Source organism: Macaca nemestrina, chromosome 1 (assembly GCF_043159975.1).
Source record: "Macaca nemestrina isolate mMacNem1 chromosome 1, mMacNem.hap1, whole genome shotgun sequence".
NCBI lineage: Eukaryota > Metazoa > Chordata > Mammalia > Primates > Cercopithecidae > Macaca > Macaca nemestrina.
The window spans coordinates 38,626,987-39,780,419 of record NC_092125.1 but is presented as its reverse complement, the minus strand read 5'-3'; the positions used below and the strand labels follow the sequence as shown (position 1 = coordinate 39,780,419).

The window sequence follows — 1,153,433 nt, the reverse complement described above, 5'->3', positions numbered from 1 at the left end:
AAACTACTGGAAATAGATTTACATGCAACGTATGTAAGAGCAGTAAAATGTGTTTTTAATAAAAGATTATAAGAAGATGTGGAAATGTAAATTCTTGCTTAGGGTTAAAGGATTGTTTTGAATTAGATAAGATAAAGCTCAAAGTTCAAACAAGCTGTGGAAGGACTGTAAAAATTCATCTTGCAAAAGAAATTCTGCATGTGAACATGTAACTAAATTTAAAGGTTATTATATGTTTTTTCTGTAAATTGAGCATTGAAATAAAAGCACAAGGTACTGTTAAGGCACTAACCTGCTCTGTAGCAAAATTTGTAAATGGTTGTAAAAGGTTTTTGCTTTTTTAAATTTTTGAGTCATTTGGCAAATTAAATAAATTATGGTAATCTGGAATTCTGTTTCATAACATCAAGTGTTTTAAACCTCTCACATATTTAATCAGCTTCCCCAAATCAAACTTCAGTTTCAAAATTGTCTTTCCTGATGCCTGGCTTTTGGATGCTACAGAGGGTCCCTGGAATACTCAAAATGGAGGTTAATGGGATTAGTTAACATGTTTAGGTACATGGGATTGCCAAAATGATGTTCAATCTTCTTTAGGTTATATTTTAGTGAATAATATTAACATATATTCCAACATTGTATGGGATTTCTAAAATTCTAATGTCTAAAGTATATATTCTTAATCCTCATTAAGGTTGTTAATATATTAAGTTATTGTAAACCCCAGAGATAACCAACCTTCTTTGTCAACTGTGTTTCTGACTGTAACTACCCTGGACATTTTGTTATTCAGAAAAGTGTTGTCTTGCTTTGAGCCTTTTCAAAAGATGGTTTATAATAAGCTACAGGACTCTGCCAGGTACACTCAAATACAGGTTTCTGAGAACTTTGGAGATTATAACATTGAAATAAAGGAAAAACTATTTATGGCCTTTAATAATTGAGAAAGGCATTAACACAATTTGGAGCATGTTTGTTTCTTTCTGCCTGGTTCCTCTAGAATTTGGAAACTGTGAGTATTCTTAACTTATGACAATATAGTTATTTCCATCAGGACTCATGAAGAGCTGAAATGCTCATGAATCTAAAGCAAAAGAAGACTAACTGAGGGGACTGAACTAATAGAAAACTTCAGTAATCTTTCTGACTTTTGCTTGGAGCATTGTTAATCCTTGTTTTGTTTTTCAGAGTTATGGAAACTTATTTTGAACTATTTATGGCCTTTAATAATTGAGAAAAGTATGAATAAAATTTGGAGCATGTTTGTTTCTCTCTGCTTGGTTCCTCTGGAATTTGGAAACTATCTGTGAGTATTCTTAACTTATGGCAATATAGTTGTTTGCATCTAGTGCAATAAGAATCCATTTTCTTTTGCAACAGGACACAATTAGAGAAACTGGTTGTTTTTATCAAAGCTTTGACTAGAAGGGAATGTTTCCCTTTAAAGAGTCAAGCTTACTTGTTGAGCTGATAAAACTAGGTCTTATACCCTTGTCTACACAGTCTCCATACAGGGTTCCTGACCTGCAGTGAGTAAAGAATGTCACTTTCCAACAAGCCCAGGAACCACATGCTCTTGGAACCTCAGAAGGAGTGGAGTTTACCCCCTCACAGGTATTTGAGGATACAAAATCATGGCTGGGCTCAGCTTTAAAAGGTCTTACCAGAGATTCCTTGTGGAATAGTTCCACCAAAGCCAACCTAAAAGGTCTATGTAGAAATAATTATTCTTGTTGCACTTTATGCAAATAATCAGGTCAAGTATAAGACTAACATCTATTTCGTAAATAATGCAGTCCTATCATGATTTGTTTTTAAAATAAATGAGGACTAAAGAAAGATAAATTATATTTCAAAACTTATACATTTATCATTATATTCTAGACTCATTAGTTGTTTTTAAATTTTTGCCTAGATTTTAAACTAACTCTGCTTATTCCTATAAACCAACCAGTGATCTCTGGCTGCAGCTCAGAAGGAATAAGAGGGATGGGTGATATAAAAATCTGGATCAATATTCTAGTTCTGAGCAATTATCCTGCAATTCCTGCCAGGTGATGGGAATAAATAGGGTGCCCATAACCCAGAGGTTTCATTTTTGGGAAAATAAGACCAAGGGAGCTAACCAAAGCCAACACCCATGCATTCCAAACCTTAGCAAGCATATCTTTAGCCACCAATTATCTGGATGTCCTTTTCTCTCCCTTGTTGGAGGAGGACTCAATCCCACAGCTTCACTGTAGCATTTGGCTTATGATAAGGAATCCATGCAATACCCCAGAGACCCACTCAATTCCAAGCTCAGGTAAAAGCCCTAGGAAAGAAAACTGGATCTGAGGGATACAGAGGCAGACAATAGCAGAAATTAAAAGGCACAGCACAGGTGAACATGACTAATTCCTGCTGATTAAGCCAAGCTTCTGGTTTCATGGATAAAAGTCATGCTAGTATCCATGACATAAGTGAGGTCTAAGGAATTCAAAGGCTACTGACAGTAGGGTAGATAGGGCATATGTAGGTAAGAGCAGATACTTCCACAACCTCCAGGTCCCCCTGATAACATGGGTGAAAGCCGCTTTGACACTCATGGGTGGTACCCTGTCATGGTCACTGGGACTTGGGGATACAAGGACGGAAGAGACAAAGAGCAATGCCCCACTTTCTTTCCCTCATGTACCCTGAATATTTTCCAGGGAAATAAAGGAAGCAGGGACACCTGCTCCCCTCTTTCCAGATGAGTAGTCATTTATCTTCAGTCTGTATCCCTTTCAAATGCATCCAGAACCCCTGGGACTCCTCTGAAAAAAATGCCTTGTTTTTTCCTTTTTCCTCCTCTGTCCTCTCTTCACTGATAGGTAATTGTGTCTTCGTACTACAGGAAACTCCCCTTGGATGCATCCTCCAAACTGGAAAAAGTTAATTTCCCAAATCTTAAACTTGTTGGCATAGGATTGGGCTCAGGGGAAGGGAACCCAGAAGCCTGACATGCTGACACAAGGGTAAAAGTTTTTTTCCAGTTGGGCTTTTGGCCTCCTTCTCCCAGTGCAAACTGGTAAAACGCCTTAGAATTTTTGAGCTGTCCTTACTTCACCTTGTTTCGTTTTAATACCTATTTTCTAACAACCCAATTTGTTTCTTCTCGCCTCAGGCCATCAAACTCTAAAAGGTTATGCGTCCAGAGCTTCCGATGATGGCCTCTTTTGCCAGAAACTGTTAGATAGGCCTCTGAGGGAGATCTGACTGCCGTTTTCCCAAAACAGCACCCCCTGTCAGCAGGAGGCAGTTAAGATAGTCTTAACCGTCCTTGTCCTTATCCTTATCCTTATCCTTATCCTTATCCTTATCCTTATCCTTATCCTTATCCTTATCCTTATCCTAACAGCAGACAGATGTACTGCTTTAGGAGGGGGAATGATAGAGACAGGATACAGCCAAGGGTCCCTGGTGAAAGCCCACCTTCAAGCCTGCAACAGCCTGAAGGCTGAAAAACTGGACTGTTAGTCCCAGAAAAAGCCTGCCCTTTCCTGACTGATTCTCTGAATGATGGCCACCTGTGCTCTGGGGGAAGGGCATGGAGCCAGGGGAAATCCCTGCATGGGGAGGAGCCTGGTCTCTTCATTTCCTGTGTGGTGGCCTGGGATTCAATCTGTAAGGTAGGGGGCCTGCTAGCAGGACTCTCTCTCACTTTGCTGAGAGTTCCTCTTGCCTTTTTTCCTTTTCACCCAATAAACCCTGCCCTATTTACCCTACAATGTGTCTGCATGCTTAAATTTTCCTGGTTGTGTGACAGGAGCCTGACATTTTCTACAGCCGAGGGAAGGGAGGAAAGAAGAGAGGGAGATAGACAAACAGAAAAAAAGCAAGTGCAGCGAACTGTTATTAATTGGTGAATCTAGGTGGAGGTTATACAAGATGTCATTGTATTATTCTAACACCTTTTCTGCTAGTATGAAATTTTTTTCAGAATAAAATGTTAAAAGTACATATTTATATCAAGTGTTGGTAAGGATGTGGAGAAATGGAAATTTTCATACTCTGATAAAAGGAATGCAAATTATTGGTACAGTTCTTGGAGAGTAATGATGTTTAATATTATATTGATATACTATTAATATAATATGATGATGACATGATAGTAATACCAATAATGATCAATATATCTATACCTTATACCTTAGCAATTCAAATGGGATATGGGAAGAAAATAGTAGAACTTTGTATTTGTCTTTTAAGAAAAAATTTACATTTTATAATGGATATTACATGTTAATACAATAGGACATTTATATAATTTATAAATAGAGACATATTGAGGATAAGCAGTTAAGCTTTTTCATTGGTGAGGCAACACAATCAGCAAAGCAGGAGACCACTCCCCTTAAGAAATTTAAGTGTACATGAGGAGATTATAAATATATGTAAGAATATTAATTGCAGCATAATTTGTAATGGCAAAACTTTGGAAACATTTTAAATATTCATCAGTAAAAGAATACGTAAATCAATTGTGTTTTATTAATATAATGGGATGTTAAATAGCAGTTAAGATGAATGAAGCAAAGCTGTAAGTACAGGTTTAGAAAATGTTGAGTGAAGAAACCAAGTCACAGAACCATAAGTCTATTCATGTAAATTGTCTTATTCAGTTGGCTGTTCCAACAAAGTACCATAAACTGGGTGCCTTATAAACAACAGAAATTTATTTCTCACAATTCTGAAGGCTTGGAAGTCTAAGATTAGGGCACCAGCAGAGTCAGGGTCTGGTGAAGGTCCTCTTCCAGGTTGCAGACTACTGCTGACTTCTAACTGGATCATGACATGGCAGAAGGAGAGCTAGCAGTTCTTGGAACTCTTCTTATAAAAGGCACGAATTTCAATCACCTCCCACACGCCCCACCTTCAAGTATTATCCAACTAGGATTAGGATTTCAACATATGCATTTTAGGGTGGACACATTCAGTCCATTGCATAAATTTGGGCACAGAGAAAGACATGAATAGAAGGACTACAAAGTGGAGAGACATAGGGAGAAGATGGCCATTAACAAAGCCAAGGGGAGAGGGCTGGAACAGACTCCCCCTCACAGTCCTTAAAAGGAACCAACTTTTAAGACACCTTGATCTCAGACTTCTAGCCTCCAGAACTGAGAGGTGAAATTTTTATTAAGTCATCCAGCTTATAGCACTTTCTTATTATAGCCCTAGCAAACTAATACAGCATTTATAACTTGGCAATTTTATTATTTTTTTTAAAGTATGTTTTCAACAAGAGGAAAAAACCCTTCTTCCCTCAAAAATGTAAAATGAGGAACTAAAAGGGGTGAAGCTGATCTGCTATTTAATAGAATATCCTTATATATTTTAATAGTAAAGTTAAAATTTTTATCTGTTATCAAAGAGGTTTTTGTTTAATAAACCTGGTGGGTCAGTCTCATGGAGCAAGAGAAAACAATTCCCATGTGCTTAGAAGAGCGTTTTGTAATTTCCTAATTAGGGATAAGAAAGACAATTCCCAAGTTTCCTTCAGAGAAGACTGGGGCAATAAACATAATTAACAATAAGAGGTTTAATAATAAATCACCAAATCTCATGAGTATAATAAATACAACTAGGGAATTATTTTAATATAGTCTCAATGTAATAATCACAAATTCAACTTCAGAACAGTGTGAATTACAAATATAATGTGGATATTTTCTTGGCATAGATCTCAGGCCATGCTATTTTTAAGGTCATTTGTTATTGGAAGGAGAAGCGGCATGATAATATATAACCTTTGTTCTGCTGACAGAATTTCAGCAAGAGTAGCAATGTCCTCCTGCAAACTCTTGATGATACCTTGCTAGAGAAAAAATATGAAGCTGAATAAATAACAGAATATGAATATGGCCCATGAGAAAACTCATTTAAGACCACCTGTAGAATTCTGCAATCACATACACAGGTTTTCTTGTTAGCAACGTGCTGGTCTCTCTAATTCCCAATAGCATCTTGCTCTGATATTGTGAGCCTTTAGCATTTTGAAGCTCTTGTCCTCACATGTTCAGAACAGTGCCCGGGATATGCCTTTGACAAGTGTCAACTGATGAATAAGGTGAGACAAACAGTTTGATATGAATCCATATTTATTGGATCTCATAAACCCAAAGCAAGCTTATTGACAGTAAGTACAGCAGATGGGGTCAGGGTGGGGGCAGCAGGGTTGCTTTGTTGCCCAGGCTGGAGTGCAGTGGTGTGATCATAGCTCACTGCAGCCTCAAACTCCTGGGCTCAAGCAATCCTCCCTAGTAACTCTATCGAGTTGCTGGGATTATAGGCATCAGCCCCCATGCCCAACCAATCAGGTGATTCCTCTCCTCTGCTTCTGTGTTGGGCCTGTAAAAGTCCATTGCTCACACTGTGCAGCACTCTGAACTTTTGGTTCTCAGTGATGCATGATTCCTGAGTCATTCTTTGCTCAAATAAACTGGTAAATTTAATTCGTCTAAAGTTTTTCTTTTAACACATGTAAAGTATTATTATAGAAAAAAGTGTAACTATTAAAATAGTGTTTCAAAGGACCAAAAGCACAGAAGTCAATTAGTTTAGGCAACAACAATAAAATACTATAGACAACTTTTTTTTTTTTTTGAGACGGAGTCTTGCTCTGTCGCCCAGACTGGAGTACAGTGGTGCGATCTTGGCTCACTGCAACCTCCGCCTCCCAGGTTCAAGCAATTCTCCTGCCTCAGCTTCTTGAGTAGCTGGGACTACAGGTGCACACCACCACACCCGGCTAATTTTTGTATTTTTAGTAGAGACGGGGTTTCACCATGTTGGCCAGGATGGTCTCGATCCCCTGACCTCGTGATCCACCTGCCTCGGCCTCCCAAAGTGCCGGGATTACAAGCGTGAGCCATCGCACCCCACCGACAACTTTTAACAATAATCACACTGACGAGAATATCCAGATGTTTCCTATAATAATTAACTTTTAAATAATATTTACACTAGAGATTAAGAAAGAAATGGAGACTAAATAGGAGAGGGAAATGTTAGTATTTTACACTTTAAATACTAAGAATATCAAACTAATATATTTTCCTCACAAAGTAGCATTTATTAACTTTAGTACATGTTTTCTCAATATTTTTCCAAAAGAAATAATTTCAATGACCCATCCTTAACTATCCCCCACCCCTTTCCATCAACCTCCTTGAGCTCATCATATCAAGATCTTCTTGTTTCTCAACAAGTCTTCATCAAGATTTACTCTCCAAGCTTTAGTTCCATCCACTCACCTACCCAACCTTAAAACATCTATCTATACATTTGTCAATCCCTTTTCTCCCACATATATATCCATCCTTGTAGTGATTCCCTCGCCCACCTGTCTGTCCATCATCAATCCATCCATGCTACATTTACAGAATATTGAGATAAAGGCATTACCCTAACAACTTGATACAGGAAGAAGTAAACAGAGAATTACATCACAGTATTAAACGTGCCACCAAGGAGAAGCATCCCAGAACTTGATGGCAGTATAGTGGAAAGACCTGTACTTCGAGGAAAGATACTGGAACTTTCTAGGAGAGTTGATACATTGACTGAATTTCGAAGGTAAAATAAGCATTAGGAAGGTAAAGGGGTATTATGTACAAAGACAAAGAGAAATAAGAAAGCAATACGAGTCTGGAGAAACTGTTATTTGACCTGACTAGAAGGTAAGTTGAATAATGAGAGATGACTGAAGAGGCGGACAAAGTGGAGATGGCAGATAGCCTTTCCTTCAGTTATGGTTTCAAACCCTATGAAGAAAGCTGTTGGGTTTCTATCCTCCTGCATATTTTTTATTATTATTTTAGTTAGGTGTGCTTTTTTCAAAGAGAAACTATTCCTTTTGCTTCTTCCAGTTTTCGACTGAAGATGTGGAGACCTCTCCTCACAGATGTGTTTTGAAAATTGAAAAGCATTTTAAACAGCAACCTAAGTAAATTAATTATTCACGACAAGACACAGACCTATTTAATTGCTTCAAAGAAAGTAAAATACTGGGTAACTTGTCAGGTATGTATCCAAATCTTTTCCCACAACTTCTGCTCCAAAGACTATGCATTTAGTAATAATAGAAAAATCTATTAACAATATTTAGATTAATACTAAAATTTAGTAATAATTTAGAAATCTCTAGTTTGAAGTATTCATGAGGAAATTACAAACTACTACACATCGCTAACTGGTAGCATTCACATGCCAGCTGTGGTCTATTATTTGGTGACATGCGGGGACTACTTCTAAGTTGTTTGAGGGGCTTCTATTATCTGAATATATCAAGGACAAGATGATGTGACCTGCAGCCCAGTTGGGGGTCAAGGGGAAAGGTGGTAGAGGTGAGGAATAAGAGAAGTAAAATGTAAGTGCAAAGGCTTTATTCTCTCTGCTTATGGATCTTTCCTCATGTCCCCGCACTGACTCCACCAATTCTGCTTCCCAGTGAACGAACAGCCTATGGGGTACCTGCCAGTAACTACCTGGAGCGTCACCAGGTTGGGGGGCGGGGAATTAACAAACACCCTAAAGATTTTGAGGTAGAAGCAGCGCAGGCCTCCTTATAACGTGGGCCAACTGCCCGGTCCCAGACTCCGCGGATCTCCCACGGAGTGGTCTCCTGGATCCTCCCTCCTCGGGCAGGCATCCAGTTCCCGCGTGCTCCAAAGGGCTGCCCGCCGGCGGAGACCACAAGGGGGCGGTGCCTGACCCACCCAGCGGGCAGAGGGCGCTGCCTGCTCCGCTCTCCAGGGGCCGCCCCGGCTCTCGGGGGTGGGGTGCCCTCCGTCCACCCCGCCCCGCCTCGCCTCCCCCGCAGACCACCGGACTTCCCACCGGCTGCGCCAGCCGGGTCCTGGAGGCCCGCAAGGCGGGCCCTGCTCAGCGCTCTTCACTGACCGGCTGCGGCGGTAAATCTTGCCCCGCCCATTTGCGGTAATCAAAGGTACGGCCCCACAGGCACCGCCCCGTGCCCTGACAGATAAGCCTCCTGGCCAACCAGGCTTCGTATCTCCTCTAAGTTTTGCTCCATATCCCCGCGCCAGCTTTGAGCCCAATCCCCAGCGGACAAGCTCCCCCTCCAGTCCTCCCCAGAGGAAAGTGAGCTCCAGAAGAGGAACCTGCGGGCCTGCGCAGCCTGAATGCACGTAGTATCTGTAGTTCCTGTGGTGCTGGGCGGGAGGGTCTGGCCCAGGAGAAGGCAGACTAGCCCCTGCCCTGCCCAACTTCAGTCCAGCCAAAGAGAAGTAAACCAGGGAGTGGGTGTTAGGTAAGGAAAGTACCCTGACCTGACGGGTTAGGTGAGGTTTCTTGGAGGAACTGAGACAGGAAGAAGGAGGGAATTCGCTAGACCAGAGGCGGGAGGGTACCCAGGGGAGGGGACAGAGTTCCAGTAAGAGAAAATAACAGGCCTCGGTGAGAGGATCACCATAGGTTCCGGAAACTAAAACAATTTTTGACCAGTATGGCTGGAGCATAAAGTAGTCTAGCAAGAAATAAAGCTGGACAGAGAATGGAAGTCAGATTCTAGAAGACTCCAGAGGTTCACACTTTAGGCTTTTAAAGCGGGACCGTGGCATGATCAGGTCTACATTTCATAAAGGTCACTCTGCAGAGTGCACTGGGAAAAGATCAGAGTAGAGACAGGAAAATCAGAAGACTGGCATTGATGTGGACTAGGATGGGGGCAGTGAGGATGAAGAGGAGTGGATTTGAAAGATGTTTTGCACATAGAAGTAACAACTCTTGATGAGGTGGCAGGGTAGGTGAGAATTAAAGAGAATGAAGAGTAAAGATGACTTATTTCTGTATCAGCAAGGTCAATGGTGACCATAAAAATTATCGCTCTCTTTCCTCCATATTTTTACCGCTTTCAGAGCTGTTACTGCCTTGAGTGATTCTCTTTTGTGTAGAGAATTTATTGCTGTTCCAGATTAGAGATTCCTTGAAGAAATGGACATCTTTAGGTTTTCTTTTGCTTAGATTGTACGGCAAATTACCTATTTGATTATTTGCTGAATGATCCAAGGAATGAATGGCCCTAAGGATTTGATCCTCAAAACTAAAAAAAGCTGTCAGAAAGGCCAGTGCTCAAGATGTAGATTTACAGTCATGTGTCCCATAATGACATTTTGATCACCGATGGACTACACATATGACATTGGCCCCATAAGATTATAATGGAGCTGAAAAATTCTCATCACCTAGTATCAAAGCCACTGTAACATTGTAGCGCAATGTATTACTCACATGTTTGTTGTGATGCTGGTGTAAACAAACCTACCATGCTGCCAGTCATATAAAAAGATAGCACACATAATTATGTGCAATACATAATACTTTATAATAATAAACGATTTTAAAATAATAAACGATAATAAACGACTGTTACTGGTTCATGTATTTACTGTATTATACTTTTTATCATTATTTTAGAGTGCATTCCTTCTACTTATTAAAAAAAGCTAACTGTCAGCCTCAGGCAGGCCTTTCAGGAGGTATTCCAGAAGATAGCATTGTCATCATAGGAGATGACAGCTCCGGGTGTGTTATTGCCCCTGAAGACCTTCCAATGGGGCCAGATGTGGAGGTGGAAGACAGTGACGTTGATGATCCCGACTCTGTGTAAACTTAGGCTAATGTGTGTGCTTGTGTCTGTTTTTAACAAAATAGTTTAAAAATTAAAAAGTTAAGATATAAAAAGCTTATAGAATAAAGATGAGAAAGAAAAGAGTTTTGTATATCTGTACAATGTATTTACCTTTTAAAGTTATTACAAAAGAGTCAATTTTTTCAAGTTTATAACGTAAAAACATTATGGTAAGCTAAGGTTATTGAAGAAAGAAAAATATTTTTTCATAAATTTAGTGAAACCTAAGTGTACAGTGTTTATGAAGTCTATAGTAGTGTACAGTAATTTTTCCAACAAAAGAAATATATACTGTTCACAGAATATTAAAAAGACTAGAAGAGAAGGAATCACTTTTCTGATATGAGTCAGTATTTGATCTTACATCATGTTATCACAGTAAAATAGAATCAAAGATTGACTCACCCCAGCATTATCAAAAGACTATGGAGGCCAGGCGCGGTGGCTCACGCCTGTAATCCCAGCACTTTGGGAGGCCAAGTCGGGTGGATCAGGTCAGGAGTTTGAGACCAGTCTGGCCAACATTGTGAAACCCCATCTCTACTAAAAATACAAAAAATTAGCCGGATGTGTTGGTGTGTGCCTGTAATCCCAGCTACTCAGGAGACTGAGGCAGGAGAATCACTTGAACCTGGGAGGCGGAGGTTGCAGTGAGCCGAGATCGCGCTATTTCACTCCAGCCGGGAAGACAGTCTGAGACTCTGTCTCAAACAGACAAACAAACAAACAAAAACCATGGATTTGGGGACCAAGCAGCCCTGGGTTTGAATATTGGCTCTATCCCAAACTAGCTGGGCAATTCTGGACAAGTGAGAAATTCCTTAAGACTCGGTGTTAGTTTCCTAGGGCTGATGCGACAAAGCACCAAAAACTGGGTGGCTTAAAACAACAGAAATGTATTGCCTTACAGTTCTGGAGGCCGGAAGTCCAAAATTGGTGTCAGTAGGGTCGTGCTCTCTTGAAGCCTCTATAGGAGGATCTGTTCCATCTCCTAACTTCTAGAGGCCCAGGTGTTCCTTGGCTTGCTGAAACATCACTCCAATGCTCTGTCTTCACAGGGTGTTCTGGGTCTCACTGTCTTCTTATGAGGGCACCAGTCACATTGCATTTGGAACCTACCCTATTCTAGTATGAACTCAAATTACTGTACCTACAATGTCCCTATTTCCAAATAAGGCCACATTCTCAGGTACTGAGGGTTAGGACTTTCACATATCACTTTTCGGGGGACAAAATTCAATCCATAACTCTCAGTATCTTCATCACATAGGTGAGAATAAAGGTACCTTCCTTGCAGAGCCATTATGAGAACCATGTATGAACTTATTTTTAAAAATTCCTAGCACAATATCTGACACATAATAAATAAGAAAAGTGAAATGTAATAAAAACTAGTCCATTGGAATGATACATTCCTTTTTTTTTTTTTTTTTTTTTTTTTTTTTTGAGATGGAATCTCACTCTGTCGCCCAGGCTGGAGTGCAGTGGCACGATCTCGGCTCATTACAAGCTCCACCTCCCAAGTTCACGCCATTCTCCTGCCTCAGCATCCCGAGTAGCTGAGACTACAGGTGCCTGCCACCACGCCCGGCTAATTTTTTGTATTTTTATTAGAGACGGTTTCACTGTGTTAGCCAAGACAGTCTCGATCGCCTGACCTCGTGATCCGCCCACCTCGGCCTCCCAAAGTGCTGGATACATTACTTTTAGTGGTGAAAAGCACAATTACTTTTGCATCAGTCTTATAGTTATCAATACTATTCTTTAAACAGTGTTTCTAATATTTTCTGCTATTATCCTTTACAGTCACAAGCAATGAGTTCTGCTTTTCATCCTCTTCTTGCCTCACCCTATTTGTGTTTCTATTTTCACTTTTTTAAAGTAAACTATCTTTATCTATATGTGGGATATACCTTTTAAAAACTCCAGCACACACCTTAATGAAGAGCTCCCAAATATAATCAACAAATGTCTCGGGTGATATGTCCTGGAAGTGAGGGAAGGAAAGATGAGAAAAAGTAGTGTTTTGCACTGTTTATATTATCTCTAATTGTCATTCCAACCCCATGAGACAAGCATTATTAACCTTGCTTTTGGAAGAAGAAACTCAGGCTGAGAGAAGGTTAAGTAACTTGCTTAAGGTCAGAGCTAGCATGTGGTAGGCACAACATTCCCCCCAGGTTTGTCTGGCTCCAAAGAGCACGTGTATTATTCTCCCCTCCTTCCAGCACCTTGTGGTATTATTGCGAAACTCACATTATCTTTTCCTATTTCCTTTCCAAGTAGTCACTTGGAGCTGTCATTTTCCATATTCATATATTTCACTAAATCCTTGCTTCTCTTTCCCAAAATTGGCTAGAAGTAAAATTGTGAAGTATATAGAAATCTTTTTGATCATTTGATAAACTTTAATAAGGCCTTGTGGAATACTTTGGAGATTGACAATCATACCCAGCCTTTTCTCTTTTTCTGCGTTCTAAGAGTGACAATCATACCCAGCCTTTTCTCTTTTTCTGTGTTCTAAGAGACCAAGATGTTCTTCCTTCTGTGTAAGGCCTACCCCTCCTTTGTGCTCTTAATCTCATCCCTTTTAGCCTCTTTCGGGATCTTTATCTCAGAACTGTATCTTTCATCATTCCCACGTCCTCTGCGCTTACTAATATTCCCTATTTTTTTTTAAATCCCTTTATAGCATCCACCCCCCAAGTCACCACCCAATGGCTTATTTTCTATCTTTTTCTTTCGAGCTCTGGAGAGAAAAGTATAGTCTACAGTTGTCAACTCCATTTCTTCTTCAGCTAATCCACTTTAGTCAGATTTTGATCCCACCTTCCACTGAAACTGCTCTAAGATTACGTGAAAGTCTTTTAAATACCAAAGCTAATGAATGCTTTGAAATCATCATCTTACTCCATTTCTCTGCTGTAGAGGACAGTTTTTGTTACCTCATTCTGTTTAAAACTCTACTTTTTCTTGGCTTCTGGAAGATTGCATCTGTCTGTGCTCCTCTTAGTTTTCTTGGTTTTTTTCTTCCTCTGCATTCTAATGTGGCCCACTGCCTGTCTCTCATTGCATGCCATCCCGGAAATTATTCCACTCTGATAGCTTCAACCAGTGCCTTTATACATAGGTATGCAACAGAGACGTATAGCTGATTCTGTCCTCACCTGACCTCCTCTTTAATATTTCCAAAGGACTTTCTCTTAAGATGAATATTGAAGAAAAAGTGAAAATTCACTGTCAGCCTCTCAAAGTAGAGAGAGAGGGCATTCTAAGCAGGCAGTTTTGATATCATGTACAGAGGTACAGAAGTATGAAAGACCAGTAGAAATTGAGAGGGCTGTGGTAAGTTCAGTATTGCTGCAGGCTGAAGTGGAATAGGTGTGGTCAGGATGTGTGGAGAGATGAGAAGTGAGGCTAAGCAGATAGGCAGCGGTCAAGTGATATGAAGGGTCTTACTAGCCATGCTAGATGGTTTCAAATTTTGCCCTGTGTATGGTGAGCCATTGGGGGATTCTGAGAAGAGTAGGGTAATTGGCTCTTAAGTTTTAGAAAGCTTACTGTTAGGAAAGTAAAAGAAGTCTGAGACTAGAAGCAGGAGGCCAAGGAAGAAGCTGTGGTAATAATCCAAGTGAGAGACGGTGATGAGGTGAACTAGGACAATGGACATGGTTTGGAGAGTAGGGACTATGGTGTTTCTAAAGTGGAATCAGGAGAATTTGTTGACAAATCAAATAAAAGGGAGGATAAAAAGGTGGATTCTAGGATGATGAGGTTTCTGGTTTGTGTAACAGGGTAGATGAAAAACAGTTCAGCACAATGGATTATAGGAAGTGAAGTGTATTTATTGGAAAAAATTCATGTATTGATTCATTCATCAGACAGGCATTTAAGCATTTTCTACATGCTAGACACTATGCTAAGCCCCAGAATAATTTCTAATTTGGATATAACTTTGAGAATGCCTTCAAACATCAAGATGGAGATGTTTAGCAAACAAGTAGAGATAGGCATCTAAAGATCAGCAGATCTAAAGATCAACAAAATGTCTCCATTTTGTTGTTATTATTAACAACATTGTCACATATGTTCTTGTGGCTAAATTTTTGCCCAGATGCTTAATTATCTACACTGTGCAGAAGATATTAGAGAAATGAGAATGGCTGAAATTTATAATCCCATGCCTTGTCATTGATAGTACTTTGTTTAATAATGTCCTTGTCAACTTTTGTTCTTCTGTGATTGACGTAACTTTCCAAAAGGAACAAATGTGCAACTAATGACTGAGTGGTGTGATATAACTGATTTCTGAAAAATTTGATATAGAATCAAAGGGTTAAATATCCTCTTCATATGCATTTTTATTACTCTCAGAGATATTTACTACCTTCTTCAGTTTAACATTTCAGTGTTCTTGGACTTAACGTTTTAGATATGATTACTACTTATATATTGTGATAGCATTATGAATAAGCATTATCCTTTTTGGAAAAGGGGAAACATTTGGAAAGTCATAAATATATGTACCTTTTAACTCAGTAATTCAACCTTTTGAAAATTCAACTACTCTAAGATCATCTAAGCAATAGAAAAAGCTGTATGCATGATGATGTTTATCACAGCTTTATTTATAGCTTTTAAAGGAAAGGAAGCTGCCTTGATGTCCATGGGAGTAAATTACAGTTATTTTATGTGTAACCATTAAAATTATGGTTGGAAAATTATAGAGAAACATGAAAAGTGTATATGATAGAATGTTAGACAATTCAGGAGAAAATTTTAAGTAGACTATAATTATAATCATGTAAAACATACATATGAAAAATAATGTAAGTATATTGCCAAAATGTTAACAATAGTTATATTTGGATGGGGAAATTATAGTTTGTTTGTTTGTTCCCAAATTATCTGAGTATCAGAGATTGATCCTAGGGATCCTAGGAATCACTTGCCCTTTCTCTAGTAATAGCACCCTGACTCAACAGAGGGAATTGCAGGTTCCTTCTCTGAGTTCATGTGATTTCAGTGGGGTTGACTCCACGCCTGCCAGAGACATAGCCCAAGCCAAGATCATCAAAAGCAATTAGACCCAATTCTAGGACTTTTATTGGAACTTTAGGAAAAGATGCAAGTTATTTCCACTGTGGATCGGTAAGAGGATAGAGTGGAAGCCTGGAGCTGTAGGCAGCCATATAGTCAGAATGGGGGTACAATCTATCTGTGAAAGGAGCCAAGACAGAGGCAAAGACAAGAGACGGCAACAAGGAGACTGGATTCTGAGAACACTGAGCCCCAGCACCTAACTGTGTCTGTGGTGAAATTATCCCTGGAATTTTCAGTTATGTGAGCCCATAGCTTTATTTTGGCTTCAGCAAGTCTGCATTTTTTCTCTTTTAATTGACAACAAAAAGAGTCCTAATTAATTTGATAATCAGATTTTGTCACCTTTTTGTTATTTTTTTTTTAAAGCATATGCATCATAAGCATTCCAAATCATCCTACACATTCTAAAGTTTATACTCATTCCTTGACCTGCACTAGAAGCACAGGTGAAATATTGATTTTAACTTCAGGATTCCAGAAATTCCAGAAATCTTGACTCAGCCCGGTCACATTGCCTTCATAAAGTTACTGAAGGTTTTAAGCAGAGGGAACAAAGTAATACAGAAGGACTTTGTTGTTAGTTGGGCTAGTATGTGACAATTACAGTAATGTATACTTTTTGTTTTGTCTCTCTAGAACCCCTCCCTTCTCCTGCTGACAGCATTCCCTACTTCTTTTTGGGAACTATTGCCTTACCCAGCTCTTCCAGGGATGGGCAGATTATGTAAATGTGGTCATTCAGGATCCTTTTGGGATTTTCCAAATAGAAATTAAGGAAAAAGACTGTTTTTCCTGAAGTTGAAGCAGAAAGATGCTAGTGCCCTTGACTCCAGTCTTCTAGAGGATGCTGGTCTGAGAGAAGGAGGAAAGCAGAGGCAAGATATAAAGTCCAAATGGTAAATAATTCGGTTCTAGTAAGTCTCCAAGAATAGCTACATTCCCGTCCTTTGCATTATTTGATTATATGAGCCAATAAAATTTCCCACACCCCCTAAGGTACTTCCTATTAGATTTGTTCACTTGCATCTGACAGTCCTAGCTAAATGTATGTCTAGTGCCCCGGTAAACCTAGGTAGGGACATGTAGCCTAACCTAAAGGTCATGTCAGATCTATCTGTTCTTCCCTAAACCTGCAGATCTTGGGACCTTGCCACTTTCTAATCAGTGGCATGTTGGAGATCAAGCCAAGGATTTTTACTTTGTATATGAATGAGGAAGATAGAAGATAGTGCAAGATGGCAAGGCATGTTTTGAAGCAGGAAGTTATTATTTTATTTTATTTTTTGAAGTGGAGTTTCGCTCTTGTCACCCATGCTGGAGTACAGTGGCATGGCTCACTGCAACCTCCGCCTCCTGGGTTCAAGCAATTCTCCTGCCTCAGCCTCCCGAGTAGCTGGTATTACAGGCACCCGCCACCATGCCTGGCCAATTTTTTTGTATTTTTAGTAGAGACAGGGTTTCGCCATGTTGGGCAGGCTGGTTTCAAATCCCTGACCTCATGATCTGCCTACCTCGGCCTCCGTGCAGGATTACGGGCGTGAGCCACCATGCCTGGCCTGCAGCAGGAAGTTCTAAATCAGCTTACCCACTTAAGTGAAAAGGAGTAACAGAGAGAGAACAGGATGGCTAGTCACCTGTGAGGAGGCAGTTCATTAGCTGTAAAGAAAAAGGAAATGGAAGAGAGAGTATCTACATGGCACTGAAAAATGAAGGAAGCACCCACTAAGAAATGTGATCCAATCAGTGACTTGAAACCCAACTGGATTAGCAATTCCCTTGGGAAGGGGAGAAGAGCAAAAACGTGGTGGAAGGAAAAACAAGAGAGTTGAGAATGGGACAGAAGTTGCATGTTGGTTTAGTACTAGGAGAGTTTTACAGAGATATACTATACTATTCCAGTTTTTTTTCAAACAGAAGGAATGCTTGCTAGATATTCAATCATCAAAGACAAAACATGGCAGTATATTATTTGTGATTTCTCATTGATATGATACTTCTTATATGAACAGCTAAGTTTGAAGCTCTAAGGAAAAGAAAAGCTCACATAAGACCTGGCTAGACAGGTATGTATATTGAAATTCAATCTTTTCATAATAAAAATCAATCATAAAGATTCTCACATTCTCTTTAATATGAATCGAAATGCACATGATTTTAGTTGTCATCAGCAGTGTTATATAAATTAGCAAACACAAAAAAATATGAAAAAGTTGTTAATATTTATAAATTTAGAGATGTTATTTATATCCTATCCCTTTATATTTGATGCTAATATATAGAGTTAGTGAGTTAACTTGGAAAAACAGCTTTGAACATGAAATACATTTACTTCAAAGTCAAAGCAATTTTTCTAAAAGGATGAACTAGTTTTGCAAATGTACATGCAAATTTTAAAGGGAGCTGATGTCTTGGTACATGATTCAGTTATTGGAAAACTTCTAAGTATGTTTGAAACAACTTGGGTATATAAATCTATTTTTTCAACTGTAAATTTTATGAAATCTGACTACAAGTATTTCTGATGAAAATTTAGCATCTGCACTGAGATGTGCTGTAAGTGTAAAATATACACCAGATTTCAAAGACTTAGTATGACAAAAAGAATAGAAAATATTGCAATAATTTCTTATATTGATTACATGATGATATTTGGAATATGCTGGAATATACTCTTCTATCTCAGCGTGAAATTTAAGAAGGACGGTGTGGAGGAGGTCAGAGTAACCTTTCTGAGCTTAAATTTCAGTTTATTCCCTTTTAGCCCTCCACTGCATTTCTCAAGGGTTCCTTTGGAAATTATTTAGCCAATGAGCCTCCACTGGAAAACAAATGACAAACATGGAGGAAATGTTTATGTAGTAACATATAGAAAAACCTTCTCACTAATAATCAAAAGGATGCACAGTGAAACAGTGATGAATACTCTTTCTTGGATCTTCAGCTCAGCTGTGTACATACCCTAAATATGTGTGTTCCAATTTATAAGGGTGAGCCACTGATTCCAGCTTGAGTTCAAGGGAATTGCCTGGGAGTTCACAGCTCTTGTTTTTCCTGTCTGGAAGTCTTTACCAGAGCAATTGGGCAAAAGAAAGAAACAAGACATTCAGATAGAAAAGGAAAAGGTGAAATTGTCACTGTTTGTTGATGACATGGTCTTATATATAGAAAAATCTAAAAACTCAAAAAAACTATTGAAACTAATAAATTCATTAAAGTTGCAGGATGCAAAATCAACACACAAAAATCAGCATTTCTACACACTAACAACATTCTATTTGGAAAAGAAATCAAGAACAATCCCATTTACAGTAGCCACCAAAAAAAAACAAACAAACAAACAAAACAAAACAAAAAGCTTAGGAATAAATTTAACCCAGGAGAAGGGCCTATACACGGAAAACTACAAAATGTTAATGAAAAAAATCGAAGACAGAAATGGAAAGATACCCCTTCCAATCAATTCATCAATTGGAAGAATTAATATTGTTAAAATGTCCATACTACCCAAAGCAATCTACAGATTTGAAGCAATCCCTATCAAAATTACAATGTCTTTTTTTTTAATAGAATAGAAAAGATAGTCTAAAACTGATATGGAACCAGAAAAATTTTGAATAGTAAAGGCAATCACTAACAAAAAGAGCAAAGCTGGAGGCAACACAATACCTGATTTTAAACTACACTACAAAGCTATGGTAATTTAAACAACTTGGTACTGCCAAAAAAATACATACATTGACCAATAGAACAGAATAGAGACCCAAGAAATGGTGCATGTATGTAAGGTCAATTGATTTGCAGAAAAAAAAGTCAAGAATACACAATGGGAAAAGGATAGTCTGTTCAATAAAAGTCTTATAAAAACTGGGCATCCATATATAGAAGAATTAAATTGGACCCTTACATCATATGCAAAAATCAACTCAAAATGGATTAAAGCCTTAAACGTAAGACTCAAAATTGTAAAAGTGCTACAGGTTGAGTATCTGTCACTCAAAATACTTGGGACTGGAAGTGTTTTGGATTTCGTTTTTTTATTCTGGAATGTTTGCATTACACTTAATGGTTGAGCATCCCTAACCCAAGCATCCAAAATACAAAATACTCCAATGAGAATTTCCTTTGAGTGTCACACCAAAACTAAGAACGTTTCAGATTTTGGAGCATTTCAAATTTCAGATTTTCAGATCAGGGACACTAATTTTTTTTTTTTTTTTTTTTTTTTTTTTTTTTGAGATGGAGGCTTTGTTCTGTCACCGGGCTGGAGTGCCGTGGCATGATCTCAGCTCACTGCAACCTCTGCCTCCTGAGTTCAAGTGATTCTCCTGGCTCAGCTTCCCAAGTAGCTGGGACTGCACACCACCATGCCCAGCTAATCTTTTGTATTTTAGTAGAGATGGGGTTTCACCATGTTAGCCAGGATGGTCTTGATCTCCTGACCTCGTGATCTGCCCACCTTGGCCTCCAAAAGTGCTGGGATTACAGGCATGAGCGACTGCACCAGGCCTAGGGATACTAAATTTATAGAATAAAATATAAGGAAAAACTATATTACATTGATCTGGGCAATAATTTTTGGACTTTTTTTAACCCCCAATGCTCAGGCAACAAAAGTAAAAATAGACAAATGGGACTGTATCAAACTAAAAAGCTTCTTCACAGCAAAGAAAACATTTAGCAGTATAAAGAGACAACCTATGGATTGGGAGAAAACATTTGCAAGCCATACATCCAATAAGGAGTTAATATCCAAAATATATAAGGAACTCAACTCAATAGCAAGAAAACAAAGAAATCCAACTAAAATTGGGCAAGGGACCTGGGAATAAACATTTTCTCAAAAGAAGATATATAAATGGTCAACAGATATATTTAAAAAATGCTCAACATTGCTCATCATTAGGAAAATTCAAGTTAAAATGTCCATATCATCTCACACCTGTCAGAATGGCTATTATCAAAAAGCTGAAAGAGGACAAGTATTAGGAAGATTTGTGGAAAAAAGGGTCCCTCTTGTATACAGTTGGTAGAAATGTAAATGAGTACCGTCTTTATGGAAAACTGTATGAAGTTCCCTCAAAAATCTAAAAATATAATTACCATATGACTTAGCAATTCCACCTCTGTGTATTGACTCAAAATATTTGAAATCAGTTTGTCAGATGTCTGCACTCCCATGTTCCTTGCACTACTATTCAAAATAGCCAAGTTATAGAATTAATCTAGATGTACATCAACAGATGAATGGATTAACGAAAAAGTGGTGTGCATATATACAAAATGGAATACTTTTCAGCCTTAAAGATTCTGTCATTTGTGACAATATAGATGGAATAGGGAAACATTATGCTAAGTGAAATAAGCAGGCACAGAAAGACAAATACTGCATGTCCCCACTTACATGTAGAAACCAAAACAATTGAACTCAGAGGCAGAGAATAGAATGGTGGTTACAGAGGCTGGAGGGTGAGGAGAATGTGGAGATTGATGGTCAAAGGGTACAAAATCTCAGGAGAAAAAAGCATTATTTTTTCTTGAGAGCTATTGTACAGTATGATCAATATAATTAATAATAGTGTATTCTACATTTCAAAATTGAAAAGAGTAAATTTCAAATGTTCTCATCACAAAAAAAAATTTTAGGTGATATGTTAAATAGCTTGATTTAGTTATTACACATTATATTCATAAATCATAATATCACTGTGTACTCCATAAATATATACATTTATAAATTGTCAATTTACAAAAAAAAAAAGGAAAGATACATTTGGTTTGAGATGAACCTATAGTGGGCTCCCCTCCCCACTCCCACAGACGGAAACTAGATATTTGTCTACTAATCAGTGAGGAAAACTGCATGTTTATAGGGAAGTGAGGTTGGCATGTTATGTTATGAAATCTGCTGAGTGGCTTGGATAGTATCTTGTTGGAGAAAGGACTCCTAGTCAAGTTTTAGACCTAATTCTGCTCCTAAGATACTTGCCCTGGAAAACTCACTGATGTCCCTCAGTCTCTTTTCTTTAATTTGAAAATTGGGCATTAAAACAGCTGAGCTTCAGATTCCCTTTGAGGTCTATCATCCTAAAATTATGTAATTTGTGAATCACAATAATTTCAGAAAACATAAGTACATTTTTCCTCCATATAGGGCCAACATCCATAATTCTCAAACTCTATTATTAGAGAAGATAAAATAGAAAAAAAAAAAAAACAGGTTCCATGACTATTTTAAGGGTCTATTAGCATAACTCCATGAAGCATTTTGGTAAGTGACCTTGTTGTAATTCTGCAGCTTTAAACTTCAAGAAAGTTTTCAGACCAAGCTGTATCAGCCTTGGAGAGTGGGTGGCTGAAGGAGAAAAATGGGTAGTATGTCTACGCCTCTGTACACTGCGATGAACTCAGAAGTGACACTGTACATTGTCTGGGCCAGAGATTGATGAGATGCACCTGACTCAGATGAAGACCTATCCTGATTAGTCTATAGACAGAACTACTGGAGGGGATTAATCAAGCTTCACATGACCCTCACTTACTTGGACTTAGCAACATCTGTGCTTCCTTCCCTTCCCCTCCATCAGAATCAGGGAGGGGGTTCTAGAAGCTTGCCCCTGCATGTTTGCTCTAAAAAATAATGCTGAGTTTTGTATCCTTCCTTTTGTACCCTTTAGAGAATTAAACTTTGTTTGAAAAACCCAAGAAAGATTATATCAGATATTTCCTGTAGTCTGAAACTGTAATTAAACTTAACAGTACAGTGGTTGTTTATGTAAAAATGAAGGAATCCAGCCAGGCATGGTGGCTCACACCTGTAATTTCAGCACTTTGGAAGTCTGAGGTGGGTGGATCACGAGGTCAGGAGTTTGAGACCAGCCTGGCCAATATGGTGAAACAGCATCTTTACTAAAAGCAGAAATTAGCAGGGCGTGGTGGCATGCACCTGTAGTCCCAGCTACTCGGGAGGCTGAGGCAGAAGAATCACTTGAACCAGGGAGGTGGAGGTTGCAGTGAGCCGAGATCGCACCACTGCATTCCAGCCTGGGCAACAGAGTGAGATTCTGTCTCAAATAAATAAAAAGAATCCAATAATTTATTCTTGGTCTAGTATAGACACAAAGCATATGTTGAGGCAACCAAGAATTGAGTAGCAAATGAAACATTAGAATTTCCTGTGAGAACAAATACTACATGAAATGAAACTGGACCTCCAAATCTTTATCTTAAGGATAGCAAGAAATAACCAACAGTAAATCCCATACATTCAGAAGAGCCAGCAGAAGGCAGCAGATCTCATTGACTAGGGGAAGCACTTGCCCTACAGTAGATCTAAGGTCATATTTCTTTAATAAGTCATATTTTTTTCGTTTCAATTATATGAATTGAATCAATCTACTTCATGGGTTTCTTTACTTTGCATTCACTTTTGAAGGATATTCTCCCTGCATGTGAAATTTTAGGAAGAAAGTTTAGTGGGAGTTTTTTCAGCACTTTACACATGTTGTTCCTTTGTCTTGGGTTCTCCGTAGATTTTTGTTTGCGTTGTGTTTTTGTTTTTGTTTTTGACACGGGGTCTCACTCTTGCCTAGGCTGGAGTGCAGAGGCACGATCTTCATTCACTACAACCTTGGCCTCCTGGACTCAAGCAATTCTCCCATCCGAGCCTCCCAAGTAGCTGGGACTACAGGTATGTACCACCATGTCTAGCTAATTTTTGTATTTTTTGTAGACGAGGTTTCACCATGTTGCCCAGGCTGATTTTGAACTCCTGGACTCAAGCAATCCACGTGCCTCGGCCTCTCAAAGTGCTGGAATTACAGGTGTGAGCCACCATGCCTGGTCAGGTCCTCCAGTGTTTCTGATGTAAAGCCAACTGCCATTCTTCTCATTGTTCCTTTTTATGTATTGTGACTATATTTTTCAGGTTATTTTAAAGACTTTTGTTTGTTTTAAAAAAAAGGCTTTGGTCTTCAGTAGTCTGATTATAATGTGCCTATGTATGGTTTTCCTTGTGTTTTTCTTGCTCTGAATTGTTGAAATTTTTGGATTGTAGATTGATTTGTTTTTTAACAATTTAGAAAAATATTCGCTATTATTTTTTCAAATATGCTTTTTGCTCCAGTCTATCTCTTCTCTCTCTCTTTTCTCTTCAATTATATGTATATATTGCTTTATGTTGTTCCATATGTCTCTGGGATTCTTTTTATTTTATTGATTTTTTTTCTCTTTGTAATTCAGTTTGAATAGTTTCTATTTACTTGTTTCAGTAAATAATCTTTACTTTTACAGTATCCAATCTGTTATTAATCCCTTCAAGTACATATTTCCTTTCAGCTGTTGTACTCTCAATTATATAATTTCCATTTGATTTTGTTATAGTTTCCACTTTTTTTCTGCTGAGATTTCCGTATCTGCTCACTTATGATGTGTATAGTTTTCTTGAAACCCTTGAGTGTATTTATAATAGTTGTTTAAAAATATTTTTCTGCTAATTTAAACGTCTATGTCATCTTGAATCTATTTTTGTTTAGGTGTGTGTATGTGTAATTAACACTATTTTTGCTATCCTTGTATCTAGTGTTTTTTTTTAACCATACATTAGATGTATCAATTGCAGTATTAAAGAAAGTCTGGATTATGCCATCTCCTTCAAAAGGTACTGAGTTTTGTTCTAGCAAGTAGTTAATTTACTAGTGAGTCATTTTGATCCTGGGGTAACTTGGCTTTAGGCTTTGTTAGAGCAAGTCTAGAGTAGCCCTCACTCTGTGCTATGGTGGTCTTCAGTCCTAAAGAGTAGCCTTTCTAGCGTTGAATTGTCTACATTGAGTGTTCAGCAAAGCCTTTCCACTTTGGCTGGTAGGAATCCCCACATCTCCCGGTTTTGTGCAAGCTCTTGCATTTTCATCCAGCTAGCAGCACCACCCCGCCACCAACCCCAGTAGCAATTCCATGCCGTGTCCTTGTAGAGTCTTGCTACATGTTTTCACCCAAAAAATCAAGAAGACTTCTACACATATTTCTGGGGCTGCTTGTCTACAGATCTCCTGCCTCATTAGTACTACAAATTTGAGCTGCCCCAGCATTACCAACCTCTAGTCTGTGTTTTCTCCATCCAGCATGACCACTGCCTTTTGTGTTGCCCTCAAGCAGAACCTAGGGTGAATATTGAGCTCACCTCCTGTGTTTTCCTCTTCTCAAGGATCACTGCCTTGTGCTACCTCTTATCCAACACCTAAAAATTGTTGCTTTATGTATTTATATATTTTTAGAGTTATTCATTTGGAAAGTAAATCCAAAACTCATTATTCATCATATCCAGAGCCATAATATTATGTGTCTCTCTAGATATCTCTCATTTATGCCTTATGTCTTCTATCAAAAGCATTTGGCTTTGATACTAGACCTTGTCCTGATCCAAGACTGTGCTCATCAGGTAGAAACCTGGAAAATAAATAACTTTTTTCCTTTCAGCTCTGATTCTTTTAATTTTTTATTTACATATAGATATTCAAAGTGATCATATTTTTTGGCCCTTACATACTTGAGTGGGATTGGTATTTAATTGTAGAGTTTATTATAATGATTCTCAATGACTTCAGCAGAGGTTTTTGTTTTGTTTTGATTTATTTTGTTTGTCCTACAATATTACGTAGGCACTTACTAGAAATAAGTAAACCATGGCCCAGGCCTTGAAAAACGTTTTGCTAGTGTTTGATGAAATAAAAATTAACCTGGTGTATCTTTTTATTTTTTATCTTTTTTTTATTTCAATAGGTTTTTGGGGAACAGGTGGTATTTGATGAAATGGACAAGTTCTTTAGCGGTGATCTCTGAGATTTTTGTGTACCCATCACCTGAGCAGTGCACACTGTACCCAGTGTGTAGTCTTTTATCTCTCACCCCACTCTCACCTTTCCCCTCGAGTCCCCAAGTCCATTGTGTCATTCTTATGTCTTTGCATCCTCATAGCTTAGCTCCCCCTTATAAGTGAAAACATATGATGTTTGTGAGTTACTTCACTTAGAATAATGACCTCTACTTCCATCCAGGTTGCTGCAAATGCTGTTATTTCATTCCTTTTTATAGCTCAGTAGTATTCCATGGTGTGTGTGTGTGTGTGTATATATCACATTTTATTTATCCACTTGTTGATTGATGTGCATTTGGGCTGGTTCCATATTTTTGCAATTGCAAATTGTGCTGCTATAAACATGCTTGTGTAAGTGTCTTTTTCTTTTCCTCTGGGTAGATATCTAGTAGTGGGATTGCTGGATTAAATGGCAGATGAACTTTCAGTTCTTTAAGGAATCTCCACACTGTTTTTCATAGTGGTTGTACTAGTTTACATTCCCACAAGCAGCGTAAAAGTGTTCCATTTTCGCCACATCCATGCCAACATCTATTATTATTATTTTTTAAATTATGGCCATTCTTTTGGGAGTAAGCTTGTATCATATTGCGGTTTTGATTTGTATTTCCCTAATAATTAGAGATGTTGAGCATTTTTTCATATGGCCACTTGTGTAACTTTTTTTGAGAATTGTGTAGTCATCTTTTTAGGCCACTTTTTGATGAGATTGTTTTTTTCTTGCTGATTTGTTTGAATTCCTTGTAGATTCTGGATATTAGTCCTTTGTTGGATGCACGGTTTGTGAAGATTTTCTCCACTCTGTGAGTTGTCTGTTTACTCTGCTGATTATTTCTTTTGCTCTTCAGAAGTCTTTTAGTTTAATTAAGTCCCTTCTATTTATCTTTGTTTTAGTTACATTTTCTTTTGGGTTCTTAATCATGAAGTCTTTGCCTAAGTCAATGTCTAGAAGAGTTTTTCTGATGTTATATCCTAGAATTTTTATGGATTCAGGTCTTAAGATTTAAGGTCTGTATTGAGTTGATTTTTGTTTAACGTGAGAGATGAGGATCCAGTTTCATTCTTCTATATGTGGCTTGCCAGTTATCCCAGCACCATCTGTTGAATAGGGTGTCCTTTCCCCACTTAATGTTTTTGTTTAGTTTGTCAAAGATCAGTTGGTTGTAAGTATTTGGCTTCATTTCTGGGCTCCCTATTCTGCTTCATTGGTCTGTGTGTCTATTTTTATGTCAGTACCATGTTGTTTTGGTGACTATTGTCTTGTAGTGTAGTTTGAAGTGAGGTAATGTGAAGCCTCCAGATTTGTTCTTTTTACTTAGTCTTCCTTTGGCTATGCAGGTTCTCTTTTGGTTCCATATAATTTTTAGGATTGTTTTTTTAATTCTGTGAAGAATGATGATGGTGTTTTGATAGGAATTATTTTAAATTTGTATATTCCTTTTGGTAGTATGGTCATTTTCATAATATTGATTCTGTCCATCCATGAGCATGGGATGTTTTTCCATTTGTGTCATCTGTGATTTCTTTCAGCAGTGTTTTATAGTTTTCCTTGTAGAGGTCTTTCACCTCCTTGGTTAGGTATATTACTAGTTTGTTTTGTTTTGTTTTTTTTGTTTGGGGTCTTTTTGGCAGCTATTATAAAAAGTGTTGACTTTTGGATTTAATTCTCAGCTTGGTTACTGTGGTGTTTAGCAGAATTACTGATTTGTGTACATTAATTTTTTATCCTGAAATTTTGCTAAATTTATTTATCAGTTCTAAGAGCCTTTTGGAGGAGTCTTTATGGTTTTCTAGGTATATGAGCATATCATCCACAGACAGCAACAGTTTGACTTCCTCTTTACCAATTTGGATCCCCTTTATTTTTTTCTCTCATCTGACTGCTCTCACTAGGACTTCTAATACTATGTTGATTAGAAGTGGTGAGAGTGGGCGTTCTTGTACCAGTTCTCAGGGGGAATGCTTTCAACTTTTCTCTATTCAGTATTATGTCAGTTGTGGGTTTGTCATAAATGGCTTTTATTACATTAAGATATGTCCCTTCTATGCCAATTTTGCTGAGGGTTTTAATCATAAAGGGATGCTGGGTTTTGTCAAATGCTTTTTTTTTTTTTTTTTTTTTTTTTTTTGCATCTATTGAGATGAGAATGTGATTTTTGTTCTTGATTCTTTTTTTTTTTTTTTTTTGTGAGATGGAGTCTCGCTCTGTCACCCAGGCTGGAGTGCAGTGGCACGATCTCAGGTCACTGCAAGTTCCACCTCCTGGGTTCACGCCATTCTCCTGCCTCAGCCTCCGGAGTTTTAACTCTGTTTATGTGGTGTATCACATTTATTGACTGACATGTTAAACCATCCCTGCATCCCTGGTATGAAACCCACTTGATCATGTTGGATTATCTTTTAGCTATGCTGTTGAATTCAGTTCACTAGTATTTTGTTAAGGTTTTTTGCATCTATATTCATTAGGGATAGTGGCCTGTAGTTCTTTTTTTCTGTTATGTCCTTTCCTGGTTTTGGTATCAGGGTGAAACTGACTTCACTGAATAATTTAGGGAATATTCCCTCTTTCTCTATCTTGCGGAATAGTGTCAATAGGATTGGTACCAACTATTCTTTGAACATCTGACAGAATTCGGCACCAGCTGTGAATCCATCTGGTCCTGGACTTTTTTATTTTTGGCAATTTAAAAATTACCATTTCAATCTTGCTCCTTGTTATTGGTCTGCTCAGAGTTTCTATTTCTTGCTGGCTTAATCTAGGAGGGTTGTGTATTTCCAGGAATTTATCCATCTCCTCTAGGTTTTCTAGTTTATGCACGAAAAGGTGTTCATGGTAACCTTGAATGATCTATTTCTGTGGTATCGGTTGTGATATCTCCTGTTTTGTATCTAATTGAGCTTATTTGGATTTTCGCTCTTCTTTTCTTGGTTAATCTCATTAATGGTCTATCAATTTTATTTATCTTTCCAAAGAACAAGATTTTTGTTTCATTTGTTTTTTGTATTTTTTGTTTGTTTCAATTTCATTTAGTTCTGCTCTGATCTTTGTTATTTCTTTTCTTCTGCTGTGTTTTGGTTTGGTTTGTTCTTGTTTCTCCAGTTCCTTGAGGTGTGACCTTAGCTTGTCTATTTGTGCTCTTTTTGATGTAGGCATTTAAAAATATAAACTTTCCTCTTAGCACTGCCTTTGCCATTTCCCAGAGGTTTTGATAGGATGTGTCACTATTATCTTTCAGTTCAAAGAATTTTTAAATTTCCATCTTAATTTCATTTTTGATCCAATGATCATTTAGGAGCAGGTTATTTAATTTCCATATATTTGCATGGTTTTTAGGGTTCCTTTTAGAGATAATTTCCATTTTTAGTCCACTGTGGTCTGAAAGAGTACTTGATATAATTAGAATTTTCTTATATTTATTGAGACTTGTTTTGTGGCCTATCATATGGTCTATTTTGGAGAACGTTTCATGTGCTAATGAATAGAATGTATATTCTGTAGTTGTTCGGCAGAATGTTCTGTAACTATCTATTAAGTGCATTTGTTCTAGGGTACAGTTTATTTTTTATTTAATTTTAATTAATTAATTAATTTTTGAGTTGGAGTCTCACTCTATCGCCCAGGCTGGAGTACAGTGGTGCCATCTTGGCAAACTGCAACCTCTGCCTCCCAGGTTCAAGCGATTCTCCTGTCTCAGCCTCCTGAATAGCTGGGATTACAGGCGTGTACCACCATGCCCAGCAGATTTTAGTATCTTTTTTTTAATTATTATTATACTTTAAATTCTAGGGTACATGTGCACAACGTGCAGGTTTGTTACATATGTATACTTGTGCCATGTTGGTGTGCTGCACCCATCAACTCGTCAGCACCCATCAACTTGTCATTTACATCAGGTATAACTCCCAATGGCATCCCTCCCCCCTCCCCATAAGAGGCCCTGGTGTGCGATGTTCTCCTTCCAGAGTCCAAGTGATCTCATTGCTCAATTCCCACCTATGAGTGAGAATATGCGGTATTTGGTTTTCTGTTCTTGCGATAGTTTGCTGAGAATGATGGTTCCCAGCTGCATCCATGTCCCTACAAAGGACACGAACTCATCCTTTTTTATGGCTGCATAGTATTCCATGGTGTATATGTGCCACATTTTCTTAATCCAGTCTGTCACTGATGGACATTTGGGTTGATTCCAAGTCTTTGTTATTGTGAATAGTGCCACAAAAACATACGTGTGCATGTGTCTTTATAGCAGCATGATTTATAATCCTTTGGGTATATACCCAGTAATGGGATGGCTGGGTCATATGGTACATCTAGTTCTAGATCCTTGAGGAATCGCCATACTGTTTTCCAAATGGTTGAACCAGTTTACAATCCCACCAACAGTGTAAAAGTGTTCCTATTTCACCACATCCTCTCCAGCACCTGTTGTTTCTTGACTTTTTAATGATTGCCATTCTAACTGGTGTGAGATGGTATCTCATTGTGGTTTTGATTTGCATTTCTCTGATGACCAGTGATGACGAGCATTTTTTCATGTATCTGTTGGCTGTATGCATGTCTTCTTTTGAGAAATGTCTGTTCATATCCTTTGCCCACTTTTTGATGGGGTTGTTTGTTTTTTTCCTTGTAAATTTGTTTGAGTTTTTTGTAGGTTCTGGATATTAGCTCTTTGTCAGATGAGTAGATTGCAAAAATTTTCTCCCATTCTGTAGGTTGCCTGTTCACTCTGATGGTAGTTTCTTTTGCTGTGCAGAAGCTCTTTAGTTTAATTAGATCCCATTTGTCAATTTTGGCTTTTGTTGCCGTTGCTTTTGGTGTTTTAGACATGAAGTACTTGCCCATGCCTATGTCCTGAATGGTATTACCTAGGTTTTCTTCTAGGGTTTTTATGGTTTTAGGTCTAACATTTTAGTCTCTAATCCATCTTGAATTAATTTTTGTAAAAGGAGTAAGGAAAGGATCCAGTTTCAGCTTTCTAGTTGTGGCTAGCCAATTTTCCCAGCACCATTTATTAAATAGGATATCCTTTCCCCATTTCTTGTTTTTGTCAGATTTGTCAAAGATCAGATGGTTGTAGATGTGTGGTATTATTTCTGAGGGCTCTATTCTGTTCCATTGGTCTATATCTCTGTTTTGGTACCAGTACCATGCTGTTTTGGTTACTGTAGCCTTGTAGTATAGTTTGAAGTCAGGTAGCGTGATGCCTCCAGCTTTGTTCTTTTGGCTTAGGATTGTCTTGGCAATGTGGGCTCTTTTTTGGTACCATATGAACTTTAAAGCAGTTTTTTCCAATTCTGTGAAGAAAATCATTGGTAGCTTGATGGGAATGGCATTGAATCTATAAATTACCTTGGGCAGTATGGCCATTTTCACGATATTGATTCTTCCTATCGATGAGCATGGAATGTTCTTCCATTTGTTTGTGTCCTCTTTTATTTCACTGAGCAGTGGTTTGTAGTTCTCCTTGAAGAGGTCCTTTACATCCCTTGTAAGTTGGATTCCTAGGTATTTTATTCTCTTTGAAGCAATTGTGAATGGAAGTTCATTCATGATTTGGCTCTCTGTTTGTCTGTTACTGCTGTGTAAGAATGCTTGTGATTTTTGCACATTAATTTTCTATCCTGAGACTTTGCTGAAGTAGCTTATCAGCTTATGGAGATTTTGGGGTGAGATGATGGGGTTTTCTAAATATACAATCATGTCATCTGCAAACAGGGACAATTTGACTTCTTCGTTTCCTAACTGAATGCCCTTGATTTCTTTCTCTTGCCTGATTGCCCTGGCCAGAACTTCCAACACTATGTTGAATAGGAGTGGTGAGAGAGGGCATCCCTGTCTTGTGGCAGTTTTCAAAGGGAATGCTTCCAGGTCTTGCCCATTCAGTATGATATTGGCTGTGGGTTTGTCATAAACAGCTCTTATTATTTTGAGATATGTTCCATCAATACCAAATTTATTGAGAGTTTTTAGCATGAAGGGCTGTTGAATTTTGTTAAAGGCCTTTTCTGCATCTATTGAGATAATCATGTGGTTTTTGTCTTTGGTTCTGTTTATATGCTGGATTATGTTTATTGATTTGTGAATGTTGAACCAGCCTTGCATCCCAGGGATGAAGCCCACTTGATCATGGTGGATAAGCTTTTTGATGTGCTGCTGGATTCGGTTTGCCAGTATTTTATTGAGGATTTTTGTATCGATGTTCATCAGGGATATTGGTCTAAAATTCTCTTTTTTTGTTGTGTCTCTGCCAGGCTTTGGTATCAGGATGATGTTGGCCTTGTAAAATGAGTTAGGGAGGATTCCCTCTTTTTCTATTGATTGGAATAGTTTCAGGAGGAATGGTACCAGCTCCTCCTTGTACCTCAGGTATAATTAGGCTGTGAATCTGTCTGGTCCTGGACTTTTTTTGGTGGGTAGGCTATTAATTATTGCCTCAATTTCAGAGCCTGCTATTGGTCTATTCAGGGATTCAACTTCTTCCTGGTTTAGTCTTGGAATAGTGTAAGTGTCCAGGAAACTATCCATTTATTCTAGGTTTTCTAATTTATTTGCGTAGATGTGTTTATAGTATCCTCTGATGGTAGTTTGTATTTCTGTGGGGTCAGTGGTGATATCCCCTTTATCATTTTTTATTGCATCTATTTGATTCTTCTCTCTTTTCTTCTTTATTAGTCTTGCTAGTGGTCTATCAGTTTTGTTGATCTTTTCAAAAAACAAGCTCCTGGATTCATTGATTTTTTGGAGGGTTTTTTGTGTCTCTATCTCCTTCAGTTCTGCTCTGATCTTAGTTATTTCTTGCCTTCTGCTAGCTTTTGCATGTGTTTGCTCTTGCTTCTCTAGTTCTTTTAATTGTGATGTTAGGGTGTCAGTTTTAGATCTTTTCTGCTTTTCTTGTGGGCATTTAGTACTATAAATTTCCCTCTACACACTGCTTTAAATGTGTCCCAGAGATTCTGGTATGTTGTATCTTTATTCTCTTTGGTTTCACAGTACATCTTTGTTTCTGCCTTCATTTCATTATGTACCCAGTAGTCATTCAGGAGCAGGTTGTTCAGTTTCCATGTAGTTGAGCTGTTTCGATTGAATTTCTTAGTCCTGAGTTCTAGTTTGATTGCACTGTGGTCTGAGAGACAGTTTGTTATAATTTCTGTTCTTTTACATTTGCTGAGGAGTGCTTTACTTCCAACTATGTGGTCAATTTTGGAATGAGTGTGATGTGGTGCTGAGAAGAATGTATATTCTGTTGATTTGGGGTGGAGAGTTCTGTAGATGTCTATTAGGTCCGCTTGGTGCAGAGTTGAGTTCAATTCTTGGATATCCTTGTTAACTTTCTGTCTCGTTGATCTGTCTAATGTTGACAGTGGGGTGTTGAAGTCTCCCATTATTATTGTATTGGAGTCTAAGTCTCTTTGTAAGTCTCTAAGGTCTTGCTTTGTGAATCTGGGTGCTCCTGTATTGGGCACATATATATTTAGGATAGTTAGCTCTTCCTGTTGAATTGATCCCTTTACCTTTATGTAATGGCCTTCTTTGTCTCTTTTGATCTTTGATGGTTTAAAGTCTGTTTTATCAGAGACTAGGATTGCAACCCCTGCTTTTTTTTTGTTCTCCATGTGCTTGGTAGATCTTTCTCCATCCCTTTATTTTGAGCCTATGTGTGTCTCTGCATGTGAGATGGGTCTCCTGAATACAGCAAACTGATGGGTCTTGACTCTTTATCCAATTTGCCAGTCTGTGTCTTCTAATTGGACCATTTAGTCCATTTACATTTAAGGTTAATATTGTTATGTGTGAACTTGATCCTGTCATTGTGATATTAGCTGGTTATTTTGCTCGTTAGTTGATGCAGTTTCTTCCTAGCATCGATGGTCTTTACACTTTGGCGTGTTTTTGCAATGGCTGGTACTGGTTGTTCCTTTCCATGTTTAGTGCTTCCTTCAGGAGCTCTTGTAGGGCAGGCCTGGTGGTGACAAAATCTCTAAGCATTTGCTTGTCTGTAAAGGATTTTATTTCTCCTTCACTTATGAAATTTAGTTTGGCTGGATATGAAATTTTGGGTTGAAAATTCTTTTCTTTAAGAATGTTGAATATTGGCCCCCACTCTCTTCTGGCTTGGAGAGTTTCTGCCGAGAGATCTGCTGTTAGTCTGATGGGCTTCCCTTTGTGGGTAACCCGACTTTTCTCTCTGGCTGCCCTTAACATTTTTTCCTTCATTTCAGCTTTGGTGAATCTGACAATTATGTGTCTTGGAGTTGCTCTTTTCAAGGAGTATCTTTGTGGCATTCTCTGTATTTCCTGAATTTGAATGTTGGCCTGCCTTACTAGGTTGGGGAAGTTCTCCTGGATGATATCCTGATGAGTGTTTTCCAACTTGGTTCCATTTTCCCCCTCACTTTCAGGCACACCAATCAGATGTAGATTTGGTCTTTTCACACAATCCCATATTTCTTGGAGGCTTTGTTGATTTCTTTTTCCTTTTTTTTCCCTCTAGACTTCTCTTCTTGCTTCATTTCATTCATTTGATCTTCAATCGCTGATACTCTTTCTTCCAGTTGATCGAGTCAGTTATTGAAGCTTGTGCATTTGTCACGTATTTCTCGTGTCATGGTTTTCATCTCTGTCAGTTCATTTATGGCCTTCTCTGCATGGATTATTCTAGTTATCCATTCTTCCATTCTTTTTTCAAGATTTTTAGTGTCTTTGTGCTGGGTACGTAGTTCCTCCTTTAGCTCTGAGAAGTTTGATTGACTGAAGCCTTCTCTCAACTCGTCAAAGTCATTCTCTGTCCAGCTTTGATCCGTTGCTGGCGTAGAGCTGCGTTCCTTTGCAGGGGGAGATGCGCTCTGAATTTTTGAATTTCCAGCTTTTCTGCCCTGCTTTTTCCCCATCTTTGTGGTTTTATCTGTCTTTGATGCTGGTGATGTACTGATGGGGTTTTGGTGTGGGTGTCCTTTCTGTTTGTTGTTTTCCTTCTAACAGTCAGGACCCTCAGCTGTAGGTCTGTTGGAGATTGCTTGAGGTCCACTCCAGACCCTGTTTGCCTGGGTATGCTGCAGAAGATAGAATATTGCTGAACAGTGAGTGTTTCTGTCTGATTCTTGTTCTGGAAGCTTCGTCTCAGGGGTGTACCCCGCCGTGTGAGGTGTGAGGTGTCGGTCTGCACCTACTGGGGGATGTCTCCCAGTTAGGCTACTCAGGGGTCAGGGACCCACTTGAGCAGGCAGTCTGTCTGTTCTCAGATCTCAACCTCCATGCTGGGAGATCCACTGCTCTCTTCGAAGCTGTCAGACTGCTGTCAGACTCCACCCAGAGGTAGAGTCTACAGAGATAGGCAGGCCTCCTTGAGCTGCGGTGGGTTCCACCCAGTTGGAGCTTCCCAGAGGCTTTGTTTACCTACTTAAGCCTCAGCAATGGTGGGCGCCCCTCCTCCAGCCTCCCTGCCGCCTTGCAGTTGGATCTCAGACTGCTGTGCTAGCAATGAGGGAGGCTCCATGGGAGTGGGACCCTCAGGGCCAGGTGTGGGATATAATCACCTGGTGTGTCGTTTGCTAAGACCCTTGGTAAAGCGCAGTATTAGGGTGGGAGTTACCCGATTTTCCAGGTGTTGTGTGTCTCAGTTTCCCTTGGCTAGGAAAAGGGATTCCCTTCCCCCTTGTGCTTCCCAGGTGAGGCAATGCCTCGCCCTGCTTCAGCTCTCACTAGTTGGGCTGCACCAGCTGACCAGTACCGATTGTCCGGCACTCCCCAGTGAGAAGAACCCGGTACCTCAGTTGAAAACGCAGAAATCACCCGTCTTCTGCGTCGCTCGTGCTGGGAGCTGGAGGCTGGAGCTGTTCCTATTCAGCCATCTTGCTCCCGACCGATTTTAGTATCTTTAATAGAGACAGGATTTCACCATGTTGACCAGGTTGGTCTCGAATTCCTGACCTCAAGTGATCCACCCTCCTCAGCCTCCCAAAGTGCTGGGATTGCAGGTGTGAGCCACTGTGCCCGGCCTGTTCTAGTGTATAGTTTAAGTCCATTGTTTCTTTGTTGACTTTCTGTCTTGATTACCTGTTTAGGGATATCAGTGGAGTATTGAAATCCCCACTATTATTGTATTGCCATCTATTTCATTTCTTAGGTCTAGCAGTAATTGTTTTATAAATTTGGGAGCACCAGTATTAGGTGCATATAAATTTAGGATTGTGATATTTTCCTGTTGAACTAGAAATTTTATCATTATATAGTGTCCCTCTTTGTCTTTTTAAACTGTTGTTGCCATAATGTTCGTTTTGTCTGATATAAGAACAGCTACTTCTGCTTGCTTTTGGTGTCCATTTTCATGGAATTTTTTTTTTTTCCCTCCTTTAAGTTTTTGTAGGTCTTTATTTGTTAAGTGAGTCTCTTGAAGATAGCACATACATGGTTAGGGAATTCTTATCCATTCTGCCATTCTGTGTCTTTTAAGTGGAGCATTTAGGCCATTTACTTTCAGTGTTAGTATTGAGATGTGAGGTACTTTTCTTTTTATCATGCTAGTTGTTGCCTGAATACCTTGTTTTGTTTTGTTTTCATTTTGTTATTGTTTTATAGGCCCTGTGAGATTTATGCTTTAAGGAGGTTCTATTTTGGTATATTTCAAGGATTTGTTTCAAGACTTAGAGCTCCTTTTAGCAGTTCTTGTAGTATGGGCTTGGTAATGGTGAATTCTCTCAGCATTTGTTTTTCTGAAAAAGACTGTATCTTTCCTTCATTTATGAAGCTTAGTTTCACTGTATACAAAATTCTTGGCTGATAATTGTTTTGTTTAAGGAGGCCAAAGATAGAACCCCAGTCACTTCTAGCTTGTAGGGTTTCTGCTGGGAAATCTCCTGTTAATCTGATAGGTTTTCCTTTATAGGTTACCTGATGCTTTTGCCTCAGAGCTCTTAAGATTCTTTCCTTCATCTTGACTTTAGATAACCTGATGACTGTGTGCCTACGTGATGATCTTTTTGCAATGAATTTCCCAGGAGTCCTTTGAGCTTCTTGTATTTGAATGTCTAGATCTCTAGCAAGGTCAGGGAATTTCCTTCAATTATTCCCTCAAATATGTTTTCCAAACTTTTAGATTTATCTTCTTCCTTGGGAACACCAATTATTATTAGATTTGGTGGTTTAACATAATCCCAAACTTCTTGGAGGCTTTGTTCATTTTTTAAATTCCTTTTTCTTTGTCCTTGTTGTATTGAGTTAATTCAAAAGCCTTGTCTTTGAGCTCTGAAGTTCTTTCTTCTGCTTGTTTGATTCTATTGTTGACTTTTCAGTGTATTTTGCATTTCTGTGTGTCCTTCATTTCTAGAAGTTGTGATTGTTTTTTATTTATGCTATCTATTTCTCTGGAGATTTTTATGTCTATATTCTGCAACATTTTAAAAATTTCTTTAACTTGGTATTCACCTTTCTCTGATGCTTCCTTGAGTAACTTAATAATTGGCCTTCTGAATTCTTTTTCTGGAAATTCAGAGATTTCTTCTTGGTTTGCATCCATTGCTGGTGAGCTAGTGTGATATTTTGGAGGTGTTACAGAACTTTGTTTTGTCATATTACCAGAATTGTTTATCTGTTTTTTTCTCATTTGGGCAGACTATGTCAGAGGGAAGATCTGGGACTCAAGGGCTGCACTTCAAGTTCTTTTGTCCCATGGGGTGCTTCCTTGATGTGGTGCCCTCCCCCTTCCCCTAGAAGTGGGGCTTCCTGAAAGCCAAGCTGCAGTGATTGTTATTTCTCTTCTGGGTCTAGCCACCCAGCAAGTCTACTGGGCTCTGAGCTCATACTGCGGAGGGTCTGCAAAGAGTCCTGTTGATCCATCTTCAGGTCTCTCAGCCATGGACACCAGCACCTGCTCTGGTGGTCATAGCAGGGGAGTGAGGTGGACTCTGTGTGGGAACTTAGTTGTAGTTTTGTTTAGTGCTCTGGTTTTCTTGAATGCTGGTTGTGCTGGCAGTAAAGTTGTCACATGGACAGACTCAGGACCTCTAGTTAGCCAGGATGTCACAGGCAATGGAGTTAGCTATTGTTTTCTCCTTTCTTGGGACAGGGTTGTTCTTTCATGAGTTGCTGTAGTGGTTTGTGTTGGTTGGCCTCCAGCCAGGAGGTGGTGCTTTCAAGAGAGCATCCGCTGCGGTAGTGTAGGAAGGATACAAGCTTGCCCTAGGGTCACCTAGATAAATACTGGGGTTTCTCAGGTGGTGGGTGGTGCCATAGAACTCCCAAGAGATTATGACTTCAGGTAGAGAAAGACCATCAGGTGGGGGAAGGGTTAGGTGTGTCTGAGCTCAGACTCTCCTTGGGCAGGACTTGCTGTGGCCACTGTGGAGATTGGGCTGTGTTTCCCAGACTGATGGAGTTATATTCCCAGGGGGATTATGGCTACCTCTGCTGAGTCATACAGGTCACCAGGGAAGTGGGAGGATGCTGGCAGTGACAGGCCTCACCCAGCTCCCACACAACCAGTAAGGCCAGTCTCACTCCTACCATGCTTTCCCGACAGCACGGAGTTTATATCCAGGCAGCTGGTAAGCAGGGTTGGGAACTTGCCCCAGGCTACACGCCTCCTCACTAAGAAAGCAAGCAGGGTTTTCAGATTTTGCCCCTCCTTGCCATGGCTTTTGTGTTTGCACTTCCCATTTACCCCCAGATTCTGCCCTGGAAGATTCATGCTTGGTTAAAATTATTACAAAGAAGCTGGAAGTTTCCTTCTCCCTGTGGTCCTTCCCCAATTCCACTGGCAACCCTCCCCAAGGACTTCTGTGAGATAAAGTCAGAAATGGGTTCCCTGGGCTTTCTTGGGGTCTGGGAGTGCCTACAGGGCTCTTCATGCTGCTGCTTCTACTTTTGTATTTCTCCCAGCTTTCTAAATTCATTTCAGCTCTAGGTAAGTTTAAATTCTTCTCCTATGATCTGGATTTTCAGGCTCTCCAGTGAGGATGTGTGTTCAGAGGTAGAATTCCCCACCTCGCACTTTGGGCACTCGCAGTTTTTCAGCTGTCTCCCAGAGTTGACAGCAGCAAGCTGCTTCTTTCAAAGCGTCTGTGAATTCTTTTGGTTTTCCTGGTATGTTTTTCCAGTAGTTCTTGGAGCAAAAGTTCATAAGGTGAGTCTCCACATGCTATTCTGTCCATCTAAGTGGGAGATGCAAGTTAGTCCTGCCTCCTATTTGCCATTATCACCTGCCTAGAGATCAATTATCATATTGATCCAGAATGGCTGGGATCCTGGCTAAACTCCACCCTTCAGCCTGGAACCATCTCCCTAAATGAAAACAGCTGACCCCGTTTTTCCCACCCAAATGTTGCTTTTTTTTGGTCTGCCACGCCCCTTTCCTGTATTCACAAAAATATTTCAGCTAGCAGAGTGATACAATCTGCTGAGCGTCAGGAACACAAGCTGCTGAGCATCGGGGATACAAGTGGCTGAGCGTCTAGCAGAGAAGCAGCAACTGAACATCGGAGACTAAGGATAGATATGGCTAACTTCAGATGGTGTGGCTTCAGGGAAAGAGCACCTTCTTCCTGCGCCACCTCCTTTCCAATTCACCATCCCTCTGAGAGCCACGCTTATTGCCCAATAAAATCCTCCGTGTATACTAGCCTTCAAACCGTTTGTGTGACCTGATTCTTCCTGGACTCCAGACAAGAACTCGGGTGCCAAGAGAGCAGGGGCTTGGATGCTGCTGCGGGCCCTGCACAGAGCCTGCTCCTGCCAGACAGGAGTGACCAGCGGGTTCCAGCATTTGTTCCCTCTGTTTCCTGCGCTTACTTGCTCACACACTCCCTCTTGTGAGGAGTGGCCAGTGGCAGGCTGAGTGAAATGAGCCACCCTAGTTCCCGCCCATGAAGGGAATCAAGGTCAAGGGAACAATCCCATCTCAATATTTTTGATGTATCTTTTTAAAAAGGTAAGTCTGTGAAATAAACTTTTTATCTACTGCTATCTGGATTCATTCATTTGATTTATTTTAATTTTCAATACTCACTATACATAATTTAAAACAAACAAAAAAACAAACTTTCTTTACTGGAGTCAGATAAAATGTCAGAGGAACTCTTATAGGTTCAAAATTCAGAGATCCTGCTGCTCAAGTCACAACTCTAGGCTGCCCTGAGGAACTCTAAAACAATTACTGATGAAATTCTACACCTGCTTTATATAAAAGGGTCTATAAGACAGGTAAGATTTTATCACTGAGAGACAATACAGGAATAGTGGGTTGAAACCATAAAAGCTATATAGTCTTAACCCAATAGCGAAAGGGGCAAAGAACTTGAATAGGCAGTTCACAGAAGAGAATACTAAATATCCAGTAAACATGAAAAGGAGCTCAAAATCATTAGTCATCCAGAAAATGAAAATTAAAACCATAATGAAGCACCACTATACATCTGCTAAAATGACTATAATGAAAAAGACATACATAGTATTCCATGGTGTATATGTACCACATTTTCTTAATCCAGTCTGTCATTGACGGACATTTGGGTTAGTTCCAAGTCTTTGCTATTGTGAATAGTGCCACAATAAACACATGTGTGCATGTGTCTTTAGAACAGCATGATTTATAATCCTTTGGGTATATACCCAGTAATGGGATGGCTGGGTCAAATGGTATTTCTAGTTCTAGATCCTTGAGGGATCGCCACACTGTCTTCCACAATGGTTGAACTAGTTTACAATCCCACCAACAGTGTAAAAGTGTTGCTATTTCTCCACATCTTCTCCATCTTCTGTTGTTTCCTGACTTTTTAATGATCGCCATTCTAACTGGTGTGAGATGGTATCTCATTGTGGTTTTGATTTGCATTTCTCTGATGGCCAGTAATGATGAGCATTTTTTCATGTGTCTGTTGGCTGCATAAATGTCTTCTTTTGAGAAGTGTCTGTTCATATCCTTTGCCCACTTTTTGATGGGGTTGTTTGCTTTTTCTTGTAAATTTGTTTGAATTCTTTGTAGGTTCTGGATATTAGCCCTTTGCCAGATGAGTAGACTGCAAAAATTTTCTCCCATTCTGTAGGTTGCCTGTTCACTCTGATGGTAGTTTCTTTTGCTGTGCAGAGCTCTTTAGTTTAATTAGATCCCATTTATCAATTTTGGCTTTTGTTGCCATTGCTTTTGGTATTTTAGACATGAAGTCCTTGCCCATGCCTATGTCCTGAATGGTATTGCCTAGGTTTTCTTCTAAGGTTTTTATGGTTTTAGGTCTAACATTTCAGTCTCTAATCCATCTTGAATTAATTTTTGTATAAGGTGTAAGGACGGGATCCAGTTTCAGCTTTCTACATATGGCTAGCCAGTTTTCCCAGCACCATTTATTAAATGGGGAATCCTTTCCCCATTTCTTGTTTTTGTCAGGTTTGTCAAAGGTCAGATGGTTGTAGATGTGTAGTATTATTTCAATGGTAAAAAAGGATGAGTTCATGCCGTTCGCAGGGACTTGGATGCTGCTGGAAACCATCATTCTCAGCAAACTACTGCAAGAACAGAAAACCAAACACCACATGTTCTCACTTATAGGTGGGAACTGAACAATGAGAACACTTGGACACAGGAAGGGGACCATCACACACTGGGGCCTGTCGTGGGGTGGGGGGAGGGGGGAAGAGATAGCATTAGGAGATATACCTAATGTAAATGATGAGTTAATGGGTGCAGCACACCAACATGGCACATGTATACATATGTAACAAACCTGCACATTGTGCACATGTACCCTAGAACTTAAAGTATAATAAAAAATAAAAAAAAAGAAAAAGACATACAATAATGAGTGTTGGTGAAGACAGAAAACACTTGAAATTCTATATTCTGTGGGGGTGTAAACAGGTACAACCACTTTGGAAAACTAACAGTATTCACTAAATCTGAACTAGGCATACACTATGGCTAGCAATTTCACTCCTATATATAGCTCACAAAAACATGTACACATGTAGACAAAAGTATTAATATAAAAATGTTCATATTGCATTGTTCATTATGACCCCAAATTGGAAACAACCAAAATGCCCATTAACAGTAAAATGGATAGTAGTATTTTTATGTGACTGAATGCTATGAAGCCACGATAAACAATGAACTGCTATATGTAACAATATGAATATATATCATAAACATGATATTAGTCAAAATCCATACACAAAAGAACATATGCTATATGATTCCATTTATATAAACATTTTAAAAATACAAAAGCTCATCTATGATGTATCACTATAGTAGCTACCTTTGAAGAAGAGGGTACAGATTAGAAAGGGGCATGAGGGAGGCTTCTTGGGTATTTATAAAACTCTATTTCTTGATCTGGGAAGTAGTTATGTGAACATGTGTACCTTTTAGAAATCCATCAAGTTATACACATACGGTTTGATAACATTAAGAAACATTCTTAAACTGGAGTTTACCCACAGCAAATGATAAGTTACACTGACGGAATGAAATACTATTACCCATAACTATTCCTGAAATTTGATTTGTATAGAATTTTCACATTCTGAGACTAAACTAGTAGACAAGATTTGGGCAAAATTTAGAGAGACTGGTGCAAGTAGAGAGACAGGTATGAGAAAAGCATAAAGGTCAGCAAGGGCAGATCATGTTCAGTGACTCGTGAGAAATGCAGCATCATGGGAAAGGTAGCTGAGAAGTGAATCCGGGACCGGACCCAGGAAGGTCTTGAATATTGGACAGGGTTTGTTCTTAATCTCGTAGGCTGTGGAGAATGAATATGAGTTTTTGAACGGGATAATAATATTCCCTTCAGTTCTTCTACTTTTAATAAAGTGAGGCATGGGGAGAGTATCTGAACTTATTCAGAAATGTTTTTGTCCTAGACACGCATGTATGTGCGTGTGCACACACACAAAATTGTGTGTATGTGTATAAAATAATTTCATCCCCACAACAATCAAAAGGAGTGCACTATTCCTACTTCACAGATGAGGAAATTGATGTCTAGAAAGGCAACAGGAGTAGGCTTCTGCCAACAGAGGGACAGCTTTGCTTCCTTTTTCAGAGTAACCTCAGGAAACAGAGCGCAGAGGGATTCAGCACTTGTCTTCTCCATTGGTGGTAGGAGTGGTGAGCAGACAAAGAAAGCAAAGAAAATCTCAGTAGCATTCTGGGGAAGCCACCATTGAGGGCAGGTAGCTGGCATGGTTCCTATAGTAATAGATACGATCCCCTGCACAAAACCTCATCCTCCTCTATGCCAGCGGACCCAATTTGATGATTTCACCCAAGCTATGGAGTCAGAGTCACTCAATTCTGTGTCAGCTCAGGGCACTGCCTCTAGAAAAATACTTTTTATTTTAGCAAGTCATTATTAATGATTCTTCCTTCTTGTTTCAGAAATGTTCTCCTGCTCAGTGATGTGCTGGGTGAATGAGTATTTTTTGAAATTTTCCATCTCCTTCATAGCCTTCAGATTTGGCTCATGTGAAAGAAAGCTGAGAAGGTGGAAAATTTCCTTTACCCACACTGATCTCTCTATCACCACTTGTGTCTATATATGTGAATCTAAGATAAGCCATTTTCTCATTAAATGTCCAATATTAGTTTTGGTGTCAGATAGTGGTTTTAGTTTAATTCTCAGACCCATCCCTTCCTAGTTCTGTGATTTGAAACTAGTTAACAAACCCCCTAGAGTCTCAGTTTTCTTATCTGCTTTGGGATGTGATGCTAGTACTTACTTCATAATGAGAAAATGGATGTAAAGTGCTTAACACACAGCCCAAAGCCAAATAAATTATTAATCCCATATGGAGACTTGTTTTCTGGCCTTTCTATTACTTAATGGAGAATTTCTTAGTAATTTTTAACAATGACTATCCAAAGTAATTGGTAAATGTAGTGTTTCAATTAATTGAATATTACCAGTAACTGAATTGATACGCACACACATAAAACCAATACATAAGATCAATAATACTTAGGGAATAAGATTCACAATCGAATTCTAAGGGCACTATTATTGTAAAGCACTTAAAACCCAGGATATGAATCCAGTTGGCTTTTACAGTCCCTACAATAATATATAAACAGAGATAGCTTCTGCATGTACCCATTTAAATCATGCAGAAACTGAAGTATGCCTTTTTATCTATATTATTACACCTGAAAACATGCCCCTTCATTGTATAACCATGAGAAAGTCACTTGAATTCTCAAGATTCATTTTCCTTGTCTATAAAATGGAGATAATCATAATACCTCCTTCATGGTATTGTTGTGAAGTTTAAATGACACAGTCAATTTTAAAAAGCTTAGCATTAGAGTGCCTGTAATCCCAGTGCTTTTGGAGCTCAAGGAAGGTGGATCACTTGAAGTCAGGAGTTCCAGACCAGCCTGGTCAACATGGTGAAACCTCGTCTCTACTAAAAATACAAAAATTAGCCGGGTGTGGCGGCACACACCTGTACTCCCAGCTACTCAGGAGGGCTGAGGCAGGGGAATTGCTTGAACCCAGGAGGCAGAAGTTGCAATGAACCAAAATCACGCCATTGCACTCCAGCCTGGGTGAGAGTGAGACTCCATCTGAAGAAAAAAAAAAAAGGAAAGAAAGCTTATCATATAGTACATACTCATTATTGTAAAGGATTAGCTTTGTACTTCAGCTGCATCCTCTTTACAGGCCTCTTTATATCTCCTGGTTGCTGTTGTTTGTGTTGGCTGCTGATAATTCTCAGCTGCCCCTCCACTAGGAACTAGCCTTCAGCTAAACAGAAGCCTCCTTTCCTGGGAAGAAACGCCCCCACCTCCCAGGACAGCCAATTGTAACAAACACAGTAGTACAAAAGGCTGCCCACGGAGCTCTTTACCCACTACCTCAAAGTGGGTTAAGATGTGTTGCAACTTGAGCTTCCCTGTAGAATCAAACCAAAACTAGTCTTCAGCAGTGACCACACTCTTGTTTAAGTTTCCTACTGCTGTCCTATCCTGCTTCCTTCACTCTTCTTATCTTGGGAGAACTTCCCCAATGAAGTATAAGAATCTCAGTCCTCACTGCTTAGGAACCCAATTTAAGGCAACTGGCATTGGAGATGGATTCTAGGGTTAATTCACTTGCTGGCTGGATGGCAATGAGGACCCCACTGGTGGAGGTAGGTGGAGAATTAATCCTTGGTATACTATACAGTGTGATTGCTAAGATTTCCATTGTAATGAGCTGGTGTGGGTTTGGGTGGAATGTCTGGTGCAGTGTCTCAGGCATTTGAGAAATGAGGGAAAATTGTTATAAGTTATTTGGAGTTGAATGAGTAGTTGAGAGAAAATTACAGACTCAGATAAATTAGACAAAATTTTAAGGCAAAGCATAAGAGTAGAAGGCTTCAACTCCTGCAGCTGGGATGGGGTGGGGGGCACAGGACTTGATTGCAATAGTGCAAAACTCTGAGAAGGCAGAGCTGTCAGGCTAGGCAAGTCTCTTAAGCCAAAGTCATGATCTTAATAGGGAAAGCATGTGATTTTGACTCTTGGAATAGATCTTTGCATATATGCGCTTCGAACTTCAATTTCCCCTGAACCCTCTGTTCCTGAAGAAATGGCCTATTCTCCATTGTCAAAGATTATCCCCCATTCCCCAGCTTACTTGAAGACTATAAAGAGACTTCAAATAAGGCTTTATAAGACAATGAAGGGTCCTCTTCAGCATATGCCCCCACTTCCTCTCTTAGCCACCTGATGCATAACTAGCATCAAATCTCAGCTCAATCAGGAAAGTGCTGGGCCTTCTGAAAGGAAGATGAAATTATATGTTCAAGGAACCTCAGGACCTAGAGAAAACTTACTAAGCAGAAGCTTGGAGAGAGTGTCTAAGAGAGGACCCTAGGAGTGCCTAACCAAAGAGAACAGAATATAAGTTTGTTAAGGGAAAGCTTGGGGATTTGGGGCACTCCACCACTGCGGTAAGCTAATTCCCTAGCAAGGACTTAGGAGGTGACTCATACTGATACTAGGAAAGATTTTGGAAGATTGAAAAAGGCAATGAGGCAAAGTGAAGTAAAAATGCAGGAACTTTTGTGACAAATAATGGAGAAGGTATTAGAAATTTCAGAGAAGTGGGTATGCTGGATTACATCTGCTAAATAAGACAAGAAAACCACTAGATGACCAAATTCTCAAGAGGACCCACAGGGCAATCCATTTAGAAAGAAATGCACTGGTGAGGGGGCTTCAGCATCATTGAAAACCTCAGCAGCAGCTGTCTTTTGTAAGCCAGTTCTGGTGGTAGGGCATGCAGTTAAAGAATTGGGTTCCTACTAACAACCAGGATGATAGGAGTCTGGAAAAACAAGTCACGTGGCAGCACTTAACTGTCAGAAGCAAGGTGGGTGTAATAACCATAATGGGCAGCAGGCTCAGAATGGCAGCCAGAGAGGCCTAACCTATAGATATCAAAGGAGATGGCTAGAACATGGTGTTCCTAGGGACAAAATAAATGGACAGTCAAAAAGGGTACTGTTTATTATATATAATCAAAATAGATCAAGAATGGTTTGGTAGAAGGCTGAAGTCAGCCACTTCTGTAGAAAGTCATAATCTCCTAATCAGTTTTTGGCTCTCTGGTTAGAACCCATTGACTGAAGGACAGACCAGGTCCCTATGAGGAAGAATGCTGCAAGACCATGGCAAGTGTATACAGTTATTTCTCCAATCTTCCCCCCCAAAATCTTTCACCATTTACCCAGATCTTTCTAGAGTTATTAGATACACATTTTGGATTGATGCTGAAACCCAGGGGGCTCAGAGCACCAATGTGGCACCCCTGTTAGAGTAGGGGCACATTTGTGGCTGAGACAGCAAATGGAATCTTGGCCCAGATCCACCTCACAGTGGATCCAATGGGTCACAGTCCCACACTGTGCTCATTTTCCTGCTTCCAAGCTTGGTAATTGGAAGAGACATATTTAGCATTTGGTGGAAACCTCGCATTCATTTCTTGATGTATACAGTAAGAAGTCCTGTAGTGGAGAAGATTAAGTTGAAACCCCTGAAACTTCACCCCTTTCTTCTTACACCAAGATTTAAAAAAAAATTTTATCCCAAAGGAATGGCAGAGATTAGCACTACCCTGAGATCCAAAGGATGCAGGTATGATTGTCTTCGTTGCATTCCCCTTTAATTCACCAGTTTGGCCCCTGCAAAGCAGATGAATTATGAACGATATTAGACTGTTAAATATGAAACCAAAAAGTATTCCTAATTGCAACTGCTGTGCTGGATGTGGTATCATTACTTATCATAAACTTAGGACAAAATTATCTTCCCTAAGAGTACCTATGTCTTTCATGAAAGACATTCATGAGTTCATGAACTTGGAAATTTTTAAATAGACCAATTAGACATAGAGTTAATTTCTTAAAATGAGTTGGGTGTCTACGTTTTGGGTTGTAGAGTAGAGTGAGAATATAAGTAGCTAGTAAATTACTTTAAATTTCTACTATTAAGCAGGGCTTTCAAATAATTATGCCAATTAAAAAATTTATACATTTTGGTAAGAGCTTATATCAAATCTTGTTTTTAAATGGTTTAAAATAGATACCTTACAAACAACAAGTATGACTCACAGTTGGGGATAAAAACAGATATAAGCTTTGTGGAGAAATATGGGGAACCAGAAACTTCCCCCTATTCTGACTGGAAAGTATAATCTCTCTTCCCTCTAAGAGCTTGTTTCCCCACTGGCCCCTCCTGAGTCCAGCTTTAGGAGAAGACTGAGAGGGAGCAAAATCTCTGCACAGAGAGAGGGAAAATCGAATCTGAATTATACCAAGGCTTTGAGAATCTACTCCTCTCCCTCATGTTCACATAGATCCTTAACCTTCTCCAAAAGATTCCAGGGATATATCACCAGGAGGAAAAGAAATGGAGCAGGGGAGAGCTCCACTGCTGCATAGGATTTTTACCCTTCCCAGATGGCCAGCTAAGACCAGCAGCCTAGAACAGAAGCAATCTGAAAAGAGGTTAATCTCAACCAGTCTCCAATTTAATTGTGTAAAGTCCTTCTTTCCTGTGACTGAATGCAGAGTGAATCTCATTCTCACAGCTGCCTTCTTGCAGGTCCCAAGAACAAACACATAGCCTTTTGTTTAAAAGGTTGTAGTGCTCTTTACTACAGACTTGGAAGAAGCTAGGAATTGATGAAGTTCTTGTTATCACTCCTTTTCCATGTCCTGGACCCCTTGCCTAGATGATAGCAGAAACCCCACTGACCTCCTGTAGGCTTAACTATTTATAGAGTGCTTGTCTTACTTCTCTGATTCCTCATATCCCAATCTTCCCTTGGTCTTATGGATCCTTCCTCACCAGTTCCTTCTTTCCTACATGAGTTCATGGTATTATTGGTCCCAATTCTTTGCCCCATCCTCTGCATTCACATCCTTGTCATGGCCTCAATGTAAGTGGGGCTTGACTTTGAGCTTAGTCCTGTTGCTTGCTTTGCATTTCCATTTGCTCTCTTGCACTTCCACCATTTATCATGAGAAGGACATGCCCAGGGTAGGGAGGATGAGACTCATGTGGTCAAATCTGCTCACACCACTGGCAGCTTAAAGTAGACCTCCCCTCCTCTTACCCTGCCAGCTGATCTGTAGAGCTGTAGTGAGAAGCAGAGTCCAGTCCAGATCTGCTGAACCCCAGTTGACAAACTGAATGTGAGCAAGAGTAAATTGTTGTCTTAGGCCACTGAGTTATGAAATGCTTTGTTACTCAGCAATAGGTGGACAGGTCTCAGGATTCCACCAGAATCAACAAGTATAAACTATAGCCCTTCTTCTCAGTTGGTTAATATTATCTCTGAATCTCAAGATATCACTGGCAGACATTGCCACCGCTGCATGTCATAAAACACACACACACCTCTATGAATACTAAATAAACCAACAACAAAACAAAATCCAATAACTTTGCAAGAGTCTAAAACTATTAAAAAGGTATAAAAGTTTAGGATATTCAACTGGTTTATTAAAAGTTACAAAGATAAATGTACTCACACCTACCTTTATTTTCCTTTGTTCATAAGTTGGCCTTTTATTCTCTCATCATTGAACTTGGATGCAATACCAAAAAGACAATATTAAGCACTATTAAACAACAGGCAACACTTTGCCAGATACTCAACAAGTATTAAACTATAAACTTAAAGGCCAGGTGCAGTGGCTCAAATCTATAATCCCAGAACTTTGGGAGGCCAAGGCAGGCGGATTACCTGAGATCAGGAGTTCAGGACTAGCCTAACCAACATGGTTAAACCCAAACTACCAAAACTACAAAAATTAGCCAGGCATGGTGGTGGGCACCTGTAATCCCACCTACTCAGGAGGCTGAGGCAGGAGAATTGCTTGAACCCGGGAGGCAGAGGTTGCAGTGAGCCGAGATCACGTCACTGCACTCCAGCCTGGGCAACATGAGTGAAACTCTGTCTCAAAAAAAGCAAACAAACAAACAAAAACTATAAACTTTATAAATAGAGAATCCTACCATACTGTGAATTGAAACATCCAAAAAATGTAAGGACTTCAACTATTTTCTACCTACTTGACATTAATATACATCCCATAAAAATTCCAGTATTTAGGGACTTGAAAAAATGATTTTTAATGTTTGTTTAAATAAATGAACATCTGACCAGCACAGTGGCTCATGCCTGGGATACCAGCACTCTGGGAGGCCAAGATGTGTGGATTGCTTGAGGCCAGGAGTTCACGACCAGACTGGGCAACATGGTGAAGCCCTGTCTCTACAAAAAAAAAAAAAGAAAAGAAAAAGAAAAATAATGAAAAACAGGAAAAACTTAAATTCACAGATGTCAGAACAAATTACAATAATTAAAACTATAGTTCTGACACAAGAGAAAACAGCTAAAAATAGAATGTATTTACATATAAGAATTTTTTACATGAGACAGCAGTGCGAAAAGAAAGCATTCTGCTCAGTGATGGAGCTGGGATTAATTAACAATGTGTAGGAAGCATCAGTTCTGTAAACTGCTGGAGGCAGGACCATTTCTGCTCATCTTGCACCTCCAATGCCCGATATGTCGGAGGGAGGCATTCATCAAATAATACTGAGCATATTTTACTGAGGACCTGCATTTACAAAATTTAATCTCAGTGAAACAAGTAATTGATTGTGAAATTTCTAGAAAAATATGTGATTAATCATTAAAAGAGGATCAACTGATTTAAAGATTTTAAGGGCAGATATATTAAAAGGCAAATAAGTAACTGATGGATCAATATAGAGTATTTCTACAAAGCAATAAAAGCAGTAAGCACTGAATGGATAAGTGATGTCTACAGACAGATAATTCATTACAATGAAATCATATACAAATATACAGAAATGTACACAAATCCATTTCCTCTTAAGTTAGCAAAATACTTTTCAATAAAAACATACAATACCAATGACTATGTGAGTATGTGCATTTATGCTTGCATGCATTAGGAGTTGGGATAATAATTGTAGAAGTTGATTTCTGTAAAATCCACCAAGAATCATGGAAATATAATAAGGTTTGCTCCCTTTATTTACAGCTTTAGGGTGTCCCTCCTAAGGAAATAATTTAAAACTTAAAATTTATTCAGTAAGATAGTCACAATGATCTTATTTAGAACAATAAAAGATTGGAAGCAACATTAAAGTCTAACTAGTGGGGTTAAGTAAAATATGGTGTGTCTGTCGTATAGGATATTTGTAACCATTAAATGTTATAGCTGTGAAGGTCATCAAGTTCCATAGAAATACGATTATTATACAATGTTAAGTGATAAAAGGCATGACACCCTACACTGAACTGAACAGGCTCTGCAACGTACTTGCCAGTCATCCCGCTCCCTTCCATTAAACCGAGTGCAGGCCGTACTTCTGAGGGTTTGTTGTTTCAACCACAGGCTGTTGGGTGTTGTGTCACATGACTCCTCCTCATAGCTTTTGCACAAAGGGTGAGTGTCTGTGTTAGTGGGTCTTTTTAGTTTGGAGACTTGCATATTTTAGTTTGTGGATGATTTTTTGGTATTTATAGAAAATTTCTTCCCATTCTTCTGTCTGCAATCTTCATAATTCCTAATAATTGGATGGATTATAAATCTCTTTGTTTCTCTGTGATTTAAAAATGTACAGTCATCCCTCAGGATGCACAGGGGATTGTTTTCAGGACCCCCTTGTATGCCAAAATTCACATATATGCAAGTTCCACAGCTGGCCTTGTGAAATCTACATATAGAAAAAGTATAAGCAGCTTTTGTATTCCTCAAATACTATATTTTCCACCTGCTTGTAAGTGGATCTGCCCAGTTCAAACCTGTGTTGTTCAAGGGTCAACTGTATCTCCTGATAGGTTTTCTCAAGTTTATCTTCTAAATTTTCTACTGAATCTTTAATTTCAGCTATCATTATTCATTTTCATGACTTTTTCTTGTTCTCTGATAGTTCCTGTTGCAGACATGTGAAGCTCAACAAATATTCCATGTGCTTCTCTACATTTCCTGGCTTTAGTTAGATTGGAGCCATGTGACTAGTTCTGGTGAGTGGTCTGTGAGAAGAAGTGACATACATCACTTTCAGGCTGAGGCAGCTAAAAAGTACTGTGCCTAGGTCCATCCCTCTTGCCTCCTGTTCTGGTGTCCTTATAAGCCACATGTAAAAACGGTGGTGTCCTAAAATCAAGCGAACTTGCATCTCTGAGTCCCAGATAAAGGAGAACAACTTATAATTGCTTTGGACTTGCTATAAATGAGAAATAAACTTCAGTTGTCCTCAATCATTGAAAATTGAGTGTTGCTACAGCATAGCCTATTATATTTTAACTAATACAATGCTTTTTCTTTTTTTCATGGCATTCTGCCTTCATGAATGCAGTATTTTTTCTCCTCTCAGTATTATAATAATTCCTTGCTGGTATAATCTGTTTTTCTTCTAATTCCCTTTTCCCATTTGTTGTTTTTCTTTTGCATATTAGAGGCTCTCCTTAAATATCCTATGCTTTTTGACCATTCAATCTAAAAATAAGGTATTAAAAATTTGATACAAAGTTTTGTAAGCATGGATGGGTCTTGTAGACCATTAAGCAGAGGTTAGCTCTTCATTGAGAGACCCACATGTGTCAATATATGAAAATCCTTTAGGGCTATTCAATATCCAAATAGAATAGTCCTCCAATATTTTGGGAGGTGGGATGGCACATATATCTGTCTGTGTTGTGAGAGCAAGGTGTGGGAAGGGTCTCGTTATTTAAAGTGCAAACTTTCACTAAATTCTGCATTTTCAATGCCTGGTGTCCCCAGATTTGGAAGCCTTATTCGATTTCGCTAGAGAATCAACTTCTGATCTTTTGCGGGGTTAGTCATCTGGTTGTGCAGTGTTTTTTGTTTGTTTGTTTGTTTGTTTGTTGTTTGTTTTGTTTTTGTGGTGGTGGTTGTTTTGAAACGAAGTCTTGCTCTGTCACCCAGGCTGGAGTGCAGTGGTTCAATCTTGGCTCACTGTGACCTCTGTCTCCCAGGTTCAAGCAATTCTTCTGCCTCAGCCTCCCAAGTAGCTGGGACTACAGGTGCGCACCATCACACCCAGGTAATTTTTGTATTTTTAGTAGAGACAAGGTTTCACCAAATTGGCCAGGTTGGTCTTGAATTCCTGACCTTGTGATCTGCCCGCTGTGGCCTCCTAAAGTGCTGGGGATTACAGGTGTGAGCCACCATGCCTGGCCTGTATAGTTTTGAGAAGGGGATTTGGGAGGATCCGACTACATACAGGTTTCAACCAAGCCCTTTATTTTTAGTCTTATGCCTCATCTTCATCTTTGGCAGTGCCTGGGTCTTCCAAATGCTAAGTCCTCCCAGGAACCCACTGGGCAAGTTACCTTTCTGCTGTAGGCATGTGGGCTGGGCTTACTCCACTCTGCAGTCAGTCACTACTCCTCCATCTGGTATTTGGACTTGACATAAATGAGATCTTTCAAACTTGCCAAATTTTCTTCTTATCTATGGTTTTCTTCTGTGTTCTCTTGTTTCTTGTGGGATTTATGTATTTTTATTCCTTCACTGAGACTTGACGGCATGTAGGAACAGAGAAGAAATTTCTTTTAGAAAATAAATGGTAAATTACCTCTTTTATCTGGAAATATATTGCTTTTGTAATGGAAAAAATCTGAATAAAATAATTACAAGGAAGTACCAACACTGCTCACTATGAATAACTAAAATCTACACAAGTACAGCAAGAAAGTGGCCAACAGACGTGATTTGATTTTCTTCCCACTCACCTCCCTCCAGTATCAGCAAAGGTTTCATGGAATTCTGTAGGTGCTTATGCAATTCTTGAAATATTAAGAAGGTTTAGTAATTCAACTTCAGGAGTACTTATTGAGAAAAATCACATCACTGAAACTCCTTTCCAGAATTGTTTTCTGTGAATTGGCACCAATAGTACAAGCAAAAATTAATATTTTAGTTTTTGTTGCTTTATTATTTGGTTTCTGAACAAAATTGTAAACATGAAAAATTGACTGTTTTGGAGAAAGGAATAGATGTAAAAGTTATCATTTGGATTAACTGCATTGTAACATATAAACTCAGAAATATTTCCTAAGTGTTATTCATGTTTTCATTGTAGCTTAGCTCTATTTTAAGTTTTTCTTTCATAAGGTTAATTTTTCCCTCTCATATGCAACAGTGAGCCAGAGATAGCTTATTCCCCTGATTCCCACTCCCCTCAGCACATACTATATTACCATGAAAATAGAAATATGGTTTGCCCTCATCCTTGTATCTTTTTGGGAATCCATTCTAAGGAAATGATCCAAAATTCAGCATATTTGGCATTACGTTACTCGTAACAGTCTTGTTTATAACAGGAAGAAATTAAAACCACACACACTTTCAACACATATACATGCAACTTACCCCAGTCAGGTGTTCTTAATTACGTGAGGGAAAGATTGGCTTGAAAGAGGAGCATAGGTTCATCTTTAGTAACAGCAGGAAGGCAGAATATATGGGTGCAGATGGTGGAAGGTGGGTAGATTGAGGGAGTAGGAGTTTGTGGAAGTTCTCTTCTGATTGCTCCAGTTTTGCCAGGAAAGTAAGAAGCAAGGTTGTCTGCTGCGAGTGGGGGCAGAGGTGTTGGATGTGTGAGGAGAAAGAAGAAGGTGCGAAATAATCATCTAGTAGAGTGGGAGGGTGAATGTACTAGAGAAATACAGTATGGTTGTCAGGCAGCTTTATGGACCTCCTTGAGGTCAAGAGTTGAATTTAAAGAAAGACATGCCAGCATGGCTTTTTATGTTTCCAGCCACTTCTAGCTGGACTGACTTCATAGGCCAAAGCAGCAAAAATGAGAAATAATCAAATTTGGAATTTAGCCAAGCAAATATAATGAAGAGAGACATGGAAAGTGAGGATATATACACAGAAGTGACTAATGACTGACTATGGATCTAAGCTGGTTTAGGAGGGAAGAGAAGAGGAAATAAAGTGGGTGGGGACAATAAAATGGTGGCAGGATCAATGGATTATAGGTCCTGTGTGTGGGGGTGGTGGTGTGCAGAGGATTTTTTGTATCTAGGGCTCTAGAAAGAGCTAAAAACATAACAGTGATCAGGGAGGGAGTATCATGGAATAGTCACGGTAATTTGTTATGATAAGGCCCAGTGTGTCACTATGAGAGTTATGAGGGAGAGTGGAGGACAAGACCACCAATGCAGGGACATTGAGTGAAGTGAGTGGCCATGACACATGAAGTTTCTTCAGGTGGTATATTAAAACCACCAAAACTCAAGATAGAAGTAATGTTGGAGAAAATGACAGTGAGACAAATGTCAGTAAGTTATAGTTGCAATGAAGGGTAGTGGGTGATATAGTCTGATGACATATGATTCAAAGCAGGGGTATTTTGGGAGGAGAGAGGGAGAATGGTCTGGAAGTTGTGATGAGCAGCAAGGAGGACCTCATCCTGCCTTCAAGCCCAGAAGTCTGAGGGCCGTGGGAGGAAAAGCAGCCTTTGCGCTACTGGAGGCAGTGTCCTCTGGGGAGAGCCAAGTTTTGGTTAGAGCAAGAAAGTGAATGTTCAGAGAAGAGGCTGGAGACGGGGGGATTTTTGCTAATGATGGATCATGAATTCAAGAGGGCACAGTGGAAGGTTTGGGGAGCTCAGGAGGGGTGGGATGTGGGGATAGAATTGGGTTGTACAGAGTCATCTAGGGATAAAAAGATGGGAAGTAAGTGTGTCCTGGGAACCAGCAACTTCTTGGGGCAGGTAACACAAACAGGGACAAACGCCATAATGAGATTGGTTCCAGCGGACTCAAGGCAGATGTTGATGAGAAACTTTGAGTGTTGAGCTGTGAGCATTTGGGGGTATGGAGGCATGAGTGTCTGGGGCTTCCTGCTGGGCCCTGTCCTTAGCAGGTAGAAGAACTGGGATCTTAGAGTTGGGGTAGAGCTTATGCTTGACCTCTCTTAGGGAGGGACTGTGGAGTTGCTATCATACATTGTCATTTAAACCTAACAACTCTAAAAGGGTTTTATTCCTCATTTTATAGATGTGAAAGTTGACCTTAGCTCAGAGAGGTTAAGCAACTTGCCCAAAGCCACACAGCTAGTCAGGTTTGAGTTAAGATTCAAAAGCCAAATCCGTTTTTTCCTTTTGTTTAGTTTTGTCCAGGTCTGTTTGTTCACGTTCTTTTTCTCTCAAATCACACTGCCTCTACCTCTTCTTTGAGATGAATGAAACTGAGGTAAGATAGGTATAGCTGAAGATATGATTGTGGAATGGGAGCAGAGTTGAAGAAATTTACTCTTGAAGGCATGTTTTTTGTTTTTGTTTTCCTGTTTAATCCAGATATCCATTTGCGGGGGTCCTCTCTTCCCCTTTAAACTGAGACAAGAGTGCTTCAGTATTTCAAACAAGTGAAAGTTATTAAGGCCTCCCCAAAATTTGTACAGAGTCCCGGGCTCGCATTTTCATAGATTCCTCTGGGTCTCAATAATAGCGCTCTGATGTCTATGCTTCATTGCCCCAGATAGAAAAGTGTTCCTTCCTTAAATTCTACAAAACCACATTCTCACAAAGCACTTATATTTGTGATAGACTTTACAGAGGCCTTTGATGGGAGGCAAAGAAGGCGTATTTATCCACTCTTGTTCTTAAAAGCCTTTGTTTTCCATACTGGGATTTTGCACTTGCGGTTTCTCTTGAGTGTCAGTTTGGCCAACTTGCCGACTCCTCCCTATTCCTCTCCTTGTCCTTCAGAATGCTAATTTTTTCTACTCTATTATGTTAGGCAACTGTTCCTATCCCTTACTCTCCTTTCTGGTCTAAGCCTTCCTTTGTAAATCCAAGTTCATTAAGGCTTTCCACTGATGAAAAGATCTTCCATGAAACCAGATCCAGCTGCCTGGTTTCCCTTTCTATTGCCCTGTATGCAGATAGAAGCAAGGCCATCTGCTAAGACGGGGAGCTAAGGTGGGGAGGGCAATGCCAAGTGGCCTCTACAAGGAAAAGGGAGACAGGAGTATCGACGGAAAGGAATGCCAGGGATGCTGGGGGACTCAGCTGAAACAGATTCTTTAGCAATCAGCCATGCAAGCAGAAAAAAACATTTGCTGGGTTTTCTTGGGGTTAAAGTCTGCAGAGTGAGCACAGGATAAAGACAAAGACACAAAGTTATGTAACGTGCTGACAAGACAGTTGCTGGCGAGATTGGCTGTGGGTCTGAGCAGGACAGTGAGAAAATGGGCCAAGAAGAGAAGAAAAACAAAAAAGGAAAGAAAAATCCAACATCTCAACAAGATTGGAAAATGGGTTGTGAAAGGAGGGGCAAGAGAGGAAGGAGGTAACGTCAGAAAGGGGATTCATAGAGGAGTTAAGATACACCAGCTGCTTGGCTCTCCTGGCACCCTAGGACCTGAGTGCCAACTGGGCCTCAACGCCATGCTGGCACTGCCTCCTGGCCGTACTCCCATTTTCTCCCTGAAAGACATCAGCCTGCCAAAGCTGCAGCAGCATAAACAGCCCACCTCTCCAGCCTCACAGAAGCCTGATGAGAAGGCTCATCAGGAAATCGAGTGCCCCTCCCCAGGCAGGCTTAGCATAGCTCCCTGCAGCACCTGTGGTCATCCAGTTTAGGAAACACACAGTCGCAGAATAGCTCCTATTTCTCTCTCTCCCACTTCTCTAACATCCCACTCTCCTTTTAGGGAACAATGTTCTCTCTTGCCTGCTGCCACACATATGGGGGGTAGCAAGAGTGGGCATTTGATTTCCCTGGACTTGAAATTGAATCCATCTCTACTGAAATTCTCTCTAATTTACATGTGCTCAGTGTTATCACCTTGTGGTCCAATTGCTCATCAGTTGCCTTCCTCCCATCCCACAGTCTCCCCACATTTTTGTTTCATTTTTATTTACTCCTCTTCCAAATCAAATGTCATCTCTGTTAACACTGTATTGGAAGAAGGGCAGAGAGAGCCCTTCTTTCTGCGTTCTTGTTAGAGGCGAGCTGTGGTTTAGGAAATGTTCCACATGCCATAGGTGATCCATCTGTCATCAGTGTAGCACAGAGCAGCATTTCTGCCTGCTTTTTCTTTCTCTGTCTTTCCCCCACCCCCCACCCCAAGCCATATCTCTAGTAGCTTGATATCATGTACTACTGTGCCTATGGCACAGTTAGGGACCACTTTAAAGTTAAAACAAATGTCCTTAGTCACGGGGCCATATGGAGACTTGGTGGGTGGTACCATTAGTGGTAAAGCTTGAGGCAGATTTGCATTTGCTTTGTCCAGAAGAGAGAATTCCAAATCAGAGAAATGTTTTCATAAAATATTCTGGAACAAATTTAAAGCTGCTCTACCACCAAACAAGAATCTTCCTGTTCTCTGTGCAGTTTTTCCCCTCAAATGATTTCAGACATGCCCATTCTGGGCAGAAGCTCCCGACACTTACCTGCATGATCCTTGGCAACTGTCATTTTATCCCAATGGGCAAATTTGATCATGGTCTTCTCCAATACCAGCACAGAGCTCTCTCAGGGGATTTCTTGGGGGAAACAATGACACAGTTTCTCTTTAATATTTCATCATACATTCACATATTTCTGGTGAACTCATAAGTAAACATCTAAAGCACAGAGCAAGCTATTTATCAGCCAATGAACTATAAGCAATCTTCAGCTTCTGGGCATTCTGCTCACCCTTCAAAGTGATGTCCTCGGCTAATTAGACAACTTGCTCTTCTATCACAGGGACCAGAATAGACCATGACTGTGAGCAACTTGGAGGCAGGGGACATGTCCCTTCTCATTGCACCAACACATGTTTGGCAAGAAGTAGGGCCTTAAGGCAGAACCAAACTGAATCTGGAGCTGAAAGGAGCCCACAAAATCATCTAATTAATAGGTTCCTTAGAACACTAGGGCCCAATGAGATAGAGGTTAAAGGGTGTCAGGGAAGAGGAAAGAGAGGTTCAGAGGCTGTTTCATGGGCAAGTTAGTTTGGAAAATAATGTAATCAACAAAGTTTTATTACTATTATAGGACATACTGAGTCTTTAAAGTGCTAATGAGCCTTATGAATGACCAAAAGAAGGGACATACGTGTATATTGTGTATTCTCACTAGAGTTCTGTGGGTCAGTGTGGGAAGGGCTGATACCGTTCAATTCTCTCATTTTACACATGAGGAAAATGAGGCTATAAGAGGAAATAGCAAGGCCAGGCGTGGTGGCGCATGCCTGTAACCCCAGCTACTTGGGAGGCTGAGGCACGAGATTCACTTGAACCCGTGAGGTGGAGGTTACAGTAAGCCAAGATCGCGCCACTGCCCTTTAGCCTGGGCAACAGAAAGAGACTGTTTAAAAAACAAAAAACAAAAAAACAAAAAAAAAACCACACTCAGAGACATTTACCTTATTAGCAGTGCCTCTGGGATTAGAACCTAGACCTCTCCTTGCTGTGCTTTTTTCCACAGAAAATCACCACAGCCTCTGCATCCCAGGCAATGGGGAGAGAACCTGCTGAATGAGCCAATAGCACTAATATGATGTCAAGAGCTTGTTTTTAGCTTGACATTTCAAAGATTGATGTCCTGTGACAAGAAGAATTACTCCAAACCTTCCCAGGCCTTTAGAGAACACATTTTCCCTCATGAACCATGCAGTTCCCAAACTTTGGATCCATGTGAGGAGATGTCATACGGTGCTTTATATTTTATTCATGATAGCCCAAGCCAGCACATCACCTTTTTAAAAAGGGCAAAAATGATTGCTACAGAAAGAACCTTTATGGACAGATGCAAAACCCTATACTGAAATTAGAAAAAACATAAAATGCCAAGAAAAACAGTCAAACGTGCATGGAACACTAGACAGAGAGGTGTGCATGTGATGGAGTGGGGGTGTCTTCTGAATCATTTCCCTAAATATAGCAATGCAGTTTTAAAAAAATAAGCCTTTAAGTGCTGCTTCCCAGAAATCCTGTTATTTCTCTGCATATGCCTTATGTAAGTCTGTGCCACAGGCCTGCAAAATAGTCAAACGGGAAGGGACAGCCCTATCCCAAAAGAACCATCAAGAGAGATTCAACAGAAAATTTGAGAGACTATGAAACTCGGGAACCTTTGGCTTTTCCATCCATGCAGCTGTGAGTGGTGCATTTAGAGCTGATGTCTGTCAAGTGCTTCCCACCTAGATGTTGTGGGGTAGCTCTAATATTTATTCATTTCACTTCTGAATAGAGCTGTCACTGTTGTTAATCATTTCCAAAAGCCTTAACATTATTCTTATTGAACTCCTGAAGGAACGTCTCTTTCTACCTCCCACTCTCATTCCTTTGGCATCTCTCTCTCCGTTTTCCTTTTTCTATCTTTACCTTCTGAGTGGTTTTAGAAAGAGGCCTCCAGAGGTTTTAGAAATCCATTTCTTTAGATTCTTCTTCCAGCTTACATTAACTGCTTACAACAGTTCTCTGAATTTCCTCCTAGTAAGTGGTACAGGGTGGCAGGAATCCCGATGGCCAATGGCAGGCATTTGGATACTACACAGGTGAGTTGTTGAAAGAGAGCCACATTTACGTTGGAACAACTGTCCTGATGTTTCTGGCTCCACTCTGCCTCCATAAATGCCCATGTTTGGGGTCAGCTTTGAGCACACCAGCGAACAGAGTGACTTGTCATGATAGCAATCTCCTCTCCTTTCTAGAAGCCCCTTCTAATGTCATTGACCTGTGTGCACCCTCATCCTGGCAGTTTCTCCCAACTGGGCCTCTGTTTTTCCTACTTACCCATAACAAAACCTCTTTACCAATCTGCAGTCCTATTTAATCCTCTTTAGTTTCTCCCCTGAGCTGCTAGAGATAATCATGAATCCCTGCTAGCTGGAGCCCTGGAAATAAGCTGATAAACAATTTCCTAATAATCTATTAATAACTGATAATGACTATATGTTATTTGCCTAGGATACTTCACATTTTCTATTAAAATTTCTATTAAAATACTAAGTATTAAAATATGAAGTATCCTAGGCAAATAATATAGGCAATAATATAAGCAAATAATATAGGAAATGTGAAGTATCCTAGGCAAATAATATATTACTCATTAATTCACAGAAGTACTGAAATGCCTACCATGTGCTAAGCCTTATTCTAGGGATCAATTTAGACAAGGTCCCTGCTTACCTTCTAGGGGGAGAGACAGTCAATAAGTACATAAACAAGACCATTTGTGATAGTAGGTTCTATGAAGAAAATAAAGAAGGTAATGTAATAGAATCATTAGTTAAGCTGGGCTAAGTAGGGAGGGCTTCATTGAGGAGGCAACATTTGAATCTTCCCCTGAATGAAGCAGAGCAAAATCTGGGAAAAGAGTGTTCCAGGCAGAAGGAAGACCAAGTGTAGAGTTTCTGAGGTGGAACTTGGATAGGAAAGGAAAGGAAGTGAGGATGGCTGTGGTGTGATGAGTAAGGAGAGTGGAGGGGATAAGCCCGGAGAGGTGGGCTACAGTAAAGTCATGCAGTGCTTTGTAGCCCCTGATGAGAAGTTTAAATTTTATAAGTGCAATGGGAAGTCTTTGGAGGGTTTTGGAAGGGCACTGACTTTACATTTAATTATTAAAAGGCTAGGCTCTAACTTAACAGAATGTTCCTCTACTGTGGAGGAACTTTCAAGTCAGCAGAGGAAGAGCTAAGACAGTGTATTCAGAAGCAGATTCAGGACATCTGGATCACAGTTCTAATTACCCAAAACAACTTGCCAAGCTCTTTCACCTCATTTCTTTCAGATTTTTCACATGGACTGTGATGAGGTTGCACCACTTAGTACCCACAAGCCTTTTCCCATCATAACACACATAGAAAGTAATTTTTGTACTGCACCCCTGGAAATGAGGCTTCTAGAGTCTTCCCTAAAGGCTGAGGCACACCCATAGCACACAGGGAGAGAACTTCTAGACTAGGTGACTTCTAAGGTCTCTTTTGGTTCTAGTAGTGTAAGATTTCATGATATTTCCTTGTGATGTCCCTCAATTCACACCACATAGGCAATTGTCTATTCTGAAGTAAGAGCGATGTCAGCCTAGGTGATAATGATTCATGTGGCCTATTATTTCACATTTCCCAAGCATCAAACCTCAAATTCTAAATAAGCATTGTCATCTGGTACTTTCTGCTGCTGACCATACACATTTCCCTGACGATTCCTTTTCTACCACTTGAGTGATCAAACCCTTGCAGAAGTGACCTGCCCAGCTCACAGCTGTTGATGCTTCAGCATGTTTTGCCTTTCTGATTTGCAAACTTAGATTTCAAACCAAGTGGCAAGATAATCCATCACAATGACTTAAGTCCAAAGTGTTTATTATGCCCTTTCCCCTTTTCCATAGTTTGAAAAAATTTCTTATTACCTAAAAAGCTACAGTCATAGTCTGATGTAATAGGTAAAACATGGAGACAGGAGGTATCTGCATCAGAGGATCAAAAATCACTCTAAAACAATAAAAAGTAAATGTGTAAAGATAGCAAGTTATCCTCTACCCATAGAACATGTCCTTTGATTTACACATTCAGTCACACAGATGCCTTTGAATATGTCCCTCCCCATTTTTCTATCCTAGTATATACAAACTAATTGAACTCTACATTACTCACATTTATTGTACCTCCAGACTTTAAACATCCTTTCTTTTTTATGATTTATACCACCCATACTCACCTTTGCTCTGCACTCCATCATGAGCTCAGTTTTTTAAATTTTATTTTACTTTAAGTTCTGGGATACATGTGCAAAATGTGCAGGTTTATTACATAGGTATACATGTGCTATTGTGGTTTGCTGCACCTATTGATCCATCCTCTAAGTTCCCTCCCCTATCCTCCCACCCACCAACAGGCCCTGGAGTGTGTTGTTCCTCTCTCCATGTTCATATGTTGTCATGGTGCAACTCCCACTTATGAGTAAGAACATGAAGTGTTTGGTTTTCTGTTTGTGTGCTAGTTTGCTGAGAATGATGGCTTGCAGCTTCATCTATGTCCCTGCAAAGAAAATGATCTCATTCTTTTCTATGGCTGCATAGTATTCCATGGTGTATATATACCACATTTTATTTATTTTTCTTTATCTAGTCTACCACTGATGGACATTTGGGTTGGTTCCATGAATTTGCTTTTGTAAACAGTGCTTCAAAAAGCATATGTGTGCTTTATAGTAGAATGTTTCTATAAATAGAATATTTATAAATATTTTTAATATTTTAAAAAGATATATATATAAAGAATATTTACAAAATAAAGAGTAGAATAGTCTACTCTTTATAGTAGAATGATTTATATTCCTTTGGGTATATACCCAGTAATGGGATTGCCGGGTCAAATGGTATATCTGGTTCTAGATCCTTGAGGAATCGCCACACAGTCTTCTACAATGGTTGAACTAATGTACATTCCCACCAATAGTATAAAAGTGTTCCTATTTCTCCACAGCCTTGCCAGCATCTATTGTTTCTTGACTTTTTAATAATTGCCATTCTGACTGGTGTGAGATGGTATCTCATTGTGGTTTTGATTTGCATTTCTCTAATGATCAGTAATGTTGAACTTTTTTTTAATATGTTTTTTGACTGTGTAAATGTCTTATTTTGAGAAGTGTCTGTTCATATCTTTTGTCTACTTTTTGATGAAGTTGTTTTTTTCTTGTAACTTTGCTTAAGTTTCTTGTAAATTCTGAATATTAGACCTCTGTCAGATGGATAGATTGCAAAAATTTTCTCCCATTCTTTAGGCTGCCTGTTCACTCAGATGATAGTTTCTATTGCTGTGCAGAAGATCTTTAGTTTAATTAGATCCCATTTGTCAATTTTGGCTTTTGTTGCAATTGCTTTTGATGTTTTAGTCAAGAAGTCTTTGCCTATGCCTATTCCCTGAATGGTATTGCCTAGATTTTCTTCTAGGGTTTTTATCATTTTGGGTTTTACACATAAGTCTATAATCCACCTTGAGTTAATTTTTGTATAAGGTGTAAGGAAGTGGTCCAGTTTCAGTTTTCTGCATATGGTTAGCCAGTTTTCCCAGCACTATTTGTTGAATATGAGATCCTTTCCCCATTGCTTGTTTTTGTCAGGTTTGTCAAAGATCAGATGGTTGTAGATGTGTGGTGTTATTTCTGAAGTCTTTGTTCTGTTGCATTTGTCTATGTGTCTGTTTTGGTACCAGTACCATGCTGTTTTAGTTACTGTAGTCTTACAGTACAGTTTGAAGTCAGAACAGCCTCCAGCTTTGTTCCTTTTGCTTAGGATTGTCTTGGCTATACAGGATCTTTTTTGATTTCATATGAAATTTAAAATAGTTTATTTCTAATTCTGTGAAGAAAGTCAATGGTAGTTTGACGGGAATAGCATTGAATCTAGAAATTAATTTGGAGAATATGGCCATTTTCATGATATTGATTCTTTTTATCAATGAAGATGGAATGTTTTTCCTTTTGTTTGTGTCCTCTCTTACTTCTTTGAGCAGTGGTTCATAGTTCTCCTTGAAGAGGTCCTTCACATCTCTTGTTAGCTGTATTACTAGATATTATTTTTGTAGCAATTATGAATGGGAGTTCATTCATGATTTGGCTCTCTGCTTGTCTATTGTTGGTGTAAAGGAATGATTGTGATTTTTGCAAATTGATTTGGTATCCTGAGACTTTGCTGAAGTTGCTTATTAGCTTAAGGAGTTTGGGGCTGAGATGATGGGGTTTTATAAATGTAGAATCATGTCATCCACAAACAGACAATTTGACTTTCTCTCTTCCTATTTGAATACCCTTTATTTCTTTCTCTTGCCTGATTGCCCTGGACAGAACTTCCAATACTATGTTGAATAGGAGTGGTGAGAGAGGGCATCCTTGTCCTGTGCCAGCTTTCAAAGGGAATGCTTCCAGCTTTTCCCCATTATGATATTGGCTGTGGGTTTGTCATAAATAGCTGTTATTATTTTGAGATGTGTTCCATCAATATCTAGTTTATTGAGAGTTTTTAGCATGAAAATATGTTCAATTTTATCAAAGGCCTTTTCTGCATCTATTGAGATAATCGTGTGGTTTTGTCTTTTGTTCTGTTTATGTGATGGATTACATTTATTGATTTGTGTTTGTTGAACCAGCCTTGCATTCCAGGGATGAAACCGATTTGATTGTGGTGGATAAGTTTTTTCATGTGCTGCTGGATTCAGTTTGCCAGTATTTTATTGAGGCTTTTCACATTGATGTTCATCAGGAATATTAGCCTGAAGCTTTCTTTTTTTGTTATGTCTCTGCCAGGTTTTGGGATCAGGATGATGCTGGTTTCATAAAATGAGCTAGGGAGGAGTCCTGCCTCTTCAATTGTTTGGAATAGTTTCAGAAGGGATGGTACCAGTACCAGCTCTGCTTTGTATCTCTCGTAGAACTTGGCTGTGAATCTGTCTGGTCTTGGGCTTTCTTTGGTTGGTAGGCTATTAATTAATTACTGCCTCAATTTCATAACTTGTTTTTGGTCTATTCAGGGATTTGACTTATTCCTGGTTTAGTCTTTGGAGGGTGTATGTGTCCAGGAATTTATCAATTTCTTCTAGATTTTCTAGTTTATTTGCATAGAGGTGTTTATAGCATTCTCTGATGGTAGTTTGTATTTCTATGAGGTCGGTGGTGATATCCCCTATATCATTTTTTATTGTGTCTATTTGATTATTCTCTCTTTTCATCTTTATTAGTCTGGTTAGCAGTCTATTTTGTTAATCTTTTCAAAAAACAGTTCCTGAATTCATTGATTTTTTTTGTTTTTTGTTTTTTGGAGGGTGTTTTTGTGTTTATCACCTCCAATTCTGCTCTGATCTTAGTTATTTCTTGTCTTCTGCTAGCTTTTGGATTTGTTTGTTCTTGCTTCTCTAGCTCTTTTAAGTGTTTTTGTTGTTGTTTTTCTAAATTTTAGTTCTGGGATACATGTAGAGAACACACAGGTTTGTTACATAGGTATACATGTGCCATGGCAGCTTGCCGCACCTATCAACCCACCATCTACATTAGGTATTTCTCCTAAGGCTCTCCCTACCTTTGTCCCCAACCCCACTGACAGGCCCCAGTGTGTGATGTTCCCTTCCCTGTGTCCATGTATTCTCACTGTTCAACTCCCACTTACGAGTGAGAACATGTAGTGTTTGGTTTTCTGTTCCTGTGTTAGTCTGCTGAGAATGATGGCTTCCAGCTTCATCCATGTGCCTACAAAGACATGAACTCATTTTTTTTTATAGCTTTTCAAATTGTGATGTCAAGGTGTCAATATGAGATCTTTCTAGCTTTCTAATGTGGGCATTTTATGCTATAAATTCCCCTCTTAACACTGCTTAACTCTGTCCCAGAGATTCTGGTGTGTTGTCTCTATTTTCTCATTAGGTTCAGAGAACTTCTTGATTTCTGCCTTAATTTCATTATTTACTCAGGAGTCATTCAGGAGCAGGTTGTTCAATTTCCATGTAATTGTATGGTTTTGAGTGGGTTTCTTAATCCTGAGTTCTAATTTTATGGCACTGTGGTCTGAGACTGTTATGATTTTAGTTCTTTTGCATTTGCTGAGAAATGTTTTACTTCTAATTATGTGGTGGATTTTAGAATAAGTGCCATGTGATGCTGAGAAGAATGTATATTCTGTTTGCTTGGTCTAGAGCTGAGTTCAAGTCCTGAATATCCTTGTTAATTTTCTGTCATGTTGATCTAATATTGACAGTGGGGTGTTTAAGTCTCCCACTATTATTGTGTGGGAATCTAAGTCTTTTTGTGGGTCTCTAAGAACTTGTTTTATGAATCTGGGTGCTCCTGTATTGGGTGCATACATATTTAGAATAATTAGCTCTTCTTGTTGAATTGATCCCTTTACTGTTATGTAATGCCCTTCTTCGTAACCCCTGCTTTTCTTTTTTTTTTTTTTTCTTTCCATTTGCTTGGTTAATTTTTCTCCATCCCTTTATTTTGAGCCTATGTGTGTCTTTGCTTGTGAGATGGGTCTCCTGAATACAGCACACTGATGGGTCTTGACTCTTTATCCAATTTGCCAGTCTGTATCTTTTAATTGGGACATTTAATCCATTTACATTTAAGGTTAATATTGTTATGTGTGAATTTGATCCTGTTGTCATGCTATCTGGTTATTTTGCACACTGGTTGATGCAGTTTCTTTATCATATCATTGATCTTTATATTTTGACGTGTTTTTGTAGGGGCTGGTACCAGTTTTTCTTTTCCATATTTAGTGCTTCCTTCAGGAACTCTCTTGCGAGGCAGGCCTAGTGGTGATGAAATCCCCATCATTTTTTTTTATCAGGACAGGATTCTATTTCTCCTTTGCTTATGAAGCTTAGTTTTGCTGGATATGAAATTCTGGGTTGAAAATTCTTTTCTTTAAGAATGTTGAATATTGGCCCCCAATGTCTTTTGGCTTGTAAGGTTTCTGCTGAGAGGTCCACTATTAGTCTGATGGGCTTCCCTTTGTAGGTGACTTGGCCTTTCTCTCTGGCTGCCCTTAACATTTTTTTTTTCTTCATTTTGACTTTGGAGAATCTGATGATTATGTGTCTCATGGAATATCTTAGTGATGTTCTCTGTATTTCCTAAATTTGCATGTTGGCCTGTCTTTCCAGGTTGGGGACGTTCTCCCGGATAATATCCTGAAGTGTGTTTTCCAGCTTGTTTCCATTCTGCCCCTTTCCTTCAGGTACTCCAATCAGTCATAGGTTTGGTCCTTTTATGTAGTCCCATATTTCTTGGAGGATTTCTTCATTCCTTTTTATTCTTTTTTCTCTATTCTTGTCTGCATCCCTTATTTCAACAAGATGGTCTTCAAACTCTGATATCTTTTCTTCCACTCAGTCAATTCAGCTATTGATACTTGTGTATGCTTCATTTAAGTTTTTGTGCTGTGTTTTTCAGCTCCATCAGGTCATATATGTTTCTGTCTAAACATGTTATTCTAGTTAGCAGTTCTGCTAACCTTTATCAAGGTTTTTAGCTTCTTTGCATTGGATTACAACATACTCCTTTAGCTCAGTGTAGTTTTTCATTACCTGTCTTCTGAAGCCTCCTTCTGTCAATTTATCCATCTCATCCTCCGTCCAGTTCTGTGCCCTTGCTGGAGAGGCACTGTGATCATTTGGAGGAGAAGAGGCACTCTGGCCTTTTGGGTTTTCAGCATTTTTTCATTGTTTCTTCATGAGTTTGTCTAATTTCGATCTTTGAGGCTGCTGACCCTTGGATGGGGTTTTTGTAGGGACTTTTATTGTTGTTGATGGTGGTGTTCTTGCTTTCTGTTTGTTTTTTTTTCAATGGTCAGGTCCCTCTTCTGTAGGGCTGCTGCAATTTGCTGGGGGTTCACTTCAGGCCCTATTCATCTGGTTACCTCCTGCACCTGGAGATGCCACTCAAGAAGGCTGGAGAACAGCAAAGATGGGTGCCTGTTTCTTCTTTTGGGATCTCTGACCTCAAGAGGCACCAGCCTGATGCCAGTAGGATCACTCCTGTGTAGGGTGTTTGGCAACCCCTGTTGGAGGGTCTCACCCAGGTGGGTGGCATGGGAAACAGGACCCATTTAACAAAGCTCTTTGTCCCTTGGTGGAGGGAGTGTGCTTCACTAGAGGGAAATCCACTTGTTTGTGCTGCCTGGATTCCTCAGACATACCAGGAAGAAAGGCTAAGTCTGCTAGTCTGCAGAGACTGCAGCCACCACTCCCCCTAGGGGCTCAGGCCCAGGGAGATCAGGGTTCTGTCCCTGAGCCTCTGGCTGGAGTTGTTAGAGTTCCTGCAGGGAGGGCCCAGGGCCCACCCAGTGAGGAAAGATGGGTCAGGGTCAGGCCTGAAGAGACACTCTAACTGCAGTTTGCCATATCTGGTGTGTTGGTCTGTGGAGGACACCTTTTGGGATCAAGCCGTCCGGCCTCCCTGGCTCCAGCAGGGGAGAAGCGTGGCCTGGAGCTACAGAGATGGAGCCCAGGGAGCTTAGCATAGTAGGCAGCTATGAGTTCCAGTGCTGGTTGCTGTCCCTCCCCTAAGGAGCTCAAATGGCTTAGATAAGCAGTAGCAGCTTTGGTGCTGGTTGCCCCTTTCCCCGGGAACTCACCAGGCTTAAGCAGATTCTAGCTGAGAGGCTGTTGAGAATCTGTGCAGGTCCGGGATTGGGACCCTAGGTCATGGTAGAGGGTGGGTTTGCAAGTGGGATCTTCTGATCCGTGGATTGCACAGTTCCGTGGAAAAAGCATGGTTTCCCCAGCTGGGTAGCACGCTCACTTACCACGTCCCTTGACTGGGGGATGGGGACTCACCTGCCTCGTGTGGCTCTCGGGTGGGCCACTGCACCACATTGCCCTTCCTTCCTCTCTGTGGATCACACCAGCCGTCTAGTCAGTTCTGATGACAGAAGCTGGATACCTTGATTGCCAGTGCAGGATTCACACGGTATAACGGTTCTTTTCTTTTCTTCTCTTTTTTGAGATGGAGTTTTGCTCTTGTCACCTAGGCTGGAATGCAATGGTGTGATCTTGGCTCACTGCAACCTCTGACTCCCGGGCTCAAGCGATTCTCCTGCCTCAGCTTCCCGAATAGCTGGGATTACAGGCAGCTGCCACCACGCCTGGTTGGTTTTTCGTATTTTTAGCGGAGACTGGGTTTCACCATGTTGGCCAGGCTGGTCTCGAACTCCTGACCTCAAGTGATCTGCCTGCCTCAGCCTCCCAAAGTGATGGGATTACAGGCACGAGCCACCCTGCCCGGCCTAATCATTCTTTTCAGTGGGAGACTCTGATCACTGCTGTTTCTAGTTGGCCATCTTGTGAACTCAGTTCTTTGACCTCTCTAATTCCACCATCCCATCCTGCCTACTCCCAATCTCACTTATTTCCCTTCTCACTGTCTATGATGTGTTCATCATAATTTCTTGTGACCTTGACCTGCTTTACCAGTTCTCAACCATAATAGCCCCCTGAAATTCCCAGCATTACCTGTTGGATAACCCAAACAACTGTGAGTTGATTTTGAAAGAGTCAACTCTGTGGCCACCTCTGGTTAACACTGGGTTCTACCTAGCTGGTCTCAGGCTTCCCCATAAGTGTGTGTGCTTTTGCTTTCTTTTATATTGGGGAAAATGCATTTTTTTTATGTTGGGCGCTTTTTTTTATGTTTTAAGTTGGGGCAGGGTTTCCTCAATCTTCATCCCAAGAATCTGGTGAAATTCCTGAAGGTAAAATTCATGAAAGTGTAGAGATCCACCCTAAAGTGAGGCACCCGAAGTTTTATCTCTCAAGCTGGTTTACATTAAGTCTCCAGCAATTAGTCGATTTCCCTTAAATGCTCCTACCTGTCTCTGGCAGCAGCTTCTGCTCCAGGTAAGCCGCAGTTCTCTATATTCATCTGTCTCTCCAATTTTAAGGATGTATTTAATAGTTGGCTTTGTGACTTTAATTCTCTGATGGATCTAAGAAGAATTACTGGTTTTCAGTTTATTTCTTGTTGTGAGGACAGGAGTTACAATTGCCAAGCTCCTTGCATATCAGCCTGGCAACTGTGGGCTTCTTAGTGATATTCAAAGGCCTTTATGATGACATAATGCCTAGAAGATAGCAAATATTTAATAGATGTTTGCAGTGTCAAAGTCTAAAAAGAAGGACACACTAATTTAGGGGTGATTTCTCTAAAGATATAGGACTTATTTTCAACTGTCATGTGAGAAACGGAGCTTTACTCCTTGGTGTTGTGCTAAGATTGTGGCCTTACTTGTTTATGTACTTTTTAGAATAATTGTTTTCCCAAAACTTCTGATGCAGAATCAGATTCTAGTTTCCCAACTAGGTACCATCTGTTGTATTATTACTATTATTATTTTATTTATTTATTTATTTTGAGATGAAGTCTCGCTCTTGTCCCCTGGGCTGGAGTGCAATGGCGCGATCTCAGCTCACTGCAACCTCCTCCTCCCAGGTTCAAGCGATTCTCCTGCCTCGCCCCCGAGTAACTGGGATTACAGGCGTCTGCCACCATGCCTGGCTAAGTTTTGTATTTTCAGTTGAGACTGGGTTTCACCATGTTGGCCAGGCTGGTCTAGAACTCCTGACCTCAGGTGATCCACCTGCCTTGGCTTCCCAAAGTGCTGGGATTACAGGCGTGAGCCACCATGCCTGGCACCATCTGCTGTATTCTTACTGACTCTTCTATATAATTCCGTCAGATTTTCTAAGTTTCAACTTGAATACATACCTCATTTCCTACATTGTCATCTACCATGAGCCCCCTGAATTTCTGTTCTCTCCATCTTTAACATTTATCCCTAACCTCCTTTAACTAGGTCACAGTTATTAGGCAAGCTAAAAACACCAGGCATTGTGCTGTGTGCTTTATGGAGATGATTTTTTTGGCTTCTCATAACAAAAAAATATGAGATGGGTACGAGTTCTGCATTTGGAAGATATAGAATTATGGCTTAAAGAGGTTAAGTAAATTACCTAATTTACATAGCTAGTAGGGGGCAGAGCTGGGAGATACTCAACCTCTCCTCTTGCTTTTCTCATCTCAGTGCATCCATCTATCCTACAAGCCAATGCAGAACACCTCCATGTGACAGGCACAGAACTAGGTGCCTTGGTGGTTACAAAGATCAATTGCATGTTCTTGTGCTCAAGAGTTACAATGCTCTCCTTTGGAAAAGAGTTGCCAACCTATTAATAACTCTGACAAAGTAGCCCCTGAAGCTGCCATTTTTGCTTCATGCTTGGACTTCTTGCAAACTTGGAATGGGGCAAACTGATAAGAGTTAAAACTTGTTGGCTGAGTGTGGTGGTTCACACCTATAATCCCAGCACTTTGGGAGGCTGAGGTGGGTGGATCACTTGAGATCAGGAGTTCGAGACCAGCTTGACCAACGTGGTGAAACCCCGTCTCTACTGAAAATACAAAAGTTAGCTGGGCCTGGTGGTGCACACTTGTAATTCCAGCTTCTCAGGAGGCCGAGATACGAGAATCACTTGAACCCAGGAGGTAGAGGTTGCAGTCAGCCAAGATTGTGCCACTGTACTCCAGCCTGGGCAACAGAGTAAAATTCTGTCTAAAAAATCATACACACATACACACAAAAGACACACACACAAACAACAACAACAGAACTGTTTGTTTCAGGAGATTAGTTTTATTATACTGTATTAGCATTATATACATTAAACATTAGAGTATTACATATTTTAGTTTTTTTTTTAACCTGATTCTAGTTTTCAGAGCTTCACAAATGTGCAGTTCTGAGTTGCAATTCGATTTGGGAGCCATTTACGGAGATGAAGATAAGTGATAGAATAGGTAGGTAGATGAGATAGTGTGACCTGACCAAAGTGAGGAAATTATAACACCTTAGGGTTGTGAGGGAACCTTAAAAGTCATTTAGAGTCACCACTCCAGGAACTGAGTGGGCCTACCAAGCTCTCATGAGCTGTCAGGCCATCAGAACCTCGCTCTGTTCTGAAAGTGTGATAACAACTAGCACCTGGCTTTCAGAGTCATTAATCTCTACCACCAGATCAGTAGCTGACACCCCAGGATAATTTACCTTTTATCATCTTATAACTCATCTTTCTAATGTTTCAAAAGACTATGGACAAATATAACACCTGCCAACCAGTTAAGAAAGAACATTTCTTCTTCTAAAAACATAACTTTATGGAAGTTCTTGATACAACATTTGTTTTACAAGCCCAAATATTTTTATCTTTCTTTTACCATCCAAACAGAACTTGTTTCTTGTATTCTTACCTGTAAGTTTCTCTCTGCTTCGCCCAATGTCCTTCCCGTTTCTTTACCCTCTGTTTTTCTTTTCTTCAAAAACTTGGAGCAGACAGACCTTTTCTGACACAATCAAGCTGTTTGGAATTGGACTTGTTACCTCTCTAAAATTCCTTTTTTTTTTTTTTTTTTTTTTTTTTCTGAAAAGTGGGGATAATAGCAGCCTCATAGAGGTTTTTCAAGGTTAAATGAGTAATAAAGATAGGACCTATAGCTCAGTATCCAGCACATAATAAAGTATGTAATTGCTAGCTATGTAGCCATTGCTGCCAGTGTTACTGTTTTTATTTTTATTTATTCATGGGTCCTTTTCTGTTTCCTTTCTTTTTTCCTATGTCAGAAAGTCATTTCTAGATTTTCCTGGGGTTTCTATTAATTTAAAACCGTCTTCTATGTAAATCCAGAGGTTTGCTCATGTGTCAAAATCTTTTCAACCCATAATTGGAAGTATCTATGATGAAGATGTAGGTACCATGTTTACTCTGGCTGGCGGGACCTGGGACTTCCTTTTCAACTTCTAGTGATGATGTACACACAGCAGTTTCCAGTAAAAATTGTTACCGAGGACTGAATAGAGAGGCATTTTATTGCCCTGTTTGGTCAGTCTCCATGGAAATTTGACCCCTACTGTAACAAAGTTGTTAGTTGACAAAGACAACCTTGTGGGGGGACTGGGAGGGCAGAGTTCATTTTACCCCCACCTCCTCATGTTTGCATCCTGCATCCTCGTATTGTCCTGGGGCCCAGTGACCACCTGAGGCTGCACCCAGAAAGGGAACAAGGAGGACTTGGAAACATTCCTGCCAGGCGAGGCTCTCAGATGGCCCCTGAGGGTGCCTTTTGAAATATGTATAACCCTAATCACTTAGAAATACAGCTCATTAAATGAGATATTTTTTAAAATGGGAAATAATTTATAAAGATAAAAATAACTCAGCCTTGCCACAAAAGTACAAAAATAAATTCTGTACGTTGTCTGCCTGATTCTGGGAGTGAAGTAAGGAAGGGTGAGAGTCAGAATGTATTCTGACTGAAGCTAAGTAAGAACAGAAATTTGACCAACTTGCACTGGTCCCCGGAGATACAGGGATGGTAGGATGGTGGAGGGGAATTGGATTCTTTAAAAAGGTATATATATAATTCCTTAGTCCTGAGCTCCAGTCATTCCCAGCATGGGGTGCTTTGTTCCTAGACAATGGCACACCAAGGGGTGCAAAATGCATCCAGCCACCTGCCCTGGTTCCTCTTCCTCCCAAACACCTTTTAATCACAGGGCTCAGAGCAGAAAATAATAGAGAACTCTCAGAAGGCCCCTTCCTTGAGCATTTAAAAAATACTTTCTCATGACCTCAGCTTCTAGTGAGCTCCTCTTCACTCACCTGCCCCAGCCTTGCTGCTGCTTAAGAAAAGCAGCCATATTCCTGCTTCAGGGCCTTTGCACTAGCTGTTCTTTTTTCCCTCCAGAGGCCTCTTCCCGGAGAAAAGCTCATTCCCTCACCTCCTTCAAGCCTCTGCCAAAACATCACCCTCTCAGAGGGCTCATTCACCAATGTCCTTTCCCCAACCAGCACATTTCACCCTCCATACCCTGCTCTACTTCTCCTGTGACACATGCCACCTTTAAACCTGTCATATCAGTTATTTATTTCTTTTATGCTTCATCTTCTCCAATGAGGGCAACAATTTTCGTCTTTTTTGTTTATGGATACATCCCCAGATCCCAGAACAGTATCCATCACATGGTCTGATGAAAAAACAGACGATCAAATTTCTTTTTTTTTTTCGAGACAGAGTCTCACTCACTCTGTTGTCCAGGCTGGAGTACAGTGGCGTGATCTTCATTCACTGCAACCTCCGCCTCCCGAGTTCAAGCAATTCTCCTGCCTCAACCTCCTGAGTAGCTGGGATTACAGGTGTGCACCACCATGCCCAGCTAATTTTTGTATTTTTAGTAGAAACGAAGTTTCACCGTGTTGGCCAGTCTGGTCTCGAACTCCGACCTCTAGTGATCTGGCTGCCTCAGGCTTCCAGAGTGCTGGGATTACAGGTGTGAGCCACCACACCCAGCCAAAATTTTCAATCACATCTGATAGCAGCATAGGACAGACTTCCCCCAAAAAGGATTTGATGATGACAGATTCTCCCTTCCAGCCGTGACTTAGGTGGTCATGACTTAGTTATGATGAGGATGAGAGCAGGGTGGCCTCGTGTATGTACGATTGCTGAGAGGTAATCAGGCAAACTGTAGCACCTATGACTACCCAGAAGATTTGCTTTACTCAGATTGTACCTAATACGGCAGCCACATTTGTACTTCAAGAAATTGGAAATGGAATCATAGTAAAAGAACAATGAAGAGGTCTTACTGTGGAGCAAACTTTTCCCCTTTGCTTTTTTCTGTCTTCTGCCTGGAACACAGCCAGGTGCAGGGCTCAGAACACGGGAAGTAGAGGCATTTTTTTACATTGACTGTGTAAAAACCCCATTATTTCTCAATCCCTGTGTTCTGGGCTTATAATATACCAGGTGAGTAATTGTGAGTAATTAGAATAATGCATGGTTCTAAGCACTTGGTACATATCTGTAAATACATCTTTAGTGAGGCATCCTGTGTATGTTCTGACTGCCTGCCTGCTTCCCCTAATCAGCCAAAGACCTGAGAAGCCTCCCAACACCATGCGGGAAAGTAGAAAGCACGCCCTGATAGCTGAGGAGTAGGCACGGGAAACCGAAGTCACCCTTGAAAGAGCACCAACAGGGATAAGGAGCTAATATCCAAAATATACAAGGAGCTCAAGCTACTCAAAACAAAAACTATTAAAATGGGCAAAGAAATGTCAAATAGACATTTCTCAAAAGAATACATAAATGACCAAGAGATATAAGAAGAAAATGTTCAACATTTCTGATCACCAGAGAAATCCAAATTCAAACCACAATGAGATATCACCTCACCATTTAGATTGGCTATTATCGAAAAGATGAAAAATAAATGTTGGTGAGGATGTAGAGAAAGGGGACTCCTTATGTACTGTTGGTGGTATTGTCAATTAGTCCAGCTATTTTGGAAAACAGTATAGCAACTCCTCAAAAAATGAATAATAAACATAACTGAGCAATCCTACTACTGGATATATACCCAAAGGAATTGAAATCAGTATGTCAAAGAGATGTCTGTACTCCAATGTCATTGCAGCATTGTTTATGACAGCCAAGATACGGAATCAACCTAAGTGCCCATTAATGGATAAATTGATTAACAAAATATGGTATATGTGCACAATGGAATATTGTTCAGTCTTAAACAGAAAATTCTGTTGTTTGCAACAACATGCATGAACTTAGGATATAGTATGTTAAGTAAAATAAGCCAGGCACAGAGAGACAAATATTGTATGACCTCACTTATATGTGGAATTTTAAAAAGTCAAACTCACAGAAGTAAAGAGTGGATGGTGGTTATCAGAGGCTGGGAGAAGGGGGAATAGGTAGGGAAACAGGATGTTGGTCAATGGGTACAAATTTTCAGTTAGAAGTAATAAGTTCAGGTGTTCTATTGTACAGCGTAGTGATCAAAGTTAATGTATATTTCAAAATAGGTGAAAAATAGAATTTTAAATGATCTCACCAGAAAGAGATGATAAATATTTGATGTGATGGATATGCTAATTAGTCTGATTTGATCATTCCACAATGTATACCGATGTATACATGTATCAAGACATCACATTGTACCTCAGTAAATATAAACAATTCTTTGTCAATTAAAAGTAACAAAACTTAAAATATACACATATATATGTGTGTGTGTATATATATAATATGTGTATATATAAAATATAATATATATATATTATATATATATATATATAGAGAGAGAGAGAGAACGCACACATGCAAGCACACACCAAGACAAGGTGGGTAGCACTGCCTATCTTAGACCTAGTGTCAGAGTCAAAGTTCAAACCCCAGCTCCTCCACTTGTCAGTTCTATGAGCTTAGATGAGGACTTGAATGTAGTCAAGCTTCATTTCCATCTGTGAAATAAGACAACATTACTTGTTCTATTTCCTCTGTGGGGTTTTAATAATAAAAATGGTTAACACCTATTGAGTGCTCACTATGTACCAGATAATGTTAAAAGTGTGTGTCTATATATTTATACACACATTTATATATATATGTGTGTGTGTGTGTGTGTATTTGCAATAAAGTGCACAAATCTCATGGCTAAAGCTCAGTGAGTTTTTATATAATTATATACTTGTAAAACCACTACCCAGATAAAAATATAGATGACAAGCATTCCAGAAGAGACCTTCATGCCTTCTCGCAATTCAAAGCCTCCAAAGGTAATTGATATTTGGCCTCCATCACAGTAGATTAGTGATAGAGTTTGGCTGTGTCCCCACTCAAATCTCATCTTGAATTGTTCTCATAATCCTCACATGTTGTGGGAGTGACCAGGTGGAGATAATTGAATCATGGGGGGCAGTTTCCCCTATCCTGTTCTTGTCATAGTGAGTTAGTTCTCATGAGATCTGATGGTTTTATAAGGGACTTCCCCCTTCGCTAGGCACTCATTCAGTCTCCTGCCACCCCGTGAGGAGGTGCCTTTTGCCATGATCGTAAGTTTCCTGAGGCCTCTCCAGACATGTAGAACTGTGAATCAATTTAACCCCTTTATAAATTACCAAGTCTTGGTTATGTCTTTATTAGCAGCATGAGAACAGACTAATACAGGAAATTGGTACTGGGTAGTGGGGTGCTGCTGTAAAGATACCCAAAAATGTGAAAGTGACTTTGGAACTGGGTAAAAGGTAGAGGTTGGAATAATTTGGAGAGTTCAGAAGAAGACAGGAAAATGTGGGACAGTTTGGAACTTCCTAGAGACATGTTGAATGGCTTTGACCAAAATGCTTATAGTGATATGGACAATGAAGTCAAGGCTGAGATGGTTTCAGATGGAGATGAGGAACTTGTTGGCAACTGGAGCAAAGTGACTCTTGTTATACTTTAGCAAAGAGATGTGGCAGCATTTTGCCTCTGCCCTAGAGATCTATGGAACTGTGAAGTTGAGAGAGATGATTTAGGGTATCTGGTGAAATTTGTAAGTGGCAAAGCATTCAAAAGGAAGCAGAGCATAAAAGTTTGGAAACTTTTGCAGCCTGATGATGCAGTAAAAAAGAGAAACCCATTTTCTGGGGAGAAATTCAAGCCTGCTGCAGAAATTTGCATAAGTAACAAGGAGCCGAATGTGAATCACCAAGATGGTGGGGAAAATGTCTCCAGGGCACATCACAGACCTTCATGGCAGCCACTCCCATCATAGACCCAGAAGCCTAGGAGGGAAAAAAAAATGATTTCCTGGGCTGGGCTAAATGGTTTCCCTCCTGCTCTATGCAGTTTAGGAACATGGTGCCCTGCATGCAAGTGGTTTCAGCTCCAGCTGTGGCTAAAAAGGAGCCAAGGTTCAGCTTGAGTCATTGCTTCAGAGGATGCAAGGCCCAAGCCTTGGCAGCCTCCACGTGGTGGTGGTCCTGCAGGTGCACAGACGATGAGAAATGAGGTTTGAGAACCTCCACCTAAATTTCAGAGGATGTATGGAAATGCCTGGATGTCCGGCAGAGGTGTGCCGCAGGGATGGAGCCCTCATGGAGAACCTCTGCTAGGGCAGTGCAGAAGGGAATGTGGAGTTGGAGCTCCCCCACAGAGTCCTCACTGGGGCACTGCCTAGTACAGCTGTGAGAAGAGGGCTTTGCCCTCTAGATCCCAAAATGGTAGATTCACCAACAGCTTACACAGTGTGCCTAGAAAAGCTTCAGACACTCAACACCAGCCCATGAAAGCAGCCAGGAGGGGAACTAGGCCCTGCAAAAGCCACAGGGGCAGAGCTGCCCAAGGCTATGGGAGCCCAACTCTTGTATCAGTGTGACCTGGATGTGAGACATGAAGTCAAAGGAGATAATTTTGGAACTAAAGTTACAAAGGTTTAGTAACTGACCTATTGGATTTTGGACTTGCATGGAGCCTGTAGCCCTTTTGTTGTGGCCAATTTCTCCCATTTGAAATGGGTGTATTTACTCAATGCCTGTACCCCTATTGTATCTAGGAAATAACTAGTTTACTTTTGATTTTACAGGCTCATAGGCAGAAGAGACAGGCTCGAGACTTGCCTTGTCTCAGATTAGACTTTGGAATTGGACTTTTGAATTAATGCTGTAATGAGTTAAGACTTTGGGGGACTGTTGGAAGAGCATGATTATGTTTTGAATTGGGAAGACATGAGATTTTGGAAGGGCCAAGGGCAGAATGATATGGTTTGGCTGTGTCCCCATGCAAATCTCATCTTGAATTGTAGTTCCTATAATCCCCATGTGTCATGGGAGGGAGGGGTGAGATAATTGAATCATGAGGGTGGTTTCCACAATCCTGTTCTCATGATAGTGAGTTCTCATGAAATCTGATGGTTTTATAAAGGGTTTCTCTCTTGGCTGGGCACTCGTTTCCTCTCCTGCCATCCTGTGAAGAGGTGCCTTTTGCCATGATTGTAAGTTTCCTGAAGCCTCTCCAGCCATATGGAACTGAGTCAATTAAACCTTTCTTTTATAAATTACTCAGTCTCGGGTATGTCTTTATTAGCGGTATAAGAATGGACTAATACAATTAGTTATGCATATTCTTGACTTTTATATAAATGGAATTCATACAAGATGCATTCATTTTTTTCCTGGCTCTTTTCATACATGTTTGTGAGATTCACTCATGTTGCATGTAACAGTAACTAGTTTTCTTTACTCTTGTGTACTGTTTTATTATATGACTATACTATATCAAATCTGTTATTGATGAACATTTGGATCATTTCCAGGTTTTGCTATTATGCATAAAGCCACTTTGAAAATTCTTGTAGAAGTATTTTGGTGGAAATGCTTTTATTTCTTTTGAGTATATAACCAGGATGGTTGGAAGGTGCTAGATCTAGGATTTATGTATGTTTACCAACATACATATCAACTGCCAAGTGGTTTTCCAACCAGACTATACCAATTTTTACTCCTACCAGCAACAACAATTTGAGTTCCAGTTGTTTTGTATTTTCATGAACACTTAGTATTGCTAGTCTTTAATTTTAGTCATTAAAAATATTTTGTCATGGCTTTAATATGAATTTTTCTGACTAATAATGATAAGCAACTGTTTATATGGGTATTAGCCAGTTGGATAGCCTCTATTTGAAGTTCAGGTCTTTTGCCTTTTGAATTTTGTTGTTTGTATTACTTACTGGTTTATAGGAGTTTTTATACATTATAGGTGATAGTCCATTGTGAAGTATATGTTTTGCCCATATCTTTTCCCTCTCTGTCTTGACTTTTCACTCTGTTGATAGGTCTTAATATTTATTTGGTTAACAGTGTCTCACTGTATTGCACAGGATGGAGTGCAGTGGCACAATCATAACTCACTGTAACCTCAAACTTCTGCCTCAGACTCCTGAGTGGCTGGAACTACAGACATGGACCACCATGCCTGGCAAGTTTTTTTTTTTTTTTTTTAATTGTAGAGACAAGGTCTCACTATGTTGTCCAGGTTGGTCTAAAATTCCTCTCCTAAAATGATCCTCCCAACTTAGGCTCCCAAAGTGCTGGTATTACAGGTGTGAGCCACCATACCTGGCCCATAGTTCTTAATTTTAAAGAAGCCAAAATTAATATATCCTTCCTTTTATAATTACTGATCTTCATGTCCTGTCTAAAAATATTTCCTATGGCAAGGCTTCTGAAAATGTTCTCCTATTCTTCTAGAAATTTTATTGTTTTATGTTTTATATTTGGTCTATAGTCTATCTTAATTTTTATGGTACAAGATGGGAGGTCAGTTTCATTTTTCCTATATCAACATCCAATAAACCCAATTACATTTATTAAGAAGGACATCCTTCCCCAGTGACTTGTAATGGCATCTTTGTAATAAATTGCATGATGGTATTTATGTAGCCATATTCCTATGTTTCATTGTTCTATTTCTTTCACTGATACCACATAATATTTATAGTACTGTGCCTTTAAACTTTATTCTTGAACTTTGCTCTTCAACATTTTTTTCCTCAATTCTAGGTCTTTTCTATTTCCATGTAAATAATAAAATCAACTTACCAATTTTTATAAATACCTTCTGATAATTTGATTGGATTGATAACCTGGGAGCAAATTTAACATCTTAACAATTTTAACTATTCCAGTCCACGAATATGGTATTTTCCTCTATGTATTTGGTATTCTTTACTTTAATCTCAGCAATGGCTTGTAGTTTTCAGTGAAATTATTTTAAATGCTATGCTTATTTAACCTCCTGAACAACCTTGATAGGTACAATTATCCCTGTTTCGAAAAGGAAATAAGACTCACAGAAGGTAAATGATTTGCTCAGGGTCATGTAGCAAAAAAGTGAATGAGTTACTATGTGAATGAAATATAATCATACTGGGACATGAGCTTTTATAGATTAAAAATGCTGTTAAGCAAAAGAAACAATCAACAGAGTGAAAAGATAACCTATAGAATGAGAGAAAATACGTGAAAACTATTCATCCAACAGGATTAATATCCAGAACATACACAAAACTGAGGCATTGCAAAAGAAAACAAACAAAATCCAACTAAAATAACAGGAAAGGAGGTGGCTGGCAAGATGGCTGAATAGGAACAGCTCCATTCTGCAGCTCCTACTGAGATCAGTGCAGAAGGCAGGTGATTTCTGCATTTCCAACTACTGTACCTGGTTCATCTCATTGGGACTGATTAAACAGTACGTGCAGCCCACAGAGGGCGGGCCGAAGCAGGGTGAGGCATTGCCTCACCCAGGAACTGCAATGGGTCAGGGAACTCCCTCCCTTAGCCAAGGGAAGCTGTGAGGGACTGTGCCACGAGGAATGGTGCATTCTGACCCAGATACTATGCTTTTCCCATGGTCTTCGCAACCCACAGACCAGGAGATTCCCTTAGGTGCCTACACCACCAGGGCCCTGGGTTTCAAGCACAAAACTGGGCAGCCATTTAGGCAGACACGGAGCCAGCTGCAGGAGTTTTTTTTTCATACCCCAGTGGTGCCTGGAATTCCAGTGAGACAAAACCTTTCACTCCCCTGGAAAAGGGGGCTGAAGCCAGGGAGCCAAGTAGATCAGCAGATCCTACTCCCTCAGAGTCCAGCAAGCTAAGATCCACTGGCTTGAAATTCTCACTGGCAGTATAGCAGTCTGAAGTCGACATGGGATACTGAGCTTGATGGAGGGAGGGGCGTTCAACGTTGCTGAGGCTTTAAGTAGGTGGTTTTCCCCTCACAGTGTAAATAAAGCCGCTTGGAAGTTCCAACTGGGTGGAGCCCACTGAAGCTCGGCAAAGCCACTGTAACCAGACTGCCTCTCTAGATTTCTCCTCTCTGGGCAGGGAATCTCTGAAAGAAATGCAGCAGCCCCAGTCAGGGGCTTATAGATAGAACTCCCATCTCCTTGGGACAAAGCACCTGGGGGAAGGGGTGGCTGTGGGTTCAGCTTCAGTAGACTTAAGTGTTCCTGCCTGCCAGCTCTGAAGAGAGCAGAAGATCTCCCAGCACAGTTCTCGAGCTCTGCTAAGGGACAGACTGCCTCCTCAGCTGGGTCCCTGACCCCTGTGCCTCCTGACTGGGAGACACCTCCTAGCAGGTGTTGACAGACACCTCATAGAGGAGAGTTCCGGCTGGCAGGTGCCCCTCTGGGATGAAGCTTCCAGAGGAAGGAACAGGCAGCAATCTTTGGTGTTCTGCAGTCTCTGCTGGTGATACCCAGACAAACACGGTCTGGAGTGAACCTCCAGCAAATTCCAGCAGACCTGCAGCAAAGGGACCTGTTAGAAGGAAAACTAACAAACAAAAAGTAATACCATCACATCAAAAAAAAAAAAAAAAAAAAAAGGTTGTCCACACACAGACCCCATCCAAAGATCACCAATGTCAAAGACCAAATGTAGATAAATCCACAAAGATGAGGAAAAAACAGCACAAAAAGGCTGAAAATTCCAAAAACCAGAACACCTCTTCTCCTCCAAAGGATTGCAACTCCTCGCTATCTAGGGAACAAAACTGGACAGAGAGTGTTTGATGAATTGGCAGAAGTAGGCTTCAGGAGGTGGGTGGTAAAAAACTCCAAGCTAAAGGGCATGTTCTAACCCAATGCAAGGAAGCTAAGAACTTTGAAAAAAGGTTAGAGGAATTGCTAACTAGAATAAGCAGTTTAGAGAACATAAATGAACTGATGGAACTGAAAAACACGGCACAAGAACTACACAAAGCATACACAACTATCAATAGCCAAATCGATCAAGTGGAAGAAAGGATATGAGAGATTTAGAGATCAACTTAATGAAATAAAGCATTAAGACAAGGTTAGAGAAAAAAGAATGAAAAGGAACACTGCAAAGATACTCATTGAGAAGAGCAACTGCAAGACACATAATAATCAGATTCACCAAGGTTGAAATGAAAGAAAAAATGTCAAGGGCAGCCAGAGAGAAAGGTCAGGTTACCCACAAAGGGAAGCCCCTCAGACTAACAGCAGATCTCTCTGCAGAAACCCTACAAACCAGAAGAGAATGGGGTCCAATATTCAATATTCTTAAAAGAATTTTCAACCCAGAATTTCATATCCAGCAAAACCAAGCTTTATAAGTGAAGGAGAAGTAAAACACTTTACAGACAAGCAAATGCTGAGAGATTTTCTCACCACTAGACCTGCCTTACAAGAGTTCCTGAAGGAAGCACTAAATATGGAAAGGAAAAACCGGTACCAGCCACTGCAAAAACAAACCAAATTGCAAATACCATCAACACTATGAAGAAACTGCATCAAATAATTGGTAAAATAACCAGCTAACATCATAAGGACAGGATGAAATTCACATATAACAATATTAACGTTAAATGTAAATGGGCTAAATACCCCAATTAAAAGACACAGACAGGCAAATTGGATAAAGAGTCAAGACCCATTGGTGTGCTGTATTTAGGAGACCCATCTCACACGTGCAAAGACACATATAGGCTCAAAATAAAGGGAGGGAGAAATAGTCACCAAGCAAATGGAAAGCAAAAAAAAAAAAAAAAAAAAAGGAAAAGAGCAGGGGTTTCAATCTTAGTCTCTGATAAAACAGACTTTAAACCAACAAACAAAAAAAGGCAAAGAAGGGCATTACATAATGGTAAAGGGATCAATGCAACAAGAAAAGCTAACTATCCTGAGTATATATGCACCCAATACAGGAGCATTCAGATTCATAAAGCAAGTTCTTAAAGACATACAAAGAAACTTAGACTCCCACACAATAATAGTGAAAGACTTTAGCCACCCCACTGTCAATATTAGATCAATGAGACAAAATTAACAAGGATATTCAGGACTTGAACTCAGCTCTAGACCAAGCAGACCTAATAGACACTTAGAGAACTCTCCACTCCAAATCAACAGAATATACATTCTTCTCAGCACCACATTGCACTTACTCTAAAAGTGACCACATAATTGGAAGTAAAACACTCTTCAGCAAATGCAAAAGAATGGAAATCATAACAGTCTCTCAACGACAGTGCAATCAAATTAGAACCCAAGATTAAGAAACTCACTCAAAACTGCACAACTACGTGGAAACTGAACAACCTGCTCTTGAGTGCCTACTGGGTAAATAACGAAATGAAGGCAGAAATAAATAAGTTCTTTGAAACCAATGAGATAAAAGAGACAACGAACCAGAATCTCTGGGACACAGCTAACCAGTGTTTAGAGAGAAATTAATAGCACTAAGTGCCCAAAGGAAAAAGTGGGAAAGATCTAAAATTGATACCCTAACATCACGATTAAAAGAACTAGAGAAGCAACAGCAAAAAAAGTCAAAAGCTAACAGAAGACCAGACATAACTAAGAGCAGAACTGAAGGAGACAGAGACATGAAAAACCCTTAAAAAAATAAATGAATATACAGGAGCTGGTTTTTTTGAAAAGATTAACAAACTAGATACACCACTAGCCAAACTAAAAAGAGAAGAATCAAATAGACACAATAAAAAATGATAAAGGGTAATCACCACTGACCCCATAGAAATACAAACTACTATCAGAATACTATAAACACCTCTACAAAAATAAACTAGAAAATCTAGAAGAAATTGATAAATTCCTGGACACATATACTCTCCCAAGACTAAATCAGGAAGAAGTCAAATCCCTGAATAGACCAATAACAAGTTCTGAAATTGGGGCAGTAATTGATAGCCTACCGACCAAAAAAAAAAAAAAAAAAAAAAAAAAAAAAAAAACCCAGGACCAGATTCATCGCTGAATTCTACCAGAGGTATCAAGAGGAACTGGTACCATTCCTCCTGAAACTATTCCAAACATATAAAGAAGGACTCTTCCCTAACTCATTTTATGAGGCCAGCATCATTCTGGTACCAAAAACTGGCAGAGACACAACAAAAAAGAGAAAATTTCAGGCCAATATTCCTGATGAACGTTGATGTGAAAGCGCTCAGATAATGGCAAATTGAATCCAGCAGCACATCAAAAAGCTTATCCACCATGATCAAGTCAGCTGCATCCCTGTGATGCAAGGCTGGTTCAACATACACAAATCAATAAATGTAATCCATCACATACACAGAACCAATGACAAAAACCACATGATTACTTTAATAGATGCAAAAAGACCTTCGATAAAATTCAACACCCTTTCATGCTAAAAACTCTCAATAAACTTGGTATTGATGGAACATATCTCAAAATAATAAGTTGTTTATGACAAATCCACAGCTGATATCATTTTGATTGGACAAAAGCTGGAAGTATTCCCTTTGAAAACAGGCACAAGACAAGAATGCCCTCTCTCACCACCCCTAGTCAATATAGTGTTGAAAGTTCCGTTCAGGGCAAACAGGAAAGAGAAAGAAATAAAGGGTATTCACATAGGAAGAGAGAAAGCCATATTGTCTCTGTTTGCAGATGACATGATTGTATATTTAGAAAACCCCATCATCACAGCCCAAAATCTCATTAAGCTGATAAGCAGCTTTCAGCAAAGTCTCAGGATACAAAATCAATGTGCAAAAATCACAGGCATTCCTATAATAGCACACCAATAATAGACAAACAGCCAAATCATGAGTGAACTCCCATTCACAATTGCTATGAAGAGAATAAAATATCTAGGAATACAACTTGGAGGGGATGTGAAAGATCTCCTTACGGAGAACTATAAACCACTGCTCAAGGAAATAAGAGAGGACACAAACAAATGGAAAAACATTCCATGTTCATGGATAGGAAGAATCAATGTCATGAAAATGGCCATACTTCCCAAATTAATTTATAGATTCAATACCATCAAGGTACCAAGGTATAGATTCAATACTATCAGAGTACCTGATGGTACTATCAATACCATCAAGGTGCGATTGACTTTCTTCACAGAATTAGGAAAAACTACTTTAAATTACATAAGGAACCAACAAAAAGCCCAAATAGACAAGACAATCCTAAGCAAAAAGAACAAAGCTGGAGGCATCACACTACCTGACTTCAAACTATACTACAAGGCTACAGTAACCAAAACAGCATGGCACTGGTACCAAAACAGATATATACACCAATGGAAGAGAACAGAGGCCCCAGAAATAACACCACACATTTACAACCATCTGATCCTTGACAAACCTGACAAAAACAAGCAATGGGGAAATGATTCCCTATTTCACATGGTGTTGGGAAAAGTGGCTAGCCATATGCAGAAAACTAAAACTGGACCCCTTCCTTACACCTTATACAAAAATTAACTCAAGATGGATTAAAGACTGAAATGCAAAACTTAAAACCATAAAAACCCTAGAATAAAACCCAGCCAATACCATTCAGGACATAGGCATGGGCAAAGACTTCATGACTAAAACACCAAAGGTAATGGCAACAAAAGCCAAAGTTGACAAATGGGATCTAATTAAACTAATGAGCTCTGCGCAGCAAAATAAACTATCACCAGAGTGAACAAGCAACCTACGGAATGGGTGAAAATTTTTGCAATCTATCCATCTGACAAAGGGCTGATATCCAGAATCTACAAGGAACTTCAACAAATTTACAAAAAAAAAAGAAAGTGGGCACATGATATGAACAGACACTTCTCCAAAGAAGATATTTATGCAGCCAACAAACACATGAAAGAAAGCTCATCATCATTGGTCATTAGAGAAATGCAAATCAAAACCAGAATGAGATACGATCTCACCCCAGTTAGAATGGCCATCACTAAAATGTTAGGAAACAACAGACGCTACAGAGAAGGCGAAGAAATAAGAGTGTTTTTACACTGTTGGTGGAAGTGTAGATTAGTACAACCATTGTGGAAGACAGTGTTGCAATTCCTCAAGAAACTAAAGCCAAAAATACCATTTGACCCAGTAATCCCAATACTGGGTATACACTGAAAGGATGATAAATCATTCTGCTATAAAGACACATGCACACGTATGTTTATTGCAGCACTCTTCACAATAGCAAAGACTTGGAACTAACCCAAATGCCTATCAATGACAGACTGGATAAAGAAAATGTGGCACATATACACCGTGGAATACTATGCAGCCATAAAAAAGGATGAGTTCATATCTTTTACAGGGACATGGATGAAGCCAGAAGCCATCGTTCTCAGCAAGCTAACACAGGAACAGAAAACCAAACACTGCATGTCCTCACTCATAAGTGTCAGTTGAACAATGAGAACACATGGACACAGGGAGGGAATATCACACACTGGGGCCTGTTGGTGGGGTGAGGGGCTAGGGGAGGGATAGCATTAGGAGAAATACCTAATGTAGATGATGGGTCGATGGGTGCAGCAAACCATCATGGCACGTGTATACCTGTGTACCAAACCTGCGTGTTCTGCACGTGTATCTCATAACTTAAATTATATTTTTTAAAAACTAGGAAAATGATCTTAACAGACATTTCTCTTTTTAAAAAAAGATGTATGAATGGTCAAGAACATATGAAAAAACACTCAAATCAGTAATCATCAGGGGAATGCAAATCTGAACCATGATAAGGTATCATTTTAGGATAGCTATTATCAACAATACAGACAATAACATATGCTGGAGAGAGGATATGGAGAAAGGGGGACCCTTCTACACTGTTGGTGGGAATGTAAACTAGTACAGCTACTATGGAGAACAGTGTTGAGGTTTCTCATAGAACTACAAATAGAGCTACCATATGATTCAGCAATCCCATTACTGGGCATTTATCCAAAGGAAAGGAAATAATTATATTGAAGAGACCCTACGTTTATTCCAGAACTGTTCACAATAACCAAGATAAGGAATCAACCTAGATGTCCGACAACAGATGAATGGATTAAGAAAATATGACATGTATACACTGTGAAATACTGTTCAGCCATAAAAAATAATGAAATCCTGTAGTATATGTCAAAATGGATGGAATTAGTGGACCCTACAATAAATGAAATAAGCCAGGAATAGAAAGTCAAACACCATATGCTCTCACTCGTGTGGAAGTTTTAAAAAGTTTCTCTTAGAAGGAAATAGTAGAGTACGGGATACTAGAGACCGGAAAGGCAGGATACAAAATTACAAGCAGATAGGAATATACTCAATTGTTCTATATCACTGTAGGGTGACTATAGTTAACAATAATATAGAGTTTCAAATAGCTCAGAGGCAGGTACTGAATGTTCCCAACACAAAGAAAGGATAAATGTTTGATGTGATGGATATTATTAATTACTCTGATCTGATCACTATACATTGTGTACCAAAACACCAGTATGTGCCCCATGAATATGTACAATTCCTATTTGTAAATTAAATTTTTTTTAAAATATGCTGCTCAAATGTCAGCTATGATTATGGCTACATTTTGCTGGGCAGATGGATCCCAATGCTGCTATGTAAATATTCAGAGTCTGGGACCTCTTGTGAATTTTAACATCCTTAGCTTGGCTCATTAGTCTTCTAGATTTTATTTTGAATTCTCCCTTCTGAGTGAAATTTGGTATGCTGAGAAAAACTTTTTGGTCCCCTCTGAAAAACTCCACTGATGCAAGGACCATGTCTTTCTCGTTTCTTTAGTGCCCCACTGCCTGGCATGATGTCTGATACACAGTATGTGCGCTGAGCGTTTGCTGACATGATGGTCCAGTCATAATGGTGAATTTTGTTAGCAGTCATCATGCCTTCTCAAAATAATTTCTTTGTAAGTATGACTCAGTAGAAATTTAGTGACAAGTAGCTTAAATGGACAAACTATATTGTCTACTCCAAATATTAGAGGGGAATAACAGCAGAAGATGAAGCCAGATGAATAAGACTTCTCTCCTTAAAGATGATTCCTCTCTAACATATTTTTGAGTTAACACACTATGCTGTTTCTGTTTTTCAGTACTATTTAATGAGCAATCTAGTGCATACTAGTTTATAGATCAGTAGAGAAATTATTTCAGATATTTGAATTAAAGACTGTTTTCTATGTTAAAATGTTCAAAGCACTCAATTATGGAAGACAATTTGCTTCAGAAAATGAAGTATAAACTCAGTGCTAGTGGCTTGTGAGGCAGGTTATTTGTGTATCTTTTTCAGAGATAAGTGAAGTTGGGACTTGAAATTAAAAATAAAAGTATCCACCTAATCTCCATTACTACAAAACTGAACGTGCAAAGTGTAAGATATGAGAACTTTTACTATCATATCAGATATATATATAACATATATATTTATATAATGATACATGTGTAAAATATATAACAGTTGTCATAGTGATTTTTCACTGCCTCTTGCCTACAGGTTGACATTATAAAAGCTAAGAAAGAAAACCTTTAAAATTAAAGAACCAAGTCATCTACAAAGCTGTGGTGCTGTGTATGTTGGGGGTGTGTGTGTGTGTGTCTGACCCTTTATATTACTAGTAAATACCCCAACATGAGCTGTAATTACCTTGTAATTCTCACTGGAAATCTTGAGCATTGATGTTTGCTAAAATAGACCAAATAGTATCTAATGATGGGGATATCAGAGAATCAAGCAAAGGTAGCAAAACCTTCGTATAATTAAGACAGCAACCTATGTAAGGAAAAATACGTAAACATATAAAAGTTTCTCTAATTTAGTAACTTCATGAAAGAGTTCTAAGTATTACTTATCAGCTTTTAATGTATCTATTTGTTATATAAGCTATGTTTTTGAAGATGCATCAATCCCATTGGATTCTCCTCTGTGGATTTAATAGAAGATCGACCTAAAGAAGCACAGAGAATAATAATTACAGTAAAAAATAATAGCATTAATAATCCACCTTGAACTTATACAGGGACTTCCTTATATCAAATGCAGAGCATTCCTCATATTTTCCCATTAATGCTCACAGGAAATTTAGGCAACAGGAGCTAAAACAGTGTTTTCACAGATGGAATTAAGTTTAAATAAATCAACTGACAACATTGCACATAGTGCCTATGGATGAAATAAGACAAATAATTCCCAAGTTTTTCATCAAGCATCTTTCAAATAGGTAATACTTTTCTCTACTAGTATATTCCTATACTTTTCTTCACTAACACATTTCTCTTTTTTTTTACCCCATTCCCTGTAAGAAACTAGGTATACATATCCTTTCATTATATTTGTTGAACAAGCAATGTAAACTAAAGTATGCTGCTGGCATTAAGGTAGTTTCAAATATTACATATGTTTAAACAAATAAAAATGCAAACTTGGGATCCATTTTATTACTGAAATTTCAAGAATGTAATATAAACACTCAATTTTACTTGCTCCAAATATTCTGATAGTGACCCTAAGTTATTTATAAATTCTGAGACTATAAACACGTTCTCTTCCTGTCTATATTTTTAAATGACTGCCCCAAGTGCAAGTTAGCAGTAGACAAATTATGAATCAATATAAAGAAAATGTCTAACAGTACGTGAGAGACTCAAATGATGAGCATACACCTGTTGCAGTGCAGGATTTAGAGGACTTCAGGAACCCATTCAACACCCTTAAAAGTTAACATGAAGTCTATGAATTAATGGCAAAAAGTCAAAAAGGGAGACTAAGGTGAAATGAAAATCATAAAATGAGATTAAAAAAGAGTAAGAAATTTGTAAGAAAATTATAATACAAATATTATACATTAAAACTTACTGTCAGATACGAAGAACACAATTGAAATTGTAAAGAATTGAATCAGATGAAACAGGGAAAATTTTTGGAATTCAGATTAAAAGGACAAAGAGAAAAATGCTGACCAAGAATTTTTTCAATATAGATGGTGGAAAATAGCACAGTATGTGGATAATAGGTTTTTTTGGATGAAAGATCAGAGTAAGTGGAACTGATGTAATTGTTCAAGAAATAGAGAAAAGTATTTCCATTATCTGGTTGGGGGGTAGGAGAGCACATGTTTGCATGCAAGCTTTAGACAAATGAATCACTTTAAGAGATCATATCTAGATATAACCTGATCAATTTCTTTTAAGAAAATCTTACATATATCCAAAGATAGACTAAGAATAAAGAGAAAAAATCAGGCTGAGGTTTTATTTTTAAAAATCTAGAAAACTCAATTGTGAAAGCATTGTAGAGCTTCCAAGTCAACCAGAATTTGTGAGGCTACAATCTGGGAAGAAAAGCTTAAGGGGATAAGCCCAACATTTTGTATCATTTTACCTCTCAAGACATCTGTCAATTTCAGAAGTAGCTGAGGTAAGATTTACACCCTGTGGGTAATCATGAATCAGGAATGACTCCCAGAGAGACATAAAAATATCTTTGAATCATCTAAATATCTGATGGTAGTAAGTGATCTGGGATTGTTAGTACTCCTAGAGTAGTGGCCCATGGGAAGAAAATATAAGCTGTTTTTGAAGGAAGATAAAAATATCATCCAAAGCCTCAACTATTCATAAAATTTTTCATTAATGATTTTCAGCACTTAGTCAAATATATCCAGGCATATGAAAACAGAACACTTAAGTGAAAACCAAGAGAAAATAAAAGCAGACAATAAAAACAGATCCATGAAAAATACATATAAGGAAGTTATAAGGGAAGTTATCATAGACTTTAAAATAGCTTTGATTACTGTGTTGAGGGAGTTGAAAAGGGGAATTTCTGAGAGAACGAGAAATTATTTTTTTAAGTACATGGAAATTCTAGAATTGAAGACAGCTGTAATTAAAACTCTGAATGGGTTTAGATAATTGAAAAAACAGATAAGACAGGTAAGAAAAACAAGAGTCAAGGAAAAGTAATGAAACCATGGAAAACAAGAGTTACACAGGTTATGATAAGTTTTAACATATAATTTTAATCTCAGAGGAAAATGAGGATGAGGATAGAGGTGGCGTTTGAAGCAATTATGGCTGATAATTTTATGAAACTGAATACCTCAACCTACATATTGAGGAAGTACTATGAACTTCAAACAAGATAAATATGGAAATACACAAGGAACTTCAAAATATGCCAAAAGTTGATGATAAAGAAAAATGCTTAAAAGGAACTTGTGTGGGGGAAAATCAGGCTGAATCATAGCAAAGGAAATGAATAAAGGGGAGGACTGATAGACTTAATTATATTAAGATTGAAAACTTGCATGTGATGAAAGCATCATGAACAATATCAGAATACAAACAGGACATTGGGAATATATATTTTATAACATATGACAGATAAGCTATTAGTATTTTCTTATAAAGAAATATTTCAAATCAGTAGAAAGGCAGAGAACTTATAAAAAATATTCAAACTTACTAGACATCGAGAAGTGCAAACTAAAGCGTTTCATTTTTATCTGTATTAGTCTGTTCTCATGCTGCTACTTGATACTGGGTAATTTATAAATTAAAGATGTTTAAGTGACTCAGTTCCACATAGCTTGATGGGCGTGGGGGGCCTCAGGAAACCTACAATCATGGTGGAAGGGGAAGCAAACACATTCTTTTTCACATGATGTCAGGAAGGAGAAGTGCCATGTAAAGCGGGGGAAAGTCTCTTATAAAACCATCAGATCTTGTGAGAACTCACTAACACGAGAATAGCAGCATGCAGATAACTGCCCCTATGATTCAGTTACCTCCCACGGGATCCCTTCCATGAAAACATGGTGATTATGGGAACTACAAGATGAGATTTAGGTAGGGACACAGCCAAACCATATCATTTGCCCTGGCCCCTCCCAAATCTCATGTTCTCACAATTCAAAACACAATTATGCCTTTCTAACAGTCCCCCAAAACCGTAATTCCAGCATTAACCCAAAGTCCAAGTCCAAAGTCTCATTTGAGACAAGGCAAGTCCCTTTTGCCTATAAGCCTGTAAAATCAAAAGCAAGTCAGTTACTTCCTAGACAAAATGGAGGTATGGGCACTGGATAAATATACCTGTTCCAAATGGGAGAAATTGGCCAAAACAAAGGGGTATAGGCCCTATGCAAGTCCAAAATCCAATAGTGCAGTCATTAAACCTTAAAGTTCCAAAATGATCTCCTTTGACTCCATGTCTTAGATCCAGGTCATGCTGATGCAATAGGTGGACTCCCACAGCCTGGGGAAGCTCTGCCTCTGTGGCTTTGCAGGGTATGGCCCTGCTCATGGCCGCTTTCATGGGCTGGTGTTGAGCATCTGTAGCTTTTCTAGGCACATGGTACCAGTTGCTGGTGGATCTACCATTCTGGGGTCTGGAGGATGGTGGTGTTCTTCTCACAGCTCCACTAGGCAGTGCCCCTGTTAGAACTGTGGGAACTCCAGCCCCACATTTTCCTTCCACACTGCACCAGCAGAGGTTCTCTATGAGGGTTCTGCCCCTACAGCAAACTTCTGCCTGGACATCCAGGCATTTCCATACATCCTCTGAAATCTAGGCTGAGGTCCCCAAACTCCAATTATTGACTTCTGTGCACCTGGAGGCCCAACACCACGTGTAAGCCACCAAAACTTGGGGCTTGTACCCTCTGAAGCAATGGCATGAACTGTATATTGGCACCTTTTAGCCATGGCTGGAGCTGAAGCAGCTAAGACTCAGGGCACCACATCCAAAGGCTGCATAGAGCAGGGGGAAACTATTTGGCCCAGCCCAGGAAACCATTTTTCCCCCCTAGACCTCTAGCACTGTGATGGAAGTGTCTGCTATGAAGGTCTCTGGCATGTTCTGGAGATATTTTCCCCATTGTCTTGGTGATTAACATTTGGCTCTTCATTACTTATGAAAATTTCTGTAGCAGGCTTGAATTTCTCCCCAGAAATTTTTTTTTTCCTACTGCATCATCAGGCTGCAGATTTTCTAAACTTTTATGCTCTGCTTCCGTTTTAAACATAAGTTCCGATTCCAAACCATAACTTTGTGAATGCATAAAACTGAATGCTTTTACGTGGACCCAAGCCACTTGTTGAATGCTTTGCCACTTAGACATTTCTTCCACCAGATACCCTAAATCATCTCTCTCAAGTTCGAAGTTCTACAGATCTCTAGGGTAGGGGCAATATGCCACCAGTCTCTTTGCTAAAGCATACGAAGAATCACCTTTATTCCAGTTTCCAACAAGTTTCTCATCTCTGAGACCACCTCAGCGTGGATTTCATTGTTCATATCATTATTAGCATTTTGATCAAAGCCATTCAACAAGTCTCTAGGAATTTCCAAACTTTCCCATACCTTCCCGTCTTCTGAGCCCTCCAAGACTCTAGGAAGTTCCCAACTGTCCCATCTTTTCCTGTATTCTTCTGAGCCCTCTAAACTGTTTCAACCTCTGCGCATTACCCAGTTCCAAAGCTGCTTCCATATTTTTAGGTATCCTTATAGCAGCATCCCACTACCTCATGGTACCAATTTACTGTATTAGTCTGTTCTCATGCAGCTGTAAAGAACTGCTACGACTGGGTAATTTATAAAGAAAAGAGATTTAATTCACTCACAGTTACACATGTCTAGGAAGCCTCAGGAAACTTACAACCATGGCAGAAGGGGAAGCAAACACATCCCTCTTCACATGATGGCAGGAAGGAGAACTGCCAAGCAAAAGGGGAAAAAGTCCCTTATAAAACTGTCAGATCTTGTGATCTATTTCGTAGACCTCAAGACATTCTTTTTTGCTTTTTTAAGTTCAGGGGTACAAGTGCAGGTTTGTTACACAGGTAACAAAGGGTTTTGTGGTACAGCTTATTTCATCACCCAGATATTAAGAGTGGTGGCTTAATACCTAAAGGAAGGGGCTATACCTTAAAGATAACCTAGTACTCATTAGTTATTTGCCTGATCCTCTGAGAGACCTCAGTCTGTGTTGTTCCACTCTGTGTCCATGTGTTCTCATCATTTAGCTCCCACTTTTAAGTGAGAACATGCAGTATTTGGTTTTCTGTTCCTGTGTTAGTTTGCTAAGCATAATGGCCTCCAGCTTCATCCATGTCCCTGAAAAAGACATGATCTCATTCCTTTTTAATAGTAGCCATTCTGACTGGTGTGAGATGATATCTCGTTGTGCTTTTGATTTTCATTTCTCTAATGATCGGTTATGTTAAGCTTTTTTTTTTCGTAGGATTGTTGGCTTCATGTATGCTGTCTTTTGAAAAGTGTTCACGTCCTTTGCCCACTTTTTAATGGGGATGTTAAACTTTTTTTCATAAGATTGTTGGCTTCATGTACGCTGTCTTTTGAAAAGTGTTCATGTCCTTTGCCCACTTTTTAATGGGGATGTTTGTTTTCTTCTTGTAAATTTAAGTTCCTTGTAGACTCTGGTTATTAGACCTTTGTCAGATGCATAGTTTGCAAAAATTTTCTCCCATTCTATAGGTTGTCTGTTTACTATGTTGATAGTTTCTTTTGCTGTGCAGAAACTATTTAGTTTAATTAGATCCTGTTTGCCAGTTTTTGCTTTTGTTACAATTGCTTTTGGTGTCTTCATAAAATCTTTGTCCATGCTTATGTCCTGAATGGTATTGCCTAGGTTGTCTTCCAGAATTTTTATGGTTTTGGGTTTTACATTTAAGTCTTTAATTCACCTTGAGTTAATTTTTGTATATGGCATAAGGAACAGGTCCAGTTTCAATCTTCTGCATATGGCTAGCAAGTTATCCCAGCACCATTTATTGAATGAGCAATTCTTTCCTCATTGCTTGTTTTTGTCAGATTCGTCAACAATCAGATAGTTGTAGGTGTTCTGTCTTATTTCTGGGTTCTCCATTCTGTTTCATTGGTCTATGTCTATTTTTATACCAGTACCATGCTGTTTCGGTTACTGTATCCCTGTAGTATAGTTTGAAATCAGGTAGTGTGATGCCTTCAGCTTCCTTCTTTATTCTTAGGATTGCCTTGGCTACTCAGACTCTGTTTTGGTTCTATATGAATTTTAAAATAGTTTTATCTAGTTCTGTGAAGAATGTCAATGATAGTTTATTAGGAATATTATTGAATCTATAAATTGCTTTGGGCAGTATGACCATTTTAACAATGTTGGTGCTTTTGATCCATGAGCATGGAATGTTTTTCCATTTGTTATCTCTGATTATTTTGAGCAATGGTTTGTAGTTCTACTTGTAGAAATATTTCACCTCCCTAGTTAGCTGTATTCCTAGGTATTTTATTCTTTTTGTGGCAATTGTAAATGAGAATTTATTCCTGTTTTGGCTCTTGGCTTGACTCTTGGTGATGTTAGAAATGCTAGGATTTTTGTACATTTATTTTGTATCCTGAGACTGCTAAAGTTGCTTATAACTTAAGAAGCTTTTGGGCTGAGATAATGGGGGTTTTCTAGATAAAGAATCATGTCATCTGCAAACAGGGATGGTTTGTTCAGATGCCCTTTGTTTGTTTCTCTTGCCTGATTGCCCTAGCCAGAACTTTCAATACTATGTTGAATAGGAGTGGTAAGAGACAGCATATGTGTCTTGTGCCAGTTTTCAAGGGGAAAGGGTTCAGCTTTTGCTCATTCAGTATGATGTTGGTTGTGGGTTTGTCATATATGGCTTTTATTATTTTGATGTATGTTCTTTCAATATCTAGTTCATTGAGAGTTTTTAACATGAGGGGATGTTGAACTTTATCAAAAGCTTTTGTAACTATTGAGGTAATTGTGGGTTTTTGTCATTAGTTCTGTTTATGTGATGAATCCCATTTATTGATTATGTATGTTGAACCAACCTCGTATCCTGGGGATGAAGCCTACTTGAGCATGGTGGATGAGCTTTTTGATATGTTGCTGGATTTAATTTGGCAGTATTTTGTTGAGGATTTTTGCATCAATGTTCAACAAGAATGTTGGCCTGAAGTTTTCTTTTTTTATTGTATTTCTGCCTGGTTTTGGTATGAGGATGGTGCCAGCCATCTAGAATGAGTTAGGGAGGAGTTCCCTCCTCCTCAATTTTTGGAATAGTTTCAGTAGGAATGGTATCAGCTCTTATTTGTATGTCTGGTAGAATTCAGCTGTGAATCCGTCTGGTCCTGGGCTTTTTTTCATTGGTAGGCTATTTATTACTGCCTCAATTTCAGAGTTTATTATTGGTTTGTTCAGGAATTCAATTTCTTCCTGGTTCAGCCTTGGGAGGATGTATGTTTTCAGGCATTTATTCATTTCTTCTAGATTTTCTAGTTTATGTCCATAGAGATGTTCCTAATATTCCCTGATGGTTGTTTGTGTATCTGTGGGGTCAGTGGTAATATCCCCCTTATTGTTTCTGATTGTGTTTATTTGTCTCTTCTCTCTTTTCTTCTTTATTACTCTAGCTAGTGGTCTACTTATTTTATTAATTTTTTTCAAAATAAAGCTCTGGGATTTCTTGATCTTTTGAACAGTTTTTTGTATCTCTATCTCCTTCAGTTTAGCTCTGGCTTTGGTTATTTCTTGCCTTTTGCTAGCTTTGAGATTTGTTTGCTCTTGGTTCTCTAGTTCTTTTAGTTGTGATGTTAGGTTGTTAACTTGATTTTTCTAACTTTTTGATATGTGCATCTAGTGCTATAAATTTCCCTCTTAAGACTACCTTAGCTGTGTCCCAGAGATTCTGATACATTGTATCTTTGTTCTCATTAGTTTCAAAGAACTTCTTGATTTCTACCTTAATTTTATTATTTACTCCAAAGTCATACAGGATTGGGTTATTCAATTTCCATGTAATTGTACAGTTTTGAGTGAGTTTCTTAGTTTTTATTTCAAATTTGATCATACTGTGGTCTGAGAGGCTGTTAGAGTGGTAAGCTGGATGAGAAACCCCAAGACCCATTGGTATGCTGTCTTCAAGAGACCCATGTCACATGCAGTGACACACATAGGCTCAAAATAAAAGGATGGAAAAAAATCTAGAAAGCAAATGGAAAACAGAAATAAGCAGAGCTTGCAACCCTAATTTCTAACAAAACAGACTTTAAACCAACAAAGATTAAAAAAGACAAAGAAGGGCATTACATAATGGTAAAGGGTTCAATTCAATAAGATCTAACTATCATAAATATGCATGCAGCCAACACAGGAGCACCCAGATTCATAAAGCAAGTTCTTAGAGACCTTCAAAGAGACTTATATGCCCACACAATACTACTGGGAGACATTAACACCCCGTTGACAATATTAGACAGATCATCAAAACTGAAAATTAACAAATGTTTAGGACCTGAACTTAACACTGGATCAAATGGACCTCACAGATATCTACAGAGCTCTCCATCCCCCAAAAAACAACAATATACGTTTATTTCATTACCACATGGCACTTACTCTAAAATCAATTATATAATCAGAAGTAAAACACTCCCAGCAAATGCAAAAGAATTGAAATTGTAACACAGTCTTACATTTCCAAATTAAATGCATGCTACTTCCTGTGTCCAAGTGTTCTCATTGTTCAGTTCCTACCTATGAGTGAGAATATGCAGTGTTTGGTTTTTTGTTCTTGCGATAGTTTGCTGAGAATGATGGTTTCCAGCTGCATCCATGTCCCTACAAAGCACATGAACTCTTCCTTTTTAATGGCTACATAGTATTCCATGGTGTATATGTGCCACATTTTCTTAATCCAGTGTGTCATTGATGGACATTTGGGTTGGTTCCAAGTCTCTGCTATTGTGAATAGTGCTGCAATAAACATACATGTGCTTGTGTCTTTATAGCAGCATGATTTATAATCCTTTGGGTATATCCCCAGTAATGGGATGGCTGGATCAAATGGTATTTCTAGTTCTAGATCCTTGAGGAATTGCCACACTGTCTTCCACAATGGTTGAACTAGTTTGCAGTCCCACCAACAGTGTAAAAGTGTTCCCATTTCTCCAGATCCTCTCCAGCACCTCTTGTTTCCTGACTTTTTAATGATTGCCATTCTAACTGGTGTGAGATGGTGGGGCCTGTTGTGGGGTGGGGGTAGGGGGAAGGGATAGCATTAGGAAATATACCTAATGTAAATGACGAGTTAATGGGTGCAGTACACCAACATGGCACATGTATACATATGTACCAAACTTGCACGTTGTGCTCGTGTACCCTAGAACATAAAGTATAATAAAAAATAAATTTAAAAAATAAATAATGCTTTATGCTGCTTAAATTGCTCTCCAAAAATATTTTTAAGGTGTTATGTTTCCTTAGGGAACAATATTTCTAAAGTAAATTTGTTGAGCCTCAAGCTTGTCAGGGCTAGGCAATCTCATTAATAAAACAAAGGTGCAAAACGAGCAAAATTTTAGCAAAGGAAATGTAATAGATTAAAAAATTGTCCAATGTGGAAAAAGCAGGATTTACTCCAATAATGTATCATTAGTATATTAGAGTAAAATATTTAATAAAATTTATTCACAAAAACTAAATGCAGCAAAATAAATAAGGATTACTGCCTTAGTAGAGCATAAATGCATTAACAGTAAAAGCCAAATATAAATACTAGCATAATGTACTTAAAAAGGAAACAATGATATGTAAATACAATTAATAAAATTTTGTTATAAAAAAATAAAATAAATGCATGCTACAATTGATATTAAAGGCCACCTACATTTGTCTGATAGAATAGCAAATTATGATGTGATTGTCATTACTTTTACATGTGTGAATCTCACTGAAGACTATAGTTTTACACTGAATTGTCATTTTAGTTAAGTTACTTGTCTTGGTATAACACTAACCATTGAATTCTAACTTATTTTGAAATGCCTCTTCATTGCATAAAATGCCCCAAAAAGGTGTCTGTATGATGACAGCATTCAAATAAAAAGGTTTCCTGCAAATAGAAGATTGCATATTATATGCTAAGCAATGTGATAAAAGATGGTAGGTACCATCAGATTTCTTGTACCAGATAGAATTTTCTAAACTAGAAAAGCTCTGACCAATTTATGTATCTGGAAGAAGTGCTGTCACTCAGGCTCTGTCCAATAATATGATTAAGGAAACAATAAAAATTTCCAAATAGAAAATGTAGACAAAATCCTGGCATTCCATGATCTACTTTGAAATTATACTATTCCAATGTTGCCAAAAAGATCAATGTTATAAACATAGGTTATAAAAGTATATTATTCTTATGTATGACTGCTAATGGCTAAAATGTTTCATTTTTTTAAGCTTCAGATGAAAAGACAACTTAATTTTTATTTTAATATAAGAATATACTTATACAGACAAATGTGTTTTATTGTCTACTAGTAAAAACAAACAAAACAACTTTTATGTCCTTTAGTGTGTTGTCCCTTTTTTCCCAATAAGCTGTTAATAAATTAATGGTAATGTCACAATCTCAACATCATCTTATAAATGGAAAACTATATCCTAGGAATAAAAACCTGTAATTATTAATATCAAAGTATTGTGTTCATTGCTGGTAGTATTTATATATTATTTTTCTTTGCCTGATAAAACAGGTTGACTTTAGATTCTAGAAACAGGAAATTCTAGAAAACAATGGAATACACCCTTGAAAATTTTGTAACCTAAGAATTTTGTACAAAGCTAAGATTTCTTTCCTTATATGTCAGCAATTTGAAGATATTCTAAGATGTTTAGGTACTCAGAAAATGTCCTACTCATGTATATTACTTTTTATCAGCTACATGAATATTTGTTCCAAATGAATAATGGAGCAAAACTAAAAGCTCGAGGTTAGGGAGATCAGGATATAAAAAGAAAAGCAGCAATGATTACTTAAACAAGTTAAAATAGAGATGTCTAAATATTTGCTCTTTACATGAACATAAAATTTAAGAAAATTTCAGGCTGGGCACAGTGGCCTGTAATCTGAGCACTTTAGGAGGCCAAGTGGGTGGATCATTTGAGGTCAGGAGTTTGAGGCCAGCCTGGCCAACATGGTGAAACCCTGTCTCCACTGCAAATACAAAAATTAGCCAGGTGTGGTGGTGCATGCCTATAATCCCAGCCACTTGGGAGGCTTGAGGCAGGAGAACTGCTTGAGCCTAAGAGGCTGAGTAGCAGTGAGCTGAGATCATGCCACTGCACTCCAGCCTGGGCAACAGAGCAAGACTGTCTCATAGAAAAAAAATTAGTGAAAACTTCAAATAATGGTTATCAAAAGACAATATAAAGCATATACAATAATTGCATAATAAAAACATGGATAGAAAAACTTGAAATGTTGTAACAAAAAAATGTAGAAGTTGGTATCGAGGGGTAGGAAGTTTTAAGAACATTGTTGAACTTTTTAATCTAATTTTAAATAAATATAGGTTAACACAATGCTTTTGAAAAGCTTATGGGAAGCCAATGGCATAATTAGGAACTGCTTATACCCTTTGAAAACTATGAATTATAAATGCAGAGAAAATACAATTTATCAAAGAACAGAAAACAAAATTTTTTTAAAGTATGGAGTGCTACAAAAGAACTAAAACCAAATATGAAATTTATCAAAATAAATGCAAAGTATTAATAGATGAATTTTTTCATTAAAATATATAGACATTCAGAATGAGTTTTTGAAAAACCCACAACCTATATCCTTTATTCCTAGGATATAGTTTTTCATTTATAAGATGACATTGATGGCCGGGCGCGGTGGCTCAAGCCTGTAATCCCAGCACTTTGGGAGGCCGAGACGGGCGGATCACAAGGTCAGGAGATCGAGACCATCCTGGCTGACACGGTGAAACCCCGTCTCTACTAAAAATACAAAAAACTAGCCGGGCGAGGTGGCGGGCGCTTGCAGTCCCAGCTACTCGGGAGGCTGAGGCAGGAGAATGGCGTGAACCCGGGAGGCGGAGCTTGCAGTGAGCTGAGATCCGGCCACTGCACTCCAGCCTGGGCGACAGAGCGAGACTCCATCTCAAAAAAAAAAAAAAAAAAAAAAAAGATGACATTGAGATTGTGATATTACTATTAATTTATTAACAGTTTATTGGAAAAAAGGGACATCACACTAAAGGACAGAAAAGTTGTTTTCATTTATTTGTTTTTACTAGTAGACAATAAAACACATTTGTATAAGTATATTCTAATATTAATATAAAAACTTCAAATTGTCTATCTTGTTTATCAGATACTTATTTAAAGCAAAGTGGAAATAAAATTATGAACATACCAAAAGCATTTTATGCAAATGCAATTAACAAGGAAACAGTGAACAATATCAGATAAAAATTTTTTATACATTTTTACACAGAGAACCATTATATTAACAAGGATATAGTTCTCAATGAAGCTGAAACTGTCATAAACCTATATGTGCCAAATAACATTGCCTCAATTTGTTTAAGGGTAAAATGATAGAAATACAAGAAGAAGCAGAAATAGTAATAAAATATTTCAACACTTTGCATTTTTAACAGGCAAATAATAAGAATGTAATTGAATAATATGTATATTGCAATGTACACCCTACATATCAATCAGAGGTCTTTATAGAAAGCCATCACATTTTACTAAAGAACAAAGATTTTGTCTTCTGTAATTAAGAGAACATTTAATTGATCACATATTAAGCTACAAAGAAAAAATCACAATAAATCTTGATTTGGCCACAATCTCTGACCAAAATGCAGTGGACTCAGCACCATAAGTCATTAAGAAAATGCTACTCACACCCACAATGAGCTACTCCTTCACACCTACTAGGATGACTAAAATTTTAAAGATAAAAAAAAAAATCAATTATTGGGCAGAATGTGGAGAAATTGTTGGTTGGACTACAGAATGATACAGCCGCTTTGGAACACAGTTTGACAGTTCCTCAAAATGTTAAACATAGAATTACTATGTAACACAGCAATTCTACTGGTAAAGGTATATAGCAAAGAGGAATAGTTTTTGAGTGTTTTTATTCATGCAAAAATTTGTGCACCATGGTTAATAGTAGCATTATTTGTAATAACCAAAAGAGGAAACAACCCAAATCAAAAGCCCATCAGCTAATGAACAGAGATAAATGCAGTAAATTCACACAATGCAGTACTATTCCAGCCATAAAAAAGAATGAAGTATTCTTTCATGTTACAACACAGAAAAGCCTTGAGAACATTTTGCTAAGTAAAAGAAGCCAGACAGTAAAGGCAACATATTATATAATTCCATATATATGGAATGTCCCTAACAGGAAAATCTATAGAGATAGAAAATAGATGAGAAGTTTCTAAGACGGGAGTGGGGTGGGGATCTAAGGACATTAGGGAGTGATGGCTAATAGATATAGGTTTTCTTTTTGGAGTGATAAAAATGTTCTAAAGTTAGATGGTAGTGATTATTACATAACTAACATACAAAAAACAAACACTTTTAAAGGGTAAATTTTAGGGTGTGTGAATTATATCAATACAGCAGTTATAAAAATGTAATGGAAATAGAAATTAATAAGTATTTTTTAAAAGAATCATAAGAAACTTCTAAAAGCTTTTAATTTTTGGACAACAGAAAAAACTGAAACTTCAATAATCAGAATGTTTAAAAACTAGAACATTACATATAAAAACAAAGAATATAGCTAAATCTGTACCTTAAAGGGAAAATTCATGATGTTAAGTAATTATAAAACAGGAAGTAATGAAATAAATTTATCCAAGGAAAACAAAAACCAAGAGACTATAAAACAGAAAAATGAAAGGCAGTAGGCCTGATAAGTCCAACAACATGATCTTTGAAAGATCACTAAAATAGACAAACATTTGGAAAAGCAATGAGTCTTAATTTCAATTTACTCTCCTTTGGTTACCCCAGGCTGTAGATCACATTTTTCACATTAGCTAGTGAAGAATCAAACTACTTTCAGTTCTTTAACAGACAAGGCATCATATAAATCACACCTTAAAAGACTGTTCCTTTAAATGGACATTTATCTGATTTCTCTATATTCTGACCAGAGAGTTCCTCTATCCCTTTCCTCTCATAAAGCACAGATTAGGTGACTCGTATCTGTCATAGAGTAGTCGGTGTCAGAGACGGGATGAGTGTCAAGCCTTCTAGCCCCTTGGCTGTCATGCTCACTTTTAAGTGGCTCCTAACCTTTATGGGGTTGGACAGTGTCACATAGAGCTTTGAAAACTAGAGGAAAGCTAAGCCTTCTCCCCAGAAAAAATATACCCACATCCCCTCCCTTGTTTACTATGTCAGTGAGGTTCTGGGCCACCTATGTGTCCCATTTGATACAGAAATGATGAGAGTACATAGTTGGACAGTCCAACTAAGCTTCTAAAACTTAAGTTTTTAAGTTTTTGGTTATTAAGTTTTTTAGTCTCAATACCATTTTACACTCTTAAAGTGAATATCCAGCACTCCAAAGAGCTTTAGTCTATGTGGGTGGGTAACATCTCAAAATACTTACCGTATTTAAAATTAGAAATTTTTAAAATGTTCATTAAAAATAACAATTATTACATACATATAATGTATTTCAATAAAATAGCTGTATTTTCCAAAAAGGAATAAATGACATTTTAAAAATTTTGCAAATCTTGATAATATCTTGCTTAATAGAAGACAGCTCCATTCTCATATCTGCCTCTGTTTGAGTCTGATGGCAATAGAGGTCACATAGCCCTGGGAAGACTCCAGTGTACCCTCATAAGGGACTAAGAAGCCAAAGGCAAAATATGTCTTAGTATTACTATAAAAATAATTTTGACTTTGTAAAATCCCTAAAAGATTCTTGGGATCTCCTGGACCACACTTTGCGAACTGCTGCTCAAACTATAAAGCACTAAGCCTTCAAAAGGTTAATAGACATGAAACAAAAAGAAAGAAAAAGGCTGCATACCCAAATGACATTGAGAAAACAGACTTCCTTTTTTTAACTTTTAAGTTCAGAGGTACGTGTGAAGGTTTGCTATATGGGCAAATTGCATATCATGGCGGCGAGGGGTGCTGGTTTACAGATTATTTTGTTACCCAGGTAATAAGCATAGTACCCGACAGTTTTTTGATCCTCTGCCTCCTCCCACCTTCCACCCTCAAGGACACAAGATCATGTCCTTTGTAGCAACACAGTAGGAGCTGGAGGCCATTATTCTAAGCAAACCAACACAGGAACAGAAAACAGGTTTCTATACCACAGGACTTGTGAGGTTTCCTGTTCAGGAGCACTAGGAAAACTACAGGTGCAGAAAGATGGAGGAGCTGCTGCATTACACAAGATTGCCATTGGATGGCACTGCGGTTCCAGTCACAGGCAATCGGAGCCTCTGCAGCAGGAAATGGCCCCTAGCTTGCGGAGGTCCACATGCCCCAGAGAGCTGAACTTACGCAGGACACAGTTTTTGCTTTTTTTTTTTTTTTTTTTTTAAATAGTGATTAAAGGTTTTCAGAGAGGGTAACATAAGCGCGTTCCTTCTCAGTCGAGTGTTTCCCCTTCACCCCCAACTGTGGGCTTTCAGGTTGTCAAAATCAGCAGTGAGGTTTTGAAAGTATCTTCCAAGTTCATGACTCAAATTAGGAAGCTGAGAAGTTCAAATGTGGAGATGACAGAGGCCCTGACCGCAAAACATTAGTTAGAATATATGTAAAAGTCATGAAGAAACCAAGATGTTCTCAGCTAATATTCCCAGATCTGGCTAATACTGAGTTAATTTTATAAGAGTACAAAATTAACTGGATTCCTTGAGAATATCTGTATTGAAGAGGGCAGGACACATGAGGAAAAAGCTGTCCTGAGAGACCACGGACTCAGAGAGACAAGGGCTCCCTTCAGGTGCTGATAAGCTCTGCAAGAAGCCACTCAAATGATGGGAGAGCCTGATGGTGGTGGAGGAGTGAAACGCATCCTGGTCCATGGTGAGGCACTCAGCCTGATGGCAGTGTGGGGGTGACATATCCTGGTTCATGGTAAGACACTCGCAGAACCTGATGGTGGTGTGGGGGTGACACAAACCCTGGTCCATGTTGAGGCACTCACACTGAGAGCCTGTTGGCAGTATGTGTGTGACACGTGTTCTGGTCCATGCTGAGATGCTCACACAGCAGTCTGAGGGAGATGTGGAGATGATACACGTTCTGGTCCACGGTGACATCCTCACAAAGAGTGAGCCACTGGTGAACTGTGAGCCGCCACTGTTTTTCTGGGTTCTGGTCCCTCTGCCAAGCTGTCTAGCCATGAAAGTGGCTCTGGCCAGAACATCAACATTCAGAGGGAGGAGAATGCCTCAGAACAAAGGTCTGGAGAAGGTTAGTGGCTGGGATATTTTTCAGGGCTTCAGTGTGGCAACTGAAGAGTGTTGAGGGAGAGTGTAGGCTTGAGAGGCCGGCTCCCACCAGGTCTCAAGGAAATCTAGGCAGGCTGTGGAAGTTGGTCTTTGTTTTAGGGGTGGTAGAGAGCTGCTGAGGGGTCGTAAGTCAGTGCTCTTGGATTTGCTATGTTCCAAAATGTTAAGTGCTGTGATACAGAGACAGTTGATAAGGTGGTCAGTGACTATTAAGAGACACAGATACATACATATAACTGCTTATACTTTCCTTGTGCTAGTTACTAACATCAACTTATTTAATCTCCTTTTCCTCCCAGTGAGGTAGGAAGTATTATCACCTCTTCTGTCTAGATGGGGAGACTGAGGCCCAGAGCATTTAAGGGACTTTCCCACCATCACACAGTCAATAAATGGTAGAGCCAGGATTTGAACCCAGTGAGTCTGGTTCCAGCAGCTATTTAACTACCCCATTATACTTCCTCACTAATTAAAGGGGGAAATGGCCTTGAAATGCTGTAGCTACTCTGGAGACATCACTTGGGTACAGTGGGAACCCAAAGGAAAAACATGTCAAATCCTACTGGTATTGGGGTGGAGAAAGAGAGGGTGCAGTAAGACAAAAATTCATAGCTTGTGCTGAATCTGCCAGTGGAGTTTGCGTTGATTAAGTATATTGTGGGGTGGGGGACAAAAGTGGGAGGACACTTAAAACAGAAGAAGCAAGGCTTATCTCAGTACTGCAGGTAGTTTCCTTTGTCCAGAGTCTAAGGCACTTGTAGTCACAGCTAAAGCTGGCTTGGTGATGACAGGGCCACATACTCCATGCAAAGGAATTCATATTTGTTACTAGTAAGCTTAGGTTGTTGGATTCAATCCATTATTTCACACATGTCAAGATCATTTAGGAGGCTGGCTTTTCCAAATATTAGCCTTTTTGGGGTTCTGACATGGAAACTTGAAAAATAAAGTCATCTAATTCATGGTTTAAAATACTGACTTGGGGCAGAAATCAGTTAGGGCTAAACCCCTGAGCAAAGGACATAAACCACAGCTTATGGCTAATCAGTCAGTTATATAGTCACCCCACCATATTGTCACCTGGTCCACGTCTTCGTCTTATTCATAGGAGCAGCAAGAAGACAAATATTTAACTGAAAGAGATCCTGAATGTGCAGCTTTCTTGGATCTTTCAATCTCATAACCACACTGGATAAGAAAGAGGGATTCTGGTGTCACTTCTTCATGAACCCATGTTGATTTTTTGTGATTATTCCTTTTGTCACTAAAACTGTTAATTTTAAAGTCCATTCTAGAATTTAACCTGAACAAGGAGCCATTGCTCTTTCTTCCTTCCAGAAACCAGACCAACATTTTTCCATGTTAATAGCCCAGTCGATCTTCCATTTTCCATGGTTCAGTTTGAGTTTTCTCACAGTGCCCTAGGCAGTGATCCATCTGAGTTGAAGGCATGCAAAGCCCTTCATGATCTGGATTCTGCTGGCCTCTCCCAGGTCTCCTAACTCTTCCACACTCCAATGGCCTAGGGCAACTCTGAGTGTATTCCTTACTGTGTCACATGTTGAGTATTTGTAAGTACTTGAAGATGATTTCTTCCTTCTCTCCACCCAGGGAAATCTTTTTAAATTTAAATGTTATATGGGTTCTAAGAAGTCAAGTAGTTATAAGACTTATTATGAAAAATAGCAGATTCCTGGCCTTTCCCTTCTCCGTCCTTCTTTCCCACTTCCTAGAGGCAACCACTTTTGATTGCTCTTTGGGCATTTACCTCCAAATTGTTAAATAACATGTTTCTACTACCAACCTCTTGATTTTTCAGTTTTAGGAATTATCTATTAAATTCTCACTATGAAAGATGAAGAATTAGCTCTCTTTAACACCTCCCTCACCCACCTCCACAATTTTTTTTTCCAAACCTCCCAGTAGGCTTATATCATCATTTTAGTTAGATCTGTATTCAGTGTTTACATAATTATGACTGTATTCACAGCATGTCCATGTAGTAAAAGATGATTACATTTTCTTTCTTGTACAACTTTTAATATTACCTGGAGTTAATTGCTTTATTTCTTCATTTGTGCAGTTTTCTGTACCACTAATTCCTACCTAGACATTCTTCCATATATGTACATTTCTTCTCAATATATCTAAATACGTCAGATATTCCATCAAGTTCATCTTCTTGGGAGCTTTCTAGATACTCTCTCTGCTTCCTCTCCAGTCTGTGCTACCTGCACTGCCTGCCTGCTGAGCAGCTATCTTCCTGAGGTCCCTTCTTCATCATCCTAGAATTCTCTTTTCCCCCTTCCCCTCTTCTATGTTAGATTCTCTGTTTCCTGGATCCCATGTTGTCTTGTCTTTATTTACTTCCTGTCTTTGCCAAACCATATCCTGAAGTAGCCTCCTGAGAAAGATGTATGGGTGATAAATGTTTTTGAAAACTTGTAAGCTGAAAGTATGTTTATTCTGCACTGATTTTTGATTGACAGTTTGCCTATGTATAGAATCCTAGATTGGAAATGATTTTCTTTCAGAGCTTTAAAGGCATTGCCCCATTTTCTTTACTTACTATGAATCCACTGACAGCAGCTCCCAGTGCTTTTCTCTTGGATCAGGCAGTTTTCTCAGGAAAAATAAATGTGGATTAGTAGTAAGTGAAGAAATGAAAACTAAGCAAGTCTGATGCCTTTTTGGTTCTTGATCCTTTGTATCTGACTTCCCTGAACACATTTAGGGGGCTTCTCTCTGTCCTTCATGGTATGAAATTTTACAATGATGTGCTTTGATGTGAGTCTGTGTTCTGTCATTATGCTGGTTGCTTGGTGCACCTTATAATCCAGAAGTTAAAGTCCTTCAGTTCCCAGAAATTTTCTTGTAATATTTAATAATTTTTATTTTGCCATTGTTTCTTTAAGAAATTCTTTAGTATTCCTGGGCTGATTCCCTAATTTCATAATTTCCTGTTTGCTATCTCTTTGTTTTTTAAATTCTATTCTCTGGTTTCTTCAAATTATCTTCCAAATATTTGTCAAGTTTTTATGCATTTCTAAGAAATCGTTAATGTTTGGTCCTCTGAATGCCCCACTTCTTTCTAAATCATCCTGCTTTTGTTTCATCAATGAAGCTTTCTCTTCTCTTTAAGGATATTGAAAAAATATAGATAACATAATCTATATATCATTATACATATAACATATTATATATTGCTATATATAATATATACTATAGATATGTTATATAGCTTATATATAGTAATAGATATAATGTTATTATATAGCTTATATATAGTAATAGATGTAATGTTATATAGCTTATGGTAATCTATATGTTATATATAATATATAACTATATATTGTAAAATATAAAATATATATCTTTTATATAATTACATCTTATTTCTTTTATATATGATACGTATCTTTTATATATATGAGGCCTATACAATTTTATATATATGTAAATTATATATACACATATAAATGTATATATATAAAATTATATGGGCCTCTTTTCCCTGACTTGGTTTTCTTCTAAATTCTTTGTTTCCTGTTTTTGGAGGGAGAGGGAGCTTTGCTTTCAGAGGCTTTTCTCCAACACCTGGAAATTCTGGGCTGTCCACTCTAAGAGCCAAGTCCTAAAGAGCTCTATGCTTGTGAATGGGGCCTGTTGACTAGAAACAGCTTCATCGGCTGGGTGACGTGACCACGCTGTTATATGGTGGCACCCTTTATGTCTTTTCCTCTTGGACTAGGCAGTTTTCTCTTTTTCTAGAGAGAATGAGCCTGGTGCTGATGTTCTGATTGCAGAGTATGGAAGGCTCTGACAGTTCTATGTGCAGACTTTCCCTGAATCCCTGCTTTCAGGACAGCACTTCAGCCCTCACTGTACCTGATGGCCCCAACCTGGAGCCCCACTAGTTCATCCTCTCCCAACATGGTTGAGGAGGGAGAGCTATCTGCATGTGTTGTGGGGAGGATGGTTGTGGGAAGGAAGGCAGCAGGGGTCAACTTTCAGATGCTTGAGTTTTTAGTTTCACTTTCACCTTCATGATTAGAGACATCTTGTACCTTTCTGGGGTTCTGCGGTGCGGTCACTTCCACTGCCAGCTAAGATTTCAGTCTTCTCAGCTCTGTAGAGTCGTTATCAAATGCCCATCTGCTTTTCTTCTTCAAAATAAGGTGTTTGGTATTGTTTTGTTTCCTGATCTTTTTGTCTTTAAATATTTATTCTTTAAAGAAAAAATCCCTGTGTTGTTTTTTGGTAAGGTTTCAGGAGATAGTGGGGATAACGTGCATTCATTCCACTAATTCGAATAGGAAGTACACAGTTATTTTTCAAATTTTTGTGTGGCATGATCTCCTGTTAGGACCCTTAACTGCCCCTACACCTGTAGGATCAATGGCTTCCTTCTTTATAGCACTTCTTATCTGAACCTTGTACATACTTATTTAGTTGCATATGTAACATGATGACATAAGAAGTTTGGGTCTTCTTACTGGACCATAAACTGCTTGAATGAAGTAGTCCTATTACCTATTCTTACATCTTCAGGATCTAGCACAGAACCAGGTACTTAAATGTTCAACATATGCATGTTGAATTGAGCAGAAATTGAAAGGTATTTTCTATAAGCAGACTCAACTGCAAAGGAATGAGTGGCTCAGTTGTCCTGCCAGCAGGAAGCCCCTAAATGTAAGGGTATTTTCCTAGATCCTATTTCATCATCCTTAGGAATGGTGAGGAGGGGAATTACAGACCAAACCTTTCCTAAGCAATGTCCTTCAAACCTGGCACATGCATTGGGCTTAGTCACTTCCCTCAGGAACAGGGCATTAAAACTAAGGGCATTGGAACTAAGGGTGTCCTTGGAACAGGGATAAATTGAATAGTTTTTATCAGTAAGTTAGGATAACCATGGTGTCCTGGCCCTGGAGGGATGGTGCTTATGATCATCATCTTTCATGTATGGGAAGTGGAGTGTGAAAGAGTGGGTGTTACATCTTCTCAAGCCTCCTTGAATGTTCCTTGTCCCTAAAATACACCTAGTTCATTCTAATAAAGGCCATATTTCTAAAGGCAAGACCATTCAAAGCTGGGCTGGGTTGAAGAGCCTTGGCAGTTTGTAAGGTCTGGTCTGTAGTGACATAGACAGGGGTCTTAGCTTCAGATCTCCCTGCTAAGAATCTAGCTAACAATAATATAGTAGGACACCCTCCTTGCTCTGAGTTAGTCAATAATTCTGCCTCTTTCCCAACAGGCAGGTTCAAGAAATACAACTCAGGTCAGTGACCAAGAAGCCATCCAGCAACTCTGTTAATAAGTTGGACCCTGTTCTTTTAGTTGGAGGCTCTAGGTTGTGGAAAGGTGGCCTGGGATAGTAGCCTGAACCTCTGGAGGGCACATTAAGTTAGTAAGGTCTTCAGAGGGAAAGAAAGCTGGGAGGGGCATAATTCCAGGCAGCATTAACAGGCAGTGGCAGGCTACAGGGCAGAATCAGAGACAAGAGAAAGCAAAAACACACCTGGAGACCAATTGTGTACATCCAATCTGATGGATGAGAGGAGAATGGAATGACATTGAGCTAAAAGGAGCATGTCTGAACCAAACACCCAAGTCTTAGCAGTACTTCTCTCTTCTTAGCTATTCTGGCTTCAGAAGTGTTGTCTTAAGATCTCATGCTCCTATTTGCAGCTAATGCCCCCTGAATTATGGCACTTTTCTCTGCATGATAGCTTAACATTCATCGTGGTGATAATGTTTAGTCAGGACCTGTTCAGGTACGAGAAAGAATCTAAGAGTGAATAAGTAAAGGAAAAAAAAAGATACCATATTCTTAGGAATGGGTAGGTTTAGGCCTCTGTCTGGGGGAAATAAGCCTGTCAGGAATCTGTTGGCCTATTTGGGTCATTGACATGACGTTGAATGCTGACATATAATCCAGGCAGCCTTGTAGGCCTGGATGATTGACCATTTTGACATCATACAGATATGCACCTGCTGGAAGAAACTTGACTTTCATAGCCAGAACGGCAACATATAGGGCAGTGGGGAATGGCAGTTCTAAAATGGACAGGCACAAATCCTTCCTCATCTCCTCTTCTTTTGTTTATTTTCCTTCTTTCTTTACAATAAATTTAAACAATAAATGGAATTTGGACATGGATCTGGACATCACTGAATTGCAAATATGTGATTACCCTTAGAAAACCCAGAGAGTCTTGGAGAAAAGGTCAGGCAAGGCCAAGAATTTTTCAAGTGGCCTATGAGACAATCTGGGCTTTGGTACTCCTTCGGGTGATTCTTCCCCCTCACCTGTCATGGATGAGAGTGGGGCACAGAAGTTAATAAGGCCCAACTCTGCCTCTTATTAACCATGATCCTGGGCAGGTGAACTCACCTGTCAAGGTGTTAGTTTCCACACTTGGAAAATAGGAACACCTGGAACACCTGCCTCATAGTCTGATTATGAAAGTGATCAAGAACATGTAAATAGCAAGCTTCACACAGAGTTTGGCATCTCAGTGCCCAACACAGGCTATGAAATAATGTTGATTTTATTACCGCTCTCATGGCTAGAGGGCAGCAATGGTTTGCCTGTTGGCATTCTACCTTGTGGTCAGGCAGCGTGGGCTATTCCTTGGCCACTCTGTGGAGATTACCTTGGCCAAAGGAGTAAGTTTTTTAAAAAGAGGGAGTAGGAACTCCCTCATAACATTGTAAGTGTTCTATAAAGAAGTCACTATGAAAGCACTTCATGAATGCTAACCTTAGCTATTGGTAATGTTTTCTGGGAAGCAGTGTAATGGTGCACATAAAGTGTACACTCAGATAAACATGAGATCTGATTCCAGCTCCAGCTTACAAACAGCTTCGTTCCAATCAAGGATACTTTCAGTCTGTGTGGCACTGGGGAGTTTTAATCTGTTTAAATGTTACTATCAATGCTTTCCTTGTAGGTTGTCACTAGAATTAAAGGAGGTAAAATATATGGAAATATTTTCAGTCTGGGCAACATGATGAAACCCATCTCTACCAAAAATACACACACACACACACACACACACACACACAAATTAGCTGGGTGTGGTGGCACACACCTGTGGTCCCAGCTATTCAGAAGGCTAAGGTGGAGGATTGCTTGAGCCTGGGAGGCAGAAGTTGCAATGAGCTGAGATCGTGCCACTGCACTCCAATCTGGGTGACAGAGTGAGACCCTGTATTGAAAAATAATGATAATAAATATCTTGCCTAATACCTTGCATAAGGAAGGCATTCCTTGATCAGTGTTAGCTTCCTTCCTTCCCATGGTTCCTCCTCTATTACCTACTCAAGAATCTCTGGTGCATAATTTGAAATTCAGACGTGAGGGCAGACAAAACCACTGAGAGATGATAGAATCAAGATTAAATAGCATCTTAATAGGTTAAGAGATTGAAGCTGAAAAAATATGAAACAACATTTAACAAGGCTATCTGTGAAAATGACATTTTGTATCAATATCCACTTAGTGCATAAGAGTATGATGGATTTGTGTGAGTTTAGGTGTGTGTAAACACAGCTCATACCCAAAGCTTTAGTGATAGAAGCACCAAACACTAGTTACTGGAATTCCATGGGTCTGTTGTAGTCAGCACTGGTCAGGCCATCCTAGAAAATGTGTCACATCTGGGAGCCACAGTTTTTAAAAAGGAACCCTGATATGTCAGAGCCTTTCCAGAGACATGGCCAGAGTGAAGAATATCCTTAGGAATGGCTGAAGGAACTGAGGAACTCTAGTATGAGAAATAGAAGATTAAGGGGAAACATGACAGCTATCTCTTTCTTCAATTGAAGGATTTTATAAAAGAGGGAATTAATGGGCAATGTGTTATAAAGGAAAAAACATGAAATTGCAAGTCTCAAAAAGACAATTGTGACTCCCAAAAGCTTTTATTTGCTCATATGTTCATTCATGTATCCAGCGAACATTGATTGAATTGAGTGCATGTTTGGCATTAGACATGGTGCTCTGTAGGCAGGGATATGCTGGTGAATATTTAACAACCACCTCTCCAGGAAAGGAAAAAAATTCCTGATTTATATAATTTGCCAATCACTTTGGTGTAAATACTCCCTCCATGGCTGATTATAAGCTACTAATGTAAAGTGTGGAAACTGGGGAGAGCTGCTCAACTGGCTTTTCCAAGCTGGGGAAAGCTGGCTTCAGCACGACGCTGCCTATGTAGGCTCCGGGGATGCAGAGCTCAAAGGCACAGACTTTGCATTTAAGAGACCTACAAGCTAGTGACAGAAATGACTTCATCTAGCTGTGACCTAGGAGTGCATTTGGTCCTAAGAGAAGACTCATACCTGAGTAGGAGGATGTGACTTATTGGGGTTGGCAATGGAGAAAAGCAGAGGGAAGGGAATTCCAAACAGACTAGCTACAAACCTGTGCAACTAGGAGAGATGACAAACACAGCCATGAAGTTGTCCAGTTTGACTGGAGCAGAGAGGACAAGGCTGATTCAGGAAGACTGACGTGAGAGATATGTGGTAGCCGAACACAATCATGAATTTGGGCCTAATTTCAAAGGCGGTAGGAAATGGTTAAAAGATTTTTAACAGGGAAGTGATATTGTGATATTTAATCTGAGGGAAGCGTAGAAAACTGGATTATATCAGGTCAAGGATGGGGATAATGATTAGAAACATGCCCAGATAGCTGACAAAAAATAGTAATGGTATGAAGTATTGACTTAAAAGCATGAGATCTAAAATTTGGAAAAGAGAACTTTATTTCCTCCAAGGGGTTGCAACCTGCAGCCTGGGAAGTGAAGCCTCCTGCTGAGACCAAAAGCAGGCACTTAGAAGGGAGGAAAGGTGGAACAGGAATTTTATGCCAAACAGGAAATATACATATTCAACAGGTTTTAGGAGGAGCTATGAATATTCATAAAGGGAGGTCATGCAGTCATGGCAAGGAAACATACATGTTACATACATCCTATGTTCACTTTGGGGTGGAGACGTAGCATTAAAATGCAGTAAAATTAGTCTCTTCATCAAAATGTGAAATTTAGGACACAGATGCTGTGTGGGCACAGGCTTCATAAACCAGCCAGACCTAATTTGTGGTTGGTGGTCATTTATCAGGAAAGAATGCTTTGTGAAACTGCAAAAAGGGAGCGGAATTGGCCATAATATTAAGTGGTTGGCTGAAGTCAGCAGAGGAGTGAGTTTTCTACTCTTTGTTTTCCAAGGCTGGTTTCTATTTATCTCTTAGGAAAAAAAATCTGGCAAAAGATAGCAAGGAAGGAGGGTGTACTGAGAGGCATGACCAACCTCCTGTTCTGTGATGGCCCAGAAATTTAGTTTTTAAAGTTTTTCTGGAGTCTTCTTGGTCAAGAGGGGAGTTCAGTCAGTCAGGGAATTTAGGGTTTTATTTTTGTTTCACAGAAGGTAGTGACATTGGAAAATAGGGAGGGTACATATCTAAGTAATGTCAGAAACATTAGAATAGATGGCACAAGGAGAGTAAGAGGGAATGATGAGTTAGGATGTGCAGATTGGTGACAGTGACATTCATCTTGTTAGGAAAGAGTCCCTACAATAACTAACTTGGAGAGCCTTTTAAAAATGTTAATTCCTGGACTTCACCCTAGAGGCTGATTTTAGTAAGTGGAGTGGGGCCTCTGAATCTGTATTTTAAAATCACCCCAGTGGGGTCCACTGCAGTCCATACTTTCATTCCTTATGTTTCAGGCATCATTCTAGATGCAGGAGATGCTGTGGTGAAGGAAAGTCCCTGCCTTTTAGAGCCTTTAAGTAGGAGAGACAGAAAATAAAACAAATATAGACAATAATGTTTAGGCTCCAATACGTTCTGTGAAGAAAACACAAGGGGATGGAGATTGTTGGAAGGTGAGGATAGGGTTGCTAGTTTAGATAAGGTAGTTAGAGAACCCTCTCTGAAAAGGTGACAAGCTGAGACATAACAATACGTGAAATAGCTTAAGAAACACTGAGTTACAAAATATAGAAATAGTAACAATGCAATTTATCAATGGCAGGGATAAAGGAGTGGTAAGTTCTGTTTTGGGCATGAGTTAAAGCTCTCTGTTAGAGATCTGAGTAGAGATAGCCAATAAATCATAGGATATAACTGTTCAAGGCTCATGGAACAAATCTGGGCGTGGGATCTAGATTGGGAGATATCAGGCTATGGATGGTGGTTGAAGCCGTGAGAGTGTATGGAGGAAGAATAGGGGCTAAGAAAGAAACCCAGGGAGGGAACGCTCTTCTGAGGCAGGTAAAGGAAAGGACCCTGGGAAGGAAAGTGACAGGCAACAGAGAGGTAGGAAGAAAACCAGTAGGCAGTGCTGCCAGTGAAAAAGACAGGTTTGAGGAGGGAGATGGAAACAGGTTCAAGGGCTGCTCAGAAGTCAAATGAGATAGTGTTTGGCAAGTGAAGGTAATTTTCCAACTTGATGAGCGGCCTCAGAGTGGGAGGGGTAGTGGGGTGGGACTTGGTATATAACAGAGGATTCAATGGGAAGTGAAAAGTGGAGAAAGTTGTGGTAAAACTGCCCATTGAAAAAGCAGAAGAGAAGTCACGGAGTGGTGAAAGAAGGGCATAGGAATGAGGGAGAATTTTTTAAGGTAGACTTGGACATGTATAGTTGTCAAGGGAAAAAAAAACAGGGCCAGGCCCAGTGGCTCATACCTGTAATCCCAGCACTTTAGGAGGTCGAGGTGGGTGGATTACCAGACTCCAGGAGTTCAAGACCAGCCTGGACAATATGGCAAAACCCCATCTCCTCAAAAAACACAAAAAATAGCCAGGTGTGGTGGCATGCACTTGTAGTCCCAGCTACTCAGGAAGCTTAGATGAGAGGATCACTTGAGCCCAGGAGGTAGAGGATATAGTGAGCTGAGATCATGCCCACTGTACTCTAGCCTGGGTGACAGAATGAGAATGTGTCACACACACAAAAAATAGCCAATGAAGGAAGGGTGATGGAGAGAGAGAAGGGGAGATAATTAAGACACTGACAAAGGACAGGGACTGTGATCTCTTCCGTGAGACCAGAAGACAGGGTAGATATTCATGCAGATACAGTGCTAGGTAAGTTTGGGAGGAAGTGGATTTCCAACCCAAGAACCTTTATTTTACTTGATATGGAGGTTAAAGTTATTTGCAAAGAATGAAGCAGGTAGGTGGTCTAGGAAGAGCTGGTAGAGTGGCAAAACTATGAAGAATGTGGACTTAAAAATAGGTTAGTGAGGTGGCAGGACCACAGTGTGATGGTTGGGTCGTGGTTGAGCCAAGTTGAAGGCCCTCACTTTGAGGGCCACCAGTTTGCCCAAGAATTCGTGTTTCTCTAACAAAACTCAGTATCTCAAGAAGTTTAAAAAGGTGGAGAATTAGACAGATCTGGTGTTGGGGTTTTGCTATATGCATTTGGAGAAGAAAGGAGAGATAATTGATACTTTCTTTTTTATATACTTTAAGTTCTGGGAAACATATGCAGAACGTGCAGGTTTGTTACATAGGTATACATGTGCCATGGTGGTTTGCTGCACCCATCAACCTGTCATCTACCTTAGATATTTCTCCTAATACTATCCTTTTCGTTTCCTCAACCCCCGCCTCAGCAGGCCCCGGTACATGATGTTCCCCTCCCTGTACCAATATGTTCTCATTGTTCAAATGTCACTTATGAGTGAGAACATATGGTGTTTGGTTTTCTGTTCCTATGTTTGCTGAGACTGATGGTTTCCAGCTTCATCCATGTCCCTACAAAGGACATGAACTCATCCTTTTTTATGGCTGCTTAGTATTCCATGGTGTATATGTGCCACATTTTCTTTATCCAGTCTAACATTGATGGGCATTTGGGTTGGTTCCAAGTCATTACCATTGTGAATAGTGCTGCAGAAAATGTAAGTGTGCATGTGCCTTTATAGTAGAATGGTTTATAATCCTTTGGGTATATACCCAGTAATGGGATTTCTGGGTCAAATGGTATTTCTGGTTCTAGATCCTTGAGGAATCACCACACTGTCTTCCACAATGGTCGAACTAATTTACATGCCCACCAACAGTGTAAAAGTGTTCCTATTTCTCCACATGCTCTCCAGCATCTGTTGTTTCCTGACTTTTAAATGATCCCCATTCTAACTGGTGTGAGATGATATCTCATTGTGGTTTTGATTTGTATTTCTCTAATGACCAGTGATGATCTTTGTTTCATATGTTTGTTGGCTGTATAAATGTCTTCTATTGAAAAGTGTCTGTTCATATCCTTCACCCACTTTTTGATGGGGTTATTTGTTTTTGTCTCGTAAATTTGTTTAAGTTCCTTGTAGATTCTGGATATTAGCACTTTGTCAGATTGATAGATTGCAAAAATTTTCTCCCATTCTGTGGGTTTCCTGTTTACTCTGATGATAGTTTCTTTTGCTTGCAGAAGCTCTTAATTTAATTAGACCCTATTTGTCAATTTTGGCTTTGTTGCCATTGCTGTTGGTGTTTTAGTCATGAAGTCTTTGCCCATGCCTATGTCCTGAATGATATTGCCTATGTTTTCTTCTAGGGTTTTTATGGTTTTAGGTCTTACATTGAAGTCTTTAATCCATCTTGAATTAATTTTTGTATAAGGTGTATGGAAGGGATACAGTTTCAGCTTTCTACATATGGCTAGCCAGTTTTCCAAACACCAACTATTAAATAAGGAATTGTTTCTCTATTTCTTGTTTTTGTCAGATTTGTCAAAGATCAGATGGTTGTAGATGTGTGGTGTCATTTCTGAGGTCTCTGTTCTGTTCCATTGGTCTATGTATCTGTTTTAGTACCAGTACCAGGCTGTTTTGGTCACCGTAGCCTTGTAGTATAGTTTGAAGTCCAGTAGTGTGATGCCTCCAGCTGTGTTCTTTTGGCTTAGGATTATCTTGGCTATACAGGCTCTTTATTGGTTCCATAGGAAATATAAAGTGCTTTTTCTCTAATTCTGTGAAGAAAGTCATTGGTAGCTTGATGGTGGATAGCATTGAATCTATAAATTACTTTGGGCAGTATGGCCGTTTTCATGATATTGATTCTTTCTATCCATAAGCATGGAATGTTTTTCCATTTGTGTCCTCTCTTATTTCCTTGAGCAGTGGTTTGTAGTTCTCCTTGAAGAGATCCTTCACATCCCTTGTAAGTTGTATTCCTGGGTATTTGATTTTCTTTGTAGCAATTGTGAATGGGAGTTCACTCATAATTTGACTCTGTTTGTCTACTCTTGGTGCATTGGAATGCTTGTGATTTTTGCACTTTGATTTTGTGTCCAGAAACTTTGCTGAAGTTGCTTATCAGCTTAAGGAGCTTTTGTGCTGAGGCGATGGGGTTTTCTAAATATGTAATCATGTCATCTGCAAACAGAGATAATTTGACTTCCTCTCTTCCCATTTGAATATGCTTTATTTCTTTCTCTTGCCTGATTGCCCTGGCCAGAACTTCTAATACTATGTTGAATAAGAGTGGTGAGAGAGGGCATCCTTGTCTTGTACCGGTTTTCAAAGGGAATGCTTCCTTCCAGCTTTTGCCCATTCAGTATGATATTGGCTGTGGGTTTGTCATAAATAGCTCTTATTATTTTGAGATATGTTTCTTCAATACCTAGTTTATTGAGTGTTTTTAGCATGAAGGGCTGTTGAATTTTATCAAAGGTCTTTTCTGCATCTATTGAGATAATCATGTGGTTTTTGTCGTTGGTTCTATTTACATGATGGATTACATTTACTGATTTGCATATGTTGAACCAGCCTTGCATCCCAGGTATGAAGCCAACTTGATCATGGTGGATAAACCTTTTAGTGTGCTACTGGGTTTGGTTTGCCGATATTTTATTGAGGATTTTTGCATTGACGTTCATCAGGGATATTGGCCTAAAATTTTCTTTTTTTGTTGTGTCTTTGCCAGATTTTGGTATCAGGATGATGTTGGCCTCATAAAATGAGTTAGGGAGGAGTCTTTCTTTTGTATTTTTTTGGAATAGTTTCAGAAGGAATAGTACCAGCTCCTCTTTGTACCTCTGGTAGAATTTGGCAGTTAATCTCTCTGGTTCTAGGCTTTTTTTGGTTGGTAGGCTATTAATTACTACCTCCATTTCAGAACTTGTTATTGGCCTATTCAGGGATTCGACTGCTTCCTGATTTAGTCTTGGGAGGGTGTACGTGTCCAGGAATTCATCAATTTCTTCTAGATTTTCTAGTTTATTTACATAGAGGTGTTTATAGTATTCTCTGATGGTAGTTTGTATTTCTGTGGGATCAGTGGTGATGTCCGCTTTATCATTTTTTATTGTGTCTGTTTGATTCTTCTCTCTTTTCTCCTTTATTAGTCTGGCTAGCAGTCTATCTATTTTCTTAATCTTTGCAAAAAACCAGCCCCTGGATTCACTGATTTTTTGAAGGGTTTTTCGTGTGTCTATCTGCTTCAATTCTTCTCTGATCTTAGTTATTTTTTGTCTTTTGCTAAATTTTGAATTTGTTTGCTCTTGCTTCTCTAGTTCTTTTAATTGTGATGTTAAGGTGTCGATTTTAGATCTTTCCAGCTTTCTCCTGTGAGCATTTAGTGCTATAAATTTCCCTCTACACACTGCTTTTGCTGTGTCCCACAAATTCTGGTACGTTGTGTCTTTGTTCTCACTGGTTTCAAATAACTTATTTATTTCTGCCTTCATTGCATTATTTACCCAGCAGTCATTCAGGAGCAGGTTGTGCAGTTTCCATGTAGTTGTACAGTTGTATGTGTTGTAGTTGTGCAGAGCCAGCAGGCAGGATTATTTAAGTCTGCTAAAGCTGCACCCATAGCGGCCCCTTCCCCCATGTACTCTGTCCCAGGAGATAGGAGTTTTATCTATAAGCCCCTGACTGGGTCTGCTGCCTTTTTTTCAGGGATGCCCTGCTCAGAGAGGAGGAATTTATAGAGGCAGTCTGGCTACCATGGTTTTGAGGCACTGCGGTGGGCTCTGCTCAGTCCGAACTTCTAGAGGCTTTGTTTACACTGTGAGAGGAAAATCACGTACTCAAGCCTCAGTAATGGTGGACATCCCTCCTCCCATCAAGCTTGAGTGTTCCAGGTCAACTTCAGACTGCTGTGCTGGCAGTGATAATTTCAAGCCAGTGGATCTTAGCTTTTTGGGCTCCATGGTCTTGCTCCTGCTGAGCAAGACCACTTGGCACCCTGGTTTCAGCCCCCTTTCCAGGGGAGTGAATGGTTCTGTCTCATTGGCATTCCAGATGCCACTTCGGTATGGAAAAAAACTCCTGCAGCTAGCTCGGTGTCCACCCAAAGGGTGCCCAGTTTTGTGCTTGAAACCCAGGACCCTGGTGGTGTAGGCATCCAACGGAATCTCCTGATCTGTGGGTTGCGAAGACCATGGGAATGCATAGAATCTGGGCCAGATAGCACCATCTTTCATGGCAGGGTCCTAACAGCTTCCCTTGGTTAGGGGAGGGAGTTCCCCAACCCCTTGCACTTCCTAGATGAGGCAACATCCCACCCTGCTTCTGCTCACCCTCCATGGGCTACACCCACTGTCTAATCAGTCCCAATGAGATGAGCCAGGTACTTCAGTTGGAAATGCAGAAATCACCTGCCTTCTGCGTTGGTGTCACTGGGAGCTGCAGATCAGAGATGTTCCTATTTGGCCATCTTGCCTGAGAATTCCCAATTGACACTTTGTTTTATTTTTTATTTATTTTTATTTATTTTTATTTTTATTTTTTTGAGACAGAGTCTCACTCTTTCACCTAGGCTGGAGTCCAGTGGCATGATCTCGGCTCACTGCAAGCTTCACTTCCTGGGTTCAAGCGGTTCTCCTGCCTCAGCCTCCCAAGTAGCTGCGACTACAGGCAGCCGCCACCATGCCTGGCTAATTTTTTATATTTTTAGTAGAGGTGGGGTTTCACCGTGTTAGCCAGGATGCAGGATGATCTCGATCTCCTGACCTGTTGATCAGCCCACCTCAGCCTCCCAAAGTGCTGGGATTACAGACGTGAGCCACTGCACCCAGCCCCCAATTGACACTTTTAAAGTAAGTTTCCTGTGCTTCTGGAAGGGCAGCCTCTTGTCATGGGATGATCATTTGGTCCAACCCACCCTCTAGGAGTGTCTGGCCTGATCTGAGGACTGTTGGCATCAGAATCATCCTGGAGTTTGTAACATGAGCAGTGAATCTCTGAGGGACAGAGCCTAGGAGTTTGCATTTTACAAGCTTCCTATGCCATTCTAGTGTATATAACAATTTAAATATTGCTGCTTTCTGAGTCCTAAAATCCCTCCCCAGCATCCTGATACATCAGTACCCCTTTTGCAACACCCGCCAATGAACAGCAGCTGGCAGTAGATGATGCTTCTGGCCAGTAGCTCCAGAGGAAAGCCTCCTCTCCTCTCTGTCCCTGCAGTGTGGTTATGTCAGTCCCTAAGCTTGACCGAATGCCCCAGCAACACCACCGCTATCTGCCAGGAGTGCTGTGCGTCAATATCTGATCAATACCAAGAGGGGATTCCCCCTTTCCCCTCCCCCTGGCATCCTGCCCATGGGCCCCTCTGGTCCTTTGCCTTGTCTAGGCCTTCCCAGCATGGCTGCAGGAATGTAAGATGGCCCCACACGTTCCCTGAATAGCCGAGGGGGTCCAGCCACTCGCCTTGCTCCCGGAAAGTCCCTTCCCTGGCTGTGCTCTTTTCCATTTTCCCACTGGCTCTGCCCCTGCAGCTTCAGCAAATCCCACTCCCCCGCGGCTCCCAGCCACCCCTTCACGGACCAGAGAGCTGGGAATTTAAGAGGCAGAATTAATTAGGTAAATGTCAGGCGGGCATGAGTCACCAAGGCCCTGAGTATTTTAGTGGATTACAAATGGGAGACCTCACAGCAAGAAGGAGCCTGAGACAGTGTCAGCCACCCCCCATAGGTGCTGATCCCTGCTCCTGGATCAGTGCTGCATGCAGCTTTCCAGAGACCCAGCAGATTTGCAGCCAGGACTGGGTGTGGGCAGGGGATGTGACCCCAGCAATTGAGGGAATCCTTATCAGTCTTTTGGATCATTGGGTGCTGAAATATGCAACCAAGCGAAACCAGAAGTTTGTGTAGGCTATAAAACCGGGAGGATTCTCAGAGCTGAAGAGAAACTTCCCCCAGGCTGTAAGGAAACCAGCAACCTGCCCATCCTGAATTCTTTTTTGATATTTTTCTAGACTCAATGAGCCTTATTCTTATCCAGTTATTCTCTAAGATGGGGAGCAGGGGGCATCAGGTAAATGACTGCAATTTTCTCATGGGATCCCCAGGCTTATAAGAAGAGCTGAGTCCTTTCTCCCCACAAATCTGCCCTCCCACATCCCATCCAGTCCTCCTGCCAAGCTCACCCTGCAGATCAGGCAATAATTGTCAAAGTAACATAAAAACCAGGAGGAATCTTCCAGATGGATTTTTCCTGATGGATTTTTCCCATCTTTCAATTAGTTTTATTCATTTACTCATCTAGCCAAATTATTGAATATGTAGCCGTATGCTACATACTGTCATCAAATGACTCTGTCATGAATCCTGCTCCTGGTAGTTTTAATCTATGAAGGAAGTCAGAATGTGCTAACCCTAAACTATAATACATGGTAGAGTGATGCAGATATCATAAGAGATACAGGGGTTGTGTGTGGGAGGGGGTGTAGTTATGATTGATCAGAAAGAGGAGAGATTATATCAGATTAGGCTGCACAAAGAATACAGACCTTCAGTTAAAGGATGAATGAGAACTGGAGACCAATAATATACAACACAGTGACTATAGTTATTAACGCATATACCTGAAGTTTGCTAAGAAAGTAGATCTCAAGTATTCTCATCACAAAAAACATGGTAACTGCTTGAGGCAATGGATATGTTAACTTGCTTGGTTGTATTAATTATTTCATAGTATATACACATATCAAAACATTACATTGTATACCCTAAATGTTTACAATTTTTATCAATCATACCTCAGTAAAGCTGGAAAAAATTACTGGGAGGTCCCAAGGGAAAGCTTGTAGTGGGAGGTAGTGTTTGAAGCAGTTGGGCTTGCAAGCATGACTCTCCAGTCAGAGAGGCTGGACCTCATGTCCGAGAGCAAAGAGTTTGTGGTGGCAGAGCAGGACTAGTGGTAGAACTCTATTCTCCTGAATCCCACTCCAGGGATATTTAGCCATTAGATGGTGAGTTTTGCTCCAGCAGGCAATTCAACCTAACACAATTGATGAAGTATTTACAACACTCAGTACCAAGCTGGGTCTGATGAGGTATCTTTCCTCAAAGAACTCCAAGCCCAGAGAAGTCAAAAACTTCTTGGTAATAGGCTAATAATAGTAATAGGCACCACCTTCTCCCTGGCCACACAAGTGAGGCCTTAGGAGTCTCCTTTTCCTCTTTCAATACCCTCTCTTTCCTTCTTACTTCCTACATTGAATTGATCACCAATTGTTGTTGGTTCTGCCTCATTAAAAACTCTGTCAAGATGTACTTATTGGACATCTCTGTTAGGTTCTGGGAAACAAAGATGAATAAGGCACAATCTCAAGGAGTCCATGATTAATGGTGGAGGCAGATTTGTAAACCAAAAACATGGTGTGATGTGATAGGTGAACAATGCATCACAGCAGGAATGCTGTGGGAACACAAAGGGAGTCATGAACTCAGCCTGGCAGGGATTCAGGATGGGTGCCAACAAATGGTTTTCTAGTTCATCCCACCCCTCCATCTACAATGCCATGTGTGCCATCACTCTAAGCTTTTGACAATTGGACTATTGCAAATGCCTCTTAATGGTTTTCTTGTCTCCACACTGGCCCTCTGCCTATATATTCTCCACACTGCTGCTGGGTCTTTTAAAAGTGCAGACTCACCTGTGACATTCCTCACCCTACTTAAAGTTCATCAGTGGCTTAGGATAAAACCTAAATGCCTGTTCTAGCACACAAGGCTGGTAACAATATGGTCTCTGCTTACTTTCTCAAACTTTTAATAGATATTAACCCTTACCCCAGCACACAAAACATCCCCACTTATTTGTAAATACCTTTGCACATGCTGTTCTCGTGATCTATAATGCTGTCCCTACTTATCCCCCTGAGGAATCACCACTTTTCTTTCAAGACTTCATTAAAGCTCACTTCCTGAACCGTGCCCTCTGGTCTTTAGGCATAATTCCTGGCTCCATCTTCGGTCTTTTCTTGGTACTGCAAACATTCTCTATTACCCTCATCTGTCTGTTCTGGACAGCAATGGTCCGTTAGACACAAGTTTATTCCCAGATAGTGAGCATTCTGTGGACAGAGGCTATGTCTTATACATCTTTATACCTGTGCTGCCCAGAACAGTGTCTGACACATAATAGACACTTGATAAAAGACTGTCACATAAATGTAATTAAATAATTGGAAAAGGAGTGTGTTACCAGATACTTTAGCTTTAAAGAAAATCCTCTACAAATTACATGGAAATTCTGTGGAAAGCAACTGGGCAACTAAAAGTATATTGAGATGACTTGGTCTTGGCATTACCCCTTAGTTTTTATTTTAAGATTTTTCCTTCATCTATGATTAACAGCACATAACTTGAGACACCCATTTATTGCTAGAACAAGGCATTGGGTATTCCATTGCTTCAGAACATCCCCAGAGGTATGATATGCCATGTCCTCTCTGTTCCAAATCTGGCACTTTCATTAATAGCTTTGTGATTTGGGTGATTTAACCTCTCACAGTCTTGATTTCCCTTATGTAATAAAATTGTCAACCTGTGGTAAGTTCAATAATGTCCCCTGTATTTGTCCGTTTTCACACTGCTAATAAAGACATACTCAAGACTGAGTAATTTATAAAGAAAAAGAGGTTTAATGAACTCACAGTGACATGTGGCTGGGGAGGCCTCACAATCATGGCAGAAGGTGAAAGACATTGTCACGTGCCTCCGTGTAAAGAGACCACTAAACAGGCTTTGTGTGAGCAACAAGGGGTGGGGCTGTTTTATAGGATTTGGGTGGGTAGTGGAAAATTACAGTCAAAGGGTTTTTTTCTCTTGCAGGCTGGGGTGGGGGTCACAAGGTGCTCAGTGGGGGAGTTTCTGAGCCAGGAGAAGTAATTTCACAAGGTTAAGCGCTCAGTTAAGTGGGGCAGGAACAAATCACAAGGGTGGAATGTCACCAGTTAAGGCAGGAACTGGCCATTTTCACTTCTTTTGTGATTCTTCACTTGCTTCAGGACATCTGGATGTATACATGCAGGCTTGGGCTTAGAGGCCTGACAGACATGTCTTACATGGTGGCAAGCAAGAGAGAACTTGTGCAGGGGAAACTCCTTTATAAAACCAACAGATCTCGTGAGACTTATTCACTATCATGAGAATAGCACAGGAAAGACCTGCCCCCACTATTCAGTTACCTCCCACTGGGTCCCTCCCATGACACATAGGAATTGTGGGAGCTACAATTCAAGATGAGATTTGGGTAGGGACACAGCCAAACCATATCACCCCTTAAAATATATGTCTACCTAAGACCTCAGAATGTGACCTTATTTGGTAAGGGCCTTTCTAGATGTCATTAAGATAAGGATCTCAAGATCATGATGGATTAGGATGGCCGCTAAATCCAATGATAGGTTTCCTATAAAAGATAAAAATAAGAGACACAGGTACAGAGGAGAAACAGAGAGAAAGACCTTATGAAGAAAGGATAAGTAGCAGTGATGTACATAGAGGTCAAAAAATGCTGGGATTCCCAGCAGCCACCAGAAGCTAGGAAAAAGGGATGGAAGAAATGCTCCCTCATAGTCTCCGGAAGGAGGGTACCCTGCTGGCAGCTTTCTTTCAGATTTCTGGCCTCCGGAACTATGAGAGAATGAATTTCTGTGTTAAGCCACCTGGTCTGTGGTGACTTATGGAAGTCACAGGAAATAAATACACAGCCTTACCGGGCCCACAGAGTCTTGAGAAGATCAAAGGAGGTGGCGTACATGGAGGTGCTGGACCACAGAGCTGGGGGTGGAGGAGCTGAGCTCTGAGCCCAGCCCCATCTAGCAGAGCAGGTCTTTCTTCTCTGGATCTGAAGGGAGTCTGTTCTAGGTCCCAGGTGACCTTTCCTCTGCAGAATACACTGGACTCACAGGAGAAACATGCTCAGCTAGGCCTTTAGTGCTTCCTTGAGAAATAACTCCCTCTCTTCAAAGTGTTTTGAGAGCTCAAGCCACAGGTACCCTGATGACAAAGGTCTCAGGCTCTGATCCTTTTGGTTACTTCTGGAGGGTGCTTCTTTCATTGTCAATTTCTGACTCTTGGGCCTAGGTTAAATTTATTTAGTCTATAACTTTGTTCTCCTGGCTGCTCAGCTGGGCCCCTCTGAGCACTTTGGCCTGGGATGGTCAGGGACCTGGTTACCTCCATCCCCCAGGATGACTGAGTTTTAATTATTATATACAGCATCCCAGACTCAGCAGACAGGCCCTCTATAAATGGGCACAGTTATTGTGTTGCTACCAAGAAGAAGCCTGCCTCAGCACCAGCTTGGGCTTGGCCTTGAGGGTCAGGCTTGAGAGTGCCATTTGCAAAGCAACCACTGTCAGCATAGTGCTGGTGTTGATGCAGGTCTTGAATCCCAAGGAGGGGCTTGCGAGGGCAAGACAGGGCCTGATGCTCATAGGAGGGTCGGGGAGAGACAGCTTGCTGGAACAGGAAGGTTGGGGTCAGGGCTGAAGCATAAACTCAGTCATCCAAGCTAAGCATACAGCATACAGACAAGGACAGAGATGGAGTAGACCTCAAGAACCCCATTATTAGAAGGGGGAATGTTGGGGAAATGGTACAGAGGAATAACCAAGCAGCCCTGTGGTGAGCATTGATTCTAGGTCATGGTTGTCAGATGAGTGATTTGGAACCCAATGCAAAAGCCCAGTGGCTGTGGTCATTGTGGGAGCAACGTCATGAGGTAAGTGGGTTTGTGCAGTTTCTAAGCTGTACCAGATGGCGGCTAGGGAGACCTTACAATACTTAAGTTGTCAGTCCTTCCACATACTGATAGTTTCTTTTTTACCCAGCCGATGTTTGTCCTCATCATTAATTGTTATGGGGACAAAGGAGAGACTACAGGCAAGGAGACATGGAGAACCATTAAAAGGCAAGGGCCAGGTCAGAGAAATGGTGGCTTAAATTATAACAGTGAAGGCAGGATAGAGAGAGAGAATAGTTGGGATATTCTTTGTGGGTAAAATGAATGAATAAAATGAAAAGAGGATTAGTTATGAGGTGTAAGAATAAGGGGCAACAAGGATGACTCGAGTGTTGGCATAAGCACATCTGTGAATCACAGGGCTATTTCTTGAGCCAGGAAACATTGAGGTGGAGAAGGTTGGTCTCCAGGGATATAACTGGAGTTTGGTTTCACACGTGTTAGCTTTGAGATGTCTATTAGACATTCAAGTGTGAAAGTAACCATAAGCATTGGATATATGGGTCTGGATGTGTGGAAGAGGCTGGGTTCTGAGGTGAAAATTTGGGAGTCCTTGATAGTGGATGATGTCATTCAGGGAGTAAAGGTGGGTAGAGAAGAGACCCAAGGACCAGAAGCTCTCTTCTACATTTAGAGATCTGGAAGAACAGGAAAATTCAGCAAAAGAGTGTTATTTTAAACCTGGCCTCCCCGTTTTTCTTACCTGCCTAGCCCCTGTAGGCATTTGGGTGGTTAACCACACCAGCCCTGGAGTCAGACACACTCAACTTAGAGATCCAGCTCCATCTTTTAACAATGTGAAAATGTTGGCCAGTTAACCTCTCTTCAATTTTTCTCCTTCTTTTTTTTCTTTCCTTCCTTCCTTCCTTCCTTTTTTATTTCTTTCAAATTTGGATAATAGCCCCTACTTCCACAGGAATTTGTGAAAATTAAAGGTGAAAATACATCCAAATCACTCAAAATCTGGCACATGAGAAGTGCTCATTAAATTTTAGCTATTGTTAACAATGCTGTGAAAAATGCTTTATAAATTATAATGTGCTGAGGGATTCTACTGCTACTACCATCATTATTTTACAGATTCTCAGAACCTGTGTATTTTTGGGGTACATGATCATTAAGATGACTTACTGTTACATATGACATCTTAAATAAGAGCATCTGAAGATGTCCTCTCAGTGATCTTGACAAAGCTCATTCAATTTGTTCCTGGATACTTCTGTTCCCCCAATAATATGATCATTTCACATGCTTAATAAAGGCAGAAGAAGGCTGAGGTAGATAGGAGAGATTTTCCATAATCAGCCTCCAAAAGTACAGCCAAAATAGAGTTTCAAACTCTTTAATGAGATTTCTGAAATGGAAGATTCTGGAAGAAGGTATACCAAGGCACCTCTGTAGTTGGGTGCCGCATCCTCTGGGGACTATTCTCTCCTCCCCAGGACTTTATGGAAAACGAGGATTCTTTAGGAACATCAGCTTCTCTTCCTGGTGTCTATGAAAATAGGAACAGCAACAGGTCTCGGCTGATTTGAGTGAATAGTCAGTCTGCCGCTGCTTATCTCAATAATTAGAGTTCAAGAAGCTTGACTAGGGATCCGGAAGACTTTCAGAGAACAGGCATCCTGGTCCAAAGTCAGATACCTCAATTTCCTCCTGGCATTCCACTAAATTCTGTCAGAAGCTGAGCCATATCTCATGGCTGAAGAATATCCAATTTGTCACCAGAATGGCAACTGGAAGTGAAAACATGCCCCTTGGAATCTATCATAGCCTCCGACGATCTTTTATTTTCACAGAGTAAGGGGAATAGAGGATATTCTAAGTCCAGTGGAGTTACCCATATAGGCAGTGTAAGGGGGAAGGCAGGTAATTTTGAAGTCTGAAGCAGGAAGCAACAGACACTGAGTACCTCAGACCCAGCTCTTCTATGGCAAGAACTCTCTGTTCTAAAAATCAAGATGGTTCCAAAATAACCCAAAGTTTTAATTTTACATTATCTATTGGCTATTAACCAGCTATTCTAATGACCCATTGTGAAATTGTTTAATTATTCAGTTAGTATGGAACAGTAGTTCTTATCCCTGGCTGAACTTTAGAATTTAATGGAGAACTTCTGAAAAATATTGTTACCCAGATCACACCTCCAAAGATTCTGCTTTAATTGGTCTGCTGCCAGCCCCAGTAACTGATATGTTTTTAAAGCTCCCCTGGTGATTCTGTTTTGCAGCTGGGGCTGAGAGGTACTAGTATAGAGAATACCTAATCCCAGCCTAATTGTCATAACTGTTAAGATAACTGGCTTGATCTGGCTGCTGTTGGTTGATTAATTTCTCAGCAGTTGACCCACAAGAAACAATTGGCTATTCACACATGACCTAGGGATCCATAACCTCACCTTCAGCAGAGACTTAAAGAGACTTCTTCGAAAGAGGAAGTCATGTTCAATCCAGGGAAACTAGCCTCATATAAAAGATGTGTGAATTCCAGATCCACTGCTGAATTTGGATATTTTAATTTTTAGATGCAAATCAGAGAAAATGGAGCATTCCCAGGATGAGTCAGAGCACCTCACTCTGAAAAAAAAAAAATGCTTAAGGCAGGACCTTGGAGAAAGACATACCTCCTCAGCAGAGAGGAATCTAGCAGCTCTCTTCTATAATAATTACAAATAATTACATTTTCTAGTTCTTGATCTGATGCTTTGAAATCTAAGGCTTTCCTCATCCTGTAGGGACTGCCTCTCTCAGAGTTAGCCAATTCCTAAAGATGGTAAAGGACTGGCCTGCAAACATGTGTTTTACATGCAAACCATCCAATCCAGAGCCCACATCCCCAACTATCTCCTCTGTGCAGTTCTCACATGCAGGGCCACCATTCCCCTGCCCTACTCACCCCAGGACCAGAAACCAGAAAACTAGGAACATCCCTAGAAACCACTAAAATTATTCAAACTAGCCCATTCTAAGCGTGCTTACCCTACCTTGCCCATTTCTTCCCAGAGGAATTACAATAAAAGCTTTTCCCATGTTTTCCTCCCATTCGCTCTACCTCTCTACTGACTCTGGTACTTTCTTGTGTGGCCCCTCCTTTGCAGTATGTTAGTATAACAAGTTCTCTTTTCAGTGGTGGTTGTCTCCCAATCTACTGGCCTTGCAATACCAGAATAATAATTATAATTATAATTATAATAACTTCTTTCTTAAAACACTTTCCCAAGTCTGAAGAAAGAAAAAAACCAGGAGTCAAGCCAAAAGCAACTAGGAAGGAAATGACACTCTTGCTCTATGGGTGGGGGGTTTGGGGTGGAGGGGTTGTGTTGAGAATTGCCATGGAGATCCATGAGTTTTAAACCCTAAAAAGGATCCCAACAGTGAGAACTTGGTCTATGGATGTTTATCTAGCAGAAAACTGCCCTCTCTGGCAGAAACCTTTGTTGCTTCTTTCCAGGTGGAAGTCAGTAAGTCAGTGGTACAACCGCATGTGTCAAGGAACCATTGATAAATGTGCCTGAATTATACTGTATTCATCCGTTCTCACACTGCTATAAAGAACTACCTAAGACTGGGTAATTTATAAAGAAAATGGGTTTAATTGACTCACAGTTCCACAGGCTGTACAGGAGGCATGGCTGGGGAGGTCTCGGGAAACATACAGTCAAGGTGGACAGGTGAAGGGGAAGCAAGTATGTCTTCACATGGTGGCAGGAAAGAGAGGAGGAGGAAGTTCTACACACTTTTGAACAACCAGGTCTCATGAGAACTCATTCATTATGAGAAGGGCAAGGGGAAAATCTGTCCCCATGATTCAGTTACTTCCCACCAGGCCCCTCCTTCAACATGTGGGGATTACAGTTTGACTTGAGACTTGGGTAGGGACACAGAGCCAAACCATACCATACGCTAAAGGAAGTGTGCCAAGGATAGGTCATCCAATTAGTACAAAACAACCTCCATAGCAAAGCCCTCCTTGGGGCAATTTTGGAACCTGGAGCAAATTGCTCTTTGTGAAATCTGAGTTCAATGACTATCAAGGGGAACTTTGGAGGTACGAAAAAGGGGGAAACTCTCCCAAAGGACTAACATGCAGCTGGCAAGGTACATGTGGAAAGACAGTGAGATTAGACTACTAGGGGTCTTCTCAGTTTCTCTTGAGGGCCAAGAGCAGGTAAGAGCGTAGTAAGTGCTATTAATAACAAGACATAATACATTAGCATCTGAGTCATGTGGAAATGAAATGCTACCCTCTTCTTTGCCCAGTGTCTCTCTGTGTTGCTGTTTCTAGCTACTGAGCACTTGGGATTGTAGGAGTCCCACACACACAAAAATTTGAAAAATGTGAGTCTTTGTCCCAGCTTGGTACATAGCTCTGATTCAAATGATGTACTAATAGGTTCTCTCCCCCTCCTCCCCCCTGCTGAGAGTTGGTTTCTAGAGCTTCTCGTAACTTAATAAATCTGGTGCTGAGTCTGAAAATGTGGGCTGCCATTCCTCAGGTTCTGATTCACACAGATCAATCTGGCTTCTCAGTTCCTCATTTTCCTCATCTATTAAATGGAAAATATATTTAATTATCTACTTATTATATTGAATATCAAATGCATTTATATATGCAAATATTAAGAACAATGCTTAGTTCTTAGTACTTAGTAAGCATTCAATAAATATTAGCTCTCATTAACCACTAAGAAAACTAGAAGGTGCTAAGATGTTAAGAAGTCACTCACTTGATTTTGTGAAGGGTAAACTGTTCTTGGACCTCACATGAAAGGTAGAAGTATTCAGTTATTTGTCTCAATTTCAGGGATGCTTAGGGTATGCCCCACAGGTCTCAGAAGTTACAGGTTAAATAAAGGTCTGCTACTTTAGGAGTATTGTCAAAGTAAGATTGTTGAAGATCATCTCACCCTCTGGGACCTGACTAGGTCCACTCCACTTCCCTCAGGGTTAGCCAGGTTCTGGGAGCTCAGAAATCTTCAAGGCTGAGTCCATTTTGAAAATGGGCAAGAGCCAGGCTCGAAATCCGTTCTGAGATATGGTAGCTCAGGACTCTGGAAAGCCCATTTCCTACCCTCTTTGTCCAGCTAATTCCTTTGCCCTTGAGAACGTGATTCAGGTCAGCTCCTAAGCGAAGCATTCCATAACTGGCTCAGACCAAATTTGCTGTCCTTCTAGTCTTACTTCTGCTCTAATATTGCCCTGCCTCTCACAGTTGAAATAAGACAACATATTACCGAGCACTGTACAGTCATTTTTCTGTTGACATATCTGTCCCATGAATTAGGCTGATTTGATCATGAGCTCCTCAAAGTCAGGGGCTTTGTCTCATTCATCTTTGTAGCCCCAGTGACTGTCAGAGTGCTGACACACTGTACAGTGAAAGCCGTATAGTAAATGCTAGGCTAAGTGAGGGAATTAGAGAAGCCACTCTGAGCATCAATCTAAAAGTGAGAGAAATAATACTTCACAGTATTATTGTCTAGATGCAGTGAAATACTGTCTAATTGTGTACAAGATAATTATAGCTTAGGTGTATCCTGGTGCTCATTGTCTGACACAGGTATCCCTTCAATCAGTGGTTATTTCCTTCCTTTCCCCCAGGGTTCTTTTTTGAAGGTGACTTTGCCATCAGGGTCTCTAAGTCTGTCTTCTAGAGTACCTGGGAGGTCTGTATCCCCAAGACTGGAAACCTGGCCGGGCACCTCGCCCATAGTCCTCCAAGTGTGTGAAGACTTGCCTTCCTCCACCTCAGGGCAACTTTCTTAGACCCCTTAGCCACACATTCCCTAAATTAGTATCTGAGACTTCATGTCTTATCATGGATTCTTGTCAAAGATTATTTCAGAGCCTATATTATTTCTTCTAAAAAATTGATGCTCCTCCTCCTCAAATTTGGTTAAATATTTTGGTGGAAACCTCAGCAATTAGGAAGATGTCCACCAGATACAACATGGCCTTGCCAGCACTTTTTTGGACTCCAAGACTATTTCTGGACAGAAAAAGAATTATTTACTTGCACTAAAGAGCATCCTGTTTCACTGTAGCTATTTTAAACTGTCAGAAATTTTTCTCTTCCTATCCCCTTTTTCTCAAATAATTTCCATCACATATTTGACATGGCCACTTGTAATGGAGGCAGACGTGACTGTGGGCAATGTTGCTTAGTCAGACATCAGCTCTCTTCCAGGAAGGATAATGCGCCTATGTGATGGATGGCGGTCTGGGGAAAAATCAACCTAACCACGACCCTGGGTATTTCCAGACAATCAAGTATATTGTAGATGGCTCTGGAATGGGATCCATATTCCCTTTATGGACTATCATACAATACTACTCCTGCCACATTAAGACCTTTGGAGGAATCTCAAGACTTAGCAGTCCTGCAGGAAGAACACAGCTGGAGAGCATTTTCTTCCGTGCATTCTACTTGCCGTTTGATGCAGGCTTGTTGGCATGCTGAAGATGATGATGCTGATTTGCAACTGTACACCACATAGGAATCTGCAATGAACTGCAAGGTGCTGCAGATGCTGAATGTGCACCTAGCTTTCAAGTTTGCCTCAGGGCTCCAGAGGACGCTGGGAGTGATTGATTGTAACACAGAGGCAGTCACTGTACCTGCCAGCCTGCCAAGCATCTGGGTGCACACTAAAGGGGGGCCTGCTGCCTAGTGGTGGTGTCAGGAGTTAGATGAAAATGCTACCTAACGATCCTGTGACGTGGCACAGAACATAACTCCCATGTCCTACATGGTAAGTGTGGTAACATGTGTTAATACCACCTAACTTCCTGGATTATACAAGGGCACCAGTAACAGCTCTTGTTCTACCCCTCCTAGAAACTACTATCACATATCCCAGCATATTGAGATGGGCTTCTCAGTGATTACTTGCAGCAGAATTCTGCTCTTTGAAAGACACTTTGAAAGGTAATAAAAAGCCACACATTGGGAAAATACATTTGCAAAGCATGTATCTCATAAATAACTTACATTTAGAATATATAAATCTCAAAACTCAAGAAGTAACCAAGTTTTTAAATGTGCAAAATATTTGCACAGACACTTCAAAAAAGATATACAAATGGCTCTTAAGCACATGAACAGATGTTCAGTATCATTAGTCATGAGGGAAATGCAAATTAAAACCACAATAAAATATTACTACACAATTTTTAGAATGGCTAAACTTCAAAAGAATACCAAGTGTTGGCAAAAATATGAAGGAACTGAAACTCTAATGCATTGCTGGTAGGCATGTAAAATAATATAATGACTATGGAAAACCTAGTTTCTTAAAAAGTTGAACACATGCCTACCATGTGATCCAGCTATTCCACTCCTAGGTATTACCCCAGACAAAAGCACATGTCCATACAACTTGCTCACTATTCGTATCAGCTGAATTTGCACTAGCTCTAAACTGGAAACAACCCAAATGTCTACCAACAGGTGAATAAATGAACAAATTGTGACATATCCATACAATGGAACACTACCCTAACAAGCAGTAAAAAGGAAGAAGTCATTAATACACACAACCACAGGGATGGACCTCAAAATAACTATATTGAGTGATAGTAGCCAGGCAAAAAAGAGTACGTACTGTACAATTTCATTTGTATAAAATTCTAGAAAATGCAAACTAATGCATAGTGACAGAAGCAGATCTGCACATGCTTGGAGATAAAGATGGGGAGAAAGGCACAAGGGAGGGGATTGCAAAGAGGGATGAGGAAACTTTAGGTGACACATATGTTCATTATCTTGATAGGAGTGATGGCTTCACAAGTATTTAAAATGGCAAAATTTATAAAATTGTACATTCTACATATACACAGTTTTCAGTATGTTAATTATACCTTAATAAAACTGGAAATGGCATCCCATGGGATACTTTTCCTGTGCATAGTTAGCAACAGTGATAGCATAATATTCCTGCCATGGGAGCTCCTGGGGGTTCTGGATTAATAGGACATCACATGGTGAATCTCCAGAGCATTCTGAGCCTGCAGATTGTTTTTGAAGTAAAGAAAATATCCATGGAATTATCTGTTGACAATCTCGGTCACTCTGCCACACATGCAACCTAGTTCTGTGCCCAGTTCTCATGGGAACATGGTTTAGAGCCAAGGAGCTTCTAGTCTTTAAAGGGATGAAAGGGATCAGGATATGCCACCCCCACATATGCTACTTTGGAAAAGGGATAGTTTTGAGATGAAGGCAACTGAGAAGCTACAAATGCAGAAAGAGATTTCTGCCCTTATCTGTTTAAAAGCAAGGCATAAATTTTATTCTGTGAAGGTTCTCCCCTGTACCAGGAAAAGAAGAGGGGGACCCTTATCACCAGAGACAGAGAGTTGACACCAAGACGAGTTTGCATAAATGGCTTTACTAAAATAAGCCTTACATTTATTCCCTAATTTATTTGCAAAGTCACTTTCCTATGATTTATTGTCCCTCAAAGTCCAAACTCGCTTTCCTTTGTTAAATGTCTTTAAATCCCTGATTCTAACCACTTCTTTGGTTCTCACTTTTTTCTATGAACTCCTGTGCATGTAAACATTAATGAAAAGTATGTACTTTTTCTCCTGTTAATCTGTCTTTTGTTAGTCTAATTTGAAAGTCCCTAGTCACTAGTCATTGAATCTAACAGGGTAGAGGAGAAGTTTTTCCTCCCCAACAGGAGTTATGAATCAAGTGGAAAAAGCAAATCAGCCTCAGCATATAATGATTCAACCTAAAAATATATTACTTGGTAGACTTGGCTCTTGGTTCAATTCCATATGCTGATTGAAATTATTTTATGATGTATAAAAAGGGATGGAAATACTTATCCTGCCCCTTGTGAAGGTGCTATAAGCATAAAATAATTAGATAGTTGTGGGAATGTGTTTGATAATTACTCTCAGATGTTTTAGATGCATACAAAGAGAAGCAGGAGGGTGAAGACTGTGTGGTTAAAGTCTATTGCGTCTGTCCAACAGCCTTCCCTTCTCATAGTACCAGCCTACCTTCTCCTTGAAACTTTCTTCTCCAGGCACTCATGTGGTTATAGGGAATTTTAAATTTTCATATGTTCCCATAACCTACCTTCATGGTCCCTAGTGATTTCTTCTAGAAGTGAGTGCTGGCCCAAGCCAACCCTATCAGGGTCCTTCCCTGTCACTCTTCAAACTGGCACTAAAATAATAGTGGTGGTTATTTTCTGGAGGTAAAGCTATGAAGTGTGAGGACTGGGCACTGTCCATGGCATCTGCACTGCTATGTGGAGAAAGCTAAACTGCAATAAAAGAGAATACAGAGAGGAAACAGAGAGAGAGATGCTGACGGCAATCCAGGTTCTGTTTCCCACCTGAGGCATCCCTGCCCCTCCTGTCTTTTGATTATTCAACTCTTCTTTTGCTTACATAGATTATTTTTGTGTTCTTCCAAAAAAACTCACCTCTTTGCCTAACCAGTTTGAATTGGATTTATGTCACTTGCATCAAAAAGTTTTAATAAAAACAATGGGAAAAATTTTTGCAAAGATTCAATTCAGTTAACTATTGAGCACTTACTATTTGCCTAGTGCTTTCATGTATATCTAACAAAATCTTAGAATAGTGATGTTATTTCTCACATTTTCCAGATAAGGAAACTAAAATTAAGAAATATACAGCAAGTAATAGAAAATAGAACTAATCACAATCAGAGGCCAGGTGTGGTGGCTCACGCCTGTAATCCCAGCACTTTGGGAGCCAAGGCAGGCAGATCACTTGAGCTCAGGAGTTCAAGACCAGCCTGGGCAACATGATGAAATCTCATCTCTATAGACAACACAAAAATTAGCTGAGTGTGGTAGTGTGCACCTGCAGTCCCAGCTACTTAGGGGGCTGAGGCAGAAGGTAGGATCGCTTGAGCCCAGGAGGTTGCAGCTGCAGTGAGTGTTTATACCCCTGCACTGCAGCCTGGGCAACAAAGCAAGACCCTGTCTCAAAGAATAACAAGAAAAAATCAGATTCAGGACTCAGTCTGTCAGTTCCAAAGTCACTCACATTCTTCCCACTATATATACTATGCTGCTGTGAAAAGAACTCTTCCAGACCAAGTCTTACCTACCTTGGTATTTTCTACACCTTGCAGATTTCTTAGGTGGTGGTTACTTTATACATTGAATGAGCGAAGTGTTAAGTTTAATTAGAATTGTTCTGAATTCAAAGAGCTAAGATAGGACCAAGCAAGATTAGGTAGTCTCTGCAAATAAGGCATTCTACATAATTGATGTATTACTCAAAATGAGTCTAAAATTAAGTTTCCCTGAACCTAGTGATATTTTAAACACGGAAAAGAACTTGCTTCCTAAAGAAACCTATGATAAATCTTTTTAAACAATAATTACGTCCTATTTTAACTTGTGAATAAATCTAGATTTTCCCATAATAGGTCTATTTAAATCAGAAAGTGCAGACCAGTAGCCTGTAGGCTAAATTTGGATTTCAGATATGTTTTGTTTATTCAGTACAGTGTTTAAATACTGAAATAATTGTCAACATTCAAAAGCAGGAGTTTTTACATAAAACTCTGAGTTTGTGGGGCTTTTTATTTTTTGTAAGTGGGATGATGTCACACTAAGCCTGTCAGCACGGAGCATGTGACAGCAATCAGCTGAGTGAAGGAATGACCACCACCTTTGGTCAGAGCGAGGCCACAGTCCTCCCCTGATCCTCACACTGTACTTACCTCCCTGTGTGCATTTACATTAGAACTCTAGGTCATATTGAGCATGGGAAGAGCACATGTAGGTGGGAAGGGTTCTGTCCCACAGGTTTCCCAAGGAACACCCAAATGAGGGACCTATCAGAAGTGCTAACAAAAGGCATATGTTTTCCTGACTACCTGGAAATCTGTATTTGGTAAGTGCCATAAGTTACTTCTCATCCTGTTTCACTTGGTAAATAGTAAACTTGGCTTTCCCTCTGGCATATGCACCAGCACTAGACTCATCCCCTAAATTTCTTTCCAGAAATCTTCCCTAATGGCATTGAAATGCAAATTAGAATAAATGCAAAACCAAGAGTTTGGAACCCTGGCAATTAGAAAATTCATTTGTTGACTCAGCCAAAAAAAAAAAAAAAAAAAGCTGGTGTAGGAAATTACTCTGCAACTTTTTTAGGTTTCTGGACTGTTCTTTTGTTTTGTTTTCTTAATTTGGCTTTGGTTTCTTGTGATGTATCCCTAATGAAGTCAGCAAAATGGATAAGAATTAAGATTTTTAAAAATTCCCTTCCCCTCTTCCATGAATTACTTCCCTAGACTGTGTGCAATGCCTGCATGTCATATACAGCAAAACATAGACATTAAGCCTGTGGGATCAGAGTCAGAATAACAAAGCTCTCACACCTACTAGAATGCAGTCTTATTGGTAAGGTTGGTTAACTCTTTGTTTCAGCCTTCTTAGAAGGCAACTCAATTTAAACATGTAAGATTTGATATCAAAGAGCCTGGCTCTGCATTCTGACTCTATTACTTACCGTTTGTATGTTCTTGTGCAAGTAAGGAACTCCTCTGTGTCTGTTTCCTCAACTTTCGTACAGGAATGATGACTATAACAACTGTCTCAGAGGATCATTGCAAGTATTATAATATCTAACTATATAATTTTCAATAAGTGAAATACATAATTATGCAACGATAAGGTACAAAATGTATCAAGGATTAATTTGACTCATTAACGATGGAATCAGGAGGATGACAAAACTGGTGTAAAGGAAGGTACAAGAAACTTGGAAAATAGAAAGAAGCACCAGAATGAGATTGGAACATTTTGACAGAAAACTGATTAATGTCCTCTAAGTAAAAGCACTATGATCGTTAGGATTATCTTTCCTATCAGACAAAAATAATTTGCAAAAGTCATTTGTAACTTTTGATTTTCCAAAAGTTAGAAAATAACTTTACGGAGCTTGGGATCTGAATAGTATTAAGTGGGAAGTCAAAGTTACCTCCTCTAGAGAATCATGTAACCCTTATGCAAGTTTGTTGGACATTGGTCTGTAAGTCTTCAAAAGGTCATGATGTAGTCTTTTTACCTTATTTCCAAGTTATTGGTAATTTTGCTTAAAGGATTTAATGCAATAATGCTCATAAAGCCATTGAAATAGTGCCTATGTTCAGTAAATATTAGATATTTTCATTACTTGCAAAATGAGGACAATTTTTATGCCCCACATGGTGGTACTGTAGAAAAAACTGGGTTCTTGTCACACGACCAGGAATGATTAGGCACACAGACAGTTTAAAGGGTGAGGGGTTGCAGAATTTATTGGGCAAAAAGGAAAAAGACTCTCAGCAAAGCCAGAGAGGTTCCTGTTAACAGGCCCACATCTCACAGATTGAATTCCAGGTTACCATCCAGGAACAGGAGAGGCCAGGCTCCTCCCCACTGCAAATGGCACAAACTTCCCAAGGCCTCACCCCATCCTCCCAGTGTGCCAGCTGGCCAGAGGTTCTCCAGGGGCCCCTTTTAATTACTTGGCTATCTTGGTGGTGGTGGTGGTGCTGGTGCTGGTGGTTTTCTGTTTTATTGTCATTGATTTTTAAGAAACAGGGTCTCACTCTGTCACCTAGACTGGAGTGCAGTGGTGCCGTCTCAGCTCACTGTAGCCTCAACCTCCTCGCTGGGCTCAAGAGATCTTCCCACCTCAGCCTACCCCACCCCGCCAACCCCATATGGTTGTTAAATTAATCTATATAAGGTCTTAGCATCCTGTCATCCACATAGTAAGTATTCAATAAATGTGAACTGTTATGGTTGCTGGAATGTCAGAAACATATAATCATGCTACAGTACAACTGTATTGGGAAACTATGATATGAACTTTGCACATGATTACAAATTTTGGAAATTTTCCCACTATTAACATTTAAAAAATGTGCCACATTCTAGTAGTTTCAATGCCAATGCTTTGTATTCAAGTGTCCTTAATTTTATTCTATTATAAGAGGAACACCTTAAACTCTATAAGAAAGGCTCTTTTCAGATTAATCGGTCTGTCAATCAACCAGAGGTCCACTGAGTCATACTCTCCAATTTGGCTTCTGTGTTCTTATTTCATGAATAAATTTTCACAGGGAGAAAATGTATTATCCACTTTTTTGTAAATAATGTTGAGTCAGTGCATCTATCTCTAAGTTTTCACAGAAGACTTTTGCGTTAGACATGACAGATTTCTTGTCTCAAAATGTCTCATTAATGAGATCCATGATCTTTACTACCACTGTCACTACACCCACTCCTTATTTCCAGAGAATACCCAAGATCTGAAAAGTATCTGGTGAGAGATGAAATAGCCAGATTAAATAATAAGAACACTTTTTTCACTGTATTGGTTTCATTAGCAATGTCTATACTTATCGAAAACTGGCCAATATTTAGAGCCATTTCCCAGTAATGAATTAGTGTAGAGGCAAGATAGTTCTTTTGCATTCACATCCAACTATTATCAAGCACCTACTCAATGCAGTATTCTACCACATCTGGTATCTCATTTAATTTACCCTGAGGGCAGAGACCATTCTGTGGGTGGACTGTTTCACACTCAGCACAGTAATAGGATTGAATATACCCATTGGGCATGCAAATGTTGCATCTTAGAGGTATTTGGGAAAGTCCAGGAAGAAAAGAAAAAATAAATAGGCCATAGGAGCTACTTTGAGCATCTTTACATAAGCCGGTTACAGCTATCAAGGATCATAAAGCTTGGAATCTCATACCTATTTAGAGAGCCTGGAAGGTAATTAAACACCTTTGCACCTAATCTACTTTCCAAAAAAAGTGGAGAAGCCAAATTGCTCAGCTTGGAGAATCTGGATTGCTCCACCCTAAGATTCCAAGGAATTGAGAAAATCTGTAAAATAAATATTATATCCAAATTATATGCAATTTATAGGACTAAAAGCCATTCAGCCTTTTAAGAAAGCAGACTAAGTCAATTGTTAAAGTCCTGGATCAATCAGCAAATATATTTGAGACCTGTTGCTTTCCATCACTCTCTTAGGCACCCTGTATCTTAGATTAAAAGACAAAAGTAGCACAACTGTAGAGATACAGCATTTATGTCTATACTGAGTCTTTAATAGCTCCTCACTTCACATGTGTAGGGAAAGAAAGACTTTTCCTCTACCCTCTTGGTGTAAACCAAGAATATATGAGACAGGTCTCAATCAACTTAGAAAGTTTATTTTGCCAAGGTTAAGGACACACCCATGACACAGCCTCGGGAGGTCCTGACAACATGTGCCCAAGGTAGTTGGGCACAGCTTGGATTTATCCATTTTAGGGAGACATGAGACATCAATCAATATATGTAAGATATACATTGGTTTGGTCCAGAAAAGCAGGACAACTCAAAGCGGGGGGTTCCAGGTCTTAGGCAGATAAAAGACAAACAGTTGCATTCTTTTTAGTTTCTGATTAGCGTTTTTCTGAATACATGATTTATAGGAATAGTCACCTATGCTTTAGTCTGGCTTAGTGATACAATAGAGCAAAGGTACAATCAGATATGCATTTGTCTCACATGAGCAGAGGGATGACTGAGTTCTGTCTGTCCTTTATCCACAAGGAATTTCTCTGTGGGCAAATTGTGAGGGAGGTATGTAGCTTCTTATCTTTGTAGTTATTTAGGAATAAAATGGGAGGCAGGTTTGCCTGACATAGTTCCCAGCTTGACTTTTCCCTTGGCTTAGTGATTTGGGGGTGCCAAGATTTATTTTCCTTTCACATTAGTTTCTGTCCCTGGGCCTTTGAATTGAACAGACATAAGACACATTAGGAGAAAAAGCATACAAATTTTATTTGATGTTAATATTTTTATGTGGCATTGGAGATCCATAGAAATACTTTTTAAAACCCAAAGAAGAAGTTAGACCTGTGGGCCTATATATCATTTTAACAAAGAGTAATAAATTTGGGAGCCATGACAAGAAAAAGGAAAAAGGATTTGGGCTGGAGGCAGTAAGTTGTAGGAAAGCAACTAGGAAAACATGTAGGGAAACTAATGGAAGATAAGTGTTATTTTAGTGAGGTTTATTTGTACAGACTCATCTCTGTGTCAACTCCCTGTTTCTAGTGACAGGAATGTTTTCTTCCTGGCACATGAAGGGCACCTTTCCCAAAGGAAATTTATGCCCTACCTTTTAGGTAGAAATGGGGAGAGCTGAGAGCCCTTTGTCCATTGTTTCTCATTGTCTTCAGCTCAAAGTAATCAATATGGCAAAGTGGCATATTTTGGGGTAGTGTATTCTGATTCTCTTCTAATGGTTTTAAGTTGTAGCATCTTTCTAGTCAGTTTCTTCTACCACAATATTCCAGGTGGGTTATAACCAATATGGAGTATAGAAAAGCCACCACTTTCTTTATTCAAGTACCATAGTTCATGTCAATGCTATCAAAGTTGAATCAGTTCTTTGGCTGCACAGCTCAAAGTACTGACTCATCCTCAGCCTCTTGTCATATAATTCCCAAAGTCTCTGTCACATGTGCTGTTGCTAAGCTCCTTCTCCTCCACCCTTGATGATACAGATGCTTTTTTTGGAACAAAGAGCTAACTCTGGGACTTAAATGGGTATTCTTAGGTGTAGCCTCTGTATTGTTCATTCAGGTAAACAATTTTTATGAGTACATTTGCTGAAAGAGAAAACATAGGAAGAAAAGCAGGTGTTTTCTCAGTTTCTTGGGTGAGTTATAAGTTCTATTTTGCATATGATAAGCTTGGATTGGCAACAATGGAAATGTCAAATATAGAGTTGAATATGTTAATGCTAATTTGAAGGGCAGACCCGAGCTAGGATTAGAGATTTGGAAATTATCATTAGACTGATGGGAAGTGAATAAAAGGGACAGGATGAGAGGTCTGGGGTAAGAAGAGAAAAGGGTGTAAGAAACTCCACCACATAGGTCTTGGAAGAAAAAGAGGATTCCACAAAGGAAGAAGAAAGGGAGTATCCCGACTTATAGATAGAAAACCAGAAAGGAGTCCTCAAGGATGGAATTGTCAATTGTTTCAAATGCTGCTTAGAGGTCCAGTGTATTTCTTTCTTTACAATTCTATTATGCAAACTTTAGCTAGTATGTCACAATATTCATTCAAACAAATTTATATCCACATGCTAGGCATTCTTCTAGGTCCTGGAGCTAAAGCAAGTAATAAAGCAGACTTGTTCTGTGTAAGGCAGATTAAAATATTTCAACAAGACTGAGATAAGGCAGAGTACTGTCTTCCTGTAGTTGGGAAATCCAGCATCCTTCTGTTTCAGCTAATTTTGACCATCTTAATAAATCATATCAAGTTTGCATTTTGTTTTCTTCCCCAAAAGGGTAACATGAGAGACCTTGTCAAATGCTATATTGCAATCTGTGATGGTAATATTGTCACCTTGACTGGATTGAAGGATGCAAAGTGTTGTTTCTGGGTGTGTCTGTGAGGGTGTTGCCAGAGGAGATTAACATTTGAGTCAATGGACTGGGAGAGACAGACCCACCCTCAATCTGAGTGGTACCATCCAATTGGTTGCCAGGATGGCTAGAAAAAGCAAGCAGAAGGTGGAATGAGCTGACTTGCTGAGTCTTCCAGCCTTCATCTTTCTCCCCTACTGGATGCTTCCTGTCCCTGAACATCAGACTCCACGTTCTTCAGATTTTGGACTCTTAGACTTACACCAGTAGTTTGCCAGGGGCTCTGGGGTCTTCAGCCACAGACTGAAGGCTACACTGTTGGCTTTCCTACTTTTGAGGTCTTGGGACTCAGACTAAGCCACTACTGGCTTCCTTGCTCCTCAACTTGCAGACAGCCTATGGTAGGACTACACCTTGTGATTGTGTGAGTCAATTCTCCGTAATAAACTCCCTTTCATATATATGTATATTCTATTAGTTTCATACCTCCGGAGAATCCTGACTAATACAAAATCTAAATGTAATAACTCTTGTGTATTTTCCTGATCTCCTGGGGTAGCACTATCTGTGGTTGATTTTTCTACTTTGTGGGGGATGGAATTGTCAGAAAATCAGTTTGAAATTTGTCAGATACTTGAATTGTAGTCAACTAATTCAGCCCACAAGTTATTAAATATTTACTGAATATCCACCTTGTGCCAGACACTGTTCTAGGTACTGGGATACTGTGGTGGACAAAACCAACAGGGACCCCAACTTTTCACAGAAGGTAGGGTAGTACTTAAGAGTATGGACTGGGTTTAAAGCTCTTCTCTGTCACTTACTAGTAAATTATTTCCTCTTTCTCTGACCCAATTCTATTATCAATTAGGGCTCAGTTTCATCAAATGTAAAATGGGGATAATGATAATAAATCTATTACATGGTTATTAAAAGATACATTTTTAAAAGGGTAAAATCATGATTCTCATACAAATGTAAAATGTAAAGTGAACATGTATTAAATATTTATATCATAAATGAGGAAACTAGTAAGATGTTACACATAAGTCAAAGAATATATATGCTATGCTATATATATATATATGTAATCAGAAATGCTAATGTTAATGCTAATTTGAAGGATGAACCCAAGCTAGGATTAGAGATTTGGAAATTATCAGTACATTGACGGGAAGTGAATAAAAGGGACAGGATAAGAGGTCCAGGGGTAAGAAGAGAAAAGGGTGTAATTGTCACACACCACAGAGGTTGAGAAGGTAGGACATGAGAAGCGTTCATTATATTTAGCAAGAGAGTTCATTTCACCTTTGGTAATAGGAACTTTAATGGCATGATGTGGAAGGACGTATTTGAGTAGAAGAGTGAGTTGGAGATAGTTGTGTTATGTGTGTGTTTTAAGAAGTTTAATTGTAAAAGAAAGGTGAGAGGGCAATATCTGGATGGGAAGAAGGAAAAAAGGGAGAAGGTGTTATGGCTTTATATGTTGTTTCTATGTTATGATGGAAGAAAATTAACATCATTTAAAAATAAATGGCAAGAAACAAGTAGGGAAGAGGTTTAAGATACAGGGGGAGAAAAGGGTAACCTATGGGTGAAAACTTCTGAGAAACATGTGGCATAGAATCCAGAGACCTTTCCCTCTCTAGAAGGAGAAAAGTAGAAAAGAATGACTAAGGATGCAGGTTCACTTATGGATCTAGGGGCCAGAATTTGAGTGAGGTTCCATCTGATGAAAGAGAGAAGTGCAGATATTTTGAAGGACCAGAAATTGAAAAGAGGTGGAGAAGGTTTGAAACAGCCTTGTGAAGATGGGGAAGTATAGAAGGAACCTACAGAAGAACAACTGGGAGGTGCTGAGAGTCCACTCGCAGCTGGAGACTCAGATCAGAAAGTCCAGATTGCAATCATTACAACAAGAGCTAGTCAGCAGCTTCTCAGACCTTACCTTATCCAAAGCCCTAACCACAGTTTCCTCAAGCCTTCAGCTTTTTGCCCAAGGCCACCAAAAACCCTGAATATGTATCCCTAGGTTTTTTCTGGTGAAATCATCCCTGCAGTTATGAATCACAGGAACAGGAGGCTTTTAGAGTTTGGTAGGTTTCTACAGGATCCTTATCACACCCGAACACACTTCTGGAAGACAGCACATTTCCTCCTACAATATTGTTCATGGAGAACTTTTTGGAGGGCAAATATTTGTCTTAGTATTTTCAGAGAAAAGAAAGACTAAATATCTACCTTGAGCTGGAAAACTTTGTCTTTTTCTGGTTTCCACTGAAGGAATAAATCATTTTCCATCCCTGAAAATTGTAAATGAAGTTTAAAGGGAGATAACGTATGTATGCCTGTCTTATGGTTTTATAAAATATTTCCCACAAAAAAACAAACATTTTGCAGTTTCACAATTCTAAATGTATTCTAGTCTGTTGCAGTAGGTATGTTTAGAGGATAGATGATAGCCAGATTTGTATCTAAGCAACTCTTCTGTGACTGACTTAAATTGGGGGGCTGCAAGTGGGATTATAAAGAACACAGAAACATGCTAAAAAATTATCACAAGGTCAAGCAGCATTGCCAGTGGCTCCTGGCAAGGGACTGCAATTGAGCACCAGAACTGCACTGGAGATAAGACACCTCAAGGCCTCCTCCATGTGATGTTGTCAAAGTGATCTCAGTTAAACTCTTTAGAGGAGTCATTCTTTCCTCTCCTAACCCATCCCCACTTTAAATAAGTGGTATTTCATTGTATGGATGTATCACTTTAACCACTCATCTGTTGATGGAGATTTGGGTTGCTCCAAGTTTAAGACTATTCCAAATTAAGTTTATATGAAAATTCATGTATAAGTTATATGGGCATATGCTTTAATTTATCTTGGATAAATATGTAGGAGTGGAATAGACAAATCACAGTAGGTGTATTTTTTTTTTAAACTTTTTAAGAAACTGTGAAACTGTTTTCCAAAGTGGTTGTACCATTTTACATTCCCAGCAGCAATGTATAAGAATCACAGTTCCTCCCCATCTATCCCAGTACTTAATATGGTCAGTCTTTTAAATTTGAGCTATTCATATATATATGTACATACATACATGTACATATATATGTATATATACACGTATATATATATATACCTATGTAACAAACCTGCAGGTTCTGTACTTGTCTCCCAGAACTTAAAGTGTGTGTGTGTGTGTGTGTGTGTGTGTATATATATATATGTGTATATATTAAGTTCTGGGAGACAAGTACAGAACCTGCAGGTTTGTTACATAGGTATGCACGTGCCATGGTGGTTTGCTGCACCCATCAACCCATCATCTACATTAGGTATTTCTCCTAATGCTATCCCTACCCTAGCCCCTAACCCCCTCGACAGGCCCCAGTGTGTGATGTTCCCCTCCATGTGTCCATGTGTTCTCATCGTTCAACTCCCACTTATGAATGAGAACATGTGGTGTTTGGTTTTCTCTTCCTGTGTTAGTTTGCTGAGAATGATGGTTTATAGCTTCATCCATGTCCCTGCAGAGGACATAAACTCATCCTTTTTTATGACTGCATACTATTCCATGGTGTATATATATTACATTTTCTTTATCCAGTCTATCATTGATGGGCATTTGGGTTGGTTCCAAGTTTTTGCTTTTGCAAATAGTGCTGTTATGTGTCTTTGCATGTGAGATGGGTCTCCTGAATACAGCACACCAATGGGTCTTTACTCTTTATCCAGTTTGCCAGTCTGTGTCTTTTAATTGGGGTATTTAGCCAATTTACATTTAAGGTTTATATTGTTATGTGTAAATTTGATCCTATCATCATGCTAGATGATTATTTTGCACATTAGTTGATGCAGTTTCTTCATAGGTCTGTGGTCTTTATATTTTGGTGTGTTTTTGCCATGACTGGTACTGGTTTTCTCTTTCCATATTTAGTGCTTCCTTCAGGAGCTCTTGTAAGGCAGGCCTGGTGGTGACAAAATCTCTCAGCATTTGCTTGTCCATAAAGGATTTTATTTCTCCTTCACTGATGAAACTCAGTTTGGCTAGATATGAAATTCTGTGTTGAAAATTCTTTTCTGTAAGAATGTTGAATATTGGCTCCCACTCTCTTCTGACTTCTAGGGTTTCTGCAGAGAGATCTGCTGTTAGTCTCATGGGCTTCCCCTTGTAGTTAACCTGACCTTTCTCTCTGGCTGCCCTTAACATTTTTTTCTTCGTTTCAACCTTGGAGAATTTGACAAGTATGTGTCTTGGGGTTGTTCTTCTTGAGGGGTATCTTAGTGGTGTTCTCTGTATTTTCTGAATTTGAATGTTGGCCTGTCTTGCTTGGTTGGGGAAATTTTCCTGCATAATATGCTGAAGTATGTTTTCCAACTTGGTTCCATTCTCCCCATCACTTTCAGGTACACCAATCAAACGTAGGTCTGGTCTTTTCACATAATCCCATATTTCTTGGAGGCTTTATGTGTTCCTTTTCATTCTTTTTTCTCTAATCTTGTCTTCATGCCTTATTTCAGTGAACTGATTTTCAATCTCTGATATTCTTTCTTCTGCTTGATAGATTCAGCTATTGATATTTGTTTATGCTTCATGAAGTTCTCATGCTGTGTTTTTCAGCTCCATCAGGTCATTTATGTTCCTCTATAAACTGGTTATTCTAGTTAGCAGTTCCTGTAACCTTATATCAGGGTCCTTAGCTTCCTTCCATTGAGTTAGAACATGCTTCTTTAGCTCAGAGGAGTTTGTTATTACCCACCTCCTGAAGCCTACTTCTGTGAATTCATCAGTCTCACTCTCTGTCCAGTTTTGTGCCCTTGCTGGAGAGTAGTTGTGATCATTTGGAGGAAAAGAGGCATTCTGGTTTTTGGAATTTTCAGCATTTTTGCGTTTTTTTGTTTTGTTTTGTTTTTTGTTTTTTGTGTTTTTTTTGTTGTTGTTGTTGTTGTTGTTGTTTTAAATCTTCATGGATTCATCTACCTTTGGTCTTTGAATCTGATGACCTTTGGATGGGGTTTCTTTGTTGGGGTCCCTTTTTTTGATTTTGATGTTGTTGCATTCTGTTTTTTAGTTTTTCTTCTATCAGGCCCCTCTTCTGTAGGTCTGCTGCAGTTTGCTGGAGGTCCACTCCAGATGCTGTTCACTTGGGTATCACCAGTGGAGGCTGCAAAACAGCAAAGATTACTGCTTGCTCCTTCCTCTGGAGCACTGGCCTGATTCCAGCCAGAGCTCTCCTGTGTGAGGTGTCTGTCAACCCCTATTTGGAGATCTCTCACAGTCTGGAGGCATGGGGTAAGGGACCCACTTGAGGAAGCATCTGTCCCTTAGCAGAGCTGGTGTGCTGTGCTGGGAGAATCCCTCTTGTCAGGATCAGCTGTTCTCTTCAGAACAGGCAGGCAGGAGAGATTATTTCTGCTGATGATGTGCCCACAGTCACCCCTTCCCCAACGTGCTCCATCCCAGGGAGATGGAAGTTATCTGTTAAGCCCTTGACTGGGGCTGTTACCTTTCCTTCAGAGATGCTCTGCCCAGGGAGGAGGAATCTAGAGAAGCAGTCTGGCCACAACTGCTTTGCCACACTATGGTGAATTCTGCCCAGTCCACACCTCCCAGCCTCCTTAGCACTGTCAGGGGAAAACTGCCTACTAAAGTTTCAGTAATGGTGGATGCCCCTCCCGCCTCCAAGTTGGTTTGTCCCAGGTCAACTTCAGACTGCTGTGCTGGCAGTGAGAATTTCAAGCCAGTGGTTCCTAGCTTGCTGAGCTCCATGGGAGGGGGACTCACTGAGCACCACTTGGCTCCCTGGCTTCAGCCCCCTTTTCATGGGAGTGAACGTTTCTGTTGCTGGAGTTCCAGGCACCACTGGGGTATGGAAAAAAAACAAAAACAAAAACAACAAACCTCCTGCAGCTAGCTCAGTGTCTGCCCAAACAGTCACCCAGTTTTGGGCTTGAAACTTGGGGCCCTAATGGTGTATGCACACGAGGAAATCTCCTGATCTACAGATTACAAAAACCGTGGGAAAAGTATAGTATCCAGGCAGGGTAGCACAGTCACTCATGACTTCTCTTGGTTGGGGGAGGGAGGTCCCCCTGGCTCCTTGCACTTCTTAGGTTAGGTGACGCCCCACTCTGCTGCTCCTTGCCCTCCATGGGTTACATCAACTGCCTAACCATTCCCAACGAGATGAACTGGGTCCCTCATTGGAAATGCAGAAATCTCCTGCCTTCAGTGTTGGTCTCACTAGGACCTGCAGACTGGAGCTGTTTCTATTTGCCCATCTTGGCCTCAGTCTTTTTTTTTCCTCAGAGCCTCACTCTGTCTCCCACATTGGAGTGTAGTGGTGCAATCTTGACTCACTGCAGACTCAGCCTCCTGGGTTCAAACGATTCTCCTCCTGAGTGAGTTTTTGCTAGTTTGTGTATTTCAAGGAGCTTGTCTATTTCATCTAAGTTATGGAATTTATTGACATAAAGTTGCTCATAATATCTTTTGATTATCCTTTTAATGTCTGTAGGATCTGTGGTGCTGTATTTTCTCTCATTTTTAATATTGGTGATTTGAGTGTTTTCTCTTTCTTTTTTCCTCATCAGTCTTGCTGAAAACTTATCAATTTTATTAATATCCTCAAAGAACCAGCTTTTGATTTTGATTTTTCCTTTTTTTCGTTTTTGATTTTATTTATTTATTTTTATTATACTTTAAGTTCTAGGGTACATGTGCACAATGTGCAGGTTTGTTACATAGGTGTACGTGTGCCATGTTGGTTTGCCACACCCATTATGTGTCCAGGAATTTGTCCATTTCTTCTAGATTTTCTAGTTTATTTGTGTAGAGTTGTTTATAGTATTCTGTGATAGTAGTTTGTATTTCTCTGGGATCGGTGGTGATATCCCCTCTATCATTTTTTATTGCATCTATTTGATTCTTCTCTCTTTCTTCTTTATTAGTCTTGCTAGCACTCCATCAGTTTTGTTGATCTTTTCAAAAAACCAGCTACTGATTCATTGATTTTTTTGAACGGTTTTTTTGTATCTCTGTATCCTTTAGTCTTGCACTGATCTTAGTTACTTCTTGCCTTCTGCTAGCTTTTGAATGTGTTTGCTCTTGCTTCTCTAGTTCTTTTAATTGTGATGTTAGAGTGTTGATTTTAGATCTTTCCTGCTTTTCTTGTGGGCATTTAGTACTATAAATTTCCCTCTACACACTGCTTTAAATGTGTCCCAGAGATTCTGGTACATTGTATCTTTGTCATCCTTGGTTTCAAAGAACATCTTTATTTCTGCCTTCATTTTGTTATTTACCCAGCAGTTATTCAGGAGCAGGTTGTTCAGTTTCCATGTAGTTGCATGGTTTTGAATAAGTTTCTTAATCCTGAGTTCTAATTTGATTGCACTGCGGTCTGAGAGACAGTTTGTTGTGATTTCTGTTCTTTTACATTTGCTGAGGAGTGCTTTACTTCCAACTATGTGGTCAATTTTGGAATAAGTGCGATGTGGTGCTGAGAAGAATGTATATTCTGTTGATTTGGCGTGGAGAGTTCTGTAGATGTCTATTATGTCTGCTTGTTGCAAGAGCTGAGTTCAAGTCCTGAATATCCTTGTTAACCTTCTGTCTCATTGATCTGTGTAATGTTGACAGTGGGGTGTTAAAACCTCCCATTATTACTGCGTGGGAGTCTAAGTCTCTTTGTATGTCTCTAAGGACTTGCTTTATGAATCTGGGTGCTCCTGTTTTGGGTGCATATATATTTAGGATAGTTAGCCCTTCTTGTTGAATTGATCCCTGTACCATTATATGATGGCCTTCTTTGTCTCTTTTGATCTTTGTTGGTTTAAAGTCTGTTTTATCAGAGACTAGGATTGCAACCCCTGCTTTTTTTTTGCTTTCCATATGCTTGGTAGATCTTCTTCCATCCTTTATTTTGAGCCTATGTGCATCTTTGCACGTGAGATGGGTCCCCTGAATACAGCATATTGACGGGTCTTGACTCTTGATCCAATTTGCCAGTCTGTGTCCTTTAATTGGGGCATTTAGTCCATTTACATTTAAAGTTAATATTGTTACGTGTGAATTTGATCCTGTCATTATGATGTTAGCTGGTTATTTTGCCCATTAGTTGATGCAGTTTCTTCCTAGCATCAATGGTCTTTACAATTTGGCATGTTTTTGCAGTGGCTGGTACTGGTTGATTCTTTCCATGTTTAGTGCTTCCTTCAGGAGCTCTTGTAAGGCAGGCCTAGTGGTGACAAAATCTCTAAGCATTTGCTTGTCTGTAAAGTATTTTATTTCTCCTTCACTTATGAAGCTTACTTTGGCTGGATATGAAATTCAAGGTTGAAAATTCTTTTCTTTAAGAATGTTGAATATTGGCCCCCACTCTCTTCTGGCTTGGGGAGTTTCTGCCGAGAGATCTGCTGTTATTCCAATGGGCTTCCCTTTGTGGGTAACCTGACCTTTCTCTCTGTCTGCCCTTAACATTTTTTCCTTCATTTCAACTTTGGTGAATGTGACAATTACGTGTCTTGGGGTCGCTGTTCTTCAGGAGTATCTTTGTGGTGTTCTCTGTATTTCCTGAATTTGAATGCTGGCCTGCTTTGCTAGGTTGGGGAAGTTCTCCTGGATAATATCCTGAAGAGTATTTTCCAACTTCGTTCCATTCTCCCTGTCACTTCCAGGTACACCAATCAAACATAGATTTGGTGTTTTCACATAGTCCCATACTTCTTGGAGGCTTCATTCTTTTTACTCTTTTTTTCTCTAAATTTCTCTTCTCATTTTATTTCATTAATTTGATCTTCAATCACTGATACCCTTTCTTCTACTTGATCGAATCGGCTATTGAAGCTTGTGCATGCATCACGTAGTTCTTGTGCCATGGTTTTCAGCTCCATCAGGTCATTTAAGGTCTTCTCTACACTGTTTATTCTGGTTAGCCATTCATCTAATCTTTTTTCAAGGCTTTTAGCTTCCTTGCAATGGGTTTGAACATCCTCCAGTTTGTTATTACTGACCTTCTGAAGCCTACTTCTGTCAGCTTATCAAAGTCTTTCTCCATCCAGCTTTGTTCCACTGCTGGAAAGGAGCTGTGATCCTTTGGAGGAGAAGAGGCACTCTGGATTTGGAATTTTGAGCTTTTCTGCTCTGGTTTCTCCCCATCTTTGTGTTTTTATCTACCTTTGGTCTGTGATGTTGGTGACCTACAAATGGGGTTTTGGTGTGGATGTCCTCTTTTTTTATGTTGATGCTATTCCTTTCTGTTTGTTAGTTCTCCTTCTAACATTCAGGACCCTCAGCTGCAGGTCTGTTGGATTTTGCTGGAGGTCCACTCCAGACCCTGTTTGCCTGGGTATCACCAGCATATGCTGTGGAACAGCAAATATTGCAGAACAACGAATATTGCTGCCTGATCCTTCCTCTGGAAGCTTCGTCCCAGAGGGGCACCCATGTGTATAAGGTGTCATCTGGTCCCTAATGTGAGGTATCTCCCAGTTAGTCTACGTGGGGATCAGGGACCCACTTGAGGAGGCAGTCTGTCTGTTCTCTGAGCTCAAACACCATGCTGAGAAAATCATTGCTGTCTTCAGAGCTGTCAGACAGGGATGTTTAAGTCTGCCGAAGTTTCTGCTGCCTTTTGTTCAGCTATGCCCTGCCCCCAGAGGTGGAGTCTGCAGAGGCAGCAGGCCTCACTGAGCTGTGGTGGGCTCCACCCAGTTCAAGCTTCCCCAGCTGCTTTGTTTACCTACTCAAGCCTCAGCAATGGTGGACGCCCCTCCCCCTTCCAGGCTGCTGCCTCGCAGGTCGATCTCAGACTGCTGCTCTAGAAGTGAACAAGGCTTCATGGGGGTGGGACCCACTGAGCCGGGCATGGGATATAGTTTCCTGGTGTGCCATTTGCTAAGACTGTTGGAAAAATGGAAAAGCGTGGTGTTTGGGTGGGAGTGTCCTGTTTTTCCAGGTACCATCTGTCACAGCTTCCCTTGGCTAGGAAAGGGAAATCCCCTGACCCCTTACGCTTCCCAGATGAGGTGATGACCCACCCTGCTTTGACTCGCCTTCTGAGGGCTGTACCCACTGTCCAACCAGTCCCAGTGAGATGAACCAGGTACCTCAGTTGGAAATGCAGAAATCAACCATCTTGTGTGTCAGTCACACTGGGAGCTGTAGACTGGAGCTGTTACTATTCAGCCATCTTGGAACGGAATCGTGCTTTTTATTTTATTAATAGCCACTCTAATATTTATTTATTTTTATCTTATGCTTACTTAGGATTTAGTTTTTTTTCTAGCTTCTTAAGATAGAATCTCAGGTCATTGATGCAAGATAGATCTCAGGTCATTGATGTGAGATCAGGTCATTGACATGAGACTTTTCTAAGATATGCATTTAATTTCCCCTATTTACTTCTTTAGTGGGATCTTAAATATTTTGATCTGTTACGTTATTTTCATTCAGTTCAAAATAATTTCTAATTTTCCTTTAGATTTATTCTTTGTCCTATGGGTTATTTAGAAACTCATTTTTGTTTCCAAATATTTGGGCATTTTCCAGGTATCTTTCTGTTCTTGATTTTGTATTTAATTGCAATGTGGTCAGAGAACATGGTTTGTATGAATTGTTTCATTTCAAGTGTACTGAGACTTGCTCTGTGAGCCAAGGTGCAGTCTATCTTGGTAAATATTCCTCATGTACTTGAAGAGAATGTTTACTCTGATATTGTCAGTGGGAGTATTCTATACATACAAATTTGTTCAAGTTGGTTGATAGTCAAGTCTTCTATATTCTTACTGATTTTTATGTTTTTGTTGTTGTTGTTATTTTGTGTTTTTTTTTTTTTTTGAGACAGAATCTCACTCTGTCACTCAGGCTGGAGTGCAGTGGTGGAATCTTGGGTCACTGCAACCTCTGTCTCCTGGGTTCAGGTGATTCTCCTGCCTCAGCCTCCCAGGTAGCTGGGACTATAAGTGCACACCACCACGCCTGGCTAATTTGTTTGTATTTTTAGTAGAGACGGGATTTCACCATGTTGGCCAGGCTGTTCTTGAGTTCCTGACCTCAAGTGATCCACCTGCCGTGGCTTCCCAAAGTGCTGGGATTAGAGGCATGAGCCACCACGCCTGGCCTATGTATTCATATTATATCAATTTTTGAGAGAAAATATTAGAAGCTATTGCTACAATTATGGACTTGTCTTTCTCCTTGAAGTTTGGTTAATTTTTGTTTTATGTATTTGAATTTGTTATAAGATTCATAAACATTTAAAATTGTTATGTTGAACTGACCCTTTTGTTGTGTTTAAATGATCTTTTTATTGTTGACTGCATGTATGTCTTCCTTTTAAAAGTGTCTCTTCATGTTGTTTTCTCACGTTTTAAAAATTTCAATAGGTTTCTGGGGAAGAGGTGTTTGTTTATATGAAGAAGTTCTTTAGTGGTGATTTCTGAGATTTGGGTGCACCCATCACCTGAGCAGTGTACACTGTACCCAATTTGTAGTCTTTTATCCCTCACCCCCATCCCACCCTTTCCCAAGTCCCCAAAGTCCATTGTATCATTCTTATGCCTTTGCGTCCTCATAGCTTAGCTCCCACTTACGAACAAGAAACATGTTACTTCACTTAGAATAATGGTCTCCAATTCCACCCAGGTTGCTGCATATGCCATTGTTTTGTTTCTTTTTATGCCTGACTAGTATTCCATGATGTGTGTGTATATATGTAAATATATGTGTGTGTGTGTGTAAATATGTGTGTATGTATAGGTATATATACACACACATATATATACACACACATACACACAGATATATATGTGTATATATATATACACACCACATTTACTTTATCTACTCATTGCTTGATGGTCATTAGGACTGGTTGCATATTTTTGCAATTGTGAATTGTGCTGCTATAAACATGCATGTGCAGGTATCTTTTTTGTATAATGACTGAGCTCAGACTCTCCTTGGGCAGGGCTTGCTGCAGCTGCTATGGCGAATGGGGGTGTGGTACCCAGACCAGTGGAGTTATGTTATGGGGAATTATGGTTGTGTCTTCTGTGTCACACAGGTCACCAGGGAAGTGGGGAAAAGCCAGCAGCCACAGGCTTCACCTAGCTCCCATGCAGCCTGCCGTGTGAAAGGCCCATCTCACTCCCACTGTGTACCCGTAACAGTACCAAGTTTATTTCCAGGCAGCCAATAAGCAGGGCTGAGAACTTGCCCCAGGCTACAAGCCTCCCAGCTGAGAAACCAAGCAGACTCACAGTTTCTTGACTATCCTATGGAGCCTGCCGCAGCAGTTTACCTCCTTCAAAGGGTCTGTGGATTTCCTCGGTTTTCCTAGTATGTTCCTGTGGTAGTTTTTGGAGTAAAAATTCACAATGTGAGTCTTTCCATGCTGCTCTGTCCATCTGAGTGGGAGCTGCAAGTTAGTCCTGTCTCCTATCTGCCATTACCCGCTCCCCCCCCCCCCCCCCGCCCACCAAACCAACCTTTTCCCACTTTTGAATGTTTTTTTTCTTGTAAATTTAAGTTCCTTATAGGTGGTGGGTATTCGACCTTTGTCAGATGCATAGTTTACAACATTTTTTCTCCCTTTTTGTAGGTTGTTTGTTCACTGTGTTGCTAGTTTCCTATGCTGTGCAGAAACTCTTTAGTTTAATTAGATCCCATATGTCCATTTTTCCTTCTGTTGCAATTGCTTTGGTATCTTTGTCATGAAATCTTTGTCCATTGTTATGTCTAAGTATTGCCTAGATTGTCTTTGAGGGCATTTATAGTTGTAGGTTTTACTTTTAAGTCTTAATGCATCTTGAATTAATTTTTGTATATGGTGTAGGGAAGGGGTTCAGTTTCGGTCTTCTACATAAGGCTAGCCAGTTATCCCAGCACCATTTATTTAATAGGGAATTTTTTTCCCATTGCTTGTTTTTGTCAGGTTTGTTGAAGATCAGATAGTTGTAGGTGTGCAGCCTTATTTCTGGGTTCTCTATTCTATTTCACTGGTCTATGGGTCTGTTTTTGTACCAGTACCATGCTGTTTTGGTTACTGTAGCACTAGTATGGTTTGAAGTTAGATAACATGATGCCTCTAGCTTTTTCTTTTTTTTTTTTTTTTTGAGGCGGAGTCTTCACTCTGTCGCCCAGGCTGGAGTGCAGTGGTACCATCTCGGCTCACTGCAAGCTCCGCCTCCCGGGTTCGCGCCATTCTCCTGCCTCAGCCTCCGGAGTAGCTGGGACTACAGGCGCCCGCCACTGCGCCCGGCTAATTTTTTGTATTTTAGTAGAGACGGGGTTTCACCGTGTTAGCCAGGATGGTCTCTATCTCCTGACCTCGTGATCCGCCCGCCTCGGCCTCCCAAAGTGCAGGGATTATAGGCGTGAGCCACCGCGCCCGGCCTAGCTTTTTCTTTTTGCTTAGGATTTCCTTGGCTATTTGGGCTCTTTTGTGGTTCCACATACATTTTTAAGTAGTTTTTTTTTTTTTTTTTAGTTCTGTGAAGAATGTCAATGGTAGTTTAATAGGAATAGCTAACAATCATATTAAGAAAAACTTCATATGATTGTAAGAATGGCTATTACTAAAAAGTCAAAAAATAACAGATGCCAGTGAGGTTGCAGAGAAAAAGGAATGGTGTACCCTGTTGGTGGGAGTGTAAATTCATTCAACCATTGCTGAAGACAGTGTGGTGATTCCTGAAATATTTAAAAACAAATTCCATTCTACCCAGTAATCCCATTACTGGTTATATATCCAAAGGAATACAAATTATTCTGTTATAAAGACACATGCACGTGTATGTTCATTACAGCACTATTGACAATGGCAAAGACATGGAACCAACCTAAATACCCATCAATGGTAGACGGATAAAGAAAATATGGTACATATACACCATGGAATACTAGGCTGCCAGAAAGAACAAGATCATGTCCTTTTTAGCAACATGGATGGAGCTGAAGGCCATTATTCTAAGCATACTAATGCAGGAACAGAAAACCAAATACCACATGTTTTCACTTTAAGTGGAAGCTAAATGATGAGAACACATAGACACATAGAATGGAACAATAAACACATGGGCACAGAGTGGAACAACAGACACTGGGCCTGAGGGTGGAATATGGAAGGAGGGAGAGGATCAGAAAACATACGTAATGGGTGTTGGGCTTAATACCTGGGTGATGAAATAATATGTACAACAAACCCCCATGACACAGGTTTACCTATATAAGAAACTTGCACATGTACCCCTGAACTTAAAATTTAAATTTAAAAAGTGATCTTCTTTATCTCTGTTAATATTCTTGTTATGATACTAAAACAATCCCTCCAAACTTCTTGTATTTGTTTGTTTCTTTTCCATAGATTACTGGGGTACAGGCGGTGTTCGATTACATGAATAAGTTATTTAGTGGTGGTTTGTGAGATTTTGGTGCATCCATCATCCAAGCAGTATACACTGAACACTATTTGTAGTCTTTCATCCCTCACCCCCCTCCTACCATTTCCCCCAAGTCTCCAAAGTCCATTGTATCATTCTTCTGCCTTTGAGTGCCCATAACTTAGCTCCCACATATCAGTAAGAAGATACGATGTTTGGTTTTCCATTCCTGAGGTACTTCACTTAGAATAATAATCTCCAATCTCATTCAAGTCACTGTGAATGCTGTTAATTCATTTCTTTTTATGGCAGATTTTAGTATACCATCATAAATATTATATACTACAGTTTCTTTATCCACTCATTGATTGCTTGGGCATTTGGGTTGGTTCCACAATTTTGCAGTTGTGAATTGTGCTGCTATAAACATGCATGTGCAAGTATCTTTTTTGTATAATGACTTCTTTTCCTCTGAACAGATACCCAGTAGTGGGATTCTTGGATCAAATGGTAGTTCTACTTTTAACTCTTTAAGGAATCTCCACGCTGCTTTCCATAGCAGTTGTACTAGATTACATTCACACCAGCAGTGTAGAAGTGTTCCTTGATCACCACATTCATGCCAACATCTACCGTTTTTTGATTTTTTTGATTTTGGCCATTCTTGCAGGAGTAAGGTGGTATTGCATTGTGGTTTTGATTTGCATTTCCCTGATTATTAGTGATGTTGAGTATTTTTTCATATGTTTGTTGACCATTTGTATGTCTTCTTTTGAGACTTGTCTATTCATGTCCTTAGTCCACTTTTTAGTGGGATTGTTCGTTTTTTGTTACTAATTTGAGTTTGTTATAGATTCTGGATATTAGTCCTTTGTCAGATGTATAGATTGTAAAGATTTTCTCCCACTCTGTGGGTTGTCTGTTTACTCTGCTGGCTGTTCCTTTTGCCATGCAAAAGCTCTTTAGTTTAATTAAGTCCCAGCTATTTATCTTTGTTTGTATTGCATTTGCTTTTGGGTTCTTAGTCATGAAATCCTTGCCTAAGCCAAAGCCTAGAAGCGTTTTTCCAATGTTAAGTTCTAGAATTTTTATAGTTTCAGGTCTTAGATTTAAGTCCTTGATCCATCTTGAGTTGATTTTTGTATAAGGTAAGAGATGAGGATTCAGTTTCATTCTTCTACATGTGGCTTGCCAATTATCCCAGCACCATTTGTTAAAAAGGGTGTCCTTTCCCCACCTTATGTTTTTGTTTGCTTTGTTGAAAATCAGTTGGCTGTAAGTATTTGCCTTTATTTCTGGGTTCTCTATTCTGTTCCATTGGTCTATATGCCTATTTTTATACCAGGGCCATGCTGTTTTGGTGACTATGGCCTTATAGTATAGTTTGAAATCAGGTGGTGTGATGCCTTCAGATTTGTTCTTTTTGCTTAGTCTTGCTTTGGCAATGTGGGCTCTTTTTTGGTTCCATATGAATTTTAGAATTGTTTTTTCCAGTTCTGTAAAGAATGATAGTGGTATTTTGATGGGGATTGGGGTGAATTTGTAGATTGCTTTTGGCAGTATGGTCATTTTCGCAATATTGATTCTACCCGTCCATGAGCATGGGATGTATTTCCATTTGTTTCTGTCATCTATGATTTCCTTCAACAGTGTTTTGTAGTTTTCCTTGTAGAGGTCTTTCACCTCTTTGGTTAGGTATATTCCTAGGTATTTCATTATTTTTGAAACTATTGTGAAAGGGGTTGAGTTCTTGATTTGATTCTCTGCTTGGCCACTGATGGCAGACAGAAGTGCTACTGATTTGTGTACATTAATCTTGTATCCAGAAACTTTGCTGAATTCGTGTATCAGTTCTAGGAGCTTTCTTGAGGAGTCTTTAGGGTTTTCAAGGTAAATGATATCATCAGCAAACACGGATGGTTTGACTTCCTCTTTACCAACTTGGATGCCCTTTATTTCTTTCTCTTGTCTGATTGCTCTGGCTAAGACTTCTAGTACTATGTTGAAGAGGAGTGGTGAGAGTGGGTATCCTTTTCTCGTTCCAGTTCTCAGAGGGAATGCTTTCAACTTTTCCCCATTCAGTATTATGTTGGCTGTTGGCTTGTCATAGATGGCTTTTATTTCACTGAGGTATGTCCCTTGTATGCTGATTTTGCCAAGAGTTTTAATCGTAAAAGGATGCTGGATTTTGTGGAATGCTTTTTTCTGCATCTATTGATATATTCATGCATTTTTTTGTTTTTAATTCTGTTTATGTGGTATATCACATTGATTGATTCGCATATGTTAAACCCTTCCTGCATCTCTGGTATGAAACCCACTTGATCATGGTGGATTATCTTTTTGATATGCTGTTGGATTCAGTTAGCTAGTATTTTGTTAAGGATTTCAGTATCTATGTTCATCAGAGATATAGGTCTGCAGTTTTCTTCTTTGGTTATGTTCTTTCCTGTTTTGGGTATTAGGGTGATGCTGGCTTCATAGAATGGATTAGGAAGAGTTCCCTCTTTCTCTACCTTGTGGAATAGTGTCAAAAGATTGGAACCAATTATTCTTTGAATGTCTGGTAGAATTCTGCTGTGAATCTATCTGGACCTGGACTTTTATTTGTTGGTAATTTTGAAATGACCATTTCAATCTCACTGCTTGTTATTGGTCTGCTCAGAGTATCTATTTCTTCCTGATTTAAGCCAGGAGGGTTGTATATTTTCAGGAATTTATTCATCTCCTCTAGGTTTTCTAGTTTACACATGTAAAGGTGTTCATAGTAGCCTTGAATGATCTTTTGTAAATTCTGTGGTATCAGTTGTGATATCTCCCATTTTGTTTCTAATTGAGCTTATTTGGATCTTCTCTCTTCTTTTCTTGGCTAATCTCACTAATGGTCTTTTTTTTTTTTTTTTTAATCTTTTCAAATAACAAGCTTTTTGTTTCATTTATATTTTGTATTTTTTCTTTCAATTTTAGTTCTGCTCTGATCTTTGTTATTTCCTTTCTTCTGCTGGGTTTTGGTTTGGTTTATTCTTGTTTCTCTAGTTCCTTGAGCTGTGACCTTAGAACGTTAGTTTGTGCTTTTTCAGCCTTTTTGATGTAGGTGTTTATGGCTATGAACTTTCCTCTTAGCACCATCTTTGCTGTATCCCAGAGGTTTTGAAACGTTGTCTCATTATTGTCATTCAGTTTGAGGAATTTTTAAATTTCCACCTTGATTTTGTTTTTGGCCCAATGATCATTCAGGAGCAGATTATTTAATTTCCATGTATTTGCATGGTATTGAGGGTTCCTTTTGGAGTTGATTTCCAGTTTTATTCCACTGTCATCTAAGCGTGCTTGATATAATTTCAGTTTTCTTAAATTTATTGAGACTTGTTTTGTGGCCTATCCTATGGTCTGTCTTGGAGAAAGTTCCATGTGCTGTTGATTAGAATGTGCATTCTGTGGTTTCTGGATGAAATGTTCTGTAGAAATCTGTTAAGTTCATTTGTTCCAAGGGTAGTTTAAGTCCATTGTTTCTTTGTTGACTTTCTGTCTTGATGACCTATCTACTGCTATCAGTGGAGTATTGAAATCCCCTACTCGTTTTACTGTCTGTCTCATTTCTTAGGTCTGTTAGTAATTATTTTATAAATTTGAGAGCTCCAGTGTTATGTGTATATATGTTTAAGATTGTGATATTTTCCTGTTGAACAAGGCCTTTTATCATTAATGTCCCTCTTTGTCTTTTTTAATTGCTGTTGCATTAAAGTTTGTTTGTCTGATATAAGAATAGCTACCCCTACTTGCTTTTGGTGTCCATTTGCATGAAATGCCTTTTTCCACCCCATTAAGTTTATGTGAGTCCTTATGTGTCAGGTAAGTCTCCTGAAGACAGCAGATAGTTGGTTGTTGAGTTCTTATCCATCCTGCCATTCTGTATCTTTTAAGTGGAGCATTTAGGCCATTTACATTCAATGTTAGTATTGAGATCTGAGGTTCCATTCCAATCATCATGCTATTTGTTGCCGTCTACCTTGATATTTTTGTTTTTTGTTTTTACTTTTTAAATTGTATTTTTGTTTAATAGGTCCTGTGTGCTTTATGCTTTAAAGATATTCTGTTTTGATGTCTTTCCAGGATTTGTTTCATGATTTAGAGCTCCTTTTAGCAGTTTTTGTAGTGGTGGCTACAAGAATTCTCTCAGCATTTGTTTGTCTGGAAAAGACTGTATCTTTCCTTCATGTATGATGCTTAGTTTTGCTGGATACAAAATTCTTGACTGATAATTCTTTTGTTTGAGTAGGCTGAAGATAGGGCCCCAATCCCTTCTAGCTTGTAGGGTTTCTGCTGAGAAATCTTCTGTTAATCTGATAGGTTTTCCTTTATGGGTTACCTGGTGCTTTTGTCTCACAGCTCTTAAGATTCTTTTCTTCCTCTTAACTTTAGATAACCTGATGGCAATGTGCTTAGGTGATGATCTTTTGTGATGAATTTCCCAGGTGATCTTTGTGTTTCTCGTATTTGGGTGTCTTAGATCTCTAGCAAGGCTGGTGAAGTTTTCCTCAATTATTCCCCCAAATACATTTTCCAAGCTTTTAGATATCACTTCTTCCTCAGGAACGCTGATTATTCTTAGGTTTGGTGGTTTAACATAATCCCAGACTTGGAGGCTTTGTTCACATTTTCCTATTCTTTTTTCATTGTCTTCATTGGATTGGGTCAATTTGAAGACCTTGTCTTCGAACTCTGAATTTCTTTCTTCTACTTGTTCAATTCTATTGCTGAGACTTTTGAGGGCATTTTTGCATTTCTATAAGTGTGTCCAGTGTTTCCTGAAGTTTTGATTGTTTTTTCTTTATGCTGTCTATTTCCTTGACTATTTCTCCCTTCACTTCTTGTATCGTTTTTTGGATTTCCTTGCATTGGGTTTTGCTTTTCTCTGGTATCTCCCCGATTAGCTTAATAACCTCCTCAATTCTTTTTCAGATAAATCAGGGATTTCTTTTGATTTGGATCCATTGCTGGTGAGCTAGTGTGATTGGGGTTGGGGGGGATGTTAAAAAGCCTTGTTTTGTCACATTACCGGAGTTTGTTTTCTAGTTTCTTCTCATTTGGATAGTCTCTGTCCGAGGGAAGGTCTATGGCTGAAGTCTGTTCAGATTCTTTTGTCCTATGGGTGTTCCCTTCATGCAGTACTCTCCCCCTGTTCCTATGGATGTGGCTTCTTGAGAGTCAAGCTGCAGTGATTGTTATCTCTCTTCTGTTATCTCTCTAGCCAACCACCAAGTCTACCAGGCTCTGAGCTTGTACTGGGGGTTATCTGCACAAAATCCTGTGATGTGAACCATCTATGGGTCTCTCAGCCATAGATATCAGCACCTGTTCCAGTGGAGGTGGCAGGGAGGTGAAATGGACTTCGTGAGCGTTCTTAGCTTTGGTGGTTTAATGTTCTATTTTTGTGCTGGTTGGCCTCCTACCAAAACGTGACACTTTCCAGAGAGCATCAGCTGTACTAGTATGGAGAGGAGCTGGTGGTGGGTGGGGCCCTAGAACTCCCAAGAGTATTGCCTTTTGTCTTTAGCTACCAGGTGAGTAGGGAAGGACTATCAGGTGAGGGCAGGGATAGGTGTGTCTGAGCTCAGACTCTCCTTGGGTGGTGCTTGCTGTGGCTGCTGTGGGGGGTGGGGGTGAGGTTCCCAGGCCAATAGAGTTGTGTACCTAGGAGGACTGTGACTGCCTCTGCTGAGTCATGCAGGTTGTCAGAGAAGTGGGGGAAAGCCAGCAATCACAGCCATCACCTAGCTCCCACGCAATCCAAAGGTCTGGTCCCACTCCTACTGGGTGCCCCCCAACAGCATCAAGTCTGTTTCTAGGCAGTGGGCAAGTAGGCCTTGAGAACTTGCCCCAGGCTGCCTACCTGTCAGCTGCAAAAGAAAAGGGCTTTGATTCTTCCCCCACTGATGGAGTCTGCATGTTGGATTCATGCCCTCCCTGGAGTTCTGGCCAGGAAGTTTCTTGCCTGGTTCAAATTGTTACAAAGTTCAGCTGGAGACTTCCTCCTCCCTGTGGCATTTTCCCCATGCCTCTGGCCCCCTCCCAGAGGATTCCTGTGGTGCCAGGAAGGAATGGCCTGCTTGGGGACCCTACGAGAGTTCCCAGGGCCTTTCCCACTGCTTTCTCTGCCACTGTATTTTGCTCGGCTGTCTAAGTTGACTCAGTGCTCCAGGTAAGATCAGAAACTTCTCCCACAGACTAGATCTTTGGTTTCCCTAGTGGGGTTGTGTGCTCGAGAGTGGAGGATCTCCCTTGCCCACTTTTGCAGTTTGGGCACTCACAGTATTTGGGGTGTCTCTCAGGTCATTCAGGAGCAGTCTACTTCCTTCAGAGGGTCTGTGGGTCCTCTTAGGAGTCCTGGTTTGTTCCTGCAGTTGTTCAGGAGCTAAAATTCACAGTGTGAACCTCCACATGCTGCTCTGTCTGAGTCAGAGCTGCAATCTCGTCCTACCTCCCGTCTGCCATGATGATAGGCCAAATCCCTCTGACCTTCTTTTGATTAGTGTGAGTGTGGTACATTTTTTTCCATCATTTTACTCTCAAGCTATTTGTGTCCTCTTATTTGAAGTATATTCCTTGTAGTCAGCATACAGTTGGGTCTTACTTTTTATCCAGTGTCATAATCTCTGCCTTCTAGTTAGGGCACTTTGACTACTTATATTTAATGTGGTTATTAAGATGGTTAGGTTAGGTCTATTATATTATTTGTTTTCTATTTGTTCCCTATGCATCCCCCTTCCCCCAACTTTTCCCCCTATATTTGCCACCTTTTGGAATATTTGAATAGATTTTATGATTTCATTTTATCTAAGTTTTTGGATTATTAGCTATACCTCTTTGTTATTTTTGTATTTGTTTTAGGGTAAATAGTATACTTCTTTAACTTATTTGAGTCTACCTTCACTTCATATATAATAGAAGAAATTTGCAATAGTATATTACTTCCCTCCTGTACTTTATGCTATTTTAGTCATCTATTTTACTTTTACAGATGTTTAAAACTGTAATAAACTAAATACCACAATGTATCATTTATGTCTAAGCAGTTAATTACTGTTAAAAGTGACTTAAATAATAAGAATATATATATATTTACCCATGTAGTTACAATTTCCATTGTTCTTAATTCTTTTTGACAGATCTATATTTCCATCTGGTATTACTTTCCTTCTGCCTGAAGGACATCTTTTAACATTTATTATAGTGCAAATCTGCTGTAAAAAAAAAGTCTTAACATTCTTTTAGTGTGAAAAAGTATTTAGCCTTAATTTTTGAAAGATATTTTCACTGATTATAAAATTCTAGTTTGACAGTTGTTTTCTTTTAGTATTTTGAAGTGTGACACCACCATCTTCTCAACTTGCATTGTTTCCAATGGGATGTCTGTTTTCTTTTTTATCTTTGTTCCTCAGCCATTAATATCTTTTATTCCTCTGGTTGCCTTTAGAACTCTGTATCATTGGTTTTGAGCAGGTTTATTATTTAATGTGGTATAATTTTCTTTACTTTTTTGTGCTTGGGTTTTTTGAGTTCCTTCGATCTGTGTCTTATTGTATTCATCAAATTTGGGAGCATTGCAGTCATTTTGTTCTGTAAGTATTTATTATAACTTTTTTTCTCACCATTCATTCTCATTATCTCTCTCTCTCTCTGTCTCTCTCTCTGTCTGTCTCTGTCTCTGTCTCTCTCTCTGGGTGTTCTAGTTTTAAGAATATTAAGCTGCTTGAAGATATCCCATAGCACACTGCTGCATTATTTTTAATTCTTTTTTTTTTCTGTATGTTTCATTTTGAATAGTTTTTGTTGCTCTGTCTTTATAGTTTACTAATCTTTTCTATTGCCATCTCTAATCTGCTATTTCCAACCAGTGTGTTTTTATGTCAATCATTGTCATTTTCTTCTCTAGAAGTTTTCTTTCAGCCTTTTTCATATCAATATCTCTAGTTACTTTTTGACTTATATAGAATACAGCCATAATAACTGGTTGTTCCATGTCCTTGTCTGCTAACTCTAGCATCTGTGTCAATTCTGAGTCGTTTTCAATTTTTCGACTTATCTCCTCATTTTGTGTTATATTTTCTTGCTTCCTTTTATGGCCAGTAATTTATTTTTATTGTTGAAAGGCAAACACTGTGAATTTTACCTTGTTGAGTGCTGGGTATTTTTGTATTTCTATAAATATTCTTGGGCTTAGTTCTGGAATATAGTTAAGTTACTTGGAAACAGTTTAATTTTTTTTCTGTCGGATTTTAAGGTTTGTTAGGCAGGATTGGAGCAGTTATCAGTATAGGGCTAATTATTCCATACCACTGGAGCAACAACCTGTTTGACCTAGCCATTGACCTTTGAATCTTGAGGTCTTCCATTCTGGGTATTATTAATAGGCACTATTTTTGGCCCTATGTGGATGCTGGATGCTGTCACCTCTAGTTCTTTTAGACAGTTTTAGGTAGTTTTCTTATACGTATACATTTTCAATGTTCAGTTGAATACTCAAGGGGTACATTTGCAGATATCCAAAGACTCACACTTTCATTGTCTCTCTTTGTAACTCTTTCTCTCTGGTATTCTGTCCTTAGAATTCTGCCAGCTTAGTCTCACCAGACTCTGCTTTCTCCTTCCAGCTCAAGCAGTCTGCTAGGCTCCACTCTGCACCAGAGCCTAGAAGCTTTCTCAGGTTTCTCAGGTAGTAAGCTTGGGATAATCAATGCTTGCCTAATGCTTTTACCATGTCTCAAAGATTATTATCCTTCCTTTTTTTTTCTATGTCAAGTGCTTTGTAGAACATTGTTTTATATACTTTGTCCGTTTTTGGCTATTTTAAATGGGAGAGTAACACGATCTGTTATTCTATCTTAGCCAGAAGCGGAGGTCCCAGATATTCTCAGTAAGTGTGGGATCAAGCTCAATGAAATGAGCAACCAAACTTGAGAGCCACTGCTTCAGGTAAAAATGATATTTTCACTTTCCATAATCAAACAAGCAACACAATATAGGCAAGTTTTATTTTCCTTCCTCAATTATCCAATATTAGAAGCTATTTCCTTTCTGCTGCTATGGCCCTTTGTCTAGTCTACATGATAATCAGTCTTATATTCTTTCCCTTCAATGCTAAGATCCCAGGAAGTGCTTCTTGTCATGGCCCACTTTGTTCTCTAAGTTACTCCTTCTCTCCCTCACATATAGTTAGAGGTAAAGCTCACCATAACTCTTTGAGGAAGACAGGTGTCAGTTATATGTTGCTGTATTTTGCAGACTGAACAACTGATGCCACAGGATTAACAAATAGCACAGGTCCTGCTATAGTTTTGATATTTGACCCTCCAAACCTCATGTTGAAATTCAATACTCAATATTAGAAGTGAGCCTAATGGGAAGTGTTTGGATAAAAGGGGCAGATTCCTCATGAATGTCTTGGTGCCACCCTCACAATAATGAGTGAGTTACTGCTCTATTAGTTTTCATGACAGAAAGTTGTTATAAAGAGCCTGACACCCCCCTCCCATCTCTCTTGCCTCGTCTCTCACCATGTGCTCTCTGCACAAGCCAGCTCCCCTTTTCCTTCCACCATGAGTGGAAGCAGCCTGAGGCCCACACCAGAAGCAGATACTGACACTATGCTCCTTGTACAGCCTGCAGAACCATGATCCAAATAAAACTCTCTTCTTTATAAATCACCCAGCCTCCGATATTCCTTCTTGGCAGCAAATGGACTCAGACAGAGGCTGACTCAGACAGAGGCAGATATAGCAAGGAAATCTCTGGCTTCCCTGGGGAGTTCATAGATTTTATCAGAGGAAGGTATGCAGCCCTTGAGGGAGGACTCACTACAGCCAACTGCAGCTTGAGACCTGGAAACTAACGTCCTTTGTAATTTTGCCCAGGTGAGTGTTGTTGCAAAAGTTATTCTTATGTTCAGGCTCTAATTTGAGATGAAAGCCCAGTGGTTTTTCTGTCTAGTTCACCACTTTAGCTGTCACTTCCCCATCTGAAATTCCAGTTAGAGATTTTTTTCACCTTGACTGAATTTGTGGGCAAAAAGCATACCCCAAAAGAGCTTCATAATCTCCTCATTGTCCACATTCCAGATTCAGGGGATTCCACTGGAGAAGGTGTGACTCATTCAGGCTAATATTTAAAATGAATATACCACGTTTATGTAATATATATTAAATGTATATTAGACCTCTTTTTATAAATGAGGACACTGAGACCCTGATGATTTCTATGGCTATGTCTGTTCAGAGAAAGCTCTATGTTATGCAGAATTAAGTGCTTGCTTAAGACCTTGAAGTTGCAAAACATTAATCTCTGGCTTCACATTAGACTGCAATACAAGGTAAAATAAAAAATACCCGTAAGTGGGTGTTTCAGACACTATTATATAAAACTGCTAGAGGGGTTACCAAAGTCCACCCCCTTATGAAAAGAACTCCTTAACTGCCTGGTCAGATCAACTGGAGCATAGTCAAGTTAAGCTATACTGAACTCAGCAATGTATGGAATAATTTCTAATTCTACTAGTCAGAGTGGTTGGTTTGTTGTTTTCAAGCTATCAGATCTTTGATAACTAAAATGAATCTAGTTATTTTATACCTATTAAGCACCATATATAATTTTTAAAAAATGAAGTATCTATAAGGTGAAGCTTAATTAAGAAACAAGCCTATGTTCATCGTAAGTATGTCTATAAGTAGAAATTTGCAAAGGGCAGAAAACTTGAATCAAGTTATGCAAAAACACAAAGAAGGAGGCTGTCTTTAGAGGAATGTTTTGCCTCCTGTGTGAGTTTTGCCTGGGACTTTACTACTTCAAGTTACCTCTAATATGTGACTAGAAAGTTTAGAGCTAGAGTTAGCAGAGTTCTTGGTACTTAGTTGGGTGGCTGCCAAGTATACAATGAATGAATGAAAGAAGAAAGGAATGAGACTCTTCTATCTGGCTTCTACCTGAATCCCTGGACTCCTCACCTGTCTCCTCCACTGTTCACCATCCTTTAGATTCCCTGTTACTCTTGTTTTGTCTGAGTCATGACCTACTCATTCTTGCTTTCAGTTCTTTACACAAGCTGTTACCTTTGGTTAAGCAGTTCTTCCCCAGATCTCAGATCAGCTGGAACACAGTCAGGTTTAGCTATACTGAACTCAGCAATGTACAGAATAACTTCTAGTTATTCTTTCTTATTGACCTTTCCTGGCTTCCCAATCTAAAATGGTTCATTAGTCACCATATCACATAACTTTCCTGATTTTCACCTTAGTATTTTCACCACCTAGTATTTTATATATATTTTTCTATCTCCTTTACTAAAACACAAGCTCTATAATAAGTGATGTTTATATAGACCTTGTAACTTTGCACCATTGTAAGTACTTTACATAGTATTTTTTCCTCAACTTTTATTTTAGGTTTGGGGGATACATGTGCAGGTTTGTTACATGGGTAAATTGCATGTTGCTGGAGTTTGGTGTACAAATGATTTCATCACCCAGGTAGTGAGCATAGTACCCAATAGGTAGGGCTTTTTTAATCTTTACCCTCCCCTCACTCAAAGCAGGCCTCAGGGTCTGTTGTTCCCATTTTTGTGTCCATATGCACTCAAGGTTTAGCTCCCACTTATAAGTGAGAACATGTGGTATTTGGTTTTTGTTCCTGTGTTAGTTTGCTTAAGATAATGGCCTTCAGCTGCATACATGTTGCTGCAAATAACAAGATTTATTTTTTGTGACTGTGTAGTATTCCTTGGTATATACATACCACATTCTCTTTATCTGGTCCATTGTTGGTGGGCATCTAGGTTGATTCCACGTCTTTGCTATTGTGGATAGTGTTATGATGAACATATATGTGCATATGTCTTTTTGGTAGAATGGTTTGTATTCCTTTGGGTATATACCAAGTAATGGGATTGCTGGGTCAAATGAGAGTTATTTTTTAAATTCTTTGAGAAATCTCCAAACTGCTTTCCATAGTGGCTGAACTAATTTACATTTCCAATAGCAGTATATAAACATTCCCTTTTCTCTGAAGCCTTATCAACATCTATTATTTTTTGAAATTTTAATATAGCCATTCTGACTGGTGCGAGATGGTATCCCATTGTGGTTTTGATTTGAATTTATCTAGTGATTTGTGACGTTGAGCACTTTTTCACATGCTCATTAACCATGTGTATATCTTCTTTTGAGAAGGTTTTGTTCATATCCCTTGTCTTTTTTTTTTTATGGGGTTGTGTTTTGCTTGTTGGTTTGAGTTATTTATAGATTCTAGATATTAGACCTTTGTTGGATGCATAGTTTGTGAATATTTCCTCCCATTCTATAGTTTCTCTTTATTCTGTTGATAGTTTCTTTTGCTATGCAGCTCTTTCATTTAATTATGACTCACTTGTCTATTTTTTGTTATTGCCATTGCTTTTGGAGACTTCATGAAATCCTTGCCAAGGCCTATGTCCAGAATGGTATTTCCTAAGTTTTCCTCTAGTATTTTATAGTTTTAGGTCTTACATTTAAGTCTTTAATCTATTGTGGGTTGATTTTTTATATGGTGAAAGGAAGGAATCCAGTTTCAATCTTCTGCATATTGCTAGACAGTTATCTCAGCACCATTTATTGAATAGGGAATCTTTTCCCTATTGCTTGTTATTGTTGAGTTTGTTGATCAGATGGTTGGTTTTAGGTGTGTGGCTTTGTTTCTGGGTTTGCTGACCTATTCCATTGTTCTACATACCTGTTTTTGTACCAGAACCATGCTGTTTTGGTTACTGTAGACTTTTAGTATAGTTTGAAGTCAGGTAGTGTGATGCCTCCAGCTTTGTTCTTTTTGCTTAGGATTGCTTTGGCTATTCGGGCTCTTTTTTTGTTCCATATGAATGTTAGAGTAGTGTTTTTAAATTCTGTGAAAAATGACATTGTTATGTTTAATAGGAATAGCATTGAATCTGTAAATTGCTTTGGGCAGTATGACCATCTTAACAATATTGATTCTTCTCGTCTACAAGCATGGAATGTTTTTCCATTTGTTTGTGTTGTCTCTGATTTCTTTCAGTAGTGTTTTGTAAATCTCATGGTATTTAAATATAACATATTTAATCCTAACTACAATGCTATGAGATTAATATACTGTTATTATCCTCATTTACAGATGATGAAACTGAGGCAAAGTTGCTGATGAAATAGAGGCAGGGAGACATTAGAGAACTTGTTAGTAAATGGCAGGACAGGGCTTCAAATCCAGGCAGTCTGACTCCAGAGCCTGTGCTGTTAACCACTCCCTATGCCACCTCCCACACAGAGTTGGGGACTGCTAGTCAGGGCCCTCTAAGAAGCAGACATCAAGATGGGGTTAGAGATGTGATATAGTTTAGATGTTTGTCACCTCCAAATCTCATGTTGAAATGTAATCCCCAATGTTGGAGGTAGGGCCCTGTGGGAGATGTTTGGGTGTGGCTGTGGATCCCTCATGAATGTCTTGGTGCTGTCCTCATGATAGTGAGTGAGTTCTCATGAGATCTGGTTGTTTAAAAGTGTGTGGCACCTCCCCACTTCTCTCTCTTGCTCCTGCTCTCACCATGTGAGATGCCTGCTCCCTTTTTACCTTCTCCCATGATGGTAAGTTTCTTGAGGCCCTCACTGAAGAAAAAATGCTAGAGCCATGCCTATAAAGCCTACAAAACCTTGGGCCAATTAAAACTCTTTTCTTTATAAATTACCCAGCCTCAGATATTTCTTTATATCAACACAAAAATGGTCTAATACAGGACACAAGAGATTTACTGGGGGAAACACTAGCAAGGGAATATGGGGAAGAAACCAGAGAGAGCTGGAAAACAGGTTAGACCATAATGGAGTTCTGACTCTCGTGAATGAGGGAGAGTAAGAAAGACAGACCATGGATTGCCATCTAATTTTAAGAAAGTTTCTGGAAGGCCAAGGAGTCCCTAAACCAAAGTCATTCATTATAGGAAGCCTACATCTTTCAGGATCTGGCCTATCTTAGTATCTCTGCCATGTTCAGTTAATAGCTAGAAGCAGATTATGGGAAGTGTGGCCTTGACAGGAATATTGTGGCCGATTTCAGAACACAATAGCTGGGGGTGTCACTTACATTCCCTGAAATAGGAGATCTGAAAGGTGCATTTTCATGGTAACCACAGGGGCATTGTCTTGTTCACTACCATATCTCCAGTGCATATACCAGCATCTTACACATGGCAAGCACTCAAATATTTGTCAACTAAACACATTTACATATTCCTTGGATCATGCAAAAAGTACTCAATAATTGTCTGTCAACTATGAACAAATAAATGAATAAATAAACACGAAAAGTAAAAACAAGTCTCTTAACTCCTTCACAATTTTCCCACCACCATTGCTGCTCTGGTGGAAAGTGAGAGTGGGCAAACTGGACTTAGGATCACAGGAGATAAAGTTTATCTGCTTCACCCTTTCCTCCTGGTGATGCCCCACTCAGGCAGTGATTTACAAAGACAAGTACCTTCCCCCAAGGCAAAGAATGAGACTTGGCTGTTGTTTGGGCAGGTGCATTTACAGACACTTCAGACCTGCACATTTCAAGCACTTAATCCACATGAAATAATGATACTTCACCCTCCTGAATCCATTCCAACCTGGCCAGATATATGACTTTGTATAATGTTTCACAGAAGCTTCAGGTTGGGGCTCTAAGGCTCATGAGTTCCTTTTTTCTTCTTCTTTTCTTGGCTTAAAACAACAAAGATTTATTCTCACACTTCTGGAGGCTAGATGTCTGAAATCAAGCTGTCAGCGGGGCTGTGTTCCCATAGGGCTGTAAAGGAGAATCCCTCCTTGCCTCTCCCCAGCTGCTGGTGGCTGTTCACAGTCCTTGCTTGGCATTCCTGGACTGCATCATTCCAGTCTCTGCATCTGTTGTCACGTGGTGTCTTCTCTGTGTCTTTCATCTCTGTATCCAAATTTCCTCCTTGTTTTTTCTTAAATTTTAAATTGTGGACAAAATACTTAATAAAAAATTTACCATTTTAACTATCTTTTAGTGCACAGTTCAGTGGCATTAAGTATATTTACACTGTTGTACAACCACCACCATCTATCTCCAGAACATTTTTTCATCTTCTCAAACCGAGACTCTATACCCATTAAGCGGTAACTCCTCATTCTCTCCTCTCAGCCCCTAGAAACCACCATTCTACTCTCTGGCTCTATGAGTTTAACTACTTTAAGTATCTCATGTAAGTGGAGTCATTTGCTGGTCATAAGTGGTTTATTTTACTTAATGTAATGCCCTGAAAGTTTATATTTTGGCATGTTGTCAGAATTTCCTTCATTTTTAAGACTAAACAATATTCTGCTGTATGTTGTATTAGTCTGCTAGGGCTGCCATAACAAAATGCCACAGACAGGGTGGCTTAAAAAAACAGAAATTTATTTTCTTAAAGTTTTGGAGGCTGGAAGAAGTCCTGGATCAAGGTGTTGGCAGGTTTGGTTTCATTTGAGGCCTGTTTCCTTGGCTTGAAAATGGCTACTTTCTCACTGTGTCCTCACATGGTCACCCCTCAGTCTGTGTTGTCTGTGCCCTAATCACTTCCTATAAACATACCAATAATATGGCATTAGGGCCCACCCGTATAATCTCACTTTACCTTAATTACCTCTTTAAAGGCTCTATCTCCAAATAGTCACATTCCGCAGTACTGGGGGACTTTAACATATGAATTTTAGGAAGAAGCAAATTCAGCCTATTCTATATGGTACAGTTATAATCATCAGGAAATTAACATTGATACAATTTTATTATGTATTTACCAGACCTTATTCAAATGTTGCCAATTGTCCCATCTCATTTTCCTGATCCAGTATCCAATCTGAGATCACACATTGCATTTAGTGGTTGTCTTGTCTCTTTAGTCTTCTTTAATCTGAAACAGTTCCTTGATCTTTCTCTTTTTACTTTAACATTTTTGAAGAATATTGTTCAAAATATTATACAACATTCCTCAATTTATATGTTTCCTCTTGATTGGATTCAGGATATGCATTTTTTTTCAAGAATTCAACAGAAGTGATATTATGTCCTCCTCATTGTATCATATCAGGAGGCACATAATGTTGACTTGTCTCATTGCTGGTGACATTATCCTTGACAGTTGGTCAACATGGTGTCTGCCAAGCTCTTCCACTGTATTTTCCACTTTTAAATGAGTGTCTTATGGGAAGATACTTTGAGACTATGTAAATACCTTTTTTTCTCATCATATTTTGTTTAGTAATTATAGCTTCTATTGATAAATCTTGCCTAAATAGCTGTTACTGAAGTATTTGCTGAATGGTGAACTTCTCTTTTCAGCATTCCATCTACATTTATTAATTGGAGCCTCATAAAACAAGTTTTTTTCTTTCTTTACCATTTAGCTATTCAATTATTTATTTATATAAGCATGGACTCACAAATTCTTTTTATACTGTGAGTGATAATTCAGCACCATTATTCATTTTGTTGCTCCAATTTTTCTGATCACCAGGAGCTCATTAAATTAGCTCCAGTGTCCTTTTGATATGGTCCTATCATTCTTTGAGCACTTTTAGATCTCTGGCACCACAAGATGCTGGAGGCTCATCTTATACTTTCCTTGCCCTAGCCCTGGAGTGTGCCTTTTCTTCAAGGAGTCCTGGCTTCTTTTATTGACAAATAATATTTTATTGAAAGCATTCCTTTTTTCTAGAGAATAAGTGTCGGGTTCATTCATTGATATGTAGGTATAATTGCTCCTAGTCCTCAGAAGACAGGGCTATGAAATACATGTATGAATACACACACACACACACACACACACACACACACATTCCTATAACTATTTCTCTATCTAGATGCATTTTCAAACCTTGAGCTTGTACTGATATCTCCAGACAAGGTTTTTTCTAACCTTCCCCCTTTCCTTATTCACAATGCCCTTCCCTAACAAAAACCAACCTATTATTATTATTAATATCATAGGCTGAATCATAGAATACATGCAAAGTAGTTTCAGGATACATAAGCCTGTGGAAAACAAACCTAATTAAAGCACAATATTTGTGCACAGTTTTTCTTTCGTCTTTGACCTTAAAAATTTCGAGCCAAACTGATGTTTTTTAAAGTTAGTTGGTTAGTTAGCTACAGGTGTCACTCCTTCAGTGTGGTTATATTACAGTCACACACCACAATATGATGTTTCAGTCAACAATAAACCACATACACATCAGTGATCCCATAAGGTTATACTACCATATTCTTACTGTGTATTTCCTGTGTTTATATATGTGCAGTAGGCTATACCATCTGGGTGTGTGTAAGTACACTCTATGATGTTCATGCAAAGACAACATTACCATTTCTCAGAACATATCCCCATTGTTAAGTGACATATGACTGTATTTGTAATGGAGTGTGGCTCATTCTTTTCTGTTATATCCTATTTGAGGTCTCCTTCCCCACCTTGTTAATTATTATATTTACTCCAAGTGTGTGAGAAATTACCATAGTTCTAAAAGTCACAACTATATATATAAGTGTGTGTGTGTGTATATATATATATATATATAATTTTTTTAACTAGAGAAGTGTCACTCCCCCATTCCCTTATACTCCATTCCCCTTCTTTTTCACTTGGTTTCTACCCACAGTCTGTAGGTAAACACACTTATTAGTTTCTGGTTTGCCTTTTCTGTTTCATTTTTTCACAGTGAACAAATTCATGTGTATTTTCTTATTCCTCCTTTCTTATACTCGAAGTAGCTTACTACTGGCACTTTTGTGTAGGTTGCTTCTATTCACCTAACATTCCATGCTAACAATTACTCTTTATCAGTTCATAGATAACTCCTTCATTCTTTTTACAGCTGTTTAGTATTGCACTGTGTAGATGTACCATAGTTTATTCTTCACTTTGCTATATTTTATTCTTTAAGTCATTTCAAATACTGAGCAATACAAACAATGCTGCCATGAGTAATCTTGTACATGTGTATTTTCATATTGCTGAGGTTATATTTTTAGGGTAAATTCTTAAAACTACTCGCAGTTGCTTCGACTATTTTGCTGGGCCAATGGGTAACTGCATATATATTTTTTAAATTACGTATTGCCAAATTCTCTTCCAAAAGAATTGTACTAATTTATATTCCCACCACCAATGTAAGAGAGAGTCATTTCCACATGGCATCACCAACAAAATGCCTTCAGTTGTAGTTTTTACCTTTCTGATAAATGAGAAGTAGTATGTCAGTATAATTTAATTAGTATTAAATTAATTTGCATAAAATCTAATGAGTGAACATTTTTTCATATGTTTGTCAGATTTTGTATGTTTCTGTGAGTTGACTATTCATGCCTTGCCTATCTTTATATCAAGATTTTAGTCCCTCCTCTTAATTTTTATGAGACATTTACTTACTAGGGATATTAGTTTTTATCTCTGATATATATTGCAAATATTTTCTCTTGGTTTTTCACTTCTCTTTTGACTTCAGTTATGGTGTTTTTGTCATGTCATTTTTGGTTTATATGCTAAATTTATCAGGAAGGTAGATTATTTCAAAACTGTACCCTACATAGTAGTTGAAAGAATTTCTAGGAAAGAGCTTGAGGTAGAAAGTAATCCCTAATCTTCACTATTTAAATGACTGTCATGTTAAAGGAACAGACTAATTCTGTGTTTTTCCAAGGGAAAACACTAGGTTAAGTGACTTGAAGTTAAAGGAAACATCTTCTGCCATTATGCAAAAAAGGGCTTTCTAGTGACATGTGACCCTTGTATTCACAAATGGCTTGTTCTGTATCACTAGGAGAATCAAAGGTTTCTGTCATGATGTCTGTTATTTAAATAATTAAATATTAGCATTTACTGGTACAAAGTGAGATGCCAGTTGGTTGGAATAGTGCGCCTAAAATAAACTATCAAAAGCTGGGAGCGGGTGTTATAGGAAATGTGACATTCAATAACAAAGTCAAACTAAGGTAGAAAAACCAAGGAAGTCCAGAGTTACACAAAACAAGTCAGAATGCATAAATAGAAAGGAGTCTGGACCAGTCCTGGAAATGTGTGTTCATATCCTTTATGTTTTATATGGGTTCCTGCTGCATGTCTATCTAGGTGGGTTGAGTCAACATAAACCATACCAATAGACACTTTGATTCATTTTCATATTCTATCAATATTTCTTGAGCATCTTTATGGCCCCAACACTGTCAGGGTGTTTGAAACATAGCAGAACAAGAAAGACATTTTCTGTTTCACAAGGCATGCAGTCTTAGCAACAGTTGCTTACCAGCTGTGAATCTGCCTACCAGAACTTTGTCGTTGGCCAAATTTTTGCACCTAGCACGTAACAATATCAGGAAATGTCATTCCACTGAAATTCAGGTGACTTTCCTGGCTGGGCTGACTGGAACTAATTACCATACCTTTCATTCCAAATACTAAGAACATTTTGTATGATGTAATCATCATGACTATCCTAGGAAAAGTGTTTTCATATGTCCATGAGAGTTTTGAAAGGAGGTGATAGGTTAGACAGTAATAAACATCCCAGGTTTGGTGTGAGCCAGCAGAGGACCCAAAGCAGGACCAAAGACCTCGTACTTAGAATCTCCACTCAATGGCCATATCACACAGCATGACAATTTGGAATCCTCGTGCTTTGTTTCCATGACAAAATACAGAGACATCCCTAAAATTCATGAAATAGGGAAAAATTGCTTGAGACATCACGCTATACTTTACCTTAAACTCTACCCTATAGTGTATCCCTAGATACATTTCTTTTCTTTTCTTTTCTTTTTTATTATACTTTAAGTTCTAGGGTACATACGCACAATGTGCAGGTTTGTTACATATGTATACATGTGCCATGTTGGTGTGCTGCCCCCATTAGCTCGTCATTTACATTAGGTATATCTCCTAATACTATCCCTCCCCCCTCCCCCCTCCACACAATAGGCCCCAGTGTGTGATGTTCCCCTTCCTGTGACCAAGTGATCTCATTGTTCAATTCCCACCTATGAGTGACAACATGCCGTGTTTGGTTTTCTGTTTTTACAATAGTTTGCTGAGAATGATGGTTTCCAGCTGCATCCATGTCCCTACAAAGGACATGAACTCATCCTTTTTTATGGCTGCATAGTATTCCACGGTGTATATGTGCCACATTCCCTAGCTACATTTCAACCCTCAAATTTAAATTGTGGACTTCTGGAACACGGAATAATTGAATGTCATACACTCTTTCAATGTCAGAGCTGGAAGTGTTCTTACAGTTCATCCACTCCGATATCCTGTACTATAGTGGCCCAAGAAGGTCTTCCCAAGATCATAGCTATTTGATGTTATCTCAGGGTCTTCCATATTCTGCTCATGTGTACCTCCTCTTCTTTGTCTCAGGATATTTCCCTCCTGTTCTCTATGCTCTAGCTCATCTGAACTTCCTTTAATTCCTCATATGTGATGCTCTTTTTTGCCTCTAAGCCTTCGCCACATGCGTTTCCTACTCTTTGGATTACTTTTCCTTTACCTTTCCCTGGATAACTGTCACTTAATTTTCTCATCTCCACTTAACTCTCAGACTAAGTAAAAGTCCCTTCATCTGTGCCCCCATAGTATCTTTCATATTCCTCTTGGAAATGCTTATCATATCTGCAATGACATGTTTAGTGCTTATATTCGCCAATGAATTAGTAAGCTATTTTTGTCTTATTTGCCATTGTATCTCCAGAATCCAACCCAACATTTTTGCACATAGTGGTGACTCAATAAATGTTTGTTAGATTGAATGGAAACCAGGGCTCAAATTTAGTTTTTCTGTTCCTAGTATGACTTTATTTCCCCACTACAGCCCTGCCTCCTAACTGAACATTCTTTTATTATGGATATGTTAAGGGACAATTGACAAGGACTAAGTATTTGCTCTGAGGATCATATGGTTACTTATGGTACTTACTTGACTAAAGAAAGATAATTTGAAAGATTAAGATGACTCAAAGTTAGATGGATGTGGCCTCAGTTAGATTACAGTGTAGACAGCCATTTTCCAATTTATAGTGCAAAGATACACATTTAGTTTGGTCAAATCCTGGATTACAGCAAATGTCATCCTGGATTGTCTAGCTAGCAAGATCATTCAATCAGCCCTGTCATTCAATGGTGTAATAGTTTGTCCTTATATCCAAGGGTTCTTGTGAATTCATGAATACTTGTAGCAATTCAAGAGTACTTGGGGGAAATTTGAACAACGTTTCATATGTTTATGGGCACTAATAAGTCAAATATGCTTGTTTAAAACTAAATAAATGTTTAAATGGGACAATAAAATCTTAAGTAGAATATTAATATATTTTCCTATTTGTTTTTTCTTTATATAGAAGTTAAAAATAATGTAAGTTAATGAGATTGAATTGTAGATGTTTAGTTCACTCATGCATTTTAGAGTACAGTTAAATGGTGTTCTGAAAAATTAAGTGACTTGCCTATGTCCACAGGAGTAGTAGTAAAACTATGCTGTTTTTCTCCTCTATGTGATACAGTATGATCATGTTTTTGTGTATAGGAACATGTGTAGATTTAGATATGCAAAAAAATCTTAAGGAAGTTGATATCACACTTAGATTTAGGCACACATTAATACATGAAAAATAAACGAATAGACAATACCTATGGCTCCAGACTAACATAGGACATTTGACCTCATCATAATCATCAGAGAGGAAGCTAATGTCACAAATGATGCTCGTTACCTGTGGGATTCTTCTGGAGAAATGTTTAAGAAACCAAATTCTGTTGGATTGGGGGTGTGGAAATATTTTGTGAGTCCTATATGGAAACTTTTAGCCACACAGGCAGCCATTGGCCCTGATCATGATTAGATAATATTCAATATTTCCGAAAGCACTTTTGCAGGCATCCCAGGACTTTTCATTGATTAGAAACTTGTTTCAACAGGCCCTGAGGTTTACTTTTGGTTTACAAACTCTTCCTTCATAGAGAGCATAACTCAAATGTGTTAATATGATTTTTGAGGGATTATCAGTTCAGAAGTCAGGATAGCCCATTGCCTTATTTTCATAGCACTTTGTACCTAGATGAGCTAAATAAATGACAAACATTTTTTTCACTGTAAAAGAAGATAACATTGTTATTAAAGTAGCAACTGTTAGTCCCCTTGTCTCCAACTGTCTGCTACAGGCATAAATATGCTTGTTTCATCCACCAGTCACATATTTAATTAGAGGCATTTGTTATTTCTAATTGACACTTGAATATGTCTTAAATTTTTCCTAATTAATAGTCACCAGTCTCCCCACTATTTGGGCCTTCCGAGGCTTCATCTCATTTAAGGAGATGCCAAGTTCACTCCTGCAGGGCTAGACCAGCACTGTTGAATAAAACCTTCTGTGATGAAGGAAATGCTTTATTATCTACACCATCCAGTATGAAAGTCACTAGATATGTGGCTGCTGAACACTCAGAATGTAGCTAGTGTGACTAAGAACAAAGTTTCATTTGCTTATGGGCACAAATCTGTGAGTCAGCAGAGGACCCAAAGCCGGACCAAAGACCTCATACTCAGGATCTCCACACAGTCTGCTTACCAGAACTTTGTCCTTGGCCAAATTTTTGCACCTAGCACATGACAATATCAGGAAATGTCATTCCACTGAAATCTTTTCTGACTGGGTTGACCAGAACTAATTACCATACCTTTCATTCCAAATACTAAGAACAATTTTATATGATGTAATCATCATGACTATCCTAGGAAAAGTATCTTTTAAATTTTTAGTATTTTTTATTTTTTATAGAATTGGGGGTACAAGTGCAATTTGGTTACATAGATATATTGCATAGTGGTGAAGTCTGGACTTTTAGTGTAGCCATCAACGAAATGCTGTACATTGTACCCAAGAGGTGATTTTTCTTTCTTTCCTTCTTTTTCTTTATTCTAAGAAAATGTAACGTATGTGCAGAACATGCAGATTTGTTCCATAGATATACGCATGCCATGGTGGTTTGCTTCACCTATTGACCCATCCTCTAAGTTCCCTCCCCTCACCCCCTAGCCCCCAAAAGGCCCTGGTATGTGTTATTCCCCTCTCTGTATCCATGTGTTCTCAATGTTGAAATCCCACTTATGAGTGAGAACATGCGGTGTTTGATTTTCTGTTCCTGTGTTAGTTTGCTGAGGATGATGGCTTCCAGCTTCATCCATGCCCCTGCAAAGGATATGATCTCATTCATTTTTATGGCTGTATAGTATTTCATGCTGTATATGGACCACATTTTCTTTATCCAATCTATCATTGATGGGCATTTGGGTTTGTTCCATGTCTTTGCTATTGTAAATAGTGCTGCAATAAACATACATGTGCATGTGTCTTTATAGAAGAATGATTTATATTCCTTTGGATATATACCCAGTAATGGGATTGCTAGGTCAAATGGTATTTCTAGTTCCAGATCCTTGAGGAATCCCCATACTATCTTCTACAATGGTTGAATGAATTTACATTCCTACCAACAGTGTAAAAGCGTTCCTATTTCTCCACAGCCTTGCCAGCATCTATTGTTTCCTGAGTTTTCAATAATCATCATTCCGGCTGGCATAAGATGGTTTGGTTTTGATTTGCATTTCTCTAATGATCAGTGATGTTAAGCTTTTTTTTTTTCATGTTTTTTGGCCATGTAAATACCTTCTTTTGAGAGTTGTCTGTTCATATCTTTTGCCCATTTTTGATGGGGTTGCTTTTTTCTTGTAAATATGTTTAAGTTCCTTGTAAATTCTGGATATTAGACCTTTGTCAGATGGGTAGATTGCAAAAATTTTCTCCCATTCTTTAGATTGCCTGTTCACTCTGATGATAGTTTCCTTTGCTGTGCAGAAGCTCTTTAGTTTAATTAGATCCCATTTGTTAATTTTGGCTTTTGTTGCAATTGCTTTTGGTGTTTTAGTCATGAAGTCTTTGCCTATGCCTATTCCCTGAATGGTATTGCCTAGGTTTTCTTCTAGGGTTTTTATCGTTTTGGTGTTTTCACTGAAGTATTTAATCCATCTTCAGTTAATTTTTGTATAAGGTGTAAAGAAGGGGTCCAGTTCAGTAGTCTGCATACAGTCAGCCAGTTTTCCCAGCACTATTTATTGAATGGGAGATCCTTTCCCCATTGCTTGTTTTTGTCAGGTTTGTCAAAGATCAGATGGTTGTAGATGTGTAGTGTTATTTCTGAAGTCTCTGTTCTGCTGCATTTGTCTATGTGTCTGCTTTGGTACCAGTACCATGGTGTTTTGGTTACTGTAGCCTTGTAGTATAGTTTGAAGTCAGGTAGCATGATGCCTCCAGCTTTGTTCTTTTTGCTTAGACTTCTCTTGGCTATACAGGGTCTTTTTTTGATTCCATATGAAATGTAAAATAGTATTTTCTAATTCCATGAAGAATGTCAATGGTAGTTTTATTGGAATAGCAATGAACCTATATTACTTCGAGCAGTATGGCCATTTTCACGATATTGATTCTTCTTATCTGTGATGATGGGATGTTTTTCCATTCATTTGTGTCCTCTCTTATTTCCTTGAGCAGTGTTTTGTAGTTCTCCTTGAAGAGGTCCTTCACATCCCTTGTTACCTGTATTTCTAGGTATTTTATTTTCTGTAGTGATTCTGAATAGGAGTTCATTCATGATTTGGCTCTCTGCTTGCCTATTGTTGGTGTAAAGGAATGCTTTTGATTTTTGCACATTCATTTTGTATCCTGAGACTTTGCTGAAGTTGCTTATCAGCTTAAGGAGTGTTGGGGCTGAGATGGTGGGGATTTCTAAATAAAGAATCATGTGATCTGCAAACAGAGACAATTTGACTTCCCCTCTTCCTATTCAAATACACTTTATTTCTTTCTCTTGCCTGATTGCCCTGGCCAGAACTTCAAATACTATGTTGAATAGGGGTGGTGAGAGAGGGCATCCTTGTCTTGCACAGGTTTTCAAAGGGAATGCCTACAGATCTTGCCCTTTCAATTTTATTGGCTGTGGGTTTGTTACAAATAGCTGTTATTATTTTGAGATATGTTCCATCATTACCTAGTTTATTGACAGTTTTTAACATGAAGGGGTGTTGAATTTTATCAAAGGCCTTTTCTGCATCTATTGAGATAATATTGTGGTTTTTGTCATTGGTTCTGTTTATGTGATGGATTACATTTATTGATTTTCATATTTTGAACCAGTCTTGCATCCCAGGGATGAAGCCAACTTGATCGTGGTGGATAAGTTTTTTTGTGAGCTGCTGGGTTCGGTTTGCCAGTATTTTATTGAGGATTTTCGCATCAATGTTCATCAAGGATATTTGCCTGAAGTTTTCCTTTTCTGTTGTGTCTCTGCCAGGTTTTGGTATCAGGATAATGCTGGCTTCATGAAATGTGGTAGGGAGGAGTCCCTCCTTTTTAGTTGTTTGGAATAGTTTCAGAAGGAATGGTACCAGCTCCTCTTTGGTAGAAGTCAGCTGTGAATCTCTCTGGTCCTGGGCTCTTTTTGATTGGTAAGCTATTAATTACTGCCTCAATTTCAGAGCTTGTTATTGGTCTATTCAGGGATTCAACTTCTTCCTAGTTTAGTCTTAGTAGGGTATGTGCATCCAGGAATTTATCCATTTCCTCTAGATTTTCCAGTTTATTTGCATAGAGATGTTTATATTATTCTCTGATGGTAGTTCTTACTTCTCTGGGGTCAGTGGTGATATCCCTTGTATCATTTTTTATTGTGTCTATTTGATTCTTCTCTCTCCTCTTCTTTATTAGTCTAGCTAGTGGTCTTTTTTGTTAATTTTTTGAAAAAACCACCTCCTGAATTCGTTGATTTTTTTGGAGGGTTTTTCGTGTCTTTATCTCCTTCAATTCTTCTCTGATCTTAGTTATTACTTCTCTTCTAGCTTTTGGATTAGTTTTCTCTTGCCTCTCTAGCTCTTTTAATTATGATATTAGGGTGTGAATTTGAGATCTTTCTAGCTTTCTGATGTGGGCCTTTAGTGCTATAAATTTCCCTCTAAACACTGCTTTAGCCGTGTCCCAGAGATTCTGATATGTTGTCTCCTTGTTCTCATTGGTTTCAAAGAACTTCTTCATTTCTGCCTTAATTTTATTATTTACCCAGGAGTTATTTGGGAATAGGTTGTTCAATTTCCATGAAATTGTGTGGTTTTGAGTGAATTTCTTAATCTTGAGTTTTAATTTGATTGTTCTGTGGTCAGAGAGACTGTTTGTTATGATTTCAGTTCTTTCCCATTTGCTGAGAAGTGTTTTACTTCCAATTATGTGGTCAATTTTAGAATAAGTGCCATTTGGCACTGAGAATAATGTATATTCTGTTGATTTGGGGTAGAGAGTTCTGTAGACATCTACTAGGACCACTTGATCCAGAGCTGAGTTCAAGTCCTAATATTCTTATTAATTTTCTATCTTGTTGATACAGTGGGGGTTTAAAGTCTCCCCCTATTTTTGTGTGAGAATCTAAGTCTCTTTGTCAATCTCTAAGAACTCATTTTATGAATCTGGGTGCTCCTGTATTGGGTGTATATATATTCAAAATAATTAACTCTTTTGGTTGAATTGTTTCCTTTACCATTTTGTAATGTGCTTTTTTGTCTTTTTGATCTTTGTTGGTTTAAAGTCTGTTTTGTCAGAGACCAGGACTGCAACCCTTGATTTTTTTTTTTTTTTTTTTTTTTTTTGGTTTCCATCTTCTTGGTAAATTTTCCTCCATCTCTTATTTTGAGCCTATGTGTGTTTTTGCACATAAGATGGATCTCCTGAATACAGCACACCAATGGGTCTTGACTCTTTATCCAATTTGCCAGTCTGAGTCTTTTAATTGGGGCATTTAGCCCATTTATGTTTAAAATTAGTATGGTTATGTGTGAATTTGATCCTGTCATTATGAGGCTATTTGGGTACTTTACACAATAGTTGATGCAGTTTCTTTGTAGTGTCATTGGTCTTTATATTTTGGTGTGTTTCTGCAGTGGCTGGTACTGGCTTTGCCTTTCCACAGTTAGTGCTTCTTTCAGGAGTTCTTGTAGGACTGGCCTGGTGGTAACAAAATCCCTTAGCATTTGCTTGTCTGGAAAGGATTTTATTTCTCCTTCACTTATGAAGCTTAGTTTGGCTTGATGTGAAATTCTGGGTTGAAAACTCTTTCCTTTAAGAATGTTCAATATTGGCCTCCAATCTCTTCTGGCTTGTAGAGTTTCTGCTGTGAGGTTTGCTCTTAGTCTGATGGGCTTTCCTTTGTAGGTGACCTGGACTTTCTTTCTGGCTGCCCTTAACAGTTTTTCCTTCATTTAGACCTTGGAGAATCTGATAATCATGTGTCTTGGGATTGATCTTCTTGTGGAGTACCTTAGTGGTGTTCTCCATATTTCCTTAATTTGTATGTTGGTCTGTCTTGCTAGGTTGGGGAAGTTCCCCTGGATAATATCCTGAAGTGTGTTTTCCAGCTTGTTTCCATCCTCCCTGTCTCCTTCTGGTACTCCAATCAATTGTAGGTTTGGTCTTTTATGAAGTTCCATATTTCTTGGAGGCTTTGTTCATTCATTTTCATTCTTTTTTTTTCCTATTCTTGTCTGCATGTCTTATTTCAGTAATGTAGTCTTCAAACTCTGATATTCTTTCTTCTGTTTGGTGGATTTAGCTGTTGATACTTGTGTATGCTTCATGAAGTTCACATGCTGTGTTTTTCAGCTCCATTAGGTCATTTATATTCCTCTCTAAACTGGTTATTCTAGTTAGCAATTCTCTAATCTTTATCAATGATCTTAACTTCTTTACGTTGGGTTAGAACATGTTCCTTTAGCTCATCATAGGTTTATATTACCCATCTTCTGAAACCTACTTCTGTCAATTCATCCATCTCATCCCCCATCCAGTTCTGCACCCTTGATATAGAGATGTTGTGATCATTTGGAGGAGAAGAGGCACTCTGGCATTTTGGGTTTTCTGCATTTTTTCATTCATTCTTTCTCATCTTCATGAATTTGTCTAGTTTTGATCTTTGAGGCTGCTGACTCTTGGATGGGGTTTTTATGGGGGCCTGTTTTGTTATTTTTGTTGATGGTGTCATTGTCACTTTGTGTCTTTTTCTGTCAATGGTCAGGTCCCTCTTCTGTAGGGCTGCTGCAATTTGCTGGGGATTCACTTCCAGCCCTATTCTTCTGATTTGCTCCTGTGCCTGGAGATGTCACTCAGGGAGGCTGGAGAGCAGCAAAGATGGGTGCCTTCTCCTTCTTCTGGGACCTCTGACCTCAAGGAGCATCAACCTGTGTCAGTAGGATTGCTTCTATGTAGGGTGTCTGACAAACCCTGTTGGAGGGTCTCACCCAGTTTGGTGGCACCGGGAGCAGAACCCATTTAACAAAGCACTTTGTGCCTTGGTGGAGGAGGTGTGTTTCACTAGAGGGAAACCCACTCATCTGGGCTTCCCAGATTCCTCGGAACTACCAGGAGGAGAGGCTAAGACTACTGGTTCACAGAGACTGTGGCCACCCCTCCCCTAGGGGCTCAGGCCTAGGGAGATCGTAATTCTGTCCCCGAGACTCTGGCTGGCGTTACTGGAGATCCTGCAGGGAAGCCCCACTCACTGAGGAAGGATGGGTCAGGGTTAGACCTAAAGAGGCACTCTGGCCACAGACTGTCACAGCCGGTGTGTTAGTTTATGGAGACAAGTCTTGGGACCAAGCCATCCAGCCTCCCTGGTTCCAGCAGGGGAAAAACACAGCTATAGAAATGGGTGCCACCCTTCACCTACCCAGGGATCTTAGCATGTTAAGCAGTTGTGAGTCCCAGTACTGGCTGCTGCCCCTCCCTCAAGGAGCTCAAAGACTTACAGAGCTGGCAGCCACAACCAGTGCTAGTTGCCCCTACACCTGGGAGTTCAGTAGGCTTAAGCAGATTCCAGCTGAGAGACTGTAAGAATCTGTGCATTCCGGGGTTGGTACGCTAGGCTCCAGTGATGTGGGTTCATGAGTGGGGTCTTCCAATCCATGGGTTGCACAGTAAAGCACAGTTTCCCTGGCTGAGTAGCACTCTCACTCACTGCCTCCCTTGGCTGGGAGGAGAGGGTTCTCATTCCCCATGTGGCTCTGACATGGGCCGCTGCACCACACTGCTCTTCCTTCTCTCTGTGAGTCATCCCAGCCCTCTAGTCAATTTTGATGACAGAACCTGGATACCTTGGTTGCTGGTGAAGGATTCACATGCTTATTATGGTTTTCTTTGATGGGAGCCTCAGAACACCACTGCTTCTAGTCGGCCATCTTGGCCCCGCTCGCCAGTAGGTAATTTTTCATCCACCACCACCCTCCCACCTTTTGGGGTCTCCAATGTCTGTTATCCCACTCTGTATATTCATGTATACCCATTCTTTAGCTCCCACATGTGGTATTTGATTTTTTGAGTTCTTGCACTTAGGGTAATGGCCTCCAGTTTCATCCGTGTTACTGCAAAAGACACAATTTCATTGTTTTTTATGGCTGAGTAGTATTCCATGGTGTATATGTACCACATTTTCTTTTTTTTTTTTTTTTTTCTTTTTTTTTTTTTTTGAGACGGAGTCTCCCTCTGTAGCCCAGGCTGGAGTACAGTGGCCGGATCTCAGCTCACTGCAAGCTACGCCTCCCGGGTTTACTCCATTCTCCTGCCTCAGCCTCCCGAGTAGCTGGGACTACAGGCGCCCGCCACCTCGCCCGGCTAGTTTTTTATGTATTTTTAGTAGAGACGGGGTTTCACCGTGTTCGCCAGGATGGTCTCGATCTCCTGACCTTGTGATCTGCCTGTCTCGGCCTCCCAAAGTGCTGGGATTACAGGCTTGAGCCACCGCGTCCGGCCACCACATTTTCTTTAATCATCTATTGATGGACACTTAGGTTGATTTCATAACTTTGCTGTTGTGAATAGTGTTGCGATAAACATACAAGTGCAGGTGTCTTATATATGTGTGTGTGTGTATATATATATATACAGTGATTTTATACATATATAAAATGTGTGTATATATAGACATGCACACACACACATGCATATATATATGTGTGTATATATATATGCACACACACACACACAAAATGATTTATTTTCCTTGAGGTAGATATTCAGCAGGGGGATTGCTGGATCAAATCATAGTTCTATTTTTAGTTCTTTGAGAAATCTCCATCCTGTTTTCCATAGAGGTTGCATTAATTTACATTCCCACCAACAGTGTATAAGTGTTCCCTTTTCTCTGAATCCTTACCAACGTCTGTTGTTTTTTGACTTTTTAATAATAGCTATTCTGACTGGTGTAATATGGTATCTCATTGTGGTTTTAGGTTGTATTTTTCTGATGGTTAGTGATGTTGAACATTTTTTCATGTTTTTTGGCCACATGTATATCTTCTTTTGAAAAAGTGTTGGCGTCCTTTGCCCACTTATTAATGGTTTTCTTTTTTCTCATTTAGTTGTTTGAGTTCTTCATAGATTCTAGATATTTTTCCTTGATCAGATGCATGGTTTGCAAATATTTTCTCTCATTCTCTAAGTTGTCTGTTTACCCTGGTTATTTCTTTTGCTGTGAAGAAGCATTTTAGTTTCAGTCCCATTTGTCTATTTTTGCTTTTTGTTAATTTGCTTTTAAATAGTTACCTGTGGCTAGTGGCCACTTTATTATTTACTGGTAAGAGTGAGTATGGATGATCACTTTTATCCACATCCCACTTGCCAGAACCCATTTGTATTGTTCCAACGTAACTGAAGTATACTGGAAAATGCAGGCTTCTGTGTGCTTGAGAAAAACGGGTTTGGTAGTGGACAGCTAGTAAAGCCTCTTCGTGCACTGCCCATCTGATCAGAGAAGTCTCTTTCATTCTTACTTTTATACATAGGACATGCTCACCAAGGGCATCACCCAAACTCCCTCCCTCAAGTCCCTGCATCTAGCTTAAAGTTCAAGAATTCTGATAGTTGTACAGCCATCCTTTCCATCACATCTAAATGTCGCTTTTTTAAGCCTGGCAACTTATGAAATAAAACAGTTATATTCCCTTCCCCCCAGTATACAATGATGGAACAGAGGTAGGATAGCCACAATAAGCACCCTTCAGAAAGAGAAAAAGTAGAGACACTGTACAGTTACTTGTTTGTAACAATTCTGGAATCCTGTTAGGCAGATGTCATAGGGGTTCCTTAGCTATGCCCTGACTATGGAAATAACTCTCTTTTTCATTACTCTCAGTGCCTCCTGTTTTCTCTCAGAGGCCTCCTATTATATGTAATTTTTCTTAACCACATATGAAAGTACAGGGAGTTTTGTGACCAAGCCTGGAAGTGATGTGTGTCACTTCCAGATACATCCCATTGGCCAGAATCTGATGGCCTCAATGTAATTCCAGAGGAGGCTGGGAAATGTAGCATTTATTTGTGCACAAAACGAAGTTGGATAGATGAGCATCTAGCCTGTCTCTGACCACTGAAGATGTTCCAGGAACTTTATCATTGTTATTCTCACAACAATTCTGTGCAGAAGGTGTTAGCCTCATTTTGCGGGTAGGAACTAGAAAGGGTTAACACTGTTAGTCATGCCATCTTTTGCTGCCCAAAATTAAGAGTCTCCATCACAAGGCAAGGTAGCTATCAGGGAAGGTTAGCTGATTGCCAGTTAACCAGCTGACTTCACCTAAGTCCAGGTTTTAGCCATCAGTTTTGAACACCTGAAACCTGTTTTGCTTTTCTGAGCATGAGTTACTCTTTCAGGGGTAGCATTACGTTAATCTCACAGGAGTTGGTGTACGTATTACTTAAATTATTTATGAACTTATGAAAAGAAATATAATTGTCACATGGGCTTTAATTTCATGTAGGTGTGATGTACTCTTTTTCTGAAGGCTGGTGATATTCAGAAATGGGTGATGGCATGAATGCCAGGGTCACTGGAGAGGATTTTAGCAAACACATGGCCACTTGCCTTCATCATGACACACCTGCACCTTCCGGAAAGTTTCCTGGGTGATTCTCAGACAACCTCTCTTATCTTTGTCGTTCTCCAGTTGACCACATTCATTATAAATAGGCATGTTTTTCTGGACAGCTAAGAGTTCCAGGATTAGGCAAATAGAACAGTGTATTTCTTTAGATGGGTTCCCATTCTTTAGCTAAGGTGACTTGAAACCCTTCAGTGCATTATAAAGTGTCCTTTACCAGTGGGAACATACTCTCCAGTTTGCAGTCAGACTTCCTTCTGCCCTGGACACTGCTTAAAGACTCTGGCAACATCGGCAAGTTTCTCTTGCTGGTCATCCCTATCCTGATTGCCATATGCTTTCTTGGACATCCAAGAAGGACTATATATAACCTGAATGGACATCCATTCAGGTTATAGTCAAACCTTGCTGTCTTTTAAGATGACTTTACATATGTCTGCTGTAACTTATTATGTCCTGTAGGCTGGGCATGGTGGCTCACGCCTGTGATCCAAGCACTTTGGGAGGCTAAGGTGGGCAACATAGTAAAACCCTGTCTCTACTGAAAATACAAAAATTAGCTGGGTATGGGCCGGGCGCGGTGGCTCAAGCCTGTAATCCCAGCACTTTGGGAGGCCGAGGCGGGTGGATCACGAGGTCAGGAGATCGAGACCATCCTGGCTAACATGGTGAAACCCTGTCTCTACTAAAAATACAAAAAACTAGCCGGGCGTGGTGGCGGGCGCCTGTAGTCCCAGCTACTCGGAGGCTGAGGCAGGAGAATGGCGTGAACCTGGGAGGCGGAGCTTGCAGTGAGCCGAGATCGCGCCACTGCACTCCAGCCTAGGTGACACAGCGCGAGACTCCGTCTCAAAAAAAAAAAAAAAAAAAAAAAAAATTAGCTGGGTATGGTGGCACCTGCCTGTAGTCCCAGCTACTCAGGAGGCTGAGGCAGGAGAATTGCTTGAGCCCAGGAGGCAGAGGTGATGGTGAGCCAAGATAGCGCTACTGCACTCCAGCCTGGGCAACAGAGCGAAACTCCATCTCAGTAATAATAATAATAATAATAATAATAATAATAATAATAATTTTGCAAGGCAGCTTTACCTCCTTTCCAAATTCTGGATGGTGTCGTATTTTGTCTTCATGACCCCTGTGAATTATAAAAGAGAAAGCATGGCATGAAAGAAGTAAACAACTTCCCTCTGCTTTGAGGTTTCTTCTCATTTTCTCTAATGCTGTGATGATCAATTTTCATATGTGGGGAGACCTGAGAGGAACAGATTCTTTTAAGTCAAAGATGACGGATTTGTGGTGTTAGCACAGTCACTTGCTTCTCCTGTGTCCATGGCAGGTGGCACTGATGGATCATGGCTGAAGTCATCTGTAGTTTGCAGTCAATATCAAACATCCCTCTTTAAGTTTTGCTCATATTTGGTAAAGACATAGATTCTCAGTATATTTTAGGATGATCTGAGTCATAATTTTCTTAAGACATTGGTTCATTAAAGGATAGAGAAACTGAGTTGAAGAGAAAGAAATCACTGCACTCCAGGGGACATTCAGATTCCTCTCTGGGGGAGAACATGGTCCTGGGTGGGAGGTAAGTCCAGATAAATCCCAGGAGCTCTTCTAACCCTGAGATTCTGGCAGTTTTATGGTTCTCCTTAGGCCTCTCAGCCACTCTTCCTGAAGGTAAATCTATGTCCAGCAGCAACTCCAGGTTTGTGATTTATTTTTCCCTCCACTGGGCTCCCTGCCCTCTGCTGAGATTCCATTTCCTCTGAGAGCTGACTCTCACTTGAAGCCTGCATACACCATCTTAATAAATGTCCCAGATGGACAGCACCCCTGGATTTTAGAAACCTTTTTTCATTTTACTGTTATTATTATCTTAGTGTTTCAGTAGAAGATGCTGTTTGTGAGTTGCCTGTGTAAAATGAATAATGGCTCATGGAATAAAGAGATAATCACTTAAGGCAGCCTATTGTGCGCTCTGACCACACCAGCATAGGCAGTTGTAAAGCATCAAGTAAGCCAGAATAGACTTGTTAAAGAACTCCTCACTATGCTCAACTCAGTCATTCCTAGGACTCAGTGGCACGCTGGAGCTTGTTGGCATTCGCTTATGCAAGCCAGTTGTTCATATCTCTTCCCAAACCCCACATTAAGTAATCATGCTGGTTGCTTGAAATTGAACATAGTGGGAGAATTTATACCATGAGTAACGGGTAATGCTGTAAGTCCATGTGTGTTTGTTTCTTCCTTGAAGAGCCTTTTGTTAGATATTTAGCAACACACCATTGTCCAAGGTTATGGTCACGACATTGTTTCAGTTCAATGATTTCAGAAGAGACTAAGGATAGAGATCTAGTCACCTATATCTCACAGGGAACCAAAAAAAAGCTGCTTAATGAAGTCTTGTTGCATTATAAATGTATAATAACTATACTGTGAATATAAACAATGTATAAATACAGCATTGATGTCTCATTTTTCTCTCTATATTCCTATGACATATTTTGAAGAATCTTTTTAAAAAATGTTTGAGATTTTATAAACTGATTAGTTTATAAAACTCCTCCTTTATTTTTCACAGACTGTCAAATAAAATTTCATTAGAATTAGTGGATGTTCAGGCTTCCCAATTTCCTAAAATGATGCTGTTATTTTATTTAAATAAAAAGTAATATAAGGGTACGTAGCAGTTATTAATATGCTGACACCCAGTTTTCATTAGAAAATTGGAAACCATATCTGCAGCAACTAAAATATAATTTTCAAAGTTGCAAAAATTAGTTTGGGAATGTTTTTGTTTTTTGTTTTGACACACTCACACTGTGTCACCCAGGCTGGTGTGAAGTGATGCGATCTTGACCCCCTGCAACCTCTGCCTCCTGGATTCAAGTAATTCTACCTCAGCCTCCCCAGTAATTGGGATTACAGGCACTTGCCACCACACCCAGCTAATTTTTTGTATTTTTACTAGAGACGGGATTTCGCCACGTTGCCTAGGCTGGTCTTGAACTCATGAGATCAGGCAATCTGCCCGCCTCTGCCTCCCAAAGTGCTAGGATTACAGACATGAGCCATTGTGCCCAGCTAGTTTGGCAATTTCTCGAAGAATTTAGAACTACCATTCAACCCAGCAATCCCATTATTGGGTGTATACCAAAAGAAATATAAATTGTTTTACTATAATGACATATGTATGTATATTCATTACAGCACTATTCACAATAGCAAAGACACAGAATCAACCTAAATGCCCACCAATGGTAGATTGAATAAAATGTGGTATATATATATCATGGGATACTACACAGCCATAAAAAGGAACAATATCATGTTCTTTGCAGCAACATGGACAGAGCTGGAGGTCATTATTCTAAGTGAACTAATACAGGAACAGAAAACCAAACACTGCAGGACTTAAGAGACAAATTCCTTCTAGAGAAAAGGGGGCTACCACAAACAGACTGTCCTTTCCTGTGCCAGATTTTGAAGTGGGATAAGGCAGAGACTAAAAAGATAAGCTTAAAACCTCTGGAAGGAATAATAGAAGCACATACCATCTTTCAGGTGGGAGAAAGATGCTCACTAGACTACAAAAAGCCCTGGAGGGCTAATCCTGGGACATAGGGACACACCAGAGGTAAACTGAGTCACACTAAATCTTCAAACCGGACACCATTCAGTAGAAAGCCTGACCAGATTGAGATTATTAACCCTATAATCGATAAACCTAACAGACAAAAAGGGAGAACAATTGCTATAGAACTTATCATCTGTTGTCTTTATGGTTTATTTATAAAACAATAGGTATCTTAAAAGTTACTAAAAATGCAAATAGGTCAGAAAATAGCCTAAAACAAGGAAAGAAGAAGAACAAGAAGAGGGAAAGAGGAAGAGAAGGAAGAATAAGGAAAGAAGATCCACAAATGATCCAGATATTGGTGTTAACAGACAAAGACTTTAAAATAACAATGATTTATGCTAAACAACATAAGGAGGACCAAATGGATAAAACACGAAACATTTCATCAGAGAACTGAAAACCATTGAAAGTGTCAGGTGGATGCTCTAGAACTAACAAGAACAGATTAAAAATTCATTGATGTTAAAATGTCATTAGTTTCAACAGTAGTCTTAGACACAGAATACAGAATTAGTAAACTGAAGATCAAGAGATAATACTCAAATCGAAATTGAAGCACAACAAATTAAAAATTTTTTTAAATTAGAGAGTAACAGATATGTGGAACTCAGTTTAAAAAAATATTGTGGTAGGCCAGGAATGGTGGCTCATGCCTGTAATCCCAGGACCTTGAAAGGTCAAGGCAGGTGGAGGGCTTGAGCCCAGGAGTTCAAGATCAGCCTGGGCAACCTGGTGTAATTTCACCTCTACAAAAAATACCAAAAAATAGACTATGGTGACATGCACTTATAGTCTCAGGTACTTGGGAGACTGAGGTAGGAGGATCACCTGACCCTAGGGAGGTAGAGGCTGCAGTGAGCCATGATCACACCACTACACTCCAGCCTGAGTGACAGAATGAGACCCTGTCGAAAAAAAAAAAAGAAAAAGAAAAATTATAGGATTACATATAGGTCCCAGAAGAAGAAGAAAGACAGGTTGGGGCTAAAGTAATAACTCAAGAGGTGATAGATGAGAATTTTTCATTCATCTGTGAATGAAAGTCTTCAATTCTAAGATCAAAGTGTTTAGCACATCCCAAAAAAGCAAAGTACAAAGAAAACCAACTACAGTACATATATTCAACCTGCTGAAAACCAAAGAGAGAGATAACCTTAAACATAGCTGGGGGCAGAGCAAAGTGGGAGCTGCAGACATCACTTCCAATATAACAACAAGATTAATGGCTGACTTTTCAACTAAAACTGTTTAAGCCAGAGGCAATGAAATGACATCTTTAAAAAAGCTGCATCCAGAGGGACTATCCTTCAAAAAATAAAGGTGAAATAAAAAAACCCATAAATTCATATTGATACCAATCAACAAATTACTAAGAAGGAAAAGCTGTTTCTGATGCTAGATAGCCAATGAATTTAGAAAGAATAACGTAATTAAGAAATTATTGCTGGTTATGGTGGTTCATGCCTGTAATCCCAGCGCTTTGGGAGGCTGAGGTGGGTGGATCATGTGGGGTAAGGAGTTCGAGACCAGCCTGACCAACTTGGTGAAACCCCATCTCTATTAAACACACACAAAAAATTTGCCAGGCTTGGTGGCTCATGCCTGTAATCCCAGCTACTTGGGTGGCTGAGGCAGGAGAATTGCTTGAACCTGGGAAGTTGCAGTAAGCTGAGATTGTGCCATTGCACTCCAGCCTGGGCAACAAGAATGAAACTCCATCTCGAAAAATTGTCATTTGGCAACCATCACAATGATTCACTTAGACAAGAATCATCAATGGATAGTAAAAGTGGATGAAAGTTTAAAAAGTAATGTGATATCCACACACTTTAAAAATATTGGCTCATAGATATTTCTTACTTATGAAGGCAAACATAGTAATGTTAGAGTAAAGAAACTTGGCAGATACTACCTAAACAAAGGGATCAATGTTAGCATCACTAATAATAATGTGACAAATTTATATAATATATAATCTGAATTTAACCATGAGAAAACATTGCACAAATCCAAATTGAGGGATATTCTATAATATAACTGTTTTGTACACTTCAAAACCATCAATGTCATGAAACACAAAGACTGATAACTATATTAAAGTAAGTTAAAAATATGTGACTGCTGAATGCAATGCATGATCCAATAAATCTAAACTAAAAGTTGATTTTTTTTTTTTTTTTTTTGAGATGGAATCTCACTCTGTCATCCAGGCTAGAGTGCAGTGGCGTGATCTCTGCTAACTGCAAGCTCCACCTCCCGGGTTCACGCCATTCTCCTGCCTCAGCCTCCTGAGTAGCTGGGACTACAGGCACCCACCACTGCGCCCGGCTAATTTTTTGTATTTTGAGTAGAGATGGGGTTTCATTGTGTTAGCCAGGATGGTCTCGATCTCCTGACCTCATGATCTGCCCGCCTCGGCCTCCCAAAGTGCTGGGATTACAGGCGTGAGCCACCGCACCCGGCCAAAAGTTGAAATTATTTAAAAAGATTTTTCTCTGCTACAAAACATGCATTTTCAGTGTGGAAGATACCCTCACACACACCCTGCCAAGGGGCCAAAAAATTGGTTCTTAGGGGAAGAGCTAAAATGTCTTAGAAATTACAATGGCCCTTCAAAGTTTCACAGTAAATAAACACCACCAACCACATACGCAAAGTATATTTGTAGAATTAATTTAATGGAGAGTGGTTAGGAAAAAATGTCTTAAAAGGCTTTTTGTGGGAAGATACAATAGACATAAAAAGTTTAAGAAATACTGCCAGAAGTAATATTAGGACAATTGCCAAAAGTGAATTGGATATGTAGATCAGACAATACTGTTACATCACTGTTAATTTTCCGATTTTGATTATGTACAGTGGCCATGTGAGAATGTGACTGTGTTTCTCAGAAAATACACATTATTGAGGTACTGAAGGTTAAAGGATTATCATATCTGCAGCTGACTCTCAAGGGTTCAGAAGAAATACATAGAAGTGGGGTTGGAGTCCGGGCACGGTGGCTCATGACTGTAATCCCAGCACTTTTGGGAGGCTGAGGCGGGCAGATTATGAGATCAGGAGATTGAGACCATCCTGGCCAACATGGTGAAACCCCATCTCTACTAAAAAAAAAAAAAAAAAAAAAAAAAAAAAAAAAAAAAAAAATTAGCTGGGTGTGGCGGCACGTTCCTGTAATCCCAGCTACTTGGGAGGCTGAGGCAGGAGAATGGCTTGAACCAGGCAGTCGGAGGTTGCAGTGAGCTGAGATGGCACCACTGCACTCCAACCTGGTGACAGAGCGAGACTCTGTCTCAAAAAAAAGACAAAAAAACAAAAACCAAAAAAAAGACAAGAAGTGGGGTTGGGGGAGAAGAGAGAGAGGGAATAGTACAATAAATGCAAAAAAGTAATCATCTGAGGAATCTAGGTGAATATAGAAATTCTTTGTGTTATTTCAACTTGTATTACTGCTTTGACTTTTTGAACTCTGAAATTCTGTCAAAATAAACAGTTAAAAGAAAATTATGGTAAACAAAGATTTTTAGACAACTAAAAACAGCATTCACTGCAAGCAAATAAGCACTAAAAAAACACTAGAGGAGGTTCTTAAGACCGTATGAAAATAATCCTATTGGAATCATGGAATTATTTGAAAGAATGAAAACAACAGGAGATGGTAACTAAAATAATGCTTTTTAAAATGATGATGATATAAAGTCCTATGAATTTTATTACATATGTAGCTAAACTATATATCACAATAGTACAAATGGCAAGAGATTGAAGTTAAATACAGTTAAGCTTTTGTTTGGAAGATTGCAAAAGTACTAATTTAAGATAGATGCTGAATATGTAAAATATGAACGTTGAAATTTGTAAGGTAACCACTACAAGATGTTAGCTATAGGTTTTTCATACATGCCATTTATAAGATTAAGAAAGTGTCCGTATATTCTTGCTAACAGATTTTGTCAGGAAGGGGTGTCAGATTTTATCATGTGATTTTTCTGCATCAACTGAGCTGATCACATGGTTTCTCTTTGATAGATTATTAATATTATTAATTACATTGCAGTATTCCAACTTTTTATTTTGGTAAAATACATGTAACATAAATTTACCATCTTAACCATTTTTAAGTGTACAGTTCAATGGTATTGACCATATTGATATTGTGTGACCATCACAACCATCCATTTCCAGTACTCTTCTTATCTTGTAAAATGGAAACTCTATAACCATTAAACAATAACTCCTCATTCCCTCTTATCCCTAGCCCCTGGAAACCACCATTCTCTTATCTGCTTTTATAAGTTTGACTACTCTACCTCATATAAGTGGAATTATGAAATATTTATGTTTTTTGACTAGCTTATTTCACTCAGAATAATGTCCCCAAGATTCATCCGTGTTGTAGTAGTTGTCAGGATTTTCTTCCTTTTTAAGGTTGAATAATATTCCATTGTATGTATATACCACATTTTGATTATTCATCTATTGATAGACATTTGGGGTTGGTTCCACATTTTAACTATTGTGAATAATGCTGCTATGAGTATAAAAATAACTCTTCTAGACCCTGCTTTTAATTTTTTTGGGCATATGCCCAGAAGTGAAATTGATGGTTCATGTAGTGATTCTATTTTTAATATTTTCAGGAACACCATTTGTTTTCCGCAGAGGCTCTCCTATTCTACATTCTCACCAACAGTGCACAAGGATTCTAATTCTTCCACATCCTCATCGACACTTGTATTTCCCTGGCTTGCTTTGTTTGTTTGTTTGTTTTTTTGACTGTAGATATCCTAATGGGTAAGAGGTGAGATATAATTTTTATTTGCATTTCTCTGATTATTAGTGAATTTGATCATCTTTTTATGTGCTTGGATATGAGGGTGATCTGGCTGCAACATCTGTCTCCCCTTTGATTGCCAGGGTTGATTTGGCTGATCTCGCTGGCTAGGCAGGTATGCCCTTCCTCTTTTACTGCTCCATGTACATCCCTCCTGAAGCTGCATTCTCAATCATAGAGGATGACCATCCCCGATAGAGAAAGACAGGTCAAGGGTATACGAGTAGGTGTAACTGCGCTCCCCTGCTAGAAACTCCAAACAAGCTCTCATGTGCTTATTGGCCATTTGCATATCTTCTTTGGAGGAATGTCTGTTCAAGAATTTGACCATTTTTTATTCAGGTTGTTTGATTTTTGAGTTGTAGGAATTCTCTATATATTCTGCATATCAATTCCCTATCAGATATATTATTTGCAAATATTTTCTTCCATTCTGTGGGTTTCCTTTTTACTCCAATAGTGTTTTTTTTTTGATGCACATTAAAATTTTTTTATGAAGTCCAATGTGTTTTTCTTTTATTGCTGGTTTTCATGATGTCATATATAAGAAATAATTGCCAAATCCAGTAGTATTAATATTTTGTCCTACATTTTCTTCCAAGAGTTTTATAGTTTAGCTCTTATGTTTAGGTCTTCAATTCATTTCACATTAATTTTTGTGTTTGGTGTTAGGTAAGAGTTTACCTTCACTCTTTTGCATATGGATATCCAGCACCTTTGTTGGAAAGACTTCCTTTTTCCATTGAATGGTCTTGGCAGTATTCAATGTTTATTTCTGGACTCTCTATTCTACTCCATTGGTCTATATGTCTGTATGCTAGTACCACACTTTTGATTACTGTAGGTTTGTGGTAAGACTTGACATCAGGAAATGTGAGTCCTCCAGCTTTGTTTAAAATTCTCTCTTCTTGCTATTTTGAAATACACAATACATTATTGTTCACTGCATACTCCTTACTGTACAATAGAACACCAGAACTTATTCTTCTTCTCTAACTGTAACTTAGCTATTGACCAATCTCTCCCCATTCCCACCTTCTCCCTATATTCTCCCATCCTCTGGTAACCACTGTTCCAATCTCTACTCTTAAGAGGTCAAATATTTTAGATTCAGTGTATGAATGAGATCATGTGGTATGTGTCTTTTGTGCCTGGCTTATTCCCTTTAACATAATGTCTTTCAGGTTTATTCATGTTTTTGCAAATGACAGGATTTCATTCTTTTTTATGGCTGAATGGTATTATGTTGTTTACATATGTCACATTTTAAAAATCTATTCATCTGTTGATAGACACTTGATTTCATATCTTAGATGTTGTGAATTTTTGCTGCAATAAACATGGGAGTAGAGATATCTTTTTAACATATTGATTTTATTTCCTGTAGATGTATACCTAGCAGTGGGATTTCTGAATTACGTGGTAGTTCGATACTTAATTTTTTGAGGAACTTCCATACTGTTGAATATAGTGGCTATACTGACTTATGTTCCCACCAACAGTGTATAAAAGTTCCCCTTTCTCCACATCCATGCTGGCATTTATTTTTTGACTGTTTGATAATGGCTCATCTCTTTAACCAGAGTGAGATGATATCTCACTATGTTTTGATTTGTGTTTCTCTGATGATTAGTGATGTTGAGCATTTTTTCATGTACCTGTTGGCCATTTATATCATTTATGTATCTTTTTTTTTTTTTTAATTGAGGCAAAGTATCACTCTGTTGCCCAGGCTTGAGTGCAGTGGCACGATCTCGGCTTGCTGCAGCCTCTGTCTCCTGGGTTCAAGTGGTTTTCATGTCTCAACCTCCCAACTAGCTGGGATTACAGGCGCACATCACCACGCCTGGCTAATTGTTTGTATTTTTAGTAGAGACAGGGTTTTACAACGTTGGCCAGGCTGATCTCAAACTCCTGACCTCAGGTGATCCAACCACCTTGGCCTCCCATATTTCTGGGATTATAGGTGTGAACCACCATACTTGACCATGTCTTCTTTTCAAAAATGTCTGTTCAGGTCTTTTACCCATTTTAAAATCAGATTTTTAAAATTAATTTATTTATTTTTGCTGCTGAGTTGCTTGAGTTCCTTATATATTCTAGATATTAACCCCTTGTCAGATGTATAGTTTGCAAATATATTCTCCCCTTCTATAAGTTGGCTCTTCACTGTGTTGATTACTTTGCTGTGTAGAAACTTCAGTTTGATATAATTCAATTTGTTTATTTTTGCTGTTTTCTGTGCTTTTAAAAGGTCTTATCCAAAAAATCCTTGCCTAGACCAATGTTATAAAGTGTTTCCCCTAGGTTTTCTTCAGTAGTTTCATAATTTTGGGTCTCACTTTTAAATCTTTAATCAATTTGGAGTTGATTTTGTATATGGTGAGAGATAGGAATCTAGTTTTATTCTTCTGCATATCCAGTTTTCCCAGCACCATTTATTGAAAAGACCATTCTTTCCCCAATGTGTGCCTTTGGTACCATTGTCAAGAATCAGTTCACTGATTATTGCATGGATTTATTTCTACATTCTCTATTATGTTTTATTGGTCTATGAGTCTGTTTTATGCCTATACCATGCTATTTTAGTTACTATGGCTTTGTAGTATATTTTGAAGTCAGAAAGTCTGATGCCTCCAGCTTTGTTCTCTTTGCTCAGAATTTCTTCTTTGGCTATATGGGGTCTTTTGTGTTTCTATACAAATTTTAGAATTTTTTATTATTTCTGTGTCATTGATATTTTGATAGGGATTGCATTCATCAGTATTTTGATATAGAGAGCTTTGAGCAGTATGGATGTTTTAACAATATTTATTCTTCCAATCTAAAAACACAGGATATTTTTCCATTTATTTGTGCCATCTTCAATTTCTTTCACCAATGTTTGCTAGTTTTCATTGTAGAGATTTTTCACTTCTTTGTTAAGTTTATTTCCAGGTATTTTTTGTTGTTGCTATTGTGAATGGGATTAAATTCTTGATTGCTTTTTCAGATAGTTCACTTTAGTGTATAGAAATGTCACTGCTTTTTGCATGTTGATTTTGTATCCTGCAACTTTACTAAATTTATTATCTCTAATTTTTGGTAGAGTCTTTATGGTTTTCTATATGTAAGATCATGTCATCTGCAAACAGAATAATTTGACCTTCTTTCTAATTTGCTCTTTATTTCTTTTTAAAATAGAATTTTAATTTTTAATTTTGTGGATACATAGTAGGTATATATATGTATGAGGTACAAGAGATATTTTGATACAGGATACAATGCATAATAATCACATCAGGGTATATGGGGTATCCATCACCTCAAGCACTTATTCTTTTTTTCTGTTACAAACAATCCAATTATACTCTATTAGTAGTTTTAAAATGTACAATAAGTTATTGTTGATTATATTCACCCTATTGTGTTATGAAATACTAGATCTTATTCATTCTATTGTTTGTTTCCATCAACCATCACTGTTCCCCTCCCTCCACATTACCCTTTCCAGCCTCTAGTAAGCATCATTCTATTCTCTATCTTCATAAGTTCAATTGCTTTAATTTTTAGCTACCAGAATAAGTGGGAACATGTGAAGTTTGACCTTCTGTGCCTGGCTTATTTCACTTCACATAATGACCTCCAGTTCCATCCATGTTGTTGCAAATGACAGGATGTTATTCTTTTTATGACTGAGTAATACTCCATTGTGTATATATGCCACATTTTCCTTCCAGTTCCATCCATGTTGTTGCAGGTGACAGGATGTTATTCTTTTTATGGCTGAGTAGTACTCCATTGTGTATATATATTCCACATTTTCTTTATCCATTTATCTGTTGATGGACACTTAAGTTTGCTTCCAAATCTTGGCTACTGCCAATATTATTGCAATAAACACGGGAGTGTAGATATCTCTTTGATGTACTAATTTCCTTTCTTTTGGGTATATAGCTAGCAGTGGGATTGCTGGATCATATGGAAGCTCTATTTTTAGTTTTTTGAGGAACCTCCAAATTGTTCTCCATAGTGGTTGCACTAATTTACATTCGACACTTTGTACAGCAGTGTACAAGTTCCCTTTTCTCCACATGCTCGCCAGCGTTTGTCATTGCCTGTCTTTTGAATGAAATCCATTCTAACTGGGGTTAGATAATATGGCATGGTAGTTTTGATTTGCATTTCTCTGATGATCAGTGATATTGAACACCTTTTCATATGCTTGTTTGCCATTTGTATGTCTTATTTTAAAAATTTCAATAGGTTTTGGGGGGGAACAGGTAGGGTTTGTTATATGGATAAATTCTTTAGTGGTGATTCCTGAAGTTTTGGTACAGACATCATCTAAGCAGTGTACACTGTACCCAATGTGTAGTCTTTTATCCCTCACCCCTCTACCACTCTTTCCCGTGAGTCCCCAAAGTTCATTGTATCACTCTTATGCCTTTGCATCCTCATAACTTAGCTTCCACTTATGAGTGAGAACATACAATATTTGGTTTCCCATTTCTGAGTTACTTCTCTTAGAATAATGGTCTCCAATTCCACCCACGTTGCTGCAAATGCCATTATTTTATTCCTTTTTATGGCTGAGTAGTAGTCCATGGCATAGGTATACCACAGTTTCTTTGTCCTCTCATTGATTGATGAGGATTTGGACTGCTTTCATATTTTTGCAATTGCAAATTATGCTGTATAAACATGAGCGCACAAGAATCTTTTTTGTGTAATGACTTCTTTCCCTCTGGGTCGATGCCCAGTAGTGGGATTGCTGGATCAAATGATATTTCTACTTTTAGTTATTTAAGAAATCTCCACACTGTTTTCCACAGTGGCTGTCCCACTTTACATTCCCACTAGCAGTATAAAAGTGTTCCCCTTTCACCACATCAATGCCAACATCTTTTATTTTCTGATTTTTAAATTATGGCCATTCTTGCAGGAGTAAAGTGGTATTGCATTATGTTTTTAATTTGCATTTCCCTGATCAGTAGTGATGTTGAGCATTTTTTTCATATGTTTGTTGGCCATTTGCATGTCTTCTTTTGAGAATTGTCTATTCATGTTTTTAGCCCACTTTTTGATAGGATTGTCTGGATTTTCCTTGCTGATTTGAGATCCTTGTAGACTCTAGATATTAGTCATTTGTCGGATGTATAGATTGTGAAGATTTTTTTCCAACTCTGTGGGTTGTCTGTTAACTCAGCTGGTTATTCCTTTTGCTCTGCAGAAGCCTCTTAGTTTAATTAAGTCCCATCTATTTATCTTTGTTTTTGTTGCATTTGATTTTGGGTCCATGGTCATGAATTCTATGCCTAAGCCAAAGTCTAGAAGGATTTTTTTATGTTATCTTCCAGAATTTTTATAGTTTCAGGTCTTAGATTTCAGTCCTTGATCCATATTGTGTTGATTTTTGTATAATGTGAGAGATGAGGATCCAGTTTTATTCTTCTACATGTGGCTTGACAATTATGCCAGCACCATCTGTTGAATAGGGTGTCCTTTCTCCATTTTATGTTTTTGTTTGCTTTGTTGAAGATCAGTTGACTGTAAGTATTTAGGTTTATTTCTGGGTTTTCTATTCGCTTTCATTGGTCTATGCACCCATTTTTATATCAGTATTGTGCTGTTTTTGTGACTATGGCCTTATAGTATAGTTTGAAGTCAGGTAATGTGATGCCTCCAGATTTATTCTTTTTGGCTATGTGGGCTTTTTTGGTTCCATATGAGTTTTGGGATTTTGTTTTTCTGGTTCTGTGAAGAATAATGGTGGTATTTTGATGGGAATTGCATTGGATTTGCGGATTGCTTTTGGCAGTATGGTCATTTTCACAATGTTGATTCTACCCATCCATGAGCATGGGATGTATTTCCATTTGTTTGTGTCATCTATGATTTTGTTCAGCAGTGTTTTGTGGTTTTTCTTGTAGAGGTCTTTTACCTCCTTTATTAGGTGTATACCCAAGTATTTTATTTTATTTTATTTGCAGCTATTGTAAAGGGGGTTGAGTTCTTGATTTGATTCTCAGCTTGGTCACTGTTGGTGTGTAGCAGTGCTACTGATTTGTGTACATTAATTTTGTATCCTGAAACTTTGCTGAATTCACTTATCAGTTCTAGGAACTTTTTGGAGGAGTCTTTAGGGTTTCCTAAGTATATGATCATATAATTGGCAAACAATGACAGTTTGACTTCCTCTTTACTGATTTTTACATTATTTATTTCTCTTGTCTGATTGCTCTGGCTAGGGCTTCCAGGACTATGTTGAATAGAAGTGGTGAGAGTGGACATCCTTGTCTTGTTCCAGTTCTCAGAGGGAGTGCTTTCAACTTATCCCCATTCAATAAAATGTTGGCTGTGGGTTTGTCATAGATGGCTTTAATTACATTAAGGTCTTTCCCTTCTATGCCGATTTTGCTGAAGGTTTTAATCATAAAGGGATACTGGATTTTGTCAAATGCTTTTTCTGCATCTATTGAGATTATCGTGGTGTATCACGTTTATTGACTTGTGAATGTTAAACCATCCCTGCATCCCTGGTATGAAATCCACTTGATCATGGTGGATTATCTTTTTGATATGCTGTTGGATTTTGTTCATCAGTATTAAAGATTTTTGCATTTACATTCATCAGGGATAGTGGTCTGTAGTTTTGTTTGTTATGTCCTTTCCTGTTTGGTATTGAGGTGATACTGCCTTCATGGAATGATTTACAAGGATTCCCTCTTTCTCTATCTTGTGGAATATTGTCAATAGGATTGGTACCAGTTTTTCTTTGAATGTCTGATAGAATTCAGCTGTGAATCCAACTGGTCCTGGACTTTTTTTGTTGGCAATTTTTAAAACTACCATTTCAATCTCATTGTTTGTTATTGGTCTGTGAAGAGTTTCTATTTTTTACTGTTTTAATCTAGGAGGATTGTATATTTCCAGGAACTTATCCATCTCCTCTAGGTTTTCCACTATATGCATGTAAAGATATTCATAGTAGCATTGAATGATCTGTTGTATTTCTGTGGTATCGGTTGTGATATCTCCCATTTTGTTTCTAATTGAGGTTATTTGGATCTTTGCTCTTCTTTTCTTGGTTAATCTCACTAATGGTCTATCAATTTTATTTATCTTTTCAAAGAACCAGCTTTTTGTTTCATTTATGTTTTGTATTTTTTTATTTCAATTCATTTAGTTCTGCTCTGACATTTGTTATTTCTTTTCTTCTGCTGGTTTTGGTTTGGTTTGTTCTTGTTTCTCCAGTTCCTTGAGGTGTTATCTTAGATTATTTACTTGTGCTCTTTCAGACTTTTCGATGTAGGCATTTAAGGCTATAAACTTTTCTCTTAGCACCACCTTTGCCATGTCCCAGAGGTTTTGGTAGGTTGTGTCACTATTATCCCTCAGTTCAAAGAATTTTTAAATTTCCATCTTGATTTCATTTTTGACCCAGTCATCATTCAGGGGCCGGTTATTTAATTTCCATGTATTTGCATGGTTTTTAGGGTTCCTTTTGGAGATGATTTCCAATTTTATTCCACTGTGGTCTGAGAGAATACTTAATATAATTTGAATTGTCTTAAATTTATTGAGATGTGTTTATTGGCATATCATGTGGTCTATCTTGGAGAATGTTCCATGTGCTGATAAATAGAATGCATATTCTGTAATTGTTGGATAGAATGTTCTGTAAATATCTGTTAATTCTATTTGTTCTAGGTATAGTTTAAATTCATTGTTTCATTGTTGACTCTCTGTCTTGATAACTGTCTAGTGCCATCAGTGGAGTATTGAAGTCCCCACTATTATTGTGTTGCCATCTATCTCATTTCTTAGGTCTCATAGATATTGTTTTATAAATTTGGCATCTCCAGTTTAAGCACATATATATTTAGGATTGTGATTTTTTCCTGTCAGACTAGACCATTTATCATTATATAATGTCCCTCTTTGTCTCTTTTAACTGCTGTTGGTTTAAAGTTTGTTTTGTCTTATAACAGAATAACAACTCCTGCTTGCTTTTGGTGTCTATTTGCATGGAATATCTTTTTCTACCCCTTTACCTTAAGTGTATGTGACTCCTTATCTGTGTCTTGAGGACAGCAGATACCTGGTTGGTGAATTCTTATCCATTCTGCCATTCTGTATCTTTTAAAGGGAGCATTTAGGACATTTACATTCAATGTTAGTATTGAGATGTCATTCTAGTCATCATGCTAGGTGTTTCCTGAACACCTTATTTTTTTTGTTGTTGTTTTTCTTGTGTTTTTGTTTTATAGGTCTCATGAGATTTATACTTCAAAGAGGTTCTATTTTGGTGTATTTCAAAGATTTGTTTCAAGATTCAGAACTCCTTTTAGCAGTTCCTGTAGTACCTCCTGGCTTGGTGGTGGTGAATTCTCTCAGCATTTGTCTGGAAAAGACTGTACTTTTCCTTCATTTATGAAGCTTAGTTTTGCTGGATATAAAATTCTTGGCTGATAATTGTTTTGTTTAAGGAGGCTAAAGATTGGGCCTCAATCCCTTCTAACTTGCAGGGTTTCTGCTGATAAATCTGCTGTTAATCTGATAGGTTTTCTTTTATAGGTTACCTGGTGCTTTTTGCCTCACAGCTCTTAAGGTTCTTTCCTTCATCTCTACTTTAGATAACCTGATGAGTATGTGCCTAGGCAATTATCTTTTTGCAATAAATTTCCCAGTGTTCTTTGATTTTCTTGTATTTGAATGTGTAGATATCTAGCAAGGCCAGGAAAGTTCTCCTCAATTATTCCATCAAATATGTTTTCCAAACTCTTACATTTCTTTTCTTCCTCAGGAACACCAATTATTCTTAGGTTTGATCATTCAATGTAATCCCAAACTTCTTGGAGGCTTTGTTCATTTTTTAAAATTCTTTTTTCTTCATCTTTGCTGGACTGGGTTAATTTAAAAATCTTTTCTTCAAGCTTTGAACTTCTTTCTTCTGTTGTTCAATTCTATTGTTGAGAGTTACCAATGCATTTTGCATTTCTCTAAGTGTGTCCTTCATTCGCAGAAGTTGTGATTTTTTAAATTTACACAATCTATTTCACGGAAGATTTTCCCCTTCATATCTTGTATCATTTTTTGATTTCAGTAAGTTGGACTTCATCTTTCTCTGGTGCCTCCATAATCAGCTTAATAATCAACCTTCTGAATTCTTTTTCTGGCAATTCGGGGATTTCTTCTTGGTTTGTATCCATTGATCATGAGCTAGTGTGATCTTTTGGGGGAGCTAAAAAACCTTGTTTTGTCATATTACCATAACTTTTTCTGGTTCCTTCTAATTTGTTGTACTATGTCAGAGGGAAGATCTGGGGCTTAGGGGCTGCTGTTGAGATGCTTTTGTCCCAACGGGTGCTCCATTGATGTAGTGCTCTTCCCCTTTCCTTAGGGATGTGTCTTTCTGAGAGTTAACTGCAGTGATTGTTATTTCTCTTTTGGATCTAGCCACCCAGCAGAGCTACCAGGCCTCGGGCTAGTACTGGGGGGTGTCTGCACAGTGTCCTGTGGTGTGAACTATTTTCAGGTCTCTTAGCTATGCATACCAGCACCTGCTCTGGTAGAGGTGGCAGGGGAGTGAAATAGATTCTGTGAGAGTCTTTAGTTGTAATTTTGTTGATTGCACTAGTTTTGTGTTGGATGGCCTCCTGCCAGGAGGTGAAGCTTTCAAAAGAGCATCCACTGCTGTAGTATAGGGAAGATTAGGCAGTGGGCGGGGCCCTAGAGTTCTCAAGAGATTATATTCTTTGTCTTCAGCTACCAGGGCAGGTAGAGAAAGACCATCAGGTTGTGGCAGGGTTAGGTGTGTCTGAGCTTAGATTCTCCTTGGGTGGGGCTTGCTGCAGCTACTAGTGGGGATAGGGGTATGGTTCTCAGGCCAATGGAGTTATGTTCTGCCTCTGCTGTCTCATGCAGATTACCAGAGAAGTGAGGGAAAGCCGGCAGTTACAGGCCTTATCCAGCTCCCACACAGCCCAAAAGGCCAGTCTCACTCCCACCCACCCCCCACCCCCCAACAGCACTAAGTTTATTTCCAGACAGTGGGTGAACAGGGCTGAGAACTTGCCCCAGGCAACCAGCCTCCTAGCTGAGAAAATAAGCAGGGCTTTCAGGTTTCACACCTCCCAGCTTACAGTGGCTTCTGTGCTGTGTCTGCATTCCCAGTGCAGCCCCTCCCCCGAGTTCTGTTCAGGAAACTTTGTGTTTGGGTGAACTTGTTACAAAGTTTAGCTGGAAGTTTTCTTCTTCCTGTGGTCTTTTCACTTTTCACAGATCTTTTGACAGCCCTCCTCAAGGACCTCTGTGAGACAAAATCAGAAATGGCTTCCCTGGGGACCAAAGGCTCTTCCTGTTGCTTCTTCTACCCCTGTATTTTGCTTGGCTCTCTAAATTTGTCTCAGCTCCAGGTAAGGTCAAATCCTTCTCCAGTGACCTGGACCTTCGGGTTCCCCAGTGAGGGTATGTGTTCGGGGGTGAATGATTCCCCTGTCACATTTTTATGCTGTGTGCACTCACAGTTTTTTGGCTGTCTCTCATGGCCTGCAGGAGCAATCCACTTCCTTTAAAGGGTCTGTGGATTCTGTCAGCTTTTTTGTTATGTTCCTGCAGTAGTTCTTGGAACAAAATTCATGATGTGAGTTTTCACACACTGCTCTGTCCATCCAAGTGGGAGTTGCAATTTAGTCCTGCCTCCTATCTGCCATTTTTCTTCCCTGCCTTTTTGTATGTCTTCTTCTGATAAATGTCTATTGAGATCTTGTGCCCATTTTAAAATCAGATTATTAATTTTTTTCATAGTTGTTTGATCTCTTGATATATTCTGGTTATTAATCTCTTTATTTCTTTCTGTTGCCTAATTGCTCTGGCTAGGACTTCCAATGCTATATTGAACAAAACTGGTGAAAGTGAACATCCTTATCTTTTTCTGAATCATAGAAGAAAAGCTTTCAACTTTTCTTAGTATGATGTTAACTGCGGGCATATCATATTTGGCCTTTATTATGTTGAGATATATTTCTTCTATACCTAATTTGTTGAAAGTTGTTTTTTTTTTTTTTATCATAAAAGGATGTTAAATTCTACCAAAGCTTTTCTTCCTTTATTGAGATTATTATATTATTTTATCCTTCATTCTGTTAATGTGATGTATCACATTTATTTGTGTATATTGAACCACCTTTGCATTCCTGGAATGAATCCCACTTGTTTATGGTGAATGAATTTTTTAATGTGCTGTTGAATTTGAATTGCTAGTATCTCGTGGAAGATTTCTGCATCTACGTTCCTCAGGCATATTGTCCTATAATTTTGTTGTTGCTGAGGTGTCTTTGTCTGTTTTTTGTATCAGGGTAATGCTGGCCTCAAATAATAAATTGGAAGAATTTCCTCCTCTTAATTTTTTTGTAATAGTTTTGGAAAATTTGGTATTAATTCTTCTTTAAATGTGAGGTAGAATTCAGCAGGGAAGACATCAGGTCCTGGGCTATTCTTTGAGAAAAGGGTTTTCATTACTGCTTTAACTATTGGTCTGATTATGTTTCTATTTCTTTCTGATTCAATGTTGGTAGGTTTTATGTGTTAAGAAATGTATTCATTTCTTCTAGGTTTTCCAATTTGTTGGCATATTTGTTCATAATAGTCTGTTATGATCCTGTTTATGTGGTATTTGTTGTGGTGTTTCCTTTTTCATCTCTGATTTTCTTTGAGTCCTGTCCCCCCTTTTTTAGTCTAGCTAAAGGTTTATCAATTTTGTTTATCTTTCAAAAAGCCAACTCATCATTTCATTAATCTTTTGTATTTTAAAAAATATCTTCTGCTCTGATTTTTATTTCTTTTTTTTCCATTAATCTTCGGTTTAGTTTTTACTTTTCTAGTTCCTCTACCTGCAACATTAGACATTTACTTATGATCTTTGTGCTTTTTTGATCTAGGTTTTTTTTGCTATAAAAATGTTTATTGCTGTGCTATTAATATTGCTGTTCCTATATTCCATGGGTTTTGATATGTGGTGTTTTCATTTTCATTTTTCTAAAGAAAATTTTAAATTTCCTTTTTTGATTCCTTAATTGACCCATTGGTTGTTCAGAAACATGCTGTTTAATTTTCATGCATCTGTAGTTTACAAAGTTCCTCCTGTTACTGAATTCTAGTTTTATTCCGTTTTGGTTTAAAAAGATACTTAATATAATTTTAAATTTTTTAAAGATTTAAGACTTGTTTTGTGGCCTAACATATAATTTATATTGGAAAATGTTCCTTGTGCTGTTGAGAAGAATGTAACTTTTATTGTATAAGTCTTTGGCCTCCAAGATTATGTTAATTCCTAGGTATTTTATTCATTTTGATGCTGTTGTAAATGTAATTCTTTTCTTAACTTTCTTTTTAAATTGCCCATTTTTAATGTATAACAATACAACTGATTTTTGTGTGTTGACTTTATTTCCTGGTATTTTGCTAAATTTGTTCATAGTTCTAATAGTTTTTTGTAGAAGCTTTAGGTTTTTTACCTAAAAGATTGTATCATCTCTGAATAGAGATAATTTTTCTCCTTCCTTTCTGATTTTGAGTGCCTTTTATTTCTTTTCTTGCCTAAATGCTTTGGTTAACATGTTTAGTACTATGTTGAATAGATGTGGTAAAAGTGGTCGTCTTTGCATTGTTCTTGATGTCAGAGGCAAATATTCCAATTTTTCACCATTGAATATGATGTTCACTGTGGGTTTTCATATATGACTTTTATAATGATGAGTTCGTTTCCTTCTGTTCCTATTTTTACGAGTTTTTCAGCATGAAAGTGTTAAATTTTGTGAAATACTTTTTCTACATCAACTGAGATGATCATGTGGTTTTCTTTATTCTGTTAATGTGGTATAAAGTTGATCAATTTTTATATGTTCAACCATCTTTGCAGTTAAAACGATCTTAGTCATGGTGTATAAGTCTTTTAATTTGATGTTGAACTTGGTTAACTAGTATTTTGTTAGGGATTTTTGCACCAATATTCATAATAGTTGGCCAAGCATGGTGGCTTACACCTGTAATCCCAGCACTTTGGAAAGCCAAGGAGGGAGGATCACTTGAGCCCAGGAGTTCAAGACCAGCCTGGGCAACATGTTGAGATCCTGTCTCTACCAAATTAAAAAAAAAATGGTTGGTGGTGTATGCCTGTAGTTCCAGCTACTTGGGAGGCTGAGGTAAGAGGATTACTTGAGCCCAGAAGGCTGAGGCTGCAGTGAGCCGTGTTCATAGCACTGCACTCCAGCCTGGGCAACAGAGCAAGACTCTCTCTTAAAAATAAAAATTCATAAAAGATGTTGGTCTGTTATCTTCCTTTAGTATCTTTGTCTAGCTTTTGTTTCAGAGTTATGCTGACCTCATCAGATGATTTAGAAAGTGTTCCCTCCACCTCAATTTTTTGAAAGTTGAGAAGGATTGATATTAGCTCTTTAAATATTTGGTAGAATTTACTGGTAAAGCCATCAGGACCAGTGCTATCTTTGTTGGGAGATTTCTTAGTTACTTATTTAACTCCTTACTAGTTATAGGTCTATCCAGATTTTCTATTTCTTTGAAGTTTCATCTTGGTAGGTTTTATGTTTCCTCAAATTTGTCTATTTTATGTAAGTTTTCCAACTTTGTGGCATCCAGTTGCTCATAGTACTACTTGTGATTATTTTTGTTTGTGTAGAATTAACAATAATGTCATCACTTTCATTTCCAATTTTACTAATTTGAATCTTCTCTCTCTTTGTTCTTAGTTCATCTAGTTAAAGGATCGTCAATTTTGCTGATCATTTTGAAGAACTCACTTTTGGTTTTGTTGATAGTTTTTCTCTTTTTTTCTGTTCTCTCTCTCTTTTTTGTTTTCCACTCTATCTCTGCTCTAATCTTAATTATTTACTTTCTTCTGCTAGCTTTGGGTTTAGTTTGTTGTCCTTTCCCTAGGTGCTTACATTGTAAAGATAGATTATTGATTTGAGATATTCCTGGCTTTATATGTAAGCATCTATAGCTATAAATTTTTCTCTTAGCACTGCTTTTGCTGCCTCCCATAAGTTTTGGAATGTTGTGGTCTTATTTGCATTCATCACTAAGTATTTTCTAATTTCCCTCATGATTTCTTCTTTGATTTATTGGTTTTGGTTTCCTAAGTGTGTGTTGTTTAATCTCCATAATGTCAATTTTTGCTTCACATATTTGATGGTCAGTTATTAGGTACATAAATGTTTATAATAGATATAATGTTATATCTATTATGAAATATATGTTATATTTTCTTGCTGGATTAAATACTATATATAATATCTTTCCTTATCCCTTGTGTCCTTTTTTAATTTAAAGTTTATTTTGCCTGATATTAGTATAGCCATCCTTGCTTTCTTTTGGTTCCTGTTTGCGTGCAATATTCTTTTCTATGTTATCACTTTCAGCGATATGGATATTCATATGTGGATAGCATATGGTTGGATCATTTTTTTATTCTGACATTCTCTGTTTGATTGTAGAGTTTATTTACATTTAAAGTAATTACTGATATGAGGAACTTCTGTCATTTTGCTACTTTTTCTTTATGGCTTATAGCATTTTTGTCCCTAGTTTCCTGCATTACTGTCTTCTTTTGTGTTCAGTTGAATTTTTATAGTGAAACATTTAAATTATTTCTTATTTTCTTTTTTGTATGTTGTTTAACCATTTTCTTTGTGATTGCCATGAGGATTACACTTAAAATCCTAAGGTTGTAATACTTTAATTTTAATTTATACCAGTTTAACTTTAATAGCATATGAAAACTTTTCTTCTTTAACAACTCTGTTCTCACCCCCTCAGTTGTTGATGTTATACAATTATATCTTTATACACTGTGTGTTCAGAAACATAAATTAGTTGAATTTTAAATGCATTAGTTTCATAAGTTAGATAATAAAATATAAAGTTATAAACCGAAGTAATAATGTTAGCTTTTAGATTATTTAAAAATATATATTAGTCTTTTAAATCATGTAGAAAACAAAGAGTAGAGTTACAACCATTGCTTCAATAATGCTAGCTTTTATAATTGCCCATGATTTACCTTTGCTGTGATAGTTATTTCTTTTCATCACTTCAAGTTATTGTGTTGTGTTCTTTCATTTCAGCCTGCAGGATTCCCTTAGGCATTTATCCCAAGGCAAGTCTTGTGATAATGAACTCTCTCAGCTTTTGTTCATCTGGGAATGTTTTAATTTCGACTTCACTTTTGAAGTACAGTTCTGCTGGATATAGAATTCTTGGTTGACAGTTTTTTTTTCCTTTTAGCACTCTGAATATATCAGTCCACTGCCTTCTATCCTCCAAAATTTCTGATGAGAAGTCTAATAGTATATTGAAGATCTGTTGTATGCCATGAGTCACTTCTGTCTTGCTGCTTTCATGGTTGTCTTTCAACAGTTTGATTATTATGTGTCTCAACGTAGGGCTTTTTATGTTCGTTGTACTTAGAGTTGGTTGAGTTTCTTGGGTGTTTATATCTTTCATCAAGCTTGAAGTTTCACCTACTACTTCAACTATTCTGTATGCCCCTTTGGCTCTTTCTGTCTCCTCTTCCTGGAACTTATTAGTAGTAAATTAGTCTGCTTGATGGTGTCCTACAGGTCCCTTACCCTCTGTTTACTTTCCTTTGGTCTTTTTTGCTTTCCTGTTGCTCAGACGAAGTAATTTCTATTGTTCCATCTTTAGGTTTGCTTATCCTTTTCTCTGCCTGTTCAAATCTGCCTCTGGACTTCTTCTAGTAAAGTTTTCATTTCAGTTATTGTACTTTTTAGATCCAGAATTTCCTTTTGGTTTCTTATTACGTTTTCTATCTCTAATATTTCCATTTTGTTCTTAAATAATTTTATTGACTTTCTCCACTTTCTCACATCTTCCTTTGGTTCTTTGAGCATCTTTAAGCTAGCTGTTATGCCTACAGAATCCATCATCAGGTCTTTTTTCAGGGACAGTTTCTGTTGATATTCTTTTCCTTTGAAAAGGCTATACTTTCCTGTTTCTTTGTATGTCTTGTGATTTTCTGCGGTTGAACACTGAACATTTGAATCTAACAATGTTTTGCTAGTGTTTGCTGTTTTTGTTTTTAGTTGTTGTAGGCAGTCTCTGGCCATAGTTCGGCCTCAGGTATAAACTTAAGTTTTTTTGCTAATCCTTTGAGGTATCTGTCTTTGGGATGCATGGTGACTTTCTACCTATGCCTCATATGTATGGTTGCTTTTGAATGATCTGGTTTTCAATATCTGGGTCCCTATCAGGGAAAATAAAACGTAGAGAAGGGGGCACTGCAAATAAAGGAGGTGGCAATGCAAAGCACTAGATCATTAAATACTATGAAAGTCATTTCAGCCAGAGGAGGAGGGTCTTGAAACAATGTAGCGGGGAGGTGTAACAACATTGGCTGTCATCTCTTTGTCTATATCTCTAAGATGAGAACACAGATCTTCACTGTTGGAAGGACATGGTACTTTTGCCCACCTTGGCTGCTACAAACTTTGTGCAAGCTACTCCAGGAATACATGCACAGCTGTCTCCTACAGGAATGAGGAGTGGAGAATTAGGAGGAGCTACTACTTTGCTAAGAGCTGAAACTAACTGAAATTAATTGTAATTTATTGTCTAAATCTTCCTTTGGAAGTCACATGCCTTCAATAGACTTCAGAGTTTCAAAATTGTTACCTTAGGCAGATTCTACCAGTGCAATTGTTGTCTAGGTGGGGAGACAGATTTCTGGTGATTCTGACTCTGCATCTTCCCATAATTCTACATTAATTGATTTTTGCATGATAAACTAATCTCACATTCCTGAAAAAGTTTCACTTGGTCATGATATATTATTATTTTTACATACTGATGGATTTGATTTGCTAAAATTTTATTTATAACTTTTGCATTAATATTTATGAGGATAGTAATTGGTAGTTCACTTTTTGTAATGTTTTTACCTGGTTTTAGCATCAATTTAGTAATAACCTAATAACCTCATAGAATGACTTGGGAAGTAGTCCATCCTTTTCAATTTTCTGGAACAGTTTTTATAGAACTGGTATTACTTAACCAGTGAAGCCATGTGAGCTTGGGGTTTTCTTTATGGGAAAGTTTTTAACTACAAATTTAATCTAAGTTGTCAAATGTATTGAGATAAATTTATTCATAATATTCCATTATTAAGTTTTTAATATTACTAGACTATGTAGTAATGTCTTCTATCTAATTATTGATACTTTTGTATCAATAATTAATCAATAATTTGTAATCAATAATTTGTATCAATTATTGATATTTTGTATTGATGTTTGTATCTTTTCTCTTTCTTTTCCTAATGAATCAAGCTTGAGATTTATCACTTGATCTCAAGGAACCAGCTTTTCATTTTATTGATTTTTTTCCTATTTTCTATTTCATTTGTTTCTTATCTGAAATTTATTTTCTTTCTTCTACTTCCTTCAGATTTAATTTGCTCTTCTTTCTCTAGTGACCTAAGATGGAAGATGAAGTCGTTGATTTGAAGCTTTTCCCCTCTTCTAATGTTGGCATTAATGGTATAAAATTACGGCATCTCACATATTATATGTAGTCTTTTCATTTTCATTAAGCTCAAAATACATTTTAATTTCCCTTTTGATTTCTTCTTTGACTTGTGTTTTTTAGAAGCATATTATTTAGTTTCCAATTATTTGAGTGATTTTCCATAAATCGTTTTGTTACTGGCTTTTAGTTCCATCTCATTGTAATGAAAGAACATACTTTGTGTTAGCTGAATACTTTTTAATTTCTTGAGGCTTTTTAATGGCCCACAGTATGGTTTATTTTGATAAATATTGCTTGTTCACCTGAAAATATGTTTTCTATTTATTGTTTAATCTTCTGTCTTCTTCAACTAGGTCAAATAATGGGGGAGGTATTCAAGTCTGCAATATCCTTACTGATTTCCTGTTTGTTTTATCAACAAATGTGAGAGGAGTATAGAAATATCCAACAATAATTGTGAATGTGCTTATTTATTCTTGCAGTTCTATCCATTTTTGTTTTATGTGTTTTGAAATTCTGTCACATGGTGCATAAACCTCTATGATTATTTCTACTGAATGAAATGACCCTTTAGCATTATAAATTAACTTTTTTCATTCCTAGTGATCTTTACTTTGCAATCTATATTCTTTAATATTATTATTACCACTTCAGCTTTTTAAAAACTATTGTCAGCATTGTGTATTTTTCCTCCTTTTATTTTAAATCTACTTCTGTCTTTATATTTGAAATGTGTTTCTTATAAGCAGCATAAAGTTGAGCCTTAAATTTTATTTCAATCTGATAGTCTCTCCTTTTAATTGGTGTATTTAGACCATTTACTTTAATATAATTCTTGAGATGTCTAGTCTTAATGTATCATGTTGCTAGTGTTTTCTGTTTGTCCATCTGTTTTTCATTTTCTTCTTTTTTCTGCCTTCCTTTAGATTAATTTAGTATTTTTACAATTCCATTTAGTTTTTTATTGGTTTATTCACTATAACTCTTTGCTTTGTCATTGTAGTGGTTGCCTTAGGGTTTGTCATGTATGTCTTTAACTTACTATTTGTCTATTTTCAAGTGATAAACCACTTCTAACAGGATATGAGACACTTATAACACTACACTTTCATTTCTCCCCTCATTTCAGGAGGGGAGAAATGAAAAGTATAGTACTGTAAGTCTCTTGTTGTCATAAATTTTACTTTTACAGATGTTGTAAACCACAAAATACATTATATCTTTGATTTAAAACTCTAACAAATATTTAAATAATAAAAATACTTTATATTTACACATGTAGTTATTTCCAGTGCTTTTCATTTTTTTGTGTGTAAATTCATGTTTCTATCTGGGGTCATTTTCCTTTTGCCTGAAGGACCTCCTTAAACATTTATCTGCTGTGTCTTTCAGCTTTCGTACATCTGAAAGAAACTTAACTTTCATTTAAAAGAAAATTCACATTTTAAAACATTTAGTACTTTAAAGATGTTAAGCCGTGTTCTCTCTTTCAGTGCTTCCAATAAGAAATCATCTGTCATTTTTTTATTCCTTACTTTGTCTGTTGACTTTTTATTTGCTGCAGTAACAAATTACAAGAAACCTAGTAGCTTAAACAGTACAAATTTACTTCCTTTCAGTTCTGGAGGTCAGAAATCTGAAATGGACTCATGAGCTACATTCTTTTCTGGAAGCCCTAAAGGAAAATATTATTTATTTATTTATTTATTTATTTATTTATTTATTCATTCATTCATTCATTCATTCATTCATTCATTCATTCATTTTGCCTTTCCCAGATTGTAGAAATCTTTCACATTTTTGGCTCCTGTTTCCCTCTTCTGCTTTCAAAATCAGCAACATTGGGCCATGTCCTTCTCACACTGCCATCTCTGGTCCTCTTTTGCCTCCCTCTTCCACTTCTAAGAACTCTTATGATTACATTGGGCCCACTCAAATCAACCCAAATAACCTCTCTATCTTCCAGTTAGTTGATTAGTAAACTTAACTCTCTCTTCTCCCTTGATTCTTTTTTGCCATGAAACCTAAACCTAACATTTATAGGTTTCAAGGGTTAGGACATAGATATCTTTAGGAAGAAATTGTTCTTCACACCACACTCTGTGTGTATTATGTCTTTTTTTCTCTAGATGCTTTTGAGATTTTCTTATATCACTGACTTTGAGCAATTATATGCTATGCCTTGGTGTATATTTACTTCCGTTTCTTGTGTTTGTGTGGTTCATTTTCTTGTGTTTGTGGTTCATTTAGCTTCCTGGATGAGTTTATAGTTTTTATCAACTTTGGAAATTTTTCAGCCATTATTTTAAAAATATTTTTTCTGTCCCCCAACCTTAAAAAATTCAAGCCGCACTTTAGTTGGGCTGCATAAAGTTGGCCCATAGATCACTGATGCTCTATTCATATTTTTCAATTTTGTTTTTTGCATGTTTTCTATTTACTGTGTATATTTAAAAATCACGAATCTTTTCTTCTGCAAAATCTAATCTGCTATTAACCTTACCCAGTTTATTTTTCATCTCACACTTTGTAATTTTCATCTCCAGTAGCTCAATTTGGGTAATTTTAATGTCTTCTGTGTCTCTTCTTAATGTTTTGAACATACATAACACAGCCATAATAGTTGTTTCAGTGTCCTTGTCTGCCAATTCTAACATCTGTGTCAGTTCCAAGTCAGCTTCAATTTACTAATTTATCTCATGAATTGTATTTCTGTGCTTCTTTACCTCGTGAAAATTTTTAATTTACATTTTACTTTACACACTAAACACACTTTACATTTTACTTTGTGGGGCACTGTATATTTTTGTATTTCAGTTAATATTCTTGAACTCTGTTCTGGTTTGTTTTTATGTTACCTGGAAATAATTTAATCCTTTAAAGTTTTGCTGTTAAGATTTGTAAGGCAGAATTAGAAATGTTTTCCTAGGGCTAATTATTCCCCATTATGAGTTAAATACCTTTTGGAAAGTATACCCAATACCCCATTTATCTGGTTTTTCATTCCAGTTTCTTGCATTGTCTTATCACCAGACATTGTTACCTGTAATCATTTGAAATGGGTTTCTTCTCAGCTATGGTTAGTTTTTTCATATGAATGGACTGATCAGTATTCAGTTCAAAACTCAAGGGGAAATCTCTACAGATCTCCAGAGTTCTCTTTGAAGCTGTTTCCTTTCTGGTACTCTATTCTGCCAGTGTGAACATTCATGGTCTCCCACAACCTCTCCTCTCCTCAGCTCAAGGAGTTCACTGGGCTCCATGTGGGTCCCCTTCTCCCAGCCCTTAAACCATGGCCTGCAAACTTTCTTAAGAAACTATTCTGGGGCAATCATAATACTCACTTTATTTGTTTCCTGTGTCTCAAGGATCACTCTTCTTCATTGCCAGATATGCAGTGTCTTACAAACCAGTTTCCTATAGATGGTCCTTTTTATTTTGATTGGTTGAAGTTAAACATAGACCCTATTGTTCCATCTTGGATGGAAGCACATTTAGGGGTAAGGGAGAGGAATGAAATTCTAGAAGTCATATGGCCTGCCCTAGAGGAAAATACTGTTCTCTAGCATTTCTCAGCAGCAGACATCATTTGGCTTCTCTTTTACTAGCACACACTTTAGTATCCAGATTTGATCCTCCATCTGCTTTTGTGTAATGCTGCAGCTTTCTGGGAATCATGCTTCCTAGTTGTGTATTGTGGGTAAAGAGCCAGAGTGAGCCTAATATTGATAACTAATGACATAGCAACACAGCATTTCATTATAAAATAATCTCCAGGAAGAATATTAGAAAAATCATTCAGAAACATCTCTTTCTGATATATCTGGATTACACAGGCCTGTAAGCATAGATGAAGGGCAAAATTATTCTAATAGTATTCTTATAGTCCCCAGTCTTTTCCCCCTGCTCAACAATAGTTTATTCAGTAACTGTATTTAAGGGATATGACCAGAGATATTTATTCATCATCCATGTATTCACTAAATAAATATTTATTGAGAACTTACAATGTGGCAGGCACTAGTTGGCACTTTTACCCTCTCAGGTTGTATATATGTGCCTCTTTCTAGCATTTTAAACCTTATTACTCTTTCTTATGTCCTAGAATTATGTATATGAATGTTAATGTTGTCATCTGATGTGTAAGCTTATTTCATTCACAGTCCCTTCCTCATTTGACATCTATGAATCCCTCATAGCACTTAGCACAGTTCCTGGAATCTAGAAAGGTCTCAATAAATTATTGCCATTTGGAAGGATCTTTTTAAAAAAAATTTATTTCCATAGGTTTTTGGGGAACAGGTGGTATTTGGTTACATGAGTCTTCAGTGGTGATTTGTGAGATTTTGGTGCACTCATCACCTGAGCAGTACACACTGAACCTAATTTGTTGTCCTTTATCCCTCACCCCCTTCCCACCCTTTCTCCCTGAGTCCCCAAAGTCCATTTTATCATTCCTATGCCTTTGCATCCTCATAGCTTAGCTCCCACTTATGAGTGAGAACATATGATGTTTGGTTTTCCATTCCTGAGTTACTTCACTTAGAATTATGGTCTCTAATCCCATTCAGGTTGCTGTGAATGCTATTGATTCATTCCATTTTATGGCTGAGTAGTAATGAACTTTTCAATACACATGTGCATTTGTGGTTTTAATGTGTAGATGTATACCCTGCTTGTATGTGCATTCCCTACTTACAGCCTTGTAGCTTTCACACAGGAAACAATTTTAAGGAGACAGTATGGTTATTTCTAAGTCATACCTTCCAAACAGTAACAGTTGCTGCTCTGCTAGTTTGATCAAAACAAGGCAAGAGTGCCCTAAGAGGCCCTAGTTGGCGACTTTAAAAGGAAGAGGGTTTTATTTCTCATAAGTAATATTTAATACTTGTGCTTGGAAATTATGATGCTAATCATTTACAGTGATGGACATAGCCATTCCTATGGATGCACTACAGCTTTAGGCTGAAAGGTAGCAAGGGGAGTGCAGACATATACAAATATTACCCATCTCCCCCAATACATTTCAGCTCAGACTAAATGATAACAAATGAGAAAATTTTTCAGCAGAGGTTACTTTTAGCTTCATTTAGGCCCTATTGACTTCTCCATTTAGTTATTTTATAAATTTTACCAGGGCTGGGAATCAGCTTTTGGTCTCTACCTATATTTTCTGTGTAATACTCCTCTCTGCACACATTCAGGTCTATATCAATGAATCTTTGTAATACTCCTCTGCACACATTCAGGTCTATATCAATGAATCTCAGGTTCACAGGGCAGGCTGATCATTGTCCGGGATAAAAGGACTTTGAGGAACAGCAGGCTGGGTTTATTGCTTGAAACTAATTCTAAATCTATGGAGTTAGAGGTACACATCAAAACCTCTCTCAAGATGTGAGGCTATCATTATTCTTATCCCCAAAATATTACAAGAAAAAAAACTATAGACCAATATTTCTCATAAACATAAATGTAAAAATCCTTGATAAAATATTAACAGATTTGAACTAAGCAATTTATAAAATTAACCCAGAAATATTTGAAAGGATTTAATACAATCCAAATTTAATCATAACAGGCTATTGTTGAGGAAATTGACAAGTTGATGCTACAATTTATGTAAAAATACAAAGCGCTAAGAATAGTCAGAACAATTCTGAAAAAGAAAATGTTGGGCTAACATTTGACTTCAAGATTTATTAGAAAACTATCAAGATAGTATGGTTGGTATAAATATAAATATATTTGGTATATTCATATAAACTTGGTATAAATATAAACTTATAGAACAATAGAGCACTATAAATATTCCAAAAATAGACCCACATGTATATGGTCAGTTGATTTTTGTTTTAACAATTCAATATAATTGAATGGAATAAGTTTAGTCTTTTGCTTTTTTTCTGTTTTAAGGGTGCTAGAACAACTTGATATGCATATGGGGGTAAAAAGGAGCTGCAATTCTTCATACAATAAACAAAAAATACAAAATGTTTGTCCTATGAGAAAATATAGGAGAAAGTTATCACGGGAGGCTAGCAAACTTTCATCTGTAGTCTCCTTGTGGTAGGTAGAATAATGGCCCTCTGAAGATGTTCACATCTAATCCCTCCAACCTGCATGTTACATTATTACATGGAAAAAAAGGAATTAAGGGAGAAGGTGGAATTAAGTTTGCTAGTTGGCTTACCTCAAAATAGGGAGATTATCCTGGATTGTTTGAGTGGGCCAAATGTAAAATCAAGGGTCTTTAAAAGCAGAAAAGGGAGGCAAAAGAGAACCAGACAGATAGCAGTATGAGAAGGACATAGCCTGATGTTGCAGACTTGGAAGACAGAAGAGCAGGCCATGAGCAAAAGAATGTGGGAGGTCTCTAGAAGCTAAAAAAGGAAAGGAAATGCATTCTCCCCTAGAGTTTCCAGAAGGGAATACACCCTGCTTACTTGTTGACCTTTGCCCAGTAAGATCCATGTTGGCTTTCTGCTCTATAGAAGTGTAAGATAACGAAATTTGTGTTGCTTTAAGCCACTAAATTTTTTAGCAATTTTGTTATAACAGCAATAGTATACTCCTGCTGAAGAGAAACTATCAAGCAGATTCTAATACAGATATGGCCATGTTCTGTGCCATATGACTCCTAATCCCAATTTAGCTGCCGCTAATTTATGCATGAAAGACATCTCAAATAAAAGCTGCCCATCTATAGTTTGGCCTATTAGATGTTGATTAAATTGGGTTAATCAGGGTTTTTTTTTTCCCTTGAGATTTTGAACTCTGAGACATGAGAGAATCAGAATTACATAAAAATGGCCGGGCGCGGTGGCTCAAGCCTGTAATCCCAGCACTTTGGGAGGCCGAGATGGGCGGATCACGAGGTCAGGAGATCGAGACCATCCTGGCTAACATGGTGAAACCCCGTCTCTACTAAAAATACAAAAAACTAGCCGGGCGAGGTGGCGGGCGCCTGTAGTCCCAGCTACTCAGGAGGCTGAGGCAGGAGAATGGCGTAAACCTGGGAGGTGGAGCTTGCAGTGAGCTGAGATCCGGCCACTGCACTCCAACCTGGGCGACAGAGCGAGACTCCGTCTCAAAAAAAAAAAAAAAAAGAGAGAAGGAAGTGGAAAGACCAGGGGGAATCAGCCATGGGGAAAGTAGCTGAGTCATGCTGATGGCTGGGGGATACAGGGTTGCCTTGAATGGATGCCTGCTTCTACGGGGTCAGTTGTTAGCCTATCTGCCGGGTCACCAGATTTCTGCAGACTACAAACTTTTTCCAGTCCCAGTGGCATCTGGTCATATGGTCAAGATTACTGCTATTCTTATGTCCAGAGATAGCCTTATTAAATTTCCTCCAGTACTAGTGCTAACCTGAGTGGATATAGCTATTCTTTGCAAGCAATAGAGCTTAAGTAATTCTAGTATTTAGAATTTCAAAGGCTCTGAATGGTCGGTGATTGTTTGGAATACTTATGCTTTGTTTTTATTTTAGTTAAGGAATGGCCTAAGAGACTGTAACGAAGACCTCAAAGCATAGGAGTTGGAAGAAGTTATAAGTTTATATATTTCTCATTTAACAATCCAAAGTTAGGCAGCCAGTCATAGTAGGTTGGGCAGTACTACCCTACCCTACACGATCATCCAAGAACTTTGTTTCCTTCTACCTGGCTGCTTCACCATCCCTTGGGGATATTTTCTGCCCTCACCTGCTCCCATTTGGCTTGCCAGCACCACAACTGCCTTCTAGCCCAAAGAAAGAAGGGAAGACGAGAAAGTCGATTGTAAGCATTTCTTTTTAAGAAAGTTGTACGTATCACTTGCGCTTTTGTTCCTGGACCAAAATGAGGGTTGGGCTGCTTATTCTTGTGACCCAATAATGAGATGCAGATGAACTAGGAAAGAAGAGAGTTTATTTCTGTAACTGGGTACAGGGAGAAGGCCTGGAAAACATCGCCAGAACAACTCAAAGAACTACACAAAGTAAATGTCCTGCAAATGGGTGAAATTAGTAAATAAATTGATTAGGATAATGCCTAAAATTTGATTATGTTTTTGAGGTGATAAAAACATTCTAAGGTTGTCAGTGGTGATAGTTTCACAATTCTATATAATAAAAACCATTAAACTATAATTATACATGGATGCACTGTGAGATGTGAATTGTATCTCACTAAAGTTGTTAAAGGACAAAAATGTTAAGACAAAACCCTGCAATTCATGAATAAAGAATGTTTTATTGAAAAAAATGCTTTTCTTTGAAACATATGCAACCCAGTCTGTAGGAACTGTGGCTCAAGAAGCTGGTTATCGTAGTCAGCTCCAGTTGTTATAACACATTACCAGAGACTGGGTGGCTTAAACAACATTTATTTCTCACTGTTCTGGAAGCTGGGAAGTCCAAGATCAAGGTGCAGTAGATAAGGTGTATGGTGAGGGCCTGCTTCCTGGTTTGTAGGTGGCTGTCTTCTTGCTGTGTTGCTTCTGTGGTGGAAAGAGTACTAGCTACCTTTCTGGCCTCTCCTTGTAGGGGTGTTACAATGGTTTGAATGATGGTGCCACTCCAAAATTCATGTTAAAGCTTAACCTCCAATACAAAAGTATTAGGAGGTGTGGCCTTTGGTAGGTCATACCTGCCGTGAAGTCATGAGGGTGGAGCACCCCTATAAAAGGACTGGAGGTTGAAGGGAGCACTCTCTTGCTCTCCTGTCTTCTGCTATGTGAAGACACAGCTATTAGATGCCATCCTGTAAGAGAGAGCAGCCCTTACCAGGCACCAGTGCTGGTTCCTTGATCTTGGACTTCACAGCCTCCATAACTCCAAGAAATAAATCTCTGTTCTTTATAAATCACTCAGTCTACAGTATGTTGTTATAGCAGCACTAGTTAACTAAGACTGATACCCATCCCACTTACGAGGGCTCTACCCTCCAGATCTAATTAGCTCCCATTGGCCTCACCTCTAAATAGCATCACACTGGGGTTAGAGTTTTAACATATGAATTTTGGGGAGACACAACATTCAGTCCATTGCATCGATCATACCAATGCTTTGAATAGATTGTCTCCACATCTCCACTTGGCTTCAATTTGTTGTCACCATTGCTAAAGCAATTCCCAGTCCACACCTGGAAGGTGAGAGGAATGGATGCTTTCTCCCTGCGTTTTCTGGATGGGGCCCTTTTCACAGACTGCTAGTTGTGGAAATATTTGTGCTTTTCTGTGGGTCTGTGGGTCTCCTCCCTTCACCTCACCCAGTTCTAATGATGGATGCTGCATGTGAGGAGATCGGTGGGGATGAGGATCTGGGTTCAGTCCTGGATGATGTACTTTAAGAAGACAGTAATGTTGTAAATCACACCTGGAGGAGAACTAGGAGTTTGGAAAGGGGACTTGACACCTGAATAAATTAGGCACATATAGCATAGGTAGGTCTTGATAACTTTTTTCAAATATTTGAAGAATTGTCTTCTGGAATAGGAATTAGACTTAGGTAGCTCCAGAGGACAAGCCTATGAGCATTATTAGACAAAAGTCACATGGAGGAAGATTTCTGAAGACTAGCAGTATGCGTTCAGATATAAAAACAAAAAATAAAATGGGAGAAGACAGACACAGAATAAAACATGAAATGGGGCCCATCCCAAATTGCCAGCTTTTTAGTCAAAGCCAGCTTAAAATACTACATTAGAAAGCTTACCCTTTGCCCTGAAATTTAAGGACTGATTCTATATGCTATGGAAAAACCAGAGATGAGGCATACTGACATGAAATGCCTTGGGTCCATTTGGGAGACTGAATTGTTTTATTATGTCTAATCTCAGGTACCTTTTTTTTTTTTTTTTTTTTTGAGGCAGAGCCTCACTCTGTCACCCAGGCTTGAGTGCAGTGGCGCGATCTTGGCTTCACGCCATTCTCCTGCCTCAGCCTCCCGAGTAGCTAGGACTACAGGTGCCTGCCACCACGCCCAGCCAATTTTTTGTATTTTTAGTAGAGACGGCGTTTCACCATGTTAGCCAGGATGGTCTCGATCTCCTGACCTTGTGATCCACCTGCCTTGGCCTCCCAAAGTGCTGGGATTACAGGCGTGAGTCACCATGCCCAGCCTCAGGTACCTTTAAAATTAACATCCCCTGTCTTGGCTGAATCAGTGTGAGGTCTCAGAACCTTGTATACAAAAGCAAACTGGCTCAAAGCAGCTGATGCTTCTAAGAAACTTCTCAAGAAGGAAAACAAGACATTACAGCTTCTGTTCCTTGGAAGCTGACATCAGCTACTCACAGAAAAGAAATGCCAAACCCTATAAATATGGCTACATCTAGTGAGTCTCTATTTTCTGTTTGTCAAATACTTTTTGAAATGATGATTTTTCGAGAAGGATAACATGATCAGACAGTTGCAAGAAAAAGGGACCATGTAACCCCCAAATGCTATAAATGAAAATAAATTTGGACCAAGAGTGGAGTGCAGATTTGAAGTTTTATTTTAGACCATGTTGCAGTTGCGTATTGTGTGGCTTCAGGCAACATAGACTTCTTATCCATAAAATGAGCTGTAATTAAATCTCTGCTTTTCAAACATAGGTCCTTGGACCATATATAATCAGAGTCATCCAGGGTGCTTATAAAATTTGGGACCCTACCTAAGATATACAGAATCAGATTTTTGGAATTAGAACCCAGACATTTACATTTTCAATAAGCAGCTCAGGGAGTTCTGATATACACTGAAGTTTGAGAACTACTGGATCAGGTAGTTACTAATACATCCTGCACATTTTCTCATTCAATGATTTTTCACCAACTGTGGAGAACCTGGAGCATCTTTCAAGCCAAAATTTGGTCTTGCATCTTACTCTTTGTGAGGAGAGCAAAGATGACCAATTGTTGGTTTGCAGTGAACTAAGGGGATTCCCAGGCTGCAGGATTTTCAGTTTTAAAACCAGGACAGTCTGGGTAGACTGAAAACGAATCAGTCACACTGCAAGGACCCAGTTACAGTGGCTTCTTATTCCAGTGCAGAGACCTACCAGTTCACAAAAGTGCCAGCAATTCTCTGTGCAGTGTGCATTCACAACAAGCCGAGGATTATTTTCCCTGACACTCTGTTTAGCAAAAGGTCAGGCTGCCTTTGTGCACCCCCTGACATGAGGATCAGGTCAGAAACCCTGTTGCTCACTCTACAGTCCATTTGCTCCCAGTGAAGATGGAGGCGGGTGGTCTTCAGTCTCCGAGGAGTTGTCAAGGAGGTTTTAATCAGCTGCTCCCAGCCATCTGTACAGCTTTTAAGATCAGCAAATGTGAGTCATCTCTGCTGCATCCATGCAAGCCACCCATGGAGAGTTCGACCTCCGCCTATTTCTAGAGAGGCATTTAACGAAGACTGACCTAATTCAAGCAAAAATAGGTCTTGATTAGTGTGTGACTAACCTGCTTATTTCTCTAATTAAAAAATAGTCTTTCTTCTATGCTTAGTGACTAGATTGTGATGCTTGATAATGGTAAAGTTGCCAGTTACCATTTTTCTTCTTTTTCTTTTCCTCCTTCTTCCGCTTTTTTCCATACCTATTTTTTCTCTCTCCCTCTCTTAAAAAGATAAAACAACAACTTATGCTGGCATGCAATTATGCTGCCTGAGAACCTCTGTTATTTCCTCAATCTTGCAGAGCAGCTGCCGTTCAGAACTCTAGTTATTGCCCAAGGTTAAAGTCATCTCCTCCCAGTTCAGATGTGACTGGCAGCTGCTTCTCCCCACAGACACGAATTCATTGTGCAAAGACCCACCTGGCACCAGGAACTCCTTGTTAGCTCACCTACTCCACTGTTAGCCGAGGGGGCATCACCAATCTCCCCAAGCAGCACTCACGCCCATACAACATGGCTTGTTTTAAATTGATTCGAAGAATCGGAGTTATTTAAAACAGTTGCAGTCTATCTATGGAGACCCTCTCCTTTATTTTTAATGACACGCAAAAGAAAAGTGATTGAAAAAGATAGTTTCCAAATGCCTGGAAAATAAGAAAGATGATCTGATAGGTCTGGGGCAGAAATGTAACAGGGAAATAGAATCCCAGGCAAAGGGAATTAATATGACAAGAGAGGACTTTCGGTAGAATTGGTTAACCAATTGTACCACGGCAACTAGTTTGTTTCTCCTTAGACAAATATTTGAGGTGAGTTTCACTTTAAGATATGCTCCTGGAAATTGTTCATCAATCAGTTTATTATTAACACAATCCTATTTTTAAGGGACAATTATTGTGTTTTAATGAAGCAAAGACTGCTTTGATGAGATACATTAAGCTTCTATAATTTATCTCCACCACTGGCTATGATTCTATCAGAGGATTTTCTTATTAGAAAATGGGACTGTGGTCTGATTTCCTTTGGTCCTTGGCTCATCCTGTGAGAAATGTTCTGAAAAAGCTGAACATGTTCGTGACAGAGCTGTATATGCCCTTAAGGGAAACTTGAAAGGTATCCTACAGAGGGTCCCTTGGGTCTCTTAGGGCAGTGGAGAATCAGCAGGGAATGTCTGAAGGCTTCACTAGTACTGCCTTCAGCTCACTGCCTTCCACTGGTGGGTATAGACATGTGGAGCTTGTGTTGCTGAAAGAATTAAATGAGACCCTCTGAAGGTAGGCTAAAAATGGGGGAGATAATCAGGTCTCCAGAGGGTCTGGTATGACCCTTACTCATTCATGTTTTCACTGTTAGCTGTGTGCACTCTCATGCAAAATTCAGTGGCCAGAAGCTTGTATCTTGGTCTTGGAGAATACAGTTATTTCTCTATTTTGAGTTTCTTCCTTATTCAGGTAAGTAAACCTGGTTTGGTTTATCAGTACGATGTCTGTGCCTAGTCTCCCCATGATTTTAATACTTGCCATTGCTGTTTGCCAATACAGGGATGGTGTGAAGGCTAAACTCTGAGAAATGGCTTGTAAGCTCTCCCTTCACTCTCCAGCCTGTCCTTTAACAAGCTCTCTCAAAGATCTGCCCTTGAACTAGAGCAAGATACCTCCTCCTGCCCCTCTTCTTGACATCTTCGCCCCCATCCTTATGGCCCAGCCAACTCTTGTTATTCTTTAGGCTTTGTCTCAAATAGCAGTTCTCCCTGGAAGCCATTTCTGACTCCCCAAGTTGTTTTTAGGGGCTTCCATAGTACCCTGAAAATTCCTCACCCTCAGAAAGATTACACCATGGTGCAGTGGTTTGTTTCCTTATCTGTAGCTTCCATTAGTCTGTGAACAACTTAAGGACACTGCTTCATCTGGCTTGCTTATTAAGACCCTAGTGCTTGGCACCATAGTAAATGGTTAATAAATACATTCAATGAATGAGTGGACTAATAATAGCAGTCATGTTTCACTGAATTCCAGCTATGTGATAGACACCATGCTGGGTTCTCATTCTCTCTCTCTCTCTCTCTCTCTCTCTCTCTCTCTCACACAGAGTGTGTGTGTGTGTGTGTGTGTGTGTGTGTGTGTGTGTGTGTGTTTAATCCTAAAAACAACTATGCAAGGTTAGTCTTGTTATCCTAATTATACAGTTAAGGAAATCAGGGGTTACAAGCTAAGTAACCTGGCTGGGGTCACTGTTAAATGCATAGCTAGAATTTCTACCCAGGTCTACCTAATGCCTTATGCCAGTGTATTTACTGAGCTATATTTATGTAAGTTGCCCTTTTCTCTTCCACCCCACCTCCCAGATAGCCACATTGTATTCCCATCAATGTCGAGCCATCTGATCTGGTCACAGGGGCAAGCAGTATTTCCAATATGCCAGGAAATCAGCCTGGATTCTGTCCTCTATTTCTAGGCCTGAATAGTTTGGTCCAACTGTCATAGCTCTTTCTTTGAATTACTTTGATGAAAATAGCTCATTTATGCCTGGTCTTTCCATGATACCTCCTGCTACTGTTGCAGGGGTTATAAACAGGCTCGGGGTGGGACTGGAGGATGTAAACACTCAGATATTTTGGTACCCTTTTCAAGGGAGAGGATACGTAGCTTCCATTAGGTTCCTAAAGGAGTCTTCTGGACACATTAGCAAAAGAAGCCTCCTGGGGTGTGTTTCAGTTATTCTTTCCTTCTTTTTCGGACAGTTGTGCTAGGGTTGCTGAGGCTACCCTCGGGAGTCTAATATGGCAGTCCAGGTTCGCAGGAGACTTTCTTGGCCTTTGGAAAACCCATTTTAGAGTGTTTCCAAATGTCAAATCCCTCACGTATGAAATAGACTAGGGCAGAATCAATACCTAGGCTCTCCCTTAAGCCAACATTCTGGGCTCTGTGATTCCTATGTGTTGTAGAATCATTTAGATCAGCACATGAAGGCTATAGTTGATTTTAAACACACACATGATTTTGCATGCAGAAGCAGCGAATGGGAATCTGGAAGCAGTGCCCTGAGGCATGGGAGCGAGCCCTCTTTCTGGATGGATTTATAGTGCTTGACTTCAGTCTCGCATTGTTTCGCCTTCTAGTATCCTGAATATTCCCCTGGTGATCTCCTGGAAAGGGTTTCTCAATTTACTTATGTCCAGAGTTGATGCTTTACGAACTAATCATTCTTTATTGACCACTTAGGAATGGTCTTCAAAAAGTATAATTATTATTTTTTCCTTTTTTCTAATGGACTAATCATTAGGCCACTAACCCTAAATTTATGGTTCACTTACATGTGCCGTCAATTTGTGAGTTACTTGATATTTCAAATTGCCTTGAATATTGCTGTGTTTATAGGTGTACAGTGTTTTTAATGTTGCCATTAACTTTATTGGCTACTTTTACAATTACCATCTCCCACTAATGTTTTTCCCATTTTGTTATTAAATGAATATGGAAATTAGAAATGAAGAATAAACAAAATTATGACTTGTTTCTGAGACAAGAGTGGCGGCATTATTTTAAAATAGCTACACAGTAATGATTTGCTTTTTAAATGTATCCCCTTTCCTTAGAAACTTGCCTAAGGATCAACTTGTCCTCTGTGTTTCATTAACAGAAGGGGAGCACCCACCAGCGTATTCTCAGCATGTGGCCCTGAAAGGTTCAGTTTCTCAGATGTGGTGGGTTTGGGGAATGCACTTGTATATGGTAATAATGATGACAACAATGGTGAGACCTGACATTTATCAGATGCCAGATGTGGACAGACACGGGCTATTCTCTTCATATACTCTGTGTTCACTCTGCCCAACCACGCTATGGGGTAGTTGCTATTATTGTTCTCATTTTAAAGGTGAAGAAAGTGAGTCTTAGGTTGAGTGGCCAACTCGGGGCCACACAGCATGTAACTGGTGGTGCACAGGTTTGACCTCAGTTGGTTCTATTCCAGCACTTGCATTTGTAGCCTCTATTCTTTTCTTTCTTTTTGTTGCAGGTGTTTAAGGAGTTCCCGGGCTATGTGCGCCTGTGACAGTCCCAATATTTTGTGATTAAATATTTAAAAAACTGAAATCTGGGTCTTTAGTTTGGGAATTTTCCCAGCTCATTAGCAAAGTAATGTGATACAAAAGTAAAGACAAGTTTCTAATATCCCAGAGGCAGAATAGAAGCTTTAGGAACATAATGTGTAAAGGTAACCAACAGATGATCAGATCATAGCACAAAAACACTCAAGAGAAACTCAGAACAGTGTCTGTTTTTCTTTATATCTGTTTCCTAGTGCCATTAGCCTGTGGAAAACTGTGGACCTAAGTTCCAGGTTAGAAGAAAACAAGAACAGAAATAATCAATCCATGTAAATTGCTTACAAACCAACTTTTGCCCAAGAAACCAACTTATTCTCTCATAAAAGTATGAAGTTAAAGGTTGTCAAATTCTAACTCCAATGGTGATAGAAGCCACAGGAAACAAATTATGATTGAAAAATAACATAAAATTTAAGAGTTGTAGAGAATCTTAGAAATTTCTAAAATCCAGCCTCCAAGGACCTAGACCTCCCTGAGAGATGACCACATATCACATTTTTGGATGTTTTTAATCATAAGAAAAATCCTAGCTAATAAAGTCATATATCTTAGGACTCAAGAAAATATCTTGGCTCAAACTTAGGGGACTTATTTTGGAATGCTGGTTTCTATCTAATTGATAAAAGCGTTGCTCAGAGTAAAATAATTAACACTAGGATTAGATGATGATATTTCCCCAAGCAGAATGAAGCAGACAGTTCTCGGAGTGGCAAATCAAATGGATGCCTGGGCCTGGGGCTTGCTGCTTTCCCTGTGGCAAGGGAGCAATTGCAGTGAAATGGGGAGTGATGTAGACAGGAGGAAGAATGGACAGTATCTCCTAAGAGTCTTGGGAATCAGCTACTTCCTGAACTTGGTGGCTGAGCTGGTGTCCTATAATCCCACCTTTTTTCAGAGAGGAGACTGGTCATAGTTTTTCCGGTCACAGAGCTCTGTTGTTCCATAAGGAAGTTCTTTGCCTACCTTGTTAAATTCCTCACTTGGAGATCAGGACAATGTCCTGATTAGAAAATCTGTTTATCTCTTTCAGGGAACGAGTTAGTATGGAATCTTTTTAAAAAAATATTATCCAAGGCAGAGAGTATTTTTTTCCTATTTTTTCTTTTTAAGAGGTGAGGGTCTCACTCTGTCATCCAGGCCAGTCTCGAACTCCTAGCCTCAAGTAATCCTTCTGCCCTAGCTTCCTGAATAGCTGGGGTAACAGGTACGAGCTACCACACACAGCACAAAGTGCATTTTTAGTAAAAGAAAACCTTTCAGGGCCAGGATGTCCTTGGGACTTTGAAAGCCTCCTGAATTCCTCCTGAGTGGTATGAGCAGACCCCAACTAAGTGCAGCTGCAGAGCCTGCTGCCAGCTTACCCTGAGGGTCCTGGCAGGCTTCACTCCCATGATCTCCCTTTTTGGTAGCAGCAAAGAAACACATCAAGTGAGGGAAATCAGGCCGATACATTCTTTACAACAAGGTTTTATTTATTCTTTTCTTTTATCCCCCCCAAAACATTAAAGTTTTTCATCTTTCTTTTATTTTTAATGGTTTTCCTTTTGGATCCAAACGAGCATCTATATTACAGGATATCCGCCTGGTCAACATGCAGTGCTGAACTGTGGCTTTAGGAGAGATGCACCGATACTCTGGGTGGGCCAGCATCAGCTGCCATTCAAACACCGTGACTGCAGGGGTGTCAGGCTGGCACACCACAGTGGATGCTGCCCTAAGGAGGTGTCTTGTGGGGCATGACTTGCACGTTTTAGAATGCAGGTAGCAGCATTTTAACAGCCTGAGGCAGAGCACCCAATTTCCCTCCTGATCTCATATTACATGCTCATCCTCTAGGAGCAAAACAAAGAGGGAATGGCCTGACCATGGGCCCCAAAGGACAGAGGGTGTGGACCCTGTAGTCCACCTCCTTGCAATGTTGTTATTTGAGGCTAGAACCGGTGCACCCTGCAGAGTCTGAAATCTGTTCCTGATGAAGCTCATCCCCGTCCCACTCACTGGCCCTTCTCCCATCCCATGGTATTCTCACCACTAGGAAGTTAATATAATCTCTCCATTATTGGTGCTACTATGTTGAAGAGTTGCTAAAGTCATAAAGATTGTCTTCGAGCCGCTTTAAAGCAAGAATCTCTTTCCCTCCATCTCTCAGGTCTGGAAGAGAATTTCGGGAATCTATTAATCCTCTGAGGCCTTCAAATCCACTACCCTAGGTGAGTTTAACAGAAAGAACTTCTCTGAATCCAGTCTTGTGCTAAGAAGTTTACCCATAATCTAAGTGAAAAAGAGGATTCAAGATTACACATCTCTTAAGTCTGTCCCCTTCTGGGACCTGTTATTTTCTACCTCACTTTGCTTTTGTTCTACAGCTTGTCTTCCTACCCTCTACTCCATTGTCCCAGCCATGAAATGCCAAACACATCTAGTGAATTAGGCTTTTCTCCTCCATTTGTTTTTCTGGGTGAATTCAAATCTTGGACTCAGTTTGAGTGGAGTTGGACTGCCCTCTAATATCACCAAGAGGCAAGTTCCTCTGCAATTGCAGCAGTTAGGGTGGCTTTGTATAACTTTTGACTGGTTCACAAAACACCAGGATAGAAAAACACTGACTAAAGTTCAGCCTGCAGGCTAAGTATATATCCCAATTGGTAGCCATTAAAACTTAATACCTATGTTTTTACTAACTCCACTGGGATCTGCCTAATATTATACAACTCCATATCAAATGTAACTAAGACCACAACTACTGTCTACCTTAACTGGCAATTATATTACATTGTTTAGCCCTCATTTCATAGTACCTTTATTTTTAAAAATTGATTAATGGCACTTTAAAATTTTGGAGTATGCTTTTCCTGCTCATCCCTTATAAAAATATTTAACAGATTTGCTTTAAGTGGTGGGTTCTTGTGCCATATAGGCCATTGCCATAAAAAAAAATCAGAGTACTGGAAGGAAAACTGAGTCATCAAATCAAGTCAAATTCAGACTTGGTATATTTGAATGGTTTCATTTCCTTTTCAGTTTTGGGGCCATCCTCTGAGTGAAGTGAAGAGGAAGTGGCACAGCCTGGTGTAAAGTCTAGGGTCTGGTTGTAGAATGTAGACAGCAATCCATTCTTATCTCTGACAAACTCGTAGGACAAAAAGAGAAAAGATTCGTTCAGATTTGCAGTGTTGGGAGAATATGTCTGGGTGACGATCTATGACTGGCTTAAGTTTGCACAAAGAGAAGGTGACACAAGGAAGCTCAGATCATGAAAACCCAACTTTCTGGATTGAAAAAGAAAAAAAAAGTCTAGGTTTTTTTCAAAATTAGATAACAAGAAGAATAAGGGAAAATGGGAAGAACAGAGTGAAATTAAAGCAAATCCTGGATTCATATTCCATTAAACAGAAAGTTTCCTTTAAAAAAAAATCAAATGCTTATAGCAATGCTGAGAATTTCATAGGTACTTCATGGGATCTAACAAGTGAAGGTTTTTAAAAATTGCTTTGTGGAGACTAAGTACTTTAAATTATGTATTATTAACTTAACAGACACTTTACATCATGAGTTAGCCAAACATTCATATTTCAGTTGACAAGGGAAAGAAAGTGAAGAGATGCTTGCTGAAGGCACAAGTTTGAATACAGAAAGCTGGAGCATAAAAAACTATTGACTTCCAATAGTTTTCATTTATCAGATTACTACACTATTGTAAAAATTACCTTCTTATTAAGACATAAATTTTGTATTGGTTAAAGATGTCCTGAAAAAAATTCTGTATCTCTTTGGCTTTCACTGAAGTTTTAGGGCAGTTTTTCATTAATTTGGGTTATATGTTATGTCCTTAGAAAAAGACAGAGGCCAATTTAGACAGAAGGAGAAAGACGACAAAAAGGAGACCAGAGAGAAAAGACAGAGATGGTACTATAACCTCAGATTTTTGACTCAAATATCATATCACTAAATTTGATGGCAATCACTTCCTAAAGAGAAACAGATTCAGAAACATTGCAGATCACAAAGGTATCCTTCTTTACTATTCCATAATAGGTCTGTTACAAGAAACCCAGCCACCAACCAAACAACCCCAAACAAATAAAAATAAACATAAATCCCCACACCTCTTTTGACTTGCTCAACTCTTTCATACCTCCAAAAATAAAAATACAAACCTCAATAATGTATTTATAGGTAGCATGGCTTATTATAAAATCTCCTTTTGCATTTAGAAGGTCAAGATTCTAACTCCTCTACTTATAGCATGCGGAGAGAGGGTGGGTAAAAGAAAGCAAAACTACAAAAATAGAAGGGCAGTTTGGGGATGCCCCAGCCTCAAAAGCCATCAATTGGACTTTGCTATGAGCCCGATTCATACTTCTCAACTGTCTTGAGTTTTGTTCAGAGAGGATTTTCAGGCCCTTTGGGTAGGTTGGGACAATCTATGAACTTGTTCTCTTTGGCTTGGTGTGACCTCTCTGGGATGCATAAACCTCGGAAGGTTAAAGCACAAGGGATTCAAGGAAAGAAAAAGATGGCCTCCGGAAAGCAAAGATAGTTCTGTTCTTTTTCCTTTGTCCCTTAAAGCGCTATGTACTCTATGTACTCTGACTGGGTGGGCTGTAGCACCTAACAGCTGACAAAACACCATAGCTCTGCAGCCAAGCCCTCCCTCCTCAGACAGCAGAGAAGCCATCAGCTGCTGCTCTATTTGGGGTAGACCTGGCTATGATGTACAGGGTGGTTCAGAAAAGAAACAGCAAAAGACAAAAAGGCAAAGCTGCTGCTGTAGGCAGTGCTTATTAATGTGGGATCTCTTTGATCACCTTCTTACAAAGGTTAGGTCATAAGCCCTGAGTTAATTTTGTTTGGATTTTGTTAAAATAAGAGTCTCAGTGTGGAGATATTTTAAAGAGAAGTTATCCAAACCCGAACCTGATTCCATAGAGACTCTTTCTGGAGTCAAACCATCATTTTCTGGCCACTTGCAAGGGACCAACTTCTTCCTTCTTTCCTGCATCATAACGTCCTCTCCTGTACCCCCCTGGACGGTGCCCATTGCTCTGGGATCTATGAGGGAAGAACTTGCAGGCTGGGTGAGAGAGCTAGTGGGGAAGAATTCACCCCAAGGCATGGCAACGCCTCTCACCAGGATTCTTGGCATATACGAGCCCTAGGCTTCTGAGGATCTCAAACCATAACAGACGTGAAACTGATGAACAAAAATAGCAGTAAAAATTCCTTAACTTTCAAGTCTCAAAATCCCTGAAAGGTAACTATCTAGCTGCTCCCCTTCTGCTATACATTTGCTTTTTCTTTACATACAACCTCATAATATTTATATCATCTTATAAATGAGCTGAGAAATATCCCTCAACCTGTCCCTGGCCCCACCCACTAAAGAAACACTCTGTCCAAAAAAAATGAAACATCCAGAGGGCTGAGAAGTAGGATGTAATGAAAAATGGAGAACTTTTTAAAAATCAAGATTATCTGAGATTTTTGTTCCATCATGCCAGGAGAGACCTCATTTTCCTGCCATGAGCTTTAATCCAGTGGGTGGGCATTATGTCCACCCCCACACCCTACACCGCGTGTCAGTCGTCTTGCGAGGAGCACCAGGTGAGTTCCAAACCCTATTTCATTAGAATGCAGCATTCCCCAATAGCTGAGAGAGTGCTGGAGTCAGTCAGGCAAGCAAATAAGCTTGGATTGGGTGGAATTAACCATCTCCGGAGTTGGATCAGTGCTAACATGCAGCAAAACGGAGGCTGAGATGGGAGAACAGAGGGAAGACGACCCTCATGCTCACCACATAGGCTCTATGGGGTCGGGGGGAATCTGTGCAGGGAAGGGAGATACTGGCTGAGAGGTGGATTATGGGGTCTTCTCTTTGTGGCCCGAGTCAAGGGAGGTCAAAATCTAGAATATCTGGAGTTTAGCTTCTGGGCAGTGTTCTTGGTGATCTCAGTGCCCTATGGAGACATTGAGTGGGGACTACAAGTGAAGCCCAGAAGAAAAACAGATTCTTCAGCTAGAAGAGCAGCACAGACCCCCACTGACAATTGTGTTCATGACTCATGTGGAGCCAAGGGGATGCTAGCCAGCGCCAGCCCTTCACGGGGCAGGAAATTCTATGCTGACCCTGGCTCAGGGGCACCTTGGCTGGAGTCCTGCCCCTGTCCAAAGGTCGCTGGCACTTCGTCCTCTAGGAGATGGGGAGACAGACACAGAGAAAGATACAGAGAAAGAGACAGACATGCATTCCCTACCTGGAGTCTGTCTGGAGCCTTAAGTGAAATGAGGGATATCTAAACGCCAATCTACTTAGAACATCATCTCCCTGCCTTGGTTTTCTTTCCTCCTTTTACCTTCCTCTATCTTGGCTTCACTCTGTTTTGAGGAGATGGTGAAGACAAGTCATATATTAGCAAGATAAACTGAATATATGACTCAAGAGTCTTCTGAGGGGACCGCCAGTGCCCAAATTTGATCTTGTGGTATATCTCAAACACTGGTTGTAGTCTTCTTTTGCATGGAATTTCTCAAGACGCTGCTGTAATTAACCAGAGAAAAGAACAGGTGTTGGGGTCTACATGGGCCTCTTTTCAAGGGAGGCAGGCTCTGACACCTAGCAAGGGAAGGCTGGCATTCACTTTTGTTCAGAGGCAGCAGAAAACCAAACATGATGATGAGTTTGTGACTCAACAGAAAATTATTTTATTTTCTGGTCTTAATAGAAGAGTAAGTGCAGGCTGAGGGAAAAGAAACCCAATTTCTTGGTCAAGGGAAGGTGAATAAAATAAATTCACTGGTAATAGAAAAACCAGGTGGTCAGTCAGGTGACTGCATCTGCAGTGCTTCCAACACTTTATTCAGGACTCAGATACTTGTGTGTATGAGTTCAAGGAGTTCAGGAAGGTTTCCTGGCACAGTAAATTTAGTGTTTATACTACTTGCAGGCAAATTCCATTTCTGGTAATTGCTCTGCCAGCCTGCATTTCTCCTGTTGAAATGGCATAAGGTATCACTACAATTCCCTTTCTCAAAACACCATGCAATAGACTCGCTGACTCAGAATAGTCGTCCTGTTGTAGGCCTTCCCCTAGGGAAAGCTGCATTTCCGAAGTGGAAAAAGCAATTTCATACACACAAAGCAGCCCATAGCAGCACTTTGGCATGAAATGACACTGAGCAGAGGAAACTTTAAAAACAAAACAAGGCCCAGCATCAGCGTCTTATGTAATGATCACACCTGTTAGGATCAGGGTATATCACATTCCCAGCCACCCTCAAGCACACACGTGCTAATTGGGAGAGGAAAATGAAGACGAAAGAGGGTCTGAGAGTGGGAGAGCTCTGTCTCTGCCTCACTGGCCTCCTCTGTTGGGACAGCTTTGGTTTGGGGGCTGACCATGGGTCATGAAGCTCCATCAGTATCAGAAGAGAAGGCAGGGCCATGACAAATGATTCTCCAGCCATGTGGTTGAATTTGGCTTTTCAGGGCTGATGCAGCTATTATATATTTCAATTTAAAAAATAGGGGAAAAAGAGGCTCCTTCTAAGAAAAATAACAGCTCTGGATTTCTCCTGCCCAAGAGGAGAAGAGTGTTTATCCACTGAGTGCTCAGTGCAGGGCAGATCAGGATCCTGGGTGGCAGGCTCCATCTGTTCCTGTGGGGGTTGGGGGGGAAGGAGGGCCCCGTCCTTTCCCCTGCTGTGATGGCACTAAAGAAGAACTTAAGGGAAAGGTACATTTCCACCAGATAAAGCCAGTGATGTGTGCCCTCCAATGGAGCTGTATGCCATGTACCAAAAGAGCACTGGCTTGGCAAGAAAGGGCTCTCTTGCTCAGTGCTTCTGCATTTGGGCAGTTAGGAATGACAGGGTGGCACTGTCAGCCCCAGCTCTTACTCTGGGGAGGGGTGAAGCCCCATCTTGGCCCAGGGGAATATTCAAGGTGACCAGGGCCCCAGTCTTATCATCCCGTATGATGAGGCCCCACTGGAGCCCACTTTACTAGAAGGAGCAGCCCAGGTCTAAGCTGAGGTATATTTACTAATCACCTTAAAGCATCCTGACAAACTGACCTGAACCCCACACCAGCTGCAGACGCTGCGGTCCCAATGGTCCTGCCTCATGGGAGGTCCTCAGTAAATCCAGACTTTCCTAGAAGCTTATTTCAATCTATCCGCCTTTCCCATCTTTACAGAAGTCCCTACCCAGTGGTGGGTAGCCTACTTGGATATGTGTGTTCTGCCCTCTCAGAGGAGTGGCAGGGAAGGCTGGGCCTCTGGCACTTGGCCTTACTGGGCTTGGCACAGCACTGGCCTTGCTGCCTCACGGACCAGAGTGTGGGCTGACGTTCAGCCAGGAGGTGCTGGTGTGGCCGTAGCACTGTTGCGCATATTTAATTGTTCCCACACTGGTTGGAAAACAGACTCTGTTTTGAGTCCATTAGGTGGCCCCTGTTACTCTACCCACATTCCCCATGACTGGCATCTAAAGAGCCAATGCCTGGAACAGCGTGGGCTCCAGCACTACGACCAAACTCCACTTACATTGATGCCACAGCAGTTGTTAAATACTTTTACCTTCACCCTTACCAGAGCCTTAGGCACCGTTGTGGACCCTGGGGAACTTCCTGACCTGTCCTAACTAACTCTCAGCACCTACTGTGAGTGACAGGCCTCAAGGATGGGGGGCTATACCCCCCAGCACCACCAGTTTCTCTGACCGTCTCCCTCATGGTAGGGGCTGCCGGGCTATGGCTTTTCTCATCCAGACCAGCCCTTGCTGCTGTTGCCTCAGCACACTGACCCCTTTCGCTTCGGCTTTCTCCTCCCTCCCTGGCATCCGATGTTCCTGACTTAGCCTGTGCTGCCCTGGGGGAAGAAAGCCACAGGGTTATGCGTGAGATGCTGCTGCGTTGCCCTGGTGGCAGTGGTGCTGGCTGAGGCGTAAGAGCTGGTGAGGGAGGAGAGTCCTTTCCTATGGTCTCCACTGCTCCCCAGTTAAGAGCCAGAAAGTCTTCCAGGCTTCTCAGGGCACTGAGTGTAGACATAGGCCAGCTAGATCCCTCCACAGCTTTTAGAAAAGTGGGAAGGGGCAAGGGGAAGCAAAGCCATCCTCATGTCCCTTCTCCTGCAGGAATAACCCTCCACGTTCCTGTTTTCTTTCCCCAGCAAAGAGGAAGAACTATGGCAGTGCCCATCTTGCAAAGGGGAATAAAGCAATTTGGTGGGTTTGGTGTTCCGATTGTCCTTTACTTCCTCTTCTCTGATAATTCATGGTGTCTTTCCATCTTCCTTTTCCCTCTTCCGCCCCCCCGGGCCGCACTGGCTTCCCAATTCTGTCTTGGTTTTCTCCATGTGGGAGAAGAGCATGCATCGGAGGGGGGAGCAGCCTCTAGCATTTGTCGTCTTCTTCCGTGTCACTTAGCAGGTTGTTGACAGCCCCACACATCATGCCTGGCCCAGGCCCCCCGCGCCTCCGTCGCCGATAGTGCCCATTGGGCATCTGCCAGCTGTGCCGCAGGGGTGGGGCTGAGCCGATGGTGTTGGAACGGCCCAGGCTAGTAGCCACAGCTGCTTCAAAAGTGAGCGTCTCCTCCTCGCCACAGTCTGAGGCGTGGGAGTCTTCGTGCAGGGCCAAGTAGGGCTCGGAGATGTAGCGCTGTGGGGAGGCATGTTGGCCCTGCCGGGGGTGCGGGGAGTTGGAAGACTCGGTCAGGCAAGTGTTGTTGTTCTCCAGCGCTTGGGAGGTCAGTGGGGAGCCCTCCTCGCTTCCGTCAGCAGGTGGAGAGATGCTGCCCACGTGTCGAATCAGGGAGCTGTAGGAAAGGAGGGGCCGGGGCTTTGGTGGGACGGGCGGGAGCTGCCGACGACTTCTTCTTGGGGTGCTGGTGTCAGAGACAGAGGGGATGGAGCTCTCACTTAGGGAACCTGTGCCCTGGATAGCAGGAGAGACATGGCGTGTTAGATTGGGCTTGGCATGATCCCTACTTGCAACTCTTTTAAGAGAGTCCTTGGAGTCTGAATTCTGTGGGGGAGAGGCTGCGCTGGAGCTCCCTGTAGTATTCACATCCACTCAGGGACACAAGGATTGAAGAGATTAAGGAGTCAAGAACATTTAGACCAGGGCATCTCAGACTTTTAATGAGCATACAGACCTCTGGGGATTTGGTTAAACTGCAGATGCAGGCTCAGAAGATCTGGGGTGAGGCCTGAGAGTCTGCGTTTCTAACAAGCTTCCAGGTGATGCCGGGGTGGCAGGTCCGTGGAACAAGCACTTGGACTACTAAGGAAGCTCTACATAGGTAACAAGGGGCACACTAAAAGAGAGACTTCAAACTTGAGAAAGACAACTCTGTGGAAAGTGAACAAACGCTGGAGTTGCTCTGTCTGGGAAACCCTTATTCCCACCCGTGTCTTCAGTGGTTTGCTGAACTCAACTTCTGGACCTGATACATGCAGTTGTTGGCTCAGGCCATACTTGCCCTCACCTATTCCCAAGGGAAACTGAGCCCAGGTTTTGGGAAGTAAACCTCCAAGAGAGCATTTCTTAAGGTATGTGTGACCTACAAACCTCCCGCTTAGAATCCTATGTAGGGGTCTTTTCAAAGGCAGATTTCTGGGTCTCACTAGAATCCTTCGGGCCCCAGGAATGTGCAGTGCTAGTAAACTTCATGGGTTAATGCTGTTCTGTGCTAAAATTTGAAAACTGTTGTTCTAGAAGGGAAACCTCTCAGCTGCTGTGTCTCCAAAGGTCTGCATTAGCAGCCCTGCCTTTTCTCCACTGATCATTTCTGTTGAGGGGGTCTCCTATTATGGGTCAAAGTGCCATGACTAGAGATAGGGCTACGGTGAGGAGGAGTAACACAGAGTTGATGAATGTTCTCATACAGCTCTGATAGTTATTCCTTATGCACCAGGCTGGTGGTTCAGCAAAAGGCATGGTCTTGTTGGGACAGCTGGAAGCTAGGTAAATGAGGGTGAACTGCTCTGACTTGTGAATCCTGGGCTGAGAGATGAATCACCATACTCACAAATACTGAGGATCACAAGATGGTCAAAGGAACCTTTCTGGCTAAAGGACCATCCTGTCCTCCAAAATCTGGCTGAGACATCTGTCAACCTATTTATATCTCTGGATTCCGAAGGCTGGAATGGAATGACCTCTAGACACCATCTTCCTTGGGGGAAATCTGGTTTTCTGTGAATTCAGATAATCTCTGAGTACACAAGCATTGAGCAGCTAACCTCTACGCACTATAGGTAAAGCTTCCTGTGAAATTCCAGTCTTTGTGGGTACTTGAATGTGTTTGCTAAATGCCCACGACTTGCATGTAATTATACAGCCCACCCTCCCCTGTCCTTCTGCTGTAGACTGGCTTCCTCTCTGTGCTCACCTGTCTGTTGGGCGTCTGTGACCTGCCCTCACTGGGTGACCTGGATTGACGGCGCTCTGGGGACTCCCAGTCAGCCTGGGTCCCTCGCTCTTCTGAATTGCAGCGGGAGACATCAGGAGAGAGAAGATGCTTTCGCTCTTTTGATCGTCCTCGCTCCCTGCCCCCTGAGCGGTGAGTGTCAGACTTGTGGCCTGTGAGAGGTGACAAAAGCACTTGGTTATAACTCTGCCTACTCTGACCACTGATGATGAAGGGACTTCTCTCCAAGTATCCCATCACAGCCTGGGGTTGGGCCCTCAGATGGACCACATGTTTCTGTCCCCACCCAAATTCAAAGGTTGAGGCCTAACTTGTTCCTGATGGTATGGTGTTAGGAGGCAGGGCATGAGGGTGGGGCCTCCATTATGAGATTAGTGCTCTGATAAGAAGAGACCTGAGAGTGCTTGCTTCCACTCTCTCTTCTCTCCATCATGTGAGAACAGAAAGCAGACAGAGATCTGCTGGCATATTGGTCTTGGATTTACCAGCCTCCAGAACCGTGACAAATACATATTGTTTAATCCACCCAGTCTGTGGGAATTTCTTGTAGCAGCCTGAACAAAGATAGGCCCCTAAAAGAATCCTGGCTTCTCCAGGTATGTCAAAAGATGATCTGAAAGGGAAGCAGGGGAGAAAGGCAGGCTAACAAATTACCTATTTTGTAAGCAGCTAAGTTTGCAAGGTGCCAGTAGAGATACATGTGTCAAACAATGCAGTCTATTCTGTTTCTATTTATGCTACACACAATATAGGATATTGCTTAACAATATGGCTCAGGAACTCTCTGTATCATAAATATGGCTGTGTAACTTTTTGAGAGAAAGGTGGCACCAGCAGAAGGGAATTAAGAAATTTCTGTGAACTAAATAATAACACACCTAACATAATGCCATGGTGAGAAGTCCAGGATTGAAATGAAAGGATCCCAGTGCTAGTCCCAGTTCTGCCACTTAATGGCCCTATGACATGGGACAAGTCACTGCTTTTTCAACTTTCATTTCTTTATCCAATAAAACAAAATGGTTGAGCCAGACTAAATTTTCTTTTTCTGCGAAAAGCTCAAAAGAAATTCAGGCTGGGCGTGGTGGCTCACGCCTGTAATCCCAGCACTTTGGGAGGCCGAGGCGGGTGGATCACGAGGTCAGGAGATTGAGACCATCCTGGCTAACACAGTGAAACCCTGTCTCTACTCAAAATACAAAAAATTCACCGGGTGTGGTGGCGGGTGCCTGTAGTCCCAGCTACTTGGGAGGCTGAGGCAGGAGAATGGTGTGAACCTGGGAGGCGAGCTTGCAGTGAGCCAAGATTGTACCACTGTACTCCACCCTGAGCGACAGAGCGAGACTCTGTCTCAAAAAAAAAAAAAAAGAAAGAAAGAAAGAAAAATTAAAACACAGGAAATAATTCCAGGTAGCACTGTTTGGGTTGAAGTGTTGAAGTGGAATTGGTGGTTAAAGGTCAGTCCTCACAGTGAGTCTCTAATACATTCCTAAAAAGCCCCAGTGGTTTTGCAGAAGGCTATTTGAAAAGCTCCCTCAATTCTAATGATTTGTATAGCCCTGCTCCAGAAGGAAGGGATTGCAACAGCCTCTCTGGTGAACACAGAGGAGGGCTTTGGCCTGTTTCAGGATGTTAAGTCACATACAGGAATTCCCTTTGGTAAGGAGCATCCTTCACTTTCTTCAACCCTTGTCTCTAAATTCTTTTCTGGTTATCTACAGTGCTTGGAGAGTAAGTCCATCAGGGCAGAAGCCCACTGCCTGATGCAAGAGCTGGACACTGAAGACCTCACCTGAATCAGAGTTCAGGCGGTGGGCTGACAGCCGCAAGGAGGAGTGGTAACTCCGGCGACGGGACTTGTAGGTATTTTCACTGCTTCGCTCCATGGAGAATTCCTCCAACCATGAGGAATTTGAACGCTTATCCCGAATAGTGGAAAATGAACGTCTCATGGAGCTAGGGTCTGTCACCACCTGGAAATACAAGCCCCCAGAGAAACACAAGGTATGGATTAATGATTGAAAAGATCTAAAAGGACAGAAGCGGCAAGACTGAGACGCTGAGGAAGGCAAACTGTAACCCCTGCAAATGGTAACTTCTTTTGAATCTCTCTTGCTCAAACCTTAGCTGGTGGAAACTGTTCAAGAAAGTATCCTTACGTTATGTTAACATAGTCACTGGAAATGGTCCAGGATCTTCTCTTCCTGTAGCTGAGTGTACAAAGCCAAGCAGAATGCAGGCAGGCACTGTGCAAGCTCCCACAGAGCCCTCTACCATGGGCACAGCCGGGCTGCAGCAAATACCGTGCTGCTTTGAAACATGTGACGGCAATTGTCTAAGAGGCTACCCCATGAAAGAAACATAGCTTTGTTTTTTTTTTTAAATGCCCTTGCCAGAGAAGTACCTGCCCTTCTGCCCTCCAGCCTAGGAGAGCTTGCAATTTAACAAGTGCTAAGCATGTATCACTCTCGCTCTGCTGCCATCAATCCCACCTAGCCCCATTTTAAATTCCGGCATTTTGATTTGCCACACATATTAAAACAAATCCACAAAAACTTCTTGTCTCTGTCAAAACCTGATGTAAGACAGACAGACAGGAGAAAGCAGCCAGGAAAACAGACAAAGAAATGAGGCGTGGCCTGCACTGGTTAGGACAGACAGTCCTGACACAGACCTGTGTGTAAGTAACTGCATATGTGCTGGAGGAGTCAGGAAACGAAAAAAGGATGGAAAAGTACACAGAGAAAATCCTGGAAAATATTTCTTGCATGGCTGGTTGAATCTTGAGGATGTATAGCCCGTCCAGAGTGAGGTATACAATTTTGTTGGCTGGGCTGTTGTGGTTAGGGGGTCACTGAAAACACTGGAGGAGCAGGCTCTATTAGAGAAGGCCCATGAGCCAGGTTTTATTTATAGGGAAGGGGTGCGGGCAAGTCAAGGGCTCACCTGCAAATATCAGATATTATTCCATAACCCAGCTAATACAGCCCGGATGCCACTGCATTAAGGTAGGTGGTTGCTTTTTACCTGGGGATCCACAGTCAGACGTGGCATAGAGGATGCCCTCCCAGATCCCGCATGCTCCTGGGTGTCCGAAGGAAGGTAGATGCCATGGTTAGAGGGCTGCACGCTTTTTAATTCACTAACCTCTGGCTCCTGGAAATAAACACACAGCCAAGCTTGTGGGACTTGGTTTCATCTCATTGCTTCTCACGTCCAGTGGACAATTCAGCCTCCTCAAGAATGACTTTCAAAAGAGAGACTTGCAGCTTTAAGGTCTCAGTTGTATGTGTATGTGTGTTTTTGTGTGCACCTATGCGCTATATGTTCCAGACAGGAAGCTCTAGCTGGGATTGAGTGCTGAAGGTCACCTATTTTTCATCACTAAGCAATGATTCAGATTTTATTTTTTTCTGCAACAAATACTGTTGGGTACAATACTTTTCAGATATGTGAAGTTCGCTTTCAAGAAGTGGTAGCATTGGATTTTTCTTTTAATCTGAAGAAGACTTTTATCAATTAAATGGAAACCAGTATTCTAAGGGAAGTCAACAATTTCTGATGTCAACTATGTCTTCTCAAGCCTTAAGACACAGGACTTTCAGAGTTTTCTTCTGATTGAAACCATCCAAAGATGTGGTGGGTGGCTGTCAGGGATGCCCTGAGTAACACAGTCCCATGGAAGGATGATGCAAGCCACTTGCAGAATTTTAAATGTCCAAGTAACCATGTTGTAAAAGGTGAAAAGAAATTTAATAACATTGAAGATATCCAAATATTAGCATGTCAACATGTAATCAATATAAAAATCAGATAGTTTATATTTTATTTGCACTAGCCACACGTGGCTCAGAGCTATTGTTTTGGGCTGTGCCAGCCTAGAATGTTATTAGGTTGGACTGCAAATCTCTAAGGTTCTGTCATTTTTGTTAGTTTCCTGGTTAAAGAATGTTAGCTTGGCAGTCGTGCATGCTCTATACAGATAGCTAGTATCATTGCATAAAGAGCCGTATGGGAGATGTTTACGTGGGCTACCCAACTAAAAGATCTAAGAACATCTTGGGCAGATGGAGATAGTACCAGAAAAAGCTATTTTATATTTAGGAAATGACATCCTAAAAACATGTAGGGCATTGCCCAAAAGAAAATGTCTGGGACCCCCACCTTAGCGTCTGTGACCATTTGGCTGAGTGGTTTCCGGTGTGTATGGGAGGGGTACTTTCCCAAGATATGTGCTATGGTGCTCTTGAGGGAGTTACAGTGTTTGTAGTACATGCTTTATACAGCACACAGTTCTGACTCCAAACAGACGTGGTAACAACACTGCAGTCTACAGGTATCAGAGGTGGTGTGAGACGCACACTCCATATGCACACACACAATCACGGCCACGCCTCGGGACATGGAGCAGCGGCCCCGAGGGATGGGCAGAAGTACACAGTGGTGAGTGTGTAGCACAGGCTGACACCTGAATTGAATTACAGACACCAGTACTGACAATGAGATGAACACATATCCAAAAAGTCCTGGCACTATGGCTCAGCCCTGGGGAACCCGCAGAAATGATGTCATAAAGTCTCCCTGTGAAAAAAAGGACACATTATTGCAATTTTTTTCCCACTAGACACATCCCCAGGCAGGCAAAATGCTGTGAGGCCTTTTTAAGAATCAAACGATCTGTACCAATTATTCCACAGGTCTTGGTGCTAAGTTCCTCAGAGGGGAGGGCAGAGAATGACTCCACGAGTTCCTACCCACCTCATCAAGAACACCCTCAGGCAGTCACTCACTCAGCCCTGGGGGCGTCTGGACAAACTGTCTTCCCCCACACAACCATGCACGATTCTCTGTCTCAGCACTCGCAGGAGATAGATAGAATAATACATTTGTTTGAGCCACTGAGTGTTTTTCGCCCTCTGAGGGGGTGCCCATTCCATCACACGTCATTCATTCAGGGTGGCTCTGAGGCACACAGTAGCAGCAGGGAGGGATCAGGAGAGAAATGAAGGGGAGAGAAGAGCCACAGCTGAATCAGAATTTAAATGATATGGAACTCACTTAGTACAAGCTGTCTGTACAGACTTTTGCAATGGTTGGGTTTTGTCTTTTTTTCTTTTCAGTCCAATGACTGCTTGGGCTTCAATTCTAAGCTGAGGTTGGGGTGGGGGACCTTGAGCTCATGGCTCCTGAACCAGGAATAATGGTAAAGTCAATGTTTAGGAACCATATTTTAGCTTTGTATTAGCTAAGCCAAAACTTCAATCTCTCCTCTCTTCTTCAAGCTTTCACTTGACTCGATAGGTCTCTCAGGAATTTTTGGTTTTTTTTTTTTTTGAGACGGAGTCTCGCTCTGTCGTCTAGGCTAGAGTGCAGTGGCACGATCTCGGCTCCCTGCAACCTCCACCTCCCAGGTTCACGCCATTCTCCTGCCTCGGCCTTCCGAGTAGCTGGGACTACAGGCGCCCGCCACCACGCCCGGCTAATTTTTTTGTATTTTTAGTAGAGATGGGGTTTCACTGTGTTAGCCAGGATGGTCTCAATCTCCTGACCTCGTCATCCACCAGCCTCAGCCTCCCAAAGTGCTGGGATTATAGGTGTGAGCCATTGCGCCCGGCCAGGAATTTTACCATTTATGCTAATAAACTCATTTTGGGGTCAGGGAAGTGACTTTAGTGGCCTGTTACAATGTCTTTGAATTGTGACAAAAGGGACAATGTGACTGAACCCACACAGAGCAGAGGTAGGACAGTCTTCTGTGCCTCCTGGCAGGGAGCTCGTCACTGTGGCACATGCTGCTGCTAGGTTCTAGAGGAGGTGGGCATCACTAAGGAATGGTATGGGGCATTCGTGTGTCCCACAAGCTGTACCTAGGTACACTAAGAGGCAGGGTTGGTGTCACTCATTCTCTGGTGATGCAGCTTCAAGCTCCCCATCAAAGGCAAGATTTTGTATGTGACTTCTGGTCTTACACTTGATACTCAGGGCCATAAACAAAGAGGGCTTGGCCTAAAGCAATTTAAGTTCCTGCTGCAGGGAAGGGACCTCTGGGACTATAAAACCTAAAGAGGGAACATTGTCAGAGCACATGAGAAACTGGGCTAGAAAAGGGCTAAGGCAGGACACCTCCAGGGCAATTGGCTAAACTACCAGAATGGATATTCCTGACGGACCATGACTATGTATTAAAATTAGCAAGAGGGATTAGGAAACCACGGAAGTATTTTTGAGGTCATATAACTCATGCATTCACCAGAGACTGCTGTTCCTGGAACTGTCCATCATCGGCGGGGTCCATACAAGCCAACTGGAATATCTCCTGGGGAGAGAGTGGACTCATCGAAGGGTATCCACTCCGGCCACTCCTGAAAAGCAATGTCAAATCCAGAAGTAATGAGGGACAGTCATGTCACGGCTGCCACTAGCAGTTCCCACTCCAGTAGGGCAATACCCTTTAGCCTTGACTGGCTTTTGTAAACCTAGTAACTTACACGTGGCTAGTCCTGAAATTTAAAAAAAAAAAAAAAAAAAAAAAAAAAAAAAGCACTGGAAAAGACAGAGACTGGTGTTTTCAACCTGCATCCTGCCTTTGGAACCATTCATTATTCTGAGGACTAGCATATCTGTGACAAATGATATCATTTGTCACACTCAGCCATATGGAAAACCAATGCTAGATTGTAAACCTGTTTCTGCTCAGTTTCCCCATTTGGCGGAGAAACACCCTAGTTTACGCAGCGAACAGTTTGTTTCAGTATTAAGCAGCCATGGTCTTTTTAAAAATTTTCCCTACTCACAGTAAGAATGTGGTCTTGTTTTGCCAACATCCCTGGCCAAACAAAACAATTCAGTCCAATTCCATTGCCATTTATTGAAGGACTACTGTGTACCATACATTAAGTCTGTTGGTTCGTGAACTGAGAAGGAGTTCTGATGTGGTGATGAGATGAAAACCTCTTGGTTGATGGCAATGTAGGAAGAGGTTTAAATGGTGGAGAGAAAAGAGGACAGAGACAAAGTCTGCCCAGTTGTTTAGAGGCCTCCAAGGGAAAAGAATGGAGAACTGGCACAGTAGGCTTGTTGTTAAACCACTGTCTAGTACTTCCAGACACTCTTAACCTGATGGGGGATCCACTGGGCTGGTTAGGAGAGAAAGCAGCAGCCAAGCTTTCTGGAGAATGTGGTGCCTGTTGCCAAATTATTGGCTGACTGCCACCAGTATGGTAATAGCTACCATCTCACCTGCTCAAGAATGCAGAGTGAGCTTCCAGAGTATGGCAGGAAGGACGGGGTAAGTGGCTGGGTAGCAGCTCTCTTGGTGGCGGAGCTAGGAGGGAGAGATGGGATACCATTTCTTTTAAGTCTACTGCTAATGACTGCATCCAGTGGAAAACTCAAGGCATGAGCAAGGATTGCCAGTTACTTAAAAACAATCCATAGGTATGAATTTTAGATTACAGAGGAAGATCAGAGTCTTCCTCTGTAGAAGAAGGTGAAGAGCAGAGTCACCTAATCTGTCCGCTTGCTTCCAGTGACAGCTTTTGCTGAGTTTTCACGATATTTAAATGACCTGCCTAATGTCAGTCATCTTCCTCACGGTGGCATCTCCTGAGAACCACTGGGAATAAGATTGAGCACAGCCAGTAAAAGAATGAGTTCTCGGCTTTGCACTGTGGCTCACACCTGTACTCTCAGCACTCTGGAAGGCCAAACCAGGACGATAGCTTCAGCTCAGGAGTCCGAGACCAACCTGGGCAACAAAGCGAGACCTGTCTCTACAAAAAAAATTAGCCAGCAGTGATAACACATGCCTGGGGTGGTCTCAGCTGCACAGGAGGCAAAGGCAGGAGATTCACTTGAGCCCAGGAAGTCGAGGCTGCAGTGAGCCGATTGTGCCACTGTAGTCCAGCCTGGGCAACAGAGTGAGATCATGTCTCAGAAAGAAAGAAATGGGTTCCTTTTTGTCCTACAGAGAGTAAATAATTATAGAATCCTCAAGAGAGGGAAAGGACCCTTGGAATCACTTAACAGAGTTGAATAACCAGAAGCCAGAGTGATCTCCTACTTTGAAAACCTTGCCAAGCTGGGGCACAGAATCCAGAATTCTGAACACAGCCTCCCTCGCGATCTGGTCCCTACCTCACTAACCTCCTCTCGTACCACTTTCCCCTTTGCTCCCTGAATTCGAGAAATGCCAGCCTCTTTTAGTTCATTGGATAGGCTAGGCTTGTTTCTGCCTCGAGATTTTAATAGAGGCAACTCCAAGGGTACAGAACCCTTCACTCCAACTCCCTACCGCCCTGTAAACTCTTTCTGTAATTAAATCACTGAAAATGCAACTTTTCTTCTTTCCAATGTCTCTCTGTTTAATGTCTGGTTTTCCATCATATTTGAGGGAGTGACCCTATCTGTTATGTCTACCACTGTACTCCTAGATCAACCTCGACTGAACAATGATGCATTGCTCTAGAAACACAGTTCTGAGGAACCAGCCTGCTGGTCCACCAGTGTCCCCATGTCAGGAAATACACCAACATGCACCTACCAAAGGCTTCACCCCAAATCCTCTGCTTCCTCCTTCCCCTTTAGTCCAAGTAGCAAATCAATCACCAAATCCTATCCAGTCTATCTACCAAATATCTCACATCTGACCATCTGTCTCCATCTTGCTAGTCCAAGCTACTCTCACTGATAATTTACACAACTGTAATAACCTACGAAATGGTGTTCCTGCCTCTAGAATTGCTTCCCTCCAATCCCTTTAGTCTATACTGAATTTTAAAAAGCACACATCTGATCACATCATTGTGATGCACAAAACCCCATTATCCTAAGACAAAATCCAACTTCTTTGTCCTGCTTATAATGCCCCCAAAATACTAGCCCCTGTGTATCTCTCCAAATCCGTAACTTAACACATCCTCTGAGCTCTCCATGCTCCAACCATCATGACAGATTTTAGGTTCCTTAAACTTACCATACTTTTTCTTACTACTCTTGAAGAGCTTGTCTTCAAGTCTCACTCAAATGTTACTTCCTCAGGAAGTCCTCTCTAAACCCTCAAACTGGGTGAGCTGTTTCCATGACATCACAACAGCCCACCCTTCAGCACTGTTTGCCTGTATTGTTCTTGTAATTTCTTCTTCCAGATTTGTCTCCTTGGGGACCTGTTCTCTGCCGTAGCCCCAGTGTCTAAGCCAGCTCTGGGGCCATATTGGCTCTTAAAAAATATTGGTAAAAATCAATGAGTAAATGGATCAATAAATATATGGGAGAAAAGCCAGAGTGATCCTATGGTGGGGGGTTAATTTGTATAGCAAAATGTAGATAAAACAGAGATTGCAATTTAGGGGGTGTGTCCCCCATTTCTAAGCCAAGGACTGGCAAAACAAAAAACAAACAAAAAACAGCATAAACCCTTCCAGTGGAGAGGTCCCACTGTTCCGATCGTACTTCCTTCCTCCCTCCCTCCCTCCTGCACAAGCAGAAGATAAACACTGACTTGTTTTCTGTGGACAGGAGAATTCACACCCTGCACTTCATCACATCAAATTTTATATATATATATATACACACACACACACATATATACACATATATAGTATATATATCAAATTATATATATATAAACCAATGGCCTTGGTCATGACTCTTCGTCTTGTCTTCTCTTCCAAAGGTGTTGGACTTTGATATCTGAAAGCAGTGCTTTTCAAAAACAGATCTCCAGCACCACAGGCAGAAAGAAAGAAATGATCTGAGCAATTCCAAATGACTCCGATAGAGGTCTCATTCCCAAGTCCTGGGTATCACTCTCTTAGTAATTAAGATATGCGATTTGGGCCCGGCGCGGTGGCTCATGCCTGTAGTCCCAGCACTCTGGGAGGCCGAGGCGGGCGGATCATGAGGTCAGGAGATCGAGACCATCCTGGCGAACACTGTGAAACCCCGTCTCTACTAAAAATACAAAAAATTAGCCGGGCGTGGTGGTGGGCGCCTGTAGTCCCAGCTACTCGGGAGGCTGAGGCAGGAGAATGGCGTGAACCCAGGAGGCAGAGCTTGCAGTGAGCCGAGATGGTGCCACTGTACTCTGGCCTGGGCAACAGAGCAAGACTCTGTCTCAAAAAAAAAAAAAAAAAAATATATATATATACACATATATATGCAATTTGGTGATTCCTGGTTTTGTAAGAACTGGGACTTTGTTAAATCCAATCACAAAAGCTCATTTACATTGAGTAGAAAGACTTGTGTTCTTTGGGTGCACACTAAATGCTGATGACAGAAATACAATGTTATGAGATACATATGCTATAGTAGATTAATTGGGGCTAAGGCTTATCACTCAGAAGGATGGGAAAATTCCTTCATTTGTGTTTTATTTTCACTCCTATTATAGAAAAAGTAAGGTCCCTTTCTGAATAAGGTCCCTTTTGTTTATTAAAGAAAACATGGTGTAGGGAAAACACTCTGGGGTCAGAAATAAGGAACTTAAATTCCAGGTCCATATTCTACTAGCCATGACTTTAGGCAACGTAGTTAACCTCAGTTAGTCTCCAGTTTCTTCATGTGTAAAGTGGTAATATTAATATATACCTCCAGGGTATAGTAGGCTGCTAGAGTGGGAATCAAGTGAGATCCTGCAAATAGTGTCTCTAGAAGTGTCAACCTCAGGGAAAGCAGTTACTACTGGTTCTCTCAGCCAGCATGGCACCCGTGAGGGAGGCTCTATCTTCCAGCAGCACACTAGATCCACAGGGAAGCGATAGCCAAGAATTAGAGAGGAGATTAGTCTTCTTCGCAATAGAACTACAACTAAGACCCAAGTATATTAAAAGACAAGTGAAACTCCCTTCTTCTATTGTTCATTCACAGTGATCGCCGTCTCTGACGCTGACCACAGTGCTAAGTATGCTTAGTCTGCTTTTCTCTTACTCCTGCTGAAAATCATTTTAAGATATTCAACCTCAGAAAAACGATCACTCAAGCTCAGAGTATTCGTTCTTGGGCCCTTCTGAGCAGTGAGTTTTGGGGTCTGCACAATAGCATGGGTGACAGATTGCAAGCAGCCATGCCAGGGATGTTTTGGTGCTACTCACAGGCCTGAAACGGGGTCCTGCTGGAGGTAAGGCAGGGCTTTGGCATTAGCGATGATCTCCTGAGGCAGAGATGAGGGCTCCATGCGTTGGAACATGGGGGCATTTTTCTGGGTAAAAAGAGGGAAGGAGAAGAAAAGAATTCCAATGACTACGGAGTTTGCTATGGGGAACATACAATTTACATGGATAATACAGGCACATAATTTATCCCTTGTTTGACCATTTTAACCTTTGATCCACTGGGTTTCTAATTCCACGTCACTACAAAGTTCTTGGGCCCTGCACCCATTACTGCTGCTTCTAAGTCCTTGCAGGGCACTATGCCCCAGGGATGCACAGGCCTATCCCCTCCTGCAACTCCTCGTGGCCCACCCACTTAGCATGCTGGCATTGACCTTCACCTGTTCCTCCAGCTGCTGCCTCTGCTTCTTCACCTTACTCTGCTTATAGTAGTCCATGATCATCATTGCTGCATAGATTTTGCCCACAGTCAGGTCAGAGGCTAAAAACACAAATGTGGCACAATGGTGAAGAGGGAGAAGATGATGGGATAGAGTGAGGAGCCTCTAAGCTTTGTTACCCACTCTCTGGAACAGGTCTGCGCTGTCAGTCACCCATTCATCCAGCATATATTGAGGGTCCCCATGGTCCCAGGATCTGAGGATGCAGAGTGCATAGGTCCCCTGATCTGTCCTCAGGGGGCTTGCATGCCCACCTAGTGATGGTGATGATACTGAGGATAAGCAGTACATGAGTAAGCATCACGCCTACCATTCTAAATCTCTATAGCTAAGTGACAACATCCTTTCTCCCATGAGGGTTTGCTGAGGAGTATTATGTGGAAGGAAGGAGCTATACACCCAGGAAGTCTCATCCATAACCACAGTGACCTATCTTAAAGAACATGTTTTCAATTAATAAGCACAAAAGGGACTTAAGGATAAAAGGGCAAACTTCCCTTATCTCTTTGATCACTCTGGGGTTCCCCCAAAAGACGTAGCCTTCATTTGCTGGGCCCACAGTGACAAGGATACCCAGGAGAAGACCCAAACCTTTGGGCATGGGCACAAGCAGATCCAGCATCTTCTGGGATAGGTGAGGCCAGATGGCTAGGGTCTCCTTTTGTAGCTCTGAGTCTAGCTGCTGCCTGTCTGCACCACCTAGAATAAGATAAATTACTAATAAATAGAATAGACCTGGAAATAACCAGGACTGAGGGAGAAGGTGGAGGTAGGAGCTGAATCAGCAGGGCACCTCATATTTTAAGAAGAAATCTTGGCACTTAGTGACAGTGGATCTTGCAATACCAGGTCTTTCTGCTGAAGAAGCAGAACACATTTTGGCTCCCGTTTTCAGTGACTCAAGGATATCCTGCCAAGAGATCCGAGACCCTCAGACTAAGAGCAACTTCCTCATTCATTCTAAAAGCCTCCCGGGTGCTCAGTGTATCAGAGGAGAAAATAAAAATAGCCGCAAATACGTTCCTCTGCCTTCTTATCCATACAGGAATCCTTCCAGCAACCCTAACTCCATAGTCAGAGTGATCTGATTTTAAAAAGGATTTAGATTGCACAAGAGCAGAAAGGCTAAAGGTCCACCTGGAGGTAGTAGTAAACCTGTTCTCTCCTAAACCAATGATTAGAAATCAAGAGGAATAAAACACTACCGTGGCCTCTATGACAGTACCTTCTGCCACAGAAGCCTCTCAAGACTTCAGAAAAATAAACCATATATGGAAAAAAAGGACAAAATTAACCTTTGGTCAATAAATATTTCTAGAATACCTATTGTGAGCCAGACACTGAAGATCATTACTTTTAAAGCTGAAAGAAGCCCTGGAGATGATCAAACCATTCATTGTACCAGAAGATGACAGTTCAAATATCTCCATCCTGTGCCACCTGCATGAGTTGTTCCATAATTCCTCCTTCCCACCTCCCTTCCTAAGCTTACCTTTGGCAATTTTAATGTCCAGAGCTGTCCGGATCAAAGCCATAAGTGTGGAGGTGAAGTGGACCGTCATGTCCTCAGCTACTGGCATGTTCATCAGGACCAACCTCTGTGTGAAAGAGAAAAAAGAAACAGCAGACAAAAAAAAAAAAAAAAAAAAAAAAAAAAAAAAAAAAAAATTGAAAGACACCTTAGTGAGAAAGGAAGAAAAGGGCAGAAGTCAAATGCACAGACAAAAAAGAAGGGCAAGGATCCCCATCCCCTGCCCCAGTCCTTCTCTCCCTGCTTCTCATTGAAGGCTTATTTGCTTTCTTTTTTTTTTTTTTTTTTTTTTTTTTGAGTTTGTTTTTTCTCCACTGAGGGAATGACGCCAAATTCCAAAGGGAAGGAGCTTCCCTAATCATTCTGTTGGGCTCCCCCGATGGAGTCCTAAGAATGTCTTTGATAGGGATGGGAAGTGATTTCTAAAAGAAGTGTCTCAAGGAAAGGAGTCAGCTCTGGGAGGTGGCTCCATTCCCTGTTCAGGGCTGCTCCATATTTCCACTTGTCCCATGAATAAAACTCACATGGAAATACAGTGAGAAATGAGATTTTGCTTTGCTTATCTAACTTGAAAGATGCATCCTGGTGCCCCCTTTTTGAGTCTTTAATAGATGAAATTTGCCAGCACATGATTGAACATGCATAAGTCCAACTTGTCTAAAGGATGAGGTGGAGCAGGGTGAACGAGGGGGAGAGTGCAAACAGGCTCTGGGGTAGGCGGATGGGGAGAGCGGAGAAGACAGAATGAGAGAAGGGTGGCCCAGGCAGGAGCAGAGTGGGCAGGCCTTGTTCCCCTCACCCAAAGAAAGGGATCACACTGAAATGGCCAAATCCACTTTCCAGAGAGTATCTTGCTTTTGGAGTTCTTTTACTTTTCCTCCAATCCCCGCTCCCCTTCTCCCACCAAGCTTCATCCCAGAAGTACAAATTCAAGGCCACATTCTACCACCTGGTACTTTTGGATGTGGCCATCGTGAGCAAAAAGGATGCCAGCCCCTAAGCTGTGCACGAGGAGCCATGTACTGGGGGGAATGAGGGTCCCTAATGGCCATGTTCCAGTGAGATGCTCTCTGGGGCCATACAACTTGAGGTAGCAGCAGGAGAATGTCCTCTGGCAGAACCACCAGCCTGGCAGAGAGGGAAGTACCTCTTCCCAAAGAAGGGTCTCTAACGTTCCATTGCAGCATCCTGCCTAAAGCTGATGCCACATGGTGTCTTAGAGTGGAAAGCCAGTTTCTTGTTTGGATTTGAGTTCCATCTCTCTCCCACTTCTTTAAACATCTAGAGGAGTGGAAACATTACTATGATGTGTTCCTAGGTAAATGAAAGAGCTCCAGAGTTCTGGGTCAGTCTAAATAGCAAAGGGGAACCGACAGTAACTATTACTAATGGGTGGCAAAACAACTCATGTCCGAAAGCTATGAGCACCCCAAGGGCAAATGACTCCCAGTGTGTAATAATCTCTAAGCAGCAAGCCATGGGGGAATCCACCCACAACTCCGGGGCCAGGCCCCATAACTATGTTATGCCAGTAAGTCAGATTTAATGCTGAATACAACTTGTGCCCATGATTTCCCTTCATTTTGAGTATTTCCAAGAGAATTGGGTAGCTGGGTTAGTGGGATAGAGCTGCATTCCTCAGTCTATCACAGGATGGAAGACAGGTTCCTCTTTTCTTCTTAGACCTAGAAGGAACCTATGCCATTCTTCCTATGTCATGGGTGAAAACATTTGTTATGAGTTTTCCTCTCTCCTAAAAATTTCTTGTTTAAAGTAATTTTCTCCTAACAATTCCATGTATAAGGGAATTTCTGCGTGATTTCCTTAATTTATCTGATTGAAGATATTTCTTTGCATATGAGCACTGATAGCTGTTTTGCTGTAGGCTTCCTTCTTGCCCATATATGCCATCCCATAGGCCACCACTCTGCCTCCTCTAAAAGGAAACACATCACTTAACACTGCTTGTCAGGTAACTCACTCACAAGAAGCCACACAGTTGTAGAAACACAAAATACCACATTAAAAAACATGTTGAACAGTATTAAAAACCATTCCTTGTATTATCTCATGACTTCGTCCTGGGAACCTTCCTGACTCTTCAGTCTCATCGTGCCTTTCCTCCTTAGTTCCCTCCTCCGCCTCCCCAGCCTGGCTTCCTCCCCATGTTCTGGCCTCCCCACAGCTAGATCCCATTTCCTGTTGGTCTCTAGCCCAGAACAAAGAAGGGGTGGTCTACCTTATATGCCACTTTGGAGGGACATCTCTTGCCGAGGCCTAGCGGAGGTGACATGAGAGTCAGCATTTCATACATCTCAGTGTAATGGATGCGGCCACTGCTCATGGAGGGTGGTGAGTTGGGATGGGGAGGGTTAGCGGGGCGGGGAGGGTTAGCGGGGCAGGGAGGTGGCAGGGAAAGGAGAAGGAAGTGGGGCGAAGGATGCAGACAGGTAGGAGAACAGGCATTCCCAGAGAGCAAAAACGAACAAAATACAGAAAACAGGAGAAGAAAAACAAAACAAAATGGACAAACGGGAAAAGAATAGGAAACCTGTTAATCAAGGCAAATCGTAGACATGACTCCATCCTGGTGCGGTTTATATCATGCCCCACACAGACCCAGGAACACTGGTGGCAACCTTCGGTCCCTATGACTCTCCACGGGAACAGTCACGGGGACTCATTTTCTCCTCGATTAGCATTCCCCTGACTTCCCTGTTCACTTCATCCCTCCTCAATACAGCACAGCTTATTTTCAATTCCCAGGGCTGTGTGTGAGCGGTATAAACCGGATAGACGGTGCTCCAGCCATGGGTTGGAGTTTCTGACCCCGGCTGGGGCGCTGGCCTGAAAGTCAGGCTATTCTCCACTGAACCCACAGGCAGAACGTCGTGTATCCCCCCTCTGTGGTGTGTGTGCAGCAGGAGGCGGCGTCTTGCACTGAAGGTGGTGGGCTGTGCTTGCTGCTCAAAGAGTTGGCCCCGTTGCTTCCACCTGGCTCTGTGGACAAGACTGCTCTTTATTCCCCAGCATGTGCCAGGTCGATGGCATGCTGGGGACAGAAGAAACAAAAACAGGAGGAGAAAGAGCATCTTGCATGCCATGCTACCCTCCCCAGCTCTCCCACATGCGGCTGCAGGTTTCACCAGGGTGGAGTTTAAAGAGTCTCAGCAGAGGCAGCTGTCCAGCCTCCTGAGTACGGAATCACTGTGTCACCATCCCAGGCCAGCTGTATCCCATTGTCCAGGCTGGCATCCTTCCTGAGCCTAGGTCATCTTCCAGCTGCCTGGGCAGTGCTATGCCCCAGGGAGCCCATGCTTCTCTCCACTTGCACCAGGAGAGGGTTCCTTACCTAGCAGGCTTGGCCTTACATAGGGGCTTAGTAGAGCCATTGGGATATAGAGAGTTCTCCGGGTATGGCAGAGTTGAGCAGGGAGGTTCTACTCACCCCTGAACAATATCCTTGGTCTGACAAAGAAGTGACTTGGAAATTATGACAGCCCCTTCAGATCCCTCACAGCAACCCATGGCAGGAACCTAAGGCATGGACTCTGCTCAGGAGTGCTTCATTCACTGTGATCTTCCCAGACTCTCTGAGCTATTACTACCTTCTTCCACACAGCACCAAATCCATGCCTCTTTTACCTACTCTCACCTCTTGCCCTAATTCTTTGTTTCTCACCCCTTCTGTCCTATAGCTTTCATAGTCATTCTGACCAGACCATCCAGGAGCTGGGAGGGGGGATCACTGGGATCATACTCCATACGTTACGTATGGGATGATGACGCTATTTTGCTAAAACAAGGCTTCTCTGTCTCCAGTGAAAATAAGCCAGAATTTTTGCTGGGTTAAAAACATTTCTGCATTCTATAGAGAAAGGAGAGGTCCCTCTGATTATACAGACTAAGGTGGACCTCTGTGTGTGTGTGTGTGTGGGGTGTGTATACATGTACATACACATACATGAATGTGTGCATGTGAAGAAGAGAGTGATCACATTGGTCTTCATATGAAGTTCTTAACTCTTCTGCCTTTTCCCCAAAGTATGCCCTTCTGCTTATATAACAGCTGCTGGTTCTGGAAGGGTTTGGACCTCTTTAAACTCAAAGGAAAGCAACATGAAGGTTCCCTCATGTGGCACAGTGGTGGTGGAGCAGAGGACAGAGAGGAGGGGTTAGATGTTGCATCCCACGGCAGGTCATGGCTGGGGACTGGGAGGCAAACCTTGCAAGCCACCCTGTAGGGGCAGTTCTCTCCCAGGCCCAGAGGAGGCGAGATCACCCGCACTAATTTGTACATATCCTTATACGGGATCCTGCCGCTGTAAAGGAAGCACAGGTGGGTTAATAGGACACTCAGAGAAGGGTGGGAAATAAATGACAGCTTAGCCATGAAGAGGATGGCTGAAAGAGGTCAGAGCAGCTTCTTTCCTTGGGCCTGGCAAAGCCAGACCAGGAGAGACTGAAAACAGTAAGCACCGGAGAACCATTACCTTGCCAAACTGTACTGCTGCAATTTTCTAAGGAAATCAGTGCCCATTCAATGCCAAAGGGAACTGCCTAATGACCAAGAGCACCCCATGATACCTATCTGGCCCACACCTGGCCAGATGCAGACACAGCCCTGGCTCTAGCTAGGCTTCTAGGAACAAAGCCTGCCAATTCACAAATGACTCAGACTGCTGTCCAGAGCAGATGCCAGGCTGCCTTGAAGTGGACTGCGAACTGTTTGCTTTTCACAGACACTGATTACAGTCAGTTACTCAGACCCGCTTGTCAGGGGCAGTGGAAAGTCAGCGGCTTTCTGCAGTCTGGAAGAGACAAATTTCCCATTAGGCTAATTAGCAAGGAGCACAGCTGGCATGAGGGAAATCACAAAGGGCTTTGCTTCTCTTTGTGACAGATTTTTCTGCGTTCAGCTTGGGCAAGTCTTCTCTACTCGGTAGGAGCCTGCTGAGGTCTGTGTTCAGAGAGCAGCCAGGGAGGAAGCCATGAACACTCTCCCCCGCAGCCCTCTTCCTGCCACTCAGCCAACAGCAGCTTGGCTGGAGTCAGCCAGAATTCTAGCTATCTTACCAACCTTTTCCCCAGGAGCCCACTAGAGAGTACTAGCTTCCTATGGAAGGGATAGAATTAATGATTGATTAATTTTCAGTGGCTACAGCATCTTCTCTGTCAGGGTCCAGAAAAAGCAGCAACACCCAGGAATTTGCAGGTCTGTATACACCCTGGTACAGACCAGGGTTTCCGCTGGAAATTATCAACACAGCCATCTCCACCTCTGTGCATTCAGTCCTTGCTGGCAGCCATATGGACTACTGCTTCAGCCCAGCTTTACTCTTTCTAGGCTTTTTGAAATTTGAGGGTTGATTCCTCCTCTTCTTCCGGATAGCAGCTCATCAGTACCTCCAAGTCTCCCAACTCTTGAGGTAATTCAGCCAGTTGTCCTTTCATTTTGCCTTAGTGAGATTGGGAAGTAGGTGGGTTGGAAGTGGCTACAGACTGACATTTTTTTGCAACTGGTATCAGTCCTCCTTTTGAAGACATTGGCTCATGTTACTTTTGTTAGTCTTCCTCACCCATCTTATAAAGAAAGCCAACCAAACTCTAACTAGAATGGGTTACACTGTGAATTTCAAAGCACACAGAAGAAATTCTTTGTCTTTCTGCTCTTCCCCAGTCCACATGTCTGAGTCTCATGTTTCATCCTCATGGAATCATTTCTTCCCAGCAACTGGAATGAGTAGGGAGAAGCATGCTTTATACACGTGGCATTTGGATCCCAAGATAAGTGAAACCACAAGAAGCTGGGGTTTCTGGAAGCCAAGGATACCTGAGTGAGCCCAGATGAACAATGGACTTTTTTGCTCACAGTTGGTTTCTCCTCTTGGGTGAGTGAAGAGGTCCCTTCTTAGGCTCCCAATCCCATAGATATTCATGCTTACAGAGGCCGATTTTCTAGACATTCCAAGTAGCATTCCCGTGTGGTTATTGTTGATTATAATAACAGTTACACACATGATTTAATATCATCCTCATAACCACTTTGCAAGTTATGTAGGTATCACAATCGCCATTTTACAGATAAAGAAGCCCAGAGTGGTTATGTGACTTGTCCAAGGCCATGGAGCTGAAGACACGCAGGCCTGGCTGCCTTCTCCTCTAACACACTGCCCATCGCTTTCTAAGATCTATTTACTAGAAAGTAAGACCAGAAAGAAAAAGCTGTTGCTCAGCCATTGTAATAGGAATGGATTTAGATAACTCTGTACCCTAAGTCATTAATAATTAATGAAGGAAAGAATTCTGATTCACCCTTCCAGTCGCTAAAACAGTGACCCAAGTTCAACAGCCTCACCAGAGGATAGATTTTTGGGAAAAGTCTCTGATCATGAAGGGGGTTCCAGGTGGAAGCAACTTGGTCCATGCCTGTGAAGGATAACATTTCTTGTAGTATTTTTCAGAGGGGGACCAGAATGGATAGAAGATTGGTGAGTTAAGACCCAAAAGCTAAAATGACCTGGAACAGGACAGTTCCTTTGGAGTGAGCATTCACAGAACTCTCACCTTGTCCTCAGCCATGAGGGCCAAAAAAAAGGCAGTATTTTCTGCCTTTATATTCTAAAGCAGGGATTAGCAAACCTTTTTGGCAATAAATTTTTTGACAGTAAACTATAGGTTGATGCAAAAATGGCTTGCAATTACTTTTGTTCCAACCTAATATTTCTATAGTAAATACTTTCAAATTTGAGGACCATACCATCTCTGTCACAATCACTCATCTCTTCCTTGTAGTATGTAAGCAGCCAGAGACAATACATAAAACGAATGGTTGAGCTGTCTTCCAATAAAACTTTATTTGCAAAAACAGACAATGGGCTGAATTTTGCCCATGGGATGTAGTTTGCCAATCCCTGCTCTAGAGCCTAGAAGGCATGCTATCACTTCAGAACTACTCAACAGCAAGAGAGACAGTAAAGAGGTTATCTTCACCAATTTCTACCATTTAATTTAGTTCCATGTGATAAAAATCCACAAATGTTTAAGGGAACAGTTGGAAGAACAACTTGTTTGGTTTTTTAAAAAGAATAATTTCAGAGTTATATCCAACTGTATCTGCTGAGAGGAGTGAGAAAGAGAAAATGCTCATAGGCACTGATCATGGTGGCCAGATGTCCAGCTGGCCAAAAACCCTTGTCAAACCCCCTGGTAACTCAAAGGAGTCCACTAAACCATTGGCAGAAAAAGATTATGGGAAACTTCTCTTGGGATTGAACCCAAATAATCTGAGGTGATGGGTGATAAGACCAGCCCAGAAAAGGAAAACCCTGTCACAGAAGGAAAGAGAGGGGAAAGGAGGATTCAGAAGTCTTTGGTGACTGGCTTGATACCAGAGCCTCTTCCATGGGCCACAATCAAGAGGAATCTCCTTTCCTTCTGCAACAGGCAGGCATTTGGGTGGCTCCAATTCCGACCACTTCCCTGGGAACTCCAGAGACCTTTGCTCTGGGCCCTGCTGGGACGGCTGAGGGGCCTACGCACCATGCTGCTCGGTCATATTCTGCCCAGACGCGGACAAACTCGTCCAAGTGGTGAGGCCCCAGGATGGAGGAGTCCCGAGTCAGGTACTCAAAGTTGTCCATGATGACGGCCACGAACAGGTTGAGCATCTGAAGGGCAAGGGGAAGAACAGGGGTTAGGGGAAACGTAAAGCAGAGCTCAGGAAGCAGGAAAACAGGCTTCAGGGCAAAGAAAAGAATTCAAAAGTTTGTAGGGCTGAAGTTCCTAGCTCAAGCACCACTGATCTTGCTGAATGCAACACGTTTTCATTATTTGTACCACACTTTCATTGTGTGAGCATTCTTACTTTACATTTCTATGCCACTTCATATTTGTAGAGTACCCCACAGTCACTTTTATTATCTGTTCCATTTATTTGTTACTGTGGCAGCAGAGGGAACACCAGCAGCCATCACATTCTTGAGGGCTAGAGGAAGTCAAGGCCAGATGCCAACCTTTCCTCCCTAGCCTCCCCCTTCATTCTTGCTCCATAAAAGCAGCCCAAAGAACAACTGGTAGGATGTTTTAGAGCTGACGGCATGGTCTACTGTTGTGATGACTTTAAGCTGTTCTTGGCTCTTAAGCAGTTTGTATGTCCCTACTCTTCCACGTATTTGTTTAGCCAGCCTTTACTGTGCACCTACTATGTTCCAAACAGAGATTCAGGTGCCAGAGATATGAGATAACAAAGTTCTTGTCCAGAGGTATATTCCCATGCCTAGCACAGGGCTTACAGCACAGCAGGGCTTCACTAGATGTGGTTACTTGAATGCTCTTCAAGACTTATTTGGTACTGAGTAGAGACTGTGATGTAATGGAAACATACAAATGTGACAAATTTTAAGAGCCATGAAAGAAGCATATGCAGGTTCCGGTGGGGACAAAAAGGAGTGTGAAGGCAACTTCTCCTGGCTGAAGAAAAAATGTATAAAAGAGTTGATGCTTGAGTACCGTTCACCAGATAGACATGGGCATGGAGGAGGGTGTTTTAGCAAAGGAGCCAGCACAGAGGTATGCAGGGACAGGGAATAGCCAGGGATCTTCAAGGAGGGCAGAGCAGCTGGATCCAAGTGCCGGATCACAGAAGTATCTCATACACTGAGCTAAAGAGTGTAGACCAGGATCAGTGAACTGGTCAGACAGCAAATATTTTAGGCTCTGCAGGCTGTGCGGTCTCTGCTGTAACTATTCAGTTTTTCTGTTGTAGCACCAGATAGATCATCTGTATACAAATGAACATGGCTGTGTTCTGGTAAAGCTTTGTTTATGGACACTGAAATTTGAATTCCATGTAATTCTATGCCATGAAACATCATTCATCTTTTGTTTTCTTTCCTCAACCATTTAAGAATGTAGAAGCCATTATTTCACTGGCCACACAAAAACAGGTGGTAAACCTGATTTGTCCCAAGGGCTGTAGTTTTCCAACCACTGATCTAGACTGTTCTGTAAGCAACAGGATCTACTAAAGGGGTTTAGAGAGGAGAGAGATAAAGGGACATTTGCATTCAGAAAGAACTGTTGGTAGCAGCATGTAGGGTGGGTGGGAAACCAAGGGAGGATGTTGCAGTACTCCTGAATCTACCAGGGGCAGGACGACAGCAAGGACCAGAGCAGAGAGTTAACAAAGGTGGAATCCACAGGACTTGATGGTCAACAGCAGTTTCCTTATTTCCTGGCTGCCCTGATCACCCACTCACTGTATTTCTGGCCCAGGTTCTTGGCTGTTCCCAGTTAGTGAGATTCAATGGGACACCCTCCGGTGACCCAGGCCTCAACTAGTCATTAAATCCCATTTCCCTGGGCACTGTGGTTGGTGATCTCATCAAAACCAATAAAATGGTATTGAACCTTCAGGGCAAAATAGTTCTTCCTGTTGCTCTTAAATGTGTGAAACTGTGAGGTCTAGAGCTGCCGCTACAGCCATCTTGGGATGTTGATATTTGTACTCACAAGGATGGAGCAAGGTGGAGGCAAGATCTGTAAATAGAAAGAAACTGGACCTGGTGATATCATCTGAGCCCCATATCAAGCCTGCTCTGCCCCAGGACTCCTCATTTACAGGAGCCTGTAAAATCCCACTTTACTGAAGCTGGATTTAGCTGGGCTTCTGTCTCTTGTAAGTGAAAGGGTCCTGCCTGATAGATAACACCTGGTAGGAGAACTGGAGTCTCTGTTGTGGACCCCCAGGTCAAGGTGGCCAGGTGCACAGAGGTGCCAGATATGCACACAGGGTGTACAGGAAAAGGAGACAGTGTGGAGGAAGGACATGGTTGGAGTCTCTCTACAATACACAGACTGCTGGTCACACCTAACAGCCAGACTCGACTCTTCTCTTCCTTTCTCCTGCTGCCTAGAGTAGAGTAGAGATGGATGGCTGGAGGTCTAGATGTCTCCTCTTCCTTGAGGATGAGGGACACACCACAGAGGTGATGGAGCAGAAAGCAGGAGTAGGTCTGGGGCCCCAACACCCCTGTGGAGCCACCATAACCAGACTGCCTGCCTTCCTCCAGACTTCACTGATATGGAAGGGAAATCAGCATCCCTCCTGGTTAAGCTGCTGTTATCTGGAGATTTCCGTCTCATGCAGGTGAACCTAATCCCAACACAGGCCTGTCTTTCTGCTTCTAAGGTTGGAGCCACAGTGAATTTGTTCAACCACTGCCTGGGTTATAAAGGGTTTTCCATGTATCCAGACATTTCTTTTGTACTCTTTTCAGGGTACCTAGTATTAATGTCAACAAAAACTATTAGCATTGTTACTGCTTTTCATTTGTACAGTCATTAAGAGTGTAACGTGTGCAGTCACACCTATTACTTGTTTTTACGCTTGCTCCAACTCTTTTAGAGGCAGGTTTAATTACCATCACCCCTCAAGGACAGAATTGCTTTGGATTCACATTTGAATTCTTAGTTTCCAGTATAAGGCCTGGGGCACATCATGGGGGCATCAGTAAATCTCTGTAGAGTGGCTGGTTTGAGTTGAGAAGCTGTGTGACTTGTCCAAGGTCACAAAGGCAGTCTCATATAGATCTGAAAGCAGATCATCTCATACCGAATATAGCCTCATTAAAAATAACAGTAATGTAAATTATGCAGCACCCTCTGTCTCAAAATTCCAAAAGTACCTTTATGGTCTCTAATTAATTTCCAGTTTTATCTTTGGTTTCTTTCAAATATTTATTATGAAACACTTAAACCACGTGAGATAAAAGTAAGAAGTCCACATGTGCTTCTATCTGCTCCATTTCACCCTAGCAGTGAGCACCGATTCCTGGAAGCTGAGAGCCAGTTTGACCCCTTGACTACTGGTGACTGAGGGATGGGCCTTGCTGAGAGTGAACCTCACAATGGCCACTCAATAAAAATGTACTGAAGATGTGAATAAATGGAAAACTCCCATCAATAGCATTCTTCTAAATTTCAGAGTTTTTTTTTTCTTTATACATTATACTTCTCTATTTGTAAATAAGATACTGTTGTGTATTCTTTTATTTTTATTGAAAAACCTTTCACATACATAAGAAGGAAGTATATTAAAACACATGGATCAGTTCATTGTGTATAAAACGCTATTATTAAGTCATTTTTTTCTCCCATTTTATAGATGCTATAAAAGGGCTATTAAAGGGCCAAGGCTAGCAGAGGAACAAAGCCAAGACTACTGCGTGGGCTGCCCACATCTCCCGTTAGCTCACTCCCTGCCACACTGACCTACAGGCAACACTTAATGGTCTTTCTGTAGCCCACCCCCTCACTGGAGACCTGGACATGTGGGAAGTTTCAGTCCCCTTGGGATCACTTGCAAGGTAGCAATCCCTGGACATAAGACAATTAATTCACTTTTTGATGCATGGTCGTGAAATTGACCACTTTTCAGTGGTGTCACTGTTTTAGTTTTAGGTTTTTGTATAGCCAGTGGCATTAGCAGTGAAGTTGAGCTGAGGAATTTCAGAGTGACCAGAAACACTAAACTGACCCTTTTATTATTCTATTTATCACTGCTTGTCTGATACGCAGGGTAGAAGTTTCTGGAAGTGGGTGTGCTGAGTCATGCTTTCTCCAAAAGAGACTTAAGAGGCACCTAGGGTTTCTCACCACTTTATAGGTAGGTGTGCTCCACATATACTACTCAATATTTACTAACACCCAAAGCAATCAAGCAATCATATTCTTTATCATCTATCAGCTGGTCAACTACCAAATGGAATAACATTACAAGTCAAGAGAGAACCACATTTATTCCATTATCATCATTCTACCCTTATCAATGCTATAGCCTTGCATTTTCAGGTACCTTTTCTCAAGCAGTTCAAACATCTCCCAAAGAGAAGATATCCATAGACCTACTTATAAGATAAAATACCTGAGATATGACAAAGGATTTACTCTGAGTGTTCATAGATTTGATATGAAGCTCAGTGCACTGAAATATGCTCACCTTCCCTTTTCACAAAAATATTTCCCTAGAAGCAACAAAGACTTTTCTTAATCATTGAAAATCACCCATCCAGGAGTCTGACAGGCACGCTAATCTCCAAGAGTTCTCCAGAGGACGATCTAGTTCTTAACCTGGGCCTGGGTGTGAGTGTGTGCATGGTGGGGGTGTGGAGAGAGGGAGATAGGAGGGGAGGGAAGTACAAACATACACTGAAGTAAACATCTCCTGTCTGTGTATCAGAGGGTTGGGGGTAGGATGGGATGGGCCATATCGCAAGGCAAGAGCACAATGTTGCTCACCAAGAAGGAGCAGAAGAAGATGAAGGAGACAAAGTACACGTAGGCCAGATCGGTGCCGCAGCGCTCGTTCTCGTTCTGCCCTGACGGTGCGGTGGTGTCAGGCTCACAGCCCTTCTCCCCGAGGCATGACAGCATAATCTCCTGCCAGGCCTCACCTGTGGCACTCCTGAGCCCAAGAGACATTTTGGTTAGCAGGAACAGGTCTGCAGATCCTATTACATCCTTGTTCCTCTTTCCCAATTCCCCCATCCTTGCTCTTGCCTGGGCCCAACAGGCTCCCTTTTTACCCAGTTCTCCCCTTCTAGTGGTTTCCATGCAGAGATAAAGAGTCCCATTGAGGTCTGTTTTGGGTTCTGCTACCACATCCACTGCCTTTCCATCTTTTGTGGGGTCTCTGCTACTAGTTGTGGGATTCTCTAAGACCCCACATACACCTGGCTATCCAAGGTTTTGGCCCTTAAGTGGAATTTGGTCTGCAAACACTGTCCTGATATTCCCCCCTCCCAAACCCTTGCAGGCCATGTTGAAGTTAAAATTTGCAAATTAACTGCTGAGCCAAAGACATTGATGAAATTTTCTCCCACCCAAGTATTTAGCAGACCCAACTCTGCTTAGCTTCCAAGATCAGACAAGATCAGGCACATTCATGGTGGTATGGCTGTAGACAAGACGAAACTTTCTAATGTTATGGGGCAGTTTGGCAAAGACATTGCCCATTCCCCCTTCTACTGACAGGAGCAAAGGAAGTGGAATAAAGATACAATGGGAAATGGGACGAAGAGGTAGACTGATTCTCTCTCCCCCCATCAGGAGAACTCCAGCTACGACAGTTATGCATCCAGGTACCTGAAGAGTAGCATTAGGGACCCAAAGAAACTCCGGAAGTTGTTGTGCCGGTTGATGTGACTCTCCTCATCTAATTTTATGTTTCCAAATACCTTGAGGAGAGAAACAACAGGAAAACAATGAGCATTACCAAGCTGTGTGATGTGTCCAGCACATGGGGATTGGCAAAGCCACGTACATGGCTCTTCCTGATGACCTGCCCCTGAAGCAGACAACTCAGACCCAGAGAGCTGCTGGACACTGTGCTCTTGGGCTGATATGCAAGAATAATTATCCTCCACTGCTCTAGTGCAGCAAGGGGACCCGTGCAGCAAGGTCCCAGTGTAACGTAGAATGCAGGCTCTTTCGAAGTCCTTCTGCCTGTACATAGTTCCTCCCACACTTAATCTGGTCTTTTATTTCCATGGTACCTGTCACCATGGTACTCAAGCAGTCTGTCAAAGACATTATCTCACAGCAGGAGTGCATGGAAGGAGTTACCCCTCTCTTCCTGTCTCAGGTAGTCATGATGGGAGCATTTGGATTTGCAAGAAGACATCATTTATGGCTTGGGGAGATGCTACCCTGGAATTTACAAGCAGATCAGATAAGAGAGTGGCATCTCTCTCTTCCTTAGATATGTTTCTATCCATTGAGTCACATCTTAGAAGGTCTGTCATTAATGTAGAATCCATGAGAATGAACACGCATATATCCATGTGCATATAACTACGTATGTCCACATGTATCATCCAACAGACCCAAATCCCATCCAAAAGGAAACATTTATGCAGGATCTAAAATGAAGTCCAGGCCAATAGGATGGGGAAAGTCAGGCCACCTGGACACTTTGAAAATGAAAACAAAAAATGGCTTTGGGCAGATTCTGAGTGACAGAGTGAGATTTGCTGATCTGCTGCTGGCTACTGAGCTTAGAATGTGATCACTGTGAACACTCAGAGATCTTTATCCACAGAGACTGAGTAGTGATGAACTCCCAGACACAGGGCTGCCTGGAGCCAAGGTCAACCCCTCCACTCTTCAGATGAAAAGGAGGCTTTCACACATGTACTCTTCTTCCCCAATCACATTTCGGGTATCAGAATCTATTCTCACAAGTCAATGTTGGGACAATCGAGGACTTACTGGGTTACTTTTCCAGTCATCTGAGACAATTTTCAGCCCGCATTGAACATGCTTCAGTTTATCCAATGTGTACTAAATGGAACACATTTTCCCCCTCACAGTTTTTAGAATGTGCAATTGAGGAACAATCTCTGCCCCCAGCTATTTTGCTCAAGTAACTCCCACTGACACCTGCTCTGGGAATTTGTTCTCAATGCTGTTTTTCAAAACCCAAATACTACTTATCTCTCAGGGAGAATGGAGGTGGCAAGTGAGGCAGCAGCAGAGAAGAATGGAAAGAGGAGAAGCTAGAGGGCCCCAAAGAGACAAATAGTAGCATGTAAAAAATCCCACCCAAGCAATCAAATCTAATTAACTCTGGATACCCCCAGGAGGGCACTGACATTTATCCTTGCCCTGTTCACATTTCCTGCCCTCTTCTTTCTTTTCACCCTCTTGGTTCAGAATTCACGATTTATCCTTGATTCATCAGACATACAACTTACAGTGTCTTTTTTTCCCTATGACACTCCTGGAAGTATCATGAGTTGAATTCATTATTATTTTCTCAAACACCTCTATCCAATCACAAACTAACTGGAGGGCACACTGTGATTTTGCACAAAGTATGTGTGTAATAGTCCAGTAAACCAAAGCTATTTTGAATCTAAGATAATTTAAGTCAAGCTGGGCATGGTGGCTCACACCTGTAATCCCAGCAATTTGAGGGGCTGAGGTGAGAGGACTGCTTGAGCCCAGGAGTTCAAGACAAGCCTGGGCAACACAGTGAGACCTCGTCTTTAAAAAAACACACACACAAAAACAAAACAAAACAAAACAAAATTTAAGTCAAAAACATGTATTTATTGTGAAGGTGGTCTTAAATTTTTTTGTACTTTTTTTTCTCACTTTTCACTTAGTCCTTGTTACTAACTTAAACCTCCATCAATAGGGTATGGAAAAGAAAGAAGGGATGCTGAGGCCCCATAGAAAAATCTCACGAGAGTATAGATTTAAATTAATTTCACTTGGGATTACAGAACTTTAGAACTAGAAGATACTTGCGAAGGTCTTTAACCAACGCCTCCACTGTACTGGTGAGGGAGTTAAGGTGAAGAGAGATACTATGACTTTAATAAGTTCACACAGTTGGTCGGTGAAGAAGCTAAGGCTGACAATCCCACTTCCTAATACCATGTAGCCACAGGGCTCTTTCTCATTCCCAGCCAGTTACTCCTCCTTTCTAACTTCTGATTCTTCTGCAAAGGTCCCTTTTTCCAAGGTGCTTTTGAAAGTTTGGAATAATAATGGTTTTTCTCAGATATACCTTGTTTCTATTAATATTTTTACAAAAGCTTGTCTCTGCCCTTGTGTTTATTTGTATAGATCCCTCAGTTTTTTTGTGACTATATTAGAAACAGTCTCTCTAGCAACAAGCTCAGGTATCTGCTTTGTGCTTGGTGCTGTATTTCTGTCACAGACCAGGATGGGGATGGCCAGCTCAAAGCAAGTCATAGCAGAAATGTCATTCATGTCTCTGTGGAATGGACATAGTGCTCTTATCTTTTGGAAAGAAATCTGAGGGGAATAAGATGTTAGACTGCACAGTTATTGTGAAGACTACCGTTTCATAACTGAACAACTTCTACCTCCAACTAGAGGGTAAAAATAAATACTTGTGATCTTACAACTCACCTCTTTCACTTACTGTCTGAGAACTTAAGCGTGTTATAAGTTACTTAACTACACTAAACATTAGTGGAGACAATGAAACCTACCTATAAACGTTTTCATGTTACTCAAAAACATTAGTCATATGTCTTGCCTGGGGATGCTCGCTCTGTCTTCCTTTCACTCTCTCCCTTTCTCCCCCTTCACTCTCTTTCTCTCTATGCATACATTTAGTACAGTGTCTTGTACACCAAGGAATTTAAATAATGGTAAATAGCATTATCGCCATTATCAGAATCAACAGTATTCATACCAGATCAGTACTGGAGATGGTATTATTCTAGTTTATTTTGTTTGAAGATGAAAAGGGGTAAGAACTATTTTGAGCATAGGCAAAAAGAACTTAATGATAACCAGACAAGAAGAATTATAAATGTTTGAGGTGATGGATAACGCAATTACCCTGATTTGATCATTACACATTATATACAAGCATCAAAATATCACATGTACCCCAAAAATATCTACAATTATATATCAAAAAAATAAATTTTGAAAAAATAATTTAAATCAAGCTTTCATTTGGCTCTTCAAGAATATTTTAATTCCAGAGTGAAATATACTGGAGTTAGACAGGACTTCATGGGCGTTACCAAGCCAATCTGAAACTTCAGCAGGAATTCTATTTCCAACACTGCCAACATGATCATTAAATTCCTACTGAAATATCCTCAGTGAAGGAGAACTCACGACTTCTCAACCAAGTCTCACACATTTTGACACTTGACATTCTATTGTATTTTTAGAGAACAAATTTCTCCAGTAATAGAGTTAAAGAATGAAACCAAGAAGTACAGGCAAGAGAGAAGAGCGAAAGGAAGAGACATTTCAGAAAGGCTCTGGAAAAGGCTGCAGACGCAGCAAGGCTGGGACACTCCAGCAGCAGCTCCAGGTGGCAACACAGTTGGGAAGGCAGCCGGCAGGCCCAAGGCAGCCAGACTGCCTGACTGCAGGAGGCTGTCACATAGCTGAAGTTCTTTGCTGGGATCTAGTCACAATATCTCCAGTTAGTCTTCTGGAGACAAGCAGAAAGCCTGTGTCTCCAACCAGATAGGTTCATGGATGTGCTGCTGGTTATTTACAGTAGGAGTTCACCCACCATGAACAACCATCATCTTTGAAAGGTCCTTTGGCTTCTTCTGCTTAGCAGGCCTCTGGCTACCTGCATAAACACCTGGGGTGGGAAAACAAGGGAACTGTCCAGCAAGTTGCATGGCCTTATTAGCTGGAATGTGGCCCTTGAGTCTCCCTAGGAATGAGCGGGCTGCCAGGAACTCCATGAGTTGTTCACAGTGATGTGTCTTAGGGAGCCAGTCAAGACTGTGTAAGTATAAGACTCTACAAGACAGCCATGACTATATGTGGTGATTTGGTGTCACCATATACAGGAAGAACTAACATCTGACCTTTTAGGCCAAGTCAAAATACCAGATATCCTGAGAAATAGATTGACATGAGCTCCCACTTCTTAGTCTCCTGGGGGATCTTTCTGGCTAAGAACAAAAGTGTCATCTTCGCTTTAGTTCCATTGCTGTCACCACAGAAGCCTAGCTGCTTATGAATTAGCACCATGATCTGACAACCTGAGATGAAGCCCTTGTACCAGACTACCCTGAATACTTAGGCAAGCTAAATGGGGAGCCGCTGCACATGTGAAATTCCCAAGGTCACATTGTGACAAGACCTCACGGGAGCACCCTTAGGCAAGAAGGGGTTCAAAGCATCTTCAGGTCTTGCATGCTTAGGTTGCTAAGCCAGAGATTATCTGGGTAACAGCTGTCCCCCACCGGGCCCTTGTTTTACCAGCTCACCTGCATCCCAATGATGGCATAAATGAAGAAAAGCATGGCAATTAAAAGGCAGACGTAAGGGAGGGCCTGGAAGGAAAGCAGAGATAAGACATTAATCAAAGAAAGGCAGCACCCAGGCTTAACAACCTGCAGTCACTGGCAGTACAGGATCTTGCCTGGAGGCTAATGCAAACAGAGACTGGGACTCTCTATTCCCTGAGGTTGTTCTGTTTTGAGGTGCAATACTTTCTCAGGCATCCTTGTCCTCTGACAGATAGGTAAACAGTTGGCCAAAGGGAGGCTTAAAATTTACTTCTATCAGGAAGATTTACTCACCCATAAGTATAGCCCATATCTAGAAGGAAAGCTGGGAAAACTTCTTGGACTTGGGGTTCATCCCACTTGCTATGCAGAAAATTAATAACCTAGCAATTGTGATGTGAATTAAATACGAAGCACCTAGCTTTGGCTTCCAAATCCCTGTATTACCCCCTCCCACTCCCATACCCAAAGTGGCACCCATAGTGAAGACTCTGGAATCAAAGTGAAATGACTGGGGACTCACTTGTTTTTAAGTTCCCAGAAGGCTCTTTCATTTTCTGATGAAATGTCATTTCCCAGTGTTTAAGCCTCCTGACGTTTTATTATGTTTCATGCAAAAGCCTGGTAAGTTAGCCACCAAAAAACTCTGCCATGAAGCCATGTAGCACAAAATTCCATACTGTGCATGCTTACTGCCACTTTGGGATAACATTCCAGGTTTAGACGTGAGGGTCAAGGCAAGGAGATGTGAGGCAGGGAACTGGCCTTGGTGCTGGAGGAGGATGCAGACATAGGACAGTTTGGATTTGGGGCCAGAGTGGGACGCTGTAATTTTGTGTTGATCTCAGTGCTGCCAGAGAAGTCCCTCTTCTTTACCACCCACTAAGCTCCCTGGCAGACAGTGCTATGAGGAGTCTCCACCCTGTCTTGATTGTGCACACCATGAATCCCAGGAGATCAATTGAGGCTTTCAGACTACATGAACAGGGCAGAGCTTTTCAACAGCACTAACAAAATGAAGAGCCCTATGAGACTATTTACAACTTGAATAGAGGCTAAAATTAAAATGCGACTGAAAGCGGGTGGGAGAATTCCCTCTCCGAGGAAGTGTTGATTCCTAGGCTCTGTGATGGGGGTTGGCTGCACTTTGACGGGCAATGTGGACCTCCTCTACAGAAAGCCAGGAGGAAGGAGACAGGGTTTCTTGTGCCTGCAGTGCTGCTGCCTTTCATCTTCACCTTCTACCCTTATTCTACTGTCTCCACTCTAGTCCCTAGTTTATCTCTCCCTACTCCCAACTTAGGGAGAAAAGCAAAGATTCATTCCGTTTTCCTTTCTTGTCATGTTTATACATTCTAACACAAAATAAGGAAAAAGAGGTAAGAACTGTAGAATAGGGGTCAGATGTAGAAAACTAGATGCTGTTTAGGGGAGGGTGGGGGAGGTATAGGCAATGTCGATGCTGTTTATATCGTGTGGCTCTCTGCTTTCTATTTGCAGAGGCAGCCTTTGCTAATCTGACTTTTAAAAATCAAACTTCTATACTGTGTCCCAGAACTGTTCTGAAAAGGAAACATCTATCTATAACACAGTGTCACCTGGAGGCAAACTCACCTGTCTTCTCTGTTCTCTGTAGTATTTGCTGGAATAAGCCAACCATTTGGCCATCAAGAAAATTTTGACAATATTATCTTTGCTCTCAATAGTATATGGTTTCTCAGAGACTTGGTAATTGTGAAAATATGACAGGATGACACATATTTCTTAAGAGACTAACAACTGAAGTTTGTTGGGCAATACTCTAAAAAAAAAGTTTTTAAAAGCATCTTGTGTTTCCAATTCTAAATCCAAAATCACCTGAGACTCAGAAAATTCTTGCTAAGGTTTTAGATTTCTCTCCATATCTAGTTTTAGAAAAATAGTTTTCATTGAGGTGAGGCCTCCGTGGGGTCATTATGCCAAACAATTGTTCTGGATATGATAAAAATGTCAAGGTCGCTCCTAGGAGCCAGAGCATCCTTCAAATTGATCTCATATCTCAAAATCCCAGGTCCTCGGTGAGGAAGTAAATCAGTAATGATGGATGTGGGGAGAAATCCTTTTCCAAGTGATGAGAAACCACGAGTTCACTGGCTTGCCTTCTTTGGCTTAATTTTTTTTTTTTTTTTTTTTTTTTTTTTTTTTTTTTTTTTGAGACGGAGTCTCGCTCTGTCGCCCAGGCTGGAGTGCAGTGGCCGGATCTCAGCTCACTGCAAGCTCCGCCTCCTGGATTTACGCCATTCTCCTGCCTCAGCCTCCCAAGTAGCTGGGACTACAGGCACCTGCCACCTCACCTGGCTAGTTTTTTGTATTTTTTTTTTTTAGTAGAGACGGGGTTTCACCGTGTTAGCCAGGATGGTCTCGATCTCCTGACCTCATGATCTGCCCGTCTCGGCCTCCCAATCTTTAGCTTAATTTTTAATTAAACTGTATAAATAATTAAAATAAAGTCAATTTGGTGAATTCATAATTTCTCATCTTTGAATCACTTGATTCCATCTAGTTTATTTTTAAACACATTCACTGGAAAACTCATTTTAGTAAGAACAGGCATTTGAACAACATTTAGGCCCCCACCCCCCAAAGCTTAACAACAACTAATTTATAGTACTTGCTAGAGCCCAAAGATATTTAAGTATGTTTAGGAAACTTTTACTGAAAGTTTGGGTCTCAGCTGTCAATTTTTTACTTTTATTTATTATATATACACCACTGTACAGCTCCACTAGACTGTTCAAAGGAAACACAGCGTATTAACCTGCCCAGATGTCCCTATTTATTTGTAGGACACAGAGGTGACCATTAGTATACCCTGTGTTCAGTGCCTCAGGAAATAAATGCTGATGAAGACAAAGGTGGGGCTAAATATGAATCATCTCTCTATGAAACACAACTCAGTGAGTCCTTTGAAAAACTTTCATGTGAAATAAAAACACCCCAAGTCCCTGAAAATGCAGAGGACATCTGACTACAGACAATTGGCTCTTTACATGGATGGGGTTACTCAGGACTGTCTGGAATCTCTAGGGACAAAGCACATCTTATAAAACGTGTCTCCTGCCTCAGCAGACAGAGAGGATGCCTGAGTCACAAAGTCAAGGTGTTTTTCTAAAATGAGATTCTATCCAGTAGACATAAGCTGATTCCAGTCAAGCCAAGCTGTGCTGTAACTAAGAATTGCAGTATTTACTGACTGCTTCTAACAAACACCCGTTCTACTAGCTTCAGCTTCCCAGAGGTGAAGGGACTCGGGTAATGACGCCAGTGTTGCCTGGCTGTGCTGTCTGATATGACAACCCTCAGAGAGGATTTGCTGGTACCTCTTACCTTAAAGGACTGCACAAAGGTCCACAGCAAAATGCGTATGGTATAGCCCTGACGCAGAAGCTTTATGAGGCGGGCAGCTCGGAAGAGCTTCAGAAAGCTCATATTGAAGCCACTGGTGTTCACCAGCTGGTGGACCAAAAGGAAACATATAATTAGGAACATTATGGTCATTTAGAAAAATCTAAGCACTAGTATTTGTGTATTTATCCCTCATTCCAATAAATGGGACACAGTCTCTGTCTTTGTTAACCCCAATTCCAGCTGATGGGCTGGCCAGTGAGGCCTATCTCCTAAGCCTTCCCATGCCTGCTCTCTATCCCCAGGTAGAAGGGTAAAGGATGTACCTGAGAAGGGTACCCTGCTCACAAAACCAGCCTCCCTAATCTTCTACTGAGTGGTCTGAAGTCTGCACTTAGATGCCAAAAAGAGCAGATCTGGGAACCCCTCTAGCACACGTTGGCCCTCTGATATTCAAAGACAGTTACCATGAGCTCTCCAAGTCGTCTTTAGAAATAACAAGTTTATGGAAAAAATACAGGTCTATGAACTTTGAGGGCAAAGATACTGTGCCTCCTTTGAGAATCTACGCATACTAGCTGGAATGCTACGCATACTAGCTCTCTTCTGACACCGTCTATTCCACCTACCCCATTAGAGGTCTGCTGCCTGAGTCATGCAGATCAACAAAGCCTTCCCGGAGATCCAGTGCCACTACCAAGTTTGCATTCCCTGGCTAATGCCGAGCAGTGAGGGAGTAAATTCCCAACACTTAGAGGGGTACACATTTGCTCTGGTGGGTTAAAAATGGACTCAATGTACAGAGGAGTCTTAAAAATGCTACTCCAGGACCAAGCTTACAGACGTGGATCTTATAGGCGATTCACCTTGCTGTCTGTCAGGATAATTTCTGTTATACTGCCAATCACAGTGATGAAGTCAAAGATATTCCAGGTGTCTCGGAAATAGTTCTGCCAAATGAATTCAGTCATAGGAACATCAGAAAAAGGAAAGAAAAAAAGAGGAGAAAAGACATCTTTCATTATATAACTTTGTTTGTCACTTGGAAATAAAACTTGTCAATTCATGCATAAGTTCACTCTTACTTTGGCTTCGGTTTCCCATTTCTAACCAGAGATGCCATTTCTCCTTTACTAATCTGGGAATTTCTCATTTGGAAAGCAGTTCCATCACTATTTGAAGACTTTATTTTTGAAACTGTCACCAAAAGCTCATATGTAAAAAAAAGGTTTTTTCAATTTTCATTTTTAACAAATATTTATGTATTTTGAAACCTCTATGGAGGCATGATTGACAAATAAAAAGCTATCCACATTTAAGGCATATATCTTGATTGGTTTGGGGAAACGTCTATACCTGTGAAACCATCGCCATGGTCATACAGCTATAGCTTTTAAATTATCTCTATTGCATCAAGTGCCCTAGAAAATACAGTCTGACTTTCAACTATCAACAAAAGTCACACAAGTGGTAAGTGATTAAAGGTTACAGATGTGCCAAAAATCTCCTTCTAACTCCATTGAGCCTTTTCAAACCAACTACTGATTGGTAATAGGATGAATAGACTTCATGTTTCCCCTTTTTCTCTGCTGTTATACCTTTTGAGGAGATGTAACTAAGTACAAGGAAGCAGTAATAAAATGAGTGAGCTGAAGGAGATATAAAAGGCCTGGAAAATCCACCAATCAGATAACACTCCATTTAACAGGAGAGGGTGGACTATGCATCCATCTCCTAGGCTCAGATGAACACAGACCTTAGACTGTGTTCCTTTAAAAACAAACAAACAAAAAGGATACTTGAATCTCAAAAACAATTCACTTGCTTGCCCCTGGGACATATAAGGGCAGTCTGTAACACAGAAAACAGAGATTAAAATCAACAGAATGCAGAAATTCAGAGGAGACAGAGAAAGTACAAGGAGAAGAAAATTTCAAACACCTGTAATTGATATCCTCAGCAAGATCACAGGACAATGGATTATTTTATCCTATCATTGGCATAAAAAACAAGAGACTGTCAGAGCACTGCAGAAGTATACTCCATCCCAGCCTCACAACTAGCATCATCGAATTCCTACGACATGAGCCAGACACTAGGCCAGGCCTTTGGCATTCTTTCAACTCATTTATTCCTCTCATGGATCCTAGAGGCAGGGAGTGACAAATACCCCATGTTCATAGAATCCTGAATGGAAAAGTTGGCAAGAGGGGGGAAAAATACCCAATAAAGAGAGAAAAGGAGTGTGGAGAGAGAGAGAAGTTATATTTAATGAACATCCACTCAGAAGGCTATGAATATCACTTAATTGGATACATACAACAAAGTAGCTAAGGCCATAAGGTAGCTACTGTTATCCTCATTTTATGTACGAGAAAATGAGGCTGAGAGAGGCCTTATTCCAAAACCACATGTACTTATGGGGCATGTGGAGAGACTGAAGCACAGAGTTTCATAAATTCACTTTCCATTAGAATATTTAGTCTATCAGTGGTGGAGCTAAATTAAGTAGCTGAATTCCTCAATTCTCAGGGCTCTCCTATTGTCCCACCTGGGGTGAACTTCCTAATTCTTGGTTTTAATTCTTTCTAAATATTGGTGCATGGATCTAAGTCTCAGAGGACCAGAAGCTCTGGATTCCAGTTAACAACGCTTTACAATACAGAATAGCATGCTGTGGTATAGACTAGCACACTGTGGTGTATGGTATAGAATAGTACAGTGTAGTGTAGACTAGTAGATTATTGTGAGCTTTGAAGTTAGAAAGAACAGGGTCTGAATCCTAGCCCTACCTCTTACTAATCTTGCCAAAGTATTCAACCTTTCTGAGCTCCAGCTGATCCATAAAGAGGCAAAAATAAGAATGCTTATCTAATATATTGTTATGGAGAGAAAAACAATATGTAAAGCATTTGGTACTTGATAACCAAACAATTTTTGTTACATCTTACCCTCTTTTTCTTTTTCCTTTCCTTTTTTTTTTTTTCCCATTTTGCCTTGCAATTCTATTGCCTGTCATTATGTAATCTTTAGGAAGCTATACAATTTTTCTGAACTTCAATTTCCTCATTTAAAACAACAACAATAATGGCAATTATGATAGTGACATCTGCCATGCCTATTTCAGAGTCACTAAGAAGATCTAATGAAATAGTATATATTACGATATTCTGAAGGATTAGAGTGCTTTAACAATGTAAGGACTTATCAGAATTAGTGGTACCTTTTTTTTTTTTTTTTTTTTTTTTTGAGACGGAGTCTCGCTCTGTAGCCCAGGCTGGAGTGCAGTGGCCGGATCTCAGCTCACTGCAAGCTCCGCCTCCCGGGTTCACGCCATTCTCCGGCCTCAGCCTCCCGAGTAGCTGGGACTACAGGCGCCTGCCACCTCGCCCGGCTAGTTTTTTGTATTTCTTAGTAGAGACGGGGTTTCACCGTGTTAGCCAGGATGGTCTCGATCTCCTGACCTCGTGATCCGCCCGTCTCGGCCTCCCAAAGTGCTGGGATTACAGGCTTGAGCCACCGCGCCCGGCCAGTGGTACCTTTTATAGAGTGAAAATCCCTCTAGACCTTGAACGAAAACATAGGGGTAGGGTGGGAAGGATGCAGGCTTCAAGGGCCGAATCTAGTTAAGGCTGTGAGTATATATTCAGCATTCGCCATAATTAGACACATAATGGGTCTGAAGTCACAGACAATGTCAATACCACATACAAGTAATCAATATGCACAGAAAAACTTTCCCTGTTGTGGTGCTTGTGTCTCCCTCTCGGTCAACTCCCCCTGCTCAGGGCTAGACTGTATTATAAAGGCATCTTTGTTGGTAGTAGTTTCTTTTACTTTTTTATTTCCCCAAGTCTCAAAACACTCACAAGGGAGCCAGGCAAACACAATGCAGCCAACTGCAATTGGTTCCCTTAAACTCTCCACCCAAAATGATCAAATTAATGGTTTTTCAAAGAACCCGCTGGGAGACCAAAAGCAGCCCCCGTAATCAACTCTCACAATTATTGAACCCAGCCCAGAGCCTCTGTTAAAGCTGCTACCAGACAAACACTTATTCAGATAATGAGCAAAGTTCTCCTTTTGCAGGGAAAGCCACATACCCATGTAATTTGAAATGGTAGCTCACACCCTAAGTAAGTGTGAAACAGCTGTCACGTGGGCTTGCATCCCACTGAACTCACTGTACACACTGAAGCAAGGTGGGGGGAGGGTGGCCAACGGGATTATCTTGTTTATAGGACACTGAAGCAAAGGGCTAGGTTTTCTTAACACTCTTGAGAACAGATGCAAGAATTTGCCAAACATTATAATTATTAATAGTAGTTGAGGAGAAGAAAAAAGAGGGCTCCTAGCAGAAAAATTCATCATCCCCAAACCTCCTCAGACTTAATTCCAGAATCCTTCCCGTTGCACTACACACACACACACACACACACACACACACACACACCTCTTAAAGGCCATTAACCTTTATAGGCATAAGTAATAAACACCTATTTTCTTTGGCAGAAACTATTCTTCATGTTACTAATGGCAGAAGGACTAATAGGTAAAATCTATTATTTGCTATGTTTGAGGCTAACAGCGATAGGTATTTTCCCATTTGTGTTATAAAGCTCTTATACCTTTTACCAGTAAATAAGCACTCGAAGTTTATTAGTCCAATCTTTGGCTTGCTCCTTCATCTACACATAAATTGTAGTTCTAGTAAAACCCAATGGTGGCCGCCTCTGGACTGCTGACAGAATTTCACAGGACCAGGGCTGATAGCTCCATAAGCATGAACCTGGGATGTGGCTTCCTTTGCCCTTTCTCCCAACTTCCTCACACATCTTGTCTCTATGGCAGTTTACTGAGCAGTCAAAACGAGCCCACATCTAGGTGGGTGATTTCTGAAATAGCAGTAACCACCTCCCTTTCAACAAAGGCTGGGAAAGCACCCAACAGAAAGAGACACGCCCAGTGCTGGGAAGGATTCAGCGACATACCAAAAAGCCAAAAGCGATGACCTTCAGGACGCATTCCAGGGAAAACACCATGGTGAAGGCGATATTCAGATACTTCAGGGCCAGCTCATAGGTACAGGGAGCAGAGTAATACTGCCAGGAAGAGAAAAGAAGAGAGAAAGAATCACAGCCTTAAGGTAAGAGGGGGAATACATGTCACCGAGGTTGGCCATCTCTCATTCCTGCCCTGTAGGAGACTCTGGTACGCAGTACAGGAGGAGAGATGGACTTCGAGTGCTGGAGGGGAGAACCACATATTCTACCCAACAAAACAAAGGAAAACACAGACCCACACTCCACCAGACTTAACAGCAAAATGGCCAGTCTTCCTAGAGATGAGGGTGGACAGAGAAGAAACATTTTCTAGAGTTAGTTACTGGAGTTAGTCATTTAGTATTAAACAGGATGAGCCTCTCTGAGTACTCCAAGGCTTCTTCAGACCCCATGATGATGGATCTCTGTCTCCTGATTTTCCCACCCTTGTCTGAAGCTGCTTCCCATTGCCATCTCAGGTCTTGGGAGCCCCTGGGTGGCTACTATAGGCTGCACTGCGTTTTGCTCAGTGGACCCCCAAAGCCCCAGAGGTTGGGTTGTTGAACAAAATACAGATCACAAAAGGATTCCATGATGGAAAAGTAGGTAAAGCAGTGACGGGCTGGGATGTTGGGGTGTCTTCCCACTTGCCGTGGGAGGGAACCATCGCTGGGGCTCAGCTGGCTCTTGTGCCTCTCTCCTCTCACCTTCATCATCAGCACGACGGTATTCAAGGCGATCATGGCCATAATGGTGTATTCGAAGGACGGAGACACCACAAAGTGCCACACGCGGTACTGGAAGGTGTGCCTGTTCTGCGGCATGTAGCGGGTGAGAGGTTTGGCGCTGATGGCGAAGTCGATGCACGCCCTCTGCAAGAAAGTCATGGTTATTCGCACAAGCTCAGATCCCATAGATCTAGCATGGCAGGCTCTGTTCCATGCTCAGAAGAGGAGGGCAGTGAATGGGAAAAAGGGCAGGGCTGGGCAAGTAAAGATGGCAACTGGGGTCACCTAGACAAAACTACAGACAAGGCATCACCTTGAAGGAGGTGTTGTCACGTGGAGTAGAGACTTCATGATTATTTAAAAAGTCCTTTACACAGCATGTGGCTGAGCTATTTAGGCAGGAAGCCTTCCTTGGTGCCCTTAGTCAGAAGTAAAGATCTACCTACCTATGTATTTCTACAGCACTTTCTGTCACATTTCTTACAGTCCCTAACGTTTCTAGTTCAGTTCCATTGTTAAAAAAAAAAAAAAAAAGGAAAGAAATTTCAAAAAAAGTTTTTGAAACCTTACAATGTGCCAGAACTATGCTTGTTGCTGGAAAAGCTGTGATAAGACACATTCCCTGCCCTTACAGCAAATACATGGCATGGAAGGTCACAGCAGCCAGATAAGCAGATATCTGATATTATCATTGTGCCACACATCTTTGTTTTCTAGACTATGCATACACAAAGGTAATGACTGCATCATAAACATCTTACACATCTTCCAGATCTCTGTGCCTCATACACAGGCCTTAAACAGTGCTTGGAAAATGTTTATTTAATGTCTGAATAATTACTTTTCTCATCTTCTCTCTATAATTCTTAATCAAGTTAAGAAAATGCAGTCCTCCTTTCTTACACTGCTGGCCCAAGAATCCTTTCTGGAGCCCCTGCTGCCTCCCACTTTAGACCAATTGTTGTTACCTCATTCTTCTCCAGGCTGCACTCCTCCATCATCTTATCCCCTTGCTCCTGGAAGGTGATGATGATGAGAGCCACAAAGATATTGACAAAGAAGAAAGGGAAGACCACAAAGTAGACCACATAAAAGATAGACATCTCCATGCGGTTGCTGCGGCTTGGGCCTCGGTCTTCCTCTGTCACATCTACAGAGTGCTGCAGAACTCTGTGGGGACAGAACGAGAGGGCACAGATGGTGGATGACAGTCTTGGCTTCATTAGGAGATATGCCACCTATTATAATATTTTATCTGACTTCTTTGACTTTGCAGATCCTCCATTAAGTTTTTTGAGTCCAAACCCAAGTGTCATATCCTGCTATCAACAATCCGCTTCTCTTTCTAGCCCCCGTTCCATCATGCACTCGACTCCTAAGCAACAGAGGGACATAATTTCATAGTTTAGGTTGTCATGTTCAATACAAAGAGACTCCCAGATTTCCATTTAACAGTTTGCTGCCAACAAGAACATGCTGCCACCAGAAAGTGGTGTCTTAGTCATTGCTAAGTCTCTGAAAAATTAGCTTTCAGCTATGGGCAGCATAAGACCTGTATTCTGTGGTCTTCTTCATGATCACAGGAAGTGCCTTTGGGTTTTGCCAACTCATTCTTAACCCTCAATCCTCAGGCTCTCAGGTACTGGGCCCCCCTGGAGGATAAATCTGTCTATAACAGCTCTCAGGAGCTCTCCTTACGGGTACAGGGCTGTTCAAAACTCATTTGTTCCACAGAAGTCAGATGGTTCCACTCAACTCCTCAATAATTGGCTAAAACATTAAGAGTTTCAAATATTTCCCTGATTTGCTCACCCGATTCTCCATTTTTGCCTGAAGAATTTTCATTCTTCCTCTTTTCTGCCTGTGTCACCTTCTGAAAACCCCTTACTTTCCCTGATACAATAACAAAGGGTAAGCCTTGTTCATCTTGAGTCAGCTTCTCAAGGCAACCGGGGGGCCTATCACAGCCACATACAAGCATGCCAACTCAGTCACTCACTGAGGCCATCCTTCCCCCGTGGAGACGGTGAAGAGGGTCAGCAGGGCCCAGATAATGTTGTCGTAGTGGAATTCATGGCGCTTCCATTCCCGGCCCTTCACCTCCATCTTGTTTTTCTCATGATCTACATAGTTGCCTCTAAAACCAGAGCAGAAATGAAAGAGGGACCCCTCACTATAGCTCATGGAAGAGTCAGCACATTCTACAGGCCACAATAATTTGGGAGTAATAATGATCACCATATATGTGTAAGGAAAAGAAATTTTATTAAAGGAACGTATTTTTACCATGGAGCAAAAATGGGATTTGGTGCCCAATGGATATGGCAGTAAATCCCAACCCTTTCACTAGTGGCTGTGTAACCTTGAGCAACTTGCTTAAGGTTAACTTTCTGAGTCTTAGCTTCCACTTGTATAATAAGCAAATAAAACTCATTTCAATAGCTCATTATAGGGGTTTAAAATGAAAACTCAAGTATAAAATGTCATGGTACAAGACAGTTTACACTGAAGTTTTCATGTCTGACACAAAAGAGGCACTCAATAAAAAGTTTATTGATTCCCTGTTTTGTCTTTTTGCTGAAAGAAGCGTGGAGATGGGTAAGATAGAAAGGAGGGAAGGTGGACCTGTGGGGGTGGAGTGGGCTCATCAGGACATGCTTCAGCAAAATCAAGTGGGATGTGCTGGCGGCACTTACATGCACTCCTTCTCTGTGTCCTTGGAACTGTCCGTGCAATAAAAGAACTTTCCCTTGAAGAGCTGAACTGCGATGACAGCAAAGATGAACATGAAGAGCTTGTAGACAATAAGTATGTTGAAGACATTCTTCAAGGAGGTCACCACGCAGTCGAAGACAGCCTGTGGATAGAGCAAAGAGCCCTGCTGTGTGAACCCTGTGATGGTCTGCACACTTGCCTAGAGCTGAGCTGGGCCACACCACCACCACCAAGCCCCACTAAGAAGTTGTCCCAGGATAGAATTTCCTGCTAAGAGGTGAGGCGTCGCTCATGAGATTAAGGGCTGGCTTCTAAGCTGGTTATGACTGCAAAGACCTACCACCTAAAATGGGAACACATGTTCTGAAACCGAATGTAGACCCAACGCAGTAGAAATCCGATGATATCAAGCAAGGAATGTGGTCCTCTGTGGGTTCCTGGTACGGGTACTCCACTTAGTGTGAAGCATAGAAGTGTATTGCTGGAAGGGATCTTTGAGATCATTTAGCCCATTTTAGTCTTTAAATAGCTTGTGCTTTATTTGGTGACATTCTTAGATTCGAATTATATACTGATTATGTATTATTTTCTCCTTACCTTTCTAAAAGGATCAGGTAATAATACACTATCATCTTTGTTCATTTCACTAATATTTCATAGCAAGTTCATACATTTGTGATTATATTCAGTACTTCATGTAAATGTTCTCTAGTGAAGGTGGCTGCATTGGGGATGAAGACCAATAGAAGTAAAGTGGGAAAGACCAATACACACCTTCTGTTAGAGATGGCGAGACTGGGTAGATAGAACCAGGGACTTACACTTCAGTTAAAAGGCGACAGACCTCCAGTGACCTCCACTCTATGCCCTAAGCTGTGAGGAGTTACATGGGAATTCAACACATTTCAGGCCATTTTTAGGTTATTTTCTAGGTTTTAGGTTTAGCTCACAGGATAATCTAGCCCCACAGTGGTGCTGCATTTGTGCAGTTGCTTCTCTGCAGCACTGGGTGAAGCACTGCTGGTTTAATTAGTTCAACACTGCGGGGAATGTGAGTGACAGGCAGCCTTGTGGAATCGTCAGAGCCACCTACGTCTCCCTCAGGTTATGGAGCTGCAGAGCGAGGAACTAGCCCTTTCTAATTTAACAGAATTAAGCAAGGTTGCAGGGTGCTTTCTCTGGCCTATTAACTAATCTCATCAAGCTTGTCTGCACTCTCCTTGAGGCCCACTGAATCCTGCCCTGCAGGATCACTGACAACACTGATAAGGGTCAGGGCCCCAGGCAGCACACTGTGGGGTGTGAGGCACAACCCAATGAGTATTTATGGGCAGGTGCTGAACTGGGCCATTATTGGGCAGGAAGGTAGTAATAAACAGCTGACATTGTGCAAGTGCCTCCTCCAGGGGCAAAGCGGGGTAGCCAGGGAGGACAGCAGTCGGCCAGGCCACTTCCTTGGGAGCATGGGTGTCTCTCTCTGGGAACCCATGCGGTGGGCCAGGGCCCCTGGGCTCTGAAACGTAGCCAGGTTTCAGTCACATCAGGGCCTCTCAGAAGTGACTTTTCTTCTGTTTCATGAACCTAGTTAGTTTTGCCACCTCTCTGCAGAGCCAAATGGCTGAAAGGGAAGCAGTGCTATGAGGCCTGAAGGAGGTTTGGGGTCGGGGTGGGCAAAGAGTATCAGAGGTGATGAGAATCCAGTAGGAAGTGGGAATTGAGAAGCAAGGGAGAGTCAAATGCACAAGAGCCCTCCCCAAGCTCTGTCCCCTGTGGCAGGCTTGGGAGAGCAGGCCCAGGCATTCCAGAGGAACTGTTGAGTTTTCTAACAGGGACCACTCACATCAGTTCATTTTCTCCACACCACAGATGTATGAGTTACAAGGTGTCCTCATTTCCCATGTGAAAGAAAGTCAAAGAATAAGTAATTTGCCCTAGGTCATATAGCTCCTAAGTCCTAGAGCTGAGCCTGGCACTCACGTGGGATCTTTTTAATGTTGACAGGGGTTCTCAAACTACACTATATTCTAAGAGTCACCTGGGAAGCCGGTTTAACAGGCGCACTCCAAGCCCCTCCCACAGGGATTCTGGCTCTGTTGTGTTGTGGCCAGCAATCTGGATTTTAAGGAGTACCCAGGTGATCCTGATGCAGGTGGCCTATGACCCACACCTTGAGAAGCACTGCATGATTCCATGCGATGCAGAAGTTAGGGAATTGAGTCTGCTTGCTGGAAAGTATTCTGGTGTAGCCCCTGAAGATGGGGCTTGGCTGGCTGTGTGGACTGAGCAGCAGAAAGACTTTGGGGCTGGAAACCAGGAGCTCTGTTCCTCTCCCTGGCAGTGACTTGCTGACATTCATAGGAATTCAGGGAGAAAGAACTTTCCTCCCATGGAGACTCAGCTTCTATTAACAGCAAAGTATGTGGGGTGGGGCAGGTGGGTTCAACAGGCTAGCAGACTTGTGTAATAGAGCGCATGATGCTTTCCTGAGAGGCAGGAAGGCTCATGGAAAGTGGAGCCCCAGGCGAGTTGAGCAGGTGGAGTATTAGACAAGGAGAAATCTGGGTAAGATACCTAGTAAAAATCCTGGCAATAGGAAGAACTTAATTCATGTCAGCTCACTTCCCCATTTCTTCTCTGCCTCTGCCAAAAATGGACTGCATGTCCTTGGACAAGTTACTGACCTATCTGTGCCTCAAAATTATAAAGGGTGGGGCCAGAAGAGCCTCTTCTCCTCTAGAGCTGTAAGAAAAAGAAAATGTCCCAGGATACTCGGCCTTAAAAACTACGCAGACCACAACACACAGAGGGGTCCCGTTGCGTCCATTCTGGTGTTCTGGGTCTGCACTGGGGACATAGGAGGCCCCAGGACAAAGCCACACAGGATTCCCTCTTGGATGACATATCACACTGGAGAGAAGATACCACCTGGGTCTGAACTAAAAGGAAAAGCTTTCTTACAGATTTCTTGGGATGTTGGCTATTTTCCTTTGAAACTAAGACCTTTAGCTCAGACAGATGAAAAGAACTTCAATATCCGTGTGAGAAAAAGGAATATTCCCAGAACAAATTCTCCAAAGGCAGGCCAGCCATGGCTAAAGAGAGAAGACGGGAGAAGGGGATTTGATGGGAACAAACTCTGTAAACACTACCTTGAGCTTGGGCAAGCGCTTGATGGTTTTCAGTGGCCTTAGAACTCGGAGCACCCGCAGAGACTTGATGGTCTTGATGTCCCGTCCTTTGTTGGTTCTGCAGGGGAGAGGCCCCCAGGGAATCATATGGAATGAGGGAGAAATAAAAATGACATTCAAACTGTGGCATTAGCAACAACAGGCTAAAAGGGGAGAGATGTATGGGAGAGATGGAGGCAAGAAGCCAGAAACTTGAGTCAGATTTGACTCCAGGGACATCCTACGAAAAACGCTTCAGGAATATTCTCAAATCACTTCCCAGTGTGCACACATGAACACACATCCACATGCATAAACACCCACACATGCACATACACACTCATATATACACACACAGAGGAACACATAGGCACACAGAGGCATCCACGCACATACGTTAATAAACACTTCCTTCCCTACCTACCAGTCTAATGCTGCTGATTACCACCCTGGCACAATGAAAACAGAAGACACATCAACTAGGGAATGTGAGCAGTAGCCCACTTCAGATCCCCACTGTGCCAAATCCAGTGCTTGTTAAATGATAGGTTCTCAAATGATATTCGCTGAATTGATGAACCCACAGTTGAGAGCAAGCCTCATCAGGGCACTTGACTTAATCTAGGTTTGTCACCACTGCACAGTTCATTAGTGCAGGAGAGAGCAAGGTGAGGCAGGGTGGTGGCAGACATGACACTCTCGCTGGGCCACGTGTTCCAGAGAAAGCATGTCATGCAGGCTTCTAGCCAGGACCTTGGCTCACACTGCAGTACCTCTGTGTGGCTGGTTTTTCCCGCAGTACCTTCCATTGCAGACGGTGTGCACCTAGCACAGGCTGCAGAGAGTCACTGGGCTGGGGGAGGCCCAAACTGCAGGCCCGGCCTACCTTTATCCTGGCCCTACAGCTAATGACCCTCCCTATTCAGCCTCTTGGAAATGTTTACTCCTAATAGTGACAGTATGTTTCTCTTTTTATTTTTAGGAATAAAATGAACAATAAACTTGCATTTCTCTTTCTTCCCTGTTCTTCCCCTGAGACCTTTGCATTGAATTCAAATAATTATCGTTTATAAAACACACAAATGGTGGAAAACAAGACTCCAAATAGTGGAGTAAGGCTCTGTCTCTTTCTTCATGTTGACCCAGATTACTCTTACACCAACAGTCTGAGGAAATGGGGTGCAGAACATCAGGTGGGAACTGCAAGGGCTTTCTTTCACAGAAGCGAGGCCAAAAGATATTTAATTGAGTTCAAGGAATGCTGACTTTGCCCAGAATGTTTATTTTAAGACTCTCTTAATGATTACAGGCCATGACCTACAAGTCACTTTTATTCAATCCTAGATCTGAATAAAAATAATCCAAAAGCATTGCATTCATATGGTCTTTAACATCCAGAGGCTTTGGTATATTTTACAAACTATTTCACCGCATTAGGCTCATCTGTCTACATACCTAAAAGAGGCGACATATGAGCCTAATACATATCCACACCAACAAGAATGATCATTTCCCAAGAAGGCGTGGTGACTCCTGATTTTGGTCTCTGGGATATAAATAAAAGCTGATCACTCTTTTCTCAATGCATGAGCCCCTCTCCTCCCAACCATACTTTCTTGCTCCTCCAACTCATTCCTTGTATCTTTTACTTCAAAGATAATTGAACATATTTACCCCAAAGCGTTCCTATGGAGGATCCAATCAGAGAGCAGTAGAAAATCAAAATAAAACAAAAGTGGGGTTGGGGTAGAGAGAAGAAAGACAGTCAGAACACTTCAGGGAGAAAAGAGAACCTTACAATGATAGGGAATCAGAGCAGCACAGGCCCAAGGGACCCCACCCACAGCCTTGGCACTTAGAGTGTCCACACCTTTGTGAAAGGAAGGGCCAGCACACCATTTGCTCCCTGGCCACTGTCCCAGCCTGCAGGGGCGAAGGCCCTCTGCCAGCACAAGTGACAATTCTACATAGGCTTCTGGGTATTGTGCATTATTTCCATGGAGTCTGGTTTAACTGCAGTTTTCTAAGTGCAGGCGTTTACTTTCATTTCTTGTGTAGTCTTCAGACAAACTCTGTTTCCAGTGAATTTATAAGAAACCAGGCTGGAGGAACTATGCCCACTCCGGGCCAGAAATTCTCTCACACACTGGCATGGTTATGCTTATAAAGGGTTTCATCTAAAGAGGGACACGCAACCACTCAGAGAGAGACACACTGATGTCTCTTAGAAGCTCAGAGGAGCATCACTGTTAAACTAACCTGAAATAAGGGAGGGAGGCATTTGTCTGTCAAGATCATGATGTCACACCAAAGTTTGCCTTTTGATAAATTAAATGACCACCTGTCCATTGTGAGCATACTGTGCAGTTTGAAGATGAAAAATCATCCCAGTTCTATTGGTGAGGCATTTAAAATAAGTAAGGGCATAAATATCTTCAAGATAGAAGTAATGACAACTTCTAAATTTTTTGAATATTTATTGATTCTGGGCCAGACTCTGTGCTAAGCAATTTTAGTGCAAATCTTTATTTAAACCTCCTAACTTTAGCACATAGGAATCACTATCCCCATTTCACAGAAGAGATTCAGAGAGGTAGAGTGCCCGGCATCAGTTGGCAGAGCTGGGACATGAACCCAAGCACGTATGATGATCAAAGCTCTTGCTCCTAACCACTAAGGCTCTGCACCAGCAGGTTTTAGTTCAAAGTTCTGTCAAACAGCACAGTGTATTTCTGAACTGGAAGAGATCCCTGAAATCTACCCAACTGCAAAGGAAACTGAGGCCCCAGGAGGAAGTGCCTTGCCTAAGATCATTCACTGAGTGAGTTCACCATAGGTGAACCTGCATCTCATGATTCCCTGTCCTGGCCTACTGCTAAGAAGAAGTGTTCATAATTCAGGTTTTGGTTCTTAGTTGCAGATTTTGATAAAGGTTACTTTTTTTCTTTCCTATTTTTTGCCAGTGTATGGCAAACCTATGTTCCACTACTGTATGTCACAAGGAAAGACTTCTAATGGTCATTTTACTCAACAAATGATCCCATATTCAAAATTAAATTAATTTTCACTATAAATGCCAAATGAATGATGACTTGGGAATTAGACCCAAGGCCTTATAAACCTTAAATCCTTAATGTGATAACCTCCAAATATTCAGAGGACAGAAATATCTCCCCCAGCATCTTCTCACATATAAGACAGGGCATATGGTAGGTCAGCCAAACACACCTTTGTTCATTCATATAGCAAGCATCTGTGCAGTCCTTAATATATATCAGGCACTGTTCTGCATACTGGATATACAGTTGTGACCAAATGAGGTTGCCAATCTTTTGAAACTTACCTAGTCTAGTAGGGCAGACCTCAAGTAAACAAGCACATAAATAAAAGTATAACTGCAAGCTGCCATAGGAAAAATGAAATCAATTAAAAAGTTTACCAAAATAACTACATAGGTTTCCCTTTCCCCAGGCTACATTTGTCTTAAGGAAGAACTACGGGATAATCTTTCATATCTCTAAGATGTAGGAATAGGGTGGGAGATCAATATATAGGCAGGTGGTCTAGGATCACACACCCCAAGCTTCTGCCTTCTGCTTAACTCAAGTCCTCATCTCGGAGACCTTTCTATCCTGCAGCATCTGAAAAGGTTCTCAGAGGTCATGCTCATAGACACGCATCTTTTGCGGGAGGCCCCAATATTTTCTGCTCTTCCCACATACCTGGATAAAGGATGTAATTTGCTCTCTTGAATTAATTTCCCCCCAGAATCCTAGTAAAACGTCATGGTATAATTCATTATCTTACCACATAGATCATATAATGCATGGCATAATGCAAACTCACCACTGTCCCTTGTTTTGGAAAACAGGGTTCCTTAATGGTACACTCTCATCTTAACAGCTGAGTGTGGCTGCCAAACCACTGGGTGGAGCTATTTGTCCCATCCTAACTCCCACAGGTCTGAGCCAGGGACAGCAATCACACACAGGCCAAAAGTAAAATAAAAAAAAAATCAGTCATTGCTCTACACATCTTTCATCAGGTCTCTTACTGCAGAGGAGCCATTGAAAAGCTATAAATTGGAATAGCTGCAGAAAACTATGCTTTCATCCTCAGTTTTGTTACCAGGGGCAAGATTTAACTGATTTAAAAATTGCCATTTGAAATGAAAAGAGTACTGAATAACAAAGGCCCTGGAGTCAAGAAAAGCCTCAACAATTTAGTCCCCATTAGTTAAAATATAATTTACACAGGGACTAGGCCAAAGTACTGCTCCCAAATCCACATATACAAGAGTGATTTAAGCCATTATCAAAGCCAACAAGATCGCAAGGAAGACATTTCACTAAACTAAAAGGATGAGCTCTTCAAGTACCTTAATTGAGGCACATTGTTTTGGAAATAATTCACGTGCATTTTACAAATCATTTAAATGTAATTGTTCGGTAATACTTTGCTAGTCTCTGCTACTAAATTATCATCAGATGTTTTTACACTGCCTAATTAATTAAATTTCTATCAGGTTCAAAAATTGACTCTAATGTTAAAATCTAAGGACAATTCCACACACTAGGATGCACTGATCTCACTTTAATTGGGGCTCAGTTGGGCCACCCATTTTACCATTTATTTTCTATTTATTTGGTAGGTTCCTGGCTGCTTTCTAGGAGAAAAAAATGACACATTTTTTTCTTGTTTCATCAGTAAAAGATGAGAATTTTCCAGCTCAATTGTCAAGTTGCCTTCCAGATCTTTCATGTGTAATCACTCAGCATTCAATGTAATCTTGCTCTTCACCTCCCAGGTCCCCTCTTCTCAAAGGACATGCTCTCAAGTTGATTTCTGCCAGGAACTGACTCTCCTCCCATGAGCGCAGAGCAGGGACATCAGGTTCTAAAGAACCCTTCTGTCCTTTAAGTGCCATGGCCTTCTGCCCACCCCCATGAGCTCAGCAGAGAATAGCTCAGGGATCTGAAGGAATCTCTTGCCTCAGGCAATGGCCAGGCTTGCAGGAGTGAAAGGTAGATGGAGGGGTCATGCTGTGAGGAGCCTTGAGTGTCTCACTAATGTGTCTGGACTATTATTTGGTAGGAAATAATAACTATCATTATACAATTACTAAGTGCTTGGCACTATAGCAGACATTAAATACATTTTACCTTGTTTAATGCTCATAGGACCAAAATATTATTTTTGAATCCCCATTTACAGATGAAGAAGCAGAGGTTCAAAGTTAAGGCAGTTAATGTGCTGGGATTCAGACCTAAATGTACCTGACTCTGAAACCTATGCTCTTATTTGTGATGTTACAGTGCCTTTCAAATGGGAACCATTGGAGGGTTTTAACCAAAGAAGGAAACAGTAAAAGGACCAGTACTTCCTGATCTCAAATACTGAGCTATCATACTCCCTGTAATCAGTTTAGGGTCTATGAGGGTTCGTAGGAAAAAAAAGTTGCAGATGAAACATCAAGATGGACAAGTTCAGGGATGCCCTTCTCCACCTACCCATAGGTCTTGTCTGTCACCAGGTAGAGACAGAAGGATCTGTAGGTTGAGGAGAGATCTATATCAAGCCACTGCTCTTAGCTTACAGGGGTTAATTGCTTGGAGCTAACTAGAACATGATGTGTAGAAGGGCGCTTAACATAATGGAGACAACACTGAACTTCAAATCAGAACACCAAGGTTGTTCAAGAACTGGCTTTGCTACTTACTAGTCAAATGAGTTCGACTAGTCAAACCTCAGGCAATCCACTTCTCAACTGTAAAACAGGACTGCTTGGTGATAAATAAAATAAACAGTGTGAAAGCACTTTAAAAATTCTAAAGACCTGTGGGGAACTTTCCCCTTTTGTGCTGGCAGTGCCTGTCTCTCTAGGACCTGCAGATAAGGATATGTTCATCTGCTTCTGTGAAAATTTTAAATTTACCACTTTGACCTTGTCACTGCTTAGCGGCTGCCATTTGGGGTTTATTTTTCCTCGTGGTCCGTGCCTCAGCATCTCTTGGGGTCACCCTCGAACCCTCAATCCATTGTTACTCTGCCATGTTTCTTTGTCATGTGACCAGAGCACTAGCTCTGTGCTAAGTGTTTGGTGCATAATCCTTTCCCTCTTGCACACGGACCTCAACAAGCTCATACACACTCCTGAGAGCCTTTTGTAAGCTTCCTCCTTTGCCATACACAGCACCATACTCCAACTGGTGGTGTTTCTGTCCAAACACTGAGAAGCAGCAGGAGACAGCAGAGCATCTAACTGTCTCCTAGCAGTTTTATTATTCAATCTGGTGAACAGTGGACTTAGTTGTCTCTTTTCTTTGTCTTTTTATTCTAGACATACCCAAAGACTCATCTGCTGATCTTTCTAAGAAGGCCTTGGAGCTGGTGGAAGTCCACCCAACACACTTCTCCCACTGAAGACTAACTTGAAATGCTAGGCTGTGCCCCTGTGCATATGGATTAGGCAGGTGGCTGGCATGATCTGTGTTGATGGTCCCCAAGTCCATTATGAAGTCTTCTGACTCAAGTAACTCTAAAATCTACCTTTTTTTTTTTTGAGACAGAGTCTCGCTCTGTCGCCCAGGTTGGAGTGCAGTGGCACGATCTCGGCTCACTGCGAGCTCTGCCTCCCTGGTTCACGGCATTCTCCTGTCTCAGCCTCCCGAGTAGGTGGGACTACAGGCGCCCGCCACCACCACGCCTGACTAATTTTTTGTATTTTTAGTAGAGACGGGGTTTCACCATGTTAGCCAGGATGGTCTCGATCTCCTGACCTCGTGATCCGCCCGCCTCGGCCTTTCAAAGTGCTGGGATTACAGGTGTGAGCCACCGCGCCCAGCCTAAAATCTACTTTTAAATCTGGAGGGCACTATGAGGAGTTTCCACTAATCCAGCAATACTGGGCTCTTCCCATGGTTGTGAAGGCTCACAGGGTGCTTTTTGTATCTGGGTCTGGTTGGTTGTTGGTTACCATGTGGATGGGGCAGTGTTCCCTGATTGGATCATTTCATTTTGCTTGGGTCTGTGGCCACAGGCTGAGATCCCATTTACAACCAACCGTCTCCCAATTTCGTGCTGTTGATTAAAATAATAATAATACTGTGGTGTTCACAGCCGTTGCCTCCATAAGATAAAGGTCTCAAAGCGAACATTCTACAGGCGGTTCCTCGGCAGCACCAATGTCACACGCAACAGACAACACTTTTTCCAGCGTTCACTAAAAACTATGCATGCTGAGACTTAATGCCAAGAGTAGGTAGACTGAGGACTTATCTCCTTTCAGACACTCCCTTCCTCCACGTGGCTGCCACTCTGTCCCTCCTTCCTCCCTCCCAAACTCCATTTTCAGTGCAGCTATGATATAGCAGTAGGCACTTCAAAAGTCCATGGGCATTGATCATCTTTAGTGTCCTTGACTGGGCACAAAAATCAGATGTAGTCATTCTTGAGGTGACTTTTAAACTGGAGTCTCAGGGAACAACATCCTCCCATCTGCTTACAGTTGGAAATTTCCAATTCTTTTTCAGCTGGCCTCCTAAATCCACAGTTAACGGGCTACTTGACGGCTAAATTTAATTTTAATCCTTCGTTCTCTTCCACAGAACAGGGGAACTGGATGGCCTGTCTGGCTCAGTGGTAAATGGGTCTTCTCTGCATGAAGCAGGACTTCGTCCACTTTTTTTGCCTCCAAGATTAATGTGCAGTCACTGCTCCCTTTGGCAGACTCCCCTTTCAGTTTAAAAAGAGGGAAGTTCTGTCAAGAAAGAAGTCCCGGCCGGGCGCGGTGGCTCAAGCCTGTAATCCCAGCACTTTGGGAGGCCGAGACGGGTGGATCACGAGGTCAGGAGATCGAGACCATCCTGGCTAACACGGTGAAACCCCGTCTCTACTAAAAAATACAAAAAACTAGCCGGGCGCGGTGGCGGGCGCCTGTAGTCCCAACTACTCGGGAGGCTGAGGCAGGAGAATGGTGTGAACCCGGGAGGCAGAGCTTGCAGTGAGCTGAGATCCGGCCACTGCACTCCAGCCTGGGCGGCAGAGCGAGACTCCGTCTCAAAAAAAAAAAAAAAAAAAAAGAAAGAAAGAAGTCCCATAGGCAACGCTGGAGGTTTGAGGGGACTGCCTCAGACACAGGCAGAGAGTGAAGAATAGGAGAAACAACCAACCAGGTTTAGGGTGAAATGTTTGTCTGTTGTTTCCATGCAGTGCTGAGCATGAGTGTGTATGAGCATTTTGGTGCTGAATAGCCACCTCTTCCTTACATGTGCACATTCTCACCTTCTAACCCACAAAATCCCACAAGCAAATCCAGAACCAGAGGACCATATTGTCGAACTCCCAGCCTTAAACAATCCTCGCATCTCAGCCTCCCGACTTGCTGGGGTTACAGGCGTGAGCCACCACTCCCAGCTCGCAGAGGAACATATTCTCTGGCTCCTTAGGGTCCTTCCAAATCTAAAATTGTCCATGCCTGTGTATATAACTCTGCTGCCACAGCTAGTGCTGAATGCATTCAATGGACCTTATCCATCTCAGCGACTAGGGCAGAGTGTCAAGTGTCAGGAAAGTGACATACTTTAATGAAAAGAATGTAATAAAAGCTAATGTGGGAACTCCAGTTCCTTCTGGCATCAAGAAGGCAGATTGACTCATGTTTTTCATTTCTGGCTAAGGACTGAATAATGAAAGGCCAAGTGCGTCTGTGAGCCAAATCTCCTGAGTGCCAGGGAGTCCTGACCTCATCCCATGCCCTGCTACAACGGCAAATAGCAACAGGAAGTTTTGGCGTCAGCCGCCGGAGAGCCTGTATAACTGACTGATGCACAGGCCATCGTGAATTCTGAGGTGGAGGAGGAGATGGGAGCAAAATTGCTAGTTATTTTTCTATTAAACCATCTGTGCTGCTGCTGAGCAATTATAAGCCATGAGTTGACTGCTTAGAATCCAATCCAGGAGAGCTCACCTGCTCATGTGAATCGAGCTAGTCAAGTAACATGTTGTAGAGCAGTGGAAATGGAGAGGGTGAGGGTCCTGGGTTGGAGTGCAGGTGTCACACACAGAAAGACACACACGCACAGGTGTTCTGGTCCTCTCCTGCATTTCTCCAGAGATTCTGTCCCTGTCCACCTGTTTGCCCAAGTCACTTCACTAAACATGAAAGACATGAAACATGAGGGTTCTGTGAGGTTCAGGAATGTAATCTATGTAGTGGTTGCGTGACCTCCCTACAAGGCAGCTGACTTTGGTTGGGGAGCAGGGCCCCCCAAAGCAGGGGAATGTGCCTCATGTGCAGATCCCCAGAAATGCCAAGGCTGTAACCATCTTTGCCTTCCCTCCAGGAGGCCGGGAAGCAGCAGAGATGGCAACAGGGTGTGTGGAAACTGGGCAAAGCGGTTTCTGGTCCTTTCACATAAAATCACACAAAAGAATCCCTCTTCTTTGGAAAGAAAAAGATAAAAGAGGAAGGTTTCATAGATCCAGCCACTCACCAGACTTTTCTTGAAACCTCAAAGTACAGAAGGCACAGCTGCGGACATTTATAGTCAGCAAACACTCTGTCTCCATGTGGCCCAGAAAGCAGGCGTTGTGAGGACAGTGGAATAATGAAGCCCTGAACCCAACCTTTGCCAAAACTCTGCCCACCTCCCTGCAGGGACGCTGAGCTTAAGGAATGAGACCTGAGTGTTCTTATAAATGCCTTATAATGTAAAAGTGAATTGGAAAGAACAGAAAAGTTGCAATGTGGGTATCTTTCCATTTATTTTTTTATCCACTGCTCTGCCCACACTTAAAATAAATCCAAGAAGAAAAATAAATAAATGAAAAAATCCCCTTCCCTTCCTCCTCAAAAGTCAATAAAGTTCCCCAACGGAATTTTCCAGGTTTACATTATAAACATTCCCTTAACTTGATGTATGCAGCTGTGGAGAACAGTCTTCTCTTCAGCCACTGCATAAACAACATATATGCTTGTAGAAAACATACATGGTGGCAGGCACACGCCTCGGCAGGAGGGCTCAGGGGACACCGCAGCTTTCTTTGAGAATTCAGCTAGAGGTCATTCCCCCCACTTGGTGAGGGGCTTTGCTCCTGGGGGTTGGACCAGGGTCTGAGAAGGCTCTGGCTGGGTGGTGGAAGGAATGCCATGTCAGCCCTGGTTTCTGAGGAGCCACAGAAAGATGCTACCATGGCAACCACCATCAGTAGCTCAAGTCGATTAAGCAATAGGCTTCACAGAGGCCTCCTCAGTAAGTCATGGTTCAATTTTAAGAAAGAGAGAAAGAGACTGGGACAGGAATAAGGTTATTTGAATGGTGGACATTATGGGGCAAATATATGGGATATGATAACGAAAGTTGTAAACACAAGGAGAGAGATACTTGACAAGCCTGCAGACAACCCCACATTTGGCTTTCTGCTGGCCTGAGCCCCTGATCATGAGGGACATAGGCTCAGTGACTTGTTTCACTCTCTGTCCCAGGCCAGGTCCTCTCTCTGCTGGCAGGCAGGACTCTGGCTAACTCCACCAAAGTGATGGGAGAGCTGAATTCTCTGGTGCCATTAATGAGGAAAGGAACAGGACAGAGTTTGAAAGCATGGGTGCATGAGCAAAAGAAAGCATTACCTGGACCTCGCTCAGCAAATGTGACGAAGGCCAGAGGAGGGGGAGTGGGAGCCTGCTCCATGAGCAGAGAAAGGGGAGAGGGAATGGGCATGGCAAGCTTGGAAAGTTGAAGGCAAAAGAGAAAATGGATGGAGAAGGGTGAGCAAGTACCATCTATGTTTCGGAGAAAACGAAGGGAGAGTTCAAGAAGGGACATGACTAAAAGCAAGTGATGGATCATAACTCTCAATCCATCACACAAGTATGGACCCCAGAACCAGGGGGTTCCTGGGGGCCCCTGCACTGTACCTGGTCTGAGGAACAACAGAGAGGCTTCGGCTCCGGGGCTGTTAAGGCTTCCCCTGCCACCAGCACCAAAGCCACCACTGCCACGTTTCAAAGGGCACAAAGAAAGAACAAGACAGATGACAGCTCTACTGAACATCATCACTGCTCTGGGTCTGAGGAGAGATGTCTGGACTGTGGACAATGGGCAGGCATGCAGGAGCTTCCTCTAAAACACACCTCCTCCCACACTGGCACCAAAACGCCAGCCTGGTTACCAGGCACACAGGCATAGGCGAGGGGGGTGTATATGTATAAAACAACTAGGTCTTGGGCCAGCCTGCACACATCTATCTGTATACATTGCACATCAATACATATTTGCTCCTATATTTGGATTTCATGATGTGATAAGAGAATGGAAGGATGAGGAGGGGAATTAACAAGTATTGATTGTTCACACTACATCAGGTCCTGTCCTAAGCACTTTACACACATTATTTTATCTGCATTTCAGAGATGAGAACTGAGGTTAGGAGGGTTAATATTTTGCTGTGTGGCTCAAGGACACAAAGCTGGAAAGTAGAGGGGCTGGGATTCAAACAAGGGCCCATCTGGTTCCACAGCCCAACCTTTCCTGCCACTCTGTCCTGTTACGCCAGTGGGTTCTGTTCTTCCTAAAGATGGGGTGGGTTCTTTCCTATATGCTTCTATCTCCTTGTTCTTTATACTTCAAAGAGAGACACATGATTTTTAGAGATCAAAATAAGAACGATACAGTGGATAATCTATGCAAATGAATTAGTAAAATGAAAAGGGAACTTGACCTTTTAAAAACCTAAGGATAATATTTATTTCTAACAAAAAATGTGGGTCTCCTTAGGGCAAAAGCAGACTTTAATCCATCTTTCCAAGAAGATGGAAGAGGAGCTGGAAGTCCCTCTGATGGAGCCAGAGCTGCCTTTCCTTTCATTGTACCATGAGAATCCAGACAGGGCCCAGATGCTTGAGAAAATACCCCATGTTTCTGTAAAATTTCCTCAAGAACAGTCCAGTCACACGTGACAGAAAGCTTTCTTTTTGTGGGGGGCAAAAGTGACTGCACAATGGAATTAACATGTGCACAAGGGGACAAGGGACACTGGAGTTACTTTGATCACCAGCCCATTTCAGGGTCACAAACTATGCCCAACATGGTTTTCTTTTGTAGGGTCTCTCATGACTGACGGAGCACAGTCCACTCATGTCACAGTCTTGTGGCTGAGGGAGCACAGTCCACTTGCAGGTTCTGGGAGATCCTACACTTCTAGCACAGCTGGGCGTGTACCTTGTACCTCTCCTTAAGACATAACCCTCCACTATCCCCACCCCACCAGGCCACTTGAGAAACATCTTGTAATTCTCATCCCACCTATTTTTCTGCCGGAAAGGATAAGAGACGGAAGCTGACAGTGCTTGAGGAGAAGCTTGAGGAGAAGCACTGTCAGCTTCCCTTTCTTTTTTTTTTTTTGAGACAGAGTCTCGCTGTGTCGCCCAGGCTGGAGTGCAGTGGCGCAATCTCAGCTCACTGCAAGCTCCACCTCCCTGGTTCACACCATTCTCCTGCCTCAGTCTCCCAAGTAACTGGGACCACAGGTGCCCACCACCATGCCTGGCTATTTTTTTGTATTTTTAGTAGAGATGGGGTTTCACCGTGTTAGCCAGGATGGTCTCGATCTCCTGACCTTGTGATCCGCCTGCCTCGGCCTCCCAAAGTGCTGGGATTACAGGCGTGAGCCATCGCGCCCGGCCCAGCTTCCCCGTCTTTCTAAACATTTAGAAGGGCAAACCCTTCCAATGGTGATCTCTTTCTAAACACTTGGAAGGGCAAACCCTTGGAGGGAAAACCACTCAGAAGGGTAAATGTATGAAGACATTGTGTTCCTTTCGCAGCTGCCATCAATGACTCAATGACAGCAGCTCCTGAAAGCTCTCCTGCCTCGCCACACGGTGTAGCTAGCCTTGCTGAGGCTAAAGATGAGGCTTCCACTTGTACTCAGAGAGACTTGAGGGATGGCTCTGAGAATTCTGTTGTGCATCCTGGAAGAGGCTGAAGCTGCTCAGGGTGAACAAGGTACAGACAGAACCCCGAGGCTGTCATTCATCCTTCTGGGGCACTCTATACACCAGGTTAGGAAAAAGACCCTGAAAGCATCCCATTTCCTAGTTACACCCAGGAGGGCTAGAAGAGCCCTTTCCTTGGCTAGATTCCACAGGAAATGTCAGAATGTGATTGAAAACTGTCTAGAGTTGGATCCATGTGTGGGGGAAAAAAAATCCCACAAATATAATGAACATGATTTAGTTGCCTGAATGGTTTAAGGCTGTTTTCCTAAGGACATTATCAAGGAAAATTTGGAAAGCCTTTCCTTTTGGAGATTAAACATATTATTAAGTGTGTGCGAAAGCATGGTTCTTGCATCCCCGGAAGAGCTCTCATTTACACCTGCTATGAACAGAAAACCTCACCATGCCTAGGATTCCGTGATCCTCAACTTTGCACTACCCTCTGCATCTTTCTTTCAAGCTGCTTCCTTGATTGACACACTCAAGAAAGAAAGGGCCCATAAGCTGTTCCTGGGTCTATTGCTAAATGCATGGAAGCACTGTCCACACTGTGAGTGCCTGCCCATGCTTACTCATTTCCAGGAAAGGAATTCCCAGGGCCTCTGACTTCTCCCTCCTGACGCTCCCTACTCCTGCTTCCCCCATTCTGCCAGTCAGGTCACATGAGCTGGAGCTGCAAGGTGCTCAGGAGCTCTGCTGAGGGTGACTGGGGAGCAGATTTCCCGGAGGGGCATTCTTTGGCATCACCCTGAATGTTGCATTTCTGAAAAGGGCTTCAAATCAACTGGAGTCTCCAGGAAGAGGGGAAGGAAGGGAATCAAATAAGAAAAGAGTCACTTACGCCAGAGCAAAGGCCACCAATGCGCCAACGACCACCACAAAGTCCAGGATGTTCCACAGGTCTCGGAAGTAGGACCCATCCTGCAGGATCAAGCCTTGGTCTATCATCTGCAGAAGGAGGATATGAACAGCCACAATGAGCCCAGAAGGTGTGGGCAACACTTGACCTGAGCTCTGTTCATCGTGGCAATGCCTCCACTGCCACCATCTCCACAACCAACCCTACGCTAGGACCTGGAGAATGACAGCGTAGGTCCAGCAGGCTTTCTCCACATGACTGAGTCCTGAGGCCCCCATCTCATAGTCACCCAGGGTTCACTAGACTCCTTGGTTTTCACAGAACCCTGCCACATTCCTCCTTTCATTTATGGCTCAGAGCACTGGGCATTGCCACATATGCACAGATGGGTAAAATCCTGGATGGATGAGGCTGGGAACAAGACAGACTATGGGGTGTTATGATGGCTGGGACTAGATGAAGCCCAGGAAGACTCATCTCTACCTAGCCCTTTGCCTTGGCATACACCCAGGCTCAGCCAGGACAAGCACTGGGGAGGAGAGTGCTGGCCCCAAGCCTGCCTGCACACCTGTTGCCTGCCTCCTACTTGGGCCATGTCCACAGGCCTGCACCAGTACAAACATAACCATGCAGCCGTGTCTTGCTGAGACAGATTTTTTCAGGATTCTGAGGCCAGAGAAGGGGCGGCAGAAGCTCTACTGAGGGCTGCCATTGGCTGGTAGGTGGTAACTCTGAGGAAAGGCTCTAGCCTAAGGAGCAGACAGGTGACCTATCTAAACCCAAGAGCCCAGGTTTTCTCTAGAAGTTTTTACCTTTATAACCATCTCAAAGGTGAACACGCCCGTGAACACATAGTCAAAATACCTCAGGACCTGAAAGACATATATGGCAGAAGGAAATGACCATGTGTGGTCAACAGGCTACTACACGCACTCCCACCTGCCAGGACACATGCACTCGTGCCTGCCCACCCCGGCCTTCACCCACTGCACCCTCAGAACAAAGGCTTGGAATTAGAGCCACTAGCTAGACTGAGAGAAATGCCAGAAGGAGGGGCATGGGCCCTGCTGGAGCCATGTGACCCAGTGGCCACTCCTTGGCTGTTCCCTCTCGTTGGCCAGAACTTAACTTTTTGGGTCTGAATTGTCCATATACCTGTCCCTCAGTTCTGGCTCGGGACCTGAAATCCTTGTCAGCTCCTGTCCTCCTCGTGTCCCTCATGTCTCCTGACATATACCCGTGGGACCCCCAGGAGAGGCCTTGGCCCCCTGTGGTGGAGCTGCAGCTGCCAGCTTCACAGACACCATCCATGACCCTACATTAGACCCACATCCAAGCCCATGGGTGGCTGCAGAGCCTCGCAGAGCCCTGGCCGGTTTGAGGCAGAGCCTTGCAGTGTGTTGGGCTTGGAAGGGGCTTGTCTGGGAATGGTTCATACTTAGCCCTGAGGAACAGGAGTGGGCAATTTCTAATCCTTGCTCATTCCCCAGAAACCTTGCTACCATCTCGGTTCACCTCCAGAGCTGGGATGGGGTGAGCACCAGAGTACTACGGAGGCTGACACATGGTCCCTGTGCACCCACTTTGTTGCGCTCTGAGTTGGTCAGGACGGGGTCCTCTGCCGCCAGGGCGATGCTGCTGGCTGCAATCACCAGGAGGATGCACATCTCAAAGTAGCGCAGGTTCACGATGTAGTGGCAGGCCCTCCGGATCCTGCGGGCAGTGGAGCACGGCTGAGCTGGCCCACTCCCCACTACACCCATGCCCTTACTCCTCACTCCCACATACACATATCGGCCCCTTCCAGACAGCCAGGCCCTTGCCAAAGGAAGCCGCCAGGGAGAGCAATTTAATTTCTCAGCCACCACCCTTGATTTAAAGCCCCAGTGGAAGAAGGTAATCAGATTGGTTAGAGGCTGCAGCACGCAAGCCAAGATACATTATCTGCAGGCACGTCTGAGCCATGGGGAGCAGCCAGCATCAGCCTACCAACTCAGGGCGGCTGCACAGCACCCTCTGCTGTATCTTGATGTCTACTCTCCCACTCTAAGGAAACTGGGACATCCCAAGGAAATTACAAAGAACCAAGAAACATAAAAATAGATCTTGATTCTAAGATCCTGACGAAAGCAGTAATGAGTTTTCATGAGCCCCAGGTTATTCTGGTTAAAGTAACTGTATTCTATATTCTGCATTCTAGTCATGGATGGCTCACATGCCTTAACCCAGGTTGCCCTCTTCCCGGAGCCCTGCTGGAACGCTCTTCCCAAATTCCATCTTTCCTGAATCTAACCTTCCAGACTCCGCTCTGTCACGCCCACTTCATGTCCCTGCCTCTGCTCTGAGTAGCATGCTCAGAGCAGACCATTTCAAAACTCCACATGGAGAGCAGTGTGACCAAAACTCTCAACTCAAACAGGTGATCTGGTCATTCTAGGCTCCACATTCTTGGCTCTATCCACTTCTGGAATATTCGGTGACACAATCTCATGTAGATTTCCTTCCTTTCTCCATGCTACCTACTGACCAAAGACTGGTAAAGAGTTCCTTTCTGATGACATGTCTCATGCTCTCCTGTCTGACGTTACTCTTTCGGCTACGGGCAGAGTTCAGAGGCTGTGTAACTTACCAACCCACCTCACTTAGTGGGCACCCCAGATGCTCAATGTCTGACCATGCCCCACCAGGAAGGCTTAAGAAGATGGCTGGGCCCCCATCCTTCCTCTCCCCTTCACCCTGCCCTGCCTCACACCTGGCCGTTTACCCTAGCACCAAAGAGGGAGCAACGCGAGGGTGGCTTACGGGTTGGTGGTGCTGAAGATGAACATTGAGCTGTGAGGCACCATGGCTTTGCCTGTCTCACGCTTCTCCTTCTTCTGCTTTTTATTCTCCACCTCCTCATCATCCTCTCTGATCTCTGCCTCCTTCAAGGGACTGGCTTCCCCATCCGTCTTGTTGCTAACTACAAGAGGAACACATTGAAATCTTCAGAAACCATGCAGCATGTGAAACTGGCACCATTTGTGTTTAGTTGGGGATGAAAGGAGAGGAGGAGAAAGGGCTCCAGGGACATCCCTAACAAATGTGCCCTGCAGGCATTGGGGGTATTTACTACCTGACATTGAGTTAAACTCTTCTCTTCTTATTTCACCCTCCCCAGATGTTATGAGAAATAACCTTTTATGTCATATAAATGACTATGATCATGTTTCCCCTTTTAAGGTTGAACTTTTAGAGTCTGATAAACAACGTAGTATTTCTGTTATAAAATTTACAAGGTTTAGATTTTACATCTAAACTCTGGATTCTTTGTACATATTCACTTACTGAATTTTCCCATGGTATACCCCGAGTAGCATGTATTATTACTCCCATGATACAGATGGGAAAACTAAAGTTCTGGCAATTTAAGTACCTTTCCTAAGGTCATAAAGCTAGTATGGGTTCCTGATTTAAAATCCTATTGCCTTTCAGTGAATCACCCTGCAATGGAAGATTTCAATAAATCATGACTCTGTTTGCAGCAGCCTTTCTGGCTGTGCTTTTTTTTGGCCATGATTAATGTAGAAATGTGAATGTAATAATCATGTGAGTATAGGTTCATGACTGCATCCCAGGATTGGGAGGACGAAGGAGCCAGAGGTCGAGGGGAGCTCTCAGCTGCTGCTGCTGTTTCCATACTCAAGACATGGTATAGGTTAAACTGGCAGGAGGCTGAAGCTGTCACAGCGGGGAAAGGGCCCCACTGCTCCCTGCTCATTGAATGACTCCACCCTGGAACCCTGTGTCAGCAGTGGATCCTGGTGGTCCTGGCCCACGCCAGGGCTTCCTCCTAAAGAGTCAGTCATAAGAAGTATCCAAAAGCCTTCCTATCACATGCTTTTACCTATGACCAAGACCAAAGAGTAGCTCTGGAATTAGAACAGAGGGAGAGTAAAGCTTTATGTTCTTTCTCATAAAAGAAGGCCCAAAACACTTCTTACATATTAAAGCAAACAAACACCAAAAGAGCTGTGGGTCTGGGATCTTGAGACATGCCCAAGTCAACTGAAGCATGCCACTGGACATGGGAGACTGCACTTTCTGAAGCAGTAGTGGCATGTTGACTGTAGAGAACATGCAGAAATGGGAAGGGAGCATGGAAGAAAAACAGGGAGGGGGAAGACTGTCATGTGAAAGAGTAAATACAGAAAAAGTAAGAGGAAAACATCAAAGCTGGAACCCTGTGGTCACAATTCAGTGATCTTGGGACGGCAGGTGGGATTAATGCGGGGACAGCATGAGGCCAGAGCAGCCATGGGGTATGGGGTCAGGGCAAGGATAGGGTGTGGAATTAATAACGCAGGGATGGGGTATGGGGTCAGGGCAAGGATAGGGTGTGGAATTAATAACGCAGGGATGAGGTGTGGGGTCAGGGCAGGGATGGGGTATGGGGTCAGGGCAAGGATAAGGGGTGGGATGAATACAGGGATGGGATGTAGGGTCAGGGCAGGGGTGGAGAAGTGTTTTTTGGTTTGTTCGTTTTGCTGTGTTTCCCTTTAGGACATCAATAATTAACATTTGTTGCCTAAGGGAACTGTGATGGGGAGAACTTGTGACTAACAGCTCCTAGGAGAAAAAGAGTTGGTAAGAGCAATAGAATCATATAAAATATTAGTACAGGGAACGGCCTCAGAGATCATCTAGTACAACGCTCTCACTTTACAGACGACAAACTGAGGCCTCAAGAGACACAGAGGTTTTTCGAAGGTCACTCAGTGAGCAGAGCCATGGTCCACTCCATCAGAGGCTCCCTAACTTGCTGGGGCAGCAGAGCACCTGGGAGACCCCAGAGAACACCATCAAATATTCATACACCAAAGCAAATAGCTGAATATCTCACTGGGCACAAAGTCACATGTGATCACTCTGAAGACTTGAGTGTGGTCACAGGAACCAAAAGCTTGGGGAAATTTTATGGGAAAAATTTAAGATGAAGAGAATGCTGGCTTATTTTTGTTCTGCACACGGGGAGAAAACTGCCACTCATTTTTACTTCTTGAAGGATGATTTACTCCTCCTGGTGGTGCTTTCCATGTGGCTTTATTGGAAGGGCCCCAGCCCCAGACAGGATAGGAGGTGGGGTTGGAGGGGAAACGGGACTGCGCTCTCACTGTGCACCACAGTTGAGTCCACCAAGGGGCCCACGTCGGGGATGGCGACGGTGACGCTGGTGCTCTCGGTGGTGGCCTTGTCCGTGTTGGCCGTGATGCAGGAGAGGTCGGGCTCACTCTGGCTGATGACCCGGCCCATGTCTAGCTGCACATCCCCCAGCAGGGCCTGCTCACTGCTACCTTCCGGCTCCTGCTCCGTCGGCACCATGTCCTTCCCCACTTCCAGCTCAGGATGGGGCAGGACTAAGGGGGCATTAGCCTCATCAAGGCCTCCTGCCAGCCCGGAGCCTCTGGACACCATCAGACTGTTGGTCCTGTGGAGAGAGGAGGAGAGAGCTGGTGCTCAGATGCTGTCCCCAAATGGTGGGTGTGCCCGGCACGAGGGGAAGGTGGGGAAGCTCAGGCAGCCTGGAAGGCACAAAGCCACCACCGCCTTCCACCCCACCCAGCCAGGCAGAGAGGTGCTAAGACCCACACGCCATGGTCACTGCCTTACTCCTGTCCTTCTATCCACGACCCACTTCCAACAGGCCCTCGTTTTCAGGGGGACAGAGCCCACTGCCTGTTATATTTATTCATACCTCACAAAGTGTGTGTCAGCATAATTTCCATTTTATAAAAGGGGAAACTGGAGCTCAGAAAGGCTTATATTGAGGAATGCCTAACAGCAGCCTGTGCGCTGTCCATCTGGGACCCCGTGACTCACTCACCTCCTTAAATCCTGGGCTCTCTCTTCTTGGATGGTTGGCTCCTTGGCACCATGGTTGCCCCTGAGCTCAGGGTCCTTCTCCCCTTCAGTGGGCATGGCTTCATCCAGACTGCGTTCCTGGCTAGCAGACCTGCTCCGAGAGGCTGAGGAGGACTCCTTGCCTTCCGTCCTGACGCGGCGATGCCGGCTGCGCCGCTGGCTCTGCCTGTGCCTGGCCCGGTCCTCAAAGGTCACCACAGCCTCTCCTCCCCCCGCCTCCTGCTGAGTCGGGTCACAGTTCCCATGACAGGGCCTGGCCAGCCACGGCGGCTCCCGCTGGCCCAGGGACAAGGGGGTCCTCTGGTTGTCCAGGGCACTGGATCGGTCACCTCCATCCCCCTTGAGGGACCCCCCACGGCTGATGCGCTCCTCCTCGAACTTCTCCAGGGCCAGGCCCAGGGCCAGGCCCTCGATGGCCCTGGGTCTCCGATAAAGGCTGGAGTGGGTGTTGAGTGGGTTGAGGGAGCTGAGTGGGTTGAGCGGGTTCATGGACGGCGCCTCCTCCCTGTTGAGGGCCTCCTGGCTGGACATCTGCATGTGCTTCCTCAGCTGGCTGGTGCGCTGCTCCCACACAGACATGTGGTGCCGGCGCCTCCGCTCCCTCCTGCCAAGGGGAAAGGGCAGGGCTGTGGTCAGAGCCTGAAAGCTGCAGGCAGGGAGGGTGACCGCAGGGGCCATGTGAGAGGGCGGGACACATGGTGGGGGCAAATGGGAGCGCCCAGGACCTGCAGACAGGAAGCACAGAAAGATGCAAGGAGCAGGCGGGCCACACGTGAGGAGCTCATCGGGCAGGTGCCTCCCAGCCTGGGCACTTTCCACTCCAATCCCTGCTTTGCAGTAACTGAGGGGTGGGTAGGCATCAGCCCTGGGAGGGGTTCCAAGTCCCCAGGGCCTGCTGGGGCAGCAGTCCACAGGCTTACCACGTCTTCACTCCCCTGCTCTCCTTGCTTTCAGGGCGTCTGCTTGTACACACTCAATGGCCCTTGATTCAAGGTCAAAGGTCTTTCCTCCTCCTCTCCCACTCAATCTCCCTTCCCTCTCAGGTTACAGCCTGGGACAATGAGGGCTGAAATGGTCAGATACCACTGAAGGGTGAGAAGAGTGCCAGGCAGACTTATTACAAAAAGTCTTGATACCACCCTCAAAAGTGAGAGTGCTACGAGTCTCTTTCACAATAGCTAATAAAAGCCACAGAAGGCTAAGTGCAGAGACCACCAGCAGCTCATACTCAAAACTGCGATTGAGCATTTCAGCCCAGGGGCCTAGAGGAGCAATGACGGGGCAGCAGAAACACATGAACACAAATGCAGGAGAGCACACGGGAGAGGGCTTGCTGGGCGGACGGGGAGTCACCTCCTCCCCACGCCTGTGCCTGTGGGCGCACACCTACAAACCGTGAAGGGGACACGCAGATGTACCCACACGCACCCTCACTGAGGCCCACACATAGCTGTACACAACTGCCTACGTGAGAGGTACACCCACCAACACTAACACAACATATACTCATTCACAGGCCAGACTGAAGAGTGAAAAACACACAGGTCACATACGTAGACACACACTGATATAAGCACATGTTGAGAGGTGCAGAGGGCATATCCACAGATCATGTGAACAGAACACACACACACACACCAAGCCTCACACTGACATGCACACCCAGTGCCACTTTGTCTATGGCAAGGACAACGACACATTGTCCCACACCCACACGTAACCACTCACAAACACGCAAACTGGTACACACATACAGGTGGCTGCTGCGTGGCTCCCACATCGACATGTGGTGTCTTCTCCTTCTGTCTCTTCTGGGGAAGAAAAACGAACAGGTTCAGTTCACCCCAACCTCTAGGAACCTCAAGCCCCAGAGCCACCAGCAGATTTCTGGAGGGGGACACAGAGTCCTCTGCGTGGCCAACGGGTCTCCATGTGCCTGCTTGCCTTCTGTAGACTCCCCATGTTCGACTCTCCAATGCAGTGACTTTCAATTCCTTGCTATGTGCAAATACATGGATCTAGGTTTTGAAGCACACATGCAGAGCCACACAGGCTATGCCATTTCACACGATCCACAGCTCCAGATGCTCAAACACCATGCCCCACAGGCACGCAAACTTCCACCTACACATCCTTCAGATTCCTATTTTGGAAATCCAGTAGATGTTGCTGAGTAGTTTTCTTCCCCTCCCCCGAGTCATTTCTAGGGCTAGCATAGCACATTCATTGGGTGTGGCTCCCCAGCTCATGAGTCCTGTAGCAGACCCTGACCCAGCTTCACAAAACATGCAGGGGAGCAAGTGCTCTGCCATGCATGATGTCAAGGCTACAAAGTGGTCCATGGTCAGAGGCAGCACCATCTTTCCATAGGCCACCATCCATGTACTCCAGGATATGAGCAGTGACCTCTGCCTATGAGCAATGCAGAGGCCCTGGCCATAGGCCCTGTTCTATGTTCGGCAGGGCAGAGCACAATATTGACCTTCTAAGCCTTGTAGAGAGAAAACTCTCTTTCATATGCATATTGTGTTCTTACAAACACAAGGTTAGAATGGCGACGTATTAACTGTGCCCACAGAAAGAGACGGGACGCCTGGTAAATAAGCTGTCAGCACAGGGTCAATGCTCAGCTAGAGGATGATACATCTGGGCTATCCTTGCAGTAAGCCTGCCCCAGTTACTGGCCTGATGAACTCAGTCCAGCCTGATGGGCCCTGCTTGGACCTGGGATGTTGGCAAATGCTGTTCCTCTCCTGATAAAGCTGATGCCCACCCATGGAGAACATGCTAGGCAAATTAATCCCCATCAACTACCATCTTTCACATGTCTGCAGAAGAGCCCCCACCCTCTGAGGGAGCAGAGGCAGTTGGTCTGAGGCCCACTCTGGGTGTATGGAAGATGCACAGTGCACATGTGTGTGGCTGCCCAGGAGCACCCACTGATGCAGACATCGTTGTGGAGAAGCCTGTGAGCTCCTCAACTGAATACATCCCTCAGCATCAGTGGTCTGCAATGCAACAAGGCACAGGTGGGGGTAGGAGAGCCAAGAAGCATGGGTAGATACAAAAGTAGAAGCATACGCTCTAGACAGGCAGCATGCACACCTGCTAGGAAAAGCACATCACACCATCTATTTGCAAATTCTCAAATATTCAAATACCCGCTATCCAGAAGCATGTGTGTAAGAGTGTATGTACGTGGAAGGATTCTCTCTCTCACACACACAAGCATGGGCATTCTCTCTACTCACATATGCACAGATTCAAACTTACATTCATACCTAAAATCATACAGAGAAGCATCCACATGTCTCCAACTCATATGAATGAGACCTTGTGTACACCCCACAATAGCCTTGTGGGATAGGAAGGGCAGGTGGCATTCTTCTCATTTCAAAGATGAGGCAACAGAGGTTCTGAGATCGGAGTGGTTGTCTCTCTGAGATCACAGAGTATATTAGTGAGAGAAATATAACTAGCACTCAGGCACTTTGGTTTTTAACAGTGCTTCTTCTGTGTTTCCCCATGGACAGCCATGTTTGCACTTAAAGTGTAGTCCGAAATCAGCAGTTTCGCCTTAACACCCAAGCAGGGCATGAACACCTGAGCAAGGCATACACGACTGAGCAGAGCACACACACCTGAGCAGTGTATGCACACTGGTGCAGGGCACACACACCTGTGCAGGGCACATACACCTGAGCAGTGTACACACATCTGTGCAGGGCACACACACCTGTGCAGAGCGCACACACACCTGAGCAGGGCACATACACCTGAGCAGTGTACACACATCTGTGCAGGGCACACACAGCTGAGCAGGGCACACACACCCGAGCAAAATGCACACACACCTGAGCAGGGCACACACACCCGAGTAGGGCACATACATCTGAGCAATGTACACACATCTGTGCAGGGCACACACAGCTGAGCAGGGCACACACGCCCGAGCAAAATGCACACACACCTGAGCAGGGCACACACACCTGAGCAGTGTACACACATCTGTGCAGGGCACACACACCTGTGCAGGGCACACACACCCAAGCAAAATGCACACACACCTGAGCAGTGCACACACACCTGAGAAAAATGCACACACACCTGAGCAGTGCACACACACCTGAGCAGGGCACACACACCCGAGTAGGGCACATACATGTGAGCAATGTACACACATCTGTGCAGGGCACACGCAGCTGAGCAGGGCACACACACCCAAGCAAAATGCAGACACACCTGAGCATTGTACACACACCTGTGCAGAGCACACACACCTGTGCAGGGCACACACACCTGGGCAGAGGACACACACCTATGTAGGACACACACACCTGAGCAATGTAGACACACTTGTGCAGGGCACATACACCTAAGCAGAGTACTCACACGAGCAGGGTGCACACATCTTTGCAGGGCACACACATCTGTGCAGGGTACACATACCTGAGCAGAGTGCACACAGCTAAGCAGGGCACACACACCTGGAGGTGGCTCACACCAGCAACACCAACCTCACAGCACATGTACAGCACCAAAGCCCGGGTGTCTGCTGGTCTTGGATGTTTGCAGCACCTCCTTCTACCTCGCTGTGCCCTGATGCACACTCTGCTCAATTCCCACGGCCCTGCCGGTGCCTACCCACATTTCATTCATTCTTTCATTCCAGAAATAGTGAGTTTCTACTCTGGGCCAAGCATCGTCCCAACTCACATCTCTCTAAACCCACTTCTCCCCCAGGCTTCCTCATCTCAGTAAATAGAACCACCCACTCCTAAGTGGCAGCCAGGCCCACCCATCCACATTTTTGGATACCTGTGTGTATGTGTTTTTAACCCAAACTCATGAGTTCAGGGAAGGTGGAGCAGAAATTACTCAAGGCCCAGAGAATATTCCAGAGAGGAATATTCCCTATCAATCTTTGGCATTTCCCTATCAACTTTTAACAATTTGGAAGGGAATTTTTTTCTCTCACTCACAGAAGAGGGATCCAAGGGCCAGGCCTTTAGTTTTAAAAGGCAAAGGCAAGATGATGGCCGTGCATGGAGGGAGGTCCCCCCCCCCACACGCACACAACCCTGGCACACCCCACAAGGCAAGAAGAGGCTGCTGGGAGCCATTTACCGGAGCTCTAGCCAACCAAAGGCTCCTCCCTTACTAGCTTCAAGTAACAATGACAGGGTCATTGCCAGGATAGACTTCCACCCCCTTGGGGGTCTCAGACCATCCCACAGATGCCCCAGCACCACTCACCACTCACACAGTCCTCATGCAGGCCTGGACGCAAACAACAGGAGTTATGTGGTTCTACAGTCACTTCCCAGCCTCTCCTCCCACACCCCCCCGTCTCACCATGCAGAGACCAGGCCACGCAGGGCCCAGGCCAACTGCCTGTAGCTCTACCACAGGTCCAGGCTGGCCCCCTGAAGCAGTAGACTCACCACTCTCCTTTATCACCTCCTGTTCTCTCCCTAGTCCACTTCAACTGGGTTCTGTTCCAACCTGGCCATGGAAATGGCTCTTGTAAGGTCACTAACAGCTTTCATTTTGCCATATGCAATGGTCCCTTTTCTGTTCCTTGTTGTATGTGATTTTTCTACAGTATGCAGCACCGGCACCCACTCTTCCTTCCTGCAGAGTCTTCCCTCACAGGTTTCCAGCATACCATGCCTCCTGTTCTTTCTCTTGCCTCCTAGCTGTACTCCCTTGGTCTCCGTGGCTGGTTTCTCCTCGTAGCAGGATCACCGTCAGCCTCTGTCCTCAGCAGCTAGGTCTCTGGGATACCTGACCCATACCGATGACTTAAATACCATCTAAACGCGAATAACCTCCGCCAATCATTGTTTTAATTCTGACTTTTCTGAGCTCCTGCTGCAGGTAACCAAGAGCCTATTCAACACTTGGATGCCTTAGAAGAATCTCAAAATGAACTTTAGATTTCCACCGGTTTCCAAGGATCCAGTAAGTACCACCACCCCCCAACCCGCTGCTTAGTCTGCAAAACCTTAAAACCTGGGATCAATTTTTGTTTCTTCCCTTTTATTCATCCTCACCCCTGCCACATTGAATCCATGAGCTCATCCTATTGGCTCTCTCTCCAAACTACAGACTGAATGGGATTACTCATGTCCTCCATTTCCCCCACCCTAGTCTAAACCCCCATCACCTCTCCCCTACTTTACTCTGAGAGCTGACTCTTTCCCTGCCTCCACTCTGGCCCCTACAGTCCGTTATGCTCCATAGAACAGAGTGACCTTTTTAAAAGTGTAAATCATATCCTATTCATCCTTCCACTTGAGGTCCTCCTGTGATTTCAGCCAGAATAAAAGCTAAATTCTTCCACCTGGACTTTAAGGACCTCAGAGTCGGCCCCGTCCCCTCCCCGGCCCTGTCTCTATCTCCCCTCATTAATTACACATCAGCCACACTGGACCTTGCTGGGAACACTCTTCCTTCAAAATGTCACAGGACTGTCATCTACACATTTAGGTCTCTGCTTAAACAGCTCCCCCTCAGAGAATCCCTTCTGCTTGACATAAGCTGCTCCCACCCAGCTCCTGTACTTCTCCACTATAGGACCCTGTTTCATTTACTTATAGCACTTGTCACTATCTGAAATGATATGCGTGTTTATTATCTATCTCGCTCACTGTGTATTCTCAGGAACAGTTCCAGTATGGAGTAGGTGCACTCCTGCAACCAATAGTTTTGTGAGTTGATGAACTGGCTGTTAGCACAGGAGCTCAGTGATCAGTGAAGGGGGCAGCTGACTCACTCGATCGAAGGCATGTTGGGTGCAGACATCGGGCTGACCTCCTTGGCCTTCTGCAGTGCATGTTTCTGGTTGAAGGCCTCTTCTTCCTCCTGTTCATCCTAGACACAAAGCAGAGATAGCTTTGCTTGGGATCCCCAGGAAGGAGAGTAGCTTCCCTTGGCTCTCCTAAAGAAGAGTTCTGAATACCAAGTGAAGTCAGGAAGACACAGGAAGAGGATAAACAAGGTAGCGAGATGTTAGGTTGGCTCGGAGACTTCTGATGGCCAGAGGCCAGGTCCCTTGGGAGTCAGGAGCCTCACTGCTCCGGCATGGCCAGCAATCCTTGTCTCCATCCTGGAGCCATCCACGGGCTGCTCATGAGAACCAGGAGAAGTCTACCCCAACCCGTAGTCCTCAGTGGAGCTGGCTATGGCTGTGGAGGTCAGTGGCAGGAGCTGACACTTCTCAGATGTCCTACAGTGTCTAGAAGTGATGGAGCAGGGGCCTTCCAGGCAAGGACCCCGCTGAGTAAAGTGCCGAGGCTGAGCACCCCATTGCAGTATCTTCCCTGCACAGCTAAGTGGGTGCTCAGGCAGAGCTCTCATCCCTTCAAGCAGCATTCCTGCAAGCATCCCCTCTGTGATGAACCCAAGGAAAACCAGCTCAGATAAAAGGATTAGAGCTGATAAGAGCACATACATCTTCAGAGCATGCTATGGTTTTCACAGACATTATTTTACTTGATCCTCACAGTAATCACGTGAGGTACACAATGCAGATATGGCATTCCTGCCTCACGCATGAAGAAACCGATGCTAATGGAGATCAGGAGTCCAAGCCAAGCCAGCATAGCCAGTGGCAGGTGTGGGACTCAGACCCAGTTTCTCAGCTACTTAAAGCTGGTATTTTTCCTACCATATATGCGGATAATAAGACCCTCAAGGATGTAGAAAGAACATCAGAGAACGCATGGAAGAAGCTCAGAAACGTCAGCAGGATGCTATGCACTTCTGTTCAAAACCAAATTGACACTCTCTGTGGAGAAAAGGGTATTTACTCATCTCTGTAGACCATCCCACTGCTGTTAATATTGCCTCCCCATACTGGGGAAATTAATCAGAGAAAAGAAGGGAACAGTTCTGTGAAAATTTCCCAGAACTGTATCTGGGAAATTTAGTATCTGGCTTCATTGAAATTTCCCCAAAATGACCTTGGCCACTGGAATATCCCAATAGCCATAGCCCAGGAACTGTGATGGCCCTGATCTCTCTCCTACCAAAACCCAGAAGGGTTAAGTCATGTGATTCAGGTCACACAGCCATAGGCTGCAGTAGCAGAGGTGGAACTTAAAACCAGGGCTCTAGAATTTTCCTGACTCTCCATGATAATCCTGGAAAGGACTCCTTTGAGGGCTCATAGAAATTAAGATGTTATTTTTTGTGTTCCTTGAGGCCCCCTAGGTGAGGCTGAGGCTCACCAAACTCAATAAAAGTGAACCAGGCTTCCATCATCGGTGTGTGGCTATCCAACTGTCCAGAAGTTTCCAGAAAGGGCCTTCTTGGCAGGCCTGAGTCAGACAATGTAGACTTTTGGAGAGAGTTCCAAAACCCAGAGGGCACCCAGTGGCACTAGAGAAACATCAGATCCCCAGAGAACAATGCTTACCTTGGTCAGCTCCTGGGCGTTGGCTAGATTATCTACAGCAATAGCCAAGAACACATTCAGTAGCGTGTCTGGGGTGATGAATTAAGGATGGGCAAATAAGAAAAGCGAAAGTCTTCAGCAAGGCTGAGAGGCCACCTAATGATCTTTCCTGCCTGGGACACTAACAGGAACAGAAGCTACCCTGAAGAGTCACTTAAGCAGGGGCTGTGGGAACAGACAGGGAGATGCTGTACAACTCTGTTGAAAGGAGAAAGAGGGTATGTCTTCCTTCCTTCCACATATCATCTCTTTACCCAGGATAAAGAAATACCTGAATCAAACCATCTGGGGGCCAGATGGGGTGAGGAGAATTACGATACTGTGAAAAGTTATTATTTGGTCTTTAACTATGTATCCCAGCATACAACTCTTAAAATCCTTAGAAACTCCAAAGTGATATCTGGTAGCCCCTAGGTAGCTTCTGGACGGGGGCTGGTCACCAAACCAAGGCATGATTAGAGGGTTGGAACTTTCAGCCCTATCCCCCGAACCTCCAGGGAGGGGGGAGGGACTGAAGGTTAAGTTGATCATGAATGGCCAATGGCTTAATCAATCATGCCTATGTAATGAAGACTCCATAAAAATCCAAAAGGACAGTGTTCAGAGAGCTTCTGGATAGCTGAGCATGTGGAGGTTCCTGGAGACTGGCACTCCCGGAGAGGGCATGAAAGTTCTGTGCCCATCCCCAATGTCTTTCCCTCTGCCTCTCTTCAACTGTATCCTCTGTAATATCCTTTATAATAAACTGGTAAATGTGTTTTCCTGAGTTCCGTGAGCCACTCTAGCAAATTAACTGAACCCAGGAAGGGGTTGTGGGAACCCCAAATTATAGCCTTCAAAACACAGGTAAAGTAACCTGAGGCATGCAATTGTCATTGTAAGGCAGTGGCAGTCTTGGGGATTCAGCCCTCAACCTGTGGGATCTAATGCTATCTCCAGGTAGATAGCATCAGAATTGAATTAGAGGACACCAACTAGTATCCGCTGCAGGATTGTTTGCTTGGTGAGTAAAAAACCCCACACATTTGGTTACAGAAGTCTTCTGCATTGATTGTTGATGAATAAGGGAACAGAAAAAGCACTTTGAATTTGTTCAGCCACATTCAAAAGGTCTTTAGACAGCTGTGGCCTCTACCCATAGCAATTACAACTAAGAGAATCACTGAACAAGATGTGTAGGGAGCTCAGTGTGGGAGCTCATCTGCCCATTCTGGGAGGCTGAAATTGAATCCTACCTAGGCCAATGGGCGTCACACCATTCTGTCCTTAAAGACAAAAAGAATGAGATTCCACAGCCCCTGTTACTGAGCATCTCCCAATAATAACATGCTAACTTCTCCCGTTCTTCTTGTGAGGGTCCTGAAGGGTTCCACATTTCATTTAACAAAATGTCACACAGCAGACATGATTCACTATGAAATATATTCCTATGCCATACTCTAGGGCCTGAAGTCTCAATTTCCAACTGTCTTCAAAGCCTATGTGTTATGGAACATAGAACTGTTGTAGCATCAAAGTCCAGCTCTGACTACCCCCAGAATATCAGGACAATTATTATGCCATTGGGACACATGGGGCTTCCATGACTGTGACTCACTACCTGGTGTTCTTTTCATGAGTTTCTTATGTTGAGCTTCTAGTCAGCTCCAACCTCTAGACATTTTCAGGGCAGAAAACTTAAAAGAGCACGTCTAGTCTATGAAGCTATGGAAAATGCAAAAATACACCTGCATCCCATGGTTCTCCCTTTTTATTCTACTAATCCCAATTCATGGCCAACCCCACTCCCCAAAAGCATCTAACAGTTGTATAGAAGTTTGTAATTATAAATCACATGCAAATAAATTGTCTCATTTAGTATTCACCACTAACAAAGGAGATAAATATTATTATCCTCCTTTCAGTTGTAAAACATAGAAGCTCGGAGTGATTAAGTAACTTTCCCAAGGCCACACAGCTGATACACAGAGTTGCTGGGATTAAAACCTAAATCTCCTGGTCTAGATCTTGTGATTGGATAGGGCACTGGAGTTAGATGGAACTGGACTTTAGTCTCCCTTTACAATTTAATAGTTATTTTACTCGAGATTTTTTTTCTCCTATAAGGATTAAATAGTGCCTATGAAGCACTTAGTTTAAGGTCTCACGTATAGCCCAAATACAGTACATATTTGCTAGAATTAGCAGTAATGGCATTAATCCTAATGCTAATGTTTTGAGATCTTACTATGTGGCAGGCTTTGTTCTACATTAGCATGTAATTAATTCATTAGTGGTATAATGTGCCTATTTCAGCCTACAGTGATCTCTGCTTTGTCTAATGTTGTCCAGCTCATAGTACCACCAACCATTCAATGTAACAGTCTCCTATGTTATTCTTTGCATACATGACAGATTTGGATAATACTCTATCTTGTTTATGTTTGTATTCTTTACCCAACTAGTACATGAAGTCCTTCAGATCAGGATCCTTATTTACTTTAGTACACCAAACAATGTCCACGCCCCTGTTCCACCAACCCAAGCTCTAGCACCACCACCACCAATACCTCCTCAAATGCTGGTCCAGGAAGGCGGGCAGCTTGAGGAGGTACATCTTAAAAAGGATACAGTTGCCAAACAAGGTAAGCACAATGAAGTAGATGGCAGACCACATGCCTGAGCTGACACCGCCCTGGGAGCGGATCCCATTGTACATCACCTCATTCCAGTCCTCACCCGTCAGGATCTACACAAAGCAAATGACAGACACATCAGAAACCTGGGCTGGTGGAGAAAATGGGGTCAATACCAAGGGCAAATTCTGGGCCTGGGTCTTTTGCATCTACCCCTTTGCTTGACCATCCTGCCAGGGAGTTAAAAAAAAGTCCCATAAATAATCCTGAACTTTCTTTTGATATGGAAGAGAATTTTAGACACTGAAAATGGAAGGAGAGCATCAAAGGGAAAGGTTCTGTTCCTCCAACTACAGAGTGTCTCCCACCTTCAGTTTTGCAAGGTCCTTGTGGAAATCACACAGATCAGGTGGTCTGGTCATTACCTAACTGTCCTCAGAGCTGCCCAGATACAGGGTCTGGAACAGCAGCAGGATTGGAAAGAGCCTTGTGAGCTGCAGTTCAGGAAACTTGGGTTCTGGTCCAACCTCAGATTCTGGCCAAATAGTATTTTTCTTTAGGTCTAAGATACTATCAATTTTGAATTTTCCCCATGATTTAAACAGTTGAGTTTTGGGGGGAGCAGGGGTGGAAAAGAGACCTTGTTAAATAAACACCATTTAATGGATACCTTGTTAAATGGGTTAGAAGATGTCCCTAGATTTCAGAAAACCATAGATGTGATTCTTGGCTGAATGCCTCAGACTCAATATCTCCTGCAAACTCACAGGTGTGGGAGAAGGACAGTGAGATGGTCCCAACAGAGCTCTCTTATTATTGGTAAGAACAAAGCCACAGAAGTTCTAGGGATTATTGTAGTAATGACCGCTCAACTAGAAAGAGTGTCTCACTCCCCTGGGAGGAGCCTGGAAAGGAAAAGCAGAATTGTCCTGAAACTCATCCTTGTCTTGCAGTGTGCAGTCCAAGGGACCTCACGCAGCACTTGTGAACCGTCAGCTGGCCTCATACCTGGAACACGGTCATGATGGCTGCAGGGAAGGTGTCAAAATTTGCCGAAGGAGTCCCATCATTAAAGTTAAACCTGAAAAAAAAAGTAGAGAAAAGAATGGAATGAAAATCTCACATACCAAGTTTTTCATTCCCCAAGATCACAGTTTTCATCACTTCTTTTCCCCTTTCTTCTACAACCCCCTTCTTCCCTACTTTTTCCCCCATTCCACATAACTTATAAAGACTGTAACAATGACTACTACTGATGAACTATGCACTTTGAAGGATGTTCCCATGCTGCACATTTCAGGGACAGCACCAAAGAAATGGGTCCCCGGAACGAGAACCCTGTACAGCCTGAAAGTAATAAAAGCAGAGATGTTTACTCCACATATGCACGCACTCGGTGGTCAATTCAGGCCATGGGCAAAGGCAGACAGGATAGTAACATGGTGATTGAGTTAATATTAGACCCTGGCCCAACACAGGCTAGGACTAGGTTTTGAGCCTCCTTTGGATGGAAAGCTTCTGAGCACTTACCTGCCACCAAATAACTGCATTCCTAGGAGAGCAAAGACAACAATGAAGAGGAAGAGGAGGAAAAGTAAACTGATGATAGACTTCATTGAGCTCATCAAGGAGACCACCAAATTCCGCAGGGAAGCCCAATACCTACAAAACCCAGACAATGTGACAGCTGTGAACACTGCATACCAAGTTAGCCCCCAAGCCCAGCTCAGCATCTACCTGGTAGTCTATGAAATAACCTGCATTTGTATATTTGTAGGAAGTAAAGAGGGCAGCAACCTATTGCTCCCCTTGGGAATGTGGCACCATAGATATTTTTGGTTTAATCTTTGGAGAAGAAGGAAGAGCTAAAGAATAGAGAAGGGGTGGGGCAGGGAAGGGATACTTTCCCCCTAAGGGGGAAAGAGAAGATGGAAGAAAATATAAGGCAGAGAAAAGGTTCTACTCTCAAAGTCATTGGGAAAAGTCCAAATTCTGCTCACTTACTTGGTTATTTTAAATATTCTTAGAAGCCGGAGGGCTCGCAAGACACTGATTCCAAAAGACGTACCAGGTCTGAAGATTGCCCAGACCACTTCAAAGATACTGCCCACTGTGACCTACAGAAGCAATGCCAGTCACAGTGAGAGGAGGAGGAGGAGAAGAAGAGGGGGCATTCTAACGCCCAGCACACAATCAACAGCTCTCAGTGGGGGATGGGGGAATAAAAACTCTCCTCTCCCACCAGCCCTACCTTCAGTAAAACTACCTATGTGGGAAGCTGCCACCTCTCTCCCATTGCTCTTCAATCCCCTTCCTAACTTTAATCCTTCATATTGTAGATTGGCTTACTGACTCCTGTCCTTGGTGAAAACTACAACAGCCAGTTGCTGCTTCTGCTGCTCTGACAAAGGAGTGGTACTCAAAACAAAGAAACTGATTTGGATTAGTACAAGTTTCATCTCAATACAGAAATCTCAGAGAAGGTCTACATTCTCTCATAATCCTAAAATTCAGTGCTAACAAGAACGTTTCGGTCCTTGATATAATAAATATCTCTCAGTCACAGAGGTCTTGCATCCCGCAATGTGACAGTTCATGGTGATGTAGGATCTGATTGCTACAAGATGCAGCAATTGCAGATGAACATTTCAATTTCCTTTTATTTTAATTATGTATTTATTGAATGTCCACTATGTTCTAGATATTGTGCTAGGAGAAACAACAACTATTAATCCCGAGAGTAATGCCGAAAGGTACGGACACAAAGAAACTAAGGTTAAAGTGATCTCTCACTAGCTGCTATGCCTGAAAATTGCCCATACTCAGAACCATATGCTCCAAGTTAAAATGTAGATTAGCAAGTGCTCGAAATCTTTAGCACCTAACTGAAGCTTTGGCAGAAAAAGTAGTGGGATTGGCACAAAGAGAAGTGGTTCAGGAGCCCAAAGTTCTGCGACCCAATTCTGCTGCTAACTGGGTATATGAACTTGGGCACGGGAGCTTCTATTTATTCTTGTGTAAGTGGGAAGGCTAACTCCTGAAATGTAATATAGTTCATAGGACTCCTGTAAGCGGCAGGGGACAAAAATAAAAGATATGTGAAAGCACCCTGAAGTGTTAGCACAATGTATACATTTAGATATCCATACTATGTAGAAAGTAAACAGCTGACTGAGAGATTCTCTGTGGGGACTTGCTAATATAAGAGTGTGTGTGTATGTGTTTGCGTGAGGGTCTATCTAGATAATTATCCCAATTTTAAACTGAAGTAGAAAAACAAATACATAAGCTTCTCTTTCCTATGGAACCACCTCTAGAATCAAGTCCTTTGTCCTTCTCAGGCTTCCCCCAAGATAATAAGTGGTTCAAAAGTCTGGCTATGGGTAGCTTTGTAAACTCTCACGGAGCTATACACTTAAGTGTACCCTTTATAATGTATGTGTTACATTTTAATAAAAATATTGAAAATTAAAGAGCTTAGAAAAACAAATAAACCTTGCATGGGAAGGATTCATTCACTTCTGAATTCCCTTTAGCTAATCTTATCGATTCTCTTTTTATATATTCTGATTTCAGTATCTCATGCTGAGTAAGGAGCAAGCTGCTTATCTAAAACCAGGGCCTATCAACACAAAGCAGGAGCACAGGCAGGCTTCTGATGACTTACCCCAAAATCAAAGCAGTTGAATGAAGAGTGAAAATAAAGGCGAGGCCCCATGCCATACATCTTCAGGGACATCTCCAAGAGGAAGAGTCCCAGAAACAGAAATTCTGCATAGTCTGGAAGTATTAAAAGTAGAGCATTGGTTCCACATGTGGGGTGGGCTCAGGCACTTCTCAGCTAACACACCCACTTACAGAGCAGCTCACAAAAACACATGTCGGGACATTCGGTAGCCATATCAGGCCAGGGCTGGGCAGAGCCTAATGATGTCTGAGTACCCTCTGACCCAGGCTGAGTCCCAGGCGCACTCAACAGATCAGCATTGCTCTCTTTCAGTAGGCAGGCCTGTCACTGGCCTTTATATGGTAGAGGGCCCTTAGAGGGCAAAGAGAGGACTTACTATGGCTTTGATCAAAGGGCTGGATTCCTCCCCACACACCCAGCAGGGACAGGCCCCTGACCCTCACTCATGCCCAGTGGCAGTCTAATCTGGAGCTGACCTATCAGCTCTTCTTCCGGTCTATTTGAGATCTCCATTGCCCTGAGAACTTCCTGCCCAGGATTTCAGTGATCAAAACTCCCGATCATTGAGCCTCCTTAAGAAAGGAAGTGAAGGCTTTGTGGTACCCAAAAGTATAACGCTATGCTATCTTGTTGATTCATCAGCAATGATCTGTTTACCTAAAGAATGAAAGCTGGAAACAGTCATGAGATACTCCAGCCCCCTTGAGGATGATGTGGCCTCCCTCAGTGTGAAGAGGTAGAACTCCTCCTAGCAGGGTGCTTTGCTCTCTTGCGTTCACACACACACCAAGCTGCCCCACATGGGGACCAGCAGAGGAGGCTTTAGAATAAGGCTTTACTTACAGAGGAGGTGGGTGAGCCACTGGGGCTGGTTGTGATGGACAATGGCCACACAGGCAGTGTTGAGTGCTACAAGGCTCAGCACAATCCAGTAAAACACCTGGGATTTAACCATGTGGCGAATGGAGATGCGCAGAAGCCTTTCCTTGTGCCGGAAATAAGAGACCCCATCTACCTTTGCACTTTTGATACTGGCTCGGGCCAGAGGTGTGCCTAAGGGGAGAAGTAAGGAAGAAGAATGAGGCTGCAAAATATCCTGTGGTCATCCTCCACGGCCAGGGAGCATTCGAAGGACAAGATGGGCTGCTCTAGTCCAAGGGCAAGGTGACTGCCACATTGCAGGTCTGGAGAATCCCCATCTTATGGGCTCAGTAGTTTCTACAGGCAGTGAACCTGTTTTTCCTCTCTGGGCACTCTCAGTCCTAAGAAATGGAAAGATTCCCCAGGCAGGACACCAGCGTCTTGAATCTTAATAGGATCGTGTTTATGTTTGCAACAGATTGGGCTTCTCTCTGCCCTTTCCTTTTAAATAGCTTCAAGCACTACAATCCTTTTGCTGCATTGGTAGTATTTCTACTACTGGTGGCACAAAACAGCAAGGAGCTTTGTAAATCTCTTCTGCTTTTGAGGATGGAACAAGATTTTTCCCTTTTTCTGGGGAGGAAAATCCTGCCATCAGCCAGAATCTCTAGGAGCACCTGAGATGCAACCCATAATATTAAAGAATTGCCAATCAGAATTAGTTTTAAGTTAAGCAAATGGCTTCAAGATCTCACATCCATGTCCCTGGAAGCAACAGGTCCTCAGGATCCTTTGAACAATGTCCCAAAGTGGGTTCTCATCATCACTCCCAGGAGAGGGAGGATACCTCTGCAAATGGAATACATCTGCCACACCTGAAAAACTTGGGTTGGATTCTTAGCTCTAAATCCCATGTTTCATGTGAACAGTATCCCCAGGTCTTTTTTTTTTTTTTTTTTAACAAATCATTGTAATCTAGATTCCATTTCCACCCTTTTCCTTAATTACATTCATAAATTCTGGACTGTTTGGATTCTTTCCCTCCTTGTGGTGCTTCTCAAAAGATAGGATCTTCCTTTTCATGGGCGATCAGAGAAGTAAAAGATCGAACTGGATCCACTCACCCACAGAGGAGATATCAACACAGTGCTCATCGCTGGAGTCTCGGGTCATGGCCTCTGTCCGGCTCCTCTTGATGGTTGCCCTTCGAAGCACTGCACCAGGGAAAGGGAAGGCCAGTGAGAGGCCACAAGTACACCCAGACCATTCTGGACAAAACTTTGAGGAATGCAGGCAAGAGGCCTTGTTTGAGGTCCCTGTAACATTGGCATCTATCTGCCTTTAATACCTGAGCCAGGGTAAGAGAAATCAAGGACGTCTACTAGACCACAAATGCTGTGCTCACCAGCACCTCCTGCAACACAAGGGCTCTGGAAGCCATGCTAGAGCCTATCTAAACGCAGAAGGTAAACAGGCACTCCGTATCCATCTGAACTGGCTCTTCACCTACAATGCCACTTCCTGGTAATGAAAGTGGTCTCAAGGTGACCCCCACACATTTTAAGAGAAGGTCCCTTTAGATAGCATTGGTTGTAGGACGGCCTTTTCCTCGCTCAGTATCAATCACATGCCCTGGAACAAAGCAACCCTTGGGTTTCATTTTCATCACTTTAAAAGGCATTTAAATCTGTGACTCAATTCCCTTCATTTTAAAGCATGAGGGATTTTATGACTGAAAGACTCTCATTTCAAATCCCAGAGCACCGTCTTTTATTTCTTTCTCCCCTTTTGATCAAGAGAGATTGCCATCGCCGAAGAGGGAGCAAATGCAACTGGAATAAGGCGTCAGAACATTTCCTTACCTTCTAAGGCAGATGTTCCAGCATTTTTATTTTCTTCAGCGAGCATGACTTCCTCTATATGGAAACAAATGGTTTGGTAAATTATCTGTAAATGCCAAATTACTCTGCAAGATGAAAATCCCTCAGGGACAGCTCCAGCTTAGGGCAACAGAGAGAGAGAGCAGAGTTCAGAGCCTGTCACAGGCACCAGCATCAGAAAGAAAGCAAGTGTCACAGAGGGTGCACAGAGAGCTCCTGAGAACAGAAAGGAAGCCTCGGGGAGGGGGTGCTTGGGGTAACAGTCCACTCTGTGTCTGATACCCCTGTTCAGGAGGATACCTGTGAGAGGAGAAGAAGAGGCTAAAATCCTTGATAGGAATGAAAAATTTCTATTTCTGTTTTTAATTCCACCCAGCTTCCTGTCTTTCCTAACTCCTTGAACTTCTAGCAGCAAGAGCTTCCTTAGCTTCTCTTGCCAGTGGCCACTGGTCATAACATCTACACCCTCATTCAGGAGCTGAGCCCACGTTTTGGGCTTTAGTCTATGTCTCTGAGGAGGGGTCAGAGGAAGATGCCCAAAGGTCCTCGGAGACAGGACGGGGGCTTGTGGGCTTCCTCCTGTCCCCATTGCTTCCATCCTTTCTTGGTTTACCACAGCCTGAGCCAAAGAGGCTTGGGCCAATCATGAATTTGTCCCTAAGATAAAATAAAAAGTAAGTATTTGGTTTTTGTCTCTGGTTCCTGGCAGTCTTCCGTATGCTAATGAAATGACTCATGGAGGAGAAAGGGGCCCCATAGGTTAGAGGAGGTAGCTTGTAGCCAGAACAAACAGCCACAGGACTGGAGGCTAGAACTTTCAGCCTCTCCCTACTCCCACTTCTAGGGAGGAGGGGGCACTAGAGATGAGTGTAACTGCCAATGGCTGATGGTGTAATCGAGCATGCCTATGTAATGAAATATCCATGAACCCCCCTAAATGTTGGGGTTCAGGAGGCATCTGAGTTGGTAAACACATCAATGAGCTGGGACGGTGGCATTCCCAGAGAGGACACGAAACTCTGTGCCCCCCACCCCCATCCCCTGCCCTATACACCTCTTCCATTGGGCTATTCCTGAGTTGTATCCTTTATAATACAGTATGGTTTTTCCAAAGTTCTGTGAGTCATTCTAGCAAATTACTGAACCAGTGGGGAGTGGGGGGGGGGGGGGGTTGTGGGAACCCCAGATTTGTAGTCAGCCAGGCAGATATGCTGGTTGCCTGGAGACCCCACTTTTGGCTGCCATCTAAAGTGGGGGCAGTCTTATGAACGGAGCCTTTAACCTGTGGGGTCTGTGCTAATTTGAGGTAGTATTTAGTGTAGAATTTAACTGATTGTTGAACACCTAGTTGGTGTTAGAGAACTGAAGGACTGGTTGATGATGAAATAATATATTTGCTTATTGGAGTTCTAAAACAACACCACACAGTCCCCTGTATTCTTCCCTCTTGGTGCCCCCAGGAGCAGTCCCATACTCTACTGAGGTGTCATCATCTGAAGGGGAATATTTTCTACTAAGACTTGTTGGACCAAACCTCACTAGCATCCCTCCAAGTGCACCAACAAAATAGCCTTTCTCTCCCAAGTCTGGTGGGATCCTGCATGCCCTATGAGGAGGAGTGATGGGATGAGTTTTGAGCCCAACCCACAGGTCAGGGAGCTGGAGGCCTCAGTAAACATTCCCTAAGATCCCAGCTGCTGGGGGAAAGCTAGCCTCAGACCCTACTAAACAATGGTTTAATTTAAACATAAACACTTTTAACAAGTAAAAGGACAGTAGGAGAGGTTAAAGTCATTACCATAATTCCAGCTGCAGATAAAACTGAGAGTACATAATGTATTTCCTAGGGAGGCGAACATGTTAAGGCTGGGATAGTACTCATAGGACGGCCATTATTACCAAGTCATAAATGTTTGCTTTCTTTTTTAAGTATAGCCTCTGGCTAAGTTAATAGGTCAAGTGCTATTGGTGAGGCACTCCTGCCTGCAGACATAAAGGGGTTTTAAGTCATTTTATAGCACATGTTTGGAGGGCATCATTTTAAAATTAGGAACGTGTTAAAATCCCTCATAGCAACTTTAATCACCTTAGCCAGACAGTTACTTTTGCTATACACAATGTCTGGGCTTTGAGGTGGGCAGATCTGGGGACCCCCCAGGATAGATGGAAGGTGTGTGGTGCTGCTGAGATCTCTGGGAAGCACTCAAGGGCTCTGGATGTGCTGAAGCCACCCCCCTTCCTCCCCACCTCATCCCTTTTGCCAAGTTCGCTTTAGAACTTGAGTGTCTTTCCAGGGAAATGTAACCCATATGTCTCTGATTCACTCGCGCTCCATTTGTAAAGGGAAGGGCCAGGAAGCACATTTTGACGTCGCAGTGCGTCTTTTTTCTTAGAAGGAGAGAGCTGGCTTTGCCAACTGGAAGAAAGGGAAGCCTTGGAATTCTGCAAGTATTTGAAAAGCAGAGCCCCAGCGAGCAGCATACCCTGCCACCTGACCTGTGTGGGGTGGCCAGGGCTGGGAGGGCTCCTTCCTGGGTCTGCTGCCAGCTCTCTTAGTGGTCTGTCAGATGGCTCCTCCACCAAGAAAGCCAAGGACAGCTGGGACCATCGAGCTGCCTGCCCGGCCTGGAGGCAAATCTGCTTGCCCTCCCATGGCAAGCCTGAGTTACCATTCTGGGAAGCGGTAGGGGACATTCATGTCTGCTTCATCCCTACACAACAGCCTTGGAGGAGAAAGGGCGAAACCCAAGTATAGTCAATACACATTGCTTATGTTTCCAGAGGCTACAAGGGAGTGCAGATAGCAATCATACATGTACTCTCTCAACCCTTGGAGGCCACCAAAAGTTGACTGCAGAGCTTAGAGAGGGTTTTTGTGTGTTGGCAGCCACAGTGTCATAGTGTCCTTCCAAAGTTCCTACAGAAGAATAAGGCTCAAGCAACTAAGCACTAAATCATACTCCAAATTTTTCCTCTGTGACCTCACTTTTGTGCTATGTTTTCTATTAGGAATAGAGAAAAGATACTGACTGTCATATGTGTAGTTTTTTTTAAAAAATCACTTGTTCCTCTGGAAGAAAATGAAGATATATAATACTAATGAAAACCAACCTTTAAAATAATAAAGAAAGCAAACCCGCCCCTTTTCTTGACAAGTATGGGGGTGATTGACACCCCTCATAAGCATCTAAGCCACAGCCAAACTTGAATCTAGTGGTTCTGTGGGTTAATGAAATCACGACAGGTTTGGACCTATTCTCACAGGCGGCTGAGAACTATTCCTAATGCTGAGCCACAGAGTGAGAACTGATGACAGCTCAAGGCTTAGGAAAACACCCGTTCTCACCATTATCTCCTCCCTGGGTGATGGCAATAGCCTCACTACTAGTCCCTCTGCTTCCAACCTTGTCATTCTATGGTCTATTCTCAATGCGGCCAGCACATGCTCCTTTATGGTCTAAAGTCAGAGCACATCAGTGCTCTGCTCAAAACCCTCCCGTGGTTCTTGTGTTACTCAGAGTGAAGCTCGTAGCCCTTACAGTGCCCCATAAGGTCAAACACAATTGCTGCCCACTTCCCCGGTGACAGCCATCACTCTGTCTCGTGTTCCTTCTCCCAGTTCCTTCCCCCTTCTGCTCCTCAGGCACCCCTGGCTCACTCCCATGTTAAGTACTTGGTGCTGAAATACTCCTCTCCCAGATCTTCCTCTGGCTCACTCCTTCATCTCTTCAAGTCTACACACCAGTGGGGCCACCCTGACCTCCTATTTAAAACATTCTATACTCCATAACCCTACCTTGATCAGTTTTCCCATAGTACTTACTACCTTATCATTGTCTTACGAGTTACTCATTTATTATTTTGTATATTGTTGCCTTCCCCAACTAGAGAGCTTTACAAGAGGAGAGCTTTGGTGAGTTGTTTGACCATTTGGCTCACTGCTGTATCCCAAGTGCTTAGAACAGGGTCTGGCACAAAGTAGGTACTCAATAAATATTTGCTGAACAAATGGATGGCTGTGAGCACCAGGAACAGTATTATAACACACCATCAGCCCAGTCTCAGCTCCAGGATTGGGTTATGTTACTTTTACTCAGTTCACCTTGCTAAGATGCCTGCCTTAAGGTGTTGGGTAGATGGGACAGTTTGGTAGACGGGACAGTTAGAGCCCAGAGGAAGAAAGTGGGATGAGCAGGGAACCTTAAGCACCAACCAGGCATCCAAAGTGTCTCTCTTCTCTTGTCTAGGCTGCCCCTTGAATGGGAGAATTGGGAGTGAGGGGCCGGCCCTGATGTCTCTGCAGCCCACTCACCAGCCTCCTGCAGCCCCCCAGGCCTACCTGCTTTGTCTATCCAGGCACGGTAGCCATTCAGCTCACGCTCAATCTGCTGCTGGCGCCGCAGTTTCATGAAAGCCCTTCGGTTCTCCACTCTCTCTCTCTCTTTGGCAAATTCCCTGTGGAAAAGAAGGATAAGATTCACTGGGTTTGGATAGGGCCATGACTAAGGGAAAGGGTGAATCAAGCAACAGAGACAGAGCATCTGAGCAAGTACCTCTATTAAGCTCATGTACCCTTTCCTCTGATCCAGGCTGCAAATATGACCTCCTTACAATGTTACAAAGAAACACACCTCATTCAGCCTCACACAGGAAGCCTTCCCAGACTAGCTGTATTCCAATCAGGACCAAATGATTGCTTGCTCTATTTTGAAAGGTATGTTCTTAGCCATGTGAGAAACTAGGTTTCAAAATGCCATGTTCCACCTCTTCAGCTACAACGAAAACCCTTAACCCTCTGAAGGGCACAGCTACTCTTTCTCCTTTTGATAACAATAGCGATTAATGTATATTGACCAATTATGATCAATATATGACCAAGGCTTAGGAAAACACTTGTTCTCACCACTATCTCCTCCCTGGATGGTGGCAATGGTTTTCACACCTGTTAACTCATTTCATCCTCACAACCATCCTACGAAGTATTAATAATATTAAAATTCCTATTTAACAGATGGGGAAGCCAAGGTTTAGTGAGGTGAAATACCTTGCTGAGATTTGAACTCTAACAACAATGCCGTGTTGCCTCTGCTGTCCTGTACTCTGGTGCTTAATAAAAGCTGCCCACTGAAGATCAATGAGGCTGATGACTTCAAAGGCTAAAATGCTATTCAAAGGTGGCTGATGTCAGTTAAATAAGAAAGGAAGGGACGTGGGAAGGACACCTGACTCCCATAAAGCCAGTGGGAAGGTGGGTGGGGCGGGGGTGGAGGGGAGATGATGAGGCAGAGGGAACACCCAGGTGAGGGTCAGGAAGAAGAGGGTCAGGCCCATGACAGGCTCAGGGGACTAATGCCACTTGGTGTGACAACAGGAATGAGAAGGCTACAGTTCCATGGGAGAAAGAGGAGAGAAGAGGACTAAGGGTTCCCTGGTAGACAAAAGGAGGATCAAATTTAATGAGTGAAAGAATGGGGATAAATAAATCAGTTTCCTAACAGGTTCCTCCAGAAGCCACCTCTAGCAATGCCTTTCTCATCACCAAACACCCTTCCAGGCTAAGATACTCCTTACCAGTGCAGTGCCTCCCAGCCGTGGCTCAGGTGTTCTCCTACTACCTGGGAAGCTGTTCTACTTATTAAATGTGATCTCCATAAAGAACTGCAGGCCAGGCACAGTGGCTCATGCCTGTAACCCCAGCACTTTGGGAAGCTGAGGTGGAAGGACTGCTTGAGCCCAGGAGTTCGAGGTTACAGTGAGCTGTGATTGTGCCACTGCACTCCAGCCTGGGCGACAGAGCAAGACATTGTTTCAAAAAAAAAAAAATAGAGAGAGAGGTGCAGTCTGAATCTGAGGGAGTTCAGCACCCACTGTGAGTCCTACCAGTTTCTCTCTCATGTCTAGGGAAGAAGAAATGAACGAGGGGCTGGGGAATGGGCCCCAGCCACAGTGCGGGGAAAGGGGAGATGCCAGTCTACCATAATGCCAAGAGACACCTGCTCGTGCCTCACCTGGCCCTCCTGCCGAAATAGAGCTGGTGTCCTTGGGTATAGCCACCTGCTTACAATCAGGCAGAGGGTTTAGGGAAAGGCACATTGGAAGGAGAATTTCTCCTGTGCTTGGCTTCAGGTTCCCTGGGTTCTACTAAAGGTGCTATGGGGGAAGGAAAGGAGAGAGTCAAAATGAAGAGCCACCAGGGCCAGTGAGGACCAGGGTAATTGAATTCAAGCCCTGGGATGCCTCCTTTCTGCTTTCTGAATTTCAGCAATTTGAAAGTAAAAAGGGGCTGGCTTGGTTCATGGAATCGCCATCCACCAAAATTCTTACCTTTGGATCTTTGCTTCTTTCTGTCCCTCCTGTCCAATTAGTACCATTGTCCTGTTGGTTCTACCTTCATAAAAGCACCTGAATTCATCCTTCCTCTCCATCCTCACTATCTTGGTCCATGATCTCATCCTTCCTCGCCTGGACCACTGCAATAGCACCCAGCTGGTCTCTCAACCTCCTGTCTCTTTCTCCTCCTTTCACCCATCTCACACTATCAATGTTATCTTTTTAAAAGGCCATTCATTGGATCTTACCATTTCCAAACCTCCAGTAATAACCATAGCAAGTAACATGTGTAGAGCATCTCTTAATTTACCAAGCATCTTCATATATTTTGCTCATTTAATCTTTACAACCATTCTGAGAAGAAGGTAGAATAGGTATTTTTATCCTTAACTTAAAAGTTATGCAACTTGATGGAGTTTAAGAAACAGAGCCAAGACCAGAACCCAGGCCTTTCTCTTGTAAGAGCCCAAGTCCTTCAGGCCCCACATATTTGCCTAGTCCCATGGCATTTTTATATGCTACTTTATCTTTTCATAGGTCTGTGTCTTGATTTTTCAACTAAGCTCTGGGGGAATCCAGGGAAGTTTAACAAGGTGATATTTTGAGCAAGACCTTGAAAGACGAGAATTGAAGCAGGCTATGACCAGAGGAACATAATCATCCTTGAGCATCTAGGGTAAGCATTATGACCAACAGATCCATTTTCCAGCTCAGAAAACTGAATCTGAAGGGACTTAAGTGGTCCTTTGAGAGGGCAAGTGTCCAAGGACACACAGTCCCTCAGAGGAACCACAACTCTCAGATCTTCTAAATTCCATCTCTTTCTACTCTATCAGCCCCTCCTTTACGGCTTCCATCGTCCTCTGCTGAATGAAGAGGATGAAGCCTTCAAGCATGACTTTCAAAGTCTTACACAGTTGGAGCCAAGCCTTTCTCTTCAAGCCTCATCTCCTCCTGCCATCCCTATCCACCCCCTGCCATCCCTATCCACCCCCTGCCTGCCTACAGCCCACCACAGCCATGCTTCAACTATAGCACATTTCCCACCCTTCCTGAAAAGGCAAGGTGAGCGTTCGAGGCTAGCGCACAATGCTTATCCGCCTGGAATTCCCTCTTATCTGCCTGAGTCGAAATCCTTCTTCAAGGCCAGGCTGAAATGTTGCCTCTTCTGTTTGGGTCCCACCATCCCTGCCCCTCAACCTTCTGGCCTCTAGTCTACCTCTTCTACAACTCTTTAGAGCTCATCTTGCAGTCAGACCTTTACTATGGTCAGCTGTCTTTCTTTCTGAGTTTTCTGCAAAAACATTCTGTGCCTTACTCAACTTTCTATCTTCCCAGACTAGAATAGGCCTACCACATAGTATATGTTCAGTAGATTTTTTTTTTTTTATGAAAAATATCCAGGCTTACTAGGAGAAGTCATAGCTCTTCCCTGACTCCCAGAGGCTTCAAAGAAGGTGTACTCCATCTCTGCACTGACTCAAAGGGAGCAGGTAAACAAGCGGCAACTCCTGCACACTGCCACCAGTTTCTCTTGGTTTCACTTCACTATAATCACTGTAAATTAGACTATAAAGAATGGGCTTTGTCATCTCTATATGGCCCCCAGAATGACAATGTAGCTTGATTTCTGGCAGGATAGGCCAACAAACCCCAGTCCAACCTCCCTTTGTCTAACCTCTTCTGATTCCAGGTTAAGTGGTGTTTCCACATGCCTCCTTGTGTTTGGAAGTTTCTTGGATCCAGGTCTCACTTGCTGGGTTCCCTGCTCTTTTTTGCCATTATAGGCTCCCTTTCCTCCCACCGTCCCACTTGGCATCCTAGCTGGAACTCACAGGCCCAGAGTCTGACAAATTTGGCCAAGTCTCTTGGCTAAAAGAATTAAAGCAACGAATGTGCACCACTGGGGGTACTCCCAAGCAGTTTCAGCACCTTCATGGAGGATGTGGGGGACCTTCTTTATGATGCTTTATCAGCTGGCCTTTTCTGTTTCTGTTTTGTTCTTTCATTGGGAACCTGGGTAGCAAGTCCAGCATCTGTGTCTTTCCTAACTCTTATCGCCCCTCCACTCTCACTGCTGTAATTGTTAGTACCCATGGCCTGTCTCCCTGATTAGTCTGTAGGCTTCATGAGGTCAAGTAAAGCCTGTATCATATCACATTCCAACAAGGGTCAGTGAAGCTTAACCCAGTGTCTGGTATGATAGATTCTATAGGTTATAGATATAAAATATCAAGAACAGCTAATGTTCATATAACACACTTAAACTTGTTAAATTTACAAATCATTTTCATGTAAATTATTACATTTAAAGTTTCAAAAGCCCTGCGAGATTCAAAAAGATTACTTGCCCAAGATAATCCAGTTAGCAAGAGGCAGAGACAAAATTCAAACTAATGTCTTCTTCCAGGTTATGTGCTGTTTTCACAACGCCTTAGCTGTCTACCCTGCTACCTAGAAGTCAACATTTAAAATCTACAAGAGGGATTTCATTTCAGCCCAAGGTTGAGGAAAATAAGCATATAAAAAGATAGCTTTTGTTTTTCTTTAAGGGATTATCCTTTTCATTGAAACAGTTGCATAAAAATCCATTGCTCTGTGTTGGGTTATTAAAGACCTAGAATAAAATTCATAGCATTAGTCAAGCTAGTGATATACTGTTTGATTTTTGTGTCCATTTATTCATACATATATTGCATTCTGGAGAGAACAGGAGCAAATAAGATTCAGCTTCATAAACCTTAGATTTAACATGCCCATCAGGCTCATGAGTATATATGTGACCAGACCTGGGAAACAAAGCATACTCCTTTAACTGGTCCCTCTCTCCTCTGACAATCTAAGTACCCTGTCCTCTTCACAGAGGATCCTGGGGTTATTCAGATGATGACGCTTTTGTAAAGATAAAGCATTATTACCATTATTTAGTTTACCAGATGACTGCTGAATTCCCCCATTGAAAGGCAGCTCAAAGCAGGGCACTACGAATATCTTAATTTATCCAGTTCCCTTGGAGCAAGGCATAGAAAATGTAAAAGGGGGAATCTGGCCTATAGTAGAAGAGTGTTCATATTCTCTAAGGCCCCTTGGCATCAGCCTGTGGCCTAAGGTAAGAGGACAGGTAATTGGCTCCTTTTCATTTGTTCTATCCAGGCTTTCTACACCCAGAGATGCAACAGAACTCAAGATAGGATGCGTCCAGATTTCAGAATTCCAAACAAGGGGAACAAAAATAAATCCCCATGTGATGCAGCAGAAACACCACCAGTCTATTTTCAGAGCCGGGGATCTAGGTATCCTCTGCTGCTTACAAACTGGGCAGTCACCTTCCTGTCTGAATTTCCTCATCAGTCAGAGTTGATATTAGGACCCATATAAACCCTAGGCTCATAACTAGAGGCAGGGATAGATTTGGTTGACTCTGAGAGTCCTGACTAGATTCCCATAAGAGATTGTAGAGTGACACAAATCCAAGTGGTGTTTCATTCCAGACGCTTCTCCTTACCCAATTCTGTTATCCTTAACTTTAGGTTGCTCCTCCAGCCCCAAACCTGGCTCCTCTGAGGGAGGATAACCTGTAGCTCCCCTCACATATGGCTGTTGCATACAGGGAAGTAAGGTGAATTGGAGTTAAGCATGGAGGAGCCTCTATTCTGGATGCTACATATGTATGCAAGGTTTGGGTTTCTAAATTTCAGTCATGGAAACTAAGAACAAGGTGGATCTCTTTGCACTGCATGGTTGAGCACAGTTTTCTTTTATCCTGGTTACTACATTTGTATTTGTGACTGCTTTTTATCTGCAGCAGTTTACATGATAAACATAAATTGTAAACATCAACTATTCATACACAGCTAATTCTATATTATTCATCAATAAGATGAAGTGGAAGAATTACATAATCTCAGACAAGGTAGAATGCCCAAAACATTTATCATGTGTGTGTGGAGGGAGGAGGGGAGAGAAAACAGAGACTTCTTTGAAATCATTTTCAGGTTATTATTAAAATTAGTATTTTATGACTGTCTGAACCCATAAGGAGCCATTGCTACAGACAAATCACAAAGTGGTTAATCTCTGCCCTAATGAAGTAACTGGTTTTAGCCCATAGGCTGATACTAGGAAGGTCTTCGGTTATTCACATTTCTAGACTTGATTATGCTGTTGCTAATTCTTGGGGATTAGAAGTGAGGTTGATGAAAGCCTAGCTCCAGCCTGAAATGTCTGCCCATGTTATGTGACCCATAACAGAGTCAGTCACAGGGCACCTGGACAAGTATCTCGATGCTTGTCTAGTGATGAAGATGTTCTGGTAGGTCGGCTGGGGTAAGAAAGCCTCTGTTGGAGGACTGCTTGGCTCGTGTTTTAGCCTCTCTCGCTCCAGACCTCTCCTCCCACCTCCATGCAGGGAGCTTTGTTTACTGATGCACAGCCCCTCGCTGCTGTCATGACAACCAAAAGGAAGACAAAGTGCCAGGATGGGCCAGCCTGTGTGACTCAAAGATCTGTTTATCCACACTCCTGTACACACTTGCATGCTTCATCACACACATTGGCATGGATACACACACTCATCCTGGCACAAGCAGCATATGTACACACACTCTGCCAAGCACACAAATGGCCACATGGTCATATTCCTATTCATCTTCAGAGTCCGTGTTTCAGATAGCTTTGCTACCCATAGGGAAACCTTGCCAAGGTTCCTGTAAAGTCTTTGCTTTAGGAAGGAGGAATTTGGGTTAGACATCAAGAAAAACCTCTTCAACCCTAAATGTTCTGAAACTAACAGAGAAATTGGAAGCAAGATTGGCAATTCTGTGTTGGCAGTGGTTTCATTTCAGTGCCATTGGAAAATGGGCTGGGGTCGGGGTGAGCCTCTTCAGTGTTCCTATATTTTCAGTGTTCTTACAAGCCTGGGGAACCGTTTCTCCCATTTTTCAGAGAAGCAAACACAGCCCCAGAGAAGGTAAACACCTTACTGAAGGTCACAGAGTTCAGCAGTATTAAAGTTATTTAGGCTTTATCCCTTGACTTGTTCTAGAAAGGATTTAAGGAGACTTAGGTTGTCAATAAAGGCCAAAACAGAAGCTAGCCCTCTAAATCCTATCCATTATTGACTCTAATAAGCAGGATGGGTGATGCAAATGCTCAACGACATCATATGGGGTCATTCTTCCTTCGAATCTGAAGTTTTCGGAAGGCTCCTCCTATAAGCAGAAATCCTTCCCTAAAGTAGGTAAGGCAAATAAATGGCATTACATGGAGTGCTATATCCCATTCCTACCCCACCACCTTATGTCCACAGCAATGGAAGACAGACCAGGAGTCTTACAGACCAGGATATCGGGCGAGGGGAACCCGACAGATCACCTGTCCAAGACCGGCTTTCCACAAGCAGGGAAACTAAGGCATAGAGACAGGTCAGATGATTTGCCACTTCCAAGGATTAGGGTGGTGGCGGCAGACCTGGAGCATCACGTTCCAAAGCCAGTGCTGTGCCACAGCTTCATGACATTTCAGTTATGAGAACTCAAAGAAGATTATTCTTTTAGGAGCTCGGGGAATGACTGGTCTTTTTTCTTTCTCTTCTCAACATTGAGATTTCATTTATTTGTTTGAGTAGACGCAGGGGAAAAAAAGCATGACAATTAATGTAAGGGAGATAATGAAGGAACTGGAATATGTTTCCTGTTTTGGTTTTTAACCTTGAAGTTGGTGGAATCCAGAATGTTAAAGTATACTGATTAAAAGCTCTGAAGTTGTACAGACCTGGGTTTGAATCGTAGCTCCATCATGATGTGATCTGGGGCAAGTTCTTAAACTAAATCTCAGTTTCCTCATTCATAAAATTAGGAATAATTATCATACCTATCTCAAAATTTGGTTGTTGTGAGGATTAAATCATAGAAAGTGCAAAGTATAGTAGCTACTCCAAGTAGCTGTTATATTACTAACATTTCTGAGAATGTATCATAATACAGACAACCTATTATCAAGGCCTTTATTTTATATATTCATTCCACCTCCAAAATACAATTTATTGAGTGCCAATTTAAGGAGGATGGCTTGAGGCCAAGAGTTCAAGACCAGCCTGGGCCAGAGAATGAGACCCCCTTCTCAAAAAAGCAGCAAATCTCTGTCTTCAACAGAGCTTACATTATACTGCAGGAGAAAAACAATAAACAAGATAAATAAGTACAATAGATAGAATGTTATAATCTGATAATTCCTCAGGGAAAAATAAAGCAGGGAAGTATAGTAAGTATTGGGGGTCAGGGAGCTGGAATGTTGAGTGGCCAAGGAGGGCCTCACTGAGGAGACTTGAGGAATGATATGAGAGATGTGAGGAAGTGAGCCATGCAGACATCCGGGCAGGAAGATTCCAGGGAGAGGTGATGACCGAGCAAAGCTGTGGGGCAGAAGCATCTTGCAGGAACTTTTGAAGAACAGAAAAGGGCCAATGTGACTAGAGTGGACTGAATACATGGAAACAAGGTCAAAGTGGGCAGCAGGCAGTGGGGAAGTGGAGGACCATCATGTAGGGCCATAGAGACCCTATAAAGATTTGAGTTTTACTTGGTGTGACTGGGAAACCACTGGTGGGTTGCAGCAGAGTCCCACAACTTGTTTGCAAAGAATGTCACTGGTTGTCCTGTTAAGAAGAGACTGAAGGGGATTAAGCGTGGAAGCAGGGAGATCTTCCAGGTTGTATCCAGATGATGGTGGCCTTGGCCAGAGTGGTAGAGTATAGCTCATGAGAAACAGCAGGGCTCTGGATAGACTATGAAGACATAGCTATGAGGACTTGCTGGCCACTGGATGAGGAGTGTAAGAGAGACATGCATCCAAGATGACCCCAAAGTTTTCAGCTATAGCAACCAGAAGAATGGAGTTAAATGAACTGGGATGGAAAAGATAATGGAGCAGGTTTGGGAAGAGGGAAGATCAGGAATTCAGCTCCATATATAAGTCAGCTGGATATCCTGACACGTTTATATTAAAGATCATTAAGTTCAACAGCACCAAATTCTCTGTCATCCACACAATATGTGCCAGCTGCTTCAAGGATTATCTGCTGTGAATGAAATAGAACCATCCTAGATGTTCCTTCCCTGCTGCTGGCACATGCTAGAAAGATATTAACTGATTATTCAGTAAATCACCATCAATAAACTGTTGTTGCTTTGCTGCAAATAAAATTTAAAACAAAACCAAAAAACCCACAAATATTCTTGGATACTACACTATTTCATTCTAACTGCTTCACAAATCCCTCCATGAGTGGATGATCACGGAATAGCATGTACTATGAACATTGAAAAGTTATGAGTTCTCACATGGTGGTCCCTAAAACCTTTTAAGAAAAGGACTAGGGGACCACACTTTCATCTCTGTTTTGCAGATCGGAAAAAGTAAAGGCTTTCAGGAGTGTTGAAAGACAAAGAGTTACACAGCAGAATTCAGATCTACTCTGTTTAATTCTCCACCACCCTGCGTCACCTCACTGTGGCACACAGATACTATCAAGGCATGAACTCAGAGGTGCACGTGCTGCTTTCTCTCTGTCTCTGCATATAATAGTGTATGTTTCAGTCACAATATTTCAGTGGGTTCAAAGCCCCGTGGTGCAGGAAGAATGAGACACAGGGAAGTAAGAGCATTTCATATTCTTCTTTCTCCCTCATCTACACCCCCCACAGCACTCTAATTACAGTATGAAAGAGGCATCCTGACAGAGCACAAATGGCTGTGTTCTTTTCAGAGACACATTTCACACTCCTCTGAGAAGGCACTGCAACCAGCTCCCTCCCCAAAAGCTTTAGACGTGTCTGAGGAGAGGTGTGGCTGTGTTCAAGGAAGTAACTGAGAGTTTATTACCAGGTTGAAGCTTTGTACACTTCGCCCTGTGTGGGCGTTTTTTTTTCCCCTTGTAAAAAGCTTTGAATTTCCCACATTCCTTTGTTCAATATCTCCAGATAATTTAAACATCAAAGATTCCCCTCAGGAAGGCAAAATGTCATGGTTCATCACCAAAAGGTTCCTCCTTGTGAAAACAAGTCCTTTGATATGCTTTGGGATGGTCAGTGGAACCAAAGAGAAGGCCCAAAGCTGACAGAAATGGGATGGTGGAGATGGGAAAGAAGAACCAAAATATGAGGGAAAATGGACCGGGGGGAGTTCCTGAGGAGAGACTCGAAGTGAGTGGAAGGAAGTTTAGAGGCTTGGTGTGGGCTAACACACAGAATGTGACTCAATACACAGAAGGACTAGCCTGGCCTTTACACTCGCTGTCCTTTCCAGGGATGTAATTAAAATGGGATGGGATGTATAGGAGTTTTGATTCACACAGTCATTAATTCACATCTTCAGGGTATCTTAGAAAGTCTCTCGGACTTAGTTCTATTTTTCAGGCAGGAAAATCCAGGCTTAGAACAGCAACTTGGCTTGCCCAAATCACACAGTCTGTACTAGAAGCAGCTGTACGTCAACTATTTCCATTTCTTGCAATTGTCTCATTTCTTGTTGGTGACCCTATGATGCTGTAAGCTCTGCGAGGGCAGAAACTGTGTAGATTGCTCTTGTTCATGGTTACGCCTGAAGTCCCAGCACAGACAGGCTGTCTGGCAACTGTTTACAGTGTGAATAAGTGCATCACATACTACAGGCAGCCACCAGACAAGAAGCAGTTCAGATTTGCGGACAACAGGAGAGAATGGAGTGGAGGGGGGCACACACCCTGTGCCTTGACCTAAAACAACTGAGGTTAGCTCAATTCCAGGTCAGTTCTGAAGCTATGTGGGTTCAGGGTCTGTGGACTCAACAGGGGTTGGGGGCACAGTGGATCTTTAGACTTCAACTTATCCTTCCAGAAAAGGCCTCTTCTCTTGGGCTTCCATGACACCTACTCTTTGGTTTGATTCTTCTCAATCTCCTTCACTCCTCCTCTAGACATTGGAGTGCTCCAGGGCCCAGGCATAGGTCCTCTCCTCTAAAACATTCTCCCTCCAGGTGATGCTGCACAGGCCCAGGGAGACTTCCAACATCATCTCTATGCTGAAAGCTACTGAATTTTTAACTCCAGCCCAAATTCACTACTGAGCTGGAAACCCAGTTATATAACTGTCAACTTGACATTAGCTACTTGGATGTCAAATAGGCATCTCGGATGTAACATGGCCAAGTGATTTCTCCCCAAGCTGCTCCTCCTCTAGTCTCTCCCACCTCAGTAAATAATATCACCCAAGTTAGGGGTCATTTTCCATTCTTTCTTTCTATCCCAACCTCAGCCCAATCCATAAGAAATTCCTGGCAGTCTTACCCCTTTTCTCCAAACCCACTGCTGTCATCCTAGTCCAGGCTACTGCCATCTCCTGCCTGAATGCTTCCTGCCTTCAGTTGGCTGCAATAGTGCAGTAGCCTCCCTGACTGACTTCATGTTTCCGTCTTTGTCCCAATCTCCCTATTTCCTTCATAGTAGGAAAATGGGGTGACTTATAAATTCAAAATACATCATGCTATCCTTCTGTTTAAGACTTTCTTCTGGCCGGGCGCGGTGGCTCAAGCCTGTAATCCCAGCACTTTGGGAGGCCGAGACGGGCGGATCACGAGGTCAGGAGATCGAGACCATCCTGGCTAACACAGTGAAACCCCGTCTCTACTAAAAATACAAAAACTTAGCCGGGCGAGGTGGCAGGCGCCTGTAGTCGCAGCTACTCGGGAGGCTGAGGCAGGAGAATGGCGTGAACCCGGGAGGCGGAGCTTGCAGTGAGCTGAGATCCGGCCACTGCACTCCAGCCTGGGTAACAGAGCGAGACTCCGTCTCAAAAAAAAAAAAAAAGACTTTCTTCTGGCTTCTCATTGTTAAAATACAAACTCTGTATTGTGGCCTATGAGATCCTCCACAGATCTGCTCTGTCTCTCTTCCTGACTACAGGCGTGGGATGGGGGAACTTTCCTGATCACAAAATTAAAATTAATGGCCCCACTACCTGCTGCACTCTGCCACATTAACCTGTTTATTTCATTAATAACATCTGTCCCTAAAAGCTACCTTGTTCAGCTATTTGGTTTTTTGTCTTTTCTCAAGAATATAAGCTATACAAGAAAAGGATCTCTTCTGCCATGTTCACCATAACATCCTCAGAACAATGCCTGGTGCTTAAAAGGAACTCAAGCAATATTTGTTGCATGAATGAAAAAAGGCATCAGAACATTCAGAAGTACATATTCTTTCCTCTGGAGATTACCTCTATGGGTCACAACCACTGCAGATCATATCTACTGGTAATGTAGTCAATCCAAGAATTCTCAGCCAGGACTTTCTGAAAACAAGCTGTACACCTAATTCTTTGACACTCTATACGAACTTTCAAGACCATTCCAAAGCTGTAAAGCAACATCATGGCAGGAAATTCTTCACCATATTCAGCTTAAATATTTTCTGCTGCAATTGAGACTTTATCTTTCTGTAGTCTCAGTATCATTTAAGTTGACTGTTGTCATCCATTACTTAGAAGTCCTTCTTAAATTGAGGATATTTAATAAATCACCAATTATTTAGTCTGTCTTACAGTTAACCTAAGTTCTTCATTAAAAGGCAATTAATTATTACCTTATTGAAAATACCCTTTTCTATCAGAGAGAAATGATACAAAAGCTGGTGACATACAAGCAAAGACATTTTCCTACTAGATGGCTGGCCTGTCACAGACACCAGTGCCTAGGGCTGTGGTAGGCTATGCACTTTTCTATGAGGATTCGTAACAATACATATACAATGACAGTGACAGAATGTCATGAAAGATGATTAAACCTCTGTTATTGTAAAAATAAAAACTGTATTTGGACTTATTACACCTATCTTTGAATCAGACCACAGGCAAGTTATTGAAGCTTTCTGAAGTTCAATTTCCTAATAAATGGCATTGATAAAAACTGCAACCTCACTGAGCTGCTGTATCAGCAAGCCCATGTGAACCAAGGCACCAGTCATGGCACCTAGTATGGTAGATCTTCAGTAGATAAGAGTGGAATGTGAATGTGAAGTTCCCAAGGAGCTGCTCTCTTAAAGTACAAAGCACTGTCAGCTGACAACTCTTATTACTTTGTCACCTTGAAATATTAACTCGAATCAGACATTTGCATTAGGATAATACAAATCAACACTGGAAAGGAAGGAATACTGGTGAGGTTTAGAGAGGAGAAGAGTGCATCTTTGATAAAGTCTATGTTACAGAACATTCGTAGACTGTTAGACAACTTCTCAACTCTAACTGTTCACCATGTCATAGATCCTAAATAACTCTACCACCTTCAGGCGAAGACATTTTTACATAGGACCTTTTATGTGAATATTTCCTTCAAAGCAGACTCTCCAGAGTTTGGAGCCATCAGAGACATTCATGAGGGTGGAAGCTTCCAGCTTGGACCATAACCCCCACCCCAGCATAGACTTCTAAACACTTCTAAGTCCCTTGCCTTAGCAAAGTCCACCCTTATATATGTATTTATAGGCAACAGTGTATCTGCTCCTCACAGAGCAGTATATGAAGTATCGGTCAAAGTGTGAACCATGGACCAATGCCTATCTGCAAACTATTTCCAGTCCATAAGATAAATTCAGAAATTAAAAGCACTAGTAACTTCTATAATAATTTTACAGATATTTGATGTCTACCAAATATAAGAATAAAAATTGATGGCTGTATTTTATATCTGTTTATATTTTTCATTTCAGTTTTCTGGTAATCCATTTTATAAACAAACACATTTTACAAAAGTGTAAAGACACAGTAGACAGTAGACGGATAATTTTTAGAAGCGATTCTTCAACGCGGATAGTTTGAAAAGCACTGTCTGGAGTAAAACCATTTCTTTGCAGCTGGAAGATGTGGTATTGAGATCATCATACTAATGACCACTTATTTTGTGTTTATGATGTACCAGACACTCTGCTGTTCTGCTGGTTTGTAAGCACAATCTGCTTTAATTTTCACAAAACCACAAAACACATGATGCTAGCTCACTTTTTAAATGAAGCCAAACGATGTTTAAGAACCTGTTCAAGGTCATACATCTAAGTATTGACAGAACAAGGTTCTTCTGACCACAAATAGGTCTAGAGAGGTAAATAAAAGCCAGGGGACCTGTGCCACCTGAGGCCCTTAGGATTACATTGGCAACATTTCACCACAGCTTTTCAGTGTATTTTCCTCTTCTTTCTTCCTGTGTGTTTCCTCCCCTGCTTTTGTTATTCTTTTTCATCCTATTTTTCCCCTTCTGTATTCTCTTTTGCCTCTTGTCTCTGAGGATATACTCAGATGAAAGGATAGGACCCGAGGTCAGAAAAGCCCCTGAACTCCACTACAGAGTACCTCTTCCTTATCCTGCTCTATGGAGTTGAGAAACGAGGCTATAAAGAAGGCATTAAATTCCCATTCTTATTATGTACAGGAAGCAGGAAATTCAAATTACCCTTATATTATCAAACAGTAATTACTAGAAATGGATTCCTATGAAAAACACTAGTTGTCACTAGCATAAATAAAACAGTCAAATTCTTTTGCAAGTAATCATGCTCTACCAATAAACACTGATCTTTTATTAGATATCTTATATCCAAACATTACAATGAGCCCAAGTTAAAATATTACTCCATTCTTATCTGAAAATAGATCTTATCTGCAAACATTATCTGTGCATACACGTGTCTACATCTGCAGTCATGAAAATGCACATGCACACACATGTGTATACACATACCTGGCCACAGCTCCATTTACAGGAAGGCTGATGCCTAGAAAGATACACCAGGTCAACATTTCTTCCCCACAGGTTTATCTACTCCTTTGCAATAATGACTTTTCCCTGGGAAACTAGTTAAGTATAGGCTTTACTTCTGAAGGGGTAACTATAGAGAATTTGGTTATATAATTCTGTTGGTGTGAAATAAGGTAATCACTATGATACTATAATATATTTCCATCTAATGCTGCTCAGAAAAAAAAGTTATATTTTGCAGAGAATCTGAAAAGTCAAAGAACTGACTTCTACTCTGGCAGAATAAAACACCAGTGCTCTGAAATACCTTTTACACAAAAGACCCAGGTGCTAGATTGACAAGTATGATAATTAATACATTCCTAAGCTTACAAAAAAGTGATGAAAATCTCCAAGGTAAAAAAAAAAAAAAGATGTATGTTATGTAAATATTGTCTCCTAGTCTGTGTCTTCTTTATATTCATTTTCTTAATGGGATTTTTTGATAAAGAGAAATTATTTTGACAAAGCCCAACTTATCAATTGTTTTGATTTTGTTTGTGCTTTTTATGTTGTATTCTGTCCAAGAAACATCTGTCTAGCCTGAATTCGCAAAGATATTCTCAAATTAATTTTAATCTACACAGAGAGATAAAGGTCTAGATTCTTATTTATTTATTAATTTATTTATTAGAGACAGGGTCTTGCTCTGATGCCCAAGCTGGAGTGCAGTGGTGCAATCTCAACTCACTGCAACCTCTGCCTGGATTCAAGCAATTCTCATGTCTCAGCCTCCCAAGTAGCTGAGACTACAGGCACACACCACTACACCCAGATTATTTTTGTACTTTTTGTAGAGATGGGGTTTCGCCATGTTGGCTGGTCTCGAACTCCTGACCTCAAGTGATGCCTCCACCTCAGCCTCCCAAAGTGCTGGGATTATAGGTGTGAGCCACCACGCCCAGCTGTAGGTTCACTTTTTAATATGAATACACAGTGGATATAGCAAAATTTATTAAAAGACTTTCCTTTCCCCCTCTGAACTGATCTTTCATCTTTGTCACAAATCAACCACCAATATACATGAGGGGCTCTCTGATCTGTTCCAGTGGTCTATTTCTCTGTTGACAGCAATACTATATTGTCTTGATTACAGTAGCTTTACAGTGGATCTTAAAATCAAGTAGTGTAAGTCCTACAACTTTGTTCTCTTTTTCAGAATTGTTCTGGGCTCTCTAAAACCTTTGCCTTTCCATATCGAGTTTTGAATCATCTGTCTAGTTCTTCAAATTAACCTGCTAGAATTTTGATAGGGATTTTACTGAATCTCCATATCGATTTAAAGATAATGGATATCTTAATAATATTAAGTTTTTCAATTCATAAAGATATCACGTCTCTCCATTTTTCAAAAGACTAATTCACTTCAGCAATGTTCTGTAGTTTTCAGTAGAAAGGTCTTGACACCTTTTGTCAGATTTATTTCTAGATATTTGGTTTTTTTTGTTATTCCTTAAATCTTTAACTTCCATTTTTAGTTAATTTAAATTTAAATTTAACTTGGTCACTGCAAGCATATATAACCCAATTAATTTCTTGTATGTTGACCTTGTATCCTGTGACCTGGCTGAATTCACTTAATTAGCTCTTGTAGTTCAGAGTCCACTGTTAGATTTTCAAAATATATAATCATGTTATCTGTGAAAAAATTGGTTTTTATTTTTTCCTTTCCAATTGATGTACCTTTTATTTTCTTTCCTTTCCTTATTAATACAGCTCAGATTTACATAACAACGTTAAAGACAAGTAGTGAAAGTGAAAGTCCTTGCCCATTTCCAGATGATAGGGAAGAGGGATGAATATATCATTAAGTATGATGCTGGCTGTAGGTTTTTTATAGATACCTGTCCTAAGCCATTTTGTGCCACTATAACAGAATACTTGAGACTGGGTAATTTATAATAAACCAAAATTTACATGGCTTATGGTTCTGGTGGCTGAGAAGTCCAAGATCAATGGGTTGTACCTTGCAAGGGCCTTCTTGCTGCATCATCTCATGGCAGAAGGATGCAATGGCAAAGCCTGTGCAACAGAGCATGGGAAAGTGGGATGAATTCATCCTTTTTTCAGGTACCCACTCCCATAATAATGGCATTAATTCATTCACGAGGGCAGAGCTGTCATGACCTAATCACCTCTTAAGAGTCCCACCTCTCAACTCTGTTGCACTGGGGATTATAACACATAAACTTTGGAAAACACATTCACACAATAGCAATGCCATTTTATCAGACTGAGAAAGTTCTTTTCTATTATTAATTTACTGTAAGCGTTTATTATAAAGGACTAGTAAGTTTTAAGTTATTTTTGCACATGTGTTAAGGTGCTGTATGCTTTCTCCCTCTTTCGCTGCTAATGTAGCATATTACCTTGACTAGTTTTCAAATGCTAAACCAACCTTGCATTCATGAATTAAACATCACATGGTAATGACATATTATCCTTTATATTTTGCCAGATTTAATATTTTCAAGGAAATTTACATTTACATGCATAAAGGACATTGTTCTTTTCTCATTATATATTTGTCAGGTTTAAGTACTGGGGTTATGCTGATCACATCAAATGAGTTGGGAAGTGTTTCTCCCCCTGCCTCATACCCTAAAGGGGTTTGTGAAGGATCAGTATTATTTCTTCCTTAATGTTTGGTAGAATTGACTGGTAAAACAATGTGGCCTAGAGTTTTCTTTGTGGGAAGCTTCTGGAATATAAATAAATTTAACAGATCTGTGTTTATTTAGATTTTAAATTTCTTCTGTTAGTTTTGGTATTCTTTTATTTCAACTTTTATTTTACCTTCAGAGGGTACATGTGCAGGTTTGTTACATGAGTATATTGTGTGATGCTGAAGTGTGGATATGAACGATCCTGTTGCCCAGGTAGTGATTTTAGTACCCAACAGTTCTTCAACCCTCTCCCACCTCCAATACTACCCAGTGTCTATTGTTGCCATATTTATGTCCATCAGTGCCCAATTATTTAGCTCCCACTTATAAGTGAGAACATTTGGTATTTGGTTTTCTGTTCCTGCATTAATTCACTTAAGATAATGGCCTCCAGCTGCATTCATGTTGCTCCAAAGGAGATGATGTCACTCCTTTTTATGGCTACATAGTATTCCATGGTGTATTTGTACCACATTTTCTTTGTCCAATCCACCATTGATGGGCATCTAGGCTGATTTCATGTCTTTGCTGTTGTGAATAGTGCTGTGATGAACATATAAGTGCACATGTCTTTTGGGTAGAACAATTTATTTTCTTTGGAATTATATACCCAGTAATGAGACTGCTGGGTCAAATGCTAGTTTTGTTTTAAATTATTTGAGAAATCTCCAAACCACTTTCCACAGGGCCCAAACTAATTTACATTCCCACCAACAGAGTATAAGCATTCCCTTCTCTCTGCAGGCTTGCTAGCATCTGTTTTTTTTGTTTTGTTTTGTTTTGTTTTTTTACTTTAGTAATAGCCATTCTGACTGGTGTGAGATGGTATCTCATTGTGGTTTTGATTTGTATTTCTCCAATAATTAGCGATGTTGAACATTTTTTTCACATTTGTTGGTTGCTTGTGTATCTTTTGAAAAGTGCTTGTTCATGTCCTTTGCCCATTTTTTAATGGGGTTGTTTGTTTTTTGCTTGAATTGTTTATGTTCCTAGAGATTCTGGATATTGGACCTTTGTTGGATGCATAGTTTGCAAAATATTTTGCATTATCATTCTGTAGGTAGTCTGTTTACTCTGTTGATAGCTTATTTTGCCATACAGAGCTCTTTTGTTTAATTAGGTCCCATTTGTCAATTTTTTTTTCATTGCAATTGCTTTTGAGGATTAAGTCATAAATCTTTCTCAAGGCTGATGTCCAAAATGGTGTTTCCTAGGTGTACTTCTTGGATTCTCATAGTTTGTGGTCTTATATTCAAATTTTTAATCCATCTTAATCTTTGTATATATTGAGAGGTAAAGGTCCAGTTTCATTTTTCTGCATCTAGTTAACCAGCTATCCCAGCATTATTTATTGAACAGGGATTCCTTTCCCCATTGCTTAATTCTGTCAACTTTGTTGAAGATCAGATGGCTGTAGGTTTGCAACCTTATGCCTAGGTTCCCTATTCTGTTTCATTGGTCTATGTTTCTGTTTCTGTACCAATACCATGCTGTTTTGGTTACTGTAGTCTTATAGTATAATTTGAAGTCAGGTAGTGTGATGCTGCTGGCTTTGTTCATGTTGCTTAGGATTGCTTTGGCTATTTGGGTCCTTTTTTGGTTCCATATAAATTTTAGAATAGTTTTATCTAATTCTGTGAAAAGTGACATCTGTAGTTTGATTGAAATAGTGTTGCTTTGGGCAGTATGGCCATTTTAACAATATTGACTCTTCCAATTCATGAGCATAAAATATTTTTCCAGTTTTTTGTGTCATCTATGATTTCTTTCAGCAGTGTTTTGTGGTTTTTCTTGTTGGTAGAGATCTTTCATCTCCTTGGCAGATGTATTCCTAGGTATTCATTTTTTTGTGGCCATTGTAAATGGGACTGTGTTCTTGATTTGGCTATCAGTTTGAACACTACTGATGTATAGAAATGCTACTGAATTTTATATTGATTTGACATCCTGAAACTTCACTGAAGTTGTTTATCAGTTCCAGGAAAGTTTTCGTGAAGTCTTTAGGGTTTTCTAGATGTAGAACTGTTACTGTTAGCAAAGAGAGATAGTTTTACCTCTTTTCCTATTTGAATACCTTTCATTTATTTCTCTTACTTGATTACTCCAACTAGGACTTCCAGTAGTATGCTGAATAGAGGTGGTGAGAATGGGCATCCTTGTCTTGTTCCAGTTCTCAAGAGGAATACTTCTAGCTTTTGCCCATTCAGTATGATGTTGGCTGTGAGTCTGTCACAGCTGCCTCTTATTATTTTGAGGTATGTTCCTTTGAGGCCTAGTTTGTTTAGGGGTTTATCATAAAGCAATGTTGGATTTTATCAAAGGCTTTTTCTGCATCTATTAAGGTGATCATATGGTTTTTTGGCAATGTTTTGGTATTTTGGTTTTCAAGGAACTTGCCATTTTATCTAAGTTATTGAATTTACTGGCACAACATTATTCATAATAATAACCTTAATTATCTGATTTCTGTAGGGTCTATAATGATGCCCCCATTTTCATTCCAGATTTTGGTCATTTGTGTAGTTTTTTCTTTAAGATTTAAATTTCAAAGATAGGTTACAGGACAGAGCAGATAGCAGAACAGAAAATGTATGTAAAATGTATTACCTAAAAAAATTAAATAAGTAAAAGTCTGACCAAATATGTACAAGATCTACATAAGGAAAACTAAAAAACTCTGATAAATGAAATAAAATATATACATGTGTACATATACACACACATACACACACATATTTTTTAATGCAGTGCATAGAAATAAATAGATGAGAAAATTGAAAGTGAGGCTAATAGAAATGTTAGGTTGAAGATCTTAAATAAGTGAAGTCAGAGTTTCATAAAACAAGAAGAGACAAATGATGAGAGGAAATATTTGAAAAGATAATCTTGATTTTTCAAGAATGAAATATTCAGATACGTAGATGCAGTGAGCACAATGCATACAAAAGCAGGATAGCTAAAAGGAAACCCATAACTAGCACCATTAGAGTAAACTCCATAACACCAAGATAAAGTCTTTAAAGAAGCCTAAGAAATTTAAAGAAGTCATCTATGTAGAAAATCCAAAATAACTGATTAAAAAAAAAAACTGAAACTAATAACTGATTATAAAAAGGTTGCAGGGTACAAGGTTAGTATACAAAAGTCAATCACTTTCCTATATATCAGCAATGAACAACGGAATTTGAAATTAAAAACACAGCTAATATCATACTGAATGGGCAAAAACTGGCAACATTCCCTTTCAAAACTGGCACAAGACAAGGATGCCCTCTCTCACTACTCCTATTCAACATACTATTAGAAGTTCTGGCCGGGGCAATTAGACAACAGAAAGAAATAAAGCATATTCAAATAGGAAGAGAGGAAGTTAAATTATCTCTGCTTGCAGATGACGTGATTGTATATTTAGAAAACCCCATCATCTCAGCCCAAAATCTCTTTAAGCTGATAAGCAACTTCAGCAAAGTCTCAGGATACAAAATCAATGTGCAAAAATCACAAGCATCCCTATACACCAATAATGGACAGAGAGCCAAATCATGAGTGAACTCCCATTCACAATTACTACAAAAATAACAAAATACCTAGGAATACAACTTACAAGGGATGTGAAGGACCTCTTCAAGGAGAACTACAATCCACTGCTCTAGGAAATAAGAGATGAAACAAACAAATGGAAAAACATTCCATGCTCATGGATAGGAAGAATCAATATTGTGAAAATGACCATAATGCCCAAAGTAATTTACAGATTCAATGCTATCCCCATCAAGCTAACTTGACTTTCTTCACAGAATTAGAAAAAACTACTTTAAGTTTCATATGGAACTTAAAAAGAGACCTTATAGCCAAGACAATTTAAGCAAAAAGAACAAAGCTAGAGGCATCACGCTACCTGACTTCAAACTATACTATAAGGCTACAGTAACCAAAACAGCATGGTACTGTTACCAAAACAGATACATAGACCAATGAAACAGAACAGAGGCCTCAGAAATAATACCACACATCTACAACTATCTGATCTTTGCCAAATCTGACAAAAACAAGCAATAGGGAAAGGATTCCTTATTTAATAAATGGTGTTGGGAAAACTGGCTAGCCATATGCAGAAAACTGAAACTGGACCCCTTCCTTACACCTGATACAAAAATTAATTCAAGATGAATGAAAGACTTAAACCTAAGACCCCGAACCATAAAAACCCTATAAGAAAACCTAGGCAATACCATTCAGGACACAGGCATGAGCAAAGACTTCATGACTAAAACACCAAAAGCAATGGCAACAAAAGTCAAAATTGACAAATGCGATCTAATTAAATGAAAGAGCTCCTGTACAACAAAAGAAACTATCATAAGAGTGAACAGGCAACTTACAGAATGGGAGAAACTTTGGCAATCTATCCATCTGACAAAGGGCTAATATCCAGAATCTACAAAGAACTTAAACAAATTTACAAGAAAAATACAAACAACCCCATCAAAAAATGATCAAAGGATATAAACAGACACTTCTCAAAAGAAGACATTTATGCAGCCAACAAACGTATGAAAAAAAGCTCATCACTGGTCTTTAGAGAGATGCAAATCAAAACCACAGTTAGATACCATCGCATGCCAGTTAGAATGGCGATCATTAAAACGTCAGGAAACAACAGATGCTGGAGAGGATGTGGAGAAATAGGAACACTTTTACACTGTTGATGGAACTGTCAACTAGTTCAACTCTTGTGGAAGACAGTGTGGCAATTCCTCAAGGATTTAGAACCAGAAATACCATTTGACCCAGCAATCCCATTACTGGGTATATACCCAAAGGATTATAAATCATTCTACCATAAAGACACATGCACATATATGTTTATTGTGGCACTGTTCACAATAGCAAAGACTTGGAACCAACCCAAATGCCCATCAACGATAGACTGAATAAAGAAAATGTGGCACATACACACCATGGAATACTATGTGGCCATAAAAAGGATGAGTTCATGTCCTTTGCAGGGACATGGATGAAGCTGGAAACCATCATTCTCAGCAAGCTAACACAAGAACAGAAAACTAAACACCACATGTTCTCACTCATAAGTGGGAGTTGAACCATGAGAACATATGGACACAGGGAAGGGAACATCACACACTGGGGCCTGTCAGGGGGTGGGGAGGCTAGGGGAGGGATAGCATTAGGAGAAATACCTAATGTAGATGATGGGTGTAATAAACCACCATGTCAGGTGTATACCTATGTAACAAACCTGCATGTTCTGCACATGTACTCCAGAACTTAAAGTATAATAAAAAATTATTATTTGCAAAAAAGAAATTAAAAACACAGTATCATTTTCATTTGTACCTAAACAATTAAATAAGTAAAAATCTAACCAAATATGTAGAAGATCTACATAAAGGAAACTATAAAACTCTGTTAATAAAATCAAGAATTAAATACATGGTGAGACATTTCATGTTCATGATAGGAAGACTTAATATGGTCAAGATGTCAGTTCTTCCCAATTTGATCTATAGATTCAATGCAATTCCAACCCAAATTCCAGCAAGTAATCTTATAGATACTGACAAACTGATTCTAAAGTTTATAAGGAGAGACAAAAGACTCAGAATAGTTAACACAACATTAAAGAAGAACACAGCTGAAGAACTGACACAACCTGACTTCAAGGCTTATTATAAATCTACAGCAGTCAAGATGATGTGGTATTGATGAAATAGACTAATGGAACAAATAGACCAATGGAAGAGAATAAAGATCCCAGAAAAAGATCCACATAAATATAGGCAGCTGCCTTGCCTTCACTTAGTTAGAAACTTAGGCATGCCTTCTTCCTGAGCTGTGCGTGTAACACCTTCTCAGACGGCCACACTTAGCCAGCTGAGGGGTGAACTGGACAAGACAGAAGAACTGTGGTGAAAGCCCCCCACGCTGTCTAAATCAGTAAATAATAATCCCAACTCCAAGTGGGGGTATGAATCTTGTCCTGAGTGACTCCCCAAAGCATAAAGAGTCATAGATCCTATTGTTCATTAAAAAACATTAAAAGGCAGGACAGAAAACATGAAAATCCCAACAGAAGACTTTTGGTGGGAAACTGCTGTTATTCCCCTTGTTCAGGCACCTGCTGCCCCAATGACTCCAGGGTCTCGGCTCCCATCTGCCACTGGAGGTTAGATGGTTCACTCCTCCCTTCAGAGGAAATCCTTCTGTGCTCCTTTCTTGAAATCTGTGAATTATGGGGAGCTTGAGAACCACCCCCACCACGCCAGTCTCATGTTCCCAATCACATCAATCACATTTCTCTTGCCAAGAACATAACAAAGACAATATCTACAGTGCCAGTAGGAATACAATAAAAATTAGCACCACATGTCACCCAGGATCTCTGCCTGTCTTTGAGGTGAGCTACAGAAAAATCCAAAAGGTCAATGTAGTCTTTTTAGAACTCTCTTTGCCCCTCACCCACAAGTCTGTTTTCCAAACACTTCCATGCAGGGAAACTCTTCACATGAAGGTGTTGCAAGCATCCCCACCTTGTCTTGGCCTCTGAACACCATGTCCTCACTGGATTAGGAGGGCCTTGTAATTCCTACTATCAGTGATCCAAGCTGCATTATCTGAATATCCATGAAGATTAAAAGAGCCTCTTCATCTTGCTACCAGCCATAGCAAGTCAGTCTGAAAGGCCAAAACTCACAGACGTGAAGCTATCCCTTAGAAAACTTAGTTCCGGCTGGGCGCAGTGGCTCACGACTGTAATCCCAGCACTTTGGGAGGCTGCAGCAGGCAGATGACTTGAGGTTGGGAGTTCGAGACCAGCCTGACCAACATGGAGAAACCCCATCTCTATTAAAAACACAAAATTAGACGGGCGTGGTGGTGCATGCCTGTAATCCCAGCTACTTGGGAGGCTGAGGCAGGAGAATCGCTTGAACCAGGAGGCAGAGGTTGCGGTGAGCCAAGATCATGCCATTGCACTCCAGTCTGGACCACAGGAGGGAAACTCCATCTCAAAAACAAACAAACAAACAAACAAACTTGGTTCTTACTGGCCTCCAAGTCTCTGTAATTGGATCTAATGAGGAATGAAGACAATAGCTTAGCACCAAATAAAGAGAAAGGCATAACAAGGATGGAAATCAAATATTAAAAGGTTCACTGGACAAGGATAGGTAGACAAAGGGTACTGACTAGGAGTCAGGGACCTGGATTCTGGCCCTAATCTTTACCCCTCATTGTTTCTAGGTCTTGGTCAAGACTACCTTGGGGAGGCAGGGAGTGGGGGTTAGGGAATAGCTTCATTTTAACTGCAAAGTGCTCCCTGACAGCCTTTCTAGCCTAAGCACTCTACAGTCTAACTCAAATGAAACCCAATGTTAGTTACATTTGATTGCTTTCAGGAAGTAAAACTTAGAGAACTAGGATGTAGGAGATAAAAAGTATAAAGGACAGGGTCATTTTATATACAACGCAGGAAACAAGTGGGGTACAAATGAGTAAGTATTGAGAAACCAGAAATAATAAAACTATGAGATACAGGTGAAGTATTCCAAAAGGTCTTCCAAAGTTTGAGAGTGTCCCTTAACAATAGGTCTGTTTGTGCTTTCCCCACCAAAATTAACAGAGCATTTAACTCACAGTAGAAACTTTATATTTATTGAATAGGTGAGACCAGGACTGAGAACATCTTCTAGAAATGGATTTGCTTAAGATTTGCACAACTGAAAACACCTAAGCAAACCATGGCAATCTGAAATATTATTGAGAAAGTTCTGAGACCCTTCCAAAAGTAAAAATCATACTCCAAGAGGGGCCAAGTCAGTGGGGTAAGGTGACTGACCTCCAGTAAGAATGATGGTGCAATGAACCTGTTACTGGCAGAAGATAGACCACACTGGATTATTCACATTCCAGCTCAGTTCCCTCAACACTTGCACAGGGCATTCATAACCTAATACTTCACTTGAGAGGTATAATATATGGTTGCACAACAGCTTGTTGTGAGGACGTAAATAACACATATAAAAATCATTTAAAAAGTTAAAGGTAGGCTATGTGCTACCTAGGCCAGGCAAAAAAAAAAGTTTCCTTTGTAAGCATGCTCCTGGGAGGAAAAATTCTCCATTTATTCATCAAATTCTCCTAATTAGCATATACTATGCAGCAGACATGATGCTGAATGTTAAACAACATATAATACTTTCAAATGTCTGGCACTTTACAGTTTGAAAAACTTGCAGAGAATCTCAAGAGTAACTCAGTCTTTATAATACATTAAGCCTCCTAAAGCCATATGTACTCCTTTACTTCAAAGGCTGTCAAATCACAAATCAGAATTACCCTGTTTATTTTCTGTAGCATGACACTAACAAGGCAAAAAAAAAAAAAAAAAAAAAGACACTGATTTTAAAAATCCTTTATTTAGGAAGAACATCCATCTTGAATGAGAATATGGCATTATCACCAAACATGAAACAAAGTAAATCAGCAAACCAAATGAAGACAAGAGAGAAAGTTGACAATAAAAAGCAATAGGGAAAGACTCCCTATTCAATAAACGGTGCTGGGATAGCTGGCTAGCCATATGCAAAAGATTGAAACTGGACCCCTTCCTTTCACCATACATAGAAAAAAAACTCAAAATGGATTAAAGACTTAAATGAAAAAACTTAAAACTATGAAAACCCTAGGAGAAAACCTAGGAAATACCATTCTGGACATCGGCCTTGGCAAAGATTTCATGATGAAGACCCCAAAAGCAATTGCAACAAAAACAAAAATTGACAAGTAGGACCTAATTAAAATAAAGAGATTCTGCACAGAAAAAGAAACTAACAAAAGAATAAACAGACAAACTACAGAGTGGGAGAAAATATTTGCAATCTATGCATCCAACAAAGATCTAATATCCAGAATCTATAAGAAACTTAAATCAACAGCAAAAACCAAACAACCCCTTTAAAAATGGGCAAAAGACATGAACAAGCACTCCTCAAAAGAAGACACACATGGCCAACAAAGCATATGAAAAATTGTTCAACATCACTAATCATTAGAGAAATGCAAATCAAAACCACAATGAGATACCCACAATGAGATACCATCTCACACCAGTCATAACGGCCATTATTAAAAGTCAAAAAATAAAAGATTTGACAAAGTTGCAGAGAAAAGGGAATGCTTATACACTGTTGATGAGAATGTAAATCAGTTCAGCCACTGTGGAAAGCAGTTTGGAGATTTCTCAAAGAATTTAAAACAGAACTACCATTTGACCTAGCAAACCTGGGCAAGTCATTGTCATACTTCCTCTAGAACCTGGCCTGAAGGAGCAATCTCGGTATATACCCAAAGGAATATAAATTGTTCTATGATAAAAACACATGCATGCATATGTTCACTGCAGCACTATTTACAACAGTAAAGACATGAAATCAACCTAGATGCCCATCAACAGTGGACTGCATAAAGAAATTGTGGTGCGTATACATGATGGAATAGTATGCAGACAAAAAAGAATGAAATCACATCCTTTGCAGCAACATGTTGCAGTTGGGGACATTATCCTAAGCGACTTCATGCAGAAACAGAAAACCAAATACTGCGTGTTCTCACTTATAAGCAGGAGCTCAACTGAGTACACATGGACAGAAAAAGGGTAGCAATAGATACCAGGGCAAATTTGAGGATGAAGGATCAGAGGAGAGTGAGGAATGATAAACTGCCTGTTGGGTACTATGCTCACTATCTGGGTGATGAAATAATGTGTACACCAAACCTCAGTGACATGCAATTTACCTACGTAACAAACTTGCACACATACCTCCTTGAACCTAAAATAAAAGTTGGAAGAAAGAAATAAAATCTGATTTAAAAAAAAGTCTCTTAAACCCAAGCATAAGAGCATGGAACACAATGCTGCAGGAGACTGAAAAACTGCAAGCTAAATACGATTCAGTAGTAAGTGACTGAGAACAAAAATCAGAAATTCCAGGTTTTGGTACCAACTCTTTCACTGCCTGTTTGTGTAGCTGTGGGAACTGGTTTTTTTTTCCCCCCCCAATAATTCAGACACAGAATTCTATCCAGTGCTATTGCATAAAGTGCCACTTGCTAGATTGGAAAATGCAAAGATGCATAAGATGCCCTTGCTGTGCTCAAGTCAATCTTATCTACCAAGGAGCCAGATAAGTAAACCAATATAAAATGGCATATGCCATAAATGGGACATGGATGACATAGGGAGGGGAGTAGCATATGCCATAAATGGGACATGGATGACATAAGGAACTGGGGAAGGTACTCAGGGAAGAGGACACTGCATGTTAAAGGATAAGTAGAGATCAAAGGCAACACCAGTGATACGGTTTGGATCTGTGTTCCTGCCCAAATCTCATGTCAAGTTGTAATCCCCAACACCGGAGGTGGGGCCTGGTGGAAGGTGACTGGATCATGGAGGTGTTTCTCATGAATGATTTAGCAGCATCCCCTTGCTGCTGCTCTTGTGATAGTAAGTTCTCATGAGATCTGGTTGTTTAAAAGTGTGTAGCACCTCCTGCCTCGCTCACTCTCTTGCTCGTGCTCCTGCCATGTCAGACGTGCCAGTTCCTGCTTTACCTTCTGCCATAATTGTAGGTTTCATGAGGCCTCCCCAGAAGTTCAGCAGATACCAGAATCATGCTTACTGCACAGTCTGCAGAACTATATGCGAATTAAACCTCTTTTCTGCATAAATTACCCAGTCTCAGGTATTCTTTATAGCAATGTGAGAACGGACTAATACAACCAGCCATTGAGGAAATATAGGCTGGAGGGTGGGATTTGCTGGGAGGGACAATGAGAGTTCAGAGGTGACCATACTGAGTCTGAGATGCCAGTAACCAGCTGGGTGGGAATGTATCACCCTTCTTGGTCTTCTAGTTTCTTCACCTGTGATAAGCAAAACTGACAAGAAGATAGCATTCCTTCTAGTTAGAGCATCTTGGAGGGTCAGTTTTTGTCTTCAAGTCCTAGATGTACTTAAAAGTATTGTGTATCCCATCCTCTTTGGAAGGAATCTAAGAAAAACCTGACAAGGTCAACTGAACTATGGTCACATGGGGTCCCAGTGTCAGACCTTGACCAGGCAAGAGGCGCTCCAAAGGGCAAGGGTCTATTACCCACTATGGGGTCATCATTAATGGGATAGTCATTAATGCTGCTCACATAATACTTTTGGCTCCCTGCCTTCTTGGCCTCCAACATTGGATGTGGCCACATGACCAGTTTTGGCAAATATGTTTAAGGGCAAATATTTCATTGCCAGGGTAAGGACCTCCAGAGCTCTCTTTCCCCTTCCACAGTTATAGAAAGTGTGGCCGAAGAGAAGTAGGCAAGAGAGTAGGAAGTGATGAAGTCAGAGAGAAGCTGCTTCCCCATCCCTGGTTCTAGAGGAAGAAAATGACTTGCCCAAATCCCCCAGCCAACAAGATGATAGGCACGGAACACAGCAAAAAATAAAGCAACCCTGTGAGGTAGGTATCATTATCTTCCTTTTATAGATTGAAAAACAGAGTCAATGAAGTTAAATAACTTACTCACAGCTGGTAGGTGGTAGACCAGCACTCAGATCCTTGTCTGGTTCTATTCAAATACAACCCCATTCCCCCAATGACTTGATGTGATTTACTTCATTCTGTGGGTTGTAGGAAATTGTCTAAGGTTTTTACATAAGGGAGTAACATGATTAGGTCTATTTTTAGAAAAATAGCTATGTTTTTGCCAAAAACTAAAGAGGAGGAAGGGACACCATTTGGTAGGCTATGGCAGAAACCTGGGTGTGACAGGATCAAGGATACTGGAAATAAACAGGAGGATGGGGAGAGCAACAGACATTTCACAGAATAAAAGGGAATCTGCAGACCAGATAAGGATGTTCCAGAAATTCCAAAGACCCCCCAACATGGCTAAGTGAGTTTTTGGTAGGGGAAATTAATTTGGTTTGTGGGATGCTAAGCTTGAAGTACTTCATTTGAATCTGCCACACAGTTGAAAATATGGCTTTGCAGCACAGGAGAGGCAGAAGTTGGGGACATGGATCTGAGGGTCACAAGGACACAGAAGGCTTAGAGCTGTGGTTGGCAATCACGCTCGGAACAGCTCCCTGTGGAGAACCACCCAGAACCCAGAGAAAAAGAACACATCCAGTTCTCCTCAACTGTTCTTCTTCCCCCTTGAGGGGAGGCATGGCCACGTGACTCATTCCCTAATAAAATGTGAGTAGAACTGTCTGTCACGTGGCACTTCCGCCCTAAAGCATTTAACTGACACTGCTCCCTCTACAGCCTTTCCCTTCTACCAGGGCGACTGTACTGGTGCTTGTTGAAAAGGTGGCATCAGAAGACGGTAGAGTGTCCCTCAGCCTGAGTCCCCATGTGACACTCGGGAAGCAACTCTGACCTAGCACCTATGGCAACAGAGCTAAAGATTTCTCCTACTGGTGCTGGGAGGGAGTGGTCAGACACACAGGAAGTGAGAAATGAGAAATCTAGGGGAGAAGGAAGGTCTCAAGGAGCTGGCCAACATTTTCAAGCACCCCAAGGAGGTGAAAGAGCTTCAAGGGCTGAGAGACCACTGGCTGGGAACACGGAGGATAACTGAGGACAGGGATGGGGTGTGGTGAAGTGTGCTGCCGCGTGGACTGATGTCTGGCAAGATGTAAAAAGCACTCTCGGGAAGTTTTCCCTTTTTGGCTCTTTGTTTCCGGAGGCAGGGCGTGTGAGAAGCAGGGTGGGCTGGGCTGGTCGGCATGTGCATGAGAGAACATGTGCGGGCGGAACACACAGTTCTTGACTTTCCCGGCCCTGTGGGCTGGCAGCCTACACGCTGCTCACTGTGGCAGTTTTCACTCACTCAGGCCCATGTGGTTGTCACATCATTGGCTTGTATTCTCATCCCAGATCACATCCTTCACCCTGATGGTTGGAGGCTCATGCATCATAGCATGTCAGACCTGGCTCCTTGAAAGTGCCTAGCCACTGTCACAAGAAGGACATAGGAACCACACTAACAGCCCATTCTCTGCCCAGGGAATACCTCTAGGGACATCTCCCAAATGCCCATTTTGAATCCCCTCATTCACTGCTTCCCTTCCACCCACTGGTTTCTCCTGGGTCTTGACTCTTGCTCTCTGTCTAGCTGCTGAGATTGGGGACTCTTTTTTTTTTTTTTTTGAGACAAGGTCTCACTCTGTCATGCAGGCTGAAGTTCAGTGATGCAACCACTGCAGCCTTGAACTCCTGGGCTCAAGCAACCTGCCTGTCTCAGCCTCCCGAGTAGCTAGGACTATAGGTACACACCACCATGCTCTGCTAATAGTTTTTATTTTTAAAGTTTCTTGTCAAAATGAGGTTCCACAATGTTGCCCAGGCTGCTCAAGTAATTCTCCGACCTCAGCCTCCCAAAGCACTGGAATTACAGGTGGACCCAACTTTAGAAGATCAGCCTCACCCAGACTTTGATGCCCTTCTGAACATGGATTTGCCAGTTCTGCATACTTCTATGGCAAGTAACAGTATGTTACCTGCCTGCCCTATGTTCCCAGGCCACTGTCCAGCCTGGCCTGCTCTTAGCCCAGCCACTGATAGGAGGAGCACAAAGATCTCAGAATCCCATCCCTGCAGTGCCATCCTGATGGATAATGTGCCTTGTGAGCGTGGCCTCTCTGTCCTCCTGAGACCAAGCCAGCTCTAAGGACACTGGAAGTAATCATTTGTGAAAGGGTACCTTGTCACCCATTTCCCTCTTTCACGTGTTTACATGGAGCTCCCTGGCATTATGTCCTTATCTGCCCCCTGGCTGCCCAGGAACCCTGGCCCAAGTTTGCCTTCTTCTAATAGGCACCGTTGCTCTGTGCATTTTCCAAGGGGCAGCAGAGTGTAGGACAAAGCACATGAGCTTTGGATTAAGAGAGACTCAAGTGAAAAATCCTAGTTCTCAACTTACTAACTGGGGATCCTTGGGCAAGCATGCAAGGCTCCTGCAGTCCACAATCCACCACGGGTAATATGGAGAAACACAGCTTGTCTTACTGAATTGTTGTAAGGAAGAGATAATACACAAACATTTTCCTAGCACATTGTAGTTATCCAATACATTTTGTTAACTTTCTGGCTATTCTTTTCCAGATTTCTTCATCGTTTACAACTCTACTCCCTATCTATTAAAATGACTCTATCCTGCCTGATTACCTCTCTCCTGTGACTCTGTCATCCTTAGGTGCCAATAAGTGAGTCATGCAAAGGTATGAAAGAGCACGAGGGAGAAAATGTGGAACTTTTCACCAGATATCATATTTGCAGTTATCCAGAGGCTCTTAAAAAGCCTTAACTCAAAGATAAAAATGAGTAATAGAAAATTCATGTTTCACAGGAGGCTAGTTTAAGAGGTTCTTAATAATAATAGTTATGTGTTATTCGACATCTCTTATGTGCCAGGCACTGTGCTAAGTTCTTTGTATTCATTACATCATTTAATCAACAAAAACTCCATGAAATATGATCCTCACTTTCCAGATGGAGAAACTAAGGCTGAGAAAGGTTAGAACATGTGCCCAAGGTGACACAGCTAGTTAAATGAAGAATTAGGATTTGAGCCCTGTAATCCAAAACAATGCTAAATTGCCTCCCTCTTTTCCTAAGAGGTCCTTCCAAAACCTTCAAATCAGGGTTGTTTTTGTATGTCTGTATTTACCTCAGCCTTTTAAAATCCTAATACCAGTATTCAGTGTGTCCTTGTTAGTTCAGTATGTCCTTGTTAGATACATACATGTTAGATAGTTAGATACGCAGCGATGCAATAAGAAAAGTCCTAACAGGCAGTTAACACTTTATAAACAGTACCTGTTTTTATTACCATTATTGTTATTATATATAGCCCATTGCTACTGCTCCCAGACAGTGGTGCCTTTTCAGGAGAATGATGACTTTGCTTCTGATTTCTCATTTGTCTAGAAGATAACAACAAAAAAGCTCTTTTAAAAAAATAACATGCATCCTGATATCCAATCTAAAGCCATGGTCTGGGTAGAACAAATACTCTCTCAGTCCTCTTTTAGAGACAGCCTATCCTAACTTCTGTGCTGGGCAAGACTGCCACAGTTCAGAGTGGTTGGCAGAGGGGCACCACTATAGTTCTCATGCTGGTACCACTCAGAGTTCCTAGAAGATTCAAGTTGAAGAGGCAGCAGAGAACCCAGACAAGCAAGTGTCCTCACCCACAGAACAGGCCTGCGAACTAATCTTCCCCAAATACCATGTCCCGCATGGTCATCCTGCCCCCTCCATCCAGCACCCACAGCAACTCTCCTATCTGCAGGATAAAGCTTCATTCCCTGTGCTGTGAGGTGCTCCATGATCTAACCAGACCTAACTAAACCAATGATGCTCTCGCCACTCTCATATGCAATATCCTTTTTATCCCACAAATAAATTAGGGCCTGTCTCAAAGCTGGGGATCCTCCTAAGGATTTAGGAAGTTCTTCCTAAAACTTCTTCCCCAAAATCCCCTCCATGACACCCCTGGGCTTATATAAGTTCCACCTACCTTTCAAAGCCCTGTTCAAATCTCACCTCTTCTACAAAACTGCTCTTACATGATGGAAGTCACAGTGGTATCTCCAGTCCAGAATGTCTATTTCAGGGATCATCCATATGAAAAGATGTGGCAGGTTTTAGCTTTCTGTGGGAGGAGATAAGCCCCCAAGAGAAAGGACCAGGTTTCATACTACTTTTGAATTCTCCTGTGTTTGGTGATCAGAAGATTGCACACTAGCTGAGTGTGCTATGAACACAATTTGTGTTTTGTGACTACTCTTTTCCAACTGACCTGTGATATAAATAAGGTGCTAGAATTTCTGGATGCCTTGAAGGTGACAAAAATCACATCTGAGATTGTATTGCATCATTTAAAATTACATGTTTAAAGGGGGAAAAGACTTGCTAATCAAGTATAGCAGTGCTGTGGGCATCAGTATACAATTGTCATTTTATTCCCCTCCTGATTATGGAACCAGCTGAGACACAGGATATACTGGAGTTAGATACATGAAGACAAAAAATAATCAGTTTCATTTCTGATAAAGTAAGCTAGAGAACATGACTTTAGATCTATCATCTACCTTCTAGATCTATCCTTGGTGTATACCCCAGAATTTTGAACCATCCAGTCATAGAAACAACCACAGAAGCCCAGGCCTACCCTATCACAGGGCACTGTCCCAGAAGCTACAAGCAAAAGGGAGTAGAGGAGACATGTTCCTGGAGGGCAGGCCAGTTCTCAAGAGGAGGAAGAGGCTGAGAGGAGCACAGCCAGTTCTTCTAAAGTCATCAATTACAATTTAGGAGGAATGAGCAAAGGATGAAGACAAAGGCCTAAAAAGTGTTTTCTGGAGGAAGTTCTTCCACCAGGAAACATAACGCCAGAGAAAAGGAGGTTCCCCTCTCTCACTAATGGTTCTAAACTATAGGAAGCATTATGCAAATATTAACTACTTAAGTGGTTAATATCTGAAAGAAGCTAGAAACTTAATGGATTTAATCTTTGCTGATACACAGAACTCACTCAATGATTTGCTTATTTCACTGAGAATTGCTGTAGTCCACAGGGGATATTAGTTCACTCATACATCATCCATTCGACTTGACGTGGATTATTGCCAAACAGCTATTCGTTGGAGCTAGCCGGAGCACATATATACTAAGGAGAGCTTCATGCTTCAGCTGGAACTAAGCACTCATTCATTCAACATATATTAATTACTGTGAGCCAGACACAGAGCTTGGTGGTACAGACATCATAACGTACACCCTAGATAGTCTCATGGGCAACAATATCAAACAAGCACAAGGGGGCAGCAGGATCCCCACATTCAGCTAGTTCTCAGAAAAAGCGCCTTAACTGATGGACTGGCTCAGATGCTGTTAAACACTGATTATATTATGGAAACATATGTAGTGCAATGTCCCAGCCATTCTAATGAGGAAAACACGAACATGACTTGAACCAGGACAAGGGGTACCAAGGGATATCTTCATTAAAATACATTTTTAATAATAAATAATTCTAAGATGCTCTGGGTGCATTTCCAATTTGAGTATGGTGGGCAAAAACATTACCTACAAATCCTTCTCGGTTTTCACATTTTGCACTTCTCAATGCTTCCTTCTTTTGTATAAGCCTCGTACAGCTCTGGGACACTTTGCTGGGGAGAAGAGCCTTATAGTTCTAATGAGTGCCCAATAATGGGGATTTTACATTCTATACCATGGTGGTAAGAGTGATACAGCACACACTGTCACTTGGGTTACAGTGAAATTCACTGAAAAGAGTAAAGCTGAGCTATAAGAAAGGGCGGGTAGGAGGGAGGAGAAACAGAGCCGGAAGACAGCCTGGCTTGCAATGGGTTCTCAAGCACAATGCACTTCACACACAATGCATGAGGTCTCTTTTGTCAGAATCCCTTAGCTGCACATTGTCCAGAGCCCGGGAGGCTGCAAAGGCATTCCAACCCGACAGCAATCCCACAGGCTCTGCCAAGGTCAGCCAGGAGCAAGCGGCTTTGACACTCCCAACACCCAGAGGGTGACAAGAAGGGCTCACAGCCTCTTCAGATGTATCATTTGCTTCATGATCACTGTTTTATTATTTTTATTATTTTAATTCTTTCCCTTTTGAGCTTCTCTGCCTTCCCATGCAAAACTGGTTCAGAGATGCCACTTTTGGAGCTCATTATGTTGTCATGGCAACTAGAATTTTCAAAGTTTATTTCTCCTCCTCTTCTCTCCTCCATGAACTCTCCTTCCCCATCCCCTTCTCTTACCACATACATGTTTTGCATAAGAAACAAAACATGGAAGAAAATAAGACCTAGAGCACCATCAGGTAAATTTTTCTCACACGCTATTTTCTCACATGCTCTTAGCACAGCATGTCCCTACGGGGTACGTGAAATTACCCCTGTTCCCAGTGTCTCCAATTAATATTCTTAGACTCCCAATCACCCGTGATGTTTCGGAGCAAGGCCTTGGGTAGCAGCCATCAGCTGTGCCTCCTCCTCTTTTCCTCCTCCTCTCTTCCTGCAGAGAGAAGCAGATATATTTCTTCCTGCTTATATAAACCACGAACATGCTGTGTCTTATTTGTCATTTGTTAGTCTCTGAAAACAACAACAACTGTGGATGAGGGAAAGTGAAAACACCTCAGATACACTTCACAGGGGATCTCTCTGGAGACCGGAGGAATTACAGTTGGCAAAACAAAAGGAAAGGAAATCCCCAAAGAAAATTTGCTAAATTGATTGTTTAATTATAACACTAACCTTTGCTATCGAAGACCAGGTGAGACAGAGAGGGAAAAGGAATTGAAACAGGAATGAGAGAGCCTGAACTTCCACACTGAACACAAGGCACCTAAGAAAGGCAGTCACCCCACCACCTGGGGGACACTCATGCCCTGGCACTCCGAGCTGGCACCTGCAGGTGAAATGCTTGTTTGGTCCACACAGCTGCTAGAGGGGTGGCACTCTGCGGACCTCCGCTCTGGCTGTGTTGGGGTGCAGAGAAAGACTTGAGAGAGATGGTCAGGACAAGTCTGTGGCAGAGTCCATCCTTCCCCCTGGCAGCCCATGCCCCTGCTGCACTGCCCTTGCAGGAAGAGGTCAGATAACTGGCCCAGAAAATATGGGAATTCGCAGCTGAGGGGGCATGGAACATTCAGATGGGGCCTGGTCCGTATTAGGGGGACAGTGTACAGAGGCTCTAAGATAGAATGACCCTCTGGCTACTGAGATCCAGTATTTTTAATTTATGGGTCTACTGAATTTAAGACTAAACTCTGTGACATCAGACATGATCAATGAGTATTTTAGTTGAGACTCTGCTTATTCTTTTTTTTTTTTTTTTTTTTTTTTTGAGACGGAGTCTTGCTCTGTCACCCAGGCTGGAATGCAGTGGCACGATCTTGGCTCACTGCAAGCTCCGCTTCCCAGGTTCACGCCATTCTGCTGCCTCAGCCTCCCCAGCAGCTGGGACTACAGGTGCCTGCCACCACGGCCGGCTAATTTTTTTTTTTTTTGTATTTTTAGTAGAGACGGGGTTTCACCATGTTAGCCAGGATGGTCTCGATCTCCTGACCTCGTGATCCACCCACCCTGGCCTCCCAAACTGCTGGAATTACAGGCGTGAGTCACAGCGCCTGGCCCTCTGCTTACTTATTCTATCATTCATCATTGGTAGCATAAGGAGAGCCCCAACTGCTTAGGTCATAAAAGCTCCAGGCTCTTATATTGCCTAAATTGGCCCTCACAGGATTAGCTGTGTGGCTGGGGAACTGAACAATGATAACGGGAACACAGTACTCTACACTGAGGAGCAGGGTGAAGGGCAGCAAGGCTGTGCAGGATAAATGCACACTGGGAGCTGGGATAAAATAAAATGGTGGGTATATTGAGAAACAGGCAACGAACGAGAGCTGGCAGAGCAGGTATTGGGGTGTGCACTGCTGGGTGGGGTTGGGAGGATGAAACTATGTCTCAGGAGAGGGGTGGGGTCATGTCGACTGAAACTTCCAGGACTCTAGCTGCCATGTGGGATGGGATGGGAGTGTCCTGCCCAGCCCATGGCTTCCATCCCCTGGCCCTATAAGGGATGTCTTCTTTCTGGGCAGCGGACCATCCGCTCTCTGGCTCACTCTAGTCCTGAATTCTGTTGTCACTCTGCTTCTTCTAACTCACTAACCTTGGAAAAACTGCTCCTGGCACATAGTAGGTGCTCCACAAATGTTGAATGAATGATCTACTCCTTGAATAGGCAGCAAGAGCATATGCTCTGGATGCCACCCCATATCCCCTCGGGCAACCTCTGGGTTCTGCAGCTGCAATGGACAGGCCTTAAACACTCACACAGGTGTGTGACAGCGCCCACTTTGAGTGCCTACATCTTCCTGCTTCTCCACCTATGGAATTTCTCCAGGCACTGTTCAGTCCACAAACAGGGTAGCCCCAAAGTGTCATCACCCAAGGATGGACAGGGATTGATGGATGGGGGAAAAATATATACACACACACACACACACACACACGTACTCATATAGATGCACACATAAACATACAGATACATGTATCTATGTCCCAGTTTCCCAGCTGCTTGGTGGAACAGGGCTGAGGTACATTCTACATGGTTCTTCCAAGGGTTCCCAGTGGATGAAGCCTCAGCAGTTCATACTGACAGCCCTCTTGATTAACATATAACTCTTTGGCTTTTTCCCCTTCTCTGCCTCAATTTTCTCACTTGCTCCCTTTTGCGGCCAATTCTTTTCTTGGGGTCGTCTTTCAGGGAACCCAGGCCAAAACCCCTTATGCGAGCTAGTTAAGTTCATCAAATAACTCCTCCTTGACAGAAGGACAGGGAGGAGAAAAGGGGAACATTAAACTAAGGGACAGCAAAGGTGCATGATCTTAAATACAAATGCCACCAACTTCTCAAATTTTGCCAGGAGAAAACCTTGACCAGGGTTGAAAGACTATATGGATAAGAAATGCCTAGAAAGGCGCGAAAATGTTTGGCTTGTCTGCGAACATGACCAGCACAGTGCAACCTTGCAATAGGTATCTGCTACTATTTCTAAGGGTAGTGCAGAGGAAAGGGGGCCAGAAATGAATGACTGAAGGAAGACCTTCCTCCCTGGAGCCAGACAGTCTGGGATACAACTTGGCCTTGGCCTTGAGGTTCCCTCTGACCATTTTAGGCCCTTTCTTCCCTCCTATTCATAGGTGTTTACAGAGGGAATTTAGAAGCTGAAGATGTCAATAAAAGCACAGTCTTGGTTTCCAGATCATTATCTTTGGAAGAAATATTAAGTTACTTAATTCACTAGGGCAACGTTCCCCACTAGTTAACGCAAAGACATACTTTTTTTCAAAAGTTACTTTTATTTTAGGTTTGGGGTACATGTACAGGTTTGTTAACTCATGTCATGGGGGTTTGTTATACAGATTATTTCATCACACAGGTATTAAACTTAGTACCCAATAGTTATCTTTTCTGCTCCTCTCCCTCCTCCCACCCTCCACACTCAAGTAGACCCCAGTGTCTGTTGTTCTCCTCTTTGTGCTCATGAATTCTCATCATTTAGCTCCCACTTATAAGTGAGAACATGAGGTATTTGGTTTTCTGTTCCTGCGTTAGTTTGCTAATGATAACGACCTTCAGCTTCACGCATGTTATTGCAAAGGACATAATCTTGTTCTTTTTTATGGCTGCATAGTATTCCATGATGTATATATGCCACATTTTCTTTATCCAATCTGTCACTGATAAGCATTTAAATTGATTCCATGTCTTTGCTATTGTAAATAGTGCTGCAGTGAACATTCATATGCATGTGTCTTTACGGTAGAATGATTTATATTCCTCTAGGTATATACCCAGTAATGAGAATGCTGGATCAAATGGTAGTTCTGCTTTTAGCTCACAAGGGCATCCTTTTTAACACCTTTGAGTGAAGAACAAAGTCTTCCACACAAGTTAATTATGCATTCAAGGTCCTATTGCTCCATTTTTTGTTCGTTTGTTTGTTTAGCCCAGTTGGTTGGTAAATCACATCTTCAGAGTAACTGACACTGTCCACTAGAGAAACACAAGCATCGGAAATAGTGTGGAAGCCATTATGTCAGATGAGGGAAGTATATCCATAGAATCACACAGGGTCAGATCAATGCAGACTGTAGAAGTCTGGCAGCAGTTCTCTCAACTGATTGTTTTTTCTTTCTAAGACAGGAATCAAAGTTGCTATCCAAAGTCTGCTCATTTTCTTCATAACATTTCCCATTATTTGTGTTATTTACTTGCTTGTTTTCTGTCTCAGCCATGAGAAAAATAAAGTTCATAAGAGCAAGGGACTGCATCTTCTTGTTCACTATCAAACTCAGAATGCCTGACATATTTGTGCTTAACAAATGTTTGCTGGAGGGACGCAGCAGCTCACGCCTGTAATCCCAGCACTTTGGGAGGCCAACGCAGGAAGATTGCTTGAGCTGAGGAGTCTGAGGCCAGCCTGGGCAACAAAGTGAAATCCCATTTCTACAAAAAATTAGCCAGGTGTGGTGATATGCACCTGTAGTACCAGCTCCTGGGGAGGTTGAGGTGGGAGGATCACTTAAGCCTGGGAGATTGAGGCTACAGTGAGCTATGACTGCACCACTGCACTCCAGCATGGGTGACAGAACAAGACCCTGTCTCAATAATAATAATAATAATAAATGAATGTTTGTGATTAGATATTTTAGTAAGTGATCAAAGAAGTATTTCCCTCCCTTACCACCTTTTACTTTAAAAAATTAGTCTGTACCTTCCTCCTTCAACTCTTGCTAAGGTATTAATTGCTCTTAATTAGATCATCCCTTTCTCATATTACATTTTGTCACTGGGTACCTTGATCTAAATAGAACATACAATGTGAAAACACAGTGGCAAGAGGATGGAGGAGAAACTTCTCTGTGAACAGCACAAAAGGTAGTGGGGTGGGGCATGGGGAAGGAAAGTCATGTCCTACTTTAATGCCATCTCAGTCAACTCTGCCGAGGGTGGGGAGGCCTCTTCTGGTCTGGTCAGCTTCAGCCTGAGGACTTGTCAGCTGCTAAAAAGATTAGCTATCAAGTTGAGTCTAATACAGGTAAGAGTATGTGGCCCCTTTAACAGGTTTTAGGGCTCCTCCAGTTGCCCCAAATGCCCTCAAATGCCATTCATTTCCTGGGTTCTCTGTGGAACACGGCATCTCAGCACTCTCTTGCATAGCAGAGTTAGCTTCTTCAACAGGAACAGTAATTTCAATATTTTGCTAAATGAAGAATATTTTGGGACACAATGATAATTAAGTGTTGAGAATGTAGTGATACACTTGACACCAAGGGGAAAATAAAGAACTTCTAATTCAACTACAACTGTAACAGCTTCTCAACTTAACAGCTAGAAATGCCAAGCACCCAGTATATAACCAAATTGTAAAGACTGTGATTATCAGCCGGGGAAATTGGGAGGTATTATTTCAGCCACCTCAGTGTGTACGTGTCTGCAAGTGCACAGAAAACGTGTCTAATTATAGGGGCTCGACTATGGCCTATAACCCCAGAATGACGTGGGGCTCTAATGTTATTACAAATTTCCATGTAGTGAAGCCAATTATTATGAGGTTCTATAGACCAGAAAAAGAGACAAGTTTAAACAAAAACATATTTTTTTCTAACCTGGAAAAGCCTAAGATTCTGGTATCAAAGCTACAGAGAAGTGAAGTGAACATACCAGATAAATTATCATAGGGAGGGGAAAAACCATTCAAAAGACCTTCACAACAGCAACAATTACACTGGGATCATGTCCATCATGCTGATAACAAATACTCCCTCTTTCTCGATGTAATGGAGACGTTCTTAGAGCAGCACACTTCTTGGAGTCCTACTACTAAAAGTGCCCTGTGCTCTGCTCTTCAGCTGATATTAAACTGGGTTTCAGGGGAATTATACACACTGAAAACAATGCTCAAAATCTCAGGAAAATTTCTGATGAATACAGACATCACAAACAGGAAGTTGGCCTTTGATTTGTTCACTTGAGGGCATTTACTGGGAGCTTACCATGTGCTTGTTAATTATGCTTGCTAAATGCTGGGGAAAAGAAAGTGAACTCACCATGATGCCAGCCTTCATAATCCTGTGAAAGGGACAAAGACCTCCACAAATAACTATAAAATAACATAATAAGTGCTCTAATAGAGGAGTATATATAGTGCAATGGGAACCCAGATGAAGAAACTTGACCTTGAAGGATGAGTCAGAGTTCCCCAGTCAAATACAGCAGTGGGTGGAAGTGGCTGTGGGGGTTGGTTATTTCTAGCCAAAGAAGTGATTACCTGGGAAATCCGGGAACAGTGAGCCATGTGGCCAGGCTAAGGCAGAGGAATCTTTGAATTGAGGCTAGAAAAGTAGGTTGCAGAAAAGCTTTGAGAGGTCTTGCAAAACAAAGAACATTAATTTGGACTTTTTCTTTAATGAACTGATGGTGAGTGAAGCTAGCAGTTGAGTTTCTGTGATTAATCTATTTGTTTTAAAGTCTTTAACTGCTAAAATTAAAAGTTATTAACTCTGTATTCATCTTTTCTACCCAACCAATGTTGGTTTTGTTGTTTATTATTTTCCTAAGAATTTACTGGACCATAATTTTAAAAACATGATTTAATAATCATTGGTCTATCTTACTACAATTTTTTTTGAGACAGGGTCTCACTTTGTTGCCCAGACTGGAATGCAGTGGCACAAACACAGCTCACTGCAGCCTTGACCTCCTGGGTTCAAGTGATCCTCCTGCTTCAGCCTCCTGAATAGCTGGGACTACAGGCACATGCCACCACACCCAGCTAATTTTCTTTTTTCTTTTTTTTATTTTTATTTATTTATTTTTTTTGAGACAGAGTCTCGCTCTGTCGCCCAGGCTGGAGTGCAGTGGCCGGATCTCAGCTTACTGCAAGCTCCGCCTCCCGGGTTCACGCCATTCTCCTGCCTCAGCCTCCCGCGTAGCTGGGACTACAGGCGCCCGCCACCTCGCCCGGCTAATTTTTTGTATTTTTTAGTACAGACGGGGTTTCACTGGGTTAGCCAGGATGGTCTCGATCTCGTGACCTCATGATCCGCCCGTCTCGGCCGCCCAAAGTGCTGGGATTACAGGCTTGAGCCACCGCGCCCGGCTCTTTTTTCTTTTTTATTCCTAAGAGACTGAGTCTTGTCTTGTTGCCCAGGCTAGTCTCGAACTCCTGGGCTCAAGCAATCCTCCTGCCTCGACCTCTCAAAGTGCTGGGATTACGGGCATGAGCCACCATGCCCAGCCTGGGTCTACATTATTGTCTTATAACTTCAAGATAAATTTGTTAATTAATAAGATACTTATTAATGTTCACCGTATATAATTTTTTTAAGCCCACAGGTAAGAATATGGAAAAAACCCAGAAGTCTCATGCATTGCTAGCAAGAATGTAAAATGGAACAGCCACTCTGGAAGACAGGTAGGCAGTTTCTTATAAAACTAAACATGCACTTACCATATGGCCCAGTGACTGCACTCTTGAGCATTTTTTTCCCAGAGAAAGGAAACTATGTTCACACAAAAACCTGTACACAAATGTTCTTCATAGCAACCTTATTTGTAATAGCCCAAACTGAAAAAAATTCACATGTCCTCCAAGGAGTGCATGGAAACAAACCATGGTATATCCATACCATGGAATACTATTCAGAAATAAAAAGGAATGAACAAGTGATATATGCAACAACCTGGATAGACTTCCAGGCAATTATGCTAAGCGAAAAAAGGTCAATTTCAAAAAGTTTTGTATCCCATGATTCCACTTACTTAACATTCTTGAAATGACAAAATTAGAAGAATGCATTGGCGAGGGTAGAGGATAGTAGGTGTGGCTATAAAGGGTAGCACAAGGGGTCTTATGGTGATAGGACAGTTCTGTATCTTGATTGTGGTGGTGGTTACACAAATGTACACGTGATAAAATTACATGCAACTATACTCACAAGCGAGTGTATGTAAAACTGGTGAAATCTGAAGCTCTATAGATTGCACCAATGTCAATTTTCTGGTTTTGGTATCGTGCTACAGTTATGCAAGATGTTACCATTGGGGGAAACTGGAAGAAGAACACATAAGACCTCCCTGTAATTTTTTCTACAACTTCCTGTGATTCTATAATTATTTCAAATAAAAAGTAAAAAAAAAAAAAAAAAAAAAAAAAAAAAAAAAGCCAGACACGTCCTCCACATTGCCAGCTTCAACAGCTATTTTTTAGTCAACTGTGTATTGGATCTCTATGACTCATTCAGCACTTGGGGTCTTCTCATTCCTTTTTGAAACGCTGTACTTCTTCATCCTCTATGATGTGATGTTTCTGTTATGTCCTTTTGAAAATCTTAATATTCTCTTAAATGGTGTTTCTAGAAACCTCTATCTGTGGCTGTTTTTTCTTCTCTACCTTCCCTCCATGGATAACCTTAAGTATTTGTACCATTTTCTCTATTGTGTTCTGATAGTGCATCATATCTTTCCTCCCTCTTTTCTTAAGACACAGATATTGGATGATCCTATCTACTTGTTCAGGCCTCTTGAACTTCAAACTTTCTATGTCTAAAATTAAACAAACCTTCCTCTCAGTAAGAGCTTTTTTTCTTCTTCTATTATTCATATCATATCAGTAAATGGAACGAAAGTTCTCCAAAACATTTGCAACTGAATCTTGGGATCATATACTAGGTGATTTTCCCTACTCCTTACAAGCCAGTCATTCATCATGTCCTGACTATTTTACCACTTAAAATCTTCACCTGTTTCTCACTTTACATTTCAGCCATCAGTGCTTGAAATCCTCATTTTATGTCTGGAACTAGAGCTTTATTACAATCTTATTACTTATCAATCATCTTTTTATCACCTTCCTGAATCCTCTATATAATCAATCTAAAATTCAAAACTAACTCATTTGTTTTTGGAAGTTATTAATAAATTATAGTAGTCAGTGTATTTTTATTTTTACAAATTCAAATGTATCAATTATTTCCTTTATGGTTTATTGATTTGCATAATGCTTAGAAACGTCTTCTCCCTTGAAGATTTTTTTCAATTGTCCGTGTTTTCTTTGAATCCTTGTATGATTTAATTTTTAAAATGCATGTACTAGCTCCACCTGCAATTTATTTTGATATAAGATATGAGATGGGGCTCCAATTCAAATTTTGTCCTTCCAGGTAACTAACCAGTCACACAATTCACTGAATGATTCATCTTCAATGATTTGAAATGACACTTTACACTTATATATACTGTAAATTAATATATACACACACACAATATATGTCGTGTGTGTGTGTGTATATATATTTGGTTCCTGTATTCCTATATCACATTTCAATTATTGTAGCTTTAGAATATATGTTACTCCCTATACAAAAAGTTCCTGTTCCTCATTGTTCTTTAAGGAAATGTCTTGGCTACTCTTACACATTTATATTTCCAGATAAATTTTAATATAATTTACTAAAACCACTGTTTACGTTTATCAATATCACATTAAAGTGGAGAAAGCAGACATCTTTGTAATTTGAAGTATTCCTTTTCATGAGCAGGGTTTGTCTTTTCATTTACCTAAATTGGAATATATGTTCTTAGAATCTCCCCATATGGGAAACCAAGTTTTATGAGGGCAGGGATTTTTGTTTTGTTCCCTGCTGTATTCCCAATATCTAGAATACTGCCTGCCACACAGAAGCTCAACATCTATTGAAAACTGGTTTAGTGAATACATAAGTGATTCTATCATTTAGGCAATAGGATCCCATTATAAATAACTAAGGTGTACAAATTCTATAATTAAATGTCTAGTTTATAAAGACTGTTTTCTCATGAATAGCAGGCTGCATTAGAGCAGACAGAACATTTAAAGAGACAATTGCTATAGTCCAGGCCATAGTTTATGAAACTTAATCAGTAGGTCTTGATGAGCAATTAGGCCCAGAGAATAAGTGAGGAGAAGATACCAGGATTAACTCAGGTTTCTATCTTGGATAAAAAATGTGATAAAAGAATCACAGAAAGAGTAAAAGAAAACCAGAGAATATAGAAAGAATAGAGACTGTGTTTAGTGATGAGGAAAGGGAGTTAAACAGTGAATTCTGTTTGGGGCATCCTAAGCTTAAGACACCTCAGGGATATCTAAGTGAATATGTACACTTCGGAGCTTAGTAGCAGATCAGAACGTTAAATCCAGGTCTGTCTCTTAGCAGAGCCATCTTTTTCATTTTTTTTCATTCATTTTTTAATTGGCACATTGTAATTGTACATATTTATGGGGTACAATCTGATGTTTCTATACATATATATGTTGTATGATGATTAACAGAGTATTTAGCATATCTATCACTTCATGTATGTATCATTTTTCTTTGTGGTGAGGACATTTAAAAGCCTCTCTTCAAGCTACTTTGTAATATACAATGCCTTACTGTTAACCTACTGTGCAATAGAACACCAGAACTTATTTCATCTATCTAAAAAGCCATCTTTTTAAAAGTTACTTCATGTTATATTTTACTAAGTAAAAATTATCTCCTCCTCGGAAAAACAAATAAAACTAGATTTTAAAAATGGAACATTCTTGAAATGAGTTTAAAAGTAGTCACTGTGCAAGACAAACTCAGAGAATGGTACAATTATCTACTGGGTCCCTTCAGTACTAAATGAAGGGACAAATCCTGGAGTATATGCATTGGAGTTTGCACATGAATAGAAAACATCATACACATGTGTGAAAATGAGTGTGTATGTATGCATATATGGGTGTATATATACACAGATATGTATGTATGTGTACATGTATATATGTGTGTGTGTATATATATATAGGTATATATGTATCAGAGTGTTAGAAGATTTACCTATACTAAGTTAGAGCATGGATGAGGAGCTACAAGGATGTTTCAGTTACCTAAGAACTTGGTCAACCAGAAATTTCATGTGTGAAAAATTCAACAGAGAATGGAGGCATTTTTATATGTGGTTATTGTCTTTATATCCGAAAAGGCACCTAATGAAGTCCCAATCTAATTGTCAACAGTTTGCTTTAAAAAGGATAAATGCTTGTAAAATAGTATCTTGTTTTGATTATTTATGTTGATAGTTCTACTTACTGATTTCTCTATTCCTTTTCCCTCAACACCTTCACCCTGCCTCTCAGATGCAATCTTTCTGGATAGGATTCTTGGCTTCTCCCAGCTATGACTTCACCTCTCCACCCCCGCCATACCTCTGCAGCCAAGGATGCTCTCACCTTGGCTGAGCCCCCAGAACCACCTATCCTGACACTGCCTCTGCTTCTCAAGGTAGATAACAGCAAGAGACACTAGAAATTAATTTTTGAAAGGAGACAGAACTTTAATTAATACAAGAAAACCAGAGCCTTTTCCCCCCGCAAAAGCAGCTGCATTGTATTTCACATTCACATTTCACAGCCCATAGCATTATCAACACAGGGCAGTTTCAGGGTGTTGGTGCTGATTGTACTTCTTCCTAATACTAGAGTCCTAAAATGGGGGTAATATTACATAAAATATAGATTACATGTGCAACAGAAAAATATAAGCTCCATGGAGGCAGGGAGTTTTCCAATCCCCCGCATCTGGAGAACAGTGTTTGGCACTAAATATCTGTTGAATTAATCAACTCAAAAGAGCACTTTGTTGTTGTGCTGGGGCATGTGTGTAAATCATAGCTCTGTTGTGAGTAGAAACCAAGCAGCAAAGATCCCATTGCAAATGCCCACTCCATAAGGGGAAGCACTGCTTTGTGTAACAAGAGCACTGGACTGAGAGTCATAAAATCGCACTTACATTTGTAATTTAGGGCATGTCACTTTGCTCACTTCAAGCTGCAATCTCCTTATTTGTAAAATACTACTATACTTCTTAGGACTACCGTGAGAATCAAACACATGAAATGCTTTATAAACCAAATGCGCTAAAGTAAAAAAGAATAACTGTTTTGTCTTTTTCGGCTTCCAATAGCCTTATTTGCCCAAAATTGCCTATAGGATAACAGCTTTAGCAATCCTTTAGAAGTGATTATTCTGAAAACATGCGCCACATACGATATAAAAAGTTAATATCCTTATGATGCAAATAATTTAAATTCATATGAAAAAGATAAATATGCCAATTTATGGGAAAATGGGCAAAGGGTATGAGGAATTAACTCGAAGAAAAAAAACTAGCAATGGCCAAGAGTAAAAGTGTCCAACCTGTCACAATTACTTGTCTGTAATGCTTGTAAGCTGGGATCACCATTCCAGAAAGCAAACAGCTTCTCCAGAGGTTTTTTGAGGATCTCCAATACCAGTGACTATGCTCCTGACTTTTAAGATGCCAGCCTCTTCCTCTTCTCTGCAATACTATCCCCCAGGAGGTCATGGGGGCTATGGCATGCCCTAAGAGGGTCTTGATGTTATTCGGTTTCCCTTCAATTCATCAATTATTTCTTGAACACAAAAACAAGGCACTAAGATATCAGGAGCAATCCAACTACATGAAAAGACCTCCTCAGCAGAAGAAACAAAACTTAATGGGTGACAGCGACATCTGTGACTCCAAAGCACAGGAAGACAGTGCATCCAGGAGAAGGCAGGAGAGCTCTGCCTCTCATTAGACTGTGCACCCTTAGGCAAGACTCTTAGCCACTCTCAGTCTCCATTTCCTCAATTATAAAATGGGGTTAACAACAGTACCTGACTCATGAGGCTGTTACAAAAATTAATTGAAATAATGTACACAAAGCATTTAGCATGGTATCGGGCAGATGGCAAGGTTTCAATAAATATTAGATCTTATCTTTAGTAGTATTAAATTATATAACAATTCTGTGATGTTACTATGAGTGACAGATTCTATAACAAACAGGCACATAGTGCTATGGGAACATGTGGGAGAAAGATTTTAATACTAATTGTAAAATGATAGTGGGGGGTATAGACCTGGAAAGATCTCGTGAAAGAAGTCAAAGTTAAAACAAGCTGAGAGGGATAAGCAGGAATTTAACAAAGAAAATTAGAGGCTTACTCCAGACCACATGAGCAGAGAATAGAAAGGCCCAGGTACTCCAAGGAACTTCAAATGGGGGAGTGTCCAACTTGACGGCCTCATGTGGGGCCCAAGGGCACAGTCTGTCTTTGCTGTTCCCTGTAGGGTGCCATAGATGGTCAGCTCTACCAGTGGTATCTGAAAACATCTGAGCTCACGCTAATTGACTCAATGGCAGTACTTGGTAGGTAAGAATGGCTCTTTCCCAGCCCCACCTACTGAGTGTAAACCAGGCTCTCAAGAGAAGAAATCTGCTACTAACAGCTAACGTTTATTAAGTATTTACTATCTCCCAGGTATTAAACACTTAACATGTATTATCTGATTTCATTTCCCCAGTAATCTTATATGACAAACACCAACATCCTTATTCACATTTGGGTAATTGAAGGTATAGAAAAGTGAAATAATTTACCTAACATCATTGTCATAGCTGGCAAGTGACAGGAACAGAACTCAAACCCAGCTAGACTATCTAGAGAGTCTGTATTTTACTACTGGGCAATACGTAGGGCGCGGAGGAAAAAGCACCCCAGACAGGGAGCCAGGGCAGCTAGCTTCTACCCAAGTTCTAACACTAAATAGCTGTCTGCAAACTGAGCAAGTCATTTCACTCTCCAGCCGAGTTTCCTCCATTGTAACAAGGAGGCAGGCGCAAATGACACTTAAGAGTTTTGTCTTCCTCAAATAATTTTTATCTCACCCTAAGATACAATTTTCACAACTACTAATACACTAAGCAGTGTCTTGGGGAAATGCAAATTCTCTCAGCAAGCTCCCATAAGCTTTTTATGTGACCCCCATGGTCACACAACTCAGCCAGGAAAAGTCCTTCTCATCAGTGTAGGAATTATCAACACCCCACTCTGGTCATCAAAACGGGGTCTCACACAGGAAATTTCTGTCCACAGGACTGGGAAGTTCCATGTGCCATGGCCGTCATGGAGGACCCGTTCATTTTCATCAAGTTCTGCTGTACTAGATGACAGATAATTGCCTTCCATAAAGGACATTTAAACTATCTGGAGGATCTGCTTAAAAGCATAGGTGCAGCCGGGCGTGGTGGCTCAAGCCTGTAATCCCAGCACTTTGGGAGGCCGAGACGGGCGGATCACAAGGTCAGGAGATCGAGACCATCCTGGCGAACACGGTGAAACCCCGTCTCTACTAAAAAATACAAAAAACTAGCCAGGCGCAGTGGCGGGCGCTTGTAGTCCCAGCTACTCGGGAAGGCTGAGGCAGGAGAATGGGGTAAACCCGGGAGGTGGAGCTTGCAGTGAGCTGAGATCTGGCCACTGCACTCCAGCCTGGGCGACAGAGTGAGACTCCGTCTCAAAAAAAAAAAAAAAAAAAGCATAGGTGCTTGTGCCTACCAGACCTCGGTCCAAATTCTGAATCTACTGCTCATGAGCTTTGTTTGCTTTGGCAAATTACCAAGCATCCCTATTTATGACCAAGTATCTCTATTTATAAAAGGAAGTTAGTACTTCCTCATACGGTCACTGTGAGGATTAAATGAGACAATATGTGTCATGTGATTGGCACAATGCTTGATGGGTAGCACAGTCTCAAAAAATCACAGCTTACAAGAAAAACGACTTAAAACAAACCCTGCTCTACTCCTGTGAACTAGCCAAAGGCCATGAAGTGTGTTATGCTTTCCCATACTCAGCAGGGCCAAAACCTGACCTCTTTCCCTTAAGACCTACCTTTTGGCCTGTGTTCTCCCCGAGCCACCTACAGTCTCAATTCAGAAACCTAAAAGCAGTTCAGGAGACTTCCCTGTGATTTCCACACCAAACTCACTCAGACATACTCACACAGTCCCGAGTCCTGCAGATCCGACACCTGGCCCCCAACACCTCCTGGAGCTGTCCTGTCCTTTCCGTCTCCACTGCTGTACTTCAGTCCCGCTGCTTCTCTGCTTCTCGCCTGAACTACTGTTCCTCTCTGCTTCCAGTCTTGCTTCTGTATGTACCTTCTCCAGGGCGATCATCTTCAAATGCAAATCTAGCCATCTTCTTATCTAACAATCTAAAACCTCCCCCAAGCTTCTGGGATCAAGCTTAAACTTACCGGTGTAACCCAAGAAGCCCTTCTCGATGAGCCTCTGCCTGTGCCTCCGTGCTAGAATGTGCTTCTCCCTTGTGCCCGTAAACTATCACTGGCTCTTCAGAGGCACACACCACTGTCACCTGCTTCAGTTGGCCTTACCTGATCCTTGCCCCTTCTAATTTAAATGCCCCCCTGTTGCTATCTCTTCCTAGACTCAAACTGCTTGAGGGGTAGCAACTCTCTGTCCTTGTTTGACCTGGTATCCCTAGCCCTTAGCAGTGAGTCACATACAACAAGTACTTAGTAACTATTGTGTGAGTCAGTCATTGACTTTCTACTGGTTGATTCCAGTGTTAGAATCCCAGCAGAATTACTCTCCTTTATCTTAGCCAGTCACCTTCAATGTCAGCCAGCCTTGGGAGGAGCAGGTATACATCAAACTAATACCCACCAACTCCCCTCAGAGATCTCATCTGGAGCACTGAGCTGGGCATGAATAATTTCCTTCTTAAGACCAGCAGCCATTCCTGTCTCAGGTCAGGCCTGGGAAACACTCAGGTACCACCTCCTAATACGCAATGGCACGTCCAACAGGAGATGCAAGGTTTAACACTGAAGTTATAGTTGTTAATATACCCATTGTGGCCAAGACCTAGGTCTTATTCACCTTTTTATCCTCAACAATGCCTTGCAAGATAGTAGGAACTCAAAATTAGTGACCTCCGTATATGAATCTGAAAAAAAAAATTAGCTCTAGGGAGGGACTAGCATTCTGGACTATTTGAACTTAGAGTCCCATTACATGTATTTTTGAAATATTTCCATAATGAGTCTATAATCTCCTTATTTTACCCATCTTTGTATTCTAAATGTCTAACCAGGTATCTTTTGCATAGCAGACACTCAATAAACACTTGCTGAATCGCACAGAATCAGCTTGCACATGAGTTGCTAGCAAGGCAGACAGCTGTAGTTTTGCTTGTCGTGGGAGCCACTCTATGCATTCATGAGATGCAACCAGAAGAATTCCTCTTCTACAATGGGCAACTCACCACTTCCCATTAGTCTTAGGGCAACAGGACCTTGACAATGGGTCTTGGCATCTTCTGCCCTGTACACATACCGGGTCACATTGTATACGTGAACATCAGTGTGCGTGAATAAGTGTGTACATCAATGCACATACACATTAAAACTTGCACCAAATCTATATGGTCAAGATGATATTCCAGGCTTACCACTGGCAGCATTTCTCTGCGTGTGCCACCTTAGGTGTCAGTATTCCTGAATGGAGGCCATGTAGTATACACTAAAATAAGCACCTAACCAAAAGTTGAGAAATTGTAACCTCTCGCCCCACCTCTGCCAGTAACTAGTTGGAGATCAACATCTCTAAACCTCCCTCTTCTCATTTCCAAATAAAGATACTGTCCACCTACTGCATGGAGTCGTTGCAAAGAACAAATACGAACACAGAAGCAAAGGCACTTTGAAAACTACGGCATGCTTTACACAAGAGAGCTCACACTGCTCCCCACACATATATGGAAGCAGTCTCTGGCCTGACTGTCCCTGCTCTGGTTTTGAGACAGCTCAACTGCTTCCCCATATTTACCTTCCCCTGTTCAGAAGCCCAGGGAACAATGGATGGTGACAGGGGGATGGCTCAGGGTCATTTCTGTTTGTGTGAGCCTCTGCCCTGTAGCCCCTGACGGCCATTTCAGGATGTGCTTATGCAGCCCTGCTTTGTTTCCATGGAGACAGGAAGCTCTGCTTTTCTTCATGCCTAAGCTAATGATTTTCATCAAATCCCATTTCCTTTGAGACAAGTAAAAATGCTACAATGTTTCCATCCATACTTCCTCTTTAAATATGAGCAACAAACATACCTCACAGCCTTCCTCCCACCATCGTCTGTGCCTCAGAGGCAGGTGCCTCAGTCATTTCCACGCTTGGCATCCAGGGGTCCCTGAGCACCAGTGGACGCGGCCTGCCCCCTCTCACGTGGACTCTCTCCCTCACCTGCCCAACCTATGAGCCATGTGTGTTTCCCCCTTTAATTTCTCTCTCTCTGCTTTGGGAACAGCCTTGGTACATAACATTCAGCTGCCTGCAGGTCACAAGAAACCTGCTCCCTAGGTTTCCGACCTATTTCCCAGGCTGCTTCTGAATTAAATCCTCACTAAATCCCCACTCTAAGGAGAAAGCTTACAATCTTTCCAAAGGCATGTGAGAGCCAACCAAGCAGAAGAGAGAACCCATGGCCCCTCCTGTACACAGGACTGGCTGCTGCTGAACCCCCTGCAGACACCAATAAAGCCCACCCCCAAATGTGTTGAGCTTCAGAACGAGAAAAAGAAACCAGGTCAGAATGATTTCAGTCCCAGTCTATAAGGCCCCTATTGTGCACACTCCTTTAAATGTCAAAATTTATTCATACCAGCTGTTCCCAGCTGTCACTGTCACTTCCTAGGCTTCTCCAGAAGTACTAAGGAGGCATCTGCCATCCCAGTTCCATGACATCGAACCTGTGCAGGCCATCTCCCAGAGGAGCCCATGGCCCCACAGCTGGCTCAACCGAACATCCACAGGCCGTTAAGCAGGTGATGGCCACCTGGACCTAACAGGCTGAGAAAATGTATGTTAATATTATCAAAGGACATAGGCAGCTAATAAGAGCTAAGGGCTACTCCATGCCAGACCCTGGGCTAGGGTTTTGTATATGAGAGAGCTTTTGCTATCCCATTTTACAGACGAGGAAGCAGGCTCAGAGTAACTTATCCAAATTAGCAATGCTAATAAGTGGTTTCTTACAGGGTTAGGCTTCTCACCCATGAATGTCAGATGCTAAAACCCATGCCTCTTCCAATGTACAACTCTATCTCATGCAGAGAAAGATGTAAGAGAATGAAAAGATGTGATTCCAAACCAGAGAGAGTCCATGTGGTCAGACACAAGGCACTGTCCAGTAGGATAGTGTTCTGTTCCATTTCCAGCTCTGTTGAGACACAACTTGAACCTATACTGGAGCCTCATCCAGAACACCAGTGGCTTTCGTTAGCACAGCATCTACTTTTCTCCCCAAATACATAGTAAGAATCTGTCTTAAGTTTTCCAAACTAAAATATATACACACTTAGGACAAAGAATATCAGATAAGATTACACAAACATGACATTATCTTCTCAGTAGAAGTACAAGAGGAGGTCCTGTGGTCAGGCTTCTCTGGGGGCCAGAGTTATGGAGGGTGCACACTGGAGTCATAGGTACTAGCTGGCTGGAGACAGTAACTTCTAGCAGTGCTTAGGCACAAAGAATGCCAACAAACACTCATTGAATGAGTAAATATAGAAGAAATCTCTTACGTCTTAAGACTCTCCACTCAAAATAAACATTATTAAAGTTCTTACTTCTTTACGATGTCTTCAGTTTTTCCCTCATATCCATCTCACAAATTACCACCACAGGCTCTTAGTAGCACGTAGTTGGATTACTATGGTTGTTTCCTGCTTAATCCTACTGAATCTGGTCTCTCTCCATGCCAATCCTTCCCCCACGGATGTTAGATGAATATTCTTATATATGCCTTTCATCCTACACTTTTGTGTGTGTGCAATATTTTTACTTTAAAATTTAATTTCTATTTTTTCAAAGTAACACATGTAGAACTTAAAAAGTCAAATAATTTTGAAAGACTTCTAATGCAAAACTGGCAGCCCTCTGCTTTACCTCTCCTAACCCCTGAATCTCACTCCCCAAAGGCAACTACTTTCAACTCTTTTACCTGTTTCTTCTGGTATTCATTTCCAAATTTCTAAATATTATACTTAAACACTGAAATGTCTTTATCTTTCCATTTTAGATATTCCCTAAATACTTCCTTACTGTGGAACCTAAGATTTCAGTCTTTGACATCTCCTTTCCCTCCCCATATTCAGCCTCCTCCATCCACTTAAGGCAATCACAGCACCATAAGGGGCTATCTCAAAATTCGGCATCAGCAACATAAATTTGGTTGACAATTGAGCTGAATAGAGGACCTACCTACTATGCTTACATTTCTTACTGGTAACAATTTCATATTTCATGGAATTAAATGCTGTTTTTTTGTGTATGTGTGTGTACACAAATACATAACATACATATTCACACAGTCATGTATCACTTAACAAAAGGCATACATTCTGAGAAATGCATTGCTAGGCAATTTTGTTGTTGTGCCAACACCAGAATGTGTACTTACACAGACCTAGATGGTATAGCCTACTGCACATCTAGTCTATATGCTGTAACCTATTGCTCCTAGGCTGTAAACCTAGAGAGCATATTACTACGCTAAATACTGTGGGCAATTATAACACAACATGAAGTATTTGTACATCTAAATACATCTAAACACAGAAAAGGGATAGTAAAAATATGGTATAAAAGATTTAAAAAAAAAAAAAGGTACACCATATAGGGCACTTACCATGAATGGAGCTTACAGGAAGTTGCTCTGGGTGAGTCAGAAAGTGAGTGGTGAGTGAATGTGAAGGCCTAGGACATTACTGTACAGCACTGTAGACTTTATCAACACTGGACACTTAAGCTACACTAAATTTATTAAAAACATTTTTCTTTCAATCAATCAATCTTCACAGACTCTAACTTTACCTTATGAACTTAAAAAAATTTAACTTAGACTCTTTGGCAATAATGCTTAGCTTAAAACAGACATTGCACAGCTGTACAAATATATTTTCTATCCTTACATCCTTATTCTATAAGCTTTTTTTCGATTTTTTCTTTTTTACTTTTTAAAATCTTTTGTTAAAAGCTAAGACACACACACACACACATTAGCCTAGGCCTGCAGAGAGTCAGGATCATCAATATCACTGTCTTCCACCTCCATATCTTGTCCCACTGGAAGGTCTTCAGGAGCAATAACACACAGGGAGCGTCATCGCCTATGATGACAATGCCTTCCTCTGGAATACCTCCTGAAGGACCTGCCTGATACTGTTTTACAGATAACTTTTTTTTAAGTAAGTAGGAATCAATTGTAAAATAACAATTAAACGTAAATACACAAATCAGTAACATAGTCATTTACTGTCGAGTACTATATACTGTACATAATTGTATGTGTTCTACTATTATATGATTGACAATTCAGGTTTTATTTACACCAGCATCACCACAACCATGTGAATAATGCATTGCACTATGATGTTAAGATGACTATGATGTCACTAAGCCACAGGAATTTTTCAGCTCCACTAAATCTTATGGGACCACTGTTGCATATACACCAGCCATTGACTGAAATGTCATTATGTGGCACATGACTGTATATAGATTCAGCAAAACCATAAGCTCTTTTGAATATAATAACACACATTGGGGAATACATTAGTTTTATTTTTTTCTTACAGATAGCATTTTTAGAGGCCTCTGTCACCCTACTCAAATCTGTGCTTGATAATCTCTAGGCTTCTGTCATCCTAGACTTCCCTTCATCACCCTGGGAATCAATCTCCTCCTTCTCTCCTCCATTGAAACCCTTGTTTCCATGAGTATCACGTTCTTCTCTTTCTTCAATTATTTCCTTATTTTTAGTGACTCACATTCACCAGTAACTTTTTCAAAATGGATATCTAAAAATATTGTGATTCCATCCTAAAAAACCATTTTTATTTGAGCTAGGTATAGAATTCTATCTTGGAAATTATTTTCCTTATGAAAGTTTCAGGAACTTCTCTATTTGTTACTAACTTTCAGTGTTGCCATTGAGAAGCCCAAAGCTATCCTGATTCCTGTTTCTTTGTAGATAAATTCCACCTCCTTCCTAATTACCAGGCACTTTCAGAATATTTTTTAATCTGATGTTCTGAAATTTCATGACGATTCACCTTGGTGTGCTTGCTTTCCATTAGTCATGCTGAGTTTTCAGTGTGCACTTCATTATTAATTAAACTCATTTGTTCCCTTTTACCTCCATACCCACCTTCTATCTCCCTGCTATAAAAATTATCATTAAAGTAAAATAAAAATTTTAAAAATTACGATATATTCAAAATGTGCCTTTGATTTGAATGTATTTTCACAAACTGTATGTTTTGTGTGCATGTAGTTTTATGTAAATGGTATCATATCACAGTGATTCTTTCTTGTTTTCACTAAAATCTATGTTCTTAAGATATCTTATGTTTCATGTGTACACAGTATTTGTTGCTCTGTGCTACACAGGATGCCACAGTACACACTGCTACATACTACGCCATGGTATACACCAAATGTTTTACCTATATAATCTCCCAGTTATAGACATCCAAGTTGCCTCCAACTCCCCACAACCATGAAATATGCTGGAAAGAACATCCTTGCATCTGTCTCAACACATCTTTTAAACTGGCAATGTGAGTCTTTTGGTTCTGGGAACATTTCTTGTATTTTTGTTAATTTTTTCCTTTCCATTTCTCTGTTCTTGTTATAGAACTCCTATTATAGTTAAAAATTGGATCAATCCTGTTTTGTTGTTCTATTTTCTAGGTAATTTCACCAATTTTATATTCCAAACATTTATTATCTTTATAGTTTTATTACATTCTTATATTTTTACATTATTTCATTTTTATATTTAATGTAAATTTACTTCGTAAAATGAATGTACACTTTACATTAATTTCCAAGAGCCCTTAACCTCTAAATGTCTTTTTTTAATTTATTGGTCTGTTATTCCATAAATGAAATGGTTTCTCTTCTATCTCTAATCGTAAATACAGCTTTTAAAATTGTCTTCTACTCTGCATTGTTCATATTCCCTCAATTTCCTTTTTTTATTCATGATTTTGTTTTTTATTCTTTCATGTTGGGCATTTTCCTCAAATGCTGATGATCTCTAGATGTGTGTTCATATTTAAGAGCATGGCACAAAAGCTCATTGGCAACTCTGTATGTAAGCTTGCAGCTTGTGGAATGGTGAGTGTAATGGGATGACTGGAAGCCCCCCAAAAGATCTGTTCACATCCTAAGTCTTGGAACATGTGAATGTTACTTTATTTGGAAAAATAATGTTTGTAGATTATTAAATTAAGGATGTTCAGATAAGAGATCATCCTGGCTTATCAAAATGACCCTAAATCCAATGACAAGTGGCCTTAGAAGAGCAAAGTGGAGGGAAACTGCACAGACATTGAACAAGAGGCAATATGATCACAGAGGCAGAGACTACAGTGATGTGGCTATAAGCCAAGGAATGCCTGGGGCTGCCAGAAGCTAGAAGAGGAAGAAAATCAATTCTCCTTTAGAGCCCTTGGAGGGAGCACAGCTGTATTCATCCATTTTCATGCTGCTAATAAAGACATACGGAAGCCTGAGAAATTTACAAAAGAAAGATGTTTCATGGACTCACAGTTCCACATGGTTGGGGACACCTCACAATCATGGCAGAAGGTGAAAGGCACATCTCACTTGGCAGCAGACAAGAGAAGAGAGCTTGTGCAGGGAAACTCCCTTTTATAAAATCATCAGGTCTTGTGACACTTAATCACGAGAACAGCACGGGAAAGACCCACCCGCATGATTCAATTACCTCCCACCGGGTCCCTCACAACACCTGGGAATTGTGGGAGCTACAATTCAAGGTGAGATTTGGGTGGGGACACAGCCAAACTATATCAATGGCCCTGCCCGATTTTGGACCTCTACCCTTCAGAACTATAAGAGAATAAAGTTTCTCTCACAGTTTTAAGCTGCAGAGCTACAGTAATTAGTTGAAAGCAGCCACAGGTAATTAATATAACGAGTCTCACCAAAGATGATGAGATGGGAACCTGTTTCTCTGGTCTCCCCCAAATATCAGTATAAATTTGTCCCTTCTCTTCAGACAGACAGTTTCCCAAGAGAGGAATCCTCTCAACTCCTACCAGATTGCTATGTTTTTAAGAGTCAAGCAGGAGAAGTGGGCTGGACTATGCCCATTCAGTTTGTAGACTTTCATTTAGCCCTTCTGTTTTCAGTACAACATATCAACACTACCCTCAGGTGTACCTGATGGTACAATTCCAGGCTTCTCTGATTCCACATCTACAGAGATTAAGTCTCCTAACTTTTGCTAGGGTGGGGGTTGGGTGAAGCAGATATCTGTCAGCATTGCCTGGAGGTTATAGTGGGGTAGGGCAAGGAGTCTAATGTTCCTTACAAGGACTTTGCATCAATCCTCTTGTTTTTAGCACCATGCCTACCCCAGCTCTCAGACCTACCTGGTGTCTCCAATTCCTGAGCGTTTCTAGGGCTCTGAAGGCTAATCAGTTTGCTTTTATACTGGTATTCCCTAAACAATTAAACTTCAGCTTTCCTACCACTGTCAGTTGCCAATTTTTTCCTATGTTCAAAAATGTTGTTGACATCTCTCATCTCTTGTCATTCCTCTTGTTCCCTTTGTCCTAGTGCCCTTCTTAAAATTTATTTTCTGTATTAGTGGAGTTTCAAGAAATGACCAACTTAGTTCAATCTGCCATGTTTAAACACAAGTACCACCTTATAAATTTTCATTTGAAGAACATATGCCACTCTGACAAAAAATTAAGTTCAGTTTTGCTCAGAAAAATAAAAGAATCTCTAAAATATATCTCCATCTTGGCTATCCTAAGATGTTACATTATAATTTCTTCACACTCCATGACAAGTCCCATTTTTTCATCTTTGCTTACGGTGTAATGTTCCCCTTCCTGAAATGTTCACTCCCATATAGTCTGTGTAATCCTACTACATATTTCATAACCCAAGCAAAATCCCAATCCTTCATGAAACTATCCCTGATGACTTCAGACTACATAGATTTGTTCTTTCCTCAAAACAAATGATTATATCTTGTATAAGTCAGTAAAAGAACTCCTATTCTCCATTTCATGTGTTTGTATCATCTTCTTAGCAAAACATGTTTCTTGAGAGGAACCACACCTTATACTTTGTGTGCTCCTGGCAATGCTTACCATGGTATTGGACACCAAACAGTTGCAGATTTGTACAAAATTCAAGCCACAAATATGAGAGTTGATGCCCAATACACTACAGAGTAAGAAACTTTTGAGGGAAAGCCTGTGTCTAATTCAACTTTATTTCCCTAACAACCAGCACAATGTTTGACATAGGTCTCTGACTGCTGAGTTACTGAATGAAAGCGTGGATGAATAAATGAACTCTCACTAGATATTGTGTTCAGTGTTGTGCCTGAGGTCAAGACTTTTTAATTCCTGAAAATAATCAAGATTATTAGAACGACAGTTCACTACTGTATTCCCAGCATCTAGAAAGCATTTGGCACAGAAGAACTGCTCGGTAAGTGTCTTCTAAATGAAGGTTAAATGAATGAATCTGCCATGAGTCAGGAGGTATTAGTTTACAGTTAGCAGTCAGCAAATGAGTTAAGAAGAGAGAAACATCTGGCTCACCCGGAAAGCACTCCCAGGACTAGGTTGAGAACAAAGAAGGATCCAATGATGATGAGGGGGATGAAGTACAGCCAATTCCAGGTGGCTCCTAAGGCATCATTGGTCTGAAAGAAAGAAAAATGGTTCCTTAAATACTTAAAGCCATCTTCCATAAGTAAAGCTAACATTCCTGCAGCTTCACAGAGAGTGATGTAACAAGCGCAATGCAATACAGTTAAATATTGCCTTACTCCATTCCCAATTTGGCATTACTATGAGTTAGCTCACAATCTCCCATGTACATAATGAAGAACATAGCATCAGCCTCACCATAATATACTGAGTTGGAATATTCTCACACCCTTGCTTAGCACATGGGAAGACAATACAGAAAGGTCAGATACTTTCCCAAGGTCATGCAAACAACCACTGGTTTTATAGCATTTGGTAATGTGGGTTCTAAGCCTCTGCACACAAAATTGGGCAAATTCTCAAAAAGACAAAGGCAGGTTGTGTCCAATCTATTCCACGGATGCTAGCAAAGGCCTTGACAGGATTATTTGGAAGAAATGTTAGGGTCCTCTGCGTCTTGCTCAGCCCTTGACCTGGACCCAGCTTGCTTTCTTCCATCACAGTACAATAGTACAGAGCTGGCCCAGGCCTGGCCCCAGCAAGGCTCTGGCCAAAACAAGGAATAAATCTAGATTTGAAGAGTGATCACTTGCACTCTAATGTTCACACTCAGTGAATTAAAAAATGCCTGCAAATCCATATTCTGGATTCTCATATCACGAACGAGCTGCAAGACCCTTCAATGGTCAGGGATTGAGGAAGAATTATATCTTATGACTTAAACAAAAGAAAGAAGCAATTCTTAGCAGGATGTCTTATTAGAACCTTGAAATAGAGCTTGGGACCCTCTCTAAAAGCTGTACCACTGAACTAAGGGTTCTCAGTCTTCCCTTTGACTCTTCCTCCCCTGACAGCACCTCCAAGTCTTTCCAAATAGTCTTCCTGAATCGCATTTCACATATGCAGGGCTTTGAAATCCCTTCAACCCCCCACCCACTCTCTCACACACAAACTCTAAGACCCATTTGAAACTTACAACAGATATTTTATCTTTACTTCACTGGAAAAACAAGGCCAAAGTCAAATGCCATGCCTAAAACTCACAAGCTAAATTAGTAAAATTAAGACCAGAACTCAGAATTTCTATGGCAAAGTATTTCTTGTCCCTCCAATTTACCTTTTCCCCCTCTCACTACTAAATTTTGAAAACATATTTTGATTCATTGTCCTCATGTTTCCTGTGGACTTCTGTGACATTCTCTTGTTTTCTCCCAAATTATCTCCCATTCAAATATTCCAGTCTGCAGAATATAGCCTCTTACCAATCATGGCAGCTATCACTGTATAGTCGATTCATCCATTAAAAACAGTTTGACTTTTATTTTAAGTTCAGGGGTACATGTGCAGGTTTGTTATATGTGACTCATGTCACAGCGGTTTGTTGTACAGATTATTTCATCACCCAGGTATTAAGCCTAGTACCCAATAGCTGCTTTTTCTTGATCCTCTTCCTTCCCCCACCCTTCACCCTCCAAAAGGCTCCAGTGTGTTGATCCCCTCCCTGTGTCCATGTGTTCTCATCATTTAGCCCCCTCTTATAAGGGAGAACATGTAGTATTTGGTCGTCTGTTCCTGTGTTGGTTTGCTAAGGATAATGGCCACCAGCTCCATCCATGTTCCTGTAAAGAACATGTTCTCATTCTTTTTAAGGCTGCATAGTATTCCATGGTGTATATGTACTGCATTTTCTTTAACCATTCTGTCACTGGTGGGCATTTAGGTTGATTCCATGTCTTTGCTATCATAAATAGTGCTGCAATGAGCATATGCATGCATGTGTTTTTATAAGAGAATGATTTATATTCCTTTGGGTTATAAGCAAATCCAGTAATGGGATTGCTGGGTTGAATGCTAGTTCTGTTTTTAAGTATTTGAAGAATCACACCACTAAAACAGCTTCTAAGGCAATCTCCTTTCACCAAACTTGTGTGTTTTGTTTTGCCCCTACACTATTCAGAGAGAGATAATTGCAATTGAAGCAGGATAAAAGTTAAAAGTAAACAAGAAAACACTTTCTGAATGGGAAGGGACAGATGCAGACACCTGCCAATTTCAGTGTGTAAGATGGAGCTCTTTGGTTCAATCAGGTCTGGTCAATTAAATACAATCAGGGAAGATGTGGGCCAGAACTCAGAGAAAACTGTTCCTGAATATTAGCAGAAAGATGCAGAGGAACTAGATGCCAAGAGTTGTGGAGGGTTTTAACGGAGGTAGGAAGCCATTTTCTCTGAGTTTGTTAAGACATGGACCTTCCCTATGAGCTGAAAAATTAATTGCAATGATATTTGTATAGCTAGCTCTGTGTTTATTATTGATCACAAATCAGTCCTTCTGTAAGGCTGGCTAGCTCTGATGGTTCACCAGTAGAGTTCCAGATTAACAGGGTTTATTTACTCTATGGCTTAGCCAGCGGCCAAACCCCCCAGCACCGCAACATTCCTTGGCAAGAAAAACTGAGTCTATATCCAGCACCCAGATAGGACTTTGTTGCCAATAAACATTAGCAGGTATCAGCAATAGCAATGATGAAATTGTGACTTTTAAGATATTTTTGTTCTTAAATAATTGAGCTACAGTTTGAGGGTGGCTCAGAGCAATTTCACATGGGTGACTACTTGCAAGGGATGCTGTAAAGAGGATGTCCAAAATTACATTGTTCTCATTGCTAGAGATCTGTAAGAAGTTAATGTATTTTGTGGAAAAAGGGCTTCTGTAACCAAAGACATTTGGGAAACACAGCAGATTATACTTTCTTCTGAGCCTCTGACGAGATCCACAAAAAAAGAACATTATTTACCTTGTTTACCCCATCATTTCATAGACACTTTTGATCATGGAACCCTCATTTTCAGAGAAAATCTAGTAACACATCAAGGAATATAGTCTATGAAATATAGGAACTACAATGGGTCAGAATCTGGAATGTGTTTCTCAATTCTATAAAAAACCATTGATGAGCGGTGTCTTTTGATTCAGCATTTTGTGAGTATGTTTTGGTGCTGCTTCAACCTATATTCAGGCAGAAACCTTAACTGTCGGCTCATTTCTGTATCTGGCACCTAACTAAGGGTTTGGCACACATAGATGGTCAACTAATCAAAAAATGTCCACGATTCTAATAAGAAGATTCTCCTGTTAAAAATACACTGATACAGTTCATTCTGATAGCCCCCCTCAATCTGTGGAGATTTCTCTGAATTGCCGCAAACATTATCCACTACAGTGTTGGGGCCTGCTGGATGAAAAAGGAGGAGGATGGGAACTAGAAGGAGAAAAAGAATAGCTGGGACGACACCAGCACCAGCAAGGCCCTAGGGGTTCTTGAAGATGACTGACAGCTTAAAAGATTCTTTTGGAGAAAGTAGCTTGACAGCTCCTGTAGGTTATCACATGCCTTTTAATAGGCTTGCCCCACCCTCTCCACACCTTGCTCCTCTCCCTCCTGTTTCATTCTTCCTGGCCAGGTGGCTTCCACTCCCCTTGCATGCTTGTCCATGGGTCAGTGACACATCCGGTAGGACAAAGGGACACACCTCGGCAGGACGCAGGCTAGCAAAGGAATGCGTGCTTCCCTTTTTCAAAATGGCACGGCTCTTTCTGAGGCCAGTTGGGGCTTCAATCTCCTTCTGATTCATCATTATTAAAACAAAATTGTCCAGTGTAGGAGAAACAACGACTCAAGTGTCCTTTGAGATTAAAAAAAAGCAGCAGCAACTGACAACTCGAGGCAGCAAGTACCCAGAAAGCACGTGAAGTGGGAGTCGGGGTGAAGTTGCCAGTTCAACAGTGGAGTTGTGACTGTTTTCTTTCTCGTGGTGTGCACGTTTCTGTCTCAGCAGGAGGTGCAAGAGAGGAAGGTTGCCGTGAGTGAGAGGGAGAATCACTCATTCTCTCTCTACAGCATTCCCCCAGCTTCTGTGACAGAGTGGCAGTTCTCACAAGCTCCTTTCATGTAAGACTTGCACTCTATTTTCCCCAGCAACTCTTCCTTCAGGAACACGGGACAGCCATGCTAAGTACTCCAATCAAGATCCTGGCCCCACGAGAACCTTCACAACCCAGGCCTCTACTGTGGAGCAGCTAAGGGAAACCAGGGCCCTCCCTACAAAGAATGCTGCCCAGAAAATGCTAGCCCCTCCATCCCACACCACTCATGCAACACCTACTATGAGTCAGGCATCACAGAAGAGCGCTTCTGTTTGGTCAGTGTCCTCTTACATGGGGCACTGATGCTCCTCCCATCTCCCAACACCCTCCCCACCCAGCTCTTCCCTAGACTGGCATGCTGGCTGCTTTCCATCTTCCTCACCTGCCGATCCCCTGAGTGACACACACATGCACACGTGCGCACGACGAGGGTGATGACAGACAGAAAGCAGTTCGGGGGCGGCAGCCCACCTGCACAGGAGTGTTCAGCGGGTACCAGTCCTGACATTGTGGGAATGTGTTCCTTTGGGAACCTGACTGATGGGGGTGGCGAGCTCACCCACTCCCTGTGTAAACAGGCACACATGGCAATTATCACATTAATCTCCAGGGGATTGGGGGAGATGCTACAAGGTAGGGTGGGAGGAGGATTGGAGAGAAGGATGGAGATACAGCAAGCAGGAGGAAAGGGGCCCCACGGGTCCCCTGAGCTGAGGCTATGTGAGCAGGGCCCAGCCCCCAGCCCCAGAGACAGGTCTCTAACGGGGTTCCCCAGGGCTCCATGGAAAACATTCTCCCTGTCTGTGCACCCTCTTCACAGAGCAGCTCTAACCTGGGAGGCTGAATTGCCTATGATTGAGTGGGAAGGCTGAGTGTGTTGGGGCTGGGAGTAAGGCAGATGCTGATTCCATGGTCCTTTCAGAAGCAAAGGGTCTCTGGAAGACACCTGCTCCAAAGGCTGGCAGCAGCACCTGCTGGTTAGAGCAGGGCTGGCCTAGGGAGGGTTTCCTCCACTGCGCACTGCCAGCACCTGTGGACAGACAGTTCTGTGTGATGGGGGCTGTCCTTTGTGTGCCTTAGCAACATTCCTGACCTCTACCCATTAGAGGCCACTAGTACTTCTCCAGATGCAACAATCAAAAATTGCCAGATATCCTGGGGGGCAAGGTGACTTTTGATTAAGAACTGCTATACTCAAGGCTCCATCTCAAGGAGAGATCTTCGGCTTCCTTAATTATTAACCGAGCTCGGGTCAGGAGATGGTTGGAGCAGCCAACATAGGCTAGCAAAAAAGCCAGGGCATTCATCCCTCAGAAGCATCTGTCCAAAGCCTCTGCTGACCACTCCCAGGGAAAGGAAAATTCACAGAGCAGCGAGTGGGGAAGGAAAGAGGTCAAGGACTGATTCAATTGCTTCACACCTTCCCTCATAGCCACACATCCGGTCTCCTGCACCTCACAGGCCAACACACCCTCCCTTAGGCTCCCATTTCCTCCAGCACCAAGTGTGACAGCTCCTATCCCACCCCGAGGGACTTGGATTCCATGTCTTAGAGTTGAAATGCCATATTTTTTATTCAACACACTCATGGGCCACCTACTATGTGACAAATACTTTTCTATGATTTCAGGATGATGAGTAAGACAGTCTCAGTCCCAGTCCTTTGAAACTTGTGATCTAATGGGGGAGACACCCATGAAGCAAGTGCGCACACAAATGTAACTTTAACTCTGGAGTGCAGTCAGTGCTATGAAGGGAGCACAGGGCACTGGGGCAGGTGGGCCTGCATGGTCCAGGAGGTTCAGAAAAGGATGTGCTGAAGCTTCCAGGGAAAACAATCACATGGGCGTCTAAGAAACTACCTTGGCTGAGACAGCAGAAGCCAGAAAGGCAGTGAAAAGGTTAACTATGAAAAGGTTAAATATCACTGGACAACCAGCCTCCAGATAACCCTAAGGCTTTCCTCATGTCCCTTCCTAGGCACTCTATCTCCCACCCCAAATGTAACATCACCCCAACTTTTAGAACAATCACTTAGATTGGCCTAATTGGAAATCCCATCTGAACACTTCCCTGCATGTGCTAAGCCATCCACAGGAATCAGCCACCCAGGACAGCCCTCTCCCACCCTGCTCCTGCCTTCCTCCCTGTCCGGCTCTCACCAGTAAGGACGTGGCAGGTTCTGTGGCACTCTCGCCCATGTCTCATCCCCCAGCTGCTACATAACTGTTGGCTGCTAATAACTCACACCAGCCTCACCCCTGTACGCTTTTCAGATGCCTTGCCCTTGCCTGACAGACCAGCTTCACCTAGAATGTTATTCCTGCCCCTGCTGGTGATGATGGGGGGCTATAACAGATAACGACCTAATGTAGAAGTTATCAACGGCCCAGCCCTTTTGCCACTGGGTAAGACAACTGCTGTGGTGGAATTCACACTTTGGGCTGCCCATGGAACCAGGCTGAGGCTTTGCCTAGTTTTTCCCTTGACCTAATTCTGCTTCCCTCACATATCTACGGGTAACTCCTAAGAACAGTCCTTCATTAAAACACTGCCACAAGAAGCTCAATTTCACAATCAGTTTCCAGGGAATTTGATTTAAGGCATCCTATCAGGGTTTTGATCACCATACAAAGCTGGCAACACCCCTCCCCTGAGTCACACCAGTTGGACGGTGTTTCTACCTCAAAGCCACTGTATGAGTCCTCTGACCACACCACATTTTAGGAAAAGGATACAATGTACAGCATACCCCACATGTCACTGGGCAATTAAATGCCTATAATGGGTTTCCTGCAGACTAGGAAATCCAGTCATACTCTTGGAAGAGGATGATGAGAACAAGTCATCCAACTCATCATTCCATAGAAGAAACTGAGCCCCAAGGAAGCCCCAAGTTGCTTGGATCCCTGAGGATCCAAGCAACTTATCAGCAGATCTGGGGCCACAATCTAGAACCAAAATGGGTCAACTTCTTGCAAACCCTTGACTCTTCATGCCTGCTTTAGTTCCAGAACTCTTAAAAGCAATCCTACCCATACCATTACCACCTTCTAGGGAAGAACAAAAGACAGATAGGACAGACACCACTAGGATCTTGCGCCAGAAAAATGAAAGCTGTCTTCTCAGCCCCCAGGCAAGAGGCAAAGGTTGGGGAGCAGAGGAAAGAATGAGGACCTATAGCTCCTAGTGAAACATAAGCACCTGCTGCCACCCAGCCAGGAGGCTGAGCCTGCCAGGCCCAGGAGCAGGGTGTTTCACTGGAACTTGGAGCCCTGAGTATATTTAATAAACACACTAAGTCTCCCCACACAAACAATCTCTGGAGGCAGCATCTGACTTAGCCGGGGCCGTTATGAGTAAGCAAGGCTTCCCACACATTCTGGTCATTCCGAATCCTCTGGTCTTGATGCAGCCACCATCTCCCCGCTGCCCAGAGTGTCAGTGATTGTCACTGAGGATGCAGCAGTGCCGTAATCCAGAACCACATTTCACGACCTATTCTTCCCCTTCTTTTGCCAGCAGGAAAATGCAGCAGAGTGTTTGGCAAAGAGGAGTATCACAGAAAGAAACACTCCTCCTCCCAACCTACAAGCAGCCACCCGATGCTACCCAGACCAGGGTCAGGAGCTCTGGCCAGGCAGCTGCAAGGGCAGGCACGGCCCACCCCAGATGTGGGCAGCCCTCACCACTGGCACTGGGCAGGCAGGTACCCGTGTGTCAGTGAACACCCATCCACGCTCCTGGGAGGGCAATTCAAGAGCAAACAGCGGTGCCACATAGGACTATGAAAGCTGCTGTGGCAGAGTTTGCAAAAGTGGGCACCTCCAATATGGGCAGGGCTCAGGGTCCTATTGTGCTTAAAATCCCTCTGGTTAAATCCTAGTAATTCCAACATGGATGTCATGTGATGTTTATCCCAACCCTACCCTCTCCTTTCCTGAACCCTGATGCAGAAGCCCAACTGGGAGATGCTGGATCCTCTTAAGAAGGTCTTCTTGTAACTGCTGGGGCTGATCTGGGTTACACAGGGTTTCAATATTCTGTTCTCTCTACTTTTCTGCATGACTGAAAATTTCTATAATAAAAGTTTTAGGGTTTTTTTCCAAAATAAAATTAGTTTATTTAAATAGTTCTGGGTCATGGGTGAATTTTAAAAGAAATCCTTTTTTAGTCAAAACAGGGAAAAATGTTAATAGTGATAACCTGTGGGGGGAGTGAGGGGGTAGAAATGAGTTATTCCTAAAATTATTTTTATACTTTGCAACTTTCATGCAATAACAAAGTGTTGTTTCGGGGTTTGAAAAAACAATGATTATTAGAAAAAATTAAAAAGAAGGCCCTCTGCAACCACAGCCCAGGGTGCTGGAGAGGCAGACGATCTGGGGGGGCCAGGACAGAGGCAGTTGACCCTGTGCTGGGCCATCCAGGCTGGGATCCTGCTTTGCTTTGGGAAAAGGCCAGTGTGTTGCTCTGACACCACCCCCACCATATGCAGATTAGCCAAAGCAGGTGAATTTGAGAGAGTTTTAAAGAGAACGTGTCCAGTGGTGATGAGCTAAAGCGCATCACCCCTTTGCCCCTTCTACAGTGCTTGCTGATAAGAGATTTGTATTCTTTAAAGAGGGGCAAGCACCAGAAAGGGCTCTGAGAACAAGAGAGGAGGTGAGTATCAGAAAAGCAAAAGAGTATAGGAGGCTTCATATATCCTCTATTGTGAATGTTTTGTGCAATGCCCATCCTATTCCAGAAAAAGCATGCTGGATAATACCAAGGTAACCTCTCTTCAACCAGTCCTTCTCTGATTCTCCACTTTGTCCTATGGTTGTCAGGGATCAATCCTTCTGGTCGCCATCATTTATTGCTTTTCCTGATGTTCCCTTCTCCCTCTCACTAACAAATCACTATTTTCCACTCAGTCTAATATAAGTACTCTAACCTACATCGTCTTACAGATTTTAGAGCTGGAAGGAACCACAGAATCTTGCACAAACCCCTCATTTTACAGAAGAACCAAGGTTCAAAAGCCAAGTGACTGCCAAAAGATACTCCACTCATTGGTTATGGAAGTAGAACCAGAATGCAGGACTTCTGACCTCCAATCCACTCTGCACAGCTCTTCTGTTCTGTCCACTCTGTTTAGCACCTAATTATACACAGCCCTGTACCCTCTCATTATTTTGTATATAAGTAGTGTTGCCTTAGGCCAGGCACAGTGGCTCACACCTGTAATCCCAGCACTTTGGGAGGCCGAAGCAGGCAGTTCACGAGGTCAGGAGTTCAAGACCAGCATGGCCAACATGGTGAAACCCCGTCTCTACTAAAAATACAAAAATTAAGCCGGGTGGGCGTGCCTGCAGTCCCAGCTACTCAGGAGGCTGAGGCAGAAGAATCACTTGAACCCAGGAGATGGAGGTTGCAGTGAGCTGAGATTGCGCCACTACACTCCAGCCTGGGTGACAGAGCGAGACTCAGTCTCAAAAAAAAAAAAAAATTGTGTTGCCTCATTATCTCATTTGAAAGCTACCTGAGATTGAAGACCACAATTGTCTCTCATGTCCTCTGAAGGTTAAGACCACTGATATCAGACCTGCAAACACTGGCATTTAATGAAGATAGGAGCAAGGATAGATATGTCATGTAAGGCTTCCTGAGACTGTACTTTCACCCAGACATGAAGTGGAAGGTGGATTCAGTTTGGCCAATCAACAGAGGAAGATATTCCAAGGAGAGAGAAAGAGGTGGGAATGCTAAGACCACAGAGGGCTGCCTTTGGTGGTAGCAAGCAAGGCAAGGTAAGGCCTGAAGGATCAGATCATGGAGGACCCTGAATGGTGGCATAAATTGTTTGGTTTTGCTCAGTCCCTGTGAACTCTTCCTTCTGTCTTCTCTCTCCTGTCCCCTTACTCCACCATTACAAGTCCTCTCATACTTGAAAACACTGTTAAGCCACCGTAAGGTTTCCCCTAAACATGTCATTCTACTTCACTCCAGAATTCCCCCAGCAATCAGGCACACCTCACAGTAGCATACATATTCATTCAACACTTTTGAGTGTGTACTCTGCACAAGATGAATGAGAAAGGAAAAACAGTTCTCAAGGGCTTTAGTATCCATAAGAAGGCTAAGTCATGAGTACAAATACCTATAATAGAAAACAGAACATTAAGTGCTGCACTCAGGCATTTATTTCCACTTATTTATAGACCTTCTTTATATGTGTTCTGTCTCTTTTACATATTGGTCCTCCATTCCCATTAGGGCTGAATGTTTCTTAAAGACAGAACTGCATCTTTATTTCTGTGTTCACTCTACCAATGCCTAGAATATTACTCCGCAAACAGGAGATTCTCGATAATGTTGTTTACTAACAGGAGATTAGAAACCTGCTGGCATTCTTCTGCTTCACAAGCCTATATAAGTTTCCTTCTCTGGAAATAAATATATCACCTGTAAAATGTCATCTCTGTTGACATACAGCAAGTACACTTAGCTAACTCAAATGTTCAGCACAGCCTATAAGAGCAGACGCTCAAGAAAAAAGCTTCAGATAATCATTTTTCATGGCTTTCCTTCTTCCCTCCCCAATGAATTCTGAGTAGAAGGTGAATTAATTTATCACTGAACATCTCTGTTTTAATTAATGATTGTGTATCAAACACTACGTAAGTCTGGTTAGCCCCACTGGTTTCCTGAAGAAGCCCCAGGACAGTTAGTTTCGCTTATTCTGTGGCCACAGGAAACACTCCTATTCCTTAATAAAAACAGGTTGAAAGCAAGGAACCATGGCTTGTAAGTCTTTGTATCTCTGGAACCCAAGATAGCGTCAATGAAAGACATGCTCAATAAGTCTACATCAGCGTTGATGGAGTGATAATGAAATGTCAGTCCTACATGCCTATCCATGACCTGAAGGCCTGAGGGTACATGGGTGAGTCGCTCCAAGATGGCCCTACGAGGTCAGTTTCTCATAGCACACTGAGCTACAGATGTGCACAAAATATCCTCCCCTCATCTCTTTGACAGACCTTGGGGACAGTCAGTCCCCAGGCTGGTCACTTCCACTTGTAAGTAGCCTCATCCACTTCCCTTAGTGCCATATAATTGTTATTTATAGGAATCACTGTGTCAGGCGACCATCTGTGAGTAACACTGATGCCAAATTCCTCCCTTCAATAGGTGCCTGTATCAGACAACAGATGTGGGGTTCCTTCCCACTCAGACTCCATATTTCTCATTCTGCTTCTCCTCTCTCTCATGGACTCTAACTCTCAGGTTTCAATTCTGCCACTCCCAACCCCCTTCTCTTTTCTCATCTCTTGATTTGTACTCTCTTATTCACTCTCCTGCTGGCCCCCTAGAAATTCATCTTGGCTCTCCTCTTTCCCCAAAGATACACAAAACTCATTCCAAATGAGAATTCCTATTAGTTTGGGGCACACAAGGTTAAAACAAAATAGAGACGATAAAGTAATCATGTTCATTGTTTCTCCAATCTGGGAAACATCGGAAAGAATCCCTTTTTACTTTGACCACTTTGCATAGCTCTCTCTGCCGTTCATTAGGGTGGAATGTAGGAAGAGCGGTGAAGATGGGAGAGCAACACAAGAATGCACATAAGCTGTCAGAGGGTAGAGCCGACCTAAACCCATTCAGACCTCTTTCTGGAAGTACTAAGAAGACATAATTAAAACATCTTTATCTGAACATTTTCCTGTCACTTAGACCCTAAGGCTCCATGTAACAAAGGGGAGAAAAATAATAATGGTTTCCACTTGTTAAGCATCTACTCGGCTGGGTGCAGTGGTTCACGCCTGTAATCCCAGCAGTTTGGTAGGCCAAGGCAGGCAGATCACGAGGTCAGGAGATCAAGACCATCCTGGCTAACATGGTGAAACCTTGTCTCTACTAAAAATACAAAAAAATTAGCCAGGCGTGGTGGCAGGCACCTGGAGTCCCAGCTACTCGGGAGGCTGAGGCAGGAGAATGGCACAAGCCTGGGACGCGGAGCTTGCAGTGAGCCGAGATCACGCCACTGCACTCCAGCCTGGGCGACAGAGCAAGACTTCGTCTCAAAAAATAATAATAATAAATAAATAATAAAAAAAAAGCATCTACTCTACTCTAAGCTGGACATTGGACCAGGTGAATAGCATACATTAATCTTCACAACCACATGCAAGAGAAGCGCTATTGCAATTGCACATGTAACAAACTATTAGTTTGTTTTCACACTGCTATAAAGAACTGCCCAAGACTGGGCAATTTATAAGGAAAGAGGTTTAATTGACTCACAGTTCAGCACGGCTGGGGAAGCCTCAGGAAACTTACAATCATGGTGGAAGGGGAAGTAAGGCACCTTCTTCACAAGGAGGCAGGAAGGAGAATGCATGTAGGAGAAACTACCAAACACTTATAAAACCACCAGATCTTGTGAGAACTCACTCACTATCATGAGAACAGCATGGGGGATACCGCCCCCATGATTCAATCACCTCCACCTGGTCTCTCCTTTGACATGTGGCGATTGTGAGGATTATAGGGATTACAATTCAAGATGAGAGTTTGGGTGGGGACACAGTCAAACCATATCACAAACCAACAGGCAACAAGAACAACATAACCCAGGCTCAGAAGGCACAGGGGATGTGCCCAAGCTCCCACAGTAAGCATACTGAAGATTCAGAATCCACACCCAGCCTGGGCCTCTCCTCAAGAAGCTATATTGTATTGCCTGGGTTAGAGGGCAAGGGGGTTAGAGACAAAAATAGCAATGTTTTAACTCAGAATGTATTTGAGAATGGAGCTATGGATGCTGGTATTTACAACAATACCAGCGGAGAAAATAGTTTCTAATTTCATATTGTAATCCTATTCCAATGTTGTGTTGTTTCAATTCCTTTGATATCTACACCCTAACTTGGCAATTCCTCCTCTGCTCTGGATGTCAGATAAGGTTGGAAGACTGTCACAGCAAATTCCCTGGCTAGTTGTACAACAGCCATTTTGTTGCCAGGGAGATCTTGTAAAGTGGGGCAAGTGATTCCCAGGCACAGCTGGTTTCATTCTTCAGAGCAGGGGAGAGTTGTCATTTCTAACCAACACATCTTGCCCTGTCTCTCCCCTGCTTAATACCTTGCAATGGGGATTTGCCCATGACAAATGACTGACCCAACCTAGCCTCTCTAGCTCATCTGTCTCTCACAGCATCTGCCTACCTGTATACCAAGTCACACAGTCACACCCAGCTTCTTGCAATCTATGCCATATTCTTTCCTATGTCTAGTACCTAACTATTGCTCATGTTGTCCCCACTGCCTATAATGTCTTTCCTACCTTTTCCAGCTGAAAAGCCTCTGCTCAAACCCTGATTGAATGTTACCTTCGCTAAAACACCTTCCCAGAGTCAGTCACTCCCTTATGTCCTGCACTGAATTCCACCATACCACTTAACTGCAACATAATCATTGTGGGCTGGTATGTTGTTCACTTCTACAAGGCTTGACACTCTCAAGAACAAGAAGCAGGTTTGGTTTATCTGTTTCTGGCCCAGAACCCAACTCAGCTCTCAGTAGGTGCTCAGCAAGTGTTTATTGAATGAATAAACAAATAAGCGAATAAGCTGAATGTATGGCTCCAATTAAATCTGAGACAAGCAGAAAGGATGAAAGACAGAAAGACACACAGAAAGAAAGACATACAAAAAGACAGAAAGACAGACAGAAAGAAAGAGGTGATTAGAAAGATTTCCCCAAGAGTTAATTAAGTGCCTAGGGTTTTGTTTTTTTTTCCCCACCACTAAAATGGCAAAACTAATAGATGATTAGAGGGGCTTTATCAGGGATTATCACTTAATAAGCCCTTCCCAGGTATATCTTGCCACAAAGAACTTCTAATCCTCTCTGAAGAAGAAAGTCTCTATCACTCTTATCTCAGATGAGCTCAGAAAAGATTAAAACAAAACTGGTAGACTCTGCTTTCTCATATAGTTACAGTCTCAACTGTGAAGCTGGGTCTAAGCGACAGGAGAGACTTGACTCATCATGAATGTGGACTGTGGTCCCTGTGGAGCCCCAGACAAAGATTGGGAAACTCTCCCTGATTTCCAAGTAACAAGAGGAAACCACTTCTCTCAGGGATGGGGTGGGGGGTGGTCATATCAAAGAGGGGAGAGGGCAGCCTCCTTGGAGAAGGTTCCAAAAACAGAGGCCCTTTGCTAATGGGCATTGCTACGGAACGGTCCGTTAATGCTGACAGCACCAGCCCCACGGCATTTGGGCCTGAAATTGACCCTGGTTCTCTAGATGGCAAGACTGGGCAAGGCTAAACTTGAAACTCTCACACCCCAATCTGAGGGTTCTGCCTTCTTCAGCTGTGTCAACCAGAGATTGTAAAGCCTCAGTCCTGACAATCCCCCTCCCTCCTCCAAAACAAGTTTCATGGTCCAAATCCTGGCCATCCATCAGGGCCTTTCTTATATTCCACTGGGGTGCACTGATTCTCCAACATCCAAGTAGGGCTGCTTCCTCTGACGGGTGCTCCAAGGGTTTTTCAGGTCTGCTTTGGAATTCTCTGATCCCCATATTAAGGTTCAGCCCCCATCGATTCTCTTGACAAAATCCTAGAGATTTATTTAGTCTGGAAGATATCAATTTCTCTAGGTCAATTCTGTGATATTCAGCATCAGGTCAAAATATATTGGTAATAAGAGTCAACATGTTTTGGAGCAATTACTATATATGTTTTGACTACATGATCACATTTCATCTTCTCAGTAATCTGCTGAAGCAGAAACTAGTACTATAACCTTTTCCTTTGATGACAAAACTGAGGCACAGAATGGTTAAGTAACTTGCCTGAGGTTGCACAGACAATGACAGGTCAGGACTATATCCCTAGCAGTCTGACCCCAGCACTCTTAACCAATATGCCCTGTATGTGGTACAGTATCTGAAACCTAGTAAATGCTCCACAGACATTAGATATTAATATTATTATTTAAATAGGTTAAGCTCAGTTCCCCTTAGGCAATTCTTGGCAAAGAAAGAAAAAGAAATGCATAGGTCATTACTATTTATATTCCTGTCATCTAAATATTTTACTTGCCATGAACAAGGAGTTGGTTGTATACCTTGAAATCTCTTATTATTTGTAGGTTATTACAATACTTATCACCCCATATAATAATTACTTATTTACTGTATCTTTTGTACAGATCTGTGAACTCTTAGAGGGCAAGGTTTTATATTTCTCTAAGTAGTACCTAGCACAGTGTTTCACACTGAATAGGTGCTCAATAAACATCTGTTCTATAAATGGATGAATGAGCTAATCAAATAATTTAGAATCAAAATGCGGAGGAATATTCCAGCCACAGCCAAATCAAACTGGGTAAACATAGTCTAGAGCAGTGGTTCTCAGAGTGTGGCCCCTGGACCTGCAGTGTCAGCATCATTTGGGACCTTGTCAGAAACGTACTTTCTTGGGTCCCAGTGCAGAGTCCAGATCAGAACTCTAGGGCAAGCTCAGCCATCTATGTTTTAACAAGCCCTTTAGGTGATGCTTGCTAAAGTTTGGAAACTACCGTTCTAGGAAAAAATAAGAAGTCTACCATGAGTAGCTTTAGCTGCTACATTGATGTATTATATCTAGGAGTAAAAAAAAAGAGAGAGAAATATGAGGAAGGAGAAAGCTTGAGGTTGAGTGGGGAGGAGGAAAGATGACAGAAGGCTGTGGGGAGAGATGGAGAGGGAGGAGTAGAGGAGTGGGTGAGAAGGAGATTGATTCACCTTGCAATTGACTCTGAATGAAATGGGTTCATGATATCAACTGGGTGCTGCCATAGCAACAGGTACAGCCCCTCCCACAATCCCTTCTCTAGGATGACCAGGCATCAGACACACCTACGCTGAGTCCTGAACCCTGCAGAAGGATGTGAGTTTCAGGAGTTGGAAAAACAGGGGGAAAGCTTAAGGGAGGATCTTCCCACATGGGCTCTGGCCCCAGTGGGGCTCCTGGAAAGGCGGCTTCATAGCATAAAGGTAGAAGAAAGCGGTTCTGTCTCAACAAGCAGTGAAGACATATCTGGCTGAAAGTCAGTGTAGAGGTGCTGGGGTGTGTCCTCTGAATGCCAGGTCATACCGTAACCAAGTCTGGCTAGGATGGCATGGCTGCCCTGTGGGACTTCTTACAGGAAAGAATGATTGGCTTATGAGGAAAGGGAGAGAGCCCATCGTAGAGGCAGGATTAGAAGCAGAGGAAGGCACAGCGAAGTGGGGTTCAGAGAGCAGGGATGGGTTACTCAGAAGCCAGGTGAAGGGATGTACCTGGAGAAGGAGAACAGAAGCAGAACTCACACAAAAATTCAAGGTTGGAGGCTCTGATAGGCTCCTGTCTCTGTGGATAATGAGGAGCAGGAGACTCACAACATCGTCACTGGCCTTTGCTGGAGCTTCCAGGGCACCCACAAGGCAAGCACACACGTAACTGGCCTCCCGAATAAAGCCAAGATGGGGACTGCAAGAGGAGGACGTTGAGATAAGCCAACTGCACAATGCTCTATACGCTCGATGGAAATAACTTAGTAAAAGCGAGTTTACAGCCAATTAGACATTAAAAGTAAGATATAATTGCTGTTGCTATGTTTGTTTCTAAGAAGAAATGTGTTATGATTAGACTAACAGGCTAGTGTTAGAATTCTGAGCAAACTGCGTGGAAGACAGTCTCGCTTTCTCTCTCGCCTCTTGAGCGAAGCAAGCAAATGAGAAAATGCTGAATCAATAAACTATGGCTATGTTCACAGTATCTGCCCTTAGATAATCTTTGTGTAGCCTTGAACCCTTTTGCAGAGGAGAGGAGAACGTGCTGAGAGATTTCTCATACCTGATTTCTTCTAATCCTCATAATGACCCAATGAAGTCATCATTATCACCCCCATTTTACCGAACAGCAAACTGAGCTCAGAGGTGTGAAGTGACACGTAAGTCATAAAATGAGAGCTAGGATTCAAAGCCACATCTGCCTGACTTCAAAGACCATGCTCATTGACCCACAACCAACGGCATGATCTGTCCACATTCATGGAAAGGGGTGCAAACAGGTGGGCCATGAATTACCCAAGGTCTGTGTTGCCTTCTCCAGCCAAAACTGGGTAGCTAACTAAACAGGTTATCTCTGTGAGACATCATACGCTAATGGGAAAACCCTGGCCTCACCTCTTTCTTCTTTGTTCTGTGACATTGGGTAAATCCCTTAACCTCTCCATGCTTTAGTTTCTTAATTTGTATAATGGGAACGATAATCCCTATCATGGGATAGCACTTTGAAAATTACATGTGAAGTACAGTTTGAGGCCAGGCACGATGACTCATGCCTGTAATCCCAACACTTTGGGAGGCCAAGGCAGGCAGATTACTTGAGGTCAGGATTTTGAAACCAGTATGGCCAACTTGGTGAAATCCTGTCTCTACAAAAATACAAAAATGAGCTGGGCATGGTGGCAGGCGCCTATATTCCCAGCTATTCAGGAGGCTAAAGCATGAGAATCACTTGAACCTGAGAGGTAGAGGTTGCAGTGAGCCAAGATGGTGGCATGGCACTCCAGCCTGGGTGACAGAGCAAGACTCCATCTCAAAAAAAAAAAAGGTATAGTCTGATAGTTATTAGTAATTCCCCTCTCCACCTCTCTGCCTACCATGGTATTCACTGTGCAGTTCACTTCTCTGCCCCTTAACTGCCTCATCTCTACATTGCATGAATTAGAAACAGTGCAGCTAAAACACTCCGCTCAAGCTATGGAAAGCAAAAAGCATTTGATAAATATTAACTATGGTGATAAGATGAATTTGAATGCCTGGAGTGGATACCATAATATTACACTCAGGTTCTGCTTTCAGGGCAGACACTCTTATTCCCCAGCTGCTGCAAACATACGCCACACACAGCTGCACCCTTCCTTGGAAACCGTCCCTTGCCTCGATGAAAGACACCTCTGAAGGGACATCCAGTTCTGGTGGTTTGAATCAGCCTTTCCTCTGTTCAACTTTGGCTGTTTTGCATCCTCAGGTGTATCTTCCCAAGGCACACTTCGATAGACGTTCTGCATGCAATTCTCTTTTGCACAGTTGACTCCCAGGGAAATCAACCTAAGATAGTACCTATATCTTACAGGGTGCTAATAAAAAGTAATTGACAACAGTAATGATATTCTCCAAACTCGAAAGACTGTGGTATTGTTTAGGAAACTTCTGGAGGCTTTAAAAAAATTGTCGACTGGACTGTGCATTCTTTGAAGAAATGGATTGTGTCTTGAACGTCTTTATGTTTCCTCCAAATGCCCTGTAGATGGCAGATGCTCCAGAAACATTGGACTTGTACAGGTTTTATTTCCATTTTGCCCAGAATCAAATCAATCTGCACGGATCCAGGGGGTACAAATTTCATTTCCACGGTGTTGACACATGTGGCTCATAACTGGAATACACAGGGGCTCAGCAATAAGGAACTTTATAAATGAAATCCCTCTGACAGGATAACGTTGTAAAATGGGGCCAGACAAATCACATCAGGAAGTGGGTTACAGATGGGCTATGACTATTATTAATTCTTTTAAAATTAAACATTAAATATGCAACAAAGCCCACAACTGTAAAGACAGGTGTTACTGACCTGATCCCTAGCATCCTAGCAAGGGAGTCATAAGCTCCTTGGGGGCCAGCCAATCCCCGGCAGCAGGCTCCTTTCAACACCTGCTTCCACCGCATGCCTTGACCAGGGTGACATGGAGAGCCAGTGGCAGCACTTGGAATAAAAGCCAGCTCCCTTACTCCCAGACCTGTATTCTTGGGTTACTCTATACCCTCTATAACTGGCTCCTCTGGAAACACGGATAGAAGGAAAGAGGAAAGGCACAAGCTTACTCATTCATTGCAAAGAAACAGGTTAGCTCCCCACTCTTGCTATCCCTCAGGGATATCTCTGTGGAGGATATAGGGTGAAGAGAAGTTGAGAAAAGAGGTGTCATATGAAGAATGTGTAGTTGCCAATATTGCATCAGCTTATTCAATTCAAGGGGAATCTGGTTCAGCCTGAAGTCCTTGGGGCTACACTGGGATGAACTCTTTGAGAATCTCAGATTTGTTGCTGTTGATACTGTCTCCTGTACTTCATGCCCTACCTCTGAAATTCCCTGAAAATGTGAGTTCCAGTGGGATCTTGAGATCTACCTGAGGTAAATCTGATCTCCCTGGGCTTGTGGAGCCTTCAAAGGGATCTGGGAACGCCCATGTGGATCAGGTGTCTCCCACGAAGGATCTGTCAATGCAAAAAAGTGGTCAAGCCTGGGGGTTCCTCAGCTCTCTACTTTCAGCTTGCAATGAGGGAATAAAATGGGCATTTTGCCAGGTGAGCTTTTAGTCTAGTCCCTGGAAGCTGAAGACCTATCGCCTTCTCCTCTTCCTCCCTCAGGTGCTCCAGGGTTTACTTCACACTGACAAGCACCATCCCACTGAGGGGGCAGGCAGGAGGCCTATCTCACCACCCAGCTGTACCGCAACAATGCCCTCTCCATTTGGGAATATGGCCCAGGCACTCCCTTGGAATCTTGAACACACTCCAGGCACCTTTCTTCTTAATGAACGCCACCTATGCTCAGAGCACGATGCAGGGGAGCCCACTGTGAGAGGACACCTCTGGTATCAGGCAGCTTAAGATGTATTCAGAGAGACTGAAAACTGCAAGGATTCAAGGCACAGCAAATGATACACAGACAAGAAAAAAAGACTTTGAGAGAGGGGGATAGGGCCTGAAGACTTGAATGGTCCCACAAGACTTTCTCAAAAGTCATCACCCTGGACCTGAAACATTAGAGCTCTTTCCAGAGTAAGTCTATTCTCAGTCAGAGGTCTCCAACATCAGCCCAGACGAATCAGCACACAGCCTGGGCTGCAGGACTACCTATAATCACCTAATTAACTGAGGATCACGCACCTGGCTGGCCGCTCTGCCACCCTGGGCACCAGGCCGAGAAAGCTCCCCTATTATGCAGCTATGCAGCGTCAGGCCAGGTTTGTTTGTTCTTGGAGAGTAGGCCTTCAAAGAGCCCTGGGGCTGAGGGTGAAAAACCCAAGGCTCCTGCCAGCCAGGCCTTCCAGCTGCCTGAGAGCAATTTCAGAAGGTGCCGGCCAGCCTGGCCTGGGAGGAATTAGGTCAGGGTCAGAAAAAATGACACTTGGGAGGTAAGCAGAACTTGAAACCAGTACACATGGACAGCCTCTGTTGCCTCTGGCTGAGAACAGACTTACTCTGGAAAGAGTTCTAATGTTTCAGGTCCAGGGTGATGACTTTTGAGAAAGTCTTGTGGGACCATTCAAGCCTTCAGGCCCTATCCCCCTCTCTAACCGTCTTTTTTTCTTGTCTGTGTATCATTTGCTGTGCCTTGAATCCTTGCAGTTTTCAATCTCTCTGAATACGTCTTAAGCCGCCTGATACCAGAGGTGTCCTCTCACAGTGGGCTCCCCGGCATCGTGCTCTGAGCATAGGTGGCGTTCATTAAGAAGAAAGGTGCCTGGAGTGTGTTCAGGATTCCAGGGGAGTGCCTGGGCTGTATTACCAGATGGAGAGGGTGTTGTGGCAGTATGGCTGGGTGGTGAGATGGACCTCCCGCCTGCCCCCTCAGTGGGATGGTGCTTGTCAGTGGGAAGTAATTGACAAATGTTTTCTTTTTAAATACTAGCCAAAGTAAAAGATGAATGAATATCAGGTTTTAAGGTGGCGGGGAGGGGGCGTGGGGAGCATGTTAATTACACTGTTTTGTCCCATGCATGAAGGCAAAGCCCTCAGGAAGAGGTGGAGAGTTCATCTCACCTGGCATCACAAAACTGTTTTCTAGCTGGTTTGAACAACATTATGGCAGAAAAAGTATACTAATCTGTTCGTAATTTCTAGGTACTTATTTTAGTTGTCTTTGTACATTAAATTACAAAGCCAATATGTATACAACTGAAATACAAAGATGTATATAGAAAAAATTACTTGCCCCCACCCTCCCTCCATTCCCATCCTGCTGTGATAAGTGCTTATGGCTCGATGTGTGTTCTTCCCACCTATCTTCCTGCACATTCAAACTTACACATAGCATTTTGCTAATTTTTTTTATGAGATCATACTATACACATTACTCTGTAACTTGCTTTTCTTATTTAAAAAACACATTGCGAATGTGCCTCCAGGACAAGCATCTAGATCTAAACTCATTAAAGTAGACCCACACAGACACACAGAACCACAGATAGGCAACATTCCACTAATCTTCCTACTAATGTTAGCCAACCTGACGGATAAAGAATGGGTCCAATTTATTGTTTTAATTTGCATGTTTCTGAGTTTTAGCATCATTTCTGGTGTTGATTGGCCATATGGATTGCCTTTCCTTGGAATCGCTTACTCACTTTCTTTGTCCATATTTCTATGTTGTCTTTTTCTTATAAATTTATAAAGGCTCTTTATATATCACTTATATTAGAATTTTGTTTTACGTGTAATTTTTCTCAGTGTATTAATCATTTGTTGACATTACTTGTGGTGTCCTTTACCATAAAAATTTGTAATTTCTATATAATCATTTTTAATGTTGCTAAGTCAAATATGAGAGTTCCCACTAAAACTGAAAATATTCATGTTTTTTCCCTCTCAATGTTATTTAGGGGTGCCCTCCTACTTCATGAATATAGATTGAACTTACAGATTGAAGTAAGATAATTCACACTACAGAAACTCCACAAGTGTATTTGATAGAAAAGTTGAGAGAAAAATAATAGTGAAATAACCCCTCCCTGGCCATGAGGGAAACAAATGTTGCAAACAACTTTCCCCCACTACTCACTCCACGTAGAAGGCTAAGCAAGAGATCATCAGCTGCTTCACTGCTTGTCCTCAGACTGAAACTCCTCAACACCAAAGTCCTTCCAGTTAGTCAGTCCCAAACCTGCCTCTGATCCTGGTCTTCCTTGGATGAGCATCACCCAAGCTAGCTCCTCCTCACATCTTCAAATCCTTCAGTAACCCTGCCCTGGGAAGCCTTCCCCAGACAGAGGGACTCTGCACTACCAAAGCTTCTCTGCACTCCTAGGATTTGCATTTACCATTTCCTACGGTAATTGTTTACCTGTCATTCTTACCTACATTCCCAGTCCCTATCACTGGGCCTGAGGCATAGTATTTACTCCTTAAGTAGTTGCTGAAAGAAACCGAGCAAAAAAAAAAAAAAAAAAAAAAAAAAGGGCAAGAAAATCAAGAAAGAAGCACTAAAATCGAAACCTGAATGTTAGCAGTTAACTGCCAACTCAAGATCAATCAGTAATGAATGTTAAACACTGCTGAAATTATAGGGAAAGTTAATGAAGGGAAAAAAAGGATTCCATTTACAAAAAGCTGATTGACACACAAGATTTCAAGAACATGCCTGGTTCCTAAAGAAAGGCCCGCCTACACTTCAGGATTGCAGGGCTGTCTTTCTCTCGCTACCATATTTCACTCTAGGACAAATGGGTTTTGGTCAAAGTCTAAATATTAACTTTTTAGACTCCTAATGAGCTTTGGAGTGATCACTATCATTCAGCCCTAACTGCAGCCACTTTTCTCTGAGTTAATCTTGACATCAACACCCCACCTAAAAGCCTTTTCTATGATAAAAAGAAGATTCATGTGATAGCATTCACACTTCAAGCTCACATCTTCCAGAAGTGATATATTTTTGAATTGACTATAAGACTACAGAGAAGGCACTGGCAATGAGCTCCTGGGAGAAAGAATTTCAATTTTTTAATAGAAGAATGATAATCTAATTATACAGAGTCCTTCTCGAGAAACAGAGCCACTGTATCCACTCTGTAAACCCTGGACATTTACTCTGACTTGGTCTCATAAGGTCCCTGAGAGTGAGTTTTTCCATTCCTCAGTGGGGGGTTTGCTGAAGAATCTAAGAAAATGGAAAGTTCTGAGGCACCCTCAGTGATCAGTCTTGAATCAGCAGCTCAACACGTGCATTTGCAGTAGGGCATTCAAGGTTCTCACTTAGGACAGATTCCAAAAGTTATTGACATTGACTTGAGAGACACACAGTCCATCTCAACATCTCATCATCTTCAATAGCTTCTGGGTGATTTCTTTTTAAAAATATGACTTAACTAACCCTATTTTTTAAAACTCTAGCTTACAGCATTAAGGAATATTTCCAATGATCTCAAATGCCAATTTCACAATACAGAAATAATTACTTCACTTTAATACTAAAATGAATATGAACTAAATGCCAATAACATGGAGTGGGAGAATGTTAGAAAGAGAAAGCAGAGGTGGGTGGAAAAGACATGACACTAAAACAATGAGATTATTGTATCACAATTCCAAAAAGTTTAGCAATCTGTAGCCTCATCCACTGAATACGCAAGTTAGTGACACAATTTAAACCTTAATCTTCCTAATTGTAGTAATTAAGAACACTTGGGAAGAAGCCTGGTGCTTAGACAGCATTCCCTTACCCTGAACCACTGTGCTGGCCAATGAATTCCCTCTGACCCTCCTGAAGCCAACATCAGCGTTCCCAACACACTGTTCTCATGGTGACCTTCCTCTGCTCAGAACCCTGCAGTGGCTCCACTTTGCCCACTAGACACCATGACACAACAGTCTGGGCCTCATCTATTTACTGAGCCTTATCTCCCCCCATTCCTCAGGAGGATTCCTCTCACAAACATTAACTGACCTTTCACAGTCCTTTGATAATGCATTACATTTTCCAGATACAGGTGCCATTTCCTCTTCCCAAGATGCCCCATTTTCATATTCTGTCAATTGATAAGTCTTCCTACAAGACCTAGTTCAATAGCTTTCCCTCGTGTGAAACATCTTGCTCTGTGAACAGCTCCCCTTTAATCAGTTACTGGTAACCCCCGCAGTACCTGTAACATTGTAAGTGGTAAATAAATACTTATTGAATGAAATGGATAAATGTTTGCTGAAATGAACGAATTTTGAAATTCTTCCTTGTTCTTTAATCTTGCTAGAGTATCTATCATTCATTTTTATAGGATTTGTTTCTTCTAGTTATAAAACACATGAACATTTAGAAGTACAGAAAAGCATAAACAGGAAAATAAAAATTACCCGCAATCATTACCTAGAGAAAACCACTCATTACCCTTTTAATTGCACATTTCACATCAATGCAATTAAGAAAATTTGTGTATGGAGGTCCTACGCCCTGGGCATGTTTTCCTGAATTTAGATCAAGTAGCATACTATACACTAACCCAGCATTTGGTTGACCAGAATCTCTGCTAATGAGTACTCCTACTTATCAACAGTACAATGAAAGCAAATGTTCTTGGTGATGACTACAGAGCCCCACAAGTTTCTGAAGTGCTTTCTCGTCATGAAAGAGAAAGTGAATAATAAATTCATAGAGCTTTACTGCTCAGAGTGACCTCAGAGAACATCTACACTTACACTACCTATACTTCCACCTCTGCATTTGTTGACATGACTAACAATTCCAGGTACTTTTCATAGATGGGTTTGGACATGGTCTCAGGATCTTTCTGCAGGAAACCATATCCATACACTGAAAACTGCATGCAAGGTAAATCTAGTTGTCATCTGAGAGTCCATGGCCTCACGTTGCAAATGGTGAAAGGTCCTGAGAGAGGTTGAGTAACTTCCAAAGGTCCAAAAGTCCATGAAAGGAAGAGCAGAAAGCAGAACTCTCTAACCTTGCTCTAGTGTTTTCTTTTTGTCACACATCTAAGACACGAGATTAGTTCTACAGGCATACCTCATTTTATTGTACTTTACTGCACTTCAAAAATGTTGTGTTTTTTACAACCCTGAGTCCAATGAGACTATGGATGCTATTTTTCCAACAGCACATGCTCGCTTCATGTCTCTGTGTCACATTTTGATAATTCTTGCAATATTTCAAAATTTTTCATTATTGTTATATCTGTCATGGTGATTTGTGATCAGCAATCTTTGATGTTACTGTAATTGTTTTGGGGTGCCATAAATCATGTTTATGTAAGTTGGTGTGCTTAATTGATAATTGTTGTATATTATGACTGCATCATTGACCTGCCATTCATTCCCCCATTTCTCTCCCTCTTTTTTGGCCTCCCTATCCCAAGACACAACAATATTGAAATTGGGCCAGTTAATAACCCTAAAATGGCCTCTAAGTGTTCAAGTGAAAGGAAGAGTCACACTTCTCTAACTTTAAATCAAAAGCTAGAAATGATTAAGCTTAGTGAGGAAGGCATGGTGAAGGCTGAAATAGACTAAAAGCTAGGCCTCTTGCACCAAATAGTCAACTTGTGAGTGCAAGAAAAGGTTGTTGAAGGAAATTAAAAGTGCATCTCCAGTGAACACATGAATAAGAAAGCTAAATAACCTTTTGCTGATACAGAGAACGTATGAGTGGTCTGGTTGGAAGATCAAACCAGTCACAACGTTCCCTTAAGCCAAAGTCTAATCCAGAGCAAGAACCTAAGTCTCTTCAATTCTGTGAAGGCTAATAGAGGTGAGAAAGTTGCAGAAGTTGGAAACTAGCAGAGATTGATCCATGAGGTTGAAGGAAAGAAGCTGTCTCCATACATGAAAGCGCAAGGTGAAGTAGCAAGTGCAGATATAGAAGCTGCAGCAAGGGTTTCAGAAGACTAAGATAATTGGTAAAGATGGCTACACTAAACAACAGATTTTCAATGTAGATGAAACAGTTTCACATTATAAGAAGCTGCCATCTAGGACTTTCATAACTAGGGAGGAGAAAATCATAAGAAGAGAGGACGACATCTGGCTTCAAAGACTCAAAGAACAGGTTAACTCTCTTATTAGGGGGTTAATGCAACTGGTGACTTTAAGTTGAAGCCAATGTTCGTTGACCATTCCAAAAATTCTAGGGCCCTTAGGAGTTATGCTAAATCTACTCTGCTTGTGCTCTATAAATGAAATAACAAAGCCTGGATGACAGAACATCTGTTTACAGCATGGTTTACTTAATATTTTAAGCCCACTGTTGAGATCTGCTTCTCAAAAAAAAAAAAAAAAAAAAAAAAAAGTTTCCTTTAAAAATACTGATACTGCACCTGGTCATCCAAGAGCTCTCATGAACATGTACAAGGAAAGCAATGTTGTTTTCATGTCTGATAACACAACATCCATTCTGTAGCCCATGAATTAAGGAGTAATTTCAACTTTCAAGTCTTATTACTTAAGAAATGTATTTCATAAGGGTATAGCTGCCATAGTGATTCCTCTAATGGATCTAGGCAAAGTAAACAGAAAACTTTCTGAATAGGATTCACCAGTCTAGATGCCATTAAGAACATGCATGATTCATGGGAGGTGGTAAAAATATCAACATTAACAGGCATTTGAACAAAGTTGACTCCAACCCTCATGAATGACTTTGAGGGGGTTCAAGACGTCAGTGGAGGAAGTAACTGCAGATGGGGTGAAAACAGCAAGAGAACTAAAAATAGAAATGGAGCCTGAAGATGTGACTGAATTGCTGCAATCTCATAAAATTTTCATCGACGAGGAGTTGCTTTTTACTTTTTGAGATGAAATCTACTCCTGCAAAGATGCTGTGAACATTGTTGAAATGACAACAAAAAATTTAGAAAATTACATAAACTTAGTTGATAGAACAGCAGCAGAGTTTGAGAGGACTGACTTCAGTTTCAAAAAAAGTTCTACTGTTGGTAAAATGCTACCAAACAGCATTACATGCTATAGAGAAATCTTTCACAAAAGAGTCAATGGCTGCAGCAAGCATCATTCTTCTCTTATTGCTATAGTTTGGAAATTTGACCCTCCAAATCTCATGTTGAAATTGGATCTCTAGTGTTGAAGGTGGGGCCTAACAGGAGGTGTCTGGGTCATGGGAGTGGATCTCCCATGAATAGCTTGACGACTGGTGCCATCCTCATCATGATGATGAGTTCTCCATTCTTGCTCTATTAGTTCTCTCTAGAATTTTTAAGAGTCTGGTACGTCCCTCCCCACTCTCTTGCTTCCTGCTCTCACCATGTGGCAGGCTCCCCTTCGCCTTCCACCATGAGTGGGAGCAGCTTGACGCCCTCACCAGATGCAGATGCCAATGCCATCTTCTTGTATAGATTGCAGAACCGTAAGGCAAATAAACCGCTTTTCTTTATAAAATATCCAGCCTCAGGTATTCTTTTATAGCAATGAAAACAGACTAAGACATTTTAAGACATTGCCACAGCCATCCCAACCTTCAGCAACCACTACTTGGATCAGTCAACAGCCACCAACATTGAGGCAAGACCCTCCACTAGCAAAAGATTAAGATTTTCTGAAGGCTCAGATGATTGTTAGCAATATATTTTTCATTTAAGGTATGTTGATTTGTTTTTTCGACACAATGTTATTGCACACTTAATAGACTACAATATAGTGTAAACATAACTTTTATATGCACTGGGAAACAAAAATTTGTGTGATTTACTTTATTGTGATTTACTATATTCACTTTATTGCAGTGGTCTGAAGTCAAACCTGCAGTATCTCCAAGGTATGCCTATATATTGTTTGAATTTAAAATTATTTTATTGCTGTTCAATTTTTTCAAAATTTGTAATCCACAAAATCTATAATAATGTTATTTTATTTGATTAAACAGTAACTTCTAAATTTATGGACCCAAAAAATACCCATCCTCAAATTATTTAATCATTTAATCATTCAGCAAACATTTGAGAACTTATTCCGTGCCTACTCTCTGTTAAATTCTAGCAAACAAAAATTACATAAAGTGTGGTCCTTTGTCCTTAAGGAATTTATTTTGTTAGGTATATGTGTACAGAAAAGATTTTAAGGTACACTATAATACATACCAAATAAGTAATACAGATGTCAAATGTTACATAAATTTTGAAAAGGGGTTTATCATTGTGGGCCAGTCAGGGAGAGTCTCCTGGAGATGGCGATTTTAACTGAGGGGTTGCATAATTGGAAAGGTGGGAATGGGGTTGGGGAATGTTTGTTGAATGACCAAATGGACTTCAATTGCAGCTGATGATGATTAATAATCATTGTGTCCCAGTTACAGTATCTGATTTGAGAAAAAATGATTGTTTTTCTTTTCCTAATTAGCTTAATAAAAGAAATTAGAAAATTTCCTTCACCACAGGAAGTCCAACTGTGAGGGTGTGTTGCTGCTGAAAGGTGTCCAGAAAAAGCTCCTAAGCATAAGTGGGCTGTCGCGGTTTTTTTAAGCAACACTTCAGATCTCTCCCTTGCATCTTCTGGATCCAGGCTCAAATCGACTTCCAGAAAAGGTGAGGGAAGGGAAGTGGAATTAGGAGAGCAAGGACAACAGGACAATGAAATGTGGAGTGGGAAGAACTTCCCCAGGATTATGAGCAGAATTGTGTCTCCCACCAAAATTCACCCCACGGCCGTAACCCCCACTATATTTGGAGACAGGGCCTTTTAAAGAGGTGATCTGGTTAAAAATCAGGTCACTGGGGTGGGTCCTAATACAACCTTACTGGTATTATTACAAGATAAGTAAACTTGTACGCAAAAGATGCATGCACACAGAAAAAGAACATGTGAGGACACAACAAGAAGGGGGCCATCTGCAAGCCAAGGAGAGAGGCTCGGGATAAAACAAACCTGCCAACACCTTGCTCTAGGACTCCCAACCTCCGGAACTATGAGAAAGTAAATTTCTGTTTAAGACAGTACTCTGTGGTGTTTTGTTACAGCAGCCCTAGCAAATATACCCAACCAACTACTCCAACATTACCTTCATAATCAAAAGAGGTTCCAGCATGAAAGCGCCCTGACTCAGTGAAAGAACAGCCCTCTACTAAGCCAAAAGCTGGACTTCCCAGAGTTCCAAGCAATTACAGAAGACTTGCAGGGGAAGGAAATGGAAGATCTAGCCTTGGATATGCCAATGCTTCCTACAGCATAACCTAGGCATGGAAATAGGCATGAGGCAGCTCTGATGGACCAGTGCCAAGGAGAGTCAGCAGAGTCCCTGTTGACCTAATTCATTCAGGAGCAGGGAGTAGGGACTCTGCTATTCTTGCTACTCAAGGACGGTTATCACGGCCAGGGGCATTCTTGGCAGTGACAAGACCCCATACTGGATGTCTTAGCTCAGCAGGGTCTTGTACGTCCCTTGAGGAGGGGATGCACTCATGGCTGCATCAGGTGTGACCCTCACCACAGCTGACAAAGCTGGCTCAGTAACTAGAGGCTCCCCTACCTACGCATTGTAGAGATACTGAGCTTGGCACAGTGCAAGGCTAGGTCACTCAGTCTCTCAGCATCTTGGTTTCCTCACTGAAATTGAAAGATGGGGTGGTAACACTAATTTCATAGGGTTGTAGTAAAAAAATCTCAAGCGTGATAAAGTCATGCTTTAAGACGTTAAGGAGCTCCATAAATGCTAACTGACTTGGCAGTTATTAAATTTATTCACCATATCTCATTCTGCTTATCTAAGTTCTGTCCTCCCTTATTGACAGGCTGACTTGCAATGTGGATATGTGTTTTATATTCACAGATATACCTGGGATTATTACTGTTGAATTTTTTTCTGTCTCCCCTTTACATGTATTAGAGAACCATGGACATGGTAAGCATTTACCAAGCGACTAATTGGTAAATGTACAGTTGACTCTGTATGTTTGAAAATGGCTCCATGTCTTTCTGTTAACCCATACTGAATTACCTTTAACACTCTCTACTCTTTTCCTGGTTTATGGTCTTCCTTCACTTCCCCACCACAAGTCACCCTATAACCCAAGCCATCCGGCGCACTGTTGCCAAGATATCCTTCTAGAACACTACTTTTAAAACATCAACCTCTCATCCAAAAACTTCTATACATCCTGATTGGCCATAGGGCAAAGTCCTAAGTCCTTGGTTTGACATTCAAGGCCTCACATTGTGTAGCAACAGCCCACACAGTTTTGTCACTGCTTTCCTAAATGAATCTTCCACTCTGTTCAGTGTGAATTCAATGATGCCAGACAATAAATATTTGCTAAATAAGTAGATGGATATTTGACTAGCATCAGACAAATAAACTTTCCATGTATTATGTAACTCTATCTCCTTGTTTTTTTCCATCCTGGAGTGTCTTTCCATCTTGGGGCTATACACATGGATTGTGATATTTATGGTGCTGTTTAGAGTTGTTTATGTACAACCTGCTCTAGGAAGCCCTCTTCCTCTTTACTTATTTAAGTCTTCCCACTTCTCAAAGATCAGCTCAAGCCCCATCTCCTATGTGAATGAGCCTTTCCTGACTTTATGGCACCTAGGATTTCGCTCAGAATTTCTCATGACTCATATGAACCATTTCATGCCTCTGTTGTCTAGCACCTCCCATCTTGCCTTACTATTTGAATTTTCATGTAAGTCTACCAGGTAAGTTCCTTAAAGGATCTCTCCAAGTCTACTTTTTTGCGACTCCAGTACCAACCATAATTCTATGAGTGTAGCACAATCCATTTGGGGCTCCTTGGAAAGAAACACCTTACGACAAGTTGAGAGCAGCTGTGTTCTTGGGGTTTCCTAAGCACATGATCTCCAGCCCATTGGTCAACTCTATCTAAGTCTCACCCTGAGATGAATGTATCACAAGAAAAACAAGAAATGAATTCAACTGCACGTGTATGTCCATGTCTTAACATGTGGATGAGGGGTGCCTGCATGGTGAAATGACATTATCCAGGTGAGTTTATCTTCATATCTATAATAGCAATCAGGATATCTTCCCCTTCACAGAAAGGATGATAGCAGAGCTGACCCAACACCTGAGGCTGCTTTCCTGGCAGTGAGGCTGGCTTAAGCTGATCCACCTGCTTCCCTTACCAGCTCACCTGTAGAGTTAACACATACTTGCCCTACATGGTTAGCTTGGATTAGTAGCCCTGAAGCTAATCAATGGCCCCCAGAATATAACAGAAAACCCTACCTGGACCATATACTAATAAAACTCATGACATCAGTTTTGTTCACATCTAATTCTCATGGTCTTAAAAACTATATACTACAACATGTGTATTTTTTCACCACAAACTTCTCTGATTTCAAGTCATGTTTCTACCTGCCTACAAAAGATCCTTTGTGGATGTCCAGTAGCCACCTCCAACTTCACATTTAAATCTGAGTTCCTGATCCTTACCCCTTCCCCGGCAAAACACAAACCTGCTCTTCTCACCATTCTCCCCAGCTTAGTTAATTACAATGCCATCCTACCAGCCGCTCAGGCCAAAAGCCTTCAAATAATCATGACCCTCCCCCTTTGTCTCTCATATCCCACGTCAGGTTCATCAATAAATCCATCAGCCTTTCCTTCCTTCAAAACCTATCCAGAATTTCACTCCTCCTCACCCTTCATACAGCTACCCCCTGGTCTAAGCCACCATCATCTCTCACTCATATTATTGCAATTGCCTCCTAACTGGTCTCCTTGCTTCCTATTTGCTCCTTTTCAGTCCATTCCCAACAAAGCAGCCAGTGTGACTCTACTCAAATGTAAGCTGAATCACATCACTGCCCTCTTCAAAGCTCTCCAAGGCTTCCTATCTCACCCTAAGTTAAAGTCAAAGTCTCATCATGACCTACAGGAGTCTACCTGACCCGGCTCCCCTAGTTGATAAGCTCCATCCATATGGTTCTCCTAGCTCCTCCCTAGCTTCTCTCTAGACACCCTCCTTCCTCAGGGTCTTCATACTTGCTGTTCCTTCTCAAAATGCTTGTTCCCCAGATGTCCATACGGCTTAATCCTTAGCTTTCTTCAGGTCTTTATTCAAAAGTCAACTTCTCTGTGAAGTCTTTCCTAACTACCCGATATAAAAGTACACCATCAGGCCCTCCTATCAAAACTGACCCCATCCCCTGGTACTGTATCACCATCTAACGCACTATGTATATAACTTTTTTTTTTTTTTTTTTTTTTTTTTTACGTTGTAAACATGTAAGTTCCATGAGGGCAGGGATTTGGATTGTTTTGTTCCCTGATGTATTCCCAGTATTTAGACCAGTACTTTGTATATAATATTAACAGATACTCAACAAAAAATTGTTATATTAATGAACCCTCATCTAATGAACTGAAATCCATTTATTTTACTTGTTATCATGTATCTATGAATTTAAAAACTGATAATTTTTATAGCACATTAGGGCCAGATTAACCAGATGCTCTGGAGAACAACTTAAAGTGTAACGTAAAGGAATTTTCAGCAGCTGTAGGTACATATTTGGTGTTTACTCAGCAAATATTTATTGAGCACCTACCCTCTACTACTCACTGAATTAGGTTCTGGGAATACAACAATGATCAAGGTGAACATAGTCTTTGACCTTTGAAATTCACAGGCTAGCAGAATCAGATTCCAACTTCTTCAAATAATGAAACACTTCTGGATTTCAATTGTATTGTCTGTAAAATATGGATGAGGACACTTCATCTACCGAAGGACAAAGGATTCAACCAGATGGTTTCTTTTTTTATTTTTTAGAGACGGAGTCTCACTCTGTCGCCCAGGCTGGAGTGCAGTGGCATGATCTTGGCTCACTGCAAGCTTGGCCTCCCGGGTTCACGCCATTCTCCTGCCTCAGCCTCCTGAGTAGCTGGGACTACAGGTGTACACCACCGTGCTGGGGTAATTTTTTGTATTTTTAGTAGAGACAGGGTTTCACCGTGGTCTCAATCTCCTGACCTCGTGATTTGCCTGCTTCAGCCTCCCAAAGTGCTGAGATTACAGGCGTGAACCACCGCGACCAGTCTTTTTTTTTTTTTTTTTTTTTTTTTGAGACAGAGTCTCACTTTGTCACCAAGGCTGGAGTGCCGTGGCGCAATCTTGGCTCACTGCAACCTCCACCTCCCAGGTTCAAGCAATTCTCCTGCCTCAGCCTCCTGAGTAACCAGGATTAGAGGCGCCCGCCACCACGCCTGGCTAATTTTGTATTTTTTAGTAGAGACAAGGTTTCACCATGTTGGTCAGGCTGGTCTCGAACTCCTGACCTCAAGTGATCCACCTGCCTTGACCTCCCAAAGTGCTGGGATTATAGGCGTGAGTCACCACGCCCAGCCCCGATGATCTCGTGAAGTCCCTTCTACCACTGTGATTCTCATCTGCCACGTGCACCACCATCCCTTCTCTGGTGTCTTCTTATTCTTCCCAAGAATGCCTCTCTCTGGTTCATCCAGTTCTCTTGTCTCACATATTCATACAAATACAGACATACAGCCAATTCATAGTTGGTTCATCTGTAACATTCAAAACAGCACCGTAGGCGAATTAAATGTCATGCAGAGACTCATTGTCTACATCTTTGGGCCTCTGAAGCAAGGCAGGGGGGAAAAGCCATATCAACTTTGGAGTCTTTGGGGTAAAAAAAAAAAAAAAAAAAAAAAAAAAAAGGAACTGACAGGCAAATCCAAAAAGCTTTTCTTCCTACACTGAAAATAAACTCCTTCAGCTCTGGGGCTCACCCAGCTAAATGTGGACAAAGCAGCAGTCACCCAGATGACATGCAAAGCCCTAATGGCACATCCAACGGAGTCATTGTGCTAATACCACATCGCTCTGTCACTGTCACAACGTTGTGCCCCTTAAAATACCCGGAGTCATTTGGGCTCTTTTGTAATGAAGAGAGGTGTGGGAGGCAATCTTTCTGTGAGAGAACATTGAAAAGGAGGGGTTGTCGGGAATGTTGGCAAAGAACATGCTATATACTTAAGCTTGTGGCACCTCTCACTGCTATAATTGTGAGTGATGGAGGTGGGAAGAAGGAAAGCAGACGTCCTTGATAGGGGGATTGGCATGAAACAGATAAGCATGAAGACTGGCTAAATCATCGTCAGACAGGGAATACACAGAGAACAAAAGTCCCCAAGGGAGTTGCACCAATCCACTTGTTGCAGGACAAACTCAGATCCCTGATGATCTCTGTCCCATCTTCTGCCCTTGACAAAGACCTCAGTGCTCATTCTCTCATTCATTCAGTATTTTCTGGTGGAACACTTCGGATGTTCCAGGTACTATTCCAGGTACAACCATGATGAGCAAAACAAACACTAAAAACTCCCACTAGGAAAAAAAAAAAAAAAACTGCTCATAAGAAATACACCTTAAATATAAAGATGCATGGAAAAATTTGAAACAGAATAGCATATTAAACCCCTCGAATTTAGAAGGAAATAAAGAACAGAAATAAAAACAAAAACAAATTTACAATCCAGAAAAATCAACAAAACCAAAAATTGTTCTTTGAGAAGACTAATGAATTTGATAAACTTCTAGCAAGACTAATAGATACAAATAAATAAGAGGGAGAAAGCAGAGATTATCACTATCAGGAATGAAAAAAGGACATCACTACAGATCCTATGAATGTTTTAAATGATAATAAGGAGATATTAGGAGTTTTATGCAACTAAATTTGAAAATAAGAATCCAATGGATAAATTACTTCAAAAAGTAACTTATAGTAATTGATACAAGAAGTAGAAAAGCTTAATGGTTCTCTTTCAAAGAAATTAAATCTGTAACTTATAAGAGACATAAAAAAGACAAAACAAAAGGAAGTTTGAACCTTATTAAATTTTTTTTTGCATTGACTCCATGATTCCCCCCACCTCCTTTTTTGTCTGTTTGTTTGTTTTTGTTTTGTTTTTTTGAGATGGAGTCTTGCTCTGTCGCCAGGCTGGAGTGCAGTGCCACGATCTCAGCTCACTGCAACCTCTTCCTCCCCGGTTCAGGCAATTCTCCTTCCTTAGCCTCCCGAGTAGCTGGGACTACAGGGGTGCACCATCATACCCACCTAATTTTTGTATTTTTTTTTAGTAGAGACGGTGTTTCACCATGTTGGCCAGGATGGTCTCCATCTCTTGACCTCATGATCCGCCCACCTTGGGCTCCCAAAGTGCTGGGATTACAGGAGTGAGCCACTGCACCCGGCCTATTCTTTCAATATGGTAAATAACAGATTGATTCTTCACTGTGTTAAATTACAACTTGGTAGAAACCACAAAAAAACAAAAACAACTTAAAAAAAAATACCTCCAAGCCCAGATATCTCCATGGGTGAATTCTAAGGAAGAAAATACTTCAATCTTACAAAATCTTCCAAACAGTAGAAAAAGAGAGCATATCTAACCTGTTTCATTAAAGAAACCTAACCTTAATAACAAAACTTCACAAGAGAATTGCAAGAAAAATTATAGGCCAGTTTCTATTGTGAAAACAGATAATGGAATCTTAAAAAATCAAACCCAATGATATAGAAAAAACATATCACAACAAAGGTGATGTCGCTCCAAGGTTGCAACAAAAAATCAATGTGATTCACCATATTAAAAGAATATAGGAGGAAAATCATGATCAATGCAATAGTTGCAGGAGAAAAATTTAGTAAAGTTCAACTTGTATTTTATTAAAAACACCTAACAAATTAGGAATAGAAGGAAACTTTCTTAGTCCTAAAAAGGGTGTCTATAAAAAACCTACAGCAAAGATTATGTTTAATGAGAAAACAGTGAAACTTTTCCATTGAGACTGTGAATGAGATAAGAATTCCATTATTGCCACTACTATTTAATTTATAACTTAAGGTCCTAGCCAGAATAATAAGATAAGAGAAATAAAAAGGGCATAAGAATTGGAAATGAAAAATTAAACTACCATTACTCACAGATGACAGGATTACATATATAGAAAATCCAAAAGACTCTTCAGATACACTACTAAAATTGATAAGTGGATTTATCAAGATAGCTGAGTACGGCTAAATTAATGTGTATATTTATACACTAGCAACAAAAACTAGAAAACAGAACTTTAAAAATAATGCCAATTACAATAGCATCAAAATGAGTTTAATAAAAGATATATCAGCTGGGCATGGTGGCTCATGTCTATAATCCCAGCACTTTGGGAGGCTGAGGTAGGCGGATCACAAGGTCAGGAGTTCAAAACCAGCCTGACCAAGATGGTGAAACCACATCTTGACTAAAAATACAAAAATTAGCCAGGTGTGGTGGGCAGGTGCCTGTAATCCCAGCTACTTCAGAGGCTGAGGCAGAGAATTGCTTGAACCCAGGAGGCAGAGATTGCAGTGAGCCAAGATCGTGCTACTATATTCCAGCCTGGGTGACAGAGTGAGATTCCATCTCAAAAAAATAAAATAAAATAAAAGATATATCAGATCTCTACACGTAATAGTATAAAACATTAATGAGAAAAAGTATATAATGAATGGATGATTATATTACTTTCATGAATGAGAAAACTCAATATTATTATAAAGATGTCAGTTCTCCCCAGTATTCTATAGATTCAATGCAGTCTCAATCAAAACCCTAGCAAGAGATTTTTAGTAAAAATTGACAAGATAATTCTAAAGTATATACAACTGATCCTTGAACAACACATGTTTGAACTGTTTGGGTCCGCTTATATGCAGATTATTTTCAATAAATATATTGGAAAAAAATTTTGGACCTTTGCAACAATTTGAAAAAAATCACAGAACTGTGTAACCTAGAAATATCAAAAAAGTTAGGTATGTCATGAATGCACAAAATATATGTAGATATTAATCTATATCATTTACTAACATAATATACACAGATTATAAAAAGTTAAAATATATCAAAACTTATCCACACACAGACTGTCCGTGGTACCATTTAGTTAAGAGAAATGTAAACAAACGTAAAGATGCAGTATTAAATCAAAACTGCATAAAATTAACTGCATGTGTAACTGTACTACTGCTATATTTTTGTAGCCACCGCCTGTTGCTATTGCAATGAGCTCAAGTGTTGCAAATATCTGCTTCAAATGCCATGTGACAATAATCATCTCTGAGTGAGCAATTGTCTCCAGTAAATTGCATGCTGTAATAAAAAGTGATCTCTCATGGTTCTTGCCTAGTTTTCATTGTGTTTAGAGCAATACTGTAAACCTTGAATAACATCATGGGACCCATAAGAAGTGTCACTACTAGTGATGCTGGAGTGTTCCCAAGAAGTAGAGAAAAGTCATGACAGTATAAGAAAAAGTTAAATTGCTTGATATTTGCCATAAATTGAGGCCTAGAGCTGTGGCTACCTGCTATTTCAAGATAAATGAATCCAGCATACAGATCATTGTAAAAAAGAAAAAAAGAAAAGAAAATTTTGAAGTATTGTAGCAGCTATGTCAGCAGGTACAAAAACCTTATACTTTTTGTGAAATATCTTTTTACCTCATATTAAAAATGCAGCTTTTACATGGGTGCAGGATTGCTATAAGCGAGGCATACCTATAGACTAATTTGATTTGAGAAAAATTGAAGTCATTGTATGACAAAGGAAAAGGAATGTGAATTATCTAAAGCTGGAGAATTTAATTGTCAGCAAAGGATGGTTTGATAATTTTAGAAAGAGATTTGACTTAAAAAATGTCAAGCTAACAGGAGAAGCAGCTGCCACCAACCAAGAGGCAGCAGAGGATTTCCCAGGCACCACTGAAAAACATCATGGAGGAGGAAAGATGTCTACCTTAAGTGGTTTTAATGGAGACAAAAGTGCCCTATTTTGAGGAAAAAACATACCACAAAGGACATTTATTAGTAAGGGAGAGAAGTGAGCACTAGGAGTTAAGGCAGGAAGGAATAGGCTAACTCTACGGCTTTGTGAAAATGCAGTTAGGTTTATGATCAGGACCTTCCCTACCCATAAAGTTGCTAACCCCCAAGCCTTGAAGGGAAAAGATAAACACCAGCTGCCAGTCTTTTGGTTGTACAATAAGAAGGCCTGGACAACAAGAACCACTTTTCTGGATTGGTTCCATCGATGCTTTGTCGCGGAAGTCAGGAAGTATCTTGCCAATAAAGGACTACCTTTTAAAGTTCTTTTGACATCACATAAAGCCCCTGGCTGAGCGGAAACTCTCAAATTCAACACTGAAGGCATTGAAGTGGTCTACTTGCCTTCAAACACAGTCTCTAATTCAGCCTCTAGATCAGGGGGTCACAAGGACCTTTAAGGCTCATTACACACAGTACCCTATAGAAAGGATTTTCAATGCTATGGAAGATAACTCCAATAGATAAAATATAAAAGTCTGAAAGGCTATACCATTGAAGATGCCATCATTGTTACAGTAAAAGCTGTGAAAATCATCATGCCCCAAATAATAAATATCCACTAGAGAAAACTGTGTCCATATGTTTTACATGACTTCATAGAATTTATGACGGAGCAAATCAAGGAAATCATGAAAGAGATTGTGGATATGCCATAAAAGATTGGGGGTGAAGGGTTTCGAGATATGAATCTTGGAGAAAATCAAAAGCTAACAGACACCACATCAGAGGAACTAACAGAAGATGACTTGGTAAAGATGAGTGCTTCTGAACCAGTGCCAGATGATGAGGAAGAAGATATAGAAGCAGCAGTCCCAGAAAACAAGTTGACATTAGACAATCTGGCAGAAGGGTTCTTATTATTCAAGACTGATTTTTTCTTTTATGACATGTGCCCTTCTATTATACAGGCACTGAAACTAAAGCAAATGGTGGAAGGAGGATTGGTACCATACAGAAACATTTTTGAAGAAATGAAAAAACAAAAAAAAGAAATTATGTTTTTCCATAAAGTTACAACATGTGTGCTTACCATCCCTTCCACCTCCTCCACCTCTTTGACCCCTGAGACAGTAAGACCAACCCTTCCTTTTCTTCCTCCTCCTCAGCCAACTCAATATGAAAATGAAGAGAACGAAGACTTTTATGATGATCCACTTAGCCTTAATCATAGTAAATATGTTCTCTTCCTTATGATTTTCTCAAGATTTTCTTTTCTCTAAGAATATAGTATATAACACATATGTCATATAAAATATGTATTAATGGACTGCTTATGTTATCAGTAATGCTTCCAGCCCACAGCAGACTATTAGTTAAGTTTTGGGGGTCTCAAAAGTTATATGTGGATTTTTGATCGAGAGGTGGTCAGCATTCCTAGCCCTCATGTTTTTTAAAGGCTAAATGTACACATAAATGCTGAGAGAAAAAAAAAATAACCAAGACAAATCTGAAAATAGAGAACAAATTTAGAAGAATTATATCACCACATGACTTTTATTATAAAGTTACATTTATTAAGAAACTGTATGGTATTTGGTACAAAGAGATACAATGGAACAGAATAGAGTCGGGAAGCAAACTCACACACGTGGTCAGGATATGTTATGATAAAGGTGACATATGGTAACACAGAAAAGAAAGACTTGTCAATAAATAGTGCTAGGTCAATTGGATGTCCACATAAAAAAAAAAGGAATCTTAACTCCTGCTCACAACACACATAAAAATCAATTCCAGGTGGATTGGAAACTAAATGTGAAAAATAAACCCATAAAAGTTCTAGAAAACAAAACAGGAGACTGTCTTGATGACCTTAGGACAGGCAAACTTATTTGGTCAACCTGACAGTTATATGTATACTCAAAAATTGAAGGAGGGGGTCTCTTGTGTGGGACTGTAGATTGCAGTAGCTGTATAGCAAAGAGCAGTTATGAATGTGATATCTCTGTGTATGAGTCTACCCTCCACGGAACCATCCCAGCTGTCTTAAAGAAAACTCAGAGTCAAGTAGCACCAAACTGGAAAAGGAATGGTGTCAAGGACTATTGCCTACAGACCAGACAGCATTCTCCCAGGAAGCCTCTAGTGAGAGGCTTCCCTGAGTAAACTCTATCTACTCCAGAGTCTGGCCCTCAATGTCAGTTACTCACAAACCTGATGCATCAGCCCTTACAGTTGATTTGTTTCTCAGGTCAAACTCACCACGCCTGAGCATTCCAATGAAAAATAAAACCTTGCAAAGACCAGGGCCCACATGTGCTCAGGTGAACCCATCACCTTCTCACAGGCAAGCCACATGGGAAGTCGATTTGTGATTGCAAGATGGATCAGAGCAAGGAGAGTGCATCACACGACTGAGATAGTCAGTGGCATTAGGCTGCAGTAGCATGGTTCAGCCGGCTCCCCTCCAGAAAGACCTGAAAGTCCAGCCCTTGGACAGAGTTCCCTCTTCCCTACAGATGTTGGGATGGGTCCTACCTATTCTTTCCTCCAGTACTCTTTCCCTTGCTTCCATAGGTGACCAGGCCATGAGAGGGTCATGCTTTGTTTGGGTATGGTAATCTCCTCAAGTGTCATGGTTTCTCCTGGGAGAGGAAGGATCTGTAGGGTGACTTGACAGTCTCTGCTGTTAGGTTCATTGGCCTTCAGATGGAAATCTTCTTTCTCTCATGTGCTTTTATAGAAGATATCTGATTCTGCCTTCGGTATGCATCAAGAGAAAAGTTTATCCTCAACTAGAATTTCATCAGAGATGATCACAGAGAGTTGGTTGCATACTAGAATGACCATACACAAGTGGTCTTCATCTAAGAACTGTAACATAAGCCAGTTGCCCAGGAAGAAATCGGCCAACCATAGGGTCTTTCAATACTGTGGCTTTAAACACACTATAGTGACTATGGCAGTAAACATAACTCAGCCACAGTGCAAGGATAGGGTCACAGGCTGAGATCTGATTTCTAAGTCTGGAAGCACTCTTCCTCTATTGAATCTACAAATCATCTATTGGGATAGAGCCTCTGGAGGTAGATCCACATCATGCATGAATTCACCTCTGTGTACCTCAGGTCTATCTTATCCCTGAGGAAGAATGGCAACTGTTTTGCTTGACAGTAGAGGTGCACCTGCCAAAAACACAACATCTGCCTGCTGATGTCTCACATTCTTTTGCTAATTGACAAGGTTTTCCATTCTCTGATTAGAAGTAAGCACTCAGAATGAATTGCTTCTGAGAAAAAAAAAACCACTGACTTAAGAATCAAGCAAAACTGGAAGTAATTGAAATTAGAATCTTTCCTTACAGCAGTGCCCACAATGGTACCTAGCACATAGTCAGCATGCAATAAAGATCAGTTGATGAAATGAATGAATGAATCGATAGGGAAAAGAATTTGCTAGGGGAGACAGTGAGAGGTAGAAGTGTGTTGATGGTGGTGATGGGGGTGGAGAATTTTACAAAAGGTTCTAAGGGAAAGGACAAAAGGGCTGGCGGCTAGAAGGCACGCCTTACTATCTCACAATTTTTCCAAGGCCTTGCTCTGAGACTCATAATCATGGAAATGGATTAGCATCAGAACCATGCCCTGTGGGAACTACTACAAAGCAGGAGGCACGTCTTTCAGAACTGGTAGAGGATAAGATCATGGATTGAGGTGTGATCTTCGTGAGTTATTAACTTCTCTAAGTCTGTTTCCCCATCTTAAGAAAAAAAATTGTAGTAATGTTAGATTGCAAAGTTGTAAGAGTAGGAAACAAATAATGAACCTAAGCCCTCTATATAGTGCCTAGCACACATTAGAACAGTAAAAGTCCAATAAAAATAACTACTTCCATTGTTTTTATTTATATTGGAGCAAAGCTGCATGCTGTTGTGCATGGGGCTGAGCTGGTCCTCAAAAGGCCTCATTGGAATCAGCCAAGATGCTCCAATGTGGCTGAGGAGCTCACCACAATGCAAACAGGGATCTCTTGAGCCTCAGGACATCACTGTTGACATTGCTACCTGAGTAAGCATATGTCTGCAAATAAGACCTTAGATGATCAAATTCACAAGGCCCGATTTCAAATTTTTCAAAGAACTTAAGCATAAGAAACAATGTTTTGATCAGAACTTTTTGCTGTATTGCGAGGAATAATTAAGAATATTTAGCATGTCCAACTTCAAAGCCAAAGACAGACCACATTGTACTCTGTGGTTAGCTGTCTTTTATAGACCATGCAAAGTAGAAAGTGCTGCAGACAAAGACATAGCACTTGGGCATCACCCAACAAGTCCTTGTATACATTCTGTAGATCATCCAATTACCCAAAGATATCTGGGAGGAGTGTTCTCAACCTTAGTATGTTTAGGTTATTCGATTATTGGGATGGGAATGAGAGGAAATGGCTGGAAAAATTATCTAATTGGTACTTATGTGCAGGGACTGTGAAAAGACTTGCCTTCCAGAAGTATGCCCAGTCTACAGACTCTCTCTGTAATACTGGAGGCAAAAGGCTTCATCCTTTCTCTTGTACAACATAGGGAGCAAACTGTCATGGCTTTTACAGTAAGAGGTCAGGAAGATGCTTTGTGAACACCAAACGGACCAGGCTTTTCCCACCATTCTTCACCATCCAGTAAACATTCTGTTGGTGTCCAGGGGCCACAGAACTGGATAACAAGACATGGGATGGGGAGACAGAGGAAGGTGGAGATGTGCTCTGTCCTGGCAATACTTCTCCAACTCTAGCCAATATTCTGGGAGTTCATGCCTAGGAGCTATGTCCAGAAGGAGGAACACTCCCTTGATGATCCTAGCTTTGCACACTTGAGTTTTAGATCCAGCGTGCTGCTTATCAGCTGTATGGGCAAGTTACTCATGTTCAGCCTTAGTTTAGTCATCTGCAAATCTAGGCAAATCACAGAAAATAGAGTTCCAGCTCACACAACTGCTGGGAGAATAAGATAATGCATGAAGGAGCTAAACACAGTGCTTAATGACATGAATAAATGATTATTTGCATGGGTTTATTAGCAATTTTCTCGCAACTTGCACACAAATAGCCAAGCAAAGCCCTCATCAACTCCCCACCCTGTGTTTGAGCTCCTTCTGCCACTCTGAAACCGGTGTGCCTTTCACTCTGTTCTTTTCCTTCTCTTTCTACTCTGCCACATTTAGGGCCATTATTCCCAATCCTTTCCCATACTTGGCTGTTCTTCTGTTTAACATCCTCCCTCAAAATTCACCCTTCCCAAACATCTTGACTTCCTTCTCATACTACCATCCCATACAAAACACACACAAGCCTCTCCCTCTCAAAGCAAGAGGCTTGAAAGGAAGGGAGCAAGGAGGAGGAGCAAGCAAGCTCACTGCCATTCTTTGTCTAGGGCCCGCCTCCCTGGGGTTATGCTTTATTTCAGGCCTATGCCCAGGGGGCACCGCCAGCATTTCACTTTCTTTCCACGTGACCCTGATGAACCTTTTGTGTTTGGCAGACATTAAATAAGAATTGGCATTACAACAAAGGTAGAGATAGGCAGGAGGTAGCCCTGCTGGGCAAAGCATTCATTCAGGTGATAAGGAAGAAAAATGTTCTCTCCCCATTTCTTCTTCCTAAGCTGAACTTTCCTTTGTGGATACTGAGGGCCCAGCTCTGGGTGTGGCCATCTCTTCTGATGCTAAAGCTGTCTGTGTGGTCCAGGCTGTGGCAGAAGATTGAAATGATCAGGAGACACCCTGCCCCAGCCCTGGAGGCTCAGAAACCTCCGTCCATCATTCATGAGTTGCAGTAATAATATACAATCAGTAATGAGAAATGTGTAAGAAATCTTCAGAAATAAGAAAGGAGGCAGCTGTAACAGTAGCAGAGATGTCCCAAGGAAAAGAACAGAAAAGCACTGGTCACAAAGCCCTGGCACGTGACTAGAATAGAGGAGAGGGAGAAGGTGGCATCGAGCAAAGCAATCCTGCTCAGAAATGCCAGGCTTGGGGCTTCTCTGTGCCCTGGGGTCTCCTGTAGACATGCCTCTGCATTCAGTCTCATCCATTCCCAATGGTTCTCATGTTCACCCAGCGCTCTCCATTCTCACTGGTGGTCACAACAGTGTTCCGGTCATTCCTTGCCTCCCTCTACTCACATACCTCTGCCCAAACTATTTCTCCAGACAGTTTTCATAATGGGTCTCCTCTGTGGAAACATCTGCTGTAGTCCCCCTTGTCTGCAGGATAGAGCCCAGTCTTCCAAGCCTGACAATCATGGTTTGGTCATCACTGCCTACTTCTTAAATCCTATTTCCCACTAATTTCTTCAGCTGCTCCATAGGTATTCTCCAGTCTTTCTGCTTTTTCTCCCACCATTATCCTCACCTGGATATCCTCACTGTTCCTTGCTCCTCCCTGTCTTCCCACATCACACCCATCCACACTGGTTATTCTCCACTTACGTGCCCCTCCCTCACCTACTCTCCGCTCTTCTCTGTGCCCTGAGATGTGAGGCCCTACAAATCGCATCACCTGGCTCCCTAGCCCTCTAGTTTCTAAGAGGTGGCACCAGAAGCGTCAGTGTGGCAATTCGGGCAGGTTGAGGTCCCTCTGTGGTCACAGTCAGGCAGCCCCTCTTCCTTCCTCACCAGGCTCTAACAACCCCATTTCCTCACCTTGCTCCTTCAGGCCCAGGAGTAGAAATGACATCCCACAGTAGCTAATCCCTAGGGTCTAAGTATGGCTTCTCAATCCCATATTCCTGTCCACATCCCTGAAATGGTGCCATCACTAATCCTCTTCAAAACCCAGCTGAAGTTGCCTTCCGTTTCCTGCCAGGATCCTGCCTGAAACGCCATCTTTCCAGCCTCATTCCGAATCTCCACCTCCTGCAGCAAACTTTCTTCGCCTCTGTAGTTAAAAACGATTGCTCATGTCTCATCACTCCCCAGCATCCTTACTTAATTCCAACACTCTCATGGAGCTTTGTAGTTTTCAAAGTATTTGACATAAATGAACTCATCTTTTCCTCACAACAACCCTGAAAGATAGACAAGGTATTATTACCATTAATAATCTCATTCGCATTTTGCAGAGAGCTGAAGCTTCTAGAGAATAAGAGCCATGGCCAGGAACGCCCAGCTTTTAGGCTGTCATAACTCAAGCAGTTCAGGCCACCACATGGGATGCTGGGATCGCAAGAATATAGACCAGTGGGGAAGGGGAGGAAGGTGTGTCCACCTAGACAGGGCTGAAAGGTATGTGCATGTCTATAAAGCATCCAAGGAAATGAGACACAGCGGGTGTGACAACAAAATTTAAGAACCTATCCTCAAAAAGTAACAACCTTTATTTGGTGAAAGTGCATATACACACAGCTGATAATCATAACACAAAACAGAACAGGACTAGGTAGGAGGGGCCTTAAGGACAAGAATTCTTTATTCTGTCTTTTAGAACATCCCACCCTGTTCCACTCTCACCTTGTGCTTAAATCAAAGCCCTAGGCACAAAAGTGTTCGAGATAGATTCATTCAGCCTCTACAATGGACCATCCAGGGTGCCATATCCTGGAAACACCACAGTGAACAGGACAGACATAGCCCAGCTCTCATAGAGCTTATGTTTAGTAGGTAGAATGGCATTAAACATTCCAAAAACAACTGGAATGTTATAATGGTGGTAAGTATTCCAAAGAAAAATTGAAAGGGTCATGAGTGTGATTTCTGAGAGGGACTGACTTTGTTTAGGGTCAATGATCAGGGTGGATTTTTCCGGAGGATATGTCCTTTAGGACATATCCTCAGGTGTAAACACTGAGATGGAAACAATAAGTAGGAATTAACCCAAATGGGAGGGGCCACTGAAGGAAGAAACCCTCAGGCATGCAGAACAGCATGTCCAAAGGTCCTGAGGTTGATGGAGTTGGTGGGAGTGAGGGTTGGGAGGTGATTCTCACAAGCCAGCATGGGTAAAATAAGGGCTAGCAAGGCTGGAAAGGCTGGCAGAGGCCATTCGCCTTATGTATCATGTTAGCTTTGGGTCTGTATTTCAAATGAATCCAGTAAAGGTTTTATAAAAAGGGAAGTGACATAGGACATTTGCATTGTTTAAAAATCCTTCTGGCCACAGAGTAGAGAACTGATTGAGGAGAAATAAGGAAGAAAGCTGGAAGGACAGTCAAGAGGGTGCTGTAGCCATCGGGGCAAAGAAGATGGTGGCCATGTCAGGGTAGATGTAATGGGGAGGACTGGGGGCAGCCAGGGATATATTTTGGGGGTAGCATCCATACGACCTGCTGTTGGATGGGAGACAGACAAGAGGGTGAAGGAGTGGGGGAAAAAGAAGGACAATGTGAGGCTTTTGGCTTGGGCAACTCCATAGGTGGTAGAGCTGTTTTACTAGGACAGGCAGGTGGGAAAGAGAACAACAGAGGGATCAAGCCTTCAGTTGAAGGCTTGGTAGCCTCAGGTATTTAGAACAGTGCTAACAGTAGGTGATTAGATATGAGTCTGGAGCTCAGAAGAGAGTTTTGGGCTGGAAATAGAAATTCGACTCATTGGTGTATAGTCAAGAGACTTCAACAAGATCTCCTGGAAGGAGAGGGAGTGATAATAAATGAGAGCCCCAAAGGAGACGAAGCAACCAGAAAGATGGACGGAAACAGGACGGTGCGATGACACTGAAGTCATGAGCTTTAAAGAGAGAGAAAGCAACTGTGTTGAATGCCACTGAGAGATAAAGCAGAAGAGATTGATCTGTATACTATACTGAAGGTAACATGGCTGAGTTTCAAATTCCCAAATTACCCCCAAGTTTATATCCAGCACATTAGGATAAATGTCTATGCCAAAATCTCCATCTGGACAAATACCTACCATGTGAAGCCTGAAATCTCAATATGCTGAGAAGCTCAAGAAGATGACACACCCTGTACCCCATTCCCTTGACTGGCTCAGCAATTCTTCCCACCCAAGATAGCCCAGGACACTGCAACCCAGGAACGGCCTCCCGGACTCCCAGACTCTGACAGTGGCAGGGGTTGCTCTGAGGGCCACTGGGAGGTGTCAGAAATAGCTGCATAGATAATACAATTTGTGCTTGCTCCCGACCTGCTAAGAACACTTGGTGTTGATTAAATCTTCATACCTCCTTGAATAGATTTTTTTTCTCTTTCTGTTTTTTTTCCCCTGTGTTTCTCTTTTGGTAGTATTTATTCCTGTTTCAAAAACATAAAGAAAATAAAACAATACAATACTCTTCTTTGCTTGCATGTGTTTGGCTTGAGCTTGAGCTGCCAGTGCTGCCCTGGGCATGGCTTTGGCTTACAGAAGCACCTGGAAGACGATGCACTAGGCAGGGCTTCCCAGCCCCCACCTGTTTTCTCCCCCACTCCGCCCTCCCCTGCTTTTTCTTCTGCTTCTGTCTCCCCACTTGCATGTGGTCCATTCACCGCTTCTTTAGGCAGGTTTTTGTCCATTTATGCCCCTTTCTCCCGCATCTTGGAACTCTTCCTGCTTGTTCTAATTTCTTTGTTTCCTCCGAAAATTGCCTCTTAAGTTAAACACATGAATGTATAAGCATGCATGCACATACTCAAAAGCACTTTCTTTTCTCTCCCTCTCCTTCACTCAATCTCTGGACAGCTCTCCTTATTTCCATTCTCAGAGAAGAGTTATCAACTAGACAGCATAGCTTTCCGAGAGAAGACAAATAACTGCCCATTCCTCCTCCTGACTCAGAATGACAAATGAGGCCTCTCTCATGCCTCCGACACTGGGAGTTTGGGGTCACTGTCCTCCCCATGTCCTACAAATTGGACTTAGAAAGGGAGAAAAGATTCACTCTGACCTCTGTTAAGAAACTCCCTGCTAGATTAAGCAAGGCATCCCTGGGCCAAGTTCCCACCCTATGAGGATCAGAGTGGCTCTGAGAGGCCCCCGCTCCTCCCTCATCTCCTCCTCCAGCTAAGATATGGGATCAGATCCAGTCAGAGGTTAAAATAGGGCAAGGTGTGTAGTAAGCACAGTTCCACTTCAGTCCCACAGGAATTGTGACAGGCGACCCAATTTCATCTCAAGTGACTTGGCAACAGCTCACCTTTGTCAATAGAAAGTGGCATTAGAAGCCTAATTACATGCAGTGTGAGGCCTGGCACTGTGCAGAGAACCTCCTAGTCCAGATGTAAATACTGCCTGCAGGGGCCAAACCCAACTGCTCCTTCTCCTCCCACTTTCCACGTCCCAGTCTCATCCTAAGGAAAGTGTAGCCAACCTGGGCTTCTCCTCTGAAACGATCCCTCAGCTACCGCTTTTCATGAAAAATACCATCTCAAGCTTGCCTGGAAGAAGAGGGGAAAGTTCTATGTGTTATATTGAACCCAGATATCTAAAAGTGGGGTTCGGGGTCCTGGTTACTCCCCCAAAAGGAGGGCTGACAGGGAGGGTTCCCCAAAAGCTCACACCCTAGTGGTGAGTGGGACCCCAGTCTGAGATAAGGTTGGGATGGAATTAGTCATGAGCCACAAGCCTCAGAAAGCAATGAAACTTGAAGACTGGACCTCTGGGCGCCATTCATGGAGTCAACAAAGACCTTCCTTCCAAGTCAGGATGAGTGCAGCAAACACCAGAAGCCTGGCCTCTCCCTTAAAACCAGCGCTTCCAGGATGTGAATGGCTGTCTGGCTCTGCAACCCACAGGGTAGGGCAAGGCACAGAGGGCAGTGGGTCACAGGGCAGTCGCCAAGCCTCATTTTCACTTAATGGCACACATCTCCTACCAAGTGAGCAGCTCGGCGGCGGCTGCACACCTACCTCCCCGTCCCCCGACACCTGACAGTCAGCCAGCACATATCACCAGAGACTCAGAGCCAGGGAGACAGGCAGGCAGAGGCAAGAACAGGAGGCAACAAGACATTGGCCTCTCTGAGAGCTATAGATTAGTCCTAGGCTATTAAGAATTCCTCAGAACAGAGGATCAAAGGTGAGAAATGCTCAATAGCATCTGACCAGTCTTCATACATCCCAAAGCCTCTAGGACTTTCATCAAAAAGACAGCCCTACTTTAACATTCTCTCTTATGGGGGGGGAAAAAAAGTGTCCTGAGCAAAGTCTCCGGCTAGGTGCAGTATTGGGGCATTGGTGGGGGTTGCTTTTCTCTCTTGGAAATACTACTTACAGTGTTCACACATGCATGCCTCATGAAAAGTGCATTTCCACACACAGATAGCTACTCTCCACAACAACATTACACATCAAAATGTAACACATAAGTGTATTAAACATCAGTCTATCATCCTAAATGGCCCTTGAACAGCACTTCTTTTGAAATGGCTGTAGCATAATCAACAAGAGCACAGACCCTGCCGACAAGCAGCCTTGGTTTTCTCAACTGTAAAATGGGAATACAATCTTTCTACCTCAAAGGGCTATTGGGAAAATTAAGTGGGTTTATATCCACAGAGTGCTCTTAGAACAGCACCTGGCATATAATACGTGCTCTGTGAATGTTTGGTGTCATTCCTTACCCTCATCCTTTCACCACAGTAAACATCCCCAAGGATATAAGCAAGGGGCCTTCCAATTCTTAAGGCTAGTAGGTTTTAAGATTCATTCACCTCTGATTCATTCACAGATTCAAACCCTACCCAGAGGTGTTTAAGGCTTGCTATGGCACCTGAATGAGGTATTTAAGGCTTGTTGAGCCTGGATGGAGGCCTCCTCATTAGGAGGCCCTTGGCAATTCCGATCCCCCTCCCATCCCCCAGCAAGAGAGCCTAGAGTAATTTTTGTGCATAAATATGGATCTTGTGGACTCAATGAATGGTTGTTTTTATTAATACAACCTCAATGAGCTCTTTTGTGGATTCATCTAACCCTAAACCTGGGATGTTCAGTTTGCCTAATAATACTAAGGACATCCTAGCAAATAGTTCAACCCTGCTAAGGCCAACTGGCTTCTAGTGTGGCAATGCTATTCTGAGAGCACAGCTTAGGTCCCTAATGGCAGCCAACCATCTCAGAAACGCAGCCCACTGATCACCAAAGGGCCTGGTGCAAAGACTATGGGAGTAACAGTAACTAGAACAAATACAGTGCATTGACTACCCTCGCATCCCATGAACTCATGTTCTATCATTTATCCATTCAGCGAATATTTGTTAAATATAGGTTGAGCATCCCAAATCCAAAAATCTGAAATCTGAAATGTTTCAAAATCCAAAACTTTTTGAGAACCAACATGATGCTCCAAGGAATCCTCATTGGAGCATTTCAGATTTCACATTTTCGGATCTGGGATGCTCAACCAATATAATACAAATATTCCAAAATCTGAAAAAATCCACATCTGAAACGCTTCTGGTCCCAAGCATTTCTGACGAGAAGTAACTCAATCTGTACTTATCTTCTGCCAGGTATTAACCTGAGCACCAACTGTTTGCAGCAGTGTGTGAGACAAAAGTCCTGCCCTCGTGAAGCTTGTACTCTGGTGGGCTGACTTAGCCAACAAACAAAATAAACAGGCAAAGTATATACTGTGGTCGCTACTGATAAGCTCTCTGGAGAGAAATACATCTGAAAGGGAGTTAAGAGAGTACTGGGAAGGAGGAAGTTCAATTTTAAATAGGGTGGTCAGGAAAGGACTCAACAAGTAAAGACCAGAGGATGGGAAAGAGTGACCCCACCCTGATAACGGGGAAGAATGTTCCACCAAGACCCATGGTAGCAAGGTTCCATCCAAGGCAGAAGCATGCCTGACATGTCATCTGCAGCAAGAGGGCTACTGTGCTGGAGCAGATCAAGGGAAGAAGCAGAAGGCAGTGGAAGAGCAGATCACGGAGGTTCCTATAGACCCTTGCAAGGGCTCTGGCTTTTACTCAGCAAGGGAGGAGGAGCTACTTGAGGGTTCTGTGCAGAGTGGGAACATGCTCTGATTTACATTGCCAGGATCATAAGGACAGTCTGAAGTGGGGCAATGATGCAGTCAGGGAGAGACTGCACTAACTCAGGCAAGAGATGGTGGTGGCTTAGACCAGGGTGAAGTGCTGGAGGTCAGGATTGGTGGGCAGATTCTGGATAAATATTGAATATAGAGCCAAAGGAGCTGCTTTGCTAAATGTGAGGTATAAGACAAAATGGAAAGAGTGGTTCCAAGACTTTGTAGCTAGAACATCTAATAATGATATAAGAGGTAGGAAAAATGATGGACAGGTGGATGATGTAATAGCCATCAATAAAATGAGGACCAGGTGGGAGAGAGCAGATGGCTTTGAGCAGGAAAAGAATCACGGGGAGGAGCCGTGTGTTTGGAAAGGGAGCATCCCAGCACTTAGCAGTTCTGAGCAGTGTCTAGCACATGGCAGGCCCTCAATAAAGGTTTGTAGAATGAAAAGGAGTACAGTTACAGAAATAAAAATCAAGCTTTAAAAACATCAGCTTGAGGGAAAATATAATTTTCACAGGAGAAGAACAGCAGACAAAAGCAAAATGAACCAAAACAGAACAGACTCAGACTGAAGAGCTCCCTCCACACCTGAATCTCTACCTGTCCTGCACTTGCAGCTAGCCCATGGGGTGGTAGTGGGAATTCCTATTTTCATCCCCTATGGCAAAGCAGCCCCTGTCATAATAACTTCCTAAAAGGAGCAACAACACTAAATTTGGGTCAATTCCAGAAGAAATAGCCCCAAGAGAAGATGACCAAGTTCTCAGGGCCTTAGTAATAGACCTACTGCAGTGCTAATACACATTAAGCTGTAGTTTCTCAGAGTTAAGTCTTTGGTCCTCTTCTCTGTCTATGCCTTCTTCAAGACTAAGGGACATCAGTCAATCTCATGACTCAAAACACCATTAATAAATTAATGTTTCTCAAGTGTATATCTCTTGCCCTGACCCAGCTCCAGACTCAGACGTCCAGCTACTTACTTCTCATGACATCTCTAGCCAGGCTATCTCATAGACATCAATTAGGCCACTCCAATTTAACATGCCTCCAGCTCAACTCTTGACCTTGCCCAACCATCCTGCCCCTTCTCTCAGCTCCCCTATCTCGGTAGATGGCACCACTATTAACAGATTAATGTAGCTGAAGAGCCAGCCTTGATCTCTCCCATCTCTCCTACCCCACATTCAACCCATTAGCAAGTCCCGCCAGCTCCACCTTCAAAACATATCCCAATCTAACCACTGCCCAGCCCCACCAGCCAGCCATACCAGGCTGCACCACCACTGCCAGCTGCCTGAATCCACTCTTACCCTGCCATGGCCAGTTCTCCACACAGTAGGTAGAATGATTTTTCAGCATATATCAGATCTTCTACCTCATTTGTTCAAAGCACCTCAAAGACTTCCTATCACACTCGAAGTAAAATCCAAACTCCTAATCATGATCAATGAGGCCCAACCTGATTTGGCCCTGACCCTCTCTCTGACCTCTTGCCCCTCGGAGTGCTCAAGCCTCCGTGGCCTGTTGAACACTCCCTGAACCTGCCAAGCAACCACTTTGGGTCACTGCACTTGCTGGCTCTCCATCCAGAATGCTCTTCCACAGATATCCCAGGTCCTTCCCTCCCACTTCTGCAGATTTCTGCTCAGATACCACCTCCTTCCCAGACCACCTCATCTGAAGCATACCGCCTCCCCCCAACACTCTCTGCCCCTTCCTTTGCTTTGTCTTCATATGACTCATCACTACCTGACAGTATACACTTATTTTTTAAATTGTTTAATAGACATCATCACACTAGAATATGAATTCCAGGAAGACGGATTTTGCTTGTTCTTCACTGTATCCCTAACTCCTAGCACAACACCTAGCTATAATCAGTGCTCAACAAATATTTGTTGAATTTAAAAAATGCAACTGGAAATACCAGCAAATGTGCCTCATTTAACATAGGCTTTGTGTTTTCACCTAGCATAAGAATATTCCCTGCTGATAGCTTGATCCTGTATCATTCATTAATTTATTATTCCATCCATCCAGTAATTCACCAGATTTTTACTAAGCATCTACTGCATGCCACACAATATGCAAGTGTCTGGCAATAGTCATGAAATAATAGACATCCCTGCACCTACAGAGTTTACAGTGTAGTTAACAGAGCAGAAACTTGATAAATGGTCACACAAATACACAAGAGGTGATAAGTGCTATGAAGGAAATAAGATTGTGATTTAAAAAATTATACCAAAAGCACTCAATTTAGATTGGGATTAGGATAGTGCTCTCTAAGGAAGTAACAATTAAGATGAAGCTTGAAGGATCAGTAGGCGTTGGCCAGATGAAGAATACAAAGACATGGAATCAACCTAAATGCCCATCACTGATAGACTGGATAAAGCAAATGTGGTACATATACACCATGGAATACTCTGCAGCCATAAAAAGGAATGAGATCATGTCCTTTGCAGAAACATGGATGGAGCTGGAGGTTGTTATCCTTAGCAAACTAACACAAGAACGGAAAACCAAATACCCCATGCTCTCACTTATAACTGGGAGCCAAATGATGAGAACACATGGACACATGGGAGGGGGGAACAACACACACTGGGGCCTGTTGGAGGGCAGGATGGGGGAGAGGGGAGAGGCTCAGAAAGAATAGCCAGTGGATGGTGAGCTTGGTATCTGGATGATGGGATGATCTATGTAGAAAATCACCATGGCATACGTTTACCTATGCAACAAACCTGCATGCACATCCTGCACATATACCCCTGAACTTAAAACAAAAGTTAGAAATTTTTTTTAAAAAAATGGTGGAAACAGCGTGGCCACAGGCAGGAAGCAGGAAAGAGCCTAGACAGCTAGCAGTCATGATAGAGGGAGCACAGTCAATGGAGGAAGCAAGGGCATGAAGTAAGACACAAGAGCATTCCGGGGACAGATTATCAGGGCTATGTGGGACACGGTAAAAGACCAAAGGAGGCACGAAATGGATGAACTAAGGTTCATCAGACTAATTCCCACATTTGAGCCCTGGGGGCACTGAACAAGGACAGTGTCAGACAAAAAGATGTACAGATAAGTCATTGATAATTTCAATAATGAGACAATTGCCCTGATAGAAGGAACACTCTGTAGTCATTAGTGGACACTCAGTCCTTTATCACTCACTCCCAATCTCTTCCCCAGTCTCATCTCCAGGCCTTTTCCACCCCAACCCCTTTGTTGTGGCCACTTCCTCAACAGGGCACACAAATGTCATACCTCCACCATGCTTCTGCCCAGGTCCTGACCTCCTTCTCCCCCTGGTGAAATTCTGTCTCTACAAGGTTTCTCTATGAAGCCTTTCTTGACTACCTCAGACAGAACACCGCCACTGCCTTTATGGTCCACAGCAGTGGGTCCACAATGCTCAAAGGGACCATAACACTTCCTCAAGGCATCCACTGAACACAAGTATGTCTTGTCTCCCTGAGGGCAGAAGCAAAAGCTCTTCCACCATCCAATGCCTAACAAAAGCCCTGGTAATCGGTCGGCACTCCAACATTTGGTATGTCCATTAAGTTGAAGTGAATTGCCGTAATCATTCATCCATCTCCTCTCACATCCTGCTCTAACAGGGAGTACTGGGGAGAGCACGGGCTTTTCTAGCTCACAAGACAAGGTTCCAGTTGGGCTTTCTACCTTAACAGCCACATGACCTTGGGAGGATCCTTTAACCTCTGTGAGCCTTGAGCACCTGATATGGTTTGGCTGTGTCCCCACCCAAATCTCATCTTGAATTGTAACTCACACAGTTCCCACGTGTCGTGGGAGGTGATTGAATTATGGGGGCGGGTCTTTCCTGGGCTGTTCTGGTGATAGTGAGAGTCTCACAAGATCTGATGATTTAAAAAATGGGAGTTTTCTGTACAAGCTCTTATGTTGCCTGCTGCCATCCGCATAAAATGTGACTTGCTCCTCCATGCCTTCGGCCATGATTGTAAGGCCTCCCCAGCCACGTGGAACTGTAAGTTCAATTAAATCTCTTTCATTTGTAAATTGCCCAGTCTCAGGTATGCCTTTACAGCAGCTTGAAAGCGGACTAATATAGTGCCTCATTTATCAAAGGGGGATAAAGCAAATGTGGTACATATACACCATGGAATACTCTGCAGCCATAAAAAGGAATGAGGTCATGTCCTTTGCAGAAACATGGATGGAGCTGGAGGTTGTTATCCTTAGCAAACTAACACAAGAACGGAAAACCAAATACCCCATGCTCTCACTTATAACTGGGAGCCAAATGATGAGAACACATGGACACATGGGAGGGGGGAACAACACACACTGGGGCCTGTTGGAGGGCAGGATGAGGGAGAGGGGAGAGGCTCAGGAAGAATAGCCAGAGGATCCATCACCTTCAAGGCAGTCACACGTGTAGAGTGCCCAGCACTGTGCCGAGCACACAGTAGGTGTAAGAGGAATGCTGATGGTACATTTATCCACATTTCCTGTCTTTCATCTCTCTTTTCGGTATTATTTAACATTCAAAGAGATTCCAACGAAGTGTATTTTGTCCTGGGAGAGGAGAGGTAACACAATGCAAAAGACAAAAAATATACATGGATAGGAGAAGAAGCTTCACTTCCTGGTGGAAGGCGGCGAAGTAAGAGAGCCCCCTTCTCCTCTCAAATCCACCTCTGCTCACTACAGAACCGACCATGATGATAAAAGCTACAGAGGGTCCAAGTCCCATGGAGGTGATAAACTCCTCTGAGTGCCAGGGTGGGTCTCACAAAAGAGACTGGTTGCCACAGCAGTCGAGAACATGCAAGCTCTTCCAAATTATAACAGAAATTTAATTAAACCAGGAAAGGAATGAGAGATAAGGAGATGATTAAGGCCCCAGGATATCTCTTTCCTTCAAAGGGAGGGGAGGAGGCAGGGCAGAGCTAGAATTCACCCCCACTTGCAATCTGCACCCATGCTCCCTGCCCTCAGTCCCTTTTCCTCCACACCCCTACTTCTGACTCCTCCTGAGCATCCCCTTCCTCCTTTTTTGGATACCTAGGCCCCTACCCCAAAACCAACCCTGTGCAAAGCTCTCCCTAAGGACATATGTACTGCTGACTCACTCTCCCAGCTTGTAACAAAGTTGGAAACTTTTAATTCCCCAGTTATTATCTTTTCTTGTTCTTTCTACTTTATCTTGCTTCATGTTATGAATTATGTACAGTACTTCTGGTACTCAAGAAACACCCTTTATCAAGTCTGTACAAAAGAGAATTCATGAGTGATCTGGATGGACCAAGAGTCTCTTGACAAAGAGCTCCCTGGGCCTGCAGGGCATCTGAGCTTAAATATGTGTGTGTGTACATACACACACACACACACACACAAAAAAAAAAAAAAAAAAAATACATGGTGGGTAGAAGACTACTCTCTGGAGATGAGACTCCCTGAAACCTCATTTGGATAGGGTGACGATAAAATGCCCCAATGGCATTCTTCCTTATACCTCTGCCCTCTGTTAGGCTGCACAAGACCAAGGCAGGTGGAGGGGGCATGTGACCATGACAAGCAGACAAAGAAGTGGGGAGCTACCCTTTCAGGCGGGGTAGGTAAGTGTAGGCTTTGTGCAATCTGCACTCCTAGGTCATGCCTTAGTTTTTTATTTATAAATTGTAAAAACAAGATATGTCCACAGGAGGCTGACTCCCAAAAGCCTGAGACAGAAAGCTCTTTAAGATCCCCCAGCAAAGGGGATCTCTGTCTGTGAGCCACAGTATACCATGCCTTCCACTGCCAACGGGAGGAAAATAAGCCATGTTGTGTTTCTTTTGGCCCCTTTCTCTCAATCTCCCCGGCCCAATCTCCCATCTTTCTCCATCCTCACCGCCCACCTCTCCACTTGCTAAAGGCACCCAAGATCCAGTTTAAATAACCTACTTTGCAGTTTATTTAGCTCTAAATGGAAGTCGTAAGACAAATGCAATAAATAACCTGGGCATAAAAAAGGTCTGTACCTTCCTTCTCGCTCTGTCACCCACATGCACACACAGACTAAACACTGGCAATTACTCTCTGCGGTCACCTTCCGAGACATGGTATGCTGATAGGTACAGTTGCTTATAGTAGCGCCAAGTGGCAGGCAGGCAAGTTTAGTGTTCCTGAGCGGAATGAGGTCCTACACGGTAGACCAAGGCTCCTGGCTCAATGAGGCAATGGAATCTGCAGTCCCGGGAGCCCTGGATACCCTCGTCCATGGGGAGCGTTATCTTGGTGACCTGGTCAGCCATGGATGCCTCTCTGCTATTCCTCCCCAGTTTGGGCGGGTGGCATGATCCCTGAGGGACTGTCACACCATTCCAGTGCAATCTGCCAAGGAAAAAGAACCTGTCACAGAGAGAGGAGAGTGGGAGACCCGGGAAGGGGAGGATGGTGGAGAGATACAGGCCTGCTGAAAACACTAGGAGAAAGGGAAGCTTGTGACAGAGATGTGGCAGCCTTGCTGACTACGCCAGCCCCGCCTGTGCCTGGGGAACATGTGCTGCCAAGAGTTTAAATGTGTGCAGGGGACGAGGGAGGTGTGATCACCTGGGTGTGCATGTGCCTGCTGCCCTTTGGGCCTGCCTTTCCTTCCAAATTGTTAAGGCAGCTGGCTGCAGCCAGAAGTACCTTCAGAGGCAGTGGGGGACACGCCTTGATCATTCATTCAAGGATGGCGTCATAGAGACCCCTGGGGAAGGAATCAAGCTCCCACACTCCCTTTCTTTTCTGCTTCACCTAGAAATCTGATGTTTTTATACAAACTACTCAGGCAGTGGCGGCTTTGTTTCATATCAAGAAAACATTTGAAAAGGTCATGATATTAGGATGCTTTGAGCACAAAGGAAAGAGAAATATCCTAACAATATTTTGAATATACATTCTACCTTTCTTCCAAGGGATGCCATTGACCATATCTGTCAAAACATGTTTAAAAATGATACATGAAAAACCTGCATTGTACATCTCAGTAATAGAAATCTTCCTAACATGAATGTTCATAACTTTAAAGGATTTTTATAATACCTTAAATTCATAAGGCACATCTTGATGCACAAAGCACTCTCACACATACATTTTTCTTTAATTCTTATAACCATTGTATAAACTAAGTACCGAATTGGTGTTTCTAATAGAAGAGGAAAATGAGGTCATGTGACTTGCCTAATATCATGGCAGAGTCAGGAAGAATGGGTAAGAAATAAAACTTGCAGCCAGAATTTGGTGGCTCACACCTGTAATCCCAGCACTTTGGGAGGCCATAGTGGGGGGATCACTTGCAGTCAGGAGTTCAAGACCAGCTCAGCCAACATGGTGAAATCCCGTCTCTATTAAAACACAAAAATCAGTCTGGCATGGTAGCAGACGCCTGTGATCCCAGCTACTCAGGAGGCTAAGGCACAAGAATCACCTGAACCTGGGAGGTGGAGGTTGCAGTGAGCCAAGATCATGCCACTGCACTCCAGCCTAGGTGAAACACTTGGCTCAAACACAGGTCTTCTGAATATAACCCAATGCCTGACACTACTTTATTCTTAGAAATGGCATTCACTATACCAGCCTATGTGGTTTTCTAAAATACTCATTCTTCAATGACAGATTATATAAATGACTACCAGTTTCTCTTAAAATTAATGTAAAAATCTCAGTATTACTAGAATGGAAAAGAAAACTCAAGCTGCTAATAGCAATATTATGCATTTGCAAGGAAATTATATAATTATATTAATATATTTACCTATTATATCTATTACATAGATAAAATATATATCAGCATAGATTTTTAGCCTTCACAGATCACAAAACTTTCACAAAACAAAAACAAAAATACCTGTGTTTGCAATGATGTTCTTAACTTTTCATTTTGCCAGGAAAGGACACTAACATTTTGAATGTTTAAATCCAGTTTCAAGTTGAGCAAATTTAGTTTCATGAAAAACTACATTGCCATTATTTTCCCTTTATGCTATTCTGGTATAGACTCTCTCATTGGCTCAGCCCCAGCTCATTCAGGAACATTGCCGCAGATAAATGTCAGGTCTACCCTAACACTTGCAAAGGTTAAGACATCCTTGGCCAACCACAGTAGCTCACGCCTGTAATCCCAGCACTTCGGGAGGCCGAGGTGGGGGAATCACAAGGTCAGGAGTTCGAGACCAGCCTGGCCAATATGGTAAAACCCCATCTCTACTGAAAATATAAAAATTAGCCGAGAGTAGTGGTGGGTGCCTGTAGTCCCAACTACTCAGAAGGCTGAGGCAGGAGAATCGCTTGAACCCGGCAGCAGGAGGTTGCAGTGAGCCAAGATCATGCCACTGCACTCCAGCCTGGGCAACAGAGTGAGACTCCATCTCAAAAAGAAAAAAAAAAGTTCTGAAACATGTTTGAATTTGGAAGCAACTGCAACGTAGTTTTCACCAGTTATTCACAGGTTATGCAAGTTAGCAAGAACTGTTATTAAATTCAAAGTGCCACTTTTGCACCAAATATGTTTTTCAGTATGTACAAAATATAAACACTGTATTTCTAACCAAGATCACAGGACCTGAGCACACTCACAATACAGAACAAACACAGCTAACTGATGGTAAGAGACAGAAAATATGTTAGGAGAATTTGTCTTACATGCCCCCGAAGCAACCAGACACCCCCTCTGAATAAGCACAAAAAAATTGCTCACTTAGCAAAATTGAGTTTATAAGTCCACAGTTCATAGAAGCAAAAAGTCATTAAAATAGCACACTCACATAGTGAGGGCTGAATGTCTTTTTCAAAGCACTTTCGTATACTTTTTCCCATGTACTTGCTATAAAACTTTTAAGGTTGAAATAAGGTGGTATTACCCCCATATTACTGATGAAAAGACTGATGCACATTTATTTCTTCATCTATTCAATACTTACAAGGAGGAGTACAGTGTTTTGCCTGCAATCATGGGGCTCATGGCAGGAGGGGATCCAGTGACTGTTCCCCTATCCCCAGTGAAGATATCAAAGCCCAAGCTTTGATGTGAACAAAAGGTTAAAAAAAATGTACCCTGTAAAAAGTCTAAGTCGAAGGTGGATTCGCCAACGGAATATGACTCAAGAAACATAAGTATGTGTGTGTGAGTGTGTGCGTGTGTATATGCACGCGTGCGCGTACGCATGGGAGGGTTGGGGAAAGAAGGAACAAGGGAGTCTTCACTTTAGGGGCTGTCCTTGGTCAAGCATCGTCACCAAAGACAGGGAATGGCATTTTTCTTTATTCTCTTCCCAAGTCCCCAGCACCCCTCAGATTGCCTAGGTATGGGTCTCTTTAAGAGCATTTCAAAGCCAGGTTCCAAGCTGAGGAGGCCAGCTGTGTCACAGAAATAAACTGTTAATTACATGCAAACCCTCTGTAAACACTGAAATAAATTAAACCTTTCCCCTAGTTTTATTTTTCCCCCCTCTCTACCTGTCACAGGAGGATGAAGCTGAGCTGGAGTGAGGCAGAACGAGCAGAGGCTGCAGCAGCCATAGTCCCTGTGGACAGCAGCTCACTCTGAGAGCAGAACCTGTGCTGCGTCTCCTGACAGCCTGGCAGTCTGGAAGCCATGGCATCTTTGGTGGGTTCTGACAGCCACTCTGTGAAATCAATCCACCAATGGATATTTACCGAACACTTAGCCATGTCTAGGGGACTGTGGTTGATGCCAGGAGACAGAACATTTAATAAGGAAAAGGGACATAAACACCAAGACGACGATGAATGACACAGGAGAATCTGGGAAGGAATGCTAATAACATTTAGGTCTGGGGGAGAAGGCTCAGGGGAAACATCTCCCCTCTTTTGAATTTCTCAGGGATAGTCAGAGAAGGCTCTGTGGAGAAGGTGACATTAGAGTTTTGGAGGCAATTCCAAGAATGTGCACTCAAGGTTGGCAATGATGCAAATGGAAAGTGCAAAGTGGCTAGACTGAGAGACAGGAAGGACCAGTCTGAGAGGAACAGGTTTATACAGTGGGCCAATGGAAGAAGATTCTTTGCTTGTCTATCCTAGACGGTTTTCAAAACTTTTTAACTAACAATTTCTCACATGAGTGCTATGTGCCAGACATTTATCCATGTTAACTTACTTCTTACTACAACTCAGAGAGGTGGGTACCACAATTATCCTCACATTACTAATAGGAAAATAAAGGCACAGAGATTAAATAAATTGCCAAAGTCCCATAGATAGTAAAGACCAGGATTCCTAACCACTATGTTATAGCACCTTTGGCATCAGAAATCACTTTTTTCAAATAAAACTTACATCAGAACATCCATGCATAACACTTATAAAAATGGGGCATCTTCTGGCATAAATCTATTTTACATATTTAATACAAATATATTCATAATACAGAACACTTATTCAATATCATTCAAAACATGAGGTTGTTTTCCAGAAGATAAAAATTTGAAACCAGGGTTATAGATGACTATCGCAGTCTTGAATCAGCTTTGGCATCCAGCTTATTTTTATATTTTATTTTAGTTTCACAGTATTGAGAAAATCTTGAATCATACAGAAAGGTAATAGTGTGATCACTTAAATCATTTTATGAAAGCAAACAAGCTGGGGCCTGATTCTTTTAAAAAGACTAACACAGAACTAGAAGCTTTCTAATACCACATTTACACAAAGCTCAAATAAATGCAGAGACAGCAAAGGGAGCTTGACTCCAAGGTCTCCACAAAGAAAAGAATTACGCCAGTGTGACCGTGGGAGGTCTCCAAGTGTGAAAATTTGGTCTATAACATATGGATTACTTGTGGCTTTTTAAAATTAGTTTTATTCCTTCATTTTCTGTTTCCTCAATTCTACAATATACCTTTCTTTACAGAGGAAGGTTTTGTAACTCAGAATATATGAATACATCATACATAGAATGCAGTGGCTTTTCCCCTGACAACATTGAATAATGCTTAAATTTAATAACAGAATTATTCAATTTTTGATATAGTATATAATCGGTGGCATCTTGGATTCAAGAAAATGTGGTAGTTAAAAGACATATTTTAAAAACAAAACTTGCAACAAATTTTATAGATGCCATCAAAGCCCATCCGCAGATACCCGCTGACAAGTCCCAGGTTTGGAGTGAAGGCCATGGCCTGGGGATGGTGAGTGGGGAGAGTGGGAGGGAGGGGCGGGAGCACCTGGCAAGGCACCCTCAGGAGGACAGAAATTCAAGTGGTCCTCTCTGACCATCACAGGTGCTGCGACCCACCCGCCAGTTCCTGGGGTGGGGAAGACTGCACACTGGAAGGAAGGGCCCCGCCTTGGGTCACTGCTTCTCAAGAAAAGGGGCACTAGGAGAAGCTGAGGGGACAAAAGTCAGAAGATATCCCAGGTCCTGTCACTGTGGCTTCTTTATCTGATTTGAGTGTTGTGATTTTCCAGAACATCAGAAACATTCCAGTGCAAATGATAAACCAAAGATGTATTCGCCAGTCAAATACAATACCTTTTTTTTTTGTAATTAACTCCACTACTCTGCTGCCCCATGAGTGCACAAAATCCTGTTTCCTCTTGTGGACAGACAATGGGGTTCAAGGTGGAAGGCAGTGGAGAGTGGAGGCTCTCAGGAGTCACTTTTAAAAGAGCTCTCCAAAAGTGTAAATGGAGCCCCTAGTACCTGGCACCTTAAAGGAGAAGGGATCCTGTTCAATCCTTCCCTCCCTTTGGCAGGGAGCTGAGGTGTAATTGAGGGCACACGTGTCCATCAACAGGGAAAGCTGTAGCTGAAGCTTCGCCGTGGAGAAGCAGCTGACATCTAACTGCAACACAGGGAACTGGAGGCAGGCAAAGGTCTGTAAATCTACACATATTATTTCAACAGGCCTGGAATGAGGACCAGCTAAGTAGTGGATCGTTAAGGGAAACTTAGTACATCCAACCCTTCCCTCCCACCAAAAGGGTTGGGTATACTAACTTTCAAGTCAGTTTCTAAGCCTTGTCCCTAAAGGAAGGTAAAAATATAAAGTAACATCTAAGCGCCCAGTGGGTAAATGATGCCTTTAATGTGTTGCCAAGAGCTCTGACATCTTTGTCCAACAGGCTGCAATCCAGTATCATGGGCTCCCCTTGAGTTCACCAGCTTTCACATTTCTACATGGGCTGTCCAGAAGCTCACTTTATTTTATTTTCTTTTTAGAGATGGGGTCTCACTATGTTGCCCAGGCTGACCTATGATTCATAGGTCAATCATAGCACATTGCAGCCTTGAACTCCTGGACTCAAGAGATCCTCCTGCCTCAGCCTTCCAGGTAGCTGGGACTACGGGTGTGAGCCACCAAGCCAGGTTCAGCAGCTCACTTTAAATTATCCACTCTCTCCTCAATCCTCCCAGAGATCTCTACTTGTATATCTTCCAATTATTCGCTATATTTAGTTTGCCCTATTGTTACAAGTATATGTATGTACCCATGCGCCTGACTTATTGCCCCTTCTAGACCTAAGTCCATAAATTAACTACTTCCTGAGAGCCCACTGTGTGTCAATCACTATGTTAGGCAAACACTGAATAAAGCATGACCTCATGGAAATCCACATAGTGGGCATGCAGGCTGAAGGCAGAAGTGTGCCTTTTTCTTCAGTACTCTCCCATTTATGTGCCATGTCACTCTCTTACCATCTGGCAATTACATTGATGCAGAACAGTGGTTCTCAAACTTCAGTGTAGCCTCAGAATCACATGGGAGCTTGCTGAAAATACAGATTCCTTCCTCCCACCTCTAGAGATGCTGGCCCGCCAGATTTAGGGCAGAGCCCGGGAATCTGCAATTACACTAATTGCCCCTGGATGATTCCAAGACAGACCACACTCTGAGGGGCATGAAAAAAAATTGCTCATAAGTCTTTGAGTGAATAATGAATTGAGGAACAGTGAATAGAGACCTCTTGGCTTTCCTAGTGTGCCATATACTGGCACTGTGCCATCCCCACCTGGCTGAGATTCTGTCCGCATTTGGATTCCAGAGTGAAAAGTACCTGAAACAGCCATTGAGTCACCAACACACCACCTCCAGCTAATTTCTGCCTCCGAGTCCTAAGGCCTGGAGTTGCCTGAGAACAAAAAGATCATAGCCCAAAGCTGCATGACACATCAGGCACCTGAGGCCTTTGGCCACGGATTAGAAATTAAACCGCATATTAGAGTAAATGAAACAAAAAGGAAAGGAACCCTGAGCCAACCTAACGGCTCTGCACAGACAAAAGACCAGGAGACTGGCCTGGTTCGTGGTGTGAAATTCAGGCATCAGATCAGGAGGCACACTTAGCACATTTGGAATAAATCCCAAACATGATGGCATCCTGGTTTGACAAATCAAGACAGAAATGCAATGAGTAGGAATAACTTCAGGGTGGAGACAGCTAAGGATGGGAAAATAGTAAGTGTGAGAAAGAAAGAAAACGCCGGTTTCTTCCCAGGGAGGCAGCGGTGTGGAGAAGGCTGTGGACCACAGGCTCCCAGCCCAGCAGACAGAGGCCAAGAAGGCGGCACTGTAGGGTTTGGAGAGGACAAGTATTAACAGGAGAACAGGCTGCCAAAGTCAGCATCAGAAGCTGCAACGTAAGTGTGTTTAAAAAAGAGACAGACACTCTGAGAAGGAAAACAAGATGACAGAGTACAATGCTAGTAAGGTAGGTGGGCGGGCCTGGTGGGTTTCAATCCCCAAATGTTCCCCAAGTTCATATTCTGAATTGAGCTGAAACAGGACCAGACACCCTGGGAGTGGCCTTAGAGAAGGCCCAGCGGTGTGCCGGCGCGCAGTCACAGCTTACTCTGCACATGTGCGGCACATGCACACACTCTCTCTCCTTCCACTGGGGGCAATGCGAGCACCAAATTAGAAATCAGAACATTTGGTTTCAAAACCCACTCCCTACTTCCATGCAGCAAGATAGGTTTCTCAACTTACTCCACAGACTGAATTTGTCCATCAGATTCAAGAGTCACATTTAAAAAAGGGTCCATAATCCACTTACTCTCCTCCCTTTTCACGGTTTCTCCCCCACCTCTCTTTGCTCCTTATCCAGCTCAAATTCCACAGCTATGTTACAGTCAATCTCTTGATCTTCTCTCATTTTATCGTGCTCACCTGACAAAACTATTCTCGGAAAAGCCAACTCTCCACCTACTTCCTACCTGAGACTCAGCGGCTGAATGTGACCAGAGGAAAACACACCAGGCTCACTGGTCTCACTTGAACTTCATCACAGCTAACTCCAAGTGAGTCCGTAAAGCTGCCCAGCAACCCAATGCATTTACCTATTCCACTTACTCCCTCAGTCTTCTGGGAAACTATGTTATACCTTCTCCTCAAACTTTCAGTATTTTCCTCCTCCCACCCAGTAAGCTGATGACCTTACTTCCTCTTTCATTGAGAAAATAGAAGCAATAGGAAGAGAATTTCTACAAGATTCCAACACCACATCTACCCACGTACCAGCCTCTGCAGCCACTTGTTCTTCCTCTGCTCCTAGTACTATGAATGGATGATTAGAGCTCCTATCTAAGCCAAGCCCTACACCTGTGGTCTAGACCTTCCCACACCACACGCACACCTATTCAAGGAAATCCCTCCCCCAATTATCCTCCCTCTCCTTCATCAACAATAATTTTTATCTCAAATGGATCATTCCCATCAGCATGTAAGTGGTATTTCTTCCATGCTGTTTCCATTGCTCTCTGAAATCCTTTCCACTCCACTCAAACTGCTCCTGGCATTCAGTGGTTCTTAGCCTTCCACTTCCCTGACCCATCTGAAGCATTTGATTCAAATGAGCAAAGCATATAGGTAAGAGTTTTTGAAAGAGTAAATATGAATGTGAATTCAAGAGAATCTGTGGATGTGATTTATACAAATCACCAAGAAATTATTAGCAAGATACTGAACAATCATATGATAGGAAAAAACGCTTCTTCAGAGAACTGACTTGATCATCCTGTACTTTCTCCCTCTGCAGTGCGCCCTTCACTTGGCCCCAGGACACCAAGTTTCTGATTTTCCTCTCACCTCCCTACTGCTCCTTCTCAGTCTTTCTTTGCTGATAATCATTTTTCTCTTCACCTTAACATCAGAACTCAGTCCTGGAATCTCCTCTCTTCCCTGTCTATATTCACTTCCTTGATGGTTTCGGCCAGTCTCAATACTTTACCATCTATACAGTGAAAACTCCCAAATTTGTATCTCCTGCCAAGCCTTCTACCCTGAACTCATTTATTCACCTCCTTCCCTATACTACCATATCAAATGAGCATGGCAAATTTAGCACATCCAAACTCAATTCTCCTCTTCCTCCCAACATACTTTACCTGTGTTCTTCCCCAGCTTAGTTAACGGCCACTCCACTCTTCTTGCTGCTTTCTCCCAAACTCATATTCAATCTATCGAAGAATCCCATGAGCTCAACTTAAAAATATATGCAGAAGCCAACCATTTTTCACATCCTCCACTGCTACCTCCCTGGCCCAAGCCTCTATCATTTTTTTTAGATCCTTGCAATAACCTTGATTTGACTCCCTGTTTCTACTTTTGCTCTATCAAAGCAGGTGGAGTGATCCTTTTTCAAACACAAGTCAGGTCACACCACTCCTTTCCTCAAAACCCTCCACTGCTTTCCCATCTCACTCAGAGTAAAAACCAGAGTCTGTATAATGGCTTTCAGGGCTCCACATGATCTGACTGACTGTTCCATCTCCTACTTTCTGCCTTACTCACTGCAATCCAACCCACTGTGCTCTTTGCTGTTCTTCAAATACACCCAGCCTGTCCCCATCTCAGGATCTCTGCACTTGCTGGCCCAGCTATCTGGGACTCAGGACACTCTTCCCCCAGATAACCACATGGCCCACTCTCTCACCCACTTCGAGTCTTTGTTCAAATGCCACCTTCTCAACGTGGCCCTCCTGACATCTCCATTTAAAATTGCAACCAACTTCTCCCTTTCCCCACATTTTTTTTCTCCACAGCACCTATGACTATCTGATATACCATATGTTTTCCTTATGTTCTATATGCATTTTCCCACTAGAATATAAATTCCATGAGGGCAGGGACTTTCCTATGTTTTACTCTCTACTGTATCACCAGCATCCAGAACAGTATCTGGCACGTTATCGCCACTTAACAAATGTTTGCTGAATGAATAATGAGTTAGTGAACGAATCTACACTTAGGTATTAATGTAAACAGAGGGGAAAAGCCTTTACTATGAGTTCAGGAAATAGTTTCCCTCTCCCTCTACTCTCTCCTCTCCATGAAAAGCCTGACAAGCAAAGTGTTCTGCCAGTTAAGAGGAAGTTATCATAGCTCCTCACTAAGCACACACACCTTACCTCCCAGCCGTCATGGGAAAAAGAACAGTAACTTCCAAGATCCACTTACCAATCCCTCTATGGATAAGTAACAGATGAACAGATACTAGTATCCGATTCCAAGTATCACCTGTATTACAGGATCCCAGACTCATGTAAGGACATAGGAACAGGGCAGTCCAGATGGGATTGTGGGAAAAAAAGAAAAAAAGAAACCAGTCTATTCCAGAGCATGACTGATCCTGGATACCGATTACAATTACAATAACACTTACAGTGTCTACAATACCAGTCACAATTACAGTGTCTACAAATTTTATGAACTATACACCTGATCCTAGGTCAGCTGGTTCATCTTATCACCCTAGCACCATAAGATAATCATAGACTCCTGCCACCCATTGTCAAATTAGTTTTGAGTAGTTCTACTACAATGTGGAGGAGGTGGTAGGAAAAGACTGAAGCAAAGATGGAAGCCACGTTCCCTAGTCTCATGGATCTCAGAACCCAAAGCATTCTCTGCAGATACCACAAAATCAGAGGAACTCCATAAAGAGAATGGTAGTTTTTCATCAACTGCGAGATGGATGTTATGCCTCACCATGCTGATAGATGACACATACAGCAAAATCTCAATGAGACAGAAGGTGAATAGCTGTTAACCATTTAATAAATCCTGACTATATGCAGCTGTGAAAAGGCAACTTAAAGGAGAGCCACAGTCATTGTTGATAGACCAAAAGATTTCTAAGGCGTTGGGAAGACTCTCAGAAAGCACCCAGACTTTAAGTTGCCTCTTCTGACCAAAAGCCAATGAAGTCCATAAAAACCCCTTCCATCATAGCAGCTTGGAGCATCTTAAGTAGTCACAACAGATGTGGCAAGCATACCTGCAAAGCTGCAGAAACAGTACACCTCCAAGAAATTTCTGCCTCTACATGAGTTTATCAACAGTAAGAAGAGAAATAAATCGAACTACAGAAATACAAATGAAACATACTAAACTTTAAGAGCAAAGATGTGAGTAACTGCAGACAGGGACTGGGAACCTCTGCAATCTGGGAATTAGTCCTGATACAATAAAAGAGCTAACGGAATCAGCAGATACCATAAAACTAGAATGACAAAGAGAAATAAGACGCAGATCAGAATCAGAAGAAAGTCACTTCTCTCAGCCACTTCCAGCACAGGTGAAGAGGGTTAGCGAGCCACAGTAACATTTGTTGAATGAAGAGCATTGATCAGAAGGAGAACACATTGTACTGTGGAAGACATACTTATCAGGTTAGGAGAAATAAGTAAAGAAGAGAGTTTGCAAGTCTCGAGGAGACCTTTGGGAGAGACAGTGCAAACAGGTAGCAACAGCCAGAACTGTAGACAGTTTTGCATTCCTTCCGCCAGAGGAGGGAGGGAAGCCAAGAATATAGTTGGAGTTTGACCAAGCAGTTGACATTTGGATAGAGACTAAATGAAGCACAGGTGACTCCAGGTTGCCCTGACAATGGGAACCCTCCCCCTTACAATTCATTATAATGAGAAAAGCCACATGCAAATGAAGTTCATAGTAATCAATGGCAGAGCAACACAAGGTCATAGGGAGGCATCTAGGAAGAGTCTGTGGTACAGAAAAGGGATGCAAACATGAGGGAAGCATTTACATTGGTTAACAAGGTTAAACTGAGCCCACATGCCTGAGAGCTTCTTCCTACTGGGTAAACCTGAAGATTCTCCTACTGGTTTGGATGTTAACTAACAAGAATAAATCTTACATGTTTGTTGCACCACTAAATAGAAGGTGCATCGGGCTGGGAAACAGGGGATCCCCCTCTCTTAGTGCTCTGCATGAACAAATCCAGCAGCTGGGTGAACTGGGCCTTCCCAGAATGAGGAGTGGTAGAAAGGAAAATCAATAGTTATATTTATATTTGCATCTTATTGGTGGTGGTTGTGGTAATGCTTAGTGAGTCATTTTTCTATATGCAGAAACACACACACATATATGTATACATGTGTTTATAATACTAAGTTGACTAGTCATTCATAGTTAACTTCATGGTATGCAACCAGTGTATATAAGAGAGAGTGTGTGTGTGTGTGTGTGTGTGTGTGTGAAGGAACAGTCCAAACAGGTAGCAGACAGTCCAAACAGGTAGACAGTCTTTGGGTGACAGTACCCCTAGCCCTAAATCCAGCCATCAGAATATCAGGAGGCCTTCAGTAAACTCAAGTTCAATGAATCACAGGCTGGAAGTCAGAGTATGTGAGTCTGTGGGCCCTGGACACCCATGCAATACAAGGTTTCAGAGCATCTGCAACTTGATCTCCTCTCCTCCCTCCTTCACTCCTTAGTGAGCAAAACTAGAGAGAGGAGCAAGATCTCTGCCTGTGTTTAACTTCTAAACCTATAGTTGACAGGTAACTGGAGAGACATAGAGATTTGAAGAGAGCACTATGATAGCAGGAATCATGGCACTTTTTCCTCCCCATTTCCCTAGTGCCTAGAACAGTGCTTGGCATGTAATAGATGCTCAGTTAATAAACAGTGAAAGAATGAAGGAATGAATAAAGAAACTAATGAAGAAAAAATAATGAGTGGTTCTTCAGCTGAGATCCTGCTCCTCTCAGTACCATCTGAATCTTGGCTAAAGTGGACCAACAATCACGCCTGTATCCTCAAATGCAACACTTCTCCTTTCAGGCTTTCAATGCATTTATCACATCACTTAGGTGAGTCTACACATATAATTGAAATGCATCACTCTCAAAGCCCTACAAGTGACACCAGCCACTACAGGGCCAGTGCTGCAATTCCTACAGGCGCCTGGCTAATTGGAATGGCACGGCCTCAAGACAACCTTTACATCTCAAATGAGGAGTGACTGCACTCATCAACCTTGCCTCCCTCCGCTCCTTCCTGCTGCCTCCCACAGCTGGTGAGAACTGCAGAGTGTCGTCCGGGGTTTTCTGGGTCACACTTCATCCCTGGGCTTGCTGGGTGTAAGTTGGTCCTTGGGACTTCTTCACTGCCCTTAAGAGCTTTAGCATAATAGCCTGTGACTCTTTTCTGCAAAGCTTCAGTCCTGCCTTGCTCATCCTATATGGGAATGGATCCAGGTTAGCAATGGACCTCTACTAAGTACTTTCTTGTACAGGCCTTACACAATCCTTGCTCTTTGGTCATTATAGTCTAGTCGAGTTTCTTCTGAGACAGCATTTCCTTTCCCTCCACTGTAAATTATATCCAAAGCTCTTTCTAAAGGGTGCTTTGTATATGCCACCTTATTTTCCCCCTAATAAGTTTTATAGAGAGAGAATCAGGCTAAAAAGATCTAGAGAAGAACTGAAGGAAACAGAGGGCACCTTAAGGTAAAGGCAGGTTGTGGGAGCGTACATAAGAGGCGTGATCATTCCAAAGTTACTGTCTTGGAATGGGCTGGTTAAATGCAGGTAAGGGTACAGTCCTTCAAAAGCACCTGCCCACATGGCTTTACCCACCTAGGATCCATGTACATCAAACCACATACCTCAACTCACTCTCATTTTTGAGCATAGAGTCTGCACCAAGCCTTTGATAAGTCGTTAAAATTAGATTCTGGAAGATGGAAGAGACTTCATGATCACCCTATCTACCTTCTGTCCCCATGCAGGAATCCCCAACATCCCTGACAGGCAGTTAGATCAACTCAGAACCTTCCAAATATGTCTGATCACATGAATCCCCAGGGCACTTGAAAAATGCACAGCTCACTAGCTTACAAAGTTATACAAAATCAGAATCTCCAGAGAAGGGGCCTGTGAATCTGAATTTTCAACAAGCATCCCTGGTGAATCTCACAATTAAGCATGCTTTTTATGTGCATGTAATGCAGCAGTTCTTGACAGTGGCTACATACGAGAGTCAGATAGGAAGCTTTTTAGAAAAGCCAATGACTTTTCTAAAATCACCTTCACCCCTAAATATTCCCACTTAATTGGTTTGGGATGGAGCCCAGTTGGTATAAGTTTTTTTCTTTTCTTTTTGTTCTTTTCCAGTACATTCTCCCAGATCCTGAGGGGGGTGATAAAATTTTTTAAGCTTCCAGCTAATTCTACTGGGCAGCCAGTATTATACATTATTAGTACCCTTCACTATAGCCCACCATCATGTCCAACCAACATATTCTATAACTATTAAGTTGATCTGACTTAACTAATTTGTTCACCTATCCAACCTAGGATGTAATTTCCTAATCATATTAAGAAGCTGTGTACTTGTACTTAGCAAGAGGCCAGACAAGAGAGAATTATGAACTGCTAAGGCTTGTCCCAGTTGAGTCTTCACCTCCCGCTCCAATACACCTATATCCACAGCCCTCCCTGTCCCTGGACTAGCCAGGCCAAACAACCCCAGAAACCTCCATCCAGGGTTCTTCCCTCCTCCTTCCCGGTCCCCACCAGCTCTACTCACATTGTACAGCACGGTGGTCCACCCTTCCATGGTGATGCACTGGAAGACAGTCAGCACAGCAAAAAGGATGTTATCAAACTGGGTGATCCCATCATTGGGGCCGATCCAGTCCTTGCATTCATAACCAGCTGGGCAGCCCTGCACGCCACACGGGTGAGGGGGGTCAAATCCTTCTAGAATACCTGCAGATATGTTTGGAGGGTGGGGGATAAATCACATGGTGTTTCACATGAACTGGAAATGACCTCAGGAGGCCACAGGTAAGCAATTCCATTCCCCATGGAAAGAGGTCTGCCCTTTTTTGTCTCAGGCTCCCTCTCCTCCCTGGCCTCTCTGCACCTCCCAGCTCACATACCATGTGTTCAACCCAATGTTTCCCATTCTCTTGAAAATGGAGCCTCTCCTCCGCATGGTCCCCTACTCTGCAAGCTTCATCGTCTACCCTCACCTGCAGTACCACAGGAATTAGAAGGACTGAATCACATGGCACACTTTGAGGAAAAGGCAAAGTCAAGTATTTTAGCTTCAGACTCCAGGATGAGCCCTGAGTTCTTCCTGGGTTTCTTGGGGACAGTTATAAACTACGGTCATTTTAGGGGGTTTTAGCTCTTTGTCCAGCATGGATTCCTGGCTTTGAATAAAAGATTAAAACAAAAAATAGAAATCCAAGGTGGAAGGTGTTCTTTGAAGGTTCTTTTCATAAAAAGCATGGTACTTATTTGGGATTCTTCAGCCTGCCTCCCATCTCCTTTCCTCCTAGGATACTCAACTCAACTTGAAAAGAACAAATGAAATACAAAGATATGAGAATTAGGGGTTGTGTACCCTAACAATCTCCCAAGCACACTTGCAAACCAAGCTCAGAGCACTCTCAGTTCATCCACACCATGTGTGGGTCAAAACAGAGAGCGAGAAGATGGTGAGAAGGATCATGAAGGGAAAATGTCTCCACAGATCCGGAGGGACCCAACTCTGATTCTGGACTCCTAGATCTCACCAGCCTGTGGGCCAGAGAGGCCACTATAGAAAAAGTACTTATTTATGTGGTCAGAGGCTGCTGTATAAAGAATCAAGGGGTATTGATTCAGATATTCAGAGAGGTGGTACTTTATTTTTTTGTAGAGAGACAGAGAGATGGGGACAGAGAGACACTAGTTTTCCAGGCTGGCCTCAAACTCCTGGGCTTCAACAATCCTCTTGCCTAAGCCTCCAGGGAGTAGTTGGAACTACAGGTGTGTGCTACTATGCCTGGCTCAGACAGATGGCTTTTGAAGTTCATTCTCATGGCCCCTGACTACGGGATAGGGGAGCCGAGACCATCTATTTGAAATCTTCCAACTATGTATTTGCCTTGCAATATTAATGTCAAGTCAGGATCTCTAGTCTCAGTTGGCTGTGCCTCAAAAGGCTGCTGACTAGAAACTTCCGATTCTAATTCCAGGGTCAGAATAGGACACACTTTTCCAATGAGCCTCCAAGTGCCCTGAAATTACCCCAGTTAACAGAGGGGAGAAGGGAAAAGGAGAAGACAGAGAAGAATGACCCTACCTGAATTGTTCATGAAGCATGCTCGATGTAACTTCCCACTGTAGAACTCCAAGCCAATAATAGCAAACATCAGGATGGCAAAGAAGAGCAGAAGGCCAATCTGCAGAAGAGGTACCATGGCCTTCATGATGGACTTCAACACAATCTGCAGGCCTAGAAGGAAGGACAGAGAATGACCAATGCAGCCGTCCCTCAGCACCATCTGATAGGGCAGAATTAGTTTCATTCCCTCATTGGTTTCATCCATGCTGCCTTCTGTCTCTGATAGATTAAATTTATTAGAATGTGAACCTTTCCTAAAGGAAATTAGACCCAGCTCTGCTAGGCTGTAAATCCTTCAAGAGCTGGGACAAAGTTAATCTTCCCATTCACTGTATCTCAGACCCAATTCTCTCAGTCCTTATTGGGGAAGCACAATTAGTACAAGTACTATTCAGAAAATGACATATCCTTTGACCCACACATTGTACTTCTAGGATTCTAGCCAAGAAAACACTCAGAGATTTGAATAAAGATTTAAGTAAAAAGGTGTTTGTTGCAGCACATTTATAGTTGGAGAAAAACTGGAAATTGCCTATTTTTATTTTTTATGTCATCCAGCAACATAAAACATTAAAACGGCTAAATAAATCACAACACATATAAGAATTTTTTTGCTTTGAGACAGAGTGTTGGTCTGTCACCAAGGCTGGAGCGCAGTGGCATGATCTTGGCTCACTGCAGCCTCGGCCTCCCAGGCCCAAGTGATCCTACCACCTCAGTTTCCTGAGTAGCTGAGACTATAGGAGTGAGCCGCCATGCTCCGCTAATTTTTATTACTTTTTTGTATTTTTTGTGGAGATGGGGTTTCACCATGTTCCCCAGGCTGGTCTTGAACTCCTCCTGAACTCAAGCTATCCGCCCACCTCAGCCTCCCAAAGTGTTGGGGATACAGGCATGAGCCGCCATGCTGAGCTAATTTTTTATCTATTTATTTTATTTTATTTTTTGTGGAGATGGGGTTTCACCATGTTGCCCAGGCTGGTCTCGAACTCCTCCTGAACTCAAGCAATCCACCCACCTCAGCCTCCCAAGAGCTGGGATTACAGGTGTGAGCCACTGCACCCAGCCAAGAATTTTTAAGGTTAGGAAAATAAAATACTTATTTCAGGATATAAAACTACAATATACATAATGATTTCAATTACATTAAAATGCACAGGGGAAAATGAAAAATATTGAAATTTTAACAGAAGTGATTTTTGAGTGACAGGATAAAGAGCACTTTTCTCTTTTGTTGTTTTCTTTACTTTCCACATTTTTCTGTAAAGATTTTCTATTATCTTTTATATTTGCGAAAAGTTAAATTTAAAGTAAAATGTTATGCCAGATTGCTCCATCTCCACTATTTATTGTCACTGAGGCTTCCTCCCAGGAGGAATATTGTTTGTTTATCCCAAATTCCCGTAGACCTGGATCCAGCTGAGGACACATCAAGAAAGTTCTTAGCAGAGCAGAAAGAATGGCAGATGCTCACTAGGTATCCCTGACACGAGCTTCAAGGGCCGCAGGACACGCACAGCCCGGAGGGTCCTCAGGTCCACATGAGTGTTGAAGTGGGTTCCCGCAGTGGCCAGGATGCTGCAGACAGAGACACAGAAGGGTCAAGGTTACCAGTCTGGCTTTCCCCTCTTGTTCCATGCAGGAAGCGGGGCTGAGGCAAGCTCAGCCTGGAAAGCACACAGCGCTGACGCCAGCTGTATGTGGGTGCACCTGAGCTTGGGTGAATCACCAGTGGCTCCAAGTGGAATTAAATTTAGCCATCTGGGTTTCACTTTGCAAAGAAGGAAAACTTATCATACCAGAACCCTAGTTCCAAATCCCAAGCAAAACACAAGGTCCACAACATCTGTCCCATTCCTGTCCCCAAACCTTGTCCCCTTTCTCCACTCTGCCCTGCTTCAACTTCTTCCCCTCTTTCCAACCCAACAGGTCCTTGTATTTTTTTATTTCAAAATTGTCTTAGGTTCCCCTGCCTATCTCCTTCAGGAATTTTTTCTGGATTAACTCCAGTAAAAGAGTAACTCACTCATCTCTACTTTGACACTTAGAATTTTTTTTTTAATGGAGTCTTGCTCTGTTGCCCAGGCTGGAGTGCACTGGCGCGATCTCGGCTTGCTGCAAGCTCCACCTCCCAGGTTTGTGCCATTCTCCTGCCTCAGCCTCCCGAGTAGCTGGGACACTTAGAATTTTTACCAAACAAATAAATTACACTGGAGAAGAATTTCAATGGTCTTCACATAGTATCAAGTATTTTTATAATTGCACAAAACCACTCTTTGACCCTAATCGGATTTCACCATCTCTATTTTTCCACGTTCCACAGCCATATCCAGAAACACACACACACACAAATCCATAATTCTATTAGACTGTGTGCACCAAGGAGACAACTTATTTCCTATAATCTCATGGCATTGCAGGGACTTTGGAGAGACAAAGACATATATGTATTTATGAAAGACACAGCAGAAGAATAAGAGCAGAAGAACTGAGTTTAAGTCTGACTCAATCTGTTGAGAATGGGGTGACTCAACACAAGTCTATCAGCCTCGATGAACCCCACTTCTATCATCTCTAAAATGAGGGTGTATTGTGGTCTACTTATAAAAATAAAATGACATGGTATTTAATATTAAGAGTGTTCTATAAACTGTAATGTACACACAGACATGTGGCTAATGCAAAGTTTACTAATATTAATAAAATCTTAATTTAAAACTTGCTCATTTTATTCTTCTTTCTGTGAAGAATGAAAGGGAGCTTCTCCCTCATAATCCCTCCAGAACAATCTCAGCTACCCAGAACCATCAGGAAATGAGGCATTCAGAAAACTGGGTTCCTCTACAGTCAAAGGGTGGCAAGAATGGCTTGCTTTGTTTATTTCTGATGGAACCTCTCTGAAATAGTTCAAGTATTAAATAAGGTACCCGAAGTGCCTTCAATATTTGACATGTCTTCAATCTCAGAAAAAGAACTGTATGGAAAGTGCATGCCCTATGGCCCTCGGAAGCAGACGTACCATCATAAGGTACAAATCATACAGACCAGGACAACAGAATCGCAAGCAGTAACCAACACAATTAGTGCTGCCAACAGCCAAGCGGACAGCTTCATGTGCTGGCACGCTTCCCCAGACTCCAAGTATCCGGGAGCTGCCTGTAGAGCATCATTAGGAAGTAAAGAGGGATCCTACATGGGGTGAAGGTTAAACAACCAGTAGAGATTCCGGTCAGCTTTAAGATTCTCTGAGTCTACGTTCATACTACCTAAAAATAAGAAGCAGAAAGAAATCCTACTCATAAAGAATCTCAAGAGCTAGACAAGGTTTCTGAATCTTCCCCATCTCTCCTGAGTCACACTTCCATGCCATCATCAGAAACGGGGGTACTTGGGGGAGTGGAGTCTTCCACACTCCTTTTGACTATCTTCCAAGGCCAAGGAAAGACATTAAGGAGCGGGTCATATAATCTCTAATAAGTAGGGAAGGACTAAAGACAAAAAAGAACAAGGAGAAACATGGAAAATAGAAGTGAAAACTATGACAGAAATAGAAAAAGAGAAAGAGGAGAGAGATAAAGAGAAAGGATAGGTGGGGAGATAGAGAACCACAAAAAAAAAAAAAAAAAAAAAAAAAAGAGAGATCATTGTTTGCCTGGTTCTTGTAATAAAGGTAAGGTGCACAGCACAGTCTCCTGTGCTGCCCAGGTGGGAGACTCTCCTTTCACGATGATGTCTTTCAAACACAGTATGCAGAATATGAGTTAGAAATTAGACTTGTTTCCTAGGATACTCAGATACACATGAGACACTCTTTTCATATCATAAACAGCCCTGTTGGAAATGAAAATTTCCTCTCCAATCCTGAGTTTAACAGTTATGTTTCAGAACATGGTGATAGAGGCAGAAAGATAAAATTAAAAAGCAAAGAAGGCTCAAATGTAGAGGGGGAAAATGGTAGAGGGAAAGACTGAGATGACAGAAGAGTGAGTAGTAAAAGAAAATGTAGGGATATAAACAAGAAAGGAAATAAATAAGAACTGGGGGAAGACGCAAATGTCAGAGAAATGGGAAAGAGAACAAAAGCAAAGAGAGAAGGAAAAAGATGGCATTTGTTGCAGGGGTCTCACACAGCCAGCCATGAGGTATGCACATGTCACCAAGTTGGTCCCTGGCTGAAACTACCTGCTCCCCAAACTGTCCAAACCATACTGTAGCCAGGGCCATGCAGCCTGTGGTCTCGTGCTGTCTTGGCCCTCAAAATTTTCTTTTCTCTCCTCCAGTGCAGGAGGGCTACCAACTAGGTCTTTAATTGATGCACATTGGCCACTGGCTGCTTCCTAACTCCCACTGTTCCAGTACTCCTTGAGGCAGAACTGACAGCTGGCTCCCCTGTTCACCTGTTAGAAAGTAGGGACAATGGGATTCTTTTTTTTTTTTTTTTTTTTTTGAGACAGAGTCTTGCTCTGTCATCCAGGCTGGAGTGCAATGGCTCAATCTTGGCTCACTGCAACCTCCGTTTCCCGAGTTCAAGCGATTCTCTTGCCTCAGCCTCCTAAGTAGCTGGGATTACAGGCACCTGCCACCACACCTGGCTGATTTTTGTATTTTTAGTACAGACAGAGTTTCACCATGCTGTCCAGGCTGGTCTCGAACTCCTGATCTCTTGATCTGCCCGCCTTGGCCTCCCAAAGTGCTGGAATTACAGGTATGAGCCACCATGCCCGGCCAACAATGGGATTCTCAGAGCAAAAAGACAATTAAGGAAAAGAGCCCTATTCTGTGCTCCCATAACGCGTCCACCTCCATCACTGCCCTAATCACATCCTAGATAAATTCTGTTTTCTAATCTGTCTCTCCCACTAAATCTGAAACACCTCTAATGGAGGCACCATTTTAGTCATCTCTACCCCCAAAACCTAGCCCAGTGACTGGCAAGTAAGAGGCACTCAGTAAAGGCTTGATGAATTGAATTTGAATTGCACTGATGAAATTAATAAATTTGTTGAGACAGAGGTCAAAAGGAGAGAACATCAAGGAAATCCTAAAACTTACTGTGAGAAGAATAGGGTAGCAAGCTGGGATAGTATTCAAACATACATGTGTTTGAGTACATAGGAGAATACTGGGAATCCATCCTCAAGCATTTAAGAGTCAAATGAGGATCTTCTAATATTCTTTTTTTAAAATTTTAAGTTCCAAGGTACATGTGCAGCGTGTGCAGTTTTGTTACATAGGTAAATGTGTGCCATGGTGGTTTGCTGCACCTATCAACCCATGACCTAGATATTAAGCCCAGCATGCATTAGTTATTTCTCCTGATGTTCTCCCTCCCCCTCTCCCCACCCCATACCCCTGAGAAGCCACAGTGTGTGTTTTCCCCTCCCTGTGTCCACGTGTTCTCATCATTCAGCTCCCACTTATGAGTGAGAAAGTGCAGTGTTTGGATTTCTGTTCTTGTGTTAGTTTGCTGAGGATAATGGCTTCCAGTTCCATCCATGTCCCTGCAAAGGACATGATCTCATTCCTTTTTTTGGTTGCATGGTATTCCATGGTGTATATGTACCACATCTTCTTTATCCAGTCTATCATTGATGGGCATTTGGGTTGATTCCACATCTTTGCTTTTGCGAATAGTGCTGCAATGAACATACGTGTGCATGTATCTTGATAATAGAATGATATATATTCCTTTGGGTATATACCCAATAATGGGATTGCTGGGTCAAATAGTATTTCTGGTTCTAGATCTTTGAGGAATCACCACATTGTCTTCCACAATGGTTGAACTAATTTACATTCCCACCAACAGTGTAAAAGCGTTCCTATTTCTCTGCATCTGTTGTTTCCTGACTTTTTAATAATCACCATTCTGACTGGTGTTGAGATGGCAATATTCTTGAAAGACTTACTGAGGACTGGACAGATCCTGTTCTGTGGGATCTTCCCAGTTCTCAGTAAGAGAGCTAGAGAGACAGAGGAAAGAATGGAAACTCAGAAGTTAAAGACTTGCCTCCCAGCAAAGCTTAAGTTTTGAGGTACATACAGCTAAGCAAAACTATGGGCCTTGTAAGTACCAGGGCTTAATCAGGAGTCTACTGGAAAAGTAAAGAGTAGAAAACAGCCTTTGACTCTCAGTCTAGTGGAAGTAGACAGACACATAAAAGAAATAATTATAACACACCATGAAGCATTATAACAGAGTTGTTTACAAAGTGCTATGAGAATGGGAAACACCACAGTGACAAATGCAGGGTGCTTGCTGTCTGTCAGCATTTTCAAATGGTATGTCATTAAATCTTCAAAATTTTCCTCATATTGCTATTGTCTCCATCTCATAAAAGAGCAAGCCAAAGCTTAGAAAAAATTAAATTGCTAATAAATGGCAAGACCAGGAATTAAAGTCAGTTCTCTTCTGATGTCAAAACCAGTCCTTTCCCCACTCTGCCATTACGCTGTGCAATGTTTGCCTGGCGCTGGGCAGATTCACTGTTCCTTAGTCCAGTGTGTTGCTAAAAATACCAAGGTCACAGTTTTGGTCCCCAAACGGGCAAGTAAGCATTCTTCCCTTCATTCTAAGGCCACAAATCACCAAGTGCCACAGATCACTTGCCATGTCTCTCTCTCAGGACCAGGCTCCATGCACCTCTCCTAATTACTACGTACAAAAGCAGCTTAATGGCAGGTGATGATTGCTGCAATATTTCTGTACACACACATGCACACACACACACACACACATACCACAAAATCAGAGTGGGGCCACTGAGAACAACTCCAATTTTGAGTTAATAAAAGCCTAAGCTCTCCGCTGTCCCAAGAGGCATATGTCTGTGCTCCTCAAGGGCAGAAGTGTATTTTCCATTTCTTTTGTCACTACAGGCACACAGCCTGATGGAAAGCTTTGTACACAGAGGGTTGCTTAATGCCCACTTTGCTCCCACAACAGAGGACAGTTGGAGAGTGCACTCAGCCCTCTGACCACCACCAGCACAGGTATCATGTTCGGCACACAGTCAAGTTCAGTAACTATTTCCTGTTAGAGATCATGGCTCAGCCCTACCTTGAATGTTTTTACTTTTAGGTGTCAGCAAGTAGGAAGAGAATGGAGATTGATACAATCCTGATGACGCAGCACAAGTCTTTCCCGTTGTGGCCATACTGCAGTGGCACAGCAGAATACAAGACAGAGGTAATGCTCTGGGCAATAAGAACCAAATCATCTCTCCCCAAATTAGTCACCCAAAGAATTCTCCAACCTTGCATTCCCTTTGACCTTGGGGTTCTTTCCTAGCCTCCTTGTCAATCCAGGTCTATAATCTCTTTTCACAGGCATATTCCACTGTGCAAATCCATGCCCGAAAATACCCTGAAACAGTGGTCATAGGTTCAGGGTTGCCAGCTAAAATGCAGGACACCCAGTTAAGTTCAAATTTCAGATTAGTGCAATATTTGTATAATGCATGGAATATTCATTGTTTATCTGAAATCTAAAATTCAAATTTAACTGGATGTCTTATATTTTTATTTGCTAAATCTGACAGTTACACTTAAGTAGTGATCAGCAAAGACCAGATAAAGAGCTCCCTTCTTAGTCATTGCCCCAGCCCTAGACAAAATTTCCAAGTTCTCTTCTGAAAGGAGACACAAGCCAGAGGTCTTTCACCATTAGGTCCAGGATGTCTCCCAAGCTCCAGAAATTACCCACATCAGTATCAATGGAGAACCTTAAGTTTTTGAAAGACAGGCTCTTCATCAGCACCTGTGAGAAAAGGCTAACAGTAGGCAAAGGATGTGAGATGTTTAACCAGCCCATGTGATGAGGAGGCCATGAGGAGGCAGCAAGGGACCTAATACAAGCTGAATTCCCAACACAAAGTTGAGTCAGAATATCATTCCCATGGGTAGTTGACATAAATGAGTTGCTGTGTCTATTCAAAAACATTCCATAAGTGGTTGATTCCTTTATCTGTCATTCCACTTTACCTGTCATGTCCCTTCCTTTAAATCTCCTGGATTCACTTCTCACTCTCCAGCCTCCCTCCTACCTGGAATGCTTCTCCTTTGCCTTCTCTCCCTTGCCTAAACAATTTGATTCAGACCTCACGGCCCAGATGATATTCTACTTCCTCCTTGGAAAAGGTCTACAACCAAAAGCTAGTTGAACTAGGATTCTGAGAAAGGGGTAATGCACACGCTTTCCGGTCCCACTGGCTGGTTTCAAATCCCAGTTCCATCACCTATACTAGCTGTCAGGCCTTTTGCAATTGCCACACTGAGCTACAGTTTTCTTACCTGGAAAAAAGGGATAGTGCCTTCCTAAGAAAGTTAAAACAAGGATTAAAAAAAAATAATGCTTGTAAAGTTCTGCACGTAGCGCTGATTTACCATGGAGTTTCCTGGTCATAAACAACAGAAACAGATTTTAACTGTCTTAAACTGCAGACCCATCAGCTCCATCCCTCCAAAAATGTATACTGAGAAGATACCAAGAATTCACAGAATTGAGGGGATATTGGAAGACCAGGCTGGGAAAAAAGGAAAGCAGAAACCTTGTTGGGGCAGGGATATCCAGGTCCTAACTGAGAAATCTGTGATTGTTACCTGTTATGGAATAAGGGACTTTGCAGATGGGATTAAGGATCTGGTGGTGGAAAGAATAGCCTGGATTATCCAGGTGGACCCGAGGCACAATCACAGGTGCCCTTACAAGAAAAAGGCAAAAGATTGACTACAGAGAGAGAAGGCAATGTAAGGACAGAAGCGAGTTATTCTCCATCTGTCTCTGAAGATGGAGGAAGGGCCAAAGAACACAAGAATGAAGCTCTAGAAGCTGTGAGAGGCAAAGAAATGAACTCTCTCTCCTAAAGCCTCTGGGGAGGAGAGATGGGAAGCATGACCCTGGATTTTAGCCTAGCGAAAGTGATTTTAGACTTCTGTCTTCCAGAACTGTAAGAAAATACACATGTGTTGCTTTAAGCCACCAAATTTGTGGTCATTTGTTACAGCAGCTATAGGAAACTAATACACTTGGCAAAGGTCAGAGATTCTGGGAAATCTGATTCTTAGGCCACTGTGGCTATTGGTATGAATATAAACATCAACTGTCTTGGTGTTGCAGCATCATCAGCTTAAGAGTAAAGTCAGAAGAAGCACATGGTCAAGCTTAAGTCCCCCTGCACCCAAATCCCCTACCACTTCCAAGGTGAGCAAGACTCCCCCCAGGAACACACAAAATAAGATTTTCCCAAAAGGGAAAGCAGGGGCCACTGAGGAAGCTGAATGAAGAAAAACTTTAAAAAAAAAATGTCTACTACAGTTTGGCCCACAGAAAATAATCAGGTGTTGCAGAGGAAAAAGAGAAATAATATATCAGTTTTCTTATCTATAAAATGAAATTATCAGATAAAGGGACCTCTCAGACCCTTCCTGGCTCTAACTCTGTGAGCCAACACCTACCCCGATGGTGTTATGCTTCTGTAGCTCACACCAATCTCCCTCTCAACATCCGGAGAGCTGCTCTATGTTTAACTCCCAATTACATACAGTTCTTATATCTTAGAACATGGGTCTGACCGTTAATGAGTCAGATCCTCGCAACTCAGTTCAAAACCTGCTCCTTGATGGCAGAAACCATCTTTCACATTTCCACACACTATGGCTCCTTCTGGAACAATATGCAACAGTAATGCTCTAGAAATGCCCTTCACTCAAGGAGAAGTGGGTGTTGATACATTTCCAATTGCAGCAGATTAGTTGGACTCATCCACAGATGCATCCACGGAGCTGTGACTGGGCCCATGACACCTAATAATTGGATATCCAAATTGAAGTGGGTGTAGCCACATGTGTAAGTAATTATGATCTATCAAAAATCTACTGAATTACACATGATGTTTTGCTCTCCATTTCTTTTAAATAAATTGCTAGAAGTGTGATTTCATTTGGGAATCAATTTCTGGAGACTTTACTTCATTTTATTTTTTAAAAAGTCCCTGTGTATTAAACTATTCACATAGAGATAAGCCAAAGAAAATCAACTTGACCAAAATATATCTGAGGGAAGAGGACGAGGGTGGGAAAGGTGTAAAAGATGTCAAGCCCAGCCCGGATGTCTGTAAGCTGCCTCTTCCTCCCCACCTACTCTGCTGGGACCCCTTGATGGCATCAGGCTTAGCTCCATCCCACAGCCCAGGACTCACTCTACAATCGAGATACTTACTGACCTTGTGCCACCAACAGGCCCTGGCATTACAGTAGAGAACAAGATGGTGATCATGGCTGTCCTCACAATACTTAATGAAAGAGACATACACTAAATAGGTCTCAATTATGGTAAGTGGAAGGTCAGGGAAGGAAACTTCACTGTGGAAGTAGCAGGTGAGCTCAAAGGTGAAGCTGGAGTAGGTCGGAGGAAACAATGTGGGAAGGGCACCCCAGATGCAGAAAAAGGCCTGCACAGAAGGTCTTGAGGCACAAAGGAAACAAGCATATCTGAAAAACTGAAACAAGGTCGGTGTGACTGAAACCTAATGAATCAGGGGAGAGTAGACAGTAAGGAGTCCAAAGAGGGCCAGGCACAGTGGCTCACGCCTGTAATCCCAGCACTTATGGAGGCCAAGTTGGAGGAATTGCTTGGGCCCAGGAGTTCAAGGCCAGCCTGGACAACATGACGAGAACCTATCTCTACAACTCTCTATACAAAAATAAATAAAAATAAGCTGGACATGGTGGCATGTGTCTGTAGTCCCTGCTACTTGGGAGGCTGAGGTGGGAGAATCACTCAACCGCAGGAGAAAGAGGCTGCAGTGAATCGCAATCATGCCACTGCACTCCAGCCTGGGCAGCCGAGTGAGACTGTCTCAAAAATGAATGAATGAATGAATCAATCAATCAATCAATCAATGAAAAACAGTCTGGAGAGACTGGGAAATGTCACAGAAGGAAAACTTTCTAGGCTGTGTTAAGGTTTTGGACCAAGCCCGGCAGTGTTCAAAGAACTCCAGGCTTAAATTTGCCGATGGAACACCAGGTTAACCACACTGTTACTCTGAGCTCAAAATAATTTTCCTGATTAACCATTGGTCTTTTACCTTCTCTCCAAGCCCCAGCCCCAGTTGCTATAACTGGGTGTTTCCCTTGGTTTTTGCACCTGAACTAATGCCACTTTCTCTAGCCCCATAGGCCATTCCTGGGGCGGCTGCTGTTGGCTGCCTTCTCTGCAGCAGCCTTCCCCAACAACATGCATGCTGGGGAGGCCAGGCAGCTCTCCAGACTCCCCTGCGGGTGAATCTAGATTCGTGTAAGCAAATCATCCACCGTCCTGGGTAGTGACTGGTTTAGGAATGAGCAGGTAAACAGGTAATGAAACTCAGGCCCCTGAGTTAGAACAGAAAATACGCTTTGGGCTTCAATTGACCTATGTTCTAGAACAAAGGTAAAAGCATATAAAGTGGTGATTTTCAAGCTTTTTTGATCATAGCCAACATTAAGCAATATATTTTACATCATAAGCCAGGATGTATATATATATATACATACATAAAATTACAATGTTTCATAAAGCAATACTCTATTTGTGTGATGTACTCATATTTTCTCTTCAATTCTTCCTTAGTTAAGGTTAATGCTGGTTTTAATCAACTAAATTTCATGACCCTCCAATGGAGCTGATCCACAGTTTGAAAAACCGACCTCTGTAGAACACAAGGCAGACCAATATGAATGGCTGCTTTAATAGCACCATGCAGCTTCTTGATGTTATCCTAGAATGATGAAACAGTTTGCCTTGAAAGGTTTTGCTGTGCTTTTCCAAGAACCACAAACACAGCATTCTAGAAGAGAATCTGTTCCTTCTTATGCTACCTGAAGCAACAACATCTTGCTGCCCTCCAGAATGGACAGTCTTAAAGCTTTCTCTCTCTCTCTCCCCTTCCCCCACCGGCCCTTTCACACACGCTTCAAAACTGGCATGGGGCAGTGACCTGTTTCTGATTTGTTTTTGACTGGTTGGTTGGAGTTTCTTTTGTAGTTGTCCATTTGTTTGTTTGTTTTATGGCTTGGTGGTGTATATTGCTCAGTACATACGGCTCTGAGTTAATTTATGGCCAAACTGGAGCACGGACTTTCTTCTAAGACCACAGACAATATATAACAGCTAAGAAGCCCTGATATTTCTTAAGAGGATGAGAAGGGGAGTAGAGTCACCTTGCCCTCTCCAAGAGAGATCTGGGCCATTTCTAGGAGGGAATAAAGAGTATTGTGTTTAACAAAAGTAAGGCAACCCCTTCTGGAATTTAAAATGGCATTCCTAATTAAATTTCAGAAAAATCCTAGTAGGTATGGTTTCAATATATGCCTTTTGATGAGAATAAAAATCATGGCCTAAAATTCCTCTCTTTCCTTCCCCACCAAAAGAAAGCTCAACAATCAAAACCACCACACTAAGAAGAGGTTGTACTGATGTTTGGGGACAGACAATTGGTGGTGAGGAGCTGCCTTATGCACGGTAGTAGTATATTTAGCAGCATCCCTGGCCTTTAACCACTAGATACCAGTGGCAACCCCTCCTGCCAACCCCCTCCCACCTCACCCAGCAATGACAACCAACAATGTCTCCAGATATTGTCAAAAGTCCTCTGGGAAGCAAAAATCACCCCTAGTTGAGAACCACTGCTATAGGGGAACCTCTCAGATAGAGGTTCCTTCAAACTGATAAATGCTTAATAGCCTCATCAAAGGCAACAGCATATGTTTCACATTAGTCCCTATTCACACTGGGAGAAAACACACATAGCTCCTTTTTCTGCTTTCTTCTTGAAACACCTCCTCAGAGCATGAAGCTTGGCCCCAACATGTCTCCAAAGGGAGCCTTCATCTCACCTTAACCTCAAGAAGAGGTTCCCCAAAGGATGCCAGATGAAGAATACAGAAATAAAGAGTTTTGTTTGCTTAACCTCAGTATAATAGAAACAAAGGTCAAGTTCCTACCAATGGTCCTGGGTTTCCTTCTCTTTTCTGAGAAAGTCCCTGATTATGCACTCAGACACAGCTAGGAGAAACGCCAAGAGATGGAGAAAAACTCTGTCATTCAGACCCAGGTGATGATGACAGAAAGAAAAAGAAAAATTCCTTATTGTTGTTTCACAGTTTACATAGTCCTATTCCATACAGGTACCACTATCCCAATTTTATAAGTTTGAGAATTAAGGTTCAGAGAGAGAAACTAGCTAGCCCCAGGTCACTGAGATAATACATAATCAAGCTGAGACTCAAACCCAGAAATTTAGATTCCAAATTTGGAATGCTTTCAAAAGCTACGAAAGATAATGGCTAACAGCAAGTAATATATCCCAAAGGCACGTATATTTGACAAATACATTCTCTAGGACAACCAGAGTTGCCTCTCTGCAGAGCTTTATGGTGTCCTATGATTGCAGCATCATATGAATGTTACCAAAACTGTGCTTCAGAGAGTTGGCAAAGGAAAATTGCTGAAGAGGGAAATCCCACATTATAAGAAATCATCTACATAAATACATGTTCTTTGAGTTGTTTTTCTAGTTGTGGTGAGGGATTTCTGTTGATCTACCACCCACACACTTTCTCTCCGCAGGTACCCCCTAGGACCAGGAACAAGCAGTTGTGAGATGGCTAGTCAGGGATAGAGCAGGACACAGCTGAAGACCAGGATCCAGCTAATTATCCATGTGGGAGCCACACCCCCAAAAGTGGCCTTGTTACAAGATGCACTAATGAACTCCAGTATCCAAGTTCCATGATTAGCTATGTAATCCAACACTGCCCACAAAGAATGTACACCTATTGTTTTTACTACCAGTCCCTCCTCTTCCTCTGACAACAATACTTCATCCCTAAGGTCTTTCCAAAAATTACAATGCTCTTACATGACACTGATGGCCACAGTTAACAGGATCAGGGGCAGGAAGTTCCTTCCCTGGATGTTTGAAGTTAGGACCAACAGAGTTTGGTTGATCTCTTCTGAAGCAGCTGAAGCCATAAGCAAAAAGGCTCAAGAGCTGTTGCTATCCATGTTTTCTCTTCCAGAAGAAAACTGGCTACAGTGAGACAGAAGAATAAAGCCAATCTTACAGGGCCAAGAGGGAATGAAAAGAGGAAGGAATTCTGGTGGACCTGGAGCCCTATTCCTGCGGTTCCCAAGGCCTATTTTCTAATTCTGCCTGCAGTGTGGCAGTTCTGTGAAACGTCATTTCCCTGAAAAGCCCCTCCTTGCTCAAACTAGTCCAAGTTAGGTTTCTGTCACTCACAATAACCCACTTGCCTATTCTATTTAGCTAATACCATCTAGATAAGAAACCAAAGTGAAAGATGGTATAACTGGCATGGCCAGACTTATAAGAGCCTCAAAGGACAGGCTGACTCTCTTCTTATGGGTAAATGCACCCAGTAACTTAAGGTGATGCCAGTGCTCACTGCCCATTCCAAAAATCCTAGGGCCCTTAAAAATTATGCTAAATCTACTCTGCCTGTGCTCTATAAATGGAACAGCAAAGCCTAGGTGACAGCACATCTCTTTACAGCATGGTTTCCCGAATATTTTAAGCCCACTGTTGAGACCTGCTCAGGGAAAAAAAATATATATATATTCCTTTCAAAATATTACAGCTCATTGACAGTGTACCAAGAGCGCTGATGGAAACAAAGATTAATGTGGTTTTCATACCTGCTAACACAATATCCACTCTGCAGTCCATGGATCAAGAAGTAATTTCGACTTTCAAGTCATACTATTTAAGAAATAACATCTCAGAGGACTACAGCTGCCATAGATCGTGATTCCTCTGATGAATCTGGTCACAGTCAATTGGAAACCTTCTGGAAAGGACTCACCATTCTGCACGCCATTAAGAACATTCATGATTCATAGGAAGAGGTGAAAAGACCAACATAAACAAGAATTTGGAAGAAGTTGATTCCAACTCTTATGTATGACTTTGGAGAGTTGAAGACTTCAGTGGAGGAAGTAACTGAAGATGTGGTAGGAATAGCAAGAGAACTAGAATCAGAAGTGGAGCCTGAAGATGTGACTGAATTGCTGCAATCTCATAAAACTTTCACAGTAGGAATTGCTTCTTATTGAATAAGCAAAGAAAGTAGTTTCTTGAGACAAAATCTACTCCTGCTGAAAATGCTGTGAACATTGTTAAAATGACAACAAAGGATTTATAATATTACATGAAATTAGTTGATAAAGCAGCAGCAGAGTTTGAGAGGACTGACTCCAATTTTGAAAGAAATTCTACTGTGAGACAAATGCTATAAACCAGTATCACAAGCAACAGAAAAATATTTCATGACAGGAAGAGTCAACGGATACAGCAAAGTTTGTTCTTGTCTTATTTTAAGAAATTTCCACAGCCACTCCATCCTTTAGCAACCAGCACCCTGATCTGTCAGCAGCTATTAACATCCAGGTAAGATCTACCAGGAACAAAAAGATTACAATTCGCTGAAGGCTTAGATGATCATGAGCATTTCTTAGCAATAAAGTATTTTTAAGATATGTACATTGTTTTTCACATGCTACTGCACACTTAACAGACTACACTGTATGTATAAGTTACACTATAGTGTAAACATAAATCTTATATGCACTGGAAAACCAAAGAATTCATGTGACTTTCTAGAGATACTTGTTTCATTGCAGTGGTCTGGAGTCAAACAACCATTCTCTGAGGTATCCTTGTACATGAAAAACAAGGAAAAACCCAAAACTATGTACCTGGCATGGAGCCAGTATACCAATTAGAGAGTGTGTAAGCTTTTTTCTTGATGTCATCTTAGCAAGTGTCTTAATCCCTAAGATATTGAAATGATGCTTTCTTTTCCCCTTCTGGAAGACTGAAAAATTTACTCATTCATGATCCTTGAGCAAGCCAGAGTCCTCTTCTCATGACATCAAACACTGACAAGTGTGGGTTAACACTGAGTGGAAAGCTGGCCAAAGAAATCTTTCAAAGTATGAGGAAAAGAGAAACCCAGGCAATAAAACTCTACTTTCTCATAGTGTTGTGTGGTATTGGGGTACAGAGGCCCTTTTTGGGGCAGTCTGGGAAATATCTGGTTTAAGGAATCTGTTTGAATTTATAAAAACCTCAAATAACTCTTTCAGACAAATCACAGATCTGTAAATTTTAGACAAAAATATATATTTTTCCATTGTTCTACTTTCCTAGTTCTGCCTATGATGCCTGAAAAATTGATTTGCATGACAGGCATATGCCACCCGCCTCCTAGGATGACAAGTATTTAAAAGAAAATACCCAGACAATTCCCCATACTTGCATAGAAGACAAACCTACAATTACAGTGCTTGATGAAGAGGCAACCATAAAGTTTTATAAAATATCAACTGTCTGTCAAGCCTCAAAATGAATGAGAGCTATTTGTCAGGGAAAACAAAATGCTTTTTATTTTAGAGTTATTAAGTCAAAATTCATTCTAGTACTTCTGAGTCATATCACATCCCATACCATCTATTTGGAGTACAATAAAATATAAGCAATTTTAATAATTAAAAAGAATTGTGCCTATATACAGGAACTGTTTGTTGCCCAAATATATTTGATAGAGATGTTCAAGCACGAAGTAAGTGCTCTTAATTGTACTTTCATTGTGAACACATAAAATGCTGAGTTGTTAGAGGAATCAAGAGGTTACTCTCACAACAGGGAAACTAAGTGGCATGGCCATTTTCTCAGAGAGGAATTTAAAAGAACACCTTTTGCTAGTTATTAGGAACAACAGAGAGATGTCTGCCTCTCACAGAAGTGCTGACACCCAGTGTCCAAGTTTAACTTGAGGGCAAAAATCTTTCTCTTCAACTCTGAAGTTATTTTTACCTTGCCAGCTATGCAAATTAACTCATGACCTCTGAAAATGAAAGAAACGAGGCTAAGACCAAGTTAAGATGTTATGAAAATACTGTAAATTGCTGATCCTGGCATGGAGCACCACATACTCTAGAACTAACCCTGTAGAGATACAGCCATGGCAAATTTCTATGTCAATCCAGCTTCAAAAGAGGCAAGGGAGAGATGACTCACAAAAGAAGAAACACAGACTGTTTAACAATTGTATGAAAAAAAAGTTCCATTGCATTATAATCAAACAAATTCCAATTAAGACAACACAATGGCCTGTCATACCTATTAAACTACCACCACTAGGACAGTGAATTGGTGCAATGCTTTTGAAGAGCTGTTGAACTATGGGCATATAAGGATGGTGAAGATGTTCACTCTCTTTGACCTTGTAGCTTTAGGAAATTATTGTAAGTACACACCCAAAGTGAGGGCAATATTTTCACATACAATGTTGTTCATTGAAGCATTAGCTATAATAGTAAAAAAGTTTAAAATCATCTACAACTAAATAATAAAACAAACAACCTAACTAAAAAATGGCCAAAAGAACTGAACAGTCCCTTCACCAATGAGAGATGAGGAGGGTAAATAAGCACATGAAAAGGTGGGACATTATTAATCATTAGAGAAATGCAAATTAAAACCACAATAGTTATTACTACACACTTATTAGAAGGCTAAAAACAAAACAAACCAAAACAATAAAAAGCCTGATAATATTAAATGCTGCTTAGAACGTGGAGCAACTGTAACTCTCATATACCGCTGACAGGAATGCAAAATAATACACCCATTTTGGACAACAGTTTGGCAGCTCCTTATAGAGTTATACATATACTTACCATTTGATCCAGCAATGAATAGTTATTTATCACAGCTACATTCATAATTGTCCCAAACTGAAAACAATTAAAATGTCCCTTGATTGTTAAATAAACAAATTGTGATCATCCATACAACTGAATACTAGGCAGAAATAAAGAGAAATGAACTATGGATATACACAGCAACATGGATGAATCTCAAAAGCATTATGCAAAGTGCAAGAAGTCAAAAAGGCTGTAGACTCCTCATCCCATTTATGACATTCTAGAAAAGGCAAAATTACAAGAACAAAAAAAATCAGCAGTTACTAGAGGCTGGGGATGAAGAGAAAAGATTAACTAGAAAGAGGCTGGAAGGAATTTGGGGGGTGATAGAAATATTCTATATCTACGGTAGTAGTTAGCCAACTATATACATTTGTCAAAACACAGAGTTGTATATCTAAAAAGAATGGATTTTGCTAAATGCAAATTATACCCCAATAAACCCAACTTCAAAAAAAGTCAGTATTAAGATTTTTAATTGTGGTAAACTATACATAACATGAAATTTGCCATTTTAAACCATTTTTAGTGTAGAGTTCTGTGGCATTAAGAACATTCATATTGTTGTACAACCATCACTACCACCCATCTCCAGAGCTTTTTCATCTGCCCCAACTGAAATTCTATACCATTAAACAATAAGTCTCCCCTCCTGCCAGCCCCTGGCAACCATCTTCTGCTTTCTGCCTATGAATCTGACCACTCCGAGTACCTGTTATGAGTGGAATCACATAATATTTGTCCTTTTGTGCCTGGCTTATTTCACTTGGCATCATGTTTCCAAGGTTCATCCATGCTGTAGCATGTGTCAGGCCTACCTTCGTCTTTAAGGCTGAATACTGTTCCATTGTATGTACAGATCACATTTTGTTTATCCATTCCTCCATCAGTGAACACTTGGATTGCTTCCACCTTCTGGTTATTGTGAATAATGCTGCTATGAACATGGGTGTACAAATCTGTTCAAGTCCCCGCTTTCAATTCATTTGGGAACATACCCTGAAGTGGAACTGCTGAATCATATGGTTTAATTTTTATGGTTTAATTTGGTTTATATGGTTAATCATATTATGTTTAATTTTTTGAGGAACTGCCATACTGGTTTTCCACAGAAAGTCCTTAGCGTTTTAACAATAGGGGAATGGTTGAGTAAAGTATGGCGCACTCAATGGAATATTACACAGCCTTTCAAATGCTATTAAATGTTATTTCTACAGAACTTTTAATACAATGGAAAAGGCATCATATAGTCTTAAGAGGAAAAGCGGTATAACTTTAAAGGAAAAATATTTTATCTAAAATATTAATTCAACAGTGTAAAATACATTCAAAATGAAAAAAGACTAGAAGGAAATATACCAAAATGGTAACAGGGATTGTCTTTAGTTAGTGGCATTACAAGTTATCTGTATTTTCTTTATGCTTATCTGTATTTTCTTGATTTTTTTTTCCAATGGAAATATCTTCTTTATAATCAGAAAAAAAAAAAAGCAAGGTTGTTTGCAGTATCTCCCTAACCTTCTAAAGTTGGCAAAAATATTGGGAGCTCTTCACAAAAGTGACTCTTAGTGACCCTGTCTAGGTGGGCCTGGATGGTGAGTTTACATTCATATTAAGAGCTGTAGTACATGTTCTGATTGCTAAATTTCAGATATGACTAAAGGTCAACAAATAAAGGAAAAAAATAGCTCTTCCATAATCATTGGAGATCCTTATTTTAAACAATCAAAACTTTCTAATACCAATGTGGACTGAAGTCTCCTAAAAGAAGTGGTGATCTTTTTTCTCACATTGCAGAAGAACCTCGATGCTCTGCATCCCATTCCTTCAGCAGCTCTGTGAGGACCCCCTCTCCTGTTCTCTCAACTTTTTGTGTGTTCTCTGCTGACACAGCTCTTCCCTGTATCTCTGTGGTCCCTCCCCAGCCTCCTCACTTCCCTATCCAGCTTCTGAAACTGGTGCCCATTTGTACCCTTTACCTACCCAGCCTGCTGCACCTGGCTGCTGCCCTCCTTACTATGTGAAAATGACTCATTACAGGGCATCAGCGGCCTGTAGGTCTCCAAATTCAAGATGTACTTGGCAGTATTGTATTGCAGCACTTCATAATTCTGTAGTATTTAGTACCCTCTCCTTGAAAGTCCTCCCTTTCCTTCTGAGTTATCCTTTTCTCCTTTGGCTACTCCTCTTCCTCCACTTCTCTTTAAAAGCCACAATTCCTACCGTTTCATACTTGCCTTTCCCCACTTTTATTTTCAATCCACACTCACTCCCTAAAAGCCCTCACTGAAACCAAGTGTCCAACTATCACTTGGATGCAAATGACTTCCAGTCTATCTCCAGGACAGACGTCTCTCCTTGCATACCTGGTACCCTGCTGGGCATTTCCACTCTCCAATAGCTCCCTACAAGGAGCCTGCACATATTCTGTGCAATCCATTCTTTACACAGTAGAGTGAAATTTCTAGGGTGTAAGTCAGACCAACTTGCTTAAAGCTCCCTAGCTTCTCACTACACTTGCAGTAACAGCCCAAACCTTTCCCAGGAATTCCCAAGTCTTGCAAGATTCAGGCTGTCTCCACTGATCTCTGCGATCTGGGCTCAGTAGCCTTCTGTGTTTCTTAAATGTTCCAGGCTTAATTGTTTCAAGGGCTTCGCTAGTCCTCCTGTTTGGAGCTCTCTTGGTCTCACATCTTCACATGGCTGTTTTCTTCTCATCCTCCAGGTCTCAACTTAAATGTCACCTCTTCTGTCTTTCCCAAAAGACCATCTGGTATGAACTCTATAGCTTCTTCTCTGTTAATAGCTTCATTTCTCTATCCCTACTCCAACGTCCTCATAATTTTTCACAATACCTACTGGTTTCTCTCTGCCTCCCTGCCCCTTCCTCCCACATTCTTCTCTCCAGACCATTACTAGAGTGATCTTTCTAAAATCCAAGTCTGGCTTGTAGCTTCCCATTTAAAATCCTCCAATCCCTCCATGCTGACTTTAGAATAATGTCATGATCTGGCTTCCATCTTGTCTTCCAGCCTCTTGCCACGCCTCCACATGCCACCCCCCAGTCACCTGAACTAATTTTGGTTTCCTGCAGGTGCCCAGCTTTCACATTGCAGGGCTTTCGCACACACCTCGCCTTGGCTAGGTTTAAACTGCTCCTCCTCAACACTGTTCAGCATGCACTTGCTTCAGGAAGGGTTCCCAAACCACCCTTTCCCTCAATCTTCTATCTTACAATTCAATTTTCTTATCTGTTTTTCCCTACTAGACTGAGTTCTCTCAGGACAAAGCCTGTTACCTTTCCAGTATAATACAAACTAAGGTGCTTGGCATGTAGTAGGTACTCAATAAATGTATGTGGAAGGAAAGGGTGAACTGATAAACTTCAAGTTGGATATGACCTTAGAAAACATCAAGCCGAAACTCCAGGAACACAGTGTTCCTGGGCGAAGCTCATCCCAGTATCTACATGTACTCTTGCAGTGAGGGCAGCACAGCCCATCCCTGAACTTGGAGCTACACAGAGTAACCTTCTCTTAGTGTAGCTTCAAGATTGTCCTTCAAGTATTTCAAGACAAATGTCATTTGCTCCTGGAATTATTCTCTTCTCCAGGTCTACGTCCTCACTCCTTCTCTCATCTCCCTGTAACTCACTCTTTAGATCAAACCCTAGTTATTCTGGACAATTGCAAGGTAGTACCCATTTCAAAAACACTGCAGAGGCAGTCTGGCCAGAGCTGAACTTAAAAGTGGGACGGTCTGAATCTTACTCAAGGCCTGGAACCCTGGTCACAGCAGGCCCAGAGGCCTTTTGGCAGCAATCTCACTTTCTTAACATAACCAGAGTCCTTTCCCCACAGAGTGCCACTAAGCCAGCTCTGTCCCCTCCTCTCATGAGCACTGAGACCCGTGGATGGTTTTTGCCCAGGGGATAACGTGAGCAAAGCTATGCTTTAGGAAGGTCTCCCAGCAGTGGTTGGGAAAGTAGACAGGAAGGGGAGAGATGCTGGGCCAAGGGAGCAAAGCAAGTTGGAGGCTCAGCCACAGCCTGATGCAAGGGCACAGGGTTCTGAACTCAGAGGCAATCACTGGGGTGAAAAGGAAGTTCACTATCTGTATCTTCGCGTCTGAGTACTTGGCATGCCAACAGGACACGCCTGCTCCACACAGCTGTCAGCAAGAGGACTGTTCAAACAGCTAAAGCTGTCAGAAGGAATGGAGGCAGGCACTGAACGGCAAAGGGTGATCACAGTAACGTTAGAGCTCCTGGTGGCATTTTCCAGAGGGCAAAACAAAGGCTGTACAGAAAACTGAGTAGGTGCTCCTGAGTAACACGCAGAGGCTCCACAGCAGCCCTTTCTATGGATCCCACCACATCTGTCACTGGCTCCTCTCCATGCCCTTCCAAGCGATCTCATAATCAGGTACTTTGTACAGCACAGCCAGAAAAGTCCTACTAGGGATCTGCAGGGCTGAGCCTTCCAGAAGCCAGCACCCAGGTGACAGGGAGGAAGGTGGTGGGAATGTTGATCCCACACACTCCCCAACATGCTCCCCAAGATGACACCCAAACACTCCCCCAGCTCCCAGCAAAATCCCTTCTCCCAGGGCCAAGGAGACAGAGACCCACGCCTCAGTTCCCCATTCCCACACTGCAGGATGTTCACAGCCTGCTGATCTCACCTTTTCTGACACAGTTACAAAAAGGGGAGGGAGAGAAAGTACTAAAAATTCTGTGTGAACTCTAGGAAAGGCTATAAACTAGCAAATTATCCTCGGTTCTCTTTCCAAACCCACGTTTCACACTTCTCTGTAGCAGCAGCAGCCACGCTGAACACACTTTGCTCTTCGCTCTGTTAATGAGAAACCTGAGCCCCTCAGAACTGGAAGCTTCAGCATTCCATGACCTCAATATGACCACAGTGCCCTCCTGCCCCAGCTTCTTCCCATCAGCCCCAAAATGTGGTCTGAGGCCGTGCACCCTCTAAGCAAATGCAATATGAGAAGGAGATCCTCAATACAAAGTGATCTTTCTTTGGGGGAGAAGGTCCTGCTGGGTATCACGGAAGGAGCACAATCAAAGATCAATGCTCAGGAGATTCTTCCGCGATGTGCTACCCAGGGAGATAGGCCGGCCTGCTCCACCCTCTGCCTCCCCCTCCCACAGGGGCCCCTCTCTGAGTCCCTTTCAGCAGTTAACAGCCACTATGATTGTAAAGGGAGCCTGAAATTTTGCTTTCTTATTTATGTCCTTGCTCTAGAGGGGGTTGTTGTGGAAACCTGAGGAAGCAAAAGTACCCTTCAGGAAGACTTTGGAATAAAAATGTATGAGAAATTGCTGTCCCGGGGTCAGTAGTATTTAGCGTAAACCCCTCGCCAAGGTGTGCCTGCACCCCATCCACCCCAGAGGGACCAGGGGTGTCGCCGCCATGCTGCAAGACATCTAGTAAGAAGATGCCCTGGGCTACTCTAGTCTATAACGAATTTGAAGCCAGAAAACCCATCCTGCATCCTTACACTGCAGCATCCTTCACTTTGGCTGTATCCTCCAGTGAAGGAGGACACACGGTAACCATCACTGGCACAACAAAGGAGGTGACAATAGCTAGAGAACTAGCACATCTTTGTTATCCCAAAATCATTTGCTGGTCTAAGACCATGTTTTCATCAGTTTCAGAACATTTCATGCCTTTATATAGAGTTTAAAGAATAAAGATGGGAGAAGTTTTCCTGAACTTCTTTCTAGCCCTTCCTCTTCATAAAGCTTAAGAAAGGCTGCATGACTCTCAGACTGGCAGGAGCCACAGTTCAACTGGAAAAGAATTCTCCCTTCACTTATCCAGTCATTCATTCCTGCATACACATATGATTACAACATATTACATTATATTTACATAAACACATCATCTTGTATTTCCTGCCCCTTAGAGTTTACAATGTAGTGGATTACATCTTCCAAATGCCAAGACCAGGGATGGACAAATGACTGCTGGCTCTACTGAGTTTATGCACCATTCAGTTCTGACCTATTCCTTCGTGCCTCAGTTTTCCCAGTGAGAAAATGGGGCGGCAGGTGCCACAGGGGGAAAGCTGGTTGTTCTCTGTATGTAGCCCTCCCTTCCACAGTAACATCAGAAGAAATCACAGGTGGCACCGGATTAGCCTGCTGAGGCTGGGGGGAGGGTGGAAGGAAAAAGAAGAAAATAGAACTCTATGTATATTGTGCCCTCTGACCAGGATCGGTATGTCTTGTTCCTGTAATGATTTCTACTGATCAGAAGGTGGGAAAGATTCACTCTGGATGAGAGACCTCTAGAAGCATACCTTTTCCTCCTAGAGTCTGAAATTCCGTTTCTTCCACCTCAAGCACAACTCAGGGGGCAAGAGCTGATAGGTATACCCCTTTCTGGGTCTAGTGACCAACATTCAGTCATATCTCTGAGTGTCTTATAAATATTTTTTAAAAATCTAAAAGGGGGAGGACAAATTCTTTTAAAAGTGAAACTTGGATAGGAGATATTACTAGTAGGAACACTTAACCATTTTAAATAACAATGGCTCAAATATGTCCACAACTTTGAAATCTAAGAAGCACTTTTACATGAACATTCTCCTATATGAGCATCTCAGCATCTGTGGAAATATTCTGCATAGGGATTATTATCCCCATTTGGAAGAGGAGAAGACCAAAGCTCAAGGTTGAGTGATTTGCTGTTGGTTTCACTGATAAAAAGCTGCCATAGAGCCAGACTTGAACCCAGTCTGTAGCTCCCAAATTAAATGCTCACTTAGATCCAGCACTGATAAGACATCCAAACCAGCAGCTTGTGAGAAACTGGGGATAAAAACAGAGGCCTTAGAAACCTGAGCAAATGTCTTGAATCCAAACAGAAGACTCTACAATGATAACCAGTAAGCTCATTGTCAATCCCAGGAGAATTCAGCAGTACATCAGTACACAGTGTGTGAGCAATGAGAAAGCAGGATGATCAAACAGTGCACTGGACAAGCTTAGCTCAGTGCCTGGCACAGGCCGGGGCTCAGCAAATGTGAGGACCATTAGTATCACTATTGGCATTGTTTCTTATTATTAGGAATTAGCATGAGATTTATTGGAATAAACTGATCCAAGCTAACCTTGTTTCTTTTTTTAAACGGGTTATTGGACAAACAGACTAGGAAAATGCTAAAGATATGGTACCCTGGATTTCAGCAAGCTGCTTGACAAAAATCTCATATGCTACACCGACACAATGGTAGACAAGGGTGAGTTTGTCCCATTTGAACAATCATTCCAAAACTACATGGATTACTCAATAAAAACTAAGTTCAGGCTGGGTGCAGTGGCTCACATCTTTAATCCCAAGCACTTTGGGAGGCGGAGGTGAGAGGATCACTTGAACTCGGGAGTTCAAGACCAGCCTGGGCAACATGGCAAAACCTCATCTATACAAAAAAATTAAACTAAAAAAATTAGCTGGGCATGGTGGAGTGTGCCTGTAGTCCCAGCTACCAGGGAGGCTGGGGTGGATCCCTGAAGCCCAGGAGGTCAAGGCTACAGTGGGCTGTGATCTCGCCACTGCACTCCAGCCTGCACGACAGAGTGAAACCCTATCTCAACAAAAGCACTAAATTCAAATACTGACTTTGCTATTTAGAGCCTGTGTGACCTTGAGCAACTTATTTTCCTCTCTGTGTCTCTGCTTTCTCGTCAGTAAGATCATGATAATGATACTAATCATCTCAAAAGACCAGTGACTACATCAAAAAACTTACCCACCATGATCAAGTCGGCTTCATCCCTGGGATGCAAGGTTCGTTCAACATACACAAATGAATAAACATAATCCATCACATAAACAGAACCAATGACAAAAACCACATGATTATCTCAACAGATGCAGAAAAGGCCTTTGATAAATTCAACATCTTTTCATGCTAAAAACTCCCAATAAACTAGGTATTGATGGAACCTATCTCAAAATAATAAGAACTATTTATGTCAAACCTATAGCCAATATCACACTGAATGGGCAAAAATTGGAAGCATTCCCTTTGAAAACCAGTACAAGACAGGGATGCCCTCTCTCACTACTCCTATTCAACATAGTATTGGAAGTTCTGGCCAGGGCAATCAGGCAAGAGAAAGAAATAAAGCGTATTCACATAGGAAGAGAGGAAGCCAAATTGTCTCTGTTTGCAGATGACATGTTTGTATATTTAGAAAACCCCATCATCTCAGCCCAAAAACTCCTTAAACTGATAAGCAACTTAAGCAGTCTCAGGATACAAAATCAATGTGCAAAAATCACAAGCATTCCTATACACCAATAATAGACAAGCAGAGAGCCAAATCATGAATGAACTCCCATTCATAATCACTACAAAAAGAATAAAACACCTAGGAACGCAGCTAATAAGGGATATGAAGGACCTCTTCAAAGAGAACTACAAACCACTGCTCAAGGAAATAAGAAAGGATACAAACAAATGGAAAAACATTCCATCTTCATGGATAGGAAGAATCAATATTGTGAAAAATGGCCATACTGCCCAAAGTAATTTCTAGATTCAATGGCATTCCCAATGCTATACCATTGACATTCTTCACAGAATTAGAAAAAAACTACTTTAAATTTCACATGGAATTAAAGAAGACCCTGTATAGCCAAGACAATCCTAAGCAAAAAGAACAAAGCTGGAGGCATCACACTACCTGACTTCAAACTATACTACAATGCTACAGTAACCAAAACACCGTGGTACTGGGTATCAAAACAGATATATAGGCCAATGGAACAGAACAGAGACCTCAGAAATAACACCACACTTCTACAACCAACTGATCTTTGACAAACCTGACAAAAACAAGCAATGGAGAAAGGAGCTCCTATTCAATAAATGGTGCTGGGAAAACTAGCCAACTGTATGAAGAAAACTGAAACTGGACCCCTTCTTTACACTCTATACAAAAATTAACTCAAGATGGATTAAATACTTAAATGTAAACCTATAACCATAAAAACCCTAGAAGAAAATCTAGGCAATACCATTCAGGACATAGGCATGGGCAAAGACTTCATGATGAAAATGCCAAAAGCAATGGTAACAAAAGCCAAAATTGACAAATGGGATCTAGTGAAACTAAAAATCTTTGCACAGCGAAAGAAACTCTCATCAGAGTAAACAGGCAACCTACAGAATGGGAGAAAATTTTTGCAATCTACCATCTGACAAAGTCTAATATCCAGAATTTACAAGAACTTAAATTTACAAGAAAAAAAAAATCCCATCAAAAAGTGGGCAAAGGATATGAACAGACACAACTCCAAAGAAGACATTTACGCAGCCAACAAACATATGGGAAAAAAAAATAAAATAAAATAAAAAATAAAAAGCTCAACATCACTGATCATTAGAGAAATGCAAATCAAAACCACAATGAGATACCATCTCACGCCAGTCAGAGTGGAGATTATTAAAAAGTCAAGAAACAAAAGATGCTGGCAAGGCTGTGGGGAAATAGGAATGCTTTTACACTGTTAGTGGGAATGTAAATTAGTTCAACCATTGTGGAAGACAGTATGGTGATTCCTCAAAGATCTGGAACTGGAAATACCATTTGACCCAGCTATCCCATTACTGGTTATATACCCAAATGAATATAACTCATTCTACTATAAAGACACATATACACATATGTTTACTGCAGCACTATTTACAATGGCAAAGTCATGGAACCAACCCAAATGCCCATCAATGATAGACCAGACAAAGAAAATGAGGTACATATATACCATGGAATACTATGCAGTCATAAAAAGGAATGAGATCATGTCCTTTGCAGGACATGGATAAAGCTGGAAGCCATCATCCTCAGCAAACTAACACAGGAACAGAAAACCAAATACCGCATGTTCTCACTCATAAGTGGGAGTGGAACAATGAGAACACATGGACACAGGGAGGGGAACAACACACACAGGGGCCTGTTGGGGGGTGGGGGCGAGGGGACAGAATTTAGAGGATGGGTCAACAGGTGCAGCAAACCACCATGGCACATGTATACCTATGTAACAAACCTGCACATTCTGCACATGTATCCCAGAACTTAAAGTAAAATTATAAATATGTAAAGATTTTTTAAAAATGTTTAGAGCAGCTCTATTCATAATTGCCCCAAACGGGAAAACAAAAGAATGCCCTTCCATTGCTGAATAAATAAACAAACTGTAGCACATCCATACAATGGAATGGAATACTCTAAGGAAAAAAAAAAAAAAAGACCAGTGATTAATTGGTTACATAGACAAGTCGATAGTTGGATATAAAAAACAGGAAAAAAAAAAAAAAAGCTATGACTACTACTATAATTTCCACCTGCAAGGAGGCCTCTAGAGTTTTGCCACGGTGTTCCATCATCATTTCTGTCCATTTCAACATGTTTATCAACAGCTTAGATGACAAAATCAAAAAAGTACAAATGCAGAGCCCAGCATCAGCTGCTCATATGGAAAAGATCTGGGAACAACAGAGAATCACAGCCTTCGTATCAGCCAATGGTGTGAGGAGGGGGCTACAAAATCATCTCAGACTGTTCACAAACATGTGTGTCACCCTAAAGTCCTCTGCATTGGTCAGACCAGTCGAGTACTGTGGTCCATTCTGGGTGTCATATTTTAAGAGCAATATGGAGAAATTTGGGGGATGGGGAAATAAGGGGTCTTGAAATAATGTCAGAAGTAGCTGAGAAAAGTATGAATGTTTTGTTGGGTGGCAAGTGGTTGTCACTTGGATGAAAGCTTACACTGCTTTCCTTCTTGGCATAACTTGAGTCAGTGAATCAAATTAGAAGGGGCCAGAATTTTGCCAAAAAAATGAAAGGATGCAAGGAAAGGAGGGGGGAAGGAAGAATGGAGAGAATTAGGGAGGAACAAAAGAAGTGAGGGAGAGAAGGGAAAAAAATAAAACCTATTCAACAATGGAGTTGTGTGCCTTGCCCGGTAGTGAGCTCCCCATCACAAGGAGAGTCCAAGCAGAAGCTTGGTGACCAGCTGTCAGGGATGTTGTTGAAGGTGTTGATGAACTGGACTATCTTAAGGGCCTCTGGCCTTTTGTTGTCCTCAGAGTCTGTGATCCCAGGCCCTCTCCCCGGCACAGAACTTTTTTGCATACCCCTTCCCCCATCAAGGTTGCTGTGGAGCTCCTAAATCCATGAGCGCCTGCCAAAATTCGGCGTGTGAGATGCATATTCAACAATGAAGGATTCAGCTGGCTGAGCTGGCGGGTCTGTCTGAAGATTTCAACACTGCAGCAAGTGACCCTCTGGAATCCTAAACAAACTGTCAAAAGCTTCAGAAGCCTGGGCTCCAAGCAGCCTGCATTGGGGACCTCAGCTGCACAGGCCAAATGCTGCATCACCACCCCACCAACCACCCACCATCACCATGGCAACCACTGAGGCTGACTGCCTAGGCGAGGCTCTTCAATCCAAACAGGGGGGAGGCCCAGTTTTTCCTGCAATTTCCCAAAGTAGTGGGCCCTACGGGGATGCAGGTGGGAGGACCAGAGAGGGAGAGTTTACCCTGTCCTTCTGCAACAGGATGCCCTGAGGCCACCTGGAGACACAGCCTGTCATCTATAACTTGACCTTGGCATCCTCTAACTCTAAGCAAAACACAGAAGAAGGAGCCACTGGGGAATCTCATTATTTTTAGAAGCAAGCACAATCACTTAGCAACCTAAATGTCCCGTTTCTTCCCCACCCCTCCAAAAGCCCAGAGAAATAAATACAGTATTGAGGACTCCAGTGTTTGGCGCTGATACAGCGTGAGGATGTAATAATAATAATACTTTCTATTTATGTAGAAATAAAGCTTGCCTTCCAAGGAGCTCAGAGCCTTGCTAAAATTAAGGCGCCGATCCTTCACACCCGGCCTCCTCTCCCTCTCAGTACAAACTGCCCAGAGATGACTGTTTGCCTGCTATCTGACAAGGGACTTAACATACGGATTCTGAGACATGGAACAATCATGATTCCATTCCAGTATGTTATTGTCTGCTACCAAAAAAAAAAAAAAAAAAAAGCATTTCTTTCTAACAAGGGAATAGAAAAAAGTCAGGGCTTCTCAAACAAATGCCAGCAGTGAATTCCTCCCTCACATTTGAACCTGGTAACCATTCCCTTCTGGAAACTTTCTCCCTCATTTTCCTGCTAATGGTATCCACCAATCTGCCACCACCCCTCCTGCCAGGTCCCTCTCAGCCTCCATCCCAGGCCCTCCATATTTTCCATACCCATTTGATTCAGGGCCTCTGGAGCCTGTCCTTGCCCTCTTCTCTCTCTGCCATTTCACTGGGACAATCTGACCCATGTCTATGGTTTCAACTACCAATCATGCAGTGATGAATCGAGGTGTCCACGAAGACCTGTCCCGAGCTCCAGCCTTTCTATAGGGCACCACACCCAGTCCAAAAGACACACCCAAACCCCAAAGACAGGGCCACCCTCATCCCCTCTCCATACCAGACTGCTCCTCATCCAGGGTGAAAAACGCCACCCTCCCCTATACTTGGGATTCATCTTGGATTCTTCCCTCTAATCCCCCAAGTTTAAAGACCCTAAGTATTTCTTGTATCTGTCCCCGCCTCTGGTCCCACTGACACAGCCCAGGTCATAGCCCTCAGTATATTCTAGACAGTAAAGATGGTGTCCTAACTGGTGGTCCTAGCTCAGCCTCACCACTTCCTCCCTAATTACCCCCGACACACACACATACATACCACCATGGCAAGATTCCAAGGCTCTGAGTGCTGGGAGGTCTGTGTAGCCAAGGATTCTACCACCCCCTCACTTTAAGCCTTTTAATGGCCTTCTATTGTCTCCTCAGTAGAATCCAGATGTGTCACTGCAGTACACAGACCTAGAGCTCCTGCCTGCCTGTTCACCTCCACTCTCCCCCATGCTCCACTCCATGCTCACTCCAGCGGTTGCCGTGACATGCATGCCATTCTCCACGGACACTGCTTGCTCTGGTCTCCATGCCTGCACCTGTTGCCTCACTGTGGCTTTCTTCCCAGCCCCACTCCACTGCTGACAAACTCCTTCTGAAGAAATCTGCCAACACCCATTGCTCTAGCAAGCACGATGGGAACCCATGGGCAACTCCCCCTCTCCCATCATCCCCCTTTAGACAGTTACTTCTCAGAAGTTTCCAGAAAGTTCTAAAAGCGGGAGGCAGCATCATCATTATAAGGGAAAGAGATGAATGAATGTGAAAGCAGCTTGAAGGTGAGCTGTTGTGTCTACACCCAACCACCCCTGCCAATCTGTAGCATGATTTTAGCCTTCTCCTATTCTCTCACTTGATTCTCTTTCCAGAAAGGGAAAGTATTCGGAAACAGAAGCAAATACGACCGATCCCTCTCTCTTCAGCCCTTCTTCTTCGTTCTCACTCTGGCCCCTTGATACCCTACATGCCCATTCTAATCCATCCACTTCTGTTCCTTTCTTAATGCCCTCAAAGCCCTTTTGACAGCCCGGTTGTGTGACATTTTTCCTAGGAACCTGATGGAGCTGTGGTGTTAAGAAAACCCACACCAGGTGGTTGCAGCAGCGGTTCAAGAGTCCAGAGCTCTTTCTGCTCATCCTGACCCCACTCCTTCACCATCCCTGTGGCTTTAGGCTACTTTCCTTTATGGGGCTTTGACTTTTTTATTTGTAAAATGAAGTAAGGCCTTCCAGCTCTCAGAGGCTTGGGATCGATGAAGAATGATTCCGCTTTCCGGCTGGTTTTTCCTTTCTGTTTCTCCTAGACGTGCCTGTCCTTCCCAGACCATCTCAGTTTCGGGACTTGAAAAATGCTGCTGTGCCTTGTTACCTGGGAACTTGTTTCATTCTCTGTGCCATAGAGAAAACAATAAAAATGCCATCTCTTCGTTATCTGGGCTGATAGAGGAAGAGGCTTAGCCAACTAAACATGATGGGTAAGACGAAAGTAATTTATTGTATTTGGTTTTGAGATGCGGTTAGAGACACATTCTGAGACACAAAACTATCTTTGCCCATCTGGAAATCATCCCAAACCCTCCTAGCCTGGCCTTAGTCCCAGTCTGGGGTTTGGCCACACTGTGGAAGAAAGCCCTGGGTTGTGCAGATAAACCACATGAGGGTAAGCTACTGTTAACTCTGTCATTATTCATAACATTCAGTTCAACAACCATGTATGAGCACAACCACGTGCAAGACATTGTGTGGACAAAGCAGCCTACGGGCCATACAAGGAAAGACTTCTTAATGTCCCCAGAAACACAGGAGGAGGCAGGGGTCTGTTTGTAATTATCCACAGGATATGAGCAACAATAAAGATACTAATAAAGTGTTATGGAGGCTGCACACGGTGGCTCACACCTGTAATCCCAGTACTTTGGGAGGCCAAGGCAGGTGGATCATTTGAGGTCAGGAGTTCAAGACCAGCCTAGCCAATATGGTGAAACCCCCATATCTACTAAAAATACAAAAATTAGCTGGGCGGTAGTGGCACACGCCTGTAATCCCAGCTACTCAGGAGGCTGAGGCAGGAGAATCACTTGAACCCAGGAGGCGGAGGCTGTTGTGAGCTGAGATTGCACCCCTGCACTCCAGCCTGGGTGACAGAGTGAGACCCTGACTAGGAAAAAAAAAAGGTGGGGGGGTTATGGGAACAGAGGGGAAAGTATACCTGCCTCTAACCAGGAGGCTCTAGGAAGCCTCAGATGGAAAATTAAGGCAAAGCCGATAATGCTGTGAGTGGACAGGTCTTCATCACAACTAATGGCTCAAACGTGAGACTTGCCTAAAATTGTCTTTGAAACCCAGTGAATAAGCAAGCAGATAGTAAGTTCTCCTCTATGCCTAGAACGTCAGGAGATGCTGTGGGCTATAAAAGATATTTAAGACAGTTTTGACTTCTATGCATGAGGTAATTAGCAAACAAGGCAGTGTTATATTCTGATAAAATAAAGGGCTCAATGTGTGGAACTGACAATAAGAATGAGAACAAGCTATAATAAAGTGCTAATTGCATCGCAAATGCAATGAATAAGAAGGCCTCCACAAACATTGTTATTTACTCCCCCTGCATCTCTGCGGCTGTTGATGACAACATCCCAGTCAGCTGTGGGCGAGAATGCTTCCTCTACATCTTTGGGCAGCATGGTGTGGTGGAAGGAGCGCTGGACTAGGAGTGAGAGGTCTGGTCCTGGAATAACCTGGTGTGTAGTCAGCGGCAGGTGACTGCCCCTCGCTGGGGCTCTGGAGAGAAGCTGGACTCAAGGACCTCCAAGGCCCCTTCCAGTTCTAGTGAACGGAGGATCTGAATGCAAATGCACCAGCCCGTGTCGTCGTGAAAGACTCTGAAAGAAGCACGGGAAAGAGGGGAGGATAGAGGATTCCAGAGGAGGGCAGATTATGAACAGGGGTGAGAAATCCAAAGCAACAGGCATGAGCACCGCTGGAGTTCAGGTGGCATCAGTGCTGAGGAAGGCTTCAAAGGCCACAGAGAACAGGGCAGAGGGGGCAACAGGAAAGAGGGAGATGTTTGGGGTTCCCATGTAGGGATGCGCCTTGCTGTAGAAGGGCTTTAGCGAGATTCTCGTGGCTGTCAACAGACTGAAGCTGGGGAGAAAATGACACCCAGAAGCCAACCAGTGAGGCTTTAAATCATCTAAGTTACCAGGCGATGAGGATGTAGGCTGATGGCTGGGAGGATGACATCAAAGGGAAGAAGAGATTGCTTGATTTGAAAGGACAGGCAGGACTTGAGAAACTGCCAGGCATAAAGAATGCAGGAAAGGGGTGAGCCCAGTGCCTGGGTCACTACTTCCTATCCCAGGCTAACACCAGACACCAAATCCCCGGAGTCTGAAATGGCCCGACCCTGATATCCAGAGCACCTCATGTCCTGAGAGGTGGACAGTTGTCACAAAGAGGCAGAACAGGAGCTGATGAATGTGCACTGTCTGCGTGGCTCTTTTGTGTAGAGAAGAGGGTGTGTTTATCACTGCAGCAGCTGGCCCCATGTTTGGCACAGAACGGGTGGGTGGTGGTGTCTACTAGGAGCCCCCTTCCACTCTAGCCCCAAACAGTCCCTCACATAACTTTAGAAACTTTCAACACAGAGGACAGCAGGTCTAGGAAGGGAAAGGGGACAATTTGAGACAGAAAACAGAAGGCAGGGCCCCAGCAGGGACTTATCTGAAGAGCTCAAGGGCAGCAGGAAAATTGAGAGGGTGAGGGAGGGGGCTGAGGCCTGGTGGCAACTACAGGATTAGAAATCAGCATCTTCCAAGCGCCCTAATTCCTTCTCAACACTCCATAAGGCAGAGGAGGGGCACTACCTGCTCTCACAGCAGGGCAGAGGTTCCAGGAAGGAAGAAGCTAGCAAGAGCCCAGGGCTCCTAACTTTCAGGCCACAGCCCTCTCTGCCAGCCTACCTCTTGCTCAGGGATGGCACATACTGCCAGGCTTCCCAACTGGCCTGAGACTGCTGTGAAACTGGACGACCAGGCACACATCCCCTTCCAAACCATGCCTAACGTCTGCTAGAGGTGAACTCTCCATTTACAAGACTGTTGGGGCAGCTGCTGCTTCCCCACGGCGTCCCTCTCAACACAGGCCAGTCATCCGCTCTCCTGCAGCACCCCAATCCTCTCCCCACATCTCAGGATGGCTCTCTAGGTTCCTTAGGCTCCTCCCCCAATCCCCTAGAGGCACATGTGATGCTCTCATCTGCATTTCAGTGTAAGGGGATCACACAAAGAACATTCCTGAAGGAACAGCAAAGAAAGTAATTGGACTGAGGGCCCCTGGGGGAGCCTTGGGCCAAGAAAAAAAAAAAAAAATTGTCTCTCCCGGAGACAGGGGGAAATGAAAGGGATCTTGAAAGCTATGAGGGAAAAGAAAAGGCAGGCGACAACTATTGTGATCCAAATATGGAATTCACCCAAACTCCCTCAACAGAAGTCCGACCGGGTAAAGCGGGCAGGCTGTGGTTTCCTCGTGCCTCCTCTCTTTCCCGTTCTCTCAGGAGAAATTCTATCCTCCAGCTTCTTGAGCTCCTGACCCCTGCCCTGAGGGACAGCTTGTGTGGAGCCAGGAGTAGGCGACACCACACTGTCACGTGGGAGGAGGAAATCTCCCACCTCAGTGTGGGGGGCTTCCAAGCTGGGAGCACTGCCATCCCCCCACGGCCCTGCAGGACACAGGGAGCCCACCAACCGGACTGCTGTCCTTCCTGCCTCAGTGCGCTGAGTCCCTGGAACGGACAAACATCTAAAATGCCAAATATGACAAAATACTTTTACATACTCTATTTCAAATAGTCAAAAAGTAAGGCAAAAGACACAACAAACATGGTCTTATATGTAACAGGGGTTAATATTTTCTGTTATTTCTTTCAAATCACGTTTTTAAAAACCTAGACATTTCAGACACAGGTAAGGCTCCACCGGACCTGTTTTCATCCCCTCCTTCTGGGAGTAACTACTATCCTGGGGTTGGTTAAATCAGCCGCATGCATATTTATGTACACCCCCAACATAGCAAGACGTTTTTTTGAGCTGAAATGTTTTCACCGTGGTCCACGAGCCACCTGCATCAGAATTATCTGAGTGCTTGCTAAACAGGCAGATTCCTTACCCTCTGGGGGTAGGGCCAAATTTTTCATTTTAAACAAGAACCTCAGAAGATTTTGATGCATGCTAAAGCTTGGAGAGCCACTGTGCTAGCTTAAGGCTCCAAACATTCTTAAAATGCAAAACGACCAACCACAATGACCAAAACAAACAGCCATACCCTGGGAACGGTGACCCTTTAAATTGCTCTGTCATTTGCTGCCCCATGTGAATGACAGATTCTGAAGCAGGTTTTGTACTCTCTCTAATTAGCAAACTGTCCGGGGTCAGCCTGCTGCTTCCACACCACTCCACAGCTCACTCAGGGCCACAATAAAACAACAATAAACATTTATTATCTTCACAGGAATGAAGGAGGGAGAGAAGGGTGCTAAAACGCCAGCTACACCTAAATTTTCAGTTTGCACCAACCCACCACTGCCACCATCGGTAGTATGCCTGTGGCACCTTATAGGTTACAATAAAATTACAATGTATACTGTAATTGGATATTTGTACTTTTGTTGCCGTGCTAATTTAGAAGCTATGTGCATTTTTATAGCAGCTTTATTGAGTTATAATTTACTACCACAAAATTTACCCTTCTAAAGCGTATAATTCAGTGGGGGTTTTTTTAGTATATTCAGGATTGTGCAACCATCACCACTATCTAATTTTAGGACATTTTCAACACTCCAAAAAAAACCTCCAAACCCATTACCAGTCAACTCCCCACTTCACTTCTACCAGCCTTTTGTAACCACTATTGTACGTCCTTTCTCTATGGATTTGCTTATTCTGAACTTTTTAATATAAATGGAGTCATAGAATATGTAGCCTGTTGTGAGGAATTTCTTTATGTTTTCCAGGTTCACCCACATTATAGCAAGTATCAGTACTTTATTGCTTTTCATCGTCGAGTAGTATTCCATTGTCTGACATGCCACATTTTGTTTACCCATTCATCAGCTGATAGACACTTGGGATACTTTTTGTCTATTGCGAATGATGCTGCTATGGACATTAATACACAACTTTTTGTATGGGTATATGTTATGTCTCTTAAAATTTCTAGGAGTGAAATAGCTGGGTCATATGGTCTATGTTTAACATTTTAAGGAGCTTAAAAGAGGCTGTGCCATTTCACATTCTCAACAGCAATGTGTGAGGGTCCAAATTTCTCCATATTCCTGCTCAATATTTGTTACTGTCTGTCTTTTTTATAACTATCCTAATGGGTGTGAGGTGGTATCTTATCGTGGTTTTTATTTGCATTTTCCTAATGGCTAATGATGTTGTCTTGCTCAGTTCTGGCTGCTTTAAAAAATACCATATGCTGGGTGGCCTCAACAACAGAAATTTATTTCTCAAAGTTTTGGAGGTTGGGATGTCCAAGATCAAGGTGCTAGCCAGTTAGGTTCCTGGCGAGGACTCTCTTCTCAGTCTTCAGAGAACCATCTTCTTACTGTGTTTTCACATGACAGAGATGAAGCAAGCTCTCTTATGGCTCTTCTGAGAGCACTATTCCCATCATAAGGGCTTCACCCTCATGAACTAATTAGCTCCCCAAAACCCTACCTCCAAATATCATCACATTGGGGACTGGGGTTTCAACATATGAATTTGTGGACAGGAACATTCAGTCCATAGCAGATGCTGAACATCATTTCATATGCTTATTGGTCATTTGCATGCTCATTCTTTAAGCTCTTACTAAAGAACCTGAAACCCTAGTGAACAATGGTTCCCAAAGTGTGGTCCCCTCCCGACGTACACATCCATCAGCAACATCGGCATCCACAGGGATCTTATTAGAAATGCAAATTTTCAAGCCCTACCCCAGGTTATCTGAATTAGAAACACGGGGAGTGGGGCCCAGCAATCTTGTGTTTGAGTCTGAGAATCAGTGCTATAGGACAACATTTCTTAGAGTATTCTCTAATATTTTACTATGTGACATTTGACTTTAAAAATTCCTTGGCAATATGAGTTTAGGAAACAATGGACTATCCAAACAAACAAAAAATCCTTCACTTAAGACTTGTTTAGATTCTTTAATACACTTATGAGCAATGTGTATTTCCAAGAAGGAGATCTAGTATGCAGCATTTCCCAAACTAATAAACGCATCAAACCCCTTATATATGGAGCATCTTGCAGGACTAGTGTTCCACAAAAGTTACTTTAGGGAACATCACTTTAAAGGTATTCCATAAATCAAGAAATTAAAAGGTATGCCACTGTATTAGTCTGTTTTCATTCTGCTATAAAGAACTGCTTGGGACTGGGTAATTTATAAGGGAAAGAGTTTTAACGGACTCACAGTTCAGCATGGCTGTGGAGGCCTCAGGAAACTTAGAATCACAGCAAACGGGAAGTAAGACACTTTCTTCACAAGGCAGCAGGAAGGAGATGTGCTGAGGCAATAGGGAAGAGTCCCTTATAAAACCATCAGATCTCGTGAGAACTCACTCACTATCATGAGAACAGCGTGGGGGAAACCGCCCCCATGATTCAATTACCTTCACCTGATCTCCCCCTTAACACGTGGGGATTGTGGGGATTACAATTCAAGACAAGATTTGGGTGGAGACACAAAGCCAAACCAGCTGCTATTTCTTCATCAAGTCAAGTCTGTTGTTAACAACATCCTTTAAACTAGTTCTTTACAAAGTCTTTTGCTTTAATTATCTATTAACATTTCTGAAAAGCAAACCTGGTGGCTTAAAACAACGATTAGCATGTCAGGAACCTGAGAGTGTTTTTGTGGGGGGCTTTTGCTCAAGATCTCTCATGAGGTTGCAGTCAAGAAGCCAACCACAGTTGCAGTCAAGCTGTCAGCTGGGGTTTGCAGTTATCTGAACACTCGACTATTCTGGGTTTCCAGGACAGCTTACTCATGGCTTTGGCAGGAGTCTCCAGTTCCTGATCATGTGACCTTCCATAGGGCTCCTTGAGTTCCTCATGATGTGGTAACCTGCTTCCCCACCAAGCAAGTGATCCAAGAGAGCAAGGAAGATGTGGCAATGTCTGCTAGGACCTAGCCTCAGAAGCCACACCCTCACTTCTGCCGTGTTCTCTTGGTCACTCAGACCAAACCTGATAGAATGGTGGGGAACAAGCGCCTACATGAGGATGCAGAGACCAAGAGGCAATGATCACTGTGTTAGTAAGTGACAAAGCTGAGATTTGAACCCAGGCAGTCTGACTCCAGAGTTCATGCCACTGTGACTGCTACTTCTCTGTTATATGAAGAACAAGATTTCTAATACTCCTTGAAGAATGTGTGACTCAAAAAGACGAGCCTTTGCAGGTCAAAACATAACATGTGCTCCTCTGCTTGGTGTTAGCATGTCCACATGCTTTAGCAGCTGCTGCTAAGCACTGCGGCTTGCCCAGAAACAGAGCCTTTCAGAACATAGGACTGGAACTGTTCATTAGCTAATTAGGCTGTTCTCAACTAATCTGGGAGATGAGCATCAATTTACTTCTGTTGGTGCTGCTCTCAACGATCCTGTTACCATCAAATTGCAAATCATCCCCTTCCCCCCTTTTTTCTCCATTATCTACCTATCTAACTGACTCATAGCTCCTAGTACCTCTAGCTCCTAAAACCCTATTCCTTAGAAATTCTCTCCATCTTTTTTTAAGTGTATCTTTAACTGTTATTATGTTACACATATATAATGTTGGATATAAAGCTTCAACTTCTTTCAAAATGGAAAGTACATTTCTGCCTAAAAACCTGTTAAATCTTAAGGTTTTTTAGGACCGTAAGAACATCCTTGTAATATTTTGCCCATGTAGTGGAGGAAAAAACCTTTTCCTTTTACCCTTCCAGGTTCTCAGCTGGGGTTCTATAACAAAAGACAAATTAACAAAAGAAAAACATATAGATTTGTTTAATTCAGGTTAAATATCCTTTATCCAAAATGCTTGGAAGCAGAGGTGTTTTGGATTTTGGGTCTTTTTTTTTTTGATTTGGGAATATTCATGTGATACTCACCACTTGAGCATCTCAAATCCAAAACTCCAAAATCTGAAATACTCCAATGAGCATTTCCTTTGAATACCACGTTACAAAAAGTTACAGATTTTGGAGCATTTCCTGATTCTGGATTTTTGGATTAGGGATGTTTAACCTGTATAACTTTTATATGACACAGGAGCCTTCATAAGGAAATGAAGACCCCAAGAAATGGTTATACGCGACTGTTTTAATACCAGGTTTGATGAAGAGTGGAAAATTATGGAAAAATACAATAGGACAAAATGGTGTGGGCTAAGTACAGTAAACTAGGGGAGACTTTGTGAGGTCTGTTTGTTCATATCCCTGTCAGTGTCCCTCTGTCTTCAGGGATCAGGATGCTCCTTTCCTCCAGGGATGGGAGGGCACCTCTCACATGAGCGTTCTATGAGCTGTTTCAGGGGAAGGCCAGAGAGTCTTCCCTGCACATGTTGTTTTTCAAATTCCTTTAGCTTAAAACATTGAGTATGCCAGGGTGACATATTTTGGGGAGCATATTCTGAGCCCCATCACCTGCCTTCCTAATTCTCTCCCTTTCATATGTGCCATTTGTTAATCTGTTCAATATTCATCAAATATTGCTGAATAACTACTAAGTGTCAGGCATACAAGGAATACAAGCTACCACATAAAAGCCATATATAACACCATGTTGCCATACAGCACAGAGATTAGGGTAGTAAGCACAGGGGAATCAGCCCCGCGCCACGGTTTGGGAGATGAGGATACAGGGCATTCCTGATGATGAGGCACCTACTCAAAGTCCTCTGATGTTTATTGTGTGCATGTATAGAATTACAATAAACTCCACAAGGGATCTAGGAAATGTGTTTACATCAGGGGCATTTTGTAAAGGTTCTCCATCTCCCTTATTATAAACAACCTGAAGGCTCTAACTGTGCATCACCAGCACACAACAGGATGTCACACCCAAATAGGAGGTGTTCATTGAGCACCTACTGATGGTGATGATAAGGAGGATAGAGACCAAACAGGAACCAAATAGGAAACATGTTTATTTGTTGTAAGACTGGGGACCTGAAATCAGGCATTCTGGGTTCTAATTTTACCTTTGTCCTATTTTAACACAAGACCTATAATAAGTAATACAGCTCCACTGCACACCACTTTCACATGTGGCCACTAAAAGCAAAGACTAAACTCTGGGTCTATCTTCTGTGGAGAAAAGGTGAATTTTAACGTGAGTCTTATCCATTAAGTAATGTAATGGTTTTATACACAATATTCAGAGGTTACCACTCAGAGGAAGGATTTCTACTAAGAAAAATGCTCATCAGTTTTTTCAGGTTACTTTTACTCAACTTAAGAAAAACTTCAGTGGGACTCAGATCTTGTGGGACACCTGGATTGAGAGGCTGCTACAGAGCATGAGAAATGGACCATTACAGAAGCATTAGCAAAAGGACCATTACAGAAGGGGGAAGCAGACTGGGCATAATATATTCTTCCTCCCATGAAGGTGATCATGTGACAAGGATTGGATGGATCAACCTGCCATTTCTTCATTTGGCCTTAAAGGCATCCTTGAAATATTTTGCCTGTCTCCCTAAATGCTTCCTCTTTTCATATCTGCCATTCATTCATTAATTCATTAATTAGCTTGTCCAATCATTATCTGTTCCTTTGGTAATATCTGCTGAATGACTACTAAGTGCTAGGCACACAAGGAGTTCAAACAGAATATGATACAACCCCTGCCTTCAAGCCCTCAGTGAGCAGCTATGTAGTGGAGGAGATACTAATGTCAACTGTGTGAGTGAAGTTCAGGGCCAGCCTGGTCAATGAGTAAAGGAAGGTAGAGGGAAATGGGGAGGAAGCACAGTCAGGGAATAGTCACTTAGCTGAATAGATACCAGCCAGAGGGATGGCAGGGTTGGTGTTACAGCATGCAAAAGAGCACATTCAAAAGGAAGGAGGCATGAAATAGCACACAATTCGAGGAACCAGAAGTAGTCCAGTATAGCTGGAGGGCAGGCTGCATGTGGTCAGGTCAGGAGGGATCTTGTATTCTGCTGCAGAAAACAGCAAACCACTGAAAGCCTTTAAGCAAAGAATTGCCGAATCATATTACATTTTGTGAAACCATGCTTATCATCTTCTGCATGATCTTTTTCAAAATTCAACAGAAGCCTTTTCAGATTAACAGTATATCACTGAACAGATTTTCACTTTGTAGATTCTCAGGACTTTGCTAGTCAGTTTGTTTTATATAGGGTGATATCCTCAACTTTCCCTGATTGAAAGCCCTTTCCCATGTTCTCCTTGGCAATCCCCTACCCACCTTCAACATTCAGCTTAAATAAATACCACCGCTCTGTGATTTTTTTCTCCCAACCACAGTCACCTTCTCCTTCTTCCTTACTCCCAGAATACATTCAATAGAGCATTACTGCAGTGATGTATTGCAATTGCTTCTTAACAGTTACTCTCTTCCACTAGACTATGGGTCCCAGGAAGGCATAGATTTGCATTCCAATTTACATATACATGCACATTTACATATAACACATGAAAAAGATTCCAATGAATCAGCAGTACTTTATTGAACACCTGCTCTGTGCCAGACAATGTATTGGATGCTGGTATTCAATACAGAACGAGCAAATGACATCTTTCCTATGCAGCATATATAAAAATGCATGTAATGTATATGTGTATGGAAATTAGAATGTAAGTTTGCTTAAAGCAGAAGTCAATATATTTTTCAGTTCTCTGAACCTGAAAGATTAACCACAACTGAGTTTTTAAAACTCATTACCTAATTTATTTGCAATCATATTATATGACAAAGCAGAAAGATTTAAAATGGTTTCAAGCACCAAGAACTCAATATGTAAACATTTAAAATATTGAGCTGGTAGGGTAAGAATCAAAAGGCCAGAAACACACAGCTTTTACATTACATAAAAACACTACGACAGAAAACACTAGAACAGGTCACCCTGTCCAACTAAATTCTACAATATCTGCTGCAAACTGCATGGAATAGAAATGTTTGGTGAATTTTCATTCACTCAATATATATTTATTAGCGCCTATTACAAGCCAGCTCTTTTGTTGGCTCTGAGAAAAATAATAGCTGCCATTTTTATTGTTCCAATATATTTCAGGTACTATGTTAAGTGCTTTACATGTGTTAGCTTAATAATTCTCAAACTAATTCTATACAGTAGGTAGCCCCTTATCTGGCTAAATTATTTAATCTCACTGTACCTCTGTTTCTTCATCTATAATATGGCAATAGTAATAGAATAGACATCAAAGGATTGTTGAGGCATTAGATTTGTTTGCATATGTAAAGTACTTAGAACAGTGCCTGACATACACTCCAATTTCAAATATTAACTGAGGATCACCACCACCACCCTCATGCTTCATCATCATCACCACTTCATTTTGGATGTGAAGTAACTGAGACTCAGAGAAGTTAGAAGAAAATATTGCCCCAACTTCTCTGACAGGTAGACTGAACACACACTCTGACCTTTCCCTCCGTCCACCAAATTCCTAGAAATCATTTTCTATATACATACAGTAACCACACTGGACAGCAAAAGGAGAAACAAACCCTCACTGGGCTAGATGTTGTGATGAATCCCCTCTGGACAGAAAGTAGATGCAATCTGATTTTTAAAAAGAAACCACAGGCCAGATGTGGTGGCTCACACCTGTAATCCCAGCACTTTGGGAGGCCAAGGCAGATGGATCACCTGAGGTTAGGAGTCCAAGACCAGCCTGGCCAACATGGTGGTCTTGGACTCCAAAAAAAAACTGTCTCTATTTAAAACACAAAATTAGCCAGGCGTGGTGGCGCATGCCTGTAATCCCAGCTACTCAGGAAGCTGTGGCAGGAGAATCACTTGAACCTGGGAAGTGGAGGTTGCAGTGAGCCGAGATCGTGCCACTGCACTCCAGCCTGGGCAACAACAGCAAAACTCCATCTCAAAAAAAAAAAAGAAAAAGAAAAAGAAACCACAGCTCCCAGCCCTCAGAAGAGAATATGACCTCTCTAAATGTGAGCATGTCACCACAAGTGCTCCCATCCACAGAGGGTAGACACTGGGATCTGATGGGATCCAGGTGACCAACAGGGTGACTGTTTGAATACAGTAGCAGAAAGATTAAGCACTCACTTTAACCCTCCTCCTTAACCCGCCTTATCTCTCAGACCTGGCAGCAATAAAGGAAAATCTGCCCACAAGCAGGGGCAATGGGCAGGAAAGGTGGGTGAGAAAGATGGGGAAGTGCTCTCGTGCCTTTTTATGCCTGAGAGGAACAGGGAATGCCTACTCCTAGGGGACTGGTCACCAAAGTGACCCATCCAGCAGCAGGTCTCACCACTTCCATACCCTTGCCAGACTATTAGCTTCATAGGCTTTCTCCTTCCAAGAAGTTTGCACAAACAGGCATGGTAGAAAGAAGATAATATTACAATCAAGAATCACCAAAAACTTGGGGAATTTCAGTACCACAGAGAGAGAGAGAACAAACTCAACAATCAAAGAACTTGTACTCAATGAGAATGAAGATATATAATTACCAGCTTAGAGAAAAGTGTGAGAATATTGCAAGCATTTTACAAAATTACCCCAGAGATGGTGCAGTTGAACATTTTGATAACTGAAAACTTTTTTAAAAAGTGGCAAAATAGGTGAATTTGAGACGTGAAAAATGAAACTGAGCAATGTTCCCAGAAATCAACACAAGAGTAAGAAAAATACGAAAAATATTAAGAAAAGATTAAAAATAGAGGGAAGAAGTTCCAACATCATTTAAAAATGAGTGCTAGAAATAAAGAATAGATAAAATGGAGGGCCGGGCGCGGTGGCTCACGCCTGTAATCCCAGCACTTTGGGAGGCCGAGGCGGGCGGATCACAAGGTCAGGAGATCGAGACCACGGTGAAACCCCGTCTCTACTAAAAATACAAAAAATTAGCCGGGCGCGGTTGTGGGCGCCTGTAGTCCCAGCTACTCAGGAGGCTGAGGCAGGAGAATAGCGTGAAGCCGGGAGGCGGAGCTTGCAGTGAGCCGAGATCGCGCCACTGCACTCCAGCCTGGGCGACGGAGCGAGACTCCGTCTCAAAAAAAAAAAAAAAAAAAGAAACAAAATAAGACAGCCTTCTATTACTGCCATTACACAATATTTTCCTAGAAGTTCTGTTTAGGGCAATAAGAAAAAGAAGCATACAGTAGGTGAATTAGAAAGAAACAAATACAATAACACTTGTTTGTAGTTAACATAATTTTCTACCTATATAATCTAAAAAATATATACGAACATGATTTTAACTAATAAACTTTTACATGATTGCTAGATATAACATCAACAAATAAAAACTAACATCCCTATACATTAGCAACATTCTATTAGAAATGAAAAAAAATCATTCACAAGAGTAATAAAATTACAAGACACAGAAGAAAAACCATAACAAAGATGTACAAGTCATAAGTGGAAAAAAATCTACAAAACTATAATAGGGTCTAGAATATATTCCAAATAAATGGAGAAATATTGGTAAGATTCAACATTGTGAAAATGTTAATTTTCCCCAAATTAGTCAATAAATCCACTGCATTTCCAAAAAAAAAACCTGAAGATTTTGACAAGTTAGTTCTAATTCATATGAAACTATAATGCCTAAGATTAGCCAGTTTTAAAGACAAATAGGGGAGGGGAAGATTGGCACTACCAGTTATCAAAAAGCTTTATAAAAATATAGTCATTAATGATTGCCAATGGGATAGAAAAGACAGCCTAAAAACAGACCACATATATATGGGAATTTGGTATACAAACAGAAGTGACATTATAAATCAGCGGGCAAAGTTGTACTATTCGTATTCACTCAATGAAGTTGGGAAGTGACGGAAAAACATATAGGTATAGTCATATCTCACACAGTACATGCAAAGAAACGCCGTATGGATTAAGGACCTAAATACGATAATCGTAACTTACGCTAGAAAATACATTTTTATGTACTATTTTTATGATCTTACTTAAAAAAAACCCAAATGATCAATCACCAAACTGCCACATCTTTACCAGAATCTTGGATTTTATTCATACCCTGTCTCTGTCTCGATTCCCTATAATAAAATGTGGAATCTGACTGCCTAACAGACAAAAAACTTAGTTCAGGACTTAATGTAACTAACTTATTTTTCCTAAGCCAGCTTCTAAAGACCAGGACACATTCAGGAGTCTCAAATACTGAGAGGTTTTTTGGATATGGAATGCCATTCTTCCACAGGCCAGGCAACAGTCCCACGGCCTCAACCAAGCAAGTACGTAATAATAGCCTTCAAAGCCAAGGGAGACCTATAAAGCGAAAGGTAACCAGGTGTTCTCTATCTCCAGTGAAGGAGATACACAAAGAAATAAAATGAGTGCAGTAGCAGGGAAGGCAGGCAAGGTATCTTCTTTCCTCAAATGCTTTGAAAATCAAATCAGCTATTCAGCTTGGGGAGAGTGAAGTGTTGGCTTAAAGGAGAAAACTCCAGTTTGACAAATCTGACCCAAACCAGAATCACTGGTCTGGAAGGTATACACTCATAGAGAACCTTGCTTTTCTGGAAGAAGCTCCAACACTCTCCCTTAGAGAGAATCTGAGAGGAAGACCACGTGCAACCTGCTCTGCCCCTGGAGGTGGCCTGCACAGCCCCTGCTCCAAGCTAGGGAGAAGCTTGACCTTTGTAATGAGGTGCTGCCACACACCCATACACCACATCCTGCTGCCCCAGCATATGGGCCATGAATCATTCACAAAGCTTCTGAATCAATTATTCATCCAAACCAAAGACCAAACACTTTGCTAATTGTCCAGGAAGAGGGGGGAGAGGGGAAAAGAGCCTGATTGAAAAGAAAAAGAAATCTGTGACATGCAAACAATTGGCCATATTAACACATCATTTATTTTAAACAAAAAAACAACAAACATGCAAACAGAAAATAGACTCCTCTAAGTTAACTGGCTAAGTGATGTGGGCTACCTCTGCAACAGGAAGGGAGAAACACACCAGCCTCCTCAGAGTCCTGATCAAAGGACCCCACTCCATGTCATCCAGTTTTCTTTTCTTTTTTTTTTCTTTTTTTTTTTTTTATTTTTGTTTTGTTTTGTTTTGAGATGAAGTTCTGCTCTGTTGCCCAGGCTGGAGTGCAATGGAGCAATGTCGGCTCACTGTAACCTCTGCCTCACAGGTTCAAGTGATTCTACTGCCTCAGCCTCCTGAGTAGCTGGGATCACAGGTACGCGCCATCACGCCAGGGTAATTTTTTGTATTTTTAGTAGAGATGGGGTTTCACCGTGTTGGCCAGGCTGGTCTCAAACTCCTGACCTCAGGTGATGGACCCGCCTTGGCCTCCCAAAGTGCTGGGATTACAGGCATGAGCCACCATGCCCTGCTATTTTTCTACCTTCAGCCTCAGTCCCACAGCTGGACTAAGAGCTTAGAACCCATACTCTCACTGCTCCTGGGCCTAAGGTTTGGTTATAACCTAGATTCTTATGCCTGCCACCTGGGCTCAAGAGCAGTAAACACACCCTGGGCAAAGTATAAGTGAACATGCAGGATAAGGCGTAAACTGGGCTCATGGTTCCCATACCTCCCGCCCTGCCCAGCTCCATGGACAGATTTGCATAGAACCCTGCTTTTCACCTCTCACTCATCTCGCATTTGCTGGGCATCTGTTATGGGTCTAAGAACATATACACAAGTCACCCTAGAGAACAGGGAAAGGAGAACACGACCCCTGCCCTCAATCTCAGTGAAGAAACAAGAGGGCCACAAGAATAACACAGAGGGGACACAAATGCCTGCTGATAGAGGGAAAATGCAGATAAGTGCTAAGTGGGTACAGATGAAGGGAGCTAGCACCCTAGGAAGCCAAGTCTTAGACTGGTTCCCACACAACAGAACATCATGGCATGGATTGGTAAAAGGCAGAAAGGATACGAACGGAAAAGACAGGGAAATCCCATTCTGGAGCAGTTTATCCAAATAAGTTATGGTTTCTCTGAAGGAAGGAAAAGTCTTTTAAATTCTTTCAGCAAAATCATTGATAAAGCAAGCATGCTGCAAAGGAAACACCATTGCCACACAGTTCACATTCAAGAGTTCTCCTTAGGAGAATATATGGTATGGAAAATGAGTATGAAATATAGATGCAGATGTACTTTGATGTAACCTCAGGCAGGAATAAATACAACACATACGCAGGCACGCATACAAACAGATCATAAACCATAAGCCTGTGCCTTCCTTCTTCAAAAGCTGCAAAATTTCTGATTATTCTTATTTCTTATTCTTTCTCTTCTCTTCCATTTTACCTCTCCAGCCCAGCAGCTCCTGGAAACACCATCAAATTTTAATGGGCTCTCTTCTCTGCAGCACCCACAGCCTGAATATAGACAACTGCATATGGTGCCCCTCATGACTCCTGCCACTGGCCAGCAGAAGGGATGGGAGGAAGATAGACAGGTAAAGGTACCAGCTACAATAAAGTTACCAGACATTTTCACATGTGCCATTCCATTTAGTCTCTTCAATGGTTCTGTAAGCTAGTATTGCTATCTAATTTTAAATTAAGACTCAAGAATATTAAACAACTAGTGCTGCAGTCACACCACCAATAAGGACCACTACCAGGATTCGACCAATTTGGGTCTAGGTGGGCTTTCCACCACAACACACCATTTTTCACTGGAATCAACTGAGTTTCACAGTCAAACTATCAGCTACACATAAGTATTAAAAATCTACTATATACTCAGCATCAAATTTAGTGCTGTATGTATATGGATGTTTACAAGCCTGCAAAAAAGTTATGTTAGTTCATTTTCACACTGCTGATAAAGACATACCTGAAACTGGGAACAAAAAGACGTTTAATTAGACTTATAGTTCCACATGGCTGGGGAGGCCTCAGAATCATGACGGGAGGTGAAAGGCACTTCTTACATGGCGGCAGCAAGAGAAAAATGAGGAAGAAGCAAAAGTGGAAACCCCTGAAAAACCCATCAGATCTTGTGAGATGTATTCACTATAACGAGAATAGCACAGCAAAGCCTAGCCCTCATGATTCAATTACCTCCCCCTGGGTCTATCCCACAACATGTGGGAATTGTGGGAGATACAATTCAAGCTGAGATTTGGGTGGGGACACAGCCAAACCATATCATTCCACCCTGCTCCCTCCAAATCTCATATCCTCACATTTCAAAACTAACGATGCCTTCCCAACAGTCCCTCAAAGTCTAGTTCATTTCAGCATTAACCCAAAAGTCCACAGTCCAAAGTCTTATCTGAGGCAAGGCAAGTCCCTTCCACCTATGAGCCTGTAAAATCAAAAGCAAGCTAGTTACTTCCCAGATACAATGGAGGTACAGGGTATTGGGGGAATACAGCCATTTCACATGGGAAAAATTGGCCAAAACAAAAGGGTTGCAGGGCCCATGCAAATTCGATATCCAGTGGGGCAGTCAAATTTTAAAGCTGCAAATGATCTCCTTTGACTCCGGGTCTCACATCCAGGTCACACCAATGCAAAAGGTAGGTTCCCATGGTCTTGGGCAGCTCCACCCATGTGGCTTTGTGAGGAACAGTCTCCCTCCTGGCTGCTTTCATACGCTGGCATTGAGTGTCTGTGGCTTTTCCAGGTGCACAGTGCAAGCTGCCAGTGGATCTACCATTCTGGGGTCTGGAGGACGGTGGCCCTCTTCTCACAGTTCCACTAGGCAGTGCCCCAGTAGGAACTCCATGTGAGCACTCCAACCCCACATTTCCCTTCCACACTGCCCTAGCAGAGGTTCTCCATGAGGGCCCTGCCCCTGCAGCAAACTTCTGCCTGGGCATCCAGGCATTTCTATACATCTTCTGAAATCTAGGTGGAGGTTCCCAAACCTCAGTTCTTGACTTCTGTGTACCCTCAGACTCAATACCATGTGGAAGCTGCCAAGGCTTGGGGCTTCCACCCTCTGAAGACACAGCCTAAGCTGTATATTGGCCCCTTTCAGCCATGGCTGGAGCAGCTGGGACACAGGGCATCAAGTCCCTAGACTGCACACAGCACAGGGACCCTAGGCCCAGCCCACAACACCACTTTTTCCTCCTGGGCCTCCGGGCCTGTGATGGGAGGGGCTGCCCTGAAGGTCTCTGACATGGCCTGGAGACATTTTCCCCATGGTCTTGGGCATTAACATTAGGCTCCTTGCTACTTATGCAAATTTCTGCAGCCAGCATGAATTTCTCCTCAAAAATGGGTTTTTCTTCTCTACTGCATTGTCAGGCTGCAAATTTTCTGAACTTTTATGCTCTGTTTACCTTTTAAAATAGAATGCTTTTAACAGCACCAAAGTCACCTTTTGAATGCTTTGCTGCTAAGAAATTTCTTCCACCAGATACCCTAAATCTTCTCTCTCAAGTTCAAAGTTCCACGAATCTCTAGGGCAGGGGCAATATGCCACCAGTCTGTTTGCGAAAACATAACAAGAGCCACCTTGCTCCAGTTCCCAACAAGTTCCTCATCTCCACCTGAGACCACCTCATCCTGGACCTTATTGTCCATATCACTATCAGCATTTTTGTCAAAGCCATTCAACAAGTCTCTAGGAGATTCCAAACTTTCTCACATTTTTCTGTCTTCTTCTGAGCCCTCCAAACTGTTCCAACCTCTGCCTGTTATCCAATTCCAAAGTCACTTCCACATTTTCAGGTATCTTTTCAGCAACACCCCTTTCCTGGTACCAATTTACTGCATTAGTTCGTTTTCATGCTGCTGATAAAAACATACCTGAAACTGGAAACAACAAGAGGTTTAATTAGACTTACAATTCCACTTGGCTAGGGAGGCCTCAGAATCATGGCAGGAGGCAAAAGTCACTTCTTACATGGCAGCAGGAAGAGAAAAATGAGGAAGAAGCAAAAGTGGAAGCCCCTGATAAACCCATCAGATCTCATAAGACTTATTCACTATCACGAGAACAGCATGAGAAAGACCAGCCCCCATGATTCAATTACCTCCCCCGGGTCCCTCCCACAACACGTGGGAATTGTGGGAGATAAAATTCAAGGTGAGATTTGGGTAGGAACACAACCAAACCATATCAGAAGTGGAAAGATGGGGAGTAAAATGAAACAGATAAAAAATAGTCTCCACCACAAGAGTTTGATAATCCAGTAGATAATTATTAAAAAACTGATTTATAAGATATACTGATCAATACAGAAAGAAATACAGAAGAAAAATGAAGAAACAGTAATAAAGTCTAATAAATAGCAAATAAAAGAATGGAATAAAAACAAAAACAAACCATTTATTACAACAAGTATTAATGTGTTATATTCTCTCAAAAGAGGAAGACTCAGATAAGTAATTGGAAAGCAACACAAACAACATAGAACTATCATGAGATTTTGATTATATAAGTAGGAAGGCATGGGAAGGAAGTAAGGAACTAGAAAGGAAATAAAGTGGATCTATTTACTGAAGCCACATTTAGAACCAGAACTGGAATGAGAATTCAAAAAAGAATAGAGAGAGAAAAAGAAGACCATATATATCAGCCAAGCATTTTGTTCACAGCCAGTTGATACTGTGCCTTAAAGATATAGCCCTACTTTAATATTATCAAGTGAGTGTAGCTATTCAATTATACTTTAAAACCTGTTATCAAGATAAATTAAGCTATAAATACAGATCAAAGATGAAGTGATTCCAGGACTCTAAAGCTCACTGTAATAGACTGAATGTTTGTATATCCCCAAAATCCATATGTTGAAACCTAATCCCCAATGTGATATTTGGAGATTCCGCCTTTAGAAGGTATTAGGTCATGAGGACTCTGCTCTTATATGGGATTAGTGTCCTTGTAAAAGAGACACCAGAGAGCTCCCTCACCCCTTCGACCATGTGCGAACACAGACAGCTGTTCAGGAGCCAGGAAAGGGGCCTTTGCCAGGCACTGAATCTGCTTTGATCATAGACTTCTCAGTCTCCAGACTGTTGAGAAATAAATGTCTGTTGTTTATAAGCCACCTGGTCTATGATACTTTTGATACAGCTGCCCAAATGGACTGAGAAATTAACTCAAGATTTAGTATGTTCTAGAAGCTAGCACAATCCAGTACAAGTAGCAACAGATTGAAAATACAAGGACAACAACTTCATCCCAGCTAGAGTAAGTTTTTTGTGGGAGATAGAGTAACCCAGAGAATGTATTTGTTCATTATATGCTTCCCCTTCCTCATCAATAAACTAGAAAATAGTAACAGATACCACTGTTGAAAATCTACTATGTACAGAGCACTGTTTCAAATGCTCAACATATATCATACCCCCCAGTTTAGCCTCATAAAATACTCAGAAATACCCTGAATCCTTCATTTCCCAATAAGGAAATTGAGGCTGAGAGGTTAAATAACTTGCTCATTGTCACAAAGCCAGAAGCAGACTTCAAATACAGAACTATGTCATGCCAGAGTCTTTGTTCCTTGCATCTTGCCAGGCTGTCCTGTGTTGTAACTCTAGCCTATTGTTAATAGGCTAAATGGACAATATTTCTAAAATGATTTCAAGATCAGAATGATATAGAAAAACCAATATCTATTGTTCTCTTAATCCCCTTCAATAGAAGCCATTTTTCCAGTAACTAAAACCAAGTAGTAAATTTTATATTCCCCTGGATGGATTTTGACATCCAGACCAGCAGATACATCCTTTCACTTTTGTTAATTAAGATGCATCGGGGGTAAAAAACAAAAAATTCAGACCATGCAGCCACTAGATACTCAAATTAGGAAGGCAGTGTAGCATCATGGTCAGAAACCTAAGCTCTGGACACAGCTTCCTCACTGGAATCCTGACCCCACCAACTATTAGCAGCATGATATGGGGAAATTACTGAACCACCGAAGCCCTGGTTTCCTCATCTAGCAGTGATTATAATAGTGCCCACCTCACACGGATGTTGCCAAGAATTTTTTTAAATGCTTTGAAATGTTTAATGCAGTGATTAGCACTGAACACCAGCTATTAATTAGGTCCACAGTCCTGAATAACTAGGTAATCTCAGCTCTTTTTTCCATTCTTACCCTCCCTGCCTCCTGACCTAGCATCCCTGCAACAAAGGTCAATTTCTGAATTAAGGAGCCCTTTTCCAGAATTGTACATTGGAAATATCAAGGAGGCTGAAAAATTTGGACAACTGCTTTCTGAAACTCCTTTCCTTAGGGCTATGAACCTAAGACCAAACTGGCCTTTTTCCATGGAAAAGGATAGCTCCCCTAGATCCAATCATGCCACATAGAAGGCATGTCATAAACTGCAACAAGGGGCAACATAATTAGCATCCTCAAGGACCACTCCAATCTATGGCCACAATAATAAATCCTTCTCCAAAGACTCATGACAACCATTTATTTACTACTGACTCTATTTGTTGTAGCAGTACCCAGTTCATAACTAAACTTCTGACTTCTCAACCTTCTTTGTGCAGGCTGAAGATAGAAAAGAAATTAGTAAATGAAAGGCTGGTTTTCCCTCTGAAACTGGCTCCTGATCCTCTGTTTTACTAGACTATAGAGTTTAGAATTTGACAAATGTTAACCAGTAGTGATATCCAGGTCAACACGGACATTTTATAAATAGCCTCAGCTGGCTGACTACCTCTAGGTTTTGCTATCTTGAAGAGGACAAAAATAAGCATCACAAAAAAAAATGAAATACACTAATTGTTTCTCATTCTTATCTTCAAAGCTTGATCAAGAGAGGTGGCAAAATCAGTTCAATGGCTACTTACACCAGCATCTAGTGTGTCAACAGCTGCTGCATTAGGGCAAAGTGAAACCACATTCCCATTGATCTTCCATCTCTTCCCTATTCTCTACTGCTGTCCCTCCTACTGCTCACCGCTAGGCCTTATACATGGGAACCATTCAATGAAAGGAGGATAGATGGACAGATAGAAAGCTGATTGTACAGAGTAGAGCACATTTATTTCCAGTTTTTTCTTCTGATCAAATGATGTCAAGCTCAAATGAAAATCATCTACCCATATATACTATCTACACATCAGACTTAAAGTTCCTTGGGGCCAGGTATCTTATTATTTATCTTCATAGCCTCAATACTTAGCAAAATGTTTTGTACACACATAGCAAATATTTCTTGACTCAGTGGATGTTAATAATAATTACAAGAAAACATTTATTATATATCTCCTATGCATCTGACAATTTATATTCACATAGACAATTAAGAGATAATTACTGTCCTCCAAAATTGATGCTGTCCTTTCCACAGAGTAAGGCTGTTGCTAGAAGGCAGCTGCCCAATTAGGGATTAGGTCTCCCAGTCTCACCTGCAACTATGCTGAGCCACATGGCAGCTCCTTGTCAATGGGATGTGACTAGACATAATGTGTATCAGTTCTATACCAATACATTTAAGGAGTATGCCTTATTCTTACTCTCTCTTTCTACTTCTCTTGAAGGGTCATAAACCATGAGATCATAGAGGACAGCAGAGCTACCAGATAGAAGGAGCCTGGGTCTCTACATCACCAAGTGGAGGGAAGCCAGGAGCACTGTTCAGAACAGCCTGTTCAAAGAGCAAGAGAGAAACCTACTATGTTAACCCATTGAAATTTGGGGGGTTATTTATTAGAGCATCCAGCCCTGCTCAATCTAATACATACATCTTGCAAGAGAGGTATTTTAGATTTTAAAAATGAGACTCCTAGAGCCTGGACCAGCCAACCCGGAACAAGGTCTATACTGGTCATATTGTTCCCAGCTGCCTTAGGACCACACATACACATACATTCTACTCCAATTAGATTGCACTTTTTTAAAAAAGGAAAGATACCATTTATTTACAATTATTTCACTTTATCCACAATTTCCCACACAAACATTAAATATAAAAAAATAAAACCACCACTTGGGAACGCAAGTGTCTTCTTTCATAGCCTGGTTGAGGGAGAAGCATAAGCCCTCTCACTTTATGAAAAGGAAAATAGTTAGGAATAATGCCTGAGAAACAGCTCTGCATGAGCAGCCTAACTCATACCAGTGCGGGGTGGTGGGGCCTCAATGGCAAAGAGACTTAGGGTGTCACCTACTGGGGACAGCATGGCTTCCCAAAAGGATGACAGCTGCTTGCTCCCAACTCCCCAACCTCCACTACCAAATACCAAAAATCAAATATGGGCCACATATCTCATGAGCTCCAATTAGACTGTTCTGTTCACAAGCGAAGCATTGTATCTAACTTCTACTTCTCCTTTCCCCGTCACCTCTACACAAAACTGAAGACCAGCTTGACTAAAATCAGGCGTTAGCAACAGCCAAAACCCTGATTCCACATTCCAACTAGAGACAAGAGTATGGGGCATACATTGCAGTTCTGAGCCTCATCTCCTTTTTTCATATCAATGGGTTAGTTACACTGAACTAGCAATTCTCATTCTTTCAAGTGTGAGGCTCTCTTTTTAATGTCAAAAATTCAAGACCAACCCCATCCCTTGGAGGAGTTATTTCAATTACTATAGCCCCTTAACAACATGGTTAAATAATTGTTATTACCCAGAGTCATTCCTTTCTCTATGTAGATGGAGACATTGAGACTTAACAGAACCTGGGTCACTTGCCTACAGCTACAGAACTAGTAAACAGCAGAGCAAAGATATGAATTCAGGTTTGCTTGTCTATGAAGCCCAAATTGTTAACCACTATGCTATATTTCATAAATTTAAAAAGAAAACAATACTATTTATTCAACAATACTTTTAGATGTATTTGTATTTTATAAATCACAACAGCATCCACACACTACAAAATATACTATATTACATATTTGTGGGAAACTTTATTCAGGAAGCAGCCAGTGCTTGTAGGTGATTTCTTGTTGCTTAGAGTTCAGACCAGTCACAGCTGGGGGGAGTGGAAATCATTGGAAGTTCCTCCTCCTTTATTTGCAGTACAAACTTTGACCTGATCAGATTCCCAGTAGGGAGATCCCACCCTAAACTTGAATTTGTTTATTGGAGAAGAAGGACTGGAGGTCAGAGTCTCATAGACAAAGTTCTAACAAGGTCTTGGTCAGAATGAGTCTCTCACAACACCACAACCACAACACCACGGACCTACCACCCTCTGTGGCATCTACCCCAAACTCCCCAAGTCTTGTATTTCAGAACAGAATGTAAAACGAAAACAGGGAAGGATTAGGGAGACTAAGAAAAGGGTAACAGAAGAGCCGGGAGGAAGAAGCTACAACGTTAAAGAGCTGGCTGCACTCATCTGAAGAAGGGATGTGGGATGGAAGCGGGCAGGGGAAAAGACCGGGGTAAGCATTTACTCCCTTCCCATCTCTATCACCAGAGTCCATATGTGAAGAATCCATCTCGGTGACCTGTCTCCAGAACAGAGAATACAACACTTACTTGGAAAGAGAACTGGGATTCTCTATTTCCCTTTTCCAAATGAGTGGGTAGAACGTAACTCACAGAACACTTTGAGCTCCCCACTGGAAGAATGTAAGGGCTTCTAAATCACAAAATGTTATATTTACAGTGGTTATTAACCAGAGTTCAGTTAGGATCCAGATTCAGCATCATGATGTGTCATGGGCTTTGGGAAGGGAAAAGAGAAACATCCCATAAACAAGCATGTGGGTTGGCTTGATCCTTTTGACTATTGTTCTATCAGAAAAATTAAAATCATAATAATCATACAGCAATGTTCTCAGCAAAGCATTTTTAAAATAATTTCTCTGCTGAATATAAAAAATAAAAGCCCACACACTCATCAATTCTTACCCATTATTTGAATCAGTAGGAGATGCTCAGAGTATAATCTCAGAGGGCCAGGGACTATGTCTCTACTCTGGGCAGGTTAACAAATCTTTAACATGTGCTAGGCTAGATTGTAAGGTCTATAGACTGGGTTTTGGTACAGCTCCAATAGGTTAAACAAAATTATAGTTGAGGGCTGATGTTGGAAGGAGGAGGCAAGAGGGAAGAAAGGGACTCTGAGGACTTTAATCCTATGTCCCTAATTCTGAGGAGACATGAAGTCATTTGGGCAACTTGTTCTATCTTTTTCTCTGCAAACATCATGCCTCTGCTACAAATCTGTTCACTTTCCTGTTTCAAACCATTCAATGGCCTCCCACTGAACATGCCTGGACATGCCAATGAGGCCCTGAAAGATGTGGTCCCTGCCTGCTTTCCAACCCCTCTTAGATTACAATCACTGTGGGCCCCTCCAGCCTACTTTTTTGTTTCTCAGACCTGCAATGGCCTCCCCCATCTCTAGCCCTGCACAGCTGCCCTACCCTCTGCCTGGAACCCTCCTCCTCCTGTCCCCTTCCCTCTTCTCATCTCATCTTAGCTAAATGCGACTCAGCCTTCAGGTCTCAAATTAGGTTAGGGTCCCAGTGAAAAGTTCTCCTAGCACCCTAACTCTTCTTCTATGCAGCACATTATACACTATTAAATTAAAGTAAATATCTGTCTTCTCTGCTGGACAGCAAGCTGTGAGTAAAGGCTGTATCTCCATCCAGTGCAGCGTCCCTAGCAGTCAGCACAATGTTTGAACACAGGATGTGCTCAACTAATACTGGCTGCCTCTATACTTCCTTCCCTCCTGTCTTCTCCTGACTCTGTCCATTTTCCCCCACACCATAGTTCAGAGCTTCATATATGGGTATTAGGGATGCTTAGCCCTGAGTGGGCTTCTTTCTGGTTGTCTCTCCCTCACCCAGAGTTTTGACTAAGATTCAACAGCAAAGATAACCCAAACCAGGTCAGTTTCAGTTCTATTTCAGATTGAACTCTCCATGGCTAGTCATGCCGACCTGGACTATGTAAGGACTCTCCAAGGCCAGCTGGGCCCCAGAGGGCTGGTGGGGAGGTGGTGAGATGCAGGGACCCCCATCTGTAAATTGTACATTGTAAACGATTTACAGTGATATAAATTGGTTCTGATGCATCTGACATGTGAAGCCGCCACACTTATCACTCTGCCTCCTAGTTACTGTCCCGGTGTTGGAGGCCAGGGAGAAAAACCATGGCCCTGAGCCCTCTTCCTAAATGTTCTGTCACCAAGGCCCAGGCAACTGACAGAAGAGTGGCAGCCAAGAAGGAAGGAAATGAAAGACAAGAGGGAAGAAGTCAGACCTCAGGCTTCTTTTCAGCCCCTCCTCTATGCAAGGGCTCTGCCTAGACATTCCTCCTGGAGGAGAGAGGGCATTGTCAGCCTTCCTGGGTCACATCCAGATGTGGGCGGACAGGGGCTGACCCTTCTGGCCTGTGTATGTGTTGTGAGAAGTGGAGAGGATAGAAGACAAAGAAAGAGAAGACCAAAAAAATGGAATTCTAGAAAATGTAACATTTTCCTTGTTAGTAAAGTTTAAAATAAATGCCTTTGTTTCAACTTTTTCTCTTGGAACTTCTTTGTTGTTCTTATGGGTAATGACTGTAGCAGGATTTGACTAATTTTGATAAAATTAGATATACTGCTGAAAGGAAATAAGATATATCCTATGTGCAATATGTAGTAAACTTCTCTCCTGAGGCAAAATTATAACTAATGGAAAATTTTAAATTTGCCATAGTTTTAAAATTTGCAATAGGTTTCAGTGAAATTTGTTTCTGTGGTTGCAAGTTTTATAGAGATAAATGACCATTCTTAATGAGGTCTACAGAACCACAGTATTTTGAGTACTTTCAATTTTTATATGCTGGTTTTTTTCAAGGCATTCAGGGTGCTTTATATGTATTTTAACATTTATCTTTATAATATCACTGTCCTGGAGGGAAGGTATTATTGTTCACTGATTTGGTATTTTGCTTTATTGTTTTGCAAAACACTTTGGCGGTGGAGGCTGTGCTGTACACTAGATATAGCAAGGGCTTTAGAATTGTTGATAATAGAATTAAAGTGCCAATCTCTCCCCTTAGGAACTGTTTGACCTTGGGCAAGTGACTTCGCCTCTTTGAGTTCTGGTTTCCTCATCTGTAAAATGGAGATAATATCAGTATTGCCTTATGTCTCTATATTTAAAATAATATGTCCAAGTGCCAATATAGTATACAAAGCCTTCTGCATTTAAAATAAGACATGAGCTTCTGGTTAAATGGGAGCTGTCATTACCAACATCATCACTATCCTATTTGCTTGTCATGAAACCTGGTGGAGGTAGCCCCAGCAGGTTTTACCTTCACTTCATAAACGAAGTTTCATAAAGGAAAGCCAAGCTGAGATGGGTTACATTATCACCAGTATGACAGAAAGAATGTACGTCAGGATCAGGACCAGAAGCCAGAGCCCCCAAGTCATTCGGTCCATGAGATTAAACTCTGTTTCCATGTGAGTTGCACATATATATTCCAGCCAAATAATAGAAACTCTTATTTTTTAATACCTCCAGGTTCATGTCCTAAATACAACCAAAAAGCAGCAGATTCTCATCGCCAGGGGTAGTAAGGCATAGCTGCAACAGAGTGCTAGATTTGGAATTACAAAGGATCCAAGCCCCAGCTCACCACACACCATCTAAAAGACCCTGGACAAGTTACTTAGCAACATGCACCTTAGTCTTCTCTTCTGTGAAAAAAACAATAAGGAAGGGAAAGTTAGGCAAATTTATTATTCTCCTAGATCTAAAATTCAGTGATTGAGCTTTAGTAACCTTAGCCTTACCTTGTCTTCATATGTTTCTCTTTCAAACCAGCGCACCCTCATTTTCCTCTCAACATTGGCGCTGCCCCCCTTGCCCCTTCCCTTTGGTAACCACTCTGCACTCACTATATCTGCTATTTCCTGACTTCAATGACACATACATTAAATAGTGCTGTTGCATTTTCACATTTCACACCAACACAGTTATACTTAACTGTGGACTATATTTACAACACAGACACAAGTGCACAAATTTCTACCCAAAGGAGGAGACATATTTCAACCACAGAACAGAAATGTAAACAGTTCCTTTAATTCTCAATTCTTGTAAATCTATGGAATTCCCATTTATGCCATATCCACCTCTGCTTTGAAGACATACCTGGGAATTTTCACCCCACCTCCCTCTTTCACATACACTCACGCAAAGCACAAGAATGCACGCGTTTAACTGCCTTCAAATAAGAGCTCCAGGTCCAGGAGAGTGGTCTGACTTAGAAAGCACCTTGCCATTTCTTTCCCTGTATCACCCTGAATGAATGCAAATCCAGGAGACAAAAAAAGTCCCAAACCAAATCACTCAGGGATTTTGAAGCTTTCTTCACTCCCTCTGGCTTTTCCTCCTCTTTGGTGATATCAAAGCCAATTCAGGCCCCACTCAGTTCTGTCCGTACGGAGCTTCTGTCAATGGGTGAGAGTGGCAAGAAGAAGCCTTTCAGGAAAGAGAAACCATCCCAACACCAGTGTCTTACATCTGGAACACAGTGGATATTCAATATGTATCTGTTGAGTGAACCAATGGTGTATCTCAATCTAGAAAAAAAGACGGGAGTGCATACATGAGAAAAAATTCCCTCCCACCCAAGGCACAATCCCATCTCAGCTGCCCATCAACTACTAACTGGCACTCTCACTCAGAGTCTCCCTGAAGGAACTGGGTTTATCAGCAGCACAGAGCTAAGAAGAGATCTTTGAGCTTCACATTTTGCCTTTTGCCCACCTCTCCCCAGAATCAAAATCCTATACTCCAACCTTATATTTTCCATCATTCGCCCATCTGGGGGGAAATGCAATTGGAACAGAAATAATTTTCTGATAAAAGGAGATACTGCAAGTGGCAGTTGTACTCCCCAATGTGGAACGAGAAATACACAAAAAGTCAGAGGAGGAGGTGGAGGTCTGTCAGAGGAGCAGCCAGCAACGATGCTGAGAGGAAGAACTGAAAAGCGGTAAGGCTTCCAGGCTTGCAGACCTCCCCAACATCAGCATTAATAAAGCTGATGCCAGCTTTAGTGCCTAGCATTAAGGCACTAAGTAAATATCTGGTCATCTACCAGCTCAGCTGAGAATCTCTGAGTCCCTTGCCTCATTCCACTCAGCCTCTGTTTCCCCATCTCCTAAATAACAAGTTCTCACGTCTCCTCCCTCTACCCATTCTGCCCTTGCTCCCCATCTGCCTCCTTCACTTGCCCAGAACGGTAAGGACAAGTAAAAGACAGGTCTGTGAGATCCCGCCAGGCTCACTGGCCTGACGATGCTATATAAATACCCAGTGATATCATACTATTACCACAGGGATTTAAATTGGGCTGGGGGCCCGAGGACTGCTTTCACAACTCTTCCCCCACATTCTCAGCCCCAGAGAGACAGTGCTCCCAGAGGAAAACTCTGCTTTCCTCGATCTTTAGCTGCTCAGGAAACTCTTGTATTAGGGCAGCCTCCTTACAGAAAACCCTCTAAAAATACCTATCAATATATATTTAGCTCGAGATAGCGTCTTCCTACCAACAGGCTTCAGGCTAAATCATCCTGCATGTGCCACTGGTGAGAAGCTGGATGAGGACGGCAGCTCCCAGCTTTCCTGCGGCACTCCCTGGCTCTCCTCTCTCCTGCTCCCTTTTCCTCTGCCTCCCCTCGTTCTGCTTGGCTCTGCACATCCTCCCAAACTGCAGCTAAGGAGGTAGAGATGGCTCCAGACTCTTCTCCATGGCTTTCCTCAGAGTTGATTCCAGGGTAACAAAGAAAAACGAGTTGAGCCACATCCAGAGCAGACTCAGAGCAAAACAGTGCACCCCCTGCTCAAAGCCTTCGGTGGCTCCCCACTGCCCTCTGGTTAAAGTACAGACTCCTCAGAATGGCCTAGACTGGCCCCTGCTGACCTCTGCAGGTCTCTCCCCATGCCACCCGTCAGGCTTCCAGAAGTGTCCTGTGGTCTGTCTGTGTGCCTCTCTCCATGCGACACCCGCACAGGGCATTTGTGCATAGCATTCTTTCTACCAGAAAGGCTCTTCTCCTTCCCCGCCCAGCTGAGTCCCATATGTCCATCCTTTACACTTGTTTAAATGTGACTTCTTTCAAGAAACTTTCCCCAGTGCCCCAGGGCTAGGCTGGACACCCTTACAGGTTCTCATGTTGCGTGGCCCCAGCCCCCACCACCGTGGAAGACACTAGGCCCCATTCCACCCACACCAAACACAGTACCCAGCACACGGTGAGTATTCAGCAATAGCTCTTGAGGGGCCTCCTGGGGCCCGGGGTGATGATCTTGGCAGAGGAAGGAGGAAGAGCCAGGCACAGACACACCTGCCCCTCCCCAGAGTCTACACCATGTCCTCCACAGTAAAGGGAAGAGCCAACGCAGGTCACCTCCCACACAAGGCTGGCAAAACTCAGGAAAGAGCATATTTTGAGCTGATTTGGGGGGTTTTGTACGAAAATAGACATTATTACCAACACTCAAGACTAGCTCTGTAATGTCACCAATACTTAAACATACAATGGAAAATAAAGACTTCCTAGATGGAAAGGGATAACACGCTTTTCTCTATTTGGCCCGAACCCTAAGAGGAACAAAGGAAATAGGGAAAGGAGACTAAATTGTTCCAGTAGCACAGAACAGCTGGTGCCATCGCTGAGCCTAAGACAGTGACATCACTTGGCCTAGGGAAGGTGCCCAGGTGCTAAAGGCAAACAGGTCTAGGTTCAAATTCTGACTTTACCTTATACCAACCATTTGGATTTGGACAAGTTACTTAAATTGTCTGTGCCTTGGCTTCTTCATCTGTAAAATGGGACTGGGTAATAGTCAAGCCTAATGATTCTCATCTCCTGGTACCATTTTTAGGATTAGAAATCGTGTGTGTGTGTGTGTGTGTGTGTGTGTGTGTGTGTGTCTAGTCTTTGGCATATGGTTCAATAAATGGCCATTTTTATTATATGGTAAATGCCAGGTGATGTGATACCCCTGCTTTCTCCTTATCCACCCTTCCAACCCCCATCCCATCCACAGCCACTTCAATGAGGTTACGTCTTCAATATGCAGCTCTGACTCTGCCCTCATCACCCAGGAAGCAATTCTCAGGAGGTAACACTGACAACCTGGTAAATAATCACAAATGACTGGAATCCCAATATTGCTTAATGGCCTAGAAATTGAGCTCCCAGCTTTCATTTTCCTAATAGAGTGACCAGAATATGAGCAGCCTGGAAGAGGTAGAGATGAGAGAGACATAGACACTGCCTGGCTCAGCCAGGCCAAGGGGGAAGGCTGGGAACAGACAACCCCTCTCTACCCGAGCCCCAGCCTTCCCCCAGCACTCATTTTTGTATCCTATAGACAAGAGAATCTGGGGACAGGCCAATAATTCAATTCAATCAGCATTTACTGAGTACCAACTATATGCCAGGCACTGGGCATATGGAGATGAGTGGGCATCTAAGGCACAGTCCTCGCCTTCATTTCTCTGTTGTTACCCATGGTTTAGGAGTGCCCTTGACTCTCATCCTCCCTTCTCATCTGCCCATCTATATTTTTATAACTTACTCAAGACAAATGTGTAGTAGTGACTTCAACTAATTTGGCATTCTCCAGGTGGCCTGACAAGTGTTTAGAAATTGCCTGAGTTGTTCGCAATGCAAGAGAGATCCCAAGTTCTGTAAGATAAGAATGTATTAAAAGAATGGCAAATTCCACTGTCTTTTAGCAGGTGGGAAAATACAATAATGTCTATGTCTCTCGGTCCCAGCATTTCCTTCTGCCTTCAACAACCCTCTACTAGTTTCACTGAATTAATGAATAGGTGAGTGAATGAGTGAACAAACAAGCCAATTAATGAAGAAATCAGCTGAAACTCTGATCCACTCTCTACACATCAAACCATGCTATGCTGACAGTTAAAGTGGCATGCCTTCTTTACCACAGAGAGAAGTATCAGGATGGACACATGGGGCCCCTGTCCCCTTCAACTCACATGTGAAGCCCCACTTTTGAGAGTGAACATTTGCCTGATTATGCCCCTCTCTGAGCTCACCCCACACTGTCTCACAGGGACTAAAGGAACCTGCAACCACAGAGCCTTAGAAACATGGGGCCCTTGGGGTTTGTGAAGTAACTGACAGAATGGGGAAAAGTGAGTCAAAGAAGGAACCTGGAGCCAGGAGATGTGGGCTCAAGTACTGAATCTAATGCCTACTAGCAATTCATGTGCCCTTTCTGATTCTCAGTTTCTTCATCTGTAAAATGAGGCTAACAAGGTCTTTACTATGGCATTATGAGGACAAGATGAAGCAATGAACATAAATGCACTTTCTGAACCATGCACACCCTCAACTTATAGGCCAAAGAATATGAAAGTTTAGGAGGTCACAGGTCACAGGCAGAATGTGGTTGCCCAGGCCCCCCAACTAGTCATCTCTTAGCAAAGGTCAGTAAGAGTAGGTCTTACACCGAGCCAGCTGACTGACACCTCAGCACCCACTTCCCTCCTGTCAGCACTGAGAGCTGAGAAGTTGTGCAGCCTCAGCCCCGAGGCACTGTGTCATGCTCCAGCACCTGTCATTCCTCCTGTGCACAGGGGAAAATAGGAGGTGACACCTGGAGATGAGGTGGGAAGGAAGAGCTGTCAGCAGGGACTGCTGTGGGTGCAGGTGTCAGGAAGACAAACGAGGATACCGGGTGGCCTGGAAAGGAGGCTGCACAGGGCAGGGGTCAAAACACCAGCCCCGGATCAAAGGGCACCATTCTGACTCCTGCATCTGCCATTAACAGGCAGGAGAGATCTTAGACGAATAACTTACCCTCTTCGAGTACCAGATGACTCATCTCTAAAGTCCGCTTGCCTGCCTCCCTGGTTGGTATCACATGTCATTGAATCTACAACCCCAACAATTGTATGATGACCCATAATTTTATGTAGCACTAAGAAAGGAAAACATGCTGTCAATTAAACTATATCATGCCATTATTGTAAGACACAGGCTGATTTCAGCAGTGTCCCAGCATGAAAAACGTGCATCTTAGAGCCACACAGTGTGGTAGATGAGAGCACCATGTGACTGTAAGACTAAATATGATCATCCATTCCTGTGGGATAGAACCGCAACCCTCAGCCCCTCAGCGGGGATCTCAAGAGGACCAAGCTCTTTGCCTGGAGCACATTCACCCGTGAATTGAGGAGAGAGCAAGGGAATGGTCCCTGCTGGGAAGAGGGCTAAGCAGCGGGTCTGGAGGAGGAACAGGAGCAAAGTCCTGTGAGTTCAGGTGGAAATCAGGGGCCTGCAAAGGCAATCCACAAAGCCAGGGACACCTGAAGATCCACTAAGAAGGGAAGATGTGAGGGATGGGAAAAAGAGCACAGAGAGGACAACTGACTCAGCCAAGCTCAGCACCTGCACCGACTCTTGAACACCCTCTGGACACGCATGCAAGGACCCAGGGGCCCTTCTTGGTTGTGCTGACAAAAGAACCCTACGGGTCCCTATGAATCTGCTGCTTCAACAACCATGTAGCAACCGTTATTTGCAGAGAGATTAACATCTACTGTAAGTCTCCTCTCATGCAGTCAAACAGTCCAGTTTCTCCACCTCCTCTCAGCCATCATAGTTCCCAGACCCCACACCAGAACAGCTGTATTCTCCTCCAGAAGTACTTCTTCAACCTTGTAAAATGCCTCGTAAAATGCAACATCCAAAAGACGTACATTGGAGCACCTTTAATAATTATTTATCACAGCAAAAAACAGAATCCAAGTGTCAAGTAATTGCAAAAATGAGAAGCAAGATGTGTACATCTCCTTAACAAACTGCTGATCAATCATTATAGATTTTTACCAAAATATGCAATAACATGTAATGTGCTCATACTATATTAGGAAAAAGCAGCAAAATTACAAGCCCTTAAAAGACAGCTTGCTTAGCATTGAAGGCCTGGAAAGAAATACCCCAAAATAATCCGGAATTTTTCTGAATCAGTGAATTATTTTTTTTCTTCTTTTGATTTTTCTGTATTTTCCATATTTCTTTAATGAACATATAATCATTTAAATAAAAATAAATGGACTAGACAAGAAATTTCAAATGGATTCTGCCACATATAGAGCTGAGCAGGACCAAGAATTTACATAAACTTATTATATATACATTACAATACTTTTCTTCTTTTTGTTTTTTATTCTTCTGTAGTGACTTGTACACTTTTCTTCTAGATAGAATCATAACATTTCTAAATGATTCAGATTCTCATACAGGCCTCTTCTAACACAGCACATATTATTTATTTTAGGGACATTTAAAACATTACCCAATATACTTCTGTAATACTATGTAGAAACTATATCTTCATATACTAACTCATATTTAAAATGTAGTAGAATTTTCTTTTAGAAAAAATAACCTCCAGAAAATTCTTTTGTAAGGCAACAGATATTTTTAAACATGAATAGTCATCCCTGTCTATTTATCCATTTCCCATATTGAGGGGCTGGCTGCTTACATGCTTACGTGCTTCCATTTACATATTCCAGTCCATTACATCTTCAGTGTTTTCTCTTTCATGTAATCCCAATGGTGTAAAGGTTAAAAAATAAGAATATTTTGTCTATTCCACAAGACAAAAAACAGATGCAATCATTCCCAAGCCCTTACCCTTCCTTCTAAGAGACTTTACCTACCTTCGTCATTCCTCTGACTCCTCCCTGGAAAACAATTCCTCTTTTCTCCTCTCTCCTTTTGGTCAATCACGTAGTAGCTAATTTTTCCCCTTCCCTGTCATTCTAAGTCACTCTCTTCTTCATGGGTTTGAACTCTGTCTGCCAAGCAGTTGGGTAAGGGAATTTCCAGACCACATCACTCGCTGCCACATCTACACAGGACCACTCCCCAGTGCCCAACCCTGCAGGCACCGAGAGCCACCTGACACAAAGACCAACAGGAAGCCACAAAAGTCCAGGAAGGCCTGCCCATCACACCATTCCCAAGGCCAACACATTTGCTGCCAACGGCACTCGGTCAACCCAGCGTCCTCATACTATATTCATTTCCAAAAGAATGATTTATCAAATATTTAACTAAATGTACTGCCATCATATATGCTGCAGTGACACTGGGTCAATCCCAATGTGCTATGGCCATATTAATTTCCACAAATGATTTATCCAACATTTTAATATGATTCGATTTTATACTATTAATAAACCTGCAAATCATAAAAAATTCTGTTATCAGAACACAAGTCTCAATCATCAGTTCAGAAAATATGGCTGGGGTCTTCTCCAGCACCCCAAAGAAGCTGCATTTGACTGCATCTTTTGGCCCATCTAGGCGGTGCCTCCCCGGCTGGGGTAAACTGCTTGCTTTGGTGAAAAGGCTTATTGGGAAAAGTCACCCTCCCCAGAGAAGTGGGTGTTTAGCCACTGAGCCAAGCACAGAATGGAAAACCAGAAGTGGCAGCTTTCAGACCTGGCTGAGAGTCCCACGGCCTCTGCTTAACACCACAAGCATCTCCACACAGTACTCATCCTGCTCTTGAGGTGGCTGACCTATGGTCCAGCACCCTGGGGAATCTTAGCCCCGAACTTTTTCTTCTGCCCCTACTCTACAGATTGCTGTCTTTCCACACCAGGTTCCCTGCCCCCAGCCACTTCATGACACCAACCCCCTTCACACACACACATACACACACACACACACACACACACACACACACAAAGTGGACTTACCCACTGAGGACCACGATGAAGTCCATGACATTCCAGCCATTGCGGAGGTATGAACCCTTATGGAAGATGAACCCCAGGGCCACAATTTTGATCCCAGCTTCAAAGCAAAAGATTCCAATGAAATAAGGTTCTGTCTTTTCCTGTGGGGATGAGGAGCAGAAACACCAGTGAGAAGAGGACTGTGCTTTATGAGACACAGGTAAAGGCACAGCCTGGCCCTTCCTGGATGTCTGTGCTGGGTCTACCCATGTGTAGGTGGGAAGCAAGGGTGCTAAGGGACCCTTGCAGGCTGTCTGTGACTCAGGAGTGCACGGGGCAAGGGGGAACCAGCTGTAGAAATGGACGATGTAAGGGTCACACCTAGGGGATAGACTTTCTTCCCAGGAAGGTCCCTGATGGCCCTGGCTTTGCCCTGAAGGAGTTTGCTGTTCTTCACATAAGGTAGAAGCTTGAAGGTCGTCATCTCATGTACACACGTGGATTTTAGGCAATTTGTCTGTTCTTTTTAGGGGGAATACATTAGATGTGTGACTCATTTCTTTAAGGAGAATAAGGACGTAAGCATTGGGAAGTTCATAACCACAAATACACACAAGCACTGAGCATCCTTCATCGTCTCCCCTCTACTCCCCACCTCTTCCTCTCGTGTCAGAAGCCCCTTAGGAAAGAGGAGGGAAGAAAATGGGCCTGTGCCTGCCCTTTCTTCTTCCCTGGCTGCCACGCAGCACAGACACGGTGTCTGTAATCTCTTATTTTCTGTGTGAATCCCCATGGGGTCTGTCATTAACTTGTCCCCCAGCAAAGAGCAAACCCCTCCCAGAACTCACAGGCAGGAAGGGAATGGGAGAGTGATAAAGCAGAGAAGAAGAAACCAAGAAAGACAAAAGGGGGCAAGGTGAGAAGGAGGGGAAGCACATACCAGTCTTCGGGACATGGGGGTCTTGTCATCCTCAGGAAGATGCTGCTCCAGGGCCAGGACGATGCAGTTGGCAATGATGGTGGCCAGGATCATGTACTCAAATGGCGTGGGAAAGCGGAGTTAAGGAACAAATTCACCAGAGAGGGGCACAGCCTCCAAGATGGCCATGCCCATAAACACACAAGCTCTATCAATCCGCATTTTGTCTGTGCAGTTTGCATGATTTTTATTTGTAAATAGGCAGGCAGGACAGAGGATGGTCCTTAGCATGTGAAACCAAAAACATTTTTGCCTGGTCTCTGAACACAAAGCATCTTCTCCATAAAAACAATGTATGTAGCCAATACATAATATAGTTGGGCATATGACAGACACTCCAGCTACTGAGTGAATTCAATAACAAATCCAGTAACCAAGGCTGAAAATGGAAGGGGGAAGAAAGAAGGAAGTCACATAATTAATGCCATAGCAGACCCCCTGTTCTCCCCAGTCTTCAAACCACTGGACTGGGTAACAACGCTTGTGCACAGATCCAGATGCTGCAATCTGTTGCTCTCCTGGGCTCACAACTGGAGTCCCCTCTTCCAGAATCTCTGCACCACTGAGTAACAGAAGATCCCCTGGAAAAGAAACAATTCTCTCCATGTGAGCTTCCTTCTATTTTAAAATTCCTCTCAGCAATGTACTTCTGGGGGAAAGAGAGGCTTGCTTTGTTCCACCTTATTTTCTCCTAAGCGTCTGCATCTATACGAAACAGATACTGATGACAAATCTGAATCCTGGACAGCAAAGTCCAGTCCTGTAAGAACCACACTACAATGAATGAATGCAGGCTTTTTTCTGTTAGATGTTTTTGAAAACAGGTGAGGTGCTCCCTGTGCCTTTTTAAAAACAGGACTATGACTCAGGTGCCAACATCCTGACCCCTGCAGGAAGGTTTTGCCACACGCTCCAAGGGATGTGGGAAGGACTGCCAGAAGAGAAAGAGGGAATCACCAGCTCCCAGCACTGTCATTCTGCATGTTGGGATTTCATTCTGTGATTACTGTTAGGACAAACACAAGTTAGCTACTGCAACTGCTCTTGCTGAGCAACCTGTGCTCTAGAAGATTCTGGAATCCAGGCAGAAGAGAGGAGCAATAGATCTGGCAAAGTGGACGGAAGGAAAGGGGCTGTTCTTCTCTCCACACATACCCAGACAGGCTGTGTAGGGTGCAGGGCCTGGAACCCTCTTGTGGAGTTCAGGAGGGCAAATCACAGCTATCCCTGCAATGGCCCCCATCCTGCCAGGCTATCTGTGGCAATAACACAATGTTAAGTTGGCACCCAGGGTATCTCTGGGGAGGGCAGGGCAGAGGGCTTGGGGCAGTGTGTGCAATGAGATGTGAGCTGCTCACCAGTTGCTCTGCTCTGGGTGCTGGCATGCAGGGCTGCAGGGCTGAGATGCTGGCTGTGTGTGAGCCCCGAGTCCTTCTCTTAATCCTCATTTGGCAGTGCCTTCTCCTCCCCCACCACCATGCATCCCTGAGTCACACTGGAGAGTCACACTCACTCGCCAGCAGCTGACCGCCATCCTTCCTTCCCACGCACTTTCAACACTCACACAGCATACAGACACCAGAGACCACTCCACGGGCCTCTGCTGCCCTGAGGCTCAGCCACTGGAACTAAAAACAGACCCGGCCTCAGGAGACCTCAGAGCCTGTCCACTGCCTCCACGCCCCACTGCGCCTGCTTAAACCCTCCCACTCAGACAGGAGCCTCCCCACATGGAAAGTCCCTCAGCACCCATGGGCATTCCTCCTCCTTCAAACACTCTGGGCGCTAAGCCCCTGAGAGCCAAACATGCCAGCAGACACACACCACAGACGCCCACCCAGCTAGCATGCCCACCTTCTAAGGACTGGCCCTCCAACACACAGCCTGCCCTGGGCCACCCATGCCCACTGATTGAAGGGGGAGTGCTCCTCCCCTCCCATCATGGCTGTAACCCAGACCTCTGAACAAACAAACATGGAGCAATCAGGGACCACACCAGGACCGAGTGTCCCATAAGCCTTCTGAACAGCCTAGGTTGCCCTGGGCCTGGCACAGGCACCCAGAATCCCAGACTCATCCTGCAAATTAAAGATGGGAACCCAGGAGCAATGGTGGCCAAGGAATTCATACCCTTTCCTGAAAACATGCTTGGGTGAAGGGGCCAGATAGGGAACTGACAACACGCATGCAAGTCACTGATGAAAGACAACAGAAGTTGAGAGTGTTGAGAGTGGTGTTCCTAAAATGCAGGCCATGAAATACTGGTGCTATAGGAACTTGCAATCAAACCAATGAGAGAAAGCCTGGGTTGGGTAAAGTTAAGGTTTCTCCCCAGCAGGACTTTTTGGGGCCTTTAATACTTTTGCACACAGTGGGCACACACTCCATCCCACACACAAACACACACACACGGGGGGTTTGGGACAGCACACAACATTTCCCAAACTTGCTTCACCTTGTAAATCTTTTTTTCAGAGCATCTCTCTTGAACGGTGTTCCCAGGAACACAAAGTGGGGGTTTCTCTGCCAGTCCCCAAGAGCTGGGGGAGGAGGCTGATGGCTCTGACTGGAGTGAAACCAGGGCCTCTTCCATGTCATTCCCTGTCCTTGTTCCTAACAGAAGTGTTCACAATAGCGTGGGGCTCACCTGGTCACTCCCCACAGCTGGAAATGTCTCATGCAATTTCAGACACCTGCTCAGCAGATCCAAGAAGCCCAGTGCCTGCCCTGAGAGGTAGGACTGGGCACGAGTACTTTCTCATTCAAGCTGCAGACCTCTCGCATTCTCATGGGTCTATGTGGCATCTATGATTGTTTGGGGGGGTTGAATCTTCTTCCCCTGAAAGCCTGAAAGTGATAAGCACAGGCTTAAAAGCAGATGGGTTCTCAGTGCTGAACTTGCAGGCAAGACAGGTCCTGGCAGCCATGTGCCTCCAAGGCCTTCCCACTCACAATATCCATTTGGACCATGGCAGCTCCTCCACTGCCCATGACTCCCCACTCACAATATCCACTTGGACCATGGCAGCTCCTCCACTGCCCCTGGCTCCCTGCTTCCACGTTCATACCTGCATTTTCCTAGCCAATTAACCCAAGTATATTGCTCCCTGTAAGCACCTTTAAGCTTAACTAGCCCAGAATGTCCAAGTGCAGATATGTGAGGTTTGTGGGGACACAGGTTAGCTCAGGAAGGTGTAGCCATCACCACTGCAAGATGCTCCAGGCAGGGGAATGGCTCTTGGCCCAGGTGCTGATTAGTAAAACTCCCAGTGACTGGCCAAGTATCTGGGTGGCTGAGAATTCATGAGGTATTGATGGCTGGTGCTACCCAAGGCCCTAAAGTCTAGAATCTAAAGGTGGGAGTTTGGTAATTCACAGGTTCTGAGAAGACCCTATTCCCACTTCCTCTCTAGCCAAATCCTCTGCCCACTAACTGATGTGAGGCCCATTCAGAGCAGCAACCTTCTGTCTTAAAAATTTTTTTTTTTGCTTTACATTTTAAAAACTGTTCAGATATATATGCCATTGAGAGGGATGTCCCTTTCGGCCTTATAGGGCATCTAGACCTCAGAATGAATTCATGGCTGCAGTAACGAAGAACCTGTGGTGAGAATGTGGAGATTCTGTGTAACTGTGGGCTAAGTGAAAGAATGGATAGCGGCAGGGAAATCTCAGGGGAGGTGAGCAGAAGAGACCATCCAATTCTGCCTAGGCCCCAGCCACTCTCTCTTATAGCCCTGTTCTTCAACCTCTTTTCCACTTCCCTTTCTGAAGAAAGCACAAAGAAAAGGCATTTACATCTAGGTGATTCTGCCACCACCTGCAATGGCCTTTCTTCTCCTTTCTGGTCATACATCAAGACCAAGCTGAACTGCCACCTTGTCAGTGAAAGTTTCTCCCCCTGCCCCACAGGTGTTTGAATTGTGTGACTGTATTATTTCTTCTCCTATTTAAATCAGGAAACTGTATCTTGAAAGCAGGAGTTTTGCTCATCTCTCTACTGGCAGTGCTTAGCAGAGCCCATGGTACACAGTAGGAGCTTAGTCAATGTTCAATGCAGGTAGGAATGAACAAGAGGCATTCACTGAGGAGCCACTGTAAAGACAGGGCTTTGCTCACCCACTCTGGCCCAGGCCAGGGCTCCTGCTCACTCCCACTGTTGCAGGCTGCCTCTGAGGCGCCACTCCCATTTCTTCACGACAGCAAAACTTCACACCCCAAAGCAATGGCTCTGCTACATCCCCAAAGGGAAGAGCCAAAACAGCAAGTAACACCCACCCACCAGTCAAGCTAGTGCACCTCAACCTGGCAGACTGGACAAAGACATGACTTGGAAAGGTCAAAGGGAGCTCCGAGTCACCACGGCCTCAAAGACCAACACCCTTCACGGCAACCACAATCAGGGAAAAGATGGAAGTCTGTCCAGGTCTCCGACTCTTTCTGTTCTGGAATTCAGTGACACTCATTACAGTCTGTGACTGATACCGAGGATATTTTAGGGAAGACTATCTATCCCTGGTGTCCAGATTGCTTTTGTTTTGAAATCTTGAACAAATGGAGCTGATGGGGCAGTGAGGACTGGGAGTCCCAGGGCAGGATCTTGCCTGTCTCACTTACCACTGTGCTTGGCCCACAGTGGGGCCCTGGTAACTGTTATTTTTTTAATAAATTAATACTCAAGTGATAAATGAATCGTATAGGGAAACTAGAGCCAGAGGTATCCTTACGAAAGGTACCCACACTCTCCGCACTGCATACCCATTTGAACTTTTTATACTGTCCACTGTAGACACACATGATCTATTTTAAAAAGAAAATAAACCAGCATACATGAAAGATCCCTTTCATGTTTAAAAAAAAAAAGAGAGAGAGAGAAGGCTGGGTGCGGTGGCTCACGCCTGTAATCCCAGCACTTTGGGAAGCCAAGGCGGGCAGATCATGAGGTCAGGAGATCGAGACCATCCTGGTTAACACGGTGAAACCCCATCTCTACTAAAAAAAATACAAAAAATTAGCCAGGCATGGTGGCGGGCGCCTGTAGTCCCAGCTACTCAGGAGGCTGAGGCAGGACAATGGCATGAACCCGGGAGGTGGAGCTGGCAGTGAGGGGAGATTGCGCCACTGCACTCCAGGCTGGGTGACAGAGCAAGACTCCGTCTAAGAAAAAAAAAAGAGAGAGAGAAGGGAGAGAAGGAGAAAAAATTCTGTCTTGCTGGAAGGGTGATGAGTCTTGTCTCAGTAGTAGGGTTATTTTCACTTTCTTCTTTACTCCTCTAACCATTTTCTGAGTGTTCAAATGAGCATGTGTTCATTTATAACTATAAAATCAATTAAAGCTACATGTATCCTGAAAAAAACAAATCAACACAAAAACCCATCCCAACCCGAGAGTGAGGAGGAATGCGACGGCCAGAGAAATCAGAGAAAGACTTCGGAGAGGATTAAATGCAAGAGAATAAAGAGACCTGGCCAAAATGAGGAAATGACCATGAAAGCGCTTTGAAACCTGCAAAAGACACCTCCTCTCCTACATTCCCTCCTGTACCGGCTCACTGCTCGCTAGGGGCCTCATTTCATAAAGTTTACTGGCAATCTCCTCAAACACCCCTTCACTCCTCGCTCCCTCTGAGCCCATTAATGAGGACCTGTGTCGCTCCAACTCTCTTTCTAGTCTAGCAGTTTCAAGACAATCATTAGGGAAATGATAAAAATAGGTTCGCTTATTGATTTATCTCCTTTACCCAATGCTCCTTCCTTCAAACGGTTGACTTGTTTCCTTAGCAACATGGCTAATTTGAGCAGCACAACGCAGCCTGCACACCTGCCATTTGTTCATTTCCTTCTTGAAGCACAGAAAGCTGGGGCAAGGGTGGTGATGCCAGTTCTGCTGTTACCAGAGCCCTGGGGGCCTGGCCTGGAGCTGAGCTCTTCCTCTTGAAGAGCCTCCCCATCACCACCTCTCAGGTACAGATCTTCAGGTACACACCTTGAAAGGACTTAGGCCTCAGGCAGTAAATATTGGGTGTCCCCAGGCAAACATGCATCTCTATCACCACCAGGGGGCTCATCCTGAAGACCTCTGTACTCAGCTGTCTCCTCCCAGAGCCTATGACATCCGAACACCAAGAAGGCCATGCTCTGAGGAGTAAGAGACCACCAGGGACAGGCAGGCAGATAGAATGCTGTGTGCTCTCCCAACTCCAGCCTAATGCGGAATATGCTTTTGTGGGGAGCAGTCATTGGGCACTCAGGCACTTCCTGGAAACTCCTGGGGGGTATAGAAGAGTCCACAGTCTGAGGGGAGGCATCCCTCAGCCTCCTTTACCCATTTCCACCCCTCGCCCCAGGCCCACAATAATCTCCCTACAGGAAGACCTGTTTCCTTTTCTCCCTCCAGTCTCATGTTTTTGGATGTCTAAATCCAAGAGATGTAACAGCCTCAGAGGATGGCATGGACACCTTTGTGTATGTCTTTCCACCTCTTCCTCATGTGTACATAAATTTCATCCTAATAAGTGGACTTTGACTCAAAGACAGTAACTGAGAAAGAGCCTTGACTAGTCTGTGATTCCCTAAAAGCATCACACCAAATAGACATTTTACATATGAACAGGAATGAAATACAGCTATCCAAGGCTTCTGTGTAACTTCAGAATCTTCTTCAAGACCTGGAATGCAATGGAGAAAATGTAGCTTTGTAATGGGAACCAGAGCCAGGCCTCCAACTATAAAAGCTGCCCCAACACAGTACTCAAGAGTCAATGGAGGGTTATGACCATCCATTCCCACAGAACCAAACAAGAAATACAAAAGGACTGAAGCCTAAAATGATACTGGAATCTGAACTCCCTCTGAAAACTGTAAAGTGTTGCACAAATACAGTTACTTTCAGTATCCTACTAACTCAATCTTTCAGCATCTACTGTGGCTCGATACTTTGGGGAAAGCATCTGTTGGTGGTCACAGCCTCCAGCCCTCAGGAGTGGGCTGGCTGGCTGTAGCCATGGGCTAACACGGAGAAGACCAACCCCAATAAAGGATTTAAAAGAAAATTATGGTAATGGGCCTCCGGGAAAAGAGCAAAGACACTTGGCCCAGAACCTCCTGAGAATATGGAAAGTGCATCCAAACACCATTCCCCAGAGGAGGATTTATGAAGCTGATGACTCTGATGCAATCTCTCCCAGTGATTAGAAGGATATTAATCACACCCAAGGCCAGGGCTAAGAACAGGAGGGGTTGAACCATCACAGAAGTCTGGCTCCAGTTCCCATAGACCCTGATGGAAATGCAGTGAGATCATGCTGGTGAGATCATATGACCCTCGTCTGAGCCGACTGAGAAAGATACATCTGTCCTGGAGGGACGAGTAATGCCGAAGACACAAGACCTTGTGCCTAAAACCCAGACATAGCAATAGTTATGACCATCACTTCAACAGTATGTCTGCATCCCTCATGGTCTTCCTCACCTTCCTAGAAGCAGACATTCTTACAGAAATCTCTGCTTCCTAACCTGTCTACACAAAAAGAAAAGTCAAACCAGCCCTGTTCAAACAGGCCTGGTCTGGCCAGGTGCAGTGGCTCACGTCTGCAATCCCAGCACTTTGGGAGGCCAAGGCGAGTGAATCACTTGAGGTTAAGAGTTCAAGACCAGCCTGGCCAACATGGTGAAACCCTGTCTCTACAATTAATACAAAAATTATCCGGGCATGATGGTGTGCACCTGTAATCCCGGCTACTTGGGAAGCTGAGGCAGGATAATGGCTTGAACCCAGGAGATGGAGGTTGTGGTAAGCTGGCATCATACCACTGCACTCCAGCCTGGGGGACGAAGCAAGACTCTGTCTCAAAAAACAAACAAAAACAAACAAACAAAAACAGCCCTGGCCAGGCCAGCTCCCTTCCTGGAGGGATGTTTCACATTTTCTCCAGATAATGGCATAAAGTAGAAGTGAGTATGAGGTAAAGAGATGGAGAGCGATTAAGAAAATGTGGCACATATACACCATGGAATACTATGCAGCCATCAAAAAGGATGAGTTTGTGTCCTTTGTAGGGACATGGATGCAGCTGGAAACCATCATTCTCAGCAAACTATCGCAAGAACAGAAAACCAAACACCGCATGTTCTCACTCATAGGTGGGAACTGAACAATGAGATCACTTGGACTCGGGAAGGGGAACATCACACACCGGGGCCTATGATGGGGAGGGGGGAGGGGGGAAGGATTGCATTGGGAGTTGTACCTGATGTAAACGACGAGTTGATGGGTGCTGATGAGTTGATGGGTGCAGCACACCCACATGGCACAAGTATACATATGTAACAAACCTGCACGTTATGCACATGTACCCTAGAACTTAAAGTATAATTAAAAAAAAAAAAAAGATGGAGAGCCAAGAGGGCTTTCTAATGCCTCTCAGCAAGCTGCCCCACCCTGCTCAGGTGAGAGGGCCCAGGTTAAGAGATAAGCTATGGTGCAAGGAGTCTTAGCCCAGGGCTCCTTCTGGACTTCTTTGCACTCACTCTTATGGCTGCCCTGGCAGGACATGGCAGCCCAAAAGAGACCAGCCCAGAAAAGGCAATAAACAGACAGAACTATTCCTGGAGATTCTGAGGAACTATAGATGAACTTTTCAATTCTCTGAAAATAAATGTTAACCTTCCACATTTATCAATATATGGACCACCTTCCTATTTGGGTAGTCCATACTTTTAAGTTTCCTGTGTCTGTTCTGGGCTGATCAACAGAAGGTGAACCACACTTCACCTCCAAAGGGCAAGAGGGCTAAACCCCTGTGTTTCTCCATGTGATAGTTAGCAGTACACAACTCTGGCTGCAAACCTGGAAGTCCACCCTGCATATCCCTCCCCTCCCCTCTCTAACCATGGCAGGAGACATGCACTGTCAACAAGCAGAAAAACATGGAAGAAGGCTCTGCCTACTCCATACTGTCCCATGTCATCATCTCATTGCTTTCCTTAGTGTAATTTTTCTCACCACCCAACCTCATCTTAAAAAAAAAAAAAAAAAGACTAAAAAACCAAACCCCTTTTCTTTTTTTAAAACAAAACAAAACAAAACTGCATCATGTGACTTCCAGCCTTAACATCAGTTTTTTAACTTTGGTTTCCATGGTGGTGGGATGCAACCTGCCATCGCCATGACAACAGCTGCCTCTGTTCAAATTCACCATCTGACAGGCAGTCCTGAACAGACACACACCTCTCTCCTTCTTAATCCCTCTCTCTCTCTCTTCCCCCTTCCTGCTGTCAAGAAGATGGAAATGCCATCACACCTACTCCTAAAGACTTAAAACCTAATGAATGAAAGACAAATAAAGCAATATTGAGAACATAACAAAGAGGCAGAGAACTCCCCAAAAGGCCTTTTGTTTGCCAATACAATCCTGCTGCTCTCTCATGGAGGTCAATGGACTCAGTTACTCAAAACAAAAGATCCTAAGCATTACCCATGTAATGCTGGCTGTGAAGCCAAGTCCAAATTCTCATTACTTTAGACCAAATAGCTCCCATCTGACTCCCAGGACCCTGCCCTCTGGATAAAATGACTGAAAGGAAGCGCACATGATTGCTACTTTGGTGAACCAACATTCAGGTCAGTTCCAGACTCATCTGGGCCCTGATTCCCAAAGGATGGGGAGTGCTGGTTCTGAGAAAATAAAACAGTACTGGCTCCCTCCCTCCTCCCACTGCCATGCCCCTTGCAGTTACAGACAGCTGGATAAGTCTTAACAAATTCATTTGTTTTGTGTGTGACTGGATCCTGGACTCAAAATGCTGTCATTCAACACACAGTTTTGGTGAACAGCAGACAAATGATTGAATGCTACAGAAAAGGGAAAAAAGAAAAGGGGAGCATTAAAAGCCTCTGGAAGAAAACAAAACAGCAGTGGGAAAATTACCTGTTTCAGAAATGAGAATTTGTGTTTTGATGACACTCTGATGAATTGGAGCCCATCAAGAGTTCTGGCAGCAACGTGCATTTCAGGGAAGATGACTATGAGGTGCAATCAGTAACCCCACCCAAGACTACACCCCACTTCATATCAACACCAGCATCATGGAACTGAGACAGCATAAGAAAAATGAAAAGCCTTTTGTGAAAGAGTCCATAGATCACCTGTAGGAGAATGTTTGTTTTCCTCTGAAAACTCTGCAACTGAGCCCTGGCATTCAAAGACACCTACCGAGCCTGCAAACCACGTGAGATAATGTTGAAGGAACTAGGGATACTCAGCTTGGAAAGGGAAGACTTGAGAAATACATCACAGCTGCTTTCAAATATCTGAAGGGCTAGCTTGAAGGGGCTCAGATGTTTTTTAAGTTATTCTGGAGGCAAAGACTAAGATCCAACATGCAGAGTACCCATCCGAAGACAGATCTGGAGCAATGAAGAGAAGAACTTCCACTGTTCCACAAGTGAATGGACTACTTCTTAAGTAGAAAACTAAGTATTGTGCTAATAGATGTTTAACACTGGGGGGAAAGCCCCCATGTGTAACATCTGCAAATTTCTGGAGTATAAATACTCTCTCCATGGCCAATTTCAAGCTACCATCTTGACATCACTGAACACGGAGTCTGGAAGAGACACGCAGAGAGGACACTCAAGAGCTGGGACAAGCCAGTTTCAGCACAGCACTTGTTGTGAGTTCCACATCCCCAGGGGACTGTCAAGGACGTTATGGAGGTGACTCCTGTATTTGATGGTAGTCATGCTGGATCAACCCTCATATGCATAAGGGTGAATCAATCAGGTAGGAAGCAAGGTCAACAACTTTTAGTCACTTGCTCAAGTGCCTCGTTGGTGAGCCTTACTCCGTCCTTCAGCCTCAAATGGCCTCCTCAACTAGATCTCCGTTCACGATGTCTGGTCCATCCCCCTCGTTACAGAAGGCTGTTACCTGTGCAGCTGGAGGTATGTAGGAAGCAGCCACAGGTGAATGGCTTTGTCAATGCAGTGAAACATAAGAATTAATCACCCCACTCTCTCAGGCTAAATTTCAAGATACCCAGGGGGCTCCTGCTATTTCACCATAGCCTGCAAGAAAACTGAGAGGGAGCAGCCAAGACATGATCAAAGTACACTCAAAAGAAACAGAAGGAAGTCAGGTAATTGGCTCCTCTCAGTCTAGAAGATCAGTGGATCTCAGCCATGGCTGGACAGTAGAATCACCTGGAAAGCTTTTCAAAATTAAGAATACAGGTATCCTATCTCCAGAAATTTGGATTTAATTTGTCTTGGTTGCAGTCCAGGTATCAGCATTTCTAGAAGTTCCCAGGCTGATTCTAATGTGCAGCCAGGCTTTGAATGCTGGAGACCAAGAAAGTTAATGGTGTCCTCCAATCAGCTGAGAGAACAATGATGGAAACTAGAATCCCAGAGGCACTATAGTGGGAACTGAAAGGCACCTTAGAGTCTTAGTAACTATTCCAACACGCTCATTTTACAGATGTAGATACTGAGACCAGGAAAGGAGTGAGATTTTTCTAGAACCAGGACTAGAAACCTCTCTGGACTCTCAGCCTTATGCCCTGAAAAGCTTGGAAAACTATTATACACAGAATAATCAGAATAATCAAACAAAATTCCCTGGTCTCTTAGCTCCAACTGAGAATTCTAAAAGAAAGGGATCTAAGGATCTTTTTATTTGAGCTGCTTCCTCCTTCCCAGGAGTACTCAATTGTTCTCAAAGAGCTACCTCTTAAGGCAGAGACTGGATAGCCTGCCTTTTTTAGGGCTACTGAAGAGCCCAGCAACCATTCTGAGATGAGTGCTTACCTAAGCATCCATCTATTCTCCCATCCGCTGAGGTCTGCTCTTGGTTTTACACTAGGTAGAAGTCCACTGCCTACTGAGTTTTATATTATCATTTCACAAAGTTCTCCAGCAACATATTTGGGAAAGAAGAACATTAACCATTTTTCTGAGTCGCTGTATCTGATTCTCACTGGATCTCTGCTGGTTGGCTTCACCTCTATGAATATCTTTCTCTTGTCCATTCCTATTTTTTCTTACGTAAGTCCTTTCTTATTAGTCATGATCCTTATATCCAGCCTCCTATGCCCCAAACACCAAAAACATATACTTGCTAAGGATGAGGAAGCCCCAGAAGAGAAAGAAGGGGCTAGAGGGAAGATTATCGAGCACAGAAAGGGTACAGAGGAAAGAAGAGAAAATGTGACAAAAGCATGCTGGCACTTGGTCAGGGGCCCTGGGTTCTAGTCTCTGCTCTGCCACTTATTGAGAGACTTGTGGCAAGTCATTTAACCTCTGTGGCCTTCAGTTTTCTTACAGATAAGTGTGAGTTTGATTCAAGTTTCACTTTATTCTCTATAAATCTAATATTCTAGTATTCTGTGATGCTAATGAGGAACATGATGGGAAGGGAAATGGAGGAGAAAGAGCGAGCATACATGATTACAACTGACAGAAGCCATTTTTGGTGAAATTACTAATGAGGAGATCCCACAATAACATTCAAAATGGAAATCCTGGCACAGCCAGGGACATCTTGAAAGGGTCTAGAATCCATGGAAATACTTCTAAATTGTCAAGCATAGGAACTCCATGACCAGTTGGATTGGCTAGCAGCTTCTCCAATAGAGTTAATGAAAAGCTAGAATCCTCACAATGGTGGCCTGGGGGTGAACCACTGTGGAAAAGGGCAGCTTTTCCACAAACCTACTATGAGCCTTTTCTATATTCTGTATCAGGATATAAGAGTCTTTCTGCAGTTTCTCTATACCCCAACCCTCATTTCCTTAAAAAGCTGCATTCAGTATGTAAAATTGCAAGAGAAGGTCATGAAAGCTGCCACCTCCACACTATGACTCATACTGTGGGTACCCCAGAACAGAAAGGACTGAGGGTAGACTTCTTTGAGAACTGGAAAAAAGAAAATGGACTTACCATGCTAATATTGAAAGGGGAACTGGCATTTCCAAACCAAACGCGCTCTGCAGAGTGATAAAGGAACTGTGGCAGTGGAGTTTTGTGGGGGAAAAGACAAAATAGCAAAGATCTTAGGTTCTGACTCAAGTTCGCATTCCAGTGACTCAGGGCAGGTTGTCTCAGGTCCATTTCATGATGACCACAATGATGGGAAAGAGATCGTTGCTCTTCTCCCATCTACTGATCCTTCACTCCTTCATGAGTTAGCCTCATATCCAATGATGCTGCAGATACATGCAAGTAGTTCACAGTGTCATCCTAAAAAGATACTCTGTTAGGGAAGAGCAGCTGCTGGTCTTCTGGTCTAACCCAAGGCAGAATGAAACAATTGAAAGAGAGCAGCCAGTGGCACCAGTCAGACCACATCTATGTGTGACCTTAGGCTAATCATCTATAAAATGAGAACAATATCCATTTCACACGGGGTTGGATGAAATGATATACTCCTCTAGAGCACACTGTAGAGTGCCTGTCATACAATAGGCATTCATTAAAGGTTAGTTTCCTCCATCCATTCTCAGGGATGCATATAGAGGAACAGAAAGCTCTCCAGGCCTGGAGGGGGGGGTCCCTATAGAATGGTGGCAAAATTATATGACTAAAAAGACACGAAGGTAAGAGAAAAAGAGAAATAGTAAGGCATATGATTATGCAGGGTGTTCTGCACCCAGCCTTTTTCACAGTGGAAGTATAGAAAGCTATTAGAAGTTCTAATTTCCTAGAATCTATTCCTTTGCTTTGCTCTCCTGAGCCTGTCTACTGATGTTTGTGACAGAAATGAGCTCAGTCTTTCTGAGCCTGTACAGTCTTTCTGAGTGGGCATTTGTTACTCTTTAATCATCGCCAGGGAAAGAGGTTACCCAGAGATGTAACATCCTTATCCAAAGAACTTCAGGTGGGGGGAGGTGGTGGGGCAGATGGTGATCTCAAAAATAAATAAATACCTCTCTATGAGAAGGGAGGGTGCTCTTGCCAAAATGCCCAGATCCTCGGATTGACATAGGCCCATATTCCCCAGACCTGCTCCCTCCTCATGTTACCACATCCACCTACTCACCCCACCTCCAGACAAGCCCACACCCTTCAACTGCTCCTCATATCAACAGACTAGAAGAACACATGCATCCTTGTGCATCCATATGGCTCAGTTATTTCACAAATACAAATTTCCATGCAAAAACAATCCAAAGTTAGCAGAAAGGAGAGGCAGTTCCTTTAACTTTTTAGGCCCACTCCTTAATTTCTTTTGAGTGTTCTGTCTGGTTTCCAGAAGCCAAGTGGTGCATCCTAATTCTCCATTCGTGTCCATACCAGTAAACATTTCCCACAGGTAAAATGCCCCTAATAACCATAGCAGAGGACCTTCACCAAGCTCATTAGGCAAATTTCCAAGAGTCCCAAGCAATGGAGGTTTCCCCTTCCCCCCACAGCACCCTAACCCTTTCAGAAGCTTCCTCCACAGTTCACGAATTCCAATCTTTTCTCTCTTATCCGATAGAACAAACATAGAGGCCCTAAATACCCAAGAAACCTAAGCAGACAGGAAGTATTTAGCCAGGAAGCTGGCAACCGCCAGGAGGAAAATCTGCCCAGATACCAAGGATCTAAAGGGGATCCTTCTACATACCATCCATCAAGCCATCTGAAATTTTTTGCTATCATTTTTGTTCAAACAAAGACAAAACCAAGTGAGTTTGTTTAAGGTTATAGATCATTTTAAATATCCTATCTGTTTTTATCAAAAGCTTGCTGGGAAAATTCTGCATCACTATTGCTCCTGAAGATATTTTTTCTGGTTGTAAATCCAAATGTGTCCTTAGGTACAATATTGGTATAAAATCAGCATTAGAAACATATAAAGGAAACAGGTTTTGATGTAGATATTTTACATTTTATTTTTAAAAATGTAAACCCAATAACTTTGATAAGGAAGAAAAAAAGGCTTGTGGAAAGACTATTTAGCTTCAGTGATTAAGAGCACCAGCTCTGATCCAGGCCTCCAGCTCTTACTGGGCGATCCCAGGGAAATGAATTAACCTCTCCACATCTTAATCCTTCTAACTATGAAAGACAGAAAACAATAATGCCTATCTCTGTAGGATCGTCGTGAAGAATCAATGCAATAATTCATGGGCAGCACTTAGCACAGTAATCTGGCACATAGTAAATGTTCAATAAGTGTTATATATTTATAAACTCTATCAACATTAACACTAGTACTAATACCTAATATGTTTGCAAAGGGTTAACATTAGCCAATGCTAACCTCGCAACAGTCTTATAAGGTAGGCAAAGCAGGGAAAGTGACCTCCACCTCACATCTGAAGACACTGAGGCTCAGGGAGGTAATGAGACCAATGCAAGGTCACGTAAACATTATCTGGCAGCACTCAGGTTAGAAACTTGTAAGAGCCAGGAGGAAGTAGGACAGCATTGTTGGAAAGAGAAAACAGAGCTGCAGAAGTTTAATGTTTATGTATCTGAAATTAACCATATACTAATAACCAAGATTTATTCACAGCTTACTATTTGCCAAACATGGTTCTAAGCACTTTGCATGTATTATCTCATCTGACCTTCACAAAAATCCTATGATACACCCCAGAAGCAAATTACTATCTCTGTTTTACATTTGAAAAGTCCAAGGCACCGCAAGGGTAAGCAGGTTGCCTGAGGCACACAGCTATGAAGTGGCAGAGGTGATACTGAGATTTGAATCCAGAGGTCATGTTTTTAATAACGACACCCTAATACCCTAATGTTTCCATGCAGAGACTGGTAAATCCTGAACTCTAAAGTGAAGCTTTCATCAACTGGCATTGGACTAGATGACATCTAATATCCTTTCAACTCCTGAGATCTAGGACACAACACTTTTATTGTCTAAGAAAGAAATAAAATATTGTCTGAGTCTCTGAAAATGATACCTAAGGTGGACTTTGGAGAAACCAAGATGCTACATCCTGTTTAAAATAGACATGAAGCAGTCATGAAAGTGTGTACTCATTTCAGTAAAGCATGTGACAAGAATATCACACACAATATTTTTACAGACAAAATACAGAAATGTCAGTAGGCTAAAGCACAGTTCAGAATACTTGAGAAAAGCTGAACAGTCAGCGCACACTGACTGATACACTGATGATAAGCAGAAAGGGGGTCCCTGATTCTAAATATATTTTTATCAATTACTCGAATGAAAACATTAAGTATTTGCTTATAAATCTGCAGATGACGTAGCACTCAGGGTGGGGAGCTCACCCATGAAACACCAGAGTCCATAGACAGTGCGGTGTAGAAATCACTTCAACTTTGGATTCGGACCACTTGGTTCAAGCTCACTGTTGGTGACCTTGGGCAAGCGATTTAATCTTCTTTAGCCTCAGCTTCCCCATATTTAAAATGTGGATAATACACTTGTTTGAAGTAGAGCCTGAAATTTGGTAGATGCTCAATGAATCTTAGTTCCTTGTTCTCAGTTGAAAAGGATCTCTACAGGATAAACCGTTGGAGCAAAAGCAAGGAGATAAAATGTACTTGATATAAACACAGAGTTCTGAATCTAGATTCAAAAATTAAACTGAATGAGAACAGAGTAAGATAAATCTAACTCCGTCATCAATTCATATTAAAACGTCCAGAGATTTTAGCTGACTACCTCAAGTCAGAAACAGAATGCCACTTCTTTAAAAAAAAAAAAAAAAAAATTTAAAAAGTATTTTAATTCAAACTAATGTGTTAAATGCTGATGTTAATAAGCACTGCCTTATTATATGGTAATTAGATAATGTCCCCCACCCTTGCAGAGATTTTAAACAAATACTAAAATTATGTGGTATATGTTACAACAAAGTAATAAGTAAGGCGCCCTATGAGAGCCCAAAGGAGGAAGCTGGTCTTATTCGGCCAAGAGAAATCAAGGAAAGCTTCACACAGGAAGTGACCTCTGAGTATAATCTTAAAGCCAGACTCATTCCAGGTGGAAGAGCAGCAAGTGCAAAGGCATGGAGGCCTGGAAGAGCCACTGAAGCAGCTGGAGAGACAGTGATTACGGTGGTCAAGGAAAGCTGGGGCAATGTGCAGGGTGGCTCCTGAGAAGCACTGCACACCAAGCCAAGGAGACCCTGCCCAGTTACAAAGCTAACGAATGACAGAACCAAAGGGAAGCTTAAGCTTTCTGACTCATCATGCATCCCCTCTGCCTGTGCCATCCTGTACAGTAGCCACTAGCCATATGTGGCTATTTAAATTTAACTTAACTAAAATTAAGTCAGTAAAATTTAAAATTTAGTTCTCAGTCACGTTAGCCACATATCAAGCCCTTAAGGGCCACATGTGCCAAGAGCCATGTCTATCATCACCAAAAGTCCACCAACAGTGCTGTTCAATGTCACAGGATCATCAAGTGAAAGGAAGTAGATTGAGTCTATACTCCTTTACAAAACAAAAAACAGGAGGGGAAAGAACAGATGGAAGCTATAAGGAGGAATATTTCCACTTCCTATATCTTAAGTTTTTTAATAACAGAAGAGCACCCTGACACTGGAAGTATTCCAGCTTGACAGTCATCTTTCACAGTGATGTAGAAAGAGTTTCTGTATTGAATTCATGCCCTTTGGTTAGAATGTTTGTGTTCTTTCACAGTAGCCTGGCTGACAGCCCAGTGCAACCATATCTTTCTAGCTCCTTTATATAAAGTTCCTGTCATACTTGCTTATAAAACCTTTGATATTTGGTTGAGAATCACTACTCCTGATAGCCCAGCATCCTAACATCCCAAATTGTGGGAATTTTTTAATAGGATAGATGTTTTTAAATTGTGATTCATAGACCTCTAAAATTGAATGCAAAATTGTATGTGTATTTTTCAGGAGAGACAGGTCAACCAGATGTCAGTAGGATTTGTGATCCCAATATAGAAAGCAAATGAATAAACACCATACTAGAGACGATGGGACTTAATGGTCCCAACACTCCAAAAAGAGTCATCTAGATGCCATCTAGACACTTAACTCGGGTCACTACTCAGATACTTATTCAGGTCATACTCTAAAGTTCCACAGAGTTTCACACTGACCCTTAAGAACCTAAAGACCATCACCCTACAACTGAATCATTTTAGAGCTCAACATCTCCTGACCTTCAAGGATGAGAGAAGTGGGAGTAAAAAAGAGCAGGAAAATAAGCCCAAGGCACAAAAGTTGGATAACTCAGAGTCAAGTTGGGGAAGGTATCATCTGACAACCTCTTGCTGACATGCTTATGAAAGGTCTCTTGGAAATCTTGGTGGTTTATTTTCAATGTTAGCCTACAGAAACAAACAAACCCAGTTAGATGCAATACCAGCTTACCAGCTGGGGAACTTCCCCAGTAAATCTAAGGCCTGCTGAGCTATTAGTCCATTTTTGAAATAATGACTTTGTTCTTACTATCACCTGATACATGACAATTGCACCATGATTCACCTCCAGGTCCTATAATATTTCTAGAACTAAAAGGGCTGATTTCTAGAACAACATACTAATTCCTCTGTCATCTGGTATAGCTGGAGAAGAACACTTTGGTTAATTTAACAAAAAAAAAAAGTGATAATGAGCTACTTATATAATCAATATGAATTATAAATCACACAAGGCTCAAAATACAATGAAGTACACATACCATTGGAACTGTGTTGGATATAATGCAATGAATGCTTCATTGGCAATATTCAGAAAGCACTCCAACATTCTGTGATACCTAGGGGGTCACCATTACAATCTCAATTGTCACTATACTATACACCAATTAATAAAGGGTTCCATGTAACAAATGCCATATAACAAATACCCTAGTTTTTTGTTTGCTTGTTTGTTTTTACAGTGAGAAAGCCCGCATTAAGCAATACAGAAACTGAAAGAATCCTGAGGAAAATTATGAAGTAGCTAAATCTTGTATTTTACAGCCTCCCAATTCCCATGTGATGACCCTTCACTCCCCTCCCAGCCATCCACTGCCCTCACACCACCTTCTGGCAACCTCCTGTCCTCTCGCTAGGGCCACACCTGGTCTTACAGGTCCTGATCAGGGCAACCCAAGGCACTTTGTTGATGCTTGTTAACTCAATAGTAGCCAATCTGGGTATAAATCATCCAACAAAAGTTTACAGAATGCTCACCATGTGCCAGCATGTGCTAGGTGCTGGAATTAAATGGGGGCATGTCCCTTCTCAGAAGAGCCTGCTCTCAGTGATAAGTCCTGAAAGAACAAGATAAACTAACTCAAAGATGATAATGGCATATATTTTGCCTAATATGTCCCTGTTCTCAAGGTCATCAGCATTTTGTTAGAGAAATCTTAAAGCCTCCTCACTACCCAAACCCAAAGCATAAGCTTTTGTTAGCAGCAGGGCTTTAGCTGGTAAATGAGAGAAATTTGGGATGAGGAAATGCATCAGCAATTTGTAATACTGCTAGAAAGGCATTGCCAGGCAGATAACAAAATCACGTATAGCAATGGTTCTCAAAGCATGATGTCCAAGACCAGCAGCCTCAATATCACCTGGGAACTTGCAACAAACAAAAATTCTCCAGCCCTATTTCAGACCTACTGAACCAGAAACTCTGGAAGTAGGGGGTAGTAATCTGTATTTTAACAAGTCCTTCAGGTGATTCTGAGACACAGGTTGACAGCCAGCAGTATAGATGAAACAGGCAGACTGCCTATGTCTGACTTCAACACAAAGGAACTAAATTAGGAATTAGCCTTGATGTTGATGGAAATCACCTGCTGAAAGGAATGGTCACTGACAGAAAAGCAGCAAAACAGTTCCCAGGAGAACACAGCTGGAGATTGCCAAGACGTTAGTGAGTGACTGTTGAAAATCCATTTCATGCTTTTTGGCTCTGACCAGTCCCATGAGACAATGGTGTGGAAATTGAGAAAGAGGCACAGAAAGTTTGAAAAACTTCCAACCTACAGCTAAGCTGAAGGCCGAGAAAGACTTGAGAGAATTAGTTTTCCTCCTACTGCTGGTTTCCAGAGCCTCTGCTCTGGATCCAGAAGGCCATGCACAATGTCCTGCATCTCAGCAATGATGCCACAGACTGAGCATCATCAAGGCTCCATCCATGATCTACACCAGAGCATTTCTTCCTTTCCCTTCTAGCCTGCTACTCACCGTCCAGCTACATCCTTTTTATCCCTCCCCCAAAGGGAAGAAAGATGACACCCCCCTTTAATGACACAAGTCTTTGGAAAGCTCAGGCATATATCTGAAAGAAGTTTTCTAAATTCTCCCGAGATGAAGAGAATCGATGCAGCCCAAATGCAGCAAAAATGCAGAAAAAGACCTAATGCAGCACACACAAAAAAATATAGCCTCAAGATTATGCAGAGTTGCAACAGTGATTCGAATCAACCACCCACAGGCAAAAAAACCACACTTGGCACAGGTGCCAGGCAGGGCCTCTCTCTGAAGCCTCACGTGGCTGGAGCGTGGCTGGAGCCTGGCTGGGCATATCATTCCCAAGCCCCACCCACCTGCTTCTGGGATTAACTACTGCTTTACAAATGGGTCTATTTGAGGCTCCTTTTTTTTTTTTTTTTTTTTTTAATAAGTAAGAGGATTAAGGGTGGAACTATTTAGTCCTACAAATTGGGAGCTCAAAATACAATAAAGGAAGCTCCTAAGAAGTACCCACTGCTCTGGGAGGCGGCAGGGAGGATGTCTTGGATAACTGACACATTTTAAAGTCATTCACTGCTGTTCCCCTTAATCTAGCCCATCTTCACCTTATAAAAACACATCTTCGAGCTGCTCCCTGCTTTCCAGAGATGAGGACACTGGGGCTCATCAAGGTTTATAAGGAAACATATTTGGGGTACTCAGTGAGCAAAGATACAGCATAAACATCTCCCTGCAATAAGCTTAACACTAAGAAACCACGAGGTTGGGGGAGTCTAAAAACTTTGTGCTGTACCTTCTGTCCTTAATTAAGATTGATGCTGGAAACATGACTGATGGGTGAACCCACACATGCGTCCTCTCTGTGCATGTTTAGAAGGCTTGGGAAAACTAACATGTTTCTATCCCTCTTTGGAAGGGACTGCTTTAGAAGCCACGTCGTGGTGGTGGTAGTGGTGGCGGAATATTAGACACTAATTTCCATGTCTGGTCCCCATAACTACCCCTGCTCCCTGTAATTCCTACAAAAATTCACACTGGAATTTGAAAAGAAATGGTTACAGAGGACTGTTCCTTGGCTGAGTCGTTCAGCATTTATCAGCGTGAAAACCCAAGATGATGAGAGGATTCAGAGTGACACGTACCTTCCACTTACCCATGGCCTCTGAGTAGAAAAGGCTAGTAGTTGCATATTTTGGGGGCACTCATATGTAACAGGGCTGGATAGGAGGCAGTCATCATACAAATGACAAGAAAAAGCAGGTTACAAGATCTCTCCCCAGCTTCGTTTTTGTTGTGTGACAGTCCCACTGCAAAAAACAAAGGTCTTAGAGAAAAAGTAGATTTCTGAAGTTGGCCCTCTGTGAGAGACCTTAATAATCCTATCCAAGAGGAAGACAAATAACCTTCCTTTTCTGAAAATCCTAGGAAAAACCCACACATATAATGAATTATTCACAAAGGCTGAACCTAAAAATGAGAGAGGCAGAAATATAGAAAGATGAAAAGATGGGCAGAAAGAGAAAGTAAAGACCTGGTCTCTCTCTCTCTCTTTCCTTGAATAAAAGGATATTAATTAGAGTTGCATTCAGGTTTCCTCTTTTATGTCTTTGTGGTCGGTGATAAGCAAAATAAGATCAGCAGAGTCACCACTGATGGACTGGATCGCACATCTGGGCTTTGGTGTCTGGTGAGCTGTAGCTTTCCAGGCAGCCCTGTGTATGACGTAAGGGAGGCGGTTGACCTGCTCATCAAACATATGGAGTCAAAGGTTTGCAAGAGTTCTGAGAGCTCAGCAAAGCTTCACTCAGTTTTATTTTCACTAAGAATATGAAGATTGAAAGAAACCAGATGTTCCTGTAAAGAAGGGGGAAAGCAGCAGAGTTTGAGGGGGAAAAACACCTACATTTTGTACAGCAATGCTATAAAGAGATAAGTAATTTTGGATGGAGCTAATAATTTCAGAGTCTCGATGTTTCAGAAGAAGAAAAAGCAGGCCTGTTCTCGTTACTGTCCTCTTCCTTCTTTAATTCATAGCATGCGTTGCGCCTATTGCAGAAACAGCAAGTGGAGGGAAGTGGAGAAATAATGACATGCAAACCAACAGACAAAACTATCACATTGAGGATATTTTTGTCCCTATCCTAAGTCATTTCATTTCTGTCAAACTCCTTCACTCCAACTCATTTTCCAGGCTGCATCCCAATTACAAATGGTCCCCACAACAAGTCATGGCCTGGTTTCCAGATGAAACATTACCCACACTTCATATCAAAAGCAAAGCCAACAGGCAATTCAGAGATTGTCCTGGGATGCTCAGAAAATGAAGACCTTTCTCCTACAGCTCCAGTAGCAGCTGCAGTCACTATCTGTTTCAACATCTGCATCTGTGCACAGGTACACAGAAGATATGAAGTCTTTCTGCATTATCTGATCATAGGATATAATTACAGATTTCATCCTTGTTAGCTGCCATCGTCTTCCCTAATCAAGGCATCTTGCCTCATGATTCACTAGAATTACATCAAACCTGAAATTCTTACCAGGACCTCAGTCTACTATCCTGCAATGTGCTGTATATTTATAGACAACAAAAGCAGAAGAAAAGAAGATACCAAAATGGGAAATTTAAGAACTAAAACTCAAGACCATCCTGGTCAACACAGTGAAACCCCGTCTCTACTAAAAATACAAAAAAAATAGCTGGGCGTGGTGGTGGGCGCCTGTAGTCCCAGCTACTCAGGAGGCTGAGGCAGGAGAATGTCGAAAGTAAACCCAGGAGGCGGAGCTTGCAGTGAGCCGAGACGGCACCACTGCACTCCAGCCTGGGCAACAGTGAGAAACGCCGTCTCAAAAAAAAAAAAAAAAAGAACTAAAACTTTTGGTAATCCTCACCAAAATCCTCCAAAATAAATGGACATTTTATAATGGGAGACTCATAAAAATAAAGCATACAACCTCTGATCTATAGCCAGAGTGCTTTGGGGATACAATGAAATTCTCTACAATAAGAAATCATGGATGAATGTCCACAGGTTCATTGTGATGAGCTTCAATATCTCAGGGCTGCAAACATATTTGACCTTCCCACTGTAAGCCATATTCATTTCCACACAAAACATGTGCTCCCCTGCTGAGACAACCAAGGTGATGGAGGTGTGGGGGGCATATCCTATTGCCCAACTCTGGCATAGAGTCTCCAAGCCAGACACATTACGTCTTCCCTTCATACCCGTGACCTGGAAAAGTTCAAACAAGTGAGGGTCATCCTGCAAACCACATGAGAGGCGCTGTATGCCCACAGGGTAACTGGCCCTGGGCATGACAGAGTGAGAGCTGGTAAGCGTGAAGCACAGTGAACATGGAAGGGCACCCAGAACAGCCCACTGCCAGAGAAGATCTATTAGATGAGCAAAAAAGAAAAGGAGGAATCATATAGAATGTAACATCACATTTTAAACCACATTAGCATTTTTAAAAAGAGTATGGTATCCACTGCAGAGGAAAGTGCCATAAGAAAATAAAATTATCTCCCTATGCAGATGTAGCTTCCAAGAAAAATGAAACACATTCAGAGTAGGCTGTTGACTTGCCACCATCTTTCATGCCAAATCTGGGTTATCTTGAGCATTTCTTCCCATAAGAACTAGACCTCCCCTATTAATAACTGGATAAGGTTACCCTCCCCCTCCAAGTCAGGGTGATCCTAGAAGCATAAATTAAACCACTCCTTTTATTTAACCAATCTCTTCAGACAAACATGATTAAAGACCAGTAACGCACAGCACGATGAGACCACTAATGTGGCACATAGAAGTGTACATTATACCCCTTGTCCTACAGCGACTTTCTGCAGGCAATGAAAATGTAAATCCCAAAAGGTGTTGTAATACAAACAAAATCCTCAAGCATGCTAAATGTGCATATGTCAATATGAAAGCAGGTCTTGACATGCTTTCTGAACAACTGAACAACCTTCCCTTCTTAAAAAAATTTTTAAAAACTCTGGCACTTACAAAGAGCAAAGAAGTACTTCCTAAACTTTAATGAGCATATTAATCACACAGGGATCTTATTACAATGCAGATTCTGATTCAGCAGGATTGAAGTGGAGGATTCTGAATTTTTAGCAAGTTCCCAGGTGATGTGGATGCAGTTCCGCGCTCTGAGAGGCAAGAATCTAGAAGACTTCACCTGAACTAAGACCTCTCCCCACTTCAAGCATGCTGAAATTTCTGAAAGACATCATTAATAATAACAACTAGTGTTTACTGGGTAAATAGATAATGCTTTAGGCACGTGATATATATTAACTCATTTAATTCTCCCAGTATTATTATCTTCATTTAACAGATAAGAAGACTGAGTCACAGAGTAATGAAATAACTTTTCAAGGTCACAGAGCTGGTGAAGGAAATAGGATTTGAACCCAGGCAGCCTAGCTCCAAAACTTTATGGGCAACCACTACCCAGACTGACTCCCAGTAAGACAAAGCAAGATTATTTGGGAAGTTGGATGTTTAGAAAGGAAAGGAAGGTGAGACTAGGAATTTAGGTGCGTTTCCCACGGAAGCCCAATGTTTCCACGTGGTCACCACCAGAAGGAATATATTAGTCAACTACATTGTACATGGTATATTTTACATTTTCCAACAGGGCTCCACTAAACACCTTAGCAGATGTTCTCTGAACACTGTTACCACAGCCTACATGCTGTAGAACCACTGTGAAATTGCCAACTATGCAGACAGAAGAGACCATTGGGACAGGGCTTGGGGCCAAGGCACTGAGCATGATGCTGAAATCAACTCCCTCGAGAGTCTGAGAGTCTCCCGTTTGACTCTCTTTGGTCCATTTTGGCCAAAGACAAGGAAAGGGAGGAGTAAAACTCACAGCCGCACCTTGCGCGCTCGCAACGCCTGGTGGAAAGGCGGTGTCTTTGCAGCGGAAGAGAAAACGTGAAAAAAGATGACCGCGTGGTGTAGGAAACGTGCCTGGTTTCTCAGCCCCAAGCCTGGGCCCGTCCGGAAGTACCTCGAGGTGCTGAACCCGGATAACTGGGGAGCCCCGGGCCACCGGGAGTTTCAGCGGCGCTGTCCGAGGTGCCAACGATGGCTGCTGGCACACTTTGCCACCCGCGAGGCGGTTGGGCGGCTTTGTCTACCGCAAAGAAACGGGAGGGCGCCTGAGTAAACACGTCCCTAAGAGAGGGGCACAGCAAAGCAGCACCTGGTGGATAGGAAGATTTAGAGAACTGTAGAAGCCAAGTGAGAAAGCAGGGCCCAGCTGGGAAATCCGTAGACTGCCTAGAGGAATATTTGCAGCCGCAGCACACAACACAATGAGATCTGTCCGCTTTGTGCAGCGCACCGGCAGGCGTGACTGCAGGGACCCGACCCCTCCCCCGCCAGAAACCTTCTCCCTAGCTAGATACATTTAACTCAGGCAATAGATGGCCCAGGATCACTCTGTGGGAGTGGAACAGGGGAGAGGGGTGCAGAGAGGAGTCTCGAGAGAGGGAGAAGCCCAGCCAGGGGTGGCTGTGGGAGGATGCGAACAGCAGCAGGAAGAATATCTGCTTAGAGATGCTCCTTCGTTTCTAATGAGGGATGCTGCCTAGAAGCACCACGCGCCAGCCAATCATGGAGCTGCTGAGGCAGGGAACTAGAGAAGGAGGGGAAGGCCAGAGGCTGGGGTTGGGGGAGTAGGGAGATGCCCAGGCCCTGTGGGAAGTGAGCCGCGTGTCTGGCTAATACTAGAGACCCAAGTCAGCTCCAGCTGCCTCACTGCTGCACACCTGGATGGTGGGGGTGGGAAAGAGGGAGAATAGGGGAGAAAAAAAGGGGGCCTTCTTTGCAGGTGCAGCCCTCCCAAATCTCCCTCCCAAAGTCCCATGTGTCCAACCCCATCCCCATATTTAACACCAGACCACTAGCTTGCCTCCCACTAATCCCCTTCACTACCTCATCACCCCCAATTCCTAATGGCCTTGCCAGGCGTCCAATCCTTAGTGAAGAACAAGGCAGCCAGCTGCCTAATCAGCAGCCTGCATTTGGTGCACTTGATTAAACCTGCAAAGAAGCTCCTTCCATGTCTGTTCACTCTGACACCACCACCATCACAGATGGCCCCCACCAGAGCTTTGGGGAGAGCAGTTCCTTTGGAGCTACGGAGAGAGAGGCTGCATGCGCACCTCTGGCCTCAGCGGATGAATTCAGGCCCAGGAGATCCACCTGGATCCTGGACACTGGGAGAGCAACCAGCTGGGTCAAGCACTAAGAAGCAAGAGTACCCAACCAAGGACCAAGGAAAGGACGGGCCTGATGAGCTGCTCCTCCTTGGCTGAGAGGAGAACTCCAAGTTTGAGCTGTTTGAGCTGTGGCAACAGAGATCACCTCCCCTGACAGACACTCATTCATGCCACTTTCAGTGGAACTTAAGTCCCCAGAGTTAGCTGAGTCCCCAGCCAAAAGCCTGTTTTATTTATTCATCTGTCTATCTGTATACAAGGTTTTGGCCCTGGGAGGTTCTGAACTGATAAATCTCCTCATGGAGCCTTGACTTCCATACAGGAAGACAGTGCAGTGTCTCCTGGCTGGTGGGGATATGGACAGAGTGGCTGGCTTAAAGAAAGGAAAATGAGAATTGATTATGAAAGGAAGCATTGGGGCAACCCAATCTATGTAGAGGGCGGCATGTGAAGGAGTAGGGGTGGGGAGAAGGCTGGGAATCAGACAAAGCCCAGCCCAGAAGGGACGCACCCAGGGACACTAGAGATTTCCACATAGGAAAAATAAAAAACCAAAAGTCTTACCTTGAAAAACACTAGTGCCCAAACCGGTCTCCACAGCACCAAGCTTGCCCCTTAGATGCACTGAAGAGTGCGCTTCAGCAAAGGGGCAAATTGGCACCAGGAAGGGGGTGGGGGGATACATTCCATGCTAGGTACCCCCCTTCACCCAAAGAAATGCAAAGAGAGAGAGGGAGTTATGGTGGGCAAGAAAGGATATGGCCAATCGATGAGCTTCTTGGCATATTTCCTGACAATGTTATCTTCTCCGAAGATGAACAGGGATCTGTTGACGGTGAAACAGTTCTGCCGGACGGGAATGGGGTTGTACAAAGCCATAGTCCGCGCCCTCTGCGCTTTCGTCTGCTTGTAGGCGGCCGCCTGCCCCGAGGCCGGCACGGGGGTTCCTTGCCGGTTCCTGCTCTGGTCCGAGTCTCCATCGCCGGACCCCGGCCTGGCGACCACCGCCTCCCCGAAGCGAGCCATCCTGAAGTTTAAACAGACAGAAGACACACAAAGGTGATCGCGGCCGAACACCCGCACACAGCAACAAGCAGAAAGACACACGGAGACTCAGAGCCGCATCCAGACAGGCACCGGGACCACCACCTCTGGGGAGCTCCGCGAGCTCTTCGGAGAGGCGGCAGCAGCAGCCCGCCGCTGTGAACTGTTGAATCTAAACGCAACCTCTGCGAAGCTCCATTCCTCAAGAAGGAAAAAAAAAAAAAAAAAAAAAAAAAAAAAACGGGGGGTAGGGCTTGGGGGTGCTCAGTTCCTGGAGGAAAATATTTTTTTCAAAATGCCAGTGTGTGGTGGTGTTCAGGGACCAGAGAGGAGAGGGGTGGAGTAGGCTGCTCTTCAAACATAGCTCCTCTTCTGGCAGACGCACCACCTAGTTCAGGGAGAGAGGCAGGCACCGGCCCGCTAGGTAACAGTTTGGTGATTTATTGGTTGGGGGAAGGGGTGGGAAGGAGGGGAAATTGAAAACAAAAGAACTTTTTTGAAAAAAATAAAGACGAGGACGGGGTTACGGTGACATGCTTTATAACGCCAGTCCCCACGAGTCCATCTAAGAAATTCCACCGCGAAGACTTGGGTCTTTATATCTGCCAGCAGAGACGCATCCAAAGGTTGGAGAAAGAGGGAGGGAGGTGGGGAGAGCGATACTGAGGTTCCTGCGTAAACCGCAATGCCCAAAATCTCAAAATAAGAAGTCGATCCAAGCGAAGAGGGACAAATGACTTCAAAGCTCCTGCGCTTGGGCTAGAAGTTGAGCAGCATCCAGAGAGCAGCGAAGCCTGAGTGCCAGCATCCGCCTGGAGCGCTCGCCACCGCCGCCTCCCCGGATCAGCATGCAACAGCGATCCGCGGCTGCGCCGCCGAGAGGGCGGGAGCGCGAGCGGGCGGGCGGCGAGCACCGGCGGGCGAGGAACAGGTTGCAGCCGAGCCTCGCGGCGGCCTGGCACCACACTTGTCCACAGACCGAACTTCCTCACTAACGGCTGGGTCTTCCTCTTCCACCCAGGCAGCGCCCTCGGCGGAGCACTAGAGAAGATGCGGAAGGAGAGGGGGGAGGCGAGGCAGGGGAGAGCGAGCGGAGCGCAGAGGCGCAGCGAGGCGCGCGCGAGCGCCGGGAGAAGCGGGGGAGGAGCTGGTGAGGCGGGAGGGGCGGGGACGCAGCCGGAAGGCTGGAGGTTCCTGGGAGGTGAGGCTGGCTTGCCTTCTTGATTTATGTGGCCAAAAGGTAGCAGCCACCTCTGCAAAGGTCCAGTGAAGAGTCCCCTTTCCCCCAAGTAATGCCGAGAAGAGAGAGGCAGGCGCAGCAGGCGACGCGGCGGAGTCTCCGCAAGAGAGCCAGGGCCTGGCGTGAGGCGCACACGCACGCGCGCCTTGGGTCCCTGCAGAGAGGTGTCCCCAGTGCTGTGCCCTGTTCGGTGCTTGGCGCGTTGCCACAGGCCCGCCGCCGCCCTAGTGAGGAGTCGGGGCCTTTGCGCGCCTAGCGCCATGGCAGCGTCGCCGCTCCTCCGCACCTCCCATGCTCCACGAACACTGCCAAGGATTTCCAAGGATTGGGCAACACCCTCTCCCCATCTCCCCACTTAGCATCTGGGAGGCCCCGTGGGGAAGGCTAGGACCTCTGGGGGTTCCACACTCTGCTGTTGGTGCTGGCTCCTAGCGGGAGCTTCTGCCCTCACGGGGCGGCCTCCTGGTTCCGCTGTAGGAGAGCCCTGCCCCACCTCTCCTGGAAGGGCCCTCCAGGGTGAGTTATGGGCTAAAACTACCCTTCTCGAAATGCGAATAATCAAAAGGATCCTCCAGCCCCCTATCCTTTACTCCCAAATAAGCTCCACGGCCTTTCTCAAACCCACCCCATTAATGTAGGGAAAAAAAATAGAATTGGTATCTGAGCTGCAGAGGTGGGAAAGGTGGACTCCAAGCCCTAGGGAAAGAGCTCCTGTTTAGCCGCCAAGCCCTTCCCCACAGGTGACTGGCGGTTTGAACTGAGGACAGGGACCAGCCGTCCCCTCCCATGTCCACACTAGCTGGGGCACACCGTCCTCTGCGTTTTCCTGCCTTGGCTCAACACATAGTCCTCTCCACATACTCCCAACCTGAACAATGGAAGGAAAGAAGGAAAGGAGGGGCTGAGGAAGGAAACAAAGACACTAACCAAAGCCCAGAGGTTGGAAACCATGGGTGAGTATGGCTTCACCCCTATGAAGTGAGATTAACTGTTGAGAGGTGATGTCTGAGTGCATGGCACGTGTGTTCCTACGAGTATGTGTGTGTGTGGGCAAGGCCATGTGAGCACTGACATGTGTCTATTGTGTGAGAATGTATGTGAGTGTCTGCGCCTGTGTGTGTGTGTGAAGGAAAATTCTGAGTACTGGAAATCCAAAGGAATTGTCTCAACATGTCCAGCCTGCTGCCCTTGGGGAAGGCGTTTGACCTTTTGATTCAGGGGAGTCCATTTCAGGTGAAATTACTATTCAAAATGAGTCAGCTCTAATTGTTATTTTGATTTCACATTACTGCCTTACTCTGTCCTTCCTCCTGCTTTAATCAGAGGGTCCTCTTCTGTCTGAATACCTAGTCAGATGTGAAACGGAGGGAGGGTGGTGCTGTGAACCATGAAGTCGCATCAGCCAGTCACTTAGAACTAGTTCCAAGTGGCTATCTTGGTATCCCTGTAAACTACATAGGGTTAGAAAAACGACTTTCAAAAATTATTAAATGCATGTCGCTGCTTTCAGACAGTACCATAATCCATAGCACAAAATTCATTCAAATCATTAGAGAAGTATTTTTGAGTACCTTCCACGTGCCAGGTACTGTTTTAGGCACTGAGGATACAATAATGAACAAGATGGGTGATGACATAAATCATGTACACTAGATTATACTAAATTGTATAGCCTCACAGGCCAGAAAGCTTCACAAACTTCACTCTCATGCTGTCACCTCACCCCTTTCCTTTGTGGTTGTGCCTCAGCAGGCTGGCGGGTGGCATACCTTTTTGTTAATGCCCAGAGTAAGCAGGGCTCACTAGCCTTTTACCTCCCAGACGTAGTTCTTGGAACATCAGAGATCCCTGACTTGTGTCTTCAATGTTATCAGATGTCAGCAGAGATCCAGTATTCCATGTCCTGTGTTCTCTGTGGCTGCTGCAATTCTTTAGAGGCCTAGAATACTCAAGATGGGATATTACATGTGCAAATGCGACAACACACTGGAGTTGATACCTGCCTTCCAAGGAGACAGGAATCGTAAATGCATAGGTAGGAATAATGTAGAATACCTTAGGGAGTTTCAGCACCTATGTAAGTGAGTTAAAAGGGATAATTCTTGGAGTCAAATTCATGGATAATTCATGCAGTCAAAACGAAAGGGGCAAACATAATGGCATAAATGGCTTTGGGAAGAGACTTGGCCTAAGGGCAGCAGTGCTAGCAGGAAGACGGACTCTCATCTTCCACCCCCACCTGGCTGTCATAGCTTTTGAGAGCTTTGAGATCTATGAAGTTCTATACTGGTTTCATACTCTCTAATCCCCCATTCTACCAGCCCCCAAGGCAGCTACAGTTGTTGGTTTTATTTTTTTATAGAGACGATGGTCTCACTATGTTGCCCCAGCTGGTATGGAACTCTTAGGCTCAAGCAGTTCACCTGCCTCAGCCTCCCAAAGTGATAGCATGAGCCATCATGCCCCGCCAGTGGCTACAATTTTAATGACTGAATAATATATGCGTTTAATAGTTTTCAGTTTACATAAGCCCCACAGCTGACCCTTACTCCAAACTCCTGAGGTGAGCCTGGCAACACATGCATCATGACCCTTGACAGACAAAGCAGCAGAGTTTCAGCAATGTTAAACCGTTTGCCCACATCTGATAAGAGGCAGCATGTGGACTTCTAACACATCTGATTTCCAATTTGTGGCTCTTTCTAAAACCCGTGCTGTCCTTCAGGGCAGCAATAGTGTAATTCTAAATTGTTCATCAAGAAAAAGGAACTATGCAATGACACTAAGCCTATGGAAATGCTATGCTTACCATCCTCAAATTGAATTTGATCAAAGGCCAAGTGTTCCTGGCACCATGCCCTCAAGATCCAGGAGGATCCTCAGAAAAAGTTCATGACCAGAATATTGCAGTCATGCTCTTCATATGGGAATGTGGTGGGCATTCTTCTTCCAGTGCCCCCAGTTCCACTATCCTATTAAGGATCCACAAATGGAAATGTGGAAAAATCAGCAATTAGTCATAACTCTGATTGGAAACCAGTTTGAAGACCATCTAAAAATCCCTTTCCAGCCTCAGAGGGACAGTAACTGTATTTTCCTGTTGTCAGAGCACCATCTACTGGTCTCTGTGAGATGTCACTGTGAGCACAAGTGCTTGACAGCCCAGCACCCCATGCACCATGCCTCAGAGCCTAGACATTCCTAGGCTCTGACCTCTTGTCAACAGCCCTCTACTCCCCTATGGGACTTTGTTGAGGTCCTAAATTTCACCACAATGCAGCCAGCCCATCTCACAGTACTTGGAAAGTACAGTCCCACACACACCCTCCCAAGTTAAGATGGGGTTACCAAATGCTCCATGTTTTTCTGAAAGCAGTGACCTGCAAAGTGGAAACCCGACAGGAGCTAAGGAAGCAAGTGGAAAACTTTCCTAGTTTATAAAGCCTATGAAGACTCTTTCATTTCAAAGCATTTAACCTGGAGCCCCTCTACTGCAGTGTATGATCGAGCTGCAATCAAGAGTGCAGGGGACTGATCGGTAGTCCCTCCAGCCTCTTCTGGAAAAGGCAGAAAACAAGGTGTCCACACTGCCCCAGACCATACAGCCTGTGGGAGTTTGTACTAAGACAGATGGACATGAGTGGCAAAGTTGGAGAAGCAGTTGGCCTATTACCCTCATTCTTAAGCTCTTCCCAGATCTGTCAGGCCTTAGGCCATCTTCATAAGAGATTTTTCAGCCATCACTGAGAAGTCTGTGAATGTGGGCTTCATCCAAAAGGCCTGTGCCCCTCCCACCAGGCCTGCTCCTTCATCTTCCCCCACCCTGCCAGTTACACTCAGATAGCTTATGCTTAAGTTATCAGAGCCCCTTTTGTTCTATTTTTCCTCCGTTGAGCTTTTCCAAGAAATAGACTCTTATGCAAAGCAGTGCTCTAAGGAACATAATGCAGAGAGGATTTGGGAGTGGGTTCTTAAGAAAAAAGTTGGCAGGAGACCATGTGCAAATGCATAGTGGAGCAGAGGAGCATTATGGCAATGCAGACATCTTGGGAGTCTGGTGGCTTTCACAATACCTCACAGCCCTTTCTTGGGTGAAAACATAACTTCACATCCTTATGTAATGTCCATCCCTAGAATCAGCATCTCTCAAACCTAAGCCCTACACTCCAACATGCGATCAGCTAACCACAGGTCAGCAAAGTAGGCTTTAAAATGTTTTAAAAACCATTCATTTATGACAACCCATCACTTCCTGGGTGCCAACTGTAATGTTTTCTCATTGCATCTTTGTGGAAGGACTGTGAAGCACATCCTGTTATCTGACACCCAGAGGGTCAGGGACTTGTCCCAGTGCACAGAGCTAGGAAATAGCAGATCTGGATCTCCTAATAATAAGGACAGGATTCTTTGCAATATGTGACCATTATTAACATACTGCATGTCAAAATAATATTTTCCTTGCTCGAGAGTCAAGTTATAAGCAGGATCTTGAGCTTTAGAGAGGTAAGGCATGACCTTGAACCAGAGAGTCTCCTAGAGGGTTTAACTGCTAAGAATACATACCATTCTGCTCCACTGGGCTGTTATGAAAATTAAGTTAGTTAATATGCATAAAGCTTTTAGATCAGTACCTGGCACACAATAAGTAAATGCTACGTAAGTACTTGTTATGTATATTTCACCTTTAGTAGCTGTGACCACGGTAACACACTGGAAACACTGCATGTCTACAGACTCTGTTTCTGAAAGCCAACTTCAGAAGTGCAGCCAGGGATGAACACACTCTGTTGTGCGGGGGATGGACAGAGGAGCACAGACATGTAAGTGCCTGAGATCAGGTCAGAAAGAGGAATGGAGGACAAAAGGAAAAAAAAATGGTAGAGACCAGTGTCTGGAGACCCAAAGGCCATGATACCTGAGAGAGCTGTGTGTTTGTTTACTTATTCATGAATTTATAAACCCATTTAACAAATACTCATTAATCCCCTTCAATGTGCCACACATTGTTCTCAGGGATTCTGGAGCTCAGAGATAAATTAGACACAGTCATAGCCTCTAAAAACTTACAGTTCAAAAGAGGAGAAGGGAAAACATACCCACGAAGGGCTCAAATACAAGGCAGGATGTGGAGTGCACCACAGGAGAGCACTGGGAGCGAACAGAGCGGGGAGCCATCCCCTCCCACTGGAGGCAGCCAGAAAGGGGAAGAATCCAAAAGAGATCTCTTTGAAAGAGCTAGTATTGGAGGCATGAAGCAGCAGCCTGGAGCATGAGTGTTTAGGATGTTGGGGGAGGGGGATACACAAGATACATGGGGTTGATTAGCCAATCAGCATTTTTATTTTCTTTCAGTGTATCTAGGATCATGAAGATTATAGCATTACCACTTCAAGCCTTTCTTTTCCATAAGATGAGGTCACTTTTCAGCCCAGAGAAAAGCCAAAAATATGCTTACCCTAATAGATATGAAGCTTTATTGGGAAAGTTGATTTGAAGGTTCAGCGTGTAGCCCCAGACAGCAAAGGATCCCATGCCCATCACTGTCTACTTCCCTTCCCACCCTCAGGACCCAACCTTGCTGCTCAGCCAAGGCAAAGTACAGCAGGAGGACTCAGCAGCGCTCCAGCTCCCACTGATGGGGATGAGCAGAGGGTGAAAACAACCAGCAGGAGCACATCCATCCATCCACCCCCACGGCCTCTTGACTCAGAAAACACAACACAGCCCACACCTTGCAAAGCTCATTCAGCCCGGGTGGGCTCAGGCAGATTCATTCATTTAGCAGACATGCAATGAGCACCTTCCACGTGTCAGGTATCATGTCAGGGGCTAACCCAAAGGAGGCAGTGCCTAGGAGAAGGTGCCCAGGTTGGATTCATGTCTTGCCTGGTCTTGATCCACTCCCTACATTTCACTCTTGAAGATAATGCCACAGTAACAGAAAATGCAGCTCACAGCTGCAGTCAAGCCTAGAGGGTCCCTGAAGGCCCAGAGAAGAGAATAAGATTCCACTGCACCCACCAGTCTTGCCTCTCCAAGAACCCTTTGTGTTGGAATCATCAGCAGATTAAGCCACCACCTGTCCATCACCACACCCTCTCTCTCCCACTCTTTCCTACACTGAGCAGCTGGTTACACCCACCTGGTATAAAATAATCAAAGTGAAGAAGGCATTCCCATATGATATGGACTTAAGGCCAGTTTTGAAATGTACACCTGGGTAGGCCATTTACTAGCTCTGCCCCTTCTACTCCATAGAAATTGCTCTAAGACTCCCACTGAACCGCTGATGGTCCTTTTTTTACCCTCCTATTCCTTGACCACTCTGCAGCATTTGACACCACTGACCTCCCCCTCTCCTCAGAGGTCGTCCTTCTTGGCATCCCAGTTACCACATCTCCCAGTTTCTCATCGTTTCCTTCTCCTTCTCTTACTGCTCTCACCTGTGGGGCACCCGTGGGTCTGTCCCAAACCCCTTTCTCTCCTCTGTCTAATTTCTCTCTCTTCAAGGTTATATCCTTACCTGCCATTTCAACTACCCCCTCCACACCACATCTAGCTCCTAGACCTCACCTTTTGACTCATTTCCAGACCCAGGTGTCCAATCAAGTTAGGGGTAGCTGTATATGGATTATCCCTCATCCCCAGACTCAATATGTGTAAAAGTGACATCACTGTAAATCCTTCAAAGCAAGCTCCCCCTCCTAAAATGCTAGTTGCTATGCATGTTACGTTTTCATCACTTCAGTGGCTCCCCCACTGCCTATAAAATGGCCAAACAGCTTAGCCTGACAATTCAAGGCAATCAGAATTCAACCTATCTTTCCAACACCATCTCCTCATGTATCATAGTATGAAGTACATAAATAAACGTGTCATGCCCACTCCTGCCTCAAAGCCCTGCTCACAGCACCTGCTTCACACTGCCCCAAAAACATTCTTCCTCTTTTCTGCTTCTCCCATTCCTAGGCATCCTTCTATGCATGGTTCAGTTCAAATCTGCTCTCCCACAAAGCCTTTCATAATCGCTCCAACTCTATGACGTGTACCTCCTATAAATTCACAGAACTTCTGTATCATTCATAGTACCGTGTATTCTCACTGATATCATCATGACTGTAACTTCACCATTACATTTATATTAATTTTTCAATTATGTATGCCTTGTCTCCTCAACTATGGTGTAAGCTTCTCAAGAGTAAAGGACATATCTTTCTCTTCGTTTTATTACCTAGAGTGCCTGCATTATGTTATCCTCATAGCAAGCCTTTGCAAAATAAATTGTCAATGAATGCATGGATCTCCTGCAACTGTTATTGGTGGAAAAGAGCTTCGGCATCAATCAGGTATCTGGGCCCTGTCTGAGGAGCTACCCTTCCCCTAACACATTCTAGCTCTGACTAGGAGCCTCTCTCTCTGCTGCCAGGTGTTCCCAGCTGTTTCTAGTGAGTTGAGTGGCCATAAATCCAGATGATATAAACAGGAAGAAATATATATCAAAAAGGGGTACTTAATTCCCTTGTAGGAAATTAAGTGCCTGTAACTCAGGGGTAACTTCCCCAGCACACTAACTGCCCAAGCCCTGTCTTACCAATCATTAAACAATAGGGTTCATTGTCTTATGAGGAATATCTCTTGCTCTTAGAAACGGAGTTGAAATAAGATCTGGGGAATCAGTTATTAAAAGGAAACAGCTCCCCACCTAAAGAATATTTTCAGATCCCTTTCCACAGAAAATTAAACATCATAAAGTCCTGCTTCAAAAAAACCCATATCAACTACAGTATTAATTGGTTCTCTCTCTTTACAAAAAGGCAAATGTCATCATGCCTATTTCCCTTATGAAGAATTACATATGAAAATGACACACACATGTTTGCAAAGACATGCACCAGATTCTGGTGTGATCTCAAGTTCTGTCAGCCGAGTGTACAAACATGCAGGTTATCTTCCCATGCTACAGGGAGCTTTCAGACAGGCTTAATAGAGTACATTCAAATGTGAAGAATTACAGGCTTTTTTGCAGGTTTCTGAATATTCCCAATGTGCCATTTACAAATTGGAAAGGTGGAAATGTAATTCTCAATCAAGAGAGAATTTCTGAAATACTCCTAACACCACTGACAAGCCATCTCCTTGGACACACACATATACATGCACTCACGATTTAGCTTTTCCCTTTAAAGACTTGTATTTTTTCACAAAACCACCCCATCACTGAACCACATTTTTCAATAATATTCCTCCATATGTAGTCAAGTATTAATAGAATAATTCAAAGTTTCCAGTTATGCTACTTTCGTTTTGTTTAAATAATCTCTATTTTCATATTGCAAATTCTGGAACTATAAAAAAAAAAAAAAAACAAAGCAAAAAAAAAACAAAGAAAAATGGGCATGGATCAAACAAGTAAAGAATAATTACAAAGAAAAGTATAGGTGATGCTGTTTATAATATTATTTGTCCTACGTATTAAATACTTGCTATGTGCAAGGCTCCATGCTAACTAGATTCACTTTCCTTATTTCTCAGAATAAGCCCATGTAGTAAGTGCTATTATAAACCCCATTTTACAATAAGAGAAGCAAGACTGAAAGGGACTAAATAACTTCCCTGATGGTCACATAGGTGGTGGGTGACATAGCAAAAGATCAATCCTAGGTCACCCTGACTTCAAAACCCATTATCTTAGCCACTTTAATTTGTGTCGCTGATATCATTAATAGAGATTTGAGCTAGAGAATAGAGATTTCATGATGATTCTGCAGTTCCAAGAGGCAAGAATATATCCAGACTCTACAGATGGTGCTGAAGGGCCTCAGAATAAATGAGTTATCAGGGTGCAAACACCAGGAGGCTTGCACCTCAGTCCTGGTTGGGTTTATATCCCTATGTGCAAAAATGGCAAAAGTAGTACCTGCCCTCTGAATTACATGGGGCTACAAATAAACCAAATATGATGATACATTCTTAGCCCAACCTGCTGCACTGCTCCTACTGCTGCCATCATTTTGCATTGCAACATCCCACAGCAACAGGAGTCAGACCAAGAACTGAGTGCTAATTCAAAAATTATTTCAACCCTTCAAAACTTCTCAAAATTCAAAGGGTGTGCTATTGCCCACAATTTATGTGTGATGAGCCCGGTTTTACACCATTTACTTGTTTTTCAATGAATGGCTAAGTCTATCCAAAATGTCCCAACCCTGAGCTCCCTGGTAGGTCAGCCTCAGGTAGCTATCTGCAAAAGGTATCCACCAAACTCTGGAGAGGTCAGTAAGGGAGGGAAGGGAGCAAGGGGGAAAGGATAGTTGTTCAGTCATAGAAAATAAGGGTCCGCTACATCGTTGATACAAATATGCAGTGCTGTGTTCAGCAAATCAAAGGGTAGCACTGTTCCTACCATTCAGGAACATTGATCCTGATCATTAGTTCTGGCTTTTTTTTTCACGAATACTTCTGCTGCCAGCCCATGCCACTAAAGGACTCAGCAAATTTAAATCCTCCTGCATCTCAACTTGTTTTCCTGCCTGCACTCCAGCAGGTAAAACACCCACGGACTTACAGTGCTCTGGGCTGTAGAATTCACAGGAGTCTATAATGTTCAGGTTATTTTTAAACTTTCAGGCCACTCTCCCTCCCCACGAACAGCAGGCCTGCCATTTAGAACGGTGTTTAACCCACACCCCACCTGCTTTGAAACTTCAGCTTTTTGTGTTAAAAGAAAAGCAGCAATACCTCAAGCACACACACACGTGTGTGTGTGCGTCTAAAACCTGAAGACAGTCACCACAGCTCACTGGAGCAGAAAGACCCAGCTCACAGAATGATGTTGAGATTGTAGAGATGATGTGTATTAAAATGCTTTGTAAACTCAGTGTCATGCCACTGTAGGTGGTATTACCATTATATTTACAGGTACAGATACCAGGCATTATAGGTGATGTCAAAAGACAACTTCCTTTTTTAAAAAATAAATTTTATTGTGTACATTTGAGATTTATAACAGGATGTTATCGGATACATGTAGATAGTAAAATGGTTACTACAGTGAAGAAGATTAACATCCATTATCTCACAGTTACTTTTATTGTAACAAGAGCAGCTGATATCTACTTATTTAACACGAGTCTCTAATACAATACAATTTTATTAATTTTATTCCACATGCCCCACATTAGATCTCTAGTCTCATTCATCCTACATACCTACTTTGTATCCTTTGATCTACATCTCCCTACTTCCTCCTCCAGTCCCGCCCCCCGACCTTTCCACTGGTGCTAACCACTGTTTCATTTCCTTTTTCATTCTACATATGTGAGGTCATGCTGTGTCTATTTCACTTAGCATAATGTCCTCCAGGTTGGGGCAAATGACGGGATGTTGGGGCAAATGACGGGATCTTCTTTTTTACGGCAGAATAACAATCCATTGTGTGTGTGTGTGTGTGTGTGTGTGTGTGTGTGTGTGTGTATGTCTACATACACCACATTTTCTTTATCCATTCATCCATCGATGAACACTTTGTTTTTTCCACATCCTAGTTATTGTAAATAATGCTGCAATAAACATGAGAGTGCAGATACCTTTATGAGGTGGTGATATCAGAAAAGGGATTACTTTCACCAAGGGTGAAAGACCCAGTTTACAGAATGATGCTGAGACTGTTGAGATGATATGTATGAAAATGCTTTGTAAACATAGTGTCACACCACTGTGGGTGGTATTATTATTATATTTGCAGGGACAGACACCAGGCATTACAGGTGATGAATAAAAAACAAACTGTTATTTTCAAAAGGGAATTATATCACTATAATCAAAGCATTCAAGGCCCTTTATTTGCCCAAAGAGCCACACAGAAGTTGGCTAAGAGGTGTTAGGTTATTATTTTCTTCAAATTAGTTACATTTTTTTCTTAATTGAAAAACATTGGAAGAAAAGGGAAAGAAATTCTGAAAACAACTCAACCAAAAGAGTATTAAGTTAAAAAAATCAAAGAAACTCTTCAAAGCAGCAACAGTAACCAACATCTGTGGAGGGCTGAAGCACTGCATATGTGTTGCCTCGTTGATCTGTACAAGAATCCTATAATGTAGGTATGGTTAGCTTCAACTATTTCTCAAATAAGGCAAATAAAGATCAGAGAAACTAAGTTCCTACACTTAGATCACACAGAGCTACACTTGGAGTCTGAGCCTGCCAAATGCCAAAGACTACATCTTACTACTGCCTTTTGCTATGGTTTGAATGTTTGCATCACCTTCAAATTTCATGTTAAAACTTAATCCCCAATGCAGACATATTAAGAGGTAAGGTCTTTAGGACATGATTAAGCCATCAGGGGTAATCTTATGGATGGGATAAGTGTTTTATAAAAGGGCTGGAGAGAAGTAGCTAGGGCCCTTTTGTCTGGCAGCTTTCTGCCATGTGAGGATACTGCCATCAGCTACTCTGGAGGAAGCAGCATTCAAGGAAGCAGAGACCATGTTCTCGACAGACATTGAACCTGCCAGCACTTTGATCTTTCACTTCCCAGCCTCCGTAACTGTGAGAAATAAGTTTATACTGTTTATAAACTACCCGGTCTAGAGTATTTTGTTATAGGAGCAAAAACAGACTAAGACAACCTTATTGCAAGAGACAAGCTGAAGGAGAAATTGTAGCCTAGAACTTAAGACTAGATGAGGAGAGTTTCAAGGGCCTAACGTGGAAGAGCAGGGGGTCACTCAGGACTTGATAAGAGCCAAGCAATATGCACAAAGCCTCCTCCAAGCCATGGCCAAAGGTGAAAGGATAAAAAGTCCCTTTACCTGGGAACTGTAGGCTTTGCGTGCACTACGGATCCCCACATAGCCACTTGGCCATCAAGGCTATGGGGAACAGGATGGCACAGATGAAAATCAATCATAGAAGGTCCCCAAATGTCCTCTCCTTGGTTGTATACCTCTCAGGGGAAAAGTCATTGTTGCCACAGTGCCCTAGGAACCTATTAGAAAATAAATCAAGGCCAGATGTGGCAGCTCACGCCTGTAATCCCAGCACTTTGGGAAGCCAGGATGGGAGGATCACTCAAAGCCAAGAGTTTGAGATCAGCCTGGGCAACATAGTGAGAATCTGTCCCTACAAAAACATAAAAATAAAAATAAATTAGCCAAGTGTTTTGGCACATGCCTATAATCCTAGCTACTCAGGAGGCTGAGATGGGAGGAATGCTTGAAACCAGGAGTTCAAGGCTGCAGTAAGCTGTGATCACAGCACTGCACTCCAACCTGGGTGACAGAGATCCCATCTATTAAAAAAAAAATTTAGAGACTCTATCTCTAAAAATAATTAAAATAAATCGAGCAGCTCGCTCACACTCACTTGTGCGCTCTTATGCTCTCTCTCTTGCTCTCTTTCTCTCTCTCTCTCACTGTCTCTCTGCAAATCTTTTAACCAAAACTCCTAACATGCAGGAGGGATGACTCACTGAAAAGCCTCCTCCACTCCCCCTCCCTCCTCACCCTCTGGCTGAAGCACTAAGAAGTGATAACATGATAAGGTGGCTCAACACTTTTACAGCTAAATATGTTCCAGGGAATTTTTTCACCCCAGAGTCTGTTTCCCTGGAGGCTATTAGGGTATGCACACATTCTTATGTATTGGGACTCAGCATGAACTGGCTTTCCTCTTTCTTCCTGCCTCCCTCAGGAGCATTTCCAAACTTCTCCTTCTACCTCCCTAACTGCCCCTTCATCTTCTTCACCTTTCCTTCTCCTGCCTCCTAAATGTGAACATTCCTCAGATCTTGGTTTCTGCCCTCTTCACTATGTACACACTCTCTCGGTGATCTCATCCATATGGATGGCTTAAACTAAGACTAATATCCGGAAGACTTCCAAACCTTTATCTTTGGCTCTGTGTTTTGTTTTTTGTTTGTTTTTGTTTTTGTCAGGTACTATATTCACCATGGCTCAAATGGGCACCTCACCTAGATGGCCTGACAGCACCATGTATCTGCTGGTTTAAAAGCAAACTCATCCTCTTTTTCTATGAACCAGCTCCCTCCTAGGTCTCTAATGCTCTTTGCAGCATTGTAGTCTTCCCCTAACTCAAGCACAAAACTTTGGCTGCATCCTTGACTCCAACTCCCACAACAAGCATTCTCCAAGCCCTGTAATTTTTCTCTCTGTGCCACTGCCACAGTCTTCTTGTCCTTTCCATTTGCACCACCACCCCTCAAGTCAGTACTACCTTCTATTCAGGAGGTGGGCAGAGTCTCCTCATCCATCTTTCTCTTCCAGGTTCTACCACAAAAATTCATTGCACAGCTCAACTCTGACCCTATCTCACCTTTCAGTGCAATAAAATTGAAGAGCTTGTACAATATTGTATCCTCAGTGCCTAGAACGGTGTCTGGTAAAAAAAAAAAAAAAAAAAAAAAAGTCAGTAAGTAATTTTTTGTTGTTGTTGAACGAATGAATGAGTTTTCTAGTGCCTATCAAATATAACTATCCAATCATAAGATCTTACCATCTTAGGGTTGAAAGAAAACTTAAATGTCATCCAGTCCAAGTCCTTGTTACCTGCTATTATGCTCCTAGCAATATCTCCTACTACTGCTCCAATGAAGCAGGACTGTTCACCCTGCCCTGAGAATACCTTGGAATTGTCCTCCTCCATATCATTTCTCATTTTCTTTCTCCCTTCCTTACCCCTTCTTCCATAACCACCTGCCAAAAAATTATTTAGACTTAAAAGCCCAGCCCATATGCTACCTCCCTTATGAAGCAATTTGTGGTCATATGACAAAAGTAATCTCTCTCTCCTCTGAGTACTGCTGGCACTTTCTGTCACCCTGCCTCAGATACTGTGTTGTACACATCTTGGCTCCCCACTATACTGCAAGGGGCTTGGCTTATTCATCTTTGCATTCTCCATAGTAACTAATGCAATGCCTTATGTCTAGTGAACTCTGAATACCTGTTTATTAAATGAATGAATAAATGCATAAATAAATGAATGGTAACTATAAACAAAGCCAAGTGGACACTAGCAGGATATGGACTCCTTAGGATCTGTACCATGTTGGGAAGGTGCTGTGGGAGAAGCTGCAAGTGATAAAACTGTTCTGGAGATATCAGTTCAGCTCAAGGAAGCCCATGCTCAAACCTCCCCTCACAGGTACAAGTGCAACTCGCAAACCTAACATGACAATACGAATGACCCAGTGCGTAAAGGCAGACACAGTGGTCACCGTGAACCTGCAAAGCTCACAACAACTTGAGCACAATATTTTGTTCTTTGGTAGAAAATTGGGGAATGTTTTTAACTAATTTCATTTCCTTCGTGTATCTAGAGATGTGATGTGGGTTGAAGTGGTCTCTGTTAGACAGATGAGTGATAATCTAATCTAGCCACACACATCAACCTCTTCTTCTAACCCTTCCATGTTACAGATAAGAAAAGACATGTAGAGAAGCATGTCTTAAGCTCAGCATTATTGGCATTTCTGAGTCAGATACGTCTTTGTCATAGGGGATGCCCTTGCATTATATGATACTCAGCGGCATCCCTGGCCTGTAACCACTAGATACCAGATACACGTCCGCCACTCAGTTGTGACAATCAAAAATGTTTCCAAACATTGCTAAATGACCCTTGGGGCCCAAATCACTTCCCAGTTGAGACTCCTGGTGTAGAATAATTAAATGGATTGATCTAGCTTATAGGACTCATCAACATCATGACCAGGAATGCAGGAACCCCAGTGGAATGCATTTGCCTCACTATGTACACTTTCGTTTTCTCCCTCATATCTAGTAAGTCACAGCTTTTGAGAGTTGGAATGAACTCAGAGCTGCACCTCTGGTTTTCTGATGGTCTCATAGGCCTGCACAGGGCTCCATGCCTTAAGATAAAAGAAACTGAAGGGACAGCAGAGTCTGAAGGGACAACCCAAGCTGAAAAGAAAAAGTGGCCTCAACCCGACATAATCAGCTTAAGGTTTATCAACTAGATTTCAAATAAATAGGATTTTTTCCGTCACTTTGGATACTACGAAATGTGGTCGCAAGCCCTGCAAAACAATGTTTCCCCCTCAAATCAGCTATGTCTGCAGTGAAAACTCCTACACTCATGCTTTCAACTCAACCCTGTATACCATCATCCCCTGCTTTTCCTTCTGTTTTCTTTCCCTTCTTATTTATAAAGCTACAGGAAAGCTTGAATCCTTCAGCTTCTCTGGTCAACAACACCCTTTGAAAGCTTTTCTTCTAGAATTTATCTTCACTAGAATCTGAGAACCATCTCCTTGCTTTCTGAATCTGATCTTTCGTTTCCTAAAAAGGCTCGATCACTTCAGGCAAGATATTTTTGGGAGCTGCTGGTAAGGACTTACCAATGATCACTTTTCTAAGTGAACTGCCATTAGCTAAGCACTCACGTACCATCTGAGGGGGCAGAAAGTAATTGCCCATTAATGCACTGCTGTTTCTCACCCACTTCCTTCCTCAAATCTTTCCCTACGCTCTGTCCGGCACTCTTACTAACCTCTCCGTTAGGAACATCTAGTTATAAGTCTTAGAGGACTGTGTGTATTTCCCAGGGACTATTTTATGCTTTCCTATTTTATTCTCTTTGTAAAAGTCATTCAAGGATTCAGTACTAGAAAGATGGCAGAATAAGAAAATCTCTTGCTACACATTTCTAGAAAAACTGATAAAGTACAGAAATATATTTTCAAATATATTTGAAAAGATATATTGCTGAACTTGAAAGATATAAAAGGAAACCCCTAGGAGGAACTGAAATACAAAGAGGAAGCGTGTGAATTGAAACTGCAGCTGTCCCATAGGCAGTAACTAGTCCTGGTAACAAAGAAGATTTAATGGGTGGGGTTTTTCATGTGTTTTGTTTTGTTTTGCTTTGTTTTGTTTTGTTTTATTTTAAAACAGGGTCTCGTTCTTTCACCCAAGCTGGAGTACAGTGGCCACATCTCAGCTCACTGCAACCTCCAACTCCCAAGCTCAAGCGATTCTCATGTCTCAGCCTCCCGCATAGCTGAGACTACAGGCACACGCCACCCACACAAGGCTTAATTTGTGTGTGTGTGTGTGTGTATTTTTAGTAGAAATATGGTTTTGCCATGTTGGCCAGGCTGGTCTCAAACTCCTGGCTTCAAGTGATCCACCAGCCTTGGCCTCCCAAAGTGCTGGGATTACAGGCATGAGCCACCATGCCCAGCCTAATGGGTAAGCTTAATGTCCACTCGAGAGAAGTGATAAGGTCTTTAGACCTTATGTGGACAGAAGTTGGAACTAAGATTCTGAGCTAAACTATAACCCTTTAAAGAACTGTACCTTCAGTTAAATAAACTGCATGAAAATCAACTCTACAGCAAAAACAGATAACAAGTAAGCTTCTGTCTCTGAGTGAATGAGAAAAAGCAAAACCCTGAGAAATCAAAACTCAAGACTGTATGTGACATGGATTTATGGGCTGAATTTACACTACATGTTCAGTGGGGTTCGGGAACCCTTAGGCCAAGAACATAATACCCCTGGGTCAAGTAAGAAAACCAAACAAAACTACTTTACAAGGCTACTCTTACAATCCCGAATACACTGCATTTCCATGGGGAAAACAAGCACTACTAAAACATGACTTGCAATCAAAATTTTTGAAGCACACAAGGAAATAATCCAGCATAAGGAAAAGTTAGCTGATACAAAGAACAAGAAGATTAAAGCCCTAGTACTTGAAATAATAGAAAAGATATATAAAGAAATAAAATAATAGAATGCAATGCAATGAAAAAAAGATAATTTGAAAAAATGGCAGATACAAAATTTCTTGTAATAAAATATATAATCATTGAAATTAAAGGCAATAGATAGGTTAACTATTAGATTATATATAACTAAGGAGAGTGTCAGTAAACAGGAAAACACATATGAGGAAACTCCCCAGTATACAGCCCAGGGAGATAAAAATAGAGAAAATATGATTAAAGTTAACAGACATGGAAGACAGAATGAAGAGACCCAAAATATATCTAATGGGACTTCTATAAAGAGATCATAGAGACTGCAGAAAGACAATATTTGAAGATCTGTAGGATACATTTTTCAATTGATGAAAGATATAAATCCTCCAAGTCAAGAATTTCAATGAATTCTAAGGAGGATAAATAAAAATAAATTCAACCTATACACAGTCTAGTGAAATATCAAAAGATCCAAAAATATGAAGGAAAAAAAATTTTAAAAGCATCCTGAGAGAAAAGACAGATTACCTACAAGAAGCAGCAATTAGATTATTGGTCATAATAATAGAGGCCAGAAAGTGATAGAATAATATCATCAAGTGTTGAAAATAGCTAAATTATGACTCGAAATAAAGACTTTTCCAGGAAAATAGAGAGTTTACTATACAAGTTCAGGTGAAATAAGTACTGTAAGACATTTCTTAGGGAGGAAATTTAAATAGAAAAGAAGAATGGCCTGCAAGAAAATGGCATGAGGAGCAAAGATATTAGATAAAGGATATAATGACAATTATATTTTTATATATAATGTCTAATTTATGAGTAAATACACAAAAAAAGAACTAAATTTCTAACCAAAAATGCCATGTAAAGTGGGCAGGATGGTCAAAGGTAAGGTGGTGTTTACAGGGAACATGGACTAAGTCAAGACATAGCTGTAAAGTGAGGTATCAGTCTAGGACACCCCCTAAAACTCTTTCTATTCAGTCTTGGACTTGAAGTACTGGTCAACATAATAAGTAAAGAAAAAGAAAGAAAAGGCATATGGATTATAAAGGAAAAAACAAAGCTATCATTATTCACAGGTGATGCTGCCTGCATCCAAAATATAAGAGTTGCCTACCAAAAAAAAAAAAAAAAAAAGCCACTCACAGTAGTAAGAGAATTCTACAAGGGTGGTGGACATGAAATCAGTGTACAAAAGTACAAGTTCTGGTACACCTAAAACAAAGAATCAGAAAACATAATGATAAGAAGACACCATGTAAAACCAACAAAACTATAAGGTACCTAAAAACAAACCCAATCAAAGATGTAAAGAAAAATTTTCAACTCTCTTGAGGGACTTTAAGAAAGATCTAAACATAAGAAGAAATATGTCATGCCCAGGGACTGAAAAAAAAAAATCAGAAATCAAAGTAGCTTAAATATGGCAAGCCTCCCCTAGGTTAATCTATCCATTTATTCAATTTCAATTAACATCTTATCTTCTTAGTGAAATGTGACAAGGTGATCCTAAAAATCATACGATGAATAAAGAGCCAATAGCCAAGACAATTTGGCAAGAATATGGGGAGAATTAATATACCAAAACTACAAAGTAATAAAAACTAAATTAGTGAGACATGGGTGAGAAGGATATACAAATAGACCAGTGGAATACAATGAAGTGCCCAGAAACAGCAGCTAAGAATTGCCTACTCACTAAATGGTGTTGAGTCAAAGGACTAATCATAGCAGAGAAAAACTAGATAAAATTAGAGCCCACCTCACACTATACACAAAAATTAATTCCAGATAGATTAAAAGAGCCAAATGTGATATGCAAAACTGTAAAAAATGTTAGTTAAAAAATATGAATGACTTCTTTTTTATCTCAGTATGTGGAAGGAATTTTTAAATGAGACAAGATGAACAAAAATCATCAAAAAAAAAGGCAGATACATTTTACCAAACCAAAATTAATAACTCTATATGACAAAAAGCACCATAAACAAAGTGGAAAAGACAAGTCATGTGGGGGAGAAGATACTGACAACTCACAAATTGTATCTAGAACATATACAAGGATTTTCAGAAATCATAAGAAAATCACATACTACCTGATAGAAATATGGGCAGAGGATAGGAATCTACAGTTCATATAAGAGGAAATCCAAATGGCCAACAAAAATATGTTCAGTGCTCATTTTCATTAGTAATCAGGGAAAGAGCAATTAATGCAATAATTGGATTCCATTTCACACCCATTAGATTGGCACACTTTAATAATTCTGAATATCTCAAATGACGTTGAAGATACATAGAAATGGGAGTTCTGCATATGATATGCAGAGTGGAAATGACACATTCACTCTGGAAAGCAATGTGTTGGTTAACACAGTAGTCCCCACCTTATCCACAATTTCACTTTCCTTAGTTTCAGTTACCCTCGGTCAACCAGGGTCCAAAAATACTAAGATAATTTTAGAGAGGGAGAGAGAGCCTGTATAAGTTACGTGAATAGCTTTCATTACAGTATATCACATAATTGTTCTATTTTATTAATAGTTATTCATCTCTTCCTGTGTCTAATTTGTAAATTAAACTTTATCATAGGTATGTATGTATAGGAAAAATATAGTATTTATAAGATTTGGTACTATCAACAGTTTGAGGCATCCACTGGGAGTCTTATCTCCTGCAGATAAGGGGGAACTGCTGTACCAATAAAAGTTGGAAATGCGCATTCCTAAACTCAGCAATTCCACTTTTAGGTATCTTTCCCAGAGAAAATCTCACACATGCACCTAAGAGACATGGACAAGGATGATCATTTTAATATTATCTGTAATGATAAAAAATTATAGCAACCTAGCCTCCCCTCAGAAGAATTAAGAACCTGTGATTTATTTATACAATGGAATTCCACGCCGAAAGTGAAATAATGAACTCAGTATGCATGTAATAATACTGGTAAATCTTTTTTTTTTTTTTTTTTTTCAGAGGGAGTCTCGCCCTGTCGCCCAGGCTGGAGTGCAGTGGCGCGATCTCGGCTCACTGCAAGCTCCACCTCCTGGGTTCGCGCCATTCTCCTGCCTCAGCCTCCTGAGTAGCTGGGACTACAGGTGCCCACCACCACACCCAGCTAAGTTTTTGTAGTTTTAGTAGAGACGGGGTTTCACCATGTTAGCCAGGATGGCCTCCATCTCCTGACCTTGTGATCCACCCGCCTTGGCCTCCCAAAGTGCTGGGATTACAGGCATGAGCCACCGCACCCAGCCAATACTGGTAAATCTTAAAAACAAAAATGTTCATTTTGCTGCAAAAGGACACATTCTATGTATCACACAAATAAAACTTTAAAACTCAAAAAATTGATATACATACTTTTCCATAAATGCATATGTAGTAAAATTACAAAAATGCACATGGTAATGAAATACCAATTTCAGAGGAGTGACGACTTCTGGAGCAAGGAACAAAGAATGAGCATACAAAATGCATCTGTAATGTATTTGAAAATGGGAGAGGGATGAAGCAAATATGGCAAATATTATTATGTATTTAATCTTGGTAGTGGGTACATGAGTGTCTCTTGTTTTCTATACAAGTGTTTGAAATATATCATAATTAAACTAAGTGTTTAGGAGAAGTTCAAGACATTTCTTACTAATTGAAATACCCAGAGTTGGCAAAGATGAGCGCAATCTCATTCACTATGGGTGAGGTTGGAATTAGCACAACCTTTCCTCAGGGAGATAGGGCAGTACTTCTCAAGAGTCATAAATATGTGCACAGCCTATGCCCCCATAATTCTAACCCTAGAAATTTCTCATGAGATCATTAGACTTGCACACAAAGATGCATTTATAAAACTGGTCATTGGATTGTTCATTTGAATATTAAAAACTACAATCTTTTTGTATTGTACTACATGAACAACAATAAGGAACTTGTTAGCAAATCATAAGAATCACATAAGAGAATTCTTGCAATTATTCAAAATCACATGGTAAAATTATATTTAATGACACAGGACACTGTTCATATTATATTATTAATCAGTAAAGCTGGTTACAAAAGCAAGATGTGCACACTATAATCCTCATTAGTATAATAAGCTGTATGTGGGTATATGTATGTATGTGAATGTACATACAGGTATGTGTATAGGGGAAAAAAGCCTAGAAGGATATTTATCCATTATTAATGATCAGTTGTACATGATGGCATTATGGATAATTTTCATTTTCTTCCTTATGCTTTTCCATATTTTCTATAACAAATGTAAAATACTTTTGTAATTTCCCAAAAAAAAAATAAATCTAAGATGGGCCTGAGATTCATATGAGTTGTTCACATCAGCCACCCTCAGAGACTGATGATTTATTCTGCAAGAGCTGGTATTATTTTTAGTTGAGCAAGTGAAGAAGACAGCTTTAAGGGGAAAAACGCCCCAGAATTTGATTGCAGAGGGAAGGCACAACTGCCTGAAGTATTAGAACCTTTCATCTATAAAATTGATTGAACAACACTTTTTTTTTTTTTTTTTTTTTTTTGAGATGAGTCTTGCTCTGTTGCCCAGGCTGGAGTGCAATGGCGCAATCTCGGCTCACTGCAAGCTCCGCCTCCCAGGTTCATGCCATTCTCCTGCCTCAGCCTCCTGAGTAGCTGGGACTATAGGTGCTCACCACCACACCTGGCTAATTTTTTGTATTTTTAGTAGAGATGGGGTTTCATCGTGTTAGCCAGGATGGTCTTGATCTCCTGACCTCATGATCCACCCACCTCAGCCTCCCAACGTGCTGGGATTACAGGCATGAGCCACCGTGCCTGGCCCAACACTTCTTTTAATCCATCTCACGGGGGTACTATCATAGTCATTCATAAATGGATACTGTTTTGACCCTCTCAAAAGAGAGGGCTCGGTTGTAGTCTCCTGAATAACTCCAAAGGAATGTTTTGTAATGATCTGTTACCTCCCTTAATGGCACAAACTCCAGTATCTCCAGGTTAAACCCTGGAAAGAAGTCTACCAGGTGAGGGCTAAGGTTGAACCCACCTCAATTCAATCCCCACCATACTTCAACTTCCTACAGGATGTATTTATTATGAGTGAAGTGAAGAGGGTATAAAGAGCATGTATCAGGTATTTTATACACCCAAATCATTTAACTCTCACAACTCCAGGAAGTTAGTGTTATTGATTCCCATATTGCAGATGAGAGACTTAGACTGAGGCCACATACCTAGAAATGGGTCAAACTAGAATTCAAACTCAGGGCTGGCAGAATCCAAGATTCAGACTCATTAAGCTAAATTAATTTTCATTAATGGAAGCAGTACTACATTTTTAGCCATGCATCCCTTTCTGCAAAAGAAATACTACTCTAAGGGTAAATGAATTAAACAGATGAAGGCAGAGAGTTACTCTGATTCAACTAGGAGCTGAACCCAATATCCTTCCTCCTGAAGGAACTCCATGGATCGGTTTGAATAACAATGTCCTGAGGTCTCTGTAAAGGTCTTCAGTTCTCCCCAACTGAAGTCTCTCTATGTTCAATAGGTGATGAAGGTCCTTGGTAGGTTGTAATTTGTTGTCTTGCTGAACCACATATTTGAATTTGCATTTCAACCATAACAGCTGCTGTGCAAAATGACCACCACTCCTCCCTCTCTGGTTCATGCCATCATCCATCTCTCCCCTGAACTGTGATAGTAGCCTGTGCACTGCTCATCCTACCTTCCTTCAATCTGTTCTCCAAACTGCAACCGGAGTCAGCTTTTTAAAAAGTCTATCAGACCATATCATTCCCCAGTTCAGTATTCTCTAATGACCTCCCCTAATTCTCAAAATGAAATGTAAATTCCTTATCATGTCCTACCAGGCCCTATATCAGCTGGTGCCTGCCTCTCCGTCTAAGTCTGGGTTCCCCCAGAAAGCAGAGCCTGAGGCAAGGGTTCAGATGCCTTTATTAAGGTATGCAAATGCAAGGAAGCAGGAGTGAGGGGAAAGGGAAGTAAGGCAGGCAAGGAGGAAGAGCTAATATGATGGTGCATGACCTAGCTGGCCATTGGTAAAAGACAGCTGTGCCTCAGGACAGTCCATCAGAAGACAGAGAAGAATTCATCTGCTCAATCTCACTGATAAAATGTTCATCACTCAGGGAGTTAACTTCCTCTCTACCTTCCAGTTGCCCAGGAGAGTCCTGTGCATCTCATGAGTGGGTGTCAATAGGGAAGCTCCAGGGTAAGAGGTGGGAGGTACACCTTCATGAGGTGAAGTGCTGTTGGGTTTTACATGCATGGAGTTGGTCAGTTACTGCAGTGACAACTGGAGCCTGAACAAGCAGCCAAAAGTTTCAGAAACAGGTGAGGCCACAAGGCTGTGACATGGTTCAGGTGAGGTGTCTGGCACACTAACCCCCTGACTGTATCTTCCACCTCCTTCCCCATCACTCCAGTCACAGGTGGAGTAGCTCCAGTGTTGGGGACAAGAGGGCATGAATGATGGCGTCTGAGGCATTACTATGACTGGTTTATTTGGTACTGGCCAGCATGGGCAACTTCTACAGAGGAAGCCTCACAGAGTTCATGTGCTGGACACAACAACGAGCAAGGCTGGGAGCCATAGCTTCTCCCTACCTGAATGTGTGTAAAGGGCAAGTTCCCTCAGAGCCTGCTGCCTGGTACTGACTCAGCCCAAGTGCTCACCTGCTCACCTATCTCAACTGGCCTCCTTGAGGTTTCTCAAACACACCAATCTTGCTTCTGCCTTAGGGCATTAAGCTAGTTGTTCTCTGTACTGGGAATGTTCTTCCCCATCCTCCCATAGCAGTTGCTTCCTGGCTCTCAGATCTCAGCTCACATGCTACCTTTGCAGAGCCTTCCTGGACCATCCACCCAGTCACACTCTGTGACATCACCCCAGGTTAATCTTCCACTCTTCACTATCCTGTATTTTCTTTATTTGTTATTGATCTATCTCAGATGAATGTAAGCTCCTTGAGAGCAGAGACTGTCAATATAGTTCACTGCTATCTCCCCGTAGTTGGAACAGTACATAATATATAGTAGGTAATCAATGGTTATTTCTTGAATATTTGTTGAATAAATGGATGGATGGATGGATGGATAAATAAATGATTTAAAATGTATCATGTGAAAAGTAGTCATCAAATGTGATACAAACCAAAGTGAAAGATAGAAAGGGAAACAATAATGCAGTGTGCCCAAAACACAGGAAACTTCACAAAAGTGAAGGGCCCATACAAAAGTTTCTATATTCATAGGCATGGAGAGTCCCAGCTGCCAGATGCTTAGCTCATAGGTGTCAAGGGCCTTCAGTATATCTTCGTGTTTCTTAAAAGTGACTTTTCACAACTAAATCCTGGCTCACTGTCTGCTGCCTTCTTTTCTCTTCCTAAGTGTTGATGGGACAAGTGTTCCCTTGCGGTTCTTCCCCAGACAAGGGTCCCATCTTAGTTCTGCCATAGCTCAATCTTGAAAGAGGCAGTCTATGCCTTGCCAGGTTGTTTCTGAAATGGCCGTAACAAAGGCAAATGTTACACTTGTTTCCTCCTCTGTTTTTGCCTTTTGGTGAGCATAGGAAATTGTGGGAAATGCAGAGGGGTGGGAATGGGGGGCCAGGAGGTGGTCTGTAATGCCAGGAGTCCCCGAAGCACAAGCCTGAAGTCACCCATGTCTTCTGCCTCCGTAGCCTGCCAGCAAGACATCCCCAGCCAACTGGAGACGACCCCTAGCCAGCTACTATGGCAACAAGAGGACAAACTGGGGCATGAGAAATCATGACACACAGCGTAAAAGAGCAGTTTGAAGAACAAGAACAGACTTTCTGGAAAACTGCTAGAAAGGCAGGAAAAGGCACTAGAGAAGTGGAGGAGCCTCTAGCCGCTATGGGAGCTGGCTCACACACAGATGGACTTAGACCTCGTGCGGAATCCATGCGGGCCGACATCCTCACCCACTCCCAGCCTCGAGGTTCTCCTTTCCGTCCCTGCCCCATCTCCCACCTGTCCCTTCCCCCAACATCCTGGGGAGCAAGGATCCTGTCCCATAGTGGGAACGTACCAAGGTCTTAGAAAATCACCAGTTATTCTTTTTGTCATGCGCAAACCACATTGAGCTGAGACATTTCTCCTATTCCTGGCCTCAGACATTTGTTCAACTTCATCTATATGTTCAACTCCTGACTGTGAGCAGGTAAGCACTTGGGCTGAGTCAGCACCAGGCAGTGGGCTCAGAGGGAACTTGCCCCTATGCACATTCCCTGCAGGTAGGGAAAAGCTATGGCTGCCAGCCCTGCTTATTGTGCCTAGCACATGAAATCTGCTCAGCTCCCCCTGCAGAAGTTGTCCAAGCTGACCGGCACCAAGTAAGACCAGTCACAGTAATGCCTCAGACTCTGTCATCCATGCCCTCTTGTCTCCAACGCTGGAGTCACTCCATTTGTAAGGAACAGTATGACAGTATTCCTTGGCTGACATTTTCTCCCTTCTCTACAGCATGTCCTAAAAGCCCACCAATCTCATCTTCCTCCTTGTTTTGATGGACTGAATGTTTATTTTTCCCCCAAATTCATACGTTGAATCCTAACCCGCTATGGGGATGGTATTAGGAGGTGGGACATTTGGGAAGTGATTAGGTCATAAGGGTGGAGCCCCCATGAATGAGACTAGTGCCCTTTTAAAAGAGGCCCCAAAGAGATCCTTTGCCCCTTACACCATGTAAGGTTACAGTGGAAAGAAAGGTATCCATCAGGCAGGGGGCGCTTGCCAGACACCGAATCTACCAGTACCTTGATCTTGGACTTCCCAGCCTCCAGAACTATAAAAAAATAAATAAATTTCTGTCGTTACAAGTCACCTGCTTTGTGGTACTTTATTATAGAGGCCCACAGACTAAGACACCTATCTTTCAGTAGAAAAGTGAGCACAAGACCCCTTGACTTTTCTCAGCAACATCTGAAATCTCAAACAGGCAGTCTTAAAGATTAAAATTACAATTTTTCCCTTTTAAAATCTCTAGGGAAAGACAGGTGGAGGAGGAAGGGAGAAAAAAAGTCTTCTCCACCTCCAGCTGCCACATCCCACAGCCCCACAGCTAACACTGCAGGTAAATATTAGCTCCCGTTGGAGTTGAAGAATACCAAAGAGAGAGTGAGAGAGAGAGGGAGACAGAAGAGAGGGTGAACATGAATTTCTGCTGCTTAGTGCCTTCCTGGCAGCGTGGGAAGCTGGTTGAATAAGCAAAATATGAGCTCTCAACTCCAGGCACATAAATAAGCTCAAATAGATCTACTGCTCTTAGCAGCCCCAGAGGGAGGCATAAAGAAAGATGGCTCCCTTGGCCCCAACCCTCTCCATGCTTGTAACCAGTCAGTTACTGGAAGCAAGGACTTCTTCCCCCTGAGGAGGAGGAGGAGGAGGAGGTATGGAAAGATCTGAAGACACCAAGCAAAGGAGGTGGGTGTCTGAGTATGTGCCAAGGGAATACCTCAAATCACATGGAGGCTCGCAGAACAGGCACAGCCTCTCCTCACCCTCAGGCTCTTCACCCATAGTGAAACACAACTCCTCCTAGTCCAGAATGCATGAGCACCCCCTACAGACACAAACTTATGCTCTCTAGGTTAATGGATTCTCTCATCTTGTCCTCTGTGACCTCCCCAGCCTCCTGCTCACCTGCTCATCCCTCCTGCACTAATTTCCAGCCTTCCTGTGAGGCTGAACTCTTTTTAGTTTCCTCCTCACTCACTGGTACCTGCAGCAATGATGCAGTCTCTCTCCAGAAATCCTTGACCATGACTCCAAATGGACCTGGTCCTTCTCCTCCATCCTCCCTTCACCTCCCTCCAATTTCTTATCAGTTCTCCCTTCCCATTCCTGGGCTCGACTTCCCTGGAACCAAATTCTTCTCCTCCAAACAGGCTCTCTTCCCATTTTAGTCAATGGTAACCATCCGAACCTCAGTCCCACAGGCTTAGGCCACCAGTTCCTCCCTCTCCACCCAGTAAATGCATCCTGTTGAGCCTTCCTCCATTCCCTAAGTACCCTATGTGATGCATCTGTCACAGCGCTACTCATGGGTCCTCCTCACAGAGCTGGGGCCACATTCAAGGGCATGGTCTCGGGCATACAGCCCAGAAACAAGGCTTGAATGAGTTAAGACCTGAGTCTAAGTTATGGTCAAGGATGAAAAAAAAGAAGTCAGAACTGGAGCTGAGTTACTGAGCACTGGATGCTCTTGCATGCCTATTTTTGACCTTGCCTTGAGCAGATGGAAGACAAGTTCTGGAATACAAGGTGAACTGTGTCATTGATTCAGTGACTGGGGCAAGTAGTTCAGGACAGTGACCTGGTTAATTGAAAGGAGGCAGAGGTCAGCTTTTATTGTGGTAACAACTGCGTGAATTTTTTATGAGCACAGCAGGTAAAAAGACTTTTTTTTTTCTCACATCCAAACTTTTCTCATTACTTCCCTAAATAGACCCTCCATGCTTGCTCCCAAGGCTTTTCTCACATTATCCCCTCAAGAGGAAGCCTCCCCAAACCTCTCCACATTATTGAATCCTCTCATCCTTCAATTCCTTATCAATGTTTGTCCTTGTTCTTGGAGCTCTCCCTGAGCACTCCACTCCTCAAAAATTGCTCCTCCCCTTCACTCTGGACTTTTGTGCCCACCAGTGGTTGTCTTAGCTGTAGATTTCAAGGATGAGCAAAATTTCAAAAGAAACCAATATAATGTGGTCAACTTTCTATTTTTTTAAGTATAGGCTTTCAACCACCACTATTTATGCTCCAACATTTCATAAAAGAAAGGGCATTTTAGCACTAAAATGTTGGAAGGATATAATCTCAGGAAATCCTATTAAATAAATTTAGCCTTATGAAATAATCATACCTTGCCCTATTTTTCTCATTTCACAGAAAACTGATGAAAATGTTATTATCAACAGGTATAGATCCGTCAGTTAGCATTTGGGAACCACAGGCATAGATTTCTCATTTGACATTTAGTTATACAGTGCTTTGCATTTTTGTTCACTTTTGTTTTTTCTTGTATTGTTTATCCAACTTTTCAACTTTGCGTGTCTTGTCTATGAAGTCCCCGTAGTACACAAAGCCTAGTACATGTGGAATAAATACCAAGTGAATGAATATCAGGTCAGGGCAGGAAAATACTTAAAGGAACCAAGGGGCAGGAGGGAGTTAAGAAATTAAAACTGGCTTAGCAGGAAGACAGCACATTTCCACTACCATTTCTTGCTGCCTTTATGCTATGAACCCTTGAATGATGCTAATAAAAATGGATTTGTCTATTATATAGGTGGTGCAGCCAAAAGTACCTCAGATGTAATAGTTCATGAATGCTCCCAAACTCTCAAGCCACCAGGTAGCAACTATGTGAAGGGGAGCATTACATTGGGAGTCAAGACAGGGCCACCCCTCATTTGTCTTTGGAGCTTCATTTCACCTTGTCTAAGCCTCAACTGTCTCTCCTACTAAATATGCCCTATTGTAGATTGTATGGGAAGGTCCCTTTCAATTCAGAAGGTTGTGATTTTTTACTCCCATTTTATCAGTGTTTGAACAGGAATAATGTACAGAGAAGGTTAAGAGTCTTGTCCAAGGTCCCCTGGAGGCTGTGGGGAGGGGCCTGATCTCTGGACCCTCACTCCACCATACAGCATGGCTTTCCTGACCACTCACAAGAGTAAAATGTAATATCTGTGCTAGGCCACCACAGCTGTGGTCACAGCCGTGGTCCTTCCCACCATGAAGCCCTTGGATTCATAACAAAAGTAATGAGGTACTATCTAATGAGTGTCTACTGTATGCCAAGCTCTTTCCTTGCACTCTCTCCCACCCTCTCAACCACCCATCAAGGTGTGAGAACCCTGAGGCAAGAGAAGTTAAGCAACCAACACAGTAAAGTGAGAAAGAGAGCATTAACCTATACCCAGTCTCTGGCTGCAGAGCCTGTGTTCTCCCTGCTGTGGATCTGGTGAGTGACCAGCCTATCAGGGGCTAAGGGCTCAAGAGCTACTGGCAATCAAACAGATTTTACAAAGCACACAACTGAAATATCTGAGTTTGTCTCAGCACCAGAATTCCTCTAGAGCCCACAGCTCTCTATCATCAACCACACCAGCAGCTGGAACTAGATTTACCAGGGTCAGCTCTCCTTGCTAGACCTTCTGTCCAGTTGGCTTCTGGCCCTCTATCCACAGTGGGATTCTGCCATCAACCCCCACACTTCTGGAGCAGGATATAAAAGAGAAATTACTTAGCAAAATACAAATGTTCTCATTTGAAACCCTGAAGTAAACTGATTACTTCCATTTTCAGGCCACCCTCAGCACTTGCCTCCTCCTTGTATTACTTAGGCACATGCTGGGACCATTAACTCGCTTGAAGGCAGAAACTGTTTCTTAAAATCTTTGTATCTTTTATAGAGCCTAGAGCTAAGCTTTGCACCTATACTGTAGGTGCTCAATAAATATTTAAGAAAAGGAGGAGGGCTTAGGCCTAGGTTTCACAATTTGTGAGTCAGGAAGTTATCTAAATTCTAGGCAGTTCTCAGCAAGGGAAACTACAGAAATATTAACTTCTAATGTCACTGTATAATTAGGAAATAAAATTATTTCCTTTGCCCCTGGGCCCTTTGTCTTTAATCTCTAACTCATGCCTACTGGATACATCCAGGCAAACTGTACCCTTTAAAAAAAATAACTTAATGGACAAAGGAGTGTTTTAATGAAAGTACAATTTCTGAGAACAAAGGAATTATTAGATCCAAATGCTTGAGATGCACTGGTTTCAGAAAAACACTGCCACAAAGTGTCCAAATACAAGTCCATCAAGATTTGAAGACACTAAAACCGTCCAGCTGATGGTCACAGGGTCAGCAACAATGCATTCCTGGGAAAGGATCCAAGCTGGTAAATTTTTATACTGCTTCTTCCAGTGTCTGGAGTGCCAGGCATCCAGAAAAAGGTGGTAGGGTTTTGGGGCAGAAATGAAACAGACATTGTACTGAGAAGAACCACCAGCACAACCTAGAACAAGATCCAGAGGGAAGAGGCTGGGGCTGGAGCTGAAGAGTTAGGGTTAGAAAAGAGGAAGTGTTTTGCTAGATCTTGTATGTGGTTAAGCACAGGAATTCACACTGACTTTGGAGGAGGGTTTAGGGACAGGCCTACCTAGAGATAGCCTTGAAGACAGGATAGAGTAGGTTTTCCACATTGGGAAATTCTTCCTTGGGGGAAACCTTCCAAAAAAGGCTGACATAGAAAACTGAAAATTCCTGAAAGTCCTGGCTGAGGTAGGACTCTGGGAGCAGAAACCCTGCTCCCTGAATGTTTCCCATCCCCTCCCGTTCACCTGCAAGTCCAAGGCATCCCTGAAGGGCTCCAAGAAATACAGTTTGCAAACCACTGGAGAAGTATGAAAGAATCAAATTTTGCATCTAAAGACTCAGACATGAAGACTGGCTCCATAACTTGTTAATTAACTTCTAACGTCTCTGGGCCTCAGTTCCTTATCTCTGTAATGTCCTCTAACTTACTTGCTAAAAGAATGAAATGAGGTAGCAGACATCAAAGGGCTTTGTAAACTGCAAAGTCCCATAAAAGGCATTCACTTTTATTAAGAACCCTTTCTACTTATCCACGTGTCTAGCCTTTAAAGGGAACTCAGAAGTCTATTTGTCTTCTCACCCAAGGAGCAGTCTCTTCTATTGAGGATTACCACAAAAGCAAATTGATTGACTAAGCCCTCATCTGGCCCTAACCACAGGGACTCCAAGTTACTGTGTGGGAAACAATTAGCCCCCTTACTGTCTGTGCTACACACCTGCTACTTAATCATCACACCTGGCATGACCATTACTTTCCAAGAGACATTTATCTCACCTACCCCAATTAGTTCCTTGAGGGCAGCAACCTTGTCAGACATCTCTGGCACTCCCTTTAGTCCTGCAGGCTTCACCAGTTCCCTCATGCCCCTGCTTAAAATACATTATTGGTTCCCCACTTCTCATAGGGTAAAGTCCAAATTCCTTAGCCCTGGGTCCTTTCTTTCTTCTCCCTACATTCTTCCTGAAGACTTTCATCCACTCAAAGGCTTCACCCTCTAGGTGGTGACTCTCAAACAGAACATTGCTAGCTATGACTTTTTTTATTTTATTTTATTTTATTTTTGAGACTGAGTTTCGCTCTTGTTGCCCAGACTGGAGTGCAGTGGCATGATCTCAGTTCACTGTAACCTCCGCCTCCCAGATTCAAGCAAATTCTCTGCCTCAGCCTCCCAAGTAGCTGGGATTACAGGCATGCACCACCATGCCTGGCTAATTTTGTATTTTTAGTAGAGATGGAGTTTCACCATGTTGGCCAGACTAGTTTCGAACTCCTGACCTCAGGTGATCCACCCATCTCGGCCTCCCAAATGCCATGATTACAGGTGTGAGCCACCATGCCTGGCTGGCTATAACCTCTCTTTCTCCTCAGCTATTGTCTTTTTACAACCAACTGCCACAGGAATCCTACCACAGGAACTGTCTCCACAGGAGGGATGTTAAAAATATTGATCTGGTATGGCAAGGGCACTAACCAGTCAGAATAGGAGACCTCCTGCTATGTCACACAGTAACTGTTCCATTTCTAGATCTTGGGAATGCCCTAGAGACTGGGTTAATTAGGGTGAGCAAGGCAGTGGAAGAAAATATATAAGTGCCTGCTCAGGGCCAACTATTCGTCAATAGCACAAAGGTATTTCTGTACCTCCACATGCCCATACTGCTCTCATCTTTCCATCCCATACCTCCACACTTGTGCTGCCTTATCTGTCTCTGTAGCCATCAATGGCTCCACTGTCACTATCCAGTTGCCTAAGCCAGAAATAGGGGTATTCTTATTGCCACCTCCTCTCCCTCAACCCTATTCATCAATCACGAAGTCCTACTCTTTGCAATTCCTAAATATCTTTCAGATTCACCTGCTTTCTCCATTCTAGTCCTTAGGTCAGACTACTGCTCTTATCACCTAAGACCACTGCAGTGGGTCTCCCTGATGCTGGTCCTGCCTCCTCTAAGCCATTCTCTGTATCACAGCTAAAATCATCTCCTTTAAAGCCAAATTTGATCATGAAACTATTCTTCTACAATTGTTCAGTAGCTCTGCATTTCCCTAAGGTTAAAGCACAAATTTCTGCACCTGGCCTATATATCATTATCTCATTTTTCAGTTCCTGCTAACCTAATCTCTCCCCATACCTCCATCCATGATATTACTGCACTCTAAAAACCACCCATAATCTCGGTTTCTAATTCTCTCAATTGCCAAATTATCTTTGGCCTCTGGGTGTTTTCCCATGCCATCTATTCTGCCTAGAACTTGTCTTTCCTTCTTCTTGAACCCCCTCTACACACACATGCCATCTATTCTGCCTAGAACTTGTCTTTCCTTCTTCTTGAACCCCCTCTACACACACATGCCATCTATTCTGCCTAGAACTTGTCTTTCCTTCTTCTTGAACCCCCTCTACACACACAACACACACACACACACACACACACACACACACACACACAATCCCTCTTCACCTGAAAATCTCCACTTTGTTTTTAGGTTTAGCTTGTATGTCAGTTCTTAAAGGAAGCTTTTCCTGACCATCCACTACCAAGATGGGGTTGGGCACTGATATGGTTTGGCTCTGTGTCCCCACCCAAATCTCATATTCAATTGAAATCCCCAGTGTTGGGGGAGGGGACCTAGTGGGAGGAAGTTGGATCATGGGGGCAGATTTCCCCCTTGCTATTCTTGTGATAGTGAATTCTCACGAAATCTAGTTCTCCGAAAGTGTGTAGCACTTCCCCCTTTGCTCTCTCTCTTCCTCCTGTTCCAGCCATGTAAGACATGCTGGCTTCTCCTTCGCCTTCCGCCATGATTGTAAGTTTCCTGAGACCTCCCCAGTCATGCTTCCTGTACAGCCTGCAGAATTGTGAGTCAATTAAAACCTATTTTCTTCATAAATTACCCAGTCTCAGGTATGTCTTTATAGCAGTGTGAAAACAGACTAATACAGGCACCCTCCTATGTGCCCCTGTGCCCCTATAATACCTTGTATTTCCCACCCACCACCCATAGCAATGATAATACTATATTGTATTTGCCATTTTAATTGAGAAATAAGTTGGTCATTTTTTGTTTTTGAATATTCAAAATAGATGTTTAATCAATGTTTCCTGAAATAAAACAAAGGAACTCACAGCCTAGCACCTTCACATAAGGTGGTCTGTGGGTAGGCATTGGCTGTGCAACAGAAAGAAGCCCCAGATGTCTGCTCTCCTGGGGCCTCCCACCCTCCTGGATACAAACAGAAAGAAGCCAACACAACTTCATGCACACTTCTGACTCTCAATGCAGAAGCTAAGGGGGAGAAGAGATCCCGATAGACATTATAAATTCCTCAGGAGCCAGGGCCTAAAAGCAAGTTAGCAACTTGCAATCCTGATATGTCAGAGTCGGGTCAATCAATGTGCAAAGACAGAATAGTGTTGTGCTGCCAGCCTGTCAGAGCAGCACCCATATTGGAAGAAAAGAGCAAGAATACTGAAGCAGGACATAAACTGATCACATTATTTTAAAGTGTGTACATGAGCACACATATATGTGCATATGAGACTGAAGTAACTGCAGCCTCCATGAGTTGGTACTGTGGCAGGCATCTCAGGGATGGAGCTGCATGTATCTTGAGATTTTTCTCATTCAGACACAAACTAAGTATCTCTGGCTTGGAAATGTGAGCTTCCAAAGTGCCACAGCATCAATAGTCTACCTGCATCCAAACAAACTGCACTCAAAAGAAATCAATTAACACAGTCCTGGGGTGTTTCACAGAATGGGAGGCCTCCAGATGTGGCCCTGCCAATGGCCCCACCAAACCTGCCACTCATATCTGCCCCATCCTATCTCCTTGCACCCTCAATTCCTGGAAGGTCTTTCTCTGCACAGCTCCTCCCGTTATGACTGAGCTGGCACAGCCACTCCAGGCCGTTCTGTGCCAGTCAACCGTGCTGGCCAGGGGTGCTTGAACTGACCAAAGGCAGCCTCTCTGCAGAGTCCCAGGCAACTGAGATGAGCAGGACAGAAGAGGCTTGGACCAGCTTTCCGACTGGTATGCCCTCCACCTGTCACACGCAGGGCAGACCCTGCAGGGATAAGATGCCTGGTTCCACTTTAAGCCACTTAGTTGATTTAGAGCTCAGCCCCACCAAAGGCCTTGAAACAAAGTCTCGTTATCAGTTGTCTCTCTTTTCCCAGGTTGTGGTAATATACAATTGGTCTGCTGCTTGTCAGAGGCTGGACTAGGGGAAATGAGTAATCTATCTACGTCAAACTCAGACCTCAAAGAGACTATAGTGAACCTGGAGGAAACACGTACATTTAAACAAGTGATTAATTCTGAGGCTTTTAGTTGAGATCCCAGGAGAAACAATATGATGTGGTGGAAAGAGCAACATTCAGATTTGGAATCTTAGCCACCTGAGCTTGAATCCTGACTCCTACGTTTACTAGCTTTTGGACTTCAGGAAAGTTAGTTAATTTCTCCAAACCTCAGTTAACTCATCATCAAACAAGGATAGTATTTATCTCATCCGGTTGTTGAGATGTTAGAATGAGGGGATGCATGTGCAGGTCTAGCATGAGGTTTGGCATACAGTAGGTGCTCAAAAAAAGCTAATTTACCTCCTCTCCATTGTAACCTCTAGAATTTAAATTACATGTATTGTGTTTAATGAATAAATTACATATGGTACACAGAATAATGTCCTCCTCAAAGATGTCTACATCATAATCCCCAGAACCTGTAAATTATGGGAATTAAGATTGCAGATAGCATTGAGGTTGCTAATCAGCTGACCTTAAAATGAAGAGATTTATCATGGATTATCATGGTCTAATTACATAATCTCTTATCTAATCACACCAGCTCTTAAAAGCAGAGATGAAGAGAAAAAAGCGAGTTTAAAAGATAGAGCATGAGAAAGACCCTACCCACTATTACTGGCTTTGAAGATGGAGAGAAGAGGCCACAAGCCAAGGAATGCAGCAGCTTCCAGAAGCACGAAAGAGTCCTTACGTTATAGCCAGCAAGGAAAGGAGACTGTGATCCTGCAGCCACAAGATGACTTCTGCCAACAGCCAGAAGGAACAGGAAACACATTCTCCCTGAGAGCCTCCAGAAAGGAACACAGTCTGCCCACACCTCAATTTTAGTCTGGAGAGGCCCATACCGAGTTTCTGCTTTACAGAATTGTAAAATAATAAATTTAACTTTTAAATACAGTTCTATTTTTATAGGGGAAAAAAATCCCCAAAAAAATAACATGCAGGTTTTCTTTTACTCAGTTAACTATTCCTAAGAGAAACCTTGATATTCTGGATATTTGAACCCTGAGACTAATCCAGTCACCCTTTTCTCCTGGTAGCAGCTTGTGCAATGAGGTACATTTAGGAAGAGTGTAAGAACCCTGGAAGTGCAACCTTACCAAATCACCCTACAGTGGAGGATAATATTACAAGCTTAAAAAGCAATGGCCCAGATTCTTCTGGGATTAAGAAAGAGTCCAACAGGTGCAGTTCAAAAGAACAGCACTCCTAAGAATAGTGTAATTTAAAGATAGGAAACAAACCAGGTACCATTTACACCAAACACAGGATCTGAAAATAACACAGTGATCTAGTAGGTGCCACAGCCCCACCAGCCACCAGAAGAGCTGTCTCAGTGAAACAAATGGCACATTTCATGACGTCTCCCAGCATGTCAAAATCTGCTCTACAACCAGACAACAAGATACGAGAATGTCCGAGGGCATGTGCTGGAAGGCAATAACGGGATTGAGCAGACAGCATTTGAACCAAGACAAATTCTTAGCTTTCAGTCCCAATGACTTCTAGATTTCAAGACCCAAGCCAAGAAGCTATAAACATGAATTCAGCGTGGCACTTGATCATCTTTTTAAATGCCCCTGAATCTTCATATAGTACATTAGCCACCCCAACGCCAGGAACAAGAAACTGATGGCAGTACCTCTAAGCATTGTGCACTGACAGAGTCCACAGCCCCTGTAATGAAACAGCAGTCTGCTGTATTAATTAGATAATCTATAATAGCTTTATCCATTAGGCCCATTGTATGCTGACGTGCTCAGAATGAAACCCTTGGCACCAAGCAAGCCGGGACCTTTGGCAGAGATTCACTTCATCCTTTATTACAGGCCAAGGCAAAATCTAAGCTGTGCTGCAAGGGCAGGATGGCACCCCTATGGTGACCTCACAGATATTGGGAGACTCCAGAACAATGGCCCCTGCCACATCCTCTCCCAGTCCTGGAAGTCCCCCCAAAGAACACCACAGTCTGGTAAGGCACCTAAGACTGCCCCAGACATCTGAGGTCAGCCCTGCTAGTGAGCATAGAAGAAGTCAGCCTAGAAAAATGATGCTATTTTACCTAGAAAGCAAGTTGTCAGGTGGGCTCCAAGATGAATGAGTGACAGTCATTTGCAGAAAAAACAATATTCATTCACCTTTACATTCCTCTGCTGTCCATGAGTCCTGGGATGCCCAGTGTGGTGCGCTGTTAAGAGCAATTATCTCCTGAGACTGGGGTTGCTGGGGACTTTTTTGAACCAGTGGAAATTCTGGAGCCACGTGCAAAGGTGCAAAGATGCTCTCCCCATACTGATGCCTCCCTTTTGGGAATCTGAATGATCTTACTGCATGAATCACTAATTTAGCAGGTGAGGTGAGCTTGAGACCAGATCTGTCAAGAGCTACGATTTTTAACTCTTAACTTAGAATGTTCCCCAACTGCTGCCTCTGTGTCAGGCTGATCCACCCAGTTCATTGAGGGCAAGGCCCTTGTGTGCTACATCACCTGTTGTACCTCATATTCCTGGTGTAATGCCAATTACAGGGCAAGTATGCAGAAAAGACATGGAGTTGGGGAGGGCTGACAGAAGCTCATCCACCAATCAGCCAGCTACACAAGGCACTTCCTCCAGGTCAGAGAATTACTTCCACCCTTCATCCTCACTTCCCATCCTTCATCCTCTCCAGCCCTGAAACCCGGGGTCAGAAGCATGGGGAATAGCAGGGTCATCTGGTGTGTTCATGTTTTTCACGCATTTGCTTAAATTCATGCTAAACGCAGAAGAGGCACTCAGGAGTAGTGTTGACTTGAAAATACACGAAAAAACAAATCTTGAATTGGAAGATTATGTATTGTATTTTTATCTTTGTTTTCAATTACAAAAGAAGTAGCCACAGAATTTCCTAAATACTAAGTTCCCCGGTGCATGGAAAAAGAGAATTGGTTAGTGTTCAGAAACAAAGGGATTCCTGCCCTTAAGAAATTCAAAGGCATGAAGGGGAATGAGACATGAAAACAAATAAGTATAGAAGAGTTGATCAAGAGACATATCATTACATATCTCTCTTTCTTTTCCTCCATTTTGTTGTGTTTTGTTTAGGAACATATCTAAAACTAGTACTGGAAAACAGGAATGCCATCAGTGAACCAGAGATGTGAGAAATTTCTAAAAGATCAGAAGTCAATAGATACAAATTTACAGCAAGAGAAGACAGAGGAACCATGGCTGGGAAAAATGGAAGAGGAGACTCCAGAGGTGGGAGCAACCCCAGGGGACTCCAAGCAGAGTCAGTTGTCTATGGAGCACTCATCATGGTGGTGAGCTGGGGAATCACATTCTGAGCTCCTGAGCTTGCTGGCTGCTCCCATCTCCCCAGCTGGTGCTGGCCTGAATCGGCAGATGACCTAAGACTAAAGCAAAAAGTGCATCTGCTGGGGTCAGACAGGAGGGGCAGGGTCCCAAGTAGATAGCAAAGAAGTCCTACATTCAGAAAATAAATTATCTTTCCCAAACTGTTCTTCTTCTCACCCATCTCAAATCCATTTTTCTTCCAGAATTCTCCATCTTACTGTGCCTGCTGCTGTAGTCAAGTGCCTGGGAGTCCTCCCTTCTCTTTCCTTTCTCTGCTTCTCCAGATAATCACCAAGTCCTGTAATTCAGCTTTTAATGTTCCCTATCAATTCCCTCCTCTCTTTCCTCCCATAGCAGTTCCAGTACCTTACGCCCTCTCTTTTAACTCTCCTTCTCCATTCTCTCCCACATGACACAATATAAGAAGAAAGCATATATTTTTAATAGCACAGTCCACCTTAGCCTTGGAGGACACCTGCTCTGTTGAGTGAATGCTTTGGTCAGCCTCACCGGGGGACATGCCAGAATAACCCAGATGCTCAATGAATTGCTATCAAAGAAAGGCAGCTCAACTAACTGCAGGGCTTTTGCTTGGCCCCCCTGTCTATGCTGAGGGAGGGAAATGAATTACTTGGAACAACGGAGGAGACACCAAGGGGTCAAAGCAAAAGAGTGAGAAAAAATAGATGAACCAACCCTGGAAATGGAGCTGAGAGAGAAGCATTAGAAAGAAGAACAGAGATGTTAAGAATGAATTGAAGGAATTAAAGGAAGTTTGTTTCAATGATGTTTAATGCAAACTGTCTTCCTCATCTGGCCCCAGAAAATCTTCAGTAAAAACTTCATTTCTCATCAAAGTACTATGAAACTAGATTATTTTGAGGATTCATCAAAGCACTAAGTCCTGCTGTGAGGCAGATGCAGGATGAGAGCTGTCACATGTACATTCTATGCATAATCAAATTCATTGTGCTGCAGGGGGAAGAGAATGGATGCTGGAGTTTGAGGGACCTGGGATCAAATCCTGGCCTCACCAGTGGAGGGACCTCTGTCTGCTCACAAAGCCTCAGTATTACCTTATCTGTAAACAGGGATAAGAAGCCCTGCCTTACACAGTTGCTGCAGGACATGCCATTCAGAACCTGTGTGTCTTTACAGCTGTGTAGCGGGGTGATAAGACGGTGGTCCTGACTACAGCAGGCTATCTGCCTCCTTTGAAATCTGCACCACCCTTCGTACTTTTCCTCAGCAGCAGGCTTTGTTTTAGAATACCAGGCCTCAAAATACATTTAAGATATTTTCTTAGTTGTCTCCAATATCTCGGAGACAAAGATAGAGCACATTTTCTGATCTCTCTTATCGCCATGGGGAAAACCCAGGGAAGAGAAAGAGACAAAGAAACCATGAAGTATGAGGTTGAAATTGAGACAATGGAGTTCGTGTTAAACATCTACTTGAGGCAGACAGCAGAATGGACCTGGATCTTTGGCTGAGAAACCTGAGGCTGTACAGTTCTGTCCACCACATTACTTTCATCTGGTATTTCATATTTTGCATAGCGCTTTCACAGATTTTTATATAGTTCGGTGAAGCAGAGAAAGTAGAGATGTTTTCCCATAGTTTGCAGAGAAAGAAACTGAGTATAAAAGAGTAAAGTGGTGTGTGTAAATGTACACAGTTTGCAAAGCCAGAGCCGGGACTCTAGCCTAGTGCTTCCTACTAAGTTATGCTGCCCCTCTGCACTGGGCCAGCTTATCTCCATTTGGGCTTTTCTTCTCCTTGGTTTAGAATTCTGCCCCTCCTGCACAATGAGCCAGAGAGGCCAGGTGACCGGGGCGCTCCTGACAGCAAGGCTGGTCTGCAGAGATAGACTTCCCGCAGAGGGAGCAGCCCACGTATGGGACAGTGGGCACAGCTGCACTGAGATGCTCTCTCTCCCATGGGATGGAACGTCACCTATGGAGCCCACTGACCCACCAATTACTGTCTTCTGGGGAATGGAAAGAAGAAAGGGACAGGATGTGGAAGGGCTTGGAATTGAGGGCCTTTGAGTTTATCTGAACACAAAGAACCAGGACATGGTCTTGTCCTCCAACTCCTTCTAGGAGATTATAGAAGCAGGTCACTGGGAGGCTGTTTTGAGACCCTGCCTTCTGGATGACAGGCTGTGCTGGCCTGTTCCCAACAGAGGAATTGGGGAGGTGGCCCACTGGAAGGCACTTCTGCAACAGCTAGAAAGAGAAGGTGCAAGAACAAAACGAGGAGCAAAGATGAAGCTCTGTGTCCTTCACATCTGTGCCCTTCACACCTGTGTCCCCCACACCCATTCCCTTCACACCTGTGCCCCTTATACCTGTACCCTTCACACATGTTCCCCCACACCTGTGCCCCTCACACCCGTGCCCTTCACACCTGTGTCCCTCACACCTGTTCCTCATACCTCTGCCCTTTACACCTGTGCCCCCTCACACCTGTCTCCCTAATACCTTTGACACTCACACCTGTGTCCCTCATACCTGTCTCCCTCACACCTGTGTCTCTCATACCTGTGCCCTTCACACCTGTGCCCCTCACACCTGTGCCCCTCATATGTGTCCCTCACACCTGTGCCCCTCACACCTGTGCCCCCATACCTGTGTACCTCATACTTGTCTCCCTCATACCTGTGCCCCTCATACCTATACCCCAATACCTGTGTCCCTCACACCTGTGTCCCTCACACCTGTGCCCTTCACACCTGTGTCCCTCATACTTATGCCCCTCATACCTGTGCCCTTCACACCTGTGTCCCTCATACCTGTGCCCCTCACACCTGTGTCCCTCATACCTGTGCCCTTCACACCTGTGCCCCTCACACCTGTGTCCCTCATACCTGTGCCCTTCACAGCTGTGTCTCTCACACCTGTATCCCTCATACCTGTGCACTTCACACCTGTGTCCCTCATACCTGTGCCCTTCACAGCTGTGTCTCTCATACCTGTGCCCTTCACACCTGTGTCCCTCATATTTATGCCTCTCACACCTGTGCCCTTCACACCTGTGTCCCTCATACCTGTGCCCTTCACAGCTGTGTCTCTCATACCTGTGCCCTTCACACCTGTGTCCCTCATACCTGTGCCCTTCACAGCTGTGTCTCTCATACCTGTGCCCTTCACACCTGTGTCCCTCATACCTATGCCCCTCATACCTGTGTCCTTCACACCTGTACCCTTCCTCCCTAAACCCAATCCTCCTCTCCCCATGCCCCCAGTGAGATGGGAAGCAGAGCTGCTGCTTTTTGCAGCCTATTACATGGCATGCCAGAGTCCAGGGTCCATGTGGGCTCTAAAATGCTGTGATTGTGTTGACAACACAACCTGCAAATGAGTAGACCTGGCAACTCTGGCTCTGAGCCTTCAGATGAAATGAATTAAGGTTTCCCTAACTCTCGGCTCCCCTCCTTTCTTCCCTCACTCTCTCCCAGGCTGCTTCACATTCTCAAAACAGAGGCTCTCTTACTGCCAGCCACTTTCTCTGGCCCCTTTCCTACTATGCTGTGTAGAATCAGGCTAAGAAGACACAAGAGTTTGCCTCCAGCCCAAACACACTTACAGCTGCCCGCAAATCCCAGCTCCCATGCAAACCCAGCAAGGCAAGAAGAGAAAAGCAGAGGCGGCGCTTGATAAATTCCTTCGAGGCCCAGTTGTCAGTGAGTCTCCCATATCTGATATGATGGCTTTTAAGTTCTGAGTACCAGAACACACAGTGATTCGAGTGTGTGTTAACCAGATGCGATGACAGAGCAAACTTGGAATTTCCAATCTGGGTAGGAAGGAAAGAGAATGACCAATCACTGTGTTCTTAAACCTATAGCAGCCTTCCAGTAGCACTTTCTTGGTATCAACAAATGTTAAAAGCAGTGAATTGGGCCAGGCGCAGTGGTTCACGCCTGTAATCATAGCACTTTGGGAGGCTGAGGCAGGTGGATCACGAGGTCAGGAGATCAAGACCATCCTGACCAACATGGGGAAACCCCGTCTCTACTAAAAATACAAAAATTAGCTGGGTGTGGTGGTGGGTGCCTGTAGTCCCAGCTGCCTCTGGAGGCTGAGGCAGGAGAATGGCATGAACCCGGGAAGTGGAGGTTGCAGTGAGCTGAGGTCGTGCCACTGCACTCCAGCCTGGGCGACAGAGTGGGACTTTGTCTCAAAAATAAAAGCAATTAATTGTTAACTTAGCCAATTAAAAATGATAAGGATAAAATGAAGCATTGCCACCTACAGTGGAACACAGATTTGACATAGCCCCGAGGGGCGAGGAAGCCTGCTTTTCCAGACTCTGGGAAGAGCTAGGCACCTTTTTTTTTTTTTCTTGAAACAAGGTCATCTCACTCTGTCACCCAGGCTGGAGTGCAATGGCGGATCACAGACATGAGCCACCACACCCAGGTAATTTTTAAAAAATTTTTGTGGAGACAGGGATTTCACAAGGTTGCCCAGGCTGGTGTCGAACTCCTGGGCTCAAGCAATCCAAGGCCTGCCCCAGCCTGGATCCACTGCAGCCTCCTGAAGTGCTGAGTTTACAGAAGTGAGCCATGGTGTCCAGCCAAGCTGGGCATCTTAATAGCAGTGGCCCCAGGCAGGGCATCCTCTGTTGAGAGCGTGATGTCACTTTGGTCACCCATCAAGCTATTTTAACTTTTTCAGTAATCAACATCAACCCTTTCTGCCTCTGCCTACCCTGCAGGTACAAACACAGACCAATCACTCTCCCAAATCTGGAGGAGTTTCAGCTCTCTATTGTTTTTTGGTGGATTGACAGGTTCTTTGACACACACAACTTCCAGTCCACCTCCCCTGGGCCACCCCTGCCCAGAAGCATTGTGCTATGCCGCATATCTGTGGATTTTAACAATTGAAGTGAATTACAATTAATTTCCTTTGAAGAATTTCAAGACACCCCTGGGGCATCAATAAGCAGGATTGGGTATCACTGATGTAAGGTTTTACTCCCAGGATGGGAAACTTTCCAGTTTTGGCTCCTTCATCTCCTTCTATGGAAGCATATGACAATTGCCTCTTTCCCCCGCACACTCATGCAACCTGAAAAATATGTAGCCCAGTGCTGGAGATAATTTTCCAAAGAAAACATCTACCTGATCACGGGTGCTGCCTGAGATTTGGTCACCAAACCATACTGAGATAATTGACATGAAAGTACTTTTAAAAGGTCTAAAGCATTCTATAAATGTAAGTCTTTATTATTTCCTATTATGACTATTATTGCAGAAAGGATTGTTCTCCACATACCACGCTCTATTTACCACTCTATCTAGAGCCTTCTGGCCATCTTGATGGAAATGCCCTCTAGACTTCCGTCCCCTAGCACTTAGTAGGCATTGAATGTTTTTGCAATTGGATTAACTTGAAAAGCACTCCAGAAAGGTATTTCTTTAGTAGAAAAGATGCTGCCTCCCTGTGGGGATAAATTTGGCCATCACTCAGGAAAATCCATTTTATGTTTTTATACCTGTGACCCTATGACATGTTATGTTCTTGGAAGTTACTATTATACTGTATCTCTGGGAGAGGCTCGCCCTATTGCAGGGAAATGCCTTAGATAAGCCTTTTGCCAGGGCAAGCACATACACCAAAAAGACTACAAGCACAGTGATGCAATTAAAGGTGACAAATAAGTACAGATCACTGTCGGTCAGTGTGCTGGGTGATGGGGACACCAGGAAGAATGAGTTGCAGCCCTGTCCTTAAGGGGTTCATCCTCTAGATAGTAAGGCAACTGATTGTGTATACTGGTTTCACACCACAAGCAACTCGGAGCAGTATGGGAGCAGAAAAGAGGTAGAGTCCAGCTCTAACTGCCATAGACAAAGTCATGGCCTACTCAAGCAGGGCAAGAACCTTGGTTTAAAGGCAGTTCTTATAAAAAGGAAACTAATTTGGGAAAACCTAACCTTCTAAAATTTACAGGGAAAAATCTCAAATTTGAAATTTCTGTCTTTAATTTTAAGACATATTATTATTCTCTATGTCTGAAATGACTCGAGGCAACAGGGCTTTTTTCCCTCCAACCCCTGCCCCAGCATGGGTGCCATCTCTGATATATTTAATATATAAACTTAAATATTCAAATATCCATATCAAATAGGAAAAGTTTGGTAGGTATGTTTTTAACATATAAGTCATAATATGTTATAAATCTCATCCAGTTCCTATTGTTTTTCACCCAACACTGTTGTGAAAATCTAACCATGTTGCTCTATGTGTTTAGGCTGTTGCTTCTCCACTGCACATCCATCCCATAGCTGCTCCACTACACTTCAACTATCTATTCCCTTGGAATGGGCACCTAGGTTGCCTCTAAGTCCCTGCTGTCACAAATAAAATACTACAGTGAAATCTTTGTACACATCTTTTCAGAATTTATCGAGGACATATATACCCAAGAGTGAGATTGCTGGGTTATAGGTCATGCACATGTTTCACTTCACTAGATTCTTCCAAAATATGCGTACCAGTTATGTTCCCACCAGTGTATGCATGCAAATTTCCATCTCCCTCGTCAGTGACAATAGTGGTATTATCCACCTTTCTGAATTTTGCCATTCTCATGGGTATAAATAAATTTCTCCTAATTGTTTATATTTGTATTTCTAGCTTAAAATACCACCTGAACTTGATTTCTAGCTTAAAATACCATCTGAATGACAATCTTTGATTTACATTTTCCCACTCCCCACCTGACGATTTTAAAAAAAAAGGCAAAAGTAAATGGCATTTTAAAAAATGAGAATGGAATTGGAACAAAACAAACTTACTGCCCTGAAATAATTTCCGTAGATGCACCATTCCCCATCCACAATTCCAGCTCCACATCATATGGACCCAGGGATTGTACTACCCAGAAAACCAGGAAGCCAACTTCTCTTGCATGGATATAACTTTGGAAGTAGACAGAATACTTTTGCCCACTCTAGCCTTCAGTTCCTCTGCTTCTAGAGCCATTATGGTACCAAAACTCCTCAGAAAAGGGGCCAGAAGTAAAAGTGGTGGGTGGAACTGGCCATGCATATCGTGTTCTGAGACATATGCTACTAAACAAGGAGGGTTGAACTGGACTCAAGACTTGTCCTGGTGACAGCGCCCTAAGGGAGTATGGCCACCATTCTCACCACACACCTCCCTTAACTTTTTAGTATAATCTGGAATTGGAGCCACACCATAGATGGTGGTGTCATTTGTGGGGAAAGGAAGACATGAGGAGGAATAGACTGGAGGACGGCATAAGTCAAAAGTTCCTTGGACCTGTTCGGTTGAAGACTGTGATTAGACACCTGAGTTAAGGTGTCATGGGAACAGCTGGATTTCAGCCTCAGAAGCTCAGAGGAGAGATGAAGGCTGAATCTATAAATGTGGGAGTCATCTACATATGGATTTATGTAAACCCACAAAAATGGGTGAGAACCTGGGAGTGAGCATAGACAGAGAAGAGGGCCCAGAACCCAGCCCTGGGGCACACCTGCATCAGAGGTGTAGCAGAGGAGCAAGAACCAGCAATAGAGACTGGAAAAGGACAGCCAGTGAAATAGGAAAACTAGAACAGCATGCTACCACAAAAGCCAGAGAAGCAAATGCTTCAAGAATGAGAGCATCAAGTACTCTGAGAAGTCAAATCAAATAAAGACAGAGAAAGAACCATGGGACCTAGGAACGTGGACATCACTAATGACCTGAACAAGAGCAGTTTTTGTGAGCAGATGCTTGTTAGAGTGGTTAGGAGCGGCAGGAGATGAGAAAATGGGGACAACATTGGCCACTCTTCTGAGAAGTTTTGCTATAAAGGAGAGCAGAGAAATGGGACCGAGGATAAAGAAGGGTATGAGGTAGCAAGAATTCTTGCGTTTTGTTCTTGTATGTGAGATTCTATTGCATGTTTTTTACACTGGTGGGATGATCTAGTAGAGCTGGAGAAATTTATAGTGCAGAAAAAAGAAAGAATGAGATCAAGAGCAAATGTGGAAAATTTTAAAAGAGAATATAAAACTCTCAGAAGTTAGTCTAAACATATCGGCCATGCAGTGAGCACAGAAACCTGTGGCAATAAGAGGGTGGTACATGGGCTCTAGGGTGACCACCAGTCAGAGAAGCCTCTACCAAGTGCACAGGGAAATTGCTGCAGTCTCACTAGAAACACACAATTATTGATGGCTCTTGGTTTTTCACCTTTTAATGAATAACATGATCTTTTTGGTTTTCTATTATTTTAATTCATTGTAATTGACATAATAATTGTATATATTTATGGGGTATAATGTGATGTTTTCATATATATTTACATTATAGATTTTACATGATAAAATCAAGCTAATTAACATATCCATCACCTCATATACTTATTTGTGGTGAGAACATTTAAAATCTACTCTTTTTGTAATTTTGAAACACACAATCTGCTATTATTAACTATAGCAACCATGCTGTGCAACAGATCTCTAAAACACATTCCTCCTAACTAAAATGTTGTACCCTCTGAACAACCTTACCCCTTCCTCATCCACTCCCCTCTTCCACAGCCTCTGTAACCACCATTGTACTCTGTATGTCTGAGTTCAACTTTTTTGGGTTCCACGTATAAGTGAACTCACATGATATTGGTATTTCGGTGCCTGTTTATTTCACTTAGCATAATATACTCCAGGTTCATCCATGTTGTCACAAACGACAATTTTCTTCTTTTCAAGGCTGAATAGCATTCCACTGTGTATACACACCACATTTTCTTAATCCATTAACACATTGATAGACACTTAGCTTGATTGCATATCTTAGCTATTGTGAATAATATGACAATGAACATGGGAGTGTGGATATCTCTTCAAAATATTGATTCATCTCCTTTGGATATATACCCAGAAGTGGGATTACTGGATCCTATGGTAGTTCTATTTTTAGCTTTTAAGGAACCGCCATACTGTTTTCCATAATGGCTGTATCAATTTACATTCTACCAACAATACATAAAAGTTTCCTTTTCTCTACATCCTCACCAACATTCATTGTTTGTCTCTTTTATTATAGCCATTCTAACAGGTGTGAACTGATCTCTCACTGTGGTTTCAGTTTGCATTTCCCTGATGATTAGTGATGCTGAGCATCTTTTCGTGGATCTGTTGGCCATCTGTATGTCTTCTTTTGAGAAGTGTCTGTTCAGGTTCCCTGCTCATTTTTTAATAGGGTTATTTGTTTTCTTGCTCTTAAGTCATTTCAGTTCCGTATATATTTTTACTATTAACTCCTTATCAGATGTATGGTTTGGAAATAATTTCTCGGAATCTGTGAGTCATCACTTCACTTGGATAACAGATGTTTTCAAGTTGCATTTTATTGCATAATATCTTGTTATAATATTAGGTTATGGCACAGTATTTTGTTATCAATTACTGCACTCTTTTTGGACTCAATATACCTCAACTCCAGAAATGTCATTAACCTGAAAAAAGCCAATCCTAGACATTTCAAGGAAAAGAACTCCTTTGACTGTATTAGAATCAATTTGAGAATTCAGAAAGGTAGCCAGATGCATTCATTCATTCAATAATATATATTGGGAGCCTCCTATGTGGCAGACCCTGTTCCAGACATAAATAAATGGCCACGGTTCTGGCAAATAAAGAATTACAATGAAATTGAGTGGTCAGGAAAGTCCTCTGAAAAGAAAGATGTGAGCCCAGACCGGAAGGATTAAAAATAAATAAATAAATAATAAAAAATCAGCTGCAAAGAGAACAGAATGCAAAGTTCTAGATAGAAGGAACATTCTACGGGGGTGGCTAAAGCTAAGTGTGAGCAAGAGTACAAGGAAATGGTACCCTGCTGCTAGTGGAGGTATAAACTGATAAACATTTTCAGTAGGGGGAGCAATGAGATAATTTCACTTCCAGTAATTTATCCTAAGGAAATTCTCAAAACTACAGTCAAAACTGCATATTGCCTCCCCGAAATTCATTCTTCACAGAGCATAGGCTAAGAGAATTTTTTAAAACCTAGATTAGTTTGTTCCAGTGGTGTGCTGGTAAACATTTAACAACTGGTTCTCTAGGGAGAGAGCAGCATCTGCTATAAACTCCTGTGTTACAGATATAGACACTTCTGGGCTTATGATGGTTGCACTTATGATCTTTTGCTCTCAGAAGCCCCCATGAGCCCGCTCCAGCACACCACTGAGTTGGCATCCCTCCGCTGCACAGAAGCCTCCAGTGCATGTCTATCATACCTTGCAATGAAGTCCACACTCCTCACCCTGAGCTCCAAAGTGCTCCCTGACCAGGTGGCTCCTGCCCACCTCCCGTAGCTCCTCCTACCACTCCATCTCCCCTGCACTCCCTGCTTCTGAATTTTGATTGAACTCAAGTTCACTTCCACTTCAAGATCTTTAACTTCCTCTTCCCCAGATCTCCCCCTTGGCATTCAGGTGTCTGCTCACACATCACCTACTCAGAAAGCTCCTTGCTGCTCACCCTACCTGAAGCTCAGGGCATCATCTTGTTATATTTGATTGATAGCCTTTTCCATATCCAAACTTACCCTACTTATTGATCATGTCTCCCCACTAAAATTTAAATTCCATGAGATCAGACACCTGTCTGGTCTTGGTTACCCCTATAATTTCCAGTATTTAAAAAAAAATTTGGCCAGTAGTAAGTACTCAATAAATATTTGTTACCGATTAAATTAAACCACTTAAGTGTCCAAAAATAGGGAAATGGTAAAACTAACATTTATGGATCATTTACTATCTGCCAGGAACTATGATAAGCATTTAATTTGCACAACAGACCTATGAGGTGATCACTATTATAACCACCACTTCACAGATAAGGACATACCCAGAGCAGTTAAGTCATTTGCCAAAGACAGTCCGAGCCAAGTAGAAAAGTCAAGCCCAAGGTTGCTCCACAAGCCCAGCTCATCTCAGAATCCAGGGATGGGACCAGGAAGCCTCACCTAGACCAATGAGCATGGAAATGCAAACGTGCCAGTCTCCAGTGCTTGCTGAGCTGTTAATAAGGTAGTCATTGCTTGACTATTGCTCTTTACATTGGTCAAGAGCTCTTTAACAAGCAGGAATGAGAAGCAAAGAAGGTACTAAGTTTATCTAAGTCCCTCGCTTAACGGCAACATAATAGCATCAAAATCTCTCCCTGAACCTCAGCCATTAGCAATTACAAATCGTGTTTTCAAACAATACTTAATGATATTGTTATAATGCTCACAGCATAATGAAAAGTGAAAGAAATGGAATAGGAAACTATATATTCTGTAAAATCTCCAGAAAAAGAAATTTAAAACACATTTACATGTATATGTAATGCTTAGAAAAAGACCAGAGGTAGCACATCAAAACATCAGCAGTGGTTATGTTGGAGTGAGTGGATTATGAGTGATTTTTATATTATTCTTTATAAGCTTCTATATTTCCCAATTGTTTCACAATGAGCACGTCTTTTGTAATGAGAGAAATAAAATGTATATTTTACATTTTTTAAGTGGTTGAAGATCTTAAAGGCAATGGAATGCAAAACTAAGAGAACATGAAACAGCCTAGACAAAGCAGGAATGGGAGGCTGCAAATGCTTTCCCTCAGGGACCAGGCAGAGATAAGGCAAGCTGGGAGGGATCTCAGCCTGAAAAAAAGCAGCAAGGAAAGTGATTCCAAATCAGGAAAGCACAGGACAGAGAGCAGACAGTGCAGAAAGAAATGATGGAGTGGGGGTGTCCCTCAGGGTTTTGATCCTTTCACCCCATCCCTGAAGAGAGGTAAGCCCCAGGTTGGGGGATGGAAAAAGAGGCCAAGACACTCAAAGCTGAGTCAAGAAGGAAAGCTGAAAATCCTCAAGGGTCAGGACTGGAAGAAACCTTGGAGCTCTGGAGGGCAGCACCGTTCAAAACAGGAGCCAGGAGAGGTGTGCAGCTGCTGAGCACCTGACATTGGGCCAGTCCAAACTAAGATGTGCTGGAAGGGTAAATTATACATAGCATTCAAAAACTTAGTGCAAAAAAATGTGAAATACTTTCTCAATAATTTTATTGGTTTTATGTTGAAATGATAATATTTGTGGTACATTGGATTAAATAAAAGATATTGATTTTACTTGTTTCTTTTTGCTTTTTTAACATGGCTACTAAAAATCTTTTTTTGTTTGTTTGTTTGTTTGTTTCAGTAGAGATGGGGTTTCACCATGTTAGCCAGGATGGTCTCAATCTCCTGACCTTGTGATCCGCCCGCCTCGGACTCCCAAAGTGCTGGGATTACAGGTGGGAGCCACCGCGCCGGCCTACTAAAAATCTTAAAATTATACAGGTGGCTCAAATAATATTTCTATTGGACAGTACTGATCGAGACCAATCCTTTCATTTTACAGATTACAAAACTGAGCTAGCAAGGTTAACGGGCTGGAGTTGTTTAGTGAAAGCCACACAGCTAGTTAGTGAGAGAGGGGAGACCAAAACTCAGACTTCACCACCCTAGCCAATCCCCTTGCCTCCTCACCCAACATACACATCAAATGTTTAATTCTGGAAGCATTTAAATGACATATTTGGTTTCTCTGTGGAAAGTTGGCATTATTGTTATCTGATGTTCTGTACACTTGGAACAACTAAAGGATTTTTTTCCCAGTGTCCTTTGTTACTTTGAAAACTGTCTTCGTGAAAACATTTTTTAATGTTTTCATTCACGTATCATTTCAACTCAAGTCTGTGTAGGGTGGTGTGTGATGTTCTACGTAACCATCACCATGGAATGAGGTCTGGAAGTCTCCCATTGATAAAAATTAAACTAGATCCCACCATTTCATTCAGGGGCATATTCTTTGTTTCCATAAGCTCTAGCTGAAGCTGGAAAGTTATAATAGGACAAAGTTTACCTGAGTTTTGGTTTTACTCTCATTGCCCAACATAAAGCAGCAGTGCTGTACTGTTTCTTGGTTTTGACAAGGTTCTTGTAGCTGACATTGGGAGTTGCCTACCCAATAGCCCTTTTCTCCTCCTTTCTTACTAACAAAACCCTGATACTATAAGGCACAGTTGAAGGCTTCACTAGTACAACCACATCTTCCAGCCCCATTTGCAGCTAGGGGAAGTCAAGGGACACAGATCAGGCCAAGGAGGTATCATCAGAAGTTACTAGATGGGCTGTAGGGGAAGTTCTTCCAAAGGAGGCTGACTCCAATATCAGGCCTCCTTTTGCCCTCAGATCTGCCACTCGGTCGATCGGTGCGGCAGGAAGCCACACTAAAGATGGCAGGGTGGGCAGACCCTGATGACATCAGAGAAGTGCCCCACCAGGCCCAGGCTGCCTCCTCCTGACTTGCTCTAATGAGAAAAATAAAACTGCAATTTGTTCTTCAGGTCACTGTATTCCAAAAGTCAAATAAAATTTCTGATACAGGAGCTGTGTATCTCTTATCTGTCCATCACATAGAATGAAATGGTTTTAGGAGAAGACTATTTTAAAATGCAGGAATTTGCCCAAATCTCTGATTTGCCACAGTCAAAATCCTTGTACTAAAGAATCCTGCAGAATGTCAGACAAAGCAGGCTCCATGCCACTGCAGAGACCTCCCTGAAGCCAAGAGCCCTCGAAATGGCTGAGTTTCCCTGTGGCTTGGAGCAGAGGGAAAAAGTGGAAATGATACCTGTGTTAAGTAACACCAAGCACCAGGGCCACTGGCATGTCTCTTCATATCCTGGAGCAGGTCATGAAGGAGGTAGAAGCTACCCTGCTTTTCTTTAACTTTCAACTGTCTGCAACCCAGATCAAGCCACCCAGCCAATCTCTGGCATCCATCACTTTAGAATATACCAATGCCATCTCAAAAGAACTCTTATTTTGGGAACCACCTTTTGAAAACGTCAAGAGCTGTGGGTGTCTTCGAAATGGTGAAATTACTTACCTCTGAGTTTCATGGTCAGTATATGTTACCATCAAAACCGAGTCAAACAGCTGGATGACAAAGATGGCATACACACTGCCACATCAAAACTCACTCTGCAATTTCAGCTTCTTACTCAAGGGAAACAACAACAATCTTCTACTGAAATTTACTTTAAAGCGAGCTCCAATTCACCTTTTGTTTTACTTGCACAATTGGAATTTAATTTTTTTTAACATTTTTCCTCAAAAAATAGAGAGGTATAATTCTTTGGAATATCATTTTTCTATTTCATATATGTAAAAGAAATCAGTAAAATAAGTTACAGGCAAATTTGTTCCTGGTGGTATGCATGTGTGTGTGTTTCTAGAAATCTAATATTATTGCAAAGCACATGTTGTCCTATAGATGGTGAAAGTGAGGTTCAAGAAGGCAAAGTAACTTATATAATATCACACAGCTAAGAACTGCTGGGTTCAAATCCAGATGATGCCCCATCTACAACCAACTATCTCAGGACTTAGCCTAAGAGTCATAAGTTATGATCCAGTTGAGGGAGGAGAAAAGGAAATCTAGTTGGGCAGACAGCTAAAGCCTGTCGTTGGTAAAATTATTTTAAAATGAAAGACAGCCTAAAAAATCGAGCTATAGGAACAAATAGAGCAGCCTGGGGAAAATTCAGGCTGCAGCTGCACAGATAAGCAAGCAAGGCCCAACATAGCAGCCTTTGTTCTTGGTGTAATCAGTGGGCTCCCACAAAAACATTTCCACATCCCCTTTTCGGGCATGTACACAGTGGACTCCATGGGAATTTGCACGGGGAGGTGGGGGGCTTACCCAAAACACACGAACAAGAGAAGCTGTGCTTTGTGCTTGCCTAAGGACATGCCCGCAGCTGCACAGATAAGGGGAGTTACACAAACAGCTACAGAGATGAGGGGAGTTTCTTACAAAAGCTTTTGAATTCAACAGTAAAAAGGCAACCCTCTTTCGGGTGCCCTCTCTGTGGCAGAGGGCTTTCTTCTTTTGCTTATTAAACTTTCATTCTAATCTCATGCTTTGTCCACACTCCTTAATTTTTTGGTCATGAAACAAAGAACTCGGGGTGATGCCTCACAGTGAGAGGTTGCTACACTGTGGTGCATTGGTGAGACCGTCATAGAACGAGCTCTGTCCCCTTCCTGTACATGTACAGAGATCCAGAGCCTCTCAGAGATGTTCCAGTCACCTTCTAACTGATCCAGAGAGGCAGCTTAGCCTCAGAAAAGAGTATGTCGAGGTCATCAGGAGATGATCTCAGACAGTCTGCTATGTCCCAGAAGGCAGATAGGGGGATTTGCTCCTGAAAAAGGCTGTGTCTGGCTGGGCAGGTCCCATGAACACAAGGTACCTGCCCAGCTGCCATGGGTCTCAATCAATGGTCCTCAAACTAATCAATCAGCTGAAGAGTTTGTCAAATACACACATCTTCCTGTTAAAACTTCATCTAAGATGAACTGATCTGAATATTTGAGGGTTGGGGTCTAGGCACCCATATTTTTTAAAAGCAGACTGGGAATGGGGAAGGCAGGGTCACTGGGCAGCTTACTGTGTAAATGGCTGTTCTGCCTTCGCGGCCACAGCCTGGGGGAAGCAGGACAGAGCCTAATAACAAACATTAGTAATAATTATACTAAGCACCGCACACAACCCTGAATGCTGGTGTCCTCAGCCCCAGAAAGGTTAAGAGATGTGCCTAGGCTCCTGAACAGTAGACCCAGGCACCCTAATTCAAATGACTCTTCAGCTTCCACCAACTCTGCTGCCTGACACTTCTTGAGAGGCACCTGAGACGGGAGAGCTAAGCAGAGTCGCTGGTGGAGATGACGGCTCAGAGTAGGAAAGACTCAGAGCCTCCACTGTGTGGAGAGAGACTGGGCAGAGAGGCAGGCACCACAGCAGAGGAGCACCCTTGGGAGGCAAGTCCTGGCTAGTGTTCTGGATTGTTCTGGCTGCCCAGTATGGAGCAAACCAAAAATAAGGGCCACCTCTAATCCACATTAAAAAGGGCCCAGAGAGGTGAAGAGGCTTGGCCAAGGTCATGCAGCTTCCTATAGGCAGTTTCCTTTACAGAAACATTTCTTTTTTGTTTTTTTTAAGATGGAGTCTCACTCTGCTGCCCAGCCTGGAGTGCAGTGGTGTGATCTCAGCTCACTGTAAACTCCGCTTCCCAGGTTCAAGCGATTCTCTTGCCTCTGCCTCCCAAATAGCTGGGATTACAGGCGTGTGCCACCATGCCCAGTTAATTTGTGTATTTTTAGAAAAGATGGGGTTTCACCATATTGGCCAGGCTGTTCTTGAACTCCTGACCTCAAATGATTCACCCACTTCAGCCTCCCAAAGTGCTGGTATTACAGGAGTGAGCCACAACGCCCGGCCTCTTTTACAGAAACATTTCTTGAGCAACGCTATGTAAGCCTGGCCATGCACCAATGCCAGATTTAATGACACCCTTTCCAGGAGTGTGCATGTTATGAAAGATGGCCATGGGTTAGAGTAATATTGATATGCAAGCGGTCTTCCTGGGGTCAGTCCTCCCCATCAAGGGAACCTTGGTTTGAAAGCAGGCACCTCCTTGAGACAACTACACCCAACACAGCTTGGTGAGAGTCACTATCCTGCAGCAGAACCAGAATCACAAACCTACCACCTGGGCCCAAGAGCAGCACACACCAACCATCACCACCTATACACTAAAACTCCCATTCCTGCCCCCACTCCCAGCCTGTTTCTCTCCCCCACCCCCTAGCAGGCACAAAGGGATCCCTGAAGGAACTTTTGAATTCACAAGCCTCTTGCAAGCGCCCCTCCACCCACCCAGAAAGGCACCAGGGCTCTCCACTCTGTGCTGGATGCCCCTAGCTGAGCCACAGTGTCCCCAGAGCGTTGCCCTGGCTCTGGATAAAACCGAAGCTGTCAGCATGGTAATTAGGACCTTGAGAGGGGGGCTCATGGACTAACAATTAATAACTCCATCTGTCTGTTTCCTGCTGCCACATTATTAATTCATCGGGCCTCTCCAGTGGGGGCAGAGAGATAACATAGATTGTGAAAGTTCACATTTCAATTTGAGGCTGAGATGCTGAGGAGGGGTGTTGAGAGAAGTGCCAGTCCTCTGGGGAGCGAGGGCACAGCGTGGGAAAGACTTGTCCACAGCTCCACTTCTAGGACTTGACCCTACCGAAATGAAAGTGCATGTCCTAAAGGCAGGTAGGGGAGGCTTACTACAGCACAGCTGGTAACTGCAAAGCAACTGGGAACGTCCATGGATAGGGGCTGCTGGAATAAACTTCAGTTCAGCCATGCTGAGGAATACCCTGCAGCGTGAACGAGATGTTACGGACATCTTTCCAGAAACGGCCAAAGAAAGATGCATACCATATACCGTTAATTTTTTTAAACTAAAAGAATAAGAGCAAAACAAAGACCTATATGTGTAATATAATTTCATGTTCATGACAGAAAGAGGGAAGGGGAGGAGGGAAGAAGGGAGGAGGAACTTTTTCCCAGCTTAAGTATAAACACAGGGGAAAGAAGCAACCACAACAGATGGCAGCTGGGGGAGGGGCTGAGATGGGAGAGGAGTTGAGATGGGGAGAGGTTGAGGTGGGGGAGAGGTTGAGGTGGGGGAGGGGTTGCAATAGAAGAGGAGTTGAGGTGGGGGAGGGGTTGCAATGGGAGAGGAGGTGAGTTGGGGGAGGGGTTGAAATGGGGGAGGGGTTGAGATGGAGGAGGAGTTGAGGTGGGGGACAGTTGAGATGAGGAAGGGTTGAAGTGGGAGGGGTTAGGATGAGGAAGGGACTGAAATGGGGGAGGAGTTGAGGTGGAGGGAGTTGAGATGGAGAAGGATTGAGGTGAGGAGGGGTTAAGATGGGGGAGGAGTTGAGATGGCGGTGGAATTGAGATGGGTGGGGTTGGGATGCGGAGGGATTGAGATTAGTGGGGCTGAGATAGGGAAGGAGTTGAGATAAGTGAGGTCGAGATGGGGCAGGGGTTGAGATGGGTGACGGTTGAGATGGGTGTGGTGAGATGGGTAGCATTCAGATGGGGTAGGTTTGAGATGGGGAGAGGGTGAAATAGGGAGGTGTTGAGATGAGTGTGGTTGAGATGTTGAAGGGTCTAGTTGGGGAGAGGTTGAGATGGAGAGGGGTTGAGTTGCGAAGGGGGTAAGATTGGAAGGCATTGAGTTGCGAAGGGGTTGAGTTGTGAAGGGGTTGAGTTGTGAAGGGGTTGAGTTGTGAAGGGGTTGAGATGGGAAGGGGTTGAGTTGTGAAGGGGTTGAGTTGTGAAGGGGTTGAGATGTGAAGGGGTTCAGTGGTGAAGAGGTTGAGCTGTGAAGATGAAAAGCGGTTGAGTTGTGAAGGGGTTGAGTTGTGAAGGGGTTGAGATGGGAAGGGGTTGAGTTGTGAAGCGGTTGATTTGTGAAGGGGTTGAGATGTGAAGGGGTTCAGTGGTGAAGAGGTTGAGCTGTGAAGATGAAAAGCGGTTGAGTTGTGAAGGGGTTGAGCTGTGAAGGGCCTGAGTTGTGAAGGGGCTAAGTTGTGAAGGGGTTGAGACGGGAAGGGGTTGATTTGTGAAGGGGCTGATTTGTGAAGGGGTTGAGTTGTGAAGGGGTTGAGATGGGAAGGGGTTGAGTTGCGAAGGGGTTGAGTTGTGAAGGGGTTGATTTATGAAGGGGTTGAGTTGTGAAGGGGTTGAGTTGTGAAGGGGTTGAGATGGGAAGGGGTTGAGTTGTGAAGGGCTTGAGATGGGAAGCGTTTGAGTTTTCAAGGGATTCAGATGAAAAGGGGTTGAGTTGTGAAGGGGATGAGTTGTGAAGGGGTTGAGATGTGAAGGGGTTGAGATATGAAGGGGTTAAGTTGTGAAGCGGTTGAGTTGTTCAGGGGCTGAGTTGTGAAGGGGCTCAGTTGTGAAGGGGTTGAGATGGGAAGGGGTTGAGTTGTGTAGGGGTTGAGATGGGAAGGGGTTGAGTTCTGAAGGGGCTGAGATGGGAAGGGATTAAGATGTGAAGGGGTTGAGTTGTGAAGGGGTTGAGTTGTGAAGGGCTTGAACTGTAAAGGGGTTGAGATGGGAAGGGGTTGAAATGGGAAAGGGTTGAATTGTAAAGGGGTTGAGATGGGAATGTGTTGAGTTGTGAAGGAGTTGAGATGGGAAGGAGTTGGGTTGTGAAGGGGTTATGTTGTGAAGGGGTTGAGATGGGAAGGGGGTGAGTTGTGAAGGGGGTTCAGATGGGAAGGGGTTGAGTTGTGAAGGGGGTTCAGATGGGAAGGGGTTGAATTCTGAAGGGGCTGAGATAGGAAGGGGTTAAGATGTGAAGGGGTTGAGTTGTGAAGGGGTTGAGTTGTGAAGGACTTGAACTTAAAGGGGTTGAGATGGGAAGGGGTTGAAATGGGAAAGGGTTGAATTGTAAAGGGGTTGAATGGGAATGCGTTGAGTTGTGAAGGGGTTGAGATGGGAAGGAGTTGGGTTGTGAAGGGTTTGAATTGTAAAGGGGTTAATATGGGAAGGGGTTGAAATGGGAAGGGGTTGAGTTGTGAAGGGGTTAAGTTGTGAAGGGTTGAGATGGGAAGGGGGTGAGTTGTGAAGGGGTTCAGATGGGAAGGGGTTGAGTTGTGAAGGGGTTGATTTGTGAAGAGGTTGAGATGGGAAGGGGTTGAGTTGTCCAGCGGTTCAGATGGGAAGGGGTTGAGATGTGAAGTGGCTGAGTTATGAAGTGGTTGAGTTGTGAAGGATTTGAGTTGTGAAGTGGTTGGGTTGTGAAGGAGTTGAGTTTTGAAGAGGCTTTGATGAGAAGGGGTTGAGTTGTGAAGGGATTGATTTGTGAAGGCGTTGAGTTGTGAAGGGGTTTTGATGGGAAGGGCTTGAGTTGTGAAGGGGTTGAGTTGTGAAGGCGTTGAGTTGTGAAGGGGTTTTGATGGGAAGGGCTTGAGTTGTGAAGGGGTTGAGTTGTGAAGTGACTTCATGGGAAGGGGTTAAGTTGTGAAGGGATTGAGTTGTGAAGGGGTTGAGATGGGAAATGGTTGAGATGGGAAATGGTTGAGATGAGAAGGGGTTGAAATGAGTTGGGTTGAGTTAGGGAAGGATTCATATGAGGAGGAGTTTAATTGTTAGGGGTTGACATGGGAAGGTCTGAGATGGGTAGTGGTTGAAATGGGGAGGACTTGAGATGGAGAGAGGTTGGGTTGGGGAAGGGTTGAGATGGGGTAGGATTGGGTTGGGGAATGGTTGAGAAGGAGTGACAGGAGAGGGATGGAGTTAGACCTGACCATCTGATCCCAGTACACCCAAGCCGGGTGTGTCCAGACAACACTGTCTCCACACCAGAAGCACTGTCCCCAGAACTGACCACTGGTCTGTCCTACTCCAAGAGCAGAAACAGAATTTACTGAACTCCTCTGTGTTTTCTTTATAAATTTGGGAAGGATTGCAGGTTCCTAATCACCTGATCAGCAGGCAGTGACACTGTCTTTTTAGAACAACAGTGAGGCTGAGTCTGCAAGGAGGTCCCCAGGAGAGGCGGGGACAGGGAGAGAGGGAAAGGAGGATGAGCCCTCTTCCTCATTCACAGGCCAGCCCTGCATGCCTTCATTCCCTCCCTGCTATGGGCTTCGAAAGAAAAAGAGGAAGAGAAAGACAGTTAAAGGAGCTAAAAGCAGAAGAGAAGAGGAGGACAGTGTGGCTGGGATAAGAGCGGCTGAGGTGGGGTCCTCAGAAGGGTGCCCCATGCCCACCTCCTTCTCTGCGCCTCAGCTTTCTCATCTGCACCTTCAATGAGAAGTTTTGTGAGATTAATTTTAAAGATCTTTTCATCGGTGCCTGGAATTCTACAGGTGTCTAACTCTGCGTGTGTGTGTGTGCGTGTGTGTGTGATGTTCAGAAATTTCATAAATATTTTCTTCAGCCAAAAAGGCCAAAGCAAATTCCTTCAATTATGTTCACCTCCTCCACAATGAGCACTTCCTTTTCTGCACGTGTCTTCAGCCATTCCCTCATATCCCAGAGGAAAACGCCTTTGACGCATTTGCAGCCATGGGACCAGGCAAGCCCTTAAAGATAGCAAAGTGTTGCCAGTGGTCTGGGAGGGGGAAGGCCCTGGACTGCTGTGGGAGTCTCAAGACGCTCACCATGCCCTGCCAAGGCCCTTCCTCCTCCTGGCTTCGCTTTCCTTTCTTGTGATGTGAATGCTGACCAGCAAGCTGCCCCCAGCCCCTCCAGCTGCACAGCGGAAAGCATCCCAGTGAGACTGAGGCTGCAATACACAGAAACAACCACTTGGGGGCCCCATAAAAGAGGAAAAAATATCTCTTCTGAAGAAGAGGGAAAACGTGACAAATTGCGCAGCTGGCGCTAGAGGGCGCCGCTTTTCTCATTTTCTTCAAAAAGGTGGCTGGGGGCAGAATCTCCGTATCTTGACATGTTCAGAAGACTGAAGAGCCTCCTTCTGCAGATATGGCCATGGGGGCAGAGTGGAGGCAGCGCAGCGCAAGGGCAGGGTGGGAGAGAGGGGACTGATTCACCTGAGCCTCCAAACAGGGAGGAGACTCTGACGGTGCCACAAAAGGAAGCACAGAAGGGGCCGATCCGGCTTGAGCACCAGGCTGCAGAGTCACAAACTCCCTCCCCGGCCTCCTCCCCCAAGGCCTGCCTTAGAAGGGAAGAACTGGGACAATCGATCTCCCTGAGCCCTTGCTCCCAGCACTGTGCTCTGGAAAAGATGGAAACCCTCTGCTTTCTCTCAGGGCGTCCAGTGGCTTCAGAAAGAGAAAGGGAGTGGCAGAGAGCTTATGCCTTCGTTCTCTGCAAGAGATGAGAGTCGCCAGGCACTTAGCAGGGGCCCAGTCCCCTTCTTCCCAGTACAGGACCCTCCTTGTCAGAGGCGGTCTCCGCTGCAAGCACAGAAACCTGCACTGCTCACGCACCACCTTGTTTATTCTCAAACCCAGTTCTCTAGGGAAGCATTTCTAGAACTGTGGAAGGTTTGAGGGGAAAGGCGAGTCACCAGAGACCAGATCTAGAAACAGCCTCTTTTTTCTAATCCCGGGAGGACAAGTAAAGAAAATTCAAGGGTGTGTGCTGAAGTTCCCCAAAGGATCATCTTAAAGCAAATCTCTAGAAATCACCCAAATTGGGTCAGTTCCCAAGGGAAGCCCAGTTCTCTGGATTCTCTGTGCCTTCCTGCTCTGTTCAGAATTCCAGGAAAGCACGGCATATGCTCCAGGTCTCTTCTTGGCTGGTGGTTTTCAAACGTGCTGTTGGTTAGTGATAACCCGGTGTGTTGAAGGCTCATGATTTCTGTTCCACTGGCATATGTTCGGGCTTCTGCAACCCTGTTATACTACAGCCGAGGATCCTGAAATGCCTCTTCTCTGAGTGAGAAGGTTGGATTTTGCAGACCTGCAAACTCAGGTGCCTTCAGGACCAAGTCAGTCCTCTAAATGAGTGAATTAGCCCTAAGGCTGTAGGGAATGGTGGGGAATACAGTAACCTGGAGACTTCCTGCCCCCTCTAAAAACATACACATTTAAATAAGATTAAAATATCTGATAATTCAACAAAGCACTCATATATAATGGAACAAATTCTGCCATGCACCCTTTTGGCAATAGCAGTTCCACAGATTCCTGTATTCTAACAACCCGAGTGATGTCTGATGCTGGCAGCAGGTGGCAGCATGTGGACTGAGGGCTCTACTTAGTCTGACTAGATCTGCATGAGACTGACTGCCGTTCAAAAGGCCAGCAAAAAAAAATTGGCCCAATGGCCCTTAAATTCAACTATTAAGCTTCAAGGTTGAGACAGGTGTTGCCTTACAGAATATGTTGCTGATGCTGAATGCGGTGTGAATGCTGATAAGACTGTCGTTTGGATGTGATCACCCCTACTAAGTTAGCATAGCTGCAGGGCACAGGAGACAGAAGTGGGTGGGAATTCCAGGACTGGTTCCTCCTACCTTGTCACTCACCACAGTCCACTGACCTTCACATAAAGCACCAGCAGTCACCCAGGCTCTCAGGACCCCAGCTTCCTCACCTGTAAATGAGGCAGCTAGACCAGATGAATAATAATAATGATCATAATAACGGCTCATATGCACTGACTGTTGACCTTGTGCCAGGCACTGTGCATTCCCTTCTGTAATCTCCCACATGCTGCTGTGGTCCATTGATGTATACAGCTGATCCCAAGCCTAATTGCAACCTCTGCACCTTGGGCTTCGGCAAATCTCTGATGCCTGTCAGTTTGAAGTAATGACTTCTTGGTCTGTACATATAAACATTGGTGTAGGGATGAGGCTGATGATGAAGGCACATTCGATAGATGTTTTTACGTAATTTGGGTATGAACCTTTTTTATAGGGGTTGGCTAAGGTAGTAATGATGGGTAAGATTAAGGGGATTAGGGTTATTATAGTAGTGGAAAAATACATGTTTGCTACTTTTATTTGGAGTTGAATCAATGTTTTTGGTTCCTAAGACCCACAGATGACTCTAATCCTTTCAAAATTGAGAAAGCCATGTTGCTAAGCATGGGGGCATGAGTTAGCAGTTCTTGTATACTTTCTCGGTAGATAAGAAGTTGCAGGCTTCTATTGTTAGATTCACAATCTATGTTTTGGTTAAACTATAAGCGATGGCAAGTGACAGGCTCCTGAAGGTGAGGAATAAGACATCAAGGAGAAAAACAACCAAGCATCGGACTAAGTACTTTACATGCTGTTTTTCCTTCATAACAATTCAAAAAGGTTGCTGTACTCATCCACAATCTAGCAAAAGAGCAAAACGAGGCTCAGAAAGGTTGGATATTTTACCCAAAGTCAAATAAGACATGGCTCTGTGGGGATCAAACAATAACCTGAAGGAGGACAGTTCTCATAAAACCTGTAAGTTAACTAACCTGTGTTTTAACGAATCTCCACACCCCAGGGGCTGGCCCTGTTCTAGACCTAGAGCCCCTGGTGTCCTGAGCTTCCTGGACTAGACCGTTCGGTATGGCTAGGGCTATCAGAGGCCAGGTGAACACATAGATCATAACCATAGCCACTGTTATGGAACATTCATAAATATTCATTCACAAATAATTCCTGAGGACCTATGTGTCAGCATTGCCCTCAGCACTGGGGATATGGAGTGAACGAGGCAGTCAAATCACTGATCTCACAGCACCAACATTCTTGTGGGGGTAGGTGGTCAACTGCATAGGTGATATGGCACAGTGACCAGGTGTCTATTTTAGACTGTGTGATGAAGGACAGCCTCTCTGAGGAAGTAGCATTTGAGCTAAGGTCCAAATGGCAAGAATGAACCAACCCTGTTGAGATCCGGAGAAATATTCCAGGCAAAGGCAGGAGCCAGGGTAGAGACATAAACAGGCACAGCCTAAATAAAAGTCAAGTGGGCAGGAGCACAGGGAACGAGGGAGAGAGTAGATGAGGCCAGGAATTAAGCAAAGCTCAGGTGGGGGAGGGCTTTATGAGCCAGCAAAAGGAGTTCAGATTGTCCCTGCCTATTGTGTCAATAGATACATTCTCAGATTCTAGGGAAACAAAGATGCAAAGACAGGTTAGGAGGCCATTGCAATGGTCCAAAGGATAGCGGCTTGGATAAGATTGGTAGCAGTGGGGATGGAGAAGTGTTTGGACTTGGGATATGTTTGGGAGATGTTGTTGACCGGGCTTACCACTGATCAGAAATGAAAAATTGAGAGAAATAAAAGATAATGAGAATATTTGGCTCAGACAATGGGAGAAATAGTGGTGCCATTTACTGAGATAAGGAAAAATGAGGAGCCAGACAGGATCAGAAGAGGATCAGGAGTTTTGTTCTAGCCACGTTATGTTTTAGAAGCTGACTAGATAGACAACAGTGCAGAGATGCCAAACAAGCATTTGGCTACAAGAGTCAAGGGTTCTTAGGAAATTTACATTTGCAATTCATCTGCAGATAGTTGGACCTGGTGAGGTCACCCAGGGAGACTGTAGGCAGAGAAGAGGCCCAGAATAACCCTGGTGCTCAACATTTTGAGAACCCCCCACCAGACTATATGATCTAATAAATGTGGTCAAACTTTACAACAGGCCTGCAAGGCAGGTATTATTTCTCACCTCTACTCAGAAAAATGCGGAGGTTACAACCTGCCCCAATCCCACAATTTACAAGTAGCACTGCAAGAATTCAAGCACGAACTGAGTTCCTGTCATTTACCCAGTGCTGTGCCAGTTACTATAGGGACACCAGTGAGTAGGGTGGCTCACTAGAACAAGCATGGGCTTTGGAATTAGAGGACCTGGAGTGAATCCTCACTGGCTCTGTGATACTGGGCAGGTAACTTAACCTTTTCAAGCCTTGGTTTCCCGATATGAAAAATTATATTGTTGTTGTTGTTGTTGTTGTTGTTGTTATTGTTCATCTTGCAAATGTCTACTGAGTGCCTATTATGTGCCCAACACAGTGCTAAGTAAAGGAGACACAATGAGGAGCAGACAGACTTCTCTGCTTACAATCTAGTGGGGGACACAGACACGTAAACAGGCAATTACAATGAAGTGTGCTAAGTACTATGATTATGGAAATACCCCCTCCCTCTTTATAGAGTAAGTCATACCAACCTACGCAGACTTTAAAGTTACACATAATTTCCTTTCTTCCAGACCCATATGCAATAATAGTGCCATACAAAATGTTTCTGTTCTTCATCATGGTACCTATTATTTCCATTAGAATAAATAACACATGCAAATCACCTACCATATAGCCAGTGCTCGATAAATGGTGGCAGTCATTATTAAGACATAGGTTTTTGACCTAGTACCACCTCTAACTTTGGAGCTCGTTTTTCTCTTCTGTAAATTAGAAACAATAACGCTAATTCATGAGGTCATTGTGAGGCTCAGATGAGATCATGTGTATGAAAAATGTTTTAAGCTGGAGAGAACTATATTAAAGTATTAGTAAAACATTGTGACATGGCCACTTGCTAAAGTTATAAAACTTAGTACACAAGAAACACTTGGTGTTAACCAAGAGGTCCTCGTCACCTAAAAAAGTGGGCCTGAGGAAACCTTTACATAGGTTCTTAGGAAAACAACATTCTGCCCAAGAAAATCTGCTTCCTCTGAAATCACCTAAAGTACTCCTTCTCCCATCAACATTTGGCTTACCCAGCTAAAGATTTAAAAAAAAAAAAAGCAGGATACCTCCCAGGTTGGTTTCTAGTCTGTTTCACTCATCAGCGGGGTCCTGACTCAGTGTCTAGGAGACAGGATTTGTAAAGCTGGTGGTATATGTCCCGGGCTTTCAGCTGTATAAGCAGTGGACAGGGCCTTGGGAGGAGCAAAATGCTGTCAAAGCTGCCCACAGAGAAGCCTGCCTGATTTCCCACTGTACAAATCCAAGCCATGGGAAAGGACCAGGCTGCCCCTGTCCTACAGCCAAGGGGATCCTGTCTAAAAAACATAAGTCAGGAGAAGCTGAAAGGCAGGAGACAGAAGGGAGGTAAAATTTCCATCTCTACAAAGTGCATGCAGATCCTGAGCAGCCCTGAGGTGGGGCAGAGAACAGACTCCCCACTTCCACTGCTGACTGTTCAACTGGAGAACTGGAGCACTCTGTGCAGTCAGCAACCTGCACAACCACACAGTTGACCCAGGGAACTCAGCTGCCTCCTTCCCTGGAACTTAGCTGATTAGAATGGATATCAAGTCCCCTCAATATGTTTATTTCATCATTCTTTCAGCAAACACTTATTGTGAGTCAACTGCACACTAGGCACTGTTCTGGACCCTGAAGGTAAGACAAAGGCCCTGCTTTCAAGAAGCTTGCACTTCCGTGCAAAATAGCCGTGCTTGTATGTATGTGTGTGTGTCTGTGTGTCCATTGGGGAAAGAATAAGGGCTACGATGAAAAATAAAACAAAATAAAGAGGGAGAGAGACAATAGGGGAATGCTATTTAAATAGGGTGATCAGGAAGTTCTCTCTGAGCAGAAACCTAAATGAAACGAGAGAGGAGCCATCCTGGTAAATGGGGAAAGCATTCTAGGCAAAGGGACCAGCAAAGGGGAGAGGCCTGATATGGGAGGTCTGAGTACATTCAAGGAGTAACAGTGGACCAGTGTAGCCAGAGCAGAATGAGAAAGATGAAGAAATCAAACCAAAGACACCCATGCATCTTTAGGAGGCTGGCCGGGCAGAGGGAAGAGGGAGAAGATGGAAATCATGTACTGAGCTAAGGACTGACATGAAACATTTCTTAAGACTCTTGGACAGAAACTCCTTGTTCTATCTTTCTAAATCCTTTGTAAATCAAAAAAGAAAAAGAAAGGATCTTTAGCTGCAGCTGGGGAAACAGAGTCTAGCAGGGAGGGGCAGAGGCAGGGAGGCTCATTAAGAGGTGGTTGGCATTATGATCTTGGGCAAGTGACTTAAACTCTCTATCCCCAAGTGCAAAAATTGGGACAATAATGGTAATAATGGTACCAGACTCAATCAATTATTACATGGATAAATTAATTAATATTTGTAAAGTACCTAGAATAGCACTGGCCATCTAGTACCATATACGTGTGTGTGGAATAAAAATAATAGAAGGTGCTTGGACCAGGGAGATAGCAGCAGAGGTGGTAAATAGTGATCTGATACATTTTGAAGGGAGAGACACTGGGGATTGGAAAGAATTGAGTGTCAATGTGAGAATAAGAATGACTTCAACATTTCTGGCCCCAGCAACAGAAAAAAATGTAGGTTTAATGAAAGCGAAAACTACAAGAGAAGCAGTTTTGGAGAGAAATCAATATTTTGATGTTACACATGTTCAGCTTGAGATGCCGATGGATGTAAAGATGGTGAATAAGTGGGTGGTATCTAAAATTCAGGGAAGAGGTCCTGAGTACAGATAGAAATTTAGCTAACCAAAGATCTGGGACTGGACAAGAGCACTAGGAAGTAAGCACTGGTGAGAAGACAACAGGCTGAGGACTGAGCCCTGGGACATCCAGTGTTTAGTAAGGATTGGGAAAAGGAAATGGAAACTAGCAAGAGATTGAGGAGCAACCAGCAACACAGGAGAACCAAGAGTGTGTATCATAAAAGCCATGTGACAAAACACTTTCACCTGTACTCCTAGCTCAGGAGGCTGAGGCAGGAGGATTACTTGAGGCCAAGAGTTTGAGATAAGTCTGGGCAACATAGAAAAATCCTGTCTCTAAAAAAATATTAAAAATAAGGACCAAAGAGTTTCAAGAAAGAGGAAGTGATCAAATGATACTGCTAGGTCAAGGAAGATGGACATGAAGGAACACCCATTGGATTCTGCCTTGAGGAGGCCAATGTCACCATGTCAACAGCTGTTTGTTTGCCTGGGACAAAGACCTGATTGGAATGGGTTCCAGAGAAACATGTAAGAAAAAAAAAAAATGGAGAGAGAATAAACAAAGGGGCCCAGTTTGCTCTACATGGGCACCAGACTCCACATGGAACTTGAGGGGTGGTCAGTCCACATTAACATAAGGTAAAGGCATGGCACCAGGGCCCAGATGCAGCAGGTGGTCAGTGCATTGGATGCAGCCTGTACATGCCTCTCCTGATTGCTGCTATTTTCCCAGTGAAGTAGGAAGGCAATTGTAGTCATGAGCTAGGAGCGAGCTAGCAGGAAATGATGGGATTTGAGAGTTAAGGGAAAAGCATGTGAAACAATCTGTAGAGGAGGGTGAGAGTGAATAGAAAAGGGAAAAGTAGTAAGATTTCTGGGCAGGACTAAGGGCCAAATGGAGGTAGTAGTCATCAATTCACAGTGAGGTCAATCAGCGTGGTTGTGACTTTTTCTATAGCCATGGTCACCTGCCCATGTGTACATGAAGAATGGGGCAAGTGGGATTTAGCAGGGCTGAAGTTTTGCCAGACAAGGTATAACAAAGCAACAGAGGGACAACAAAGGTGAGGGTGAAAATAAGGAGATTACAATGATGGCGAAGCATGAAGTGCACTAGAAATCAACTTGAGCTCCAGCATTCTTGCCCTTTGTGGATGATTCATTCTATCTTAGAAGTTGGTAAAAGAAAGAGATTGAGAGGCAGGAGGAGACCTCAACTAAAAGGTCGCTATTTTATCTGGAAAATATGTTTGGTGCTTACAATGTAATTCAGTTTGATAAGATGGGAAATGGTGACATGACTAGGGAAGGGAATAGTGAAAAGGTAATTGGATCAATGTCTTGTGGATGCAGCAAGATTAAAGAATCTTGGGAATTGAGCACTAGAGGGAGTGAAGTGGAGAGAAAAGAGGGAGTGATCACGCAATGGGATGCTTGAAACCGAGATTATGGAGCAATGCAGTTATGACAAGGTCCAGGCAGACCATGGAGGTGAGCGGTCAGCAGGAAGCAAGAAGGCAAAGTCACCAAACAGAAGGGGCTAGGGAAACAAGAGGTCAGGGTGCAGGAAGGGTCCGCTATGTGGATACTGAAATCACCAAGAACTGCTGGCAGCTGAAGACGTGGGGAAGCGAGGCAGTAAACCCAGGCCTAACCCATTCTTCCTGGAATGAAGCAAGTGACTCAGTAGTCTGTAGATGGTGGCAACGAGGGGTAGTAGGTGGTATTATCTGATGACATGCGCTCCACAGCTGGCATTTTTAGGACAGGAGAGGGGAGTAATGGTCTGGAAGCAACAGTGAGGAGCAAGTTGCTTCTCTAGACTCCAGAGTCCAAGGCAACGTGGAAGAAGGGACTTCCAGAGAAGGCGAGGAGGATGAACAGGATTTTGCTGATGATGGAACATGAGTGCCAGACAGTGTATTAGTGAATCCATGCCCCCAAAGAGTTAAAGAGGCCAATGACTACATTCTTGAGCTTACAGAATAGCAGATAAGAAAAGAAACAACCTGCTGAAAAGCTGAAGCTGAAGCTGAAACTGTGCCCCAATGAGTAAGAAAACAATGACTAACAGATATTCTTGAGCTTGCAGAATGGCAGATAAGAAAAGAAACAACTTGCAGAAATGCTGAAATTCCCTGCAATGTGAGATCAAGAAAAAACTGGCTGACATCAGTTGGAACTAAGATGGCCTGGCCTACTGGAGTCTGTGCAGAACAAGCTTGCTGACGTCACAGCTGAACTTCCACGATGTGTTTCATATTAAGTCCTTAAGAATTTTCACATGCAACCCATGAGGTAGCATGAAGAGATAACTGAGCATGTCCAAGGACGTTCCAGACCTCCCCTTTCCCTCCACCGATCACCTACTAATCCCTTGAACATTTTCTAATGAAAATATGGCCTTGAAGCAAGGACAGAGAGACAGATTTGGGCTTGACATCCTGTCTCCTTGTGAGTCGACATGCAATAAAAAGCTTCTCTTCTCAAAAACCCAATGCTATAGTATTGGCTTCTAGTACCTCAAGCAGCAATCCCTCTTTTCTCAGTAAAATTAGGGTTTGAAGAGCTGGGGAGGGGTGTGGAGATCAAATTAAGGCACATACAGAGCCATGAGGCTAAGGAGTTTGGGTGGTGAGGGGAAAAGCCACGAGGAGGTTGTGAGTGTTGGGGAGCAGAGAAGGATGGGGCAACATCACTGTCTCTATCACTTCCCATTTTCTCTTCAACCCACTTCACCTGGGCTACTGACCCCATTGCCCTACGGAAACTACTCCCATTCAGGTCATCTCTGTGTTGCCAAAGCCAGTGTTTCCTTCTCTATCATCATTTTATTTGGCCTCTCAGCAACATTCTATGGAGATGATGACCTTCCTTCTGAACACACCATTTTCCTCACTTCTTTGTCCCTTTACCCTCTGGTTACCCTCCCACCTCCTTCCACTCTTTCTCACCTCCTTCATGTGCTCCTCTTCCACTGCCACACCCCTAAAGGCCGACATTCCCCAAGGCCACTGATGTATGTTCCCTGGTTCACCTCTTCATGGACCTGCCCAAGTGAAAACAGTCTCCCAATCATCCCCGCCGGCACCCCAGGTAGGTGGCTGCTACTAGATCTTGACGTTCTCCAATTAGTACAAGTTTAACTTAGTGAAAGACATAAAAGTTATTTCCACATTGCTAGTCATGGTAAAGTTAGTTTTTCATTGAGTATTGTGGGATTTCTTGGGTTAGGCCAGATGATAGGCATTGAGTGACATGAACAATGTGTATGACAGTCTCTGCCCTCAAGTTGTTCAGGGTCCTTTTAGAAAGATAAGATGGAGGTGCATTAAAAAATAAACTTCTAAATATGAAGAAAGACCAGCTATCAGAGCTGCATAGTATTTAAAGGCCGTCTACTCCCTTCTGCTTGTTTTTCAAAGTCATGATGAGGTGACTTACTCAAGGTCACACCACTAATTAGGTCACCCTAGGAATTAGACCCAAGTCTCCAAACCCCTACACTACTGCTCTTACCATGGCATCTCAATAGGTTGTTGAGAGAAATACTTTGAGAGTTAGAATGAAAGGCACTGTGCCATCATGGTTAAAGGCATGGATTCCATAACCAGACTGCCAGGGTTCAAATCACTAATTAATATCAAATCACAGTAACAATGTTGTTGTTATCCAAGTGACCTTGAGAAAGTCACTTAACTTCTCTGTGCCTCATTGGTTACATGTGGCTAATAACTGTACCTACCTGATAGTTATGGTAAAGATTAACATGAGTGGATATATGTAAGGTGCTTGGAATGTTGTCTGGCACTTAAAGACAGGTATGCAAGGCTCTAAACACTAATAATGCTGAGCGATGAACAACCAAGAGATTTGTTGAATACTGCCTGTGCCCAACTCCTCTCTGAATCCCAGGAGCCCAGCATACATTGCGACTCACTGAACGAATGAATGAACTAACAAACATTAACATCCTTATGAAACAGAGATCAGCTCATTTACCCCTACTTGCATCATCGGAACATTCACTGAAACCAAGTAGGTAAATCCCACCATGACCACCACCATCAAAATACACCTGTGACTAGTCTCTTTGCACTTGATGACATCTAGCAAGTCAACAATTTAAAGCAAGAAGAGATAAAGACATACAGACCACAGGGCATGCCAGCATGCAGAATAAACTGCATCCAGAGAGCAAAGCAAAGTCCTTCTATGGAGCATAAACCCGGGGCAACCGAGAATTAAGTGAAATACCATCTTCCTTTAATTTAGGACTCCTGAGGAGAAAAAGCCAAAATTCTCAACAGGTGTGAATTAAAGTCGGCCTTTTGCCCTACACAAACAGAGCAGAAATGAAGCCAGGAGTGGCCACACAGATCTTGGTCATTTTCTTCCATCCACTGGAGATGCGCCCAAAATGTAATCACTCATCCAAGGAGGATATTAAAAAGGCAGGGTTAGCTGCAGTTCCTGAAGGAAAGATGAAATAGTTGATCCACGTTGTGAAGGATTCTCCCTGGCTTTCAGGAAAGCTCAGAGAATGAAACAGACCCCAGTTCTTTCTCCACAGGCTCTTAGTGAAACAAGTGAGCCTTGGGGGCAAGCCAGATTCACCCGCATCTGACAGCCGAACGCCCCAGTGAGGCCGGACGAGGCCTACAGCCGGGTGGTGTGATCTGGGGCTGACCACAAGGACCTCACCCAGAGGATCCAGTCCCTCATTAGTCGCAGCACAGCTGAAAGCATCTCCCGACCCTCCAGGGCGGCCTCAGGGGGCCCATCCGCTCCAGGACCTCACCCCGACCCCAGGCCCAGCCAGCCATGCCCGCCCCCCGCATCCCCGCCATACTCACTCCCATTCCTTGCGCCGGGCCTGCGGGGTGCTCTGCATCTTGTGCGCCTCGTGGGCCTTGATGATGTCGCGCTGCTCGATGAGGCCCCCACGCCGCCGCTTCATGACCTCGGGGCTCACCGGGAGGAAAGGGCTGGAGCCCGCCTCCAGTGCCACGGCGCCCTCCCAGCCCGGGCCCTCGCCCTCCTGCACCGGGAAGAAGTTGTCGAAGCCAGAGGCGGCGCGCGGGGAGGCCGGCAGCATGCCCACCTCGAACGAGGCGTCGGCCTCGAGCAGAGCGCACTGCTGGGGCCGCCATGCCTCTTCCTCCGGCAGGGCCAGGACGTGGCGGCGGCGGCGGCCCGCGGACCCGAGCTCAGGGCTCCTCGCAGCCGGGCACGGGGCGGGCTCGGGCAGCCTGCGGTCTGGGCTCAGTCCACGCATCTCGGGCACCATCACAGAACATTGCTCTGTGGGAGGGGGAGGGCAGAGACAGGAGTGGGGAAGAGAGGGAGGGAGGGAGAATGGGGCCAAGGTCACAGGGAAATAGAGAAAAGAAAGAAAGAGGTTAATGGCATTGCCCTCCAGGCCAAGGCTTCTGGCTTGCTCAGTGCTACATCCCGGGCCCGACCCACAAACTGGCACACAGTGGAGCTCAATAAATGATGTTGAAATCAGGAGCATCCGCAGTGGAACAGGCTGGGCGCCAGGTGTCCAGATTTTTAACAAAGTGGACTGGATTCTTGCTCTCGTAAACTTACAGTCTACTGCAGAAGACAGAGGTTAAAGAAATAATGGTATGCCCCGGTGATAAGGTTTCAAGGTGCTGCAATAAGGAGAGGAGAACTCTGAGGGCCGCACATCTCAGCCCCACCTCGGACAGCTAGCTGGCTGTTCCCTCACATTTTTGGTGGAAGAATCCCTCTAGCCCCTTCCCCAGGGCCCACTCTTGGGGGACTCCCACCCACCATCTGCTTCCCTGCCTCCCAAGCGAGCTCCTGGGGGACCAAGCCACAAGGTGGTCTCCTTTTTTTTTTTTTTTTTTTTTTTTTTTTTTTTTTGAGATAGGATCCATCACCCAGGCTGGAGTGCAATGGTGCAATCACGGCTCACTGCAGCATCAACCTCCGAGGGTCAGGTGATCCTCCCGTCTCAGCCTCCTGAGTAACTGGGACCACAGGCACATGCCACCACATTCAGCAAATTTTTTATTTTTTGTAGAGATGTCGTTTCCCCATGTTGCCTAGACTGGTCTCAACTCTTGGGCTCAAGCGATCCTCCTGACTCAGTCTCCCAAAGTGCTTGGATTACAGGCATGAGCCTCTGAGCCCAGCCTAAGAAGGACTCTTCTTGAGAACTGGGTCCTGTATGCAGATTCCTTCCTCCTTTTTTAATACCTGTGTCTGCCTCAGGATCTGGGGCCATGTGTGACTCAGATGCCCTACTGCTCCCCTTGGCATCGTCAATCTCCTTTTCCATGCCAAGGAGGATAGGACCAGATTGGCCTCTGAATGACATACGCATTCAATCAGCGTTGACTGAGAACTTACTATGTGCCAGGCATTGTGCCAGGCACTGGGCACGACAAATGAGCTGGACTTAGTCCACATCATCCTCATGGGAGAGACAGGAAGAACATCGACTATGACCACATGACAGGATGTGCTATGATTGGCATGGGCCTGATTGCCAGAGGAGCTCATGAGAGTTGCACCTAGCTGGGCACAGTGGCTCACGCCTATAATCCCAGCACTTTGGGAGACCAAGGCGACCGGATCACTTGAGGTCAGGGGTTCGAGACCAGCCTGGCCAACATGGTGAAACCTTGTCTCTACTAAAAATACAAAAATTAGCCAGGTGTGGTGGTGCATGCCTGTAATCCCAGCTACTCAGGAGGCTGAGGCAGGAGAATCACTTGAACCCGGTGGGCAGAGGTTGCACTGAGCCGAAATCACACCAGTATACTCCAGCCCAGCCTCTGTCCCAAAAAAAGAAAAAAAAGAGGGGCACCTAGCCCAGCTGGGGGTGGTCAGGAGGGCTTTGTGAAGGAAAGGACCCTGGAGCTGGGTTAAACAGAGCTTGCCAGTTGAGGAACAGAATACAGGCAAAAGGAAGAGCAGATGCATGAGGGAGGATTTAGGGAAACCAAAGGATTCCTCCTGCCTCCCTGGTCACTCCTCTCTCCTCCTTTGTGTACCTCTCCTCCACTACTACACCCCTAAAGGTTGAGTCCAAAGCCATTGAGGTGTTTTCCCTGTTTTACGCCTCATGGTCCTGCCCAAGTGAAAGCAGCAGTCCAGGTGGGTGGCTGGTACTAGATCTTGACATGCTCCAATTAGCAAAGGTTTAACTTAATGAGAGACGTAAAAGTTACTCACACATTGCTAGTCCCCATAGCAGGTCTAAGTACTGGGGGGACAGTCCCTGTGGCTTGAGAGGGCCTGAACTTACCACCTTTTCAAGATACCTGCTTATTGCCTCCCTCCTAGCCAGGAGCCCAAAACCAGAATTCCTCCCAACTACACATCTTAGTGACCACAAGTGGCATCTAAGAAGTGTCCCATGCTCTACACGCTCAGAGGAACCCTGGCCTCCAGATCATTCAACCAGTGTTGGATGGTTGAGCACCCACTACATGTTGGGAGCTGTGCTGGGTGCCCAGGGTGGCATCCTCCCAGAACACTGCCCTCCAGACACATCTCCCACTCCGCCTTCCCTGGGTTGGACTGCAAGTCAAATTGCAAGTCACAAAAACAAAGACTATTTCAATGGTTAGGAATCTTAATGATCTAACCATATCAATTTATGGATGCTGAGGTCCAAAAAAGTAGAGAGCCCCACCCAGGATCATACTGCCAATAAAAAGCAGAGCTGGGAGAGAACTCAGATTTCAAGTCCTAGCTTATGGTTTTCTCCACTATATTGATCACACTGTCTCTACCACATGAAGCAGAATCCATAAATGCCTCTCCCAGCCCCCCTCCTCATTATGCTTAGATAACAAATAGAAACAAAAAGGCTGAATGAGAGGATGATCTTAGCACATACATGATAAAGCCTGATGGGAGCATTCAGTAGACTCGGACGTCCCTGGAGCCCTAAAATACCTTCTCTATTTGTCCCCTTCTCCATCTTCAGCATCTGGACTGGTCTTCCTCACCCTACCAGCACCACACCCTAAGGCCTCAATGCTTTTGAGCTTGAACCTCCCAGGACATGATAGCCAGCACTAGGTACTTGGCCACCAAGGCCAGATCAAGGGATCAGGGAGAAGGAAGATAAAGGGTCCAGAATGAGCTTGGTAAGGAGGAGAAAATGTATTCCAAATCATGCCAACAGCTGGGTGGGTCCCTAGAAAGAGTGATTCATGTTCCTCACGTTGTCATTCTGTCTCAACTCCCCTTGAGGGATTTTAAATTTATCCTTCATTCCTACGATGTTTAAATGTCTCTCCTTTGCCACATGCACGCACACACCCCTCCCCTGCTGCTCCCACTCCCTCCCCAGGCCTTAGCATCTCCAGCAACTCCAAGAATTCTCAGGCTCTGCTGGCTGCAGCCTCCTTTCCCTCGTGTCTCTCTGTGACAAACGCTCCTGGGTCACCCTCCCAGGTCTCACCAGGCCACCAGTACCTGGCTCCCCACCTGTTTCCTGACCTATCCCACCCTCTCTCCTTACATGATTTCCTCTTCCCAGACACTTTGCCAATTTGAGTCACATCTTTGCCAAAATTACAACAGCAATAATATGCACTGCAGAGCTCCGGCTTTATGTTGTGAATATCAAAACATGAAATTATCTCATCTTTCCTTTAAGAATTTCTGTTAAACAACCCTTCTATTATTGATACAAATGTTCATCAGGAGGATCTGTCACCCCCACTGCTTGCCAAGCCGGCCAGTCCCCAGTTCTGGCTAGCACCAAGCTGAGATCTCAAACAATTCAGACAAGCTAGTCTATATCTTCTAGGAAAGGATACTTGAATCTATACTTAGCCTTCCCCCTCCAATCCCCAAATTCTGGCGTTCCTTAAATTCCTTGAGATCAACAATTTTGTCTTGTTCATCTTTCTATACCCAGCACCTAGTACTGAGTTCAACTCAGAGTAGGTGCTTATGGTGACCATTAGTGCTGTTTGCCAAATATTCTGATTATTGCCCTGGTAGAATGTACTTCCTGGCCCTCTATGGTTGAGTGGGGCCATGTGACCATTCTGGCCAGTGAGTTGTGAGTGGAAGTGATATATGTTACTTAAGGCTAGCATTTAAATGCCAGTACAAAACTCTCTAGAGCAAGGATTGGTAAACACTGCAAAGGGCCAGAAAATAAATATTTCAAGCTTTGCACGCCATAGAATCTCTGTTGCAAAGGGCCAGAAAATAAATATTTTGAGCTTTGCGTGCCATACAATCTCTGTTGCAACTATTCAAACTCTGCTGTTGTAGCATGAAAGCAGCTAGAGAATATGTAAATGAGTGGGCATGACTGTGTTCTGATAAAACTTTATCTGTAAACTTTGGTCTTTCAACTGCATTTCTTGGACTCCATTATTGTCATTCAGCCTACGCCCATGGAAGCAGGTTCTACAGAGAACTAGGCAAAAATAGGAAATGGAGATCTACAAAAGACAACGAGGGGTGGACCCAGGTGAGCAGCTGCCTGAGAGCAAAGTTGCTGTCCTGTAGCTCACACTCAACACAGCTGAATGGAGGGAAAAGAGGGCCTGCTTAGAAATTAAAAGTTATAAGACCAGCTCTGCGAAACTTGCCCAAGAATGAGCTAATGAAAGCTTTGAGGGCACCTGTCTGACTCTAACCCTTGCTTTCTACCTACTTCTCTTCTTATTCTTCATTGCTAAGTTTGGTTAGTGGGCAGAGGGTGTGATTTTAAATTATGGGGATCCTGAGGAGGAAGAGGGTTTAGTGCAATCCAGCAGCCCCAGAAAAACCCTTCCCTTGCTTTTCAGGGCACAGTGGGATGGCAGAATAAGGGCTCTCCTCCTCCACCTCCACCCAAGCACCCTGCACTGCCAAAAACACTTGCGTTCATAATTACACTGCTGCCTGCTTCTGAAATTGTCTTCCCTGTCACCCTTCTAGAGTCAAAGTCAAGATCTTTGTCCATGAAGAAATATTATGTCTTTTGCACCATCTTTCCCTTTATACTCTATCAAGAGTTTTACTTTATAATTCATCTGTTTTTGGCTGCTTTAGAAATAATGGTCCGTGCACCCCTTTGGCTTATCTGTGCCTCTCAGACCCTTAAAGATGAGTCTGCCACATGGAGGACATTCATCTTCTTCTTCTTGGGTGCATGCCCATCCTATTCCCACCCCTCCACCACTCTCTTTCTGATTCCCCCAGAACATGTGCATCCTCTAACTACCTTGTGAGAAGCGGATACACCAGGAAGTCAATGAAACTTACGCTTTTCTAAGTCTACTATCTTCATTCCCTGAAAGTTCTGAGTTCAGCAAAGAAGTCTCCACGCATATACCACCAAGCACATGGGCTAAGAGACAGTGGACAGAAATGGAACTGATGAGTACTATGAGGTGAGTGGTAGGCACACAAGTGTCCCCAGGCTGGCTCTGAGCTATCCTGGCTCTGTACCCTCTGTCTGCTATGGGCTGGATGAGGGCAAAGATGTCCTAATTCCCACCTGTTAGAAATTAAAAGTTATAAGATGCAAATGAATTTTTAGATATGATACTCTACAACTTATATATCATGCTGAGTTAATTGTAAAAATGATTCTCTTGAGAGAGAACTGATACAGTTAAATGGGTTTCCTGCCCAGCAATAGGAATGGCAGGGAATGACCTACTCGGCATATTCACCCGCCTACTCTGAGAGGAAATATTACCTGTGCAGAAATAAATATTCATCTAGGGATTTTTCTTAGCTGAGCCAGCCTGCTACCTGGCCACAAAAGGAGGAGTAAAAGCTGGGCATGATTTTCATTTGCCATGACTTCCTAAGACTGCTCTTCTCAATCTCTAGTGTACATCAGAACCATCTACATTGCTGGTTAAACATGCAGATTCTTGAATGTCTCTCCAGAGATTCTCATGCAGTAGATCTTGGGTAGGTTCAGGAATCTGCATTGTTAATAGCCACCCTTTCCCCCTAGGAATCATGTCTTTAAACACTGTCCTAAAAGCAGTGTGTCAGCCTGAGAGGTTGTGCTAAGTTGGTAAGAGGTATTGTCCTGGATGAGTCAGGTTGTTAAAAGCCGCTAGAACAGTGTCCTTCTCAACCATTTCCAGTCTATATCATGAAAAAAACATAGCAAAACACACCCAGGAAGAGTTCCCTGACCCACCCCGACTCCCTGCAAAGCTCTATTCTGCCCTGGACTGGCATCAGTTTTTGCCCACCCCACATTCCTCTCCACGTGCCTATGTTGTTATGGTGACTGTTCAAGGATGGGCTAATGTCCAACAGCAATTTAACAGGCTGGTGCATTCTGAATGTAAACCAGGACTCAAAGAAAACACTCAGCTTCAAATATGGAGTGTGCACTAAGTCAGCCTGAGTCTCCGCGGGGGAGTGGAAAGAGTCCATAGTCCGGTATCAGAAGCTCTGGGTTCAGGTTACAGTTCTGCCACTTGCTAATCAAGCAAGCTTTAGCTTGACTTCTCTAGGTCAGTTTTCTCACATAAACAATGAGGATAATAATCTAACCTGCCCTACAGAAGCCTATGATAAGAATCAAGATAGTGTCTGGGGAGGAACTTGGAACTGTAAGTTAGGTAAATATAGAGCAAAGAAATAGAAGTTAGGACCCTGAACTCTGGAGCTAGGTATGAATCCCAGCTCCACTCTCACCAACTGAATCCCTGGGCAAATTACATAGCCTTGCTTATCTTAATCTGTAAAATGATCGTTAAGAGTAGATACATCCACTTTGGCAGGCTGAGGTGGGTGGATCACAAGGTCAGGAGTTTGAGATCAGCCTGGCCAAGAATATGAAACTCCGTCTCTACTAAAAATACAAAAAAAATTAGCCGGGCATGCTGGCGGGCGCCTATAATCCCAGCTACTCAGAAGGCTGAGGCAGAGAATTTCTTGAACACAGGAGGTGGAGGTTATACTGAGCCAAAATTGTACCACTGCACTCCAGCCTGGGGGACAGAATGAGACTCCATCTCAAAAAAAAGAGAAAAAAAAAAAAGTAGATACATCATAAAGTTGTGAGAATTAAATACAGAAGCTCATAGAACAGCACCTGGCCATAAAAATTAGCTACCATTTTTATTATGTAAAATAACTTATGTTTGTATTAAACAACCTCAAAATATCTCAAAATATCTGTAGCTTAATAAAATAAAAACTTATTTCTCTCTAATATCACTGTCTAATGATGCAAGTTGCCCTGGAAGATGGAAAAGAGAGACTGCTCCACATAGTCATTCAGGGAACCTGGCTCCTTTCATTCAGTGGCTCCGCCATCCCCTGGGGAAGGGTTCAGCAAATTTTTTTCTTAAAGGGTTAGATAGTAAATATTTTAGGCATTGCAGGCCATGAGGTCTTAGCTGCAACTACACAACTCTGCCTTTTCACACTGCTTTCAGTGTGAAAGCAGCATAGACAATATATAAACAAATGGATACGGCTGTATTTCAATAAAAATTTTATTTACAAAAACAGGCAAATGGTCCTGCTAACACCCAAGCCTCGGACCTCAGAGTCTTCCTAAGCTCTTTTTCTCTCCAGCTGGGAGACAAAGAAAAAGAAAAAAGCACTTGAAAGATTTTGCATGAGGCTTACAAGCAAGGCCTAGAAGTGGTGTGTATCAACTCTCCACATTCCATTAGCCAGAATTCAGTCACCTGGCCTTGCTTAATCACAGGAGAGCAGAAATGTAGCACACATGCATGCCAAGGAAGAAAAGGAGAAAACCAATATCAATAAGCATTGGCAATCTCTATTACACTATTGCTATTTGTATTGTGTTATAATCACAAAAGCAAATGCAAATGCAAATACTTACAAATATGTCAAATACATGGAAGATTGGCCACTCTACCTGTGGAAGGGAATTAGTTGATTGCCAAAAAATTGCTACATCATAATGTGTAGAGAGATAGGTAATCAGATTTTTTTTTTTTTTTTACATAAAAGAAAAAGGAGAAACTCTAAATGTTGCGGCAATCAACATACCAAAGGATCTTGATGATTTGGAAAACAAGACCTCAAAAATATTAAGTGTTGGTGGGTCTTCATTAATTACATAGAAGGTTTACATCACAGACAGTATTTATTTCTGCAGTCCTTTGATTAATGACTACCCCTTCCCAGCTAGCCTTGAAGCTACGTGAAGGCAGAAACACCTTCTGCTTCACTGACTGCTGTATCCCCAGCAGCTGCAATTGTAAGCATTCAGTAAGTGCTTATGAAAGGAAGGAGTAAGGGGTGGAGAGAGGGAGGAAGATAAACAGGTACGGAGGAGGGAAGATATTTTGCAGTTTCCCATACTTTTCTAAGGAACTTCAGGGAGGTAGAAAACTTAGGACAGAAAATTACTCCTCGGACAGCCTCTGGAAGGAAAAGGCACAAGGAGTCAGTAATAGTTATAACTGGAAAGAAAACAAAATGCTACAATCCCTTGAACTTGGAGAAACAAATTGAAGTTCCACAGTTACCTAGACTGGGATAGAGAAGGGCTAGGGGCTAACTTCCAGAAGCCTCTATATAGTCCCTGAAGGGTATTTGTCCAAACCACTGCAGCATCAGGCTCAGACAACGGCATCTACAATGCTGCAAAATCTTCTCCAATAGCCTCTTTTCTATCAAAACATTCTCAAGTATCAATCCCAGTAGCACTGGGGATCTCCAGTTAGAGCCTTGTAATATCCCTCCCACCCACTCAGACCAAGATTACTTGAAGTGATTTTCTTGGAGGTAATTGTCTTCTAAAGGGAGTACGTTGCTACTGCAGTAAAGTTATGGACAGCACTGTTTGTGCTGGCAGATTAAATCTCCTCTCTGAGCAGGGTCATAACAGCAGCACAGGCTTTCAAAGGTACTAGCCCAGGGGCATCCCCTCATGCTGCAGCTCTAAGTAGGGAACATGATTTGGACTGGGAGAGCCAGTCTGAGTTGCCACCTAGGGAAACAAGAACAAAGCCCAAAGCTGGGCATATGGGGCCTACAATGTGGTCTTCATGGAGGACACCTCACAGCCCTCAAGTGCCTCACATGTTGGCCAGTTGTGAACTCCTGTGCTGGTGGCCTGAACTGTTCCCCATCTGGCTGCCAAGTCTGGCCCCTTCTGGTCAGATTCCATCTGACCTATCTCAGAACCCAGCCTTTGTGCACACCTCTGCTGTGATCAAACACGTGGGAAGTTACAAAGAAGCTTGACAACGAGTGGGAAGATCTCGGGTTAGGATCTGGATACACAGGAGCTGATGGAAATGGAAGAAGGGCATACCTGTGCCTCCAAAGCATATCTGATCTCTGAAAGCTTTTAGGATCTTTTCTTCATTCCACTCTCTTCTCTGTGCCCTCTGACTATTCTGTTTTGTGCTTTTTCTTTCTGGTCATTTATTACATATTTTACCACATGATTACCAATAATGATGTTATAATTAACCTGCTTTTTAAGCCAAAGAATTCATTGAGAACAAAATTCACATTTCTAGAGATAATGTGGCCCAAAGGATTTTTAACTCAATAAATGCATACTGAGCACGATGTTGGCAATTCCAGGTGCACAACACAGACTGGTGTTTCCTGAGGTTCTGCAATAAGACACAAGGCACTTATAAGATAAGACCAACAATTACAATCCAATTGAAAGTGCCCACATCTCTCTAATGATCTAAAAAGGAAAACTCTAGTAAGCGCTATGTTTACCTCCTCAAGATCGCTCCATCCCCCAACCTTATGCACCATGCATACAGTTTGGGGGATGGGCTCCAGCTCCATGGCGGGTTCTAATTAGACTAATCCAGTCAAGGTAACCACATCCCTTTGCCAGTGATTAGTTGAGATAAGGGCATGTGACTCATTTAAAGCCAATGAAGTATAAGGCAACATGTACTAGGATTTCGGAGGGAAAATCTCCCAGCTTTTAAGGGAAGGCTAGAAAAAGAAGTGGTCCCTCTCTGCCTCTGGACAGGGTTCTGCACAGATGCAAACTGTGAAACCGCTGCCACCACGTCACTGCCAACTGAGGATAAGCCTGCCACATGGAGGAGAGGAGGGCCAAGAAAATCACAAGAAATGGAAAGGGAGTCCCAGATTCAATCAACCTGGAAGCCACCCCACCTTAGACCACCAGCAATATGAGCCAATACAGCTCCTACTGGCCAAAGCCCATTTGAGTCAGGTTTTCTGTTACTTACACCCCAAAGCACGTTAGTTGAGGGAGCTCCCATATTCACCTGCGCAATTACAAGATTTTAAATACTCCACAAGTCTACAAAGCCATTTAATTGTTCTGATCACAGCAAGGGAGAGTCTTCTTATCTCTCTCTCTGTTTTTTGGTTGTAGTTCATGTTCTATAAATGGACACTGGGACTTCACTTTTGCATAAAATTCTTGGTCAGTATTCTAATTCTAACAATCTTCAGAATAACGGAAAAATGACTCAATCTAAACTGAATAAAGTTAAGTTCAATTGGGCAAGCAGTAAGTTTGAGGTGGGGAAGTGAACACTGCATTGGATTATATGTAAAAGGCCTTTCTGCAATTAAGTAGGGTAGAATGAGAATGAGGGGTCATACTAGACACCACCTCCACCACCATCATCAATAAAAATAATGGTTAATATTTATTGGGTTTTTAATTTTATACTAGATACTATAAGGGGCTTTTATACAACAAATCCTTTAAATTTTTACTTAATTCTCAAAAAATTCTTATGAAATAACTATTACTGTGAACTCAATTTTACAAATGAAAAACTGAGACTTAAAAGAATTAAATAATTTTCCCAAGGTTATGGTCACACAGTCATTAAATGGAAGAGCCTCTTATCTAGATCCGACTGACTCCAAATGCCATGCCTGCATCTACTGCACCATGCTGGCTCTCATTATGGTATGAGTTCCATTTCTTGAACTCAAGACCCGAAATTCATGTTTATTAACCAACCTATTGGGTAAGTACTTTTATCTTTCCCATTAAGTAAATAAGAAAATAGGGCACAGAAACTTACCTAAGGTCACATAACTAGTAACACTGTACCTAGAATTCAAAATCTGATTCCTTACCCAACGTCTCTCTGGAAGTTGAAGTAAGGATAGTATAGGCTGTACTTTGAAATTGGATGGGCCCTCAAATAGTCCTGTCCTGACTGTTTGTATGTTTCAGTGATGGCAGGTACATATGTACATGTATGTGCAGGGGGGTAATAAGTTCATGCATGTTTGTGCCAGGTGCATGTTTGTGTCAGGTTCCACCTGCCCCCTCCCCCTGGCCTGGCTCCTTGTCTTTAAGCAGGTCCATGTAGAGGAAGCAGAGCTGTTGTCAGCAGCACTTTCTAACTAAGCACAGCGCTGCATGGGAATGGAATACGCTCTGGCTTGGCACAACAGTCCTGGGCCTCTCCAAGCAGCATCATCACAGAGCAAGCTCTCAGGCTGCCCCAAGAGGTAAGGGAAATAAGGGGTGGATCATCCTTTGTGATCTTGTGATTGCCTGATGGGAATCAAGTGATGGCTCTGCTCTGGGAGGAAACTAGGAGGAACGGGAAAAATGAGTCCTGGGACCCTTCCCACCTCTTTCCCTGGCCCCTGGGCTCTCGCTCACCACCTTAGACCTCTGTCCCCCAGCTGCCAGGGTCTTTACACCACCCTCAAGCTGTTGCCAAATTCCTGTCTTCACCATAATATTCTACAAAATCCCCCATGATTATGGCAACACTACTCTTCGATCCAAAAAGGAAGTTAACTGGTCTGAAAAGAATATTTTTTCTGATTTGCAAATTTATATATAAGAAATACCTCATCTGGTCACAAAAATTGGTATACATTTAGCTGTGTTAGCAGATCACCTTCTTTGAAAATATATAATGATACAAAACGGGAGTATGAGATTGTCTGGGTCATCAATCATCACACACAAGCTCCAAAGTGGCCCATCCTACCTTTCTTCAACTTCTTCTCAGACCAAACACAAGTCCCCCAGGGCCACGTTCTTCATTGGAGATGAAAATCGCTGACATAAATAGGACCCCTCTAAGGTGTTGGTGTTCTAGGGAGCTGGGCCACTTAACAGCCAGGCAGTAATTCCAAGAGGAGTCAAGAAGAGGGGCGTCTGCTAGCGGGTATAAGAAAGACCCAGTGCTGCAAAGTGGAGGGCTGCCGCTTCCTCCTGCTACACATCTTTCAAGCATTTTAGCCTGATGTTTCCTATATAAAAATCAGTGCAATTTTCACTGGAACTAGTTGAATCACAGACAATAGCGAAGCTCTGTGACAAGAAGCCCTCCTTTATCATATGAATTATAAATATAAACTTCCTCTTTTTGAGCCAAGCACCATACTGGAGGTTTTACAAGCCTTACTAGCCAATCTCCTCAACAATCTTAAAGCTTTTTTTCAAAGTGAACTGAGTCATTCACTCATTCATCCAACCATCTACTTATTCAATACATTGACAATAAGCACCTATTACATGCCCGGCATTGTGCCAGGCACCGGAGCTTAAAACAGAAAAGTAAACAGATTCTAACATGAACCTTGATTTGTGCTCAAGTGGGAAAAACACATAAGGTTCTCTGGGAGGCCCTAGAGGGTCTTGGGGAGTTGGGGAGGCTGCCTGGAGGACAGGGTGTTTAAGTGAAGACACCTTGTCAGGGTCAGCAAGGCAGGAAGGATGGGAGTTAGGGTGGACTGCAACTGAAACAGTGTGGTCAGAGTAGGCCTCATCAAGAAGGTGACATTTCGGCATACTCGAAGTAAGTGAGGAAGTGGCAATTCTGATATAGGGAAGACAGAAAAAGCTGCACAAAGGCCTAATGAGGGAGCATGCCTAGAATGTTCCTTGCTAGGAGCAGCAAGGAGGCCAGTGTGGCTAGAACAGGAGTAGCAGCAGATAATATCAGCGATGTAATGTTAGGAGGCAGATCACAGGGGGCCTTTGCCTTTTGCTCTGAGGGAAGTGGGAAGCCTTCAGAGGGTTTTAAGCAGGCATGACACTCCTGTGTAGCTGCCAGTGAGGACAAACTGTGGGAGAGCAGTGGAAGAGGCAGGGAGACCAATTGGAAGCCATTGCAGCCATAATACAGCAAAGCGTGACCCTCTCAAACCCTGGACAGAGACAGCTTTGCAAAGTGATCAATAGGAGCTCAATGTACCCCAAGGGAAAATACAGAACAACAGGACTGGGGAGAGGCAGAGAGAGAGGGCCTGAGATGGCCCCTTCCCATCCCTAAAGCTCCTGTGTCTCCTGAGTGGTGCAGGAGGCTCTGTGAAGATTCCCTGTCTTCAGCACACAATCTTGAGCCAAAGAGGGGCACGGGGATCTTGCCAATGGTCCTAAAGGGGTCTCAAGGCTTGGGCAAGGAGGAGACACGGTTCATGTATCAGGAGACAAGAGGCTTGGTAGGGCATGCGGATGCTTCAGCAACTGATGTGGTGGGGGAGAGGTGTCAATGCCCACAGACAAGGAGGGCCCTCTTCCCTGCAGCCACCGACAGTCTGCAGCCTCCCGAAAGGGTCTGCAGCCCAGATGCCCAACCCCAACGTCAGGCTACATAAGCTTCAGGAAAGGAGGGGTAGCAGACAACTGACTGTATATACATCAAAGGAATGACATATATAATCAAAGGAATGATAAATCATCAGTTAACTAGAAAATCTCTGGCTAGAACTAAGGTAAAACATAAATTTAAAAAGATCAGGTTGTTTTCCACTAAAGTGGCTGGAAACTCAGAAATCTAGCAAGGTTCTGGAAATAATGAATGCTAGATTTTTATAATCTGAGTTTTGTGAAGCAAATTGAAATCTGCTTCACAATGTACCCCTGGGTCAGGGGGAACACTGAGATACAGCATAGAACCACAGTAGATCAGATTCCATATTATTTATCTGGGTCATCTGTACGATTCATCCTTCAGAACAGTTAGGGCTAAAATTCAGCAATAAAGGTCTTAAATGTTCAAGGTCACCACTTAAGGCCTCACCTGTAATTCTTATAGTCTAAATGTCTATTACTATGGCATGGGTTTTGTTAGCTTCATCCCAGGCAATGATATCCATGAAATTGTGATTTGTTGTACTAATTGCATTTTTACTATTTTAATAGTAAATTCCTCACCAAAGAAAATCGTCAAGCATACCACCCTGTGGGAAACATCTAACAAGTGACACTTTGGGAAACACTGTCCTCACTGGCATGTAGTATCTACATAATATTAAACAGTCATCTGAGGTGTTAATGCTGAACATGAGGTGAGAACATTAAAGATCCCCTGAGCTATCCTAGTCCTGCTGGAGTCAGCTCGACCACATTCCCTCCACAGTCATTCAGTCTTTGAACACCTCTGTTGACAGGGATTTCACTATTTCATTACCACCCTCCTTCCGCCACCACCCAAGCAACTATTGCAACTTTAGAGAGCTCTATTAGGATGATCTTTCTTATTCTGAGCTGAAATCAATGTGTGTCAACACAGAAATCAATGGTCTGTAAGGAAACGCAATTTATTCACCTGTAGCCACCTGGGACAATCTAGAAAAAGAGGATGTAATCAGCAATAAAAGCAATGAAGAGAGGCCAAAAATCAATGTATCTCCTGTCAGAATAGCTCTACGGAAATAACTCAGTGTTTTCTCAATTGGCTTAGAAGACCACAAGATTTTTCATTTGCTTTTTTCTTTTTTTCCTTCTACCTCTTTTCCTTTAAAAAACAAAAACAGAAACAAAAAAAAACTCTCTGAGCTTTCTTCCCTGTGAAAAGCTAATTGTAACTTTCCTGCCAGCCATTACTCAGGTTATTTTGGGAAGAATCAACTCCTACAACTTCAGAGGAAGGACAGAAAGGTCACAATACTGGGAAGAACCAAAGGATTGAGGGGATGTGGTGGGGGGACTCACCGAAGGACCCAGGCTTATGTGAGGCAGAGGAGATTCTCCCTAATATTCATGTCCTCATAGTGTAGACAGAATTTCTGAAGCGACCTTCTACACAGCAGCATTGCCTGGAAGGGAGGAAGGGAGCTCTGTTTCCAAGTGGATCTCCATTGCCTTTTGCCTTTTGATTCAAGTTGAAAGGCTGATTTTTATGGACGAGGCTACAGATTTCAAAGGGGTGTTGGTTTTCGCTTGATGAAGTCAAAGCCAGTGGAAACTATGTCTATAGTAGGTCCAGTTGCACTGCTCAGACCTCGTTCCTGAAAGTGACATGGGATGGAAAGTGGTCATAGTGAAAGGTGACCAGGTTGGGTGGGGGTGACAGAGCAATGCTGGTGCTTCATGGAACCCAGTCCTCCTTTAGCTCATGGAGGGAGGGCACTCCGCATGCCCTGCTCTAGCAGCCAGGAGGTGCCTACAGAGTTCCTGCACTTTGAATCAGCTTTTCTGGCCCTTCTTGCCCTTCTTCCAGCCCTGGCTTTGCCATTTACTGGCTTAATATCCTTGAGCAAGTCAGCCAACCTCTCTGGGCCTCAGTTTTCTCATCTGTTCTATGGAGATAATTGTTCTTTCCTCCAATAGATTTATTATGAGGGTTAAATAAGATAAAGTGTGAGCATGCACGTCCTAAGCTACAAAGCTTATGGAAGAAATTGATGTGATCTTAATCTAATGTAAGGTTTTGGCACCAAAAATAGGTGCCAAAGTTTTGTTTTTATTTTGTTTTGCCTTGTTTCTGTTTTTCTGGAAATGGTGAAAAGGGAGAGCTGGTCCTTGCACGTCAAGACTCCTTGGAGAAGGAAGGGAAATTAAACTGCCCCTCCCCTCAGCCAAGGCATCTGGGTAGAGCATGTGGCTTTCATAGATGTTCAGATGACAGCAGTTTCATTTTACAATTGACCTCAGAAGAGAGAGAGGTTGAAGCAACAGCGGAGGGCTGAGCTCCAGAGTGGGGACAGGAGAAAGAGGCGGCTTACCCAGGCAGACACTAGCTTAATAAGGTGACATTTGCACATTAGCAGCAGGCTGGCTAATTGATTTGTTCCTGTTACAGGAGCATCTGTCTCTGCAAAAAGGCAATGGCCACCAGCTCTGGCACAGTTGCTAGAAGAGTGTCCAGGATCTCTCAGGTCATTTTTTGCCCTAGCCAATAGGGTAAAAGCATTTTGAGAACCAGGAGAATGCCAGTGAGAACTGACTGGAGTACAAGAAGGATAAGGGCTGCATGTGGAAGCCCCAGGGCTGGGGAGCTCAGCAGGGAGAGGGAAGGACAAGACGGGATGAGAGGGAGGGACACCAGGTCCTGGAGCTGGATTCTAAGCATCACCGATGTAGTCCATTCAAAAGTTTTTCTCACTTTCTTCCTTTATCCTGGAGTCTTCCTAGTGACCTCAGTGAGAGGCTAAAACCCCCCACCCTGGCCAGGCACAGCGGCTCATGCCTGTAATCCCAGCACTTTGGGAGGCTGAGGCAGGCGGATCACTTGAGGTCAGTTCAAGACCAGCCTGGCCAACATGGTGAAACCCCGTCTCTACTAAAAATACAAAAATTAGCCGGGTGTGGTGACGCACGCCTGTAATCCCGGCTACTTGGAAGGCTGAGGCAGGAGAATCACTTGAACCCGGTAGGCAGAGGTTGCAGTAAGCAAAGATCATGCCACTGCACTCCAACCTGGGTGACAGAGTGAGATTCCATCTCAAAAACAAACAAACAAACAAACAAACAAAAAACTCACCCAGGCAAGGGCCTGGGTTTCTTAAGGGTTCAGGACAGAATTCCCATCCACCTTGATTGTGGTGAGACATAGTAATAGGAGAGCATTCTATAATGTGAGGCCTGCTGGGAGCATGGGAGGCATCAGTGGGGACTGATGCTCTTGACCCTCCCAGGTCTGCAGCTTGCAAGGGAGTCCCAGCTGTTCCATTGGCCAGGTTCGCTACAGAGGTGTTCAAACCAGGCATCTTCTGCAGGCTGGACAGATGTGTTCTACTCCTAAAATAAAGTAGCTCCAGTCTTTACCCAAGTCCCAGAAGAAGAATTAGTTAATGGAAAGAATTTTCTCAATTTTAAGATTTCTCTCCTGTAATTTCTTTTCCTTAAACTCTTGAGATCTGATACCTCTTGTCTATAAAAGAATGTAGTGGGCAATTTTATCTGTTTTAGCATAAACTATTTATTCTGGGTTGAGTGGAGCTCTGTTTCTATGTTATTCCACAGTGTTCTACTCAGGACCATGCTCCAGCAGTTACCTTTCTCTTCCGCGTTGGATTACTCCCATCAACGTGCAAACATACTGTTCTTTCTCTCATCTTAGAAAAACCACTTCCTTCACCAACTATTACCTGATTTCTTTGTTCCCCTCTGTGGCAAACTCTTCAAAAGAGTCATCTATATTCACTGTCTCAGTTCTCCTCCTCTCATCCCTTCTTACACCAACTTTGATCAAACTTTTCTCCCCACTGCTTTTGTTAAGATTATCAATGCCCTCCACATTGCTAAACTCAGTGACCAGTTCTTGTCATGCTTGATGTGGTAGCCAGCTTCCAAGATGACCCCACCTCCTGGGATGCTCACCTTTGTGTGGTCCCCTCCCACACTGTACCAGGGCTGGTCTATGTAACCAAGAACATTCAGAAGTGATGGCATGACATTTCCACAGTTAGGTACAAAAGACTGTGGCTTCTGTCTGGAGTGCTCTCCTGCAGTCTGTCTTCCTCTTGGGCCACTTGCTCTGGGGGAAGCCACTCAGATGGCCCACATGGCCAGGAACTGGGTTGCCAAGAACTGCAAGAGCGAGTTTGGAATGGGATTCTTTAGCCCCAGTTGAGCCTAGAGATGACTGCTGCCACAGCTAACAACTTAATTTCAACCTGCAAGAGATCTTGAGTCAGGACTAGCCACCTTATCAACTCCTAGATTCCTGAGTCTTGGAAACTTTGTGAGATAATAAATTTTTGTTGTTTTAAGCTGCTAAGTTTTTGAGTGATTTGTTATACAATGATAGATAGCTAATACACTTGACTCATCACATTATTTGACACAATTGATCACTCTTGCCCCCCTTGAAACACTTTCTTCATTTGGCTTCCATGACATCACAGTCTCCTGGTTTTCCTTCGACCTCATGGATCGCTTCTCAACTTCCTTTGCTGGCTCTTCTTCTTCTGCCTTGATTCTTTAAGCTGGAGGCCCTCAGGCTGCTGGTCCTTTTCCCTCCTGTCTCCACTCACTCCCTTGGTGACCTCATGTACTCGGGTGACTTTAATTACCATATACGTTGTCAACTTCAAAATGTATATCTCAGCTCAGATCTTTCTCCCAAATTTCTGACTCATATAACCAGGTGCTTCCATGACTTCTCTACTTGGATATTTAACATACAACTCAAATTCAACAGGCTCAAGTGTGAATTCCTAACTTTTCCCATCCAAGCCTGCTTCCCAATCTCCTTCTGAATTGATGGCAGCTCTATCCTTCTGGTTGCCCAGGCTGTCCTTGACTCCTGTACTTCTCTTATTCCCCATATCCAATCATCAGTGAATGCTATTGAATCTACCTACAAGATATATAAAAAGATCGAGTCACTTCTCACCATCCACTGCTACCATCCTGGGCCAAGCCACCATCATCTCTCATCTGGACACAGCAACAACCTTCTAACTGGTCTCCCTATTTCCACCCTTAACCCTCTACACTCTATTCTGAACACAGCAGCCAATGTGCAGTGTGAGCCTCTTAAATAGGCAGAGCACATCATTCCTCTCTGCATAGCATCCTGCAATGTACCCTCCTTTCACTTAGAGTAACAGCCACAGCTGGCCTCCCAGTGGTCAGCAAGGCCCTGCACCACCTGGCTTCCTGTTACTTCCCAGACTCCATCTCCTTCTAGTCTCTCTTTCCTCTGCTCCAGCCACACTGGCCTCCGTGTTGCTCTCGGAACATGCCAGGCTCACTCCCACAGCATTTGCACTCACTGTTTCTTCTGTCTGGAATGCTCTTCCCCTAAATATCATTTGGGTAAGTCCATCATCTTCTTCACATATTTGCTCAAGTATCACCTTAATAATGATGGCCTGTCTTAGCCATCCTGTAGAATCCTTCATACTACCCCACCCTCAGCACTCCTGAGCCCCCTTATCCTATTTTCCCCCATAGCACTTATCATCTTTCAACACACTAGAAGCTGTATTTGTTTATGTTAGTGTATTGTCTATCTTTCCCTGCTGAAATCTAAACTACAAAAGGGCCTGTATCTGTGTCCATTTTATTTGATGAGATACCCCAAGCCCTTAAGGATTTCTGGCATGTAGGCAACACTAAAAATATTTTAGTGAATGAATAAGTTATCTGAAATTGTTACAAAAGCCTCACAAAATATTCTGTATTATCCAAATTTTACAGATGAAGAAACTGAGAAAAGGCAATTCACATTTCTCAGTCTTCCTATGTGCCAGTCACTTTAAATATGCTATCTTATTTAAACCTCCCATTTTACAAGGCTCAGAGATGCTAAGTGGTTTCCAAAAGTCACATAAGTGGTGAGAAGGCAAACTCTGATTTGAACCCAGGTCTGGCTGGCAATAACGTAAACTCCCCCACTGCTCTTCCCATTCTTGTGTCAAGCACCTTCCGTGCACCTGGACTGAGTCAGCAATCAACCGTCCCCTGAGAAGCCACCTTTGGCCAACAGAAGTCACCACATCACACTCTTGCAGGATCCCTTACAGGCCCTGTCTAGAGACCAGCAGCCAATCCCTACTTTTCTGGCTATCCCCAGGTTCAGGCACTCAGTCCCACTCAGTCCCACAGTGGCTGACAGTCACACAACATAACCCCAGCTGCTCTTCAAACGCACAAACCCAGGAAGAGGTTCTTGGTACCTGCTTGTTGAAAATTGCAAACGTTTTTCCAAATATTTGAAATGTAATGGTTTTTAAGGCCTTGAGTCCAAATGAGTACTCACTGCCCCCATCAGAAAAGATCATAGTCCTTCTTGGCCAGGCACGGTGGCACACGCCAGTAATCCCAACATTTTGGGAGGCTGAGGCAGGTAGATCACCTGAGCTCAGGAGTTCAAGACCAGCCTAGGCAACATTGCAAAAGTCTGTCTCTACCAAAAATACAAAAAATTAGCTGGACCTGATGGCACGTGCCTGTGGTCCCCGCTACGCAGGATGTGAGGTAGGAGGATAGCTTGAGCCTAGAAGGCAGAGCTTGCAGTGAGCCAAGATCATGCCACTGCGCTCCAGCCTGGGTGACAGAGGGAGACCCTGTGTCAGAAAAAAAGAAAAGAAAAGATCACCTGCCCCTCCATCAGTTCCATCCTCAAAGCCTTGAAGAAAACATAAAAGACAACTAATGGTAATAATAACGAACATCCTATCAGCTTTTACAATGAGCTAGACACTCTTGAATCCTTTACATCTCGTTTAATCCTTATGATAACACTGTAAGGAAGGTACTGTTATTAACCCCATCTTACAGATGAGGAAAACTGAGACACAGAGAGGTTTATCAACTTTCCTAAAATCCCATAACTGGTCATTGGTAGAGCCAGGATTTGAACCCCGGCAGTCTTCTCCCACAGCATGCATTTAGCTGATAAGCACACTTCAGCATGAAAGCATGTGGAACATGTAAACAACACCTGCAGCTGTTTATGCCTCCAGCACTCCACAAAGAAAATCCATTTATACTCATGGCAATGCCTGCATTGGCAAACTGACATTATAACTTCCAACACAGATATCTGCAATTAACTCCTTATCATTTCACAGATCTCATTCTTACCTCCCTGAAAAAACAGCCCTACATTTTCCTCTAGATCAGTTATGTATTTCTCATTGCTAAACATAACATTTCAAAATTGCCAACATCACACAATACCTTCATGCTAAGTTTCCTCAGCCTGCTCCCCATCTCAGCCTCTCGCTTGCCACTGTCTTTTTTTCCAGCTTCCTGTTAATTAGGGGCAGCCTCCTTTCTCTTCATGAGTCACAGTCTCACATTTGGTTCCAATGACTGTATTGCTCTGTCTTATTTCTAAAGCACCTTTTTGTGGGGTTGCAAGATCACTGATCACACATTTCTATCTGCTCAGCTGCTTCTCCTTTGTTTTATTGAACACTGACTACTTGATCTTTAGGACTGAATACATTTCCATTCCACAGATGTTGGTCAGGCATCCACTGTGTTCCTGCACACAGTGATGACATCTCTGGTGAATACAAAGACTTAGTGACTCCCTGCCCTGGCCACGGAAGAGCCTGAAATATTTTTGGAGAGGTAAACTATCCTTCTTTGGCAAAACTGTGATCTTACCAAGTAGTAAAAGCAACCTTAACCTTCTTAGGAGCTGTAAGAAGGAAAGCAAGATCGCTGAGTGCTGGAGGAAACCAGGAAAGCTTCCTGGAAGAGGTGAGGTTTGAACCATTCTTGAAGAATGATAGGAATTGAATGAAGGCATACAAAGGCATGGAGGGTGAAATTAGTAAGTCTTGAGTTGAGCGTCAGGAAAAATATTCCAGTTAGAGAAACATGGAAGGTAAGATTGGATGAGATCCTAGAAGGCTTTGATGCCAGATTAAAAGACACTGGGATTATATTCTGGAGGTACCAAACTGCCTGTTCCTTACACTTTCTGTGCCAATGTGCCACAGACTGCTCGTAAGAATATTCTGTGCTTGTCCTCCCAGGCTCAACAAGAGGCCAAGAGAAGCTCTTCCTCATTCACGAATCCCTGGCCCAAAAGAGGTCTATCCCTCCACTACACACACACACACACACACACACAGACACACACACACAGAGATAGAGAGAGAGAGAGAAAGAGAGAGACAGACAGAGACAGAGAGAAGATCTGGAATGGCAGAGCAGATTCCTGTGCTGTGGTACTTTCTGACAGACAAATCCAACAGCCTTCTACTCCACCTAGGAGCCAAACCCAGTCTGCATAAATAGTTCCGCCAGTGCCTGAAATTTACTCCACCGCACTCCTGTCACATCTGTTTCCACCCTTCAGCATTCCCCAGACTCCCTAGAGAACTGGCTCTGGCAGGGTTTGACCACTGGGAGGCCGCAGGGGGAGACTAGAAGAAAGAAAGAAAAGAGAAGCCAGAGTCTTTCCCCTCTCCCTCTTGGCTCTAGCTGGCATTCGTTGGCCGTGGCGGTGTCTCCTTTGCCACTGCAGCTTCCACCCAGACAGCCCCTCCCTTTGAATTCCCAGCTACCCCCAGGCAGGACTCACCATGGTTGAGTAAGTTCCAGGTTCCAGGGCTCGGGTGCCTCCAGTGTAAAGGTGGTAACGGCTGCCTGCCCTGGGTTGCCTTCCATCTCTATTTGTACCTATGCAACCAAATCTTTGTATTAATATTCCCTGCTTGAAATACCTAAAGTTGTTTCAGAGCTGGATCCTGACTAATACAGAAATCTACAAAGGTTTTTGAGCAGGGGAGTGGCAGGATCTTGGATTATTTTTTGAGAGATTACTCTGGCCGCTGCAAAAACTGCTGATAAAAGAGGAAAATGAGTAGAATTTTAAGCCACCCTTAGGTGAGGCTCTTTCAGTAGTCGCAGCCACAGGTGATGTGACCGGGGGTCCAGTGGTGGCAATGAATAAAGAGTAAAATTGAAAGAGTTGAGCTCTATTTTTAAGACAGAAGCTAAGCAATTTGGTGATAGATTGGATGTGGGGAAGATTAAGAAAAGGAGAGAATTGGTGATGACTCTTCTAGATTTTTGGCTCAAGTAACTGGGTGGAAAGTACAGAGATGGAAAGGTAAGGGCAAGGGCAGTTTGGCGGCCAATCAGCACATCAATCATCTCCTTCATGAAGCCTTGGGCAACCTTCCAACAGGAAGCAATTTCTGCCTCCTTTGTAATCACACAGCACTGGAGACACACTATAATTATACAGTTACATGTCCATTTGACCTTTTTCCCCTGCTAGCGTGCCATGTGTTACAGCTCACCGTATCACCAACTCTCTGACCTCCGCAGCACCTATGGATGTTGAGCCACAGGGCAAAAGAGCTGAGCTGGCAGCCTAACAGAACAGAATCATCTCTAGGCAACAGACTTCAGGCTCAAGCCTCGTACTACACAAAAGCATATGGCTTTCAGCAACCACTCTGAGCCCTCGCTACCAGTCCTTGATGTACTTCCCTGACTTATGGATTAAACCCACTCTCCTACTTACAGGCAGCTGTCACTGACCTCCATGCCCAGAATTCTTCTCTGTCCAGCCCATGATTCTATCCTTTGTGGCAGGAAGGACACGCAGAAGCTCAACAAATGTCTACCAAACTGAATCAAGCTGTCATGACCAAGCAACAAAAACAACACCTCTCCTTTTATAGGTTCTCTCAACTTCTTTCACTTTCCTAACCTCATATTTAAAAAAAAAAGAAAGAAAAAAAAAAAGGTATCTCCTCTCCTCTCCTGGGTGATCACTGCCTTCAGTAGAAGCCCCTCCTAAGGTGGTCAGGTTAGCAACAGTGGGAACCCTGGCGCCATCACTGATTCTGTTCCCTTGGGAAGGCGGCTTAAGCCCCCTCCCACTTTGCTCATCTGAACAGTGGACACATAGCCCTGCCTAGGCTCAGAGGCACTGTTACGAAGAGCAGCGATCATTCACACGGCAGCGAAGGTCTCGTGCTCTCAACAAGGAAAGCCCTTCCTGGGAAAAGGAACACAAGCTTCTCACCAGTCCCATGCCAATGCACAGTCAGCCTCCTCTAAAATCATCTTTCTTGTGGGTGCAGCCATGTCAGTCTCCTCCTTCACTTCCTTCCACTACCTCTTCATTGATTTTACGAATTAACCTAAACCTCTGTGTCTTCACTTGAAGTATCTCTTAGGACCTATGCACATCCCTTGTCGCATTTCATTCTCTCCCTCAGCTCCTTCTGCTCTAAATCAGCACTGATCTCCTCCTCAGCAGCCTCAGTGACAAAGATCTGCAAGTGCCACTCTGGGTGAAACACTGTGCCAGACATGGCTGATGGAAATGAGAGGCTTGTTCTGCTGGAGCTGAGAGTCCATCTGAGGACACGGGACCAAAAGTAAAACACACACAGACACAGGCCACTACATGGGACCTCCCTGCGACACATGCATGCATGAAATTGCTGCTGTGGCACTATTCTCCACATCTCTGCATGAAGCCAACCTCCATTTTTTCCACTTCCTTAGGGTCATGGTACAGTCCATCCTCATTAAGTACAGATTCTGTACTTGTGAATTAACCTGCTCACTAACATTGATTTGTAACCCCAAGACCAACACTCACAGCTCATCTGTGGACCTATGCAGGGTGGCAAAAAATTAGTCACATTCTTTCCCAGTTGAATTCAGACAGGTAACATGATGTCTTCTTGTTTCAGCTCTCATGCTGTACACAAGGTTCCCTTTTGTAGTCTACTTAGTGCCATGATTTTTGCATTTTTGCACTTTCTGTTGGTGATGATGCTGTTAAAATGGCCCCAAACATAGTACTGAGTGCTGTCTAGTGTTCCTAAGTGCAAGAAAGCTGCAATGTGCCTCACGGAGAAAATATACGTGTTACATAAGCTTGGTTCAGGCATGAGCTATAGGGCTGTTGGCTGAGAGTTCAATGCTAATGAATCAACAATGTATATTAAAGAAGATGTCTTTAAACAAAAACATACATGAAACAAGCTTATGGATTGATCATTTGATGAAAATGTTGTAAGCAGAGGCTCACAGAACCTAACCCTATACAGTCATGCACCACAAAACAATATTTCCATCAATATCGGACAGCATATACAACGATGCTCCCATAAGATCATAATACCATTTTTTTTTTTAGTGCCATGGCGCCATCTCAGCTTACTGCAACCTCCGCGTCCCAGATTCAAGTGATTCTCCTGCCTCAGCCTCCCAAGTAGCTAGGATTACAGGCATGCACCACCATGCCCAGCTAATTTTATATTTTTTTGGTAGAGATGGGGTTTCTCCATGTTGGTCAGGCTGGTCTCAAACTCCCGACCTCAGGTGATCTACCCACCTCAGCCTCCCACAGTGCTGGGATGACAAGCGTGAGCCACCGCACCCAGCCCATACCATATTTTTATTGTACCTTTTGTATGCTTATATATGTTTATTAGATACACAAATACTTACCATTGTGTTACAAGGGCCTACAGTATTCAGTGCAGTAACATGCCATACAGGTTTGTAGCCTAGGAGCAATAGGCTACACCATATAGCCTGGGTATGTAATAGGCTATATCATTTATGTTTGTATATCTGTGATGCACGCACAATGACAAAATCACCTAGCGATGCCTTTCTCAGAATGTATCCCTGTCATTAACTGACATATGACTGCATTTCCTCTTTGTCTAGGAGCAATGGCTCAGCATAGGCTAACTGAGGGTTCACAGCGACCTTCTAGAACGTTACCGCAGATAAGCAGCATTGAATAACTGGAGCTCTGTAGTCTCCCATGGTTCTCTTAGGCTGTGTCAAAGGAGTGGAACTTCCAGCGATGGCCGTGCTCTGGCTGCTCTGCTAAGACCACTGCTGGGTGCTCCACTCTCTGGGGAGAAACGAATGCCTATCAGCCAAGGTGACCACAGGAATTGAGACCTTATCCTCAGAGAAACTGTTGAAGGAACTCTTACCTTTCATCAAATACCAGTGGGTGTTCACATGAAGGAGGAACGATCAGGCTTGCTTTATAGGGTCCCCAGGGGGAAGGTTGGGACCCAGGAGTGAACACTACAAAGGGCAGATTTTAGCTCAACCTAGGGAAGTGTGTTGCAAGAGTTAGCGGTCCTGAGGTCAGGAGGGCAGCCTCATATGGTAATGTAGTCCACATCGCTGCAAGTGACAACCACCAGAAAAGGACACAGAAAACGCAAGCACTGACTAAATTACATTTGAAAGTCTGTTATTCTACGAAAATACGTTCCCCAAGTAGGAACCAAGACTCTGCCAGGGCAGGATCCCTGTTCCAACACTAAAATTACCACGTCTGCAGTCTCCGTGGACTCTGAAAACGGGGCGACACCATCTGTGCTTCCAGTGAGAGAACGAGCCCTGGGCACCGTGTCATGGGCCTTCTGCTGCCACACAAAACAATGCACTGAGCAGCAGCTCTCCCTCGGGGCAGGAGCTCCATACACCTTTGGTTCCTGTGGCTGAGGGGAGCTGGGGAAGAGGCAGATCATCTATTACCCCCAAATCCATTCAGAGCAATTACTATGAGGATATTTCCCTTTATGCCTCTAGCTGAGCCTAAAACATAAGCATGGAAATAGGCCCTTTTTTAATCGTTTTAAAACTAGAAGCCTCAGTGGGAAAGTGATTTGACTGTCCAGAGAAAATACAGGAATGGAAAGCAAGCTTCCTGTCCCTGTAAAGCACTCAAAGGAGCAGGCCAAGTGTTCAGGGTGGTGACAGGTGCCTGCCTTTCTGCCGGAAAGCTGAGAACTCCCTCCACCTCACCCCACTCACAGCACAGAAACACCCAAGGGCTGGGCAAATGAGACTCTGGAAGGGCTCCCAGAGGCCACGCGGCTTGGCTTCTCACGGACAGACGTCCCCTGTGTACTCTCGGAGGGCTGGAGCACACAGACCTCATGGGCAGCCCATCTGCAACACTGGTATCTGCATCCTTGCACTTTCTACCCATCAGCCCAAGAAGGAAAACAGAAATCAATTGATTGAACAAAATGTATTCAACGAACTCAGGCTATGTGGCCTGCCCTGGGGCAAAAACAAAAGCCCAAGAGCGGTCCCCACTCAGAGCGTGCGCACACTCATTGAGGAGAAATGGGAACACATATAGTTACCCAATTAACCGAGAGATTCAATCAGTACAAGAGGCTTCAGTGTTTGGGGAAGCCTTAAGAGTTGCAGAAGGGCCTACATGGGGGTGCAGGAGGAATTTGATTGTATTCTGGATATGATGAGCAGACTATACTGATTTGTACTGTCCATTATGCTAGTTGCTAGTCATGTGAGCTATTTACATTTCAATAAAATACAATTTAAACCTCAGTTCCTCAGTTATCCAGTCACAATTCACGTGTGCAATAAATAGTTTCCATGGCTAGCTGCTGCCATGTTGGCCAGAGACCAATTTCCATCACTGCAGAAAGTTTCATTGGAAGGCTCTGATCCTGATTGTCCTCACCCCCTTCAGTGTCCTTCAGATGACCTAGAATAAACCTCAAACTGCCTACTGTGGCTCAGACAGCCCTTGGGGATCAGCCCCTGCCTTGCTCTCAGGACTCATTTTTGCCATTCTGACCTTACACGTGATGTGCGCCAGCCACACTGAGTGAGCTTCCTGCCGACCTTCCACAGGCTGCTCCCTTCAGCAGCTAGCTGGAACACTTCCCCTGCCCCTTTTGTTGCCAGGCTAACTTCTCACCATCAAAGCATCCCTTCCCTGGGGTCCCTCCTGACCCCTTGGATAAGAAGAGGTCTCTTGCTTTCCATTCTCAGAGAAGTCTGTACTTTGACCATCAGAGCCCCACTATCAGTCAGTCGTTCACTGATGTATCCCAAGTGCCTGGCTCATAGTAAGCTCTCCTTAATGATTTATGAATGAAACAATGAATGAACAAATAACACTTTGTTAGAATTCCTTGTGTGGTTGGTTGTCAATCATCATAGTTTTCAAATTACATGAGAACAAAAATCTTATTTATCTCATTCACTACCATATCTCCACTCTCTCCAATATATATGGTAGATCATCAAAATTATGAGGAATAATAGTAAAATAAATGAAGGAAAGGAGGAAGAGAGGGAGGGAAAGAGGAAAGAAAGGAAGGTAAAGAGAGGAGGAAAGGAACAAAGGAAAGAAAGAAGGGAGAAACGGAGGGAGGAAGGTAAGAGAGGAGAGGAGGAGAGAGGAAGGAAAGGAAGGAAGTGGAGAAGGGAAGGAAATAAAAGTAAGGAAAACAAAAGGAAGGAAGGGGTAGGTGCAGAAATGATGGATTCAAAGTCCCTGCCTTAGGAAATGGGAAAAACAATAGTAATTAAGTAAAAGAATAGCTGGAGAGTTCATGGTAGCAAGCTGTCTAGCTTTGACTGTTTACAATGCTAGAACAATCATCTCCCCATCACCAACTCAAGGATGGGCTTATAAAGCTTCCTTGAATATCCCCATCCCTGTCACCTCCACTCCCCAACCCAGTGACATGAAAAATAGATAGAAGTGCAAATTAAGCTCTTTATTACAATTAGCAGCTGAACACAGGCATCACTTGTCCTGCCGTAATGTGATATTCCATCAGAGACATTCATAATCATAACCCAATGGGGGAGACTGTGAACCAGTTCACTGCCTGTTTTTCAACAGCTTTATATGAAATGATTTTTATTCCTTGCACTCACTAGCTATCTCCGAGGAACTCAAGGCAATTTACAAACTTTTAATTCTCATGACACCCTGGCAGTGTAGGAGGTAAGAGTCTAGAATTTATAGATGAAGGGAGAAGAGCCGTGCAACAGGATTAAGTGTCTTTCTCTGCTCAGACAGGAGAGACTCACCCTGTCCCCAGAGCCCACCCTTTGTAAGCTGAAGGGAGGGTAATTACAGTGATATTCCTAAAATCCATCTCTGCAGAGACATCAGTGCAAAATCTAGGCTGGAAAGGGTGAAGGTGAGTGAAATGGGAGGCAGTAGTGATAGCAGGAATGGGCTTAATCATTGGTAAAGAGGAAACAGGCAGGAAAGCAGGAAAGATTTCTAAGGCTGAAGACAGGGCAGAATGGAACACAGCAGGGTCTGGAAGGGGCTTGTACCAGGAACACCAGGAGTGAGGATCGTCCCGTCCAAGATAGGAGGAGAAGCACAAAGGGTGCAGAGAGAGAGCAAATATTTGAAAAGAGCATTTTAGAAAAATAACCAAAACCAGAAATCGCACCTTTAAAGATGAGAAAGCCAACAATCAGAGAAGAGATGTAACTTGCCTGAGTCACACAGTGAGTTATGATGGAGGGGAAAACAGAACCCTGAGTTCACTCTGCTACCCTACATGGAAAAAGGAAGTAGTGCCTGCTTGGGGGGCCTCCATTTTTTTTTCCCCCAATAAAATAGGGTGAAGAAAGATTGGGAACTCAAGAGAGGCAAAAGAAGTTTAGATTTTCCTTCTAAGAATGACAGTGGATAATTGGATTTGATATTAGATATTGGGTTTGTCCAGCCACGTTGGTACCCAGCTGAAGATGTATACTATATGAATTTTTAGTATAGGTGAATCAGCAGGTATCCCTCACTTTATGGCATAGATACTGCATCTTGGTGTCTTAACACCGTACTGGTTTCTCATGTACTTCACTGTGCAGTGCAAGTAAACAGGAAATTCTGCTCCATCCAGTCACTAAGGAACCAGACTCCTTGCATCAAAAGCTGTGGTGCCCAATGTGGCAGCCGTACCCACCTGGGGCAGTTTAAATGAATTAAAATAAAATAAAGTAAAACATTCAGTTTTTCAGTCACATGTGCTCCATTTCCAGCACTCAGTGAGCACATGATTATCACAGTGGACAGCAGAGATATGGAAAGTTGCATCACCGTGGAAAGTTCCATTGGGCAGTGCTGCCCTCCGCCGGATCTCTGGCATGCAGCCAGCAGGCAAATAAGAGAAAGAGCCTGGATGACGATGTAGGAGGTTTTGTGGGTCAGGACTGGAGGTGCCACACATCCCTTTTGCCTACACTCCACAGCCAGAGTTTGGTCACATGTTCATATCCCGTAAGAGAGGCAGGGAAATGTAGTTGAGCTGTGTGCACAGGAAGAAAAGGAAATGGGTTTAGTGAGCATTTGCCAGTTTCTGCCACAGTATATTCTAGCAAATTCCTAAAATAAAAACCGAATTTCCCAACTGGGTTCTGGAACAAAATCAGATTGATGATCCTAAAAGGAGAATATCTCCCCACAGACAGTTTTAAATTTTAAATGAGGAAGAGTTAAGATGGTGGTCAGGCTCCTGCTCAGTCAGAGTTTTCTAACGGCATTTGCCACACACAGACTTTCTTAGTTCTAAGCACTCCCAACTGCTCCGTTTACTACTTCTGCTTCCTTTCTGCCCCCGCTTGCCTCATCATCACACCTGTGTAGAGACATATGAATCAGCATTCACCAGGGAATCTTAGCTCCCTTCTAATTTTTCTGTGTACCTACCATGTCCAAAGGATGTATTTGACCTTGAATGAGTTCAGTTCAACAACCTTCACTGGACTGTGCTATATGCATGAGCTACATGTAAGTGGGGCTGTGGGGAATAAAGAAGTGAAACACACAATACCTCAAGGAAAGTTGGAAATAAGAATAACAATTGGGCTGAGATAAATGCCTGAAAAGAGACAACAGTGCGGAAGTTCAAAGGAATGAGAGATGAGGTCAGGGGAAGAAAGCAGAGAAAGATCCCATTGAGGAGAAAACATTACAATATGGACTGTGAACACAGTCTGATTTGAACAGGCTGGAATGTGGGGAGGAGGTCACCAGAAGAGGAGGCAGCTGTCCTGGCCTTGTCTTAAGACAAGATGGCTGGCTGTGTACTCAGAGTCAGTCTCTGGAGTGGAGTCACTTCTCCAGCTTCATCCCACCACCTACGCCTCTGCCCCTACCACGTGAGTCCCACTTTACAACACAGGAACCACCATTCCCTGCACCTGACTAGCAAGATAAGACCAGATCGGCTGGAGCAGAGCACCTGAGCAATGGGCTGAGCTAAAGGTTGGTGAGGCCATGCCCTTAAAGGAAGCATTGATGACGAAGCACACGGAAAGCTTTAAAGGACCACACAAGTTTGAGAGAAGATCGTTATTGCTATTTGCTAAGGTATTTGTACAGAGCAGAGTGGAAAATAAGGTGGTTGGTCAAGGAGTAATATTAGGCCATCCCTAACTCACTTCCAACTCTAAAATTTCAAGGCCCAAATGATTTGGTCATCAACAAGATTCCTAGACACATTGGGTTTTATCAAATCCTGCTCTTTCTACCTTAAATTCTTCCTCTCCACTGCCATTAACCCAGCCCAAGTCACTGGATGCCCCACCTGAACTACTCAAGGAACTTCTTAGCTGATCTCAGCTTCCACTCCTCCTCACTCCACAAGCACTTGTTCGCCTGCAGCCAGACTGACCTTTCTAAAAACCCATTGATAACTTTCTATTGTCCTGAAAATAAAACCTAAACTCACCACAGCCTACCAGCCAAACCCAGTCTCACACTGCCTTCCTCTCCCTTACCAACTCTAGCCACACTGCCCTCCTGAACTGTTCCAAGAACAGTTTAGGTCTTTCTCATCTCAAGGCCTCTGCAATTGCTGTTCCTCAGCCTGGAACACTTTTCCTCCTCGTCTTCACATGGCTGGCTCAGCTCAAAGGTCACCATTTTGGATGACCTCTAATTGCCCTATCCCAAATAGCCCCCTCCCTAGTTATTGTTCCAGCCCAGGGGCTGTCTCCAGGCTTCTCTTCCCTTGCTCCATGCTTTCTGGCCAGAGATCTCATCTACTCTCCTGCCTTCTGCTCTCACCTCCATGCTCATGTGCACATTGATATGGTAGCATTCACCTCTCTGCAGCTGTAGTTCCACATTCTCAACTAGCTCCTGGATTTTCTCACCTATATGTTTCTACCTATATGTTCCCTACATAGATTTGGGAAAATAGAATTCACAATCTTTTACAAACCAGTTCCTATTCCTTTCTTATTTCTGCTGATCCTACCACCACAGTTCTAGTTTCATAAACTTACAACCTCACAGTTAGATGTAATTAATTCCTTGTATAGAATTAATAACTATTCTATAGTATTGTACAGCATATAAAGGGTTTTCATGTGTCATCTCACTAATCACTGAAGTTTTCATTACTATGTTAACAGCTTTATTGAAGTAGAATTGAGTACAATACGAAACATTACCAAAATCAAGATAACGAACATATCCATTTTCCCAAAAAAACTTCTTTGTATGTATCCTTCGACAATCTTTCCCTTACCACTCCCCACTTCTTCATCTTCTCCAAGCAATCATTGATATGCTTTCTGTCACTATATATTAATGTGAATTTCCTAGAATTTTACATAAGTGAAATCATACATTACATACTCATTTTTGCCTGGCTTCTTTCACTCAGCATACTTATTTTGAGATCCATCCCATGTTGTAGCTCATATCAATAGTTCATCCCTTTTTATTGCTGCATAGTATTCCATTGTATTGGTATATGAGTTTATCCATGCTTCTGTTAATGGATATTTGGGTTGTTTCATTTTTTGCTATTATAAATACTTGTATGAACACTTGTGTACAAGTCTTTATATAGACATTTTTTTTTTTTTTTTTTTTTTGAGATGGAGTTTCACTCTTGTTGCCCAGGCTGGAGTGCAAGTGGCTCAATCTCAGCTCACTGCAACCTCCGCCTCCCGGGTTCAAGCGATTCTCCTGCCTCAGCCTCTCGAGTAGCTGGGATTACAGATGCCCGCCACCATGCCTGGCTAATTTTTGTATTTTTAGTAGAGACGAGGTTTCACCATTTTGGCCAGGCTGGTCTCGAACTCCTGACCTCGTGATCCACCCGCCTCGGCCTCCCAAAGTGCTGGGATTACAGGCAGGCGCCACCGCACCTGGCCTATATGGACATAGACTTTCATTACCCTTGGGTAAATTACTTTGGGTAAAATGGTTATATCATTTTGTAGGTATATGTTTAACTTTTTTAAAAAACTGCTAAACTGTTTTCCAACATAATTCTATCATTTTATATTCCTATTACTAGTGTTTTAGAGTTCCATTTCTTCCACATCCTCACTAACACTTCATACCATCAGTATTTTTAATTTTAGCTATCCTAATAGACATGTAGTAGTGCCTCGTTAAGATTTTAATTTACATTTCTTAACAACTAACAATAATGAGTGTATTTTAATGTGCTTATTTGCCATTTGTTTGAATTCAGTTTCCTGAAATTTTGTTTCAGCAAACAAACTATTTTTGCAACTGTGTCCATGGGGGATGTTGATTTGCAGTTTTCTTTTCTTATTATATCGTTTGTCTGGTTTTGCTATTGGACTTTTCTGTCTTCTATGTAATTGATTTTAGCTTTGATCTTTATTATTTTCTTGCACTTACTTTGGGTTTACTTTGCTCTTCTTTCTTTTATTTCTTAAGATGGAAGCTGAAGTCACCACTTTGAAATGTTTCTTCTTTTGCAAAATAAGCATTTAGTACTATAAAGTTTGTGTCTTTATTATTTGCAGTGTGTTTGTTGTAGGCAGGATATAGTTGGGTCTTGTTTTATGCAATCTGACAATGTCTCTTTCAACTGCAGTCTTTATTAATACGGTTTTTCCTCTTTTTCTGCTTTCTTTTGGATAAACTGGATATTTTGTATTGTTCTATTTTATTTCCATTATTGGCTTATTACCTAGAACTCTTTGCTATTTTAATGGTTGATTTAGGATTTATAGTATATATATCAAATACATATTATATTTAAATATATATTAAATATATTTACCTTACGATATATGTAGAGAGAGAGATATATATAATAACAGTCTACTTTCCCAGTATTTTAAGGATGTTGCCACTGCCTTCTCATTTGCATTGCTTCTAAAAGAAATCTGCTGTCATCCTTATCTCTGTTCCTCTATCCATAATGTGGCTTTTTCTCTGGCTTCTTTTAAGATTTTCTCTTTATCATGTGCTATGATCTAAACGGTTCTGTTCCCCTCAAATTCATATGTTAATTCATAGCTAATCATGAATCTGATATTAGAAGGTGAGGCCTTTAGGAGGTGATTATATCATAAGGGTAGAGCCCTTATGATTGGGATTAGCCCTCTTATAAAAGAGATCCCAGAGAGCTAGCTAGCCCTTTCCATCAAGTGAGGACACAATGAAAAGGGCACTGTCTATAAGCCAGAAAGTGGGGCCTCACCAGACACCAAATATGCCTTGATCTCAGGTTAACCAGCCTACCAAATTGCAAGAAATAAACGTTATTTATAAGCTACCCAGTTTGTGATATCTTATTAAGGCAGCTCAAACAGACTGAAACATAGTGGTTTTGATTTGATATGCCTTGATTACGCAATTTGATTATGATGTGCCTTGGTATAGTTTTCTTCAGGTTTATTTTGCTTGTGGTTTGTAAGCTTCTTGAATTTGTAGATTTATGGTTTTCATTACATTTGGAAATTTTCAGCCATTGTTTCTTCAAATTTTTTTTCTTTCCTTTCTGTCTCTTCCTTTGTGGATTCCAATTGCATGTATACTAGGCTGCTTGAAGTTGTTCCACAGCTTACTAATGCTCTGTTCTTTTTTTAAACAGATTCCTTTTCCTTTGTCTTACTTTGCATATTTTTATGATTTTAAGTTCACTAAACTTTCCTTTTGCATAGTCTAACCTACCATTCATCTCATCCAATGTATTTTTCATCTCACACATTGTAGTTTTCATTTTTAGAAGCTGGACTTGGCCTCTGTTTATTTCTCATGCCTCTACTTAACGTTTTGAACATATTTAATACAGTTATAATAATGATTTTAATGTCATTGCCTGCTAATTCTTACATTTACCTCAATTCTGATTGACTTATGTCCTCATTATGGATGTATTTTCCTGCTTCTTTGCATGCCTGGTAATTTTTGACTAGATGGTAGACATTGTGAATTTTACTTTATTGGATGCTGGCAATTGTTTCCCCATAAATATTTGTGAGCCTTGTTCTGAGACGTAATTACCTGGAAACACTTCAGTCCTTTTGTGTCTTGCTTTTAAAATTTGTTTTGCAGAACCAGAGTGATGTTTGCTCTAGACATACTTTTTCCCCACTACTGAAGACCTTTCTTTGTACTCTACCAAGTGTCCTTGAATCTCGAGGTTTCCAGTCAGCCTACTGAGAATAGGCACTGTTTATGTCCCTCTGTGAATTCTGGGCACTGTTACCTCTAATCCTTTTAGGCAGTTATTTCCCCAGCCTTGGGTAGTTTCCTCACATACATGCACTTATAAGTACTCAGCTGAATACTTAAAAGGAATCCTTTCCAAATCTCTAGAGTTCTCTCTGTGTACAAGTCTCTCCTGTCTGTCACTTTGTCCTGTAAACTCTAATCTCTTTGGTCTCCCTGGGCTCTCAGCTTTGTCTCCTCAATTCAGGGAGTCTGCTGGAATCTACCTGGGTTTCTATTCCCCGCAATGCAGACTGAAATCTCTCTCAAGACAGTAAAGTAAGGGAATCATAGAGTTCACCTCATGTTCTTGCCGTCGCTCAAAGATTACTGTCCTTTTTTGCCTGATGTTCAAGATCTTGCAAACTCTTATTTCATATACTGTGTGCGATTTTTGGTTATTTCATGTGGGAAATTCAATATGTTCCTTTTTGATCCATCTTGGCCAGAAGCCAGATCTCTATCATTATTATTATACCTATATCACAAATAAGTAAATTGAAGGAAGGATCAGCCCAAGATTCCAAATTGTAAGTGGTCTCAAATCCCACAACAAGTCTAGCACTAAGTTCTATCAATTATTCCCTTTTTATCCATTTCTATTACCATCACTATAGTGAAAATCTTAATGGTCATCTGAATTACCAAAATAATTTCCCATTAACTAAGTGATGAAGGACAAAATTATGTGCATTTTATTTGTTTATATGTTGCTAGCAGCTCCTGCACGTTGTTAGGTTTCAATAAATACAAAGAGAATGGATAGTGTATTATTAAGAGTATGGAATACTGGAGCCAGACTGCCTGAGTACAAATACTAGTTCATTGTATTTGTTCATTGGCTATACGATCTTGGACAAGTCACTTAACCTCATTATGCATTCATTTTTTTACTGTAGCACAGGAATTATTATAGTATCAATATCAGAGGGTTATTGTGAAGATTAAATGATTTAACATAGGTGAAGTGCATAGAACAGTACCTGCTACACAGTAAACATTATTTAAGTGTTAGCTAATATTATAGGCTTGAATTGAACTGGTCTCCTTGCTTTCAATTTCTCCTCCCTTTAATTTATCCTTCAGAAGATAATTATTTTCGAAGATGCTTCCTGAATTTTAAGTTTTATTCTATTTCATCCCTGCTGTAAAACCTTTGATGGCTCCCCACATAACTTCCAAAGTGCTCCTACTCTTTAACCCCAGCATTCATCTCTAAACACATCTCCCTACCACCACAAATACCATATGAATTCTTTGCTACAGTAATATTGATTCATTTGCCAGACCCCAAATAGGTCTTTATTCTGGTCTTTGCTCACACCATCACCTCCACTTAGAATTCTAGAATTCTAGCATGTACCCTTCCACCCAACTCTACCCCTGATCAAATTCCTATCCATATTTAGAAGTCCCACTAAAACTCCACCTCTCTTATAAAGTCTATTCTGATTACTCTAAAAATATTTAATCTCTATGTCCTCTCAACTGCTTTGGTAACGACTGTTCATGATTTTCATGTAACCCCTTTTTACTTTCTTTATAAGTGCTTGTTATCATAGACCTAGGCACCCAGAAGACACTCAGTAAACATCTACTCAATGAACAAATAAATGAATTTGACTCATAAAACTAGTGGGGGCATTCAAGGTAAGGGACCATACAGTAAACTCTTTCCTTAGCCAGTTCTTCTTCCTGGGAAAAGCTGAGTTCCTCATCATACAAATGGTAGGAGGAGTTGAGCTGAGAACAGCCACATTATTCCTGACAGCCTCAGGGGTACAGAAGTAGCAAAGGCCACAAAACTCCAGTTACCAGTTGCCAGACTCTTAAATGTGTCTAATTAACTCACCTTCACTGAGTCAAATGTGACAAAGAGAAGCAGAAAATCCCATCAAATATAGACTCAGCCACTATCCTCCCCTGGAAATAGAAAACTGGGAGACAGCAGCTTAGGATACAGAGGAAGAGTGACATGATGTCAAAAGACTAAAACCGGTTCCCATCCCCGCCAACCCTGCAGCAAGACAGACAGTGGGAGCCACCCTTCACCCTCTTCTGCCCCAAACTGTGAGGGGCCTTCCAAAAATGGGAAACAGGGAACAAAGGAAAATGTAACACAAGCTGCCTCCCAGCATGAGATCCTCTATGCCTCTATCTCTTAGAGACTCGGGAGGAAAAGAAAATTAAGACATAAAAATGTATCCTGGCATATTCTGCACTGCTATACTGGTTCAGGAAACATACAGTAGGCCAATGCAATCGTAGAAGTAAAAGCTCTTCCAACTCTCCTTCCCTTTTTCTTGCCTCTGCCCCAGAAAGGCAAACAGCTTACTTTCCTGGGTGGGTAATTCTGGTCAGAGCTTATTTTAAAGCAAACAACAATGTGGATTCCTAAGGAGGAATCCACATAGTATGATTTGTGGAAGGTTTGTCCTAAAATATCTCCAAACCCCATGCCCACTCTCATTCCCACCACCTTAGGTTTCTACCATGAATTCTTCCTATAGCTCAAGCCCTATCCTGGCTCCATTCACTTACAAAATATTTATTGAGTGCCTTATGTGTGCCAAACTCTTGCACGAAAGATCAAATAGTGAGAAAATGTATGCATAGTTTCTGCCCTAATGGAGATTACAGTCTATCAGGGAGAAACAGACATTAAATAACTTTTATTTATATGTTATAAATAACATAATATGTAAGAATAATAACACAGTAAGTTATAAATAATTTGACAAATTGAATGAATAATGTACATAGATAAACTTGAAATCATACAATGTAGTAAGTTCTAAGCAGGGCAAGTACAGCATGCTGTTAGAACACGCAACCAGAAAACTCAGCCTCATCAAGGGAATCAGGAAAGGTCTCCCAGAGAAGACTGGAAGGATGAGTAGAAGTCAACCCCTCACGGAGGAGTGGAAGGGGGCCTCCATTGCTTGCCATTGCTTACCAGCTAGGCAATCCACAGCACGATGCCAGACTTACCTGTGTCTCAGTTTCCTCATCTGTAGAATGGGGGCTATAATAGTACTACCTGCTTCACAGAGCTGTTGTGAATATTAAAATAAGCTAACCAACACATTTGATGGTAAAGTGTTTAGAATAGTTCCTAGAATAGACGAAGTAAGCACCAAACAAAAGTTTGCTTTTGTTATCGTGGTTGTCCCTGATCCTCCAGGAACTAGCTCAAGTTTCTCCTTTTGGCAGACCCTATCAGATATCCCCAGAGGTCTCGGCTCAAACCTTGCAGTTGGGGGTTAGATTTCAACATATTAATCTGTCAGGAGGGCATAAACATCAGTCCATTGCACATTCCCAGTACCTGCATGATAAGCATAATGTGCACATTCTATAAATATTTCTTGAAAAAATTAACAAATTCCCATCACATTGTTTCTCACAGGTGTTATTTGCCTACTGCATCACTAAGCACCTCATGGTCTCCCCATCTTCAGTGTCTGGAAACCTTCTTCAGAGCAACTATTTTTCTTTCACCTCATAAAAATGTGACACCTGTGACTAATTGTGTTCTCTTCTTATTCTAGCTGCAAAGAAGTTCAGAACCAAAACTGAAGCCCACTTCATAACTGAGAAGACATTTATGGCATATAGTGTACCCACTTTTTGATTCATCTTAACTATGTTGGATTATTTTGTTTTCACCCTGCTCATCCTTTTGTATCTTTTATATTTATTATTTGATATATGTAGAAATACAAAAATTATACGTATGGCTCAGATGTGTAAAAAAAGGTTTTATGTATACCTTTCTTAAAGACAAATTTAGTTTTATTATTGAGCCCTAAATCCCTCTGGGCAGTAGGAGGAGGGGTGCTTAAACATGCTGTTTAAAGTTGCTTAAGACCCTCTTGACTTAAAACAGTTTTTCAGCCAGGCTCAGTTGCTCACACTTGTAATACCAGCATTTTGGGAGGCTGAGGTAGGAGGATCACTTGAGCTCAGGAGTTCAAGACTGGCCTGGGCAACATAGCAAGACCCCATCTCTACCAAAAAAAAAAAATTTAATTAGCCAGGCATGATGGTACATGCCTATTGTCCCAGCTGCTCAGGAGGCTGAGGTGAGAGGATCAGCTGAGCCCAGGAATCCAAGGCTGCAGTTAGGCATGATCATATCACTGCACTCCAGCCTGGGAGACAGAGCAATAACCTGTCTCAAAAAAAATTTTTTTTTCGTTTGGAGTATCTCAGCTTTTTAAGGGAAAAAACTGAATCAATTCAAAGTTGAATTTCCTCCAAAAAAAAAAAGAAAGAAAATAATAATGCCAACTACCGTCTTAGACTACAGTGCAACAAAAATAGAAATCAGTATCAAGGACATCTCTCAAAACCGTATGATTACATGCAAATTAAACAACCTGCTCATCATTGACCACTGGGTAAAGAAATAAATTAAGGCAGAAATCAAAAAATTATTTGAAACTAATGAAAACAAAGATACAACATACCAGACTTTCTGGGACACATCTAAAGCAGTGACAAGAAGAAAGTTTATAGTGCTAAATGCCTACATCAAGAAATTAGAAGATCTCAAATTAACAACCTAACATACCTAGATGAACTAGAAAAACAAGACCAAACCAACCCCAAAGCCAGCAGAACAAAATAACCAAAATCAAAACTGAACTGAATGAAATTGAGATGCAAAAATCTATATAAATCTACCTCGGGCCAGGCACGGTGGTCCACATCTGTAATCCCAGCACTTTGGGAGGCCAAGGCGGGTGGATCACGTGAGGTTAGGAGTTCAAGGCCAGCCTGGCCAACATGGGGAAACCACATCTCTATTAAAAATACAAAAAATTAGCCAGGCATGGTGGCAGATGCCTGTAATCCCAGCTACTCGGGAGGCTGAGGCAGGAGAATCGCTTGAACCTGGGAGGCAGAGGTTGCAGTGAGCCGAGATCGCACCATTGCACTCCAGCCTGGGAGACAGAGTGAGACTCCATCTCAAAAAAGAAAAAAAGAAAAAGAAAGAGAGAAGATCCAAATAAAAACAGTCAGAAATGACAAAGGTGACTTACCATCAACCCCCCACCAATATTAAAAAACCATCGAAGACTATTGTGAATAATTCTATATATACAAACTAGAAAACCTAAAAGAAATGGGTGAATTCCTGGAAACATACAACCTTCCAAGACTGAACCAGGAAGAAATTGAAGTCGTAAACAGACCATAATGAGTTCCAAGACTAAATCAGTAATAAAAACCTACCAACCAGAAAAACCCCTGGACCAGATAGATTCACAGCCAAATTCTACCAGAAATACAATGAAGGAGCTGGTACCAATCCTACTGAAATTATTCCCAAAACCTGAGAAGAAACTCCTCCCCTAACTCATTCTATGAGGCCAGCATCATTCTGATACCAAAATCTGTCAGAGAAACAATGAAAAAAGAAAACTTCAGGCCAATATCCCTGATGAACATAGGCACAAAATTCTCAACAAAATGCTGCCAAACTGAATCCAGCAGCACAACAAAAAGATAATTCACCACGATCAAGTAGGATTTATTCCTGGGATTCAAGGTTGGTTCAACATATACAAATCAATAAATGTGATTCATCACATAAACAGAACTAAAAACAAAACCCACATGATCATCTCAATAGACACAGAAAAGGCTTTTGATAATATTCAATATCCCTTCATGTTAAATATATATATATATATATATATATATATTCAACTTCCCTTCATGAGCTAGTAGCTCAACAAACTAGGTATCAAAGGAACATACTTCAAAATAATGAGAGCCCCCTAGAACAAACCCAACATCTCACTGAATGGGCAAAAGCTGGATGCATTCCCCTTGAGAACTGGAACAAGATAAGGATGCCCACTCTTACCACTCCTATTCAATTTAGTACTGGAAATCCTAGCCAGAGCGATCAGGCAAGAGAAAGAAATAAAAGGCATCCAAACAGAAAGAGTGGAAGTCGGACTATCTCTCTTTGCAGACGATGTGATTCTGTACCTAGAAAACCCCCTAGTATCTGCCCAAAAGGTCCTATAACTGATAAACAATTTCAGTAAAGTTTCAGAATAAGAAATCAATGTACAAAAATCAGTATTATTTCTATACACCAATAACATCCAAGCTGAGAGTCAAATCAAGAATGTAATCCCACTCACAATAGCCACAAAAAGAATAAAATATCTAGTAACACAGCTAACCAGGAAGGTGAAAGATCACTACAATGAGAACTATACAACACTGCTGAAAGAAATCAGAGACAACACAAACAAATGGAAAAAATATTTTATGCTCATATACAGGAAGAATCAGTATCATTATAATGGCCATACTGCTCAAAGCAATTTACAAATTCAATGCTATTTCTATTGAACTACCAATGTCAGTTTTCACAGAATTATAAGAAACTATTCTAAAATTCATATGGAACAAAAAGGAGCCCAAATACCCAAAGTAATCCTAAGCAAAAAGAACAAATGCATCACATTACCTGAGGTATCAGGTTACCCAGCTTCAAACTACACTACAAGGCTACAGTAACGAAAATAGCATGGTACTGGTACAAAAACAGATACATAGACTAATGGAACAGGTTAATGAACCCAGAAATAAAGCCACATGCCTACAACCATCTGATTTTCCACAAAGATGACAATAACAAGCGATGGGGAAGGACTCCTATTCAATGAATGATGCTGGGATAACTGGCTAGCCATATGCAGAAGGTTGAAATTAGATCCCTTCCTTTCACCACATACAAAAATCAACTCAAAATGAATTAAAGACTTACATGTGAAACCTAAAACTATAAAAACTCTAATAGAAAACCTAGGAAATACCATTCTGAACATAGGCCTTGGCAAAGATTTCATAACGAAGTCTCCAAAAGCAACTGCAACAAAAACAAAAATAGATTAAGTAGGACCTAATTAAACTAAAGAGCTTCTGGCTGGATGCAGTGGTTCATGCCTGTAATCCCAGAACTTTGGGAGGCCGAGGCAGGAGGATCGCTTAAGCTCAGGAGTTTGAGAACAGCCTAGGAAACATAGTGAGACCTTGTCTCTATTAAGAATAAAAATAAATAAATAAATAAATAATCAGCTGGATGTAGTGGCACATGCCTATAGTCCCAGCTATTCCATAGACTGAGGTGGGAGGATTTCTTGATGCTGAAACATTGAGGCTGCAGTGACCTATGATCACACTACTGCACTCCAACCTGGGCAATGGCAAAAAACAAAAATAAACAAAATTTTAAAATAAACTAAAGAGCTTCTGCACAGCAAAAGAAAACATCAATAAACAGACAACCTACAAAATGAGAAAATATTCATAAACTATGCATTCAGCAAAGGTCTAATACTCAGAATCTATAAGGAATTTAAACAAATCAATAAGTGAAAAACAACCCCATTTAAAAATGGGCAAAGGACATGAACAGACACTGCCCAAAAGAAGACATACACACAGCCAACAAGCAGGAAAAAATGCTCAACATCTCTAGTCATTAGAGAAATGCAAATCAAAACCACAATGAGATACCATCTCACACCAGTCAGAATGGTTATTATTAAAAAGTCAAAAAATAACATGTTGGTGAGGTTGTGGAGAAAAGGGAATACTTATATGCTGACTGTAGAAATGTAAATTAGTTCAGCCACTGGGGGAAGCAGTTTGGAAATTTCTCAAAGAACTTAGAGCAGAATTATTCGACCCAGCAATCCCACTACTGGGCATATACCCAAAGGAAGATAAATCATTCTACCAAAAAAAATGCATTCATATGTTTATCACAGTGTTATTCATAATAGCGAAGACATGGAATCAACCTAGATGTCCACCAATGACGGACTGGATAAAGAAAATGTGGTATGTATACACCATGGAATACTACACAGCCATAAAAAAACACAAAATCATGTCCTTTTCAGCAACATAGATGCAGCTGGAGTCCATTATCCTAAGCTAATTAATGTAGGAATAGAAAACCAAATACCACATGTTTTCACTTATAAGTGGGAGCTAAACACTGAGTACACATGGACACAAAGAGGGGAACAATAGACACCAGGGCCTACTTGACGAAGGAGGGTGGGAGGAGGGTAAGGGTTGAAAAACTATAATCAGTTACCATGCTCACTACCTGGGCATGAAGAAATCATTTGTACACCAAACCCCAGTGACATACAATTTGCCCATGTTACAAATCTCCACATGTACTCTCTGAACCTAAAATAAAAGTTGAAAGAAAAAAAAACAAAAGTATGGAACAAAACAAGTGTGAATAGTTAGAGTATCCTGGAACATGAGATGATTTTCTGAAATAAAGAGGAAGGCAACACTAACACAATGTCCAAGTTGGAGTTCAGCTTTTCAAGGTTCATTATATTTTAATTTTGTTTTTTTTAACCACACCCCTGAATGTCCTAGTCTTTCAATATTGCAAATTAATTGACATCAATTAATAACTTTGAAATATTAAAATTCTCAGCTGTTAAAAAAATACAAAAATAAATAAAGTTGAGTACATATGGACACAAAGAAGGAAACAACAGAAAACAGGGCCTACTTGAGAGTGGAGCATGGGAGGAGGGTGAGGACTGAAAAACTACCTCTCTGGTTCTGTGCTTATTTACTTGGATGACAAAATAATCTGTACCTCAAACCCCGATGACACACAATGTGCCCATATAACAAACCTGAAGATGTACCCTTGAGCCTAAAAGATTTTTTAAAAAGACAAAGTCGAATTTCCTACCAAAGGTGTTTCTCCCCACTTCTCCTACTAATCAAATGGTGTTTGAGTTTCAGGAAGCCCATAGGGCATCTTGACGGCATACAGAAGGGACTCTTCTTGTGGTCTTCCTGTGTCTCCAGGGCAGTGTGGTTAGTCTGGCCTGGCCCTGAGCAGCTGGAGCCCCTTAGTTCTTTGGTCTGTCATGCTTCAGGTTGGCACCAGCTGCTAAAAAAATGTCTCCTGGTATGCGGTCCCCACATTTGAGGCCTATGTATTAAAACTACAGGATGGCTTTCATTCCACAAATTCATTCAAGAGAAAGCTCTGTGATGTGGCCTTTTGAGCTTCACAAGCTCCTTAACATGTAGAAAATTAACTTCCCTCCTAGGGGACTCTGACAGCCAGAGCAAGGCTCATGACATCACAGACATTTGTTTTCTCCTGTGGCCAAGTCAGACCAAGAAACAGAGCCCGAAGATGCGGCCATTAAAAAGACTTGGTAGCGAGCCAGGTAATTTCTCCAGTTTCCAACCTCCACACTGCATTTTGTACAAAGCAAGGCTTCAATTAGTGGAAATTTCCAAGCTAGAAATACCTTGGAGCCAACTAGCTTTGAAATGTTGACACACAACTATTCACTGGTGTACTTGCAGTCCTGCATCATGAAGTGATCAATGTCCTAACCTGAACTAGTGGAGTTACTTAGACAAAAGAGTCTGCTCTCTTCCACAGCATGCGCTTCAACCATCTGGACGGTGCTGCTTCTAGCATAGTCATCCTCCTGATAGAACATCATTCACACAAATCCTAGCAGTAATTTTAAAAGAATCTACAGTGGGCCCCGTGCTTTGCATATATCATCTTTACTTACTGAAGAATATACAGGGAGAGTATTCTGAGATCCATTCTAAGGATGTGGAACTGAGTAATCTGACTCCAAAACCGATGTTCATTTACCCTGCTGCCTCCAAGATATTTCATTTGTCTCCTTTCTTGGAAAGTTAGAAACAAATTCGGTATAAATAAAGACCAAACAAAATCTTTTTGTGGAGTGCGAGGGGCTTTCTTTATACAACTTTTTCAAAATCAGTTCCATGGCCACTCATACTGAAGCAGCTCATGTTAACTATGGGCAAAGCACTGCCCCCTCCTCCCTGGTCCTGACCCCCAACCCCATCTGCTTTTCTCCATCCTCACAGACAGAAGAGGGAAAATGCCAGATGCAAATTGTGAAAAGCAGTTCCTACTACAGCCCCTTAGAGATGTCTGAATTGTTTGTTACACAACGCAACCTTCTCTCACATAAATTGATATTCTTATTTCAAGCTAATTGTGATTTTCAGCTTTGATCATTTCTAATTCAATTGTCTTTAATAACTTTTTAGAAAAAATTTCAACAATAAGATTTGTACATAGGTTCTCTGTGAAAATAGTTTTCGTTTGTCACCTTGTTATAAATACCTTCTTTCTGGGTATTCTGGTAGATTTGTGATGTATTTTCTTTTTTCTTTTTTTTTTTTTTTTTCTTTTTTAGACAGAGTCTCTCTCTATATATAAATGATGCATTTTCTTTTTATTTTCTTTTTTTTAGACAAAGTCTCTCTCTGTCATCCAGGCTGGAGCGCGGTGGTGTGATCTCGGCTCACTGCAACCTCTGCCTCCCAGGTTCAAGCGATTTTCATGCCTCAGCCGCCCCAGTAGCTGGGATTACAGATGCGCACCACAACACCCAGCTCATTTTTATATTTTTAGTAGAGATGGGGTTTCACCATGTTGGCTAGGCTGGTCTCAAACTCCTGGCCTCAAGCGATCTGCCTGCCTTGGCCTCCCAAAGTGCTGGGATTACAGGGGCAAGCTACCACGCCTGGCCAATTTTCTTTGTGTCAACTACTTCACAAGACAATCTATCAAAAGCATTATTAAGGTTATTCTGAAGACTATATGAGAAATAAAGCATTGTTTTCAAAGAAAGCAAAGTAAATTACAAATAAATTGGCATGTTTCTATGACTCTGGAATAGAATTATATTCATTGCATTTGAAAATGATTAAAATGGCCGGGCGCGGTGGCTCAAGCCTGTAATCCCAGCACTTTGGGAGGCCGAGACAGGCGGATCACGAGGTCAGGAGATCGAGACCATCCTGGCTAACACGGTGAAACCCTGTCTCTACTAAAAAATACAAAAAACTAGCCGGGCGAGGTGGCGGGCGCCTGTAGTCCCAGCTATTCGGGAGGCTGAGCCAGGAGAATGGCGTGAACCCGGGGGTGGAGCTTGCAGTGAGCTGAGATCTGGCCACTGCACTCCAGCCTGGGCAACAGAGCGAGACTCCGTCTCAAAAAAAAAAAAAAAAAAAAAAAAAGAAAATGATTAAAATATAAAAGCTACTTTACCATATCTTACCCATCTTTTATGAAACATTTTTAAGTAGTCAACTAGTTGCTCTCTGCTATTTTAATATCTAATTAAAGTTATAATTAGAAGGTATTCATTATTAATAATTAATTTTTTCTAATACTTGATTAATTATATATTATATAATTATATCATATTTATATATTATTATATACTTTATTATATATTTTATAGTTATATAAATATAAATAATTATTAATAATTATTAATTCAAATCAAGTTTCATCTGGAAAGTTTCAAGCTTTATTTGTATTAATTTCTTCTACAACTCCAATTTCTATACCCCTTTGAGATGACAAGCTAGAGATCCCTAAATGTTTTGCAAGGTTAAAGTGCACAGCAAAAATAAATATCCAGGATGTCCTGGGAAAAGCTGAGAAAAAAATTCCTGGAGCCCAAACAGGAAAAAAAAAGAACTTAGTTTGAAAGGAGAGATGACACGGTGCCAATTCAACTCAAAAAAGAGCTTCTTAAACAGCACTTTGGATGAGGCACCAGGCCAAAGATCTTGACAAATTCTAAATTTTGCTAAGAACTTGCCTTGATCCTGATGAGTGACAGGGCACCCAAATGCAGAAGGTGCAACCACAGTACTCTTTTGAATGGCAACCTCCAGGGATGGGAGAGGTAGGAGACACAGAGGTGTCCCAGGAAGCCAGGTATCCACGGCCTGGTCTAGGCCCACCCCTGTTGGTAGCTCCAAAAGTAGCTAACAGGACATGTTAGGCAGGGAAGGCCTCCTTTACCACAGACACAGAATCACAAAACAGAAAGAAGAGCACATTTCAAGGGATGCAAACCTCCATGCCCTTGCCCCTTTACTTATGAAATGGAAATAAAAGTACCCCTAGATGGCTGCTTATGAGAATTATAGATCACACAGGTTAAGTGCCAAGCACCACAAGGGTCTTCAAGGGATGATAGCTACTACTATTATCAGTATTAGTCTATTACTCTTCAGTTACCCAACATAAAGGCATATATGCTTCCTCTTCATTTTTGTGAGGCAGGTCTCAGGTTTAGAGAAGTGAAGCAAGTTGTCTGGGGTCTCACAGCAAAGAGGTAGCAGGATCAGCGCTCGCACTGCTAATCCTTGCAACTGCAGTCTGCCACGTAGCCCACAAAAGTGCCAGGATGCTCTCCCCTCCTACAGCAGCCCTTATGAAGCCTTGGCTCAAATGTTATCCCTGCAAGCGTGGCCTCACCTTGGTAGGCTGCTATTTTACTTCTCAAGTTGCAAAAAAGAGGGATAAATGAGAAAAGCAGAGGAAAACAACAAGATTACAACAGGACCCCTCAAAGTGCCCCAGGTCAAATCAGTTAATCAAATGTACTTATTGACTCTTACCTTGAGATAACCAGGTCTCGTGCAACCGCAAACCAAGTAAATCCAATCAGATTCTAGCACAGTGCATTGTCTTGAGCCAGTGTCTGATACCAGGAACCAAAGGCCATCAAAGACCCCTGTAGTGAGAATAGGAGAGATGGAAGGAAGGATGCAACACCACAGAGGTCATGTGTGAGAGGTGCTTCAGTACTCTCCTCCAACCCTAAAATGGAAGGTGTCAGATATGAATAACCATTCAGAGAGGATAGTCAAATGAGAACCAGGTCCCCAAGGGGAGTCCTGTTCTCTGGAGACCCCAGTCCCAGGTTCCATTCATCAGCCTTTCTCCATCTCTCCCTAGCCCACAGATGTAGAGTCAGAGTAACAGAACACCTCAAGTTCATAGGCTCTGGCAGGCCTTTGGTGCCCCGCAACATCTCCCCACTTATATAGCAGAATGTCCCCAAGAACCGTCTCACATGTGCTCACCAGCCAGTTTGCACAGGGCATCTGCCCTAATCCTCCTCTCTACCCTAGCCCCCTCATCCACTTCCTCTGTGAGGATGCCTGTAGCTACCAGCACTTCCATCATCTGCCTTAAAAGACTACCAACTGTGCCTAGGTGCCATTTCCTGCTAAATGTCAGGACACCAGAGCAGGTCCGTGGCCCCAGCCACAGAGAAGAAGGCCTGTGCTCAACAAAGCAAATACAGCTCCTTGAGCTTCTTCCCGGGGTGCCCCTCCCTGTCCAGACCCTGGCTTCAGGTTAGAAAGGGAGAACAGTGTCTAAGGCAGCCACTGAACTGACTACCCTGGCCCAGGCCTCTCCTTGCTAGTTTTTCATTAGGACAACAACAAATCAAGCCAATAGGCTGCAGCTGCCCTGACCCCAGTCATCAGATTTACCCAACTGTCTCCAAATGCCAGGTAGCCCTCAAAGGCTAAGATTGACCAGGCACAGTGACTCATGCCTGTAATCCCAGCAATCTGGGAGGCCAAGGCTAGAATACTGCTTGAGGCCTGAAGTTCAAGACCAGCCTGTGCAACACAGCAGGACCCTGTCTTTACAAAATAAAAATTTTTTAATTAGCCAGATGTGGTTGTACATGCCTGTAGTCCCACCTACATGGGAGGCTGAGGCAGGAGGATCACTTGAGCCTGGGAGGTTGAGGCAGCAGTGAGTCATGATCGCGTCACTGCACTCCCACCTGGGTGACAGAGTGAGACCTTGATTCATTGAAAAAAAAAAAAAAAAAGCAAGGATTGCCATCGTGATAGCAGGCTGTCCTCACCTGCATCTACACTCATGCACACTCACTGAGAGTGTTAACCAGCACTACCTTCCAAAGCGTGTGCTCAGTGCTGCTACCCAGCCATGTCCAGGGTGAATGAGACCTCCCAGGTTCCTCAATGGGACAGGGGAGGCTTGGCTAATGAACGCTTGCAAAGGCTTGTACGGAGGAAAGACCAGGAAACCACTCATTATCCCAGCAGCCCTGCTGGCAGGAAGGGGGCCATGGGCAGGGGAGCAGGAAAAGCCTTCCGCCCGCTCCTATCAAAGCACCTGGCTTTCCCTGCAGAGGCAGAAGACTGGGGCCCAAGAGGATCCAAAGCAGCTACTTTCTCCTCCCACACCCCACGGCACCCTCAAGGGAAAATTTGCTCCCTAGAACCTCACTGTATTGTATATCCCTTCAACATGCTGCTCCACCCGGAATTCTGTCCCCTCCATGCCACCACACCAACTACCTGGGCACAGCTACTCAACAAGGACACAGCATCATTCCACCTTCCTTTGTCTAGATCTTCATAATCTTTCTTGTGCTCTCCTGCAATTCAGCCCCTGTGTTGAACCATCCATCCCTGTTATTTCTTCTGTATAAGGTCTCTGAGATCTGGCCTTCCAATCTGGTTCCTTCTGGGGCAGCCTCCATCCCACCTCTGATCACAGTGATTCATTATACAGAATGTTTGCTGCATGCCTGCCATGGACCAGGCACTCCTGACCCACTCCGGATGAATCGGTGAGGAAAACAGAGATCCTGCCCACAAGGAGCTCACATTCTAAGGACAAGAGACAATTAACAATGGGCATCACAAACAAGTATGGTGTAAAATACAATGGCTGCTGATCAGGAAAAGGCTGGCCAAAGGAGCTTAAGATGGTGAATAAAGAAAACACACAATGTAGAGTTCAATGGAGGAGTCAGGGAAGGCTTTGATGCAAAAGTGAAATCTGAGCCAAAACCTGAAGGAAGTAAGGGAGGGAGCCAATCAGAGTCACAGGGAATAAAATAACAGGCAACTGGAACAGCCAGCACAAAGGTCCTAACAGGAAGGGCATGCCTGGCCTGACTTGCCTCCAGCCTCCACCACCTCCAGTCCCCTTGAATACCACTGTTGGTTTCATCTTTCTCTTTTCCATGTGCCCACCTCCCCGCGCCTCTCATCTTCAGTAAACTCATAACAAGATCCTAAGGAGGATTCCCAGAGGGAGGGTTACAGCCTAGGGGTCAGGTCAGCCCAAGGCAAAACTGCAAACAAGTCTGTAAAACAGGAAAATAATCTGTTTTTTGCTTTTCCCATCTCCTCTTTCACATTGGCCCCAGTTCCCCCATTTCCCTTCCTTGCCCCAGTTCCCCCATTTCACCTCCTCAGGAATTCATAAGGGCTTATGGTGAACAGAGGACCAAGTCCAGACTTCTAACTCTGGAGATGAAGACACCCCATACTCTCATCCCACCTCTCCTATCTGTAGTGAAGTCTGTTGCTGCCCTTCCCAGAGCGCTCTCACCACTTTCATGCACCAAACCACAGCTTCTGGCTGCCTTGTTTCTGACTGCTGGCACCTGCAACCTTATTGGGCTTGGCTACTTCCCACATCATCATGCAGAGGACCAGAGACCAGCGGAGTCTCTTTCTACCCTGCAGCAACCTATATAGCCAATGACTGATGGACAGGGACCATGTCATCCACCCTTGCCTAGTGGTTGACAAACTGTTTTGTGCAATTTATGCTCCAGAGCTGCCTGAGGGGTCAGGCTGAAATTGCACCCCTACTTGATGTTCTTCTCACCTTGTCCTGCCCCACTAGTCCCTTACCTCTGTCTCCTCGAAGCACTTCCTTTGTAAGTCACTTGCACATCAATCTTTATTTCGAGGTCTACATTTAGGGATATGACCTATAACACCATTCAAATTTAGTTTCCACTATTTTCAAACATGGATTCTCTACTTCCTTCCTTAGCCGTGCTGGCTAGGACTATTTCTCTCCTCTGAGGTATTATAGCAATAGACGTCCCACACGCACATTTTGGCAGGTATTCACAAGCGGGTTGTTTCTGGTTTTTGGTTTGTGTAATAGTTTTCCCATATTCCCATCTGCCTAATGAGATTGTGAGTACCCTTGAAAGCTGGGATGAGATTTTAGGCTTCTTTATAAACTTCAGCACCAGACTAGGCACAAAAATCTGCCCTCAAGACTTAGGGAATGGAATCAGAAATGATCCAGGTCTATTTGTCCCCTGTAGATGGTCCCCCAGGGGGAACTATGCCCGCAGAGCCCTTGAGGGCCTATGTGGGGTGTGATGTCAGACCTATGATGGGACATTTATGTCCTTTCACAGATACCTCCACCCTCCCCACGCCTCTCATCTTCAGTAAACTCATAATGAGATCCTAAGGAGGACTCCCAGAGGGAGGGTTACAGCCTAGGGGTCAGGCCAGCCCAAGGCAAAACTGCAAACAAGTCTGTAAAACAGGAAAATAATCTGTTTTTGGTTTTTCCCATCTCCTCTTTCACATTTGCCCCGGTTCCCCCATTTCCCTTCCTTGATGTTTGTTTCTAAGTCTTATTCCCATCATACTTTGCTCTAATTCCTACGGACATGAGTCCCCAGTGAGCTGCCTCTGGGAGACATTCATGTTTCCAAAGCATTGGCAAAACTTTAGGTAGTCAGGTAGCCCAGAAGAATAATCCCTTACAGTATGTTACAGAGCTCACAGTAGTTTCACATCCATCATTCCATTAGTTTCAAGCAACAAGCGTGTAAGATGTATGAGGCAAACAGTATCATCATCTCTATTCTACAGACAAGGAAACCGAGGTCTGGAGAAGCTGAATTCCTCACTGGAGACCACACCTGTGGACCAACAAAGCCAAGGCCAGATGAAGCCTGTATCCATGTGGGAAACAGCAACAAAGGCAAGAACTCATTCCAGTAATGAGGAGGTCTTGCTGCCATCCACAGCAGAAAGGACTCACACACACCAGTCCATTCTTCCATTTCTGCACCTACTAGGAAAACACATGAGACTTTGGGCCTCCAGGGAGAAAGAGTTAGCAGTTTGACAGATGCAGAGCTGTGTGCTCATAATTGGGACAAAGCACCTCTCCTTTTGGGCTCTGATGAGGAAGGATCAGAAGTTGCTGGAGAAAACAACTGGATCAGAAGTTGCTGGAAAAAGGTCCATTAAGGTTCATTTAATACCTACTGGATGCCAGATGCTTCAAATAGTCCTATGAGGGAGGTAATATTAGCCCCGTTTTACAGATGAGGAAACAAGCTCAGGGAAGGCAAATGACTAGCTCAAGAGTGCAACCTAGTAATAATAATCAATGTGATAGACATTTAATGAGCTCCTGCTATGTGCCACATACTGTGCTGAGTAGTATGTATACTTAATAATTCTAATAATCATTAATGTCTAGACTGGAGAGGCTGTATAAGCTAAGGAATCATATCACCACTTATAGATGTGAAAACTGAGTCTTGTTAAGTAATTTGCCCAAAGCTACTCAGTTTGTAGGTATCAGAACCATCCAGGAGACTTAAAGGTCAAGTCTAATGCCCTTCCCCATTACATCCTCAGATACAAACAGAGCAGTGACAGTCCCAGGCAGAACTTGGGGCACCAAGGCAGATGCCTGTAGGAGGGGAACAGGTTGAGGAAGAAAGGCTTGCAGGAGAGGTGGGAAGAGAATAAACAGCTCCCTCAATGGGGTGATTCTGGGGGCATGAAAAGGCCCCTTTTCATGTTGCCTCTGCCCAGGGCCAGTCCTCTAGCAACGCACTCCATCTTCTTCTAATGATAATCTGGGAGTTTTCCCAGTGAGTCATGGGAAAAGGAGTCTAGCAGCCAAATCTCCTGCCTTGTGAAACCTCTGAGACCTTCCCTCCTACATCCAGGAAAGGGGTCCCTGCCCAAAGTAGAAGACTGAGCTGCATATGGTAGTAGAACAATATTTTTAAATATTAACCATTTTAAATACTTCCAAGCCACCTCCATATTTCCCTATGCTCCTCTGTCCTTCCCTTATTGAGTCTGCTTTGACAGTACATTGCCTCAGGGAAGGAAGACACAGAGGAATTACAAAGGAAGAGAAAGAGTTACATTTGGCTTATGGGTTTTCAAAGCGCAGCCCTTGGAAAGGAGCAGAGAGGATTCAGCATCTAGGCAGCAGACTGAGGAGACCACGTGAAGAAGGCGCTCAGAGTGGTGAGTGGTGAGGGTGAGCGGAAGCGGTGAGATGCCACCTGTGAAGCAAGGAGTGGAAAGATGTAGCAGGTCCCTAAGAAAGGGGAACCCTGTGCCCTGCCTCCCACTCCTCAAAGGTACTAGAGCCACTCTCCCTATAGGTTTAGGGGATCTGAGAGCATTGTGAGTCCTTGCCCCCCTTCCCAGGTAGAACTCTAGGGGGCAACAAGATCTTGGAGAAGATATAGTTGTAAAGGGTGTCCAGAAAGATCTTGGGTTTTTTTTTTTCAATCCTCAAAATTGAAATTTAATTCACGTAACATAAAATTCACCATCTTAAAGTGTACAATCAGTGGTTTTTAGTATATTCACAATGTTTTACAATCATCACCACTATCTAATTCCAGAACATTTCCATTCCTCACCCTCTAAAAGAAAGCTCATACCTGTTGTACCCATGAGTGGTCACTCCCAATTCTCCCCCGCCCCTAGTCTCTGGTCTACAGATTTGCCTCTTCTGGACATTCCAAACAAATGGGGTCATGCAGTATATGGCCATTATGTCTGATTCCTTTCACCTGATGCAATGTTTTCAAGGTTCATATCTATGATATAGTATATATCTGTACTTCTTTCCTTTTTATGGCTAAATTCTTTGTATGGATATAACATACTTTGTTTATCTATTTATCAGCTAATGGGCATTGTGTTGTTTTCATTTTGGGGTTATTAGAAATCATGCTTCTATGAACAGGCATGTACCAGTTTTTGTGTGGTTATATGTTACTGGTTCTTTGGGGTATATGCCTAGGAGTGGAAGTGCTGGGTCATATGGTAACCCTATGTTTAACTTTTTGGGTAAACCCTATGTTTTGGGGTGAGCCCTATGTTTAACTCTTTTCTACTAAAGGCTGCACCAGAGATAGGGTTTAGATAGCCCTCTGGTACTGCCCCTATGGACCAAGGTGTCATGGAATCAGCCAAACCCTTATGATTCCCATGCACCAGAAGAGAGGGAGCCAGACCTAAAGCAGCCTTGCATTGAGAGAGGGAGAGTCAAAATTGCTCAGCAGTGAAATGTAAGGCTGGGCAGCAATGTAGACATTTCAGCAACTGCCAGTGTGAATTCATGATAGATGCTCCTCCATGTACCCCAAGTTAGCTACAATCCTAAGGAAAGGAGGGGATCCCAGATTCAGTGAGGTTAAGTTTCTTCTGTAGCAGAATAGGAGTGTATTATAGCAATAAGCTGAATTATGGAAAAATAAATAAAATTACATTTCTTGCACACCTAAATTTGTGACTAGAGATAAGTACCCACTACACAGTTTAATCTTAGAAATGTCTAAGAGAAAAGACCAGGGAAGCTCAGGAGGAATTTTAAAACCCTCCATAACCCACACTTCTGGGTGGATATCCAAACTGGCAGAGTAAGCACAGAGCCATGGAGTATCGGAACTACTTCTAGCTTCTTAGTGGGAGCAGAAGCCCACCCGCTTGCAATGGCCTAGTGAACCCATTTAGCTGGTTCCAGCCTCCTCCCCAGCATCACCTCTCCCCTCAGCCACACCGGACTGCTTGCTAAGCCCCATAGCCATGCCATATTCAAACTTCTGTGGTTTTGCCCGTGCTGTTTTTTTCCGTCTTCTCACCTTGTACACTAAAAAGATCATTTGTCAAGACCAAGAGCAAACGTCACTTCCTTCAGTGTGTCATTTCCTAACCCTCTCAGGCAAAATTACTCTCTCTCCCCACTCTGTTCCCTTAGCATGCTGTACACTTTGCCTTGTACTTAATTGTTTATATGTCTCTGTCTTCTGTCCAAACTCCATGTCCCTCCCCCAGCTAAAGGACAGTGTTTTATATCAATATGATTGTACATGCTATGCATTTAACACATACCCAGAGTTCCATAAATACCTGTTCAGTGAATGATCAGGCCAAGCCTCTATTTTACAAACAGGGCACTAAACCCAAGAAAGGTAAGCGATTTATCAAAGACTCCAACATTTAGTGAGTGGCTGAGCCACTGATCAAACACAGCACATCCAAGGCACTTTCCAAGGAATGGCCAGAAGGTGCACCAGATAAACACTCTGGTGTCATCCAAAATTCCTGTTAGTCCCACGACTGCTCCCTGAGTTGCTGATAAAATGATAAAAGTAAGGAAATGTCATAAGTGAGGAACATGGCTGGCATATGCATTAGACTGGTATTTGAGGAAAAACATATGGGGGAAAATGTTACGGGGATATTATGTAGCATGCTGGGTGTACTTCTGAGGGAAGACAGTTTATAGAAGGCTGCTTTACATTGATGGGGAATGATAGTTCATTATGAATAAATCAGATCTAACACACAGCTCTGTGATGGCCAGATTCCACACTCACTAACACTCCTCCTGCAAAATCGAATATTCACATTCAACCCATTCCAAAACAGCAGCTGTCTAGGCTTTTCCAAGAAATCTCCATGCCTAGTTCCTCAGTTCATCAGCACACCAGCCACAATAAAGAAATTCTCTATAATATCCAAAAGATAAAATCTCTCCTGCAACCTAGTACATTCTCGTAAGATTACACATTGAATAAGATTTCACCAAATACTCCTTAAAATGTCTCTTTATACAGTAGAATAGAAATCAATACAAATCTCATTGTTGCATCTTCCAGCAAAACAAAACTGAGTGTGTGATCTTAAGCATGGTTTCACATACTTCCAGGTTCCCAGCTAAGTCTCCAGAAAAAGTTCCTGACCAAGGAATAGGAGTAGTGGGTAGAACTCACCTGCTCCAAACAAGAGAAAGACTACTGCCAGCCTGGTCCCCCTGAAGTTAGAGGAGTGAAGACTGCTTAGGCCATTGCAGGGAGGAAGACCTGGCCCCTTCCACGTGGAGAGCTAGCTGTGGGCACAGCCTCGTGTGTTTGGATAGGCAGCACTCCCCATTCTCCTGAGGAGATGTCAAACCCTCTACTCTCCTCAGTCTCCATCCTACTGCCTCCCCTGACACTAGAAGAGGACCAGACCTCCCACTTTCTGACAGACGGAATGCTCCACCAGCAAATCTCTCACCTCCTCTTCATGGCAAACGTTATGAAAGGCTCCATCCTCCCTTTATTCCACTCACCATGAATGAGCAGCAGGGAAACACCCCTCAATGGAGTAAAAGTGACCTCCTTGCCACCCTCATTCATGATACTAAGATTCCAGACATGGTGTCCAACCAGGGTAGGCACCAAGGGTACCCCAGGGGGCTGGGTGTTCGTGGCATCTAGATGTCTAATGTCATCCAGCTGTTTGGAGTTAATCTATACAGCTTTGAAATCTGAGAAAAACCAAATACCCTTTAGTTTGTCTAAATTGAACACTGATGGTTTAGGCAGGACTGAATTTCCCCAAAGAGCAGGGAGGAGGTTTTCTTTTGGTCACATGCAGGCAATCCTGTCTATGACTTTTCATCATCAACTAACCCTGAATTCACAGAGGCTGCCTGGCAGCATCCTTTCTCTCAAAACAAGAAACAAATAAAAATAGGGAAACAAGAACAGGAGTCTGTGCTCACTACAAAGGGTGGTAGCCCAGAACAGGGGACAGAGGGTCCAGCCCTGTTCACTACGTGACCTGAGAAGAGTCAGACTAATGCATCCATCTCCATTTTCTCGTAAATCATAGTTTGAATATTTAAAAATTCCCAAAATGCCCCCCCGAGGACTTCTAAACATGGCAATGGTGAGGTAACACCCATTCTGGGGGGACTGAGCTGAGAACAGGAGTGGGAGCCACCTCCGCTGGAGGGGAAGAAGCTGACACCCCAGCCTTCCAGAGACCTGCCCCAGACCAGTGAGCCTCTGGGGCTGATCCAACAGCAAGAACAAGAACAAGAGAAACGGCTGCTTTCCAGCAGTGGGTGGGGGAGGAAGCAGCAGGCAGAAGGGAGGAAGGGAGCAAATTCAATGGAAGCAATCACATTTGCTGCTAAAAAGGAGAAGAGGAAGCCCAAGAGAAGGCAGCTCCAATTAGTGGTAAAATAATCAGAAACGAACCATCGTTTACCCAAGCACAACTTCTCCGTACCCTCTAGCTGAGCCTCTTTGCTGCCGTGGTTATATTTAGAATCCATTTGAGCAACCAGGTTATTTTGTCCACTGGAGCCAAAGAATACTCTAAAAGCTCCTACCAGGGCTCAGGAGATGGGGGAGGAAGGGACTAGGGTGTAGAGAAGCTAACCTCCCTGCACCTCACATCCCAGGACAAGGAAACTCCCAGGATACAACAGGAGCCCGTCCTGGTAGGAACAGACGCACAGCAGTAGAGCCTGGAACAGCCTCCACAGCCGCAGCTTCCTCCAAGGTGGCAGAGAAGTTCAACAAGGCTGAGGCCTGCAGAGCCTAAGTGCCCTTCAGAGCAGACCTGGCTCTCTTCTCCCTGAAGGCCTGGTGGCAGGCTGTGCAAAGGCAAGAGCGTGCGTGTCTTCTGGGGATAGCAGAGCCATGAGTGGGTCCAGCTGCTAAGGGACCAAGTCAAACCAAGAGTCTTTCTTGCATCTTTGTGTCCCAAGTGTGAGGCATAAAATCTTACATTAAACGAGGGGAAGGGGAAATAGTATGGGTTAGATGCAGAGCAAACACGTGATATAAGGACTACATTCTAGGATCTCACAATCAACTTGAAAACACACACACACACACACACACACACACAAATAGAAGGCAACAGCCAACAGCCAGGGAATATAGTGGCTGGAGAGAGTCCTGCTACTTTTCTTCTCCCCTGAGTCCGCATGCTCTACTTCCTAAAAATTCAGAGAAAAATAACTCTGCTCCAAGTACCTCTAAGTCATCTAGAATATTCCTAATAAATTTGTCTGCGGGAGCACTTATTGGCCAGTGAGCCTAGTCTAATGGAGCAGTTTTCATGTCTGCTACCACAGGAAAAACCAGGCACTATGACGGCCCTGAGTCAGGCTGTGAACCCTGGGGAGTAGGGGGGGAGTGCCCTTACGGTGTTGATGAAAATGTTTTAAAAAAATGAGTATTTTTTGAGCCAAAAAAAAAAAATGAGCAAAAAAGGAAAGGAGGAAATGAAACACTTAAAACAACTTTAATATTATATGAACTTTTGGATCACAAAGTAGTATGCAAATTAATTGCCTTACAAATTGGGTCTTCATTCCCCATTGGTTTGCTGCACAGTCCCTGAGATGCTTCACTTTCATGTGTGATGCCTCTGCTCTCAGTATTGCCTTCTATAAATTCAGCTTTAACATCCCCCGTCCTCCAGTGACTGTCACGCAGCTGCTGTTCTGTAAACAAGCATTGCAATGCAAAGCTCTCTTTTAAAGGCGGCCTTTGCATATTTTTAAAAAATGATCAATAAAATGAGCACTTAATCTACGGGCCCTGGGCTAAGTACTTTGTACTCATTGTCTGGTTTGTTTTGTTTTGTTTTGTTTGAGACGCAGTCTAGCTCTGTCGCCCAGACTGGGGTGCAGTGGCACGATCTCGGCTCACTGCAACCTCCCCATCCCAGGTTTAAGCGATTCTCCTGCCTTAGCCTCCCGAGTACCTGGGATTACAGGCATGCACCATCATGCCTGGCTATTTTTTGTATTTTCAGTAGAGGCAGGGTTTCACCATGTTGGCCAAGCTGGTCTCAAACTCCTGACCTCAAGTGATCCGCCTGCTTGGGCCTCCCAAAGTGCTGGGATTACAGGCATGAGCCACCATGCCCAGCCTGTACTCATTTTCTAATGCAACCCTCATTGCCACCCTATGAGGGAGGTCTCATTATTTTTCCACATTTTTCCAATGAGGAAACTGATGCTTAAAAGGATGAAGAGTTTGCCTTGGGCCTCGCAGTTAGTTCATGGCGGGGCCAGGATCCAAGGATCCAAACCCAGGCAAGCAGACGGGCCCCGCCTGGCTTAGGCAGCCGCTGGGCTCTTTCCCCAGAGACTGTTCTATGTATGTTGAGAAATTTGCCCCTTTCTCTGGGTTTTCTGGCAGCAGGGCTCAGCTCTCCTTGTGGAGCAGGCACCAGCAGGCTCTGCCTGTGCGCTGGCCCTCTTTGCTCTCATTGCACAACTGAACACAGCCAGAGTTCCTGCAAGTATTGCTAAGGTCCTTAACCTTACTGGTTCATGCTACTCACTAGGCTTGGCGTGGGCCATTTTAATTTTCTGGTTTGGTTTCTTCATAGGCAAAATCCTCCTTTTTTGCCTCCCTCTCTTTTCCTCTTTCCACAGTGGAACTTGGCACCCCTGCCCTCACCCATTATCTCCCGAAACCCTCTCCTTCCTAAAACCTTCCTGGAACCAAGGCCCTGCTGCCCATTTCCCTGTCTCCCTCCAGGAAAACTGCTCTGCGGGTGGAGCTGTAGCAAGACCTGCAGCTCAGTGTCCCTCTGAAGGGATGGAGCCATGTGCACTGTGGGAAGGTGCAGACAACCTGAACCATAGAGAAGAATCTCTAATTGGGACCCTTCTAACCACAGGAAACTGGCACAGAAGGTATTGATTCTAACAAGGTGGACTCCACGGTGTCCGCCCCACACCAATCAACTGTGTAAGCTCATTCCCTCATTTCTTTGGGTGTTCACTTAAGTCACATTCTCAGCAGGCCATCCCTGAGCACCCTATTTAAAAGAGTAAGTCCTCCCTGCCACTCCTTGTCCTCGGCCCCAGATTTTCTCCACAGCACGAGTCCACATCTAACATGCTATAGATTTTACTTATTTATTTTGCTTATGATCTCTCTCTTGCTCTAGGCCCACAATGTGCCTGGCTCATGATAGGTACCTGATACATATTGGTTTCATTCATTTATTCAAACACTGATTGAGTGCCCACCATGTGGCAAGCACTATTACCATAGACTCTGTTTTTTTAAAAAAATGTTCTCTGCCCTTATTCAGCTGCCAGTCTGATACAGAGATAGATATTCAATTTAAATAATATGTAAATAAAGTAAGAGTCCAATTGTGTGTCCCAGGGGAGGAACTGAGTCAGGCAGCAGGGCAATTAGACCATACTCAGGGGCTCAAAGAAGTTGCCGTTTACTAAAATGTGTGGAAACCTTTCTATTTTTAGCAACCCAGTATGGCGATACAGGTATATAGCAAATAATTATTAACTCTAACAGATAGGGAACCTCTTCAAAGTCCTTGCCTGTGAGTAAGAATAGTTTTGCCTTTTACAACCTTCCATCACCTTCCTTCCTCAGTGTGGTAGCCACAGATTTGTTAGTACTCTCTCTTTCAGGAGGTAGAATCTATCTACGCTCCCATTCATCCCTTGAATCTAGGTGGGTGGATCTGTGACTGCCTTGACCAATGGGATGCATTGGAAAGAACAGTTTATTTACACTGTTAAACTCTCTCAGAACCCATTTCCCTAATGCCCCATCCAAAGTGTCTAGCACGCATGGTTCACTGACATCTCTTCCCACCCCCATCTCTCACCCAACACCATATTCATGCCAGACTACTAATGGTTCCCCAAACACATCATGCTCTCTCTCTCTCAAGAGCTTGTCAATGTTTTTTCCTACTATCTAGAATGTTCACCTTTCATTTGGTTAATCCCAAGTTATCTTTCAGACTTCAGAGCAGATGTGACTTCCTCCAGAAAGCCACCCTTGACTCTCAACGCTGGGTTTTGTGTTCTCAGATCCCCCTGCACTCAGGGCTGAAGCACTCTGTAGTGATTGCCTATTACTTGTCTGTTTCTCCCACTGGACAAACTTGGGGGCCAAGCCTGAACCATGCTTTGTGGTATCCCCAGAGCCTGACCCACAGTAGGCCCCCATTAAATGCTGTGGGATATATAAATGGGCCCCTCAAAGGATCTCAGAGAGATGATGTCCTACAGGCCCATCAGGGTTAGTGGAGGAGGTCATTGGTTCATCAGAAGCCAGGCATCCCATTAATTCCCAATATGTGTGGGCAACGATCTGTGTTAGATACAGCAAATAGCAGCACAACCATTAACCAGCAGCAGTCCAGAAGCCGGGGCAGCATGACTGAAGCCCCCAGAGGCCACTCTGAGTGGGCACTGAGGGTCAGTCCAAATCCCTGACCTGCCCTCCCTCAGGTCAGAACTAGTTCACTAGTTCTTCCTGGAGCCAGCCCATCTGCAGCCTCTCTTGCAGCCCATACTAAGCCCTACTCCCCAGCCTAATCAGGGAGGTGATCTTATTTGAAAGGTCTCATCAACCTGAGTCCTGCATTGAGACAGATCAAAGAGACACTGGCACAGTCCCCCAGGCACTTCCAGTCAAGGGCCCGCACCCTCCAGTCACAACCACCACCTCCACCCACAAACCAGGCAAGCAATTTAGTTGATGTCTCCAAATTGCCTTGCCATTTCTCTGATCTGTTTCTTTCCTCTCAGCACCTTAAGATGATCTAGACACTAATAAGTGGCAGAGGAGGCGGTGAAGAGAGAGACCAATGCATTAATTATTCAAATTTATTCTTGTTTAACTTCTGAAATAATAAAGAGAAATTCAATATTTCTAGAAAGACTGTCTAGGTAGGAGACCTTATGGTTTCTTTGACAGATCTAAGAAAAACAATATTCTTTTCTTATTTACTTGATCTTGTCTCATAATTATTTAACTCCATCAATTCTTAAAATCTACCAATAAGTAACTCAGAACTAAAGCCAGCCAAGGACCTCGCTATGCCAACGGAAGTACTCACCCCTCCCCACCCACTCTCACCCCCACTCACTTGGACGTCATCATTTCCCACTGCTCTCCGCCCTTTTAGTCCTCATCAAAAGGCTCTTTACAAGAGTCAATGCAACCGGAAGGCCCAGGGCTTCTGCCACCCCAAACTTCTCATCCCTCTTTCCTGCTAATCAAATCCTCTCCTGGGAATGACAGGATTAAGATGTTATGAAAAATTAAAATATCATAGCTGGTGACATAATCAAGTAAGGCCTGTCACCTCCAGCTGATGGCAGGATTCTCTGATAGCATTTTACCAGAGCATGTTGAATGTCCAGCATTATCTACTCCAGATGCTGCAAATGCATGGACTCTGCCCTCACTGCCCCCACTCACCTCCTCCTCCTCTTCCTTTTACCAACTCATCTGTGGCAGGCTGAATAACGGCCCCCAACTATGCTCACATTCCAGTCTCCAGAATCCATAAATGATCCTAATATAGCAAAAGAGACTTTGCAGGCGTCATTGAGTTGAGAGTCTTGAGATGGAGAGATTATCCTGGATTTATCTGGATGGGCCTAAATGCAATCACAAATATCCTTCCAAGAGATGCAGAGGGAGATATGGCAACAGAGGAGGAGACAGCAATGTGACTGTGGAGGCAGACACGGGAGTGATGTGGTCACAAGTCAAGGAATGCCAGCAGCCACCAGAACCTGGGAGAGCCAAGGAACACATTCTCCCCTATAGCCCCCAGAGGGAGCTCGGCCCAGCTGACACCTTGACTTCAGCCCAGTGATACTGATAGCGGACATCTGGCCATCAGAACCGTGAGAGAACAAATTTCTGTTGCTGTCAGCCATTAAGTTTGTAGCAATTTGTTAGAGCAGACACAGGAAATGAACACATCCAAATCACTTTATCTCCATACCGGAAAACCAAAGTTCTGCCACTCTGGGGAACTCGTGGCCATTTTCCTCCACCTCAGAGAGTCCAGGGTAGGACCATTCTTCTCCCCAGCATATTCCATGATACATTTGGGGACTCTGAGCACTTCTTGAGCCTTGGGGCTACAGCCCTAGATGCTGAGGTGGCTGAGACTCAGCACATCCACTTCCCCCTGTGTGATCCACCTATCCTGCCTGGATTCCACCACGGCTCAGGAGGGAGGAGCCCAGGCCTACCCTTCCTCCTCAAGTTATTCCCAGCCCCAGGCACTGGCTTTATCTGCAGTCCTGCTCCTGCAGCTCTTCACGTGGCTGGCTCCTTCTTTGGTCTAAACCTAAATGTCACCTCCAAAAGGGTCTTTTCCTAACCCAGCCTCCAAAAGAATCCCCTCCTGTTTTTCTTGGCCTCTGTGTGTTTTCTTCATAGGACTTACCACCATTTATCATTGTTTTACTTATTTGCTCATTTACTTGTTTGGCTTTTTTCAGTTGCCTCCTCCCACCCAAAGCACAGGGACTGCATTTGTCCTGTTCACCCCTGCACCCTCAGCACCATCACAGTGCCTAGTAAATGGTGGGCACCCAATAAATACTTGCTCAATTAACTAATTAATCCCTTAACTATATAAGGTTGTAGGTGGGAAAAAATGGGGAGAATATAGGGCAAAGCTGGTGGGCATTTCTGATGATTTTCAAGTTTGAGTCATGGGGCCCATGACTCTGTTGAAACAGAACCCCAGTCTGGGTGGAAATGCCTCCTGTAGGAATGCTGACTAGAGTTACTTTGACCCCCAGGGGTCAAGGTTAGTGCAAGCACATGACCGATGCTGCCGTCTAACGTTGTCTCAGTCCTGGACAAGCTGGGCTCCGCGAGTCCTTGTGAGGTTCCACTGGAGACATGGAGCCAGCTGACACCCCCAAGTCTCCCACCCTTGGTTATAAAAGGAGAGAGGAGAGGAGAGGAAGCAGAAAAGGAGCAGGAGAAAAGAGGAGGGGTGCTCAAACCCCCAAAGGAGCAGGGCTCTGCTTGATCTCTTCTTTCTGCCCTGGTCTTGGGGAGCAGCTGTGGGAACCACCCAGCTCTGGATGACGGAGGGCTCTCAGTACCAGGACACACATCCTCCACCAGGGCTCCAGGGGAGTGATTTCAGCCTGACTGATGACAGATCAAGAGAAGAAGAATATCCTTGCGTGAGTTTCCCAAAATTAAAATGAAGAACAGGACCTTAGGGAAGGCTGCCTGGATAATTAAAGCATTAATTCAGGCTCTGGTTTGCTGAGAGCATCAGGCTCCTAAGAACCCACTAAATTTCCCCCAGTAAACACAAGCAGCTCCAAGGCAGCTTCCTGGCCAAGGCGCAGGGGTCACAGGGTGCAACACCCTTCCTCTCCACACTCAGGGACAGCAAAGTTGAGGAGGCAAGGTTCTTTACCCAGAATGTCTCAGAAGTTAAGGCTGGATCAGGTCTGAAAGGCCAACTATACCCCAGGATACTGAGTGCAGAGAAGACAGTGACTTGCCTGGGGTCACACAGCTGTTGGTAAGAGTGGAGGCCAGAATTCAAATTTCCCAATTTTGCTCCATTTCACATTTCTTGGAGGCTCGTCCACAATACCCCTGTACACACACACAGCCCTGAGTCCTCCCTACACAGCCCAGAGTCCTCTCTACACAGCCCTGAGTCCTCCATAGGGAGCCCAGAGTCCTCCCTACACGGGCCTGAGTCCTCCCTACACAGTGTGGAGTCCTCCCTACACAGGCCTGAGTCCTCCCTACACAGCCCAGAGTCCTCCCTACACAGGCCTGAGTCCTCCCTACACAGCGTGGAGTACTTCCTACAGAGGCCTGTCTCAGTAACTCAGGCCCAGCCCCACCTCTTGCTTTGCTGCAGGCGCTCCCACCCTGGCAGCCCTCACCCCCTCACTGTCTCTCTAATTTCACCTTCCTTCAGGCTTCAGTTCAAGGCCTGCCTTCTCTATTGTCTTCCCTTTCAATGTCACTACTTTATTCCCCTCTTTGAACTCCTCCAGCTCTTGGGAGTTTTCGTAGAACACAATTTAGCTCTGAATTGTACCCTGTCTCCCTTGGGGCAGGGCTGTTCTTCCCAACAAGACTGGGGTTCCCGGAGGCTTCCTGTCAAGTCTCCCCAGCCCAGCACACAGTGAGAGCCATCGCTGCCTGTTCCTTGGCAAGCCAAGATTTGAGTCCAGGTTTAGTTGACCTTTGTGACCTTGGACAAGCCCCACAGCGGACTGTGTTTCTGTCCCCACCTAAACAGACTATGGGCATCAACTCCACCAAGGGCCGATTTTATTCCACATTGTGATACTTCTCTGCACCTCCTCTTGGTCCCATAACAGCAGCTGGCCCAAGCCTGCCCCTTCCCTGCTCTTCCCATGAGTCCCCAAAAGCTCCCCAAGGATGCTGCTGTCTGAGGAGCCCCCTGACTGCCTATTAATCAACCATTCTGCTGTCTCTGCCCAGGAGAACGGCATGGCTGGTGGGACAAGCACTGGATAGGGAGTTCCATGTTTGGTCCTGGGTTGCAGTCCTGCCCCTAGCACTGTCTGGCTGTAGGATCTGGCCACATCCCACTGTGCCTTCACTGAAGCCTCTTCCTCTGCGAAATGAGGATATGATAACTCACTACTGCTCTCCACAGGCTCTACTGCCTGGTACTCTCGTAAGTTATAAGAGACATCGATGTCTCCAGGCACAGATGCCCAGCAGAGCAGCTGAAAGCAGAACATGGCTTTAAAGTCTGGGGCATGTAAGAGGAGAAAGAGGAGAATTCACCCTTTTCCTGGACATCTGGCTTGGATCTCCCAGAAGAGAGTGTGCAGTAAATACTAGAAGGCACAAAAACCACTGAGGCAACAGTATGCCCACCCAACACATACACAGTTGATCACCACCTCACACAGCTTCCCAGGAGCCTGGTAATGGTTAATGAGATCTGCAGACTCAGTGGCTTGTATCAAGGCTCATCGCCAAGATGATAACAGCAGAACTGCCATTAGCAAACCATAGTGACCCTCTAAGTCAGCTCCTCAGATCACTCACGCTCTCTTTGACTGTGAAATGGGGGATGCACTAGATGTGGGGAAGGGGAGGGAAAGGTGAGGTGCAGCCTCACAGAGACCTCAGGCTTGGAAGCTCTAAGTTTAGATACGACCTGGTTTGATACCCTCCCCCATGCTGACAATAGGCATGCTGACCAGCCCTGCTGACCCCCATGACCAAACGTGCCCACATCTGGAATGAAATGACCCCTCATCTCCACTGCAAGCCCATCTGTCCACCCAGACCCCATCGAAACTCCCAGGATAGCTCAGTGCTGAGTTGCAACTGGCATCAATACCACCCTCCATGAGATGCACGGCTTCAAGGGGTGGGACTGAGTCTGTTGTCAGGACGCTCAGCTCCAACTGCTCACTTCAGGAACCAAGCCTGGGTGGAAGGCCTGGCCCTGGCTGCACTCCCAGAGGGGATCCTTTGTGTTCCTGGCTGTGAGCCACCTCTGGATGGTGCCTCGAGGAGAGCTGCTGTGCAGCCTCAATAATTAACGCCTATGCAAAGTGCCTTTTACACCTTCAACTGGGATATTGTTATTTCTTGATTAAAAGGGGAAATATTTACTGTCTTACAGCACTTCTCACCAGAAACCTGATAGGGCACAGTACTCAGAAAAACTCTTGATGGTGAAGGGGCTATCCCCCATCCCACCCAGCAGGCTGAGTCACGCTTGCTGTCACCAATTCCATCACCCACAATGGCTGACACAGTCAATGAGTTTAAACCGCCACAAGCCCCACAAATGACTGAAACAGGGAACGCAAATAAAGGCCTGAGTCACGACAAACCCAGAGTCACTGGTGGAGGAGGAGTGGGTGCAGAGGCAGGCATGGACCTTTCAAATGGGGTGATCTCAGAGCCTGCAGGGTCTGGAGTTCAGGGTGGAGATGGAGGGAGGGGGCTCTGATGATCTTTGGACAAGAGCTTCTTGAGTAGGAATTCTGTCTGCCTTGCTGTGCAGAAACAAGTTGCACATTGATTCATAGACAAAAACACCAAACAGCCATCTGGGGATGGGAGGAAAAAAGAAAGACAGGGAAGGAAGAATATGCAGACAGATTTTGATTCTTCCATTGCCTGCTTTGTATCTCTTCAGCTTGGGAAGGTTCCTGGGACTTTCTGGCTCCATGAACAGTCATGCTTTATAGAAAATTAGACAAATCCTAAGAGAAACCAGGTTAGAAGTGAAACAAACCATCTGTGGGACAAGCCTGTGGGAGGCTGCATTTCTGTGATCCTGGTGCGCATACAGCAAGGTGGTGGCCATTCTTCGAAGTGATGGGGGATGGCACGGGATCTGAATGCAGGAAGTGTGGAGAGTGAAGATTTCCTTGGTGCTAATAGGAAGGCAGTGCTGAGATGAGATGTTTTTGTGAAAAGGCATGGTCCTCCGTGATTAGCCCGAGACTATCAGTCAGTGACTGCCCCCTCTGCTCTCAGCAAGTTTTTAGAGGACTCTGCACCTCAGGTGCAGGGCATGCTCCTCAAAACACACCACCCGGTGTTTGCTTCCATAGAGAGGCTTCCTTATGGTCCAAGCAGTGGCCTCAAGGCAGGAGTCAGCAGCCACTTTGTCCCAGTGTCTAAGAGGCAACCAAGGGAGGTTTGATGCCAGGTGCCTCCCTGTCCCTGGCCATGGTGCCTCCAATTCCCATCATTAGAGATCCAGTCCTTTGCATGAAGGGAATGTGATCCCAAGAGGCTGCGGTTAAAAGCTAATAAAGGTAGACATTGACACACCTGAGACTGGCTGACTCCCCTTAAGGAAGGGTCCTAAGGGAATGGAGCCCTGCCCCAGAGAATTGCCAGGAGGGACTGAGGAAAGGTAAAGTAACCTGAATTGATTAGGAAGAACAGGGACCTATACCTGTAGCCTACAAGTGATGGGGAAGTGACAGCGTCTCAAAATAAATTCAGGCTGCAACCACTGATGGCCCTCTCCCTTCTACTGGGGGCTGCCTGCTGTACTGCAACAAATCAGACAAGACCCCTATCCTTCTGTAGCCTACATTCTCATGGAGATACAGACAATAAAGGAAATGTTTTTAAAGCACAACAAATGGCATTTTACACGGTGATAAGGACTAAGGAGAAAAACTACAGCAGAGAAATGTATTGGAGAAAGAATGACCCAGGAAAATCTTCCAGAGAAAATGACTTTTGAGAAAAGATCTGAAAGGAGTTAGGGACAGAACTATGGAGAATCTAAGGAAACACACAGAGAAGTGCTGGTGTGGGTGCCCTCCAGAGGGAACCCGTGGCCCTCGCTGACCTTCGGTGCCCCCCAGCACTCCTGCTGTCCTGCTGCACCCCTTCATCTGTGCAGGGGTCTCCATTCTACATCCTGCCACAGCGTGACTGCCTTTACTCTCGCATGTCCAGCTGGCCGTCTATGGCCTGCCCTTCAGGAACACCTGGTCCTGACTGAGACAGAGCTGTGAGGAGATTACCCTGGACACGTTGTGGGGAGCTGAAGCTCACCTTCAGTGCCTGCAGCCCCTCCTTCCTGGGACCACTCTCTTCCCTCCTCCCACAGTACTCAGTGATCCTGGAGCCCCAACTCCTGCCTCTGTCAGACGGTCCTTGGCCAGAAGGTAGAGCTAGGCACAAGCCTGGCTCAGCCACTCAAGAAGCGGGGAAATGAGCAAGTCATCTGCCCTTCTTGGGCCACAGTTTGTGCATCTGTAAAATGAGGGTGGTTGGATAGCTCATCTCAAACACCTCTTCCAGTCCTGGATGAGCCCGCTCTCCACTGAGAAGCCCAAACTTGCCAGCGTGTTCATCTGTCTCTTCTCCGCCAATAGACTAACCTGACATTCTAACGGCAGCTCTGCAGTTACACAGTCACATGCCCAAGAAAGACCCAAAGCCAGAAGACCCTGGGGAGTTATTTTAGGCCTAGAGCCTTCTCGGTAGCCACTCATGCCCCAGGCGCAGCCCCCTGGCCCCCCAACTCAGCAACTCAGCACGTGGCCACGTGGTACCATAAGAAGAAATGCAACAATTCCATGTGCAGCCAGCCCTTCATCCACCAGTGTTTCCTGTCACTGAAGTTCACACTGACTGTGAGATCGTCTCACCCCAGGGTCTGCAGCGCTCTTATGAGGAGACTTTACAAGCAAAGAGCCACCAGCACTCCAATGCAATCAGTATAAATCAGCATAGCTGATGACAGCTCACCCTGCAAAGCTGCTTCTCCTTGGCTTTGCCTTCCAAGGAGCAGAGCCCAACTAGGTGTGCAGACCCTGCTGAAGGAGGCACCCAGGCTGCAGCTGAGGCAGGGGGCTCCTAGTGCTGGCACCTCTGTTGAGGTGGGTAACAGGGAGCTGGCTAAGACTGCAGGAGTCCTGCCTGCCCCGCTCACTGTCTTTACCTCCAGGGTCTGGCCTGGATCACCTTTTTCTGACAGGCATGAAATTCAATGTATCATACCTTGGCCACCTAGGAATGGTGGGGCAGGGGAAGGGATGTAGCATAATTACAAGAATGGCCTCAGAGCTGGTTAGCTCCCTGGGCTAATCTAGCCAGTGTAAACCAGAGGCAACTGGGGCTTTGCCAGCAGGTAATTAAAAGAAAGACCTCAGGTTCCCAGGCAGATGGCCAGCCCGGGGGCCTCACTGATATCAGCCAAGAAAGGGCCCTCTGTCTTGCACTCTGGGTGGTTTCTTTTCCACTAAGGACTCCTCCAACATTCATGTCAAGTGGAGGTGGACTGTTAGGCAGGGACGATGCCACAGTGTCATTCCACTGTCCTTGCCAAGCGTGTCCCTAGGGCAAAGAGCATTTGCAGCTGCTCAGACTCCTGGTTTTCCCCTGAGGCAATTATTCAGTCATTTTTGTCTCTGAGCCCGGCAAAGGCTGAGTGTTGTTTCTCTTTCCTTGCCTCCTCCTTGGTCACCTTTCAAGACCCTGAGGCAGGAAAGCATCTGCCACCTCAGGAGACTTTAGAGACAGCACCAAACTTCCCATGTCCTCTCCCTGTGAGGGTTTGCCTTAGCCTTTCAGCCCAAGACAGGATTCTTGTAGAAGTAACAAGACCAAGCATGTTTTGGGTGGAGAGAAAGAGCAGTGCCCGGAATGCGTACGGAGGTACGTTTGATGTACTAATTTAGCAAGCAGTGTTAGTGGAAAGAGAGTTTGCCTGGACAGGTACCTGCAGCTGCTTGGAATCCAGTTGTGAACAGGACCCAAATGTTGCCCTCAAGTAGCTTACAGCTGCACAGAGAAGAAGGAAGTGAGGAGATTCTTCCAGAGCAGTGGGATGACTGCTAGCTAACAGGAAAGCTAACTAAAAGGAAGTTTGCGAGAACGCAGGAGGGTACCTGACTCTGTTTATGGGGCTGAGAAAGGCTTCTTGGCAGGAAAAACTTCCTGTGGAAATAGGTATGCAAGCTGATTTGAAGGGTGAGCAAGAGTAGCCAGGTGAGGGGGATAGGGACCAGGGAAGGGCCTGTTGTCCTTTTATATAGCCAGGGAGGGGAGAGGTGAAGCTGGGGAGGCAGACCACCCAGGCACAGGCTTGGGGTCACAGTGAGGAATTTGGTTCCTATCCTTTGGGTAATAGGGACGATTCTGAGAGAAGACACAGCATCACCAGGTTTCCTCTTTAGACAGGTCATGGGAACCATGGGGCCAAAGATGCAATGAAAGGGGCCAGGCTAAAGGCCAACTAGCCAGTCAGAAAGCTGTCGTCTACTTGATTTCTCCACTTAAATGCGTAATACACATCTGGGTTAGTCCATTTTTGCATTGCTATAAAGAAACAGCTGAGGGTAATTTAAAAAGGAAAGTAGTTTATTTGGCTCATGATTCTGCAGTCTGTACCTGAGGTATAGCGCCAGCATCTGCTTCTGGTGAGGGCCTCAGGAAGCTTACAATCATGGTAGAAGGGAAAGGAGCAGCCAGTGCCTCATACGGCAAGAGAGGGTGCAAGGAGGGGAGAGGTGCCACAGTCATTTGGACAACCAGATCTCACGTGAACTGATGGAGCAAGAACTCATTATCATGAGGACAGCACTAAGCTGTTCATGAGGAGTCGATCCTTATGACCCAAACATCTACCCCTACGCCTACCTCCAGCACTGGAGGTCACATGGCAACATGAGATTTGGAGGGGACACCATCCAGCCCATACCAGCCTCTCAAACTTGACAGAACGATAGCAGCGCTCTTTCTCTCTACCTCTAGCCTCCCCCACCACAGCCTTCTCTTTGTCAGTGAATGAACCCCCATCTACCCAGTCGCTCAAGCCAAATTCCAGGAGGCATCCTAATTGATGCCTCCCTCATCACCACCACCAACCACAGCCAATCTGTGGCCACATCCTGTGGCTGCCACCACCAAAATACCTCCCAATATACCACCCCTTGTCCTGTGATTTTGGCAGCTCACTAAGCGATAGTCCTCTCCCCCGGCTCTTGACGCCCTGCCACCCATTTGTCACACAGCAGCCAAAGTGAGGTTTCTATACCTTTTTGTTGTGAATATATAAGCAGAAAAGTGTACAAAACAAAACCATACAAAGTGAGCACATGTGGAAGCACCCGCAAGATAAAGAAATAGAACATTACCAGTTCTACCCCGAAGCCCTCTTTGTGTTCTCTATCAGCAATCCTCTTTCTCCGACAAAGACAACCACTATCCACGCTTTCGAGGTAAGCACTTCTTTGACTATTCTTATATTTTATCACCCAAACATGCATCCCTAAAAGCTCTAGTCTGGGTTTTGGCTGGAACTTGAAGTCTCCACAAATGGAATCAGACGGCAAGGATTCTGTTGTGTTGGGCTTCTTTCCCTCAGCATGATATTTAGGAAATTCATCCGTGTGTGTAGCCATAGTTCGTTCATCCTTATTGTCATATGATGGTCTATTATTTATCCATTCTACTGTTGATGGGAATTTGAGTAATTCCCAGGGTTTTTTACTATTATGAATAATGTTGCTACAAGCAGTTTGATATGTCTCTTGGTGCCAAAACAGTCTTAAACATAGATCAGATCCTGTCACTCCTCTGCTTAAAATTCTCCAAAAATCTTCTATCATACTGAAAATCCAAATGCTTTATAAGGCTATGCTTCCTCCTCTGACCTCCTCTTCTTCCCCTTGCCCCCTTGCCCAGAGCACTCGTGCCTCACCAGCCTCTGGAACATGCCACGCCTACATCAACCTCTGGGCCTTTGCACCTGCCCTTCCCTTTGCCTAGAATGCTCTTCTGCCAGGTCTTCATAGTTGGTCCCTTCTTACCATTCAAGTCTCCAGTCAAATATCACCTCCTCAGACAACTCCCTTGACCACTTCATTTTGAAGACACTCCCAACTCTCCCTCTTCCACACACCCTTGTCCTGTTTCCTTCAAGGAACTTGTCACTGTGGGAAGCGTCTTATTTACTTGTCTGGTTACTTGCTTGTTGTTTATCTCCTCCCGCCTTTGTCTTGTTCACTGCTTTATTCTCAGCACCCGGGACCTTGTCAGACACAGAGTGAGCATTTAATAAAACCTTTTTGAATGAATGGATGGATGAATGAATGAATTCCCAGGAAAAATAGCCATGTACGTAGTCCAGTGGCAGTTGGGAGAAGGGAGTAGAGTAGAAAGCAGTGAATATTTTTGAGAACTACAGAAAATAAAGGAAGGAAGAGAGGCAGGAGATTAACACTGATTGAAACTTTGTGCTCTGTGCCCTAGGCCAACGGTTTCATGTTGGGCCCATGCAGGGCTGGTGTCTGGTGTGCTAGAGGGCTGTGTGCCCCTTGCCAGCTGGTTGAGCTGGAGCCCAGGAGAAGGTTCCCTGGGAGGCAGAAAACACAGAGCACAGCCAACCCCTGCTAACATAGGAGAATAAGGGAGGCTGCCTTTAATCCTCGTCTAGACAAGGGAGGAGGAAGGTGGGGGTGTTTCATTATTCTCTAAGAAGTCAAGGCAGCAGCATGAGACAATCTGGGTGTCAACCTGACAATGCAACCTCTAGGAATGACAAACTCTCCTCACTGCTGCCGCAGTAAACATCCAGAGAACAGCAGAAGCCAGCACCAGATCTCAATATCTTCCATCGCAGCTGTGGGGTGTGCTCCAAGCATTTTGAGGCACTTCCCTGCACAAATCCAGAGCAGCAAGGCCAAGGCTTTGGGGAGGGAAGACTGGAATAGGAGGAATCATAAAAGGCAAGGCAGGGAGGCGCTCCTCTCGGAGGTGGAATAGGAGGGCAGGACCAACATCAGGACACGGGAGTAACTTTAAGAACCTGGACTGGAAGGTGAGAGGCCTGAGTTCTTCCTGGTCCTTCCTTACCTGTATGATCTCAGGCAGGCTTCTTAATCTGCCAAGGGTCAATTACTTCCACTTCAAAATGGATACAAATAGATAACCTCTTTGTCCACATCTCAAGGTAATTGTAAGGATCAAATGGAATCACATATATAAAACAGTTTGTAGACAAATGTAAGATGATATTAATGGGCCTGAAACACAGTCACTACTGAGAAAGTAAAAGCAGATAGTAAATCATCGGCAAAGTTTGGAGTAAGTGGCAGGATTTGGGGGGATTTTTCCTTGAGGGACACTCATAACATCCTAGGCCAGAAGGGTGGAAACTAAGTTTCCACCAGCACAATAAGATCTCTATTAGTTAACAATGTGGATCCCTATAATAACAAATGAAAACAAAACCCTAGGAATGAATTTAATAAAAAATACGCAAGATGGATGAAGAAGCTTTTAATTTAAATACTATTTAAAGACACAAAAGAAGAACTTGAACAACTGGAAAATCACACCACATTCATGAATAAAGAAATTTTATATCATAAAGATGTAAATTTGTTCTCAAAAAAATTACCAATAAATTTTGTGGGGGAGCTAGGTAAGTTTAATTTAAAGATCATGTGGAACAATAAATAAGTAATATTATCCCCAAAAAATCTGAAAAAGAAGTATATCAAAAACGACTAGCCATACAACATATTAAGGCATATTATAGAATCACATTAATTAAAACCTATATTCTGGCATATGAATAAACAAATTAATCAACAGAATAAAATAGAAAATGCTGGAACAGACCCATATACCTATAAGAAATATTAAATTTGAGATCAGTGAGGAAGAGATGAATAATTCAATAAATAGTATTGGGACAAGTGAGTAGACATGTAAAAAAATTATGTAGGATCCTTCCCTCAAGTCTTCTACCAAAATTAATTATCAATGAATCAAAGATTTAAATGTAAGAAATAAAGCCATGAAAAGTGCTAGAAGTAAAAAAAAAAAAAAGTATAATTTTTGTGGTTGTGAAGGCCTTTGTAAGAATAATATAAAACCAAGACACAATAATAAAAAGACTGATACATTCAACTGTATGAAAGTGTAAAAACTGTAATAAAAACATAAACAACTTCAAAAGGCAAACTACAAACTGGGAAAACATTTTCTGAATTTATACTACAAAAGTCTAATTTGCTTAATATACAAAATAGTCTACAAATTAATAGGAAACTGTGCAAAGGATGTAAACAATCAATTCACAGAAATGGAAATATAAATGTTTTTTAATAATTTTAAAGACGTTGAATCTCACAATAAGAGAAATGCACATTGAAACCAGGAGATAACATCTTTTATCTCTCAGATAGTCAAGAACCAAAAATGTTTGGTAACACAGTATGTTAGCAGGGAGGCAAGGAAATAGATACTATGTTGGTAGATTAATAAACTGTAAAATTTCCTCAGAAGGTTATTTGAGACTGTACTGCAAAATTTTAAACTCATACCACAAAATGTGGTATATACATACAATAGAATACTCTTTAGCCTTAAAAAGAAAGGAAGTTCTGACACATGATATAATATGAATGAAGCCTGAAGACGCTGTTAAGTGAACAACAGTATCAAAAACAACAAAATACTCAGGAATAAATTTAACCAAGGAAGTGAAAGATCTGTGCACAAAAACTATATAACATTGATTAAAGAAATTGAAAAAAAGACATAAATAAATGGAAAGATATCCCATGTTTCTGGGTTAGAAGAATTAATATTGTTAAAATGGCCACACTACCCAACGTGATACATGTATTCAGCACAACCCCTATCAAAATTCCAATGGTACTTTTCATACAAATAAAAAACAATTCTAAAATTTGTATTGAATCATATAAGATCTTGAATAGCCAAAGCAATCTTGAAAAAGAAAAACAAAGTTGGAAGCATCATACTTCCTGATTTCAAATTATATTACAAAATTATAGTAATCAAAACAGACACATAGGCATAAAAACAGACACATGGACCAATGGAACAGAATAGAGAGCCTGGAAATAATTTGAAGCATATACAGTCAACTAATTTTTTACAAGGCCACCCAGAATACACAATGGAGAGAGGACAGTCTCTTCAATTAATTGTGCTAGAAAAACTGTATATCCACAGGCAAAAAAATGAAACTGGACCCTTATTTTACACCATACACAAAAATCATCTCAAAATGGATTAAAGACCAAAACATAAGACCTGGAATCATAAAAGTGCTGGGAAAAAAAAGAGGAAAAGCTCTTTGATAGTGGCTTTTGGCAATAATTTTTTGAATATCACGCCAAAAGCTTAGGTAACAAAAGCAATAAACAAGTGGTACTGCATCAAACTCAAAAGCATCTGAACAGCAAAGGAAAATCCAACAAAATCAAAAGACAGCCTACTGATTGGTAGAACATATTTGTAAACTACATATCTGACAAACAGTTAATATTTAAAATAAAGAACTCACACAACTTAGCAGCAAAAAAAAAAAGGGTAAATGACCTGAATGGACATTTTTCCAAAGAAGACATATAGATGGCCAAGAGGTGCATAAAAAGGTGCTCAACATCACTAATCATCAGGGAAATGCACATCAAAACCACAGTGGGGACCGGGTGCTGTGGCTCACACCCGTAATCCCAGCATTTTGGGAGGCCGAGACGGGCAGATCACTTGAGGCAGGAGTTCAAGATCAGCCTGGCCAATATGGCGAAACCCCATCTCTACTAAAAATATGTAAATTAGCCGGGTATGGTGGTGCACACCTGTAATCCCAGCTACTTGGTAGGCTGAGGCAGGAGAATCGCTAGAACCTGGGAGGCAGAGGTTGTAGTGAGCCAAGATCACGCCACTGCACTCCAGCCTGGGTGGGAGCGCGAGACTCCATCTCAAAAAAACAAACAAAAAAACCCACGATGGGGTATAACCTTATACCTGTTAGTATGGCTATTAACAAAAAGACAAGAGACATGTGTTGGCAAGGGTGTAGAGAAAAGGAATGTCTTCTACATTGTTGGTAGGAATGTAAATTGGTACAATCATTATGGAAAACAGCACGGATGTTCCTCAAAAAAATTAAAAATAGAACTGCCATATGATCCAGCAACCCTTCTGCTGGTTATATAGCCAAAAGAAATGAAATCAGTACCTCGTAGAGATATCTGCACTTTCATGTTCACTGTAGCATTATGCACAATAGTTAAGACAATGGAAACAACTTAAATGTTTACCAATGGATGAATGGATAAAGAAATTATGATATATGTACAGAATGGAATGCTACTTAGCCTTAAAAAAGGAGATACTCTCATTTTAGACAACATGACTGAAACTGGAGGACATTATAGTAGACAAAGAACCCAGATACAGAAAGAAAAATACTGCATGATCTCACTTACATGTGGCATCTTTAAAAAGTCAAATATGTAGAAATAAAGAATAAAATGGTGGTTACCAGGGGAAGGAAGGAGGAAGAAAAGTGGAGAAGTAGGTCAAAGCGTAAAAACTTGCAGCTATATAGGATGAATACATCTACAGATCTTAAATGTACAGGGTTAGGGCTAGAGTTAACAATATTGTATAGTATACTGAAATGTTGTTAAAAGAGTAGATTCTACCATCCTGGCTAACACAGTGAAACCCCATCTCTACTAAAAAAAAAAAATACAAAATATTAGCCAGGTGTGGTGGCAGGCACCTGTAGTCCCAGCTACTCGGGAGGCTGAGGCAGGAGAATGGAGTGAATCCGGGAGGCGAACCTTGCAGTGAGCCGAGATCATGCCACTGCACTCCAGCCTGGGCGACAAAGCGAGACTCCGTCTTAAAAAAAAAAAAAAAAAAAAGAGTAGATTCTAAGTGCTCCTACCACACAAGAAAGGAACTGTGTATGGTGAAGAATATGTTAATTTGCTTGGCTGTAGTAATCATTTCACTATGTACGTGTATATCAAAACATCATGTTGTAACACCTTAAATATATAAAATATAGATATAACATAAAGAAAAGTAAAATATATAATATAGATATTTATGTATATTATATCTATATTTATCTATATTTAATTTTCATTACATTGTATCTATGTAATAGATGTAATAGACATTATATAGATGTAATATAAAGAAAACTAAATTCCAAAATCACTTCCTACTTTGAAAAAAAAAAGACATTATACTGGATGAAATAAGCTGATCACAAAAGCACAAATACTACATGATGTTACTTATATGAGATACCCACAGCAGTCAAATTCGGAGAGACAGAAAGTAGACTGGTGGTTGCAGGGGCTGGGGGAGGCAGGAATGGGGAGTTACTCTTTGATAGGTATACAGTCTAGTTTGGGAAGATGAAAAAGTTCTAGAAATGGAAGGCAGTTACAGTTGCACAACAATGTGAATTACTTAATGCCACTAAACTGTACACTTAAAAATGGCTAACATGGTAAATTTTATGTCATATATATTTTACCACAATAAAATAAATAAAGAGAAAAAAGAAACCATAAATAATACACAAAGAGTACGAATTCTAAAGTCAGCTGTGCTAGGCCTAAATCCTTGCTCCTTCCTTTAATAGCTATGTCACCTGAGACAAGGTACTTAACATTCCTAAGCTTCAGTTTCGTCATCCACAAAACAGTAATAATAGTACTGCATTGAGTTGTTTTGAGGTACGTATAGGGCTTAGAGTAGTGCCCACCACATTATAAGAGCTTGATAAGTAGAACTTTCTTATTTATTATTATCATCAGCAGTTATTGAGCACCTCTAACATCTGGGCATTATGCCAAGTACTAGGACTACAGAGATGAACAGGATGGGTTCCTGCCTTTAAGAACCTCACCACTTAGTAAATGGGCCCTTAACTGATTCTATCTTCACTCAAGTCCTCACTGTACGAGCAAATGTTGAAAAGTCACAATAGAAGTACCTGTCAAAAGGAAAAACAGGAGACTCAACTAGATTGAAGGTCTAAAGTATGTTCTATTGATTAGACTGGTCTGAAATAGAAGGGACTATGCTGAAAAGTAGTGAGGTTATCTGGATAACTACTTACCAAGCATACTGCAGAGAAACTCAGAAGTTGGACTATGAGATCGCTATGGCCCCATATGGCTCAGAGAGTCTGTGATGCTCTAGGGTAGGGGCCAAGGACTGGACTATCAGCAGCTTGACTGGGGAAAGACTCCAGGGTGTCAGCCTCACAGACATCTCTGCTTCATGACATCATCCAAATTCCCCCCAGCAGGAACCCAAAGTGTCCATATGTCAGGTGTGGATTCAAGTTCAAAATTACAGACATGATTTCCACATAGATGAATGGAGATGAACCAAGGCACAATGGTCCCTGGATGGCAGACAGAAGGGTAAAAAGACTCAAAGAGAAAGCCACCACTGCCTTTTTCTGGGCCAGGGCATGCTCCAGGATGCAGGCCTTGGATTAAAACTACAGCAGCATGCAGAGCTGAAAATACCCCAAGGCCACCTGTGAATCCAAAGAGGGTATCCCACTCCCCAGATTCAAGACAGCACAGCTGAGCCAGCAACCAGAGGAGTCTGAAAGCCTAGTGTTTAAGGAAAAGAAAAACAGGTCTCTTTCTTGGAGGTTTGACAGTGTCCTGCACAGAGACAGAAGGAAAGACAAGGCTCCCTGTTCAGTCTTGGAACGTTATGTGCAGTCACGACTTCAATTGCAGCATCCACTTAGGGCTAAGGATAAGGAAGGGCAGGGTGATATTCCCTACATGGTCTGCAACCGGGCAGCTTTCCTGAGGGTCTCAGAGGAAAGACAGTGTGGATCCTGTTTGCTAGATATCCTGACTTCCTTTCTTGGAGTGCAGGGTTGGTGGGAATAGCAATGTGATCAGGGAAGGCCTCACTGATACAGTGACATTTGAGCAAAGACCTGACGGTGGTGAGGGGCAAGCCATACAGAAACCTGGAGAAGAACATGCCAGAGGGAGAAGCAAGTCTACAGGGCCAGAGGTAAAGTGTGCCCAGCACATGTGAGGCACAGCAAGGAACCTGTGCAACTGGAATAGAGAGAGATGGGGAGAGTTGTGGATAGTCCAGGGAGATAAGCGGTGGGGCAGCTCTCAGACCCTGCAGGACTCCATGGGCCATTTTAAGGCTCTAACTTCTACTCTCAGTGAGATGGGAAGACACTGGAGGGTTTTGAGCAGAGGAGTGAGACACCCTGACTCAGCTTCTAAAGGGTCCTTTGAGCTGCTGGGTTGAGAACACACTCCAGGTAGGGTAGCATGACCACCTGTGTCAGTTAGCAGTAGGCTGTGACAGTGATCCAGGAGAGGGGTGACAGTAGTTTGAACCAGGCTGGTAGCAGTGGAGGTGGTGAGAAGCAGATATATTTTGAAGACAGAGCCAACAGGATTTGCTGACAGATTGGATGTGGGGAGTGAAAGAGAGGTGTCAAGAATGATGCTGAGATTTTTTGGCCAGAGCTATTAGAAGGATGGTGTTGTCATTAACTGACATAGGGAAGATTGAAGAAAGAGCAGGTTTTGGGAAGAAGATCAAGAATTCATATTTAAATATGTAAAGTTTGATGTGCCTCTCAGACATCCATGTGGATACCTCTCATAACAATTGGATGGACACATGTAGTATTCAGGAAGAAGACCAGCTATATGTTTAGAAGTCATCTATATTGGGTGGTATTTTAAATCTGTACCCTGGATAAGTGATTACAGAAAAAGAAGAGGCCTTAAGACTGCACCCTGGGGTATCCAAGGCTCACAGCTGGTTGATGACAGAAAATTAACAAAGCCCCAGAAGGAGTTAGCAATGAACACCAGGAGAGGGCATGTCCTGAAAGTCAGGTGAAGAAGTGCCTGTCCATGTCAAGGACTCATTAGGTCTAGTATCTCAAGATGAAAACTGAGAGTTGACCACTGTATTTAGCAATGGGAAGGCCATTTATGATCTTGGAAAGAAGAATTTTGGTGAAGTGAGGGGAGAGGAGAGCCTCATTAAGGAGGGTTCAAAAAGAATGGAGGTAGCCAAATAGTGCAAGGAAAGTTTCGCTTTATCAATGTATTCCAACTAAAAAATAAAGAAGGAATGGTTGGATGCGGTGGCTCACACCTGTAAATCCCAGCACTTTGGGAGGCCAAGGTGGGTGGGTCAACTGAGGTCAGGAATTCAAGACCAGCCTGACCAACATGGTGAAACCCCGTATCTACTAAATACAAAAAATTGGCTGGGCATGGTGGTGCATGCCTGTAATCCCAGCTACACAGGAGGCTGAGGCAGGAGAATTCCTTGAACCTGGGAGGCCAGAGGTTGCAGTGAGCCGAGATTGCACCCTTGCACTCCAACCTGGGCAACAGAGTGAGACTCCATCTCAAAAAAAAAAAGAAAGAAAAAAGAAAAAGAAATGAAGAAGGAATGACAGGATTAGAAAGCATCATTTTAGAAGCCCCTAATGAAACAAACTATCTCAGCAGGAGTTAGCAAACTATGGCCCTTGGGCTATATCTGGCCTGCTTGCTTTTATAAATAAAGTTTTATTGGAACTCATTCATGCCTATTGAGTTATGTATTGGCTGTGGCTGCTTCTGAGCTACATTGGCAGGACTGAGTAGTTGAGACAGAGACCACATGGCCCACAGACTAAAATATTTACTGTCTGACCCTTTGCAGAAAATGTTGCCAACCCTGATGTATGTAATGGGTGTGGGCTTGGAGGAAGTGAGACCCCAGAAGATGGACCCAGAGGAGAGGGCAGGGCAAGTCAGGAGGGGAAAGAAAGTGAGTAAAGGCTGAGGCTTGTGAGGGGAAGCCTCTTCCACAGACTTCTAGTGTGTTCATGCTTGAAGGGGTTGCGGACTGATGTAGTCCCCCCTCCACTGCCTCACTGTAGATTGCTTCCTGTGGGACTTCTCAGTGGCATCCAGGCCCGCAGCTGATGAAGGGAGCCCCTCTCCTTCAAGGTGTAGGTGGCATCCTCAGAGAGATCCAGTTTGCACACAGAGGATGGAAACACCCCTACCTGCATGACTCCCATACCACCAGATGTTTCCATGAGGGCAAGCCCTAGGCCTGCCTTTCCACCTAGTGTCTCTGTCCTCTGCATTCTGCATGGACCTCTTCTGGTTGACTCACGATGGATAGCCTTGATCTAGGGTGATTCACCCAGGCTCCAAGTAGAACGACTTTTAGGAGACTTTGGGGTCCCCTGATGTCATATGAGCATTTGGAGTGTGCATTTTATCAGTTTGAGTCCACAGCTTTCATCAGATTTTCAAAGGGCTCTGTGACTACAAAGGGCTTTGTAGTCACAGAGCCCTACAAAATCACCACACTCAAAGTTTAATAATTTTTTGATGCACTGGATTTAGGAGCAAGTCTGGGATATAATCACATCTGTCAAGTCTCCTTCAAAAGTCAATATGTGCTTCCCAGCCACCAAACTAGAAGACTTTTTCTGGATCAATGAAAATAAGAGTTAAAATTATTCAACGGCAGGCTGATAACAGTGCAAATCTCAAGAATCCTCTACCTTTATAAGCCGAACAAAAGAACAAACTATCAGGAGCTAGTTCCCAGGTAATAGCTGACATTATACATACTTTACAAGCCATGAATACTTAGAAAAACAGAGAAAAACAATAAAAATGGGGTACAATTTATATCTTTGAATTATGTTTCATTATCTCTTTTTTTTCCCCAACTTTTATTTTAAGCTCGGGGAACACGTGCAGGATGTGCAGGTTTGTTACATAGGTAAATGTGTGCCATGGTGGTTTGCTGCACAGATTGTCCCATCACCTAGGTATTAAGCCCAACATCCATTAGCTATTCTTCCTGATGTTCTCCCTTCTCCCACTCCCCAGTCTTCGACAGGTCCCAGCGTGTGTTGCTCCCCGCAATGTGTCCATGTATTCTCATCGTTCAGCTCCCACTCACAAGTGAGAACATGTAGTATTTGGTTTTCTGTTCCTACATTAGTTTGCTGAGGATAATGGCTTCTAGCTCCATTCATGTCCTTGCCAAGGACATGCTCTTGGTCCTTTTTATGGCTGCATAGTATTCCATAGTGTATATGTACCACATTTTCCTTATCCAGTCTATAATTGTTAGGCATTTATGGTACTGATATAAGAACAGACACATAGACCAATGGAACAGAATGGAGAACCCAGAAATAAGACTGCACACCTACAACCATTTGATCTTCAACAAACCTGACAAAAACAAGCAATGGGGAAAAGATTCCCTATTTAATAATGGTGCTCAGAGAACTGGCTAGTCACATGCAGAAAACTGAAACTGTTTCATTATCTTAATGGTTTGAATGACCTCTACAAATTAGCATCGCCCAAGCCCTCACAACTTTACATGCTGTGATGGTTAATATCAGGTGTCAACTTGACTGGATTTAGGAATACCTAGAGAACTGGTAAAGCATTATTTTGGGGGGTGTCTTAATGGTGTTTCCAAAGGAGACTGGCGTGTGAGTCTGAGTGGAATAGGTGGGGAAAGTGTACCTTTCACAAGGTCAGGCACCATCCAATTGGCTGAAGGCTTGTATAGAACAAAACAGAGGAAAGACTCTCTCCTGGAGCTGGGATACACCTTCCTCCCCTCGCCTTGGACATCAGAACTCAGGGCTCTCCGCTCTTTGGATTCTAGGACTTATACCAGCCACCATTCTTCCGGGTTTTTAGGCCTTTGGACTGAGCCATGTGACTGGCATCTCATGGTTCCCAGCTTACAGGTGGCCTGTCAAGGGACTTCTCAGCCTCCATAATCACATAAACCAGTTCCCCTAATAAATCCCCTTTCATCTATTGTCCATCTATCTATCTATCTATCTATCTATCTATCTATCTATCTATCTATCTCTTATTGATTCTCTCTCTGGGGAACCCTAACTAATACACTTCCACACCAGAGCCATGCCTGAAAGGATATGAGATCCAAGGCAATCTGCACCATCTACCTCCCACAAATATTTTATATGCTTGCATAATCTACTTTTACTGGGCTTGAGGCTCTGAGATGCCATAAGACAGCAGATTAAGAGGGCCAGCCATAGGTACTATGGTGGTCCCCAGCTAGAGCTCTGCCTGCCACCGTGCCCTCTTCCCTTCCCACAAGAGATCACTACAATCCCCTGCTCTCACACAAGCCCAGATCATCTCTAGCTAATATTTGCTAATTGTTTCTACTGACTCAATCTTTACACAAATCCTATGAGGTTAAGTACTATTCCTACATACATCAAGGAAACTGAGATTCAAAGAAAATAAGTCACTGTATGGAGCCACTTAGCTAATAATTTGGAGAGCTAGGACCCAGTCTGAAAGTTGCTACCATAAGCCCTGCCCTGCAGCATTGACTCCCCGGCTGCTTAGCTCTTGCTCCTCTGACACTACGCTGGACTCACCTACCGATAGGAATTCTGTCACAGGGACTTCGGCAGCTTTATGTTTTAGCAACAGAATTCCAGCAATGATTTCTCGGGTACCAGCAGGCCTTGCCCCACCCAAGGGGGACAGAACATGACAGAATCTGGGGTCAGAGTTGTGGTAGCCACACACGGAACTCGGGCTGTGTTTGCCCCATTCCCTAGGCACCTTCCCCAGGCTCACGCTCTAGCAGTCTCCTCCACTCATGCCCAGCACAGCCAGCATCACCAAGACCCCTGTTTTGACATTTCTGAGGTGCTTCAGCCTATGGTTTCAGTCATAAGAAACTGGAGGCAGGCGGAGAAGAAGGGGAGGGGGCTGGGGGGAGGTGTCCATGGCAGGGAGGGGTGGTGGCAAAAGCCAGAGGAAGCGGGAATCAGAATGAAATCAGGGAGCGGGATGCCTTCACAGGTCGTGGTGAGCTCAGGAAGGGGTCCCAGCTTCTCTGTCCAATCCAGGAACAGCTGATCAGCCCAATTCCTTTGAGACCCTGGGTCTTGAGTATGACAATATCCCCAGTATGAGGGCACAGAGAGCATGAGGCAGGTAAGGCAGCAAGGAATGGGCAGGGAAAAACAATGCTACATCTCAGGTCACATGCTCAGAACCAGAGCAGCTTCAATTCCTCCTGAGTCAGAGACTGGGAGGGGCAAATCCCCGCAAGACCCATTCTCCCCCACTCCCCTCCACTCCCTTGGACCTGTATCCATTCAACCAACAGTGACTGATATGCTGCTATATACCAGGCACTGTGCTGGGCTCTGAGACACAGCCATGAACCATGCAAACACAGTCCCAATCCTTAGGGAACTGTCTGCCTGGGAGACACAGACACTAAACTAAGTATACACACATGAACTGGGATGGGAGCTATAAAACTGTAAGATGCTATAAGACAGTGTCACAGAGGAACATAAATTAGATGGGCTAGGGTGGAGGGTGGCATTCATCTGTGAGATAGAAGATCTCACTGAAGAAATGACAGTTAAATCAAGAACTGAACAATGAATAGGCACTAACCAGGTGAATGGGGAGTGAGAGGATGGGAGATTATGAGGAGACTGAACAGCATGTGCAAAGGCCTGCAGTGAGAAAGAGCTTGGCATATTTTAAAAGAGGCCAGACTTGCTGGAAGGTGGTGGGTGATAGAGAGCAATGTAGGCATTGACACTGGGGTGGGGTAGGGACTGGTTTGCAGGGCACAGAGACCATGGCTAAGATCTTGGAGTTCAAGCTGAAAAGTGATATAATCATGTTTATTCTTCAAGATCATGCAGGCTTCCTTAAGCTCCACAAGGGAACCAGAGAGGAAGTGGAGGCTACTGTGATTGTCCAAGGGAGAGATGAAGATGGTTTGGTCTTGGTAATGGCAGCAGAGCTGGAGAGAAGAAGACAAGGTCGAGAAATATTGAGGGATAAGGTGGACAGGCTTTCATAATGGATCACCTACAGGAATACAGAGATGCAAGTATCAACAATGACTCCTGGACTTGTGAGTGGATGAAGATGTCACTCACCAAGACAAAGAAAGCTGGAGGAAAAACAGATTTGGAGGCAGAGATCAAGAGTTCAGTTTCGACATGGTAAGTCTGAGATGCCTCTGAGACCACCCAGTGGAAAGATTAAGAAAGCCATTGACTATAGAGGTCTAGAGCTTAGGAGAAAAGAATGAGCTGGAAGTATAAATTTGGGAGTTGTGATAAATTCGTTGAGTAATGACACTATGGTGGCTGTGAGAATGTGCCTAGCAGACCTCTAGGAGACACAGGACTCCCTTGATAGCCAACTCTGGCTTGAGGGTCTCCCAAAAGCCTTGCAATCCTCAGATTGCACAGCAGACAGGGACCCTTGAACTCAACTTACCTTCCCTCAATCTATCACTCAGGGTTAGACTTGCATGGCAGTCAGATGGCTTTTCTAGCCTTTCCCAACTCCTTCCCCATTACTCTCATCAGTTTTTCCCCTAATAAAAATCCATGTACATTTCATCCCATCTTGGTGGCTACTTCTCAGAGGACCCAAGCTAACACAAATCCCAATTTGTTCACATTTTCCAATGTCCATGCCTTGGGTAGTCCCTTCCTATACTGAGTCTAGCATGGCCATGTGACTTGCTTTAGGCAATGGAACAATAGGAAATGTGACACAAGCAGAGAATGGAAAAAGGTTTGATCTCTGGGGCTTGCCCTCTCTCCTTGCTGTGGTCTGAATGTTTGTATCCTCCCCAAATTCATATGTTGAAAGCTATTCACCATTGTGATGGTATTAGAAGGTGGGGCCTTTAGGAGGTGATTAGGTCATAAGGGTGGAGACCTCATGAATGGGATTAGTGTCCTTACAAAAGAGGCCCCAGAGAGCTCCTTACCTTTCCACCATGTGAGGACACAGTGAGAAGGCACCACCTATGAACCAGGAAACAGGCCCTCACCACGACCAAATCTGCCAGCGCCTTGATATCAGACTTCCCAGCCTCCAGAACTGTGAACATTAAATTTCTGCTGTTTATGAGCCACCCAACCTATGGTATTGTGTTACAGCAGCTCAAACAAAGACACTTGCTTCTGAAACCTTCTACAACTATGTGAAGACACCTGGGCTGGCCTCTCTGAGGACATGAAACTGTGGAGAGAGAGGTTCCAGCATCCCAGCTGTCCCCCTGCCCCTGCCTCAGCTGATGACCCATAGATGTCAGTGAGGCCAAACCAGACCATCCAACTCCAGCCAGGCTAGCCTAGGACAAAGGAACCACCAGCTAACCCACAGAATTATGAGAAATGCTAACTGTTGTTTTAGGCCTCTGAGATCAGAGGTGATTTATTATGCAGCAAAAGCTAACTGCTACAGGAGTGTAGGGCATAAAGATGATATTCAAAGTCATGGGACTCAGCTGGTCTGATCATGGATCTGTAGGTCCTGCCCTCATTCTCCCAACCCAGAACCTTTCCTAGAGTTCTTGCCATTAGCCAAAGCTCTTTCCGAACATTTATTTAGCACTTAACTGTGTTCTAGACAACATATTGAGGAGCTGCGGGTAAACAGTGATAATTGAAATACAGTCTTTACCCTGGGGGGAAAGATGGGGATTGGGGAGATCAGAGAAAACTCTTCTTTGATTTTCTATAAATTACAAATTGTTGGACATAAAGTTGGCAGGAATATGAAATCTGCCTGGATTCTTCCACTTCAGCTTCATGGCAACACTTTCTACACAGATATATATACCACATACACACTCCGTAGTATTACCGCCTTCAGTCAACTCCCTGCTTTCTCTGAGAGGAGTTGGTGGGTACTCACTGTCACTTCAAAGTCAACTGATAAGGAACTTGTCAAAGTCACAGTTGGTGAGCACAGTGACCCCATCATAGGGGAGACTGTATTGCAACAAAGGGAAGGAGAATCAGGATTTGCCAAAGGTTCCAGGGTAGCTTCTTTACTTGTTTATATAATCAGTAAACTTATCAGTCACCTACTAAGGGCAAAGCATTGGAGACACATAGATAAAAGACACAATCCTCACCATCAAGGATCTCAGCATAGGGGAGGCTGACGGTTACAACACTACCTAAGAAGCACAATGCCAGAGGTAAGCACAGGATGCCAAGGGAGTGCAAAGGAGAAGAACCCAGGACAGCCCAAAGGTATCAAGGAATCAGGATAAGCAACTGTGAGCCAGGCCCCCGTGGGGTGGGCGAGGGCAGGTCAGTTGATGAACGTCAGGGCAAAAGGGAGGAAGAAGAGTCACAAATGACTCCCAGATTTCTGTCTTGGGCAACAGGATGGAGGGTGGTACCATTTGCTGAAAGAGGCTACGTGAGAGGAGGACAAGATTTGGGAAATAAAGATGCATTAGGTTTTAGACAAGGTGAGTTTGAGACACTATGAGGTGTTGAAGTATAAACATCTAGTATTCAGTTGGAGAGAAATTCTGAAACTCAAAAGAGAATCCTAGTTTGGAACAGAAATTTGGAAGTCACCAGCATATGAGCGATGGCCAAGGCAAATTGAGGGATGTGTGGACCATAAATAGCTGAAAGGGCCAGGGTGGACCGGGAAGCACCTGTGTTTAAGGATCAGTCACTCAGTCCCATCTGGAGAAGGAACTCAGCCAGAGCTAACCAGAGGAGAAACTGCCAAGCAGTGGGAGCACCCATGAGACACCACCCATGAGACATCCAGGCCTCCTTCTCAGGGCTGTTCCACTCTCCTCTCAGCAGTCTATTGTGAATGGCCAGGACAGGAATTAGCACTAAGAGCACTAAGATGTTACTGATTAGTAACAGATGTCATCAGAAATATTTGCATTTTAATTAGGGGTCCAAACCTCACAATAATTCTGACTTCGAAGTCAAGACTGGAGTCAAACTCGGGATCTACCACCTACTATAATCTTGGGTTCTGCAGGCCTTTCTGCTCATCTATAAAACAAGACTGACAATTCCTGTAACTCAAAGAGGTGTACATACAATATAACTAGTTTCTGGCACATGCTGGATGCTCCACACTCAGCTATCCTTCTAACAGGGGTTCCCAAACTAATGTGCATGAGACTCCCCTGGAGGGCTTGGCCCTGCCCCCAGAGTTTCTGATTCAAGATGTCTGGGACTGGGCATGAGAATTTGAATGCCTAAGAAATTCTCAAGGGTGCTATGTGGCTGGTCCAGAAACCACAAATTGAGACAGGATGTTCTTCCTAAGGCCCCCTCCTGTGTGAGTGAATAAACATTCCATGTACCCCCAGACTGGTGGTGTGGCCCTGGGGAAGGGCCATGAGGTCTGAGTTCTAGGGTCTAAGTGGAGGAAGCATGATAAACCCAAAGGGAAGTGAAGGGCAGGGACACACACAAAGCCTTCTCCCTCAGTTGTCACCCAAGACATCTCAAAGGCTAGAAGTTGAGTGATTCACACCTCCATGTTTGAACAACTGTGACTCACAGCTTTGGGTGCAGGAGGTGGGCTGTGTTGAGTCAACCCTTTGGGCAGGCAGGTAACAGGGAAAAGCATGATGAGCTCTGCCCAGGGCTGGAGAGAAGAGAGAGCTGTGGCAGCACTGGAGGAAGGCAAAGGCTACGAAGTCTGCATCCTGTGCAGCATGGGAAAAACAGCCACCCTCCCAGATGCAGGAGATGGAAGGAGGCCTGGGCATCTAATCTCTGTCTGCTCTGGGTTAAGAAGACCCCAAAAAGCAAGAAGAGCAACCTGGAACTTACTCAGGAACTCTACTCCCTCAGTATTGTCTGTCCCTCTCCATCCCTCTGTACCCTGTAAACCCAGGGAACCTCTGCTCTCCCAGGGCTTCATGGATGCAAATCTCCAGGAAAGCCCAGTAGTGGCAAGAACAGAAGGAACAGGATCTTCTTTCCACAAAGGCCTGTCCCAGGCATCATCTAATTTATCTCTTAAACATTTCCTCTGAACTCCTGATTTACATTTATAATTTAATTCATCCTACATTCATTACTATGCTAGGTACTGAAACTGCGAATATTAATTAATCATGATGCTCCACCTCAAAGAATTTTGCCCAGTGAGATATAAAATGTGCTGCATTCATTTCATAGTCTCAAACACTTTTGCATACAATTTAACTTATTCCTCAAAATAGCCATAGAGAATCGGTGATATAGATCCTATTTCATTTTTACCATTCTGATCTTCAGCTTAAATATCACCTCCTCAGAAGCCTTCCCTGATGTTGCAATCTAAAGTGCAACCCTGTCACTGCCACATCACCCTCTATTAATTATCTGAATGCTATTCTATTATGGTCTGATTTTTTTTTAACAATCTACTTATCTATGTATGGTTTCTCTCTTCCTACAATAGAATATAAATTCCAAAACAGTAGGATATTTGGCTGTCTTGTTCATTGCTGTATTCCCAGTGTCCAAGTCAGTGCCTAGCCCCGAACCGGCACTCAGGACACATTTTCAGAAAGAGGGAAGGGGGAAAGGAGAGTAGAAGAAAGGAAGGGGAAAGCAGAGAGAACTGAAGTGATTGTTTACCCAGTGACAGAACTGAGCTCACACCAGCGGCTTTGCCCCCCAAGCCCAGGTTCCTTCCTCTCCAGTCACCATGGGAGCCGCCCTGGACCAGGGCTCAGGTTCTGAGGTTGGAAAGCTGGCTTTCCTTGCCTGGATGAACCTAGGACTCTTAGACTTCAGCACTGAACAGCTCATTAACCCAGATTCTGAGATCCAACAACAAAAGAAGGTGGAAGTTGGATGTGTGTTCACCTGTCATTATGAATCCCCTCACTAAGGAAAGGGTGGAACTTTTTTGTATTTAGGATCATTACTTTCAAGAAAACATCAATCAAGGACCAAGTAAGTCAAGAGTAACTCAATTTACATTCTTTTCAGAAGCAGAAATGTAAAATGTTCCTCATAGCTATTTAAATTAAGAACAAAGAATAAAATTCCTATTCAGTAAATATAGCAAACAAAAAAAATTCTATTGTATGACTAGTCAAGGGTAAGAGGGGGAGACAGTAGAAGAAGAGAGAGAAGGGAAAGGATACAGAATCATATGACAGTCAATGATTTTAACATGGGAAGGGGCCTCAAGTGACCATTAGCTCCAAGTCCCCTTCTCTGAAAGACAGAGTTCTGTGCCTGTGTATTAATAAGTGGAGGTTTAAGTGCTTTTCTCATGGTCATATAGCTAGTATGGATTGGAACAAGACCAGATCCACTATACCAGAGTCAGAGAATATATAATTTGATAAAAGAAATACTTTCTTAAAGTACTGAACTTAGAGCTAGAAACCAATCACTTAAGAGAAAGAATCATGCATGTCATTTTCATCTTTATTTTCTCATTCCTTCTGGGAAAAGCACATGTACACATTTGGTTCATGAGAAAGGGGAAGAAACCCCAAAAGACACTTAAGAGAGACATATACAAGATACCCTCTGCAAGACAGCAAGGCACAGAGAACTACTTTGATATCAAGTTGCATTTTTGCAACTACAGTGATATTTTCATCAATAAGAGGTGTGTCCATAAGTGCAGCCCTAGATTTTTTTTACCCAGGTTAGAAATTATATGAAAACTCACAGGAATGGATGCACTCCCGTGCCATAGGCAGCTGTACCCAAGACAGCATCACACCTTTATCCTGGTGCTCCCAGGGGCTGTGCCCTCCCTCAGCCCCATTCAGCTGCTGCTGTCACTACTAATCCTATACTGAGAATCTAGAGCATTCTCCCTTCACCCCAATCCCAGACTAGTGTTTATGGAGGAAATTTTATTTTTCAACTGCCGTCCACATAGTTACAAAGGCCCTGTGATTCAGACTGAATCTTCCAAAGCAATACTACATGAACATAAATGGGAAGGCCTGTCCTTGGGGGAGCCCCATTCTAGAACCTCATTCAGTGCACTTCCCCCAAGTCCATGCATGTATTGCAGACAATAGAACCTTCTTGAATCCTCATGTCAGGGATGAGGATGACGTTCATAACACCAGTTTTCCAGGTTACAATGAGAAAGGTACCACACATCTTTGCTTCTGCCAGAAGGTACTTGATTTGCATATAAACAACTGTAACCATTTGTTACAACCATTTGTAAAAATAGTTTTGCAAGGGGTTTTTGGTTCTGAATGGCTTTATAGTTTGTAACATGTATACTTGGTCCAATGGCCTAGTTCTAGGCTCTCCCCACACTGTCAGCACCAGGAGGACAAAGACCATGTCTCTCCTTCTCCCACTGTCCTGCCTCTCACTCCCACCCCTTTCCCCCACTGCTCAGATAATCATTCAGGGCATATTGTAGATGGTTGTTAGTATAGTATTGTATTTCCTGCTTTTCCCAATTCTCCCTCACTTGTTGGGGATGCAAAGTAACATATGCCAGCATCTCAACTACTCATCCCTGACCAGCTGAGCTACCCAATTTTTTCAGACCAGAATGGGCTGAGGCCTGCCTACAGGAGACCAAGGGCAGTTGCTGCTCCACCCAGAAGGTTTCTTCCATGGCCCTCCATCTAACTCCTGTCCATCAGCCCCATCTGTCCCGCCTACACTCTGCCAATAGAGGGGAAGAGAAAAGGCGCGGCTCTGCCTCAGACTTACAGAGCACAGAGCAGAAAGCCACCCTGAATTGCGGGACTGCTGAAGCTAGAAAATATCTGCTAGGCATCTTCCCAACCTTCATTTTCAGACAAGTTAAATGAGGCCCAACTAGGTTAGTGACTTGCGCAAGGTGACATGGCTTCTTAGAGAGGCTGAGTTGGGTAGAAATGAAGTCTCCCACACAGTACTCTTTAACTCCCCACCCTGACCCAATCACCATCCTGCCTCCTTTCCCCCCAGCCATGCTGTTCTTGGTCTGGTAAATTATTGTGCTGCAGGGTAAATGGGAATGACAATATCTAGAATTATCCACATAAGCTTCTATTTTTGCCTTTATGATAGAGAGGATCTGAGGGACCCAACCAACACGCTATCAACGAGGGATGGTCTGGTTCCCCTACTAGTCTACAGAACTACTTCTGGGGAAGCCAAGGCATGGGAAGGCCCTTTCCAATCTAGGCCATGGTCAGCCTCTCAGACAACTGGATTCACCTAACTATGATCCTGAGAGAAGCAGGCATCAATAACTAAGGTGCAGACAAACCCTGAAAATCAGATGGTGACATGTGCTCTGCCTTTCCATTAGACAATTCCACCACCCCAGGTAGGATTGGTGAGCACACTGGACTGGGATCCAGAGGTGAGATCCCTCTGGTAAGATCTAGGTTGCCAGGCAAAAAGTGGAAGACACACGAAGTTTGGTTGTTCATCCCTTCCAAATTTCGTGCCGAAACGTAACCCCCAGTGTTGGAGGTAGGGACCTAGTGAGAGGTGTTTGGGTCATGGGGGCAGATCCCTTATGAATGGCTTGGCACCATCCTCAAGGTAATGAATCCATTCTCTTTCTATTAATTGCCACAAGATCTGGTTGTTAGAAAGAGCCTGGCACCTCCCTCCTCTCTCTCTTGCTTCTCTCTCATCATGTGATCTGCACACACCAGCTCACCTTCCCTTTCCCCCAAGAGTGAAAGCTTCCTGAAGCCTTCACCAGAAACAGATGTTGGCACCATGCTTCTTGTACAGCCTGCAGAGCCGTAACCCAAATAAACCTCTTTTTTATATATAAATTATCCAGCCTCAGGTATTCCTTTATGGCAAAGCAAAATGCACTAAGACGGACACCAGGAAGGACACTGCTGACAGAAAAAACAGAGGCAACACGAGTTAAGGACCAGGCAGGATGACCAAGCAGACTGGCCAATCTACCCCACTCTGGAACCAGCCATCACTCCCCAGGCTGGGCAGCTGGGACTAACTCTGTGAGTCAGATGCCATCAACTACAGCACAAAGGGTCAACCTTGTATGCCGGGAGTCAGCTAGCCTGGGTTCAAATCCCAGCTCTGCCTCTTACTAGCTGGGTGAACTTCAGAAAGTTAGTTAACTTTTCTGAACATCAGTTTCCTCATCTATAAAATGGAGATACCTACTTAATAGGATTGGTTAACAATTAATTATGAAAATGTCTGGAAGCTGCTTGGTATAATATTTGGAAAATATAGCAATAAGCAGTCAATCAATGGTAACTGCACTTTTTGAGGCCCTGCGGGGACTTAGCTGTCTGGCAGATTTATAGGCTGCAAGGGGGATGGAGGTGTGACTGACACATCGGTAAGAATCCTCATCACTCCCTCACACAAGCAAGGAAGTAAAAAACAGACATTTCTCCACAATAGGATGCTTCTTGAACATGAGTTTCTCAGTTTGAAATCCAGACATGTAGGATTTTTTTTCCTCTTCCTTCTTCTCACACCCAACACACACATCCTAGCCTTCAAGGAGTGGAGGAGCTGTGACAGCGATGATCCAATAGCTCAACCATGTGACTGTGTGGATCACTGTATATCATGCTACCATCAACACAACACTCACAATTCCTGGCAGAAGGACAGCTCCCTGGGAGCCCCAGACTCGTAAATACAATCAAGAAGACAGAGGAATAGAAACAACTCCATGTAAATCACTGTCAATTTGTCATCCCTGCAGAGTTACAGCATGAAGCTCTACTCCAGGAACGGGCATTTCAGAGGGACTCATGTAATTGGAGAAAAAGGCGTTCATCACAGGAAAGAGATTTGTATTTGAGAGCTGGATTTTCAGAGGGAATTGAAATAAAGTCCATTAGAAATCTGAGTCAGGAAGAATGAGGCAAGATCCAAACCAACGCATGTTGCCTTTTGAATTATCGCTACCTCTAACCTAGCATAAATACAGTCACTCTTAGGTTAATCATTTATCTCTAGCTGTATGGGAGTCTTCATTGGCCATGTGTAATTATTACCAACATCTCTGTCCACTCTCAGAAATGTCCCAGCTTGGACAATCTGCACCCTATGCAGTCAATCCTAAATGATATGATTACACTATACTACAAAGTGGTAAAAAGCTTCTTAGCTGGTCAGAAACTTAGCATGGGAGAGAACAGTAGAATGGAATCAAACAACAAGAAACGGTCATCTTATCTTAGATGGTAGAAATCGCTGCACCATCCTACGAGACCCATGTATTTGCAGGGGAAGTTCTATATTTTCCCATTAGTAATTTATCTTGGAATTGCAAATGGGAAGTTTTTTCCCAACCCCAGGAGAGAAAGCCCCTTTTCCTCTGGTTCTGACCTCAGTGGAGATAAAGTAATACTCTTATTTAAGCATCAGAAACACCCTTTCCTTGCATGAATACACTTATCTGGGTTCAGCCTGCTCTGTGGATTAAGCTATCCTGACTCCCAGCCTTTCCTCTGAGGATGAGGTTTCTATGACACGGTGTGATTCTCAGCCAAGAGTAAGTACAAATCGATGTTCCAACACGGTGAACCAGATCTCGGCACAAGCCCCCAGATCTCGGCACGCACCCACAGCCTGAATCACCTGCTCGGAGCAGCCAGACTCACAGACGCTATTGCAGCAAGTGACCTCAGACCCCTGCGCACGGAGGAAGCCGCGATCTCAAGGGAGACGTCGGTGGGTTAGGGTCCCCCATCATTCTCTCCAGGACATGGGCACAAAGCAAAAAAGCACAGAAAACTGGATGTTCCATCCCTGGGAAAGGACGCACAACCACCCTCGCACAAGGAGACTCAAGCCCAATCAAAAAGCAAGTCACCCTACGCAGCCTGGCTTCCTCTGTTCTCTTTCATCCCCTACCTCGAGCCCCAATTCCCAGTCCTGTCCCAGGAAAGGACCCACAACACTCGGTCTGACCCGCAACTCCATAAGACACCCAGCCCACCCTACAGCAGTCTCGAGTCGCTTCCAAAGGCACATGCAGCTTCCTTCACGGAAACTTCGCTGCAAGCTCAGCCCCTGGGCCGCGCGCCCTTCCCTCCAGCGATCCCCGCACAAACTTCCCGATGCCGAGGACCTGCTGAGCCGCCCGCGCCCGGAGGCATGGAAGGGCGGCCGGAGGCCCCAAGGCTTGCAAAAACCCAGCGGCTCGCGCCCGCTCCCTGTTCGGAGCCTGGCTCCGCGTGAGCCCCCCTCACGCGGTGAGAACCCTGCATCCTCCAGCGGGATGCTGCCCTGAGCGCCGCGGCAAGGGGCGCAACATGCACACCCTAAGCGCCAAAGGGCGAGCGGGCTTTCCCACGCCAGGACAATTCTCACGGAAGTTGCAAAGGAACGGACAGCGCGTGCAGAGGAAGAACAGGCAGCGCGTGCAGAGGAGATTCCGAGAAGGTTAGGGCCAAGTACGGATCTCCAAGGTCCATGCATCCCCCCAACAGGTAGCAGCGCCGAGGCCAGACCGGTGGCGCCACCGGGGAATGCAGCGCAGACCCGCAGGCAGTGGATGCGGGGCGCAAGGCAGACACATCTCCGGCAGTAAAAACCCAGGGCTTACCTTGAATTAATGTAGAGTCCCGCGCTCAGCTGAATGAAGAAGGTGTGCTAGTATTCCCGAGACATCACTGAATTATTTTAAAAGAGGAAAGGGGTGGGGTTGGGAGGGCGAAGACGGGGGAGGAGAGATGGTGAAATTCAAGGGGGAAGAAGGAGGAATCCACAGAAAGAATGGGGAAGGAAGGCAGGCGGAGGTGAGGGCCAGAAACAGAGAACAAAATTCTTAAAGGAGAAGAGAGACAATTAAAAAAAAAAATCTGTCTTCTCACACAGTGGAAAAGAAATTTCTGGCAATCAGAAAGAGAACTCGCAATACATGCCCCCTCCAGAGACGGCAGACCAGGGACTAACAAAGAAGGAGGGAAGAGAGCTGTATCCAAACAGCAGAAGAAATCGCTGTCCAGACACGGGCTGCACGCGCGAGGCGGCGAGGGAGCGGCGCGAGGGTGGGAGGGGAACGCCGGCGTGAGCGCGCATACACCCGGGGCTGGGGGCGGTGGGGGGCGCCGCGAGGCTTCATTTAGGCGGGGGTTTGTGTTGTAAACCGCCTGAGGTCAAGAAATTTAGGTCAGGATTTCTGTGGAAAAGTTCAGTAACCTCAAACTTCCGCGGGCGATTTCCACTGGAGTATCCGATTCTCTTTTGTGGGCGGGATGGCCCCTTCCTGGGCTCCGGCTCTGGACCTCACCAGAGTCCTGGCCGCTGGCCTTGCTGGGCAGGGAGAGGGAAAGCATAATTACATCTAAAAAGAAACAAGCGAACTGGGGGCTTCAAGGATCAAGTTAAGGGGGAAGGAGGGGTGTGGGGGACCAGACCCTGAGCCAGACGCTTCCCACGGGAAGCCCCAGCCTGATGCAGAGCCTGTTCACTGCCTGTGGACTGATCCAGAGGCTCTCTGAAGGTCTCCGGGGGCTAGCTGAGGGCTCTAACGGAGACCCTGTTTCCTGTGGGCAGTTAAGGAGCACAAAAAATCAACAGCCCCAAAACTGAGTCAAACTGGTGTTTCCAAGGCTTCCAAGACCTGAATCCCTCTAGGGTATTCTCTCCCCCATGTCTCTGGCTCTCTGCATACCTTTCCCTCAAATTAATAGAAATGTCTCCCACAACCCTGCAGGTGATGACTTTCCGTCCCACCCACCCATCTTCACACCTCCCAGTAGGGTCCCTAGGGAGGTTTTGGCAGGTGGCTTTATAAACAACTGCCTCCTCTCCTCCAGGAGCTCAGAGTCAGAGAAGAGAGGGGCTCCAGAAAAAGAGAGAAGAGGAGGCAGTGGGATTGGAAGGAACAAGAGAAGGGAGCCGCAGGAAAGGAGGAGGGAGAGAAAGAGGAGAGTTCTCTTTCTCTCCACTCTTACTGCTTCGGCTTAGCCTTGACCCAGGTGGGTCAAATCCTCAGAAGGCCTCACTTGAGGATGATCAGGGCTGAATGACGACAGCTGGCCCTTCTACTTGGCCGTGAGTTTCCATGGCTGAGGGCAGAGCCTGGCACACAGTGAAAACATGCACTAAAGGGAAATAAATAGCCACCATGCCAACAGCTCCTCTCACCTTTCCTCTTAGCTGTGGCAGGAAAAGGAGTGGCTATGTATCCTCCTTGGCTAGTTCCCAATTTACCCCCAGAAGGTCTGCTTGAAAGGTTCATGCTGTGAGGAGCCGGGATGTTGGCCCCAGGGCCAGGTAAGTCCCAAAAATTCTCACCAACCTGAAAAGAATTGAGTCTATGAATCAGACTTTCTAAACCTGGGCTTTAACCTGATGTTAAAAAGAAAAAACAATGTTCTGGCAGGGCATTAGGAAAAAAATCAGGGCACACCTCAGTTTTTCAGAGGCTGACAGATTTTTAGAACAGTCTTCGAGGTCTGGTTTCCCATATCAAAAGGTTGTTTGTTTGGTTTTTCTGTTCAAGCATAAGAATGCAGTGGGGGCCTCTCTTGAGCCCTTGAGAAGAGCCTGGCCCTAGGATTTGAACCCCCAGGTCAGAAGCACAACATGAGGAAGGAGAGGAAGAGATTTTCCCCACTTTAAGAAATTACCTCAGAATCTGTTGGAGCTCAGGGGAAAGGAGAACGACTCCATGAACCCCAAAATATACTCTTCATGCCCCCACCACTACCCTAACATACACACACACACACACACACACACACACGGTGAGAACACACACACACACACACACACACACACACACACACACACAGTGCAGTCACCAGCCAACCAGGCCTTCTCCCCTCAGCCGGTAGCAGGAGCATTCACTCTACAATGTGTGGGTTTCTTTTTTTTAATGAAAAAGTTTAAAGAGCTAGGATACCAGACGGCTGATGGTTTTCCTGGCTTGGAATCTCCTAAAGAGCAGAGCGTCCATACCCACTCCTCTCCACCATCAAAACAAACAACAATTGTACCCACAAACAAGACTGTCTCTGACAACCCATTCATACAATTGGGAGCATAGGTTGCTCACCAATAAGATGATCCCCCAACCCATTCCCTTTTCCTATCCATATACGGTGCTCAATGCCAGACACCTAAGTATGACCCCCTGGGACATACCTGCCATGTTATTTCTTTCTTCCCTGGCTACAGTAACAACTATTTAGAACAATATGGTGTCCTTTCAGACATAATAAAAATATTGGTTTTGGTTCTTGTCCCATTTGAATGAGTTGTGGCTGCTGCTCTAGTCAGAGGAGGTAGGGGAACTAGGCTGGGATGCAGGAATTCTTCTCAGCAGCACACAGGGCCTGTCTCCCCCCATCCCTCCAACAGCGCTGGTGCACCTCCCCCCACCCCCAAACCTCTATACATCTAGCAACGCAAAGAGCCCAGTGCCCAAGACACACTCCCTGTCCTCTCAGTTTTCAGTCAGACCCACAAGAAAGCACCCTGGCCCAGACCTATGCCCCACATGACGCCCCCTAATGGGACTTCATACTGGGACCAGGGCTTCAAAGAAAAGACCCTGGTTTAATAATTCAGCTTGCATGAATGCCATTTAGTAGCCATGGCAACCAGTTCCCTGACATCTAGTTGTAGGCAAGATGTGGTTGGAAAGGGAAAGAGAAAGCGAGAAAGATGAAAAGATAGAGGGGAAAGGAAAAGAAAGAAACCCAGCTGAGATGTCATCTAAACTTTCCCTGCTTTCACTCCGCACCATAATCCTGACAGTGAGACGCCAGTGAACCTTAGCCAACTGTGCTTTTACCTAGCTTTCTTCCCTCCATCTCTGACTTCACTCTCTCTCCACGTGTCTCCCTCTGTCTCCTTTCTCTCCAACCCACTGGAAGCTGGAGATCCAGTTTCCTCACTCAGCATTCCAACTAAACACCTTTGGGACTCTGGATAATTATTTAGCCTTTCTTTGCCTCTGTTTTCTTATCTTTAAAATGAGGGGCTTGTGGATGTCTGCTCTGGTTCCCTCTGGCCCTAACAATGCATGATTCTGTGGTCCTGTCTCTGTCTCGCCATCTCCCGACCATCCAGCTTTTCCTCTCTGCCCAGCTGTCTCTGTCTCTTCCTCTCTCTGCGTGTTTGTTTGCTTCCTGTACTTCTCCATCTCTCTCTCTCTCTCCCCCTGAACCCCTCGTTTTTTATCTCTCATAAATACCATTTGCCATGAGGCTTCACCTGTGAAGCAGTTATGTTTCTAACAAATACTTCATTCCCCCTTGTTGGAAAGCATCCCATCACCTCCCTTTACCCAGATAATTCCCCTTCATCCTTTAGGTTACTGATCAGACATCAGCTCTTCTAATAAACCTCCCTGCTCCCCAAAACAGGGCTAGTGCCCCTCTTAGAAGCTCCCATAGTGTCCTGGGTTAACCCCTATTGGATCTTATCTCACTGTATAGTACTATAACTGCCTTTTTATTTGTTGGCACTTTGACTAGCGTGTGAGCTCACTAAGGGCAAAAAGAGTGCCTTCTTCATTGCCATATCTCCAGAATCTACCATTTGGAATGAACTTAAAAAGCAGTTGAATGAAAGTGTAAATAAACTAAAGCCACAGGTTTCTGCATCGTTGCTTGTTAAAGACTTAAGACATGCCCTGGAAGGAGCACAGGGTAGGAAGCCCGGGTGGGAGCCTCCCCCTGTACTACAGTGGAGGGAGGGAAGGAGACCTCCTCCTCCCTGGACTGTTTTGAGGAGGCGGGGGGCCAAGAGCAAGGGTATCTTTCAGACATTCTGGGTGGAAAACCCAGCTCCTGAAGGAAATGAGGATGGGCAGCAGCAGGAATGGGGAAAGTGATCAATGTCAAGTGGGTGGTTCTCTTCAGCCCATCTCTGGGGTTGCCCTGGTGCCCTTGGGGCAAGCTCAGAAGGTAACTTTATGCATCCAGTACTAGGAGTTCCTTTCATGGTGTCAGAGCTACAAGCAACTGCCTAACATCCAATGTCTCCCAGCCTTTTAGCCTGGCCCTTTCTTCCTGGGAGCAGACGGAGGCTGGGATGGTGCTACCAGAGGCACATGGGCCATGTGGGCAGTGTTTCAAGCCCCTGCTGGGAGATGCCAATGTGGATTTCTGTCATCCAGGAAGCAGCTTCCTTTAAAAAGAGAAAAGAAAATATTCTTTTGGTAATTATCTTTTGATGGACAAACAAGACCTCTATAGTTTAAAAACCCTCAGCTATAAATGTGAATGAAAGGCAAGAATTCGAAAGACAGGGTTTCTTCCCAATGCCTCCTAATGAATTCTCTTTCATCATACATCACACAAAGCAGGAGGAACAGAGCTGGTAAAGACACATACACATAGCCCTTATACTTGTGTGCACAGAGCTACCATTAAGTTGAGACAGCCTCTAACACAGGGCCAGGTTTCCCATGGTGTGTGGCCCCCCATTCATCACTCAGAAACCTAGGAATGCCTGTCTGAAGCCCCAGTCTTCATACAGCTACCCCCTCTTCAACAAATAATTCTTAATCCAGATGGAGCTGCCTTACACTCAAAGATCTGCCAAGTGACACACAGTCTTCTTGATATTGTGCACATACTGAGTGACATATTTCATTAGCAGACGTTCATGAGTTGTCCCTACCACTCCCTCCCCAAGTGCAACATTCACATATCCCTCATGCAATAGGCAGCTAGCCCCAAGCTTAAGGAAAAAGGATGAGGTTTAAAGCAGAAAGCTAGAAAAGAAAAAAAAAATACAAAAAGACCAGCACATACCCCGAAAAAAGACACTGCTTTGTAAAAATAATACCCCAAAACCTGGATTTACATCCACATTAGATTGTTTGAGAAGTTTGATATGGATCCACACTGAGTTGCCCTATTCCACAGGAATATACCTCCCAACTGGTAAAATATTCAATCCTGTACACTTTTGTGCAATAGAAACCTGACATGGGAAAAAAATAAGTTAAAAGCTTTCCTATATGCCCAAACCCTGCCACCACATTACCCTCCACTAAACTGAAGTTGCACATCCTCTCCTACGTTCTAACCATCTTTGAGTGCAACACCCAAACACTGGGACAAATCTGCACTCTTTCACCACCTCTGAGAACAGAACCGGAAAGCATGGCAGCAAACGCCCATACTAATTCCATGTGATATACACACAACACAAACTGTCAAGGTATCACACAAACATACCCCTCATACACCATAACTGAAACACAGACACGTGCACCTATACTCATACATACATACTGCCCTCTTGAGGCATGCATGTGTGTGTGTGTGTGTGTGTGTGTGTGTGTGTGTGTATTTTGCTTGGAGACTGGTGATGCTTTGGATTATGAGGTTTCCATGGTTACCTTCTGCAGCGAGAACTGGGGTAATTGAACTCTTGGGGTTCACCATTCAACAGATGCTGCTTGCTCACTCCTGCATGCTCACTCGCTCACTTGCTTGCTCTGTCTGCAATTCATCACCATCATTTTTAGTTACAATTTCAAGTCGAGTATATTGTAATAGAGTCAAACCCTTCCTAGGGTTCTGGCTGTACCTTGGAAAGAGATAAAATTCTGAAATGGAAAACTCTGACTTCAACAGATGGGTTACCCTGGAAAAGTCTCAGGCTAATTAAGGTCTAGGAGCAGCCAAGATCATATACACCCATCCCCTCTCCTCTATGCAAGAAAGACAACCACCCTATAATGGGAAAGAAAAACCATATTTACTAATTCATAACAATCTCTGAGAGAATAAAATCTAAGGGCCCAGACCAGCATAAGCCCACGGGAATGGGCACAGGGCTCCAACACTGGTTTCTCCTCTCCACTCCATGTCCCTTCCAGGGGACCTATAAATGGTTATTGCCTTAGTCAGTTCAGGCTGCTATAACAAAGTACCATGTTCTGGGTGGCTTATAAACAACAGAAATTTATTTCTTACAGCCGTGGAGGCTGAAAGTCTAAGAACAGCTTGCCAGCAAAGTCAGGCAACCAACCTTGTCGGCACCTTGATCTCAGACATCTAGTCTCCAGAACTGTGAGAAAATAAATTTCAGTCATCTAAGCCACCCAATCTGTGGCACTTTGTTATGGTGACCTGAGACAAAACTGCAGAAGGTACACCAAAGTGAGACCCTGAGGAACGGCTCCCAAGCAGTGCTCCAGGCTCAGGCTTTGGAGTCAGACGCCCAGGCTCACTGCCAGAGCAGCCACTAACTAAACAACATGTGGGTTTGGGCAAGCGATTTAACCTCTCTGGGCTTCAGTCTTCTTGACTGTATAATGTGGATAATAGCAATACCCTTCTCATAGGGTGATTACAAGGATTAAAAGAGATGCTGCCTGTCAAGAACGTAGTGCATAGAAAATATTCAATAAACATTATTACAAAAAGAAGCCAAGCGATTTTCTAAATGGAGATTTTTTAAAAATAGGCTGGAACTGAGTCAGGTGCCTTGGTTGGTCTTGCCTGAAAACAAGGAAATAGGGAAGATAACTCCCTATGCAGCCTCCTAACACTGCAATTACACAGAAGTCTGAGTACCACCTCCCTACGTTTCAGGGAAGGCTGCAAATTTTAATCCTTAAAACCCACACATATTGATTATTTTAGAAAAAGTAACCATAGTTTCCCAAAACCATCACAGTCTGTGAACTGTTTTGTCACAGGTGCCCTCACGCCTGCCTAACAGCCCACCTGAGGCTTTTCTGGTTTTCATTTTCCCATCCCTGTTTACACATCATTCCTGACAGATCTCTGACAGGTCTCCACTGTGAGGACAACTGATCTGAAACATTCTTTATTCTGTCCCTGTGGGATGTTTAGAGTAAGAGGAGGGGGAAGGGGGAGAGTTCATCTTTGGCACCAGACTAGAACAAGCAGAAATGCATTGCCATTGATCAGAAAGGGATGGTCCTGGACTACAGAGTCCTGCAAAACAGCAGGCAGTGCTCCCAGCAGTCTCTGCCTGAGCCCCGTGGATGCTCTGGTGATGACTCACCAAATGTCCCTTCGCTTTCCATTACCTAGGACCACAGGCAGCCTTGTCAGTTGCCCTCCTTGGGCCTCTGATTTGGTTGCTGCTGGGTCTGTTCTGCAATATTTCTATTGCTCTGCCCTCAGGAACCACGGCCGGACACCCAGGCCTATGGTTCTTGGGACTCCGGTTATACCCAGAATTTCATGAGGCTGTATTTGTCTGAAGAAAAGGCCAAGGCCAAGGAAATAACATTTAGTTCCATAACTCCAGGAAATGCAGACAATGGTGGTCTGTCCATTCAGAGAGCCTAGTGGTACCCAACTTGCCAAGGCCCAGAATTCTCAAGCAAAGAGCACATGAGTCATCAGAGAAAGAAAGTGGCTCACACCTGTAATCCCAGCACTATGGGAGGCCGAGACAGGCGAATCATAAGGTCAGGAGTTCAAGGCCAGCCTGGCCAACATGGTGAAACCCCTTCTCTACTAAAATTACAAAAAATTAGCTGAGAGTAGTGGTAGGCACCTGTAATCCCAGCTACTCAGGAGGCTGAGGCAGGAAAATCGCTTGAATCTGGGAGGCAGAAATCACAGTGAGCCAAGATCGCGTCACTGCACTCCAGCCCAGGTGACAGAGTGACACACCATCTTTAAAAAAAAAAAAAAAAAAAAAAGGATATTCTCATCCCAAGCCCATGCTGTGTCTTAGAAGGCAGGTCTAAAAGCAGGTACAACTAATCAGACCATGATGTACTGCTTCCTCAGCATGTGCCAACCCTGTCCTCCCAGGTGGATACCCTAAAAATGTTGTCACATAGAAAGGTAGCCATTTAGAATCTCTCTCTTTCCAAGTCCAGGGAGATAGGGGACAGAAGAAACAGGGAGAAAAGAGAAAACAATAAAGGCACGGAACCTTAGCACAAAGGAAGTCCTCTTCAGTTGTCAAGATTAAAGACAAGCGCCTCCTTCCTCCTTCACCACACTGAGATATCAGTGTCATTGACATATTTCTGAAGAGCATATTTGGGAAGGAAAAAAAAGAAAAGCACATATATTTAGACAGATGAACCTACTTCCTTCTACACCAGAAGCTGGTAGGTTTTGAGGTACCCATTAGCTTTCTCTTCTCAAAAAATATACTAATAGCCCAACCATCATAAGAGGAAGGTTTGGGCATCTCTGTCATCAAAACCTTGCATATTCCCAGACAAGCTCTGCAGGTGTCATTAAGCACTCATATTGGCTTCATCGTTACTTTGCTGGCTTTATTGGGTCCACCTTCCTCCCCTGTGCATCTGTTATGTTACCCATTTAACAAAAGGCGAGAAAAGAGACCACAGTCTCATTAGCCCCCAAATTGCCCTCATTTTACCTCCTCAGGTCCTGAATCCTCCCATTTCCCAGAACTTTTCATATACAAGCTTGAGTCAGTTTCTACAAAGTGAGCAAGCTTCTAGCCTGGCCAAATGGATTTAATTCTGCAAATAAAAATTTAATAAGCATATTTAATCCAAATATTTTAGACCTGAGCTTTCTTCTCTCCTCATCTTTGAGACACAGAGGCCTTCATACCAGAGTGGATGGCAGGATCTTCACACCCTCTCTGCACATCTGATGCCCCAGGTCTCTCCAAAGATCTGCTGACCAAGCCAACATAAAATATACATAATATAAAACTCACCCTTTTAATCATTGTAAAGGACACAATTCCGTGGCATTAAGTACATTCACATTGTTCAACCGTCACCACCCTCCATCTATAGAACTTTTCCATCTTCCCCAACAGAAACTCTGTACCTATTAAACTATAACTCCATTCCCCCTGCCCCCAGCCCCTGGTAACCACCATTCCACTTTCTGTCTCTATGGATTTGACTACTCTACATACCTCATGTTAAGTGGATTCATGCAGTATTTGTCATACCCACACATATCCCTTGTGTCTGATTTATTTCACTTACCATGTTTTCAAGGTTCGTTCATGTTGTAGCATGTGTCAGAATTTCCCTCCTTTTTAAGACTGAATACTAATCCATTGGATGTATATACCGCATTTTGCTCATCCAATCATCTTTCAATGAACATTTGGGTTGTTTCCACCTTTTGGCTATTGTGAATAATGCTGTAGTGAACACTGATGTCCCAGTGTCTATATGAGTCCCTGCTTTCCATTCTTTTGGGGATATACCCAGAAGTGGAATTGCCGGATCATATGGTAATTCTACATTTAACTTTTGAGGAACTGCCAAAATGTTACCACATTCTTTTAAACGGACCTCATCATATAGAGAAACCTTTTCCAGGGACTATGAATAACAAAAATCTGTCACCAAGAATTCCAAATAGCCAGCTGGCCCTGGGGATTGCTTGTCTTAATGTCTTTAGTCCTCCAGCCCTCCCTGTGTCCACACTCTTTGCTGTGTAACCTGGCAGCTCCTCCCACAAGAAGGCAGGGAACCATCCCTGGCCTTAGAAGCTGGGCTCAGCCATGTAACTTGCTTTGGCCCATGGGATGCAGCAGACACAAGCAAGCAGGGGCGTGAAGTGTGCTTGCACATTAGGGCCGTCCTGCCTGCCCCTGTGACTCCACCATGGAAAGAACATGCCCAGCTTAGCCCACCAGTCCCAGGAGGAGCAGGAGAGACACAGGAAGAAGAGCTACCCTGCCACTGTAGCCTGAAGGAAAGCTGCCCCAGCTCACCTGCTGGTCGCTGAGAATAAATGATTGTTGTTTTAAGCCTCTGACTTTTGGGGTGGTTTGAGTTGATGGCACAGTAACAGGCCCACTTACTGTTTCTCCTAAATGTAGGTGAGAATGAGATTTCTGGAGAATGAGATTTTTTGATAAATGGTAGCAAAGTCTCATTGGCTTCAGGATTTCTTTCTAACTGGAATCTGCCCTCACCTGAATCAAAAGTCAGGCATCCCCTTTGTCTCACAACTGTCTAGGAATGCCTCGGGGGTCCTCTTGGGCTGTTTTTGGGCTGATGTTGTAATCAAGCTTTGTGAGTACCAAACCCAGCCTGTGAAAGTGCCTTAGCTCTGCATAAAACAGAACCAGAAATCAAGTAGCTCATCATAAAGCTGTGATTAGCTGGCCCACTTGCAGTTCCTAAGACAGGACCTACAACACAGTCATGGCCCAGCAGAGCCATCATCAGTGCAGATCTGATCTCAGCTGGGCAGCTTCTAAAACACAGTTCTGTCCGTCCCCTCCAAATTAACCAGTCTCAGGGGATAGTTCACACAAGCCAAAGTTTCCAGAGACTGAGAAACTAGAATGCTGGTTTATTAATTTACTCAGGGAGTTATTCTTTCTGAGGCCCAAAGTAATGCACTCAAATTCTCCAGTCAGCTTACCTCCTTCCTATCAGTGTATCTGCAAGACCACATGAGTCCTTAGAAGGTTGCTTGGTGAGCACAGAGGTATAACAAGGGAAGGAGGACAGAGTCAGTATAGTCTGTCCAGGCCATGGAAAATCCTAATAAGTGCTCCCACCCAAAAACAGAGCTTATGATTTAGCCTTTCCACAATGTAGACATATTTCAAAACATCATGTTGTGTACCACAAATACAATTTGTCCATTTTTTTAAAAATACTTTTTTGTAAACAGAGCTCAATTCTAGGGACCAAATATTGTAAGAACTGGCCCTCTAACCAAATCAGTACTGTCTTGATAGAAGTAAAAAATAAGAATAATGTAATAAATGAGGTACAAAGCATTATACAAACATAACACATTATTTTGTTATTATTATTTCTATTATTGTATGTTTATAATAGTAAATGTGAGCAGTGCCATGGAGGTGGAAGCATACCGAACAGTCTGTAAAGGCTCAGATTCTAATCACAATTTTGCTATCACATTACTGCATGACGTTAGGAAACTGACTACAGCACTCTGGGCCTTCTCATGCATAAGGTGAGTGAGCTGAACCAGGTGGGCATCAAAGACAAGATATTATGACTTGATGAGTCCGTAGGCAGCATGGATGATAAGTGCTAGGACTTCAGTGGAGGCAGAAATCAGTGAGGATTATTCACAAGAGGAGAAAAGGCCTATGGAACATAACAAGGCTGATAGCACTCCCAGCAAGACAATTTAAACAGTACATCCTGTTAGGTCAGGAAACAAACTGATGGACACAGAATGTCTAAAAACCATTTGTGACCGGAATAACATTAATGTAACACTTGTTGCTAATCTGGAGACACCCTGCTCAGAAAATTCCTTGGTCTCACAGAAACTTCTGGGAGAAAAAGTCAGGCTGACATTTTGTGTACAGGATGAGACTAAAGTGCCACTCGTATTCCGTGCTGTGTTCTTACTTTTGATGTTAAATTTTAATTTCAATTAAAATGCCAGGATCATGCCCCAGGATTTAACTTGGTTAAATCCCTAAGCTGTTGAAATAGCCATGTTTACTTTCTTGATAATCCTCATCTTGACTTTAAGCCCCTCTACTTAAATTGAAATCTTCAGATACACAGGTCCATCATTTACTTATTTCTTTTAAAGTTTTACTCCTAATATTCTGCACTGCAAACTTGGAGCCCTCGACTCATAAAATTGCTCTGGGACCACCTGCTGTGAAATTTTTCTACTGCAAACCCAGAGCTCTGAGCTGTCAAAATGTGTTCCTGGTTTCAAGTTCAAACCAATTCTACTCTAATAATATGTCCTATGTTAGGCCCTGATAGGTAGATAAATTGTTCAAGAAATGGGATCCAGCCCTAAAAATTATTGCAGACTGATAGAGAAGACAGGACACGTACATATGAAATTATTAGAGGACAAAACAGGGGATAACATAGTCCACAAATACTCAGTTCTTGGAGAGATTTTTTAAATGAGATTAGTGACAATCACAGAAGGCTTTATGAAAGAAATGGGATTTGAAAGAGACTACAACTTAGTGTGAAAGTTACACGAAAGGCAGAAAACATGGCAGGATCCAGTGATTGCATTTCCCAGGAATGAGGAAACAGACCTCCATTTTTGGTCCCTTTTCCCTTGCTTTTGTAGACACAATATTCCCTGCTGGAGGTAAGGTGGTTATCTTACTGTCAGACTGAAGGGCAATCTCATATATGGGAGATTTAAGGAGATGTTGCCATCTCAACTCTACACCTGCTTTGCAGACTGGGATGCTTGCTGAGCACAGTCCTGCGGGCTTATAGATGGGAGATGTGACACCTGACACTGTCCTGATTCCATCTAGTTCCAGGTGGCTAGCAGTGGCCATAGTGAGGCTCGGAACCTAAGAGGCAGAAAATTCTCCTTTGGAGAAGTACTCATCATTAAACAGTGAGCCTTACCGTCAGCCTCAACCCAGAAAAGGTAGGCTTTGCTATAGGGGAATAGAGAAATCACTGTTGAAGGATTATTAGGATCAAAACTAATCCCAGCTGGGCCTGCTCCAGAGGCTGGACTTCCTCCAGCCTCTTGAACTTGACACTTTCAACATTTTTTAAACTACAGGTTGAGGATCCTTCATCCAAAAATGCAAAATCTAAAATACTCCAAAATCTGAAACTTTTTGAACACTGACATGACACCACAAGTGGAAAATTCCACACCTGACACCTTTGCTTTCCAGCAGTTCAAGGTACAGGAACCTTGTTTCATGGACGAAATTATTAAAGCATATTGTATAAAATTGCTTTCAGGCTAGGTATATATGAAACAGAAATAAATTTCATATTTAGACTTGGGTCCCATCCCCAAGACATCTCATTATATATATGCAAATATTCCAAAATCTGAAAATATCCAAAATCCGAAACACTTCTGCTCCCAAGCATTTCAGATAAGGGATACTCAACCTGTACTAAGAGGAGTTCTGCTTCTGGTATAAAAGAATGAATTCTGCCAAGCCAAATAGCGTCTATAAACGCTTAGGAAATAAATACAACAAAAAGTTACCTGAGAACTCTGAGGACTGAACAAAGGCAGGCATATTTTGGAGGGGAGCGAAATTTGAAGCAAGTGGCCAGGCTGGAGCAAGTTCCTTGTTTATTGTGGCTTTACCCTGAGGGAGAGCACATTTGCAGCAACACTGGTACGGAATGGCTTAAATTCTGGTAGAAAACCCATCATCTTTCTAACCAGAGGAACCAGGACAACCAACGCTTCTGGAAAATAAGAGTAAACCCCGGAAAGAAGAGAAGAAGAAAAAGAGAATCTCAAATTGTATGTATAACCTAGCCGAAGTCTCTGACTGACCTCTGAATCACACATACGTGGAACAAACTGAAAGCAGCTGACTGCTATGACTTCAAGAACTGATCAGGGATCTGAACCACTACCTAACACAGGCACAATGGTTGGCATTCTGTGTCTAAATCAAGTTAATTGTCTGCTAAAACAAATTGTCTGCTAAAAAATTGTCAACCCTCCTTGGAGAAATATAACAGAATGCAGAGTCTTTACAACATAATATTCACAGTATCCGGGCTACGATCCAAAATTATTCAACAAATAAGACTCAGGAAGATGTGAACCATTCTCAAGGGAAAAAATAATCAACATGATGCCAACCCTGAGATGACCCAGATATTAGGATTCTGAGGCAAGGAATTTAAAGCAATTTTATACAGTATAACTATGCTCAGTGAGGTAAAGGAAAATATGCTTGTAATGAATTAAGAGGTAGGGAATATCTGCAATGAAATAGACAATGTTTACACAGAAAATTTTATAGGAAACTATAAAACACCTGTTAGAACTTACAAACAAATTTAGCAAGGTTGTAAGATACAAGGTCGATATACAAAAGTAATTCTACTTTTATACTTAGTAGCAAACAATTAGAAAATAATTGTTTAATATTAAATGCAGATTTATTAGTAAGTCCCTGACTAAATTATAGTTACAAGGGAGAACACACAAGAATATGAAAAGTAGTGTGTTGAAGCTATGTGACAATTTCCATGTGATACAATTAAAAAACAGAAGGAGTTGGAAGGAATATGTGAAGAATAAAATAAGCTCACTAATTGCCTTATGGGACTTTATTGGGAGTAAATGACTATTACTTCAAAATAGATTCAGTGAAAGAAAAGGGAGATAAAGTAAGGAATTACAGACAAACAAAAGAAACCAACAGACAAAAACCCAAATCCAGCATCTTATCAAATGGAAACAACCAAAGGTGTTTCTACAAAATTCAGGAACAAGACAAGACAAACACTGTCTCTTCCTCTATTTAACATTGTGTTTAAACTAATGCAATTGGACAAGAGAAAGAATCTAGAGGAATAAGAATTGAAATGACAGAGGTAAAGTCTATTTACATATAATATAATCTTAAAAATTACAAAGAGTCAATAGAAAAACTACCAAAATTATAAGAAAACTTAGTAAAGTAGCAAGAATTAAAATTATTATACACAGAGAAACCCAATTCAAAGTCTAATGAAAGAGAAAACCTTATTTTACTATAGCAAAAATAAAATACCTAGGCCAAACCTTATATGAGGAAAACTACAAAACAACCTGGAAGAAACAAAAGTAGACTTGAATAAATGAAATGAGATACCATGTTTTTCAACTGGAAGACTTACCATCCTAAAGATTCCATTTTTTTGTATCTTCTAAGTGTAATGCAATCTCAATAAAAACTATCATCGAATATTTTTTATCTTGTGTTAGACAAGTGTAATATAAAGTTCATTTGTGGCCTGGTGCTGTGGCTCACACCTGTAATCCCAGCACTTTGGGAGGCTGAGGCAGGCAGATCACTTGAGCTCAAGAGTTCAAGATCAGCCTGGGCAACATGACGAAATCCCGTCTCTACTAAAAATACAAAAAAAAAAAAAAATTAGCCTGGCATGGTGGCAGGCACCTGTAATCCCAGCTACTCAGGAGGCTGAGGCAGGAGAATCGCTTGAACCCGGGAGGCGGAGGTTGCAGTGAGCTGAGATTGCACCACTGCACGTCTGCCTGGGCGACATGAGCAAAACTCTCAAAAAACAAAACAAAACAAACAAAACAAAAACAATCATTTGTAAAAACAAACAAGCAAGAATCACCAGGAAAAATCTAAAAATTAAGAACAATGGTTTGAGGTGAGGGAGAGGGGAAGAGTAGTCCTGTTAGAATTCAACCCTACCATAAGCCTCCATAATTAAAATTCATTGGGATTGTCACATGAACAGAAAATAAAATCTGGAAAATGACCCCACTGTGTACGAACATTTAATATATGCTAAATACAGCATCTCAAAGTACCAGAGGAATTGTAGACTTTCTGGTAAGTAGTATAACTGTATAACCACATGGAAAAAGATAAGATCAGATTCATTACTATGCCAGAAGTTGCAATTTTTTGAATTTTTGCATGAGTGAAAAAGCAGACCCTGGCGATGACCTTGAGCAGTAGGATATGAATAACTCCCCCATGCTTAGTGTTCCAATAATGGAACATTAGGCATAAATGGGTTAACCTGTATTCCAGAATGAATTCCAAATGCATCTGAGATTTAAATATTAAAAATGAAACCATACAAGTATTTGAAAAAAACATGGGCGAATTCCTCTATAACCTTGGAGTAGGAAAAACCTTCCTATGACTCAAACCCAGAAGCAATTTTAAAAATTGATAAATTTTATTACACAAATTTTTTAACTTTTGCATGGCAAAAAAAAACCATAAAGAAAAAAGACAAATGACAAAATAGGAAAAACTGTTTGCAATTTATTCATAAACAAAGGGTTACTATTCTTAATATATGAAGACCTTCTAAAAATAGAGAAGAGGCCAAAACATTTTCATTTAATAAATAATGTATAATAAAATGTAATATATAATAAAGACATGAACTGAGAGTTCATAGGAAAAAATGCAAATGGCTCCTAACAATATGAAAAGATGTTCATCCTGAATCATAATAAGAGAAAAGCAAATTAAAACTACACTGAGATATCATCTCTCACCAGTTACATTAGTAAAACTCTAATTTCAAAATCACATTCTGCTGGCAAATCTTGTGGGAAGGCAAAATGATATAACCTCCTGGGGATAAGAATTTAACAATATCTAGCAAACTTCTCAGAAAATAAGACTTCTATAGTCATGTCAAAGAACTCAGAAGCCAACTTGGATAGTTTCCTGCTAGCCAAGGAAGGGGCAATTTGAGAACCATGAAGTAAAGTAACTACAGTTGATTGAAACACATTAAATTAGTTTAAATCTATGAATTCACTATAATACTTTTTTTAAAAACTTCATTGATTACCCTCGGAAATCAACTCATTCTTTTAAAAACTGTTAATAAAAAGACAGAGTCAAGCATTTATTTCCTACACAAACTGATGAGGGAAAGTTGATGAAGACAAGTTTCCTTTCAGTAGTATTTCAGCTAACAAACAAAAATAGACATGATAAAACTAGGTTATGCCCATTTTGCATTTTCTAATGAATTAAATATAAAGAATGATCATCAAGGGCTACTCACATCACAAGACAACTAGCCGTGACATCCCCTCTGATGGAAGGACTTGGTTCCACCTATGACGTAGTCTGGCCTCCCCTACATTGAACCTGAATCTGGTCAAACCTCCAGATCTAACTTCTAATTTACAGAGGAGACAGAGGAATGTGTCAGGCACTATCACAAGGATGCAATGAACAAAACAATTGTTAGAAACAACTAGACAAATGACTGAGTTTCTTCAAGAATAAAAAACTGTCAAAGAACCAAAAGGAATAGAATGGGAACCTATAGGCTAAAAGAGATTTAAGAAATATACTAACGAATTGTAATGTGTTGGGCCTCCTTTGGTTCCTGATGCAAAGTTTTCAAAAGGAAGAGTTTTTATCTTTTAGAAATACATACTGAATATTTATAGATCAAATGATATTATATCTGGGATTTGCTTTAAAAAGCTGGAGAAGAGTAGGAAAACAATATTCAGGAAAAAGAAATTAGCCACGAGTTGATAATTGTTGCAGCTGAGTGATAGATACATAGAGATGCATCAGGCCTTCCTTTCTTGTAAATGTTTTAAATTCTGCATAATTTTATCAAATGCCATATGTAGAAAATGCACTATTCCTCACAGACATATGCATACTCAAGGTCACAGATGGAGCACTCCAGTGCTGGTTAGGGAGATAGGAATAAGGACCTGAATAATGAAGAAAAAATAAAATAATAATACAAGAAAATGACTTTGCAAAGAATGATGATAATTATACTCCAGGAACAGAAGAGGATGATTAATGCTACTCTCTAAACCCAAAGCCTGCCACCCCAAATTAAAGAAATAAAATACATGACTGAAATTAAAAATCATGACTATGCATTCAAAAAGCAATTTGATACTTGGGAGGTTAATGCAGAAGGATCCCTTGAGCTCTGGAGTTGGAGGTTACAGTTGGCTATGATCGCGCTATTGCACTCCAGTCCTGATCACAAAAGGAGACCTCCATCTCTTTTTTTTTCTTAAAGGTAACTTGGGGAGTTATATGTAACCTACTCATTAACAGCATAACTGTAATTCTTTATCTGAGAGCCTCATGAGTACGATCATCATCTACCAGAGAGTAGAATCGGTAAAGGTTCTTCTGCCCCATCAAAACTCCATCCCTGCACTGTTCCCTTAAGATGCTGAGGTCATAGAAACACGGATTAATCAATCCCTGCTAATGTGATGAATCTTTCTGAATCTATCCCTTCTCCCCCCCCTTTTTTTTTGTTTTGTTGTTTTGTTTGTTTGTTTTTCTTTTTTGAGACAGAGTCTCACTGCATTGCCCAGGCTGGAGTGCAGTGGCACAATCTCGGTTCACTGCAACCTTCACCTCCTGTGTTCAAGCGATTCTCCTGCCTCAGCATCCCGAGCAGCTGGGATTATAGACGCACACCACCACTCCCAGCTAATTTTTGTATTTTTAGTAGAGATGGGGTTTCGCCATGTTGGCCAGGCTGGTCTCGAACTCCTGACCTCAGTTGATCTGCCTACCTTGGCCTCCCAAAATGCTGGGATTCCAAGCATGAGCCACCATGCCAGGCCCACACCCTTCTAACAAACCTGCTCCACAAGTCAAATTTCCAGAGGAAGGTGAAACCCATAATTCCATAAACAGCCTAGGATCTGAGAATGTTCTTTGAATTTTACAAAGATCCAGGAACTTAGAAAGGGAAATCCAGTTTCTCCTAATGCGGGGGAATTCCATTTTTTCCTAGAATGTAAAAATGAAGCTCAGGGAACCACAATTGAAGGCCAAGCATTAGGGGGAGAAAAGTGAACAAAAAGAAAAGGGAAGGGAAAAGCAAAAGCTAAAAGCTAGCACAGATAAGGAAAGGGAGGAAAATCTCAAAAAAAGGGAAGATGCTCCTCATGACAGAGCTCATGTGATAGTGCCAAAAATCCCATTCTTTTCATGAAAATCTTTCTTGATCTGGGAAACCAGCTTACAGATAATTTTCTTAGTAAATTTCACAGGTGATTGCTCAGTCATCAGAAGTAGAAGTGGGTTTGGTGGCTTTGTTTGAGATATATGTATTTGGCTCTTTCATGACACTTTGATTTACAACAGCCTTCTGTTTCCCTGTTCTCATCAGTAGACCTTTCAGGAGCGGAGAATAAGCCTCAGTGATGTCTGGGTCTGGCCCTATTGGGTCGTGCATAGTACTTGGAGAAGCACAACTGTTGCTTCTCCATGTTTTATGTATGGGAGTCATTCTCACAGCGCTAATAGATGGCTTTGCATACTCAGATCTAGGAGTGTTGGGAGAGGCCGAAGCCATTCTTGGGTTCATCATGATTCTCTACAAAGAGCTATTTGAGGTCATGACAACAAGCACCAATTAAACAGATCAATGTGTTGGAAAACAAAAGTTGGCTGGGGTCTGATTGCAACCTTCTCTGTGCAACATGCAACATCAGCATGCTTTCTTCCATTCCCAGGAGCCTCTTGGAAACTAGTCAAGTTCTCATCATTATTAGCTCCTATGTGCCTTGAGCTTTCTTGCCCTCTCAAGGTCTCTACACTCATCTCCTACTCAACTTCATTTTGGTGTCTTCACCCCATCTAGGCAAATCTGTATGACAAATAAAATTGTGCAACCATAGACTGCACAAAAAGCACAATATTTTTGTTGCCTATAACAGAACTTAGCTAATGAGCCCTCGTTTCCTTCTCTGTAGCAGAAATCATTGTCTTTCCATTCAAGGTTGCTCAGTCTCTTTTTAACTTATTGATAAATACGGTTAATGTGACATGTACACTGTTCATCTCTTTTCCTTCCTTTCCTGCTGAGGATGTTCTAAATTCCTATGTTAGGGAGAGGTGGGTGTTGTCCTGGCTTCCAGGAGAGACATCTGATTGTTGACTTCTCCTCTGTCCTGGCTAACTCCACAGAGGGACATCTCATCTTCTCTGGTCCTCACCATTCACCATCCTGCCATAGCTTCTCACCAGGAGGCATGCATATTCTGCAGCCTCCTTGTAGAATCCAACTTGAGGCTCTTAGGGCCTCCCAGCTTGTTACCAGCCCCTTCTGCAGCCATTGCAGGTGCCGTGTGAATTCTTTTCATGCTCTCTGCCTCTACCCTGGAGAGTACAGAACACTGTATGGGACTCCATTAGGCTGTCCTCAGACCTGCCAAGCTAGACTTTCCCCAGTCATTGCTAGTCTGCAGGCCAAGTGCCATGTTGGGGAAAGACTATACTAGTTGGTCTTTGGCCACAGACCAGGAAGAGAGGCACAGGTGTCTGCTGTTCTTGGAACTCTTTTCAATCCACTTATTGTTTCAATCACCCAGTCTCACCCCATCTCCCCTAATTCATCCCAGGGGAGTGGAGATTCTGAGCTCCTTTATGGAAACTCAGGCAACAACTAAGTTCTAGCAATATCCACTTTGGTTCTCCTCTTTCCCCCAGTTTGTCACATTTTTCTCTCCTTTCAGTGGGCAATAAATTACGTCATTCTGCTGTCTAAAATCTCAGCTACCTAGACTTTGGTTTTTGATATTTAAAGCCAAGCTTTTTAGAATTAAAAAATAGATATTTAAAATCTTCAGCTTATTATTTATGCTAGGCAAGAAAGAACATTCCATCAAAAATCCAATGGGCTTGTTTGTTCCGGCTCCATCTAACTGCCCCCGAGTGCTGTGTAATAAAAAGCTATGGTTGTATTTGGAATGTGAGGGAGAAGTAAAGAGAAAAGGAAGCATGATGATAGGAGCAGGGGTTCAAGTTCTAAATATCTATCACCATCCCCAGAACACCTATTTGCCCCCTCCCTTCTCATGCTCCAGTCTTGCTCAATCCTGCTTTCTCCCAGGTCTGTCTCTACCCTCTGCCCCCAAGCAAAGATACTCACCACTGGCAGAACATTGCTGACAGCGCATCTCCTCCAGTGTCTTTCCTTGACAACACTGTGGTCCTGGGTGATGGGTCCCTCTTTGTGTTAGTAGCCCTCCCCACAGGCAACCTGCCCTCAGCTGTTGACATCCATACTGGGTGTCTAGACAGGGCTTCTCTGCAAAACCCTCTTGGGGCCTCTGGACTGTGTAGGCAGGCTGCAGGGTGACCTGTTTGCATGAGGGTTCCTAGGCCAGGTGAGAAAAATAGAAAAGAAGGCTTTGGGATTGACAGAACAGTTAGGGACAGAACAGTTTTAAGAAGACTTAAGAAACAAGCAACGAGGAAGTTAGGCTACTCCAACCTGTGGTGAAGATGGAAAGGTAGAAAAGACCCAAGACATGGAAGGCCATCCCTGGCCTGCTGCTCAGACCCTGCTATTCCTAACCTCTCATGTGCTCATAATTTTTCTGTTTTTATTTTCTATCCCGACATTAAAATGCGATTTTTTAAGAAACACTGCTGCGTAGCAAATAGAACAATGTTGACATGTCCCAGTTTTTATAGCTCCTTTCATATATTTTTGATACTTCTGTCATTAACTCTATCAATTCTAATTCTTTGTTCTTTGGGGAATTGAAATCAAGTACATTTTAAATTCAAGGAGCACATGCCTGTGTTCCTTTGTATCTCCTCATACATTCTTCAAAGAGGCAGTGCTCAGTCAGTGTTACCTACTTGCTAAATGTTAGAAGAGATATTTGGGTCTTACAAAACAACTTGAGAAGCTGGCTAGGAATGACCACAAAATACAGACTCATCCCTTAGAGAGCTTTGAAACGGAGGGTGTATTCTCTTCACAAGAGGAGCATCCTCCCCTCCACTGTCCACTCCCTTCCTCCAGCCAAAGATTGCCACGAGCAGGAGCTGTTGCTGCTAACTTTCCCTCAGAGTCCGAGGAAAGAGGTCCTGCTGCTTGATGCTCAGTTTGCCATTTCCAGTAATCCCATAATAGCAACACTACAAGAAGCCAGCTGTGCACCTGGGGAAGCATTCAGCTGCTCCCTGGGGCCCCACAAATTAGACCCTGAATTAGCCACGTAGAGCCCAGATTCCCAGTCCCACCCACTGATCCATCCCAGACAATCCTCACCATGGCTAGAAAAAGACCCCTCTCAGCTCATGCAGAATGAGGAGAGGGGCCCTGGAATTCACTGCCAGAAGTTAATATTCTGTGCAAGGAGTACTAGGAAGGGCTTAAAGAGGAGAATGGCGTGGTCAGACTAATCATTTAAAAAGATTTGGCAGGATTTGGCAGCAGGCTTTGTTTGTTGTAGTTTGGAAACTGTGTGTACGTGTGTGTCTGTGTGTGTGTATGTGTGTGTGTGTGTGTGTGTGTATGCATAATCTTTGGAACTTTGTGAAAATTCTGTGAAGTCTGGGTTTCCTTCGAGAGGATTTGAATGTCCTTCCAAGTAGCTCTCAGAGACACAACCAACCCAGGACCATTTTAACCTACACGTTTGGATTATAATTTTGGAGGTTAGAAAGAGGATGTGAATTCCAGCCCTCAACCTGCAGGAGGGTGGGCCTGTAGATATTCCCAGAGGGATTTTTTTTCTTTTTTCCATTCCACTCAGAACCAAGACTGGGAAAGGAACTTATTCTTCCCTCCACCTCACTTGGCAGGGTGGGTTTTATTTTTTCACTAGGAACTGAGCCTCTGAGGGTTCTGGTGGCTTTATGTGAGGGTCTCCAATCCCACTGAGGGTCTCCAACCTCCAATCTCATTCACTCAACTTTGATCTAAGATGGTTTTGACTGAGTCAATTTTATGTAGATTTCACGTGAAACCCAAGTTCTAGACTGTCGAGTGGTCCCCAATCTCACACCAGATTTAGCGTGAGGTTAGCTTTCCCTAGTCATATTTCTTGTCATTTGAGGCCCCTGGGAATTTCTACTACTTCCTTGCCAGTTTATTCATGTGTTTACAAGACATATCTTTTTTACTACATCAGCATTTTTTAGGTATTCTCTACCAAGAGACGGTTATTCTATCATATTACTAGAAACAAATAGTAACTTTAGCCTTTTCAGTTAAGATAATTTATTGCAAGTATAAATAAATAAAACTTGCCTTTAACACATATTCACATTAACAAATTCATAAAACATAAAGGAGTGTGCTTTTACTATGTCTGATAATTCAGAAAAAATAGACACACATATGCGCGCGCACACACAATGTATTTGTATTTTCCAGAGATGACCACAGCAATATCTTCCATTCCACATGCTTCTTACAATGTAGCTTTGGCCCTCCTCCCACCAAAAGGTGGACTCTTTGTCCCCTCACCTTGCAATTGGATGTGCCTTGTGATTATTTCAAACAATAAGAGTGGAAGCGATGCTATGTGACTGCCAAGGTTAAATTTTTAAAAATGTCATATGCTTCTGCTTTGCTCCCTTGGGACATTTGCTTTTGATATCCAGCTGCCATATTGTGAGAAAGCCCAAACTAGCCTACGTGGAGAGCTGGGTTCTCAGTTGATGGCCAACATCAACCACCAGACAAATGGGTAAAGGTTCCTCTAGATGATTCCAACTCACAGTCATCAAGTCACCCTCCACCTTTGCATCTTCCCAGCTGAGGCCCCACACATCATGGAGCAGAGATAAGGCATCTCCACCATGCCTTACTGTGTGTGTGTTCATGATCCACAGAGTATGTGATCAGAATAAAAAAATAGTTGTTTTATGCCAGTGAGTTTTGCGTGGTCTGTTACATGAAAATGAAAACTAGAGGGGCAGGAGTGTGTGTGTGTGTGTGCGCGCACGTGTGTGCATGCGTGTGTGTATATATATTTAATGAAAGGCATAGAATATGGAGTTAGACTTACCCACTTCACAGCTTCATGATTTTGAATAAATCATTTAATATGTCCCTCTGTGCTCACATCTGATTGAAAATGATGGTGTTGGTGGTAATAACGATGGTAATATTAACAATAATACCAGCTCTACCTACATCACATTGCCATTAAATTAGCCATGGAAAGCAGTTTTGTAACTGTAAAACACTATAAAGATATAAAATATTATTATTATTATTATTCCAATTTCTGACACAGTCTTGGAATATTTTATTGAAACTGAACTAAAATCTATCTGTCTGTAACTTTCACCAATAACATTCTCTGAAAGCTAACACAAGCCTAATTCTTCCACATGACAGTCCTTTAAGTATTGAGAAATAGTCCCAATGACATTCCCAAGGCTTCTTTCCAGGTTAATGGTGCTTAGTATTCTTTGTTCTCCCAACCACATGCCAGATGTCATAACCTGCTATGTCTTGTAGCCTGACTGGGCTCCTGCGAAGGCTCCTTTGGCTTCCCCAGGTTTCTGGGTTGCTGAGACGGAGGCTGAAGAATGCTGCCATCTAAGACAACTTCACACCTCAGTGAGGGAGGTGGGTTCCAGCTGCAGCCTGTGCCCAATGCCAGGTCACTGTCCCACCCTTGACTCCATACTCCCCACCCCTAAACCAGCTGGCTCTCCTGCTCTTTCTTGTTATAGACCAATTAAAATGGACCTTGAACAGCACACACACACACACAAAAGAAATGTATACCCCCAAACATGAACACCAGTAAGATCTCATTTTAGCCAAGGGAAAGAATATGAATTAGAATGTAAGAGGAATCATTTATGCATTCAATTTATATTGTTTGTTTCCTCAAAAATGCTCAGGGCACTGTACTGGGAAATGTTAATCAATTAACATACAGAGCTCAGCTTCTCAGGGCTTTGCAAATGTCATTTCACTCTCTTGACTCAGGTCTCTCTCTGTTTCAATGCAACCGTTTCTTGTCTGCTGTGCACCCATGGTGCATGGACCACGGTATGGAGCTATGGTATGGAGCATGAGTGAAGAATGCTAAGCTGGAGCAGAATCACAGATGGAAGGGCCAAAGGAAAATTTCGAGACAACACAATTCATGCCTTCATTTTAAAGACAAGAAATCTTTGACCCTGAGAAACAGCTTTCTAGTGAGGAACAGCACTAGGCACTTTTTTTACTCTCTCTCATCTAGAAAGCCGAAGAAAAATTATACAAGTCTGTTCAGCACTCCTGAGAGAGATAGAACTTGAAGCAACAGGACATTTCTGCACAGTTGAACAACTATAATGATTAGGTAATACAAGGACCAACTGAAGATGATCAAATAACCCAGCCAGCTAGGTTAGCTCCATCAGTAATTATTTAAAAGGCTGGAACAAAACAATGATTTCATGTTTTACAATTAAGTGCTGGGGATGCAAAATAACTTGAGTGGCATAAAGGAAGATAATTGGCAGAAGGGATGAACATGAAATTAAGAAAGAAAAAATTAAGGTTGAGTATCATGAGAACATTACCCAGCACAGACTCCCATAAGGAACCCCAGTTACTTTTTCATAGATATAATAATAATCTTTGTTTTGGCAGTAAAATGAGCCCTTAATGTTTCTTTTTCTTTTCCAGCTTTTGTGATTATTTATAATCATACATATATATGTATATACGTATATATACACACACACACAGAGAGAGAGAGAGAGAAGGGGGGAGAGAGAGAGAGAGAATGTTCAAACACTCCTACTGTCATAAAAATCCCTCCCTGAAAGCCTGTTCTATCCTTTTTAATTAATACCAAAAGCAATTAAATCATGGTGTGCTTCCATTACCTGCCAAGTTTTGTTATTTTTAAAATACAGGAACACAGTTTCAGATTCTATTATTTCGTCCACACGCAGCCTTTCAAAGGTGGTTTCCTTGGTTTCCCCACATATGAACTTTTAGCCAGGCAGTTGAAAATAAAACACCCTTGCTTTGAGATTTCTTGCTTTTTTTATGATAAGACTCTCCTTTAGGGGGTACTAACCTGTCTGCCCTTTACCCAAGGCCCTCTCCAGAGGGAGTGAGAAAAAGGCCAAAGAGATGTGTGCAAGGTCACCATCCCCACTGCCATGCGCACACATAAGCCAGCCTTGATCATGGCTCCAGCTGCCCTCCAGTAGATTTCTCTTCCTTTTGGACATTTAGGAATTAAATAGTATGTGTGGCTTTCTGAAAAAATATTCTCTTTGTTCTGCTAGGAGAAGTAGCTACCCAAATCATGGGGTGAGGGGAGTGTATTGTTGACTTTGGGTAGACTCGTGTCATCATTAGCAGAATCCCAAAAACTTGCTCTAACAAACAGAGCTAAACAGACCTTCAGGGTGATCCTCAAATGCTGGGCCAGGAGAGACCTCAAGGTGTTCAACACCTTCCCCACCTGCAATAATTTTCAAATGACATATGCCAGTATACCTAAAAAGGGAAATATGTGGTGTTCAGTGATTAATATTCATAACAAAGAGAGTACAACTTTGCTAGATTAAAACTAGCTAACATCATCTCCTTCAAGCAAAAAGATCTACTTTGACAAGTTGACATTTATTATTAATACTTCAATAAGCACCTGCATTATACAAGAGCACTGGGCTAGGTGCTATGGGGGACACACAAAAGTATGAGTCAATCCTTGTCTTGAGAATTTTATGATTTATTGGAGATACAAGACAAATACATGTGAAAAGAAAAATGCCAAAGGCAGTGAATGAAGAATGTGTTAATGTCAAGCGAGGGCATTAGCAGCAAATTCTAGAATACTCACCTTTGCTAGTGAGGAGCCCCATCTGTCCTAGAGACCAAGAAAACACCCACAGCCAAAGGGAGAAAAAGCAACTGAGACTTTATCTTAGTGTCTGGAAAGACCAACTACAGCTTTGAGGTTGGTATACACTGTATCTCCTTTTACTGACAACAGACCTACCCTCACTTCACCCACACCCCAGAACCAGATTATCTCCCAGAGGTAGCTCAGAGGTTGCCTATGATCAGCCACTTGCTTTGGGAGACAGATAGAGAAGCCAGTGCACCAGGGACCATCCTCCCCCTTGTAGGGCTGCATTAAGTGCTGTGTTTCAATGTTTGCTAAGTGTAACTGAAGATGTTTTCCCTCTTGGAATTTATTTCTCCTCCTCCCTCTGTTCTGTCTCCAAGAGTGGCTCAAATATGACTCAGAAGTGGGGCCTCTGGAAGTCACTCTCTTTACCCACTCAGCCAAGGTTCCTGGTTCCCATTAGCTCTGCCTCTCCACTCAGAGGGCATTGGGGTGTGATGGGATTTGTTATAGAGTACAGAACTGTAGAATCAAACAACCCAAGCATCTTTCAGATACTGAAATCCTTCCATAGCATTTTCCCCAAATGTTCATCAAATTTATCCAGTGATGGAGAACTCACTGCCCCAACAGACAAGTTATTCCATCTTGAAACTGTTCTGATTATTAAAAAGTACTCCTTCACTTGTATTTCCCTGATACTTCCTTGAGTTGCTCTTAATTATAACTCTTGGGTCCACCCAGATCCAATCTAATAAAGACAGTTCTCCAGTCCTTTTTGAGTCCTCACTTCTGTGAGAGGAACATACAGACTTGCTTCGGCCATTCCAGATACCGCTTGCCATTTTATCTCTTGGTGCTTTAAGATATCAATCTGTCTAGATCTCTCTTAAAACCTGATCTCTACAGATGAATAAAAGACTCCAGACATAAACTGGCCAATGTAAAGTAAACAGAAACTCTTCATTTCTGATACTTAGATACTATACTTTTATTAACACAGTCTAAGGCTGCATTCAACTCTACGTGTGGCCACATGGCATGGCATGTGCTTACTGTAGACTGAAAACCTTTCACTGAAAGGGCTTCCCACCTACCGATGAAATAATTGATTTTCACTTATTATACCTGCCTCACACAGCTGGGCATTATCTCAGAAACTATGTAAGAAAGTTATATCTTTCATGCTCTTTTCATCCTTTCTACTTGAGCCCCAATTACAGATTCAAATGACTGTCTCAAAAATCTAAGAAAAGAAACACTGTTTCTAACCACGAAATCTCCATGGAAAGATGTTGAGAATGTCAACGTGGAATTCTGTGAGATGAGAATAAAGACTGCAGCAGCCCCAGAGGCCCCCAACACTGTTCCTGATTTCCATCCTTCATCCTCCCTTCTTGTATCACTAAGCCAATCAGAATGCCCTGGGGAGAAGCCCTGAAGGATGAGTGAACTTCTCTGGTAACAAAAGGAGAGGAGATGAAATCTGCATTCAATCAGTCATTTATTTTAATCCTGAGTGATCACTAGACCTTAAGACACTGAAGGCATGGACCATGTCCTATTAAGCATCATAAGATATTGACTGAATGAGTGAATGAACAAATGCTAAAACTTTGTATCTCTCTCAGTGTCTCAGATTATGTCTGGGAGAGAAAAGATGCTCGGTTACTAGTTTAACGTGTTAACTCAGTGGTTATAAATATTATTATTTATAATAATAATAAAACCTAAAATATTATTGCAGGTTTTTGTGGAGAGGATCAACTATATAGCTTGTTAGAAAAATAAAATGTAAGCATAAAACTGATTTAAAAATTGTATCACTATCAAAAATAAATTTTAAAATAAGCTCACATGAAAGTGGAGGAAAGGAATAGAAAACAGGGCAAAAATTTCTGTCACTTTGCTGCAAAAGAACCTCCTACAGCACACTCTTCAACTGCAACATCAAATCCACACGCCCCCACCCAGGCTTAAAGACATTTATTATTGGGGGTCCTCCCTTTATCCCATAATATCTCCCAACGTCCAACTTCCACCCTGTTTGGGTTAGCCTGAACACCTATGATATTGCCCCAGAGGTTTCTATAGTCCAAAAGATCTTACACCTCTTCTTGAGCAGGCTCCACTCAGCCTATCTTTCAAGACAACACACAAAAAACCTCTTCTGTAAAGTCTTCTCCACCTAATACCATCCTACATTGACTATCCTTTTTTTCCAGATAACATATAAACAATCTTCAAGAGACTATGTTGCTTATCTTTTTTACTGAAGGTCACTTTTCAGCAGTGAAAAATTATCAAAATAGTGAATTATTATGATTATTTTTCAACTTATATTTGTCTTGCCTTCCCAAGGGCTGGAGCAGTAGTCTTTACTTATTTTGTATTTCTTTAAAATGAAAGATAAAACAGTTAAATAAGTGCTGATAAATAAACTAATGAATAATACATTTCAACATGTGAGTCTTCCTCACTGTTGGAGCTGTCCAGAGTTCTGGTGAAGAGATTAATGATAAGGTTAGGCGCAACCAGCTAAGCAAGTGACTTAGGACAAATTTGGCTGACCTCAACCCTGAAAGAGTTCATCAACTGGTTATCATAATGACCATGAAATAGCTTGCTGTCTCTGTCACCCTCCCATACATACTCCTTTCTATCTCAAACACCTAAATCGCCATTTCATCATGTCAACTCCCTGCTCAAAAACCTGTATGCCAGGGCTCCCTATTGCCTGCAGTAACATTCCAACTGAGCAGCCCTAATACAGTAGAAAGTGAGAGTTTTGTCATTTAGATACGAAAGCACATCTTAGAAGAGTGGCTAACACCAGTTGAAAAAAATCACTGTGAGTAATGAGATATTTCCGATGAATTTGTGCTATGGGCTGAATTGTGACCCCCCAAAATTCATGTATTGAAGCCCTACTGCCCAATGTGATGATTTTTAAAGATGTGATCCTTGGGAGATAATCAGGTTCAGATAAGAGAGGGTGGAGTCCTCATGACAGGATTAGTGTGCTTTTAAAAAAAGACACCAGAGAGCTCTTGCTCACTCGCTCTTTGTCATTCTCTCTCTCTCTCCCCAACCTCCTTACCTCCCTCTCTCCCTCCCTTTTGCAGCCATGTGAGGACATAGTGAGAGGGCAGCCATCTGCAAGCCAAAAAAGGAGCCCTCACTAGAACCTAACCATCCTGATAGCCTGATCTTGAACTTCTAGTCTCTAGAACCATTAGAAAATAAATTTCTGTTCCTTAAGCACTCAGTCTGTGGTATTTTGTTATGGCAGCTCAAGCAGACTAAGAAAAAGTGGCCCTCAATAACTATATGAAGGCACAAACATGCATATACCTGATCACATAGGCTCAAGCACACACACTGATAAATATTGCTCTAGACTGTTGCTTCTACCTGTGAACAAATAACTGCTATAGAAATTGCCCTGCCAACTTAGACACATAAAAATCCAGACAAAACAACTATCTTCAGAGATTGAACTACAAGCAATGCAGGAGTATGAACCCTGAGAAAACTGAAATAAATGGGGTAAATTCTATATTCACTTTGACTATCTGCCTAGATGCAATTTCCAGATTGTAGCACAGGAAGGAGGAATCCAAACAAGTCCTGGTAGTCTTGCCAAGTTTAGGAGACAGCGATTGAGGTTTGAGAAGGTCGAGGCAGTCAAAACTTTCAGGTGCAGTCAAAACTTTGGGGGTAGAATACTGAAAATGAATGAGCTATATGAACAAAGGGCTCCAGATAGCTGCATAGGGATCCCCTCAAGTATTTGCCTGAACACTAATCTGTACATGCATAGGGTGAAGACTCATAATGCTGAGAAAGAACAATTAGCAAACAGCTGTAAGCCAAGAAATTTCAGAGCTCAAACAGATCTGAAAATCATTTGAGTTTCCATCAGCCAAAGTGGACAGACCCCAAAGCATTTACGAAGCATTCTTTAGAGACACCAGAAGTGTCATAGCTTGGTAATGTTGCAAACAAGCCCTAGAATAAAGTATACTCCACACCTAACCTAAAAAAAAAAAAAAAAAAAAAAACCTTTAAAACAAGCCTCAAGATCAATACTCAAGTAATTTAACTGCCTGCCAAAACAAAGCCAATCACTCTTTAGAGGAATACAACAAAATCAAGCAGTCAACAAACTAAATTTATAACATTCACCTTCTAATGCAAATAGTTATTAGATATGCAAAAGCACAGAAAATCGTGATCCAAAACCTCAAGCAAAATCAGTCAATGAACACACACTAAAAATGACAGATTAAATGAGGAATTTGCAGACAAGACGTAAAACAACAAATTAAAATGTTGCAACTGTGTATAAGCATTTAAAAGAAAACAACAACATTTGAGGAGAGATATAAGTAAAAACAACATGAATCATCCAGAGATTTCAAACACATTATTTGAAATGAACAGTTCATTAGATAAGATTAAGAGAAGATTAAACATTGTAGAAGAAAAGATCAATTAACTTGAAGACATGAGAGTGGAAATGATCCTAATTAAGTACAAAAAGAGAAATGTTTTAAAAGACCAAAAACAAAATACCAGCACCTTAGTAACCAGTAGGAAAATATCAAGCTGTCTAACATAACAAGAAGCTTGGGGGAGGGCAAAAACAAATTTGAAGATATAATAGATGAAAATTGTCCAGATTTTATAAAAATTGTAAATCCACAGATCAGACACTGAACAAATAGTCTAACCACAGAGTCTAAGAAGTCTAAACACACAGAAACCTCACCAGGACACCTCATAATCAATATTTGAAAACCAGTGAGAAGAAGAATATCTTTAAGAAGAACCAGAGAGAAAAAAGACACACAATACAGACAAACAAAGGTAAGTTTTTTTTTACTTTCTGTGGAAACATAGTAGGTGTATATATTTATAGGGTACATGAGATGTCTTGATACAGGCACGCAATGTGAAATAAGCACATCATGGAGAATGGTGTACTCATCTGCTCAAGCATTTATCCTTCGAGTTACAAACAATCCAATTACACTCTAAGTTATTTTAAAATGTACAATTAAGTTATTACTGACTACAGTCCCCCTGTTGTGCTATCAAATACTAGGTCTTATTCATTCTTCTATTTTTTGTACCCATTAGCCATCCTCACCTCTCTTCTACAGCCCCCACTACCCTTCCCAGCCTCTGGTAACCATCCTTCTATTCTCTATGTCCATGAATTCAACTGTTTTGATTTTTAGGTCCCACAAGTAAGTGAGAACATGTGATGTTTGTCTTTTTGTGCCTAGCTTATTTCACTTAACATAATGATCTTCAGTTCTATCCATGTTGCTGCAAATGACAGGATCTCATTCTTTTTTATGGCTGAATAGTACTCCATAGTGCATATGTACCACATTTTCTCCATCCATTCATATGTCAATGGACACTTAAGTTGCTTCCAAATCTTAGCTATCGTAAACAGTGCTGCAACAAACATAGGAGTGCAGATACCTCTTTGATACACCAATTTCCTTTCTTTGGGGTATATACCCAGCCATGGGATTGCTAGATCATATGGTAGCTCAATTTTTAGTGTTTTTAGGAACCCCCAAACTGTTCTCCATAATAGTTGTACTAATTTACATTCCCACCAATAGTGTACAAGGGTTTCCTTTTCTCCGCATCCTCGCCAGCATTTGCTGTTGCCTGACTTTTGAATAAAAGCCATTTTAATTGGGGTGCAATGATATCTCATTGTAGTTTTGATTTGCATTTCTCTGATAATAAATGATGTTGAGCACCTTTTCATATGCCTGTTTGCCATTTGTATGTCTTCTTCTGAGAAATGTTTAAATTTTTTGCTCAACATTTTGATCGGATTATTAGATTTTTCTCTATAGAGTTATTTGAGCTCCTTACATATTCTTGTTACTAATCCCCTGTCAGATGGATAGTTTGCAAATATTTCTTCCCATTGTGTGGGTTGTGTCTTCTCTGTGTTAATTGTATCCTTTGCTGTGCAGAAGCTTTTTAACTTAATGTGATCCTATTTTTCCATTTTTGCTTTGGTTTCCTGTACTTGTGGGGTAATGCTCAAGAAATGTTTGCCCAGACCAATGTCCAATGTCCTAGAGATTTTCCCCAATGTTTTCTTATAGTAGTTTCATATTTTGAGGTCTTAGATTTAAGTCTTTAATCCATTTTGATTTAATTTGTGTATATGGGTGGAGAGACAGGAGTCTAGCTTCATTCTTCTACATATGAATATCCAGTTTTCCAAGTGCCATGTATTGAAGAGGCTGTCCTTTCTCCAGTGTATATTCTTGGCAACAAAGGTAAGATTTATACAGACTTCTTATCACAAACAATGCAAACCAGATGACAATGGAATGCCATCTTTTTTTGGCTCAACACTTTATTTTATTTTTTGTTTTTTAAATTGACAAATTAAAAATTATGTATATTTATGGTGTGCAGCATATCTTTATTTATGTATACCTTGCAGAATAACTAAATCAAGCTAATTAACACATCCATTACCTCACATATTTATCATTTTTTTGTAGCAAGAACATTTAAAATCTACTGTCTTAGCAACTTTCAAATATATAATAGATTGTTACTAACCATAATCACCATGTTGTACAATAGTTCTCATGAACTTGTTCCTCCTTACTGAAATTGTATATGCCTTTATTCATACAGGCTTATCAGAAACAATGCAAGTCAGAGAACAATTAAATGAATGCTTTAAAGTGATGAAAGGGGAATAAATTTGTCAACCTAGAATTTAAAATCCAGTGTAAATATCAAAATGAAATTAAAAATGAAGTCAGCATAAACATTTTTTTAAAGATTGAGAAAATTTGTTGCCAGAAGACCTTCATTACAAGAAATGTAAACTTACTCAGGAAGAAAGAAAATAATACCATATGGAAACTTGAAACTACCCCAAGGATGAAGAAAGTTGAAAAAAGTAAATGTGATGATATAAGTAAAAGTCATGTTTTCTCATATTTTAACTTTTTTAAAGCTGGCTGACTATTTTAAAAAACTAACAACAATGTATTGTGTGGTTAATAACATATGTAGAAGTATAATTTATGACAACAAAAACACATTAAGATGCCATCTCAAAAAAAAAAAACTAAAAATTAGCCGGGCATGGTGGTGTATATCTGTAGTCCTAGTTACTCAAGAGGCTGAGGTGGGAGGATTGTTTGTTGCTTAAGCCCAGGAACCAAGATTACAGTGAGCTGTGATTGTGCCACCTCACTCCAGCCTAGGCAACAGGGTAAGACTCTGTCTCTAAAAATAAATAAACAAAAATGGAAACAAAGCAAAGGATAGGAGAAAGAAACATAGAATTATATTAAAGTTTTGCTATTACATATGAAGCAGTATAAAAGTATTCAAAGGTAGACTGTCTTTAGTTAAATACACATATTGTAAATCCTAGAACACATATCACACATATACACACACACACACAATTAAGCTAATGGTGGGGAGCAAATAGAATACTACAAAATAACCAAGAAAAGGCAGGAAAAAAAGGAAAATATGAACAAAGAACAGATAAAAACTAATTTGAAGAGAAAACATACAGAAAAATAATAGATTTAGACCCAAATATATCAATAATTACATTAAATGCAAGTGGTCTAAACAGTCCCATTAAAAGGCAGAGATTGTCAGTCAAATAAAAAATTGGAATCCAAAAGCATGTGCTGCCTATAAGAAATCAACACTAAATATAAAGTGAAGGATAAGTTAAAACTAAAAAGATGTAAAAAGGTATGTATGATGAAAACACTAATCAAAAGAAACCTGGAGTATCTATGTTAATATTAGAACAAGGAATAAAACTCAGGATAAAGAGGCATATTTCATAATAAAAGGATCACCTCCTCAAAAAGATATAATAGCTTTCGATGTGTGTGTACATAAAAATTTTAAAGTACAGAAAGAAAAACATACAGAAATGAAAGGAGAAATAGATAAATCCATAATTAGAGTTACAGGTTTCAATACTCCTCTCTTAGTAATTGATAGAAGTAGACTAAAAGTTCAACAAAAATACAGAAGACTTGAACAACACTACCAATCATCTTGAGCTAATTGATATTTATAGAACGTATCACCCCACTCAGTATCTTCTACTCAGAGAACTTACAGTGTACTCTGACCATAACAGAGTGAAATTAGAAGTCAACAACATAAAGTTATCTGAATCTCAAAATATGTTGAAATTAAATAAAATTCTTCTAAATAATTAAGGGGCCAAATAAAAATCATAAGATAAACTTTGAAACATATTGAAATGAATGACAAGGAAAACACACATATCAGAATATATAGTGTGCAAATAAAGCAGTTCTTATTGGGAAATTAATAGCTTTAAACACTGATATTAGAGGAGAATAAAAGTCCGCAATAAATTATCTAAATTTCCACCTTACAAAAACTAGAAAAAAGGGCAAATTAAAACCAAATGAACAAGAAAAATGAAATCATAAAAAAGCAGAAATCAATGACATGTAAATGGATAAAGGTAGAGAAAGTAAATGAAAAAAGTTGCAGTAGCATTTTATAAAACAAACTATTTAGGGAGAATTTAAATAAAATATGTGAAAAACCTCTACACTGAAAAATACAAAACATTACTATGTAAATTAAAGTAGGCCTAAATAATTAGATGGATATACCATGTTTATGGATTGGAAAACTCAACATTGTTAAAACGTTATTTCTCCCCCAAATTGATCTGTAGATTCAATGGGATGCATATAGAAATATCAACAGATGTTTTTCCAGAACTTGACAAGTTGATTTAAAAATGTATATGGAATTTCAAAGAACTTAGACAAAACAATTTTAAAAAAGAATAAGGTTGGAAAACTTATACAACTTGATTTTGAGACTTACTACAAAGCTACGGTAATCAAGAGAGTACAGTATCAAGAGAGGATATACATGTAGACCAATGGAATTGAAGTGAGGGTCCAGAAACAGATTAATGCATATATGGTCAATTGTCACTTTTGACGAGAGTGCCAAGGGAATCTAATAGGGAAAAGATTGTTGTTTCAATAAATGCTGCTGAAAGAGCTAGCTATCCATATAGAAAAGAATGAACTTCAACCCTTTTTTCACATCATACAAAAAAAACTAATTTGATACATGCGATAGACTTAAATGTAAAAGCTAAAACTATAAAACTTCTAGAAGAAAATACAGGAGAAAATCTTTGTGACCTTGGAATAAGTAAAGATTTCTTAGAAAGAATACAAAAACCATGAACTATAAAAGGAAAAAATGGTAAAATGACCTTCATAAAAAATTAAAACTTCTGCTCTTCAGAAGACAACTGTATCCCTCTGAAGAAAATTATAAGACTATTCTGAAAAGGGTAAAAGAAAACTCAAAAGTGTGAAGGTATAAATTAATAAATTTAGGGTATATCTGATCAATATCTTAATGAAGCATTTATTAACGTGTTATATTTATTAAAGTTTACGTAGAAATAAAAATGCAAGGGCTGGGCACAGTCACTCACGCCTGTAATCCTAGCACTTTGGGAGGCCAAGGTGGGCAGATCACCTGAGGTCAGGAGCTTGAGACAAGCCTGGTCAACATGGTGAAACCCCGTCTCTACTAAAAATACAAAAAGTAGCCGGCGGCCGGGCGCAGTGGCTCACGCCTGTAATCCCAGCACTTTGGGAGGCCGAGGCGGGCGGATCACGAGGTCAGGAGATCAAGACCATCCTGGCTAACACGGTGAAACCCCGTCTCTACTAGAAATACAAAAAATTAGCCGGGGGTGGTGGCGGGCGCCTGTGGTCCCCGCTACTCGGGAGGCTGAGGCAGGAGAATGGCGTGAACCCGGGAGGCGGAGCTTGCAGTGAGCCGAGATCGCGCCACCGCACTCCAGTCTGGGAGACAAAGTGAGACTCCTTCTCAAAAAAAAAAAAAAAAAGTAGCCGGGTGTGGAGGCAGGCGCCTGTAATCCCAGCTACTTGGGAGGCTGAGGCAGGAGAATTGCTTCAAGCCGGGAGGCTGAGGTTGCAGCAAGCCGAGATCGCGCCATTGCACTCTAGCCTGGGGGACAAGAGCAAGACTTCATCTCAAAAAAATAAAACAAAAATAAAAATGCAGGAAAATAGCTTTAAAACTGTTCAAAAAGGAAGTATTATGAGGAAGACATATTTTAGCAGACATCAAAAATATTCTAACAATAGATATAGTAAGAAATGTCAGCACAGGTCACTCAACAGCATGAGAGAGTCTACAATCAGGCCAGTGAATCTCTGTCTAGACCTCTTATGTTTAGAAGTGATCCTATCCCTAACCCCAGATTTACATCTTTACATGCCTAAGGATTATATGCTGCATTGTTTGTAATAACAAGAATAAAAACAACCTTGGTGCCCATCAAATGAAATTGAACATACGGATCTATTAAAAAGAATGAAGTAGATTATACATATTCTGCCCTGGAAAAACATGCACAGTATATGGTTAGATTTTTTTAAAAATCAAGTTGCACAACAATATGTACATTATTTTGCCATTTTAAAAATAAACAATAAAGGAAAAATTTTAAAAAAGACACCATTATGAAAATGAAAAGGCAAGACGTACAAGAAACTATTAATAGTACGTATGTGTGACAAAAGACTGATATCCAGAATATTTAAAGCATGTCTCCAGCCCAATATAAGACAAACAACCAACCCTAAAAATGGCAACATATTTGAACAGAGACTTCACAAAATAAGATATACAAATTTCAAGTACAGGAAAAGCTGTTTATCATTAGTCATAAAGAATATGTAAATTAAAACCACAATAAGATACTACTTCATACCCACTAGAATGGCAAAAACTTTAAAAACTGTATTGGCTGTTGAGAATGTGCAGCAACTGGAATTTTTATACATGACTGAAGTTATATAAAATGTTGAAACCTCTTTGGAAATAGTTTGGCAGTTTCTTAAAAAGTTAAACATACTCTTACCATATGACCCACAATTCCACTCTTAGGTATTTATTCAAGAAAAAGGAAAACATATTTCCACAGAAAGAGTTACATACAAATGGCTATAGCAATTTTGTTTACAGGAGTTAAAAACTGGAAACAACTTAAATGTTCAACAACAAATGAATGAATAGCAAATTTTGGTATATCTGTGCAATGGGATATTATCCAGTAATTTATTAAAGCTACATTCTACATATAAAAATAAATAAATCTCAAAAGCACTATGCTGAGCAAAAAAAAAACAAGTCTCATAAGAACCCTTACTACCTGATTCCATTTGTATGAAATTCTCTAAGAGGCTATTCTATGTTATATTTTTTGGTCCAGGATCATGGGTGGCAGGGGTATTGAGTGCAAAGAAATACGAGTGGACATTTTAGGGTCATAAAAATGTTTTATATCTTGACTGTGCTGGTGTTTACTCAGATGTATACATTTGTCAAAATATATCAAACTGTACACTTATAATGGATGCATTTTATTTTATGCAAATTACACCTCAATAAAGTTGTTTTTTAAAAAAAAAATACTAGTCTGAAGAACAAACCGAGACCCTCTCAGACTTGCATTCAGGATTCTTCATAACTTATCCCTATATTTTTTCCATCCTTATTTATCATATGCCCCAGATTAAATAACCATCAGATTCAAACAAATTGAAGTATGACATATCCTCCCCAAATAAGATTATTCACCCACTCCTACTCTCAGTTTCCTGGGCCTACATAAACCCTCTTCATTCTGCAGAGCCCAGGTTTATGACCACTCCTTCCACAGAGCCTTCCTCTAGCGTGTCCTGATTTTTCTAGTCTTTGTTATTTGTACCAATTTTACTATTTAAGTTGTTCTTTACGTGATTTCTGTGTATTCCTCTCCTCTCTCAAGGTAGGCTGTCACCCTTTGATATACAGTCAACTCCCGTTATTCCCAGTAGTTAGGTTCTATAAAGTTGCTGGGAACACTGAATTAATGAATACTGAACTATTGCTCCTAGGGGAAACATAGGGTTAGATTCCTGAAAGCCTCTGGTCATAACATTTTCAGTGATCAATCAATCCATTACCTTCTTTTATGTATGTTTCTGTTTTAAAGACTTCTTATTGGATATACAATGTTGATTCATTGAACTCATGGCCAACAGCACTCTAACTCATGCCTGTAACAAACCTCACCTAACGAACACATTTTCTCCACAATGCATGTTACAGTCTCCATGTGCTTAGGAGCACACTTCAGCAGTATGCTTGGGAGCTATTTCAAACAGTGAAGTCACCAACAAAAAGCAAAAAAAAGGCAAAAAAGAAAAGGCACTAAAGGTGCACTTATTTAGGGTATGAGAGATGAAACAGAAAGGCACAGAATTGCCTTGTGCAACCTCAGCTGGGAACTGAGTTGGTCACATTGGGGGACCCACATTTTTCACCATTCTGTGCATGTCCATGGGTGGCCAGGAAAGCGGCATGAGTATTGATTTGGGGGGTCACAAATAAATTTTAGCAGGTACGCAAATTCATAAATACAGGATCTGTGAAAAATGAAGATCATCTGTACTTGACAACATCTAGTGTAATGCAAGACTCTTAGCAGGCATTCAATAAGTATTACTCTACATAATTGGAAAGACAAACAAAAGAAGAAACTAACTCATGGTTTCACTTAAATCTCTATCAAGAACGCTTGTTTAAAATTCATTTTACAATGCATGTTCAGGCTGGGAGACAAGCTCCCCTGAAGTAAGTTTTTGATATGCTTGCACAGACAAGTGGGAGGCCATTACTATGAAAAAGTCACCTAGAACCATCTGCTATTTGCAGCATCCATTAAGGAAAAGGGGTTTCTTGTTCTTTATTAGTAACCTTAAATTTCCTTTCTTCTCACTGGGCAGAGGGTGTAAAAAGAAATTGATGGTTATGTTTTGAAAAGCAAAGAGATATTTGCCATTTTACTTCTCGAAGAGAAAACAGAGACATTCACAGGATTTAATTCACTCGATTAGAAAATTCTAGGAATAAGCCAGAAAAAGAGCAATCAAGGGAAAAATAATAAGAGCACCAAGACGTATTTTAAGTTATAATGCCCAGTGTTGGCAGACATGTGGGGAAATGAGCATGCTTGTACACTGGTAATGGGAGTATAAATTGATACAAGTTTTCTACAGGGAGATTAGTCATATATATTAAGAGACTTAAAAACACCCATATCCTTTAATCCAGTGATTCCACTCCTAGGAATTTATCCTAAGGTAATAATTCAAGATGCAGGCTAGGATTTATATGCAATAATGTGCATAACATTGCAGTGCTATAGAAAATAGAAAGATCCTGAAACAAAACAAATGTCTACAGAGAAATTGTTAAATAAATAATGATGTACCTGACAGCTCAGGTGTCATGCTGTCCTTCTTCCCCATCCGATCCCCACCCTTTATTTTCAAGGTACCCTTCCTCTACTATATGAGAAATGAGACTGTTTTACCCTAAAGATACTCAAGGTGCTTATCTTGCCATTTCCAGCTCCACTGTGGACCATCATTCACTTCATAGGTGGGCTCCATGTAGAACTCATAGATATAGCCATCTCCAAGGACACCATGGAGGCTGGATTTGGGGCCAGCCACACTTCCTTTTACTGACCTTTTACTTTATTCTTCATATATCCAGCCACAGGCTGTGAATGTAGCAGGTTTTGTTGTTGTTGTTTTGTTTTGTTTTTCTGAAAAGCTTAGATTAATTAAAGGAAGCTATAAATAGGAATAGAGAGCCTAAAGCTATATGCTGTATGAAGTTTCTCCAGCCTATGGGATGAGCAAGCTAAGGTTTAAGTTCTTCATGGAACTCCCATGGATGGGAATAAGGTTTCTTTCATTGATACATCCCATTTCCTATCTCTGCTCCCCAGTTCCCATGTCTGTCCTCTTTTCTAACCACCTCCTTTGAATTTCCACACTAGTTTTGAAAAGCCCTCTTCCAATCTATGACAGAGGGTCTCCCTCTCTGAGTAGCACATGACTCTCAATATGAAGTAACCACTCTAGAATAAGGTCCTGTTTTTCAAGGGAGGGGAGAAAGGGAAGGAGGAGGAGAGACTTCAGCAGAATAGTCAACAACAGCTTTGACAATGCAATCTGGAGGAAATGGGCAAAGGTCAGCGGTTGGCAAGCCAAGACCCACAGAGCAGAACAGGGTAAATATGGACATCACACATCTGGTATGTCTCTCTGTTTTTCTTTTTGTTTTTTGTTTTTTTGAGACAGGGTCTTCCTCTGTGGCCCAGGCTAAAATGCAATGGTGCAATCACGGCTCACTGCAGCCTCTATCTCCCAGGCTTTAACAATCCTCCTGCCTCCTGCCTCAGCCTCCCAAGTAGCTGAGACTACAGGTGCATGCCACCACACTTGGCTAATGTTTTAAATTTTACTATATTGCCCAAGCTGGTCTTGAACCCCTAGGCTCAAGCAATCCTCTCTCCTTGGCCTCCCAAAGTGCTGGGATTACACGCATGAGCCACAACACCTGGACAATGATTGGGCACTTTTGTGATTCCCACTTCAGTAATCAATCTGTTTTGTAATTCCTACTTCATAATAATTGACAAAACTGCCTCTTTGTTCTCCTAACTTTCCAGCAAGAAACTGTTGAGCTAAGTGCACAGCCTCCCAAGAACAAACAGCCATTCTCTGAAATAATAGTCTAAGTCCATGGCTCTCAACCTGATTGCACGTTAAAACTACCTGAAGTGAGGACCATGTTCTAAACCAACTCAAGGAAACTAAGAACCTGAAAAAATGTTACATGAATTGCTAACTAGAATAACCAGTGTATAGAAGAACATAAATGACCTGATGGAGCTGAAAAACACAGCACGAGAACATCGTGAAGCATACACAACTTCAACAGCCAAATCGATCACATGGAAGAAAGGATATCAGTGATTGAAGAGCAACTTAATGAAATGAAGCAAGAAGTGTGGAGAAAAAAGAGTAAAAAGAAATGAACAAAGTCTCCAAGAAATACGGGATTATGTGAAAAGACCAAATCTATGTCTGATTGGTGTACCTGAAAGTGACGGGGAGAATGGAATCAAGTTGGAAAACACTCTTCAGGATATTATCCAGGAGAACTTCCCCAACCTAGCAAGGCAGGCCAACATTCAAATTCAGGAAATACAGAGAATACCACAAAGATATTCCTTGAGAAGAGCAACCCCAAGACACATAATCGTCAGATTCACCAAGGTTGAAATGAAGGAAAAAATGTTGAGGGCAGCTAGAGAGAAAGGTTGGCTTACCCACAATGGGAAGCCCATCAGACTAACAGTGGATGCCTCAGCAGAAACCCTACAAGCCAGAAGAGAGTGGGGGTCAATATTCAACATTCTTAAAGAATTTTCAACCCAGAATTTCATATCCAGCCAAACCAAGCTTCATAAGTGAAGGAGAAATAAAAACCTTTATAGACAAGCAAATGCTGAGAGATTTTGTCACCACCAGGCCTGCCTTACAAGACCTCCTGAAGGAAGCACTAAACATGGAAACGAACAACCAGTACCAGCCACTGCAAAAACATGCCAAATTGTAAAGACCATCAATGCTATGAAGAAACTGCAACAACTAATGGGCAAAATAACCAGCTAGCATCACAATGACAGCATCAAATACACACGTAACAACATTAACCTTAAATGTAAGGGGGCTAAATGCCCCAATTAAAAGATACAGACTGGCAAATTGGATTAAGAGTCAAGACCCATCGGTTGTGCTGTATTCAGGAGACCCATCTCACATGCAGAGATACATATAGGCTCAAAATAAAGAGATGGAGGAAGATCTACCAAGCTAATGGAAAGCAAAGAAAAAAGGAGGGGTTACAATCCTAGTCTCTGATAAAGGAGACTTTAAACCAACAAAGTTCAAAAGAGACAAAGAAGGCCATTACAAAATGGTAAAGGGATCAATTCAACAAGAAGAGCTAACTATCCTAAATATATATGCACCCAAAACAGGAGCACCCAGATTCATAAAGCAAGTTTTTAGAGACCTACAAAGATACTTAGGCTCCCACACAATAATAGTATGAGACTTTAATACCCCACTGTCAATATTAGATAAATCAATGAGACAGAAAATTACCAAGGATATCCAGGACTTGATCTCAGCTCTGGACCAAGAAGACCTAATAGACATCTACAGAACTCTCCACCCCAAATCAACAGAATACACATTCTTCTCAGCACCACATCGCACTTATTCTAAAACTGACCACATAATTGGAAGTAAAACACTCCTCAGCAAATGTAAAAGAACAGAAATCACAACAAACTGTGTCTCAGACCGCAGTGCAATCAAATTAGAACTCAGAATTAAGAAACTCACTCAAAACTGCACAACTACATGGAAACTGCTGCTCCTGAATGACTACTGGGTAAATAAGGAAATAAAGACAGAAATAAAGATGCTCTTTGAAACCAATGAGAACAATGACACAGTGTACAGAATCTCTGGGACACATTTAAAGCAGTGTGTAGAGGGAAATTTATAGCACTAAAGGCCCACAAGAGAAAGCAGGAAAGATCTAAAATTGATACCCTAACATCAAAATTAAAAGAATTAGAGAAGCAAGAGCAAGCACATTTAAAAGCTAGCAGAAGACAACAAATAACTAAGAGCAGAGCAGAACTGAAGGAGATAGAGGCACAAAAAACCCTTCAAAATATCAATGAATCCAGGATCTGGTCTTTTTTTTTTTTTTTTTTTTTTATTATTATTATACTTTTAAGTTGTAGGGTACATGTGCATAACGTGCAGGTTTGTTACATATGTATACTTGTGCCATGTTGGTGTGCTGCACCCATGAACTCGTCATTTACATAAGGTATAACTCCCAATGCAATCCCTCCCCCCTCCCCCCTCCCCCCTCCCCATGATAGGCCCCGGTGTGTGATGTTCCCCTTCCTGAGTCCAAGTGATCTCATTGTTCAGTTCCCACCTATGAGTGAGAACATGCGGTGTTTGGTTTTCTGTTCTTGTGATAGTTTGCTAAGAATGATGGTTTCCAGCTGCATCCATGTCCCTACAAAGGACACAAACTCATCCTTTTTTATGGCTGCATAGTATTCCATGGTGTATATGTGCCACATTTTCTTAATCCAGTCTGTCATTGATGGACATTTGGGTTGATTCCAAGTCTTTGCTATTGTGAATAGTGCTGCAATAAACATACGTGTGCATGTGTCTTTATAGCAGCATAATTTATAATCCTTTGGGTATATACCCAGTAATGGGATGGCTGGGTCATATGGTACATCTAGTTCTAGATCCTTGAGGAATCGCCATACTGTTTTCCATAATGGTTGAACTAGTTTACAATCCCACCAACAGTGTAAAAGTGTTCCTATTTCTCCACATCCTCTCCAGCACCTGTTGTTTCCTGACTTTTTAATGATCGCCATTCTAACTGGTGTGAGATGGTATCTCATTGTGGTTTTGATTTGCATTTCTCTGATGGCCAGTGATGATGAGCATTTTTTCATGTGTCTGTTGGCTGTATGAATGTCTTCTTTTGAGAGATGTCTGTTCATATCCTTTGCCCACTTTTTGATGGTGTTGTTTGTTTTTTTCTTGTAAATTTGTTTGAGTTCTTTGTAGGTTCTGGATATTAGCCCTTTGTCAGATGAGTAGATTGCAAAAATTTTCTCCCATTCTGTAGGTTGCCTGTTCACTCTGATGGTAGTTTCTTTTGCTGTGCAGAAGCTCTTCAGTTTAATTAGATCCCATTTGTCAATTTTGGCTTTTGTTGCTTTTGGTGTTTTAGACATCAATGGCATCCCCATCAAGCTACCAATGAGTTTCTTCACAGAATTGGAAAAAACTGCTTTAAAGTTCATATGGAACCAAAAAAGAGCCCGCATCTCCAAGACAATCCTAAGTCAAAAGAACAAAGCTGGAGGCATCATGCTACCTGACTTCAAACTATACTACAAGGCTACAGGAACCAAAACAGCATGGTACTGGTACCAAAACAGAGATATAGACCAATGGAACAGAACAGAGTCCTCAGAAATAATACCACACATCTACAGCCATCTGATCTTTGACAAACCTGAGAGAAACAAGAAATGGGGAAAGGATTCCCTATTTAATAAATGGTGCTGGGAAAATTGGCTAGCCATAAGTAGAAAGCTGAAACTGGATCCTTTCCTTACTCCTTATACAAAAATTAATTCAAGATGGATTAGAGACTTAAATGTTAGACCTAATACCATAAAAATCCTAGAGGAAAGCCTAGGTAGTACCATTCAGGACATAGGCATGGGCAGGATCTGGTTTTTTTAAAAGATCAACAAAATAGATAGACCTCTAGCCAGGCTAATAAAGAAGAGGGGGGCGTGCCCAAGATGGACAAATAGGAACAGCTCCAGCCTCCAGCTCCCAGCGTGAGTGACACAGAAGATGGGTGATTTCTGCATTTTCAACTGAGGTACCAGGTTCATCTCACTGGGGCGTGTCAGACAGTTGACGGTGGTCCGCGGGTGCAGCCCAACCAGCAAGAGCTGAAGCAGGGTGAGGCATAGCCTCACCTGGGAAGCTCAAGGGGGAATGAATTCCTTTTCCTAGCCAAAGGAAATTGAGACACACAACACCTGGAAAATCACATAACTCCCACCCTAATACCGCGCTTTACGAAGGGTCTTAGCAAACGGCACACCAGGAGATTATATCCCATGCCTGGCCCAGAGGGTACCACGTCCACGGAGCCTCCCTCATTGCTAGCACAGCAGTCTGAGATCCAACTGCCAGGTAGCAGTGAGGCTGGGGAAGGGGCGCCCACCATTACTGAGTCTTAAGTAGGTAAACAAAGCTGCCTGGAAGCTCGAATTGGATGGAGCCCACCACAGCTCAAGGAGGCCAGCCTGCCTCTGTAGACTCCACCTCTGGGGACAGGGCATAGCTAAACAAAAAGCAGCAGAAATCTCGGTAGAGGTAAATACCCCTGTCTGACAGCTTTGAAGAGAGCAGTGGATCTCTCAGCACGGAGGTTGAGATCTGAGAACAGACAGACTGCCTGCTCAAGTGGGTCCCTAACCCCTGAGTAGCCTAACTGGGAGACATCCCTCACTAGGTGCAGACCGACACCTCACACCTCACACGGCAGGGTACACCCCTGAGACGAAGCTTCCAGAGCAAGAATCAGACAGCAACACTCGCTGTTCAGCAATATTCTATCTTCTGCAGCCTCTGCTGCTGATACCCAGGCAAACAGGGTCTGGAGTGGACCTCAAGCAATCTCCAACAGACCTACAGCTGAGGGTCCTGACTGTTAGAAGGAAAACTAACAAACAGAAAGGGCACCCACACCAAAACCCCATCAGTATGTCACTAGCATCAAAGATGAAAGGCAGATAAAACCACAAAGATGGGGAAAAAGCAGTGCAGAAAAGCTGGCAATTCACAAATCAGAGCGCATCTCCCCCTCCAAAGGAATGCAGCTCATCGCCAGCAATGGAACAAAGCTGGACGTAGAAGGACTTTGACGAGCTGAGAGAAGAAGGCTTCAGTCAATCAAACTTCTCAGAGCTAAAGGAGGAACTACGTAACCAGCGCAAAGAAACTAAAAACCTTGAAAAAAGAATGGATGAATGGATAACTAGAATAATCAATGCAGAGAAGACCTTAAAAGAACTGATAAAGATGAAAACCATAACACAAAAACTATGTGACAAATGCACAAGCTTCAGTAACCAACTCGATCAACTGGAAGAAAGAGTATCAGCGATTGAAGATCAAATGAATGAAATGAAGCGAGAAGAGAAGTGTGGAGAAAAAAGAGTAAAAAGAAATGAACAAAGCCTTCAAGAAATATGGGATTATGTGAAAAGACCAAATCTATGTCTGATTGGTGTGCCTGAAAGTGACAGGGAAAATGGAACCAAGTTGGAAAACACTCTGCAGGATATCATCTAGGAGAAGTTCCCCAACCTAGTAAGGCAGGCCAACATTCAAATTCAGGAAATACAGAGAACACCACAAACATACTCCTCGAAAACAGCAACTCCAAGACACATAACTGTCAGATTCACCAAAGTTGAAATGAAGGAAAAAATGTTAAGGGCAGCCAGAGAGAAAGGACAGGTTACACACAAAAGGCAGCCCATCAGACTAATAGCAGATCTCTCAGCAGAAACTCTCCAAGCCAGAAGAGAGTGGGGGCCAATATTCAACATTCTTAAAGAAAAGAATTTTCAACCCAGAATTTCATATCCAGCCAAAACTAAGTTTCACAAGTGAAGGAAAAATAAAATCCTTTACAAACAAGCAAATGCTTAGAGATTTTGTCACCACCAGGCCTGCCCTACGAGAGATCCTGAAGGAAGCACTAAACATGGAAAGGAACAACAGGTACCAGCCATGGCAAAAACATGTCAAAATGTAAAGTCCATCAATGCTAGGAAGAAACTGCATCAATTAGCGAGTAAAATAACCAGCTAATATCATAATGACAGGATCAAGTTCACACATAACAATATTAACCTTAAATGTAAAAAGACTAAATGGTCCAATTAAAAGATACAGACTGGCAAATTGGATAATAAGTCAAGATCCATCAGTTTGCTGTATTCAGAAGACCCATCTCACATGCAGAGACACACATAGGCTCAAAATAAAGGGATGGAGGAAGATCTACCAAGCAAATGGAAAACAAAAAAAAGCAGGGGTTGCAATCCTAGTCTCTGATAAAACAGATTTTAAACCATCAAAGATCAAAAGAGACAAAGAAGGCCATTACATAATGGTAAAGGGATCAATTCATCAGGAAGAGCTAACTATCCTAAATATATATGCACCCAATACAGGAGCACCCAGATTCATAAAGCAAGTCCTTAGAGACTTACAAAGAGACTTAGACTCCCATATAATAATAATGGGAGACTTTAACACCCCACTGTCAACATTAGACAGATCAACGAGACAGAAAGTTAACAAGGATATCTAGGAATTGAACTCAACTCTGCACCAAGCAGACCTAATAGACATCTACAGAACTCTCCACCCCAAATCAACAGAATATACATTCTTCTCAGCACCACATCACACTTATTCCAAAATTGGCCACATAGTTGGAAGTAAAGCACTCCTCAGCAAATGTAAAAGAATAGAAATTATAACAAACTGTCTCTCAGACCACAGTGCAATCAAACTAGAATTCAGGACTAAGAAATTCAATCAAAACTGCTCAAGTACATGGAAACTGAACAACCTGCTCCTGAATGACTACTGGGTACATAACTAAATGAAGGCAGAAATAAAGATGTTGTTTGAAACCAATGAGAAAAAAGATACAACATACCAGAATCTCTGGGATACATTTAAAGCAGTGTGTAGAGGGAAATTTATAGCACTAAATGTCCTCAAGAGAAAGTTGGAAAGATCTAAAATTGACACCCTAACCTCACAATTAAAAGAACTAGAGAAGCAAGAGCAAACACATTCAAAAGCTAGCAGAAGGCAAGAAATAACTAAGATCAGGCAGAACTGAAGGAGAAAGAGACACAAAAATCCCTCCAAAAAAATCAATGAATCCAGGAGCTGGTTTTTTGAAAAGATCAACAAAATTGATAGACCGCTAGCAAGACTAATAAAGAAGAAAAGAGAGAATCAAATAGATGCAATAAAAAATGATAAAGGGGATATCACCACCGACCCACAGAAATACAAACTACCATCAGAGAATACTATAAACACCTCTACGCAAATAAACTAGAAAACCTAGAAGAAATAGATAATTTCCTGGACACTTACACTCTCCCAAGACTAAACCAGGAAGAAGTTGAATCCCTGAATAGACCAATAGCAGGCTCTGAAATTGAGGCAATAATTAATAGCCTATCAACCAAAAAAAGTCCAGGACCAGACGGATTCATAGCCGAATTCTACCAGAGGTACAAGGAGGAGTTGGTACCATTCCTTCTGAAACAATTCTAATCAATAGAAAAAGAGGGAATCCTCCCTAACTCATTTTATGAGGCCAACATCATCCTGATACCAAAGTCTGACAGAGATACAACAAAAAAAGAGAATTTTAGACCAATAACACTGATGAACATTGATGCAAAAATGCTCAATACTGGCAAACCGAATCCAGCAGCACATCAAAAAGATTATCCACCATGATCAAGTGGGCTTCATCCCTGGGATGCAAGGCTGGTTCAACATATGCAAATCAATAAACGTAATCCAGCATATACAGAACCAAAGACAAAAACCACATGGTTATCTCAATAGATGCAGAAAAGGCCTTTGACAAAATTCAACAGCCCTTCATGCTAAAAACTCTCAATAAATTCGGTATTGATGGAACGTATCTCAAAATAATAAGAGCTATTTATGACAAATCCACAGCCAATATCATACAGAATGGGCAAAAACTGGAAGCACAAGCCAGTTTGAAAACTGGCACAAGACAGGGCTGCCCTCTCTCACCACTCCTATTCAACATAGTGTTGGAAGTTCTGGCTAGAGCAATCAGGCAAGAGAAAGAAATCAAGGGTATTCAGTTAGGAAAAGAAGAAGTCAAATTGTCCCTGTTTGCAGATGACATGATTGTATATTTAGAAAACCCCATTGTCTCAGCCCAAAATCTCCCTGAGTTGATAAGCAACTTCAGCAAAGTCTCAGGATACAAAATCAATGTACAAAACTCACAAGCATTCTTATACACCAGTAACAGACAAAAAGAGAGCCAAATCATGAATGAACTCCCATTCACAATAGCTTCAAAGAGAATAAAATACATAGGAATCCAACTTACAAGGGATGTAAAGGACCTCTTCAAGGAGAACTACAAACCACTGCTCAGTGAAATAAAAGAGGACACAAACAAATGGAAGAACAAACCATGCTCATGGATAGGAAGAATCAATATTGTGAAAATGGTCATACTGCCCAAGGTAATTTATAGATTCAATGCCATCCCCATTAAGCTACCAATGACTTTCTTCACAGAATTGGAAAAAACCACTTTAAAGTTCGTATGGAACCAAAAAAGACTCCGCATTGCCAAGACAATCCTAAGCCAAAAGAACAAAGCTGGAGGCATCACGCTACCTGACTTCAAACTATACTACAAGACTACAGGAACCAAAACAGCATGGTACTGGTACAGAGATATAGACCAATGGAACAGAACAGAGCCCTCAGAAATAATACCACACATCTACAGCCATCTGATCTTTGACAAACCTGACAAAAACAAGAAATGCGGAAAGGATTCCCTATTTAATAAATGGTGCTGGGAAAACTGGCTAGCCATAAGTAGAAAACTGAAACTGGATCCCATCCTTACACTTCATACAAAAATTAATTCAAGATGAATTAGAGACTTAAATATAAGACCTAAAACCATAAAAACCCTAGAAGAAAACCCAGGCAATACCATTCAGGACATAGCCATGGGCAAAGACTTCATGTCTAAAACACCAAAAGCAATGGCAACAGAAGCCAAAATTGACAAATGGTATCTAATTAAAGAGCTTCTGCACAGCAAAAGATGCTACCATCAGAGTCAATAGGCAACCTACAGAATGGGAGAAAATTTTTGCAATCTACTCATCTGACAAAGGGCTAATATCCAGAATCTACAAAGAACTTAAACAAATTTATAAGAAAAAAACAAACAACCCAATCAAAAAGTGGGCAAAGGATATGAAAAGACACTTCTCAAAAGAAGACATTCATACAGCCAACAGACACATGAAAAAAATGCTCATCATCACTGGTCATCAGAGAAATGCAAATCAAAACCACAATGAGATACCATCTCACACCAGTTAGAATGGCAATCATTAAAAAATCAGGAAACAACAGGTGCTGGAGAGGATGTGGAGAAACAGGAACACTTTTACACTGTTGGTGGGACTGTAAATTAGTTCAATCATTGTGGAAGACAGTGTGGTGATTCCTCAAGGATCTAGAACTAGAAATACCATTTGACCCAGCCATCCCATTACTGGGTATATACCCTAAGGATTACAAATCATGCTGCTATAAAGACACATGCACACGTATGTTTATTACGGCACTATTCTCAATAGCAAAGACTTGGAACCAACTCAAATGTTCATCAATGACAGACTGGATAAAGAAAATGTGGCACATATACACCATGGAATACTATGTAGCCTTAGAAAAGGATGAGGTCATGTCCTTTGCAGGGACATGGATGAAACTGGCAACCATCTTTCTCAGCAAACTAACACAAGAAGAGAAAACCGAACACCACGTGTTCTCACTCATAAGTGGGAGCTAAACAATGAGAACATATGGACACAGGGCAGGGAACATCACACACCAGGGCCTGTTGAGGTGTGGGGACCTGGGGGAGGGATAGCATTAGGAGAAATACTTAATGTAAATGACGAGTTGATGGGTGCAGCAAACCAACATGGCACAAGTACACCCATGTAACAAATCTGCATGTTATGCACACGTACCCCAGAACTTAAAGTATAATAATTTTTTAAAAAAACTACCTGAAGTGCTTTTCAAAAATTCCAATGCTCAGGCCCCACCTCATAGATTCTGATTGTATTGGTCTAATGCAAATGTTCAAGTCAAGCTCTGAAAATTATGTACAAAGATTGAAAACGTTCTTGAATAATACTTTGGGACCTGTTCTGAAAAAGTCTAGATAACCTTTCTTAAAGAGAGCTCAAGGCATATTGGTTCAGCAAGATTTTTAACAGTTATTACAGCCCACAAAGAAAAATTTTAAGTTTCTTTGCTCAAATAAGCTTTAGAAAAATCTAAACTCTGACAGAAGATAAATATTGATTTGCTGCAGGATTCTCAGAGGCCTTGATGTGGCAATATGCATTATGACTTTCCAAGAGGGGGTTATATGTATAGAATGCAGCATTTTCTGAACTTATTTGACCACAGAAACTTTGTTTGTTTTCTTTTTGTTTTATAGGATGACTCTAGGAATAGCTAAGAAATATAACTTGAGAAACATTACCTATATCATTTATAGTATATTCTTTTTGTCAAGCAAATTTTAAAAAAATAGTTTTAAAGGAAATGTTGACAAAAGCAAATTACCCACATTATATCAACCATGTCTTTGGCTTAATCTTTGAGTTTCATTTCTCTATATAGTGAACAAACCTCCTAAATGTTCGATAATCAGATATATCCTTTGATACTCTCCCCATTAGAGTCTATATCTCTTCCCTTTGGATATGAAAGGAATTGTGACTCCTCCAAACTAGAGTATTCTGAAGTCTGGATCATCAGGCCATGCAGCTTTTCCTTGGTTGCTGGAACACTTGCACTTGGAGCTCTGAGCTACCATGTACATAAGAAATCTGACTACCCTGGGGACCCAGGCCCAGGGAGAGGTAGGTGTACGGAGGCATTCTAATCTTCAATCCCAGCTGAGCTCAGTCTTCCGGCTATCCAGACAGGCATGTGAATAGCCACCAAATGTTTCTAGAATCCCACCTTTCAAGTCACTCCCAGTTGTTATATCTTCTTGGCTGAGGCACCGGACATCCTGAAACAGAAACAAGCCATCCCCACTGTGCGCTGTTGAATTGTTGATTCACAGAGTCCGGGAGCATAATAAATTTTGGGGCAGTTTACCAGGCAGCAGTAGATAACCAAAGTATACTCTAAAATAGGTTTTAAAAACATATTGAGCCTCGATCACAATTTTAATGAAGCACACTGAGTGCCATTTCTAAAAAGAGGAGAAAAGATTGAATTTCATGAGCCTGACAATAGTTCCATCAGACAGTAATATCCACAGCACTAATGGCCAACATATACTGAGCACTTAGTGCGACCAGGTGCAGGCTAAATGCTTTATGTATATTTTCTCATGAGAATTATAGAAAAAGAAGCTACCAGATTGAGTGTCACTCTTAGAGCCAGTACCTTATGGCTCACACTGCTCCTGCGCATGTCACTCTGTGTGCTTCAGTTTATTCATCTGTAACATGGGATAATATTAGCTCCTTCCTTAGGAAATTATTGCAAGGATTAAGTGAATTAATGTGTGTAAAGCACTTAGAACAGTGCCTGTCAAGGAGTGAGTGCAAAGCAAATGTTTGCTTTTGCTATATGGGTTCCAAGGAAGAAAGGAAATGGAGCACAGGATGACAATGAGAAGGAAGTTTCTGTCCTTTCAGCAGGAGTGGTTCCCCTGGCCTCAGCAGGCCTGTATCTGTCCACCTTCACATCCCAGTTTCCAGCACAGTGCCTGGCTCACAGCAGGCTTTCCATAAGTGGCTACTGGATGCTGAGTTTCTGCCCATAGTTTCATTCCTCACCCCATCTAATCCTAGTTAATATCTCCGTCTGTGGAAACTGAGTCTTCAAAAGAAAAAACGACCCATGGAGTGTCCACTGTTAGGAGCCTCCTGCTCCCCACTGCCTATTTTGCCCTGCACTGTCCTGCCCTGACCTGTCTCATGCCCTGCTTTCTCCAGCTAGCCTGGCCCCTTTGTTCAGACTGGCACGATGATCACCCTCACCAACCCCTGCCACGCACCTTTTCACCTGCCCCTCCAGGGAACTGACTGGTGCACAGGAAACAAACTCCTGCTGGTGAGCACATCTCTAGCTCAGGCTCATGGGTACTGAGGCCTCCCGGAAGAAGACCAAGTTGCTGAAACAGGCTGTGGGATATGGTTTTCCCACTTTCAGATGAGGAAATTGAGGCTCAGGTGATTGGGTGGTCCAGTGTTACTCAGGCGGTAAGTAATGATACCAAGACTTGCGCCCAGGTCTGTCTGATTACAAACTAGAATTCTTCCCATTGTGATATCATTCCCCTCTTCTGCACCTCACCTACTTCATTCCTCGTCACTCAACTTTCCATGTGGCAATCTGGCCCATTCCTTCTAGGAATTCATCTTCCTGCCTTGGTTGAGATGTAAGTCTTACATCCAAGAACTTGGAATATATGAACATCTACATGCCCCATAAATGTCTTCATCCTCTTTCGTCCTCTGAAAGCCCACTACACACACACACACACACACACACACACGCTTCTGTTTGTTGGGGTTTTTTCCAGTTGTCACAATTTTTTTTAATCCTAGCAAATGGATTGGGGGTGGGGAAGTCAAATAGTTACTATATTTACATGGTGAATGGATTTAGGTGATAATAAAGGCAGATGTTGCTATAGCAACTAACATTCTAGGATCTCGTATACATCTTTTTGCCTTTTGCAAAGTGCACTGAGTTGTAGCTAACGTATTTCCAAATGGTTGGTGCAGAGCAAGGCACACTGACCACTGTGGTCAGGTCAGAGTCTGCTCATACATGTGGAGCTCCTTAGCCACTAAAGTGTCCACTGCAGCTCCTGGCTCCTGGTAAACCTGGACAACCACTCAGCCTCAGGGAAAACCAGCCAGAGGCTGCCTTGTCTGTCTCCTGGTCAAATTCTCCCTTGCTCACCTTATATTTCTCTCTTTTTCATGCTGGTTCTAAATTCTGCTAACTGGTTGAGGACAGCCTGGGTTGTTTTCTGAACACCACCTCGAGGTTCAAGGGTAGGGTGTTCACTCTGACAATAACCAGGTGAGAGAGAGGTGTGCCCTGTGTGCTGTAGTGGGAACAGCCCGGGCCCCTTCCCCTAGGACTCCTTCCCTGCTTGTGGAGAGTTCCTGCCCGAGGATCTCCTACACCTCCTCCTCATCCCAGGTACCCAGAACTCACATGTGCTCCCTTACTCACCCAACCAAAGCCAGTCCTCAGGGTGTCACACAAAGCGGGAAAGATAACTGGAATGTAAAGGGTGTGGTTCCAGCCCCAGCTCTGCCACCTACGAGCTGCACGACCTCCCAGAACCTCAGTCCCTTCCCCTGTGAGACAGGGTTGCACCAGTGGAAAAAGTGCTAACCTAGTCAATGCATTCACCAGTCGGTGAAAATGACCATATGTGGCAAATTCGCTTCCCATGGTTATTTTGCCTTTTTCACAAAATAGGAGCCTTAAACCAAAAGAATAAATTTCAGGTGCTCAACCTGCCAGACATTATGCTAAGTTAAATTAGCCAGACACAGAAAGACAAATACCATATTATCTTACTTATATGTGGAATCTAAAAAAGTTGAACTTACAGAAGCAGAGGATAGAATAGTGTTTGCCAGGTGCTGGGGGTGGGGAAAGTAGGGCAGTGTTGATGAAAGGGTACTAAACTGCAAGTTCTAAGATGAGTAAATCCTAAGGCTCTAATGTACAGTGTGGGTGGTGATGGGTGTGTTCATTCATTTGGTTGTGATAATCACTATACAATATATGTATATCAAATCATTACTATGTACACCTTGAATATATAGTCTTTGTTAATTAGTCTAAAATTTTTAAAAAATTTAACAAAAATTTAAAAAGAAAATTACTTCCAGAAAAAGAATAAATTCCAAATTGTAGAAACCCAGGCATCAGTTAACAGCGGAAGATATTGTCTCATAACAATGGGCTCCTGTGACGACCATCTACACACAGGGCCATCATCCCCCCAACACCCTGAAGCAACTGCGTGCTCATGGGCTCAGAGTTTGGTAGGGAGGCAGGCAGGTAAGAATCTGTAGACACGCATTGTGATGGACACCACTGGGGGTGTGCTCTGAGGAGGGACAAAACCAGAGGGAAATATCAGGTGTATAAACCTCAATATATGTACTCAATCTCTGAGCCTCAGTTTCCACATCTGTGAATTGGACACAATGTCTGTCTCAAGGGGTTGTTTCTTTATGATCTTAACTACTCCACACTTTAGATCATCACTATTTCTAATGGCTCCCAAACATCTTATATCCCAATACCCAGCCCACACCTCTTCCTTGAGCCCTACATCCATATGTCAAGGTGCCAGCTGGCAGCTATGTGTCCCTCAGACACTTCAAACTCAATATATCCCCAGCTGAGCTCATCATTGTGCCCTATAAGTCTCTGCCTTCTGCATGTTCTCTATCTGGGTAAGTAGTGCGATCTTTTATTCTTGCCTCTCTTTACACACCCATGGGACCAACCAACCACTCAGTTCTGTGGACTTCACCTCCAAAATAGCTCTGGGTGCCTTCTCTCCAATCCTTAAATAGTTCCTCTGGCCTGACTCTGTGTCTCTAGACTTTAATGGGCCTTCTTCTCCCAAGTCCTGTCCCATAATCTCATCCTCCCCTCGCACTCTAGAGAGGATCTTTTTTTCTTTTTCTTTCTTTCTTTTTTTCTTCTGTGAGACAGGGTCTCACTGAGTGCCCCAGCTAGAGTACAGTGGTGCCATCATAGCTCACTGCAGTATTGACTTCCTGGGCTCAATTGATCCACCTGCTTCAGCCTCCCAAGTAACCGGGACCACACGTGCATGCCACCATGCCCGGCTATTTTTTATATTTTTTGTAAAGACAGGGTCTCCCTATGTTGCTCAGGCTGGTCTCAAATCCTAGGCTCCAGTGATCCTCTCACCCTAGCCTCCCAAAGTGCTGGGATTACGGGCGTGAGTCCCTGTGCCCAGTCAAGAGGCCCTTTTAAATGCAGAGGTGATCATGTTGCTCCCCATCATCTACGGATGAGTCCAAACTCCTCTATGAGGCTCTTCAGGATGCAGCACCACCTTTCCAGCCTCACTAGCCTCCACCACCCACAGTCCTCACTCCAGGCTCACAGACCTGCTTACCTCCCCTACAAATCTGTGGCACTCCTCACCTTTGTGCCTTTGTGGAATTGTGTGTCCACTCTGCTTGAAATGCCCAATCTCCCCACATCTCCTTTCTACTGCTTCCCCCACTTTCCCTATCCATTCACAACCAGGCATTGCCTCCTCCGGGAAGCGTCCTCTGACTTCCCAGGGCTGGGCTCCTTGAAAGCCATGTGCATAGCACTCTTGTGGCACTCGCCACATTGTCATCTGTGTGTGTGCTCATTTCACTTACCAGACTTCAAGCTCTCCTGCAGCACAGACTAACTACAGCTTACTCATACATGTACCTCCAGTTCTTAGTGCAGTGCCTGGCTCCTAGCAAGTGCTCCAAATATGTCTAATGAAAATGTAAATGAATGAAATGTTTGGAAGAAAATATTCCTCTTAAAATTGAACTGAACCCCATGGACTTTCTAGCACCAAGTGCAGGCAATAGTGCTAAATGGGATGACTGTCTCTAGATTGGAGTTGTGATGGTCAGTTTTGTGTGTCAACTTAACCAGGCCATAGTACTCAGTTATTCAAATAGCACTAAGATATCTGTTCTTGTGAGGATACTTTGTAGATGTGGTTAAGATCTACAGTCAGTTGACTTTAAGAGAAGAATATTATACTTAATAATCTTGCTGTACATAGTCCAGTCTGTTGCAAGCTAAAGAACTGAGCAGAACTGAGGCTTCCCTGAGGAGAAAGAAATCCTGCCTGTGGATGGTAGCTTTAGTTCCTACATGAGTTTTCACCCTGCCCTTCCTGACAGCTTGCCCTGTGGCTTTCACTTGCCTAGCCAACCCCACAACTGTGTAAGTCAATCCCTTGCAATAAATCCTACTGGTTCTATTTCTCTGGCAGAACCCTGATGGATACACCAGCCTTCAAAGCCCTGCTAGACCCGTGAACTGAACACTTATCTTTGGACCAAAGCTCTTCCCAGAGAGGAGCACACTTAGGGCTCTTTGGATGTTGCCACTTTATAGTAGCTCTTCAGCATGCTGGAGAAGTGGGTAGGTGGTGATGATCATGCCCCTGTACTCCAGGAGAGGCTCAGCACAGGGTTCAGTGTCTTGTACAATATGGCACAGTAGGACTGATCATCCACATCCTGCCTCCCAGTCTGGGCTCCCTAGAAAACCAAGTCCGAGGCATCAGTAATTTGTATTGACAAGAAGAAAGGGCCACTAAAATTATTAAACTTGGACAATTAACAAGTAAACAAACATGTAATTGCAAGCCAGACCCTTGGCTAACCCAGTGTTCTCTGCTTATTTAATTTGACATGAGTCGTTTAGTTTTAATGAGGACAATGCGTCACAGTGTATTAGTAGGAGTCCTGTAGTATATGTTGTGGAAATAATGAAGGCTTAGCAATGAGACTTGTTTTAGTGCTCTGCTATTAAACCTTCACTGAGAAAAGAGGTGAGGCTGCCAGGCTCTTTGTGGAAGGGACTGGGTTTGCAAATTAGCACTGTCAGAAAGAGCTAGGTGAGACAGAACCTGGCAAAGCCCCCAGACTTGAGCAAACCCAGGAATGCTCAGCTCATGGACCTGAGCACCAAGCCCACTGCTGAACCTCATGACTACCCAGCAACGAAGATCCCAGAAAGGCCTAGAATATGCCCCACCTCCCACCCCCACCACCAGTGGCCAACTGGGCAAGACAGATGCTACCCAGGCAGTCCCCAGAAGGAGAACAGCCCCACTCAGATCCTATGTGGTCACACTTGGACTCCACTAACCTGAGCCTTTCTTGGCAGATCACTTGGCCCCTCATAGGAGCAAAATCAAGATTCATGCCTCACTCTCTCATTGGTGGGATGAAAACTGAGCCACTGTGGCTTTCTTCTGCCTTCTCAAGTGTGCACAGTCAGGTTGATTCATCATGAAATCGGTCCATTCATGCTCAGAAGGCAAATAGCAAATTTGTGCCTCTCACTCAACTTCAGTTTGAATTTCACAACTGTAGCCTTCCCTTTCCTAAATCCCAATCCCCTACCCCTCTCCTAAGGAATGGCTGTCAATTAATCCTTAGCAGAGAAGCAGCCCACCTTTGTTCTCTCTGCATCATGTGCAGTTTTAGCCTTTCTCATTTGTGGACCAGAAGGCTGTCTTTTAGAGCAGTTCTAGGTATTACTGAATAAGTAGAAGATATTCGTCTGAGAGAGACACAACTATTCCTTTCCCCAAGGAATAACCACCTCTATAACCCTCTATAACCACCAGGTTATAGAGGACACTGAACTGGGAGACACAAGGGATGCGTGCTAGGCCAGCCCTGCCACACAGCCACCTCTGAAATCGTAAGTCGCTCACTTTTCTGAGTCTCAATTTTCCTTTTGTAAAATGGAAGTGTTAAGCCAAACCACTTTTCTGCCCCAAGTTTCTGAGGTGCCAGAGGGAAGAAAGCTAATTTTCCCCAGGTCACCTCTTTTATACTGAGCCACTACCCCTGTCTTGGGTCTCTTTCCCTCTTCCTCTCCCGATCTGCTCTCCTTTCTCTCTTCTTTCTCCCTCTCCTCTCCTCTCTTCTCTCTTCTCTCCTCCCCTGCCCTCCCCTCCCTTTCCCTTCTCTCTCTCCCTATCTCTCTCTATCTATCTATCTCTTTCTCTCTCTCTCTCTCTCTCTCTTTCCCTCCACCACCCTCTCTCCTACCCCCTCAGAACTCAATAGGTCACCACCAAGACACACAATGTAAAAATCTGTATCTCCACAATTCTGCAGCCCTGTTTCCTGGCACCTAGGTTGCCTGGCCGGGGGAAATAGTCCCAGAGCGCTCAACATGATAAGGGGGAGGATCGTTGGTGGGGGCATTGGCTACTATAAAAGGAGGGCTTAAAAGAGTCTTTGGGCCCCTGGAAGGTGAAAAGAATAGAGAACCTCAGTTCTTTGAACCAAATCTGGAGGCTTGGGCAGTACATGGGGTTGCAGGGGTAGGTGCACATCCCCTTGGTTGAGTCCTGTGTTTTGTGAATTATGTTAACTTAACACCACTATATGCATGGCATGAACTCAGTGTCATTAACAAGACATCATCTTCACGGAACTTTGGGTACAGAGGGGGAGATGGACGTGACAGAAGATAACTACAATACAGAGAATCAGCAGTGAATGTGCGGGAGCGCAGGAAAAAGCCAAGGGTCCACTTTGAGGGGCTAGAGCAGACTTCTTGGAGGAGCAGCCACTCGGTCTCTCAGCAGCATCGTGGAAGGTGACTATCCCCTCCTCCTTGAAACACTTTCTTCACTTACTTCTTCTCCTTCATCCACCCTTCCTTCCTTCCCTTGCTGGTGCCTCACCCTCCACACCTTCACATGCAGGAATGCCCCAGTCCTCCCTCCTCACACCACTTCTCTGTTGCTCTCACTCCCTCAAGGAGCTCACCCATGTCTTGGCTTTAAACACGACTTGCAACCAGAAACCACCAAATTTGTATTTCTAGCTCTGACCTGTTCCTCTAACCATAGCTCAACAACTCCTCCCCTTCAAGTTCTAATGGGAATCTTTAACTAAATCTAAGCTCAACATCTCCCCTTCAAGTTCTAATGGGAATCTTTAATGAAATATGACCATAACTGAACACTTGAGATCCACCCTCATCTCTCAGAAAAAGCTGCATCTCCCTCAGTCTTCCCATTTCAGGCCAAATCTCTGGAGTTCTTCTTGAGTTCTCTTTTCCTCTCATGCCAACATCCAACCAGTCAGCAAAGCTTGTGTTATCTCCACCTTAAAAATAAGACCCTAATGTATCACTTCTCACCACCTCCATTGCTCTCACCTTGGTCTAAGCCACCAGCTTCTCCCTCTGAGACTCTTGCATTAGCCTCCTAATCAATCTCCTTGCTCCATCTTGCCTTTAAAATCAGAACTATCCTTTAAAACTATAAGCCAGATCATGTCCCTCATGGCTCAAAACCTCCCAGTGGTTTCCTGTGTCACTCAGAATAAAATCTAAAGTTTCTCCCATCACCTACAAAAACATGGGTGTCATCTGGGTCTCTGCCTCTCTGGCCCTGATTCCTACCATTTCTCTACCAGCTCATTTAGCTCTGGCCACAGCAGCATTGTTGCTGTTCCTTGAATGTGCCAAGAACCACTCTCCCACCACTAAGGTCTTCTTTCAGTCTGGACCATCTTTCTTCCCCACTGCAATACCTGCCTAACTTGTTTTGTTTTGTTTTGTTTTGTTTTTGACAGGGTCCCACTCTGTTGCCCAGGCTGGAGTGCCGTGGTGTGATCTTGGCTCACTGAAACCTCTACCTCCTGGGTTCAAGCAATTCTCCCACCTCAGCCTTTCCAGTAGCTGGGACTGTAGGCACATGCCACCACACCCGGCTAATTTTTGTATTTTTTGGTAGCAAGTAGCAATGGGGTTTCACCATGTTGGCCAGGCTGGTCTCGAACTCCTGACCTCAGGTGATCCACCTGACTTGGCCTCCCATAGTGGTGGGATTACAGGTATGAGCCACCGCACCCAGTACCTGCTTGAGTTTCTCCCCCACTTCAAATGTCATGTCCTCAGAGGGGGCCTCTGTGGCACAAATCCTTTGGCCTATTATATTTGAGGGTCCTGGCAAGAAGTGACTGGAACATTCAGCTACGATCTTTGGAGAGATCTTTCCATGAAAATTCTACTCAAGGAGGAAACCAAGAAGAGATTTTAAGGCCCCTCAAAATTAGCCACACTAGGAAGCCAATACCATGGTCAGTCCTGTGGGAGGAGAAACTGGTGTTACCAGCACCCCTCTGAGAGCCAGAGCCATGAAAGTGAGAGTGCTTGATGGCATTGTGGCCTTAGGAAAACAGCCACTGCAGAACTGTGGCCAAGCAGAGAGCAACAGAGCAAGCACCTGGCTCTCTTCCCATCCTTGATTCTCCTGATGATGCCTCCTTTTGGCCAAATACAACTGGAAATCAGAGGGCAGGGAGCCCTGGTGATGCAATCCATGGAGTTCAGGCTCAAGAGCACAGAGTGGAGCAGAGCAGAACTATAAGAACAGATCTGGAGCAAGCAGAGATTACTCAGCATATCAGTATCTCTGGTTTCCCCTCTTCCAACATGAGTCATCATATTCCTCCTTCTGCCTGCTATAATGACCAGTGACAGTCCAGAGGATGAGGACTGGATCACAGAGTGAGAAAGATATGGAATAGAGCCCTCCTGCCCACCCCACAATTAACATGGAGCATGAGCAAAGCCCCTGAGATTTGGAGGTTGTTTGTTATTGCAGCTTCATCTAGCTTCTCCTGACTGATGCACTTCCTCTATCACCTTAACATGCCTTGTTTTCTTCATCAGACTTAACACCACCTGATAAACTTTCAGACTTGTTAATTATCTGTCTCCTTCCTCTAAAATGTAAACTATGGGGGCATGTAAACTTTGTTTATTTCACTACTAATTCTCTGCATGTAGAACAGGACCTGGAAAATAGTGGATGCTATTGTTTGCTGAACAAATGAATGAATAAAGGAGCTAATAACATATACTATTAATTATGTTTTAGGCACATTCTCAAGCTGAAGCAGTGGAAGATTAAGCAACTCACTTAAGCTCACCCAGCTTAAACACTGGAGTTAAGTCGTGAAGGCATTCTGACCCCAGAGCCCAAGCACTTGACCACTGTGCCATGCCTCCTCCAAGTATCAACAGGGCTTGATGGAGAACTTCAAGAGAGACCATTCCAGGCACAGGCTACAGGCTGGAGAGGGCCAGGGCCTCCTGCATACTGCAAAGTGTTAGTTATGGCTGGAACCAAGAGTGACAACCAATAAACTGTACAGGGTAACAGTGAAAACTTTGATCATGTAAAAATAATGCTAATTAGTCATTTATGTGGACTGCTTATCATTGTTGCCTAATTACTAGGCAGCACAACAATTAGGTAGAGCTTTAACTAATATCAACCAAACTCTGTTGTAAGTTTTATTTGATTATAACTGTCCAAGTTCAAAACAAGAGCTTAGACCAATAGTGAGTTGGTTGCTCATGGAGACTGGTTCTCTGCCCAGAATTCAAAATTAGAAAAGAATTATCTGGTCCTTACCAGATACTGCCTGTATTATTAGTGATCGTCCAGCTATATGAGTTTCATCTGGATTAGGAGCTCCTTGAAGCAACGACTATCTAGTTTTTCCTAATACCATTATTCCCTCCTCACCCAGAGTCCAGCTCAGTCCTAAATACAGTGGAGGCACCTTTGCCAGGGTTTATCTGTTGGTGCTCACTCTGTACAAAGATGGTCCTAGTTCATGTGTTTCTGAGTCTCTTCTTGCTGCCTGGAGGCGGGGGATGTAGGAAGCCCATAAGTGTTTTGAACACATTGGCTGGAAGGGGCCACATCTACACCAGCTTGGACAATTCCAAGAGCCTTCCTGGAGACTTGCCATGGGCCTTCAGAAGAGGTGGGATGAGGGAGCGGAGGGCTGGTTGGTGGCCTAGAAGCTGAGCAGAACCCTTGAAATGTTAGGGAGGGCCAGCTCTCCCCTAATATCCATTCTTTCCTTCTAGAGTTAGAAATGTTTTAGTTGGGCACATGGCAGCCCTGATGAAGACTGCATTCCCAGGCTGCTTTGCAGCTAGATGTGGCCATTAGGGTAACAGAGCAGAAGCAATGTATGCAAGGTCAAGACCATACATTTAAAAGGAAAAAAGGGACCCTCCCTCTCCTTCTTCCCTGTTTTCCTTGATCCAGGGTGCAGGCAGGAGTTAGAGCTTAGACAAGCTCCTTGGACCCAGGATGGAATAAGGTGTTGAGATGACAGAGCGGCAGGATCAAAGGAGACTAGACGGTCACACCCCAGAGCTGCAGCCTCACCCCGTTACAGAGCATTGCCCCATGCAGACATGATACGTGCAAATCACCGCAGCAGCATCGAGAAGAGTACAATGTAGTTAAGGAATTAGGAAGCGGGGAGTTTTGAGTATTGATTAGCTTGACTTTTAATATATTCACTTTTAAATTTATAAAAATGTAATTGTTAATGATAGCTCTGTGTAACAATCAGGTCCCAAGACTTCTGAAAATATGTGGCAGCTCCAGCTTTGGGTCTTTGTCAGAGTAGCAGAACTTGCACCCTTACTAATACAAAGGTGTTGTAGGACGTGGGAGTATGTTCTTGGGGGTGCGTGATAGACCACTGAGCTCGAGGATGAGCTGGGGTCTCCTGAAAAATGATGGTGCCCTCAGAGATAACTTTGAGCAAAACATTCTCAAACTTCTATTATGTTTTTTAAAAGCAAAATATTTCCTGCAGCCTAACTCCAACATGAAAAGCCCCCTCTCTGTGGAGAACTGCTGTTCTAGACGATTGTGAGGGCTCCTGCTCCAATGCCCGGGGGTCCTTCATGACCCAACTGAGCATTTCTGCCTCTTTCCCATGTGGTCTCTCTTGAGACCTTCTCTTACCAATTTAAGGGCAAAAAGACATCTCTCTGGTGGGAGGCATAGCCCCTACCCTAACCTCTCACTTTCACAAAACACAGGATGAAAGGCAAGTAAGCCATTCATCCAATAAATCTGCATAGATTAACTGGGAAAATACGAGTCTCTGAGTCATATGTCTAGTAGACTTCCACTTTGTTAAGAATCACAAAGAAGAAGAGAGAGAGAAGAGAAAAAGAGAGGAAGGGGGAAAGGAAGGAAGAGAGAGAAGGAGGGAAGGAAGGAAGAGAGAAGGAGGGAAGGAGGAAGGAAAGAATCTATATAGGCTCCTCTCTATTTATATTTATATTTATATATTTATACACACACACACACACACAATAGTATATAAGAATTTGCATGGGGACTGCGTGTGGAAGTGTGAGCCTATAGCCCCAGTTACATGGGAGGCTGAGTCAGAAGGATCACTTGAGCCCAGGAGGTAGAGCTGCAGTGAGCCATGATCACACCACTGCCCTCCAGCCTGGTCAACAGAGCAAGACCCTGTCTCTCCCTGTCTCTTTAAGAAAACATATGGGGATAATAAACCTAATTTACATTAAAGGCTACTTCTACAGAGGGAGGACAATGAGATTCAAAGGAACATCCAGGTTCTTTCAGCTGATCTGCAGCGTGTGTGTGTGTGTGTGTGTGTGTGTGTGTGTGTGTGTGTTTTCATTTAAAGTAAGTTTGGCAAATGTTTGGCAAGATCTAATAAGTTTGGTGATAGATATTCAATATAAAATTCTTTGTATTTGTCTATATGCTATAAAATAAAAATAAAAATGACCTTAATTTTTAAATTTCAAAAAATGTATTCACTAAAATGAATTCAACCCCCCAAAAAAGAAAAATGTTCACATTATACATACCTCTATTAAAGTAAGTGTCTCATTGCATTGTCATTATATAGTTGTATGCCCATATCCCCTTTAGACTGTGAGTCCTTGAGGGCTAGATCTAAATCCTTTAATCTATGAATCCCCAGTGCCTGTCCTAATGCCTGGTTCAATATCTCCTGAGCCCCTGTTATGTACCAGATGTTCTACTGGACTCCAGAGATACAAAAAGGTAATTTGGATTCAGTCCCTGTTTTTCAAGAATCTTACACATAGCAGGAGAGACAGATAAATAAGTATCTCATTATAATTCACTAGGTTTGCTCTGTGATAGACTCGTGACCCTGGTGGTGCCTCTTCCACTGACGGAAACTGTGGCAAACAGGTGTGGAGATGCATCATATAAGGGTCAGGGGAGGGAACAGACTTCTGCTTACCTCCCAACTGCACCACTCAGAGACATGGGACATTGAAGAAACCCACAGCTTCGCTAATACTACTCCTCATCCATAAATTCTTTGCAGGATTGTCAGTATTCAATGAGATAATCTAATTGAAAGTGCCTGGTAGCTTGCTTGGATGGTGAGCGCTCAATAACTATTAGAAGACATGGAAAACCTGAGGATCAAGAAAGCTGAATGATTCATTTGAGATCAAACTATCATGGATAACCAATCCAGGACTCCCAACCAGGTGTAGGCTCCCCAGGGCACCTTGAACACAGTAAAAATCTTGGGGTCCTCAATAAAGCCTGTTGAATTGAGATTTAATTTTTAATTTGAAACCCCATCTCTACTAAAAAATACAAAAATTAGCCGGGCATGGTGGCGGGCACCTGTAATCTTAGCTACCCAGAAGGCTGAGGCAGGAGAATCACTTGAACCCAGGAGGCGGAGGTTGCAGTGAGCCAAGATCGCACCACTGCACTCCAACCTGGGTTACAGAACGAGACTCCACCTCAAAAAAATAAAATAAAATGAAATAAAAATAAAAAAGTAAATCCTTTAATCATAGAATCATACCACTTTAAAGCTAAAAGAAATTTGAAAGAATAAATCATCGAATCACCCCCTCTGGTCCCCATAATTTTAAGGAAGGCCAAGACAGAGATGTCAGCAGTCATCTCAAGACCCCACAGCAGGGCAGGGTGGACTTCAGGTCTCCCACCTGCCATCACACTGCATCTCCCAGGTTGAGAGGCACCCTCTGCTCTCCCCTCACAGCACATCTCCCTTCTCTCCAGTCTGTGACCTCACTCATGAGAATCTTTCCTCTCCATCTTTCAAGGAAACGCTCGCCCTTGGTTTTCCTCCTGCTCCTTTGTCAGCTCCCGCCAGTCTCCTGCCTGGGCAACTCCTCCTCTCCCCATGTGGTACTGTGTGGATCTGGGGATGTCTAGGACTTCCTTGTGCCTCTGGAAAGGTAAGTCAGGCCAGGGTTGGGGCCTGTAGAGAGCACTTGGAAGGTGAACACCAGCTTAGGCCACCAGAATAGGAAAGGCTCCAACGAGGATGCTATGATACTTGCTGCGTGCCAACAGTGTTCTTTGCTCACATAATTTCACTGAAGCCTCAGAATCATCCTGACATAGACCCAATTACCATTTCTGCTTCACAGAGAAGGAAACTACAGCTAAGAAAAGTTAGAGGACTTGTCCAAAGTCACATAGAGAGTAAGTGGTAGAGCCAGGACTTGAACGCCTGAGGCCAAGACTTCACCACCGTGCAACTCTACCTCGTTGGAAGAGGATGTGAGGCATATCCACAGGGTTCTATCCTCCCAGCAACAGTAGCAGTCTGTCCTCAACTTGACATAAACCTACAAGGTGGGGAAATGAATCTGCACATGTATTTACTTTCTTGCGTGAAAATTCAGGTTCACAGCCTGGTCAACATGGTGAAACCCCATCTCTACTAAAAATACAAAAACCAGCCAGGCATGGTAGTGGGCACCTGTAGTCCCAGCTGCTTGGGAGGCTGAAGCAGGAGAATCACTTGAACCTGAGAGGCAGAGGTTGCAGTGAGCTGAGATCGTGCCATTACACTACAGCCTGGGTGACAAGAGTGAGACTGTCTCAAAAAAAAAAAAAAAAAAATTCAAGTTTAAATTGTTTCAGGCCCACACTCTGTGCAGTTGGGTCTGAAGTCTACAGCCATGTCCCCAACCCTTTTCTTCTCATTTGCACCTGAAAAGTAACCACTGCCTCCACGTGGCTCCACCTGCTAGGGATGGTATTGAGCTTTATGCTTCTTCAGGGCATTTTTCTCTAGAGTCTCAAATGCCCCCTTTAAAGTCCATCGTATGGAGCTGGAGGCCATCATCCTTAGCAAACTAACGCACAAACAGAAAATCGAATGCCACACGTCCTCACTTGTAAGTGGGAGCTAAATGATGAGAACACATGGACACATAGAGGGGAACAACACAACTGGGGCCTATTGGAGGGTGGAAGGTGGGAGGAGGGAGAGGGAGAGGACCAGGAAAAATAACCAATGGATACCAGGTTTAATAACTGGGTGATGAAATAATCTGTACAACAAACCCCCATGACAAAAGTTTACCCTAAGACAAACCTGCACATGTACCCCTGACCTTCATTTAATAAAAGTTAAATAAAAAATAATAAATAAATAAAGTCCATTCTGAAGATGGGTTTGACAAAAGCATTCAGGCCAAAACCCCACCCTTCCTGGGTTGCCACTCCATTCCTGCAAGCAACCCGTCACCCTGGTGTGTCGCCTCCACCAACCTTACACTTCTAAAACCCTCCCCAGAGCCAGCCGCTCATAGCCCACGGCCCCCTCTCTCTTGCAAAGTCTCAACCTTCAACAGGAAGGAGAGACGAAAATTCATGAGTCCTCAAGTCCTATTTCCTACTCAAAATGTCAAAGTCTGTAGAGACACATTCAAGGTTTGTTTTTTTCATCTCGACTAGATGATTTTTCCTGTGTGAATCAGCAGAAGTGGTCAGTCATGGGAGATTTGAACAAGCAAGCTAAGCCCTGTCCATGTGAAATTAGGAGATGATGGAAATGAGAGTGTTTTGTAGGTGGCAGAGCACTAGTCAGATGTTAGATGGTGGCAGTTATTTGAGATGAGCCATCCAAGAGGACAGCAGCCTGTCTCCTTCTTAGTCCTCTCTAATCAGACACATCTGACCTCACACCCCAAGACAAAGGGTCACCAACCCCCTACAACCCTGCCTCCAGGCAGCCCAACAGGATACCTTCTAACTTCCAGATAGTACCTGCGGATATAGTTCTGCTGGGGGAGCATCTGGTCAGCCAGGCAGTCAAAACTGCCCTTAAATGTACTGATTTGCCACTCTGAAGACCTTGGGCACCTGCCGTGTCACCAAAGTCCTCCCCCCACCCCATAACTGGTTAAACGGCCAAGACTTTCCCTTGCAAGAGCATCTTGCTTCTTGCCCAATAACTCCACTCCATGTGTTTGCAAAATAAAACCATGTAGCTAACATTATTAAACAATTTATACATCTTACCCCATTCCATCCTTTCAACCATGTTTTGATATTTCTAACACATTACATTTTGGCAAATCAAGGCTCAGAGAAGTCACTAACTTTAACAAAGCCCCAAGCTAATCAGTGGTAATGCTGGGATTTGAATCCATGGCTACATAGTGCAAAAGCCTACTCTCTCAATCCTTTGGATAGCCACCCTCATCCTCATAACCTAAAAATAAAGAATATAAGTGTTTACAACTGACTAAAAACTGAGGCCTTGTCTTTTATTCTTGGAAGACTAGGTAAAGGGGCAAGCTGCCCTGCTCATAAACACTTTCTTCAAAAATCCCCCAAAATGGAAAGACATTCAAGCAACAAACCCCTCTTAGGTAACTCATACAACATCTGGTGCTTCTCAGATTTTCCAGTGCCAAGGGACAAAGGGGGTAAACTTTGCTGATTGTTCTCCATGTGTCCCCCCAAGTCCCTTCTCCACCTTCTGTCCTGCTTTGACCTCAGAAGTTTGGCCCCATAGGTTGCTACACTGGGGCGCTCTTGCCCTCCAGTTTCTGGTTTAGCCAATGCAAGGCACCAGCAGGTCAAAGGGTCAAAGGGACGGGTGCTGGGTGTTGATTCCCTCTGCTCCCGCCATGCCTTGCTACAGTCTGGGCAGTGTGGCAGTGGTTGCATCTCTATGACTACAGTTTCTGAGGTGACCCCTTTTCCCCTCTTCCAAGCTCCAGCTCCCCAGGGCTCCAGCAGCATAGTCCATTCCGTTGGCCCTGAGGCCTCAAGGGAGCCACAGCTTTCCACTCTTGCTCATCCCTGGGGCATCACTACTGCACATGGGCATCCCAAACCCTGACCACAGATAAATAGACCCCTCATTAGATTTTCTCCGGGCAAACCATCTGTGTTCCACTGGGAACTGAACTGATAGAGATGGCATAGTGGAAAGACAGTGAGAGGAAGGAAAAGGAGGTGAAGACGGCCCAAGGCTCACTGACCATCAGCTGAGATAGAACGCTGGAGAGCAGGTGTGTCTGCCGCGTGTTTTTACACACATACCATTGTCTACTGGCTTCTTATCCTCCCTCAGATCTGTTTCTTCTGAAGTCACTAAAGCAGATCTGGGTTTTGCCTGGAAAATCTTCTTAGAGGAGGTAGGAAGCTGCTAAAAGAAAGAAACAAAGCAGTAAAATGGAAGTAGGCAGGGTCATGTTAATCTGCCCCATGGAGATTATCACCAAGGGCTGCTGTTCCAGTCACAGGAAGTACCAATGTGGGCAAACACTGCATCCCCTTCCCCTCCCAAATAGCTGAGAGTGTCCACTGGCCAGTCCAGCTCCTGGTCCACCCATGCCTCAGCCCAAGGGTCAGTGGCAATAATTCACATTGGAGACGATTTATTCAAAGACATTCACTCTACGCAGGCCATGCCCCATTTGCTCTTTCATCCATTCCCTGCCCTTTCCCCACTCTGTTCTGTTCCACGGTAGACTCGTTTCCCAAGTTCCTTTGCCATCGTGTAGGTTCAGCCAAAGGGGGATCAGCATAAGATTGGAGGAGAGAGTAAGGGAGATGCCAGGGTATTTCTCTTCATCTCTTTCTGCCCCAAATGACATCTCTCAGCTCTGTCTTCCCCATGATTCCAGCTCCTCCCCTGGCTCCAGAGTCCCAGCTCACAATGGGCAGCCCCTCCCACTGGAGGGCCCTGGCTTCCCACCTCCTGCAGAATCCTTCTGTTCTGGGCCTGTGCTCTCAGGCCCCCATTTGGCCCCTGTTTGTCTCCTCAGCTCTTCCAATGCCTGTGTAATTAAACACTCTCTGTGGAAAGACCTGTTTCTGTTTTTCTGACTGGCAGAGTGATTTGTGCAAGATCACATGGGTGGTGAGTGGCAGAGCAGAATCAAACCGGTTCTCCTGACCCCGGAGCCCCCACTCCCCCAGTCATACCACACTAACCACCTCGGAGGACTCCAGGCCTTGGGATCTCACCAGACCTTCTGTTTCCCACTGGACACTGTGCCTGGGAGTCAGGGCTTTCATACATGGATTCGAAGCCACGCCCTGGTTACCTGATTTGCCTGGATCAGAGCTCACTCAGGCCCTAAAACGTAGTAGACAGCAGTCCTAGAAAGAAGGTCTCTATTTGCTTTTGTTTGCTTGCTTCTTTGTTTATTTGTGTGCAAGAAAATTGTAAGTCAATTTAGGAATTCTCTCTACCCCATATACAAATGCCCCTCAAAATCTTCTGGGTTGGAAAGAGAACTTACTTACCCAAGACTTCCAAGCAAGGAAAGCACACTGTCTTGGCAGCACCCCTCTGGGACGCTGAGGTCCGCTTCACTCCACTGTCTCCTGGAATATCATATAACAGCCCAGAGGGCCTGACCATACTTGGTTTGGGTGTAGCTCTCTCTCTCCAGTTCTCTTGCTGGGTGAAAATGATGAGAAACAGCACGTTCCCAGCTCCTCTCAGGTAGCTCAACATGAACCAGACCTGATGTGCACAGCACAGTAAAATAATGAGATTTCATCTAACAGAGAGGAGGTTACATAACTGGAAATCAGCCCATTAGCAATAACAAAACAATCAGGAGGCTCAGAAAGACAGACAGCTCCATTCTCAGCTATTGGTCTGGGTTCTGATGGGGGCTGGGCTGGAGATTAACAGCAGGTCCCGGTAGAGATGCGATTCTAAGTAACTCAACTGGACAGTTCCCCTAGCAGTGCCGTGCTGGGAGGCTGGAGGGTTCTGAGGACTGGCTTCTGTTCCTCCAGAAACCAAGCCAGCCTTGCCTTTCCGCTTCCTTTCTGACCTCCTAGAACAGCTATTGTCAGTCCCACTGGCCCTCAAATATTTCTACCTGACACAGAAAGGGATGTGGGAAATGGTAAGAAAGGGCATGTCATTGCCATAACTACATTCTCGCATACCTACTGCATACAGAGAGATGCAGGGAGAAAACGGGAAAGCTCTCTACTTGACAGTGACACACAGGAACAAATAATGATCTTTATTCACCCACCTGACAATGGAAAGAGCTTTGATACAAAAGTACCACATCCAAACCAGTCGTTACAAGAACTCTGCCAGAGCAAGTGGATTACAGAGGATTATCCCACATACAAACACACTCACTCTCCACAGACTAAAACAAAATAAAACAGGCAGAAAAGGCAAATCAACACTACCAGTGAGTTCCATAGCTAGTTATATATCAAAATCTCCTGAAGACTTTTTTTTTATTATTTGAGATGGGGTCTCACTATGTTCTGCAGGTTGGCGTGCAGTGGTTATTCATAGACATGACCATAGTGTACTGCTGCCTTGACCTCCTGGGCTCAAGTGATCCTCCCTCCCCAGCCTCCTGAGTGGCAGGGACCACAGGCATGTGCCACCATCCCCGGCTCACTGAGGACCTTTTAAAAACTCATTCACTGTTCCCATCCCCAGAAACCAGGATCCTGTGGTCTGAGGTGGACTTTGGAGGTCACACGCTGGCCAGCCTAGCAGCCTGGCTCAGGGACGAGCCTGGGTAACCACTGATGAACCCCCACAGAAGGCTTGCCTGGACTTCCTCTCTCCTTCACTCACACAAAAGGCACGACCTTCAGTCCTCAGCTGCTCAGCTCCGTTTCACCCAATCCAGGGTGGCTGCAAGAATCAAGAAAGAACTTCATAAGATGAGGAGACATCGTCTAACAATTCAATCTCCATGTTTTTGTAGGTCTCAAACACCTATACAGTGCACCTGCATGTTCAGCACTGTTCTAAACACTTTACAAATAGCAATTCATGTCATTAATGCAACACTTCTACCAATTCCCTGGCGGGGGCGGGGAGGGGTACTGTGGTTATCCCCCCATTTACAAAGAGGAAATGGAGGCACAGAAACATTCAGTGACTTGCATACAATTCAAAGTCAAGCAGTTAAGTGATGGGGCCAAGATCTCAACTCAGACAGTTGGCTTTTGAGTGTGCACACATGCACACTTGTGTTTGTTGCACACAAGTGATTTGAAAACCTGCGTTCAACAAAACTGTGAACCCCTTGAGGCAAGAGTGGAGTTGTAGTCACTGATACCAGGAGCAAGGCCTCAGTGAATTTCACTGAACCAAGGGCCACTGGTAACCTTTCTTGAAAGTCTGCTCTGTGCTGGCACCGGGCGAGATATTTTCGCATTAAGTTCAGCGTTAGCTCTCACCCAACCCTGACTCACACAAACATCCTCATTCTTTCTTTCTCTTTCCCTCACAGAACAGTGACAAGTCTCAGAAACAGACAATGGGTATTCACCGGCAGGTCCCCTGCAAGCTTTTCAGACTGCTCCTGCCTTCCACGGCCCTGAGCCACTGCCATCTTCCATTCTGTGGCATCCTGGGACCATGTTCCTTGACAGGAGGAAAGAAGGGGTCCTAAGACAAGCGGAATGGAGGCACCAGCCGGAGTCACAGGTGGCAGGTTTCTCAAGGATCTCAGGGGCTGGGTCGCCCACCACACCTGGGTGCAGCATTCTCAGCCAACCCGGCCCCCTTTCACTCCCCTCCTCTTTTACCTCCACTCTGTCCCTTCCTGGCTGGTAACCACTGTGTTTTTACTATAGCTGGACCCTTTGGCAGGATAAGGCAAAGGAATGCCAGAGCACTTGAGCTTTGGTGAAGTTAAAGTTACTCTTGGCCGGGCGTGGTGGCTCACACTTGTAATTCCAGCACTTTGGGAGACTGAGGCAGGAGGATCACTTGAGCCCAGGAGTTCCAGACCAGCCTGGGCAAAATAGTGAGACCTTGTCTCTACCAAAAAAAAATGTTTTTAATTAGCCAGGCATGGAGGCACACACCTGTAGTCCCAGCTATTAGGGAGGCTGAGGCAGGAGGATCACTTAAACCCAGGAGTCTGAGGTTGCAGTGAGCTATGATCACATCATTGCATTCCATCCAGGACAACAGAGCAATACCTTGTCTCTAAAAGAATAAAATAAAATAAAGTTACACACAAAGAAATGACAAAGTTTTGAGATCATAGGTGCCCCATTTACTCTGATGCAATTACTATACATTGTATACCTGTATCAACTATCTCATTTACCCCATAAATATATATACCTACAATGTACCTATTAAAATTTTTAAAAGAAAATAAATAAATAAATAAAGTTACACTTAGCCCCAACTCAGGATGCTACCCTGGCTCCTTGTGGCACCGAGATGAAGTTCAGACTCCCCAGCCAGCGTTGCAGGACTCCTCGGCCATGCATCAGCATCCCTCAATGCCCTCAGCACACACTCTCAGCCCTCCTTCATCCAAGCATGCTAACTCATCTCCCAATTTCCCTGTTTCCTTCTATCCTCCCAACAGTCTATTCCCAATGCAGCACCAGAGAGATCCTGCTCAAATGTAAGTTAGACCATGCCCCTCTTCTGCTCAAAGCCCTCTGTGGGTCAAAGATTCCTGCCCCAGTGTGGGTGGGCCTGGCTTAAGCAGGTGACCATTTTTTTAAAGAGTCTAGAGGTCAGAGACAGAGGAAGTCAGAGATTCTAAGCAACAGAGATACCCTCCAAAACGGCCATGTTGTGGAGATGGCCACATGGCAGGAAACAGCAAGTGGTCTCTGGGAGCTAAGGATGGCTCCAGGCTGATAGCCAGCAAGGAAACAGTAATCTCAGTGCTACAGCTGCAAGGACACAATTCTGCCAACAACCAGTGAGCCTGGAAAAGGATCCTGAGCCCCAGGTGAGCCAACAACCCCAACTGACATCTAGGTTTCAGCCTGGTGAGACCCTGAGCAGAGGCCCCAGTGAAAACACACCAGGCTCCTGACCCTCAGAAACGGTGGGATAACAAGCTTGTGTTGTTTTAATCCATTGTGTTTGCAATTTGTTACATGGCAATAGAAAACCAAAACACCCTCCAATGGCTCCCCTCTCGCTCAGAGTAAAAGAAAAAGTTCAAACATCACCTCCCACCGCTCCTGCCCTCATTCATTCTGAGCCAGCTGCATGGGCCAGAAGTGCACTTACCTCAGGATCTTTGTACCTGCTGTCCCCTCTGCCCACGTGTTCTTCCCCCAAAGATCTGCATGGCCCCCCACCTCACCTCTCAGGGAGCCCATCCTTGCACCCACTCCATACTGCTGACCCTATCACCCCGCTTTGCTTTATTCTTCTCCAAAGCACCTGCTAATATGCCATAAGTTCATCTCTTTACTTTGTTATTGCCTGTCTTTCCCCACCAGAATATACACTCCATGAACACAGGGATTGCTCTTCTGTTCACAGCTACATTCCAAGTGCCAAGCACAGGACCAGCCACATGGGAAACACAAAGTGCTTATTTCCTGAATGAATGAGCTCTCTTTGGGCCCCCTTCAATCCCACATGTTCTCAGTTGGATAAAATTATGTACTACTTGAGGCTTAGACCAAATCCGACCTTCTCCAGGAAGCCTTTCCTCCATTGACTTCATACACCTCTACCCTCCTAAAACACAACAGTCAGTGCCACCGCATTTGTTTAGCAGTTAACTATACACTGACCTTTTATGTGACCTGATCTTTGCTCCCAAATTTAAATCTTCTCCTGTCTTCCTCATTTCCTTTCGCCAGCCCTATCTTTGTACCAGACAACGGGTTTCCAAAAAGCCAAGATCATTCCTTTACTTATTTTTTAGTTTATAGGACACCTGGAATGAGCCAGGCCCTGATCTCGGGACTAGAGATGCTTGACACAGGGGACTCAGCAAGAATCTTTTTGAACTAAAGCAATAGCTGCCACCTGAGCACGTCAGGCTCCTCGTGTCCCTTCCTCAACCACGAAGGTATGGAATCTCATGGAATTTGCAGTCTAGTGGGGAGGGTGGAAATTGAACAAATCACCATTGTAATGGGTTCATGAAAGCCAAGGTACAGAGCTGAATAAAGTTGTTCATGAGACACTTGCTGATTGCTTGTTTGAAACTGGCTGAGGTCACTGTGTGTGGTGGGGGGAAGAGGGCAGGATTGGAATGAAGGGTAAATAGCATTGACAGGAAGGAACACATGCACATAACTCTGTCACATGAAATTCCAAGAAGTGGCCATAGCCAAGATGAGAAAATGATAGAGCTTCTCTGTTCCAACTCATTTTGAGATCCCAACTCATGTTCTCAGGATAGTGTGAGGACTTCAGGGGATTGTCTTGTTGGAAAGTGCTGCTAATTATCCACCACACTCATGGGTCTCTCTTCCTGGGAGCAACTTAGAAGTGGAAGGTTAATAAGACAAATTACAGTTTAAAAGGAAAATTAATGGGATAAATGAGAGCTGTCAGTGCTGCGGCTGCTCCAGAGGCCTCAACCTAGACTCATCATCTCCTTCCACCACTATCCAGTCTAGATTCCCTCATCTTCAGCTAGCACTTTTGCTAGGCTTTCCTGGGCTCATACTGTTGGCATGGCTCCATTCACCTTGCCCTTCAGGCCGGCATTGGTAGACTTATCTATTTACTATCACGGTTGAGGAAGAGAGACCCAAAAAGGTGCCTAAGGTATCATCTGGGCGCTAAACATATTTCCCCCTGCCTCCGTTGTGTAATAGCATCTCAACCTCCTCTAATTATCAGGGCCAATCACCCCTGCCTAGATAGTCACCCTTCTTCTTGCCTGCTGTTCCCTGGACATGAGGAGCCTGACGTGCTCAGGTGGCAGCTATCGCTTTAGTTCAAAGAGATTCTTGCTGAGTCCCTGGTAGAAATGTTTCCTCTTTGGGGAGTGGGAACTTTAACCTTATAGAGCCCAGAGTTGCAAGAACATTCTGCAAGCACATGGTTTTTATGTGGTTCTTGGAAGTGACAGTAAGCAGGACCACTCATCCATCCCCTCCTTGGTCCTTGGGCCCGCAAATTCTTCTAATTTTGGACATAATACTATACAAAGATGCTTAGTTGCAGGTATATATTGCACATCAAAAATGACACATCATCTTCAAAAGATTCACCTCTGGGCTGAAGCTTCAGCTGTTCCTTCAGCTGGTGATCCCAGGCTCTACCAGTCCATCAGGTTCTAGATGGTAGAGTATGTGACAGAAACAATGTACTCCACAGTCATGAGCCTAATCTTGTGCCTCCCTTGTGTAATGTAGATTTCTGGTCTGATATGATACTACACGGGATCACATATACATCCTTGGATGGTGGCATTGGCAAGAAAAGCAAACCCATGCTCACAATGAGTATCATCACTTCATGTCAGAACAATTTGCTACCTCAAGAAATGGTGCTATACTGGGGGCTCAGCATTGATCTCTCTTGCTGGCACATTGCACATTTGTTAGCAGTAGTCAGCAGACCAGCCTTGGCAAGTAGGAGTCCAGACTTTTTTTTAAGCCCAGAATAGCCTGATTCTCTGCCACCATGGCCACCTCATTCTTATTTTCATCATACCACTACCATGGTAGCTGATGACAGAAGCTGGCTGACATCAATCGGCTGAGTCATTTTGTCTGCTTGGTTACTTAGTGTCTCCTCATGGTAGATGCTCTCTGGTGTGCAGTAACATATGATATAAAGATATTTATACTTATTTCCCATTCTTATATGTCCATGCCTATGCCTCTATACCAGGCATCCTTGTTTCCAACATTCCAATCTTTTCCTTTCTAGGTCACCAACAAGTTGGTCAGACTATTTGCCACTGTCTGTGAATCTATATATATCCTAGAGCTCTTTCCACACAGAGTAGATGACCAGATGTACCAATGAAGCTCCATCCATTGGAGGAATTTTCCTTCACCCCCTTTTTTTTTTTTTCTTTGAGACAGAGCCTCACTCTGTTGCCCAGACTGGAGTGAAATGGCAAGATCTTGGCTCACTGCAACCTCCACCTCCTGGGTTCAAGCGATTCTCCTGCCTCAGCCTCCTGAGTAGTGGGGACTACAGGCATGCACCACCACACCCATCTAATTTTGTAGTTTTTTTTTTTTTTTCTTTTTAGTAGAGATGGTGTTTCACCATGTTGGCCAGGTTGGTCTCGAACTCCTGACCTCAGGTGATCTGCCCACCTCAGCCTCCCAAAGTGTTGGGATTACAGGCATAAACCACCACACCCAGCCTCACCTCTGTCTTTCAAAGCCACCCCTGAGTAAGGCTGTAGTGCAGCTGCCATATGTATTTGAGTTGAACCACATACCAAGCTGACTCATCTGTAATCCTATATGGTGCTTTTCCTCCTCCATCAGCCAGCCATAAGGGATTCCCCCATATGGTCATAGGTGTGAGCTGAGAAAGGAACACTGGTAAATAATGGGAAGTCTGAGCTACCTGCTCATGAAGCCCTTACTTGTGCCCCCTGGTCCTATACATGTTCAATTCTGGATATACCACTTCCATCTTACAAGGAACTATAGCCATTCAGATTACACATATTAGGATTGGGAAAATGACCCACAGGTGAGTCCACAAGACCCAGAGGAACTTCTGAGAGCTGGACTTTGGCCAGGACTTCATTTATTATCTGATCTGTCTATGCCCCTACTCTAGGGCTATGATGATGCTTCAGGTCTCTGAGTGTCTATGTCAACTCAAACTCTATGTCCACCTGCCACAAACTATTTCAATATATCAGAATAAATGGTTGTAGGAGGCTTTGAAGGAAGGAATGGTGGAATAATTACCATGTATACCTGCAGAGATGTCCTTCTTCCTGGGGACTTTGTCTCTCCTTCAGTGAGTCCGGGAAACTATCTCAGGCCCAGAAACCAGACAAGGAACCATGACTTTTTACTGGGTGACTGCACTTACAGTCCTGACCATCTATTCTTTTCTTATTTCTTTTCCTTTACAGAAATCCTTCCTTCTAATAATAATATTCTTTTATGATTACTTTGAGAGATTGTAACTGCACATATTTATGGGGTACAATTTGATGTTTTGATACATATATACATTGTAAAATGACCAAATCAGTGTAGTTAGCCTGACAGTCGCCTCACACATTTATCATTTCTTTGTGATGAGGACGTTCAAAAGCCTCTCTTCTAGCTAGTTTCTAATATACCATATCTTACTGTTAACCATCATCACCCTACTATGCAATAGAACACCAGAACTTATTCCTCTAACTGTAACTTTGTATCCATTGACCAACCTCTCCCCATCCTCCCCTCTTTCCTCTTCTCCCCAGTCTCTAGTAACCACTTTTCTACTTGCTTCTATGATGTCGGCTTTTTATTTTTTTAGATTCCACATATGAATGAAATCATATGGTATTTCTCTTTCTGTGATTGGCTTGTAGACTGTCCTCCAGGGCCATCTATGTTGTCACAGATGACAGGATTTTGTTCTTTTTTATGGCTGAATAGTATTTCATTGTGTATATATATGATTTCTTTCTTTATTCATTCATCCACTGTTGGGCACTTGGGTTGATTCCGTATGTTGGCTATTATGAATAGTGAACCAATAAACATGGGAGTGCAGATATATCTTTGATATACTGATTCCCTTTTTTTTTTTTTTTTAATACATACCCAGGAGTGGGATTGCTGGGTCATACGGTAGCTTCTTTTTTTATTTTTTGAGGAACCTCAGCACAGTTTTCCATTGTGGCTATTCTAATTTACAATCCCACCCATAGTGCCTAAGTGTTCCCTTTTCTCCGCATCCTCACCAACACTTATTTCTTTTGTCTTTTTGATAATAGCCATTCTAACTGGAGTGAGGTGGTATCTCACTGTTGTTTTGATTTGCATTTTGAAGTTGAGCATTTTTTCATGTGCCTGTTGGCCATTCGAATGTCTTCTTCTGAGAAATCTTTATTAAGGTCTCTGCTCACTTTTCAATTGGGTTCTTTGATTTTTTTGCTGTTGAGTAGTTTAAGCTCCCTATATATTGGATATTAACTGCTTGTCAGATGTAAAGTTAGCAAATATTTTCTCCCATTCTGTAGGTTGTCTCTTCACTCTGTTAATTGTTTCCTTTGCTGTGCAGAAGCTTTTTAGTTTGATGTAGTCCCATTTGTCTGTTAATGTTTTCATTGACTGTGCTTTTGAGGTCTTCTTTAAAAAATCCTTGCCCAGCCCCAGGTTGTAAAATGTTTCACCTGTAATTTTTTCTAGTAGTGTCACGGTTTGGGGTTCTACATTTAAGTATTTGATTTTTGTATATGGTGAGAGGTAGGAGTTTAGTCTCGTTCTTCTGCATGTGAATATCCAATTTTCCCAGCACCATTTCTTGAAGAGACTGTCTTTTCCTCAATGTGTGTTCTTGGTTCTTTGTCAAGAATCTGTTGGTTCTAGGTGTGTGAACTTATTTCTGGACTCTCTATTCTGTTTCTGACAATCTGTTCTTGATTTCTTCCGCTGGTACAAGTTGAGTAGTACCCTTGTTTGCTGCCCATATATTTTGCCCCTAAGGACACTGTCTTCCATTAATCATCTCCACAACTATCTGTGAGTCAGGCCCCCTTTGGCTATCACTCTGAACTTGCAGCTCACTACAATAATTGCCTCCACGATAATGGATTCTGCTGTGCATTACAATTATTGCATCCATAAATGGCTTCTGAAGGCTAAGTACTGCCACCTGGCTTCTATTGTATTGGGGTCCTATTCCTTCTGCTACTAGTGAGGCTAGTTTTATCTCAAACTCCTTACCTCAGGTGATCCACATGCCTCAGCCTCCCAAAGTGCTGGGATTATAGGCATAAACCACTGCACCCAGCCTAGTGAGCCCAGTTTTATAATGGTTCCTCCTACCATTAGCTCTGGTCCACAGAGGAGAGCCACAACCAAACTTTGTGATATTGGTGACTCTCTCAACAGTGCATTCCTTAAATTGTGTAAGCTCATCTAGTAGGTTTCCTGGGCTCATGTGGTATATACATCCAGCATACCTGTGACCCTGAGTCTTTTAATTCTTTCTCTGCCATTTGTTTTGGCCACTCTGGCATTTTGACCTAACTTAGGTGAGTATGGTTATAGGAGCCACTCTAGTTTTGGGTTCACACCATCTGATTAAATCATGTGTCTTGTGAACATATCCAAATCAATACACTTTTCATTATTTGATCTTAAGCTCTGGCATTCATGATCAAGCACTCTCAGAATCCAGTCTAGAGAACTCCTCCAGTTCCTGCCAGTAAATGCTGGCTAGATTTGGGGAGATAGATAGTTCCCTTCCATCTTTATCAAGCTCAGCATATCCCTGGCTGCACTGTGCTGTGACTTAACCCTAGTTACATATCTAGTGGCCAAAACGAGGCAGGACAGATACTGAGGGAGGAGAAACACAATTTATCCTGTAGCGAGAGGCCTCTGCATTATCTTCAAGCAAGAAGGTGGAGATAATCCTAGTTTTTGTTTTGTTTTGTTTTGAGACAAAGTCTCACTCTGTCACCAGGCTGGAGTACAGTGGCACAATCTTGGCTCACTGCAACCTCTGCCTCCTGGGTTCAAGTGATTCTTCTGCCTCAGCCTCCCGAGTAGCTGGGACTACAGGCGTGCACCACCACACCCAGCTACTTTTTAGTAGAGATGGAGTTTCACCATTGAAACCAGGATGGGTTCGATGTCTTCACCTCATGATCTGCCCACCTCAGCCTCCCAAAGTGCTGGAATTAGAGGCATGAGCCACCGTGCCCAGCCATAATCCTAGTTTTTAATAGGGAGGGGTGATCAACTTCTGCAGGTTCAAAGAGTTCAGGGAAATCTGAGAAGTCAAGATTTTGGAGATTTGTCCCAGATATACATGTGTCAGGATTGTATCCTCTTCCAGCCAGGGCCCTGACCTTGGCACAGAAGACCTGCCTTGTTTGGGAGTTGAGCCTTCTTTGGACATCAACCACTCTGACCACTAAGGCCTGGACCTGGCCTTCTTTTCCTGTCCTCCCTTTGTAAGACAAGAAAACCTGTTTTTATGCTGCCAAGGAGGAGTTAACCCTTGCTTTAAATTGGCTGATAACCGCTCTCAGCCTCTTGTTATCTTTCTCTAGCTCTTCATAAAACTCAGCAATATCCATCTATCAATGGAAAATAAGGGTCCTCAAAGATAGCCATGCTCTAATCCTCAGAGCCCGTGGAATATGTGACCTTACATGCCAAAAATGACTTTGCAGATGCAATCAAGGTTAAGGACCTTAAGGAGGGGAGATTGTCCTGGATTGTCTGGGTGGGCCCCATCTAATCACATGAGTCCTTAAAGGCAGATAACTTTTCCTGACTGCAGAGGACTAGAGAAACAGCAGCATGAGAAGGACTCCACCCATTACTGCTGACTTTGAAGACGGTGGAAAGGGCCATGAGTCAAGGAATGCAGACAGCCACTAGGAGCTGGAAAAGGTGAAGAACACCCTCCCCTGGAGCCTTCAGAAAGAATCACAGTCTGGCTGACATCTTGGCTTCTGAGACCTGTGTCAGACTTCTGACCTACAAATCTATACAATAATAAACTTGAGTTGTAGAAGGCACTCATTTGTGGTAATTTATTACAGCAGCAGTGGAAAACAGACATCACCCAATCCTATTGTGTCTATAGCAATATTTTTCTCATTTTTTCTAATACCTGATGGATAGCACCAGCTAGTGTGTTCTCTTCTACTGGTACACCATTCAAATCCACAACGGATGAAAGGTTGAACCACTAGACTTGTATCGGGGACTGTCTGTGCCCCACTCAGCAGCAATGATGGGGTCATTATTGTTGGGAAGGCAGGTGAATGATCCAGCTCCAAAACCCCATCTTACCCTCTGCTTTTATGGAATGCTCCTTAAGAAACTGTTGCAAACTGGGTTGCCTAGAAAGTGGACTATGAGACAGAGTTTCCTACACAGCAAGTCTATTAGGGAGTACTCTTGGAATCAGCACTTGAATAGAGTTGCAATTCAAGTCTGACAGCTTTAGCCAACCCTATGGGGTCTCTAGAACTGAAATTGTCCCACGTTGGGCCAATGGAACTGGTTCACATTGGGCCAAAAATGCAAGACATTTATTTATATCTCCACCTTAATCAATCACTGGATGTGGGCCAGCACCAGAAGGACATGATCTTGGGCAAGGTGGCTTCCTGCAGCTCAGATATCGATGAAGGATGACACCTGAGGGCCCCTCACTAACAACAATCCCAGAAGCTGGCCCAACATGTCTTTTTTCGAAGGTGGAGATCCATCTCCACTACAGACCCTTTCCCCTTCTGAGCAGCCACTGCTATACTCCAAGGCAAGAGATTGGAGGATTTCTCTGTAGGGAACTGGGCCATAAAAAAATACATAGAAATACTGACCTTTGGGAGCCTGCAATGTATTGGCTTTAGAGAGGCTCACCAGTCAACAAACCTCTCAGAAGTTCCCAGTAGACTGAATACCTCTCTCTTAAATATAAACAGTCAAGAATTGTCAAATATTTGGAAGAAATTCTCAAACATGACAATGAAGGGCCAAAACAGAAAAAGAAAGAAACTCAGAGGTAAAAGAAATAATGCAATAAACAGAAGAAAACATTTTTTAACTTTAATTATCCTCACAGAGATAAAAGATGATATCATATTCATGAACCAAGGATAAAACACTGGGGGAAAAAGGTAAGACTAATCGATTGATTCAGAGAAAAAAAGGGACTTTTGAGGCCAGGCACAGTGGCTCATGCCTTTATTCCCAGCACTTTGCGATGCTGAGGTGGGAGGATTGTTTAAGCCAGGAGACTGAGACCAGCTTGGACAACCAGTGATATCTTGTCCCTACAAAAAAACAATTAAGGCCGGGTGCGGTGGCTCATGCCTGTAATCCCAGCACTTAGGGAGGCCGAGGCAGGCAGATCCCCTGAGGTCAGGAGTTCAAGACCAGCCTGGACAACATGGTGAAACCCCATCTCTACTAAAAACACAAAAATTAGCCAGGCGTGGTGGCAGGTGCCTGTAATCCCAGCTATTTGGGAGGCTGAGGCAGGAGAATCACTTGAACCCAGGAGGCAGAGATTGCAGTGAGCCGAGCTCGCACCATTGCACTCCAACCTGGGGGACAAGAGTGATACTTATTCTCAAAAAAAAAAAAAAAAAAGAAAAGAAAAAAGAAAAATAGCCAGGAGGCTGAGTTGGGAGGATCTCTTGAGCCTGGGAAGCAGAGATTGCAGTGATTCGTGATCCGCCATCATGCCACTACACTCCAGCCTGGGTGATCCGGTCTCTAAAAGAGAAAAAAGAACTTTTGGAAATTAAAATATGATCAAGGAAATATAAATTTCAGTACAAGAGTTAGAAACTAACATTGATAAAAATCTACCAGGAAAAATTAGAGATCATTTCAGAAGGTACAGCATCCAAATAACATGGACTTCCATACAGAGAACAGAGAAAATGTTGGGGAGGAAATTATCCAAAAAAAAAAAAAAAAAGAAAAAAATTTCCCAGAACCGAAGGACCTAAGTTTATAAATTAAAAGAGTCTACCATCTGCTTATCTGAATGTATTTAAAAAAGACCCCAGGCATATCACTTAAATATAAGAATACTGGAATAAAGGAAGTATCTGAACATTTTTCAGAGAGAAAATCAGATCACATTCTAAGAAATCAGAATCGCATTGAACGTATCTGCAGCAACTTGGGAAAACAATGGAGCAATGTCTCAAAAATTCTGAGGGAAAAACTTTCCAACTTAGAATGCTGCAGTTGATCGAACTATAAATTAACAGTATACATTAGGCCAGGCGTGGTGGCTTACGCCTGTAAGCTTAGCACTTTGGGAGGCCAAGGCAGGCAGATCACTTGAGGTCAGAAGTTCGAGACCAGGCTGACCAACCTGGTGAAACCCCATCTCTACTAAAAATACAAAAGTTAGCCAGGCATGGTGGCACACACCTGTAATCCCAGCTACTTGGGAAGCTGAGGTAGGAGAATTACTTGAACCTGGGAGGTGGAGATTGCAGTGAGCCAAGATTGTACCATTGCACTCCAGCCTAGGTGACAGAGCAAGACTCTGCCTCAAAAAAAAAAAAAAAAAAAAAAGTATATATTAGATAGAAAACAATAATATAAATTGGGCAAGAATATAAATCAGACATACAAAATATCTTCAATTTTACCTCTCATGTACTCTTTCTTAGAAATCTACTGGAAGATCTTTTTTGTTACAACAAAACACAGGAATAAACAAGGAAAAATTAGGACATAGAATCCAGAAAACAGGATGCAACAGAGGAGAGTAGCAAAAGGAATTCCCTAAGATGACAGTAAGCGTTAATAGCTATATAACAGACCCAGCAAGAAAACAAATTAGAGGAGTTGAGTAATCCCTAGAGGGCTTTCCCAAATAAATCGCTGGGACTGATAGATTACCAAGCAGGTTTAACTGTGCTGCAATGAGATTTAGAGTTCTGCAAGGTGGGGATCAATTAGTGACAGACACTGTATTAGGTAGGGTAAGCTGATCTGTAGAGACAAATATACCCCTCCAAAGTCAGCGGCGTACAGTCAACATGTTTATTTCTTTTTGGTGTAACGGCCTTCAGCAGACATTCATACTGGCGAGGGACTCCCCCAACACATTCATCAGGGACCCTGGTTGACAAATGCTCCCCCATCTTCAGCACCTGTCTTCCAAGCTGCTGGTTATCACCCTCCCAAGCACACAGAATGGGGCAAGGCACAGAGAAGTCTGGAGGAGGTTTTTATGAACCAGGCCTGGAGGCAGCATACATGGTTGCCGCTTGCAGGGTCACACTTAACCAGAAGATAGGCTGGGACATGCAAACTGAGGTCCAAAGGAGAGGAGAGTGGATGCTGGTGGAGAACTAGCAGTCTTTAGCTTAGACACTGGGATGGATGGGATCCAATTTTGGGGCCCTGAAGCTTATATAACTAGAGGGCTTCCTTAGTGAAAAGAATACAGAACTACAAAGTTGCCAGGGCTCCTTCCAGGGCCCTGAAAGGGGTCTGGGCAAGTGAGAGATCCTGAAGCTTGAGCTTCATTCACTTCATGGAAAACCTGCCCACAGGTACTTTCATGGCTATTAATACTAGACCCCACACAGACCCAACAGTATAGGAGGCCAAACAAGATAGCAGACATCTTTCTTTCTCATGGTAACATGGGCATCTTGTATTATGTTGTCCTTCCTTCAACATGCAACTTCTACCCTATGGTCTAAGTTGGCTGATCACACTTCTGCCACCACATCTGCATTTCAGTCGGCGAGAATGAAGAAGGAGAAATGGAATGGTACATGCCTAGCCTGTCATGGCAAGATCCAGATGTGGCCACATCACATTTGCCCACCTCCTGTTAGCCAAACCTCATCACAATGACTGTAGCCAGCTATCAGGAAGGAGGACAGGAAATGTAGCTTTAGCTGGACACCAATAGACGCAGCTAAAAATTCTCTTACTACAGAGAAGGAAGAATGCTGGGGAACAGCTAGCTGTCTCCATCACAGGTACGTAGAAAACAAAGCCAAAGAAAAATTAGCAAATTATGATTCTAAGACACACCTAAGTTATATCATAAAAGATATGTAATCATAATACACTAAATGGCTTAGCTGTGAATAATTTCACCTAGAAAACTAAACACTGATTTTTATTTAACCAAAAATTATGAAAAGCTTTGCAGGGAAGGTGGAGGGAAAGAACTGGGTCTGTTGAGAGGGACAGGGATGAATGGAAAAATCAATCATCAACCTGAGGGGAAGGTCGAGAGATAACACCGAAAATTGAAACATCAGAAAATAGTAGTACACACATGTCATTTAAAAATATGGAGGCTAAAACCCAGAATAAGTATTAGCTAAAAGAGTTGAAAGAGGTTGCCTCTGGGAATATGAGAGAGGAAGATAGGAACTGATATTTTTCTTATAATTTTTATAGTATTTTTAGAATTTTTAAATTTATATACATATATATTTTAAGAAAAATAAAAATTTAAGGTATGGTGTAGGTATAAAAGAAATGCTGAGGACAGGCGTGCTGGCTCACGCCTGTAATCCCAGCACTTTGGGAGGCCGAGGTGGCAGATCACAAGGTCAGGAGTTCGAGACCAGCCTCGCCAATATGGTGAAACCCCATCTCTACTAAAAATACAAAATTAGCCAGGCGTGGTGGCTCATGCCTGTAACCCCAGCTACTCAGGAGGCTGAGGCAGGAGAATTGCTTGAACCCAGGAGGCAGAGATTGCAGTGAGCTGAGATTACACCATTGCACTCCAGCCTGGGTGACAGAGCAAGACTGTCTTGAAAAAAAAAAAAAAAGAAAGAATGAAAGAAATGCTGAGTAGTAAAGCAAATACTATTTTACGTTTTGCTAATTTGAGAAAGTAAAGTCAATGTGACTACAATCCATTCTTTCAACTTTCTATCTCAATGGTCCCCAAACTCAGTGTTTCTCAAAATGCGATCAGTGAATCATCTAAATGAGAAGAACCCAGGGAGCTTGTATTACATACAGATTTCTTGGCACCACTCCTCTGGCTTTCAACACACTGAAGTTTAAGAACAATCTCCCTTCATAAAATCTTGGCTCCAGACAAGCTTGTCCATGCTCTTGTTTCCCAAAAATCTTGAACATGTTTCTAGCTCCAAACTTTCACCTGTTCTCCCCTTTCCCCTACCCACTTCTCCCTGCTTCTATGAGCCCTACCAGCTCGAGTTCTTCTTGACCATCATGTGACCAGCAAGGAGAAAACCAAAAAGGTTGCCAACCCCAGTCTGCTGACTCTACCCCAGTCCTGACCATATGCCACGCCACTGCCCATCCTGCTTAGTAGCTGCCATCATATCCAGCATCAGGCTGGTCCCCTGGTATAGTAGTTGACCAGTTGGCTGATGGATTGAATTCAATAGGTTATGTGCTGGGCTAGGGAATGCAGCTAAATCGCCCTTAAAGGGTAACCCTGACCTAACATTTCACACGGCCTCCCATGAAGGGAAGTGTATGAGTCTCCTGTGGCTGCTGTAACAAATTACCATAAACCACGTGGCTTAAAACCAACACACATTCATCTCACAGTTCCAGAACCAGAAGCCAGAGTTTGTTTCACTAGACCAAAAGCAAGGTGTCAAGAGGGCCACACTCCCTCTGGAGGCTCTAAGGGAAAGACCTAAAGGAGTTCTTTACCTCCTCCAACTTCCAGTGATTTCTAGCATCCCTTGTCTTGGAATCCCTAACAAGCACTCCGATCCGCAAGGTCAGCCTCTTCACATCTCTCTCTGCTCCATTTTCACATCGCCTCATCCATGGATGTGAAAAGCTCCCTCTGCCTTCTCTTATAATGGTTCATGTGACAGCATTTAAGACCTACCTGGATAATCCGGGATAACGTCCCCTTATTAAGATTCTTAACGTAATCACATCTTCAAAGACCCTTTTTCCAAATAAGGTGGTATTTTCATAAGGTAGTAAGTTCAGTGGGTTCAAACGTGATATCTTTGGGTGCCATTGTTCAGCCTACTACAGGCAATGTCTTAACTCACAGAGCTGCCTCACCAGCAGGTGCCCCCAATACCATCTGGTCAAAGTGCTCAAGGGTAGTGCCTACAGAGTCACCTCTGGAAGCAGTGGTTCCAACGCTGGCTGCTTATGAGAATCACGTGGGGAGTTATAAAAACATCTTGCTCACCCCCAAAACTTCTGATTCTATTGTCTGAGGCATGAGTATTTTTTAACCTCCTGGGTGATTCTCATATGTACAGCTGGGCTGGAGAACCACAGCACAAAGTGCCCTGGGGAACCAGGAGGAGCTGCGAAGCTCCCTTCAGCTGCTTGTAGCTCGGCCTTTCTTTCCTGACTAGTTAACCAACCCAGGAATCCCAGAGGCCTTCTTTTGACACCTGGAAATAAGATGAAGAGTCCAGGCTGACAGGCGGGGGCTGAGCGGAAGGGCTCAGGTAGAGCTTGTTCTTTTCCAGTCTGGCTGCCTGGGGCTCCACACTCGCTCCCTCTTCGCCTAACTGGGATGCAATCTTGATTCTCCCAGCACAGATCTAATTCCTGCACTTCCGGTAAGAAAGGAATGAAAAGACAATGAGACGAGCAGGGACCCTGGGCAGAAGAATTATTGAAGAGCACAACTATAATCCAGTAAACCCGTTTTGTTCTTTCCAGGAATAAAGAGAGCTTCACAACATATATATGGAATACATATACATATATGTGTGTGTGTGCGTGTGTGTGTGTGTGTATGGAATTGTCCCGTCCCAGTCTCACTCCCCACATACACACACACACACACTTATGTTGTCAAACACATGCGCATACACACAAATGCATATGTAAACTCTAGCTGCCTGTCAGGAGCTGGCACCCTAGTCCACCTCTGGGAAAACAGATATGCAAGAAATGAAGCTGGAGCAAAGGAAGGCACAAGCCAGTTGTCCTCTCCTGTGCCTGGTATACAAAAAGATGTTTCTCAGGCTCCAAGGGCGGGGCAATGCCAGTGCTTGGAGTATAATCTAACTGCCTAAATAGGCTCAAGGCCATGTCACAGTTTTCTGGGAACAGGACCAGTTTGGCATTGCAGAGCTCAAAAGACACCTCTGGGGTTTGGCAGCAACTGGCTGCCATTTGGAGCCAGGAGACCCATACTGAAAGGTGGAAGGGTCACTCTGAGGTCCGCCTCTTGCTCTAAGGCCCCAGACACAGCCTCAGACCCTGGAGTGATGTGTGGAGAAAGGCCAAGAGGCAGCAGACTATGGAGGTTACGAGCATGGCTATGGAGCACACCTGCCCTTGACCTTCACCCACATGCTCAGGGTCCCCATCAGCTCGGTGCACCCGTCTTCCTGAGCTAATCCCTTCCTGAGCTGAGGTTTGATCAGCCAGCTTTCTTACTCTTTTTTTCCTGTTTCTGCATAATATATTTATTAGTTCTTCAGATTTCTAGTGCTTTCCTAACCCTTAAAGTACCTCTGTATCTGTTAGCTATTATCAGTAGACTGCTGCTTAACAGCCACAAAACCCGAGTGGCATAAAAAATTAAACAATGACAGCTCACATGCCTGCATGGAGCAGCTGATGTGGGCTAAGCTCACTGTGGCATCTGTAGACCTGTGGGGGCTCTCTCTGGGATGCTCAGCTGGGGAGCTCTGTCCCATGTCTCTCATCCTCCCCATCTCTGAGGCCAGCAGACCAGCCCAGGCACGTTCCTTTCAGGGAGACAGCAAGATGGCAAGCAGAAACACACAAGGCCTCTCGAGGTCCAGGCTGGAAGCCTCAGACTCACTTCCACCTTATTCTGTTGGCCAAAGCGGGTCACACACTAATCCCAGATTCAAAAAATAAGGAAATCAAATCCACAAAGTCACATGGCAAAGAGCATGGATACAGAGCGGGGGAAGAATAGAGGCCTTTAGTGCAATCTACCACAGCTTCTCTGAGACAAGGAGAAGCACCACCCAAGTCAGGCCAATGATCCATCCTCCTGGGCCTGACGGAGGTTTCGTTGGAATCAGGCCCTTCCTACAAACGTGCAGGCTCCCCTTCCCCGATGATGCAGCCTGAAGAAAACTGTGGGCTCCAGAGACTGCTATCTTGCTCCACCCCAAAGGCCACAGCCTCTGGGCCTCCTAGGATCCTGGGTCCAGGGTGAAAAGTGTCACCTCATGGGGTGATGGAGCAAAGCAGCAGAACCTGCCAGGCTTGGGCCTCGAAGGTTCTTGGTACCTGGATCTGACTGGAACTGAGGAGGAGGAGGCTCCTGAGAGATGGGTAGAAGAACTGGGAGGTAGAGGGTAGACACAGTCTCCAGGGACCTGCAGTGCTGACCAAACACCTGACCAGGGCTTGATCTCAGCATCAGAAAACCTGATTCAAGTCCTGGTTCTGCTCTAACTAGCCAGGGGCCTCAGATAACTCACTCAACCTCTCAGGGCTTGTCTCCATGTCTAGGAAATGGAGATGGTGCTATGCTCCTTACAGGCTGGGATTAGGCTATTTACATGAAATGGACTTTACTAAGTGCCACTAAATGTCCTTTGAAGACGTGTGACACCCTGCAGCCCCAGACATCTTTGCCCATCCTGCTCTGGGAGGGTAGGGGACTGACATTTTCCATCTCCCTCCACCTCCCAGACACTGCCCCATCTCTGAGCACTGCCAGTTCTCAGGGTGGGTTGTGGTACCCTCCATCCACTTCCCTGGGCACCACCTGGCTGGCTTTCCCACTGTGGCACCCACTGTTTGCAGGCCTCCACAAAAGCCCTCTCCACTCACTGGGCTTCTTCCTAACGTTCGATTCTTCCTAACGTTCGATTCTTCCTAACGTTCGATTGCTGGCTTCTGGAGTTCTTTTAATTTCCCATTCTCTGACTGCCCTTTCTACAGGCTGTGCCCCTGGCCACTGGCCACTCCACCCTTGACTGGTTTAAATTTGCCATCAGCATCTCTTGGCTTGATTCCTTTGGTCTATCCCAGCAGGCTGGCCTCACACGCCCACATTAAAGGTCAACTCTTAGATGGTATTATAGCTGAGCAGCTGGAAAAAGTCTCAGAAGCTGATTTCCCTTTTTCTAGCTACGAGATCATTCTTTTATCCACCAACTCCCAGGTGAGCCTCTGGGCCTCAAAATGGGCTGTTCCCTGTTGCCTCAAACAATGGCTTATTTTAAAACCTCATCTGGACTCATCTCCCTGAGTGATCTCCACCTCCCTTGAGAACACAAACCACCAAATCTATTCCTTGAGCCTTGCTCGGTGGCAAATGCTCACCGTTGGAGGCCTCAGGAAAAGACGGGGCCATGAGGGACAGGAGGGGGTCTCCGCGACCTCATTTCCCCAGCCATTCAGGCAGTACCCAGTGCTCACCAGCTCCCTGCTGGCCTTCTCAAAGCTGGTAGGCAGGGGCCAGAGGGAAGGACAAAGGAAATGCTTCCTGACTTCATGAGTATATGCACAGGGCCCAGAGCAGAGGGAGAGAGGGCCCTGTCCTGCCAGCCAAGCCAGCTGATGGACTTGATCCAGAGACGGGCACCTATCTTCAGGGCACCTCCCGCCCAGGCCTCTCAGACTCAGGGGAACCTCTTACCACCAAACTCTGAGGGGTAGGTCCTGATCTTTCCTCTACCTCAAGATCAACAGATTCGATATTTCTGTCCTCCAGTTGGCAAATACATATTAAAACCCTGCCACGTGACAAGTAGAGGTGGGGCTGGGGTAATACCACGCTCAATAAAACAGACAGGGTCCCTACCCTCAGAGAACCTACATCTAGTGGGGTCCCAGAGATCATAAACAGCTGGAGCAACTGATGATTAAAATTATTTCAGACTATGAAACATTCTCTCTAGAAAATAGATACAGTGCTGTGACAGAGTCCAGCAGAGCAGGGGCCTACTCGTGATGGGGCGTCCAAAAGGCCTGTCAGAGGAGGTTAGTGATATTTAAGCAGAGACCCACAGGATAAGGAGCTGGAGGAATAGCAGGCAGAGGCACTGGCTGCACGCACAAAGGTCCTGAGGCAGAGAGCACTTGGTGTGTCCTAGGAAGTGTAAGAGGAACCCTGTGTCTAGAACAGAGTGAGAGAAGAGGAGGGCAGAGACTGCTGAGGAGGCAGGCAGGGCCCACTCACCAGGGTGGTGAGTCACAGAAGATGCTGGGTTTCTTTCAACTCAGTGGGGAAGCAGTCACTGAAGGGTTTTAAGCAGAGCACCGACATGGTTAGGGTTTTGAAAAGATCTCTCCAGTCGTGTGCAGAAAAGACAAATAATCCTTAAATCAGAACAGAGGAGCCAGGGTAGCCAGAAGAGAAGTCTTCCTGATAAATAGGACCAGCTAGAAAGGGACTTGCTAGAAATTTCTACTTTCTTGAAAGAACTTAAATAAGATGGAACCATTTATGTAAAATGGTCTTTAATTGTGTCACCTTGGAACAATGGTCTAATTCTCGTTCCTACATGAGCTGTCTCAGCCAAATTTTTTTATTCTATAAAGCAGAGAAAATATCTACCTGTGCCTTTTTAAATTGAATAGATACATTTTTTAAACTTTAAAAACATTACAGGAATTATGTTCAAATAAGCCAACATGATAGGTGTTGAGGTATTTCCTGTGAGCCACGCTCTGTGGAAAATACAAAGTTCTTTTTGCAAAACCAGTCACTATCTTCAAGGAGCTTACACTCTGATTTAGGGAGGGATGACAAAATATGTATACAAGACGTTTAAACACAAGCTGGTATTGAAGCTCAGTTCAAGACAAACAACAGAAGAAATATCATAAAGTTGTACCTGAGTACTTGCTAAGTGGATTTTAAAGAAAATACCCAGAACCGTTGGAAGGAAGGAAAAGTCATGCCAGGCCAAGCATAGCTGGCTTTGAGCCAGGTTCTGGCCCCACTACAAGGATTGGGAAGGACACGTCAGTGGGTGAATGATCCAGACAAAAGCACCAACAGCATGAAGCACAGGGTGTGTTTGAGGGACTGCTGGACATAGCCCTGTCTGGTCCCCGCTTCTACAGTCTTTGTGCTCTCTAAGCACAAAGAAAGAGAAGAATGCAGAATTACTAAGATAAAATCAGGTGTGAAAGAACATTTATTTAGAATAAGATAAATGATGACAAATTATTACTGGAGCCTTGGAAAATCAGGACCTTTTCTACTAAGATCTCTTTAGGCAACTTGCCACAAATGCTTACATAGAAATTCCCCTTTCACTTAGAACACTATCTCACCCCCACCATCCCCCACCGGCCGGCCATAGTGCCTCCCAGAGCCTGGAGCCAAAGCCTCATGAATTCCAAGCAAATCTTTCCCTGAGCATAAGAAAACGAGAAATTGATTTGGATTACATTTCCAGAAAACAGAAGGAGTGAGTCAGTGCATGGGACAGACCCTGGGGATGACCCTCAGACCCCGCTGAGGACGTGGAAAACACAGAGGACAGTGACCGATGTAACCTGGCACATAAAAACCACCTCTGATTCATGAACTTGGGTTCCTGCTGTCATGGGTATTTCCCTCAGGTGAACCCCCATGCTGGGCCCCCCAGTAGGGGTGGTAGCTCTTCCGCTTTGGCTGGGGCTGTGCCCTTGAATAATACTGACAAAGCTAGAGAGTTTTGTGCCCAACAGGTCAAACGTGAATTCCATCAATTTGCTGGAGTGCTTCCAGTTATCAGTAGCTCAGCGCTGGTTTGAGCAGGGCGCGACCCAGGGTCTCCAACCATGCCTCCCAGAGTCTCACGTGTACTCCGTGAATCATGTCCACATTGGTAGGAGGCTCCTTTTTTACTCCCCAGCCATGGCTGAAACTATACCGTTTCACAAGTGTGACCCCCGGTGCACAGCAGTTCTGGGGAGGGGAGATGCAAGAGGAATTCCCCTAGTTTGGAACATTACCACCCTCAAGCCACCCTTAAAGCTACCATGTCATCAAGTATCTGTTCCAGAAAGAACCTTAGAGGCCACTGAGTACAGTGGGTTGCAAACATGTAGTCACCTTTCCTCCAAAAGAACTCTTACTAAAAGGCCAAACAAGCGGAACAGAGGATTCCTCCACGGCACTCACATTCCTTATTCTTCTAAAATGCCTTAAATCTGGCCCCAGTCTCTACCCATCATGGTAGCCAAGAGGTCCAATATCAACCATTTCCAGTCTCTAAAGCTGCCTCTTTCCCAGCTCACTCCTCAGTCACCAGGGAGGGGCCTCTGTTCTTAATGCCATCTGTTGCTACTCCTCATACAGGGAGGACCCTCCTCAACCCTCACCCATCTCTTAGACCCTGCTACTCAGGAAGACACAGAAATGCCGCTTTTGGTGATTCCTTACACCAGCACGTACTTGATGACATTCCCACCCATGACTATTCTCAAAGCCACAGCATTGGCCTTCAAAACCATAGCAGCCAACCACCCACCAGACACCATCGCCTTGGCAGGTAAGGCACAGACCTCTACCCCTCATGGCCCCTGCCAGCTCCTCTCTTCCAGGAAGGAACACTCCTAGCCCCAGACGCCTTCCCCTCTCCTCCAGAACTCCCCACCTCCAAACAAAACCTAGCTTGGTCCCTGTGCATCGGTTTTTCATCCTAAAACTCAAATGTTGTTCATAAACCCCTAAAGCAAGAAGGCCAGAATTCCAGATGGGAAGGTTTGGCTACTTGCTTAAGATGGAGGGAGAAAAAAAGCTCACCATGATCTTTGGAGTCTCTCATGGCAGTCAGAACACAGTGTGAATTAATGGATGAGCTAAAACCTCAATGGATTATCCCACTGCGCAAATGAAATAAATGAATGCAGGGCTTTTCAGTCAAAGGAGGCCAGGACCCTCTGACCCCGTCACTCACCTTTATGATCCCTGAAGGCCAGTGGTTTGGAAACTATTGAGTGCTCCATCCTCTCACCTGGACCCTCCACTCACAAACTTTGTTTTGTTTGTTTGGTTGGTTGGTTTTTATTTTTTTTATTTTGAGATGGAATTTTGCTCTTCTTGCCCAGGCTGGAGTGCAATGGCGTGATCTTGGCTCACCGCAACCTCCACCTCCTGGGTTCAAGTGATTCTGCTGCCTCAACCTCCCGAGTAGCTGGGATTACAGGCATGTGCCGTCACGCCCAGCTAATTTTTGTATTTTTAGTAGAGGCAGGGTTTCTCCATGTTGGTCAGGCTGGTCTGGAACTCCTGACCCCAGGTGATCTGCCCACCTCAGCCTCCCAAAATGCTGGGATTACAGGAATGAGCCACTGTGCCCGGCCTCACACACTTTGTTTTACAGGTGAGGAAATTCCAGGGGCTGGCCCAAGGTCAATCAGACCCTGAGGCAAGTCAGAGGCCCCTTCAGCTCTAACAGAATCGACATTTGACACCAGCTCTGGTACCTGAGCAGAAGCCCCTTAGTCCTTGGCAGGCACCCTGACACCTCCCCAGGAGCTCTCCAAGGACAAAGAGAAAGAAAGGGCAGGACTTCCTCCTCTACCAGTAGGGCAGAGAGGAGCCTCCTTTACTTACACGTGACTATTTGTCTGTGTGGGTGGGAGCTGTCTGCTTTAGGTCTGACCCTCTCAATTCGGAGCCTGCTGAATAATTGGAAGAGCTCAGGGCCTGAGAGGGACATGCTCTCTGCCCTGAGATCACCTGGGAGAAGTCAGAAGGGTATGTGAGACACTCCAGGAACCTGCCAAGCAGAACTCCTCTTCTAGAAGCTGTCAGAAATGTCACCAGGGGCTGGAAGACATTTACTTAATATGAAACATCGTTCCTGGAGAAGGGGAAGGAAACGGTATCAAGAGACCAGTGCAACCAAATGTTGGCAGAAGAGGTGGTGTCTGAAAATCACTGGTGGGATGCCTGGAATGCTTAATACAAATCCCAGAATGTCTGAAGCCATCTGGCTAGCAGGTATGAATTTAAAGGAAGTAAATATTTTGGTTTGGAGAAAACTGAATTGTGAGGAAGGTCTAATGCGGTGAAAGAGTATTAGTCAGCACAATCTATGATATGTTGCAGTAACAAATCTTGAAATCTTAATCATATTAATTTTAAATCTGAAGGCTTAATATAACAAAGATTTATTTCTCATTTGCAAAGAGGCTGGTACATGTCAGGAGAGCCTCCTCCATCTTGCAACTATGCCCTATGGAAAAACATGGCCATCAAGGTAAGGAAAGAGATTTAAAAAGCACACTGAGGCCAGGCACAATGGCACATGTCTGTAATCCCAGTACTCTGGAAGGTAGAGGCATGAGAATCATTTGAGCCCAGGAGTTTGAGACCAGCAAGGACAACATGGTAAAATCCTGTCTCTACAAAAAATTAGCCGGGCATGGTGGTATGTACCTGTAGTCCCAGCTACTCAGGAGGCTGAGGTGGGAGGATCGCTTGAGCCAAGGAGGCAGAGGTTACAGGGACCGGTGATCGTGTACTACACTCCAGCCTGGGTGACAAAGCAAGACTCAGTCTGAAAAACAAAAGATAAAAATAAAAAGGCATACTCCATCTTAACTGTGTCTGCATGGAAATGGCCCCATCACTTCTGTTCACAGCCCACTGGAGAGAGCCAGGCATGGCCCCAGTGTAACGCCCAGGGAAGCCAGCATATGCAAGGAGCATGTGGATATTTGATGAGCACCATCTCAGGCACATTAGATATAAACCAACTGTTTGCCAAAATATCTCATCTTTTTCCTGGGGCACTGAGCTCCTGGCCTCCAAAGAGTCCATTCATTTTCCTTTTGTCCAGAGCTGTTGTCAAACACCATGACTAAAGCATATTGTCCCAATGGGTTCGACTCAGTCCAGGTCTCACAAAAGCACTGCCCAGAGAGCTACCAAAAGAAAATATGACTTTTCCTCATTTGAGGCCCCTAGTGGCAAATGGCTAGGCAGTGGTGATGGGTGACAGCTTCTCATCCGACATGTTTGTGGAGCCCTCACTACATGCCAGGCACTGTGCTCTCAAGAAATAACAGGGGCCAGGCATATTTGCTCATGCCTGTAATCCCAGCACTTTGGGAGGCCGAGGTAGGTGGATAACCTGAAGTCAGGAGTTCGAGACCAGTCTGGCCAACACCGTGAAACCCCATTTCTATGAAAAATACAAAAATTAGCCGGGCATGGTGGTGCATGCCTGTAATCCCAGCTCCTTGGGAGGCTGAGGCACAAGAATTGCTTAAACCTGGGAGGCAGAGGTTGCAGTGAGCCGAGATTGCGCCACTGCACTCCAGCCTGGGCCACAGAGTGAGACTCTGTCTCAAAAAAAAAAAAAGAAAAGAAAGAAAAAGATAAAAAGAAACAACAGGGACTCAGACATGGTTCTGCTTTCAAGGGACTTACGGTCTAGTCAGGGGGGCAGCCACTAATCAAATCACCCCCCAAATATATAACTACTAGCAAAGGTGAGTGCTATAAGGAGTGATGGCCGAATGCTAAAGTGGACCCAACCTTGCCTGGGTCAGTGAAGACTCCTCTGAAGAAGGGAGGTGGAGCCTGGTAGGAAGGGTGAGTGAGGGGAAACCAGGCAGAGCATGAGGCGAAGGGAAGAGGGCTCCAAGGAGCAGCCCCAGCAGGTGCCAAGGCCCTGAGGAGGGAAGCATGTGGAGAGTTTGAGGAGCTGCAAGGTGGCCGATGTGGCTAAGCTCAGAGGGTGAGAGTGCCCCTGGGTGCCACAGTCTCGGGGTATACAATGCGTATGGAAAACCATGTATTTTAGTTTTATTTATTTATATATTTTTTGAGATAGTCTCTCTCTGTCACCCAGACTGGAGTGCAGTGGAACAATCTTGGCTCACTGTAGCCTCTACCTCCTGGGTTCCAGCGATTCTCCTGCCTCAGTCTCCCAGGTAGCTAGTATTACAGGTGTGTACCACCACGCCTGGCTAATTTTTGTATTTTTAGTAGAGACAGGGTTTCACCATGTTGGTCAGGCTGGTCTCAAACTCCTGACCTCAGGTGATCCGCCCACCTCGACCTCCCAAAGTGCTAGGATTACAGGCATGAGCCGCCATGCCTGGCTGTGTTTTATTTTCAAATGAGAGGAGGCTCCTTTCAAGATTGCTGAGGTGCACACTGGTTACAGTTTGACACTGGTTCTTTAGTCAGTGTAAGGCACATGTGTGGGTCCTTCCTGCTGCTGGCAAGAAACGGTTCATGATCAGCCCCCGACCCAGCTCCCACGTGCCCTTACCCCACCAAAGCAAGGGCTCCAGAGCTCCAGACAAACCCTCAACCACACTTCCAAGGAAAACATGCAGAAAAAAAAAAAAAAGACACAGGCTTACTAGAAAAAGAAGACTGTAAAATTCCAAAAGGCCTCCATGCTGTCAAACACCCTTGATGCCTCAAACCCCACTGACATGAGAAAAAATTGTTTAAAAAAAATAGAAATTAGGGATAAGAGTTTAGCATGGAAAGCCAAATGCAAAAGGTATCCCAGCAGCCCAGAAGGCACTGAGAGCCTGAGTGAGAACTGAGAGGAACTGAACTGGCTGAAGGAGGCTCTGAACTTGTGACTCTTCTCTGGCTAGGAACATGCTCCCTCCCGCTCTTCCTCACCCTTCTCTCAGCTCAGCCTTCTCCTCGCAGAGAGACGCTCCCTGACCCTCTCCGACTGCATTAGGACAAGGATCCCTTACTGTTAGTCCTTCTTCCCTCTCAGACCACAGGCTTCCTAGAAGCAGAGCCCACTTCTACATGGGCCACCACTGTCTCTCCAGTGCCCAGCACCGTGCCTGACACATAGGAGGGGCTCAACCACTGTTTCCTGAATGAATGAACAATCCAACTGCAGAACAAAGGCTTATGTTTCTCAAAGCCTGGAGTTAGTGTCTGATTTATTCAGGGCTACAATCCTAGCCCCTAGAACAGATACTTGTTATATGAATGTATGAACTTCTAAGCCAGGATGGGCAACTCGGAGGTTAGTCTAATGCCCTCTTTTTCCATGTGAGGAAACTGAGGGCCAGAGAAACCAAAGACCTGCCCATGCTTTCACAGTTCAAACAGCTGGACTGGGCTCCCAGAGCCAATGAATGAAGTCATTTGTAACCGCCTGTCCTCCTCCCTCCATTCTCTGCCCCCACCCACCTTCACCAACCAGATTTATTTGGAGGAAAACACACTCAAGTACTGATCCTTCCTGGAAGCATCTGCCTAAAGTATTTGTGTATATGTGAAGGTATTTATTTGCTTATTCCCTGCCCCGCTCTAAAAAGAACTGGAGGCAGTTTGCCCATTGCAGTTGATGTCAATGCTGTATTTTCCAAACTCAAGAACAAAACACAAAGTTAAAAAAAACAAAAACAAAAACAAAAAAAAACCTGTTCAGAAGGAGGGCTGATAGCACCTCAAACAGAGTCAGCTTCCTTGGTCAGAGCAGAAAATCTCCAACAGAGAGGGTTTTCTCTGTAATCAAATTACCAAAATTAGTGACTAAGAGGAACACAGCAGATGTGGCAGATTTCAATTTTGCTGAAGGATTTGGCACAATGTCTCAAGGAACTGAATCTGCAAAATTCTTGTGTAAGGACAGAGTCACATGTAATAAAAATCTGCCTACAGGACTACAGACCTGGACAATGCCAACAGCCAAATCCACAAAGTGATGTGATCATTGGCATGAGCCTCAGTTTCCTCAGTTGTAAAAAGAGGGCATTCTCAGTTGTAAAAAGTTGCCCATTCTGGCTTAGAAGTTCATACATTCATTTAACGAATATCTGTTCTAGGTGCTGGGGATACTGCCATGAGTAAATCAGACACAAGCTTCAGGCTTTAATAAACGTAAGCCCTAGTTCTGCAGTTGGATTTTTCATTCATTCAGGAAACAGTGGTTGAGTTCCTCCTATGTATCAGGCACTGTGCTGGGCACTGGAGAGACAGTAGTTGCCCCTTATCTGAAAGGGGCAGCAGGTAGCTCCTTGGGGAACCTGCAGCCACAGTGACAACAATCAACATCTTATATTTTTACATCACAGTCAACTTTCTAAAGCCTTTTCAGCCACACAGTCTTAGCCAATCCTTGCCATCAAAAGGAGAGATGCAAAAGTGATCCCCTGAGTCCCTGGGGCACCTGGGTGACTGAAGCACCTGCTCTGAGGTCCACTGTTTCCCACCCACTCGTGAAAACATCAGTTATCCCACTTGAGCGAGTGGCTCATTGTGGGAAGGACATTTAACTCTTTCAGGACAGAAGGGCATCATATTTTTTAATGACTGCAAAGTACCATTACACTAATAGATAAATTAGTCCCGCAAATAAGTATTTTTAAGGGATCATTTCTCATGGAGGTATCAATGGACACACTCGGTGAGGGGAAAAGAGACAGAGAAGCATCGCTGCCAGTGGCTTGTCTCTGAATCTAATCTCTGAATCCAGAGATGCTTCTCTAAACAGCCCTAGGTTTTTTCCTGGACGACAGCCTTCTCTCTAGTCCCAGGAACACTGTGGTCATAGCCAAAACTACACTCTCGATGCTCTCCTGAAAACCTGCCTCCCATCCATTGTTCTTCACCAGGATGAATGGCCCCATCCAATTTCATAAACCAGAAACCTCGGGCCATCCTTGACACCTCCCTCTCTCTCAGCCCCCAAATATAATCCATTGCCAAGTCCATCTTACTTCCTAGGTACTATTCATATTTCACTGTCTCTACCTCCATCCAAGTGATCATCAAGTTGTGCCCGAGTGATTCCAATAGCTTCCTACTGGTATCCTCATTTTCCCTCTTGCTCCTTCCAATCTATCCTCCACACAGCAGCCAGAGTGAGCGCTTGAAAATCCAAATTTGGACATGTCACACCCCTGCTTAAAATGCTTCCCTGGCTCCTATTGCACCAAATCTCTAATGCAACCAACGAGGTGGGCATGGTCTAGCCCTGGCATGTCTTTCTAAACTCTCCAGGGCTACCCTCACCCCTTTGATATCCAAGCTCCAGCCACACAGGCCTTCCCTCTGCTCCTCGTTGATGCTATACCCTCTCCCACCTCAAGGTCTCCAGGTGTCCTCTTCCCTCTACTTTCTGTCCCCACCCACCTTCACCAACAAGATTCTTAGTTATCTTTAAAGTGCGGCCCAAATACCATGTTCCACAGAAGCCAGCCTTCCTTAGCCTTCTGTATTAGTCTGTTTTCATGCTGCTGATAAAGACATACCCGAGACTGGGAAGGAGAAGAGGTTTAATGGACTTATAGTTCCACGTGGTTGGGGAGGCCTCACGATCATTGCGGAAGGCAAGGAGGAGCAAGTCACATCTTACACAGAGGGTGGCAGGCAAAGAGAGAGGTTGTGAGAGAAACTCCTATTTTTAAAATCATCAGGTCTTGTGAGACCCATTCACTGTCACAAAAACAGCACGGGAAAGACCCACCCCCATGATTCAGTCGTCTCCCACCAGGTCCCTCCCACAATGTGGAGGAATTATGGGAGCTACAAGATGAGATTTGGGTGGGAACACAGAGCCAAACCAGATCACCCTCCAAACTGGGTCAGATCCTTCTGACAGACACTCTTTCACCACTGTGTGCTTAACTTCTATAGCATGTATTACAATTTACATCAAAAAATACTTCATGACAATGGCCCACATTCCCTCGTTGACTACTTTTTTTCTAGAACAGAAACATCACCTGGCACATGATCGGAGCTCAATACATGTTTCTTGGGGAAAAAAATGAATGAATAAAACATGGACACAGCCAGATGGGGAAACTGAGTCATCACTTGGCTGAAGGGCCTTGATGAAGCATGTAAAGTACAGCCAGAATTAGGCAGACCATGGACATCATCCAACATCCAGAGATCTGGTGAATACGCCCTCCCTAAGTTAGAAAATGCTGCTCTTCAGCAGGTTTGAAATTTAGAAGAAAGAAACTGCAAAACACAAACATCAGACCTAGCAGTAAGAAGGGTTGGCAGGGGAGGCTCCAGCTCTCCATCTCTTCCCCGTTATCCACCCAATTAAGGCTGGATAGCCCATGGAAGAGTCGGAAGCTGGAGCATTCAAGAAAGCAAAGAATAACTTCAAGCCTATGATGTTATGAAGGGGTGTGGAGGTGTAGGGGATTAATGCCGCCCTGATTATAGATTTGGTAGACTCCCTGAAGCATCATCCACTCATTAAACATTTATTAAGAGCCTACTATGTTCCCACCTGAAAGGCTGGTAGAAAAACACAGTCTTTGACCTTATGAAGCTCAAGACTAGAGAGGAAACAGGTCTGTAAATAGATCATTGCCATCTAGCAGGTAAGTGCTAGAATAAAGGTACATCCAAGGTGCTGTGGGGGTCCACAGGAAAAACAACTGACCTCCAGAAGGAGACGGGGAAAGGGCTGCTCACAGACGGTGCCACTGAAGGCTGAATCTCACCAGGCAAAAAAAAAATACGTCCTGTTCTCAGCTTGCTTCCACCAAAGGTTAGGAAAGCTTCCACTGTCCTGCAGTGATACAGGGAAACAAAAACCCAGAAGAGCAATGACTGTCACCAAGGTGGCCCTTCACCCTTCAAGTGGCCAAACCAAGACCAGAAAACCAGAAGATCATAGTGCCTTCTCTTCATATCCAGAGAGGTGAAGAAGTAAAAATGGCATTCAGAGAAAGAAAACTAAAGGCAGAAGTCAGCAGGACAGCGAGTCAGGGGAGAGGGACATCAGAACTCAGCCGGAGCTGGGCGCTGTGGTGCATGCCTCTATTCCCAGCTACTCAGGAGTCTGAGGCAGGAAGATTGCTTGAGCCCAAGAACAAGACTTGTCTTTAAAAGCAAAACAAAACCAAACACGGAAGAAATCAGCTGGTCCAGAGGTTTTAGCCCACATGCTACACTGGGTTGACTAATGATCCTCCAAAATACGTGTCCACCAGGAACCTCAGAATATAACCTTATTTGCAAATGGGGTCTTTGCGGATGTAATCAGGTTAAGAGGAGGTCATACTAAATTGGTGTAGGCCCCAATCCAGTGATTTGCACCCTTATAAAGGGACATGGGCAACCAGGGAGAACACGGCCCTGTGATGATGGAGGTAAAGTTGGAGTGATGTATCCACAAGCCAAGGAGCACCAAGGATACCCCTGACCACACAAAGCCAGAAAGAAGCAAGGAAGGGCTCGTCTTCCCCTGAGCCCTCAGGAGTAGGTATGGCCCTGCTAACGCCTTGATCTCAGACTTCTGGCCTCCAGAACTGTGAGAGAATAAACGTCTGTTGCTCTCAGCCACTCAGTTTGTGGGAATTTGTTATGGCAACCCCGGGAAACTAATATACATGCCTAGAGAACCAAATAGGTAAAACTACTGAGTGACCTGGCATGGTCATAGAAGTGGGCCTGAGAGCACAGCCCACACCCAGGGGCAGCAGTTACTCAGGTTCAACCAGTGGCCTCCAAGAGTCCCTGATGATGCCAGATATGCCAATCTTCCTAGAGAAGGAAGAAATCTATACTTATTCTAATTCTTATTCTTGTAGAGACTATACCTCGCTATGGTGCCCAGGCTGATCATAAATTCCTGGCCTGAAATGATCCTTCCACTTCAGTCTCCTAAAGTAATGGGATTAGAGGAATGAGCCTGGTCAAAATTCATACTTTTATATGAAACTTTTCAATGTTAGTTCAAATGGGGTTTTTTGTTGGTTTTGTTGCTGTTTATTGTTTTTTAGAATCAGTGTGGGCCAGATAAAGCCAAACCAAGCTTCTTATTTACAGATGAAGAAACTGAGGCCAGGCATAGTGGCTCACACCTGTAATCCCAGCACTTTGGGAGCCTGAGGTGGGAGGTTTGCTTGAGTCCAGGAGTTGGAGACCAGCCTGGACAACACAGTGAGATCCTTCTGTCTCTACAAAACATTCAAACATTAGCTGGGTGTGGTGGAGCATGCCTATGGTCCCAGCTACTCAGGTGGCTGAAGTGGGAGGATCGCTTGACACTGGGAGGTCAAGGCTTGGTTGTGCCAATGCACTCCAGCCTAGGAGACAGAGCAAGACCCTGTCTCAAAAAGAAAGGAAAAGCAGCAGAGACCCATGAGGCAAGGTGACTTATGTCTCACAACTCTTAAGTGACAGCCAGGATGGAAACCCCCACTGCCTTCTACCATGCTGCACCCCTGCCATCCACTGCCCATTCAGTGTTTCCTGCCAGGCTGGTTTCCCAGGAAGAACCTACACTGGTTCACAGCAGAGAAGTCCTCGGCTACAGAGAGAGAAAAGGATAGGTTGAGACTTAAAGAAGCATGGGGGATGGGGATGGGAAGGCCGTGTTACTAACAGGTCTGGCATCTCCAGAAAGTGGCAGAAGGCCTCACCTGGCAGCATCTGTGATTCCACAGCAGGTGTTTCACAGCAGGCTACGGGGCAGCCTAGCCAGATGCGGAGAGCCTGTTCTCAGCAGTGTCCATGGAGACATCCTGAGCAGCTCCCCTGGTTATTACAGGAGAAAGGAAGTGAAGGCAAAGCAGCATGAATGAGATGGCAGGACAAGAAGACCCAGAAGCCCTTTGGAAGCATGATGCTAGCTCTCCCCAGAACACCTTTTCAGATAGGTTTTTGCTTTCCTGTGCAGGTTCTTTTTTGTTTTTTGTTTGTTTGTTTGTTTGTTTGTCTGTTTTTGAGACGGAGTCTTGCTCTGTCGCCCAGGATGGAGTGCAGTGGCGCAATCTCTGCTCACTGCAAGCTCCGCCCCCTGGGTTCATGCCATTCTCCTACCTCAGCCTCCTGAGTTGCTGGCACTACAGGCACCCACCACCACGCCTGGCTAATTTTTTTGTATTTTTAGTAGAGACGGGGTTTCACCATGTTTGCCAGGATGATCTCAATCTCCTGACCTCGTGATCCACCCGCCTTGGCCTCCCAAAGTGCTGGGATTACAGGCGTGACCCACTGCGCCCGGCCTCCCGTGCAGGTTCTAAAAGTTCCTGGACATGAGGAGAGGGGCCTGTTCAGTTCTGTCTCAACAGTGCCTATTGTGGTATCAAAGGCCAACAGCCCTGCAAGATACTCCTTCAATAACGAAGATGCTGACACCAATGCTGGAACCACACGCTCAGGGACCTTATACCATCAAAGTCTGAGCACCAACGTTTCTTGTTGTGATGGGGGAAGCTTCTTGGGAAAACTGAAGAGAAGTGAAGACAGTGGTTTTAATATTTTGGCAAGATACAACAGAACCTCTGCTAAAAGTTTTTCATGGAGACCAGAAATGAAACTTACAGCACTGTTTGGATCTAGCAAGCACATCACACTGTGCAGTTCAACAGCTCCTGATTCCACCTTCACCAGTCCTCACAAAGCTCAGTGAGGCCAGACACAAGACAGAGGTGGGCAGAACCAGCAGAGCAGGGGCTGGCCTATGACTCCCACCAGGACCTCTGGCTGGTGGAGATGGCTTCATGCCAGCATAGCTTGGCAAGACCCTCAAACATGCACACACAGACACACGGCCCACACAGTGGCTGTTAAAGATGAATAACAGGGCAGGCTCCAAGGATAGCAGCTCCCATGTTAAAACATGAGCCATATGCAGAGGCATGCCTCTCTGCTAAGCCCTCATCCCCCTGGCATCTGTGCCCTGCTATTTGCATAAGTAAATGGCAGTTCGTTAAGAACACATTAGTGGTTCTGCAACCATGTAAGGAAGCCAACCTAGTGAACCCTAAGCCACTGGAGATTTCTCTGATTCCGTTTTACAGCCTTGGAGGCAAGAAGCAGACACTGTCATCTGCCATCTGTCTGTCCACCTAGAAGAGAAAGAATAGACCCTTATGAAAACACAGAAGAGAATTAATAAACATTTGTTGAAGCACGAATGATGGTAGGCCAGGGTTGCAAAGGGCAAATCTTGCTAAAAATAGGGAAGTGTTTGGACTGGCTTGGGGAGATATTTCTCCTGGTGTCTAGCCATCCACTAAAGGCTTGAGGACAGTGGTTGCAAATCAAAGTCATGCATCAAATCACCCGTTAGCTGTTTGGACACATCATGTAATGACTCTGATTCAGGAAGTTTCAGACAGGGCCCAGCAATCTGGAACTTTCAAGCGCTTCCCAAGGGTTCGTATTTGCTCCCCTGTTTGAGAACCGTTGCTCGCAAGCTTTCCTTCTCACAGGTGTTGCTCCACAGAAACGCAACACGAGCATCACCTGGGAGCTCCTTAGGAATGCGGAACTCAGGTCCCACCAGGCCTGCGGAATCAGAAACCGCACTGTAACAGGAGCCTGCGGTGACTTTAAAGGTGCAAGGAGCACCAACCTAAAGGCAGTTAGGGTCGCCTCTGTGTGAGCCTGGTGGGTCATCTGACAGCCAGGCAGTTCCCTGCTTGAGCACTGCAGGGAGGCGGCCTGCCACCAGGTGTGTGGCCGTTTAGTCACAGTCTGAGTCTCCATATTACCCTCCTACAGGGCTCTGAGGTTGTAGCAGTGGCCTCAGAGGTCCTTGTCAGTGGGAGTTTCCTAGATATCAGAATCCCAGGACACCTTCAAACCCGCAGCACTATGGGGTCAGCACCACAGTGTGGACCTAAGCACTTGCCACACGTAAACTCAGAATGAGGGCTGCCTTCCAAAGCGTGGACTGGAAGCCTGGGAGCAGCAGAAGCTTGCCTTCTCGGCTTCAGCGCACATCCCTGCAGCATGTAACAAAAGGAGCAGGAGCCACAGGCTGGCAAAGTTCAGGCTGACCAAGTTCAGGCTGACCCAGGCCCACGCTCTGCAATGACCCAGGAGGGCCTCCTCAGCTCTCTGTGGCCACCAGGGAGGGCGGGCGGGTGGGCATGAGACTCTTCTATCTCCTGTGTCTCCAGTGCCCCCAGGAGCTGCCAATGGTTTTACGGGTTTAAACAGGCTGCCCAGGAGTTACCAAGCTAATGACTTCTAGCAAGGTAGAACAAGGCAAGCCTGTGTCTGCCGGGGAAGCAGCTACCCTCCTCTTCACACCGCCCTAACTCGGGCCTCTGCAGCTGCTGCCAGTAAGGTCATTGTCAGTTCTCCAATGTGCCTGCCCTCCTCACCCTCAAGCAGTGCCAAGCCCTGCTCAGGGAGATCAGAACACAGCCAGGGCACAGTTTCTGACACACTGAGATGCAAGGCAGAGGCCTCCAAAACCATGCGGGTGTCAATTGTGGGGTATTTTTAGCCTGAATCCCTACAGAAAAACAGCTCTGAGATCCTACTGTCAGCATGCCCTTCCTCCTGTGTCCTGGGAGGAGCGGGGTTGCCTTGGTAACCCGGCAGCATGGATCCACTGCTTTGGGAGACACCTGTAACCCACCCACAGGTATCAGGCAGAGGCATCCATGGGTGTTCTCGCCCTCAGGCACTGACCTCCTTTTCGGGACAGAGTCTCTGGGAAATGCAGCCCCGAGGGCTCAGGAGTCCAGGAAGCCCCTGCAGATGTCACAGTGGCCTCTGTGGGAGACCTTGAGGCTTTGGGTTTTCAAAGATATTTAAGCCACCATGAAAACAACATGCAGACTCAGGTCTTTAAATTTTTATGAAATCTGCTTGCTGAAGGTCAGTTCTTCAGCCTGCGAGGGGGGTAATGATTCACATGATATGATTCTGCAGGAAAGCAAGGTGGGACTGTGGAGACAGGCCCCGCCAGCCTCCTCCTCCACCACGCTCTGCTCTGCAAAGCCCTTTCTACTCTTTCCTCGAAAGGGGTTGGTGCAAGGGGCCATGGTTGCTCTGGGGCCCAGGATTTCTAGGTGGTGGCGCCAGTCCTTTCTTTCTCACTTCTTCATGCCCATCAGGTGCAGGGTAAGGTTCAGCCCTAAATCTGCAGTTCGCCTCCTCACAGCGTCCACCTCTTGACAGTGACGAGCTTGGAGTGAGGCAGACAGGATGCTTGTGAACTTGCAGCACGGAGGGGAGATGCTCTGAATGGAGCAAACGGAAATGAACCACCTGGAAGCTAAACCACCGCAGCTTCCAATCAAATTCAGCTCTTTGACCAATTGGAGAAGAAGAAATCACCCCCATCCCCATCCAACTAGTTCCATCCTGTTTTTGAGTTGGTTACTTCAGGGCCTGAGAAGGTTAAATGTATCAGCAAAACAAAACACAAATCCAGTAATCGCCCTGAATCTTTCATTCTTCCACCATGAAAGTGGCTCTGCTGGCTGGGCATGGTGGCTCACGCCTGTAATCCCAGCACTTTGGGAGGCCTTTGGGAGGATCACCTGAGGAGTTTGAGACCAGCCTGACCAACATGGTGAAACCCCATCTCTACTAAAAATACAAAAATTAGCTGGGTGCTGTGGCGTGCGCCTGTGGTCCCAGCTACTCAGGAGGCTGAGAGAGGAGAATCGTTTGAACCTGGGAGGCGGAGGTTGCAGTGAGCCATGCCATTGCACTCCAGCCTGGGAGACAGAGTGAGACTCCGTCTCAGGAAGAAAAAAAAAATGTGGCTCTACTGAATTTTTTTTTCTGGCTATATAAATAATAGCTGCTTCTTGTAAGAATTTAAAAATAAGGAAACAATACAGAAATATATTTGGATAAAAGGATCACCTGAAACCTGCCACCCAGAAATAACCACTGCCTGTTTTTAATGACCAGTTTTCACACACCTCGAGTACTTCTTACATACATACATGTGTAATTTTACATAAATGGAATTGTACTGTACACACTGCAGTTTTCATAGCCACTTTTCTCTCTCTTTTTGTCAAGAGCACTTTCAAGTCTATTTCAAAGCCTCCCCCTCTGACCTCTCTCCCCAGGTACCCGACGATTCCATCCATGTTTCTCCATGCTCAGGCCCAAGTTGAAGGTATCCTCTGGTACACCTGGGCCTTCCCTCAAGGAACCATCTCACCATGCCCCCAGAGCTAGAGGCCAAACCCTGTTTCTTCTGCATCCTGCAAAAGCAGTCCTGTAAAGCCTGAAGCAACTGTCCAGCAAAGGCTTTGAGGCAGCCCACACAGTGCTGCATGACTCACCCCTCTTCCTATACCATTTCCTACCTGTCTCCGTTTTGTACCCTCTGCTCTAGCCTCACTGGCCTCCCCTACCACAGGGCCTTTGCACCTGCCATTCCTTCTCCCTGTTCTACTCTTTCTCTAGATAACCACAAGGCTCATTCCCTCACCTCCTTCAGGTTGTCATGTAAATGACACCTTCTCAGTGACGCCTTTATTAGCCACCCCATTTAAAGCTGTACAACTTTTCCCCCAAAAGTCCTTTTCTATCCCTTGTTTTTCTCCAGACACTTCTCTCCAGCTAGTATGCTGTGTATTTCACTTGTCCATTGTCTAGCACCACTAGAAGGCAAGCTCGATGACAATAGGGTTACTGATTCTGTCCCGCCTGCTACTGTGACTCCAGCACCCAGAGGAGCAGTGCCTGTCGCAGGCAATCACCAAATGATTGTTGAGGGAGTGAACCTTGGGATCTCTAGGACTCAGCACGGTGCCAGAATAACCAACCAATATGTGTTCAGTAATTGCAAGTTCCTTCTAGAGTCACACCTTCAAAGTCAAACAGTGTCACAAGCCTTGCTGTTCACAAGAGCAGCCACCTGACTTTTCACCCATGAGGAAAACTCTCTGCTCCCTGAACTCCAGCAGCAATGGCTCACTCCTCCCCAGCTGCATTAATAGTCCAGACAGATGCTCCAACACGGTCTCCACATGGGATCTGGGGGCACTCCTGCCTCTGAGTTCTTGGGAGGAGAACGCTTCCATGGGGACAAGCTAGTCAAGCTTTCAGCTCAGCTTTCAGCCTCGGCTAGAGGCTGCTGGCAGCCTGGACTCTTGAGCAACACTGCAGCTCACCATGTGCCGTCCTGCTCCCAGACTGCAGACAGAGATCCAGAAATGTCAGCCTCCTTCCTGGGGCACTATGGAAGGGACTGCAGCAGATAGCTTCAGCCTTTGGTTTGTTTTTTTTGTCTTATGCCTATTTCTTCTTTTTGCCATTGATGATTATTACGTAATACAGACTGTATTTTTAAAATGTATTACCTGGTGTCATAGATATAAGGCAATACATGTATGAAAATTCAACTTCTTTTGAACTGTAATCTAGTTCTACATTTTAACTGGTGGAAGAAGGCATGATTGGGGGTGTGGTTGGGGAGACAGTTGATCAAAAACTCCCCTGTTTGAGACCTTCTGACATCTGGCTGGAGGGTCTGCCAATGAACAGACACACACACAGGGACACACACATACACACATAGCACTCACAACCCAGATGGCAGGAGCCTGAGTGCAGAGCTCTCTCTGGCTAAAGGCAGTCTGCCTCCCCCGACTACCCCATGTCCAGGATCAGAAGCACAGGGAACTAGAAATTTCTAAATACTGCCCTTGGCCTTGTTGTTGGAACACTCCCTAGAAGTTGATACATATTGCAGCTACCCCCAGGGCCAGTCCAACCTGGCTTCTCCTGAAGCTCTCCCCGCTGGACAGCCACATCTGAAGCCTCCTATCCCTTTCTTCAGGGAAGAAGCAGCCCAGCATTGTCCACCGCAAGTTCAGGAAGGTAAGGACACTAAGCCAGTCCATGGTGCCCGAATCCCTGCCATCCAAAATGCAGATGCTCCCTTGATCATAGGAAGACGGTGATGGCCAAGGTGGACATCAGCTCCTTAGTCAGTTCAACACTTGGAGGATTCGCTTGTCCTAGGGTATAGTGAGATGAAGTTTTCAAAAATGAAATCATGGCTGATTTGGAATAAATGTGAATGTAAGAACGCTAGCGAAATCTTTAATTCTACCACTTGTAGAATTTTTAAAAATATAATTATGTCTCTTTTAACTACACAGAGTAATATGAATTCAAGGCTAGACATTGTCCATAAAACAGCTCATTTAATACTTGCAGGCAATCTGTAAGGCAAATATTAGAGATGCTATCTTGTACGGGTGAGTGAATTGATGTTCAGAGAGGAGAGTAGCTAGCAGCTGGTAAGTGGCATCCCTGTAGCTGTTTACATTGTATTGATCTTGTCCACGGATAGAGGGACTGGTAAATGGATGGACAGATGAAGAGTAGAAGAAAAGGCAGCTGACCCTCATAGTCCCTCGGTTAGCTAAAGAAAGGGGTAGAGCTATTTAAAAGAATAAATGAGAGGGAATAGTAACTGCCTTTTCCTGGTAACTGCTTTTAAGCAGTTCAGGAAAAGGAAGAAGGAAGAGAAGGAACTACTATTATCAGAACTTGTGCTCTGAAGCCCAGCTGCCTAGGTTCAAAGGTGAGATCCACATTGACTAGCTGGATAACCTTTGTCTAATTATTTAACTTCTCTGTGCCACAGTTACCTCATCTGCAAAATGAGAGTATCATAACCTGTAAGGTTGTTGTGAAAATTAAATGAGCTACATAAAATAATGTCGAGGATTTAGAACTTTGCCTAGTGCCTAGCAAGGGTTCAGTGAGAGTTGCTATTGCTATTCCCATTTTGTATGAGGACACCAAGGCCCAGAGAGGTAGATAATTGCTTATTCTGTATCTCTCTCTATTTCTCTCTCTCTCTCTCTCTCTCGACAGAGTCTCATTCTGTCACCCAGGCTGGAGTGCAGTGGCAACCTCTGCCTCCTGGGTTCAAGAGATTCTCCTGCCTCAACCACCTGAGTAGCTGGAATTACAGGCATGCGCCACCACGCCTGGTGAATTTTTGTATTTTTAGTAGAGACAGGGTTTCACCATGTTGGCCAGGCTGGTCTCAAACTCCTGATCTCTAGTGATCCACTCACCTCGGCCTCCCAAAGTGCTGAGATTACAGGCATGAGCTACCATACCCAGCCTCTGTACCTATTTCAATAATGCCATTTTGGTACTGATAGTTGGCAACCCTTTTATTCAGCCATGGTGATACCAGAATATTTGACCCAACTGTAGCAAAATGATTTTCAGTTATAGTGAAGATCTAGATTTGAAGTAAGATTTTTTTTCTTTTTTTTTCTCTCATGAACTTTTTTTCATTGTTATTATACTTTAAGTTCTAGGGTACATGTCAAACGTGCAGGTTTCATACATAGGTATACATGTGCCATGTTGGTTTGCTGTACCCATCAACTCATCATTTACACTAGGTATTTCTCCTAATGCTATCCCTCCCCCAGGACCCCTCCCCCTGACAGGCCCCAGTGTGTGATGTTCCACACCCTGTGTCCATGTGTTCTCATTGTTCAATTCCCACCTGTGAGTGAGAACATGTAGTGTTTGGTTTTCTGTCTTTGTGATATTTGCTGAGAATGATGGTTTCCAGCTTCATCCATGTCCCTGCAAAGGACATGAACTCATCCTTTTTTATGGCTGCATACTATTCCATGGTGTATATGTGCCACATTTTCTTAATCTAGTCTATCATTGATGGACATTTGGGTTGCTTCCAAGTCTTTGCTATTGTGAATAATGCCACAATAAACATATGGGTGCATGTGTCTTTAGGTAGAATGATTTATAATCCTTTGGGTATATACCCAGTAATGGGATTGCTGGTTCAAATGGTATTTCTAGTTCTAGATCCTTGAGGAATCACCACACTGTCTTCCACAATGGTTGAACTAGTTTACACTCCCGCCAACAGTGTAAAAGTATTCCTATTTCTCCACAACCTCTCCAGCATCTGTTGTTTCCTGACTTTTTAATGTTCACCATTCTAATTGGTGTGAGATGGTATCTCATTGTGGTTTTGATTTGCATTTCTCTAACGACCAGTGATGATGAGCATTTTTGCATGTGTCTGTTGACTGCATAGATGTCTTCTTTTGAAAAGTGTCTGTTCATATCCTTTGCCCACTTTTTGATGGGTTTTTTTTTTTCTTGTAAATTTGTTTGAGTTCTTTGTAGATTCTGGATATTAGCCCTTTGTCAGATGGGTAGATTGCAAAAATTTTCTCCCATTCTTTAGGTTGTCTGTTCACTCTGATGGTAGTTTCTTTTGCTATGCAGAAGCTCTTTAGTTTAATTAGATCCCATTTGTTTATTTTGGCTTTTGTTGCCATTGCTTTTGGTGTTTTAGTCATGAAGTCCTTGCCCATGCCTATGTCCTGAATATGGTATTGCCTAGGTTTTCTTCTAGGGTTTTTATGGTTTTAGGTCTAACATTTAAGTCTTTAATCCATCTTGAATTAATTTTTGTATAAGGTGTAAGGAAGGGATCCAGGTTCAGCTTTCTACATATGGCTAGCCAGTTTTCCCAGCACCATTTATTAAATAGGGAATCCTTTCCCCATTTCTTGTTTTTGTCAGGTTTGTCAAAGATCAGATGGTTGCAGATGTGTGGTATTATTTCTGAGGGCTCTGTTCTGTTTCATTGGTCTAGATCTCTGTTTTGGTACCAGTACCATGCTGTTTTGGTTACTGTAGCCTTGTAGTATAGTTTGAAGTCAGATAGCGTGATGCCTCCAGATTTGTTCTTTTTGCTTAAGATTGTCTTGGCAATGTGGGCTCTTTTTTGGTTGCAAATGAACTTTAGTTTTTTCCAATTCTGTGAAGAAAGTCATTGGTAGCTTGATGGGGATGACATTGAATCTATAAATTACCTTGGGCATTATGGCCATTTTCACGATATTGATTCTTCCTATCCATGAGGATGGAATGTTATTCCATTTGTTTGTGTCCTCTTTTATTTCACTGAGCAGTGGTTTGTAGTTCTCCTTGAAGAGGTCCTTCACATCCCTTGTAAATTGGATTCCTAGGTATTTTACTTTCTTTGTAGCAACTGTGAATGGGAATTCAGTCATGATTTGGCTGTTTGTTTGTCATTGGTGTATAGGAATTCTTGTGATTCTTGCACATTGATTTTGTATCCTGAGACTTTGCTGAAGTTGCTTATCAGCTTAAGGAGATTTGGGGCTGAGACGATGGGGTTTTCTAAATATACAATCATGTCATCTGCAAAGAGGGACAATCTGACTTCCTCTTTTCCTAATTGAATACCCTTTATTTCTTTCTCTTGTCTGATTGCCCTGGCCAGAACTTCCAACACTATGTTGAATAGGAGTGGTGAGAGAGGGCATCCTTGTCTTGTACTGGTTTTCAAAGGGAATGCTTCCAGGTTTTGCCCATTCAGTATGATACTGGCTGTGTGTTTGTCATTAATAGCTCTTATTATTTTGAAATAGGTTCCATGAATTCCTAGTTTATTGAGAGTTTTTAGCATGAAGTGCTGTTGAATTTTGTCGAAGGCCTTTTCTGCATCTATTGAGATAATCATGTGGTTTTTGTCATTGGTTCTGTTTATGTGATGGATTACATTTATTGATTTGCATATGTTGAACCAGTCTTGCATCCCAGGGATGAAGCCAACTTGATCGCGGTGAATACGCTTTTTGATTTGCTGCTAGATTCGGTTTGCCAGTATTTTATTGAGGATTTTCGCATCGATGTTCATCAGGGATATTGGTCTAAAATTCTTTTTGTTGTGTCTCTGCCAGTTTTTGGTATCAGTATGATGCTGGCCTCATAAAATGAGTTAGGGAGGATTCCCTCTTTCTCTATTGATTGGATTGGTTTCAGAAGGAATAGTACCAGCTCCTTTTTGTACCTCTGGTGAATTCGGCTGTGAATCCGTCAAGTCCTGGACGTTTTTTGGTTGGTAGGCTATTAATTTTTGCCTCAATTTCAGAGCCTGTTATTGGTCTATTCAGAGATTCAACTTCTTCCTGGTTTAGTCTTGGGAGGGTGTACGTGTCCAGGAATTTATCCATTTCTTCTAGATTTTCTAGTTTATTTGCATAGAGGTGTAATATTCTCTGATGGTAGTTTATATTTCTGTGGGATCAGTGGTGATATCCCCTTTATCATTTTTTATTGCATCGATTTGATTCTTCTCTCTTTTCTTCTTTATTAGTCTTGCTAGCAGTCTATTTTGTTGATGTTTTCAAAGCACCAGATCCTGGATTCATTGATATTTTGAAGGGTTTTTTGTGTCTCTATCTCTTTTAGTTCTGCTCTGATCTTAGTTATTTCTTGCCTTCTGCTAGCTTTTGAATTTGTTTGCTCTTGCTTCTCTAGTTCTTTTAATTGTGATGTTACGGTGCTGATTTTATATCTTTCCTGCTTTCTCTTGTGGGCATTTAGTGCTGTAAATTTCCCTCTAGACACTGATTTAAATGTGTCCCAGAGATTCTGGTACATTGTTTCTTTGTTCTCATTGGTTTCAGAGAACATCTTTATTTCTGCCTTCATTTCGTTATTTACCCAGTAGTCATTCAGGGGCAGGTTGTTCATTTTCCATGTAGTTGTGTGGTTTTGAGTGAGTTTCTTAATTCTGAGTTCTAATTTGATTGCACTGTGGTCTGAGAGACAGTTTGTTGTGATTTCTGTTCTTTTATACTTGCTGAGGAGTGCTTTACTTCCAATTATGTGATCAATTTTAGAATAAGTGCAATGTGGTGCTGAGGAGAATGTATATTCTGTTGATTTGGGGTGGAGAGTTCTGTAGATGTCTATTAGGTCTGCTTGGTCCAGAGCTGAGTTCAAGTCCTGGATATCCTTGCTAACCTTCTGTCTCATTGATCTGTCTAATATTGACAGTGGGGTGTTAAAGTCTCCCATTATTATTGTGTGGGAGGCTAAGTCTCTTTGTAGGTCTCTAAGGACTTGCTTTATGAATCTGAGTGCTACTGTATTGGGTGCATATATCTTTAGGATAGTTAGCTCTTCTTGATGAATTGGTCCCTTTACCATAATGTGATAGCCTTCTTTGTCTCTTTTGATCTTTGTTGGTTTAAAGTCTATTTTATCAGAGACTAGGATTGCAACCCCTGCTTTTTTTTTTTCTTTCCATTTGCTTGGTAGATCTTCCTCCATCCATGTATTTTAAACCTATGTGTGTCTCTGCACATGAGATCAGTCTCCTGAATACAGCACAGTGATGGGTCTTGACTCTTTATCCAATTTGCCAGTCTGTGTCTTTTAATTGGGGCATTTAGCACATTTACATTTAAGGTAAATTTGATCCTGTCATTATGATGTTAGCTGGTTATTTTTCTCGTTAATTGATGCAGTTTCTTCCTAGCATCGATGGTCTTTACAATTTGGCATGTTTTTGCAGTGGCTGATACTGGTTGATTCTTTCCATGTTTAGTGCTTCCTTCAGGAGCTCTTGTAAGGCAGGCCTGGTGGTGACAAAATCTCTCAGCATTTGCTTATCTGTAAAGGATTTTATTACTCCTTCACTTATGAAGCTTAGTTTGGCTGGATATGAAATTCTGGGTTGAAAATTATTTTCTTTAAGAATGTGGAATATTGGCCCCCACTCTCTTCTGGCTTGTAGGGTTTCTGCTGAGAGATCTGCTGTTAGTCTGATGGGCTTCCCTTTGTGGGTAACCCTTTCTCTCCGGCTGCCCTTAACATTTTTTCCTTCATTTCAACCTTCGTGAATCTGACAATTACATGTCTTTGGGTTGCTCTTCTTGAGGAGTATCTTTGTGATGTTTTCTGTATTTCCTGAATTTGAATGTTGGCCTACTTTGCTGAGTTGGGGAAGTTCTCCTGGATAATATCCTGAAGAGTGTTTTCCAACTTGGTTCCATTCTCCCCATCACTTTCAGGTACACCTATCAAATGTAGATTTGTTCTTTTCACATAGTCCCATATTTCTTGGAGGCTTTGTTCGTTTCTTTTTACTCTTGTTTCTCTAACCTTGTTTTCTCGCTTCATTTCATTAATTTGATCTTCAATCACTGACACCCTTTCTTCCACTTGATCGAATCGGCTACTGAAGCTTGTGCATGCATCACGAAGCTCTCATGCCATGGTTTTCAGCTCCATCAGGTCATTTAAGATCTTCTCTACACTGTTTATTCTATTTAGCCATTCATCTAGTCTTTTTTCAGGGTTTTTAGCTTCTTTGTGATGGGTTTGAACATGCTCCTTTAGCTCAGAGAAGTTTGTTATTACTGATCTTCTGAAGCCTACTTTTGTCAGCTCATCAAAGTCATTCTCTGTCGAACTTTGTTCTATTGCTGGTGAGGAGCTGCGATCCTTTGGAGGAGAAGAGGCACTCTGGTTTTTAGAATTTTCAGCTTTTCTGCTCTGGTTTCTCCCCATCTTTGTGGTTTTATCTACCTTTGGTCTTTGATGTTGGTGACCTACAGATGGGGTTTTGGTGTGGATGTCCTTTTTGTTGGTGCTACTCCTTTCTGTTTGTTAGTTTTCCTTCTAACAGTCAGGTCCCTCAGTTGCAGGTTTGTTGGAGTTTGCTGGAGGTCCACTCCAGACACTGTTTGCCTGGGTATCACCAGCAGAGGCTGCAGAACAGCAAATATTGCAGAACAGGAAATATTGCAGAACAGGAAATATTGCTGCCTGATCCTTCCTCTGGAAGCTTCCTCCCAGAGGGGCACCCGCCTATATGAGGTGTCTGTTGGCCCCTACTGGGAGGTGTCTCCCCATTTTACACAGCGGTCAGGGACCCACTTGAGAGGGCAGTCTGTCCATTCTCAGGGCTCAACCGTCATGCTGGGAGAACCACTGCTCCCTTCAGAGCTGTCAGACAGGGATGTTTAAGTCTGCAGAAGCTGTCTGCTGCCTTCTGTTCAGCTATGCCCTGCCCACAGAGGTGGGGTCTATACAGGCAGTAGGCCATGCTGATCTGTGGTGAACTCCACCCAGTTCGAGCTTTCCGGCTGCTTTGTTTGCCTACTCAAGCCTCAGCAATGGCAGACACCCCTCCCCCAGCCAGGCTGCCACCTTGCAGTTTGATCCCAGACTGCTTCACTAGCAGTGAGCAAGGCTCCGTGGGCATGGGACCTGACGATCCAGGCTCAGGAGAGGATCTCCTTGTCTGCCAGTTGCTAAGACCTTGGGAAAAGTACAGTATTAGGGTGGGAGTGTCCCGTTTTTCTAGGTACAGTCTGTTCCAGCTTCCCTTGGCTAGGAAAGGGAGCCCTGCCCTGCTTTGGCTCTCCCTCCATGGGCGGCACCCACTGTCCAACCAGTCCCAGTGAGATGAACCAGGTACCTCAGATGAAAATGCGGAAATCACCCGTCTTCTGTGTCAATCATGCTGGGAGCTGCAGACCAGAGTTTTTCCTATTCAGCCATCTTGGACTATCCGTATTATTTTTAAACTGACATAAATATTTGTTGGATGAATGAATCTTACCAATTATGTTACTCTAGGCACCTTATTCAAAGACCATGATAAATCCCTCTTAGAACTCAAGTAGTTCCTAGAGATTATCGCAACAAACAAACAAACAAACAAAAAAACTCAGAGACTTTATTTCATCTGACAAACTTCCTAAAACAGGTCTGAAATCCCATATCAGAAACCCTTGGAGTCACATGCACTTCGGAACTTAGAATTTTCCAATCTTGACATTTGGGTCGGGCCCTCCGGGAAGATGGCAGCGGTGCAGGCGGCCGAGGTGAAAGTGGATGGCAGCGAGCCGAAACTGAGCAAGAAGTGGTGGTAATCATTAGTTCCAGGGTGTTCTGCCATGTTGACGCAAGCTGCTGTAAGGCTTGTTAGGGGGTCCCTGCGCAAAACCTCCTGGGCAGAGTGGGGTCACAGGGAACTGCGACTGGGTCAACTTGCTCCTTTCACAGCGCCTCACAAGGACAAGCCATTATCTGATCAAAGAAGTGAGCTGAAGAGACGCCTGAAAGCTGAGAAGAAAGTAGCAGAGAAGGAGGCAAAGCAGAAAGAGCTCAGTGAGAAACAGCTAAGCCAAGCCACTGTGGCTGCCACCAGCCTCACCACTGACAATGGTGTGGGTCCTGAGGAAGAGAGCCTGGACCCAAATCAATACGTCAAAATCCGCAGCCAAGCAATTCATCAGCTGAAGGTCAATGGGGAAAATCCGTACCCACACAAGTTCCATGTTGACATCTCACTCACTGACTTCATCCAGAAATATAGTCATCTGCAGCCTGGGGATCACCTGACTGACATCACCTTAAAGGTGGCAGGTAGGATCCATGCCAAAAGAGCTTCTGGGGGAAAGCTCATCTTCTATGATCTTCGAGGAGAGGGAGTGAAGTTGCAAGTCATGGCCAATTCCAGAAATTATAAATCAGAAGAAGAATTTATTCATATTAATAACAAACTGCGTTGGGGAGACATAATTGGAGTTCAGGGGAATCCTGGGAAAACCAAGAAGGGTGAGCTGAGCATTATTCCGTATGAGATCACACTGCTGTCTCCCTGTTTGCATATGTTACCTCATCTTCACTTTGGTCTCAAAGACAAGGAAACAAGGTATCGCCAGAGATACTTGGACTTGATCCTGAATGACTTCGTTAGGCAGAAATTTATCATCCGCTCTAAGATGATCACATATATAAGAAGTTTCCTGGATGAGCTGGGATTCCTAGAGATTGAAACTCCCATGATGAACATCATCCCAGGGGGAGCTATGGCCAAGCCTTTCATCACTTACCACAACGAGCTGGACATGAACTTATATATGAGAATTGTTCCAGAACTCTATCATAAGATTCTTGTGGTTGGTGGCATCGACCGGGTTTATGAAATTGGACGCCAGTTCCGGAATGAGGGGATTGATTTGACGCACAATCCTGAGTTCACCACCTGTGAATTCTACATGGCCTATGCAGACTATCACGATGTCATGGAAATCACAGAGAAGATGGTTTCAGGAATGGTGAAGCATATTACAGGCAGTTACAAGATCACCTACCACCCAGATGGCCCAGAGGGCCAAGCCTACGATATTAACTTCACCCCACCCTTCCGGCGAATCAGCATGATAGAAGAGCTTGAGAAAGCCCTGGGGATGAAGCTGCCAGAAACTAATCTCTTTGAAACTGAAGAAACTCGCAAAATTCTTGATGATATCTGTGTGGCAAAAGCTGTTGAATGCCCTCCACCTCGGACCACAGCCAGGCTCCTTGACAAGCTTGTTGGGGAGTTCCTGGAAGTGACTTGCATCAATCCTACATTCATCTGTGATCACCCACAGATAATGAGCCCTTTGGCTAAATGGCACCGCTCTAAAGAGGGTCTGACTGAGCGCTTTGAGCTGTTTGTCATGAAGAAAGAGATATGCAATGCCTACACTGAGCTGAATGATCCCGTGCAGCAGCGGCAGCTTTTTGAAGAACAGGCCAAGGCCAAGGCTGCAGGTGATGATGAGGCCATGTTCATAGATGAAAACTTCTGTACTGCCCTGGAATACGGGCTGCCCCCGACAGGTGGCTTTGGCATGGGCCTTGACCGAGTCGCCATGTTTCTCACGGACTCCAACAACATCAAGGAAGTACTTCTGTTTCCGGCCATGAAACCCGAAGACAAGAAAGAGAATGTAGCAACCACTGATACGCTGGAAAGCACAACGGTTGGCACTTCTGTCTAGAAAATAATAATTGCAAGTTGTATAACTCAGGCATCTTTGCATTTCTGCGAAAGATCAAGTCTGCAAGGGAATTCTTGTGTGCTGCTTTCCATTTGACACCGCAGTTCGGTTCAGCCATTAGAAGAGAGACAAGGAATTAAAAATTTTCTTTTTAATCCTTGTTAAAAAAAAAAAAAAAAAAAATTTTCCAATCTTAGAGAGAACTGGAGTGCATATACTTTATACTCTGTAATCCCCAATAGGGATCTGAGCTAGCATCTCATAATTAAACAGCCTAATAGTTCTGCAGAGAACTGCATGAATATTCACACCAAGTATGATAAAGACTATAAACAGGTCAGCATCAGCTCAGGTCAGGTTTTGCAACCAAAAAAGTTTCTTGCAAACAAATAGAAAACTTGAGAATCTGGAGACTTTTGGACTTCATAATGGCAGATAGGGGACTGTGACCTGTGATGAATGAAGGTGTGTCCCCTCCTCCAGGCTGCTATGAGGTGTTTGGATTTGTGTCTCACTAACGTTTTCTGAGCACTCACCATATGGGCACTGTTCTAAGCTTGTTTACATGAGTTGTCTCCTTTAGTTCTCAGAAGTAGATCGAAATAAGGCCTAGAGAGGAAAAGTAAGTAACCTAAAAAATGGAGCTAGAATTTAGCCTTCCATGTCTGCGATTGACTGATAAAAGTTTCCCAGCCAGTGGGGCATTCCCAGTGTTTTTTTCCTTTCTTCTTCAACTTTTTATTTTTTGGTTACTCTTTTTTGTTTTTTGTTTTTTTTAAGAGACAGAGTCTTTGTCACCCCAGCTGGAGTGCAGTGGTATGATCATAGCTCACTGCAGCCTTGAACTTCTGGGCTCAAGTGATCCTCCCACCTCAGCTTCCCAAGTAGCTAGGACCACAGGCTTGCACCACCATTCCCACCTAAGTTTTGGTAAAGATGGGGTCTCACTATGTTGTACAGGCTGGGGTCTCAAACTCCTGGGCTCAAGCAATCCTCCTGTCTTGGCCTCCCAAAGTGCTAGGATTATAGGCATGAGCCACCATGCCCAGCCACAATCATATTTTCATGACAAGGTGTATTAGTCCATTTTCATGCTGCTGATAAAGACATACCCAAGGCTGGGCAATTTACAAAAGGAAGAGGTTTATTGGACTTACAGTTCCACATGGCTGGGGAAGCCTCACAATCATGGTGGAAGGCAAGGAGGAGCAAGTCACATCTTATGTGAATAGCAGCAGGCAAAAAGAGGGCTTGTGCAGAAAAACTCCCATTTTTAAAACCATCAGATCTCATGAGACCCATTCACTATTATGAGAACAACACAGGAAAGACCCGCCCCCATGAGTCAATCATCTCCCACTGGGTCTCTCTCACAACACGTGGGAATTATGGGAGCTACAAGAGAAGATTTGGGTGGGGACACAGAGCCAAATCATATCATTCCACCCCTGGCCCCTTCCAAATCTCATATCTTCACATTTCAAAATCATTCATACCTTCCCAACAGTCCCCCAAAGTCTCAACTCAGTTCAGCATTAACTCAAAAGTCCACAGTCCAAAGTCTCATCTGAGACAAGGCAAGTCCCTTCCACCTATGATCCTGTACAATCAAAAGCAAAGTTAGTTACTTCCCAGATACAGTGGGGGTACAGCCATTCCAAATGGGAGAAACTGGCCAAAACAAAGGGGCTACACGCCCCATGCAAGTCTGAAATCCATCTGGGCAGTCAAATCTTAAGGCTCCAAAATGATCTCCTTTGACTCCATGTAATGCTGGTGTAAGAGGTGGGTTCCTATGGTCTTGGGCAGCTCCACCTCTATGGCTTTGCAGGGTACAGCCTCCCTCCTGGCTGCCTTCATGGGCTGGTGGTGTCTGTGGCTTTTCCAGGTACATGGTACAAGCTGTCAGTGGATCTACCATTCTGGGGTCTGGAAGACAGTGGCCCTCTTCTCACAGCTCCATTAGGCGGTGCTCCAGTATGGAATGTGTCAGGGCTCCCAACCCACATTTCCCTACTGGACTGCTCTAGCAGAAGTTCTCCATGAGGGCCCTGCTCCTGCAGCAAACTTCTGCCTGGACATCCAGGTGTTTCCATACATCCTCTGAAATCTAGGCAGAAGTTCCCAAACCCCAGTTCTTGACTTGTGGGCTCTTGTGGGCTCAATACCACATGGAAGCCACCAAGGCTTGGGGCTTGCAGCCTCTGAAGCCACAGCCCAAGCTCTAAGTAGGCCCCTTTCAGCCATGGCTGGAGCAGCTGGGATGCAGGGCACCAAGTACCTACGCTGCACACAGCACAGGGACCCTGGACCCAGCCCACGAAACCACTTTTTTCTCCTAGGCCTCCAGGCCTGTGATGGGAGAGGCTTCTGTGAAGACCTCTGACATGCCCTGGAAACAATTTCCCCATTGTCTTGGGGATTAACATTTGGCTTCTGTTTACTTACACAAATTTCTGCAGCCAGCTTGAATATCCCCTCAGAAAATGGGATTTTCCTTTCTATCGCACTGTCTGGCTGCAAATTTTCCTAACTTATGCTCTGCTTCCCTTATAAAATGGAATGCCTTTAACAGCGCCCAAGTCACCTCTTGAATGCTTTGCTGCTTAGAAATTTCTTCTGCCAGATACCCTAAATCATCTCTCTCAAGTTCAAAGTTCCAAAAACCTGTAGGGCAGGGGCAAAATGCCGCCAGTCTTTTTGTTAAAACATAACAAGTTCCTCATCTTTGCTCCAGTTCCCAACAAGTTCCTTATCTCCATGTGAGACCACCTCAGCCTGGACCTTATTGTTCATATCACTATCAGCATTTTTGTCGAAGCCATTCAACAAGTCTCTGGGGAGTTCCAAACTTTCCCACATTTTACTGTCTTCTACTGAGCCCTCCAAACTGTTCCAACCTCTGCCTGTTACCCAGTTCCAAAGTCATTTCCACATTTTCAGGTATCTTTTCAGAAGCACCCCACTCTACTGGTACCAACTTACTCTATTAGTCTGTTTTCACACTGCTGATAAAGACATACCCAAGACTGAGCAATTTACAAAGGAAAGAGGTTCAATAGGAAACTCACAGTTCCACGTGAGTGGGGAAGCCTCACAATCATGGCGGAAAGCAAGGAGGAGCAAGTCACATCTTACATGGATGGCAGCAGGCAAAAAGAGAGCTTGTGCAGAGAAACTCCCATGTTTAAAACCATCAGATCTCATGAGACCCATTCACTATCACAAGAACAGCACAGGAAAGACCTATCCTATGATTCAATCATCTCCCACCTGGTACCTCCCAAAACATGTGGGAATTATGGGAGCTACAAGATGAGATTTGGGTGGGAACACAGAGCCAAACCATATCACAAGGACGTTAAGTTCTTCAAGAAGTTTTAAGGATATGGCAGAGTCAGCTTCTAACAACAGTAACAGCAATCACTTAGGTAGGACTTACCAAGACAATTTCTAGGGAGGTAAACAGAATCCTACTTTGATTAAAGCCTGGACAAAGACAACGAAGAGGCAACCCCCAGGACCTCAGGTGGTTAGATCAGGGGACTCTCAGCTCAGTTTTGCAAACAGAGGGCCTCCTTTGTTTTTGCCAGTCCATCAATCCCATTTGAGTCAATGCTTGTTAGGGAGCACCAGCCATGTGTGAGGCACTGTGCAGGCTGTGTTGGAGCTGGAGGCCAGGGAATAGATGGAAAGGCAAAGAAGGGCACTCCAGACCTAAGACATTGCATCATGTGTTTAGAGAAGGCAGAGTGGTCAGCAAGGCCAAAGCTGAGCTCACAGGCAGGCGATGGAAAACAAGGGGCTGCAAAAAGAGTCCAGGACTGATACTGACATGCTCCAAATGCCAACCGTGGGATATGTGCCTTAGCCCCATGGTTCTGGAAACCCCCAGAAGGCCATGGACAGAGGTGCCCCAAGGACACTCAAGATCCTGCCTTGCCCACAGCCATCTCCCCCGTGCCTGGAACAGTACCTGGCACATTTATTGATGGAAGGAAAGAATAAACAAATGATTTACATTGGAGAACATACTTAAATGTAGAGGCTGGGGAAGGACTAAAGACAGGAGGACCCCATTAAGAACTCACAGCAATATGGAACCCAGGAGGCAGAGGTTCCAGTGAAACAAGATCGCGCCACTGCACTCTAGCCTGCGTGACAGAGCGAGACTCCATCTCAAAAAAAAAAAGAATTCACAGCAATCATCTGGGTGAGAACTGACCAGGGAAATCAGTGGTGATGGGTACCGAGAGAGGAGCACACAGTCAATCAACAGTGAGGGTGGGCTCAACAGGACTTATAGACTAATGAGATACAGTGTACACAGGGCAAGAGGTGTTAAAGACACCTGGCCACTATCCTGATGAAGGAGGGAGAGGGGAATGGGCTGCTTGGGAGAAGAAACCTGTAGGGCTTGGAGATGTGAGATGCTCCAGGCCCACCCTGGAGAACAGCATTTGCATCCTCCACTGAGCAGATATTGTGGGGAGGAGCTAGCACGGGTGGTGAGAAGCAAACAGCGTGGAAAGTAAGAAAGAGCATGATTACTGCAGCCTCCTGTAGAGAGCCGACAGCCTCCCTGAAGCTCTTTTCTCTGCTCACCAGGCCATGCAGCCCCTTACTCAGGGACACAGCTCTAGAGACAGAGGAGTGACTGGATAACAGAAAGGGAAACAGGGGTGCAAGGGTGTGCAACTCATGGCGGCAGGGTGTAGTGCCAAGCTGGGGCCTCTGGCAGCAGCTGAGGTGTCAGGGAACACAGATGTGAGGAGGGCCCATCTCACCAGTGGAAGCTCACGGGGAGGTTTTCAAGCCGCATCCGAGCTAGGGCTGGCAGGACTGAGGACGGATTCTATGCTTCATGGGGAGAGGACCAGGGTGGCTCCTTTCCCATGTATAGGCATACGTTTGGGTGATGGCGTCATTACCTTGGTGTTCCCTACACCCTGTTCCAGAAATTTTGAGAAGCTGGGAGGAGCCAGCAACCTGCTCACGTCTGTGAAATAGACCCTGCCCCTAAACTGTCCTCTATAGATATAGAGACTGCAGGGCAGGGCAGGGGGGCTCCAGGTGCCCAGGGAATATGCTCAGGGTGATCCTCTGACAGCCAGCCCTCAGACGACACGTGGTTCCTAGGAAGGACTTTGAAAAGCTGAAATCTCACCCAGCCACGTGGGCTCCTCGGGAAGGATCCGTGCAAGGGTTCGCAGGTCCACCCTCCCCAGGCTCACAGAGAAGGCCCGGGCTGAGGGGTGGACCACAGGTTTCACTCGCACAAGACCATAGCTTTGGGTTTGAAAAGGACACATTTATTGAATACCTACTATGTGCCAAGCTCTGTACTAGACACTGAGGATACAAAGATAAATGTGACATGGTCCCTGCCTTTAAGGAGTTCACAGTTCATTGGAAAAAACTGACATACAACCAAATAATTAGAATGTGTAAGGCCATTCTAAGGATTAAATGAGCTGGGTATAGTAAGTGGGAGACAACACTAAGTCATTTAATCCTCACACCAACAGCCTGGGAGAGGTGGCATTGGCCCAATTTACAGGAGAAGAAAGTGAGGTTACATTGGTGAAATCACTGCCTCAGGTCATACAACTAGGAAGAGACACTGCCAGAGGAGTGCTGGAGCGCCACACAGCCTCGTGAGAGTCACTTCTGGGCCTCTCTTCCCAACTGTTTGCTCTGTGGTATCTCACTGGTGGCTTGAAACCTACCAACAGATGGCTCACAGAAATCGGCAAACACTACCAAGCAGGTGACAGCCTGGATTCAGGTTCCAGCTTTAAACTAAAGACTCTCTCCAGTCCCCCCTAGAACATTATCTGAATTGAACTGCCCACTCCCTCTAAAAAGGCTGCCTCCCCAAGAGACTCACAGCAGCTTGCCCTGGACAAGACCAAAAAAGACAATGGATGTGGTCTGCCTTGGGAGTCCCCAAGGGCTGTGCAACGCAGTCAAGTCACCGTCCACTCTTCAGCTCTGAGCTAGCATCTCAGCAGACACATCTGGGCCAGATAAGCCAGTGGGCCTGGGATGGGAGGGACAGAGTGGACGAGGAGGAAGAGGGGGCTGCGAGGGAGAGCACGTTCCTTTCTCTAGAACGCTCATCTGGAGAATGTGGTGTGATGAGTTGATTAATCTCCAACTCCCTCACCAGCACCACAAAGACAAGGGCTGTGGCTGGCTTCACTAACCATGGTAGCCCAAGTGCAAGCACCACACCTGGGCAACAGGAAGCCCCACACCAAGATTTGTTGAGTGAATGAATGAGCTAATGAATGAAGCAGGAGGCCATAAATGCTGAGGGTGTACACCTGCCTCCCTCCAGCATCTTCTACCCACCCTATGAGGAGGGAGGGGAGGCCGCAGGAGAGCTGGGCCACCTGGGGTAGAGTCCAGGTTCTGCTACTTACGAGGTAACCTGTGGCTCTGCGTCCTCCGCTGTAAAACGGGGTCTGTGGGGTTGTCCTGAGAAGTAAATGAGTTAACATTTGTGAAGTACCTGGCAGGCAGTAAGCGCTACGTGTGTTAAATGATAAGGAAGACACCCCACCTCGCCCTCCACTCCCCAGATCACTCTGCCTGTGGGCAGAGACCATTTTCTCCTCTGCTCTTTCAAGGTAACTGTTCGGCCCTTTCCACCCCGAGAGGGTTTCCCTGGGGTAAAGAACCACCGCCTTGTCAGAGCTCCGCGTCCTCCCCTTCTCCCCACCCCGTCCCACCTCCAGCGTCCCCACCCACCCACTTCTGTCTCTCTGTAAGTGACCCTGAGCCTCGTCCAGCTCCGCCAGGCCCCCAAGCTCGCGGAAGGGGCCCCAGCAGCCCCGCTGCGGGCTGGGGGTCCGGGAGGCTGCAGGTTGGACGCGCCACCCCAGTCAGAGTAAGGGCTCGGCCCGCATGCCGCGGGCGCCACCCAGTGGCCACCTGCGGAATCGGCGGCGGAGGCGGCCTACAAGAGCCTGGAGGCCCAGAGGGTGCCCCGACTGACAAAAGGGAGAGAAGGTGGAAGGAAGGGCGTATCACCAAAGGGACTGCTAGCCTGTAGGTCATAGAGCAGTTCATTCAGTCCAGGAAGCAGTGATCCGTGGGCAGGGCTGCAAGGGCGGCGATGCACAGAGCCTGCAGGGGCCCTTTTCTCCCTGTGGGTTAGACATCCCCGGCCCCAGGAGACCCCCCCCATAGGACAATCTTTGGCATGAGTCTGAGGTTCCTGCTCCTGGAATCTCTGGCTTCCTTGTACCGAGCGCATTACACCCACAGCGCCACAGCTCTGGGCTAATGAGAAGACAAAGACGGGACTCTACACCCTGACGCTGGAGAAGCGCCTCGCTCCCTGGCTGGGGTCTCTAGGGAACAGCATTTGGCTTAGAGTCCAGGTTCTAATCCCAGCTCTGCCCTGACTCTACGTGTGCCCAGCCCATCTGTGCCTCGATGTTCCCATCTGCGGAAAAATGATGATAAAAATAAAAATCTACCCAACCTCCTTTCCGGAGGTGGGGGAGGTGAGGCTTGCACGAAATAATGCTGACAAAAGCATTTTGAAGACCAAAAACCATGGTATTCAAAGTTTCCGATCTGTGATGGCTTTAGTAACCAGGTGAATACAAGAAATTACAAATACACTTACTTAAAGAGTAAGCCCCTCAAGTTCTGACATTAAAAACTCCTCAAACAAGAGACTTTTGTTTGGAGGGGAAAGAAAGGAGCATGCAGTTGAGATCCAAAAATACAAAGTTCCATATGGGAAATTTAAATGATCTTAAGGATTTTACTATATAAAATTTAGAAGGCAGCTCGCTCTTCAGGAAACCAGTAGAATAGACATTACAATCCCCAAAGACGTTTGGAGGACGAAGGAGAAGCCAAAAGTTAACTACGATCCTACTTGATCCACTTCAAAAGCAGAATCACAGAACCTCACAGTGACCTAGGACATCCCAACAGCCACCAGCATCTATCCAGAGTGCACATGAACACCTCCGCCTGCCCACTTGTATGGGGCTATTCCTTGCACAAGAACAAATCCACCTGCAGACCCCATTCTGATAGCCACAGCGGTGGAACCCAGGCCCCTGACTATTGGCCCAGTATCATGAGAACAAAGCTGTCCCTCACTTCAGAGTTCAGACCTGGAATCTCAAGGCAGGATGAGAACTGACCCCAGAGTGAGGGAGGGAGGCAGCCCTGGCTCAACCTCTACCCCCAAAATAGAGCAGCGAGCCAAACAGCATTCCCTCACTGCCTGTGTACCATGGGTAGCAGCTGCGGGGAAAGCGAGAACACCTGCTTCAGGAGAGAGGACTGGGGCAAGCTGAGCAGGGGCCCAGCACCTGGCAGGGCAGGGCAGACCCGAATGAGGGATTTCAGCTCCTCTGATTAACACATCTCCTCAAAGTCCGTTTTTTCTGTTGGTTTGTTTGTTTTGTTTTGTTTTGTTTGAGACAGAGTCTCACTCTGTCACCAGGCTGGAGTGCAGTGGCATGATCTCGGCTCACTGCAACCTCTGACTCCCGGTTCATGCCATTCTCCTGCCTCAGCCTCCCAAGTAGCTGGGACTACAGGTGCCCACCACCACGCCCAGCTAATTTTTGTATTTTTAGTAGAAACGGGGTTTCACCATGTTGGCCAGGATGGTCTCCATCTCTTGACCTCGTGATCCGCCCACCTCGGCCTCCCAAAGTGCTGGGATTACAGGCGTGAGGCACCGCACCCGGCCCTAAAAGTCCTTTTTGATATGCAGGGTCCTGTGCGGATCCTAGCAGCCCCCTCCTTTTCCCTCCCCTCTCTTACTGTCTTCCTTCCCTCTTACTGTCTTCCTTCCCTCTCTTACTATCTTCCTTCCTAAGTAGAGAGGGGCGCATACACCATCACAGCCTGTGTATTTCTGCTGCACAGTGTTTTTGTCCCAGTTGGTTCTGTTTCTCAGGCTTTTCTTCCTCCTTGCATCACATGGTACCATGCAATATCTATTTCCTCTGTGGTCCTCCAGAGTGCCAGAATCTCTGGGAGGGAGCTTTGACAGACATCTCTTCTGAGTCCCCCAGGCGGCGTGGGTTGTTGGATTTTACTGAGCTCAACTGTCTAAGTGCACTCGCACAGAGGCAGGCAGAGGGATGAGACGCCTAGCAGCCAAGTGGACAGCACTCTGATGCCAATTCTCATCCTGTTTAGAAGTTCCAGGTCCTGGATTCTGAGGTGAGGGGCAGACCCAGTCCCATGGTAGCAGTATTGGTTTCAAATTAATTCAACAATTCCCTGTTGCTCTTACTCTGGCTTCAGAGCTGTGCTGGGTATTGGGGGACTTCAAAGGCAGGATGAGAAGATCTCAAGACTCCCTCACCCCACCTTTCATTCTGACCCAAGGAAGAAGAGCACTCATCTGGTTGGTCAGACTTCAGGACATATTTGCAAGTGGGTGTGGTCACTATGCATAAAAGATAAGCTGAGGATGTGGCTGCAGAGGTTCTCTGTTCACCCAGCAGATGCACTTCATGGGCCCAGGCTGAGGCACTGTCCTTCCATGTGGCTGGCTAGAGCACAAGAAGAGCAGAGATTTGGGGAGAACAAGGCCCCCATACTCAGCCCAGCTGACCCCAGTTCTCTGCATGGGGTTTATGGTCCAAGCCCAGCTACCAGCAAAGGTAACTTCCTCCTCTATTCTTCCTCTAGGGCTCCCTCTGGGACTTTGCAGGTAGTGGTTGCTAGGGTCTAGGTCTGCCTGGACGCCCTAGCCCTTACACATGGATTAGCACCTCAGTACTGCCAATAGCTTTGATAAGGAGTCATCACCCTCCAGCTCAGCAGGGAGGCTAGCACAGTGCTGAAGGAGGACGGAAGAGCTAGAATATGGCTTCATCAGGGAGTTGGGAAAGGCTTCACAGAGACAGCAGAGTTTAACACTGGCCTTGAAAGACACATAGAGGCCAGGTGCAGTCGCTCACGCCTGTAATCCTAGCACTTTGGGAGGCCGAAGCGGGTGGATCACAAGGTCAGGAGATCGAGACCATCCTGGCTAACACGGTGAAACCCCGTCTCTACTAAAAATACAAAAAAAAAAAAAAAAAATTAGCCGGGCGTGGTGGTGGGTGCCTGTAGTCCCAACTACTCAGGAGGCTGAGGCAGGAGAATGGTGTGAACCTGGCAGGCAGAGTTTGCAGTGAGCCCAGATCGCACCACTGCACTCCAGCCTGGGTGACAGAGGGAGACTCTGTCTCAAAAAAAAAAAAAGAAAAGAAAAGAAACAAAGAAAGACACATAGGATTCCATAGAAATTTGGAGGCAAAATTGACAAATGGGATCTAATTAAACTAAAGAGCTTCTGCACAGTAAACAAAACTATCATCAGAGTGAACAGGCAACCTACAGAATGGGAAAAAACTTTTGCAATCTACCCATCTGACAAAGGTCTAATATGTAGAAAAATATGTAAAAGTAGAATCACCTAATTTTGAGAATCTACAAAGAACTCAAACAAATTTACAAGAAAAAAACAAACAACCCCATCAAAAAGTGGGCAAAGGATATGAACAGACACTTCTCAAAAGAAGACATGTATGCAGCCAACAAACATACGAAGAAAAGCTCATCATCACTGGTCACTAGAGAAATGCAAATCAAAACCACAGCAAGATACCATCCCACGCCAGTTAGAATGGTGATCATTAAAAGTCAGGAAACAACAGGTGCTGGAGAGGATGTGGAGAAATAGGAACACTTTTACACTGTTGGTGGGTGTGTAAATTAGTTCAACCATTGTGGAAGACAGTGTGGTGATTCCTCAAGGATCTAGAACCAGAAATACCATTTGAACCAGCAATCCCATTGCTGGGTATATACCCAAAGGATTATAAATCATTCTGCTATAAAGACACATGCACACGTATGTTTATTGCAGCATTGTTCACAATAGCAAAGACTTGGAACCAACCCAAATGCCCACCAATGATAGAGTGGATAAAGAAAATGTGGTATATATACACCATGGAATACTATGCAGCCATAAAAAAGGATGCGTTCATGCCCTTTGCAGGGACATGGATGAAGCTGGAAACCATCATTCTCAGCAAACTAACACAGGAACAGAAAACCAAACACCACATGTTCTCACTCATATGTGGGAGTTGAACAATGAGAACACATGGACAGGGAAGGGAACGTTACACACCAGGGCCTGTCGGGGGGTGGGAGGCAAGGGGAGGGATAGCATTAGGAGTAATTTGTAATGTAGATGATGAGTTGATGGGTGCAGCAAACCACGATGACACGTGTATATCTATGTAACAAACCCAGGAGTTCAAGGTTACAGTGAGCTGTGACTGTGACACTGCACTTCAGGCTGGGTGACAATGAGACCCCGTCTCTTAAAAAAAAAAAAAAAAAAGTTTTCACCTAATTTAGTAGATACCTGGGAGCCACTGAAAGCTATTGAGCAGGGGAAGGATCTGAGTGCTAAAAGGATAACTCTAGCAGAAGTGTGCAAGATGAATTGGAGCCAAACAAGGGGTGGGAGGACCAGTTAGAATGCAGAGGCAGCAACCCAGGCAAGCAGAATGTAAGGGCGGGGTGGTGGAGCTAGACCAGAGGCCCCAGGTGGAGCGAGCATGGAACCTGGAGGGCTTCATCCCAAGGAAGAGACAAGCTGGACTGCGGAAGATCGCTCTAACGGCTACAGGACAATGAGGGTGCCCGCTAGAGAACCTGGGAAGATGAGGAAGGCGGGGCTGGTTTGCAGAAAAATGAACCTGGCCACCTACCCCAGACCTCTCCACCTCACCTACTACCACTGCTCCCAGAATACACCTGCAGTGGTGTCCCTGGACTGCTGTAGTCAAGAGCTGGAATATCCTCCCCCAGCTCCCCTCCCCTTCCTCACCAGGCTCTCTCACTTACTCTTCAGTTCTCAGCTCCAGCATTGCCTTCTCCTAGAAGCAGCCCCCGAGTCCCACAGTCAGACTTAGTCAAATGCCCTTCTTCCTCCCCAGTACAGTTTCTCACTCACCTCCATCCTAACACTTGTGCTGGGTGAACTTCAGTTACTGTTCACTTCTGTTTCCCCAGTCTTCCCAAAGCCTTTTGAAGACACGTGTTTAGTTTATCCAACATGTATGCAACAATATTTATTGAGCACCTACTATGTTCTAACTCCCAGGTGCTGAGAACTCGCTGTGGAGCAAGGAATGCTTGGTCCAGTGGAGGAAGGAGGTGGCCATTTGAACCGATGCACGGCTAGCTCTTCTTTGACTCTTTGTTCTTCACCACTAGCAAGGCCTGGCACAGAGAAGACTAAATAAATGGTGGTGGAGTGAAAGGAGGACATAATGATTGGGAAGTGTTGCAGGACATCCAGAAAGCAACTAGGAACAGAGGGCTGGAGCAGGAGAGGTGACCACAGAGGGATATTTTTGGAATTCTGCCCTGCTCATCTGTAAGTCTGTGTGAGTTGCATTAAACCTGATGTGGAGAGTGCGTGGGGGTCTCAGAGCTTAAAGGAAATATGAAGACAATGAGCAAGCTCCCACCCACATTGCCTCTGCACTCCCAGCACTGCTTGCATGAGCAGGGGACAGACACATCCCTGGCACAGGGAGGCTGTTCCCACTCGGAGCACATCTGTTGAAGGAATGAGGACACCAAGTCTGCCCACACCCTAAGGCCAAACATCAGTTGAGCATCCAACACTTACACTACCGAAAGCTGCTGTCCAAGGAAGCATGAGAGGCAGTGGGGAAAAGCACAGCTGCCTCCATGCAGTGTCCCAGCAGCAAACCATGTCTGCAGGCTCTAGACCCACCAGTGATTTTTCTTCTCTTCCTAATTCAATGCAAGGTTTCAGCTCCATCTGAGTGCCTGTGGCACTGAGAAAATTAAATGTAGATTTAATTAATCCCAAATGATCTTGGCTCACTGCAACCTCCACCTTCCAGGTTCAAGCAATTCTCCTGCCTCAGCCTCTCAAGTAGCTGTTCATGCAAAGTGACATTGAAAATGGAAAGACCCTATTCTGGGCATCATTTCTGCTGGTCCTAAAAAAGAGTTATCCAAATTCCCACTCAAGAGCTCCCCTTCTGGCTCCCTGGGGGAAGCCAGCCCAGGTGAGGGCTCCTTCACTCTCCCGCAACTCTAAAATGCACTGTATAAGTTCTTGTGGACAAATTGCCATTAGGAACAGCTTCCAGTTGTCTGAAAACACCTGCGAGTAAACAACCCCATCCCAGTCAAACTGTATGGCTTACCTTTGGAGGTTTCTGAACTTCTGAGCCCTTTTGCCATCCTAGCCCCACCTCTATAGTGCCTATGACCTTCAGCTCCTCCTCCAATGAAGATTCTAGACTGAAAGGTCCATGAAGAAGGAGCCATGCCATGGTTCACTATCAGCATCTAGTACATCTCCTGGAACATAGTAGGCCCTTGCTAAGGATTTGCTATGTGGATTCAACACCTCTCTTGTATAAGATATAAAGATGTATAGGAGGCCGGGTGTGTTGGCTTACACCTGTAATCCCAGCACTTTGGGAGCCCAAGGTGGATGGATCACCTGAGGTCAGCAGTTTGAGACCAGCCTGGCCAACATGGTGAGATCTTGTCTCTACCAAAAATACAGAAACTAGCTAGGTGTGGTGGTGTGCACCTGTAATCCCAGCTACTTGAGAGTCTGAGGCAGGAGAATCGCTTGAACCCGGGAGGTGGAGGTTGCAGTGAACCGAGATCACGCCATTGCGCTCCAGCCTGGGCAAGAAGAGTGAAACTCCGTCTCAAAAAAAAGATGTATAGGATACGTTTCCCACCTTGGGACCCATCCTCCTTCACAGGACACAGTCTGGAGAGGGTGTCCCAGGTCTCTTCCCACCAACAGTCCTTTCTCCGGATGTGCCAGGGCTGGCCATTCCCAGCAGTGAGACGCACTCCTGGGTGGCACCAGGGTCAGAAGAGCATGGGTCTAGCCATGGTGGCTCCTTTAGCCCTCCACTCAGGACCTTCCTCCAAGCCTACAAATAATGCAGGCTGGCCTCCCCCATTCTCGACCCTCATTTTCCCCCATCAGCTCAGCACTCCCTGTTCCCTCTAGGATGCTTCCAGGAATATACAGCACCGTTTCAGAGAGGATTGAATGGCATGGCTTCTTTAGCAACCTAGAACACTTAAGCCAGCCAAATTCCTGCTTTATTTCACACAACCAGGTATAACAGCAGAATTCTTCGTCCTCATTAGAAAGCTGTTAGTGCATAGTCCATAGAGACAGACATCATGGTTAAGAGGCAGGTTCAAGAGCCTGGACACCTCAACTCCATCCTGGCTCTGCCACTTGCTTTCTAGTGGTGTTGGGGAAAGTGCTTCATCTCTGCTGGGGTCAGTTTTCTCACCTCTAAAATGAGGTTGATATTAATAGTTCCTACCTCATTGGGATATTATGAGGGTTAAATGAGATCATCCGTCTAAAGCACTTAGAAAGTGAGTATGCAATACAAACCTTCATTATTATCTGTATTTACAGTTTACAGAGGGCCCCACCAGAGGTGTTAACTTTAATTTACAAATATGAGAGGGTACACACACACTCGCTCTCTTTTCTCAATTTAGGGCAGCACATTCCACTTCACCTTTCTATCCCCAGGAGGCTCCTTTCTGCCTCCTCACGGAAACACCTCCACCAAATCCCACTGCCTCTCCCCCAGCCCACAAAACTGGTCATCTCCCATGCCCTCCTGTCTGCTCTGTATTAGTCAGCACAGCCTGTTTCAGATGCCCCCCAAAGCTTAGTGGCTCAACACAACAAAGGCGAGTTTTGCCTTCAGAGTCCAATATGAGTTGAGTGTAGGCGACATTCTACTCCACTAAGGCATTCGGGGACCCGGGCTCCTCCCAAGTAGCTCCACTGTCTTTCAGGGCCTTGGAGTCCCACCCTGGGTCTCCTGCATCCAACAAGCAGACGGGAAGAGAATAGAGGGAGGATGGTCTGGCAGGTTTTAGGACCGTGCCAGGCAGGGCTGCTCATCCCTTTAGCCCACCTTCCGCGGGCCAGAAAACCAGCCCCATTGTTAGCAGCGGTGAATTTGCAGAGGTGTGCAGCAGCTTGATTCTTGTCCTCTCAGAGGAAAGAATTCGGCTGAGGGGCAGAAGTAGTTTTAAGGCAGAGGGAGAGACCGAGGCAAGTTTTAGAGCAGGAGTGAAAGTTTATTAAAAAGTTTTAGAGCAGGAACAAATGGAAGTAAAGTACACTTCGAAGGGGGCCAAGCGGGTGACTCGAGAGATCCAAGTGTGCCATTCAGCCCTTGACTTGGGGTTTTATATATTGACACGGTTCCAGGGTTTCTGTTTCTCCTCCCTTGATTCTTCCCCAGGGGCGGGCTGTCCAGGGCTGCCCACTTGCATGGTGGCCTGTCGGCACTTGGGAGGGGCCACATGCACAGCATGTTTACTGAAGTTGTGCACATGCTTATTTGAGGCATTTCTCCCCTTACCAGTCGAGTGTTCCTAGAGGAAGGTCATATACAGGTTAAACTGTCATTTTGCCTCTTAATGCGCATGCTTGAGCCCACTCGCCCGGCTCCTGAGATCTTCCCAGGAAGCGGCTGCTCACCAGCTTCAGGTGTTTTCTATTGGGAGACTTCCTTTCCTTGGTGCCAGCTATGCCCAATTATTATTTTAGATTGACAGTTAACAACTGCCTGACCATCACCTGAGGGTTGCCTGACATTGCTGTGGGCGGTGGGGGGGGTCCTCTCCTGCCCTGCTCATTTCTGCTTAGCTTCCTACTCTAATACTATGACCCCACCTTACAGCAGTGGAAGCTCAGAAAGATAACCTTTCTGGCCAGGTGCAGTGGCTCATGCCTGTAATCCTAGCACTTTGGGAGGCCGAGGCGGGAAGAGTTCAGGAGTTCAAGACGAGCCTGGCCAACATGGTGAAACCCTGTCTCTACTAAAATACAAAACTTAGCCAGGTATGATGGCGGGTGCCTGTAATCCCAGCTACTTGGGAGGCTGAGATGGGAGAATCGCTTGAACCCGGAAGACAGTGGTTGCAGTGAGCTGAGATCACGCCACTGCAAGTCCAGCCTGAGTGGCTGAGCAAGACTCCATCTCAGAAAAAAAAAAAAAAAAGATAGCCTTTCCATGTGTCCAGGAGGAGAATCAAACCTGTTTTATGAACATATTGTATTTTTTCTGCTACCTGCTCCTGAAGCAGAGGCTTTTCTGGGAGGAAACTTGAATCTATTCTCTTCAGGCCATTCTCTTAGAAAATAGGCCCAAAGTGATACTCCATGTTTCCCTGCGAATCCTGTAGCAGACGATGTCTCGTCATGAAATCCTGCAGGCAGACATGGGAGAAAGAAGGTGGTCTTCGGGAGAGACGGAGCTGGTGCTGCTCTCAGCTCCGCCGCTCCTTGGCAGCTCAGCTTCCTCCTTTGCAGGAGGGAAGTGGTGGCATGGAGGGCTTTGAGCATTGGTGACAACATATATGAAGAGTGGCCAGGGGTATTACTGTCCTTGGCCCTGCTCCCCTGTTCTCCCATCCCCCAACCACCTACCACCACCCGTCCAGAGTCAGAGTCAGGGCTGCCAGGACAGGCAGGAGTTCTTCTGGCTGCCTGGGTGGTCTGGTTTGTTTTCAGCCAGTCAACCCCGCTGACAGGGCAGAAACAAAGGGGAAGGGGAATAAGGATCAGGACAGCCTGCGAATGTAATTAAGCGAAAGCAAAATCTGAAAACCCAAATCCCTCTCCCGCCCCAACCGATGCCAGCTTGATCTTTTTTGTTTCTGGACCCCGCCCCCAATGCACGCCCCCACACTTCAAGCTCAGCTGATCCAGATGGTCTGTGGATGCTGAGAGCCAAACAGTGTGGGGAATTGGTTGTTTCATAAGCTCCTACAGACTCTGTCACTAATTGTAAACCCATTTGGGACACATTCTGAAACAAGAGGCCTTTCACTAACTTCTAGTTCCTAAACAAACAAACCAACAAACACAAATCAGGATTCATGATTTCTCTCTTATTCTACCCCTTCCCCAGGCTCCTCCTCACCTTGCTTTAAAACAATTACTTGGGAAACAAAGGGCAACACCCACTTCGTGCGCCTCTGGTAATACGGCTGTCACCTACGAGCTCTGGAAGCAAGAGAGTCATTGTTCTCCTAGCAACCCGAACTGCCCCAGCTGCACGTGTCTGGTGCTTGGATTACACCAGCCAGCAGCGGGGGTGTGCATGTTGCTAGGAGAACTTGAACTCGAGTTTAAATTTGCAACCTCTCCTCACTGCCACAGCTTTCTTTCAGCCGCAAACAGACACACGCTCAACTGCAGAATCCACAACACTGGGCCCAACTGGGAAATCCCCAGCCTCAGATAAGACCGGTGTGCTTTTATCCTTTTTTCTTATTTTCTTCTTTCTTGAATTTCAGACAGAGTCGACAACCACACAAATAACTAAGAATTATGAAGATCCATTGTACAATATCGACTGAACACCTCCTATGGCCGGCTGCTGTCCTGGGCACTTCAGACACAGCATGAAGGAAACAGACAGAAGACCTTCCCCTTAGAGAGCTTGTATCTGGGGTAGGGAGGATGCTAAGCAAATAAACACATCAGTATCAGTCAGGGGTCTCCAGACAAACAGAGCCAGGAGTTAGATTAGCTCTAAATCTAGAAGACATAGATGTGTGTATGTGTACATATTACATACCTGTATAAAGGAATTTATCTCAGGAATTGGCTCATACAGTTGTGAAGGCTGGCAAGTCTGAGATCTGTGGAGCGGGCTAGCAGGCTGGAAACTCATGTAGGAATTGATGCTGCAGTCCTGGGGCAGAATTTCTTCTTTCATAGGGAAACTTCAGTTTTGCTCTTCAAACCTCTCCACTGATTAGATGAGGCCCACCAAGCTATCAAGGGTAATCTCCTTTACTTAAAGACAGCTGATCGTAAGTGCTTACCACATCTATAAAATACATTCACAGCAACACTAGGTTAGCGTTTGCTTCAATAACTGGGTCTTATAGCTTAGCCAAGTTTGACACATAAAACCAAGCATGCCAAATGCATGCCCAATGTGTTGGGTAGTGATAAGTAAGTACAATGGGGGAAAAGAAAGCAGGTGGAGAGGGACAGGGAGCCCCAGGCAGTGGGGCACAGGAGACCTACCATGTGAGATATAATACATCGTTCAATACAAACTTGAATGAAAAATAAATGAACATACCGAGGCACTGCATTCAAAAAGCACAACAAAATCCTCACTTAGTGACAGATCTGCTTAATCATAACTCTGCAGCACTGGAATTGAGGACAGGAGAGAGGCCATTCGCAGAGCTGTAATTAATATCAGCACAGCCAAAGCAAGAAGCAAGCGTTTAGTCTCCGGTCTTGATGGATCTTCAGAAACAGATCCCTGTCTACAACAGCCTCCTGGCTGAATTCCTGCTTCCACGCTCGCCCCTCCCGCCACTCCTCTGCTCCCACCCCTGACAGTGGTCACAGGTGCCTGGCCTCTTCTCCCCGCCGCCCCGCTTCACTTCCCTGCACCGCCCCCTCCCACTGCAGCTGCAGTCCCGGTAGCTGCTTGCTGGTTCCCCAGCACTCCTTCTCGCTTCTGCCCCAGGCCTTTGCTGCTCCTCCTCCACATCCTGGAAGGGTCTCCTCCCAGCCATGTGCCTGGCTCTCCCCGCACATCCTCCTCAGAAAGGCCAGCCTTGACCACCCCATAAAATAACACCCTCCTCATCACTCTCTGCCTCCTTAGCCCATCTTCTTGGTCTTCATAGCGTGTATGTTAAATATCTGTTTCTCTGTTGATTGTCTTCTCTCATTCTGTTTTTTTAAATTGTAGTAAAATAATATAAAATTTACCATTTTCAATTGCACAATTCAGTGACATTTAGCACATTCCCAGTGTTAGACAACCATCACCACTACCTAGTTCCAGAACATTTTCGCCACCCCAAAGGAAACCCATACCCATTAAGCAGCCACTCCCCGTTTCTCCCTCCTCCAAGCCCTGACAATCTGTCTCTGTCTCTGTCTCTGTCTCTGCGGCTTTGCCTATTCTGGGTATATTACATGAAAGGAATCATACAGTATGTGGCCTTTTCTGGCTGACTTCTTTCGTGCAGCATGATGTCTTCGAGGTTGGTCCGTGCTGTAGCGTGGGGCAGTACTTCATTCCATCTACGGCGGAAGAGCGTTCCATTGTGCGGGTGTGCCGTGTTTGTTTCTCCATTCATCCACTGATGGACATTTGGGTTCTCTGCACCTTCTGCTATTGTGAATGATGCCACAGTGAACATACATGTGTGGTGTTTGTTTGAAGGGCACTCTGTCTCCATCATTATGTGTCCCTGGCCTGTGAACAGACCTGCAGATTAAACTGTGGACAGCTTAATCTTCAGGAAAATAAATAAAAGGCAAAGTTTGGCATCTAATTTAATTTTCCCCAGGCCCCTTTATCAACCTTCTCTGCCACAGCAAGGCCAAACCTTTGTATCCACACCTAACCAATACCCACACCCTAAGCCAAACCCATCCAACAGAGGGGCAGGGGTCCAGCTGGGCTCCTCCCAGCTCCCTACTTCCCAAAGGTAAGACATCCAGGCCATCGAGCCAAATGGGCCCTTCGGAATTTCCATACAGCCCCAGGATTCCCCCAAAACAAAGCTCTTTGTCCTCAGGTAAAGGCTGACTAGTAGGCTAATAAGACTTTGGATATTTCTTTGAATGGGATAAAATCTCAAATTTTACGATTAGAAATCAGGCCCTGAGAAACATCCCTGGGACTCGTTTCCAGGGCTGCCATAACAAAGTACCAAAACCAGGTGGCTTAAACCAACAGAAATTCATTTTCTCATTATTCTGGAGGCCAGAGGCCTGAAATCCAGGAGTCAGCAGGGCCCCGCTCCCTCTAGAGGCTCTGGGGAGGAGTCCTTCCTTGCCTCTTCCAGCTCACAGTGGTTTCCAGCAGTCTTTGGCCTTGTTCTTGGCATGCAGGTGCCTAATCCCATCTCCACCTCCATCTTCACATGGCATTCCTCCCTTGTATCTCACATCGTCTTCCTTTTTTTTTTTTTTCTTTTGAGACAGTGTCTCACTCTGTCACCCAGACTGGAGTGGCGCCATCTCAGCTCACTGCAACCTCTGCCTCCTGGGTTCAAGTGATTCTCTGCCTCAGCCTCCTGAGTAGCTGGGATTACAGGTGCCCATTACCACACTCGGATAATTTTTGTATTTTTAATAGAGATGGGGTTTCACCATGTTGGCCAGTCTGGTCTTGAACTCCTGACCTCAGGCGATCCATCCACCTCGGCCTCCCAAAGTGCTGGGATTACAGGCATGAGCCACCACACCCGGCCCACATCATCTTCTTAAAAGGACATCACTCATATGGGATTAAGGGCCCATCCTACTCCAGCATGATCTCATCTTAACTAATTCATCTACAATGACCATATTTCCAAATAAGGTCAAATTCTGCAGTAACTGGGGGTTAGGACTTCAACATATCTTTTCTGGAGACATAATTCGTCACTTTGGAGAAGGGGTCATGGGATGTATTGCCTCGATTTTACTAAAGTGTAAATGATTGGTAAGGTATTGAGGAGGGCAGGGAGCTGCGTACAAATGAAGAAGGCCATGCGTAGGCAGGGTTCCACTGATGAGGAAAAATGGGCAAGAAACAGGAGAATGGAGCCTTCCTCTCTCTTCCTCTGTCTTCCCTGCAATTTAGCTGAGGGCCAAATCTGTACCTTGCAGCCAGCGCAGCTGCAGAACAGGGCAAGGAGGTATCTCAAGTCTCCTAGAGGGACCCTTGGAATGTGCAGAGCAGCTCACTCCTCTGCTCAGAACCCTCCAAGAGTTCCCTTGTGAGCCCGGCTAATGCCCACAGGGCCCCAGGCCATCTTCCCTCCACACTCCCGCTCCTATCCCTTCCCCACCTCTCACTCCACGCCAGCCACACTGGGTTCCATCCTGTCCTTGAAAATGCCCAGCATGCTCCTGTCCTGGCACCTGTGTCCTCCTGGTCCCTATCCCTGGAATGTTCTTCCTTCCTTCAGAGATCTACGTGGCCCAAACTGCATTCTATCCAGCCCTCCCTGCCTCCCCTCCATCCTACCACTTTCTATGACCCTCTCTTGCTCATTTTTTCCATAGCCCTTGCCACCACCTGATATACATATATTTACCTACTTACCATCAGTCTTCCTCCACTAGAACATGCACACATGATGGAGGGAACATCGTGCTGTGCTCTTCATGGCCATATTCCTGGCCTCCCAGCAGCCCTGGCCTGTATTAGGTGGTCAGTGAAGTATCATCAGATAAAGGAAGCTGCTGTGCCACACCAGGTGCTAGAGGAGCTCTGCAGCTGCTGGAGGGCCCCTGCACTGGGGCTGGTGTCCTGAGGGTCAGGGAGGGGTGGCTGGGCTTCAGATCCCTTCCTGCCTTGGGCACAGGAACGACCCCAACCTTACCTGGAAGGGTTGCTGTCCTTAGCAGGCCCCACGCGGCCCCACGCCTCCCAGAATTGCTTGCCTCAGGCTGGGGAGGGAGTGGCCTCGGGTTCACCTGTTTCCTGGCTCTTCCTGGCAGCCTCTGCCACTCCAGCCTCGGTGGTGGGGAGCCAGAGGGTCCATCTAGGCAGTGCATTTTCTGTTTCCTGCAGCTGATGCAAAAAATCACCACAAACTCAGAGGTTTAAAACAACACAGTATTATTCTCTTACAGTCCTGGAGGTCAGAAGTCCGAAATAAGGCTAATGGGGCTAAAATCAAGGTATCAGCGGGACTGGTTCCTTCCAAAGCATGGGGAAAACAATCCATGGCCTGCCTTGGCCCCTCCTCCGTCTCCACAGCACAGCCGTCCGGTCTCTGCGAGTTCATCCCTCCAGTCTGTGCTTCCCGGATCTTCCTGCCTTCTCCTCTGACTCTGACTCCTGGGTCCCTCTGATGAGAACCTTTGTAATTACCTGGGGCCCACCTAGAGGCTAATCACTTCAAGATCTTTAACTGCATGGACGAAGTCCCTCTTGATCTATGTGAACATTCCTAGTGCCAGGGATAAGGGCATAAGCATATCCGGGAGCTGTTGTTCAGCCTCCGGCTGGCAGGAATGGAGCAGCCCTGCTCCCTAACCACTGCCAGGATGTTACCGGAAAGAAGTCCTGATCCAGACCCTAAGGAAGGGCGCTCGGAGCTCACACAAGAAAGAATTTGGGGCAAGTTCACAGAGTAAAGTGAAAGCAAGTTTGTTTAAAAAGTAAAGGAATAGGCCAGGCATGGTGGCTCACACCTGTAATCCCAGCACTTTGGGAGGCTGAGGCGGGTGGATCACCTGAGGTCAGGAGTTTGAGACCAGCCTGGCCAACATGGTGAAACCCCGTTTCTACTAAAAATACAAACTTAGCCGGGCATGGTGGCTCATACCTGTAGTCCCAGCTACTCAGGAGGCTGAGGCAGGAGAATCGCTTGAACCCAGGAGGCAGAGGTCGCAGTGAGCTGAGATCACACCACTGCACTCCAACCTAGGCAACAGAGTAAGACTGTCTCAAAAAAAAAAAAAAATAGTAAAGGAATAAAAGGGTGGCTACTCCATAGGCAGAACAGCCCCGAGGGCTGCTACTGGCTATTTTTATGTCTTGATCGTATGCTAAACAAGAGGTGGATTATTCATGAGTTTTCTGGGAAATGGGGCAGAGATTTCCCTAGGAACTGAGGGCTCCTCCCCATTTTAGACGTACATGGTAACTTCCGGGCATTTGTAAACTGTCATGCACCGATGGGAGTGTCTTCAGCATGCTAACGCATTCTAATCAGCGTATAATCAGCAGTGAGGGTAACCAGAGGTCACTTTCGTCACCATCTTGGTTCTGGCAAGTTTGGGCCAGCTTCTTTACCACATCCTGTTTTATCAGTGGGGTCTTTGTGACCTGCATCTTGTGACCTTCTGTCTCATCCTGTGGCTGAGAATGCCTAACCTCCTGGCGATGCTGCCCAGCAGTTCTCAGCCTCATTTCACCCAGCCCCTATTCAAGATGGAGTCACTCTGGTTCCAACACCTTTGACAATGACGTGCCAGGCACCTGTCCCACCCTGCTGAGGTGGGACCTTCCCTCCCAGAGTCCTTCTATCAGCTCTTCCTCAACTCCAGCTTCAGATCCCCCAACACCCGACCCCAGGCTTTCCCACATTTCCAGGACAGCTGCAGCCCCTGGTTACACCTTTTTGCTAAGGCTGAACCAGGGCTGGGCAGTCTCAGGAACTGGCGTCTCTGAGGCCGGGATGGTGGCACCTCCTTCAACTTTGAGGGGAGGGGTACAGAGACAAAGCAGGGATGAGAGGGATAGGTTAATATCCCAAGGTCAGTTTCACTCTTTTTTCTTCTGTTCTTTTGCCTCCTGCTTCTACTCTTCCCCAGAAAACACTCTGGCTTTTCTCCCTCTAGTTCTCCATCTTCCCCTACCTTAGCTAGTGACACTCAGTGCATCCAGCACTTTCCATAGTCAGTGCATGGAGGAGGGCATTCACAGAGTCTATGCTGGGGCTCTCGCTCCCCTCACCCCACCCCACACACAGGAATCACATTCTGAATGACGTTCGATGGGAAAAGAGGCCAAGCACATGGACACTGCCCCACCTCAGCCCACGGTGACCACAAGAGCTGCAGAGCCATGAGGGTCACTCCCAGTGCCACCATCATCCCTGATGGCTGTGAGACCCACCCCCAGAGAGACTCCGTTTTCTCTTCTATAAAATGGAGATCATCCCTTTCAGGATGACTGTCCCTACCTGTGGTCCCCAAATTCCTGTCATAACTGACAAAATGTCCATGACGTGGAAGAATCGTTGTAACAGCAGAACAAGGAAGAAACAGAGATCATGGCTGCAAGAACCTCAGACTGCATGGGCACCTGGGGCCAGAGGTCAGGAGAACCCACAGCGTCCAAGACCAAGCCTTAACCAGGGCAAGTGCCAACTTTCACAGTGGTTTTATACGCTGGAACAGCCTCTGGACCCCTCCCATTGTCCCCCCTCAGGCCCCAGCAAACCCCACAGGGCCGAAGAAGAGGTCCTGTAACCACCCAAGGGGTTCACCTTGCCTCCTGCCTAAACAGAGCCAATTTATCAACACAGGGGAATTGCAACAGAGAAAGAGTAATTCACACAGAACCAGCTGTGCAGGAGATCAGAGTTTTATTGTTACTCAAATCAGTCTTCTAGAAAACTCAGGGATCAGAGTTTTTAAGGATAATTTGGTGAGTAGGGGGCCAGTGATTCAGGAGTACTGATTGGTTGGCCCGTAGAAGCTGTTTTCTGCTGAGTCAGTTCCTGGGTGGGGGCCCCAGAACTGGCTGGCAGGTCCAGGTGGGGCCATCCAGTTGTTAGAAATGTAAAAACCTGAAAAGACATCTCAAAAGGCAGATCTTGGCTCCACAATAGTGATGTTACCGTCAAGAGTAGCTGGGGAAGTTGCAAATTTTATGACCTCCGGAATAATGGCTGGTAATATTTAGAATTCTAGCCCCTCTCGTCTTGACTTGGTGGCTGGTGGCCTTTCATTTGTTTTACAAGAACAGTTTAGCCTTTTGGGAAAGGCTATTATATAAACTATACACTAAATTCCTTCTCAAAGCTAGTTCGGCCTATATCCAGGAATGAACAAGGACAGTTTAGAGGTTAGAAGCAAGATGGGGTCAGTTATGTCTGATATCTTTTGCTGTCATAATTTTCTGTTATGATTTTTGCAAAGGTGGTTTCAGCCTCTAGAGCAATCCTGTCTCTTATTGCCACACACTGGTGAGGCCAGCATTGTCCTTGGAAGAAACAACTTCCCTAGACGTTCCACCTCCCATGCAGGCTGGTTCCAACAGTGACACTCCTTAAGGTGGCTGAGTAGCCCACAGAGACAGGGAAGTGAGGCGGGAGAGAAAGCACACTTTTAACTGCCCGATTCTTCCTATAATTCCTCAGCTGGCTGTGGGGGCCGTGAAGTGACGTGAGGAAAACACAGACGGGGCCCTCGGGAATTGCTGGTTCTCTCCCCACTGCTGCCCTACAAGGGGCCCCTGCATAAGGCCCTCAAAGCCTCTGAGCCTCCGTCACCTGTTAAATGAGTTGATGACTGGCCCTGCTGAAACTGCCTTTGCAAAGATTATAACAGAAGATTATGACAGCAAAAGAGATCTGATCTAACCAACCCCCATTTTGTCTTTAACCTCCAAACTGCCCTCCATCATTCCTGGGCATGGGCCAAGCTACCTTTGGGAGACATTTAGTTTGTAGTTTAAACAGTAATAGCCCTTCCCCAAAACTAAACTGCCTTTGAAATGAAAGGCGGTTTACTAACGAAAATCTATGAATGAAAGACCACCAGGTTAAGAGGAGGAGGGGAGCCTAGCCGCTGCTGAGGTGTAGACATAAACGATTACCAGCCATTATTCCAGAGGTCAGAAAATTTGCAACCTCCCCAATTACTTCTGCAGATCACAGCACTATTATAGAACCTAAGATTGGTTTGAGACCTTTTTCAGACTTACCCACCTGGACAAGTGGCTCGAGACTCAGCCAGTCTGTGGCTCCCCAACCCAGAGGTGAACTCAACACACGAGGACTGTTTTCCACAGCCCTAGAATTGCATCCCCAATGAATTGGCCCATTCCCCCTGCCTCCCAAAAAAACCTTGAAAGCCTCTAGCCTCCAAATTTGATTTGAGTTATAATATAACTCTAGTCTCCTGTTTAGCCATCTCTATGTGAATTAAACTTTCTCTATTGCAATTCCCCAGTCTTGATCATCAGCTCTTTCTGGGCCACAGGCAAAATGAACACACTGGGTGGTGACACCATTGCCTCGTGTATGAGGGCCACCTTGAAGTCACTTGGCACAACATACAAATGTGTTACATAAAAGAACAATGAGGAATAAAGAGATGGTTAGGCAGTGCAGTCATTTCCTAGGGCTGCCATAACAAAGTGCCACACACCAGATGACTTAAAACAACAGAAATCTACTGTCTCACAGCTCTGGAGGCCTAAAGTCTAAGACCAAGTTGCCCTCAGAAAGGAGCTGTTCCAGGCCTCCCTACAGGCTTCTGGTAGCCTCAGGCATAGACGCCTCACTCTTCACAGGGTGTTGCCTCATCACAGGGTGTTGCCTTCACAACATCTTCCCTGTGTGTGTGTTTGTCTCTGTGTCTAAATTTCCCCTTTTCATAAGGACACCAGTCATATTGACTAAGGCCCACCCAATGACCTTATTTTAATTTGATTATCTTTGTAAAGACCCTATTTCCAAATAAGGTTACATTCTGAGGTACTGGAGGTTAGGACTTCAACATATCTTTCTGTTCAACCTATAACAGGCAAGGATTGGTAAATGTTTTCTGGAAAAGCCAGATAGTAAATATTTTAGACTTGTGAGCCACTGTCTCTGTCACAACTACTCACTTCTGCTGTGGCAGCCCGAAAGCAGCTGTAAACAATACATAAATGAATGAGCCTGACTTTTTCCGATAAAACTTTATTTATAACAATAAGTTGTGGGCCAGATTTGGTTGGCAGGCTATAGTCTGCCAATCCCTAGGTTAGAACACCAATTTTAAAACAAGGAAAAAGAGTTTCTGCAGCCTTTCTGAAAGAGGGGACTCAGGTGATTTGCCAAAAGACACAGCTAGTACAGGAAGGATTCTATCCCAGGCAATGTGATTCCAGGGGCCGAGCTTGTAACCACTAGCAATTACTCCAGAGGACAAAGAACTAGCAGAGGACCAGGCACTGGGAGCTGGGTGTCTCAGGCCCAGTTCTTCAGGGGTCGGAGTCACAGGGTTGGAACCAGAGGACCAGGGAGTTAGAAAGAGCCAGTGGAAAGCAGCAGTGTGTCAGTCATTAGAATCCGCGGGCATCAGCCTTGCCATCTGAGCATCATCAGGAGGGGCTTTACCAACACCCCCCACTAAAAAAAGCTACAGCACCTCTCCTGCAGAGGCAGTGAAGATGGGCACTCTTACTCTGAGTTAACAAAGGTCTTTTGAGTTGTGTTCAACATAAACTAATAAATAAATACTCAAGGAATCGGTTCACCAGGATTGTAAAGAAATAAAAATAGAAACAAGGTCAGGTACTAATGGTAAGATGCTAATTGTGCTCTGTCATGGAACCTCACCCTTGTTGGCCTGTCATCTTCACACTTCATTGAAAATCCATTAAAACAATTGCTGGGCCATTAACCCTGACTTTCAGGCAGAAGCTTCCCTTGGGCACAGTTGTGTGACTAGGGTTCTTTCATTAATATTTAGTGTAATTGCTTGAGAGCTGGATGATTGTGATTACAGACCACCATTTAAATACAGAAGGGGAGCGTGAAGATGGGATCTTTTCTTTGCATCTTTTTTATTTTTAATATGCGTGGAATCATCTCCCTCAGGCAAGATAATATATTAAAACTTGAATTTTTAAAACAAAGAGAGGGCTGATTACTGGGTCTACAAAAGAATTCACCATAGGATTCCTTAAACTGTGAGCTCCCAGAGCAATCAAAATTATTTGATTTACAAAATTTCAATCTGCTGGCATCTTTTCCATACTATGACTCCACCATAAAGGTTATATTTGAAAAAAGAAACACAACTACTAATGAGTGCCCTAGAGGCTGCTGAGTGGAGAGTTAAGGCCTGCATTTATAAACAGGGTGACCAGAAGACATATCTTAAGGACACTTTGAAATTCAGCCTTGATGCCTGGGATAGGACTGTGACTTGCTAGGACATGCAATCAGACAGATGAACCACCAGGGACACCAATTAGAGATAAGAGGACCCTGAGACCAGTCTGCAACTTGGAGCAACTGCAAGGAGATGCTCCTTCCAGAGTGCACAGGTAAAACTCCTCTTCCAAAAGGAGGGAAAACTCCCGCTTCCAAAAAAGATTCTTCCTCCTCTGTCCCTCAGCCCCATGAAATGGGACAAACTGATGCTGTATCACCTCAGAGTTAGGCCTGTTAAAAGCCTGGGAGGATATTAACGACCTTCCCCATAAAACAATGGCTTTCTCTTCTTGCATTTTATCAGCTTCCATTGCTCTGCATTTAAAAGGAGGCACAAAAAATTGCAATGCCATCCTCCAAGGTGTGTGGCAACAGCCAAGGTGAGTGGAACAAACATGAACAGTGTTTCTTCTGCTCTCACACCACCAACAGCATCAATATAGAAGACTTTTGGCCGGGCTCAGTAGCTCAAGCTCATAATCCCAGCACTTTGGGAGGCCAAACCAAGCAGATAGCTTGAGGCCAGGAGTTTGAGACCAACCTGGCCAACATGGTAAGACCCCCTTCTCTACTAAAAATACAAAAATTAGCCAGGTGTGGTGGCGCACGCCTGTAATCCCAGCAACTTGGGTGACTGAGGCATGAGAATTGCTTGAATCCAGGAGGCAGAGGTTGCAGTGAGCCAAGATTGCACCACTGCATTCCAGCCTGGGTGACAGAGCAAGACTATCTCAAAAAAACAACAGACTTCCATGACCAAATACTTGGGGGTTTTGCCCCACCAACATGCAAGCAATCCATTCAGCAGCAGATGTGAGCTGCGGAGGTATCCTCCAATTCAATTCTGACTCTGTCCACCTGGAGATAGCATCAGATCCCACAGGTTGAGGGCTCAGTCCCCACTGCCTCCCTCTTCCTCCAGACACCAGTCACAGATCCTCAAGCTGGGCTTTCCACAACATTTCTTTAGGTTTGATTATTTTGCCAGAGTGGCTTACAGAACTCAGGGAAACATGTTTACCAGATTAGGAAGGATATTACAAAGAATATAGACAAAGAGAGGCATAGGGTGAGGTACGGGGGAAGAGGCATGGAGCTTCCATACCTTCCCTGAGCACGCCACCCTCCAAGAACCTTCATGTGTTCAGCTATCTGGAAGTTCTCCGAACATTGTCTCTTTGGGTTTTTATGGAAGCTGCTTCATTATGAGGCATGACTGATAAATCCACTGGCCATTGGTGATCAACTTAAACTTCAGCTCCTCTCCCCTCCCTGGAGGTTGCAATAGCAAGGATGGAGTTTGGAAACCACTGCCCTTGACCTTTGCTGTCCTAAGCAGTAGCCACTAGTCCCATGTGGCTACCTGCACTTGCAGTGTGGCTGGTCTGAACTAAAATGTGCTATAAGTGTAAAATTCATACCAAATTTCAAAAACTTGTCAAGAAAAGAACATACAGTATCTCATGAGTAATTTTTACATTGATTACATGTTACAATGATAATATTTTGGATCTATTCAGCTAAATAAATTATATCATTAAACTGAATTTAACATGTTTTGTATTTTTTTAATGTGGTTACTAGAAAATTTTAAGTTACTATGTGGCTCATGTTATATTACTATTTTTTTTTTTTTTTTTTGGAGACAGAGTCTCATCAACCAGACCGGAGTACGGTGGCACAATCATGGCTCACTGCAGCTTCAACTTCCTGGGCTCAAGTGATCCTCCTGCCTCAGCCTCCTGAGTAGCTGGGACTACAGATGTGCACCACTACCCCTGGCTAATTTTTTTATTTTTTGTAGAGACAAACTCCTGGGCTCAAGCAATTCTCCTTCCTTACCCTCCCAAAGTGCTGGGATTACAGGCATAAGCCACCATGCCTGGCCTCAGCCCTACATGATATTTCTATGGGACAGTGCTGCTTAAATGATCAACTTCAATGGGAGAATGTGTGTACCTCTACATACAGAGGTGGATATATAGTTTCTAATTATATAAATAAATATCATATACTTGGCTTTGAAAGATCAAATAAACAGGACTTGAATTTTTTTTTTCATGAATGATAGGAAAGTTATGACTATGAGAACCTTAATATTTGCTACGAATGGCTTGGGGTGGCTTTACTCACTGTTCCAGACCACACAGTTGATGCCTGGGTTGACCACTAGAGAGCAGTGGCGTATACAAAATGTGAGCGTTCACACAGCATTAACTGTGAAGACACCCCGCCCAGCCCACATGCAGAGCTACTACAGGGTCAGCACTAAGTAATGATTAAAACCCATGCTCTTTCCCTCCCTTTTAAGTGCCATATGCCTGGGGAAAAAGAAAAGACTACAGAAAACTGGGTAGAACTAGAGCTGACCCTTAAACTGTGAGGCTCAGACAGCAGCAAAGCAGGAAGGCCATTCTGCGTGAAAAACATCAGATGTTCAAAGGCAAGTGTTCAAAGACCCAGGCGCGGAGTCACGTCTACCTTCCTGGCTCTGAGGCTAACAAAATGCGGGGCCTGAAGCAAGCCACTGGGCCTCACTTCTGTAAGATGAGGTGGAGCTAGGTGAGCTTTAACATGTCCTCCAACGTCAGCATTGCAGCCATTCCAGAGTGAAACCCGCGGGCCTGCTGTTCCCATAGGTTTCCTGGGGGGCACAAACGCCTTCCAGGCACAATGGTACTGTAAGTCCATGCATTAAGACCCCCCCCCGGCCGCCACCGCCACTCCAAACACCTAACAATAACACATAAGATACAAAAATTTTAAAAATGAAAGTCCGAGCCTTGCTCCAAAAGATCAGCATCTTGGCCGGGTGCAGTGGCTCACGCCTGTAATCCCACCACTTTGGGAGGCTGCCGCTAGTGGATCACCTGAGGTCAGGAGTTCGAGACCAGCCTAAGCAATATGGTGAAACCCTGTCTCTACTAAAAATATAAAAATGAGCCAGGCATGGTAGCACGTTCATGTACTGCCATCTGCTCGGGAGGCTGAAGCATAAGAATCGCTTGAGCCCAGGAGGTTGCGGTGAACTGAGATCACACCACTGCATTCCAGAAAAAAAAAAAAAGATCAGCATCTCCAAGGATCAGAGAAACAGAGAAATACAATTCTACAGCAGAAATGGTGCTGTAGGTTCTCCAGGTCACCACTCAGGCAGAGATGGCCAGGAGTTTTCTCTTGTGGTAAAAGGGGAACTATACATGACCAGGGATTCCCAGTCCAGAAACTGGGTGGGGCTTTCACACCCAAGAACCAGGAATATAAAATGCTGGGGCTGAGACTTATACAAAGCTTCTTATCCCTGTTGAGGAGGAACCTTGCCAAAGAGGTCCCCTGGCTCAGTGATGGGATCAGCAATGTCCCAAAATCATGGCAGTATGGATACCTGAGCTGACAATTGAAAATCTGGTTCTGAATTGGGGGCTGTGAGGACCAAAAAGAAGCTACTGCAAAACCACTAGTTTGAAAGGGAATGAGCATAGAGACTAAAATTACTAATAATAACTCCCACAAGAGAAAGACTAAAAAGGCAATAAAAAAAAATGTAATTTAAAAATGCAATGGTAGGAATCAAATTCACTTCAGAAGAAGTGAAAATGATAGGGCAATGTGATACTGACTTTTGAAAGAACTGATTATTTATTTGGCAAATATTCTAAGCACCTACCATGTCCTAGACACTGTTTTAGGTGCTGAAGATATAATAATCAACAAAACAAGACTGCTGATATGGTTTGGTTCTGTGTCCCCACCCAAATCTCATCTTGAATTGTAATCCCTTATAATCCCCACGTGTCAAGGGAGGGACCAGGTGAGAGATGCTTGGATCACGGGGGTGATTTTCCCATGCTGTTCTCATGATCGTGAGTTCTCACAAGATCTGATGGTTTTATAAGGCAGTTCTTCCAGGTCTTGCATGCTCTGTCTTCCCTGCCACCATGTAAGATGTGCCTCTTCCCCCTCCACCATGATTGTAAGTTTCCTGAGGCCTCCCCATCCATGCAGAACTGTAAATCAATTAAACCTCTTTTCTTTATAAATCACCCAGTCTCGGGCAGTTCTTTATACCACTGTGAAAACAGACTAATACAACTGCCTTCTTGAAACTTACATTCTAGGGGAAGAGACAGAAAAATTTTTAAATTATGTAATATGTCAACTATTAACAAGTGCTTGAAGAAATGTTTAGGATCCTCACAGATATAAAGGAATGGCTAACAACCATTTATAAAAACAAACTATGAAACAATAAATAGGCAAAATAAAACAAAAGCAAGTTATAAAAGAGAACCAATCGAAATGAAAAATATAGGTATTAAAATATATAAACTCAGGCCAGGCACAGTGGCTCACTCCTATAATTCCAACATTTTGGGAAGCTGAGACAGGAGGATAGCTTGAGCCCAGGAGTTTGAGACCAGCCTGGGCAACATAGCAAGACCCCATCTCTACAAATAATTTAAAAATTAGCCAGGCATAGTGGCGTGCACCTGTGGTCCCAGCTATTTGGGAGGCGGAGGTGGGATAATTGCTTGAGCCTGGGCAATCGAGGCTGCAGTGAGCCATGATCACACCATTGCACTCCAGTCTGGGTGACAGAGTGATACCCAGTCTCAAAAAAAAAAAAAAATACATAAACTCAGAAGTATGGGATAAACTCTATGATGTCATGGTGGAAGAGGGATCCACTAATTAGGAGGCAGTACAGTAGAAATCACCCATAATTCAACACAAAGAGGGAAAATATTTTTTTTAAATATGAAAGGGCAGCTAAGAGATATAGAAGGTACACTGACAGGCATCAACATACAGCTAATAGGAATTCTAGAAGAAAAGAATAAAAGGAATGAGAAAGAAGTGATGTTCAAAGAGATAATATCTGAAGTTTTCCAGTAATAAAGTTAGAATTCACTAGTATGGATACATAGAAACTTGTATTTTCACTGTGATATATCTATGTGTCTATATATTACTGTGAAACTGTGAGACACCTCAGGATAAAGAAAAAAATCTCATTGGAGAAAATTAAACAGATTATCTACAAAAAAAAGGAAAAGTGATAGGAGGAACATCATCAGAAACAGATGCCAGAAAACATGGGAGGAACTCACAAAGTGCCAAGAGAAAGTTACTATCAATATAGAATTTTATGCCTAGCTAAACTGTTACTCATTCAAGAGTAAGAGGAAAATATATATGCTTTTTTAGGCATATAATAATTAAAAGAAATTATAGCCCATGTTCCAGGTAAAAAAATTTACTGTGGAATGATATCACAGTGAAAATTACAAAAGTTTAGAACTGAACCACAAAAGCACTAAATATCTAAACAATAATGACTATTGCTATGATGTGTTGCTTCCAGCTATGAGCCAGGCATGATATATTAGACATTTTCCAACCAGCATATCTCTTAGCCCTCAAAGTCATGTTATTAACTAGATAGTGTTAACTCCTTTGTAAGAATGAAAAAAGCTTTTGGGAGAACAAGGTAACTATACTATTATGAACTAAATGTTTGTGTCACTCAAAATTCATATGTTAAAACCCTAACTCCCAATGTGATGGTATTAGGAGGTAAAGCCTTTGGGAGGTAATTAGGCTTAAATGAGGTCATGAATGTGGGTCTTTCATAATGGTGCTAGTGCCCTTATAAGAAGAGGAAGAGACTATAGAGTTTTCTCTCTCTCTCTCTATCATTTGAGGATACAGCAAGAAAGTGGCTGTCTGCAAGCCAGGAAGAGAGCCCTTACCAGAACTGACCATGCTGGTACACTGATCTCAGACTTCCAGCCTGCAAAATTGTGAGAAACAAGTAAATGTCTGTTGCTTTAGCTTCCCAGTTTAGTATTCTCTTACAGCAGTCTGAGCTAAGATGCATGCACAAAAATCTGGGTCTATATGAAGATAAGGAGCCAATGAAGGTACAGGTGGAATTTTATTGACACTTTGGAACAATAATAGGGGGCCTGAGCCAGGTACAAACAGCTGTTTGACAGGGAGGAGGTGAACAGCATTCTAATTCATAAGTATTTCATGCTAATGATTACTTTTCTCCTGTTTACCTTTCTCTAAGTCTAGCCTGAGCTTTCCTCATTTGAAATACAGTTGACCCTTAAACAACATGGGGTTGAACTGCTTGGGCCCACTAATTTGCAGATTTTCTTCTGCCTCTGCCACTCCAAGACAAGACTAACCCCTCCTCTCCCGCCTCCTCAGCCTACTCAATGTAAAGGCAATGAGGGTAAAGACCTTTATGATGATCTACTTCCACTTAATGAATAATAAATGTATTCTCTCATTTATGACTTTCATAACATTTTTCTTTCTCTAGCTTACTTTATTGTATGAATACAGTTATAATACATATACAAATTATGGCCAGGCATGGCGGCTCATGCCCATAATCTCAGCACTTTGGGAGACCAAGGCAAGTAGATCGCTTGAGCTCAGGAGTTTGAGACCAGCCTGGGCAACACAGTGAAACCCCATGTCCACAAAAAAATTAGCCAGGCATTTTGGCTCACACCTGTGATCCTAGCTACTCAGGAGGCTGAGACAGGAGGATCACTTGAGCCCAGGAAGTCGAGGCTTCAGTGAGCTAAGATCATGCAACTGTACTCCAGCCTGGGCAACAGAGCAAGACCCTATTTCTAAATAAACAAATAAAACAAATTATGTGTTAACTGACTGTGTTAATAGGGCCTCTGAACAGCCTGGCAAGTACTTTAGCAAACCTCAGAGGTGCCGTTCTGATAGGTCCCAGAACTGGCTCCCCTTTCCTTGAAGGAAAATGTACCCCTTCTCTGAAATCAAAAAAAGAGAAGCACAGGGTGCTTTTCAGCAAAACTAACAACCCCAGGACTGGAAGAAGGGATTCTTCTTGCTTCCTAACATTGACAGAATTAAGGGTAATGAGGAGACACTTCATTTCTCACTTGCACAGCCTCATGTGGAAATGAACTGAACAAAGTAAGTTTGCTGCTAAATCTTATTCTCCTGGATCTAGAATGCATTTCTCCCTATCCCCTCTCCTTCTCCCCCTGTCCCCTACCCCTACTTCTCCGCGCCCAGTGAACTCTAAATCCTGGGCACACCTTCCCCACTCCCAGCCTGCAACCTCAGGCATCTGACTGGTGATGCACCACACAGCCTCACCCTTCCCAGCCCAGCTCATCCAGTGTCCCAGCTGCTCATTTTCTCAGCCACTACCCAGGCTAGCACCTGAGTTTGCAGCAGACCTTGCACAGACCATCCTGCCCAGGTGACGGCTCTCCCCAGATGTCCTCACAGAAGATGCGGCTGTCTTCCTGAGTGGCCACGTGTGGACTACATCATCTTCTGGTGCTCATGACTCCCAGTCGCTTATTACATAAAATCCAGCCTCCTTAGCAGCAGCTTGCAGCTTCTTTTAGCCTCACCTCACCCCTTCCCTCGCCCATCACCGTTGTTCCTGGGCTGTGCTCTCCACCCCACACAAAATGCAAGGCTGCCAGCGCCCTCCCTCCTCTGATAGCTGGCTTCAAACTCTGACCCCAACCCACTCCCTGCTTCTCCTTTGTGATTCCCTTGTGACTCCTCTGACATCCCCTCCAGTGCCCCCTGCACCCACTATCTAGGTCCTCAGAGCTGTCCAGAAGCATGGACCATCTGCCTCACTCTTCTCCATGCCCCTTAATTCCATTATCGGTCCCTAATAGGAAACAGAAACTGAAAGAACCATGACTGTGCCCAGCTTGCCACTGGCCTCAGCCCACTGTGCCCAGTACCTCACCGGTGCCCAGGAGAGAAAGCTAGCAGATTCTGGCTAACAGAAACTGCCTATCCAGTGGGACCTGGAGCCCAGGGCCTGCTTCCCAATGACAGTCTGCTGCTCAAATATCCACCTGGAAATACTCATGACAGTGAGCCACAAAGATCTGGGAACCCCTCCCACCTTCTAGGGAAGTTCCTTCCTTCATTGCCAGAGCACTTGCTAAATGCCAGGCTCTGCACAGAGCACAGATGTGCAAAACTAGAAAGACAGAGCTGGACTTCATGGGACCCCCCAAGGCAGCAGGGTGGACTGGCAGGTACACAGCTGTGACTGCATAGTGGGAGGAAGGTGGCCTCTGGGAAAGTGGCTTTCAGAAGGCCGGAGGCCTGCTCCCTGGTGTGAGGTTGTGGGGGTCCGTCCCACAGACCCTGACCCAACGATGGATGAATAACATACAGTGACACAGATATTCTGCTTGTCCTTCTGGCTAAGGGTCTGGGCGCCTCACAAACACCAAGGAAGGTACTGTAAAGAGTAGCAGCCGTGGCCTCAACTAGCTGGCCCTGCCGGCATTTATTCAGTACACATTAAATAACAAAGGCTTTGAGTCAACACACCTGTGGGTAATTAATCTGGCCGCCCTCCTCCCAAGACAGCTATCCTGCCCATGAATGGTCAAAAGTTAGTCTTAGGACAACATGAGTAAACAAGCTATTTAGATAAACTCCGCTATATTCCTTTGTATCTGTGCCCTAAGCTCTTAGGCTCCTGAAAAGAGAATCTGGCTGCCTTCAGCCAAACTATCTGAAGCTATGCAAAACTCCCCGGCCTTCCAAGAAGATTTGTGTCTATATCCTATAACTCCATCTGAAATATTTCTCACCAGCCTGACTGAACTCCCACATGAGGTGCCACAGTAAATGAGACACTGGGACAATAGGAAAATAAGCCTGTTGCTCCCAACCCCTTTACACAGAGAGGCCCATTTATGCTCATAGGTCAGAGCTGAGCATCTCAGGGCACCCACTGGAAAAGGAAACTAGAAAGAGCTTCCATCCTCGAGAGCTTACAGCCAAATTGACATGGAAGTCTTCAAGGGACCACACCTTCCCTCCAAGGAGCAAGGTCTCTGAGCCAAAGACCAGCCGCACCCATTCCTGCCTGAAGCTCTTCGGAAGTCTCCCAACCTCCTCGGCCTCCACTGATCTACAGCAGGAGGCTGCGGGACCACATCTCAGGGTCTTAAGTGAGAGCACAGTACGCATTTGGTAAACAGCAGCTAATGGCCACTGTGGATGTGTGGTTGTGCGGGTGTTGTGGTTGCTACTGTTGTGGCTTGTGTGGTTGCTGCAGTTCTGGTAGTTACTGCAGTTGTGGTGTGTGGTCAAATGGCTGTGGTTGTTGCAGCTATGGTTGTTGTGTGGTTTGTGGCAGTTGTGGTTGTGAGATTGCATGGTTGTTGCAGGTATTCTGGCTCCTTCATCACAGATGGAGGAGGAGACCAGCCACTTGGGAGGGGTGGCCTCTGAACACCAGGCACCAACTCATCACAGTAGCACTAGGCTGTGCCCACACAAGCAAAGAAAGGGGAGGGCAGAGAAAGTAAATTCTCTTCAGATGAGTGTATGTCAGAAAGGAAGCCCCACAGCCCTCTCTGTGGCCATGGGTGACTCCCTCACACTGCTGTGTAGGCCTCTTATCTGGAGCTGAAGCAAAGTCCAAGTGCTTGAAAACCTGAAGGTGCTCCTGCTTGCAGCACCTCCATTCCCAGGAACATGCTCTGGTGCAAGAACCCCTTATGGGCACCACCAAAAATAGACCCTGACCCATCCCACCCCACTGCCCTAAGACACCCAAGCAAGCCCAGCAGGCAACCTGATAGCCTCAGGGTGTGGGGATGATGGCCTCAGATCACACCAAAGGCCCAAGTGGAGGGTCCAGCCTGACCACCTCCTTGATCCTGGGCCCCGGAGTCAGAATAAGACAGGGTGGGCTGGCACAGCCCTCCAGTAGGCAGGGCCTGAACATCCCCTGGCTCACCTTCACCCACCATTCATGCAAGAGCCCCATGAGTGGATCAGAGCCATGGTGAGGCCACACAGTGTAGCCAGCACAGCAGGCAGAGACCCTTGGCCCCTGGTACCCAGGCCGAAATGTTACAACTGCCTTAGGGAACCCAGGTCCTAAGCAACATATCCCCCTCCCCTGCACCCTGCTCCTAATCATATGTTTATTGAATTTTTAAAAATATATATAGATCATATTTCATGTGACCCAGTAGTCATAATGCACAAAAGGAAATACAGTGAAATATCCCCTTCCCATAGTTTCTCTTAATCACCCAGAGATAGTTTATGAAAATACAAACAAGTATGCCCATGTATACATACAAAGGAACATGATGTAGTAAAGAGAGTGTAAATTCTGAAGCCAGACTGCCTGAGTTCAAGACATAGCACTGCCCCTCACCAGTTAGTATGTGACCTTGGACAGCTTCTTTGTGCTCCAGTTACCCTCATCCACAGAAGAGGATATAATCGTGGTACCTACCTGGCAAGGGAGGTTCAACACTATATATCTGCTCTCACTGTCACATATGTTATTTCCCGTTCTACAGAAATGATAGTACACTTTTGCACACACTGTTCTGCACCTTATTTTTTCACTGTGAAATGTATCAGGGAGGTTATTCCCATATCAGTACATAAAGAACTTCCTTCGAGGGCCGGTCATGGTGGCTCACTCCTGTAATCCCAACGCTTTGGGAGGCCGAGGTGGGTGGATCATGAGGTCAGGAGTTAAGACCAGCCTGGCCAACATCGTGAAACCCCATATCTACTAAAAGAAAAAAAAAAAAAAAAATTAGACGGGCATGTTGGCAGGCACCTGTAATCCCAGCTACTTGGGAGGCTGAGGCAGGAGAATAGCTTGAATCCAGTAGGCGGAGGTTGCAGTGAGCTAAGATCATGCCATTGCACTCCAGCCTGGGACAGAGTGAGACTCCATCTTAAAAAAAAAAAAAAGAACTTCCTTCATTGTTTTTCTTTTTTACTTGCATTACGGATGAAGTAATCTTAATTTTTTTAGAGTTGCATAGTATTACATTGCCTCAACGTACAAGAACTGATTTAGTCACTCCTTTTTTGATTGACATTTAAAAGATATCCAGTCTTTTACTCTTTCAAACAATGTTGCAGTGAATAACTTGTTACATACTTCATTTTGTTCAAAAGTGACTAGGATAAATTGATAGGAGTAGAAAGCTAAACAACAGGTGTGTGCATTTGTCATTTTTGTCACCTATAAAGGCTGTACAGATTTAGTGTCCCATCGGCAACATGTAAGAGTTTCTGTTCTTCATACCTTCACCAACAGAGTATATAAACAAATTTTTAATCTTTTGTCAATTTGTCAAGCAAAAAATGATAAATGCTATCTCTGTTGTTTTATTTTACTATTTCTCTTACTATGAGAAATATGAAGCAGCTTTATATATGTTTGTAAAACACTTGTGTTCCTTTTTCTATGAACTCTCTGTTCATACCTTTTGCAAATTTTCTTACTATATAGTATGTCATTTTTCTTGTTGATGAAGAAAAGGTCATTATGCATTAGGAATATCAGCATAATTTTTCTGGTTTGACATTACTCTTCTGAATTGACTTTTGTTCTTTTTCCCAGGCATAATTTTAATGTAATAGAAGTTATTGTGTTTTCTCTATGGCTTCTGTTTTTAGTGTCATACTTTGGAAGTTCTTCCCTGTTCCAACATGGTCCTTAGATCCTTTTTTACTCTCCCAAACTTATTTCTATCATTTTTATTAAATCACTGACTTCTCCTGGTATATATCCTGATATAAGAAGTGAGGTCTGAATCCAACTTAATTTTTTTCCAGATGGCTACCCAGTTATCCCAACACCATTTATTGAATAATTCATTTCTTTTCCCTGAATAATTTGAAATGCCATCGTTATCAGAAGCTAAACTTCCAATAAGTTTTGGTCTATTTCTGGACTTCTTATCTCTTTCCAACTCCAAGATGTCCTACACTATTTTATTTATTGTAGGTTTATAATATGCATTACAGTATATCTTGTAGGGCTCATTTCCCATTGATTTTTATTCTTTCTTTTTTCATATGAACTGTTAGGTACCTTGGGATTTTTTTTTTATACTTTATGTTCTAGGGTACATGTGTACAATGTGCAGGTTTGTTACATACGTATACATGTGCCATATTGGTGTGCTGCACCCATTAACTCATCATTTACATTAGGTATATCTCCTAATGCTATCCCTCCCCACTCCTCCCACCCCACAACAGACCCCAGTGTGTGATGTTCCCCTTCCTGTGTCCAAGTGATCTCATTGTTCAATTCCCACCTATGAGTAAGAACATGCGGTGTTTGGTTTTCTGTTCTTGCGATGGTTTGCTGAGAATAATGGTTTCCAGCTGCATCCATGTCCCTACAAAGGAAATGAACTCATCCTTTTTTATGGCTGCATAGTATTCCATGGTGTATATGTGCCACATTTTCTTAATCCAGTCTCTCATTGATGGACATTTGGGTTGGTTCCAAGTCTTTACTATTGTGAATAGTGCCGCAATAAACATACGTGTGCATGTGTCTTTATCGCAGCATGATTTGTAATCCTTAGGGTATATCCCCAGTAATGGGATGGCTGGGTCATATGGTATTTCTAGTTCTAGGTCCTTGAGGAATTGTCACACTGTCTTCCACAATGGTTGAACTAATTTACAATCCCACCAACAGTGTAAAAGTGTTCTTATTTCTCCACATCCTCTCCAGCACTTGTTGCTTCCTGACTTTTTAATGATTGCCATTCTAACTGGTGTGAGATGGTATCTCATTGTGGTTTTGATTTGCATTTCTCTGATGGCAAGTAATGAGCATTTTTTTCATGTGTCTGTTGGCTGTAAAATGTCTTCTTTTGAGAAGTGTCTGTTCGTATCCTTTGCCCACTTTTTGATGGGGTTGTTTGTTTTTTTCTTGTAAATTTGTTTGAGTTCTTTGTAGGTTCTGGATATTAGCCCTTCGTCAGATGAGTAGATTGCAAAAATTTTCTCCCATTCTGTAGGTTGCCTGTTCACTCTGATGGTAGTTTCTTTTGCTGTGCAGAAGTTCTTTAGTTTAATTAGATCCCATTGGTCAATTTTGGCTTTTGTTGTCATTGCTTCTGGTATTTTAGTCATGAAGTCCTTGCCCATGCCTATGTCCTGAATGGTATTACCTAGGTTTTCTTTTAGGGTTTTTATGGTTTTAGGTCTAACATTTAAGTCTCTAATCCATCTTGAATTAATTTTTGTATAAGGAGTAAGGAAGGGATCCAGTTTCAGCTTTCTGCTTATGGCTAGCCAGTTTTCCCAGCACCATTTATTAAATAGGGAATCCTTTCCCCATTTCTTGTTTTTGTCAGATTTGTCAAAGATCAGATGGTTGTAGATGTGTGGTATTATTTCTGAGGGCTCTGTTCTGTTCCATTGGTCTATATCTCTGTTTTGGTACCAGTACCATGATGTTTTGGTTACTGTAGCCTTGTAGTATATGTAGTTTTAAGTCAGGTAGCGTGATGCCTCCAGCTTTGTTCTTTTGACTTAGGATTGTCTTGGCAATGTGGGCTCTTTTTTGGTTCCATATGAACTTTAAAGCGGTTTTTTCCAATTCTGTGAAGAAAGTCATTGGTAGCTTAATGGGGATGGCATTGAATCTATAAATTACCTTGGGCAATATGGCCATTTTCACGATATTGATTCTTCCTATCCATGAGCATGGAATGTTCTTCCATTTGTTTGTGTCCTCTTTTATTTCATTGAGCAGTGGTTTGTAGTTCTCCTTGAAGAGGTCCTTCACATCCCTTGTAAGCTGGATTCCTAGGTATTTTATTCTCTTTGAAGCAATTGTGAATGGGAGTTCATTCATGATTTGGCTCTCTGTTTGTCTGTTATTGGTGTATAGGAATGCTTGTGGTTTTTGCACATTGATTTTGTATCCTGAGACTTTGCTGAAGTTGCTTATCAGCTTAAGGAGATTTGGGACTGAGATGATGGGGTTTTCTAAATATTCAATCATGTCATCTGCAAACAGGGACATTTTGACTTCTTTTCCTAATTGAATACCCTTTATTTCTTTCTCTTGCCTGATTGCCCTGACCAGAACTTCCAACATTACATTGAATAGGAGTGGTGAGAGAGGGAATCCCTGTCTTGTGCCAGTTTTTAAGGGGAATGCTTCCAGTTTTTGCCCATTCAGTATGATATTGGCTATGGGTTTGACATAAATAGCTCTTATTATTTTGAGATACATTCCATCAATACCGAATTTATTGAGAGTTTTTAGCATGAAGGGCTGTTGAATTTTGTCAAAGGCCTTTTCTGCATCTATTGAGATAATCATGTGGTTTTTGTCTTTGCTTCTGTTTATATGCTGGATTACATTTATTGAATTGCGTATGTTGAACCAACCTTGCATCCCAGGGATGAAGCCCAGTTGATCATGATGGATAAGCTTTTTGATGTGCTGCTGGATTCGGTTTGCCAGTATTTTATTGAGGATTTTTGCATTGATGTTCATCAGAGATATTGGTCTAAAATTCTCCTTTTTTGTTGGGGATTCCTTTTAATTTATAGGTTAACTAAGGCAAAATATCAATTGACTATGATGTTCAGTTTTTGGCAAATTATATTTTCCCAGAAAAGTATCCAGTATGTCAGGCTTTACAAAGTTGGGGGAGTTCCCAAGACCACCCTCAGTTTCAATAATTTGCCAGGGACCAGGCGCGGTGCTTACGGCTGTAATCCCAGCACTTCGGGAGGCCAAAGCGGGCAGATCACGAGGCCAGGAGATCGAGACCATCCTGGCTAACACGATGAAACCCCGTCTCTACTAAAAATACAAAAAAATTAGCCGGGCATGGTGGCAGGCGCCTGTAGTCCCAGCTACTGGGGAGGCTGAGGCAGGAGGATGGCATGAACCCAGGAGGCGAGCTTCCAGTGAGCCGAGATCGTGCCACTGCACTCCAGCCTGGGCGACAGAGCGAGACTCCATCTCAAAAAACAATAATAATAATAATAATAATAATTTGCCAGGACACTCATAACTCACTAAAAGCTGTTATATTATGGTTAATGGTTTATTATAGAGAAAGGATGCAGATTAAAATCAGGCAAGAGAAGAGGCACATAGGGCAGAGTCCAGGAAAGTTCCAAGCACAATGCTTCCAGTTGCCCTCTCCCTGAGAAGCCATGGGAAATGCTACTTTCCCCAGCAGCAATGTGTGACAATACACACAGAGTACTGCCAAACAAAGAAGCTCACCTGAGCCTTTGTGTCCAGAATTTTTACTGGGGCTCAAGAACACAGACATAATTGACTCTCCATGGGGCTGACCTTTACTCTCTGGACCCACAGGAGGTAGAGTAGATACCGTGTGCCCCCAGCTCCTATCATAAATCACATGGGATTTGACTGTCCAGGGTGGCCTAAGGCTCCCAGGTAGACAAGGACACTCTTATCAGGCAGGACCTTCCAAGGGTCCAGAGCTTACCTTCCAGGAGCCAGGACAAAAGCCAAACCTCTTTGGGTAAGGTTAATTCTTAACTATGTAAGTTTTTAAATTTTCTTACATGTAGTTGAGCCAAATAATCCCTAAGGATTCTTTTAATTTCCTCTATCTATGGTTATTATCCCCTTGGCATTTCTTTTTTTCTTTTATTTTTTAAGAGCAGGGTCTTGCTCCGTCAACCAGGCAATAGCATGATCATAACTCGCTGCAGCCTTGAACTCCTGGGCTCAAGTGATCCTTCTTCCTCTGCCTCCCAAGTAGCTGGAACCACAGTCACACACCACCACGCCTGGCTAATTTTTTTTTTTTTTTTTTTTTTTTTAGAGACAGCATCTCGCTATGTTGCTCAGACTGATCTTGAACTCCTGAGCTCAAGTGATTCTCCCACCTCAGCCTCTCAAGTACCCCTTAGCATTTCTTATTTGTGCTTCCTCCTTTCCTTTCTCTTGAGAGGGTTAGCTGACAATTTAGAAATCTTACTGTTTCTCCAAAGAATTTTATTTTGTATTTATTTATTACGTATCAGTTTATCAATTATAAAATATTTTTGTCTTTTAATTAATTGATTTCTCTTTTAACATTTATTAATTCCTTTCTGCTTTCTTGACATTTATTGCCTTTTTTCTAACTACTTTCATTGGATGCTTATTTCATTTTCTCATTCCTGTTTGATTTTTTATTAATTCATTATAAGACTATGCATATAAATCAGAGTCATCCAGAGAAACAGAACTAATCGGATATCTATGTAGATATGTATTGATTTGTTATGAGGAATTGGCTCACACAATCATGGAGGATGAGAAGCTGTAAGATCTTCAGTCAGCAAGCTACAGATGCAGGAGAACTGATGGTGTCATTCCAGTCCAAGTCTGAGGGCCTGAGAACCAGGAGAGCTTATGATATAAGTTCCAGTCCAAGTCTGAGTCTGAAGACAGAAGACTGATGTTCCAATTCAAAGATAGGCAGAGAGAGAGAGAAGACTCTCTTACTCTGCGTTTTTGATCTATTCAGGCCTTCAATGAGTTGGAAGAGGCTCACCCACATCAGGAAGGGCAGTCTGCTTTACACAGTCTACCAATTTGAACACTAATCTCACATAGAAACACCCTCAGCCAGCATGGGGGCTCATACCTGTCATCCCAGCACTTTGGGAGGCTGAGACAGGTGGACTGCTTGAGCCCAAGAGTTCAAGACCACCCTGGCCAATGTGGCAAAAACCTCGTCTGTACTAAAAATAGAAAAATTAGCTGGATGTGGTGGTGCACGCCTGTAATCCCAGCTACTCGGGAGGCTGAGGCATAAGAATTGCTTTAACCTGGGAGGCAGAGGTTGCAGTGAGCCAAGATCATGCCATTGCACTCCAGCCTGTCTGACAGAGTGAGACTCCATCTCAAAAAATAACAATAATACAAAAATTAGCCAGGTATGGTGGCAAGCCTGTGATCTCAGCTACTCAGGATGCTTAGGTGAGAGGATCACTTGAGCCCAAGGGGTTGAGGTTGCGGTAAGCCAAGATCTTGACACGGCACTCCAGCCTGGGTGACAGAGCAAGACCCTGTCTCAAAAAATAATAATAATAATCTAAAAAGAGAAACACCCTCACAGGCACACCCAGAATGTTTGACCAAATATCTGGGCACCTTGTGTCCTAGACAAGTTGACACATAAAATGAACCATCACACTACACATTTTCCTCTGGACAGTGCTTTAACTGTACCTCCTAAGTTCTGGTAAGTGATGTTTTCATTATTGCTGTTTTATAGATAATTATTCCATCTTGAAAGTGTCTTGTGGCTTACAGCAGGAATATTTTGCTACTAAATTTTGACCAAGCAGTAGGTACAATGACTTGCCTTTTCATATGAGGTTGACCTGATTCTTATGAGGCCAATATGAAGGTGAACCAGAACCTTCTCAGGGCCCAGAAGTTCCTTTGAAAAAATTCTCTCAAAACTTGAAAAACTCATTTAAATATCAATGGAAACACACCTACCTGCCTAGATGGGTTTCTTAACAACCAAAGTCCAAAGTTTCCCTGTTGAATCTTGAATCTAAGAGGAAAAAAAGAAACCACCAACTCTTTCTCATTCAAATGTTCATAAATAATAATATTATTAACAATAATTATAATAGCTACCACAAGTCTGGGCACGGCGGCTCACACCTGTAATCCCAGCACGCCTATAATCCCAGCATTTTAGGAGGCCGAGGCAGGTAGATCACTTGAAGTCAGGAGTTTGAGAACAGCCTGGCCAACATGGTGAAATCCTGCCTCTACTAAAACTACAAAAATTAGCCAGGAGTGGTAGTGGGTGCCTGTCATCCCATCTACTTGGGAGGTAGAGGCAGGAGAATTGCTTGTACCCAGGAGGCGGAGGTTGTAGTGAACCGAGATTGTGCCACTGCACTCCAGCCTGGGCAACAGAGTGAGACTCCATCTCAAAAAAACAAAAGAAAAGAAAAAAATAGCTACCATAATGCCATCTGATGTACGTTTTCAGTGCTTTATATATGTCATCTTATTTACATTTTACAACAGTTCTAGGATGGAAATATCACTCTACGTTTTAAAGATGAGAAAACCAGACTTTGAAGGGGTTACATAACTGACTTAGGATCACACTTCTTTCTAAGTGGAGAAGCTAGGATGTCACATCAGCTCTGATTTAAAACCTGTGTATTTTTTCAGGATAATACCTTGCCTCTTTTGTACACTCCTCTGCCCTGACTTGCAGCAATAAGATGGTTCTGCCTCCCATGACAAAACTTATTTTCCAGGCAGAGCAAGTAAGTCTGCTGTGGTCCACTCTCAATTAGGTAGAAGTCCAGCCTGGAATTGTGGAACTGCAATGCAGCAGGCCATTTGGCCACGAAGGCCTTTGCCTGTAGAAGCCATATGGATGCAGAAGACTCTGAGCCAAGCACTAATGCAGAGAAAGGGGAAGGAACAGGGGTGGGGGCTGGGGAAGGAGGGAGCTGGCACAGCTGTTTCCGAAGGGGACGTCATGATGGGCCATCGGTACTGACCACAGAGCCTGCATGTGCTGGACACACCAGTCAGCCATGCCAAGCCCATTAAGTTCATCTCAGCTGTCTGGCAACTGCCCTCTAATGAAACAAGCAAACAACTTCCTATATTTGAGGTTTCAGTTAGTGTTGTTGGCCAGGTTTCAGCGGGAACCAGCGAAGACGACCACACAGGGGCTGCGGGCCCTGATAGCAGCAGCCCAAGCCGACCTCAGAGCGCCTGCCAGCTGGGCAGATTATCAGCGTCCTGCTGCACAGAGATAAGGAACGTTCTGATCCAGCCCCGAGAAGTGCAGGGCTTTATATAGTAGCTTGAGTAGGCTGCAAGGGAATGTCCTGGCCGAAGGCTTCTCTGTAGCCAAGAGAGAGGGGAGTGGGTGGAGAGGAAGGCGGGAGATTTATAAATAACCCGATGTGCGCCGATCTGCTCAGCGGCCTTGTCTTAGCAAAGCCTGAGGCCTGGGGGAGGAGAGGGACATTTATAGATGACTTTTATTTTCTTTATTACTTCTCTATATTTTCCAAGTTTTCTACGATGAACTTGAACTCCTTTTATTTTCTTTTTTTTGTTTTGTTTTGTTTTTTTTTTTTTTTTTTTTTTGAGACGGAGTCTCGCTCTGTCACCCAGGCTGGAGTGCAGTGGCCGGATCTCAGCTCACTGCAAGCTCCGCCTCCTGGGTTCACGCCATTCTCCTGTCTCAGCCTCCCGAGTAGCTGGGACTACAGGCGCCCACCACCTCGCCCGGCTATTTTTTTGTATTTTTTTAGTAGAGACGGGGTTTCACCGTGTTAGCCAGGATGGTCTCGATCTCCTGACCTTGTGATCCACCCGTCTCGGCCTCCCAAAGTGCTGGGATTACAGGCTTGAGCCACCGCGCCCGGCCCTTTTATTTTCTTTATTTTTTTTTTTTATTTTTTATTGTACTTTAAGTTCTAGGGTACATGTGCACAACGTGCAGGTTTGTTACATATGTATACACGTGCCGGGCTGGTGTGCTGCACCCATTAACTCGTCATTTACATTAGGTATATCTCCTAATGCTATCCCTCCCCCTTCCCCACACCCGAAGACAGGCCCCAGTGTGTGATGTTCCCCACCCTGTGTCCAAGTGTTCTCATTTGAACTCCTTTTATAATCAGCAAGTATGAATACAATTTTAAGAAAGCAAAAAAGACAGGCATAAAAGGAATTCCTTCAGTGGGGGATTTTAGTGACCATCTTTACCCACTCAGAGGTTCCCAAACAAGCCCCAGTGCTCTCCTCCCTTCTCTGGTCTCTCCCAGAGGGCCCCCTGAGGTGCCCGTACTCACCTATGATGCAGGATCTGACCAGTTTTCTCAGCCCCTCCTGGGTTCCCGCATCGCCCATACTCTCCCCCTGCTCCCACTAATCCAGATGTGGCTGTCCTTGGCCTTATTGTTTTGTTTTGTTTTGTTTTGTTTTGTTTTGTTTGAGACGGAGTCTGGCTCTGTCGCCCAGGCTTGGAGTGCAGTGGCGCCATCCTGGCTCACTGCAAGCTCTGCCACCCGGGTTCACACCATTCTCCTGCCTCAGCCTCCTGAGTAGCTGGGACTACAGGCGCCCACCGCCGCGCCGGCTAATTTTTTGTATATTTAGTACAGACAGGGTTTCACAGTGGTCTCGATCTCCTGACCTTGTGGTCCGCCCGCCTCGGCCTCCCAAAGTGGTGGGATTACAGGCGTGAGCCACCGCGCCCGGCCTGGCCTTATTGTTTGTAAAAAAGGTGTCCAGGCCCCTTGTCCCTCTGCTAGGGTATGTAAGGGTTACTTGGTATGTCCCCCGTGCCTGCTGCACTAGCTTAATAATGGGTAAAAAGCCATGGAGTCCTTGTACAGAGTGTGCTTTATACTCTCTGTGCCTTAGGGTTCCTTTTCTATAAAATGGTGATAATAAGACCACCTACTTCATAGAGGTCACATTAAGATTAAAATAAGACAGTGCATGTAAAGTGGCTGACGCATTGGAAATGGCCAATTAAATAGTAACTAATTATCACTCCACTGAACATCCCTCCTCACACTCAGGCCCTGAATGACCACACCTACCAAATGTGACCAGACAGATTTTCACTGTTTCCAAAAATAACTCCTCCCAGGAGGTGTGAAGATTCACCGCTGCAACTCTGGCACGGATTCGAAGCAGGAGTTCCAAAAATGTTTTGCTAGGTGACGGGCTCCCAGAATCACAGTCAGCCTTCACAGTGCCCCTTATACGGCTGCAATCCTCGTTTGGATGTGTGAGTCATGGCAGGGCTACCACATAAACAGATAAATGAATAAACATGTTGTGACTTTGTAGTAATGACCTCATGTAAGCTAAGTTCAGCTCATGACTCTGGGGCAATTTTTAGGACACAAAAGTAGATAAACTATCAACTGATCCCTATTTTTTTGAGCAAGTGCTACGTGCAAAAAGGAACGGCACTAAGATGCAAAAATGGAAAATTTTTAAAAGATGAAAGCTTCTGCTCAGAAAGAGATTACACCCTAATCGAGGAAGTAAAATGCAGATACAGGAATAGAAAGCACACTCAGCAAAGCAAGATATGATCTATGCAAGCGATAAGGTGATCAGAAGAGCATGCCTGCTGGGTTCTAGAGGTCAAAGCAGCCTCGTGGAGGAAATTAATACCATTGATAAGTGGATGCCAGGCCTTGTAGAATTCTGATGCAATCAGGCTTGAATCTGAGAGAAAGGGTCTCACATGTCAATGTCAACAAGGCATGGTGCTCGGTACACACATAAGTACATCATCTTTTTTGATCGTGACAAGAATCTAGTGTTATGTTACCATTCCCATTTCACAGGTAAGAAGACAGTGGCTCAGAGAAGCTCAGAGAGGTTAAGTTATAGGCCCAAGGTCATTCACAGCAGAGGCAGGATTCAAACCAGGTTCTACCTGGCTCCACAGTCCATATTCTGGTTTCTACCATCTGGCACTGCTATGGCCTCCCTTAAATCTGGCTCCCAAAACAGACTTGGGCTGTCTGCGACCAGGAGCAGGGCTCTCATTCCATGGCTGTGGTCTTTTAGTAGAGAGGATGCTGCCTAGTGTGGCTGGCAAATTCTTTGGCAATATATTGACCTTACATTGCCTGCCAGTAACATAGGATAAGGTGTAACAGCTTCTAAGCCTAGATCAAAGTCATAATTTTGATTACGGGTTACAATTTTATATATTTAATCCCCTCCTTCTACTTTGTAGTATTTTTCTCAGTTCAGCAACTCACCTCTTTTTATCACAACAATCTATAACAAGCACATGGACTTTTCAGCAATGACATAGGAATAAGATAGAAATAAGCTTTCAGAGGTGACCTTTGCCCCCAATTTTCAGTCACATGGACTTCGAAGACTTTTGTGATATAACAAATAGCACCTGCTGGTTAGCACTGGAAAAGTCGCCAGATGCATCTGGGTGCAGCCAACATCAGCACCAAGATATTGCCCATATCCACTGGTGTCTTGCCCAAAGCCCACCCAACACCAATACCACACAAGCCTAAGCTTCACATTCCCCAAGCCATCAACTAGTATATATTGAGTACCAGATTCATGGTTCTTAAAACCAGCTGGAAATCACAATCCAGTAACCCTAACTCAATCCCAACTCAGACTGCATAACCATATTCGAATCATGAAGGGAATCTGGGAGGCTCTCTAAAACAACAGTGTCCCTCTGAAACTCACGCTGAAACTTAACCCCCAATGTAACAGTATTAACAGGAGGGGCCTTTAAGAGGTGATTGAGTCAGGAGGGCTCTGATTAATAATTAATAGTTAATGTGATTAATGGATTGATGGGCTAATGGATTAATGGGAAATCAGGGGAGTGGGTTTGTTATCATAAGCACGAGTCTGTTATTAAAAGCCAGCTCAGGTCTCTCATGAGCCCTCTACCATGTGACACCCTGTAACACCTTGAGCCTCTATGGAGAGTCCCCACCAGCAAGAAGGCCCTCGCTTAATGTGGTTTCTTCACCTTGGACTTTCCAGCCTGCAGAACTATAATAATTCCATAAATTCCTTTTCTTTATAAATTACCTAGTCTGAGATATTCGGTTATAGCAATAGAATATGGACTAAGACAAACGGGAACTCAAGCTGGGAGGGAGCCATAAAACCACTCCCCAGGGAAACAGGGCAGGGTCATTTCGGCCATGAAAAGCCCATTGCAGACATCTTTCCTTCAGCTGGGAGCCCAGTGTTGGGGACAGATTGAAATAGACAACATCCCTCTTTCATGAACATATGAATAACAAAACCGATTCAGGAAATGTGACTTAGGGACGCAGTAACCATTAGCTTTCTAACACTGCATCCCAGGATCAGGCGGACTCGCCCTCCCACGCACCAGCACAGCTGCATCCCCCAGGCCCCCCACCGTGGGCCTGCCTCACTAAGCACCTGGCTGAAAGCAATGATCACACTGTCTGCAGGCAGGCAGATCCTCAGAGAAGGCCAGGAAGGGGCTGAGCCACATACCCTCAATTTCCTTTGCAGGCTCACTAAGCAGTTCAACTACTAAAGAAAAGAGAGTAAGAGACAGAGAGAAGCCAGGAATGTCACCCTAATCAAACTCCCTCATATAGAAACGTGAAAAGAGGAGAAAGTAAGTTCCTCCTCAACACTCAACCCAATTCCATTCTAAGCATACATAAGCCCCTTTTCAAGCCTCCCCAAAATAGTATTATGAGTCTGGCTTTCAAACGATCAATAAAATTCACAACTTGCATAGAGCCACCCCTCATTACACATACACATACACATACGCATACACACACACACAAACATACACATACACACACACGCATATACACATACACACACGCACATGCACACACACATGCACATGCACATACACACACCTACTTAAGCAGGCCTGGGAAGCCTCCTACATGGAAGGTGAAAATGTCCAGTTGCTGAAGATAGGTGAGCTCCTCTGTGGCCCTGTCTCAGAATGGACAATAAACATTTCTGAACCTGGTCTCCTCTCTTGCAGCAGTCTAGGTCCAGTCACTGTCTCTTTTGCTTAAAGATGGGTCCATTCATTCATTCTTTATTCAATAGCTATTTATGGAATGCTCACTATGTGCCAAGCACTCTGCGAGGCTGATTGTTCAGGAAACTGAAAGCCAAAGGTGTTGGCAAACAGCAGCCCCAAACCAACCATTTGCCCAGACCAGATACCTACTCAGCATCCTTGACTCCTCCCCATCCTTCAAACCCCTTATCCAGTAGTCAGCCACCAAGTCCCAACATTCTAGGATTCTTTTTTTTTTTTTTTTTTTTTGAGACGGAGTCTCACGCTGTTGCCCAGGCTGGAGTGCAGTGGCGCGATCTCGGCTCACTGCAAGCTCCGCCTCCTGGGTTCACGCCATTCTCCTGCCTCAGCCTCCAGAGTAGCTAGGACTACAGGCGCCCGCCACCGCGCCCGGCTAATTTTTTGTATTTTTAGTAGAGACGGGGTTTCACTGTGGTCTCGATCTCCTGACCTTGTGATCCGCCCGCCTCGGCCTCCCAAAGTGCTGGGATTACAGGCTTGAGCCACCGCGCCCGGCCTCTAGGATTCAAGCATTTGAAAACCTTCCACTTCTTTCCATTCCTTCTGCTGTTCTTTGGTCCAAACCACCATGTTATCTTCCTTAGATTGCTGCAGCAACTAGCAATTAATTTCTCTGCTTCTCAACTTGCTTTCATCCAGTCTAATTGCCACACCACAGGATATAGTAAGGAATCTGGCCTCACCTAAGGAGAGATCTGGCATTTGTCCCAGCTCCTGGGAGGTAACCTCTAAACCCTTGCAATTTCCCAAGTGATAGGAGTATCTTTGTTATCCGTGGTGGGTCCCTTATTTATTATGAGAGGACTCAGTGTATGGGTTGACCACGCCAGAAGGACCAACCATGTGGTTAGGGGGTTGGGCCTTTGGGCCTCATGATACCAGCCTGACCTCTGGGAAGGGGAGGAGGCCTGGAGATCGAGGCCACCCACAGGGGCAATAATTCAATCAATCACGCCTAGCTAATGAAGGCTCTGGACTTCATTAGAGTCCAGTAAAAACTCTGGATGCCAAAGCTTGAGTGGACTTCCTTCAAGCATGTTGTCACATATCAATGCTGGCAGGGCACTGTGTCCTGAGGACACGGAAGCTTCATGTTTGAAACCCTCTCAGATTCTGCTGTATGTCTCTTTCTTTGACAGGTTCCAATTTGTATCTTTTTATTATAACAAAACTATAATCATAAGTATCGCCCTTTCCAGATTTCCATGAGTTGTTCTAGTGAATCATCAAAGCTGAGGGTAGTGTGGGAACCCCCGAATTTCTAGGCAACTTGTCTGAAGAGAAGGTGACCCTGGGGACCTCCAGACTTAGGGCTGATGTCTGAAGTGAGGGCAGTCTTGTGGAGACTGTGCCCTTAAGCAGGAGTGTGGCTAACTTGTTGTACACAGTCAGGGAGCTTTTCTAAAATGGGATCATGATCATATCACACATCTGCAGATCATGCTTGACAGACGTCTCGCTCTCCCTAGGACGAAATCCAAATGCCTAAATATAGCTTCCAAGACCTCTGGTGATCCAGGTCTGCTTAGCTCTCCATCTCACCCCCACCCCATTCCCCCTCAAACTTGACATTCTCACTTGCCACTGGCCAGGCGCTCTGTGCTCTCTCACTTTTCCAGACCTTGGGACATGTGGCCACTCCTTCTGTAACATTCCCTCCACTCCCTTCTCTCGGCTGATTCTCATGAGTCCTTCAGGTATCTGCAGTCACCTCCCCAGCACACCTTTCCACACACCTCCACCCAGTCAGAGCTGGATGCTCACGCCTCTCAATGCACGTAGCTCACGTGCTGAAGTGCCCTGGTCACTGTCTCCTGCTCCAGATCATGAACTTTCTGACTATAAGGAATGTGTTTTCTTCCCTGTTATATCCTCCGGTGCTCAGCCCACTGACATGTAATTCCAAAGAGATAAATAACAATGCTACAAGGGAAAACATGGCAGACATCAATGTGAATAGTGTTGAATGAATGAACTACTGCAGAGGAAGATTTTGGAAGGCTCTTCATTCTCCTTCATGGAGATGTGAAAGGTGCCTGGAGTCAATTATAAGTCATCTTACAAGACAGTTCCACCCACAGGTGGTTAATCTCACTTATTTGGGGCTGATTTTTGTTGGTTTCAACCTCAGAGGATAAACAGGTTTGTTTTTGTTTTTGAGAAAGGGTCTCACTTTGTTGCCCAGGCTGGAGTGCAGTAGCGCAATCTCGGCTCACTGCAACCTCTGCTTCCCGAGCTCAAGAGGTTCTCCAGTCTTAGCCTCCTGAGTAGCTGGGACTACAGGCATAAAGCACCAATGCCCAGCTAATTTTTTTGTATTTTTGTAGAGATGGGGTTTTGCCATGTTGGCCAGGCTGGTCTCAAACTCCTGAGCTCTAAGTGATCCGCCCACCTCAGCCTCTCAAAGTGCTGGGATTACAGGCATGAGCCACCATACCCACCAGGATAAGCTATTTTTAACTTTGTCCCCCAAATTTTGAGAAGTGTCCTGTTTTGAAGCCTGACTACAACTCTGAATTGCCCTTTGGGCATTTCTTTGACCCCTGATCAATAACTAGATTATGTATTAAAGTCATATTCATCACTGATTCATACATGAGTGAGCATCTATCTGTACTTTCTTAATGATCAATACTTGACAAAGCAAACTTGCTGGCACAGGCGAAATGGCATCTCCTTCTTCCTTTTGGCATTCAGTTCAAACAATCCACACAGGCTCCATCTTCCTTTCTTCTCTTTTTCCTTCCCCTCCCTTCCTGGCATGGAGGAGTCACCCAGAGCCCCTATGGGGTATTGACAGAGAGGGGGCTGCTGTGTGGAGTTCACTGATGATATGCCTGCTGGCACCTAAGGATACAGGGCACTAGGGGTGGGGAGAGGGAGTAGAGGTGAAAGGCACAGCTGCTGTCATTGGGAGATTGATTAAATTACACAAGTAAACTTATTGAGCAAATAAGTACATATCTTGAGGATAATGACAGTCAGGTTTCTTACTGTTGGAGAAGAGAATTACAAATATGGAAAATAAGGAAATTATAAAGAATACTGAGGTGGGTTGGAACTGGAGGTGTAAGTATCATCGACTTACTGTTTTCTAATATATAAACACAGGTAGATATGGAAATAGTTCTAGATGTGTGTATACACCTGTGAGTGTACATATGCACACATATATTTCCTAGATCTGTCCATTCAATGGGCCTAGAAGCAATGGCACCCCAGTAACAAGAAGCACACTAAGGGCTCAGATCTTGGTTTCTAAACACCATGCTCCACTACAAGAAGGCAGGGTTCCTTGGAAAAAGAGCTAATTCCAGGCTGGAGAATGAAAAGTACCAAGATGAGCTTTGGTCATATTGTAGTGCCAGAAAGTAAGACAGTGCTGAGAATGGTGGAGATGTGTCAAAAGGAGGCAGGAGCCCAGCTGAAGGGACTCCACCGGCCATATCTGGAGCAATGTGAACATCAAAATAAACAAGGATAGCAATGGAATACAATCCATTGACTAAAACGAGATTCCCTACTGAAATAAATATGCAAACACAAACAGAAAATGGGAAAGTTTTGTATTACAGTAGCCCACCAACTAATAAAACGAAAAGGAATGATGGAAATAAAAAACCATAATTTGGAAACTGTCATAATGGTGGTTGATTCTGGCAGGAGATATCAATGGAGGCTAAGATTGGGAGACAGGAGTTTGATAAAGAACAGGACTATCTCCCCACAAAATGCCACCAATTTAAAGGGGGTAAATGGGGTCCTTATAGGAGAGAAACCTGGCAGACAAACATTGGTACGTGACTGGTGATCAAAATAAACAGTACCAGTTGTGGAATGGATTTACATCCTATGTCTCCTCCTTCCACCCCATGCAGTTCGCTGAGATGAGAACAGCATCATTGCTGTGGTGTTCTTAACAAGGGAGCATGACCCAAGTCTGGACATCAGGAATTAGACAGACCCAGGGACGTCCTACAGAATGAAAGGTTTGTACTCTTTAAAACAGTAGATGACATGAAAGACAGGGAACGGCTAAGAAACTGTTTCAAATTGGAGAAAACTAAAGAGGCACAAGAACAATGCAACTTGTATTCCTGGATATGATCTTGGACTAGAAAGGAAAAACAGACATTGTTGGGACAACTTGAAAATGTTGAATGGGGTCTGTGGATTGGATGGCAGATGCGTCCAAGTGCAACCCCTGACTTGGAAGATTCTATGGTGGCTACGTAGGAGATTATATAGTTCTAGTTCTGTAATAAATGATTTAACATGGCCAGGCATGGTGGCTCATGCCTGTAATCCCAGCACTCCGGGAGGCCAAGGCAGGCAGATCACTTGATGTCAGGAGGTCAAGACCAGCCTGGCCAACATGGTGAAACCCCCATCTCTACTAAAAATGACCCTGGCATGGTGGCAGGTGCCTGTAATCCCAGCCACTCAGGAAGCTGAGAGAGGAGAATCGCTTGAACCCAGGAGGCAGAGGTTGCAGTGAGCTGAAATTGCACCACTGCACTCCAGCGTGGGCAACAGAGTGAGATTCTATCTCAAATAAATAAATAAATAAATAAATAAATGATTTAACCCTTTGCCAAGGACCAAGGGACCAGTTTCCTCACTTTACACAACAGAACATATAAAGATACATTTGAAACATCTTCATCCTTTGTTTATTTTCTAATATAATATGCTGAACTCTATCTAACATAATGTCATGGCCCCAACATCTTCATTGGCCATTTGTCTTTCAGTCTATCACTAAGAATTTATCTTCTTCCTGACCTACTACTTCCTGCTTTTCTAACTTCAGGAGCTTTTTGTTCATTGAGGGTGCAAGCTTTTATTCTGCCTTGAAGCACTCTCCCCATTAGCTAGGAGATTTTTTGACAAGAAAGGTGTATCTAAGCCCATTTTCTGTAAAATCTGTCACTGCCTAAGTGGTACCCTGCTGCTTGAGTCCTCATTCGTCTCCATGGCAATGTTCTGAAACTAGTCTGCTTGTATAAGTTCAAGGCCCATCAAATTATTTACCCTAACAGAGTCTTTGTATCCCACCAATGCACACACAGACACATTCGGTGCATCATAGCAGCAACCTTCAAAAATGCAGCCACAGTTTGGTTTATATTCATTTCAGAAACAACCTCATCTTTTGAACTGGATAGTCCACTCATCAGCTGAGCTTCGTTTACTCATCCGTTCATTCATGTGTCTGGGCTACATAAGAACTTACCTCTTCCTTGGGGGCTGGAGTAGGAATCAGGGATGGCTTCATGGAGGAGTAGTTAGCTGACCACTGAAGGGGAAGGCCTTTCCTGACAAAAACGAAGCACTAAAGCGTGGAGCTGTGAATGAGACGACCAGGCTGGGGAATGGGGTGAAGGAGGGTGGTAATGAGAGGTACAGAGGAGAGGCAAGAGAGAAGGATGGGAACACGCTCCTAAAAAAAAAAGTGCCAAAAGGAGTTGGCACTTTTCTTTAAGGCAGTGAGGAAGATTTTAGGAGGAAATGCAGCATCCTCCGATTCATGTTTTCGAAAGCTCTCATTTGCTGCTGCACTGAGGTTTGATTAAAGGGTGAAGTCCCAGGGGCAGAAACACACTGACAAGGGCCTGAGCACACCAGAGAGTGAGGGCGCACGGTGGAGATCCAAGCGCCACTTCAGAGGCAGGCTGGGGAGGATCCAATGACCATCAGATGGAGGAGAGAGGGACGGTGCAGGGATTTCTGAGCCTGTTTAATGTCCAAGAAGGGAGAGCATGGGAGAGAAGATAAAGAGTTTCATTTGGTACAGTTTGAGGAGTCTGTGAGACATTCAGTAACAAAATTAGGTTTTGGCACACCCCTGTCCTCCAATTTCCCCACAGCCTTCATTCTCTACCTCAGGGATGAAGCAACCTGATGAGCTAATCTCCACTGAGGTTGAATTAAGATTTAAAGGTTTAACCTGTGACTTCCCCCCACCGACAGGAATTGCATTTTCATTTAACAGGAGTACCACTTAGCCAGTCTTAATCAAAGGAAGGGCTCTCTATAGCAAAATTCCAGGCAATGTAATGAGCAAGTTGGGGAGATGCTTTCAGGCAGGGAGATCTGCCAAACACCCCTCAAATCACATGACAGAGGCTACAGCTACAAACTCTCTTAGTGCAGAGAATTCCCTGTTGAAGTTTCCCCTTCATTCCAATAACCCCAGTTCATCCCATAGACAAAGGGATCTTCCTCCAGGCAGGACGATGATCTCTTATGGTGGGGTGGCAGGACAGCAGATGTCACAGAGGCCTGGGGTCACTGAGTTCAAGTCCTGGTTCTGCCATTTATTGCTGTATAATCTTGGGCAGTTATTTAACTTTTCTCTAAGACTCGAGTTCACCATCTATTAAACAGGAGTTCAGAGCATTTGCCTCTGAGGCTGTTGTGAGCCCAGATTTAAATCACATGGTCACTGTAAACACTGGTGGTTCCTTCTCCCACTCTCACCTCTCCAACGTATTACTTCAAACTTGAAACTCCGTCATTCTCACTGCCTCCACCATTTATCTCAGTGTCTTTCAACACCCAATTCACTTAGAGAAGCCTAATTTTCTTCCTGTTCATGAGCTATTAGCTGCTCTGACAACTCTAGGTGATGAAAAGCCACCATTTGGGCGGCACAGGCTGAGCCTCCACGCTCAGCAGAGCCGCCTGCGAGCTGCCTGCAGGGGGCAGCATCGGGCAGCGTAAGGCAACGCCAGGGCTCCGTTGTAAAACGCTGGGGTCGGTCTGGAAAGGGCTGCAGAGAAGGCGTTTGAATTCAGACTCCAGCTGACAAAGGATCTATTTTACTCCATGCGGGTCTGACGCAGTCTGTTAGAGAGTCAGGTCTTTGGTAAACAAGAGGGTAGGGAGTGGCTATCCAAAAACAACCCGACCTGCCTAAGTCCAGCAGCGTTTTTCCCAAACCCACACCAGGACTAGGTTACCCTTTGATAAGCACGTGTGAGAGAAGCAAAGACATCTCCTTACAGACTCACGGGACCCTTGTTGCCGATGCGCCCTTCACCCCCAGTGAAGCAGTGGGAGAGAGACCTTGACAAGGACAAGAAGGGGAGCTTAACCTCCCCCTCCCCATAAGCATTTTTAGATTTTCCCACACACTCAGCCCCTTCGGGGAGTCCTGGAGAAGACAAAAGAAACAGACACAGATGCTGATTCTAAAGAAGCTATTAATATTGTTGAAAAGACATGCAGATGTGAAGCTGGGACACAAGGGTACACATGATCATGCTCTGTTTCGGAGAAAGCCTGGTGGCTCCATGTCCCCAAAGCCCCAGGATGCACAGGCCAACCTGGGATGATTTTCTATGATTTGTGAATTTGTTGACATGGAAAAACAAAGGGGCAGAATGTTTAAAATCAATCAAGACTGCCCCGAAAGTCCAGAATGTGAGATCGCCGAAGGGACAGATGATCAGAGCTGTAGGAATTTGAGGAAGGGAACTATTGATGAAAGTGGCGTTAAGTGGCCTGGACAAGCCAGTGGACTTGGTCCCTCCTGAGCTTCTGTGCCAATGAGAGACACTCATCACCCACTCTCCTATTGAGTTTGGCTGGAGAGGGGAACTGCTATGTCACCGTGACATCATCACCTTCCAGGAATCATTGAGTCAGCCTCAGCCCTCCAGGCCCCGGAAGTGGAGCCTCAGCCCTCCAGGCCCCGGAAGTGGAGGCCCCAAGGCAGGACCCACTCACTTCCTCCTAGCCCAAGGCCAGGGGAGAGGGGGCTGCTCCCGCAGAGCTTTGGGCCTGTGTTTCACCACCCTCTCCCACTACTCAAGGCAGCCAGGACCTGACCCAGGGTAGGTCAGCTTTGCAAAGGGACAGACATCAGCGTGGTGCCAGCTGAAGTGAAGACTGGCAGTGGCTGAGAGTTGAAATGCAAGCATCCCTGGGAGAGGTCGGGCTTGTAGCTTTGCCAGTCCTTCATACCTCCCTTATGTACATGAGCTTCTAAGGGAAAAAAATGTGATGGAGGAAGGAATTAGGAATGAAGTAAGAGGGAGTGGGGGCTGGCAGGAACAAGTGCAGAAAGCCAAGGTGGGGAGGGCTAAAAGAAAACCTGTGCCCACTTCACAGCTAAAGGTCACTGTAGATCTGGTGTCACCTGCAGACAGTCATGGGGGGAGGCAGATCCGTCCAGGCCCATTCCCTTCCCAAAAGACAGTGAGCACCACACAGCTCAACTCATCCCATGGCCAGAAGCCCAGGTACAGGGTCAGAGGGTGTCCACCTGTGGCCCTCAGGGGGTGACTTCCTCCTGCCCCTTCCCCCAGCATAGTCACAGGTGCCTCCCCCATCTTCCCCACATCAGAACTTTCCCCTCTCTGCTAAGAGGATTCAAACCAGTATCTGTCCACACCACATCGGCATCTGTTTCATCTTTTCACTAAACTCAGTGTTCCCTTGCTCTGTAAGCTGGTCTTAGGAAGAAGAAAATTAACCAGTAGGCAATAATACGATTTTCTAGCATGGCAAACATCCTATACTCCTCCTATCCCCACTAACACACACATACACACACACGTGTGTGCACACACACAATCGGCCATGTTTATTACATTGGTTCACTTAATGCCAACAACACCCTGCCAGGTAAATGTCTCCATCTTCCAGATGAGAACACTGCACTTCAGAAAGGGAAAGGAAGTTCTCCAGGGCACACAACTAGTGAGTGACAGAGCCAGTCTCAGAAGCCAGGTCCGTCTGTCTCCAAGGAGCTGGGATCTTTGCATTCGGGTACTCTGACTCAAAATAGGAGCCTCCTCTGCTTCTGAGTCAGAAACTTTAAAATTAGAATTTCATTCAGCGATTCACAAAATCTTAAGGTTGGAAGAAATGTTGAAGGTTGTCCAGGTCCATGACCCGGCAGACATCTGCCTCTCCTGCATAGCAGTGTTTTGGCTTCTGCTTGGATGCTCCAATCCAGGAAGTGTCCTGGTTCAGCCCCTGCCGGTTTAGAATTATTAGATAGTTCTAGCGGTTTTGGAGCTTCACTCTCTCCCTATAACATGCGTGCATTGGGTGTGCTCTTGGGAACATACGGAACCTAAGCAGTGTCACCCTGAATTCTCTTTCGCCAGACTGTGTGTTCTCGAGTCCTTGCAAGCTGCTCTTATGTGGAGGTTTCTCCCCACTCTCCTCTGTATGGGGGTCCGGTTTGTCTGTTCAGTCTCGAAGGGAGACCCAGCATGACTGTAATTCTCCAGAAGCGAGCTGACCAGCCCCGAGAATGGGACCAGGTTCCACTGAGGAGACTGTAACTTGTTCATTTATTTACAGATCTTAATACACTAGGGACTCATTTTGACCTTATTATGAATGAAAACCCTTAAATGCCTTTCCCATGTGCTGTCCCTAAGCCACACCCTTTCCTGCCCCTGTGTGGCTGGGTTTGAGATGCTTATAACCTGGTCTCTCAGGTTAGGCAATGGCCTGAACATGCTCTTGGATGGTCTGACCAGCCCCCTACTGCCCAGGCCTCTCCTCAGTGCTCCCTGGCGCTGCTGACCCTCTAGGGCCCAGCCACATCCTCCCTCTAGCCCTGCTCTGGTTGTCCACCCTGAGACTCAGCCATGGGGCCTCCTAGGCCCACCTCTGCAGCACGCTGGCTCTTAATTCCCAGCCTCCTTATGCCCCGCAGGGGGCACCTGGGAAGTTGTGGACACACCCTTATGCAGGCCGTGGAGAAGCAAGGGCCACTGTCCCAGCCCTTCCTCTGACAGGACACAATTTGCCAGCATTTCTACCATGCAAGGGCTGCCCTGCAGACACCTGCAAGGGACTCTCTTCCCAGATATCCAAATGGGAAGTAGGGGACAGGCCCCTTTACTTTCTACCTCCTGTCTACCTATGCAGGCTGTTTCTACCACCTTGCCCCCACCCTTAGTTCATGGGTGGTGGGTGGGGCACACAGCATGGTACCCTGCCCCTTCATTGCGTCAATCTCCCTCCAAGCCTCTCCCAGCACCAGCTGGGTTTTTCTTCCTTCCTGTGGGGCAGGCACTTCCTTTGTGAGGAATCCTCTGTTCTCTCCACTGTGGCTTCACACATCAAGCCATGCTCAGACCCCCCCAGCTCTGCTCTGGATTTACAGAAGGGATCTTCTTGGAAAGCAGAAAAAATATATCCCTCTTATTAACCAGGCTCTCAAAATTATTGACTATTAGCTTGCTACGGACTTTTTAAAATCTAGTTTGAAACACAAAACTGAGGAAGACTTCTTTGTGCTAGGACGTTTGGGGCTTCCCTGAAGCCACTAAACCCATGGATTCAGTGAATAAGAGCATCTTGATTACTGAGAGTGAAAATCCACTGTTTTAATATCTCAGAAATAATATTTGATTTCTTTCTTACGGCCCAAGAAAAACATCTAAAAGAACTTGCTCCTTTTGCTTCTTATATTCATACATTCTTCTCCCCTTATCACCAAGTCCTTTATGTGTCCTGAATTTGTTTCTCCCAGGACTCTACTTGACTCTTCATAAACATACCTCTAACTTATTTTGGGGGGTTGTCTTTCACTCATTAGTCATCCCACCATGTGGCACAAAGGTCACACCCCCAAAGTTGTGCCAGCATCTGCTCGTGTCACTGTGTTTTCAACACAGGCATTAGCATATTTAAAACCAATTAAACTGTGATTATTTTCACCCCAGCCCCATTATTCTCAATCCACTTGGTGGGAAAGTGGGGTTTGTTGTTTGTGTTTAAACCACACAGCCCAATTTATTACAAGCATAGATGCAGCCCTGGCAACATAGTGAGACCCCAGCTCTACAAAAAAATTAAAAGTTAGCTGGGCATGATGGTGCATGTACCTGTAGTCCCAGCTACCGAGGAGGCTGAGGAAGGAGGATCGCTTGAGCATAGGAGTTCGAGGCTGCAGTGAGCTATGATCACACCACTGTACTCCAGCCTGGGCAACAAAGTGAGACCCTGTCCCAAAACAATAACAATAAATGAAAAATAAAATAAGCATAGATACAGCAAGGTCTCCACCAACGGCTATACCTCCCCTGTGATCCTCCTGGAAGCATCAGCCCCAATGCCATGTCCATCCTGGACACTGACCCCAGGGCTTGGGCTTCTAAAGCTCATCCTCACCAAACCCAGCAGGGCCCTCCAACCACTAAGGCCCTCACACAACTCTGCTCGTCCTCCACTTTGAGTCAGTCACCAACCAGTAGGACTTGGAGGTTCTGCAGCATCCACCTCCCAAAATCCCTTCACGCCACAACGTCTCCCGACTGTGGGAGCATTTTTTCATTCGACCTCTTTAATGTGCTTCATTCAACAAACATTTATGAACAGCTTCACAGTCGAGCACCGTTCTGGACTCTGCAACTAGAACAGGCTTCCAAAATTACATTCCGGTGGAGGAGACACGCGATGTAAAAGGACACGCATGAAAAAACAGAGCACTGTGGATTGTGACTTTGTTCTCTGAGGGAACAAATGGGATCAGCCAAGAGAGTAGAGGGAGGCCACTTTAGGAAGGGACATCAAGGAAGATGTCTCCGAGGTGGGGCCAAGATTTAAACTGACAGGTGCATCCTACAGTCTGGGGACAGCCAGAGCAGGAGCCCAGAGCCAGGAAGGAGCTGGGTGTCTTCAGGCAGCCCGGGGCAATGTGGTGGCAGAGAAAAGAGAAAGGAGGCGAGAAGCAGGAGGAGCAGAGGGACAGGGACAGGCTCAAAGCTGGGGGTTTCACTCTCAGGGCTGGGAAGCAGCATGGCCCGACAGACAGTTCAGAGCTCACTCCAGCTATTGCAAGGGGAATGGAACCCGGGGTCAGGGCAGGGGTGCCAGTGGGGAATCAAGAGTCCCATAGGTGGGTGGGGCGTGGTGGCTCATGCCTGTAATCCCAGCACTTTGGGAAGCCAAGGCAGTCAGGAGTTCACAACCAGCCTGGCCAACGTGGTAAAACCCTGACTCTACGAAAAATGCAAAAATTAGGCATGGTGGTGTGCGCCTGTAATCCCAACTACTCAGGAGGCTGAGGCAGAGATGGCTTGAACCCAGGAGGCAGAGGTTGTAGTGAGCCGAGATCGCGCCACTGCACTCCAGCCTGGGCGACAGAGCAAGACTCCGTCTCAAAAACAAAGAGTCCCATAGGTAATCACCTTGTGTGGATGAAAAGCGATGACTCGGTGTTGGTGAGGAAGATGGAAGGCCCTGGAAGGATGGAGATACAATCTGAAGGGAGGTGTATTTTGGAGGCAGGACTAACCATTGGCATATTGTTGTTGTCAGGCTTTAGGACAGTGTGTGAAGGAGCATCTCACCCTGGGAGTCAGAGACACTGGGGTGAGGGAAGGGGTCAGGCATCCACAGAGGCGGGAGCTGCTCAAGGCAGGCCCCGCTGTCTGTGTGTGTGCTGTGTCTGTGTGTGTGCTGTGTCTGTGTGTGTGTGCTGTGTGTCTCTGTGTGTGTGCTGTGTGTCTCTGTGTGTGTGCTGTGTCTGTGTGTGTGCTGTGTCTGTGTGTGGTACGTGTCTGTGTGTGGTGTGTGTCTGTGTGTGTGGCATGTGTGGTGTGTCTGTGTGTCTGTGTGTGGTGTGTCTGTGTGTGTGGTGTGTCTATGTGTGTGGTGTGTCTGTGTGTGGTGTGTGTCTGTGTGTGTGTCTGTGTGTGGTGTGTCTGTGTGTCTGTGTGTGGTGTGTCTGTGTGTGGTGTGTGTCTGTGTGTGTGGCGTGTGTGGTGTGTCTGTGTGTGGTGTGTCTGTGTGTGTGGTGTGTGTGTCTGTGTGTGGTGTGTCTGTGTGTGTGGTGTGTCTATGTGTGTGGTGTGTCTGTGTGTGTGTCTCTGTGTAAATGGTATGTTTGTGTTTGTCTGTGGGGGGGATGTCTGTGTGTGTGTCTCTGTGTGTGTGTGCACACACACGTGTGCACAATTGAGGAAAGAGCTAAAAGCCTTCCAGAAAAATCCAGTAGGGGTTGGGGGTGGAAAGAGGCAGGCTTCGCCAAATACTAACAACCTGAAAATTAAAAGAAGCTGTGCCTCTGGCCATGACATCATCGCTCCCTTCACAAAGTGTCCAATGGGGCATTTCCTGGTCATAACAAAGGAATGGTGAAAATTAGCTGCACATCACAGCAGAATTGCTTTCTCCTATTGTTTTCTCATAAATATGAGGTTCTGAGCTATAGGTGGGCATTTCCAAGCTAGCTTCAGAACTGCGCCTCCATTCCTACAGTAATTCTGCAAGGCAAGGGGTTCCGCATTCCTAACAAGGCCTAGAAATAAAGCCTTGGGACCAACTCAGAGTAAGTCACTTGGCCTTACACAAATTGGGGGAGGAGGACAGTTCCCTCCTTTTGCAGATCACACTGTCACAAATCAGCTTTTTCTTACAAATCAGCATCTCTGCTGCTTACTCATGTTCAGCTTGTGGCCAACTATGACACTCCAGGAATTGTTTTCCTCTGCAGTTTGGCCCAGGAGGGTCTGAGCTGTTAGTTTTTGTGCCAATTCGTAGTAGTATGGCCCGGAGGAGCCATCACAGTCAGCATTCTGAAGGAGTCTTTTAGAGAAAGCCGCACCTCCTTATGAACAGAGGCTAAAGAAAGTTCATTATCTTGGAGTCCAGGGTGAAAACAATTCAGTTTTTTAAAGATCCATAAAAGTTCCCCAAGACTTCCTAGACCCTGCCAGTCTGAGACACAAAAACAATAGAAATCCATATTTACCTGGCTCTAAGCCACACCACTCCAGCTCCCCCACCCCTAGAACCCCACCCAGCTGTTCCAGATGTCCCCACAAGGGCTCTTGAGGTCTTCAGAGAGGACACTAGTCAGAGGCTCAGACAGGCAGGGACCCCAATGATGACTGGTGACGTGAGCCTCAGTTTCCTTACCTGTAAACTGCAAAATGTAAAATCTGAAAAGCGGAGATAAATCTCACTTCATGGTGTTGTTCTAAGGACTAAATGATCCAATATATGTAAAAGACCTAAGCCAGTGCGAGGCATCTGGTAAATAGTCAATAAATGCTACCCACCACTACTATTAGCCACCCCCATTACAGCCTCCTCATCAATACCCGTAGCTGCTCCAGCTCTCCTCCCCTCCCCTGACGTGGGCATTCTCTCCATTCCTCAGATCCAGTCACCTCTCCCAAGGATCTCCTTGGTCTTCTCAGGAGCCTGGCCAGCCTGCCCCAGCAGACATGCCCGGGCATGCCTCCCTCACCCTCAGCCTCATGCTGGGCTGCTGCCACGCAGATGCAGACACCCAGGGACACACAGGCAGAAACATCCCACTAATAGTCTCTCTGCTCTCTGTCCCTGGCTGCCCCTCCCATGGGGCACACCCATCCCCAGGCTCCCAAGCTGGGGAACCAAGGCTCTGAAGAAACTAGCTGCTGGCAGGGATGGCGCTGTGAAACCACAAGGCTGCTTAAGAGTCGTTGTCACTGTCAGGGGGCCTGCAGGAGAAGTCAGTGGTGAAAGCCAAACACAAAACACCCAGGATGAAATCAGGCAAATTGGAGAAAGTAGCTGGGGGCACAAGGACACTTGGGTGGAAGACAGAGGAAAAGATGCGGGTCACATAGCAGCTTCCCCTAATTCCTACACTCCTCCACCCCGCCTTGAAAATCTGGCATTGTCAACACAAAGCCAGAAAAACCCTGGAGGCAGCAATCTCAAACCTGAGACTTAATAAATGCCAACTCTGTCATTTACAGAATGACCTTTGACAAGTCTCTCTTCTTCTGAGGGAACCACAATTTCCTCTTTTTTTTTTTTTTTTTTGAGACCGAGTTTCACTCTTGTAGCCCAGGCTTGAGTACAATGGCATGATCTCAGCTCACAGCAACCTCCGCCTCCGGGGTTCAAGCAATTCTCCTGCCTCAGCCTTCCCGAGTAGCTGGGATTACAGACACGCGTTACCACGCCAGCTAATTTTGTATTTTTAGTAGAGACAGGGTTTCTCCATGTTGGTCAGGCTGTTCTCGAATTCCCGACCTCAGGTGATCCGCCTGCCTTGGCCTCCCAAAGTGCTGGGATTACAGGCGTGAGCCACCACACCTGGCCCACAATTTCCTCATTTTAAAACAAGGAGAGCAGCCCAAATGGCATGAACATCTGCAGGCAGGCCCTGGCCGCTGCCCTCACCTCAGCTGCACTCATTAATTCGCCTTCCCTGAGCGCCTGCTCTGTGCTGGGGGCCACTAGGCCTAGCAAGCAAAGGCCGAAGGCTGCTGGAGAAATCTGGTCTTACCATTCCCACGCAGGCATGTGGGCAGGCGGTGCGGGCTGGGTGTGCAGAGAATGCACTGAATTCATCTCCAGGGGCTGCCTCCTGAGCCTCTTGAAGGAACACAGGGAATTCAGGTAGAGAAGGCAGAGAGGACATTCCAGGAAGGGAAATGAAGGTGGGGAGGGAACGACAAGTGTGGGGTTTCTCAGGTAGAATAAGTTGTGAAGCGAGGGGTAGCAGGTGTGAGGCTGGAGGATTACGGCCATGTGCTCTCTCAGGAGCCTGTGGGAGGTGGGGGTATCCCATCCAGGCCAAGAGCCGCAGGAAGCTGTCTGTGCCTAGGGTCAAGGTCACGCTGACTGCCTGAGCAGCAGGGGCCTGGTTGGGAGATCCCTGAAGAGGCAAGGGGCCAGCACAAGGTGGTGGCAGTGGGAACAAAGAGATGGAGAGGAGGGGAAATGGGGAGAAGCTGACTCTCCATAGAGAGTGCCACTGGCTCAGCCAGTTCAGGGATGCAAAAAAGACTCATTTTAAAGACCTGCTGTTCCCCTTCTTCCCACTACACTCAGCGGCTTCAACCTCTCACTCCCTTGAGTAAGACCAGCCTGTAATTAGCAAACCTCAGCAAACAAACCAGCAGTAAGTGTCCTCAGCCCACGCTGCAAGTTAGACTCATATGGGGAGCTTGGGAACTTTTTAAATACCAGTGCCCATGACCTTCCCCAGGCCCAGGGAATCAGAACCTCTAGGGATGGGGTACCAGACTGCTGCATTTTTTTCAAGCTTCCAGGTAATTCTAATGTGCAGCCAGGGTTGAGACCTACTGGGCAGGCATCTTTAGAATACCTTAAGCCGATGATCTTCTAGTGCCTAGTGAGGCGGGGATGCTCTCTCATCCAGGCCTTTGCTTCTGCTGTTCTCATTGCAGAGATCACTGTTGTCCCTTTCGCCCTGCCTGGGACAGTTTCCTACCTGCCTCAGGTCTCAGCTGAGGCAACATTTCCTCTGCAGAGGCACCCCCAAGCTCCCCAAATCTGGGTCATGGGCCACTCCTACACTGTTCTTGCCTGTTTACATATCTGTACCTCCCAACTTTTAGCTTTTCAGGGGTGGGGGGGATTTTAGCTTAGCTACCATTTATCTGACATGGAGTAGACACAATATACACACTTCTTGGGTGAGAAAATGAATGAATGAATCTTATTTACACTCTAATTTGCTTCTTCCTAGAATTGGAATTAATTCAAGTCCAAAATTTGAGTTCAAAAAGTTTTTTCCCTGTACCAGTAGAGTATTCGAAAAGAGGAGGGAAGGCCGGGCACGGTGGCTCATGCCTGTAATCCCAGCACTTTGGGAGGCCAAGGTTGGGTGGATCACCTGAGGTCAGGAGTTTGAGACCAGCTTGGTCAACATGGTGAAATCCCGTCTCTACTAAAAATACAAAAATTACCAGGCGTAGTGGCAGGCGCCTGTAATCCCAGCTACTCGGGAGGCTGAGGCAGGAGAATCACTTGAACGCGGGAGGCAGAGGTTGCAGTGAGCTGAGATCGCACCATTGCACTCCAGCCTGGGCCACCGAGTAAGACTCAGCCTAAAAAAAAAAAAAAAAAAAAGGAGGGGAACAGGTGAGTGGAGGGGACAGGATACTCACAGCCAGGACAGCCACTCCAGCAGCAGGAAGCTCCCTCCTCCATCTGCCAGGCAGTGCCTTTGCCATGGCCTCTTGAACCCAAATGTCTCTCCCTTCCCCTGCTGACACTGGATCCAGCCACGGCTGTCACACCCACAAACAAGGCCTGGAGCTTCGGAAGAATGGAAGAGGTTTTTCCGGGGAAACATCGAGAAGGCCTTGCTGGATCTGGGAGGAGGACTCACCCTCTCTAAGGAAATTCTTTATCTGCAACTTCCCTGAAGGTCCGAGGGACCCCCCGCCCCCAGAGGCCTTGCACAGGGGAGCACCTGCAGACATGGCCTGCACAGTCGCAGTCTCTGACCCTCAGCACCAGCTGGTGACTGGGGCCCTGCAGCTCCTGGGGCATCCAAGGTTCCAGTGCCACTGGGAGCTGCAGAATGTAAGGCCAAGAATCACAAATGGTGAGCTCAGCACCTGGCAGGGTGGAGGAGGGTGGGCAAGGAAGAAGCTGAATATGTTCCAGACAAGGTTTTAGGGAGCCCCTGCTGTTCACTGTCGGCCCCCCCAGATGTACAGCAAACCACTGACAACCACCAGGTTCAAAATAAAAATCTACTCCCTCCTGGCCGGGCGCGGTGGCTCACGCCTGTAATCCCAGCACTTTGGGAGGCCGAGACAGGCGGATCACGAGGTCAGGAGATCGAGACCGTCCTGGCTAACACGGTGAAACCCCATCTCTACTAAAAAATACAAAAAACTAGCCGGGCGAGGTGGCGGGCGCCTGTAGTCCCAGCTACTCGGGAGGCTGAGGCAGGAGAATGGCATAAACCTGGGAGGCGGAGCTTGCAGTGAGCTGAGATCCGGCCACTGCACTCCAGCCTGGGCGACAGAGCGAGACTCCGTCTCAAAAAAAAAAAAAAAAAAAAAAAAAATCTACTCCCTCCTTCTTCTTCCCATCCCCTCCCCGACTCAAAGGCACCTTCTCTCTGTGACTTCCCCATTTCTATAAATAACCCTCTATCACCATTTCAGTAACTTTTGAATCCCGTCAGGCCCCGACTCTCACCCACTCATCCCCTGACCCCACCCAGTGTCCCTGTAGATGCGGCCTCCTCACCACCCCTCCATCTTTGCGCCCCCACGGTGGTCTTCTGCCTTAGCCCCGCTGCCCTTTGTTCCCCTGTGTTCCAATCCCTCAGGCCTCCGCCAGGACAGGCCCACCCATGGGACTCCCCTCATCAAAACCTTCATCGGACCCCACCCCTATGAATAAAATACAGCCTCCCCTGAGTGGCATTAAGACTCCACACAGTGAACCAGGTGATGTGGCGCACATCTGTAATCCCCGCTACTGGTGAGACTGAGGTGGGAGGATCGCCGCCTCCCAGGAGTTCAAGGCCAGCCTGGACAATGTGGTGAGACCTCATCTCTAATAAATAAATAAATAAGTAAATAAATAAAGGGGAATGGAAAACAAAAGACTCCACAAATGGACAACATGCCTCCCGGCCCTGACTCTTCCAAACAGCACTCCATAATCTGCCCTTTGCTCGGATCCCAAAATACCCCGTGCTTTGCTGCCAGGTATTTTCTCCATTTGGAAGAAATGTCACCCTTCCCAGAGTCAACATCCTGCTCATTCTTCAAGACCTCCTCCATGCAACCCTCCCTGACACCCCCACCAACAGCTGTGCCCCTCCTCCACTGCACTCCTTCGGGCCCAGCCTTTTTTGGCCCCTGGCCACAGTTTGGAGAGCAGTTTTGCCCCTTATTGGCTGTGTGATGGTGGGCGAGTCCCTTAGCCTCTCCAGGCCATGGCTTCTTCATCCTTCCCAGGGGTGCTGCGAGGACTGATCGGGACCACCTGCCGTGCAACGCCCTGCACGTCGTAAGTGCTCGATACACAGCAGTTGCTGCAAGTCATCTCTAGCCCTTCTTCAGGTGGCTCAGCTGTGAGCCTGCCTGCAGACGCACGTGAACAGACATCTCCCGAGATCTCTGCTCGCTGTCAGCTGTCCGCTGGCTGCATCTGGTAACCTTGCTCAGGGATCTTCTGAGCTACAGCCTGCCCTTCCTCAAAGTGAGCGTGCCCTGATGCAGCGACTGCTTCCCCCATGGCCTGCCCTGCTCCCCGTGGCTCCTCAGGGAGCATGTCTAAGGCACATTCTCCTCCAGAGCCCAGCAGGGCTGAACCACTGCAGGGACATTTTGAGGCAAGATGGAGCACCCCCATACCAGCACTCGAGCTGCAAAGTGCTTCCTAGAGCTGGCAGCCTGTGATCTTCCATTGAACTTAATGGTAGAAGAAAAAAATCTCAGCACTTGGTTGATGCTAAATGGACCTATATGCACTAAATCAGTCACACTCAGCTTTCTCACGCCTAATGTGCTCTCCCAGGGCCTCAGTTGTGCGTTAATTTGCAAAGATTTCCTGCTTCAAGGACAGTACTTTCCAGATGGGACCGGAAGACAGACCCTGATAAGGCCTTATGCAGATGACTGGGCAGATTTTGGGCTAACCACACTTCAGGGCCAGAGTGTAGAGGGAGGGGACCACTGCCTGGAAGAACTCAGCAGGGAGAGGAGCTCAATTCTGAGCGGGCTCCAGGAACACAGCCAGGGAAAGGCAGCCATCCAACCCAAGGCCAGTCTGTATTGTCCTCAGCAGAGAAAATAGCCCATTCTCTGTGTCCTCTGTGACTACACCAAACGCAGACCGTGAGCCCAAATGAACATGGCACCAGAAAAGCACAAAGCCACACGGTTTTATTGTTATTCCTGTGTCTGCATCATTCATGCCACGCCACTGGGAACTGATGGAGGACATGGGATATTCTGCCATCCGGCAGGGGACAGGTGCTTCAAAGCCTGTAAAATCCCAAATGTGACATTCTTTAAAGTCCTGCCTGGCCAGGTGCAGTGGCTCATGCCTGTAATGCCAGCACTTTGGGAGGCCGAGGCGGGAGGATCACGAGGTCAGGAGATCAAGACCATCCTGGCTAACACGGTGAAACCCCATCTCTACTAAAAATAATAATAATAAATTAGCCGGGTGTGGTGGCTGGCACCTGTTGTCCCAGCTACTTGGGAGGCTGAGGCAGGAGAATGACTTGAACCCGGGAGGCGGAGCTTGCAGTGAGCCGAGATCGCACCACTGCACTCCAGCCTGGGCGACAGACCGAGACTCCGTCTCAAAAAAAAAAAAAAAGTCATGCCTCTAATGCCCTCAGGAATGCACTTTTACTCCCCAGGTGAACCCATCAAAGGGGTATTTGTCAATAGGAGACGTTTTCTTCCCACCCCTAGGGAGTCCGCAGTTGGTGGCTGCCATGACTGGGAACCAACCTGCATGGTCAATGGGCAGGGCCAGGCTGGGCCCCGGGCTGCTCTGCGGAAATGCACCCTGCGGGTCTCAGCCACCCTCCCATTCACCTACAGCCTGGCCAGGGAAAGGCATCTGACCCACACACTCTCACTTCCTCTTTCCAAGAACTGAAATAAGGCACCAACTTAACACATTGTACTTGGAGAGATTCTTGTACCCCTTTCAACTCCTGGACATCGTTCTTTCCTGAGTACTTTTCTTCCCTTTTCTGCAGCACTCCCTCTTTCCTCGCCACACAGCTTTCTGGTTCTTGCTTGCTCTCTCTGCTCTCTTCTCCCTTTGAGCTCTCATACCCAGGTTCTTAGAGGGTCCGTTCCTTCTGGGCTTTCTTTCTCCTCCCACCTCTCATGCCTCCGTCCTCCTTTCTTCCTAAGTCCGGAGCCTAGAGTCCCCTCCACCTCTTTCCCAGGCCCTGCTCCCTTCTGTCTCAAACTCCTCCTTCTCCTCAATTCAGAAGAAAGCTGGCCAGAGAGATCTCCTGTCTCCTCCCCCTTCACCTCCCCTCCTCTCCCTGCAGGCACACAAAAGGGGACAGAGGCACCAGATGGCCCGGTGCTAAAAGAGGGGCTCAGGGAGGCTGCCGCCCACAGAGGCCCCTGCTGGGCCTTCGAGCTAGTCCAAGCTGCTGCCGGGCCCAGCCGCCCAGCTGGCAGAGGAGCAGGGCAAAGGGCCAGCCTCCCCAGCACGAGGCCAGCTCCCCCTTCCCGGGCTGCCCTGGGGCCAGCCTGGAGAGGGGGCACGCTTGCCAGCTGAAAAGCAGAGGGTGTCACCATGTGTCCAAGCCTCAAGCGCCAGGGGCAAGGGTCCGATGGCCTGTGGGGACACTGGGCTTGCCCAGGAAGAAGGAGAGGAGTGGCTGGCAGTCTGCTCTTTCTATGGAACAGGCTGTGCCAAGGAGGGGGCCTCAGCAATGGGTGAGCAGACCACAGGCGAGCCAACAATCCCCCAGTCCCCTCACAAAAAAGAAGATTTAATGACGCATTGGTTAATGTTAACAGCTACCATTCATTCAGTGGTTAGCTGGGCCAGGCATTATGCTAAGTCATTTCCTATAACATCCCTAATCCTTCAAGAGTTCTGCAGGGTAAACATTTTGATCCCTATTGTACAGACAAGAAAACTGAGGCTAAGAGAGGTTAAATGACTTCCCCAGGCATTATAGCTGGAAAATCAGTTAACACAGTTTATTCCAGGGTTCAAGCGATCCCCTCACCTTAGCCCCACAAGTAGTTAGGCCTATAGACATGCACCACCCTGCCCATAGTGAGATGGATTCTCACTATGTTGCCCAGGCTGAGCTCAAATGATCCCCACACCACAACCACCACCTTGGCCTCCCAAAATGCTGGCATTACAGATATGAGTCACTGTGCCCGGCCTAGTCAACACAGTTTAAAGTATCTTTTCCCGTTAAGATTCTGTAAGTCCTGCTAAGGTGGTGTTGCAAAGGCAGGCACCTAACAATGCCCCCACTAAGGCCTTCAATAAAGCCACAGGCAGGCCACGCACGGTGGCTCATACCTGTAATCCGAGCACTTTGAGAGCCAAGGCAGGCAAATCACTTGAGATCAGGTGTTTGAGACCAGCCTGGCCAACATGGTGAAATCCTGTCTCTACTAAAAATACAAAAAAAAATTAACTGGGCGTGGTGGTGCATGCCTGTAATCCCAGCTATGCAGGAGGCTAAGGAAGGAGAATTGCTTGATCCTGGGAGGCAGAGGTTGCAGTGAGCCACGATTCTGCCACTGCACTCCAGCCTGGGCGACAGAGCGAGACTCCGTCTCAAAAAAAAAAAAAAAAAGCCACAGGCAGAAGTTTCCAATTCAGTTCTCCATTTCACATGCCTGTGTGGCATTTTTAAACATCAAACTCCCAAGTCCCCTTCTCTGGAGGTTCTGATGCACCCCAGCCTCTCCGGAGACGCTTGTGCAGGAACAGGAGCTGTGAAGCAGGGCAGACTCGAGTTCCCAGTACCAGTCACATAACATGGGAAAAGCTACTTCCATCCCTTGGAGCCTTAGTTTCCTACTATTAAAAAAAAATGCAGATGATAATGTTTGCTTTACCCATGTGTCATGAGGAGTGTAGGCTGCTTGGCACAGGGCCAGGCACTCCATCGGTGCTCTGCTGACATCAGCTCCCCTTTCCCGCCCTTCAGAAACCTGAGGCTGCAGCAGCCACACTTCAGAGAGCTAAAGAGAAAGGGGCATAGCCCATAAATACTACCCCAGTTATGCTGACCTTTGGTTCTGGCCTTCATCGAAGTCCATGCACCCTGCCCCAGGGTCAGGCAGCTCCCGCAGGGCTGCAGGACCACAAGCCAGCGTAGGATGGGGGATTTCCAGGGGCGGGAACTCTGCTTTCAGAACTTCCATGGAAAGGCCTCCAAACTGACCGGCTCCACCTGCAAAAGGTCACTATCCAGGCTGGCTGAGAGTCTCTGGAAACCTATCAGTCCATCAAACTGTTCCCCAGCCTTCCTTCCATCAACTGCCAGAGCCCGTATTTCCAGAGCCACCTCTACCAGCTGCCCCTCTGAACGCAGCAGGCCTGCCCCCAGGTTCGCACCCTCCTGCCTGGCAGCTGCCATGAGCCCCTCAGGCTATTCTCTCCTGCCAGCCCCAGGCATTTCCCAACCCTCACCTAAAACCCATGTCCCCAGTATAAAAGGCAATGAGTGGCTTCCAAATACACCCTTCCCTGTTTACTCAAGAGCTGACTTTGAGTTACCTGGAAGATGGGCGCACTCCCAGTAGCCTGGGTAAGAATCTTTCCTTTCCCCCTTTTTAACAGAGGACAAGTGAGTTCCAGGAAATGCCTGGAGTGCCCAGCTACCTCTCCAGAGTACACTCAAACCCCCACTCATTCTCACAAAGCAACTTGGCGGAGGCCCTGTTTCACAGGCACCCTGCTGGGCACATCTGCCTTCTTCAGCTCCCCTTCTTGAGAAACTGGGAGGTAGGTGCCGTTATCTTTATTTTATAGATGAGGGGACGGAAGCATTAGGCCATCTGTAGAAGCTCCCACATCTGATGAGTGGTGAACTCAGGATTTAATCCCAGGACTTCTGGGGCCCAGACAAGAGCATTTGCTACTCCATTGTGTTTGCCTCTAAAATCTACCTCGGGCCAGGCATGGTGGCTCATGCCTGTAATCCCAGCACTTTGGGAGGCCAAGGCAGGTGGATTACCAGAGATCAGGAGTTCAAGACCAGCCTGACCAACATGGCAAAACCCTGTCTTTACTAAAAATACAACAATTAGACCAGGCGCAGTGGCTCACGCCTGTAATCCCAGCACTTTGGGAGGCCAAGGCAGGTGGATGACGAGGTCAGGAAATTGAGACCATCCTGGCTAACATGGTGAAATTCCATCTCTACTAAAAAAAAAAAAAATACAAAAAGTTAGCTGGGTGTGGTGGCAGGTGCCTGTAGTCCCAGCTACTCAGGAGGCTGAGGCAGGAGAATGGCATGAACCCGGGAGGTAGAGCTTGCAGCGAGCCGAGATCGCACCACTGCACTCCAGCTTGAGCAACAGAGTGAGACTCTGTCTCAAAAAAATAAAATAAAATAAAATACATCTACCTCAAATCTATTTCTCACCCTCTTTGTTGCCCCCATCCAAGGGGGCGCCTTCCAAGCCACGATAGCAGAGACCTGGGGCACTATAATGGCCTCCTAACTGGTCTCCTTGTTCTTACTCTCGGTTCCAACCATCCATTTTCCACAACAGCCAGGATGGTTCTTTTCATGAAGTGATCATGTTGCTCCCCTGCTGCACATAAAATAAAAGCAAACTCCTCACCGTGGCATATAAGGCCTGAGTGATCTGTCCCTTCCCTCTACCTGCTGCCCCCCATACCTCACTTCCCCTCAGCCAACACGCTCTGGCCACACTGGCCTCCCTTCCATTCTTGAAGTCTTTTCCTACTCTAGGATCTTGATACTCGATGTTTCTTCTCCTTTCTTCTTGTCACTCCATATAGTACTCTATTTTATTTTCTTCATAGCATTTATAACTATCTGAAACTTTTAAATTTATTTACATCTTGGGTGTTTGTCTCCATTGACCAATGTAAGCTTCACAAGACAATTTTATCATGCTCTCCATGGCACTCTTGTGCCTGGGACAGCACCTGGCCAATAGTAAGTGCTCAATAATTACCCACTGGTTGAATGAATGAAGGCTAAGGAGACCTCAGAGATGATGGGGCTGAAAGACATCGGAGGAGAAGAAAGCTGGAGCAGTTTCACCTGCAATATGTTCAACAGAAATGGCCCCGCTGAGCCTCACAGTCAGCCATGCGACAGTGCACCTCATGTCTGGGACAGAAGAAAGATGGTCAATGTGTGCCCCAAGAGAGGGAACTATTTGGAAATTGGGAGGGTAAAGAAAGAAGAATTAAAATGTTGGGTTTTGTAGTGGTGGCTGTTATTTTTTAAGCCCACTCAAGAGGGTTTTCTGCAGTGGCTCAACATGAGCAAACACTAGAACTAAAAAAAAAAAAAAAAAAAAATAGAGGAACTAGAAAACTAGAAAGAACTAAATGCTGCAGCTAAAATGGAATAGGTTCCCCGGAGTCTGATCTAATGTGTATGGGCTCACATGACCCTTAGGGAGGCCTCCTCCAGAAGAAAAGAAAACAGAAGGAGGAGGAGGAGGAAGGAAGAGGAAGGGGAGGAGGAAGAGGAGGAGGAGGAACAAGAAAGGAGGAGGGGGAGGAAGAGTGGGAGGAGGAAGGGTGACAAGGAAGGAGGAGGGGGAGGAGAAGGGGAGGAGGAGGGACAAAGAAGGAGGAGGAGGGGAGGAGGAGATGGGGGAGGAAGGAAAGGGGAAGCAAGGAAGGGGAGAAGGAGAAACAACAGCTACCAACAAGGCAGCCCAGTGACCATAACATGGGAATAGCCCATTGACAGAAGTGCTTCACTGATGGTCACATGGGGAAGTCTCTGTCCATGTTCCTAGCATGTACTCTGACTTCAGAGAGACACTAGTATAAATAGGGTGAGAGGATGTAGGGTGGAAAGCAATCCAGCACCCCTGTGAAAACTCAAGTCCCTTCTTCCCAACTCCTGAAGCCTGGTCTGAGTCCCTCCTGTTCTGAAAGCTGTGCTTGGCTGGGCTCTCTCTGCTGCAGACTGCGTCTCTGAGGATACTCAATGCCTCAGAAGACATAGGCCACGTCTCTCTGGAGCACCGATTCTACTTGATTATTTGGTGGAAGATATTTTTATTAAACAGGGATTTCGTTTTGCTATAGATGCAAAACGTACATTTTTTTTTTTTTTTTTTTTTTTGAGACAAGGCCTCACTCTGTGGCCCAGGCTGGAGTGCGGTGGTACCATCACAGCTCACTGCAGCCTCAACTTCTGGGCTCAGGTGATCCTCCCACCTCAGCCTCCCAAATAGCTGGTATTACAGGCATGCACCACCACATCCAGCTAAATTTTTATTTTTATTTTTTGTAGCGATGGAGTTTTGCCATGTTGCCTAGGCTGGTCTCAAATTCCTGGGCTCAAGCAATCCCCCTGCCTCAGCCTTCCAAAGTGCTGGGAATTACAGGTGTGAGCCACTGTGCCTGGTCACAATGTACATGAATTTTTAAGACAAGATGTGAGTTTTTTAATAAATTTTACGCCTGTAGTAGTTACTACAAATTGCCCAAGGGGCATTTACTCTCTCCTGTTTTTCAGCAGTATTAGGAAAAGCAGTATAGTGGTTAGGTGCACGGGCTCTGGGACTGCACTGCCTAAGTCTGAATCCAGGCTCTGCTTGTATGGCCTTGGACAAGTTACTCCACCATTCTGTGCCTCAGTGGCTGCATCTGTAAAGTTGGGTGACAGTAATAGCACCATCCTCATAGAACTAGGTAAGTTCATGCATGTAAGGTGCTTGCTCAGAACGGTGCCTGGCACATGGTGAGCACTAAGTGTCAGCTATTTTATCACTCTGGTAGACAGGCTGAGAAGCTGTCAGAGCGCACAACAGCCCGTCCCTTACCATCTTAAGCTACCTTCTCTCCCCAGCAAGAGTACCGGTAACACGGGGGGTGGGGACAATGGTCTGGCTCTTGGGTGTGACTGATGAGGTACAGGCACTAACTAGCAGCTGTCCCACACACACAGCACCCCCTCCAGAGAGGTGGATGTGAAGGAACCATGGGGCTCTCCCCTCAGGCCTCTGCCACGAGCTGCTTCCCTTACCTGGAAGGCACTTCCCAGCCGTTCACCATCACTGTCTTCCCCCTTCCCACCAACCCCGACCCATCCTCAGGACCAGAGCTGGTACTAAGGACACAAAATGTAAGGAGGCACTCACTCCCAGGTCATGCAAGTGCTCAGGACTCAGCTCAGTTGTCACTTTCTCCAGGATGCCTTCCCTGAATCCCATCCATCCAAGTCTTCCTGGTGTCCCTCACTGCACTCACCTCCAATCAAATGCCATTGTAACCCATCGCCTTGTCTGGCTGTCCCCTGTGCATGAGCTCCTGGGGGTCCGGCGCATTTCCTCATTCTTTTTCTACCCATAGAGCCTCACACTTGCCAAGCACAGAGAAGGCATCCAGTAAGTGTTTGGTGAATAAATGTTGAATGGATCATTCTTCAGGGAATCCCAAAGCCAGCAAAAGTAAAATAACATGTTCATCTCCCAGGTAAGAGACTAGCATAAGAGACTAGAAAAGGGGCCAAGGAAGGGAGAAGAGAAGGAGGGAAGCATGGAGGGAACACTAGGAATTGGCTGATAGTAGAAATGCCCCTGGCCTTAGGAAAGACACCCAAGAACAAGGGAGAGCACTCCCTTCTCCTCCTTCCTGAGAAGCATGGCATTCTGGAATGCACCCAATCATTCCTTCATTCATGCAACAGTCCTGTGCTCGGCACCAGCTGGCACCAGGCACGCTGCTGAGCAAGGAGACAGGGAGGGGAGGGCCCTGCTTCAGGCTCCTGGGAAAACCCAAGGCCCAGCTCTGTTTCTGCTTCTCTCCATGCTGAAATGGGCCACGGGGGCATAGGCCCAATGTGCCTGGTCGTGGAGTCACAATGCTGTCAGCCTTCGTGACAATCCTACTGTAGGAATTGTGCTTCTGGAGAAACACAGTAAGGTGTGATGAAAACATACCACAAGACCAGGCATGGTAGCTCCCATCTGTAATCCCAGCACTTTGGGAGGCCAAGGTGAGAGGATCACTTGAGGCCAGAAGTTCAAGACCAGCCTGGCCAACATGGTGAAACCCTGTCTCTACTGAAAATACAAATATTAGCTGGGTGTGGTAGCACATGCCTGTAGTCCCAGCTACTCAGGAGGCTGAGGCAGGAAAATCGCTTGAACTCAGGAAGCAGAGGTTGCAGTGAACCGAGATCATACCTCTGCACTCCAGCCTGGGAAACAAAGCGAAATTCTGTCTCAAAAAAAAAAAGAAAGAAAGAAAACACATCCAGTTGTGGGGTCTTGGGCATCACTGATCCTCCTGTCCCTGGTCCTCTATCCCTTTTTCCCTCCCTTGTGGCAGTCCTGATAGGCCCCCAGATGGCTAAAAAAAAGAATCCCCACACTGGATAGCCTGTCTGTAAATAGGAGAGGCCAGAGGAGGCAGGGAAGGAGCAGACAGTTCGCCTGGACTTGACCCCTAGGTGTGGCCCATAACCACGGAGTGACTGTGCGTCTGCCATCTAGGCTTTCTGTGCCTCAGTCCCAGCATTGTGGGTTAAGTGACATAACACAGGGAAAGGGCCGGCATAGACTGTAGTAGGCTTCAACAAATGCTAACTCTCTTCCTTTGAATAATGAACTACACAAGATATACATAATTTTCTAAAATTTATTTTATGTTGCAGTGTCTCCTTGACTTAAAACACTATTTTCTAAGGCTGTTCATTTGTCAAACAATGACTACAGTTGCCAAGCATCCAAAACTCCACTTCTGGTCTGCAGAGCCCCACGGTCTGTTCTGGGGACAGGTAGCATAAGCAAGGGACAATACCGCCACCTGGGGCATCTGGAAATGCTAACACAAAAAACTGGGGCTAGGTTGGAAGACACAAAAAGAAATTGGGGAGGTGAGCAGAGATGGGTGAGGACAAGGGAGGCCAGAGAGAAAGAACAGCTGGAGCAAAGCATGTGGCAGACAAGAGGTGTGGCACACTCGGGGAACACCACACAGGTCACCTGCCTGGGGGACAGTAATGTGCACGAAGATTGGATAGGAGATGTGGCACTGCAAACAGTCAGGGTCCAGTCCAGAAGGGCCTTTCAGTGAACATGATGGGTTTGCATTTATCTTGACAGAGAGGCACCTGCAGCAGCAATGTGGACGGCAGAGGGTGGGGAGGCTCCAGGCAGGGAGCCCAGGCTAGAGGCCATTGTGATGACCAGGCTGATACATGATTCAAGCCTGGATTAGGACTGTGGCCCAGGAGGGGAAACGAGATGTTTAGGTGGTAAGAGAAACAGACCTAGAGAGTAGGAGTGAGAAAAAGGGAAGTATCTAGGAAAACGTCCACATTCCAGGCAGCTGCACTGATGACTATTTACTGAGACAAGGGAACCCTGGAGGAGTCAAGAGTAGTGAACTTGGTTTTAGATAAAATGAATTTGAAATACTTAAAGGAGGCCAGGTGTGGTGGCTCACACCTGTAATCCCAGCACTTTGGAAGGCCGAGGTGGGTGGATCACCTGAGGCCAGGAGTTCAAGACCAGCCAGGCCAACAAGGTGAAACCCCATCTCTACAAAAATACAAAAAAAAATTAGCCAGGCATGATGGCGGGTGCCTGTAATCCCAGCTACTCGGGAGGCTGAGGCGGGAGAATCGCTTGAACCCGGGAGACAGAGATTATAGTGAGCCGAGATCATGCCACTGCACCCCAGCCTGGGCAACAGAGCAAGACTCCATCTCAAAAAATATATAAATAAATAAATACTTAAAGGACATCTAGGTGGTGTCCCACAGAACCTGCCAGCAGGATGAGTTCAAACCCAAATCTGGTGAGTATTCACTGTGTACTCTTAGGCCTCGACAGTTCTGTTTTCTTTTCTGTAAAATGAGGCTGCTACCTACTTCATAGAATTATTATTTTTGAGCCCCAGTCTCACTCTGTCACCCAGGCTGCAGTGCAGTGGCGCAATCTCGGTTCACTGCAAACTCCGCCTCCCAGGTTTGAGTGATTCTTGTGCCTCAGCCTCCTGAGTAGCTGGAATTACAGGCATGTGCCACCACACCCGACTAATTTTTGTATTTTTGGTAGAGATGGGGTTTCACCACATTGGCCAGGCTGGTCTTGAACTCCTGACCTCAAGTGATCTGCCTGCCTTGCCCTCCCAAAGTGCTGAGATTACAGGAGTGAGACACCTACTTCATAGAATTATTGAGAGAATGTGGGCTAAAGAAGATAGCTGTGGAAAAGCACCAAGCCTTTTAGCTGGCACATGGTGGGAACTCCATGAATACTGGTTGAATCTGAAGGTGACTGTGATCATGGATATTTCTGTGTTAAAGTGCCGTCAACACCAGTGTATGGGCAGCTTGGTTCTTTTCATCACAGGCTCCTGGGGCCATTCCGGCTAGGTGGAGAGGACTGTGGTCTAGGCCTGTTTTCTTACCACCCAAACATCTCTTTTCCCCTCCTGGGCCACTGTCCTAATCCAGGGAGTTCTTCATGTCTACCTCCTCAGCTCCCACCCCAGGGACAGGCCTTACTTCTTCCAGATCCCCTGCAGCCTCCCTGCCCAACAGGATTCCAAAGACTAGGAGAACCTCCCCAGCTTGACTCAGGCAAACTGAACGCCCTGTCGCGAACCAGCAGGGGCCCTAAGGCAAGTCTTGCTCTGGGAAGACAAACAGGTTTTTATTACCTCCACCTTAAGACAAAGACTCAACCTCTGGCTGCTGTGAGACACTCATTCCCAGGAAGAAAAATGACCCCTAATTGCAGTAGTGCATGTGACACCTCCCTGGTAGACTGTGAGCTCCCTGAGAGCAGGAACTGGGTCCCACAGGTCCTCATTTTCCTCCTGGCCCCCAGCACCTGCCTATCTGAGTACATGGTCAAGGAAGGTTTCTTGAATTTTTTTTTTTTTTTTTTTTTTTGAGACGGAGTCTCGCTCTGCCACCCAGGCTGGAGTGCAGTGGCCAGATCTCGGCTCACTGCAAGCTCTGCCTCCCGGGTTCACGCCATTCTCCTGCCTCAGCCTCCTGAGTAGCTGGGACTACAGGCGCCCGCCACCTCGCCCGGCTAGTTTTTTTTTGTATTTTTTTAGTAGAGACGGGGTTTCACCGTGTCAGCCAGGATGGTCTCGATCTCCTGACCTCGTGATCCGCCCATCTCGGCCTCCCAAAGTGCTGGGATTACAGGCTTGAGCCACCGCGCCCGGCCGGTTTCTTGAGTTTTAATGCCTGCGTGTTTGGTTTCTGCTTCTGAGCTAGAGTCTCTTGCCAGGTAAGCAGAGTAGATGCACTCCTCAAAACTCAATAGGAAAATGTCATGCTGGGTCATGGTGAACAGGATCCAGGACCAACAGCCCTGCTGCTTCCTTCTCCTCCTTCCCAACTCCACACCTGCCCGAACCTATGACATAGAGATCGAGTGTCTTGGGAGCAGATTCCCAAGTCATGCCTAAAACAATGCATTAGGTCCTTGAATAGATACAATTCGGTTTAATAACCTCCAAGTCACATCCCCTTCATCAACCAATCAAGGCAGCTCCAAGAACTTTCTCCTCCCCTGTGGTCTCACACACTGGTCCATGGGGCTCTGGAGTGGAGCAGAAGACACTAGGGCCTGTTCCTTAACACCCTCACAGGCACTTTCCACTAAAAACAAGCCAGCTTGACTGGGCTTGGTGGCTCATGCCTGTAATCCCCGCACTTTGGGAGGCCAAGGTGGGCAGATCACCTGAGGTCAGGAGTTCAAGACCAGCCTGACCAACATGGTGAAACCCCATCTCTACTAAAAATACAAAAATTAACAGAGTGTGGTGGTGCATGACTGTAATCCCAGCCAGCAACTTAGGAGGCTGAGGCAGGAGAATTGCTTGAACCTGGGAGGCACAGGTTGCAGTGAGCCGAGATCGCGCCATTGCACTCCAGCCTGGGCAACAAGAGTGAAATTCCGTCTCAAAAAAAAAAACAAAAAACAAAACAAACCTTAAAAAAAAAAACAAGACAAGTAACACAAGTCACCTTCCCGCCCTCTGTGTCTTCTCTTCTTCTGGGTCACCTCTTAAGCTTCTCTGGCCAGTACAAGGTGGACACCTGTAAGCTGCTTCTCATCCCAGCCAGCTAAACCACAGCACATATGAACCAGCCCCCTTCCCTAAACAACAGTCATGGGATTCAGCAAAAGGCTTTCTCCCGGACCAGCCTGTCCTACCCATGTTCCCTGGGCTGGCTGGGCCCCTCATTCAGTTACCAGACAGACTGCTTCTGCATTTGGACGGGCCTCTGACCCTCCCAGGTGAGTGGTCATTCATTCAAGGCCTCCACTAGGAGAACAATCAATTTAGACTTCAGAGATTTGGGGGACCTAGGGAGATTTTCCTAAATGAGATCCCCTGCTTCCAGCACAGACTCCCAGTTGCCTAGCAACTGTAGAAAGAGATCTGGGAAATCCGGAGCTTACTCCACAGCCCCCTGTGCTGTGATGAGCTCGGTGTGGCCCACCTAGGGAGGAAGGCACTGCAGCTGATAATTATCAGGAGTAACAGCCATAATCCCAGACCTGCTATTACTGTGTTTACAGAGGAGCAATTACTGCAGACGCTCACACCACTGGCCTTTCCCAGGCCCTCACCCTTCCCACCCTGTGCTGACTAAGGGAGTAGAAATAGCCTCCAGCCTTTCCCAGGAGTAGAAGCTACAGCCTCACAGAGCCCCAGGGTGCTCTGATACCGGTTCTGCCACTTAAGCTGCTCTCCACAGGTGTGAGTGGGCCTTAGGGAGGAAGGACGAGAGTGAGGCTCAGGGCACACACCCTTGGCCTGGCTAAGGATAGGGGCGTCCTGTGGCAGGAGAACCAGAGATAGTGCTTTGGGAGGCAGGAACGCTGGTCTTCTAAGAGCATGCTGGGCTTTTTCTTTTCCTTCCGGAAGCCAGTGGCCTGCTCACTGCCCTTCTTTCTGAGCGGCTACCTCAAGGCCAGGCTAAGGATGAGGCATAGATATGGAGGTGAAAGGTTAAGCCCCTCACCCTCCACCCCTTCTAGTCTCCAGAAGGGGACAGTTGGAATTCAAATATCCAATGTCATGAAGCCAAGGGGAGAGGTGGGATAGGAGTCTATGAAGCCAGCCCACTAGCTTCTCTCTCCTGGGAACTCCCTGGTTTATGAGCTGCCAACACGAGCTTCATGGGTGAAAAAAGCACCCAGACTTGCAGCAAATTGTCTGAGAATGACACGTCCCTTTCCAGCCTTCCAGCTCTGGCTTCAGTCTCCATCCCCCATGTCCTGCACCCTGGATCTAGCAACAATATTCTGACGCACGCCATCTCTTTTATTTGGTTATCTCCCTCCATGACACAAAGGCCAGAGTATGATAGCCTGCCTAGAAATCAAACCATGACGACTAATTAATTAAAGTCATAGACTTCCAGACTGTTAAATCTTAGTGTGACATTAGACATGATCTAATCTAACATCCCCATTTTATAGATGGGGAAACTAAGGCCCAGAGAGAAAGGCAGTTGATGTACAATCACACTGCTGGTTAGTGGCAAAACTGAAATCAGAGCTCAGACATCCTGTCCTTGCTCAACTGCTCTTTCCAACATACGAACCTGCCCTTTGATTCCGCTTGCCCTTTGGGTTCAGACCACAGAGAAGATTATTTTTAAAAAATCGGTGGGGCACGGTGGCTCCACAATTTGGGAGGCTGAGGTGGGCATATCCCTTGACCCCAGGAGTTCAGGACCAGCCTAGCCAACATGTCGAAACCCTATCTCTATAAAAAATACCAAAAAAATTAGCTGGGCATGGTGGCATGACCTGTAGTCCCAGCTACACGTGCTGAGGTGGGAGGATCACTTAAGCCCAGGAGTAAAGCCGAGTGCAATAAGCCTGGGCAACATGGGGAAGCCCTGTCTACAAAAAATACAAAAATTTAGCTGGGCATGGTGGTGTGCACCTGTAGTTCCAGCTATAGGGGGCTGAGGTGGGATCACTAGAGCCCAGAAGGTCAAGCCCAGTGCAGTGAGCTGTGAGCATACTACTGCATTCTAGCCTGGGTGACAGATCAAGACCCTGTTTAAAAAAAAAAAAAAAAAAAAAAAAAAAAAAAAAAAACCGCCTGGGTGCAGTGGCTCATGCCTGTAATCCCAGCACTTGGGAGGCTGAGACAGGCAGATTGCCTGAGCCCAGGAGTTCAAAACCAGCCTGGGCAACACTGTCTCTATAAAAAGATTTTGGTTTTTTTGATTTTGGGGATGAAGTCTCACTCTCTTGCCCAGACTGGAGTGCAGTGGTGTGAACTCAATTCACTGCAACCTCCTTCCACCTCCCAGGTTCAAGCGATTCTCGTGCCTCAGGCTCCCGAGTAGCTGGGATTACAGGCACCAGCCACCATGCCCAGCTAACTTTTGTATTTTCAGTAGACACAGGGTTTTGCTGTTGTCCAGGCTGGTCTCAAATTACTGACCTCAAGTGAGCCACCCATCTCAGCCTCCCCAAGTGCTGGTATTACAGGCATGAGCCACCACGCCCAGCCTCTATGAAAAGATTTAAAGTTACCCAGGCATATTGGCATGTGCCTGTAGTCCCAGCTACTTGGGAGGCTGAGGTGGGAGGATTGCTTGAGTCTGGGAGATCGAGTCTGCAGTGAGCTGTGGTCACATCGCTGCACTCTGGCCTGGGAAACAGATGGAGACGCTGTCTCAAAAAAAGAAACAACAACAACAAAAACTAGTATTGTAGGATTAGATACTAAACACTTTAAACTTGCCCAAAAGTTTTTACAACAGTGTTCTTATCCTATCCTCAAAGCATTGTTTTCAGGTAAATGGAGTTAATATGACTCTAGCTGCACAGGTTGGGAAACTGGCCAGAAAGAGTCCCATTAAGTTGAGAAAGATATGTTAAAAGTGGCTAGAAGGCCTTTCCGTGCTACCTACAGAGGGGTCCATACAGCATTGTTCTGGATTCCCGTCGTAACTTAAAGGGAAACTTTCACAATGTCCAGAGCCCTTGATGTCCTGCAAATGGAGGAGTAGGATGTCCTTAAGTTCCTTGCAGCAGGAACCCACTTAGATGGCACCAATCTTGACTTCCAGATGGAACAGTACATCTATAAAAGGAAAAGTGATGGCATCTGCATCATAAATCTGAAGAGGACCTGGGAGAAGCTTCTGCTGGCGGCTCGTGCCATTGAAAACCCTGCTGATGTCAGTGTTATATCCTCCAGGAATACTGGCCAGAGGGCCGTGCTGAAGTTTGCTGCTGCCACTGAAGCCACTCCAATTGCTGGCCGCTTCACTCCTGGAACCTTCACTAACCAGATCCAGGCAGCCTTCCGGGAGCCACGGCTTCTTGTGGTTACTGACCCCAGGGCTGACCACCAGCCTCTCACGGAGGCATCTTAGGTTAACCTACCTATCATTGCTCTGTGTAACACAGATTCTCCTCTGCGCTATGTGGACATTGCCATCCCATGCAACAACAAGGGAGCTCACTCAGTGGGTTTGATGTGGTGGGTGCTGGCCCGGAAAGTTCTGTGTGTGCGTGGCACGATTTCCCGTGAACACCTGTGGGAGGTCATGCCTGATCTCTACTTCTACAGAGATCCTGAAGAGACTGAAAAAGCAGAGCAGGCTGCTGCTGAAAAGGCAGTGACCAAGGAGGAATTCCAGGGTGAATGGACTGCTCCAGCTCCTGAGTTCACTACTACTCAGCCTGAGGTTGCAGACTGGTCTGAAGGCGTGCAGGTGCCCTCTGTGCCTATTCAGCAGTTCCCTACTGAAGACTGGAGTGCTCAGCCTGCCACAGAAGACTGGTCTGCAGCTCCCACTGCTCAGGCCACTGAATGGGTAGGAGCAACCACTGAATGGTCTTAAGCTGTTCTTGCACGGGCTCTTAAGCAACATGGTAAAATGGTTGATGGAAAATAAACATCAGTTTCTAAAAAAACAAAAAACAAAAAAAAGGGGGTAGAAGAGTTCATGTTTCCTGACTGCTCATCCAATGCTCCTTCTAACGTACTCCTTGCCTCCACAAATTTGGCCTTGTTACTCAGAAACACCCAGCTAACCAAATAATACTGTCACAGGGGCCCCTTCCAGAGAAAAGACGTGGACACCAAGTCAGAACCAACACTGCATTTTAATGCTGAGCTAACATGTTTCCTCTTGCAAGTCACTGGTCTCAAAAATATCACCAAACTTGTTTTTTCTTTTTTTGAGACAGGGTCTCACTGTCTTCCAGGCTGGAGTGCAGTGGCATGATCACTGCTCACTGCAGCCTCTGTCTCCTGGGCTCAGGTGATCCTCCCACCTCAGCCTCCCAAGTAGCTGGGACCACAGGTGCATGCCACCCTGACCAGCTAATTTTTTGGTATGTTTTGCAAAGATGAGTTTCACCACATTGCCCAGGCTGGTCTTGAACTCCTGGGCTCAATGGATCCACCTGCCTTGGCCTTCCAAAGTGCTGGGATTACAGACATGAGCCACTGTGCCTGGCCATCACTAAACTTCTTAATAAAGACTCAAAACATTTCTAATATTAAACACTGAAATAAATGTGAGCTATGCATACATTTAAGAAAGATTAATCAAAATAAGATATTTACCTACTTTCCATTTCAGGGTTGAAACCTATCCCAGCAGCTCAGGGCACAAAGTGGGAGCTGACCCTGGAGAGGCCGCCGTTCCATTGCAGGGCACACTCACATCCCCACTCGCTCAGACTCGGATCATGGAGACATGCCAATTCACCCAACACATGCATCTTTGGGATGTGGGAGGACACCACAGTACACAGAGAAAGCCAGGAGGAGCTGCTGTAGCTGGCTGACCAAATTTGGTCACACTCATCCTAAGCCCCAACTCTCCTTTCCAGCTGTCTGATCCTCCCATACTCCAGGCCCACGGTCCACCGAGTGTATGAATTGTGTCCTTTATCACAATGGTTTTCAAAGTGTGGTTCCTCGACCAGCACCATTAGTATCTCTTGGGGACTTGAAATGCAAATTACTGGCCCATCCCAGACCTGCTGAGTCAGGAACTTTCAGAATAGGGCTCAGCAATCTGTGCTCATCAAGCCCTCCAAGTGATTCTGATGCTCTCTAAAGTATGAGAACCACCGCTTTCTCATGATGTTTGCAAGAATCTGAGCAAAGAATACTTTGTCCAGGGCAGAGAGGCCAAGGCCAGCAGCGGGTAATTGGTCTAACAAGCCAGGCTTCCTGGTGAACACCCTACAGCTTGCAACAGGTGCTAGAGGGCCCCGCCCACTAACAATACAACAGAGGCATCCAGAAATGCTGAGCCGACAATTCTCACCGACATCACTCCTAACTGGGAGTGGGATTCAACAGAGGTAGAAACGCTCTTCCCCAAGAGGGTGGTGAAGCTGGGAGAGAGGGGCAGTGAAAAGAGAAAGAGCAATAAGGAAAGAATACGGGAAAAGCCGGGCGCGGTGGCTCACGCCTGTAATCGCAGCACTTTGGGAGGCCAAGGCGGGCCGATCAGTTGAGGTCAGGAGTTCAAGATCAGCCTGCCCAACATGGTGAAACTCTGTCTCTACTAAAAAATACAGAAAATTAGCCAGGCGTAGTGGCACATGCCTGTCTGCCTGTAATCCCAGCTACTTGGGAGGCTGAGGCATGAGAATTGCTTGAACGCAGGAGGCAGAGGTTGCAGTGAGATTGTGCCGCTGCACTCCAGCCTGGGTGATGGAGTGAGACTATGTTTCAAAAAACACAAAACAAAACAAAACAAAACAAGAATGTGGGAAAAATGGCTTCTCAAGGAACCAGCGACTTGCAAGAGGAAACATGTTAGCTCAGCATTAAAATGCAGCATTGGTTCTAACTTGGTGTCCACGTCTTTTCTCTGGAAGGGGCCCCTGTGACAGTATTATTTGGTTAGCTGGGTGTTTCTGAGTAACAAAGCCAAATTTGTGGAGGCAAGGAGTACATTAGAAGGAGCATTGGATAAGCAGTCAGGAAACAAGAACTCTTCTACCCACTTTTAACATATTTTTCTCAACTTAATGGGACTCTTTCTGGCCAGTTTCCCAACCTGTGCAGCTAGAGTCATAGTAACTCCATTTACCTGAAAACAATGCTTTGAGGATAGGATAAGAACCCTGTTGAAAAAACTTTTGGGAAAGTTTAAAGTGTTTAGTATCTAACCCTACAATACTAGTTTTTATTGTTGTTGTTTCCTTATTGAGACAAAGTCTCCATCTGTTGTTTCCCAGGCCAGAGTGCAGTGACGTGACCACAGCTCACTGCAGACTCGATCTCCCAGACTCAAGCAATCCTCCCACCTCAGCCTCCCAAGTAGCTGGGACTACAGACACATGCCAATATGCCTGGCTAACTTTAAAACAAGAAATATTCCATAGGAACTTAACTCTTGTTTATATCAATTATTCTGTGGTAAAATTGATTTCAATATGTCATTTCAATTAAAGTCACAGTTTCCAAGAACCCATCGATCACATTAGCTGAGGACTTACTGCACACTGAATGTCCGCATATGCAAGCAATATACACGTGTGACTATTTCAATGCTCATCCCCAGATGAATGTAACAAATAGGGAATTGGGCGCCTAGAGATGATTGGTCCTGGCAATTTAGGCCACAATTCTCTCACTGCAGTTCTCCCCTTCAGTTTTCACTCTCTCTCCCTACCCCTCTCAGCCACTTCCCTCCAGAGAAAGTTCCCAGCTCTTCGGTTGGCTCTGCTTGTGCCTGCACAGCCAGTAGCTGCCTAGGGGGCAGGGAAGGGAGGTCCGCGGGGGGAGCTGTAGCGAGAGGAGCCTCGGGTCTCTAACTGCAACTGACCACAAGGTGCAGAGACCTAAGGGTGGGCAGGTAAGTTCAGGGACTTGCTAGCCAGGTGGGAGCAGGCCTTGGGCTGCCACCAAAAGGAGGGAGCAGGGCAGGGACCGGGAGGTGGAGGGGCTGTGCACACAAAGGCACAGCACCAGCCACAGCTATCATCTGCTGACAATTGCCTCTCTCCCCTCCTGGGCTCCTTCAGAAGGCCCAGCCAAAGCCAGATGTCTGCCGGATTTCCAAGAGGGCAGGAATCTAGTCCCTCGGGAGGTGCAGGAGGGTGGCTCTGGGAGATGGACCACCTCTGTGGACGTGGAGGCACCCAAACATTCACCCTGACACCAACCTCCCCTTCCCATGCTTGTCTTAGGGTGGTGGAGGCTGCAGAGAGAAAGGGAATCCCCCTGCAAATCAGCGAGCATGACTGTCCCCAGCTGGCTGCCGAGGCTGCCAGGGAGGGTGGGAAGCAGAGGTCTCACTGCTCAAAGATAAAACACCATAAAAGCTGACCCAGCCCTTCTGAGTCATTTCCCAAGATCTTCCCAGGAGTCAATGGGCTTAATGTGCCTAGAACCAGCCTTACCTGCAGGCTGAAGAGGCATATCATGTATAAATAAAGGGGGAGCCAGGCAGCTTCTCTACCCCCAAATCCCTCTCTCAACTCCCATAGGAAGGCCAGAAATTGTACTCTCGCTTTTCATGGCTATGGGCTGTAAGCTACTTTGGACATGGAGTACATGAAGATATTTCTCTGCAGCAAAAAGATGCCACCCAGGAAAGGCCATGGGGTTGATAGGAAAGCAGCAGGAGACAGAAAGAGAACTTGAGAAGTCACCACCCCGTCCTCTCCCACATTGAAAACATTTCCTACCAGCATGCTGGAGAAGCATCTCAAACACGCTGCCCTCGGCCCCTGGGAGCAACGTGTTTGGCCTCCTCCCTGCCTCCACATCCTCCACACCCTTGCTCCTGCCCGCCTCCCACCTGTCAGGCATGTTGCAAGACTCCATTGACCGATGTTTACAGAATGCTCCGAAGAGAATGACCCAGTTGCCAAACCCCTGAGTCATCTGGCCTAGTCACCCTTTGCTCCTCTGGCTTGGCTGTCCCACCAGAGCAGAGATCATGCTCACCGGCATTTGTTCACAAGGCCTCACCAGCCAAGAGGCCAAGCAGGCTTCCCAGACCTGCCTTTTTATAGCGATGGGAGGGAAGAAAAGAAAGAAACCCTTTAGTGAGTGCCTGCTATATGCAGGGACTGAATCAGACACTCTCACATATATTGCATTATCAAATATTACAAAAAATCTTGTGTGGTAGGCATTGATGTTCATTTTTCAGCTGAAGAAACAGAAGCAGAGAGGTGAAATGGTTTGACTCAAAAATAGAACTAGTTAGTAGCAGAGCCAGGAGTGGAACCTGATTGCTTCACCTGAGTTCCCCAAAAAGCAGAGCCTGAGACAAAGGCTTATGTGCAAGAGTGTGTTTGGGAATACAATCCCAGGAGGCAGAAACAGGGGACAGAGAGTCAATACAGGGATTCACTATGAAGCTGTCTATGGCTAAGGGTCAACTGGTAACCAACCTGCAAGACCATCTGAGGAAACTGAAACTCAAGATGATCAACCAGAAGAATGGGGGGAAGCATTCATCCACAAGGTATGAACTCCTCCGTACTTCTGAGTTGTACATGCACAAAGCTGGGAATCCTGCACAGAACTGGCCACAGGAGCAGAGGCTGGAAGATTTCAGACAGAGAAGACTTGAAGTGGTCCATAAGGGCTGTGCACTGGACACAGGTCCCACCACAACTCCCCTCTACACCATCCTAAGTATACTGAGGAACTTACACAAGGTCACTGGGGCACTCAGGGGAGGAGCCACATGTGAATCACAGCTCATGACTTCCATGCATTCATTCAACAAATATTTATTTCAGGCCCACTATGTGCTAGACATTGGGGTTCAGCAGTGAATGAAGAAGGCAAGATCTTTGCTCTCATGGAGCTCTCATGGAGCTAGTGGGGTTGGGGAGGACACGGACAACTGGCAACTAAACAAATAAACAAGTGAGGATTCTGTATCAGGCACAGTGCTAAGCACTGGGAAATCCCAGAAGAAATTATTTGTTTCTTAGGAAGACAAAGGAGCTTGGCCAGGCACAGTGGCTCACACCGGTAATACCAACACTTTAGGAGGCCGAGGCAGGGGGATCACCTGAGTCAAGAGTTCAAGACCAGCCTGACCAATATGGCAAAGCCCTGTCTCTACTAAAAATACAAAAATCAGCCAGGCATGGTGGCACATGCCTGTAATCCCAGCTACTTGGGAGGCTGAGGCAGGAGAACCGCTTGAACCTGGGAGGAAGAGCTTGCAGTGAGCTGAGATCGTGCCACTGCACTCCAGTATGGGCAACAAGAGCGAAACTCCATCCCCCCTGCCCCCCGGCTGCTGCTAAAAAAAAACCCAAAAAACAAAGGAGCAAAGGATCACAATCTAATATGATAACTGCTGTGACTGGGTTGACTGGGAGAACAGAGAAGGGACCTCTCACCCCAGACTGGGGAGACATGGGGCATCAGGAAAGTAACTCTGGAAAAGACGACCCACAAGCTCTTTCAAAGGCCTCACAGGAAGAGCCAGGCATCTCTGGATTGGGAGAAGGGAAGGATATGCTCCAGGGAGAGTGAACAGCATGGGCAAAGACACAGCAGAATGACAGTAGACCATCCTCTGGAAAACTACAAACACTTCCAATGTGTTTGGACTAGAAGGTGCCATGCATGTGGGATGGTGTCAAAAGATGAGGCAGGAAGAGTAGGCAGGGTATGGACCACAAAGACTTGAATGTCTAGTACTGGAGGATTTCAGTTTAATCCTGAAAGTGAAGGTGAGCCTCTTTTCACCCTCTAAGCTCAATTAGCTCTTGAAGGTGTCAGCTAAGGATGAAGATAAAACCAAACAGTCCAACACAGAGGTTGACAGGTGGAGACGGGAAATGCAGGGAGCCTCATGGGGAAGGCTCAGTGGCCTTGGAGTATCCACAAATGGCCAGATCTGAGTTGCCGGAGTTACACGTTGATCACTCAACTCTCAGAACTTGATGATGCACACGGGCATGGGAGCTCCCTCTTGGTCACTCTGACTAGTGCAATGGGCTTAAGACCAGTTCCTCTGGGGCTGAAGAATCCATTCTCTGCCCCAACTCTTTCAGCTTCCAGCTCAGCCCCTCCCCTCCACAGCCTACCCGTTGCAGGGTAACTCCCAGGTGTCTGGCATTGAGGACCCTGGGTTCAGGCCAGGTGCCTCCGGCCCTCGTTTGGCGTGCGAATGATACCTGCCAGGGCTTTCTAGCTGAATCCCACCAGTGAGAGCTAACACCAGAAAAGCAACTGGCATCTGGCTGCCTCTCTTGCAGAGGGTTGTTGCATCCATCATCTGGGCAGGAGAAGGGCTCCCTGCAGCTCACAACCACATCCCACAATTCCCCCGCAGAGCCCTTGTCAAATGGAGCCCCTGGCTTCTGTTCATTCTTCAAAGCAAAGAACCCTGAGGTGATCTGAATGCAGACAGGGGCAAAACTCCCAGAAGCAGCCTTCCTATTCTCATATTCAAGGTAAACTAAAATCTCACTCCAGCCCCCATCTACCTCACAGAGGTTCCCAGATATCCCAGGCCACAGTGTCAGGTTCTATGGTTCAGACAGGCCCTGTGGTTCAGAGATGGCTGAGGACCTCTATCCTGCAGTCAGGACCCGGGGGGCAGCTCCAGAGTCCTTCTCACCAGGGATGAAGGGCAGACAGCAAAGGCGGCTTCTAACCCTAACCCCCGTGTTTGTTTTTTTCCTTCCTGGACCTGTCCCCATCCCCATCATTCCCTGGTCCCAGATCTCATTCCTTCAGGCTCCTGTCTGTGCTAGGTGGCCCTTTTCTGTGCCTGCTGCTCTGCTCCTTACAGCACACAGTCATCAGGGGTGCAGAGGCAGCATTTGCATTTCAATGGGTATCCAAGATCATGCCTCAAAACTAGACCAATGTCCTCAAAGAAGCTACAGGCTAGTAGAAGACATGGTTAGGGTCATGTGAATGCCTGCTCCTCCTCCTAAGACCCTTCAAATCACACCCAGGTCCCTCCCAAGCTATAAGAAATGATCCCCTGAAGGACATTCTGGGTGTAAGATTCTGAGAGTGTCCACAGCTGTGGTAGAGGGAGGTTATCCCAGGACACACAGAGACATAAACCAACAAAGCAGAGGTTTCCATCCCTGAAGATGCTAAGGAGTCTAATGAAACCGACTCCTGAGTTGCTCCCCTGAACAACTGAGCCAATTAGAATCCTTGAAAGGGACACAGTCATTTCCTCAGACATTCACCATCCTGCAGTGGTCACCTCCACCCCCTCCCCACAGTTCTCTCTGGCTTACAAATCCTGAGAGTCCCTAAAGATACCTGGACTCTTCCCAGGGGGCTGCTGATGAGGATGGGGGCACTGAGCACTGGCCAGGGAAGTAGTTCTTGGGGTTCAGCAGGACTCCTTTTGCCAAAGATGGTAAACGAGAGATGGGCCGCAGGGCCAATTCCAGGCTGCCTAAGTATGGGATTCTTACCATTTTGCACAGCAGCTACAGCAAGCTCCCACCCGCTCCATCCCTAGGCACCTGGTAGATCTGTCTTCACGAGTCCAGGCTCCCAAACTGGCATGTCTCATCTTTAAAAGGACCGAGAGTAAATCTCCCAGTCGCTTCCTGGATCTCAGTGACAGATTTTTCTGATTCACCTCATTACCTCCTCCTACAGGGGCCCATTCATTTCCACCTCATTTTCCTCCCGGTTCTCATGCCTGCTCCACCCTGGCACATCCTGACAGGAGGGGCTCTATCCTCACTCAGCGTTCACCCTTGCAGACACAACCCCATACGCTCTGCCTTTCTCTCTGGATTAACACAGTTTCTCTTTTCTGCCCCTGTCCTATAGATCAAAGTCCCTGGAAAACTTTGAAACCAGCATCTCAGGAAGAAACAAATCACAGGGCACTGGTGTAAGAGAATGCTGACTGTCTGGTTTTGATGGGGTGGTAATGTGGGGCAGGACCACTCATTCTGGCCTGGAACCCCCTTCCCGCTTCATTGTATTCCAAGTGTTAGCAGCCTCTGCAAAGATCTTAAACCCCATTGTTCATACCTCTGAATCTCCTACGGTGTCTAGCAGAGCTGCAGTACAAACTATACACTCAATAAATATTTGATGAATGGAATCCCTAGTAAAGCTCAAGCTATCCATCACACGCTGCCTAGGGTCATTAGCATATTTCAAAATTGCAGAATCTTGAACTCAGAAGGGACCATGTGGGCCATCAGCTCACCCCTACCCAGCACAGGAACACACACTGCAGAATTTCTGACAGGCAAACTTCTAGCCCAGGCTCCTTGACCATGCCCATGACTAGGAATGCCCAAGGAAGCCCAGCTCCCCCTCATAGTTGAGACCTCCGTTTATGAGAAAATCTTGTCTTCGATTTACGGGGAATGTGCCCTACCCACCTCTGCATCCCACACCTGCTCCACACAATGACCAGAGAACTGTTCACAGGGCTTGCGTTTTCTGGGAGAGTCTAAGCTCCCTGAGGTACCCCAAACTCAGTGCCCTAAATGCCCAGGCAAACTGGCTTGCAGGTTTGTTTGCTGATTGAAAGGGATAGCAAATTCCCTCTAGAGCAATATATTCCCCTCCCTGGGGAAGTGAGCCAGTAGGAAAGGAAGTCAAGCCCCACAGCTCTGCTCATACTTGTCCCAACTCCAGCAGCCAGGTGTCCACCCTTTCATATCTTCCTCCACCACCAAGACAGCAACTTAAAACAGAAAACAAAAGAAAGCCTCCTAAAGTTGTTGGGCCCCCTTCCTGACCCCCCACCCCATCCCACACCACGGAAGTGTTGATAACACTCTCTCCCTAGAGCACACACTCGCAGAGCACAAGGATGAGCTTCCCCAGGCTAAGAAAAACAAAACGCCAATCCCTCTGGCCACTGCTCAGGGTTCAAGACATAGTTAACTAATCCAGAAGGTTGGATGACCTTGTCTGAAACCTAGCGTAGGTTTCAGGCAAAGTCTTCCAAGGCACAGCTAATTTTTTTTTCCTTCTAGGGCTTTCAAGGAACAAGACACTGCCAATGAAGCCAAAGCCTGGCTGGCAGTTCTCTAGGAATTCGGGTATTAAGTGAATGGAGATGCAAAGATACACTATGCAAAAGAGTAGTCATACCACAAACTTCTTTTCGTCCATAACTAAGCACCTTTGGTACTGGATCACATGCCCAGAATGGACAAAAGCACTTCCTTGCCTGTGTTCCTGGGGCTTGCATTCAGCCATTAGCCTAGGCTAGAAAAAAGGAGGGGAAATATTGGAGAGCAGTATTGATGAGCATTTAGTTTTAAAGAGCTCCCACTTCCACTACTTCATCTCAACCCTTATCGCAACCCTACTTGGTTCCTTTTACTCACTAATTTTAAAACTCAGCCTTTCAGGGAAAAAAAGCCCTATATAAATGTGAAGTATTACAGAATATAAGAGCAGATTCACATGCAGAAGGTCCTCAGGAAATGCTAGATAAATCTTCCTTACCTGAGGCATGATTCTACCCTGGGGCTTTCTCTTCCCCCCCTGGAGAAAAGGGAAGATAAAAGCTGACTTTGTTGGACAGAAAAGAAACAGAAGAAGATGGATACATTAAAAATGTAAGTGCTTACAATTTGCAGCATACATGAAACTCTGCCCACTTCCCTTAAATATGTCCACCAAAACCTCAGCCCCCTCCAGCCTCTGGCAAGGGAGTCCTAGCTGGGGTTCTGGGAGATGGCAGCAGAACCTTGGTGAGATGGCCTTGGGCTTGACTTTGCAGAGCTAAAAAGGAAAGACGTTCAAACAATGAAAAGCCCTCCCACCGGATTCCACCTTCTGTTGGCCACTTCCTTCCTTCCCTCCTTTTTCCTTCCCTTCCTGCGGGAGTTACTCTGCCCCACCTTCCTTCCTGGAGAGGAGGACCTACCCTTTCCTCTCTAGAGCTGGTGCCAAAGGGATGAACAATGTGATTGTTGGGGGGGCGGGTAGGGGTGAAGGGAGTCTAAGAAGTGGGAAGAAGCAGATGGTGTTTGAAACAAACCAGAGTAACCAAGCAGAGATGGAGTGAGAGAGATGTTTAGTCCTCAAGGTGCATTTCAGTGGTCTTTGACCAGTTGCCAGAAATTTCCTTCATTTAAGCTTCCAAGCAAAGAGACTGCTAATGGCAGCAACAGCAGCAGAACCCCCAGAGCCTCATCCAGGTGCCTAAATAATGTGACCTCAAGGTGACAAAAAAAAAGGATGGCTTCAGTGAGGTACAAGGGGGACTCAATCTAGGTAGCCATTTGCAATCTCCCTTCTGCTGTCCCACAGCCCAGAGAGAAAAGAAAAAATAGAAAGGAAACCGGGAAAGACGTCAAGAGAGTTTCTGGAAGAGTCTTGAAAAGGGCGAGGACGGAAAGAAGGTGCTGACAGGAAGGGGAGAAGACAATACAAAAGGTAACGTGGAGCTGAAAATAGGAGAGTGGAGAGTCGCCCTTCCATCAAATGTATTATAAAGCTACCAAAGGAGACCAGAGAGTGGGGGAGGGGGAAGGTCAAATGGAGGCGTTTGTGAAGGCAGAGCTTTGGAGAGAGGGCCAAACATGAGATGGCGAGCACACAAAAAAGGCGCTCCAGGAGGCAGTTGAGGGGGCTGGAACGAAGTGAGAGATAGAGAAGAGGATAGAAATCAAAGAGTTCATCGAGGAAAGGGGGGCGCCTAGGAAACACGCCCGGGAGGGCCCCGCTTTGTCTGGCTTGGGCGGCGGCGGGGGCAGCACGTGCAGCCGGGAGCGCCCTGTGCCGCTAGGCTCCGAGCCGAGGAGCGCCGAGAGGCGGCACGACGCGCGGGGGCGGCCCCGGCCCCTCCGACCAGCGGGACCTCTCGCTGGCGGGCCCCGCGCTGCAGAAGGGGCGCATTGTTATGTCCCAGGCCGCAGCAGATTGCCGCTGTCCTGCAATACCCTCGCACCCTGGCACCGCGCCACTGGCACGGTCCGGGGGCTGGAAATAACTGCGCCGTTCCCATGACGACAAGGCAGCGCCTCCCGCCCCCGGCCTTCCCCGCCCCGCCCCGCCCCGCCCGCTGCGCTCCGCCCGCCGGTCCCCGCCGCGGCCGCCTCCCCCCAACGGAGCTCCCCCGGTCACCCTGGCAACTGCGGCCGCGGCGCGCGGGAGGTGACTCGGGAAGCGGCGGGCCCCGCCCCCGCCCGCAGGGCCGCGCCGCGCGCCCAGCCCCCGCCGGGGTCTGCTCTCGGGCGGGACCGCATTGGGGCGGCCGCGGGCGCCGGCGCAGGAAGCCTCCCATCCCCCTCGGCCCGCCGGGCCCGGAAAGGCGGGAGCGAGGAGGAAGCTTCGCGGCGGCCGAGGCTGCGGGAGCGGACGAGCGCGCCCCAGTTTCTCCTCGGAGCCGCCCCCAGTCCTCCTGACCTACGCGCCCCTTTAAATCCTCCGCGGGTCTCCCCGCCCTTCCTGCTGGGATGGGAGGAGACCTTAGCGGACGGTGCTCGGCCTGCGCGGCCAGATGAAAGGGGGACTGGGAAAATGAAGCCAGCTCCTGCCGGTGGGCTGGGGGCGGGAGGAATCCGGAGCTCTGGGCGCTGGCGGCACTGGGCTTGAGGGAAGCAGCGGCACGGGAGGCGCCCTCGGGAGCCGGGGTCTCGCGGTCCAGGGAACGCCCCCGCCGCCGGTTCGCTTGCGAGGCATCCCGTGAACAAAGAGGCCTGCTTCACCCTGCTGGGGCGATCACCCCCGAGAGGGAAGGGTTTCCACCTTGCGCGGCACTCGCGCGTTTTGTCTGTTGGTTGTGGTGAGGAGGATGTATTTCAGATCCCAAAAAGAGCCTCTCGGCCTCCCAGGGTGTCTGGGTCAGAATTGAGACTTTCTGGGCGGGGAGGTGTTGGGAGGGGAGTAGGAGGTCGGAAGGAGAGAGGCCAACCCAGTTAGCTCTATTCACACCGTCCCTCTCTAGGACCGGAGCCTACACCTGACTTGTTTGGAATGTGAGCTTCTGCAGGGCAGAGGCCCTGGCACTTAAAAAGTTCTAAACTAATGTCTGGTGAATTGATGCAATTAAAACCAGAGTGGCTCCCTCAGTTGTCCTGGGTGGGCAGGGCATCCCAAACACACTAAGAAAGTATTCAGGGTCCTTTGAAAATGGTGCCCAAATCAAACAAAATATTAACCCTACTTCAGATTTGTGAAGTCCTTTCCTCTAAGAATGTTGTCTCCTTCCATGTATATTTTCCACTCCATAAAATTCTAGAGCACAAAGAAAGGATTAGTATGGGAGCAAATAGAAAAAATAAAGACCGTCAACTGTGGTCACAGTGGAGAAACTAAAGAGTTTAGACTCCACTAGCTTTTAGAGTCCTGTTTTCTTTGAAGTGGTTACAGCAGAGTACTTTCGTGTGGCCTAAAGAGTTTGGAGGTATACAGTTAAAGGACCTGGAAATAAGACTTGGGCTGGGCCGAGGCCGGGCGCGGTGGCTCACGCCAGTAATCCTAGCACTTTGGGAGGCCGAGGCGGGCGGATCACGAGGTCAGGAGATTGAGACCATTCTGGCTAACATGATGAAACCCCGTCTCTACTAAAAATACAAAAAATTAGCCGAGCGTGGTGGTGGGCGCCTGTAGTCCCAGCTACTTGGGAGACTGAGGCAGGAGAATGGTGTGAACCCGGGAACCAGAGCTTGCAGTGAGCCGAGATCGCGCCACTGCACTCCAGCCTGGGCGACAGAGCAAGACTCTGTCTCAAATAAATAAATAAATAAATAAATAAATAAATAAATAAAGACTTTGGCTGGGCCGTTGGGGCCTTGGCTGTGAGACGATAGTTGTGAAAATGAGGTTAGAGTATGTATGAAATATTCTTCGTAAGCCATAGGATATGTCATACAAATGCTTTCGTTACTGAAACATCCATAAATTGGTATACAGGTCATGATTACTGTAGTTGCAATACGGAGTTGGGGGGGTGCTCCAGATCTGCAACCTGTGGGAGGTGGGGACAGGACTGAAGGGCTGTGTGCTGATGAATCTCCTTCAGTATTGCTGTGGAATGAATATCCCCAAAATTCATATGTGTTTAAGCTCTAACCCGTAATGTGACTGTATCTGGAAATAGGGTCTTTAGGAGCTGTCTCCTCTGCCATGTGAGGGCACAGCAAGAAGGTGGCCATCTGCAAGCCAGAAACAAAGCCCTCAGCAGAACCTGACCATGCTGGCACCCTGATCTCGGATTTCCAGGCTCCGAAACGATAAGAAATACATTTTTGTTGCTTAAACCACTCTATGGTATTTTGTTATGGCAGCCAGAGCAGACTAAGACAAATATGTCTTCGCTTGGAGCTAAGCGCCCCTCCTACCACCTCCACCACCTGGCGTTTTGTTCAGCACTTCCACAGTTGTCTCATTTTTAATTTGTAACCATGTAAGTTGGAATTGGCAAGATTTATTTTAAAATGAAGAAGCTAAGACACACAAAGATTAAAAGGCCTGCTGAAAGTCAGACAGATTGTGAATGACTGGATCAGAACTTGAGTCTCCCCAGACAACATCTAGTCCCTAGAACCTGCCAGGTTCTGGGCTAGATTCAAGGGATAGGAAGATGAATGTGATTTAGAGGTGGAGAGGGTACAGTCTGGTCAAGCAAAGAAACGTGGACGAATCATTACATCAAGGAGAAAAGTCTGCAAGGATTCATTGGCCCAGCAGATAGATGGGAAGGGTGGCCCAGGCAGGGGAATACTGGGAAAACATGGCTTTGGGGGAGCCGCAAGTGCTGTTGAGGATAGGGTACAGTACAGAGAAGGAAGGGGCAGAGATGTCCTAGATGCAATTGGAGATTCAGCTTTGCTTCCACTTTCCCAAGGACTCATGGCCTCCCTAGGGCCCTGGCCAAAGGGGAGACCTGAATTTGGAGATCAAGGCTAAGAGTCCTTAAGGACCTAATGTCCCTAAGGAAAAAGCAATAGTAAACTCTTCCATTAGTTTTATATTGACCCCTCTATAGAAAATTATCTTTGTTTTTTGACCTATGGTCTCCTAAGGATTAGTTTTTTACAGCCCTAACCATTTGTAAGTAAGTGATAATGTGCATTAATTAGAAGATATGAATTGCACACCCATGGCTTTTTCTAGCAAGGTCCTACCCTAATCAATGTGTTCACAGAATCTCTGTCTCCAGAGGCACAGAGTCATACTTAAATGAATACATGATCATCCCTCACCATAGAAATGCAGATAAGGACCTTAACTAATGAAGGGGCTAATATCTGTCCCCTTTTGGGAACATTTGTACAAGCTCTTACCAGTTATAGTCAGGCGGATTTATTTGTCTGCTGTTTTCTTTATGGGTACAATATGCATATTTGTGTTTTATCATATATCCTTACTCTGACTTTTATTATTTATTAAATCACAGCACTCAGATGCTCTCTTGGGGAGGGACTGTAGGTTCGGGACAAAATAGGCCCAGTAGAGCCCTTGCACTTAGAGCCCCTCTCCCAGAAACCAGGTTCCAGAAGCTTGCCCACCTCCCAGGGGTACTCATTCTAAGCACCAGGCCAACAGCCAATTTAAGGGCTGGTTCTGGGATTTCAGCATCTCTCTGCCTGGTACCGAATGAAGACTATCACCTCTGCCTCACCGGAGGCCTCATTAGGACTTGAACTCTGGTCTTTGTTCCTTCCCAGTAGGTTCTATACAGTGGAGAAGGTGTGGGGAGGAGGGGGGTCAGGTAAGCCCACAACTCCCGAAGCAGCAGGAGTCCAACAGCCTCTGAGAACCAGGAAGTGAGTAAACAAGCAATTACCAGAAAGACGCAGAACAGCCCAGTAACCAGAGAAGTGGTTCAAATTACTTGATTCCACTCCCTGCCTTCCCTCAAGCCCTCCTCTCCACATCTCCCATCCAGCTTCTCAAGGCTAAATTCACCCCCCTCTGCCTACTCTCCAAGCGAAATTCCACCCTAGTGGAAGCTGGGTCCCAGGGGTGAGAAGTGGATGTTACATTCTGGCTAGGGTCTTCAGGGCTTGGCCGTTGTATCGCTGCCCTTTGTCTATATGGCAAGAAGGGGAAAGAATCAGATGGTGCTGCCTGCTATCCTTCCGACTCAGTACCCCTCCAGTCTTCCGATCCTTTTGGGGAAGAGGGGAGTTCAGGAAGAAAGAGGTGACTCAGACCTTGCTTCTCAGAAACTAGAGCGGGAACCCAGCTGGGCTGCAGGAAGTGTGGGGTCGGAGTGAAAAGAAACCTCACATTCCTTTCTCTCTTTTGGTTTGGGAGCTCCCTCTTGCCTACTGCTTCTAGGCTAGTCCCCATTTTTTCAGTTTCTGTTTCTGCTGATATCAGAGCAGATCCTGGCAGAAAAGGTTTTGACATAGAAAAGATTAAGGTTCAGCACTTACCTTCAAAGAGTTTACAATTTGGTGAGAAAAAGAGAGGTAAGACATTTCAGGAAATTTAACAATATGTACACAAGTAAGGCAATGTACGATAGATGCCTCAGGAGAAGTGCCACTGTTGCTATTGGCCCCAATCATTTCTCACCTGCATTATAGAACAGCCCTCTAACTGGACCCTGCTCCCCTGCCCCGCTTAAAAGTCTTCCTTGGCTCCCTCACATCTTTTAAGGTGAAACCAAACCCCCTACCATGGCATGCTCAGTCTTTTACAGTATGACCCCTCTTAATCCTCAGGGCCATTCTTCACACCCATGCTCTGAACAGAAGGAAGGAAGCGTTTGTGATGTTCAGCTCCTACCAGCTCTCAAGGCCTCAGGGCCTTTGCACATGCAGCTCTAGCTGCCTGGAATGATTTCCCCCTTATTCCCTACTTGGCTAAGTCCAACTTGCCTTTTGAGACTCAGCACAGAAATAACCTCCTCTTCGCAGGAACCCTTCCCTGACACTCTGTCTGGGTTAAGTATTCTTCATCAATATTCCTGTATCACAGTAGTATTAACTCTGGATTGTAATGATGCGTTTTTCATCCCTCTTCCCTCTAGATATCAACTTCCTTACTCATCTTTGTACCTAGTGCCTGACACAGAGTAGACAATAAATGATGGCTGAATGAAAGGCTGACTGGCAGGCAGAGGAGTTCATAGAGAATATGGGAAGTTATTAGAGGCTTTTGAGTCAGACTGATAATATCACCAAAACTGTACTGTCAGATGAGTAATCCATTAGTTATAAGGTAGCGCTGGGGTGGGGGTGAGGGGAGGCTATTGAGGCGAAGTGGAGAACAGACTGAAGTAAGAAGTGTTTGAAGAACGAAGATGGTACCAGTGGGAACTAGAAAGCAGGAATAGAAATGAACTACATTGTGAAGATAATGCTGTGAGCTTAACGAGTGTTTAGATGTGTTGGTAAGAGGGATGGGGGATGGGGAGTGGAGGTGGGGGGTGAGGCCAAGAGTTGCAACCCTGGTACCTGAGAAGGAATGCGAGTGGAAGAATCAGACAAGTCAGGAGAAGGCACTAAATGCAGATAGCAGTGGGGCGAGGGAATCTGTGAGAGGAGATGATGTTTGTTTTTAGAAATAGCTTCATCTAATTAGGACAGAGAGCAAACAGACTGGAGGAATTTTGAGCTCTGGGTTGAGTTTTGTCTCTGGGTGGTCTAGGCATGCAAAGACTAACAAGTTAGAGCCTCACCTTATCTCTTCAGCAAACTGTGACAAAGGTCCTGTAATGATGCTGGTTTGTAAATCACTTTCACGCCTTTAGCATGAAAGGATCCCGCTACCAAGTGGAGCTATTAATTCTTTTGCATTCCCCCTCACCCCCACGTTCCAGAGGAGTTTGCTGGGGGATGATGCTGTTTCTCCATCTGGATGAGGCTATGTTTTATCAAATACACTGCAGTTCTCAGTCCATTACCTTTTCCTGCTTCTCACATTGTTCCTGTTTTCTGACTCTGAATTTATTTTAATCATGTTTCTCTTTAAATCATCACAGACATCTGTCTCTCTTGCCTTCCCTATCCATCCAATCCACTCTCCTCTCTTACTCCTACTTTCTTCTCCTGATCCTCTTGTCAGTTGCCTTAAGAGACCTCAAACTGCTTGACTTCCCTCCCTCCTCTCTCAGTATCTGGAGCCTCTTTGTTGGACATGTCTCAACCTGTTTTCAGTCTCAGACTAATCCTCCATAACACTGAAAATGACAGATGAGGTCAGACTTGGTGGGGAGGGAAGGAAGAGAAAATTTTTTACCCAGGAAACCATGCTCATTCATAACTGGCCTTCCAAATGAGAACAGATTACAAGTGTGTGTGTGCACGTGTGTGCATGTGTGTTTTCTGCTGGCAAGAATGACAAATCCTGCTTTCCTCATAGCACATGTTTGCATTCCAGTATGTTTTAAACTCCTAATCTATAAAGGGGATGAAGCATCAGAAATCTCTATCTTTAGATTAGTAGCTGGCGGCACTAGGGTTTCGGGAGTGATCCTTTTATTCTCCAGGATCCCTTAGCAGTTTGTTACCTTGCCAACTGGTATGCTGGAGTTTCAGCTGCAAGGGTCTTCATGAGCTGGGAGTGAGGAGCGGAATGCAGACTGCTGATACTAACAAGGTCCCTGGAGTGATTTATTAGTGTCTCTTGTCTCCTTTTATTTGACAGGAGAAGGAAAAGAAAGTGTTTATTCCTCCTGATAAGAGACTCATATTTAGGAGTTTATATATTCAAATCCCATTCACCCTCAGTCTAGCTGTTTCTGCACCCACTAGTTCTGCCTTAAGACATGTGCAGACCCTTCCAATTGACCCCAGATCCTTTCTAGCTGTCACCTGGTTCTTTTCTGCCTTTATGCCAAATTTCTTGGGGAAGGAGCTACAGCCAGGGCCCCCACATCTTTCCACTCACTTATAATCTAGTTTTCTCTCCCATCTTCTACAGAACCTCTCTCAAAATTCACCAATGAAAACTTAGTTGAGCTTAGAGGCGTGTGCATGTAGTTCCAGCTACTCTGGAGGCTGAGGCAGGAGGATCACTTTGGCCAAGGAGTTCAAGGCTGCAGTAAGCTATGATTGCACCACTGCACTCCAGCCTGGGCAACAAAGACCCTGTCTCTAAAAGAAAAAAAAAAAAAATGTGGCTGGGCACAGTGGCTCACACCTGTAATCCCAGTAGTTTGAGAGTCTGAGGGCAGGAAGATCCTTTGAGGCCAGGAGTTCGAGACCAACCTGGGCAACATGGTGAAACCTCATCTCTACAAAAAATATAAACATTAGTTGGCATGGTGGTGCGCTCCTGTAGTCCCAGCTACTTTGGGAGGCTGAGGCTGCAGTGAGCTGTGATCCTTACACTGCACTGCAGCCTGGGAGACACAGCAAGACCCTGTGTCAAAACATAATAATAATAATTCACTAATGATAATCTTAGTTCAAGGACATTTTCTTTGCCCCACCTCCCTTCACAGCAGCCAGGCTCTACTCCTACCTCTCTGCAAACTGTTCCTTTTAACAGCGCCCTCTTCCTATTCCAGTCCCTACCTTTAGGCTTCCTTATCACTAGGTCTTAGCTTTCTGCCCTTTTTCCTTCCCGGTAGTTTCTTTATTCTCACAGTTAAACTGTAAACTTGACCACGCCTCTCTAGGAAGCAGCACGTGAAGAGGCCCAGAAGCCTGCAGAAAAGCTACCTAAACTGCAGATAGTTCGTATAGCTGGAGGCAGGATGTGAGAGAAGAAATAACAAGACACAGCTAGACCTTGAGTGACCTAAAGCTGAGAAATTCATGCTTGATTCTGAGATCAGTGGAAATACCTGCTCTTTAAACTTTAATGTGCATATTGATCACCTGGGGATCTTGTTAAACTGCAGATTCAGTAGGTCTGAAGTGGGGCCTGAGATTCTCTCCATTTCTAGTAAGCTCCCAGACAATACCCACGGTCCCTGGACCATACTTTGAGAAGCAAGCGACTAGCCCACACTTAACGCACTATCAAGTTTCGGGGGGGTTTCTCTGATGTTTTGCATCTCAACTGGAATGTAATGGCTGTGAGGGCCAGGATCCTGTTGTCTGCATTTTTGTATTCCCTATTCATGAGTTTCTTCTGGGTGTTCCTGTCAATGCTTAATTGATGGGATCCAGGACTGAGTTGTTTGTATCTTTTAGCTTTGCTTTACAAACACTCATTTATCTTCTAATCACAATTGTGAGGCAAGTGGATACTTTATTTCAAAACTGTAAATAGAAACCAAGAAAGATGAATGACTTTCCAAATCGTGAGTCACATGTTCAGAGTTAAGACCACAGTCCTTTGCCCAGAGAGGTCTCAAGGAGTCAGTCCAGGGCTGATTCTAACAGTGCCCCTGCTTGGGTCCTCACTTGATCATTCATGATGACCTGCTGCTCACTCTCTGGACCTCATTTAGTCTTTTCTGCCTGATAAAGTAAGAGACTCCCCGCTTCATCTCCTGAGGGCATTCAGGAGCCTTAGCAAGCTGCCAGCTCCATGTTAGGCAGCCAGATGCCTGATGCTGAGGTGACTGAAAGGTTGGGAAGCAGACAGCTGGGCCAGCCCACGCACCAGAATCGCCCCCACACCGCATCTTTACAGCTGCTCTCTGCAGTGCAGGCTAGGAGCACCTTTCCAAATGCATTCTGAAGAGGGAGGGGGGTGCTGGGAGAAACCCGCAGGAACTATAGAACAATAATCCCCCAAGCAGAGCATCCCATATACCTCAACTTCAGCTTCTGACACTAAATCTTTGCTTTTAGGGATTTCTCCCATGGCCCTAAAAAGAAAAGTCACTACGCAGTCTCTTAAGTAGGTCACACAGAGTGCTAGCTGATAAATGCAGATGCCAAGGCACTTTCACCCTTTTCCAAACCAAAAATAAAACTTGGAATTGTCTGAAGAAAACAGGAGGTTGTGATGCAGTTTAAGAAAAGCCAAGGAGAAAAAAGTGGGTGTGGTGCTCCTGCCCTAAATTCACTCGGCCCATAGCAGACCTTGAGCAGAACTTGACTGAGTGGCAGTTCCTCCTCCACCTCCCCACATCACGTCACAACCCTGTAACTCACTTCCCGCTGGTCACCTCTGCTGCATGACCCCAGGGGGTTATGAGGACTCCCCACTCCCACTTTAGTGACTCTGTAAAAAGTCTCTATTAATCAATCAAAGCCTAGAAGGGGGAGATAAGGCAAAGAGGCACTTTTGGATTTCTCCATCTGAGCAGCTCTGTGATTCATTATCTGTTCTAGAAAGCAGCACACGCAGTTCCAGCAAAAAAAAAAAAAAAAAAAAAAAAAAAAAAGTTGGGGTGGAGAGCGGAAATGCTGTGTAGCCCACGTTCGAGCTCCCCTTGCTTTGCGTCTCCTTTCCTGCATCTGGCCACAAGCCAAGTTGGGTTTCAGCTGCTGCTCCTGTTTCTAGGATGTATACTCCCCTACCCACCCCCTGCTATTATGATGGAATTGGCGGTCTGGTGAGACACAGTGAGAGGATGATTTCCAGCTAACACAGCTGTGGCTTGATCTCCAGGGCCCAGAGTCTCTGGAGATTCTTTGCAAGTCTCGTGGTCAGGAAATCCAAATCTTTGCTCCTTCTTAGCAGGCTGTAGCATTCCCAATCACAGTTCTCTCCTTAGCAGTCAGACTCTTCCCGAGGAAAATAATGAACACGAGCATCCTCAGGAGAGGGTGGAGGGAGGGGAGACGGAGAAAGACCCAGACAGACAGAAATGGAAAGACAAAACAGCTACAGCACTGAAGGAAGTATCTATGCCACAGAAGACAGGCAGATCCTGTGACTGGCTAGAAAGAACGAACCAGATGTGGATCAACAGAGAGAAAACCTCACGGATGGTATCTTGGATTCTGGAAGAGGATCAAGTGTGGGGAGTACCAAAGGAAATCCTACACTTCAGAGACAACGTCCGTGTTTGCACAGAGGAACAAAATGGTTTTTCTCTTACCTCACACCATGCAAGTTTCCAACAGCTGCTCTGCCCCAAGACTTGAGAGGTGGAAGGGGTTGAGGAACAAGCAGGTGGGAACACATGGCTTTCTGCACATCCCTGAATTCTAGGAAAACTGAAAGGAGCCTTGTCTTGGCATCTGGTGGAATGATTGGGCTGGGGCAACCTTGCAGAGGCCCCATTCCATAGGGAAAAAGCAGAGGGCTGGGACCAGGGCTGCGTTGGTGCTAAATGGATGGAAAGGGGGCAGCTGTCTCACCATCCTGTAAGTTAGGGATATGGCTTATCGCACAGGCCTAGAGGCTTCTTGTGACCGGGTCCCAGAAAACTTTATTACATAAAAAGTAGATTTACCGCAAATATCCCAGATGACATGGTTTGCCTCTATGTCCCCACCCAAATAAGTGATTGGATTATGGGGTGGTTCCCCCATGCTGTTCCCATGAGTTTTATAAATGGTAGTTTTTACTGCGCTCACACGTGCCTGCTTCCCCTTCCGCCATGATTGTTAAGTTTCCCGAGGCTTCCTCAGACATGCAGAACTGTGAGCCAATTAAACCTCTTTTCTTTATCAATTACCCAGTCTCCGGTATTTCTTTATAGCGGTGTGAAAACGAACTAATATAACACACCAGGTCAGCTCTATGCCAGTCCCCTAAAAGAATCATCTACTAGAGATGCTCAGTGGCAGTGCTGGGTACCAGCCCTTCTTCCTGCAGCTTGCAAAAGTGGATAGCCAATACTCTATCTCACCTGCCCATAAGTGGGCAGCATGCGGTAGTAGAGGCTCCTGCTGGTCTGGAGAGGAGAGAGAAGAGGCCCTTTCGGGAATGCAGTCCCTGGAGGTTTCTCCTTCCCTGCCTGAAGGATTCCAGAGGTCTGAGATAAACCCCAGGCAGTAGTCCAGCAAAGACGCTTTGGGCTGTATTCCTCTGGGAGAGAGCAATTGCTAGAGAGAGATTTTATTTTAAAACCCCCATTCCTACTGGGGGAGGGAGCAGTGGTAGCAGGCATTGGGAAAAACTGTATTTGAATCAGGAAGGAGGCATTCAGCTAGATGTGCGTATCCTTTCACACTTTCTGCTCTTCCACATTTGTTCTCTATCATACCCTTAAGAATTATTACTGAAAAACTCCAAGGGCATGCATTAAGATCACAGTGACTCCTAACATCAACTCTCCTTCTATGTTTTTCCTCCCAAGACTTTCCACTGGGTCGAATTTTAAATTTGAACAATGGTTCAAAGGCTGAGAGACAAACTGCTCATTACTGGAAAGAGTGCCAGGAATCCTGGGAAGCAGGCCTCCCTCCCCACCGGAGCACTGCACCTCATAGTAATGGCCTCTTTCATAGTCACGGAAAGGTTGGATCAGCGTTTCTTTTCATTCCTGTCTTTTTTCAGGGACTGCTGGGATAAAAGGAAGTCTAGAAGAATAAAAAATTCACAAACAGGACAAGAATAAAATATTTAGGGCAAGAGATCAGAAATCCTTTGGTTATTCAGTGAACTGAACTAACTCTACTTTTTTAAAAAAAAGTACAAGGAAATAAATGTCCATCAAACGCCATATCACAGTGGGATTAGCCTGTCGACCCCATCACACAAGATCTGAGGCTAGGTTATCATGCCTAGTAAGTTGCAGTAAGAGAAACTCAAACTAACCCAGTGATAAGATGGAACAGTTTTATAATTATTAATTTCATTCCCAATATTTCCTACATCTTTATTCTGAGACGCTTTCCACCAAAGTTGTCAAATGACCCATTTCCTCTCACTTCACACTCCCAAATCCAATCAGTGATGAGTAGAAGGAATGGAAAGGTTATTTGGTGCCATAAAGAAAACCCAGTCATTTTGGAGGAGCAATTCAGGCTTTCCATCATTAGTTCCCGTCACCAAGAACAAATATTGGTTTCTGAAAGGGAAGACAGGGTTAAAATGACATGGTTGAGAAGTACATACTGGGCCGGGGGTGGTGGCTCACGCCTGTAATCCCAGCACTTTGGGAGGCCAAGGCAGGTGGATCACCTGAGGTCAGGAGTTTGAGACCAGCCTGGTCAACATAGTGAAACCCCATCTCTACTAAAAATACAGAAGTTAGCCGGGTATGGTGGCGGGCGCCTGTAATCCCAGCTATTCAGGAGGCTGAAGCAGAATCGCTTGAACCAGGGAGGCGGTGAGCTGAGATCGCACCACTGCACTCTAGCCTGGGTGACACAGCGAGACTCCGTCTCAAAAAAAATAAGTACATTACTAACATTTATCCCTTTATGCCCTTTTTTCCCACCACCACACCCAGCTAATTTTTATATTTTTAGTAGAGATGGGGTTTCACCATGTTGGCCAGGCTGGTCTCAAACTCCTGACCTCAGGTGATCCACCCGCCTCGGCCTCCCAAAGTGCTGGGATTACAGGTGTGAGCCACTGCGCCCGACCTTTATTCCCTATTAATGTGATCTTCTTGGAGTACTTGTTGGAAAGCACTTTAAACATCTGGCTTTTACGCAGCAGTCAGAAGGATTTTTTTACACCCCAGAGCTAAGGTTAATTTGATCAAGAGACTAGGTCCCTCCCAGAGTGGTCAAGAAGTGGTTAGGTACTATAAAACCATGGCATTGTTTCTAGTCACACTGCATCTGATTTGGTTGTGTGGTAGCCCTAGGTTGGCATTGCGAAGGCTCTTGTCCAGGACCTATCAATAAGTATGGTTTAAACATTTCATGCCCAAGTAATTCAAGCTAAAAATAACTTTATGGGCGACTTTTATCTTTACTCATCCACAGAAAGCATCTGTATGTCAACAAGAACTTTGCTCCTTGCCTGTTTTCACTCCAGCTTACTCCTCCCTGAAAAGAGTTGTTTGATACAATTGGAAAAATCACCCGGTTGGTGTGAGACATTCACAGCAACAAAACTATGTTGGTAGAACAAAGCTTCCTGACTGCCAGGTGCCCAGAGAAAAAGAGGAATAAAAGAACCCAGCATTCACAGATAGGACCACTTGATTCTGCATTCTCCTCCTTTCTTACAAATACACACAAATCTTTGACCACAGTATATCTGATTTATACACAGAATTAACTTCTACATTAATAATAATTAACAGTTGAGTGTTTATTACATGAGGTACTCTTCTAAGAGCATTAACTCATTAATTTTCACAACCCTATGAGATAGATCCAATTATCCCAATTTTACATTGGAAAAACCTGAGGCACAGAGAGATGAAGTAACTTGTCCAAGGTCCCACAGCTAAGTGGCAGAGCCAAAAACGCAAGCAGGCCAGGTTGTGGTGGCTCATGCCTGTAATCCCAGCACTTTGGGAGGCTGAGGCAGGAGGATTGCTTGAGGGCAGGAGTTCAAGACAAACCCAGCCAACATAGCTCACTTTTTATTTACTTTTTATAGTAAAATAAATAAATAAATAAAAATGAAGGAAGGAAGACGCCAAGCGGCCTGGCTCCAGGGCCCGTGCTCTAACTACTACACTATACTGCTTCTGCAACAAAAAAAGAGAATGATCTTTTCTAATTCCTACAAAGCTTTATCCTATCAAGTATGCCAATTTACATTCTTTAAGCAGACACATGGACCCAGGTTCATCTTAATGTGAAACCAAGGATCAACTTTTGTCTCTTCCAAAACACATCAGCTCTCTTAAACACACCAAATGTTACCCCCTTTCAAACATAAAATACACTGAGATCGCTGTTCAAGCATCATACTTTCTAGCAACCGTAAATGTTTGCAGAATTAAGGCCCTGGACACCTTCTTCAGTTTAAGCAGTCAGCACTTGATGGATCTTTTGTAGCTGTAACAGAATTTAAGTAGCTACTGTCTGAAAGAAAAAGTCAATTTAACAAGACCCTAATTTGAGAATGTTTAGTTCTATAAATACATTATAATGGCGACAGAGCGTAAAGTAGAAAGTTCCCTATGCTTAAGGAACCACTAATAGATTTGCTGAAATATCAAGGCACGAGGCACTGGCCTATTCAGCTAAAACAGAATTTCATATAATTGGGAGTTAAGGCCAAGACCCCATTCATATGCCTCTTATACTCGAAGGCTATGACCTTTAAACCTTTGTCTCTTTCTTCAATCTCTCCCATCTTTTAAACACCCTACATACTCATAAGTTGTTAGAAACCAGCACCACCTTTTAAAGTCCTGGCAACTGTACTGTATTTTAAACACCATTCCCTAATTGATTTGCTTCTGAAATAGATTATTGAATACCTTTCAAACACTGAACATGAAGAGACAAACAGCTCTTAATGGCAGTGATTTTAGTAAAATCGATGCATGTTTTGGCTATCATCATCTAAGTGTCTACCATGACCAAACACTGATGTCACCATTTGAGTAACAAAACAAATCAGGAAGTTTTGCTAAATGAGAATTAAAGTTGCCCAGCCCTCCTTCCTTATCTGGTTTGATGCAAGCAATTTCCCTCTCACCAATACATTTACTTTCTAGATGTAAGAGAAAAATGGAAAATTTACATCCTGACATCCACTGTAATGCAGAGGTGGACCTGACAATTTGGACAAGTCAGTCTCTTTCATCTTCCTATGTCAGTTCGAATGGGTTTTTAAGGTAAACTACTATCTAAACTTTTTTTTTTTCAATTACAAAGCTAAAAGATGACCCATATTAACAGCTTAACAGGAAACAAAGTTTTGCTGAAAAACATTTTTGCAGATAAGCAGGGCTTCAAAAGCTGATGGTTAAATTACTTAATAATATACACCCACATATTGGGTGACAAATTGGTCTAAACTGACCTTAGAAAAGCCAGTTGTAGCGGTAGGTTTCAAGAACCTGGCAGGTCGCTGATATTAGTATCTAATAGCATTCCTCTGATCTAGGAGGAAAAATTAAACGTGTCTCTCTTGATACTTAGTGGAGTCAGTAAACAATGTTCTCAGTCTGCGAATGACTGATATTAAGAACCACACCTTCAATTTTCTAGCCCAGGCCCTGGTTTCCCTCCTCCCACTTCCCTCCCAACCCAGGCAGGTTATTGCAGACAAGCAGGCAGTTACGTTGCTTCAAAATATTTAATACGTGTTAGACACGTAGAAGTTACATTTTTATACAAAAATCAATACAACGAAGGAGAAAATACTGTACAAAAACCTTATCAGCTCCCCCAACCTTTATATAACAAAGACTGGAGTCACCATATCTACAAAACCATAAGGTCTTTCCACTTCGGGCTTCTGTCTGTAAACTTTCATTAAACACTTTTTAAAAGCACTGTGTAGTAGTTCTGACCTAGAGCTTTTAAAAATATATCTTTTCTCTATAAACTCCATTATTTCCAAGCTTGAACTCTTCTGTGAAGTTCAAGCTTTTTCTCCCCTGCGGGGAAGCAAAGGACGGTTAATATGCCCCTTTCCTAGAGTAATCACAGGATATAAACGTTTCTTCATTGGGAGAGAAAGGTGGGGAGGGACAGAAGGAATCCAAGTCTGTGCTGCTGGCTAAATCCCTCTCGTCTTAGGAAATCCTGTGCGGAAACGCCACTCCTGGCCCTGAAGCGGGTCTAGCTTTCCGGTGAGGGGTGGGTGTAAAGTCCCTCCCTCCCCGGAGAACGAATGGGGAACTCCCCGGCCCAAACCTTTTAGCCGCTTCCTTCTCCACGCAGCCGGCAGAGGAAAGTCCCTGTCTGCCCCCAATCTCTTAAGCCCTGGGGAAGGAGTGGTGCATTCCAGAACAAAATAGTCTTAATGCCACAAGACAAACTTACATACACAGACATACACAAACACAAAAAGTTAAAGATCGTCCTCTTCCAATGAGCCTCAAGCTCCCAGGTCTCCAGAAAAGCCAGATGCGCCCGGGGGCAGTTTGCGATGCCCAGCGGCAACCAGTCTGCCCAACGCGCTCAGCGGCCGCGGTCTCTGGGCGTCCTCGCAGCCGGCAAGGGCCCGGCCCTCACTTCGAGGACGCCCGCTGCTCAACCTCCTCCCCGCATGGGGGCCAAGGGCTCAGAAGGCCACGATGGCTGTGCTCCAGGGGTTCATGTCTCTCAGCACCGGCTTATCGCAGCAGATCTGCCCGGGCTCGGCGGCTTCCGGGCCGCTCTCCTCTCCCTCCTCTTCCTCCCTGCCGCCCCCGGGGCTTTTCCGTAGGAGTCCCGAGAAACTGGAACCGAAGATGCTGATGAGGTTAGCCACGTTCCCGGTCTCCATCTCCTCCGCGTCGTCGTCCTCTCCTCCACTCGGCGGCTGCTCTAAGTTCCGGCGGGGCTTCTTGAGCGGGGTCGAGCCGGGCGCCGGGCAGCCCGCTGGGCCGCCGCCCACCCCCGCCGCGCCGCGCTTCCTGGGGCACACTGCGGGCGGCGCGGGGGGCTCGTCCTCGGCTGGTCGCGGCGCGCAGCAGCAGGCGGTGCGGGGGGTCGCGGCCGGTGTACCCGGCGGGTCCTCCCCGCCTAGGGGGCAGCCGCAGGGGCGGCGCGCGGCAAGCGATCCCTCGGGGAAGACGCCCCAGCCTCCGGCGGGACCCTCGGCTTCTCCGGCCGCCGCCTGGCGCGGCCGCTCCACGCGGCTCCAGGCAGCTTCCGTCGCGTCCGCCTCTCCGCCCTGAAGAACGTCCCCGACTCCGGTCACCGTGGTCACTGGCACCTCGTCCCCTACCCGCGGCGCGTGTGAGACGGAAGGGCGCTCCGGTTGCGGCTCGGTCTCCGGCCAAGAGGCACGGGCGACGGGCGGGGGCGGCTCTCCCCAGCCGGCGGGTGGCCCGGCCGCCGGCTCCCCGGGCTGCTGCTGCGGTGGCGGCGCCGGGATCCCAGCGGGACCGGCCAGGTAGAGGCCGGGGCACGGGTCGCTCAGGTAGACCTGGCGGGCGCTGCGCAGCACCAGCGAGACCAGGAGGTTCTTATGCAGCTTGATGCCGCCGCGCTGGACCCGCGAGTTGTAGATCTTGCCCAGGGAGATGCTGACGATTCGGTGAGCCTCCAGCTTGAACTCCATCCTGCCTCCCCTGCACAGGGCCGTCGGCGCCGGGGTGTTACGTTCGGAAACTGGGAGGGAACGGGAGGCGCAAACAAGTCCGCCCCGTGGGCACACCCTTGATCACCTAAGACTCCGAAGAGAAATGACTCCGGTGACGCGCGCTCACTGCCCCGCAGACCTCTCTACACCAGACAACTACCCCGTTTCGGGTCCGGTAGCTAAACAGGGCAGCCCGGCCGCCCCGCGCCTTATATAGACTCCTCGACCGCCAATCACGAAGGGCCGCCAACCGTTCCGGGGCTGGCCGGCGCGCCCTCGTGCGCCGCGCACGGCCAATCGGAGCCCGAGGAGGGGCGCCAAGGCCCGTTCGAACGTTAGTCCCGCGGAGCAAGCTCTTAAAGGGGGCGACGGATTGCGGGCGCAGACCAGGCCGATGGGGAGTGAGTGTTGGGGACCGTGTTGGGGACCGTGCTCGAGGGCGCTACTGTTTGGAGTTACAGATTCTGGCTTGTGCGATGGCTTGCCGGAACCAAAGCGAACAAAATATTCGAACTTTCTTCCGAGCACGGTGTTGGACTCTGTTCTGCCATAAAGTCCTGATCTTTTCCTGATCAACTCCGCCCTAACCGGCCACGCCACCATTTCCAGGCCCGCCACACCTGTAAGCGATTCCCCTCAACCCTGGCAAAAATAGAGATGGTGGCTATACGCGGCGGAGGACACCCCTGGATAACAAATAGTATTACTGCAAAGTATTTGGCTGTCATTATTTTTGGATGAGCCGCTTTCCCCGCTAGAGTCACATACACTCTTAGCAGCTGTCAGTTCTAACACCAAAGAAAAAGGGGATTCTAAAAGTTTTTGGCTAGGTTCTTGGCTTCTTATCAAGGAATTGTGTCTAGATACAAAGTTACTGGTTGCCCTCTAAAGCCGGCATCTTTCACTTTGTTCTCTAGATTCTGGAACAAAGCCAGTTATCAAATAGGTTAAATGGAAGATGTTACAGGTTCTCCACAATGATTTTTTTCCCATTTCCATTTTTCCATTACAAGGACTGATCAGTCAACCCTTGGAAAAATCGAGCAAGGTCTGAAAATAAAAAGAAAGAAGTCCTGTGTTCCCATGATGATGTCATAATTTCATTTTGTGTCAAGGTAAAAATATAGCGCTAGGGAGTTCCAGAATTTTCTGGTCAGTCAACAATGTAGTCCGTCTACTGGTCCTTATATCAGGGCACAATTACCACAGGGTTGCCCAGGGTCCTGGACTGGAAACATGGAGTCACTTCCAGTTAGTTCCACCGAAGCTCCACCACAGACCTGCCTGAGGACTCTGGGTAAATAACCTCAGACCGCTTCAGTGTCTCCACTGCTGAAAAGGGGAAGTCACATACACATCTGCTTTATTGTACAGACGATAAATGACAACTTCTCAGCCACAAACTGAATGAGAAAACTAAGCACTGCTTTCTTGGAGTCCATGTGGAACCCTGGGCCTGATCCTGCCCCAGGGATTGGCCAAGCAATGAATTTATTTAGGGAAAATACCAGTGAAGGGTGGGCTTGATCATGACCAATTGACAATCTCCAGAGGATGTGATGGCTCAGTAGCATTACCTGTGCCCACAACTGATGGTAACTGAGACTGCAGGCTCTGAGACCCAGTTCCTCCCCCCTCTAGGAATTTTCAGCCCATGCAGAGAAAGAGATAAAATAATGACACAAAAATTACAAAACCAAGTAGCATATATTAAGTAATAATGCAAGAATTTTTCTCTTGTCTTTTTCTTTGCAAGTTGTTAGTCACTATAAAGCAATGGCTAAGAGCACAGGCTGTGGAGGCCGGCTTCCTGGCTTGGAATCCCAGCTTCTCCGTTCACTTGCTGCATGGCCTCTGGAAAATTATTTCACTTCTCTGTGCTGCTGTCTTTTTTATTACAAAATAATCAGCTGGGTGTGGTGACTCACTCCTGTAATCCTAGCACTTTGGAAGGCCAAGGCAGGTGGATCACTTGAGGTCAGGAGTTCAAGACCAGCCTGGCCAATATGGTGAAACCCTGTCTCTACTAAAAAAAAATACAGTAATTAGCCTCACATGGTGGCAGGTACCTGTAATCCCAGCTACCCGGGAGGCTGAGGCAGGAGAATGGCTTGAACCCAGGAGACAGAGGATGCAGTGAGCTGAGATCACGCCATTGTACTCCAGCCTGGGCAACAGAGTGAGATTCTGTCTCAAAAAGTAGAATAAAAAAACATAAAAATAAATATAATAATAATAGTGCCTACCTCGTAGAGTTTTTGTGAGGATAGAACAAGGTAGCACATGCAAAGCTCACAGAACAGCACCTGGCATACAATAAGCTATCAATGTAGGCTAGTTCTCAGAACACATTACCCCACATACTACCTTGGGGTGGGAGAAGAGGCTGGGAGAAGAAAGGAACATAGATGGAAGAAAGTTTCACCGAAGAAGTTGTATCTGAAGAGGGTGCTGAAAACCTCTGAGGTAGGATCCACAAGTTCCAAGCAGCAGGAGCAACAGAGTCCAGTGTAGGGAACATCTTATTTTGCAGTTGCGCTGGGGGCATGCCCAAAAGCAAGTGGGAAAGACTAGAAGCAGAGGCCGAGGCTGCATGATGGTTAGTGGGTTGTGGGTGCCTTGATGAGGAGACAGGACCACGGGGACCTTACTAAAGGTTGTTCAGTAAGGGAACCACAGAACAGATTCTAGAACAGTTGGTGCATAGAAGAGCACATATAAAGCTCTTGTGGAAATTTAGGCAAACGGTTGTGAAGACCTGAACTAGGTAGAGGAAACAAGAATGAAGAAACTGGCAGGGCATGGTGGCTCACGCCTGTAATCCCAGCACTTTGGGAGGCCAGTGCGGGCAGATCACGAGGTTAGGAGTTCAAGACCAGCCTGGCCAGCATGGTGAAACCCCGTCTCTACTAAAAATACAAAAAAATTAGCCAGGCATGGTGGTATGTGCCTGTAGTCCCAGCTACTCGGGAGGCTGAGGCAGGGGAATTGCTTAAACTCAGCAGGCAGAGGTTGCAGTGAGCCAAGATCACGTCATTGCACTCCAGCCTGGGCGACAGAGCAAGACTCCGTCTCAAAAAAAAAAAAGAGAGAAAAAAGAATGAAGAAACTGAGAGACAAAAGAACTTTAGTGATGATCTGGGATGCTCCCACTCACCCACCCAGACAGGTTATTGCTAGCGCCAGCCTCTTGCCTTCCATGAAGCCTTTCTGACCCACCTGAGCTGAGCTTTTCCATCGTCCACCACTGTACTCAGCACACTCCTTCATCATTGCCGTCATCGCTTTCTTCTGTCATGCCCAGTGCCCCTCCTAGACTATGCCTATGAGGAACCCAGCTCATATTTGTAGCCAGGATATGGTGAAAATACATAACAACTGGTGCAGCACAGGCACTAACCATCAGAACAGGGTCCTGGAGGCCCTTACAATGCTAGGGGTTTGGAGGGCTCCTGCAAGAGGGGCTGCATGGCCAGTAAGGGGGCTACTCATGGGCCTAGGGCAGAGGTTCTATCAACTGACATGGAAACATTTCAATACTTTTAACAACTGGGGTGGCTGTACCAGTGCATACTGAGTGATTATGCACTTGGATTAATGAATTCCTAATAATGATAATGTTTACCAAGCACTGTGCTAGACATAGTATATGCATTATTTAGCAAATGTATAAAGTTCTGAAAGTAGGTATCATTATCTTCATTTACATTAACCTACTTAAAGCTCCACTGTGGGGTCATGGGGCTAGATTGCCTGCCTCCCCTTCTGACTGCTGTGTGACCTTTGGAAAGTCATCTCACCTTTAGGTGAAATGGGAAATCCGTATTCTAGTTTGTTTACGTAGGCAAGTTATTTAACCCCTTGTGCCTCAGTCTCCTGTGAAAAATGGGAATAATAAAAATAACTAAATTGCTTAGTACAGTTCCTAGCACCATATAAGCACTTAAAATTCTTAGTTATTATTGTTATTATAGTTATTGTTATTACACCAGTGCCTAGCACAGTTCTGAACACATAGTAGGTACACTCTTAGTACTTGTTGAATTTTTAATGCTTTTTCTGCTGTACCACAAAATAGGTGCTTAATAATTGTCTGATGACTTTTAAGTTGCACATTATCACTATCATTATCAGGATTTTCTTTGATCCTGAGCCAACAAAATGGAACCTTTAGAACTCATGTCTGGAGGGCCCGAGTTCTTATGATCAGGAAACTTCACCTCCACCTACCAAAAAAAGTGGGATGATAGCATATTCTTCTAAGCATTAGCAAGCAGGAACTGAGTTAGAATTTGCCATCATCCATCTTTGAGATTTTGTCAGTTGGAAAAAGAAGTTCGCAGCATGATCAGAAACAGTAGGGTTGTCAGAAGAACAGAGGAAGCAACTGCTCTGGAAGAAAAGGCCAGAGCACCTCCCACAGGTCTGTTCTGTCTTTTCACCCCTCTGCTGGGCACAGGCAGATTAGTACAAGGAGCTTTGGGCTTTGCTGTTCCCACAGCTGTCTGAGGCTACTCAGGAGCTATCTGGGCTCAAGCCTGTGGATTCCTGTCAGCACAGGGCTGCTCTGCCCACTGCTGTTGACACTATTTACGCCCTTGTTTACACAACTAATTGAAGGTTAAGTATTATCAGACGATTTAAGATCTTAACCTGCCTTATATTGTGTCTAGTCTGTGCAAACCCACTATAGATTATGCACACAGTAGCGATGTGAGAAGTAACAATTAGTAAGAAGGGAGTTGGTGAAAGAAAAATAAGCTATTTGCACTTATTTATCTCTACCTTTCAATATTAGGACATTTTCAATTGGTGGGGGGTGAGCGGCGGTGTCAAAGTTGCTTATGCAATCAAATAGTCATTTGTATAACATACTAAATTTTTAGGGGGAAAAGATCTATAAGAATACATTATTAGCACTTTATGTAAACGATTTTTGTGTAAGTGATACTCCTTTTTTTCTTCTGAGAACAGACAAATCCACTTTTTTTTTTCTTCTTTTTTTTGGAGATAGAATCTCACTCTGTTGCCCAGGCTGGAGTGCAGTGGTGTGATCATGGCCCACTGCAACTTCTGCCTCTTAGTCTTCCACGTAGCTGGGACAACAGGCGCGTGCCACCACAATGGCTAATTTTTGTATTTTTAATAGAGATGGGGTTTCACCATATTGGCTAGGCTGGTCTCAAACTCCTGACCTCAATTGATCCACCTGCTTCGGTCTTCCAAAGTGCTGGGATGACAGGTATGAGCCACTGCACCTGGCCCAAATCCACTTTTTAATTTGTTCCTTTTTTCTCTCACCATTCTGAATATTGTACTTTTTTCTCTCTCTCTCTCTCTCAGCTGCTTGCTTTTCTTTTTTCTTTTCTTTTCTTTTTTTGAGATGGAGCCTTACTCGTCACCCAGGCTGGAGTGCAATGGCACAATCTTGGCTCACTGCAGCCTCCACCTCCCAGGTTCAAGCAGTTCTCTTGCCTCAGCCTCCCGAGTAGCTGGGACTACAGACACGCACCACCATGCCTGGCTAATTTTTGTATTTTCAGTAGAGACAGGATTTCGCCATGTTGGCCAGGATGGTCTTGATCTCTTGACCTCATGATCCGCCAGCCTCAGCCTCCCAAAGTGCTGGGATTATAGGTGTGAGCCACCATGCCTGGCCCTGGCTGCTTGATTTTCTATATAATTTTTAAATTTCCCAATGGTGTTTGACTAGGAATGGGCGCCAAAACCTGTCTTTTTCCCTCCTCCCCATTTTCCTTCCTAAACTGCTTACAACCCTGCCCACCTTCTTGTGCTAAATGTTGAATCTTTGTTCAGAGAATCTTAAATTGTTTTTTGTTTTTCTTTTTTTGCTGTTTGTTTGTTTGTTTGTTTTAGACAGAGTCTTGCTCTGTCGCCCAGGCTGGAGTACAGTGGTGGGATCTCAGCTCACTGCAACCTCCGCATCCTGGGTTCGAGAGACTCTTGTATCTTAGCCTCCCTGGGATTACAGGCGTGCGCCACCACACCTGGTTAATTTTTTTGTATTTTTGGTAGAGATGAGGTTTCACCATGTTGGCCAGGCTGGTCTTGAATTCCTGACCTCAAGTGATCTACCAGCCTCAGCCTCCCAAAATGCTGGGATTACAGGCGTGAGCCATTGCACCGGCCCCTAGAGAACCTTAAATTGTTTTTATGATCAACTTTTTCAGATCCTGTCTCCTTTAAGACTCCTAAGGAAAACAGATTCTTCAATAAGGGTAGAGCAATCAAACTCATTAAAATGAACCTAGGATCCTATCAAGCTGCAGAATGAGAAACCATCATATAAAACCCTAGACCTGTGCTATTCACTACATGTGGCTAGTGAGCACTTGAAATGTGTTAAGTACAACTGAGGAACTGCATTTTACATTTATGTAATTTTAATCGATATAAATTTAAAAATTGAAGCACAATACATGTTTCCTGAAACCCAACCTTATCGTGTCATGTTTTTGAATTTTGAAAATCTAGCATCTCGGCCGGGCGCGGTGGCTCAAGCTTGTAATCCCAGCACTTTGGGAGGCCGAGACGGGCGGATCACGAGGTCAGGAGATCGAGACCATCCTGGCTAACACGGTGAAACCCCGTCTCTACTAAAAAATACAAAAAACTAGCCGGGCAAGGTGGCAGGCGCCTGTAGTCCTAGCTACTCCGGAGGCTGAGGCAGAAGAATGGCGTGAACCCAGGAGGCGGAGCTTGCAATGAGCTGAGATCCGGCCACTGCACTCCAGCCTGGGCGACAGAGCAAGACTCCGTCTCAAAAAAAAAAAAAAAAAAAAAGAAAAGAAAATATAGCATCTCAATTGGTATGTGCTGTAACCATAAAATACACAGCAGGTTTCAGAGACGTATGATGAAAAAGAGAATATAAAATATCTCATTTGTATTTTTATAATGGCTATATGTTGAACCTATACAATTTTGGATATATTGGGTTAAATAAAATAGATTATTAATATTAATTTAATCTGTTTCTAAAATTTTACGTATGTGGCTCAAATTATATCTTTATTGGACAATACTGCCCTGGGGACAATAACGGGAGAGGGAGGTGTAGACATATAAATATGCATGAGCATATTGTGGGCAATTAACAAATGTCCTTGATTGGAGAAGAGGGAAAGGGCAGAAAAGACAAAAAGGAATGAAACATAGAACACTTAGATAGTTGTAAAGGATAAAATCAAAGAAAAATGTAAACAACAGAACGAATTGGCCAGAAGAAACTTCTTTCTAGACAACCACAAGTTAGAGGAGCACAGTTCTCTTTATTTGAATGCCATGACATAGAAATTATCACAGTATTAGTTTTTAATTCAAAATATAAACATGAAAACTTAAATTTCAGAGGAGTATTTACTTGGATAGCATCAGTCCCCTGGGTTGTTAGGGTGCATTTATTCCTTTCAATTCTGATGTCTTTCTAGAAGTTGCAGGACCATTTGTTTTTAACGTGCCATTTTCCTGCACAAAAACCCTCAGTGGCTTCCCATGACCTTTATGGCAAAAATCCAATTCTCTGGCGTGGTCTCCAGAGAACTACACAATACATTGTCAAAGACAAACAACCGAGAGTGGTGAACAGAGCTGGGGCTCACTGGGTGTCCTGGCAGCTCTTACCAGCTGTGTGTGAACAAATTTGAAGGTGGTCCTTTTCTCATAAAACTGGGGAGTTGGACTAAATCAGTGGTCCTCAAGCTAAAGCTGTACATTAGAATCACCTGGGGAGTTTTTAAACCTCCCGACACCCAGGCCTCACCCAGATCACTTAAATCAGTCTCTAGGGTAAAACCCAGCACTGGAATTTTGAAAAGCTCCATGGGTAATTATAACGTGCATCCACATTTGAGAACTGGTGCCCTAGCTAATTGTTTTAGAATCATTTTAGGTCCAAAATTCTATGATTCTATGAATCTAGGCAAATCTTTCTAACCTTTCTACTATCCTGAACAACATAAATGCCCTCTTTCTCACCTAGACAGATCTAACCAAAAGTATGTATCTCAGCCAAGTGCGGTGGCTCACACCTGTCATCCCAGCACTTTGGGAGGCCAAGGCAGGTGGATCACCTGAGGTCAGGAGTTCAAGACCAGCCTGACCAACATGGTGAAACCCGTTCTCTACTAAAAATACAAAAATTAGCTAGGCGTGGTGGTGTGTGCCTGTAATCCCAGCTACTCCAGAGGCAAATCGCTTGAACCTAGGAGGCAGAGGTTGCAGTAAGCTGAGATCACACCATTGCACTGCAGCCTGGTCAACAAGAGTGACACTCTGTCTCAAAAAAAAAAAAAGAATATATATATATATATATATATATACACACACACATATATATACACACACACACACACACACACATATATATATATATTTCATCTAGTTTCTTAACAAGAAATCATCTTCCCTCCCGCCCAAATTCTGCACATCACTTCCTCCAGGAAGTCTTCTGTGCCCACTGATGCTTATTGTGTGCTCTTACACACACTTTCTCTCATAATCCAACAGTTGTTTGTTACTTAAAACCACAGTAGCACTCACTATCTTGTGGTATCCCTTATATTTCTGTTTTGTATTATATTTTGTTTACTCATATTACTTAACTTTTATGTGGCTATAGTTCTCATTTCCCAATAGCATTGTAAAGTGCTGGGAGACAGCACTTTGGGAGGCCAAGGCGGGTAGATCAGCTGAGGTCAGGAGTTCAAGACCAGCCTGGCCAACACGGTGAAACCCCATCTCTACTAAAAATACAAAAATTAGCCGGGTGTGGTGACGCACGCCGGTAATCCCAGCTACTCGGGAGGCTGAAGCACAAGAATCGCTTGAACCAGAGAGGTGGGGTCAAGATTGCACCACTGCAACACTCTGTCTCGAAAAATAAATAAACAAAGTACTGGGAGATGCTCCCTTACACTTTTTTGCATCCTGCCCTCCCTGTAACCAGCACCCTGAATATTGCTATGTTTGTATCAGGGGATGAATGACTACTGAATAAATGGATTAATTAATGGGTTCCTAAAATTTGAGGCCAGAATATTTAAACACAGCCAACTAAAGGATAAAAAAGAGTACTTGACATAAATTATTCTAGTGTTAGATTAACCAAATATTACCGCAAATACATGTTATCTTACCCTAGCTCATAATTTTTCATGACTCTACATTATACCATTTCCCTATAAAAGCTATTTTTCACATAAAATAAGTTGCTTTTAAACAGTTTCCTTTTCCTGCCATCCTGTTTACAAATGTGTGATTTTTATCACTGAGCTAATTGCTTGCCTACTCTGTTTTGATTAAACATTTATTGTGGATTACTGATGCACTGAAAACCTTCCGGGGTATCAGCAGCTCGTTTAGGGACCACCTATATATTTCTTTCAGCCAATAAGAAAGTCTTGCCCCTCCTCCCCCTCTAATCCTAGGAGCTAATAGAACATATTCTAATTCATGAGTCAAGTTCACTTTAGATCAACACAGCTGATCTAAATTCTTTTTTTTTTTTTTTTTTTTTTTTTGAGGCGGAGTCTCGCTCTGTCGCCCAGGCTGGAGTGCAGTGGCGCGATCTCGGCTCACTGCAAGCTCCGCCTCCCAGGTTCATGCCATTCTCCTGCCTCAGCTTCCCGAGTAGCTGGGACTACAGACGCCCGCCACCACGCCTGGCTAATTTTTTGTATATTTAGTAGAGACGGGGTTTCACCGTGTTAGCCAGGATGGTCTCCATCTCCTGACCTCGTGATCCGCCCACCTCGGCCTCCCAAAGTGCTGGGATTACAGGCGTGAGCCACCGTGCCCGGCCAAGCTGATCTAAATTCTAACATGAATGTTCATTCAGTTCAAACACCCTAAATCAGTAACCCATCGTATGCTCATTTTGACTAAGCGAATTCTGAGTAAGTATTTATACAAACACATCCTCCAGTGCAAAAGGAAGTTTCAGATCTGCTGTCTAACCAGGAGCTAGTGTGTGGCGGATTAGTAGACTTGTATTTATAAGGCAGTCTGAGCTCTTTTGAGGAAAAATGTAAAATAGGCATTCTCTCATATCCTTCCCTTTATTATTATCACTTACACAGTTCTCTGAGCCCAACTGCTCTATTAATAAGAGATCATTCCTTTTGGAGTTTTCTGAAAATGCTGAAAGAGCATTGTATTTAAAAAAAAAAAAAATGTAGCTGGGCATGGTGGCTCATGCCTGTAATCCCAGCACTTTGGGAGGCCAAGGCGGGTGGATCACTTGAGGTCAGGAGTTTGAGACCAGCCTGATCAACATGGTGAAACCCTGTCTTTATTAAAAATACAAAATTAGCTGGGCATGGTGGCACATGCCTGTAATCCCAGCCACTTGGGAGGCTGAGGCAGGAGAATCGCTTGAACCGGGAAGGCAGAGGTTGCAGTGAGCTGAGATCACGCCACTGCACTCCAGCCTGGGCAATGAGGGAGAAACTCCGTCTCAAAAAAAAAAAAAAAAAAAGTCAAGTAGGATTAGCCATGCTTCCATATGAGCATTGGTCTAGGAAGAAAACCAAGTAGTTATAAAATGATTGATGGTGTTGCCCTTTTAAGAAGCATAAGATTTTGGCCTGTGCAGTGGCTTACACATATAATCCCAGCACTTTGGGAGGCCAAGGCAGGCACATCATTTGAGCCCAGGAGTTTGACATCAGCCTGGCCAACATGGTGAAACCCTGTCTCTACTAAAAATACAAAACTTAGCCGGGTGTGGTGGCACACACCTGTAATCCCAGTTACTCTGGAGGCTGAGTCACAAGAATTGCCTGAACCTGGGAGGCAGAGGTTTCAGTGGGCCCAGATCACATACTACACTCCAGCTTGGGCGACAGAGCGAGACCCTGTCTCAAAAAAAAGAAGAAGCATAAGATTTGGGTTCCCAGCCTTTGCTCCTTCCCACCCATTTCCTTCAGCGGCTGACCTAACTCTTAGAAAGTCTCAGAATCACATGGGGGCCTCTGAGGTCAGAGTCCTGAGTAGCTTTTTCTTAGTCTGGGACTTTTTCTGTTTGATTTTGAACTTGTCTGTGCTGTGATGGAGTGAGTGTGTGTCACGGTGAATTCTCCCATTAGTGTGCCTGGCTAGAATTGTTTTCACGTGTGTCAGTAGGGTGTTGGCGGGGCTTGGGGATCTGCTTAGTCAGTTTGGCTGCAGTGGTTTGGTCAGAGTGGACGGCAAAACCCCTGGTGTTTCGTTTCTGTTATGAAGGGCTTTTGCTTGGCTGTTTTTGTTTTGTTTTTGAGGGTATAAATGATTTTTAAACTATTTTGATTGGTTTCTGGGCTAATATTATGTTTGTTTATGTCTTTCCATTGGGTAGAAGAATGAATTTTTTTTTTTTTTAATTAGTTTGGGTGCCTGTGCCTGAGAAGGACAAGGAGTCCTCTTTTCCCCTCCCTTCTCACAGATGCAAGAGTGAAATAGAGTGAAGGCAAGGGCACTGCTGCTCTGCTCTTTTTTCCCCCCCATGGAAGGGTTTGACAAACAATTAACAACCCTCCCAACTCAGCTGCTGTTTCCCAAAATAGCAGCTCTTCTGCTGCCATGGTAGATGGAGGCCTTCAGGGGAGGAAGACACAAAGGTGCCCTCTTTATGAAGCCTGAATGTCTGTGAGCTCTTGAAGGCAGAGGGGGAAGCCCAGGGGATTAAATTAGCAGGCAGCCCAGCCTCCACCTGGAAGGGAAATAGATAATAGCCTTTAAAGACAGGAAGCAGCTTGAGCTCCAAAACAATAATTTGCAAAAGCAACACATGATGGATCCTGAGAGAGTTTTCTTCTCCCCACTTCATAATTTTGAAGCGAAATTGTCCTTTAAGATGTCGCTCGGCAAGTGAGTCAGGTCTTGGGTATTCCTGCAATTCTGCTCCACCTTGCCCCCATATTTGGAAGGACTGTTGCAGCCAGTCCTTCTGTAAGCCTGATTCTCAGTTACAGAAATTGCTCAGCACCAGGTCTTGAAGAGATCTGATTAGAACCGAGGCTGCTGCTGTGGCCGCCTCTCCTTCATTCTCTGCTTTGTTCTTCCTCCCTGTTTCCTTCTCTCTTTTTCTGCTCTCCTTCGCTGCCACTTTCACTTCTTCCTCTTCATTGTCTGTGAAAGACTCCCTCTCACACTCCCCCATGTCAACTGGTACTGCCAGCCCAGGCTCTGCGGGTCCTGAAATGTCTCCTGTCATGACTGGGGATGTGGATGGGAAGGGAAAACACACGATGAGCTGAACGAGGGGAACAGACCCGCAGCATGCCTTTGAGAAGGCCCAGAGGAGGGGAACAGACCCGCAGCATGCCTTTGGGAAGGCCCAGAGCCTGAGGTGAAAGAAGACTATGGAGAAATGGAAGGACCAAACCGTGCCCCCAAAGTATCAACAGATTATACATATCAAATTGGAATCCGGATTTTGCTGTTTCTAAATTTCCTTGCAATATACCTAAAGGGAATGAAAGCAGCCATCAAAAAAAAAAAAAGAAACCTGTTTTATGAATGAATCCACAATCAGCCTCAGCTGCTTGAAACTACAACCTTGATTCCTTAGCATTGTGTGCATACTTCTACTCTAGCAATGACATTCTAGTTCCTACATGAAGCATACAACTGTGTCTTGATCATACAACTGTGTCCCTCTGGACTGGGACTTCCCTGGGGGCAGAGGGCAGGTCTTGCCCTGTGTGTATCCTCAGTGCCCAGCATAGTACTTGGTCCAAAGGAAGCACTGAAGTTGGAAGGGCTCTTTAAAGTGTTGGGGTGAGTGGATGGATGAATGGATGGAGGAATAGATAGTGGAGGAAGACATTTGGAATACTCATAAATCATCTCCTTTTCACCCAATAGCCAGAAAAGGAAGTATAAAGTTGGCAAGCTTTCTTCTAATAGGTAGGCAAAATGGAGAAATCCTGTTAACTTTGATGTTCCAACAAGACTTGCTCCTTATATTTCCTCTTCAGCACCTAGCCCAATAGATGTGGCACACACAGGGTGACGCTCAGCTCATGTTTGTTGAATTAATGATTTAGAGAAGAAAACCAGCTATTGTCCCTTCAGAAGGAGGTTTCCAGGAAAGGGAATGGAGGAGCTCTGTATAGTAATGCAAATGCAAAACGTTTTACGACATTGTCTTTCCCAGTCTTGACTCTGAAACATCTTAAAGAAGAAAAAAAACCTCACGAAGAGAAGAGATATTTTTGGAGACCTTGGAAGGGCTCTTAAAATAAGGAGAGAGAAATGGAAATATATATGTGGTGTGATATTTCTAAAAGATCCTCCTTTAAAATTGTCTGTGGCTGACTCAACTGTTAAATGTTTGGATCCAGAGATGCTTACCTTCTTTTTGCTTTGGCAAGGACTCTGCATGATACATGGATATTAATTGGGGAGGAAGGTCAGCACCGGAACAGTTGGCAAAATAGAAGCCCAGTGAGCATGGCTTCTGCTCTAACCCAGACCGGGGTCAGGGAAAGGCTGTGCGAATCCATGAAGGAATGGGATGATGCTAAGGAAATACATGATTGTGCAGGTATATAACCAACATTTAGTATAATGACACAATAACTCAATCTGGGATGTGTCACTCGGCTAGTTTTAAGATTATTCATTTACCCAACCTGCCCCCTACACAAGTCAAGCCCAGGGGAAAAAAAAAAAAAAAATATATATATATATATATATATGAGCTGAGATTTACATAGGCCAGGAGCTGTACCAAGTTCTGGACGCAGAAATTTGCCTGGGAGGTATTAGAAAGGACAGTTAATTGGTTGGCTCCTGAATGTGTTAATCCTGAGCAAAGCTGTGTTAGTACCTCATTAGCCCTTTAGTTCTACAGACTATTCTCTGCAGTTCTGTATCACTTGATATCCTGAGCATTTCTGGAGGTTTTTGTTTCCTGTTTACAAAATCAGGTTGCATTGTAAACTAAGAGTCTTGGTTCAAAAGCCCTTGTTCAGGAGCATTTTAGATTAAGAAAAGATAAGGTTGTAAATATATGTTTGAAATACTGAGCTTGGTTCTTTCTTTTCTGTTCAGAAAACCTGTGGCTGGTCTGGGTATTGTCATGATTCCTCATCTCTCCTGGCAGCACATAATGAGAGGTGAGCTGCATTCCAACCCTGCCAACTGTGCCGGAAATGGCATCCAGGGATGCTGAAAGATGCCATGTCCTCATTTCCACACACCTATGCCCTCTCTCTCAAAGGAGAAGGGGGTGCTCACAGTTCTCTTTTCTTTTCTTTTCTTTTTTTTTGAGACAGTGTCTCTGTTGCCTAGGTTGGAGGGCAGTGGCACGATCATAGCTCACTGCAGCCTCGATCTCCCTGGTTCAAGTGATCCTCCTGCCTCAGCCTTCTGGGTAGCTGAGACACAGGCACATGCTACCATGCCTGGCTAATTAAAAAAAAAAAAAATTGTGGAGGCAGGAATCTGTGTTCTCTATGCTGGTCTTGAACTCCTGGGCTCAAGTGATCCTCCTGCTTCGGCCTCCCAAAGTGCTGGAATTACAGGTGTGAGCAACTGGGCTGGTCTGCTCACTGTTAAAATACTGCCTTTACTCCAAAGCAATCTGCCAGTTCTTCAGTTGGAGCTCATTACCTCATGGATTTTTCCATGTACCTTATTGTATTAGTCCATTCTCACACTGCTATAAAGAACTACCTGAGACTCGGTAATAAAGAAAAGAGGTTTAATTGACTCAGTTCCATAGCCTGTACAGGAAGCGTGGCTGGGGAGTCCTCAGGAAACTTACAATCATTGTGGAAGGTGAAGGGGAAGCAGGCATGTCTTACATGGCTGGAGAGGGAGAAAGAAAGCAGAGGGAGGAGCTGCACACTTTCAAACAACCAGATCTTTTTTCTTTTGAGACAGTCTGGCTCTATCGCCCAGGCTGGAGTGCAGTGATGCCATTTCAGCTCACTGCAACCTCTGCCTCCTGGGTTCAAGCGATTCTCATGCCTCAGCCTCCTGAGTAGCTGGGACTAAAGGCATGTGCCACCATGGCCGGCTAATATTTATATTTTCAGTAGAGATGGGGTTTCACCATGTTGGCCAGGCTGGTCTTGAACTCCTGACCTCAAGCGATCCGCCTGCCTCAACTTCCCAAAGTGCTAGGATGACCGGTATTAGCCACCGCACTTGTCCTAAACAACCAGATCTTGTGAGTGTGAGAGATCACCATCATGAGACCAGTAAGGGGGAAATCCTCTGCCATGATCCAGTCACTTCCCACCAGGCCCCTCCTCCAACATTGGGGATCACAATTCCACATAAGGTTTGGACAGGTACACAAATCCAAGCCATATCAGTTGTTTTTCACATATGCAATCTTTTCTGCCATTTTCTGCCTACATGTCGTTCTTGCTCATTAGATTAAAACTGGCTCAAGGTAGGAATCTTCTCTTTTTTTTTTTTTTTTTTTTTGAGATGGAGTCTCACTCTGTCACCCAGGCTGGAATGCAATGGCGTGATTCCGGCTCACTGCAACTTCCGCCTCCTGAATTCAAGGGATTCTCCTGCCTCAGCCTCCCGAGTAGCTGGGGTTACAGCAGCCCACCACTACGTCTGGCTAATTTTTGTGTTTTTAGTAGAAATGGGGTTTCACCATGTTAGTCAGGCTGGTCTCAAACTCCTGACCTCAGGTGATCCACGTGCCTTGCCCTCCCAAAGAGCTGGGAGTACAGGTGTGAGCCATGGCGCCCGGCCAGGAATCTTTTTTCAACCTGTATCTCTCCAGTAGAATCCAGCCTACTGTCTTGTATCTAATAGGAACCCCATAAATATTTGTGGCTTTGAATGTTTGCCAGATGGCAAAGGATAGTGGAAAGAGCATTGAATGAACAATGAGATTGGCATGTGGAATTCTACCTCTTGTTAGGCATGGGACCCTGTGCAAACCATAGCACTATACAGTCATTGGCTTCCTAATCTGATCAAAGAAGAGGTTCCACTAAGGTTCTTTCCACTGCTAACATACTAGAAAAAGGGGAATGAAAAAGACTGAGTAGCCCAACTTTATTTGCCAAATTACTGGCAGTAGAAGAATATTTAAAGGAAAATGGAGACCAGGCACAGTGGCTCATGCTTATAATCCCAGTGCTTTGGGAGGCCAAGGTGTTTGAGGTTACAGTGAGCTATGATCTTACCATTGCACTCCAGCCTGGGTGACACCATAAGACCCTGTCTCTAATAAAATTAAAATAAAAAGTAAAGGAAAAAGAAATTAAGATGTTTCCTGTATGTTTCCATTGCCTATTAAAATCCCTGCAGTTCAAGTTCTAAACCAACACAATATAAGAGAACAGAAAGAATCATCATAATATTCGAGATGGTTAACTTTAAAAAAAATATTAATTTTCAACTTCAGCCACCCAATAAAGATTCACTGATTGTCTACCATGTGCCAAGCACTATACCAGGCCCTAGGAATACTAAGACAAGTAAGGCCCCATCCACTGGTGCCTTCATGAAGCTCACCTCCTTGTAGGGGAAATGGACAGGTGAGAATATAATAGAAATACATTGTAATGTCCTACAGTATGACTATGTACAAGGACAAGGGTAGGATCAAAGAAGGCAAAGGTAACTTTTCTGTGATGCAGGGCATGGGGACAAGGGGAGAGCTGGGGGCCAAGGCTTATGGTATCTAAGAAGGCAGCTTGAGCTATTTTTTCTTCTATTAGTTGCAGAAGAGGGTAATGTACAGCAAGATGGGAGTGTGTAGAGACAGCTCCAGTCACCGTCCAATCCTTAATGAAGTAGCAGCTGCCCCAAAAACATGCACAGGGCACCACATTTGTCTATGTTGCTCACTGTGGCACCTCTGGCACCTATTATAGTAGCTGGCACATAGCAGGGGTCAAACAATATTTGTATGAATAAAAATAGTACATTAAGGCCAGGCATGGTGGCTCACGCCTGTAATCCCAGCACTTTGGGAGGGCTAGGAGAGTGGATCACTGGAGATCAGACATTTGAGACCAGCCTGGCCAACATGGTGAAACCCCGTCTCCACTAAAAATACACAAATTAGCCAGGCGTGGTGGTGCATGTCTCTAATCCAAGCTACTTGGGAGGCTGAGGCTGGAAAATCGCTTGAACCTGAGGCGGAGGTTGCAGTGAGCCGAGATCATGCCACTGCACTCCAGCTTGGGTGACAAAATGAGACTATGTCTCAAAAAAAAATTGATTGCACAGCAGTGTGAATGCACTTTACTGAACTGTACACTTAAAAATGGTTAAGACCTTAACAGTGAGTTTTATATTATATGTATTTTACCACAATGTAAAAGAACTTGCTTAAGATCACACAGCTAAGTAGGCTGGGTGCGGTGGCTCACACCTATAATCCTAGCACTTTGGGAGGCCGAGGCAGGCAGGTAACCTGAGGTCAGGAGTTCGAGACCAGCCTGGCCAACGTGGTAAAACCCTGTCTCTACTAAAAATACAAAAAAAAAAAAAAAAAAAATTCGCCAGGAGTGGTTGCGTACGCCTGTAGTCCCAGCTACTTGGGAGGCTGAGGCAGGAGAATTGCTCCAACCCAGGAGGTGGAGATTGCAGTGAGCCGAGATTGCGCCATTGCATTCCAGCCTGGGTGATAGAGCAAGACTCCGTCTGAAAAAAAAAAGGACTCCGTCTGAAAAACAAACAAATCACACAGCTAGTAAATGGATGGGGAATCCCTGTCTGGCTGGCTGTGAAATCTCTGCTCCTTTCTTTCTTTTAGTATTGTTTTTCTTTGTTTTGTTTTGTTTTGTTTTTTTGACCTTAGATAATGAAATTTTATTTCAAGGATACATGGAAATGTGAAGAGATACAGTGTGTCAATTATATTATGAAGGATATCCCTGGCTGCAGGTAATAAATAATAGTAACTTAAGCAGTAACAAAGACATTAGGCTGGGCACAGTGGCTCATGCCTGTAATCCCAGCACTTTGGGAGGCCAAGGCAGGCGGATCACAAGGTCAAGAGATCGAGACCATCCTGGCCAACATAGTGAAACCCTGTCTCTACTAAAAACACAAAAATTAGCCAGGCATGGTGGCGCATGCCTGTAGTTCCAGCTGCTTGGGAGGCTGAGGCAGGAGAATCGCTTGAACCTGGGAGGTGTAGGTTGCAGTCAGCCGAGATCGCACCACTGCACTCCAGTCTGGCAACAGAGCAAGACTCCATCTCAAAAAAAAAAAAAAAAAAAAAAGACATTTATTTATTTTATTTTTATTTTTTATTTTGAGACGGAGTCTTGCTCTGTTGCCCAGGCTGGAGGGCAGTGGCGTGATCTCGGCTCACTGCAAGTTCCGCCTCCCGGGTTCACGCCATTCTCCTGCCTCAGCCTCCTGAGTAGCTGGGACTACAGGCGCCCGCCACCTCGCCCAGCTAATTTTTTTGTATTTTTAGTAGAGACAGGGTTTCACCGTGGTCTCGATCTCCTGACCTCGTGATCCACCCGCCTCGGCCTCCCAAAGTGCTGGGATTACAGGTGTGACCCACCGCGCCCGGATTTTTGGCTGGTCACGGTGGCTCACGCCTGTGGTTCCAGCACTTTGGGAGGCCAAAGTGGGCAGATCACCTGAGGTCCTGAGGTCAGGAGTCTGAGACCAGTCCGGCCAACATGGTGAAACCCTGTCTCTACTAAAAACACAAAAATTAGCTGGGCGTGGTGCTGTGTGCCTGTAATCCCAGCTACCGGGGAGGCTGAGGCAGAAGAATCGCTTGAACCTGGGAGGCGGAGGTTGCAGTGAGCCAAGATCACGCCACTGCACTCCAGCTTGGGCGACAGAGCGAGACTCTGTCTCAAAAAAAAAAAAAAAAAAGACATTTATTTATCTTCTGTAATGAGTCTGAAGGTAACTACAATGATGTAATCAAAGACAAAAATCCTGTAATCTTTCAACTCTGCCATCCTCAGAGTATCTTCACTAATAGTTACAAGATGGCTATTGCAACTCTGAACATCACGTCTTCACATGAAAATATGAAAACATAGGAAGGGAAGGTGGAGGTACAAGGAATTCTCTCCTCACACAGTTCTTCCTCATCATGGAAGAAAATGTTTTCCAGAAGCGCCTAGAAGATTTTCCTTTATGTCTTATTGGCTAGAACTTGGTCACATGTCCATCCCTAGACCAATCACTGGCAAAGGGGAATGGGAAGATACCAACATTTGAGTTTGACCAGTGATGATCCATCTCCTGTGGCTTGCCACTCAAAGGAAATATCTGTTGTTAAAGGTAATCTGCTATGGCAGCCCTAAGACACTAATACTAGGGTCATTCAAACTAGCCGTGATCTTTGCTTTTTTCTGTTCATACCTACGATAGTCTATGAGGCTGAACTACAGCAGACAGAGAGGAATAATTGGGAAAGATCTTGGGAGAGTCAGTAAAAAATGGGACCTAGAGTCTTAGGTGGAGGCTAAGACCCCAGCCCAGGACAAAAATAGAATACCTGTACTGAGATTGTGACTGAATGGATGAAGATAAAGGGAAATGGGATACAGGTCCATTGGTGGATGGAGGAGCTAAGGGACTTCTGAGAGCCTCAATTATCTTTGTAAAGTTGGAGGTAAGTGGGGTACTTTGTAAAGTAAGCAGAGAGCTTGAAGTGAGTGAGGAAACTTTGGAATAGCTGTTGTGGACAAAACTGACCAGGGTTAGACCTATAAAAATGCATGCCAAGCAAAATTGAGATTCTGACCATCATGTCTAATCAATATGTGAATAAACTCCATGGGGAACTTCCCCTAAGGAAATATGCAGTTACTGAAGTTTGTTCATTAGGTTGACTGGTACAGTCACAATGGGAAAGAAACGTTAGTTACACATCTAAGATAACACTAAGCCCCGAAAATGGGAGATTTACCTGTAGATTCAAGGTGCAGCCATGAAAAGCTAGAAAAGAGCTACTGCAAAGAAACCATCTTAGAACCCAACAATCAGAGTAATTGAAGTATACTCAGTCTTAAGTGATAGCTCTCCTGCCTGTGCAAAAAGAGCTTAAAGTTCAAATCATCTCATTGAGCTGCTCACCACCAAGTGATAAGAACTTTCAGACACTTTAGTAGATGATGGTCACCTTAGGTGGTGACATCTTCGAATTATGGAAGATAGTATCAAGATCCAGGAACCAAATACCTTGGGCTTTTTCTTCTATATAATCTTTTTTTTTTCTTTTCCTTTTTCTTTTTCTTTTTCTTTGAGACAGAGTTTTGCTCTTGTCGCCCAGGCTGGAGGGCAATGGCGTGATCTGGGCTCACTATAACCTCCATCCCCTGGGTTCAAGCAATTCTCCTGCCTCAGCTTCCCGAGTAGCTGGGATTACAGGAACCCATAACCATCCCCAGATAGTTTTTGTATTTTTAGTAGAGACAGGGTTTTGCCATGTTAGCCAGGTGGGTCTCAAACTTCTGACCTCTAGTGATCTGCCCACCTTGACCTCTCAAAGTGCTGGAATTACAGGTGTGAGCCACTGTGCCCCCACTAGAATCTTAAACCAGTGGAAACATCCCCCCAAATCCCCAAACAAATGATATTTAATGTTATCAGAGTGCCAAATTTTAATAGGACAAACTTTTCAGATTATTCCACTGTTAATGGGTCCACTTAAGTATTTTAATTTACAACTTACTGATTGCAAACTAAGTGAGATTTTTTTAAAAAGAGGTTTTAGGTAGCTGTAATAACAGATACAGATCGCTTTAACTGGTCAATTCTATTATTTGGCTAGTCTCTACAGAACATGCTATAGTAATTAGTTTAATGTATTTAGTTAAATCAGATAATTATAAATATCCTAACAGAAATGAGTAGGTGCATTGTCCTTCAATTAAAAAAATTTACTAGCCAGGTGCAGTGGCTCACGCCTGTAATCCCAGCACTTTGGGAAGCCAAGGCAGACGGATCACCTGAGGTCGGGAGTTTGAGACCCGCCTGACCAGCATGGAGAAACCCTGTCACTACTAAAAATACAAAATTACCTGGCCGTGGTGGTGTATGCTTGTAGTCCCAGCTACTCGGGAGGCTGAGGCAGGAGAATCGCTTGAACCCAGGAGGCAGAGTTTGCGGTGAGCCGAGATTGTGCCATTGCGCTCCAGCCTAAGCAACAACAGCAAAACTCCATCTCAAAAAAAAATAATAATAAATAATAAAATAAACTAAATTTACTTTGAAATAATTAGAGATTTGCAGGAAAGTGCAAAGATAACACAGAGAGGTTCCATGTACCGTTCACCAAGTTTCCTCTATGGTTATATCTTACATAATTATGGTACAATATCAAAACCAATAAATTGATATGGTTCAATACATGTGTATAGTTCTGTGTCATTTTATCACACATGTAGATCTGTATGACCACCACTGCAATCAGGATGCAGGACCATCCCATCACCACAAAGCTCTTTCTCATGCTACCCCTTTACAGTCTACTCATCCCCTCCCCCTAGCCATTCCTAACCCTGGCAACCACTAATCCGTTTTTTATCTCTATAATTTTGTCATTTTGAGAATGTTATATGAATGGAATTATATGGTAGGTGACCCTTTTGAGACTGGCGTTTTTTACTCAGCATGATACCCTTGAGATTCATCCAAATTGTTGCATACATCAGTAGTTCATTCCTTCCTATTGCTGAGTAATATTCCATGGCATGGATGTACCGTTGTTTAACAGTTCACTGATCAAGGGACAGTTTGATTGTTTCTGGTTTGAGCCTATTACAAATAAAGCTGCTGTGAGTATTCGTATACAGATTTTTATGAGGATGTAATTTTTCATTTCTCTAGGGTAAATGCCCAGGCATAAAATTGCTGGGTAAGTGTATATCAAGTTTTTAAAGAAATGGCCAAACTAATGGGTACAAAAAACAAAAAGAATGAATAAGGAAACCATACTTGATAGCACAATAGGGTGACTTTGGTCAACAATAATGTAATTGTATATTTTAAAATAATCTAAAGAATATAATTAGATTATAATTTAAAGGATGAATGTTTGAGGAGATGGATACCCCATTCTCCATGATGTGCTTATTTCACAGTGCCTGCCTGTACCCAAACATCTCATCTACCCCATAAATATATACACAAAAAGTATAAAAAGAAATGGCCAAACAGTTTTGAGTTTTTCCACATCCTCACCAGCATTTGGTATTATCACTTTTTTGTTGTTGTTGTTAAGAGAAGAGGTGTCTCTCTCCCTCTCCCTCCCCTACCCTCCACACCCCAGGCTAGAGTGCCTCTCCCTGCAGCACAGGCTAGGGTGCTGTGGCACAAACACAGTTCACTTCCTCCTTGACCTCCTGGGCTCAAGTGATCCTCCAGCCTCAGCCTGCTGAGCAGCTGGGACTACAGGCAGGTTTCACCACGCCTAGCTAATTTTTTTTTTTTTTTCTTTAATAGAATCAGAGCCTCACTGTGTTTCTTAGGCTGATTCTGAACTGCTGGACTCAAGTGATCCTCCCACCTGAGCCTATCAAAGTGCAGGGATTGTAGGTGTGAGCCACTGCCCCAGCCTTCTTTTATTTTAGCTGTTCTTAGAGATATGCAGTGATAGCTCATTGTGATCTTAATTTGCATTTCCCTAATGATGAGTGATGTTGAACATTTGTGTCAAGACATGAGGTTTATCACTGGTTTCAGGGTTTCTTTTGGCAAATCACTTTACTCACTCCAGCCTCAATTTTCTCATATGTTAAATGAGAAAATTGAACTATATAACACTTAATGGGCCCTCCAGCTCTACAGTTCTGTGTGCCCATAGATCTACCCTGGGTAAGTTGTTTTTGCAAGGTGAGGGAGCTTATACTTTTTCCTTTATGCACCAGCATCTCCATATACCAAGAATCGACAAGTAGTGAATCTTATCCATGGGTTTCATTGACGTTTCCATGAAATGTGTGGTAACTTGCTTCATTTGGCCCTTTAGGCCTTGTTCAGCCTTTAAGTCACATCATCAAAGTTGGAGGAAAAAGTTTCAAACTTTCATAAATTTATCAGGGTGTTTATTAATTTTTGATTCACTGAACAGATGTTTGAATTCCTTTGTTCCCAAGATTAAGTACAGAACATAGTGTCGACGAAAAGAATCTAACTCTGTAAAATATTTGAAGAGATTTATTCTGAGCCAAATGTGAGTGACCACGGCCCGGGAGGTCCTGAGAACATGTACGCAAGGTGGTCAGGGAGCAGCTTGGTTTTATATATTTGAGGGGGGCATGAGACATCAATCAAATGCATTTTAAAAATACATTGGTTTGGTCCAGAAAGATGGAACAACTCAAAGTGGGGGCTTCCAGGCTATAGGTAAATTTAAACATTTTCTGGTTGACAGTTGGTTGAGTTTGCCTAAAGACCTGGGATAGATAGAAAGGGGATGTTCAGGGTAAGATAAAGATTGTGGAGACCAGAGTTCTTTTGAAGTCTTACAGTGGCTGCCCTTAGAGACAATAGGGGACAAATGTTTCCTATTAAGATCTTAGTTATCTCTTTAGGATTGGGAGGGTCTGGAAGAAAAAGATCTAGCTATGTTAATAGAGATTCTTTACAGATGCAAATTTCCCCCGACAAAGAACAGCTTTGCAGGACCATTTCAAAATATGGCAAAGAAACATATTTTGAGGTTTAAAATGTATATATATTTAAATTAATATTATTAATATTTAAATTATATTAAAATTGATATATTTAAATTAATATTATTAATACTAAATATATTACCTATTTTATATATATATATTTTTTGAGATGGAATCTCACTCTGTCACCCAGGCTAGAGTGCAGTGGCACAATCTTGGCTCATTGCAACCTCTACTCCTGCCGGGTTCAAGTGATTCTCCTGCCTCAGCCTCCCGAGTTGCTGGGATTACAGGCACACACCACTATGCTCAGCTAACTTTTGTATTTTTTGTAGAGACGGGGTTTCACTATGTTGGCCAGGCTGGTCTTGAACTCCTAACCTCATTATCTGCCTGCCTTGGCCTCCCAAAGTGCTGAGATTACAGGCATGAGCCACCACGCCTGGCCAGGTTAAAATATTTTGATTTTCTACTTTGTCTGGTAATGTTGTGTCAGAGTCAAGTTGGAAAATAAATCATGATATGTAGGGTTAAATAAAACCATCTGATGATAATTTATGATTTGTAGGGCATGACTCCCCAGATCCCTTAGATAGGAATTTGGGCAAGATAAAAAAATCAGAGTTTAGTCCTCAATAGTTTTAAGTGGATGACACCTCACAGTTTTGGTCAGGGATTGATGGAGTGGGCCTACTGTGTGCAGATAGGACAGTGCCCTGGGAAGAGCACACACTGTCTTGAGTCTGAATCATGCCTCTGCCACTTATTAACTATGTGACCTTGTCAAGAAATACAATTTATCTGAACTTCAACAAAATAATAATAATAATACCTGCTGCCGACGTTGTTATGAGGAATAGAAATAATATATGTGAAGTACCCAGTGCATAGTAAGCACTCAATAAATGGTGGCTGTGATTGTATGGGACATGGGGAGTAGTCCCTGGAGAATACGTAGAGGAAAACACATCCCAGATGCCATTTCCTGTGCAGTATGCTTGCACACACACATCTCATTTAATCACCACATTGACACTGGAAGACAGGTATTGACTAGCCCCAGTTTTTATAAATCTGAGGCTCAGAGAAGTTAAACAACTTAAGATCACCCTGATACTAAGTGAAGGATGTAGAATTCACATTGTGCCCTTAAGGGGTTTATAGTCCAGCCAGGGAGATAAGCCATGCAGAAACAGATAAATACCAACACAGAATAGCTAAGTGTCAGTTGAGTGGCAGAGCTGAAAAGCACTTAGGAGTTTAGTAAGGGAATTATTTATCTGGGGATAGGCTATCAGGAAGACAAAAGGAAACTAGAGGATTAGAAGTTCCTCTGTCTCGCTGAACATCTGAGTTCCTTGCTGTCGCCATCGCAACTGCCTATGGGTCCTCTTAGCCCAGCCCAGTGGCTGCAGGGAAGGAGGCAGTACTGAGCCCTTCATCCTCCCCACGTCCTTTGTTTCATGGCATATTTATACTCAGGCCTTCCCATCTTACTTGAAAGTTTTATTCAACCTGTGTCTTCAGTATTACTATGAAAGCTCACTGTCAGAGTTGTATTTCTTTCTTTCTTTTTTTTTTTTTTTGAGACAGAGTTTCGCTCTTGTCGCCCAGGCTGGAGTGCAATGGTGCAATCTTGGCTCACTGCAACCTCTGCCTCCCAGGTTCAAGTGATTCTCCTGCCTCACCCTCCCAAGTAGCTGGGATTATAGGCAACAGCAACCACACCCAGCTATTTTTTTTTTGTAATTTTAGTACAGACGGGGTTTCACCGTGTTGCCCAGGCTGGTCTCAAACTCCTGACCTCAAGTGATCCGCCTGCCTCGGCCTCCCAAAGTGCTGGGATTACAGGTGTTAGCTACCACGCCCCCAGCCAGAGTTGTATTTCTTCTCTTAGCAGAAAACCCAGGGACTGTTTCATAGAAATACATTCTAGATTACAATCTCTAAAATTATTTTCTGTGATGTGAGCTTGATTTGTCTATAAGCATATGTCTGGGCCATTTTTGTACTTGCTAATTTCCAGAACATCACTGCGCTCTGTTGCCTACAGAGTCTGGCTCGTAGGAGCAGCAGTTCATTTTGTCAATATGCATATGTACTGAGTGCCTACTATGTGCCAGGCACTTACGTGTCAGGCCTCATGGTGCATACATTTCATGAATGTTTGATTAACTAATGAAGGCCATAATAATTTGATTTAAATATCAATATTTGTGGCAGATTATTAATAAGAAACTGGGGTAAACAAACTCTGTGACTTGAATGAAAATATGGTGTATACCGTGTCACACAGAAAAAACGAATAATTCCTTGTGGTTGGGGACAGTCTTTAAAAATGTCATAATTAGGCCTAGAAACATGTCATCTTGTAGACTAATTTCAAGTCTGTGAGGCTGTGCTAGTTTACAAATCTTTGAAATTTCATCTCAATTTCAGTTGCAAAGACCTAAATTGGATTAGAACAGCTTGCCTCTCTTCTTCAGGGATCCTCAGGGACCAGTGACCATTCAATCTTTTAACAGTAAGGTGAAGGGTAGCCCATGTGCTCAGCCTTGGGGGGTTACATCTGGTTTGGAAACTTCCTGTTGTGTGTAACACACGGACTGTGCATCCGTAGCTGTTTCATGAGTAATACGCAGAGTGTCTGTGTTGGGTATTTTAAAGTACGTGAGAGGGTTGTATTTCAGCAGCTGATGGGATGCCAAATGTTTGACTTTTTATTATTCCAGCCCTTCAGATTTCCCCAGAATTGTCACCTTCTAGAGCGTGTGTCTTCCCAGTGTGTTCCAGGAATTCTCTATTTATGCCACCGCGATGTTGCTCAGAAAACAACAGAGCTTTCAGTCAGTTCAGGTAACCTTAGAATCTGCGCTGATGCCTCAGAAAGGAAGAAAGGCCAGGACGGCTTTGGCTTGGGTGGCACTCTTAGTTCTCCCTTGGTTTCACTTCCTTTTCCATTTTGATGGCTTCCCATTTCATCCCGTAGCCTCCTCTCAGAGGCTGTTTGCCCCGTTACCCCCGTCCCTGGGTTGTTCCCCTAGTTGTTCCCACTCTCTGGCCCATTTGTGTCCTCAGAGGTCTGGCTGCTGTCACTGCACCTGCCTCAGACCCAGTGTCACCTCACCAGGGCTTCAGCCAGCCTGGCCTTCCAGCTGCCACCCAGCAGCTCAGCTCAGCACCTCAGAACCTTCTGGCCCAGACCTTCACTCCCAACTCCCGCCCAGGGGCAAATGCAGAAGCCTCTGCTGGCGCAGCCAACATGGGAGTGGGGGCAAGGGGAAGAGGAAAAGCAGCAGCTCAGGGTGTGGTAAGAGTGCTCAAGGTGCTTCTCAGCTCAGGGCATTGGTAAGAGTGGGTGGAATTTACATGTTAAGAACTTTCATTAACCAAATACCCAAATGGTGACAGTAAAGCAAATTCGGACTAGTTATGTTTCTGGAAGGTTTCAGATATTTGGGCCCCCAAGATGGCCGAGAACTCATTTCTCAGCACCTCTTCTCATAGCCTTCAAGAAAAACAGTGAACCTCTAAGAACCTCTGAATTCTATCTTTGTCTTTAATATGTATGTGTTGGATGGGGTGGGGGTATTAATGGAATGTTTCAGATCACTAATCTCACAGACAATGCAATGACAAGATAAAGTTTATTAGATAGAGAATGTTAATACAGCTGAAACCTTTGAAGAATTCAGACCAGTCCTCGGACCATTCATCCTGAGCACCTGGAATGTTATATGATCCTGAGTCGGATATTTCCCCTCTATGACTTCAGCTGTAAGATGACACTGTTCTTTTGTACCAGTACATGAAGACTAGCTAATTAAAATACTGTACTAGTTCATTCAAAAAGTATTTACTGAGTTGCTACTACGTACAAGGCATCATGCAAACAGATTGTGCAGTATTATATAAAATTTTAAAAATAGATTTCCATAAATAAACACCATGATAGGATTATGTAACATCTTTCAGGGAATTTTAACCATTTGGATATACCACACAGTGGTTCTGGTTCTACCAGTCTAAATGAATTGACTTGTTTTTCTTTCCACCATCACTCCTCCCTTTCAATTCAATTCATTCATTCTGGTGTGCAGCCCGTTTCTATTTATTTTCTATTGGTATGACCAGAGCTGCCATGTAAGCTTGTGCCCTGCACAAGGATAGATACCCCACTGGGGAACAAATGGGACCAAAATTCACTCTGTGTTCTGCTGGCCAAGCCAGGTGACCTGGCCTGGGCTGCGTCCTCCCAGAAGAAGGGTTCATTTTTCCAGTTTGCACATGTGCTATTTGTGGGTTAGCTGAGGCCCTGCTCATGTCTTCGGTTGGTTCACAAACCAGAAACAGAACAAATGGCCAGAAATTAGTGTTGTAATCAAACTAGATTTACAACCAAGGCACGCTGAGTGGCATTATGGGTTTTATCCTATTGCATGGCAAGGCGTTCATGCATGGGCTGTGCTCAGTGTCCTTTTTACTCAGCCATGCCAACCATGGGGAAGCAGGAGGGGAGCTTGTTGGAGAAGGCGGCCTCAGTGAGAGCCTTGGTGCATTCCCCTGAAGCCACAGTTTGGGGCTTCTCCCTCAGCAGGGGTCCCCACAGTCTGAGTGTTTCCGGAAATCTTATATCCAGAGGACCCCAAATCTTATGTCCAGACCCCGGGGTCTGAACTCATATTTAACTACTGAAAGGCATCAGGATATCCCCTCTGGTTGAACTTGACCTTCTTACTGAGAACCAGCCGGGCAGGCATCAGATGCCTCAGGCTCCAGAGGTGAAGCTGGTGGGCAAATAGATCAGGAGCAACTGCTTTCACCATCAGGGATGAAAGTTGAAGGCCAAGAACACTTCCTTGTCCTGTGGTGCAGGGGTTGGGATGGAGGAGCGAGTCTTATAAATGGAAGAGAACTAAGTGTTGTGATTTAAAGGCAGGACGTTTGCCCCCTGCCCCCAAGTGCCCCCAAACCCTCCAAAATTCCACAGATTCCCTTGGCTTAACTCCTCTCACAGAGGTAAGCTAAATTTCCTAATATTGGTTTCCTAACTGCTAGATAATCCAGTGGAGCCAGAAAGTTTTGGTGGATTAGGGAACCTAGAGAGGTTGGGTAGAGATGTATTAGGAGTTGAATTGTTTCCCCTGCAAAAAATTCATGAAGTTGTAACCCCCAGTACCTCAGAATGTGGCCTTCTTTGGAAATACGGTTGTTGCAGATGTAATTTGGGGAAGGTGAGGTCATCCTGCAGTAGTAGGGTGGGCCCCTAATCCAGTATGACTGATGGCCTCATGATAAAAGGAAATTTGGACACAAAGTCATTCATGCACAGAGAACGCCAAATGAAAACTAGAGTTATGCAGCCAGAAGGCAAGGAACAACCAGAAGATAGGAGGGAAGCCTGGAACAGATCCTTTCCCAGTCCCTTTAGAGACAGCATGGTTCTGCCAACATTTCATTTTGAACTTCTGGCCTCCAGAACAGTGAGACAATACATTTCTGTTGTTCCAAGCCACCCAGTTTTTGTGGTACTTTTAAGTGACTACCCTTGGAAACCAGTACAAGGTGGAATAGGGAGATGATGGAGAGCATGACATTGTGACATGTTGCATCTTTCCCAAAATGGCCACAGTGATATCTCCCATCTACATGCTCTTCTTACAATGTAACTCTGACAATCATCCTATTGAGTGTTGGGTTCTATACACCCTCTTTTTGAACCTGAGCAGGATTTTATGACTTCCTTGAGCAGTGAGAGTTATTACAAAAATGACACTTTGTGACTTCAAATATTAGATTATATAAATGCTATGCACTCTGTGATCTCTTGGGATACTCATTCTGAGGGAAGCTAGCTGCCATGTAAGCAGTGACTGCCCTGAGACCACCATGTTGTGAGGAAGCCCAACTAACCCACACAGAGAGATCACATGGAGACTTCCTGAGACTACATGGAGGAGATGTAGGAGATGCCTGGCCACCACCCCTGGCTGCCCCATTTCTGTTCCAGCCACCACTTGCCTCCAACTCCACGAGAAGTCAGAGCTGCCTACCCAAGCCATACCCAAATTCCTGACCCATAGAAACTATGAAAGAAAATAAAATGGGTATTGTTTTAAACCAATAGGTTTTGGGTTTTGTTACACAGTCTGTGGGGTTTGGGGCAACCAGAAGCTAGAAGGGCATTAGAGAAAGGGAGGCCAGAGTGAAAAGGAGATGCAGAGATGTTACAGAGGCATAAAAGGCTCAAAGATGGCAATTTCCAAAGAAAGAGAGGTGAAGGCAACTCAGGAAGGGCATTGGAATCATCAACCTCTAAAAAGCACAATGCACTGAATGTCATGAAGCTACTGGGGAAAAAAAAAAAGGTGAAAAGGGCAATGCAGTTAAGTGGGAAACACCTGGGCTGGGAGACACCTTTGCTCCTTCCTAGCTCTGCTGCCCACAGCACATGGCTATGGGCAAAGCCCCTGTCCTCCTTGGAGAACACTCTGTGAACTAATACATTGTGTGTGAGAAAATAGCAAACTCCAGAAAGCAGGTGCTAACAAGCGAGAATGTGTCCCCTTGCGCCAATTCTGGGGTCATCAAGCACTCTACAGACTGTGATTTAGTTGTTCTTATGTAGATTTTCCTGCTGGAAGATGTACTGACCAGCTGAGACAAATATCTGACCCACTTAGCAATTGTGTTTCTCACAGTAAATTAATACATTGGCACTCCACTTTATGTATCCATCTGATCACTTTGTGGGGACACTAGACCTGTATATGTGAGGACAAAGACCCCAGACAGTGGTGATCAAAATAAGGTGGGACCGCTCTGTGCAACTCTGGCAGAAAATGATCAGCTGGCCTCCCTAGTGGACAACTGTTCCTCATAGCTACAAGTGCAAAAACATTTTCTCTCAGGTCAAAAAAAGAAGAGGAGAAACCAAGTCATTCCTCAGAAATAAGGAAAGGGTCAGAACTCGGAAATCATGGGAGTAAGAAGGGAGAGGAAAGGAGGCCAGGCCCCTGATGGGAAAGCTCAGAAACCCTCGATGGAGTGAGTCTTGTTGGATTTTCACCCTGCTCTTTAAACTGCTTTCTCTCCCTTAAATGTACCACATCTTGGTCTATATGCACTTCAAAAACATCTGCCATTTAAATGTACCACATCTTTGTCTATATGCACATCAAAAACAAACAAAAAAACAAAAACAGGTAATAAATATAGTGGAGTTAAAAAAAAAAAAAGGAACAGTTGAACGGGTTTCTCATCTAGTGTTCTTGACCCAAAATATTCAGTAAAGACAATTCAAAGCCAAAACATAATTGTGGTAATAGCACAGTTATTTGTTTTTAATGTTTATTTAGATCATGATATCAAATATTCCATAGGTTATGATTACTGAGCAGCTGTACTCAACAACCATGAAGTAATGAAGCAACAAGGCTAAAATAATTAAGAACTAATATAATCTTGAACCATCTATAGTAAAATGAAGGTTGCAAAATTTTAAGTATTATTTATTTATTTTATTTTTATTTTTTTAAGATGGAGTTTCACTCTTCACCCAGGCTAGAGTGCAATGGTGCGATCTCGGCTCACAACAACCTCCGCCTCCTGGGTTCAAGCAATTCTTCTGCCTCAGATTCCTGAGTAGCTGGGATTACAGGCATGTGCCACCATCCCTGGCTAATTTTGTGTTTTTAGTAGAGACAGGGTTTCTCCATGTTGGTCAGGCTATTCTCGAACTCCCCACCTCAGGTGATCCACCCACCTTGGCCTCCCAAATTGCTGGGATTACAGGCATGAGCCACCATGCCTGGCAGTATTTATTTTTTAAATCATCTCTTTATATTATGATTCTTTTTATATTATAAAATCCCCCAGGAAGAAACATAAATGCTGCAAATGCATAACAGAATGTTTGGTCATCATATCCTTGTCCTTGCCTCCTCTTCTTCATCCATTTGCACATATTATGTGTTAGGTGTAGGGCAAGGCCTTGGGAACACAAAGAGGTTTTTGACTATCTGTGTCTTTGATGAGAGTATCCTGCAGTTGCAGAATCAAAAGGCATTTACATAGATACATCATAACCTGTGTCTATGTAAATATGTACCTTTTCACTTTAAATGCCCATCCAAAAATATATTACATCCTAACTATTCTGATTGTAAGAAGAAGCCATTCCAGAAATAAACTTGCCTATATTCTCTTCACAGTGCAACACTGCTTAAAAGATGGCATGGAAATTGCCCATGGCAACCCTAAAAACAAAATAAACACAACTGTGCTTCTATGCAACTCAACAGGCACCGGGAAAGAGAGATGTACAGTGGTAGCTTCATATGTGGAATTAAATGGGACAGTGGAGCAAGGAAGAAACCTGGCAGGTGAGCTCTTAGAGGCCTGACACACTGAGGGTATCTTTTTTTTTTTTTTTTTTTTTGGAGACGGAGTCTTGCTCTGTTGCCCAGGCTGGAGTGCAGTGGTGTGATCTTGGCTCACTCTAACCTCCGCCTTCTAGATTCAAGTGATTCTCCTGCCTTAGCCTCCCAAGTAGCTGGGACTATAGGCACACGCCACCACGCCCGGATAATTTTTTGTATTTTAGTAGAGACAGGGTTTCCCCATGTTGCCCAGGCTGGTCTTGAACTCCTGAGCTCAGGGAATCTGCCTGTCTCGGTCTCCCAAAGAGCTAGGATTATAGGCATGAGCCACTGTGCCTGGGCTGAAGGTATCTTTATCTGAGGCTGTAATGATTAAAGCCAAAGGTCAAATGTCACAGTCAAGGTCAAGGGAGAGCAGAGGTCAAACCTGAGGTACAGGAGAAAAGCCACTTGTCAAAGTTGGGGTCACTGAAGTAAGCATTAGGCTCAGGTGCAGAGTCAAAACGGGGTCAGAGAAGTGAGACCAAGGAATGTGTGACTGGCAGCCCTAGGGCAAGTAGCTCCAGGTGGCAGGGCAGGTGGTGAGTCAGGTGAGACCTCAGGTATTGGGCAGAGTAAGAAACACTAAGGGGATGTTCATCCTCACCATGGGCTTCTATTGATTCCCAGTGCATATGTATGAAGACTAAGCCTATGCAGGAAGGCAAGTCATGCCCAGCTACCATGAGTCAGCATGGGAAAGGCAGAAATGAGAATTGAGCCTCTCCTGACACCAAACATACTGTTGTTGTTGTTGTTGTTATTATTATTATTATTATTATTATTTTGAGACAGAGTCTTGCTCTGTCGCCAGGCTGGAGTGCAGTGGCCCGATCTTGGCTCACTGCAATCTCTCCCTCCCAGGTTCAAGCAATTCCCCTGCCTCAGCCTCCTGAGTAGCTGGGACTACAGGCACACAACACCATGCCCAGCTAATTTTCTGTATTTTAGTAGAGACGGGGTTTCACCATGTTGACCAGGATGGTCTCAATCTCCTGACCTTGTGATCTGCCCACCTTGGCCTCTCAAAGTGTTGGGATTACAGGCGTGAGCCACTGCACCCGGCCATATTCAGTAAAGACAATTCAAAGCCAAAACATAATTGTGGTAATAGCACAGTTATTTGTTTTTAATGTTTATTTAGTTTTTAATGTTTATTTTTACACTAAAACAGTGCAGCTGGGTCCAGGTCTCTGTAGTTCCACTGGAGGTGATGATATGTCTGATAATTATTTCTCTTAATTTCCCACAAAAGAAAAAAAGGGCGAGACTACCTCCATAGATCCAATCGGGCAGATTACCAAGATTCCAAGCTCCCAGGCAGGGCTGCTGTTAATAGCAGGGGACTCTGGCTTTCTCTCAGGCCAGAAAATGTATAATAATAATCAGTCCATTCCCAGGCCATTGTAGAAACCTGCTGGCTACTCTCATGGGGTGATCCAGTCCTACCTGCAGGGTCATAGTCATGGTGCCCATGATATTCAAAGCTCTTGTACAATAATGTTCCCATGAGGAGATGAATGAGAAAGGCCATTTTATGAGGTATTGAGGTTCCCTTCATATGGTGTTCAAGTGGAGGCTGGGGGCTCAAGTCCAAGGCATTGCAGAAGACAGTTCCTGCTCTGGATGAAAAGATTCCTTCCTGCTTTGAGCATCTCCAACTAGTTGCAAATCATCATTGACAAATGGAATGTAGGGAAGTGTTGTGTCATGAGACAAGCTGTATTTAAAGTCAACTGTGATAAAAACGGTCCATCAAAAGAGGCTGAAATCTGACAGTCTTTCTGGAGCCAAAGAACAAAGAACATTTTGTGGCTCCTATGTTGCTGCCATAAATGCTCAATCCCATTTCCCTCGTGCATGTTGTGGGTGTAGTTAGGAGCTTCAAGCACTGCGTTTGAGTCTATGGGGGACAGAGGAGAACATGGCTCCTACAGGAAGGAGAACTGGAAAAGAGGGATCTGCAATCATCGATCTGGTGTCGGAAGGTACATGGCTCCATTTTGCTCTGAAAAGAAAGAGGTTTTTAGTCAGATTACAAGAATGTTTCCTCACAGCTCAAAAATAAAGTATGCAGTGTTCAGCAAAATCTGAGAAACAGGCATCGACAGTTTTAGCCTGCTTTGTCAAGATTCTCTTAGTACTTGACAAACTTTAGCTCAAATCTGTAAACTCTATAAGATAAAAAGCAGGAACTCAATTATTGAGAGAGATGTCATTGTAAGAAAAATTTTGTTTGTTTCACTATCATTTATTGGATGAGGATTAGTGCTGTACTTCATCTATAAAGAAAACATTAAAGACCCATTAACTAACTCTCTGAGCTGATTTTCTTTTCTTTTTCTTTTCTTTTTTTTTTTTTTTTTTTTTTTGAGACGGAGTCTCGCTCTTATTGCCCAGGCTGGAGTGCAATGGAGCAATCTTTGTTCACTGCAACCTCCGCCCCCTGGGTTCAAGCGATTCTTCTCTCAGCCTCCTGAGTAGCTGAGATTACAGGCATGTGCCACCACGCCCAGCTAATTTTTTTAAAAAAATATTTTCAATAGAGGCAGGGTTTCTCCATGTTGGCCAGGCTGATCTCAAACTCCTGACCTCAAGTGATCTGCCTGCCTCAGCCTCCCAAAGTGCTGGGATTACAAGTTGTGAGTCACCATGCCCAGCCTCTGAGCTGAGTTTCTAGTAAAGGGGTTGGTTTTACTTTGATCTAACAACATGCTTTTGTACAGTTATCACCTGAATTGGAGTTGAGGTCTATGTCTATGAAGGAAAACCAACCTTCTGGTCCACTTTGGGTTCAAAGCATGGTCTCATCAGTACTATCCTGTGATCAATTTGAGCAATTAGTGAAGCCAGAGGCAGGAGATAACCTTACCAGGCTCTGTTGTAAGCTCTATGACAACATGGATCCTGTCTGTCTTGTTCATTGTTATATCCCAGCAACCAGTACAGTGCCTGGAGCACAGTAGGTCAATAATGTATACTTATTGAATGAATTTATGTTATTCCACATTATCAAGAGCCTATATACCTCCTACTTCTCCTCCTCTTTTCCTTACTCTAAGTCCCATTATCTGAAGGTATCTACCCTTACACATTTAATGTTTTGAAAAATGAATTTACAAGGAAAAGGACTTTCATATGCTTGGGATGAAAGAATGGTGGTCAAAATGGGAAAACTGACTGAAGTCTTGAAACAAAGGGCGCTGCCTCAGAAGTCAATAGTAATTAATAATAAAAAGATGGTTTGGAAAAAGACAAATCAGGATCCCCATATCTTCTCTGACCCAACTTCTAGGGGGCAGTTCCCCTGGACAGATGTTGTACTATTTTGTTGATGTCAGGCATCACCTATGAAAAGAGACCACTCTCCCTGCAAGCTTTATCCATGCTTTGTGTCCCCTATGTGGTGGGAGGGTTGTCCCGGATCCTTCTGTGATCCCAGCCTGACAGCCAAGCCATTTCTGAATGGAGCATGGAGCAGCAGGTGCAGAAAATAAAACTCTGGAGAGGCGCAGGAGAGTCTGCAGTCCCCTGGGTCCCTTCCATGTGCCTCTCACCTCGGGGCCTTCTTCTCCAGACTAGAACACCAACTCCAGCCAGCACAATGACAAGGATAATGGACCCAGAGACAGCTTTCATTACGAGAGGGATGGTTTCTGATTCTGAAAGCAAGCAAATAAGAAAAAATTCACAAGTCCCTTCTGTGTTAACTTTCTGGGACTTTTGTCCCTGTGATCATCAGGAAACCCAACACCATTTTCCCTACTGTTGCTTCTCACTCATCAATCTGACTGCTAATGGAATATGTGCTTGTGTTTTCTTGTGTTAATTTTTTTTTTTTTTTTTGAGACAGGGTCTCACTCTGTCGTTCAGGTGGAAGTGCAGTGGTGCCATTACAGCTCACTGCAGCCTTGACCTCCTGGGCTCAAGCGATCCTCCCACCTTAGCCTCCTGAGTAGCTGGGACTACAGGTGCATGCCATCATGCCCAGGAGTGAGCCACTGTGCCTGGATTGTGTTTGATTTTTTTTTTTTTTTTTTTTTTGAGATGGAGTCTCGCTCCCTTCACACAGGCTGGAGTACAGTGGTGCGATCTCGGCTCACTGCAATCTCCACCTCCCAGGTTCAAGCAATTCTCCTGCCTCAGCCTCCGGAGTAGCTGGGATTACAGGTGTGCACCACCATGCCTGGTTAATTTTTGTATTTTTAGTAAAGATGGGGTTTCACCATGTTGGCCAGGCTGGTCTCAAACTCCTGACCTAAAGTGATCCACCTGCCTCAGCCTCCCATAGTGCTGGGATCACAGGTGTGAGCCACTGCTCCCGTTCGTGTTTAATTTTTAAATCTTTAATTTGTAATGTGGTAAATAGCAATAGCTATAAAACCCACATCAACAAAAGTTCTTTGGGGTCCTCAATAATTTTTTTAATAGTGTGAAGGCGTCCTCGTTCTAAAAAGTGTGAGAACCACTTATTTAAAAGACCCATTCTAAGGCACACTGGGTGAGGCAGTGATCTATCCTCTCCTCCCCTCCCTGGCAGGGAGCATGGCTTCCTGCTCTCCCCTTTCTCTAGGCTCTCCCCAGACAGCCACGATCCCCATCCTTACCCTGGGGGACCTGAAGAACCATATGGACACCGCAGTGCTCCACATGGCAGGAGTAAAGGTTGCTGCTCTTAGGATCAAGCTCAACTGATGCCCACGTCTGATAGGTTCCATCCCCACTGGGAAGAATGTCTCCATAATCCATTTCTTGGACAATTTCTTCGCCGTTTTTCATCCATGTCATGTAAATTTCTGGGGGGTAAAAGCTATAAGCTTTGCAGAAGAGAGTTGTAACCCCTGGGAAAGTTTCTTTGCGATTCACTCTGACCAGTGGGGGCTCTAGGAAAAAGAAGCTAAAGTTAAATCAAAGTGCCTTATGTACTAAGCGTATAATATTAGAACTTGGCAACTGGCTTTCCTAATTTTTCTTTATTGCAGAAAACTTCTAAAGCTAAGAATGACCCAGAACTCAGGTTCATCAACAACAAACTTATTTATGTGTACCTGCCACAATGGCAAGGTGATAGGTAGTGAAGAATGTGGAGTTGGGCCATGCTCCATCCTCTAAGGGGGGAAAGTCATACAGCTTTGACTGTTTGGAAAGTGTGCTGGGGTTGTTTACTAGTAACCTTTGAAATACCTTTATGTGTCAAGGAAAACTGACCCACAAAACGTGTAAGTGACTGTTCCCTATAAGTAAGTCAGTAATGGACTGGAGATTAGAACTCCTTCTTCTCAGCTCTGTGTTTAGTGCACGTAAATAACACAGCTATCCCTACTCAGTTTTGGCTCCGAATTGCCTTGTGTACTTGGGCTGGCATTTTGATGACTGCCATCAGGCACAAACATAGGTAGTAGATCGTGCCATGGTTGTGCCTTCAAAGAAACTGATATAATAGAAGGGCTCCAGCAGTGACACCAAAGAAGTATCCACGTGTGGCCTTGCTTCCTGGTGACTACTCTGTTGATTTGCCATAGAATCCTGTCCTTAATGTTTCTTGCTGAAATTGGGTCATGCAGCCATACTGAGACCAAAGACACTATCTGGGGGGACTGCTTCCCGCTCATCTCTGACTTGCCTCCTGACTCCCTTATCATCGGCCAATCCAATACGGAGAAGAGCCTTTACTCCAACAATGCTTTCCTTGTCTCTTTACCAAGGCATGATATTTGGTAGCAGAAGAAGGCTTTCCAACATTAAAAGTAAAATAAATGCTACTAGGAGGGACTGAGCTTTTTGACAGGGCCTGTAAGAAATGAATCCAATATCCTTTTCTAGGAGTGCTTTTTTTTTGTTTGTTTGTTTGTTTTTTTAGGAGTGTGTTTTGACCAAAAGGTTGAAAATCCATTAGGACACTGAATGTAGATAGAGGCCTGGAGAGGGGAGCTTCCCATACTCTTCCCACACACATTTTATCTAGGACTTTCCTGGAGTGTCATACAGACATGATTAATTTTGAATAACAAGATCATACATGGAAAGTTCTGTATGAATGAACTAAAAGTTGACCAACTGAATCATATCTTTAAGGTGTAAGAGGAATTCTTTGCTGAAAGGAATCTTATCATTAGTACTTTTTTTTTTTTTTTTTAAATAGCATCTTGCTCTGTGACCTCGGCTGATCATGATCATGGCTCACCGCAGCCTTGACCTTCCAGGCTCAAGAGATCCTCCCACCTCAGCCTCCCGAGTATCTGGGACTACAGGCATGTGCCCCATGCTCAGCTTTTTTTTTTTTTTTTTTCTAATAGAGATTGGGTCTCACAATGTTACCCAGGCCAGTCTTAAACTCCTGGCCTCAAGCAATCCTCCTGCCTCAGCCTCCCAAAGTGCTAGGATTACAGGCGTGAGCCACCATGCCCAACCTCATTAATCCTTTAGTAAAGCAGAGACCCTCTGTTTGTCCTGGTAAATCCAGATTTTTACTCCTACTGGTGGTGTGTGAGCCCTTTGTTAACTAAACAGTTTGTAAGACTTGTTCTATCGCCTAAAGAATTTCCCAGCTTATCACTGACGGAAGAATTTGCCTCAATAGACCCCCCCAAAACAAGGTGCCCTTGGAGGTACTCCACTCTGTCAAGACAAGGGGAACTGTCAAATCTTGTCAAGATGCTGCTCAAAAGTAACCAGGGAAAGTTCTCATGGGGGCTCTAGCCAATATCACAATAGGCCAACTAAAGAGATGGCTTTCAGGATACAGTCAATATAACCTAGATTAAAAGAGTTACGTATGGAAACAGTTGTTCAGGCAATGTGGGAATGAGACCTTCTCTTTCTCTTTACCTGTTCTTTGTAGGGTGTCGTTTCCATACTCCAGGAATCTCTTTAGCCAAGCAATACATTCTTTTTCCAGCCAATTCTTTTGATATCGCAACTCATGCTGATTGGCCTCCCATGCCCGCTTGACGGTGTGAGCCACATTATCTACAGCCAGCCAGGAGAGGCTGTCTTTATTGAAGATCAGGAAATCCTGCCCGTCATATGCATACTGCAGAAATCCTGTGGTGCTTCCGTCCTCCAGCAGCTCACAGCCAATCATTCTCTGGTAAGTGTGAGACCCTGGAACACACATGCAAGCCCAGAGGGGTCCACACAGGGACAGAGGTGGACTCTCAAGTGCTGGGAGTGGGGGCATGGCTGGAAGCATCCTCTGGTCTACAGTATGTCACCCTCCAGGCCTGCTGTGGCATCACTGAGTCCCCAGGAGGTGCCTCTTATGGAAGCCCACCTGACAGCAGGTATCTGTGAAGTATATACTGCCTGTCAAAGGAGTGTGCTAATTCCCACCTTGGGGAATTATCCTGTAATGGGAATGACTGATAAGCTTTGTGGCTATTCTGAGTACAGTGGAGGAGGGAGAGAGATAGAGGAGCCAGAAATACCCCTGGGAAAGTTACTGTCATTACGCATAAGCAAGTCACTAGGCCTGGCTACCAGGAAGTGAGATACAGAATAGGCAAATTTAGAATGGGAAAGGAGATGCATATCAGAAGCCTGAGTGGAAATGGGATGTGGATATGAATACAGAGATGGGGAAGAGTGGGTAGGACAAATGACAGAGTGATCCTGGGGGAGAGAGGAACAGTCCAGAAGATGCACAGGCAAATGGGAAGCTCTGAACTCCACCAACCGGATTTCCCAGGTTTTGCCAAAAGCCACAGCAGGTGCAAGTCAGCATTGCTCGTTGGAGGTCAGCCCAGGGCCCTCTGTGGGGTGGGGGAAGCGCCCATCTCTGCCGCATGCACACCTGAGTGATTGTAGTGCCTCTGCAGGCGCTTCAGTTCCACCTTGAACGTCTGCTGCCAGCCCCTCAGCAGCTGAGTGTACCTCTCCCAGTGATCAGGCGCAAGGTTCTCTGCCATCCATGGGGCCCGCGGCTCCTTCTGCCGAGTGACACTGTCATATGTGGTGATAGGCTGTGAGTCCACATACCCAACTGAAATAAATTCAGGGACCCCATGGCCAGGATCCGAAATGCCCAGGCGAAAATATCTCAGAGAGTGCGTCCCTGGGAAGGAAGCAAAGAAGGAAGACATGTAGGGTCCCAGACTATCCAGATTCTTCAACTGCATTCATTTAGCCCCACACGAGTGCTCCCTACTCAGCTATACCCAGGCCTCCAGGCCCCAGCTGCCATTTTCGCTTACAGAACCATAGAACCCAGGAACCAGGGCCTGGACAAGAACAGAGCTCCAGCCCAGTGACTTGGAGCCTTTCTTGTTCAAGTTTGCAAATGCAGGATGGAATTTTATAGGTAATCTCAACTTGTAGACAAAATATAGAGTGCTGCTCTGGTTGTAGGGGGAAGGGGGAAGAACACTCACTGGGGATACAGGGGGAGCTGTCCCTGCGGGAACCCTCGAGAACTCTGAAGGCTTGAAAACCCTGATAACGCAGACCTCTTCTTTTACCGAAGAATCCTCTGGTGAATAAATGAGGATCCCCACTCCACCTGTGTGTGTGCACATGTGGGCATATACACACAGGCACACAAACACATGCATGCATACACCAGGTCATTCAGAACAAGAACTCTCCTATGGACTCCGGGTTCCTGAGAATGTTTTATTTTTATTTATTTATTTATTTTGAGACGGAGTCTTGCTCTGTCGCCCAGGCTGGAGTGCAATGGCACGATCTCTGTTTACCGCAACCTCCGCCTCCTGGGTTCAAGTGATTATCCTGCTTCAGCCTCCCACGTAGCTGAGATTACGGGCACATACCACCACGCCTGGCTAATTTTTTGTAGTTTTAGTAGAGACGGTGTTTCATCATGTTGGCCAGGCTGGTCTCGAACTCCTGACCTCATCATCTGCCAACCTCGGCCTCCCAAAGTGCTGGGATAATAGGCATGAGCCACCGCGCCCAGTCGAAATTTATTTATTCACCTAATTTAATTTATTTATGCTTTTGAGACAGAGTCTCGCTCTGTCGCCCTGGCTGGAGTGCAGTGGCGCAATCTCAGCTCACTGCAACCTCTGCCTACCGGGCTGAAGCAATTCTCTGCCCCAGCCTCCAGAGTAGCTGGGATTACAGGCGCCCGCCACCATGCCCGGCTAATTTTTTTTGTATTTTTAGTAGAGACGGGGTTTCAATGTCTTGGCCAGGCTGATCTTGAACTCCTGACCTCGTGATCCACCCACCTTGGCCTCCCAAAGTGCTGGGATTACAAGCGTGAGCCACCACGCCTGGCCTATTTATTTTATTTACTTTTTATTTATTTTTTATTTTTTTGAGACAGAATCTCACTCTGTCGCCCAGGCTGGAGTGCAGTGGTGTGATCTCGGCTCACTACAACCTCCGCCTCCCAGGTTCAAGTGATTCTCCTGCCTCAGCCTCCTGAGTAGCTGGGACTACAGGCACGTGCCACCATGCCCAGCTAATTTTTGTATATTTTTAAAGTAAAGATGGGGTTTCACCATATTGACCAGGCTGGTCTCAAACTCCTGACCTCGTGATCCGCCCGCCTTGGCCTCCCAAAGTGCTGGGATTACAGGTGTGAGCCACCACGCCCAGCCTATTTATTTATTTGAGACGGAGTCTCACTCTGTCACCCAGGCTGGAGTGTAGTGGCGTGAACTTGGCTTACTGCAACCTCTGCCTCCTGGGTTCAAGTGTTTCTCCTGCCTCAGCCTACTGAGTAGCTGGGATTACAGGTATGCACCACCATGCCCAGCTAATTTTTGTAGTTTTAGTAAAAACAGGGTTTACCATGTTGGTCAAGCTGGTCTCGAACTCCTGACCTCATGATCTGCCCACCTCGGCCTCCCAAAGTGCTGGGATTACAGGCGTGAACCACTGTGGCCAGCCGAATTTTTTTTTTTTTTTTAAGCACAGTGCTTTTCCTATTATGTCAAACCACCTCTGTTAACCATTTTCTCATTCTTTTTCCACTTTTTCTTCTTACTAGTTACAAGGATTGTAATAAGGGTTAAAAGTAAACCAAAATGAAACAAAACTGCTTGGTCCTCTCTGCTGCTGCCACGCCGAACTTCTCTCAGCTTGTCCAAGAAGCTTAGGGCCTGACAAAGTGGTTTCAAGGTAGCATTATGGGTGGTGGTATGGGATCCAAGCTGGTGTGGGCCTTCAGGAGAGACTTCCAGAGAAGGTGACGTCTTAGGGAGGTCTCAGGGACAGGTAGGAGGTGACTAGGCAGAGGAGCTGGGAGGGGATACAGGAGGGAGGGCAGGGGGAGCAGGGCAGAGACCACATGTGCAAGCAGGAGGCGCGAGAAGGCGGGGCGTGCATGGGAACCAGATGGCCTAGGAAGGCTGGAGCACAGTGTCAGGCGTCTTGGGGAGAGGCAGTGCCTGGGAGGTGGAGCCCGGGCTGAGAAAGCTAAGCACCCTATGCCACGCACGAAAGCTGGCAAATAGAAGGCATGCAGCCGCAATGGCTTTCTTCCCCTACTCTGCCTGCTGGTGTCTGCAGATGCCCATGTCCAAGCGTTTTGTCCCGTTATCTCCTGCTATTCTAACCCATCTAAATCCTTCCCAGTCCTCAAAACCCATCTCCAAAAACATTTCCAGGATCATCCCTAAAATTTCATGGCTGAGTCGAGATGACAGATGGAGGCTCACATACCAGAGATCCAGATATTTAAAAGGAATAAATCAATCTAACAAACTGTGAAATATGTTCTATCCCCCCACCTTGAGAGACTGCCCTTTGTATGGCTTTGAAGGCCAAGTTCAAATTAAAAAATCTCACTCTGTGTGAAATTCTGGGCCTGAATGGGGCGGCACAGAGAAAGCTGGTTTCTCCCGCCAGTCCCTAGCCCTCAGCCTGTGACTCACCTCTTCTTTTTCCTGTTTCTTGCTCCTTCCAGCACTGCCAAGGGCCTCCCACAATTAAACACCTCCACTTTTTTATTCAGGCTCAGGCCACAAACTGCCTCTTGTCTGAACTTGTCCTGGACTTAAGTGATCCTCCCACCTCTTGGCCACCCCTTGGGCCTAGCAGGGCCCTCAAGGGCAGCCAGTCCACCCTTAGGAGGATGGGCCAAGTGAGAGTTTGTTGTGTAAACCTCATCAGCTCTGAGTTAGCTGAGTGGGGAACTCTAGGTTCCTGGGTGCCTGGAGTCTGGTCTAGAGTGGAGGGGCCCAGACACAGGGTGACCACCTCTCCTCAGCCTCACGCATTCCTTGCTCTGTGGGGAGGGATGTAGGTAGTAGAGGGCCAGAGTGGGGCTCTCTGAATGTGGGGCCATATCCGCAGGCTTCTCTTGCCTGTGTCTAACAGCTGTACTACACAACACTTCCCCAAAGTCTTTCCAGATTGCTCAACCTGCTGCTGCCATCACCTTTAGGACCTCCCCTACATTCGGATCTTCTAACACGGCCCTTGCCACTATAGAGAACCTTGCAAGGGTGAATACCACTTAATGATATTCATTCCTTCCTCCTCATTTATAAGCATATAGTTAAGAAAAAAGATCAGGCCGGGCGCGGTGGCTCATGCCTGTAATCGCAGCATTTTGGGAGGCTGAGGCGGGCGGATCACGAGGTCAGGAGATCGAGACCATCCTGGCTAACACGGTGAAACCCCGTCTCTACTAAAAATACAAAAAAATTAGCCAGGCATTGTGGCGGGTGTCTGTAGTCCCAACTACTCAGGAGGCTGAGGGCAGAAGAATGGTGTGAACCTGGGAGACGGAGCTTGCAGTGAGCCGAGATCGTGCCCCTGCACTCCAGCCAGGGCAACAGAGAGAGACTCTGTCTCAAAAAAAAGAAAAAAAGAAAAAAGATCAGACGACAACAACAACAACAACAAAATCAGCTCACAAAATAGTTAAATAGTTGGGTTAGCTTCTGTGCAAGCAAGTTGGTTTATATTTTTCTTCTCTCTAAAACTGCTTATGAAATAACTCATAACGTGCAGGTTATCTTTTAGAATTGACCACCCCAAGGCCATGGTACCCTTACCTTGCCTACTAGGAGAAACAGGAGGCCCTGAGAGGTGTCTCCCAGAGCAACTGATTGTACTAGTTATTGTATGTGTGTGCGTATGTGTGTGTGTGTGTGTGTGTGTGAGAGAGAGACAGGGTTTTGTTCTGTTGCCCAAGCTGGAGTGCAGCGGCATGATCACAGCTCACTGGAGCCTTGAATTCCTGGGCTGAAGTGGTCCTCTCACCTCAGCCTCCTGAGTAGCTGGGACTACAAGCACATGTCACCACTTCTTTTTAATAGAGATAGGGTCTATGTTGCCCAGGCTGGTCTTAAATTCCTGGCCTTAAGTGATCCTCCCACTGTGGCCTCCCAAAGTGCTGGGATTAGAGACATGAGCCACCATGCCCAGCAACTGATTGTACCTGTTCTGTAAAATCATTGTTAGCACTTCTTTCTCCCTGTTGCTGGAGCTGGGGTGTAGCAGTTTGGTAGGGTTCAGAGTAGGTATCCCCGCCCCATGGGCTCCTCTCTTGCAGGTGTTATCCTGCATGTTAGCTACAATACTGAACGGGATGGAGGCTGGCCTCCCACAGGCTGGGGCAGCATAAGGTCCCAATGTCCCTCTGTATTGCTTTGACCTTTTACTTCCCTCTTCCCTTCCTGTGGTGGGTAGGGGCTTGGGTTGGGAGGGAAGACAGTGGAAGCCTCTGGGGTGGTCATGAGAGCCTCTTCATAAAAGTGTTGGTTCTTATGCAAACAAGAACCAGAGATTGCATCAGAGCATGAGTTCTGTTGTAAAACCAATAGCTACCAGATTCTGCCTTCTGTTTCCCTCTGCTTACTACCTTCTATCTGCTTCTCAATCTTAAAGCACTTAAGAACAGGGACTTAGCTTTTTTCCTTTGTATTTCCTGCAAAGCTTAGCACAGGGAGCTTGGCACATGGTAGTAGCTTGGTAAATATTTGGTGAATTAAATTGTTGGTAAAACACTTTATTTCTGTGGTTTGGAATAATGAAATATGCTGAAATGAGTATGAATCTATTTAACCTGGATCTTTTTTGAGACATAGTCTTGCTCTGTCGCCCAGGCTGGAGTGCGGTGGCCTGATCTCGGCTCACTGCAACCTCTGCCTCCCTGGTTCAAGCAATTTTCCCTGCCCCAGCCTCCCAAGTAGCTGGGATTACAGGTGCCCACCATCATGCCCGGTTAATTTTTGTATTTTTTTTAGTATAGACGGGGCTTTGCCATGTTGGTCAGGCTGGTCTTGAACTCCTGACCTCAGGTGATCTACCTGCCTTGGTCTCCCAAAGTGCTGGGATTACATGTGTGAGCCACTGCACCCGGCCTAAAATACACACACACACACACACACACACACACACACACACACACACACACACATATGGTTTTTTTTGTTTTTGTTTTTGTTTTGAGACGGAGTCTCGCTCTGTTGCGCAGGCTGGAGTGCAGTGGCGCGATCTCGGCTCACTGCAACTTCCGCCTCCCAGGTTCACGCCATTCTCCTGCCTCAGCTTCCCGAATAGCTGGGACTACAGGCACCTGCCACCACACCCGGCTAATTTTTTTATATTTTTGGTAGAGACGGGGTTTCACTATGTTAACCAGGATGGTCTCGATCTCCTGACCTCGTGATCCACCCGCCTCAGCCTCTCAAAGTGCTGGGATTACAGGCGTGAGCCACCGTGCCCAGCCCCTAAAAAATATTTTTGATTTGGCTGGGCGCAGTGGCTCAAACTGTAATCCCAGCAATTTCAGAGGCTGAAGCAGGCGGATCACCTGAGGTCGGTAGTTCAAGACCAGCCTGACCAACATGCAGAAACCCCGCCTCTACTAAAAATACAAAATTAGCCGGGTGTGGTGGCACATGCCTGTAATCCCAGCTACTCAGGAGGTGAGGCAGAAGAATCGCTTGAACCTAGGAGGCAGAGGTTGCGGTGAGCCGAGATCGTGCCACTGCACTCTAGCCTGGGCAACAAGAGCAAATTTTTTTTTTCTCCATTTCAAAAAAAAAATTATTTTTGATTCAAGGGAAGGCTGGTGAATGGAGAGTTGAACTGCAATCTAGAATCTGCAAAAAGTACTCTATATATACTATATATATATATGCAAATCTGCAATTGATTTTGAAATAGCTCTATTTTTTCACATCTGGAAAGTTTTGTGGCTACTCTGGAGGAATGCAACTGTCTAAAGGAGGAGGCCCCAAAAGGAGGAACAAGTTGTGAATATTAGTTCTCACACTTCCTTAATATTCATTTGTATATCCAGTGCTTTTTCTGTGACAGCCACTCTTCTAGGCCTTAAGCTTGTACCAGACCAAACAGATAAAAATGTCTGCCCTCATGGAGTCTATACCCTAGTGGGGGGAAGGGGAGAAGACAGACTACAAAATAAAATATATAATTTTTTAAAAATACAGTGGAGAAAAATAAAACTGCAAAGAGGAATGGGCAACACTATTTAAAAAAGGAAGGCCTGTTAAGGAAGGTCTCCCACAAAGCTGAATTCTGAGCAAGTGCCTGCAAGGAGTTGGGGAGACAGGCAGGTATCTGGGGACAGCAGTCTGGGCAAGAAGGGCCATGCCAAGGCCCCAGGAAAGAACATGCCTGGCACATTCCAGGAGCAGCACAAAGGCTTGTGGCTGGAGTTGAGGGAGTGAGGGGAAAAGAAAGAGGGAGGAATCACTTCCACAGTTATTCATGGGAAAAAAAAAACCCACAGAGAGCAGACTCCAGGCAGAGAATGTGGAAAGGAGAAAAAAGCAGGAAGAAAAAAAAGATGCTGTGTTGCTGAGCTAAGCTGGGTTGGTGTAGAACACCCCCTGGAATCTGGGTTTTCTATTTTTATGATCTCTGGGGTCTACATTCCTGGTAGATGCCAACAAGCAAAAAACCCTCCAGTATTAACAACTTGGGGCATTAGTGCCCAATAGCAGGATTTATTGCAGGTAAGTATCACCAGCATCATCTCCAAACATAATATTTACAATTCATGTAACTTTGCCTTCTGACAAAAATGTAATTTTCATAAGAATTTACATTATCTGAAGTTAAAAGAGGTAGATAGAGAGAAATACGATCTGTTGAAAATACTATCCAAGTAAGTATTGTGTCTTACATATTTTTTTTTTTTTTTTGAGACAGAGTCTCACTCTGTCACCCGGGCTGGAGTGCAGTGGCATGATCTCTGCTCACTGCAACCTCTGCCTCCCAGGTTCAAGCGATTCTTCTGCCTCAGCCTCCCAAGTAGCTGGGATTACAGGTGTCTGCTACTACACCCAGCTAATTTTTTTGTATTTTTAGTAGAGATGTGGTTTCACCATGTTGGCCAGGCTGGTCTTGAACTCCTGCCTCATGATTCCCCCTGCCTTGACCTCCCAAAGTGCTGGGATTACAGGTATGAGGCACAGTGCCTGGCTGTGTCTTTCCTTTTTTTTTTTTTTTTCAACTTCAATCTAATTCTGATTCTTGGTTTTGAAACAGTTGTTCTCCACCAGCCAGCCTTGACTTCAAAGTCCAGGCCCCGAAAGGCTGGACTCGCTCTGTCAGTCACACCCATCCACCACTGGTTCAGCCCAGCGTGGCTCTGATCCAGGACATCACAGCCTTCTCCTCTTCATTTGCCATGGGCCCAGTTACCCATCTGGTGCCTCCACAGGAACAAGTCATGCTTGCTCCTGGCTGGGCTTTTAAAATGTTACCTCTGCTGTGGTGGGAATTTGATTGACACATGTTCAGTCAATAACTCACAACAGAAAAGATGAGGAAAAGTCCAGGTACCCTCTCTCTCATAGTACATTAAACCTTGTGATAATTTATATCCAACCAGGATTTGTGGCAGAGATAATCAGATTTCGAATCATTTGGAAAGGCCAATATTTGACCTACAAAAATGGTAATTTCATATCATTTGATCTAATCTTCCATTTCTCTTTTCTTGCCCTAATAATTTTGAAATTAAGTCTCTCTCTCCCTTTCAATGAACAGATCGTCAGCACCAACTCACTTATTAAGCTGAAATATACAATTTAGAATTTGGTCTTCTGTCTAAGCCAGTCAAGCTACTTCTCAAAGGGCATCTCCTGCCCCGTCTCATCAGCTTCTGACAGATAGTGCTGGAGAACCAGAACAACACAACCAAACAGCTCTTAGGCCAGGTGCAATGGCTACTTGATAGTTCTAAATCATGTTTCCTTTAACCTGTCCGTTAACCAGTTGGGCCATTCTTACAAAAGAATGTGAAAATCACTGGATTGTAAAATAATTGATAAAGTGTTTTCACACATTCATCCATGAGGGCAATTTTTTTTCCTTTCTTTCTTTTCTTTCTTTTTTTTTTTTTTTTTTTTGAGACAGAGTCTCACTGTGACACCCAGGCTGGAGTGCAATGGCATGATCTTGGCTCACTGCAACCTCCGCCTCCCGGGTTCAAGCGATTCTCCTGCCTCAGCCTCCTGAGTAGTTGGGATTATAGGCGCCCAATACCACACTCAGCTAATTTTTGTATTTTTAGTAGAGACGGGGTTTCACCATGTTGGTCAGGCTGGTCTTGAACTCCTGACCTCAGGTGATCCACCCGCCTCAGCCTCCCAAAGTGTTGGGATTACAGGCGTGAGCCACTGCACCCAGCCTCATGTGGGTAATTCTTATCTATTTAGTGTCTATTATGTACAAGGAATTCAAGTCAATGTTAAGAAGAGAAGAACAAATCATATACCAGCCCTTTCCTCCAGGAACTTACAGTATTACTGGGGAGCTAAAGCACATAACAAATAAATGCAATGCCACCACACACAGCAACAAGCAGCAAGTGCCAGAAAAGAATACCAATGGAGTGCTCCAGCCAGTCGGAGAAGAGAGACTGTGGTCCCATGAGAAGGGATCCACTGGGAAATGTTCCAAGGAGAAGGTGGCAGATCAGATGGGCTTTCAATGAGGCATAAAGGGCAGCAGCATCTTAATCATCGTCATCACAACTGCATTTGTTTCTTGAGCACGTACCTCGTGTTAGGTACCATTCTAAGTCCTTAATAAACACGGGTTTCACTTATTCTTCTAACAAACCTTTGAGGTAGGTCTTATAATTCCAACCCACAGATAGAAAATAGGTGCAGAGAGGCCAGGTATGGTGGCTCACACCTGTAATCCCAGCACTTTGGGAGGCCAAGGCGGGCGGATCACCTGAGGTCAGGAATTCAAGACCAGCCTGGCCAACATGGAGAAATCCTGTCTCTACTAAAATTACAAAAAATTAGCTGGGTGTGGTGGCGCATGCCTGTAATCCCAGCTACTCGGGAGGCTGAGACAGGAGAATCGCTTGAACCCCAGAGGCGGAGGTTGCAGTGAGCCGAGATCGTGCCGTTGTACTCCAGCCTGGGCAAAAAGAGCAAAACTCCATCTCAAAACAAAGAAAAAGAAAAGAAAACAGGTGCAGAGATATTAATTGCCCAAGATCATCCTTAGAATCCATAAGTGAAGGAACCAGGAATCACGCTGTGATCTCTCCATGGGAAGTCCCTCTACCTTAAGACTACCCAACTCTCCCTAGTGTAGGGGGCGCCTCCTAGGCCAGGCTGTCTCAGGCTTCCAGCCCCTGGATTATCACTGCTCTCTCCCGCCCCCTTGTGTCAAGGATGACTCACTGCCTCTGATTGCCCAGTCCCTGGGGCCACAGGCTCCAGACCTTCCTACACACAGGTGGCCGTGAGTCCTGATTGGATAACCAGGTCAACACAGTCTGATTATTTGCTGGCTCTCTCAAGCAGTCCAATGCCTTAATAAGGTCAAAATGATGATGATTCCTGGGAACTACTCTTTGGAATTTCGAGCATCGTGGGAATGAGGGGAGAAGTAGGTGGCGATGTTTTTAGTTAAGGGGACCTTAGGACACATCTCAGACCATGTTTATGGATGGTTCTATGTGCAGCAAGAACCATTAGTCCCCTCTCCTAATGACTTGTCTAACTACAGGAATTTACTGAGAGCATAAAAGTGGCGACTGTGACAAGTTTGGCTTGTGAGCTACTTTTCTAAGGCTACCCTTTTGAAGGTTGCCAGTGTCTCACTTCATATAGGTTTATTCTTTTCTGAATGTCCAGTAAGCACAGTCCTAGTTGCTGGAAGCACAGTCCTAGCTGCTGGAACACATGAAAGTCCCAGCCCTCTGAGCTAATTTCTAGACAGGAGATTGCCAATAAATGCATATATAATACAAGGTCAGGTGGAGATAAAGGTTATGAAGAAAAGTAAAGCAGAGAAAAGAGAGAGTGGAGAGGAGGCCTGATCTTTTAGATAGAGGGACCAGAGCAGGTGGCATTTGAGCAGAGATGTGAACAGAGTAAGGAAGTGAGCCCTGTAGGACCATGTGGAGTTTTGGAAAACAAATGAATGAGCTCTGCTGTCGTTTTTCCCTCAGTACTCTCTGTACACAATGATGACTATATGTCTCATGTCTCCCTGAAAATCCCAATTCTATAAATTTTAGTCTTCTAAAATGATCCTTTGAAGTTATAACAAAATGTGACTTAATATGTATACTCTTCAAAGATTTTCCCCAATAAATATAAATTCAGACATCAGAAAAAACATCCTTTGTCATCTGTTTCAATTTGAGTTCCCTAAAATAAGTGTTCAAACAGTCATGTGTTCGATCTTTAACTTAGGTTCCTTCCCTCCAGTTCTTAGCAATACTGTGGGGTAGGAGGATTCCGGTCAAGTGAGGATAGGCAGCTATTTCAACTAGTCAAAAGAAAAATTTACAAATTAGTTGAATTTCTCAAATTTAGATAGATTCAATGCCAATTAAGAAGAGGGCCTTAAGGGAGTGAAACATTGTCTTGGAGAAATTTCTATGGCCTGTACCTTGGCAACAGCTCCATGGAAACAGACTGAAGTCTATCTAATAAAGTCTGTAGAAAACGCCCACATTTTCTCATGTTAACTCTTTGAACTCAAGGTCACTTCTAAGCAGATAATATGCAAGTCTGTTTTTTAACACTAGCCCAGTTGGCAGCCTAGGGAGCTTATCCATCATCAGACCTCGCCTGTGAAGGACTCCACCATTCATGAAGTAGATTGATATAGCAGATTGATACAGCCATAAAATTATGAGTAATATCAAGAGACTGACCTTGGTTATGTCAAGATGAAACACACAAACCACATATGGCTATGAATGAGAAATCTCATGCCAGCCCCCAGTCTGATTACACCCACCCATATCACCAATTCACAGTTTCACGCAGGCTGAAATGAAGAACAAGATGAGTTGTAAAAGCACGAAACACCTTTTTAATACAAATCCTGCAACTACAGTAAGCCACAGTTTTGAATTTGCAGTCATTATTACTGCCCAAGCTTTCTACGGCTCCGAGTCAAATAACTGTGATTCCTTAGGGATATTACCTCTGAACATAAATTCACCCAGCAAACATTTACTAAGTGCCTGTTGGGCACTAGGTAGTACCAGAGAAATAAGAAGAAAATGAAGATATCTCTTTCTGTCTTTAAGGAGAGCCTCAAAGGGAAGATTTTTGTAAATGGAAAATTATAGAACTGTGAACAGGAGCTACAGGAGCACAAAGGAAGGAGGAGTCAACTGCAGGCTATGGGGTCGATGAAAGCAACACACTGAAAGTGATATTGGAGTTATGTTGACATTTCCTGGAGTATGCCCACAACACTTCAGTATCTCCTCCTGTGTTTCCCCATGTATTACTGGTATATAGCTCCCATTCAGGGCTAGCACTAGGCATAAATACCAAGTAGACCAGGTCTTTTTTCATAATCTCATCCTTTCCCAGCCAGTGTCCCTCAAAGCCCAGGAATGTTCAGTTAGGGTCCTAGCAGGAAACAGCCTTCAAGCCAGATGGGTCATGTGAGGAGACCTTAATGGGACTCCTTGCAGAGATATGGTCAAGGTTAAAGGAACAAGCAAGGATGATGGGCACCCGCAGGCTAACAACTATGGGAAGCCATTATCACCCCTAGGGCTTAAGACAGAAGAACAGCAAATACTGTTACTGAAGCCCAATGGGAGCTAGAACCATGAAGAACGGGTTATTTAGGAAAGACAGCATTACAGAAGAACACAGCTACTGCCAAAGACATTACCGAAAGTGGGGAAGGAGCAAGAAAGATGTATCCCAGCCTCTCTTTCCTCCCTGCTCTCTGACCTCTCTCCCTTCAGTGTCTCCCATTGTGTGAACCCAAGCACAAATCAGTTTGCAAGAGAATCTAGGTGATGCAGTCTAGCAGTCAGCCTCAAGGACAGAGAATAGAACAGAGAAGGACGCACTCTAAGAAGTCAAAAGAGAACAGCCAGCACCAAGTGACCTTCCCTTCCCTTTATAACTTACTTGTTTTATTTCCTGTCCCTCCAATTACCAAAGTGACAAGTCTTCACACCCAGAGGTGCAGTGACATTGTGGAACAGCCCTGGACCGAGGGCCGGAAGATCTGCAGTCTCCTTCAGGTTGCTCCTTATGTTGAATGTGGTCACTCTCTAGGCCTAGAGAAAAATCTAGACCTCATCTTTAAATGGGGATATTTTCTTCACCTACCACAAATAGTGAGATTGTCATAGGAGACAATATGTTTAAGGAATATTATTCCATATTATTGGAGAGCTCTTTGAGAGTCACATGTAGGTAATATATAAGCTTTTTTACTTCCAAAAATATCACCCTTTACCTCCCTCTTCCTTTCCTCTTTCATCTTCTGCCTCTTACCCTCACCCCCAATCTTTCCCATAAATGATGAGACTTTCTGGATTAAATTTTCATGGAAGCAGAGACTATGCCTGTCTTGTTTGCTGCCATATCCCGCAAAGTGCCTGGCACATAGTAGGCCATCAATCAATATTTGAACAATTAACACATGGAATTTTTTTTTTTTTTTTTTTTTTGAGAGGGAGTCTCACTCCATCACCCAGGTTGGAGTGCAGTGGCATGATCTCAGCTCACTGCAACCTCCGCCTCCTGGGTTCAAGCGATTCTCCTGTCTCAGTCTCCCGAGTAGCTGGGATCACAGGCGTGCACCACCATGCCCAACTAATTTTTTGTATTTTTAGTAGAGATGGGGTTTCACCATGATGGCCAAGCTGGTTTCAAACTCCTGACCTCAAGTGATCTGCCTGCCTTGGCCTCCCAATGTGCTAGGATTACAGGCGTAAGCCACCACTCCCAGCCATATGATTTTTAAATTTTTTAATTTGTGTAAGTTTACTATGTAAACGTGCAATTTTATTATAGCATAGACTGTGTAATGGTCAAGTTGGGGCTTTAAGGTATCCATCACCCAAGTAACACACATTGTACCCATTAAATAATTTCTCATCATCCACCCCCCTCGCCCTTCCAAATCTCCATTGTCAATCATTCCACTTTCTATGTGCATGGGTGATTTGAAAGAACTCCTTCCTCTCATGTCCATCAGTCACACCTATGGTGGTGGCCAAGTCTACTGGTGGTACACTGCCCACCAATACCAGTCCTCAGCCCAGAGAGCAGGTGCCTAGGGCAGAGAAGCCTGGTGGTTCTAGCCCATGGGCCTTTTCGCCTATTTGAGGCAACAGAAGGCATTTGCTTCCCCAGTGACTTGAGCTCCCCAGTGAAAAACTCTCCCTTCTATTTGATTAATATTTCTCACTGCCAGTAAACAAAGCCAGAGCCATGGTTTTATCTTTCTTGGATCTTTTGTTACAGGTAGGGCTTGTGTTGAGGAGGGAAAACATAAATAAACCTGAACAATGGATCTGCTCCACTGTTAACGCCCCTGAAACTCTGACTACATCCTCATGAGACTCTGGAAGTTAGAAAAGAGGAGAAACAAAAGTAAAAGAAAAAATATGAGCAGAAAAGAAAGGAGGCCATGCTCAGAGGGAAAGTGGGGACATTCCAGAGTCTTTCTAGAACCCCCTCCCTCAGAAGGTGGTGATATCAAAATTTTACAAATATGAACTGGGAAACTGTTCAGGTAGTCCATTGCTCCTGGAGTCCTGAGTGTAATACATACACTTTTCTGCCCCGGCTTCTATGTTTTTCGCCACAAGTTTTAGGAAGAAAAGCTGTTCCTTCTAGGCTGCCTCAACTTGGAGTTAGGAGAGAAAAGAACATGGGATACTCACGGGAATCGCTGTGCTTCACCATTACTACAATGACGAGAGGTAACAAGAACACCATCAGTTCCCCTATAGTCCTTCTCTTTCTGGGTTCTTTAAACCTAAAACTGACAGGTCCCTTCTGAGAACCTCTTGAGTGATTTAGCAACTGAGTGACACACAAGGCCTTCTCCCAATAAGAACAGCGGAAAATATGCAATGTCATCAGTTGCTAGGTTAAAAAAAAGACAAAACGAAAGCATGAGCACCTTCTTTGGTAACTTTTAACCCTTTGCTGGTTTCAGACACTGTTTGCTCCTTTTGGTGTATCTGTCTTCACCCCTCTTCCCAACTTTTTAATATTTATGGAGCACAGTCATGTTCAAAGCACAGAGAAACAAAGATTAATCGTATCTGGTCAATCAGGGAGCTCAAGCTGCTGCCTCTGCTTCCCTGGAGCTTAGGTTTTTGCTTAAGGGTCAATAAGAAAGAGTCACACAGTTCCCAGTGCTTGGAACTCCCTGCTCTGGCTCCCTATGATGCTGTAGTCTCTATGTCTGAGATAGCAGGTGTCACTTAGATTGTCCTGTAATCTTCAGCTTAGGTCTGTCCTCCCTGCTACTCTAGCACCCAGCACAATAAGCTCAAAACACTTACTGAATAAAGGCAGGCAAGAGAAAGGCCTAAGAGAAGATTCTGAGGGACAGCCATTCAGCTCGCTCAATCAGCAATCGCTAAGATCAACCTGTGGCTACACTGTCATCAGGAGCACATGACAAGCTAGAAAACAGCAGCTTAAGCTTGTCCAGGGAGCTGGGGAACAGGCCCAGACAGGAAAGAGGAAGTAGACATGAAGGGGAGAGGTGAATGGAGGCAGGGCCATGAGGCAGGCAGGCTTGAGCTGGGTTCAGGGACCTGGGTTTGCCTCCCCACTATTTAACCATGGGCATAATCGCAAATTGCACCAAGGCTTGATTTCTTCAACTTTAAAAGCAAATTCTGTCATATATTTCACAGAGTTGTTGAAGGATTAGAAGAAGTGCTGTTTATGATGCATTTAGTAGGTATTAGAACCTTACCTACTGGTTTCCTTGTATGGTAGGTTGGGAAATGTCTGCCTCAAAGATGTCCACGTCCTAATCCCCAGAACCTGTGGATATGTTACCTTAAATGGCAAAAACAAAACAAAACCAAACCCTTGGCAGATATGATTAAATTAAGGATCTTGAGACAAAGAGGCTATCCTGAATAATCTGGTGGGCCCAGTGTAATCAGAGGGGCCTTGTTAGAGGGAGGCAAAAGGGTCAGAGTTAAGGAGATGTGACAATGGAAGCAAAGGTCAGAGTGATGCCATTGCTGAAAGAAGGACATGAGCCAAGGAACACAGATGGCCTCTAGAACTAGAAAAGAGAAGGAAGAGATTCTCCTTAGAGCCTCCAGAAGGAACACGACACTTTGATTTCAGCTGATGAGACACATTTTTGGACTTCTGTCCTCCAGAACTTTGAAAGAATAAATTTGCATTGCTCGAGGCCACTAAGTTAGTGGTAATTTATTATGGTGGCAACAGGAAACTAATAGGTATACCTTTACCCAGAATAAAATAAGAAGCCAAATAATGAAATTAACATTTGGCCATTTCTCAGCAGCCCCTGGCACCTTCTCTTCTCAGATCTTTGTACTTCTCTCTTCCTTTTCTTTCTGTTTCCTTTTGTTATTCATTTAACAAATATGGTCACCTGGGTCCCTCTTTTGGAAAACTCCCCCAATATTCCCAAATGTCTCTCAGTACTGGAATTCCATGGCCGTGTATTTGTTCCTTTGAATTTTTGTTAATATCTTGTTCCAAAAATGCATTCCATACCATAACCTGCTGTACTGACATTAAAAAGTAGGCATGGCAATGATGTCTTTTTTTTTTTTTTTTTTTTTTTTTTTTTGACATGGAGTCTTTCACTCTGTCGCCCAGGCTGAAATGCAGTGGTGCCATCCCGGCTCACTGCAACCTCCACCTCCTGGATTCAAGCAATTCTCCTGACTCAGCCTCCCAAGTAGCTGGGGTTACAGACATGCGCCACCACACCCGGCTTACTTTTGTCTTTTTAGTAGAGATGGGGTTTTGCCATGTTGGCCAGGCTGGTCTCAAGCTCCTGACCTCATGTGATCCACTCACCTCGGCCTCCCAAAGTGCTGGGATTACAGGCGTGAGCCACCACACCTGACCAATGTCTTTCATTTTAAGTCATTTTATTCTAATTGCAAATTAGTAAATTTAATCCAGAATACCAGGCAAATACACACAAAAAACCAGAGAGTAATAAGATAAAAATCACGCATCAGAACATCAGAAAAAATTGCTGTTGGCCGGGCATGGTGGCTCACACCTGTAATCCCAACACTTTGGGAGGCTGAGGTGGGCAGATTGCTTGAGCCCAGGAGTTCAAGACCAGCCTGGGCAACATGGTGAAACCCCCAACTCTACTAAAAATACAAAAAATTAGCCAGGTGTGGTGCACGCGCCTGTAGTCTCAGCTACTCAGGAGGCTGAGGTGGGAGGGTTGCTTGAGCCTGGGAGGTCAAGGCTGCAGTCAGCTGAGATCATGCCACTGCACTACAACCATGGCAACAGAGTGAAGGGAAGGAAGGAGGGAAGGAGGGAGGGAAGGAGGGAGGGAGGGAGGGAAGGAGGGAGGGAGGGAGGGAGGGAAGGAAGGAAGGAAGGAAGGAAGGAAGGAAGGAAGGAAGGAAGGAAGGAAGGAGATATGGGAAGGGAAGGGAAGAGAAGGGAGGAAAAAATTTGCTGTTAACATATTTTAGTGTATTTCTTTTCAGTGGTTTTGCTGACTACATATTTCTGCATATAAGCATATCTTTATTTGTTCATTTTACCAAAAAAGAGTTTTACATCCTAATAGTACTTTGTAAATTCTTTTCAAATTGATGTTTTCCAACATTAATATGCAGTTTTTAATAGCATAGCTTTAATAGTCCTTAAAATTTTTAATAGATCCAATTGCGACCAAGATCTTCAAGGACAGGTAAGACTGCCCCACTAAGCTGGGGGGCACTGAGGTAGGGAGAATCCCTTGCATTCTCTTTGTGGAAAAACAAGCCTCCCCTTTGAGCAATAGTCTAAACTTAAATCTCAGGCTGCACTTTTCAGAGTGGGTTGTGCTTATCCTGTTTATCACAAATCCCTTTATGTGTTTGGCTTTTTAATACCTGATTTATTATATGTATTTTAAGACCCTTCTGAGGAATCTGTCTCATTTGTAGTCAGTGCAATTCATCCTCGAAAACCAAATGATGAATTATCAAGTTAGTGAAAAGGTCTTGTTTGTTAAATAATGTTGTTTTCAACATAATATATTTTATTATATTTAATCAGTAGTTTCCCCTTGGCTATTTCTTTTTTAATTTAGTAGAAGAGTGTGCGTGTGTGTGTGTGTGTGTGTGTGTGTGTGTCGAGTCTGATCTGAGCCATTTTCTGTGGGTAGGTAAAATCCATTTGCCAACTTTTGGCCAAGGCTAGTCCTTGTACGAATGGGAGTAGAATACCGTAGCAAAGAACACGGGTTCAGGAGTCCGACTTATTTTCAAATGAGGCTCTGACATTTCCTACCTATGTGACCTTTAACCAAATTATTAACTTCTCTAAGTCTGGGATTTCTCATGTAGAAAATGGGAGTAATAACCGATTCTGCCTTACTGGGTTATTGTGAGGATTCAATGAAATCAGCAGTGGTGGAACCAAGAAGTGACTTGTCACTTTTTGGGGCTTTAGAGCACTATTACTACACATGCATAATCGCCATCAGCTCTCTTAAGCAATTCCAAATAAACCTATAGTTTAAGAAAAGACAGTGGGTCTCCTATGCCACCTCAAGTCCCTTAGCCCTGCTCTCCAACCAAATTACATTCTCAAACCTGCCCCATATGGGGATTCTGGAGCCTCTGAAGATAGTGCATGTGTGTCACCATATATGTCTGTTTTCACACTGCTGACAAAGACATACCCAAGACTGGGCAATTTACAAAAGAAAGAGGTTTATTGGACTTATAGTTTCACATGGCTGGGGAGGCCTCACAATCATGGCTGAAGTCAAGGAAGAGCAAGTCACATCTTACGTGGATGGCAGCAGGCAGAGAGGAGCTTGTGTAGGGAAACTCCCCTTTATAATACTGTCAGATTTCATGAGACTTACTCACTATCACGAGAACAGCACAGGAAAGACCTGCCTCCACTATTCAATTACCTCCCACCAGGTCCCTCCCACCACAACACAAGAGAATTCAAGATGGGATTTGGTTGGGGACACAGCCCAACCATATCAGTCACTTAGCACAATGCCTGGTACATAGTACATAAACATTAGCAATCACTAGTACTATTATGGCAATGAACCAGTTTGCCAACACAGAGTTGATTTTTCTTTCCTTATACATAGTTAAATTCACAAAGGATGCTAAAGAACATACCTCCCCTTACTACAGTGGTTCAAATCCACTGACTTGTCAAGAAATGCACTGAATTCCAATAATGTATTTCAGCTTTTTAGTACTCATCAATTTCCATTCAGTCATACCTTCCTAACTTGCCTTATTCTAAAAAGGATTTAAAACTTTTTTTTTTTTTTGAGACAGGGTCTCACTGTCACCTAGGCTGGAGTGCGGTGGCGTGAACATGGCTCACACAACCTCTGCCTCCTGGCTCAAGTGATCCTCTCACCTCACCCTCACGGGTAGCTGGGACCATAGGCATGAGCCACTACACTTAGCTAATTTTTGGATTTTTTTGTAGAGATGGGGTTTTGCCATGTTGCTCAGGATGAAAACTGCTAACTTTTGATGTACTTTTTCATATGTGGTCACTTGGCTTTTAACTTCTCTTTTATTAATTTTTCTCTTCTTTTTAAAAAACTTTTTGTATTTCTGATTATCCAAGTAAATATTTCATTGTAGTAGTTGACAAACTTTAAATACATTTCTTTTTTCTACGTGTAAAAATTTTCTATGTACCAAAACATTTCAATGTATAAGAAAGAACAGAGCTGAAATTGTATCATATGTATAATTTTGTGTCTTGCTATTTTTACTCAAGCCATTCCTATGTCATTACACACTTTTAAACAATATTTCTAATGACCACCAAATGGATGTTCCATAAATTCTCCATCATTTCTTAGTGCTGAATATGTAAACTGACTGGAATTCCTCCTTGTTTATTTTAAATCAGTGTGTAGAGGGTGACAATGGTGGAGGTGTTGGTAACAAACAAGAAGAGGAAATAAATCATGACCAGTGTGTTTTCGATATGTGTATGGATATTTTCTGTGGTTGGAGGTAGGAAACATAGACAGTCATAGCCAGATCAATGGAACTTAACATAAGTGAATGTTTCCTGGAATGTTCTGGAACACGTACGTGCATATCAGGGTTTCTAAAAGGTTAGATAATGATGAAGAGTATGATACCTTACATCTATGTTAACACTTTTCTCCCTTTCTTTACCTTGTTTCAAGAAGGATTTAGGGTGAACTCAACAAAAACAAAACAACCCAATCAAAAACGGGCAAAGGACTTGAATAGACATTTCTCCCCACCCCCCAAAACAGATATACAAATGGCCAATAACCACATGAATAGGTGCTTAACATCACTAATTATTAAAGAAATGTGAATCAAAACCATAGTGAGATACCACCTCACACCCATTAGTAAAACTACGATAAGGGAAGAGAAAACCTAGAAAATAACAAGTGTTGATGAAGATGTGAAGAAATTGGAATGCCTGTGTCTTTTAGTAGGAATGTAAAATGGTGCAGTCACTATGGAAAACAATATGACTGTTCTTCAAAAAAAATTTAAAATAGAATTACCATATTATCCAGCAGTTCCACTTCTGTGTATATATCCAAAATAATGGAAAGCAGGGTCTCAAAGAGATATTTGTACACCTGTGTTCATATCAGCATTATTCATTATAGCCAAAAGGTAAAAGAAAGCCAAGTGTCCACTGATGGATGAATGGACAAGCACAATGTGGTATATATACAATGGAATATTAGTCAGGCTTACAAAGGAAGGAAATTCTGCAATATGCAGAATGAATGAATGAACCTGAAGATATCATGCTAACTGAAAGAAGCAAATAATAAAAAGTCAGATCCTGTATGATTCCACTTATATGAGGTACCCAGAGTAGTCAAATTCATACAGACACACAGTAGAACGGTGGTTACCAGAGATTGTTGGGGGAGAATGGGGAGTTGTTTAATGGGTATAGAGTTTCAGTTCTGCAAGATGAAAAGAGTTCTGGACATTGGTTGCACAAGAAGGCAAATATATTTAACACTACTGAATTGTACACTTAAACATGGTTAAGATAGTAAATTTTATGTTATGTGTATTTTACCACAATTAATTTTTTTTTTTTTGAGATGGAGTCTCACTCTGTTGCCAGGCTGGAGGGCAGTGGTGCGATCTCGGCTCACTGCAACCTCTGCCTCCCAGGTTCAAGCAATTCTCCTGCCTCAGCCTCCCAAGTAGCTGGGACTACAGGCATGTACCACCAAGCCCAACTAATTTTGTATTTTTAGTAGAGACAGGGTTTCACCATGTTGGCCAGGATAGTCTTGATCTCTTGACCTTGTGATCCGCCTGTCTCGGCCTCCCAAAATGCTGGGATTTACAGGCGTGAGCCACGGTGTCTGGCCTCATAATTAAAATTTAAAAAATAAAAAATTATTCCAACATATGATCCAGTTGTTCCTTACAACAACCTAGTGAGGGAACAGGCTGAGTGTCATTATTTCATTTTACAGTAGGGGAGATCCCCTTGTAGGGGTGTCATGGCATTCCCGCAGCTTCTAGGGGCAGGGGGTGACTACCCACTGCAATCCCTCTCAGGTCTATCCTGGCATCCCCAGCGACATGGCTTGCTCCTTTCTGATCCTCAGCTCATTTGGCTGCCTGTGCCTTATTCTCTGTGTTGCCATCTCCTTATATCTGCAGAAGATGCATTGCAGGACCCAGTGTGCTGCCTTCCTCATTCACTCTCCTAACTTTGGAGACTCACTCAGGAACCAGAAGTTCTCCTGGCTGCCTGCTCAGAACTCTACAGAAAGCTCAGTGTTGGCATGTCAACCTCCCCCAGAAAAATGAACAGAAGTTAAGTCCAATTAAGAGTTTCGGTTTGAGGAGTTCTGACAAATGACACTCTCATGTAACACACACTCTGTCAAGATACAGAGCATTTCTAGTACCCAAGAAAGTTTCCCTTCCCAGTCAAACTCTCTCCCCCAAGACAACCACTGTTTTGATTTTTTACTCCCTGAGAAATTTGAATTATTCTTTTGGGTTGGGGATGGGGTAGGGGTGGGGGTGTGGGAAGAGATGGCTTTTTGCTGAGTATTCTTCCCAAGCTATTGTTTATGCTAGGACGTGGGTCCTATTAAATGAAAAAAAAAAAAAAAAGAAGAAGAAGAAGAGAGAAATAACTCCCTTTGTTTCTCCTTGCATTTTAGCCATAGCTTCCCTTTCGTTGGGGGCAGCAGAGGCCAAGGTCTAACTCAATAGAGGGTAAAGGAGGGTGACACATTAAAGAAAGGAACACCACACACACACACACACAAACACACACACACATTTTATATCTCGACATTCCACTATCTCCATTGTTGGTGCTTTTTCTAAATCCCCTAATTATGGGAATTTCCCAAGTTTCTGTCCTCTATCTTCTATTACTACGTATAAAACTCTGACCTGTCACATGTGGTCCAATTAAGAAATTCATGGAATAGATAATAAGAGGACATAACAGGCACTTAGGTGGTAATAACATTAACGTAGTATCCTGTCCCTCCAGCAGTTTACTGTTTGGTGGGGACAACTGACATGCTAACAGCTAATTTACATTCACCCTAAATCAAATCCTCCTCTTGTGCTCTCTTTCTTGATGGTTGGAACCAATACTACCCACTTACAACTCCAGAAGCCTTCCTCCCTCTTCTTTCATCAATGCCTCCATACGCTGAACCAATCAGTCACCAAGTCCACTAACTTTGCCCCTAAAGTATGTCTCAAATGCATCAGTCTTCTCCACCTTAGTTGTCACGAGCCCAGCTCAGGATACTCTCACCCCTCCTCTGGACCATGACCACCTAGCCACTGAAGCATCTGTCTCAAATGCCAGTCTGACCCTGTCATTCCCTCAGTCCCCATGGACAACTGTCCATAGGAAGCATCCACTACTCTGAACATCACAAACAAGGGCCCCGATAATCTGACCCTGTCCACCTCCAGGCTTGGCTCCTGCTGCCCCCATCCTTTTCCTTCCACTCCAGCAACATGGCCCCTGTTTCCTGGCTGCTTCTAGTCACTGCTTAGGAACCCCTCGCCCCAGCCCCGGAAACACACAAATATACTGGTATCTTGTCGCTGTTTCTATGGCAACCTGTGCCCTTCTCTCACTGTGCATCTCTCCCACCAGCCTGTCTCTCCCACCAGTCTGACAGTTCCTTGAAGGCAAGAACCCAGCCTTGTTCATGCCTGTGTCCTCAGTGCTTAGCACACAGTAGGAGCACATTATCAGGCACTGTTTTAAGCACTTTTCACACATCACCTCATGACACTGTATGAGGAAGTTGTTATTAGGGCCGGGTGCGGTGGCTCACGCCTGTAATCCCAGCACTTTGGGAGGCCCAGGTGGGTGGATCATGAGGTCAGGAGATCGAGACCATCCTGGCTAACAAGGTGAAACCCCGTCTCTACTAAAAAATACAAAAAATTAGCCGGGCGTGGTGGCGGGTGCCTGTAGTCCCAGCTACTCAGGAGGCTGAGGCAGGAGAATGGCGTAAACTCGGGAGGCGGAGCTTGCAGTGAGCCGAGATGGCGCCACTGCACTCCAGCCTGGGGGACAGAGCGAGAATCAGTCTCAAAAGAAAAAAAAAAAGAAAAGAGCAAAGAAAAAATAGACACTGTTATTACAGTGTCTATTTCACACTTGAGGATAGTGAGAGATTAAGCAGCTTGCCTGAGATGCAACAATCAGGAAGTAGCAGAACTGAGATTTAAACTCAAGCAATTGGGCTCCAAGGATGGCTCTTCAACACCATGCTCACCTGCCCCTCAATTTACATGTGCTTGTTGAAAGAATGAACGATGACCCATTTTCACCTCCCCAACTAAGTAAACAGTTTTCTCCCACTAAACATTAGCATCACTAGTACTGGACGCTGCTTCCTTTCCCTGCATCTGTCTTCCATTGTTCGCTCCTCCAGGGATTTTGGCTTTCACCTCTCTTCTCTCCCCTCTCAAAACCCATTCAGCCCCTCATCATGTCTAGGTGTTCAGTCTTGTTTTCCTTTTGAAACATCTGTCAGATTCACTCCTTCCTCTCTGTTCTCAATCGCTGTCATCCTGGTCTGGCCCTCATCCCTTCACGCCACATGACCTTAGCAGCGTCCTTACTGGTTTTCCTGACTTCAGTAACTTAGTCCTTTGGGATCTTGAGGTTTACACGCATTTTTATTTAACTATCACAACAACCCATGAACTAGCTATTATTATTTATGTTTTATAGATGAGGAGCTGAACGATAGAGCCAAGGTTTAAACGGGGTTTGTGTTGTTCCAAGGACTGTGCCATCTCCAGACTGGTGACCTTGGGCAAGTCACTTACCCTCCCAGAGTCTCAGATTTCTCATTTATAAAATGGGCATGATGGCAGTAATTATCGCACTGTAAGAGCAACCGAGATAACACTTAACACCCTGCCTGACACACACACACTAAGTGCTCAATGATTTTCAGCAATCAAAGTCCACAATCCTCATCCACAAACTCCACAGCATATCTAGCATATGAGTTGGCTAAGGTTCTGGGCAAAATGTTTTCTTTTTTTTTTTTTTTTTTCTTTTTTTTTTTTGAGACAGAGTCTCGCTCTGTCGCCCAGGCTGGAGTGCAGTGGCACGATCTCGGCTCACTGCAACCTCCATCTCCCGGGTTCCAATGATTCTCCTGCCTCAGCCTCCTGAGTAGCTGGGACTACAGGCGCCTGCCACCACGCCCGGCTAATTTTTTTGTATTTTTAGTAGAGACAGGGTTTCACCGTGTTAGCCAGGATGGTCTCGATCTCCTGACCTTGTGATTCGCCTGCCTCGGCCTCCCAAAGTGCTGGGATTACAGGCGTGAGCCACGGCGCCCGGCAATGTTTTCTAGAATAGTCCTTGAACCACAGTGAGAGGAAGTTGTCATACCTGGCCCCTTCTTTATTCCTTGTAGGTGCGCTCTCCTGGGAGGCACCATATGCTGTATGAAAAATTACTTTACATGGTTATTTGCAGAATGTACAGCAACATAAAGTACACCCCATCTGGTGGAAAGTGCACAGAATCTGCAGTTCTGCTCTGTCCAGGCTGTGTGACTACAGGAAGTCGTGAAGCCTCTCTGAACTTATTTTCTCATCTACAAAATGGGAGAAATGGATGGCGTAGGGGCTCACGTCCGTAATCCCACCACTTTGGGAGGCAGAGGCAGGAGGATCTTGTGAGCTCAGGTGTTCGAGGCCAGCCTAGGCAATATACTGAGAGCTCTATCTCTACAAAAAATTTAAAAATCAGCCGGGCGTGGTGGCTCTCACCTGTAGTCCCAGCTACTCGGGAGGCTGAGGCGAGAGGACCGCTTGAGCCCAGGAGGTCGAGGGTGCAGTGAGCTGTGATTGTGCCACTGCACTCCAGCCTGGGTGACAGAGAGAGTCCCTGCCCCCCAAAAAGGGGAAGGAGGGGAATAATACCTTCCCCCAAAGAATACTGAGATGATGCATACACAACTTTTTAGCACACTCTCCAACACAAAGTAAGACCCTACTTGAAGGAGCTGTGTAGCATCATAATCAGATACTATGCTTCATTTTAAGTCGAGGACCAGATAGATTTATAAATTACATACTGTCAAAATCAAGTATTAAAAGTAGAGGAAAGGTAAGAGGATTTTGCAAAACAGGTACAACTACAGTTTATCCTGAAAAGCCGACTGCCTACCTCTGAGGGAACAAGCCGCTCTTCACCTTCAAGCCTGAGGAGAGGGCGGTAGAAAGCCGCCCACCTCCTCCGCCCCGAGGGCTCCGCCTCCAGGGCGGAGTGACGCAGGCCCAGGCCCCGCCCACTGGGGGGAGGGGCAGGCCCTGATCACGTGAGTGGGGTACGGAAGTCGTGCTTCAGGCGGCTTTCGTGATTGGCCGCAGCCGAGGGTCCTGGGGGTGGGGTCAGGCTCTCCGACACGCCGGGAGGAGCCGGGACTGGAGGCTGCAGAGGGGGCCGGCTCTGGAGTCCGGGATTCGGCCAGTGGTGCTGAGCGAGTGCTGGACCAGCGGTGGTCCCGTGCACCTGGCCTGCGCGCGTGCCCGCTGCTCGGCGTCCCCCAGTCTAAGGCGCGGGCGGCTGCGGGAACAGGCCGGGTGGGCGGAAGGAGGCCGGGAGGCACGGGCGCTCTGTGCGCGGTGGAGGTGGAGGCGGCCGGGGCCGGGACGCCATGTCCATGGAGGACCCCTTCTTTGTGGTGAAAGGGTGAGTGTCGGCCGAGGGCTCCACTGGAGGAAGAGGTGGCGGTGCTGCCTGCCCGCACCTCCTCGGTCTTCTCGCAGTAGGGGGAGGGGAGGCAAGTTGGAGCTGGGGAGGGGTCACAGTGGAGACGGCTTAGTCTTGAGGGCCATGACCAAGCGTCCAGAGACGTCTCCTGCATCCCTACCTGGACGGTGAAGCCACTGTCCCCAGCCAAGCCCCTGGTGGTGGTGGGGCCTTTTTGGCCTGTGCGCTGCGGTACAACTTATTTGGGGGTCGAGGGGCTCAGCAGCTCTGCAGGTGAGAAGGAGACACGCAGGTCCTAGCTCACACTGGCCGTCTATTCGAGCATGGGACCTTGCTTCGAAGGAGCGAAAACAGCATCTGGGCAGGAAAAGGGAAATGGCCCTCCTGAGCTTTGTAGTTCGTGTTGACGGGGGTGAACTCCATTGTCCATTGAGTTTGGAGCGCTCGTCCGCAGGACTGGCGAGACCACAACAAGCCCAGAGGCGTCTGAGCACGTTTGCTGGGAGGGAGGCGGGGGCGGGGGCCGATCTGGGAGGCTGGGGAGCAGGGCACAGGAAGACAATTCAATGGGGGGAGTTTTTACTGAGTAATGTGAGGAGAGGAAAGCAGTCGTTCATACTCAGTGATGATTTGGAAGGAAAACAAAATGAAACAAGCCAAACCAAACTTTCCTCAGCTTTCTATTAGCAACCGGAATTTTCTCACAGTGCTAAAGGAAATGAGTGTTGCTTGTTAACTCCTTGATATCATCCAGGCTGTTTGACAGGTTTCTCCTATTTCTTCTGCCTTTCAGAATAGAACTGCCTTCTGTTCCCTTGTAAGCTGTCCTAACTCCATCTTGCTCGATTGTTTCTTTGGAGATAGAAACTTCAACTGCACTTTGTAATATCCACTTTGTAGCCATTAAACAAATGCAAGAAGATTAATTCTGATGTAACTTTTAGTTTCTTATTAGAAACGTGTCAGTTTTCTGTTTTAAATGTCAAACATGAAAAATCTGAAAACTGCAAAGTTCCCAAATCAGTACTGATCACAGAATGTCCCTTGCTTTTAACGAGTTGCTGCTAGCTTCCTATTTTTGTAGTGGTACAAGCTGGCTGTTGTATACTCAAGTATTGTAGAAAATTTAAATGGCATTTTAGGTGAAAGATTTTATCGATGATGCAGTAAAATACACTTATAATATTTCTTAACATTTCCCTGGAAAGGTCTTTTTCTTCACCTTACTCTAATTTAGATGGGAAAATGCTGAGTTGTAGATTTACTGGTAATATGTGACTCCCTACCTGGAAAATGTGATATTTATTAGAAGAATTGATTAGGGGTTAATTTTAAAAATGTGTTTTTTCCTTGATTGAAAGTTCTTAATGCTTAGGTTGGCAAAGGTTATCTTTGGCAGTGGAGATCAGAGATGATCAGAAATTTTTTGTTTGACTTTTTATGGAATTTGTCAAAAGCCTAAATTCTTCTGCCGTCGTGGCGTTTTTTTTTTCTTGACGGTATCCAATGCAGTCGTCTAATGCTTGTTCACTGATTAAATATCACTACTTTATTGGAACATTGGTTCGGAGTTTTGATTGACTTTTACATCATTTTAGCTCCTGTCTTTAAGGTTCTTGAAGGAAAAGAGATTCTCAGTACCTTCTACTGTGGAAAGGTAAAGTCACCCATGGAGGTGTATCCAGATTTTTTGGGAGTCATGCACCTGTGTTTATTAAAAGTATCAAGAATGCATTACACAGCATGGAAAAATTAAGGATGCCTAAATTATGGCCTAGGAGCTTCTAGTCTAATCTGAGAAACAAATTACCCCAAAATTAAGTAGAAATGACAGGTGGCAAATGAATGAGTGTTGAAGTGAATGCTGCAGATGATGAGTGCCCCAGGAGTTCAGAGAAAGGCATCTCCTTGGGAATTGTTAGGATTAGGAAAGCTTTTGGAGGCAATAAGTATATCTTGAATTACGTTTTGAAGATTGGCAGAATTTAGATAATCAAGCCTGTCTCTCTTACCTGGATGCTTATCAAAGAGTCTTTTAATTGTTCTTCCTGCTTCTGGTCTCATTTCCTCTTTCAGCTGTCCTGGGATCTATTGGATCAGTGCTGTCCAATAGAAGTATAATGCCAGCCACGTACGTCATTTTACATTTTCTAGTAGCCACAGTAAAATAAAAAGGAACAGGTGAAATTAATTCTAATGTAATCTCTAGTACATTCAAAATATTCGACGTGTGATTAATACAAAGATTGATGAGATATTTTACTTTTGCACTAAGTCTTCTAAATCTAATACATATTTTACACTTACTGCACATTTAAATTTGGACATTAAATTTTCATCAGAAATAATTTATCTGTATTTAAAATTCATTAAATACTCTTTTCTTTTTTTTTTTTTTTTTTTTTTTTTTTTTTTGAGACAAGAGTCTCGTTCTGTTGCTCAGACTGGAGTGCAGTGGTGCAATCTCGGCTCACTGCAACCTCTGCCTCCCAGGTTCAAGCGATTTTTGCGCCTCAGCCTCCTGAGTAGCTGGGACTACAGGTGGGTGCCACCTCACCTGGCTAATTTTTGTATTTCCCTGCTAATTTTTGTATTTCCTGGGTAATTTTTTTTTTTTTTTTTTTTTTTTTAAGGACTACAGGTGGCCGCCACCATGCCTGGCTAATTTTTTGTATTTTTTAGTAGAGATGGGGTTTCACCATGTTAGCCAGGATGGTCTCAATCTCCTGACCTTCGATCCGCCTGCCTTGGCCTCCCAAAGTGCTGGGATTACAGGCGTGAGCCACCGCGCCTGGTCTACATACTCTTAATTGTTCCAAATATACATAAAAGGTTTTTGATAACTGAATTGCATGTCAGTTACCAAGTTTACATTAATTAAAATTTAATTTCTGTCACACTAGCCACATTTCCAGTCAGTAGTTGTATGTGGCTTCCGTATTGGACAGCACGGTGTAAGCTTTTCTAGAGCCCCAGGCAGGTGTACCCTACTTAATATTATTCAGTGGCTGCTGTTGGCTTGCAGAATAAAGTGCCAACACTTCCTGACCTCCCTGATCTAGCCTCTGCTCTCCCTTTGCCTTAGTACTCCAGCAGTGCCAGACTCAATACAGTGACTATGATTGCTGTACTGGATGCTCTTACTCTACGTGCACCCACACTGCCTGCTTCACCCACGCAGCCTTCTGGAGTCAGTGTAAGCATCTCCCTTGCCTCCAGGAAGTGCTTCCCCGAATTATTGGACCTCTTCCTCTGTCTTTTTTAGACTAGGAGCTCTGAGGGTTGAGACTGGTTTTTTTTGTTTTTGTTTTTTCCTGTATTTCCAGCCTACACCTTGAATATTTAGTGTAAATGTTGAACACATACTCTTTGTTGGTGGTGGTGATTGTGATGGAATGGTGCCTCATGGGTGAGACCACCACCAGCAAAAGTCCTAAGTTGGGCAGTGTGTGTTAGAAATGATCTAGAAGAGCAGCCCAGGTGGAGTATACAGTTTAGGGAAGCAGTAGTAACAGCTCACATTTAAAGGATGCATCTCCAGTGCCAGGCATTCATATGAAGTGCTAAGTAAGCACTTTATATGAATTTTCACTCTGTAAAAACACCCATATGATGAATACTAGCCATATTTTAGAGATGAGAAGCTGAGGAAGTATTAGAGGGGTTAACTTGCTTGCCCAGGGTCACACAGCTAATAAGTGGTGTACTCAGGATTCAAATTAGAACAACCTGATTTCACAGCTACTGTCAATACTTCCCAGTGCAGGTCAAAAAGGGTCAAGTTATGTTGGCCTAAGGAGAATCTCATCTTGAGGCCATTGCAGATTTTTAAAGCAAGGAAATGACATGAAATTGGGATTTTAGGAATATTGATTTGGTAGTAGTGTTGGATGCATCAGTGTGAGGAAAAATGAAAAAGCAGAACAGTTAGAAAGCTGTTGTAACTTAAACATGCAGTGGTTAGTGCTTGAATGTTTGAAGCTCCTTTTGGCGGGTTTTGACATTGTCAATGTCCTGTTCAGAACAGAATCCCACAACAGGGATTGCTCTTTTTTATCCTTATGAAGTAGGTATTATTATTGTCATCATTTCACAATAAGGAAAATGAAACTTAGTAAAAAACTTCAACTTTATAAGCTTATATGTGGAAAGGCCAGGATTTATATATTTATTATAAATATATATTATATATATATAATATGGTCATTTTAAAAATTGGGATTATACTTTATATATGGTTTTATGACTTTTTCTTTTTTTTGGGCGGGGGGGACAGAGTCTCACTCTGTCGCCTAGGCTCGTGTGAAGTGGCATGATCTCAGCTCACTGTAACCTCGTAACCTCTACCTCCTAGGTTCAAGTGATTCTCCTGCCACACCTCCCAAGTAGCTGGGACTACAGATGTGCGCCACTACTCCTGGCTAATTTTGTATTTTTAGTAGAGATGGGGTTTCACCGTGTTAGCCAGGCTGGTCTTGAACTTTTGACCTCAGGTGATCCAAACACCTTGGCTTCTCAAAGTGTTGGAATCATAGGCGTGAGCCACCGCGCCTGGCCTGTTTTATGACACTTTCATCTGTATTTCTTTATATCCTTCAAACTTCTGGGTGGCAGCTTTTAATGACTGCATTATATTTTGTCATATAAATGTCCATCCTGGAGGATAAATTATATTTATGATCACACTACAATTAATGTGGTGATAAGCCTACTTGTCATAGGTCTGTATTGCTGCTTCTGATTATCATAGCCTGTATTCCTGGAGCATAATTGCTAATTCAGAGGGCATGCACAGCAAAGCGTTGGATGCATACTACCACATTGTCCTCCAGAATATTCCCCTATGCCCCACAAAGTGTTTGAGGGACCCAGTTCCCTGTCTCCCAGTACTGGGATTTTCATTTAAAAAAATCTTTACTAATCTACTGGGTGAAAATACCATATTTAAATCTTGTAGTCTTCATCTTTGTATTCAGTAGGGACGTACTCAGTGTTTGTTGAGTGAACGCATTTTGACCGTTTAGTTCTGTAGTTTTTTTCCTCCCTTGCTGACAAGCTTTTAGAATTAGCCTCCTTTTAGAATTTGCAGCTTCTAATCAGACCCAGAAGAAAACCATGTAACTAAGCATGTGGAGATAGAGTGTAAGTGAGCCACTCCTATGGATAAAAGGCGTGAATGTCATGGCTCTTTTTTGTTTTATTGCTTTGGAGGTTTTGTGTGTCTGATGAGGATAGTTTTTTTTGGTTTTTTTTTTGTTTTTTTTTGAGACAATCTCACTCTGTCACCCAGACTGGAGTGTAGTGGCGTGTCTCGGCTCACTGCAACCTCTGCTTCCCGGGTTCAAGCTATTCTCCCTGCCTCAGCCTCCCGAGTAGCCCGCCACCATGCCTGGCTAATTTTTGTATTTTTAGTAGAGATGGGGTTTCGCCATGTTGGCCAGGCTGGTCTTAAACTCCTGACCTCAAGTGATCTGCCCACCTGGGCCTCCCAAAATGCTGGGATTATAGGCATGAGCCACCGTGCCCAGCATGATAATGGTTTTATTTCCAGGTTTTTGGCTGTGGATTGATGTTGAAATAATGTAAGCAAATGAATAAGATGGTATATGTTGTATTCTTTAACCTTCTCTGTCTGCATATCTAGCTTTATTAACACTAGATTATGAGCTCCTCGAGGGCATCATGCATTCTGTTCACGTCGAAAAACTGTTTATTGGTAGAGTCACTGTGAAAAAATAACCCTTGTTTGTTAATTTTGGCCCATTAAAATTGAATGTAAATCAAATCTCATTTAATACTTTCTGAAAAGCAGAATCCAGTGTTTCATTGTAAAAACAACTTTGCAAGCTTTTATTATAAATTTATTGAGTGCTTAATATTATTTAGCTCCTCAAATTGCCATCTAGTTTGGAGAACACTATGCAGATATGTGAAAGATACACTGTGTAAGATTTTGCAGTAGAGTTGAGATGCTGTGGAGATTTGAAAGAAAAGAAAGACCTATACTGGGAATGCGGGTCAATCTGGGCCTTGAAGGAAGTGTCTGCTAAGGTGTAAGGCTCTTCCAGGCTGGGGAAACAACTCAGCAGAAGTCTAGAACCAGGAATGAGAAAGATAAAGAGGGGAAGAAGACCTGCCAACTGAAACAGAATTTGTTTTAGTGAGAAACCATGCTTGGTATTAAAGTCAGCCAGTTTGGGTTAGGAGTAGGAGTGGGAGGGGGTTTGAATACCTGCCTGAGGAGTTTAAATTTAATGTGATTTCTATCATAAATTCTAAATCAGGAGGCAGTTTTTAAACTAGCAGTTACTATTCACTTGCTTATAGTCAGCTGTTAAGAGTTCAAACCCAGATGTTCTGATTCCACAAAGAAAATAGATTTGTGGGCCAAGTGCGATGGCTCATGCCTGTAATCCCAGCACTTTGAGAGGCTGAGGCGGGCGAATGATGAGGTCAGGAGTTCGAGACCACCCTGGCCAAAATGGTGAAACCCCATCTCTACTAAAAATACAAAAAATTAGCTGGGCGTGGTGGCAGGCACCTGTAGTCCCAGCTACTTGGGAGGCTGAGGCAGGAGAATCGCTTGAACCCTCTTTTGCAGTGAGCCGAGATCGTGCCACTGCACTCCAGCCCCGGTGACAGTGCAAGACTCCGTCTCTGTGGAAGCTTCGCAAAAATGCAACTAAATAAATCTTGGTAATAGAAAGTGTCTCATAATCAGGGTTGGAAGAACTTGAGGCAAGCAGCCAATATGTCTGAGCCCCAAGGTCTCTTATTTGTTTAGTGAGCACAAACTAGATTATCTTGAAAGTTCCATCCAGATCTAAAAATTCAGTGATTGGATTTACGTAGAGGTTGTGCAAGGTGAGAAGTAGGAGGAGGAGTCAAAAATGACTCTTGTCTAGACAAGTGTTGAAACTTGGAAAACGGTTGCACTGTTGGCTGAAATGAGGAAGCTAGAAAGGAAAGCAGATTTTTCTATTTTGTTTGTTTTGAATACATTATGTTCTGTAGGGAGGATATGATTAGTTTGGTTTTAGGCAAATGGAATGATCCTATAGGCATCTAAAGATACAGGAATTAAGCCTTGCTGAGTGGTTAGGGTTGGAAGTGTAGTGGGGGAGTCATCAACTTAAGAGGGATACTTTGAACTAGTGAATGCTGATGAGCACATAGAGGCCACAAAAAGAGTGCTGAGAAACATTGGGATCCAGTGGAGGAAGAGGAAGGAGAAAACTGGTAGAAAACTACAACAGCACAATGTCACAGAGACAGAGGAAGTGAGAGTTTCAAGAAAATAGATATAATGGACCATGGTGTCAAGTGCACCAAAAATGAGGACAAGTTAAATTCACTCCTGACTTTGACCTGCAGTGTCATTGGTCGAGTTGTGGAAGCAGCAGTAAGTTAGGGTCAAAAATTGTATATCGTTGTAGGTAACTGAGTAAAAATGATTTTTCATTTTCACAAGAGTAATTACAAAATATGGTACAGTGTGGTTGAATTTGGAAATGGCAGTAAAGTCAAGTAAAGGGTGTGCCTGTGCATGTGTTTCCTTTCAAATACAAAGGACAAACGACGTGAATGTAGAAGTCAAGCAATAAAAAGAGCTCCTCTCTTTCCAGAGAGATTGCTGGTGAAACCAGGTTTGTGGGGTATGGGGCAGGAACCAGTTGGAGGAGAGTGAGGAGTGGGAGTCTGATGTGGTTGCAGAGGCTCGCTCAACCTGAGTTTTTCACGTTTCATTACTAGAATGGAAACTTTCAGCCTTGACTAGCCTCTTTTACTGTATTGATGAAATGGGTATCCCTCTGTAAAGAGACTTGCAGAGTAGGTGCTGTCCCAGATAAAGGAGTTGTGGCAGATTGTATTTTTTCCAATGATGGCTGCACCAATAAATGTTCTGTCCTGTGTTACTTTTCTGCCTGCCTGCCTTCCTTCCTTCTGTCCATCCATCCTTCCATCCTTCCTTCCTCTTTCGAGTCTCGCTCTTGTTGCCCAGAGTGGAGTGCAGTGGTGCAGTCTCGGCTCACTGCAACCTCCTCCTCCCAGGTTCAAGCGATTCTTCTGCCTCAGACTCCCAAGTAGCTGGATTTACAGGCGCATGCCACCATACCCGGCTAATTTTTGTATGTTTAGTAGAGACAGGGTTTCACCATATTGGCCAGGCTGGTCTGGAACTCCTGACCTGGTGATCTACCCACCTCGGCCTCCCAAAGTGCTGGGATTACAGGCGTGAGCCACCACGCCCCGCTGTTTGCTTTTCTTAAATTGTGAAGCTGGCATTCTTTTATCAAACTGGAGTTTGTATTCCCTTCCTTTGAACCTGGGCAGACCTTTATAAACTGCTTTGACTAACAGATTGAAGCAGAAGTGACTCTGCTTGAATCCTAAAGCTTAAGTCATAAAAGACAACCAGCATACCTTCTGTCTGCATCTTTCATCTTGGGACACAAGCGTAGGCTACCCTGAGCTAACATGTAACAAGTCCAGTTACATTGAAGCCACTCTGTTAGAACATGCATGCAGACTGTGGAGAGATGGAAAGATGTGATGCCTTTACAGCCCCAGCCTGTTTAATCTTTTCAGCTGAGGTCCCAGACATTGTGGAACAGGGACAGGTCAGCTGTGCTGTGTCTAATTCCTGATCTACAGACTCCATGACATGACATGATAAATGGTTGTTTTACATCACTACATTTTGGGGTCATTGTTAAATAACCACAATAACTTGAACAGATGCCAATTCAGAGTCTGCCAGCATGGGCAAAGAAGAAAGGAGAAATAAAAAGGCTGAAGGGGGAGGCCAAGGCAGGAGGATCACTTGAGGCCAAGAGTTTGAGGTCAGCCTGGGCAACAGCAAGACCCTGTCTCTACAATAAATAAAAAAAAATTAACTTGGCATGGCGGTGTGCACCTGTAGTCCTAGCGACTTGGGAGGCTGAGATGGGAGAATCCTTTGAGCCCAGGAATTCAAGATTACAGTGAGCTGTGATTGCACCATTGCACTCCAACCTGGGTGACATAGTGAGACCCTGCCTCAACCACAACAGGGAAAAGGATGATGGGGGTTGTGGCTACAATTATGCAATTTGTTGGTACAACTGAATGACAAATACTGGGGAAAAAAGCACCCTAATGGCTTTTTTGTATCTAACCATGTAAAATGAGATATTCTTCTCATTTTACTTGGCAAACGTGGTTAGATACAAGTAAGAAACCTTTGTGATTTTTTTTTTTTTTGGACATCTGGATGTGTTACTTGTGGCCCCAGAGGCTAGTTTGGTGGTATACCAGATTGGGAGGTTGTATGAAAGAGGCTCAACTGTCAGTGACAAGGGATCAATGTTGGGCTAACTTCAAAAACAAATGAGGTTGGTTCTGCCAGCATCAACTTTTTATTTATGAAGAATGGAAGAATTGGCTGGGCACGGTGGCTCACTCCTGTAATCCCAGTACTTTGGGAGGTCAAGGTGGGTGGATCACCTGAAATCAGGAGTTTGGTCTAGACCAGCCTGACCAACATGGAGAAACCCTGTCTCTACTAAAATTACAAAATTAGCCAGGCGTGGTGGCGCACGCCTGTAATCCCAGCTACTCGGGAGGCTGAGGCAGGAGAATTGCTTGAACCTGGGAGGCAGAGGTTGCGGTGAGCTGAGCTGAGATCGTGCCATTGCACTCCAGCCTGGGCAAAGAGTGAAACTCCATCTCAAAAATAAAAAATAAAAAAGAAAAAGAATCTGGATGCTTGGATGACTTTATTTTGTTTTTCCCAAAAGATACATTCTTCAAAGATGTGGGCAGTGTTTCCATTTTTGACAGCTACTTACTGGGAAAGCTCTGCATTGTGAGTGGTCCTGTGGGCATTGGGGTGAATTGCCGTGAAGAGCCTTCATTCTGGTGTCTGTAGGGAATTCAGTCCATGAGAAGATGACAGGTCCCATGATTTTGATGGGCTGTTCTGTAGACAGCAAGGGGGAAAAGCCACATCCCTAGTATTGCCAGCACTGGCTCTTGGTATCCACGAAATGCTACCTGTATCAGACGAGACTGCTTTGGGCAGCATGTGTGACAAATAGTGCAAGATTTGCTTGATGTGTGGAGATAGCTGTCTTTCAGGGATTTGAAAAAGGCTTCTCTGGGTCAGCAGCTAAAACTGTAATTCCTAGGAAAGTCATCAGCAAGTTTTCAGTGAAATGCTGCCGGACATGATTCTCCAAGCTGTGGGTGAGCAGATTGTTATTTACCAAGCGTTTGCTAAGCTGAAGAACTCTGAAAATTCAAGGTGTACCTGCTTCAAGGTATGCTCCCTCATGGAAAGTTCTGGGTATCAGACTTTAATTTTTCTGATTACATAGTTGGGAAAAAAATAGCTAAATCAGACAAAGATAAGGGATAAAGAAGCACTATCTGCGATTGTCACTTTTCTGGAAACAGACAAAAATGGATCTCTGTTGCCTAAGAAGTCAGTAGCTGTAGCTGCTCACTCAGCGGGAAGCGCTTCTCAAAATGAAGTGCTCCGCACAGAGTGCAGTGCTCACATGGGCTAGCTGTGTAGAACAGACAGCAGTGGTGGGTGGGCATTTGTGGGTCATGCATCACTAGCCAACTGATCCTGAAGTCCCTTGCCTTTCCTGAGAAAGAAATGTGAAATCACATAGATGGGCACTTCTCTTGTAAAAACCCTCACAAATCTCAAATAGGTGACATGATGATATGCTACTGTTTTATGAATTGACTTACTTGGAATGCCAAGTAACCTTCAGTTTTTAGTTGCAAGTACTTAACAAGTGGTTCTGAATTGAGAGGGTTGTCTCCCTGGTTAGATTTGTACATTATTAGGTGTGTCTTGTGGCTTTTGAAGCTGTTTAGAAATCCCACGTGCTTTTGAAAATGCTGGTTACCGTTAATAGTTGGCTTCCAAATAAGACTTGTGACCAACATTGTTTCTGCTCCCAGTTCATGCCTTCTTTTTCAGGCTAACGCTGAGCTGAAATGATATTGGAAGAATGGTTGGGAGGTTTTACACTTAGAGAGATCTCTTTGCTTGCTATTGTGATGGGATTCCTTGATACACTGCAGATTCTGGCTGTCTTTCAAGATCTGAGCCATTGTTGGCAGTTTCTACCTTTGTAATCCCTTAAAACATCCATCTTAAAAATGTAAAATAACAACTGGTTTACCTTTCTTATGTCTGTGTTACTAAACGAAAACTAAACAGAAATCCTGTTTTTAAAAGTAAGAGCTTTAGAGTGGAATAAGCCAACTCACTGGTCAGGCCTGTCGGGTGCTGAGCTTTATTCTGCAATTGCTTTGTAGCATTTTTCTAATTCCTGCCATTTCTTTCATTTTTTACTCAGGACATGCTTTACTTCTTGCATGCTTAAGGATTCCTTGCTTCACACTGAGTGCCACTAGAATCCACCCATGCACACTCCCCGACTCCAATCTGACTATCGGTGTCTTAAGACATTGTAGATCACAGAAGGATCTACCAGCTCAAAACTCTTTTCATGATAATATTCAGATATTATCTGCCTTTTTCACTGTGTTGACATTTGCACTGATGGTACCAAAGCTGTGGTGGCTAAAACTCCTGGTGCCTTACCAAAAATCAAGGCAGTGGTGTCGTGCCATGCTTTCTGTGGTATTCCTCATCACTTTGTACTAACAGTAAAAAAAGGAAAAAAAAAAGTCATATATTCCCTTAATATTCTTCATGAGGCCAGGCACGGTGGCTCATGCCTATAATCCTAGCACATTGGGAGGCTGAGCCAGTCGGATCACTTGAAGTCGGGAGTTTGAGACCAGCCTGGCCAACATAGTGAAACCCCGTTTCTACTAAAAATACAGAAATTAGCTGAGTGTGGTGGTGCGCACCTGTAATTCCAGCTACTCGGGAGGCTGAGGCAGGAGAAGTGATCGAACCCAGGAGGCGGAGGTTGCAGTGAGCTGAGATAGCACCACTGCACTCCAGTCTGGGTGACGGAGTGAGATTCTGTCTCAAACAAACAAACAAAAGAATATTCTTCATGAAACAGTAAAACTTATTAATTTTATAAAATCTTGACCCTCAAGTATAATTTTTCTCATTTTTTTAAAGTTAAAATTTACCTACGGTGACAAGCAACCTTTTTGGTATACACGTCTGTGAAATTGACAGATTCACATAGTTGTGTAATCATTACTTCTACAAGTAGGATATAACACAGATCCATCACCCCAAAACGTTTCTCTGTATGCCTTCTGGTCCTTCCCCCATGTCCAGCACCTGGAAAACACTGAACTGTTTCCTGTTCCTATAATTTTGCCTTTTCTGGAATGTTATGTCAGTGAAATTGTATAGTACATGGCCTTCTGAGTCTAGCTTTTTCACTTAGCCTAATGCATTTGAGATTCGTCTGTTGTTGTATGTAGCTGTAGTTTGTTCCTTTTTATTGCTGAATAGTATTCTGTTTTATATATATATATATACACACACACACACTACAGTTTATCCACTCACTAGTTGAAGGACGTGGGTTGTTTACAATTTTTGGCTGTTATTAGTAAAGTTACTATAAAAATGCAGGCTGTGTGAACACAAGTTTTCATTTCACTTAGGAGTGGGACTTTTGGGTCATATGTTAAATATATGTTTAAGAAACAACCAAACTCTCTTCCAAATGGCTGTACTATTGTGCCTTTCCACCAGTAAGGTATGAGAGTTCCGGTTACACCACCACCTTTCAGGCACTTTGCATTGTCAGTTTTGTTTTCATTGTAATCCATTCTAAATATGTAGTAGTATCTAATTGAAGATTTAATTTGCATGTCATTAATGATATTGGGCATCTTTTCCTGTGCTGTTTGTCATATGTATGTCTTTGCTGAGGTGACTGGTCAAATCTTTTGCCTTTTTTTTTTTTTTTTTTAAACACAGTTTTGCTCTGTCACCCAGACTGGAGTGCAATGGCATCATCTCGGTTCACTGCAACCTCTGCCTCCCAGGTTCAAGTGATCCTCCTGCCTCAGCCTCCTGAGTAGCTGGGATTACAGGCACCCGCCACCATGCCTGGCTAATTTTTTGGTATTTTTAGTAGAGAGGAGGTTTCACCATGTTGGTCAGGCTGGTCTTGAACTCCTGACCTCAAGTGATCTACCCGCCTTGGCCTCCCAAAGTGCTGGGATTACAGGCATGAGCCACTGCGCCTGGCCTTGTTTAATTGGGTTTTTCTTACTAAGTTTTGAGAGTTTTAAAAATATATATTCTGGATATGTCATTCATCAGATATGTAATTTGTAAATATCTTCTCCCTTAGTATATATTTTAATATTCCACTGGCAAAATGGAAATGTACATGGAGCTTTTTTGTGATGTATTGTTAAATAAAATGGTTGTCTCTAAGAAAAGCACTTATGTGATTGGGTTGTAAGTTGAAATAGCTGTTTTTCCCTCTAGCAAAATCTCATTTTTACTGGAGAGAATGATAAACTGGTTCCTCAGACTTGCAGGCTTTCTCAAATCTCAGAATTGTCTAAAAAATTCTCGAGATATTTTCTCACAAATGAATGAGGTGAACCTGTCACTTCATGGAAAATAACTGACAGTATTTTTACCCGTGATAAAGTCTTTTGTTTAAAAAAAAAAACAGAACAAAACCCAGAATTTTGGAGAGCCTATATCAACTGCTGTGCTCTTACAGATTGCCAATACTTAAGTTTTTCTGATGAAATTGGTGGTGATAGTAACAAATATGATTTTGGATACTGTGTAATGAAATGAGCTGGTATTTGGAGGTTTTGCAGTACTCAGTAGACTAATACTTTCCTAATGACCAGTACATGATGTTATAAAATCATCCAAAAGTAAAAGATCCAAAGTACAGGTTGAGCATCTCAAATATGAAATGTTCCAAAATCCAAAACTTTTTAAGCACCAACAAGATGCTCAAAAGAAATGCTCATTGGAGCATTTTGGATTTTGGATTTTCAGATTGGGGTGCTCAACTGGTAAATATAATGCAAATATTCTAAATCTGAAAAAATCCCAAATATTTCTGGTCCCAAGCATTTTGGATAATGGAATCTCAGCCTGTATAAGATTGACCAATGGATTGTAGTGTGTGGGAAACAAAGCTCCCTAATGACTGAGATACTCCTTCCCATTTTACTTGGTAAACTAAGAAAAACAAGAAAATTATTATTGTAAAATAAGAAAGTCTAAAAAGTTCTTTAATACAGTTTTAGGATCCACATTGCAGCTAACCTTTAACAGCCACTTGTCAAGTTTTGGTATACTATCAAAAAAGTACATTCACAATTGTCCGAAAAGACTATTAAAATTCTCCTCCCTTTTCCAAGTATATATCTGTATGAGGCTGGATTCTCATCATATGCTTCTACCAAAATGTATGTCCACAGACTGATGGTATAAATGGATATGAGAATCCACATTTATTAAGGAGATTTGCACAAATGTAAAACAATGCCATTCTCACTACATTTTTTTTTGTTTTAGAATTTTTTAAATAAAAACATTGTTAACATGTAAGCTCACATTTTAAAGTTGACAAATATTTTTTAAATGTCTGTTTGAATTCCTGATATAGTAAATAGCGTTAGATATGTAGTACACATAACTCTAAGCTCTTTGGGGTCTTCAATAATTTTGAAGAGTTCAAAGGAGTCTCCTGAGACCAAAGAAGTTCGTAGATTGCTACTTAGAATTTAATTCCAGCATCATAATTGTGTACTGGTGGTGGTGAACAAACCTAAGCCCTAGCCCAAGGCTTCTTGGTTTGAGGCTTCTAGTTCTCAAAAAGGAATTCATATTTCCTTTACAGAATTGATAAATTTTATATTCTTTAAAAGATGTCTTTACAGATACCTCTTTAACTCTGTCTTACATTATCACAGATGGTACTCAGTACTTACAAATAAACCAGTACAATCAGCCCTCCATCTCTGTGGGTTCTAAATCTGTGGATTCAGCCAACTCAGGATTGAATATATTCAGTAAAAAGAAGAATGGTTGCATCTTTGCTGAACATGTACAGACTTTTTTTTTCTTACTCCCTAAACAATGCAGTATAACAGCAATTTACATAGCATTTAAATTACATTAGGTATTATAAATAATCTAGAGATGATTTAAAGTATGTAGGAGGATGTGTGTAGGTTATATGCAAATACTATGCCACTTTATATAAGGACTTCAGAATCTGCAGATTTGGTATCCTGTGGGGGTCCTGGAACCAATCCCCCCAGGATACCAAAGGATGACTTACTTTGCATTAAGGAATGATACATAGCTCTTTCTCCACCGAATCACCCAGATCCCATAAAGAGTAAAGAAAATAGATTTGCACCTCACTTAATTCTTCCCCGTTTTATCTTAAATAGGGTTTCTCGTTAGCACTGAAAGTCTAAAGGCTGACATGAAAGGAACAATGAGGTGACTTGCCTAAGCTGTAAACTAGATGTGAATAGACCTTGGTAGATTTGTTGTCCATTTGGCTTGCTTATTTACTCAGCCTGCGCCTAGTAGCTGTATTCTCTGTTTAATATTCAGCCTCTTAGCTCTCGTCAGTATGCCATAGACCTAAATATTGTAAGGTGCTTTTCTTCATTTTTGTTAGTGCTTTCTTTTTTCCAGTACTTGAAATGTCAGAGGGTATAGGATGTGTGTGAATTCTGTCTTAAAGCCATAGACAACAAACACCGTAATCATCTAGAACACTTTTTTGTGGTCTTTGTTCCAGAAGAAATCATAGAAGAATCAAAACAGTTCTTATAGTTTGGGAGCAGTGGGATTATCATCTTTAAACATGAGAGACCATATGGTTATAAAATGACTCCTTTTTGGCTTTTATATGTGGTAGTATTAGATTATAATATTTAAATGGTGGATATTGGCCCAATGGTGGGGGTAACAGTTCTTAAAATCTTGTGACTATATCTAATCTAAAAACACGCTAGATCATAGCACTTAATGGCCTCGTCTCATTTTCTGAACAAGAAAAACACTAATCTGGCTGGGCGCGGTGGTTCATGCCTGTAATCCTAGTACTTTGGGAGGCCGAGGCAGGTGGATCACCTGAGGTCAGGAGTTCGAGACCAGCCTGGCCAAGATGGCGAAACCCCGTCTCTACTAAAAATACAAAAATTAGCCAGGCGTGGTGGCAGGCGCCTGTAATCCCAGCTACTTGGGAGGCTAAGGCAGAAGAGTCGCTTGAACCTGGGAGATGGCGGTTGCAGTGAGCCGAGATTGCACCACTTCACTCCAGCCTGGGCAAAAGAGTAAGACTCTATCTCAAAAACAAAACAAAAACAAACGCTAATCTGGTATATGGTATTGCTTAATTAAGGAAAGTAGGTATATTTAAAGCTAATAATGTTTGGAAATAAGATTTTGGGTTTAAAAATTTCTCGGATTAAAATTGTTAACCTATAATAAAACGGGAGCTATATAAGAGTAAACTTCCCTCCAGCATTCTCATTCCTCCCATACCAAGAAAAGAAAGGCTATATTAGGACTTTTTCATCTGAGTATAAATTATTAATACTATCACACCAAGTGAAAGCATGTGGGAATGCCCATTGCCCTTTAGTTGATTTGTAGGATTGCTTCATTATACTGTTATGTATAGTCTGTTCAGAGAAAAATATTAAATTTGTCCTTCCCCAACAAACTTGATATTGTAGCTGCTTAAATAATGGATATTGTATTCCAAGCATCAGCTGAGAACATAATACTCAGACTGTGTATCAAAGTTTTGAACTTTGATATTTGTCTGTGAAGAGCCTTCTGTGGGAATGGTGGTTGCTGAGGATGGTGTATGATCATAAATGTTAGCCTAAATCCTTCAGTAACTTGTCCATGGAATGTTGCCTGTAATTTCTCTCCTTTGCCTCATCTTGATTACAGAGAGGTACAGAAAGCTGTCAACACTGCCCAGGGATTGTTTCAGAGATGGACAGAGCTCCTCCAGGACCCCTCCACAGCAACAAGGGAAGAAATCGACTGGACCACCAACGAGCTGAGAAACAACCTCCGGAGCATAGAGTGGGATCTAGAGGACCTTGATGAAACCATCAATATCCTTTTCTGTGCTGTCTGTGCCATTTTGGGTAAACAGACAAATAGACAAGTTTTTCTCCAGTTGTTTCCACTATGTAGTTGAAACATTTTCTTTTATAATTGATTGATGTTTGTTGCTCTTCCTTGTACCATGATATGTTTAAAGTATTTGCCCAGTAAGTTAAGGTAGAGTAGCCACATTCTTGTACAGTGTGTGACAAATCCTGTACTATAAATATATATATATAAAGGCAGCATGGTGTAATGATTATGACTCTGGACCCCGGAATCAGATTCCCGGTGTTCAAGTCCTGGCTCCACCAATGTAAAGGGGGAAAAAAAAAACCCTGTTTCTCTTTTTTTTTTTAATGTCTCTACCCTCACAAGTCGGTATGATATTTCTGATACTGTCTACGTGGAAATAGCATCAGGTCCACAGGTTAGGAGCTCAGTCCCACAAGACTGCTCCCCCTTCAGATGCCAGTTGCAAGCCCCAGGTTGTGACCAGTGCTCCCGACTGACCAGGTATAAATAGGAGTTCCCACAACTCCCTCCATAGATCAAATTAATTTAATTTGCAAGAGCAGTTCACAGAACTCTGGGAAACAGTTTCCTTAGGTTTATCCGTTTATTGTAAAGGATATTACAAAGGGTACAGATGAATAACCAGATGGAAGAGATGCTTGCAAGGTGTAGGAGAAGAGGTGCAGCACTTCCAGGCCCTGTTCAGGTGCCTCCAGGAACCTCCACATGTTCACCTATCTGGAAGCTTCCTGAACTCTGTCCTTTTGGGTGTTTGGGGAGGATTCATTTTGTAGGCATGATTGATCGCATCAGTTGGCCATTGGTGATCAACTCAGCCGTCAGTCCCTTTCCCCTGGGGTGGGGTTGAGCAGGGGGCTGAAAGCTTCAACTGTCTAATCACATGGTTGGTTTCTCTGGGGACCAGCCCCTCATCCTGAGGCTATCTAGAAACCCCCCACCATCAGTTATGCCATTAACATACAAAAGATACTCATCACTCTGGAGATTCTAAGGGATCTAGGAGCTGTTTGCCAGGAATGAGGTGCAGAGACCAAATTTGTATTTATTATGTTATAGTATCACAACCAGTTACCATGTTACTTGGGCCCATCACTTAACCCCCTGTGCTTCAGTTTCCTCTTTAGTGGAAAGTTAGGATAACAAGAGTACCTAGCTCATAGGATTATTGGGATTATACAGGTAAAGAGTTTAGAATGGTGCCTGGCAAACAGCTTATGTAATAGTGCAGCAGTCATCATCATATAGAGGTACATATAGGCCAGTGTTACACTTTGGTAATTAGAGATCAAAAAATCTTTTTGTAGACTGTCATGTTTAAGAAGTGATGTTCAATGGGCGCCGTCCATCGAAGAGGCATCTTGTTCCATGAAACTGCATTTAGTAAAAGCAGATCTGTTCTGCTAATTCATGGTGTTGATGTGAAGTGAGTCCACTGATCTGACTCATGCACTGGAGAACTGTAAAAACTTCATTATATGGCCTTTTCTTTTCAACTGGAAATCCCACTTAACCAAAACTTTAGATGGAAGATATGCCACTTGCATGCTCTGAGTTGTGTTTTGTTTTTTCTCTAAGTGAGATAAAGCATCAAGAAAACCAGCTTCTGTCAGGATCACCCTATGGTTAGCACAGATTCGTATGCAGTTGATACATGGAGTAAATTTTTGTTATTCATGATGACCCCGGGTACCTTTTAAATTATTAAAAGGCAAGTATGTTCTCTAAGATTAGTGGCAAATATATGAGGGGGCAGGATCAAAAGCACAGTTACAGGGAGATAATTCTTCCGTTGAGACAGGAGGGAAGGAAAAAAAGTTAGGGGAGATAGAGAAAATGTGAGATTAAAAATACAAAAGTTTTAATAGATACTCATCATTCAACCAGCAAATGTTTATTGAGTATACTATGTGCCAGGCATTTTGCTGGTTATGGAGATTAGATTAATAAACACTATACCAGCCCTCACATAACTTTGAGTGGATAGGGATGCGGAACAGATGGTAATCAAATAATAACACAAATAGATACCTGCAGACTATGAAAGAGAAGTGTAGAGAGCTGTACGAGTGTCTGACATGGTGCGGCGGACCAGGCCAGAGGGTAAGGGAATGAGGGCAGCTTCTCTGAAGAAGGCCTGATCTCCCTAGATTAAGAAGTAGGGTTAGCATCTTGGCATAATTGGAAGTGGTTTGGAATGGCAGGAGAAAAAGACATGCAAAAGCTGGCTTAGTAAAGATGATCAGGAGTCAAAAAAGGATAGACACAAGGGTTGGCAAACAGGAAGAACCCAGCTCAGCTGTGGTCAGATAGCCCTAAGTGTTTGTAGTGAAGCTCATCAGCGGGGGCTGTGTTTCTTAATCCAACAGGTCATCTCTGTCTTGGGGCAAAGGGATCCTCCCTCCAGTGGCTGCAGGCAGAGGAAGTCGGAGAATGATTGGTGTCCAGCTGACTATGTTTTCAGAAAGTGTGAGCCAGATTTTATTTGTTTGCATGTGAGAGATTCAGTGAGTTAACAGGATGTTGTCAGGCTTCGATGATGAAATTGTTTTACCTTGACTTTTTGACCTACGCATAGTTGAAGCAAATCCTAGAAAATTTAACCTCGATGCAACTGAATTGAGTATAAGAAAAGCCTTCATTACAAGTACTCGGCAAGTTGTCAGGGTAAGGAATATGATCTTATTGTGTTATCTGTATAAGAAATAGCCAGACTTCTTAGAGCTCTTTCCCTTAATTGTAAACTAATAGGTCACCTCTGAAACCACTTTTTAAATATGAATCAAATGCGAGCTTCCCCACATATAATTTCTCTGATTGGCTGGGCATAGTGGCTCATGCCTGTAATCCCAGCACTTTGGGAGGCAGAGGTGGGTGGATCACTTGAGCCCAGGAATTTGAAACCAGTCCGGGCAACATGATGAAACCCCGTCTCTACAAAAAAAAAAAAAAAAAAAAAAAAAAGAAAAATTAGCTGGACATGGTGGTAGACACCTGTAGTCTCAACTACATGGAAGACCAAGATGGGAGGCCGAGGTGGGAGGATCATGAAAGCTATGATCATGTCACTGCACCCTCAAAAAAACAAAAATCTGCGATTGAAGAAAAAGAAATCTGTTTTTAGCCTTTCTTTTTTTGATACGACGTCTCACTGTGTTGACCAGGCTGAAGTGCAGTGGCACGATCTTAGCTGACTGCAGCCTCTGCCTTCCGGCTCAAGTGTTTCTCCTGCCTCAGCCTCCCAAGTAGCTGGGACTACAGGCGTGCACTACCACACCAGGCTAATTTTTTGTAGAGACAGGGTTCACCATGTTGCTCAGGCTGGTCTTGAACTCCTGAACTCAAACCGTTCGCCTGCCTCGGCCTTGGAAAGTGCTGGGATTACCTGCGTGAGCCACCATGCCCGGCCTGTCAGGCTTATTTCCGAGAGTAAAAATAAGACAGTAATCTGCTGGCTTTGGGCAGGGTACATTCAAATGGTGTCATCCTGAATGATTAGACCCTTGTCCATATCTCTAGTTTCTTCAAGCTGGTTATCTTTCTCACTTTTTATTTCTTAGTGTACTCTATTTCTTGATGAACAAAACAATTACTATTGTAGAAACCATTTGGTTTTTTGATTGATTGGTAATCACTTTGCATTGTTGAAGAGTGACTCTTACTGGGTTTGGATAGCAGCCTCTTCCGCCATCTGAATTGCTTCTGGAACTCTTGCAACCTATGTTACTGACATTTCCATATGTAACTGCTTGACAGCCATTCCAGAGTTATCCAGAGCAAGCAAGCATCTATCAGAATGTAAAAAATTGATCCAAGTGAACAAATCTTTAGTTCTAAGTTATTTAGAATAATACCCATTATTAAATAATCTAAGAAAAAATATTATTTAAGTACAATCTTGTGTCATTAAAATGTTTCATATTTTGAAACTATATGGCTAAGCCATTTGATTAGCATAACTAGATGTAAGAGAACCAGCTGTCTTTAACATATGTACTAGAAAGCAGCTTCCTTGAATAAAAAGACTTGGGATCATACCAGTGCTAACATATGGCTTTTTAAGAGTCATCTTAGGCAGGAACCTTAGTATGTGTTTGCCAAAGTCTTTAATATCATGTGATTTCCTTTGGAAATTATTTCAAATGGTAGATTATCACTGAACTTTATATATTCTTGTTACTTGTTTTATTCATTAGTTGCCTTTCTATATACATAGATGTAAATTGTTTATAAAGAAACCCACATTTTAATGAGGGAGAAACCTTTCTGAACCTCAGATACCCCATCCACAGTGAGTGTTTGGATTAGACATTCTTAATCTCTAGCCAGTTCAAAATACTGTTCGGATGAGGAAGCCTTGTTGTTAGGTGACATATTTTTTGTAAGATAAGTAAATCCCCAATTATTTTGTATAAGTTTTTCTTTCTTTTTTTTTTTTTTTTTTTGTAGTAGGTTTTTTGAAGGACACTCCTATAGACGTTAATATTTAAGTGGGGCCTTGCAGTGAAGCATATGTCCTTAACCTTAATCATTGTATTTATTCTTTCTGCAAGGTAGACTTAGAAAGTTTTCAGATTGAAATTTAGAGGTTCATATATTGAAAATTAAGTTCGTTGGTATAATGGAAAGAAGAATCCAAAGTTCATTTTCTAGTATTTGAAAAGCTTTTTAAAGTACATTCTTAGAAAGAGGTTGATATGATTTAGCTGTTTCCTCACCCAGAATCTCATCTTGAATTGTGATCCCCGTAATCCCCATGGGTCAAAGGAGAGACCAGGTGGAGGTAATTGAATCGAGGGGGCAGTTTCTCCCATGCTGTTCTCATGATAGTGAGTGAGTCTCATGAGGTCTGGTGGTTTCATAAGGGGCTCTTCCCACTTTGCTCTGTCACTCTTGCCTGCTGCCTTGTGAAGAAGTTGCCTTGCTTCACCTGCTGCCATGATTGTAAGTTTCCTGAGGCTTCCCCAGCCATGCTGACTTGAGAGTCAATTAAACCTCTTTCCCTTGTAAATTACCCAGTCTTGGGCAGTTCTTCATAGCAGTGTGAGAACAGAGTAATAAGAGGTATTCTAAATCAAGTTAGTACTTCAAAATCTTACTGTCCTTTTAGAGTTGAGATCTAAACCATACTTAACTATGTGATCCACCTGAATATTTTAGGGTTCTAAATCATTCTTGTTTAAATTTATGACCCCTCTGGGGGAAGCTGTTAGTATTTACCAGTGGTAGGCTAACAGTACCTAACTGAGCTTTTGCTGATATGATTTTAATATATTCTAGTTGAAAGTCCTGTAGAAGAGAAGGAAATAGCAATGGTGCTAACTCGATTAAAAATAAAAACAAAATACACTTTGTATAATTCCATATTACCACATTTAGCTAAACAGTGTTTGTACGTAGAGATTTCTGGGTTCTGGGTGGAGGAGCTCAATAGGGAGCAGAGAGTTAGTAGATTTGGAAAATGAGATGAAATGAAGTTCAAACTAGGAATTTGTACAAATTTATGTTAGCTCTTCTGTTACTATTACTAGTGGGCTTTCATTTAATGTTGCTCCAAAATTTTGATTAACTTTGTCTTTCAAACAGTGTATTCTACTTATGCTTTCTCTTTCATAGGCAGGGGAGTCAGTGATACCCTACGCATTTTGTTTTTTGTTTTTTTTTTCTCTTTTTGCTTCAACCTGAAGAAGTAAATTGCCTGTTTCTTCTTGATTAATGTCCATTGGTTATGCCTTTAGTAAGCCTTCCTTGTTTAGAGTCTTGTGTATGTTTTTCCAAGCATTTTTTAAGTCCGTACAAATTCAGTTTTGCTGGCAGTTTTTAGTGAAGAAACCAAAATATTCAAGTTTTCATGTAAATAGCTTTCGTATTTTTGAGGTAATCATTTTTACTCTTGTGGAGTCACCTATACACAAAGATTCTGCATGTGAAATTTTTGTGTTTTAGAAATATATCCTAGAAGTGACTTTGGTTTAATATAGGATCAAGAGGTTTTGCAGTATATGGCGGAACAACAGTGAATATAAGGGGTAAGGGAATCTGAGTTCTAGGCTAAGCTGTGACCTTAATAAATCTTAACTATGGTAAGTCATTCAACCTCCCTGGATCTCAGTTTTATCTATGAAATAATCCTCACTAACATTCTCTGGCTTTAACTTTAAAAGTTAGAATCAGGCCGGGCGCGGTGGCTCAAGCCTGTAATCCCAGCACTTTGGGAGGCCGAGGCGGGCGGATCACAAGGTCAGGAGATCGAGACCACAGTGAAACCCCGTCTCTACTAAAAATACAAAAAATTAGCCGGGCGCGGTGGCGGGCGCCTGTAGTCCCAGCTACTCAGGAGGCTGAGGCAGGAGAATGGCGGGAACCCCGGGAGGCGGAGCTTGCAGTGAGCCGAGATCGCGCCACTGCACTCCAGCCTGGGCAACAGCGTGAGACTCCGTCTCAAAAAAAAAAAAAAAAAAAAGTTAGAATCAGAACTATTACCCTCTCCACAAAAAAACTGAACCTGCTCCAATGTGAGAATTGTTTACAGTCAATTATAAGTCAAGATGGAAATGGCTTTGGTTAATCAAAAAGGGTGAAGTATCCAGTGTGTGCACAGATGACCTTGAAATGTAAGAGTTATGAGTGGGAAGCACTGGGATTTATGATGTCTCATTCATTCAGCTTGGAAGACAGTGTGAAATGGGAACAGAAGCATAAATAACCAGGACATTTGTTGTTCCTTTGGCAGATGAACCATATTTTATTGGGACTCACTGCTTGACTGCTGGTTCTAAACCTCATGTGTTAAAAAGAAGATGAGTAATTATGTTTTTGGCATGATAGATTGTTACAAGATGTTTGAAACTATTTAGTAACATAGTTTAAGATCCCAAATTCCAATATGAAGGTGTTCTGTTGTGTGGTATCTGCTGACTTTTGACCTACATGAATAAAGTGCCATCTTAGAAGTGAAAGCCAGTGGGGTGTGGTGGCTCACACCAGTAATCCCAGCACTGGGAGGCTGAGGCGGGCAGATCACTTGAGGTCAGGAGTTTGAGACCACCCTGGCCAACATGGTGAAACTCTGTCTCTACTAAAAATACAAAAATTAGCTGGGTGTGGTGGCAGGCTCCTGCAGTCCCAGCTACTTGGGAGGCAGAGTGGGAGAATTGTTTGAACTCAGAGACGGAGGTTGCAGTGAACTGAGGTTGTGCCACTGCACTCCAGCCTGGGAGACACAGTGAGACTCCTTCTCAAAAAAAAAAAAAAGAAGTGAAAGCCATAGATCCTTACCTGCAGGTGGTGGTGGTCACATACAGGATGCTCACCCACATGGCTGTTGGAAGAATCTGCCTCATCAGGGCAACACCCATACAGGCACACATAGCCCCACATGGTTTTTATTAAGCATAAAACTTAAAAACTGCAACTTTAAGATATATATTTAATTATGATAATGCAAGCTCAAATAAAATTAGAGAAAATTTTCAAGAGTAAAAAGTAGAAAAAGGAACCTAAACTCAAAATAATACACAGCACAAGGCTGCATTTTCTTCATAATTTTCCTCCCAATGCAGGGCAGTTGTGTTTTTACACAGTTGTGATCATACCATTATGCAATCATAGCATTTTATTTTCTTAGGTTAAAAATGATCTGTACTTGGTATTTATAAAATGCAAATACTTTTGATGTAAAAGAGAAGAGAAAATGCCTCTTTGTTCTCTAATTTCACTCCCTAGTAATAGTGTCAATTTTATTTTTCACAGCCATTTTATGGACATTGAAATATGCAAACTTTTAAAAAGCAGTGGCATGATAATCTGTAACTTTTTTCTATGAAAAATTACATTGTGGACATAGTCCTACAATGACGCAGGTAAATCTAGAGAAGGGCTGTTTTCTAGTTGCCATGTTAAAAGAGTAAAAATAGGGGAGCTTACTATATTTTATTTAACCTGATATATCTAAAACATGATCATTTAAACATGTAGTCAACATAAGAGATATTAATGAGAGATTTAAGTTTTTTAAACTGTTTTTGTAATAAATCTGGCATGTATTTTACACTCAAGCACATCTCAATTCAGATGTGAAATTTTCATTGGAAACACTTGATCTGTATTTAGAGTTTACAAAACTTAACAATTGAAAAAGCAGAATCACAAACCCAATTTTTTCCAGACATACTTTAAAAGTTTTCTGATAACCGAGTATCAATTAATTAAAATAAAATTCAGTTCCTCAGTTGCACTGACCACATTTGAGGTGCTCAGTAGCTAGTGGGTCCTGTATTACCCGGGAGCAGACTATCCTTTTTAATAGTTGCGTACTTTTATTTGCTGATAATGTTCACTGAGTGCTTGCTGTATTGTTGGCTACTGTTAATCAGGCTTTGTGTGTTACCTCTATTAACCCCTACAGTGATCCCAAAGGATATTACTCTAAATGTACAGAAGAAATGAAAACTTAGTGCAACTATTAAAAAGCATAACTAAGTCTTAAACCTAGGTCTTTGACATGAAAGATCATGGTCTTTCCCTCTCCTCTAATGTGGCTCTGTTATGATTTCTTTAATCATTGACCTACCAGTAGATATTTTGATTATTGTTTATTATTGGCAGTTGCAAACCATACTTCAGTGAACATCTTTGTGAGCATAACTTACATAATTGTTTTGTAAAAAATTCAATGAGAATACACATTTTAAATATTCATAGCCAGTCACGGTGGCTCATGCCTGTAGTCCTAGGACTTTGGGAGGCCAAGGCAGGAAGATCAGTTGAATTCAGGAATTCAAGACCAGCTTGGGCAACATAGTGAGACCTCATCTCTACCAAAAATTAAAAAAATTAATAGGTGTGGCAGCATATGCCTGTAGTCCCAGCTAATTGGGAGGCTGAGGTGGGAGGATCGTTTGAGCCCGGGAGGTTGAGGCTGCAGTGAGCTGTGATGGCACCACCGTACTCTAGCCTGGGCATCAGAGTGAGATCCTGTCTCAAAAAATAAAAATAAAAAAATTGTTTTCAAAGTATCCTACAAAAAGACCTTATCAGTCATATTTCTAATAGAGTATCAGAATATACCTTCACTAAGTATTGTCAGTCTTTTTCATCTTTCTTGGTCTAATTGGAGAAAACATCTCTTAGCTACACTTCTTTGATTACCAGTGGGTTATTGTATCTATTCATGTTTGATCATTTGTGGGTTTTTTTGTGAATTGTCTGTTCACTGAACTCTTCATAAGCACAATGCCTAGTACATAATGCCTAGTATATAATACTGCATTGTGTGGCTTGTTGGACTTGCTGCTTATTTCTGCTTTTTTCATATTATAAATAATACTGCAGTGCACATCTCTGCATGTCTTTTTTTGTATCTATTTTATGTTATTTCCTTAAAATAAATTCTTGTTAGTGGAATTCCTGGGTCAAGGCAGTGAATATTTTGAGACTCATGGTATAGAATGACAAATTTATTTTTTTTTCTTTTTTTTTTTTTTTTTTTTTTGAGACGGAGTCTCACTCTGTCGCCCAGGCTGGAGTGCAGTGGCCAGATCTCAGCTCACTGCAAGCTCCGCCTCCCGGGTTCCCGCCATTCTCCTGCCTCAGCCTCCCGAGTAGCTGGGACCACAGGCACCGCCACCTCGCCTGGCTAATTTTTTTGTGTGTTTTTAGTAGAGACGGGGTTTCGCCGTGTTAGCCAGGATGGTCTCGATCTCCTGACCTTGTTATCCGCCCGTCTCGGCCTCCCAAAGTGCTGGGATTACAGGCTTGAGCCACCGCGCCCGGCCGACAAATTTATTTTCAAAGTACTGGTCTAGTTTGCCATCCAGTCGTTGTTTGGGACCAGTAGTATTAAAAAATATATATTTATTAAAATACAACGATGTAGAAAAGTGTAATTAACCTAAATATATAGCTTAATAAATTTATAAACTGAACACAGCCATCTAAACAGCACCCAGAAGCATTGCAGAGTGTTACCAGCACCCCCAGAAGCGTGCCTGTGCTCCTTTTCAGCTAATGTCTCTACCCTGACTGCACTGACTTCTAACAGCAAAAGTATGTTGTATATGTAATGTTCAAAGGTTAACATGTCACTTTTCCATACGTGCATGTTGATACCTTTATTATGCAAGTAATGTGTTCATTGTTTTAAAAAAAGACTATTATAAAATGCACTGACTATATTTTTATTTTATTTATTTTGTAGAGATGGGGTTTTGCTGTGTTGCCCAGGCAGGTCTGCAACTCCTGGCCTCAAGCGATCCGACTACCTTGGCTTCCCAAAGTGCTGGGACTATAGGCGCAAGCCCCAGTGCCCAGCTGAGTATATTTTTAAAAGCATGTATTATCCCCCTAGTGAATGTTGCTCTGCGTAGTTTTTAATGTATATTAAATAAATCAGGCTGTTGGATTGATTATCAGAAAAGGAATCCTGCAGTCCAGGAGATACTAGCATAATGATCAGTCTCTCTTTGAGGCTTCTAGATTTCCATCGTAAGACAAGGAGTTGGGGTGGGGGGAGCGCTTGTTAAAAATGTGCCGTCAAGAGTCTGACTTCATAGGGCTCAGAGGGGCCTAGGGAACTACATTTAAAAAATATTTTTAGGCTGGGCATGGCGGCTCACGCCTGTAATCCCAGCACTTTGGGTGGCCAAGGTGGACAGATCACAAGATCAAGAGATCGAGACCATCCTGGCCAACATACTGAAACCGTGTCTCTACTAAAAATACAAAAATTAGCTGGGTGTGGTGGTGTGTGCCTGTAGTCCCAGCTGCTCAGGAGGCGGATGCAGGAGAATCGCTTGAACCCAGGAGGCGGAGGTTGCAGTGAGCCAAGATCACGCCACTGCATTCCAGCCTGGTGACAGAGGTGAGACTGTGTCTCAAAAAAAAAAAAAAAAAAAATTTTTTTTTTTAAATTTCTTAATACATAATGGTTATGCATGTTTTTAGAGTACATGTGATATTTTGATACATGTGTATAGTGTGTAATGATCAAATGAAGGTAATTGGAATATCAATCATTTTAAACATTTATCTTTATGCCGCAAACATTTGAATTCTCTTGCTATTTTGAAATACACGATAGATTACTGTTGAACTATAGTCAGCCTGCTGATCTGTTGAGCACTAGGTCTTATTTCTTCTAACTGTATTTTTTCCCATTAATCAACCTCTCTTCATCCTCCTTTCCCCCTGCACTCTTCTGGCCTCAGGTAACCACCTGTCTATTCTTTGTCTTAATGAAATCCACGATGAGCGAAATCTCATCCACTTATGAGTGAGAACATGCGGTGTTTGTCTTTCTGTGCCTGGCTTATTTCACTGAGCATAGTGACATCCAGGGGAACTGCATCTTTAACAACACTCACATGACTGACTTAGGCACATCATCATGATGTGAACTCCATGTGGGCAGGGGCCTAGCTAGTGTCATTCACTGCTGTATGCCTGGCCACATAGTAGACATCAGTGAGTGTGTGCTAAATGGTTAGATGAGTTTTTTGAAAGTTGAATCAGGTGGTTCTCACTCACTCACCACAGTTCTGGGATTGTAAAAGCGGTGGCACTGTCTGATCTACTGTTTACTTGTCATGGGTCTTTAAAGAAGTTTCTAAAAGTCTTATACCTTGACGTTTGCATAAATTATATTTTGACAACTTTTTAAAAAAAATTTTGTTGCAGTTATCATGTATTCAGTTCAAATCATTCTATAGTACATTGGATTGTAGCTAAATAAGCAAAATGACTCAAATTTAATAAAATGTTTTGCTTCAGATAAAGTACTGGATCTATTCATTTTTCATTCCATACAAAATTATTTTTGACACTACTCTGGAAATTCACTCCGATGTTAGGAATAGTCTATACCTTTCATGAATCCAACTCAGAAATAAAATAAGTGACCTAGTATACCACTACTTGGAAGTTATTCTTTGGTGTTTAATGGTAAATATACTTTATACTAAAAGCAGATGGTTTTTTACATATATTGTAAAAAAGATGCAAGCACTTGAACACGTGCTTTTGTGTTTGTACCCCAGGGATGTTCTTTATTAGTGATATGGCTTTGAGAAAGTATCATCGTCTTTTTGGACCTAGGTCTCCTCAGCCTTAAAATGGAAATAGTACCAGCTTCACAGGGTCCTTGTGAAAATTCAGTGATAATGTGTGTGCGTGTTTAGCACTGTTTCTGACCTGTGATAGGTACCTGGTAAATGTTAATTCCCTTTCTCTTTCCTCCTATTTAAATTAGTATCCAGGTTACTTCTTTTTAAGGGACCATCTTTCTTTTTCTTTTCTTTATTTTTGAGACTGAAAATAAAGCCAAGAAATGCAGTCTTCTTTTTAAAAAATCAATAATAAATGGTGTGTTTTGCCCTAATATATGAAATGTTAACTGTGATTTTGTTTCAGGATTTTTTTCATTTGTTTTCATATCTTGTTTCTCATTAGGACATGAAAGATCAGATGTCAACTTCATCTGTGCAGGCATTAGCTGAAAGGAAAAATAGACAGGTAAGAAAACATCAGAATATAATTATCAATGAGAGAAAGCATACAGTTAGATATTTGGAATTTTAAAATGCTGACCATCCATGGATCGTGTAATCGAGAGGAAGACTTCTGCTGGCAGGGCCTGGTGTGACCATGGGAGGTTTTGTGACAGTCCCAGCAGCCTGTCCCAGCACACTGTCAGCGTTTCCCTCCCTCCTCTTACCCTCTGGTCTTCTCCTCTGGGCTCCATAGCACCTTTTGCCTACCCTTACTCTAGCACTTATCACAGAGTTCTTTTACTTTTTTAATGTGTTTATTCTGTACCTGTTGAATACACTCTGTGTGCCAGGTTCTTTGAAAGGCTATAATTACTCACTGTCTTTCTGTCTGCTGGGCCCCAGGCCCCTTGACAGTGAGGAGAGATGTGTGTCATGGTTTTTTGTTTTTTGTTTGTTTGGTTGGTTTTTTTTTTTTTTTTTTTTTAGCTCTCTAGCAGTTACTACATTGCCTACCCATGAAATGCATTAGACATCTAAGGATTGACATTTGATATAAAGACATTAGAGGAACCTTAAACTTGTATGTTAAATTACATTTCTCTTTGTTTTAAGTAGTTTTAAAAAATTACATACTTTGGCATATCAATAGAAGCTCCTAATTGTTAAAATACAGTCCTTTTAAAAAATGTAGAATGGTCATCTAGAATTTGGACTTTCATTTAGATTGAGATTTGATTTAGACTTTTTTGGTAGGATAGAATGTTTTTTGCCTATTGCTAAACTGTTAGGTGATTTTTTTGACAGAAGTAGTTTTTAAATTCTGTGGATATCCATTTTCCTTAGCAGTAAAAAAGACTTCATGAAAAATGATAATATTTGCTTTAAATGACTTGTCTTAGCCTCATTTTACTAAGATTCCAGAAAGTTATGAATTGTCTGTTGAGTAGGCTCTTGAGAAATTTCACTGTTTTTACTAACTAGCAATCAGTACTTCATACCTGTGGGTATTTGTCAAGCCAATTAATTTTGAAAACAAATATTATGGAAGCTTGAAGAAGAGGGAGGGTTCTATAAATATTACCTAACTTAATTTTCCTGTTTTCTTTTCCTGCATTCCATTTTTCAAGTCATTGTTTTGTTTTTGGCTTTTTAATCTTACTTGCCTCATTTGCTTTCTTTTTGAGCAATACAGCTAGGAAAAGCCACTAGCTGGTCCATTCCATTTGGCTCCCTCTCTTGAAAGAAGCTAGTGAATGGCCTCAAGTTGGCTAGTTTTGGAGTTCTCTTCTCATTTGCACTTGAGCTTATAGGAAGTGGAAGTACCTGAAGTAGTCGTGACAGTGAGGTTGGTAACACCTATGCTGTTACTCTTAATTTGAATGTTTTATTCTCTGGATAGTATAGTTGGGCTAAAGTAAATAAAATTTATATTATTTATAAATACATTTATATAAATATATATTTAAGTTATATAAATATATATTTATATTTATTTATAAATATATATAAATATTTATATAACTTATATAAATATATATAATAGTACCTGAGATTTATATATATAAATGTGTATATATACACACAATATATTTATATAAAATATATATACATATATCTGTTTATATATTGCCTGTCCAAGTATGGCTTGGAATTTTGTTTTAGGCCATGAGTGAAATGTCAAGTTGCAAATTTTCAAGGAAAAGCAGGGCCAGGGCTCTCTAAGCACTCCAGCAGGCATGGGCCTTGTCACATCATGCCAGGTACCAGGCGCTGCTCTGCTCCCTGCCTCACCAGCACCCCTGCTCTGGCACCCACACACAGGTGCATCTTCCAGTCCTTGGGCCCTCTCTCAATCTCTGTCCTATTATCACAGACATGTGGGGTTAGACCAATGAATTTTAAGCTATTTTACAGTAAAATGTGGATGATTTGCCCTATACTTAGCTCTGCCTAAGTGTACACCATGGAAAACGTAGGGAAAATAGCCCTGTGACCTCAGGAGCACACAAGGCCCTGGTGGTGTCCCAGTTCTCTGTGCTTAGGCCAGTGATGCATTATAGCCTTTTTCTGACCCTAAAAAAAATTGTCATTAGTTCCTCATGTCTTCCATAGAGGTCCTTAGAGTCTGGATCAGAATGAGCAGGATCTTTTCAGTCTTGATAGCCCTAAGACCAGGTCAGGGCAGAGCCACCCACAAAAAGCCTTGGATCTGCTTTACACCAGAGACAGTCACCATCCAGCCTCGACTGGACTGAAGCTCTGGGCCCCTGGAAGCTCTTGTAAGAAAAGCTTCTAATAACTGAGCTTCCCTCATCCTAGCCCCTGAAGTCTGGCCATTTGATAGAGTTCACCCCTCGCAGTCTGAGAAGAGGTCAGTGTCAGCATGGAGGAAGATCATGGGGCTGTTGGAAGGGTTTTCAGACAGAACCAATTAACCAGGCAGGCTTTTAATAGTGTCTGAGATTTTTAAAAATTACCTGATAGGAAAATTTGGCAACTCTACAAGGAAAAAGAGTCTTAGTTGCTAGCGTCTTCTGGCTCTGGCTGCGGGGCTGGTGTGAGCAGTTATTTTGACCAGTCAGAAAGGCTTGTCGGGATCTGGTCAGAACAACCGCCAAGACTGAGCTCTCACATTCGTGCCTGTCCTCTTCATGTGAGGAAGACATACCCAACCTTACCCGTTTATGGCTGCAAACTTCCTTGAATTCATACTTGGGAAACCCGACCCTGGTGTCCGGGAGCCCTGGTGGAGAACTCTGACTTTAGGGCAGCCCTTGCCTAGGTTGCCAGGGTCAGGCATTCCTTGTGATCATACCTGCCTGGTAAAGTAACCCCCAGTCATCATCTGGAAAGCCTGAAGGACCCTAGATTCTATTCATGGATTAAACTTAACAGACATTGATGGTTCTTGTGCATTTGTGTGTGAAGAGCTATGGCTTACCTTCTTGTCATTCCAGAGAACTCTCCCCCTCCCCTCACCAAAAAAACCCAAAACTTCCCTGGGTCACACTTTTCTTTAAAAAGTACTCTAGATATTTGGAATCAGGTTGACTGGAACCTATGGGTTGTTGAAGTTCCACAGGTACCAGGAAGAGCTCTTGTACAAGAAATTGAATGCTTTTCAATTATAAGACAGTATATAGATGGGTGTTTGTTGATTTAGCAGGCATCTGTTTGCACTTTAAGGAGACAAAGCCCATTGTGAGGGCTATTGGGAGAACTTAAAGACATAGAGGACCCTTCCTGGAATTCCTTAAATTGTACCACCCAGGCACCAACCTACACCACTACATAAAAGCCTTGCTCAGGGAAAAATAGATAAGAAATGTGAAAACTCTTTATATCACTCTTGATGCATCACTTGTTCAGTGATAGTAATTGTTTGTTTCTCCTGACTCCTCTGGTTGTTCTGCTCACACAGGCACTGCTGGGAGACAGTGGCAGCCAGAACTGGAGCACTGGAACAGCAGATAAATACGGGCGCCTGGACCGAGAGCTCCAGCGAGCCAATTCTCATTTCATTGAGGAGCAGCAGGCACAGCAGCAGGTACCCCGAGGACCCCGGGCTTAGGACAGGGCAGTGGGAAACAAGACACCCCCTTAGTTCCTTTGCCAGCCATGGAGTATTGTGGTTTAGTGACAAGCAGGGTAAGCCAGAGCTTGTCCTGTGTTGATTGTGTTTAATGATTGCATATGTAAAGGGTTTCAAAATCACAGCATGACTGCTTCAAGAGAACCAAGCTCAGCCAGACATGGTGGCTCGCACCTTTAGTCCCAGCTACTCAGGAGGCTGAGGCCAGAGGATCCCTTGAGCCCAGGAGTTCAAGGCTACAGTGAGCTTCGATCATGCCATTGCACTCTAGCCTGGGTGACAGAGCAAGACCCTTTCTCTAAAAAAAGAACCAAGTTCAGTTCTCTTAGAAAAAAACAGACCTTTGTTCATCTCAGCAGAGATACTTTCAGAAAGATATCTCATTTTTTTCATTGAAAATTATTGTTTCCTTTTTTTTTTTTTTTTTTTTTTTGAGACAGAGTCTTGCTCTGTCGCCAGGCTGGAGTGCAGTGGCACCATCTTAGCTCACTGCAAACTCTGCCTCCCGAGGTCAGACAGTTCTCCTGCCTCAGCCTCCTGAGTAGCTGGGACTACAGGCGCACGCCGCCACGCCCGGCTAAGTTTTTTTTTTTTCTATTTTAGTAGAGATGGGGTTTCACCTTGTTGCCCAGGCTGGTCTCGAACTCTTGAACTCAGGCAATTCACCTGCCTCAGCCTCCCAAAGTGCTAGAATTACAGGTGTGAGCTACTGCGCCTGGCCTCTTGGTTGGTTTTGTTATATGTAAAGTTGACTGCTTTTGTGTAGATTAAGGGGTAGGAGGAAAATGAAGTTGATTATGTCTGGTGTTGCCTTTGATATGTAGCTATATTAATAAAAGGAAGTTAGTGATAATGTGTCTGGGGATTTGATGAGCATATACCCATTGAAACTATTGATTCTTAAATATTGTGTTTTATGTATACATGTAGTTTATATGTTCTTTTGTTCTTTACATTAGTATGTCTGCTTAACCAGTTGTTTACTTAAATTGCTATTAAACACAGGAAAATTTTTTTCTGTAGAAAGTGAGGAGAATGCAACACAACTAAAAGTAAATATTTGTCAGTCAGAAGTTGTCCTTGAGGTAACTTATTGCCACAGGGCGTCCTTTAGTTTGTCCTTGAAGAGGGAGGAGAGACTGTGTGCATAGTTCCCCACATCCAGAGATTTGCCAGACTCTCTTGTATTTAAGCTGTGGCAGTCTGTTGTGGATTGAGACCTTGATCTTGGCAATGGGCTTCCTCCTCCCAAACATCCCCACGTCTCAGTGGTCATCTGCACGTGTGCTTTCAGCCATTGTCTGCTCCATTATTGGACGTCAGCCAACCAGAGTAAATCTCTCTTGGTGGTTTCAAGCCCCGCTGACTGTTCACAAGTTGGATCAGCAGGAGATATCAGTAGCTTGACAATCCAGCCTTTTGAGCAGTGTGTTCTCAGAGGCAACGGTCTGGTCCTTTGATTTCTGGGCTTTGCTTCTGAATGTGAATTGTCCCAAGTTGGCAAAGAAACTAGCAGCTGCTAGATTGCTGGGCTTGGAACCAGGTAAGATGGATTTTAATTGCTTATTTCCCATTTCTCTGGCACCAGTTGATCGTGGAACAGCAGGATGAGCAGTTGGAGCTGGTCTCTGGCAGCATCGGGGTGCTGAAGAACATGTCCCAGCGCATCGGAGGGGAGCTGGAGGAACAGGCAGTGTGAGTATTGAGACACCCCTCTCGCTGCAGTGAAATTCAGGGGCAAAGCCATCCTACGAGACCCCTAAAAAGCCTGGCAGCTACGTGGCTGGTAAGATCAAAAGCTGTTTTATTCGTAGCTGCATTTTTATTCTGTTTTGCAGACTAGCCTCCCCAAAAGAAGCAAATCTGCGCTGTAAATTTTACTACAGGCTTTAGGCAAAGTTGTTGTTATTTTTAAACACCTCCAAAAACAGACACAGATTTCTCTGAGCAGATACTCGAAGTACAGTTATGAATGGGAATGTGAAGCAGAGAAGCCTCTGTAACCTGTGGGGATTTTTGAGCTGACTTTATCATCCTATGACTCTCCCGCTACATTGAGCAAACACTCTGCTTTGCATCTTAAATTATTGTAACTTTGGTTTTTTGTTGTTGTTGTTGTTTTTAAAACTTACAGATTTAACACCAGTTAACAAAAACTCTTTCCTCTCAAAAAAATAAAAACAAAACATAACCTCAGTTTGTTTTTCCTTATGAACAGTCCCTTTTGCGCTCAGAAGTTTGATGGCAAAAACTGCATTCTTAAATGCTGCCACAGGATACCTTTATCATTTTACAAGTCTTTTTAAAGAGAAAAATAATAAAACAGTCCGCTAGGATATTTCAGAAACTTTCCTGTCTTGATATTACGTTTATCATGACACATTGATTCATTATAAATTCTTAATGGGCCCCTGTTCTACACCAGGCCTTCTGGAAGCCAAGGGATGTAGAAGGGAACAGAGCAGACAAGACAGCCCATCTCTGCCAAAGAGTTTGCCACTTGCTGGGTAGAACAGACATTGTGTGAGTGGTGAGGGGTCATTAGATGATGGCAGTGACGTGGGAGGGCCCCTGTGATGGGGACAGTGCATGCTGCCTGGAGAGCCCTGACTTAGCCCAAGGTTTCTGAGGAAGAGGGGTTTAACTGAAGTCTGAAGGATGTGTGGATGTTAGCCAGGCGAGGTGAGCGTTGGTGTGGAGGCAGGTGGTGTGGGGAGCATAGACAAGGAGGAAGAAAGTGCGCCTGTGAAGATGGAGAGGTGCACACATGCATGGAGCAGGGAGGTTCCATGTGTCTGGAGGCAGAGAACAAACCAGGGAAGGTCTTGTCACCATGGTCAGGAGGTACGACTACTTATTCTGAGCATGATGAGAGACCAGTGGAGGTGAGGTTAGGAGTGATGGTGTGATCAGGTGTGATTTAGATGATGTGCTGCAGTGGAGCCAGGTAGGGAGACCAGGCAGGAAGCTGGAGTAGCCAGAATCTGTTTCATGTCTATCTAAAATGGGTCCTGACCCTAAAGTTCAGTTTGAGGAGGGGAAGGGACTAATGGCCTGAGCTTCTCTGTTGATGAAGCAGCCTGGCAGGGCAGTGGGTAATAGAGTCTGAGGGACTTCCAGTTAAAGATGGTGAATTGACACACCCCTACCTCCACTCCCTATCCACAGCTCACTAGAAAAGTAGTAAAGGGGTTTGTTTTAAGGGCATGGTGGTTCACACCTGTAGTCCCAAGTACTGGGGAAGGAGGCTGAGGTGGGAGAATTGCTTGAGCCCAGGTGTTTGAGGCTGCAGTGAGCTATGATGGCACCTCCAGGTTGTACTCCAACCTGGGTGATAGAGGAGACCCTGTCTCTAAAAAGGTAGAAATAACAGATAACTGGGAAAAAGCGTGGGATTTGGACTTAGACCTGTGCTATCTAGTATAATAGCTACTAGCCACATGTGGCTAGCTGTTAAGTAAGTTTTATGTGGCCAGTCTGAATTGAGATGTGCTCCAGAGATAAAATGCTTACTGGATTTTGAAGACTTAGTATGGAAAAATATAAAATAGCTTATTAATAATGTTTATATTACATGTTGAAATGATAGTATTTTGACTGTATTAGGCTAAATACAACAGAATTAATTTCACCTGTTTCTTTTGAAATTTTTAAAAATGTGGCTACTAGAAAATGTAAAATGGCATATGTGATTCATATTTTTGTTGGATGGTACTGAGATAGATTTGGGCCAGCAGCTTGGTTGGTGAGTGTCCATGGACTGAAGGTGGGGTGATGTGCCTGTTTTGTCTTCAGTATGAAAAGTCACACCCAGCGCAGAAAGGTAGTTCTTGCTTTTCAGAGTTTGACCCTGTCTGGATAGGCCTGCCAACTGCAGCACCAGGATGCTGCCAGGATCTAAAATGAGCTAAATATGTTTTAATTTGAAAATTTAGGTAAGGGACAAAGACTTGTTTTAGTTGTCAATATGGAGTTCATGTAATAGTTGATTTAATAAAGAGTTGGTTGCCCTGAATCCTGCAAGACTGTCAGGTGTCTAGTTGGGCACAGATCAAGACCAGCAGTTCCTAACTGCCATTGATGCTGTCAGAGTTAATATAGCCTTTTTAGTAAGACTGTTAGTACTAATTGGTATATTACATTCTAGCCTCAGAATAATCATTTACTAATCAAAAGTTGAAAAGTCTGGAATATTTAGTGACTTATGAAATAGGCACTGCTGAAATCGTATTTTGGGGTTTTCTTTCCCAGCTGCGCATTGGACAGCAAATAGTGTAAGCCTGCTGGAGTCAGTTTTCCTAGTGGGAAATACTGGTTTCTCTGTGAGGACAGATGGGGAGATGTGCATGTGCGTGCACACACACACACTCACACACCCCATCAGGGATGGTCTTCTGGGTTTATAATAAAGCACATAGTGCTTTACAGGAGATTATTTTATCAAAGTACATTCCTTAACTCATATTGACATAAAGTGCTTTTGTGTATTACCTGCTTCTCACAAGAGTCGTGTGAGGGAAGTTGGGCTGATAGGATTGCCCTGTTTTACAGGTGAGGAAACAGTCCCAAAGAGCTGTAGGGTACGTTGTCCAAGGTAGCGGTGTAAACAAGTGGCAAAGCCTGGCTGTCTGCCTCAGATAGCATTGTTTCTACCACATTGCACTGCCACTGAGTTTGTGTTATTGTATAGACAGGTCCACACTGCGTTGTCTGCAGTTCTGAAATCTAGAAAGCTCTAAAATCTCCTTTCATTTTCTTTTTTTTTTCTTTAAATTTACAGCAAGCTCATGTTACAGAAGAACCTCACCTGAACTGACTCCAACTCTGACTCCTCATAGTTTTTTCTGCAGAAATATTAAGTATCTGATTACGGGGACTGCCCCAGACCCTCCTGGCGGTATTGACTAATGCAAAGCATATGTAATTTAGGCTTTTTTTAAATCCCGAGAATTCCAAAATCAAAATCCTATCTTGTCCCAAGGATTTTGGATAATAGAGTGAGGTCCTGAAACCCAGCGTTGCCTATTTTGTTTGCTAAAATGGAGGCCTAGTCCTGTTAACCCAGCGCACGTGCACTGCCAAGACTTCGTGCTTACCAGCGACCTTCTGTGTCTGCTTCTCTCTAGTATGTTGGAAGATTTCTCTCACGAATTGGAGAGCACTCAGTCCCGGCTGGACAATGTGATGAAGAAACTTGCAAAAGTATCTCATATGACCAGTGGTATGTATGGTGTTTAAAGCTTAAGTATTTGTACTTAATTCTAGAACTCTGTCTTAGGGGCGTTGTCTCATAGTTATGCCCATCCAGATCCCTTTCTTGTTTTTTTACAGATCCCTTTCTCTTTTTTTTTTTTTTTTGAGACAGAGTCTCACTCTTTCACCCAGGCTGGAGTGCAGTGGTGCCATCTCAGCTCACTGCAACCTCCACCGCCTCCTGGGTTCAAGCAATTCTGATGCCTTGACCTCCCGAGTAGCTAGGATTACAGTTGCATGCCACCATGCCCAACTAATTTTTGTATTTTTAGTAGAGACGGGGTTTCACCGTGTTGGCTAGGCTGGTCTCGAACTCTTGACCTCAGGTGATCCGCCTGCGTCAGCCTCCCAAAATGCCGAGATTACAGGCGTGAGCCACCATGCCTGGCTGATCCCTTTCTTATGGCACTTTTTTTTTTTTTTTTTTTTTTTGGTGATGCCTTAGAATCAGAGAATGGAAGACTTGTATGTTCAGTCTTTATCTGCTGCGCACGGCCCAGTAGAGTAACTTTGTTTGCAATTACAAAATCCTTCTTTATTTTACTGTTTTAAGATTTCCTTGCCAAAATAGGGAACTTATTTAAAACAACAGTTAAGTCAGTTACTGTTTCTCCTGGACATTCTTTCATTGATAGAAAGACACCTACTACTTCAGAATAAGATGGCATGTGTGGATCTATTTTAAATTGTTATATTTGAAATATTTCGGCCGGGCGCGGTGGCTCAAGCCTGTAATCCCAGCACTTTGGGAGGCCGAGGCGGGCGGATCACGAGGTCAGGAGATCGAGACCATCCTGGCTGACACGGTGAAACCCCGTCTCTACTAAAAAATACAAAAAAAACTAGCCGGGCGAGGTGGCGGGCGCCTGTAGTCCCAGCTACTGGGGAGGCTGAGGCAGGAGAATTGCGTGAACCCGGGAGGCGGAGCCTGCAGTGAGCTGAGATCCGGCCACTGCACTCCAGCCTGGGCGACAGAGCGAGACTCCGTCTCAAAAAAAAAAAAAAAAAAAAGAAATATTTCAGCAAATTTGCGCCAGGATGAGGATGAAGAAACAATTTTCCGATTAGTTACTGTGTAAGATATGTTCCAGTGACTCTTTACATGGGAAATAATATATTTTAAATTTTAAAAAATCCAGTATCTTTTCTTTTCTTTTTTTTTTTTTTTTTTTTTGAGGTGGAGTCGCCAGGCTGGAGTGCAGTGGCCGGATCTCAGCTCACTGCAAGCTCCGCCTCCCGGGTTTACACCATTCTCCTGCCTCAGCCTACTGAGTAGCTGGGACTACAGGCACCTGCCACGTCGCCCGGCTAGTTTTTTGTATTTTTTTTTAGTAGAGACGGGGTTTCACCGTGTCAGCCAGGATGGTCTCGATCTCCTGACCTCGTGATCCGCCCGTCTCGGCCTCCCAAAGTGCTGGGATTACAGGCTTGAGCCACCGCGCCTGGCCTGGTATCTTTTCTTTATCTGGTGGGGGTGGCTTGCTGGAAGGAGAAACTGAGATGCTCCTTGAGGTAATCTGGATGTTCCCTGACTGTAGAACACCTCCCTTGCGTTAGAATATCCTGTTTCTTGACACCTCATTCTTCTGTTGGTTTCCTACTGTCAGGTACATGTTATAAGGTCTAATAGGTTAGCTTTTTGAGGCAAGATTTAAATACATATGCACGTTTACTTTTTAGAAGTTTAACTCATAGTCAGGTTACATAACAGTTCTCTAGAGTTCAGTTTCTTATCTATAAAAATAGGTTGAGTCCTACCTCTCCAGGTAATTGTGAGGATTAAATGAAATACCAATAAAGTAGAAGTGCTTAACTGGATTTACCATGTATTTATTGGTACTTAGTAAATGTTTTTTAAGAAATTGTAAGGCAAGAAAAATTGCAATGGCCCCAAGGGGCAAAGGACCTATTATATCCAAAACAAAGAGAAGCTCCTATCTAGAGTCATTTTCTTCTTTCTCTCTAGGGACAAGTATCTTTGTTTCTAGCAGGCTCTTCATTGCCTGAAACTGTGCATATATGGGAAGCAGGCACCAGCTTAGTTCATCTGTCACACATTTAGAGAAAGGTTTGCAAAGTCTTTGATTCCCTCTGTTGTCTCTTCTTCTACCTTCTCCCCTCTACTTTAAAAAAAAAAAAAAAAAGGGGTTTTAATGAAGAATTGTATAACCGGTTTAACCTCCAGGCCTCTCACTCATGTATGTATTAGTTGCAAAGTCAAGTAGCTACTTCAGCACCAGTTCTGTTTGGGGAAGAGCAAGTGAACAAAGATGCACTGTCTTTGTTTCCCAGCATTCTGGGTATGAATAATTTAGAAAAGTACTTGCATTGTGAGAAGCGGCCCAGTGTGTATAAATAGCACTGAAGTTTGCTTATGCTTTATTCTACTTTTTCCCAAAAGAAAAATTGGGGAAGCAATGTAATAACTTTGGTTATATTTGTATAAGAAAAAGAGCCAGGAAACAGAGCATTTATCCTGAATGGTGCTTCACTTTTGACAGGTTACTTGTGTTTTCATTTTAATCTTTGCTTGCTACCCAAAGAAATACTCCCTAAGGATCTCCTCCTGCTTGGTGCTTTCTGCTTTGATTTGACAAACAAGCAATTTGTATTGGTCTCTGCTCTGCTCCATAATTTTTGCAGAAGTTCACTGCTTTGTGATCAAACCTGTACATAAAGGAATCCTACGGAGGCACAGCGAAGTGTGATTACGTAGTTATGGACACACGGGCCTCATGATTCTTCAGCGGCAGACCATCTCCGCTCCCCATGGTTGTCTGCTTCATGGGGAGAAATCAACCAAGACTCCACATTTAGTTTTTTGAATGACCCAAGAGAGACACTAATTGTATTCTCTTACCCACAGAAGTATTTTATTTTAAGTAGATACTGAGATTTTTTTCCCTCTCACTTTCTGACATTCCATTCATCTTTTCTCTTTAGGGGAGAAAAATATTTTGAGAGAGAGAAAAAACTACCATTGGAGTTCTTTTGTTCCCCTCTGACTTTTTGAGGCAGGTCCTGAGCTTGCAATGCTGCTTAAAACTTTCCACTTGAGGTCACAAAAGCCCCTGTGGTTAGTACCCATTCCTTCTATGCATGAAGCCTCTGTGGGAAGTGCTGAGAAGTCTGCTGGGGTAACAGCTCCCTGGGGTTACCTAGTTCATGCTTCATAGAGGCAGCGTAGCCACTTCAGAGGAAAATGGCTTTAAAAGAGCATCCTCGGGTTGTGCTGGCTTATGTGGTATATGCTTCTCCTTGGTGAAAATTCCTACTTAATACAGTTGTGGAAGAGGAAGTGATTGGAGGGTAGTAGGGGGCGTGAATCGAGGCTGATGGAAAGCCAAAAAGTGGAAATCTGGTTCAGTGTTGGAAATCTGGTGCTGAAAATGGCGACATGCCTGAGGGAAGGGGGTAAACATAGGAGTGTGTGAGGTTGAGGGAGGGGTTGGAGAAGGAATACTTTCTCTGTTTTCATCCTGAAAGAATCACAACTAATCATTTTAGCAAAGTGGCTTTAAATTACTGTAAGCATTTTAATCTTTTAAAAAAATTAATAAACTATTTTTAGAACAGTTTTACGTTCCTAGCAAAATTGAGCAGGAAGTAGAGAGAGTTCCCATATAGCCCCCTTCCCCCACGCATAACCTCCCTGACTATTGATATCCAGCATCACGGTGGTACATTTGTTACAGTCAGCCTACACTAACACATCATTAATCATCTGCAAAGACCATTGTTTACATTGGGATTCACTCTTGGTATTGTACGTTCTGTGGGTTTGAACAAATGTATAAATGACATGTATCCATCATTGTAGCATCACACAGAGCAGTTTCACTGCCCTAAAAATCCTGTGTTCCACCTGTTTATCCCTCCTTTCCCCTAATCCCCCAACTACTGATCCTTTGACTGTCTCCATAGTTCTGCTTTTCCAGCATGCGTATGGTTGGAATCATATATCACAGATCCTTTTCAGATTGACTTCTCTCACTTAGCAATGTGCATCTAAGTTTCCACTGTGCTTTTTCATGGCTTGATAGCTTATTTCTTTTTTAACACTGAATAATATTCGATTGTATGAATGTACCACAATTTATCCATTTACCTATTGAAGGACATCTTGGTTGCTTCCAAGTTTTGTCAATGATGAATAAAACTGCTGTAAACCCCTATGTGCAAATTAGCCAGGCGTGGTGGCGTGTGCCTATAACCCCAGCTACTTGGGAGGCTGAGGCAGGAGAATCGCTTGAACCCAGGAGGCCGAGGTTGCAGTGAGCCAAGATCGCACCACTGCACTCTAGCCTGGGTGACAGAGGGAGACTCTGTCTCAAAAAAAAAAAAAGAAAAGAAAAGTGCAGGTTTTTATATGGACATAAGTTTTTAAGTTCATTTGGATAAGTGACAAGGTATGTGATTGCTGAATGGTTATGGTAAGAGTATGTTTGGGTTTTGTAAGAAACTGCCAACCTATCTTACAAAGTGGCGGTACCAGTTTGAATTCCCACTAGGAGTTCCTATTGCTCCACATCCTTGCTAGCATGTGGTGGTGTCACTGTTTGGGGTTTTGACCATTCCAATAAGTGTGTATTGTTTCTTGTTTTAATTTGTATTTCCCCAGTGACATCTAATGTTGAACATCTTTTCATATGCTTCCCTGGCATCTCTTTCATGGTTTTTCTTTCTTTTTGTTTTTTTTTTTTTTGAGACAGAGCCTGACTCTGTCACCTAGGCTAGAGTGCAGAGTGCGATCTCAGCTCACTGCAACTTCTGCCTTCCAGGTTCAAGTGATTCTCGTGCCTCAGCCTCCCGAGTAGCTGGGATTACAGGCCTTCACCACCACGCCGAGCTAATTTTTGTATATTTAGTAGAGACAGGGTTTCACCATGTTGGCCAGGCTGTTCTTGAACTCCTAGCCTCAAGTGATCTGCCTGCCTTGGCTTCCCAAAGTGCTGAGATTACAGGTGTGAGCCACTGTGCCCAGCCCCATCTCTTTTTTGATGAGATGTCTGTTCAGGTCTTTTGTCCATTTTTAAAATCAATGTTAGTTTTCATACTGGTGAGTTTTAAAAATTCTTTGTATAATACATTCTGGACAACAGTCCTTTATCAGATGAATCTTTTGCAAATATTCTACCCCAGTCTGTGGCTTGTCTTCTCATTCCTTTGACAGTGACTTCTACAGAGCATAAGTTTTTAGTTTTAATGACATCCCGATTTCAATTATTTATTTCATGGATATATAGTGCCTTTGGTGTTGTAGCTAAAAAGTCATTGCCATATCCAAGGTCATCTAGGTTTTCTCCTGTGTTTTCTTCCAGGAGTTTGATAGTTTTGCATTTTACATTTAGGTCTGTGGATACATTTTGAGTTAATTTTTGTTAAGGTGTAAAGTCTGCGTCCAGCTTCATTTTTTTGGCATGGATGTCCAGTTGTTTCAGCACCATTTGTTAAAAAGACTCTCTTTGCTCTGTTGTATTGCACTTGCTCCTTTGTGAAAGATCAGTTGGCTGTATTTATGTCAGTCTATTTCTGGACTGTCTGTTCCATTGATCTGTTTGTCTATTTTCCTAATACTACATTGTCTTGATTGATGTTATGGTAAGTCTTATAGTTGTTCCACATTGTGGGAATATTCTGTGCCAGGTTTTTTTTTAGTCTTTTTTTCTTTTTTCAGGTTTCTGTTGACAAATTGTGTGAAGCTCAGAGATCCTTTCCTTCTCTGTGTTTAGCCTACTAATGAGCCCATCAGGGGCATTCTTCATTTGTGTTAGTCTTTTTTATCTCTATTTTTTTTTCGTTTTAGAATTTCCGTGTGTCTGCCTACGTTATCCATGTGTTCTTGCATGTTTACTTTTTCCATTAAAGCCTGTAGCATATTAACCACAGTTTAAAAAAATTCCTCTTCTGATAATTCCAGCATTCCTGCTGTATCTGACTCTGGTTCCGATGCGTTTTCAGTTTCTTCGTACTGTTGCTTTTTCCTTTTAGTGTGCCTTATAACTTTTTGTTGAAAAGTGGACTCGATATACTGGGTAAAAGGAACTGTGGTAAATAGACTTTTACCATAGATGGGGTGGTGAGGTCGGGGGTTGGCAATTTCTAGTCCTATGATTAGGTCTTAGCTTCTGGTGAGCCTGTGCCCCTGGCCTGTGAACCTCACCAGTGCTTCCCAGTTTTTCTACTGTTAGGTGGAACTGGATGGCTAGAGAAGACTGGAGTTGGGTATTTTCCTTCCCCCAGGTTAGATTCTGGTTAGTTTCTTTTGAGGTCAGACTTTTGTTTAGAGCAGAGTGCTCTGGAGTATTTCATAATGGTTCTTTTTTCCCTCCGCCTGCTGGAAGCATGAGAGGATTTTTCCCAATATTTGCTGAGAACCTGGTCAAGCTCCTGGAGGTAAAACCCACAGAAGTGTGGGGATCCCCTTTGCCTGGGTCCCCTTGGAGTGTTTTGGTTTTTTTGTTTTTTTTTCATCTCAGACTTGTCCACACTGAGCCTTCAGTGACTCATCAATTAAAGTTAAGCTTTTCCTACCAGGATGCTGGTTCCTGTGGAGTTTGTTGCTTCGTGGGTTTCTGCTCTGATAAGCTGTGATTCTCTGTATGCACCTGTAGGTTTCTGCAGTTTTAGGGGCAGCAGTTTACCATGTGACCTCACTTCTCTGATGGATCTAAGAAGAGTTGTTGCTTTTTCAGTTTGTTCAGATTTTTACTTGTTACGACAGAATGATGACTTCTAAGCTTCTTACGTACTTGGCTGGAAATTAAAAATTTAACATTTTTTATCAGATGAGAGAATGCCAGCTATAAAAGTTTTCTTGACCATTGAAGTAATAGTTTAACAGGTCAAAGTGTGACCTGCAGTAAGCCAACTCTGCCTCCCCTAGACCTTTGGAACAGTCCTACCTGAGAACAGGGAGTGATGGACCTGCGGTCTTTGTCCTACTCACAGAGTTAACTAAATGAGTTTCTAGTATGTCTGAGGTAAACCAACATGATCACCACTTAGAAGGTACTTGCTTTACTTATAATTTGGTGGCAGTTCTCTTGTCCAGTTCTAAGACTTTGATATCCATAATATTTAAAATAATTTTAAGTACATGTTTTGCCTTGTGGAGAGTTAAGCAGTTTATTTTCATAGTCTGAGATCTTTTTACAATGTGATTATCAATAGCTATAGTGTGCTAAAATCAGTGGGCTTTCAAAGACACTTTAGTGAATCAATATGTCTTTATATTTCTATTGAAATGGAACTCTTATTCCTAGTGGTTGAACTGCGTTTTCATGAATTCTGTGAATTCTGTTATCAGTCGGGCCCTTTGTGGAAGATGCCAAAACTCATCAGTGGAAAGACTGCTCATTTTTTCTACGTGTCTCCAAATTAAGGAAGCATCCTGATGTTGACAGCATCCTCTGTGCCCTAGGTTTGGGCACTGCACAGTGTGTGTATGACAGGGTTTGTGTTGTTTAATTCTCACAACAACCCTGCGGGGCAGCTGTTGTAGAGTTGGGACCACAGGATTGTGAGCTACAGCAGGGCTCCCCCAGGGCCTGTCTGGGCCCTTCTGTTTCACAGGGCCTCCCTGCTCTCAGCCATTTGGATGGACTCTAGCCACTTTGTTTCCTGTGCCTGCTGTTCCAAATTGTTGGTAGGGCAGAAAGTTTCAGAAAAAACATTCCACTTTCATTTACAGAGGAACTGTATAAGGTATTTTAACCCAGTTACTAGTTAAGTAATCTTACTTGACTAGGTGTGGTGTGAAATTAATCATGCTGTCTCACTGGAGCTTGCTTTTTCAGCTGTTTATTTCCTGAAGTGACCAGCAGTAGCTTTCATCTCCTTTCTCTCCTCCCGTTGTGCTCATTGAGAAAAGAATGTGATTATTGTTTAATTAAATGACTTGACTTTTATGGGATATTAAAGCAGGCAGGCTTTGATCTGTAACACCAGTGCCAACACCTTTTTTGAGGAAAGCTAAGATCCGCAGATTGTAATTAAAGACTTGAGACACAAAGCATGTAATTATTACGAGACATTTTCAGGGGACTGGCAAAATTGTGACTGCACGCGAAATGCAGGCCAAGAACAGAACAGTGTTAGAGTATCAGGCACCTGGGCAGGTGTAAGATCATGGCCCCGTCATTTGCACGTTCTGCCCCTTTTCTGCTTCAAAGGGTGCCATAAATTCCACGTAACTGTTTCTTGGGGAACGTGGAGTCCCTGTGAGAGCTAATCCCCATGTCCTGCCTTCCAGATCGGCGCCAGTGGTGTGCCATAGCCATCCTCTTTGCAGTCCTGTTGGTTGTGCTGATCCTCTTCTTAGTGCTGTGACGGCGGGGCCTCTGGGTGCGAGTTCCTCCTGCATATGAACCGAGGGGAGGAGGAGAAGCTAAGCACGTGTGACATTGCCGTCTACTCACATTCCTATCCTGGAAACATACTGCTGCACTGACTTTTCTCCGTGTGACCCCACAATTGACATGGCTTCTCCATCCCAGCGCTGGAAGGGCCAGTGGGAAGAGGAAATAGATGTCTGCACTCCTGGCTGCAGCTGGACAACGGAAGCCCCATGCCGCCTGTCCAGTGCTGAGGAGAACTAGCTGCTGCCTTGCTTTCCGGGACCTCGTTCGCTGAGGAGGGACTCACAGACTTCACTGGTGTTTTGCTGTTGCTCATTCCATGCATCTTTGGCAGCTCTTTTCTTCTGCTCAGACCCTTCCCTGTGCTCAGACAGTGCGCCGCTGTCCCATCAAAAGAAACCTGTCAGGAATGCAAGCTTCTGGGTATGTTTCGTTTCCCATTGCTGTAGCATTTCTTAGCCCCTGAGAGCTGATGATTATTGAGGACAGAAGGCTCAGAAACAGTTTGTGACAGAAAATGCAGTGTTTCATTTTTCAGGGATAAATGCTAAGATAAAATTGCTTTTCCAGGTCATTTTTTTTTGTGGTAAGAATAACTAGTGGAGAATAATGAAACACCCTGGGGCTTGGGGATGCTAACAACTTGTGGCTTTAACTGACAGGAGAAATTAAAAAGAGCAAGAGGGCTCTGCATTGGCATAGCTTAGGGAAGGGTTGATGGTGTCGCCAGAGGTCAGCTCCTGATCCTTGCCGACTTGATGTTGCTGTACCAGGGCTTCCTCCCCAGAGGTGCAGCTTGCGTTTTGAGGGTAATTCCTACATATGTTGTTGCTAAATAGCTCAGTAACACACTTGAATAGATTTGGATACCAGATTGTCCTTATTACAGTTCTTTTACTCCTAGGGCACTCTACATTGGGGGTGGGGGTTGGGAGTGGTTAGTACAGTTATTACATTTATTCAGAAACGTAATGACATAAAAGATTAGCTCTGGGCCAGACTTCTCTTACCCTGTGGGTAATGGCAAGGATGTGTAGGTGAACTTGGTTCTTTTTTTTCCCCTAAGATGACAGCTTGATTTTATCATCTGCAGTCAAGTAACTGAGCCAATCCAAATTTAAATGATAGATGCTTTAATTGAGTTTAAGTAGCTGAAACTGCTGAGACACTAAACTTTAAGCTTCTGATGACTTTTTAAATGCCTCAAATGTGCACATGTATATAGGATATTTTTATAACTTCCCTGATGAATTATCTGATATTAAAGTAGTATTTGGACCCAGAGCCAGAACTCGGTGGTGGAGGCTGCTGGTCTCTCCTCACCACCTTCTTTTGCACTTGGAAAGAACAGCAACATCTGGATAGAGTTCTAGCTTTGACTTCTCATTTCCTCGTCTTTTTGGGTGCATTCCTCAGCACATTTTTTTTTTAACCTTTTTGTTTGTATTTCATGTGGTTTTGTTTGGGGGTTTTGGTTTTTTCACCCTTTTTTGTGATTTGCAATGATGTGCTTGCCCAGCTAACTTTTGAATTGCACTTTTTAATAAATATTCGTAACAATTTTTGAAGAAGGATATTTTATCTCATTTGAGATCATGGTAGGTTAAGAAAATATGCCTGTTGATGAAAGCTTAAAAGCAAATTTGTGAAACTAAAAGGGTGATTGACATCCATGTTTACACTCCGCTCTAATGTTTGATATATAAATAAGTTATTTTCAAATTAGGAAAAAAAAGTGAGTATTACAAAGGGCTTCAGATGTGTAGAGTACTAGGTTATTTATGTTTTACAAAGTTTGAATCGTCTATAAACTAAGAAAGGGGATGATCTTTAGATTTGCATTAAAATACAGAAATCTTTTAAAGTGAATGTGGACCTTGTCTAAGTACTGTAATCCACACAGCACATTATAAGAAGTAAACCACCATCTTAAAGAATTATAAAATTACCTTATTTAAAAGCCATGCTGTTGTTCTGCTATTACCAGATTTATTGTGCCACACAAAAGGATCATGTGTGTCAGCAGGGGCCGTTTGGAGCAAACCTAGTCATTAATGAGTAAGATACTCCTGTTAGTTCAGGCACCAAGTTTTATGACCCAGAGTCTTAATGATGTTTGGATATATTTCAAATAGACGTGCTTACGTCACTGATTTAAAGTATTTTCTAAATAGTGGCCATTGTAGACCTGACTCAGGCTGAAGCTAAATAGATAACAATTTAGAAAGTTAACTGAAAATACGGGGCATTCTCCCCGTAGGGCCACCATGCCCTTCTGCCCCTGGCTGACTTGATCCTGGGTCTGATCCTGTTGCACCCTGACTGGGCAGCCCCTGCAGAACCAGTGTTAATTTGAAGGGCCTCCACTCAGGCTCCAAATGTGGCAGCCAAAGAGAACAAGCCGGGGAACCTACATTTATTGTTAAGGACAAATATTTCCTCCTCAGTGATGCTAATGTTCAGGGCTTTAGAGGGAACCCAGGTGATCTCTTCACCCTGTGTCCTAGAATGGGAGAGTAAGTAGACAGCGGTGATAACCCCACACTACTTATAAGCGCATCCTTAGAGCACTTGGGGCTTTCTTTCCCCTTTCGCCTTCTGTACCTAGTACCATATTCCAGTTTTAAAGAACTGGCAGAATGTGATGGATAACAGAGAAAGAGCTCAATTTATGTTTATTGGAAGAACATTTTACTTAAATGATTTGAGGGGTGGGAGGGAACGAACAATTGAGTTTGCCAGAGTGAAAATCCATCTGAAAAACTAAACTACCTTTAGTTTTTAGTCCTAATTTTTGGTGTTGTCTCTGTGGACGGTGAAGAATCACAATGCTCTGTGTGCCCTGGACTGTGTGGCAAATGCAGGTTGCAGCGTGTGTGTTACATGAGGATCTTCCACAATTTCAGAATGCACGCCAGAGCTGTAGGGGAAACTTGGTAACTTGCCCATTATTCTCTGCTTTTAGCCAGAGTTAAACAGACTGATGGGTCTGGTAGCCAACAACTTGGCAACTTCCCCTCCTTCTCACCTCGTGAGATTAAGGGCTGTGAAAAGAAATCTAGTCTAACTCCAACAGAAATCTGTCTCTGTTAAGTGTTTTACCTTCTGTAAGTAGAGATGGTAGAGCCAAGATTTTTCTTTTGGTAATTTCCCTGTCTATAAAGTGAGACCACAGGGATATCTGTTCCCTGTTACCTTTTTGGAGAATTCATAACATTTGAAGATCAAAAAATTGAATGATAAATATGAATGGCTTTTCAATTCTGTGGGCTTTGTACCGTTTGGCTTCACCTTGTACTGCAAGATGAATTTGTAAACAAAACAAAATTGAATTGTCTGGAAAGCTAAAGTTCTAAAATATGGAATGTACTGCCTCTAATTTTTCTTTGTCTTCCTCTCATTGGCATTTTTTTCTCTCCCAGGTTTCTTAAGAATAATGTTTTTTAAAGGAGGCTTTTTGCCCATCAAGAATAAAAAGAAATAAAACCAAAGGGTTACCGGACTTAAGCCCCCACAGTCACTGTGCGCCATCCCTGAGCAAAGTCCGCCTCTGAGGACAGTGCCCCTGCCCCAGTGACAGGCCTTGCTCCTCCCAGGGCCTTTGCTTCTGGTTAAGGGGACGTTTCATTACTGGCTGGCCTGAATAGGGGGTGGTCTGTCTTTCTTTCTCTCCTTTTTTTTTTTTTTTTTTTTGATTAAAAAAATAAAACCAAACCAGAATTTATTGAAAGCAGGTAACTTCCGGTAGCTCCGATTAGGGTAACTCAGCTTAGAGATACTGTTACTCAGGACAACAGTATGTACAAAAGTCTCCGGAAGAGGAAAACGAAACAACCTGAAAACAATTCGACTTGAAAAGGATTGAATCACTAGAATGATCATATTGCAGAATAACACAAAATGCAACTTAGAGCCACCCAAGCCTGAGGGTAAGAACTCTACTTCCCAGATTCTTGGATCACAGCCTATGACTTTTTGGGGCACAGAGGCTGGCTTCAGCATGAGGATCTCACCACTAACTGCATGTAACGTATCCATGCATTGGGCAGACGCTAAACACACAGAATGAGGCCACCAGACAGGGTACACATGAACCCATGAGATCGGTGCTCTCTGCAGAGTCTGTAGACCTGGCAGGGGACCATGGATAGCTTAGAGGTACTTACTCTGCAGCTGGTCACATAAGACCGTAGACTGGTCTAAGCCCTACAGTTCCCTTATCCAATTGCCCACTAACCAGTGAGAGAGAGGAGCAAGACTTGGAAGCTGCTTCCAAACCAATTTTTGGTCTACAGTAAACAAGGATAAACATAAAACACCATTCCACAGGCCAGCTTCAAAGGAACTAGTGGGCAAAGAAGGTGAGAGATCCCAAAGCCCCATTTAGTAACCCCCACTGAAGGAGGGGGATGGGTGTGAGTGGTGAGATATCCTGTTCTGCTGCTGTGGGCACCCCTGTGACCTGTCCTGCTGTACCATCCGGGCCTTGATTCGTACGGTTCCCCCTACTTCCTAGATGTGCACTCTCATGGCCCAGAGCTCTCACCTTTCTGAGCCTGATCCTCCTGGACTCCTGCATACACAGAGTGGAAATGCCAGATCCTGAGGGTTCTCTGAGGAGAGTGAGGTGGCAGTGTTTTTGAGAACATGGGGTCCTTCCATGCCATGTCAGTTGCAGATGGGGCAGGCCAGAGGATGCTGAGTTACAGGAGGCAGAGAGCAGTCACTCAAAGAGCAGGGAGGAGAATACAGCTGGGAAAATGACGAGAAGTTTCCATTGCATGGACTCAGCAGGGGATTTCTGGGGTCAGCTCGGTTATGAGGCATAAACAGCAAAGCTTGAAAACTGATGTGAGAACAGTGTGTCTCCCCCTTTCCAAATTCCCCAGAGGAACCTACTCCCTGCTCTAGAACTTCACATCAAAGAAACAATGCACCTGATGGGAAGAAGTCTTTTCAGGACCCCAGAAGTGCCCATTGGTGGCCCATCAGAACAAGTCTGGCTGCTTCTCATTTTTGGGTCTGCAGATTTGGGCAAGATGGCTAGAGGGCTGGAGGTTTCCCAAGGCCTCTAGATGCCGTTGTGCAAAATCAGTCCTCCACACATCACTGGCCAGTAGTAGTATGCTCGCTCCACCACCCACTGGCAGTGAGGAAGATCTTTTTGCTGTCAGAGAGGGCTGCCATTCACTAACATGCTGTAAGTCCGTTCCCTGGCTGCTGGAGTGCACAGGCGAGGGGGTCTTGAAGACCCTCGTGTCAAACTTGAGTGTCAGGCCTGCAGTTGCTTTCACCATAGATAACCCTTGTTGCCCTGCAGCTGGGGTAACTGTTATGGTGTGTCTTGACCTTTTGCTCTTCCTCTTCCTTGTCTGAACTGAGTTCCCTTCTTGGGTAAAGGACGACCTTTATGTTTATTTTCTTCTTCCACTATCCTGTCGCTCACGTGCACAGGAGTCCCACCTTATCTGTGGTTTCACTTTCTGAGGTTTCAGTTATCAGAATGGGTTGCACCAGAAAGCACGAGCCTATACAAAGACATCAGCAAGGGAGTCCTTATATATATAAGGGAAGAAACAGTTTATCATCTAGTCAGTACAATCTGCGGTTTCAAGCATCCACTGTGGGTCTTGGAATGTATCCCTGCAAAAAGGCACTGGGGCAGGGGGCACTTCTGTGTACTTCAAAACATGTACACGATGAAAACACAGTGTTATCTGTCAATCTGAAAACAAAATCGCCATGACTTCTGGGCACTGTAGTCCTACCTGTGGACTGGCTGCCTGACTGTGGAGCGTCCTCGTATTGGACATTAAGGGACTGTCCTAAGATGGCGACTTCTCATTTGGCAGCCTGTGGCAGCTGAGTTTGAATTTGGTGGTGGCCGTCGCGTGTTAGGGTAGCCATAGAGCTGCTCCCTCTCAGCTACAGCAGCAAGCACAGTTTCACTTGACCCATTTTACACCTGTTGTCTCCACCCAAGCACCATGGCTCCAGCTAGGAAGGGCGGCTGTTGGGTGGCCAAGACCAACTCGTTATAGAGCCAGAAGCTGACCTCCTTTCTTAAGGATTTCAACCGTGAAGTGCAAATACTATGGAAGCCAATTCAGTCAGGCAGAACCTCTCCCAGAAGATTGACAAGCTGCATGACCAGGCCACTCAGCGGCTTCCTGAGGCACAGTGTGCCATGAACTGGTAATGCACAGACTGTGCATCCGTAGCTGTTTCGTGAGTAATATGCACAGTGCGTGTCTTGGGTATTTTAAAGTACATGAGAGGGTTGTTTCAGCAGCTGATGGGATGCCAAATGTTTGACTTTTTATTATTCCAGCCCTTCAGATTTCCCCAGAATTGTCACCTTCTAGAGCGTGTGTCTTCCCAGTGCGTTCCGGAAATTCTCTATACCACTGCCGTGTTGCTCAGAAAACAACAGAGCTTTCAGTCAGTTCAGGTAACCTTAGAATCTGCGCTGATGCCTCAGAAAGGAAGAAAGGCCAGGACGGCTTTGGCTTGGGTGGCACTCTTAGTTCTCCCTTGGTTTCACTTCCTTTTCCATTTTGGTGGCTTCCCATTTCATCCCATAGCCTCCTCTCAGAGGCTGTCCCACCCCTCCTCCCCCCAGCTCCATTCTTCCTACTCTCTGGCCCATTTGTGTCCTCAGAGGTCTGGCTGTTGCCACTGCACCTGCCTCAGACCCAGTGTCACCTCGCCAGGGTTTCAGCCAGCCTGGCCTTCCAGCTGCCACCCAGCAGCTCAGCTCAGCAGAACCTTCTGGCCCAGACCTTCACTCCCAACTCCCACCCAGGGGCAAATGCAGAAGCCTCTGCTGGTGCAGCCAACACGGAGTGGGGGAAAGGGGAAGAGGAACAGCAGCAGCTTCCTGTGCTTCCCAGCTCAGAGCATTGGTAAGAGTGGGTGGAATTTGGCATTCTGCTTCTACCATTTTGAATGAATTGGCCTATTCTTTATACCGTCACCCCTCCCTTCCAAATCATTCATTCTGGTGTGCAGCCCATTTCTGTCTGTTTTCTAATGATATGACCAGAGCTGCCATGTAAGCTTGTGCCCTGCACAAGGATAGATACCCCACTGGCGAACAAACGGGACCAAAATTCACTCTGTGTTCTGCTGGCCAAGCCAGGTGACCTGGCCTGGGCTGCGTCCTCCCAGAAGAAGGGTTCATTTTTCCAGTTTGCACATGTGCTATTTGTGGGTTAGCTGAGGCCCTGCTCATGTCTTCGGTTGGTTCACAAACCAGAAACAGAACAAATGGCCAGAAATTAGTGTTGTAATCAAACTAGATTTACAACCAAGGCACGCTGAGTGGCATTATGGGTTTTATCCTGCTGCATGGCAAGGCGTTCATGCATGGGCTGTGCTCAGTGTCCTTTTTACTCAGCCATGCCAACCATGGGGAAGCAGGAGGGGAGCTTGTTGGAGAAGGCGGCCTCAGTGAGAGCCTTGGTGCATTCCCCTGAAGCCACAATTTGGGACTTCTCCCTCAGCAGGGGTCCCCACAGTCTGAGTGTTTTTCAGAAATCTTGGGTCCAAGGGACCCCAATCTTTTTTTTTTTTTTTTTTTTTTTTTGAAGTAGAGTCTCACTCTGTCGCCCAGGCCAAAGTGCAATGGTGTAATCTCGGCTCACTGCAACCTCCGACTCCCAGGCTCAAGTAATACTCGTGCTTCAGCCTCCTGCCTAGTAGCTGGGACTACAGGTCCGTGCCACCAAGCCAGGCTAATTTTTGTATTTTTGGTAGAGATGAGACCTTGTTGGCCAGGTTGGTCTCGAACTCCTGACCTCAAGTGATCCACCCGCCTCAGCCTCCCCAAGTGCTGGGATTACAGGTATGAGCCACTTATGCCCAGCTGGTGGGACTCCAAATCTTCTGTCCAGACCCCGGGGTCTGAACTCATATTTAACTACTGAAAGGCATCAGGATCTCCCCTCTGGTTGAACTTGACCTTCTTATTGAGAACCAGCTGGGCAGGCATCAGATGCCTCAGGCTCCAGAGGAGAAGCTGGTGGGCAAATAGATCAGGAGCAACTGCTTTCACCATCAGGGATGAAAGTTGAAGGCCAAGAACACTTCCTTGTCCTGTGGTGCAGGAGTTGGGATGGAGGAGCAAGTCTTATAAATGGAAGAGAACTAAGTGTTGGGATTTAAAGGAAGGACTTTGCCGCCTGCCCCCAAGTGCCCCCAAACCCTCCAAAATTCCACAGATTCCCTTGGCTTAACTCCTCTCACAGAGGTAAGCTAAGGTAGTCAGTCTCACTGTAGCTGCGGTGAATTCGTTTAATGATCTTGGTTTCCTAACTGCTAGATAATCCAGTGGAACCAGAAAGTTTTGGTGGATTGAGGGAACCTACAGAGGTTGGGTAGAGATGTATTAGGAGTTGAATTGTTTCCCCCCGCAAAAATTCATGAAGTTGTAACCCCCAGGACCTCAGAATGTGGCCTTCTCTGGAAATAGGGTTGATATAATTTGGGAAGGTGAGGTCATCCTGCAGTAGTAGGGTGGGCCCCTAATCCAGTATGACTGATGGCCTCATGAAAAGGGAACAGAGCCCTACAGTTTACACAGTGCTTTTATGCACATTTTTCTTATCCATTTCTGTAGGGTAGGCTTTATCATACCTGTTGATTTCACTCAAGTTTATTGCTTTTTTGGCCTACCATCTGTTAGCCTCACTTTTTCTAACTGCAGGAACCCCTTCTGCCAAACACAGTGTATTTTGGAAAATGACCCTACCCCATTCCAACATGTGCTTGTGTTGAGCGGCACCAATCTTAATCCTCCTGCCCAGCCCTAGCCTAAAACAGTGTGTGTGCTGGTTGGGCTCTCCCTGTGAGTCCCCAGCTAATCTCATCTCTGCCCTTCCGTGCCCCAGGAGGCTGTACGCATCAGACTGCACTTCCAGAGCCCCCGGCCTCTGGTTGGGTTCGGCCATTGCAATGAGCATCCTCAAAAAAGACCAGAGAGCTGGAGGAGAGAGAGTTTGGGGCTTCATTCCCCAACCCACCTCACTACAGTCCCACCGGGGGCCACGGTCACAGCTCTCACAAGGAGCATCCTCTGCCTGGGGAGCAGCTCTTGCTGAACTATGATAACAGTATTCTCTTTTACCCTTCACCTCTGGTGGAGGTAATGCTTCCCTCTGTGACACATCTCTGGACACTTCACCATCCCATACTGGTTTCCTCAGTCCTGATTATCCCCCTACAGATGCTGTCTTTGTTGAATTCATTTAAACCATATTGAGTGTACCATTTAGTTCTTGCCAGGGCTGTTAGCTATGGCTTGTCTTAGAGGCTTATCCTGATGGTCTTGGTGATTTGGCCCAGAGGTGCCACATGATCTAACGCATGTCAGAGTCCTCCTGTGACTTCCTTTTCCTTGTAGTAACCAGAGCCAGGAGAGAGACGCCCATTCTTATAGAGTGGTGATGTGTGGAGGATACGAGCTTTGTGCTGGCAGCCACGTCCCTACCTCATGGATAAAATCATTCACATCTTGGTTTTGATCTCTCAGGTCCCCACACTGCCCTGATTCCCACCTTTAAAATAGCATCCCACTTTGTGCTTGAGCCGGTTTACATAGGTTTCTGTTACCTGCAACCATTAAGAGATAGTTTTTCAGCTAGGGAATGGGAGAGTCAAAGCTCAGACTCCAGTCATCTGCCTCCAAAGCCTGTACTTTTGGCAGATGCTCCATATTCATAAGTGTGGCCAGATACCTCCCCTGCTATTGGCCACAACTGAGAAAACCCCTCCTACTCCTGTGAGGAAAGGCACCTGTGTCTAGGTATTTCCTGTAGCATGATGCAGGGGTAATGCATTTTGAATAATAAGATCATACACGAAAAGTTCTGTATTAACTAAAAGTTGACCAATTGAATCGTATCTTTAAGGTATAAGAAGAGCTCTTTGCTGGAAGGAATCTTGTCATTAAGCCGTTAGTAAAGCAGAGATCCTCTGTTTGTCCTGGTAAATCCAGATTTTCAGTCCTACTGGTGGTGTGTGAGCCCTTTGTTAACTAAACAATTTGTAAGAATTGCTCCACCTCCCAAAGAATTTCCCAGCTTATCATTGACGCAAGAATTTTCCTCAATGGATCCCCAAAAACAAGGTGCCCTTGGAGGTACTCTGTCAAGAAAAGGGGAGCTGTCAAATCTTGTCAAGATGCTACCCAAAAGTAACCAGAGAAAGTTCGTGGGGGGCTCTAGCCATGAGATCACAACAGGCCAACTAAAGAGATGGCTTCAGGATAGGGTGGATATAACCTAGATCAGAGGAGTTATGTACAGAAACAGTTGTTCAGGCAATGCAGGAACAAGGCCTCCTCTCTTTACCTGTTCTTTGTAGGGTGTCTTCCCCATAGGCTCTCCCTGTGAGCCCCCATCTCATCTCATCTCTGCCCTTCCATGCCCCAGGAGGCTATACGCATCAGACTGCACTTCCAGAGCCCCCGGCCTCTGGTTGGTTTTGGCCACTGCAATGAGCATCCTCAAAAAAGACCAGAGAGCTGGAGGAGAGAGAGGCTGGGGCTATGGAATCTCTTTAGCCAGGCAATACATTCTTTTTCCAGCTAATTCTTTTGATATCGCAACTCATGCTGATTGGCCTCCCATGCCCGCTTGACGGTGTGAGCCACATTATCTACAGCCAGCCAGGAGAGGCTGTCTTTATTGAAGATCAGGAAATCCTGCCCGTCATATGCATACTGCAGAAATCCTGTGGTGCTTCCGTCCTCCAGCAGCTCACAGCCAATCATTCTCTGGTAAGTGTGAGACCCTGGAACACACATGCAAGCCCAGGGGGGTCCACACAGGGACAGAGGTGGACTCTCAAGTGCTGGGAGTGGGGGCATGGCTGGAAGCATCCTCTGGTCTACATTACCTCACCCCCCAGGCCTGCTGTGGCATCACTGAGTCCCCAGGAGGTCCCTCTTGTGGAAGCCCACCTGACAGCAAGGTTGTTTTTTAAATTTTTTGTTGTTGTTGTTCAAATAGCTTTAGGGATACAAGTAGGTTTTGGTTGCATGGATGAATCGTGTAGTGGTGAAGTCTGGGCTTTTAGTGTATCTGTCGCCCGAATCATGTATGTTGTATTCGGTAGGTGATTATTTTCACCCCTCGCCCACCTTCCACCCTTACCCTTCCTGAGTCACCAGTGTCCATTATACCACTCTGACAACAGGTATTTGTGAAGTACCTACTGCATGCCAAAGGAGTGTGATGTGTGATAATTCCTGCCTTGGGAAGTTATCCTGTAATAGGAATGATTGATTGATAAACTGTGGCTATTTGAGTGCAGTGGAGGAGGGAGGGAGAGGCAGGAGCCAGAAATATCACTGGGAAAGTTAATGTCATTATGCATAAGCAAGCAAGTCACTAGGCCTGGCTACCAGGAAGTGAGACACAGAATGGGCAAATTTAGAATGGGAAAGGAGATGGGGGTATTGGGAAGGGGGATGCCGCAGAGGATAAAGGGCTCCTGGGGGAGAGAGGAACAGTCCAGAAGATGCACAGGCAAATGGGAAGCTCTGAACTCCACCAACCGGATTTCCCAGGTTTTGCCAAAAGCCACAGCAGGTGCAAGTCAGCATTGCTCGTTGGAGGTCAGCCCAGGGCCCTCTGCGGGGTGGGGGAAGCGCCCATCTCTGCCGCATGCACACCTGAGTGATTGTAGTGCCTCTGCAGGCGCTTCAGTTCCACCTTGAACGTCTGCTGCCAGCCCCTCAGCAGCTGAGTGTACCTCTCCCAGTGATCAGGCGCGAGGTTCTCTGCCATCCATGGGGCCCGCGGCTCCTTCTGCCGAGTGACGCTGTCATATGTGGTGATAGGCTGTGAGTCCACATACCCAACTGAAATAAATTCAGGGACCCCATGGCCAGGATCCGAAACGCCCAGAAAATATCTCAGAGAGTGCGTCCCTGGGAAGGAGGCAAAGAAGGAAGACATGTAGGGTCCCAGACTATCCAGATTCTTCATCTGCATTCATTTAGCCCCACACGAGTGCTCCCTACTCAGCTATACCCAGGCCTCCAGGCCCCAGCTGCCGTTTCCGCTTACAGAACCACAGAACCCAGGAACCAGGGCCTGGACAAGAACAGAGCTCCAGCCCAGTGACTTGGAGCCTTTCTTGTTCAAGTTTGCAAATGCAGGATGGAATTTTATAGGTAATCTCAACTCATAAGCAAAGTACAGAGCAAGCTTGTCCAACCCATGGCCCAGGATGGCTTGGAATGTGGCCAACACAGAATTTGTAAACGTTCTTAAAACATGAGGGTTTTTTGTGATTTTTTTTTTTTTTAGTTTATCAGCTATTGTTAGTGTATTTTATGTGTGGCCCATGACAATTCTTCCAATGTGGCCCAGGAAAACCAAAAGATTGGACACCCCTGGTATAGAGTGCTGCTCTGGTTATAGGGGGAATGGGGAAGACACAGGGGGAGCTATCCCTGCGGGAGCCCTCAAAAACTCTGAGGTCTTGAAAACCCTGATAATCCAGCCCTCTTGTTTTACCAGAGAAGTCTGTGGGTGGATAAATGAGGATCCCTACTCCACTTCTGTGTGCCGGTGTGAGCACACACACACAAACACGTGCGCATATACAGCAGCTCCGTCAGAACGAGATTCCTGTTAGGACTCAGGCCTAAGTGACTATCAGGCAGGTCGTGTCTATAGTGTGGAGATGTTGGACAAAGGGATGATTCATGTTCTGAATGGAACCATGTGAGATTTCTTCACGCTACCCAGAATAGTGTGCAATTTAAAACTTATGAATTGTGTATTTCTGGAATTTTCCATTTAAATTTTTGGAATGCGGTTGACCACTGGTAGCTGAAACCATGGAAAGTGACAGCGAGGATAAGGGGCTACTACTGTTCGTACATTGTGGAATGGTTAGATCTAGCTTCCTAACAACTGTATTACCTCATATCGTTCGCATAGAGATGATTTTTTTTTTTTTTTTTGAGATGGAGTCTCTCTCTGTCACCCAGACTGGAGTGCAGTGGTGTGATCTCAACTCACTGCAACCTCCACCTCTTGGGTTCAAGCAATTCTGATGCCTCAGCCTTCCAAGTAGCTGGGATTACAGGCGTGCCCCCCAACACCTGGCTAATTTTTGTATTTTTAGTAAAGATGGGGTTTCACCATGTTGGCCAGGATGGTCTTGAACTCCTGGCCTCAAGTGGTCCACCCGTCTTGGCCCCACAAAGTGCTGGGATTACAGGCATGAACCACCGTGCCTGTCCAAGATGGTCTTCCTTTAATGTCCAGCTGCCTGCACCAAACTCCCAGCCTTAAAAAAAAAAAAAAAAAAGCTTATACTTCAAAGAGTGAGGTCTTATTCTTGTGGGGCTCACATTGGTCTGCTGTATATAAACAGGATGCCATTCTCACCTGTTTATTTGCCAATTAATTAATGCTCACTGGGAAACTGTGCTCGCTGGTGTTGAATCCAGAACACCAAGAGGGTTTCGAGTAGAGTAGAATGATCCCTCAGCCCTGAGCAGCATTGCTATGAATCTCATGATGGAAGCCCATGCTCAGTAACACAGGGTGGAGGTCAAACTCCAAAACAGCTGCCTTCTGTAGTTACCATCTTTAAGGACAGACTCAGAGGCTCAGCCCCTTATTAGCCATGAAAACAATTACAGCTCACCACAACATACATGGTAGCCATTTGGTGCAATGCATTTTGGATTTGGCCGTTAGAAACTGCATTTTCTCTGGGACGACCCTAAGGCACTTACCAGGGGGCAGACTGATGCTAACTTGTCATCTATCCTCCTCACCGCTGGTGACTTGCCTTTTGCAAATACCGAAGCTCTGAAAGGTATAGTGGCACCTTGGTCAGGTTGCTGCAATCTAGATAAATTCTGGAGTTCTTTATTATATTAAAGCCTCTTTATTAATACAGATTGAGGGGAAGAGGAAGAAAGAAGCAGCTTGGTTTTTCTCTGCCATAAATGAACATGTTGGTGCTGTTTTTCTTCAGACATGCCCTTTGTGCAGAGCTGCCCTTCCCCAGGGCTGTGTGGGCGTTAACTGTGCTTAGACAGCGATTGTTCCAGCTGCCGGCCCTACTGCTTGGGTTCCACATGAACATTTCATGCAATGCACCTGGTTTGCCAACTGCGGCCAGACCTTTGTGCAAAATTGTATTTTACCACTTTTTAAAAGGTTATGAGCTGTCAAACCTGGAGGCCACTTGGTTATTCAGGGGGTGTTTGGAATAAGACCACCCGGCTTCGTTCTTTGCTGACCAAGGCCCTGTTCCCTGGTGTTCGTGGCAGCCCAGTGCTCCGCTCCAGCCAAGCTTTCCATCAGCCCTGGGGTGGGACCGAGTTCAGGGTTTTTTCCTGCTCTGCAGAAAGCAGATTTTAGCTGAGATCATCCTACTGAAGGACAACTGTGACCCTGCAGTTAAAGTCTGTTCTGGGAAAAGCAGATGTCTTCATCTTCAGGAAAGTAGAGTATCTGTGCCCTGTCATCTGTGTGGGGCAAGGAGAGGACAGCCAGGTGTCCCGCCAATATGTTTTTGGAATTGCTTTTAGATTCCATGTGATTACTTCGTAACTGACACAGGCTGGGCTCCAGCTCTCAACAAACAGACTTCAGAGAATGCTGGGGGTGAGGGGTGACCTAGAAGCCATCTAGGAAAGGGCCAGAGAAAGCAAGCTGAAACCGATTATGGGTTCTGTTTCTCTAGCTGGAACTATCCTTTCACCGGCTCATTCATAATCAGAAATTAGTCTAATTCAAAGACAGAATGTGTAATATGTGACAAAAGTCAGCAGGAATAAACTATCATGTTTTTTCCAAGGATAAATAACCTTATGGTGTTTTCATGTTAAATAACTAGAAGATACAAACCAAAGAAGTAGGATCAAGAATTAGAATTACAAATCCATGGGTGGTTTCCAGATGATGCCTGACTCCTCGACATAAAGAGAGGAGGGCTAGAGCCCTAGTGTCATGGTTTACAACCGTGAGACACAGGTAAATTTTTGTTTCCTGTGTATGGCAGGTCTCCAGGTGTGGTGTGGGACCAGCAGTTGCATCTCTGCATGGAGGACTTGCTGGAAATGCAAGGCGAGGCCCGCAGTGTGTTTCACCATGGCCTCCTGGGGGTTCTGTTGCATGCTCTAGTTTGAGAACCACTGCTACATGGACTTTAGGTTACAGTAAAACAATAACCCCTGCAAAATGAAACATTATCCATGGCTTTGATTTTCATCATAATGTGAAATAAAATCTGATGACACTATAAACTTAAAACCCTAATCCCCCCAAAGTACTGTGTAAAACAAAAAACTAGCCATCCTTAAAAGTAATATTTTTACACCATGAAGTCTCAGTTACTCTTGAGATCATATTACAACTATATGAAGAATATTGTTCAGCATTAAAGAAGTGGAGATGCCACAAGCCTTGGCCTGGGTGTTTTTTGTTAGGTTGTTTCTTAGTTTTGTTTTTAGTTCTTTTCACACCTAAGCACAGCTCTGTTCTTCTCCTCCCACCCCCTCTAATAAAAGACATGTGCATCTGCCTGGGGTAGGAAAAGTTTGTAACTGCTGGAATATCTGAATTATCAATTATGCTTTCTCTGGCTGAGCAAGTTATATGAATTCTTAAACCCCCAAGTAGCCTGATATGGTTTGGCTGTGTCCACATTCAAATCTCAACTTGAATTGTATCTCCTAGAATTCCCACATGTTGTGGGAGAGACCCAGGGGGGGAGGTAATTGAATCATGGGGGCTGGTCTTTCCCGTGCTATTCTCGTGATAGTGAATAAATCTCATGAGATCTGATGGGTTTTATCAGATTTCTGCTTGTGCTTCCTCCTCATTTCTCTCTTGCTGCTGCCATGTAAGAAGTGCCTTTCACCGTCCGCCATGATCCTCCCCAGCCAGGTGGAACTGTAAGTCCAATTAAACTTCCTTTTCTTCCCAGTCTCAGGTATGTCTTTGTCAGCAGTGTAAAAATGGACTAATACAGTAAATTGGTACCAGTAGAGTGGGGCATTGCTGAAAAGATACCCGAAAATGTGGAAGTGACTTTGGAACTGGGTAACAGACAGAGGTTGGAACAGTTTAGAGGGCTCAGAAGAAAACAGGAAAATGTGGGAAAGTTTGGAACTTTCTAGAGACTTGTGGAATGGCTTTGACCAAAAGCCTGATAGCGATATGAACAATAAGGTCCAGGCTGAGGTGGTCTCAGATGGAGATGAAGAACTTGTTGGGAACTGGTGCAAAGGTGACTCTTTTTATGTTCTAGCAAAGAGATTGGCTGCATTTTGCCCTTGCCCTAGAGATTTGTGGAGCTTTGAACTTGAGAGAGATGATTTCAGGTATCTGGCAGAAGAAATTTCTAAGCAGCAAAGCATTCACATTGTGACTTAGGTGCTGTTAAAAGCATTCTGTTTAAAAAGGGAAACAGAGCATAAAAGTTCAGAAAATTTGCAGCTTGATGATACAGTAGAAAAGAAAACTCCATTTTCTGGGGAGAAATTCAAGCCAGCTGCAGAAATTTGCCTAAGTAGCAAAGAGCCCAGTGTTAATCTCTAAGACCATGGGGAAAGTGTCTCCAGGCCATGTCAGAGACCTTCACAGCAGCCCCTCCCATCACAGGCCTGGAGGCCCAGGAGGAAAAAGTGATTTCATGGGCCAGGCCCAGGGTCCCCGTGCTGTGTGCAGCCTAGGGACTTGGTGCCCTGTGTCCCAGCCACTCCAGCCATGACTGAAAGGGACCAATGTACAGCTTGGGCTGTGGCTTCAGAGGGTGGAAGCCCCAAGCCTGGGCAGCATCCATGTGGTGTTGAGCGTGCAGGTGCACAGAAGTCAAGAATTGAGGTTTGGGAACCTCCACCTAAATTTCAGAAGATGTATGGAAATGCCTGGATGCCCAGGCAGAAGATTGCTGCAGGGGCGGGGCCCTCATGGAGAACCTCTGCTAGAGTAGTGCAGACGGGAAATGTGGGGTTGGATCCCCCACATAGAGCCCCTACTGGGGCACTGCCTAGTGGAGTTGTGAGAAGAGGGCCACCGTCCTCCAGATCCCAGAATGGTAGATCCAATTACAGTTTGCACTGTGCACCTGGAAAAGCCACAGACACTCAATGCTAGCCCGTGAAAGCAGCCAGGAGGGTGGGTATACCCTGCAAAGCCACAGGGGCAGAGCTGCCCAAGACTATGGGAACCCACCTCTTGCTGTCAGCATGAGTTGGATGTGAGATACGGAGTCAAAGAAGACTATTTTAGAGCTTTAAAATGTGACTGCCCTGCTGGATTTCAGACTTGCATGGGGCCTTGTAGCCCCTTTGTTTTGGCCAATTTCTCTCATTTGGAACGGCTGAATTTACCCAATGCCTGTACCCCCATTGTATCTAGGAAGTAACTAGCTTGCTTTTGATTTTACAGTCTTGTTGATGGAAGGGACACTTCTTGTCTCAGATGAGACTTTGGACTGTGGACTTTTGGATTAATGCTGAAATGAGTTAAGACTTTGGGGGGACTGTTGGGAAGGCATGATTGGTTTTGAAATGTGAGGACATGAGATTTGGAAGGCACAGGGGTGGAATGATATGGTTTGGCTGTGTCCCCATTCAACTCTTAACTTGAATTGTATCTCCCAGAATTCCCACGTTTTGAGAGGGACCCAGGGGGAGGTAAATGAATCATGGAGGCCAGTCTTTCCAGTGCTATTCTCATGATAGTGAAAAAGTCTCACAAGATCTGATGGGTTTATCAGGGGCTTCCACTGTTGCTTCCTCCTCATTTCTCTCTTGCTGCTGCCATGTAAGAAGTGCCTTTCGCACTCTGCCATGATCCTCCCCATCCATGTGGAGCTGTAAGTCAAATTAAAGCTCCTTTTCTTCCCAGTCTCAGGTATATCTTTTTCAGCAGCATAAAAATGGACTAATACATAACCATACTGTGTATGCAAAATATTACACAGCACAGAGTTTCAATGAGACAGTGAACTTGGGAGAACAGACCAGAACAGAAAGGAATGAGTCCTTCATTCCCCCCCTCACTGAAGTGCTGGCAAACAACAATATTGCCCAAGCAAATTGGTAGTTGAAAGAGCCTGCCCTAAATTCTGTGGGGATGAGGTGATGAGGCTACATAAGGTCCTTAAGGGCAGAGAGATCTTGATCATTCCATTTGCCATCATCATCCTCACTGATACTAATTTCTATGTGCCAGGCACTGTTCTAAGTACTGTGTACTAACACACAGAATTCTAAAAATGAGAAGTTTCCTCATCTGTTAAATCTGCAGGTAAGGAAATTGGGACACAGAAAAGTCATTTTCCAAAGGTCACACAGGTGGTGAGAGGCAGAGCTGCTTACTGTGACCCTAGTGCCTAGCACAGAAGGTGCCATATCAGAGCTTGCTAAGTCCTTAGCTTGATTTCTCCCAGACATAGTAGCTAGGGAGAAAAGGTGATGGCAAATAAACATACTGACCAGCCTCGCCAGAGAAACGAGTGCTTAGAGAGTTAAGGTTATACGTATCCTCTAATAAAAGCAGATCATCTCCCCGACCCGAGGGAGAAACATGGACTGTCGCTTTGGCAGAGGGAGACAGTTTGCATCTGCAAGCCTGAGGGGTCCAGTTCCACAGGTGGACAGTGACACGATTCTACTCATGGCTTTGCTGTGCAGCAAAACAGTGATTTGCCATCATTCCAAAGGTCCCAAAATGTTAAAAGGCAAGACCTGAGGCAAAAATGAAACTCACAGGAAGGGAGGGCCTGTCATACCACCGTAATAGGTCACTGTCCTAGAGGACACATTTCAAATCAGTAAATGATCCTTGGTGCCTCCAGGTGTCAGCTGTATGCCCACCTGCCCAGGTGCTGCTACATGGAGCATTAGCAGTGACTGTTTGTGCAGGGGCAGGCTGAGCCTGAGCAAGCATCACCACAGATGCACCTCAGAGAGGGGGCAGTGGGCTCCAGAAGCCAGTGTGGGCATGTGCTTCCGATTCCAGCCTCTTTGGATGGTGTTTTCTCCCCACCTCCCTTCCCAGCCCACTTGCTCACATACCATCAGATGCTTTCTCCGGGCACAGTAAAATTGGCTGGCCTTCGAAGAGGTCAGTAACTCTAAACTTCCTAAAAGTTTTATCTAAACAGTCACCAATAGTTCTGGCCAATATTTGATGCAAATCTGATGTGTGGGGTAGGTCTTTGACCAAGGCTGTAGGGATGCGGTGAGGAGCAAAACATTTTCATTCAGTTCTCAACCCGACAAGAGAAATACTGTTGAGACCAACTTTACACCTGAAAACTGGGGCATGGAGCAATAAAGAAATTTGTCTAAGGCTACAACTAGTAAGTGGTAGAGACAGAATCGGAGTCCAGGTTGGCCTGGACCATATGAGGCCTCCATGAAGAGAAAAGACACTGGCCTGACTTCACTGGTGGCAAGCAGATATCTCACTAAGCCATCCCTCTAACCTGAGAAGTGGTAGCATAAGGCTGAGGAGGGGGAGAGGGGACACAACAGCTCTGCCAGTTAGTGTGGATTAAAGCACTGAACCAGAAGTACCTGGTTTGCATGGATACCAGTTGCCTTGGACTTGACCGCATTTCAAGTCCACTGTAGGATTCAAGAGATCTACTGGCTCAGGGTTTCACACAGGTCTGCCTTGCTGATAAACGTGTTGGAGCTTTTGTGTATTTGGCTGGAAATAAGTAAAAAATAAATGAGCCAAACCCCTTATTGTATAAACCCAGAAAATCCTGGAGACTTAGTCTGGGGGGCTCAGGATGAGAAAGCAAATTGTGGCCTCTGAATGCCGCTCCCGTGGATGCGAGCACCTCTTGTTCCTGAGTTAACACCAGAGCTGGATGGAGGCTGGTGAGCTTGGGGTCTTGGGGACCATGGAGTCTTAGAGTGGGCTCTCCTGGGAGCCTTTCTGCTCCTCAGATAGAGTGGGGTCTCCTGCCTTGGGGCGTCCATTGTAGCCCTGCACGCTGGCCTTTTTTCATAACTGAAGCTGTATCCATCCTGGGGATGTGGGTATCCTAAGGGCAGGGCGGGCCTCTCCCCAGTGCCTGGCACTGGGCCAGAACCCTAAGGGCAGCTCCACACTGTGAGTAGGGGCCTGAGCCCAGACTGCAGAAGGACAAGACAAAGGCAGGCCCAGCAGGCAGCCTGGCAGCCACAGGAGAGCTCCAGATACCCTCCAGCACTGGCAGGGCAGCTGTTAAGCCCTGGCTCCATGGGCACATATCAGCGCCAGTCCCCGCAGCCCCCTTCCTTGGGGTCCAGCACTCCGACCTGGCCAACCCACAGCCAGAGCACGCTGGGCAGAGCTTCTTGCCAAGGAAGGCTCTTGCCATTTCTGAGCAGGTGCTCTGGCTCTGTAGGAAAGAGGGAAGCTTCTCTGTGGATATGTGGGGGAGGGAGGGAGAAAGGGAAGGCCTGTTCATGCAGGTGGCAGCAGGGCGTTTTGAGTCGTTCCAGAACTAGCCTGGGGACTTGGGGTGGGAAATGGGTTGGGCAGATGGAGTAGGGAAGTCCACTTGTTGCCAGGTAAGTTTGGTGGAGGATAAACAAGCAATTCTGCCTAGAGTCACAGTAAAGAGCCCTTGGTACAAGATCCTATGGGATCTAAGGGGAGGAGCCGAAGTCAGCATGCAGTATTGGGAATGCTTCCAGAGACAGACACCTCTAATATTTTTGAAGGCTGCCACGGGGTCTGTGGGTGGACAGGGAAAGGGCATTCCAACCAAGACACATGCATAAGCATGAGAAGAGTAGGTTGGGTGCATGGATGGGTGAAGTTGGGGCTGGTGAGATCCAGGAGCCAACAAACAAAGCTCCTGCCAGTAATACCCACACGAGAATCCTGTGCCCAGAGGCAGTTTGGAGGACTAAGAAGTCCACAGTTGCGTCACTGCCTTCCTCTCCTGGGTCGTAGGACTCTTCTTGGCACCTCCAGAAAAGGTGAAAACAAACGGCTGCCCAGGACACCTATCTAGGGTGGAGGCCTCTTCCCCACTACCCCAGGGACCAGGCCATGGCCCTGAGGTTTCTTCTGTCTCCCTGCAGAACAGAACCATAACCCACCTTAAATTACAACTCGGTACATACCCACAGAAGCAGCATTTCTCAAAACCTAAGCTACCCTTGGCTTGTATAAAGCACTCTAATTTATTTATTTTCTATCCTGTCCTTTTTTTTTTTTTTCAATGCTTGTCTCAACCCACAAAATTGCTTTTATAACCCATGAGTGAATTGTACCTGCAGTTTGGAAACACTGCCCTGGAAAGGCATCTGCCTGCTCTTCTCCAGCCCCTCTTCCCGGAAGGAACACCGAAATGAGGGCGCCTGCGTCCTGGTGAAGGTCAGTGGTGGGCAGGCCAAGCTGGGCCGCGGGAGCTGCTGGAGGGCACCACTCCGCCCCGTAGGCTGTGCCTGCAGGCCGGGGAGCGGGTACTCTGGTGCTTGAGGACCTCCAAGCGAGGTGAACTGCAGAGGGACCCAGGAGGGTGGAAGGATGCTGGCTGGAAGTCGCAGAGGGCCAGGTTCAAATCCTGCCTCTGCTATTTATTGGCTCCCAGACCTTGGATCTGTGAATTAACCTTTGAGCCTCCCACTCCTCCTGCCTAAGCCTGGTATAATAGTCTCTCCCTCGCAGTGTTGCTGTGTGGATTCGGGGTTATTTAATGACCCCAGCAGAGCTCTGGAACATTTGTGGAGCTGGCAGGGCAAGGTGAGGGACAGCCCAACGAAGGCAGGTCCCTGAAGTCCTGGTTAACACGGGTTTCCAAAATTCGAGCTAGCCTGTGGTTTCTCCAGCTCGCCTGAAAGCTGGGGACACTGCATGCACCAGGTAGCCATTCCTGCACACCCCGCGCCCGCCCCACGAACTTGAGGGTCCATAGTTCGCCCCACTTCTTCCCCATCCCTCCAGCCAGCTCCAGCTCATCCTCCCAGTCTGGCTCGGCGCGAAGACTCCACAGCACCTTTCAGCAAAGCCCGGGACCTTGCGATGCACCAGTCGGCTCCTGTCCTCCTCCCCAGTCGTGCGTTCCTCAGGGGCAGGGTGAGCCCAGCAGTGTGTGTGTGTGTGTGTGTGTGTGTGTGTGTGTGTGTGTGTGTGTGCGCGCGCGCGCGCTGGGGGTGGGGGCGTGCAAAACCCCCGTGAGCCCGCCTTCCGTCCACCCTCAGGCTGCAGGCCCCCGTGGCTCTTAACAGCCGGTGCCCTGCTGGACACACCCCGCCTCCCGGAAACGGCCTTGGCACGAAGGCCCTGGCGACCCCCAGGCAGGGCAACGGGCCCGCGCCCCTCTCACCCCCGCCCGCGCGAGACCCCGCGGGAGGACGCGGACAAAGGCTGTTGGCCGCGCTGCCTGGCCCCACGCCTCGGGTCTGCGGCGGGAACACTCTCCGCGGGCGGCCGCGTGGCCCGGAAGGCGCGGCTGGCAGGGAGCCTGCGGGTGCAGAACAAGCGGCCGCCCGCTGCCTGCCAGGGCCCGTAGGGACCGCCCGCCCCGCGGGGGAGACTTGGGGGCGGCACCGGCGTCGCTGTGAGGTGGCCTCTGGTGGCCTGAGGGCGGGGCGGGTGTGGGGCGGCTGCCGAGGGCACAGTCACCTCCTGGTCTCAGGGCCCGCAACAGACCCCGGTCCTCCCTCCCGGGACACCGGGTGCCAGCTGCGGAGACCTCTCGCCTCTGCTGCACCCCGCAGCTACAGAGGAAGCTCCCGGGAAAGAGGAGTAAACCAGCGGCCACCCGGGACGCCCGTTCTGCGGGTGGCTTCAGAAAGTGCCCCCAAGCCCCAAGGAGATTGCGGTGCCTGAGGCAAAGGTGGTGCCACTTTCTGCTCCGTGTAGTCCCAGTGTCAGGGGCCTTCTGTGAACCACGGTAGGGACATAAGTTAGACACTGGGAAAACCCACACCTTTGCACGTGGCTGTTTTGGTTTCTGTGCCTGAGTCACTCGGCCCTTGCTGTAGCTTCCTACTCATTTTACAAAGCTCTGCTTGTGCTCACCTGTCCGGATGGCGCCCTTGCCAACCACCTGGCCAACCACGAATCATGGCCCCAGGCTGTCCACAGGCTACACCGGCTGCAGCCCCTCTTGCAGCACACCCTGCCTTGGCTCTGTAATATGTGTGTGCCTCCTGCTAGGCTGGGGCCCCTTGAGGCTGCTGGTCTCTCATGTCCCGGGGCTCTTGCCTGGCCTAGGCCTGGCTCCTGGTTAATAAGCTCTCAGTAAGAAGGTTCTGATGGCCCAGGCACTAGGGCTCAGGCCAGCACTTTGGGAGGCCGAGGCAGGCGGATCACATGTCAGGGGTTTGAGACCAGCCTGGCCAACATAGTTAAACCCTGTCTCTACTAAAAATACAAAAACTAGCCAGACATAGTGGCGGGTGCCTGTAGTCTCAGCTACTCGGGAGGCTGGGGAAGGAGAATCATCTGAACCCAGGAATCGGAGGTTGCAGTGAGCTGAGATTATGCCATTGCACTCCAGCCTGGGCAACAGAGTGAGACACTAGGTTCTGATGCTCCAGTGTGTGAGTGAGGCAGGGCTGCCCCAGGCCTTCAAGGTCAGCAGCTCTCCAGGCAGGCAGATGCAGGCAATTGGGGAAGGTCAAACAGGAGGCTGGAGAAACCAAAGCCCCCTCCCATCCACACAAGGCAGGGCCTGCACATCAGGCTGCCCCAGGGAAGAGCTGGCATGCCAGCGCCTTTCCTCCTTGGAATTAGGTCACCGTCCAGAGGCCTGGGAGCCTCCGGTGTCCTGTGTGCCTCGTGCCCCTCCCCTAGCAGCAATCCTTTTCTGGCATGGGGAGGCAGCTGCAGTGGGAAAAGGGGCCCCGAGTCAGAGGGGCAGGATTGCATGCCCTGTCAGTGCTGCTGAACTTGGTTCCCCGTCTATGCAAGATGAAGACAATGAGCAGGACACACCTGGCAGGACTATTTAAGGACTAAGTGTGTCACCAGCCTGGGAGGTGATATGCCTGAGCCTTTTCCTGTCCTCCCAGCCCCAGCCACCCGCTTCCACCTCCTCCCACCTAGGAAGGCAAGTTGTCCTTGCCATACAGAGAAAAATGGAGCTGTCTTTGGCCCCCAGGAGCTTTTCTCAACATGAGATTTCTCCAGTTTTGTGACCATGGGCCAAGAATTGCAGTATAGGAGGAGCCAGGGTTTCCCCACACTGGAGGTTTCTTGCTGTCGGGTCATTTCTACACTTTGAGGTGTGCCAGTGCCCTCTTCACAGCCTGAAGCCCCAAGCACTTATTCCTCTGGCCCCTCTGCTCACCTGTCAGAGCCCCCTTATTCCTCCTTCACCCGCCTACCCCATGGGGCTCAGCGCCTCCCTCTCCCCGCATGGGCATCATGAAGACAGGGACCTGGCTCCTGCTGCAAAGGCCCTGGGCAGGGAACATACCCCAAACACTGCACAGGAATGCCTCCCCACCCCCACGACCTTCTCCCTGGGCCACAGGCCTGCTTCAGTGTCCTTGTCCAATGAAAGCTGCCCTGACACTCATTTAAACCCAATTCTGCTGAAGGTTGGGTTTCTTGTTTCCAGGACTTTTTTTTTTTTTTTTTTAAACCACAGCTGGCACCCTGGCCAGTTCTAAAGCAGCCCTGAACTTCCTATTACACTCCTCAGTTGTGCCCAGCTAGGGTCCCTTGGCTTCTTCTCTCCTGATCATAACCTTGCCCAGGGCTTTTCTTCCGCCAAAGGACGGTCTGGAGGCTTCTGCATCTACCCTGGCTGTCACCCTAACCCGGGGCCTCCCCAGCCTTTCCTCTGGCATGCCCACCACCAGCACCCGTGCCTTCCCCCACTCCCCAGTCCTGCCCGTGGCTAGTGAGGGTCAAGTGAGTGTCAAGCCCAGAATTTTGCAACTCAGAGTGAGAGAAGCTTCAGCTTTGCTTTTTAATAAGTTAAGACTGACACATGGCCATCCACTCCCAAAGAGTCCCAGCCCTCCAGGCAGCGCTGAGGCCCAGGCAGATGGCCCATCCCCGCTCTCCACAGCCTCCCTGCTGCCCACCCACCCACATGCCCACTGACAGCAGCGCCAGGACGTCTGGGCAGAAAGCATGCAGCTGTGTGACAGCCAGGCACCCGCTGCAGCCCTGTGACAGCCAGGCACCCGCTGCAGCCCTGTCTCCAAGCTGGACAGAACTAAGATGGAGGCTGCCACAGGCCAGGCTGCAGCAGCTCTTGCCTCCTCCTGGGCAGAGGCAGCGGCTGGGGTGGCGTGGGGCTGGTCTGGCTGGTCCCACTGGCTGGATCCTGGCTACCACAGTAGCATGTCCTGAAATCAGTTTTGTTGTTTTCAACTTTATGTATAAAAAAAATTTCCTAGAAATTTTTAATATTCTGGCTACCAGATAACATCTCCCAGATGTTCCCAAACCCAGAAGGGGCATAAAACTCCTGTCAGATGACACATTCCAATTTTGGTTTGGCATATATGGTCAATGGCTGTAAGGCTGGTACTCCAGGACACTTTGCCCATTGCTGGAGAAAGGGCAAAGGCAGTGAATGGAGTAGGGAGGAACGTGGCTGAAAAAGGGAAGGGTCAAGGCCAATAAGGACATGTGCTTTCTTTGGTTCCACAGTGTTGGAGGCTGGGGTAGCCTTTGACCGGGAGTGGGACCCGGAGGTGAGGCCAGCTCTCAGACATCAACCAAAGGACCCACTGCATCTCCCTCCTTCCCCTGCCAACAAAGGTACAAGTAGATGTTGACACCCCCTCAGACATGGAAGGAGACCCATTTTTTTCTTTTTCTAGTTCTGCATAAATGGCCTTAAACAAAATATGCTAACAGGCTCCTTGCCTCTCCCGAAGGCAGCCCACCACAGAAGCCCTGCCACAGCCCAAGAGGTTAGATGCTGCCAGGATCTGTTTCCGCCACAGAGCAGCTCTGTGCAGCACATTCCTGCCAACCACCCCAAGTGCTTCAGGGCTTCCGAGGCAGTGACAGTGAGGGCAGCGGCACTTCTGGGTCACCGTGGGACAGGTCTCTGCCTCAAGACACGGATTGACAAGCTCTCTGAGTGGGCCAGGAGCTCCTTAATGTGAGCCAAGCCCAGCCCTGCCACCTTGGCCCCATTCATCTCCAGGATCTCGTCGCCCACCCCCAGCAGCCCTGAGTACAGCTTGGCCGTGCTCACGTCAGCCATCTCCTGCACGTAGATCCCTGCAAAGGAAAACGGGAGAATTTCACAATGACACCCAAATCGAAGAAGTGCATCTCTGGAACGCTGACCATGTTGGTGAGGTGCTGTTTGTGTGGCACAGGGAGGAGGTGCTCATAGCGGGCACTTCTCTACGCTCATGCACACACACACATACCTCTCATTATTCCACCTCACAGCCGCAACTGGCTTTAGACAGTGCGCCTCCTCCACAGTCTAACTTCATTCCACTGTCTCTGCTTTTAAAGTGGAAATGCTCCTAGTGCAAATAACGCGTTAAATTGTTGTTATTTATTTATACCTGACTGTGAGTGAGCTAATCTTTTTCTGAGATGAGTTTTGCTTGTAGAATAGGAAGGAAAATAGTTTTTAAAAATTAGGAACCATACCTACTCGGTGCCTGGCACTATGATCCAGTTGCTGCCTCAGGTCGCCCAGGCCCAGCATAAAGGTCGGGGTGGTGGGAAGGTATCATCGGAAAAGCAAAAGTGGCTGAGCCACATCCAAGCCTGGTTTGCTGCACTCTATTGCCCAAGAGTGACCCTGGCCTCAGTCTTACTCAGATATGGTTCCTCAATTGGGATGGGAAAACATCTGAGCAAAAAAACCCAGGAAAAATAAAAATTCTAGCCACATATTTCAAAGCTCCGGTGGCTCCCTCTCCTCTTCTGCACATGTCCCCTCCTCCCCACCCCAAAGAGGCCCTGCCTGGGTCTAGAAGGTGCCAAGAGTCAGCCTGGAGGAACCAGCTTCTCTGTTTCTTTCCCAAGCTCCGGCTCGCAGGGAGCCCCCTGTCAGTGGGGCAGGCCCTGTGGGGCTTGGGCTGGCTGGGCTGGCTCCCTCTGGCATCTCTGGGAAGCGTCCAGCTGAGGAGGCCCCCATCCCCCCACCGGCCTCAGCTGTGGCTGGAAACCTTTCAAATTCCCCTCCAGCTGCTCCCACCTGGGAGAAAGTAAGTGAGGTGCTGGCTCTCCCAGGGCAGGCTGGAGCCCCTGATGCCCATGCTCCGTGCTGGGTGGACACAGGGGCTGAGACACAGGCTGAGTTTGCTGGAGGACTGCAGGGCACACCCCTGGCATGGGCATCAGCACTGGCGGAATTCAGGCTGCTCAGCGCAGCCTTTGGCACCCTCGCTGTTCCAAGCCCAGCTCGGCTCACTCTGCATTTCAAACATGAGGCCACTGCCCACGCGTTACTGTCTCCACTTCCTTTTCCTCCAATCGGGTTCCTAGCAGGGGCCCGAAGGGGCATCAGGTCTGCTCCTCAATCTCTGGCTTGAAACTAGTCACCACATCTTGGACTAGTGGGAAGTCCTCTCTCAGGTCCCCCCAGCCTCTGGCCCTGACAGAAGTCAGGCATTTTAAAGCCTGCCTCTGAAATGTGGCTTTGAAAGAGCACTGATCTTCACCGAGGCACCTGAAAGTCTGTGGCTCTGAATTTAGCAAATCCAATCTTTGTACACATTCCCCCCCGCCGGTCGGAGGTATAGAATCCCTTTTGTTGCTTCTTGGCCAAGCCGAGCCTTTTCTGCAGGGCTGTCTTCCCTGACGGTACGTCTGCCATCCTGACTGTACAAGGCGTTTTCCCTCAACCCTGTCTTTTACCTCCTCTAGCTGGACTGCTTGCCCTCCCTGTCTACGGGTTGGTGGCACGGGGAGGGGGCAGGTAAGAAGGAGCCCCTGGGGCGAACCCAGAGAAGTGTCTGATGTGCTGTGGGAGTTGCAGGTGGGGACTAATGATAAACCCTGAAAGAATGCAGCTAGAGCTAGGCCAGACACTGACGTCACTCCTGCCATTTTGGGGAGACTCGTGTAGATTTCACGACTGAAATTCGTGACACAAATATGACAGCCTGCTGTCGTAGGCATTTATTGTCTGCTGGAAATGGCCTTTGTTGAGGATGTGTGATCTCTATGTTGTATCCAATTAGAAGCAGAAGGCAAAGCCTGCTGTTCTCACAGACTCATAGAGAGTCAGATGTGAAAGCCAGCAAGTTAATACCAGCATCCTGCCGGTTCAGCGCAGGGCACAAGCCAGCCCTCTTCACAGCCCCTCGGAGCCTGGAAGAAGTGACCCTCTGCTGTTGGAGGATGGCCTGGGGAACGGAGGCCCCAGCACTCGCCAGGCTTCATGTGCGTGGGGACCCCTGTGTGCCATCCAGTGACCCATGATGGCAGCAGGACCAGGGAATGCTTGGGCAGAACAGGGAGCTGGCACCAACTCAGGCAAGGGTGCCGGGGACCCTGGGTCACTAGAGACCCCTGCCCATCAGAGCTCCCAGACGGGTGACTGGGAGGGGCTCCCACTGCCTACAAGGGAGCCAAAAAGGACTCTGGGGGATGGTGGGGGGCAGAGTACAATGCCCTGTTGTGTGTGCACTCACATCGACAGGGGAACGCAGATCACACTGGTCCCTGTCTGGGGTTTTCTTCCCCAGACCTTCTCTTTCTGAAGGGGAGGGAAGAAAAATGCTAGGCCCTTTCCTGTGTGCCTTATCAAATGCTCCTTATGACTCTTCTAGGTAGGTTTTGTCATCCTCATTTCACAGATTAGGGAACAGGCTCAGCAGGGATGTCGCCCGCTCTAGGTCACACAGCCAGCAGAGGTGCCAGAGCACAAACATGCTGGGTTGTCTGCCTCCGCCTTCACACACCTGTCCGGGGGCCTGTCCTGCTCGCCTAACGGGAGAGGAGGCTACGGCAAGGCCTGTGAGGAAGGACGTTTTATCCTCCTGAGGTCCAGAGTGGGCAGAAACCTGTCCTGTCTTCCTCTTACACACATGTCCAGCTCATCAGCAAAGAGTCAAATCAACCAGAATCCAACCTTCTCCCCTCTCCCCATCTCCACAGCCATTCCCAGCCCAAGTACCACCATCTCTGTCCCGGACTGCTGAAATAGCTTCAACACAGGGCTCCCTGGCTCCACCTGTGTCCCTCTGGGGTCTATTCTCATAGACATTAGAGAGCCTCAGTGCTCGCTCCGAGCCCTCTAGTGGCTCCCATCTCATTCGGCATGAAAGCCAAAGCCCCTTACAGTGGCACAACCCCATCTTTCCAAACTGCTCCTCCCAACCCCTTGCTTGCTCTGTGGTGTCCAACCTGACCTCCTCACAGTTCTCACAGGCCAGGCTCACCCCTCCACGAGGGCTCTGCACTCGCTGTTCAATCTGCCGGAATGCTCTTCCCCAGACACCCGCAGGGCCCCTCCTTTGCCCCATCCACGGCCCTGCTCAAGTGTCATCTTCTCAGAAAAGCCTCCCCACACTCCTGTCTATACCAGCATCTGCCACACCTGCTTTATCTGTATGTTTCTCAGAACTTTCTTTTCACCATCTGACATACGTAGCACATTATACATAACAAGAGTACACATTTTATAGATACAATCTAACTGCTCACTGGGTAGTATATTCATGAGGACAGGGATTTGGTCTGTTCCACTTACTGCTGTATCCCCCGTATCTATAACACATAGTAGGTGCTTAGTATATATTTGCTGAAACAATTAATGATGGAACAGACATGAGAACTCATGCTGCGGTCTGCAAATGTGGCAGCAGGCAGACTTTTTTCCAGGCTAAACAGCATTGACCTAGGAGATCAAAGCATAGGACTCAACCCCCCATTGGCAGAGCCCAGCTGCAGCAGGCTTCTGTGCGCGTCTTTCTGTATCTGTCTCTCCCTTTCTCTCTTCTTCCTTCCCCTCCTCTCCTTGCCCACCCTTGCATACCTGTCTTCCTTCCCTGCTCCTCTGGGGAATGTCTTTCTTTCATGGGCCCTTGCCCTGAGATACATTCTGGACCACAGACCTTGAGTGTGGGCCTTGGCAAGTCACGTTGCCCTGAAAGACTCATGGATGGGGCAGAACTGAGAACTGGCCAGAGTGCAGAATGATGTCCAGGACTCCTCCCTGCCCTTGCCTGCATTGAATTGAGACCCAGAGCACACCCCAGCCAGAAGCCTGCAGCCAGGATTCATCTGAACATAATCCTCGGGCACAGGCCTCGGGCACAGAGGGAGGGACGGGATGCAGAGACAGACAGGCACGCTCCACCTGCCCAGACATACTCCACAGCCGGAGGAAAGGAACCGTTTCAACGCAGACACATCAAAGGGACTGCTGAGAACCGGCAGGCACAGACAGTTTCCCTCTGGCTCTCCTCTGCTAAGATGGCCTTCAAAATTCTAATTTCTTTCTTTTTTTCCTTTGAGACGAAGTTTTGCTCTTGTTGCCCAGGCTGGAGTACAATGGCGCAATCTTGGCTCACTGTAACCTCCACCTCCTGGGTTCGAGCAATTCTCCTGCCTCAACCTCCTGAGTAACTGGGATTACAGGCATGCACCACCACGCCCAGCTAATTTTGTATTTTTAGTAGACATGGAGTTTCACCATGTGGGCCAGACTGGTCTTGAACTCCTAACCTCAGGTGATCCGGGCACCTCAGCCTCCCAAAGTGCTGGGATTACAGGCGTGAGCCACTGCACCTGCCTAAGATTCTAATTTCAAGATATCATCAGACAGCAGGGGGACAGTGGAGTCAAACCTGCCAACTCTACCCCCTCCCGTACACTCCCCACCAACACCCTCTCAGCTGCAGCTACCCAGGGCAAAGGTTCTGCAGGTGCAGACTCCTAGACAGCCCTGGACAATTCAGAAAGAGCCCCTGAGGGGAGAAGCCTAGTCCTGTAGTCAGGGGCTTTCTGAATTCCCAGAGCTCCACGGCTCACCAAGGACCAGAAAAGCCTCTGACACAGCCAGAAGGCCCTGCCGCGGTTTGCTGAGGCTGCCCCGGCTATGGGGCTGAGGAAGGGGAGAGGGCATACCTGAGTCTGGGCGCCCATTCCCAGAGGCCACGCAGAAGCCAAAAGTGCCCCCCGGGGAGCGCTGCAGCTGCAGCTGGCTCGTGCCGTCCGGGAACACCTCCACCAGGCGGCCCACGGTGCGAGCCAGGCTGGGAGCACCCACGTCCTCCACGCTGAGGGCACGCCGTGGTGAAGCCTTGGCCGGCCTGCGAGGGAACCAGAGACACAGTGAGGGCAAAAAGCGTCAGGCACTGGGCACAACTCTTCCCTAGCTTACAGATGACTGATGCCTCATGGACATCCAATGCCAGAGTCTGGCATTGGAGGCTGGGGTTCTGCTGACCTCAACCAGCAAAGAGAGCCTGCTAGGGCCAAAACTGGTGCGTTTCCACTGCTGTGCAAGGCCCCCCAGAGCCTGCTGTGGAACTAGAAACCCCACCCTCCCAAAGCAGTGGTTTCAAATTTGGGGGGGTACAGAGACCTTTGTAAGAATCTGACAAAAGGTGTAACTTTATGTCACATTTCCAGGAGCTAACACACACCCTGAAGTGCATCCACGCCCCAGGAAAGAGCAGCCAGCCTACAGGGCCTCGTCAGACAGGGCAGGATGTTTCCAAGCAGGTCATGCGTCCTGGGCCCCTCTGGGGGTCTCTGTCTCCACGTGTTTATTTGGATCTTTAGCTGGGCTAGGAAAGCTCTCTAAACTTTCTGATTTCAAGATGTCACTGGACAGCAGAGGGACAATGGACTCAAACCGGCCAACTCTACCCTCTCCAGCAACCCCAGGCCTTCTCAGAGCCCAGTGCACCGAGGGTCGGGGCAGGACACTGAGGTGCTGAGACTCCTGTGGCAGCCTTGTCTCCACACATCAGATGTCCTGGGCAGAGGCCTTGCTTTCCCTTCAGCGGACCCTGCTCAGAGCCATGATGCTGAGGCCGGAAGGAGTCAAGCTTTTGGCTCCACTGGTCACTCTCTGAGTTTACCCTCCAAATCATGGGTCCTCCTCTTACCTGCCAGCTGCACTGTGGTCCCCTGGCCCCGCTACCAGGTAGAGGCGGGACCGCTCCCCCTTGCCGCTCAGCAGAGAATGGAGGTTCTGAAAAGAGGCAGCTTTCCGACGCTGGTGAGAGGGCGACACCTGATGAGAAAGGGACAATATTGCAGGTGAGAAAAGCTACCTGAGAGGTGCTGACAGAGGACTTGGCCCCCACCATGAACGTGAGGGCCCTGTAAGAAAGTGACAGCACAAGCTTTTATCATTGCTTCCAAGAATTCAACAGGAACCACCATGACTTACTAAAGGAGATGGGTCTACATAGACCATCTGAGGAGTCAAGAGATTTTTTGTTTTGTTTTTTAGCTGCAATAACAACTTTAGTGCTATACTAATTACCTCATTGATTAAGGAAATCTAACTACTCATTAAGGAAGAAATGAAAGTAAGTTTATTACAAAGTAATAAATACCACTTGAGAGTTAAAATTCGAAATATTATTTTATGATTCTTTAGTATGTCTTTTGTGATTGCTTTCGTTCAAAAATTTAAACCGAACACTGTACTTTCAAACATTGTGGATAAAAAGATAGACAAGAAATCCTTCAAGGAGTTCACAAAATGATGGGGGCAGGGCTGAGCACAGGTAAGTTAAAAGGTTTCAGTGCACTTTAAAAGGAGATGGTGTGTGCCGTGTGTGGTGACTCACACCTGTAATCCCAGCACTTTAGGAGGCTGAGGTGGGCAGATCACCTGAGGTCAGGAGTTCAAGACCAGCCTGGCCAACATGGTGAAACCCTGTCTCTACTAAAATTACAAAAATTAGCCGGGCCTGGTGGCAGGTGCCTGTAATCCCAGCTACTTGGGAGGCTGAAGCAGGAGAATCACTTGAACCCGGAGGTGAAGGTTTCAGTGAGCCGAGATCGTGCCATTGCACTCCAACCTGAGTGACAGAATGAGACCCTGTCTCAAAAAAAAAAAAAAAAAAAAAGGATCTACTACCATTCAATCCTACAATTCACTACTGGGTGTCTACCAAAGGAAAGAAGTCATTATAAGAGAAAGGTTGGTTCCATATCTTTGCGAGCAGCACAATCAGCAATCGCAAAGATATGGAACCAACCTGAGTGCCCATCAACCAACAAGTGGATAAAGAAAATGCGGTATATATACGGCTGGGCGCAGTGGCTCATGCCTTTAATCCCAGGACTTTGGGAGACCAAGGCAGGTGGATTACATGAGGTCAGGAGTTTTAGACTAGCTTGGCCAACATGGTAAAACCCCATCTCTACTAAAAATACAAAAATTAGCTGGGTGTGGTGACCTATGCCTGTACTCTCAGCTACTCAGGAGACTGAGGCAGGAAAATTGCTTGAACCTAGGAGGTCGAGGTTGCAGTGAGCAGACATCGTGCCGCTGCACTCCAGCCTGGGTGACAGAGTGAGACTCCATCTTAAAAAAAAAAAAAAAACCCAAAAAACTAAACCTCCCAGCAAACACACTCTTGGCAGCAGCACACACCAACAGCAAGTATTTTACCCTGAGGAATGTCGCAAATACTGTGGCGGAGAGACAGATTCTTCCTTTATCTTCTATGTTCTTGAAAATTTCTGTCTTTTTTCAGTTCTTGAAAATGTATTTCTGCTGTTCATCCTCCCTGCTCTGCCTCCCTTTCTTGCACCCAGATTTACTGTCATCAGGACTTCCTATGTCTGTCCATTCAGCTCAGATTGCCTATGAACCTCTCCATGACACCGACGGGGGTGGTGGTTCCTTTGGGGGGTTTACAGAGATAGAAGTCCTGATGACAGTAAATCTGGGTGCCACGGCTCAGACATGCTTTGGATAAATCTAACTTCATGAGAACAGCGAGTTCCTGGAGCACAAGTCACTGCTGCTGATTTCGCCAGCTTCAATCTCTGCCGCTGTTTCTTTGCCTTCCATTCATTCAACCGGCAAATATTTGTTGAGCACTGACCATGTGCCTAGGACAGTCTTTGGTGGAAGACAGTCAATGGGACCTTCATTCATTCAGTCTGCATCCTCGTCTCACCTGCAGCCTGGGAAATGAAAGGCGCCAGCAACGCAAACCACTCTCACCTGCTTCACTCTCCCTAGGAGAGCGGGGAGGGAATTAGGAGAAACAGACCACCTGGAACTCCCTGGAACAGAAGGGGCGTCCAGCGGGTACTGCTCCTCGTTGCAGAGTGTGGAGTGCTTGGGGAGGGGAGGCTGAGCGAGCTGCCCTGCGCTTCCCACCCACTCACTACTCGGTGTGTATTGTGCGTACTGCACTAGCTTCCCTAGAAAGTACCAGAATACGAAGATCAAGCGGTGTTCCCTCAAATAACTCACACTCCAGTGAGGGCTGAGAGACAAAACCCAACTAAACATGATGCAGGGAGTGCCACAAAGGAGGGAGGCACAGTAGCAATGGGAGCAGGGGGCGGAGGCCCAGATCGGCCTGAGGCAGGGTTGGGAGTGGCTCCCTGAGGGGCACGGGCCTGCAGTAAGGATGGATGAGCAGGCAGGTGGCATTGGGGAAGGCGGGGGAAAGAGCCCAGCTGAGGGTTCAGAGTCAGCGAGCGATCTGCCGACAGAACTGCAAGCGCATCAGCTGCAACCGGGGTCAAGTGTGTTAAAAGAAGAATGACGAGGGATGAAAGCAGACAGATCCCAGAAACTCTGGTCATGCTGAGTGGTCTGAACTTTATCTTGAAGGCAATAAGGGACCAATGATAGATGTTCGGTGAGGGGCTGGTGTGGCCAGATTTGCATATCAGAAGGACCACTCTGGAAGCCACATGCAGGACCATGGCAGGGAGGCCAGTCAAGGGGCTGCTGAGGGAATCCACGTGGGACGTGATCTGTGCCTGGGCTCAGAGTCACTATGGCCATGGAGAAGGTTCCAGAACCATCAGGCTGTCAACTCTCCGGGACTTGGCTGAGGTGGCAAAGTTGAGGGAGAGGGAGGAGCCTAGAGGGACCCCTGGCAGGGTCATCTCAGCAGTGTGAGATGCTGCCGACCCACCCTTTGTCTAGGGGAATCCAAGTCTCACGGGTCAACCGTGGGGATGCCAGCAGCTTCCCTCTCCCTACTGTGGGCTCCTTGGGAGGCATCCTCAGCACCTCCTCCCTCCATTCACCTTTCATGCTGATGGTGGCTGCACCACTGCTGGCTTCACTCCCTGGGCTGGGGCCCCTGGACTCACCGGGTGCAGGGATTGTAACGACGGGGCCCTGGAGTGTGACGCCAGGCCAGGCATGGCGGGCTGCAGCTGCTCCACACTGTAGCTGCGGGACTTGCCCAGCTTGGGCCGGGAACTCTGGCCAAGGGCTGAGAAGAGCTTTTTCAGCCCCAAGGTGGAGGCGATGCTGCTGCTCCTTTTCTTGTTCTGGTCCAAAGGGGCAGCCAAGGGGGAGCCAGGTCCTGTGTCAGCCCCTGCTGATGCTCTGAAACACAAGGGTGGAGGTGAGGGGGCAGGGGAGGGCCGGGAGGGTGGCCAGGGCAAACTGTACCCTGGGGCCATCTCGAGGGCCGCAGATGGGCCAGCACCAATGCCTCTGGCACGTTTGGGGCCAGGAACTGAATACCAGGCGTAGAAAGAAAGGTCAAGTGGAAGCCGGATGTGGTGGCTCCTGTCTGTGGTCCCAGCTACTTGGGAGATGGAGGCAGGAGGATCACTTGAGCCTGGAGGTCGAGGCTGCAGTGAGCTGTGATCACGCCACTGCACTCAACCTGGGCGACACAGTGAGACTCCCCCAAAAAAAAGAAAGAAAGAGAAAAGGAAGAAAGAGAAAGGAAGGAAGGAAGGGAGGGAGGGAGGAAGGGAGGGAGGGAGGAAGGAGGGAGGGAGGGAGAGAGAGAGAGAAAAGGAAAAGAGAAAAGAAAAGAAAAGAAAAGGAAAGAAAAGGAAAGGAAAAGAAAAGAAAGACTGCCAGATACTCTGCTTGGGTTGCTTTTGGGGACAATAGCTCAGGCAAGCCGCCTGCCATAACACTCAGCTAAGGGCCCACCCAATCATTCATGCAGTATATATATTTTTTATTTTTTGAGACAGAGTCTTGCTCTGCTGCCCAGGCTGGAATGTAATGGCACCATCTTGGCTCACTGCAACCTCTGCCTCCCAGGTCCAAGCTATTCTCCCACTTCAGCCTCACAAGTAGCTGGGATTGCAGACGCACACCACCACGCCCGGCTACTTTTTGTATTTTTAGTAGAGACAGGGCTTCACTATGTTGACGAGGTTGGTCTCGAACTCCTGACCTCAAGTGATCCACCTGCCTCATCCTCCCAATGTGCTGGGATTACAGGCATGAGCCACTGTGCATGGCCCATTCATTCAACATTTCTTAACGGCCTACTATGTGCCAGCCTCTTCTAGGCCCTGGGGTGTGTGTATGCAAGACAAACAAGGTGCCTACTCGCAGGAGCTTATGAACAACAGACCAGGAAAACCAGGAGACCCGTCCCATGTGGGTGAAGCAGAGGATGACCAGGCGCTTCTTTAAAATGGAGTGGTGGGGAAGGTCTCTCTGAGAAGAGGAGCTTTAAACTGAGAGCTGAGTGGCAAGAAGCAGCCAGGGCTGCCACGCCTGGAGGTGAGTAGTCCAGGTGCGGGGAATAGCTGGTGCCACAGCCCTGGGGCAGGAAGAGCTCTGCGTGTTTAAGAACAGAAAGGGGCCAGGCCATAAGGCTTGGGTGTAGGTGATGAGAAAAGGGCAAGAGGCAGGACAAGATGAGGTCAGATAGGCAGGCAAGGCGAAGTCCACAAAGCAGGACCAGCCATAGCCGAGATGTGAAGTCTACTCCAAGTGCAGGGAAAAACCATTGCATTCAGGGTTTTCAGTAGGAGAAGGACACCATTTAATCCAAGTTTTAAAAAGCGACCCTTGACTATTGTGTGGAGAAGGAAATGTAGGGGCAAGGGTGAAGGCGGAGAGCAGGTAGGGGCTACTAGAGTTGTATAGCAAAGAAGCTATGAGTTCAGGCCAGGAAAAGTGGTGGGAGGCAGGGGTTTCCGGAGCTGGCAATGACTGGCAGGGGGCTGCGGTGGGAGAGAAGGAAGAGGAAGCAATCCAGGACTCCTGGATTCGGGCTTGTGCGCTGTGCAGACAGACAGTGACGTGTTTGCAGGGAACGGGACATGGGGGAAGCAGTTGTTGAGCTTTCTGTTTGAGGGGCCCATCAGACCCCCTAATGGAGATGTCCAGGAGAAACTGAGCGTGCAGCTCTGAAGTTCTGGAGAGCAGATGGCACTAGGGATGGAGAGTCGGCTCTGGTGCCTCTTCAGGCCTAGAGCTGCCTACAGCCACCAGGCATAGTGTGTCACAGGGAAGAGAAGGCCCTGGCCAGAGCTCCGGGTTCACCAAGGCTTTGAGGCAAGTTAAGGAGGTCCCAAAGGGCCAGGACTCAGCCCCCACCCCACCACCCCGCGCCGGCGCCGAGCTGAAGGAAAGAAGGAAAATGTGACTGCTGGGCTCCCTTTCCTCAACATCTGGTTACTTTCAAGCATCCAAGCGCAGAGCAGAAGCAGAAGCAAGCCCATCCTGGGCCCTTCCCCAGGGCTGGGGCTCTGCTAGCTTTGCCCCAGGAACTGGCAGAGTGTCTGCAGCTAGAGGCCGTTCAATGGATGCTTCATGAATGAATGAGCAGGTACATCAGACTACACGACACTGGGAGAGGAGTGAGAGGGCTGCCAGGCTTGTTCACAGTCTAGGGAGCCTCTGAGGACTAGGAGCAGTGAGGTGGGTCATGCCACCACTCCAGGGGGTCTCTCCCCTCCCAGAGCCCCCATTTCCACCTCCTTCTGCAGTCTGGCTCTTTCTCCTGTCACTCACCTTGACAGCACATGTCCTCCAGATCCCGACCCTGTCCTCTGCAGGCTTCCCTCTGATTCCTGGCTGGACTCTGGCTCCTCTGAGGACAGGGAGAGGGTGATGCCCGTGGAGTTGATGGTGGCAACATCTGCTGAGCCGGGAAAACCCTGGGGTCCTCCTGAAACAAGCACAGCATCCCACCTGAGTCATACCAGCTCATCCCACAGGTCCTGTGGGGGAAAGGGACATTCCCAACAGGGGGAGGGTGAGAAGAAGCTGGAGAGGCAGAGCCCAAGGAGAGCAGTGGAGAGACCTGGGAAGCAGCAAGGGAAGGTGGGGTGGCCTCTTAGATGACCAGGCCTGAGGACCCCTCGTGAGTGTCCTCGAGGCTGGAAACTATTTGAGGACACGGACTGAGTCTTGTTGACTGCTGTAAGCTCATCACCCAGCACAGCATCTAGTCCACAGTAGATGATCACTGTTTGTTCAATGAAAGGGTTGACTGTGATAAGCCATGTCCCTTCCATATCAAGGGACATAGTGGGAGCAGGGGAAAATTTTATATTCCTGGGACAAAACCCACAATCTTGTCAGTTGTGATTTCTAAGAGCTTTAAAATAGCCATCATTTCTGGAGATCTATTATGTGCTAGGCAACGAGTGGAATCCTCTCCAGAGATGAGTTCACAGGGCCCTAGGAGATGGTGCCATCATCGTCCTCACTTCACAGAGGAGGATGCTGGCAGGCTGAGGGATTGAGGGAGTCACCCAGGGCCTCACTTGCTCTGCTTCAAGCTCCAAGGTAAAGGCTTGGGCTGCCCAGAGAGGTCAGCAGGTCTCAGAAGGGAAGCCCTGCAGGAAGTGGTTAGGGGCAAGCCCACAGCCTGCCTAGAGCCCACCAGAGAAGGAAACTGCCGCTCAGCACAGGGTGGGAGGGACCCCAAGGGGAGGGGGTTGCCTTAAGGTTTGTGTAAGCAAGGGAGGGAGAGGGACCAAGTCTGTGTGTCCCCATGCAGTGGAGGGGACTTTGCATCCACATCCTCAATAAGGTCTGTCATCTCTCTGCCCTCTCTCCCTCTACTCTGTTGCCAAGCCCTGGGTCTCTCGAGCCATCCCAGCCCCAAGACTGTCAGAGCCGTGGGCACGTGTGGAGTGAGCCTGTTATCTCTGCCTAAAAGTGAACGGCAGAGTTGGTCATCTGGGATCACAACACTAGGGATCAGGGCCTGAGCCCACCACCCCCCAGGATTCTCCCACAATATGAGGACCCCTTCCAAAGACAAAGTGGTGAGACCCACACCCTTCAGCAGCCTTGCCGGCTGAAACCTACTGCTCCACCAACAGGCCCAGGGGCCAGGGAGGGTCTGGTACCAGAAAGCACACCACCTAGGAGCCCTGTTCCCTTGGTCACAGGGCCCTCCAGACAGCATGTCTGCCTGGCCACAGAAAGCCTCAAGAGCAGGACTCCTGCTCAAGTATTCACATGTGCATTCCCCACAGTGCCTAGTACAGTGCCTGGCACGTAACAGGTGCTCTGCCAATACTGAAGGAATGAATGAGTGAATGAAATGAAATGAAATGATGATGCTGAAGGGGCAGGGTCTCAGCCATGTGATTAGTGGGCATCTATTGTTCCAAACAAATAGTAAATCCTGGAACTGCTGCCTCTTTCTGCACTGTTGGGAGTAAATCCCTTAAAGCCCAGGCCTCTAGCAGCCATGCAGCTTGGAGCTTGGATCTTGGAACCTCAGGGTTCCCAACAGGAAGAGGATGTCTCCACCACCTTCCCCATGGTTCTGCCTCCCCCAGAAGGGAGTTGCTTAGTCTGCCTCCAGGCTGGCGGTCAATCCTGTGTCTGGCCTCTGCCAGCACCCCTGACACCTCAGAGCGGCTCCAAGGAGCTGCCGAGGTGGTGTGTGATGCTGCCATCTGACTATTGAGATAAAAGGGAATGACTCTGAAGGCCTGGGTGTCACAGGTCGGGTCTGGGCCTCTGCTCTAGAACCACACCAGGCCTGGGCTGGGCAGGAATGAACGGCAGCCCCTTACCATCTCTGCTGTTCTCCAGGGGCGGCTCCGGCTCCCGGCTGCAGGGGCCCCTTTCCACCCTACCCTCGTGGACGACTCCCCCGTAGGGCTCCTGCAGCCCCCGAGGTGCGCTGTTGTTGCAGTTGTTGGTGGACAGGGCCAGGAGTGGGTGCCTGACCTGAGGGCAGCTGGGCTGGGTCTGTGATGGGGGCAGCTCACAGGTCCTGAGAATCGTGCTTCTTGAAGGAGGCAGGGGGATACCCACAGGTTCTCCCTGGTCACCCGGCCTGCACAATCCAGCCAGGGCTGCCTTCCTGTGAGACACCGGCGAGGTGGCCTTCCTTGAAGGGGGAGGGGTTGGCGCCCAGCCTTCAGGACAAAAGGAAACTGTTGGCTGCCGGGCTTGGTGCGGGGCGGAAGGCTCTGCATAGCTCTGTTGCAGGGAGGAAGGAGAGACAATTTCCAGGGACTCGTGGCTTTCTATAACCTGGGCCTGGCCTCCTGGCCCCGGTGATTCAGGCGTCATGGGGGAGGTGGTGGCGTAGGCTGTCCTGCATGGAGTCCGGGAATCCAAAAGGTGAGCCTGGTGACTTCCCAGCCGTGGTCCAGGCTGCCACTGGGGTCCCAGGGGCACCCGCTTCAACTCCAGGTCAGGAGGCTTAGGGACAGCATCTTCTCTCAAAAATAGAGTTCCCCCAGGCGTGTGTCCTCTGCCCTCCTTCACCTCATTTTCCACCTCCATATCATCAGCCCTAGGCAGGTGTTGTTGGGCCTGAAGGCCCCAAGGCAGCTCCACCTCAGCCTTCTTGGACCACCTGTGGCCTCGAGGCCTGGAGCCCCGCAGTCGCAGTCGCGGGCTGCTGCCTCGGGTCCGCCTACATGCCCCGCCAGCCTGAGCGGTCCCCGCCTCCTCACTGTCCGTCCTGCAGCTGTCAGAGTTGTCTGTGCTGTCCAGGGCAGAACCCACCTCCGCAGGGCACACGATGTCTCCGATGTGTGTTTCCCGGATCCATTCCATGCGGAGCCCGGGCTCTGCAGGAAGGAGCCGGAGTGGGGAGCTCAGGCCACCCAGCACCCTCTCCATCCCACGGGCAGCCTGGAGCTCCTGGAGGGTCCTGGGGTCGGGGGACGCCTTCCCCTGGGCGGGGCGCGGGTCGTCGATGCAGCTGCCGCAGGCCTGGCACCTCCTCTCGCTGCCCCGTGCCGGCGGCGCCGGGGGTCCTCCGCGGTCCAGGCTGCCCACAAGCCGGTGGAATGCCCCTTGCCCAGCGTCCCGGAGCCGGGGGGCCCCGTTGATGTAGTGGGCGAGGTCGGGCTTGGAGCGCAGGGGGCCTTGGTCCGTGGCCTGCAGCACGGTGCTCAGCACTTGGCGCTGGCGCTGCTGCAGCCGCTCCAGGTGGCGGAACTCAGCTTCGCGGGCCGACTCATCCTCAAAACGCACGTGCGATGGCGAGGGGCCCCGCCTCGGCCTCTGCCCGCCGCTGGACTCTCCGCTGGAGGAATCGCTCGTGTGCCCGTTCTGGAGGTTGTCTATGCAGGCAAGGGTCGTCCTGGGGTCCCGGGCTGGGCTTCTGTGGCCATCTCTGATGAAGAGACAGGAGGAGAGAGGTCAAGGGCAGAAACATGGGGAGGTATGGACACCCATCGGCCCTACCCCTCCACCCTGGGCTACAGTCTCCCACCGTGCTCTGTGGCAACCGCAACCCACAAGGTTACTCCAGAGCGGATTTCTGGGGCGTCTCCGCAAACCAGAGCAGCTTGCAAGCCCATCCTGCTCCTAACACAGCGCTAAACAAAACCAAGGCCACCTTCCCTGCTTTTGGCTTTGCCTCTCTTGCATGGCTCAGCCTGAGTTAAGATGAAACACTATTGAATGGGAATATGCTGAAGTCCTTACACGTGTGTGTTGGGGAGTTGGGGGTGGGGGCGGCGTCTGTGTGTGTGTGTGTCTGTTAGGGAGAGGAAGTGAGCCTGACCACCATGTATTTCTGGTAGTGATTGTGGAAATATGTATTTGCTATAATGCTGTCACGGGAACAGGATATTTTAAGTCTCCACTTAAAGGAGAGGCTGTGTGAGAACTGAAGTCAGAGATTTTTTTTTTTTTTTTTTTGGCAGGATCTCTCTATGATGCCCAGGCTGGAGTGCAGTGACATGATCTTGGCTCACTATAACCTCGACCTCTGGGGCTCAAGTGATCCTCCCACCTCAGCTTCCCAAGTAGCTGGGACCACAAGTGTGCTTCACCATATCTGGCTTATTTTGGTTATTTTTTGTACAGATGAGGTCTCACTATGTTGGCCAGGCTGGTTTCAAACTCCTGGGCACAAGTGATCCTCCCACCTCGGCCTCCCAAAGTTCTGGGATTACAGGTATGCACCACTGTGCCCGGCCTAAAGTCAGGGTTTCTAAGCAATTGCTCCTGAAGTTTCCATGCAGGGTTCCACATCACCTTGCTTACGCAAAATTCAGACAAGGCAATGGTGATGTTTCTCCTTGGCTCCTGAGTCTTGGCTGTTCCAACCCCACTCCAGGCACTGCCCCTCCGCAGCCCTCACACATACTCTTGTCCTGCTTTTGTGGGGGATGGCACTGCTGTGCTGGGGAGTCTGCCCACCTGTCATCCACTTTGGCTCTGGGAGACACTGTGGTGAATAGTCAAGTCCTGCTCAGTTCTGGAAGGCACCTACACACATCTCACACCACGGCCTCGTGGAGCCAGGTAACCAGAGTTTCAGGCCACTATGAAAATGGACCCAGGACCATAGGCCATTTTCTATCAGAAGGGCACCCAAGTAAGAACCATAGTTCTCCCTTCCTTTTCCTGGCAGGGGCCTCCCCACCAATCCACTGCTAAGTGTTGGGATTCCATTTCTTGTTTCTTGCATTTATCACTTCTTTATCACTCACACTGGACCCCTGCAGTGGCCTCTTATCCAGCCTCTCCACTACCTCCTGTCTGTAGATCCAACTGAAGCACAGCCTTTATTTTATCACACCAACCCAGAAGAGGCCACAGGGTCAAGTGCATACACTTTGGAGGGAAAATGCAGGCCCCCCACATTCCTTCCTGCTTCCTCTTACGCTCCTGGGCCTTCAGGGCCTCCAGGCCTCCTTCCCTGACCTCATGCAACCCTCCTGCCTCATTTCCTGGATCTTTCTTCTTAGCCTACTAGCATTTGACTTCTATTTATTAGATGCTGAATGCTCACTGGAATGCAAAAGGCAATGGGCAACTGGGGCTCCACACCTGCGCCTACCCCTGACTCGTCATTTCCCCCCATAAGCACTGCTCCAGGACGAAATTTTTTTTTAAAGAAGAACTCCTGCTGGGCAGGCACAGTGGCTCATGCCTGTGATCCTAGCACTTCGAAGGCCGAGGTGGGCGGATTGCTTGAGCTCAGGAGTTCAAGACCAGCCTGGGCAACACGATGAAACCCTGTCTCTACTAAAAATAGAAAAAATTAGCCAGGCGTGGTGATGCGTGCCTATAGTCCCAGCTACTTGGGAGGCTGAGGCATGAGAATTGCTTGAACCCAGGAGGCAGAGGTTGCAGTGAGCCAAGATCGTGCCACTACACTCCATCGTGGGCAACAGAGCAAGACCCTGTCTCAAAACGAAACAAAACGAAACAGAAAAACACACAAACTCCTGCTAAGCAAGTAGATCTGCCTGCTTTGAGATTTCAGCAGATCCTGTGCTTAAAAAGGCTGCTCTGGGGAACACTGAAGAGGTTTTGGTCAGCCTGTTTGCTGGAACTCACATTCAGCCATGGCTACTCATTCATCAGGCACAACAGCCGCTATGCTGAGGACCCACAATATGGACAGGGGCCCAGGACAATGTTGTAATTTCTTTTAAAATCAGAAGAAAATACACTTTTGGGTCAAAGAAAACATTTTAATATAGAATGACGTATTTACCTTTCAACCAGCATGGTCATGAAATATATATTTTTTAATGTTTTTGTATGGAGCAAGAGGCCCATGAAGGCAAAAGTGCTAGGGCCCCCAAAAGTCACATCGCAGCCCTGCTTTCAGAGGGGCCTTTGTAGCTACGTAGGTATAAGATATGTGGGCTAGTGAGCAGGACGCCTGCTGCTGAAGACGGTGCAGGATCTCACTACTCATCTCAACACGGCCGTGGGGAGGCCCCGCTGAGATTAATAACTGTGGTGGTGATAATTTTCTGTTGGGGATTGTAAAGCGCTGGGACTCTGAGCCCCAGAGAGCCCACGCGAGGATTCTGGGCCCTATCCGCACTTGTATCTAGGTCAGCTGTGGGGTCCCTGTTCATGTGGCACTCACGGTCAGCTCTTCAGAAGCACGCTTCCCTCCCCATAGCCCCTGAAAGGAAGACTCCATCCAGAGAAACAGCCTCCCTCACCCCCACCCCAGAAACAGGAGGTTCCCTGCTGAGCAGATGCTTTACCCCCACTGCACAGAAAGGATCCCTTCCCAGCCCGGCCAACCCAATGCAGGGAAAGGCCCACGGGGAGATTCTGCACACAGTTTCACACAACGACCCCTCCACAGGTCCCAAGAGCTAGTGCCCTGTCTGCTGGCAGGACGTGGGCTGTAATTTCTAGGGAGGAAAAGAGTCCAGCTTTAAAGGCAGTGCGGTCCTAATCTAACAAAGGAGCCCAGGTCCCATGAGCCACATTAGTGGTCTTAACTTTCACACACAGGATGGTGAGCAATCCTGGAATTCACTGCAGAGGCAGACATTTTTGTTCTAAAAAGAGAAATTAAGGAGCGCTTAATCACAAGGTGCTTTCAACCCAATTATTCAAACCCAGAAGCCCCCACCAGCAGTGTCAGCAACAGTGTGTAAAGGCAGGATGAGGATTTTGGAGACAAGTGCAGGACGAATGAGGCAGCTAAGCGGTGAGCAAATCCCATGCCTGCCAAGTTCTCAAGGTGACGCTCCACAGAGGCCCCAGCAGTCACTCCTGTAGGGGAGGATCCCACCACAGTCCTGCAGACATATGGCTTCACAGGGACCCCTTGCCAGAGTCCCTCTTTCCATAGCATTGCTTCCCTAACCATACAATCAATGTGATGTATGCAAGCTCTGCAGTCTCAACACAGCCACTCTCTCTGACCTGGGACAGTGGCACTTACAGTGTCACCTCCCAGCCCTGCCTTTTGCTGACATGTCCTGTCCTCCTGCCAACAGAAACACCAATCTAGGCATGTCTAGCCCCTATATGGCAAGATCTTGTGCTTCCAGGAGCTGCTCCATTTCTGTATTAATTTATTTCCAGAAAAATGCAGCTGCTGCTACCTCTTCACCTCCTGGAATCCCTGTCTGTTCAGGCTTGCCCCAGCTGCCTCTAGCCAGACCTAGGGTAAAGAAGGCCCTCTGAGACAGCTCTGCCTGCCCCTCCTCTTCCATCACCTTTCACCAAGCGGCTCTTTAGAAGTGATGCATCTGGGCTAGGGATGGGGCCTCCTGCATCTAACTGAGACCTGGGGCCTGTGTGCCATTGCCATGTTAACTCAGCATGGCCCTCCAGGGTGATCTGACGGAGCGTAACCTTTAGAAGCATCTGCAGCAAGCCATCTGGCGTTGATTTTTCAGCTATACCCTCTGAGGATTCGCCAGCGCTGCCAAGTCATAGTAATTCTTTTCTGGACACGGCAGCTGCTAAAGTGGGTCACCTTGCAATTCTATAGCATTTCTATGGCCTGGAGACAGCCTGCAAAAGGGAGCCTACTTTAAAGTTAGTGATTGGGGTTGTTCTGAGCTGTTAAAGTGATCTGAGGAAGAAGTGTCCAAGAGGACCTTTACACAATGCAATCTGTTTTGTAGATAGTCTTGATTATTTTGAGGCTATCCGACCTAACCTAAATGCCTCTACAAAGCACAACAGGAGAGTTTCTTGGAAGTCTAAGGTTTCTCACCATATGTATGTGAAGAAGAAGAATAGTTAGGATGCCCTGAAGAAGCCATGCCCGTTCTTTTTTTTTTTTTTGAGACAGAGTCTCGCTCTGTCGCCCACACTAGAGTGCAGTGGTGTGATCTCGGCTCACTGCAACCTCCGCCTCCCAGGTTCACATGATTCTCCTGCCTCAGCCTCCCGAGTAGCTGGGACTACAGGAGCCCACCATCACGCCCAGCTAATTTTTTGTATTTTTAGTAGAGACAGGGTTTCACTGCGTTAGCCAGGATGATCTCAATCTCCTGACCTTGTGATCTGCCCGCCTTGGCCTCCCAAAGTGGTGGGATTACAGGCATGAGCCACCGCACCCGGCCAACCATGCCCATTCCTAACGAGTACCCTCCATCTAGAGAGAGAGGCAAGGCCCAAAATGTGGAAATACAAGGACAGTCTGTTTGGCATCCCTTGCCAGGGTTTAGGGTCTTCTGAGCCTCTCTTCTAAGGGTCACAACGACCTCTGCTCATGAAGGAGTCATCTCAGTGATTCCATAAAGGTCCTTAGCCTTTAATGAGCAGTTCGGCACCCTCCATCAAAGAGCAGGTGGTCCAGTTCCACCAAGATCCCTGCTCCCTAAGAACGCCTGCTCCCTCCAGTGCCACGTGGTGATTCAAACAGGCAGATGCAGCATGTCCACCATGCCAATGAAGCCACAGACTTTGCTAGCTGCAGAAGTGGTCCTGCTTGGGCCTGGTGAGACCTGGCATAGCCTGGCAGCCTCATTTCAGGCCCAGGTGCACGACTGGAAGACAGCCCTGTGTGGTGGTGAAGTCCACGTGTAAGTGATTCTTCAAGGTGTACCATAGGCAGGAAGATGGGGATGCAGCGTGCTGCTCAGGGGGCAGTCATGTGTGTGATGTGCTGGTCTGAATGTCCTTAACCTTGTTGATTTCCTACCTCTTTACTTCTGACAAGCTCACCCTTACCATGGCTGTAGCATTATGAAATCAGGGATGACGTCCAGATCTTCAGTTCTGATCTCTCCTCCTCTAAAGATCCTGTATCCACCTGCCTGGTGCTCATTTCCAGTGGATGTTCGGGGAGCACCTCTGCCTCCAATGCCTGACCCTGCACTGAGGCCTCGCCCCCACCAAACACGCAGACACCGAGTCAGAACCCTGGGCTCATTCCAGATTCCTCCCTTCTCACACCGCCCACACCCCTGCAACTAAATGAGAAGTGGTTAGAGCTCACAGTTTTTGCGTGGCGGGTGCTGTTCTAAACTTCACGTGTGTTAGCTCACATCACCCCACAGACCCTGTAAGACAGGCACTATTACAATTCCCATTTCGTGGGTGAGGAAACTGAGGCACAGAGACTTCCGCAGAGACACCCAGCTAAGTGCCAGAACCAGAAGTCAAGCCCGCATGGTCTGGCCCTAGGTGCTGCGCTCCTTTGTCGCCTCACTAAGCCTGCTTGCTTCTGGTGCTTGAGGTCTGTGTGAGGTCTCCGGACTCTCCTCTCTGTACTGCTCAGCATGGCCATGGCAGCATCCTCCTCCGCGCACCAGTCTCCCAGATTCAACACATCTCGGCAGCTAGAAAGGCATCACTGAGGTGTGATCGTGCTGCCCCCTGCCCAGAGTCCTCCAGTGGCTCCCAGATATTGCAGCAGACATCCAGTTGTCCAACAGTTCTGCAGGCCTGGAGGCCTCCATGACCTGGCCCAAATGAGCCCTCCAGCCTTCACGCCACAGCCTGCATATCCTTACCCTCTAGCCTGGCTGAATTCCTGAGCACAGCACTTCTGCTCAGTTTCCATCCCCAGGACGCTTACCCTTGCCTCTCTCATCTACCCAGTGCGTATCTACACCTCCGTCAAGCCTCAGCTGAGAAGTCACCTTTTCTCAAGAGCCTCACCTGTCCTTTCCAGGTGGAGTTAACAGTTTCCAGCTCAGCACACACATTTTTCCTCTCTTACACCACAGTCCACAGAATTGAATATCTCTTTGCCTCTCTCCGTGGAGACTGTGACCTCCATGCCCCCAGGGATCCAGATCATGTTTCATTCATCTTTGTATCTCAGTGCCTGACTGCAGGCCCTCAGGAAAGGTGTGTTGACTGACTAAATGATCAAAGCAAGAGCCTTATATGGAAAACACACACGCACAAGGAGTGAGCAGCGGCATTTGGCTAGATCCTACTTCTTCCCACTGCTGACTCTTCCCTGCTATGGCCCTCCCAGGCTAGCCTGGCCCAGGTCCCACTCACCGGCTGCCCTGGGTAATGGTGGGCACGATGTCATGGCTGGCACGGAGGGGCCGGGTCCTGGCCTTCATGCGGGCACGCTGCAGCAGATGCGTGGCTTCCTCATGCCTGGGGCTCAGCACAGGCTCCGGCTTGGGACCAACGGTCCTGCAGGGTGGCACACAGGCCAGGGTGGAGGGGGAGGGATTAGAAGAAAATAATGCGGATTAGGAGGGCTTTAGCAGTGTTAAGCACTGGCTCTGCCAGAAAAAGCGCTGCATGCGCAGCCTTCCTCCTCTAGCACCCACGCACAGGGAACCCAGCCTGGGGGCCTGGGGCCTGGGGCCTGGGGCTGGAAAATGGCCCTACGTGGCTCTGGATGGGGGCTGGGGGGCTGGCCTGGCCTTGGACATCTGCTCAGGCACTGGAGGCAGAGACCTCAAGAGGATCTAGAAAGGGTGGGAGAGTCTCCAGATTATTCTATTGTTCCTTCCCCAGGCAGACAGCAGGAGCTATCTGGGAGGAGGAGGGAGAAAGGGCTTGGGGTTGTTGGGCTGGGCCTGTGCCCAGACAGATGGTCTCTCCACGCATCACCTCTCTCTCCTTCTGTCTCTCTGCACCCACACACAGCACCACACTAGTTCCCCCTGCAGATGCAAAGAATCAGGGCTCTGTCCAGCATAGATTGGGCCCTTTGGGGGAATGGCATTTTTATAAATCCTGGTGTTTTCTTGCCTTAGTCCCAATCCAAAACCATCAGGCACCAGCTCAGGGCTCACAGGCTCACGGCTGAGAGACATTAAGCTGGACCCAAACCAAGTCAGCAAATGGCTTGATTTTCGTAATAATAAGGGTCCTCCACTAGCCCCCACCCCCTACCAGATGTGCCGCCTCCCTGGCCAGTCCAGAGTTGCAGAAAATGACAGCAGTCCTTTTTCAAAGCTGTCTCTCAGCCAGTGACACACAGCCTGCGCTGGGTTACAGCTATAACAGCAACCCACAATCTCCCACTGACAAGCCGTCGTTCTCCACGGAGCTTGCTCTCCGCAGCCAGGCTGGCCGAGGGCAGGTGTTCTCCCCACTTGACAGATGAGGGTGTCCAGAGCAGAGAGGAACACTGGCACATTGTTCAAGGTCGAACCTCAATTGCAAGCTGAGCAGAGCACACGACAGCCAGCCCACTGCCTCCAGCGTCGTTCCGCACCCTCTGTCCCCTCCCGCCTTGGGTCTCAGGGCAGGCAGAGGATGTTTGTAGCTGGGGCCAGACACGCTCTTCGGGGTAACTTCATCATCCCCACTGGCTGCCCCTGTCCTCACCGTCACATATGCTGGGCTGTCCTCAACAGTGAGGGTCCACAGGGCTCCAGCAGGTCCTGATCTCAGACCTGCAGCCCCTCACCCCACCCTGTATTCAACATGAAAAAGGGGGCCTGGTCCTGACTAGGGGAAGGGACCAGGCAGTTTTCTTGGATGACAGAGATGTGAGTGGAAATGGCACAGCTCTGAGGCCTCCAAGGAGGGCTTCCTTGGACATCCTTGGACAAACTCTGGGCAGACTCTGATTTCTTTTCCTGTTTCCTTTTCTTTTTCTTCTCACTATTTGCATCGAACCCTGCTTTGAGGCCGCTGGGGAGCAGGAGGAGACTGCTAGAAGAAAGGCACCATCTGTGCCTGTGAACCCTGGCAGGGCCCAGGCATGGCTTTGGAACAAGGAGGGCTTTACTGGAGTGATGTGAAAGCGAATCTCCAGGCCCGCTGCCCCATGAAGCCTGCTTTGGCAGGAGAGGCCTCCCTCTGCACAGCCTCCCGAGCAGACAGCTCCTCCAAGGTGGCTGAGAGCAGCTGTGCTCCCTGGGGCTCTTGCTCCAACAGCAGAGATAATGAGGTTACCAGCCCAGAGAGGCGCCCCTGCAGCCGTGGGCCTCTGGCTGCCAGCCCACACACTCGGAGCCTTCCGGTGACAGCTGTGGTTCCACGGCTGTCGGAGGGCATTTGTCACAAGACTTGGTGGGCAGGCAGCAGGGCGCCCAGGCAGCTGGCCAGATGCTGCCAGGATCAGCCTTGCCCCCAGGTTTTTAAGCCATTTTCCAGCTTTGCTATTTCCTTTCTGCTCCCTCCTCTTGGAGCTGTTACTTTTTTTTTTTTTTTTTTCTTCTCATCTGCTGTCTTGCTTCAGTTCCTGGCAGACAAGCTGGTTCTCCACTGATTAGAAAAGCAGGGCTTTTTAGGTGCCTGGAGGCATCCATGCAGTACCACACTGAGCACAGAGGAGTGGCAGTCACCTTCACAGCCTGCAGCCAAGGTCACTGTGCACCCTGGGGAAGCGGGGGCCTGACCAGCCCTGTGGAGGGAGGGAGTAAGCAGGAGAAATGGGGTGGGTGCTGAGTCTGTCCCGTCTCACTGCCCACCTTCAGCTCCCACAGTTGCTCTGGAAAATTCCTAGAAGGGCTGGGGTGGTCAGTGCCATGGCCAGGCAAAGGCAGTTCCCACCTAAGAATAGACGGCTTTTGCCACTCTCTTGAAAGCCTGCACTTCTGGAGCTCATTAGCTCAGAGGGTGGAGCATAGGAATAAAGTGGCTGAGTGCTTTTCCTCCCTGGGCCTCAGTTTCCCCAGCTGCAAGCAGTGGGGACTGGAGAGGGGAGAGGACTCACAGTGCTACCCTGTGAGCCCAGATCTTCGGCCACATAGTCTGATATGCCATAAGGTGGGGTATGGGATTTCGAGGTTCCCCCCTTGGGGGAGGTCCCACAACAGATGTTTGGCCCCCACCAAGTGGCAGAGCCTGTAAAGAACTCATTGTTGAGGAAAACTAGAGTTCCATTAGTGTATGCTGGCCCTTCCCCCACCCCTCCAGCCACCTGTGTCCTCCACTGGTTCACAAGGACAAAGGGCGGCGTGCGGTCCCCTCCTGCTCTGGGTACTCCCGTCTCGGCCAGTTTCCTGGTGGAGGGACAGGCTTAGCTATGGCTTTGCTCTCCCTCCAGCCAGCTGGGGCAGGAGAACCACCATTGCTCTCCTAGCCAAGGAGGTCAAGGGGACAGAGTGGCCTTCTTCTGCAGCCATCAAAATCCTGGATTAAAATAATAAGCTCAGCGAGTCTGTGTTGAACCCTTTCAACTCAGGTACATGGATGGAGAAATCATTGGGAATATACAGGGATCTGCCGCTTCCCAGGTTCCAGGATGCACCCAGTAGAGGGAGAATATGGAGCGTACAGAACATAGATAAACTTTTCTACTTAGCATTTGTTCCACGTTTGCGTATTTGAAAGCTTTCTGATGACCATGGATAGAGTGATTCTGTGTGCAATTTTCTGAATGGGGGGGAAGTGGAAAAGGTGCACCTGGAACTGGTTCTGGGTCATGTGCTCCATGAGGGCAGGGACCTAGCCTCAGACTGTCAGCTTGGTTGCACCGGTCCTTTCTTCCCAGGTCTGCAGGACATGGACAGGACACAGTCTAGAGTGGCGGGGAAGTGTGTGGCTTGGGGGCAGCCTGCCTGGGGTTCTACCCTGGACAGCCACTTCCTAGCTGTGTCACCCTGGCAGGTTACTTAGGAGTTCAGCCTCAGTTTCCCTATCTGCTAAATAAGGGCCCAGTTGTTAAGATAAGTGAGAGTGGCTCCTTTAAAAGAGATGAGCACAGAGCTGGGCTCTTGGTAAGAGTCTGTAAATGTTAGCATTTATTATTATTTTATCATTAGCACCATTGTTTTGTGAAATTACTCTCACCCCCTTACTAAGCAAAGGATGGAATCCCCGAACATGTACTAAAGTCACCTGCAAAGAGATCACCTTGTCATCAGCAAGGAGAAGGCATGTTTGAAGTGACAAACACCATCTTGTAGCTGGAGGGGGCCTGGTGGCTTTGCTCTGGACTTTGAAAAGCCTTTGACAGGGCTCCATAGAAAAGGTGGTTTCCATAGGATAGAAAACAGGAGGTGGCCGGCTGGTCGTGGAGGAAAGCTGACTCCCAGACAGGCAATAGGCCCTCCTGTCAATGGAGAAGGAGGAGTGGGAGTCCTTAGGAACGGCAGCCGGGAGAACCCACCTCCTGCAACACGTTCGAAAGGATCTGTGTGGAGGCCTGCGGTGTGCACCTAAGATGCCGCCTTCCAAGGACAGCAGAACCACCCTGTTCCTGCCTTCCGGAAGATGGACAGATTCCCTGCTGAGCCCCAGAAGGAGGCTTCGGGCTGCCCCTTTGGTGAGAACCTCCTGGCCTCAGGTATGGGACCTGGGTGGCCACAGAGGAGGCGGGTGTCTGAGATGCCCTCAGATGGGGGACCAGTGGCCTGTTCAACTCTGGTGGGCAGGGGAGAGAGTTTCCTTTCCTAGAATTTCAGATGAGCTCCCACAAGATGAATGGCCTTGGGTAAATGGACTTTCTTGAGCTCCTTGATTGGTCAAGATTGGGACCATCATGAGATTTTTCATGTGTGGTGTGTATGTGGGCGTGGCAATGACGCAGCATGGGACAGGGTATCTGGAGGCTACAGGTGGCACTGGGTTTGTGGTAGGGCTTCCTTCTCCACCCACGGTCAGACACTGGGAGCGTGTTAAGTATCCGAAAACATTGTTGAGTGGTTACATTTAATTTTTTCTTTTGCTTTAGTCTCGGTGGGACTAGGAGTGGTAAGGGGGCTTTCCTCTGTGTGTGTATATCAGTGGGGTGGGATGGGAGCTGGGGGTGGTAAGGACAGGCAGGGGCTCAGCCGTTCTTGGTTACACCCGTGCCCTGGGGTGTTCTCAGGCACCTCTATAGCCCTGGGCATGCTGGGGTGGTGCCAGAGTGTCTCTTCTCCTGCACTCAGCCGGGACTCCCCATGCCTCCTTGCTGAGCCCTCACTCACACTCTGTACTACGTGCCTCTGTCAGACATTTCTGAGAGCCTTTTCCCTGCACACACTTGCAGGCACTGGGTCCCGGAGACAACAACAGCACAGTTCTTGCCCCAGGAGCTCAGGGAGGAGATACACCAGTGCCAGCTATGGCTGCAGCCGGTGCAGGGCACAGTGAGAGCAAAAGTGACCAGTTCCATGTGAAATTGCACTGGATCACACCCAGTGGCCGGCTCGCAGGGGAGCTCTGTGCTTCTGTGATCTAATAAATATGGATTTGATCCCTGCTCTTGGCGCCTGGCACACAGCTCCTAAACCCTTGGAATCTCAGGAATGATCAGAGTGTCTTTTGTATGGTAATGAGACGGCTGGTGGCTGAGCGTCCCTAGATAGCTTCGGGATGTGGGCTGGTCACCAGAAAGACCAATCATTTTGAGGGTTGGAACATTCAGTCCCACCCCCTAACCTCTGGCAGGGGAGAGGGGCTGAAGTTTGAGCTGACTCCCAGTGGCCAATGATGTAATCAATCATGCCTACATAATGAGGCCTCCACAAACACCGAAAGCACTGGCAGGAGAGCTTCGGGACAGTTGGGCTTGTGAAGGTTTCTAGGGGGTGGTGTCCCATCTCCTGTACCTTGCCCCATGTCTCTCCTCACGTGGCTGTTCGTGTCTTTTGTAACATTCTTCATAAGAAATAGGTAAATGCAAGTCAAGTGTTTCCCTGCATTCTGTGAGCCGTCCTATAAAATTAAACCCAAGGAAGGCACAGTGGGAACCCCGATTTATAGCTAGTTGGTCCGAAATGCAGGTCACAACCTGGGACTTGCGATTGGCATCTGCAGTGGGCGCAGTCCTGTGGAACTGAGCCCTCAACCTGTGGGGCCCGATCCTATCTGCAGGCAGACAGCGTCGGAACTGGGTGGAATCAGAGGGCAGCCAGCTGGGTCGGCCAGAGCGTTGCTTGGCGTGCGGGAAACACCTGCGCACGCTCTGGCGGCTCGAGGCGAAGCGCTCTGCGCTGTGTCGAGTGTGTGAAAGTAGGAAAAACATTTTGTTTTTTCCCATCTCAGTTTCCAAAAATGCTAATTAACATATTAAGCTTTAAAAGCCTGAGATTTTTCTCACAGCTGTGGGCCTGACCACTTGAACCACAGGCCAAGCCCCTGAAATTCTTTAGGGCCGCCTGTCTTTAACTTAGAGTCTAGAAACTGCTTCAGGGGAGGGAGTTTTGACCCCCCAGGAATCCCAGCAGGGGCCTGAAGATCGGGACCCACCCTCCCCTCTCCTTCCCCCTCCCCTGCCCCCCTGCGGCGTGTGAAGTGTTTTGGTCCAACGATCACTCACAGGGGTTCCCTGAAGGGTGTGTACACCGGGGACTGGGCTTGTGGATGCCACAGGGGCACGACTCCACCACATGAACGAGGGGAAAATAACCTAGGATGTTCCCTGCGCTTCCCTCATCACTAGGGCACACATAAAACAAAATGGAGACCTCTGCTCCCTTCTCCCCACAGCGACCAGTAACTAAAGGCCCTGCAGACACACTCAGGACCTGGGGCCTCCTAAATTACACGCACACACAGAAGGTTCTGATTTGCGTGACCTGGGCCACGCAGCAGCACCGTCTCCATGGAGATGGCCGAGGAGGCCAAGGGCCTAGGGCCGGCCGCCCTGGCATGGGCTCCTGAGCCTCTGAAGTGGATTTGGTGCGGGGTCTGGCGCCAGCATTGCCCTGATTGCTGTGCTCCTCACTGTCACACCCTTTCACTTGCACTGGGTTACTGGGATCCTAAGGTAATCTGCGATCCCAGTATGTCTCTCAGAGGCTCAAGGAAGGGAAGGGGCCAGAGCTGGTACAGAGACAGTGAGAGCACGGTGCCCCCCTATTTCAATGTCCTCCCACTTCTCTCTTATGAGTCCTTCCAGCCACAGATCCCCTTTGCCCTCTGTGAGGCCCAACCTCTCACCTCATCCTCTCTCCCAAAATCCAAACCCCATTTCCTGAATCATCCAATAGTGACCTAGGAGAAAAATAAGCATATCCCATGAAGTCCATCACCTGCCCTTCTTTGCCCACACTGAGAACAGAGCAGGCTGGGAGGGGAAGGAGACCCCCAGATCCCTAGCCCAAGGTGTGGCCTGTGGGAGCAGGGACAGGGCGGCTTGTGGCAGTGCCGCACGATGGTGAGAGCGCAGCCCTTGGGGCCAGCAGCCCTGAGTGCGAATCCTAGCTCCAATACTTGGCAGCTGGAGGATCCTGGGCAAGTCACTTAACTCCCCCCCCCAGAGAGGTCTCTCTGTCAGTGAAACAGGAACAATAAATACAATTTGTTATTAGGATATAATGGGAAAGAAGGGACAGCACTTAGCATAGCTCTTGCCACGTAAGAGCTCAAAAATGGCAGCTACTGGCATGGGCTTTTGCCTGCCACTGGGAGGCTCCCGTCCTCCGCAACTGAGCCTTCTTTTGCCCCTCGTTAGAGGGGGCACAACCTTGGGGTTGGCGGCCAGGGGTCTCCTCCGCATCTGACCCTTAGCCTCTAAGGTCCTGAGTGCTTGCCTCCCAGGCTGACTCCTGGTGACTGCCCCTCACAAGCCAGGCCAGCCCCAGCCTGCCCCCAGCCTGCCTGCTGTGTTGAGCTCTGCTGTCACCATCACATCATGAGCTCCTTGTCCCATTGCCTGCAGAGCAGTAACCATTACGGACACCATCAGATGCATGCCGGGTTAACTTGGTTGTAATGATTATCTGATTGCAACACTTGACTGAATGTGAAGCAGGACCTCAAACCCTCAGAAGATCCAAGGGGCTCATGACCTCATGAGTGAGGTCCTGTGCTTTCCTCCTGCCAGAGCATGTCCTGACTGATATCCTAGGGCCCCCTTCGGGGTGGCCATCAAATGGTCTGCCACAGCCTCAGCATTCTCTGCCCAAGGTCCTAAGCCCCTTAGAACAGACAGTAAGCCCCAGAACCCTGGCCTCGAGTGGCACTCCCGGGGCATAGAGCTGAGGGAAGCTTGCCTTACTCCAGAGGTCTCTTGGGAAGTTCGTTGATACAGAAGTAACATCAATCACTCCATCCTGCTCCGGGGAGAGAGGGAGCCCTGCATGGTCTTGGGGACCACCTTTAATGTCTGCCCAAGAGACGCTGGGATAGAGCCAGGCAGGGAACCCTATCTGAGGGGCTTCAAGACATGGCCCTTCAGCCTGGGCATCTACTCAGCAGGGACCTCACTGCAGAGCGCCAAGTGAGGCCAGCAGGGTACTCGGAATGACTCCCAAACAAGGTGTGTTTCCCCACAACACTCTGTGCCCTGATTGCCGGGCACTCTAAGGGAACATTTTGCTCACACTCTTTGAACAGGGTCCTAAAACTCGCTAAGAGACCTTTTCTCTCTCTCCACACACACAGGCACACACCATACAGTACACAGGTGCGCACACCCTGCCTGAACTCTGAAATGCAGCCCGTGGCTGCTAGAGGCCTGGCAGGTTAAACAACAGCCCAGAGACCCCAGTCCTGAGGCTTCTACACAAATACCATCTCCTCACAGCACTAAGGGAAAGTCCCTCCTTACCCCACGGTTGAGGTCTCCTCCTTGAAAATGAGTGGGCCTTATTCCTTAGTATGCAACAGGCTGTCAGGAGGTTTGGCTTCTCCTTTCAGCAGCGACCACTGAGCAGAATCCCCAGTGGCTGTATCTTCCCACTGGGCCCTTCCCTCACCTAGGGAGGAAGTGTGCAGGGGGTGGGAGCAGCCGCAGGCAGAGGCAGCACCACCTCTGCAGTAGAGGGCATCTGCCCCAGCCCTCTCCTCCAGGGCCCCGCACAGAAAGAGGGAAAAAGACAGAAGGCGACTGGAACAGGGGCAGAGCAGTCACGCTCCTCAACACTGTGGCAGGGCCAGCTGGGGACCAGAGGAGGGCCTGGAAACAGCAGCCAGGGAGGTGGGGGAAGAGATACCTGGCGGAAGAGGAGGCAGCTGTGATTCCAAATCATAAATAGCAAGGGACGAAGGAGCCAGACATCCCCCTCTCCATCAGACCCTTAGGCAAGCCGAAGCCCAATCACATGAACCTGGGCTGCCCTTACTTGGTTAAGGCAGGTGCGGGGGTAGGGACTGCGATGGGCTCAATGTTTGTGTCTCCCCAAGATTCCTATGTTGAAACCATATCCCCAGTGTGAGGGTGTTGGGAGGTGGGGCTTTGGGAGGTGAGTAGGTCATGGGGCACGGCCCTCATGAATGGGATTAGTGCCCTTCTAAGAGGCCCCAGAGGGCTGCCTTGCCCCTTCCTCCACCCGAGAGCACAGCGAGAAGGCACCATCTATGAATCAACCACAAGCAGTCCTCACCAGACACTGAATCTGCTTGTGCCTTGATCCTGGACCTCACAGCCTCCAGAGCTGTGGGCAGTAAGTTCCTGTTGTTAGTAAGTCGCCCAGCCTGTATAGGCTTTTTGTTATAGCAGCCCAAATAGACTAAGACTAAGACAGAGGTCTGTCCACACTTTCTAGAGGGCGGTTCTAACTGAGTGGGATTTGTGCAGGAGCTGCCTTACACCAGTGCAGCAACCGTGTCGACCTCTGCCCTCCGCAGAAACCACAAGACCTCGCGGAGGCTGACATCACCAGACAGCTGGGGAAACCTCTCAGCCTTGTGGACCAGGACCCTGGCAAAGACTGAGGCTGGGTTCAACCTCTGTGCAGGCGCCAGCTGCAGTCAGGCCTGCAGATGGCCCCACTCCCACCTTGAGTGTACTCTTCTCACCCTGCCTGGCTCAGGACATTGCCCATGAAGGACAGGTAGCCCCATTTCCCCCGCTACACCTCGGTGGGTCCAGCTTCCCCAAAATATTTGGTGGAGGGGCTGGAGCGAAGGCCGCGGGATAGCACGGTAAGGTAGGAGGTGAAATCTTTGACATGATCCCAGCACAACCCCTTGACTGGGAACGGAATTGGGGTAAGGCTTTGTACATTTTCCCCAAGGATTTTCACACCCATGATCTCACTTCGGCCTCACAATGGTCCTGTGAAGTGAACCAGACAGATGCTAGTTCCCCAACTTTACAGATAAGGAGGCCTGGGCAAGGGAAATGGCTCCACGGACATGGAACGGGGAGTTAGCAATGCGCTTTGTTCCCTGGTGGTTTGGCTTAAGTAGCAGAGAAGTACCAGCTGGGGGATGTGGCGGTGGGGGTTACTGGCAGTTTCTACAGGGTCTCAGGGATGATGGTGCCCCCTGGTCTGCTGGTGCAGGAGTCTGCCTGCCCTCTCATTTTGGGACGTCTCCTACTGTCCTGATGCTGAGTAAACAGAGGGACCATGGTGAGGAGGGAGGGAGAGATAATGTGGGCTCTGAGCTCTTACCTGTTCTGGCCGGAGTCCTGCAAGGAGGTGCCCAAGGCCCAGTCCACATCCCCCACTGGTCGCTCTAAGATCCAGAACAGAAGCAGAGATCAGGACAGAGCCAGAAACAGGGCTCTCAGCTGCCACTTAGTGAACACTGAAGAGAAGGGTTTCTCCAGAAGCAACTTACTCCCCAGATAAATCCAACACCTTGCCTGAAAATTGGAGGCCGAGCCTGTCACTATGACTGCTGTGGACACAGCCATATGCTGAGAGGACCACATGCCTGGGCTCAGGCACGCGGTGATGAATGAGCTTGTGAGATTTTGGAATGAGAAGGCAGGAGGGGAAAGAGGCTGTCCTCTCGGGTCTGGACACTTGTACATCCCATTGGTGCTACCGTCTGAGCTCAGCCCAGCTGCTAGAACGCCCAGCCTCCGTTTAGGAAGGGGTTCCTGTCTGCTTGCCCCACCAAAGGGTCCTCACTGAGGGTGAGGGCATGTCACTGGAGGGAGAGGCAAAAAGCCACTCCGGAAAGGAATCCAAGCCGCAAGGAAGACATCATTGGCCTCTAACCCCAAGCACACAGGGTGGCCTCCCACTGGTCTGCAGGGTCACGGGGGGCTTCAGCAGACAGGCTGCCTGTGAGGCTGCAAAGAATCTATGTCAGAGCCAAGAATAAGAGGCCATCCTGATGATTCTGCGGACAGGCAGCTGTCAGGCTCTCCCTCCTTTCCTGCCCCATTCCCTCTGTGGGACCCCTTTCTCCCCTTTTCCTCCCTCTGGATTCCCTCCTGCTCCCTCCACCACCTGGACCTCCATAGTGAGCTTCACCTGGTGCAGCTGTGTCCCAGGACGGAGTCCGGGCGGGGGTTCCCGCCTTGCGGGGGCTCTGCCCAGAAACACTGAGCATCTCCTGCAGCAACAGGCGGTTTCTCTCCACCCGATCAGACAGGGACAAGGCACTGCTCCCGGTGCCCAGAGCCTCCAGGTCTCCAGCTCTCCAGCGCTCACCTAGCAGGGCTGTCCCGGGGACAGATTCCTCCTCAGAGGTCAGGGATGTGCTATCCAGATCTGCATCTGTGACCACACCATCTGGAAAACGGGAGGACCTTCCTGTCCTCGGGCTGGGAATGTGGATGATTTTGTTACAAGGACCAGGATCCCCAGGCCGTCCGGGAGTAACTCCATGGATGGGGCTCTCTTGCAAAGAGCTGGGCCCCAGCAGCGGACCTCTCTCATGGTCAGGCAGCGTCCATTCGGCTTCTGGAGGCCACGGGCTCCCCCTGTTGCAGTACTCACGCCCAGGGGCAGGCGGCCTGGGAGGCCCGGGGCCCCCATCCCTGGCGGGTTCCTCCTCATTGACGCCGCCGTCCAGCTGCCCATCAGGCAGGTTTTGGGTATGAGGAGCCACCACAGTACCTGGCAGGAAAGGCCCCTCCGATGAAGTCCCGGCTCCCCCTGCCTTGCCTTGTCTGCATTTGGGTTTCTTGGGGGATGACCGCTCATGGGAAGCAGAGCAAGGGCTCACTCCCTGTTTGGCTGCTGTCATCTTCTCCTTCAAAGCCCTCACCTTGGATTCCAGCACAGAGGGGCCTTGGAGCTGTACCCCCCATACTCTGGGAGGCCGGGGGGCCATCGGGCTGGATGTTCTGTTTTCCTGAGGGCAAGGCCAGGGTCTTGGGGGGTGTCCATTATCCATTTGTGGCTCAAGACCACTCCACTCCACAGCTGAGGTCCCCTCCACGGGGCTGGCTCTTCCACTCCCTGTCTTGGGCCCTCTGGAGGAGAAAACAGACAGAGCTCCTGAGACCCAGCACAGGACAAACCCCCACAACCTCCCGGGGCCCCAAAGTGTCTTGGTGTTGAGTCCTGTCCAGATGAAAGTAACCTGGAGACAGAGCAGGGCATGCCCTCTAGATCAGTGGTCCCCAACCTTTTTGGGACCAGAGGGACTGGTTTCATGGAAGACAGTTTTTCCACGTATCGGGGGCAGGGTGGAGTGCAATGGTTTTGGAAGGAAACTGTTCCACCTCACATCATGAGGCATTAGATTCTCATAAGGAGCTTGCACCCTGGCCCCCTCACATGCGCGGTTCACAGTAACATTTGTGCTCCTATGAAAATCTAATGCCGCCGCTGATCTGACAGGAGGCAGAGCTCAGGTGGTAATGCTCACTTGCTCGCTGCCACTCACTTCCTGCTGTGTGGCCTGGTTCCTAATAGGCCACGGACTGCTATGGTCTGTGGACCACTATTGGTTTGTGGCCCGGGGGTTGGGGACGCCTGCTATTGATAATGTGAAAGCACTTTTTTAAAAATGCAAATCATTGAAGAGTGCAAATAAGTTATTGTTGAATGTTTTCTTCCAAGTCTGAGTAGTGTTCTAGTTTTTCTATCCCCATTTTACAGATGGGCAAAATGAAGCTTCAGAGGACAACTAATCCTATGCCAAATGTGTACCACAGTGAAAACCAGGGTGATTTCCCAGTCCTTGGCCTCTTGCTTTACTGAAGGGTAGTTTCAGTGGAGGATGCCCGCATCTGCTAACAGGCAACATGCTCTTCCCTCTCCAAGGGGAGCCAATGAGGATGATGGACATCAGGAAGACACCAAGCAGCATCTGACCTCTGGTAGAAGGTGCTGCATCCAACCTCACCCCTGACCCTTGATGCCCAAGCCACAGGACCACAGTATGGGGTTGAGCTCAAAGGGAGACCTTGACCAGTCAGGAACGCTGATCAGGCATCTGCTCTATGCCAGGTGGGACTGCAAGTGCTTTCAAGCACACTCCCCCCAGTAATCCTGTCCCTAACAGAATGGCGTTATTGACCAGGCACGGTGGCTCACGCCTGTAGTCCCAACACTTTGGGAGGCTGAGGTGGGTGCGTCACTTGAGGTCAGGAATTCGAGACCAGCCTGGCCAACATGGTGAAACCCCATCTCCATTAAAAATACAAAAAATTGGCCAGGCGCGGTGGCTCACACCTGTAATCCCAGCACTTTGGGAGGCTGAGGCGGGTGGATCACTTGAGGTCAGGAGTTTGAAACCAGCCTGGCCAACATGATGAAACCTCACCTCCATTAAAAACATAAAAAATGTGCCAGGCATGGTGGCTCACACCTGTAATCCCAGCACTTTGGGAGGCCGAGGCAGGTGGATCACGAGGCCAGGAGTGCTTCGCGCCTGTAGTCCCAGCTACTCGGGAGGCGGAGGCAGGGTAATTGCTTGAACTCGGGAGGCAGAGGTTGCAGTGAGCCAAGATTGTGCCACTGCACTCCAGCCTGGGCAACAGAGAGAGACTCTGTCTCAAATAAATAAATAAATAAATAAATAAAAGTAAAAAATACAAAAAATTAGCTGGGTGTGGTGGCAGGCACCTGTAGTCCCAGCTACTTGGGAGGCAGAGGCAGGAGAATCACTTGCGAAGTGGAGGTTACAGTGAGCTGAGATCCCGCCACTGCACTCCAGCCTGGGCGATAGAGCGAGACTGTCTCAAAAAAAAAAAAAAAAAAAAAAAAAGGCTTGGTTATATACTTCTACAGATGGAGAAATTGAGGCACAGATTACAACACAGAGGTGCTAAGGGGAGGCCCAGTTTGGAATTCAAAGCTTCTCATTCCAAGCCCAGGCCTTTTCCAAAACATGTAGTGATCACTTAACTCTATTCCCCTTATTCCGTAAATGAGAATGTTCCATCCCCAGAGGTTGGGTGGCTTGCCAGTGCTGCACAGGTCCTTAGCAGCATGGCTGACGTTTACCCCTTCACAAGGAATGAAGGTGAGCAGGGGTTTGACTCAGGGTGTTGCATGCATATCTACGTGCCACAGCATTTTAATGTTGATTCTACCTTCTGAGAAAAATGCAGCTTTAATATCATACATCTAGATGTGCCCTACTTGAAGTAAACTTTGTGCATAAAAATCCGTATGTGTATAAACTTCAAATTAGGAGTTATCCACTTCATAACACTGACCAAGGATTCACCACAAATTCTCTTAAATGGCAAGTCCCTCTGTAGTCGTTTATTACAATTCAATTTATACATAAGCTTTCAGGAATGCACACATTTTATAAAGCAAAATACACGTATAATGCGAAATGTCACATCAGTTTTAAGCCAGTAAAGTTTAAGGATTATCTTTAGGAGGACAGAAATAATTTGTTCTCTGAGTTAATCTAGAATGCAGCAAGTTTCTCTTTGCATCTCCTTCTTCTCTTCTAAAGTCCAATCCAGAAAACAGGGGATTAGAATGTAATATGAGCAATTTGTGTAAGGTTAAAAGAACTTTTTGTTTTTGGGGAGGCTGAAGCCAGAGGAGGCCGGGCTTGAGCCCGGGAGGTAGAGGTTGCAGTGAGCCAAGATCACACCACTGCACTCCAGCCTGGGCGACAGAGCGAGACCCTGGCTCCAAAAAATTAAAGAAAGAATTGTTAATGGGTGAACTGTGGAACAGCACGCCAGAGGCCTTAAAGAATGAGACCCTCCCACTGGAGTCCCCTGGGCATGGGCTTTCGGGAAGATGGGTCAGCTCGGAGCCGCCTGGTTCTGTGGCCCAAGCACTGTGATGTATTTCCTCTAACTCAGAGGGGCCAAACGAAGATGGACGTGAAGGGCAGGCCTCCCCACGACCCTTCTAGCTCTGAGCCTGCAGGAGGCCTGCCTCCCAGTGTCCGGGGCGACCTGGGCTCCCCACTCCGCCGCCCCGCCGGTCCGCCACCCCCGCCCGGCCGGCCTGGCGTTGCTTCCTCTATACTCACTGGGGGCTGCTGCCCGCGGGTTTGGCCGCTGCCGCCTCTGTCCCCTCCATCCCTTGGAGAGGCCAGGCCCTCTCCAGCCCCTTCTCCCTCCCAGGCCCGCTGCCGGGTTCGGGGAGGGACTTCCAGCCCCGAATCCGGGGCCGGAGTGCGGCTCGCAGGCCTCGCCCCTCGGGGCGCGGCCGACCGGGGGTCCGGGACGGCGCCGAGGCCGGGCCAGCTCCCGGCTCTGCGGGCAGCCCCTGGTTCCCGGGTGGGTCCGGCTGGCGCAGCGCCCCGCGGGCCGCACTCCCTCCCGGCGAGAGGAGGGGAAGCGGGGTCGGGCAGGGAAGGCGCCGGCAGAGAAGGAAGTGGCATCGGCTGTCCGTTCGCGGCTTTGCCGTAGAGGGGAGAGCGGCCAAGCCCGCGCCTTCCCGGCCCGCGGCGGGCAGAGGGAGCGGAGCGCGGAGAGGAGGGGCCGCGGGAGGGGCTGGAGGAGCCGGGCCTCGGCCTCCCACCCCGCCCGGAGCCCAGCGGGGCCGCCTCTCCCGCGCCGCGGCCCAGGGAGCGAGTGCCCCCGGCCGTCAGAGGCGCGGGAGGGAAGTCCGGGGCGGCCCCGAGCTTGGGGACGACGGGGCGGTCGCCAGCCTCGCAGGGCGGTGGCCCCTTCCCCGCGGGAAAGCGGGCGTGAGAGCGGAGGCGCGCGGGGCGCACGGAGGACGGGGAGCGCGGGCAGGAGCTGGGGGCGCACCACGTTCTCGCCGGGCTCCGCGCGCCGCTGGTAACCCTACACCCAGGGCTCGCCTTTCGGGGTGGAAGCTGAGGAATGCCTTTTGTGTGGACAAGTTTTCCGGAGGAGCCGGCCGCCCTCTCTGTGGGGCCGTCCATCGCTCCGTGGAGCCGTTTCCTCCGAGACCAAGGTCGATGGTTCCCGCTCTCCAGAGGCATGAGGGAAACCCGGAGGGAACACGGTCCGCGCATCCCATCTGCCCCGGTGCCGGCATTGCCCGCCGCCGCCTTGGGTGGGGACCGGTTCTCAGGGTCCTGGGGACTCCCGAGCAGACCACTTTCCGCAGCGCAGGGCGGGGGTCGCAGCCAGGGGCCGCAGCCAGGGACACTCCCTGCAGCCGCGGCCCAAACCAACAGAGCTTACTTTCTCCTTCCACCCAGAGGGGGTGACCGAGCCTCACCTATTTCCAAGCCTAGTTTTTCACAGACGGGAAGCAATAAAAGTGGCCTCAGGAGATTCCGGAAATCTCTACAAAGAGAAAGTGCCCGTTCGTCTTTCCTTCAGCCGACAGGCTTCGCTGTCAAGCATGGGGTAGTTGTGCACCTCCAGATGGCAGAACAGACACAGCAACAGTAAGGGCCGCGCAATGTACCCGTGCAGGCGAGGAGGGGAAGGACGTTTTCTAGAGGGGCTGCCTCTTGAGTAAGGAGGGGGTTACTGTCACAAGGTGAGGAAGGGGCGTCTAGCAGGGCAACAGGAGAGCGGAGCCTGGGGAACTGTGAGTGGATTGGCCTCTTGGCAATTTAGGAGCTTGAGAGATTATCCAGTGCAAACCCTCTGGGTCACAGTACAGGCCCAAGGTTGTGTCAGAGGCTTCGAACCAGAGCGACTCCATCTTGTGTGAGGGTGAGGAAAATGAGGCTGGGACTTGCTGGGCCGCATTCCCAGTGAGTTAGCTATTCACAGCTTCTAGATATTTATGGTTAAGAGGACAAATTAACGTTTACTAAACAGACCTAGACTTAGGAGTGTCCTGATAATCTTGAGAACAGACTCATTCCTAATTATGCTTTAAAGTTAATAATATCGATTATTGCAAAATATAGTAATTTAGAAAATTAATCCTTTATCACAAACCTTTGTAGCAGAGCACATCTCCCCATGATCTTTTTTTATCCTATGGAAGTATTAAGTATTGTACCTAGGGTGGACGCGTTCCTCCTCTTACTTTCCAGAACTCCCTCCTCTGTCTATGGAGTAGCTGTACTTTCACCACTTTACTTTCTTACTAAACTTGCTTTTGCTTTGCACTGTGAACTCACCTTGCCTTTTTTTTTTTTTTTTTTTTTTTGAGACAGAGTCTTGCTCTGTTGCCCAGGCTGGAGTGCAGTGGGGAGATCGATTCTCCCCCCTCAGCCTCCTGAGTAGCTGGGACTACAGACATGCACCACCACACCCAGCTAATTTTTGTATTTTTAGTAGAGATGGGGTTTCACCATGTTGGCCAGGCTGATCTCGAACTCCTGACCTCAAGTGATCCACCTGCCTTGGCCTCCCACAGTTCTGGGATTACAGGCATAAGCCACTGTGCCCAGCCTTGCCCCGAATTCTTTCTTGTGAGAGATCCAAGAACCCTCCATTGTGGTCCGGATTGAGACCCCTCTCCTGTAGCAGTTACACAGCTCTGGTGACAGGCGGTCTCCAGGGTCCTGGGTGGCCTCTTCCCTCCCCAAAACTCAGCATGTTCCCAGAACAAGAAGTTCCTCTAACAAAGCATTGGCTGCTTTTGCTTCTTAGTATTGATTGCTTCATAGAGTGGTGCCTGTACTGTTTGCAGAGGGCATACTGGGTACCAGACATTGGCTAAGCAGTTTAAATTCGTTATCTCATATTTCAGCCTTAAGAAGTGGGCACTGGCTATTGTCTCCTTTCTGTAGACACTGAGTGTAAGTGAACGCCCCAGGATCCACAGCTGGGTAAGTGGCAGTCCAGTCTCCTAGAGTCCAGGCCCTCATGCCAATACACTGCACAGCATCTGCCTGTTCAACATGGAAAGATTTAGTTTAAAAAAAATCAAAAGATTGGTGAAAAAAATCATGAAGTGCTGTGATACTGAAAATGTGCTGGCACAGTGGCTTGGCCCTTCCTGGCTTATTCCAGCCGTCTAAGTAAAAAGCGCCTCAAGACTCCTTCCTCTCCTGCATGCCCAGTGGTAAGCCTGACAGCAGCAACACTGTTACTATTATTGGGGGCATCCTATGAGCTAAGGTACCCCACGTAGGATCCTTTACATCTTTACAACAGCCACACAAAATAGGTATAGTGTATCTCCACTTAAGTGATAACGAAATCGAGCTGCAGAGAGGTTAAGTCGCTTGCCTAAGGCCACACAGCTAGTATAGCTAGAATCTGAACCCAGCTCTGTCTGGTTCCAAGATTTTCTGCCTTGCTTCCTCTTTATAGAGGCACCTCTGAATTCAGACTCCACGGCTTCTGCTCCCACCCCCCCCCACCCCCGCAGAAGTTAATGATCTATAAGGCAAGTTTCTGAAAGTTCCAGCAAAGGTTTAATGTTTAAAGAAAACCTGCCTCCCCCCAATCTTTTGAGATGCAAATAATCACTTTCAGTTTATTTGGGTTAAAGCTTTTTTCCGCCTGCCTCCCCCCCCCCACCCGCCCGCCCAGGGGAGTGGGGCGTCACATCTATACCAAGGCCTTAAAAGCCACCTGTCCTAAAGATACCCATGGGCACATCCTTAGAATGCTGTTGAATTACGACATCTACGTGTCGAGGGCATTCTTGTTCATCTGGATTCTGTTTGGTTTAGCAGATATTTGTTGAGCTCCTATGAAATGTCAGAGACTGCAGAGAAAAAATTTAGCACCGCAGACCCTACTTTTGAGGAATTTCTGGTCGAGTTGGGGAAGGGCAGGCACACACACTTTCTGTATAGGTGCTCCCATCCAGGTCAGCATAAGGTAGTGTAGGGTGCTCACAGAAAAGGCTAGATTGAGGAATGTGTGTTGGGTGAGAAGGGGTACCACGGAGAACTGGGTCTTGGAGAATGAGCAGGAATTAGCCAGACAGAGGGGGAGGGGTGAGAGAAGGCATTTCAGGTAAAGAGATGAGCATAAACACAGGCTCAGAGGTGTGAAACTGCCTAGTTTCAGTGTTACTAAGTGTAAACTTTACCCAGGAAAGGCAGGGGAAGGATGAGGTTGCAGGGCAGGGGAGGTTGGGTCTGGGTGAGGAGCTTGGACCCCACCCTGTGACTGGCAGCCCCTCGGGTGTGGTCTTGACCAACACCTTAGCCCTTGAGCCTGGCACATAACAATCTTATTTATTTCCTTATGCATCAGACACTTCCATTATCTTCTGGAGGGAAGTCTAGGAGGAAAACAAATAAAATGTAAAGTGATCACAAAGCCCCTTCCTCTGCTGAACAAATAGGGAAATGGACCATCCCAAGAAGCCCCTTTGACTTACTCCGAGTGAAAATACAAGCCTCACCCTTCCTCCCAACTTTCCAGCCTGCTCTGAAGGTTGGAAATATGGCACCACATGGGCTGCGGAAACTAGGTTTCACTTAGGATGAAGGGAAAAGTGAGGGAGATGGTTCTTCCAGCTCACACCATTAGAGCAGAGTGGGGCAGGAATGGGGTGGGGGCACACTTCTAGCATCCCTCGACTGTCCAGCCTAAAGGGGCTTGTTCAAATGGAAACCTGCATTTCCTAGTGGCTCCTGTCTTGCTCACAGGAACATGGTCCAAGGAGGCAACTGGTCTGAGCAGCAACTGCCGAGGACCCCATTCCCAGCCCCAGGTCTGCCCTGATCGCTTCCTCCAGCAGAGGAGTGAGGGCACATGCCGGGTCTACCACGCAGCTGCTTCCTCTCTCCCAAAACCCTCCCGCGGCTCCCCTGTACTCCCCACCTGATTCCCCTGCTGGGAAGGCTGATTCTGAGGCCTCACCTGTGCAGATTTTGATTCCTTAGGTTGCAGCAAGGCCCAGGAACCTGTTTCCTTCCAAGCTTCCCAGGTGATGTTGAGGCCCGGTCAGTTTGGGGAAGCGCAGGGCCTCGAGTTAAAACTCCAAAGCCTTTGAATGGCACGTGGGCTCATCTCTCATCCCAGCCCCGAGAGCCTGCCCTGCTTCCTCACCATATTGAGTTGCTTCTAGTTCCCTGACTGGTGACACTGAGTCCTGTCTCTTTGCCCAGGCATTCCTTCAGCCTGAAATACCTGCTTCACTCCACACGCACACATCCTGCTGTGGACTGAACTGGGGCCCCCTCCAAATTCATATGTTGGTGCCCTAACCCCTCTGTGGGATAGTATTAGGAAGCGGGGCCTTTGGGAGGTGATTAGGGTTAGAGGAGGTCATGACGGTGGGGCCCCCATGATGGGATTAGCATCCTGACGAGAAGAGACCCCAGAGAGCGCTCTCCCTGCGCACTCTCCTCATCATGTGAGGATATAATGAGAAGGCAGCTGTCTGCCGGCCAGGAGGGGAGCCCTCACCAGCGCTCCACCGAGCTGGCATGTGACCTCAGACATCGGCCTCCAGAACCATAGAAATAATTTCCTGTGTTTTAAGCCACCCAGTCTATGGTGTTTTGTTATGGCAGCCGGAGCAGACTGACATCCCCATCCCGACTTGGCTGTCTCCTCCTAGACCTTCCACACTCAGCTCACATGTCACCTCCTCAGGAAGCCTTCCCCCACTCCCTCCACAGCCCTCACCTGTCAGAGCACCTGCTTCTGGCAGAGCACCTGTCCGCAGTTGTACACATCTAAGCCCGTGTGTCTCTCACTTCACGGAGACTTCTTGCGAGCAGCACCGTGTCTGGTCCTTCCTGTGTCCCTGGCCTCTAAGAGGTGCCCACCACACGAAAGGTGTGGACCAAATGCCAGGTGATTAAAGAAAAGAAAAAATCCCTATCAGATAGCAATGCCTGAGAGAGAGAGGGGCCACGGCTTGCTAAGAGAATCAAGGTCCTCTCCAAAGGATTTGGTTCGTCCACTCAGTATGGCCAGTCCTGCCCCAGGCCCTGTGAGAAAGGCAGCCACCAGCAGGGCCGGGAGCTGTGCCCAGACTTCCTGACTGAGCCCTGCTTACGTCTGATGCCCAGGCCTTCTGGCCCCTGGCCCCCTTCCCTCTTTTCTCTTCCCCAAAATGCCATCCATCACCACCAGCAGCGTTGGACTTATACTTCAATTCTGAATGAGCCTGGAAATTTGGAAATAAAATACCTATCAGAAGAAGAAATGGATGGGGGTAGGGGAGAGGAGAAGGTAATGAGAGAAAAGTGTGTGGAAACAGGCTGGGAGAGAAAACTAGGAGAGATGCTGTCAGAGGACAGTTGGACACCTCCAGACTGCAGCCCCCGGTCTTCCTGTCACGCCCCTCTGCGTGCTGCAGCACACATGGAGTCACACACTCACACACATCAGCTCTGCTTGCTGCACCACCCTGAATCTACAGACGCCCGAAGGAAGACAGACGTGTGGCTCTTACCTGGTCGGGGTCATCCTGCACCACTCCCCCAGGCTGGCAGGCAGGGGGGATGGGACCAGGACCCTGGCCAGGGATTTTAACTGCAGACCTCAGTATCTCTGCCAGCTCACTCTCCATCAACTCTGACTCTGCCAGGCATCTGTTCCCATGCCTGACTCCAGCTGCAGCTTTTCATTTCATAATCCTCATCACAGGGAAATGACTGGGATTAGGGATTTTTTTGTTTTGCTTTGTTTTGTTTTTTCTGAGACGGAGTCTTGCTCTGTAGCCCAGAGTTGGAGTGCAATGGTGCGATCTTGGCTCACTGCAACCTCCGCCTCCCGGCTTCAAGCAATTCTCCTGCCTCAGCTTCCTGAGTACCTAGGATTACAGATGCCTGCCACCATGCCCGGCTAATGTTTGTATTTTTAGTAGAGACAGGGTTTCACCATGTTGACCAGGCTGGTCTCGAACTCCTGACCTCATGATCTGCCCACCTCGTCCTCCCAAAGTGCTGGAATTACAGGTGTGAGCCACTGCGCCCAGCCGGGAAGTACTTTAATACTCTCCCTCCTAGTCTACCATGCTTGCTCTGTAGGAGGCCATCATCAGTATAAGGGAGGTCACCCGGCTTTAACCTGTCTGTCAACAGCCACTGTCAGCTTGGCCAAGTCAATTGTCTCAGCTACAAATGAAAAGAGACTCAGGGAGAAAGATCTTGGAGGATGACTAAGACCTGAAGTCATATTTGTGACCGTTTTTGATCTTGAGAAAAATAAGGAAGTGTCCATACTGTATTAATGATTGGCTTATTTAATATGAGAGACTATGAAAACATATATTAGCATGATTCTCACCCCAACAGTTCAAGCTAAAAAAAGTATTTGACAAAATTCAACACTGTACCTAGAAGTAGAAGCTTTCCTTAATACAACACAAATATTATATCTCAAAGCCAACATTTAACAGCCAACATAGTTACAGCATAGTCAAACTCCAGCACAGTCCCCCCAGTTAGGAACGACACTGGAATGCTTCATATCACCATATTAATTTAACAATGGTCTATGATTCTGAAATGTGTAATTATTAAAAGGGAGTAGCCAAAATAATTATGCGTTATAGATGATATTATTGTTTATGATGAAAAGCCCAAGTAAATTGTACTCAAATTGGACACAAGATAAATGTTCAAATCTAGTTTACTAGGCCAGGTGTGGTGGCTCATACCTGTAATCCTGGCATTTTGGGAGGCCAAGGTGGGAGGATCACTTGAGGCTAGTAGTTTAAGACTAGCCTGGTCAACATAGTGAGACCCTGTTTCCACCAAAAAAAGAAAAAAAAAAAAAAAAAAAAGATTCTAGTTTTCCTAAATACCAACATTAATCAAGTAGAAGACAGAACTGAAAGAACAAAAAAACTCAGCCAGAAAAATAAGGCCCATTTAGAAAAAACCTTCACACTAAAGACATTTACAAGGATGTTAATAGCTACATTGTTCATAATATAAAATAATTGAAAACAACTCAAATAGCCATTGATGGTAGAAAGGATAATTGTGGCATATTTGTGAAATGGAATATTACATAGCAATGAAAATATAGCTACAGGCCGGGCACGGTGGCTCACACCTATAATCCCAGCACTTTGGGAGGCCAAGTTGGGTGGATCACGAGGTCAGGAGCTCGAGACCAGCCTGGCCAACATGGTGAAACCCCATCTCTACTAATAATACAAAAATTAGCTGGGCATGGTGGGTGCCTGTAATCCCAGCTACTCGGGAGGCTGAGGCAGGAGAATTGCTTGAAACCAAAAGTCAGAGGTTGCAGTGAGCCGAGATCATGCCACTGCACTCCAGCCTGGGCGAAAGAGCAAAACTCCATCTCAAAAAAAAAAAAAAAAAAAAAAAAAGAAAAGAAAATATAGCTACAGGGAAAATATCACTGATTATCACTAACATGTTGAACAAGCAAAGCAAGTAAAAAAGAAACACAAAATTAAAAGATGCATTATTTTGGGACACATACATTTGGAATGAAACTGTAATAAAAAGCAAGAGAATTATTATTATTATTTTTTTGTGAGACGGAGTCTCGGTCTGTCGCCCAGGCTGGAGTCCAGTGGCCAGATCTCAGCTCACTGCAAGCTCCGCCTCCCGGGTTCACGCCATTCTCCTGCCTCAGCCTCCCGAGTAGCTGGGACTACAGGCGCTCGCCCGGCTAGTTTTTGTATTTTTTTTAAGTAGAGACGGGGTTTCACCGTGTTAGCCAGGATGGTCTCCATCTCCTGCCGTCGTGATCCGCCCGTCTCGGCCTCCCAAAATGCTGGGATTACAGGCTTGAGCCACCGCGCCCGGCCGCAAGAGAATTATTAACACAGACTCACGGTAGTGCCCTACTGAAGGTGGGAAGAGAAAGGGGATAGAAATTGGGAGAAGGACATGGAGGGGTCCAAAGGCAAACGCAATGCCTTCCTTTGTTGGGTGATGACTGTGTGGGTGTTCATGTTATTCTTCTTAACATTGTGAGAGATATATATTGATAAATATATGTACAAGATAAATATCTTGTATGTATACATAACATAATTTTTTAGAATGTGGAAATCGTGAAAAATCTTTACCATGTATATTAATCCATTCTCGCACTGCTAATAAAGACATACCCGAGACTGGGTCATTTATAAAGAAAACAGGCTTAATTGACTCACAGTTTCGCATGGCTGAGGAGGCCTCAGGAAACTTATAATCATGGCAGAAGGGGAAGCAAACACATCCTTCTTCACATGGCAGCAGGAAAGAGAATGAGAGCTGAACAAAGGTGGATGCCCCTTATAAAACCATCAGATCTCGTGAGAACTCACTATCATGAGAACAGCGTGGGGGAAACCACCCCCATGATTCAATTATCTCCACCTGGTCCTGCCCTTGACACGTGGGGATTATTACAATTGAAGGTGAGATTTGGGTGGGGTACACAGCCAAACCATATCACCATGTATATGAAAGAAAATCTGGGTAAATGGAGAAATATTTATTCAGTACTCCTGGATACTTATTAGATATTATGAAGGTGAAATTTTTCCCCAAATTAATTTAAAAATTTAGTGTAATTTCAGTCAAGATCCCATAAACGGGCCAGGCGTGGTGGCTTATGCCTGTAATCCCAGCACTTTGGGAGGCTGAGGCGGGCAGATCACCTGAGATCAGGAGTTCGAGACCAGCCTGGCCAACATGAAAAAACCCCATCTCTATCAAAAATACAAAAATTAGCCAGGCGTGCTGGTGTGCACCTGTAATCCCAGCTACTCAGGATGCTGAGGCAGGAGAATTGCTTGAACCCCGGGGCGGAGGTTGCAGCAAGCTGAGATCACTCCACTGCACTCCAATCTGGGCAACAGAGTGAGACTCCATCTCAAAAAAAAAAAAAAAATCCCATAAATTGGCAAAAATATTTCATAACAGTTTTGCAAAAGAAGAAATATGGAAGGGGGCTTATTCTATAAAATATGAAATTGTATCATAAGGTTATAGTAATTAAAATAGGAACTAATACAAAAATAAACAACCAGAGTAATGTCACGTAACAGAGAGTATAAAAACAGACCCTAACTTTTCTTCATCTGATTAGGGTAGCTATTAAAAAGCCTGTAGCTAACATGATATTCAGTGGTGAAATACTGGACACGGATATGGTTTGGCTGTGTCCCCCCTCAAATCTCGTCTTGAATTGTAGCTCTCATAATTCCCACATGTCTTGGGAGGAACCTGGTGGGAGGCAATTGAATCACTGGGGGGTCTTTTCTCATGATAGTGAATGTCTCATGAGATCTGACGGTTTTATAAAGAGGAGTTGCCCTGCACACATTCTCTCTTGTCTGCCAGTATGTAAGACATACCTTTCGCCTTCCACCACAATTGTGAGGCCTCCCCAGTCACGTGGAACTGTGAATCCATTAAACCTCTTTCTCTTTATAAATTACCCAGTCTTGGGTATGTCTTTATCAGCACCACGAAAACTGACTAATACAGACGCTTTCGCCAAGTTCAGGAGCAGGGAAATGATGTTCAGTGTGCCACTTCTACTCAGGCTTGTCACAAAAGTTCTAACCAGTGCAATAAAGCTAGAAAAAGTGGGGGAAAAGTATAAAAAATGGAAGAAATAAAAGTGTTATTATTTGCAGATTGCATGATTTTGGATGTAGGAAAATCCAGAAGAATCTCCACACTCTCAAAATTAAGAACTAAATTGAGCAGGGATCTGGATACAAAGTCAGTATATAAGAAGAAGCCCCAAATCAAGATGCTGGCAGGGCCATGCTTCCTTTGAAGGCCCCAGGGAAACGTCTGTTCCAGGACTCCGTGCTAAGAGCTGGCTTTGTTTGGTCTGTGGAAGTGTGACTCCAGCCTTCACATGGCATTCTCTCTGTAGTGTCTGTGTCCAATTGCCCTCATTTTATAAGGACACCAGTAGTATTGGACTAGGGGCCCACCCTACTATATTCATCTTAATTGATTGCATCTCTAATGATCCTATTTCCAAATAATGTCATTTTGAGACACTGAGGACTTCCACATGAATTTTGGAGGGACACAATTCAACCCATAACAGGATTAAATGCATTCTGATAAAAAATTACAACAGATTTTGTTTTTGTTTTTGTTTTGAGACAAGGTCTCACTTTGTCACCCAAGCTGGAGTGCACTGGTACAATCATGGCTCACTACAGCCTCAACCATGTGGCCTCAATCCATCCTCCCACCTCAGCCACTCGAGTAGCTGGGACTACAGACACATACCACCACACTCAGATAATTTTTTTGTATTTTTTGTAGACATAGGGTTTATTCCACGTTGCCCAAGGCTGGTCTGAAACTCCTGGGCTCAAGCAATCCTCCCACCTTGGCCTCCCAAAGTGCTGGGATTACAGGTATGAGCCACTGCGCCTGGCCAAGGAGCATCTTCTGAACCCAAGAGCTCCACGCTGTCCATCCTCTTGTGTGAAGACTCGTATTCTGTCACCTTGGGCTGCCATCCCTGCTGAGCTCCAGCCTGGATCCCAACCATATTCATTCAACAGGTATTTATAAAGTTCCTACTATATGCTGTGTAACTGAATATGTCTACTTGTTTGGGCACTTCAATTTTGACATGTTAGGAATGGAAAGGGTCACCTTTCCCTTCTCTGAACCCTCTTCCAGTAAATGGTACCATCAACCACCCACCCTAGCAACTTGAGTGATTCACTCTCCCTCAGCCTCCACAGTGACAGTCCCAGCTCTTGGAGCCACCTCATCTTCCCTCTCCACTGCCTCTACCTCAGTTCCGAGCCCAGGATCCTCCACCACAGAACAGAACCACCTCCCACCTGGCCTCCCTGCCTCCAGGGTGCCCTGCCTCCTTCTCTTACAGCTGGCCAAATAACCTTTCTAAAACCCAAAGGCGATCGTGCCTTCCCAGCTTGTAGCTGAAATGTGGTTCACAGCTTTGGCTCAGGGCACTGAGACCTTCTCAATCCACCTCCTCCCACAGTACAGGTGTTCTGTATACACCTCACGCTTCCTTTTCATCCCCCACCCTGCTTGCAGTTCCATGAACACGTGTGCAGTCCATACCTGGATGGTTCCCTCCTTCCCTACCTGGGGGGCCCTTCGGATCACCCCCAGCCAGAGTGAAGTCCCCATTTCTGGTGTTCCAACAGTACTCACTGTGCAGCTGCTGCCCGGTGGGTTTCTTTGTCTCTTCCATGAGACCATAAGCTCTTTTCATTGGTTACAGCCTTGAGTTTTTGGAATCGGGCCAACACTGCCTACACCACTTAGCCTGATTCACAAGGCAACCCTTAGAGTTGATTTTTTTCATCCCTGTTATATAGATGGGTAAACTGAGGCTTAGGCCAACTATTTTGCCCAGGGCCCCCCAGGTGTAAGTGGTGGTCCCAGGATTCAAAGGCTGGTGACATATCTCAGAAGGCTATCTGTAGCTAGACAGGGATCTTGTCAATGGGGGTGATGTGACCAACCAGCTTCTATTTGAAGAGAGTCTGTTTGTTCATGTGGCCCATGTATTCTTTTTTTTTTTTTTTTTTTGAGACAGGGTCTCGCTCTGTCTCAAAAGTGCAGTGGTGCAATTCTCCTGCCTCAGCCTCCCGAGTAGCTGGGATTACAGGTGCATGTTACTACTGCCTGGCTAATTTTTGTATTTTCAGTAGAGATGGGGTTTCACCACATTGGCCAGGCTGGTCTCGAACTCCTCACCTCAAGTGATCCACCCACCTTGGCCTCCCAAAATGCTGGGATTACAGGCATGAGCCACCGTGCCCAGCCCCATGTATTCTTATTTCACCTGTGCCTTCTTTATTGGTGAGACCTGAAATAGGCCCTCCATCAGCCCAAGTGTTTCCCTCCTTACCTTCAGGAACCAAAGGAATCCTAAGCTCAAGTAAGTTATGTCCCTCACCCCTTTTCCTTACCCTGCAGTCTCCAAGAGGTCCCAGAGTGGCTGGGGACTAATTTGGTTGAGGGTCTAGCTCAGGTCTGGGTATGAACATGATCAAGTGGGATGAGGGTGGTCAGCACAGTAGAAATGCACTTTGCTTGCTGCAGAAACTCTTACAGGAGGTTTTCCACTCAGGACTAATGTGCTGGGATCTGGGGCTGTGGCACTTCTCCCCACACAGCACCCTCCATGTCTGCAGGGACAGCAGAGAAAACACTGCCTTTCGCCTCTGTCCCGGAATGTGTGTAAGAACAGCACTAAATCACCTCCCAACAACCTCCAAGTCAGAGTCCACAGAGGAAGAAGCCAAGAACCGAGGAGGTCCAGGAATTCACCTCCAGTCACCAGGCTGGAGAGCGACCCACCCCCACCATCCGACTCAGTCCTGGAAATCACATTTCCAGCTCTACTATAATGGCAAGAGCCTTCCAGAGAGTCCCACACGCTGCTCCATCAGACCATTGTTCTCAGCTGGGCACCCCAAAGAATGCTTCCCTCTCAAATCAGAGCCCACCTGCTAATTAATGTTCAAAGGGAAACAGCCAGTGCTGGAGGTGGTAATCGCCAGCAGGGAGGACAGCTGCTCGCTGTGCCTTCCCACACTCTAGGGACAGGCGGAAAGGAGGAAGGTCTGGCTTTGTCAACGGAGTTCCTAAGCTGGCCAACCCGTGCTGTAGAGTGTTGGGGGAGAGGGGGCTTCTGAGTGGCAGAAGCTGCTTTGGGCGAGGGAAGAGGCGGCACATCTTAGCTGAATGGAGGCAGTGCAATGGCACCAGAGAGCCCCAACTCTGCTTTTTTCAATCTTTTCTTTGTCCTTCCTCTGTGCTGGCTCGGGGAGGCCTCTCTGGAGATGGAGCCCAGTCCCATCTCTTTTACTGTGGACAGCCCCTTGAACACTGCCTCATCTGGACATGGCGGCTGGGACTAACATTTCCAAACCACGTTCCTCTTGTTCATAGCTTCCCTATGAAAAAGAGCATTCGGGTCCAATAAGTGCGGAGATAATGGACACCACCTCACCCTCCTGTCAGAGACTTGGGACCAAAGGCATTTTAAAGGCTCTGGGAAGGCCTGAAGTAAAAACAAAACAAAAACTAAACTCAACCAGTTTACCTTTGTTTAACTCTGTCTTTCTCATAAGTAAATGACCACAGAAGCCTTTTCCCTCAAAATAGCAATTAGCATCCCAGGAAACACACTTGGGGACAGCCTAGACCAGATGACCTTTCAGGCTGTGTCTGCCACGTTACTCCAGACTCTAGCTGTGGGGAGCTGAGGCAGCTGCTGGCCAGCGATTCCCAAGATCCCGGGGGGGAGGCCAGGCTGCGCCCAGAGAAGGCTCCCTCAGGGGCCGGTGGCAGCTGATTGCAGCTTTCTTATTTTTATTTTTTGGAAACAATAGTGCTCTGAGTTAGGGACCAAAAAAGGGGAAATTTTAAAAATCTGTTTCCACTCTGATTCTTTGTCAATTTAAGTTAACTCATGTCAAAACAGCCCGGTTTGCCCACCTGTGAAAAGGGAGAACCATGGAGATTCGGTGGGCACTCAAAGGTAACCCTCAGAAAGAAATTCCCACCCTGCGGTCCCTGGATGCCTAATGGGAAGAAGGGCACAAGCGATTTCCAATATTTGAAGAAGTCTAATGGAAATTATATGTTTGCCATGAGAAGTGTCTTTGCTTCTGACTGGCATTGTATCAACTCAGTTTGATAACATTGGTTGTCATGGGGACGAGAATTATTATGCAATAAATATGGCTGGCTAATTAGACAAAATCTTTAAAAACGTAGGGTTCAGGCCAGTGATAAAAGGGTCAGTTGGTAATGAAATGGTAAGGAGCTGTTGACTCAGGAAATCAGGTGCAAAACCAGTTTAAAAGCGGCATGGTGGGGGTGAAGGGGCTGGAGGGAAGTTGGGGTCTGCCGAGGGAGCTGCTCTCCCAAGGAGCCCCTGGGGACGCCTGGAGTTGTGTGCAGAGTGGGTGTTTAATGTGTTAAGTGGCTGTAACATAGTGGCTCTTGTCAAAGCGTAGTAGGGAAGGGTGTCCGTGGGCTGAGACAGGGTGCTGGGTGCCGCCTGTACTGTGCCGAGCACAGCCGAGCCCTGAGGGGGCCAGTGGGCTCAGGGATCCCCAATGTGTCTTTCATGACTTGCTTAGAAGCCTTCCCAAGTGACACACACTGAGGGTTTTTCAAGCTCTTCAGAGCTGTTTTTATATTGTATGTGTAATGTCCTGCCCCATTGGGCCCACAACCCTCATTCAGAAGCTGCATCTGAAAGGTTCATGGGTGTTCACTTTTCTCTCCAATACGCTGTTCACACAGACTCACCTCTCCAGTCCCTTTCTGTCCCTTAGACCTCTCCACCAACACCCCACTCCATTGTGGCAGCAGCCATGGGAGCTGGGCCCAGGACACTTGTCTCTGTCTCCTAGGAGAGCAGCGGTGACGATTATTGCTGCTAGATCCTTACAAACCACCAAAAAGGTAGCTAGGCGCTTTCCTTTTCATTTCTTTCCCTCCCTCCTTCCTTCCTTTCTTCCTTCCTTCCTCCCTCCCTCCCTCCTCCTTTCCCTTCCCCTCCCCTCCCCTGCTTTCCCTTCCCTTCCCTTCCCCTGTCTCTCCCTCTCTCCTTCCCTCTCTTCCTTCCTTCCTCCCATGTGTCCTTCCTTAGGGGACAGTAGTATGTATGAGTCTTTGATCCAACGCATTACTGAATCCTGGAGGATGTCACCCATGCTCACGGAGTATTGCCTTTTATCTGGCACTTTAGCTATGTCTTCAGCATACCATTCCAATGCTCATTCAGGCTGGCAGCTTCTAGGTCATGCATTATGCGCTACCATTAATGAATCTCGTGGTCATGGGCTCTCTCCCACTCCTCCTCTGCCGTGAAGTTGGTCCTCTGGTCTAAGGTGATATATGGAATCTCATGCTAGTGGATCAAACACTCTCTGAGCCTTTGGATGGTGGTGCTGGTTGAGACTCTATGGTTAGGAAAGGGAAACCCATACCCTCCATATGTGCCTATTCCTGTGAGAACAAACTACTGGACCTTCCAGGATGGAAAGGCCCCATCTTGCCAACTTGCCACCAAGTAGCTGGTTGGTTTTCTTGAGGAATGGGTGCCATACTGGGGACTCAGTGTTGGTCTCTGTTGCAGGTAGTTTGGGCCTTGAAGCAGCAGGAGACAAATTATCTTGATTGAGACTCCATGCTGTTGGCCCATGCAAGAAGAGTTTCCATTTCTGCCACTTAGTTCATGATGCCATCATGCCATCACTGGCAAGCCTGGCTAGCTGCAGTCAGTGGGCTGAGTCACCTGACTACCTGGCTGTTTAGTTGTCAGTGGTGGATGCTCTTTGGTAGTTGTTAATATGTGATACAAAGACTTGCCCACTTCCTTAGGTCCATCCATGTGCCTCTGCCCCAGCCTCCTTATCCCTGATCTGTTTTTTTTCTGACCATCTGGGCCAGGTCATTTGCCACTATAGGTTAGAGTACACTCTAAGGTTAGAGTACTAACCTTAGCTCACTTCTCTTTCCCACACTAAGTGGGTGACCAGTTGCACTACTCAAAGCTCTGATCATTAGGAAGCTTTTCCTTCACTACTGTCTTTCCACACCACCCAGGTGAGGCTGCAGTGTAGCTACCCTCTGATTGTAGCTCGCACTCACACGTGGAGCTCACCCATCCATGAAACAAGCTCAGGCTTTCCCCTCCTCTTTCAGCTGGTCTCATAGGGTCCCCCGGACAGCCACAGTGTGCTCTGAAGGGGGGGCTCTGGTACAATGGTAGCAGATGACAGGGGTCTGGGTTTTCTGCTCAGGCAGCCTGCTTGTGTCCTCTGACCCCGCTTGCGCTCATTTCTGGAGGTACCACATCCATCTTACGATGGACTGTTGCTGGGGCCATCTGACTTGTTGGGTTTGATAGGACACAGTACTTTTTGGACAGTTCTAGCCACATTGTCCATGGTGACCATGGTCAGACACTCTTTCTCCTCTACCAGGGCTCGCTAGCAGGATAGTTGTTTTTCAAAGGTATGCAATTCTTCACTGAAGATGGCAGGGTCTTACTCTAGAGCTTCGGCAGCTTGCATTCTAATTCCCACTGGGTCTTGCCACAAACTTCGCACAATATCTTTTCCCACCACTGATACCTCCATAGAGTCTGTCAGATCATATAGCCTAAGCCACAGGATTGCTTGCTTGATAGCCTGGGCTGGTTGCAGAGCCCTTTCCTGCTCTGGGACCCACTCAAAGATGGCAGTCTGTGATGTCACCTGATATGAGTTGGAGTAGTATCTCCAGGTGCAGAATATGGTGACTCAAGACATTGAGGCTTCCAGGCACTATGCTTTCTTCTTCCTTAGGAGGTACAAAATGCAATAATTTGTCTTTCACTTTGGAGAAGATGTCTATGGTTACTGGACTTGATTGCTGAACTCCTGAGAATATTACAGACGTAGCAGGCTCCTGAATCTTTTCAGGATTAGCTCCAACCCTCAGGGGTACACATATCCTACCAAGGTCTGCAGTGTGCTAGCCACTTCTTGCTCATCCAGCCCAGTCAACATGGTGGCATTTTTGTAATGGATCAATGTGATGTTCTGTGGATGTCCAGCTGGTCCACACTTCTTTGGACTTAGCATGGCCTTGAAGCAAAACTGTTAATGTGTATTATCATTTCCATGAAAATGTGAACTGCTTCTGATTCTGATTGGAAGAGAACTGAATCAACAGCTGTATCCCATGTACGTCAGGCAGTATAGATCTGGTCTAATGAAGACACATCTGGCAGCATGCAATTGGGATTATACTTGATGGAGCTTGTGATGGTCTACAATGACCCTCCCTAACCCATCCAGTTTCTTCAGGGGCCCGAGTGGTCAATTAAACAAGAGTGGAAAGAAGAGGCATAGGATGTGGCAACAGTCTCTATTCCTCTGTCTCCCCACAATATGGTCTCCCTCCCTCCTTCCCTCTTCTTTCCTTCTCTTCCTCCATTGTCTCCCATATAAATTCTGGAATTTTAACTTTGCTCAACATGGGCCATCGCTTTTTCCAGCTTTCTAGGAGCCGTGCTAGCAGCAAGTTTACACCAACACCTGGGATACTTATGCTAGGGAGTTAAATTCTGTATCTTAGAAAACCCTTTCAAGTCAAAAATTATCCTCTCTTCTACCTTATGTTCTGGTCCTGGTCTTCAAGCACTCTCAGAATCTCTTCCAGCTCCTGTCAGTCCATGCTGACTACATCTTCCAGTTCAGTATAGT

General features: G+C 43.8%; 7 protein-coding genes, 8 long non-coding RNA genes and 2 pseudogenes across 37 annotated transcripts in view; 8 read left to right on the top strand and 9 right to left on the bottom strand.

The window, feature by feature from the left end:
• LOC139357825 (uncharacterized) overlaps window positions 1–69,696 on the bottom strand; it is a 119,531-nt gene extending 49,835 nt beyond the window's left edge. For 2 of the 8 annotated variants that reach the window (XR_011611665.1, XR_011611664.1), the window contains exons 1-8: window positions 69,507–69,696; window positions 57,608–57,700; window positions 52,929–53,072; window positions 52,527–52,713; window positions 48,667–48,716; window positions 46,739–46,806; window positions 16,478–16,633; window positions 12,615–12,665 (exon numbers count right to left, since the gene is read on the bottom strand). This is a non-coding gene — a long non-coding RNA (uncharacterized lncRNA). Of the gene's footprint in view, window positions 1–12,614; window positions 12,666–16,256; window positions 16,310–16,477; window positions 16,634–18,739; window positions 18,845–46,738; window positions 46,807–48,666; window positions 48,717–52,526; window positions 52,714–52,928; window positions 53,073–57,607; window positions 57,701–68,475; window positions 68,671–69,506 lie in introns of those variants that run through there. The other 6 variants (XR_011611679.1, XR_011611678.1, XR_011611680.1 and 3 more) reach the window with 5 other exon arrangements.
• LOC105484542 (uncharacterized) lies at window positions 8,836–39,293 on the top strand. The gene is made up of 6 exons (XR_989038.2): window positions 8,836–8,974; window positions 16,418–16,677; window positions 17,696–17,844; window positions 23,371–23,468; window positions 38,587–38,767; window positions 39,020–39,293. It is a non-coding gene; the product is annotated as an uncharacterized lncRNA (long non-coding RNA).
• A 163,796-nt stretch (window positions 69,697–233,492) lies between the features above and the next one.
• Window positions 233,493–726,445, bottom strand: LOC105484537 (calcium voltage-gated channel subunit alpha1 E). 13 transcript variants are annotated; one of them, XM_071076570.1, is made up of 53 exons: window positions 726,088–726,444; window positions 678,300–678,415; window positions 653,088–653,185; window positions 645,806–646,101; window positions 630,774–631,221; window positions 559,022–559,287; window positions 531,825–531,931; window positions 530,906–531,045; window positions 465,223–465,326; window positions 463,707–463,859; window positions 462,159–462,340; window positions 390,717–390,820; window positions 331,013–331,128; window positions 326,656–326,709; window positions 325,918–326,007; window positions 324,776–324,985; window positions 323,912–324,024; window positions 322,249–322,361; window positions 321,775–321,906; window positions 321,253–321,325; window positions 320,240–320,357; window positions 317,591–317,658; window positions 315,947–316,044; window positions 310,923–310,979; window positions 309,131–309,772; window positions 308,421–308,734; window positions 306,070–306,229; window positions 304,851–304,980; window positions 304,080–304,139; window positions 303,250–303,356; window positions 291,083–291,094; window positions 289,391–289,487; window positions 286,223–286,383; window positions 285,526–285,663; window positions 284,495–284,696; window positions 283,506–283,670; window positions 282,748–282,858; window positions 278,623–278,706; window positions 277,739–277,864; window positions 274,352–274,417; window positions 269,706–269,797; window positions 268,860–269,025; window positions 264,102–264,229; window positions 258,799–258,895; window positions 256,521–256,626; window positions 255,620–255,727; window positions 254,969–255,069; window positions 254,568–254,674; window positions 249,725–249,836; window positions 246,502–246,630; window positions 245,267–245,447; window positions 243,436–243,626; window positions 233,493–241,976 (listed from the first exon to the last, which is right to left on the bottom strand). In XM_071076570.1, exons 5-53 carry the CDS (start codon window positions 631,205–631,207, stop codon window positions 241,434–241,436), a joined length of 7,368 nt encoding a protein of 2,455 aa, XP_070932671.1. In that variant the 5' UTR covers window positions 631,208–631,221; window positions 645,806–646,101; window positions 653,088–653,185; window positions 678,300–678,415; window positions 726,088–726,444; the 3' UTR covers window positions 233,493–241,433. The 13 variants fall into 13 exon arrangements, with proteins under 13 accessions (XP_070932671.1, XP_070932688.1, XP_070932693.1 ...); XM_071076587.1 differs by lacking the exon at window positions 645,806–646,101; XM_071076592.1 differs by lacking the exon at window positions 653,088–653,185 and having other exon boundaries at window positions 645,806–645,909.
• LOC139357824 (uncharacterized) lies at window positions 597,254–598,581 on the top strand. The gene is made up of 3 exons (XR_011611660.1): window positions 597,254–597,364; window positions 597,833–597,988; window positions 598,512–598,581. It is a non-coding gene; the product is annotated as an uncharacterized lncRNA (long non-coding RNA).
• A 3,656-nt stretch (window positions 726,446–730,101) lies between the features above and the next one.
• On the bottom strand, window positions 730,102–735,190 carry LOC139356536 (uncharacterized). Its single transcript, XR_011608530.1, has 4 exons — window positions 734,991–735,190; window positions 734,379–734,475; window positions 731,851–731,953; window positions 730,102–730,628 (listed from the first exon to the last, which is right to left on the bottom strand). It is a non-coding gene; the product is annotated as an uncharacterized lncRNA (long non-coding RNA).
• A 44,162-nt stretch (window positions 735,191–779,352) lies between these two features.
• Window positions 779,353–787,858, top strand: LOC105484536 (uncharacterized). The gene is made up of 4 exons (XR_989031.3): window positions 779,353–779,449; window positions 784,442–784,518; window positions 785,275–785,427; window positions 787,724–787,858. It is a non-coding gene; the product is annotated as an uncharacterized lncRNA (long non-coding RNA).
• Window positions 787,859–796,474: 8,616 nt separating this feature from the next.
• LOC105484534 (uncharacterized) lies at window positions 796,475–852,442 on the bottom strand. The gene is made up of 4 exons (XR_011611625.1): window positions 852,348–852,442; window positions 852,016–852,070; window positions 798,791–798,914; window positions 796,475–797,606 (listed from the first exon to the last, which is right to left on the bottom strand). It is a non-coding gene; the product is annotated as an uncharacterized lncRNA (long non-coding RNA).
• LOC139357818 (uncharacterized) lies at window positions 835,559–863,242 on the top strand. Its single transcript, XR_011611626.1, has 3 exons — window positions 835,559–835,793; window positions 857,751–858,026; window positions 863,003–863,242. It is a non-coding gene; the product is annotated as an uncharacterized lncRNA (long non-coding RNA).
• Window positions 843,589–845,612, top strand: LOC105484533 (lysine--tRNA ligase-like). The gene is made up of 2 exons (XM_024793678.2): window positions 843,589–843,675; window positions 843,856–845,612. The coding sequence occupies exons 1-2, from the start codon at window positions 843,614–843,616 to the stop codon at window positions 845,585–845,587; spliced, it is 1,794 nt and encodes a 597-aa protein (XP_024649446.2). The 5' UTR covers window positions 843,589–843,613; the 3' UTR covers window positions 845,588–845,612.
• On the bottom strand, window positions 860,753–863,057 carry LOC105484532 (uncharacterized). Its single transcript, XR_003018701.2, has 2 exons — window positions 861,773–863,057; window positions 860,753–861,073 (listed from the first exon to the last, which is right to left on the bottom strand). It is a non-coding gene; the product is annotated as an uncharacterized lncRNA (long non-coding RNA).
• Window positions 863,243–931,160: 67,918 nt separating the features above from the next.
• Window positions 931,161–932,152, top strand: LOC105484529 (small ribosomal subunit protein uS2-like; annotated as a pseudogene).
• A 25,975-nt stretch (window positions 932,153–958,127) lies between these two features.
• LOC105484527 (immediate early response 5) lies at window positions 958,128–961,185 on the bottom strand. Its single transcript, XM_011746246.2, has one exon. It carries the CDS (start codon window positions 960,061–960,063, stop codon window positions 959,080–959,082), a length of 984 nt encoding a protein of 327 aa, XP_011744548.1. The 5' UTR covers window positions 960,064–961,185; the 3' UTR covers window positions 958,128–959,079.
• Window positions 961,186–993,195: 32,010 nt separating this feature from the next.
• LOC105484523 (major histocompatibility complex class I-related gene protein) lies at window positions 993,196–1,025,285 on the bottom strand. 3 transcript variants are annotated; one of them, XM_024793674.2, is made up of 7 exons: window positions 1,014,180–1,014,292; window positions 1,012,411–1,012,610; window positions 999,891–1,000,151; window positions 998,927–999,202; window positions 996,706–996,981; window positions 995,656–995,760; window positions 993,196–994,106 (listed from the first exon to the last, which is right to left on the bottom strand). In XM_024793674.2, exons 3-7 carry the CDS (start codon window positions 1,000,003–1,000,005, stop codon window positions 994,066–994,068), a joined length of 813 nt encoding a protein of 270 aa, XP_024649442.1. In that variant the 5' UTR covers window positions 1,000,006–1,000,151; window positions 1,012,411–1,012,610; window positions 1,014,180–1,014,292; the 3' UTR covers window positions 993,196–994,065. The 3 variants fall into 3 exon arrangements, with proteins under 3 accessions (XP_024649442.1, XP_024649443.1, XP_011744541.2); XM_024793675.2 differs by lacking the exons at window positions 1,012,411–1,012,610; window positions 1,014,180–1,014,292 and adding an exon at window positions 1,025,194–1,025,285; XM_011746239.2 differs by lacking the exon at window positions 1,012,411–1,012,610 and having other exon boundaries at window positions 1,014,180–1,014,326.
• Window positions 1,025,286–1,025,434: 149 nt separating this feature from the next.
• Window positions 1,025,435–1,073,756, top strand: LOC105484524 (syntaxin 6). Of its 2 annotated transcripts, none has more exons than XM_024793676.2 (8): window positions 1,025,435–1,025,718; window positions 1,042,649–1,042,818; window positions 1,045,416–1,045,510; window positions 1,055,291–1,055,353; window positions 1,058,753–1,058,878; window positions 1,060,512–1,060,618; window positions 1,064,050–1,064,144; window positions 1,067,120–1,072,424. In XM_024793676.2, the coding sequence occupies exons 1-8, from the start codon at window positions 1,025,684–1,025,686 to the stop codon at window positions 1,067,179–1,067,181; spliced, it is 753 nt and encodes a 250-aa protein (XP_024649444.1). In that variant the 5' UTR covers window positions 1,025,435–1,025,683; the 3' UTR covers window positions 1,067,182–1,072,424. The 2 variants fall into 2 exon arrangements, with proteins under 2 accessions (XP_024649444.1, XP_011744543.1); XM_011746241.2 differs by lacking the exon at window positions 1,067,120–1,072,424 and adding an exon at window positions 1,072,431–1,073,756 and having other exon boundaries at window positions 1,025,439–1,025,718.
• On the top strand, window positions 1,072,746–1,100,628 carry LOC139357815 (uncharacterized protein C9orf85-like; annotated as a pseudogene).
• On the bottom strand, window positions 1,083,125–1,085,028 carry LOC105484937 (major histocompatibility complex class I-related gene protein-like). Its single transcript, XM_071076510.1, has 2 exons — window positions 1,084,214–1,085,028; window positions 1,083,125–1,083,330 (listed from the first exon to the last, which is right to left on the bottom strand). The coding sequence occupies exons 1-2, from the start codon at window positions 1,084,533–1,084,535 to the stop codon at window positions 1,083,125–1,083,127; spliced, it is 528 nt and encodes a 175-aa protein (XP_070932611.1). The 5' UTR covers window positions 1,084,536–1,085,028.
• LOC105484526 (KIAA1614 ortholog) lies at window positions 1,097,442–1,135,936 on the bottom strand. The gene is made up of 10 exons (XM_011746243.3): window positions 1,135,456–1,135,936; window positions 1,131,528–1,132,474; window positions 1,130,715–1,130,778; window positions 1,120,528–1,120,671; window positions 1,112,397–1,113,958; window positions 1,110,370–1,110,526; window positions 1,107,741–1,107,981; window positions 1,104,545–1,104,672; window positions 1,103,556–1,103,740; window positions 1,097,442–1,098,734 (listed from the first exon to the last, which is right to left on the bottom strand). Exons 1-10 carry the CDS (start codon window positions 1,135,503–1,135,505, stop codon window positions 1,098,541–1,098,543), a joined length of 3,672 nt encoding a protein of 1,223 aa, XP_011744545.2. The 5' UTR covers window positions 1,135,506–1,135,936; the 3' UTR covers window positions 1,097,442–1,098,540.
• Between the last annotated feature and the right edge of the window lie 17,497 nt (window positions 1,135,937–1,153,433).

Coding starts and splice junctions, on each gene's coding strand:
- LOC105484537 (XM_071076570.1), bottom strand. CDS start 631,207: ATGGTGCCCGAGATGCGTGGACTGAGCCCAGACCGCAGGCTGCCCGAG. Junction 326,710..331,012: donor TGCCTGGATAGACAAAGCAG/GTAGGCCTGGGG, acceptor GTTTCCATATAG/AGGAAGTCATGCTCGCTGAA. Junction 324,986..325,917: donor TGTTGATATCTCCTCTGTGG/GTGAGTGGATCC, acceptor TTCTCCCCTTAG/GCACACCTCTGGCCCGAGCC.
- LOC105484526 (XM_011746243.3), bottom strand. CDS start 1,135,505: ATGGAGGGGACAGAGGCGGCAGCGGCCAAACCCGCGGGCAGCAGCCCC. Junction 1,104,673..1,107,740: donor CGTTACAATCCCTGCACCCG/GTGAGTCCAGGG, acceptor CTTTCTCATCAG/GTGTCGCCCTCTCACCAGCG. Junction 1,098,735..1,103,555: donor GAATGGGCGCCCAGACTCAG/GTATGCCCTCTC, acceptor TTTCCTTTGCAG/GGATCTACGTGCAGGAGATG.
- LOC105484533 (XM_024793678.2), top strand. CDS start 843,614: ATGGCAGCGGTGCAGGCGGCCGAGGTGAAAGTGGATGGCAGCGAGCCG. Junction 843,676..843,855: donor GAGCCGAAACTGAGCAAGAA/GTGGTGGTAATC, acceptor TGATCAAAGAAG/TGAGCTGAAGAGACGCCTGA.
- LOC105484937 (XM_071076510.1), bottom strand. CDS start 1,084,535: ATGCAGATGAAGAATCTGGATAGTCTGGGACCCTACATGTCTTCCTTC. Junction 1,083,331..1,084,213: donor GAGGCACTACAATCACTCAG/GTGTGCATGCGG, acceptor TGTGTGTTCCAG/GGTCTCACACTTACCAGAGA.
- LOC105484524 (XM_011746241.2), top strand. CDS start 1,025,684: ATGTCCATGGAGGACCCCTTCTTTGTGGTGAAAGG. Junction 1,058,879..1,060,511: donor AGCAGCAGGCACAGCAGCAG/GTACCCCGAGGA, acceptor CTCTGGCACCAG/TTGATCGTGGAACAGCAGGA. Junction 1,064,145..1,072,430: donor AGTATCTCATATGACCAGTG/GTATGTATGGTG, acceptor CCTGCCTTCCAG/ATCGGCGCCAGTGGTGTGCC.
- LOC105484523 (XM_011746239.2), bottom strand. CDS start 1,014,234: ATGGTGTTCTTGTTACCTCTCGTCATTGTAGTAATGGTGAAGCACAGC. Junction 1,000,152..1,014,179: donor GGTGAAGCACAGCGATTCCC/GTGAGTATCCCA, acceptor CTTCCTTCCCAG/GGACGCACTCTCTGAGATAT. Junction 994,107..995,655: donor CTGGAGAAGAAGGCCCCGAG/GTGAGAGGCACA, acceptor CTTTCTTTTCAG/AGCAAAATGGAGCCATGTAC.
- LOC105484527 (XM_011746246.2), bottom strand. CDS start 960,063: ATGGAGTTCAAGCTGGAGGCTCACCGAATCGTCAGCATCTCCCTGGGC.